General features: G+C 40.3%; 5 protein-coding genes, 2 long non-coding RNA genes and 1 pseudogene across 16 annotated transcripts; 3 read left to right on the top strand and 5 right to left on the bottom strand.

Annotated features, from left to right (window-relative positions):
* Positions 1-5,001: 5,001 nt before the first annotated feature.
* Positions 5,002-62,843, top strand: SPATA6L (spermatogenesis associated 6 like). 5 transcript variants are annotated; one of them, XM_069576487.1, is made up of 14 exons: positions 5,002-5,119; positions 5,303-5,347; positions 11,200-11,337; positions 14,877-14,925; positions 20,489-20,530; positions 35,091-35,215; positions 39,775-39,852; positions 41,583-41,813; positions 46,327-46,429; positions 51,246-51,280; positions 52,133-52,206; positions 58,218-58,311; positions 59,389-59,491; positions 62,656-62,843. In XM_069576487.1, the coding sequence occupies exons 1-13, from the start codon at positions 5,078-5,080 to the stop codon at positions 59,476-59,478; spliced, it is 1,146 nt and encodes a 381-aa protein (XP_069432588.1). In that variant the 5' UTR covers positions 5,002-5,077; the 3' UTR covers positions 59,479-59,491; positions 62,656-62,843. The 5 variants fall into 5 exon arrangements, with proteins under 5 accessions (XP_069432588.1, XP_069432586.1, XP_069432590.1 ...); XM_069576485.1 differs by having other exon boundaries at positions 41,583-41,822; positions 52,010-52,206; XM_069576488.1 differs by lacking the exons at positions 5,002-5,119; positions 5,303-5,347 and adding an exon at positions 10,696-11,072 and having other exon boundaries at positions 52,010-52,206.
* On the bottom strand, positions 7,760-10,989 carry PLPP6 (phospholipid phosphatase 6). Its single transcript, XM_069576515.1, has one exon. It carries the CDS (start codon positions 10,858-10,860, stop codon positions 9,991-9,993), a length of 870 nt encoding a protein of 289 aa, XP_069432616.1. The 5' UTR covers positions 10,861-10,989; the 3' UTR covers positions 7,760-9,990.
* A 16,798-nt stretch (positions 62,844-79,641) lies between the features above and the next one.
* Positions 79,642-152,550, bottom strand: SLC1A1 (solute carrier family 1 member 1). Its single transcript, XM_069576484.1, has 12 exons — positions 152,186-152,550; positions 117,496-117,636; positions 100,145-100,237; positions 98,278-98,392; positions 96,986-97,028; positions 95,487-95,585; positions 91,954-92,138; positions 90,762-90,869; positions 88,833-88,955; positions 88,044-88,238; positions 82,055-82,189; positions 79,642-79,953 (listed from the first exon to the last, which is right to left on the bottom strand). The coding sequence occupies exons 1-12, from the start codon at positions 152,274-152,276 to the stop codon at positions 79,707-79,709; spliced, it is 1,575 nt and encodes a 524-aa protein (XP_069432585.1). The 5' UTR covers positions 152,277-152,550; the 3' UTR covers positions 79,642-79,706.
* Positions 152,551-164,467: 11,917 nt separating this feature from the next.
* LOC138434845 (U6 spliceosomal RNA) lies at positions 164,468-164,567 on the bottom strand (annotated as a pseudogene).
* Positions 164,568-190,881: 26,314 nt separating this feature from the next.
* On the top strand, positions 190,882-191,451 carry LOC138433577 (cytochrome c oxidase subunit 5B, mitochondrial). Its single transcript, XM_069576476.1, has one exon. The coding sequence runs from the start codon at positions 190,976-190,978 to the stop codon at positions 191,363-191,365; it is 390 nt and encodes a 129-aa protein (XP_069432577.1). The 5' UTR covers positions 190,882-190,975; the 3' UTR covers positions 191,366-191,451.
* A 106,252-nt stretch (positions 191,452-297,703) lies between these two features.
* LOC138432655 (uncharacterized) lies at positions 297,704-324,206 on the bottom strand. 2 transcript variants are annotated; one of them, XR_011253934.1, is made up of 5 exons: positions 324,062-324,196; positions 317,041-317,119; positions 309,486-309,604; positions 299,831-299,941; positions 297,704-299,303 (listed from the first exon to the last, which is right to left on the bottom strand). It is a non-coding gene; the product is annotated as an uncharacterized lncRNA (long non-coding RNA). The 2 variants fall into 2 exon arrangements; XR_011253933.1 differs by lacking the exon at positions 317,041-317,119 and having other exon boundaries at positions 324,062-324,206.
* Positions 324,207-364,512: 40,306 nt separating this feature from the next.
* GLIS3 (GLIS family zinc finger 3) lies at positions 364,513-864,094 on the top strand. Of its 2 annotated transcripts, XM_069576474.1 has the most exons (12): positions 364,513-365,230; positions 379,065-379,551; positions 529,688-529,895; positions 536,197-537,322; positions 743,331-743,492; positions 747,054-747,179; positions 747,495-747,605; positions 779,731-779,872; positions 804,861-805,029; positions 825,554-825,726; positions 858,649-858,831; positions 859,722-864,094. In XM_069576474.1, the coding sequence occupies exons 2-12, from the start codon at positions 379,164-379,166 to the stop codon at positions 859,856-859,858; spliced, it is 2,925 nt and encodes a 974-aa protein (XP_069432575.1). In that variant the 5' UTR covers positions 364,513-365,230; positions 379,065-379,163; the 3' UTR covers positions 859,859-864,094. The 2 variants fall into 2 exon arrangements, with proteins under 2 accessions (XP_069432575.1, XP_069432576.1); XM_069576475.1 differs by lacking the exon at positions 747,054-747,179.
* On the bottom strand, positions 863,315-878,094 carry LOC138433576 (uncharacterized). 4 transcript variants are annotated; one of them, XR_011254365.1, is made up of 4 exons: positions 877,848-878,094; positions 867,511-867,718; positions 864,818-865,035; positions 863,315-864,249 (listed from the first exon to the last, which is right to left on the bottom strand). It is a non-coding gene; the product is annotated as an uncharacterized lncRNA (long non-coding RNA). The 4 variants fall into 4 exon arrangements; XR_011254364.1 differs by having other exon boundaries at positions 867,564-867,718; positions 877,848-878,086; XR_011254366.1 differs by having other exon boundaries at positions 867,347-867,718; positions 877,848-878,044.
* Between the last annotated feature and the right edge of the window lie 249,869 nt (positions 878,095-1,127,963).

Below are 1,127,963 nucleotides of genomic sequence, written 5' to 3'. Positions count from 1 at the left end.
GACTTAGATCACCGTGATATTGAATGGTTTGCCTTGAAAATGAACAGAGATCATTCTGTCGTTTTTGACATTGCATCCAAGTACTGCATTTTGGACTCTTTCGTTGACTGTGATGGCTACTCCATTTCTTCTAAGGGATTCCTGCCCACAGTAGTAGATACAATGGTCATCTGAGTTAAACTCACCCATTCCAGTCCATCTTAGTTCCCTGATTCCTAGAATGTTGATGTTCACTCTTGCCATCTCCTCTTTGACTACTTCCAATTTTTTCCTTGATTCATGGACCTAACATTCCAGGTTCCTATGCAATATTGCTCTTTACAGCATTGGACCAGTCACTTCTATCACCAGTCACATCCACAACTGGGTGCTGTTTTTGCTTTGGCTCCATCCCTTCATTCTTTCTGGAGTTATTTCTCCACTCTTCTCCAGTAACTTATTGGGCACCTACTGACCTGGGGAGTTCATCTTTCAGTGTTGTATATTTTTGCCTTTTCATACTGTTCATGGGGTTCTCAAGGCAAGAATACTGAAGTGGTTTGCCATTCCCTTCTCCCGTGGAACACATTCTGTCAGACCTCTCCACCATGACCTGTCAGTCTTGGTGGCCCTGCATGGCATGGCTTAGTTTCATTGAATTAGACAAGGATGTGGTACGTGTGATCAGATGGCTAGTTGGCTGTAATTGTGGTTTCAGTCTGCCTGCCCTCTGATGCCCTCTCTCATCGCCTACCGTCTTACTTGGGTTTTTCTTACCTTGGACGTGGGGTTTCTCTTCATGGCTGCTCCAGCAAGCCGCTGCTCCTGACCTTGGACATGGGGTATCTCCTGATGGCCTCCGCTCCTGAATTTGGACTTGGGCTATACCTCTCGGCTGCCGCTCATGAGCTTGCATGTGGGGTATCTCCTCTCGGCTGCTCCTGTGCCGTGCCGCTGCCACTGAGGCTTAACCATAGTTGATTTAATTGACCATACTTAATGAACCTCTATATGGTTTCCAGTATTTTTTAACTACAAATAGTGTTGCAGCATATGTTTTTGTATACTTGTGAATGTATACCCATATATATGTATTCCTATTAATAACAGTAGAATTCCTGAGTCAAATAAAAAATTTTGATAGATATTAACAAATTGCTTTCCAGGGAAGTTATATGTGATAGAATAATGGCCCCAAAGATATCCATGTCCTAATCCCTGAAACCTGGGAATATTGTTACCTTCCATGACAGATCAACTTGTAGATGAAATTAAGATTTCTAATACGCTGACCTCAAAATTGGGAAATTGACCTTGATTATATAGTGGGTCCTATATTGTTGCAAAGGTCCTTAAAAGTGGAACCAGAAAGATGGTAGGATGAAAAGGACTTGGTTCAATGTTGCTCACTTTGAAGATGAAAGAAGGGAGCTATGAGTCAAGGAATGAAGGCAGCCGCCTTGAAAAGGCAAGGAATGAAGCCCTCACATTTTACTTTTAAAGTTCTGTGTTGGATTTCTGATGCATAAAATGAAAAAGTATACATTTTTCTTGTTTTAAGTCATGAAGTTGTGGTGGTTTGTTTTAGTAGTCCTAGGATATTAATACACTTTATGTATTTACACTTCTACAGCAGCAGCAGCAGCAACAATGTATGAATGTATTTTCGGGCATTTGTGCCATTAGTCCTTCCCTTTTTTAAAAACGGTTTCCTTCCCTCCTATTAATTCTCCTTCCTACATTATTTGAAAAGAAATATTTATAATTTAGTGTCCTATAGTTAAATTATTTTAGATAAAAGGAAAATCTCAGCTATAATTCTCTCATACTTTTCTTCTTTGCTCATTGAAATGAACTCTTTGGAAAATTCCCCTCTGGGGCATGCACCATTTTCTTGGCAGTGGCCACAATATGAGTAGGATGTATTACTGATGTGTCATTTCTGCAATGCTGTTTTCATTGCTGACCAGAATGCACTGCAAAAACACTCTGGGAATAAGAGTTGTTCAGTTCTGCCACCTACACAGGTGCCTACGCAGCTAGTAAAAGCCAGTCTCTGTAAGTGGTGACAGTCTAGTGGTTCTGCTTGGTCTCCAAGTGGAGGTGGCCATATGTGCCAGAGGCATTGTGTATGTAGCAACTTACACATCTCTCTGGCAGCTGAGTGCCTCAAGTAACTGTGGTGGGGAAAATGAACAGAGTATAAATATTTCCTGTCAGTTCATTAAATACCCCTGTTGCAGATTAGCACAAGAAGCTGTGCTCGGTCCTTTCCCATTTTGCGTATTTAGTTTGCACTGTAGTGGTGGGCCCTCCTGTTATGCATGTACTTTCAACCCTATAGACTGGCTTGACCATCTCTGTACTTAACATCTGACCAGGATCATTATTGAGCATCTACTATGTTAGGTATTTAGGATATAAACTCTTAGCCATGGAGAGCTGACAGTTCACAGAGACAAATAGTAATCAACAATCACAGGAACAAATGAAAACTGCTGTTGGTGCAGTTGCCAAAAAGAGAACACACACACACACACACACACACAGTGGTTTAGTTGATAAATTGTGTCCAACTCTTGAGACCCTCTGGACTATAGCCTGCCAGGCTCCTCTGTCCATGAGATTCTCCAGGCAAGAATACTGGAGTGGGTTGCCATTTCCTTATATATACACATACACACACAAAAAGGAAGAGCAAACTCCAAAAGATTGTGAAGGACAGGGTAGCCTAGTGTGCTGTAGTCCATGGGGTTGCAAAGGAGTTGGAGACAACTTAGCAACTGAGAAACAAAAACATACATATATATATATACATACATACATACATACATATGTATGTAATATGTGTTACATGTAATATGTGTGATATGTATTACACACACATATATATGTAACAGATTCCACTTTGTCTGGGAGAACATAAGAGAAGCTTGGGTGGGATATATAAATCTGTGTACATTTGGTAATCCATAGCTACATCAGATGATACCATTGGTAAAGAAGACAGAGTGAGGTAAAGAAAGAACCTGTTTAGCCAGGGGGAGAAGGATGAATAGAGACAGAGGAAAAATGGCCACAGAGTTGGAGGGAAACCAGAAAAGGGCTGTGTCTTAGGAGCCAAGCAAGGAGGTTTCAGTTTTATCAAGGAGAGTTCAGTTGAGCAAGAAGAGTCCAGTTAAGGGCTAGGAAGAGCATAGAATGGGACATTGTGTTTCGGGATCAATAGATTATTGCAAGGGCAGTGACATGGTAGGGCATGCCTGGGTTCAAGGGTGCCTCCTTCCCTTCAACTGTGTGATGTTGGACAAATGGCTGTCTGGCCTCAGATTCTGCATCTGTAAATAAGGATAATACCTGCTCCAAAAAGTTATTGTGGGGGTGAATTTAATTACCATACACAACCCTAGCATTTTGCAGGTTCTCAAGAAAGATTGATTCCTCCCTTCTATTATGTCTAGCCATGTATGTATTTAATATTCAGGTTTTGTTTGTCAGTCTCTTTGCTCTCTTAGCATTGGTGTTGATGATGTACTTGTGAGGGTCAGGGCAGGTCCTGTCCCTTTGTATAAGTGCATTAGTGAGGGTGCTAGCGAGCTGTTGTGAGCTGACAAATCAGTGCTGTAGATACTGAGTGCCCACTGGTGTGCCTCTCCGTATGCAGACAGACAGATCACTGAGGACTGGGTACGGACACAATACATCTTCTTTCAGCATCATGAGCTTTTCCCTAGGGAAAGGCAGTCTGGTTACCAAAATGAATACTGAATTCTTGTCTGAGGTTATCTTTATACACTCAAATTTCTACTATTTGTATAAATCTCTAATGTAAAATATTAGTAATAAATGACTAATTCCAATACATTTTGTTGTTTGCTTTTTAGAGAGAGCATTGACCCTCCCAGATTTTTTTTTTTTTTGATTGGCTAGAGGCAGCCACTCCCTCCTCTTTTCCTTCTTTTTTGTCTTAAATACAGTGAATAGGAAAAAAATGCTTTTTTCTCTTCTGGTTAAGAACTTTGCTTTGCCTTCTACCTTTGATGGTTTTTACAGTGTAACCCTGGCTTTGGCAACTATGGTAACTACTGATTGGGAGATAATGTAATTCAGTGCTTGCTTTAAGTTAACTAAACCCCAGCAGAGAGACTGAAAAATATTTCTATTGTGACTAAAACAGGATACCTAACTTTTAAACTTCTCTAAGAATTGCCCTTGCATTTTCAGTTAATATGGGTTTCATTTCTTATTGACAGTGGGTGGCCATGTTTTCTGAACCAAACATGAGGAGGTAACATTTCATAAACAGGAGAGTACCTCTGCTGTGCTGTATGCTGTGCTTAGCTGTGTTAGACTCTTTGCGACCCCATGAACTGTAGCCCACCAGGCTCCTCTGTCGGTGGGATTCTCTAGGCAAGAATATTGGAGTGGGTTTCTATTTCCTTTGCCAGGGGATAGTTCTAACCTAGGGATCGAACCGGTGTCTCTTGCCTCTCTTGCATTGCAGGTAGATTCTTTACCACTGAGCCACAAGGGAAGCTCCATCTATATTAATTGGAATTGTTACAGAATTTCCAGGGCTTGGGGGTCATGCTGCTGCTGCTGCTTCTAAGTCGCTTCAGTCGTGTCCGACTCTGTGCGACCCCATAGACGTAAGCCTACCAGGCTCCCCCGTCCCTGGGATTCTCCAAGCAAGAATACTGGAATGGGTTGCCATTTCCTTCTCCAATGCATGCAAGTGAAAAGTGAAAGTGAAGACGCTCAGTCGTGTAGCTACTAAAAACAGGCAGCACTTTAAATCATAAGGGAACTATGATCACATTACACTTTTAGAATGGGCACTGTAAATATTTTAACCTAGTGATTGGGGCCCTAAAGAGTTGATGAAAGAGTGGCGGAAAGGAAACTAGGACTCTTGGCATCTCTTGATCAGGCGACGGAGCAGTACACAGAACATGCCCTCCCGCCAGCGTGCAGTCTGGGAAGCTGATGTTGGGACGCGGACTTCCAAGCAGAGCGCTGGAGGCTCACGCGCCTGCGCAGGGACCTCTGGAGCATTCCAGGGTGGAAGGGTGCAAGTTTGAGTGTTCATGGCAACGCGATGCTTCTGCCTTCTGGAAGCCTTGGCTCCAGCTCCTGCCGTGTGAGACCCGTCCTGGTGGGAGGGACCTGGGCTGGGGGGCGGGGGACTGATGGGGTTACAAGGGGGTGGGGGTCTGTGGAAACCGCTGGGAACATTTGCTCCAGGGATTGAGTTAAACTGAGAAAATCGCTCCAAGGCTTAGCACGAAAGGATCTTTTCATTCCTGCCCTTTCACCCACGTAGGGAGCTATGCCTTTGGAGGTGGTGGTGGAACTTCAGATCCGGGCGGTAAGAGAGATCGACGAACATCCCCTTTTTGCCCCAAATCACACTCTTTCCTCGGGGTTCTTTTTCCCGGTCTTTTTCACCACTCCTCGCCCCACACACATCATTAATTGAATCTCTGTCCCTAAGACTTTTTACATTGGTCTTTCTGGCTTTCTAACCTTTAGTTCGGATCAGCCTCTTTCCACTGCCCTCCCTTCCCCACTCCAAGCTAATTTCTGTCTTAGCTTTATGTGAAATTTTCCTATTCATTTAAAACAACCTTGCATTAAGTCCCAAGAACGGTTTTATTTTCTGGGATACAGATTTCTGAGAAGATTAAAAAGCCCCTCCTTTAAATAACCAGGGAAGATTTTACCTTCAAAAAGCCCCATCATGTCCTGATAATTTGCCACCTCTATAGACCAATCAAAAATTCTAAGCTACTTCCCCTACAGATGGTTCTGGCCTGCTAATTCCAAAAAGGAAACCAACCAATAACTGTTTAATAATTATCCACTGAATCCTGCTTAAGTGAGGTACTCTGGCAGAGTGACTTCATTTTTCCTCTTTGGGGCCAGTCATTCCTTATTTCCTTATTATCATTCCTTACTATCAAATAAGTCATTCCTTATTATCAAATTGCCAACATCCATTGGGTCATAGAAAAAGCAGGCGAGTTCCAGAAAAACATCTACTGCTTTATTGATTATGCCAAAGCCTTTATGTAGATCACAACAAACAGTGGAAAATTCTTCAAGAGGTGGAAATACCAGACCACCTGACCTGCCTCCTGAGAAATCTGTATACAGGTCAAGAAGCAACAGTTAGAACCAGACATGGAACAACAGATTGGTTCCAAATTGGGAAAGGAGTATGTCAAGACTGTATATTGTCACCCTGCTTATTTAACTTATATGCAGAGTCCATCATGCGAAATGCCGGGCTGGATGAAACACAAGCTGGAATCAAGATTGCTGGGAGAAATATCAATAACCTCAGATATGCAGATGACACCATCCTTCTGGCAGAAAGAGGAACTAAAGAGCCTCTTGATGAAAGTGACAGAGGAGAGTGAAAAACTTGGCTTAAAACTCAACATTCAAAAAACTATGATCATGGCATCCATCCCATCATTCCATGGCAAATAGATGGAGAAACAATGGAAACAGTGTCAGACTTTCTTTTCTTGGGCTCCAAAATCACTGCAGATGGTGACTGCAGCTATGAAATTAAAAGATGCTTGCTCCTTGGAAGAAAAACTATGGTCAACCTAGACAGCATATTAAAAAGCAGAGACATTACTTTGCTGATAAAGGTCCATATAGTCAAAGCTATGGTTTTTCTAGTAGTCATGTGTGGATGTGAGAGTTGGACTATAAAGAAAGCTGAGCACCAAAGAATTGATGCTTTTGAAGTGTGGTGTTGGCGAAGACTCTTGAGAGTCCCTTGGACTACAAGGAGATCCCACCAGTCCATCCTAAAGGAGATCAGTTCTGAATATTCATTAGAAGGACTGATGCTGAAGCTGAAACTCCAATACTTTGGCCACCTGATGTGAAGAACTGACTCATCAGAAAAGACCTTGATGCTGGGAAAGATTGAAAGCAGGAGAAGGGTACGACAGAGGATGAGATGGTTAGATGGCATCACCAACTCGATGGACATGAGTCTGAGCAGGCTCCGGGAGTTGGTGATGGACAGGGAAGCCTGGCATGCTGCAGTCCATGGGGTTGAAGAGTCAGATATGACTGAGTGACTGAACTGATTCCTTATTTCAGCTTCCATTTTCTAATCCTGTAGTTGGTGACAGACTGTCATGTGGCTTTCCCTGAAAGCTATAAGGGACTATTCTACTAGATATGATTATAAGCCCAAGATCAACAGTTTACAACCATGGAAAATCTGGTTCAGTTCAGTTCAGTTGCTCAGTTGTGTCCGACTCTTTGCGACCCCCTGAACCACAGCATGCCGGGCCTCCCTGTCCATCACCAACTCCTGGAGTCCACCCAAACCCATGTCCATTGAATTGGTGATGCTATCCAACCGTCTCATCCTCTGTCATCCCCTTCTCCTGCCCTCAATCTTTCCCAGCATCAGAGTCTTTTCCAGTGAGTCAGCTCTTTGAATTACATGGCCAAAGTATTGGAGTTTCAGCTTCAAAATCAGTCTTACCAATGAACACCCAGGACTGATCTCCATATAAGCGACAAGTGCTGTGATTTCCTCTTATGTGCCGCTCTGAAACAAAGATGGAAATTTCCTGGATTTGACCCACTTTGCTGACAGCAAATAGGACTGACTATATCAAGTGTGCTGTATCAGTTGTGAACTCTCACAATTGTTCAGTAAGATGAAGGAATTCATGAGAAGCTAAGTGGTAAATCAGTCTTGCTCCTCATCAAGGCAAAAAAACTAAGTTTTCATCTCACATCATTCAACATTACTGGTTAATTTTATTTTGACTTTTAAAAGGAATTCATCAGTGTACAATTAATTAACAGTAGAATCTGTTTTTTTTTTTTCACTCTACAGTACTTAGTATACTACTCCCCTCCTCCAAAAAAAAAAAATCAGATGAATTGATCTGTGCTTTAAAAACCAGCAAACTTGGGCCCTGGCAATCAAGATAGGGAATTACAAAAAAATAATCAGGAATAAGGTGAGCCTAACTTTGACCTCCCATTATTCAGACCTGTGGATCCTGCAAATATTTCCCAAATATCTGGGCTGAAGATTGCTGCAGTTAAAATAAAATATCTCTGTTAAGGCTAAAAATAAAGGAAACCACCTAGAGTGTCACAGTTTGGCTGAGTCAAGAAGTGAAGAGGTAGTCTGTGTTCAGGATGTTGTGAGAATACAAATAATTTCTATATTGAAGAGTAGCTATTCCTTTTTCAGTGTTCCTCAAACACTGGAAAATTCACACTTCCACCCAGTCAGAACCTACTTGTCACAGCCATTCTCCAGATTCCTATATGTATATGATAGATCAAATGCCATCATCCTATTTTTAAAGACATCAATTCCATAGGTAAGTTAAAGGTTCATATTTTCAGGCATAGCAGCATTTAAAGCACACACCCTTGTCAGTCTTTCCCAGTCAAGGAGTAATAAGTAGAGTCCACCCTGTGTTTGGTGGTCTTTGGTCTTGTGAATTGGGGAGGCACCATGGATAAACTACTTTAATTGTGAGAGTCAATATAAACAGAAAATCTTGGAGTTATACTTTATGCCTGGTATAGCAGTATGCTCCATTTGATGAATTTCAAGTTAAATACTGTTACCTAAAGTGTGCTTATATAGAGAAATGGAATTCCACAAGAAAAGCTTTAATATACAGGGTCATCCTTGTGGTATATATTTGAAAGGTTATGCTCTTACATTGCAAATAAGTTATTTCTCCACTTTATTACCTCAATAAAGAAGTATTATTCTTTATTCAGTAGAGATGGTAGGCAGCAGGGCCCATCTCCTTCCATGTTGGTCCACTGATAAAGTATGTGGTGATCATGCCTCCAAGATTCAGTTCCTCTGACCTCCTCAGTGACTTCGCTTTTCTGTCCTGTCATGTCATGCTATTTGCTGTCAACAGAATTAAGCCTGAGGCAGTAAGCCCATCTTTACTTTCTATAAGCACTGTTGATATGCCCACTTTTAAGTGTTTCTTCAGGTAAGTTCTTGGCTCATTCTCTGAATGCAGAAGGATAATATTAGGGTAGTGGGAAATACCTATTTAAAGATCTTTGAGGAGGTAGAGGAAAAGGAGAGAAATATATGTACTGTAATCTCTCTTTTCCGTTACTCAATCTGTGAAGATGGAAGAGACAAAACTAGAAAAGCGTGCTAAGAAAATCAGGATTAAGAGGAAATCTCCCCACCTATAGTAACATATTGTCAGAGAATAAATTAGAAAAACCTATGTCATAGGCTCTTAAAATCTACCTCTGCTTCCCATGTGGCGCAGTGGTAAAGAATCCGCCTATCCATGCAGGAGACGCAGGAGACTCAGGTTTGACCCCTGGGTCAGGAAGATCCCCTGGAGTAGGAAAAGGCAACCCACTCCAGTATTCTTGCCTGGAGAATCTCATGGACCGTGGAGCCTGGTGAGCTACAGCCCATGGGATCAAAAAGAGTCAGACTCAGCTGAGTGATTAATGCTATGTCATAGACTCTTAAAATACTGTTTAAAATCTACCTCAGGAAAAGGATAAGGATGTGGCTCATTTCCATGTATATATTTACAGAATGAAGTTGCTTTCCTTTTTTCAAAGTTCAATTTACAGGTGATATCTTGACTTACAGGATTACAAAATTTTCTGATGTCAACTTTTAAGAAGCAGCAACATTAGAATCACTCCAACTTGGTTTCTTTAAAGTTTTCCTGGAGTGATAAAGAGTTATTTAATAAGTATATAATAGAGGGATTTTTTTTTTTTTTTTTTGCTTTCTGTAATATGGCTGTGATCAGTAATGGTCAGCACTGTGCTGTAGCCTAGCAACCCATTGCCATTGCCTTCTCCCATTAAGATGATAGGACACTTGAAATCCCAAAAGGAAACCTGAAATGTCCTTAGAGGGGCAGGCATGATGGCTGCTGGTTTATGTCAGTATCATCACGGGTGGAAACCTTCAGATGTCCTGGTGCCACAGAGAAAGAGATGGTGTCACGGTTGGTTCCACAGTAGAAAGAGGACTGGAGCAGTGTGCGGTGAAAGCCAGCAATAGTCCACGATGCTGTACTGCATGTAGCCCAGAAAAAAGCCAAAAGCCACGTCGGTGACATTGTGCCGCCCCAGCATGACCCTGGAGAGACCCAAGATGAAGGCCCAGAGCACCACCAGCACCCTCAGTGGAATGGCCAGCACCAGGTGGTTCAGGATGAAGCGCGACACAAGGGCGGCCCTGGTGGTATGGCCTGAAGGGAAGGAGTACTTGTCCACCGAAACAGTGAAAAACATGTCCATCTGGTTGTGGGCCGGGCGGCGCCTGCGGACCAGCCCCTTGATCAGGGACACCAGTAGCAGGTCCAACAGCAGGGCGAAGAGCAGGTTCATCAGCACCTCGCGCCCGGCCCAACTGTCGCTCCTGGACAGGCAGTAGAGGGTGCCAAGCAGCCAGGGGATGCCGTGTCCCGAGATCTCCAGCAATTTCATAAGGGGCCTCATGCTGCCCCAGGACGAGCTCTCTCCTGCGCACACCCCCAGCTTCTTGGACAGCCACAGGTCGATGGCCAGTAGGGAGCGCAGGGCGATGCCCAGGAAGGACGGGTTCAGATCTATGCGGTCCTCCTCGGGCAGCTGGGGCGGGAGCGTCTGAGGGGAGCCCGCCCCAGCCAAGGGGAACGAACCGCGGCGGTGCACTGGGCTCTCAGACGAGCGGAGACGGGCGCTGATGGGGTCGGCGCCCGGCACGCGGCTGCTGAGCAGGGACTGGAACTCGAACCTGCTGCCGCCGCCATGGGCGGGACTGCCGCTGCTGCTGGGGTCGCAGGTGCCCAGCGGGCGTCCCTCGGCGTTCCTTCGTGGGCTCTGCATCGCTGCGAGCGGCCCGCACCGCAGCACCTAGCCGGCCTAAGAAGAAGGTTCCAAGCCTTGCAGCCTCTTCCGCTTCCGCACTGCCATCCTGGAGGGGCGGGGAGAGGAGCCAGGGAGAGAACGATTGTGACACCTGGCGGGGACGTGGGAGGAAAGCGGAATTTCCAGTTTGCCCAAGGGGAGGAGAGGGGAGGGTGGTGCTATGAGAGAAGGTGAGAGTTGGCGGTGGGGGGGAGGTGGGATGGGGGGATTGGATATTGTGGGAGGTTAGGGAAAATAGAGCCTTTACAAAACAAAACAAATCCCTTTTCTGTTTTTTTTTTTTTTTTTTTTTTTAAGATTTCTTGCCCAGGGGTGTTCCTTCCTGACAAGCATGATGTGTTCCTTGGAGTTTACCTCCTGAATCAGTACCTGGAGACAGACTGCTTTCCCTCTATGTTCCCTATTATGATTCAGCGAAGCATGAGGTTTGAAAAGGTGATCTTGACGTTCTCATTGCTAAATAGAGAAATTCAGATTCTGTTGTTTGAAGATCATTTACTGGTTTTTATAAAGAACACAGCTTTTATAAAGTTATTTTGTAAATTTTGTTTTAAAAAATTACATGAAGGCACCTCAGCACAGTGCAGAACCATAGTTGGAGGACTTGTTTTGAATCCCAGATCTGAGCCAAGTTCTGTCAAACTAGTGCTAAGTACCCTGGTGGTTGTTTTCTATTCTTGGAACTCCCATGGCATTTTCTAACTGGAGCAGAGAGCATTTTCTGAATGTTTTTGGAGATGTTAGAGGCAACTGAGATACATTTCTTACAGAGATTATCAGTAAACTAGCAGGCCTCAAAAACAAACTTTTTAGGCCCAGAAAAATACCCCAAACTAACCAAATTAGTTAAACCCTGTATCTGAAATCCTGTAACAAAACAAGAAGGCTCTTTACATTTTCTGAGTTTCCTTAGGTCATATCTGGTTTATTTAGCTACAGTGATAAAGACTAGATTCCATTCCAGTGAATGTCAAATATATAAATAGCCAAATGTTAGTAACCCGCTTCCCACTTTCATGAAATATTAATTTGTTACCATCCAATCACTGACAATCTCTTAAGGTTTTTCTTTGGAATTTAGAGATTGAATCAGTTTTAACCTTGATAAGTCTATGATTTTGTCCTAAACGGTATCACTGAGGTGCTTCTTTGGGGAAGAGTGTGAATGTGGGAAGGCTCCAGGATAGGGCCTATCACTTTAAAAGGTCTGGTTGGTGGTGCCCAGAAAATGATATCTATGTTTCAAACTGAGAGTAGGAAAGGAGGGAGTTCCTTGACAGTCCAGTGGTTAGGTTTCTACTGCAGGAGGCCCAAGTTCAATCCCTAGTCAGGGAACTAAGATCCCCCAAGTTGTGTGGCACAGCCAGAAAAACAACAACAACAGAGAAGATGACTATTGATGTTTTTGAAAGGTTTAGGGCTGTATGTAATATTTTTATAAATCACAGTCTGTTAATTTAAATAGAGTCTTCCTAACTGGCTGGATAAGAAAGGAATAAATGGATATTATCTTAGAATATACCATCAGTACAGAAAGGAATCTACTGCCATTTTGATACTCGTCATGGTAAAAAGTGGGTGGAGAAAATTCAGTGTATTTTTTCCTCCAAGAATTTCCTTATTAGTTTTATCAACTTTAAATGTGCTTATTTAGAAGACTTTAAAAATATTTTTATAAGAAACTCAGGAACGTAAAATTGTAAAAGCTGTAAATCAATCTGTAAATGACCTTGGAGGTCATCCAGTCCCACCTCCCTGACTTGCAAAAGAGGAGAGTGAGTCTCAGAGTCACTGTAGATGCCATTACTGATGTCACAAAACTGTGTATTTGAGATTACTAGTAAAAAATATTATGGACCATTTTTCATTTTATAAGGTGCAATTACATAAGATGCTTAATTTTTTAAAAAACTTTTTATTTTTTTATTGGGGTATAGCCAACTAACAATATTGTGATAGTTTTAGGTGAACAGTGAAGGGACTCAGCCCATGTACATATATCCATATTCCCCCAAACTGTCCTCCCATCCAGGCTGCCTCAACATTGAGAAGAGTTCCATGTGCTAGGTTATCCTTGTTGGTTATCCATAAATGCTTTATTTTAAAATTTGAAAAATTACCCTCTTATGTGAGCTCTTTGGGTTCATATTCAGACTTTCTACTAGTTGACTCCAGCTTTCTTGTATCTGTTCCGTTCTTAAGCTGCAAATACTTGGCAGCGAGTAATGAAAACATTGGACCTTCTGAGTAATTCAGAATTCAGTGTTCTAAAGCAGCCAGGTAAATAAGAATTATTCATAAAGAATGTAAGAGCCATTGTGTTTAAGCAGCTCATGTTGATCATTTATTTCCCATAATCATCCTTGAATAATTCTTAGACATCAATGAAGAGAAGGGATGAAATATTTCTGAAACAATTTTGGAAAAAAATCACAGCTCACCCACATTTACTTGTTATATCCAAGTCAGTGAGACAAAAATGGATTACAGGGGACAGCTTCTACTTTTGTCATTAAAGCAGACCTGGTTTTGGATCAAGAGCAGATTTAAATCATGCTTAAAGTTAAGCACCATTTAAATCAGAAATTTGATACCTGAAATCAAAGTCTACTGAAAACTTTTTTTTTAAAACAAGGTTCTAAAGTTCAGAAAGAGGGGCATGGTATGCTTTTATTTCAGTCCTAGGCACTTTTATATGAAGGACAGAATGAACATATTTGGCTATGTCTAGACAGGTATCTGGTCCCCTTCACTTCCTGGGAAATAGATGGGGAAATAGTGGAAACAGTGTCAGACTTAATTTTTTTGTGCTCCAAAATCACTGCAGATGTTGATTACAGTCATGAAATTAAAAGATGCTTACTCCTTGGAAGAAAAGTTATGACCAACCTAGATAGCATATTGAAAAGCAGAGACATTACTTTGCCAATAAAGGTCCATCTAGTCAAGGCTATGGTTTTTCCAGTAGTCATGTATGGATGAGAGAGTTGGACTGTGAAGAAAGCTGAGCGCCGAAGAATTGATGCTTTTGAACTGTGGTGTTGGAGAAGACTCTTGAGAGTCCCTTGGACTGCAAGGAGATCCAACCAGTCCATTCTAAAGATCAGTCCTGGGTGTTCTTTGGAAGGAACGATGCTAAAGCTGAAACTGAAGTACTTTGGCCTCCTCATGCGAAGAGTTGACTCATTGGAAAAGACTCTGATGCTGGGAGGGATTGTGGCAGGAGGAGAAGGGGACGACAGAGGATGAGATGGCTGGATGGCATCACTGACTTGATGGACATGAGTGTGGGTGAACTCCAGGAGTTGGTGATGGACAGGGAGGCCTGGTGTGCTACGATTCACGGGGTCGCAAAGAGTCGGACACAACTGAGCTACTGAACTGAACTGAACTGAGAACAGGTATCACAGTGTTTTTCTTGTGGTTCCTGATATACCTAAAACTCATGAGGCTCTCTCTCTTTTGTTATTTTTGGATTCTGTGGGAATTTACCTATGAGTATTTAGCTTTTCTTTTGTGTTACACATAGAATTTTTATGTATATTCTTTTTTAGCACGACCAGTTGTTTGGGAAGAGAAGTCATTCATTCAGTTAACATATAGTGAATATCTGTTGTATTCAGGATGTTTTTCTAGGTACTCAAACAAGACTGTTCGAGGTTGATATCAGATGTGCTTTTAGGAACAGACTGTGGGGCCAGGTCAAGTGGATAACATTTTGAACATGTGGTAGTTTCAGCCAACTCAAATTTTCTTTGTTCTTTGTGTTGTGTTAATTCTTATTCATTTCCTCTGTAGTCGCTTGTTGAACTTTTAACCACATAGTTATTAAAGGCACTCCTTTTAAATCCTAAAGTGTTATATGACTGGATTTGACGTGTGTTAATAATTTGGAAGAAAATGATCTAAATTATATATAAGTATATATTAATAAAACTTGGAAGATTTATTTCCCCCATTTTTTTCCCCTATAGGTATTTGAAAATGCAATAGATCCTGGAGCTGTAGCAGACATTTTAGAAAGTAGGTACTCCCCTCTGCACCCCCCGCCCCTAAAGAAAGAGACTATTGTGTATATGTAATTCATAGATATAAAATTCTGCTATATTCTAAGTTATGATACTTCCATATTTAACCCATATTTATGTTCATGATAGTCTGTAAAATTTGAATCATGTTAATTGAATTGCAAACCATTTTCTAGATATAGATGGGATTTACTAGATGGTATGATTCTGTTTTTTATTTTATTGCAATTAAATGATTTTTATATCAACAGAGTTATGTAACCATCACCATAGTCAATTATATAACATTTTCATCACCACAGAAAGAAGCCATATACCCATTCTTCCTCATCCCTTCTAGCCCTAGACAACTACTAACTAAACTGTATGCTTCTATAGATTTTCTTATTCTGGATATTTTTCATATAAATGGAATCATATAATATGTGGTCATTTGTAACTGGCTTCTTTAACTTAGCATAATGTTTCTAAGATTCTTCCTGCTACAACATGTGTCAATATTTGACTTCTTTTTATATCTTCATAGATCAGGGATCAAACGTGTCTCCTGCATTGGCAGGTGGATTCTTTACTACTGTGCCACCAGGGAAGCACTAACTCAAAGATCTTTGGTTTTTTCTAAGAGTTTTATCATTTTAGCTCTTACATTTAGGTCTATAGTGCATATTGAGTTGATTTTTGTAAATGGCAAGTTCTTTGGAAGGAATGATGCTAAAGCTGAAACTCTAGTACTTTGGTCACCTCATGTGAAGAGTTGACTCATTGGAAAAGACTCTGATGCTGGGAGGGATTGGCGGCAGGAGGAGAAGGAGACGACAGAGGATGAGATGGCTGGATGGCATCACCGACTCGATGGACATGAGTTTGGGTGAACTCTGGGAGTTGGTGATGGACAGGGAGGCCTGGCGTGCTGCAATTCATGGGGTCGCAAAGAGTCAGACACGACTGAGTGACTGAACTGAACTAAAGGGTCCAACTTCAGTCTTTCCCATCTGGATATCCAGTTGTCTTCACACCATTATTACTAAGAGTAGTTTTTCCCCATTGAATAGTCTTGACACTCCTGTTGAAAATCAACTGACTGTAAGTGTGAGGGTTTTTTTGGAGGGTCTCAATTCTATTTCATTGATTCATGTATCTGTCATTATGCCGGTGCCACACTATTTTGTTTATTATAGCTTTATGGTTAGTTTTAAAACCAGGAAGTTCTTTTTCAAGATTGTTTTTCCTATTTGGGTTCCCTTAGTTTGCCATATGAACTTTAGGATCAGCTTGTCAGTTTGCAAAGAAGCCAACTAGGAATTTGATAGGCATTGATAGACTGCATTGAACCTGTTGATCATCTTGGAGAATATTGGCATCTTAACAATATTAAGTCTTCCAATTCATGGCATGGCTTGTGGTGATAATTAATTGAATATAAGCAATTTAGAAACTGAGATAGATGAAGTGCAACACATTACCTTCGAGGTGATGGTTGAAAAGAATATAATCTTCCCTCCTGTTTGGAAAACTAAAAATTATGGGCTGTCTTGGCTTTTAATTTTCTTAGCATTTAAAATTTTGTTCTTACATATTCATGTTTTTCATAAGCCTACAAAGGAAGAATTTTACTTTTATGGTATGTATATTTTAGCTTTTTTGAGATGTAACTGATATACAACATTGTGTAAGTTTAAGGTGTACAAAATGTGGATTTGATACTCAGGTATTTTGCAAAATGATTACTACAGTAGTGTTAGGTTATACCTCTATCACATCACATAATTACCATTTTTTTTTCTTTTGTGGTGAGAACATTTAAGATCTACTCTCAGTAACTTTCAGGTGTATAATACAGTATTATTAACTATAATCACCATTATTATCTATATTAAGATGTTTTCACTTCTAATATTTTGTGGGAATTATTTTTACTGATTTTTATTGTTATACCATTTGTATTTTAAATTACTTTTAATATTTTAATTTTATTCTTATCCTTGGGAGAAGGCAGTGGCACCCCACTCCAGTACTCTTGCCTGGAAAATCCCATGGACAGAGGAACCTGGTAGGCTGCAGTCAGTGGGGTCACTAAGAGTCGAACACGACTGAGCGACTTCACTGTTCACTTTTATGCATTGGAGAAGGAAATGGCAACCCACTCCAGTGTTCTTACCTGGAGAATCCCAGGGATGGGGGAGCCTGATGGGCTGCCGTCTATGGGGTCGCACAGGGTCGGACATGACTGAAGCGACTCAGCAGCAGTAACAGCAGTAGCAGCATTCTTATCCTTATAGACCTTATCTTTATAAGATATATCCTTGTTGTTGTTCAGTTGCCAAGTCATGTCTGACTCTTTGCAACTCAATGGACCAGAGCAAGCCAGGCCTCCCTGTCCATCACTGGAATTTGTCCAAGTTCATGTTCATTGAATTGGTGATGCCATCTAACCATCTCATCCTCTGTTGCCATCTTCTCCATCTGCCTTCAATCTTTTCAGCATCAGTGTCTTTTCCAGTGAGTCAGTTGTTGGCATCAGGTGGCCAAAGTATTGGAGCTTCAGCATCAGTCCTTCCAATGAGTATTTAGGGTTGATTTCCTTTAGGATTGACTGGTTTGATCTCCTTGCAGTCCAAGGGACTCTCAAGAGTCTTCTCTAGCACCACAATTTGAAAGCATCAATTCTTTGGCGCTCTGCCTTCTTTATGGTCTGCCTCTCACATCTGTACATGACTACTAGAAAGACCATAACTTTGACTGTATGGACCTTTGTTGGAAAAATGATGTCTTTGCTTTTTAATATACTATCTAGGTTTGTCATATGTTCCTTCCAAGAACCAAGCGTCTTCCAATTTCATGGCTATAGTCACCATCTGCAGTGATTTTGGGCCCAAGAAGAGGAAATCTCTCACTGCTTCTACCTTTTCCCGTTCTGTTTGCCATGAAGCAGTAGGACTGGATGCCATGGTCTTAGTTTTTTTAATATTGAATTTTAAGGGAGCCTTTTCACACTCCTCTTTCACCCTCATCAAGAGGCTCTTTAGTTTTTTAATATTGAATTTTAAGGGAGCCTTTTCACACTCCTCTTTCACCCTCATCAAGAGGCTCTTTAGTTCCTCTTCAGTTTCTGCCATTAGAAGTGGTATCATCTGCATTTGTTGTTGATATTTCTCTTGGCGGCAGTCTTGATTCCAGCTTGTAACTCATCCAGCCTGGCATTTTGTGTGATGTGCTCTGCATATAAGTTAAATAAACAGGGTGACAATAATAAACAGCCTTTTCATACTCCTTTCTCAATTTTGAACCAATCAGTTGTTCCGTATAAGGTTCTAACTGTTGCTTCTTGACCTGCATACAGGATTCTGAGGAGACAGTAAGATGGTCTGGTATTCCCATCTCTTCAAGAGTTTTCCACAGTTTGTTATGGTTCACACAGTCACAGGCTTTAGCGTAGTCAATGAAACAGCAGTAACTGTTTTTCTGGAATTCCCTTGCTTTCTCTATGATCCAGCGAATGTTGGCAATTTAATCTCTGGTTCCTCTGCCTTTTCTAAACCCAGCTTGTACATCTGGAAGTTCTCACTTCAAGTACTGCTGAACCTAGCTTGATGGATTTTGAGTATAACAATCAGTTCAGTTCAGTTGCTCAGTTGTGTCCAACTCTTTGCGACCCCATGAATCGCAGCACGCCACTTCTCCTTGTCCATCACCATCTCCCGGAGTTCACTCAGACTCACGTCCATCGAGTCAGTAATGCCTTCCAGCCATCTCATCCTCTGTCATCCCCTTCTCCTCCTGCCCCCAATCCCTCCGAGCATCAGGGTCTTTTCCAATGAGTCAACTCTTCACATGAGGTGTCCAAAGTATTGGAGTTTTAGCTTCAGCATCATTCCCTCCAAAGAAATCCCAGGGCTGATCTCCTTCAGAAGGGACTGGTTGGATCTCCTTGCAGTCCAAGGGACTCTCAAGAGTCTTCTCCAACACCACAGTTCAAAAGCATCAATTCTTCAGTGCTCAGCTTTCTTCACAGTCCAACTCTCACATCCATACATGACCACTGGGAAAACCATAGCCTTGACTAGACGGACCTTTGTTGGCAAAGTAATGTCTTTGCTTTTCAATATGCTATCTAGGTTGGTCATAACTTTTCTTCCAAGGAGTAAGTGTCTTTTAATTTCATGGCTGCAATCACCATCTGCAGTGATTTTGGAGGCCTGCAAAATAAAGTCTGACACTGTTTCCCCATCCACTTCCCATGAAGCGATGGGATCAGATGCTATGATCTTCGTTTTCTGAATGTTGAGCTTTAAGCCAACTTTTTCACTCTCCACTTTCACTATCATCAAGAGGCTCTTCAGTTCCTCTTCACTTTCTGCCATAAGGGTGGTGTCATCTGCATATCTGAGGTTATTGATATTTCCATGTTAGGGAGAAATAAATTTATTGAGGGGCATTTGTACTTCATAAAATTATTGGGAAATTTGGAGTAAGAAACTCAAGTCTGATCTTTTAAGAACCATATTTCAAGATGGAGAAGCTACTGTCACCTTCAAGTCAGTTTAGAAACACTCTCCCTCTGATACTTTTCATGTTAACTTGAGCTACAGTTTCCTTCTGTAGTTTACCTCTGAATAAAAGTCTGGGATGGGAGTGCCTTATTGGTAGAAACTAAGTCATATGCTTGTATCCTAGCTGTGAGATACCCTGGGAAATAAAGTCTTACTTTTATTTAAACTTAACTTTGGAATATAAGGATATATAATATAAAAAAGTACTAAAATTTGGACAGGGTGTTCAAGTCTTTGGTAAGACAGATGTCTACTCCAAATACCTGATTTTATTTCATGCTTTCAAGACTCTATTTTCATCTCCGTTTTCCTAAATGTAAAGAAATGGTGACTTTGAGAAATAGTATAATCTTACTAGCATGGGAAGTGAGCACAATTGTCCAGTAGTTTGAATGTTCTTTAGTACTGCCCTTCTTGGGAACTGGGGTGAAGGTTGACCTTTTCCAGTCCTGTGGCCACTCCTGGGTTTTCCAAATTTGCTAACATATTGAATATAGATACTCTTTCTAAATATATTTTGAACTCAGGAAAGATAAAAAATTGTTGTTTTATGGCTAATTTATATAGTCATATAGCATACTCTTTTAAGCAAGGTAAGTTTTATAGGTTGATGGATAACAGTATTTTGAATTTTTTTTAATGAAAAATATATTGTTATTTTGGTGATTTATGAATACATTTTTGAGAGAGAAAATATCACATTTTGTCAATACTTTTCAGGGGACAAAATCTATTTTTATAACTAAGTTTTTCTCACCACATGTCCCAATATATTGGGTCTAGAAATACCTGATTCGTTGGTGGTATGCCACTTATTATTATTATTATTATTATTATTTTTTGGTGTATATATTTATTTTTTTTAAATTTTTTTTCTTTCTTTTTTTTTTCTCCACTTATTATTATTTTAGTAATGTAAATAGGGTGTTATGGCAGTTTTACACTTAGTCATTAATGAAAAACTCTGACAATATTCTGAAGTATTAAAATCTAATTTTTTCTTTTTAGGCTTTCTAACCAGATTTGAGTTAATACAGCTAGTGTCTCCAGGTAATGTGCCAATAAATGAATTTCTAAATTAGTTTTGTTGTTGTTTTTGCCATTGAGTCGCTAAGTCATGTCCGACTTTTTGCGACCCTATGGATTGTAGCACACCAGGCTCCTCTCTCCTCCACTGTCTCCCAAAGTTTGCTCAGATTCACACCCACTGAATTGGTGATGCTATCTAACAATTTTAAAAGGATTTTGGCATGACACAATTGTGACTTGCATTTAAAAGTTGTACTTTCTGTAACACATGCTCCCTCTCCCCACCTGGTCTATTGAATTTTCCCCACTTTCAGAAGAGTAACTTTATGGCTTTGATATAGTAGTAAGCATAACTTGAACTGGTTCTTTGACTTTCCACTTTTTCACAGTTTTATGTAATAATCATCAAATAATTTTTTTAGTCCCGACTCAGCTTCTTTCAAGTATTTGCTTTTGACAGTGTTGTAATTTGTGGAGTGAGTGTGTGTGTGTGTGTGTGTGTGTGTCTGAGTTTAGCCCAAGGCCATCTTCTCTGTTGATGCTAGAAGAGGGTTGACAAACTAAAGCCCCCAGGCCAAATCCAGCTGTGGTCTGTTTTTGTATGACCCATGAGCTAAGATTGGCTTCCACATTTTAAAGAACTGAGATTTACTCATATACTATAAAATTCACCATTTTCAAGTATACAATTCAGTTATTTTTAGTATGTTCACAAGATTGTGTAGCCATCACCACTTATCTAGTTTTGGAATTTTTATTCCCTCCAAAGAAACCCTGTACTCATTAGCACTCACTCTTCATTCTTTCTTCCTTCCAACCCCTGGCCACCACTAATCTAATTTCTGTCTCTAATTGATTTGCTCATACTGGGCTTTTCATGTAAATGGAATTAGGCAATTTGTGCCCTTTATGTCTGACTTCTTTCAGTTAGCAAAATGTTTTCAAAGTTCATCCTTGTTGTAGCATATATCAGTACTTCATTCCTTTTTATGACTAATGATCTTTTATATGAATATGCCATATTTTGTTTATCCACTCATCAACTGATGGACATTAGAGTTGCTTCCACTGTTTGGATATTATGAGTAGCACCTCTGTGAACATTCCTGTACAAGTTGTGTAAGTATGTGTTTTTAGTTCTCTTGTATTTGGTTATATACCTAGGAGTGGAATTGATAGATCATATGGTAATTCCATGTTTAGCTTTTTAAGGAACTGCCAGCCAAACTGTCTGTGGTTTTTACATTTTTATGTGGTTGGAAAAAATTTTTTTAAAGAACGAGATTTATTGATCAATGGAAATTATATGAAATTTGAATTTCATCATCTGTGATGTTTTTATCCACACTCATTCATAGAAGTGTTTATGGCTGCTTTTGTGTTAGTTACAATGAGAGTTGACTAGTTGTGACTATATGGTTTTCAAAGCTTAAAATACTTTACTCTCTGGCCCTTTGCAGAAAAAGTTTGTGACCTCTGTGCAGGAATCATGGGACTTGAGGAAAGCATTCTGTAATGCCTTTGTTTTGTGTTATGCAAGAGACCTGAGCTAGTGAGCAAGTAGTAACTGCCACCTGGTGACACCAACTCTCAGAGTTTTTCAATGTGGCTGATTATCTGGTGATTTTAAAGTCTCTCTCTGTGTGTGTGTGTGTGTGTGTGTGTGAGAAAGAGAGAGAGAAAGAGAGAGGATACCTAAAACTCAGAAACATTTCACATCCTCTTCTGATCTTTGCTACCATACATTTTACCTTTTCCAACTTCACAGTTCTGACTTGTAAAAAGCACTCCCAAATCATGAAGGAACCTTTATTTATATTTTGGTGATACTTGGTGGTCATGTTTCTTGATACTTTTCTGCGGTTAGAAAAACATATGGATATGGATTTTTTAAGTAAATAAGGTCACATATATTGTCTTTTACTAGCTTCCCCAATTATATGTCACTGTTACATTGTAATTTTTTAAAACTAATTTTTAATTGTGTATTTATTTTGTTTTTGGCTCTGCTGGGTCTTTGAAGCTGTGTGGCCTTACTCTAATTGTGGCGAGCGGTGGCTACTCTTCATTGCGGTGTGTGGGCTTCTCATTGCGCTAACTTCTCTTGTTGCTGAGCACAGATCTAGGGTGCACAGGCTTCAGTAGTTGCAGCACATGGGCTTAGTAGTTGTGGCTCCCAGGTTTTAGAGCACAGCCTCAATAGCTGTGGTGCATCGGCTTAGTTGCTCCCATGGCATGTGGAATCTTTCCAGATCAGGGATCAAACCAGTGTCTCCTGCATTGGCGGGCAGATTCTTTACCATTGAATCTTACCAGAGAAGTCCTTATATTGTAATTTTTAAAAACGGGCCAAAAAGCATTATTTTTTATATCATAAAATAATTTCATGAATTTATTTGTGCTTTTATAGGTCTATAAGAAGTATGTAAATAATATTTTTTGTTTTACTTTTTCACTCTAAATTGTTACGTATAGGTAACTTATTTGTCATTTTTAATAGCTATGTATTTTCCATAGCGTTACTATGAACCTTAAATGCATATTGTTGAACATTAGGATTTCTTTGTCTTTGTTTGTCTTTATATTTATAACAATTATTTTTTCTCTTGATATATTTGTAAAGAATAGAATTGCTAGATTGAACCATATCTTATAACCTGGGAGTAAACTGATCCCCGGCAAGTTTCCATTATTTTTACTGCATTTAACATTATATAGTGTGCTTGCTCCCCATACCCTGGCTAATGCTGGATGCTATCATTTGGATTTTTTTGTGTTTAAAAAGTATGTAATAATTTCTTTAAAATATATTTTAATAACCATATCTTTGGTCCCTTCTTTTTAGATATGATTTGTGACAACCTTAACATTTTAAATTTATTTCTTAAAAGTTTCCACTTTCCTATATTATAGTTTGTTTTGTTTCCTTCTGTATAACATGATAGTCAGTGTCCTTTGATTACCTGTGGAGCGATGTCTGGATATTAGCATTGCATTTTGCCTGGCAGATACCTCAGCTAAAGCAGAGGTGGCTGTGGAGGCTTTTCTGAAAACTGTGGCCCTGCTCACTGTGGTGGTTTTGGAGCAGATCAAGGGCCCCAATGGAGTGGACCCAGAATCTGTCGTTCTTTCTTCTTCCTCTTGGTTTATTGGCCAAGGCAGGTCCTAAAAACAGACAAGAACCCTAAGATCTCAGTGGGTCTGAGGATGGACACTCTGATATATGTCTGTGGTTTCTTAAGTAGGCAGAACAGAGGGAAGAAGTGACAGGGTAAAATCAGGACATTGAGTTTTTAATTTGACCCAGTTTTATGTTTAAACATATATCATAAGTGACAAGTTATATTTTAGTTTGCTAATGAAATAGAAGCAGGACCAGGTCTTATTTAATTTTTTGTGAGTTAAAAAAGTTACCCAATAGCTAAATATTCTTATGGTAAAAATTTTAACTAACTAAATTATATAAAATAGTAAAAGGCCATATTTATCAACAATATTAATTGAAATAATTGCTATTAACAATTTGTTGTTTATCTTTTTTATGCCTTTTATAATATATTTAACATATATAATATATTTAGTATATTCAACCAATCCTAAAATATATAGATATATAGACAAACACACACTCACATATAAGCACATAAATATTAAATATATCTAATATTTAGTATATGTATATATAAATACATATCTATGCATATATATATATACATTTTATATATATATATAGGTAGAATATGTATTTCCTGAAACTTCAGATATATTTTTGACTGCCATTTGTTTTTTACTTGACTAGAAATCCATCTGTGAAAATGTTGCAAGAATAGTTCAAAACTGTAATGGCTGGAGAGTGTTAAAACTGAATGCATGGTTATAGGTTATAACTTAGAAATTAATCAGATATAAAAGATATAAAGTGAAGGCTTTATTACACTTGTCTTCTTTTTCTTTATTATCCTTCAATTTCAGATTGTAATTTTAGTCAGATTAAACTTGAATCATTCAATAGAATTAATTTTGTTCAGCTTCAAATATATATAGATTGATCCACTAATTTGTGCAACATCTGTTTATTGGAGGTATACTCAGAAAATGCTCTACCCTGTGCCACTTCTTGGTATTATGCTGGTGGCACCAGACATAGAGTGGTGATGTGAGCCCTCTAGATCTGCTGGTTCTTGATACTAGATAATTAAGTAAAAATGATTTGCTTAAAGTCTCAAGTGGACTGTGCTGTGGGGTCACATGGGCCACATTTAGGTTCTCAGGGATCCATTCTTCATTGGCTGAATTGTTACTTTTTAATTTTGTTGTCAGTATTACTGTGTCTGATACTTTTTCATAGCACTGAGACATATTCTGACCATTAAGTTTGTGAGATAAGTACCTCAGATTTGCGTAGGACTGTACTGCTAAAGAATGAAGAAATCTAGTAATTCGGATTAGAAGCAATAAAAACTCCTGGGTCTTCAGTTTACAAGGATGAGAAAAAGCAAATAGACATGGGGGCCAGCATAATCCTGTTTGACAATGAGCTTGGTGCTTTCTTTTATTGACCTCTTAAATAAAAACTTCGACTTTGGGATAAGTCATGTATATTCAGTCCAGCTTTTAACATACTCTTTTAATGGGCACCCATTCCCTGAATCAGAGCTTGATTTTATATACTTTGTAGTGATGTTTACTAGGCATCAGCAAGGAAAGAACTCCTGCCTCAGATGATCTGGTTTTTCATTTTTTTAAGCATTTATTTATTTATATTTATTTTTTTTTTTGGTCTTTGTTGTGTTGCACGGGCATCTCATTGCAGTGGTTTCTCTTGCTGCAGAGCTTCGGCTCTAGGCACGTGGGTTTCAGTAGCTGCAGCACACAGGCAGGCTCAGTAGTTGTGGTACACAGGCTTAGTTGCTCCACGGCATGTGGAATCTTCCTGGACCAGGGATTGGACCTGTGTCTCCTGTTTTGGCAGGTGGATTCTTATCCACTGTGCTACCAGGGAAGTCCAGTGATCTAGTTTTGAATTCTTACTTTGCCATGTGGCATTAGGACAAGTGTCTTCAACTCTCAGAGCCTCAGTTACCTGTAAAGAGGTAATCAAATGAGACTCCATACTGGGAAGGAAACAAGCTGTCAGTTCTGATGTGCTCTACAAATATTAGCTATTTCTAGAACCAGTATTGTTATTAAAGTTATTATTTCTCTTGAAGTCTCATTTGTTTCATTTTCTGGGGAGATCTTTCTCACTGACGGCATTGATGACCTCCCTATCTGTGCCGTTAGATTACTAAGAACCCTGAGCTCTTTCAGACATTTCACTTGGCCTATGAGACTTGCTCAGCCTGTACATATGTTTATTTATTACTTATAACCTTGGCTCTTGCTGTAACATCCCCTTGGTGTTCTGACATTTTCACACTGGGTGGCAGTTTGGATCTTTAGAAGATGAGCAAACCAGAGAGACAGAATTGAAAAGCTTTACCGCCTTCTGTTTCTCTAACCCTATTTCAGTCTCACTTCTTTTTTTTTCAGTTTCTTTTTATTTCTGTGATTCCAAAGATAGCAGAACTCACTTTCAATTCTTGGACCTCCCATTTTTATCTTAATTCCTGCTAAATGTAGGAATAATAAGCAGTAGCTATCACTTTTTTTTTCAGTGATGAGAACTAGCCAAAAACATACGAAAGAAAAAAGGAAAAGCCCGTGTTAGAGCATCATACCATGCATCCACATATTCTCAGTAGGAACATATGGCTGAAACACATGATATTCATGGAGGCCAGTAGTGCTGGGAACACTGCTGGGCTGGTGTCACAGAGCATTTGTGATCATGGGAGGTAAAGCCGGTCACTGTGCTCTGCTTCACATGTTTGTCATTTGTCCTCACAGTAGACCTAAGGGATAAGTGCTATTATGAATTCTGCATTTACCTGAAGAGGAAAAGGAAGTTAAGAAATACACATGATTTACTCAAAGTCACATAGCTGGTAACTGGTGAAACAACGATTTGAACCAGCTCTGTCTGAACCTAGAAATAGTTTTTTACCACTGTGGTCTGGGCTTCATTAAAAAGTTGTGTTTTGTTGCTAATAATGGGTGAAGAAATTGTTATTTCACTTCCCGTTTTCAGGTGACACTTTTGAGCCCTGATATGAGGAAGTCTATTTATGTCCAACAAAGGTAGGAGGTCATACCCATCACAGAAAGTGTTTTAAAAGGAGCGTTGACAAAACAAGGCCTGGATGAAACTAATGAAGTAGAAGATTTATTTTAGAATTCCACCCGCTTTGCCACCTCTCTCCCTATCTTCCTCTGAATCATCATTTTATTTTACTTATTTTGGCCGAGTTGCATGGCATATAGAATGTGGGGTCTTAGTTCTCTGATCAGGGATTGAACCCGTGCCCCGCTGCAGTGGAAATCCTGAGTTCTAACCACTGGACTGCCACAGTGCACTGCCCTTTCTCATCATTTTAAATTATATGCTTATTTGAATAATTGTTTAATAATTACAGACTAAGTGTCAGGAGGACAGGTCTTGTATCCATCTTGTTCAGTATTATCCATCCAGTGTCTAGAACTCCTGGCACATAGTATGTTCTCAATGCATATTTCTTGAATGTATGAATGAAAAATTATTAAAAAATGAATGAATGATTTTAGAGAACATTTAGTCTGGCCCCCCCCCTTTTTTTTACAGTTGTGGAAACTCAGTCTTACAGAGTGTAACTAGTACATACTGAGTGGTTAATGTATTAATCATTATGTTCATTCATTCAAGAAGCAGTTATAAAATAGTACTCACTATGCTCAGGCACATTTCACAGGCTTGGAACAGGGTTGGTGCACTTTACCATTTCTTTCTTTCTTTTCATAAATTTTATTTTTAATTGGAGGATAATTGCTTTACAGTATTATATTATTTTCTGCTGTACAAGAACATGAATCAGCTAAGAGTATATATATATATATCCCCTCCCTCTTGAACCTCCCTCCCTCCCTTCCCCCCATCCCACTTGTCTAAGTTTCCACTCATTTCTGGACATTGTGATTCAGTTTTAATATGTCTGTCTTGAATGATATCTCAAGGGACCTATGAAAGATGCTGACAGTATGATTCCTTTTCAGGCAAGATTGTCTTGGCTGAGCCCTGTACTAGTAACTGACACCTAAGCTCACACCTTTCTAGGGACAATCTTGGCAGGAATTTAATGATGGATGGAAGAGTTACTGCTTTCATGGAGCATTCATGGTAGCAGATAATGAATGAATGCCTGAACAAAAATAGCAGTTAGTGATAACTATTAGGTTGAAAGTAATATAGGGGGATATGGTAGGGAGTGACAGGGTCCTGTAGGTTGGGTTGCTCCCTTTCTAATGAGGTGACATTTAAACCAAGATCTGTCATTCATTGATAAACCTAGACACTGTATTGAAAAGTAGAGACATTACTCTGTCAACAAAACTCTGTATAGTCAAGACTATGGTCTTCCCAGTGATCAAATATAATTATGAGAGCTGGACTGTAAAGAAGGCAGAGCGCCGAAGAAATGATGCCTTCAAACTGTGGTGCTAGAGAAGACTCCTCAGAGTCCCTTGGACAACAGGGAGATTAATCTTAAGTCAACCTTAAGTCAATCTTAAGGGAAATCAACCCTGAATACTCACTGGAAGGACTGATGCTGAAGTTGAAACTCCAGTATTTTGGTCATCTAATGTGAACAATTTCTTGTGATCCACACAGTCAAAAGGTTTTGGCATAGTCAATAAAGCAGAAGTAGAAAGTTTTTCTGGAACTCTCTTGCTTTTTCATTGATACAACGGATGTTGGCAATTTGATCTCTAGTTCCTCTGTCTTTTATAAGTCCAGCTTGAACATCTGGAAGTTCACAGTTCACATACTGTTGAAGCCTGGCTTGGAGAATTTTGAGCATTACTTTGCTAGCATGTGAGATGAGTGCAATTGTGCAGTAGTTTGAGCACTCTTTGGCATTGCCTTTCTTTGAGATTGGAATGAAAGCTGACCTTTTCCAGTCCTGTGGCCACTCCTGAGGTTTCCAAATTTGCTGGCATATTGAGTGCAGCACTTTCACAGCATCATCCTTCAGGATTTGAAATAGCTCAACTGGAATTCCATCACCTCCATTAGTTTTGTTCATAGTGATGCTACTGAAGGCCCACTTGACTTCCCATTCCAGGATGTCTGGCTCTAGGTGAGTGATCATACCATCATGATTATCTGCGTCATGAAGATCATTTTTGTTAGTTCTTCTGTGTATCTTCTGTGTATTCTTGCCACCTCTTCTGCTTCTGCTAGGTCCATACCATTTCTATCCTTTATTGAGCCCATTTTTGCATGAAATGTTCCCAGTATCTCTAATTTTCTTAAAGAAATCTCTGGTCTTTCCCATTCTATTGTTTTCCTCTATTTCTTTGCATTGATCACTGAGGAAGACTATCTTATCTCTCCTTGCTGTTCTTTGGAACTCTGCATTCAGATGGGTATATCTTTCCTTTTTTCCCTTGCCTTTAGCTTCTCTTCTTTTCATAGCTATTTGTAAGGTCTCCTCAGACAACCATTTTGCCTTTTTGCATTTCTTTCCCTTGGGGATGGTCTTGATCACTGCCTCTTGTACAATGTCACGAACCTCTGCCCATAGTTCTTCAGGCACTCTGTCTATCAGATCTAATCCCTTGAATCTATTTGTCACTTCCACTTTATATCCTAAGGGATTTTATTTAGGTCAGACCTGAATGGTCTACTGATTTTTCCTACTCAATTTAAGTCTGAATTTGGCAATAAGGAGTTCATGATCTGAGCCAGTCAGCTTCTGGTCATGTTTTTCCTGCCTGTATAGAGCTTCTCCATCTTTGGCTGCAAAGAATATAATCAGTTTGATTTCAGTACTGACCATCTGGTGATGTCCATGTGTAGAGTTGTCTCTTGTGTTGTTGGAAGAGGATGTTTTCTATGACCAGTGTGTTCTCTTGGCAAAACTCTATTAGCCTTTGTCCTGCTTCATTCTGTACTCCTAGGCCAAATTTGCCTGTTACTCCAGGTATTTCTTGACTTCCTACTTTTACATTCCCATCCCCTATAATGAAAAGGACATCGTTTTTGGATGTTAGTTCTGAAAGGTCTTGTAGGTCTTCAAAGAACTATTTAATTTCAGCCTCTGGTCAGAGCATGGACTTGGATTATTGTGATATTGAATGGTTTGCCTTGGAAATGAACAGAAATCATTCTGTTGTTTTTGAGATTGCATCCAAGTACTGCATTTTGGGCTCTTTTGTTGACTATGAGGGGTACTCCAGTTCTTCTAACGGATTCTTGCCCACAGTAGTAGGTATAATGGTCATCTGAGTTAAATTCACCTGTTCTAGTCCATCTTAGTTCACTGATTCATAAAATGTCAGTGTTCACTCTTGCCATCTCCTGTTTGACCATTTCCAATTTGCGTTGATTCATGGACCTAACATTCCAGGTTCCTATGCAATATTGCTCTTTACAGCATCAGACTTTACTTCCATCACCAGTCACTTCCACAGCTGGGTGTTATTTTTGCTTTGGCTCTTTCTTTTCATTCTTTCTGGAGTTATTTCTCCACTGATCTCCAGTAGCATATTGGGCACCTACTGACCTGGGGAGTTCATCTTTCAGTGTTGTATCTTTTTACCTTTTCATACTGTTCATGGGTTCTCAAGGCAAGAATACTGAAGTGGTTTGCCATTCCCTTCTCCAGTGGACAACATTCTGTCAGAACTCTCCACCATGACCCATCTGTCTTGGGTGGCCTTACATGGCATGGCTCATAGTTTCATTGAGTTAGGCAAGGCTGTGGTCCATGTGATCAGATTGGTTAGTTCTCTGTGATTGTGGTTTTCAGCTCTCTGATGGAGAAGGATAAGAGGCTTATGGAAACGTCCTGATGGGAGAGACTGACTGAGGGGGAATCTGGGTCTTATTCTGATGAGTGGGTCCATGCTGAGTAAATCTTTAATCCAATTTTCTGTTGAAAGGCAGGGCTATGTTCCCTCCCTGTTTGACCTGAGACCAAACTATGGTAGAAGAAAAATAGAGGAAAACAATAGAATGGGAAAGACTAGAGATCTCTTCAAGAAAATTAGAGATACTGGGAACATTTCATGCAAAAATGGGCTCAGTAAAGGACAGAGAAGGTATGGACCTAGCAGAAGCAGAAGATATTAAGAAGAGGTGGCAAGAATACACAGAAGAACTAACAAAAATGATCTTCATGACGCAGATAATCATGATGGTATGATCACTCACCTAGAGCCAGACATCCTGGAATGGGAAGTCAAGTGGGCCTTCAGTAGCATCACTATGAACAAAACTAATGGAGGTGATGGAATTCCAGTTGAGCTATTTCAAATCCTGTGAAAGTGCTGCACTCAATATGCCAGCAAATTTGGAAACCTCAGGAGTGGCCACAGGACTGGAAAAGGTCAGCTTTCATTCCAATCTCAAAGAAGGGCAATGCCAAAGAGTGCTCAAACTACCACACAATTGCACTCATCTCACATGCTAGCAAAGTAATGCTCAAAATTCTCCAAGCCAGGCTTCAACAGTATGTGAACTGTGAACTTCCAGATGTTCAAGCTGGATTTATAAAAGGCAGAGAAAATAGAGATCAAATTGCCAACATCCGTTGTATCATTGAAAGAGCAAGAGAGTTCCAGAAAGACTTCTGCTTTATTGACTGTGCCAAAGCCTTTGACTGTGTGGATCACCACAAATTGTGGAAAATTCTTAAAGAGATGGAAATACCAGACCACCTGACCTGCCTCTTGAGAAATCTGTATGTAGGTTAGGAAGCAACAGTAATAACTGGACATGGAAATACAGACTTTCAAAATTGGGAAAGGAGTATATCAAGGCTGTATATTGTCACCCTGCTTATTTAACTTATATGCAGAGTACATCTTGAGAAATGCTGGGCTGGATAAAGCACAAGCTGGAATCATGATTGCCAGGAGAAATATCACTAACCTCAGATATGCAGATGACACCACCCTTATGGCAGAAAGCAAAGAAGAACTAAAGAACTTTTTGATGAAAGTGAAAGAGGAGAGTGAAAAAGTTGGCTTAAAGCTCAGCATTCAGAAAACTAAGATCATAGCGTCTTGTCCCATCACTTCATGGCAAACAGATGGGGAAACAGTGGAAACAGTGTCAGACTTTATTTTTCTGGGCTCCAATATCACTGCAAATGGTGCCTGCAGCCATGAAATTAAAAGAGGCTTGCTTTTTGTAAGAAAAGTTATGACCAACCTAAACAGCATATTGAAAAGCGAGACATTACTTTGCCAACCTAGGTCCATATAGTCAAAGGTGTGGTTTTTCCAGTAGTCATATATGGATGTGAGAGTTGGACTATAAAGAAAGCTGAGCACTAAAGAATTGATGCTTTTGAACTGTGGTGTTGGAGCAGACTCTTGAGAGTCTCTTGGACAGCAAGGAAATCTACCCAGTCCATCCTGAAGGAAATCAGCCCTGAATATTCGTTCGCAGGACTGATGTCGAAGCTGAAACTCCAATACTTTGGCCACCTGATTCGAAGAACCGACTCATTGAAAAAGACCCTGATGCTGGGAAAGATTGAAGGTGGGAGGAGAAGGGGACAAAAGAGGATGAGATGGTTGGATGACATCACCGACTCAATGGGCATGAGTTTGAATAAACTCCAGGAGTTGGTGATGGACAGGGAGGCCTGGCATGCTGCAGTCCATGGGGTCGCAGTCAGACGTGACTGAACTAACTAGTGCAAATGGCTGCCTCATTGGAAAAGTCCCTGATGCTGGGAAAGATTGATAGTAGAAAGAGAAGAGGGCATCAGAGGATGAGATGGCTGGATGGCATCACTGATGCAATGAACATGAACTTGGATAAACTTCGGGAGATGGTGAGGGACAGGGAGGCCTGGCGTGCTTCAGTCCTTGGGGTTGCAAAGAGTCAGACCTGGCTGGGTGACTGAGCAACAACAAGTGTCTTCATTAGGCCATGCATCTAGGGAAAACAGCAGGACAAACATCGAAGATAGATGTATGTGTTTGAGGGACAACAAGAAGGGCTGAAGTGATGCTATGGAGTCATTAAGGAGAGTGGTAATGAAGTAGGAGAGGTTATTAGAGTCTTATTATAAAGAGTCTTAAAGGCTAGGATGAAATACTTTTATTTTATTCTAATATGATAGCAAGCCTATTGGAAGATTTTAAGTAGGTCAGAGTCAAAATCTGAAATAATGTCATGGTATGTGAAGAATAGATTTGAGTACAGGGAGAATGAAAGCAGGGAGACTAGCTAGCTAGGAGGTCATGGTGGCAGTCCAGGAGAGAGGAGGTGGGGGGTTAGACCATGGTGGTAGCTGTAACAATAGAAGGGAATAGAATTTAGATTAATTTTGAAGATGTAGTCAACAGGACTTGCTAATGGATGACTATAAGGAGTGAAAGAGTGGAACAAAGGATAGAGCCTGGAGTATTGGGTTGATTAACTAGACCTGGTTCCTCTAATAGGAAGGTATGGGAGAGCTTATTTGTGGAAAAAATCAAGTTCTCTTTTGGACCTGTTTTGTTGGAGATGGGCTTCCCCGGGTGGCGCTAGTGGTAAAGAACCTGCCAATGCAGAAGACAGACGCAAGTTCGTTCCCTGAATCAGGACTATCCCCTGAAAGAGACAGCGGCAACCCACTCCAGTGTTCTTCCCTGGAGAATCCCATGGACAAAGAAGCCTGGTGGGCTGTATAGTCTGTAGTATGTTAGAGATACTGTAAGATACTGTTAGTGTTTCTTACAGTATCTCTAACATACTACATAATATCTCAACAGGATGGGAAGGAAGAAAGAATGTTTTATAAGAAGTAGCATAAGCTGAGGAGGTACATAGCAGAGGAGGGAAAGACATATCAGTTCATTGTGGCTGGAGCATGTTTTTGAAGGGAGGAGTAGAAAAATATGATGAAAAGTGTAGAATACATTCTTTTTGTACTTTGATCCTTGTTAGAATCTAACATTCATATTAAATGGAATATGTAGGAAGACATTAAGCCATCAGATTATTTGATGTAAGGTTGATTATTTTGTACATTTGAGATAATAAAAAGTACCCTCATTCAAGTTTCTCTCACAAGTAAAGTAAGAATCACTAAACAGTAAAGCTCCCTCACTGACTACAATTACTTTTTTCATGGTGCTCTTGGTCCAAACCACTGTGTAGCACCTTCTTTGTAGGCAAGGGGGTCTAAGATGGTAGCTTTTCTGTTCTTTAGCTCAGTGATTCTTAATCATATTGCACCTGAGATGATCTTTTGATGATGAGTATTTTGTATTATCCTTTTGACCATATTGAAATAATGTTCATCGGTAATATGTGCTATGCTAAGTCTCTTCAGTTGTGTTTGACTGCAATCCCATAGACTGTAGCCCAACAGGGTCCTCTGTCCTTGGGATTTTCTAGCCAAGAATACTGGAGTATATTGCTTCCTCCAGGGGATCTTCTCCGTCCAGGGATCAAATCTGCATCTCTTATGTCTCCTGCATTGGCAGGCTGGTTCTTCACCACCTGGGAAGCCCCACAGATAATATAACCAACTTTATATAGCTCACTGCAAACATTTGTGTAATATTCAGCCATAATATAAAGGAGAAGTACAAAGAAAAGTGATTTAGAATAAAATGAGATGTATACTAACATGTAAATGTTGAGCAGGTATAGTATTTGGTATATAGTATTTATAGTATTCAAATTTGTAGTATTTGTAGTATTCACAGTGCTGAAAGGATCTTGGTAAAGATTTAGACAAAGCAAAATGCAGTTGTTCCTTAGTTTTCATGGTACCTGCATTCCTGAAAATTCAGTGTATTTTTAAATTGTGCAAAAAAAAAAAAAAAAAAGCTTTGTGTTTATATGTAACAGTTAGGTTCCAGGCTCAGATAATTGTAAAAAGGTTTTCTTGCCTGAAAGAATGTCTGTAGGATGTTAGAAAGTTATGCAGGAGTGTCTTGGGCATTGCAAGACACCCTGACCTCTGGTTCCCGCCCTTGAAATTTCCCCACAGATTTACAAAATGTTCCTGGGGTTGGTATCAGTACTGCTGAGAGCCACAGCTCTGGCTTTTCTCTAGGCCACTGGGACACTGACATTCCTGCACCACAGAATCTATTGAACCCTAGTCTACACTGTAACCTTTGGGTGAACAGAGCATTGTCTACCTCGTTCCTGCTCTATCCCTAGGACCTGGCCCATTGTATGTCCTTAGAAAACATTTGTCAAAGTGAAGAATGGAAGGATGGATGGATGGAAAGAGATGTTCTTTTTTATTTTGTTTTGGGGAGCAACCCTTTAGATCAATGCTTGGGAAGACATTTGAAAATCATGCATGAGATAAAAAGTAGTAGAAGACATTGCCTCTTGAATACCAGGTGCTGTGATCAAAATGTCTGTTTTTATCTGAGTGTTGTCTCTGCCATCAACAGTCCAACTTTTATTTAGTTTAAATGATGTAGATAACATCATTTTCAGAATATATATCTACTCATGCATTTTCTCCTTTATTTGTAGTGTGGCAAGAGTTGGCCTACTATGAAGAAAACACACGGGACTTTCTCTTCCCTGAGCCACGGCTGACACCTTCGCACCCTGGGATGTGTAGGGAGGTGCTCATGAAGACAGTTGAAGGCTTCCCAGTAAGTGACTGGTGCCTAGCTGGTCTTCTGTTGGGAAATGGATTCTTGGAACCTGAATGTTTTATTGCTAATAGGACCTGTTTGTGGACAGATCACTTCATCTTGGTTAGTGCCCCTTTATTCTCTTTAGCAGCCCTGATGAGATGCCCACTCAAAGTACTAAATGATGCCGATTCCCACTATTGATCTGAGACGTGGGAATCTTGTCTGACCAGGCTAAGTCACTGCCATATTCACATTACCACATAGTTATAAAAGGCTTACTTCTTTCACCTCCTCTTCTTTTTTTTAAATTTAGATATTTTTAAAGTATAGTTGCTTTATAATGTGTTAGTTTCTGGTGTACAGCAAAGTGATTCAGTTATATATATATATGATATATATTATTATTCAGTTATATATATTATATGTAATGATATACACTGTTATATATTCTTTTTCACATTCTTTTCCATTATGGTTTATTACAGAATATTGAATATAGTTCCCTGTGCTATACTAGGACCTTGTTTATTTTATATATAGTAGTTTGTATCTGCTAATCCCAAACTGTTAATTTATCCCCCCTCACCTCTCTTTCCCTGTGGTAACCATAAGTTTGGTAACCATATCTCTGTTTTATCGTCTCCTCTTAATGCAGACTACCTGAAAGATGTAGCATCAGTTTAGTTAATCATAGCTATTGGTTTAGTAACAATAATAGTAAAATAGAGTAGTGCTGCCTGTGTGTGTGCTCAGTTGCTCAGTTATGTCCGACTCTCTGTGCTGCTGTGGACTGTAAGGGCTCCTCTGTCCATGAGATTATTCAGGCAGGAATACTGGAGTGAGTTGCCATTTCCTTCCCTGGGGGATCTTCTCAACTCAGGGATCAAACCCACATCTCCTACATTGGCAGGTGGACTTGCTTTGGTTTTTTTCATGTGATATCTTATTTTCTTCATAACTGTTCTTAAGTCAGCCAAGGCAGGTATTATGGTCTCCACTTAATGGAGGGGAAACTGACAAGAGGTTCACAGGCTGATATTTTTAAAATTTATTTATTTTTAATTGAAGGATAATTGCTTTACAGTGTTGTGTTGGTTTCTGCCATACATCAACATGAATTAGCCATAGGTATACATTTGTCCCCTCCCTCTTGAACCTCTGTCCCACCTCACACCTTCTAGACTGTCATGGAACACTAGGTTCAGCTCCTATGTCATACAGCAAATTCCCACTGGCTATCTATTTCATATATGGTAAAGTATATGTTTCAATGCTACTTTCTCAGTTTGTCCCACCCTTTCTTTCCCCTGCTGTGTCCACAGATCTCTTTTCCATGTCTGTATCTCTATTTCTGCCCTGCAAATAGGTTCATCAGTACCATTTTTCCAGATTCTGTATATATTCATTGATATATGATATTTGTTTTTCTCTTTCTGATTTACTTCATTCTGTATAACAGGCTCTAGGTTCATCCACCTCAAGTACTGACTCAAATTCATTTCTTTCTATGGCCGAGTAATATTCCATTGTATAAATGTACCACAGCTGCTTTATCCATTCATCTGTTGATGGACATCTAGGTTGCTTCCAGGTCCTGGCTATTGTAAACAATGCTGCAATGAACATTGTGGTGCATGTGACAGACTGATATTATTGAGGGATCTTAAAAGATATGACAGTTACTAGTACAGCAGTTACTGTTTTGGGGGCATTATCTGAACCCAAGTTCAAAATATTAATTTTGTTATTATCTGGGATGATTTTTAATATTGCAGAAACTCTGAAAGTTTTCTCTACTTTTATGTCCCTTGAATGACCTCTCTTTTAAGGGCTACATCTTTGTAAATTATAAAAAGCATATTTAATATTCAACTTTTCTGTTACTACTCCATGAGTGGCTATTATTTTAATTTAGTGAGTTGTTATTGCCTCCATTTGAGAGTTCTGTGCAGAATAGATGGCATGCAGAACCCCTATTTCTATGTTGTTTATGATGACAGGACTTCTAGTTCTGATACTTCAAACACCAAGCATTCATCAAAAGTTCTCCCTGGGAACTAAGATCCTGCAAGCTGTGCTGCATGGTCAAAAAAAAAAGTTCTCCTAATCAGAATTCCTGATGGCCAGAACTTTAAGCCCTCCATAATCTTTGAAGATCTGGTGAATATCACTGACATCATTTTTTTTTTCCTCAGAGATGTTCTTTGTGTATCACTTATATCCATGGTACTTGTGAGATGCTTGCCTTTATTATTTTGAATTATTGAGATTTTGCTCTTCAGAAGCAGAAAGGGGATTAGAAACTGGTGAGAAATAGGTGGGAGATACTCTTTACATTAATTTAATTTGCCCAAGTTTTCTGTTAAATAAATTCCATTTGCAAACATTGGGCTGGTATCCAGCTAAGTATCAAGACAAGAAGAAAGACACTTTCTCATATTTTCCCAGATATTATCTCTGTTTAACTTTATAGGCATAATTAGGAAGAAGAACGTACCGGAAGTTTTATTTGTAGTTATTCATAAATGCAGGTAATCATAAGAGAAAGAGCTTTAACACTGTTGAGGAAGATCTTCATGCATTAGAGGTAAAGTATCAGTCCTTTCAATGAAGTTAAAGTATATTTTAAACAATTTGTGAAGAGGTAGAGAGTTCAACTTCTCTCAAATATTCTATAAGGAAAAATAAAACAAATTGCTGAAGTTTTACTAACGGCTGATATTCATTGCATTCTCACTAGATGCCAGGCCCTGTGTTGAGTATTGTCTTATTCAATCCTTTTTAACCCTGCAAGCTGGCTATTATTAGTTTCCTTATTTTAGGCATGGGGAAGCTGGTATGGAGAATTTATAAAGGGTACTCAGAGTCACAGAACTGGTGAGCCAGTGGATCTAGGGTTCTCGCACTGGTCTGTTGTGCTTTGAAGTTTGCACTCAGTCACTGCCTTATGCTAATTCTCTCATTTTTATTTCAGCCCAGGGTCCAGTTTCTTTTCATTAATGTTATAGGACATGAGAATGAATGACACGGGAAGGTCAGACAAATTATTTACTTCATTTATTTTCTGTTATTAGTTCATTAAGAATTAGATTTATTTTCTCCAGTACAATGTGACTTTTTCTTTGTACTTTCATATTTTTTTTCATTTCACTTGTTACCCTAACAGCCTTTTTTTCCTCCTTTTCCTGCTGAGGTCAAGAATATTGAGGGGAGATTATAATCTGTGTTTTTTGGTTGTTGTTGATAGGTAAAGACTGAATTTGTAAATTAGGCAGAAAGAATATTGTTTTTAATTATTAATTTTTAGTTAATAATTTTAATTTTTCCTTAGTGTTTAGGTACTCTGAGTACACTTTATAAATTTTTCCTTAGTGATTCTAAAAAAATCCTACTGTTAAATCCAATTATTGACCTAACCATCATTACCACTATCCCATTGCTAAGGGGATTGCACAGGATATAGTCTGTAAATTTCAGCTCTAAACTGTTATGCTAAAATGAGTACTTATATGAAAAAGAAAATACATTCCTCCTTATTGTCTGTAAGTCACCGCCAGGAGCTGAAGTGAAATAGGTGAACAAGATTGCGTTACAGACTGTGGATTCCTTACTGTTAGGGGACCCTCCTCCTCCTTTCTGGGCTAAGCAGAGCTTCATGTAGAGTGGCTAAGTATAGACTTAGGTTATCTGGGTTCAAGCCCAGTTTTGTCATGCAATGGCTGTGTGATTTTGGGTAAATTACTTATCTCCGTGTACCTTAGTTTCTTCCTCTGTAAAATGGGACTGATAATAGTTCTTCCCTTATAGGGTTATTATGAGGGTTGAATGAGATAATATATGTATGTGTGTGTGTTAGTCACTCAGTGGTCTCCAACTCTTTGCAACCGCATGGACTGTAGCCCTCTAGGCTCCTCTGTCCATAGGATTCTCCAGGCAAGAATACTGGAGTAGGTTGCAAATTCCTTCTCCAACGGATCTTCCCCACCCAGAGATTGAACCCGGTATCCTGCATCTTTGGCATCACAGATGGATTCTTTACCACTGAGCAACCAGGGAAGCCTAAAGCAACTATACCCCAGTACAAGTGTTTTAAAAATGGTATTGTTAACTATGTCACATTGTTGTACATTCCATTTCTAGAACATATTCATTTTGCCTAACTGAAACTTTATATCCTTGACTTAACTTTTCCCTTTTCCCCTCATCCTCCAGCTCCTGGCAACCAGCATTCTATTAGCTGTTTCTTTGAGTTTGACTATTTCAGATTCCACATATAAGTGAAATATGCAGGGTTTATCTTTTTGTGTCTGGCTTATTTCATTTAGTATAGTGTCCTCTAGTTTCTTCTGTGCTGTCACAAATGGCAGGATTTCCTTCTCTTTAAAGGCTGAATAATATTCCATTACATATATATAATATATATATTTATATTTGTTAGGTATATATTTTAGACAATGTGTGTAGGTTATGCCGGCTACACAAAAGAGCATTTAGGTTCTTGGATAATTTCACATTAGGATAGGATGAGTAAAGACCTTCTTTCCAATAATTTTATTTGTTTCTTTTATTTTCAGGGCATTGCTCCTAAAATAGAGTTTTCTACAAGGACAGCCATCAGAGAACGTGTGTTTCTGCATAGAAACAGATTTTTTGTAAGTATAATAAAGAATCCAGAGATAGAAATGTCAGGGATTTCTCTACAAATTTAAAGAATTTCAACCTCAGCTTGGTTTACCAAGTTTAGATGCAACTGGACAGACAGAAACCTGGAGACTTATTGCTAGGTTTGAATTTACATAGTCAAATTTCTTGTTCAGCCTGTCACATTAGAGTGATGATGTTTGGCAGGTATTCATCATGGCATAGTTGGTGGGAGAGCATGATCCAGAAGCTACAGTCACAAGCTTGACCTGTAGTCTAGTTAGTTTTTGTTGTTGTTGTTTCATGACATTTACTCTTGATTTTATCAACAGTAGTGTTTCCTTCTTTCTTATGCTGAGGCTGAAGGTCAGAGTTGTATTTGGGGCCCCCTCTTTGGTAACAGTGAGGGTTCTTTTTTTTTTCTGGTAACAGTGAGGGTCTTGGGGCATTCTTGAGCACTACCTTCATTTTGCTTGTCCAGCCCTGATTTCCCCTTCACACTCATTTCTTTCTGTTTTTATTTTACCCCATTGCCCACAATTTTGCAACCATGCAAAATCCTTTCTAAAATGATACAGAGGATTAATGAATATAGTTTGTAGACCTCACATGGGGTCCTAGAATAAGCCTTGAAAATGTGGGCTTTGGATTTAGGGGTACTGAAGAAGCAGGGTCATTAATCTGTGCAAATCCATCAATCCCCTGGGCACTGTAACTCGTCAATGGAAAACCAGTGATAAATTTTCAGGAAGGCAATAGCTGCTTTTTAGTCTCTTCTTATTTACTCACTGTTTTCTCCAGTCTGTTTAAATGTGCACAGTGACTTTTCAGTTTATTGCTCTTTTTCTTCCATTCCATTTTGTTAATCTTGTTTTAATCTCGTAATGTAGAGATCTTGTGTGATCTCTCTCCTTCTCTAGTCTTGCAGTCTTCCTCTAGCGCCGTCTAGTGGTGGAGCCTAACAGAACAGCTAGGAAAGCAGAAGGGGATTTGCAGTGGCGGGTTCAGTATCATAAAATTGAGTATGGAAAGGTGGGTTTGGAGCTGAGAGAAAAGTGCTTACTCACCAGTATAGTTGGCTTCTAATTTTTTAATTGTTCTAAAAATTTCCATAGCTATACATACAGCCATACTTTTTCCTTAAAATAAATTGCTTGAGGTGAAATCGCTGAACCCAAGTATATGCCAAATTCTCTCTCTGTCTCCCTCTCTCGCTGTATTTGTGTATCTGTCAATCATCTGATGGGGCATGGAGGTGTCTGATACTTTCCAGCTTTCTCATAATACAAATAAAACTCACTTTAAATTTCTTTTTTTAAAAAATTTTGTTACATTTTGGCTGCACTGAGTCTTGGTTGGTACATGTCGGCTTCTCATTGTGGTGGCTTCTCTTGCTGCAGAGCATGGGCTCTGGGGCATCTGGGCTCAGTAGCTGCGCATGGGCTTAGTTGTTCCGTAGCATGTGGGATCTTCCTGGACCAGGGGTCAAACCCATGTCCCCTGCATTGGCAGCTGGATTCTCAACCACTGGACCACCAGGGAAGTCACAAATCTCACTGTTAATAATTTAAATCTACTAGTGATACTAAGCTGACCTGAAGAAAAATTTTAAAATGCCCTTCCCTGAGTTCATGTTTTATAAATCTGAGATGTTAAATCTTCTACCTTAGTTCAGTTAAATACAGTTATATTCTGATTGAGCTTTCTTCTTTAAAAATATTGTCTCTTCTTTGGGTTTCAGGAAGAAAGATGTATGTCACGAAGGCCTTTATCTACACCAAATGGACCAAAATTCCCCTTGAGTTGTGTAAAGATGAAACCAAGGGAGAGTAATCTCGACAGAGTGCCCCCAGGCGTGCAGTCCCGGCCACTCTCTCCATATTGCACCAGGCGTTTCTTCCAGGACCAGCCAGCTCAGCTGAACCTTGGATATACTTTCAAAATACCTGGAGAAAGCAAACCTCCATTTGTAGTAAGACACGTGAGCCTAAAATTATTTTTCAGAGTCCTTTGGAATGGTGAGGGTGTGAATGAGGATGGAATAAAGGAAGGTTGGACCATGATAACAGATGTGTAAGTAAATAAATAGAGGAAATTCAAATTTAATAATAATTATGATTAAATTATGTTCATTTCCTAGAGTTATTTTCAGGAAACTCCTATAAAGATGTCTTGTACAGAGGACTTGCTGAGTAAATGTCTGCTATCCCTATTTTTAATTTTAGAATTAAAAATAATCTAATTATTAATAGTGTTATCTGCATAGGACAACCTGCCACTATCCAGGAAGATCAATGAACTGACAGTAGTAGAAGATTCATATCAAAGGCTGGCACATACGCTGTACAAATCTGAAACTAAAGCCTCATCAGTTTTAAGAAAACTGCTTGAGTTTTCATAGTAAGATCATTGTTCCATGGCCAGCTTTTTAAAATATATATTTATTTATTTGGCTGCCTCCAGTCTTGGTTGTGGCATGCGAGCTCTTTGTTGAGTCGTGAGGGATCTTTTCATTGTGGTGCATGGACTCTCGAGCTGCAGTGCATGGGCTTAGTTGCTCCATGGCATGTGGGATCTTAGTTCCCTGACCAGGGATCAAACCCGTGTCCCCTGCACTGCAAGGCGGATTCTCTACCACTGGACCATTAGGGAATTCACCAGGCCTCACTTTAAGAGTAGGAAACGTGGCTGCAGGAAGAAGCAATGATATGCCATACTCAAAGTCCTTAATTAAAGTTATATTAGATTTAGCCATCAGGAAGTAGTGGGCAAATTTAATCACACTTGTTTTCATAGTCTTAATTTTTTTCAACTACTATAAAAGTAAAGGAAAATACAGAAAAGTTAAGAAAAAAAATTACCCATAGGTTCACTAGAATAATAAAATCATTGTTTAATTTGATACATTTTCTTTTGACTTTTTTGGTATTCATAAGGCCTTATTTTTTCCCATAAAATTATAATTATACTGTATATGCAGATTCATTTCTTTACAGTTACATATGTTTTTATTATGTTAAAAACACTTCTAGTATTAGTTCCTGTTTTTCTTTTTTTAATTTATTTATTTTAATTGGAGGCTAATTACTTTACAATATTGTAGTGGTTTTTGCCATACATTGACATGAATCCGTGTAGGTGTACATGTGTTCCCCATCCTGAACACATCCTATCAATAATATGTGTACTGGTATTTTTCTTTTTCTTTTTAAAAATTAATTTATTTTACTTTGCAATATTGTATTGGTTTTGCCATACATTGACTTGAATCCACCATGAGTATACATGTGTTCCCCATCCTGAACCCCCCTCCCACCTCCCTCCCTATCCCATCCCTCTGGGTCATCCCAGTGCACCAGCCGTGAGCACCCTGTATCATGCATCAAACCTGGACTGGCGATTTGTTTCGTATATGATATTTTACATGTTTCAATGCCATTCTCCCATGTCATCCCTCCCTCGCCCTCTCCCACAGTCCAAAAGACTGTTCAATACATTTGTGTCTCTTTTGCTGCCTTGCATACAGGGTTATCGTTACCTTCTTTCTAAATTCCATATATATCCGTTAGTATACTGTATTGGTGTTTTTCTTTCTGGCTTACTTCACTCTGTATAATAGGCTCCAGTTTCATCCACCTCATTAGAACTGATTCAAATGCATTCTTTTTAATAGCTGAGTAATATTCCATTGTGTATATGTACCACAGCTTTCTTATCCATTTGTCTGCCAGTGGACCTCTAGGTTGCTTCCATGCCCTGGCTATTGTAAACAGTGCTGCAGTGAACATTTAGGTACATGTGTTTCTTTCAATTCTGGTTTCCTCAGTGTGTATGTCCAGCAGTGCGATTGCTGGGTCGTATGGCAGTTCTATTTCCAGTTTTCTAAGGAATCTCCACACTGTTCTCCATAGTGGCTGTACTAGTTTGCATTCCCACCAACAGTGTAAGAGGGTTTTCTTTTCTCCTCACTCTCTGCAGCATTTATTGTTTGCAGACTTTTTGATAGCAGCCATTCTGACCAGTGTGAGATCGTACCTCATTGTGGTTTTGATTTGCGTTTCTCTGATAATGAGTGATGTTGAGCATCTTTTCATGTGTTTGTTAACCATCTGTATGTCTTCTCTGGAGAAATGTCTGTTTAGTTCTTTGGCCCATATTTTGATTGGGTCATTTATTTTTGTGGAATTGAGCTGCAGGAGCTGCTTGTATATATTTGAGATTCTTTTTTTGTCAATTGCTTTGTTTGCTATTATTTTTTCTTGTTCTGAAGGCTGTCTTCTCACCTTGCTTATAGTTTCCTTCTTTATGCAAAAGCCTTTAAGTTTAATTAGGTCCCATTTGTTTATTTTTGCTTTTATTTCCCTTACTCTGGGAGGTGAGTCATAGAGGATCCTGCTGTGATTTATGTCAGAGTGTTTTGCCTATGTTTTCCTCTAGGAGTTTTATAGTTTCTGGTCTTACATTTAGATCTTTAGTCCATTTTGAGTTTATTTTTTTGTGTAGTGTTAGAAAGTGTTCTAGTTTCATTCTTTTATGGGTGGTTGACCAGTTTTCCCAGCACCACTTATTAAAGAGATTGTCTTTTCTCCATTGTATATTCTTGCCTCCTTTGTCAAAGATAAGGTAGCCATAGGTGCATGGATTTATCTCTGGGCTTTCTATTTTGTGCCATTGATCTGTTTTTCTGTCTTTGTGCCAGTACCGTACTGTCTTGATGACTATAGCTTTGTAGTATAGTCTACAGGCAGGCAGTATGATCTGAAGTCAGGCAGGTTGATTCCTCCAGTTCTGCTCTTATTTCTCAAGATTGCTTTGGCTATACAAGGTTTTTGTATTTCCATACAAATTGTGAAATTATTTGTTCTAATTCTCTGAAAAATACTGTTGGTAGCTTGATAGAGATTGCATTGAATCTATAGGTTACTTTGGGTAGTATACTCATTTTCACTATATTGATTCTTCCAATCCATGAACATGGTACATTTCTCCATCTATTTGTGTCATCTTTGATTTCTTTCATCAGTGTTTTATAGTTTTCTATATATAGGTCTTTTGTTTCTTTAGGTAGATCTATTCCTATGTATTTTATTCTTTTCATTGCAATGGTGAATGGAATTATTTCCTTAATTTCTCTTTCTGTTCTTTCATTGTTAGTGTATAGGAATCAAGGGATTTCTGTGTGCTAATTTTATATCCTGCAACTTTTCAATGAATATAGTTCCTGTTTTTCATGAACTCTATTCTACATTGTAGTTCATTTATTCTCCAGATTGTTAATGATTGATATTATTGTCAAGTTGATAATTTGACTCAGAATTACCTGTGTGATGTTTGTATATTAGACACAAGAAATGAAGCATGGTAAATCCCAAGGTCAAGGTGCTTTTAAGATGACTGGTTATAGCATTGGTTTGCAGGTAGAACAGAGATGTTTGGCTAGAAAATACAGGATAGGTGTTTTCTTCAGGTAACCTGTAAAAATGTCTGGCAAAATCTAGCACTCTAAACATAGTTTCATACAAATATTGTTAAATTTAGTATACTGGGTCTGATTTATTCCATTTGATATATATTTTAATAAAATACACAACTTTAGTGTATGCCATTATGAACTAAATAACCTTAAAATGTTTGAAGTTTTCTTAGGGAATTAAAATTTACATGATACCTTTATTTAACAAATTCATATACAGTCTTTACTATGTGCCAAGCTCTTTCCTAAGGGCTTATAGATATTAACTCTTTTATTTACCTAGATTTCCTGATGATATCTGATGTTTAAGTAGAAAAACTAAAATGTAGAGGACCTGATGTTGTCAAGATTGTAAATTCTAATAAAATTATTTCTTGTAGTAGAATGAAGAATAATAGTATAACATGACTTCTTGACATTAAAAAAATAAAAACCAAGGTTTTTTCCAAAGAAAATTAAGCAACTGTATGTCATAGACATTCTGGAAGAGTCTCTATTTCAAGTATTTTGACCTGTCGATCATGTTGTTGAATGTAGGAAAATGTGATCACCTTAACTAAAATAATACAGTCACCAGTGTTCTTTTTCTCAAGGATATAGACACTCAGACTGAAAGGGGATGTGGAAGGCTGAAAGATCACCTTATGAAAATTCCTTGTCTTCAGGGAGGACCCCACCTAGGCCAGTACTGCTCAGAATATGAAGCTATCCTGTTTTAAAAGAATGTTAAACAAACTCCGCTTGCTCTTTACTGGCCTTACCAGTGGTTAGAATATGATCTGTGTCATATTAGCCCATATCTTTGTGTTCTAACCTCAGTGAAAGTAGGGACAAACAGGTTTCCCTGTTGGTTATAACATTTTATATACTTGGAGGCTGTGATTTAATCTGTTCCCAACCTTCTCTTTTCTCACCTGCATGACTGTGATTGAAAGGGAGAAAGGTATTACAGGGAATGAGGAAAGAGTAATACAAGCTACAGTGAGTTCAGGTCTCATTCTTTTCCTTTCAGGTGGACAGTGCAAAGCCCTTTGGTGAGAACAGTTCACAGCATCATTCCCAGAAGTCTAGAAGAAAATCTAACTTTTCAAACTTTCCATTTCCAGTGAGAAGAGGTATTCGATTTTCTTGTTACTCCTGTGTAGTTTCTCCATGGGAACAAATGCATCCTACCTCTAAGTCTTCTTTCATTCTGAGGAATCACACATTTGTCTGGAAACTCAGAGTCTAATTCTCAGGTGCCCTGTCACTGGGAGTTTCCAGGGAGGGGGTTCCCACGAGCAGAGTCATCAGCAGAGATGCCTTCTGTTTCAGAGCTTTCCAAGGAGGAACTGGGGAGACTTCCCCCAAGGAGTGTCACCACTGAGTGTGTTCTGGTTGTGACTGTTGGAAAAGCAGAGAACATCTTGTCTTGATGGGATCTCCTTGAAAAGGCACTACAGATAGCTAACAAATAAGACTCACCATTTCTTAGGATCGGATGCAGTAGAGAATTGATGGAGATCAGGAGAGGCAATACTTCCTTTACAAGACTGCATGTCAGCAAGGAGGAGAGCCAGTTCTCTCTGAAACAGTGAGGTTAAGGCAAGGGTTCTCATACATTTAGATTTCAGGACCCTTTTGTGCTAAGTATTGTTGAGAGCCACACTGAGCTTTTCTGTTTGTGAATGATATCTATCAACAATTAGCATTAGACATTAAACTTGAGGAATTTATAAAACACAAGAATATACAAGCACACATTAGCCATCAGAGTGGTGACATCATGACATATCATATAGCTTTTGGAGAACTCTGTTATATAGTCATAAAAGAATGAGAATGAAAAAGACAGAGTATGTCTTACTATTAGGAGAATAGTTTTGACCTTGCAGAGTTCCTAAAAGGTCTTAAACCCATGGAGAGGCCCTAGATCATACATTAAGAATTTCTAGGTTAAGACATCCCCCTGGTGGTCTGTTCATTTCCAAGGCAAACCATTCAGTATCACAGTAATCCATGCCTATGCCCCAACCACTAATGCCAAAGAAGCTGGAGTTGAACGATTCTATGATGACCTACGAGACCTTCTAGAACTAACACCAAAAACAGATATCCTTTTCATCATAGGGGACTGGAATGCAAAAGCAGGAAGAGATACTTGTAATAGGCAAGTAGCAAGCAAATTTGGTTTTGGAGTAGAAAATGAAGCAAGACAAAGGCTAACAGTTACAACAAGAGAACACACTGGTCATAGCAAACACTCTCTTCCAACAACACAAGAGATGGCTCTACACATGGACATCACCAGATGGTCAATACAGAAATCAGATTGATTATATTCTTTGCAGCTGAAGATGGAGAAGCTCTATACAGTCAGCAAAAACAAGACCAGGAGCTGACTAAGGCTCAGATCATGAACTCCTTATTGCCAAATTCAGACTTAAATTGAAGAAAGTAGGGAAAACCACTAGACCCACTCATTATGACCTAAATAAAATCCCTTAGGATTATACAGTGGAAGTGACAAATAGATTCAAAAGATTAGATCTGATAGAGTGCCTGAAGCACTATGGATGGAGGTTCGTAACATTGTACAGGATGTGGCGATCAAAACCATCCCCAAGAAGAAGAATTACAAAAAGACAAAATGGTTGTCTGAGGAGGCCTTACAGATAGCTATGAAAAGAAGAGAAGCTAAAGGCAAAGGAGAAAAGGAAAAATATACCCATCTGAATGCAGAGTTCCAAAGAATAGCAAGGAGAGATAAGAAAGCCTTCCTCAGTGATCAATGCAAAGAAATGGAGGAAAACAATAGAATGGGAAAGACTAGAGATCTCTTCAAGAAAATCAGGGATGCCAAGGGAGCATTTCATGCAAAGATGGACACACTAAAGGACAGAAATGGTATGGACTTAACAGAAGCAGAAGATATTAAGAAGAGGTGGCAAATACACAGAAGAACTATACGAAAAAGATCTTAATGACCCAGATAACCACAATGGTGTAATCACACACCTATAGCCAGACATCCTAGAGTGCAAAGTCTAGTGGATCTAAGGAAACATCACTGTGAACAAAGCTAGTGGAGGTGATGGAATTCCAGCTGAGCTATTTCAAATCCTAAAAGATGATGCTTTGAAAGTGCTATACTCAATAGCTAGCAAATTTGGAAAACTCAGCAGTGGCCACAGGACTGGAAAATGTCAGTTTTCATTTCAATCCCAAGAAAGGCAATGCCAAAGAATGTTTAAACTACCACACAATTGCACTCATCTCACACTCTAGCAAAGTAATGCTCAGAATTCTCCAAGCCAGGCTTCAACAGTACATGAATCGAGAATTTCCAGATATTCAAGCAGGATTTATAAAAGGCAGAGGAACCAGAGATTAAATTGCCAGCATCTGTTGGATCATAGAAAAAGCAAGAGAATTCCAGAAAAACATCTACCTCTGCTTCATTGACTACACCAAAACCTTTGTGTGGTTCACAACAAACTGGAAAATTCTGAAAGAGATGGGAATACCAGACTACCTGACCTGCCTCCTGAGAAATCTGTATGTCTGTCAAGAAGCAACTGTTAGAACCGTATGTGAAACAATGGACTGGTTCCAAATTGGGAAAGGAGTAGATCAAGGCTGTATATTGTCACCCTACTGGTTAATTTATATGCAGAGTACATCATGCGTCTACTACATGTTTTTCCAGTAGTCATGTATGGATGTGAGAGTTGGACCATAAGGAAAGCTGAGCACCAAAGAATTGATGTTTTTGAACTGTGGTGTTGGAGAAGACTCTTGAGAGTCCCTTGGACAGCAGGGAGATCAAACCAATCAATCCTAAAGGAAATCAGCCCTGGATATTCATTGGAAGGACTGATGGTGAAGCTCCAATCCTTTCGCCACCTGGTGCGAAGAACTGGCTCATTGGAAAAGACTCTGATAATGAGAAGGATTGAAGGCAGCAGGAGAAGAGGACGACAGAGGGTAAGATGGTTGGATGGCATCACCGACTCACTGGACATGAGTTTGAGCAAGCTCCTGGTGTTAGTAATGGACAGGGAAGCCTGGCGTGCTGCAGTCCTTGTGGTTGCAAAGTGTCAGATACGACTAAGTGACTGAACTGAACTTTAACTCAACTGAACTTTATGAGTGAAATACATGAACCTGTGTCAGTACTGAATGTCATGGCAGTGAATTTCAACCATTTCTGAATTAATTCTTAGGCTAGAAAGGGATGGTCATAGCCCATTCTCCTGACCTGGACTTACACCATCCCTGACAACAGGTTTTCTATCTTAGCCTGAAGGGTTTCTACTTTTAAGGGGCTGCACAGTCTCTTGTGATAACTCAAGCCAGTATTCTCTTAGATCACAGTGACTGTTTTATAGCAACAAGTCAAAGACAGGTGATGGGATTTGAGGCAGAAAATGCTTCATCTTCTCTGATATTCAGATTGAAAATCACCCATGTAGCCCATAAAAACAGCACGGTCTTACCCATTACCTTGAAATCAAGCAACAGAAAGTGTCCTTCCCCGGGGAGGACAGCTGGGCTTAATGCTAGCTAAATAACAATGGGGTCATGTATCACATTGGTCTCGGCCTTTGTCTCTTCTTAATCCTGGCAGGTGGAGAACTAAGGTTCCAGAGAGGTTACAGAGTGTGTACAGGTCACACATCAAGTTTTTGGCACACCTACATTTAGAGAAGACGTTCAGACCTCTGGGCTCAGATCCTTGGAATCCCTGTAGCTTCCAAGCCAGACCTTTCCTTAGGTCACCTGTCAGCTCACTCATCCGGGCCTAAGGTAGAATAAAGCAGTGCTTCTCAAACTTCAATGTGCATTTGAATCACCTGGGTGTCTTGTTAAACTGCAGATTCTGATTCCATAGGGCTGAGGTGGGACCTGGAATCCTTCTTTTCTAACAAGCTTCCAGGTGATACCGATGCTGCTGGTCCATGGAAAACACTTTGAGAAGCAAGGGAACAAGGGCAACCCCCGGGATCAGTAGCAAGGGGGTTCCTAGGCAAAAGGGCAGGTTTGTGGCTATAGCTAAAAAGGGCCTTAGCACTACTGATTCCCTGCTCAGCTGGGAGTGTGGTAGAAGAGAGCTTTTGGGACAAGATGGCCACATATGTACATGCATGCCCAGAGAATATGACAATTCACATGCTTAAAAAAAAATCCCTTTTTATATCTTCCTTCTTATCACTAGTGGCATAGGGGAATCAGCAGTCCCTTGTCACTGCCTCAGTCCCAGTCAGCTGGGGGAAGCCATGGTGGTCTTAGCATAGGCTTGCAAATACTCATTTCAAAAGCATTTTATTTTCAATCTGGAACAATCTCATTTAGTCTTGGTTTTGTCTGTGTATTTATTACTTCTAGTAATTCTCATCATTCTCTGGTATTAGATCTACTTAATGTAATCATAATGATTTTCACTTTTGCTGTGTTGTTTTCTCAAGCTCTCATGTATTCGTTTTTGTCTGTCTTGGACAAGTATACTCAGAGTTTCTGTGTAAGTAGGATTTTATGTAAACCTAATATAAAGGGAATGCCAGAGAGGCAGAGGTTTGAATTTTATATTGAGCCACATGGTTTTCTTTTAGGCTGTGGACACCTGGGCAAATGTGTTTTCCAAGCTGCCCCCAAGGGCTACTGAACTTGTTGCTTCACTTTAGACTCACTTTTACCCTTCTTATATCCATATGTACTGCCATTAATATAACGTTATTGTTTACCTCAAGGTGACAGAAAAAAACTCATAGAATTTCTGTGACTTCAGGGAGAATTAAAAGTGATGGTATGATTTACAAGGCATCATTTAAGTTCTCTAATAATTCATTCATTGTGTAATGTTTTTGTACTGCTGTGCAATAAATTTAATAGCAGCTTTAGGAGTAACTGGTAATAATGAGTCATTGAAACACCTGTTTCTCTTTCTTCTAGCGTCTTCTCTTGACAGCCTTGGAGCTAACGTGAAGGTAATTTTAGAAGTAGCGTTTGTAAAATGATTTATTACCAGCTATATAATCTCAATTATTGTGCTTTCTCCCATGAGCAGTTGAAAATACATTTCTAGCTCATGTTGCTTGTGGAATTGCTGTAGTTTAACTTGAGTTGCTTTGCTTTAGTTGGTTTTTTCCCTTCATATAAACTCCTTTCATTTGTAGGATGAGTCACCAGTGAAAGTGTATGTAGGTTCAATACCTACTTTATCAGTAGTAATTGTCATTGCTTTTTATCGAATTGAATATAGAGAGGTGGTCAATCACTTGTTCTTAAAGTCTGATTGGCTTGTTCAGGTGAAGGTGCAAGCTTCCGTGTTACAACATGACAATGGATATACGCAAAGAAAATGGAGTACTCTCAGCTTCCTTTGACATAGCCTTTAAATATTTTGTCTAAAAATTTTTTCTTTCCCAACACAATAATCCCTAGTCCTCACAAATCAAAATTCAGAGCATGAGTTTATTTTGGCTCGTTAATATATACCAAATGAATTTGGTTATCTTTCCTTGCCCTTGACTCCTGAGCATTTTGTCTCTAGTCTTCTCTGCTCCCACTCCTCTTGTATTTGCAGGAGATCCTGGGGACAGGTATTCTGTCTTCTTGCCCCTAGTTCTCTTCCTTGTCTCACCCAAACCCAAGCTCTAAATTAAGCAAACAAAAGCAAAAGCTATAACTAAAGATGAATGCACATTGTCACTCAGGTTATCAAAGAGCCAGATGAACGGATTGTTTTAAGGAATGAATCACCATCATCTTTAGATTCAAGTAAGTTTGGAAAGCCCTCGCCCAGTTACAGTAACCAAGGGGATGCTGATTTTCACCAGGAAACTTCATTTGACACCTCCCAGCACTCCAGATCTCCCAGCCCTCTTCTGGATCAGCCTCTTCTCCGAGAAAGGTCAGCAGCCAGCACCCATCTCTTTGCTAGAAGAGTGACTTGTGGTCCGACAGAAGTAAAAGTCAGGTCATTTTATCAGTTTGCTTCCTTAGAAATATTCATCTGGGGCAGCTTGACATGAAACGTTATTATTCCTTGAAAAATAATCCTAGAAGTTAGAATTGAGATTTTTCTCTTACCTCTGGAAAGCATATCTCAGAATGTTTGTTGAAAATGGGATAGGCAGCTCAGTTGGCATAGATACTATTTATTTCTCCATTATTATCTGTCATTAAAAGTTGGCTTAAAGCTCAGCATTCAGAAAACTAAGATCATGGCATCCAGTCCCATCACTTCATGGCAAATAGATGGGGAAACAGTAGAAACAGTGGCTGACTTTATATTTTTGGGCTCCAAAATCACTGTGGATGCTGATTGCAGCCATGAAATTAAAAGATGCTTACTCCTTGGAAGGAAAGTTATGACCAACCTAGACAGCATATTAAAAAGCACAGAGACATTTCTTTGCCAACAAAGGTCCGTCTAGTCAAGGCTATGGTCTTTCCAGTGGTCATGTATGGATGTGAGAGTTGGACTGTGAAGAAAGCTGAGCACTGAAGAATTGATGCTTTTGAACTGGTGGTGTTGGAGAAGACTCTTGAGAGTCCCTTGGACTTCAAGGAGATCCAACCAGTCCATCCTAAAGGAGATCAGTCCTGGGTGTTCTTTGGAAGGGATGATGTTGAAGCTGAAACTCCAATACTTTGGCTACCTGATGTGAAGAGCTGACTCATTTGAAAAGACCCTGATGTTGGGAAAGATTGAAGGCAGGAGGAGAAGGGGACGACATAGGATGAGATGGTTAGATGGCATCACCGACTCAATGGACATGAGTTTAGGTAAACTCTGGGAGTTGGTGATGGACAGGGAGGCCATGGGGTCGCAGAGTCGAACACAACTGAGCGACTGAACTGAACTGAGTATTAGAACCCCAGCTTTTGATTTCACTAGTATAAAAGAACTCACTATAGAAAGTTTGGAAATTATAGAGAAATGAAAAGGAGTAAAAAAAATCACCTATCAGTCCTACCACCCAAAGACAAGCATGATTAATATGTGGGTATAGTTTCTTTCTGTTTTTCTAGACGTGGTTTGTTGGCTTATTTATATCATCATCACACATACACCAAACCTTGTTGCATGTGTCTGGAGGGCAGACCAGAGATTGAGAGCAGGAACCTTTATTTTCCAATTTGCATTCCCTGCTAATGTGATTAACCATCCAGTTTTGCCCCAAACTGTCCTGATTTTAACCATGAATGTCATGCATTGTGGGAAACTTTTTGGTCCCAGGCAAACCAGGACAGTTGGTCATAGCTCTAAGGAAGTAGCACCAAAGATAATAGTTTCAAGATAGTTGGTTTGAATGAAGGATAGGCCAGTCTGCTTTACTCTGCATTGTTAAGTTTTGAGAGTAATTTCCATCTAAATAATACAGTTGGAGACTTTCCTGGTGGTCCAGGGCTTAAGACTTTGAGCTTCCACTGCTGGGGGCGTGGGTTCAATCCCAGTCCCTGGTTGGGAAATTTAAGATCCTGCATGTTGTGTGATGTGGCCAAAAAAAAAAAACAAAGACGCATGAAGAATCAGTTACTAATTCATGGTACTTAGTAGACATTTAATAAATATTTGCTGACACGGGAAAAATATCATACCTCAGAAGGGAAACATAGTCGACCTGTTAGGCCTCAGATAGAAATGTTAACTTTTAAAACATTTCTCCTCATCTCTGAGAACTTCCAACCTAGCAGAGAATTTTTTTTTTTTAAATGTACACAGAGAACTTTCTACAGGGCAGAACTTTGAGAACAGTACAGACAAAATGCTATCAGAGTACAAAGGAGAAGGATGGTACTCTGGAATGTTTCATGGAGGAGGTGGCATTTTCATGGGGGCCTGGAGGGGAAGGGATTGGATTATGTAGTTAATGGAGGGGAGGAATGGAGGTGAGAAGGCAAGGAGTGCTATCAGCTTCTAGAAGTTAGAGCAACCTGGGGGATGAGTGGGTGCCAAGGCTGATAGTCAGAGGGGGGCCGTGGAAACCAAGCTAAAGAATTGGGGCTCAGCTGGAAGGCTTCCCAAGTAGTACTAGTGGTGAAGAACCCGCCTGCAAATGCAGGAGACAGACATGAGCTTGATCCCTGGGTTGGGAAGTTGCCCTGGAGGAGGAAATGGCAAGTGGCAGCTTTTGCGAGTCAGTCACAGGAATTAGCACAGTTGAACTGTAGAATGATGACAATCACTTATCTCTTTTCAATCACTTATCTCTGATGAGTCAGCAAATTCTGTGTGTCCAAAGTCACTCTAAACTGATAAATTTGAATCTAATCAGACTGTGATTTTGTAAATAAGGCCTTGATCAGGGAAAAGCATAGCATAGTCACACAAAGGTCATCTGGTTTGCCTAAGACCATCCTGGCTTTAGCCCTGAAAGTCCTGCATTCTGGGAAAGCTCTCGGTTCTGGGCCAACCAGGATAGTTTGTCACCTTAACCTCCAGGGAAGTGGCACTGAAAATACTATTTTTAAGACAGCTGTTCTGAATAAAGACAGCTGTTCAGACTTCGCTGGTGGCTCAGACGGTAAAGCGTCTGTCTACAATGCGGGAGACCTGGGTTCGATCCCTGGGTTGGGAAAATCCCCTGGAGAAGGAAAAGGCAATCCACTCCAGTATTATTGCCTGGAAAATCCCATGGACAGAGGAGCTTGGTAGGCTACGGTCCATAGGGTTGCAAAGAGTCGGACAGGACTGAGTGACTTCACTTTCCTTTCCTTTGTATTCTTGGGGAAGAATCCATTCCCCATTGATCGTAATGTGATCACAGAGGTAGCCCTGAACACTGGATTTCGTTCCAGATTCGTTTGCTCTTTGTACAACAAGCCCAACTCGGGGGTGCTGAAGTTTGTAGCAGAGAAAGTATTTATTCACAGAGCAGTCAAGTAAGGAGATGGGAGAACAAGTCTCAGATCAGCTTCCCCAAAGGCATGGGATGGAGATATTTATGGGATAAAGAAGCAATGAGGTCTTAGGCATGAGGAAAGGTGGTTGGAGGTCAAGGAAATGCCATTGGAGGTTGAGAAAAGGTAAAGTAATCAGTGCTTTACCCAGGCATATCTAGGTTACATGCTTCTTCATGGGGTGTGTGTTCAGAAGTGGAGGAGCCTGGCATGATTTGAGGGTGGAGTTTTTGGCCCTCTGATGTAAAAGAATTATTCATCAGATGTCTGTGTGGACACAGTTTTAGGATCAGTGATCCCAACCAGTCTTAGCCAGCTTGAATCAAACAGGATCCAACTCCATGTTCTTAGAGAATAACTTAAGCCCACCATTACTAGAGTGATCCATAACGTCAGAGGCTTTATCTGTAAAGATGTTAAGGAGTCTTGTGATATACTTCCTAGGCTATGTGAAGCTTGGAGGGTATGCAATTAAGGAAGAGAAAAAGAACAACAACAACAACAAAAAAAAAACTAAAGCAAGCTTAATCAATAAGGCAGGTTGCAAACAGAGGGATTTTTAACAAGCAATTTCCTTATCTTCTGTTCTGTAAGACATGCTCAGGGATTCCTGGTAGTCAACCATATAGGTCTTGGTCTCGCTCCCAGTGCTTAGCCTCTGCCTCCTTCACTATTCTTTTCATGTGAGCCACTGGGGCCAGTCTCCTCCTGCTCAGACCATAGAAGTACGCAAGAAGTACCTTTTGAGTTTCTGCTGACGATACTGAAATCAGCAAGGGCCAAGTTTGCAGGGATGAGTTGGAAGGTGAGTTTTGGAGTGCGAATTTAGCCCAGGGTTTTAAGGGAGGAAATGGAAAACCCTTTTAACTAGCAGCGGGGCAAATGGTAGTCCTAAACATGGGAGGAACACTCGAGCCTGTTTCCTATCTCCAGTGACTGGATAGTGTCACATCCCTTCAGCCCCTATCCTCACTCTTCCCACTGCACTAGGATAAGGCTATAATCAAGGCATAGCACTACCCTTGCCTATTGACTCATCATTCTCAGAGATCTTCAGATTTAGTGCTGAATGCATATAGTAACAAGTATAGGGATCATTCTGGCACTGGTTACTCAAGCCCAGTGAAGAAACATTTACAGTGTCCTGCTGCTGCTAAGTCGCTTCAATTGTGTCTGACTCTGTGTGACCCCATAGACGGCAGCCCATGAGGCTCCCCCGTCCCTGGGATTCTCCAGGCAAGAACACTGGAGTGAGTTGCCATTTCCTTCTCCAATGCATGAAAGTGAAAAGTGAAAGTGAAGTCGCTCAGTCGTGTCCGACTCTTAGCGACCCCATGGACTACGGCCCACCAGGCTCCTCCGTCCATGGGATTTTCCAGGCAAGAGTGCTGGAGTGGGGTGCCATTGCCTTCTCCATTACAGTGTCCAGCTGGTGCTTATTTTTAAATGCTAGCTTCATTTATAGCTTCAAAATATTTCTATTCCTTCATCTTAAAAATTCTTAGAGGAGTATAGGAATGATGTGCCTTGCCTTTAAATATGGTCAGTGCTATAGGTGATGCTTGGAGAAGGCAATGGCAACCCACTCCAGTACTCTTGCCTGGAAAATTCCATGAACAGAGGAGCTTGGTGGGCTGAAGTCCATGGGGTCGCAACTGAGCGATTCACTTTCACTTTCACTTTCCACTTTGATGCATTGGAGAAGGAAACGGCAACCCACCCCAATGTTCTTGCCTGGAGAATCCCAGGGACGGCGGAGCCCGGTGGGCTACCATCTATGGGGTCGCACAGAGCCAGACACGACTGAAGTGACTTAGCAGCAGCAGCATAGGTGGTGCTTTCATTTGCTGTGAGTCATTTTCCTGGGTTGGTAATGGATTTGTGTACATCAGTCATTCTCTTGGTCTTGTCTTCCTGGAAACCAGAGGGTTTGTGCTCATTACATGGAGCCAGGATGGGTGGCCTGGGTGTGGATCCCAGACCTTGCGGAGGGGCAACTGCGGAGGGAATCATTAGTGTGGTGGTGTAACAACTAGACTGATTCCCACATGTCTCTGTCATTTCCAGTGTTCATTATATATTAATTAAAGAGAATGATTTTGTCCCAATTGCTAAAAAAATTTTTGGCACTTAAAGACAATATCTTTTCAGTGTGCTTTTCATAATCAAATTGCAAATTCTGCCTCAGTTTAAGAATTGGCACTAATTCTCCTCCCAAAAATGAATGAATGAATTCATCATTCAAGTAATCTGTAGTAAATTCCCATTTGGTGTTCAGTACCCACAGAGCCCTGAGATGAGCTATTAGCCTAGGAGTCTCACTCCCAATTTCATCCTAGGAGAAAAGACAGACATTAACCAAATAATGACAAAATATCCACTGGGGAAAGTGCTATGAATGAGGGATGAATTGTCTCTAAGTGCATGAAATAGGGAAGCTGACCTCCTCTATAGGAAGGAACTTTTCCTGAGAAATCAATAACTGAACTGAGCTCTGATGGGTGGTAAGGACTCAACACAAGTGGGGTGGGGGTTGTGGGTGGCAGCACTCTACCCAAGGGAGAAGTCCTATAAAGTGCCTGTGAAAGGGAGAAAATGCTTCATGTTTGAGGAACCAGAAGACACTGTTAAGACCTGTGGTTAAATTTATGTCTGGAGGGCCTAAAGGAAATAACATAAAATAAGATCCTTATGGTGGAAACAGTAGGGATTAAATTTTGTATTAAAAATTTTTGGATTACATTTTTAAAATATAAAAGCAGGGTTTGTTCTTTGGAGAAATATCTAAAATAGTAAAGTGCAGGGAAGAAAAGGAATACACACCCAGACACAGACCATTTTTAACATCTTGGCTGTTTTTATTCCTGGTGCTTTCCTTAGGTGTAGGTTTAATAAAGACATTGAAACTACACTCTGCACACTGTTTTGTATATTGCTGCTTTTTTCTCACTTCTAAGTTATAAGCATCCTTTTATCAGCTACATGATACTCCACCCTGTTTACTCTGTTGAGCAGGCCCCACCCCGGGTCCCAGTCCACATGGAAGAAGATCCATGAAAGGGTCTGCAGTCTTCTGACATCCCACAGAGCTCAGCAACACCTAAACAAGGTCAGGACTTCTGATGAAATGACATCTTTGCTGACAAAATATTATGGGAACTGGATCTCACAGTCTAGCAGGGGAGATAGACATTAATCAGGTAACTGCAGAAACAAGTGTAAAATTGTGATGCTCACCAAAGGAGGTACATGGTATGCTGAGAGCCCATGAAAGGGAGTGCTTGACTTGGTTGGCCCTCAGGGCAGGCTTTCCTGAGGAAGAGACAGTGGAGCTGCAATCTGAGCGATGAGTAGTAGCTATTAATACTTCAGAGCACAGGGTCCATCAGGCAGAGGTCCTGACGTGAGGGGGAGCATGGTCGTGTGAGAGGACTTAGAGAAGACAGTGTTCGCCTGAAGCACATTCACTTCCACTCTGGGCAGGAATCCCAGTGCAGGGAAGAATCCAGGGACGTGCGTGGTCTATGTGAGCCCACAACATGGAAGAAAGTTTTCCTCAAAGTTAATCAGGTGTTTTTGACTATTGGACTTGACTGGGGTTGAGGGGAGTGTTTCTGATCCGTAGACAGATATACTCAGTACTCTTCTATGGCAGGTGCACAGCCATTAGCTGTGGCCTGTCACCAGTTCAAACCAATTCAGATGGAAGGTTGACAGTGCACCCCTTAGTTGGGTTTAATTATAACATGTAGTTGAATTGGTCATCTTGACTTATTTAAATGCTGGCATATCCTAGATTTATAGGATCATACTTATAAATGAATATTTATTACCCTAATTACCTGGGTGGTGAATTATTTTATTGCCTCTCTGCAGAGTCATTTGTTTTGCTTTGTTAATTCCAAATCTTTTCAAGTAGGGGAATCCCTTTAAAATGTAAAGAGAAAGAAAGAAAGGGAGGAGGGAGGGAAAGTGAGAGGGAAGAAGGGAAAGTGGGAGGGAAGAGGGAAGAAAAACAAAGGAAGAGGGGGAAAAAATAGTATCTAAATACATACATATATCATGAACACAACATATATGGCATACATGGGACTCATAGATCTCCTAAATGCAAAACTATCATGCAATATCATTGACCTATATTACATTATGAGTAATGCAGTTGCTGGATTTGTTTGTGTTATAGGAAGAATCCATCTCTCAAGTACAGAATATCCTCGACAGACCAGGCTACCCTCTGAAGAAATACCGTGCACATGAACAGAAATATTTTTAAGCTGCTATCTTATGTAAGTAAGCAGCCTAAGTGCTTCTTCTTGAATTGCTAAAACAATTTCAGTTTCCTGCTTTCAGTACAAAGCACCTATAAAATGTGGTGGACAGGAGTCCAGGAGGAGACAAGAACTATCCCTTCACACAGTGTAGTGATGACAGCACGTGTGTGGGTCCACCAGCAGTCTTATCTCCTCTGTATTCTCCCTTCCCACTCCTAACCTAATGGTCCCTCTTCCAGCTCCTCAGACACGAGCTCTTTTCTGCTATGGGCCCTTTGCACATGCCCTCTGTCTAGACTACTTCTTCCTGACTTTGTTTGGGTCACTTCTATTTGCCTTTCAGGTCTCATGGCTTTCTGTGGCACCCCCTCCTCCTCTGAGGTACACTTTCGTAGCCTCCTGCAGTTTTCTTTCATTGTTCTATTTCTATGCGGGCTGATTGCTTAAAAGTCTGCCCTTTCTACTTGAATGACACCTTCCCTGGGCCAGGGACTCTTGTTTTCTGACCCACTATTTTATAGCCAGAGTTACAGTGGGGTCCCGTTTAACTTGGGTGAGCTCAACTGCACCTGCCAGGTGTGTGCCCTGAACACGAGCCTGCCTTCCTCTACCACTCTGTCGCCACCCTTGCATTAGATGACCTTCCGCTGTGGTTGGTGCTCAGTAAATATCTTCTGTGAGTGACTGTTGAAATTCAAGTGATGAGGCACTTCTCAAATTCAGTTGTGTGGTAAGAAGTTGGTCATTTTTGTGGGCTGTCATCATTTTTCACATTTTTTCTTCTTTCCCTTCCTACCCAGGCTCAGCAAAAGAATAGTTTTTCCTTATTAAGTGCTTCCTGAGTGCCAGGAACTGACTTAAATACTTCAGTTGTATTAGTGAGTTGCTATTTAATGATCACAATAGCTCTTAAGAAGTAGGTACTATCACCAGTACCATTTTACAGGTAGGGAAACTGGGGCAAGGAGATGTTAAATGCCTTGCTCAAGGTAGCATGGCTAGTGAATGGCCTTAGCTGTGATCTGAACCCAAGGGATATGGCTTCAGTGACCATGCTTTTACCCATTAAATTCCATTGTCTTCCAGACCTGGAGCTTGTGATAGGAGAACCCTGGGGAGAAAGAGAGGAACCCAAGCAGAGTTGGTGGACATTGCCTTTGAGCATCCCTCAGAGGGTCCTATGGTGTTGTATCATGTAGTCCTTCAGTCTAGCAACATCAAGATTATTACAGATCTTTTTAAAATATAAAGATGTGTGGGATGACGTGCTAGGGTTTCACTGTCATCAGACTCCTAAAATTCTGATTTATGGTCATTCATGCTTGAAGGCACATGTTGCCTTGCCTAGAGCTGGCCAGGACTCCCCGCCTTTGGCACAGAGGAGTGTGAGGATAGCTTGGTAATTTCCATTTTTGTAGGCTTCTGCCTTAGAACGTTCTGCTTCGTAGATTAAAGATGGCTTCTGGTCCACTTAATCTCCCATTTCTAAAATAGTCATCTAGGCATTTATACGGAAGACAACCCACATAATTACCACTTAGGAAACATGGCCCACATAATTACCAAATGTCAAATTGTGTTGAATCTCATCATGCTAACATCAAGTTACCTAAAGCCCTGAACTAGCTAGTATGTGGACCCTGATGTGAGGGGACAGAGAGAAGGTAAGAAAAAAATTAGTAAATTCTGTCTTAGGAAATAAGTTTCCTTCAGCCTTGTATTGTGGTTTATTGGTTTGTTTTCCTATGAAAACTCTCCCAAGAAGGAGGCAGAGGGCTGGAGGGGAGGCCGAGCAGCGGCACCGACCCTGCCTGCCGAGTGTCCCGTCCCTGTGAGCTGCTCCCAGGATCCCAGCTGCCACCACTATGGCCGGCCCGCAGCAGGAGCCAGTCCACCCACAATCATCCCAGCTCAAGGGAGGGCAAGGAACTCCGGCCCCGGAGTTCTCAGACGCAGATAAGAATTGCAGCACAAAGAGCTCTCTAAAATTACAGAGCAAAAGGGAAATAAGCCAAGAAAGGGGAGTGGGGAAGGGACAACAGTGAATTAAAATGCTGCTTTCTGATTCTGCCATAGTTCATTAGGCCTCCAGCTCTAAATGGTATGGCTGGAATGGCTTCTAACCTCACCCTCTCTGCTGGCAGGCAGGACCCACTTTACTTCCTCCCACAGGAGTCCTTTCACCTCTGTTACAATCAAAGCAACAAAGCAAACCAGCCTACAGATGCCAAGCTCCAAGCTTGGGGGCGCTACCTCTCTGATTTGGTCACCAACTTCAAAGGGATTTTCATTTGCTGGCTTGTGGGGATTCACACAACAGAAAATGACACACTTCCCTTCATTCCAGGGGCTCCTGGTCCTGTCAGAGTCTAACAGACCACACAGGCAGTGGCCTTGCACACAAATCGCATGGCAGATTTCTGGGTTGGCAGTCCTTAGTGAGCAATAGAGTCATCTGGGGGCTTTGAAAAATGCTGATGCCCAGGCCCCGCTCCAGACCAACTTAGCTGGAATCTCTGTGGGTGGTGCCTGGCATCAGTTTTTTTAATAAAGGTTCTTCAGGGGATTTTAATACACATTTTAGGACTAAGAATCTCCACAGTAGGCTGCAAGTGCTTTGAGGATGGGGGAATTTGGAATACCGTCAGATTTTATACTGGCCCCCTCCATGCTCAAAAATAATTGTTCCATGGAATATAATTAATTTGGGCATATTTAACAGTTCAGCTCAGTAACATCTAGCAGTTTCTACGCATTTACTATATGCTAAGGACTATACTTAGAGAAGGAAATGGCAGCCCACTCCAGTACTCTTGCTTGGAAAATCCCATGGACAGAGGAGCCTTGTAGGCTACAGTCCATGGGGTCACAAAGAGTTGGACACAACTGAACGACTTCACTACGCTACTAAGGACTATATTACTCAGAATAACACTAAGAAGTAAATGCTCTGCTTGTCATCATCCTGATATTCTAAAAAGAGCCTGGGTAACTTGCCCAAGGTCACATAGGTATTTGTCTTGCTAACCTAATATCACCTCATTCTGGGAGTGTGGGAGAAGGGGCTGCACACCAAGGTTGGGATTGAGTGAAGTCATTTTCTTCTCCTTGGTTGTGTTGGTTGATTGCCTTCTTCTTAGTGCCACATAGAGTATGTCAAGTGTCTTCACATTTCACAGGGGAGACTGAATGAAAGCTGCAGGAGTATCATGAAGAGCTCACTCAGTGAGTCAACTGAACAACCATTTTTGTTCTGTGTATCAGATCACCAGTGTTTGACCCCCTTTAAATCAAACCTGTACCCAGTCTCTTGTAACCAGGTAAGAGTCACTGATTAAAGTGTTTGGGGCTCATGTTTTCTTGTCAAGCTGGACTGTTTGTGTTTCAGTTTGTATGTTTGTTTTGAGCTTGAAATAGAAAGTAGCAATAATTGGGTGGTAGGTTCTTCTCCATTTGGAAAGCACTTCTTAAAATTTTGATGAAAATGTCAAGATACCTCTTCAGATGTTCCTTATTTTTGGCAGTGGATATGTTTTTGAAATGTTCTATTTTTTTCCCCCTCCTTCCTCTTTTTTCCCTCCTCCCTTCTTGCCCTCAGCTCTCCCCCACCTCTATTTCCCTTCTCTTGACTTCCCGTCCTGTCCTTTCCCCATTCCTTCCCTTTCCTCTTACATTGTCCATGAGCTCGAGGAAACTGCTATTTAGAGGAATAATCTGATATATCCTCCAGAAAAAAAGACTATCATTCTGATTTTCCACTTTTGGTAAATCTGTTCTCTGTGTATGTGTGTGTGGTTGTTGGCTTTTTAGCATTCAGTTCAGTTCAGTTCAGTTCAGTCGCTCAGTCATGTCCGACTCTTTGCGACCCCATGAATCGCAGCATGCCAGGCCTCCCTGTCCATCACCAATTCCCGGAGTTCACTCAGATTCACGTCCATCGAGTCAGTGATGCCATCCAGCCATTAGGCTTCATTTATTTATTAACATAAGATCCTGAAACCCTAGAAAGAGGGAGCATTGTTTTTGGAGAATTCAGGTCTTGCTTTAAAGGTTTAGTTTCTAGGATACATTTATAAGAGGAGGCTACTTTCTTTAGATTGTATTTTAAACTACTCCTTCTGTTACCTGGCCTCCCTGGTGGCTCAGACGATAAAGGGTCTGCCTGCAATGCAGGAGACCTGAGTTCAATCCTTGGGTTGGGAAGGTCTCCTGGGGAAGGAAATGGCAACCGACTCCAGTACTCTTGGAAAATCCCATGAACAGAGGACCCTGGCAGGCTACAGTCCATGGGGTCACAAACAGCTGGACATGACTGAGTGACTTCACTTTCACTTTTCTGTCACCTACCCCTCCTTTTTTTCTAGCAATTCTTAATAAATTTATAGGAGGAAAATAACCTTCAAATATTTCCTTGAAAGAGCTACACTAAATTACATTTCTGCTTTGGCAGAAATGACTGCAAAAACCAGATTTAAAATTGGTAGAAGGGTGCCTTTATGAAATGCTTAACCAATTTGAGGAGCAAGAAGAGGATGGAGATGAACTGAAGCAGAGGTTTATCTTTGTGGGTCTATAGACCCAGAGAAGAGAGGGCCTGAAAGCGGAAACCTTTGTCTTCCCATCATACTGTAATCTGAGTGTTTTCCTCTACCATGTCCCAAAACCCTTTCAACTTTCACAAGATTCAATGAAAATCAAGTTTTCTTCTCTCATTAGGACCACAGGAATTTGTTCATTGCGAAAATTAGGAAAATGAAATTAAAAATTAAAGGAGAAAAAAGTCCAAAAGCAGAAATAAAACTAAATTCATTTATCCCCTTCTCAGAATTTCAACCTAGTAAAAGTATGCATGCATGCATGCTTGGTCACTTAAGCCGTGTCTGACTTCCTCTATGGGATCTTCCTGACCCAGGGATTGAACCCACGCCTCCTGCGTCTCCTGTATTGCAGGTGTATTCTTTACCCACTGAGCCACCTGGGCAGCAACAACAAACATTTCAACCTTGAAAAAGAAAAGATATGCTTAAATTACACCTGCTTGTATGTTCTCAGTGTGTCTGAAACTATAGTTGTCAATTTATTATTTTGAGGTCTAGTTAGTCAATAATAATACAAAATACTGTATTACATTAAGACTATGGTACAGTTCTCAGAAAAGGGCCACTTGGGAAGGCCATAAGCAGCTGAAGGAAATCAGTTCTAATGAATTGGTATTCCATTGCAGTTATTGTTTAGGTACACACTGTAACACTTGTTCAGTTTTTTTTTTTTTTTTTAATGGTTTGAGCGTAGCTCCTTAACTCAATTTAGGAGTAAGATCTTAAATGCCCATTCTTATTTACAGTCTTTTTGTTACCTTTCACAAATCAATCTACCTTTTGCTCACTTTCTGATCTGCTAACTCCATCATTTAAGTCATTCCTATTTTATCTTTTTGTTTCTCAAGGAGTTATTTCAGTTTTGAGGAGTTACGTTAGGGCCAGGATTGCAGCAGGATTTTGCTTTTGGAATATATAATAATATGAATAATTTTGTGATACATTAGGGTTCAGATTACTTTGGGAAGATTTGTGTCATTAAATAATAAAAATTCCCAGCTGTCTTGCTTCAGTTTATTATTCCTTTCTTGATTTTCACAGTTGCAGATCTGTCAGAGCCTGGGCCATATTTTACAAGCTTGTTTCACAGGGTCTGGGTTTACAGAGGCTCCTAGGAAAATCTCCTTGGTGGAGCCTGGGCCCTCCAAGCAGAAGCTGCTGTACGATGGGGAGGCCATCTCCCGATGGTTGCCTGACTGACCCAAAGTTAGCTGAAGCCTATAAACCCTGAACTATCAGTAAGATTTTTAAAATGGAGAGTGTACATGATATGTCTAACATAAAAGAAGTCAGTCAATTTTAAATGTATAACTGGGGAGGACTGATGGATTACGTATGCAAGTTCACCTAACCCCTGAATGCCTGGCCATACTTACTAATTTTTAATAATCAACGCTGTTCTCAGTTAGTTCCCTTAAGGAAGCCCTCTGATCTTTCAGAGCAGCAGGAGGTAAGGACATGGCCACCAGTTCATGTTTGACCAGTGAACCTCTAATACCACCTGACGGTACTGCGGTCCTTTCCTGAATGGGGGCCCATTCCAGCACTCCTGGGGGATGTGCAAGCCTTGGAGAGAACTCCCTCCCCCTTCCTAAGGACTGGGAACTCTGCAGACAATGAGCAGGGCTGCAGCCCTCAGGCTCCTCAGGTCTGCTCCCCTGGCCTCTCCACACGGGGTCTCGGGGCAGCAGTAGTTACTTTGGTCATCAGAGGAGAGAGTCTCTGCTTGACTTCACCCTCAAAACCAGGAAATCTGGCAAAAGCAGGGTCAAGTCTAGGACAGGAGCTTTTCTCTGATACGCATGGATGGCTGGATTGTTGGAGTTTATTCAGCAGTCTGAAATCTCACTCTTGGGATTCTGTATCTTTAGAGTGATCCTGCAGCACCCCTGTACGTACATTTTTATATTGATAGATATACATTTATATATTTCTCTTTCTTTTGTCCTAATTTTATTTTAAAAGTACCCTGTAGCACATTGTGTAGTTTCAACCCTCCTTGTCATTTGCCGTGAGGATCACCTGCTGGGATTAATTAATTTTCTCTCTGTGGTGACCACAGCTTTGCCTCTCCAAGATCCTTTGGGCAGAAGGAACACAACATATTCTCTGGCAGGATTTGCTTTGTGTGTGTGGAAGGCTCCTCTCAATTCCAGGAGCTCTGAGGTGGCAGCCCTGAGGGCCACCGTGCCTGCCCAGAGGTGGTATGTACATTTGGAGGCTACCAGACTGCTCCGGCAGAGAAGGCAATGGCATCCCACTCCAGTGTTCTTGCCTGGAGAATCCCAGGGACAGGGGAGCCTGGTGGGCTGCGGTCCATGGGGTCGCGAAGAGTCAGATATGACTGAGCGACTTCACTTTCGCTTTTCACTTTCATGCACTGGAGGAGGAAATGGCAACCCACTCCAGTGTTCTTGCCTGGAGAATCCCAGGGATGGGGGAGCCTGGTGGGTGCCATCTATGGGGTCGCACAGAGTCAGACACGACTGGAGCGATGTAGCAGCAGCAGCAGCAGCAGCAGGCTGCTCCAGCACCAGGATTAGGGTTGTCAAATAAAGAGGAAGGCAGGAGACCCTTGTCAAGGCAGAGTTCCCTCTAAGGTAAGAGAGCTGAAACATATGATAGGTCTTGGGCCTTTGGTTTGTGATTGGTTGGAGATGCTTTTGAACCAGTCAAGGTATGTCGCTGTGTGTCTTGCTTAGCCTGGGTGAGGTGGGGTGATTTATTCTAGGTTCTTCCACAGAGGAGGCCAGTGCAATGGCAACTTGAGGGGCTTGGGGGAGCTATAGTCTTTTAAAGACCTTACCAGCTAACTTTGGGAGACCTGGAATCCCAGGAGAGAAATGGAGTAAAGATTTTTTCCTTCTTTCTGCTCCCCCTCTCTCTTTTATTTCTGTATGTAGTGCCTCAGTTTACCAGGTGCTACGTCAAGTGCCTCCCAAGAGCATTTAGTAGGTGTTTAGATTTAAGGTCCCAGAATGAGAGCACTTGGATATGAATCCTGGATTTGCCCATTTACTGGCTGAATGACTTGGGCAAATAACCTAACCTTTTGTGTGCCTCAGTGTCCAACTGTGGGAAATGCAGGCAATGTTGGCATCTGTTTCATAATGTCATAAGTAGATGAGTAAACACATTTAAAATGCTTCAAATCAGTACCTGGCACAAAATAAGCATGCAGTAAGTGTTAGCTGTTATTATTCTCATCTCATGTAATTATTGTGGATGGCATTCCCTCCTCCCCACCCACTTCCACCCCACTTTTTTTTTTTTTTGAGGACACTGATTCTTAGAAAAGCAGAGTGTCAAAGCCAGTTTCCAAACCCTGGTCTGTCTTGTCTCCAAATGTCTTGATCTTTCTGCTACATTCTGCCACCTCTTGGTTGTCACCTGTTTGTCTCTGAGGCTGGTGCATGCTGAATAATTCAGCCTAAAGGGTTTGACAAAAATGAACTCAAGAGTCCTTCAATAGAGTGAGAGGGCAACTAAGGTCTCTCAACAGAAGCTGGAATGAGGTTAACCACTTCTTGTTTAGGCCAGCAAGAGATGCTTTCTGCTCTCATTTCCTGTCATTGGAATATTATGTTTGTAAATAGCACTTTTACCCCCCTCATTCCACCCCAAAATAAACAAGTATCCCTGTTTCTTTTTCCCCAGGAACTGACACTTACTGAGACTGGTATCTTGGACTGAAGTAATATCAAACCTATTTTAGTGGGATGGCTTCCACGAACAGACTGGGTATAATAGATGTCATTGTTGGCAATGCTGGATTCATGGAGAGAACTTGTCATGAAAGCTCATTTGTCCTCCCCTTGGAGGGGAGTTCAACATAGCCAATGATGACACCCTTTGTTCATTGACTCGTGGTCCTACCTAGCTCTGACAATTAACTGATTCTGTAGCCTTGTATGCAGTCACTGTATTTAGTAATATTCTGTGCCCTGTAGGGTATGGGACAAGTTATGCTAAGAAGTGTAAGATGCAACCCTGCCCTTTTAGAGTCCCTGGACTTAACAGGGCAATGAGATATTTCACATGTGACTATCAAAAGGTATTGCAAACTCAAACATTTTCATAACCAGGCAGGATTTGTGACTGTCAAGGCAGTGGAGTTTGAAATAATGATGAGTGGTGGGGTCTGGGGAGAAATGAAGAGTGTAACTCCATCCTCCCTGACCTCCCACAAAATATCCAAATTCTTCAGATTCATATCTAAAACAACAAAAGGCTCTATGGTCGTGTGTAGCTGGTCTGAAGCTGAATTTTGCTCATGGCCACCAGTTTTGTCTCTTATTTGACAACATGAGATAATGACAGTGATTTACAGTGAAGTTTGTAGAACTCAGTTTCATTATGTAATAATAAGTCTCATGTTGATTAACTTAATAATATAAGGCAATATCTGATTATGTACTAAGAAGTTGCTCTTTCTTTAGGTTCCATGTAAGAAATGATGAAGTCTTGGGACTGAGGGCCAAGAATTTATTTTTGACATTAAGGAATAGGAAGACCAGGTGAAGAAGAGGTTTGAGAGAAGCAAGGAAATTGGAATCTAATGAAGGATGTGTGTATGGAGCACGTATCCTCCAGGGATGTGTTCTGAAGTGTCTTAAATATTAGGCCTGGTATTTTAGGCTCTGTGCTGAAGACAGTAGAAGCCACTAGAGTCTGGGGATGGGAAAGCTGACCATTGCCCTGATGAACTTTTTCAGGGTGGTTTGGGAGTACATAGAAGCTTGTGGCAGGGAGACTATAATAAAGCCATTGAAGAAATCTGGAAAATAGGAATGTGAGCCTGGATGGGGTGGGAGGGTCATAGAGATGAAAGTGTTAGTCACTCAGTCGTGTCCGACTCTTTTCAACCCCATGGACTGTAGCCCACCAGGCTCCTCTGTCTATGGGATTCTCCAGACAGGAATACTGGAGTGGGTTGCCATTCCCTTCTCCAATAGAAATGAAAGAAATTCAGTATACATTGAGGACAGAAAGAAATGACCAGGCACCTTATTTTAATTGTGCGTTAAAGGATGTGTGTGGAAGGAGGGGGAGTCTGGCTCCTTTAAGGAAGAAACAGTTAAATGAGCTGGACCAGGGCTGAGTTGCAAAGTGAAAGAGAACTATTCAATCATCAGGAGTGAAGTATTGATTGAAAGAGTAATTAATCTACAAGTATGAGGACACAGTGTCCTTCATTTTGTAGATTCACATTCTTCCTAACATGAGGCAAGATGAACCCAGGACTAAGAGAATAAAATTGGTGGGGAGGTAAAACCTTCTGGGGAGGAACTTTTTTGATGGTGCCTTTTTGGCAGTAGGGACAGAATAGGGAAGACTTAGAATTCCTTGGGGGTGGGGTGCATATGCTCAGAGGCAATGGGGGACCTCTCTTGGATGTAGTTGGTTTTTCCCTCTGAATCTTATCCCTATTATCAATTTTTCATTGTTGTAAATAGAATTTAGAGGATCATCAAGATATACACTGTTCATTCAAGAATTAATGGGAAGAGAAAATGCAGGAATGTACCACATCCAATTATTCATGTCCGAATAGAGGCCAAGTCTAGGGCCACCCACTGCACAAAGAGGCAGCATTATCACTCACGGACAGGCTCCCCTGTGAAGCGCTCACCAAAGCAGAGGGATTAGAATAAGTGAATGAACCTGTTTAGACCTTGCTTGTGCCCTCAAACCTCTAGGGGTCAAAGAAGGAAGAAGTTGCTATGATCCTAGGTTACAATGAAAATAATGGTGATTTTTAAGTCACAATTACTAATTTAGGAAACAGAGACTACAGAAGACATTTACAAAGTTGTTTTTGGGTAGGTTCAGGTTAAAGGATGCTGGAAAGGCAAAAGGGGAAAATGTTCAATAAAAGTTGGAAATGTGGATCTGAAGTTTGGCTATTGTAATAGTGCTGTAATGAAGAAGGAAATATGATCTCTCTTTGAGACGGTGATTTTGCTCCTTCAGATAAAGACCCAGGAGTGGGATTTCTGGATCATATGGTAGTTCTCTTTTTTAAATTTCCTGAGGAATCTTCATACTTGCTGTACCAGTTTACATTCCTACCAACAGTATACAAGGGTTCCATTTTCATTGTTTTGATTTACATTTCTCTAATGATTAGTGATGTTGAGTGCCCTTTCACGTACCTGTTGGCCAATTGAGTGTCTTCTTTGGAAGAATGTTGATTCAGGTTCTCTGCCCATTTTTAGCTGGGTTCTTTGGGGGTTTTCGTTTGTTTTGCTATTGAGTTGTTTGAATTCCTTGTATATTTTGAGTGTTAACCTCTTGCAGATAGATGGTTTACAGATATCTTCTCCTATTCCATAGGTTGCTTGATATTTTGTTGATGGTTTCTTTTGTTGTGCGGAAGCTTTGTAGTTTGATGTAGCCCTACTTGTTTATTCTTGTTGTGTTTGCCTTTGATGTCAGATCCAAAAAAAAATCATTGCCAAGATTGATCTCAAAGAGCTTTCCCCCCAGGTTTTCTTCTAGGAGTTTTATGTTTCAGGTCTTATGTTCAAGTCTCTAATCCACTGTGAGTTGATTTTTGTATGCTATAAAGTAAAGGTCCAGTTTCTCTCTTTTGTATGTGGCTATCCCTGCACCATTTATTGAGGAGACAGTCCTTTCCCATTATAAGTTGTTGGCTCCTTTGTTGAAAATTATTATTATTTTTTTTTCACAGTTGCTTTGACTATTGGAGGTCTTTTGTTGTTCCATACAAGTTTTAGACTTATTTTTATTTCTAGGAAAAATACCATTAGAATTTTGATAGGAAGTGCATTGAATCTGTGAATAGCTTTGGATTACAAGACATTTTACAGTATTAATGATTCCAGTTCATGAACATGGAATATCTTTTCCTTTGTCTCTTCTTCAATTTTATCAATGTTTATAGTTTTCACTGTATAGATCTTTTACCTCTTTGGTTAAATTTATTCCTAGGAATTTTGTTCTTTTTGCACTGTTGTAAATGGATTGTTTTATTAATTTCTTTTTCAGTAGTTTGCTGTTAAGGTATAGAAACACAGCTGATTTTTATATATTGATTTTGTATCCTCCAACTTTACTGAATTTGTTTATTAGTTCTAACAGTTTTTTGATGGATTCTTCAGAATTTCCTATATATAATATCATTTCATCTGTAAACAGAGATAATTTGTTCCTGATCTTAGAGGGAAAGTTTTAGCTTTTCATTGTTGAGGATATCAGTTGTAGACTTGTCATATATGGGCTTTATTATGTTGAAGTATGTTCCTTCTATCCCAATTTGTTGAGAGTTTTTATCATGAAGGGAATTTTATCGCATGCATATATTAAAATCATCATATGATATTTACCCTTCATTTTGTTAATATGGTGTATCACATTGATTGCCTATGTTGAACCATTCCTCACATCCTAGGAATAAATTCTTCTTGGTTATGGTATATGTTATTTCTAATGTGCTTTTGGATTTAGTTTGCTAATCTTTTATTCCCTCTGTTTTCAATTTTTGCCTTTGTTTTCATCAGGGATATTTACCCATAATTTTCTTTTAATGTTCTTGTCTGGCTTTGGTTTCAGCATAATGCTGGCCTTGTAAAATGAGTCTGAAAGTCCTTCCCTCCTCCTCTATATATTGGGAGAATTTGAGAAGGATTGGTATTAATTCTTCTTTAAGTGGTTTGTGGAATTCACCAGTGAAGACATTTGGACTTGAACTTTTCTCTGTTGGAAGGTTTTGGTTATCCCTGCTTTCTTTTGGTTTCCATTTGCATGGAATTTTTAGGCATTTTGAAGCAACATTTCTCAGTGGTTAGCTACACAGTCTTTAGAAGCAGATTTGAGTCCCAGCTGTGAGATCTTGGGAAAGTTACTTAACCTCTCTAAGCCACAGTTTTCTCATTTGGAAAATGGAGGATAAAAATATTCCTGCCTGAGAGAAGTATTGAGAAGAATAAATGAGATGAAACATTTAAAAATATTTACTGCATGCCATACATGTAGTTAACACTTGATAAGTATTAACAATGGTTGTTATTTTTCTTAATAATCTTAGGCCACTCCAGATTTGAGTTAGAATTAATATTATAGCACTCCTGGCCTTCTTTGATTTTTAATACCTGGTAAAGAACATTGACTACTGGGGCCAAATTGCTGTGCCATTCAACAGTTGTTTGATCCTGGGCAAGTTACTCAACTTTTTTATACAGTTTCCTCATCTGTAGAAAGAAGATAATTATAGTAGCTACTTCATGATGCTGTTGAGATTAAATGAGTTAATATTTGTTCAGTGCTAAGAGCAGTGCTTGCCACACAGTAACTGTTAGGCAAACATTTGTCAGATAAATAAAAATGAGGTTCCTCTGTGTTGTGAGTGGCTTTTTTGTTTCCGGAGTCATGGGATCCCATCCTTTGCTGCATTCATCCTGGCACAGAGAAAACTCCTTACTCAGTGCCTGCAGCAGTTAGATATTAGGTCAGCATCTTAAAAGAAATTGGACCTTTATTTGCCTTAGAGTGTCCTCACTGTGAAAGGCCACAGTACCTGAGAATAGGGTAGGTATCTTCCTGGAGTGATACAGGAGTAAACTTTTCCCTGAGGCCAGAACTGCAGGCTCAGTGTCCTGTCAGCCTAAGTCTGTCTTACTGTTTGTACATCATTGCAGGAGGCATGTTTTTCTAACTTAAGTGGCCTCTCCTGACTGAGCAAAGAGCCTTCAGTTCGTGTGTGCTTATTGTGAAGTTGACACATTCTTGTCTGTCTTAACCTTTTTGACAAAATGAGGAAATTGAGGAATGAAAGCCAGTTTGGCCTGCTGCTGCTGGAAAGACAAAAGGAAGTTTTGGTAAGATCAGCCAGTATGCTCTGTTGCTAATCAACATTGCTTTCACTCATAATGATGAATTCCAGTAGCACTTCTCTGACACTTGGCAAGACCACCCCCCTCACCCCCCTGCCCCACTGGCTATTTAGAGACCCAGACATTTCATTATCTTTGGATTCATTTGGGGTAGCCCTTCTCCCCACAAAAGATCTCAGCTCAGACAGACCTTTCTGCTGGCCTCTGATTATTCTTGTCAAGCTAAAGTGATGACCTTGGAAACACAACACAGGGGCTCTTTAAATGAAAGTTACATTGGAATTCTTAGAGGAAGGTCAAAGTCATCCTTGATGTGCATTCTTTCTATAATCTAAATCTAAACATATCTAAAATCTAAAACGCTTTTAGCATTTTGTGAAGGCATGTCCATGAAATGAACCTATGTGATGATGGAGTTGTGCCTTTTCTCCTGGGGCTGCCCTCTCAGGACCAGTCAATTCATTTCAATCAGTCTTGTCTTTACCTTGGAAAACAAACCTTTCTAGAGGGCCTGGACAAGATAAAGCAGACCCTGGGGGGCCTCGCCTCCCGGGCGTTCCGGGGGCCGCCGGCGCGCGGGGCTAGCCAGCCAGCGAGCGGACGAGCGCGCGGCCCCTGCGCACTCGGCCGCCGCCCGCGCGCGTCGCTGGCACAGCTGCGTTCTCGCCTCCGCGGCTGGGCGCCGGGTCCCACGCGAGCCGTCGCTGAGCGCCCCGCGCTCCCCGCACCTGCGCCCCTTCCTCACCGCAACAGGTCAGGGGCGGGCGGAGGCGGCGAGGGCGCGCGAGCAGAGAGTGGAGGACTCCAGGTCTGGAAGAGGGAGACGGCGTCTGCAGAGCGTGGAACTGGTTAATTTCCCTCGGTGATACATTCTTCTTGATGTCTGAGCCTCTGACTGCCACACGCTAGCCCTCCGACTTTGCGAGCGCCGGGGTTGGCGAATTAGGAGGGAGAGGACCTGGAGCGTTACAGGAATCATCCTTTACCTTAAGAACTGACAGCGATGATGTGGCTGGAGATATGCAACTTGGAGGTGTGTTGCTGTGGACCCTTTGCAGGAAGAAAAGAACTATTGCATATCAGAATTAATACGTCTTATTCATTCACTGTGGCAATTGAATTTCTGTAGTGTCTTTGGCATTTGCTTAACTCTTCAATCTGTTAAAAAATGCTCTTAACTCTTCAACCTCCTAAAAATATGGTTTTCAAGACTTACATTGTGTTAATTTTGAATACAGAAATCATGAAGGGGCTGAGAATTTATGCAAGAGTAAAGATCAGGTGATTTTCAACATTGCTTTCTCTTACAAGATGTAAAATATGCATGCATTTCCACCAGAAGTCACTGTTTGCCACCAGAAGTCACTGTTTCGTTGTGAGGTTATGAGACCTTTAGTAGTTAGACTGTGTCAAAACTGGCTTTCTCTTCTGTTTCCTATTAGTTTGACTGAATTTTACAAGGAGTTAGTGGAGCTAAAAGTTATTTTTATTGACTAAAATACTTGCTTAATTTGGCTTTGATTACATGGAAGAGTTGTCTAAGATACATATATATATATGAGTTATCTTTATTAGGAACATTTATAAGTTACTGGAGCCATGTGATTGTTTAGTTGAAGTTATAGTGCTTTGGGGATTGAAAAGATGAATTAAAAAAAAATAAACATGGGAAAGGCAAAAAAAAAAAAAAATAAAAAAAATAAAGCAGACCCTGGTTGGTGCCAGAACTCCAAGCTTTTCATTGCTTCCCCAGGAAGGCAGACCTTTGTTTCTGAAATACCCAGATGATGCAGCCCTGCTTTGCATTCCCTCAGATGCCCTAAAATGAGGAAAGAAACTGTGATATCCTTGAATCCCTACTGATAGCTTTCCGATTGGCATGAGTCATGGCAGCAGGAAAATTGAGGTGGTTAGTGGAGTGGGGTTGGGGTTGGGATTCACGCACTCATGCTCAGGACTTTGGTTAAATCCACATTTTAGTTTCAGGTTTTCTTTGCCCCCATTTGTTAATAAACAGTACTTTTGTTGGGCAAGCTCCTCTCCAGGTAGTATCCTTGTTCATATCCTTGTTCTGTTCTCCTGAGACCACAGCTTATTATCTCCAGGCTGGTAAGGCCTTCTGGGAATCAGTGGAACGCCTCTAGATGAGGCCATTGCTTTCCTTTCTCCTTTTCTCCAACCAGAATAACAGATGTGATATTGATTTCATCTTGGCTGTGGAAGTTCACTAATAATTGTTCTGAACTTTGTGATATCTTAAAATTGGCAGATGAAATGGAGATTTGTAAATGAAACCACAAGCATCTCTGTAATCCTGGAGAGAGAGCCTCTGAATCAGATGACACTGGTTTTTCCTAGTGAGAAACAAATGGGACATTGATTGTGTGCTTTAGAGCTTATTACTTGCTTAGGAGCTTGGTGGCATTATTTAACCTAGGCCATTAAATGTCCCTAGTCATCTCCATCCATGGTTAATAATTTCATACACTTAGAGGCAGTCACTGAAGTCAATACATTGTTCCCAAGGCTAATTTTACAAGACTTGCTTCAGGTTGTTTATATTATATGGCTTTCACTTAAAAATCTAAGATTGCAGGTGAGGGAGGCACATTTACTAGCATTGTAGTCATTGTTTAGTCACTAAGTTGTGTTTGACCCCATGGACTGTATCCCACCAGGCTCCTCGGTCCATGGGATTATCCAGGCAAGAATGTTGGAGTGCGTTGCCATTTCCTTCTCCAGGGGATCTTCCTGACCCAGGGATTGAACATGCATCTCCAGCACTGGCAGGTGGATTCTCTACTGCTGAGCCACCAGGAAAGCCCTTTACTAGCATATGTGTATTAAAAAGCCCCCTGTGGGACCCAGAACAAAGTGAATGTCCAGCAGATGGGGACAGTCACATATTTACGAGCTGAGATGGCAAAAGGGAACTTCATGTCATACTCCAGTTTCAGGACACGTGAAGGGTGCTACATGAATGTGCATTTCTGCCTCACATACGCATCCTGAGTATCTCAAGCCCCTCAGTGTTTCAGGCCATAGAAAAAAGATTGTGAACACTTATTTTTACTTAGCCCCTATATGATACCTTACAGGAGAAGGTATTCTAAGTCTTATACTATTTAAAGGAAAATGTCGCATTTTCAAAATGGGGTTTGGGAGTTGTTTACTAAGTCTCACTAGGTTGGATGTTCTGTTTGCTTTAATAACCCAGCTAACATCAGGTGGTGAGAATAACAATCCTTAGGCATGTCACTGATAAGGGTCCTAAAACCCTGAATAGCAATTACAGTTGCATCTCTATAGATTACCCATGTAAATGAGAGGTGAGGGCATAGGGTTTTTTTGTGTGTGTAAAGGGGAAGATGGACTTCCCTGGTGGCTCAGTGGTAAAGAATTCACTTGCCAGTGCAGGAGACTTGGGTTCAATCCCTGGGTCAGGAAGATCCCCTGGAGAAGGAAATGGCAACCCACTCCAGTATTCTTGCCTGGGAAATCCCATGGACAGAGCCGCCTGGTGGGCTCCATGGTGTTGCAAAGAGTTGGGCACAACTTAGCGATTAAACAACAACATGGGGAAGAGGCATTAGCATTTATTAAGCATATTATGCGACAGGGTCTCTGCTAAATGTATCGCATATATTTTCTCATTTCGTAGTTAAAATAATCTCATGAGGCAAGATTTGTTATCCCCATTTCACAGAAGAGGAAGTTTGGCAAGAGTCACAGAGATGATATAAGAGAGCACAGCTGCCTGCTCACTGGGTTCCGTGGTCTCTTGCTGGGCAGTTTGAGAATACAGAATGCCAATCCAGTTGCAGAGAAGCTTTCTAGCAGTCTGCCAAGGCTCTGCATGACCATTTCCTCTTTCTGTTCTGTTAAAATTCTTTAACACCTGCAAAGCCAGAACTGTTGCTGGCCCACTTCTGATTGTAAGCCACACACGATTTTCTCAGGCTTTTCTTGGAATGGGGTGTGTTTAATAAAGAGCTTTGTACCCGGTGGGCTTACAAAGATATGTTGAAAAAGAAAGTCATTTGCTAGAGCTGGTAACACTGTCTCTCTGAAAAGAATATACTTTGGGCAAGATCAGAATCATAACAAGGGCCCTATTGAGATGCATGAACTCTGGATACCAAACAGTCTCACTAAGGAGTTGTATGGTTGGGTATTTTATCTCACGTTGCCAAAAGAGAAAACTTCTGAATTAGTTTGGCCAGGTAGTGCTAAGCACTTTTATGAGGTATTTTCCTCTCAGCGGGGCCGAGGGAGCTGTCCATTCCTTTGTTTTCTGTCACAGACCAGTGAGTCCAATAGCAGAATGCTGCCACGACTCAGGTTCTAGGCAGGACTATGACGTACCTTTAAAGAGCTCTTTGAATACAGCCTTGTGTTCTTTGTAGCCACATTTCACAGGGCAGGATTGGTCCTTAACTATCATATTGAGATAAGACTGTCTCCCATTATAGTAATTTTGAACCAAATTCTACCTTCCCTTTCATCTCAGTCATAAATTTGGGCAAACTGTTCCCAATGGTGCTGTTATGTCAGCCTTATAATCCCCACGGATTAACATGAGAAATCAGTTTACTGTTCCTTCAGTTGTGCTTTTTCATTCTTGGGTACAAACAACACAGTTTTGAAAACAATAATCTGGGTACAGTCTGAATCAACTGACCAGGTCTTTCCCTTCCCACACTCATCAGAGGGAATGAGATAAAAAGAACAGCTAAAGGAAGAAAAAGGCAGGAAAGAAAGAGTGACAGCAATGTTTATTTAGACAGAAATGGAACATTGTTCTCTTTTATGAGTTAACAGCACTGTGTGTTAAGAGGCTGGTTACAAACTCACTCCAAAATAAGAATGACCTGCAGTTCACGAACAGCTCTGTCAGCTCTAGTACCTCAAGCTGGAGCAGCCTGCCAAGGGGGTTGAACCATTCAGCCCAAGATAAGTTACTGATTCCGCTGAGTTTACATTTACTTCCTATAAATAACACCAGTATTAGCAGTTTAAAATTCACATTTAATCACGGGTCCATTTTATGTTTACATGATCATTTGGTATCATTCTCTTAAAGATTTCAGGTGCAGGTGGTCAATACAGAGCTTTTTTTTTTTTTTTTTTAAAAAAAAAAAAAAAAAAGAACAAACTATTCCATGATCTTTGGCACAGTTTCTGGTTTCTTAGCTAGGCTTAACTTGGCTATGCAGTACTGCAGAAACAGGACTATTTTGGATCTTGGTGTAGCTACAAGTTTATGTTAAGCATTATTTACAAGATGAGAGCCAAGCACAGACTTTAATACACTGTCTTCACAAATGAGCAGAAGAATGACTGGCAATGGATTTTAATGAGCAAGGGCTGAGATTACTAGACTACTAGTTAGTTAAAACCATCTTCCCTGGAAGAGGAGACAGGTTTTATTCAATGCAAGAATTCCCTGAACCACTGACACCAATGTCTCATGTCACAGGATTTACTTTGCAAGAATCCAGGGTAGGGACAGTGCTTTTCTGGCCAGTGTGGCTTACTTGATCCATCAAACCTATATTAAAATACAACTTAGCTGGTAGCTTTGCCACTGTTATTTGGGTTTGATGGGTAGAAAAAGGCAAAGTACTGTCATTTTAAGTGGGTATAATTGGCCTTGGAGGAATTATAGTTGATAATATATTATATTAAACACATCCAGCTGGATAAAAACCCACCCAGCCTTATATGAGTGACACCTTTGTGTATAGTCTTATGTAGAGCTGATACGGATTGCCTCCCAGCAGTAGCATCTGGAAGCTCTAAATTAGTGGCTGTGCTACCAGAATATGTCTCTGCTTTGGGGCTGATACACAGACATGAGACAAACAACTAGCATGATTTCTCATTCTAGCAGTGCTTATGAGAGAGGAGTTCTGATTAAGCCCCAAAACAGATCTGGATTGCAATCATAGTTATTATTCAAGTACAAGGAGAGTGCTTTATTTCACATTGAGAGTTCAATTCTGACCTTTGTCTGGAAAATTATATGAAAATAATAAATATATACATATATATGTACATATACATATATATATATGTATATATATCTAGCTGTCTACTGAACACTGGGTCAGTAGTTACCAGCGTCCCCATACAGTACATTGAGAAAAAGAAATCTATCTTCTCCTCAAATCTCACACCCATCTTAAAACTGTTATTGCAGAACTGTGCTGGTCTGTTTTCTTTCAAAGTACTTCCTTTGAAATTGGCTGGAGATGGGTTCAAAATGGACAATTTGGCACATTAACTTTGGGGGGACTGTTGTTTAGCTTCATTATAGTCTATACAAATGTGAGAGGTCAAAGGAAATCCATGGCAATAGAAAGCCTGAGTAAAAATGTGTAGTCGATGACTATATATATATATATATATGTATATTTAAAAAACCCAAAACACTGGTCTGTGCATGAGAAAACAATTTCTCTTTCACATCTATTATCTAATTAAAACAGTTATGTCTATTCTATGTACTTCCCAATTCTGTCTCTCATAGAGTTTAAAAATTCCAGATAATACAGCTTTCCTTTTAATCAGTTTCCTCTCATCTTACCCCCAAATCCCAGAACCTGGTGAGCAAAGGCTGTGAATCCAAATATAGAAAATAATCTGGAGGTCTGTGTATCAAATCAGATGTGCAGTTGGCTGTTAGTGTTTTCCTTATTTAATGTCTGAATTTGCTAAGAGATGACTCTCCTGGAGAGGTCCTTCACCACCCCCAGTCTTCTGAAGCCAGAGGCCCTAGAACTGTGAGGTCTGGGTGAATGAGATGGTATCGGACTTGTCGACGGCAAAGCCTCCGTTGACGTAGGACTTCTTGGTGTCTGAGTCCTCGTTGTCGAGTGTTGTGGATTCCAAGGTGAAGGGGTTCACGATGTTGACCTCCGATGAAACATCCATCTGCTCCAACTCCTTCTTGGAGAGCTTCTCCACGATGCCAGTCCCAAAGGCATCTCCAAGGACATTCACCATGGTCCTGAACCGGTCCCTGGGGAGGACAGAAGGTGAGTCAGACATGAAGCCCGGGTTTCACTTTCCTTCGAGTTGGAGACAGGAAAGGACCTGAGGAATTCAGTTATAAATTCAGCAAACCACAGAGGGTGCTTCTCAGGGCTGGCTAACCAAAGGCCCCTAACTTCACAGGCCTGAATCAGGGGTTGTCTCTAAAGGCACAGAATGAGCACACAGGCTGCCTCAGGTCCTCGTCAGTCACAACGCCCCTGAATCCAGCATCAATCTCCTAAATTCCCTCCTCTCCTCCCAAAGAAATGTGAACACAGTCTCCATAGATATTTGTGGGGAGGGTCAGGATTCATTAGTCCTTCACCCTAGTCTCTGTCTTGTGTGCCTTTCTGAGCTTTCTCTTGGCTAAGGTGAGAGAACCTGGATGTTTTGTGGGGTGGTGTGTGTGTGTGCCAAGCAGGAGTGTGTATGTGTGTGTCCCCAGTGTGCTTCTTTCTTTCCCACACAAGGTCACTCCATGAGGAAGGCAGCAAGGATGCCGCTGAGCCCAGGGTCAGAAAACCCAGGCCAGCCTGTGAATAGCTTGCCCCTTGTGGCACCTCAGCTAGTGTTAACTCCCAGAAGGCCTGGCGGGGAGGACGAAGAGGAGGTGGAGAAGGTATCTTGGATGCTGGAGCACTGTTGCTAGGAACTGTCTACATGAATGTTCCTGTGAAAGCTACACCGGCAGGACAGAAAAGGCCAACAGTGCTCCCACATGTCCATTCTGGGTGCCCTCTTACTATTTAGAACATGGACTGAACTAGACCCTGTTGTGGACCAGCTAGTGTCTTTTTGTTCCATAGATCAAGTTGCACCTTTGACTTCTCTGGGTGTCTTGGAAGTGAAGGTCACCAGAGTTCCAGGAAGAACAAGGGAGAGGAGAGAGTGCAAATCCACATCACTACTAGACAAAAGGCCACTTGTCTCAATAGTAGGCTATGTTGGCAAGAAAGGGGCTACTCCAGTTGGGCCTTAAAGAACCAGCAAGCTGTTGAAGGGGCCCCAAAGCAGCCTCCCAAGTGCAGAAGCTTGTGCCTTTGGGGACGTGACTGTACCTTCAAAGCCACATGGAATGTTTCTGCTTCTCTTTCTACAATTTTTAGCTGCTATTTGCAAACTATATGGCACTGTACTGCCCAGTAAGCTCGGCTGGGTCTGAGTGAAGGCTCCATATGGAGCAGACTCTTCCCCTGATGGCCAGGGGACAGAGCCAGACCCAGATACTGAAAGACCACCGTACAGAGTGGGTATCAAGGGTAAAGCCGGGAACCAGGCTCATTCTAACTTTAACCGTAGGGGTCACAAAAGACATGTTTTTACCCAGATCTTCTGCTGTGTTTCTTAGGGAGGTGTGTGTGTGAAAGAGAGGGAATGAACTGTTGCCTTAGGCTTGAATGGTCCAACTCATTCTAATCATAACAATTAAACTTGCTGTTAACTGAGCACATACTGCCAGCCAGACACTGTTCTGGACACACTTCTCACAGTAGCTCACTTAGTCCTTACACCAACCCCATGAACTTGACAGAATCATCCCCACCTCACAGATAATGCAGCTGGCCCCCAGAGAGGTTAAGGAATTTGCTCAAGGTCAAACAGCCACTGAACCAGGATTCAGGTCCCAATTAACCTTATCCCAAAGCCCTTGCTTGTGTCCTGATGGTGCTGACAATCTTGGGAAGGTGGGCTGACACTGAACTAGGTGGTTCTGAACCTATGGTGCTGACCCAGGGCTGGGATAGGCTAGGGTGGCCTATGGGGTTTGGAATGGCCGAGGCCTTGCCCAGTGTCTTCACCTTATTATTTTATGTTGTTTATCTCATCCCACACCCAGATCCTAACCTTGAGCGTTATCAGGCATAATACGCTAATGAACATCACTGCCTTTATAAAATCACTGCTTGAAGTTATGAGGAGTTAATTTTTAAGCACATTATCAGATGGCCTGGTCAGAGGGAAATTAAAGCAGCAACAGATGGCTCATTAGGCAATCTGAGGAGAGGATAATGACAGACTGTAGATTCTGCATGGCTGGGAAGCGTGCCTTCCCATCCGGCAGAGGCAGCACATTTATTCCAACTCACAGGAGCCAGTCAACAGCGATGATGAGGGTGACATCCTCCGCGGGCAGGCCCACAGCACTCAGCACAATCACCATGGTCACCAGGCCGGCCTGGGGCACACCGGCAGCTCCGATGCTGGCGGCGGTGGCAGTGACACTACAGACAAAACACACCAGCACAAAAGGAGTTAGACGCCCATTTCTCCCCCCCAGGCCCCTGGTCCACAGTGGTTAGGCCCGGAGTCTGTTACTGCTGCGTCCCAAATTGGCCAGTCAGAATCTCTTCTCTGCTGAGCACCATCTCTGCCTCATTAGAGAGTTGTGGGAGACAGAGGGGAGTGTGAGCTTTTTCCAGGGGGAGGTGTGGCTCATCATTCTAATTCGAGGAAGTGGAGAGGAACTGCATGAGTGGCACACAATGAATGAGCTAGAGAGAGATTAAAGAGGAAGGCAAGAGTTTACCAACCGAAGGTTTTAATGGAGGGCTTTATCCACCCATCTATGCATCCTTCCATCCTAAACAAGGGCCAGGTACATCTCCACCTGTTCGCTTCCCCCCTTCAACTGTCTACTCAGCCAAGCAATCATTTATTGAGGATCTAATATGTGGCAGGCATTTGTACTGCTTTGAAGGATGGTAGAGGGATTGGGTTAGGGGTGCGTGGGCAAGGATATTCAGGGTGAAGGCAAAGGAATGAGGCACTAGCCAAGCAGGTTTCAGGTACTTCCTTTACATCACAAGACTCTTGACCTCTCTGGGAACTGCCCCTTAGAGCACTGAGTTGAGAAATAGCTATGACTCCTGTCCAAGGTACAAGTGCTTATTCCTGACCACTCCTTTCTGCCAGTGGGTGCCCTTTGTGCAAAAGGAGGAGAGATCTGGAATCCAGAAGAGGATTTTAAATACCTTGTATTTAAAAAAGGTCCCTCTCAGATGGATAAAATGTGGCACTAGGGATATTTCTCTTTGGAATAAGCAGTTTTTCATCAGCAACATCTTCCGGATGACTTAAATCTGGTCATTTTGAAGAAAACCAGAGTTTGCCCTGCCCTGAAAAGTCCCTGGATTTGAATGAGCTTTGAGGGGACCCACTATATTTTCTAGACACACGTTCTCATCCTTGGGCCAAGGATGCCACTGAGTTGAAAGCTGAAGATGGAAACACTGTCAATTTAAACTAGAAAAATCCCTGATTCTATCCACAAATCCATATTCTGTGGGCTCAAAAAGCCTCAGGATTCTCACCAACCTGATTTACTGCTCATTCATCTGCCTGGTGATGTGTCACAGATGGTATCTGAGGGCCTGGTCAAACACAGACCAGAGTTCTTTGACAAGTGTGGTTTCCTTCAGTGGCCGTGACCACCAATTTGCAATTAGAGATTTCTGGAGCAGTCCAAATGCCTCTGAAAGTCTTGGGCTTTTGCATAATCCTTTAGATCTGTTTTGACTTAAATAGTCTTTGGAAACGCTAAGTTCATGTCAGTGCTGCTTGAAAACATTTAAACTGAATGCACTGGTGGGTTTTCTTTGTCAGAAGTGATTTGTGCCCCTACCCATTGATCCCTCTTGAAAGCCTCAACACATAATGGTTAACCATATCCCTTCGGCTTGAGGCGGGGCTTGAAACTTAAAATCCGTTTAGTCAAAGAAAACCTTGCCTATTAGCCTTGACCTTGCTGATTAAACTTCAGCCATTTGCCTGGCTTAAAGTCTGAAACTTGGAACTGTATATCCTCAGATGGTAAAAATATAAAAACCTACTTGTTCTGCTTGAATATATACTATTTTGACTTTCGAGGGTTTTCAAAGAAGAAGACAAAATAACCATTGGTAGAAAGTTCTTTCCTAAGCACTGAGATCTAGATTTATGTCAGGCCATCTAACTCAGCTCTCCATACAGGACAGGGACTAAGTAGTGAACTAGAGTGAGCACAGGTTTTAGAGGCAGACAGATCCAGCCCTGCTGTTTACTAACAGCGTGTCCTTAGGCAGGTTAGTTCTCTGAATCTCCGTTTCTTGCCTGTAAGATGGGGAGAATGTCTACTTTGCAGGGCTGCCGGTAAGATTAGATGAGATAAAACATGTAAGATATCAAGTACAGCACCTGGATATAGTAGGTGCTTAAAACTGAGGCCAGTTTGCTCCTTCAGCAGCTGTTACAACTACTTCTGCTAGTATTACTACTATTACAAAATTAACTACTGTTACTACTACTGCAACTTTTTTCCTCTAAGCTCTTTCTAGGTCCCAAAGCCCGTAATTATCTTTTGTTGTAAGAAAATTTATCTCATTTCTAATCAGTTGCAACCTTTGGTGAGTATTATGACAAACCACAAAAGGCCATGTTTTGGGTGGATGGTGCCTGTGTTTCTTTGATGTCTAGTCCAAAAGAACCATAGAAAGAGATAAACTACGGGTCCAAAAATCTTATAGCCGTAAACCACATAAGCCACAACTGTGACTTGTAAAATAAAAAGAAAAAAAATAGCACTGGAGACTTCCCTGGTGGTACAGTGGCTAAGAATCCACCTGCCAATGCAGGGGACATGGGTTCCATCCCTGGTCGGGGAACTAAGATCCCACATGCTGTGGGGCAACTAAGCCTGTGCCACAACTACGGAGCCCAAGTTCTAGAGCCCTTACGTGGAAAGATCCTGCATGCTGCAACTACGACCCAAGGCAGCCAAAAATAAATATTTAAAAACAAAAACAAAACTTCTTATTTCATTCTCCCCCAGGTAAAGCCAGAGAGGATTTTTAAAGTCAATAATTACGCTGGGCCTCACAGTTGTTGTTATTTGCTCTGGGCCAGTAGTTATGAACAAGTTTGATTTAAAAATACAACAGAGCAGAGAGAGGGTTTTCATGTGATTATTTAGTCTCTAGGCCCAAAGTTTATTCTTCTAGTAGTGAAGTTAAAAAAAAGGAAGGGGTTAGAAAGATCTAGGAAACTTATGAGTGAAGCAGAGGGAGGGAATTCACCCCCCGCAAATAGCAAATAACTGCAAAGAACGGGCACCTCATACAATTGCTCCCTGGAAATGACTCCAGTGCAGACTCGGTGCCACGGGCTGAGGTGAGGGAGGTGGGAGAAGGCACTTGGAGAAGTGAAAGAACAACTGCTAGAATTACAGTGGTTGTGAAACTTTCTCAGGCATGATTCAGGGTTTTACTTTTAACATACCCTCCACCATTCTAACTAGAGAACTTCACCCGTGCTCCTGGGCTCCAGCCTCCTTAGCCACTAATACTCTTTACAGATCACGAGGCACTGGTGTAGTTTCCTAGCTTATGTGCCAAATGGTCTAGTCTGGACTTGTCTTCAGTTAATTTCAAGCAAACTGCAATAAATATGATTTAGGGTTGGGAAGATCTAAAAATTTACTGCACTAGAACACAGTAAGAACTTACTTTATGCCTAGGATTTATGCCTATGTCAAATGCCTGAAAGGTTCAGATTCAACAGCATTTAGGCCTAGGGACCCAGGTTAGCCTTAAACTTCCACTCTAAACTAAGGGCTTCCCCGGTGGCTCAGATGGTAAAGAATCTGCCTGCAACTCAGGAGACTGGGTCCAATCCCTGGGTCAGGAAGATCCCTTGGAGAAGGGAATGGAAACCCACTCCAGTATTCTTGCCTGAAGAATTCCCTGGACAGAGGAGTCTGGTGGGCTATACAGTCCAAGGGTTGCAAAGAGTTGGACATGACTTTCAAACTCAACTAAAGTCTTAGGATTAACTCTAATCCCAATTCATCACTTCAAAGCAGCACTGTCCAGTAGAATTTTCCACTCTGATGGCATCTATTTCCAAAGCGATAGAACATTCATGTCTACTCTGTCCAATCTGTGCGTGTGGCTAATGGCTATCATATTGAAGAATGCTGTTCCAGAGAAACATCTCTGGCAAAATTCACTAATGACATTTTCACCATCTACTTGAGCAGGCAATTTCAGGCTTCACTTGACTAGAATTCTCTACAAGATTTGACTCTATTGACCATTTCATCCTTGAAAATCTCTCTTCTCTGGGTTTCTATGACACCATGGTTTCATGACTCTTCCCATCTTTATATTCTCATTCTCCTCTTGGGTTCCCCCCTTTCTGCCTGCCTCTAATATGAGGATTGTCTAGGGCTCACGCCTTAGTTACTGTTTCTTCTCTACACACTCTCCCATTCCCAACAATTGTTGAGCACTCAGGATGTAGGTACCATTCTAAGTACTTTATATGCATCATCTGGCTTAATAATCACTATTTGCATAAAATATAGGTACTATTATTATCCTTGTTTTACAGGTGAGAAAACAGAAGCTTAGAGAATTCAAGGTCACAGCTAATCTTGATGAAGCAGAGTCAAACACAGATAACTGACTCACGACCCACATGCTTGATGAGCATCATTAAACTGATGACTCTGACTTCTGTACCTGCACTTGAGACCACATTTCTCACTGTATATTTCCACCTGGATGTCTTAAAGGATTTTCACATTCATTGTATCCAAAAGTATAAGCTCTTAATCTTCCCACCTATACTTCATTCTGGAGAAGGTGATGGCACCCCACTCCAGTACTCTTGCCTGGAAAATCCCATGGACGGAGGAGCCTGGTACAATGCAGTCCATGGCATAGTAAAGAGTCAGACATGACTGAGTGACTTCACTTTCACTTTTTACTTTCATGCATTGGAGAAGGAAATGACAACCCACTCCAGCGTTCTTGCCTGGAGAATCCCAGGGACGGGGGAGGCTGGTGGGCTGCTGTCTCTGGGGTCGCACAGAGTTGGACACGACTGAGGCGACTTAGCAGCAGCAGCAGCAGCATACTTCATTCTCTTACACTAGTCCCTGTTCTGACAAGCACCATCCACCAATACTGGGGGTCATCTTACCCTTCCTCTGTCCCTCACTCTGAATCCAGTAGATGCCTCTTGAATTAATTAGCTCTTCACCCGTCGGTCAGTACCTTAATGTAGGCCTTTTCATACTTTACCTGCAGTAGTCTCCTAACTGGTCTTCCAGCTTATAGTTTCTGCCCCCATTCACGTTCATCCACTAAATTACCAGTTATTTTTCTAAAATGCAAATCTTTCTATAATATGAAAGACTGTCTAAGACCTTTTCATGAGCTCCTCACACAAGCCCTTCCATGATATGACCCCTGCTTTCTTATCTGCCTGTGTTCTCCACATCGTACTCTTTATGCTAGCCACACCAAATAATCTGTATTGTGTAACTAGGACATGGTTACATCAAGACCCCTGTTCAGCCTATTCCTCTTATCCAAAATGCTCTCCACTTCCTCTATCAAATACTTCCTCCTCTTCTAAGACTCAGCTAAACTTTCCTCTCTTCCAGGAAGCTTTTCCTCACCTTCCCAGGTGGACCAACCCTTCCTCTTTGGTGCCCTCTGTGTTCCACATTTAAACCTCTATTACAGCCTTTACCATATCACTCAGCACTAATTTGAAGTGAAGTGAAGTGAAAGTCTCTCAGTCATGTCTGACTCTTTGTGACCCCATGGACTATACAGTCCATGGAATTCTCCAGGCCAGAATACTGGAGTGGGTAGCCGTTTCCTTCTCCAGGGGATCTTCCCAAGCCAGGGATAGAACCCAGGTCTCTCACATTGCTGGCAGATTCTTTACCAGCTGAGCGACTAGGGAAGCCCACTTATTTAGATATCTGTATACCCAACTTATCTACCCCTTAAAAGCTGGAACTACCCCTTATTCAACCTTGATTCCTTGATACCTGCTCTGTGCCTAGCACCTTGTGGGTGCACTGGCCCGAGAACACAGAGACTCCCTGGCTCCCCAGACCTGATGCAGTATTATGTACCAGTCCTGCCACTTGTAATACAGATGCACTTAATCTTGGGAAGAGATCCTGTAGACCACAAAAATAAGTCTACAGCTGGACCATCCATGATCTCCCTCCACAGATGAGTTTTACTTGAGAGCAACTCCAGTTACAGAGATGAAAATGAGTGTGACTTCATGCCCCACCTGATAGTGATGATCTGCCCAACGCTCAAGTCCAAATCATTCAACTGTGCAATAAACACGGCCGCCACCGCTTCATAGAGTGCAGTCCCATCCATGTTGATCGTAGCACCAACGGGTAATACAAATCTAGTGATCCTCTTGTCCACCCGGTTCTTCTCTTCAGCGCAGCGGAAAGTGACAGGCAGTGTTGCTGAACTGTGTGATAAAAAGAGAAAAGATATGATGGCCTAGGAATGCTGGTCCTCAATCCCTGCCTGAAGTGATACCTCAGTTCTAGAAACTAAATCGAGAGCTCAAAGCATGACGGCACTTTTGGTAGGACCAGGCATCAGAAGTCGCTGTGCTTGTCACTGTCCCCAGCTATGACACAACCCCCTCCTGGGTTGCAGGCCCTGCCAAGAGGGCAAGAAATATCCAGTAGGGTGAAGAAATATGTGTAAGGTCAGAAACTGGGGAGATCATTTCTCAAAGGCAGCTACAAAACTCCCCAGCTTCATCAGGTGAGGTGAGACTTGATAAGGCTTGGCTCACAGATTTCTTCCAGAAACCCCTCTTCTTTAAAAAAATTTTTTAAAAAAATATTTGCTTATTCATTTGGCTGTGTGGGGTCTTTTTGACAGGAAGGCTCTTCAATCATCACTGCAGCATGCTAGGCCTCTTAGTTGCAGCATGTGGGATCCAGTTCTCTGACCAGGAATTGAACCTGGGCCCCCTGCATTGGAAGCACAGAGTCTTAAACACTGGACCACCAGGGAGGTGGTGGTCCACCAGACACCCTCTTCTCTTTACCTGGAGGAGATCATGAGAGCTGTCAGAAGAGCCTGAGCCATTCCCATGGCGAACTGGAAAGGGTTCTTTCGTACAATTATGAAATATATCAGTGGGAGAATTATAATGGAGTGGATTGCAAGCCTGTAAATGGGAGAGAGAAACAGGTTCACAGATGATATTATCTCTTCATTTTTTTTTTTCCAAATAGCATTTTTACTCATGATATCATTCCAACTTTCATTATGGTCCAACGAGAAAGAGGACAGGAATATATGTCTCCATGGAACACATGGGGAAAAGGAGACTCAGCAAATCAAATATCTTGTCAAAGTTGGTGGCTAAGCCAGTAGCTGAGTCCACATCTCAGAGCTCACAGAATAGTTATGTCATGCTGCCAAGCCCTGTACCTGCTTTTCCTGCTCTGCATGCTAACATGCTTTCACTTCCTTCTGTTATTGAATCCTTACTCCTCCTCTAAGACTCAGTGAAATCTCCCCCTCCTCCTGGAAGCCTTCCCTCACCTTCCCAGGTCCAGCTGACCTTCCCCTCCTTGGTGACTCTGTGGCCAATAGTATCATAGCCCTTATCACAGTCCTCAACCTGGACCACGCCGCTATCCAGCTGGACAGCACCAGCATCTAAGAGGGGAGTCAGGGTTTGTAAGGGGGAAGTTATCCCTGCTCTCCTACAGTCATCTTTCATGACTGACCCTCTTTTCTTTGTCATTCCTACATTCCAAACTATTGCTCGTTTCACAAACCAAAGGGCTTAAAAAATGAAACTGATTCAGCAGATGCCATGTAAATGGCAACTTAGAGTTTACAGATCAGTTATGTGAAGCTCAAGTGGTCATTGAAAAAAATAGATCCTGGAGGTCAAGAAAGGGATCTTACAGACAGCCTATGGCTTAGAACTATGAGAAACTGACTTAGTTTTCTGTTAGGAACCTAGATAGGTTGATGGGGCAGAAACCAGCAGAACCCTCTCATTAAATAGCTCAGCATAATAAATCTTAGCCATACCATGGCCTGGACACAGCCCCTGGCCTCCAGCAAGGCAGATGGTCCCACCTCCATTACTACCGGGGCCCTGGAATTTGGCTCTGGCCTTTGTCTCCATTGACCAGCATGACTCTGATTTTAGTCAAAACAGATTAAGAACCAAATCCTATGCAGTGGATATTCCCCAGTGCAACTGAGTTCCAGCAGGTGAGCTGATTCCTCCAGTTGAGTGTTTGGGGGAATTGACCTGTGTGAGTCAAACTGATGATGGTTAGTCATTCCCCTGGTCCAAATTTCTTAGCATATGTGACATATCCTGCCCCTGGACCGACATCTGGGGGCACCATTCATAACCTATCCCACCGCATCTCCCCTCAAGGAACCAGTGCGTGTGCTACAGGAAGTATGCACACAGCTGTCTCCTGCTTTGCACAGTTCCTACCAACCTGAAGATTCTCCAGCACCCTCTCTTATGATGTAGGGTGTGACAGTGCTTACCCAACAGGGTTGGAACCCATCCCACTCCTGCTTGCTCCAGTCCAACTTAATTTAGGCCCTGCCTAATTTCTTTCAGGCTCAGGGTACATGGGGACTGTTCTTACTTGTTTGGTTGGTTTACATCCTTGAAGAAGGGAAGGCCAGGAGAGGGCCAAGAGAGGCTACCAGTGGGTTTTTCTCTTAAGAAATTATTTTAACACAGCTAATAGAGGCAGTGGCAAAGCATGGTCCAGGCTGTTCTGCCAAGATCTGGAAACTAGCACAGTGTGATCCACCTCCAGTTCAGCTGTTAAAGGGCAGCCCTTCTCTCCCCTGCTCTCTTATCTCTGAACCTCATCTTTCCTTGCCTGAGGGAGAGAAGCCAGTTTCACCAACTGAAACCTGGCCTCTCAACAGCAACTCATTGGCTCAAATGAGGTTTCAGTGTCTTCCCTTGAGTCTGACATACCCACTCAGGACGGTGGCCATGTAAAGGCCCAGTTTGCGGAATATTTCCCAGTCTTCAACTTCTATGATCTTCCCGGCAATCAGGAACAAAATACCAATCGGCATGTAGCTAGAAAGTAAGCACAAGAAAAGACATACTTCTGTCATCAAATATTTTCTCAGGGTGGAAATGCTGGGAAAGAAACAAGCCAGGGCATATACCTCGGCTTGGGGTGTGCCCTTAGCTGGGAGGGGCACAGGATATACACAGTGAGGCTAAGGTCTCAGTTTCAGCCCAGCTGGACTACACTGGCTACAGGTTTCAGCACCCCTGTGCACCGTAATCTCTACCCACCTATGCCACCATAAGGGGCACTCTGGTCCCTAGCCCACGCCTTGCTCCTGTGCACATACACCCTGCTGACTCATGTCCGCAGGTCTCTCTCTAGCTTGACTCTCCAATCATGGCCTCTAGGCTCTTTCTAGACACAGTCATCTTGTTTCCCAGGTAGTGGGATCAGCAACAGAGCTAGTTATGTAATAGCTCTGTTGTGATAGCTCTGTCTGTGGAGCTATCATTACATGCTTTGCGTTGGGTTAGGTATTTCACATGTGTCATTCACTTAATGTACTTCTCCCAACTCGAGGGGAGTTTTAACAGATGATGAAGCTGAGGTTCAGCAGCATTAACTGAAATAACTAAACCCTTTACTGTCACTGTCAAGGTCTATACTCTGAACCAACTTGCTGTGAGATAAGTGGGGCAGAGGTCTCCCAGGCAAGGTGGACTTCTCAGCATCTCCAGGCACAGGGCAGATGCTCAGGTGGTACAGCTGCTATGCTCACCTATGGCAGCTTTCATTGGATGTATTAGGGCCCATGTGTACCTACTGTATTCCTTCTGCATGGAGCCTGATAAGGAAAGCAACCTGTGTTCTGGAAAACTCCTTCAAATCACTCCTTTAAGAATTCTTTCTTACATAAATGCTGCGTGGTTACAATGTGATCAAGGACCTTGGCGGAAAAGACAATGGCTGATCTCTAGACTTTCATTAGTGACCTGAGTCCTAAGTAATACATGGAATTAGTTAATACTGTAGTGTCTTGCCCTCTCTAGGGTGAGGTGAGTTGAGAAACATAAACCTTTTCCTTCTAGTTTTGAAGGGTCAGCCATCGGGGGAAGCAAGATGGCATTAACCGGTGTGTCTGCTCACCACATAATGATCTGAACGATTTTCATGGTTGCATCACTCAGAGCATTGAAGAAATCCACCAGAATCTGTCCCCTTTCTCCCATTTTTCCAATGACAATTCCAAAGACGAGGCAAAAGACGATTAAGCCCAGGACATTTATGCCATCTGAATACATGCCTACGACTTTGTATTCCTTTGTTTTGTTCTGTGGATCAAAACCAAGAAAATAATATTGATGCGTGATTATAATCTTGTTAGAATGCATAGGCCCTGAAACAGGAAGATATGATAGCCAAACAAACTAGTGACCTAGCAACAACTTAGGATCAACAAGTTTAGGAGCCAAAAAAAAAAAAACAAACAAACAACCACCTACACATGTATCAAATTTTACTGCCCCCACCTCTGGCATTGAAGTTTGAAGTGTTTTTTTTTTTTTCCCCCTCTCTTTCAGTGAATCTATACTTGAAGATTTCTTTTGAAGATTTCTTATTCTGGGGTGTTTTAAATTTTTAATAACTTTAGGCACTTTGCAGAGTTATTTTAACTAGTAGTTACATTAGGAGTCTGCATAAAAAGTTACAAATTAATAATGCAGGAAGCTCAAAATATTTACCAGTGCAGACATTTTTAGGACACTTTACTATCTATTTTATCCTGATAGTGAACACAGGAACATTTTTTACTACCTCTAACCTTAGATAACCAATAGGATTTTATTTTAGATAAAGATTAACCAGATATCTACTACTATGAACCATTTCTTCATTTTATCCCGGGTAAGAATAGCATGGGGACTTTCCAGGTGGCTCAGTGGTAAAGAATCCAGCTGCCAATACAGGAGATGAGGGTACAATTCCTCGGTCGGAAAGATCCCCTGGAAGAGGAAATGGCAACCCACAACAGTATTCTTGCCTGGAGAAATCTCATGGACAGAGGAGCCTCTGTGGGCTGCAGTCCATGGGATCGTAAAGAGTCGGACACAGCTGAGTGCACACACACACACACACACGCACACACACACGAGTAGCATGAGATATACCAAGAGATAATCCAATCCTAGCTGTGCAGCATGAGCTTAACAAAGATTTCACAGGAAGATAACATATTCTGAGTGGTGCAAACCAGGTTTCTAAGGAATTATGTGGATGAGCCACTGGGGTACCAATTATTTCTTACTTATGATCTGACGTGATCAGACGCATATTTACGCTATAGCCCGTGCAGTGTGTTAACTGCACAGGCTACAGTGTAAGGTCTTGAAATGCAGCTGGATAGACAAGACTAAGTGTGAGAAACATGAGCCAATGATAGCAAGATGGTGTGTAACTAACGGCACAGCTAAGCTATGAGTTACAGGCATCATGTGGAGACTGGAGACATGAATGTGGGCTGTGAAGATAGTGAAGGACAGGCCCGAGGAGCAGGCAGCCAGGAGATAAGCAGAGATCTAGAAAGCAGACTCCAGAAAAATGGCAAGGAAAGGCAGATATCACCACATACCAGGTCTCTGAACTCTACTCATCCTATCCAGCCGCCACACTACTTTAGACCTCCCTATTCTATTAAGGAGTATTCTGTTCTTTCCAACTGTAATATTTATCACTGTTCACATGAGAGCATATATCACATGTGCCTTTTCTCTGTCATAATCTCAGTGCCCATCAGAGCTTGGCCCATGGAGAGTGCTCAGAAAAATCTCTGTGGAACCGTATCAAGAAGCAAGAGTAGGAGTTTATTGAGGAGTTGGATCTGGATAGAATAGATTGGGCTCACCAAGAAGTAAGCTGGGAAACCAGGGATGAGCCAGGTCATGGAGTACTTTCTGTAGGAAAAAAGAGGGAGCTAACTGTGGCCTATTTAATGTGAACTCTTAAATCTACTGCATTTTTTTTTTCCCTTAAATTTTTCCTTCCTGAGTGAAGGCAGAGTACATTCAGGAGAAATCTGCTACACTACTATAAATGTACTACTTCAGGCCAACCTGATCTAATCTCCAACTGGAGGAAGAAATGGCAACCCACTCCAGGTTTCTTGCCTGGGGAATCCCATGGACAGAGGAGCCTGGCAGGCTACAGTCCATGGGGTCACAAGAGTTGGACACAACCTAGTGACTAAACCACCAGAATCTTGAACAATGAAATCCTAAAAGTTCTCAGAGCCAACTGATTCCATTGATAAGTTTATGGCAAACTCCTGGTGGCAAAACCTATCCTGAACTGAGATGAGGCTGCTGCTGCTGCTAAGTCGCTTCAGTCGTGTCCAACTCTATGCGACGCTTTAGACGGCAGCCCACCAGGCTCCCCCACCCCTGGGATTCTCCAGGCAAGAACACTGGAGTGGGTTGCCATTTCCTCCTCCAGCGCATGAAAGTGAAAAGTGAAAGTGAAGTTGCTCAGTTGTGTCTGACTCGTAGTGATCCCATGGACTGCAGCCTACTATGCTCCTCTGTCCATGGGATATTCCATTCAAGAGTACTGCAGTGCGGTGCCACTGCCTTCTCTGGAGATGAGGCTACAGATAGCCTATTTTTCTTACTTTGTAGCCAATTTGTAAGTTAGTTGCATTTCACTTAAAAGATGTTGTGTAATATATAGTACACACACCACCTGGCCCTTCTAAAGTGAAAAACTCTGGACTCAGAATCACATTTGGGCAGAGAGTTTTAAATAAGGAACTGCAGGCCTGCTTTCCACGTTTATGTGGTCTTGCAAATCTAACGATGTTCCCAGAGATGCCCAACTCAACTCTGGGTGGCAGAGACAGAAGTGACAGGACTCATTCTTTTCTCTGTGTGGTTCAGTTGCTCTTCATTATAAGGGGAAACAGAGGATTAGGTTCCTAGGAATCAACAGTCACATCATTTTGGTCAAATAATCAATATGAAACCTTGTTTTCTCTGTGTTTTAGTTCAAAGACACCTTATTTAATATATATTGTTTAATCATTAACATTGAACTCACTTTAACTCCTGCCTGAATGAGACTTCTCTAACATGTGTATTTTCTCATATGGAACATCAGCCTTCTTGCATTTGGGAACACTAGCCAGCAGTGCAGCGTGATGCTTGGGAGACATTTCAAACAGTGCAATTACCAAGCTAATGCACCAAACTGAGAAACATGTGGCAAAGACACGCCGCACAAAGGACACATCTTTACCATTTAGAGCTGAACCAGGGAGGGGATGTGCGTATACATATAGCTGATGAACTTGGTTGTACAGTAGAAACCAACACAATGTTGTAAAGCAATTATACTCCAATAAAAAAGGAAACAAACAAATTGCTGAACCAAGAGGGCAGAACACAGCCTTGTTCAACCTCAGCTGGGACATGTGCATGGGCAAGTTACATTTTTCACCACTCCTAGTGTGTCTGTGAATGACCGCACCATACTGATTTTCAGCTCACAAATGCATTTTAGTACATAGGCAAATTCACAAATGTGGGATCTGAGAACAATGAGGATCTACTTATTTCCAACTCCTGCTCACTCATGACTTGGTCCCTGCCTACTGGGGAAGGGAGCAAACAAAAGGATGTAAGTGGTACCTTGGAAATAGCAGTTGTCATGATGACTGTGACAGACGCTTCGGTGCTGTTTGTCCCTGGCTCCTCAGAAAGCTTCACTTCTTCACGTGTGGTTTTGTACTGCATGTTGGAGGGGGGAAAGGTCAAAGAAATAAACAAAAAAATAATTTTTAAGCTCCTAAGGTTAAACCATAGGAATGTTACTTTGGCCAGATAAGTGTCACTGAAAGTTTCTACCTCTGAGGCCTCTATCGGTGTTGGTTTTGGATGGTACTACCCCTGAGGCTTTGGAAGCAAAACTGGGATTGAGAAATCCAACCCCCTGACCACCACAGCCACCATTCAATGGTGTCAAAATGTTCTCTCACTTCTGCAGTAAGGGACCAATGAATGGAGCAACAATGTAGAAGAAAGCATAGGTTTTATCTTTAGGTGCTTTAATAGATTCTACAGGAATCCTGTCAATCATTTTTGTTTCTACTTATTTATTCATTTATTATTTTTAACCTGGGGAAAAAACACCTCATCACTTTAAATGTAGTCACCATGACTTTAATAAACATCAAGAACTATATGGTTGTTCCAAAGTCAATAGACCCTTTAGGGCTATTACGTGAGTGAGATTTCTGTTGAATTCCCTTCCTTCACCTGTTTGATTCTGCTGAGCTTCAGCAGAGAGGTTTAAGAAAGAGCTAGTATATCATCACACTGGGCATAAATGTTACTCCTACAAGGCTCTGCCAACACCAAGAACCTTACAAGTGACCACTGTGGCTGAACCGCAAATGCACCCCCTAAATAGAGGTGGTTCTGTGCCTCTTGGAGGTTGGCAGGGAGCAATTTAATTGCCATTTTTGTTGGTCTACATAGAGGTCTCTGTTTGTGTAATTTATGTAAATGAATTCAGCAGCTTGTGATAGACTCAGCTGTCTTAAAGTACATAGATAAACAAGAGAAGAAGGCTTAAAGGAAATGAAGTGAAGAGATTGTGAAACTTCCCTAAAGGAGAAAAAGTGGCTTTGTTACATTGCTCTGTAGAGTGCCAGCAGTGGGCACGTATTGATGAAAGAAAAGACCAGATACCAGGAACACTAACCACCCACACGGGTCACATACTGATTTCCCAACATGGGGGTGGAGGTTACCTTTTCCAATTACATTATATGTGCAGATAGTCTGAGCTTCTTCACAAATATAAAGTGGTTCTCTGAAACTAGGTACTAGAAGCCAGATTTGAAAACACTCATTTGACAGGTTCCTGACTTGCTCCAGTTGAAACCTTTTGGGTAAAAAATGAAGTCTAAGGGAAAAGGGAGCAGTGTAAGCTACGATAGGCATGCTGCTATGGCTGGAAAGACTGGGGTTGACAGGTCACCTGAAATTTCTCCATTCACAGGTATTAATACATTGCCCATTTTTGATGAGTGATTTCCATTTCTTAGGTCATAGGAGAAAAAAAAAATCTTAATGGGTAAGGAGCAAGAGCAGAACAGCTTGAGGGCAAAAATCATTATTCTTACCTGCTGAAAACAGGCTTGGACAAGGTTCTCAGGGAACATATTCCTGTTGGACACATGAAAAGCAGTATCACATTAAGACAAAAGTGGTTTTTGTTTGTTTTTGTTGCACCTAATACACTGATAGAAATGAGTATGCTATAGAATTAGTACTCTGGTTTTGGTCTCACCTTTGCATAATGCTTCCTTGTATTAAGATTTCTTTTTCCCTGCTGCTGCAAAGTCACTTCAGTCGTGTCCGACTCTGTGATCCCATACACGTCAGCCCACCAGGCTCCCCCACCCCTGGGATTCTCCAGGCAAGAACGCTGGATTGGGTTGCCATTTCCTTCTCCAATGCATGAAAGTGAAAAGTGGAAAGTGAAGTCGCTCAGTCATGTCTGACTCTTCACAACACCATGGACCACAGCCTACCAGGCTCCTCCATCCATGGGGTTTTCCAGGCAAGAGTACTGGATTCTTTTTCCCTACTGAGCTTCCCTACTTAATTAGGGGATAGAAAGCTCTCCTAACTAACCATCACACTTAACTGGTTCATTGAGTAGCCAACACGGTTGCTATCCTCGGTGAAATATGTACTAGCAGGTGGACATACACAGTTAAGAGACTTCTTTAATATTTTGCACATTTCTGTTTTAATAAATGAGAGTCAACTGCACTTGTTCCCAAATTCTTTATGCCAGTTTCAAATATCATTGTCATTATTGAATGAAATATTATGTAAATAAATGCAATATGAGTGTGAAAAGGAAGGAGCAGTTTCCATAAGAACTAAGCTGGAATGCCTGGAAATTCATTCAAGGCAAGTAAGTAAAATTTCTGTTGTTGTGTTAGGTAAAGGAAGACAATTGAAATAAAAAGAACAGCCGGAAGAACTCAGCTTTCAGCTTTCCTTGCAATTTCTAAGGGTTTTGTTGCTCTACTTCATGAAAACTGAGCCTGGAAATTGTAGATGATGCATTTATAAAGGCAGCCTAGGCAACAGAAATATGAAATTACAATCAACTGACACAAAGAAATGACCTTGGCCCAACATCAAAAAAAAGGCAAATAAATGCATTTAAGTTTTAAGCATAAACAAAATATGTAGTGTATATTTATGACTCTCTACTTTAACTGCTGTTTTTTAAAATTAACTGACCAATCTGTAGCCCTGATTGTTTCAGATAAGAGGGTTTCTCCTGTACAGTTAAAATTTCAAGATGGCATTAGCAGAACATTAAACCAAGCATGGGGCCCTGTGCAACCACAAAGGCTGTATGCCTGTGAAGCCACGCTGCTGGCCGGACACCCACCTGATCAGGTCTAACATGGCATCCACTGTGCTAACTTCAGGGGTGTTCCCTGTCCTGTCAATTTCATTCACTTTCTGGGTGACACCAGGCTTGATGCTCACCACCAGCACAATACCTGTAACCAAAGATAGCACCCACAGAGCATTAAGAATCTCCCAGGGCACCTGATATCTCTTGTGCATCCATCTTAGAGTACCAGGCAATACTGGGATGGGGACCCTGAGAAGTCTACCCAAAACACCGAGCCTCAGCAGGAACCTCAGCAGAATTACTGCCTTAATTACTTCCCATCTAACTGAAGCAGAAGGAACTCTTCCTGTGTGTTTTTAAAGAATGAGGGGCTGCACTCCAGAACTGCTTCTGGAAACATTTGCTGATGAGAATGCTCTTTTCTTCTTTAGCTTAGGAGATCAGCCTCGGCAGGGGTTGGGGTGAGAAGGACTTATTTTCCAACACAGGGTACTCAGCATCTTTCTGTAACTTTTACCCACAGATGCTGGTATTTTTCTGGAGGGTCACAGAGAATAAGCCTTATCTTCCTGTCATACCACAAGCCATCAAATATCTGAAAAGCTGTGTGTAACCTACAAAAGGATTTGGGTTAGGGAGTGTTCTGTGTGACTCTTTTGGGATGCAATGAGAACAGGAGTTCTAAGGAGAGAAAGCTGGTCTTGCTATAAAGAAAATCTGTCTAAACAGAGGGCATCTGGGACTTCCCTGGAGGTCCAGTGATTAAGACTTCATGATTCTGCTGCAGGGGATGCAGGTTCAATCCCTGGCCAGGGAACTAAGGTCCTGCATGTTGTGTGGTCAAAAAAGAAAAACAAACAGAATCTGAAAGCACCATTTTGGAGCTAATAGGTTCCTCTTGAGGTGTCCAAGTAGAGGTGGGAGGTTTTAGGAAAGACCAGGTTGATAGGCTGGAGGGGAGTGAAGAAAAGGCTCCATGCCCTTATCACTCTTCTCAAAGAGAAATGACCCTCCAAGGGGGCAGGACTTAAGGGTGTGAATGCATTAGTTTTGCTGAAGGGAGGAGTCACTGGGCAATACAGGGGCCATGAATGGGTGTGGTCTACGCTCCCCTCTCAGAGTTGCAGAAAAGATATCAGCCCAGCTTTGTTCTTTGTGTTGGCCTCCCTCAGGAGCCTAATGAAATGTGGTTTTGGTTTAAGGCAGGGTTCAGGGCCTCCTAGGTTGCCTGGCCTAATACCATTAACATCTTACCACATCCTCAGTTCATCAAAGCAGAGCTGTAAGGGTCAAGCTGGCTGCAACATTTGAGTACACTGCCCCCCTCTCTTACCACTCAGGGCATCCTTCCTAAAATGTCATGCTAGGTCACAAAGGATGGACCATACTTTTTTCACAAAAGTGTCAAAGGTATATAAGCAACCACAGTCCCTTATTAGAACAGTCTCCCTCTTTCAAGTGAAATTTATACTTGGCAAGACTTCTGTTAGCTCTGGGTACTATGTAAAATTTGAAATGTACCGAAATGCTATCTTTCTGGAAATACTTTATAATTATACTCAAACCTACTATTATAGACTACTTATCAAGTTTAAAGATTAGCTCTTTGCTTCACTTTCTTCGACCCAATGATCCGGATAAGGTGCAGAACTGTCCTTCTCTTTCCGTTTATTTACTAGAGACATTAATAAGCAGTACCATGGCTGAAACTCAGCCAATATTATATTTGTTCATATAAAAGGTTTAGTGCTGACTTCAAGCCTAACAGCTTCATAGCAGTTTAACAATTGTACTTTCTGATCTTTAAAAAAGTGTGCATTTTAAAAAGCCAACTACTTTTAAATGGAAAGTCACAATTATACAGAAAAATAAAAAAGGATTCAGAAATAAGTCTTACCTAAAATTACGGCAATGAGAGTGGTACAGAAATAATATACGACAGCACGCAGACCAATTTTTCCAGATACGTTGGAATCCAGTGTAGCAACACCTGAAAGGGTGAGAAGTCAGATTATATTACTCGAAGAAAAATTTCCAGGACTGGTGGCAATTCAATCCTCAAGGTTTGGAAAGAGCTGAGCAGTATGTATTTATCTGCTAGGCCTATCTCACACATTTTGTTTGAATAAATGCATTGGGTGAAAGAACCATTTCAGTATTCCAAATGCAGAGTTAAGAGACTGAAGGCTAGTAGGGGGCAAGATCCCCTCTGGCTAAATCCCCACCACCTCAGCTCTTAGTGACTGCTGTGTCTGTGGCTCGTGAGAGGGGTGGTCAGGAGACAAGTAAAAGGAGTTCCCCTTTGGCATCTGCTCTAAGAACTTTACCATTGTATCACTCGACATTCTTTTGGGATTTGGTATTAGGGGGGAAAGTTTACCTTAAAGAACTGAGAAGGTTCTTTCATCACATAATAAAAATCATATAACTCATGATCATTTCCCTTTCTGCCTTTTCTGTCAGGAATCTGAGAGTCAACTAAAAAGATAACTTTTATGTGTGATTATCAAGTAATATATCTGTTCATTACAATTATCTAAAGAAAGGAAAAAATATAAAGATGAAAACAAAAATCACCTCATGTCATCAGCTATTGTTAATATTCTGGTGAATATTATTCCCATATTTTTTTCTCAATTTTTTGTCAACAGGGCTGAGATAGTTTTATAGTTTATAATCCTCTCTCTTCTAAATACAATAAGCATTTTGCTTACTGTTACAAATTCACCCTGTAGATAATTTTAAAGACAACATAATCTTCTGTCATGTGGCTGTACCATAAGGTATTTAATCATCTCCTTAGTGATGGATTTTTAGACGATAGCAGGACCAAATTCAATAATAAAGCACCGTCATTTCATTATCCTTCCTGGCTAGCAGATTTCCTTCTCTTCATGATTTTCAAATTGCTTTTATGTTTAAAACCATATTCTGTATGGCTTTGATTATGAGACTCCTTAAAACCCTTGTTTTAATAAATTGGGATATAAATAAAAATTTCTGAGGGCACCGATCATCTAAGAAACTTATGACCACATTGTTTAGATCTAGTTTCAAAAGGTCTTTGGATGGGCAAAAGAACCACTTTTGCCTCGTTTCAAATGGTCAGAAAAATGACTGAATGTTACTTGACTTACAGTGGTTGTATGGAATGCCAAGGATAGATACAGAGGTGGAAAGCATATATCCCCGCTTGCTAGAAACCTTTGCCCTCCATCAAAGATGCTCATATAAATGTGGTCAAATGATGCATCTCTCTAACTGGACTGCTTCTGTGTGATACATGAAGCCGGGTTGAGAAGCAACCAAATCATCTTTCAGCAAGTTGTCATTTGGAAGTTTCAGACTACCCTGTCCGATTTCCAAAATGAGAATCACATTTTGAATCAAATGATTATCACAGAAAATGATTTTCTGAGTTTTCAACACGCATGAGTTGCTCCATAACTGTTACCCTGAAGTGCACGGTAGCAGGAAAAATGAAGAGGTTACTACAAGGCAGCCCCAAGGAAAAGGTAGTAAACATGCAGGCTATCAGCAAACACAAGTTGATTTTATATTCACTCCTCACGCTATAAAAGGCCTATCCATTTTTTTTTTAAGTGACTAGGGGATTACGCTCCTCAAATATAATCATACATAGTTGACGTTTGGGAAAAATCTGTAAGGAAGCTATGATGACGATGATGACAACAGAAAAAGACATCTCTCACTCGAAACACACCATTCCTCTGGCTGTTGATCGCTTCTTCTGAAGTTATATTTTGAGGGAAGACACTCTGGCCTCTAGCAGTCACCCCAGTATGTTGTTAAGGGTTTATTCATCAACCTCCAGAGCAAGACTGCACAATTACTGTATGGTGAGCATACTACGACAGTCACGTCCTAGAATAAGCTGGATGGTAAGATTCTATTTCTCTGGGAAAAAGAATGTGGTGTGCTGAGCAGAATTTCTTTCCTAATGTGCAGACAATTAAAAACAATAATTCTGTAAGAAACTATAATGACAAAAAAATAGTGAAATAAAATGACAACAAAAGAGATATTGAAAGCTACAACTCAGAAACCAATGAACTAGCTCATATTTAGTTTCAATCTCTTAAAAAAAAGAGCAAACGATGCAAATATATAAGCTTGCTAAGTATATTATTTGACTATAAAATGTTCCTATTTTGAGCTCTATTCATTATTTTGATAAACAATTATAATGATTATTCATGATAATAATGGTAGTTTAAAAAAAAAAAGAAAATTACCAGTCTAGATATTTAAGTAACCTGTACAAGCACCTGCTCCATGACCTAATGGAAGATGTATTTTCAGATATATCGTCCTTTGCTCAACATCCAATTTAAGCATCTCCCAGTCCCTAAGGTGCCGACAAGTGACAGATTCGCAGGGTGGCTGCCGAACTGTCTTGGGTATGTGTCTCCTGCCCTCTCAGGATTTTCTTCCAGCAGTGAAACAAATTAAATCTATGTGGGTAATTGTTTCCAGCATATGTTAAAATGTCTTAATTTGTCTTAATGATTCGGCCACGGGCTGGTGCCTCTGCTTTTATTCCAGGTCCCAGATGGCAATAAAAGGCTTCATATAATAATGAGATTCTTGGTGGAAATACTTTAAATACAGCCCCCAAAGTAGTCAGTTCCTGGCTGTTGCGAGTACAGTAACTCTCTTGTAGTTACTTTCAGAAAGAACTTTGTTCCCCATTTCTCAAATCTACTGAGGTCCTACAGATCTCCTGGATATATCAGAAATGCATTCAAATTAACAGTCATACTTCTCCACATCTCTAGAGCTACCCTTCTACCTTTCCAGCCACCACTGATTGAGGGCAAAGGTGGCACCAAAATCCAGACTCTCAACATCTCAAGGATGTTGAGGATGGGATGGGGTGTGGCTGCCATAAAGGGAGGGAACATATTCATGGAGGCAGTCCAATATTTGAAAACCTCTATAACAGGAACATTACTGAACTTAACATCAATATAAAATGTTTGGATGGATAGTCTAGCCACCCAGTTGCCAGTAATAGCCACCCAGTTGCCAGTAATAACAATGATAATGATTATTATAATGAAAATGACAATAGACACTGTGTATTGAACAATGACTGAGGGTTGTGTCATCTCCTTTGATGTTCACTATAACCCCACCAGGTTGGCATGCTTACTCCCATTTTACAGAGAAAACTGTGGCTTGGAAAGGCTAAGTAACAGGCCAGGGTCCTACAGCTGCCAAGCAGTGGAGCTGGTTTGACCCCCAAAGGCCAGATCTTAACCACTATGTATGTCACACTGGGTCTATCCATGTGCTACTAAATTCTAGACCAGTGCTGCCCAGTAGACCTTCCTGTGGTGATAGAAATGTTCTCTGTGCTGTCCACTACAGTAGTCACCAGCTACAGATGGCTAGGGAGCAGTTGACATGTGACTAAGGAGCTACTTTTAAATTTTGTTTAATCTCAATTTAAATAGCCACATGAGGCTAATGGCTACCGTACTGGACATCAACACAATCTCTAGGCCTCGCCAGAGTGTCCAGCATTTCATGCGTGCTCAGCAATGTTGAATGAACAGACTCAAGCTTAACTCCATTACAATAAACCAGGTAAACGATGAGGATAAACCAGATAAGCCATCATCTCCTGGTGTGCTTTTCCTTCCCCATGCTGACCATAGCGCTCTAAAGACTGAGGTGTATTCTTTCCTGGATCCTCAGTGCATTAAATAAGGTGCTTTGTGGATTTTGTACTAAATGCTTCCATGTGACAGAAAAAGCTACACTTCTTATGTGTGTATGTGTGCTCAGTTCTGTCTGACTCTGCGATCTCATGGACTGCAGGCTGCCAGGCTCCTCTGCCCATGGAATTTTCCAGGCAAGAATACTGCAGTGGCTTGCCATTTCTCTCTCCAGGTGATCTTCCTGACCCAGGGATCAAAGCCGCATCTCTTGCACCTCCTGCACTGGCAGGCGGGCTCTTTACCACTGTGCCACGTGGGAAGGCCACTGCACTTCTTATGGCTCCTTACAAAGCGAGCCCATTTCAAAGATCTCCTATGTTAGAGATTTAGGAACTTGGCAGGTAATCTCCCTAAAAACCACTCACACAGGGCAGTTTGGTATGGTTCCCAGAGTGGCAAACAAGAACGCTTTTCACTCATAACAGACCTCCATGTGAGAACACATTTAGCATTTTAGTGTTTCTCTTTTTTTTTCTCATTATTATGTGCTCCAACCGACTTGCCCCTCCCAGACTGTTTTAGATATTTTTTGCTCATTGCCACCCCATGAAATTTTAATAGCACAAACTGTACATCTGTTCATATACTAAATGTGTATATATACATATGTGTGTGTGTGTGTGTATATATGTATATGTATATATGTATATATATATATATATATGCTCTTTACATTGGAGAAGGAAATGGCAACCCACTGCAGTATTCTTGCCTGGAGAAACCCGTGGACAGAGGAGCCTGGTGGGCTAAAGTCCATGGGGTTGCTAAGAGTTGGACACGACTGAAGTGACTTAGCACATAGCATAGGCTCTTTACATGAGAAGAGTAAGCTTGCCGCCCACCCCTAAAAACTTGCTTCTGCTGCCTTAAGGCCACATTGCTCCAGTTGAGAGTGTGTGGTCTAGCTCAGTGGATGTTGTTCTCTGAACGGTAACTTAATCCAGACCTTGGACTCTGAAGACAGCTCCTTTCCATCAGTTCCTGTCACACCAGCCACATGTCAAGTGCTCATTTGTGACATGCAGCTGGTGGCTACTGCAATGGACAACATACAGAGAGAACATTTCCATTATCACAGCACCTGGCTAGTGCTGGACTAGAATTTTGTAGCACATGCATGAAGTTAGTGTCAGTTCAGTTCAGTTCAGTTCATTCGCTCAGTCACGTCTGACTCTTTGCGACCCCATGAATCGCAGCACGCCAGGCCTCCCTGTCCATCACCAAGTCCCGGAGTTTACCCAAACTCATGTCTATCGAGTCAGTGATGCCATTCAGCCATCTCATCCTCTGTTGTCCCCGTCTCCTCCTGCCCCCAATCCCTCCCAGCATCAGAGTCTTTTCCAATGAGTCAACTCTTCGCATGAGGTGGCCAAAGTATTGCAGTTTCAGCTTCAGCATCAGTCCTTCCAATGAACACCCAGGGCTGATGTTTAGAATGGACTGGTTGGATCTCCTTGCAGTCCAAGGGACTCTCAAGAGTCTTCTCCAACACCACAGTTCAAACGCATCAATTCTTCGGTGCTCAGCTTTCTTCACAGTCCAACTTTCACATCCATATATGACCACTGGAAAACTATAGCCTTGACTAGACGGACCTTTGTTGGCAAAGTAATGTCTCTGCTTTTCAATATGCTATCTAGGTTGGTCATAACTTTCCTTCCAAGGAGTAAGCATCTTTTAATTTCATGGCTGCAATCACCATCTGCATTGATTTTGGAGCCCCCCAAAATAGTCTGCCACTGTTTCCCCATCTATCTGCCATGAAGTGATGGGACCAGATGCCATGATCTTAGTTAGTATAACACAGTGGTTAAGAATATGACCCCCTTGATAAAGGAGAATGGGGAGCTATTTAATGGATACAGAGTTTCAGCTGGCAAGATGATAAGAGTTCTGGAGATGGGTGGTGGTAGTGATGGTTATGCAACAATGTGAATGTGCTTAATGGTAAATTTTATGTTATACATATCTTACCACAATTAAAAATTATTTTAGAAGTTAAAAAACCTTTAAAATGAGAAAGAAAAGAATAGCCTCAGTCTTCAAAGCACTATGGTCAGCATGGGGAAGGAAAAGCACGCCAGGAGATGATGGCTTATCTGGTTTATCCTCATCGTTTACCTGGTTTATTGTAATGGAGTTAAGCTGGAGTCTGTTCATTCAACATTGTTGAGCATGCATGAAATGCTGGACACTCTGGTGAGGTCTAGAGATTGTGTTGATGTCCAGTACGGTAGCCATTAGCCTCATGTGGCTATTTAAATTGAGATTAAACAAAATTTAAAAGCAATTCCTTAGTCACACCTAGCCACATGTCCCCCTCATTTACTGTGGGGAGGTCAGATGGTGGGCCTACCTTAGCCCCAAACAAGTGAAACATCATTGTGCTTTATCCTGGGGTTTTACTCTAAAGACCCTCCTGGATTCCTTGCTTTTTATCCACACCTTGTGCCTGATGAGGTCTAGAGGACCACCTTACAGCCCACTCTTAGAACTCAATTCTTCTGGGCACTGACACTGCCCTTAAGGAATTTACAAATGAGAAAGGACTGCGCACTAATACACCACAAAGCTGGTGTGGCAGGATCTGCAGAGATCAAAGGGTGTTTAAAGATGTTTATAACAACTGAACAGTAATTTTATGCCTGTTGAGTGTAATAACAAAAAACAGGGCTAGCGCTTTGTCTTTTGTTTTTATCTTTTCCTAGTAATTCATTTATGTTACAGTTTACAAAAATTATTGATCCATGTGGACTGGAAATTTATAAAACTAGATCTTTCCCACCCACTTTAAAACCTGGATGCTCTGTGAAGCACTGGTGCAGAGAACAGGTACCATGGGCTTTCAGAGGAACCAGAGGTGTCACCAGGCTGAGGTGCCCAGGAGCAACTTGCAATAGTGAGCATCTGAACTGAGCAGAAAAAGATGAGCAGGATTCTGACAAAGATTCTTTCCTTGGCCACATTTTAGTCAGGCTTCCAAGTCTTCTCTTAGGCCCATCTGTGTACTTCTTTGCAAAATAATTTTAGCAAGAACCTCTTACCCTTGATATATGATCAGGTTCCTTATCCTCCACCGTCTCCCAGATGATTTCTGATTTACTGTGGCCTGTCTTCAACATGAATCTTGTTGGGTCGGGTTAGCCAGAATCCCTTACCCTTGATGTTTTCTCTTAAGAGTTGTCCATCCACCGACCCCTACCTAATTTTCAATTATAAATTCCCACTTGTTCATGCTCTATTCAGAGTTGAGCCCAATCTCTCCCCTTCACTGCAGAATCCCATTGCAGTGGTCCCTACAACTGTGGTCCTAGGAAAAGTCTGCCTCCCCAAATTGACAAGTATCATTGAATTTCTTTTCTTTAACAAGTCCAGTTACCACTGGGTCCAGGATTGTCTTTTAAATCTAGGGATAGTTTTGAGGCTGGGCTGTGGCCTAGAGACAGATATACTCCAAGCAGTCCCAGGAACTCAGGGGCACCTGCTAGCTCTTTAAGGAACCACACTTGTTTTTTCACCTCTGGAGGAGGCTTGGATGAACTGGGGTGCTGGCTCCTGACCAAAGCAGTAACAATCTATTAGAATTTTTTTTTTTTTTAATAAAAACACTGCAAAGGAAGAAGTTGCCGTGGGCTAAACAATAGCATGTTTTAAAAATAAACACCCGAGGGTAAAAGTCTCCTCTGAGAACTCTCTGATTAAGCTACCACCCACTAAAAAACAAAATTTCGTGACAATCTCTCTCCACCTTGCCATTAAGTTGTCAGAATTAACTCTGTTATTGGAAGTTTTTTTTTTTTTTTTTCGGTCTGGCATTTGATGATGTTCACAATTGTGAATGGACACATCATCCAAGCAACTCATTGTTGCACTGAGGCATCCTCTTATCCAGATGACTCCTGTCTCTGTCACCAGCAGAGGCCATTGGCATAGAGAGAGACAAGCACAGACTTTGGTGGGACACCTAAGGCCCAAATCCCAGCCTTCTCCTCCCAGACTCAGTTTCCCCATCTATAAAATGGAGATTTAAAACATCTCTGCCTATGGCAGAAAGTGAAGAGGAACTAAAAAGCCTCTTGATGAAAGTGAAAGAGGAGAGCGAAAAAGTTGGCTTAAAGCTCAACATTCAGAAAATGAAGATCATGGCATCTGGTCCCATCGCTTCATGGCAAATAGATGGGGAAACAGTGGAAACAGTGGCAGACTTTATTTTTGGGGGCTCCAAAATCACTGCAGATGGTGACTGCAGCCATGAAATTAAAAGATGCTTACTCCTTGGAAGGAAAGTTATGACCAACCTAGATAGCATATTGAAAAGCAGAGACATTACTTTGCCAACAAAGGTCCGTCTAGTCAAGGCTATAGTTTTCCAGTGGTCATGTATGGATGTGAAAGTTGGACTATGAAGAAAGCTGAGCGCTGAAGAATTGATGCGTTTGAACTGTGGTGTTGGAGAAGACTCCTGAGAGTCCCTTGGACTGCAAGGAGATCCAACCAGTCCATTTTAAAGAGATCAGCCCTGGGTGTTCATTGGAAGGACTGATGCTGAAGCTGAAGCTGAAACTGCAATACTTTGGCCACCTCATGTGAAGAGTTGACTCATTGGAAAAGACTCTTGATGCTGGGAGGGATTGGGGGCAGGAGGAGAAGGGGACAACAGAGGATGAGATGGTTGGATGGCATCACCGACTCGATGGACATGTATTTGGGTGAACTCCGGGAGTTGGTGATGGACAGGGAGGCCTGGCGTGCTGCAATTCATGGGGTCACAGAGAGTCGGACATGACTGAGTGACAGAACTGAACTGAACTGCCTCCTAAAGGGTAACTATGAGGGGCAAAGTGAACCATGACATCTTGCACAACAGCTGTTCTGAGGGTTAGAAACAATATCTAGAGCACACCTAGGACAGTAACCAGAATTTCAGTCAATAGCCTCCATTACTGCTGAATGAAATGATCAATAATGAAGTGTGTCACTGAGCACACGGAAGGCACTTCACAAGTATTAACTCGTTTGTCCCTTCCATAATCATGTGGCCACTAAGGAGATCTTTTTAAAACATCAATCGGGCCATTTCACAAGCAGGTGCAAGTTTCTACTGGCACTTAATATAACACAGGAAATCCTTACCCAGGCTAACAAGGCCCTGAGGGAAGGGCACCTGTCTGCCCTGCAGCAGGGTCCACCAGCCCTCTTCTAGAGCCGACCGAGCTCCCTCCAACAAGGCCATTGCCTAGGCTCTTCCCTCTGCTGGACTGTCTCACTCTCCTCTTCTTTCAACTGCTTTTAAGTCTTTTCCTCAGAGCCCTTCCCTGAGTCTCCAGGCTGAATCAGGCTCTCCTCACTTGGCATCCCATTCATACCATGTTTCACAGGTACTACTAATGCACTCCTTATTTAATGTCTGTCTTTCTCATTAGACTGTAAGCACCCCAAGTGCAGGAGACCTAGATATCTGCCTAGTCACCAATGTTCACCCAGTGCCTGCACATGGGAGGAACTCCATGAACATGTGTTGATTGAAAGAATAACCAAATCATCTACATATGGCTACCGGGCTCCAGGCAACTCTTCCCAGGCTCTGGTCCTCAGGCAGCAGAAGGTTCCAGAATGGAGCTCGGGAGTCTGCATCAGTCCCAGGTGCTGCCCTTATGATCTGTGTGATCTTGGAAAACTGGCTTAATCTCCCTTCAACTTCTGTTCCCTCATCTCTAAAGAAAGAGGTAAGTTCCTACTTATTTTCACTGGATTGCTATGAGGATTTAAAAAAATAAGTTCATTACTTCCCCAGAAAAAACAAGGCTGAGGTCAGGCTATGCTCTCACTCTGTTGATCAGGGCAGGCTGGATTGATACTCCTAGGATGTTAAAAGGGAAAAAGAAAAGGCAGAGGAGAGCATGCAAAATATGTTTCTGTGCATGCTTCCCCTATGACATCAGTTTTTCTTAAGAGACATTATTACAAAGAAGTCCCTTTCAATAGGTTCTGTCACCTCCCAGACTATTCTGTGAGGTTAACAACATTAAACTGGTTCCCAGCAAAATGAACTAAAGGCTCTCGCAGCCTTTGTCAGTAGGTTCACATTTGATGTTCAAAATCTGTCAAGGAGCAGCAGGTGAGTCTCCTGTTTCTTCAGCAACCCAACAGCTGTTTTAACATTTTTTTTTTTAATATCATAAAGGAGAGTGCTATTTGTATTTGGGACCAATTTATCATAAGACCCAATGAGCTTTTATAGGAGGTTTCTTGTTCAATAAGCATTAAACACACCTCAGAGGATCTGAGGAGCTCAGCTACTCTCTTCAAAGCCTGTGCTTTGACATCGGGATAGCGAACAGCTCAGAGAGACTTTTCTAGCTTTCTACCACAACCTAGCTATTATTGAGCTCTCTCTTTGCTTCTTCTTATCTCAACAAATTGGTACCTCGGGTCTCTGGGTTGAAGCTGCTTGTTTGCTGGGAAACTTAACATGTGAGGCAGAGCAATCCTATTGTTTTCGTTTCCAGAATGAATGCACTGTGTGAACTCACCTGGTTTGGCTTGATTCTAATATTGGCCCTGCAGGTTCTGATGCCAATGTAGGGACTGTCTAGAAACTTCTGATAGTATCAGACAAAAAAGAGTAAATTAAAAAATTTTCTCCTAGGCCTAACTAGTAAAATCTAGTTTTAGCAAGAACCCTGCTAAGTTAGTTTGATCAAACCCCGAATATCTGATCACTCTCCATATCTAATCAGGCTCCTCATTATCCATCACCCCTGGGTGCTGGAGGGCAGTCAGTCCTAGGTGCTGCCCTTATGATCTGTGTTATCTTGGAAAACTGGCTTAATCTCTCTTCAACTTTCTGTTTCCTCATCTCTAAAGATAGAGGTAACTTCCTACTTACTTTCACTGGGTTGCTATGAGGATTAAAAATAAGTTCATTACTTCCCCAGAGAAAACAGAAAATAGCACTTTCCATGCACTATGACATATTATGGATAATGATAGCACTGTGTCATAGTGCAGAGGTGGTATCTGATTACCCTGGGCTGTCTTCACCAAAAATCCTGTTAGGTCGATTTAGCCAGAGTCCCCCTTACCTTTGACGTTTCTTCACAGTAACTTTCCATCCACTGATCCTGCTACCCAGGTCACTGGCCATCGTTTCCCATTGCCTCATGTTGCATTCAGTTGGACCTGAACCTACTCTCTTTCCTCCACTGCAAAGCCCCATTGCAGTGGTCCCTCTACCTACTGTGACAGTCTGGAATAAAGTCTGCCTTACCATCTTTGAGTGGTACTGAATTTTCTTTTAAACAATACTTCTCCACTGAAAGCTTGTTCAGGGCGTTCCTTGGCGAGAATGGCACAGGTGGGAGTCACTGCTCTAACCTCTTTCCCCATGCCTACAAGCTTATGCCCGGAATCCCCAGAAAGGTGCACAAACCCCATGAAGCCATGCCCTCACCTTCCATTCCCTTGCTTCCTCCCCAGGTTTGCAGACTTCCAGTCAAAGTCTCACTGTCCTCCCAAGATTCTGAGCCTTCTATTTTCTTCTGTCTAGAATGTCTGCCACTTCATCTGATTCCTCTCTCTTCTTCAAAACTCCACCCAGTGTCCCTTCCTGCATCCTCATTCCCAGAAAGACTTATCACAGAGAATTGCAAATGTAGTCTCCTTTTTTTGAAGAACTGGACTACTCTTTGTGTCTTGTGTGCCCAGCATACAGCCTGGGACATTGAAGATATGAAGGAATGAATGACTGTCTTCCAGATCCATGTATTGAACTTATGAGATTCTTTAGAATCCCTGCATGATTTCTCATTTTTTCTTAACAGGAGAAAAATATACACATTTATTTAATACATGTCTTATGTGACATGGAAGCCATCATAAAGACTTAAGTTCCAAAGAAATGGTGAAAATACTTGCTTTCATATTAGGTTGACAAAGAGAGGCAATTGTGGAAAAGTGACTAAACTATATGAGTCTCACTTTTTTTTTTTTTTAACTCAGTTGAACAGAGCTGTGAACCAGTCTAGTACTGGTTTAGGAAGAAGGAAAGCTCATTCATGGTGAATTCTCTGGGCTTCACTATGTCAGAGACTGAAGCAGGGGATATTTATCTCTTGTCATTTTCCTCTTTGTTACTGTGGCAACAAGTGGCACATTCATTATGGGAACTCCATCCCTTATGTACACAATGTGTCCCTTCCTTCTTTGGAGAAAGGGCACTGTAGAAAACCAATTAATAGAATAAGTCTTCTGGCTTCAACAGCTGTGTTCTAATGCAACAAAAATTTCTGGTCTCAGGGAAATGTTTAATTTGTGTGTGCAAAGTTGTTTAGGACATATTATCTTCTTGGTTCCCAAACAAGGTTGGGAAAAAATAAAGGAGGTGTTTCTTGGAATGCAGGCAGAATGCAGTGGTTCTAGATGGTACAAATGAGGTAAGATGTTCATTCTCAATCTGAATGATTTTAAGCTCCAGCAGGAAGTTTTAAATTTATAATCATCTTGAATTGGCAGTTTTCGTAGAGACTGAACTATATTAAAAACAAACAAACAAACAAAAACCAATGTTTCAAGAAAAGCAAGCATACTTTTCCCCCATAGCTGAAGTTGATAGTGGATGCTCTTAGCTGCCTAACAGCAAGATGTACAGCCAAATGATATGTGCATCTTCACCTCTTATACCTTCTTGCCAACAAGGGACTCACGGACCAGCAGGAGACCTGAGGTCCACGACCAGGTGGCTGGAGGAAACATCAGTCCCTCACAGGATTAGCTTGTTTTCACACGGTTAACCAGTGTTTGCTGAATTAAACAGAACCTGTTTCAGGGAGGCATATGGAATGACTCTTTCTACTGGAGGTGTGGATGGCTTCCCAGGGCACAGCCACTTACGAGTAAACGAATACATATTCTTAAAAAAAAAATGCCCTCCCCAGCCTAAATAGCACAACGATGTCACCTGCGAAATCTGAATTTAAAAACAGCGGGGGGTGAGGGGGGTCTCCAAATACCTTGAGATGTCACTTTATCTGCTCCATCCTCCATTCTTCAGCATCTCTTCAAGGCATTTACACTCACCACTTGGTATGAGTAGCATTTTCTCCAGAAATTGGTTTGTCACTCAGATAGTTCAGCTGCCAGCTTGTCTCCTATTCTTTTTTTATTTTTTTGTAAATAAATGCTTTATTGGCAATGCACCCAGGCCCAATCACTGACATATTGTCTATTGCTGCCTTTCTGTGATACCCAGTTGGAGAGTTGGACAGGGACCATATGGCTCCAAACGTCTTGAATATTCACTTATCTGGCCCTTTACAAAAAAACCTTCCAGATTCTTGCTTGTAGGGAAATCTATTCACAAATATATTCTGATAAATACCATTTGTATTTAAGCCTTAATAAATGCTGTTTATCTCTAAGCCTTAGTTAAACCCCTAACGGGGAACCTCTCTCTGCCTCTGGAGGTGAGATCAGATTGTTGTCGTTCCAGCTTCTGCATCAGGGGAGTAAGACAGCTTCCTGTGGGGATGCTTGGGGAATCTCTCAGAACAGGAGGGAAGGAGTCGTTCCATTCCTGTGCTGGGTATTAAAGAAAATGTGACCTAAATTTAAACTCCCTGGCTGATTAACACCTGGGCCAGGATTTCCAGAGCCACACTTTTCAGGCATGTTCATAAGCCATCTCCCCTGCTATTTCGCTGGCTGTGGGATACAAATACAACTTACAGACCTAATGCTCACGGGGTCAAAGTGCAGATATTCTGCATGTGGCATGGGTGTATCCTTCAGGATATAAATTAAAGGTAGGATTCTGCTAGTGCCTAAACTATCTGCCTCTAAAAATGCCTTGAGATGATGTCCATTGTGCCTTCTTCTCTTTGTGTGTGTGTTAAAGCAAGTTCCAGACATTATGTCATTTTCATCCCTACATAATCCTATACACTTAAAAAAAAAAAGATCAGTTTCTTATATAATTAAATGCCACTATCAGCACTATCAACAATTTCTTTTAAAAAAATTTATTTGTATTATGAATAACAAGCTCTCTGTTAAATTAAAACCTTTCATTTATTTTTGGCCACACCACACAGCACGTGAGATTAGTTCCCAGACCAAGGATGGTACCCGAGCCCCCTCCATTGGCAGCATGGAGACTTAACCACTGGACTGCCTGGGAAGTCCCTCAAAAATTTCTTGATACCACCTAATAACCAGTCTATATTCAAATTTCCTTGATTAATGTGACGGCTTATCACATGAAGAGAGATTCTCCCTGTTTAAAAAAAAAAAGCTATAAAGTAGTTTTATGTCAGCAGAGGCTTTGATGGCAGAGGTTTTGTTACTTTGTTAATTTGGCAAGATTATGCATAAGTACAGATTATTCGTCTCAGGTTTTACTGTCTCTCTGCCACTGATTTATGTATCCTTAGGGCACTCATTCAGCTCTCCCCTGCTTCCAGCATGAATTCTCCTTTGTCCTAATAAGTGTATGAAATAAGCTCTTGATCTGGTGGATTTATAAAGGCTTTTGAAACTTGAAAGCTGCGCTTCCTGTATATTTTCCACAACCATCTTCTGCTTCACCCTCCTGGCTCTGTGCTGGGTTGGGAGGCTGAGGATCACTGCAGGGTTTGGGGGAAGGACCACACACCAGGTAAAGGTGGTGCTGAGCGCAGGGGCAGGGGGCAGAGCTGGGGAGCAGAAGGGCTGGGAGACTACCAGAGGCAAGGCTGGAGGGGTACAGAGCAGAATCCATCCCACCTACTTCTTCTGGAAGGAATGAAGGGAAGAAGGAAGGAAGGAAGGAAAGGGAGGGCAGGGAAGGAAGGAAAAAAGAAGAAAGAAAATACAAAACAAAAAAACAGAAAAATAACGTGTGTTTGCCTTTAAAACATAAAAGAAAGCTCAGTGATCATTTTTTCTTACTAACTGAATCTAATCATTGTTAGCCATTTGGTTTGGGTCCTAACTTTTAAAAATGTATATAAATTTTAATAAAATTTGTATTGTACACAATATCTTATCTAATTAATTTTATTCTCCTACTTTATATTGTAACAGGAACATTTTCAACCTTCATTAAATATGTTTCCAAAACAAAATTTTTGATAGGTGCATAGAATCCTAACTTATGGGTATAACATACATTTAGATTGCTTATAATTTATCACCATTATACAAACAAATATTACCATGAACACCCTTGTACCTAAATCTTTGAACCTATCTTTGATGATTTATGTTAAATTCATCAGAATAGAAATGTGAGGTAGAAAGATCAGAACATGTTCCAAACTTCTCCCCAGAAAGTTGGTTCCAATTAAACAGTAACTGAAAGAGTGATTGAGCCTGTTTTCCCATAACCTTGCCTTAGTACTGCTATTATTTTTTCCTTTTAATCTGAAAAACTTAAAACACAAATTATCATCATTGTACCCATTCCTGCTTTGTTCATGTCCTTTGAATCTTTGACCATTTTATCACTTTATGTCAAAAGAATGGATAGTGTTTAACTGTGGGATTTGGTGAGGGAAAAGTGTAAAAATTTCCAGATTTGTGCTACACCTTCAAAAAGCAGCTGGGCTATGCAAGTGGAATGCAAATTATTTTCCTAGATTATTTGCAAGGCTGAGCTAGCACTCAAAACAGACTGCAAAAGTCTTACTTGTTATCACATGCCAAGTACATATTTTCAACATCTAATATATCCAACTAGTATATTCACACAGTATTGTTACCTTTTCTTTTAAAATCTGGCTTACTGCATGGGTTTTAGATTTGCTGCCTAATCTGGATCAACTTTCCATACCTTCCTCCATAGATGTAAGTATCAACCACAAAGTAGTTTATGAACCTTTGTGCAAATGCATGCAGAATACAGTACATAGGTACAGCTTTGAAAATTTTTCTTGAGAGAGAGTCCAAAGCTTTCATCGTGTTCTCAAAAGACCCTAGGAAAAGATTACAACTCTTTGATATGGAGAAAATTCTAAGGGTTTATAGAACAGCCATCTCCACAGGAGAAGGCAGGTAATGTGAATGAGTAAAGAAATATGGATGTTTACATGAAGTCTTCCAAATTTTAAATGCCTCCAATAATTTGAAGTTAAACAAATAATCATTATATGGTACAAATGACTGGTCTGCTAATCTGGCCCTCTGGCTGCAGGCCCTAAAAGAAACCAGGCATTTCAAAGCATAATTATATTCTCTTTATGTCTATAATAAGCCAAGAACACCAAGACCACTTAAGAACTAGGCTTCCAGTGGACTCTGGTCTGATTGGAGTTTGGCACTTCAAAAGTTCAATGGCTAAGTCTACAACTGAAGCAATGCAGTTGCTGAAAGCAGCAGAGCCTGACACCCATCCATCCTTCCCCCTGCCAATGTCCAGCTCTACAGAGATCAGTCCTACATCTCTTTAGTGGCAGTAGAGAAAAATGTTCTAGAAGAGGATATGTCAAGAACCCTAATTGCATGGTTATATAAAACTGATTTTCAAGTTGGCAATACTAGCAATTGCTGTATTTTACCTACTGCCAGAATGAGAAAAAGACAAAGTATGGAAGCCACAGAGGAGCTAACCATACCCAGACGAATGACGTTTTTATAAAGCCAATTAATCTCTACCTACATAAAGGAGTGTGTTCTATAAAGATACCCTGCAACATAACAATTCATAAGGGAAAAATCATTTCCAAATTCAAGTGTGTCAGAAGTTCAGGTTTAAAAACACCAGGCTCTTGAAATATGGTACCAACCCATCATTAAACCTTTCCCACAACATGTGACTACTGGTCCCTGGGCAGATTTCCAGGGCACATATGTAGCAGGTTCTGAGTTCTGTGGAGGAGTGGAAGTGAGTGAGAAGAGGAGACAGAGGACCCTGCAGGCTGAAAGGCTAGAGGCATGATGGCTGCAGCTGAGAAACAAATGAGTAAATTACAGAAAACATGATCCAAGCTGATAACCACATTTTGCCTGAGGATGCCGGATGACATGGAAGGAAGAAAAGTGAACGGGAAGTCGCTCAGTCGTGTCCGACTCTGCGACCCCGTGGACTGTAGCCCACCAGGCTCCTCTGTCCATGGGATTCTCCAGGCGGGAATACTGGAGTGGGTTGCCATTTCCTTCTCCAGGGGATCTTCCCGACCCAGGGATTGAAACTGTGTCTCCTGCATTGCAGGCAGACGCTATACCCTCTGAGCCACCAGGGAAGCCTAATGACTGACCAAATACGCCTTTTTTTTTTTCCTTCCTCACGAGACATGCTATAGCTGGTCAAACGAAGATCTGAGCTGTGGTTGACAGTGCTACAGGCAAAGCAATGCCACTTTGTGAATAATTAAATATTTCACTCAAGCAAATATGTACTTTCCAAGGGAGGTATGTGTGTGTGTGGTACATTAGATGCATTTTGACTTTTTCCTTAATAAGAACAACTCAGGTGATTAGATGGCTCCTTAGATAATCACAGAGAACATCAGTTTTCTAAAGGTACCTGTAATCATGCTGGATACAATTAATGGTAAAATGACGAGTTTCAGCATTCTCATCAGAATCTCTCCAGGAAAGGAAAAGTAGAATTTCTCCAGGTTAGATAGCTTGCTGTATTCTCGAACCAAGACTCCTATAACAATCCCTAAGAAAAACAATGATTGGGAAGAAGAAAGGAACAACATTAGATTTTTTTTTGGTATAAATTGCTATGAAAAAAATCCCCCAAATACAATTTTTAGTGGCAAGAAAAATAATTTTGATGATCTTCCTTGAGTCGGCAAATATTAGACTTAAAAAACAAATTGCGTTTTAAAAAGTAATGAGTAAATCTGCAAAAAGTAAAATTCATATGAAAGCTTTTTCCATCTCCTTTATTCCCCTTCAATTATATTATCGTGACAAAACATCAAAGAATATTGTGAGAAGGAAAAAAAAAGTTCAATCTTAGCCAGCCCAATATAACAGTTGTTTCACACACCACTTTTATTGTCTATCTATAGATATTTTGCATGTTTTATACTTTACATATAAGTTTGTATTTTTCTCATATTCTTTTAATAAAATTTTAGTAATACTCTTCTCTTTTTATAGAAGTAGAGTTGATTTACAATGTGTTAGTTTCACAGCAAAATGATTCAGTTATACATATTTTTCAGATTACTTTCCCTTACAGGTTATTACAAGACATTGAGTATCGTTTCCTGTGCTATATGGTAGGTTGGTTATCTATTTTAAATATAGTAGGGAAATGTTCAATATTAAGAAACAGTATGCATTCTCTGAAAGCTTGCCTTAATACGATGTTAGTATGAACTCTTTCACTTCTGAGATGACTCTGACAACTAAAATTCACAAATTTTAAGTATTTCTTCTAGTAACACCCGGTTGCCCTACTCCACCCTATTCCCATCAACGGCCACTCCCTACTACCTTCTATTAATCAAGAAAGAAAGCTCACACATCTTTTGGGATGACTCACACATCTTTTTTTTCTTCATCCACCTCCATGGATGACATGCTAACTGGAAGTAAAATGACTAGAGGGCAGGAACATTCAGGAAGGATATAACTGGATATGTTAATTTGCAAATGCAAATAATTAGTATGTGAAAATTTAGAGTTATTTGCGTACAGTTAAGAACACTAGAGCAAATGAAGAGATGTGAATTACAATCAACAGTAGAGTTTTCATTTACATTCTGGTATACTTCTCATGCCCACTGTGCTGTGCTGTGCTTAGTCGTGTCTGACTCTTTGCGACCCCATGGACTGGCCTGCCAGGCTCCTCTGTCCGTGGGGATTCTCAATACTAGAATGGGTTGCCATGCCCTTCTCCAGGGGATCTTCCCAACCCAGAGATTGAACCCAGGTCTCCCACACTGCAGGCAGATTCTTTATCATCTAAGCCACCAGGGAAGCCCATAAGTAACCTTATATGAAACATTTATAAGTTACATTAGATAAGTAACCTTATCTTTAGCTTTTATTTTCCTACATATTCCACCTTTGCCTTGATCTCTATTTTGTACATACATTATTGAATGTATTTCTGATCATCCATTTTAAATTATTTTTGGAGCAAACATATACACATAAACATTTTTGAGATTGCAGTTAAAGCAAACAAACAAAAAAGCCTCTGTATTTTTGATCCTTTTTGATACAGATTTCAAAACTTAAGCGTTAGAGACTCCAGAATGGTTAAGAACACCAAGGATTCAAAATATTTTAAGCAAATATTAAAAGCATGTTGTGCTTACTACTTACTTAATTAGCTATGTTTAGCTGTTCTATATGGAACATAAATATATTGTTCTATAAGGATGCTCTGTGATGTTCAGTGCTTTAAACAAACAAACAGAAAAACCAGATACTCTCTCTCTTAGTATTCAGGTTGCTTCAAGTAAAATTTTGGCTTGTATGTCAAAGAAAGCTCTGTATGTAAAAATAAAGGAGATGTGTCTGTGCTTAAAAACCAGCCACAAAAGCACTCTGTTGGGTAGCAAAAGAACCCATGTGCTCCCCATCTTAGGGTTTATATTACCAATGATTAACTGTGCCTCTAATCATCTCCACCCCAAATGAATGCAAGGCAGTTAGAAAGAAATGTACTTGCTATTTTTCAGCCTTTAACCAGATATGGGTTTTTAATGGTAGAGATAAAAAGAGTCTCCACAAGGAGTCAGTTAAAAGCAATCAAAGGTGACAAGCACAATGAATAAGTTACTGTATTTAGTAATGAACACTTTCTATCAAGCTTGTTCTTGAAGTTGAATATCACAAATTATATTCTGATATTTATTGACTGAAAGGAGAATACAAACACCAACCAAGACTTGGAAAAGCAGTTGGGAGATTTTCTCTGGGCCAGAGATGTCATCCCAGGACCCTCAAGAACAAAAAATACTGGTGAATGACCTCAGCCAGGAGTTAACATTTGTGAATGGATGTACTATGCCTTGGTCTCAAACACACTTGGAAAAATGAGATGCAGGATAAGAGAAAAATCACTGGAAGATTTGCCAGGTTCCAAGATGAAGCCAGGATTTCACAGTGTACATCCTTCCCTACCCTTTTCCAGAGTCAGAATCTTGGAATGGATGACGGAACATGGAGAGGTTTATTCATAGCCAAGGGCTGCTGGGATTAAGTGCCCACCCAGGGGTACACAGGTCAGATGCACATGGTAGGGCCACTCCCAGAACCAGAGAAGATGAAGCCCAAGAACCTTCCTGAATGGCATATCTATACAGAGGCCTTCAGCAGGTCCAGGAAATAAGCCCAAAGGTACAGTTGTTACCTAGATGGTTGTAGCCCTTTAATTACCAGGAACTCATTCTTGGGCTGCTTTTCCCCACACAGGCAGGAAGATCCCAAGCAGGTACTAAGATGGTTGGGAAGTATATGGTGTTAGGAGAGCAGGATCAAGTTAAGGTTCCACCACCTACAAAGTACATAACTTGGGTCATGGCTTTAACTTCTCCTGTTGTCGAGTGGTGGGATTGGAGGTAGGGCAAAAGGGCTGCCCTCAAAGGTGCCTTCAGAGGGCCAAGATGTGATCATCTCTGAGCCATAGTGTCCTCAGTTTTAAAATAGGATCATAAAACCAGCTCATTGGCTCCTGGAGAGCTGGCAATGTTTTTTACATGAAATGTAAATTCATTGGTAAAACAAGGAAGGGAGAAGCTAGGGAGGAAAACAAGACCATAGCTAGAAATTTCTTCCTCCAGTTTAAAACCTTAAGCTTAAAAGAGAAGATATGGACTTCTCTGGTGGTCCAGTGGTTAAGAATCTGCTTGCCAATGCAGGGGTGATAGGTTCCACTCCTTGTCCAAGAGGATCCCACAGGCTGCAGAGCAAGCCCATGTACTACAACTACTGAACCTGTACACCCTAGAACCTGTGCTCTTCAACAAGAGAAGCCACCACAGCGAGCAGCCCACGCACCATAACGAGAGAAAGCCCATGTACAGCCACAAAGACCCAGCACAGACAAAAATAATGTCTTTTTTTTTAAATAGAAAAGACATACAGGATGTCATTGTTTCATGCCCATGTTGCCTCAAACAACAATTGCCAGTTCAGTAGCCCTATTTTGGAGGTAATGGGATGATTTGTTTTCCTGCAAATTTTATTTTAAAAATATTGTTTATGAAATAATTCTGGAGATCAAAATAAAAGGTCATAAATAATTAATTGCACCAACCTATCTACTCCTTTCCCCTCACCATTTCCCAGGTCCTACCCAAACTTTGTTCTTATGCATGTGGTTTTTTTTTTTTTTTTTAGTACTGCAATCTAGCAGATAACTCAACACCCTGCCCTATTAAATACTGTCCAGCAGAAGAAAATAGGTAATTTTAATTTTAAACAAACAAAACAAAACGAAGCAAAATCTCACCACGGCCCTTTCAACAAAGAATGGGAGCAGTTTGTGAGCTGCGAGGCATCAGTGTATGGTGAGGAAGGAGGGGCTGAGGGCACGAGGCACAGGCCCCGTGCTGTTCTTCTGGCAACATACACTGCCTGGGTGGCTAGCAGGGCCGGAGGGAGGGCCTTTCCTCCTCAGTCCAGGATCTGGCAGCTGAATCAGTGGCTGTGAAGCCTGATTTGTCCACAGTCAAAGGCACTTGTGGAAATCCACTCCCAGCCAAGAGTGAGTCCTTAGGGAACCAGTGTGGCCTCTGAAACGTCAGCTGCAAGATACCACCCAGAGTTCACAGGGACTTCACGCTCTCCCTTCTCGCTTCACAGGGGCACTACCTGATCTTTGTTCTTATGCACGTGTTCTTTATAGTTACAAAAATTAATCTGGGGATAGTAGCTGAATTGCATTTGATTCAGATTTATAAAAACAGCATTGTTCCTGTTTTAGGGTATTTGCAGAAAAGAGATTAAAATCTTCTGTGGTTTTTAATCAAAGCCCCAGAATAGTTCTCTGGTTCACAGATTTGAATCTGTCTTGATTAAATAAGAACTATTGGCAAAGGAAAATACATTTTTAATTACCACTGAAATAGTTATCTAGCCATGCTGTCATGTTATGTACTATTTTAAGCACTAGATTAAGCCCCTGAGGAGCTAATCTGAATGTTGATAACCAGAAAATAAAAAGTATGGGATGAATAAAGTTATTAACAAATGGCTTGGCATACACTAGGCCTCCCTGGAAGCTCAGTGGTAAGGAACATGCCTGTCAAGGCAGGAGATGCAGGTTCTATGCCTGGGTTGGGAAGATCTCCTGGAGAAGAAAATGGCAACTCATTCCAGTATTCTTGCCTGGGAAATCCCATGGACAGAGGAGACTGGCAGGCTACAGTCCACGGGGTTGCAAAAGAGTTGGACTTGGGGACTAAACAACAACATGCATACTCTGAATAGATAGGAGGACGGTTTCTCTCTCCTATACTTCCACTGAAATATACCTGCCCCCTTTTCTCATCTTTTCCTTTGGAGCTGAGTAGCTTCAACAATATAAGCTCTTTACACGAACTCTGACACAAAACACAGATACCCGTGTGTCTATAAAACTTTTATTTTTAAGCCTTAAAAAATATATTTACTGCATAGGCAATATTCTAACAACTCTACTGGAAATCAAAAGTGTTAAAAATTTACCCACAATCTCATCAACTCAAATATATGTAAAGTGAAATTGTTTTCATTTTTCATACGCTACTGAGTTGGCCAAGCAGTTCGTCTGGGGGTCCTTTATCTCAGTTTGCCATCCGTGGACTGAACTCAGGACACAGCAGTGAAAGCCTGGAATCCTAAACACTAGGCCACTAGTGCTGCACCCAGGGCAGCAGGTAGTGATCGAAAGCAGTCGACGTACAGTTTGGGAAAAAGAAACTAGAGACAGAATTAAAGTTTTAAAGATGGGATCAGGGGACTCAAGACCTCTTGGATCAAGAGCCCTGTTCCTCAGAGCCGCATCACTTTAATTTAGTGTCTTGGCAAGCAGAAAGTATCTACTGTGCTACATTGAAGGCAGCCTCCTGTGTTCCTAGTCATCTCTCCCATTTTATTGATTACTTTAAACTATCTTTGTTATTTTCTTGTACAAGGCCTATCACCTAGCTGGAGGTCATAGACGTGCATATGCCTTGGGAAAGCATCTTAGTGTGTGCAAAAGCAGCGTTCCAAGGTGCACACTATGTTTTTCCTCAGCTTAGCAGGGTATGACAACCCCAGCTAATCAACCCAATGTATTTTTACTTGGGTTATGCTGTATTGCTATATTTTGCTTTTATTCTTTTCCCATGGTGATTTTCTCATGGCTTAGCCAGAGCAACAGGCGGCTGACTATTAACCCCCGCACACCAGGGAACTCCCCCACTGAGTTTTCAATTCTACTGTCTCTAAGTTTCATTTCTGGAAGTTACTGTATCCTTCTCACAGCATCATTTTTCTGTTTCCTATTTCCTCTTCCATCTGTTTTTTTTTTTTTAAATCATGTTAAACATAGGTACTACATACTCTTTCAGATGGTTGCATCATGTCCAGCTTTTGTATTCTCTTGCTTGTGTCATTTCCTTGTGTGATTTGTAATTTTTGATCGTAGATTTGTCTTTTAGGAAGGGGGTTGGCTTTCCATGGTTGTGAAATTGTCCCTATACATAATAGGACACCTGTTTCTCCTGGGAGTTTAGGAGTTTTAAGGTCATGAGGAAAGTCCTCCTATATTCTGTGCTGGAGTAAATTTAGATCACACAACCAGGTAAGTATATGTCTGAGTTTTAATTTTCTCATGGGTGCCTCTCTTCCTCTTTACTCTTAGACATGGGCAGAAGGCAGCTTTCTTGAGGTTTCCCTGGGTCACAGGGTAAAATTTTTCTGGTCTTCTTTCTAAGCGAAATGAAGTGAAACTCGCTCAGTTGTGTCTGACTCTTTGCGACCACATGGCCTATACAGTCTGTGGAATTCTCTCGGCCAGAATACTGGAGTGGGTAGCCTTTCCCATCTCCAGGGGATCTTCCCAACTCAGGGATTGAATCCAAGTCCCCACATTGCAGGCAGATTCTTTACCACCTGAGCCACAAGGGAAGCCCCTTCTTTCCAAGGGTAGGACCAAATTTTGAGGTTTTAGGCTCTATGAAGAGGAATGATACTAGCTCCTTCACCTGTATGGGCCAAGATCTTATCTCTTCTCTATGTGGATATTAGAACCCCTATCACCCATCACTGCTGCTGCTGCTGCTAAGTCGCTTCAGTTGTGCCTGACTCTGTGCAACCCCATAGATGGCAGCCCACCAGGCTCCCCCATCCCTGGGATTCTCCAGGCAAGAATACTGGAGTAGGTTGCCATTTCCTTCTCCAATGCATGAAAGTGAAAAGTCAAAGTGAAGTCGCTCAGTCGTGTCTGACTCTTCGTGACCCCATAGACTGCAGCCTACCAGGCTCCTCCATCCGTGGGATTTTCCGGGCAAGAGTACTGAAGTGGGGTGCCATTGCCTTCTCCAAGGGCTATAATTGGCTTTAGACCTTATCAGGTTTTGTTTACACTTCAGGCTTTGTGTTCCCTTTTATTTCTGGTAAATGGGAATTTTTCTTTCTTTGAGTTTGGGTTACACATTAATTTGGAGAAGGGTATTATATTTCTATGTGTTTGGGATGGTAGGATTCATCCACATTAGCTCAACTACCATATTACTAGATGCTACAGCACCATCAATTATTTATTCCTTACCCTTTCCAACATGTCTATTTTAAGATGGATAAAGGAGTGAGTGGAGATTAAAGTTGAAAGTCCCACCACATACAGTAAAGTTCTTGCTATACTAAAGACCTGATATACTGATACTAAAACAACTATTGCTCTTCCAAGAACTCCTGTGTAATCTTGTGGGATCAATTAACCAAAAATCATTTATAGACCACCTATTCCTGCAACACACTGGACAACAGAAAATAGAGAGAAGAGTAATGCATAATCAGGGGACCTTTACATGATGAAATGCATGTTAGTCTCTCAGTCATGTCCGACTCTTTGGGACCCAATGGGCTGTAGCCCGCCAGGCTCCTTTGTTCATGGAATTCTCTAAGTAAGAATAGTGGAGTGGGTAGCCATTCCCTTCTCCAGGGGATCTTCTCAACCCAGGGATCGAACCCGGGACTCTGACATTGAAGACAGATTCTTTACTGTCTAAGCCACTGGGGAAATTAGGCATATTAAATCACATGAGACATTTTGAGGGAAGAAACTAACCCAGCGCCAACTGTTTAGGAGGCAGGCTTTGTACTCAGACTATCTGTGTTCAAATCTTGGAGTCACCATTTCATTAGCTGTGGAATTTCAGGCAAAATATGGATCATGCTGCCTGTGCCTCTGTTTCCCCACCTATAATGATGGGAATAGTAAAATATCAATCTCAGAGTCATTGGGAGATTTAAAAATGAGACTATACAAAAAGTGCTCAGAATAAACAGTGCCTGGCTCGTATAATAAGTATTCCAGAAATGTTAACTATTATTCTAGGTTATACACTCCTAGGTTTTCTCGTGAAATCCTCAACATGGTTGTGGCTCTAACAGGTGAGTCATGATCACAGAGCTCAAAGCAGTAGGGTCAGGAGTTGAGGGGAGAGAGTCACATAACATATTTTTGGTGTGACTAAACTTACAAAGTTATTCCCTTAGTCTACAGTGTTTATTTTGGTAGTGAAATATTTCCTTTTATCTTATAAATGAAAAAGAAACTTTAGGGTTAAAATAATGACACCTGAAGAAGCCATGAAATGCACTGAATGTAATGTCTGTTCATTCCGACAGCACTGGACATCACTGAAATAAAAGTCTCGGGATCTGGGCAGCACCAGAAGAAAAGGCATTTGAAATTCTTGGTTCTTCCAAAGTCCTTTTTATTGTGATTTCAATCGCCTAATTAAATTTTGCAAATATTTACTGTCCAAAGGATGTTAGGTCCAGTGGTGGTACTAAAGATATAAAAATGGATGGCATAAGACCCTTTCCCTCAAGAAGCTTGCAGTCCAAAGAGAGCCAATCACAGATGCAACTCAGCAGAGGGGGAATCCAGGTGGCCTAAAGACTAACGATGCAAGGTGGGAGCTGGAGCTGTGGGGACACACAGGAAGGCAGGGCCGAAGGAGGAGAAGAGTGAAGAAGGCTCAAGAGTAAACACAGATAGAGAACTAGTTCAGGATTTCTGTGGAAATGTTTACAAGTCTGAGAGCACTTCAGGGAAATGCTACTTATCTTTGTTCAACCAGCAAGGAAAGGAAGCCGCAGCCAGTACAGCTGGCATCAGCATCCCACAGGCCAACCCATGGAGCCATGGAAGGGAGGAGGAGGGCTGTTCAGACACAGAGACTGAGAACCATGTGAGGTGAGCAGCCAGCAGGGAGACTGGGAGCTGAAGACCCGCTTTCCTTCAACTTCAATGTGCGCACACTCACCCAGGGATTTTGTTGGAAGGCAGGCTGCACGCCTTGAGTAACAAAGAGGTAAGTGAACCTGGCAAGAGCCTCCAAGGGACCTTCAGTAATGGGTAGAATCCGCAGGTAGTAACCTGCAGAATCCAACTTGACAGAGTGGAAGGACCCTGCTGCTGGCCTCAAGCCCAGCACCGTGAGGCCTGGCTCCAACACACGCGCAAGTGGAGCTGCTCCTGCGTAAAGGCCCTGAACACACAAGACTGTTCCTGCCGACTCCCGGCCTCTCACTTAGCCACCTTCTTCAGCTCTGGAGGAAAAGCTTCCTATGAAGCCAGCTCACACTGGCAAACATCTTGACTACAAGAAATGAGCCCTAATGACGGCTGATGGGGGGATGGGGGCTCATCTGCCCTTGAATTTTTCTTTGAGAGCAAAAGACAACCTGAGTCTAAAGCAGAAACAATATGTCCATTTTTACAGATAGAAATGCCATTAACCCCTCAAGGTTCTGCCCCTACACGCATCCTCAGCTCCAGGGAACCTTCCATCATGGCGACCATGGCTTTCTTCAAGGCAGGAGGGGGATTAATGCACGACCCCAATGGCAAAACCCACAGAGAACAAAGTGCTTCCTTCCCACCCCAATCCTCATTTTTCAGGAAAGTTCTGGTGGCCTTCCAAATACTAACAGGTAAAAATGAGGTATGGCCTGGTAGAGACCACCTAACTTCACAATATGAAAACAAAATACAAATGTTCTTGAAAACTTTTGCTTTATAATCAAGTCAAGAAAGGTTGATATGTGGGCCTTCCCTGATGGTCCAGTGATTAAGAATCTGCTTGCCAATGCAGGGCGCATGGGTTCGATCCCTGGTCCAGGAAGCTTCCACATGCTGCGGGGCAACTAAGGCCATGTGCCACAACTCCTGAAGCCCACATCTGGAGCCTGCGAACCGCAACTAGAGAAAGCCTGTGTGCAGCAACAAAGACCCAGCACAGCTGAAAAATAAAATAAAAACTAAAAAAGAGAAAGGCAGATATGCAAATTATGTATCTGGTAAGGATCTACTACCTGGGATATATAAAGAACTGTTACAACTCAAGAATAAAAAGGCAACCTCATTTTAAAAATGGGCAAAAGATTTAAATAGATATTTCTCCAAAGAAAAATATACAGTTGAACAATAAGCACACGAAAAGATGTTCAACATCATTACTCATTAGGGAACTATAAATCAAAACCACAAAGAAAAACATTTGTTAGAATGGTTATAAAAAGCAAACAGAAAATAACATATGTTGGTGACGATGTGAAGAAACTAGAACTCTCTCACATTGTATGGATGTAAAATGGTACAGTCCTCATGGAAAACTATTTGACAGTTCCTCAAAAAGTTAAACGTACTGTTACCATATGACCCAGCAGTGTTATAGCTGACCTAGGCAATTATTCTCCTAGGTAGAAGGGAATTGGAAACATATCTTTGCAAAAGAACTTGTACATGAAACATTCTTAGCAACATTAATCATAATAGCCAAGAAGTAAAATACAATAACTATCTATTAATACTGGATAAACAAAATGTAGTGTGTTCATACCCTGGAACATTATTCAGCTACAAAAAAGTGTGAATTACTAATACATGGTATAGCATGGGTGAACCTTGAAAACTTTAAGCTCAGTGAAAGAATCCAGACACAAAAGGCCACATACTATATGATTCCATTCACATGAAAGGTCCAGAATAAGCAAGAGACAGAAAGCAGATTAGTGGCTGCCATAGGATGGGGGTGAGAGATAGGGACTGACTGCTAATAGGCATGAGATTTCTGGGGGGTGTGATGGAAAGTGTTCTGAAATTAGACAGTGGTGATGGCTGTGCAACACATTGAATATACTAAAACCCACTAAATGGTACACCTTAAATGTAACATTTATATTATATGAATTTTACCTCAACTAGAAAAAGCATATATATACTCTCAAAGTGAATCGATTTAAAAAACAAAAAAAGAGAAAGGCAGGTGATACTAAGTGTGATTCATTTCCATTTTGATCGGGTGACAGTTTGATGACGTTTCCCTGGGGTGGGAGAGAAGACAGAAACACATGGAGACTCTTTTTCCCTTTTAGTTATCATACTATCGGAACGAAGATTGCCAAAGACGTGGCATTTTGTTCAAGCTTTCACTTAGTATGATATGGATGAGATTATCAGATCTGAAGGCCTTACCATCTGGAAAGACCAATTAAAACACCCATGTGATGCCAGACATGTTTATTAACGGCTCAGAAAGATGATCAATTGAAAGAAAAGTTGTGATTACAGATTGTAGTTCATAGCCCACAAAGGAGATGTATGAGAGCTTATTTTTTAATTACAGGGTGTACAAATCAATCAAAACCACCAACAGAAAACCAGGATTAATCTGAAAACAATATGACCTGACAATCTCTGTAGGAAAAGAAAAATCAAAGTTAGCGGTCACTAATTTATTTGACTAGAGTCCCTGCTGCACAATGTCAGTTTGCTAAACTCTAGGGAGGAAACACTTGTGATTCTGGTCCTCATGTGGTTTATAGTCTAGGAGAAGATACAAGGCCCTTTGGAAACTTCCATGTGTCGTCCAGGTCTGCAGTTGAGTCTGCTCTAACAGGTACTAGTTGGAGGACCTTAGGGAATCTATTTAACCTCACTAATATGAGGCTAAACCTCTTCACCAGTCAAACAGACATCAACAACAGTAGCTACATCATGTGGTTCCCAGTATTAAGTGGAATAATAAACTCAGATGATTTAGCTCCACCCCCTGCAGGAAGGCTCGGGGTTAGCTGTGACTGAGGAATAACAGAGATAATAGCAGCAACAAAAGGAGAGAGAACAGAGCTTTTAAAATGCGCTTAGGCTCTCTCTGGTATAAGGAAAAACCAAGCAGGAGTATAATGGAAAGAGGAGTCACGAATGCAGATTTTAATTCCATTTCTACCACATACTTAGCTGTCACTTAATGTCTTTGATTTTGGCTGTTACATTGAAGTGCTTGAAGTATATACTTCAACAAAGGTACATAAGAAACGTTGTGAGAACCAAAGGAGAAAACATATGTAGGAAGCGCTTTGATCTCAACAAAAGAAATGCATCCTATTTCACAGTGTAGTTACCTTATTATTCTTTATTGTTCCAATTTCCTTGAAGACCACTCAAATTATAGAGCTATTAATGGTGGAAAGTTAGGAGGCTTACAGACACACTCCCAGTGGAGGGCTGAATAGAAACTTATTTCAAGCAGGCAGAAGCTCAAGTTTTGTTTATTTCACTCAGCTCTTGACTGTCTTCCAACTAACAAATTATACAAATACCAGTCTTAGAAACACGGTGAGAAAGGGTGAAGATCCTAAGGCAGACAGAATAGAAAGAATGAGACATAAGTTAGATACAGCTGGGCCCAAACTCTGCTCATCATTTATTTCCTGGCTCTGGGACGGAGGGTAAACAGTTGCCTCTTCGTGCGTTAGTTTTCTCATCAGACAAGGAATGATAGTTGACTCAGAAACATAGGGTAAGGGTTAAATGGGATAAGGTGTAAAGTGAGAGAGTTCTCTTCTTTCTCCATCTCTCTTCAGGGAGGGTGGACCTTCCCTGTTGCTTCTGCCTTTCTCTTTGGGGAGCACAGGCATCAGTTTTAAAAGGTGACTGTGAAAGCAGAGGAATTGGATATTTTTCACTTTTTGCAGTTGCAAAGAATGAAGGTGATGACTCTTCATATGAAAGAAGCCACAAACTGCATTGACAGGTGGTTGGTGTTGTAATGGGCCTTGAGGCCTCTATCACCATAGATCCTAAATAATGGAAGATGTCTGCAGATGGAGAGCACAAAGACACTTACAAAACCTATTTAATAAAAGAATAACCTTTTCACCGCTCTGGGAAACAACAGAAACTTTACCACCTGCTATAAAAATCAGAAAGAGGAACTACTCTGTTCTCAAGAGTGTAAATATATTTTAATGATTTTTCACAGTTAAAATCAAAGATTGTAAATATCCAAGGACGAGAGTCAGGGAAGAAGTGCAAGAAGCAGGCCTGCGGGGCTCCTGACAGCGCCAGCCAAGTACTGTCACAGAAAAGTGAGGGTCCAGGGTGGCCTCATCTTCATTTTTCTTAGCGATATGGTTCATTGTGTGAAACCGCTCAAGTTTTAAATGTTAACAAAAGCTTAAAGACAATCATTAAACTCTGTGAGGCTGCACCAAATACCTCTTCAAGCCAACTTCCTCTAAAGTTGTCATCTTTCATTCTGGTTTTTCCACTTAAGACAGTACAGGGACATGATAAAACACAAGAGGGAAAGCCACGGTGATCAGAGGAAGGCAAACACCACAGGGGCCAGGAAACGATGATGATCTCATCCAGCCGCCGGTGATCTTGAGTGAGTCTGCCAAGCGTTATCTGACTAGCTTCTCTCTGCACCACAGGCAGAGAGGGCAAAGTGAGGAAGTTGCCCCCTGCCATGGAGAACCTGCCTTCTAGTAGGCGGGACAGGACATGCACAGTGATGACAGCCTGGGAGAGTCTGATGGTCTACAGGGTTTGTAGAAATTCAAAGCTTTCTTGAAATTCTCATCAGGCTGGAATAAGAAAGGGAGCGGTTCAGATGCACCTTCCAAATGAGAATAGGGATTCAAAAGGCAGGTACTAGTGAGGAAGAAGGAGAGTGGGAGAAGCACCCAAGGACAGAAGAATCAGGGGAAAAAGAAACTAATACTCGCCAAGTCCTCTGTCCTAATCACCTTTACAGTCATCTACTCTCACAAGCCTTCAAAATACAGACATTCTACAGTTGTCCTTGTATTGGTTTAACTAAAGGGGAGTGACTCCAGGAGCCCCTGCAGATACCAAAATCTAAGTCCCCTATATAAAATGGTGTATCACAGTGAATTCACACAAGCAGGGACAGAAAACTTGCCCACAGTCACATGGCCAGCCCCAAGACCAGGTCTGTCTGACCCCAATGCACAGCTCCCTCCATGAAGATGTTATAAAAATGTGTTTGGCCAATGGTCTGGCTGGTGCTCAACAGGTAGTTTATAGAGAGCTGAGATAAGAAACCTAAGTTGGGATATACCCCAAAAGGCCTAGAATATCAAGGGAGAGAATTTATACTTCTCTGACCCTTAGGTCCCTTCATATAAACCAGGTCACTGTGAGGATTAAATGAGATAAACCATGTGTTACACCATAAAGTAGTATACCAAGATTAGCTATTAGGAGAGACAATGAATAGCCACTGAATATGTTTGCATAAGCTGGGCCTGGATTGGTGATAAAGCTAGCTGAGGTATGTAGGGGCTGAGATGTGTAGGATGGATTAGAACAGGGAGATAAGTAGTTAGGAGGCTGTTCTTGGAAAGGAAAGTGAAGCCATGCCAGACTTGGGGGGTGGAAAAGCAGCTCCATGACGAGTAGGAGAGAGAGAAGGCTGAAGAAGAATGAGAATCCCAGATCCATGACGTGGGCCAGGGAGAGGTTCGGCTGGATGATGACGGTGGCTCCTCGCAGAGCTTGGGTGAGAGTATGAATGAGTTTGTTAATTCATCTGTTTCCAGAGGAAGGAGGAGGTCAAGAGAAGCCATCCTGACTGCCACGTCCCCATCGCAAGCCCTTTCTTACGTCACTTTCTTCCTCAAACTAAACCAACCAGACAGGAGCACAATCTGGCAGGAACCAGTTGACCTGTTGTATTCAACTGTCCAGATATTCAGGCTGTTCAGGGCTGGTGTATATTGGTGTCTTTTGGAGGAAGGGCTCAGCTCTGAAGTCAGATATATCTGATTTGGAACCTTGCTCTTTTGTAGAGTCTCAAGTTACTCCCTTTTTCCTTGTGGCAACTCAAAAGGGCAAGTGGGTGAGCCCAAGTACCAGTGTGGTTCTCTAAAAGGATCTGGAACTGAAGGCCACACAGTGACGTGGCTTGAATTCAGAAACATTTTTAGACAGTGGAAAAGAAGTGACTCTAACAACCTGGTTAAGCACTCTTTTAGTTCAGGGGAAACACCGGACTGGAAGGAGGGAGGAGGATCTAATTCCTTGCCCCATACTAAAAATGTACAGCACAGAAGAAATCAGAATGCTGGGTGCCCTGCACGCACTGCCTGGCCTTGCAGGGAGGGAAGGCAAGAGATTCTGACAGTAGCTGCCTGGTAGGATGGGGGAGATGATGTTCTATGTGGTCCAAGGGTACATTCTGGCTGGAAAGATACCTCTATTGCCAGGAGGATGCTGTGACTCAGAGAGAGAATTATCAGACTGCAACAGCCTAAGGATAAAACCAGATGGATGTTTGGAGGAGCTTAGAGAGGCTCAGTAAGCGCTCCATCTCCCCACCTCTGGATGTTCCCCTCCACACTGTTATCAGTGTTTCCCAAGAAGTCTGTATTCTGACCTCTTCATGGGCTGCCCACTCTCCCAGGTGATCCTATCTGCTCTTACAGATCCAATTTCCACCTCTGTGTCCTGGCTCACTCTGTTTCCCAAGTTCCAGGCCTTCAGGGAGCGTCTACCTAGTGATATACCTCAACATGGGACCCAACATGGTAAAAAGGAACCTATCTTTCCTTCTCCCAGAAGACTTCTCACTTTTCTTCCTAGTTACCTCGTGGTTTTAAAGTAGGTCCACTAGTTATTTGACACTCTTCCCATCAGGAGGTGGGGTCTTTGTTCCCTTCCCTTAAGCCTGGGTAGGCCTCTGTAATGGCCTTAATAAAGAAAACAGAGCAGAAGTGAGCCGGCATGGACCCTGGGGCCAGGTTAGAAAAGGGATGGCTTCTGATGATACCTCTTCTTGGGATACTCAGTTATAGCCCTGAGATCCCATCTAAAGAGTCCAGCTATCCTGAAGCTGCCCTGTTGGAGAGACCACATGGGGGAAGGAGGGGTGCGGTGGGGGAGAGAGCGAGCAAGGGAGAGCAAAAGCAAGAGAAAGAAGACAGCTGTCTGAGTCTTTCAGGCAGCAGACACATGAGTGATGGCCCTTTAGTTGATTCCAGCCCAGCCATCATCTCCCTGTGATCACAAAAGAGACCCCAAGTGAGAACTGCTTATTTGAGTCCAATTAATTCCCAGAACCATGCGGGGTAATAATATGATTGTTATTTTAATCCACTAAGTCTGGGAGTAACTGGTTACATACAAATAGACACCTGATAGACAGAGTTCCCTATCTCCCTAAACTGTGTTGTCATCACAACGTTTTTTGGAGGGCTGTGTAGGTTATGATCAGGTGCTGGTCTAAGCATAATTGACTCTAACTGATTTTCACAACTTTGTGACATAACTCACCGAGAGGGTGAGAGACTGAGGCACAAGGAAGCGAAGTTGCTTGCCCAGGAAGTAAGAAGTAAGTGATCCAGCTGAGATACCAAAGCAGCCTGGGTCCAAAGTGGTGCACTTTGGGGACATTCTAGAAGACTTAGCATCCCATCCCAGGTCCACATTGAACAGTCACAAAGTTCTGTTGATTCTACTGACTAAACAACTCTCAAATCTGTCTCCTTTCTATCTGCACCGATACGGACTTGGTTCAGGTCAGCCTCATTTCTCACCAAGACTATTTCATCAACTTCCTAACACCTCTCTGCTTCTGGTCTTATCTCTTCTAAATTCACCTTCTAAACCAAAGCCAGAATGATCTTTCTAAGATGCAATCTGGCTGAGTCACTTTTCTGCTTAACGCCCTTTCATGGTTTTCCATCACAGGCTGGCACCCAAGCTCCTTGGTCCTGCCCTGCCTCAAGCCCCACCCCACTGTTTCAGTTCTACCCAGTGCCCGGGTCTCTGAGCCTGTGCACACTGCTCCCTCAGTTTTCCTACTTGACTTGTTGACCATTGCAGCCACTTCAACACTCAGCTCAAAGCTGTCTGGAAAGCCCTCCCAAACTCCTTTATGTGACATGTGTGTTCACATAACCAGGAAGGAACTGGCTGGCCCTGTAGATGAGAAGTAAAATAGATCTATCTTCCACACCCCAAAGTACCAAAACAATTAAATCAGATATCCTCCATGGAAAGTAGGGCAGCAACAGTCCAACGGAGGCTTTGCTTTTCATAGGAATGCAGACACCAGAAAGAAGGAATTCTGTGCACTGTTAAACACAGAACACCTCTTGAAACACTGGATCTGTTTGTACCAGCCAGACTCTTAAAGGTGTGTGTGTGCACGTGTATTTATTATACAGCAAAGTTGACTTTTATTATACAGTCCCATGACTTTTAACATGTGTTAAAATTCTTACAATCACCATCAAACTTAGGATGTGGGTATAGAACAGTTCCTTCACTCCAAAGAACTTCCTCATGCTATACCTTTATAGCGATGCATAAATACAGACACACACACACAAGACACACACACCCTGAGCTTAACCTCTGGCAATCTCTAATTTGTTCTCCATGTTTTTTTTCTTTTTGAGAATGTCTTATATATAAAGTTATACTCTACACAGCCTTTTAATACTGGTAACTCTCACTGATTATAATGCCTTTGTGATTCATCTATGTTTTGTGCCTATCAATAATATGCTCCTTTTTCTTGCTGAATGGATCACACTTTATAGGTGGACAGTATTTTTTCATTCATTGAAGGGTATCTGGGTTGCTTCCTGTTTTGAGGTGATTATGAATAAGAGCTGCTATAAACATTGTGATCAAGCTTTCACCTGAACATAGTTTTTTCTCTTTCTAGGACATATACACCCAGGAGTGAGATTGCTGGGTCATATGGTAAGTATATATTTAACTTCTAGTGTTAGTTGCTCAGTCATGTCCAGCTCTTTGTAACCCCATGGGCTGTAGCCCACCAAGCTCCTCTGTCCCTGGAATTCTCCAGGCAAGAATGCTGGAGTGGGTTGCCATTCCCTTCTCCAGGGAACCCAGGGATCAAACCTGGGTCTCCTGCATTGGCAGGCAGATTCTTCACCATTTGAGCCACAGGAAACTGCCAAACTGTTTTTTTATACTAGCTATACCATTTCACTTTCCCATCAGCAATGTTTAAGAGGACAAGTTTCTCTGTGTCTTCATCGAGTATCGATGGCATCAGCATCGAGGCATGTAGTGGCCTCTCATTGTATTTTTTAAAATTTCCAATTTCACTTATACACATTATGAGATGATTACTACAACAAGCTTAGTGAACATCCATCATTTCATATAGATACAAAATTTAATAAACAGAAAATTCTTTTCACTGTCTCACTGTGATTTTCATTTACATTTCCCTAATGGCCAAAAATGCGGAACAGCTTTTTCTGTGTTCACATTACAGCCTCTTCGGTAAAGTGTCTTTTTTAAAGTTAGATTGTTTTCTCACTATTGAGTTTAGAAAGTTCTTATTATGTTCCCAATAAAAGTTCAGGTATACTGGTTACATGATTCACAATTATTTTCTCCTAGTATGTAGACTGTTCAATCTCTTTCCCTTCACCCAGCTTTACTGAAATATAACCTATTTAAAATTGCACATACTTAAGGTGTACAACTTTATGATTTGTTGTGTTCATTCTTTTAACAGTGTCTTTCATAGAACAAAGCTTTTTTTTTTTTATAAACTCCAATTTATCAATGTTTTTCTTTTCTGTTTGGTCAAAGTATCTAAGAACTCTTTCCTGTGGGTCACCATGACTCTGAGAATTCTATACTTTTTTCTTCTTTTAGATCTCTGTGCCATGGTTGAGTTAATTTTGTATAACATTGTATAACATAGATAAAGGTTCTTTTTTTTTTGCATATGAATGTCTAGTTGTTCTGATACCATTTGCTGAAAAGACTCTTCTTTCATCTTTGTCAAGAATCAATTGGGCATATTTGTATGGGTCTACTTCTGGAATTTATATTCTATTTTATATCTTTGTGTCTATCCCTTCACCAAACTACAATGTCTTGATGCTTGTCTTGAAATAGGATAGTGTAATTCTTCCAACTTTCTTCTTTTTGAAATTGATTTTGTTATTCCTTTGCTTTTCCCTGTAAGTGTAGATGTCTGATATATCTAATAAAAGTACTTCTGAGATTTTTAACTTGAATTACATTAAAGCTATAAGCTGATTTGAGAAGAACTGACATAATCATTATGATGTATCTTCCAATCTATGAACAGGTATGTCTGTTTATTTAAGTCTATAATTTCTTTCATCAGTGACTTGTAATGTTCAACTATAGCTCTCATTCACACATGTCATTAGATATATAAGCTATTTCAAATAATATTAAGTCCCATCTCCAATTGTACATTATCAGCATATAGAAATAACAAATTTGTGAGGGTATATTAATTTTGTATCTTGCAACCTTGCTAAATCACTTACTAGTTTTAGGAGTTATTCTATAGATTCCTAGGGATTTCCTTTGTAGAAAGTCATGCCATTGTTGACAGGGTAAATTTTGTTTCTCTCCAATCTAGTTCATCATTTCTTTTTCTTACTGTATCATTGTCCTGGATCAGGCTTCCACTGAGATACTGAATAGAAGTGTTTAAGAGTGAACATCCTTGCATTATTCCTGATGTTTTTAAGGGGAAAGCATTCAGACTTTCATTGCTAAATATGACACTAGCAATAGGTTAGGTTTGGGGGTTGTTTTTTTTTTTACAATTCTTAAGGGTTTAAAGCAAAAATTCAGTTGTGGTCCCTGTATAATTTTCTTTCTCCTCTCTCAGGCTTTAGAGTAGTCTGTGTGTGTGTGTGCTCAGTTCCGTCTGACTCTTCGTGATCCCATGGACTGTAGCCTGCAAGGCTTCTCTGTCCCTGGGATTTCCCAGGTAAGAATACTGGAGTGGGTTGCCATTTCTTCCTCCAGGGGATCTTCCCAACCCAGGGATCGAACCCGCGTTCCCTGCATGGCAGGCAGATTCTTTACCACTGAGCCAGCTGGGAAGCCCTTAAAGTAGTTTATGACTTGATTATTTTCAAAGTATGTGGTTATTAGCTAAACAACTTCAAATGCTTCTGTAATGCTATGAATTCAATAAAACTTAGCTATGAGTACACACTGAGGGCATGTGTTGTAATTACCACCCAATGTCCATTGTCCCTGCTATTAACAACATACCTCCCCACTCTCAGTCTGTTTTAGGTCCAGTTCAAGCTATAATAATTCAGAAGTTGGGGGAAGAGGGTGGGATAAAGGAGTGGCTTTGGCCTGGTCCATCAGACAATCACGTTCCCTTAGTCCCAAGGTTGATTATGGAATGGTCCTATAACCCAACTAAAGCCCCACAGTCTGGTCTCAACAGATAGAAACTTTTCCGCTGAGTGTGAAGCAGGGAAATGGAAACCCTGAACTGTGCTGGCAGCTGTCTCGTCACCAATGGGAGCATCTCACCTGAGAGTGAAAATAACCGAAGAGTGCAGAGACGGTACATAAAAAGAGAACAGGACAGAATGAAATTTTTTGGACTCTTGAATCTAGCTAAACCTGAAACCAGTTACCATCTCTGCGCTCTTTAATTATTTGAGCCATAAATTCTATGCCTCACTCTCTACTTTTCTGGCTTAAGCCTGTTCAACCTGGATTTTCTGTCCCTTCCAATTAGAAGAGTGGGGAGACAGAATGTATCGCTGATATTCTGGGTGCGACCTCTCTCAATCACATTTGCCCTCTTTGCATGAAAGAAAGGCTGGCTCACATGAGGGCAAGGTCTTCCAGTTGTGGAAGCCACGGGGATGGGCCGGTGGGATAGGAAGAGGCAGCAGAATGGTCATGTTGGTACATGGATGCAGGCTGGTACACAGATGTAGGATGCTAGTACATGGATGCAGGCTGGTACACAGATGTAGGACACTAGTACACAGATGCAGGATGCTGGCACATGGTGACAGAAGATGCAGGAGTCCTTATACCACTTACTTCTCCAAATGCCCACAGCAGGGCCTCCAGGATCGCCAGACATCATCAGACTAACTTCTCTCCCATCATTTATAGACCTTGATAACGGAGTCCCAAGAAAACCTCTTGGTATGGCATTCAGTGCTGTGTGGCTCTGTGCTGGTTATTCTCCCTCTGTCCTTTAGATTTACCTCTTGTCCTTTTTTCACCCTGCTTTGTGTCCCAGGAAGCTGAGTACAGCTATAAGTGCGTGATAATTGCTATTTAGTGCATATGACCAGGAAGCCACTGTATTACGTAGTTTTTACTCATTAAACCTGATTATGAAAGGCAGGAAAAAATAGTTGAGACACCGTACCATTAGCAGAGCATGAAAACTGGGTCACAGGAATGTGGGTACAAATTCTGCCACATTGTCCCAGCACCACCGAACCCAGAAAAGCATCATAAATATGGCCTCTCCAGTAACTGACAATGGCTACGGTAATGTACACATGAGGAGTTAGGTGCCTGCTTCCTACACCTCAGGACTTCTCCCAGGCTTCTGGGAGCCCTGGATTCCAAAGAGTCCCTTGAGTTCAAGTGAGGATAAGGTTGGCTGTAGGGCCAGTCCACAGGAGTCCAGTCTCTACAACAAGCATTCAGCTGGCTTAGAGACCCAGTTTGCTCTCATCTAGGAACAACCAACCAAACAACAACCAGACTGTCCCTCTCCCCAAAAGGTAGCACGGTCCCACACATGTGTTTTGGCGTTACTTCCTGAGATATAGACCTCTGACTTGACCCGTGGGTGCTGGTCTGCTTTGTTCTTCCATTTTCTACCTGTGGTCAAACTTATTTTTCTTCCTCCCCACCCCCTCCCCCACAATCGCCCTCTTAAAATGGTTCTTCTCTGCTAAACTCATGGGTGATTCTACTATCAGCTTATTTCATACATTTCTGTGAAAGATCCTGATCTACCTTGTGGTCGTACTCCACTCTTTCCCCTCCTTGGCACCTGGTAAATACTTGGCCTCCAAGTCCTTGAAGGAATGACAAGCCTCCTCACCCCGACATACACAGTTTGGAGAGGGCCTGGAATCCTCTGCTTAAAGGACACACCTTTTCCCTCAGGTTTTATGTCAGATTTTCTGGGAACCCTACCTCTTCAAAATAACCAGTCTTACAACTCCCAGAAACACCTTCTTGGTTCATTACACAATTTTAGAAGGCTTCTTTCCAAGTGTAAAAGAAATGTGACCATCTAGCCCACAGCAGGGTTTAGGCAGGGGCAACTTGAGAGCAGGAAAAGAGATGGGCCTCTGCCTGAGAAAGAAGGGAGCCAGTCATCCTGGATTTTCTAGACCTGTCAGAATCCTGGAATTACCAGCATGATGAATCCTGCACCCAGAATGCTACGTCTAAGCAACCGGGGCTCTCCACCTTTCTCAGCCCATTCCTCACCTCCGCCTCAAAAATCTGTGTCACCCGCCTATTTTCACCAGGCGCCTGCCTGCTAACGTTTACCCTTCTCTCCCAACTCCTGTGAAGCCGCAACTCTGACCTCTCCTTCTCCACTCCCAGAAGCACTGCAGAAATATTTGCTTTTATCTTCATATGAGTTGAAGTGTACTTGAAGAATTTTATTATATTTCTTAAATTAAAATGAAAGTGGTACCCAGTATTGAAAGTTTGGCCAGGAATCTCTGTTTCTAAATACTTCAGATACTTCTCTGAATCCTCACTGGTAGAAAAAAGGCGAAGGCAGACCAGCTTGTTTATTATTTTATATTACTCATGTACAGAATATTAAACATGTTATATAGCCACAAAAAGGGGCCCAGATGCCCTTTCCCAGGAGATGAGAGTAGGGCCCCAGAAAACACATACAGATAACATTGTATTCTAGTGTTTCAAGGAATAATACTGTAACCAGGACCCATGTTTTACCGTTTGCATGCCTCCCTTTTTTATTTCTGGGAAACAATAACAAACATTTATAAGATACTTCTATAAAGTACTTCACATGTCTTAGCTCATTTGATAACAATATATTAGATTTAAGGCCTAGCTGCTGCTGCTGCTAAGTTGCTTCAGTTGTGTCCGACTCTGTGCGACCCCATAGATGGCAGCCCACCAGGCTCCCCTGTCCCTGGGATTCTCCAGGCAAGAATACTGGAGTGGGTTGCCATTTCCTTCTCCAATGCATGAAAGTAAAAAGTGAAAGTGAAGTCGCTCAATCGTGTCCGACTCTTAGTGACCCCATGGACTGCAGACTACCAGGCTCCTCCGCCCATGGGATTTTCCAGGCAAGAGTACTGGAGTGGAGTGCCATTGCCTTCTCCTTAAGGCCTAGAGATGGGTGTAAATGCATTTAAGATGACCATCAAGAGACAAAAAAAAAAAGAAAACCATGGTTGAGTATGATCTTTCACAGTAATCCTAGAGGGCTTTGTTTACTTCTGGAATTTTGGAATGTTTTACGTTTGTAAGGATCTTGAGTCTCCTTTCTCAGTATTGCCCTCATGAACACATGTTCCAGGGCATGAGGAGAGTCTGTAAAAGGGGAGAAAGACTATCTGAGCAAAAACTCATAGCTGCAAACCTCACTTACTGCCATCTACCAACCCTCTTCCCTAGAACACAGATCCCTGAGCAGGATTCACAAAGTGGTGAGCAATGCTTCAGGAAACTGCAGGATCTTGATCTTGGATTCAATAAATCCAGCATCCTATGGTTACTCACTTGCAGTTAAAAAAGCAGCCAAACCTTACCCAATCATTTCCACATAAAAACAATAAATGTAAACTTTTTTCCCACAAAATAAACAAGCTAGTTTAGAGGTTACTGGCAAACGCTTCTATTCAATGCAAATGCAGTTACAGAGGCGATCTGGACATTTTTCTCAAGGTCTGTGGGCTCCGCACAGGCAATGGGATCTCCGCCTCTGTTACGTGGAACTCAGAAGCTTCCCTATGTGACGAAACCTCAGGAAATTCTCTGGGTGTAAGAAAGAAATCAATGAAGAAGCAGCAGAAATGGGGCAAATCTTCTTTGTCTCCTGATTGACAATTAACTTTTGCTAACAAAAAAGTAAAAACTCATCTTCAAAATCTTTAACAACCAAGTCTAGCATTTGTCCAAGCTGTTCAAGCTCAAGGTCTACTGGAACAGGAAGCACAGTCAGGCTAATTAATATCTTATCATAGAAATAATCTCCAGACAGGAATGGGGGAATTTGGACAATGATGTGAAAGGATGCATGAAAGGGGTGACCTAGGGAAAAAAGTTCATTAAAAGACACAGGAGGTGCTAAATAGAACATTCAAAAAGGCTCTACCATCCAAGGGTGATTCAGCTCCACGCCATGGCCCAACTTTAGGAAGCTGGATGGATCTTCCAATCTAATTCTGTCCAGTTTCAGGATTGTATGGAACTATTATTTGGTCTAGTTAGCCCAAAGAATTCTCTAAAGATGAGGCAGGCTCTGGTTTTTTGAGGTCAGAACTTCCTCAGGGTAGAAAGGTGCTGTTCATTCCAAGAGTTCCAGGGTCATGCTGAGTTCACACTAAAGTGGTCTCAGGACCACTGGTGACCACATGTGCTCTTCTGAGGCCCCCAAACTAGGAGGAAAGTATATTTCAGATGACTACGGCTTGGATGAGTTCCCCAGAGTCTCCACTCAAAAACTCATATACAACTGATTGGGAAACTAGGGGATCAATGGTTCATCAAGGCTTGATCTCTCTCAATTCCACCTCTTCTTTGAAGGCCCAAGGCACACTGAGGCTCTCTTGCAGCGTTTATCACACTTAGGCTCATGTCAATGACTTCTGTGCACAAACTACCTCTGACAGACTAAAACAAAACAGACTTCAACTCTGCATCTCTTGCCAGTTAACATCAATACTTCTTCAATTTAAATTAATTGCTAAGTGAAGACATCTTCCCAGCAATGAACAACACTTTTCATCTGACCTGCCAGTCCCCTTTGATTAACGGCAGTTGCCTAGAGAATAGTTTTGAGGGTTCCAAGGCCGTCACAAAGCTCCAGGGTAAAGAGTGTTGTAATCAGCTAGTGCTGCCTGCCATGGGACAGGACTGGAAGCAGCGGCTCGAATACAGTACAATTTGGGAATATAAATTAAGCAATATAATAGCACAGAGAAGGGAAATCATCTCTGATTGGCAGTCAGAGAAGTCTATATGATGAAAGTGAAAAATGAGATCCACCATCAAGGATGGGTAGAATAATAGTGGGTGAAACACCATGAGCAGAAGCAGTAGGACAGGAGAGCATTATACATCCTGGGAAAGTAACTTTTAGACAAGCTCAACTAGAGTAACTTCAAATACAAAATTTATGTGGAAGAGGAGTAAGGGAAAGGACTAAACACTGTCGGATGCCTCAGGTTCAAAGACATAATAAAGAAAAGCCAAGAGACAGACAAGAGATGGAGTAAGAAGGAGGCTACTAGGCTTTATTTAGCTATTATATAAGAGTCAAGTCTGTTAGAATGCTCTGAACTATAATTTGGGTGTATCCAAGTTTTCTAGGAAGCAGTCTTACTTAATGGTTAATAACCACAGTTTTGGAGTCAGTTCTGGGTGCAAATCCCAGTTCTGAGTGTGACCTCAGTCATGTGACTTAAGCCTTGTACATTTCAGTCTCCTTATCTGTAAAATAAGTATAGGGTCAATTGGGAAATAATGTGCATAAAAGTCATAATAAACCCTCCATAAGTATTACCAATTAGACTCAGCTACCCACAAGAAAAATAAATTGTCAAAGAAGAAACTGTATCTCCCTCATTGCTTCATAATTTGGGAAATCTCATAGGAAATTTGTAAAGTGGTTAAGTGGCTGAGAAAATAATTAAGTATATGAAATAGGCACAGAATCAGTTTATTTTCCAGTAATGCTTGGAGGCTTGGAGATTAGGCTTTCTGTGGTTAGGCATTTTTGATGATGGTCCATTTATTTTGTTGTTGAGTTGATTCTTTACTGAATTATAAGTAACTAGATAATTATTAAGCAATACAACAGTGGTAGAATAATCATTTAATTTTATAATCTCATTCAAGATTCTCATCTAAGGGTTTCCTCCTTAGTCAAGTAAGTGCAGTTTTAACCCCCTGAGAAAAGCAAGTCCAAATTGTTATCTCAATGCAGCTGTAAAAATGAACACACAGTGCAGACCCTCACTGAGGTCACACCTGAACAGAAGTTCCACTCCCCAAAGCCACCACTTTGCTTCAATAGGTCGACCTAGCAGAGTCACACCACGCTGGTGTCAGGACCTTTCCTGGACACAGGGAAATCTGCTAAGACAACCGTCCTGCCTGTGGACCCAGTTATGGACTCTGTGACCAAGAAGGGCCCTGGGGACAAAGACCTCAGCCTAAGCGTGGAGGGACTGGTGGGAGGGTTTTGCTTCCTCAATACGGGCTCTAGGTCTTGCGGTGGAGAATGAGGCATAACTTCCTCTCTGTCCTGACGGAGTAGGGACCATGGCCCAGAGCTCACACAGCTGGGGCTGGGCCTGGGAGGGGAATCACCCAGGACACACAACATGAAGTGTCTATGAGCTGGGACGAGGTCTGCCCATCCCGGAAAGCGCAGGAGTATTTGTTGGAAAGGAAATATTCTACCTCTGGTAATGGAACAGGCAGTCAGCAGATATTTTTCAAACACAGGGTAGTAACATTTCTGGCAATGAGTGAGTCAGTGAAACACTTCCTTTCCATTAACAGAGGTGTTACTGTGGAGCTTACTAATTACAACAGAGCCCTCTTTGTCACCGTTTAGGTCTGTTTCCTCAGCAAGTATAATGAGTTAGCTCCTTCGAAATCTATCTGCTGGGCTAAACTATAGCTACAAAGTGAATTACTGGCTTAGTAGTAACTGTCTCCAATATTGTCTTCTATTAGATGTATGTTGAACATTCAAAATAGGAAAGGCTTGCTACTTTAACACACACTGCTGCAGAGGAGTCTAAGTGGGCCACTAGGTGTTGTCTAAGATGAGTTCATTTTCTTCAAGAGTGTTCCAGTCCCCATGGTATCTGTGACCCCAGATCTCCAGAGACATTAACACGGGGGAGACCTGCAGCTCTTCAGGTGGACAGAGCTGCCTGGCATCAGGCCAGCATGTCACTGACTCCCTACAGGACAGCTAATTCCAGTCTCAGCTCTATTAAAGGTAATCACAGCTCCTCCCAAGTAATTAACGTGGAAAGTTCTCTCTTTATAAGCAAGTGCTCATCTGAGTGTGTATATGCTCTCTGATTGCTAATTCCTAATCCCATTTATTTGTACCTTGTCTGTGCAACCCAGGGTTTTCTTCCATCTAAGCAACTATATGAGTGCCACCAAATCCAGATTTGGCATGTGATAGCTTTCTACATCTTGTGTGATCATTTTAAGCTTCCTTTATTTCTTATGCCCACTGCTCAAATTTTTGACAGATGGTAAGTTTGATCAACTAAAAATCACAGTCTTTTCAGTGATTCTACAACTCTGGTGGATTCTGATTTGGTTCCAAAACTGAAACCAAACCAGGCATGGGTATTCAAAGCCCAAAACGGTTTCCCTAATTCTTCCATATGTGAAAGTGGGATCTAGTCAGCTAAAGGATTGCTTCCCCAATATACTTAATTAAGCAAATATGTGCAAGACACACATTCTTGTATAGAAACTATACAAGTTTTTAGACCTTATATTACTGTTGTAATGAATAATTTAAAGCTGACATAGAACATTACCTTGGTAACAGTTCCACACACAATTTACATTATTATATCCCAAGTCACAGATGTAGAACAACTGGTTCAACATCAAGGTCATTTTATCCTCTAGTAATGACTGTGTGTATGTGTGTTAAATTGCTCTGGTTGTGTCCAACTCTTTGTGACGCTATGGACCATAGCCCGCCAGGCTCCTCTGTCCATGGGATTCTCCTGGCAAGAATACTGGAGTGGGTTGCCATTTCCCCCTCCAGGGGATCTTCCCCACCCAGGGACTGAACCTGAACCTGCAGCTCCTGCAACTTCTGCATTGCAGGCGCATTCTTCACCACTGAGCCATCAGGGAAGCCAGTAATGACCTCAACTCTTCCTAAGTTCCCTAAGAAGAGTTCCTCTGACTCTGAGCAATGAACTGAGGAATGACTACACAAGCATAGAGCTAAAGGATCTTAAATCTAGAAGGAACTTCAGTGATCCAACCCAGGGTCAACAAGCGTGCAGCACACACGCCACTGTTTCCTGATCTTAAGCCCTTGGCAGACATCGGTAATCAAGTTCAGAACTTTTGTTTCCAATTCTTTCTCAACAAAATATCACCTCAGACAGTCAGCTATCTATAAATGGGAGTTGGCACATCAATGAAATCTTTGTTCTCTTCCAGCTAATCCAAACCTCTCTTCCTTCCGATAAGAAGGGTAATAGGAATGCTTCTGCCCTCTAGGGGTCTATAACCTAGTTGTGAGGCAGAAAAGTTAACATACTTGATAAGTATGTATAATACTGTTAATCTGTCTTAGTGATGCAAATCACAGAAGGCTGAAGCAGGCAGAGAAGAATGTATGATGGAATTCAAGCTTAGGTTTGGGCTAATTTACTCATTCAATAAACAAAGATAACCTCTTACTATCTCCCTGGGTCATAAATGACTCAACAATTCAACAAATGTATTGAGCACACCAGGCATTGTGACAGGTGGTATGGATATAGTGAGGGGCAGCCAGAATTCCTTCCCTCAAGGGCTCTTCAAGGGTCAGTGGAGAGGGCAAATATGAGCAAATACTCTAACTACTTGGACTTCCCTGTAGCTCAGACTGTAAAGCATCTGCCTACAATGCGGGAGACCTGGGTTCGGTCCCTGGGTTGGGAAGATCCCCTGGCGAAGGAAATGGCAATCCGCTTCAGTACTCCTGCCTGGAAAATCCCATGGACAGAGGAGCCTGGTAGGCTACAGTCCATGGGGTCGCAAGGAGTCAGATATGACTGAGTGACTTCACTTTCACTTTCTTTCCAACTACAGGGCAACAAAGAGCAAGTTGATATTGGTTCTGTGCAGTGGGAAGGCATGATAGTTCTTCTCCAAGCTGCTGCCCCAGCCAGGACTCCCTCTCCTGCTAGAGATCACCACCTCCTTGTTCCAAGGACCAAATCTAGTCAAGGAGTGTCAGGTCAACCTGCCGAACACCTCACAGAGCCATCTTTTCCTTCCTACTCCCACTGCGGCTGCCCTGCTGAGGCCCCCATCTCCCTCTCTACCTGGACCTCAACAGCAATCCCCTGGGCGTTCTGCCCATCTGCAACCTTACCCTCCTTGGATCCATTCACCACATCCATTTGCCTCAAGGATCTTTTCTAAGCACAGTCCTGACCATGTCACTGCCCAGCTTCATCCCCAGAAGCATGTCTGAACTTATCAGTGTGGCATTCCAGTCCCTCTAAGATCCAGCCCCTGACCTCTGTGGCAGCTTTGCTTTTTTTCCCTCATGTACCTCAGTCACGCCCTTTGCACCAGTAACACCAAGCCCCTTAGTTCGAAGGTAAGAAGGGCTGACTTTGAAGGTGGAAAGAATAGCAGGGGAGACTCATGGACCAAGGTGTAAGGGTGATGCTAAGCCTAGAGTGAAGACCAACCTGGCTAATGAGTCCAGCAAACCCCACAGGAACAGTGTTCCTCCAGGGTATACACTGCAATTCTGAGAGTCCCAGGAGGCATGCTTCTGCCCCTTCTCAGTCTCAGGGGAGAAAGGGGCAACTGCAGCCCAAATCGAACACTACAGAGTCTTCATTCCCTATTTTGACGTGGCACACAGCCAGACCACCGTGATCCCCAAGAGGTTCTGTGAGGACCAGGCAGATGGGGACAAAGACGGAGGACAGCATCCAAAGGAGGGGAAGGGAAAGTACAGTAAAGCTGGGAATTGCCAGTTGTTATCTGAGTGATCCTGAGTGAGTCCTGCACTTTTCCATGTCTGTTTCCTCATCCACATAATGGCAAAACAATAATGCCTACCTTACAGTTGCAATATTTTTCTCATTTATTTTTCTTAAGCATTTCCTAAGATTTCACTAACCATGACAGAAATGAGATTAGAAAAGTGGCTAATTGCACTAGCCTCCTGAGCTGGTCTCTCTGCTTACACCCTTGTGTCTGCTCTCTAGGGTCTAAGAGCAGCAGGAGAGCAGATTAAGACAGTCAGACCATGTCACTACTCTGCTCAAAACCTTTTAACGGTTTCCCAACTCCAGTAAAAGTCAGTCCTTATAAGAACACACACCATCCTATCGCCTCTCCCCCTCCCACTCCACTCCCATGCTCTTCCTCATGCTGGGATCTCCCCAGATATCTGTGTACGTGTTCCCTCACTTCTTTCCAGTCTCAACTCAACTGTCGCCTTCTCAGCAGGGCCTGGTGGCTCAGTGGTAAAGAATTCACCTGCCAATGCAGGAGATGCAGGTTCCATCCCTGGGCCGAGAGGGTCCCCTGGATAAGGAAATGGTAACTCTAATATTCTTGCCTGGAAAATCCCAGCGAGAGAGGAGCCTGGCAGCTTACAGTCCATGGGAGTCCAAAAGGAGTTGGACACAACTTAGTAACTTAACAGCAGCAGCAGGGCCTTCCCATTCACCCTATTCCAACTATAACCGCCCAGTTCCCGTCCCTGCTTTATGTTGCTCTAGAACACTCTCACCACCCAACGTACTCTATATTGTAGTTCACCTCTTTATCCGGTTTCCTGTCTACTTATCTCCACTTCACCATATGCTCTATGAGGACAGGGGTTTTATTTTGTTTACTGTTACATGCCCTGGCTCTAGAAAAGTCCCTGGCACACAGTAGGTGCCTGATATAGATTTGTTGAATGAGCAAATGATTTAAGTGCCAGTTACAGTACTGGTATATTCCAAGGCTGAGCTGATCAGCGGCCCAGCAGCACAGGCTGAAGCACATGAGTTGCATGATAACAAAATATATTCTGAACACTGAGCTGAAGCCATTCCCCCGCCCCCATCTCATACTCAGGGGCTTCAGAGACATGCAGAAACACAGCAAGAGAGCTTATGCTACAGCTCAAATTAGCACTGCCAGATATATACTACAAGAGCCCCAGCGGAGGAGACATGAGGCTGGCTTGGGCAAGGATATTACTAAGGACATGAAGAAACTGTTCTCAGTTTTAGACAACAGAATCTGAATCTATAAATGATTGCTTCCTTTAGTGTGCTGAAGAAAATTATTCAGGAAGAATAAGCTCGTCGGCTCTGTCCTGTAAATAGCAATAGCTATATCCTTTCCTGAAAATCCATAAGCTGGAAATCAGATTTTTCAAACGACTGAAATAAAGCACAACCTGTCTGGATAGAATGATCAGGCTTTATGTTGTGAGCAGGGTGAGGGTTCCATGACTGCTTTGCCAACATTACACATGCTATGATCATTACCGACTGACTTGAATTACAATGCACAGAATTCTCGCACACTGATTCTGCTTGAACAGAATTCCCACTGAAAGCACAAAAATTCTTCCCTCAGAATTTCTGCCTGTTAAATGAAATGAAAATCATGCTATATGAGGCACAAACAAAATGATTAATCCTTTCCATATCCTTTCAAAACAATGAATAGTGAGTGCTCTGGAGGCTGGTGTTCACCTCGACAAAACATGTCATCAAAATACTTGAATCACCCTAGACTCAATTCTAGGCTGGACACCAAGCAGGACAGAGAAAGATCATGAGATATCTTATTTCATAAGAAAATATTAATTTCCTCAGAATCAAGGTATTCAAATCACCTTAAAATGACATTTACTGAGTGCCTGTTATATGCTAGTCATACAACTAGGTATTTTCACATTATCTTAATCAACTCTAATAGCATAGGAGGGAATGAGCTATATCCCTATTTTCCAGATGAGGAAATTGAGGATTCCAGAGAATGAGAGATTTTGTCTAAATCACAGAGCATGACTGGATCAGAATTCAAATCGAAGACACTTGACTCCAGTCTCTGTTCTCATACTACTACACTACGGAAGCAAGGGAAAGGCCTGCAAGAATCGTAATGAATATAGTGAAAATAGTTCCTAATCCCTGGTGGCTCAGACCGTAAAGAATCTTTCTGCAATACAGAAGACCCAAGTTCGATTTCGGTTGGGAAGATCCCGGAGAAGGGAATGGCAATCCATTGCAGTACTTGCCTGGAGAATTCCAGGGACAGAGGAATCCATGGGGTCTCAGAGTCAGACATGACCGAGTGAGTGACACACACACACACACAATCAGATTTTACTAAAGGCCTCTCATCTGAAAATCCAAGATGTTATCTCCAGGACCTTGTAGGGTTTAACAGATCGTGAAAGAGAGTCACTTTAACAAAGAAAGTCACTTAACTATTCAGTCTCTTTATTTCATGAGTAACAATATAAGGAAATAGTTAGCTTTTACTATCTCTTTGTCCACAAAAGAAATTAACATTTACACCTAATAAAGATGACCTTTAATTTCATCTCCCCTCACATACTGCCTTGAAAAATCAGAGGCTTTCATCTGGCTGCTAAAAAGTTTTGCCCTTCACTTCAAAAATCAAAATACTTTAAAGTGTCATGGCTGATGAATTATATATACCAGGGACAAATACTTCAGTTTTAATCAGAAGATGATATTCTGTCAGGGTAATAAATTAAACGTTCTTCTTTTTTAAGGTCCACATGTTGAAAGGTTGAGAAAGGAGGCTACATGAGAGTGTTTTCGATCTCTGTTATCAGTTAAGACTGTTACAAAAATAAACTTACTATCATGGTCAAAAGGGCTTATGGATGGACTTAGCATCTCTGTTATAAGTTGGTTGCAATTTCACTTCTGGATTTAACCCAGAATGAGTTAGCACAGATGACAGAGACAGAGGTGTGACTTTTGTACTCAAGCCCAGTGCTCCAAAGACTGAAGAAAAGAGAACGATCCTGGGAAGGGCCTTGTGATGGGTGCACTGAGGGTGGTATAGGCCTGACACTTCTCAGACCGAGTTGAAATGCTCAGGACTGCCTGATGTTACTCTCTGAGGAGCAAATGTGCTGAAAGACTTCAGTTGAGTACTTACAGATTTAATATTGTGTTTTCCTTTCTGGAGCAAAGTATCTGAATCACGCTCCCAGGGCTTACCCACGTTAAAACTGGAAAAAATTGCCCATCTGACACCAAAGGCCCCATCTGCAAAACAGACATGTTATCTCCCTTGACCCGGAAGATGTATATACGTGACAGGTTCTGAAGGCCAGGGAACAATTTTCAAAATCTTTGCCAAACCAGCCTTCAGTGAATCAGTAAACTCAACACCAGCATGCCACACGTGGTCAACAGGTGAGTATCTCTGGAAAACCCCACAGCTGAAAAGGCAGGATCATTTCACTTCCACAAGGAATCAGGAGGGAAATGCCAGCCTACCCAAAACCATCCTGAAGAAGGGATTTCACAATTAATTCTGGACTCTTGTCACTAGGAAAACAAAACCATCTCATCTATTTGGCTGCAGGTAAATCACATCACTCTTTTTGAGGAATCTGTTATTTAAAATGTGATGGGGCAGGATAGCCCTTTCCTTAGAGTCACGTGACTCTTCTTGGGGGAAACAGAGCTAAGTAGTCAAGACTTGCTCCTCTGCTTCTCTGTTTTCCTCCCACAGATAGCCTCTGCTAAAGTAATTCCAGGATGTTATTTATTTACTAGAAACCTGACTTTGCGCAAGGATCTAGAGGAGCAAATCCGACCCTGAGGATCGCGTTAACTTCCACAGACGTTTTTGGGGCGGGGCACCAAGAGAGAAAGCAGGTGACACCAAATATTCTGAGATCAAGAAGCAGCAGCTGGAGAGAAATGTGCTTGGGGTTGGGAGAGGCACAGGCTACCCCTCCTCCCAGCTCCAGTTTCCAAATGGAAGGTGAGGACTTCAAAGGAGCCTCACCTGCTGGGTGTCCCCACCTGGGCCAGGTCTTGGAGGAAAGGAGACAGTCTTGGCTCCAACACCAAAGAGGAACATCCCAAGGCCCAAGTTGTAAAACAGACAACCTGGCAGAAATTCAGAGTCTAAATTGGAATAACTCATACCTCTGAGCAATGGCTCAGACATTCACCTGATCCAGTGATGTGTCAGAAATCAATCACTTAAATACACCTTGTTTAAAAACAAGCAAATATGACTTAAATATTACTTTCAATAGAAAAGAAATGTGGCGAGCAGGGGAGCTCAAGGAGGCGACCTCGGTAGGTTTGCAGGGTGGAAAGGGAGAAATCTGATAGGTCTCCCTTCCCCTAGACTTCCTGCGGGCCATCACTGCACATCCCTAAATTCAAGCACAAATCTGGCAGGTTTGTGCCGCGTGGGCAGGCACCTTTCCAGGCACTGACTAGGAAGAGTGACCGACTGTAACATCCACACTCTCCCTCCCGCCGGGGACCGGACCATTCCTGAGGTTAAGATGCCTCTTCCAGTTCAACCGCGCAAACCATCATCCACACTCGCTCTGTCCGGACAACGCATGGTTCAGGGGGAAAAAGAGGAGGGGAGCAGATAGGATTTAAACAATTAAACCACATTTGCTTCCAAACGGTAAGAACGGAGACCTACTTGTTTCCCTTTCCCCCTTTCAAGCCCCTATGATCATTTTGGGTAAAGCAGGAACCCGAAGCTCACGGAGCACGCAAATGGGTGTCCCAGAGGAGCTTTGTTCTTCGCACGGAGAAATCAGCACCCTCGAGGGTAAGCCCCCGCGCGGTGTCGGAAGCCGAGGGGGAGCCGAGGAACCGAGCACCTGGTGCGCCAGCGCCATGCCGATCCTCACACGCGCCCGCCCCGCACGCGGCCTGGGTGCTGGGAGCGCGTGAGGGTGCGCGCGTCGCCCACCCGCCACGCATCTCACCTAGCACCACCGCGACCACGGTGGAAAGTAGCAGCCAGTTATTCCTCAGGAAGCGCTTCCAGTCGCATCCCTTCCTCGCCGGCTTCCCCATAGCTGGCGCCCGGGCTCGGAACCACAATAGAGGCGGCCGCTATTGTGCGTGGGGCTCGCCCGTGCGCGCGGGGGCCGGGGAAACCCTGGGACGGCCGGTAGCTCCGCGGCGCAGTGGAGGAGGGTTGCGGGCGCGACGCGGAGAGGGTGTGCGCTAGCTGCCGCAGCCGCTGCTGTCACCACCGCCGCAGCCGCCACCTGAGCTCGTGCGCCGCGCCCGCCGCCCGTGCTGTGCGTGGCGGGCGCGCCCGGCTCCTCCTGCCGCCGCCGCGCTTGCGGCACCCGGGCCAACCAGCAAGGAAAGAGGGAGGAGCGGCCTGCCCAGGGAGGCGGGTGCGTGCGTGGTGCGCCCGGGGTACCGGTGGAGCAAGCCTGGGAGGGCGTTCGCGCTGTAGCTGGAGCCGGGTCGGCGCTCAGAAGAGCAGTGTGCTCCGCCCCAGTTTCAGGCTGGAGCCTTTCGCTATTTTTTTTTTTTTTAATTGGTCAGGCTAGGTTTTCGGATTTACAGTTTCCTCTGCTCCCTAATCCTTGCGGGGCGGAGGGGCGGAGTCAGTGGCCCCTTTGGCTTGAACTTCAGCCTGCACACCCCCGCGCCTCCTCTTTCGCCACACCAGCTATTGTCAGTGCAGCACCCGAGCGGGGAGAGCTGGGGGGAACTGAGTTCTGTCTTGGGTTCCCTTTGCTTCTCGGACTTGCCAACAGCCTAGAAAGCCTGAAGCCTCTAGGAGTGAAAGAAAGAGTGCTAGGGGCAGAACGGGACTTTGTGAACTTTCACACGAGGTTTCTAACCCGCAGCCCCCAGAGGTATCGTTAACTCTCCTGCTTGGGTCCAGGGAGGTGAATCTCCTGTAGGACTGCCTGTGGACCCAGGGCTTGGAGTGGACCCTCTTAGAACTTCACTTCCGCTGCTTGCGGCTGGCTCCGTGGCCGCCCGAGGCCCCAGAGCTGTGAGACTTGGCACAGTAATTCAGACTGAGAACCCAACCAAGCGGAGCTGAGTGAAAGGTGGGCGGGCCCATCCCTCAGGGCAAACGTTTTGGAAAGGCAAAAGCAGGAGAGTTGGAGAAACTAGGTAAGTGCCGCGGAGTGAATTTTCTAATTCCCTTCCGTTCTTTTACTCAGTTTTTTTTTTTTTTTAAATTTTTCACCCTAGCTTATACAAAACGTTTTTCTTCCCTCAACCACACCACCACCTCGCAGCTCTAGTCTTGCCTTCTCGTCAGCTTTCCTTAGGTTACCGCAGCCGCGCACCATTTTGCTGTTGTAGAGTCTCCTCCAGTTGGGGAATCTCCCCAACTAAAAATTTTCTGATAACTAACTCCTCACAATTAGAGCGCCATTCCTTTGGGTAAACTAACAGAAGTGTCCTGGAAGAGAAAGTAAGTTTTATGAACCATGTACACTTTAGTATGAATGAGCTTATCAGCTCATTTCCACAAAATAAATTTTGAGAAAGGAAAGATAGAGGAATACCAACGTCGTTGTGTGCCTGGGGAAGATCTGAAGAAATGTCAGAAGAAGGGAAACTATTAAGAAAGAAGGGATAAAGATTTCCATCCTACAGTAAAAAGGCTGGAAATACTCAGATGTCCAGCATGCAAGGAATGGTAAATATTTTACGGAACTGCCATGCAGCTGTACATTATGCAGCCTCTATGAAGGAAGTTTATGACATTTCTAAGAGCATAGGATGGCACATGTCATAATAGGGAAAACAAGAAGATTAAATTGTTTATATAGTGTGATCACAACTATGTAAAACAAACATAAAACAAAGCCATGTACTTAGAAAAATGTCTAGAAGGAAACACAAAATTTTAACAGTGCTCGTCTGGGTGATAATATGATGTCTGAATCTTTTTGCTTTCTATCCTTCTGTATTTTCCAAACTGTTTACCATAAGCACATCCATGCCCTTTACAGTTGTAGATAGGGCTGCATTTAAAGAATAAACAGGTCCTAAAGAGAGAAAAAACTTGAAGAATCTACGACAAACTTTGTACATTGCAGTAAAGTGAAGAGGAACTAAAAAGCCTCTTGATGAAAGTGAGAGAGGAGAGTGAAAAAGTTGGCTTAAAGCTCAACATTCAGAAAACTAAGATAATGGCATCCGGTCCCATCACTTCATGGGAAATAGATGGGGAAACAGTGGAAATAGTGTCAGACTTTATTTTTGGGGGCTCCAAAATCTCTGCAGATGGTGACTGCAGCCATGAAATTAAAAGACACTTACTCCTTGGAAGAAAAGTTATGACCAACCTAGATAGCATATTCAAAAGCAGAGACATTACTTTGCTGACTAAGGTCTGTCTAGTCAAGGCTATGGTTTTTCCTGTGGTCATGTATGGATGTGAGAGTTGGACTGTGAAGAAGGCTGAGCGCCAAAGAATTGATGCTTTTGAACTGTGGTGTTGGAGAAGACTCTTGAGAGTCCCTTGGACTGCCAGGAGATCCAACCAGTCCATTCTGAAGGAGATCAGCTCTGGGATTTCTTTGGAAGGAATGATGCTAAAGCTGAAACTCCAGTACTATGGCCACCTCATGCAAAGAGTTGACTCATTGGAAAAGACTCTGATGTTGGGAGGGATTGGGGGCAGGAGGAGAAGGGGATGACAGAGGAAGAGATGGTTAGATGGCATCACTGACTTGATGGACGTGAGTCTGAGTGAACTCTGGGAGTTGGTGATGGACAGGTAGGCCTGGCGTGCTGCAGTTCATGGGGTCCCAAAGAGTTGGACACGACTGAGCGACTGAACTGAACTGAAAATAGTTACACCTGGGTTTTGGGGGTAGGATATATTTAGGTTTAAATCCCAGCACCACAATTTACCAGTTGGGTAAGTTATTAATACTTAAATTTTTTGTCTTGCTTTCTGCATGTGTAAATGGAGGCATTCACAGTATTTATTTCATGAGGGTATTGTAAGATTTGAATACAAGAATGTATGTAAAAGACTTAGAACAGTGCCTGGCACGCAACAAGTGCCATCATGAGTTTTACTTGGAGTCAACCTAGGCAGGCGTTTTCTTACTTCCTCCTTTGTTCCCTGCCTGTCCTAAAGATACGTTGAGCCATTTCACACACATAAGACCCTTTGTATATTGATTAATAGTAATTTCCTTTAAATTACTGTCAGGGACCCTAAATCTATTGTACTTTCACACGTAAAGTTCACATGTACATACTCATTTTATGCTTCTTTGAACTATGCAGTCTAAAAATAGGGTAATAAAAAAGGAAAATAGAATCTAAACATATACATTCATTTTGCAATAATTAACATCTCTGCATTAAAAGTCAAGAATCTCAGAAGTTCAAAGCATGTGCGCCAGATGAATTATAAACTATGTATAGGCTTTACTAAATGGCAGTTCCACTTTCAGTTCAGTTCAGTTCAGTCGCTCAGTCGTGTCCGACTCTTTGCGACCCCATGAATCGAAGCACGCCAGGCCTACCTGTCCATCACCAAATCCCAGAGTTCACTCAGACTCACGTCCATCGAGTTGGTGATGCCATCCAGCCATCTCATCCTCTGTTGTCCCCTTCTCCTCCTGACCCCAATCCCTCCCAGCATCAGAGTCTTTTCTAATGAGTCAACTCTTTGCATCAGGTGGCCAAAGTACTGGAGTTTCAGCTTTAGCATCATTCCTTCCAAAGAAATCCCAGGGCTGATCTCCTTCAGAATGGACTGGTTGGATCTCCTGGCAGTCCAAGGGACTCTCAAGAGTCTTCTCCAACACCACAGTTCAAAAGCATCAATTCTTTGGCGCTCAGCCTTCTTCACAGTCCAACTCTCACATCCATACATGACCACAGGAAAAACCATAGCCTTGACTAGACGGACCTTAGTCAGCAAAGTAATGTCTCTGCTTTTGAATATGCTATCTAGATTGGTCATAATTTTTCTTCCAAGCAGTAAGTGTCTTTTAATTTCATGGCTGCAATCACCATCTGCAGTGATTTTGGAGCTCCCAAAAATAAAGTCTGACACTATTTCCACTGTTTCCCCATCTATTTCCCATGAAGTGATGGGACCGGATGCCATGATCTTCATTTTCTGAATGTTGAGCTTTAAGCCAACTTTTTCACTCTCCTCTTTCACTTTGATCAAGAGGCTTTTTAGTTCCTCTTCACTTTCTGCCATAAGGGTGGTGTGATCTGCATATCTGAGGTTATTGATAGTTCTCCCAGCAGTCTTGACTCCAGCTTGTGTTTCTTCCAGTCCAGCGTTTCTCACAATGTATTCTGCATATAAGTTAAATAAGCAGGGTGACATTATACAGCCTTGATGTACTCCTTTTCCTATTTGGAACTAGTCTGTTGTTCCATGTTCAGTTCTAACTGTTGCTTCCTGACCTGCATACCGATTACTCAAGAGGCAGGTCAGGTGGTCTGGTATTCCCATCTCTTTCAGAATTTTCCACAATTTATTGTGATCCAACAGTCAAAGGCTTTGGTGTAGTCAATAAATCAGAAACAGATGTTTTTCTGGAACTCTCTTGCTGGATCCATGATCCAGCGGATGTTGGCAATTTGATCTCTGGTTCCTCTGCCTTTTCTAAAACCAGCTTGAACATCAGGAAGTTCACGCTTCACATATTGTTGAAGCCTAGCTTGGAGAATTTTGAGCATTACTTTACTAGTATGTGAGATGAGTGCAATTGTGCGGTAGTTTGAGCATTCTTTGGCAGTGCCTTTCTTTGGGATTGGAATGAAAACTGACCTTTTCCAGTCCTGTGGCCACTACTGAGTTTTCCAAATTTGCTGGCATATTGAGTGCAGCGCTTTCACAGCATCATCTTTCAGGATTTGAAATAGCTCCACTGGAAAGCCATCACCTCCACTAGCTTTGTTCGTAGTGATGCTTTCTAAGGCCCACTTGACTTCACATTCCAGGATGTCTGGCTCTAGATGAGTGATCACAGCATCGTGATTATCTGGGTTGTGAAGATCTTTTTTGTACAGTTCTTCCATGTATTCTTGCCACCTCTTCTTAATATCTTCTACTTCTGTTAGGTCCATACCATTTCTGTTCTTTATCAAGCCCATCTTTGCATGAAATGTTCCCTTGGTATCTCTCATTTTCTTGAAGAGATCTCTAGTCTTTCCCATTCTGTTCTTTTCCTCTATTTCTTTGCACTGATCGCTGAAGCAGGCTTTCTGATCTCTTCTTGCTATTCTTTGGAACTCTGCATTCAGATGCTTATATCTTTCCTTTTCTCCTTTGCTTTTTGCCTCTCTTCTTTTCACAGCTATTTGTAAGGCCTCTCCAGACAGCCATTTTACTTTTTTGCATTTCTTTCCATGGGGATGGTCTTGATCCCTGTCTCCTGTACAATGTCACGAACCTAATTCCATAGTTCATCAGGCACTCTATCTATCAGATCTAGGCCCTTAAATCTATTTCTCACTTCCACTGTATAATCATAAGGGATTTGATTTAGGTCATACCTGAATGGTCTAGTGGTTTTCCCTACTTTCTTCAGTTTGAGTCTGAATTTGGTAATAAGGAGTTCATGATCTGAGCCACAGTCAGCTCCTGGTCTTGTTTTTGTTGACTGTATAGAGCTTCTCCATCTTTGGCTGCAAAGAATATAATTAATCTGATTTTGGTGTTGACCATCTAGTGATGTCCATGTGTAGAGTCTTCTCTTGTGTTGTTGGAAGAGGGTGTTTGCTATGACCAGTGCATTTTCTTGGCAAAACTCTCTTAGTCTTTGCCCTGCTTCATTCCGCATTCCCAGGCCAAATTTACTTGTTACTCCAGGTGTTTCTTGACTTCCTACTTTTGCATTCCAGGTCGCTATAATAAAAAGGACATCTTTTTTGGGTGTTAGTTCTAAAAGGTCTTGTAAGTCTTCATAGAACCATTCAACTTCAGGTTCTTCAGCGTTACTGGTTGGGGCACAGACTTGGATTACTGTGATATTGAATGGTTTGCCTTGGAAATGAATAGAGATCATTCTGTCATTTTTGAGATTGCATCCAAGTACTGCATTTTGGACTCTTTTGTTGACCATGATGGCTACACCATTTCTTCTGAGGGATTCCTCCCCACAGTGGTAGATATAATGGTCATCCGAGGTAAATTCACCCATTCCAGTCCATTTTAGTTCACTGATTCCTAGAATGTCGACGTTCACTCTTACCATCTCTTGTTTGACCACTTCCAATTTGCCTTGATTCATAGACCTGACATTCCAGGTTCCCATGCAATATTGCTCTTTACAGCATTGGACCTTGCTTCTATCACCAGTCACATCCACAGCTGCGTATTGTTTTTGCTTTGGCTCCATCCCTTCCTTCTTTCTGGAGTTATTTCTCCACTGATCTCCAGTAGTGTGTAGGGCACCTACTGACCTCGGGGAGTTCCTCTTTCAGTATCCTATCATTTTGCCTTTTCATACTGTTCATGGGATTCTCAAGGCAAGAATACCGAAGTGGTTTGCAATTCCTTTCTCCAGTGGACCACATTCTCTCCGACCTCTCCACCATGACCTGCCCGTCTTGGGTTGCCCCGCGGGCATGGCTTAGTTTCATTGAATTAGACAAGGCTGTGGTCCTAGTGTGATTAGATTCACTAGTTTTCTTTGAGTATGGTTTCAGTGTGTCTGCCCCTGATGCCCTCTTGCAACGCCTACCATCTTACTTGGGTTTCTCTTACCTTGGGCGTGGTGTATCTCTTCATGGCTGCTCCAGTAAAGTGCAGCCGCTGCTCCTTATCATGGACGAAGGGTATTTCCTCACCGCCGCCCTTCCTGACCTTCAATGTGGGATATCTCCTCTAGTCCCTCCTGCGCCCATGCAGCCACTGCTCTTTTAGCTGTAATAAAAGATAGTTGATAAGCAAACAGTTAATAGTGCACTTAATATTTGCCAGACACCCTCCTGACCACTTTATACATACCACTACTTTGGTCCTCATGACAGTTCAGTGAAGTAGAGACTATTATATCCATGGGGCTGCTGGAAAAATCAAATGAGATCTTGTGTATTATCATTATTTTCATTTTAGAGCTGAGGAATTTGAGGTAAAGGAACGTTAAGTAACTTGCTTATCTTCCCTCCACTAGTCAGAGAAGGATCAAGGGTTGAACTCAGTGGTCTTTTTTTTTTCCTTTTTTTTTTTTCCAGATCATTTTATTATTTTCAAAAAATATAAATTTATTTATTTTAATTGGGGGTTAATTACTTTACAATATTGTATTGGTTTTGCCATACATCAACATGAATCTGCCACAGGCATACACGTGTTCCCCATCCTGAACCCCCCTTCCTCCTCCCTCCCTGTACCATCCCTCTGGGTCATCTCAGTGCACCAGCCCCAAACATGCAGTATCATGCATCGAACCTGGACTGGCGATTCGTTTCATATATGATATTATACGTGTTTCAATGCCATTCTCCCAAATCATCCCACCCACTCCTCCCACAGAGTCCAAAAGACTGTTCTATACATCTGTGTCTCTTTTGCTGTCTCACAGGGTTATCATTACCATCTTTCTAAATTCCATATATATGCGTTAGTATACTGTGTTGGTGTTTTCCTTTCTGGCTTACTTCACTCTGTATAATAGGCTCCAGTTTCATCCACCTCATTTGAACTGATTCAAATGTATTCTTTTTAATGGCTGAGTAATACTCCATTGTGTATATATACCACAGCTTTCTTATCCATTCATCTGCTGATGGACATCTAGGTTTTCTCCATATCCTGGCTATTATAAACAGTGCTTCGATGAACATTGGAGTACACGTGTCTCTTTCAAATCTGGTTTCCTCAGTGTGTATGCCCAGCAGTGGGATTGCTGGGTCATAAGGCAGTTCTATTTCCAGTTTTTTAAGGAATCTCCACACTGCTCTTCATAGTGGCTGTACTAGTTTGCATTCCCACCAACAGTGTAAGAGGGTTCCCATTTCTCCACACCCTCTCCAGCATTTACTGCTTGCAGACTTTTGGATCGCAGCCATTCTGACTGGCATTAAATGGTACCTCAATGTGGTTTTGATTTGCATTTCTCTGATAATGAGTGATGTTGAGCATCTTTTCATGTGTTTGTTAGCCATCTGTATGTCTTCTTTGGAGAAATGTCTGTTTAGTTCTTTGGCCCATTTTTTGATTGGGTCATTTATTTTTCTGGAGTTGAGCTGCATAAGTTGCTTGTATATTTTTGAGATTAGTTGTTTGTCAGTTGCTTCATTTGCTATTATTTTCTCCCATTCTGAAGGCTGTCTTTTCACCTTGCTTAGAGTTTCCTTTGTTGTGCAGAAGCTTTTAAGTTTAGTTAGGTCCCATTTGTTTATTTTTGCTTTCATTTCCAGAATTCTGGGAGGTGGGTCATAGAGGATCCTGCTGTGATGTATGTCAGAGAGTGTTTGCCTATGTTCTCCTCTAGGAGTTTTATAGTTTCTGATCTTACATTTAGATCTTTAATCCATTTTGAGTTTATCTTTGTGTATGGTGTTAGAAAGTGATCTAGTTTCATTCTTTTAGAAGTGGTTGACCAGTTTTCCCAGCACCACTTGTTAAAGAGATTGTCTTTAATCCATTGTATATTCCTGCCTCCTTTGTCAAAGATAAGGTGTCCATAGGTGCATGGATTTATCTCTGGGCTTTCTATTTTGTTCCGTTGATCTATATTTCTGTCTTTGTGCCAGTACCATACTGTCTTGATGACTGTGGCTTTGTAGTAGACCCTGAAGTCAGGCAGGTTGATTCCTCCAGTTCCATTCTTCTTTCTCAAGATTGCTTTGGCTATTTGAGGTTTTCTGTATTTCCATAAAAATTGTGAAATTATTTGTTCTAGCTCTGTGAAAAATACCATTGGTAGCTTGATAGGGATTGCATTGAATCTATAGGTTGCTTTGGGTAGTATACTCATTTTCACTATATTGATTCTTCTGATCCATGAACATGGTATATTTCTCCATCTATTAGTGTCCTCTTTGATTTCTTTCATCAGTGTTTTATAGTTTTCTGTATATAGGTCTTTTGTTTCTTTAGGTAGATATATTGAACTCAGTGGTCTTGCTCAGCTAAGTACACAAACTCTGCATTAAACCACCACCTCTACTATGAGAAACAAATACAGAATTGTTATGGGAAAATTACTCTTGAGTTATGTGAATTTTACTCTACACAAGATTGTCAAGAATCTCTCCATCCACATCCAGGAAATGCTTTGGTGTCCTACAGTGCTGTGCTCAAGTGGAAACTGCATGCATTTTATGGGGCAATGGTGGAACCCTTGAATCATTTCTCCATTGCTGCTACACGCACTCAATAATTCTACCTGATTTCTCTGCCTAAGACAAGAAATGGAATAGGAAACATCACTTTGGAGAGAGACGAGATTGGAGACCCCTGGTGCTCAAGTTCTGTTCTTTTTTACTTTCTAAGCCTGAGCTAGTCATGGACACAAATAATTGCAAATTGGACAGGAGTGGAGAAGCATTTCTCTTGTAAACTGCCTGAGGAGATCTTAACTACTCAGCTCCCAAAATAAAATCTCCACTCTTCTGGGATAAGATCTTAAAGCCAAGTGGAAAGAAGGGTTAGGATTTTACCCCTCCAGTAGATCTCCCTTTTCCCTGGTCCCTCACATTCTTTCATCCTGCTGAAATATAACTTTGGCCAGGTCTTACTACATTACATTTTGCCAGTGTGTCTCTTTGCCTCTTCCTTCCTTCCTCCCTCCGTCCCCCTCCCCCTTCTTTGTCCTCTCTCTCTTTCTACCATTTAAGTAACTCTGACATTTCCTTTATTGTTATTGTTTCTCTCTCTCTCTCTTAAATTGTTAACTCATGGACTCTCCTGTTAGTTATTAAAGAAAGGAGACTTTGACATTGTCACACAAGGTTAAGCCAGTGGGTGACAGCCTGGGTGACAGCCTGGCCTTATATATTACTTGGCATAGAAATGAAAAGGGGCATTCAGAAAGAAAAAGTAAGTCATCAGCTTCTGAACATCTCTTAAAATAGTATGCTGGTTGCATTCTACCACCATAAAACATACGCAGCTGGATGCTTTGTCCTCAAGCTGTGATAATGGGGAGAAGGAGGTCATGAGTACTGGAGTCTCCTTTAGCATCTGTAGCAGTGATTCATGACTGATAGATAGTAAGAAGGATACTGTCAGCATATTCCAATACCTTTTTTTTTTTTTAGCAATCTCTTTTTTGTCTTCCAATTTTGATTTGGATTTCTCTTGGGATTAAAAATTAAGGAGTAAAAGAAACTATAATTCATTAAATCTTCACAGTAATACTCCAAGTTATATTTTATAAAGATTATTTGGCCTGAATAGACTTGTATGTTAGTTAGATATCCCTGAACTCTCGAATCTAACAGAACTTTGCCCCATAACTTTATTACTCACTTGACAAACTGAAGAGCAATTCTATTTCATTTTAGAGTATGAATAAAAAATTATCTGCTGTATGTCCTTGAACAAGTCATTTAATCTCTCTGAATCTCAGTTTCCTCATTGAAATATATCATTTACAGTAATAAATATAAATGGTTAATATATATGAAGATATTCAGTCTCACTAGTACTGAAAGAAATGAACATTTGAACCAATATTTACTAGCTGAACAAATATATTTTAACATAAAATTTTAAAATTCACAATTATAAATTTATAATTTGAACATTTTAAATTATAAACTTAGAGAGGAAAATGGAAAATGGGAAGTGTCACAGAGTGCCAGTGGACCTAGAAAATGCTATGATTTTCTAAGGATAATTAGGCAATGTGTAACCTTCCCATCAAAAGAGTTTGTATTTTGTAACTCAACCATTCTATCTCTAGAAACTTATACCAACAAAATACTAAAGGGATGTTCATTCATCCCAACCCAGCTGGAAAAAATTAACTGTCTAGTAAAGTGAATTGGCTAAAGTTTGAGAAATGGTATAAAAATATACTGGACAATGAAATACTATGCAGAGACTGAAAAGCTTATTTTAGCAAAATATTAAATTACATGGGAAAATGGTAAATACCTACATACAACTATGTTTTGAGATGGCAAAAGTAAATTATAGTCAGTAGGTGGGTTTTTTTTTTAATACTGAGAATGCAGTCATTTATTATTTTTATCTAAAAATATAAAACTTAAAATATGTATAATTCCAAGTAAGTCTGTATGTGGGTGCACGTGTGTGTATAGGCGTAGTGATGTGGATATTATTAATGTGCTCTTTTTCTTTTGCATTTCTGAGCACATGTTCTTTGCCCTGCTAAGCCAAGGTGTTCATATGCTTGGGAGATTAGGATTTGTTACAAAGGAATTTAAAGAAAAAAATGTACTAATATTGGACTTCTGTGTGATATGTGGGGTTAGGTAGCAAGAAAGATTATTATTGTGAGAAAGAATGTCCCCATATTCCTTCATCTCTTCACTAGAATATAAAAAATCCCAGCTCGGAGAATTGCCACGTAGTGTAGGAACGGAACCTTCTATCTATAGTGGCTGTCACTCCAGTGGAGCAGGCAGTTGAGACACAGGGGAATTAGAAGAAAAAACACTTTATTGTCAAGGGAATAATGGCAAGAAGGGAAGGGAAGAGAGATGTTGGTCCTGTTTTCTCTCTCCAGGCAGACTGCATCCAATAAGGGGGTACATGTTAGCAAAAAGGGGGTGCAGCTCTGTCCCCTACTCCCTATTAGAAGGCTGCTTCCCAAGCTGTCCCTTCCAATCTGGGGTACAACTATATCAACACAAGTGTGGCAGGACAGTGTGGTCAGGCAGCAAGAGACTCTGAGATTTCACTTCTCAGCCACTCTGTTCCTGGTAGCAGGGATGCTGGGCTGATGGGATGGTCATGGCAGGATGAGAAGACCCTCCTTAAAGTGTAGGAGAGCACCCGCGTGAACTGGCCTGATGTAGAGAGACTCACTTACTTGTTACTTAGCAGTAGCTGCTGTGAGACAGAGGCTGTAGGTAGAGATGTCCCTCAGCTCTAACAAAGCCAAGGGAAAGACAGAACACATCTTCACAGCTGCAGATTTCAACCAAGAAGGTGCATGGGGTAAGTTCCAGCACAGGGGACAGTGCTCTGGAAACCAGTGTCTGAATGAGTCCACACATTACCCTGGGTTGTTAACTTTGCAAAGTCTCTTTTATTCTACAATTGCTCCTCATCTCATTTGCTGAGCAGTCATTTGTCCTACAAAATTCTTTGTATTCTGGATTTGGCTTGCACGAATTTGTGTGTCATCCTTGCATAGGGGCCATGCTAATCTTCTCTGTACTGTTCCAAGTTTAGTATATGTGTTTATTCATGGTGGCAATTATTTCATTTCTCTACCCAACTGTTTCCTTTAAGCTGGTAGTTAGATCTGGAGATTTGATATTTGCCAATGCTAATACTGAAAAGTGGATTCTGATATTGCCAACCTGATTCATCTGTGATAAATTCACCAACAACCTTTCAAATATGATTTTGGCATCTGCTGGTAATTCATTCTGTCATTCCTTCTGAACACATTGGCTGATATTCTTCCATAGAAAGGATTTCTACCTCATCAACTGTTTGGTTACCCTGAAATAGCTTGTATGGAAAAGGCAGGATTCATGCTTTACTTCCCCTCTTTATTGGTTTTCTAGGTAATAAATTGGTATACTAGCAACATCCAATGGTGATTGATGAGGTTCTGTTTTCTTATTCTTTCTTACTATTATTATAAACACATGGATTTACATGTTGTGGATGGTTTTATGTGTTTCAATCTGTTACAGTCATGATTCTTTCCCTTGTTCAAATTTTCCCATCTTTGGTCAGTGAGAGCCCCTTCATTTTGAATCCTGTGTCCTTTTGACAGAACTATTTATCTTCAAAAGTGTCCTTATTTTCTGGCTTAGCAAAATGTCTCAAGACCATCATCCCATACATTTCTTGCCCTGGAACTCTCTCTAAGTCGCCCAGTCGTATCCAACTCTTTGCAATTCCATGGACTGTAGCTAGGCTTCTTGGTCCATGGAATTTTCCAGGCAAGAATGTTGGAGTGGGTTGCCATTTCCTTCTCCAGGGGATCTTCCTGACCCAGGGATTAAACGCGGGTCTCCTAAATTGCAGGCAGATTCTTTACCATCTGAGCCACCAGGGAAGCCCTGGAACTAGACACAGCCATTTCTTCAGACAGTCTGGGACCCTCTTAGTGGAGAACAGTACTTAGAAACAATGATCTTGATGATGGGAGGGCTTGTTGCTACTAGGTTGTCGATGTTTCTAGCCCTTTTTAGTGGACAGCACTCAGAAATACATATTTCATACTGCTGCTGCTAAGTCGCTCAGTTGCATCCGACTCTGTGCGACCCCATAGACGGCAGCCCACCAGGCTCCCCTGTCCTTGGGATTCTCCAGGCAAGAACACTGGAGTGGGTTGCCATGTCCTTCTCAATGCATGAAAGTGAAAAAGTGAAAGTGAAGTCGCTCAGTCGTGTCCAACTCTTAGTGACCCCATGGACTGCAGCCTACCAGGCTCCTCCATCCATGGGATTTTCCAGGCAAGAGTACTGGAGTGGGATGCCATTGACTTCTCTGACATATTTCATAGTAAGAGACAAATAGATAATGAGTTCATACTGATGTTTCCTGTATAATTTTTTATTATTGCAAAATATCATAATAAATTTTACCATATAAACCATTTAAAAATGTATAGCTTTGTGACATTAAGTACATCCCCACTGTTCTGCAAACATCACCACCATCCTTCTCCAGCGCTTTCTCATCTTCCTAAACTGAAACTCTCTACCCATTAAACACTGACTCCCCAACTCCTTTTTCCTCCAGCTTCTGGAAACCACCATTCTATGAAATTCTTTTCCTTTTGTAACTGGTTTATTTCACTTATCATAATGTCCTCAAGGGTCATCCATGTTGTGGTATATAATTCCTTACTTTTTAAGGGAGAATTATATATACCCTGTATGTATATACCACATATTATTTATCCATTCATTCATTCATTGATCAACACTTGGGTTGTTTCCATCTTCTGGCAATTGTGAATAATACTACTATGAAAATGAGTGTCTAAATACCTGTTTGAGTCCCTGTTTTCAATTCTCCTGTGTTATGTACCCAGAAGTAGAATTGCTGGATCATATGGTAATTCTATATTTAATATTTTAAGAAACTGGCATACTGTTTTTACACTGACTGCACCATTTTACATTCCAACAAGCAAAGCACAAGGGTTCCAGTTTCTCCACATTCTCATCAATAATTGTTGTCTTAATAGCAGGTATCCTAATGGATGTGAATCAATTTAAATTTAAGATTACATAGTTTGGATTAAACTTCCTTGATTTTACTTTGAAAAGCATAGTTCCTAAAGACATGAATTGAAGTGTTTATTTCCTAATCATCTATATATAAAATAGTTTTTTTTTTAAGTGTCAGTATTACTTCTAATAATAAGACCACTGAATGCAGCTTAAGATTCCTTTGTGGTTCTTTTGTCACCAAAATCTTCCCTGGTGGCTCAGATAGTAAAGAATCTGCCTGCAGTGCAGGAGACCCAGGTTTGATCCCTGGGTTGGGAAGATCCCTGGATTGGGATCCCTTGGAGAAGGGAATGGTTACCCACTCCAGTATTGTTGCCTGGAGAATTCCATGGACAGAGGAGCCTGGTGGGTTATAGTTCATGGCGTTGCAAAGAGTCAGACATGACTGAGTGACTAACACTTTCACTTTCACATTTTTATATATACTTCAAGGGATGTATGGTCAAATTTCCGTGTTTGAAAGTCACTCAACAAACATAACTAAACAGAAAACAGAGTCATAGACACAAAGAATAAACAGGTAGGTCCTGTAGGGGTGGAGGGCTGAGAGAAATAGGTGAGAGAGATTAAGAGGTTCAAACTTTAAGTTACAAAATAAATGAGTCACAGGTATGAAATGTACAGTATGTGAAATATAGTTAATAATTATGTGATATCTTTGGTGACTGATGACAGCTATTCTTATGGGGATCATTTTGAAATATATAGAAATATCAAATTACTATGTTGGGTACTAGGAATTAACATAGTGTTATGGGTCAGTCATATGACAAAAACAAACTCATGCAAAAAGAGATCAGATTTGTGATTACTGGAGGTAGAGGAAAAGGGATTGGATGAAGGTAGTCAAAAGGTACAAACTTCCAGTTATAAAGTAAGTAAGTACAACATGATCAGTATAATTAACACTGTTGTATGTTATATATGAAAGTAGTTAAGAGAGTAAATCCTAAGAGTTCTCATCATAGGGAAAATTTTTTTCCTATTTCTTTAATGTTGTATCTGTATGGATGTTCACTGAATGGATGATGGATGTTCACTGAAGTTATTATGGACCTCATTTCATGATGTGTATAAGTCAAATCAGGATGCTATACATCTGAAACTTACACTTTGTACAAATTATACCTCAATAAAGCTAGAATGAAGAAAGAATCTATGGGTAGAATTCCAAAGAAAATGGCCTCAGAGTCAAAAATAATAAAGCAGCACAACATTGTGAACACACTAAATGCCACTGAACTATATACTTTAAAATGGTTAATTGTATATTGTATGAATTTTGCCAGAATAAAAAAAATTGAATTAAAAAAAGTCACTTGAAATAATTATGCCATCAATTTCATATACAGTTATAACCATAGGTTTCCATTTGTTTTCAATTAAAAATTTTTTTTGGCTGCAGTGCATAGCATGCAGGATCTTAGCTCCCCAACCAGGAGTGAAACCTGCAATCCCAACCACTAGACCACCAGGAAAGTCCATTTTTAAATGTTATAAATTGGATTTTAAAAATTCAGTAATTTTTTAATGTATGTAAAACTTTTACACAGTTCAGTCAAACTGTAAAACAGCACAGTCAGAGAATTCTCATGTTCATCTCCCCTCTCCTTTCCTCAGCTGCCTCCCAACATATATAACAGTTAGCAGATAGCTCCTACAGTTTAGTTTATGCTTTAGTTGCTTCTTTGTAGGAAATAGAAAGAAATATTTATAGTCACATTCTCCTTCTCTTTATTACACAAAGGTGACATTTTACAAGCCCTGTTCTGGGCTTCTCTTTTTTTCATTTATCCTGGTGCTCACCCAGTGTTACATACAGAGATTTTCCTTGTTCCTTTTTCTGTTCAATACTCCTTTGTGTAGTTCTTATTATAAAGAAATCTTCCTCATTCCTTTGAACTGCTATGCTACTGTATGAATAAACATATAGTTTATTTAACAAACTTCCTACAGCTACTATGGTGAACCATATGAAGGTTCCTCAAAAAACTAGAAACAGAGCTACTATATGATCCTGCAGTCCCACTCTTGGGCATATATCTGGAGAAAACCGTAATTCAAAAAGATACATGCACCCTAGTGTTCATTGCAGCACTGTTTGCAATAACCAAGACATGGAAGCAAGCTAAATGTCCATTGTCAGGTGACTGGATAAAGATGTGATAATATATGTGGATTAAAGTGAAGTCACTCAGTTGTGTCTGACTTTTTGTGACCCCGTGGACTGCAGCCTGCCAGGCTCCTTTGTCCATGGAATTTTCCAGGCAAGGATACTGCAGTGGGTTGCCATTTCCTTCTCCAAGGGATCTTCCTGACCCAGGGATGGAACCTGGGTCTCCCAATATATGTGGATATATATTATCTAATTTAATAGATACATATTGTTAGATTAAACTTGCTAATAATTTGTTAAGAAGTTTTACATCTGTGTTATGAGGGATAATGTTTTGTAATTCTATTTTAATGTCTTTGTTTTTAAAATCAGGGTAATACTGACCTTATATTATAAAATGATTGAATGTTTCCTCCTTTTCTATGTTCTCAAAAAATATGTTTCTATTGATGTTGTTATTTTCCCTTAAAAGTTGGAATTCACCTGTGATGTCATCTGGACCTAGAATTTCTTTGTATAAATTGTTAACTGCAATTCAGTTCTTTAGTAGATGTTGGGCTGTTGACGTTTTCTATTTATTTTCGGGTCATTTTTGATACATGTCTTGTAATGAATGTGTCTGTTTCATCTGTGTCGTCACATTAATAGTTGTCTGTAGCGTATCCCTAATGTCTTTTAGGTCTGTTTTTTGTCCTCTGTTGTACTCCTCACATTGGTAATTGGTGTTTTCATATTTTTCTTGATTAGTCTGGGTTCAGTTCAGTTCAGTTCAGTCGCTCAGTCGTGTCCGACTCTTTGCGACCCCATGAACCGCAGCACGCCAGGCCTCCCTGTCCATCACCAACTCCCGGAGTTCACTCAGACTCACATCCATCGAGTCCGTGATGCCATCCAGCCATCTCATCCTCGGTCATCCCCTTCTCCTCCTGCCCCCAATCCCTCCCAGCATCAGAGTCTTTTCCAATGAGTCAACTCTTCGCATGAGGTGGCCAAAGTTTGGGTAGGAACTTACAAATTTTATCAGTACCACCCCGATAGAACTAGCTTTTGGGTCCCCTGATTTTCTACACTCTTTTTCTGGTTGGTAGGCCACATTTTTGGGGTTCCCTCATCTCTGATCTTGGACTCTAAAGTTCTGGCTGCTAAGGCAATTTTCTAATGATGTCAGTGGACTTACTGCCTTTAAATAGATTTTATTTTGTATTTTTTCTGGCTTTTCAAGTTGTTCTCACCAGGAGTACATGTTAATACTTCATTATAGCCAGAAGCAGAATTGTGACAGAAATAATTTCAGGTGGCTGGTATTATAGGAAAAGTGCTGATATGGAAGCCAGATTCTCGGCTTCAAGACTTCTCGATTGCTTACTGATACTGCTATTAATAACCTTGGGCAAATCAAATTGACGGTTTTAGTTTCCTTGTCTGTAACGTGGGGATAACAATAATACCTTACATCACAGTGCTTCTGTAAGTATTTAGTAAAGTAACATGAAGTGAAACTTTTTTGAACTATGAAAAATTTCATGAATATAGCATGGCTCATATTTAATTTGTACAACTATAGATGCCTTGGAGGTGGAGACTGAGTCTTTTTGATCATGATTCTTCAACACCTGGCACAGTTCCTGGAACATATTTTGGCTTTTAATCAATGTTTGTTGAGCTCAGCCAAAGGTATTTACATGAATAGTTACAATTCTCACATGACTCAGTAAATTCATACTGTATACCCATAGTTATTGGCAACACCTGAATTAATCTGGATCTGGCTGAATTATTGTTTAATATTGTTATTTAGACTAAAAATGTGTACAGTATCATGTATAAATTTCTTGTATTAGTCTTACAGGATTATCCTTTTTCTGGCCACAAACAGAAATATGTGCTGAAAGATCAGTAAGTAGTGGGAAATCCCTGCTGCTAAGTTGCTTCAGTCGTGTCCGACTCTGTGTGACCCCATAGAGGGCAGCCCACCAGGCTCCCCCGTCCCTGGGGTTCTCCAGGCAAGAACACTGGAGTGGGTTGCCATTTCCTTCTCCAATGCATGAAAGTGAAAAGTGGAAGTGAAGTCGCTCAGTCGTGCCCGACCCTCAGCGACCCCATGGACTGCAGCCTACCAGGCTCCTCCATCCATGGGATTTTCCAGGCTAGAGTAGTGGAGTGGGGTGCCATTGCCTTCTCTGGGGAAATCCCTAAGGGTTGTCTCATAGGAGGAAGAGGTAAAAAGATGCCCAATCTCTAGTAATGCTGTAGGTTGAGTGTGCAAATATAAAGGAGGTTCCTAAGTGATGTGTCACTAAAGCTTATAAGCTCTTACCTTGCCACCACATTCCTTTACAGTTTCTGCCTGTGGGGCTGTTGTTTGGAAGAATTTAACTATACCACCTACAGAAGACAGGTTTGTGTGTTATCTTAATACCATTTCTAGGTCCCCCATACCCCTCTTCCCCCAAACATGGATTCATATCTCACCAGTTTTAAATTCAAATGTGGAGTTCATTCAGGCTAGATCACTGTTTCCCCAGCTCCAAGATTCTGCGTGTGTGTGTGTGTCTTAGTTGCTTAGTTGTGTCCGACTCTTTGCGACCCTGTAGACCGCAGCCCACCAGGCCCCTCTGTCCATGGGATTCTCCAGGCAAGAGTACTGGAGTGGGTTGCCATTTCCTTCTCCATACCACCTCATAATTCTTATCCACATCTCTTTTACCACTTATATTATTTACCTAAGATTTTCTTTGAACTAATTTTCTTTTTCCTAAATGAATATATTTTAAAAAGAAAATTATCACTGTTGCATATTGAAAATCAATACTGCCCCCAAAAGAAAATCAATACCACTTTCCAAGATTATGGTATAAATCAAAAAATAATGAAAACAAAACAATTTTATTAAGTGCTACAAAGAGATCATTGCCTATTGAAGACTCTGAGTTCTGGGCTTGCTGTCTTTTAGGGATATACTGGCTTAAATTGTCTCTAAGATCTCTAATTTCAGCTTTCAACATCTATGGTGTTCCAGATTCTTCTCTTCCTACTCTTTGTGGATTTCCTCCCGCAGTTCTCACGCATGCAAACTGTCTGTGCTTACCTCATGTACAAATGATTCCTTTTTACCAATGACTGCCTCCATTTTTAGTGTTGAGAGTCACTATGGAAAAAAAAAACCCCCAAAACGCAGGAATTCTATGTAAGAAATAGAAAAAGGGTTGTGAAAAGCAGGAAGTGATTAAGAGAAAGTGATCAGACAAAAGTCATCCTGCATCCTTGACCTAGAATAGTTCCCTCTATTTTCCTAAACATTTTATTTTCATTTCCCTGTACTTTCACTTTGAGGTTAGAATTAAAATAAGCATATTCTAAAAAGACAGATGCTTCTAGCAGGATTAAGAAACCATTACTCATTTATACCTTACTGTAAAATAATCCAATTGACTGATTTCCTTAATACTTGAAATTACCTACATTGAAAGAAAAGGAATGAAATAATTTTGATGAGTGCTGTATTTGGAAAACTAGGGGAGAGTAAGAGGAGAGAGGGTTGGTTGAGAAGGCATGGAGAAGTGAAGTCGCTCAGTTGTGTCTGACTCTTTGCGACCCCATGGACTGTAGCCTGCTGGGCTCCTCCGTCCATGGGATTTTCCTGGCAAGAATACTGGAGGGGATTGCCATTTCCTACTCCAGGGGATCTTCCCAACCCAGGGATCAAACCCAGGTCTCCTGCATTGCAGGCAGATTCTTTACTATCTGGGCCACCAGGGAATCCCAATAGGGAAGGCCTGGAGAGATAGCAGGTAAACAGAAGAAGGTGAGAAAATCTCAAAGAAAAGTTTAGCATAGTTTAAAAATTTCATTCCCCTCCTTCTTATCCTATCATCTTAATTTCTGTTCTAGAGATTCATACATTATATTAGTATGGAAAATTATACAGTTCAGCTGCTTCTTGGGTGAAGTCAACTTCATAGGCTAGGATTCTCCCCACTGTTAGTAAAACTGTTTCTAAGAGAAAATGTATTCCGTATTTTGTGACAGTATTTCATAACCCATAACTGTACAGTGTTCCACACACAGTGGGTAGTTAAGAAATGTTATTTCTACTGTCTGCCTTTGTAAATCTCAAGTGGGACAGAAAATGTCAGGAAGATTGTTAATATGACATGGATTTTCCCTAGAGAACAGTTCAATTTTACTTATAGTGTCTCTGTGTATTTAGGTCCTCTGTTAGTTTGCTTATCACTGTAAGTATAATGATTCTTCTGATGACTTCCAGGCAGGTTCTCAGTCAGACCTTCTCAAACTATCTGTGGTGAAGCATGAGGTGTGTGTGTGTGTGTGTGTGTGTGTGTGATCTGTGGAAGATGAATCTTAGTAGGCAGCTTGTGCTACTTATGGCTCAGCACACTAGTCTGACAATGCACACACTATTCCATTACCTCACTCAACAACACAGCTTGACCAACCTTGAGCTTGGATGTTCTGATACTGTCAAATTGTTCTAAGAGCTTCTAAACACACTCTTAATTTCTAGGCTTATCTCATTGAAGACTGATGAAAGAAAGTTCACAGATCACACTTTGAGTGGTCTGCTCTAGTATATATTTTCTGAAAGTTCCTCTTATAAAATGACAAGAGACCTCTGCAGTCCTGGGGGCTTCCCGTATAGCTCAGTGGTAAAGAATCCGCCTGGTAATTCAGGAGATATGGGAGACTCAGGTTTGATCCCAGGTCAGGAAGATCCCCTGGAGTAGAAAATGGCAACCCAGGCCAGTATTCTTGCCTGGAAAATTCCATGGACAGAGGAGCCTGGCAGGCTAGAAGTCCATGGTGTCTCAGAGAGTCAGACATGACTGAGCACAGATCACCACCACCACTTCCGCCCTGGGGAGTCCTTCTATTGACCTAAAATATATGTAGTATTAACACTATGGTCCATGGACAAAAGTAAGAATTACTGCTTTGTATCATGAATTTTCCAACTCACTTGGCATGTTCTTGTTGCTGTTCTCATTTTTTAAAAACTCTTCCAGAAAATTAGAAGCCTAGAGAGTTTGGAGATCTTATAATTTTTTGCCAATTATTGTAATATTTATATTTTACAACCATAATACATAAAATAATTTATAAATCACTTTCTGTCAGGTTAAGTTAATGCTGCAGTAACAAATGATCCCTGAAATCTCAGACCTTTATAACAACAAGCATTTATTTCTTGTTCATGCTGTATATCCATCAGGGGTCCTTTTCAACTCAGCTCCTATTTGTCTTCATTCTAGGACTCACAGTGAGAGAGCAGTCTAGTGCTGGTCTTGTGGTCAGGGAGAAGAGAAGATGGCAGCATTGTGATGGCTCTTAAAGCTTTACCCAAATGGTACACATTACTGTCTTTCATATTTCAGTGGCCAAAGCAAGTCACACGACCAGGCCTGAAGCCAATGGGTGAGGCATGTACAGCCTTCCAGAGGGAAAGGCTTGGAAGGAGGGGCAGCAAAGAATTCAAACTGGTAACACTTATGATCCACACTGTAAAAATCTGAATGAGAGTTGGGGAAAGAACAGAGAGGCATTTCAAAGTATGGGGAATCTACTCCATAACTAAAGGAGATAAAATTACTTTTACTAATTTTACTAACAGTTTGAGAAAAATTTGCTCTTTTTTCCTAGCTTTAATGAGATATAACTGACACATAATGTTGTGTGTTAAGTTACACAATGTAATGATTTAATATATGTATATATTGTGAAATGATTACCACTAGTTTGGTTTAGATATCTATTGCAATACATAGTTATAATATTTTCTGTATGTGGTGGGAACTTTTAAGATTTACTCTCTGAGCAGCTTTCAAATATACAATAAAGTTTTGTTAGCAACTTCACTTTCACTTTTGACTTTCATGCACTGGAGAAGGAAATGGCAACCCACTCCAGTGTTCTTGCCTGGAGAATCCCAGGGAGGGGGGAGCCTGGTGGGCTGCCATCTATGGGGTCACACAGAGTCGGACACGACTGAAGTGACTTAGCAGCAGCAGCAGCAGCTCTGGTTAACCATACTGTACATTACATCCCCTGAACTTACTCATCTTAAAACTGAAAGTCTGGGGAGTTCCATGGTGGTCCAGTGACTAAGACTGCACTCCCAATACAGGGAGCCTGGGTTCGATCCCTCATCAGGGAACTAGATCCCACATGCCACAGTTGTTTATATGAGTTCATTTTTTAAAAAAATATATATATATTAAAAGTGAGATCACATATATAAGTGAGATCACACATTTTTTGTACTTCTCTGTCTGACTTATTTCACTTAGCGTAATATCCTCAAGATTCATCCATGTTTTCACAAGTGGCGGGATTTTCTTTCTTGTGGCTGAATAATATTCCATTGTATACAGACATATATACACCACATTTTCTTTATTCATCCATTGGTGGACATTTAGGCTGTTTTCATGCTTTGGCTATTGTAAATAATGCTGCAGTGAATCCAGGGTACACATATCCTTTCTAGAGAGTGATTTCATTTCTGTTGGCTACATCCCAAAAGTGGGGTTGCTGGATCATATGGTAGTTATATTTTTAATTTCTTGAGGAACCTCTAGGCTGTTTTCCATAGTGGCTGCATCAGTTTGCATTCCTACCAACTGTGTCTGAGGGTGCCTTTTTCTCTATATCCTCCTCAGCATTTGTTATCTCTTGTCTTTTTGATAATAGCTATCCTAACTGGTCTGTGGTGATATCTCCTTGTGGTTTTGACTTGTATTTCCCTGATGACTAGTGACGTTGAGCACCTTTTCATGTAGGTGCTGAATGGTCATCTGAATATCTTCTTGAGAAAAATGTTTATTCAGAGTATTTGCCCATTTAAAATTGGATTATTTGTTCTTTTTATTGAATTCTATGAGTTCCTTATATATTTGGATATTAACCCCTTATCAGATATGTGGTTTGTGAATATTTTCTCCCATTCTATAGGTTGCTTTTTCATTAATTTTTTTAAAAAAATTATTGTTTTATTTATCTATTTTTGGCTGCACTGGGTCTTCTTTGTTGCATGGGTTTCTCTCTAGTTGGACCAAAGGGGGCTACTCTTCAGTTGTGGTGGCCTCTCTTGTTGTGGAGCATGGGCTCTAGGGCAGGTGGGGTTCAGTAGTAGCAGCTCCCATGCTCCAAAGCACGGGCTCAGTAGTGGTGCACGGGCTTAGTTGCCTCACAGTATTGGGGGATCTTCCCAGATCAGGGATTGAACCCTTGTTTCCTGAGTTGACTGGTGGACTCTTTACCACTGAGCCACTAGGGAAGCCCTGCTTTTTCATTTTGTTGATTGTTTCTTTTTTTCTGTGCGGGAGCTTTTTAGTTTGATGTGTGACAGTGAAAGTATTAGTCACTCAGCTGTGTCCAACTATTTGTGACCCCATGGACTATAGCCTGCCAGGGTTCTCTGTCCAGGGGATTCTCCAGGCAAGAATACTGGAGTGGGTAGCCATTTCCACCTCTAGAGGATCGTCCTGATCCAAGAATCAAACCTGGGTCTCCTGCATTACGAGCAGATTCTTTACCATCTGAGCCAAGCTAAGGAATCCTGCAGTTTGATGTAGTTCCACTGGTTTTGCTTTGTTTTCATGACTTGTGCTTTGGTGTCATATCCACAAAAACACCATAAAATCATTGCCAAGACCAATGTCAAGGAGCTTTTTGCGCTTTCTTCTAGGAGTTTTATGGTTTCAGGTCTTACAAGTCTTTTATCGATTTAAAGTTAATTTTTGTGAATGGTATGAGATAGGAGTTCACTTTAATTCTTCACATGTGACTATTCAGTTTTCCCAACACTGTCTATTTAAGAGACTGTCTTTTCCTCATTGTGTATTCTTGGTCCTCTGTCAGATATTAGATGGCTGTACATGTGTGGGTTCAGTTTTGGGCTCTCAGTTCTGTTTTATGTGTCTGTTTTATGCCAATACTACAATGTTTTCAGTACTATATTTTTATAATATAGTTTGAAATCAGGATGTGTGATGCCTCTAGCTTCGTTCTTTTTTCTTAGGATTGTTTTGACTATTCAGAGTCTTTTGTGGTTTCATATAAATTTTAAGATTTTTTTTCTATTTCTGTAAAAATTGCCATTGAAATCTGGACAGGCCCTGATTGACTCTATGGATAGCTTTGGGTAATATGGACATTTTAACAATTTAATTATTTATTTTACTCTGTCTTAAAGACTCTTGTGCGATTATTTCTTTAAGTGTCATAAGTAGAAAATACATCCCCTATGGAAGAAATATAGCTGACTTATTTTAAAAAGAAAAACATCATGGGAACTTATCTCTCTGGGATATGACATGGATGGCATATTAATAAGCATGATTATAAAGGAAACACAAAATAGAATAAAGTCTAACTGGATACTAACTCAATTTATATCTGAGGTTTCAAAATGTCAGTGTCTTTTATCTTGATTTGTGTGGTTCATTTTAGAAGACAGGAATATCACAGAAAAAGAGTAACATATTCATGTTCTGGAACTTGTCAGAGAATTCCTGATTTGGTAAAATAAGAGGATATCTGCAATTCCCAAGAAGAAGTCAGACAGGTCTTAGGAGTTCTTAAAAATTGTTAATTCTCTGAGGACAGGAACAAAATTCCCTTAAACCTTTCTTAAAATAGGGCTCATTTCATATCAAAAATTTAATATGTCCCCTTAAGTATGTAACAAACAGCCAGGGAGTAATTGGTCTCACATGGGGCTAGTGCTCTTCAAGATCCTTTTTTTATTTTTGAAAGACTTCATTTTGGAAATGCCTTGTCAGAAGTAAAAAGAAAGAACAAGGACAAATCCCCAGTGCATGTAGAGGATTCTTCTTCTTCTGTTTTTTTTTTTTTAGCTTTCATTGTCTTTCATTCTTATTGATTTATATTACTAGTAAATGGCAATGGCACCCCACTCCAGTGCTCTTGCCTGGAAAATCCCATGGATGGAGGAGCCTGGTAGGCTGCAGTCCATGGGGTTGCTAAGAGTTGGGCACGACTAAGTGACTTCACTTTCACTTTTCACTTTCATGCATTGGAGAAGGAAATGGCAACCCACTCCAGTGTTCTTGCCTGGAGAATCTCAGGGACCGAGGAGCCTAGTGGGCTGCCGTCTATGGGGTCGCACAGAGTCAGACACGACTGAAGCGACTTAGCAGCAGCAGCAGCAGCAGTATTTTGCAGTTTAACAAGCAGTTTACTATTCAGTTGTATGATTTGGGGCATAAAATTTAACCTTTTTCCTTACAGTCCAACGTAGAACATATTACATACCTCTCTATCTGCCTCCCTATCTAGGCATACATTTATGAATATATATTGTACATATATCTGCTCATATACACATGTACATGTACATATACACATGTATATGTAAGAATAACATATACATAAATAATATATTGTACATAAATGAAATAAACTCCTTTATTTGCCTCTTTTCTTTCCCTCCTTGCCAATAATGTCTCTTTTTTCTTTTCCTTTTCTTTAGCCTTTTCCTTTTTTTACTGTCTTCCTTCCTTTTTTCTTTCTTTCTTTATGCTACCCTTGGGATGGCTTTTTCAACTTTTTGTTTTGACAGCTATTGGAGTGCCTTTTTCTAAGAGCTCCCAATGTTTAAACTTGGGGAAAAGAGTTGTGCTTCTAGCCAGAACATCCAGCTATATTAGTCCACAAGATATATGCCTAGCTTCTTCACGGGGCACAGTGATTGATGCCTGAAGATGAGCCACTGGGGTGTGCCCTTCTGTTTTGGCATCATGATGGTAACCCATTATGCTTGTTGTGGTAAACTATCATGTCTGTACAGAAGTTACAGGGTGTGCAGAGTTCATTCATCACAGTCCATTTTTTAAAATCTGATTTTGACACCAGTTCTGTAAAGTGGGAATGTCAATGCCATTTTATAATTAAAGGTTAAGTTTCAAACCCAACACTGGGGAGATCCTTAGTGACTTCTTCTTCCTCCTTCCTGATTCCTTTCTCAATCTACACATAAATCTCAGGTGTCCATGTTCCTACATGACAGCCTGAGAACCCGAACATTGATCAACCTACCACTAACCTATAATGTTATCCTTTCTCTTGGTCATAGTTTATTGGTCTAAAGGTGAATACTGGATCTGAACCATATTAATCGGGGTTCATCTTTAGGATTTTAAAAACTAGAACTGAAAATTCAGCACCTCTTCAGTGGCACAAGTTTTCAGAGGATTTGTCTCCATCGTTTCACTGAAAATAGCTCTTATCAAAGTCATCTATGAGCCCTGTGGTCCTGTTGCTGCTGCTGCTGCTAAGTCGCTTCAGTCGTGCCTGACTCTGTGCGACCCCATAGACGGCAGCCCACCAGATTCCCCTGTCCCTGGGATTCTCTAGGCAAGAACACTGGAGTGGGTTACCATTTCCTTCTCCAATGCATGAAAGTGAAAAGTGAAAGTGAAGTCACTCAGTTGTGTCCAAGTCTTTGCAACTCCACGGACTGCAGCCTACCAGGCTCCTCCGTCCATGGGATTTTCCAGGCAAGAGTACTGGAATGGGGTGCCATTGCTTTCTCCGTGTGGTCCTGCTAGGTGGTCAGTTCTCAAGCCTCATTTCTCTCCACCATACAGCAGCTTTTAGCGTCGTCAATCACTTCTTCTCTGTTTTCTCCAGATGGCTTATGGGATACCATTCTCTCTTGCGTCTCCTCTTATCTTGCTAGCTATTCCTTCTGAGCCTTCTTTGCAGGCTTGTTCCAAGCTCTCAGTCTCTAACAGTTGAGGAGGTCTGGGCTTAGTCTTCAGGCTTCTTCTACTCTCTGTCTTAGGCTACCTTTGGTTCTCTCCACCTTTACCACCACATCCAATACTTTAGCATATAGTGTTGACTAACTGCCTTAAAATATATTCAGCATATGACCATTTCTCACCAACTCTGCCACATTATTTCTTATCTAGATTATTGAAATAGCCTCCTAAATAGGGCCCCTGCCTTCGCTTTCCTCCCCTCCAATTTAATCTCCATGCAGCAGCCAGAGTAGTTCTACTCAAACATAAATCAGATCCTTTCACTTCCCACCTCAATATTTTCCAGTGACTTTCCATCTCGTAGTAAACACCCAAGAGTAAACATAGTGATCTTGGATCTATTAATATATGATATGGCTATTGTTACTTTTCCCATCTTGTCTCTTGGCCCTCTTCTTTCTCCCAGTTCTACTCCAGTACACTGGCCCCTTGTTTGTCCTTGAACATGTCAAGTGTATGTTCCCACTTAGGGGTCTTTGTATGTGCTGTTACACCAGATTTTCTTTTTACTTTCTCCCTAACTTCAGGTTTGTCCAAATATAACCAAACAGTAGAAGACTTTCCCTGACCACTTTTATGAAATAACACACCACCACTACCGCTACAGCCACTCAGTAGTCCCTGACCTCTTATGCTGATTGTTGTTCTCTATAACAGTTAATACTCCCTTGTATATTATTTGTACATATGTCTGTTCTGCAACTTTCTCCACTCCACAAGTACACGAGTCCCAGAGGGCAGACATTTTCCTTGTCACTACTATTTCCCTAGTGCCTAGAACAATGCCTGCTCAGTCAGGCTCAAAGGCAACAGCTATTGAGTGAATATATAAATTTAATAGTCTAAATCAGAGAAAGGCAGAAAAAAGCAATCTAAAAAAAAAAGAGAGAGAGAGAGAATGAAGCTAGCTTGCTGGGAGGAGCAGAGACCAGATGAAAGGTGAGTCCTGGCTGGGCCTGAGTCACTGAGTCTTCCAGGCACTCAGGTGCATTTCTGATTTCCTGCAGCTTGGTGGTTCAGCTCTCCCATGTAATTTATGGTCTTTAGTGTTTAAGTGGCCTTGAGTTGAGTTTCTGTATCTACCAGAGTCCTAACAAGTCTGCCACAGTTATATGCACAGAAGGAGCTATAGGGCCAGAATCCAGATCTTGGATTTTTAGTCCAGCATCATACAGGTATTTCTGCAGTTCAAAGCCCTGACATGATTACAGGGCCAAAGATGTAACTGCCAAAATCCACTTGAAACAAGGACAGAGAGGGTGTCAAATATGAATGACTTTCTGCTAAACTTGCTAAATATCTGCTTTTCTCTTACAGAAAGTGCAATCGCTTTCCTTATATATGCACATTTTCAGGATCTGAAAAGGTACAAGCAAACACATCATCTTTGAGCACTCCATAATTGATTGATATATGATGTTAAAGAATAGACTTAAACATTAATTGCCTGAATGACTGGCTAAATCCTCCAATGTTAGGTGGGAAGGAATGTAAGAGGCAGTTTCACCCATTCAGAGAAATATGATCGACCCAGGATAACTTGCCCAGTGACAGAACTAGAACCGGAACACTACTATCCCAAGTCTGACCCTCTACCAGCCTCTTTCTTACTACATAAGATGCCTCATTCTTCTCTCCCTTGTCCTTCCACTCCCATTCTGTTCGCTAAGGTTACATGTAGCTTTGTAAATTCTGTTAATAATCTCTCCATCAACAAATTGTGGCTAATGCTATTTAGTTTTCTATAAAGAGTGTGGTGACAGATTTTAAATGAACTCAGGGTAACTGAAGACTGTAAGATGGGAGGGAATCTCACACAAGCTGTGAATGAAATATAAATCAATAAAAACTCAGCAATTTATGGGCTCACCCGTGCGGAAGAACAATAACTTTAGAATATGTCACAAAGGCAGATTTAAGGAGTAGACTTTTTAATATTTCTATTTTAGATTGAGAAATCAATTATCATCTCAGAGCTAAATTCTACTTCGCACTATCTGCCCAGGACCCTGGGAAAAGTTATAAATTATCAAACGAAGTGGAAAAACACTAAATGCTGCTTAGTTCTTGATAGTTTTGGTGAGGTGACTGGTATAAAAATAAGGAAGAGCTATATTATATTAAAAAATAAAAATATTTATTGTGATACATGCACAGTTTTAGGTTATATGAACTCAGAGTTTCTTCAAGTTTGGAAGATCCACTTTAGGATGCCAGCATGGGAATGGGTCACCTCCTACTATATGTTCTTTAAAAAAATGTTATGTATTTATTTGACTACGTTGGATCTTCGTTGCTGTGTGGGGGCTTTAGTTGCAGCAAGCAGGGGCTACTCTTCATTGTGGTGCTCAGGGTTCTCATTGTGGTGGTTTTTCTTGTTGCAGAGCGCAGGCTCCAGAGCATGGGCTCAGTAGTTGTGGCACATGAGTTTCGTTGTCCTGCAGCATGTGGAATCTTCCTGGGTCAGGGATTGAACTGGTGTCTCCTGCATTGGCAGGCAGATTCTTAATCACCGGACCACCAAGGAAGTCCCTATATGTTTTTTCTTGAGTAACCCTGCTTATATTGAAAGCATGGGAGAGAGAACCTAATATGCCCGGTCTGGGCCATATTACATCCACCACATATTACTCACCAGAGGAGAGTAGGATATATGCCCTGCCAAAGGGGAAGGGTAGTTCTCCAAGACAGAAATGGAGATATATTTACCAAAATAAGAGGAGATGTATGCTAGAAAGGGAGAAATAACAGGTGTCCACTACTGTCTCCTAGATCTGTCCCTTTGCTCTTTCCCTCATGTTACCATGTTATCATAATCAATCTGTCGAGAAAGCAGGATACAGGGCAAAGGGGCCTGGATTTTAAGACTTAGACAAGGGGCCTGGATTTTAAGACTTAGACTTGACCTTCAGCTCTCTACAATCTTGGGCTAGTCATAATAACCTTTGTTTTTTCCACCTATAAAATTAGAGGTTTTTAACATGTTGCAAAGATTTCTCCTATTTCAAATGAAAAGACTACTGTGAAAACTTGGGTGCTGTCCATGGTTCTGCCAATTTAAAGTGAAATCTTTATAACTGTACTTCAAAGGCTTTGTTTTGATAAATAAGCCAAACTTGAGTTTATTCTGGTTAAACACCAGGAATCTGAAGGCAGACACGCAAGTAGCCACTCAGGTTGGGATAATAGGGAGCTGCAGGAGAAATCTTAGACTGGGCATTAAGAGGATCTGGTGCAGTACTTATCTGTGTTTGTCTGGTATTCATTTACCTTTCTTCAGTTAACAACACCGCAGTTTTCCTTTGATCAGTCAATCATCTCCCATCACGCCATATGATTCAGGTAGAGTTGACCTCTCCCTTTCTTCCCTGCTCCATTGACCCACCATTGTCGCAGTGAGGGATCATAGTTGTATGCAAGATCCTGAACTGGGCTGAATTAGATGAGAGCTCCAAAAGAGCTTTAGTGGCCAGTATCAGTTAGGGAAAGCTTCACTACTTCAGAGGACAAATAGGACAGGAGCAAAAGTGAAAACAAAATAAAACAACAGGACTTGAACATAGAATACATTGGTCTCAGGTGCTGAAGAGAGGATTATGCCAAGGGGTGGACTGCTTTATACAACCTCCCATCAAAAGGAGAGATAAGGTCACTTGAGTCCTTGAGGAGGGTGTCCTCCATGAAGCCATCCACTGGAGAGACGATATAAGCATCTGTTCAAGCAGATCAGCAGTACTTTGAAACAAAGACCAGTCAAGAAGCAGAGTGAAGTTCAGGAAGGGTGATCAGTGGTCACACTGGAGTAAGAATGAAGAGTTTAATTTCTCAGCATTAGCTGAGATTTTGATTGGAACAGCAGACATAAAACAAGTACTTTCCATACTGTGAGGTAAGAGCAAGGATATGTCCGAGACATTGTAGAAATATAATGGATGGACATATTGTGTGGTATTGTGATGAGGAGACTGTTCAGAGATTAGTTCTCATTAGAAAGATAAGATGCACAGTAATATGGGAGAAAGATTCATTGCAGGCATAAAGTACAGCGCAAGCAAGGAGCAAGGGTAATCGAAGGACGGTCAGTGGGCATGTTCATGAGAATCAGTAGGTGTATTTGTGGAATTATGACCTGTTCAGTGCTAAGCTGGCATCTAAGCACAGGCAAGGACAGATAGGAAGTGAGCTGAAGAAGGACGCAGGCCCAGATCATTAAAGGCCTTAGATACCATGAGAAAGAATTTGGACATTTCCTTGTAGATGATATTGGTAAACCATGGGCTAATTCTGACCCTCAGATATTGTTTGACCTATACAACATTATTTTAAAAATTGAAATATCATTTAAAAATTAGGAGGCTTCACATATAAAAAATTTACATTTCTTATCTTTCTAGAAAAGATTAGATCTGGCAATCCTGGACCTACATGAGGATATGGTAAAAAAAAATATGCAGAAACCAGTATTAGCTGTCTTCTCTGAATTGGGCAAATGTACTTCCAGTTCCCAACAACCCCCAGAACCACTGATTCCTCAACTGGCAGCCAGCTAATCTCTGTCTTTTATCTGCACAGTCCTTGTTGTAATGAGAGTACCTGAGATATTCAAAGTCTGAGTTGCCCCCAACATGCTATATGTATACTGCCTCAGTTTCCTCATCTCTTAAATCCTAACTAGTTTATTTCCAGGGTCCCTTCCTGCTTCATCATTGTGTGATTTTGTTAATATTTTAATTAAAATAGTGATAAAAATGTTCTAGCATTTTGCAGTTTTCAAAGATAAGTACAGCTCCTGTGAGATAAGTCCTATATTCCTGATTGAATGGACTGAGGTCCAGAGAGACTAAGAAATAAATCCTGTGCCTTTTCTCTCACACAATGCTATACTGTACTGCTGTGCTTGGATTTCCTTCTTTCTAATATTCCCTATGGTTGATGCATAATGATTAAAATAGCAAAATGCAACCAATCAGCATGTATGAGATCAAATGTATGAGGTGCAACTCCAGGCAACGGGACAGATTTCATATGACAAAGAAAAATTATATGTTTAACCCTCATGTTTCTTGTAAGATGTTTTGGCATCTTGGGAAAGAAGGAACTAAAACTGAGCCCATTAAGAAGGTTTTCACTCAGTTCTTTTCAGACAATTTATTCAAGCATAACATCTTTGAAGCAATTTTGTAATCAAGTCTGAAAACAAGTTTTCAATCCTCGGATGCAAAAAAAAGCCTGGGCTAGTGAGGCTGAGAGGGTGTGTCTACAGGGAATGCAAATGTCACTGGTTCCATATACACCAGAAGCTTTGGCTTTTCTTATGTGTTCATCTAAAAAGAGAGGTAGGAGAGACAAGGAAAATCATAAATAAAAGAAGAGGAAGCCAGACTTCTAATGATGGAATGGCTTGCTTTCTTCATGATAACTGACAAGGTAATCAGAATACCAGACTTATGAAGTCATGTCCAGCAACCAGATGTTTTGCTTCATACAGGTGAATTTGAAGTTGCTGGAAAGAAGAGACTGGTACACAGTTGAATTACAGGAGGCTTTATGATTCACATATGAAAGAGAGGCCAGAGACAAAAGCTCATTACTCCAGTTCATTCAAGAAAATGTGTGGGGCCTTCCCTGGTGGCTCAGTGGTAAAGAATCTGCCTGGCCAGTGCAGGCAGTGTGGGTTTGATCCCTAATGCAGGAAGATCCCACATGCTGTGGAGCAACTAAGCCTATGCACCGGAACTACTGAGCTTGTGCTCTGGAGCCCACGTGCTGCAAATGCTGAAGCCCGCACACCCTAGAGCTGGTGCTGTGCAGTGGAAGTTACTGCAGTGGGAAGCCTGCACACCACCACTGGAGAGGAGTCCCTGCTTGCCACAACTGGAGAAAAGCCCACGCAGTAACAAAGACCCAGCACAGCCATAAATAAATAAATATTTTTTAAAAAAGAAAATGTGTGAACTGGACGATAATTAAGATAATGATGCTAACTCAGACAGAAGGGTGAGGGGATACTTAGCATGTGGTTATGTGTCACTTCTGTTGGGAAAACAGAAAGACATTGCTTAGGTGTCTTTATTTTTGTGTATGTGAAGCAGAGTAGTTATTATGATCCTCTTGTGAATTAACATTTAAGTGGTATACATTCTTTTGCAAGAGAGCTTTTTTTTTTTTCATGTTTGAGATTCTGATTGGTGGAAGGGCATCCCAAGGTGAATTTTAAAAGACTGCATTTCAAACAGTCAGCTCCTGTCACTTTCTCCTGGTTCTCTCTCCAGAGATTAACCACCAGATCAAGAGATTTCTCTTCTACCATGGTCTTAACCCTGAATTCTTTCCAGGGTTGATCCTCTGTGGTGAATCAACAGTACCTTACCTAGCTATAGGGAGTCAAGTCACTTTGATTTTACTGTGGATAGGACCTCTGTATAGCCAAACAAGAGACAGGGATATACAAAGCAGAATTGAGCGTGTCAACCTGAGATGGATCAACATAATTTGAGTTTCTTTGAACCTACCTCTTTGAATCTAGGCCAGCTAAACTATTTCTTTTTGCAGGGAAAAAAGGATCTTTCTGACTGAATTCCTAGGGCAACCCAGAGTTTAGGTCAAATCTGCTTTCTTTGCAGTCACTTAACGTTTAAGCCTATTATTCCTTTTCCTGGGCCTTGCACTCACTTTTCTTGAACTGGCCTCTAGAAACATGTCTCACAAGTGTATTCTCTAAAAGCGTCCTCTTGATTCTTTTTTTTTTTAAATAATATGTGCATATATTAGTCAGAGAAGGCAATGGCACCCCACTCCAGTACTCTTGCCTGGAAAATCCCATGGACGGAGGAGCCTGGTAGGCTGCAGTCCATGGGGTTGCTAAGAGTCGGACACGACTGAGCGACTTCACTTTCACTTTTCACTTTCATGCATTGGAGGGGACGTGGCAACTCTCTTCAGTGTTCTTGCCTGGAGAATCCCAGGGACAGGGGAGCCTGGTAGGAGGCCGTCTATGGGGTTGCACAGAGTCGGACACGACTGAAGTGACTTAGCAGCAGTAGCAGCAGCAGCATATATTAGTATAAATATTAAAATCCTTACAGAAGCAAATACTATTAATATATTACAAAAACAAGAATGCAGTCCTCTTGATTCTTTAATCCCATCTTGTCCCCCTTCGTAACCCTGGTATTTCCTCTTGCCTCATTGTTCCCTCCCATTTTAGTCTACTTAATTGGGTTACACTTCAATCCTTTGATCTTTCTTTTTGACCTTAAGAATGCTGCATCTTCATTTTTATTTTTCTGATAGTCAACTTTTAACTCATCATGAATGAGAATTTCATTTTAAGAGACTTATGGTCAAACTGGAAAAGTAGATTGTTTTTGGACATATACCCCCTGCTCCAAAATGCAGACACAATGGATAAACTATGAAAAAAAAAAATTAAGTTGACCTTCTGTGATTGCAGTTCTCATAGGTAAAAGCTGTTGAATTTTAATTTCATATCATTCACCTTAAAATATAAGTGGACTAAAAGCATAAGATTAAATGTCTCAGTATATCAGAAATGAACAAACTATAAGTGGTGGGTGGGGCTGGAGTTACAGGACTGCTGGCCTTTGGGTCTGGAAGCAGGCAGTAGCAGTTAGGAATATGGCTCTTTTGAGTAACAGAGCCTTGAAAATGTGTCAGGAGAGTTGGAGGACTGGACATAGGATTGTTACCTGAAGCCAGGTACTGGAGTAGGACTCATGTCTCCTGAAAGAAACTTAAGGGAGAAAAACTGCTACCAGCTAATTCTTGGAGCCTGTACATCTGATCACATGCATGATTCGGAAGGAAAGATACTTCAGGCTCAATGGTTTGACCAGCAACCGAACCAAGTGGCCTGCTGACTCAGTGACTTTATTGGTAGTAACCCAGTTATCACCCCGGGGTATTTCTGAACTGTCCTTAAGAGTTTGTATTCTGGATTGGGGTCTGGAGCACTAGGTAAGAGGCAGCTTCAGAACTAGAATGGGAAATCCCAGCACCAAGTATGGGGTTGTATTCAGTGCTTAAAATGTGCATTAGGATGAAGATGTTTCATCGTTAAGATTTAAAATTTTTAACAGAATGAGAAAAACTGTCTTCTGAGAGCTGGAGGTAGAGTTGGAATTAAACCTCAAGGCACACTGGAGGTCTGTATGGAAGAAAGACTGACTTATCGCTGGGTAGAAGATAATACAGGGTTTCCAAAGAAGGTTTCTTCACATCCATGTATTCATCCATTCATCCCCCTTAGCAAATATTCACTGAATATGCATAATGCTCTGTAATCAAATGCTTTCGTTATTTGCTGACTTCTTTACATGAGATGCTGTCCTCCAATTCTCTCTAAAGCTTCTATTTTACATCCCAGCTCAGATACTATCTTTTCAGAAAAGCTTTTTTCCAATCCTATAGATAATTTTAGATGCCTCTTTTCCTACGTTCACCCATAAGATAAATTGTAATACTGTAAACACTTGTTTGTAGTGTGGTTCTCATGGGCTGTCTCTACTACCTCTGGTATCAGTGCAGTATGTGGCGCACAGCAGATACTCATAAATATTTGTGGCATGTGAGTGAGTAAATGACAATGAACATGAAGTGTCAGAATGAGGCACTGGTGTTGGGTGCTGCCAAAGTTGAGGCTTCCTTTCAGTTGCTGTTTAGGTAGAACTTACCTGAATGCAGAACAGATTTCTCCAGCAGCAGGTGGAAGCAGGGATTCCTGCACAGAAGGCAGCTGAAATCAGTGCTTTCAACACAGATGGGTTCTGAAAAACAAGCCCAACAGGTTTGTGTCAATTACGGGTAAGTAGTTCTTTTTAGGGATCTGGAAATGAAGGCCCAGCTAAATAAGTTTCTGACTTCATGGTTCCACCTCCATGCAAATTACTTCTCAGCATCCAAATGAGTTGGCAAAAACATTGAATCTATATTTTATCATGGCATACCCTTCCAGGAATTTTAGTAGTTGGCTATAAATCTCTGTACATGTTAACTGAGGAACTTTTCCTGGGAAAGCTTATTTTAGATTAAGACAATGAGAATCCAAGCAACATTGATATAGCTCTATAGCTGAATAATTTTCTGGGTATGTTGATTGAGTAAAATAATTATTCCTTGCAAATACAGGTTATGAACTCCTGAGAAACAAGCTTTTGTGGACCAACCTGGAAGTCTTAACTCCAATTGCTTGCACTGTGTTAGAAAATAGTCTGGGTTTCAAACAACAAATTTACGTGGTTTTGGCACACAAAATTTGTGTTTACTTCTCAACAACTTACAATGGCTCTCTGTTGTCACTATATGTCTAAACCTTAAACCTGGTGTTCAAAGCCTTCTTACTTTTCCAGACTTATGTCCCTTGATTCCTCCAAATAACCCTGTGTTACAGCCAAACCAAACTGTTTGCTAACTAACAATACTTCCAACTGCCATACATTTGCTCAAGGTGTTCCTGACTCTTGCATGTTAAAAGCCTACCCTACCTTTGAGAATCAACCTAACCTTTTCTGATCTCTCTCAATTAAGTATGACCATTTCCTCTTGTAAATACCAAAGGAACTTTATTCCTATACTTAAAAAAAAAAATGACAGTGCCATTTATGGAGAAAATCCTACATACTGACCTTTACACTAAGCACTTTACAAACTGTTTAATATAATCCTCAGAACAGTTACATGGGGATGGGCATTAATTCTACATGTGCCTCTTCCATGGTGCTCACTCTGTCTACTGTCTGAATGCAGAGAGGGACAAGGTCCTAGAGCAGGGGTCAACGGATTACAGCCCCTGGAGAAGGCAATGCACCCACTCCAGTACTCTTGCCTGGAAAATCCCATGGGCAGAGGAGCCTGGTAGGCTGCAGTCCGTGGGGTCGCGAGAAGTCGGGACACAACTGAGCGACTTCACTTTCCCTTTTCACTTTCATGCATTGGAGAAGGAAATGGCAACCCACTCCAGTGTTCTTGCCTAGAGAATCCCAGGGATGGGGGAGCCTGGTGGGCTGCCGTCTATGGGGTCGCACAGAGTCGGACACGACTGAAGCAACTTTGCAACAGCAGCAGCAGCAGCAGCCTGGTTTTGTAAATCAAATTCTACTGGAACACAACCATGCTTATTTATGTACATATTGCCTCTGGCTGCTGTTGTGCCACAGTGAGAGAGACCATATGGCCCACGAAGCCTAAAATGTTTTCTATATGGCTCTTTACAGAAAAAGTTTGCCAACTACTGGACTAAGAGATGGTAAAAGCACATGATGGAAGGATCCTAAGCCCCTGGTTAACATGTGGAACAGAACTCTTCATTCCCCTGCCTCACCAACCTGCATTGAACTGTGATGGAAGTAAGAAACATTTTTATTCTATTAGTGTGTCAAAACTTCTGGGTTATGTGACCCAGTAGTTAGCCTAGCCTCACTAACACAAGAGTGATAGAAATAAAGCTATCTATCTCAGTTTCTTCTTTCCATGATCCAGGAATATGTGAAGTTTGTGGTTGATTTCTCCTAGTGACTTCTGATGCCTTTTAAAACTTACAAATGAATATAAGAAAATTTCTAGGACCTCAAATTAGGAATATTCTTTACAAAATAACTTTCATGAAAGCCATGGCAACTGAGTTGCTAGTGATTTAATTGAGTAAATAAGCACTATAGGGGAATATGGCCAGTGGTTCCAGTGAGGCTGCCTGCAGACCATGTGGAGAGGCAAGCTAGTTCTCCACACACATACTGAGTGTTTCTTTCAGAGGCAAACTACAAACCTGGAAAACTGCTGCACAGGAAGAAGCCTGATTGCAAAGACAATGCAGGGAATTTTTAAAACCTTCTTGCTACCGTGAGCTCATCTAATTCTTATAATGTTCAGTAACACGTGGGGTGATATGTGTTTCCCCCATTCAGTTCAGTCGCTCAGTCGTGTCCGACTCTTTGCAACCCCATTGACTGCAGCATGCCAGGCTGCCCTGTCCATCACCAACTCCCAGAGCTTGCTCAAACTCATGTCCATTGAGTCGGTGATGCCATCCAACCATCTCATCCTCTGTTGTCCCTTTTTCCTCCTGCCTTCAATCTTTCCCAGTATCAGGGTCTTTTCAAATGAGTCAGTTTTTCGCATTAGGTGGCCAAAGTATTGGAGTTTCAGCTTTGGCATCAGTCCTTCCAGTGAATATTCAGGACTGATTTCCCCCATTATTGTACTCAAATGGTTCACAGGCCAGTTCAATTGGAATAAGATAAAGATATCTTATCATTTATTTTACATTGCTATATTAACAATATTATCCACTTAAGTGGAAAATTTAAGTATATTCATAGCCTGTTAAGACCAATTTCTACTTAAAAGGAGATGAGTGTTTATTATAAATCAATCCTGTAAGAAAAAGCACAGTTTGTTCTCAAATAGATTGGAAATTAAATGTCACATTATGGGAAGTGCTGGTGTTTGTAGCGGGCGTGATGGCGTCAAGGTTACTCCGTGGAGCTGGAGCTTTGGCCTCCCAGGCCCTGAGGGCCCGGGGTCCAAATGGAGTCTCCGTGGTGCGCTCTGTGGCGTCTGGAGGTGGTGTTCCTACTGATGAAGAGCAGGCGACTGGGCTAGAGAGGGAGGTCATGCTGGCTGCTCGCAAGGGACAGGACCCGTACAATATACTTGCCCCAAAGGCAACCTCAGGTACCAAGGAAGACCCTAATTTAGTCCCCTCCATCAGCAACAAGCGGATAGTGGGCTGCATCTGTGAAGAAGACAACAGTACTGTCATCTGGTTCTGGCTGCACAAAGGCGAGGCCCAGCGATGCCCCAGCTGTGGAACCCATTACAAGCTGGTGCCGCACCAGCTGGCCCACTGAGCTGTTGCACTGATGCACTCAGAATATGATGCGGAATTTCTTCTTTCCAGTAAAGACTAGCCGTGATGTTGGCGTCTCCTCCCATAGTTGGCTGGTCTTATTTCTTTCCTGTGTTTATGTCAGAAATAGCTGTCTGTTAATATTAGCTTGCCATCCCCTTGCTTTTGTACATTGAGATTGTCGATCCCTAATGCATTGATGGTGACAATCAGTATCGGAAAAACGGAGTCAGGCTGACTGAACTTGCAATGTTGGCTTCATCATCTAGCTTTGTCGCTGGCATCATGTTCTCTGAGGGTGGGTGGTTGTTTAGTAGCTAAGTTGTGTCTTCTTTGTGACCCCATGGACTGTAACCTATCAGGCTCCTCTATCCATGGAATTCTCCAGGCAAGAATACTGGAATGGGTTGCCATTTCCTTCTCCAGGGGATCTTCCCAACCCAGGGATCAAACCCAGGTCGCCTGCATTGCAGACAGATTCTTTACCACTGAGCCACCTGGGAATCCTAGCTGACACTCTAGTGGGAGAGAAAGGTGAATCCACAGCCACCCTTTCAGCATCAAAGGCAGCACAGCCACTCCCATACTTGGCATCAATTGACCCTCACAACTACCCTGTGAAATGGACCTTTTCTCTTTCTTTGTGTACTTAATTTCTAAAAATTCAGATATAATTCATATACTGTAAAATTCATTCTCAAAGTCTACAATTCAGTGGTTTCTAGTAAATGCACAAAGTTTTGAAATCATTATCACTACAGAACATTTAAAATCAGTACCCATTACTACTCACCTCCTCCTCTCCCCCTGCCCCCGCCCCCCCCCCCTCCGCCCCCGGCTCCTGACAACCACTAATCTACTTTCTGTCTGTGAATTTGCCTATTCTGGACATTTCCTATTTGTTGAAAAACTACTTTTCCCGTTGTCTTTGTGCCCTGTTGAATATTGACCACTAATTTGTAGGGTTATTTCTGGCCTCAGATTATCACCTTGCAGAGGTTCAGAGAGGTTAAGCTAATTGGCCAAGGTCACAGAGCTAGCAAATAAAAACACTAGATCCAAATCAAAAAAAAAAAAAAAAGTCACATTATATTTGGTTTGAGAAATCATAAAATACATATTGACATTTGAAAAAAACACCATAGGAAAAAAGATCCAAACGATTTCTGAGGCTTGTACTTAGCTGGTGTTTGGGGTAGGGTGAGGTCAAACAGAAAACCTGTAAAGCTCTTCCACATGCCAGAGTGAGAGGAACTGAAACTAAAAAGCAAATATTTATTTGATCATAGTATCTCTTGGAAGAGCAGTTTGTGACATCTTTTTATTCCTTCAATGAAAAATGCTAAGGAAAGGAACCCAAAATGAGATAAAGATGAACTTTCCCGTGATCTCTGGCATGTTAAAAGTGACTACAATTCCTATTGGGAGTTTGAATTAAGGGCCACTATCAGTTTATCGCTGGTCTGTATTTTCTTTGTAACAAGAGGAGCCTTGTCAGTAATCTACACATTCTCCAACAGTGGCCATTTGGGTTTATTGCCCATTGCCTGCCTCAGGATCAAGGAATGAAGATGTTTATCCTCCTCTGGTTGTTGTTTCTTTTCTTTAACACAACATAGTGATCTTGGAACAATAAAGCTAGTTACAGATTAACTGATCCTAACTTCTCAGTTCTGTGGAACCATCAAAGTTCAAGTTGGATAACTGTTGCTAAGATTATTCATAAGGGCCCTCCCCAAATATTTTCCATATAAGATACAAGCATAGGTGTATACTGAAAATAGTACATCTTTCCTGCTACTCTCCCATTCATCTAGACTGGGGATTGCAAATTGGTATCCACAGCCCACATTCATCCTGCACACATGTTCTCTTTGCTCTGCATAAGGTTTTATAACCAGAATGATTGCACACAAAAGTCAAGGTTTGAACTTCTCTTAAAAATTAGGACAGCTTAAAATACTGGGTTTGCATTTCAATATACCAACAGTAATTTAGAGCTAGAATTATATGCACCTTTCAGCTGGATGTGGTCCCCAACACTGCCTCTTGTCTTGGTCATGACCTGCCTCGGCCTTTACATTACCTGGCCAGTTCCTATCGCCATTGGACTTCCTGGCTCCCACTCCAGGGTTTCTTGCTGTCTCCCCTGCTTATCTCAGGTATTTTAAATAGAAAGATGGCTGGATTTGGAGTCAGATAACCTTGCTAAGGATTTTAGATTTACCATTATGTGACTCTGAACAAGTCACTTAATATCTCCAGTCTCCTTGCTTATAAAAATGCCCGAAGAAAAAGATGGAATGTTCTGAAGATTAGCTAAGGTAATGTATGAAAAAGCAGTCTTAGTTTCAGGCACTCATCTTTTCCTGCAGAACCATTGCATCAGTCTTTACCTTGGTAACCCTGCATCCAAGCTCTTCATTCCTCCATTCCATGTTTTTGTTTTCCTTTTTTTTGGGCCACACTTATTTATGTGAGACCTTAGTTCCCTGGCTAGGGATCGAATCCATGTCTCCTCCAGTGGCAGCAAAGATTCTTAACCACTAGACCACCAGAGAAGTCCTAGGAGCTTAACCTTAAGAGCAGTGGGAAAGCTGTGGACAGTTTAAGCAGGGGGCAGGTGCAACATGATCAGATTGATTCATGATAAGGTAACTCTTTTTGTAGGGTAGAAATTAAATGGGAAGAATATCAGGTTGAATCTATGAAATTGCCACTTCCATACTATTGGTCCTATAAGATGACAAGTTCATATTATTCTAGCTGATAAAGTGGATGCACAGTAAACCAGTTAGGAGGCTAGCAACAGATGATAGTGGTTTGGGATAAGATGGGTTATTGGAAATGAAGAGAAATGGACAAATCTGATAGACATAGAAGGAAAAATCAGTAAGCCTTAGTGATGGTCACTGTAGGGTGTCAAGGACAACTCTCAGACCTATATGCCTTATTGGGAAGTGGTGCCATCCATGAGTAGGCTGTGCTGGCAGATGACCAGGTTTGGTAAGCAGGGATGATTCCACTCTGAGTTCAAAGTGCCTTTGCAGCAACCACGAGGAGCTGGACTTTGAAAGTGTCTCTACAGAAATATCTTGCCTTGGCTTTAGCTGGATTCCTAGAGGGATGAATGACCCTAGGCTATGTTAAATTACCAGCCAGAGCTTCCACATCATGAATGTTTTATAATGTAAGGCCCCAAATCTGTGTGATGTAGGCTCAAAGTTTTAATTTTCACAGGTAATTATTTTTGTCCCTCTCAAAACCCCAGACAGATGATATACTTTTGCAGGGAGTTCAGCTCCATTCTTAGCCTCCTTTGGGCCTGAACTCTTTTTTTTTTTCCTGTAGGTGTTGGAATTCCAGCTCCCTTGCCCCTAGGGTCCATAACTCCACCTGAAATTCTTGTGGCCTCCTCCTGATATCAGCTCATATTTGTTCCTCTGACTTGATTTCATGCCATTTTTGGCACCTGAAAATTCCTGTTTTTCTTATCAAACTTTGTTATGTGGAAAATGTTTTTGTTATTTCTATGTGGCTGGGGCCTATTTGGGTCAGTTCAGTAGGTGGAGTGGTCAGACGTGATCTAGGTAATTTTCTACACATTTTACTAGAATTATTTTATGTTGAAGCATGACATGCTATTCCACCATTTGCCATAAGTATACATCTCTTGTCACCAGAGAGGAAAATCCTGCAGACTGGTTGCTGTCTAGCACTGGGCTTCAAGTTCATAGAATATGAAAATGAGTGCATGACCTGGGTCCTGAGCTCGAAATCCAGTGCTGAAAGGCAGCTAGTTTGCAGGAGCTCAAGGAGGCTATATCTGATCCCTTACATAGTGTATGCCATCAGGAATTGCTGAATAAATGTATAACTGAATGAGAAGGGAAACAATTTTAATTGAGAAGATGGGAATTCTTGGCATAGCCTTCGTGGTGGAATATAAATCCTGGAATTAGGACAGAGATATATAATCAGGATTTTTTTCAAGGCCAAGAATGGTGTCTAGTCTCAATATAGCATCTATCTTATGGTTCCATGTACTCTCATCTATTCATAAAAATGTAGATGACAACAGCGCTATCTTGAATTCTTAGATTACATTTTTATGGATGATTCACTTAAATTCAGATATCATATACTAGGTATTTATTATGTGCAAAGGTTTGCTTATTTGTCTTTCTTTCTAGGTTCTATGAGGTATAAAGTGATGACTAAGACCCAGGCTCTTTCATCAGCTACTTTATAGCTTAATGATAGGGGGTGGAGACAAAGGCATACTATTAACTCAAATAAAAATAACTACACCTTACCAAATGCTTTCAGTGTGCCAAGCATTGCAGTAAGAATTTTTCATGGATTAGCTCATTTAACACCTTGAAACAGGCTGTTACTATCTTTATTTTGCCAATGAGGGAACTGAAGCACAGATAGGTTAAGAAATGTATATAAGGTGACATAGCAAGAGAGAGACTGAGCCAGGATTGAAGCGCAGTCATTCTGATTTCAAACCTCAAGAGTTCAAATATTCTGCTGTATGGCAGCCCCACTAATCTATGATAGATGTTCATACTTTAACAGATGTTGAAACTTAGGCTAAGAGTACAAATGAAAGAGTTCAAGAAAAGCTTTATAAAGAAGTTTGTTTTTCCATGGTATTAAAGAAGAATGCATGGTATTTTGACAAATAGTGATGGACCAAGAGGTGTATAGGGTTAGGAAACTGTCTGAGCAAAGACAGAGGATGGAAGGCAGCACCTTGGCATGTGTGGGAAACAGCAAACAAACATTTCAGATCTCCAAGTGTGGGCTGTTTGTGGGAGATACAGCAGGAAAGGAGAGTTAGATGGGAACTGAATTTCAGATAAAGGGCTTCAGAGCAGGAAGTAGGGAAGGGTGTGCAGCATTCCTCTCATTGTTGGTCATGAATATCAGTAAAGTCCATGAGCAGCTGAAGCTTCTAAAACTGATCTACTTTCATTCAAGAGCAGAAGTGGAGAAAAGAAAAAATTGGATGACTCCAGAGGTTTTTAAATCTGCTCTGAGGTTCAAAGGCATGTCATATACACACTGCTGCTGCTGCTGCTGCTGCTGCTGCTGCTGCTGCTGCTGTTGTTGCTGCTAAGTCGCTTCAGTCGTGTCCTACTCTGTGCGACCCCATAGATGGAAGCCCACCAGATTCCCCCGTCCCTGGGATTCTCCAGGCAAGAACGCTGGAGTGGGTTGCCATTTCCTTCTCCAATGCATGAAAGTGAAAAGTGAAAGTGAAGTCGCTCAGTCGTGTCCAACTTTTCGCGACCCCATGGACTGCAGCCTACCAGGCTCCTCCGTCCATGGGATTTTCCAGGCAAGAGTACTGGAGTGGGGTGCCATTGCCTTCTCCGCATATACACAGTACTATATATAAAATAGATAACTAACAAGGATTGACTGTATACCATAGGGAGCTCTACTCAAATAAGCTGTAATGACTTACGTGGGAATAGAATCTAAGAAAGAGTGGATATATCTGTATGTATAACTGATTCATTTTTGTTGTATAGCAGAAACTAAGCCAACATTGTAAATCAACTATATTCCAATAAAAAAATTTTTTTAAGATTTTTTTAACCTGGAGGCTCTGGACTCATGAATAGGCTTCAGGGGGCCTGGCACCTCAGGAAATCGGGGACAAAGTTTTATGTTGCATGAATATATATGCTGTATTTCCAGGGAGGTGGACCATATGATGCATCACTTCCTCTAAGAAGTCATGGTCAAATGAATATTGCAAACCCCTGGTCTAAGGAGAGAAAGTCAACAGTGATCTCAGTGGGGCCTTTCTTGGAGTTAGGAACTAGAACCAGTGTCCTATAGTGTATCCTGAAACTTTGAGATTCTGCGTAAGTCAAAATTGAGAGTTTGAATTCCCCACTGATGAGCAGAACTTTCCACAGAAATATCATTGCCATGCAGCAGCAGAGGCCTGCCTTGTGTCAGCCTCTGCATCAGGATTGCAGGTTACCTTGGCTAGCAGTCCTAACCAGGGAGGTATTAGGTAAGGCAAACTTCTCTATAAAAGTATCAGTAGGAACTGGGTCATTTTTGAACTTCTGTCCCTGAACATTTACAAGGGTAATAGGAAGCTGTAACTTCCAGGCAGATGACAGTTGTCTGTAAGGATTTCTACCATTACACATTTAATCCAACCCACCAGAGTCACTCAATAGTAAGACAGGCTTGACAGTGAGGCAACTTGTGGGCCAGGCCTAAGAGAAAACCCTTAATTTCCTCCTATTTTTCAAGTTGTTGGTAACCTTGCCCAGCAAGCCCTGACATCAGCTGATGCCAGCTGAGGTGACTGAGGGTGGGAAGTCAGAAATGCCAGTGATAAAAACAAAGTATCCCGGCAAGTCCTTCGGTTTGCAGAAATAGCTGTGGTGGAGGCTGGTTTGGTCATTAGTGGTGTGTTTTGCATGATGACACTCCTTGATAAAGAGAAACAAGAGTCCTGTGTGTCTTAGTCATGATTAGGGCAGTCTGCGGGTGATAGAAAACTGAAGACAATGGTGACCTAAACATGATAGAAACTGCTATCTCTCATGTAAACCAAATCTAGAGTTGGGCAATCTGGGACTGGTTTGGCAGCTCCCACGATCGGCAGGGAACTGGGCTCCCTCTAGCTTGTTTCTTAAACCTAGGAAGCTACTGGCCCCTCAACCTCCAGCCTGGAGGAAGGAGAAAGAGGGGAAGAAAGGAGCCCCCTTCTTTTAAGGATACTTGATATTTGGCATGTGTGCTCAGTCCGACTCTTTGTGACCCATGGACTGTATTCCACCAGGCTCCTCTGTCCATGGGATTTTCCAGGCAAGAGTACTGGAGTGGGGTGCCATTTCCTCTTCCAGGGGAATTTGCTTGCCCAGAGATCGAACCCACATCTCCCATGTCTCCTGCATGGGCAGGTGATTCTTTACCACTTCTACCTATATCCCATTGTTCAGAACAAAATGGCCAAAACGAATGTTGGAAATGGTTGGAATGTAGTCTTCAATGTGGGCATCCAACTGACCAGTGAAACATTGGGTGGCCTAGTCCATATATACATATATGGACAATTAAATATCTCTTCACAGTGTCCTCAGAAAAGAGGGAATGTTTTGATGCTATTTTGATAACTCTAGAGACCTTAGTGAGCCTGGAAACTCCTCTGTTTAGGTAATTAGTTAGTTTTCCTCCTACCAGGAATGGCACCTTTAAATAGACCAACATCTTCTATTTTTGTCAGCAGGAGTGTGAGAAGCAAGATCTCTTCATTCACTCACTCGCTCATTCATTCATGTATCAGTACTGTCATGGCAGAGATGATCAGCTCCTCACCACATTTATGTTTCCTATCCAAAGTATAGAGCTATTCCTGGGAAGAAGTTGCTCAGCCTGGAGCTAGAGTTCTAAGCCTCTAGCCTGGAGGTGGGCCCATATGAGCCGCTTTTTCTACTGGAATGTGAACAGAGGAGACACATTCCTTCTGGGAAAGAAGAAAAGAAAGAAACTGAAGTCACTCAGTCGTGTCCAACTCTTTGCAACCCCATGGACTGTAGCCTGCCACGCTCCTCCATCCATGGGATTTTCCAGGCAAGAGTACTGGAGTGGGTTGCCATTTCCTTCTCCAGGGGATCTTCCCAATCCAGGGATCAAACCCAGGTCTCCTGCATTGTAGGCAGATGTTTTACCACCTGAGCCAACAGGGAAGTCCTTCTGGGAGGAGGTGATTAAAAAGCAAGCATGCTTTCTCCATCTCCTATTTTCCTATCTGCCTCTGGAAACAAGGAACCATGAGGCGCAGCAGATGGCAGAGCCACAGGTGGAAGGAGCCTGGGCTCCAGAATTTCCCCAAGAAAACTGTTCACCTTATATCCACATTGGACTGTTACATGAACAAGAAATAAGCTTCTGTCATCTTAAGCTTCTGGTATGAGAGTGTTTAGTAAGTAACCTGCTCTGATACCACACTAGGTTGAGGGCTCAACTCTCACATCAGATAAAACTAGATCCAGATGTCACAGGCAGTACTTAGTAGCTGTGAGATTTCAATTAATCTCTAGTAATCTCTCATATTTATAAAAATGTGGCTTAATAAAAGTATATACTACATACAATCAGAGGTATTAACTTGTGTCAGATAACTAATAGGTGATGTCAAAGGAAAGTAGAGCCTGTTATACAAAGTAAAGTAAGTCAGAAAGACAAAAATAAGTATCATATATTAATGCATATATGGAGAAGGCAATGGCAACCCACTCCAGTACTCTTGCCTGGAGAATCCCATGGATGGAGGAGCATGGCAGGCTACAGTCCATGGGGTCGCAAAGGGTCGGACACGACTGAGTGACTTCACTTCACTTGAAATATATATATATAATGTAGAAAAATGGTATTGATTAACCTATTTGCAGGGAAGGAATGGAGACTCAGATGCAGAGAATGGACTTGTGGGCCCTGGAGAGGAAGGAGAGAGAGGGGCAAATGGAGAAAGTAGCATTGACATATATACTCTGCTGCTGCTGCTGCTAAGTCACTTCAGTCGCGTCTGATTCTGTGTGACCCCATAGACGGCAGCCCACCAGGCTCCCCCGCCCCTGGGATATATCCTCTACCAGGTGTAAAATAGATAGCTGATGAGAAGTTTCTGCATAATACAGGGAGCAAGCCGGGCACTCTGTGATGACCTAGGGGCATGGGATGGGGGAAGGGAGGGAGGCACAAGAAGGAGCCTCTTGCATATATGTAAATATACATATATGTATAATTATGGCTTATTTGTGTTGCACGGCAGAAACCAACACAACACTGTAAAGCAATTTTCCTCCAGTTAAAAAATAAATTTAAAAAGAAGGAAGCGCTTCCCTGGTGGCTCAGTGGTGATGAATCCACCTGTCGATGCAGGAGACATGAGTTTGATCCCTGGTCTGGGAAGATCCCATGTGCCTTGGGGCAACTGAGCCCATGCATCACAACTGTTGAGCCTGTGCTCTAGAGCTCTGGAACCACAGCTGCTGAACCTGTGGTTCAGCACATGCACAGCTACTGAAGCCTGTGAACCCTAGAGCTTGTGCTCCACAAGAGAAGCCACAGCAATGCGGAGCCTGTGTACCACAACTAGAGAGTAGCCCCCTCTCGCCTCAACTAGAGAAAAGCCCACAAACAATGAGAATCCAGCACAGCCAAAAATAAATAAATAAAACTATTAAAAAAAATTTTTAAAAGGAAATTAAAGGTGATGTCCATGGGGTCGCGAAGAGTCGGACATGACTGAGCAACTTCACTTTCACTTTTTACTTTCATGTATTGGAGAAGGAAATGGCAACCCCCTCCAGTGTTCTTGTCTGAGAATCCCAGGGACAGCGGAGCTTGTTGGGCTGCCATCTATGGGTTCACACAGAGTCAGACACCACTGAAGTGACTTAGCAGCAGCAGCAGCAGTACTTTCTTAGGACTGCGGTAGCAAATTACGACCAACTGGGTGAGTTAAAACAAGAAAGCTTTATCCTCTAGCCATCCTGGGGGCCAGAATCCTGAAATTAAGGTGTCAACAGGGCCATGCCCACTCTCAGGACTTTAGGAGCAGATCCCTGCTTGCCTCTTGCAGCTCACGGTGGCTCCAGGCTTCCTTGGCTGTGGCAGCACAGCTCCAATCTTTACCTCTGTCTTCACATGGCTTTTGCCTCTGTCTGTTTGTCCTTTCTGTCTCTTACAGGAATGTTCATTATTGGATTTATGGCTCACACTAAGCCAGGGTGATTTAATCTCAGGATCCTAAACTTAATTTACCTGCAAAAGCCCTTATTGCAAAGAAGGTCACATTTTGAAGTTTGCATTTGGACCCATCCTTTGGAGGCTACCACTGAACTCATTGCAGGTGGGTATCCCAGTGAGAATGTCTCCTGATTGAGCTCTTTCTCAGTGGGCCCCTGATCTGCACTCCAACCTTCCCAAAGTGTTTCCACATAACACTGGTTCCTTGAGATAGTAGGTAATGTGAAAAAGAGGGCTGCAGACAAATGAGTTTGGGAAACTCTAAGTTAAAGCTAGGTAGGAATTTTTACGGCAGGATTTCTGACTCTTTAATGTGCTGGTATTCATTATAAATCTTCATAAACATATGGAGTGCTCCTCAAATTCCTTTAATTTGGAAATCTTTTGAAAAAATGTAGTGGAGAACAATGGAGCTCTTTACAGGGTGAGGCTGCCTGGAATATACTGGGAAGTGACGCTCTTCTCTTATCTTTTCTCTTGGGAAGGGGAGAACTCCATTCGCAGGAGAGGCCCCATCAGAAATGGTACAGATCACCCTAGAGAGGCATGGAAAAGATCAAATATAATGCCAGATATATTCATCAGTGGATTTCCAGTTAAAAAAAGAGAAAAATCCACCAGCTGCCTAAATATACCATATGATTGTCACAGTGCTCATGCATCCCTTAGTGGACCATACTGGAAGTCTAAAGATACTTGCTAGGATCATGTTCCTGTTAGAAATCTATTGCCTAGTGATACATGTGCCTATTTTAATTAGAGAGGCCGAGTTTTAGAACTGCAGAAGGTCTCAGAAATAATCTCTTCTAAACCAATGATTTTACACATTAGGAAACAGAGGTCCAGAGAGACGACGTAGTACAGAGTAAAACCTACTCAAGTTCACACAGAGAACCAGCTGCAGAGCTAGTTCTGGAACTTACATCCACTGATTTCAAGTTCAAGGCTCTTCCGGCTACCCCAGGTTTCTTTTAAAATATCACTTTAGAAGGAAAAACTTTTACACTGATGATTCACTGGAAATTTAAGGATTTGGGGATATTCTTCTAATTGAACTTTCTGCCAAAAGTTCTTTTACCTCTTGATTTTGGGAAATATTTCTAACATTTATTGTCTTTATTTCAGATGCAATTTATTTTTAAATTATGCATGATTTTTTGCATTTAATAAAAATTTAAGTATAGTTGATTTACTTTTTTGTATTTAATAAAAATTTTAGTCAAAGTATAGTTGATTTACAATGTTGCGTTAGTTTCTGGTGTACAGCATAGTGATTCAGTTATACATATATATACACATTCTTTTCAGCATGTTTTTTTACAGGTGCATTTTTAAAAAATCTTCCTTCTTTTAAACTCCTAAGCTGGTTTTTTTTTTTTTTTTTTAACTCCTAATCTGTGTACTCCTAAGCTGCTGACAACCCTTCATTGCGCAAGGATTAATCAGTGTTATTAATCAAGATACCAGTTCTATTCTAGGGAGAGTGTATTGCTGGTACAAAGCTCATTTTCTGTGGGTACTTCTCCTAGTTAGAGGGGATTATAAACCCAGGAAATAAACTTGTCTTGGCGTTGTCATGATAAATAAGCCCCATGGACATGATTTTCTGGCATTTAATTTTTTTTTTTTTGAAATTGAATGCCTATTGGTGGTACCCATCTCTTTTCTGCAGTCCTTTACTGCTGTGGTTTAACAGTCATTCATTTTCCCTCCTGGTCTCCAAATGGAGTCACATGACTCTAGTCCTACCTCAATTTATTTTATTTTTTTTATTGGAGTATAATTATGCATGATTTTGCAGTGGGTTAAGTCTATCATCTGACCATTGGTCTCAGTCTCACATCGGACCATAGACTTAAGTGTAGAAACTTAATAGGACTGTGTATGAAGGAGGTTTGCAATCTTTTACGAGATGTCAAATCTTCACTGATTTTCTTGTGACATTATAAGTATGTGAGAGTAGAGGGGATGCTATGAAAACAAATATAGCAGTTGAAGGTTTAGCACTGTCTGGAATGGTAGTCTGACAGGAGCAATCGGTCCACTTTTCAATAAAAATGATTACATGCATCCTTGATGACATTTGTGCAATAATTCAGCTCACATTTATTATAGGGTATTGAGCTGAACATGCAATGACCTTGTGATATCCTCTGAAATTATTGTGTTCTTTTAAAATAAGTCCTTTATATGAGCCTGTTTCATAGCCACTGGGTAGGATTTTTGTAGATTTTAATAATCTACAAATGATGTCATAGAGGCTGCTGACAGACAGGAGCTTTGATGTCTTTTTTTTTTTTTTTTTTAGGAAAGGGTGATTATTCTAAAGGTCAAAGCCATAGGGGCAAATGAGTAGCTTTCCCTGGACCCAGCTGGGAAAAGATGTGAACCCAGAAGGCCTTGAAAGGTGGAACTGGGATGCATTTTAGAGGCAAATAGTCACTGTTCCCCAATCCCTATAGTGGAGAGGTTTTTTTTTTCCCGCTGTTGTAGGCCTCTCCAAATCAGGGGTATGGGCTCTGTGATATCAGAGCTCTGTGAAACATAGTTCTCAGGAATGAGGTGGGACCTCTGAATACAGCAACTTGTGATTTGTTTCTTCCTCCAAAAGCAGAGTGTGGCAGGGAAACAACTACCATTGCTTCAAGAGAACTGAGAGCTTACTTGCTCCTGTCTCAGGCCCTTTGTCCCATCTGTCTGTAAAATTCCTCCCCTAGATCTCCTCCTTGAGGTCTCAGCACAAGCGCCACCTTCTCAGAGAGACCCGCCCTTTCTTCCTGGATGTCCCAGAGCACCTCTTTTGTTCTTCACCTCATCACCCTGGTTCATTTTCTTCAGGCCTCTGCTCTCTAACAGAAATCATCTTGGTTCCGTATTTCCTTATGTGTGATTGGCTCTGACTTCTACTAGACTGGCAGGTACAGATGTTGTATCTCAAGGACCCACATGGGACCTGGTGTAGGAGAGATGGAAGTAGAATCCAGGTAGGTCCCACTAAATTAGAAACTGGGGAGGCCATGCCTTCTACTGTAAGGCATCTCCTACACCTAAACTTTTTAACGAGCTCTTAGCACTATTTTCAATTACATATTGGTGTGTTTATTTCTTTAAGGCCTATCTCTCTTACTAGGGCAGGGACTGATAACCATTTTGAGCCAAGATTTATTTTGCTCCCTGGTGGACCCTATGGACCCCACTCAGAATCCTGTTTTAAAATGCATGCAGTAAAATACATAGGATTACAAAGGAAACCAAATATTGAAATAAAATCATCAAAATATTAAAATATAAATTTGAGATATAGTTAAATATGCTTCTTCATTAACACATTAAATAACAAAACCTACCATAATTTTTAAGTAGTGATGAGCATAATCACTAATTTTTTTGAGCTATCTGAAAAAACTGTAATGTGAGATAAAAATGTCTGTGATTTCTATTGGTGATCTGGGCATAGGTGTTTTGTTGCCTATGCACATGATTGAATCAAATGATAAATTACAGTTAGAGATTAGTGAAAATAAAGATGTAATTTTTATCATTCAAGCTCACCAACTCGCTGAAGTCTGTCCACAGATTTTAGGGGAATCCATGGAGCCCAGATTAAGAATTTCTGCACTAAAAAAACATCAATTAAATTTGGTTCATCATTTTAACCCTAGTCCATAAGGCACAGTAATAGGTACTCCTTACATCTTTGTGAAAGGAAGAAAAGAAGAAGGAAGGAAAGAAAGATGCAAAAAAACAAAGAAGGAGGGAAGGGCATTCTTCTTTGTGTCTTGACACTGTTCTGAGTGCTTGCTCGATGAATTAATAAATGAAGTGGCTGCTGCAGGCAGGACACTACCCTTACAAGCTAGTCCTTAATAAATGAGGGGGGACCCCTTTCCTCACTGTTCCAGTAACAATCATATTCTGGGTAAGGTCCATTGTATATTACTGAAACCCGCTGAGTGCCTCACCCATAGCTGACACAAAATTCACACTTGAATGATAAAATGCCTCTTAGACTGAGATAACCATTATACTGTGAATTATTAAGTATGATGCATCAGTGCTTTGAGACTTCTGTTAGACCAATCACCTCCCCCTTTGGGCTGCCTTGGGGTCCCTTTCAGAAAAGTTCAGAGCTTTTGAGGCTACAGCCTTATTATGACAGCATGTCTGAGTTGGCACCAGCCCCATTACCACCACCTGCCCTTGGCAAGTCATCTTGGAAGGACCCTTCTTCCTGCTTCATGAGAAGAGAAGGCCCCTGAGGCCAGCAGGCTTACTAGGAATCTGGCTCTATTGTCTGACAGAGATTACATCAGCTGGAAAGATCAGTGCTTTGAATTACTGGTCTCACTGATAGGACTTAATGAAAACTCAGGGCTAGTGGAGATGAAATCTAATTCTTTATTCAAATCCTATATATCAAATCCTATATTCCTATCCTATCCTATATTCAAATCCTAATATATCAGCATCACATGCATGCCAGCATGCATCTCTTGGTAGCAGACACTTCTCAAAAATTTTGGAATGCTTTCTAAGACAGTTAAGGACAAATGAATATTCATGAAAGTGTTATAAAAATGAAGGATCTATTTCTTAATAGGGGGAAAAGAAATAGCTTGGGAAATAAACAGCAGTGAAATGTGGCTATAAAAACTAGATGTGCATCAGTTCAGTTCAGTCGCTCAGATGTTGTGCGTGGATCCACTTTATTGTAACTGCACAGTGGAGTCTATCTTTCTATGTTATCACACAGATCAAATAGAAAATGTTCTCCATGCTCCCCACCCATTGTACCCTCAGCTTCAGATCAGTTGACTTGCTCAACATGATACCAGGCAGTGACAAATTATACCCTCCTTGAATCACAATGCCCTATGAGTAATGGTTTGGGGCTAGAGATGCTTGTCCAGCATATAATCATCAAATTATCTTTCCTCTAAGTGTGTGAGGAATGTACTTTCTCAGATAAGATAGTCAAGATAATGAAATGTGGATTAGGCAATGGGAGAAAATGAACTTCTTGAACTCCATAAAATTCCTGGTCTCTCTGCAGATGTGGCAGTGGACTTGTGGATCTGTGACTCCCAAATTACTTTTTCCCCTCCACGTGGGATCAGGGGCCTTCTATTTGATGATTTCTCAAATCTGTTATATTTTCCATACTGGAAAAACCATTGCTCATTAGAATCACCTAGGAGTGATTAAAAAAAAATGATAATAACCACAGGTTCCTGGGCCTCATTTCAGACATTTAAAAAATTCCCCATGGGACTGCACTGAGTGTTCAGAACCACTGCTCTAAAATTTCCACCAACTACTCTTCATGACTTCTGGTAATATAGATGGCTCTCACCCCACTTTCCTGTTCAAAAGACATTAGCAGCTGTTCAAACCAGCTGAGCATCAGATAGAATCTTTTTCTCTGATGTAATCAGGAAAATTGAACTATTGGGAGAGAAAGTGACCAAAAGACTCCCATATGTGAAATCAGAAAGCAATACTCCTGGACTTCATCAATTGGGTCTCCATATCCCTTTCTAGCTTTGTCTGGAGTTGACTGTGCTCCATTCTCTACCTTTCTGTCACACAGGGTGGCAACCTGTCCCCTGAAGAAGTCCAGAATGTTTCTATCTCTTGTCCTGGCTCATACTTCTCCTTCGACATGCAATGCCGCCTTCTCATCTTCACAATTTGAAATCCCACTCCTATCGTATTCACGAAGGCCATTCTTTCTTCAAGGCCTAAGTCAGCATCTTTTGCCAATGTGATTTTATACCATTTTGTATTTGTATTTTAGCCTTTTCAGAATTCGTATATAGCCCTTTCTAATAATTACTCCAGAAAGTTTTACAGATAGAGCAAATCCTATTAACATCCTCATTTTAACCTTCTCATTTGGGCAATGTTGTGACTTCCCTGGTAGCTTGGACGGTAAAGCGTCTGCCTACAGTGCGGGAGATCTGGGTTTGATCCCTGGGTCAGGAAGATCCTCTGGAGAAGGCAATGGCACCCCACTCCAGTACTCTTGCCTGGAAAATCCCATGGACGGAGAAGCCTGGTGGGCTGCAGTCCATGGGGTCGCTGAGGGTCAGACAAGACTGAGCGACTCCACTTTCACTATAGTCCGCATGTCTGTTTCTCCCACCTGAGTACAGTGACTTCAGTAGCTGAAGTTAAGTTTCTTTCTTACAATAAATATTTGTGGAACTTATTGCTTGAGTATTTAGCATAGCTTAAGGTTTAGGCTGCCTTATTTGAAGGATGCCTAGCTATATCCAATCCATTTTTTTAGGATGGTTCATAAGTCATTGTTAAGTCTTGGCAAGAAGATTGAGACATCCACCCAGTGGTTCTCAGCTAGGTGACTGAATCCTAACAGGCCTTTGGAAATATGTGGTTTTCACAAGGCCTGGAGGTGAAAACACTGGGTGATGTTTCAGGGGCTCTAAAGAGCTCCAGTACCATAGGGTTTTATGTCTTACTACAGAAAAGAATTTAGCTAGATGCAAAGTAATAGATAAGTGATTTAATAGAACAGGATGCTTGCAAGGCTTGTCAGAGGGCAGGCAAGAAATGCTGAGCCCCGAGAACTGGGCTACAGTTTTATAATCAAGGAACAGTGGGGAGGAGAGGAAGAACTTTTTTGTCTTTCTTGAGTAGACATAATGCTTCCATCATCAGCTCTTCCTCCGTAGGCAGGGGAGTTTTCTTGTCTCTACATGGTTAAACTAGGTCCATAAAAATAAAAATTATTGTTTCTTATGTGTGCAGAGAGCATATCCTAGGGATCATTAACTTCCTGAGCTCACTGGGTGGGATGTGGATCTCATGCCATCATTGTCTTATTGTTTGGGGGCATGCTTCATGCTTCTTTTGAATGATTTTGTTCTGAAGCAAGCCTGCTTAGTTTTGTGGTTAAGCAAACGTATTTTCTTGAGTAATCATTAATTTACACAGGGGTCTCCCAGATTTTTTCTACTTATGATCCCCTGGTGGGATTAACTATTTAATCACACCTACTTTGTCCATTCACTCTGTCCCTATCATCCTCCATCCAGGTGTTTACCCTTTTATGTTTAAAAGGGGGTAAATTTAGGAAGATGGCAATGACGACCCTGTATGCAAGACAGGGAAAGAGACACAGATGTGTATAACGGACTTTTGGACTCAGAGGGAGAGGGAGAGGGTGGGATGATTTGGGAGAATGACATTCTAACATGTATACTATCATGTGAATTGAATCGCCAGTCGATGTCTGACGCAGGATGCAGCATGCTTGGGGCTGGTGCATGGGGATGACCCAGAAAGATGTTCTGGGGAGGGAGGTGGGAGGGGGGTTCATGTTTGGGAATGCATGTAAGAATTAAAGATTTTAAAATTTAAAAAATAAAAAACTAAAAATTAAAAAAAAAAAAAATTAAAAAAAAAAAAAAAAGGGGGGTAAAAGGAGCAACAGCTGATCATTAGCTACTTCTGGCTGAGATGGGGCACAGACTTGCCTAGGGAATGAGTAAAACACCTGGCTGACTGTCCCTTCTCTGTTGGGAGAACTTTAAGTCAATGTCACTCTGGTTAGCATTATCCTTTTAGCTCTCTTAGATGTTAAACATTGGAGCATGAGTCTACAAAAGGTGAAAATTAAAAGAAATATACCAAAAAGCATTAGCAAAATCATTAAAAGAGATTATAGCCGTGATTTTGAAGATGTAAACCATTTTTCCCCAAACAGTTTTTAAATCTGGAAGAGAATTACTTAAGGCTTTAATTTGTTTGTTTTTGGTTAGGCCCAGATTCTTAATGGTTTATATTTTAGGGTCTAATTGAATCTTTTTTTCTCAGTTATAGATTTAATCTGTGCTGTTTTGTTTTCTTTTAATATTCTTTGGTGATGAGGGTGGCTTTCTTGTCCCTCAAGTAACAGAGTGGTTCCTAATTTAATTGATATTTATTAATTAATTAACTTAATTAATAAGTATCCTAAAGAAAGAGGACAATTAGGCACAAACAGAAAGCAAATAGAAATAAGCAGTCATTGATGTTGTAAATGATAGACACAGAGTAAAGGGACGATGTAGGTGATTAAATAGTTAATTACACTAGGGGATTATAAGTAGAAAAAATCTGGGAGAACCCCTGTTTGTTAATAATCACTCAAGAAAAAATGTTTGCTTAATCACAAAATCAAGCAGGCTTGCTTCACAATAAAACCATGCAACAGAAGCATGAGACGTGACCCCAAACAATAAAACAATGGTGGCATGAGACCCACATCCTGCCCAGTGAGCTCAGTAAGTTAACAATCCTTCAGTTCAGTTCAGTCCCTCAGTCATGTCCAACTCTTTGTGACCCCATGGACTATAGCACGCCAGGCCTCCCTGTCCATCACCAACTCCCGGAGTTTACTCAAACTCATGTCCATTGAGTCAGTGCTGCCATCCAACCATCTCATCCTCTGTCGTCTCCTTCTCCTGCCTTCAATCTTTCCCAGTATCAGGGTCTTTTATAATGAGTCAGTTCTTCACATCAGGAGGCCAAAGGATTGGGGTTTCAGCTTCAGCATCAGTCTTTCCAATGAATATTCAGGACTGATTTCCTTTAGGATTGACTGGTTTGATCTCCTTGCAGTCCAAGGGACTCAAGAGTTTTCTCCAACACCACAGTTCAAAAGCATCAATTCTTTGGCACTCAGCTTTCTTCACAGTCCAACTCTCTAATCCGTACATGACTACTGGAAAAATCACAGCTTTGACTATATGGACCTTTGTTGGCAAAGTCATGCCTCTGCTTTTTAATATGCTCTCTAGGTTGGTCATAACTTTTCTTCCAAGGAACAAGCCTCTTTTAATTTCATGGCTGCAGTCACCATCTGCAGTGATTTTGGAGCCCAAGAAAATAAAGTCTGTCACTGTTTCCATTGTTTCCCCATCTATTTGCCATGAAGTGATGGGACCAGATGCCATGATCTTACTTTTCTGAATGTTGAGTTTTAAGTAAGCTTTTTCACTCTTCTCTTTCACTTTCAGCACAAGAGGCTCTTTACTTCCTCTTCATTTTCTGCCATAATGGTGGTGTCATCTGCATATCTGAGGTTACTGATATTTCTCCTGGCAGTCTTGATTCCAGCTTATGCTTCATCCAGCCTGGCATTTAGCATGATGTACTCTGCACATAACTTAAATGAGCAAGGTGACAATATACACCTTGATATACTCCTTTCCCAATTTGGAATCAGTCTGTTGTTCCATGTCCAGTTCTAACTGTTGCTTCTTGACCTGCATACAGATTTCTCAAGAGGCAAGTAAGGTGGTCTGGTATTCCCATCTCTTGAAGAATTTTCCACAGTTTATTGTGATCCACACAGTCAAAGGCTTTGACATAGTCAATAAAGCAGAAGTAGATGTTTTTCTGGAACTCTCTTGCTTTTTCGATGATCCAATGGATGTTGGCAATTTGATCTCTGGTTCCTCTGCCTTTTCTAAAACCAGCTTGAACATCTGGAAGTTCCCAGTTCACATACTGTGGAAGCCTGGCTTGGAGAATTTTGAGCATTACTTTGCTAGCGTGAGAGTTAAGTGCAATTGTGTGGTAGTTTGAACATTCTTTGGCATTGAAATGAAAACTGACCTTTTCTAGGCCTGTAGCCACTGCTGAGTTTTCCAAATTTGCTGGCATATTGAGTGGAGCACTTTCACAGCATCATCTTTTAGGATTTGAAGTAGCTCAACTGGAATTCCATCACCTCCACTTTGTTCATAGTGATGCTTCCTAAGGCCCACTCAACTTTGCAGTCCAGGATGTCTGGCTCTAGGTGAATGATCACACCATTGTGGTTATCTGGGTCATGAAGATCTTTTTTGTATAGTTCTGTGTATTCTTGCCACCTCTTCTTAATATCTTCTGCTTCTGTTAGGTCCATACTGTTTCTGTCCTTTATTGTGCCCATCTTTGCATGAAATGTTCCCTTGGTATCTCTAATTTTCTTGAAGAGATCTCTAGTCTTTCCCATTGTATTGTTTTCCTCTATTTCTTTGCATTGATCGCTGAGGAAGGCTCTCTTATCTCTCCTTGCTCTTCTTTGGAACTCTGCATTCAGATGATTATATTTTTCCTTTTCTCTTTTGTCTTGAGCTTCTTGTCTTTTCTCAGCTATTTGTAAGGCCTTCTCCAACAACCATTTTGGGTTTTTGCATTTGTTTTTCTTTGAGATGGGACTGCCTCCTGTACAATGTCACGAACCTCTATCCATAGTTCTTCAGGAACTCTGTCTATCAGATCTAATCCCTTGAATCTATTTCTCACTTCCACTGTACAATGATAAGGGATTTGATTTAGATCATACCTGTACAGTCTAGTGGTTTTCCCTGCATTCTTCAATTTCAGTCTGAATTTGGCAATAAGGAGTTCATGATCTAAGCCACAGTCAGCTCCCAGTCTTATATTTGCTGACTTTATAGAGCCTCTCTGTCTTTGGCTGCAAAGAATATAATCAATCTGATTTCAGTATTGACCATCTGGTGATGTCCATGTGTAGAGTCATCTCTTGTGTTGTTGGAAGAGAGTGTTCACTGCCAGATTACCTAATCTAAAATCGCCTAGCACTGCTATACTGTGCAGAGCTGTACTGATCTTAAAAAAAAAAAAAAAAAAAGCGCTGACCTGGTGCTTGCCATTATGGGCACTCAAGCCTTTTGGTCTTGGATTCTGCCCTTTTGTGTTCCTGTCATATGGCATCTGTGGCTGGGGATTACTTTGCTTTTGCCAACTTCACATTCCAATCAGTTCAGAGGAAATGTACAGAAACCTTAGTATTTTCCCTTAAAGGACAGTGTGGTTCTCTGGCTTTCACTGACTTGGCAAAGGCTTCCTTCTTTATAAACAAGAAACATCTGACTAGAGATATATAAATGAAAATGATAACAAATTGGGCAGGGTGGAATTTCATAATCTGGCAAATTTAAGCCGTATTTAGATAGCCAAAACATCATTTAGCAAAATCCTAGTTTTCATTTGGATTAAATCTTCCTGGGCTCAGTCAGCTCTTTGGAAAACAAAATCATGTTGCTTTGGGGGCAGTGGTTGTAAGTAATGGTTAAAATGGGTAGTAGAAAATATTCCCTGCCTAGTGTGAGACTCAAGGACATGGTGTCCCTTCCCTCATTTGTAGTCATGCTAGGTCTGAGTGGCAGCATTCATAATGCCATTAGAATTCCTTCCTAGAGTCAAATCAGAGTTCTTTATGGAAATTTGTTAACATATTGAAGAGTCTGACAATCTAACAATTGTCCACAAGAGGGACATATGGAAAAGTATGTTTCTTAAGCGGTGGACTCTGAAACTTGAATAGCCTTTGAGATAATACATAGCTGAAAAAATTATCAGAGTTCAAAATGTACCATATCAGAAAGCAAGCCCAGATCTGATGACAGCTTCTTCTTTTTTTCAATTCGAAAAGAGATTAAGTGTGAGATCCTGAGACTGGAAGAGATCAGGAAGAAGTCATTCAAATGGAGGGACTGCACTTTCACAGCCATGTAGTCACACTACATGTGTGATTCAAAGTGCTAGGCACTACGCTAGGGTATAGCCATGAGAGATTTCATTTAATCTTCTCAACAACGCTAATTTGAGATCAGAGTGCTAAACGTATACCCAATATCTCTGAGTTGGAAAGTGTCAAATCCAGAACTCAAGCCCAGGACTGACTAAATATAAGCACACTTAGCATTATGATACTTTTCCTTCAATAATGTCAGTAAAGCATTATCTATTTAATGTGTTGTATTGGGTTAGGATAGTACTAGCTGCTGAAACAAACAGACCCTAAATATCAGTAGCTTAACAAAACAAAACTTTATTTCTTACTCATGTTGAGTCTAATTGGCAGCAAGGGTCTTCCAAAAGAGGCTCATTCAGGGATCCAAGCTGACATAGGCTCTGCCATCTTTGACACTAGCTCCCAAGGTTGCTATGGGTACTAACATCCAGAGGCAGGTGGGAGAAGAAAGATGGGGACCGCATGTCAAGTTTTCATGGACTGGGTCAGCAAGTGACATATCCATTTTTGCCCAATTTACTGGTCAAGTTCAGTTGGAAATGTAAACTAGTTTTGGGCCCAGGAGGAAAGGAAAAGGAGTTTGGTGAATAGCCAGCCAGTTCCTACCACACTTGTGTTTTTCTATAGCTATGAGAATGTAAGTATTGTAAATAAACATTGTCACCTACTAAGTACCAAATTCTGATGAGTTAAAAGTGAATAAAACCTGAATTCATGCCCTCAAGTCTAGTGGGGGAACAAAAATACAAACACAGAGAGTGATATGGATTATATCCATTCCATAGATATCCAGGCCATTTGGCTCTTAGGTTGCATTTATGTATGTGAGGAACTTCCCTAGTTCAGAATTGCTGCTTTGCCTCTTTTTCAGGCCTTAGAATTGTTTACAGCAGGGTTTGAATTTAGGTCCCAGTCTAGTGTAGACTTTCCCCCTTAAACTTTGAGGGCTTCTATGGTAGTCCAGTGGTTAAGAGTCTGCCTTGCAATTCATGGGATACTAGTTTGACCTCTGGTCTGGGAAGATCCCATATGCCACGGATCAACTAAACCCGTGTGCAACAACTACTGAGCCTGTGCTCTAGAGCCCATGAGCTGCAGCTGCTCAAGCTTGCACATCCCAGAGCCTGTGCTCTAAAACAAGAGACGCCTCTGCAATGAAAAGCTAGAGAGTATCCCCCACTGGCTCAGCAAGAAGACCCAGCACAGCCAAAAATAACTAACTGGACAAATAAAATTATTAAAAAACAAACAAAAGAACTTTGGTTATAAAGGGATCCATCTATAGGCTCCCTAAGGCAACCCAAAGGCACACTGTTTACTGCCCATAAACCTTTTTCACATTATCAAGCTGAATATGCATTCCACTTTGCTAGGCCTAAATAGGCATGCTTCTTAGAAGAGCACCACCTAAACTTGAGGCTAGCTACTGGGCTGTGTAGTAGATAGGATAAGGAAGATAGTCTCAGAAAGTCACTGAGGACAAGTGTGCTATTGAAGACTTAGACAATTTTGTCAGAGGACTTGACAAACCTCTCTTAATACCCATATTAAGATTTTGTACTGTCTTTTCATGTAAGTGTTTTCTAAGTTTAAAGCTAATTTGGTATTAGGCTAATTTATTTTATCTATAATAGGACATAAATGAGCAAAGATGTTATATGGTATTTTTAACAGAAAAAAAATTAAAAAATTATTTCATTAGCTTTCTAGGACTTTGAGAATGGACATCAAAAGCTCACAGGAGAGGAGGACTGCAGAAAAAAAGAAATTCAGCACAAATCTATGGCTGATGGTGTTTGGAGACAATTGCCTGTAGGTTATTTCACTGGGAGCATTATTCTGCTTCAGAAGAGGATTTTAGTAATTTACCTTAGAGCATATATCACACACACACACACAAAACACGGATTTTCTAAAACTGAGGTCAAGTAGAAAATAAAAATAGAATGAAAAGATGAGACCAAAGGGAAAACTGATGTATCGCTAATCCTTAAATTAGTGATTCTCAACTGGAAGATACCCAATACATTCTTAGGGAATGATAGTTTTCTGTGAGCATGTAGTATTTTTGCATATTGATTTTTATGGTAATTTAGAAAGTACATAAGAACACTCTAGGTGATCTGTACGAGCACTTAGTACTGTCAACTGCAAATTGAACACAAAGGCATTTGCCATCTGCCTCCAGGGAGATTGACCCCAGTGCTGCTATAGCTATTGACCTTCAGCAACCCCTGAGGGAATTCAGGGTGGAGTGAGGCACTCTGTGCTCCAGGGAATCTGGTGGGACAGGTCTTTAGATAGTTGAATGTTTTTAGGAACAGATTTTATGCTCTCCTTGCATCTACCGGGGTTCAGTTCCTGGATTGGGAAGATTCCCTGGAGAAGGAAATGGCAATCCACTCCAGTACTGTTACCTGGAGAATCCCATGGACAGAGGAGCCTGGTGGGCTACAGTCCATGGGGTCTCAATGAGTCGGACATGACTGAGCGACTTCACTTTCACTTCCATCTCCTCATATCTAGAAAAGCACTAAATCCCTTCATGGTGACATTAGATCCTCATGACTAACAAAAAACCTTTTGTAAATTGAGTGATTCATGGTATTGAACTCCCCCTTCAGCAAAACCTCATAGATTGACTTTCCCGCACTGCCTCTTTGGAGCAGTCTTCAGAGCTATCTGAGATGTAGCCTCCAGGGCTGAAGTCCTCATTTTGCCCCAAATAAAACTTAACTCACAACTCTCAAGTTGTATACCTTTTTTTAGTCCACAGTACTGCCATGGTATTTTCATCCTTGGGATTGTGTTTGTCTTCATAGTCAATAAGAAAAACAAGAGATGGGGCCTAAAATCTAAAGGATATGTTTGCACCCAACAAAGCCTAAATGTCATTGCAACACACTATATGGATGAAAGTTTCACAGTAAGTTAAATGAAGAGAAGGAATGAAAGAATTGAGTTATCACACCATACACCATAAAAACAGGCATAGGGTTCAAGAGAATCCTATATGTAGTGATCAATTTTGTCATTACAACTTTGTCCATCATGCTTACTAATGCCACTAGAATGAACTGTATTAGTTTTATCATTTTATTTGCATTAAATTTTGTCTATTTGGTTGGGTTCTTAAAATTGTCTGAGGGCTATAAATATGAGTAATTTATAACTTTATTTAGGTTCCTACATAATTTGAGAAAAAAACACACAAGGGTTTGTGAGAATTATGTTCCATATAATAACTAAAGTTCAGTACAGTCACTCAGTCACATATGATTCTTTGCGACCCTATAGACTGCAGCATGCCAGGCTTCCCTGTCCATCACCAACTCCCAGAGCCTACTCAAACTCATGTCTATTGAGTTGGTGATGCCATCCAATTATCTCATCCTCTGTTATCCCCTTCTCCTCTTGACTTCAATCTCTCCCAGCATCAGGGTCTTTTCTGAGTCAGTTCTTTACATCAGGTGGCCAAAGGATTGGAGTTTCAGCTTCAGCATCAGTCCTTCCAATGAATATTCAGGACCGATTTCCTTTAGGATCGAATGGTTTGATCGCCTTGCAGTCCAAGGGACTCTCAAGAGTCTTCTCCAACACCACCAGTTCAAAAGCATCAATTTTGGGCGCTCAGCTTTCTTTATAGTCCAACTCTCATATCCATACATGACTACTGGAAAAACCATAGCTTTAACTAGATGGACCTTTGTTGGCAAGGTCATGTCTCTGCTTTTTAACATGCTATCTAGGTTGGTCATAGTTTCTCTTCCAAGGAGCAAGCCTCTTTTAATTTCATGGCTGCAGTCACCATCTGCAGTGATTTTGGAGACAACGAAAATAAAAAGTATTTTTCACTGTTTCCACTGTTTGTCCATCAATTTGCCATGAAGTGATGGGACCGGATGCCATGATCTTAGTTTTCTGAATGTTGAATTTTAAGCCAACTTTTTCATTCTCCTCTTGGACTTTCATCAAGAGGCTCTTTAGTTCTTCACTTTCTGCCATAAGGGTGGTGTCATCTGCATATCTGAAAGTGAAAAGTGAAAGTGAAGTCACTCAGCTGTGTCCAGCTCTTTGCGACCCCGTGGACTGTAGCCTACCAGGCTCCTCTCTCCATGGGATTCTCAGGCAAGAATACAGTAGTGGGTTGCCATTTCCTCTCCCAGGGGATCTTCCCAACCCAGGGATCGAACCCGAGTCTCCCGCATTGCAGGCAAACACTTTAACCTCTGAGCCACCAGGGAAAGCCCTCTGCATATCTGAGGTTATTGATATTTCTCCTGGTAGCCTTGATTCCAGCTTGTGCTTCATCCAGCCTGGCATTTTGCATGATGTACTCTGCATGTAAGTTAAATAAGCAGGGTGACAAATATACAGCCTTGACATACTCCTTTCCCAATTTGGAACGAGTCTGTTGTTCCATGTCCAGTTCTAACTGTTGCTTCTTGACCTGCATACAGATTTTTCAGGAGGCAGGTCAGATGGTCTGGTATTCCCACCTCTTGAAGAATTTTCCACAGTTTGTTGTGATCCACACAGTCAAAGGCTTTGGCGTAGTCAATAAAGAAGAAGTAGGTGTTTTTTTGGAACTCTCTTGCTTTTTCTATTGCCAACGGATGTTGGCAGTTTGAGCTTTGGTTCCCCTGCCTTTTATAAACCCAGCTTAAACATCTGGAAGTTCATGGTTCACGTATGGTTGAAGCCTCACTTGGAGAATTTTGAGCTTTACTTTACTAGCCTGCACAAATGAGTGCAGTTGTGCAGTAGTTTGAACATTCTTTGGCATTGCATTTCTTTGAGATTGGGCTTCCCTGGTAGCTCAGACGGTAAAGCGTCTGCCTACAATGCGGGAGACCTGGGTTCGATCCCTGGGTCGGGAAGATCCCCTGGAGAAAGAAATGGCAACCCACTCCAGTATTCATGCCTGGAAAATCCCATGGACCAAGGAGCCTGTTGGGCTACAGTCCATTGGGTCGCAAAGAGTAGGACACAACTGAGCGACTTCACTTCACTTCACTTCACTTCTTTGAGATTGGAATGAAAACTGACCTTTTCCAGTCCTGTGACCACTGCTGAGTTTTCCAAATTTGCTGGCATATTGAGTGCAGCACTTCCACAGCATCATCTTTTAGGATTTGAAATAGCTCACCTGGAATTCCATCACCTCCACTAACTTTGTTCATAGTGATGCTTTCTAAGCATAATAACGAAAGGTGGATCCCAAAGTTTGCAGTTACCTTCCAGGTGGTCAAAACTAAAAGAAAAATAAACTTGATTAGCTAAAGATTTATCTTATCTATAAGATAAGTGAAAGTGAAGTCCCTCAGTCGTGCCCTCCGGACTCTTTGTGACCCCATGGACAGTAGCCTGCACCAAGCTCCTCCGTCCATGGGATTTTCAAGGCAAGAGTACTGGAGTGGGTTGCCATTTCCTTCTCCAGGGAATCTTCCCCAACCCAGGGATTGAACCCAGGTCTCTGGCATTGTAGACAGACACTTTACCGTCTGAGCCACCAGGGAAGTCTGCAAGATAAAAGTACGGCATTTACTCAGAAGGAGTTTTGCTGGCATTTAAGAATCCCTGGGATGGGGGAGCCTGGTGGGCTGCTGTCTAAGGGGTCACACAGAGTCAGACACGACTGAAGTGACACAGCAGCAAACATGAGCAAAAATCCCTAGGGAGTACCTATAAAAGTGATATGCAGCACAGGACAGTTAGTCCTTGACAACATCCCCCGTCAGGAAAACAGTGAGTTTAATGCCGATATTTCTATAGCATCTTTTGATGCAAGGCCAAGGAGGATACATGAGAATTAGAATGACTGTCGTGGACCAAAGCAAACACGACTAGTTCAAACAAAATGATAACTGATTCATGTGAATCATGTGGAAAACCCTTATGAATGTTTTTCAACCATAGTTTTAATATATGCATAAATTTCTTATACAAATTTGAAATCCTAGTATCATTTTCATAATTAACTTTTACATTTTGGCCTACAGCTATAAATAAAAAAACTAAGATTGCCTTTTCTCCCTGTCTCTCTGCTAGGGAGAAAAAGCAACTGGTTCTCTGTTGTTCTAGCTTCCTCTTAGTACATGAAAAAATAAATAGTTAATTTATTTATAGCCTAATCCTTAATATTTCAAATACATAGGATTTTTAATAAATTACTTCCGATTTTACATGTACTGTCAAAAAAGATACTGAGAATTATTTATAGGCATTTGGGGATGGAAGAGATTTTAGTAGTCCTATCTGAAGTCAGAACTAGCCAATACATTGCTCTTATATAAGATTCCAGGTTTGCTTTCCCTGTGGCCAGTATTATTCTTCTTTGACAATTTTTATGTTTTATGGCCAGTTCCTTTTTTAACATCTATAGTTTGTGGCTTATTATTTGTTCCTCTCTTGTTTTAGTTTGTTTAATAATTCAGTAACCAAGGGACTGTTTGCAGTGAGAAGCATAATTTTGTTGAAATGACTAGAATCTTCAATGTTTCCCGTAATGGTTTTTGTTTATGACATCATGCTGTGACAGTAATTCTCAATGTGTATACTCTGAAATGATCCAGTTGCACAAGTAAGCATGTTCACCTTTAATAAATGACTGACGAGATTTCCTGTAACCATAACAAGGGCAAATCTGGCCATAAGTATACTAGCCAATAAAGTGGCATTCACATGTTAATTAGGAGATAATTTGTAGGAATATTTTTTATAACATACTCAAATATATGGTGCTAATATCTACACCCCTGCCTAAGGCAAAAATGGAGGACAGTATGCTGATGTCTTCTTTCTGTTCTCAGTTCAGTTCAGGTCAGTTGCTCAGTCATGTCTGACTCTTTGCGACCCCATGGCTACAGAACACTAGGCCTCGCTGTCCATCGCCAGCTCCCGGAGTTTACTCAGACTCATGTCCGTTTGTTGTAGCCACGTGTTCCGGGAAACAAACTCACTCAGAAGGACAATGCAGATAGTGGAGTGCAGTTTATTATACCGGCGGGCCCAAGGCAGAGTCTCCTCTTAGCCAAGGACCCCAACCAGTTTTTTTGAAAACCTTATATACCCTAGTTCTGAAAGGTCTTGTAGGTGTTCATAGAACCATTCAACTTCAGCTTCTTAGGCATTACTGGTTGGGACATAGACTTGGATTACTGTGATACTGAATGGTTTGCCTTGGAAATGAACAGAGATCATTCTGTCATTTTTGAGATTGCATCCAAGTACTGCATTTCGGATGCTTTTGTTGACCATGATGGCTACTCCATTTCTTCTGAGGGATTCCTGCCTGCAGTAGTAGATATAACGGTCATCTGAGTTAAATTCTCCCATTCCAGTCCATTTTAGTTTGCTGATTCCTAGAATGTCGACATTCACTCTTGCCATCTCTTGTTTGACCACTTCCAATTTGCCTTGACTCATGGACCTGACATTCCAGGTTCCTATGCAATATTGCTCTTTACAGCATCGGACCTTGCTTCCGATAATGAAAAGATGTACTTTTCATTATAGGGGACTGGAATGCAAAAGTAGGAAGTCAAGAAACACCTGGAGTAACAGGAAAATTTGGCCTTGGAATGCGGAATGAAGCAGGGCAAAGACTAACAGAGTTTTGCCAAGAAAATGCACTGGTCATAGCAAACACCCTCTTCCAACGACACAAGAGAAGACTCTACACATGGACATCACCAGATGGTCAACACTGAAATCAGACTGATTATATTCTCTGCAGCGAAAGATGGAGAAACTCTATACAGTCAACAAAAACAAGACCAGGAGCTGACTGTGGCTCAGATCATGAACTCCTTATTACCAAATTCAGACTGAAATTGAAGAAAGCAGGGAAAACCACTAGACCATTCAGGTATGATCTAAATCAAATCCCTTATGATTATACAGTGGAAGTGAGAAGTAGATTTAAGGGCCTAGATCTGATAGGTAGAGTGCCTGATGAACTATGGAATGAGGTTCCTGACATTGTACAGGAGACAGGGATCAAGACCATCCCCATGGGAAAGAAATGCAAAAAAGCAAAATGGCTGTCTGGGGAAGCTTTACAAATAGCTGTGAAAAGAAGAGAAGTGAAAAACAAAGGAGAAAAGGAAATATATAAGCATCTGAATGCAGAGTTCCAAAGAATAGCAAGAAGAGATCAGAAAGCCTTCTTCAGCGATCAATGCGAAGAAATAGAGGAAAATAACAGAATGGGAAAGACTAGAGATCTCTTCAAGAAAATGAGAGATACCAAGGGAACATTTCATGCAAAGATGGGCTTGATAAAGAACAGAAATTGTATGGACCTAACAGAAGCAGAAGATATTAAGAAGAGGTGGCAAGAATACACAGAAGAACTGTACAAAAAAGATCTTCATGACCTGGATAATCACAATGGTGTGATCACTCATCTAGAGCCAGATATCCTGGAATGTGAAGTCAAGTGGACCTTAGAAAGCATCACTACGAACAAAGCTAGTGGAGGTGATGGAATTCCAATTGAGCTATTGCAAATCCTGGAAGATGATGCTGTGAAAGTGCTGCACTCAATATGCCAACAAATTTGGAAAACTCAGCAGTGGCCATGGGACTGGAAAAGGTCAGTTTTCATTCCAATCCCAAAGAAAGGCTCAAACTGCCACACAATTGCACTCATCTCACACACTAGCAAAGTAATGGTCAAAATTCTCCAAGCCAGGTTTCAGCAATATGTGAACTGTGAACTTCCAGATGTTCAAGTTGGTTTTAGAAAAGGCAGAGGAACCAGAGATCAAATTGCCAACATCCACTGGATCATCAAAAAAGCAAGAGAGTTCCAGAAAAACATCTACTTCTGCTTTATTGACTATGCCAAAGCCTTTGACTGTGTGGATCACAACAAACTGTGGAAAACTCTGAAAGAGATGGGAATACCAGACCACCTGACCTGCCTCTTGAGAAATCTACATGCAGGTCAGGAAGCAACAGTTAGAACTGGACATGGAACAACAGACTGGTTCCAAATTGGGAAAGGAGTACGTCAAGGCTGTATATTGTCACCCTGCTTATTTAACTTATATGCAGAGTACATCATGAGAAATGCTGGACTAGAAGAAACACAAGCTGGAATCAAGATTGCCAGGAGAAATATCAATAACCTCAGATATGCAGATGACACCACCATTATGGCAGAAAGTGAAGAGGAGCCAAAAAACCTCTTGATGAAAGTGAAAGAGGAGAGTAAAAAAGTTGGCTTAAAGCTCAACATTTAGAAAACGAAGATCATGGCATCTGGTCCCATCACTTCATGGGAAATAGATGGGGAAACAGTAGAAACAGTGTCAGACTTTATTTTTTTGGGCTCCAAAATCACTGCAGATGGTGATTGCAGCCATGAAATTAAAAGACGCTTACTCCTTGGAAGAAAAGTTATGAGCAACCTAGATAGCATATTCAAAAGCAGAGACATTACTTTGCCGGCTAAGGTCCGTCTAGTCAAGGCTGTGGTTTTTCCTGTGGTCATGTATGGATGTGAGAGTTGGACTGTGAAGAAGGCTGAGCAATGAAGAATTGATGCTTTTGAAGTGTGGTGTTGGCGAAGACTCTTGAGAGTCCCTTGGACTGCCAGGAAATCCAACCAGTCCATTCTGAAGGAGATCAGCCCTGGGATTTCTTTGGAAGGAATGATGCTAAAGCTGAAACTCCAGTACTTTGGCCACCTCATGCGAAGAGGTGACTCATTGGAAAAAGACTTTGATGCTGGGAGGGATTGTGAGCAAGAGAAGAAGGGGACAACAGAGGATGAGATGGCTGGATGGCATCACGGACTCGATGGACGTGAGTCTGAGTGAGCTCCGGGAGTTGGTGATGGACAGGGAGGCCTGGTGTGCTGCGATTCATGGGGTCGCAAACAGTCAGACACGACTGAGTGAACTGAACTGAACTATATACCCTAAGTGTACTTGCTCAAACCCACCTCCCCGAATTCCTTGAAACTAGTCTAGACAAGGTAAAAGAGAGATACGATCAAAGTTAACCCATGATTCATGTGTCACAAGAGAAGATAAACAGTGGATATTTATCAATCGGCCTGTGGTCATATCCTGATAAACATAATGGAATTTACCACTTTGTTCTGTTACAGAGATAATTAGCATATTCTTTAGGCAATGGAGAGTCTAAGTACAAGTCCTGGGGCTCTTTTATCCAGGGGTCTGATTTTCCGTTGGTATGCCACTTCTATAGACACTGGGCACAAAATTCAGAGTCCCTTGGGAGGGTGACCATACATGTAGCCTATTGTTCACAGCCTGGCCTAGGATGGAGTCCAGCTCTGTCTGTTTCCTCCTTCACACTGAGTCGGTGATGCCATCCAACCATCTCATCCTCTTTCATCCCTTTTTCCCCCTGCCCTCAGTCTTTCCCAGTATCAGGGTCTTTTCAAATGAGTCAGTTCTTCTGATTGGAATTTCAGCTTCAGCATCAGTTCTTCCAATGAATATTCACGACTGATTTCCTTTAGGATGGACTCATTTGATCTCCTTGCAGTCCAAGGGACTCTCAAGAGTCTTCTCTAATGCTACAGTTCAAAAGCATCAATTTTGGGTGCTCAGCTTTCTTTATAGTCCAACTCTCACATCTATACATGACTACTGGAAAAACCATAGCTTTGACTAGATGGACCTTTGTTGGCCAAGTCATGGCTCTGCTTTTTAATATGCTGTCTAGGTTGGTCATAACTTTCCATCCAAGGAGCAAGCATCTTTTAATTTCATGGCTGCAGTCACCATCTGCAGTGATTTTGGAGCCCAAGAAAATAAAATCTGTCACCATTTCCACTGTTTCCCCATCTATTTGCCATGAAGTGATGGGACCAGATGCCATGATCTTCGTTTTCTGAATGTTGAGTTTTAAGCCAGCTTTTTCATTTTCCTCTTTCACTTTCATCAAGAGGCTCTTTCGTTCTTCTTCACTTTCTGCCATAAGTGTGGTGTCATCTGAATATCTGAGGTTATTGATATTTCTCCCTGCAATCTTGATTCCAGCTTGTGCTTCATCCAGCCCAGCATTTCTTATGATGTACTTTGCATATAAGTTAAATAAGCAGGGTGACAATATACTGCCTTGACGTACTCCTTTCCCAATTTGGAACCAGTCTGTTGTTCCATGTCCAGTTCTAAATGTTGCTTCTTGACCTGCATACAGATTTCTCATGAGGCAGATCAGGTGGTCTGACCACCTCTTGAAGAATTTTCCACAGTTTGTTGTGATCCACACAGTCAAAGGCTTTGGCATAGTCAATAAAGCAGAAGTAGATATTTTTCTGGAACTGTCTTGCTTTTTTGATGATCCAGTGGATGTTGGCAATTTGATCTTGATTTCTCTGCATTTTATAAATCCAACTTGAACATCAGGAATTTCATGGTTCATGTGCTGTTGAAGCCTGGCTTGGAGAATTTTGAGCATTACTTTACTAGCGTGAGAGATATGTGCAATTGTGCAGTAGTTTGGGCATTCTTTGGCATTGCCTTTCTTTGGGATTGGAATGAAAACTGACCTTTTCCAGTCCTGTGGCCACTGCTGAGTTTTCCAAATTTGCTGGCATATTGAGTGCAGCACTTTCACAGCATCATCTTTCAGGATTTGAAAGAGCTCAAGTGGAATTTCATCACCTGCACTAACTTTGTTCTTAGCAATGCTTCTTAAGGCCCACTCGACTTCCCACTCCAGCATGTCTGGCTTTAGGTGAGTGATCACACCATCGTGATTATCTGGGTTGTGAAGATCTTTTTTTACAGTTCTTCTGTGTATTCTTGCCACCTCTTCTTAGTATGTTCTGCTTCTGTTAGGTCCATACTGTTTCTGTCCTTTATTGTGCCCATCTTTGCATGAGATTTTCCCTTGGTATCTCTAATTTTCTTGAAGAGATCTCTTGTCTCTCCCATTCTATTGTTTCCCTCTGTTTCTTTGCATTGATCATTGAGGAAGGCTTTCTTATCTCTCCATGCTGTTCTTTGGAACTCTGCATTCAGATGGGTATGTCTTTCCTTTTCTCTGTTGTCTTTTGTTTGTCTTCTTTTCACCGCTATTTGTAAGGCCTCCTCTGACAACCATTTTGCCTTTTTTGCAGTTCTTTTCCATGGGGATGGTCTTGATCCCTGTTTCCTGTACAATGTCACAAACCTCCATCGTTAGTTCTTCAGGCACTCTGTCAGATCTAGGCCCTTAAATCTATTTCTCACTTCCACTGTATAATCGTGGGGATTTGATTTAGGTCATACCTGAATGGTCTAGTGGTTTTCCCTATGTTCTTCAATTTCAGTCTGAATTTGGCAATAAAGAGTTCATGATTTGAGCCACAGTCAGCTCCTGGTCTTGTTTTTGCTGACTGTATAGAGCTTCTCCATCTTTGGCTGCAAAGAATATAATCAGTCTGATTTTGGTATTGACTGTCTGGTGATGTCAATGTGTAGAGTGTTCTCTTGTGTTGTTGGAAGAGAGTGTTTACTATGACCAGTGCGTTCTCTTGGCAAAATTCTATTAGCCTTTGCCCTGCTTCTTTCTGAACTTCAAGGCCAAATTTGCCTGTTACTGTTAGGTTATCGGAAGACTTAGTGAGGTGTGTAACTACATCAGGGACCTGGGACAGTAGCTCCTGCGCTAAACATTCCATAACCAAATAAGGAGGTCAGTAGCTCCTGCGCTAAACATTCCATACCAAATAAGAAAAATCTATAGGGAAGCAGCATCAGGGGAATGTATGAGCTCAGCTTCGCATGTAACCAATCAGGTAGTGCCAACTATGCCTGTTGCTGGACTAAGGGACAAACTGTATATAAACGGCCATACCTCTTTGTTCGGGGTCCAGCCGCATTCTGCTGTGTCGGAGAGGCTAGGACCCTGGCGCGCCAGAAATAAACTCCCTTTATGCCTTTTGCATTACTTTGGTGGACTTGTTCATTCGGTCGGGTAGGGGACACGGACAAGGAGCATAACAGTTACCTCAGGTATTTCTTGACTTCCTACTTTTGCATTTCCTTCCCCTATAATGAAGAGGACATCTTTTTTTGCTGTTAGTTCTAGAAGGTGTTGTAAGTCTTCATAGAACCGTTGAACTTCAGCTTCTTCAGCATTACTGATTGTGGCATAGACTTGGATTACTGTGATACTGAATGGGTTCCCTTGGAAACGAATAAAGATCATTCCATCATTTTTGAGATTGCATGCAAATACTGCATTTTGGACTCTGTTGTTGACCTTGATGGCTACTCCATTTCTTCTAAGGGATTCTTGCCCACAGTAGTAGATATAATGGTCATCTGAGTTAAATTCACCCATTCCAGTCTGTTTTAGTTCATGGCTTCCTAAAATGTTGGCATTCACTGTTGCTATCTCCTATTTGAGTGCTTCCAATTTGCCTGATTCATGGACCTGACATTCCAGATTCCTATGCAATAATGCTCTTTACAGCAGTGGACTTTACTTCCATCACCAGTCACATCCACATCAGGGTGTTATTTTTGCTTTGGCTTTGTCTCTTCATTCTTTCTGAAGTTATTTCTCCACTGATCTCCAGTAACATATAAGCACCTGCTGACCTGGGGAGTTCAATCTTCAGTGCTGTATCTTTTTGCGTTTTCACACTGTTCTTTCTGCTTATACTCACATTTCATCAATCAAGCCCCATTGAAATTTACCTCCTAAAGAGATCTACATTTGCATCTCTATCCTTCCTGCTATTGTCCTAATTCAGGCCACCATATCTCTTGTCCATATTATTTTAACTTCCTTCTACCTCAACTCTATTATTTTTCTCATGCAGTCCTTTGACTCTGTCACCACACAGAAGAGCCGTCTTTTCTAAAACACAACGTGATCATGTCCCTCCTGTGCTTAAAAACTTCCTTGAGGCTCCTTGACTTCAAACTCCTTATGTGCCTTCTGAGGTTCCTCATAACCAGGATCCTGCTTCCATCTGGGCCTTTTCTCATTGGGTGACTCACCTAGTCCTCCTCCCCACCCGCTCCAGCTTCAGTCACTGTGTTTCTTTCCTTTCCTTGAATTGGCCACATGATCTCTCGTTTCTGAACTTCACACTGTTTATCTGCTCAAATATTCTTCTCCCCAGGTTTTTCTTCAGTTTCAGCCAGAATATCATGCTTCTGAGTAAACTGAACTTCATAGCCAATGCTGAATTAGACGTCCTTCCTGTCAGTGTTCACAGCATCCTACATTTAGCACCATGGTATCACGTATCACAGTGTATTGCAAATTTACTTGTCACTGACAGCCTCCAAATATGGGCTGCTTGAATAAAGGGACAAGGTCTTATGAAAAGAATCTCATAGGTGTATATTAACTATCAACTAAAAAAGATACATCACGTGAGAGTTGCAAATTAAGTTGTATTCAGGGCAAAAGGAAGACTGCATCGCAGGAGACAGTACATCAGATAGCTCTGAGAGACTGCTCCAAAGAGGCAGTGGGGGAAGGTCAATGTATAAGATTTTGGTGAAGGAGGTGTTCAATGAAATCAAGGACTTACTTTACAAAAGGTTTTCTGCTAGTCAGGAGGAGCTGATGTCACCCTGAAGGGTTTTAGTGATTTTCTACATATGAAGAGATGCAAGGATTGGGATCTTGAAATCAGTTCCTGAAAATATGTAACTATCTCAAGACCAGCTTCACTGTATTCCCTGGAGCACAGAGTGCCTAACTCCACCCTGAACTCCCGCAGGGGGTGTTGAAGGTCGGCAGCTGCAGCAGCACAGGGTTCAATCTCTGCAGAGTGTGTGAAAGTCACTTAGTAGTGCTCATGACCCCGTGGACTGTAGCCTGCCAGGTTCCTCTGTCCAGGAACAGAATCCTGGAATGGGTAGCTGTTCCCTTCTTCAATGGATCTCCCCAACCCAGGGATCAAATCCAGGTCTCCTGCACTGCAGGTGGATTCTTTACCGTCTGAGCCAGCAGGGAAGCCCAGTCTCTGCAGAGGCAGGATGGCGTATGCCCTGTTGTTGTTCAGTAGCTGTCAAATGCTCTTGACACAGGCCAATTTGTAGTTGACAATATACACACACTGAATGTCCAATAACTAATTACACCTGGCATTGTGGTTATAAAAGAATGTCAGCGTGATACAGATGAAAGGAGAGACTGGGGCTTGATCTGCCTTTGTCTCCTGATCATCTGTGAGAACTTGGACTGGTTACTTGATCTTCCTGAGCCTTTGTTTCCTCATCTGTAAATGGGGATTATTATAAAATTTTCAGATTCTGCACCCTCCCCCCTCCCCAAACCATAAGATTTGTGATGGAGAGAGCAGAATGTAATCAAAGATAATCTCAGGTACTGGGTATAGGGTTGGGTGGGAGATGGGTGGCTGAGGAGCCACTTTTAACTAACGGAAATCTGCTGCCTTATCCCTTACATGAAACCAACTCTTCAATCTGGGAGCAGAAAGGAGGACGAAGGAGGCAGTTTATTCCAGGACCCCAGGGGAACTCCAGCTTAGGTGGTAAGGACATGAAGATGGTGGTAGGGGAGGGGGGACCTTAGTATGCACACGGATCACTTGGGACTATTGTTAAAATGCAGATAATGATTCAGTAAAACAGGGTGGAGCTTGAGATTTTGAATTTCTAACAAATTCCCAGGTACTACTAATGCTGCTGATCCCAGGAGCACACTTTCAGTAGCAAGGATATAGAAAATAACCAGCTATGCTATCTCTTACTTGTGTAATGATATGGCAAAACTATTAGCCTCAGTAAGTAATATGAGAATTCTTTGGGGAAGAATACTGTTATGTGCTTAGAAAAAAAATACTCTGATAAATTACTGAGTTTGGGATGAGGGAAAGTGACTCACCAAAGGACATGTTGAAATAATTATTGGTGATCCTAAACTGCCTTCTCAGAAAGTTGGGGGGGGGGGGGCGGTCCCATGAACTTCAAGCCTTTTTTATCTGTGCACCAGGATAAGTGCGACATCTGGGTTTGAGGGCAAAGAGTAATTACTCTGCACAGGAGGCGAGGAGTGCCAGAGGGGATAGAGATTGAATGGGAGAACTGTAGAGAGAGCAACATTAGAGAAGTGTCTGTATAGTTATTTAGAAGTTCTTTGCTTGACAATATGCTAATTTTTGTTCTTCCCTTCCAAAGAATCCTTTGGACGTCTCATCAATGCTGCTGTGCATACGGTTTCTTTCTTTCTTTGCAGGGGGAGTACATTTGAAGGGGTGGATGAGCTCAGAGCAGGGTCACACTAGCCTCAAAGAGCTCTGTTTGGTTCTGCAGCAACTACTGGCTGGTGGGTAGGCAGGGGAAAGGGTGGTACACATCCCATCTTCTATTGTTGAGTAATATGGCTCTGCTGCTGTCAAAATCAGTAATTAAAGCAAAGAGCAATAATGGGTTAGCAACAACACAAAGGCCCACAATAACAATGGAGATGAAAATAGGATGCTTGACTGCCGCGGCCAGCACAAGCAAGAGTCGCACCTGCACAGGGAGAGAACGGAGCGTCCCCGCTAAGAAAAATAAGAGAGAGACAAAAGATGGGGTTGAGAGGATCAGCCCAAAATGGCTGATGCCTTTCTTTATTGTGCTGCAGTATATATAGGGTAAAGTACGTGACTTATGACAGCCATGTAGAGTATAATGAGTCCGAATTTGTTCCCCTACCTTCTTCCATGTCTCTAAATTTACTGTACCTTCTCTGGGGAACCAAGGGCAAACTTCCTCAATAAATGAAAGAAAATTGATTAATTTAGGTTCAGAAACAGTAATTCCCCGATGTTTTAACATTACAGATAACATGTGTACAAACAATTGACGACTATGCGTCTGTCCCATATTTATACTCTCAACTATATACCTTACTACTCCTCCTCAATTTAATTCACTTGTATACTCATATACTCACTCTTTTCAATTAATAAGAGTAGTGGCAAGGAAAACTGTCGAACGGCCCCACGTTGGGCGCCACCTGCCGCGGCCAGCACAAGCAAGAGTCGCACCTGCACAGGGAGAGAACGGAGCGTCCCCGCTAAGAAAAATAAGAGAGACAAAAGATGGGGTTGAGAGGATCAGACCAAAATGGCTGATGCCTTTCTTTATTGTGCTGCAGTATATATAGGGTAAAGTACGTGACTTATGACATTCACAAGGTTGTTTTTAATCTCAAGATACAATCACCAGACCCTTACCATTGTATACAGAACACAATCAGATAATCTATCTTCTATGAAGTATACATGATAAGATAATCTATCTTCTATGAAATGTTGCCGAAACCAAACATCTTGGAGCCTTAAGGGCTATAAAAATTCTTGAGGGTGGCGGGACAGGGAGCTTAGGAACATGCCTAACGCTCTGCATACCTGCCGAGCAGCTCCCAAGACTTGACCCTTCACGGGCAGTCCCCTGCACTTGACAAAAGGTTAACAGTGCCTGCAGTGTTTACCTAGAAAGAGCAAAGCCATCATGCTGATCAAACTTTATTATCCATATTCATTTCATTTCAGTTCAGTCGCTCAGTTGTGTCTGACTCTTATGAAGTTATTATTATGAATATCCATATTCAGGCCTCCTTTATTTCATAACCTCACAAAATCATAACTCAAGGAAGCAGCACTAGTTTTAAAACATAGAATCTTAACCTGGGATGCAGGAAAGGGCTTAGAGAGGTGGTAGCTTTGAATTTCCTAAAATTATATGTATATACATATCTTTCTAGGGAGAGGCTATATAGCTGTCAGCAAATTGCATATTGAATGGACATATTAAAATAGTTAAGTATCACTGACTTCAAAAGAAAGCCAGCTAGCAATCTGTCTATGACACTCTTGCCTATGAACATAATGAAAAAAATGGGAGGAAAGGAAACTGGGAATCTTGTCAATAAAAATTAAAACAATCATGCCAGTGTTACACTGTTATACTCTTAACAATATGAGATCTAGTCAGAGGATGAAACTTCTGCATCTGCTTCAGTTCAGTTCAGTTCAGTTCAGTAGCTCAGTCGTGTCCGACTCTTTGCGACCCCATGAACTGCAGCACGCCAGGCCTCCCTGTCCATCACCAACTCCTGGAGTCCAGTCAAACCCATGTCCATGGAGTTGGTGATGCCATCCAACCATCTCATCCTCTGTCATCCCCTTCTTCTCCTGCCCTCAATCTTTCCTAGCATCAGAGTCTTTTCCAATCAGAGTCAGCTCTTGGCATCAGGTGGCCAAACTACTGGAGTTTCAGCTTCAACATCAGTCCTTCCAGTGAACACCCAGCACTGATCTCCTTTAGGATAGACTGGCTGGATCTCCTTGCAGTCCAAAGGACTCTCAAGGGTCTTCTTCAACCCCACAGTTCAAAAGCAACAATTTTGGGAAAAGAAAAGCAAAGCTTTCTTTATAGTCCAACTCTCACATCCATACACGACTACTGGAAAAACCAAGCCTTGACTAGATAGACCTTTGTTGGCAAAGTAATATCTCTGCTTTTTAAAATGCTATCTGGGTTGGTCATAACTTTCCTTCCAAGGAGTAAGCGTCTTTTAATTTCATGGCTGCAATCACCATCTGCAGTGATTTTGGAGCCCCAAAAAATAAAGTCAGCCACTGTTTCCCCATCTATTTGCCATGAAGTGATGGGACTGGATGCCATGATCTTAGTTTTCTGAATGTTGAGCTTTAAGCCAACTTTTTCACTCTCCTTTTCACTTTCATCAAGAGGCTCTTTAGTTCCTCTTCACTTTCTGCCATTAGGGTGGTGTCATCTGCATATCTGAGGTTATTGATATTTCTCCCAGTAATCTTGATTCCAGCTTGTGCTTCCTCCAGCCCAGTGTTTCTCATGATGTACTCTGCATATAAGTTAAATAAGCAGGGTGACAATATACAGCCTTGATGTACTCCTTTTCCTATTTGGAACCAGTCTGTTGTTCCATGTCCAGTTCTAACTGTTGCTTCCTGACCTGCATACAGATTTCTCAGGAGGCAGGTCAGGTAGTCTGGTATTTCTATCTCTTTCAGAATTTTCCACAGTTTATTGTGGTCCACACAGTCAAAGGCTTTGGTGTAGTCAATAAAGCAGAAGTAGATGTTTTTCTGGAACTCTCTTGCTTTTTCGGTGATCCAGTGGAAGTTGGCAATTTGATCTCTGGTTCCTCTGCCTGACTTCCCTTGATATTATTCAACAGAAAATAATGGCAAATTAATCTCTATCTCTACAGTAAATATAAACAGTAACAAAAACATGACATCAGATTGTTAAAGAACAAATTCAAGTTAGATCATTAGCTCTGTCCCCCAGGGAATATTTGGCAATGTCTGAGACACTTTTGATTGTCTCAACTAGGGATGTGCTACTGGCATCTAGTGAGTAGAGGCATGGGGGACTACTCACATCCTACAATGCACAAGACAGCCCCCACAACAAGGAATTATCTAGTCCTGAATGTCAACAGAGCAGATGTTGAGAAATCCCGAGTTAGAATAAAGAAAAATTCCCTAGCTATGAGGAGTATGAATAACTGAAATAGGTACCTTAGGAACTGTAAAATTTCCTTCCATAAACTTTTAAATGATCAAAAACTTCACCCCTAACTCACAAAGCACCTTCATTTTCTGCAGAGGTGAAGGTACAATCTGTGGGGATGAAGCTCACACGAGCAAGACTTGATATTTTTCAATTTCATGTCCCCACAGTTTCTGTGTTTACAGAATGAATAAATATATCTATTTATTGTTACTAATTTGACTGCCTCTAGAGTCAAATGCTTTTCTCAATAGGAAGGATAATCCTATTTCACCAACTTGAAATTGTAAGGAAATTTAGATAGGAAGACCATCACCTGATCCAGAATTTAGCCAGACTGGCGGCAAGAGCCTGCTTGGAAGTGGTAGCAACCCCTGGTAAAGTATCCATATAAATTTCTCAAAGGACCAGTTTGGAATGGAATCTGCCTGCAATGCAGGAGACCTGGCTTCGATCGCTGGGTCAGGAAGATTGCCTGGAGAAGGGAATGGCAACCTACTCCAATGTACTTGCCTGAGAAATCCCATGGACAGAGGAACCTGGTGGGCAGTCCATGGGGTTACAAACAGCTGGACACGACTGAGTGACTAACACTTTATTTTACTTTCAGCCCCTTTCAGAAGGAGAGGTGTCACCAGTACCCAGGTGACCCATGGGCTGTGTGGGGACCCTTTCCCTCTGGATAGAGCATCAAAGCTGGGTGAGTAGCAGACATTCCTCAAGCTGCCTTTTAAGCCTGAGGCATAAGAAGAGCAGGTTGAAATATCCGTAACAGGCATATGTTCACACCAAAATAGTGAGTGAGTTTGGGGAAATAGGGAATCATCTCAGCACCTCAACAAAATAATCAAGCTACACCTGCAAGTCACCTTGTTTTGGAAGTCATATAAGTAATTATTAGTCAATGAACACATTTATAGTCTACTTGTAAAACACTGCCTTTTAAAGGAGAAGATGTGATTGGAGTTTAATAAGCTGAGTTATTCGGATTTAAATTCATGGACACAATTTGTAAATTTATGAACATGGTCTGCATAAAACCTTCAACATTAACATTTAGTAGGTTGGAGACATGCAATAGATGCCCATCTTATTCTTAATGAATAATTGTAAAGCATTTTACACTGTTTTAGACATTCTACAGAGTCATAGTTCTGAATTTTTAAGTTGGCAATTAGTCATCCACTGGATAGTCAGTGCAATATAGTATTTAGTGTGTTTTCCCAAGCCAGTCTGATTAAACAGCTAATTACAGTGCTAGTTATTGTGGTGATGGCCCCTAAGGTTAAAGGTATTCGTAATAGTTAGACATGGCTATATTTGGCAGTGTTTTGCTATTGCTGTAATACACAGAGAGCTATATGAGTTATAATCTTTGCTCATTAGTGGTGTAAGGAATGAATAGTATGCTTGCATTAGTCTGTGCTCTGTAAAAACAAATGTAGAGTCAGATATACAAAATCAGGAAAATCAAATTAATGCAGTGGGCTACCTTTTCTGAAAAACTTTGGCATGAGATGCAAAGCTGACCTTTTTAATGGATATGGATCATTTCTCACATATATTTCATCTGAATTAAAGGTGAGTCTTCCTTCCACCCATTCAGTGGTACATAGTACCATTAAACTAAAGCTTGAAGGATACGGATTTCCTTTGCTTGTTTTTCAAGAACAGTGGCCATAAAGAAATCTTCAGTATTTGAAGAACAAATCCAAAGCCTAATTCCATGTGCCTCGGGAGACTAAAGTCTCTGAACAACCCCAGATCACTCTGTTAGTCCTTGACACAGAGGCTCTGAAACAACAACAGCAATGATTGAACTGAGCTCTCCTAAAGGAAAGATACAAATGTTCCAAACCTCTCTCAAACTGTTCTGTGCTTTATGTAATCCCTAAGAAGAATCCTGAATTGTTAGGGGGAGCAGACCAAGGCAATCACAATAAACTTAGAAATAAATTCAGTCAAAAATAAGTGCAGAGTATGGAAGGGATTTCTTTTTTAATGCAGAGTAATTATCCTGGAATTGGGCCTTAAATGGAACCAGGTTCAGCAAGCCCAAGTTCTAATTCCTTCTGGTTCACCCAAAAGTACCATTTTCTGTTCCTTTGGTTACTCTGTGAGTCAGATGAAAAGTCCAAATTCAGGTGTACTGACCCATTGAAAGGTCATAGGAAAGAAAATGCTTTATTTGGCAGTAAAAAGAGAATCATATTGGAACAGAGCCCCTCTTATATTTTTAACAGCAACAAGAATGAGAAAATAAAAAGACTGTTTCCCTTTAATTAAGTGATCAGGTTGATCTCTAAAAACAAATTAACATCATGTGCCTCATGATATGATGTATCAAGAAGAACGCAACATTACTTCTTTGGTTTTCCTGACAAAAATGAATAATCTGAATCAAATCATGAGGGAACATCAGGTAAATTCAACCCATGAGACATTCTACAAAATAACTAGCTTGTGCTTTTCATAAATATCAAGGCCAAAAAACATAAATGAGAGCTAATATTAAAAGAAGAATAAAGAAACATCAAAACTAATGCAATGTGTGATACAGAATTAGATCCTAGACTGGGAAAAATCAAAAAGTTATGAAACTGTTTTCAGAAGATTGATGAAAAATTAATATGGGAGGTACTCCATATTCTATATCATCAGGGAAATGTAAATTAAGACAACAAGATGGTGCGTGGATGCTAACTTGCTTCAGTTGTGTGAGACCCTGTGACTGTAATCTGCCAGGCTCCTTTGTCAATGGAATTCTCCCAGGCAAGAATACTGGAGTGGGTTGCCATGCCCTTCTCCAAAGAACGAGATATTACCACACACCTATTAGAATGGCCAAAATCCAGGACACTGACAACATCAGTGCTGGGGAGTATGTGGAACAACAGGAACTCTCCTACACTGTTGAGAATACAGGATGGTACAGCCACTGTGTAAAGCAGATTGGTGGTTCCTTATAAAACTAAACACGCTCTTACCATACAACCCAGTAGTTATGCTCCTTTATCTTTACCTAAAAGAGCTAAAAATGTCTACACAAAAACCTGCAAAATGATGTTTATAACTGCTTTATTTGTAATTGCCAAAACTTGGAAGCAACCAAGATGTCCTTCAGTAGCTGGAATGGAATATTTTTCAGTGCTAAAAATTAATGAGCTAACAAGTCATGAAAGAACATGGAGGAACTCTAAGTGCATATTACCAAGTGAGAGAAGATAATCTAGAAAGCCTATCTACCATATGAGTCCAACTATGTGACATTCTGGAAAAGGTAAAACCAGGGAGAGAATAAAAAGATCAGTGGTTTCCAGGAGTGGAGGGAACGAAAGATGAATAGGCAGAACACAGAGGATTTTTAAGGCAGTGAAAATATTGTGTGTGATATTATAATGATGGATATATGTCATTGTACATTTCCCAAACCCACAGAATGTGCAGTATTAACCCTAAAGTAATATGGATTATTATGATGTGTTGATGTAGATTTATTCTTAATAAAAATGATGTACTGTTCTGGAAGTGATGTTGATAATGGGGAAGTTCATGCATGTGTAGGGGCAGGGGATATATAGGAAATCTTTGTACCTTCCTCTCAGTTTTGTTGTAAACCTAAAACTACACTAAAGAAATAAAAGTCTTAAAAAGAATATATTGTTGATAATAGTATTGTATCAGGTTAAATTTCCTGATTTTGATAATCACAGTGTGCTTATAAGAGGACACTATTGTACTTATGAAATACATACTGGATTATTTACTAAAGGGGCACAGTGTCTCCAAACTTACTCTCAAAAGATTTAGGGAAGGAAAATTACAGATAGAAATATAAGTAGAAATAGAGATATAAATAAAAATGTGTCTATACAGAGGGACATGCATGTATAACAGAAAAAAAAAGGAAAATGTAAGCAGAATTTGGTGAATTTATTTAAAAGGTATACAAGAATTCCTTGTACAATTACTGCAAAATAAAATGTTATCATATAATAAGTGGCTGCCATTTATTGAGCATTTACTTCATGGGAAACCATGCTCTAGATGCCATACAGACATTAGCATAGGTAATTCCCAGAATGGATTTAGGAGATAGGATGGCCCCATTTTACAGAGGTGGAAACTGAGACCCAGAGAAGTAAAGTGATTGTCAAATGACAGAGGCCTGGTCTCATCCTGGGTTGTCCAGTGCCAAACCTGGGGTTTTGGCCGCTATACTCTCCTCTCCATCAGAGGTATATTTTTATAATTATGCATGCTAGTTATCACCCAGACCTTTCTAAAGGCCTCTAAGCTGGCTTTAATACACTCTTCCTCCTTCAGTGCAAAAGCCTGTCTCCACACAGCCATGTGCACGCATGAGCTCTGGAGTTACTTCTGGGGCCACAGGACAGCCAATCCCTAGTCATATCTCTGGCCTCCTCAGTCATTACCCCATCAATGAAGCCCCTGACCAGTCATCTCTTTTGTTTTCCTTATTCTCTTCCTTCTTGGTGCTTACCTGGGCCCTACACTTCTCCCCAACGCTCACTGGAACCCCCTCTGATTTTCTTCTTTCTCATTTTTTTAAGTGAAAGTTGGCTCCAACCTGAGATGCTACTGCCTGTTAAACACCACCCCCACAACAGGCACACAAAGACCTGCATTGTTCTGTTTATCCTCTGATCATGTTCTTATTGTGATAGGAATGGCCTTTTCCAATTGTCCAAGTGTTGAATTGTGTTCAAGTCCCAACCCCCAGTCCTCAGAATGCCACCTTAGTTGGCAACTGGGCTGTTGCATTAGTTAAGAGTAGATGGGGTCATACTGAGGTAGGGAGGGCCCTGAATCCAATAGGTCTGATGTCCTTAGAAGAAGATGATGTGAAGACACAAGAGGAGAGAATACCACAGATGATGGAGGCAGAGACTGGAGTGATGCATCTGTCAGCCAAGAAATACCAAGGATTGCCGGTGGCAACTCGAAGCTAGGAAAGTGAAGTCGCTCAGTCGTGTCCGACTCTTTGCGACCCGTGGACTGTAGCCCACCAAGTTCCTCCGTCCACGGGATTCTCCAGGCAAGAATACTGGAGTGGGTTGCCATTTCCTTCTCCAGGGGATCTTCCCGACCCAGGGATTGAACCCCAGGTCTCCCACATTGCAGGCAGATGCTTTAACCTCTGCACCACCAGGGAAGCTCTATAAAAGACATTCTCTTTCAGAGCCTCTAGAAGGAACCAACCCCACTGACACCTGACTTGTGGACTTCTAGCCTCCAGAACTGTGTAAGAATAAATTGCTGTTGTTTTAAGCTACCCAGTTTGTGGTACTTTGTTATGGCAGCCCTAGAAGCCTGCTTCAAACTCCTCCTACATCAATCAGTAAAAATCTCCTCTCTTTTAAGGGTCCTGCCGCTAGATTGTACCTCTTCTACTCCTTCTGATTACTGAAAAATATCAGCCTCCCAGCCCCTCTTAACTGGTTCACTGAGCCTTTGGCTTCTTTTGTCTCCACTCCTTCCTGTTACCTGCTGATATTCATGTGCTCAAATGACCCTGTAGGTGAACTAGCGAACACCTAAGCCTTGGTTTTTTAGCCCCAATTCCAGTAAACCCCACTTTACTGGAGTTACCTCCATCTATGGCTTGGATCAGAAATCCTTTGTAACCACTCTCAGACCAAACCCCAAATCCTTCCCAATATCATGCAATTCCTTTCTTAAAACTCTTGTTCTTGAGCCTCCTAGTGTCCCCAGCTTCTTAAATCTCAGCCTCTTATTCCAATCAACCCCTCTCTAGCCTCACCTGTTTCCTTCCTTGACTTGGCCCATATGGTTGATGACCTAAGCTACAATTCCATTCAGTCTCTTAATTCTTCTGCAGCCTGGCTGTTTTGCCACAGCCACCAGGCAAAACTCAATCTTAAAACCTGCAATGTGACTTTCCTTCTGTATCCAGATTGTCAAGTGATAGGTTGGAGAAAAATCACATCTCCAGATGGGTTGGCTCCACTGCAAAGTCAGGGTCAGCACAGCAGCGCAACTCTTTTTCTTGTCCCCTGTCATCTTCTTTCCCTTTCCCCTCAGGAATGACTGCTGACTTATACTCTTCTCAGGTCCCTCATTCTCAGCAGAGAAGCTGACTCCTTCATAAACTACAATAGTGAGTCCTTTGGTAATGAGCTATTCAACATTCTAGGTCCCCTTCTATAAACACACCCACAGCCATATGCACTTTCACCTCTCTCTGCCAATCTAAAAGGATAGAGTGGTGGCGGTGGTTTAGTTGCTAAGTTGTGTCTGACTCTTATGGTCCCATGGACTGTAGCCCACCAGGCTCCTCTGTCCATGGAATTTTCCAGGCAAGAATAATGGCACGGGTTGCCATTTCATTGTCCAGGGGATCTTCCCAAACCAGGGATTGAACCCATGTCTCTTGGCATTGCAGGTGTTCTTCTGCAATTTAGGCAGACTCGTTACTGGCTCTCCCACCAGGGAAGCCGAAAGGATAGAGTGCTTTCCTCCAAACTGAAGCTATTCCTTCTGCTTGTTCTTTTGATCCCAGCCTTTCCGTTTACTCTCAGACCCTGATTCTTCTTTCTTATGATGTCAACCCACTGGTAAAGTTTCTCTGATCTTATAATCCACCACTTATTTGATTTAGGCTCCACTCTAACTGCTGTGCTCTCCTCCCCTTAACAGTTTTTTACTTCTCATTCACTCCTCAACCCACTAAAAGCTGGCTTCTAAATTCTACAATGATTTACTTGTCAATATCTTTAAGACCTCCATACTTGTAATCAAGGGGTCATTTTAGCCCTATATTGCTTGTCTTCTGTGCTAAATTTAACATTGTTGGAATATTCTCTCTTGAAATTTTCTCCTTCCTTGTCTTCCGTGACAATAGTTGTTTCTATTTTTTTTTTTCACCTATATTTCTGCCTTTTTCTCCTTTTCAGTTCTCCCTTCTCGATCTCTACATTTTGGGGTTACCTGCGTTTCCTTGGTCTATTACTTTTCCCTTGAGTCATGACTTTACCCTATATGTTATTTCCTTAGCACTTCCATGACCCCCCATTGAAAATCAAGTCCTTCTCTTATACTACTTTGTAGTAGCTTCACTTTTTTGATGTCTGTTTCCACCACTACATGGTTAACTCGATGAGGACAAGAACCAAGAATTATTTTGTGCATCTACTGTATACCCAGTGTTAAGTGCAGTGCCTGGCCCGCAAGGAATATGACTCCTAGATCCAGCCAGACAAGTACACTCCATGATTTCCAAGTTGATAGCGCCTGCCCTGACTTCTCTTTTGAGTCCCAGATTTATATAGTCAACTGCTTACAAGGCACCTCTATTTATATACTTTATAGTCATTTTAGACTTTTCTAAAACTAATCTTCCTTCTTCTAATGTACTTGTTGTCTTCTATTATTTATCTTCAGCCACTCAGACACAGGAGTCATCTTATGTTCTCATTCATTCTCCTATCTAATCAATTACTTAATCTAATCTATTTTAGTCTAAATCTCTTTCAAAGTTATCCTTCCTTTCCCTGTCTGTATCACTGCCCACATGGAGGGCCCACCATCTCTCAGAGAGACTATTCCTCTGTCACCTACCTGGACTCTCTGCCTTTGCATATATGCCTATCTGAGACTGAAGTCATCTAACTTTAAAATCTGAACATATCACTCTCCTTTAGAAAGCCTTTTCACGGCTTCTCATTGCCTTGTTGTTGTTCAGTTGCTCAGTCATGTCTGACTCTTTGCGACCCCATGGACTGTAGCCTACCAGGCTCCTCCATCCATGTGATTTTCCAGGCAAGAGTACTGGAGTGGGTTGCCATTTCCTTCTCCAGGGGATCTTCCCGACCCAGGGATCGAACCCAGGTCTCCAGCATTGCAGGCAGATGCTTTACCATCTGAGCCACCAGGGAAATGCAAATCTGAATATATCACTCTCCTTTAGAAAGCCTTTCCATGGCTCCTCATTGCCTTGTTGTTGTTCAGTCTGACTCTTTGTGACCCCATGGACTGCAGCACACCAGGCTTCCCTGTGCTTCACCATCTCCCTGAGCTTGCTCAGACTCATGTCCACTGAGTCAGTGATGCCATCCAACCATCTCATCCTCTGTTGTCCCCTTCTCCTTCTGCCTTCAATCTTTCCCAGAATCAGGGTCTTTTCTAATGAATTGGCTCTTTGCATCAGATGGCCAAAGTATTGGAACTACAGGGGCGGGGGTGGGGGGAACCCATCCAAGTTTCATGAAACCATCTAAGGTCTTCTGTGATCAGCAGAACTAGTTTTCCCAGTGGCATCTCTCCTTATCTTGGACTTCCTACCCTGATAATACCAAATGTTCACAGGCTCATCCATTTATCCCCACACCTTTATTTCTGCAGGTCTAGTGACCAATGATGCTCTTCTCTTCATAAAAGTACATCACACCAAAAGTCATCATCACCAGCATTATCCTCCTCATTTATGTTTCTCCCTATCTCCACCTAAATGGACTGAGTACCTTGAGAGTTGAGCCATGTCTTGTTTATTTTCATTGCCCCATATCCTACTAGCACCCAGCCTGACACATAATAGTTGCTCAATAAATCTCTGCCTGCCTGACTTGCATGTGCTCGGAACATGAATGTGCTGGGAGCTGGCAGTATGACAGGATGGTTTTGAAACCATTTTCCTGAGGTTCTGAGTTATTAACCAAAGAAATTTCTTCCTTGTCCAAAGGAAACAAAGACTTACATAATATCTGATATTTCCTGATGCCAGTTCTTGTACATATTAGCCTGTTATGAATGGCCAGCTTAGACAAGGAACCATAACTAATCCACTGGGTCAGTAATGTCATCATGAAATGTTTTATTACTCCCCTAATCATCCCATGCTATCCTCACAATTAAAACAAAAATCATATTCTGCACTAACTTTCCTTTCTAAGACGATAAATGTGTCCATAGTCACCAGCTAAATAATGAGAAAGAAAGAAAAATGTACTTTTAAAATTTGATCCTATAAATAGTGTACACACACCATTATTTTATTTCTGTCAAATCCCCCAAAGTGGGATTGTTGGATTAAGGAAAACGCCTTCACTTAAAAAACAAACAAAAACAAATTAAGCTCCACTGTTGAGGGACTAAAACAGAAGCAGTGAACCAGGAAGAACAGTTGATCTTGGAGAGGAAGCAGTGAGCAGCGGCAGGAGGCGCGACGTTAATACCCTGCCCAAGAATTGAACCTGGGTAGTCTGGATGAAAGCCAGGAATCCTTGCCACCAGACCAGCAAGGGATGGAGACAAGAAGCTATTTGTCCCTGGATCTTTGCCCCCACTAAAAAATGCATTTCTTATGGAGGCAGAAACTGTAAAAGCAGGGACAGAGTTTATTATTAGAGACATAGGAGAACAAGTGATGGAGCACACAGAGAAACAGTTTGTTTAGTTAGAATAGAAGCAAGAGATGCATACTGGGAGAAAAAGCTTGTGAGCTTCCCTCCTAATGAGTAGGAGTAAAGAGGCAGTTAAATCATTTATATAGGGCAGATCTCTTCCAGGTCTTTGTTTACCTCTAGCCAAATATCTGATTTCTACACCTAACCCACCCTAGGACCCTCCCCAACATGCATGTGGGTCTTTTTCCGAGATGGATTCAGCCCAGAGGGCTATGGGATCACATAGGAGCATCACCTATTATGGGATGGTGCCCCCTCCTTTTGACCCCCAAGGAGCCTTTCTGTACATGTGAAATGTCTCTCTTGTCCCAAAGATGGGAAATATATGACCTTCTGATCTCAAGGTTCAGCCCCTCTCTGTTCCTGCCATGACTGTTATCTTAAGGTATCCGCAGGAGACAAAGCCTGGCTATATAGGCTGTTTCAGTTATTACTTAACATTTCTAAGAGCAAACAGGGCGCTGGTTCTAAATATCTAACGTAGAACCCACCTCCCCTCTGTTTCAGGAAATGCAAACAGGAGGTTAGTTTTAAGCGTCTGGTCTAAAACCCATCTTTTTCTTGCCCCCAAGAATATAAACCTGGAGGCCAGTTGTAAATATCTAACCTGAGGCCCATCTGTCTCCTGCCTCTCAGTGACCTGAAGAAGTTATTTCAGTTATTTCACTCTAGCCAGAGACTTATCTGTATTCTTGTTTCCACTTGTCACTACGAGCCGCAGTAGAATTGACTCAGAGAGTGGAGCTGCTTTGAGGTGATGCCTCTGATGAAGACAACAGAAATAAATGATTAATTCATCTAGAAGCAAAAGAGTATAAACAGTGTACCCTTCCTGCTTTAGCTTCAATACTTTGCAAGGATGTTGCATCTGGGATGGGGTGATCTCGGTAGAAAAAGAAAACATTAAAGTCCAGGACTGGATTTAAAAAAACACCAAAAAACAGAAACTGTGTCCTCCCGTTAGAATCTTAGGTTCTGGGCTGCACTGAGAGATAACTGGCTTCAATGCCCCTTTCCTAAGAGGGACCACAAACCCCAGCTAAGACATGGAGGAGACAAGTTACCTACAGGCCCTAAGGCGATGCACGTTTTGTAAGAATAATGATAGCCTCCAGGTATTGGAATGTGTGTTTCCTGAGGCTAAGTGTTTTGCTGAATCTCTTGACAAGGCAATCCTCTTTCTGATTTTTCTGTCCTTGATGGAGATGGAGAAAATGCAATAATTTTTCAAATTTCAAATAAACATTTACATAACTGCTGGAAAATGTGAATACCCCATTGTACTCTGCCCTACTCAACACACACACACCTCCTAGACTTTTATCAGGAACAAACCTAACAATAAGGTTTGTTCCCGATAACTCTTTGAGTACAGTCCCATTGTCTCAGCTGACCCAGGTAGAGTGATTTTTCAGTTCATGTGGAAAGCCTTTAATGAAAATCAGGCCTGGACAGAGGTCTAGTGTTACTAATTCAAAAGAAGCAGGGTTAAAGCTACATCAACTAGAGAACACACTGCTTATATAGACTAGACAAGGTAATCTCTGGAAGGAAGAACTTTCTTCCTTCTGTTTGCTTTTAGGGAACATCAAAAGGCAATCTGGAGGCAGATCTATGAGAGGTGAGGCACTCTCAGCAAGTGTTCCTTCACAGGAGAATACACCCTATAGAAGGATTTTACAGAAGGGTATCAGAGAAACCCTCCATTGGCATCTAGCTGAAACCAGAGGTTGCAGAATATTCCAGGCTCAACAGCTGGCTGGCAGTAGGACTCTACATCCTGGCAGGAATTGTAGGGAGTGATAGAAAGGGGAAGAGGAGATACAGAAGAGAGGGGCCCAAATAGAAGAGGAGATGACTAGAAGATAAGGAAACAGAGGAAGGTTAGGAAGGTAAGAAGCCTTTGTGGGGATTTTAACAGTTCTCAAACGTGGATGACTTACTCCTCTTCTGAGAATTAAACAGAATCTTAGCTTTCTTTTTTAATGCCACAATTTCTGTTTCTGCCCTTAACTCTCCACTACTTCGGGTCGTACATGAATCTTTCAGGAAAATAATGGTTGAAGTCTTCTCCCAGCAGAGTTCAGGGAAGGTGAGAAAGGAGGAGAGGTAGGCATGCTACATCTGGTGGCACCTGTTCTGTGCCACGATGGGTTGCTGGGTAGGGAAGGGTCACAACCAACCTGAGGGAGAGTAAGGTGATTCCCCGTCTCATCTGATTGCTGCCCCACCCTCTCAAGAGGGTCACAGGCTCCCAGCAGTTTCAGACTTTCACTTAATATACACAAACTCTGTCAGGGATTTGAACCTTCACAAAATTTACTTATGCTGTTTGCTGCATGTAATATGAATTACTGCATCCTACACAAATTATGGGGGCTTTCCTGGTGGCTCAGTAGTAAAGAATCTGCCTGCAATGCAGGAGACGTGGAGACATAGGTTCAATCCCTGGGTTGGGAAGATTCCCTGGAGGAGGAAATGGCAACCTGCTCCAGTATTCTTACCTGGAGAAACCCACGGACAGAGGAGCCTGGTGGACTATATAGTCCACGGGGTCGCAAAGAGTAGGACACCACTGAGCGTGCACGCATGAGTATTATGAAGTGTTGCACTCAATGCACAGTATGAATTATTGTCTACTTCGGCCTCATCTGCTGCTTCTCTCCTGCAAAATTTTATTCTCCACAACTTGGAGTGTCTTACAGTTCTTCAAACCCACCATGATCTTTCAGGCATCTATACTTGTCTGTGGTCTCCTCTGCCTGAAATATTTCTTTTCCCCTTTGCTGGAAAATGTATTTATCCAGGTTTGTGCTCATTGCAGCATGTAATATGTATTCAGGTAATGTTTATGAAATGAAGGAATAATGACTCCTTCATCCCCATAGAGTTAACAACTCCCTCCTCTGTACTATCTCAGAACTTTCTGTACCTGTCAGTAGTTTCACTTATGCCACATTGCATATTTATGTATTTTTCAACCACAAATTTTTTTTTGTCACCACCATATCGAATTTATTATTCCATTGACACTATTACAGCTGAAGATGCTTGTGGTGACATGGTACAAAATTTCCTGCCTTCTAGTTTCAAGGAGAATGTCTAACCACTTGTTCCTTCCTCCTGTCTATGAGAAAATCAACAGGCCACTTACCCAAATAAACCTGAATGTGTTTATTTAAAATTTTTTGGGGTGGGAGAATTTGAGTTTCACTCTGAAAAAATGAGAAAGAAAAATTGTTGAGTATCTGCAGGGGTTAATAGTCAGCTGCCTGTTGCTCTGGCTAAGCCATGAAAAAATGACCATGGGAAAAGAATAAAAGCAAAATATAGTAATACAGCATAACTCACATAAAAGTACCTTGGGTTGATCAGTTGGGGTTGTCATGCCCTGCTAAGCTAAGAGAAAACATAGTGTGGACCTTGGAATGCCAGGTTAGCGCAAGTTCAGAATGCTGCTTGTGCACACACTAAGATGTTTTCTCAAGGCATATGCAGGTTTATGCAGAGAAGGCAATGGCACCCCACTCCAGTACTCTTGCCTGGAAAATCCCGTGGACAGAGAAGCCTGGTAGGCTGCAGTCCATGGGGTTGCTAAGAGTTGGACATGACTGAGTGACTTCACTTTCCATGCATTGGAGAAGGAAATGGCAACCCACTCCAGTGTTCTTGCCTGGAGAATCCCAGGGATGGGGGAGCCTGGTGGGCTGCCGTCTATGGGGTCGCACAGAGTCGGACACAACTGAAGCGATTTAGCAGCCCCATGCAGGTTTATGACCTCCAGCTAGGTGATAGCCCTTGTACAAGAAAATAACAAAGATAGTTTAATCAATAAAATGGGAGATGTGATCAGGGACACTAACACAACAGACACTTTCTACTTGCCAAGACACTAAATAAAAGTGATGCGGCTCCAAGGAACAGGGCTTTTGACCCAAGAGGTCTTGAGTCCCTTGATCCCATCTTTAAAACTTTAAATCTCACTAGATTCTTTTCCCCAAACTGTGCGGCGACCACTTTCGATCCCTACCTACTGTGCTGGCTGCAGCAGGTGTCACCTCCTTTCTTCCACCTCCCCTGGCCAAATAAGTACTTTCTGCAAAAGCATTTCTGTTGCTCTGAAATCTTGAACCAGATATGGAAAGAAATGGCATCAAATGTTCATGATGAGTGGGCTTCCCAGGTGGCTCAGTGGTAAAGAATCCTTCTCGCCAATGGAAGATTCCTGGGTCAGGAAGATTCCCTGGAGTAGGATGTTGGCAACCCATTCCAATATTCTTGCCTGGAGAATTCCATGGACAGAGGAGCCTGGTGGGCTACAGTCCATGTGATGGCAAAGAGTCAGCCACGACTGAGTTTCTAAGCACACTAGATGGTGTATTTATGATGAGGATGGTACCAAGTGGGCCCCAGAAACCCTGCAGGCAGAGCATCTCGGGTCTGGACAATCTTGTGAGGGGTCGTGAGGAGATCCCAGGGCTTGAGGCTGTGCCCCTGGGCTGAGCCGCTACAGGAGGCTGCTGACGTCTGTCCTGGAAGTTGTTTGGGGCTGGAACGCCTTCCTTCAGGCCTTTGTGCCTGCGCGTCTCTCCCACAACTTGCTGGGGCAGCTGGTGTGGTTGAAGGGGTCTGCGGGCAGGGTCTGGAGGCGCCAGGAAGGGGAAGGCTTAGCTACCTGTGTGGGCCCTGAGGTCGGTGGTGAAGCCAAAGGGCTTGTCGATGTGACTTCTCATCAAACAGGCGGGTGCCGGCCACCTGGGACTCCTCGAAGACGTGGCCCTGCTTCCTGTGCAGGACAGTTGGATGCCGCGAGGCCCTTGTTGTGGACACGGAATCTCAGCAGGTGAATGGGCTCCACGGCCCAGGGCAGGCGGTCAGCATGCAGCGTTGAGGCAACGCTGGGTGTGGGAAGCCCTGTATGGATCCGTGCGCGGCGTCAGACTGGGGACGTGGAAGCAAACGCCACGCGAGTGCGCCTCACAGCTCCACCACTTGATAGCCGGCTGCCATGCTGTCCCGATGGATGTCACTGAGGTAGTGCTGGGTGACTTGTGCTCGAGAGCCCAGAGTACCGGGGGCCTCAGCACTGTCTCACTCACACTTTTCACCAGAGTGAGACCTGCTGCTTGGGCTCCTGAAGGACAGACACCTCTTGTCAGTGTCCTTGGCTATGGAGTTGGGGAAGAGCCGCCTTTGTGTACAGCCGGCTCTGCTTGTTGGGAGCTTTGGACGGGCACAGCACGGAGGGACTCCTCGCTGACGGTCTCGCGGTGCTACATGACCAGTTAGGATGTCCTGGTGGAAATGCCAGTGTGGTTCTTCTCGGTCCTTCAGACAGATCAACGGGTGCAGCTCATCACCCCGTTGATGAAGCAATCCCCTGATTCCTCAGTGATGAGTTGCACCATGCGGACTGGCTTAGCTGCCCCTCTTTAGCCCCTCCACTGGCTTGGTCAGGTCAGCCAATTCTTGGCTTCTGTGGGAACTCTTAACAATGGGGTTCACACTGAACTTCATCACCTGCATGTTGTAAGCGTGCTCAAAGATGCTGATGGTTCCTGTCTTCACCAGGAGCTGGCCCATACCCGTCAGGCCTACAGTGTTCCCCCAGGACACATCCCTGATGGACTTTACATAATGCTAGACAGATTCTTGACAGCCGGTCGCTTCATAGCTCTCTTGGTGTCTCAGCTGATGCCCTGCCTTGAAAAATACACAGCCTGGATCATAGTCAGCAGAAGTCTTCCCAGTGGGGAGAACACTCCGGGGTCTAAGGTAGGAAGAAACAGTAAAGAAACTGTGGGCTTGAAAAAGACCTGAGTCCAGCACGGGGACTGAATGACACTTGCAAAGGGCTGTCACATCGCAGGGCAGAGGGTGACGTCATTGTGGCTTTGCAGCTTCGATCTAGACTAATGATTGGTGACTAAAAGGACATAATTTTCAGTTCAGAAAATGAATTTTCTAATTCTTAGAGTAGTCTAAAGGTGAAATACCTAGAAAGATACTTTATTGTCTTTAAAGGTAAGTAAATAAAAATGAAGTGTTCCTTGTGGGATGACTCACATATCTGATGAGGATTGAATTTAAGGACTTTTTGGTGTTTCCCAACGTGGCATCCTTTGGTTCACTTAACTTGTGTTGTTTTAGTAAAAACACTGTCATTTACTCATTGTAGCACAGTGAGGGGTTCCTCATTTATGTATGTAATGGAAAGAGCATGGTTTGTGGACATAGACCTGGGTTTGAAACCCTCATTTGTCATTATTTTAGTATACTTTTTGAGAGAACTCAAGGAAATTTCCAACTCTCAATTTCTTTATTTTAAAAGTGGGGGTGCTACAATATTTGCCTCCTAAGATTGTTGTGAATATGGAGCATGTGACAGAGTACCTCCTAGTGTGCTCTGGAAGCATTTGCTATTAATAGTAATGGCATTGTTGTGATTACTATTGTTAGACACCTTAAAATTTTGATTGATTAATTCTGTTTCTAAGATTCTATCTTAAAAACTATTCATGGACACACACAAAGATTTAGCCAGAAAAAAATGTTTATTATAGCCCTATAATAGATATTTATATAAGTAATTTATTATTATAATGGAATAACACTAATACTTTTTAGTGACCAATTTATTTTTCTCAGAATGGTGATTATGAGGAGAGTTTATTTTTATTATCTTTCTCTTTTTTTCCTCCCTTAATTCTTCTACTGTGTATATATGTTTTTATAGTAAAGAGATTAATCATAATAAAGCATTAAGGAAGGAGTCAATTCCCCCTCCTCAGGGGTGGTTGGTCTTTGAGTGGGGAGTCAGGGAAGATGCCAGTATCAGATCAGAATACAGGTGGATAATCTTAAAGTTTTTCTGTACCCTGAAGCATTTTATGCAGTCAATGAGTAGTACAGATGCTAAGTGCTACAGAAGATTAAAAGTTTGTTGGGTTGTCTGGACTGGCTTGGACTTTTGGAAATCTCTGAAATTTTTATTTGCAGAGGGAAGCTGAGGAAAAGTGAGAACAGGAAATGTGAGAGGTTGCAGAAACAGTCCTGCTATCGAATTTACTATTAATTCCCCAGGAACAATAAACTGGCCCTGTTGTGTGTCAGGAGATTTTTCTTTATTTAGAAATTTGAAACACACTTTAAAATTTCTCATTCTATGATCATTTTGCAATCATTTTTCTAAGGGGCTGAGGCATCTGCTCTTGGTTTCTGGCCCTCTGCAGGGCAACATTGTGAAACTGAAGAAGCTGAATGTTGACAGGTGACTTGAAATTGTGTCAGTGACATTTATAACCTAACATTGTGCAATAGCATTTCAACTGAGGCTTTGGTTCCCAATTTGGATATCAAGGAATAGAAAGTCTTTTATTTAATATGCATTAGACACTATTAATTTGCCAACAAAGATCCGTCTAGTCAAGGCTATGGTTTTTCCTGTGGTCATGTATGGATGTGAGAGTTGGACTGTGAAGAAAGCTGAGCACTGAAGAATTGATGCTTTTGAACTGTGGTGTTGGAGAAGACTCTTGAGAGTCCCTTGGACTGCAAGGAGATCCAACCAGTCCATTCTGAAGGAGATCAGCCCTGGGATTTCTTTGGAAGGAATGATGCTAAAGCTGAAACTGCAGTACTTTGGCCACCTCATGTGAAGAGTTGACTCATTGGAAAAGACTCTGATGCTGGGAGGGACTGGGGGGCAGGAGGAGAAGGGGATGACAGAGGATGAGATGGCTGGATGGCATCACTGACTCGATGGATGTGGGTTTGGGTGAACTCCGGGAGTTGGTGATGGACAGGGAGGCCTGGCGTGCTGCGATTCATGGGGTCGCAAGGAGTCGGACACGACTGAGCGACTGAACCGAACTGAGACACTAGAGTTGTGTCATGGAGCATGGTGGAGTGGGTAGGATGCACAAGTCTATAGCTATTAACCAACTGATGTTAGAAATTTCTCAAAAAGAAAAGCAGTCATTACCTGTACTTTGGATGTACAGAAAGATGGTAGGTGGCAATTTAGGTCCTAAAGTAAGGTACTGAGTGTCATCTTGCTGTCCAGGAAGAAAGGTAGAGTGGCTGGTTTTTAAAATCTATTTATTTATTTGACCAAGAAAACAGGAAAGAACAAAAGAGAAAAAGAGCGGGATGAATTTCAGTGCTATTGGCCATGGGTAATAGTCCTTATTTAAGGACAAAAAGGTGAGATTGACAACTTAGAAAATTAACTTTGACCTTCATGTAGAGTCTCTAGAAAGTTCTTTTCCAGTGATGGTATTGTTGTTCAGTCACTAAGTTGTGTCCGACTCCCTCAGACTCCATGAACTGCAGTGCACCAGGCTTCCCTGTCCTCCAGTATCTCCTGGAGTTTGCTCAAGTTCATATCCATGGAGTCAGTGATGCTATCCAACCATCTTATTCTCTGCCACCCTCTTCTCCTTTTGCCTCAATCTTTCCCAGTATCAGGGTCTTTTCAAATGAGTCAGTTCTTCACATCATGTGGCCAAAGTATTGGAGCTTCAGCTTTAGTATCAGTTCTTCCAATAAATATTCAGGGTTGATTTCCTATAGGATTTACTGGTTTGATCTCCTGGCTGTCCAAGGGATTCCCAAGAGTCTTCTCCAGCACCACAGTTTGAAGGCATCAGTTCTTTGGCACTCAGCCTTCTTTATGGTCCAACTCTCACATTCATACATGACTACTGGAAAAACCATACCTTTGACTATATGGACCAGTGAGGGTGAGTCCTGGCTGCATGAAGAATATTGACCCCAAAGCTGCCCCATGTTTTTTTTTTTTTTTCCCTGACATCACTGTTTTTTAAAATTAGGCCCCCAAGATTGAAACAAAAAGATCATCGAGGTCCAGCAACCAATGTTCATTGGCAAGTATGGTTCCCCCAACGTAGGTGAGATCAAAACTTATAAACACCACTGACACAATCTCTGAACAGAATGTTGGGAAGTTAACCCCCAAAGGCCAGAGCTTCTTAAGTACTTAGTGGGGAACAGATGGGACTAGCTTGATGCCCTGTAAGTGAAATGACTGATAGGCGGCCAAGAATGCAAAAACTCCTCCCGGGGATCATTGTAAAATGTGAATAGAGTCTAACTGTTCACTGGGAAAATGGAGGTAGTTTAGTAGATATTTAGGGGAATAAGTCTTAAAGGAGAGGTATCTAGGGGTATTTAGGGAGTCTCTAGGACCACTTGGGTTCCAAAATCACTGTGGATGGTGACTGCAGCTTTGAAATTAAAAGACACTTGCTCCTTGGAAGGAAAGTTATGACAAATTTAGAGCAGAGCCATCACTTTTCTGTCAAAGGTCTATATAGTCAAAGCAATGGTTTTTCCAGTAGTCATGTATGGATGTGAGATTTGAACCATAAAGAAGGCTGAGTGCCAAAGAACTGATGTTTTTGAATTGTGGTGCTGGAGAAGACTCTTGAGAGTCCGTTGGACTGCAAAGAGATCAAACTGTTGCCGAAAGAGGGACCCCCTTCCAGAGCTTGAAAGTGGGCTCTTATCTAACACTCAGAAATTAATTGTCTGAGGAGACCCATGTGCAGACAAATCAATATATTTTCTTTGGGAAGGGGTGCCTGGGTGGAGAGCAGTAGGGCAAGGGAACCCAGGAGAACTGTTGTGCTACATGACTTGCAGTCTCAGGTCTTATGGTGATAGGAATAGTTTCTGGGTTGTCTTTGGCCAGTCCTTCTGACTCAGAGTCCTTCCTGGTGGTGCACGCATTGCTCAGCCAAGATGGATGCCAGTGAGAAGAATTCTGGGAGGTTGTTGGACACTTGGTGTCACCTTTTGACCTTTCCTGAACTCTTCCAGTTGGTGGTGGCTTATTAGTTCCATGTTCCTTACCAGTACTTCCTAGCCTCTGAACACAATAATTTTGTGGTCAGTCAATATGAAGAAAGGACAGATTATCCAGGATATCTACTTTTTTTGGAGACAAATGCTCAAATGGAGAAAATCAAGGCCTGATGTTACCTGAGAAGGGTTATAATAGACCTTTGAAGGCCCCTTTTAGATACAGAAATCTAGAATTAATTTCAGCCATTTTAATGGGTTATTAATGCAACTAGAGAATTAGAATTCAGAAATGTTAAAATATAGCCAGGTCTGAGCTTGTATGGAAACTGCTTTTGGAAAACATACAGTACCCAACCTGTTAGTAATTAAGGTTAATTTCTAAATAGCTTCTGCTAAAGTAAGGGTTCTATATCATCTTAAAAATAACATAATAAATAGCTTATGATAAACCTAGATTGGTTTGTTCATCCAGGAATCAGGAATAGTTTAAGTCAATAATGTAAGAATAGACCTAAAAAGAAAATTAAACTTGCAAATAACAACTTCAGATGTTATAAAACAAAAGGTGAGTAAAAGTGCCGTCTGTTTGGAGTTTAGTTTTTCTCACAAGCTCATTAAGAGTATATTTCTTAAGCTTGCTCTTTGGAATGCTAATACCAAGAAACTAACACAAGGAAATCTCAGGCCTCTGGCCAAGGAGAGGCTTGGTAGTGGTTTAGTCGTTAAGTTGTGTTCGACTCTTGGGACCCATGGACTGTAGCCCACCAGGCTTCTCTGTCCATGGGATTTTCCAGGCAAGAATATTGGAGTGTTTTCTATTTCCTTCTCCAGGGTATTTTCCTGACCCAGGGACTGAACCTAGGTCTCCTGTACTGCAGGCAGATTCTACTGACTTTAAGGAGAGGCTTGCTGCTGCTGCTGCTGCTAAGTCGCTTCAGTAGTGTCCGACTCTGTGCGACCCCAGAGATGGCAGCCCACCAGGCTCCCCCGTCCCTGGGATTCTCCAGGCAAGAACACTGGAGTGGGTTGCCATTTCCTTCTCCAATGCATGAAAGTGAAAAGTGAAAGTGAAGTCGCTCAGTCGTGTCCGACTCCTAGTGACCCCATGGAGCCTACCGGGCTCCTCCATCCATGGGATTTGCCAGGCAAGAGTACTGGAGTGGGTTGCCATTAAGGAGAGGCTTACTTCTGCTCTTTTTGGTTCTCACTTACTCTTGTGAAGCCAAGCCTAGCAGCTTCAGGACATGCCATCGTTTCTTTTCAGAGAACTCAGTTTATTTGCCCTGTTGAGATTTTGTTTTTGTTTTCTTAGCTAGGTTTCTACATTTCTCTCTTAGGAAAGAAAACTGATGGATGCAAGTATGGAATCACTGAGTCTAGGGAAGGTCAGAGTTTGCTACTTGAGATTCTTTTCATTGGGCCAGAAATATTAATTGGGAAGTAGTGACACCACCTGGTCTTCTTGGGAATCTTCACTTAGTTCACTGAAAAAAATGGGCAAATTTTTATTGCCTCTGCTTAAATTGTGTTGGGCTTCCCTGGTGGCTCAGGTGATAAAGAATCTTCAGAATGCTGAAGACCTCGGTTCTATCCCCGGGTTGGGAAGATCCCCTGGAGAAGGGAATGGCTATCCACTCCAGGATTCTTGCCTGAAGAAATCCATGGACAGAGGATCCTTGTGAGCTACAGTCCATGTGATCATAAAGAGTCAGAAATGACTGAGTGGCTAATACACACACACACACACGCATGCACACTGTGTTAGGCACAGTAAAAGCTACATAAGAAATGGAAGGGTCCTGATCTTGAGGGCTTTATTATCTGAGGAATATTTTATATGCCTTTTCTACCCCATCTTTCCCACTCCTTACTCCAGGTATTCTTATTTAGGAGGTTAGGAGTGAGAGGGGGTTCTGGTATCTGGATATATTTTTCTGAGAATTCTGACAATAGAATGATTCAGAGGAAGACTCTTGACAGTTTACCTGGAGAAGTACTCTAGAAATGAGAGAACAAAAGAACTGAAAGAATTCAGAGTAAGTAAGTTCAAAGCTAGCTAGGGTAATCAGAGAGGTTTCAGTGAGGAGGAGATTCTTGTAGATCTGTATAAAAAAGCAGAGGATAAAAAAATAGTCATAATAAAGTAATATGATCCCAGAGATATTCCAGGGCGGGGGAAGGTATTTTATCTCTTATATATGTTATTAAATAATAACCTAATCCTCCAACTTAATATCAGTTTCTATTCTGGATTCTTTATTTCAAAATATTTATTTATTTATTTGACTATGTTTGGTCTTAGTTGCGCACATGGGATCTTCATTGCATCACGTGGGATCTTTCACTGAGGTACACAGTCTCTCTACTTCCAGCACATGGACTTGGCTGTCCTGAAGCATGTGGGATCTTAGTTTGCTGATCAAAGATCAAACCTGAGTCCCCTGCATTGCTTGGTGGATTCTTCATCACTGGACCACCAGGGATGTCCCTCTATTCTGGATTCTTATGGAACGCATGAAATGTTCTTTAACCTCTGCTTTTAATATCTAATGTGATCACTTTCCCCCTGATTTTATCAAGTGTATCAGTCAGAATATTGTTGAAAAACCAGAAACCACTTCTTTTGCAAATAGAAGTTCCAAACAAAAGTTTCAAACAGAGGGAATTTAATACAAATCTTGGTGTTATGGGTGTTGGAAGGAAAAAAGAAAAAGCAAGGGAACTTGAGAAGTAAAAAGGAGAGAGTGATACCGAGAGATTAGTATTTGTAGAAGCAACTATAAGCTCTAGGACTGGGGGAATCAAAGGGAAAAAGAGTTGTTATCAAGCCCAAGGTCAGACTTCTAGGGGTTCCACCTCCCTAGTGCTAGGGCTGTGGAGGATGTTTTTCCTGGCCAGAGCTAGGACCACAAAAGAAGGGCAGTTACTGCAGAAGTTTGGATCACTGATGGAATTCAACTACTTCCAGGAAAACTGGCAGAAGTGAAAGAGTATGAGAAAGAAATAGTGGTTCTTTCTTTCCAGAATTTAGTAGAAAGCAAGCTGAGTGAGTTTGGGAAATGTACTTCGTAGATCAAGCCCCAGCAATGCAAAATAGTTGGAGGAGAGTGGATTTGGAGCTGAGGATCAACAAGTAGATACCTAGTACATCAAGTAAAATGAATCAATATGTACTTCCTTCAGGAAGACAAATGAACACATCTCAGTCAGAGATTCATGCATGACTCCCAGCAGGTATTAGTACTAAAGTATGCCTAAGTCTCGTGACAGCCATTTAGCAGCTCAATCCAAGAAAAATAGAGAATGAATGTTGTGAAGGTTGGTGAATGCTGTGTGAATGTGCAACTTCCCTAGGCTTTTCTCATTTTATTCGTCTACCTGTCCATCCATCCATTGAGTTGTAACAACAACTGCATGTCACTAAGTCATGTTTAACTCCCTTCAATCCCATGGAGTGCAGCACACCAGGCTTCCCTGTTCTTCACTCTCTCCTGGAGTTTGCTCAAACTTATTACATTGAATTGGTGATGCCATCCAACCATCTCATCCTCTGTTGCCCCCTTCTTTTTCTGCCCTCAATCTTTCTCAGCGTCGGGGACTTTGCCATGAGTCAGTTCTTCGCATCAGGTAGCCAAAGTATTGGAGCTTCAGCTTCAGCATCAGTCCTTCCAATGAATATTCAGGGTTGATTTCCTTTATGATTGAATGGAGTTAGTGCCTATCATATGCCAGACATTGTGGTACACACTGAGGATACAAAGAAAATGTCATACAGCCCTCCTTAACTAGCTTGCAAGCCAGACAGGCAGTAGATGAATTTGATAGTCACATAAAATTCTTCAATAACCTTATTATTTATTCTTTATACTTTTCACAATAGTTTCTCATCCATTCTAAAATTCTTATAGGATATTTTAAAAAGGTATTTTCACATTTAACATATTTTAATTTATTTCTTGCTAACATGCTTTCCATGAACATCGTATATCATTTTCTTATAAATATAAGGACACTTACATTTTTACTATTTTGTCACTCAACTGGCTTTTAACTCCTTTCTGATGAATAGACTTTTTCTTCTGAGCAGTGACTTTCCTGAATCTCCTCCTTCTTTGTAGGCCTCAGCAGTGCTATCATACTAAAGATTACCACTGTTTATTCTGTGGCCATTTCTATCTTCCCATGTTTTTCTTCCAAATTTATTAGTTCAGTTCAGTTGCTCAGTCGTGTCCGACTCTTTGCGACCCCATGAATTGCAGCATGCCAGGTCTCCCTGTCCATCACCAACTCCTGAAATTCACTCAGACTCACGTCCATCGAGTCAGTGATGCCATCCAGCCATCTCATCCTCTGTCATCCCTTTCTCCTCCTGTCCCCAATCCCTCCCAGGTTCAGAGTCTTTTCCAATGAGTCACCTCTTCGCATGAGGTGGCCAGAGTACTGGAGTTTCAGCTTTAGCATCATTCCTTCCAAAGAAATCCCAGGGCTGATCTCCTTCAGAATGGACTGGTTGGATCTCCTGGCAGTCCAAGGGACATTTAAGAGTCTTCTCCAACACCACAGTTCAAAAGTATCAATTCTTTAGCGCTCAGCCTTCTTCACAGTCCAACTCTCACATCCATACATGACCACAGGAAAAACCATGGCCTTGACTAGACGGACCTTAGTTGGCAAAGTAATGTCTCTGCTTTTGAATATGCTATCTAGGTTGCTCATAACTTTTCTTCCAAGGAGTAAGCATCTTTTAATTTCACGGCTGCAATCACCATCTGCAGTAATTTTGGAGCTCAAAAGAATAAAGTCTGACACTGTTTCCACTGTTTCCCCATCTATTTCCCATGAAGTGATGGGACTGGATGCCATGATCTTCGTTTTCTGAACGTTGAGCTTTAAGCCAACTTTTTCACTCTCCTCTTTCACTTTCATCAAGAGGCTTTTTAGCTCCTCTTCACTCTCTGCCATAAGGGTGGTGTCATCTGCATATCTGAGGTTATTGATATTTCTCCCAGCAATCTTGATTCCAGCTTGTGCTTCTTCCAGCCCAGCGTTTCTCATGATGTACTCTGCATATAAGTTAAATAAGCAGGGTGACAATATACAGCCTTGACTCACTCCTTTTCCTATTTGGAACCAGTCTGTTGTTCCATGTCCAGTTCTAACTGTTACTTCCTGCCCTGTATATAGGTTTCTCAAGAGGCAGGTCAGGTGGTCTGGTATTCCCATCTCTTTCAGAATTTTCCACAGTTTATTGTGATCCACACAGTCAAAGGCTTTGTCATAGTCAAGAAAGCAGAAATAGATGTTTTTCTGGAACTTTCTTGCTTTTTCCATGATCCAGCGGATGTTGGCAATTTGATTTCTGGTTCCTCTGCCTTTTCTAAAACCAGCTTGAACATCAGGAAGTTTTCAGTTCAATATTGCTGAAGCCTGGCTTGGAGAATTTTGAGCATTACTTTACCAGCATGTGCGATGAGTGCAATTGTGTGGTAGTTTGAGCATTCTTTGGCAGTGCCTTTCTTTGGAATTGGAATGAAAACTGACCTTTTCCAGTCCTATGGCAACTGCTGAGTTTTCCAAATTTGCTGGCATATTGAGTGCAGCACTTTCACAGCATCATCTTTCAGGATGTGAAATAGCTCCACTGGAATTCCATCACCTCCACTAGCTTTGTTCATAGTGATGCTTCTGAAGGCCCACTTGACTTCACATTCCAGGATGTCTGGCTCTAGATTAATGATCACACCATCATGATTATCCAGGTCGTGAAGATGTTTTTTGTACAGTTCTTCTGTGTATTCTTGCCACCTCTTCTTAATATCTTCTGCATCTCTTAGGTCCATACCATTTCTGTCCTTTATCGAGCCCATCTTTGCATGAAATGTTCCCTTGGTATCTCTCATTTTCTTGAAGAGATCTCTAGTCTTTCCCATTCTGTTCTTTTCCTCTATTTCTTTGCATTGATCACTGAAGAAGACTTTGTTATGTCTTCTTGCTATTCTCTGGAACTCTGCATTCAGATGCTTATATCTTTCCTTTTCTCCTTTGCTTTTCACCTCTCTTCTTTTCACAGCTATTTGTAAGGCCTCCCCAGACAGCCATTTTACTTTTTTGCATTTCTTTTCCATGGAGAAATAACTCCAGAAAGAATGAAGGGATGGAGCCAAAGCAAAAACAATACCCAGCTGTGGATGTGACTTGTGATAGAAGCAAGGTCTGATGCTGTAAAGAGCAATATTGCATAGGAACCTGGAATGTCAGGTCCATGAATCAAGGCAAATTGGAAGTGGTCAAACAAGAGATGGCAAGAGTGAACATCGACATTCTAGGAGTTAGTGAACTAAAATGGCCTGGAATGGGTGAATTTAACTCAGATGACCATTATATCTACTACTGCAGGCAGGAATCCCTCAGAAGAAATGGAGTAGCCATCATGGTCAACAAAAGAGTCCGAAATGCAGTACTTGGATGCAATCTCAAAAACGACAGAATGATCTCTGTTCGTCTCCAAGGCAAACCATTCAGTATCACAGTTATGCAAGTCTATGCCCCAACCAGTAATGCTGAAGAAGCTGAAGTTGAACGGTTTTATGAAGACCTACAAGACCTTTTAGAACTAACACCCAAAAAAGATGTCCTTTTCATTATAGGGGACTGGAATGCAAAAGTAGGAAGTCAAGAAACACCTGGAGTAACAGGCAAATTTGGCCTTGGAATGCGGAATGAAGCAGGGCAAAGACTAATAGAGTTTTGCCAAGAAAATGCACTGGTCATAGCAAACACCCTCTTCCAACAACACAAGAGAAGACTCTATACATGGACATCACCAGATGGTCAACACCAAAATCAGATTCATTATATTCTTTGCAGCCAAAGATGGAGAAGGTCTATACAGTCAACAAAAACAAGACCAGGAGCTGACTGTGGCTCAGATCATGAACTCCTTATTACCAAATTCAGACTGAAATTGAAGAAAGCAGGGAAAACTGCTAGACCATTCAGGTATGACCTAAATCAAATCCCTTATGATTATACAGTAGAAGTGAGAAATAGATTTAAGGGACTAGAGCCTGATGAACTATGGAATGAGGTTCATGACATTGTACAGGAGACAGGGATCAAGACTATCCAACTTTATACAGCATTTTAAAGTCTTATATTTGTCCTCCACCCCCGCCCCCACCCCTTATCTTTACCCACTTGGTCTTATAGATCAACTTTAAAGATGTTTTGAAAGATCAGACATTGCTATGACTCCTTCTCTCCTTGCTGTGTATTCTGGAGGGTCTTGTCTGTTCGTCCCAGAATTTATATTAAATCAAGTGCATGTTCTGCCTTTTACCATTTTTAAAAAGCTCATTGTCTTTAAAAATCTTAACTATATATTTGTAGTGACCAATGTTTCTCAGTGTTCTAAATGGACTACCTCCCTCTGAATCACCCAGGGGGCTTATTTAATATCCAGATTCCTCTGCCAAGTCCAGTCCTACTGATATATAATCCGTGTTGTGAGGTCCAGAAATTTGCATATTAAGTTCCCTAGATGATTTTAGTCACATTAAAGTGTGAGATGCATTGATAAAGATCTTTGTTTTCGAGCTCTGAAGCTTTGAAATTCTCACTTCCTTTGAAAATACTGTTGTCTTTAACAGAATACTGTCTTATCAGACTTGGCAGATGGGCAATATTGATTTAAGTTTGCCCCATTTATTCTGAAGTCATTTCAGTTTGAATCAGTTATAATTTCTTCTTGTAGTAGCATACAGCCAAGATACCTCCTAGATTTGAAACCTTGCCCCCAAATACTCCTGTGGAGTAGAGCATGTATTGATGTCAGGCTACAGTCGGTTAAAATGAGGCTCAGAAGGAGTACGGGACTAGTGAAAGTCACATAGCCAGATCATTGTAGACTTAGATTGAAGTCTAGACTGACTGGGATCCTTTCCCTGCGTTTTCTCCGAGTTTAGACCTCTTTTTCTTAGATTGATGCATGCTTGCTCAGTCGCTCAGTTGTGTCCAACTCTTTGTGACCTCACTGTAGCCTGCCAGGCTCCTCTATTCATGGGATTTTCTAGGCAAGAATACTGGAATGGATTGCCATTTCCTCCTCTAGGGGATCTTTCCAATCTAGGGAGCAAACCTGTGTCTTCTGCATCTCCTGCTCTGGCAGGTGGATTCTTTATCACTGAGCCATGTGGGAATGTCTGTGCTAAAAGATGAACACACACATACACATTTCCATTCTTTGCAATGTACCATGCAGGTTTTGAATATTGACCATTTTTTGTACCTACCTTTTACAACAATAAAGTGAAATCTTTTCTCCAAGAGCAAAAAGATGCTTGAAAATGCTCCTGTGGATTAAGTTTATTCCCTGAGTGATGCTGATTGTAAAAGGTGCGGGATGGTACATGCTGAATTGAAGCAAATAGTCATGCTAATTTCAAGGTCCACTGAAATAGCAGAAAACAAGTCAGCTGCCACCATCTAATAGAAATGAAGCAGCTTGAGGTTTAGCTCCCAGATCTTGAAATTTTATCAACTCAAAGCAGCTTATAAGCATTTACATGTATTTACATGTTTACTCTCCCATCTCTAGATAGTTTGCACTGAAAGAAGAGGCTGATGTTGTCAGTCTTCCAAAATGGCTACTAATTTAAAAAAAAATTCCAAAAAAAGCTAATAATTCCAAGAAAAGATTTGGCTTTGCAACATTCTTTTATGTTTAATATTTGAATTTGGGCTTAATGAATTTGGGGCTTCCCTGGTGACACTGACACTAAAGAATCTGCCTGCAGTGTGAAAGACCAGGGTTCGATCACTAGGTAGGGAAAATCCCCTGGAGAGGAGAATGGCTACCCATTCCATTATTCTTGCCCAGAGAATTCTATGAACAGAAGAGCCTGGCCGGCTACAGTCCATGGGGTTGCAAAGAGTGGGACATAACTGAAAGACTAATACTTTACTTAAAAAAATGTATTTAGAAAAATTATAACATTTAAAATAACAATACCGCAATAGTGAGAACCAGATAATAACATCTGCCTTTCTCAGTTTCTCTCTTGATTTAATACTTCTCCTCTCTATGATCCATAATAGGAATGATGGGCGATCTCCCACTGCACCAATCAAAATCAAATCTCTGTCTCTTAATCTGTTTTTTTTTTTCCCTGTCTCTTTCTCACATGTATAATTACTGTATCTACTTCATAGGACTGATTAGGGTTGCTAGGTGAAATACAAGGTGCCAAGTTAAGTTTTGATTTCAGGTAAACAGTATGAACTTTTGGTATAAGAAAGTTCCAATGTCTCAGATAAACAATGAATAATTTTTAGTATGATTATGCCCAAATATTTCAGATATTTTGGACATGCTAAAAATGTTTTATCTGAAATTAAAATTTAATGGTCATTGTGTATTTTTATCTCCAAACTTTGCAGCTTGAGATGGAAATTAGGTGAGGTAGTATGTGTACAGTATCTGGCACATAGTAAATGTTCATTAAGATTGTTTTCATAAATGAGCTTCTATAGACCCTAACAAATAATAATAATTAGCATTTATTACTTTGCTATTTCTAAAACCTTCTAATATTTATGACTATTCTGACCCTCTTGATGACTCTGTGGTATCCCCATCTGCCAGATAAGGAAATTAAGCCTCAGAAACATATTTTACTGACTGTAGAGTAATCCAAAATATGCTGTACAATCTTTTATTTCATATACATGTATTTTTGAATATTGGCCTCATTTCTAATCACAGCTACTACTTTAAAAATTATTGAAATGACCATCTAAGAACATAATTTTTTATACCTACTTTTAAGAGCTCCTTAGGTCAGAGACCATGACTATTTTGTTTTCCATTCCCCAGCCAAAGATACATATTTCCTAAATGAATGCAATTTCCAGGTTTTTTGCTAGATTCTTCTAATAATGAAAGTAATGACAATAATATTAAATATTATTAACTATCTATGTTATACTAGGCATATTCTAGAAGACTTGCATTTATTAATAATAATATTCACACTGCTTTGTGAAATAGGTAGCATTATTATCCCACTTTATGGATGAGGACTCTGAGGCATGACGACATTAGGCAATTTCCTGCCCAGTGGTTTGACTAATAAGCAGTGGAGCTGGGAGACAATTTCAGGTGACCTGAGTCAGAGCCTACATTCTTACTGATTTGACTCTTCAGCCTCCAGCAATGGAATTAATGGCTCAGAGAACACGCATATTTGTAAGCAGCTTGATGTATATTGCTAAATTGCTTTTCAGAAAGATTGCACTTATACATTGCACCCATCCCTACACCTATACATCTTCTACCAGGAATTCATGAGTGTTTCAGCACAGCTTTTCTTTTTTAACTCTTGTTTTTGTTTTTTAACTTTTACAATGTTATATTGGTTTCTGCCATACAACAATGCAAATCAACCATAATTATACATATATCACCTCCCTCTTGAGCGTCCCTCCCTTCCCCCCATGCCACCTCTCTAGGTCATCACAGAGCACCAAACTGGGCTCCCTGTGTTATGCAGAGACTTCTCACCAGCTATCCATTTTACACATAATAGTGTGTATATATTGATGTTACTTTCTCCATTCATCCCACCCACTCTCTCCCACACTGTATCTATTCTTTACATTTGCATTTCCATTCCTTCCTTGCAAATAGGGTCATCAATGCCATTTTTCTAGATTCCATATATATATCTATTAATAAACTATATTTGTTTTTCTCTTTCTGACTTACTTCACTCTGGATAACAGGCTATAGGTTCATCCACTTCACTAGAACTGACTCCAATCTGTTCTTCTTTGTGGCTGAATAATATTCCATTGTATATATGTACCATACCTGCTTTATCCCTTCACCTGTCAATGGCATGTAGGTTGCTTCCATGTCCTGGCTATTGTAAATAGTGCTTCAGTGAACATTGGGGTACATACGTCTTTTAGAATTATGTTTTTTTTCAGGGTATATGCCTAGTGCCCAGTACTGGGATTGCTGGGTCATAGTTTTTCTAGCATGGATTCTTATGAAACTTTTTTTCACATCTGTTAGGTCAGAAATAGTACCTTAATAGTTCCTACATTGTATTCATTTGATTATATAAGTTTGAACTTTCTTTTTCATATAATTTAAAAAATACATTTCTTCTTTCATAAGGTGTATATTTATATCCTTACCCTTTGGCATGTTAAGACTAAACAAACCAATCCCATGAGTCTTACTGTCATTTATTGCAAAGGACTTGCAAAAATCATGTTTGATTGTCATTCAGTTTTGTATTTGGACCTTTGACTTATGAAGTGTAATTATAAAGAGAAAGAAATTTGTCAGTCATTTCTTTTGTGATTTCTTCTGTTGTCTTTTGCTTTGAAAGCATATAGGCCCAACATTTTATTTATTTATTTATTTAAATTTTTATTTTTACTTTACTTTACAATACTGTATCGGTTTTGCCATACATTGACATGAATCCACCACAGGTGTACATGTGTTCCTAAACATGAACCCCCTCCCACCTCCCTCCCCATAACATCTCTCTGGGTCATCACCGTGCACCAGCCCCAAGCATGCTGTATCCTGCATCGGACATAGACTGGCGATTCGATTCTTACATGATAGTATACATGTTTCAATGCCATTCTCCCAAATCATCCCACCCTCTCCCTCTCTCTCTGAATCCAAAAGTCCGTTATACACATCTGTGTCTGTTTTGCTGTCTTGCATACAGGGTCGTCATTGCCATCTTTCTAAATTCCATATATATGTGTTAGTATACTGTATTGGTGTTTTTCTTTCTGGCTTACTTCACTCTGTATAATCGGCTCCAGTTTCATCCATCTCATCAGAACTGATTCAGATTTATTCTTTTTAACTGCTGAGTAATACTCCATTGTGTATATGTACCACAGCTTTCTTATCCATTCATCTGCTGATGGACATCTAGGTTGCTTCCATGTCCTGGCTATTATAAACAGTGCTGTGATGAACATTGGGGTACATGTGTCTCTTTCAATTCTGGTTTCCTTGGTGTGTATGCCCAGCAGTGGGATTGCTGGGTCATAAGGCAGTTCTATTTGCAGTTTTTTAAGGAATCTCCACACTGTTCTCCATAGTGGCTGCACTAGTTTGCATTCCCACCAACAGTGTAGGAGGGTTCCCTTTTCTCCACACCCTCTCCAGCATTTATTGCTTGCAGATTTTTGGATTGCAGACATTCTGACTGGTGTGAAGTGGTACCTCATTGTGGTTTTGATTTGCATTTCTCTAATAATGAGTGATGTTGAGCATCTTTTCATGTGTTTGTTAGCCATCTGTATGTCTTCTTTGGAGAAATGTCTATTTAGTTCTTTGTAGGCCCAACATTTTAAACTGGACATTGTAATCCATTGTCTTTTCACAGTCTTTACCACAGAAAAGGCTTCTTCTTTCTGAGCCACAGGCTTCCCTGGTGGCTCAGAGGTTAAAACATCTGCCTGGAATGTGGGAGACCCGGGTTCGATCCCTGGGTCAGGAAGATCCCCTGGAGAAGGAAATGGCTGCCCACTCCAGTACTCTTGCCTGTAGAATCCTATGGAGGGAGGAGCCTGGTAGGCTACAGTCCATGGGGTCACAAAGAGTCGGACATGACTGAGTAACTTCACTTTCACTTTCACCACAGAAAAACTTTCTTGAGCCTTTGCAAGCTCTCCTTATATCCTCCTAATTTTTTTAGGTACTTGACACCTAAAAAGATGGATTAATTTTTTTCTCTGAACCTTTCCCTACTGACCCCTTTTCCACCTAACAACTTATTCTGAGAGAAAACTTTATCCTTCCTTCAGGGAATTCTTTCCTCCACTAGGATCATGTCTGAAAATATTTAAGGAGCAAGGCTAAGCTATATCTTTAAAAAATCCAGATTGCTAATCCAGCTGTTTTGAGCAATAATAAGGCTTTATATTCTGCCTGGTGTTTTAGCATGTGTCACCCCTTCCCATATGTTACATCCTTGTGCAGCCCGCAGTTCAGGTACGCTCTCCTTTTTCCAGGCAAAGAATCAGAGACTGAGAAGTTAAGTGTCCTGGGTCACAGAAGCGCATGTAGCTAAGACTGGAGGCTGGTTTTAAACTTCTGCTCTTGTGATCTTTTCACTGCTCCAAAGTTTGGTGTGAATTACTTACTATCACAAGTGAGCTAAATACTCACGTGGTTATTTTTCCTTTCTCAGCTGTTTTAAGAGGTCCTGATACTTTTGCACTCATGCCAGAATGTTATCAGTTAGGGACAGGATACTCTGTAACATTTGCTCTATGTGCACACATGTTTTAAACATCAACAAACACTGATGTATATATTCTATTACTGTAGAAGCAAATATTCCCTTAAAGAGGAGCTTGCAGTCATACTTAGCTGGTATTTCTCATAACTTTATACACTAGAAAGCCATGTGTCTTCTGACTATCTTCTGTGTCAGCCACAAGATGGTACCCTTGCACATGGGAAAATGCTCAAAATGTTGTATAAAGTGAAAAAAATGGATTTGAAAACAGTATATTCAGTTGTGTGCACATTTGTGTACATGTGTGTGCATGTGTATACGTGTGTTTGAAATTGGATGCACAATAAATGGGTAAGTTTTTCTCTGAGAAGTGTAGCTAGTTTAATTTTTGACCTTTGAGTATAATCTACATTTTCTATCTGCTTTGTGTATGTGATCCCTTATCCAGGAGATGGGAAGGCTCTGCTGCCCACAGAGGTTTCACTCCTATGCTTGTGGTGGAGGGATGTGATGCCTGAATTGACAGCCTCATCAGAATCACAGTGTTGGGAGGGGCATAGTTTCCCAAGAAAGGGATGCCAGGGAGACGTATGTCATTTGTGAGCTTGGCCTGAATAGATGTAGCTGTCTTGAGGGTCTTAGGTTGGGCCTGTGTGAAGTGTTCTTTTAGAGATTGGTCAATGACTGATTGAAAGTCCTGTGTGTGTTAACCCCAATGTTGGTTCTTTTTTAAATGTGCTAAGAGGTGGAAGGGCTTCCTAGGTGGCGCTGAAGTGAAGTGAAGTGAAGTCGCTCAGTCGTGTCCGACTCTTTGTGACCCCATGGACTGTAGCCTACCAGGCTCCTCCCATGGGATTTTCCAGGCAAGAATACTGGAGTGAGTTGCCATTTCCTTCTCCAGAGGATCTTCTCCACCCAGGGATCGAACCGAGGTCTCCCGCGTTGTAGGCAGATGCTTTACCATCTGAGTCACCAGGGAAGTCTAGGTGGCACTAGTGGTAAAGAATCGGCCTACCAGTGCCGGAGGTGTAAGAGTCCTGGATTTGATCCCTGGGTCAGGAAGATCCTCTGGAGGAGGGCGTGGCAACCCACCCCAGTATTCTTGCTGTTCATGTTTTTCCCCCAGATAAGGAGAATTCCATTGACAGAGGAGCCTGGCAGGCTACAGTCCATAGGGTAGCAGAGTTGGACACAACTGAAGCATCTTAGCTCATGTGTATGCACGAGGTGAAAATTTCAGGACAGCTAATATTGACTAACAGAACCTTCTGTCATTTTGTTTTGGAGGAGTGAATAGAGTAGGAAGTAGCTCATAGAGGGTTTTGCCTACAACAGCCGTTGCTTCAGAGGAGACCAGTTGTTCTAACTTGTTTTGTAACTGTTCTTGGAGCAGAAATACTTGGCAGTGATGGCATGTAATCAGAAAGCAATATCACTGAGGCAGTTTCAATAGGGAAATTTTTCTGTATACTTAAGTAGCAAAATTGTATAGCAGAGGTATGCATTTGGGCAGGCATTTTTTTATATTACCTGAAAGCATCATACTACCTATTCTGTTCTTGTAAGATGTGAAATATGACTGCCAAAAATTTGCACACATTTTGTGTAAATTGTTCAATTGTCACAGTCTGAAAATTTCGTGTTTCCCCCCCAGATGATGAAAAATAGGAAAAAGAGTACGTCAAGGCTGTATATTGTCACCCTGCTTACTTAACTTATAGGCAGAGTACATCATGAGAAACGCTGAGCTGGAAGAAGCACAAGCTGGAATCAAGATTGCCGGGAGAAATATCAATAACCTCAGATATGCAGATGACACCACCCTTATGGCAGAAAGTGAAGAGGAACTAAAAAGCCTCTTAATGAAAGTGAAAGAGGAGAGTGAAAAAGTTGGCTTAAAGCTCAACATTCAGAAAACTAAGATCATGGCATCCTGTCCCATCACTTCATGGCAAATAGATGGGGAAACAGTGTCAGGCTTTATTTTCTTGGGCTCCAAAATCACTGCAGATGGTGATGGCAGCCATGAAATTAAAAGACGCTTACTCCTTGGAAGGAAAGTTGTGGCCAACCCAGATAGCATATTGAAAAGCAGAGATATTACTTTGCCAACAAAGGTCTGTCTAGTCAAGGCTATGGTTTTCCCAGTGGTCATGTATGGATGTGAGAGATGGACTGTGAAGAAAGCTGAGCACTGAAGAATTGATGCTTTTGAACTGTGGTGTTGGAGAAGACTCTTGAGAGTCCTTTGGACTGCAAGGAGATCCAACCAGTCTATCCTAAAGGAAATCAGTCCTGGGTGTTCATTGAAAAGACTGATGCTGAAACTGAAACTCCAATACTTTGGCCACTTGATGTGAATAGTTAACTCATTGGAAAAGCCCCTGATGCTAGGAGTGATTGGGGGCAGGAGGAGAAGGGGACAACAGAGGATAAGATGGCTGGATGGCATCACAGACTCGATGGACATGAGTTTGGGTAAACTCCGGGAGTTGGTAATGGAGAGGAAGGCCTGGGGTGCTGTGATTCATGGGGTCGCAGAGTCAGACACGACTGAGCGACTGAACTGAACTGAACTAAAGGAAAAATAATGAATTTCACACTGAGGGTTGAGAAGTCTTTTTTAGACCCCAGAAAGAGAATTTGGGCAAGGGTTTTGCATAACATTTATGTAATTCAAATTGATTCTTGGTGTAAACTGAGTTGGATCTCAGAAACATATCAAGCTTCAGCAGTTTGTCATCCTAGGGCGGTGGGTCCCAAAGGCTGGTGTGTGGAGGAGCTTTAAAAATCACCCACACCACTCCCAAATTCTGATTCAGTAGTTCTTCACTGAATCCTGAGAATTCCAAACCTTCCCCAGGTAACTCTGACACGCAGTTGGAGCAGGAAACCACTGATCCAGACCATAGCACATGGAAGCTGTTAACTGTTCATCTTCCACATTTAATGCAGTGGGTGATCAGTGATGTCTGATAAAGGTGTTCTGCATTCCTCAGGTCCCCTCATGGTGCCAGTAAAAGTCCAATTTTATGTAAGGAAGTGGAATTTCAAATCTCAGAAATCACAGAACCCAATGTTTCCATGTGCCTGGAACCTAGGGAACACAGAAATCACTTTCCTGTGGGCAGTGTCTAGTTTTGAAATGTGACATTTGAGCATCCAACTTGTGTTTTCCTTTCTGGTACATTTTTGCCTTCTGCAAACATTTATGCAATGCTACTCGTACTAGTCACTGAATGAGGCATTGATGTGGATAGAAGTATCAGCCATCATTCCTGGCTCTGAGCATGCATTGTCCATCAGAGGCTGGGGTAGGATGGTGGAGTCCTAGCATCACTGCATGGAGTGACATCTCCCACTGTGGCAGCAGGTGGGAAGAACATGAGTAAAATAAGGATAATAGTACAAGTCTCCTTCAAAGGTTCAGTTCAGTTCAGTCGCTCAGTCATGTCCGACTATTTGCGACCCCATGGACTGCAGCATTCCAGGCCTCCTTGTCCATCACCAACTCCCAGGGTTTGCTCAAACTCATGTCCATTGAGTCAGTGATGCCATTCAACCATCTCATCCTCTGTTGTCCCCTACTCCTCCTGCCTTCAATCTTTCCCAGCATCAGGGTCTTTTCCAATGAGTCAGTTCTTCACATCAGGTGGCCAAAGTATTAGAGCTTCAGTCAGCATCAGTCCTTCCAATGAATATTCAGGACTGATCTCCTTTAGGATAGACTGGTCAGATCTCCTTGCAGTCCAAAGGACTCTCAAGAGTCTTCTCCAACACCACAGTTCAAAAGCATCAATTCTTCAGCGCTTAGCTTTCTTTCTAGTTCAACTCTCATATCCATACATGACTACTGGAAAAACCATAACCTTGACCAGACGGACCTTTGTTGGCAAAGTAATGTCTCTGCTTTTTAATATGCTGTCTAGGTTGGTCATCGTTTTTCTTCCAAGGAGCAAGCGTCTTTTAATTTCATGGCTACAGTCACCATCTGCAGTGATTTTGGGGCCCAAGAAAATAAAGTCTGTCACTGTTTTCATTGTTTCCCCATCTATTTGCCATGAAGTGATGGGACGGGATGCCATCATCTTAGTTTTTTGAATGTTGAATTTTAGGCCAGCTTTCAAATGTAAGATAAGCCATTATTACTTTAGCATTTTTCCTAATTCTTCACTCTATTTTTAGGGTTTTTAGGATAACTACCTATTTTAGACAAGATTGGGTTCAGGGTGATATGGCCATACATGAAAATTATCTATTTTAGCAGGTCTGAGCCCCTTCAAGCAAATGCCACTTACAATGGGATTTTCATCTTTCCATCATCAGAGAGTCTCCTAAATTAGTTATAACTAGGAGGCTTCTTGAAGCAACTTCCTAAAGTCTAGTAGTAAGTGCAGATGCTATTTAAATTTTTTTATTGGAGGATAACTGTCCTTGGGTGGCCCAACCCATGAATGCCTGGCTACTTTTCTGACTACACTCTTTGGCCCTCTTTCTAGGGCAGCTTGCAACAACAGGATGTGTCCAGTGGTTCCTGTAGTTGCTAATATGCCTTCTAGAAGCCACTGTGGATTTCTCACTTCTTTCCTAACTAAAGATGGTGGACCCATCCCCCAAAAGGTACTCACCGTCCCTTCTTCCATCAGCATTCCTGGAGTGATGAGATCTGTACTCTTTATTTCTCTTGGGCTGGGACATCTCTGTTTTCCCCTACAAGATCTGAATGGCATTAGCTCACTTCTCTCAAGGCCTTGTTCCTTGTATAAGAGACTGTGGCTTATAGAGAAAAGATTCTGTTCTTAATTCACATTGTAAGGAACAGTATAGTCTTTAATCAGGCCAAACTACAACACATAGTAGGGCTTCTCTGGTAGCTCAGCTGGTAAAGAATCCACCTGCAAGGCAGGAGGTCCTGGTTTGATTCCTAGGTCAGGAAGATCCACTGGGGAAAGGATAATATACTCATTCCAGTATTCTTGGGCTTCCCTGATGGCTCAGATGATAAAGAATCAACCTGCAGTATAGGAGACCTGGGTTTGATGCCTGGGTTGGGAGGACCCCTGGAGAAGGGAAAGGCTATGCACTCCAGTATTCTGACCTGGAAAATCCCATGGACAGAGGAGCCTGGCAGGCTATAGTCCATGGGGTTGCAAAGAGTCAGACATGAATGAGCGACTTTCGCTTTCACAACACATGCTGCTGCTGCTGCTGCTGCTGCTGCTGCTGCTAAGTCACTTCAGTCGTGTCCGACTCTGTGCAACCCCGTAGATGGCAGCCCATTAGGCTCCTCTGTCCCTGGGATTCTCCAGGCAAGAATATTGGAGTGGGTTGCCGTTTCCTTCTCCAGTGTATGAAAGTGAAAAGTGAAAGTGAAGTCACTCAGTCGTGCCGAACTCTTAGTGACCCCATGGACTGCAGCCTACCAGGCTCCTCCGCACATGGGATTTTCCAGCCAAGAGTACTGGAGTGGGTTGCTATTGCCTTCTCCATCACAACACATGCTGCTGCTGCTGCTAAGTCACTTCAGTGGTGTCCGACTCTGTGTGACCCCATAGACGGTAGCCCACCAGGCTGCCCCGTCCCTGGGAGTCTCCAGGCAAGAACACTGGAGTGGGTTGCCATTTCCTTCTCCAATGCATGAAAGTGAAAAGTGAAAGTGAAGTTGCTCTGTCATGTCTGACTTAGCAACCCCATGGACTGCAGCCTACCAGGCTCCTCCGTGCATGGGATTTTCCAGGCAAGAGTACTGGAGTGGGTGCCATTGCCTTCTCCGATCACAACACATAGTAGGTAGTAATTAGCCTTCTTTCCATCTTTATAAATGTAATTTTGATTTTGCTGGTAGTTGGATAGAAAGTGGCTCCTTTTTGCTTGTAAAGGGCCAGCTATATAATTTTCAGGACCCAGTGCAAAATGAAGGAGCAGGGTTCTTTGTTTAAAACACATGAAAAAAAGTGTCTTGAAAGGTACTAAAAAATGCTTTCACCTTTCTTCTGCAGACTCTCTCCTGATTTGTCATGGTGTTTAGAGTTTGCTATTTAATGTCATTCTAAGTAATCAAAAGTTAAAAATTTAAATTATAGCATTAATTTTACCACTTATAATTACATTTTACAAAAGGCAGTCTAAATGCAAGTTACTTGTATGCAGAATCAATGTAGTTGCACAATTTGTATTTCATAGATCATACATGTGTATATATTTCATTCTTACCAGAACAGTAGAAATGATACACAAAACTAACTCAGCTTTTAAATTTTGCTTCTTGATATATGTACATTCTATCAATATTCTGTACCCGATAAGTAGTGAATAACTTAAAGAAAAAGTAGGAAAGGGCCGCCTTTCCCTTTCCTTCTGTGTCACCTTTTTCACCATAAGTAGTTGGCCAATTCAGAAAAGTAATGTGAATAAGAAAGCATATGATAGGGTTCTTGGCTACTCATATTTCTGTCTTTCTTCATTGAAAGCAAACTCTGATGTGTCAGAGTGACTCAATTGTAGATGTAATAGGCTCACTTGTACTACTTTTGAGTCTTTCTGAACTCCTGTATGTATAGATTTACCAGAATTCTGTACTCATGGGGTATCACAAATACTATATGTGATCCTAGTGACAAGAAACAGAAGCAGACATGCATGTTGGATGTATCTCTTGTGCTCAAACTTTTGCTCCACTTTTCCATTGTATTTCACTTACATAACACGTTCAAAAATAAAATTATTAAAAATTTCAAATGGCAACAGCAGGGTATTGAACCAAGTACAGGACTCTTCTGAGCAAAGGTGCAGATACACAGGTGTTATGCCCAAGGAGTTTGTGCTACATGAATTCTTTCTAAACTAATTCCTCTTGCCTCAGTACACTCCAGCCACCTTTCATGGCAATAGCAGAGCAGGTTGAATAGAGATTATGCATCCACATCTTCAGAATATCAGGGATCCCAGAGGAGGGGATGAGATAGCACCCAGTACCAGAAACTGCCCATAGAGGCTGGACTGAAAGGGGACTGAAACAGACCCAGGTGCAGTTATGGCTTGAAAAGGTGCAGACAGGCAAAGTCGAGGATCCAAGGAACCACAGTTCAGTTCTGTTTGTATTTATTGTGGAAGACACAGAAGGACTAAGAAGTGGCCTGTACCCTTGAAGCAAAGAGTCAGGTCCTCCAGTAGACTTGAGCCAGGCAATAGGTTTGAATTTCACTTTGTAGGGAATGAGGAACCACTGAAAAACATTAAGAGAGTTATGGGCTGACTTCTGTATTTTATAGAGATGACTTTGGCCACAGTGCAGTAGTGGGAGAGACAAGGCAAGGGGCAGGGGTCAGTTGGGAGGCTGTTGCAATAGTCCAATGTCTTACAGATCACAATGAAAGGTCAGTAAAGAAGGCCACACACTGGGAGTGTTGAGTGTCCCAGTGGTAATCCAGGTAGGGAAAAGCACCAGAACTGCTCTCACTGGGCTGGGATTTGTGGTCAGGGCTCCAGCCTTTGGGTGAATAAGTGCGCAGAGCAACACAGGTCACATATAGAAGCTTATAGGAGAGAATTGTCTAAGGAAGAGGAAGCTGGGGATTAGGATTGAGGTGGCATCCAGTAGGAAGAGTGAGGTGAAGGTGAGGGGACAGCTTATAAGAGAGACTGACTCAGCAGTTCTAGACAGTGTGCTAGGGCTATTTACATACCTTCTGTGCCTCATCAGTCCTGGAGTTTGCCAAGTTCATGCCCATTGAGTCAGTGATGCTTTCCAACCATCTCATCCCGCTGCCCTCTTCTCCTTTTGTGTTCAGTATTTCCCCGCATGAGTATATGTAGTACCCTGGGCTTCCCAGGTGGTGCAGTGGTAAAGAACTCGCCTGCCACTGCAGAAGATGTGAGGTCAATCCCTGGGTTGGGAAGAACCTATGGAGTAGGAAAGGGCAACCCACTCCAGTATTCTTGCCTGGAGTCTATGGACAGAGGAGTCTGGTGGGCTACAGTCCATGGGTTTGCAAAGAATTGGACATGACTGAGCAACAGAGCTCATGCACTGAATCAGCAGTTGGAAATACTGTTCTTCCTCTTGTGAGGAAGAGAGGAGATGCCAAGCCTGGGAGCCAGGCCTGACCACACAGTTTATATATGAATCTTTTTAAAGAACCAAATATATTATATATATATATGTTTTTTTCCTACTACAAAAATCAGCATATTAGACACTTGTTATTGTTCAGTCACTAAATCGTGTCCTACTCTTTGCAATACCATGGACTGCAGCATGCCAATCCTCTCTGTCCCTCACTATCTCCTGGAGTTTGCCAAGTTCATGTCCATTGAGTCAGTGATGCTATCCAACCATCTCATCCTTTGCTGCCCTCTTCTCCTTTTGTAGTCTTTCCCAATGTCAGAGTCTTTTCCATTGAGTCAGCTCTTTGCATCAAGTGGTCAAATTATTGGAACTTCAGTTTCAGCATTAGTCCTTCCAGTAAATATTCAGGGTTGATTTCCTTTAGGATTGACTGGTTTGATCTTGCTGTCTAAGGGACTCTCAGGAGTCTTCTCCAGCACCACAGTTTGAAAGCATCAATTCTTTAGCACTCAGCCTTCTTTGCGATCTAACTCTTACATCCATACATGACTACTGGGAAAACTGTAGCTTTGACTATATGGATCTTTGTCAGCAAAGTGGTGTCTTTGTTTTTTAATATGCTGTCTGAGTTTGTCATAGCTTTCCTTCCAGGGAGCAAACATCTAATTTCATGGCTGCAGTTGCCACCCGCTGGAGAAGGCAATGGCACCCCACTCCAGTACTCTTGCCTGGAAAATCCTATGGATGGGGGAGCCTAGTAGGCTGCAGTCAGGGGGTCACGAAGAGTCGGACACGACTGAGTGACTTCATTTTCACTTTTTACTTTCATGCATTGGAGAAGGAAATGGCAACCCACTCCAGTGTTCTTGCCTGGAGAATCCCAGGGACGGAGGAGCCTGATGGGCTGCCGTCTATGGGGTCACACAGAGTCGGACACGACTGAAGTGACTTAGCAGCAGCAGTTGCCACCTGCAGTGATTTTGGAAACCAAGAAGAAAAAATCTGTCACTGCTTCCACATTCCCCACTTCCATTTGCCATGAAGTGATAGGACTGGATGCCATGATCTTAGTTTTTTGAATGTTGAGTTTTAAGCCAGCTTTTTCACTCTCTGCTTTCACCCTCATCAAGAGGCTCTTTAGTTCTTCGCTTTCTGCCATTAGAGTGGTATTATCTGCATATCTGAGGTTGTTGATACTTCTCCCAGAAATCTTGCTTTCAGCTTGTAGCTCGTCCAGCTCAGCATTTTGAATGTTGTACTCTGTGTATAAATTAAATAAACAGGGTGACAATATAATAATAATAAACAGGTGTCATACTCCTCTCCCAGTTTTGAACCAGTTGTATATCAGTTGTTCCATATAAGGTTCTAACTGTTGCTTCTTGACTCAAGTACAGGTTTCTCAGGATGCAGGTAAGATGGTTTGTTATTCCCATCTCTTTAAGAATTTTCCACAGTGTGTTGTGATCCATACAGTCAAAGGCTTTCACGTAGTCAATGAGGCAGAAGTATATGTTTTTCTGGAATTCTCTTGTTTTTTCTGTGATTCAATGAATGTTGGCGATTTGATCTCTGGTTCCTTTGCTTGTTCTAAACCTGCTTGTACATCTGGAAGTTCTCAATTCAAGTGCTGCTTAAGTCTAGCTTGAAGGGTTTTGAGCATAACCTGAATAGCATGGGAAATGAGTGCAATTATCTGGTAGTCTGAACATTCCCTTCTTTGGGACTGGAATGAAAACTGACCTTTTTCTAGTCCTGTGGCCACTGCTGAGTTTTCCAAATTTGCTGGCATATTGAGTGCAGCACTTTAACGGCATTATCTTTTAGAGTTTGAAATAGCTCACTAGAATTCCATCACCTCCACTAGCTTTGTCTGTAGTAATGCTTCCTAAGGCCCACTTGATTTCACACTCCAGGATGTCTGGCTGTAGGTGAGTGACTACACCGTTGTGGTTATCCCAGTCATTAAGACTTTTTTTAGTATAGTTCTTCTGTGTATTCTTGCCACCTCTTCTGAATCTCTTCTGCCTCTGTTAGGTCCTTACCATTAGGTCCTTTACTGGGTGCATCCTTGCATGAAATGTTCCTCTGATATATCCAATTTTCTTGAGATCTCTAATCTTTTTTATTCTATTGTTTTTTTCTATTTCTTTGCATTGTTCTTTGAAGAAGGCCTTTTAAAAAAATCTCTCCTTGTATTAGACAATACAGATGGGTAAAATGAAAAATCAAAGCAAATTATAATTCCAATCATCCTGGGTCACTGTTAATATTTGGGGCATACACATTCCTGATTTTATTTTTGCAGTTTCCCCCCTTCATCTTAAAAAAAATATTGGTCTTTTAAACTGAATATAGGTTGGAGAAATGCTATCTTTTACCTTTTGAAGTTTCACTGATATGTGGCTCCTATATAATTCATGTGTGTTGATCTCTAGTCCCTTTCTCTAGAAATAGCACCAGGTCTACTATTTTCTTTTGAATTCCCCAGAGGATTCTAATTCTTTTTCCAACATCTTCATTAAATAATGTCTTATTGACTAGAAGACTAGTTACCTCAGGAAATGTATATTGAGTATGGTGGATCTCTTATTCCTTAGTTGAAAGAAAGAGAAAATATAATAATATATTCAACTGAAGTGAAGCGAAAGTTGCTCAGTCGTGTCTGACTCTTTGCGATCCCTATACCATTCATGGAATTCTCTAGGCCAGAATATGGGAGAGGTTAGCCTTTCCCTTCTCCAGGGGATCTTCCCGACCCAAGGATCAAACCCAGGTCTCCTGGTATTGCGGGAGGATTCTTTACCAGCTGAGCCACAAGGGAAGCCCAATATATTCAATTAATTAAATATAAAATATTTTATTTATAGTTATGTTATATAAATACTTGAATATATTTGTTATATTTAAAATATGTTCATGTTAAATATAGTATATTTAATAGCCTATTTAATATCTAGAAAACCTGACGTTGTACAGCTCTCATTCTTTCAATTCTTCCACATGAACCATAGTTTGAGATTCCCTTTTCGTCCAGAGCAAAAAAAGCTGTTAGCAGATCAAAATCCCCAAAGATTTTGACAAACTGAAATAATGACGAAAAGAACCAAATTTAGAGAGCTTTATCTAAGAGAGGTAAAGGCCTATATTTGCAACCAAAAATCTAACAAGACTCATAGAAGAAACACACAACTCTGAGGTGGTGATGAGGCAACAAACTGTGGCTCAAGGGGAAAGGTTGGAAGAATAGTACTGTTCATGGTGGAGAAGACTGAGAAAGTGATGGTACTCACTTGTCTGGATACTGTCATACAGAAGAGAAAGCTCCTCACTAATATAGATACCCATGCAAATATTACTTTTGGGTAACCACAATGTGCTATTGATTTGTATTTCACTTCCTGTCTCTTATTCTTTTTACTATATCTTCATGTACTTGTGAAATTTCACGTTTCCTTTTTAGTTGCTTGCTTTTTAGCCATAAACATAGGATTTTATTAGATAAACTCCTTCAGATCTAGTTCATGGTTCTAATTTGTCAAAATCCTTTGGGATTCTGATTTGTTCAATGAGCATCTAAACCAACTCTTCAACTTGTATGCACATTTGATCAGCATACCATTATTATGTTGTAATCCTCCATAATATAGATTGATGAGAAATAGATTCTTAAGATTATTAAGAAGTATAACTACTTGTCCAAGGCCTTACAGCTAGGGTGTGTCAGAGCCCAGACTATACCTGGGTCTTCTGATTCTCAGACTAGTGTTACTTCCATGGAACTAGATTCTCTCAAGATAATTTTGAACTGTCAATAGAACTAAAAATATAGGCTCTAGATACCATGTAACAGAGATTTGCCCTCTGAGTAAGTGCTTTCACAAACATTTTGCGATAAATTATGTTAATAACTTAAGAATTGGTATTGTTGCCCTCTTTTATAAATAATAGACTCAGAAACGTTGAGTACTTTTTATTCAGAGTCAGAAAGCAAACTACATATCAGTTTTTGCAAAGAACAGTTTGGTTGGGAAGATGTCTTTCCTTTCTGGGATTCTTAAAACATCTTTGAGAATACTTCTTTAGAAGATCTAGGATAGTAGATGAACAATTCATCAGGAATTATTAAAATGGGAGGACTTCAAGTTCTGATCAGTCCAGACACTAGAGAATCTTTTTACAGTGTACAAAAATTCCAAGATGAAGCAAATTTCCAAAGAGATGCATAACAAGAAAGCATGCAAGCACTATTTGGGATCTGATTAGAATTCTGAGACTAGGTCTTTACATTTAGAAATAAAGAAGTCGGGGAACTTTTTCAGGAAATAAGAAAGCAGCATCCTTTTGGGCATTATTTGCTCTGTTTAATTAAGAGTTAATGTAAACAAGATCTTGATTTTTTCTGACTGATGCGTTTGAAGAGGTCTTTTAACACCAAGCAAAATCACCACCTTATTTCAATCATAAATTAGCAGGATTTTAGAGACTTGCTCCACTTTGAATTAGAACAGTAGAATTTAAGAATTGAAAGTTTCCTTAAAAATTCATCTTCTTCTTTTCAAAAATGAGGAACCAAGTTTCAGAGACATGAAATAGCTTAGTCAGAGTCATCCTCCAGGCTTGGGTCAGTACTTGCCTTAAAGTTGAGGTTTTGTGGATGCCCAACGTTGTCTGTCAGAGAAGGCAATGGCACCCCACTCCAGTACTCTTGCCTGGGAAATCCCATGGACGGAGGAGCCTGGTAGACTGCAGTCCATGGGGTTGCGAAGAGTCGGACACGACTGAGTGACTTCACTTTCACTTTTTACTTTCATGCATTGGAGAAGGAAATGGCAACCCACTCAGTGTTCTTGCCTGGAGAATCCCAGGGACAGCAGAGCCTGGTGGGCTGCCATCTATGGGGTTGCACAGAGTCGGACACGACTGAAGCGACACAGCAGCAGCAGCAGCAACTCTGTCTGTTTCCTGCTGCTTATGCTTTGTTGCCTTCTAGTTGGGGAAGCTCACCAGGGTACTATTATTTTCTTTGGAGATATTCAGAAATTGAATATCTCATTTAAAAATATCTCATTTAGAATGTAAGAACAGAAACCACCTAAAATAATCACCTCCTTCATCCTTTGTTCATGGAATTCAGCAATGTCTTCCTAATGGGAAAATGGCAAGATTTAGCCATGTGCTCTGCCACAAGAGGGAGTTAGTGGCCTTCCGTGGTCAAGTAATTTTCTGTTGGTTCATTGTCTAAAGACAACATGGTAGCCTTGGCAGTTGGCTCAACGGTTGGCAATGTTCCAGGGACCGTTACGGCAGTTGTTGTTAAGGCTGTTATGGCAATTGGTGGTTGGTAAATTCAGCCCCTACCCTGTGCCCAACCATATGTCCAGACCTTCCTAGTCCTGAAGCCTCCAGTCAGCTCAGAACAAAGACAGTCTGAAAAGTCTTCTCCCTGTCACCACTGCAATCACTTGAGCATTCATGCTCAAAACAGCTCCCTGACAGGAAAACGTTTGTGTTCCTCCGGAATGTGAAGGAAGGTTCATGGTTTTTAAAATTCATGAATTGCGTGGAATGGAACGTTCCTTCTCCAAGTACAGGAAAGAAACAGAGAGGCTGTGTCTTTATGACATCCAAGCTATGGGTCATCTCAGGCGGGAAGAATCTAGTCAAGCCAATTATTTGGCATGGTATAGACCTCTTTCCCTTTCATTCCAAGAAAAGGTTATACATTTTTTTTACTTTTCAATTCATTGCATTGGATTTACTCAAGAATATTCAGACTTAGGCAGCCAGCTGGAGAAATTCAGTATTTCTTTTTTCTATTTAAAATTATTTAAAGTCAGTGATTTAGGCTGGGTATATGATCAAAGCAAAAAATTAAAAGATTCAAGTGGGCTGATTTTGTTTGTTTTTTTTTTGTTTGGTTAAATACAGCTATGAGGATAGGTTAGCGCCTTGGGAAACTGTGGAGTTTATCTTTTACCATTCTTATCACCCTTTCTATCTTCTCTCCCACCTTCTTGGGCCTGTTCCTTCCTTTCTTCTGGATGTCAAATCTCCTCACACCCAAGATCAGACTTCAGTTCCCCACCAAAGCATAGTGAAAGATCTCTCTTGCCCTGCTTGCTCTCACCTACACTTTTGAATGAAACCTTAGCACGTCTGAGTTTGAAACAAAGACATTTGATTAAATTGATTTACAATAAGATTTTAATAAACTCTCAGGTCTGAGTGTAGGAGCATACAGCACACTCTCTAGCTTCGTGACCCTTGGGAGATTTTGATAGCCCAAATGAATACTTGGTGGTGGCATTTTAGGAGCACAATATTTTGGCAGCTGGTGGAGAGGGGTGAGTTGGAGCAGGGCTTCTCAGCATTGTGAGTGGGTAGTAATCTATGTTTGTTACTGTTTTTGAAGTCTTAAATTTTGTCCCTCCACGTGAGCAAGTCAGGGTGATAAGATACACCTCGTTTTCATTATGTTTGAGTCTTTTTCATATACTTAAGCCATCTCTATTTCAACTGCCTTCCCTTCCTCATGCATAATACTTAGTAGCGTGTCTATAGAAACCAGAATTACTGTTTGATGATAGTGTAATGAAAAATACCTACAACAGACAGAATTTTCTGAAGAGGGAAATTCCTCTTTTATAAAGAAGTCATATTAAAAAACATGGATTCTTTTTAGCATTTAAAAATATCCCATTTATTCCAAAATAGAAATCATTTTGTAGTTTTATTTATTAGCTGCATCAGGTCTTAGTTGCAGCATGTGGTATTTTTTTGCTGTGGCCCACGGATTCTCTAGTTGTGGTTCATGGGCTCAATAGTTGTGGCACACATTTAGTTGTCTGCTCTGTGGCATGTGGGAATCGTGGTTCCCCAACCAGGGATTGAACCCACGTCTTCTGCATTGCAGGGTGGATTCTTAACCACTGGACCACCAGGGAAATCCTTGTATATTCTATATCATCACTTGAAAATAGAAAATATAAAGGAGGAAGTGAAAAAGAAGCATGATCACACTTTGGAGAATAATCTCTGTTGGACTATTAACATTCTGAAACATTTCAGATATTTTCTTTTGCATTCATAGTCATTTTCAAAGATAAATGAGCAATATTGTTTTATGATTATTATTTTGTAACCTGATTTAATTCACTTAATCATTGTATTATTTATATCATCATTTTAAATGGGAGCACATAATCCTTTTACTTGAAAGTATTAGCATTTACTTAAGATCTCCTACTAATGCAACTGTTCACTCTTAAAAATAGCCAAATATTGCATTCTGAGATTTACCCTTGCTGGAGATACAGCACATATTGTTTTTGAAGAGGGAATTTTCTAATGTTCACTAAAAATACTGTGGTCCTAGGTTCTATCTAGTTTTTCAAAATTAACTTCAAGGAGAGACTAAAAGCCTATAGAGGTTTAGAGAGGGATTGGCTCTCCTTTTGGGTAACAGTTTTTCAGTAAACTCAAGGATATCTTAAGATCAAATGAGAATAATCAAGGGTTTCCACACAGACAATGAGAGCCTTGAGTATTCCATTCAGTTTTCAGCTGAGGTTTAACCTACAAGGGCAGATTTTTAACTTGACTATGCATTTTGTGTCAACTGTATGTGTTTCAACATTTAATATATAAGTATCCTTAGGAATTCTACCCAGACTACTGTTGAATCAGAGTTACCGAAGGGCAATTTAAGCAAAAGATCAAGGACATCTCTTTTATAGTAATGGGCTGGGAGTCCTGTTCTGTCTCCTCATTCCTGGGAACACTGTTGGAGACTGGCATGGAGAATTCCCACAAGAGGTTGTAACCCTTTTTTATTAACCTCAAGAGCCATCTAGCTCTTGTGAGATTACCTTAGCTGGTACACAGGGTTAATCGATGACAGTTGTATGTTTATATGAATGTATTTTCAGAACAGAAGATTTTAATTAATTTACTGTGGATAGAGCAAAAATATAAATGAAAAACCAGTATACTTAGAAAAGTTGCTGAGTCTCTATTTGTTGAGGATGTGATAGAGGTGGAAAGAATCCAGTCTGGATAAAATAGTGCTGGAGAAGCTGACCATTAAGGATCCTTTCAATATGAATAGCTCAGACACTAGGAAACATCTCTTGGACAGGACTGTTTGCTACTGCAGTATATAGAATTTCAGCTCCAAAATTTGTGTTTGACTTCTAAATGTCTTAAATATTTTTGAAGAAGTTTAAACACATTATATTTTAAAGGCAAGTTAATTTTCATCATTTATGCCCTAAAATTCTCTGGCTACTGGGTGTTAATGTAATCAAGTGTTTTAATATTATCTTCAGCTTGTTGATTACTTCTGTTCTTGGTGGTTTTCTCTATCAAGGCTGTCTCTTGGGATTGGTGAAACTGATTTCCAATTTACAGAGAAACTAATGGACCAGTGTCCACCTTTCTTCTTTCCTTCTCCTCTCTCTCTCTTTTTGTTTTTATTCTGCCATCATCTTCTCTTTGATTACCAGTATTTCTCTTTCACTACCCTCTTCACCGCTCTTCTTCCTTCCTTTAACTCTTCAAATTCTACTTCTTTCTGAGGTAATTTTCTCAAAATTAGGCATCTTTTATGTTTCCCCATCATTCTCCAGCATGATTTCTGGGTTTTCTGGCAAAGTCTGTAGGTTCTGCAGTTTACTCTTTTGTTTAGGGAAATGGTGGCCTAGAGTGGGATCCTCAGTTTTTCTGTGCTTTGATGCCCATCTACTTCTTTGCTTGAGTATTACCTAAGGGTCCAACAAATGCTTTTGATCACAAGAATAATGTTCAGACTTTCCCCCTATGAAGTAAGATCCCTTTCTCATTGGAGTAACTGAAGGTGGCAAACATCTGACCATGAGCAACTTTAAGGCCAATTCATCATAAAGTGCCTTTTTAGTGTTGTTTGAAAAATAAGCTGTTGCTATAGGATTTTAATAAAACTGGCCACATGCCGAGATGGAAAGCATGTGGTCATCAACTACAAAGGGAGCTTCAGCTGAGAGGGCTCATTTTGGGATGAAAATTGTCTTCCTGTTTTCTTACTACATCAATGATACAGCAATTTCTTTTATAATTTCCAGTTGTGCACAAGCCAGTCAGCAGAAAAATGAGTTTCCTTTCCTCACTAGCTGAGAGAATATTCTTTTAAAAGGGGGAAAGAAAGAGAAAAAAGAAGGAATGAAAGGAAGAAGGGAAAAAACTATGGCAAGAAGTACATTAAAAAATCCTCCCCCTCCACTGGTTTCAGGGAAGAGAGATTAGTTTGATATACAGTTTGTTTTTCATCAGGCACCTGATGTTACTGGGGGAAACTGATGAGTATTTTTTAGTGATTCAATATTGCATAAGTAAATATAGCCTCATTCACTGACCATTTATCTCTTATTTATTTCTGCTTACAAGCTAGAAAAAGAATGTTTGTTGATCATTGGAATTTCACTTAGATTTTCTCATTAAACTGTTCACACATTTTATTTCTTTTGGATAGTTAGAAGAGAGATTACATTCCAAACCTGCAAAAACAAAAGAAAAAGTTCAAAGATTACAAGGTCTTTCTCTTCATCATCAAGGAAGAAGCTTCAAATTAGGCTGTAGATTTTCTACTGATGTGCAGCTAAATTCAGCGTTTTAAAATGTAATAAAATCATTGTGTTACAACAAGGTCAGGAAATATGGTTAGGAACTTTCAGTAACATTTGATGCCAAGCCTTCCCAGTTGTATTTGCAAAGTTGGAGCAAGGTCAAATCAGGACTGCTTACAGAATAACTGAGGTAGGAATGTGAGGATCTGGAAGCTTGGGCTTCTACCCAGGATTTATCTTGGCCACATGGGTGAATTACCCAGGATGGAACAGTTAGTTCATATACACAGCTTTGTAAATCTAAATCTCTGTGCATGTTGAATCTTGCAGACATTCAGGATAGAAGGGGAAGAGACCAACCATCAGGTAATTTTTTTTTTTTTTTAACAAGAACTGTTGTCTTAGATTATGTTCCCTAGGAAAGGGGACCTTACCTTTAAGGGAGTGAAGGAAACAGGATTGGGCAGAAATAGAACTTGAACTGCCTCACAGTTGTAAGAAAGATTTCAGCCAGTCCTTGGACTCATCAGAGGAATCCCTTCTTTAGGCTAGAGGGCCAGAACTTGGTACTCCCCTACATTCACCAGTCATTACATAAAAACTGCCCACAGGGAGGGATATAACCTTGAGTGAGCACACACCCTTTTGCAGAGAGCAGTTCCCCAAGAGGGGCAGCTAGGAGCCCTTAGTGGGCAACCATTGCCAGCAACAACAGAATGTGGTTTCTTTTTTCTTTTCATTTATAAAACAGAGCCAATACTATCAACTTTATGGGATTAATATAAAGAGTAAATGAGCTAACCCTTGTAAAAGACCAAAGCTGGAATGGTAAATGCTAAGAGCTTAATGCATATTAGCAGTTATTATTTAAATAGTGATTTAATATTGCTAATACTATTTGTAAAAGCATTATTAGCCATCAACCTCATCTGTCTGAGCTAGGGAGTATGTATTTTCTGGGTGCGAGATGCAAGTTGACTTTGGGAGAGTGACCGTGTCTCTGAGATGAATCATGTTTTTCTTATAACAACCAAATGTAAGCAGTCATGGGCTATTCTGTTGTTGTATGCCTTCACTCTTGGAAGACATGTTCTGACACAGAGCCCTTTTATGTCAAACAGTGTAAAAGCCATAGGTGAGTGGGATGCTTAGATGATGCCTCCAGCGTTTCTAGCCTGCTGCCTCCTTGGGAGAAAATAGCACCATCTGCACAATGCAAGTGCCCTTGCTGAATAAGGATAGCGGAAGGAAATGAAGTTTTTTGGGAGAGGAAGAATATCATTGCTGTTGTTCAGTCGCTCAGTCATATCTGACTCTTTGCAACCCCATGGACTGCAGCACGCCAGGCTTCCCTGTCCTTCACTATCTCCCGGAGTTTGCTCAAACTCATGTCCACTGAATCTATGATTCCATCCAACCATCTCATCCTCTGTCGCCCCCTTATCTTCCTGCCCTTAATCTTGTAGTTTAAGTTTTTGCAAATTCTTATATTCTATTAAACTTTTATCTGTCTATTTGACATTTGTCTCAGCATGAAAAAAAGTAAGAATATATATACTGGTGCTTGCTTTTATGTAACATGAAGATTAATTATTTTTTCAAGGTAATTACTGATTGAACTGGAGACCAGGGAAGCCTATACTTCTCAGTTCAATAATTATATTTTTAATTATAAATATTTTTATTTATTTATTTGAATTTTTTTTCTCAGTTCAGTAATCCCTGATGTTAACTTCAGCAGAAATCAATGTCTGCTTATTATAGTCCCAAGAGCCATTGCAGGCAGCTCTACCTTTTAAAATAAATTCTGGTTCTAAAATTAAATTAAAATCTGGGTCTTGGCATCTTATAAGTACTGTGTACTCCCAAGTTATTTCTATGAAATGTTAAATAAAACATTTATTGGATATGTTACCCTGTCACCAGGCAGGAGCTATTATTCCTCTGTAGATGGGAGGGAATCATTACAAGGTAATGAAAGGTGAGAAGTAGTTACTCAAAGGAGTCAGCCAGAAAGATTGTATGGCTCAGTCTCATTATAATAGAAATAACAATCAGAAATCTGTCCTGATCTTTGCCATGAGGGAATATAAGCAGCTATTTCTAAATGCCTGAGGCTAGTGATTCCAATAGCAGTTCAGGTGAATCTACAAGGTTAAAACAGAAGAGGGAATAAAAAATATCTGATGAGCCACAAGCCAGTTCCAGCCACACCAGTAACAGAGTAAGAGTTTCTGAAGAAGTAGGTACATCAGGAGATTCACCTGTATGTGTCCATGGGTGTGTACAGCTGTGGGCATTCTTGGACATTTGGGGTTTGATATGTCCTGGAACAACTGTAACAACTGACTTGGTTGGAAGGGGCCACTTTCAATCCCCAGAGAGTGGTAACTTAAGATGATAACTCAGATGAGGTATTTGAAATCTCTGGTGAGTACAGCCTCTGTCTCTATAAGCTGGCATAGGCTTACCGGATGAAAATGTCGAGAATGGTACTAGTGACAAGTTTTAAGGATTTAGGGACCCAGCCATTTTCTGAACTACAGCCAGCCTGGGATTTAGGGATCTGGTTGTCTCCTGAACTGCAGCCAGCTTAGAAAGTTTTAGAGTGGAGGAGTGCAGGCAGCAGCAGCAGAGGGAGCCCCCAGTGAATTCTATAAGATGACTGGTTGTTACTAGGATTTTTAGGTTATAGGAACATTTTTCACACTCATCTAATCTGCTCTGAATAGAGACTTCACTGTATAGTGTTGTCTATGTGAATGCCAGACAGACTGTAACCCAAACACATATGTTAAAACACATGTGCACGTATACATACTTGTATGCCTACCCCTCTGGGAGCATTTGTAGAGATTCTAACTGTACGAAGTTTGTCAGGGCCACATGAATGTGATGCACAGACTGTGAGCTTTCTGATCTATGGCCTTCCCAGGTTGTGCTAATGGTAAAGAACGCGCCTGCCAATGCAGGAGACACGAGACCCCATGTGATCCCTGGGTCAGGAAGATCCCCTGGAGAAGGATGTGGCAACCGCCCCAGTATTCTCGCCTGAGAATCCCCATGGACAGAGGAGCCTGACGGCTACAGTCCATAGGATCACAAGGACTAGGGCCTGACTGAAGTGACTAAACACTAAGGGCAACAAAGGCAGAGGCTTTTGTCTCTTTTGGTCAGTGATACATCCCCTGTGCCTAGAAGAGTGCAGCATAGAGGTAGTGTTTCACCATCTGTAACAGCAGCACCAACAAGACTACCAAGAACAAGTACATTAGCAAACTGGAGAATTTCCCTGGATGAGGAGCACTTCAACTCAGGAAGAGTACTTAGCAAGTTGCTTGGTCTGTGCTCCTTAATTATTTAATGAGTGGGTGAACTTTTGTATTAGTCTAGTTGTATTTTTTTAATTATGAAAGTAATATCTGGCCATGGTAAACACACACACACACACACACACGCACATTAAAAGAAGAGTATGTAATACAAAGTAGAATTCCTCATCACTCTGGCCACCAGTCTCACTTCCCAGGAACAACTAGCGTTTAAAGTTTATGTGTGTTGGGGAGAATATACTCTACACTGCCCTGTCCTTGCCCTTGCCTTTCTGGTGTTGAATGTCTTTCCTTATCACATCATATAGATCTACCTCATTGTTTTTTTCAACAAAGACATAAAATATCCATAGTAATGTATCATGTAGATGTAATTAACATAACATTTAATTGGCCTCCAGTAGCTGAAATCTGCTTCATTCTGAGTCATTTGACATTTCAAACAACCTAACAGTGAATATCTTTGTCATGCCACAGTGGCACCAGTGACAAAACCTCAGTGGGAATGGTGCCTTCTGACCCACCATTGTGCAGTGCAGTTGCCCTGATTCTTGCACTTTAGTTTTTGCACACATGTCCAGGTGTTTCTGTAGGGTAGATTTCTAGAAGGACAATTGCTGGCTCAAAGGCTGTGCTCAATGTGAATTTTCATAGCTAATCTCCAAAATGTTGAATGATGTTAATATGAATCAACTGATTAGTCATTTGTTGGAGTCTATATTAACCAGAGAAATAGAATATCTATTTATATCCTACTGGTTCTCTCCTTATATATATATATATATGTATATACACACACACGCATATACATACATACATATATATATACATGCACACACAAACATATATACATAGATCTGTATGATCTGATGTATATATATGTTTGTGTGTGTGTATATACAAAAGGATTTTAAAAAATTCTTTACTGAATTTTTACAGTATTGTTTCTGTTTTACTTTCTGGTTTTTTGGTTGCAGGGCATGTGGGATCTTAGTTCCCTGACCAGGGATTGAATTCGCACCCTGTGCATTGGAAGGTGAAGTCTTAACCACTGGTCCACCAGGGAAGTCCCTATAGAGGGATTTTTTATAAGGATTTGGCCCATATGATTATGGAGGGTGAAAACCCCCAAGATTTGCAGTTGGCAAAGTAGAGACCCAGGTGAACTAATGCCTTAATAAGCTCTAGTCCAAGTCTGAATCTGAAGGCAGGAGATGGATGTCCCAGCTAGAAGAGAGACAGGCAGAGAAAGCAGATTCTTTTCTTACTTACCTTTTGTTCTGTTGAGGCCTTCAGCAGATTGGATGAGGCCTGCCCACACTGAGGAGAGCAATCTGCTTTACCCAGTCTACCAATTCAGATGTTAACTTCATCCAGAAAAGCCCTTACAGACACACCCAGAATAATGTTTAATCAAACATCTGAGCACCTTGTGGCCCAGTCCAGTGACAAATAAAATTAACCATTGCAGGTCATTCATCAAAGATTTAAAATATGAAACAAATGCTACTCACTTTTTAAAATATAACTTTTATTTCTATCTTGTTTGCATGAGTAAACACACTAATGATTTGTATGTGTTACATTTTGCTTTCAGATTCTTAGTCTTTGGACACTGTTAATATTTAGAGCTAGTGAATAAATTCCACCTTTTAAAACACTTATTAATGTATTATGATAATGCCAACCCTAGCTCCTGGCATAATGCCCTCCCATGAAAGTCTAATTTAACCTTCCTTTTGCATATGTAATCTTGCAATCAGTGGGCATTTTACATCCAAAGGGCTTTGGGTTCAAACCTTTAGAGATTTCCTCACTGATGTTTCTCAGCTTTTAGTTCATCAGCAAATTCCAAATTCACTCTTGATGATTTTTATAGCTATAATAGTCATTCAATTTCATTTATAAATGAAACAAGTGGCCTTTGATCACATACTCTTTGCAAAGCCTGATGCTCTCTGTTGAATGTTTTTGTACCCTTTATATTTTTAAAAGCAGTAGCTGCACTAGAGACAGCTTGACCTTACCGTGAGAAATAGCATTTTATCATGAAACTTGGCAGAGCCTTCAATTTCCTCCCGTTTAATATCTGTCAGTCATTCCCTTTGTCCAGGAAATATTCTCTCTGCTCTCCATGTGAAAGTTGTTATCTCTGGTGGCAGATACAACTTCTCTGGGGCCAGATCATCCTCATCCTACAGCTCAGTCATGTAGCATTGCCGATCCCTGTGGAAAACCAATCATGTTCTTTAAAGTGTGGCTGGAAAGTTAATGATGCAAAAGAAAGACTCTGGGTCCCCTACACATTCCATTAAGTTCCTTCCCACTTCCCATAAATTGTGTGCCAATCTTTTTGACCCTGCTGATGAACCCAGCTGGCATAAAATAGAGGCTGAAATGAAAGGAAGAGGTCTTATTTTACCATATCGAAGTATTGAACTGGAAGGGACTTTTAGACTTTGTCTAATCACACACCTTCCTTATAAAGACAAGTAAGCTTTGGCCCAAAATGGGAAACCAATTTGACCAAGACCACCCAGGTCATTGGTGTCAGGGCTGATTGGGGCTGGAAAGCATATATTTTTATTTAACTTATTTAATTGGTATATAATTTGCATACCGTAAAATGCACAGAACTTGTCCAGTTGATGCATTTTGACAAATGGATATATCTATGTAATCATAGCTAACACACCTACATCCAATCAAGATATAGAACATTTCATTACCCTGAGAAATTTTCCATATATTCCTCTAGTTGGAAAGTAGGTTTTTCACTTCTGATCTAATGTTTTTGCCTCTAGTGACCTTTTCGTTATCACATAGGTACATTCATCATTTGGTGGAAAGACCCCAGGGCTGGAAACAGGGATATGGGTTCTCCTTCCAGTTCTTGTTCAATTAACTGTATAATATTAGGCAAGTAGTTTCACTGAGTCAATTTCTCTAGCTATTATAGGATGGGGTATGCACAGGGAGCCAGATTGTGAAAGTGAGAAAGCTTGCCTTTGGTTCTACCCTTCTCTGAAATCATTCTTATCACCCTTGGACTATGACATGTTGCTAGTTCTAACTCCAGCTTCATTCTGTGCATTGTTTTGATCTAGCTAAGTACCATTAAAAAGTAAGTTGAGTTGTCCATCTTATGTCAAGGTATTAATAACTTTGTTCCTGGAAGTGCTTGTGTTTAATAATCACAGTGACATCTACAGTTTACTGGAACCTACGCTGTATATCAGACATGTGTTTAGTACTCTATATACATTGCCTACATAGATGCTGCCTTACAGGAGCTGTGTAAGGTTGTTGGGTTTTACATAAGGTCAGTCTGAGGCTCAAGTAGGTTAAGTTACTGGCCCACAGTTGCACAGCTAGCAAGTAGCAGAGTTTGCACTGAGACCCAAATCTGCTCAACTCCACAATCAGGACACTTTCCATTCCCTTTCCCTGCTTCAGGGAACTCTTGAAGATGACAGCAACTTCACCCAAAGGAATAACTCTTTGAAGATAAAATTTGAGGTAGCGTATCTTTCTGGAGGAAAAGGACATCTGACCAGGGAGCTCATGGACAACTTATGCATCACCCCAGTGCTGTCACTGTGATTGTACTCGTGGTCCCAGGACCATAGTGAGAAAGACCTGAGAAAGCCTTCTGAACTGCACACTGCTTTGCATGAGTTCTACTATGTTTCACTGGGTTTGGACAATTTTATGCTCTGGGGTTTTGGACTCTGTGAGATGGAGCAAATGGATTTTGGAGGTAAGGTGTTATTACAGTCAATATTGCCTATAAAAAGTGAGATTTCAGGCCAGAGTATATAACTCTGTTAATTACAGGAAAAGGGAAGGGAATCATCATGCACTCACTGAAGGAAGTAACTGGCTGAGGACCTCATGCCTGCTAAAGAGGCTCTCTGTCCTCTTTCCCACAACAGAAAGAGAGGTGTCCTGATTTAAGGGTGTGAACTGAATTTTAATCATGCATGCACACAAAAATGCTTAGGAAGTTTTGCCTGAGAGAATACTGAGAGTTTCAGTTGGGGTATCTAATTTCATTCATATACCTTTGCTTCTGGTTGTCTGGGTTGCAAATTTAGCATAGTATTCTTTTTAAAAAGCCCTCTTGGCTATTGCATTTTTCTGAAGTAGTACAGAAGAAACTTTGAAAAATAAAAGCAACTCAACAGATACAGGGACCAAATTAAGTATAGCACACATAATTCAGAACATACTATCCTGATGCAAAGGATATGCAGGCCCCAGGAGAAACAACTGAGAACAATTCTGCCATGTGGTTTATGGGAGGAATCTAGGTCTGTCTTAAGAGCATTCTGGGCTCTATCCTACCACTGATTAAAACCTCCTTTTGGGTAACTTCTTGACCTTGAACTTGCTGAAAGACACTCTTAGGCAAAGAATCAGAGTGCAGTCCTTAGTTTTGTTGGTAGTTTACAGATATACATTCCACCCTTTGGCCAGTGCCCAGAGGCAGCTCCAGAAATGCCTTAGCCATTTTTGAGCTGAGCTGAGTCTGGAGACAAACTTTGGCCTTTGAACTTTGGAAATGCTGAGGCTCAGTAAACTTGATTAGTTTTTGTGCTGATGAACTTCCATAGCTCCTTCTTATCTTTTAAAGAAAGCTACCTGAGGTCAGAGCCCTGAGACTTCACAAAAACAGATGATAAAGCATGCAGTTGCATTCACAACAGAACAGTGGTGGCTTTGAGGGGTTGACTATAGAAGTTCATACTCAGCTATGGCTTTGTCTGGTCAGCGGGGTACAGAAATTTGATCATCTTTGCCTCAACAGTTTTAGCCTTTAATGGCACAAGGATATCAAGATAGGACAGATCTCAGATAATAAAAGAAAAAGAAGGTCAAGTATGTTTGTTCACTGAGGGATAAACGATGGAACCAAATCTTGAGAGGTAGCCACCATACACCAGGCTGACATAACTTTCCAAAGAGATAACTTACCTCCTGACCAAATAAATAAACCAACAAGCCACCAAGGACTAGAGCTCTGAAGAAGGACCCCAGTGCTCCTGGGTCTAAAGAGTAGTCATTTACATCTGCTAAATGTGTAAGCAATAGGACTTGTTTGGTACAAAGGGATATGTTTTTCTTTTACAGTTCACAAAATCTGTCAGTGGTTCACCAAAGAATATTCATTTTTGACTAATGTCTGAGAATATTCATTTATGACCAATTCATTCTTTTGACCACTCCATCAAAGTATTTCCTGGAGTCTATGGCATGTGTATAGGTACACGGACAAGCGGGACTGCCCAATACCACACCGAGCCCTTCAGGCTTGTCTTGTCCTGATTATCTCTATGCCCTTGAAAGCCTGTGGGTGGCCAAGTGGAAGAAATCTCTCTACACAGAGACAGCCTAACCCAAGGCTGCTGCTGCTGCTGCTAAGTCGCTTCAGTTGTGTCCGACTCTGTGTGACCCCATAGATGGCAGCTCACCAGGCTACTCCATCCCTGGGATTCTCCAGGCAAGAATGCTGGAGTGGGGTGCCATTGCTTTCTCAAGGCAGGATTCATTTAATGACCATCTATAAAGGCATGGCTGTTTGGTTACCACTCTGTGCTCTCTGATACTGGAGATCAGGAAGGTCTCTTGCTTTTACCCAGAAGATGCCCTGCTCTGCCTCAGCCATCTGTGTTCTCATGCCCTCACTGGCCAAAGAGATACAAGCTGAACTGTGAGCTACTTTAAGATTGGAGATCAATGATTGAAGCCTTGAGTAAAAAGTCTAATGTATTTTAGTAGTCATGGGCCAGCCTCAGGTTTTCCCCTGTTCCTGAGCCATATGCCTTCATGAACTTGAGGAAATCAGTTAGCCATCCAAAAGGGAATTACGGGGTGTTGCCTGAACCTTACTGATATTACCAAGGTTCAAGACAATGGCAGCATTTTTGTTTAAAGGAGGAATACAGTGAACCCAAACAAGCTTCTTCTATAATATCAAAAATCCCCCTTTCCACACCAGTTGTGAATCTAACTTTATGAACAATGGTAGTTCAAGTTTATACTGAACATTTTGTAAAAAGGAGGGTATAAACCTTCCAGGGATTAAACTAAATCTCCTTAGATTGAAGATGCAAGTAGAGGCACAAGTTTCATTTTTCTCTCCAGATTCAGAATCCAGAAATTTTTTTTAAAAAACAAAAAAACTGTGCATTCATTTTCTCTGAAAATGACTTTGTGCTCTAGGTTTCTAGCTCTGAGATAAAATTGGGTTCTTTAAAGAGGCTCAGAAACTAATTTTAAAAACCTAAGGCTCATCAATAAAGGACAGGGAGTATTTTGGATACCATTTATGATCCTAGTTCTAGGGACCATTATATCATGTTCAGAAGAAAATCTTTCATCGTTGCTTAATATCCATTATTAGGCAATACAAATTAAAACTTTTTGTTCTTCTTGCCCATGAAAACTGTACTAATTCTGGTCAGTTAAATGGAAAGTTTGTTTTCAGTATAAAATCTGAATTAAAAAATTCTTAGAGAAAGGTATTTTTGTGTTTTAAAGTATATTTTTGAATATTTTGCAATAAGCTTAAGCACTCAACAGTATTTTCTGAGATATGTAAAAGATTTTCCCTCACCCCTCCCATCTTGACTTATATTTTGTTTAATTGTTTTTAGTTTTGGAAATTTAAAAATTATAGAGCAGTATGAAAAATAATAAACTATTACCCAGTACTCACTAACATTTTATTATATTTGCTTTTGGTATTTTTTAATTAAAAAAAAAAAGACATTTTAGGTTGAATCAGTCTTCTTTATTCACCATTCTCTGTCTTACCCCATTCCCAGGGTAAATTGCTATTATGAATTTAAGATGTGTTCTTAAAATATTTCTAATATTTTTTATGTGCACACTTATCAGAGGACAATATGTTCTGAGGAACACGTATGTTTTAAATGTATAAGAGGGACAGTTTATCCTACTCTTTTTTTTATCCTACAAGTTGCTTTTCTCATTCAATATTGATTTCACTATGAATGTCTTGATTAGTGGGCTTTCCAGGTGGTGATAGTGGTAAAGAACCTGCCTGCCAATGCAGGAGATATAAGGGTCCCTGGGTCAGGAAGATCCCCTGGAGGAGGTCATGGCAACCCGTCCCAGTATTTTTGCCTGGAGAATCCCATGCACAGAGGAGCCTGGTGGGCTACAGTCATAGGGCCAAAAGAGTCGGCCATGACTGAAGTGACTTAGCACACACACACACATCTTGATTAGTGGATGAGCCTTATTTGTTTGTATTATTTATGGCGTATGATGTATTTGGAATTACTTATGCCATTTTAGTTTTTGCTTTTCCCATTTTGCTTGCTTTTCCCCTCTTCTCGTCTTCTATTAGATGGTTACATTTCTTTATTTTCCATTTATTTTTACTAGTTTGAAAGTTACACATTCTATTCCTAGTCCTCTAGTTAGGTAGCTTTAAAATTTTGTTATACATAGGTCACATTATTTTTAAATAAATAGTAAAATTAATTTATACTCTTCTTCTAAACAAGGAATTTAGCACTTTTTACTACAAACAATCCTTTTCGGTCTCCCATAGTAATTATTGTTTAGAGTTGTAGTTCTACCTTGTTTTTAAATACAAAAGAGTGTTTATTATTGTTAGTTAACATATTTTTACATATAAAGTTGATTTGTTTGCTTTCTTTCCTCACCATTGCTCTTGAATTCCATCTTTCCTTTGGGCTTCCTATTCTTTCTTGCCAAAGTCTCTCAGTAGTTCTTTTGGTGAGGATCAAGTAACTCTCTTGGACTTTGGGTATATAAAAACTGTTTTTATATTACTTTCATTCTTGAGTTATCATTTATCTGTGAATTTTATTGTGTCAGTTTTTCCTCTTAAAGATATAATTCATTCTCTCTTCTAGCATCTGTTGCTTCCTAAGAGATGTTTGCTGTTAGTCTGCAGCCAGTCTAATTGAATGATTTTTAGTTTTGAGATAATCTGCCTTTTCTGTTGATTTTCAAATTTTCTTTTAATATTCTATAGTTACACTACAGAGTGTCAATATTTGGAATTGTTTTTATCCTGCTCATGACTCAGTGTGGTTTTTATTTATTTTTAATCTTAAGTATTTTTCTGGTTCTAAAATCTCCTCCATTTTCTCTTTACATATTGTTTCTTTCCTGTTTCTCTATTCCATTTGTCACCGTTAAAAAAATGCACAATGTGAGAGTTGCGAGTTAAGTTTTATTTGGGGCAAAATGAAGACTGCAGCCCTGGAGACCACACCCCAGGTAGCTCTGAGAAACTTCTCTAAAAGTCATGGGGGAAAGGTCAGTATATATATGATTTTGGTAGAGAGGGAATACATGCAATCAAGCACATATTTTTGCAGAAACTTTCTGCTAGTCACGAGAAACAGTTGTCACCATGAAGGATTTTAGTGCTTTTCTAGATATGAGGAGATACAGGAATTGAGCTCATAAAATCAGCTTCTGAAAATATCTAACTATCTGAAGACCCGTCTTGCCAGTTTTTCTCTGAGCAGAGTACCTCGTTTCTGCTCTCCTCCCTGAACTCCTTTCAGGGAGTGTTGAAAATCAGCAGGTGCAGCAGCACATGATTTAATTCTTGAAGAGGTAGATGGCAAGTGCCAATTTGTAGCCAACACATTCTTCTGGAATTTCTACTAGAATTATACTTTTCCCCTTTTTTCTTCCATGTCTCTTAGTGTCTTATTCAAATCTTTATTTCTGTAAATTTCTCTGTTCTATATTTGCTGTTATTTTTTCAGCTCTCAGTTCACTAATTCTTTTCTCAGTTGTTTCTTTTTTTATTTAAATGAGCATTTTTTTTGGTATTTCTACTAAGTTCTTTTCCAAATCCAGTAGTTCTTGTTTCATAATCTTATTTTTAGATCAGAGACTTGTATTTTTCCTTTTTGTAACAAGGATACTATTTTTAAAACATTGTCAGATATTTTATTTTCCTGTCCTGAAAATCTTATCACCCACATTGCAATGACTGACAGGAAAGGGGAAATGCCCACTATATTTTCTGTTGTTGTTCTTTTTTTTAAAAAAAATATTATTTATTTAAAAAAGACATTAATCAATTTTCATCACCAAGTTAGATTTTGTTTGAATCCACAACAGGATAATAAGCTTGAAATCCAGACTCCTTTAAATGTAGAGAAGTTATTCCAACCAGCCTTGAGGTCTAAGCAAGAAGCCAGAATCAGTAGGGAAAGTGAAAGTCTAAAACCCACCACTTTAAGGCTTGTGTATAGGCAGGACCAGCTTTGTGGATGTGCAGCCTGGCCAGTCACATGGGAACTCATGCTTAGAAGGGCCCTGTACTTGGTTTAATGCTCTGCTGTTACTATCTAGAAATTCTTAATCATTTTTGAACAAGCAGCCCTTATTCATTTTGTACTGGGCTCTGACAATTATGTAGCTTGTTCTGGTACTAGGAGAGGTCCTGAAAGACAGCAAGAGGAGGTAAAAGGAAAAATTAACTTTTACTGGCCTCAGGGCATTGGGGGTAGAAGAAGCAGGAGAAAAGTAAGTGAGACACATAGATTCACTTCCTCCTTGGCCCAGGAAAGAGGATATTATATCACTGGAGAGGAACACCAGAAAGGGTCTTTTTGTCCCATTTAACATTTTGAACTCTAGAAGGAGATTTCAACCACCTACCTCTAAAATGGAGATAATAAAGCATTCTGAAAGAGATTTTAAATTAATTTTTAAAAAATTCCCAAGAGATATAAAGCAGTAGGATTGTAAATTTACACATGCTGTACTCAGGTGAACAGAGAAAATGTAGTTTAAAGAAATTTTCTATTAATTACCCAGATTTCATTAACAGTTCCCATCCTTATAGAAGCGGAAAAAAAAAAATCTCAATTTTAAGTCGACTCCAATAAGCCAGGTCCACTGCAGTAATTGAAACAACCCTCCTAAGCTTGATTTTTGTTCTTGATTAAACTTGCCCAGTTGCTCAGAAATTCACCTATTCTCCCTTTGTTCTCCCAGGTGCTGACTCATGTCTAGACGATACAGCAAGGTCATGGACCTGGAAGAATGGAAACTTCTTCCTGAAGATGGTGAACTGGCAAGATAGGAACCTTGATTCCAGATGACACTGTGAAGATTCCATATCAGTTCTACCTCCTCTGAACTTCTTTTAGGTGAGAGAGAAATATATTTCTATTTTGTTTAAATGATATTTATTTTAAATGTTCTCAGTTGTTCAGACAAATTTAATTCTGATACAGATACTTAGGCTGATAGGCTGATTCTAATTTTTTGCCGCTGTAAACTATGCTGCAGTTAGCATGCTTGTCCAAACATCCTTGTACATTTGTCTGAGAATATTTTGGATATATTCCTAGAAGTTGAGTTATCAATTAAAATATTTATGAACAGTATTTATTGTTTTATGAAATATCTTGCCTAACTTGTGGAGGCATTCTTAATGGGGATGCTCTTGGGCAGTGAACAAATAAGGTAGAAATATGTAGGACACTGATGCTGGGAAAAGGTTGACATATAGGGTAATGTAGGTAAGAGCCAGATGTCCCCAGGTCAAGCTAAAACTCTGCTGTTTCCTTTATTAAAATGACTGAGTCAAAATCAAAATTATAAAAAAATAACCCAATAACATATTTGTGTTTCAACTATCAGGTGTTCTATCAATTGTTCTTAAGATATTCATCTGATATAATTGTAAAGCAATAGACACATGCACAAGCTGGTCTGCTGGGCCCATTTCCTTCTATGATTTTTAGTAGACTCTGGATTGTTAGATTATTATTGTTAGGTTATTATTGGATTATGTGAAAACCAGTCTAAAAGCCTCTTGGAAAAGTTCATTTCTAAGCTTCACATATTCTGATTCAAGTGACAGGCGTGGGACCCAGGAATATGAGTTTTAACTGTCGTACTACTTTGAGAAGCACTTATCTAGATACTTTAAAGATTTTTTTGGCAGCTATTGGTTGAAATCCCATCCATCAGTAAATCTTACTGATTCACTGTCAATTAATTTTTTGGTCAGCAAAGCTGACGGAAGATGGGCAAAGAGCTACAACTGAGATTGGCAGTTCTGGTCCTTTCCATCAGTTGATTGACATTTTATGACTCTGGATTTAAAGTAATGGCCACGTATATGAATAATGAATATGATATTTTAGGAATTATTTAATGTATTTTTCATTCCTTGTAAATCAAGACACCATATGGCTTCCCATCCTTTTAATCAATGAGTTTCAATGCTTCAGGGGCAGGGTAGTTACTGGCTAGAACACCAAAGTCATTGCTCAGCTTTGACTGTCAAATGAAGCTTTTTAATGTATTGTGTCCCCAGGGAGAAAGTGCTGTTGAAAGCAAGGCTACATCAAGAGAGAAAAGTAATTTCTAAATTTCGAAGCTCCCTTTATATATCATTTATTTCTAATGATATTGGATTCTTACTAGAGAATGAAGACTGTAAAATCTCTACTTTCATACTTTATTGATTTTTTTGTGTGTGTAGCCATGTTCATGATCAGTTTTTATAATAGGTCGTTCCTTTAATGGATGTCAAGTTCTTTAGCAATTAAAACAAGTGACTTAAAAAAAAACAACAGAACAAGTGAGTTGATTGTAATAGTTCCTCTGAAAACCTATATTTTTTTTTGTCTCCTAGATCAATAAAGTATGTTAAAATCTCTTCTATAACTGTGTTTTATCTGTTTCTTTTAAACTTTTATAGTCAAATTGTACTCTAATATTTGAAAAACAAAAGTTAAAAACAAACTGAGCGAAGTAATCCCTGCCTCATTCCTTCCCATTTCCAAATTTTCACTCCTCAGAAGCAGCTACTTCCAACTTTGCTTATCTTCCGGTTGTTACTACCATATTTCAAAATTGCATGTGACTTTGTGGGTTTTTTGGTTTGTTTTTAATTTTTATTGCAGTATAGTTGATTCACAATGTTATGTTAGTTTCACTTGTACAGCAAAGTGACTCAGTTGTACACATACATGTATCCACTCTTTTTTAAGATTACTTTTTCATATAGGCCATTGGCAGAGAATTGAGTAGAGTTCCCTGTGCTATGCTGTAGATTCTTATTAGTTATCGATGTTATGTATAGTAGTATGTATATGTCAATCGCCATCTCCTAGTTTATCATCCCCTGCTTTCCCCCTGGTTTGTTTTCTACATCTGTGACTCTATTTCTGTTTTGTAAGTAAGTTCATTTGTACCATTTTTTAAGATTCAATATATAAGCAATATCATGTATTTGTCTTTCTCTCTCTGACCACTCAGCTGACGATTTCTAGGTCTATTCATATTGCTGCAAGGGGCGTTATTTTGCTCTTTTGCATGGGTGAGTAGTATTTCATTGTACATGTGCACCATATCTTCTCCATCCATCCCTCTGCTGATGGACATTTAGTCTGCTTCTGTGTCCTGGGTATTGCAAACAGTGCTGAAGTGAACGTTGGGTTCACTTATCTTTTTGAATTGTGGTTTTCTCTGGGTATATGTCTAGGAATGGGATTGCTGGGTCATATGTAGCTCTGTTTTTAGTGTTTTGCAGGGGTCCCCAACCTATTTGGCATCAGGGACTGGTTTCATGGAAGACAATTTTTCCAGACTTGGGTGGATGGGATGGATTTGGGATGATTCAGATGCATTACATTTATTGTGCTTTTTATTTTTATTATTGTTACATCAGCTTCACCTCAGATCCTCAGGCATTAGATCCTGGAGGTTGAGGACCCCTGTTTTAAGGAATCTCCATACTGCTCTCCAAGTGGTTGTACCAATTTACAGTAATCAGAGTTTTAACTAGTGCTTCAGGTGACTCTATTGCACGCTAAGGTTTCAGAACCAGGGACTAGACCTTGCTAATTAGCATGAATCAGTAAGGACTCTTGGATCAAATTAGTTGGCTGATAATTTGATTCAAAGGGTTTGATCTAGTCAGTTTCTATTGAGACAGTGGGGAAGGCTGGCAGGGTATAGCCCTGGTTGAGGGGTGTCTGGTAAGAAGGCTGCCCAGAAAGGTCAGTGCCAGGTATGTGTGTGAAATGAAGAGCTCTGATCAGCCATGAACACATGGTTTCTTCCTCATTTGAAAAGCCATGTTCTACCAAAAGAGAGCCCAAGCCACCCAAGGGCTTTCAACAGCTGCTCCTGGATTTGGTGAGAACTAAACCCTGGACACCATGTTAAAATTTAGCTTTTAGAGCCCCACACCAACAAATTCTGGTTCTTTGGGTATGCGGTGGGCACCAGGAAATAACATTTTAAACAGGTACCTACAGTGATGCCAATGTAAGTGATGTGTAAACCAAGCTCTGAAAAACATTGGTTTTATGGGCTGCTATATTGTGGCTTTGTGAGACCAACTTGTGAGACTTTCAGATTTTAACCCTGGTTCAGCTTCAGAAGGTCTAGGCTCCTCCATGGGTGTATAGGTAGCAAACTCAGATCACCATGTGCAAAGTCACTGGCCAAGCTCTTTATCCCAGTGCCTGTTTCCAAAGAGAGAATTTTGTTGTCAGCAAGAAGCTTCTTTGTTTCAGGTCTCCCCAGCCCTGTCACTGCACTTCAGTCTGACTTTGAAATGTCATTCTGGTGTCCCCGCCCTTGCTTAGGAAACTTTGCTCTATGCAAAATCCAATTTGCTTCACTTGAGCCTAACTTCTTGTGACTGAAGTCAGAAGCAACACTTGGAAGAGGCTCCTTCTGAACAGAAATACAAAGCGCTGCACATATTTGGCCTCCAGGCGGCGCCAGCCTTTTGGAAAAGGAGGCTGTTTATGTAACAGATTGGCAGTTTCAGCGGCTGTGTAAATGTCATTCTTTAAAAATAAAGATGAAACTCTCAGTTAACTCAAACAGGAGCAAATTAAAAAGTAGAGTGAAACATCTATTTCATGAACACAATTCATTTGCTGTCTCTGGTACTTCAAAATGATACCTTTTCTCCAAATGATAACTGGCACCCTCCCACTGGCTTTAGCTAGGCAGTGACAAAACAACAGATCAATTCACTCACTTCAGTGAAGGAGAAAAATTCAGTCAGTTAGGATGGGCTTCATGTAACTCAAACGCCTGGAGACTGAATCCTTTATATGCAACCAAACTTACAGGCAGAGCTGTAACGAAACTGAAACGAAACAGGTGTTAAGCTTGACCCCAAAAACGTAATAAAGAAGTTTTGTGTTGAGTCTCAGTTGTTTTTAAACCCAAGGTATGATTATTTTTCTTTGTGAACTCATCAAGAGGGTCCTTGAAATATCAATCTTCAATCATTTTATAACATATAAAGTCTATAACATACAGTCATCTCATTTTGAGGGCTTTGTGTCCCGTGTGCAAAATCTCAACCTTAACTTCAAAATGGAATTACTTGGGAAGCTTTTAAAATATTCCAAGGTTCAGGCACATATCCCAAACCAATTATGTAAGGATCTGGAGTTGGGACCCAGGCAACAGTCCTTTTTTAAGTTCCTGAGATGACATAATGTGAAGCCAGCCCTTGCTGTTTGCAGAAATTTTCTCTGGAGTTCAGACCCTACTCCTTCGGGCTGGGTGCAGGGACCAATCTCTAATACTCATACTGCTTCTCCCCATTTCTCTTTTCCTTGGGTCTGGTCCAAACCTCATGCAGACCAATCCCTGGTGGCTCACCATCTCCGGTGTCTTATGCACATCATCCAGACATGTCTGAAGTCCAATGGTGGCTGCCCCTTGACTACGAGCTTGTGAACTCACCACATAAGTGACTGGTAGATAGGAAAGATAGATCATAGGTTGTCTAGTATGATGATTCCCGATTCCAGTCCAATGCTTATCCTGAATTAGAATAGCTCAGGGAGCTTGTTAAAATACGTATTTCTGTGCTTAAACTCAGAAAGCCCCATTCAGTTTGTCAGGAGAAAGACCTGGAAAGCTGTATTTTAACAAGCTAAGCTTCTGGGAGAAACTGATCTAAGTCCAACACTTCCAATACATAGAGGTAACAGAATCTCAGAGGATGTAACTTATTCAGGGTCACTTGGCTAGTTAGGAGAAGGTTAGAATCAAGTGTCCTGACTACTATGAAAAGAAGTCATGCTAGGAGAAATACAAGTTTTGCTTTTTAAAAATATGTTTAAAAATCAATGAATTTTCTTTCCAACCTTACCAGTTAGATATTCCAGAAAGAGCAAAGTCTTCCAAAGTCAGATCTGTGTTCTAGCTCCTGCTTAGCAACACATTAGCTGTGTGGTTTGAGGCAAGTGTTTTCATCTCTTTGAGTCCTAATTTCCTTATCTTTCAATTGGGTGTTACTTGTCTCATAGGGTTTTGTGAGCTTAAATGACATAATGTTGCAGTGGAGAGGACTTATTTTGAATGCGAATGAGAAACTGTTTAGAAACTCCTAAAATGAGGCCAGGGAGAGGATTTTACAATGAGTTAGAGCCAGAGAAATATTGTTTCTGCTGCTTTTGTGATCCTACTTTAACAGCATGCGTGGCCTACAGATAGTGAATAGATGTGGAAATGGAGGCCCAGCAAGGTGGAGTGACTTGCTCAAGATCATGTAGTCCATTGCTTATTGCTTTCAGACACAGGTCTTCTGACTTATAAAGAAATCACTGCTCTTTCTCCTACATCTCCTTGTCACCAAGGGAATTTCTTCCAGTCAGTAAGTTTTTACATTAGATGATCATAGTACTGTGTTGCCTACCTGAATTTCTTAGAAGTAGATACAGACACCAAAGATAGGATGAGGGAAGGATTGCTCAGCCCACTAACCTTATCCTTCTGAATCTGGTTCAGTGGTGGAAGGGAACTTAGGGCACTTTACCAAAGGACAAGGGATCCAGGGAAGGACCCCTTGGATCCTTCTAGGATACATAGGTCTAAACAGATTCTCATGAGGGTTCAGACCTTACCCTAAGCAATGTTGAAAATGCTCACCATTTAGCCCTGGGCTATCTGGGGCCCTGCAGGAGAGACGCTAGATGGAAACTAGGTCAGTGCCTTTCTCAGGGCTAGTGAGGTGGGGCTAGACCTTGGAATCATCACATTCTGTCTGGTCTCCACACCTGAAAGCCTTGTCAACACAGGAAGAACATGGAATTGAGATGACACTACAATTTGAGCAAAAATCCTTTGCTGAGTAGTGTTGCTAAATCCTTATGAGTGATGGAGAATTTGCTGGAACTGAATTGTTTCATTTATCTATATATAGCTAATCGATCAAATTCACAGCTTAATTGGCTTAGAGCTTCATTTCACTTTGTGATATAGATTTTGATCATCACCGAAGGTATTTCTTATGTTTGTAATTTGTTTTAATTATGGCACTGGGGCATTCAGTAAAAATAGGTGGAAAGGGGTGTTTCTTCTGAGAGCCCTTCTCATTTTAGTTGTAGGTTGATGCGAATGGGCATGACTGCCCAGGTCACATGTCAAATGTGCCCATAGCCACACTTTGAAACTTTGAAAGTCAGAAGTAGAAAAGGGCTATGAATACTGCCCCACGCCACCTCTCATGCAGATAAACTTCTATAGTGTCTGTGTGCTCAAGAATGAATGCTGTGTCTCTTAAAGGCAGTGGTGTGGCTGAGGGAGTGAGAAAGTGAAAGGAGAGGGCAGGCAAAGCAGCCTGGGGACGGCGAGCAGCCTGGGCCCACTTCTTACTGGGCCAGGTGAGGCTGTTTGGTATTCACCTAGGTAACCCGTTGCCAGGAGGATGACAATAACTTCCCCATGACAACACTGGAGCAAGGTCCCTGGCATTGCAGACAGGGCCAAAAAAGTCTGCCCTTCATCAGGCCTGCTGTTTAATGACCATGCGTTTGTGCTGCAATCATTTTCATTTCCGGAAGGGTGGAGAGGGCAGAGGGCACTCACCAGCTTTCCAGCCTCTCCAACCATCAGCTCCTTGTTTTTACAGTTACTTGTTTTGAGCTGGTTCTATGCTCTCTTTTTAAAATTTGTATAAGGACTGAATGCTATATCCAGAAAGCTCCTTTAGAAACAGAAGATTTACAACCTGCTTGGGAATTTCCCTAATACAGATGACCTTTCATTGTCCCCTGACTCAATTTCTTCACCTGTAAAAGAATCAATTCCCATTTCCCCAATTTGACTGAACTATATCACACTGCTGAGTCACACTTGCTGTAATGGTCTTGAAATTCAAATTCAAACCCCCTAAATTGTTACATTAGCATATTGCCTCATGAAGAAGTCACTGTTGTTTCTAAGTGCTTAATCCTCTAACAGTAAATCTTGTCCTTCTCTTTCCTTAGAAGGTCAGCAGAACAGATATGGTGGCAGCATTCCAGGTAAAATTTGAGGAATCCAAGAAATTCTCAAAGAAAAATGGTTTTCTCTTTGATGTTGCCTGAAATTCCACTTTTTTGTAAAGCATTGCTTGAACTTTAAAAGAATATAATTTTTCTTGGAAGGATATCATCAATCAGGTGTAACACTCGGCAGTGATGGGGAATCAAAACAGAGGAAAAAGAAACTTCCTATCTCATTGCATTGCAGTTATGGCTATGAGCACCTCTTCCTCAAAGTTCTGAGGGAAGTTAATAGCATGACTTGAAAACAGGGTCTCATAGTCAGGTTCATTTGGGAAACATTGTATTAAATCAACTCAAACAGGTCTCTTTTCTACAGGTCTTTGTCAGGGACTTTAATGTTTAAATGCACAGTATGAATCTCCTTACTGTGCGAGATTTCTCTAGCAAACCATGTTTTTTCCCACAGAGCAGAAGGCTGTTGTTTGAAAGACTGAATTTGAGAAGATACATCAGAGCAGTGTTGAAAGGTCTTTGATAAAGGTATTGTTCTGTCACTCTTTACTGCTTAGAAAATGTTAGAAATCTCTCCCAGTCTCCTATGGTATTATTTGCTCATTCTTTAGGAAATAAAAGTCAATTTTTAAGAAAAAGGTTAAATAATGAGAATAACAATTATCTTTCTCATAAAGTTGTTATGAGAACTGAAGGGGATATCCCAGATAAGGCATCTGTCACAGAGTAGACAATGTTATAAAGGTTAACAAGGAGTTGAAAAAACTAACATAGACCAGAGAGTCCCTAGTGTTATAACAGTAAAGACTGTAAACAAAGAGCAATGCATTGCCCATCCCAGGAAAATTGATACCACCATGTATAAGGTTCAGAATGCTGCTGCTGCAGCTAAGTCGCTTCTGTTGTGTCTGATTCTGTGTGATCCCATAGACAGCAGCCCACCAGGCTCCCCTGTCCCTGGGATTCTCCAGGTAAGAACACTGGAGTGGGTTGCCATTTCCTTCTCCAATGCATGAAAGTGAAAAGTGAAAGTGAAGAGTCGCTCAGTCGTGTCCGACCCTCAGCGACCCCATGGACTGCAGCCTTCCAGGCTCCTCGGTCCATGGGATTTTCCAGGCAAGAGTACTGGAGTGGGGTGCCATTGCCTTCTCTGAAGGTTCAGAATACATAGCCTCTAAAACCTAATAGACATTCAATGCCTTTACTGAATGGATGGATGGGTAGATGAATGCCTAAATCTGCATTTATACTGAAAGCAATCTGCATCAATAGGGGCCCCATGAGGATGGCTCTTGCATTAGTTACAGTGACTCAAAAGATTATAGCAGTTTCTTTCTACCTTATCTAATAGCCCAAAGGTGGATGGGCTGTCTAGGGTGGGTAGACTGCTTTCTACCTCAGGAAATCATCCAGAGACCCAGGTGGGCTGGTCTGCCCTGCTATCTTCAATATGGTGCTTTCATCTCTGGGCACAAAGCTGCTATAGTTATCCCTGTTCTCAGCGACTAGGGCAGAGGAAGAAGGAAGACAAGAGTAAATGGTTTGTTAAAAATTAGTTTATGGACCAGAACATAACCACGAGACTAGACTCAGCTACAAGGAAGGCAGGGATGTAAGTCTTCAGCTAGACAGCCATGTACTCAGCTAAAACTGGGGTGTTGGTGGTTTTATTATCACTAAGAAGAAGAGTAATAGTGGATATTGAAGCTCAGTTAGCAGTCTCTAACTGAGCTCCAAAATCACTGCAGATGGTGACTGCAGCCATGAAATTAAAAGACACTTGCTCCTTGGAAAAAAAGCTGTGACCAACCTAAACAGCATATTAAAAAGCAGAGACATTACTTTGCCAACAAAGGTCTTTCTAGTCAAAGCTATGGTTTTACTAGTAGTCATGTATGGATGTGAGAGTTGGACTAGAAAGAAAGCTGAGCACCGAAAAACTGATGCTTTTGAACTGTGGTGTTGGAGAAGACTCTTGAGAGTCCCTTGAACTGCAAAGATATTCAACCAGTCAATCCTAAGGGAAATCAGTTCTGAATATTCACTGGAAGGACTGATGCTGAAGCTGAAACTCCAATACTTTGGTCACCTGATGTAAAGAACTGACTTATTTGAAAAGACCCTGATCCTGGGAGGGATTGGGGGCAGGAGGAAAAGGGGACAACAGAGGATGAGATGGTTGGATGACTCGATGGACTTGAGTTTGATTAAACTCTGGGAGTTGGTGATGGATAGAGAGGCCTGGCATGCTGCGGTACATGGGGTCACAAAAAGTAGGACACAACTGAGCAACTGAACTGAATTGAATAGCTCCCTGTATGCATGTAATTATTTAGTATCTTCTTCATTAGACTGTAAGCTCCATGAAGGCTGCAGTCCATAGGGTTGCAGAGTTGGACATGACTGAGTGACTGAACTGAACTAAATAGCAGCCTCTGTCTCAAAAACCTGCTCCAACTTGATGCCTAGGTCTAGGAAAGAAAGGTATAGTCAGTCAACATTGATCATTAAGGTCAAAGAGTTGATCCTATGGTATTCGGTTGGAGTATTTTCTTCCATTTCAGGGTTTTATGTAAAGAGATATAGGCAAGCTGGAGTGGGTTTGGAGGACTTCAGCCAGGATAGTTAGTGATGAGATGAGATTCCAAAGTATATGAAAAATATTTGGAGGAATTAAGTATATTTAATGGGGAAAAGATAAAATTTAGGGATAACAATAGTTCAGTTCAGTCGCTCAGTTGTGTCCAACTCTTTGCAACCCCATGAATCGCAGCACGCCAGGCCTCCCTGTTCATCACCATCTCCCGGAGTTCACTCAGACTCACGTCCATCGAGTCCGTGATGCCATCCAGCCATCTCATCCTCTGTCGTCCCCTTCTCCTCTGCCCCCAATCCCTCCCAGCATCAGAGTCTTTTCCAATGAGTCAACGCTTCTCATGAGGTGGCCAAAGTACTGGAGTTTCAGCTTTAGCATCATTCCTTCCAAAGAAATCCCAGGGCTGATCTCCTTCAGAATGGACTGGTTGGATCTCCTTGCAGTCCAAGGGACTCTCAAGAGTCTTTTCCAACACCACAGTTCAAAAGCATCAACTCTTCAGTGCTCAGCCTTCTTCACAGTCCAACTTTCACATCCATACATGACCACAGGAAAAACCATAGCCTTGACTAGACAGACCTTAGTTGGCAAAGTAATGTCTCTGCTTTTGAATATACTATCTAGGTTGGTCGTAACTTTTCTTCCAAGGAGTAAGCGTCTTTTAATTTCATGGCTGCAGTCACCATCTGCAGTGATTTTGGAGCTCAAAAAAATAAAGTCTGACACTGTTTCTACTGTTTCCCCATCTATTTCCCATGAAGTGATGGGACCGGATGCCATGATCTTCATTTTCTGAATGTTGAGCCAACTTTTTCACTCTCCTCTTTCACTTTCATCGAGAGGCTTTTTGGCTCCTCTTCACTTTCTGCCATAATGGTGGTGTCATCTGCATATCTGAGGTTATTGATATTTCTCCCGGCAATCTTGATTCCAGCTTGTGTTTCTTCCAGTCCAGCATTTCTCGTGATGTACTCTGCATATAAGTTAAATAAGCAGGGTGACAATATACAGCCTTGACATACTCCTTTTCCTATTTGGAACCAGTCTGTTGTTCCATGTCCAGTTCTAACTGTTGCTTCCTACCTGCATACAGACTTCTCAAGAAGCAGGTTAGGTGGTCTGGTATTCCCATCTCTTTCAGAATTTTCCACAGTTGATTGTGATCCACACAGTCAAAGGCTTTGGCATAGTCAATAAAGCAGAAATAGATGTTTTTCTGGAATTCTCTTGCCTTTTCCATGATCCAGCGGATGTTGGCAATTTGATCTCTGGTTCCTCTGCCTTTTCTAAAACCAGCTTGAACATCAGGAAGTTCACGCTTCACATATTGCTGAAGCCTGGCTTGGAGAATTTTGAGCATTACTTTACTAGCATGTGAGATGAGTGCAATTGTGCGGTAGTTTGAGCATTCTTTGGCAGTGCCTTTCTTTGGAATTGGAATGAAAACTGACCTTTTCCAGTCCTATGGCAACTGCTGAGTTTTCCAAATGTGCTGGCATATTGAGTGCAGCACTTTCACAGCATCATCTTTCAGGATTTGAAACAGCTCAACTGGAATTCCATCACCTCCACTAGCTTTGTTCTTAGTGATGCTTTCTAAGGCCCACTTGACTTCACGTTCCAAGGTGTCTGGCTCTAGATTAGTTATCACATCATCATGATTATCTGGGTCGTGAAGATCTTTTTTGTACAGTTCTTCCATGTATTCTTGCCACCTCTTCTTAATATCTTCTGCTTCTGTGAGGTCCATACCATTTCTGTCCTTTATCGAGCCCATCTTTGCATGAAATGTTCCCTTGGTATCTCTCATTTTCTTTTTTTTTTTCTCTCATTTTCTTGAAGAGATCTCTAGTCTTTCCCATTTTGTTGTTTTCCTCTATTTCTCTGCATTGATCACTGAAGAAGGCTTTCTTGTCTCTTCTTTGGAACTCTGCATTCAGATGCTTATATCTTTCCTTTTCTCCTTTGCTTTTTGCTTCTCTTCTTTTCACAGCTATTTGTAAGGCCTCCCCAGACAGCCATTTTGCTTTTTTGCATTTCTTTTCCATGGGGATGGTCTTGATCCCTGTCTCCTGTACAGTGTCACGAACCTCATTCCATAGCTCATCAGGCACTCTATCTATCAGATCTAGGCCCTTAAATCTATTTCTCACTTCCACTGTATAATCATAAGAGATTTGATTTAGGTCATACCTGAATGGTTTAGCGGTTTTCCCTGCTTTCTTCAATTTCAGTCTGAATTTGGTAATAAGGAGTTCATGATCTGAGCCACAGTCAGCTCCTGGTCTTGTTTTTGTTGACTGTATAGAGCTTCTCCATTTTTGGCTGCAAAGAATATAATCAATCTGATTTCGGTGTTGACCATCTGGTGATGTCCATGTGTAGAGTCTTCTCTTGTGTTGTTGGAAGAGGGTGTTTGTTATGACCAGTGCATTTTCTTGGCAAAACTCTATTAGTCTTTGCCCTGCTTCATTCTGCATTCCAAGGCCAAATTTGCCTGTTACTCCAGGTGTTTCTTGACTTCCTACTTTTGCATTCCAGTCCCCTATAATGAAAAGGACATCTTTTTTGGGTGTTAGTTCTAAACGGTCTTGTAGGTCTTCATAAGACCTACAGCTTCAGCTTCAGCTTCTTCAGCATTACTGGTTGGGGCATAGACTTGGATAACTGTGATATTGAATGGTTTGCCTTGGAGACGAACAGAGATCATTCTGTCGTTTTTGAGATTGCATCCAAGTACTGCATTTCAGACTCTTTTGTTGACCATGATGGCTACTCCAGTTCTTCTGAGGGATTCCTGCCCACAGTAGTAGATATAACGGTCATCTGAGTTAAATTCACCCATTCCAGTCCATTTTAGTTCACTGATTCCTAGAATGTCGACGTTCACCCTTGCCATCTCTTGTTTGACCACATCCAATTTGCCTTGATTCATGGACCTGACATTCCAGGTTCCTATGCAATATTGCTCTTTACAGCATCGGATCTTGCTTCTATCACCAGTCACATCCACAACTGGGTATTGTTTTTGCTTTGGCTCCATCCCTTCCTTCTTTCTGGAGTTATTTCTCCACTGATCTCCAGTAGCATATTGGGCACCTACTGACCTGGGGAATTCCTCTTTTGGTATCCTATCATTTTGCCTTTTCATACTGTTCATGGGGTTCTCAAGGCAAGAATACTGAAGTGGCTTGCCATTCCCTTCTCCAGTGGACCACGCTCTGTCAGACCTCTCCACCATGACCCACCCATCTTGGGTTGCCCTGCAGGCATGGCTTGGTTTCATTGAGTTAGACAAGGCTGTGGTCCTAGTGTGATTAGATTGACTAGTTTTCTGTGAGTATGGTATCAGTGTGTCAACAATATACCTGTCTTTAAATGCATAACCACTCCAAAGTTGAAGAATGGTTAGAATTTTTCTGTGTGGCTCTAAGAGATAAAAGACAGGGGCTCAGAATTTAGTCCCAGATGCTCTCCCTCCCAGGCTCTTGCACCACTTTACAGCTCAGCCATTTTGAATATCTTTGTGCTCCTGTAGTGAATCATATTTCTGTCACTTCTGAGCCATTGTTCACATCTAGAACACTCTTCTTTAATGTCTCTCTTCCCACCAGATCTTCATTGGACCATTTCCTGCTTGTCTTTCAGGTCTCACCTTAGACATTTCAAACTTTGGGAAATGTTGCTTAACACCCAAATCTGTGTTTGGTGTCTAACTTTTATTTTCCTATGGCATCCTAGATTTCCTCATCATAACCCATTATCTTCTATCAATATTATGTAATTGTGGGACTTACCACCAACCACTCCCACTCAAGTGCAGGCTCAGGAGACTTCCCTGCCACTCAGTCATTTCTCTGGATGTCAAGATGCCTTCTATTTCAAGCTATTTCAAGGGGCTAGTGAATGTTCTGATCTGTTGAAAAGGGAGAATGAAGTTCAGTAATGGTAGTTTGAATGATAGTTATAGTGGATTGAATAGTATCACTCAAAAACGTGCAACTTAGAATGTGACCTTATTTGGAAATAGAGTCTTTACTGGTATAATTAGTTGAGATGAAACCATACTGGATTTGTTATTATTGTTGTTTAGCCACTTCAGTCATGTTTGATTCTTAGTGACCCCATGGACTGTAGCCCACCAGGCTCCTCTGTCCAGGGGCTTCTCCAGGCAAGAATACTGGAATGAGTTGCCATGCCCTTCTCCAGGAGATCTCCTAATCCAGGGATCGAGCTCACGTCTCCTGCTTGGCAAGTGAATTCTTTACTGCTGAGCCACCTGGGAAGCTCTCCTACTAGATTAGATGGGCCCCAAATCCAGAGAAGGCAATGGCAACCCACTCTAGTACTCTTGACTGGAAAATCTCATGGATGGAGGAGCCTGGTAGGCTGTAGTCCATGGGGTCACTAGGAGTCGGACATGACTGAGCGACTTCACTTTCACTTTTCACTTTCATACATTGGAGAAGGAAATAGCAACCCACTCCAGTATTCTTGCATGGAGAATCCCAGGGATGGGGGAGCCTTGTGGGCTATGTCTATGGTGTGATGTGTCTATGGGGTCACACAGAGTCAGACACGACTGAAGAGACTTAGCAAATCCAATGACTGGTGGTGTTCTCATAAGAAGAGGAGAGGACTCAGAGAGACACACGCAGAGAAGAAGGCCATGTGAAGATGGAGGCAGAGATTAAGGTTATGTTCCCAAAAGCCAAGGAATGCCTCAGGCCTCTAGAGGCTAAAAAAGGTAAGGAAGTTTCTTTCCCAAGAGTCTTTAGGGGGAGCATTGGCCTTCTGATACCTTAACTACAAAGTGTAAGAATTAATTTTTGTTGTTTTAAACCACCCCACTTGCAGTAATTTGTCATGGTAGCCCCAAGAAACTAATACAGATCACCCATGGAATGGGCCTTTCTTCTAGACCATCTTATGGTGACCTGACATAGCAGTCAGTAGTGGGTACTAACCACACAGCAGTGGGAAAAGCAGCTTATGTTATCCTTCCCATGAGTGACACGCAGCAGCTTGCTGAAATGGCAATAGGTGATCTGTATGCATGAGCTTAGCTCCCTCCTGGCTCCCCTGATGCTTTTGGTGTGCAATAATGAAAAGTTTCTCAATGTTGACTCCACTTTTTCCAAATGATCCTGAGTCCAATTCCTCTTCTCAGCAAGTGCCACCCTTTCCCAGGTGTAGCCTTCTACTTCATCTCTAGCTTGTTTCCCAGTCCAGGTGGAGATAATTTAGTTTCTCTCAGTCCTTAGACTGGGATCTATTTCCAATCCACTGTCAAATGTCTAAACACAACTCTAATGGTTTTCCAAGTGTCCCTGGATCAGTAGCAACAGTGTTACCTACTCTGTAAGGTTTTAACAGTGTCAGTACTCAGACCTATTGAATTAGAAATTGTGGGTGAGTACCAGCAATCTGAGCACCGAAGAATTGGTGCTTTTGAACTGTGGTGTTGGAGAAGACTCTTGAGAGTCCCTTGGACTGCAAGGAGATCCAAGCAATCCATTCTGAAGGAGATCAGTCCTGGGTGTTCTTTGGAAGGAATGATGCTAAAGCTGAAACTCCAGTACTCTGGCCCCCTCATGCGAAGAGTTGACTCATTGGAAAAGACCCTGATGCTGGGAGGAATTGGGGGCAGGAGGAGAAGGGGACGACAGAGGATGAGATGGCTGGATGGCATCACTGACTTGATGGACGTGAGTTTGAGTAAACTCCGGGAGTTGGTGATGGACAGGGAGGCCTGGCGTGCTGCAATTCATGGGGTCACAAAGAGCTGGACACGACTGAGTGACTGAACTGAACTGAATTGAACTGAACAAGCAACCTGTGTTTTCATAGGCCCTCCAGGTGATTCTGATGTACATTAAAGTTTGAGAACCACTGATGTCCACCTTGCTGTCTTGGGAAATAGCTCTTAGTTTTCAAGAGCCTTTTCTTCCCTTGGCAGAGTCTAGACTGTATGAATCAAAATTGTTTGGCTTTCAAACTATTGTTTCTTCTGTGAACCTACATTGAATATCCCCAAATTAAAGTTTTGACCAGATCTGTCTATTAGCATTTCTGCTGTAATACTCCTCATTTTCATCAAGGATGTGTAAAAATCTTTGACTGTTATTGAAGGAAATAACACCATTGGAAAAGGAAACCACAGAGATTAATTAAGCTCAGTATAATATCTCACTGTATTCATTTATTCATCTGTATTTCCATCAAGACTATAAGCTCTTGAGGACAGGGATTCTTCCTGTATTACCAGCACCTAGCTGTGGGGCTGGTCCCTTGTTGCACAGATGAAAAAAACTAATACTAAAGATTGAGTTTCTCATCACTGAAGGTGTTTAAACACAGAGTAGATGCTTCTGGCAGGGATACGGTATCAGATAGATGGCCAGACAAGATGGATTTTAAAGTTCTCTGCCACCCTGGAATACTGTAATTCTTTGTTGTAGGACCCTGCAGAGCTAGAGATCAGTCCTTGGTACAATGTCTGCATATTTTTATTTATAAAATATGCTTTATAACCTCTTGATTTCTCAATGAGGTGGGTGGGGTTACAGTGACTGTTGCCTAGTTATAAGACAAACTGTGATGTGTTAGAAATACCCATTGGCAAGTATTTTACCATTCAGAGGTATTTTTCTTTTTCTTTTGCTATCACATTTGTAAATTTAGAGGATTATTCTGACTTTATTATTGAAACACTGATTATCAGAAATGAGCTAAGAGCCTCAGTGGTAAAAAAAGGAACTTTACACAAAAGTGTAAAGATACCCTGGCCAGTTTTATGCAGGCCTGGGGTCACAGGCTCAGAATGTTATTGCTGGAAGGGACCTCAGAGAATTTTTGGTTTATATTCAAGTAAGCTGAGGCCCACAGAGGTGGAAAACTTCTTGACCCCACACAGCTGTCCATGTAGACAGTATATTGGAGGAATGAAAAATGTTCAGGCCATTTAAATGTTAAAACTATAGCCTGCCAATAAGGCAGGATTTGAGAGTCTTATTCCTCACCATAAGCCTTTTGTGACAAATGCTGTTGGTATCTTACTTCACAAACTGTGGAGCCTAAGAGAAGAAGGCAGGGACTGCAACCTGTCAATGCTCTTGACGGCCTGAGAGCAGTAAGTGTCAGACTCCTGTTCTAACAGAGTAATAATACTAAACATTATTAGGTACTTACCATGGCAGGCACTGACCTAAGTTAAGTGCTCCATATGTTTCATGCTTTCCGTCCTCGCATTGCCTTCTATGATAAAAACAATTATTATCATCCTCATCTTACAGATGAGAACACTGAGGCATAGAAAGCTTGAGAATCTCATCCAAGCTAGCGATAGGCATAGCAGGATTCCAATGCAGGCCTTTCCAACCAGACATCAGGATGGCTCTCCTATAAACTACTCCTTAACCTACATGATCATGCTTGGGTTCAGGAAGACTTCATCTTTATCAACCCAGGGCTTGGCTCTTTTAGGTTTCCCTGCTTCACAGACGTTGGTCTGCCAGTGGGTCATGCTTTGGGCTGGGGCTACAGTTTGCCTGTCCACAGAATGGCCAGTGAGGGTCCCTAGATTGCACCCAATGTTGCCTGATTTACTGTGACATTCTGAGGTGTGAACACCTCTACCTGCTGCCACTTAGTGGGTGGAATGGGTCCCTGTCTGCTTTAGACAACTGGAACCCCAGGAGGAGCTGTGTCCAGATCATTATTTAAGGGCTACAGCATCATATGGGCTGCCTGGATGTCACCAGAGGAGGCCTGGAGAGGTCTTTGTCTCTTGCTCTAGTCTTCTTTAGATGCAAAGGGTGAGTCAGTCTTGGACCTCTGATCAGACTCTATGGAACATGACTTCCTGCTACAGAAGCCCTGAAGAAGCAGCATGCAAGGCTCTTGCCATCAGCAGACCATGTGACCAGAAGGCCATATGTGCTGGGCTACACTAGCATTGCCCTGATAACAGTGGTGAGTGAGGAGAGAGTGAATGACCCTGAAACATACCTAACATGAGTCAGGTGCACACGGATCCTTTCTTTCTACTTTCTTTTTGCCCAAAGTTTTTCTGAAGGCTCAGGTTTATGATGTGATTTTGGTGGAATCTGACTTGAACAGCTAAACATGAAACATTTGATTGCATTGGGCTTTGGCGTGTTGGTCACTGATCACAACCTCAAGTATACCAGGGGAAAATGGAAGATAGGAAGAAGTTAGGCCCAGGTTAGGGAAACTAATTGTCTCCCTAGAGATCATTTGTCACATAGGGCTGTTGCTTGTGCACAACATCAAGGGCATCATTGCCGTTGACTAAAAAGTGGATATGGTGTCTCCTCAAGTTGTGCAGTGTGGTGACTGTGATTGAGCCTTTGTTCAGTAAGTTTGAAAGACCTATCCATCCAAATTCACAAAGCAGAAAGTTCAGATTTATTTGTGACCTCTCCTTGTCTTTCACCCTTCATGTTGCCTGATTCTGCATCCAGTTCCAATTTTTTTTTTTTTTCCTCTACTAGACACCAGCTATGTGACCTATGTGGTCTAGTTACTAAGTCGTGTCCCACTCTTGTGACGCCATGGGCTGTAGCCCACCAGGCTCCTCTGTCCATGGGATTTCCCAGGCAAGAATACTGGAGTGGGTTGCCCTTTTCTTCCCCAGGGGATCTTGCTGACCCAGGGATTGAACCCAGGTCTCCTGCATTGCAGGCAGATTCTTTACCAACTGAGCCCACCAGGGAAGCCCTATAATTCAGCTCAATTCTGACACTATCTATGTGGAAATAGAGTTCAGATCCCACAGGTTGTCCTCCCACACACATTTCAGATGCCAGTCACAAGTCCAGGTATTTGCCTTAGTACCTGAATGACTAACTATAGATTAGAGGTTCCAATGACCTATTCTTTGGGTTCAATTATGAATAATTTGCTAAAGCAGCTCGCAGAACTTAGAGAAAGTTGCTTTCTAGATTCTTGTTTTAGTATAAAGGCATGTAACTTAGGAACAGCCATATGGAAGAAATGCACAGGGCAAGGTTTGGAGAAAGGGCAAGGAGTTTCCATGCACTCACATGTTCAGCAACCCACAGGCTCTCTGCACTCTGTCCTTTTGGGTGTTTGTGAAAGCTTCATTATGCAGGCATGATTGCTTATATCATTGGTCATTGGCAATTGATTCAACTTTCAGCTCTTCTTTCCTCCTCAGAGGCCTGGAGTGAGGCTGAAAGTTCTAATCCTCTAATCATATTGTTGGTTTTCTGGGCACCTTGTCCCCATTCTTGACTTTGCCGACTAAGGTCCATCTAGTCAAGGCTATAATTTTTCCAGTAGTCATGTATGGATGTGAGAGTTGGACTGTGAAGAAGTCTGAGCACCGAAGAATTGATGCTTTTGAGCTGTGGTATTGGAGAAGACTCTTGAGAGTCCCTTGGACTGCAAGGAGATCCAACCAGTCCATTCTGAAGGAGATCAGCCCTGGGATTTCTTTGGAAGGAATGATGCTAAAGCTGAAACTCCAGTACTTTGGCCACCTCATGCGAAGAGTTGACTCATTGGAAAAGACTTTGATGCTGGGAGGGATTGGGGACAGGAGGAGAAGGGGACGACCGAGGATGAGATGGCTGGATGGCATCACTGACTCGATGGACATGAATCTGAGTGAACTCTGGGAGTTGGTGATGGACAGGGAGGCCTGGTGTGCTGCAATTCATGGGGTCACAAAGATTCAGACACGACTGAACGACTGAACTGAACTGAACTGAGTCCCCATTCTTAGGTGCAGTCTAAAAGTCACTTCATTAAGATAACAAAAACACTGTTATTACTGTTATGACTTAAGAAATTCCAAGGAGTTTAGGAGTTATGTGCCAGGAAAGGGGTCAAAGACCAAGTATATATATTTTTTAAAAGATAAACTGAGCATATTAAATATTTTAAGAGTTTTATGTGAACAAAACTTGATTTGGGCAGTACCATACCAAAAGTGTTTAGGAATACTCTACCAGCAGAAGCTTGGGGAGAGGTTTCTTTTTAAAAATAATTATATTTATTTACTTTTAATTGATTGATGATTGTTTTACAAAATTGATTTGATTTTTGTTATACATCAAGATGAATTAACCATAGGTATACATATGCCCCTCTCTCTTGAATCTCCCTCCCACTTCCCACCTTTCCCATCCCTCTAGGTTATTACACAGCTCCAGTTTGAATTCCCTGAGTCATACAGCAAATTTCGATTGGCTATCTATTTTACAGATGTTAGTATAAATGTCATGCTACTCTCTCCATTCATCTCATCCCCCTGGGGAGAGATTTTTATAGTCAACATAGCATTAGTACCAAATCCGTCCAATGGCCTCCCTGTGAAATTAGTTTAACCATATCCCCCTTCTTTGTCATCTTCTCACACATGAGAGATTGATCACAAAATTGATATTAACTCTACTGTCAGTCACTATCAGAGTTAAGTTGTTCTTGTCTCATTGTGAAACTAAGGTTATTATGTCAGATCCATGGAGAATGGTTTTTGTTATTCATCTCATTGCCCATCCTGTTTGTTTTTCCAAGTGCAGTGAGACCATCTGATAGTAGTACTGTTGCTGGTTTGTTGCTGTTCAGTCACTCAGATGTGTCCAACTCCCTGTGACCCCATGGACTGTAGCACTCCAGGCTCCCCTGTTCTTCACTAGCTTCCAGAGTTTGCTCAAATTCATGTCCATTGAGTCAGTCACACTATCCAACCATCTCATCCTCTGCTGCCCCTTCTCCTTTTGCCTTCAGTCTTTCCCAGCATCAGGGTCTTTTCCAATGAGTTGGGTCTTGGCATCAGGTGGCCAAAGTATTGGAGTTTCAGCTTCAGCATCAGTCCTTCCAATGAATAGTCAAGACTGATTTTCTTTAGGATTGACTGGGTTTGAGCTCCTTGCAGTCCAAAGGATTCTAAGAGTCTTCTCCAGCACCACAGTTCAAAAGCATCAGTTCTTGGTTTTCAGCCTTCTTTATGGTCCAACTCTCACATTCATACAAGACTACTGGAAAACCATAGCTTTGACTATATGGACCTTTGTCAGCAGAGTGATGTCTTTGCTTTTTAATATGCTGTCTAGGTGTGGCATAGCTTTTCTTCCAAAGAGCAAGCGTCTTTTAATTTCATGGCTGCAATCACCATCCACAGTGATTTTGGAGCCCAAGAAAATAAAGTCTGTCACTGATTCCATTGCTTCCCATCTATTTGCCATGAAGTGATGGGACTGGAAGTCATAATCTTAGTTTTTTGAATGTTGAGTTACTTTCATCAAGAGGCTATTTAGTTCCTTTTCACTTTCTGCCATAGGGGTGGTGTCATCTTCATACCTGAGGTTGTTGATATTTCTCCCGGCAATCTTGATTCCAGCTTGTGCTTTATCCAGCTCAGCATTTCATATGATATACTCTGCATAGAAGTTAAATAGGCAGGGTAACAATATACAGCCTTGAGAGAACATAGTATACCAGGGAGACCACAATAACTATTGGGAGAGTGCCAATAGCCAGATATTTGAGAAAAGTAGAAGAATTCAGGATCCAGTTTGGTTTATAGATATATAACAACACCTCAAAGATAATAAGGAGAGCTAGAATATGATATCCACAAGACTGTGTTTTAATTTTTTGCTGAAATACTGTTTTTCCCTCTGTAATCACCTTCATTGCTTTTTAAAAAATGTATTACCTATCATCTTTTGTGTTTTGTTTATATTTAATTTAAATTTATTTATTTTTAATTTTTGGAGGATAATTGCTTTACAGTATTTTGTTGGTTTCAGCCATAGGTATAAAAATGTATCCTCCCTCTTGAACCTCCCTCCCACCTCCCATCCCACCCCACCAGCACCTGATCTGAACTCCCTGCATCATACAGAAAATTTCCACACGCTATCTAATTTAACCTATGGTAATATATACGTTTCAATGCTACTCTCTCAATTTGTCCTGCCGTCTCCTTCCCCCACTGTTTCCATAAGTCTGTTCTGTATGTCTGCATCTTCAATGCTGCCCTGCAAATAGGTTCATCAGTACCATCTTTCTAGATTCCAAGCTTGCTCAATAGTTCAGACTCTTTGCAACCCCATGTATTGTAGCCCACCAGGCTCCTCTGTCCCTGGGATTTCCCAGGCAAGAATACTAGAGTGGGTTTCCATTTCCTTCTCCAGGGATCACCTTCATTTCTAGTAAAGATAATCATAATAGTGAGACTAATTTGTTTGCAGAATAAGTTTAGTCTCATTAAACTTGACCTGATTATTTACATAAGAGAAGTAGGAATGGTCACTGGCCATATACACTCTGCTGGAACTTTTCACAAGGAATCTTAGATTGGACTTTTAAAGCCATCTCCAGGCCAAGAAGACAAGCCAAGGATTTACCATCAATCATTGCCTATAAGCAACAGTTAGAACTGGATATGGAACAACAGACTGGTTCCAAATCAGGAAAGAAGTATGTCAAGGCTGTATATTGTCACTCTGCTTATTTAACTTCTATGCAGAGTACATCATGAGAAATGCTGGGCTGGATGAAGCACAAGCTGAAATCAAGATTGCTGGGAGAAATATCAGTAACCTCAGATATACAGATGACACCAACTTATGGCAGAAAGTGACGAAGAACTAAAGAGCCTCTTGATGAAAGAGAAGGAGGAGAGTGAACAAGTTGGCTTAAAACTCAACATTCAGAAAACTAAGATCATGGCATCTGGCCCTATCACTTCATGGCAAATAGATGGGGAAATAATGGAAACAGTGACAGACTTTATTTCTGGGGCTTCAAAGTCACTGCAGATGGTGACTGCAGCCATGAAAGTAAAAGGCACTTGGTCCTTGGAAGAAAGCTTTGACCAACCTAGACAGCATATGAAAAAGCAGAAACATTACTTTGCCAACTAAAGTCCATTCTACTCAAAGCTATGGTTTTTCCAGTAGTCATGTATGGATGTGAGAGTTGAACTATAAAGAAACCTGAGCACCTAAGAGTTAATGCTTTTGAACTGTGGTGTTGGAGAAGACTCTTGAGAGTCCTTTGGACTGTAAGGAGATCCAACCAGTCAATCCTAAAGGAAATCAGTCCTGAATATTCATTGGAAGGACTGATGCTGAAGCTGAAATTCCAATCCTTTGGCTACCTGATGCGAAGAACTGAGTCATTTGAAAAGACCCTGATGCTGGGAAAGATTGAAGATAGGAGAAGGGGATGACAGAAGATGAGATGGTTAAATGGCATCACTGGCTCGATGGACATGAGGTTGAGCAGGCTGTGGGAATTGGTGATGGACAGGGAAGCCTGGCGTGCTGCAGTCCATGGGGTCTCAAAGAGTTGGACATGACTGAATAACTGAACTGAACTGATTGCCTAAATTACCTATAGATTTGGGTGAATTCTCCCTTTTGGAAGTATGCAAAATATCTTGAGGTGCCTGGGCATGCCGTGAAAGTGACCTTCCTTACTCATCTGGTAAAACTGCTGGTATTCTGTAAGCACAGTACTAGGGCAGTTTTCCCAAGAGGCTTTTATTGACTCCATAAAGTCAACTGTAGTTCCTTAAAACTGTATGGCCATATCTGATTTATCCACATTCTCAAATATTACATTCTAGTCAAAGCCTTTGTAATATAACCAGTGTTTCCAATTGTGTCCTGTTACAAGGAGAACAGGTTCTTATTGAACTTATGCATATAACTGTATTGCCATGAAAATAAGAATAGAGTTTCTGAATTATAGAGGGATCAGATAGGGAGAAAAAGATAAATATTTCATCTTTTTGACAAAAATGTGTTTTTACCAATTTGCTGAATAGCATAAAAGAGAAAAAGTTTTCATAAAATTTGAGAAAACAAAACAAAGAACCACAGTGTTTCAAACAAAGATCTTAAAAAGTATAATCATCCTCATCAGTTCATTTAGTCCCATGTAATTAATTCTTGTTAACCTTGTTCTTTTGTTACCAGTTTTATGAAGCCATGAGTTTCTCCATTAGAATTCTGCAAAGTCTTACTCAGTTCAGTGCTATGATTTGAAAGTTAACAGAAACCTCTATCTGTTAGAGTCCCTTCCATGATTCTCCTTAAAGATGAAGTACTTTTTCAGGAGCATTTCTGTAAAAGCTTCGGAGTGAAACAATGTAAATGATAAAAGACTTAAAAATGGCCATGGTTAAATATCTCATGAGAGTTCATTATAATGCTATTGACAAGAAAACTTGGTTATTTCTTTGACATACAACATTTTAAGATAATCACTAGAACTGCGAGTGATAACATTATCCTGGGACTTCTCAGGTGGTGCTAGTGGGATCCACCTGTCAGTGCAAGAGATGAAAGAGACATGGGGTTCAATCCCTGGTTGGAAAGATCCCCTGGCAGAGGGCATGGTGATCCATTCCAGTATTCTTGCCTGGAGAATCCCATGTACAGAGGAGCCTGGCAGGCTACAGTCCATAGGGTCACATACTAGGACATACCATATTTCTAGGACACTTAAATTGATATCATATATTCATACAAATCTAATGTAATTATTATTTCTTATTTGACAATGCTTCCCATGTATTATAGCATGTAAAATAAGCCTAATTAGTTCAATATCTCTTTTTGGATATTTGGAGATTTTCCAGGGGAAATTACTCCCAGGTCAAAAAGACTTCATTTAGAATTTGAAGTTTGCAAAAATATCAAAAGGTTTTGGCTAAATAGGATCACAGATCATTATGAAACAATATATTTAATTATCTATTTCTCCAAAGTGACAAAGATTTTAAAGTCAAATACAGAAGTTTACATAGTTGTGAACAAAACTTAGCTCTTTTAATATTGAGAAGACTCAGTTTTCTTTAAGTATTTAAAGACCTGATAAAGACAATATAAATCACAGGAAATTATTTTATTAAAACACAAAATCTTTGCTCTAGGTAGATTACTTAAAAGGTAAAGAAAAATCAGAATCTCTTATTATCAAGAGGAGAAAACTTTGTCATTTTAGCAGATAAAAGGAGAATTAAGTTTTAGTTTTACATAAGCATATTACTATAATAAAGTTTATTTTAAATATCCTTATAATAACAATTCAATTTTAAAAGAATTTATTTATTTTTAATTGAAAGACAATTGCTTTACAGAATTTTTTGTTTTCTGTATCAACCTAGAGGGGTGGGATGGGGAGGGAGATGGGAGGGAGATTCAAGAGGGAAGGGACATACCTATGGCTGATTCACATTGAAGTTTGACAGGTAACAATTCAATTTTAGCTAGTTTCACTACCCACGGTAAACTTTTATCTCTTTTTCTCTCTTCCCAACTTTCTATATCCATTTAGTTTAGTTCTTTGTCCTTTGTTCTCTTTTTTTCCCCATTCTGAAGTAATCAGCTTTATTTTAGAACAAAATTGCTTTCATTTCTCTTAACAGAAGTGCATCTCCATACCTCATAACCTTTTCTTAGCCAAAAACACATCTTACTTTCCTTGCATAGAGTTGTTTTCCTTATTATTCTAGTGGTTTTAATTACACATTAATTAGAATTCTCAATCCTTAGGAACCTTAATTTATAGTGAAAAATAAGAAGGAAGCAATTATGAACTGTCTTTTACCCCAGCAACAAACACATTCTTTATATGGCAAATTTATAAATACATATCATAATTTCTAGAAGCATATGCTCCCTCATAGCATCATTTTCCACTGAACACAAGCGTGTTTACTAACAGATCCAATTATCTTGAGTTCCTCTGTAATAACCCCAAAGCAGGTAGACCTATGTTCGGTAGTTAATATTTCAGTACTTTACCTTATTTTGGAGTGATCTACATATTCGATGAATATCCATCATTTAACCCTCCATTTCAGTATAACTTTAAGATTTCAAGTTACCAAAAAGATTTTGGAAACTATTTTAAAGTAAGTATACCATAAAGCATAATTGTTCTTTAAAAGTTCATTTATAAACTTTTATGTTACCTTAATCTATTAAATTTGCTTGTTCTTAACAATTATGCTTAAATTACTCATAAAAATTTTATACAATATTAAACAGCTCACCATTATCTTAAGATATATTTCTTGTTGACAAATTCTGTAACAGAGCCTGTTTTTTTAAATTTTAGTAACCTAAAGTAAGAGTATTACATTGAATGCTGATAACACCAAAGATATTCCTATTTTAATTAAACTAACAAACCTACGGGCTTCCCTGGTGGCTCAGATGGTTAAGAATCTGCTTGCAATGCAGGAGACCTGGGTTCGAACCTAAATGACCTTTTACTTACCGAAGATTATCCTAGATCATATGAAGTTGAAAAACATTTGCGTTAGTGTTTATATTTCTGAGAGTATACTTAATTTCTCAATTTATATGTGCGTGTTTGTGTTTCTTTTTTGTATGCTGCGCTACAGCCTACAGCTTGTGGGCTCTTAGTTCCTCTATCAGGGATTGACCAGGGCCCTCAGCAATGAAAGCTCCGAGTCCTAACCACTGGAGCACCAGGGAATTCCCCATGCTTATCATCAAGCCAGTTAAATAGAGCTCTCTAGAAACTAATCTTGCAATACTGTCCAGAGGTAGAAAAATATTATACGTCTGCTTTATATAAGAAAGGTGGAAGTCTCTCAGTCATTTCTGACTCTTTGCGACCCCGTGGATAGTCCATGGAATAGTTGACTCCAAATTGTATTTCTGTCAGATGACGTAAGTGTACTTTCTCAGTTGGCTTAAACTTTTACTAATGTTGTGGAGAAGATTTTTAAGATTTTTCATTTGTTTAGTTTCCAAATAGCATTTCCCCCACTTTTATTTTTCTCTTCTGATTTAGAATTACTTCCCTGAAGTTTGCTTTTCAAAGAGATGGTCCTCAATTCCAAGAGAAGACTGGGTAGAACATTTACATTTCAAAGACATAGGGAAATAATTCAGCTTCCTTCAAGAGGACTTTTGCTCCTAAATCTAGAATTTTACAATACCTTTAAGCCTTTTGAGATGAATAGAGGAAACTTGGGTTTGGTAAAATGGATAGGTGGGCTTTGAATTGTCTCTAGAGCAGCAGTTTGGTTCTTATAAAGACTTGATTTTTAAGACAAGTACAGTTATTTTTAATTCCTTAAAGAATTGGGTTGCTGCTTGAATGATATCAAGCCTGACCCATCCAACTGCCTTATCTCGCTTCTTTATGTCAAGGAGAAGTTCTTTTTAACTAATATGGAAGCCAAAGATCCCTATATTCTAGATTTAGAGCTATTTGCCTTTGAATGTTTTTTTTTTTTTTCCCTTCTGGGTACATAATTTCTTTTAGCTTAGGGGAAAAGGCCTTAAAAACAAAAGAACAAAAGCAAAACAAAACAAAACCAAAAAACTCTTCCTATCAGGCTCTGAATATTAGCTTCTGGTTTATCCAACTTTTGACCTTAGGATTACTTTAAAGAATCCTTTCAAATGTCTTGTAGGTTTTTCTGGCAGTACTGAGTAACACCATGGGCTTAAGAAGCATCCCTAAAGAGGTACAAAAGATACTGTTTTCTTAAATCCAGAGCCACTCCCCAAGATTGCTAAAGGAAAGAAAGACTTAGACGATTTCCCTGAGAGCTGGCAGCAGTGAGTAAGACCTTAGCCACAAATAGGGTGCCACCCACATTTCTGCCCGCAGCCTGATGGTTGCCAAGACAAGTTCTCATGACACGAAATGAGGCAAACAAGAAGGTAGTAGCTATCCCTGGGAGAGAAAGCACTGGCAACCAATGGCTACCTGAAAGCAGATTTACAAGTCACAATTCAAAGACCTTATTCTCAAAAAAATTTTTTCTGCCTGCCAATCTGATTGGAATGGAGAGGACAATGTGAAATTTTACCTTCTTCTCTTGACCAGGCACCATAGATAGAGATCTAGAAGGGCTGAGTTTGCTAAGAATTCTCACCCATTGCTAGCTTCTGCCAGTTTTTCCAGAATCCCATTTACAGGCTCTGCAGCAAGTGGGGGTGTTCCAGTGGGTCTCATCATGGGCACCAGAAACAGTAGAGGAGGAAAGGAAATTTCCCTCCACCTTCAGTTGGCTGAGACCCCATTTTCTCTATGCACCTCCTAAATAGTTGTTTATCTAGGTTGGAAGTTCTTCTCTGTGGCCACCGTAATTCAAAATTATCTTTGGTAAAGTTAACCTGCTTACTCAGCCTTAACACAAAATTTTATTCACCCGAGGCTTCACACTGATCTGCATCCAGTTGAAGTAGACTGGTTTCTAAGTTGAACCCAGTCTGACTCTGGCCAGTTTCTGGACCCAGTCTGGAAAAAGAAATGTTAAAATAAAGTCTGAAAGTTCAAAATGCAAAAACCTCACAGGTAGGAGAGAAGTACTTACCCAGCACCTCCAAAGGTGCAGCAAATTCAAGGGGCTCAGCAAGTAGCTTCCCCTGGTTGTTCATTTCTCCTGCGGACTGAGGGGACTTTCCTTCAGTTCCCTCTTCTGATGTCAAAACTGCCAAAAGAGAAATTGAAACATTAACATTTTTATGCATTTACTTGAGCAAAAATAGATTGAATCAGGCAGCACCAAACCAGAAGTGGTTAAGAGCACTAACGTAGTGGAAGCTTGGAGAGAGGATTTTTTAAGAGAAAAAGCAGAAGAAAAGTAAGGAAGTTACTGATTGGTGATAGCTTAAAGGCTAGTGGTTGTTCATAATTGAGTGTCCTTGGTGGTTTTAATTTTGTAACCTTGGAACATTTATAAGCTTAGATTTTGATTTGCTTATGTAGCTATGTCACCATAGCCTTAGAGTCACATCAGTCTAATGGCCTTCTTGTTTAATTAATTTAATGATTTCTTATTATAAATCACAATATCATAATGTCTGATTCATCCCAACATATATCTACCTAAATCTCACTGGAATATCCCTTGTCTCCTCATCTTTTGCAGCACTTCCCTATCCTCTCACTTTCATTGTCCCTTGCATGGATTACTGAAGTAGCCTCCTAACTGGTCTCCCCACATCTCTTTTGACCCTTTCAAAAAAAAAATGCAAATCTGATAATGACAGCTCAACCTCCTTTTCTCCCTTACTCTCACCCCCAACACAACTCTGGTGATTCTTCTTTGCTCTTAGGACAAAGACCACAGGTGTGAACCTGGCCCCAGGCTCTGCCCTCTGCCACCTTCCCAGGATCATCTTGCTCCTCTGCTCTCTCAACTTCACTGCTCTGTTCAGGTCCTAGAAACCTGCTCTTCTCTCTGCCTAAGACATTCCCTTCTCACTTCCACCCCCTGCATCATTAAAGGGAAAGTCGCTCAGTTGTGTCCGACTCTTTGCGACCCTCTGGACTATACAGTCCATGGAATTCTTCAGGCCAGAATACTGGAGTGAGTAGCCTTTCCCTTCTCCAGGGGATCTTCCCAACCCAGGGATCAAACCCAGGTCTCCCACATTGCAGGGGGTTCTTTACCAGTTGAGCCACTAGGGAAGCCCAAGAATACTGGAGTGAGTAGCCTATCCCTTCTCCAGCAGATCTTCCCGACCCGGGAATTGAACTGAGGTCTTCTGCATTGCAGGCAGATTCTTTACCAACTGAGCTATGAGGGAATCTCATTTATTTCTCACTCTTGGTTCATACCTCACTTGCAACGTGGATCAGATTATAACCTCCGTATGTGATTATTTGTTTTATGTCTTTCTCCCCCGTTTGACACTAAGCTATATATCTTTTTTAGTACCATACCCCCAGTGTCAGCACAGAGTATTCAATACATATTTGTTGTTGTCGAAGGAATCATTTTGCCTGTTGGAAGGAGGAGGGAAAACTGTGTCACTGTGAGAGGACAGGCATCCCTGCAGCCATGGATCCCTCACACCAATACCAGCCCCTGTCCTCCCAAACCAAGCACCAAGCACTGTATCTCCCTCTTCTGCAGGTGCTTTCAGCCTGAGTACATTTCCAAATCGCTTTTGTTCTTTGTCCCCACTGTAGTTACAGACTTCATTATAAAAAAAATTGTTGTAAAATACATATAAAATTTATATGCCATTTTTAAGTATACCATTTTTACCATTTTTAAGTGTTCAGTTCAGTACACTTATATACTTGTATTAAGTATGTTCAGGACTTCCCAGGTGGCTCAGTGGTAAAGAATCTGCCTGCCAATGCAGGAGACACAGGTTTCATCTCTGGGTGGGGAAGATCTCCTGGAGAAGGAAATGGCAACCTATTCCAGTGTTCTTGCTTGGGAAATCCCATGGACAGAGAAGCCTGGTGGTCTATAATCCATGGGGTGGCAAAAGAGTCAGACATGACTTAGTGACTAAACACACACACAACACATAGTTGATTTATAGTGTTTCAGATGTCCAGAAAAATGATTCATTATACATAAAAATATTCATTATTTTTCAGATTCTTCTCCTTTGGGTTATTACAATATATTGAATATAGTTCACTGTGCTATATAGTAGGTCCTTGTTATTTATCTATTTTATATATACTAAATTATATCTGTTAATCCCAAATTCCAAATTTATCCCTCCCCCTTTCCCCTTTGGTAACCATAAGTTTGTTCTGTTTTATAAATAAGTTCATTTGTATGATTTTTTAAATATTCTACATATAAATGATATCATATGATATTTATCTTTGTCTGACTTCCTTCGCTTAGTATGTTAATCTCTAGGTCCATCCATGTTGCTTACAAATGACATTATTTCATTATTTTTTATGACTGAGTAATACCAGTCCATTCTGAAGGAGATCAGCCCTGGGATTTCTTTGGAAGGAATGATCCTAAAGCTGAAACTCCAGTACTTTGGCCACCTCATGCAAAGAGTTGACTCATTGGAAAAGACCCTGATGCTGGGAGGGATTGGGGGCAGGAGAAGAAGGGGATGACAGAGGATTAGATGGTTGGATAACATCACTGACTCGATGGACGGGAGTTTGAGTGAACTCTGGGAGATGGTGATGGACAGGGAGGCCTGGCGTGCTGCAATTCATGGGGTTGCAAAGAGTTGGACACGACTGAGCAACTGAACTGAATATTCCATTATATATATGTATATATGTGTATGTGTATATATGTATATATATGAGTGTATATATATACATATTTAAAATTTTTTTAAATTTGTTTTTGACTCCACTACACGGCACGTGGGATCTTAGTTCCCCCACCAGGAACTGAACTCACACCCTCTGCAGTGAAAGTACAGTCTTAACCCCTGGACCACCAGGGAGTTCTCCATACCACATCTTTTTTTTTTTTAATTGTTTTATTTTATTTATTCGACACACAGCATGTGGGATCTTAGTTCCCCAACCGGGGATCAAACCCATGTTCCCTCCATTGGGACTCAGAGTCTTAACCACTGGACTACCAGGGAAGTCCCAAACCACATCTTCTTTATCCATTAATCTGAACAGACTCAATTTTTAAAATGACATACTCTAATTGTAAGATCAAAGGATGATATCTCCCTCATATTGATATAATGGAGTATTTACTTCTTCCCCCCAAAGTATCTGCTAAGTCTTTCACTAAGCTGGCTCCAACTTAGACATTCCCCTCTCTGAGAAATTAACATGTACAGCAAAAGTCTGTGCCCCAAATGACAGTTATACCTGGATGAGGAAACAGGTTCTGTGAAGTTCTGAATGCTATGTTACGTATTCAAACTTTATCAGAACTCAGAAGGGAGAGATCAAAGTGTCCCTGAGGGCTAGAGAGATATATTGGTTTCCTATTGCTGCTGGAGCATACTACCAAAACTTAGTGACTTAACACAAATATAATCTCTTTTAGTTTTGGAGGCCAGAGGTCTAAAGTCAGTTTCTCAGGGCTAAACTCAAGGTGTCAGTAGGGCTGAAGTGAAAGTGTTAGTTGCTTAGTCATGTCTGACTCTTTGCGACCCCATGGACTGTAGCCTGTCAGGCTCCTCTGTCCATGGGCTTCTGCAGGCAAGAATGCTGGAGTGGGGTGCCATTTCATCCTCTAGGGGATCTTCCTGACCCAGGGATTGAACCTGGGTCTCCCAAACTGCAGGCAGATGCTTTACCCTCCGAGCCACCAGGGCAGCGTCAGTAGGGCTAGTTCCTTCTATGAGCTCTGAGGGCGATTTGTTTCCTTGCCTTTTTCAGTTTCTAGTGACTTTCTGTACTCCTTGGCTTGTGGCCCTTTTTACCGTCTTCAAAGTACATCATTCCGGTGTCTGCTTCTACCATTGTATTACCTGCTTCTCTGAATCTGATTCCTCCTGGCTTCCTCTCAAAAGACCTGTTTTGATTACATCAGGCATACATGGACGATTTCCCCACCTTAATATCCTTAACTTAATCATATCTGCAAATTCCCTTTTGCCATATAAAGTAACACATTCACAGGTTCCAGGTATTAGGATATAGGGATATTGTGTGTGGATGGGTATTATTTAGCCTCCCACAGAAGGCTGAATATGCTTCCTGTAGAAGCATGTGGGCTGGCCTAAACAACTGGCAGGGCCTGTAGAAGGGGGTGGAGACAGCATCTAGTGAGGAGGTAGATGTGTGCTGTGTAGTCTGCTCCTAACTGGGCAGGATCTTCTTTCTTCTGTGCATGATTCAATAGACATGTGCCCAAGGCCCACTGTGAGCCTAGACCCTCTTCACTGTACCTGTTTGAGTATTCTGTATTTTGCAAGTACCCACTCTGTGTTACTGACCAGGGATCAATGCCCTGGACGTATAGCAGCAATGGAGACCATTGGCATTGAGTACTCATGGATCTTTAAAAAATTCACTCCTTGTCTACATTTTTTGGGCACCTCCAAGTGCCAGATATTATGGTAAGCTTTTGGACACAGATAACTGACATGTAGTTTGCTCATCCAGGGTATCTTTTTACTTTTTCTTTCTCAAGTTTCATATCATGAACAGGACTCCATTTATAACTGACAAGAAAACCAAAACATAGTATCTATATGAAAATATAAAGGAGTTGCTTTCAATGCCTTAGGGGAAAGTGAATCTAAAGTGCACTTTTTCTTGTTTTAGTGCAGATGAGAGTTAGAGAAGGTAAGAAAGACATCCTTTGTTTTGGAGATGATTGCAGAAACGTAGATGTTTTCCAGGAAAGGGACAGATATCAGAGAGTGGAGAGTAACCAGAATTCTAAGTGAGGACAAACTTTGGGACCTGGGCTTAGTAAAAATTCCTAGTAGGCTCTGAAAGTTCAGTGCAAATGCTGATTTAAAGATGAACTGGTCTACAGCCATACCACCCTGAATGTGCCTGATCTCATCTAAAGATGAACTGTATGTTCTTCCTTAAACCTTTCTTTCTTTCATGCTTGCCCAGTGTTATGCCCTAGCACATTTCTGAGAGTTCTCATCACCACATCAGGGGGTCCTCTACTCTTTAAAGTGGTTTCAAGGGGAACTTGTCACTCATCAGGGATACACAAACAGCCCCAGAATAGGTCCTATGCTAGCCTCAAAAGTAAAACATAAAGGAGAAAAAAATGTGATTGGGTTTGTAGTTTGGAAAACCCAGTTTATGCATTGAAAGGTCAAGAGTGTGCTACAGAATATGGGCTTTGCAGTTACATCATTCATGTTCACATCCCAGCTTAAGGCTTTTACCCACTGAGTGGCATTTCTCAGTGATTCCTTGGACTTGTCTGTGAAATGGGGACAAAAATAGTACCTAGGGTATCAGGGTGTTGTTAAGGATTAAAGTATTTAACATATTACTCAGCATTTAGTAAGTTCTCAGTAAATGTTAATTGCCATTCAGTGGGAAAGATGTTATTTAAACTTATATGGGTACATCTTTTTAGTCTTTAAATCAAGGTAAGAGAAAATGATGATTAAAGTTGCTCCTTTTTCTCAGAAACTTGAAAGAAATCACCCAAAGCCAAAACAAATCAAGTGACTTACAGAAAATGGTGCAAAACAAGTCAAATGATTTATAGAAATTGCTGTTTACTGAGTCATTGGCAGGTTCCTTCTTCCTTGCATTTACCTTAGCAATTTATTTGAATCCCGGAATATGTGTTCAGATTGACCTCAGTCTCTTTATGAAGAAATATTTCAGAATTCAGATCTGCTGCCAAACTATGTCAAAGAAGGGGGAAAAGTTTGAAACAATCAAGGAAGAATATTAATCATAATGTTAGCTTCCATAACACAACTAACATTTGTATTCACCTATGGTTGCCTCATGCGAAGAGTTGACTCATTGGAAAAGACTCTGATGCTGGGAGGGATTGGGGGCAGGAGGAAAAGGGGACGACAGAGGATGAGATGGCTGGATGGCATCACAGACTCGATGGATGTGAGTTTGAGTGAACTCCAGGAGTTGGTGATGGACAGGGAGGCCTGGCGTGCTGCAACTCATGGGGTCGCAAAGAGTCGGACATGACTGAGCGACTGAACTGAACTGAACTGATGGCTGCCAAAGAGCTTTTTCACCTGTTTTAGTTCATATGGTTCTCAAAACAATCCTATGAGGTACCTATGCTGGGTGTTATTATTAATTTGGTTTTACTGATGAAAATACTAACATTGAAAGTAGATAATGTGTCTAAGATGACACGGAAAATAAGTGGCAAGGTAAATGACTCCATATTTGTGCCTTTAGAAAAAGTCATTACTCTATGCTATCAGCATCACTGTGAAACAATTTCTATAATAATAAACACACCTTGTTCTACGTAACCAAGAGAGTGTTGTTTTTCACAGTGGTCACTTTTGTGCAAGCATTTTTAGGATGCTTTTCCAGTTATGACACACATACATACACACGCACGTTTCACTATTTTTTGATTCCTTCCCATTGTTGATCCAAAATGCCGAGTAATTCATTAACCTTAGTTTCAAATGACTTTTTGCTATCTTAAAAACTCAAATCTGCCCTTTTCAGATGTGACTTGAGACCAATAAAGATATTCAGATAAGATCCACAGGCCCTCATGATACAGCCAAAAGATTTTAAACCAGGGTAGCCTTGATGTATTGGGATAATGTATCACTTCCTCAGGGGACTATTTTGAAGGGCATCATCCCTCATTTGAGTTTGAAAGTTCTGGTATGTTTGTTTAAACACAAGGGTCATATTACTTTATAGTTATGGTTTTAGGAAGTCAGTAAAATAAATCCCTTTCTTCCCCACCCAAGTTAACTACCAATTGAGAAATGAGACCTGGAAAGCAGATAGATAGAGATCAAAGTGTGAACTATTATTGAGAAACTGATGAGAGAACTGATTTCTTAGCTGTGGCCAAAAGGTTAGCAACCTAACCCAGGTTGCCAGCAATCTAACCCAAAGTTGGAGGGGTTTTCTCACCAAACACCCCCACCCCCATGGTGGAGCCTGTCTCATTAAGGTCTCATGCCAAAGAGGGGCCGAGCAGTGTGTCTGAATTCTACAGCCAGACTGATGACAGCTGTTGAAGGGTTAAGAGGGCAGAGGAGGGGTGGGTGCAGGGAGCAGGAGAGAGATGTGAATACAAAGCCCATGTTTGTTCCAGTACATCAAGAAGAATTTTGGATCATGCACAAATAATCACTGGGTAAGGTAATGAGTGATAACAGCTTGGAGGCTGAAGAGATTGTTCCATCTGGGAAATCAGGGAAGTATTTTGGAGGATATGGCATTTGAAGTAGGCACTGTGTAGGGATTTAAACACTCACAAATGAAGAAAGGACTCTCTGGGAAGAGAGAACAGTATAACCATAGATAAGGTGATGAGAAATTATCAGGACTTGAAAGGTAAAGGAACTGAAAATAGTACATATGGAGGTCACATTGGGTTGGGATGGGGTAAACACCATTTCCTTTTCTTTTTGAAAAGTGTTTGTCTGTCTGGGTGCGTGGGCTCTTCGCTGTAGCACTTCGGATCTTCCGTCGTGGCACACGGACTCTAGCTGTGGCGCAGGCTCTGGAGCGCAGAGGCTCAGTAGTTGGCACACATGCTTAGTTGCTCCGAGGCATGTGGGATCTTAGTTCCCTGACCTGGGATTGGACCCATGCTCCCTGCATTGCAAAGTGGACCAACACTTCCTGGGTGGGCTACTGGACCAACCAGGAAGTCCCAGCACTATTTCCAAAGTTCAGTTCAGTTGCTCAGTCATGTCCGACTCTTTGTGACCCCATGAATCGCAGCACGCCAGGCCTCACAGGAGTGTGCAAATAACAGTGAGGGGTCAGGGAAATACCACAATCAGACCTAATGTCAAAATTTTAAGCCTAGGTAGCTGTTAAAGAATGATGATGGCATTAATAATATATGAAAGTCAGGCAGTGAGGCTGGTTTTTATAGTTATTTATTATTCAACATGTTTATTTGGATGTACTATTTATTAGAGGCAAATACTTATTTTCATGATTTATCCATTCATTTAAGTAACAGCTTTTATGGAGTCTTTATGATGTGCTAGGAGGTAGGGATTTAATAGCAATCAAACATAGCATGGAGCCTGCTCTTGAGGAAGCTCATTGCCAAGTGGATGGGGGAACAGGTCACAATAGATCACATGGTGTGAAATTGCTACTGTGGTAATGACCACAGTGGAGATGTTCAAGGTGCTTTGAAGGTCTATAATAAATAAAGGGGTCTTACCTGGTTATGAAGATAAGGAAACAGTTAATGAAGTGACACCTGAGCTGAGATCTGAGAGATAAGTAAGAGTTAACTGGACCAAGAAGAAAATTTGCACTGCAGGTAAGGGGACATTCACATAATGGGGTATTTGTTGTTTTTTTGTTGTGAATCGATGAGTTGTGTCAGTTTCTTTTGTGACTTCATGGACTGTATTCTGCCAGGCTCCTCTGTCTATGGGATTTCCCAGCAAGAATACTGGAGTGGGTTGCCATTTCCTTCTCCAGGGAGTCTTTCTGACCCAGGAATTGAACCCACGTATCCTGCATGCAGGTGGATTCTTTACCACTGAGCCATCAGGGAAGCTCCTAATGGAACTTTGCACAGCAGTAGTTTCCCAGGTGGTGCTAGTAGCTCAGAGCAGAGAGGGTGCCCCTCAGGCCTCTGGACAGGAGGCAGGAAGGGACAGATGAAAGGCCAAGGCTCCTGCGCTGTGCAGAGGCGGGGAGGTGGTGGGAGTAGAGGTGGGGGCAGAAAGTGCACAGTGTCTTGGACCAGCCTCTCTCCCTTGGCCCTCGATTTTCTTCCTTTGCTGCACCCAGCCTCTGTGGCTGCTGTCCCCCTCGCCCATCCCTGGTCTGATTATTTCGTCTGCTGAATGTGGCTGTTTTGTGTGGCACTGTGTGCTGCCCCGCCCCTCTCCAGTCCCCGATGTGTGCACCCCCACTGAGATGTATGCCCCTTGCCCCTCCCCACGTTAATAATTTATATATTAAATTCTTATTTAATATATCAGTTAATAGCCACAGATTATTTATATAAATAATATGCTTTATATATTATTTAATATTAATAGGATTAATATTATTCATGTATATTAATATTTGTTAACTAATCCCCAATGAAACAAACCAAACAAAAACATCCTCATGACTCCACAGGGGAAAAAAAAAAAGAATCCTCCTGCCAGTGCAAGAGACACAAGAGATGTGAGTTCAATCCCTGGGTCAGGAAGATCCCCTGGAGGAGGAAATGCCAGCCCACTCCAGTATTACTCCCTGGAAAATCCAATGGATGGAAGAGCCTGGTGGGCTACAGTCCATGGGGTAGCGAAAAGTCTGGCATGGCTGAGCACACCATCCTAACCCTCCTGCACTGCAGGCTGGCTCTTTCCCACCGAGCCACCAGGGAGTCCCTAATGGAATATTACACGGCAATAAACATGAGTGACTCCATGCTGCTCACAACTGCTTGGGACTTGTGACTGTAGATGAATATTGGTAACATAATGTTGGGTGGGAAAAAAAGCTATACTTCATAACACCTTTTAATAAAGTTTAAAAACAAAAAAAATTAACAACACATCGCTTGGGTATACAAATATACGTGATTTTTTTTTTAAGGCAATGAAAAATAAGAACATTTACAGAGTGAAAATTCAGAGGAGGAGTCATGTGGGAAGGGATGGGAGGTTCATAACAGGACCTGAAAAGTGTAAATTTTTGTAAAACATGGTGTTCTAGATAGTGGGGTGGATGGGGAATTCCAAACAGTTAATTATATTATTTAAATTAAATTAAGAGGGCCACATACCAGCCAATTTAAATGGTGTGAAAACTAAGGATTATGAGTAATGCAATTTTGGGCACCTGAGTTTTTTTTTTTTTTTTAAGGGATTATGCTAAGTATTAGAGACTTAAAGAATATTGGAATAGCTGGAATCGAAAAGCAGAGGGGGAAAGATAGGAAATGAGGCTACAGAGATGGCTGAGCTTTGGACCATCTTGTAGGCTTTTCAGTCAATTTTCCCATTAGACCAAGAGCTGTGGGAACCATTGAAGAGTTTTAACCAGGAGACAGGCTTCAAAATTTGCATCTTGAAAAAATTCACTTTGCCTTCAGTATAGTGACCAGACTGAAGACAGACCAGAATGAATGTGGATAAATCACTTAGAATTGTCTAGACATAAGATAGTGGGAGCTTAGGATGACGTAGCTGTTGCAGTGGTAAGATGGTGAGACTGGTGTTGGTGATGCTAATGGTAGTAGTGGTTGCGGTAGTCTTAGAGGTGATGGTGGTTTCAGTGTTGAAAATAGGGCTAAATGGACAGGTCTGAGAATATTTAGGAAGTAAATCTATAGAATTTAGGGGTAGAAGTGATAAATGTTTTGATAGAAAGGAAGACAAGACAACAGGGATAATCCCTCAACTTTTGGCTTGTCAATTAAGTGGGCGTGGTGCAGGAAGGAGAAATCGGTGATTCACTTTGGAGCATGCTGCGTTTAAGATGCTTTTTCAAGTTCTACTTCTTTTGCAGCTCTTTCCCACAGATAGTGATTCACTTTCCTCTTTGTTCCCTAAATGAGAGCTCACAAACTCAAATCCTTCTTGGGGTCAGGTGCATAACTGGAGTGAATGAACTGGAGCAAGTGAAGCAAGCTGAGTCAGAGTGAGATTCAGAATGGTGAGGACTTCAGTGACCTGTAGAAAATATGACCCATCAAAGAGGGGGTGGTGGTGGCTGCAATTCAGCCTAAGTGTTGTTGATTCAATTTTTTAAGAGGAGCAAAAAAAAAAAAAAAAAATCATGATTTTAATGTTTATTGTTGTTATTTAGTTGCTAAGAGGTGTCTGACTCTTTTTCAACCTCATGGACCGTTTCCCCACCAGTCTCCTCTTTCTATGGGATTTCTCAGGCAAGAATACTAGAGTGGGTTGCCATTTTCTTTCCAGGGGATCTTCGCAATGCCAGGGTTGAACCTGCGTTTCCTACATTAGCAGGTGGATTCTTTACCGCTGAGCCACCTAGGAAGTCCCTAATGTTTATTTATAGTTAGTGACTAATTTAACACACCAAAAAACCTACTATAAGGGCTCATCCTGTGGGTGGGCCAAACAGAATTAGTTTGTGATTCATAGGTAACTAGAGAGAATTTTGGTTCTAAATCACTTATTAATATTAATTTATTCATTATATTATTGATCAAGTACATTTCAATACAGTTATTGGGATAGAAATTTTCTGATAACATAGCACTATTAAGAGCTACTTGTATTTGAATTTTATCAAAATGTACTATACATGCTCTTTTTCTATTCTTTTTCAAATTATTTTCCCATTTAGGTTATTACAGAATATTGAACACAGTTCCCTGTGCTATACATTAGGTCCTTGTTGGCTATCTATCTTATTTTTTAAAAAATTATTTTTGCTGCACTGGGTCTTCATTGCTTTGAGCAGGCTTTTTCTAGTTGTGGTGAGCAGGGGCTCCTCTCTAATTGTGGAATGCAGGCCTCTCATTGCGATAGCTTCTCTTGTTACATAAGAAGCATGGGCTCTAGGGTGCACAGGCTAAAGTAGTTGTGGTTCTTCGGCTCTAGAGTAGGGGCCGAGGCATTGTGGAGCATGGGCTTAGTTGCCCCAAAGCATGTGGAACTTCCCAGGGTATGGCCTGAACCTGTGTTGCTTGCATTAGCAGCAGATACTTAACCACTGGACTATCAGGGAAGTCCTGGTTATCTCCTTTACTTTACCTATTTTTTAAACCTTTTGATTTTGTATTATGACATAGCTGAATGACAGTGTTGTGATAATTTCAGGTGAAGAGTAAAAGGATTCAGCCATACATATACATGTATCCATTCTCTTCCAATCCATCCATTCTCTTCTTTCTTTGATCAATGGAAAGAAATAGAGGGAAACAATAGAATGGTAAAGACCAGAGATCTCTTCAAGAAAATTAGAGATACCAAGGGAACATTTCATGCAAAGATGGGCTCGATAAAGGACAGAAATAGTATGGGCCTAATAGAAGCAGAAGGTATTAAGAAGAGGTGGCAAGATTATATAGGAGAAGTATACAAAAAAGATCTTCAAGACCCAGATAACCACAATGGTGTGATCACTCACCTAGAGCCAGACATCCTGGACTGTGAAGTCAAGTGGGCCTTAGAAAGCATCGCTGCAAACAAAGCTAGTGGAAGTGATGGAATTCCAGCTGAGTTATTTCAAATCCTAAAAGACGCTGCTGCTAAAGTGCTGCATTCAATATACCAGCAAATTTGGAAAATTCATCAGTGGCCACAGAATTGGAAAAGGTCAGTGTTCATTCCAATCCCAAAGAAGGGCAATGACAAAGAATGTTCAAACTACGTCACAATTGCACTCATCTCACATGCTAGCAAAGTAATCTCAAAATTTGCCAACTGAGGCTTCAACAGTATATGAACCAAGAACTTTCAGATGTTCAAGCTGGATTTAGAAAAGGCAGAGGAACCAGAGATCAAATTTCCAACATCCGTTGGATCATTGAAAAAGCAAGAGAATACCAGAAAAGCATCTACGTCTGCTTTATCCACTATGTCAAAGCCTTTGACTGTGTGGATCACAAAAAACTGTGGAGAATTCTTCAAGAGACGGGAATACCCAGTTGCCTTACCTGCCTCCTGAGAAATCTGTATGCAGGTTAAAAAGCAACAGTTAGAACTGGACATGGAACAACAGACTGGTTCCAAATTGAGAAAGGAGAACGTCAAGACTGTATATTGTCACCCTGCTTATTTAACTTATATGCAGAGTACATCATGAGACATGCTGGGCTGGATGAAGCACAAGCTGGAATCAAGATTTCAGAAAGAAATATCAATAACCTCAGATATGCAGATGACACCAAACTTATGGCAGAAAGTGGAGAAGAACTAACTAGCCTCTTGAAAGTAAAAGAGGAGAGTGAAAAAGTTGGCTTAAAACTCAACATTCAGAAAACTAGGATCATGGTATCTGGTCCCATCACTTCATGGTAAATAGATGGGCAAACATTGGAAACAGTGACAGACTTTATTTTTTTCTGCCTCCAAAATCACTGCAGATGGTGACTGCAGCCATGAAATCAAAAGATACTTGCTTCTTGGAAGAAAAGTTATGACCAACCTAGACAGCATATTCAAAAGCAGAGACATTACTTTGCAAACAAAGGTCCATCTAGTCAAAGCTATGGTTTTTCTGGTAGTCATGTATGGATGTGAGAGTTGGACCATAAAGAAAGCTGAGCACTGAAGAATTGAGGCTTTTGAACTGTGGTGTTGGAGAAGACTCTTGAGAGTCCTTTGAACTGCAAGCAGATCAAACCAGTCAATTCTAAAGGAAATCAGCCCTGAATATTCATTGGAAGGACTGATGCTGAAGCTGTAATTCCAGTACTTTGGCTACCTGATGCGAAGAACTGACTCATTTGAAAAGACCCTGATGCTGGGAAAGATTGAAGGCAGGAGGAGAAGGGTTCAAGAGGATGAGATGGTTGGATGACTCAATGGACTTGAGTTTGATTAAACTCCGGGAGTTGGTGATGGACAGGGAGGCCTGGCATGCTGCAGTACATGGGGTCGCAAAGAGTATAACAGTGTGTACATGTCCATCTCAAAGTCCCTAACTATGCCTCTCCCCATCCTTCCCCCCAGCAATGGTTATCTACTTTAAATATGGCAGTGTATACATTTCAATCCCAAACTCTGTCCCTTTTCCCTCCCCTCCCCTTCCCCACTGTAAACATAAGTTTATTCTTTATATACTCAGTTTTAGAACTTCATTTTTTTATATTTAAAATATTAATTTTGAAAAATATTAAATCCTCAGAAGAGTTGCAAGAATAAAATGATTCCTTTACCCAGATTCACTATTTGTAAGCATTTCTTCACATTTGAGTTCTCTTTCCCCAATCTCCTCAACCACTGCCCCCCCTACATCTAAACCATTCTAGAGTTAGTTGCAGGCATCATCCCTGGTGGCTCAGAGGGTAAAGCGTCTGCTAGCAATGTGGGAGATCTGGGTTTGATCTCTGGGTCGGGAAGATCCCCTGGAGAAGGACACGGCAACCCCACTCTGGTATTCCTACCTGGAGAATCCCATGGACAGAGGAGCCTGGCGGGCTATATATATAGTCCATGGGGTCACAGAAAGTAGGACATGACTGAGTGACTTCACTTTTTCATGACCTCAAATGCTTTGGCGTATATTCCCTGTGCAATGACATTCTCTTACATACTACAATGTAATGGTTGAAACTCAGGATTGATACAATACTATTATCTAATATACAGTTAATACTAAATTTTATAATCTTTTTCTGATCCAGAAACCAGGGTGAATCATCCATGGTATTTGGTTTTCATGTATACTCTCCCTTAATCTGGAACAGTTCCGCATGTCTTTTATGACGGTGATTTTTTTCGAAGAGTACAAGCAAGCTGTTTTTTAGCATGCCCCTCAATTTGAGTTTGCTTGATTGTTTCCTCATGATTAGATTCAGGTTATGCATTTTTGTCAGGAATACTATGTAAGTATTGTTATGTCCTCAGCACATCACATCAGGAGGTACATGATGTCACTTTGATCATTTAGGGTGGGTTGTACCTGCCAGATTTCCCCACTTGCAGGAACTTGCTGTCTTTGTAATCAGCAAGTAATCTCTGGGGAATGGAAACAGTTTGAGACACTGCAAATATCTTATTCACCAACAACTTAACACTCCATAGATTTAGCAGCCACTGAACATTCGCATCTGAATCTATTCCTACTATGGAGGTTGCAAATTTGTGATTTTTAAAAAATCTTCTGCATGTATTAGCATTCCACTGTAAAGAGATTTGTCCTCCCATTTATTTGTTTGTTTACTCTGTCTTTTTGTATCTGCATGGGCACTTGGATTGTTTTGTCTCCAACGTTTTCTAACCTGCGGCTGCTTTTATGCTAAAGTTGCCCACAGTTTTATGCTAAATTGCCCGCACCTTCAAGCTGGCTCCTGCATTCTCTGACATCTCCCCATCAGTTTTTGAGGATTTACTTTCTGCCGCAAGATGCTATGGCTTGCTTTGTATTTACTTTCCCAGTCCTGGTCCTGGAATCTGCCATTTACCTAAAGGGCGCTGCTTGCATTTAGTGGGGAATGTGTTTAGAAATACAAATCAGAGACTAGGTGTGCGAATCACTACTAAATGTCATTGATCCTAGGTGCTTTCAGTGGACAGAACTAGGAGGCATGTGTTTTCTGAAAAATTAATGGGTTCATTCTGATACTCCTAATTCCAGTCAACACTAGAGGGCTCTTACCTGCTTCTGCCTCAGTCCATAGGTGTATTTTTCTTTCCCCACAGTGAGTACCTGGCTCCTAGTAACATCAATGTATTTGCTTATTTAAAGAATGCATTTTAAAGCAAGGGAGTTTTCCTCTTATCCTGCCTCCTTTCCCAGCTACTGGGATAATTTATTTTGACATTCCTCAGTTCCTATAATTTTTCCTAGTTAACTTTTTTTCCCGCATTTTAAGCATGTTCAGATTTCTGTAAGTGTATCTTTGCAAAGATTTCACCACGTAGAAGTACTATCTTAACCTTATTTATCATTAATCACGTGGAGAGCAATTCCCTTGTTTTGAGTGAGGCTGAAATGAGGGTTGTTGACAATAACTTCCATTTGCTTGGCAGTTTACACTTTGCAAAGTACTTCTTTACATGTATGACTTCATTTACTTTTAGTGGTTTGAATTCTTTAAGTCCCAGACAAATGAAGAATACAGAAACAGAGAGCTTCATGAGTGTTTCACAAGGTAGGACTCAAATAATACCTGCTGATTTTTAAGAAGATGCATTTAGAATCTGGCAGATGAAAACTGATATTATATAAAATCATGCATAATCCTCACTAATAGATGATCTAAAAATTTTTTTAAACATCCAAACTTTATTTTTAGTATTTTCGGCCACACCATACAACTTGTGGGATCTTAATTCCCTGACCAGGGATTGAGTCTGGCCCCTAAGCAGTGAGAGCCTCAGTCCTAACCACTGGAATGCCAGGGAATTCCCTAGATGATCTAAAAATTTTTATACTTACCTCAGCACTTTTTTGCCATTGCCATTTTGTAGGAATTTGTGTCTTTCTTAGATTGATATTTTAAAAATACATCTGCTTTCTAAACATACACCAAATTAAAAATGCCTTGAAAGCAGTGGTTCTCAAATGTGGCTGTATCACTGAGTCACAAGGGAAGCTTGGGTCACAGTCACACAGAAGGTAGCTTGATCTGGATCTGTATTCTGATTTAAACATTGATACTTGTCAGACACAACTGAGTGACTGAGCATGTACTTAAAGTATGGGCTTCCCTGGTGACGCAGAGGTAAAGAATCTGCTTGCCAATGCTGGAGATGCAGGTTTGATCCCTGCATCAGGAAGATCCCCTGGAGAAGGAAATGGCAATCCACTCCAGTATTCTTGCCTGGGAAATACCATGGACAGAGGAGCCTGGCGGGCTACAGTCCATGGGGTCTCAAAGAGTCAGATATGACTTAGCAACTGAACAAGAACAGCAACTTAAAGTATGCAAGAATGTGTTTTGAAGTTGACCTAGCAGTTGAAAAGTACTGAGCATATTATTTTATCTTTTTCATTAGCCAGCCATATTCTCTTTATTCTAAGATTTACCTGATTTTCATGTTACAGTGTGTACCTGATTTTCATGTACACACATTCATTATTACAGCCATATCTAGAGCAGGGTTCTTAAAACTGAGTGTGCATCAGAAATATTTGATTACTTGTTATAAATGTGAAATCTTAGGCCAGTTTTGGGCTTTTTGAAAAGGCTAGGGTTAACCAGCTGGATGATTCTGATTCATCAGGTCCTTGGACTTTGCTTTGAGCAGTGGTTTACAAAGAGTAGACTCAGATCCTCCCCCCGCCCCAAACTATGTCCATACCACCTAGGAACTTGTTAGATATGTACATTCTCAGACCCTACCCTGGACCTACTGAATCAGAAACTCTGACAGTGGTGATGAGCAGTCTGTATTTTTACAGGCCTCTAGGAATTCTGGGACTTCCCTGGTGGCTCAGATGATAAAGAATTCACCTTCAGTGCAGGAGACCTGGGTTCGATCCCAAGGTTGGGAAGATTCACTGGAAGAGGGCATGGCAACCTACTCCAGTATTCTCACCTGGAGAATCCCCATGGACAGAAGAGCCTGGCAGGCTACAGTCCATAGTGTTGCAAAGAGTTGGACTGAGCGATTAAGCACTGCACAGGAATTCTGGTGTAAGAAAATTTCAGAACCACTATTTTGAGGAACACTGCCAGTGTTTCCCATCCTTCTTTTATGATAAGAATCACCTTGCATGCTTTAAAAATCCCAAATCTGGGCTCCATCCTGGATCTACTGAATTAAAATTCCAAGGAGGGTGGGAAAGTTCCAAAGGAACAGGTGGAATCTGTAGATTAACAAGCTTCTCAAGTGAGTCTTATCTTCAAACAAATTTGGGAAATACTGAGGTGGAAAAGCCATGGATTTGCCAATCCACAGCCTTAGATTCCCTGTTTAGGTTTATCTTGGGTTTTGTGTATATCACTGTATTTAAATTTTATAACACCTTTAGGAGCTAGATACTATTATCAAACCCATTTTATAGATGACAAAACTGAGGTTTGAAGAACTTAAAAAACACACTGGGTCATTTAAATAGTAAACCAGAGAGTTGGAACTCAAAACTAGGAACTTTCTGACTCCAGAGCCTTTGTTCTTGAACTGTTGTAATTGCAAATCATTGATGTTGTTGTTACAATGTAGTAGAGCCTTGTGGACAGATACTTGCCCAGAGACATTCCTTGGGTCAATACTTCAGTGTTGCCACCTGTAATCCCAACCCATCCTTGACCTCCCTTGGTTCACTCCTTCCTTTACTGTTATATTCGCTGTACTCTTATTGATGAAAAGTATCCATCCTCTTATCTTCTGTTGTCGTTCAGTTGCTCAGTCATGTCTGACTCTTCGCAGCCCCATGGACTGCAGCACACCAGGCTTCCCTGTCCTTCACCATCTCCCACAGTTTGCTCATACTCATGTCCATTGAGTTGATGGTGCCTTCAACCATCTCATCCTCTGCTACCCCCTGCTCTTCCTGCCCTCAATCTTTCCAAGCATCAGCATCTTGTCTTTTAGGCCTCTTCATTACTCATCTGTTGCTTCTTCTCACAAAAGGATTGTCTTTTGTGAGTCCAAAGACGTGCCTCAAGACACTATTTCAGTCTCATTTCTTCTGTGAAGAACCCCTGACCACACTGAGCAGCAGTGACTTCTCCCTTCTAGGACTTACAGTGACATTCTTGGCCTGCACTTTCTATTTAGTCCCCATCATGGTGTGTCCTGCTTACACATCTTAATCTTTCATCTAGATCTGAAGGTGCTGCTCTGACCCTGGACAAGTAGTAGGAGTGCTAAAATATCTGTTGACCTTCAATAATGTCAGTGTAGTTTAAGACTCACAAAAAATGAAGATGGATTTTTACATGGACGGAGGAGCCTGGTAGGCTACAATCCATGGGGTTGCAAAGAGTCGGACATGACTAAGCGACTTCACTTTCACTTAACCACCCAAACTGATCTACACGTTCAATGCAATCCTATCAAATTCAAATGTCTGTATAGCACAAGGAATTCTACTCAATACTCTGTAATGGTACATAAGGGAAAAGAATCTTATAAAGAGTAGATACAATATATGTATACGCATAACAAATTCACTTTGTTATATATCTGAAACTAACACAACATTGTAAAATAACTATATTCCAATAAAACCTTTTAATTAAAAAAAATGAAGATGGATTTTTAAAAGCAATTAAGACTAGTTGTTGGATTCTCTTCTGGGAGGATCTGTGAAGGGGGTTACACTGACTGTCATGTGAGCCATCAGTGGGTTGTTTGCAAGGGTAGATGAATTTAATGATTATTCCTTCAAATTTAGTTTACAGGAATCTTACCCTCAGACTTAGAAAAAAAGGGGGGGGCGAGAATCTTGTTTTGGTGAGGATGGAATGACAGTTTGGGAGAGGAGGGTGGAGATGTGGTGTATGCTTTGTAAAGGGGAATGGCTTTAATTTAAAAAAAATTCCATTGTCATCTCATTCCAGACTAGAATGTATTTTCTTTTAAGAATACCATGGCTAATGCCTATTCTGGCTGCCTTCCAGATGTTGAGGTAGCACCATGTTTTGGAACAACAGCATCCCACGAGGAAGCATGAGACTTGCCAGTTCTGGAAGAACATGCCCAGGTGTCTCTGAGCTAGGGTCAGGGCAGTGCTGGGGAAAGGGCTCCACCTACTGACCGTCCAGAGTCACACTGTTTCCTGGCAGAAACCTTTAGTGGGGTTTGACTCTGAGCTCTTGCCTCAGAGAGGGTGGCCCCAGAGGCCCAGGGCGGGTTCTCTGCCAACACTCACTGTGCTTCATGCGGAAATTCATGAGGATGTAGCCACATAAAGTGAGGTATTCCAAGAGTATGTTTTCTATGAGAATCTCTTTCAGGAAATGGGTTTTCCTTTGAGGAAAAATATCAGCAGCCTCAGTGTGGAAAAGGATAGAACTACTCTTTGGTTGAATATTGTTATGTAAAGTTATGGTTCCATCACATGGATTTCAGAGACATCTGTGTTATTAAGGGATGGACAAAATAGAGGGTGATCTTTAGGACTTAACTCTGTTTTAGAAGAATTTGGATCCATTAGTGGTTTAAATAATTAGTGGTCCATTTCATTTAAAAGCAAAATTATATTTTCTAGCATAAAGAAAATTTTACTCTATTTTTTAGTGTATGTTGATGGAAGTGACGAGACACTGACGGAAAGGGTGCCAGTATCTCAACCATTCAGTGTCAGGTTCCTTGTTTAGTTGATGGTTATAATGGTTTATCTTCTCAAGACCCTACTGGGTCACTTTGAAAAGTGTGTTAGAGGTCGACTAGATGGATAGGTGGGATTTGTTTCTTGCACCATGAAGATGCATCTAGGACACTTGATTATAGGCGTGAGAAAGGCTACTTCCTAAATCAACTGTGATCCAAAATTGGACTCTTTTGCTGTTTTGGTGGGAGTGGCGTCTTAAAGAAAAGATGTTTTCCTTGAGTCAGTACACAGGGGAATGTGAGCGAGTGGGAGGACTAAGAGAGAGGAGAAGGAGATGTTCCTGTGGCAACTGGAAAAGGGCTTCGCAAGCTACATCTTGGCAAATTGACTTTAGGGGCATCCCACTATCACCCTCAGCAACACTTAATCCCTGGGGAATTCCAGCCCTTTGGATCCTGGAACCTTCCATTGAGATGCACTGCCAGGAGGGTTTGAGAATGAGAGGAAAGGAGTGCTGCTTAGCCTAAAATAGTAGTACTGACAGGCAGCACTTACTGGCACCAGGCACTGTGCTAAATGCTTTCCACAGATCACTTCATGGATGCTCCCTACAGTTCAGTGAAGCAGGACTAACGTAGGCTCAGTGTTGGGGATTACGGAACTTGCCTAATGTCCCAGAGCTAATGAGGGAGAAGGCTAAGATCTGAACCCAGTTCTGCGGGGCTCTAGAATCAGTACTCTTCCCCATGTGACATTCTGAACCTCCAATCAGAAATTGCTGGTGGAATTATCTTAGAGTTAGGGAATCTATGAAAGACACCATGGCCCCTCTCTCTTTTAGGTATAGGGAGATTTTCTGTGCTATGGTTGACAGAGAGGCCCCTATTTTCTTTTGACTGAAGACCATGTAGCTTCCTCAAGCTTCTATGTATACACATGTGTATGCATCTTTTTTTTTTTTTTTTGGTTTGGAGCAGGTTTGGTGAGCCAAGAGTAGTGAAGCTGAAGAAATGGAGAGAGGTCAGCTGCACAGTGCCAGGTGATGGAGCCTGAAGTAAAGAGCAATGAACGGGGGTCGGGGATTCTAACTCTGACTCTGCCATATACAACAACAACAATAATAGTAGCAGCTAACATTTGAGTACTTACAATGTGTCAAGTACTGTTCCAAACATTTTGTACGTCTTAATTCACTTAATCCTCATGATCATCCTATGGATAATCCACTGTTCTTATTTTACTGATGAGAAAATTGAGTCATACAGAGGTTGTTACTTGCCCCAGGTCATACCAGCTAATAAATGGTAGGAAGCTGGCTTAAAGTCAGGCAGTCTTGGCTTACTACACTAACTATTATGTAATACTGTTTCTCAGCTAACTGATTATGTCAGTTAACTTTTCTAGGTTTTAGTTTTTCCCATTTATAAATTCACTTTTTTTTTAAAGTAAGTGTTGAGTTCCAAACTTATCAGGTAGAGATGGAAAAGGCCATGCACATGGAGTACAAAATGCCAAGAAGGAGTCCACATGCCATTGGCAGCACCAGGAAAAGCTGGGGTTGGCACTGGAACTTATCTTACGGCTGAACCTCTTACACTGGTCCTCAAATGGCATCCCAGGCAGAGGTACAGTTCAGGGTGACTTTGGGAACTTTTGGATTGAAGACAGGATATTGGGCACAGAGACACTGCCAGAAGGAAAGAGGTTAAGGAGTCACATTCAGGACCATTACTATCTGAAGTCAAATTCATGTGGGGAGAGACTGGTGGCAGGGAGACCAATGAGAAGGCCAGAGAACTGAGGACCCCAAGTTGGATGGAGGAGGTAGGGATTTCACAGTGGGGCCAGATGCCAGAAATATCAGGAAAGAGGGTGGTGAGGGTGGGACAGGGTGGAGGAGGTAGTGAGCCAAATGGGCAAGTGAGAGGGTGACAATGGCTTGCAGAGAAGGACGGTTCAATTGCTCGCTTCTTCAAGCTAAGATTCCTGTGGACTCTGTACTCAGATATGCTTGACCAAAGCTATGGGATTTATATGACTGAAGCTCAGAGCAATGATCTTAGGAGGAATGTGATAATGACAGTATGGGTCAGGCGTTCCCTCCCACTCACAGTATCTTTTGTCAACAGAAGAATATTGCTCTGTGACAGGTTCATGGCTTTCATTTTGGAGGGATTTCCCTTCCCCAAGGAGGCAGATGGCTTAGAGCTAGCAGGGCAGACTCTGAAGCCAGAAGACTAGAATAAGTAGATGAGCTACTGACTAGTTAGTTGTATATTCTGGGCAAGAACTTTCATCTTTCTGTGCCTCAGTGTGTACATGTGTAAGATGGGAATAATGTCACCCACTTTATAGAGTTGTGGTGAGGATTAAACAAGTTAATATATGTAAAGCGACTGGCCTGAGTTAGCCCATGCTGCTGCTGCTGCTGCTAAGTTGCTTCAGTCGTGTCCGACTCTGTGAGACCCCATAGACGGCAGCCCACCAGGCTCCCCCGTCCCCGGGATTCTCCAGGCAAGAACACTGGAGTGGGTTGCCATTTCCTTCTCCAATGCATGAAAGTGAAAAGTGAAAGTGAAGTCGCTCAGTCATGTCCAACTCTTCGCTACCCCATGGACTGCAGCCTACCAGGCTCCTCCATCCATGGGATTTTCCAGGCAAGAGTAGTGGAGTGGGGTGCCATTGCCTTCTCCGAGTTAGCCCATAGGAAATATTAATTATTGCTGTTGAGTAAATGAAGGAGCAGAGAGATGAAATGATTGTTTGAGGACTCACAGCTCAGCATTCTAACCCAGGCCCACCTAGCTCCAAACCTTCCTTAATTTTCACTGTGCCACATTAGGCTGAGAGCAGAGTCTGAACAGAGATGAGAAAGAAGTCAAGAGGACTGTGGAAATAGTACATCAGATGGCAGAAGCATGTAGAGGAATATAAGAAGTAACAAGGAAAAATTACTAGGAAGAACAGAATAAAGAACTAAACCTTTCCTATTTTTCTAAGTTGAAACAGCCTCACTGTAAAAATTAAAACATCATAGAACTAAATTATGTGGTCTAACTTCCTCCCCTGCTTCTCTGTCAGATTTTGAGAAAAGAAAAACAAACACAGGACTTTATAGCATCACAGAAAGCAGGGCAGACTCAAAAGAGCAGAGGCGGCTGACAAGGCTGGATGCAGGACAGCCAGGGCCGCAAGGTTCGGTGTTAGGGAGGGCAGAGAGGGGACATCATGGTAGAGGTTCCAGTGGCAGATGAGGCAGACCTGGTAGTTAGATTTGGAGTGAGTCTAGGGTGGGAGGGAGGGGGCGGTGGGCATAGGCAGCTCCAAGATGAGGAGGCTGGAGTGGAGAGTTGTGGGAATAGGAAATATTTTGTGCTATAAATCCCTTTGGGAGCCTCATGAAGCTTAGGGACCTCTTCCCCAAAACGGTTTTAATGCCTAAGATAAAAGACCTGAGATGACAAAAGGTTGCCACTTCTACCCACCAACCTCTTGGAATTCAGAACTCCTATAAAGACACTTCCAGTTTTAAGATTTGGTACGTTAGTAAAGTTTCTATCCTTAGAAAGAAACGACTTGCTGCCCTCAGAATCCTCTAAATCCTCTGTATAGAAACCCAAAGATACCTCCAGAATGCACAATGAGTCTATGTCTCTGGCTCCAGACTAACTTTAGATGAGGATCTCTTCAAGTAATTGGGATACCCTAAATACAGAGAAGTTGTATAAAGCATCAACATTACCAGAGTAGAAAGTGTTTTGGAAACTGTGCTTTGATCAAATCCTCATAATGTTCTCTCCCCAAAATTTCACTGGAAACCAGAGGCGGGTAATCCTGGGTTATTGACTCATCGCATGAAGTTCTTGGTATGCTCCACATGCTTGGAAGACAGCTGATGTGCTTTTCTGTGGTGTTGGATCCATTCCGTCAGCCCCATATGGGCATATTTGGGGTTTAAGTTTGCAAATAAAACTCAGCAAATCACCAGTGACCAAGTGGAGGGCAAGGGGAGGGTTGACATCAGGTATGACCAGGGTGGAACTCAGGGCATATACACTAGGAAAATGAGTTTCTGAGATTTTTTGTATCATCATTCAATCAGAAACTGGCTGAGCCTGCCTATGAAGTCATTATTAATACAGTAGAGGAGGGGTCTACATAAATAATCCCATTTACTGTATAATTTTCATATTTTTGCCTAGCCACAGGAGTATGTCTATAGGAAAAGGGTTATTCTACTTCTTGCTCATAGCTTGAAGTTAAAATCATCACCCCAACTACATCCATTGTTGGAAGGACTATTTTGGGTTGGCCCTGTGTAATGTGAAATGAAGAAAAAAAGTGTGTAGCTGAATCTTGATATGGAGATCCAGACTTAAAAACATTCTCTGATGGTTTGGCATCCGTGGGATAAATTGGTCATAGTTTTCAACAACTCAGATCAAAGCCAAATGCTGTTTGCATTCAGACAGTGATTCAGGGACCATGTCTTATTTGGTTTCTTTGAAAATAGAGCATAGACATTTTTTCATACCTTTGAGAGAAATCTTTTGGCCGCCAAATTTGTGCCTTGTAAATATTATTGTACCCTAATACACAATTTTACATCTTGTCTCAGATGTCTTTTTCAGTTATTCCACCATCCCCAAGTGAGTGGCTTGTTGCAGGGAGGGTCTCCTGATGTTAAAGAGAAAAAATAGGCCAACTGGTAAAGATAAAAAAAAAAAAAAAAATGAGAGTAAATAAAACACATATGGAATGTCTGCTTTCAGAGTTAAAATGTATATGAGTGTGTATGCAAATCAGCCATCCAAATAGAAATCTAGACTGAGCCAACCTTAGGCACAGCTATGAAGGAGAAAAGGCCTTTTATTCCCCTTACCTAGATAGTCCCTCCTTGATCACCTCCACCTCTCTTCTTTATCAGGCTATTTTTGATCCTTCTCAGTAAGAGAATCAATATTCACTTTGGAACTCCTCCCTCTGCCATGCATACACTTCCTTTCACTTCTCAGTTCAGTTCAGTCACTCAATCATGTCTGACTCTTTGCGACCCCATAAACCACAGCACACCAGGCCTCCCTGTCCAACACCAACTCCCAGAGTCCACCCATACCCATGTCCATCGAGTCAATGATGCCATCAAACCATCTCATCCTCCATCGTCCTCTTCTCCTCCTGCCCTCAATCTTTCCCAGCATCAGGGTCTTTTCCAATGAGTCAGCTCTTTGCATCAGGTGGCCAAAATATTGGAGTTTAAGCTTCAACATCAGTCCTTCCAATGAACACCCAGGACTGATCTCCTTTAGGATGGACTGGTTGGATCTCCTTGCAGCCCAAGGAACTCTCAAGAGTCTTCTCCAACACCACAGTTCAAAAGCATCAATTCTTCGGCGCTCAGCTTTCTTCACAGTCCAACTCTCACATCCATACATGACCACTGGAAAACCATAACCTTGACTAGATGGACCTTAGTTGGCAAAGTAATGTCTCTGCTTTTTAATATGCTGTGTAGGTTGGTCATAACTTTCCTTCCAAGGAGTAAGCGTCTTTTAATTTCATGGCTGCCATCACCATCTGCAGTGATTTTGGAGCCCAAAAAATAAAGTCTGACACTGTTTCCACTATTTCCCCATCTATTTCCCATGAAGTGATGGGACTGGATGCCATTATCTTAGTTTTCTGAATGTTGAGCTTTAAGCCAACTTTTTCACTCTCGTCTTTCACTTTCATCAACAGGCTTTTTAGTTCCTCTTCACTTTCTGCCATAATGGTGGTGTCATCTGCATATCTGAGGTTACTGATATTTCTCCCAGCAATCTTGATTCCAGCCTGTGCTTCTTCCAGCCCAGTGTTTCTCATAATGTATTCTGCATATAAATTAAATAAGTAGGGTGACAATATACAGCCTTGATGTACTCCTTTTCCTATTTGGAACCAGTCTGTTGTTCCATGTCCAGTTCTAACTGTTGCTCCCTGACCTGCATACAGGTTTCTCAAGAGGCAGGTTAGGTGGTCTGGTATTCCCGTCTCTTTCAGAATTTTCCACAGTTTATTGTGATCCACACAGTCAGTCAAAGGCTTTGGCATAGTCAATAAAGGAGAAATAGATGTTTTTCTGGAACTCTTGTGCTTTTTTGATGACCCACCGGATGTTGGCCATTTGATGAACTATGGGTGGAGCTTTCACTTCTACTATCCTTCAAATGCATGTGTCCTGTGCCCCTTTTTTGTGGGCTTTGCTTCTCAGGGAGGAGTTCCAGGGGTAATGAGAATTATTTAAATGACAATTCTTAAAAAAAAATGAGCTCATAGCCAGTTTTTTCATTTTAATAAACAGATTTTATTTTTTGAATTGTTTTCTGATTTTGTTTTGTTCATTTAATGGACTTTATTGAGTGTGTATTATACAGAGTGCAATGGCTGTGGTGCAGTGGGAATGATAGAAGGAAATGGCATCCTACTGCAGTACTCTTGCCTGGAAAATCCCATGGATGGAGGAGCCTGATAGGCTATAGCCCATGGGGTCCCAGAGAATCGAACATGACTGAGCAAATTCTCTAGTTGTTAATTGGGGGTGAGAGTCATATATGTAAAATGTTAAACAGCATGACAACAGAGTAACAACTTGGAAATGATTTTATCATCTGATTTTATCTTATGAATGCTTATATTGTACATTCAGTGTGGCCGACACTTTTTTAAGTGCCTGTCAATAATAACTCATTTAGTCTAAAACAAATATTTAACTCATGTAGTCTTCAAAACAATGTTCTGTTATTATTGCTACAGTCATTCCTATTCTGAAGATGGGGAGCTAGGCAGGGAGAGGTCAAGTGACTTCCATAGGGTCACTCAGCTATTAAGTTTGGAACCAGGACTAAATTCCAGCTGTTTGGCTCCAGGGTCTGGGTCCTTAAATCATCTTGATGCAGCATCTCCAGCTTTAGGTGATGAGTGCCAAGTGCGAGACAGACTTGGGCTCTGAGTTTGACAGCAGGACTCATTCTAGGTGAGCTGAAGCGGTCAGAGTGCTTTATGACAGTGGTTCTTACCCTGGCTGCCCATTACAGTGATCTGGGAAGTTAAAAAAATAAAATCCCCATGCTTTGACCAGGTATTAAATCAGAATCTCTAGAGGTAAGGCTTGGCCAGTTATATGAAGTATTCTAAAGGGGCAGACAGCATGGAAACCACTGCAGGGAAAAGGCACCAAACCTGGATCCTGGAATGGGGCTGGAGCTCATGAAGTCTGGAGGAGAGAGGGTGGTCAGATGGGAAGTGGGGAGGCAGAGAAAGGTCCTTTCTTTTCTCCCGTTTCCTCTTCTCTTCCACCACCATGCTTCTGGATCTTCTTCCAGCCACCCTTCCTTTTTATCCTCCTGGTTTCTGACTTCATTGTCCCCTTCTTTCCTTTGCTTTTCTCCCTTCTCCTTTCAACCCTCTATCCCTTTCCTCCTTACATCCTCCTGCTGCCCAGTCTCTTCCTTTCAGTTCACGACCTTTTGGTCATCTCACTTAACATTGTTCCTCCTCCCAGCAAAAAGAGAGCAGAGGTTGAGGCTTTTGGGTCAATGCAAGACCCATTCATAGTGCTCCTGAAGGGAATTAAAGGAAAGCCTGGGAGTACAGATCCAACTTCCAAGTAGTACAATTAGGATTAAATACTGGTAAGAACTGCGCTGTATTCTTTGGGAACAAGAGCACGTGGTATGCCTGGCTCTGTAGTGAGGGGAGAGAGGAGAGCTTGAAAGGTGTCTTAGTTTTCTGTTGCTATTTTGACAACTTACCCTCGTTATGTTAGCTAAAATAATCCATGTTCATATCTTACAGTTTTCTAAGATGGGAGTCTGACCTGAGTCTCACTGGTAGGGTTGTATTTCTTTCTAGATGTTCCAGGAAAGTCTCTGTTTCATTGCCTCGTCCAGCTTCTAGAGGCTGTCCACATGCCTTGGTTCATGGTTCCTCCCTCCATCTTCAGAGCCAGCAACACAGAACCTCTCTTGCCATGTTTTCATTACATTACAGTACTTTCTCCACCTCTTTTCTTCTGCCTTTTCTACTTGTAAGAACTCTTATAATCACATCAGACCCATCTGGAAAATCCAGGATAATATCCCTATATTTAAGATTATTTTATTAGCAACCTTAGTTCCATTTCCACCTTAATTCCCTTTGCCATGTAACCTAACATATTCACAAGTTCCAGGGATTAGGATATAGACATTTTAGTAGGGACAGTAATCTTTCTATAACAGAAAGTCTCACAGAATAGGAGGAGAAATGGGCAGTAAAGTTCATTTCATGTAGATGACAGCAGATACAAAGGCATAGGGGCTTTGGAGAGTGTTCAAGGTAGGTTTTGAAGAACTATAGTTTAGTATCACTTTGTAGTATCATGAAACAGGCCATTACATTGCCACTTATACAGTATATATTGTTCTTAAAGTTTACATATTATTATGTTTACCACATATTTCAGCAAAAAAAAAATCTTACAATAAACAGTACTCTTTGAGGATAATACAGTATTACAGCTAACAGCAAGTGCCATGGAGCCATGGAAGGTAGGTTCTAGTCCTATCTCTACCCTTATTAGACTGATACCTGTAAAGATTCAGTAAGATCAAGACTCTCAAGTACTTTGCTCTGCCCCTCAGTTCAGTTCAGTCACTCAGTCATGTCTGACTCTGTGACCCCATGGACTGCAGCATGCCAGGCTTCCCTGTCTGTCACCAACTCCTGGAACTTGCTCAAAGACTCATGTCCATTGAGTCAGTGATGCTATTCAACCATCTCACCCTCTGTTGTCCCCTTTTCCTCCTGCCTTCAATCTTTCTCAGCATCAGGGTCTTTTCCAATGAGTCAGTTCTTCCCATCTGGTGGCCAAAATATTGGAGCTTCATTCAGCTTCAGCTTTGGTCCTTCCAATGAATATTCAGGACTGATTTCCTTTAGGATTGACTGATTTGATCTCCCGGCAGTCCAAGGGACTCTCAAGAGTCTTCTCAACACCACAGTACAAAGCATCAGTTCTTTGATGCTCAGCTTTGTTTATAGTCCAACTCTCACAACCATATATGACTACCAGAAAACCCATAGCTTTGATTATACAGACCTTTATAGGTAAAGTAATGTCTCTGCTTTATAATATGCTGTCTAGGTTTGTCATAGCTTTTCTTCCAAGGAGCAAGCCTCTTTTAATTTCATGGCTGCAGTCACCAACTCTAGTGATTCTGGAGCCCAAGAAAATAAAGCCTGTCACCATTTCCATTGTTTCCCCATCTATTTGCCATGAAGTGATGGAATCAGATATCAATCTTAGTTTTCTGAAGCTGAGTTTCAAGCCAACTTTTTCACTCTCCCCTTTCACTTTCATCAAGAGGCTCTTTAGTTCCTCTTTCTTTCTGTCATAAGGGTGGTGTCATCTCCATATCTGAGGTTACAGATATTTCTTCCTGCAATCTTGATTCCAGCTTGTGCTTCATCCAGGTCTTGTAGGTCTTCATAGAACCGTTCAACTTCAGCTTCTTTCGCATTAGTGGTTAGGGCATAGACTTAGATTACTGTGATATTGAATTGTTTGCCTTGGAAGCAAACCAGGATCATTCTGTTGTTTTTGAGATTGCACCCAAGTAATGCATTTTTTACTCTTTCGTTGACTATGAGGGATACTCCATTTCTTCTAAGGGATTCTTGCCCACAGTAGTAGATATAATGGTCATCTCAATTAAATTTGCCCATTTAATCTGGTCCATTTTAGTTCGCTGATTCCCAAAATGTCAACATTCACGCATGCCATCTCCTGTTTGACCACTTCCAATTTGCCTTGATTCATGGACCTAACATTCTATGTTCCTATGCAATATTGTTCTTTACAGCACTGGACTTTAGTTTCATCACCAGTCACATCCACAACTGGGCATTGTTTTCGCTTTGGCTCAGCCTCTTCATTCTTTCTGGAGCTATTTCTCCATTCTCCTCCAGTAGCATATTGGGCTCTGCCCCTGGCACATAATAAATGTGAGCTGCTATTATTTCTGTGGGCATCCCAGGTGGCGCTGGTGGTAAAGAACCCGCCTGCCAATGCAGGAGACATAAGAGACGCAGGTTCTATCCTTGAGCTGGGAAGATCCCCTGGAGGAGGGCAAGGTGACCCACTCCAGTATTCTTGCCTGGAGAATCCCATGGACAGAGGAGTCTGAGAGGCTACGGTCCAAAGGGTTGCAAAGAGTCGGACACAACTGAAGTGACTTAGCACAAATGCATGTGCTGTTGCCATAATTAAACTATGTCTTATGCTAATGGCTTGTAACTTGCCACTCTCACTTTCTCTCCCTCTCTTTTTTAACCTCACTGTGAGGCTTGTGGGATCTTAGTTCCACAACCAGGGATTGAACCCGGGCCCTCGGCAGTGAAAGTGCAGAATCCTAACCACCAGACTGCCAGAAAATTCCCTCACTTTCTCCCTAATGTCCATTTTTTGATGGAAAAAAAAAAAAGAAAGCAGTGATAGGAAGAACATTTCTGACCTATGTAGCCTGCTGAGATAACATTGTTATTATCAAGTTCAAACTAACTACTGAGCCCTTAATTCAATCTAGAATTTAAGGACTCTCTGCCCCTGCTGCTTTTGCCAACAAACCCAAATGGTATCTATAGCTGAATTTTAAATGACATTTGGTTATGAATGTAGAAGACAGAGAAGCAAGTGGGTGGGGAAAGGTGTGTTCCAGGCTAAACTGAAACTTTCTAAGGTAGGATTAATATTAATAACAACAGTGACAAAATGAATGGGACTCAGAGATGCCTGGATACAAATGTTTTTATATCTAAATGTAATTCCAGGAAAATCTTGGCTATGTTTTATTTGGGAATGAGATAAAGTCAAGTTTCTATGGGAATTTGGGAATACATATATATCCTATTAGGTGCTGAGTTGTGAGACTACATTTGTTAATCAGTAACTGAGAACATGTAAAAATGGCCTGGTTTTGCATAGCAGTTGTCTGACAACAAAACTGATATGCTACTCTATCTGGTCCCTAGAAGTTGACCAGTTGTTCTGAAAGGGGGCCTTGTGCAATTATTAGGGAAGTGGGATGTTTCTTGCTTAATATTATGCTGAAAAATAGTATAGGATCTTGAAAACAGCATGAGTTATAACTTAAAATTATATCACAAAACTATTTAATTATTAGGTGAGAGTGAAAGTCACTCATGTCCAGTCATGTCCAACTCTTTTAGACTCTATGGACTATACAGTCCATGGAATTCTCCAGGCCAGAATACTGGAGTGGGTAGCTTTTCTCTTCTCCAGGGGATCTTCCCAACCCAGGGATCGAACCCAGGTCTCCCACACTGCAAGTGGATTCTTTACCAGCTGAGCCAAGAGGGAAGACCAAGAATACTGGAGTGGGTAGCCTGTCCCTTCTCCAGTGGATCTTCCGGACCCAGGAATGGAACTGGGGTCTCCTGCATTGCAGGTGGATTCTTTACCAACTGAGCTATCAGGGAAGCAATTACTAAGTAGTAAGTGCCTTTAAGTTTGTCTCACTTATCTTTGTACTCTCCATGGTGCCTTACAGAAGACTGTAGATACTTCTATGACTTGGGGTCAGCTATTTGTTTAACAAATAAAAGGGATCTGCTGGCTCCTACAAATGAAACAGTCCAGTGGTCAGATGGCGATCAGGTCTGGCCCCTGCTTTCTGCAGCCTTTTCCACTCTGCCATCCACAGAGTATCAGCTCTTTCTGTAGGCTGAGAGGAAGACAGCTTCACCTCTGTCTCGTCTCAACACATAGAGGAGGAAAAGTCACCTTTCCAAGTGGCTCCCTAGAAGCTCCCCTACCAGAGAAACTTCCTCTCATGAGAACATCTCAAGAGCCTAAACTGAGCCACATGCTCATCAATGAACCTATCCTTTTGTCAGATAACTGTCATGTCATGCATTGATTGGCTTGCATTCTGAATTTATGAGCAATTCACCTTACCCAGGGGAGAGAGATTTCAGAGTCATCAAGCCCATTCCTGGGGCTGGGACTGGGGTTCATTTCCCCTGAAGGTCTGACGCTCTGTCCCTTATCAATAGAGGAAGCCCCTGGTTGCACATATGCGCTGCTCAGTGTTGCCGTTCCCGTTCAGTCTTTGCAGTAACTCATGTAGTTGAACTGAGGTCCCCAGTTGCTCAGGAACTAGCTCAAGTTCTCCCAGTAAGTACTGAAGTTAGAATTTCTAGGTTTTCTGATTCCGAAGTCCATCCTCCTTCTAACACACCACCCTTCCCAAGTGAATGAACAAATAAATGTATGTTGGAAGGAGGACTCTCAGCTCTGAAAGGGTAACAGGGTGAGGGTGAAGTCGCTCAGTTGTGTCCGACTCTTTGCGATCCCATGGACTGTAGTCTAGCAGGCTTCTCTGTCTATGGGAATTTCCAGGCAAGAGTACTGGAGTGAGGTGCCATTTCCTTTCTCCAGGGGATCTTCCTGACCCAGGGATCGAACCCAGGTCTCCTGCATTGCAGGCAGACGCTTTACCCTCTGAGCCACAGGGAAGCCCAAAGGGTAACAGAGTAATGGTTAATGTGAGAGAATCTTTCTCTTTGAAGTCTGGCCATTCCTCTAGGAGCTGGGTGACGCTAGGAAGACATCATGCCTCTCTGCTTGTGTCCTCTTTTATAAAATGGCAGCTGTGCTAGATCTTACCTCATTGGGATGTTGTGAGAATTAAGTGAGGTAATGCTGGTAAAGACCTTGAAACAGTGTTTCCAGCCTGCAGTAGGCCAACATCCTTGCCTAAGGTAGGTCTACCTACTTTGGGAAGAAATTGGTTATTTGTCCAGTGGATAATAAAATTACACTTCTCCCTTCTCTACAGGATTAAAAGGGGATAGATGTATTTATACATGTGAAAACCTCCTGAGTGCTTCAGCATCATACGGGTTTAGAATTTTTAGAAAATTTCCAAATGTGTTCCAGCTACTCTGCAAGGGTATTTGGAACTTGAAGTGGGTAAAGGAGAAGTCTGAAAATCTACAGAATCACTTTCTTTTCAGAGCTTAATTCTACCCAAAGCTCATTCATTGTTCTTCGTTATCCTGATGGTATCCTGATTCTGTCCTGCCCTTTTCATTTCCTCTCATCTTCCTCTCTGCACCCTAATTACCTTTTTCCCTCTTTTTTACCCACCGTAATTTAATACAAATAATTTTTGGAAGAAGACTTCAGTGTGTGATGCAAATGACATGACTTGGAATCACGTTAAAGAGGTAGTGGGGTGTCAGACAGGGAAGGAGCATCTTGTCATTGGAGGGGGAGGCTCATCCTGCTGATTCTAAGCATTGCACAGAGACTGAATTTTTCCCCCCAAGAAACAGGAAATGATATTTTAATCTTCAATTCACAGTGAAGAGCCTGGGGGCACAGAAAGAGAATGACAGGTGTTTGGACTCTTTGGGAGTATTGAAATGATTGTGCATATACACAAAGGTAAATAGTTAGTGCTCTTCACCATCTCTGAAAGTAGGGGAGCCGTTCTTTTACTTCCTCATTAATTCATATTTTCTATTAGCATTAATTACTGACTAATGCCCAGCACTATTGTTAGACCATGAAAGGCTTATAAAGTAATGTAAATTCTGTCTGTTTATAAGGTACTTACAGAAGGCAGTTATGGATAAGATAGCATCATGATGAGATAATTAATTTTATAATACTGTATATAAGTGGCCAGTTTGAATATTAAATGAAACTGGAAACTGCCACAGGAAACCGGCTGCTTGTGAAATATTGTGTATATATATAAATTTATTTTTATTTAGGTAAACTGTAGATATACCTTAGTAATATGTCAAGAAATATACTGTAAGCCTTTGTAGAGTATTAGATGCATCTCAACTGGGCTTGTACAATATCAGAAGAAAAATTTCACCAGTAAAAAAAGATGGAGAGCCATTGTATAAAGTAAAATATTGCACATTTTGGTCAGTTGTGTGTGGAATGATACATTTTAGACTCTGACTTATAGTTTTGGCCTTAGAAAGGAGAAAAGGCATGATGCTATGAACTTAATGAATATAAATAATAATTTTAAAAAATTATATCACTGATGTATAAGCAGGAGAGTCTTAGCTAACTATACTTGTGGCAAAATTAGTACAAAGATCAACTTAAAAGTTTTATTACGATATCAAGCACTGATAACATTCCACTATTTGTACTACTCACTTAGAAAGAGGAAATTTTTCATCTTACACATTTAGTTCCCCTCTTTAAGTTGGCAAACACTGACTTTTTCCACTGTATTTCTATATAACTGGACTCTTACCAGCTCCTGTGTGTGTGTGTGTGTTTTAATAGTTACACATACTATCACTGGTGTTGTTAGCTTAACTTATCTGCATTTTGGAGTTAAAACTCTCTATAGACACTTTACAGGAGTAGGAATCTGATCATAGTTCTTTGCAAGTTTATAAATGCTTTGCTATCAGATCACTCAGACTGACACAAATAGTAGCTCTCCTGAAGCTCTGCAGTCAGGATGTTCCCTCCAGAGTCTACTCTGTTCCACTGCCACACCACTCAGATTGTGAATGTTCCTATTTTGTATTCTAGCTTTGTGTGAGCAGATACACTGGACTCTGCTTTTTTATGTCCTTTCTGATGCTGATTCCTTCTCTTGAAATGTTCTTGTTTATCAATTCTCTACCCATTCTTTGAAGTCCAGCTGAAACAGCCAAGCTACTTCTTCAATGTTCTGTAGTAGGAAATTATTCCTTCCTCCTCCACACTCAGTTGTGCTTGTGTGACACTGATTACAAGATGCCTTTTACTTATACACCTGCAGTGTATTTTATACACATTCAGAGAGCATGCATAATTACTGTGTAAGGGAGCAATGTTGAAAGGTCTTGGGGCTTCTACACTGGCAACCCAGATCTGTTTCCTACTCTCATTGACTGCTTCCCTGGTGGCTCAGACGGTGAAGAATCTGCCTGCAGTGCCGGAGACCTGGGTTCGATCCCTGGGTTGGAAAGACCCCACGGAGGAGGGCATGGCAACCCACTCCAGTATTCTTGCCTGTAGAATCCCCATGGCCAGAGGAGCCTGGCAGACTACAGTCCATGTGGTCTCAAAGAGTTGGACATGACTGAGCGGCTAAGCACAGCAGCATGATGCATTAAACATGCAGCAAATTCAGAATAGCTTAACTGCCGTGAAATAGAAAGCTCAACAACAACAACAAGCTTCCAGCTTTCTTACTCCTAAATAGGAGACTGCCAGTGGCCATATCATATGATTACTTTGATGAGATAATATCTGTAAAGAGCCTCTGTTTGTTTGCTGTTTCTCAGGCCTTGGGAAAAGTGCTTTATGTAACATCCTCCATGTACAATGTCTACATGTGTAATTCCTTTGCCCCCACCCAGTCCTGGGACAGAGTAGGTGCTCATTAAGTATTTCTCAAATGAATGAGAACTGGACTTGAGCTGGCAGCAGGTCCTGTCTGCTGAGTCAGCTGCCCCGAGTCAGCTGTGGAGATGCAGGCAACTGAGGACTCCAGAGAGGGCAGATACAGCTGGGATGTTGTTCACAATTATCTTTCTGACAGGCTACCATGGTATGATTTCTAAACACAATGGCGAGCTCATGGGGAAAGAAGAGTGTCATTTATGAATTGTAACTATTTCCTTTTCCACCATCTCATTATTCTTCCCTCCCCAGTACCTGCTGATCAGTTCAGTCCAGAAGAGGCACATATCTCATTCTGAGTCACTCCACGGTTGTATTTGGAACATTGTATTTTTACTATATCCCAGGGAATATATCCCTTAGAAGAAATGGAGTAGCTCTCATAGTCAAAAAAGAGTCCAAAATGCAGTACTTGGGTGCAATCTCAAAAACAACAAATGATCTCTGTTCAATTCCAAGGCAAACCATTCAACATCCCAGGAATCCAAGTCTATGCACCAACCAGTAATGCTGAAGAAGCTGAAGTTCAACAGTTCTATGAAGACACTCAAAACCTATAATTAACACCCAAAAAAGATGTCCTTTTCATCATTGGGAACTGGAATGCAAAAGTAGGAGGTCAAGAGATACCTAGAGTAACAGGCAAATTTGGCCTTGGAGTACAAAATGAAGCAGGGCAAAGGCTAACAGTTTTCAAAAGAGAGCACACTGGTCATAGCAAACACCCTCCTCCAGCAACAAAAGAGATGACTCTACACATGGATATCACCAGATGGTCATTATCAAAATCAGATTGATTATATTCTTTGCAGCCAAAGATGGAGAAGCTCTATACAGTCAGCAAAAACAAGACCAGGAGCTAACTAAGGCTCAGATCATGAACTCCTTATTGGCAAATTCAGACTTAAATTGAAGAAAGTAAGGAAAACCACTAGACCATTCAGGTATGACCTAACTCAAATTCTTTACGATTATACAGTGGAAGTGACAAATAGATTCAAAAGATTAGATCTGATAGAGTGCCTGAAGAAATATGGATAGAGGTTCATGACACTGTACAAGAGGCAGTGATCAAGACCATCCCCAAGAAAAAGAAACACAAAAAGGCAAAATGGTTGTCTGAGGAGGCCTTACAAATAGCTGAGAAAAGAAGGGAGACTAAAGGCAAAGAGAAAAGGAAAGATATACCCATGTGAATACAGAGGTCCAAAGAACACCAAGGAGAGATAAGAAAGCCTTCCTAAGTGAACAATGCAAAGAAATAGAGGAAAACAATAGAATGGGAAAGACTAGAGGTCTCTTCAAGAAAATTAGATACCAAGGAAACATTTCATGCAAATATGGGTACAATAAAGGACAGAAATGGTATGGACCTAATAGAAGCAGAAGATATCAAGAAGAGGTGGCAACAATACACAGAAGAACTATATAAAAAAGATCTTCATGACCCAGAAAACCACAATGGTGTGATCTCTTACCTAGAGATGGACCTCCTGGAATGTGAAGTCAAGTGGGCCTTAGAAAGTATCACTATGAACAAAGCTAGTGGAGGTGATGGAATTCCAGCTGAGCTCTTTCAAGTCCTAAAAGATGATGCTTTGAAAGTGCTACACTCAATATGCCAGCAAATTCGGAAAACTCAGCAGTGACCAAGGACTGGAAAAGGTCAGTTTTCATTCCAATCCCAAAGAAAGGCAATGCCAAGTAATGTCCAAACTGCCGCACATTTGCACTCATCTCACATACTTGCAACCTGCTCCAGTGTTCTTGCCTGGAGAATCCCAGGGACGGTGGAGCCTGAGGGCTGCCGTCTATGGGGTCACACAGAGTCGGACACGACTGGAACGACTTAGCAGCAGCAGCAGCAGCAGCAGCGCAAGCTAACAAAGTAATGCTCAAAATTCTCTAAGCCAGGCTTCAACAGTATGTGGACTCACAAACTTCCAGATGTTCAAGCTGGATTTAGAAAAGGCCAAGGGACCAGAGATAAAATTGCCAACATCCGTTGGATCATTGAAAAAGCAAGAGAGTTCCAGAAAAACATCTATCTCTGCTTTATCCACTATGTCAAAGCCTTTGACTGTGTGGATCATAACAAACTGTGGAAAATTCTTCAAGAGATGGGAATACCAGACTACCTTACCTGCCTCCTGAGAACTCTGTATGCAGGTCAAAAAGCAACAGTTAGAACCAGGCATGGAACAACAGACTGGTTCCAAATTGGGAAAGGAGTTCGTCAGCGCTGTATGTTGTCACCTTGCTCATTTAACTTCTATGCAGAGTACATCATGTGAAATGCTAGGCTGGAAGAAGCCCAAGCTGGAAGCAAGATTGCAGGGAGAAATATCAGTAATCTCAGATATGCAGATGACACCACCCTTATGGCAGAAAGCAAAGAGGAACTAAAGAGCCCCTTGAAAGTAAAAGAGGAAAGTGAAAAAGCTGGCTAAAAACTCAGCATTCAAAAAACTAAGATCATGGCATCTGGTCCCATCACTTCATGGCAAATAGATGGCAAAACAAAGGAAACAGTGAGAGACTTTATTTTCTTGGGCTCCAAAGTCACTGCAGATGGTGACTGTAGCCATGAAATTAAAAGAGGCTTGCTTCTTGGAAGGAAAGCTATGACCAACCTAGCATATTATAAAGCAGAGACATTACTTTGCTAACAAAGGTCTGTCTAATCAAAGCTATGGTTTTTTCAGTAGTCATATATGGATGTGAGAGTTGGATTCTAAAGAAAGCTGAGGGCCAAAGAATTGATGCTTTTGAACTGTGGTGTTGAAGAAGACTCTCGAGAGTCTCTTGGACTACAAGGAGATCAAACCAGTTGATCCTAAAGGAAATCAGTTCTGAATCTTCATTGCAAGGACTGATGCTGAAGCTGAAACTCCAATCCTTTGGCCACCTGATGGGAAGAACTGACTCACTGGAAAAGACCCTGATTCTGGAAGGATTGAAGGCAGGAGGAGAAGGGGATGACAGAGCAGGAGATGGTTGGATGGCATCCCCGACTCAATAGACATGAGTTTGAGCGAGCTCCAGGAGTTGGTAATGGACAGTGAAGCCTGGCATGCTGCAGTCCACGGGGTCTCAAAGAGTCAGACAGGACTGAGGGACTGAACTGATCTGAACTGATAGACTGTAAGGACATTGTAGATCTACCTTACTGGCAAGAAAAGAGAAAATCAACCAAATAATTGTACCTATTTAGTGCTAAATGTCTTAGGAATTGTAGAAGCTTTTGAAAATCTCACCCAAATAAAATGACATTCATACCCTCAGGTTCTTATAAGTGAAGAGAATTTTGGGAATCTCCAGGTTGATGATTCATAACTTTCCCAGTGTTTTATTCTCATGAGCCATTGATTAAGACAGGGTGTAGCACTATATTTTTCTCTCCCAGCAAAGTTATTCCCATCAATTTGGAAGTTTTGGAAGCTTCTGCAAGCCCCTAGGATATAATTTCATGCTTAAAAACATTGTATTTGAAATGATATTTGAGGTATGTTGGAAAAGATTTTTTTTTTTTTTTTTCAGCCTCCACTGAGGCTTGTCTTGTTCCTCGGGAGCAGTAAGTACAGTACACAAATCTGGATGAAGAGTATTTCCCATGATGCATTGAAAGGTCAGTGTTCCCATCTTGCTCTGCTCCTCAAGGCTGGAGTTAATGAGGAAGAGTTTGTATGTGAATGTCAGGCATGTTGCAATAACTAGCCACAATGGAATAGTCATGGCAACTTCCATCACTTGGTTTCTTTGTTTTTGTGATGTTGCTGCATGCTTCATTTTATGAGTATTTTCTTTTCTTGTGTGTGGTTGAACCCATCTATTGCCATCTTGGGCTTGGATATTTGTATTTAAAAGGAGAAGAAGAACAGAGGGAGAAACTGGAAAACTGACAGAATGATATATCCTAAGAATTTATTGCTTTATTTTACTCCCTCCACTTCTGCTGACTGATACTCTGGTGATTAATATTCTGATGAATCTGTAACTTTGGGAAAGGGGGAAAAAAAATGCCTTCCCTGAAGAGAATCTTGAAAAGCAGATCGTAATGAGGCATAGGAAATATTGTGAAAACTGGACTTTTTGGTGACTTCATATCTTGGATAGAGACCAACTCTAGTAATATTATTTCTGAAGTAAGATAAATGAAAATTATCAATAATCTTTGGTAAATCATTTGTATACTTGAGGGCTTTTATCTTGATTGTAGCACCTACCACCTGAATGGTAATTTATATTTCAGTGAGAGCCCTGGAATAGAATATAAGGAGTCGTGACAATCTAAGTGTCTTTAGATACTCTCATTCATTTTATTCATGAGGGTGAATACTATTCTCACTGTAGATGGGTCTAACTGGAGAATATCCGGTGCTTTATATACATTGCCTCCCAAGATGGAAATCTGTGCATCTGTGGCAGCACATGTAGGGGATCATTAATAGTTGGCTTTCTGGGGACAGCCTCTTGAGGATTCTGACCAAATCAAGCAGAAGTGCTGGGATCACTTTATAGGTAGGGTATGAAGCTGAGGATGTTGAATTCCTGAGAATGGTCCACTCTGTAGATGCAACATACACAGGGGATGTGCCTCTATTCCTAGCAGTCTGTATTTACAATTTTACATCCTTGTAACATTTTCATCACCTTCCTCTCTTGTCTGCCTATTCTTTAAAAAGTTGCCAAAGGCATCTTCATCCATCCATTTTCAAAGTTACATGCATCCAATCGTATATTAGAAAAGCTCTGTAGCCATTTTTTCACTTTTTAGTTTTTCTCTCCATTTTACTACTGATTTTTTTTTTTAAACTTGTTTATGCTTTGACATCAACTCTTGTCGAAATGCTGACACTTTTACACGTTAAAAAAAGAACGAGCCAGTTCAACAAATAAGGCCCAAGAAGAAGGTGAAGTGTCTCCCGGCTGTTAGCCAGTTCTGGAGTTCTTTGACTCCCAGGGGCACGGGAAGGACTGTGTGCTTGGTCGTGTCGAGAGGGAGACACAGACTCGGCCTTCGAATTGGCCAGCCTGGTGACCAGCGAGCCCGCCCCTCCTTCCCCCTCCCGCGCTCACACTCAGGAAGCAGCTGGCTACAGGCCGGCCTTCGCGGCCGCACACACATCCACTCTCCTCCCAGGCCGCCTCCTCCCTCCCTCCCCCCGTCCCTCTCTCTTCCCCCTTCCCCTCTCCTGCAGCCGCGTCCACACTGCGCCGCCAGGGCAGCCCAGAGCGCTGCGCGCACGGGCACCAGAGCTGGGGCCGCCACCACTGCCCCTCCCCGCAGCCAGGTTCGCTGCCCGCGGCCGTCTAGGCTCGCACCAGCGTTCCCTCGACCGAACCCGCCGAAAGCAATTAGCCAGCATCCCGAACCGGCCCCCAGACGCACCCCAGGCCCAAGGCAAGGATGAGCAAGACGCGTGAGGCACAAAGCCGAAACTCAACTTTTTAAAGATATTATTTGCTTTGTGTGCGTGTGTGTGCGCGCGCGCGGGGGGGTGGAGGGAGGGGGAAGCGGCAGAATGAGCTGATGCCGAGGGTACAGCCACCCCACTTCTGCCTGCCTCCTCCTCCCCCTAACGCTACTGCCCTAGCACACGCGCGCGCACACACTGCACTTGGGCCGGGTTTCGGCGCTCTGTCCCCCGGCTTGGATGGGAGTTTTCATTTCCGAAGGAGGCAGATCCAGGGGAGCGCGCTGAAGGGCTGGAGCCCCAAGTTTCTCCTCGCCAGCTCTGGCTGCCCGCTGTCACTCGCTCAGGCTGGCCGGGGGAAGGGACCCGCACGCCAGGCTTTGTTGTGGAAATCCCGGGTTACCTGGTAAGTGGATGCCATAGGAACTTTGCTAGTAGGCGAGTCTAGAGAAGCCGGGCGCTTGAGAGTGGGGGAGTTACAACGCTCAGAGATACAAACTAGGGATTAGAAATATTTACACTCTGAGCTGCTGGCGTGGTTTAAGAATACGGGCACCCCAACACCCATATTCTCTAAATGATCTGTTTACTGAGATAGCAATTCTCAATTAGGAATCAAGCTGTGTTCTTGTCAGTTGCCTAAAAGCATTGCAAGTAGAAGAGGGAAAGGAAATCAACAAGGTTTTAAAGTTTTTCTATTTAGGAAGACTTTCTGTTTGGGGCTTTTCTTCTAAACTAGAGGGTCCAGAAGGCTACAAAACCAGGGCAAGTTACAAGGGCATGGTCGTGCACGCCACCCATGAGTCCCCCCTGAAGGGAAACTTTGGAGAAGTGGGAATTGATGGGTTGACAGGAGGTCTTTCTCCCTCTTTCCAGTTCCACGTGCTTGTGGAGCTCTAACGAAGGCTGTTTTCCATGCTGTGTCTCACCCAATTCGATGTCCCTCCCTATTGCCCAGAGGTCCTCCGGTAAGGGGATACGTTAACTCCTCGTGGGGACGGGTCCAGCGACTCGCAGTTGCCAGGTCTTGTAACTAGAACTATAACCCACACCGCAAACTGCGCAGATTCAGACTCTCACACTCCCCGCCAGGTTCGTCACCTCGCGTTTACATTTTTATAGGGCTCGACAAAATGTCAGCACTGTTTGGAAAATGTCTCAGTCTCGGGGACTTTGTCCTGCGCAAGACTCCAGTCCCTATAAATGACCCTGTGTGTATTTTGAAGTCGCCCGAGGCCGCTTTCTGGAAAGCGTGAGTGAGCAGCCGGCTTTCTCCTAAACACACACCTTGCCTGGAGCGACACTTCCAACTTACTCACTGGAGCCGACAAGTCACTTCGGTGATGAGGAAGTCACCCAAGTGTCTGGAAAACTTGGCCCTGACGGATTTGTCATCCTATGGATGATTCAATTAGGTACCTGTAGGGAGAAACTTTCTGAAAAGTCGTCTCTGGTTTCCCGGGTCGCACCCTCGACTTCTTGGGGGCATCTGAGAGGCAAGAAGCGAAAGAACAAGGATTATTAGGGCGCTAGCTCGGTGCGGGCTCTGGGCCACGCAGGGCGTACGGCGCGGGGACGTGCACTCCCGGGAGCGGCGAGCAGGGCCGGGCTGGGCAGCTTCGGCTTGGGCCGGGCAGCGCGCTGGTTTCTGCCTCTTGGGCTCTGCAGTCGCCGACCATCGGCGGCGCGCATTCGGCCCCGACTTACTCGGGACTGGGTTGCACAACAGGAAGCCTGAACGAGTTTGTTTTGTTTTGCTGCGCTCGCTTGCGGACAAGGCCGAGGGTTAGGGGCAGAGGCAGCCAAGGAGTAACGGGGTCGCAGCGGCGCATCCCGAGCAGGGCTCTGTCGCCTCAGCCCCGGACCCGCCCCTCGCTCCTTGCCAGAGAGCCCAGGGGCGCGGGCCTTGAATCCCCGCGGGCCAAGATGGGGGGCGGCGTGGGTCATGAACTGATAAAGGCTGCCCTCTCCTGCCCTGCCTCAGGCTCTTCTTCACTCGGCAGGTCCCCAGTACCCTCCCCTCACCCACCACCCGCTTGGTATTCCTCACCCCCTTACTACGCTTTCCCGGGGGCATCATCTGGGCCGTCATCCCAGCAGCATCTAAACTCAGGGCCGAAGTGAAGGGTACTTCCGTAAATTCGAGACTTGCGGCCCCCTCTTCCATAGAAGAGGGATTTTCACTCTCTCCACCTACTTCCAGGACTTAGCATCTCTCCTGAGTTTGGGCCTGGGGCTCTGGAGTTTGAGGAGAGGAATGTTCTGCAGCTCCCCCCAGTGGACCAGTTCCCTTTAGGTTGTGAAAAGAGGGAATTCAAGTAAAGACCATAAGGCTAGATGGGGATCTTGGTGATCACCTACAGATGAGGAAACTGAGGCCCAGAGATTTTCAGGAGTTTTGCCCCAGACTTCAGAGCCAGTTGTCACAGTCGCAGGGCAAGCACTCAAGTTTCCCAGTTCAGAGAGCATTTCTTGGCCTGAAGGTGAACTCAAGACAAATGCAGTCTCATTCTGCCCGCTCTGAAAGCTTTGATGAGTCATGATTTCTGCCTTGGGAGTTAGCCAGACGTCTGTTTCCCTCTCCGTAGCATTTCCCCACTGGACCTCCTTTTTTACATAAATGGGGAACCTTTTTTTTTTGGTAAAAGATTGATTTGTGTTGGTTTAAATTTTCTCATTCCTTTTCTTCCTCTTCCAAGTTTTCTTAAGGTGAAGTGTGAAACAGGTGCAACCTGCAAAAGTCTGTAGAAAAAAGATCTGCCACAATGAGTGTTTGAAGCCATTTAGAAACAGGAGTGTGTCATATTAGATGTTATATTTGCAGTTGGGAGCTGTTGAAGTTTAAGGATCACTTTTGAATGCATTACAATTTTCATATGTTTTCACTGGTCGTCTGTGTATTCAGACTAGCACTAACATTACCTTGAAAAGGAAGAATGGGGGATTTCTTTTCCAGTCACTTTCAAATTCCTTTCCTTGTTGGTAGTTGAAGTCCTTTCCTTTGTTGCTCAGAGGACTCAGTAATCTTTCAGTGTGAATAGCTAAATCCAATTGCTGCTCTAACTCCCTCTCCCCTTGGTTCACATTAAGCCAGTTTTAGAGAGCATCTTGTGGCTGGTCCCTGATCTCATCCAAGTTCCTTAATAGTAGTGGGTTTGTTGGATATTGAGTACTTGGGGTGAGACAATGTTCTTGGGAGGAAGTGATCATGATTCTGAATAGAAAAAGCAACTTTTTTTGGGCGGGGGATGGACTCCAGGGTCCACCTAGCAGGTGACATTCCTATTAGGCCAAAATAGGCAGGGTGGGGAGGTTAAATAGCAGCAAATTATGTTTTGCCTTGCCTTCATTTATATGGTCTTTCCATCATTTCAGAAGAGGGCTTAGTGTTCTCCATCTTTTTTTCTCTCAGTATTCTTTTCTGCTAGTAAATTAATTTGATGACATTATTTCTGGTGTTGTCTCTCTCATATTGTAGTTATTGATCTCTAGTTGGAATGTTAATTTGTAGTTCTTCCAGAATATATGAGGATTCTTGAGGGAGATAATTCAGTAAGTGCCATCCTATGCACATTCTCTTCCTTGGAGAAATCATTTTCTGTGTTTCTATAATTATTTTCTGTAGAGATTATTATAAAGAATGCTGAAATGCAAGACTTGACATTTAACTTTTCTCAAAGCTTAGTTGGGTTATAGGCTCAGGACTGAAAATAAAAACACAAACAAATGGCATATAGGAAATCTGTGCAATAAAACTGTGCTGCCTTATGCTTTCCAGGAGGGTTAAATTTACAGTAAGGTCTTTAAAATGACATTAATACATAGTTTGATTAAACTGAACACAACTGAGCACGTAGCATCTGGATTTCAAGAAACGGAACATTACCAATACCCTAGAAACTTGACTCTTACTCTCTTCTCATTACTGTCTTCCCCCATCTCTTGGAGCCACTGTGTTCTCCTCAAGAGTAATGACTGCCTTAACTTCTAACAGATGTAATAATTTTGCCCATTTTTTATGCCTTATGTAAGTGGGATAATTCAACATGCACTCCCGAGTTTGACTTCTTTTGCTGATATAATAGCCTTTTAGTAGGTCAGATAATTTGGACTCCCCTTTAAAGTTTAGGGAAACAGTTTGGCTTGCAGAAATTAGTTGTTCAGGCATTACTTAATATGATAGAGTTAAGGAAAAACACTAATGAAACAGAAGCCCTGTTCTCTATCCTAATGACTGTCTGATTAGGGAGACTAAACAGATATGAGTGAAACCATAAAGTGAAGCCAGCTTAGGGTGAGCAAGGAGAATGCTGAGGAGCAACTTCCACCATGACAACCCAAAATGCATTTGGCAGTCTCTCTGTTAGGACCAACAACCCCCATGACAAAAAAATGCCTGGTCTCCGTACTGAAGTGACTGTATTTGTTTTGTGGCTTTCAGCTAGGATTTTTCATTGTTCACGGGTATGCCAAGATAAAGACAAGAATAATATGCCTGTTCAGAAGAGTGGGATAGACTTTTCATGCTGCTTTGTTCTAATAGAGAAAGGAATAGACTAGGAGGAATAGACCAGGAAGCACACAACTGTAATTAAACTGGTTCCACAAGACACAGAGCTTAGGGTTTATGGTCACACCTTACTTAGACTATATTTATTCAGGCAATAAATTATAAATATAGGATATGAATATATAAGTATATAATTATATATTGATTTATATGATAATTTTCAGTATAAATAGGCAGTACAGTATGATAAATACAAGTATAATAAATATATGTACATAAATGTATATGAAAAGTCAATATATATGACATATGTAGTGTGAAGATAATTTATGTACCTATAAGGACTGGGGAGAGCTTGATAAATTATACAGAGTACCAAAACTTAACGAAATTAGAATTTAGACAAGAAGGTGAAACACAGGCAAATAACTATAAGGCAATGTGGAAAGTTATGACTGTTAAAGGAGATGTATGTAGAGTGAAATAGTCAACATTTATCACATCCTTCTAGGTACCAGGCACTGGGCTAAACAAGTAACATGCATCATCTCATTTAATGTTCTATAATGCTATGATCTAGGTACAATAATATAATCCTCACTATTTTACAGATCAGTGACAGAGGTAGATTAAGAGAGGATCAGAGAAAGCCAAAGGTGGGGTGGGCCTGGTAGGTGACTAGAATCGATTTGGGGGAGGAGAGGGCAGAAGAAGGGAGGAAGGGAAGGACCACTCAGGTGGATTCAAAGACAGTGTATAGAATGAACAGAAACAAGGATCCAACCGTGTTCTACTTTGGGAACAAAATCAGGAGACTGAGTTGTAAAACTGAGATAATGAAGGCGCTAAGTAGTTGAGCGCAGACTTGAAGTAAAGAAAGCTGGTGTGGGGCTAATCGTGTCTGACATGATTCCTTTAGGCCAAGAATGGGAACAACTGCACATTCCTTTGGGCGCACCAAGTCTTGCTGAACTACATATGAGCAGATAGGATTACAGTGCAAGATCAGCCCCTGTTCCAGGCTCCTTGATAAAAAGATCAGACTTTTTCAGTGTCGGTTATTTCTGAAGCTCTGAGCCAGATCTATGAAGTTTTGTTTCAAGGCCTGCTGGATACTGTACACAGAAAATTAATCAGATGCTAGGATTATGTATGATTTCTTGTTATTCCTGTGTGTGAAGAAATGGATTAATGTTTTCCCAACCTTTGCAGTATGACCAATAGATTCCACTTCTGTCTGTAACTGACTGAGTCATTCATGTAGGGCTTCTTTTTTTTTTTTTTTTTTTTAAATAAATATGTTGTCATATTGGTTAAGGGCCTAGTCATTGTTGCGGACGTTCATACTTCTGCAGTGATGTCAGTGAACATAATTTAACTTGTATTAAACTTCTGTCTACCAACAGCTAAAAATAGTTACACTGGTTACTTTTCAGCAATAACTAACTACACTGAAGGAAAGAAATCACTCAATTACACATGTGATAGGGATAATTTAACATACTTGAATATTTGGTTTAATGAGTGCTAAATTAAGTTTTAGTTCTAGAATCTTCCATAGATAGATGTTTATTACCCCTTTGAAAGAATTGTGAGTTTTAGCTTTGCAAATAGCTATTCACATGGCTGAGTAATTATTTATGTACACTAGGTGACCAAGAATGCACTTTAATTTGCCATATTTTACAACCTATGTATCTCCTTGTGTGAAAATGGGTTTTTTTTTTTAAAGAAAAATCTCCAGCCAGTTACTTTTCTTTTATATTTCTGAAGAAGCCTTTGTGTCTCAAACCATGGCCATGTGGTGTTCACTTTTTGTAATTCAGGTAATTAATTCAGTGGTGACATCATTGGGAATGTGTTCATTTTTCCATTTCAAATTCCTCCTCGTAGGATCTGATGTTAACTCATAAGAACACATTTCAAAAAAACTCCGTTCTCAAGGACAGTTAATTTAAACTGCCCCCCACCCACCTTCCCCTTTCACATTGTAAAATGAAGTTTTATTTCAGAGAAGGTCACCTACCCCTTGCAACAAGGAAGATATAAAATTTTCAGTCATCTTGATCTCTGATTCTGTCAGTCAGTCAGTTAATTGGTATTTGTAGAGCACAATTGATCAATTGATACTAAATAAAAAGCAAAGTGAAAGATAACACTGGTAGGAGTGTGTGTGTCCGTCGCTCAGTCATGTCTGACTCTTTGTGACCCCATGGACTGTAGCCTGCTAGGCTCCTCTGTTTATGGAATTCTCCAGGCAAGAATACTAGAGTGGATACTGTTCATTTCTCCAGGGGCTCTTCCTAACCCAGAGGTTGAAGTGGGGTTTCTTGCATTTGCAGGCAAATTCTTTACCATCTGAGTCTCCAGAGAAGCCCTGGTAGGAGTATAGCTTTGTGTTATTTAATCCTTATTTGTCATAAAGCTAAAAATGTCAAACATTTAGATTTTCTCTTCATTACAGCTATATTATGGGATCTGTTTTATTTTGGCTGTTTAATTCTGTCTGTTTCTACAGATTTTCTTGGTAGGTACCTGGGCTGGCAGATAGTCTCAATGCTTTTAAAACAGTAGATTTTATGCGTTTTTTGTCTGTAACCACCAGAAAATATTTTTTTCTTACCCAGAGCACTGTGCATATAGATATGCAGACATATACACCTGCAAGTCTCTGAAATGAAATGATTCTTAACCATTAATATATTTGATGCACATTGATAGCCTCTGTTTAATTCTGCTGCTGCTGCTGCTAAGTCGTTTCAGTCGTGTCCAACTCTGTGCGACCCCATAGACGGCAGCCCACCAGGCTCCCCCATCCCTGGGATTCTCCAGGCAAGAACACTGGAGTGGGTTGCCATTTCCTTCTGCAGTGCATGAAAGTGAAAAGTGAAAGCGAAGTCACTCAGTTATGTCCGACTCTTAGTGACCCCATGGACTGCAGCCTACCAGGCTCCTCCATCCATGGGATTTTCCAGGCAAGAGTACTGGAGTGGGGTGTCATTGCCTTCTAGTCAGTTCTATTTAATTAAAAAATGTTTCTCCATTAAATAATTGATTTCAGGGCTCACCAGTGGATTTCGACCAATTTGAAAGATAGTACTTTAGAAACAATACTTTGTTAAACATAGATCTGAACTTACAGCCCATATTCGACTTGGGCCAATGCCTTGGCCAGGGCATGGTGCCTTTCTGAACTTACCTATGTTTGTCTTAAAAATCCTTTTCATTTCAAGTTTGTTCTCATTTTGTGTGTGTGTGTGTTTTTGTTTGTTTGTTTGTTTGCAGCTGACTAAGGGAATCCCTAACTATCCCCCTTCTTTTGGTAGGGTCATGCTTTTCTAGAACTTGCTGTACTCATTGGTGAGTTCATGACTGAGGCAAAGTTGATGAAACACCTGTAGGTAATTACTACTAAAAGTAGTAGCATTTAATAATTTAGGGGGATATGAGAGTTGCATAGATGCACTGAAGTGTAAAAAGTAGATGCTAAGAAAGGTTATTGAACTTCTAATATTGTCCTCCAGCAGTATTTTCCTGAAGGTCCTGAACTTCTAGAAATTTATAATCACTAGCATTGTTTCAAAGGTTCTCAATGCTGCTTCTGATTTTTAAGTTAGGATTAACTGCTGTGCTGCTAAGTTGCTTCAGTCGTGTCCGACTCTGTGCGACCCCATAGATGGCAGCCCACCAGGCTCCCCCGTCCCTGGGATTCTCCAGGCAAGAACACTGGAGTTGACTGCCATTTCCTTCTCCAATGCATGAAAGTGAAAGGTGAAAGTGAAGTCACTCAGTCATGTCCGACTCTGTGTGACCCCATGGACTGCAGCCTACCAGGCTCCTCCGTCCATGGGATTTTCCAGGCAAGATCACTGGAGTGGGGTGCCATTGCCTTCTCCCAGAATAAATTCCTGCATTAGATTTGGTCATTTTCCCCCCGCTGCTTTCCCCTCCCCTCCCCTCTCCTCCTTTCTGTTCCTCTTCTCCCTTTCCCTTCCTTTTTTTCCTCAGTGTCCTGTCCATATTTACTATCCACATTTTTAGTATCATAGCCAGTCATGTGGTTAAAAAGGCACTGCCAGATATTTCACTCCATAAACTTATGGGAAGATTATTTTTATTTTTGAGAAAATTTTATATAAAAAGTTAAAATGTTTATCTCTAATTCAGTAGCAAAGAGTTGGAGTCACAGATAAAACAATGTCAAGAATTCTATTAAATGGGATCCATAAGTTCATTATATTGTCTTTTTTGAGTGGTCTTTGGTAGAATGGTTTTGGATTTCTGAAGGGAACACTGATTTATCTTCATGCTTTTAATTGAAGCATGGTATAACTCAAAGGTAAACCTCTTTAATTTTATTTTAATGGTGATTATATTGTTTGAGTAATAGCTAAACATCTTAGTATTCAAAATAAATATGTTAATATTCTTAAATTACCTATATTAGACCTTGGGAGTGCCCAAGTGGCCATGTGGTCTATATGTACTACCTACCAGGTGTAACCTCCTTGACTTTTCACTCCACATCCTAATGACGTGGAATCATTCCAGCTCTGTTTCTGTGTAACTTCTGTTGTAAATTCTATGAGTCTATCAGTCTTACTGTATAAAGTTATGAAACCACAGAGCTATACTTTGTGCTGGTTACTTAATATACTTTCAATTTAGAGAAATGATATTGTACACATCCAGTGCGTTTCCTCTATAATATCCTCCAGCTTCACAGGCACATGTTTGCACTTTTCTGTTGTTAAAATTGCAGACAAGAGTAATTTTGATTTATTGGTGACATCTAATATAGCTGTGTTTATATTGTTGCCAATAAAATGACTTACACGATTGGTTTTTGTTTATACAATCTTTTCTGAGGAGTCAGTCACCTGTGTTAGGACAAGGTACATTCTGCTTATTAAAATGAACTCCTGGGATCTAAGAACATTCAGCTCTATCTGTCCTTGATTGAATTGCAAAATGTGCTTTACACTGCAGCCGTGCATGAGAATAACTTATATTATCTATCAACAAGCTTTTCATTTCTATATTCTTCTGGCTACAAAGCTGTAACTAGAGAAACCCATGGGAATAGCATGGGCCTATTAGTGATCAAGGCAGCGATGGTGAAAAGGCAACGTTAATGAAATTATACAATCATTAACCCGAAGGGGAAAAATAAAAAGAATCAATAAAAACTCTATTTTAGATGGTTTATATGTATATATAAGAAGTCAGCTCAGGGGCGGTTTGTTTGCTGACCAGTGTTTGCGTCTCATTATCAGGTTTTCTGTGCAGGGTGAGAAATGCTTGTGGCACAAAAGGAATGGAAAATGTAACAAAGGCTAAATGTAGCCTAAGGAAATGAAATGATGTATGAAAATTAATTATTAACTGGCTCATCAGATGAATTATGACTCTAGATGAGTCTATTAATAATATTAAGTAAGAAAGGGCTTTTGGATGTAAATAGACATTATGGAACTCATGTTTTTGGAATTTTCTTGAAGAGATGAGTTAACATTGCTTTTTAAAATCTTTTAACCTACAAGGCATAGTGCCTCGAGCGTTGGGTAGAAGGTAGAAGTATGATCTTGTATTTTGATTAAAGTCATAGCTTTTCTAGAAATCTATTGAAATTATCATTAAATGACTTTGTGCCTTGGTTTCCTTAGAAGTTAAGTAACTTCCTCTCTGACCTGACTTACAACAGTGTGTTTTAAGAGTTTTAGTGTGGTCAAAAGGAAAGATTTATTAACTTATGTTGACTCATAGCACAATGAGTAAACATTTTCATTGTTTTAACCAATGAAGTATTAAAAATCTACATGTGTTAATATGTCATATCCAAAGTACCCCAAATTTATCCTTCTGGATGTTTCTTGCTTTTTCTGTTTCTACTTTTTTTTCTTTTCTGTTGATGCCTGGATTAGTCATTGAATGGAGGACAGAAGAGAAAGTAATGCTGGAGAACGTAAGATTTTAAAGAGAAAAATGCTCTTCCAGTGGAATCCTACCAGTCAGGTTTTGATAGTGATTAGTTATGATTTTACTTTCTGGCCCAGTATAGGAAATTTTAACTTGGACGTTCATTTTTCAGGTGAATGTTTTCTTTTCGCACATTGCTGATGTGGAAGCCTCCTATCAGTTCTTGTTTTGATGGAGTTGGTAGAGATTGCTGTTCTTTTTTGCTTTCATATTTGATTAAAGTGCCACAGACATAAAATCTACATATTTGGCCTTCCCTGGTAACTCAGGGTAAAGAATCTGCCTGCCAATGCAGTGGACATGGGTTTGATCCCTGGTCCGGGAAGATCCCACATGGCTCAGGGTAACTCAGCCTATGGGCAACAACTAGTGGGCCCATGGTCTAGAGCCTGAGAACGGCAACTACTGAGGCCTGTGCGACCTGGAGCCCCTGCTCTGCAAACAGAGAAGCCACCACAATGAGAAGCCCCCACTCACCACAACTAGAGAAAGCTCGAGCAATAACCAACACCCAGCACAGCCAAAAACAGACATGTTTTTAAAAACTACATATTTATCCTTCTTCATAGTTAATGAGTACTTTCTATAATCTTCCTTTTCTTAATTATCTGAAAGAACAAGATTTCAAGTGATTATCACCAAATTCTTCATCTTTTGTGGATGAAAAACTGTCCAGAGAAGTTATACATGGTTTGCCACAAGTAAAACTCAGGTCTCCTAAATTCTCGTTGGGAATGCTGTTCACTCTGACTCAGTGAGGATGGGTCTTTCTTACAAGTTAGTCGTTTATTCCTCTTTTGTTACCAAGTAGGCTCAAAATTACACATGATCATATAACCTAGCCAAAAAGCACATAGAATACTATATAATGTGAATAAACAAATTGATTTTTAAATTCTGGTATCTAATGTTTGAAAAATCTGCTTTTATAATTAATGTGAGAACTGGATTATTTGGCATGTTTTTCATACAGTTTATTTTATTTTTGTCTTGAGGCTGGTTTTTCTCAGCTCACACAACATTGACCTATTGGTTTTTCTTTATGGTATTAATCACTTTACTTTCTGGCTGTTGCTTTTTTAGTAATAAAATTTAAGTACATTTTTTGTTGTTGTTTTTACTTTCACCCTAAAGCTATTTAAAACAGGAGTGTGATTTATAAAAAATAAAAATAAAATATTCAAGCGAGTTTGAGTTCTTATAACTAAGTTCTTAGTGCTTTAATAATTTTTCCTCTTACTAACTCACCTTCTTAATGGTTTAGTACTTACTTACATGTTTTCATCCACATTTTTGATGAGAATTCCTGCTTGTATATGATCTTACTGCCAGAACCAACTCCTTTGTTTTTAAAAACCTGGAAATGGGCACAGTCTGCAGATCTGCAGACACTTGTCACTTGGACCGTGGTCTTAGTGACTCATATTTCCTGTCATGTTGTATAATTCTCATTTTCAACAAATCACCAATACAATATATTTATTTTGCCTTTTTTTTGATTGGTGCTGAAAAAGTGCTTTCTTGTGTAGGGTTCAAAGTGCTTCAGAAAACACTATTTTATCAATGAGTGGAAAATAGATGGCCAATATCATCTGGCAAAGCACAGAGACATTAAATGACTCTTGCCCACAATCAACCAATGAATCAGCAGACCAGCTGGTAATACAGTTGAGTTCTTCTAAATGGGTAGAAAAGCAGAAAAGGCATTGGGATTTTTCCAGCATTAAAAAAAAAATCTTACAACCAGTCTGATACAGGGTTATTTCTTATTGTTTCATAAACAAATGATGCAGGTTTGAATAATCTGCATTGCATTTATTTGTCCCTTCTTGGCTACTGTAGTGGAGGGAAAGAGGAATGAGACCTAGGATTGTTTCTGAGGACTAGATGGCGTGCCAGTATTAAATGTGGCAGACTGATAGAATTATTAGTAGAATGGAGACTTGATAAAGTTAAAGAAAGCATTCTAGATTTATATTGTTGGTAACCTTAGAAGTTCCTCAATACATGGACATATACAGTCAACTTAGCAGAAGGCACAGTGAGTGCTTGGCTTGAAAATTAAATACTACAGATTTCCTCTGCTATCTGAAAGTGAAGTGGTCATAGGTCAGCTGAAATGGCATAAAGTTAAGAAGCAATTTCTTAGGATACATGTTGCTAAGGGATGTACAAAATAAATTGAGATAAAGTGCAGATGCTCACAGACACAGTCTGATGCTATGGAGGCTTGAAGTTGAGATGCTGAGTATTGTTCCTAGGGAAAGGAGCTTGATGCTGCCGACCTCACTGCTCGGGATGAGGACTGCCTCTGTAATAGCCCCCTGCAGAACAAATGCTGAACCACGTTTTTGTTTTTCGCTTTGTTTTCTCAAGAATGAAAATCCCTCCTCAAATTTCTTTTGGTTAGTGAAAATGGTTACTAAGATAAATCTTCTGAAAGTGATGTGGCATAAAGTGAACTTTTGAAAAGCAAAGGATACCTGTATTTCTGATTTTCTAAAATGATAAAGAAAAAAGAAAACCTCCTCACAAAAAGGTTACCATGGTTGATATCCTGTGCTTGATGATTTATGGGGCATTCTTTTGGGAGGTGAGTTGGAAATATTCATCTAAGACATTGAGTGGACCATAGGAAAAAGGAAGACTCATCCAGTTGAGGATATCTGGCCATTACTACTTTGCACCCAGTCTGTATTTCTTGTTTGTCCAACGGCTTCTTCCCATGACTGTCACGTTTACTTAAAAGAATTCAAATTGCCACTGAGTCTGTCATTTATTTGGAGTAGTGGCACTTAGTCCTTAGTCATGGCAAGACATACATTAGGGAACTATAGATCAAGAGAGGAAAAAGCCTTTCTGAATGATTTGTAACCAGGGAGTAGTGACGCACGGATGGATGATGATGTCCTGTGGCCACATCACTACTTTTGGTTCTCCCTCTGCTACTTGAGAAAGGGGGTGGCCGGACGGCAGATGGAAGCTTCGTGGAACTGCTGTCAGTTTACTGTGCATGGTACATGGTGAGCATACTCACCTTGAGAAGGGTTGTTTCGTCCTTATGTTCTCTGTAAAGCATCTCACACAGCCTTATCCTTTTCTAGGATCTTACTGAAAGGTGAGAGTATTGTGATGTTGATTATATTTTCATCCCCATAAACTCGGGATCAACATAGAACTAAGACTCTAATGCTGCTGTAAATATTTAGATATGTGAAACCTTTATGAAAGTACCATGCCTATTTAAAAAAATCTTTTGTTAATCTAGGGACCATGAAAAAATTGCTTGTTAATGTCCTCACAATCTCATTTAGAGTTTATATCATCTTTCTGTTTGTTTACTGGAAACCTTTGAGCAGTAGTCTTACAGCTCATGATGGTGATGCATTTGGGTTTCCCAGGATGCACCATAACAAATGTGAGCTAGTACAGACAGATCCTCTATGGAGCAAAATAAGTTTCATTTTGCGAGCTGGCACCAGTAGATTGGTTATAGTTGCCAAGAGCACTGTATTGAGAACAGTTCAGTGGCAAACAAAACAAAACAATGCAGTGATCCATAATCCATGTCCACCATGAATGCAGGAGGGGAGAGTGCCTGCCAATGAACCATGTATTTGATAACCATGTTCTACATAAAAGACCGTTTTGCTGAGTGCTTCCTGATATGAATGCTACACAGGTTGAAAGCTCATTGTAACTTATTTTCCTTTTTACTTTTAAAAATGCCTGCATTTATTTTTTTAAACAGGCTAATAAACCACACCATGGATAACTTATTGGACTTTGCCTGAAAGGAATCATTAGTGTCATTGGATATTTGACCAACCTGACTACAGGTTTTTTCAGAATGAATGGAAGGTCATGCAGCATGAATCTCCACCGGACATCAGGAACCCCACAGGGGCCTGGGATGGTCAGTGGCCAACACATCCCTCCCATTCAAGCCCATTCGGGGACTCCTGGCCCCTCATCCTGTGGCAGCACAACAAGCTCTGCCATTGGAAGCCTTGCTAACAACCTCCATCTCAAGATGCCCTCAGGAGGAGGGATGGCTCCTCAGAGCAACATGAATGAGAGCCCCATCCATCTGCCTGCCTTGAGCCCCAGCAGACAAGTGCTCACCAGTGGGAAGCCACGTTTCCAGGTCACCCAGGCTGGAGGCGTGTCAGGGCCACACACGGTAAAGCCAAAGCAGCCGGAGTTTGGAAGCCCCTTTCCTCCAAATTCTGGGAAAGGTAGGATTGTCTTTCTGGGATCTTTTAAAAGTGGACACTGTTGTTTTTCTCTCCCTTGTCTCTTCTCTGAAAGCAAATCCTATGGAAAAATACATGATTCAGTGTCAGGCTCAAAGTCTCATAATGCTATGTAGCTTCCTAGGAAAGGATGTGAATGTGTACATTTGTGTGAGGACGAGGGCACCACAGTGGTAGATGTACTGTTTCATGGACTGTGAAACAGGGCTGAAGAAGAGATGGAAAGATTGGAAACAGGGAGGTAGCATAAGTGTCATAGAGGAAACCAAGAGCATGTTTAGCAAGACCTTGCCCCCTGGATGCACAGAGCTCCATCTTGTCTTACCAGGAGCTAGATTCTGCAGGCCATGGAGGAGACGGCTGACTGCAGCTGTCATTATGTTAGTTGGATGCTAGAAGAAAGGTGATGTTTGGAAGGAAAAGGATTTAAAGTGGAGAAATTTTAATAGCCAATAAAATGAGGGACAAGTACAAAAAATGATAAAAAGATATTCTTAGAGCAAAACCTATAATCTTTATAACATAGCTGGTGACAATAGAGAAAGCAGCTAGAAAAGTATATTGAAAAGATGTATGTCTGTGCTTGTGGAGAACTAGAAAAACTTGCCAATTTGAGAGAGATGAGTGCAGAGAGAATGCTTCCAATTCAGTAGGTTTTGAATTACCATAGTTTTTTTTTTTTTACCATAGATTTTGAATTAAGAATAATTGTCAGAGAATAACAAATGATTTGAATGACTTGCTCTGTCTAGAAACTGATACTGCGTTAACGAGGTTATATTGCTAATGATATGTGTATCGGGGCTAGAAAAAGGAGCATGTATATTATATAAAACATAGCTTTGTTATATAGAAGAGCATGATTATATTTTCCTCTGGGTATTTTTACCATTTCGTTTTAAATGCCTATACTCAGTGTTTATGTGTGTGCGTTCTCAGTCATGTCTTACTCTTCCCAACGCTGTGGACTGAAGCCTGCCAGGCTCCTCTGTCCATGGGATTTTCCAAGCAAGAATACTGGAGTGGATTTCCATTTCCTCCTCCACGTGTTTATACCCCCAAATAAAATTACTAGCAGCCTTGTAAGTGGCTGTTTACCTAGTTAGCTCATGACTTAGCCAGTTATGATGAATAATGCTTTATATCAGGCAGGTAACCCAAAAGTTGCTTGTTTTAGTGTCTATGTATTTCTGAGTATGGAGAAGTTGATATAAATGGATAGACTAAAAAACCTAAACATATGTGTAACTTTTTTCCTTTTCTTTTTTACTTATTTATTTTGGTCTAGGTTTGTTTTGAATTGTCTTATTTCTCAGAGCTAACTGATATCCAGTGTACGTACAGGAAAATTTTCCCTGGGGGCTGCATCCAAAATAGCTCTGTCATTGTTAGGTTGCTGTGTTCCTGACATGGCAAGCTAAGTTTCTTAATGTCAAGCTCATGTGTTTGTATTTACAGGGGCTGAGGCCCAGTACAATTTTTTAGCTCATGCTTGACTAGTGAACTGTAGCTTGCTTTTACATATATTTGTGTTTGAAATCCTGACTTGCAGGAAATAGTGGTGATAATATTAAAAACTTGTACTTATTATATAATAACTTAGCATGTGTTAGGCATTGTGTTAAGTGCTTTCCAGTACATAATCTCAGTTATTCCTCACAACACTCCTGAGTTGTATGCTATTGTTGAATAAATGACAAAGGAATTAAAGTCTAGAAAAAAATAAGTAACTTAAGCCTTGTCAGGCAATAAGAAGTTTGGGAATATTACTTTGATAGTGACTAGGTGTGTTTATAATTATAGTCATAGTTGATAAAAAAATGTTTCAGGTACTTAAGGAATAACAAACTCTCAGGGCAGTTCATCATGGAACTCATGTAAAAATTAGCACTGCTTCCTGATTCTCCTCTTTTTGATTTTCTGGGTCCTTGCTTAGCTTCCAAGCTTGCAGTGCCTTTTCTAGATCTGCATGATTAGGGCATGCAGGGACATGGGTAAGGAGTTGAGGACAACTATTATTCTCCCTCACCTTACAGGTTGGATGCCACTAGTGGCCCGGATGTTACCAGGAGTGGCTGATTGTGTCCCCCTCAAATCTTGGTTGACAGTTTCTGAACTAAGCCAATAGCTGAGAATGGCGATCTGGAACTGATTGAACTTCATCGAGTTATTTGTTCTATAAATAATTATTAAGCATATGTTATGGGTGAGCTACTGTTTGGGGGATTTGTTGCTGTTCAGTCGCTAAGTTGTGTCCAACTCTTTGAGACCCCAGGGACTGCAGCATGCCAAGCTCCTCTGTCCTCCGCTATCTCCCAGGGTTTGCTCAAATTCATGTCCATTGAGTCGGTGGTGCTATGTAACCATCTCGTCCTCTGCCACCCCCTTCTCCTTTTGCCTTCTATCTTTCCCAGCATCAGGGTCTTTTCTAATCAGTTGGCTTTTTGCACCTGGTGGTCAAAGTATTGTAGCTTCAGCTTCAGCATAAGTCCTTCCAATGAATATTTGGGATTGATTTCCTTTAGAGATGACTGTGGCTTAGATCATGAACTCATTATTGCAAAATCCAGACTTAAAAGTGAAGAAAGTAGGAAAAACCGCTAGGCCGTTCAGGTATGACCTAAATCAAATCACTTATCACTATACAGTGGAAGTGATGAATAGATTCAAGGAATTAGATCTGGTAGACAGAATGTCTGAAGAACTATGGACGGAGGTTCATGACATTGTACAGGAGGCAGTGACCAAAACCATCGCAGAGAAAAAGAAATACAAGAAAGCAAAGTGGTTGTCTGAGGAGGCTTCACAAATAAATGAGAAAAGAAGAGAAGTGACAGGCAAGGGAGAAAGGGGAAGATACACAACTAAAAGCAAAATTCCAGAGAACAGCAAGGAGAGATAAGAAGGCCTTCTTAAATGAATTTTAGGGATGTGATAGCCAATTAAACATAGTTCTGGCCTTAGGGAGTTGAGAATTTAGAAAAGTAAATGAACAGTTAAAATAAAGCATGGCTGAGGCTGTGGTAGACATACACTCAGGGTGATAGGGCAACATTTGAAGGGGTTCCCAGCCTGAGCTTGGAAGGTGGATCTGGGAAAAGAGTAGGAGATTTGGGCAGATGCCTAAAGAATGAGGGACTAACTTTACAATCACAGAAGAGTATGTCCTCTGTGTGTGTGTGTGTGTGTGTGTACGCATGCACGTGCCTGTGAAGGGGCAGGGACTATCCGGAATTTGCTCTGGGTAGAGAGAAAAGCACCCTCAAAACCTGGAGGGGAGAGACCATAGTCCATTTCATAGACTTCCATCTGGTTTCACATTGAGGGGAGGTGTGGAGACCTGGGTAAGAGATGAGGCTGGAAAAGAATAAGCAGCAACCAGGTGAAGGGTCATGAGTGACACACTAAGGAGTTTGGATCTATCTTGAGGGTACTGACAATCTGTGGAAGGATTTAACCTCAGGGTTGATGTGATAAGCTTGAGACTGACATCTCTCCCTGATTTTGCCACTGTTTTCCCGTGCACTGTTGACAATGTCATGATCCAGAAGGATAAGCGCCAAAGAACTTGTGACTCTGTGGGTGTGTTAGAGTTTTTCAGAGACACAGAACCAATAGGAGGTGTATTTATATATCTTTCTGTACATTGCCAATAGAATAAGTTACTTAGGGATTGTCATACAGACAAACATCTGACTTGAAGACTCAAAAATTTCCAGTTGGAGCCTCAGGAGAAATATAAATTTGATTGTAATGTTTATGTTACTTAAGGATTGAGTTCTGTTCCTATGAAAACTCAAATAGCCATGGATTTAACATTGATTTCCGAATAGTGTGCCAGGTGCGCTGGGGTACCACAGGAGACTCAGAGAGAGCTATGAGATGTTTTAAATTTTGAAGGAAACATGGGATCTGTGGTGTCCCTGCAGGCAAACCACTAGTTTGAGGAGGTTCACAGTTTTAACATTAGATTGTGGTATGTTCTTTTTGATGATATCGTAACTTTGAGAAACTACATAATTGGTAGTTGTGGTTAAGAAAAGCAAGTAGTTTGTACATCCATGTTCAGAGCAACATTTTTCACAATAGCTAAAGGTAGAAGTAACCCAGGTGTCCATCAGGGTAGATGAATGGGTAAACAAAATATGTCTTATCTATCAGTTCAGTTTAGTCGCTCAGTCGTGTCTGACTCTTTGCGACCCTATGGACTGCAGCAGATATAGTCATATTTATACAGTGGAATATTATTCAGTCTTCAAATGGAAGGAAATATGACATATGCTATAATATGGATAAACCTTTAAGACATTATGCTAATGAAATATGCCTGACAAAGAAGGACAAATATTGTATGATTCTTCTTATATGAGATTCCTACAATAATTAAATTCATAGAGACAGAAAGTAGAATGGTGGTTACTGTGGATCAGGGAAGGAGAGAATGAGGAGTTATTAACTAATGGGTACAGGGTTTCAGTTTGGGAAGTTGAAAAAGTTCTGGAGATAGGTGTTGGTGATGGTTGTACAACAGTGTGAATATAGTTAAAACCACTAAACTGTACACTTAAAAATGGTTAAAATGGGACATTTTATGTTACATATATTTTACAACAATAACAAATGCAGGTGCTCAATGAAAATCAGTATGGAATAGGAGGTGAAGGTGGTGATGTTCAATCTGATTCCAAGATTTGAGAAGTAGTAGAAGGCATGATTGAAATGCACATCCCATTAATAATTGTGGTTATTTAAAAATGAAATAAAAATGATTTTTAAAATTTGTTATTTTTTCAAACAGATAATGTTATTAGTACATAAATACTATTAAGTTATTGACACCTAACTACTTAATAAACAGAACTGTTAGATGTTCCTTTTGGCCTAGGGGCACCATGAAAAATTTACTGAGACACTAAGAATTCCATGAACTGAGAGCATCTGGGAACCTCTGTCATAGGAGTTCATTTTTCCCACAGAAAGAGCAGTTAAGGGTGGGTGACTGCCGTTAATGGTTACAAGCTCGAGGAAGACAGGCCCATGATCATAACTGTCTTTGTTAGAAAAGACAAAAGGTTCTACTCCCTTGGAATCTACCTCCTTTCACTGGCTTTTCCAGAAGCTGCATTCAACTACTTCCATTTGTAGGTAACTAATCCCTTAAATAAAACATATTCTTCATTCCTAAATATCTTTCTTTAAAAGTTGGATTTTTTTTCCATTTCATTTTGTGTTACCTTCTATTGTAGTTTACTTTTTGGCGTTTGCCATCTTTACTTACTATAAAGTAAGCTGAAATACTTGGAAGTAAGCTGCAGACCTTGTGACCCTTTACTCCCAAATTCCTAAGCAGGTCTCTTTCATGCTATATACGTAAAATACGTTAATCATAACCAAGAAATTTAGCTTTGATACAACAGCATTACTTATAAACAGTTATATCTTAAAATATAGTTCACATTCAGATTATGTATTTTATTTTACTTAATCATGATTTATAATATAAGGTATTACTCCCCCCCCTTATAATCCAGTCTTATTTGTAGCCATTAAAAAAAAAAATCTAGGATCTAGTAACGGAGAAGGCAATGGCACCCCACTCCAGTACTCTTGCCTGGAAAATCCATGGACCGAGGAGCCTGGTAGGCTGCAGTCCATGGGGTTGCGAAGAGTCGGACACAACTGAGCGACTTCACTTTCACTTTTCACTTTCATGCATTGGAGAAAGAAATGGCAACCTACTCTAGTGTTCTTGCCTGGAGAATCCCAGGGACGGCGGAGCCTGGTGGGCTGCCATCTATGGGGGTTGCACAGAGTCGGACACGACTGAAGCAACTTAGCAGCAGGATCTAATAAAAGATCATCCACTGCATTTGGGTTATATTTGGTTGTCATGTTTCTTTGGTGTCCTTTAATCTAGAATGACCTACTTACTCTCCCTGACTTTTTTTGTGTTTTTCATGACAAAAATGTGTTAATATTTTTTAAAAGTTCAGGTCAGCTGTCTTGTCTCACAACCTGATCAGTCTAGTCATTTTATCTTAATCGGGGCCAGATTAAACATTTTTGGCAAGAATACTACATAGGTGATTTGTGCACCACCCATTGTGTTATATCAGGAAGCACTAAATGGTCATTTGTCCCAGTATTTGTAATGCTGCTTTTGGTTGTCTGTCTAAGGTGGTGTCACTAGACCTCTATATTGTAAAGGACACTTTTCAAAATTAACAAATAATCGTATGTGAATATCTTTAATAACCTTTCATAGGATCTGTTGATGATCTTTGTCTGAATCAGTCATTATGTTGCTGATTGCATAAAGGTTACTTTCTGATTTTGTCATTCCTTCTATATTTATTAGCTGGTCTTCTGGAAAGGAGAACTTCTCTCCCTTCTCTTTAAGTGTCACTGCAGATTCATTTATTCTTTTAAACAATTCACTGTGCTATAACCCATTTCCATCACTATTTTTTCTGATGGTCAAACTGTCCCAGATTTGACCAATGGAAGCCCCTTCAGGTCAGTTCTTATGTCCTTTTGACATGTTCCCATTAAGTTCTTCCTTACTTTGAGACACAAAATATTCTATTATCGCTTGTACTTCCCTGCCCCAGACCTGGAATCAACCATTTTCCCCAAAAGTTAAGGTTCCTTTTAATGGGAAATAATATTTGGGAAATTGGATGAGAAGGTATTCTTATTGGCTCTGGGATATCATTGCTTCTAGGTCCTTTCTATGGACAGAGTGAGGAAATACACCAGAACAAGGTAATGAGTTCCAGTTAAAATATAACATTACAGAGTTCTTCCTCACATTTCCTCATTGCAAAGCTGTCAGTGAGAACGCTGATTCTCAGGAACATGGGTATATTTTTATTTTCTGTGTACTACAACTAAGAAAAATTTAGCTTTGTGTTTCTAAGATATATAAATTTGTTTAAAAAATGATTGCTTACGGTAATTAAAAATTAAATTTTAATGTGTTGAAATAAGAATTTTTATATTGATCTTTTCACTGAGTGTGGAGGACATTCTGCAGCTGGCAGCTTTCTGACCCTCCTATAATTGGTGAGTAGAGAATCCCAATAGTGGTGTTTCTCGCTGCTTTCTTCTTAACAGTTACAGACTGTAATTAGACTGGGAGAAATGCATTTTTCAAAGCATCTGGGAAATTGGTTTTATGATCCTCACTATAAGTGTGTTTGACACAGCTATTTAAATACTTAAGACAGTTCGCAGTAGCCCTAGGACTATATAATTGGAAAGATTTTCATTGTAAAGGTTTTTTCTTTTACTTCAGGGCCTCTGACATTTCTTGTTGGGCTCTGCTGTCCTTGGAGACAAAGGGAGTTAGTTATTAATTAGTGCTTGTGGGTTATTCATTATTGTTGGTCAGAAAAAGCAAAATAATATCAACAGAGGACACCAAACTAATTGGAACTTTAAACTTCTTTTGTGTCACTTAAGGTTGGTGTCTCTTATAAAGACCTCGTCTAAGAAAATGTGTTGTGTGAGCCTGGGAGGTCTAAAAACTAGTGTATTTTAAATACTACATCAAGTTTTATTTTTATTGTCCATGGTTTACTAATTCAATTTGTTATGATCTGGAGCTTAGGTTAGAGCTTAATTTCTTAGTGGATCAACAAGCTTCATATTTTTCTCTCACTGCTATATCAGAAATTTTAAAGTCTGCCACTGATTTAAAAAGCTACTTTCCTATATCATTGCTTCACTTATGTTGATCCCTGGTAAAATAACAGACAATAGAAAGACCTGCTAACATCAATGGGTGAAGCATGTTAAATGTAGTCATGTTAGAATTGGGGCAAGAATAGCAACTGGGGATCCCACATTTTTGAAGAGTTATAGTTGATATATTAGTTTAAGAAAGTTGGGGCAAAATATGTGGTTACTTTTTTCCCCCTCACTTCTGCTTTTTAATCAGTTATATTTCCTTTCACTTCCAGTGTGGCTTCCTGCGGAATTAGAGCAATTAAAGTTAATATTCCATAAAAGATTCCAAAAATAACCAAACCAGTCAGAGACCAAAGGCTTTATTTCAGTTGAAGTGACCAGAATTTTCATTTTGTCTTGCCAAAAAGGCAGGTGAAACACAGTGTTTAGTTTTGTTTGCTCTTTGGGCTGCACAGGGTTCACTTTGTGTGATTTATTGATGCTGGATATAAGTCAAATTGATGATGGATTTCCAAGTATTACTGAATGGCAGACACGATTTGTTCCAGTTGTAAAAGTGGTTTGTCAGTCTCGTAACATTCTACCTTTAAAAGAATATTCCATTTAACACCCCTGCCCTCTACATATGCCTCAAATGCTATGGGACATGAAGTTGAAATGTTACATTTGTTAGTTACCCACATCATTTTCTAAAGCTGTTGAATAGCAACCACTTTTTTTTTCTTTTTTAATTTATCTGCACTGGGTTTTAGTGGCAGTGTGCGGGATTTTTGTTGCTACATGAGAGATCTTTCGTTGTGGCATGTGAGGTCTAGTTCCCTGACCAGGAATCAAACCTGAGCCCCTTGTGTCGGGAGCATGGAGTCTTAACCACTGGACTACCAAGGAAGTCCCTAAACTACAATAACTTTGGATTTGTACGGTACTTTGTAGTTCATAACCTTTCATTGTGACCATTTTGTATGATTTGATCAAAGGCATCATCCCATAGGGTAAGGTAAGTGTAACTGGTCCGATTTTAGGGATGAAGAGACTGAGGCTCATTTTCCTAGAGATCTCATTTTTCGTGTGCTGCATGGATTAACACTGAACAGCACTCTGCAGTCTGGGAGCTCCTGTTAGAAGAGTGCCGAGAAATCTTGCCCATTTTGTCCATTAGCATCAAAGGTTACTGCTATTTCTGAAATAGTATACCTTTATAAACTCAAAACTGTTCAGTGGTCATTTCTATCCATGAGCTGAGGCTATGGGCCCTTGCTCCTGCTTTAGAAAATTGTACATGACAGTTTTCAACAACAAGTCCTTCTGAGCAGTGGGGGCATTGTCTACCCAGGAGGCATCAGGCAGCCTTTACTTGATGGGTACCCGAGTGACATCAGTATATGTACAAGCATGAAGTCTTTAAACCCAGGCCAGAGGATATCATAAATACATGAACAGATTTGCTCCTTCTAACGTGTCATGTTTTAAGGATATAATGGGTGGTGACTTGTATTTAATACCTATTTTCATGGCTGCATTATTTGAATAATGAAAGAAATAGAAGTTCTGTAATTGGACCTGACATAATAAACAAGTTAAAAAATGAGACTTGTGGAAGAGGATCTTGTTAGTCAAGGATACTCTGAGGCCAACAGCATTAGCATCTTCTGGGAGGTGGTTAGAAATGCCCAGTCTCAAGACTCCCCCAGATCTACTGAGTTGGATCTTGCATTTTAATAAGATCCCTAGATGATTCATGTGCACAGGGTTGGCTAAAAGGTGACTGCACAAAGCCCTGTCTCAAAAGGGGTGCCCTGTGCTTGGGGTATAATGCTCTGTGGTGACTGACTTGACATTCTTGCTAATTTTATCTTGGAAGTTATATTTTGAGAGTGAAGTCTGGCGGGACACTGAAGCTTGTGAGGGAAACAGGCTTGAAGTCTTAGTTCAAACGTAGGTAGTTCCACACCTTGCCAGGATGACCGCTGGCTCCCCGCCCCACTCATTGTCCACTATTGCCCTGTGCCCTGGGCAGGGACCTTGAGCATTGGTATGGTGAGGTCAAGGTCAGATACGTATGCCCCATGTGCTCAGTCATGAGTGATGCTTTGGGCACTTTAAGGCCTGTGTTCACTCTGTCAGTATCCCTGTGTGGAAGCGGCACAGTGTTAAATGGCAAATAAAAAATATCATGGTAAGTCAAAAGATGGGAGAAGAAAGGAAAATGCTGTTTTCCTGCTCTTTGGACAAGGAATCCAGCATTTTCGTTTTGGTCCTTGTAAGTTATGCTTATTGAAATTTGACAAGCTTTAGTATAAGAGATGGAGAAGGAAATGGCAACCCACTCCAATATTCTTGCCTGGAAATCCCATGGACAGAGGAGCCTGGAGGACTGCAGTGGGTCACAAAAGACTCAGGCAGGACTTAGCGACTGAGCGTGAGTGTAGATATAAGAGAAAGTGCATGGGCACAATTCAGAAGACCCACATCTCTCTCGTTCATGCTTTGCTGCTGTGTGACATTGGGCAAGCCGCTAGACCTCCTTGCTTCAGTTTCCTCATCTGTAAAATGGGGGTGATGTCTTATGCTCCTTTCCAAATGGGCTGGGTCTAGGTAAAGGGCAGACCTGGCAACATGTCTTTGAGTAGGAGTGTGTCCAAAACACCCCTCATCTTTGGCTTTGGTTTCATGCAGATGATAAGCAAACTTGGGCATCATGGCCTGAGAGTGGGATGGAGGTGAAGGGCAGGGTTCAGAATGGGAGAAGAAGGTCAAAAACCTCATTATCAAGTCCTTGGGAGTGGATGGAAAGCACAAGTCAAGAACTGAGGAAGGCAGGAACTGGGGGTTATGTGTAGGGAGAAGTGAACATCAGACAACTTGTGAGCTGCATGCTGTTAGGGAACAAACGACGGTCTCTAGGACCTGAGTCATGTTTACCAAAAAGAGACAGGATATGCGCTCATCCTGCCTGGCCAATCATGTAATGCCAGCTATTCCTGTAACTGAGACAAAGAACTGCCTGTATATAAGCCGCCATACTCCTTTGTTCGGGGCTCTTGTCGGATTCCCTTGTGTGGGATGAGACTTGAGCCCTAGCGCGCTAGAGATAAACTCCCTTCTTGTTTTTGCATTACTGTGGTGGACTTGCTCTCTCGGTCGGTTCGGAGATACGGGCTCGGAGCATAACACACGCATGGGTTTCCTGCGTGGTTACCCACTTGTTTGGAAATCTCAGGCACACATGAAATTGTGGAATAGAAAAGATGCTTGCTCCTGAGACTTAAATTTGATGTTAAATATGAGAATACATTTTATTCCGTCAACTTCCAGGGACATGTAAAGTACTGTCCTTCCCTTATTATAAGGGCAGTATGGATCTCCACCGGGGCTTCCCTGGTAGCTCAGCTGGTAAAGAATCTGCCTGTAATGCAGGAGACTCCAGTTTGATTCCTGGGTTGAGAAGATCCCCTGGAGAAGGGATAGGCTACCTACTCCAGTATTTTGGGGCCTTCCTCATGAGAAGAGTTGACTCATTGGAAGAGACTCTGATGCTGGGAGGGACTAGGGGCAGGAGGAGAAGGGGACGACCCAGGATGAGATGGCTGGATGGCATCATGGACTCGATGGACGTGAGCCTGCGTGAACTCCGGGAGATGGTGATGAACAGGGAGGCCTGGCGTGCTGCGATTTGTGGGGTCGCAAAGAGTCGGACATGACTGAGCGACTGAACTGAACTGAACTGGTGGCTCAGACAGTAAAGAATCTGCTTGCAGTGCGGAGACCTGGGTTTGATCCCTGGGTTGGGAAGATCCCCTGGAGGTGGGCATGGCAGCCCACCCCAGGATTCCTGCCTGGAAAATCCCCATGGACAGAGGAGCCTGGTGGGCTACAGTCCATGGGGGTCACAAAGAGCTGGACCTGACTAAGCACAGCACAGCACATGAATCTCCATAATCCACAGCACTTGTTGCTGAATGGGGTGGCCTCACCTCGATACCAATTCATTCATGGATTTTTCCTTTGAGATAATGGACATTAGCTTAGTCATAAATTCCAAGTCCAGGCAGTTTGAAAAGCTACCTGTTGTGTGGCTGAGAACCCTAAATTCTGTCTTCACAGTTTGCCTCAGAGCTAGAGAGAAAAAATTAATACACAATAACCAAACCTTGAGATGAAATAACAGCGTTTAAACTTGTCTTCCATCTAAAGATTTTACTCTAGATAGAGTAATCATATAATTTATTATCCAAACCAGAACACTTTCAAAAGTGAGGTGAGATGAGGTGAGGTGAGGTGAAGTCGCTCAGTCGTGTCCGACTCTTTGCAACCCCATGGACTGTAGCCTACCAGGCTCCTCCCTTCATGGGATTCTCCAGGCAAGAGTACTGGAGTGGGTTGCCATTTGAAATGGAACCCTATTAATAATTATGCCCGACTACCCTGGATGAACTGGAATGAAGGCAGTGTCACTATACATTTAGGGGGAAGTCTCATCGTGTTTAGAAGACTCAGCATCTTACTCAACTGCTTTAATGTAAAGTAGTTCAACCTACTTGACAGGATTAGCCCTGTTTTAAGTTATTCTTTCAAAGTTCTTTCTTGGGGCTATTGAGCGATTATTAGTATATTATTGTGTAGAATATATTAGTTTCTAGTTGTTACAGAATTGAAAATAAGTGAGCTATCAATTATTTAGCATTTTGTATAACTATGCTTAGCTTTACGTATTTTACTTTAATCCTTCCCAGCTCTATGGAGTATCCCCATTGAAAACACGAGGAAAGAGAGGCTTAGAAAGATTAAGAAACTTGACCAAGAACGTATGGGTATTTTAGCCCCTGCCTCACTGACTTCACAGCCCTAAGTACTTGTATAGGATGTTGTTCTGCTTTTTTAAGCACAGAGTTTGCCCTAACAGACTAGGTTCTTGGCAATTGAGTACAGTTTCCTGAAAGATATATCTATCATAATTTCTACTATAATAGACATAATTTCTAGTGTAATATCTGGTATATATTTATTTTGAAAAGAACAGTGAAATGAAACAGAAAACCACTATCAAGTAAATTTTGCAAGTGCTTATGTTAATTTGTGTTAAAAGTGCTCCTCCTTACTTGGTTAAGATAGTAGTTTTGGTGGCAATCAGGTAGGCAATGTGATATAAAAAAGAAAGGTGCAATAATGGCTAATTTTCCTGAACCCTTACTCTGGGGTAGCTTCTGCACTGAGCAGAGCTGCTGGGCCATTCAATTGGAGAACAATCCAGAAGGCCTAACATGATGGCCCTGGAGTTCAGTTTCTTTTTAATCCTGGTAGCAACCCTACGTGTCATTAAGATTGAAGGTTTGAAGAGGTAATTTAGCAGCCATCACATGGCTAGTATGTGGCAAACCTGGGAATTGAATTCAGGTACTGTTTGAACCCAGTGCCTTGGGTCTTAACCAACCTACTATGTTCTATTGGGACGAGTCAGGTTATGGGGGCCAAGCTGGAGACCAGGGATTTCTGGCAAGTGCAGTTATTCACCAAGTATCTTACTGAGGCCTCTTATTGGTTTCAGGTAGCTGAAATCCACTGTGCTAGCTCATGTAAAAAGGGATTTATTGTAAGGAACCAAGGGTGTTTCATGGCACTCCAGAAGAAGATGAAATGGCAACCCACTCCAGTGTTCTTGCCTGGAAAATCCCATGGACAGAGGGGCCTGGCGGGTACATTCCAAGGGGTCACAGGGAGTCGGACACGACCGAGCGACTTTCACTTCACTTCACTTCAGAAGAAGATGAACTATCAGATCTTCTGAAGGCTATAAGAACAGCTACTTCTCCATACTCCTTCTCTCTAGGCAATGTGATCTTTTATCTCTGTGTTTTCTTTTTGAACATTACTTCATTCTTCTCCTGAAGATTGCTTTTCTGTATTATTTTTTTGGTGTCTGTATTAGTCAGGGTTCTCCAGAAAAATAGAACTACAGGCTTCCTTGGTAGCTCAGCTGGTAAAATAATCAGCTTACAATGCGGGAGACCATGGTTCAATACCTGGATCGGGAAGATCCCCTGGAGAAGGGATGGGCTACCCACTTCAGTATTCATGGGCTTTCCTGGTGGCTCAGGTGGTAAAGAATCCTCTTGCAGCACGGGGGACCTGGGTTTGATCCCTGGGTTGGGATGATCCCCTGGAGGAGGGCATGGCAACCCACTCCAGTATTCTTGCCTGGAGAATCCCCATGGACAAAGGAGCCTGGCAGGCTACAGTCCTGGGGTTAGGACTGAGGGTCAGAAAAGCTCAAAAAGAGTTGGACACGACGGAGCAACTAAGCACACACACACAGACACAGATACACACACAATTTATTATAAGGCATTTTGCTATTAGGTAAGCAGAGATGTACCAAAATCTGCAGTTGGCAAGCTGAGTACCCAGGAGGGCTGATGGTTTAGTTCTAGTCCAAGTAAGAAGGCCTGAGAACCAGGAACGCCTATGATGTAAGTCCAGTTCAAAAACAGGCAGCCTTGAAATTCAGAGTAAATGTTTCAGTTTGAGTCCAAAGATGGCAAGATACCAAGGTCCCAGCTAAAAGCTGTCAGGCAAGAAAAGTTCTTCCTTGGTTGCAGGAGGATTCATTTTTTGTTCTGTATATACCTTCAACTGATTGGAATAGGCCCACCCACATTGGGGAGGGTAGTCTCCTTAACTCAGTCTGCTATTTGAGATTTTAATCTCATCTAGAGATACTTCTCAGACATACCCAGAATAGTGTTTGACCAAATATCTGTTCACCCCATGGCCAAATTAGGTTGACCCATAAAATTAACCATCATGATATCTATGGTCTCAACATGACTTTCTTCCCTAGCCCTAAACATGTACTCAGAACTTCTGTGCTGTGAGTCTACTGGGTAGTGTTTCTCTATCCCATTTTTAGGTTCCTTGGAAAGAAGGAGAGTCTGGTTGGTCCACCTGGTGTCAGGTCTGGTTGGGTTAGGGAGAGACTCATGGAATACACATGGGTCCCATCTACTCAGAAAAGGAACATGTAGACTGAGTGATACCTAGGACTTAGTCTCCTAAATAAAGGTGGTTTGGGGATAAGTTTCAAATAACAGTGATGTTTCCAAAGGTATCACAGAAATGGTGTTCTTTAGCTGGCATGATTCCAAAGTAAGGGAGAAGATTTTGGAAGTATGGCCACCAGCAAAAGTTAATTCTAAGAAAAAAAATTTTTTTAATTATTATTTTTTAAAAATGTAAATTTAGTTATTTTAATTGGAGGCTAATTACTTTACAATATTGTATTGGTTTTGCCATACATCAACATGAATCCGCCACGGGTGTACATGGGTTCCCCATCCTGAATCCCCCTCCCTCCTCCTTCCCTGTACCATCCCTCTGGGTCATCCCAGTGCACCAGGCCCAGGCATCCTGTATCCTGCATCGAACCTGGACTGGCAATTCTTTTCTTATATGATATTATACATATTTCAAAGCCATTCTCCCAAATCATCCCACCCTCTTCCTCTCCCTCAGAGTCCAAAAGACTGTTCTATACATCTGTGTCTCTTTTGCTGTCTCACATACAGGGTTATCGTTACCATCTTTCTAAATTCCATATATATGTGTTAGTATACTGTATTGGTGTTTTTCTTTCTGGCTTGCTTCACTCTGTATAATAGGCTCCAGTTTCATCTACCTCATTAGAACTGATTCAAATGTATTCTTTTTAATGGCTGAGTAATACTCCATTGTGTATATTTATTTTTCTCCTTAAAAGATAAACTACTAAACTGTGATTATCATTGTGATACTTTGTATTAGTTTTCAGTTCAGTTCAGTTCAGTCGCTCAGTCATGTCTGACTCTTTGCGACCCCATGAATCACAGCACGCCAGGCCTCCAGTGAACTCCTGGAGTTCACACAAACTCATGTCTATCGAGTCAGTGATGCCATCCAGCCATCTCATCCTCTGTCGTCCCCTTCTCCTCCTGTCCCCAATTCCTCTCAGCATGAGTCTTTTCCAGTGAGTCAACTCTTCACATGAGGTGGCCAAAGTACTGGAGTTTCAGCCTCAGCATCAGTCCTTCCAAAGAACACCCAGGGCTGATCTCCTTTAGAGTCCAAGGGACTCTCAAGAGTCTTCTCCAGCACCACAGTTCAAAAGCATCAATTCTTTGGTGCTCAGCCTTCTTCACAGTCCAATTCTCACAGCCATACATGACCACTGGAAAAACCATAGCCTTGACTAGACGGACCTTTTTCGGCAAAGTAATATCTCTGCTTTTGAATATGCTATCTAGGTTGGTCATAACTTTTCTTCCAAGGAGTAAGTGTCTTTTAATTTCATGAGGCCACTAGAGATAAGGTAACTCATTTTTTTAATGGTACTTAGATTTTCAATTCTGGATGTGGGAATTAAGAAAGAGCATGTAATAGTTGATCTGTTGAGCATTTATATTTACGTTCCATTGAGAGTTTATTGAAGGTGAAGATTGCCAGGGTTCAGATACTCAGACCTGTGATTTCTATTTGAAATCACCTTGAACAACGCAGCAATTTGAAGTGGTTTGGCTGTCAGTTTAGAAAATTTTCAGCATAGCTATTTCTTGTTGCCTTGGGTTATATATTAAGAGAGTATTTATTCATGATTTGAATATTCTTGGCGTATATGCAAGTTTTATGCCAGTTTTGTTAGGAATCTGTCAGGCACAAAACATATGCGATTAATCAATGAATTAAATATTTTAAAAGTTGGAGTACATCGATTGGGTGTTGAAAGTATATTTTCTTACATATTTGGCCCAAGTAATTTCCTCACGTACATAGAAGCAATTTCTGTACAATTATCTATACATTATAATGACAGGCAGAATCTAAGATGGGCCTTGATCATTCCCATCTCCTGGAATTCATGCCCTTGGGTAGTAGCCACTCCTTGAGTATAGACTGGATGTAGGGACTTGCTTCTAAACATGATAAAGGTGATAAATGTCACATCTATCATTAAGTCACAAAGGGTTTCACTGTTGTCCTGCTTGCAGACTCTCTTATTTGTCTTCTTGGTTTGTATCTTTGACAAAGAACGCTGCAATTTTGGATAGGCCCGTGTTGCAAGTAACAGAGAAGGGACTCTGCCCAAAAAACAGTGAAGAACTGAGTCCTCAGTCTGTCAACTGTCTGGAAAGTGAATTCTACCAAGAGCTGTGTAAGATCTGAAGTATATGCTTCCACAGTTGAACATTCAGATGAGACTAGCTCTCACTGACAGTTTGGTTGCAAGCTTGTGAGAGACCCTGAAACAAAGGACCCACTCCAGCCATATTCAGATTCCTGAAGCACAGAAACTGAGATAATAATATATGTATGTTATTTTAAGCTTTTAAGTTGCTGGTAATTTGTTATGTGTGTGTGTGTGCTCAATCTCTCAGTGGTGTCTGACTCTGTGACCCCATGGACTGTAGCCCACCAGGCTCCTCTTTCCATGGAATTTTCCAGGCAAGAATACTGAAACAAGTTGCTATTTCCTGCTCCAGTGGCTCTTCCTGACTGAGGGATTGAACCAGTGTCTCTTAAATCTCCTACATTGGCAGGTGGATTCTTTACCACTGTACCACCTGGAAAGCTGTAGATAACTAATCATGTTATCATCTGGACTTTTCTCTCTTTCAAGAAGCACTAGAAATTATGTAACATCTAGGAGCAGGTGGGTAGGAATTAACCTTTGGGTTATTTTTAGATTTTTAATTTTTAAATTGATTTTTTATTGAAGTATAGTTAAATTACTGTGTTATATTAATTAGTGCTCTACAGCAATGTGACTCAGTTATATATATCTTTGTACATTATTTTTCATATTATTTTCTATTATGGTTATCACAGGATAGTGAATATAGTTCACTGTGCTATACAGTAGGGCATTTTTGTTTATCCATTCTGTACATACCGGTTTGCATCTGCTAATCCCGAACTCCCAGTCCGCGTCCCTCCCACCTTCCTCCCACTTGGCAACCACAAGTCTATTCTATATGTCCCTGATTCTGTCTCTGTTTCATAGATAGGTTCATATGTGTCATAGTTTAGATTCCACATGTAATACATATGGTACTTGTCTTTCTCTTTCTCACTTACTTCACTTGGTATGATAATCGCTAGTTGCATGCATGTTGTTGCAAATGGCATTATTTCATTCTTTTTTATGGCTGAGTCATGGAATTAACATCTGTTGAAAGCCCATGGTATGGAAGAGATGGTGACAGGCTCTAAGATTCTGCAGAGCCAAACTGTAAGGCCTTTTTCTATTACCTCCATTTTACAAATGTAGAAACAGACATTCAGAGAAGTGAAGTTATTTGCTCAAGTTTACATGAATTATAGGAGACAGAATCAGGGTTTGAATGTGGGTATCTCTTACTCCAGTTTCTCTTTTCCTTCCATGAATCTGACTAACACCTTCAAGCTATGGGAAACCCTGGTGTGACATTTTTGCCTAGCAAAAAAGGACTAAACAAAGACATTTCATCTTTAAGCATTAACCCCATACTCTCGGTGGCTTGTTGAAAGGACCAATCCCCATCTGGTCTTTCTTCTCAGTGTTGTGTTCCCACCAGATATTCTTTTGCTTCTCTTGTCCTGCCCTCCATCTCCATCTAAACCTACATTTCATAGCCCTACTTTTTATTAACTTCTTTATTATTCTCAAACAAAATTCATGAACAGTATTGTCTACCTATGGATATAATTTTAAAAATTTGATATAATTTTATAACTATCAAGTACAAGGAAAATGGAAACAATTTATAATAAAATAAATTGCATTTAAATATGAAGCTATTCAAGCACACCTACACTAAAAGACATAATGAAGTAGATAAGCTTGGACCTAAAAGTGAAATTAGTTATAATTCTGATGATTTAGAATTGTATTTGTTGTACTGGTGACTCAGATATCTAGTTGTTTGCTTTCAGTGATAGGATTTCATGAAATGGTAGACAATACTTCATAGTATTTCTATCAAAATGATAATTCACTTGATTTTCACTATCATTTTATTTTAGATAATTAAGTACAAATAAGAATTATGAAAAGAAAATTGACTTAGGTTCTAAACTCACATGATTATTAACAGGTTTTTACTACATGAACCTCTGGTGAGACACTTGAAAATCATCTTGGATAATTTTTTATTGTGTGGCATCCCTTCAGCACTGAATGCTGATAATGGTAACAACCCAGAATGTCCCCACAACTTCCAGATGGCTCCTATCAGGCAGTGTCCCCCAAACCCACTGACATAAATCTAAGTTTGCTTTTAGCAAAAGAGATGATCAACTGATTAAAAGTATCATAATCATCAAAGGTGTTTGTTTTTTAATTGGGTCCATACCTTAAGACAAAGAAAGACATCATTTATGGTAGAACTTGTTTGTGGGGGGTAGAGAAGTACAGTGTGAAGAATGAAGAGGATCTCCTTTTTGCAGCCCTTGAACTACTTGGCATATGTGTACTCTTTATATTTTTGATTCTAGCCTTTCCTCTTAAATCCCTTTTCTGTAAGCTCCATATATACTTTATATGACAAAATAGATGTCTTTCTAAATAAAATTCTTTTTACATCTTCTGATTGTATTTTTAAGAGCTTCTTTATGTTTCTAGTGCTGTCAAAAAACCAACTGATGTTTTCTGTTTCCAACATGATATCATGCTAGCTACTAGGGAGTCAAAGGTGAACAAGATGCAGCCTGAAATCTCAGTATATTTGTGATTGTAATTCAATCTAGCATAGCATTTACAGGGCAAGGCACAATGCTAGGCATTCTATGATCCATGCACACATATATGGACATACATTTATATTTATGCTTTTAGGGAGCTGACACATACATATAATTATGAGGAGAATCCATATAAACACAATCAAATGTGAAGAAAGGAGAAACTTTAAAAAGCGAGAGCATCTTTTCAACCCAGGGATCGAACCCAGGTCTCCCACACTGCAGGCAGCTGAGCCATCAGGGAAGCCCCTAAAAAGCAAGAGATTTTATAAATTTTAGTTTATTAACAAGGATAAATGAATTTTATAGGATTTGTGTACTTATCTGTAACTTGTAACATGTAAGTATGTATATAAACCTTTGAAATGATATATATTATGTGAACTATATATATGTATATAATATAACTATATATACTGTAAATAGCCCCAGCAGGAATGAAGAAATAGAGCCAAAGCAGAAACAGTGCCCAGTTGTGAATGTGTCTGGTGGTGAAAGTAAAGTCCATGCTGTAAAGAACAATATTGCATAGGAACCTGGAGTGTTAGGTCCACGAATCAAGGTAAATTGAAAGTAGTCAAACAGGAGATGGCATGAATGAACATTGACATTTTAGGAATCAGTGAACTAAATGGACTGGAATAGGTGAATTTAATTCAGATGATCATTATATCTACTACTGTAGGTAAGAATTCCTCAGAAGAAATGGAGTACCCCTCATAATCAACAAAAGAGTCCAAAATGCAGTACTTGGGTGCAATCTCAAAAATGACAGAATAATCTCTGTTAATTTCCAAGGCATACAATTCAATATCACAGTAATCCAAGTCTATGCCCCAACCACTAATGCCGAAGAAGCTGAAGTTGAACGGTTCTAGGAAGACCTACAAGACCTTCTAGATCTAACACCAGAAAAAATGATGTCCTTTTCATCATAGGGGACTGGAATGCAAAAGTAGGAAGTCAAGAGATACCTGGAGTAACAGGCAACTTTGTCATTGGAGTACAAAATGAAGCAGGGCAAAGGCTAACAGTTTTCACAAGAGAACACACTGGTCATAGCAGACACCCTCTTCTGACAACACAAGAGACGACTGTACACATGGACATCACCAGATGGTCAATAAAGAAATCAGGTCAATTATATTCTTTGCAGCCAAAGATGGAGAAGCTCTATAGTCAGCAAAAACAAGACTGGAAGCTGACTGTGGCTCAGATCATGAACTCCTTGTTGCCAAATTCAGACTTAAATTGAAGAAAGTAGGGAAAACTACTAGACCATTCAGGTATGACCTAAATCAAATCCCTTACGATTATACAGTGGAAGTGAGAAATAGATTCAAGGGATTAGATCTGATAGAGCGTCTGAAGAACTATGGACGGAGGTCTGTAACACTGTATAGGAGGTGGTGATCAAAACCATCCCCAAGAAGAAGAAATGGCAAAATGATTGTCTGAGGAGTCCTTACAAATAGCTGAGAAAAGAAGGGAAGCTAAAGGTATAGGAGAAAAGGAAAGCTATAGCCATCTGAAGGAAGAGTTCCAAAGAACAGCAAGGAGAGATTAGAAAGGCTTCCTAAGTGAACAATGCAAAGAAATAGAGGAAAACAATACAATGGGAAAGACTAGGGATCTCTTCAAGAAAATTAGAGATACCAAGGGAACATTTCATGCAAAGATGGGCACAATAAAGGACAGAAATGGTATGGACCTAATAGAAGCAGAAGATATTAAGAAGAGGTGGCAACAATACACAGAAGAACTATATAAAAAAGATCTTCATGACCAAGATAACCATGATGGTGTGATCACTCACCTAGAGACAGACATCCTGAAATGTGAAGTCAAGTGGGTGTTAGGAAGCATCACTATGAACAAAGCTAGTGGAGGTTATGGAATTCCAGCTGAGAAATTTCAAATCCTAAAAGATGATGCTTTGAAAGTGATACACTCAATATGCCAGCAAATTTGGAAAACTCAGCAGTGGCCGCAGGACTGGAAAAGGTCAGTTTTCATTCCAGTTCCAAAGAAGCGCAATGCCAAGTAATGTTCAAACTACCACACAATTGCACTCATCTCACACGCTGGCAAAGTAATGCTCAAAATTCTCCAAGCCAGGCTTCGACAGTATGTGAACCATGGACTTCAGAATTTTGAGCTGGATTTAGAAAAGGCCGAGGAACCAGAGATCAAATTGCCCACATCTGTTGGATCATAGAAAAAGCAAGATAGTTCCAGAAAAACATCTGCTTCATTGACTACACTGAAGCCTTTGACCATGTGGATCACAGCAAGCTGTGGAAAATTCTTAAAAGAGTTGGGAATACGGACCACCTTACCTACCTTCTGCAAAACCTGTATGTGAGTCAAGAAGCTACAATTAGAACTGGACATGGAACAATGGTCTCGTTCCAAATTGGGAAAGGAGTATATTAAGGCTATATATTGTCACCCTTCTTATTTAACTTATATGCAGAGTACATCATGAGAAACGCCAGGCTGGATGAAGCACAAGCTGGAATCAAGATTGCAGGGAGAAATATCAATAATCTCAGATATGCAGATGACACCACCCTTAGGGCAGAAAGCAAAGAGGAACTAAAGAGCCTCTTGATGAAAGTGAAAGAGGAGAGTGAAAAAGTTGGCTTAAAACTCAACATTCAAAACATGAAGATCATGGCAAATGGTCTCATCACTTCATGGCCGAATACATGGGGAAACAATGGAAACAGTGACAGACTTTATTTTTGGGGGCTCCAAAATCACTGCAGATGGTGACTGCAGCCATGAATTAAAAGAGGCTTGCTCCTAGGGAGAAAAGTGATGAGAAACCTAGACAGCATATTAAAAAGCAGAGCCATTACTTTGCCTACAAAAGCCCATATAGTCAAAGCTATGGTTTTTCTAATAATCATGTATGGATGTGAGAGTTGGACCATAAAGAAGGCTGTGCACTGAAGAATTGATTGCTTTTGAACTGTGGTGTTGGAGAAGACTCTTGAGAGTCTCTTGGGCTGCAAGGAGATCAAACCAGTGAATCCTAAAGGAAATCCACCCTGAGTATTCATTGGAGGGACTGATGCTGAAGCTGAAGCTCCAATACTTTGTCCACTTGATGTGAAGAGCTGACTCATTAGAAAAGACCCTGATGCTGGTAAAGACTGAAGGTAGGATAAGGGGACAACAGAGGATGAGATGGGTGAGTGGCTTCACTGACTCGATGGACATGAGTTTGAGCAAGGTCCCGTAAATGTTGAAGGAGAGGGAAGCCTGGTATGCTGTAGTCCATAGGATCACAAAGAGTCATACATGGTTGTGTGACTGAACTGTTTAATATACAGTTATATACAGCTATATATTTTTTAATATATTATAGAAGGAAAGTGAAAGTGAAGTCGCTCAGTCATGTCCGACTCTGTGCGACCCTATAGACTACAGCCTATCAGCCTCCTCCATCCATGGGATTTTTCCAGGCAAGAGTGCTGGAGTGGATTGCCATTTCCTTCTCCAGGGAATCTTCCCGACCCAGGAATCGAACCTGGGTCTCCCACATTGCAGGCAGACGCTTTACCGTCTGAGCCACCAGGGAAGCCCATACTTATATAAAGTCTTTTATTAAATTAATAGGTTAAAGTTCACATGGACAGCTTTTTCCTCTATTGTTTTATACATTAGAAATATATCTTTATACATAGATACTTTAGGTCACATGGAATATTTTTAGTCTACATTGACAAGAGAAGAAGATAAGCTATCTCAAGTGGATAAGTTAAAATAAGACATTAAGAGGAGCTTCCTTTGAGGGACACAAGGGTGTTTTATTAATAACATGTTTCAGGGAAGAATTGGTGTTGCATTCTCTGTTGTTTTTAGTGATAAGGGGTGATTTTGTGTAATGTAAGGAAGCTGGGATAAATGGCCATCCAATGATGTATCAGCCATGGTCTAGTTCGGAAAAGAACAACTACATCCATTATTTTAACAGAAAATCTAATATCAGAAATTAATGGAGTAAGCATATACTGAAGGACTGAAAAGGGGAAATGAACAGAACTCTCAAGTAGTACATAGGAAACAGGTACCACCTTAGGGCTAGATGACCGAAAGGAAGGAATTCTAAGTAACCCGAACCTAGAATCTGAGAGGAGGAGCCTGCAGGCCTGGAGCCCAGATCTCTGAGAAGGTGCAGTGAAATAAATGCATCATTATCATAATGGATGATACCCACCCCATATATAATCAAGAACTACAAGGCTGAGAAGAAAGATGTGTGTGTGTGTGTGTGTGTGTAAAATGTCTGCCTACAGTTGTGGATATGCTAGATAGCATCGGCAGTGAGAGCCAGTGGCATCTTGATAGGGTGCACATATGGGCTATTCCTAATTTACATTGCGGTAGAAGAAAGAAGTGATGTCACTTTACCGCATCTCTGAACCTGTATACCTGTTCTTAGGTCTTGTGCTATTCCAGAATTGAGCTGGAGGATCCCAGAGAATTTTCTTTGAGCTGTCAGACTTTAAGAGGGGTCCATCTGAGGCACTCCATCCTATGCAGTTAGGAGTTAATGGAAACTTGAGGCAGGGAGTTTGTTTGGTTCTTTCTGCATAAGTCAGGCAGCTGATTTTCCTGGTGAAAGATGGAGAGCCAGGATGATTGTGTTTTACTGAAGTATTTAGCTTTTTCAGGTTGTGAACCTGTCACCTCTAGTTCTTATTTAAATTTATAATCTTTAGAGGGAAAGCGATCATAATGTGGCTAATATGGGTGATGAAGTAGTATGATAAATGTCTCCTTTGATGCCTCATCAAATAACATGGCGTGTGGTCTCTGTATGTGCCTGGTTCTGCATTGGCCTGTGGTCAGCTGTCTTCAGTGAATTGTATTCGGGTAAATGAGTTCTTATGATTTAATACAGAAATGAAATTTCAAGCAGTACAAGTGACAGCATTTTTTTCCTGTGATAGGAGGTAGAATTGAAGCATCAGAGGTCATTCTAGTCAATTCCTTCATTTTACAGGTAAGATATGTAGAGACAGTACACGGCATAGCTTATTGTTTAAAGGTGTAGACCAGAAGTATGATCCACCTGAGATTGAATCTAAACTTCCCCTAGGATCATCTTTAGGATCCTGAGTAAGTGACTAAGATATAGCATTTATATGTAGCTCATAGAAACTTAAAAAATTAAGAAGATATTTTCAGAGTTTCATATAATTTTTGGTACAGAAATTAAAAATGTTAGTTGCTTAGTCATGTTCGACTCTTTGCGACCCCATGGATTGTAGCCTGTCGGGCTCTTCTCTCTGTGGAATTCTCCAGGCAGGAGGACTGGAGTGAGTTGCCACTCCCTTCTCCAAGGAACCTTCCCCATCCAGGGATCGAAGCTGGGTCTCCTGCATTATAGGCAGATTCTTTACCATTTCAGCCACTGAGGAAGCCCTCATTGGTACATAAGACATGCTAGTATGTTAAGTAATATAGTGTGAAATTAGCACAGTAAACAACAGACTTTAGACCAGATAACCAGATCTTTTGAGCTCGGGGTCTTTGCTTTGTCATCTTTCACCAGATGTAAACTTTGTGAGGACAGAAGATTGTTACTTCACTAAGAATTTGAGAGCCCACTGCATGCCCGTGTGAACAAGACAAAATCTCACCTAATGTTCTAGTGGGAATAGCAATTAACAAGTAAATGCCTAAGATATATTTTCATAGAGTGTTAAGTGCAATAGAGAGAAACACAGCAGATTAATGGGGCTCAGAGGGATGGGAATAACATTTTAGAAAGGGTGTCCAGGGAGGGATTCTCTGATTTAAATGAAGAGTAAGGCATCTGAAGATCTAAGAAAGAGTGTTCCTGGAAGAGATACAAGCAAGTGCATAGGACTTGATGTTATTCCAGTGTAGCTAGATCATTTATGTCCTTAGAGACTATAAAGTAGGGAGTTCAGAGGTTTTAAGTGTGATGGAGACTCCCTTGAAGGACTTTAAGAAGATAACTGATATAGTCTAACTTATAAAAAGGAGATTCTAGTCATGCTGAGAATAGAGTGGGTGGGAGGGCAGGAATACAAACAGGAAAACCAGTTAGGTTATTGCACTGCCCCAGTGAGATGGACAGAGGGATCAGACTTGAGATGAGTTTTGATGATAGGACTTGCTGAAGGATTGGATGTGATGATATCAAAAAATTGAGTTTGAGGGTAGGAAGGAAATCAGGACTTTATTTTGAACCCATTGTATCTGTGATACCTGTTTACTCCTCCAAAATGAGGATGTCAAGTACAGAGTTGGATACACGAGTCTGGAGCTCTGGAGTGAAGTGGGAGCTAGAGATAGAAATGTGAGAGTTAACAGCATAGAGATGACATTTGATATCATACCCAGGGAGAGAGTGAAGATGGAGAAACAGCCAAGGACTGAGGCCTGGGAAAACTGCATTGGAGGCTGAGAAGAGGAAGAAACTGACAAGTACAGCCAGTTAAGTCAGAGGAATACAAAGACAGAAAATGTCCTGGAAGCCAAATGAATAAATCATTTGAAGAAAAAAGGAGTGACCAACTTGGTCAAAAGTTCCTAGAAGGCTGGGAGAGAGGAAGCCTGAAAATTCCCTGTTGAACTGGGGAAGATGGAGGCCACTGTTGACCTTAACAAGTCCTCTTGTGCCTGGCTTTTCACTGCTATGTGTCCTGTGGAATACGTTGTACCTGGAATATGATAGAAACATAAAAGCATCTGTAGAATGCTGGATGAATGAATGAATGGACAAGCCAGTCTTTCCTCTAGCTTTTAGTTTCAGGGCAGTCTTTGCTTATTTTAGACTTTAGTTTTCTGTCTTATCAGGGACACAATCATATGATTATAGTAAACATGTACATGGTTTTCTCTCAGCTAACAGTGTAATATTGACTGAACATTTATCTCATGTGTTAATTAATGAAAAGTATACAAATCACCATGGTTCGCAATACTGTCCTATTAATACATTAGAATGAAGTAGTTAAAGAAGTGATTGATCCATTAACACCATACCTACTGTCCTCCCTGTTCCTGAGTCTACAGAGTCTCTCTGAGTCACCCTGGGGTTTATCAGTTACCCAAAAGCTGCTGTATCTTGAATGTAGACCACTTTTAGTAGAACAGAGCAGATGTTACTTCAGGCCATTTCAGTCTGGGCCATACAGATATTTTGCCCTTACTCTGAGATGTAAACCAGTGAGGACACTCTAAATTGGTTGCAGTAGGAAAATCCCAGCCTTGCAGTTTCTCAAACAGTTTTCTGAAGTACCCTGGGGTGACACTGTGAATTCACAGGAAGGCTGTGGGATTAAATTTTTTTTTTCAAAAAGACAAAAATAGTTAATATCTGTCAGTTACGCTGTGAACCACTGGCTCAAGGTAGTTCATAGTTTCAATATTAGATCACTGCATTCTTTTTTAATGATATCATATCTTTGCAAAGCTGGGCTCTTGGGGTTTAGTGTCCTTAAAAAACAGTATTGTATACAAAGTAATGTGGAGCAGAAAATGAGGTGGGGGAGTTCAAGCTCATTTCAAAATTTGAGAAGCTGCTAAGTGCCAGTAGTATACATATCTTATTAAAAATTGTGGTTATTTAAGAATGAAATAAAAATATTACTTTTGTATCAGTTTGTTTCTAGTTTGTGAACGCCTACCAAGTTGTTAGAACATAAATACTCAGTAAGTTGTTTGGATCTACCTATTTAAAAATGGAACGGTTATTATTTCTCTTGGCCCAGGGGTGCCATTAAAAAATTACTAAGACACCAGGGACTGAGAGAGTTTGAGAACCTCTGGTTTAGCCTTTTAGGCTTCTAGCAAGAAGAAAAGAAGAGAGGGAACCATTCAGCTACTATCTCTAGCTTGGTCTAATTTTTGCCTGGCATCTAGCTAAGTCCATGCCACTTCGCATTCTGTGAGTCATTTCTGTGAATGATGGGGTGAATTTGCAAAATTAACAGGTATTAATGAGCATTTTTTGTATTATAGCTGTGTCAACAGTCCTACTTATGAGTGGACAATGTTATCCCTCACCCAGGAAAGAGTCACAGCATTTTCTGTCCCCTTTGCCCCTTTCTCCCCCTTGAGCACTGCGTTTATGGTTAAAGAGACTTTTTGAACTAACCTGGGTCTCTCTTGTAACCATTCATTTCTATTTTATTTGTCCCTCCATGACAATGTATTTTGAGCACTAGACAACTACCTTACACGTGAGCTATCAGAGCACAGCTCTGGATCTCTAGAAAACACTTTCTGGAGATATTAGAGGATATATTTAGTTATGATGTATTATATTTGAACTGTAAAACCTTAAGAAATTCATATCTGTTCATTGGAGGAGTATGGTGCTTTTTGTGTGTGTGAGAGATTCCAGAGAAGAAAGTGAAAAAGATCCATTTTGCAGGTTCATGAGCAGTACCATGTGATTTATGACTTTCTGAAATGGGAATTGTACTTAGTGAAATTGTAGGTTTACGGTCATTGACAAAGATGAAAGGCCGAGAAAAGAGTGAATTACATGACGTGGCTTTGTCCATTTTGCTCAGGGCTATAATAAGGGCTCAGGATGCCAGAGGTATATCCTTTTATCTTCACTTTTGTGCTTTTTTTGCTGAGTGGGTTGACTCTCTTGGATTGTCTCCCTGGTCACTTGTCACTTTATTCTTGATACTGACCTTCTTACTCTTAGCCTTCAGAATTATTCTGAGTAGTGTTTGATTTTTACCCACCATAGAGAGATTCTTTCCTACATGTCTGTTTCTTCTAATCTCCATCTTCCCATTCATACCTTCACCATCCTCTCTGTTCTTTTTCCATCCCAGTCTGCCCTTCTTCCTCTCTCTCCCACTCTCTCTCATTCTTCCCTCTCCTCCATCTCCATATCTCCTCTTCATTGCTTCCATCACAGCAGAGTCTTCAAGCCCCATATCTCACTCTGTCGTATCACCAATGGAAAGAGTTGCTCATGTTGAATTGTGGGCTTTTACCCCAGACCTGAATTGACCATCAGAGCTTTTTGATATTAATATTTTCTGTGGATGGGACACAGGTGATCTCTATAAATGGATTTTACCCGGGGATGAGTTAACTGGATTTCAGTTCCCTCATCAGTTTACTTGAAGTCCATAAAATTTGGAAATATTAGCCTGTGTTTCCTGCTTGGGTTTAAATGTCTTTAATACTAGAACCACTTATCTCCAGAGCAGCACTGCTGTGTAGAAACATTATGGTAACCACAAACACGAGCCACAGAAATAATTTTAAAATGTTTTAGTAAGCACATGAAAAAGTAAAAAAATCAAATAGTAAAGTTAATTTTAATAACATATTTTATTTAACCAAATATATTGAAAACATTATCATCCCAATGTGTAATCAGAATAAAAATAGATTGATAAGATATTTTACATTCTTTTATTCTTACTAAGTCTTTGAAATCTGGTACGTATTTTATATTTAAAGGACACCTCAGTTTAGATGAGCTCCATTTCATTGCTCAAGAACCACATGTATTAGTGGCTACTGTATTGGACATTGAAGCTCCATGTAGTAGGACATGGAGAAAAAAGATAGACTTTAGGCAGTTAAGAACTGAAAGTATTTCTTGAGTTTCATGCTTCCAGAATTCTGTGTGAATGGAGCAAGTGCTTGACTCATAGGATGAGCTTGGCAAGTACCTTCAAGTTCAATGTCAGTCTTTTAACTACCTTAATAAAATAGCTGGTTGGCTTGGGGTGGGTCTGGGGACTTGACCTGAAAAGATATAAGGCTGGTGGGGTCACTGCCTGTCTTTCTGTACAATCGCTCAATTCCCCTGCTTCTCTATTTCCATACCCACGCCCTGCCATACTTGAATTTTCCCAGTTCTTGGAAGTCTTGGACTTAAAAAATAAAGATTAGTCCTTCTGGTGAAAATATTCAGAAGTTAAGAGCTCAAATAGATCCTTTAAGTCCTGATAAACATTCCCTTCTTTTATATACCTTCTTTCACGTGGCAAAGGAGGAAATTTACCTTTTTCTTTGAAATTACAAAATGATATCGCAGAAAGGCTCAAAAGTCAGCAAATTTAAGTAATGTATTTTCATAGTTTGCATGTTACAGTGACAAGAAGGTGCCCCTTTTGAATAGAGACAAGTTAGAACAGGCCCTGCTCCTTTCACTTTGGTTAAGCATTATCTTGTGTTCTTTGGGTTACTCTTGCATACCACTGTCACAGCATAAACTGAAAGCACCCCCTCATTTAACTTTGGTCTGAGTCTACCCTGAAGATAAAGGGATAGGGGTATGGGGGTGCGGAGTCGGTGAGTTGTCAATAACTAGGTAAATAAAATGGGAATACCAAACTTCCATTTATTTTCTTCCAAATGAAATTAGTTTGATTACATGAGAAACCTTCAGTGTTTCTCCTGAAGAAGGTCTGTTTTCCATTCCTTATGTGTGAAGAGGAAGGTAGAGGCTGCTGCCTGCACTGGTAGAAATGGGGAACTTCTAGTTCTATAACCACGTATCTGGCTTTTCTTAGAATCGAGCAACTGGAGACCCTTGGATCTCATGTAACCTTTGTTAGTCTCCGTTTCTAGGTTTCTGAGTTCTGTAGGATCCTTGAAGTGTTGCTCATCTATGCTTTTGCAACAGAGAGGTGGGATCTGAGTGATGGGATCTCCATTAGTGATAGACAAAGAAATATCTAGAATGTTTGGTCAGGAAGTGTGTTATGCAGGCAAACAGGGGACAGGTTCAGTTCAGTTCAGTTCAGTTCAGTCATTCAGTCGTGTCCGACTCTTTGGACCCCATGAATTGCAGCACGCCAGGCCTCCCTGTCCATCACCAACTCCCGGAGTTCACTCAGACTCATGTCCATTGAGTCGGTGATGCCATCCAGCCATCTCATCCTCTGTCGTCCCCTTCTCCTCCTGCCCCCAATCCCTCCCAGCATCAGGGTCTTTTCCAATGAGTCAACGCTTCTCATGAGGTGGCCAAAGTACTGGAGTTTCAGCTTTAGCATCATTCCTTCCAAAGAACACCCAAGGCTGATCTCCTTTAGAATGGACTGGTTGGATCTCCTTGCAGTCCAAGGGACTCTCAAGAGTCTTCTCCAACACCACAGTTCAAAAGCATCAATTCTTCGGCACTCAGCTTTCTTCACAATCCAACTCTCACATCCATACATGACCACTGGAAAAAACATGGCCCTGACTAGACGGACCTTAGTTGGCAAAGTAATGTCTCTGCTTTTGAATATACTATCTAGGTTGATCATAACTTTCATTCCAAGGAGTAAGCGTCTTTTAATTTCATGGCTGCAGTCACAATCTGCAGTGATTTTGGAGCCCCCCCAAAATAAAGTCTGACTCTGTTTCCACTGTTTCCCCATCTATTTCCCATGAAGTGATGGGACCAGATGCCATGATCTTAGGGGACAGGTTAGGAAATGACAGATCCATAAGGATCCATTGGTGTTTACCAGAAAAATTTACTTGCTGAATGATATCTGGGGCTTTGTGATAGTAAGCCAAAGAATTGTGTCTAGAAATAGAATTGGAAAAACCCAGAGATTGAATGATTTCCACATGTTAAGAATGTGGAGGGTTGCTTGGATAAAAGAGAAAAGGAAGAAAAGAATCCAAGTAATGTCCTACTAGGTTAGTTCAGTGTTTTGTTTTCAAAGGACTTCAGAATTTTAAATATATTACTATTGTAGCAATAAAAAAGAAGTTAACATGTGAAAACATAAAATCACCCTCAGTTCTGCCATAGCAAACCAACTAGTTTATTTTTCTGTTGATTCTGAGAGTTTCAAGGGCTAATTTATCAGTGAACATGGTTCCCCATAAAAAAGCTGTGTGCTGAAGAATTGATGCTTTTGAACTGTGGTGTTGGAGAAAACTCTTGAGAATCCTTTGGACAGCAAGGAGATCAAACCAGTCAATCCTAGAGGAAATCAGTCCTGAATATTCATTGGAAGGACTGGTGCTGAAGCTGAAGCTCCAATACTCTGGCCACTTGATGCTAAGAACTAACTCATTGGAAAAGACCCTGATGCTGGAAAGATTGAAGGCAGGAGAAGAAGGGGATGACAGAGGATGAGATGGTTGGATGGCATCACTGACTGGATTAACATGAGTTTGGGGAAGTTCTGGGAGTTGATGATGGACAGGGAAGCTTGGTGAGCTGCAGTCCATGGGGTCAAAAAGAGTCGGACACAACTGAGCGACTGAACTGAACTGATGGTTCCCCTTGATGATGGTATCCTCAGAAGCAAAAGGCTCCTTCTTTACTCATTATGAGTCTACCTTTTTTTTTTCTTTTTAAATAAACTTTTTGGATAAATTTTAGATTTACAGAAATATTGCAAAGATAATGCAGAGATAAAGCCCAAAGACAAGCCCCTGATACTTCCCTGAGGGCCGTCTGACTAAGTTTACTTGAGGACTGACAGTGAATTTTAAGATATTTCCCAACCAGATTTTACTGACCTATATTACCTAAATTACTTTATATTACATTTGTCAAAACTAAGAAACAAACCTTGGTATATAACTATTAACTAAACCCAAGGCTATATATTCAGATTTCATAAGTCCATTGTGGATCTTTATCTATTAGTTATTTTTTAAAGTTTAATATTGTCTGTAATATTACTTTATTTAAATAATGCCTTTTTTTTCTCTGAAAACTACATACTTTAGGGGAAATTTATTTTAAAAATTTTCAAATATGTAATTGTAAAAAATTATATTCCATTGTATAATTAATCATTTATTTGTTGACAAACAACCCTTGGTGGTTTAGTCACTAAGTTGTGTCTGACTCTTGCGACTCCATGGACTGTAGCCTGCCAGGCTCCTCTGTCCATGGCTTCTCCAGGCAAGAATACTGGAGTGAGTTACCATTTCCTTCTCCAGAGGATCTTCCTGATGCAAGGATTGAACCGAGGTCTCCTGCATTGCAGGCAGATTCTTTACCGACTTAGCTACAAGGGAAACCAGTAATTGATATGGGCTTAAACAACCCTTAAGTGAAAGTGAAGTCTCTCAGTCGTGTCCGACTCTTAGCGACCCCATGGACTGCAGCCTACCAGGCTCCTCCATCCATGGGATTTTCCAGGCAAGAGTACTGGAGTGGGGTGCCATTGACTTCTCTAAAACAACCCTTAGGCTCCTTTTCATTTTAGCTACTATAATTTTTTTTCACCACTTCTCTGACAGTGTCCTCAGTGAAAGTTTCTACAAGTGTAATTATTGGATCAGTGGACCTGCCTTGGTGTATGTTGCCAAGTTACTATCCAGAAACATGGTACCAATTTATATTCCCAAAGTATCCTTTGAGATACCTTCCTTCACCTTTACTAGCACTGAACATCATAATTTTTAATTCTTCTCAATACAATAGGTGAAAATGTATATATCTTTATTATTTTACTCTGCATTTCTCTGTCCCTAAAGTTGTCCTATATTTTCTTAGCTTATATAAATAAACATTTATGATTAATTTTAAATCATCACTGGTTAAATTTATACTTACTTAATGGTATGATGTAAAGGTTTAAAAGGTCTTTTTCTATACAGTTAATGTACCCCCAAACTACAGATGAATATTGCTTATCCTGTTCTCAGTGAATTATGTTCTTTTAAAATAAAATAGGGGTGTTTCTATCTGGAATCACTCCTCTGTTCCAGTGATTTCTCTGTATCTTTGGCCAGTACCAATATTATTTTACCATTAGGACCCTTTTTATTCAGGGCTTGGGCAAATTCCTTATCTTTTTATTCCAAAGTGTTCTAGCTCTTCCAACCCTTCCCGATTAACTTTGGAACATTTTGCCAGTTTTCAAAAAGGAATATATACTGTCCAATTTCATTGGAATTGCTTTATAATTGCTAGTTTTCTGAGTCAATAATATGGCATGGTTCTCTAGTCAGTCTTTTTAAAAAATTCTGTGTTTCTTGAAGTGATTTGTAAGTTTCCTCAAATAGATCCAACACCTTTCTTGTTAATATTGTTATGTTTTGTTATTGTTGATGTTGTTTTTATGGTGAATGGAATCTTCATTTCCATGTATCTTCTATTTATTTTTTGTTGGTAGGGGTAATTACACAGGACTCGATTGGACCTTATTTATTTTTTTACCCCTTGTGCCTAGTGTATTATCTGACATGCTGTAAGTGTCAGTTTTCAGTTCTTAATTTGGGGTTTTCTCACTGTACTATCATGTTCTATAAGTAATAATATCTCTGTTTTAATACTTATATGTTTTATTTCACATCTTACTGAGTTGTTTGTATCTTCCCAAGTAATGCTAAAGTACAATGGTGGTAGTAGTATTTTCCATAATTTTAATAGGGATGCTTCTGGCACAGAAACTCTTAACATCCTTAGAGATCTATGGATAGGCTTTAGTGAGAGTCTGTTAACCCCTAGCATATATGTGCAAATTTGATTTGATGAGAGAGATTGTGTGTGTGAGAGAGCCTTTAGATAGCTATCTTTATATAATTATATATGTTATATTAATTTTATAACTTTAAATCATATAAAATGTATCTATTTCTTTACTTCTTTTTACCGTGAGATTATTATCCTTTGTTAAAGTGCATCGTTTGTCTATTTTAAAACAACTGTCTGTTGAGCTTTAAGGATATGTCCCTGTAAAATAGCTGGTTTTGGCTGATGCTACTATTAGCAGAGGGGAAAATAGCTATTGAGGAAATCCAGGCAATTGTGAGATTTAAACTTTGTAGGAGGCTGGAGATACAAGTGGCACAGGGAGAGATTATCTTAAGAGTATTTTGGTACACACTGAACTCGTGAAGACCAAGAGAAAGATGACTGACAAGGTGTTTTTAAAATCCACAGTGTTTGAAGCATTCAGATGTTTGAGTGACAAGACATACTGAATAGAGACTGTAACCATCTCACAAATGTTTTATCTTTTGCTTAAACAAAACTAAGTGTCAGCTAGTTTATTTAGGATAACGCTTTTTAATTCCTTTAGTGTCAGAGTTTGGTTAAAGACTGTGAAAGAGCCTCAGGAAAATGATAGAGATGATTTCATTGGACAATAGTCATTAAAACAAATTAAATATAGTTTACAGTATTTTTCAGGTGTTAAAAGAAACAAAACTTGAAAAGCCCATTTAAGAGCTCTAAATAAGTTCTACAATGGAAAAAATGCAGTTATGTTTTAGGAAATGACAGGAGGAAAAGGATGAGGCCAGTTCTTTCCTTTAACCTTAGCAAATCTCGTATCAGGTAGATGCCTTTAGTCAGCAGCAGTTATTGGGGATTCTGAAATCCAGTTTCAGTTTGGAAAATACTACAGTGATGGCTGTAGATTACTTACTACTCAAATTTTAGTGAGAGCCATTAGAAATCCTAAAACAATCGAAAGAGGCACTTAGAGAAAATGTATGTAAATTGTAGTCATACAGAATCCCTTATGGAGTTGCAGAAACATTTTACCTTAAATAAGATCTTGAGAAGCCTACTTCCTATCTGCATACTTAGGAACACAATGTGGTCTATTTCGTCCTATGGACAGTTACTGACTTCATCATATGCATTGATTTGTGTGTGCAAAAGCACTCCAAATGCTGAGCAGCAAAAGCATTGTTAAGCATTAAAAATAAAAGAAGTATTTTAAGAAAATTTATTGCTTCTTAGACTCATAAATTATATGTGCCCTCCTTGAAATAGGGTGTTTCCTTTTCTAGCAGACAGGGGAGGTGGAAACACAGCCAAGAATTACTTTTCCCTGATTATTCTTTATGTAGTTTGCTAAGTCAAACTGGAAAAGGAAAAATAAATGCCAGAATAATGAACAGAAGATATGAGAGTGAACAAAACCCAGGAGCTTTAACTACTTTGATAGTCAGCTGGAATTCTGCATTTAGACCTGCCCTGCTCAGCACAGGGCACTTTGACATACTCTGTGCTGACTTAGAGCTGAAAAGAGAGGTTTCCATCCTGGAGGCATTTAACAAGGGAAAACTTAACTGTAACATAAGGCAGAGATAGGGTAATAATAGAAATATGTAGTGTTGTGGGAAATCTAGAGGACCTGGAGGAATGGAAAAGGTGGAGAGTTTTCAAGCTTTTCAACTCAGAGGTGAATTTAAGAAGTTCATTCCAGGCCAGAGTAAGAGCGGGGCAAAGACTGGGGATATGGAAATGGTAAGGAAGAATCTGCAGTCTCTTGAGACTTATGGTGAGAGAAACAAGCCTGTGGAGCTATATACTATGAAGTCCTTCAATGCAGAGTCCTTCAGTGTGTTGGCAGAGGTAAGTTCCTGAAGGATGTTGAGGAAAGGAATGACATGATTTGAATGTTGTTTTAAGAAGACAGCTTTGGTAGAAAATAACCATATAATTGGGGGAAAGAATAGCCATGTGTTTGTGTTGTTTATTTATTTCGATCCTTCTTCCTCTGTGTATTTATCTCTTTATTCATTCATTTAGGAAAAAAGGCTGAGCATATACTGTTACATCCTTGCACTTTTCAAAGTACCTTCATAATACTGTCTTGTTTCCTGTAAATACCCTATGAATTAAATAGGGATGATGTTATGGTTCTTATTTTATATTTAGATTAGAAAACCTGAAAATTGCTTAAAGTGAAGAGCTAGGGAGTAGTAAATTTGTATCAGAATTTAGATTTTCTGATTCCTTAAATAAGTATGACTTCTCCCTTTTGTATAAGACTTAATTCTGTGTGGAATGCTGAGGACTGTGGGCCACAATAATCTTTTCTCTGAGAGAAGGACAATTTTTGTGAGGTCTAAGGTCACATACCTACTAAGCAGTAGAATCCCTTTTAGCCAGCATGATCTGGATTGGTTATTGTTCAGATGATTTTAACAGAATTGTTCATGTGGGAAACCAGAAAGCTGTTCTACCTTAATACCTTAAACATGTCACAGCAACTTAAAGCATCTAAATGTATATTTATTTACCAGTCTTTTGATTTGGGACCGAGATCTTTTTTATCATCATGGGTCTTCTTCTTGGAGTCTACTTCAATCATCTGTCTTGTATAAGTCTTCTATAATTTCAAAGTATTGATTTATTTAATGTGGAATAAGAACTTAAAACATTTGTGATGCAATATTGAGTACAGAATCATTTTGGATTTTAATACCGCCCCCAAGATCTTTTACAAATATCTACCCCACACCTAATTTAGCAATAGGTTTTTTAGAAAAAGTGGCTGAGATTTTTTTACTCTTTCCAATGTAGTTTTTATAAAAAATCAATCTGCCTTCTTTTTCTACTCACTTTATGTAATATTTAATTAAAGTATGTAAATATAACAGCATATAACTGTCATAAACATGCCTATCATAAATGGGTTTGGGAACAAACACAGTGACTCTTGGCAAATATCCTACTCAGTTGGTGGAAGTGAAGCACACTGGCATATTTGAAAGTAACTTCTTAGTCAAGAAAATTCACTGTACTGTAGGCAATAGTCAGTATATTTCATAGAGGGAATGGGCAGTATAAGCTGTTTCAGTTGGTTGTGAAATTCAGGTGCAATGTAACCTACAACAACATATACCACTAAAGAAATTCAGAGTGTGGGTGGGTTGAAGTGGTCTAGAAAGATTCATGGATGGCTTGGAACATTAGTTGGGGCTGGAAAGACAGGTAGGGATTTAGGAAGGGAAGTTCTGGTTTTGTGGGTATGTGGGTTTGTGTGTGCCCAAGCAGAGAAAAGCAGAGAGGTAGGGAATAAATAGGGAGTGGTCTGGTGTTCTCAGCAAAGGAAGGAAGGAAGTCCATTTCCTTGAAATACAAAAATGTGGACAGTCAGATCAACTTCATCTATTCAAAATCCTCTTCTAAATTCTACCTCATGAAGGAAATCTTCTCATAATAGGTAGGTTTGAGAAGGATTTTGGTTATTTCCTAATGTAAACAAAATCATTGTGGTTCCCATACAAATTAAAAAATTTTGTTCTAGTTCTGTGAAAATGCCATTGGTAATTTGTTAGGGATTGCATTGTATCTGTAGATTTCATTGGGTGGTATGCAGAGTCAGATGTGACGGAGCAGCAGCATGGTCATTTGAACCATATTAATCTTCCAGTTTGCAAGTGTGGTATACTTTTCCATCTGTTTCTCTTGTCTTGAATTTCTTTCATCAGCATCTTATAGTTTTTGGAGTGCAGATCTTTTGCCTCCTTAGGTAGGTTTATTTCTCGGTATTTTATTCTTTTTGATGCAGTGGTAAATGGGGTTGTTTCCTTGATTTCTATTTCTGATATCTAGTTGTTAGTGTACAAAAATGCAACAGATTTCTCTATATTAGTTCGGTTTCCTGCAACTTTGCTGAATTCATTGATGAGCTCTTGTAATTTTCTGGTAAGTATTTTTAGGATTTTCTGTGTGTAGTATTATGTCATCTGCAAACAGTGACAGTTTTACTTCTTTCTTTCCAGTTTGGATTCTTTTTGTTTTTCTTCCTCAATTGCTACCACCAGGACTTCCCTGGTGGCTCAGATGGTAAAGAATTCACCTATAATGTGGGAGACCGGGTTTGATCCCTGAGTTGGGAAGATCTCCTGGAGGAGAGCATGGCAGCCTACTCCAGTATTCTTGCCTGGAAAATCCCCGTGGGCAGAGGAGCCTGGAGGGCTACAGTCCGTGGGGTCACAAAGAGTCAGACACAACTGAGTGACTAAGCACAGCACAGCACACAGGACTTCCAAAACTATACTGAATAAAAGTGGTGTGAGTGGGTATCCTTGTCTTGTTCCTGATCTTAGAGGAAATGTTTTCAGCCTTTCACCATTGAGTATGATGCTAGTTGTGAGTTTGTGAAAAAATGGACTTCATTATGTTGAGGTATGTTCCCTCTGTGCCCGCTTTCTGGAGAGGTTTTTTGTTTTGTTTTGTTTTTAAATCATAAATGGATGTTGAATCTTGAAAGCTTTTTCTGCATGATTATCTTATGGTTTTTATTATATGAAATGTGTTATTGTGGTATATCACGTTGATTTGCAGATATTGAAAAATGCTTGAGTCTTTGGGATAAATACCAGTTGCAAATGGTGTATTGATCCTTTAAATGTATTGCTGAATTCAGTTTGCTGGTATTTTGTTGAGGATTTTTGCTTCTATGTTCACCAGTAATATTGGTCTGTAATTTCCTTTTTTTTTGTTATGGTTTTGGTATCAGGGTGATGTTGGCTTCATAGAATGAAGTTGGAAGTGTTCCTTCCTCTGCAATGTTTTGAAATAGTTTCAGAAGGATAGGTGTTAATTATTTTCTAAATGTTTGGTAGAATTCACCTGTGAAACCATCTGGTCCTGGACTTTTGTTTGTTGACAGTTTAAAAATTACTGATTCAATTTCATTACTGGTAATTGGTCTATACATATTTTCTATTTCTTCCTGGTTCAGTACTGGGAGACTGTACTTTTCTAAAAGTAAATATGCCATTTGTAGAAAAATGGATGGACCTAGAGATTATCATAGTAAGGGAAGTGAGGCAGAGAAAGACAAATATCATATAAACATATCATATCATAAAAACAGAAATTAACTCTTAGACATAAAAATAAATTTATGGTTACCAAAGGGGAATGAGGGGGAGGAATAAATTAGGAGTTTGTGATTAACAGATACACATTATTATATATGAAATAGATAAACAACCAAGATCTACTATATAATACAGGGAATTATATTAAATATCTTATAATAATCTATAATTGAAAAGAATCTGAAGAAAGTATATATATATATATGAATAACTCAATCACTTTGCTGTATACCTAAAACTAATACAACATTGTAAATCAACTATTCTTCAGTTAAAAATCATTGTGGTAGCTATTTTGTCTCCCACCTCCAAAATAGACTACATCTAACCCATCTCAGAAGATTAAGGGCTACCCTATTTCAAGAAAGCTGTCAGAGAAGCATTTATGGTTTCTCTTAGTAATCCATTCTGATGTTCTGGCCCTCTGTAATAATCCTTTACATGTTTAAAAATCATTATTAAATCTTTCTTCCAATACCTGGAAAGAACGTGAAAGTGAAATTCCAATTCTTTGCGACCCCATGGACTATACAGTCCATGGAATTCTCCAGGCCAGAATACTGGAGTGGGTAGCCTTTCTCTTCTCCAGGGGATCTTCCCAACCCGGAAATCGAACTCAGGTGTCCCACATTGCAAGCAGATTCTTTACCAGCTGACCCACCAGGGAAGCCCTACTTCCAATGCCTAAGCTAGATTATTCCAAAGTGATGGAACCATCATTTCATATATTGTTTATTCTAAATTTCCTCAGTAGAAAGAGAGAGACATTACAAAGCATAGATTTCCCATTCACAATTTTAAATCAGCCATGAAGGATGTTGGTCCTGTAGGTATATATCTGTGTTAGTACTATGTGTATATGAGTACATCTGTATTGCATATATATGCATGTATGAACATGACTATGTGTCTAAAACAGTGTGTCAATATTAAATATATATATACACACAAATGCACATACATATATACACACACATTATAGCTATTACAAATCAAAAGATAAAGGTGCCAATGGCAGTCTTACTGGTGTTACTCAAAATCAGAACGTTGAGGTTCTGGGATCACCTGACAGGGTAAGCTGACCGTTTGGTACCCTTTCACCTTGATCATTTCTGGCTGTTCCTTTCTGGCCACTTCCTCCTCCTTTCTGTGCACTATACTCCAACACAGGTTAAATAAGAATTGACCCTCATATCAGTTTGCTAAACTCCTTCTGATTATTAAGTAGGTTTGCTACTAAAAATGGATTAAGATATCAGTCTCCTTAGGGTTATTTGTTTCTTAAGGGAGGATTTTTGGACAGAAGTCCTTGAATACCTAGGTCCTAAAGACCCAAGGCCTAGAATCTCTAATGTGGGATCAAGTAGTTGAAGGGTTAATCTCACTAGTTTGCCAGGGATACATTGAAATTTCATCAACGTACATTCTAAGCTGGGCTTTTCTGTATGCATAGCTTATCTAGAGCAGTGCTATCCAATAGAAATACAATGTAAGGAACACATGTGAGCCATGTACATAATTTTAATTTTTGTGTAGGCAAACAAAAATGTAAAAAGAAACAAGTGAAATTAATTTTTATTAATTTATCTTTTTGTGACTTAATCAGTCTCTTCTTTTTTAAAAAACTATTCTTCATCATGGTTTATTACAGAATATTGGATGCAGTCCCCTGTGGCATACAATAGGACCTTGTTGTTTATCCATTTTATGTTGTTTATCCATATAATAGTTTGCTTCTGCTAATCCCAAACTCCCAATCCACCCCTCCCCACCGCCTTCCCCCTTGGCAACCACAAATCTGTTCTCTGTGTCTCTGAGTCCGTTTCTCTTTTGTAGATAAGTCTATTTGTGTCTTAGAGTCTACATACAAGTGATATCATATGGTATTTGTCTTCCTCTTTCTGACTTACTTCACTTAGTATGGTATTTTCCAGGCATATCTATATAGCTGCAGACAGCTTCTTTTTTATGGCTGAGTAGTATTCCATTGTGTGTGTGTGTGTGTGTGTGTGTGTGTGTGTGTGTATACAAATGTATACCATATCTTCTTTGTATATTCATTTGATGATGGACATTTAGACTGTTGACATGTTTTGACTATTGTAAATAGTGCTGCTTTGAACACTGAGGTGTATCTTTTCTAATTATAGAGCTTCCCAGGTAGTGCTAGTGGTAAAGAACCTGTCTGCCAATGCAGGAGACAGAAGAGACCTGGATTCAACCCCTGGGTTGAGAAGATCCCCTGGAGAAGGGTGTGGCAACCCACTCAGTATTCTTGCCTGGAGAATCCCATAGACAGAGGATCCTGGCAGGCTATAGTCCATTGGGTCACAAAGAGGTAGGCATGACTGAAGTGACTTAGCACACAGGCATCTTTTCTAATTATAATTTCCTCTGGATATATGCTTAAGTGGGATTGCTGTATCATATGGTAACTATTTTTAGTGTTTTTGAGAAAACTCCATAGTGGCTATAGCAATTTACATTCCCACCAACGGTGTAAAAGGGTTCCCTTTTCTCCACACCTTCTTTAGCATTTGTTATTTGTAGACTTTTTAATGATGGTCATTCTGACTGATGTGAGGTGGTGGTACCTCATTGTAGTTTTGATTTGCATTTTTCTAATAATTAACGATGCTGAGCACTTTTTCGTGTGCCTGTTGGCCATCTGTATCTGTTCTTTGGAAAAATGTCTATTTAGGTTTCTGAAATTAATTTTAGTAATAGATTTCATTTAACACAATATATCTAAAATACTGTAATACTTAACATATATAATCAATGAAAAATTTCACCAATGACATATTTTACTGTTTTTATGTTAAGGCTCCTGAATTTGGTTTGTACTTTGTGTAATACATCTCTATTTGGATTAGCCACATTTTAAGCACTCAATAGCCACATCAAGCTGGTGGCTACTCATTTGAATAGTGCAGGTCTGGAGACCTGAGAGTGCCCCATAGTGAGGACAGGGAGCCTGACGTTTCCAAGTATTAGATCTCATTTGGTACAGGGAGCCTGTTGTCAGACAGCCTCCATCAACCAGGGCATTTCCATGGTGTGCATGGTCATGCCCAATAAGTAGCTGGACTCAGGGTTTTTTGTTGAGCATGGGACTTTAGAATACCACTGTGTGTTTGATTTTACCTCAGAAGGAACAGATCGATTCCTATAGAACTCTGAATAAAGAGAATTGTTCCTCGGAAAGTTGTTGAGCAACAAGTATAAGATTTCCTGGAGAACAGCCAAACCTGAGTAGGTTTTCTATAGATTGGCTGGCACACTTTTCTTTCCCCCCACTTCCTGGAGATGCAGGAGAATTAAAGATGCAAACCAGCCAAGTATTACAATGAGGGACTGTAAAAGACACAATGTACCTGAAACTGACCAGTTTGGAAGTTATTTCCAGAGGTCTCAGTTGGATCAGGAAGGGTCCATAGCAGCAAGCTGTCTTTTCTCTGATACTCAGACTCCTGAGGCACCCCCTGTAAGTTTCTTTACGTTGCTGAGGGCCTCAACACCACAAGATAAATACGGTATAATTTTATTCCAAGACTTAGAGAACAGCAGTGTTATTTTTGTATTAAAACAAATATGGCTATTTTATGAGGACAATGCAAAATTCCTTTACATTTTAAAACGTAAAACACAAGTCCTGTAAAAACAGTTGAGAATGAATTACTTTGGGATACACCATCTTTTTCCTTGGGCTTAGAGCTCATTTTCCTTGTTGGGAATACTTATAGAAGTGTTGCCCTTCCTATGTACTCCACCACACTTCTTCCAGTCTTGATTTTACTGCACCTTCAGGTTCCAGAGCATACACAAAAAGGCTAGGAAACTCTGGTAGGGTCATAATTATAAAGAGGAATTGTCCAGTGATAGCAGTTATTTTGAAATCAATATTCTGAAAGAAAAGGACAACAAATGCCTTTAAAGGTTAATTTCAGTGGAAATTAGTGTAAAAATTATATACCCCACACATACACAGGTATGTGTTTTCTTCCCCAGAGTAGCCATAGTTCTCTTTCCTCAATCTATATCATTTCTTTTCATTTGAATATTTCTTTTAGTGAACTTCAGTGAACAGGGATATGCTTTTTAGATAGCTGTCTTATTCCTTTTAGCATTCCAATTCATATTTTATTTAACTAGTTAATTAATTTTATGGAAATATAGTTGACACATAATATATGAGTTTCAGATATGTAACATGATGATTCAGTATTTGTATGTATCCAACTTACATTTTAAATCTTTTCTGACATTTTTGCTTTACTTGAATTATGAGACTAACACATTCTAACTATATGAATAAGAAAAGGTTATCTGTTAGTTTTATGATCTGGTGCTATTTTATAATCTTGTTTATGATTGTTACTGTTTTTAAAAAAGGTTTCTGAAGGGAAACCTTAAGAACAGAAGGTCAAAGTTAGGCTTTAGGTGATGAAATAATCATGAAAAAGATAAGATATATGTCCATCATTGACATATTATGATTTTATCAATTGCAATTGCACTTGTAAAAAGATCAAGTTAAATGGTTGCAGAAATAATTCAGCATGAAAAAACTAAAGTCAAAGTAGTAACTTAGTTTATAATGTAATTCAGATGGGTGAGATAGGATCTATCGCCCTTTGTTCTGATAAAGGTCTAATGATTCAGAGTGAAGAAACAGACACCATTTGCTAATACTCCTGAAACCTGGTGATTGTAGTGGATAATGCTCACTGTTCATGGTCCTTTTTTCTACTGCACTTAGTTATAACCTCACAAGACTTTTTAAGCAGCTGTTGGTACAATCAAGTAGAAACTGTTTAATTTTTATATTTACTTAACATTCAGTTCAGTTCAGTCACTCAGTCGTGTCCGACTCTTTGCGACCCCATGGATTGCAGCATGCCAGGAGTCCATCACCAACTCTTGGAGTTCGCTCAGACTCATGTCCATCGAGTCAGTGATGCCATCCAGCCATCTCATCCTCTGTCGTCCCCTTCTCCTCCTACCCCCCAATCCCTCCCAGCATCAGAGTCTTTTCCAATGAGTCAACTCTTTGCATGAGGTGGCCAAAGTACTGGAGTTTCAGCTTTAGCATCATTCCTTCCAAAGAAATCCCAGGGCTGATCTCCTTCAGAATGGACTGGTTGGATCTCCTTGCAGTCCAAGGGACTCTCAAGAGTCTTCTCCAACACCACAGTTCAAAAGCATCAATTCTTCGTTGCTCAGCCTTCTTCACAGTCCAACTCTCACATCCATACATGACCACAGGAAAAACCATAGCCTTGACTAGACAGACCTTAGTTGGCAAAGTAATGTCTCTGCTTTTGAATATGCTATCTAAGTTGGTCATAACTTTCCTTCCAAGGAGTAAGTGTCTTTTAATTTCATGGCTGCAGTCACCATCTGCAGTGATTTTGGAGCCCCCCAAAATAAAGTCTGACACTGTTTCCACTGTTTCCCCATCTATTTCCCATGAAGTGATGGGACCAGATGCCATGATCTTCGTTTTCTGAATGTTGAGCTTTAAGCCAACCTTTTCACTCTCCTCTTTCACTTTCATCAAGAGGCTTTTTAGCTCCTCTTCACTTTCTGCCATAAGGGTGGTGTCATCTGCATATCTGAGGTTATTGATATTTCTCCCGGCAATCTTAATTCCATCTTGTGCTTCTTCCAGTCCAGCGTTTCTCATGATGTACTCTGCATATAAGTTAAATAAGCAGGGTGACAATATACAGCCTTGATGTATTCCTTTTCCTATTTGGAACCAGTCTATTGTTCCATGATGTAGTCTAATCAGAGAAGGGAAATAGGTGATGGAAAACCATAAAAAAATTTAGATCACTTTTTAGTGAAACAAACAAACAAAACAGGACCTAATGATGGTCTGATCCCCTACAGTTCCCAAAGTCCAAGCCTTCTGCTCTATTTGTTGCATTTAAGAAAAGATAGAGAACACTAGTGTAATAATTCTCAACCTTGTTTTCTCATTAATGACAAAAGTTCTAGAGTTGGCACCCAGGTCTCTAGAAATGGTACAGGGTCTGCAAACCACAACTTGGGTCTGCAAACCACAACTTAGGTCTGCTCATGGGGACACAAAAGTATGAGAACTTCATCATCCCTAGTCACAGAGGAAAAGAAGCTGTCGACTGCTTTGGCTAGAGAGAACAACTCTTTTAATAATTTGTTTCAAACTCATTTCCTCATGATGAAGAATTTACAGCAGTACCAGCTATGGCTGCAGTAGTTACAGTGGTTTTAGTACATCTGTCTACTAGCCATTTCAGAAGTCTGAACTCCAGGGAAAGCCTGACTCACAGAAGAATGCTTTGGGACATGAGTGCTTCAGGGTTTAATTAAAGAAAGTTAACGCTGAAAGAAAGATGTCAAATAGGCACAAAATACAGTGATGGAAGGTATCTGACTCATGAGAAATGACACACAGGGAGAACTCCTGTTCAGAAAATTGTTCATTTTCCTGTTATCAGTAAGTGAGAGAACATTGGTAACACTTGTATTATGTTGTCCATAAATGGTTAAGTTGTAGCTTTGGTTGCTACATAGAGGCCTTCTGAGTTCAAGTAGCCACAGTGGTTTTAGCAGTGCAGGGTTGGGGGATATTTGGCACTTGATTTTTTTTTTAAATTGTAAACTGATAGGTTTTAGGTGTATTTCAGGAAGGAAGTTAGAATGTTGGAGGATGATTAATATCTTATACAGCTAAATGCTCTCATTCTCGAACAAAGAAGAGTATATTCATATTTTATTCTTCCTCATAGTGAAGTAAAAATTCTTTCTCCTGTGTCAATTCTATTCTGGGCAGAGGTTAGAGATGGAAAGGGGTAAATACCAGGTGTCTACTAAGAGATCACCTCCTTCCCTTTTGGTCTTCCTTTTAGGTACATTGTTTTACACTATCTGAAGCTCTGTTTGGGAATCAACTTTGCCTGAAACAGACTGGGAACTCCTTTCTTAAGGAGCGGACCTGGGTCTATCCATGGAATTCTCCAGGCAAGAATACTGGAGAGGGTTGACATTCCCTTCTCCGGGGGATCTTCCTGACTCAGGGATTGAACCCGGGTCTCCTGCATTGTGGACAGACTCACTACCATCTGAGTTACCAAGGAAGCCCGATAAAGGTCGTACTTCTAGATTTTTCAGTCACGCCTCAAGGCTCACCTTCTTGCTTTCACCAGGAGCTACTATTTTTGCTTTTTTTGCATATTTTAAAATATTTGTGTCATAGTATAGACTTAATTCTATAATTCTATAGTCAAATTTTTTTCTCAGTAAATGTAAAGTTGCTGTGAATGGTTAGTTCATGTTGGCATAATTTTTATGAAAGTGAAAGTGTTAGTCACTCAGTTGTGTCCCAGCCTCTGCAACCCAATGGACTCCTCTGTCTATGGAATTCTCTAAGCAAGAATACTGGAGTGGGTTGCCATTCCCTTCTCCAGGGGATCTTTCCAATCCAGGCATTGAACTCAGGTCTCCCGCATTGCAGACAGCATTCTTCATTGCCTAAGCCACAAGAAGCTTAGGTGAAAGTTATGAGAGCTTAGGAAGCTTTTGTAAGTTTATGGCTGCATAATATTCTGCTTAGAGACTCTTCATAACCATGTCTTATGTTAGATGTTTAGATTACTTCAAAGGGTGTTTTTGTTATAACAAGTAATCCACTATTAACATATTTGCACAATACACATTTCCCCCTTATTTTTTGGACTATTTCCTTAAAATTATTTTCAAGTAGAATGGGTGAAGGGAAGAGCATCTTGATGACTATACTTATTGTCAAATTCCTTTCTAAAACATTTCTCTGATTTTCACATGGGGGAGTTAAGATTGGATGTGGCCTCTGGTGTCTAGTGAGATTATACTGTGTGAAAGATTCCCTAGATTCAATGTAACTGAAAATGATTCTCACCGGAGGTGATGTTGAGTCATCTCCCAAGGGAATCCTGGTCTCAAAAAATACTTTTAATCAATTGCTATGGACTAAAGAAAGGAAAGCATCTGCCATTCAGAAGTTTTACATAGCCTTTAGTGGAGGGAATTTTTATTTTTATTATTTATTTTTAGGTTTACATTGTCTCATGTAAGTGTTTTGCAGCCTAAAACCTGGGAGTAAATACAACTTTAATGAATTGAATTTTGTATTTTATAAGATAGCACCTGAAAAGGCCTCATACATAGTGGAACTCTAATATTTGTGAATAAATGAAATGCTGTGGGAAACTTGTCATTGAAAGTAACCCTGAAGTGAATGTTTTTTTTTTGTTTGTTTTTTGATCAACATAACAGAAATTAGACTATTCTGTTTGAAACTTAAGATATTTTTCCAACTAGGTTTTCTTAAAATGAGGTAGGCTTTTCCAGTTCATTGCTACAGCCAGTATTTCCAAATACTGTAACAAGAAACTGTTTAAACATAAAAACAAATATTCAGTCTGTCACATCCCAACCCATGTGGAAAAGGGAAATACTTTTTTACAGTGGGAATTCTTAATATTATAAATTGTTTGGTTGGAACAACAATGATTTAGAAATTCACAATATTAATAAGTGAAGGAGACATACTGATGTAAACTACAGGCATATTTAGTGCATGAGATCGTTCAGACTCCTCACCTTCAAAAGAAAAACTTTTCCTTCTCTGTTTTTTTCTTTTTCCTTCCTTTCTCTTCTTTCTTTTCTTTCTCTGACAACCACGTCAAGTTTTCCTGGCTGTGGCCAGGGAGCAGCGCTCCAACTATTAAGCTGTGTGAGAACAGTGAACTTGGTCAGCGAGGATCATTTGTCTCCAGTTGTCAACAAAGGCTTGTTTTACTAGGAACAATGACTACGCAGGTTTGTGCAGGGTGTTGTGTGCAAAAGCGTTAATCAGTAAGCAGCTTGAGCCATACTCAAAATCTCTGCTACGTAGATATTTTGCTTTTGGGGGGTGATTGTTGTCTCTGTCAATTGGCACTATCTGAAAAAGAAGTTCATCAGTATGCTGAGATGCTCTCTACAGAGAAAGCTTGACTCAGTCCTCTGTTTCTTTCTTTTCATTCTCTTTGATCAGTTTTCACCAGGGCATCGCCCTGTTACTATTGATGTTTAAGTACAACGAAGTGATTAAATGATAATGATCTTGGTTTCTATCCAAGATGACAGATTTTTGTAGCTTTGGGAATTCTTCAGTGCCCTGATGGAGTGCATTTTTTATACACTCACACACCCAGTCATGCTTTCACAAGCACACATACATACACACTTCATACTCACAGAGGACCTTGATTCCAAGAAGTACAGAAAGGGTGACTGTTGGCTATTAGAAATGGTGCTAGTCTAAAGCCAGTAGGAGTAAGTGGGGGTGAATGAATTCTTCTGCTCTGTTTGGCACTTACCAAAAGGACTGAATCATTACAAGAAACATTCTGAGCTTAATTCCAGCATGACTGAATCACTGAGATCAAGTTGTTAGAAATTTGAAGCTGCTAGAAGCTTCGCTTTGAATCTGAAGGAGTCATACATATGTGAGCCTTCTCTCTATGGTGCTTATTTCAGGAAACTCTTCCCAGCATTTCCCACTCAGTGACCAACCCCTCTCCTACCCATCACATTTCTGTTAAGTTCAGTGGGGTACAGCTTTCTGTGCCTGACTGAGGCAAGTGATACTGGGTGCCAGGGAGTATATGGAGTGGCATGTTTTAAACTTCCAACTTCGTCCCAACTTCAGAGAGTGTTAGTGACAGGGCAAAGAGTATAGTGTCTAAGAGCTAGGACTGTGGGCTGTAATGCAGATGGACCTATGTTCTAATCTTGACAATGTCTAATCTTGTCAATGTCTCCTAATTGCTGTGTGACCTTCAGCAAGTCATTGAACCTCTCACTATTATGAATCAACCTACAAATAATGTATTAACATAACAATAGTTTAACACTAATTGAGTTTTCACTATATATTGGGCACTATGCTTAAGGACGTTACCTATGCGCTCTCATTTAATGCTATGACAATGCATCCAGGTACATCCTGTTATGTGTGTGAAGAAATTCAGACCCAGAAAGGTTAAAAATGAGCAATCAGCTGCATCTTTTGAACCATATTCTTTCCATTACGCCACTCTGCCTCTCCCTAAATGCGCCGATGTGATTTTTTTATATACTAGGTTTCCTGTTTCTGAAAGACTGAATAGATGAGATGGGGAGAAATAGTTGGCCAAGGATCTTCCCACATTATAAACTGTGTTTACTTTTAACCTCTAGTGGTTGGGAAACAGGGAATGGGTGATAGACATATAAGCAGTGATACTCTAATTAATTGCTGGTCAAAGTGTTTCCCAGGAAGCAGTTTAGGGGTAGTGAGAAATGGAAAGGAATATAAAAGGCTGAGGCGTCCCATAGTCACATGGTCCCAGGAGAGCCCATGAAGTAGTAACATCATTGACAATGCAAGAAAACTCATATGAGGGTTTAGTAAGTCACTTTAGTCAAAGGTCTTTCAGCCCTAAGGCTGAATGTATGAGGATATGTGTAACTAAACTACAGTCATTATACCAACTCTTGGAATGTGAATTTTGGAAATGCTCATTGGAGCATCCTATAAGCCCTGTAGACTTCATTGTCCCTGAACAGAGCTTCTGTTAGCTAAGGTGAGGGAATTGAAGGAAGTTCTGCTTCACAAGAGAAGTAGTAGTTAACCAAGAGCATCAGGAAATCACCTCATCTGCCAGTCCTAAGAACTGAAGATAATCTGGGAATACTCTCTCTTTGAAAAAGGGGTCACCAATATATTTGTATCATTGATACCAAAATTATGTGATTGGTCTTTGGAACTCATCCTCTTATGATATAAGTATTACTATCATGTGGTAGTCTTGGAAGCAGAGAGTTATTGATGATACTCTAGAGTAGAAAAGAAACAGGCCCAAACACAAAACATTTTGCCTTTGTATACTAATTCCACTGGGGTTATTAGGATTAACATTCTACTGTTTGGTATAGTCAGTGTTTCCTGGGTAATTTTAACCTATCACCTACTTGTATCATAGTGCCAAATATTTACACTTGATTTAGTAAATGGAAATTTTAGGAGAAAAAAGAAAGAATAGGAATAATATAGGTAGTCTTCTTATATGGGATGCTTTTTCTAGATCTTGTAACTACATCATCTTTATTATGAGCACTTTCAGAAACCCCTACTGTTGGTGATGATAATGATGATGATAGCTGTTGTTTTATAGTAGTTTACCTGATGTTAGTCCTTGTAAAATGTGCAGAAGATTTTTCATATATTAACCCCAAAACAAACCAATAAGTTTGAGAGTATTATCTTCTATATTTTAGTTAAAACATTGAGATTCAGAAAAGGTATCTAATTGCTCAAAGTCACACAGATAGTGGCAGAGTGAGACAGGAACCTGAAAAATAATAGTGCTCAAGTTAAACTCCTTTGTTTCCTTTTTTAAACAAAATTTTTGACTTGTAAACAGTGAGTTAAAAAAAACTAATGCAAATCTTACTTTAAAAAAAGCTACAGGTTTAAAGAAATTGTTTCTTTTGATTTCCGGTAACTCAAAAAAAATATGTTTGGGCAAATTATTGTAGATGAGAGGGAAGGGCTTTAACAGGAACATGATGCCAACCATAGACCTTTTTCAGCTTCATAGATGCCACTGTTTTAAATCCCATTCCTTACATTCGGTTTGTTTGTGGTATATACTTTAATAATATTTCTCATGAAGGTCTATGAATTGAAATACAGTTTAACAGTACTGTCTAAAAGTAGTAAAGCCTTGATCTTTGAATGTCTGAAAACATCTTTATTTTGCCTGACTGATTGAATGATAGTTTAGTTGGACACAAAATTCTAGATTGACAGGAAATTTCCTTGGAACTTTTAAGATGTTAGTATGTGGTCTTCAATTTTGTTTTTCTAAAGTTTGCTACTCATCTAACCATAGTTGCTTTAAGAGTTTTGCTTTCTTCTGATTTTTTTTTTCTGTTTTTATCTCAAGTATTAGGTGTAGACTTATCTTTACTTATCCTATTTATGCTTTCAATCTGAGGATTTATTTCTTTCTCCAACTGTAGGAGACCTTTATAATTCTCTCCATTGTTTCCCCCGGAATTGTGATTAGACATGTAATGGAGTCCTTCAGTCGTCTTCTGAATCTTTTAATTGAACTTTAATATTTAAAGAAAAAAAAAAACATTTTCCCCCCTTGTACTTCCTTTTGGATGGAAAAATAATACCCCTGTAGTATTATCTTCTAATTCACCATTTCTCTTTGGGCATGTAAAATATTGTTTTTACCTCATTTATTGAAATTTTCTGGTTCAGTTAGTATAACTTCCAAAATTTTATTTTATTTTATTTTATTTTTTTATAGCTTGGTTTTTCTTTTTTTTTTTTTTTAAATTTTAGTTTTTTATTTTTTAAATTTTAAAATCTTTAATTCTTACATGCATTCCCAAACATGAACCCCCCTCCCACCTCCCTCCCCATAACATCTTTCTGGGTCATCCCCATGCACCAGCCCCAAGCATGCTGCATCCTGCGTCAGACATAGACTGGCGATTCAATTCACATGATAGTATACATGTTAGAATGTCATTCTCCCAAATCATCCCACCCTCTCCCTCTCCCTCTGAGTCCAAAAGTCCGTTATACACATCTGTGTCTCTTTCCCTGTCTTGCATACAGGGTCGTCATTGCTATCTTCCTAAATTCCATATATATGTGTTAGTATACTGTATTGGTGTTTTTCTTTCTGGCTTACTTCACTCTGTATAATCGGCTCCAGTTTCATCCATCTCATCAGAACTGATTCAAATGAATTCTTTTTAACTGCTGAGTAATACTCCATTGTGTATATGTACCACAGCTTTCTTATCCATTCATCTGCTGATGGACATCTAGGTTGTTTCCATGTCCTGGCTATTATAAACAGTGCTGCGATGAACATTGGGGTACATGTGTCTCTTTCAATTCTGGTTTCCTCGGTGTGTATGCCCAGAAGTGGGATTGCTGGGTCATAAGGTAGTTCTATTTGCAATTTTTTAAGGAATCTCCACACTGTTCTCCCCAAAATTTTAAAATGTTTATTTTTTATGTCTGTGTGTGTGTGTGCTAAGTCACCTCAGTTGTGTCTGACTCTGTGATCCCTGTGGACTGTAGCCCACCAGGCTCATCTGTCCAGGAACAAATACTAGAGTGGGTTGCCATGCCTTCCTCCAGGGGATCTTCCCTACCCAGGGAATGGACCTGCTTCTCATGTCTCCTGCATTAGCAGGCAGGTTCTTTACCTGGGAAGCCTTTTTTATGTCTGTTTTTATTTTTCTTTTTTGTTTTCATGAATCTGTTCTTATTTTTAAAGGATATTGCTTCTTTATTTATCTCATTAACCATGCTAAACCTATGTACTACAAACTCCTTGTCTGTCTGTTCTGTGAAATTAATTTCTTTTGGGCTAAATTCATTATTTGGTGGTTGATTTGACTTTCTTAGAATCCTGTTATATGTTTGGAATTTTAGTTTGTGCATTCATTTTGAATGTAAGGTATTTTTGCTTTCTTCTATTGTTTTCTTTCTCTCATTCTTCCTTCTTGATCAATGGTTTTGTGGTTTCACGTTTACCTTTACCTGGTGCCTGAGGCCCAGTCCATAATAGAATATTATAACAGTGTTTATTTTATCCTTGCTCTGTGATGATTTGGGGAATATCACAGCTTCATGGAATAAGCAGACAGCCTGACCCAGTTCCCTTAAGACTTTCTTCTTTCCCTGTGCCCATAGCTGCTGGTAAGGCTTAGGAGTCTTAAGCAGTAGATCCAGTTACTTCATCCAGGTTCCTTTCACAAATCTGTGATACTCGGACATTTGCCGAGGAGGGAGGGAGCCTCACTTCAGTCTCTGGCTTCAAGCAGTAAGCCAGGCTCATCTCTATCTAGCACATGACCGTTTAGACACTCATATCCCTCAGAAATCCAATTCTCTTTTATTGCTGCCTGCTTCTGATTTGGGAGTCCTGCATTTCTTTAATCTCAACTGCACTTTATTTCTGTTTCTTTTCTAGTTGATGGAGATTTATCTTGCCTTTGAGACTGATGATATCTTATTGATTTTCTCTTTTTTAAATTAAATTTTAAAATGTGAAATGTGTGTTTGGATCGGAGAAACTGTTTTGGAGCTTGGGTTTACAGGGCCAACTTGACCTGAATTGTACTATTTTCGCTTTGCCAGTTTGCCTGCTTTAAAAGTTATTCCCCCAGAAATGCCAGGGTACCACTGTATTGCTGTCTGCCTGTCCCTTTTCCCTCTATTGTAGAATTGCTTCAGAAATTAAGGGACTTACTTTCTTCCTGTGTTACCCTTGATTGGGTAATACTAAGAATCTATTTCAAGACTTCATGTTTAGTGTAAATGTTAGTATTTTCTCAAGTTAAAGATGATAATATTAAGGACTAAGTAAGTTTACAGAAATTATTCTCCAAAACCAATTTTCAGGAGATGTGACATTTGATATGATGTGTACTCAAGTATTAACTTCCACTTGCCTTTCGTGTGTGTTGTTATGAAATAGCTGAAAAAGCTTCATGAGTTGTTAGGGTTTTCTTTCTTTTTATACAAATTAAATAATATGGTAGTAAAGACTTTCTTTATATCAAAGCTTTTAAGAAGGCAAATGTTAATAAAACTGCAAATATTTAACTTATTCACATCTTATTAAATTCAAAGAGCCAAAAAATATCCATGGTTCAAGGCACTTTTAAATGTACCCTGAGTACTTCAAATTTAAAGGTGACATTGTGCTATCGGCAACTTCACCAGTCCTCCTTTAAAGTCTGTTGAAGGCCTACCATAACTTTCCTGCCATTCCGGTAGCTCGTGCTTTTATGCTTAGATCCTGGGCTCTGGGTACTGATCATGGTAACCAACTTAAATTAGATCGCTTGAAATCCTTTCTGTATACAGTAATTTAATGTCAGCTATTGTTTCCAAAATTAGTATGTATTTAAAATGATTCTTTAAACTATTTCAAAAAGATAATTGTAAAATTTTCACACAAAGCATATTCAGTGAAAGCAAGTCTCTGATTCTATCAGAGATGAATAGAATCTATCTCTCCCCCTCCTCGGAGATAGCAAGGGTTGCTGCTCTACTTTCTTCCTGAGACCTTCTATGCACGTATGTGCATATTCCATTTTTTAAAATAAAAGCGTATCATACACCGCATTCTGAGCCTTGTTTTTTTTACACCTAACTACTTATTTTAGAGCTCATCCTCTATTAGAATATATAAGCCTGCCTCATGATTTTTTACATTAAAAGTGATAATTATTGCTAGAATCTTCTGTATTCCATAAACATTATTTAAGAGCTATTAATATCCATCAAAGATTTATTTCATTTTAGAGTGGAATGGACTCTATCTGGCTCTCCCGGCCAGTAGATTTTGAACTTTGTATGCGAGTAGATAATAGATCAGCGTTTCACTATATGCAAGTCAGCTCCTAAATGAGCCTTTCAGTTCTGTATTTTCAACAATAGGTGGCACCAGCAATTTCTGTATTTTGGCTGTATGTAGATGGGAAGCATCATCATTTTGATCTTTTTTCATTTTGTATCGTTGTGTTCACAGATTATTAAGAGCAAAGATGTATTTACCTGAAAGCCTAGAGGCTTGCAAAAGCATGCATACATACATGGGGGATTAAGAAGCACTTTGTAGAAAGGTGCCTGGAATACTATGCTGCTTTCCTTCCCTTGCTCTGAATTTGTAGCAGTCATCTAGTGAGGTCAGACATTCGGTTAACACGTTTCATTATGAATAAAATTTTATTTATACAAAATAAATCTTTGCAGGTGAATCTTTTGAGATTGATCTTGGTGGAAATTTGTTCCTTGGCCACACATGAGAGTTTATCTTTGCAGTGAGGAGTCATGCATTCTTATGCTTAATCTGTGATATCTGTGTTGACAGTTCTCATCTCTGTCTCACCTCATCCTGGTATCCCATGTTACCTGTCAGCTCTAACTAGAATGTCCCTCTCAGCCTTTAAAAAGCTAAATTCATCATTATTCCCTTTTCTTTCTATTGGCACCTTAGACTTCTCTCCACCGATTTGTAATTCATCCTTTTGTACTTCAAAAAATTGCCTTTATTTCTGTTTTGTGGTAGTCTAAGGCTTTGGTCACATTATAACTGTAATTCTCCTGCCCCTTCCCATTTTGTTCTTTTCAAATATAGGAATAATAATCCTCTTGAGGATGGAAATCAATTGAGGGGTCCTCAACAAGATGTTCTAAGTTAAACATTCACTGATCCCAACGAACTACGTGATTCAGTACAGGTGTGAACACGTACATTCTAATGTCATCATCCCTTTACCCACATCCCTTTGGTTCTTGGGCAACCTCTGGAAATGAGGAAATGAAGGGAGGTTCTACAACCCTCTGCAGTATTGGCTTTCATTTGAAAAAGGTAGAAAAGCAGAAGCATTGCTTCTCCTTTCTTTTCCTTTCTGAAGGCCTTCACCTGAAATCATGCTTTGCTTTCGTTCCATGATTATATTTGTGGGTTTCTGTCTTCGTAGAACCTTTTGATCTTATAGAAGTCCTGTTAGGTCTGCTGTGCATCTGTAAGTTGCAACCTTATATTTTTCCAGAGTTCTTAGATCTTCCTTTGTGTTCTGTAAATCAGTACTTTACTCTTAGGCTTTTATGAAAAAAAGTAATTTTATTTACTTATTTATTTTTGGCAGTGCTCGGTCTTCACTGTTGGATAGCCTTTCTCTAGTTGCAGCCAGCAGGGGCTACTCTACAGTTATGATGCGTGGGCTTCACATTTTGATGACCCCTCGTTGCATAGCACAGGCCCTAGAGCACATGGACTTCAGAGTGCGTGGGCTAAGTGCTTGCAGCTTCTGGGCTCCAGAGCACAGGCTCAGTAGTTGTGGCACACCGGCTTAGTTGCTCTGTGGCATGCGGGATCATCCCAGATCAGGGATTGAACCCATATCTCCCGCATTGGCAGGCGGATTCTTTACCACTGAGCCATCAGGGAAACTCCAGGCTCTTTTAGGTTTTATTCAGGTACTTTTCAAAGTATTTCAATGGCTTATTCAATTCACTGTTTCAGTAAATGATAAATTATGCAGAAGTACCAGAGCACACATTCAGAATTAAGACTATTTGGGCTGAAAGCTTCTGGTTTCTCAGACCCATATTTTGCCATTGTGTTGGGATAAGAGTCTGTACCAAAGAGGCCAATATAATCAGGGAGTCACTGCCTTTTCTACAGTTTTTGCTTTAAGACCTTCAATAGCTCTTCCCAACTTTCCGTTCAAGACAGACCATCATTATATGGAGCTGACCTTTTGTGTGTGTGTGTGTGTGTGAATGTATGTAACATAACATGACCCAAAGCCATCTTTGGGAGTCTGGCAACTCAGACCTGTCTTTCTTGGCTCGTGAAAGACTACCTATATTAGAGAAGAAAACCCAAGAGAGAGAGAAAGAGAAGAGTAGGGATGCTTTGTGAGGTTCCAGCTGGAACTTGTCTCATTCTGCATACTCCCCATCAGCAAAGTGAAGGGACGGAACACCGTATCATCTTTCTGCAGACCTCTCCCTTGGTTCTTACTTATGTGCTAGGACTTCTGTTTCTTTTTTTCCCCAAGGTTGCTCTCAGTGTTTACTCTCACTGGATTTTGTTTGTATGTATGTATATGCTGCTGCTGCTAAGTCACTTCAGTTGTGTCCAGCTCTGTGCAACCCCATAGACGGCAGCCCACCAGGCTCCCCCGTCCTTGGGATTCTCCAGGCAAGAACACTGGAGTGGGTTGCCATTTCCTTCTCCAATGCATGAAAGTGAAGAGTGAAAGTGAAGTCGCTCAGTCGTGTCAGAGTCTTAGTGACCTCATGGACTGCAGCCTACCAGGCTCCTCCATTCGTGGGATTTTCCAGGTAAGAGTAGTGGAGTGGGGTGCCATTGCTTTCTCCGATGTATGTATATATATATATATATATATATATATATATGTATAAATATGAATATGATTATATTGACTATGCATATATGATCAACTGTGCCCCTCTCAGAGATGAATAATTCAGATTCTTTTAAAAATACCTGGTGGAGTGATAGTCTAGAAACTTACTTCAAACCAATTAATTAATAATACTAGCCGCCGATTAAGGTCATGCTATAAGCTAGACACTTTACTCCCATTATCTTTTTAGTCATCATCAACAACTTTATGAGGTGAATACTATTACTCCTTTCTCATTTTGTGGTGGAGGAAGTCAAGGTTCAGAAAAGTTTACTAACTTGCCTAAGGTCATACAGATAAGGGGTAGCCAGAAGGAGGCCTGGCTCTTTATTTCATACGTTGTTATCTCCATACTTTGAAGCAATGGTATAAAGTTCTTCTTCAGTAAGAAGCAGGAAGCTTATAGTTCTCTTATCTTGCTTAGCTTTTTCTTAGCATTCACTCTCCCTTAGGCATAGACAGGTTGCAATACAGAGTTTGAGCCTAGGCTTAGCACTGTTTTGGAGGAGGAAATGGCAACCCACTCCAGTATTCTCACCTGGAGAATCCCATGGACAGAGGAGCCTAGTGGGCTGCAGTCTGTGGGTTCACAGAGAGTCAGATACGACTGAGCTACTAAACAACAATAGCACTGTTTAAATTTCTGTAGAGAGGAGCCCATATTTCTCTGTTTGAGTTTTGTAATTTGTTTTTATTGGTAATTTTTTTCATTTTTTCGACATATATTTATTCTAATGACTGTGCACTAAATACTGAGCATATATTGTTCCAAAGAAATATATGGTTATATCTTCATAGAGTTTTATGGATTAGTTGGGGAGAATACAGGCTATATGTATATACAAAATTATGTGTATAAAAAAAGAGATGAACTTACTTTTGTTCATCCTTATTTGTCAAGATATTGAAAAACAGAATTAACTTGGTCATCAGTGCACAGGCTGCTGAAAAAGACACATGTGAATACGTTGTCTTGTGGGCAGGAATTTGTAATTCAAACCAGTAATGTTTGAAGTTGATTAAAGGAAAATAGTCAAATTCCTGAATAATGATTTAAATGTGCTGGAACATTACCCATTACCCACACATTATGTAAATATATCTTAAAATTCCAGCCAGTTGTTGAAATAATAATATTTCAAGTAGGTGGTGCTAATAGGTATTCATGCAATCATAGAATGTTGAGTTAGAAGGTGTTGTTTGACCTTCCTGTTCTTTATTTTCCCTGAAGAAATTAAAACTCAGCTAAATTGCATATGCAGTGTTCCCGTACTTCCCAAATTCATGATTTGTAGAATGAATAGACTCTGGTTTATTCAGGGTCTCAGGAGTTCAAGTTGTCAACATTTCATCCTCTCACACATTAGCAATGTCGATGACTTGGAAATTAATATGATTTGAACTTTATGATTCTTTCTCTTAGATGTGGTTGAAGTAGTGTGAGCTCATTATCAAGAAGCAGTTAGTTAGATCTTCTCTTCAGCCTGCCTTGTCTAAATTTCATCTTCTACTACTAAAAGGCTTTTACTAGTTCTAGTGACTCAAGAGGCAATTTTACTCTGTGTGACTAGTTTAGCAGACCACATTAAAGCATTTATGTTCCTTGTTAGGCTGCAGGAATGAGTTTTCTTAATGCCATCACTGAATTCCAATGGAGGAAATAAATTACTCATGCATTTTCTAATGGTTAAAACATTTTCCAGAGTCTTGGCTGTCTAGTTCTCATCATGCTGAGGTTCCATTACCAAAGAGTAATTGACATGATTTTGACTAGCAGGCTGATACTACTTAGAAAACCAACTAAATAAAACATCTGAGTCATGGGATCCTAGGACAAAATTTCAAAGAGTAAACTATATGAGACAAAATTTTATAGTTATGGGGAAAAATACTAGACTTGGGAAAAAAAAGCCTGTGGTTTTGCCTTATTAACTTATTAACTTTGTCGGTGTGGACAAGCTACTTAACCTCTCCAAGCCCGTTTTTCTCGTCTGTAAGCCTGAAGATAGCTGTATTAATAACCACTGCAACTGTTTCATATGGTTGTTGAGAAAATCAAAAGAGTTAACAAATATGAAGGCTGTCTAGAGAAATACTATGAAGATCTTTGTAAACATAAGGGCTTAAAAGTTTTGTAGGAATGATAATAATACTCAAAGTGACCACTGCGATCTAAATCTTGGCATAGAAGCATAAATGAGAGAACATTAAATGGGTGTTTGGATGCTCTTATGTGTTGGTACAGTAACAGTGTTCGAAAAATGCCAGTGACTAGAGGAATGAGTCTGCTGTCTAGCGTTGATGCCAGTGAATGAAAATAGCTTGAAATATCTCCTTTGCGTCAAAAAAGATTAAAAGTAGCTTTCAAAGATATGAACAATAGAAAAAGATGAAAAAAAGGTTAAGTGAGGAAATGAAGTTAAGGGAAAGTGGGATGAAACAAAGAGTTAAGTTAGGCTCCTCAACACATCTCATAGGGCCCTGCACCATTTGTTAGAGGTGAGTCAAAGATGGTGTTCTCAGGTTTCCTGCAGTCAGTGCAAGAAGGGACACATAATCAACAGTGTGACTCATCCTGCCCTTAAGGTTCAATAGTGAAGCAGGGCTATTCCTAATGAGACATAGGACAAAAGATTTTCCCAGGGAGTCATAAAAGAGGACAGTGTGTGGTGAGCAACATCCCACAAGATGTCTCGATGATAAGTATTCGTCTCTTTGTTGACGTTGTTATTGGTATAATTGCCAGATGAAAAATTGACAGATTCACTGTTAGCAAGTTTTTAGTTGCTTGTATTTAATCAAGACTGAAGTATGTTAGGATTAGAAAGAATCTCTGAGACCACCTTGGTCCCTCCTCAAGTCTTGTGGATTAGGGAACTGTGGCCTGCAGGGGTTGAGTGAAGGCTCAGGGTTAGGTGGTGGGCTTATATCAGAGCACAAAGGTCTTCAGTGAAGACAGTTTCCTCTGAGCCCATTCTGTTTGACTGTGGGAGCTTTGCCTGTCTTGGTATAAATACCATTTGGCACTTTCAACATGTTGCTAATTTTGAGTTTAGCAGTTTACTGTGGTGGGTTTTTTCTGGCTGTTCATTGTATAGAAGCCATTGAATTTGATAGCATCCTTGTATATTGTTTGTTTTGTTTTCACAGAAGTTACTGTTAAGCCTGCAAAATTGGATCTGAAATTTACAGAGAACAGGTCTCAAAATGCATAATTTCTAAAATTTGTAATTATACTGCCTGGAATGCCCCTCCTTATAAAACTTAACACTATTGTCAAAGACATAACTAGAAAATGTAGAAAAGCATCAGTGTCTTATGCAAATTTAAAAATAACCCAAACCATAATTTTTAGACATAGATGGAGTTTTAAAATATTGGCTAAAAGCCTGAGGGATTTCAGATTGGCTTCTCTAGTGAACTTATTTGCTCACATTCATGGAAGGTGGCTTCTAATACAAACAGCAGTTGTTTAAGAGGTTCCTGTAGCGTTTTACAGGCAGAGTAAAATAAACTTCTTTTATCAAGGAATCATGAAATCAGCTGTGAGAATAAACAAGGAGCCTTAGATTCTAGAGAAAAGGAGAGTGGGTCTCCAAAAGAATCAGTCAGTGGGTTTGAGGGATTTTAGAGAAATCTGACTTTTTCTGGTCAATTTGTGAGGCAGTTTGTGTCTTTGAGAGGCACACACATGAACTTTTAACATAGGGTAGAGAATCATAGAATGCAAACACTAGAAGCATTGGTTGTGAGAAGACATCGTATCTAACTCACCCAAGAGTTTAAATGGCTTGACCAAGAGACACAAAGGACTGGGACTTGAAAACTCTCACTCCAGCTCTAAGATGTATGGGGATTGCTGGAGTGGAGGGGAAGAAGAGGCGGTGCAGATGTGACATCCTTTCTCCATCTGTCTTTTCTTTCCTAATTTGAGAAATTAACAATTTGGGCCAGATTATCTCAAAGCAATTTCATAAATCTAAAAAGAATCCCTCTTGTGGAACACAGGTGTGGGAGATGTAAGTACTTTAAAAGTAATCTTTCTCTTTCTTCAAAACACTCAAGCCTATCTAAAAAAAATTTTTTTTTTCCTCTCTCATTTTGTAAGGAATAGCAGTTAAAGGAGTTAACCTGAAGGCTACTGAGATGAACAGGATGGGAGTCATAATCTATTATTTCCCTTCTGCTTGGAAAATAACCCTGTGAATGAATGTGTTGGTTCAAGAAATGGAATGCCACATCTTTTTCATCTTACTGACAGCAAAATAAGTTTGATGTCTTTTATCTCAAACATATGCACTTGTTAAGCCAATGTGTTAAGATGTAAAACATATACTACTTTTTTTTTTTTAACTTAAATTGCTTAGTGTGTCAAGTATAACATTCCTCTGACCTTGGTACTGCTTAGACTTGGTTCAGGTAATGCCTTTATTCTTTCTGTTAAAGTACCACTGTTCTTTGACCCTTACATTCCCAAACTTGCATACTGAATTAGTGATCTGTGCAAGCACTTGACACTAGGTAGTGACATCATGACCTGAAATATTTGGTGAGCTCTGGTGCTGTGGGGTTAAGTAAAGTCTTGGCTGGATCTGTTTATGATGGTCGTTGGCGATGACTGTTAAGTGATTCATGAATGAAAAGGTTTAACACAAGGGTGGGCCCATTCTAAGCATCTCATTTCTGTGTGTCCATTTTGTAGGAGGTAAGGTGAGTCAGTGCAAGGCTTTTGGGAAGGATTTAGTCATGAAGAATCTGATGCAGAGAGGTTGTCTTTTAGATAAGTGTATAGTGGGAGAAGCAGGGTCGATAGAATAATATTTTGCTTGGGAGTTGCAACAGAAGAAGAGAAAGAGAAAGGTACACGTTACTACTGTGTCTAGAGAAGTTGTGGTCCATAATGATTTATGTTTATACAAAACTTAGAGCTTGCAAAGCATTGTCACACACATGGTCTCACTACTCTGGGTGGAGAAAAGGGAAGGAGGGAGAGGATTCCGGAGGTAGGACCAGTGGTATGAATGGGCAAATACAAAGACATCTCGAGGGTCCTCTGGGCCTGTGGCAAAGCTCCAACTCCATCACCCCTAGAGCCTTTGCAGCTTCTCCCTCCTCTTTCTGGTTCTGTCCAAGGCAGCTGATTTGGACATTGTCCCAGACCTGTATGTAGGATGGAGACTCCTGACTAGTTTCGTGGCAAAACTATTCTTAGGCTTGCCAAAAAGGTGGATCACCTTTGACCCACCCCACCCCCTGCCCAACTGTTTTGCATAGAAGATGGAGACGTGGTAGCCTGAGAGGCAGGAGCTCTAGGTTTTGTCTAGTTTTGTCAGACTAGAGACAAGCCATGACCTAGCTCAGGTTATCAATTTCCTTCTCTTTACGCTGAGAAATTTGCCCGGGTGGCTTCTGGGCTCCCTTTTAAGAGCTCTTAGAGATTATTCCTAGTGCTGGAACTTCTTGCTTAAAGACAGATGATCCTGCCTCTTCAGATCATCTGATTCCTATCATCTCATTTGCCTTGGCCTCTTCTTTCTTTCATTGTCACTACACGCAGTGCTTTTCTCAATTGTTTCTGGCTCTTGGTATTTCCATATGTTGTCTTTGCTCCTTTCACTCATGGGATAATCACATGTTAGCCAAAGTTAAGTGTTAGACTTTCCATTCTCTGTGCTGGTAGTTCTTTCTTTAGGCATTCTTTGATATCACAAGAGGGTTTTGGGAAAAAATTAGGTCAGGTGCCTGAATTAAATCTAGATAATTTTCAAAATCTCCTATTTTACTGATTGCTCTTTATTTTTTCATTCATCTAAAGAAAATGGGATGAAAAATTTTTTCCAGCTAGTTCATGGCCCCTGTATTTTTTAAAATATATTTTAAAAATTTATTTATTTTTAATTGAAGGATAATTGCTTTACAATATTGTGTTGGTTTCTGCCATACCTCAATATGAATTAGCCATAAGTATACGTATGGCCCCTCCCTCTTGAAACTCCCTCCCACCTGCCACCCCTTCGCACCCCTCTAGGTTGTTATGGAGCCCCGGTCTGAGTTCCTGGAGTCGCACAGAAAGTTCCCATTGGCTCTGTTTCACATACGCTAGTGTGTGCTCTTCCGTGCTCCTCTCTCCATTCGTCCCACCCTCTCCTTCTTCCCCACCTCCTGTGTCCATCAGTCTGTTCTCTATGTCTGTGTCTCCACTGCTGCCCTGCAAATAGGTTCATCAGTACCATCTTTCTAGTTCCATATACATGTATTAATATAAGATATTTGTTTTTCTCTTTCTGACTCACTTCACTCTGTATAATAGGCTCTAGGTTCATCTGCCTCATTAGAACTGGCTCGAATGCATTCCTTTTTATGGCTGAGTAATATTCCACCATATGTATGTACCACAACTTCTTTCTCCACTCATCTGTCGATGGATGTCTGGCTTGCTTCTGTGTCCTAGCTGTTGTAAATAGTGCTGCAGTGAACACTGGGGTACATGTGTCTTTTTCAGTTTTGATTTTCTCAGGGTAGATATGTAGTAGTGGGATTTCTGGATTGTATATTAGTTTTATTCCTAGTTTTTAAAAGAACCTCCATACTGTCTTCCATAGTGGCTGTATCAATTTATATTCCCACTAACAGTGCAAGGGAATTCCTTTTCTCTACACCCATTCCAGCACTTTTTGTTTGTGGATTTTTTGACAATGGCCATTCTGACTGTTGTGAGGTCATATCTCACTGCAGTTTTTATTTGCATTTCTCTAATAATGAGCAATGTTGAGCATCTTTTCATGTGTTTATTAGCCATCTGTATGTCTTCTTTGGTAAAATGTCTGTTTAGATCTTTTATGGCCCCTGTATTATATGTGTATTTTGTACATGCTTGAGGGTTACAAATACAAAATTATTTATTTTATTTTTTACCTGTATATTTTTGGTTAACAAAAATTTTTTAAACAATTTCAAACCTAAAAAAATTGTTGTAAGACTAATACAACTTTTTGGATTCCCACATGCTCCTTACCCAGATTCCCCAAATTTTAGCATTTTACCTCCTTTTTGTCTTATTATTCTCTTTCTCTGCTCTTCAAAAATGTCAAGTTTTGACATATATCTACACGTCTCTATATATGTATTGTTTCTGAATCATTTAAGAGTAAGTTGTAGACATGATCCAATACCTTGAAATATTTCAGTGTATATTTCCTAGAAGAGAAAAGAAAGAAAAAGGAATCTTTCTCTTACCTCTCCTTTTCCTTTTTGCTCTGGGATGCAACCTAGAATGTCACACACTGTTTCGTCATGTCTTTTGGTCTCCTTTCAGTTCAGTTCAGTTCAGTTCAGTCGCTCAGTTGTGTCCGACTCTTTGCGACCCCATGAATGTCAGCACGCCAGGCCTCCCTGTCCATCACCATCTCCCGGAGTTTACTCATACTCACGTCCATCGAGTCAGTGATGCCCTCCAGCCATCTCATCCTCTGTCATCCCCTTCTCCTCCTACCCCCAATCCCTCCCAGCATCAGAGTCTTTTCCAATGAGTCAACTCTTCGCATGAGGTGGCCAAAGTACTGGAGTTTCAGCTTTAGCATCATTCCTTCCAAAGAAATCCCAGGGCTGATCTCCTTCAGAATGGACTGGTTGGATCTCCTTGCAGTCCAAGGGACTCTCAAGGGTCTTCTCCAACACCACACTTCAAAAGCATCAATTCTTTGGTGCTCAGCCTTCTTCACAGTCCAACTCTCACATCCATACATGACCACAGGAAAAACCATAGCCTTGACTAGACGGACCTTAGTCGGCAAAGTAATGTCTCTGCTTTTGAATATGCTATCTAGGTTGGTCATAACTTTTCTTCCAAGGTCTCCTTTAATCAGGAATAATTCCTTAGTCTTTTGTATTTTTTAGTCCTTTTTTTTTTGTTTTTAACAATTTGATGAGTTGATGTTTTTGAAGAGCACCTGCTTCTCACGTTGTCCGTATTGCTCATGGCAGTGTGCTTTGGGTCTAAAGACCTCCGAAGTGATGCTGTGTTCTCGAGGAATCGAATTGGGGTGTCAATGTGTCCAGTGCTGGTAATGTTAATTTCTATCTCTTAGTCAAGATAGTGTGTGCCAGATTTCTCCTCTCTAAAGTTAATTAATATTTTGTATTCAGGAATTTATAAGTGACACAAGCTTTTGGTATGGAAATACTTTGAGATCATTTTAAATACCTTATTCCTCATCAAACTTTTACTCTCTGCTTTTAGTTACACTGATTATTTTCTACTCTCACCATTCCTTCTAAATTTATTAATTTAATTCCACAGTAACAATTATTTATTTATATAGTATGTGATGGATTTTAATTTTCTGAACACATTATAAACCATTGCTATCAATATTTATTTTGATGTCCAATATGTCCCAGATTTGTCCAGTGGGATCCCTTTCAAACTGTCTCAAGTCCTTTTGTTATGTCTCTGTCATTCTTTGAGCAGCTTTTACTTTCTGCTAAAATTAGATGTTCTTGGTTTACTTAGTTCTTTCTTGTTTCAGCCCTGGAATCAGTCACTCCTCTAAAGAGCCCTGATTCCTTTTGGTGGAGAGTGGTATTTAGAAACCCAAGGTCTGTGTGGTAGATATGTTTATTGCTACTGAGATATCATAGCTCCTAGGCCCTCTCAGCAGGAAGAACTAGGAAATATATATACATATATATTATATACTGTGTACACAAGAACACCTATATGTCTTTCTATATCTAACTATAGATACTAAAAAAAAAACCAAAAACAAAACTTGAGTTCATACCAATGCCTCTAATTCCCAATTTAATACCACAAGGCTTATCCTAGTCGTATCTTTTTCCACATTTGTATCTCCTTCTCAAACAGTGAGAACCCTACTCCTATTATTCTTGGTATATTTACTTATTTTCTCAACTTTCTGGCCACATGGGCTATCTCCTGAGTCCTTTCCAACCTATGGAGTCCTCTCCAACCGATGGCTGATAAACACATCATCTGGGACAAACCCCTTTCCCTATTTTGTCCATTATGGGTCTGCTGCCCATGCTAAGTGTACCAGCCAGGGCCTCTCCCTTCCCTTAGCTCAGCTGCATTATTTGTGACTTTTGAAAAAATACGAATATTTTTCATTGAAAGATGCTTAGAATAGTAACCATGTTAGCTAAAGTCACATTTGTAACTGATATTTTTCATCTTTCTCCCTGTTTACTATGTGTATGAGAGAAGTGACTGATTTATAAATATTTGAGTATTATTTTGAGGGTTTGGGCACATTTATTAAAGAGTGGATTCAGTGGGTTAGCAGTGCTTTTTAACAATTTTTATATCTTGAGGCACATAAAAAATGGTGTATTTTTTCAGCATACCAAGTTAAATGGCTAAGATTTGTGGAGGATGCAGTCCAACAGGCCTGGGGACTGTGAGTATTCAGATTCCCTTATCTTGTTACACTTGTCACCGAGTAAGGGCATGCTGTTTTAGATGCTCAGGTTTAGACCATGGCATTCCTGAGCTGCTCAGATAGTTCAAGGACGTAAATCTAGTGTCTGTAGCCTGTGTGCCTGATGTTGGTCAGTTCTCTGTTGGATTTGTGCCAGTGGTCAAAGGGGACAGTGTAAGAGGGCATAAATATCTCAAGACAGCCTCCTGGCCCGGTAGGTACCGAAGCTCAAAGCACTTGTTATATTAATGGATGGACTCACCTCCGTTTGTGGAGGATTGCTATGTAAAGTGTAACATAGAAGATAGAATTAAACTTTAAAAAATATCTATTCCAAATTCATCCATTTATTCCTTCAGCAGTTACTTACTAAGTTCTACTTATGTGCCAGACACCGCTCGAGTTAGAAAGTACACCATGCTGACCAATTTTGGCTCTCATAGGCCTTATATTTTAGAGGAAGAAACAGATAATAAAGAAACAATTAAGAATTAGTTTAGATGGCTATGAGTGCTATGAAAAAAATGAATCCAGGAGAGTGTTTTAGGGTGATGGCAGGGTGTATCCTGATTTGGTGTATTGTGATTTGTAATTTTAAATGATCAGTTTGACTGATATGTATAGAATACAGTTTAAGAGGCAAAGAGTAAGTATGGGAGACTAGGAGAAAAATGATTATTTAGGCTTGGCTGTCCAATTTGGTAGCCACTAAGTGTAAGTGCTAGTGTTAGTCGCTCAGTCGTGCCCGACTCCTTGCGACCCCATGGACTGCCACCCACCAGGCTCCTGTGTCCATGAGATTTTCCAAGCAAGAATACTGGAGTGGGTTGCCATTTCTTTCTCCAGGGGATCTTCCCTGACCCAGGGATCAAACCCGGGTCTCCTGCACTGCAGGCAGATTCTTAACCAACTGAGCTACAAGGGAAGCCCACTAGCCATATGTAATAGTTTTTCTGACACATTCTATTTAGTATGGATGAGCCTGGGGACATTATGTTAACTGAAACATAAAGAGTCACAAAAAGATAAATACTGTATGAGTCCATTTATATGAGTTATGTGGAGTAGTCAAATTCATAGAGACAGGAAGTAGAATTGTGGTTGCTGGGCTTGGCAGAGGAGAGTAGTGTTTTAATAGGTGTAGTTTCAGTCTTGCAAGATGAAGAATTCTGGAGGATGCTTGCACAACAATGTCAATGTACTTGCCTCTTCTGAAATGTACTCTTCAAATGATTAAAATGGTAGATTTTATGTGTATATTTTGCTACAACTTTTAAAATATCAATTAAAAAGAACTAGGGAGTGTATTTTGCTACAGTTTTTTAAAGAACAGTTAAAAAGAAGTTGGGGGCTTCCGCAGTGGCTCAGCAGTAAAGATTCTGCCTACAGTGCAGGAGATGCAGGAGACATGGGTTCTGTCCCTGGGTCGGAAGATCCCCTGGAGGAGGGCATGGCAGCCTACTCCAGTATTCTTGCCGAGAGAATTCCATGGACAGAGGAGCCTGGAGGGCTATAGTTATGGGATTGCAAAGAGTCAGACACAACTGGAGTGACTAAGCACAACACACACAAAAAACCAGGTAAAATTTTCTGTGTGAGAACCTGGGAGATAAGCAGAAATTTGTGGCGTAGGAGAAAGATGAGAAGAGAAAAAAGGTAGAAAAGAGTAGTAAGATGGCATGAAGTTGGGGTCAAAAGAAGGGGAGAGAACCAATCCAACATATCTCAAGAAATAAGATATGGAAAGACAGTTTAAAAACATTAATGTATCCCCTCCTCTACCCCAAATTTATTAACCTAAAATCATTATTTTTTCAGTTACATTAGCCACATTTTAAGTGCACATTTCCATCATTGTGGAAAGTTTTATCATATAGCTCTGGAGCTGTGGTTTAGACCACAGTGGTTATAATGGAGGTGGAAAGTAGATAGATTGAGAATGGATTTGGGAAATATCATCAACAGGGCTTGCTGATTGATAGGATATTATGCTAAAAGGGAAGCAACAAATAAGGGATGATGTCTGGTTTTTCTGCTTGATCAACTGGGGTAGATGATAAGATTGAGTTAGGGATAGAATCGAGTGTACAAATCAAGAGAGTTCTACTTTAAGGCATATTATTCCATCTCTTGTAGAGTAGAGTCTAAATAAATCTTAATGAAAGTAGAAGGAGAAGGAAAAGTCCATTTTGATGAGTTTTTCAATCTCATAACAGATGCTAAATAAGTCCCATATGTTTGTAAGTCCTCATCTTGCTTTAATTTTAGAGAGGCCATTATTATCTGTTGGTTGTTTTATTAAATACTATTTCATGCTGCTGCAAGATTTAATTCCACAGAAATCCCTGTGTTTATTTTAATTTTGTTTGAATTGTGATTTGGGATGCCAACTGAAAGTGACCAGAAAATGAGGAGTTTGCTCTTGATTCTTTGTTGTAGAGTTATTTGTTAAGACCACAGATGGAGTACCCTGGCTCAGGCTATATGACAAGTAAATTAAATTATATTAGCTTTACCTTTTTGAGTGTAACACTTTAAGATATATAAGGAAGTCTTGTCTTCTAAAGAAACAATTATAGGGGTTGAGGATAACTGCAAGTGGCCTCCCCGAGAACCAAGAAATGTCAACTAATGTCAAGAAATGACATTTCTTGGTCTCTTTAGAGAAGGTGCTACTTTCATATACAAGGACAGTCCAGACTGAGCACTGTTATGTGGGTGCAGACACTTGCAGTTTTTCCGTCTTAGAAATTTTTGCCCATGTTGCCCCCTTTTTGGAAGGAGTCACTTGCCTGTCCATGTTAAGAGGCCCTATATTGATAGTTGTCTTGGGGGAGAAGGCTAAATAATTTTTTTACTGCCACAATGCTTTTATGTCTAATGGCTTACAAACAGGTATCAAGGTCTGAGCCAAGTGAATGAGTCATGTCTATGCTCTGTGCGTTTCCCTGCACAATTTTTCTGAAGCATGAAAGTTCTCTTTGGCTTCTTGGGTTAACCACTTTTGTGCTCATGAACCAATCACTCTGGTGCCCTGCTTCGCATTTCCAGACCCTCTTTATTGCTCCTTGGGAGTGGGAGAGATCAGAGAACAGGCAGACAAAAGCAAACTGGGGTAAACTTGGGAAACATTACCCTCTCCTTTGTTTGCCTCACTAGCACATTTTCCAGTGCCTCGGCTCTTGGCAGCAGCAAGTCCCCTTAGTGTGGCTCTGTTCCCCTTAGAATGTTCATCCTTTAATGTACTGAGATCTCCATTCTTATGCTGTTGTGCAAATCAGATTGATTCCAATTTGCTATTCACGAGAGGAGGAGTTTTGATTTTTAATACAATGCATGTGACATTCTTTGTCTGCTTCATCTTTTTGTTGTGACAACCCCTCCCCCATATCCTGCTCATCAGATAGAGAATGAATATTTACAGATCCATAGCTATAGTAAGAATCAACTTACCAGGAACATATGAGGAGTTTTGAAACCTAAGTCCTAGACTGCCTTGGACTGGATGTATACTAGAAACCACAGAAATAATTGGGATAGGACTAAAAACAAAGAACAACCAGGTATGTATCACAGTGAATTTATATGTGGCAGTTGAACTTGGCTCTCTCTAGTCTTCCTTCAGAACCCTGATGGGGTTCTCTAAGTCTAATGTTTTTGCCAGTTCAACTCACATTTTCTCCTTGCATGGAATTAATTTAGAACTAGGGGAGAAAAACTGCCCTGGCATCTGTCTATTTAAATAGAAGGAAAAGTCAGAGTTTTACAAAAAACAACCTTCTCTGAGCATATGTAAGGAATTTATGTGGCATGATTTTCTCAAACATTAGGAAGGCTGCAATGGGACCATCGTCATACCAAACAACATAGAGTCCAGCATCAAAATGAGAGTTACATTTGATTTTAGAATTGCATTAGAATCTTATTTTTGATTTTTAAATTCTCCTGTGTATATCCTTATATTGCAGAACTGTTTTAAGAAAGGGGGATTTTGAAAACAACTGAGTTCATCTTTCTTTTAAAGGCAGGCAAATGCCAACTAAATATCGTTGTACTACTGAAGAAAACAAACATTGAGAGCTGGAACATGACTTTGTAGTAACACAATATCATGAGGAAACTTTGAAGTAATACAATTATGCAGACATGTTTTCAGAGTCTAGAGCTTTCAGTAGGTGTTGAAAATGGATGCTGATGATGGGAACATTCAGTGCATCAAAATTGAATCGTAGAAAGATGATTCCATGGGATCGACTCAGGCAATGGCATTATGGTGAAGCTTCAGGGTTTTGGATGTTTGGAAGAAGAAAGTAGAACATTGGAAAATCCAGGAATCTTTTCTTAATTGAATAGTAATAAAACCAAACATACTTTTTTTTTCATCATAAATGATAACTGATATGTCCGCCTCCACAAAACTTGTCATATACTTAACAAAAGGAGTGTACTCCCTTCCTACATGAAAGTGAGTGTATGTATAACATATGCACGCCAGTTGATTTGTGTGTGCACATATACACGTGCATGCACGCACAGGCATGTCTTCCCTGCCCCTTCACTGACAAGCATATGACCAACGACTATGCATGCGAAAGTTTAGATCAGTTCTAATTGGAGAATTTCAGAGGTGAGGTGGGAGGGTTTGCATGTAGGTATATTTGCTTGTATATTAATCCTCTCTTCCAACAAGGAGTCTGGAGGTTATCTCAGTGAAGTTTTGCCTCTATTTGCATGAGGTCACGCTTTTAATCTCTTTTCTCTACATTTTAATATTGGTTTACCTGTGCACCAGGTAAGCCAACATTGTGACTGTGCTATGAGAGCAAAAGTCATCATTATTTTTCCTAATGACCATTTATACAGGGCTTTTAAAACTACAGAGTGCTGTCCTGCCCTGGTTCACAACCAGGAGAAGAGGGCAGGTTTTTTTGTTTTTTTTTTTTGAAATTTTCTTTTTTAAAAAATATTTATTTTTGGTTGTGCTGGGTCCTCGTTGCAGTCTGAGGGCTTTGTCTATTTGCAGTGAGTGGGAGATAATCTTTAGCTGTGGTGTGGGCTTCTCATTACTGTGGCTTCTTTTGTTGCAGAGCATAGCTCTAGGGTGTGAGGGCTTCAGTAGTTGTGGTGCATGGCCTTAGTTGCCCTGAGGAATGTGGGATCTTCCCGGACCTGGGATCGAACCCATGTCCCCTGCATTGGCAGACAGATTCTTAACCACTGGACCACCAGGGAAGACTGGGAAAATACTTTTAAAGTCCAGGTGATCTTGTTGGGGAGCTTCCTCTTGGGTAAGTGATTAACAAGTCACATGCTGTTGATCAGCCTTATCATTTTTTTTCCAGCATATGAAGTACACTTTATATTCTAACATCTTTCCCAGCTACATGATTTGTAATCCCATGGTTTAGATGCTGCAGTAGCTGAGGGAAGTTTCATTTTATGCAAGATACTGAATTATGAAATAATGTTGGTTTTAGGAAAGGATATAGCTTAAGACTAAATATTTAAAAAAAAACTAAAATCATGGCATCTGACCCCAAATACTGCATGGCAAATAGAAGGGGAAAAGGTAGAAATAGGGACAGATGTATTTCCTCTTCTTGAGCTCCAAAATCATGGCAGATGGTGACTGTAGCCATGAAATCAGAAGATGATTGTTTCTTGGCAGAAAAGCGATGACAAACCTAGACAGTGTGTTGAAAAGCAGAGACATTACTCTGTCAACAAAGGTCCGTACAGTCAAGGCTGTGGTCTTCCCGTTGGTCACGTACAGTTGTGACAGCTGGACTGTAAAGAAGGCAGAACACTAAAGAATTGATGCCTTCAAACTGTGGTGCTGGAGAAGACTCCTAAAAGTCCCTTGGACACAAGAGATCAAACCAGTCAATTTTAAGCGGGATCAACCTTCAATATTCACTTGAAGGGCTGATGCTGAAGCTGAAGCTCCAGTATTTTGGTCATCTGATGTGAACTCATTGGAAAAGTCCCTGATGCTGGCAAAGATCGAGGCCAGAGGAGAACAGGGCATCAGAGGATGAGATGGCTGGATGGCATCACCGATGCAATGAACATGAACTTGGGCAAACTCCAGGAGATGGTGAGGGACAGGGAGGCCTGGCGTGCTGCAGTCCTTGGGGTCACAAAGAATTGGACATGACGGGGCAACGGAACAACAACAGCATTCTTGGAGATTTTATGACCAGGGGTAAAGAACTTTCAAAAGTTAAATGAAAACCAAAAGAAAGAAGATGGTGTGACATGCTCTGCTCATGTTGTTTCTCTTTTTCTCTCTTTTAATGTGGGTTTCTGTCCCTCATGCTTAGGGAGATGCTCAATAAAATTACAAAGCCGAAGATACATGCTGCAGGTAGAGATTTTGATTGGCTGCTGGTTCTGACACATGTTGTGACACAGTAATTCGGAAGATGTTTCCCCCAAAGTTTGCAGAAATTCTCTGCCTGCTGAGGCTAACCATTTGACATGTTAATAGCTCTGAAACAGAATATGGGTCAATTTTGCCACTGCCTTCATCCACACAAATGCTTACTTGAAAGCTTTTATGACAAGATGATCAGAGAGCAGAATTTATTTCTGAGCAATTATCTTACTTTCTGTTAAAGTTTGTTCCATTAACTTTCATCATGAGTTTTGTTTGATATGTGCTAGAATGCTGGGGCAGCAGAGGCTCTGGCAAATACTATTAGTGAAATAAGTATCTTTAAAACCAGCACATGCTGTCTCCATTATTCTCTATCTCTTTATTTTGCTTTATTATTTTCTTCATAGCACCTCTCTCTCTGAAATTGTTTAATTTTGTTTTGCTTAATGTTTATTTTCTGTCTTCCCATTAAAGTGCAAGTGCCATAAAAGCAGTGTACTTGATCTATGACCTTGGTATCTAGAACAGTACTGGGAACATTGTAGGTGCTTGATAAGTGTTTGTTGAATAAATGAATGAATGAATGAAATTATGGAACTCTGAGCCTGTCTGTATTACTTACTCATTATATAACTATTTGTATGTTTATCAAGTTCCTATTATGTACCTCATGCTTTTTAAAAAATAAAATTTATTTATTTATTCGGGTGCATTGGGATCTTTGCTGCAGGATCTTCGTTGCTTATTTGGGATGTTAACGTTGAGGCACACAGACTCACTAGCTGTGGCTCTTGAGCTCAGTAGTCATGGTACATGAGCTCCAGAACACGTGGGCTTCAGTAGTTGTGGCACTTGGGCCCTCTAATTGTGTCGGGCAGGCTCTAGAGTGCTTGGGCTCAGTAGGTTCAGTGTGCAGGCTTAGTTGCTCTGTGGCATGAGGGATTTTATTTCTCTGACCAGGGATCAAACCTGTGTCTCCTGCATTGAAAGGTAGATTCTTAACCACAGGACCACCAGGAAAATCCCTACCCCATGCTTTTTTATACTTGGAGTTTCAGCAGTGAAAAGATACAGTGCCTGTGTTGATGAATTATAATGTGTTGTGCTGTGCTGTCCAATATGATAACCACATGTGGCTCTGTAAATCTAAATGTAAATTAATATCATTAAATAAAATTAAAGGTTCTGTTCCTTAGTCACACTAGCCACATTTCAAACGCTTACATGTAATTGATGGCTACTATGCTGGACAGCACAGATATAAAATACTGCCATTATCATGGAAAGTTCTGCTGGATAGCACACAGTTAGTGATAAAATAGATCAATATTTTGGCATTTGCACTTGCAGGAGGATATAATGCTGTGGCTTCCCTAGTGGCTCAGATGGTAAAGAATCTGCCTGCAGTGCAGGAGACCCAGGTTTGATCCCTGGGTTGGGAAGATCCCCTGGAGGAGGACATGGCAGCCCACTCCAGTATTCTTGCCTGGAGAATCCCCATGGCAGAGGAGCCTGTCAGGCTACAGTCCTTGGGGTCATAAAGAGTTGGACACAACTGAGCGACTAAGCACAGCACAGCACAAAGAATTAGCACATGTTTCAAAGGAGCATATAGGAGTGGCTTCTAGCCTAGAATGTGGCTGTCAGGGGTTGTCAGAGATGGCTTCTTGGAGGAAGGGCTTCTAAACTGAGAAATCAAGAATGCGTAGGAATTACAAAGGCTAAGGAGAGTGTTTGAGTCGAAGGAAACAGTTGGAGGAGAAGGGCGTAGGATAAGTCTTAATGCGGTAAGCTGCAGGAGGACCTTGTACTTTATTCCAAGGCCTACGCATGAATGGACAGAATGCATGGCCATTCATAAGCCACCTCCCATGCAGGCAGATATTTTTGTCATGGCAGCTTCTGCCTCTTCTCAGGCCCAGCCCACCATCAATCTATAACAGACTCCTAATGGAACTTCCAGCTTCTAGTTTTGATTCCTCCCCATTTTATCTCCAGCGAACTCCAAATTTGATCATGTTATTCACTTGCTGAAAACACTTTGTTGCCTTCCTCTGCCACTTAGGATGAAGCCCCAAATCCTTGATGTACCTGTGAGGCTCTTTATGATCTGACCCCTGTTTACTTCCCCCGAATTTCTTTTCGTACTCTTCACCTCTCACGCTTTGATTGAGTAGCATCACTTCTCCAAATGTTTCATTTCTCTTGCCTCTAGGCCTTTGTATCCGCTGTTTATTCTCTCTGCATGGAAAACTATTCCTCTTCCCTGGTTCCTCTTTGTTTCCATACTTGCTTTTCAGACCTCACTTCAGAGTTTCTTCAGGATCCCCCTGATATCAAAATTAAGGTGAGATGCCTGTATGCTCCGTCACACCTATGCGTTCCCCTCTTGTAGAACATATCACACTGTCTTATTTTTCCCACTTTTGTGTCTGTAACTCTCAGCCCTAGGACTGCAAGTAATCAGGACAGTGCCTTTTTTGCCCTAAGTACCCAGGACAGTGCCTCAGTAAATATTTGCTTATGGAATAAATGAACAGATTTGATGATCCATCTTCCTTTCTAAGGTGTGATGAGTAGCAGGTATGGTTCTGAAATGAAGGCACCCATTAGAAGACACTCTTAAAATTCAACCACTGGGGTAGAAAAGAGATGGAAGCATGTTCATGAATAAAGCAAATCAATGACCCTTGTTATTTGTTTTTATGCTTAATTTTTTAAATTGAGGTGTAATTTCATGTACAACTCAACACCATGCTTGGGAACATGGAATCCAGTGACTTAATAGAATTGTGCAACTGTGACCATAAACCAGCTTTTAGAACATGTTTGTCGTTTCAAAAAAATTACTCCTGTGATTTTACAGTTACTCCTTGTTCTTACTCCCAGTCTCAGGCAACCATTGATCTACTTTTCATCTCTGTGGATTTGTCTCTTCTGGGCCTTTCATGCAAATGGAATCGTATAATATTTGGTCTTTTGTGTCTGACTTCTTCTTCTGAGCAAGATGTTTTTAATATTTATCCTTGTAGTGAATATCAGTATTTAATTCTTTCTATATTTAATGATATTCCATTGTATGGATGTACCATATTTTATTTATCCATTTATCTCTTGTTGGATATTTGGGTTGTTTTCACTTTTTGACTATTATGAATAATGTTGCTAAGGACATTCACATATGGATCTTTCTGTGGATGTATGCTTTCATTTCTCATGGGTAGATATCTAGGGGTGAGATTGCTGGGTAAATTCATTTTTAACTGTAAATTCACAGAACATAAACTTTACCATATTAACCATTAAGTATACAGTTCAGGAGTGTTAGATACATTCGCACTGTTATGCAACCAATGCCCAGAACACTTTTCATTTTGCAAAACTAAAACCCTATACTCATTGATTAACAACTCCCCATTCTCCCTCCCACTTAACAACCAACAACCATCATTCTACTTTCTGTCTCAATGAATTTGACTACTCTAGGTACCCATGTAAGTGAAAACATACAGTATCTGTGTGTGTTGTGTGTGTGACTGACTTATTAATTACACTTGCATAATGTTCTCAAGGTTCATCCAGGTTGTACTATGTGCTAGAACTTCCTTTATTTTTAAGGCTGAATGATAGTCCATTGTATGTATCTACCTCATTTTGTTTATCCATTCATCCGTGGATGGATACTTGGGTTGTTTCCACCTTTTGACTATTGTGGATAGTGCTGCTATGAACATGTGTGTACAGATGTCTCTTTGAGACCCTGACTTCAACTATTTTGTATAAATACCCAGAAATGGAGTTATTGGATCATATAGTATTTCTGTATTTAATTTTTTGAGGCATTTCAATACTATTTTTCATAGCATTGTACCAGGGTTTTCATTTTTCCACATCCTCCCCAACAATTGTTATTTTCTATTAAAAAACCTTTTTTAAAAAACAGAATCATTTTAATGGGTGTGATGTTTAACTTTTTAACACATTTCCAAAGTGTTTTCCAAAGTTACCACACCGTTTTACATTCCTACCAGCAATGTATCTCGTGTGACCTTTGTTCTTAAGGGCTAAGTTTAACCAAGGCTACATACTCTTTTATCCCACCACCTTGTGTTATGAGCTGACGGTTAAATGACACAATGTCTCTTTCCTTGCAGCATAAGAGATTGGCAGGATTGTGGCAAAGCTTGATAGGTCTCTTTCTGCACTGATGTGAATGAAACCTCCTCAGGGAATCTCTGTCTTAGAAGTCTGCTGGAAAGCTCACTGCCTAAAGTCATCCCAGTGAGAATTCATTTTGTGGGTTTTGTTAGAGTAGAGTCCAGTGGACCGTGAATTTACACAATCACATGGAATCCAGGAAAATTGTGCATAAAGAACAAGGTGCAGATTCGAACATTCGAACAATCTGGAATAGCTGTGTAAACAAGTTTTTATTGAGCACTTACCATGTGGCCACAGCTGAGCTAGGCGCTGGTGGAGTGTGGATTTCATAGACACCTAGGAAATTTAGTCTTGTTGGGGAGACCAATTTAATCCAAAGGAAGATACAGCTGAAGCCTCTACGATAGCATTACGTAATATATGGTGCAGATTGTAAGTATGGGAGCAGCTCTGAGTAGAGGACTATCCAGTAGAGAGCTGGAGGTGTTGGGCTTGGCTTCCCGGATAAGGGAAGGTAAGAGTATTTGGGGTTCACTTGGGAGAGAGAAATGGGGGCATTCCAGGTGGGGACCAGCAGGAGAAAAGGCCCATAACTGAGATGACCCATGGCTTATTGGTGAGACCATGAAGAGACTGCTTGACCAGAGCTGTGGGAATTAGGGCAGGTGAAGCTACACCTTGAACCTGGTGTAGGCCTGTAGGAGCCCCTTCTTCCCTGGACTAGCAGGATAAGTGTATTTCGTTCTATGCTTTGAGGCTTTACCATTTTCTAGGGAGCCTTGCTTATTTTTAAACTGAAGGCTAAGGTTTTCTGAATTGTAGATTCCCAAGATAAGAAAAAAAATTCCCCAGGGCAGCTTACTAAAGTTTGCTCTTAAAAAGATATCCTGCTTAGAGGTCATAAATAGCTTGTTAGATATGAATTTAAGTAGGCCAAATTTGAAATTCTATTCTAATTCAAAGCATGTTGCAAAGCCTTGTTTTCGGATTGGCAATTCAAATGCTTTCCCAGATAATACAGAGGGATGTTAAGATAAACTAAGGCCACGACAAAATAGGAAAGGCAACTGGATGCCATACTTCACTGATAACAACTGGCATGATAATCTGATGGTTACTTTCTGGTTGGATTGTTCAAAGATGGAATGATTAACCACACCACAGATCCTTTATTCATTTCAAAGCTATCATAATAGGTGTTTTCTTGAGAAGGTCTTTGGGATTTCTGTTACTGGAATTAGGCTCATTTATTAAAGCTTGAGTTAATAACTAAAGTATGTATTGTTCTGAAGAAGGCTTCTTTCATTCAGTAAATACTTACGGTGTGCTTGCTCTGTGCCAGGCATTGTACTAGCACTGGAGATACCAAGCTGAACAGAACATCATCCTTACATTCTGTGAACTGTGTACCCTAACTTCACACCAAGCCATAGACTGATGTCAGCAGAAAAAATTAGGGATGAGGTGATGGGATGTCTCATCTCCTTATGCCTGCATAGTTTTCTCACTTGCAGCATTGGTCTAGAGCAGTGGTTCTCAATTGTGGGTGGTTTTGGGAATGCTTGCATGTATTTTGAAGCTTCTCTGGTGGCTCAACAATAAAGAATCCACCTACAATGCAGGAGCTCCAGGAGATGTGAGTTCAATCCCGAGGTTGGGAAGATCCCCTGGAGGAGGAGGATCTCCTCCAGTATTCTTGCCTGGAGAATCCCATGGACAGAGGTGCGGGGCGGGCTATGGTCCATGGGGTCGCAAAGAGTCAGACATGACTGAAGTGACGTAGCACGTATGCAGGGTATTTTGATTGGCATAACTGGGGGGGATGTTACTGGATTCTGGTGAATAGGGCTCAGGGATACTGCTTAACATCTGCAATGCACAGGGCAATTCCCCACACAAAGAATCATCCAGCCCTAAATGTCAATAGTACCAAAGTTAAGAAATCCTAGTAGAGAGGATCATAAAATGATAGGAATTCTACAAGGGCTCTAATGATGAGTTTCTCTGACAAATATGATTAAGGTTGTAGAGAAAAGTGAAATGAATGAATGTGACATGTAAGAATCCAGGAGCATGGTTTGTGCATTAAGAATAACATAGACTTGTCACGAATTTTTGAAAAACTTGGGAAAAAGAAGCCTATCTTGAGAGGGTTGCTCCCAGCATGGCCCTCTTGTCATTTGGACTAGAGTATTCTTTGTGTGGAAGGCTCTTCCCTGGATTGTAGAATGTTTAGCATCCCTGACCTGCGCTAGTGAGTGCCACCACGTCCAGGCATTATGACAAATTCAGAGACCTTATGTTCCTCCAAATGTCCCTAGGAGAGGTAGCACAGACTGATGCTGAGAAACTTCAAGAAGCACTGAGCTAGGGTCAAGATGTGTAGGTTCTAGGTGAACCTGATGACTCCCAGTAAAAGTCATTTTACCTCTTTGAGTGGAGTGTCTTCATCTATAAAATGAGGAGATTGGGCTAGATCAGGGGACTCCAAAGTGAAAGATAGGTATCTGTTTTTGTGCAGGAAGAAAATCTATAATTTTATCTATTTTTCATGTGTTCTTTTCAAATGGTACTTTTATGTATATATTTAGTGATGCACCTGGCATGGATGTTAGCATGGGTATATAATTTATATAAAAACGAATGTACATTTATGATGGGCATGCTCAGCAGTGTTCTACTGAGGGAGTGTAGCATCAGAGAAATTGGGGACTCTTTTCCTATTCCAATAGCCTAAGTTTTGGGAAGGAATGTCACGACAGCTGGAGACTTTCTAGCCATGGGTTCACCTCTACTGAAGGGCATACAAGGTGACGGATATCAGTTTCACCAGGAAGCGACCACCCACAGAGCTTCATCTCCTGGCATGTGGAGATTGGCATAGAGCTACAGGCAAAAAATTACATGTTCCCTGGTCGTATAGAGCCAGAATTCGTGAAAACTGGCAAGCCACTGGGGTTTTCAAATTATTCTCTACACGGGTGTGGAAAATACTATTCCCTGACAGAAAATTTGATTCACACTTTACAGAGAGCATGGGGACATGGTTAAATTGCATAATCTCCACTCACAAAAGGGCCCTGAGTAGAAACAGCCTTTTCTAACGCTGCCCACTTCAGCTGGAGCAGAATAGCACACTTGTTTTCAAACACTCATGCTACACCATGTTGAGCAACTTAGTAGATTTTATATTCTTAAGACCACTCTTTGGAAGCCGGTCAGAAGCACAGTTCTCACTCAGTCCCTTTTCCATTGACGTCAGGCTGAACTGCAGGGAGACCAGAAGTTGTCCAAGGCCATTGCAGTCTCAAGATCTAAAATAGAAATCTTTTCCGTCCCCCATTTCCAAGCATGTTAATTATCAGCTCTCCTTTTGTCATTTAACTTGGAGGAATGTGTATTTGGTAGTCATATAAAGAAGCCATATTTTAGAAATCAGCTAGTTTCTTAGATTACTTATGTGTAGCAGGAACTGCTTTGACAAGTAAAAGTTTCTCCCCAGAGAGTGAAGTAAAATGAAAACTACAGGCCTGTTTAGGCCTGCACTTGACAGAAGAAGAGGTTAATGTGACGTTAGTAGAACAGAAGTAACTTTGCGATTGGTGTAGAGAACGGTTATTAAATCACACACACTAACTGTGCTGTTTTAAGCACCCTGTCATTGCCCCCAACTTTGCTCAAAGGAGGTATAGTATTTCTGTGACGGTTAAGGTAGAAGTACTTTAGCCAGATAAAGCAAAGTTAGAATTGTAGAATCTCTGACCTAAGAGTAATCTTAACAAACCATTCCATTTGCTTCCCTGTCTCCTACCCTGCTCAGAGACAGTGTAATACACTGATTAAGGCCATGGACCCTGGCCAGTCTGCCAGCTTTGAATGCCCCCTCTTCCACTCATGAGCTGTGTGGCTTTGGGCAACCTATTTATGCGTTCTGTATTGCTGCTTCCTCATTGTGCAGGCACAATTAGAAAAAGAATGCTTATGTCATAGCATTGCTATGAAGATGAAATGAAACATTATCTATACAGATCTTTCTATGTGTAAGGTACATAGCAGTGTGTTAGCTATTATTATTAGCTATTATTAACTTTAAAGAGGAATAACCATTAATCCCAGATTTGTAACCTGTCTCTAAATTACTCTGTAAACATCATTTTGAGGAAAAGGCATAATGGGAAAAATGCGTACTCTAATTCTGCAAATGTTTCTTTTGCATTCTGAGTTTTAGGTAAGGCTGGAGAGGCAACTTCCCCTGCCTACAGCGGGGGAACTTGGGAGGCAGCTACAGGAGAGGCTGCTTTGTGTGAGGAGGAGAGGATTCGATTCGGGGTTAGATCAGAAAATGGAACTGGTTTACAGAAAGAGAATTTTGATTATTTTTCACAGATCATTAGAAATTGAGAAGTGTGACCTGGAGGTAGGGAATGAATGTGATGACTTTCTAGGTGCCCTCTAGTCTAAGACTCTGCAGCTTTCAAAGTGCAGATCGTCTTCATCAGCTTACAGCCCCTTCTGCCCGCCCCGCCCCCCCCACACACAAAAAATACATTTGGTTTCTGTGGACAGGAATGTCCAAATAAGAATGTTAAAATTGTTGTTTTTCAGTATCAAGGATTTGGTCCCTCCCAGCTTCCTCCCAGTGCAATATGCCAAGTATCTACATTAAAATGTGAGAGGTATGTTAATCTCTCAATTGTACCCAGATTTGACAGGTCAAATTTCAATAGACTGTTAAACAGCTCAGCTTTGGCGTAAATTGACCCAGAGTTCATATCTATCAAAGATGTTCATTCAGGCAGTTACCACAATTCTGCATTTTTCACAGATATATCATTTCATTTATGGATGGTTCAAACTCCTCATTAGACCTGAGAATTTGAGGTGTGAGACCCATGGTTCTTCCAGCCCAGTGACTTACTGTGGGAGAGATTATAAAGTATTTAGTTATTTCAATGAACTCAAAGGTTAGAGAATATGGAGGTTTCTTTAAATGTCTAAAGTGTCTGTTTGGGAGTTTCCTAAGCAGTTCATAAAGCTATGCCTGCATTTTTGACTAGTAGGCATTCTGAGTTTTAGGTTACATAATTTTCTATTGGAAATAGTAGTTTTCATATGTAGGAAATAAACTTCTTTCAAGGTTAAGGCATGACTAATGATAGTCTTTGGGATTGAAATATGGTGAGTTTTTTTAAAAAATTTGTTTGTTTAATAATGCTCTATTTGTAAGTGTCCAAATATTCAAATGTATTCCTCTAAAATGGACATCTTATTTCCACTTTCATATACATAATTTTTTCTCTTTAAAGCTCCTGCTTAAAAATACCTGAGATTTTAAGTCAATCTTTTTGTAAATTTTTGAAAGACTCTCATTATGGCCTCCCTGAAATTTCTTCTTTCCAGAATAAAAACTGATTTTTTAAAATAATGTCTTCAGTGAAAGTATAGGAAATAAAACTAATATGCAAATCCCCTTGAACACTTTAAGATCTTTTTTCCAGACAGTTCTGTTACAGATTTCTTAGTTTTATTGACCAAAAAGCAGATAGGCTTTGCCTTCATAATGTTATAGTGGAAGCATCTTGTACCAGTTATTCACTTTCTCTTCTAGACCTTCATCTCTCCTCTGTTCTAAATCCTTCCTGCTGCTGCATGTTAAAACAAACAAGCAAGCAAGCACACAATGAGCATTAAAACAAAGCAAGACAAAACAAAACCAGCCGAACAAAAAATTAAAAATCTTCTTTGTCACCATACCTGATCTTTCTTTGAGTGCTACCTAAATTTTGTTCCTTTCGTTCAAATTTCTTTAAGGAGAAATCAACCACATTTAATGTATCAACCAATCCGTTGAAACTGCTTTGCTTCAGGTCACTGCTGCTGCTGCTGCTGCTGCTGCTAAGTCGTTTCAGTCATATCCGACTCTGTGCGACCCCATAGATGGCAGCCCACCAGGTTCCCCCTTCCCTGGGATTCTCCAGGCAAGAAAACTGGAGTGGGTTGCCATTTCCTTCTCCAGTGCATGAAAGTGAAAAGTGAAAGAGAAGTCGCTCAGTCATGTCTGACTCTGTGCAACCGCGTGGACTGTAGCCCACCAGGCTCCTCCATCCATGGGATTTTCCAGGCAAGAGTACTGGAGTGGGGTGCCATTGCTTTCTCTGGCTTCAGGTCACTAGTGACCCCTTATATCAGCCAGAATTCTTTGTCTTGTCTTGTTGAACCAACTCCAACTGGCTTAAACATAATGGAGAATTCTTGGCGCACATAATTTAAAATCTTGCAGTGAGTGCTGGCCTTAAGTGAGGCTTAATCCAGTGCCTTAAATGGTTCACCAAGGACCTGGATTGTCTCCATGTCTTTGCTTTGCCTTCCATGTTTTGGTTTCTTTCTTTGGCTCTTTAGTGCCATACCTCACCTCTAGACTTTCCCCTCTAAAGTGATGTAATTTGCAAGCAATTCCAGATATACATTCTCACATTAAATGTTACAAGAAAAAGACATAGAAAAATGTTTGTTTGTTTTTTCCCCTCAGAAGCCCCAGCAAATATCTCCTTGCATCCCATTGTCTCTGCTTGAATTCCTGCCCATCTTTGAACGATGGCCAGGGGTTTTGATATGGGGATTGACTGAAGCCAGTCATGGCTCATTTTTGGAGCTATGCATGGGATCAGTAAGTCCAGATCACATAACAAGGTGTGGGGAAAGAGTGGTTCCCAAGGCAAAATTTGGATGCTATTAACAAAAAGAGAGAGGAAGTTTTGGAGAAGTGTAGTAACATTCCTTCTTGGAACTTGACTCCCTTGGTATCAGCTCTCTTCTATCATGATATCCCCACTTTCTTGGTTCTCTTCATGTCTTAGACTTTCTTACTTTAATTCCCTTTGATCACTCCTCTTACTCTGCTTATCAATAAACATTGGTTTCTTCAGGATTCAGTCCTTTCTTCTTGCTCCTTTTGCTTTCGTTGTTCACTTTTGGATTGTGTATCTTCTCAGCTTCTGCTCCTGTGTTAATGCAGGGAGTCTCCTACCCTCAGATATAGTGCGTTACTAAAAACGTGTCAGATGGTTACACGCACAAAAATGAAATGTGTTGTAGAGGGCACTGGGATGTGTGTTGACAAAAATGGTTATAAAACTAATCATTCTTCTCCTTTTAGATGTTATCATTAATTAGAAGATATTTCCAAAAATATATACCTATATTCTTTAATATAGTGCTTTTTCTTCATAATAGGTCATGCTTTCATCAACTTAGATCCAGTGACTATTTGTAACACAATGATTTCTGGCTTTTTTAGCACTAGTATCAGACTTTTCTTTTTCATACTACCTATTTTCTTTGGGTTAATAAAAACACTTAACCCCAAATACAATAAACCCCAGTAGCCAAAAAATTACACAAACATTGTTGAGTGGAGACATTGTTACCCAACTGAATATCTGGCTGGTAAGTATTGTCACCATATGATTACTCAAAATACTCTTCATTTGAGGAGACAAAATCCATATTTGGTATATGAAAAGTGATTTGTGGATTTTAGTATATAGTGTTCAGAGGTGAGATTGATGAGAGTTTATTGCAACTTACATTTCTAACTCATGTATATCCGATTGCCTCCAAGACATCTCCATAGCAATGTCTTCAAGGGCACCTCATCCTTTCAGCGTCCCTCATGCATTCTCTAACTCAGGTGGGGACACCCCCCCCCCCCCCCCCGCCCACAACTTGTTCAAAACAGAAACCTGAGGTTGTTCCTGATATGACCTTTAATTCCATTCACATGCTTTGCTTATTTGATACTCGAGGTCATGAAATTGCCCTATTTCTTTATCCCCATTACCGCTTACCCTAATTCAACCCCATGTCATTTTTCAACTGGTCTTCCTTTCTTTATCTGTGTTCTATACCAAGGGTCGCAGACTTCTCTGTAAAGGGCCAGAGAGTAACTTATAGGCTTTATAGGTTGTATGGTCTTTTGCAACTGCTTTAACTCAGCTTTGTAATAGAAGTCATTGACACTATGTAAATAGATGATTGTGGCTGTGTTCCAATAAAACTTTATTTATAGATGGGGAAATCTAAATTTTATATAATTTTCCTGTGTTACAAGATACTTTTCTTTGGCTTTTTTAAAACCTTAAAAATATAAAAAATCTTCTTAGTACACAGATCATACAAATAACTTGCAGGCTGCAGTTTGCTGACCTAAGTTCTGCAGGGTTACCAGAATGAGCTAACCAAATTATAAATCTGAACATTTTGTTTGCAGGCTGAAGTCCATCATCAAAGTTCTGCCAACATGAGACAACAGAATAAGGTCTCAGTTCAGTTCAGTCGCTCAGTTGTGTCTGACTGTTTGCAACCCCACGAATCGCAGCATGCCAGGCCTCCCTGTCCGTCACCAACTCCCAAAGTTCACCCAAACCCACGTCCATCGAGTCAGTGATGCTATCCAACCATCTCATCCTTTGTTGTCCCCTTCTCCTCCTGCCCCCAACCCCTCCCAGCATCAGGGTCTTTTCCAATGAGTCAGCTCTTCGCATGAGGTGGCCAAAGTATCGGAGTTTCAGCTTCAACATCAGTCCTTCCAATGAACACCCAGGACTGATCTCCTTTAGGATGGACTGGTTGGATCTCCTTGCAGTCCAAGGGACTCTCAAGAGTCTTCTTCAATACCACAGTTCAAAAGCATCAATTCTTCAGCGCTCAACTTTCTTCACAGTCCAACTCTCGCATCCATACATGACCACTGGAAAAACCATAGCCTTGACTGAATAAGGTCTACCTTCCTTGAAATACTCTGTTGATTCCTTCATGATCAGAGATCTAGCCTTATATCTTGCCTATTCTAGTTGTCAGCTGCACAATTCACAATGCTGACTTCCTTGCAGTTCCTTGCCCACACTGAACTTTCTTTTTTTCCTTGAGGCCTTGACAAGTCTTATTGGAATGTCTTCCCTTTTCCTTTCCCTCCTTCCTCCCTTCCTTGCTTCCTTTCTTGCTTCCTTTTTTCTTCACAATGTGTTACAATTGTTGCTTTGTTTGCTCCACTAACATATTTCCCTCTGGCAGGACCATGTATTATTCTATTCTGTGTCCCCATTATCTCACTCCTAGCCCAGTGCCCTGCTAAAGTAGGTACTCAATAAATATTTGCTGAATGCATGCATGCATGAAAGGATGGACAAGTGAATAAGTGAAATGGAATAGTTAAATGAACCAATTTTGTTACTTTGCTAACAACCCTAACCAGTGTGTTGATGAGTTCATAGGTTGAAATCAGTACGGACAGTTCTTAACAAAGGAATACATTGGGTTCCAAAAATTTGTTTGTAAATTTGGTTGTTCAGCACTCGGAATATGTTTTCCCATATATATGATGTTGTAAATTTTGCCTAATTGTTAATTCTACTCTATAAAGGATTATTGGATGCATCATGTCACTGAATTGTAGAGTTGAAATAAAAAAAAGTTAGAAAATAATAACTGAGATGTCATAGTTTAAATTCTATTAAAATATTATAAGCTCATATTTCATCTCAAGAAATGTTAGAAGATGTTTCTTGACATTTTGTAATATTATAAATAAAACTGAATGTTGGTAAAGGATTAGTGTAGAAAAAAAGGTAGAGGGAGAGATTCTGAAAAATTCTATGGGAAACAATGTTTTCAAGAACAGGATTTTACTCTTTTCATTATCACATCAACATTTACAGTTCTTTTTGCTGTGGTAGACAGCATATTAAAAAGCAGAGACATTACTTTGTCTACAAAGGTCTGTCTAGTCGAGGCTATGGTTTTTCCAGTAGTCATGTTTGGATCTGAGAGTTGGACTGTGAAGAAGGCTGAGCACCAAAGAATTGATGCTTTTGAATGGTGGTGTTGGAGAAGACTCTTGAGAGTCCCTTGGACTGCAAGGAGATCCAACCAGTCCATCCTAAAGGAGATCTGTCCTGGGTATTCATTGGAAAGACTGATACTGAAGCTGAAATTCCAATACTTTTGCCACCTGATGTGAAGAGCTGACTCATTTGAAAAGACCCTGATGCTGGGAAAGATTGAGGGCAGAAGGAGAAGGGGACGACAGAGGATGAGATGGTTGGATGGCATCACCAACTCAATGGACATGAGTTTGGGTAAACTCCGGGAGTTGGTGATGGACAGGGAGGCCTGGCATGCTGCGGTTCATGGGGTCACAAAGAGATGGACACAATTAAGCGACTGAACTGAACTGAACTGAACATGCTATGGTAAATGTTTATCGTTAGAACTTCTTTTGGCTCATGGGAAAAGATTTTGTTCCTTTTTTTTTTTTTTTATTGCGCTGGGTCTTTGTTGCTGTGTGCAGGCTTTCTCTAGTTGCGATGAGTGAGGAGCCTCTCAGTTGCAGAGCCCAGACTTCTCATTGCAGCGATTCTCTTGTTGCTGAGTATGGGCTCAAGGGCATATAGTCTTTGGTAGTTGTGGTACTCAGACCCAGTAGTTGTGGTGCACAGGTTTAGTTGCCCTGTAGAGTCTTCCCTGAGCAGGGATTGAATCCATGTCCCTTGCATTGGAAGGTGGATTTTTAACCACTGGACCATCAGGGAAGTCCATCATTTTTTGACTCAAATGTAAATGATACACAGACACATTTTAGAGGCAAAAAATCCTCAAACTGTTTACTTCTAACCTCCTTCAGCAAAATTTCATTTTATTTTATCCTAGCCTTTTTTCCTGCTTTAGAATTATTGTTTCTCACTCCCTTCCCCGTCTCTTCCCATTTCTTATCATTTTCTCTCCAGTTCATCGGTGTTTTTCTTATGGTATTTGATTTCCTTGTATCTTGATTAAGAGGTCAGGTAGGCACATGTGAGATCAATGATGAGATCATTAAACTCAAGTCACTTTCATTTATTAATTGAGTTGTTTATTAAATCTTTCCTGTATTTGATACATATTTATCAAAATGCCTTCTAACTAAGGCAGAAGGCCAGCTCTGCATCAGTTAGGGAAAGATATTTGGAAGGACAAAGTGAAGTTAGTGGGAATGAAAGGAAGTTTAAAGAGCTAGAGCAAGGATTGATATTCAGAAACCATGATGAGCTAAGTCTTTATAACAGAATATATTCATTGTAAAAAAATCCTAACATTATAGAAATTCTTAATTTTCTCTTAAACTCCTTCATCACAGATGAAGTATATATACCCAGATTTTATTTCATGTGTATATGACCATATATTATTAATAGTGATTTTTACAAATTGGGACCATATCTTGTTTCAATAAATCTTAAATTCTTCATTAAAGATGTACGGTTATTTTGCATATCACTAAAAAAAGAAAGCTTTGCCAATTATATTTGTTGATTGCTCTGCCATATCCATTTTTCACCCTTCCCCACACTGCTCTCTGTTTTGGAAGACTGATTGATTTGTTTGGATCATATCAATGGCCTTTCTTGCCCTCTGGCTTCCAGTTGGATCTGGCCAATTAGGAACCCCTTCAGAAGTTAAGAGGGAAGGAGAAGAGTGAGGAAGAAGGATTTATTCCTATCATTGTTTTAGGAGACCTTGTGCTGAGTGTGCTCCTTGATAGAAGGACACTTTCTTCTGAAGGTGGAAGATTCTTAACTATGTGAGTGACTCCCTATCCCCACAAAAAAGCCTATGATGGAGTGTTAACGCACAGACTTGCCTGTGAATACTCGCAGAATCATTATTCATAATAGCTTAAAAATAGAAGCAACCCAAATACTTGAGACTAGATAAACAAAATGTGATATATCTATATAATGGGATATTATTCAGCAGTAAAAATGAGTGAATTCTGAAACATGCTATGACATAGATAAATCTCAAAAGCATCATTCTACGTGTAAGAAGTCAGACACAAAAGACCACATGTTGTGAATTCCAGTTGTATTAAATGCTCAAAAAGTCAAGTCAGTGGAGACAGAAAGTTGATTAAGGGTTGACTAGGATTGGGGGCCAGAGTAGGAGTTAATCATATATAGACACCTTGGATATTATTGGGATGATGGCAGTGTTCTAGAATATGTTGATCATTACACAACTTGTAAATTTACTAAAATTCATTGATTTGTACACTTAAAATGAGTACACTTTGTGGTATGTAAACAAAGTTATTTTGGAAAAAGTACACCTGGATATCTTTTTATGTCAATAAAAAGATTAAACATATGTAACCCATATGTTTAATAATTTTGTATATAATTCTGTTTTTTTCTCTGATATGTGGTATTGATGTACAACTTCCTCCCACGTTCCCTGCCACACCTCCAAATAATCCATTTTCTTAAAAGAACTGTAAGTACTATAGACTCCATCAAAGATTTTACAGGGGAGTTAATATCCACATCCATTCATCCATCCATCCATGTATGAATGTGAGAGTTGGACTACAAAGAAAGCTGAGAGCTGAAGAATTGATGCTTTTGAACTGTGGTGTTGGAAAAGACTCTTGAGAATCCCTTGGACAGCAAGGAGATCAAACCAGTCCATCCTAAAGGAGATCAGTCCTGAATATTCATTGGAAGGACTGATGCTGAGGCTGAAGCTCTAATACTTTGGCCACCTGATGCAAAGAACTGACTCATTGGAAAAGACCCTGATGCGGGGAAAGATTGAAGGCAGGAGAAGGGAATGACAGAGGATGAGATGGTTGGATGGCATCACTGACTCAATGGACATGAGTTTGAGCAACTCCAGGAGTTGGTGAAATACAGGGAAGCCTGTTGTGCTACAGTCCATGGGGTCACAAAGAGTTGGACATGACTGAGTGACTGAACTGAACTTATATCCGCAACAGACAGGTCTGCTGTCCCAGGTCTCTCCAGGTTTCTCCTCCAACCAGGGGCTTCCCCATCCCTGGAAATTTTTCCCTCCATGCAGTGCCAACCTAGGTTTTTCTTTTCCCCTCTTCTTTTCTCCCTTCCCTCTCCTCCTTTGTCCTCCCCTCTTCTATCTAGCAAGCAAATTATTGATCATACTTATTGGAGAACAGTTCTATTTGCATGTCTCAGTCCTAGATACTAGTGGTGCCTCACTTTCAAATGCCCACCAAGGAGGATATCCACCCAACAGAAAAACAAGTCTCTCTCTTTGGAGTGGCTGTCTTCTAATACAGCTGCTAAGAAAAAGAAGATTATCTTTGCGTTATTACATGTTATTCTATTCAGTTGCTGTGTGGTATTTCATTTTATGAATGAAATAAACTTTTGTCAGTTTTCTCCTGAACAATATCCTTGTGCTATCTCATATTTTCAGATAAGAATGTGAGGACTCCCTATTGTTGGATTTAGATTAGATTTAGATTAGACAGTGTTTATCCACAAATTTGCTTTTAATCCATGCCCTCTCACACTGCCAAAGATAATCAAGAGTTGGCTGTAATCACTCATACTTTGATTTGGAATATGTAATTAATTATATGTAAATATTGTATCCTGTTAATAGGTGTTTTCAGTATAAATGACCTGAGTTAAATTTTTTTCTAGGTCTTTAAAAAAAAATAATCAGAAAATAAATTTTCGGTGTTCCCCATTGATTTCCTATGCTAATAAAAATAAAAAGTATTGACTTTTGTAATATGAATTTAATTTGCAATTGAACAGAATTTAACTAAGTAATTTAATTAAAGTACCTGCTATGCTAGACAGAAGCAGTATGTTAGAATTATCTATAGTTCTCTGCCCTCAAGGATCTGAAAGGCTTATGGAAAGTAAGACATGTAAATAACTAACCTATAAAAGATCCAAAGTAATTGTCAGAATCCTGTCAAGGCAGGAAGAGAAGGTATTCCTTCATCAGTTCAGTTCAGTGGCTCAGTTGTGTCCGACTCTTTGCAGCCCCATGGACTGCAGCACGCTAGGCTTCCCTGTCCATTACCAACTCCCGGAGCTTGTTCAAACTCACGTCCCTCGAGTCAGTGATGCCATCCAATCATCTCATCCTCTGTCGTCCCCTTCTCCTGACCTCAATCTTTCCCAGCATCAGGGTCTTTTCCAACGAGTCAGTTCTTCACATCAGGTGGCCAAAGTTTCAGCCTCAGCATCAGTCTTCCAATGAATATTCGGGACTGATTTCCTTTAGGATTGATTGGTTTGATCACCTTACTGTCCATGGGACACTCAAGAGTCTTCTCCAACACCATAGTACAAAAGCATTAATTCTTCGGTGCTCAGCTTTCTTTATGGCCCAACTCTCACATCCATACATGACTACTGGAAAAACCATAGCTTTGACTATACACACCTTTGTTGGTAATGTCTCTGCTTTTTAATATGTTGTCTAAGTTTGTCTTAGCTTTTCTTCCAAGGAGCAAGTGTCGTTTAATTTCATGGTTTCAGACACCATCTGCAGTGATTTTGGAGCCCAAGAAGATAAAGTCTGTCACTGTTTCCATTGTTTCCCCATTTATTTGCCCTGAGGTGATGGGATGGGATGGGATGCCATGATGTTAGTTTTTTGAATGTTGAGTTTTAAGACAGCTTTTTCACTCTTTCTTTGACTTTCATCAAGGGGCTCTTTAGTTCCTCTTCGCTTTGACATGTAAAGCTAGTCTAATTGAAAGTGATTTAGGAAGTGTTACTATTTAATTTTTTTAAAAGATAAATTAACATAATAAATAATTGGATCTGAAAGAGAGCCTTGAAATACATCTAATTAGTGCTCTTATTTTACAAATGAAGGAACTGCCTTCTAACCTGGCAGAGGGGCTTTATAAGGTCACACACCTTGGAGGAGAGGAGTCAGAACAAATGAAGATTCATATAGTTTTCTCTGGTACAGTGTGCCGGACCATGTGGTGAAGCTACAGTAAGTTAATGAAAATGAGGCTGATTAAGTTAATAAAAAATACATGAAATCTCTGCTTAGGAAATTTATTAAGTCACCAGTGAACGGCATGGTAACCTTGATGTAGAAATGTGGATTCTTTGCAAGACTCCTGATCTATATGGTTGGTGTTATTTTCACAGAACCCTGGGCTCTGCTGATTGAACGGATCCCCAAAACTCTTTGAATTTTTCCTTAAAGTTCTATGTTGAATTCAAATTTTTGTGCCAGACATCTAATAATACCACCTGATTTCACTTTTGTATCTCAGAAGTAAATGGAAGTTGTGTACTAGTCTTTCATTTGGCTGTTCCTTAATAATCCAAAGATAGTTAGATGTCCCTCCAAGCCTCTCCAGGGCAAATTGCCCCATGGGAAATGCTTTCCAGACAGCACACTAGCCTGACCACTGTCTTTGTCAATCACACATAACTGCTGTTCACTGGGATTGAGAAAGGACTTTAGAGAGAGAGAGACCAAATGCCATTAACTAGCTCTTGTGTGGCCCTTTGATGAGTTACATTCATCTCTGCTGCTCATTTCCCCCACTTATAAACTAGGAGTTGTTGGAAGAATCATATGAGATGATAGATGTAAAGCATTTTAGATTGATGCTTTTATTTATTGTTCTTCTATCCCTGTCATGTCCCACTCTTTGTGATCCCATGAACTGCAGTACTCCAGGCTTCCCTGTCCTTCACTCTCTTCCAGAGTTTGTTAAACTTGTGTTCGTTGAGTCGGTGATGCCATCCAACCATCTCATCCTGTGTTGTCCTCTTCTCCTCCTGCCCTCAGTCTTTCCCAGCATCCAGATCTTCTCCATGAGTTGGCTCTTTGTGTCAGGTGGCCAAAGTATTGGAGCTTCAGCTTCAGCATCAGTCCTTCCAATGAATATTCAGGACTAATTTCCTTTAGGATGGACTGGTTTGGTCTCCTTGCTGTCCAAGGGACTCTCAAGAGTTTTCTCCAGCACCAGGATTCGAAAGCATCATTTCTTTGGCACCCAGCCTTCTTTATGGCCCAGCTCTCATGTCTGTATGTGACTCCTGGAAAAACCATCGCTTTGCCTATGCGAGCCTTTGTCAACAAAGTGATCTGTGCTGTCTAGGTTTGTCATGGCTTTTCTTCCAGGGAGCAAGCATCTTTTAATTTCGTGCCTGCAGTCACCATCCACAGTGATTTTGGAGCCCAAGAAAGTAAAATCTGCCACTGTTGCCACTTTTCCCCCATCTATTTGCCATGAAGTGATGGGACTGGATGCTGCGATCTTTGTTTTTTGAATGCTGAGTTGTAAGCCAACTTTCTCACTGTCCTCTTTCAGCTCAAGAGGCTCTTTAGTTCCTCTTCATGTTCTGTCAGTAGAGTGGTATCATATAATATGTGTTCAAAAGGTGGTGGCAACATATTGAACACCCAGATTGATCCTAGTCATCAAGACTATTGCTTTTTGAAGACACTAGTGGTGACTAGTCTTCAAGGTAGCGTCCAGCGATCCATCTTTCTGCTGGTTATACCCTGTATTGTTCCTTTCCATATTGAATCAGTGCTGGCCTATGTGACGAGTAAAATATTGCAGGAGATATGTGACTTTCAAAGCTAGGGCATAACAAAGTACCAAGAAGCTTCTCACTCACTCTGAGGGAAGGCATCATGTGGTAAGGGCACTGAAGCAGCCCTGTGGAGAAGCTCATGTGGAGAACTGCAACCTCTTGCTAACAGCCAGTGCCAGCTTGCCAGCCATGGAGTGAGTCACCCTAGAGACAGGTACAGCTCAGGTAAGTCTTTCAATAATTGCAGCCCCAGTGACATATGACTGCAGTCTCATGAGCGACCTCAAAGCAGAACTGCCTAGCTGAGATGCTCCCAAATTTTCGACCCACACAAAGTGTGAAAAATGATCAATGTTTATTGTTGCTTTAAGTTACTAAGTTTCAGAGTAATATGTTGTGTGGGAATAGATTACTGAGTCAAGACATTGTCTTGTTTTTTTATTTCTTCTCTGGGGAAACCATGACTCGGGGACACCTTGCCCACATAAAAGAGGAAGATGAAGAGTGAGCTCTTCTAGACTGCCAAGTCTCTGAGATGTTGGTTCTACTCCTAAGTCTTTATGCCTTCTCATTACTTCCCCCAGTTTTAATCCACTTTTCAGTTCATATCTCTGTTTTGTCCTATCATTGATAATCAAATATTCCTAAAGGTAGAGGAAGTTCAAGTTTTCTATACCTGGTGCCCCATGACTTATTACTGCAAGTGGTCAAAATTGGGGGCAGAAGTAAAACGTCTGTACAGCCAGGCAGGTGACTTAAATGGCTATAGGAGGTATGGACTTTATAAAGTGGTAAAAATGTGGCTGAAGTGAAGAGTACATGTCCCATCTACAGGGACTCACATTTCAAAAAATTCTTCAATACTCCATGCTCAGTTAAACTCTCTGTCTACAGAATTAAGCTGCTGCTGCTGCTACGTCGCTTCAGTCGTATCCAACTCTGTGCGACCCCATAGACGGCAGCCCACCAGGCGCCCCTGTCCCTGGGATTCTCCAGGCAAGAACACTGGAGTCGGTTGCCATTTCCGTCTCCAATGCATGAAAGTGAAAAGTGAAAGTGAAGTCGTTCAGTTGTGTCTGACTCTTCACGACCCCATGGACTGCAGCCCACCAGGCTCTTCCATCCATGGGATTTTCCAGGCAAGAGCACTGGAGTGGGGTGCCATAGCTAGTTGGTACCAATTTGATAAATCTGACCAAAATGAACAACCATATTAATAAGCCTAAAGGGACAAAAGCTCACTATATATATATACTTAAATAATGGATACATTTGTATCTTTGTAGAGCTATACTTTTTTACTTACTTATTGCAATATAACAAACCACTCTAAAACTTTGTTGCTTAAAACAGTACATGTGTTTTATGTCTCACAAGTCAGTGAATTAGTGGAGTGGTTCTCCTAGTCTGGACTAGCTCATGGGAGTTTGATGACCTAGGATTCTTCACTCACTTATATTGGCCCTTAGCTGAGAAACTGGGACAGACTGTCTTTCCGTGTGGCCTCTTGATGTCAAGGGTGGTAGCCCAGACTTCTTCACACAGTGATCACAGGGTTCCCAGCAGCAATAAGTTCCAGTGCTCAAGTGCTTTTCAAGCCTCTGCTTGTGTCATATTTGTGAATGCACCATTGGCCAGATCAAGTCACATAGCCAGGCACAGATACAAGGAGTACATAGACTTCACCTGTTAGTGGGGGGAATGGCAAAGTTACCTGCATGTGCCTGGGAAACCGGATGGTACCTTTTGTTTCCATAGGTAGAGAAGGCTATACTTGGTGGGAAAATTTCCAGATATTAGAATGAGAGTTGGATGGTGGATAGGCAAAAAAAAAAAAGAGAGAGACAAATATCCACTCCAGTTCTTCAGGCACTGACAATAGCAACCTAGATATCATGGAGCATAGTTGTGCTGGAGTACCTAGCTGTCATCCACCAGAGCTCAGAGAGATAGGGAAGTGCAGGCAGACTGAAGTGGTCCTCAGGATGGTGCCTGCAAGCCTCATGGATCATGGAGGATAAAGGAAAAAAGTGTGTCTGCATGGAGTAAGTACTGTCTGTGGTCAGTCACAGTGTCCAGGAAATGGATGGGGCCTGATCATACACACAGATCCTTAAGGGAGCAATTCTGAATGATTTCTGTGAAGAGGAGCTATGCCTAAAGCCCTTCACATTTCTGTCAGGTGAAAGCATCCCCAGAGAGGGTAACTGCCAGGAATCTGGTCACCTTTCAGGACGGACACTCACCTGTGCCTGGAGACTTCGCTCAGCTCATCTTACCTACATGGGGTAGATACCTGCTTCAACATCCAAGGGAACTTGAAATTCCCTTTACCTCCTACCTCCAAAATAGAGCATGTCACTCTGGATAGCCAGACAGATGGTAGCAGACACACAGTAGAAGAGATACCACCCCCAGTACCTGTACTTGGGTAAGTCTGAACAAAACAAGTTTGAGAGTTTGTTCACTAGCTGTTTGCCTCCTGCCATCCGTAAGTTTTTTGTGTGAGACAAGAGGAATTTATAGTCTTTTTTTTTTATTAATAACAGTCCAATAACTTGCCTTAGGGAAGGGAGAGTAGGAAAAAGTTATGTAAGGAAGGTAGGCATGTTCTCTGATGAAAATGAGAAGAAAAGACCTCTAATTAAAATTGGAAAGAGAAAATTTTCAGAAAAAGATTTCTAATGATAGTCCTGACATTTGATGAGCACCAGCTATGTACAATACTGGGCAGTAAGTCACAAAGAGTGTTTTCTTTTGATCCCAAAATGACCCTAAAAATTTATATGAAGGTTTCCTCATTGTTGATGAGGAAACTGAGGCCAAGAGCAGCTGAACATGCTGAGTGTGCCCACTGAGCTAGGAAGAGGCTCAACCTCGTAATCTTTCCTTGTCTCTTACTACTTCCTGTGATTATTTGGGGGATCAGGGTAGAGATATCTGGGTAGGGTGGGGTTATCACTGAAGGACCAAAATAGTTTTGGAAATCATGCTGATAAGAGTGTGATGTGTGCTTGCGTGCTCAGTCACACAGTTGTGTCCAACTGTGACCCGATTATCTGTAGCCTGCCAGGCTTCTCTGTCTGTGGGATTTCCCAGGCAAGAATACTGGAGTGGGTTGTGGTTTCCTTCTCCAAGGGATCTTCCCCACCCAGGTATTGACCTTGCGTCTCTTGCATTGCAGGCGGATTCTTTACCACTGGGACACCAGGGATGCCACTGTTGATAGGAAACTCTGCTCCAGAACTTTTTGCCTCAATTCTCCCCAGACTTCACCCTCTCCTAGGCATCCCCCATCCTTTTCACTGCCCCAGGATCTCTATCTCTGCCCCTCACTGACCCTCTCCAGCTCAGCCTTGACATAGGTAATCACTGGTAACTTGGAGCTGGAGAAATCTCTAAATCAGGCATCTGTCAAGTGGCAAAAAGAATGTAGTTGGAGGTCCAAGTAGATGACATAGGCTCATGGAGAATCCAAGTTTGAATTTCAAGCCTACTTTCTTATAGAAATTCTATTACACAGGTAGTTAATTTCTTTTGCTAGAAATTAATTTTAAACAGAGTTTTTTAGAAAGGGCTTATATTTCCTCTCTTTCTGTGAGAGGTTGCATCCTGGGTTAAAAACTAGAGAGACTGAATAAGTAGGATTTCCAAATAATTTGTCATCCAAACAGCACTTTTGAGAGTGGAAGGAGGCACTAATAATAATACCCCGGGACTATCCCGGATAAACAGGGCCGTATAGCTAAGGGAATTTTAGGGTAGAACACCTTTGAAAGTTTGGGACTGCTTGCACATATTTTATAATTTGATGACAAGTTGTTTTAAGTAGTGTCTTCGCAGTTTTAAAGAAAATATATGCATGTCTCTAGGGCTGACTTCTAAACAGTGGAAGGAAGAGTAACTTTCTGGGTTGCTCATTATTAATAGTCCAGTGCTTTCAAATTGCCATGAAATTTCTCTTGTCTGGTTCACACATTTAGATTCTGTCTTTCATACTGAACATTTGCAAACTATCCAAATATAAACATCTTTAATGAAGCAGTAAGATACTGAGGTGAAACAATGTCCAAGGTGTGAATTATTGCACCATCCATAACTCAGACTTAAGTGTGACTTTTTGTGATTGCAGAATGGCTGTTTGCCAAGTTGTATAACAGAAAGCATGGTAATTACAGCCCTAAATAATTCATATTATCTTTAAACATCTATTTTTAAGTTGGTAGAAACTGTAAAATAAAAACTCAGATAGTAAAACCTCATCCTCAATCTTGTTTGTTTAAATAACTGGTGTTTATTTATGTTATATACCCTCAAAGATGTTTGTTTCTTTTCTTAGTGACTTTTGATATTATTAATGGATAATTGATAAGGGTTAGATAATGGTAAATTGTCTTTGGTGAATGATTTCCTGTAAAGCAATATATGTCGAGAATAATTCTATACACTAGAAAATGGTATATCAGGCCATGTGAATTTCTTTAGGAAATATAGATTATTATTTTCCTAATTTTTTCATGGTTAAACTGTGATTTGTTTAAAATGAACTATATGCACTTACACATTTGGAATACCTAAGATATATGTCGGAGAAGGCAATGGCACCCCACTCCAGTACTCTTGCCTGGAAAATACCATGGACGGAGGAGCCTGGTAGGCTGCAGTCCATGGGGTCGCGAAGACTCTGACACGACTGAGCGACTTCACTTTCACTTTTCACTTTCATGCATTGGAGAAGGAAATGGCAACCCACTCCAGTACTCTTGCCTGGAGAATCCCAGGGACGGGGGAGCCTGGTGGGCTGCCGTCTATGGGGTCTCACAGAGTCGGACAAGACTGAAGTGACGCAGCAGCAGCAGCAGCAGCTGCAAGATATATGCAGGACAGGCCTTAGGCAAAATTTGTAATAGGTAAAATTCAACAACACTCAATAGCTTTTCTTTGTTTTAAGCAGTCTTGACACTGGATGTTCCTAGCTTCAGATTTTCTGTGTCTCCACTCTGATCCCCAGTTCTTCCTTTTCCTGTCTCTTTGCCTTAAGATTCTGGTCTCTACTCAACCTAAAGACTTTTTCTTAGTGTTAATGATTCCTGTTATCTTCTATGCCACCATTTTTTTTCTTCTTTTGGTAGGATATCTTTTAGAAAAGTGACTTAGGAGAGTGAATAGGTACTCTGGCACTGTGGCGAAGTCAGTCATGAGGACTAAGGGTATCTTTCTCAGCACCCCTGAGTGTCCACTCCACCTACCCTTCTTTAATTACACAAGTGACCACAGTCATTCTAGTTCACTTGGAAATAAGAATGTATCTTTAAGAATAAGAAAATCCCATGAAAAGATGCACTGAAATGTGAAGCTTTGAGAAAGGATGCAGTAATTGCCAGCTTTGCGCCATAAATCACTATATTTCCCTGAAGGTAGAGATAATCAACGTTCTTTGACTCTCAGTTTCAGCTGGAAGAATCAAGGAAGAAATATTTCACATTGATTTGTCTCATCCAGGACTCAAGCTGTGATGGGAATTAGTGAATTCTGAAGAATGGCTGATACATCTGCTGGAAACATTCAGCATTTGGAATACTCCTCTTTTCCTGTTATATAGTTTATTCAGTATTGCTTTTTTTTCTCTGCACCAACTGCATTTTCAGGGAGAAAGAAAAAAATAACCTCTCAGATTCACCAGGAATACTTACCCCATGAAGGTTTCTTACTAGGCCTCTGGGATGCTGGCTTCCTGAACTCACCAAATCTTAGTGTGTTTTTTAAAGCTTTCTTTTGTACCCTGGGAATGATTGGTTTCAGAGAAGCTCAAAGAGATCTTAGAAATCAATCTGCTCAATAGTATTTTGTTTTATTCTTCAGAACCCTGGGGTTCCTCTGGGTGTCTCAGAAGCTATGAGGGGCCCATGTGTAAGAAGGTAAGGTCCCTTGCTTCAACCCCAGAATCTTCATTTTTGTTTGTTCTATACAATAGGCTCTGTGTTAAATTCTCTTGGCCATGTTACCCAGAATTTGAAAGCTTCTGATCTGTGTGAAGTGATTAGTCCTAAGTGTTCCACCTAGATAATGGCAATGTCTAGGTCTAGAATATGTCTCCTGGTCTGTGGACCTCTTGTTTTGTTATACTGCTATACCTTATGAAAAGGAAGCCAAGAGCATGAACTGCCAACTAGTAGACAGAGGCCTGAAAAGACCACTCATAAAGAGCATTTTTTAGAAAATGCTCAGCCTCACTGAATTTGGGACTATAGATTAAAGCAATGTTTCTCTTTTTTTTTTTCCTTTATCAATCAAATTGTCAAAGATGATAATAGTGGATAACCAGAATACGTTGAAATTGCAGTTCTCAGTTCATGGTTTGGGGGTATAAATTAAGGGGGAGGCATATTTACATAGAGAGCTTGAAAAATATTTACGATGCATTCACATTTTCACTGGTAAGCACTGTTGCAGCCCAGCAGATGTTCATAAACCACATCCCTTTTGACTGATCCATGTGTACATTCTGACTGGGGAATAACCAGGCTATATGGGGGTTAAAGGTACTGACTCTTGTGCCCCATATAGCCCAACAACTCACTTTTAGAAATTGATGCTAACAAGATAATTTGAACTATAGTAGAAGAAATGTGGGTAGAAATGTTTTTTGAAACATTTTTCAGTTTTTAATCGTGAAATGCACAATAGTAAAGAAACAGTTAAGCTAACTGTTAATGCCTGTATGGTGAAATATTAAAACTAAGTTTACAAGTTGTTTCTTGAGAAGCGTTAAAATAATTTTAGGATACATACAGTTAAGTGACTAGAACTTCATATAAACTATAGACTGTAATGATTTCAAAATATGAATAGATACAGAGAAAAGATTAAGGAGAAATAGCCTACAATACTATGATTATCTCTGGGCAGTGAGATTATGAATGATTACTCATTTATTTTTTGGCTTTTGAAATATTTTTCCAGTTTTCCACAATGTGCATGTGTTACTTTTGTAAGAGGAGAAGAAATTCATTTTTTCTCTTCCTGCAAATTCCACTGAAAGTGCCACCAAAATCTTGGTTTGGGGTTATTTTCTGATAGAAACCAGGAGTGAGGAAAATGCTAGAGCCTGCCTTCCACTATGTTGTTTTGGTTTTGTGAACAGAAGAGATTTTCACGTGTCATTTGTCATTTGGCACACTCATAGTTCTCTGCTGGCAGCAATTACTCCCTGAGTCTTTTTAGCATCAAGGAATTCTGGGTTTATGTTTGGGAAAATATAATGGCAGTGTGGGGGTTCAATTAGGATTTAGCAACTTAAACACAACTTCTTCTAGCTCACAAAAATGAGCAGCCCTGGATGTCATTTCTGGCTATATCACTTCCCATCTATGTGACTTTGACTGAATTTGGAAACTCTCTGAGCCTCAATTTTTCATTTGTCAAATGAGAATACCTTTTTTATGGTGTTATTAAAACAAGAGAAGGCAGGTACTATGCCTAGCATAGTACGTAGCACTGAAGTGGAAGAAACCTTCAGTCTGTGTTTAGTCCATTGCTTTATTTATTCCAGGCCTCTGTCCTTTATTATGGGAGTTATGTGAAGGGAAAAGTACTTGTGCTTTGAAAGTTTATTCCTTATCCAATAATTTGAGGACTTGGGTAGATATAATCCTGAGAATCAGGATAGTCTAGATGGGTATATCCTTCTGACAGCTCCAAGAGAACAGCAAATGGCAGTTTCTGGTTTTCAGGACCTGTGGACTGACATGACTAAGAACTTTGTTAGCATGTGTGTCTTAGAGGATAAATAAAAATTGCAGTCCTTTGTCTTCAGTAGCTGGAGGTCCAGCTTTTTATTCTGTATTTGTGACCAGGAGAAGGCACCTAGCACAGAATGAGTTCCAAAACTGTGGAGGAGACATTTCTTTGCAGTTTCCTTAGTCTGCCTCCATCCACCTAGAACCCATTACCCGAAATCTCTCTATTTGCCTCTTAACTCTTTCAGAAAACTGCTGTCAAATCCTTCATTCTGGGAAAAAATATCAGTATTAACAGCTTTTGTTCCTATTTTTCTTAGGTGCATTTGCTTTTAGTGAGAAGGCATGGAGCTAAAAGCATGGGGTTCTCATGGAAGAATTCTAAGGTTCAGTTAGCAAGAGAATTTTGGATATGAACAGACCATCCAGAAAGGCCTTAAAGTAATTCCTGAGGAAACCTCCTGTTTGGATGATTTGATCTTTAAAAGAAAGCAGAGCTGAGCACGGAAGACCAAGTGCTTAGGGAGGGTCACCACTGTTGCTGCACTGTCTTTTATTCCTTTTCCTTTGTGTCCTTGGCCTGTTTCTGAGTCATCTCACGGCTGCAAATGCCACCAGCCACATTTGCTGTGAAGATGGTCAGATCTGGATTCTTGCAGGTGTGAGGGCTCATGTTGGAAGAGTCTAAAGTTAAACCAAGTCAGATGCCAATATATGTCAAATGCAAATGAGTCATTAAGTAATTAAAAATTCAGTTTATGTTTACTGCCTCATGGAACATAGCCTGAGAACCTAGATGCAAGATCGGCATACATGTCTTAAAGCAACTGCAGCATGGGGTTTAAAAGCCAGTAATTCCAAAGGAACAATTAATTAAAAAGGGAGGTTAATTCACAGTTTACAGACTTAGCATCTGCTTGTTTAGCATATGCAATAAAAAGCAAGCTAGTGGTAGATTTATAAAAAATGTCAGTTAAATAATTTATAATATATACATACTAATTGTTTTTGCTTAATCCAGTTCTTTTTTCCCTCTCATAACCCTCACTGAGATACTGTTTTAGAACAGGATGTGGTTCTTATACTCTGATTTAAATATTCTAAGTTGAAAGCATTTATATGTTTTTTGGTGTGCTCTTTGTCTTTGGAATTTTGATACTTGTTTTTTTTTTTTCCTTTAAATCAGTGAATTGAAAATTACCTATATTTTCCCTGACATGTCCAAGTAATCTTTTTGAGCTGAAATTCACAGGTTATCTAAATATATGTAATACAGGAGTCCTATTTAATTTGCTGATAATAAGAACTTAAATGCTTCTTATTGTAATATGAAAAAAGTCACATGTTATTGCTTTATCCTTGCTTATTTGTATCTACATTTATTCTGTAAGAGAAAACAATTATTTTAATTGCTGTTTCTTCTATAGAGAGGTCCCTACTGCAAAAGGTTTTCATGGTCTCATCTACTTATGTAGAATTTCCTACAGAGGCCAAAATGTATTGAAACATGGGGTTAGAACTGAGATAGAGATGTGGAAATCTAAGGGTTTTTTAAAAATTTGTATTTTTTCTGTATGGATATGCTTGAATATGTGTGTGTGTATTTTAACTGGGTACTCAGACTGGAATTCATATCTTATTTTGCTAAAGGCTCAAGGACATAAGGAGAAGGCAATGGCACCCCACTCCAGTACTCTCGCCTGGAAAATCCCATGGGTAGAGGAGCCTGGTGGGCTGCCATCTATGGGGCCGCACAGAGTCGGACACAACTGAAGCGACTTAGCAGCAGCAGCAGCAGCAAGGACATAAATCACTTGAAATAAGAATCTTCCAGTTTTTTTCAGTGAAAATTCTGGATATAGAGTTTTTCAGTAACAATTTTTACTTCAGAAAAATCTCACCCCTCAGGGTTCACTTTGTATGTTAAAAATATGTTGCTCCTAAATATAGTAATATATTTGCCTAAAATTAGAATATTATGAACATCTGAAAGACTGCTTTTTAAAAACTTAACTTATGCCCCACATCTTTTCAAAGAGAATTTGAAGCTGTTTGCAAAAAGAAAAGAAGATGTATATGCCGTGATAAATAGGAACTGTTAGGGGCAAGGTTAGATGGGAAAGCGGGTGATAAAATAGGAGAAAACAAATTGCCATCTGAAGTTTGAGCATAGTTACTGAGTTTGGGCGTCCCTAGTGGCTCGACAGTAAAGAATCCACTGTAATATGGGAGACCTGGGTTCAATCCCTGGATCAGAAAGATACCCTGGAAGAAGGCATGACAACCCACTTCAGTATTCTTGCCTGGAGAATCGCTATGAACAGAGGAGCCTGGCAGGCTACAGTCCATGGAGTCTCAAAGAGTCAGACATGACTGAGTGACTAAGCACTGCATAAGACACAGCCCAGCACTGAGATTAAAGGCATTAAGGACTTAATATTGTATGAGGCTTTACTGGAATTTTGCAACTTAAAACCAAACTTGGTTTTCCCAGTTGTACTTCTTTTTTGGTTTATTTCTTCAGTGATTTTGGTATGCCCCCCCACCTCCCATCCTTTGCCAGACTGGAAGGAAAAAATAAGCAGTGAGTTCTTACTGACATGTAGAAAAATTTAGATGGGATATTACTGAAGGATACTCCAGGCAGAATGTGGCCCCCAGTGGTTTTGTAGAGTCCACATAATGTTAAAAAATACAGAGATAACAGTTAGAAATGAGAGGATTTCCCATAAAATTCAGATTTCTGACTTCTTTTAGAAAGTTTAAAGAGCAACCAAGCATTCTGCCTACTTTCCTACATGATAACAAGCAGACCTTGACCTCTTCGCATGGAGCATCTGTCTAATCTTGGAGGGCATTTTTGAGCATTTCCTCTGATGAAGACAGCCCTGCTTGCTAAGAGCTTGCAATCATTCTAACAGAGAGAGGGGATAAGTATTGCCTAGCCTGAGCTTTTTCCCTAGTGATTTTCTTGTGATTTTTGTCTTATTACCCTTACCTGATGAGAGCATATTCAAAGCCCTTTGTACCATCTCAGATGATATACCTTCATTCAATATTCATTCATTCTTTCCAAACACTTTTATATCAGGTTTGCTACCAAAATGCAAACCTAGGTAACACTATCTATAGTTGGTATTTTGTTGTTGTTCAGTCACTCAGTTGTGTCCAACTCTTTGTGATCCCATGGACTGAAGCACACCAGGCTTCCCAGTCCTTCACTATCTCCTGGAGCTTACTCAGACTCATATCTATTGAGTCAGTGATGCATTCCAACCATCTTATCCTCTGTCATCTCCCCGTCTGCTCCTGCCTTCTATCTTTCCCAGCACGAGGGCCTTTTCCAGTGAGTTGACTCTTTGCATCAGGTGGCCGATGCAAAGTATTCAGTTTCAGCATCAGTCCCTCCAATGAATATTCAGGGTTGATTTCCTTTAGGATTGACTGGTTTATAATCTCCTTGCTGTCCAGGGGACCCTCAAGAGTCTTCTCCAACACCACAGTTCAAAAGCATCAATTCTTTAGCGCTCAGCCTTCTTTACCACCCAACTGGAAAAACCATAGCTTCGACTACATGGATCTTTGTCGATAAAGTAACATCTCTGCTTTTTAATATGCTATCTAGGTTTCTCATCACTTTTCTTCCAAGGAGCAAGTGTCTTTTAATTTCATGGCTGTAGTCACCATCTGCAGTGATTTTAGAGCCCCCCAAAATAAAGTCTCTCACTGTTTCTATTGTTTCCTCACCTGTTTGCCATGAAGTGATGGGACTAGATGCTATGATCTTAGTTTTTTGAATGTTGAGTTTTAAGCCAACTTTTTCACTCTCGACTTTCATCTTCAGCAAGAGGCTTTTTAGTTCCTCTTTGCTTTCTGCCATAAGGGTAGTATCGTCTGCATATCTGAGATTATTGTTATTTCTCCCAGCAGTCTTGATTCCAGCTTGTGCTTCATCCAGCCCGGCATTTTGCATGATGTACTCTTGCATATAAGTTAAATAAGCAAGGTGACAATATACAGCCTTGATGTACTTCCTTCCCGATTTGGAACCAGAATGTTGTTTCATCTCCATTTCTAACTGTTGCTCCTTAACCTGCATACAGATTTCTCAGGAGGCGGGTCAGGTGGTCTGGTATTCCCATCTCTTAAAGAATTTTCCACAGTTTGTTGTGATTCACACAGTCAAAGGCTTTAGTGTAGTAAATGAAGCAGAAGTAGATGTTTTTCTGGAATTCTCTTGTTTTTTCTATGAGCCAACGGATTTTGGCAATTTTATCTCTGGTTCCTCTGCCTTTTCTAAATGCAGCTTGTACATCTGGAAGTTCTCGGTTCACATACTGTTGAAGCCTAGCTTGGAGGATTCTGAGATATTTTAGAAAGTGCTAAATAGCCCTATGAAAGAGCACTTTGAAAATACTGTCACGTTGAGATTTGGGATAGTCTTTGATGTTTCCATTCAAGTCTATATTTTCACTGGGATAAACTGCTTGTGGTGTATCAGTTATTCAGTTTGGGCACTGAATGACCTTGGTGGGACAGATAATCCTACAGCCTTGTTAGTACCCTATTTAGTCTTTGGAATGAGATAGCTAGGAATCTGTATATATTAAGTGTTGGAGCTGAGCCATTACTCCAGAAAAGAAAGCTTATTGATAGTAAGAAAGACAGATGCAAATACAAGATTTTCCAAGTAAGTAAGAAAATATATATTTATGCAGATTGCTTCCAAGCCTGAATGTGATTCATTTTGGGTTCACAAATTTTTTTTCCCTCAGATCCTAACATTTGGAGTTAGAGCTAATCTTCAGTTTTTACATACCCTTACATACAAGGTACCTGATATAAAAGAAACATCTTATAAAAAAGAAATATTTAGCAAATCTCTTCGTTTTGGGGATAAAAATATCTCTTTGATCGTTATTTCCTTAAATACAAACAGAACGAGATTTCTCAATATTTGATTATTAATTTCCCTTTAAATTTTTTTCCTTAGAAGCCAGCCCTCTCCAGTCGTTTAATCTTTCAGTCAATTGACATTTGGGCATTTGTTTTCTGTGTGGTACTGTAGTTCCAAATTAGACTCATTGAAAACCCACAACATCTAAACACTGTTGACCCAGTTTTAAACTTTATCTATATTAAAAGAAAGAGTTCAAACTATCTTAGATTCCTTCCATATGACTGCTTTTGTCATAAATTTTTGTGTTATATGATACCTTATCAATGCATCAAAGGCCACATTGGATGATGTAAGCAGTTTTTGTCTCAGATGGTTAAAGTCTAAAACAATGAAACAGCAAGAGTCTTTCCTTATTCCAAATTTTGAAGTCTGCATCTGATTTTCAAATTAAGCAGATGAGGTTTATTCCATCTGTTTCTTTCGTTTTTTAACACTAAAAATGGAAGCCTGAAGACAGCTTATAATTTCTTTCAAGGTAAAGAACAGAATGCAATAGGTTAAATTTTAATCTAATCTCTTTCTAAGCAGCTTCTGTAGAGTCTTTCTTACTAGGCTTGGGTACAACACATTTCATTTTTGAAGGCTTAACTTAAGCTATTCTTGAAACTCTTTTAGTGAATAAAAAGAACTCTTTTATCTCTATCCTGTTTTGGTGAATACTGTACTTATGTATATTGTCATGTTCATCCCTGCAGAACTGAATTGTAATAAATACCCCTTCCATGATGGAAAGTCATAGCATTTCGGGAGTGAAAGTCTGGTATGCTAAATATGACTTATGGATGATATTAATAAAAGGGCATTCATGTACAGGGGTGGTGATAAATCTTATCCTTAGATAAAAGCTTGCTCACTCTCATATGACTTCATTTGTGTGATCTATATGAACACAGTTCTAGGAATATGATTTCTTAAAAGTTATTAATTGATTGATTAATTTTTCTATCTATTGTGTTCCCTGCCTGACTCTGTATGTGATCCTCAGTTATGAGATTCATGATTTTTACTTAGTATTTATGGTGGAAGTCTTTGGAATGTTCCTGCTTCCATGAATTTAGGTAGTTACTAGTAAGACACACACCCTGCACATACAGATGTTGGACAGAACGTGGTTATTTTTCTGAAAACTTTGCAGAGTCTGGAAAGGAGTTCCACTCTATGTTTTAGTCCCACATGAGACTTTCCTACATGGGGGTCAGAGCATTCTGTTGACTGCATCTAGCACTTGACCTTGGGGAAGCTGTATTGGGTATGTGCTTGGAGACCAAGGTGTGCATGCCCCTAGGTGGTTATCTCAAAGGCTTTAATACGCTGCACATGGCATATTGTGTTAGAGGCTTTTGATCAGGCTGGGAGGTGCTCTAACTCTGGGCCTCAAGCCTTGGTGGCATCCTCACGTGTGGTGTTGCAAAGCTCATCTGTTGACTAGCCCAGTTTCCCTCATCCGAGCCAGACAAACTTGCTCGGTCTTCCTGGCACTCCTGCTGCTACCAGTCTGTTCAAAAGAGTGGCCCTCATATCGTTTCATTGCTGATTCATACCTTTACTACTTGTTAAGATTCCATTTGAAACTTATCATTCTCTCTCTCCCTGTATATGAAGATACTGTTAGATTAGCATTCTGTGAATATTCACCAATTGCTGATTATACACCTATGGTTTATTTTATATTTTATCTTGATATAATTTCAGACTTAGAAAAGTTGCAAGGACAGTACAAAGAATTTCCTTATACTCTTTACTCAGATTTCTCAAATATTTTTACTACATTTGCTCCACTATTCCATTTTTTTTTTTTTTTCGGAACCATTTAGAGTAAGTTGCAGACATGGTGTCCCTTTGCTCCTAAATTCTTTAATGTGTGCTTCCTAAAAACAAGAAAATTCTTTTACATAACTGCATTATAATTATCAAAATCTAGAAATTAATATTGACCCCTACTGTTATCTAGCATATAGACCTCAGTGATTTTTGCCAATTATCCCAGTCATAGCAAAAGAAAATCCTGGGTCACACACATAAATGACAGCTGTGAGATGAGCACTCAGATCTTTCAAGTCATTCTCCCATGTTCTTTTTGTCTCTCTACACTAAAACAACATTCCTGAGACCACCATGGAGTTATCTGAAAGCCTTGGTAAACTTTTTAGGGCTTTCAAAGCTGTTTAGTAACTTCCAGAATCTGGGGCTACTAATGATGTTTTTTTTTTTTTAAGTCAGTGAATGCAAAGTAGAAATCTTGATGTTATCCTTTACGCGTTTCTTGTGTATGCCGAGCTGTAGAGGTCTCATTTATGAGACTGAAACAAAGAGAGCTACTGGTAGACGATGTTTGACAGCAGCAGAACCTTGGCCACCAATTAAATGGGGTTGGAAATGCCAAGAATCAGAACAATTAGCTCCTTCCTCCTTCCTCATTGAAAATGGTGGGGATGATCTTTGATCCCATAGGGAAAAAATGTCAGCATACTGTAAGCTTGTTTAAATAACTTATCACTTATAAATTAAATAACATATATCTTCCTACAATGCTACCATGATTTTCATCTTCTAAATTCCAAATAAATACAAATAAATAAATCTAGTAAATCTGGGTCATATAAACCAGTTAGAGAATCTGTGTTAAACAGAATGATTTTTCAGTGATTAGATTGACTCAGCTGGTAAAGAATCCGCCTGCAATGCAGGAGACCTGGGTTCAATCCCTGGGTTGGGTAGATCCCCTGGAGAAGGGAAAGGCTACCCACTTCAGTATTCTGGCCTGGAGAATTCCATGGACTGTGTAGTCCATGGGGTCACAAAGGGTTGGACACGACTGAGTGATTTTACTTCACTAAGACCTAACTAGGGACCAAGGCTTGCATCTTATTTCCATAGAATTTCTTGCTTAATATATCACAGGGCATCCCAACACAGTAAAGAAGAATATGCACTAGAAGAAAATTTGACACTGGTCAAAGGCTTAGAGGACAGTTATGATGCTCATAAAATCAGAAAATGATACATAAATCTTTCCGAAAGTACAAATGTTTATTTCTCAAAATGTTTCTATTACTTAATACTCTGAGCATCAGGATCTTTTGTTCAGTACATAACGTACGGGATAATTGTGTAGACATGAGCTAAAGATCCTTTAAACAACTCGCTTTTATCGCAATTCAGTTTTGTTCCTATCTTCAGACATGATGACAGTCATTTAGTGACTTTGTTGTGGGAACATTTCTTTGCATATAATGTATAGAACTGTTCAAATGTAGTCTGTTTTGAATCATTATCCATTTCTTTGGGTTTTCTTGGATGAATAAAGTAGAGTCCAGTTAACAGCTTCAAATAAAAAATATCTGAAAGGAATGATTTATATATATATATATAATTAGAAAAAAAACCCCAAACCTTCAGTTTTGGATATGCTTTAGCAAGTCATTTATAACAGTGATCTGGTCAGATGCTTTGGCAAGGAAGAGAGGAGAGAGAGAGAAAAACAATTAGTCTGACTTGCTTGCTGAGTTTTAATTTAAATCCTTTGCTAACAAGCAGGGAGGGACAGATTGCTTTTAACCAGGCCAGTTATGTTATCTCTACACATTAGGAACAGACTGTACACTGGAGCCCAGGACTAGCATGCTCTTCCTGTGTCTCTGTGCTTCCTTGCTCTTGGCCCTTGGGAGTGTGTTCTCATCAGTATCCTTAGGAATACTGACAGTGCTTGGCCATTGGCGAGGAGTAGAAGTAGAAGTGAAGTCGCTCAGTCATGTCCAACTCTTTGCGACCCCATGGACTATAGCCTACAAAGCTCCCCTGTCCATGGAATTTTCCAGGCAAGAGTACTAGAGTGGGTTGCCATTTCCTTCTCCAGGGGATCTTCCCCACCCAGGGAGAGGAGTAACCATACCAAAAATCGGATCTGGAAAATACACTTTGAAAACAGCCTAGGACTTAAAGAAGAGGATAGAAAAGCCATATGCATGATAAAAATCAGCCACTGCTTCTGTTAGAAAATAAGTGCTTTTCTTGGTATGTAGAGAAAAGTTTATGAAAGGTGGTTCATGTGGGGGAAGGAACCAGATGTACTATGGGCTCAGATAATCCCAACTTCAACTTCAGATTCTAATGCTGCTACTTTTACTAGCAAACATAACCATCTTGAATATATAATATCTCTGATCTTCACTTGTGCACCAGGAATATCTTATTCATTCAGCAAGCATATATTGGGCACCTACTGTGTGCAAGTACTTTGTCAAGCACTGAAGTTCATGGGTGAATAAAATACTATTACTCTCCTCAGGGAGCTCAGAACTTATGAGACTCAGAGTCATGAGATATATGAGAATGTACAAGATATTACTTAGTAAATTATCTAGCATGTAGCTAAGGCTTAATGTATTTTATTTTCCCTTCCTGTTTGTCCTCTCAGCTTCCCATGAAAATGGGGAAATCCAACGATTTCCCAAGAATTTAGCAATTATAGTCAATTATTCTTATTACCTCCCACATAAAACCTCTTATTAGGAAATGCTATAATTTGGAATTTGATGCATACCAGTTAGATGCATACCTCCACGGAATGCATACTTCTGTGGTACTGAACTGAGTAAGCAAACATGAGCTCCTGTTCCAGCTTTGCGTCACTAACATTTGCTCTTGGGTGATTCACTTCACGTTGGGAGTTATTTGATTGAACGGTACAATGAGGATTGTGAATTAGTTAGTCATGGTCTTTGTCCTTTAGGATCCAATGTTAGTGGGTTTACTTCTGATTTTCTACCTAAATCAACGTTCAGTTCAGTTCAGTCGCTCAGTCGTGTCTGACTCTTTGCGATCCCATGAATCGCAGCACGCCAGGCCTCCCTGTCCATCACCAACTCCCGGAGTTCACTCAGACTTGCGTCCATCGAGTCAGTGATGCCATCCAGCCATCTCATCCTCTGTCGTCCCCTTCTTCTCCTGCCCCCAATCCCTCCCAGCATCAAAGTCTTTTCCAGTGAGTCAACTCGTTGCATGAGGTGGCCAAAGTACTGGAGTTTCAGCTTTAGCATCATTCCTAAGAAATCCCAGGGCTGATCTCCTTCAGAATGGACTGGTTGGATCTCCTTGCAGTCCAAGGGACTCTCAAGAGTCTTCTCCAACACCACAGTTCAAAGGCATCAATTCTTCGGCGCTCAGCCTTCTTCACAGTCCCACTCTCATATCCATACATGACCACAGGAAAAACCATAGCCTTGACTAGACGGACCTTAGTCGGCAAAGTAATGTCTCTGCTTTTGAATATACTATCTAGGTTACCTGCATTTTTGTCTTTCTTATGTCCACCTTCTGGCCCTCCCCTAAAAGCTTTGTTGGAGTTGCTGATGAACAGGAATGATACTTGGTTTCAGCCTTGATTTGGTTGATTCTGTCCTTTCTTTCCTCTTATCTCTGGTTTTGGGGCAGATGAAGGGAGAAAAAGAAGGGAAGATATGGCTGTCTCTACTTCTTAAACTTCAGGTAACTTTTGTGTTTTCTGCTTCCTTTGATACCTAATGTCTTCACCAGTGTTATTGCTTTCACTTGTAGCCACTGAATCCCTTAAGCTAACTTATAGAATACCCCAAATCATAAATAGTTTGAACTGGAAGAGGAATTCATTGGCTATTTTTGTATGAAACTGAAGTTCAGGAAGGAGAAGGAACTTTTCCTAAAATGTGCCATTGGTTGTGCCATAGCAATCAGTCAGATCTTGACCTCACATCTCCAGTGCAGCTCTCTTTCATTTGCCATTGTTTGTAAGAATGGTTATTTTTATGGTTTATTCACCACATCACTTCTTAGGCAACCAAACATCATGATCCTCCTTTTTTTTGGTAAAGATTTTCTTGATCCCCATCTTCCTTATACATTGTTCTCTCTTTGCCTTATGGCGTTCTGCCCTCTGTCTTCTGGGCCAAGGCTTTCTTTTCTGCTCTTCAGTGTATGCAGAGTAGTTCTAGAAAAGGATCTGAGATGCTCCTAGTCACCCATAACCTTCTGTATCTATTCCTATAAACATATTAATCATGGGTAATCAACTTTTTGAATGCTTAATATGAGCAAGACACTGTCTCAAGTACTTTGCATTAGAACTATATGATGTGTTACTGTTTTCCCCACTTTCCAGAGGGGGAAATGGAAATATGTAGAAATTCTGTATTTTATTTGGGGTTCCAAGTCCTGTAAGTAGTTGTTCCCAGATATGAAGCCAAGTGGTTTCACTCCAGAGTCTATGTCTTTAAATATTATGGTTTCCCACCCTGGTCCCTCCTGCTCACACCATCCCTGACCCCAGAAACACTTTCTCTTCTCATTGCAGATTCCTTTTTGCCTGTAGCCCTAAACCTTGGAGATCCTCAGAATTCTACCCTTTTCCCAATTTTCCATTCCCTATATATGTGATTCTTGAACAATCTTACGTGCATTGAAGACTCTATACTTATTGATACCCCCAGAACTTGATTCTAGCTCTGTTTCCAGGCTCTCCCTTCCAATTGCCTTTGTAGTTCTATCTGGATTTCTACACAGACACCTCATACTCAACTTGTTCAAAAATGTGTGGCATCTTAGGTGACTGGAGTGATTGCCTGTCAGGCATCAGCCTGGAGGGGGAGATAGTTTGAAAGTCTCCCAGGTTCTGCAGCAGTGAAAGTGTAGTTCCATGTCATAATGTGTAGGTCCGGATATTAGAAAATATTTTTTGTGTTTACCTATAAACAAATTAGAAAACTTTTTTCTCTGTGGAAATGCATGCAGTTTTAAAAAATGTATGATTTTTTTTTTTTTTTTTTTTGCTTTGGACATTCAAGTAGATGTTTATATGAAAAGGAACTCTACAGGGACTGTGTTGGAAATGGCTTCCTCACCATGTCTGAGGACCCCTTCAGCCTTTCTTATCCTGTCTCCATGGAGCATCAAAAGCAGAATTGCTCTAGAGCCTCTCACAGTGTGGATAAGACACAGCCCAGGAAGATTTCCATAAGTTTCAGTAGCCCAGTGTATCAAACCACAGCATAATACCATACCATCATATCTTGAAAGGGAAACCAGGAGAAAAATTAAGAATTAATCTCTCATCACTTCCCTTCCCTACTTCTAGTCTCCAGCTCCTCTGCTATCTTTGGTTTAAGTGGCACTATTTATTGCCAAGATTAAGCACCTCTGCTTCTTTTAAGTCTGATTTTTGCCTTGCTTGGGAGGGTTCATCTAGGTTTTACTTCTTCCTTCCCTGATCCATGAATTTTTGTCCTTAAATAGCCCTTTCACCTAATACAGTATTTTTTGCCTCCCAATATTATTTATTCTATGCTTATAGGATGTTCTTTGCTGTCTAATTTTAGATTCTACATAATGCCCTCTAAGCAGCCTCTTCTTTGGATAAAAACCATGGTTAAGATATTACTTTCCAAAAAAAAAAAAAAGATATTACTTTCCATAAAGAAGTTTTGGTGAAGATGAAGGCAGCTGTAGAGATGGGAAGGGAGCCCAGGAACTAACGAAGTCTGATCCTTTCAAAGTTGACTTAATTCTCCCTCTTATCCCAGCCATCTTTGTGCTACTCTTTGGAGGGTGGATGGACCTCTTTAACAAGAAGGAATGAGATTTTTGCATTGTTCAACTTTGTCACAACAACAAAAGCCCTGGAAAATTCCAATTAATTAGCAAGCTGTGGGCTAATGAAAGAATAAAACTCAAGAGAAATGCTATAAGCATGCTCAAGTGAGGACAATGCTGGTTTCAAATATTTGGCGCTTTTTGTATAATTTTCCCAGGGTTTGCCTTCCTGAGACCCAAAGAGATAAGATGAGAGACAATGAGCAAGCATTTGTCAGAGTCAAGTTGTAATAACACTGTTGGCTTTTCAGGACACTAAATGACCCACCATCATCTGAAGAAGAAAGTTAAATGTGCACACACAAAATCAAGGAAACTAAAACCAGAATACAGATCCTTTGCCCATTTCATGTTTAGAGAAAAACATGGCAACTGGCCTGGCATAAAGCAAATTACAAAATAAGGTTGGAGTTGATTATTGTGAAGCTTCAGGAAATCACTGTATTATTGTATCCTTGAATGAGGGAGTACTTGCAACCAGTTAGCCTCTGAGGCTCTATTCCCAGTTTGGTCACTAGTTTTTCCCAGTGAACCAGTCATTCAACTATCATTTCTGTTCTTCAGTGTGTTCGTCTATAAAATGAAATTGTTGTATTAGATGATAGCAGAGGTGTTTTCCAGTTGTAATATTTTGAAGATTAGGAAGATGATGTGTTCTAGGAACAGAGTAAATGAAATGATCATTTTTAAAGTATGTGTGTGTGTGTGCGTTTGCTCACATACACCCATTCAGACATAAAGAATGAGGTATCAGCTTTGGATTCAGGTAAATTTGTGTGACTCTCCTATATGACTTGGGGATGACTGCTTAATCTCTAGGAACTTAAGTTTTTTTTTTCTTCTGTTGGAGGTGATGATGCCCAGGCATTGCTGGTATTTCTATTTGTCCTCATGTATTACTAGATCTGATTTCAGTGTTGACCATCTGGTGATGTCCATATGTAGAGCCTTCTCTTGTGTTGTTGGAAGAGGGTGTTTGCTATGACCAGTGCATTCTCTTGGCAAAACACCATTAGCCTTTGCCCTGCTTCATTCCGTATTCCAAGGCCAAATTTGCCTGTTACCCCAGGTGTTTCTTGACTTCCTGCTTTTGCATTCCAGTCCCCTATAATGAAAAGAACATCTTTTTTGGGTGTTAGTTCCAAAAGGTCATGGAGGTCTTCATAGAACCGTTCAACTTCAGCTTCTTCAACGTTACTGGTTGGGGCATAGGCTTGGATTACTGTGATGTTGAATGGTTTGCCTTGGAAATGAACAGAGATCATTCTGCTGTTTTTGAGATTGCATCCAAGTACTGCATTTCGGACTCTTTTGTTGACCATGGTGGCTACTTCATTTCTTCTAAGGGATTCGTGCCCACAGTAGTAGATATAATGGTCATCTGAGTTAAATTCACCCATTCCAGTCCATTTAAATTCATTGATTCCTAGAATGTCGACATTCACTCTTGCCTTTTCCTATTTGACCACTTCCAATTTGCCTTGATTCATGGACCTAACATTCCAGGTTTGTATGCAATATTGCTCTTTGCAGCATCGGACCTTGCTTCTATCACCAGTCACATCCACAGCTGGGTATTGTTTTTGCTTTTGTTCCATCCCTTCATTCTTTCTGGAGTTATTTCTCCACTGATCTCCAGTAGCATATTGGGCACCTACCTACCTGGGGAGTTCCCCTTTCAGTATCCTATCATTTTGCCTTTTCCTACTGTTCATGGGGTTCTCAAGGCAGAATACTGAAGTGGTTTGCCATTCCCTTTCCTTGTGGTCCCCAGTGGACCACATTCTCTCAGACCTGTCTACCATGACTCACCCCTCTTGGGTGGCCCCACACAGCATGGCTTAGTTTCACTGAGTTAGACAAGGCTGTGGTCCATGTGATCAGATTGACTAGTTTTCTGTGATTATGGTTTTAGTGTGTCTGCCCTCTGATAGTCTGAGAGTTGAGTGGAAGTTGCTCCACTTAGGGACCTGGTTCCAGAGAAGTTCATTTGGCCAAAAGAGTCATTTTTTTTCTGAGTCGGTAGCTGGGTAGGTGTTTTTGCATGATGAATCTGTTCGTGATTGACCTCATGGGTGACAATAATTTAGACCTAGAATCACCAGGTTAGACTCTTTTGTGTATGAATTTTGTCACTTTCCTTTCCCTCTTCTTCCATGGGCAGTTATTTCATCTGCAAATATTCTTCAGATAGCAGTGTTCTTTAGGCTCCTTGAAAGGATGTCGCTTGGCAGTCATACTGAGTTGTATAGTGCCCCCTCAAGTTCATGCCTACCCGAAATCTCAAAATGTGCTGACTTCATTTGGAAATAGGGTTTTGTAGTTGTAATCAAGTTACAAGATGGTTTCATGCTGGAGCAGGGTGGGGCCTAATCCAATAACTGGATCTTAATTTACAAAGTGAGATTTGGACGTAGATACCAAGATGAGAATGCCGCGTGAAGACAGAAGGCACGCAGGAGGAACAGCACGTGGCGACCAAAGTGGAGAGTGGGGTGGTGTGCCTCCAAAGCAAGGAGCTGTCGAGGCTTGGCTACTGGCCACTGCCAGAAGCTAAGAGGAGGAAAGGTCTTCCACTGGAGCCTTCAGAGACAGCATGACCCCACAACAGCTGGATTTAGGACTTTTAGTTTCCAGAGCTTTGAGAGAATAAATTTCTGTTATTTAAAGCCACTCAGTTTGTGGTACATTTGTTATGGCAGCCCTCAAAAACTATTGCAGCAAGAAAGGTACCTGGTACTACTAATAATCAAGGCTGGATGAGAGGAAGAGAAACAAATAGATGCTAACTAAGAGGGGAGAGAAAATACAATGCATCCACGAAGGGGAGATTCAGACGCTGTTTCTTGTCATCGTGACTCCTTTGCCCAGGGTAAATAAAAGCTCTTTTTACTCTTATTGTCCAGGCTCAGAACAGGTGTTGTGGAAATGACAAATCACTTGACAAAAACTGGATTTTTAATAGGCTAACATTTTTTAAAATTTGACTTTCGTAAAATCAGTGTACTATAAACTGCAATGATTACCAATGAAATTCTGAATGTTGGTCACTCAATGAATATTAAGAGAAGTGCGGTTACATGGTTTGTCAGTTGATCTGAGTATTTTTTTGAAGTCACCTACATGCTTCTAGAGGTGAAAATGGTTAGCATTTCTGAAACACTAACTTGGCTGTAGAATAGATTGGAAAGTACAGAATTCCTTAGGATCAAATTATCAGTTGTAACTTGAGAATCTTAAAGTTGTAATGAGGAAAATAAATCTTAGTTACCTAAAAGGCAAGGACTTTGCAGAGAACAGCATGATAATAAGACAAAACTCAAGTGGGCTGGGGCTGTGTGGACTCAGTTTGTTCTGAAAAGCTCTGAGTGAAGACAGCTCACGAATTCTGTCATCAGGCGGTGAGGCTGGTATCACATGCCTCTTTACTTTGTTTTTAACGTTGCTTCAAGTTATGCCAGACCTGCTTCTGTGTGAGAGATGTACTTTCTGACAAAATACGGCATTTTCCTGGCATCAGGCCCCTTTGGAATTTTTACTGGTGTGCATAAATTCTGCAAGTTTGCATTTCCCACACATATCCAGTGTGGTAACACTTGGCTTTCTGCATTTGTGGTGGTCTCAAAGCTTGTCAATGCCAACCTCATTATTTCCTTATCACTACTGGGGCTTATTCTGAAGAAGTGAAACCGGGTGTTCATTTATCCATTATTCAAAAATGATCTCCCATCTACCATGCCTAATATGAGAAAGAAACCAAGGGGGCAAAATAAACCTATTTTGAAAGGACTGAAAATGTTTCGTAGAGTAGAAATGACAGTATTTCTAGTAAGCTGTCTCCTTTTCCTCTTTTTCTTCCTTCATCCTGAAAATAGAGTCCACTGGAATGGTTCATTTATATTATTTCATGTTCAGAGTGATGACAATCATGATGAAAACAGTGATGACATTAATATTAATGTTAATTCTTGGTTTTTCATTATTGGCTGAATTTAAGTACTAAATATCAATAAATAAGCAATCTCAGGGCATGAGTCTGAGCTTTTCTAAGCTACTTATTGAAACTTTATTGGTTTGCCTTTTAACTCCTGGTTCTCCTCTCCTGAACATATGTCATTCTTGGTCACAAGAACCATCAGTGATTTCCAAGCACAGATTCATCATTACTGATGGAAAAGTGACTAAAAGAACCTTCTCCAGCATTAAGAGTCCATGATATGTTATCTTTGCATAGATAGATCATGATCATCCGTAAATTATACAAAGAAAGAGGAAAAAATTCCTCAGTATTTCACTTATGACCTTGAGAAATGGTTCATTTACTTTATTAATTCAACACAGATTTGCTGATCATATGTCATATATGAGACTAAGGACCAAAACTACCAACTCATGTGAGACACAGGCCTTCTTTTCTAGGAGCTAAAGTCTTAAGTCAAAAGATTAAGTCATCTCCATCTTCTTCTGGTACCATGCTCCCCTTTGGCTGAGTACATTTCAGTCAGCCTGATTTTCTTTTCCTTTCTCCAGCATGCTAAGCTGGATCAGCCTTTAGGTCTTTGTACTGGGCAGCTTCCTCTGCTTAGGACTCTGCCCATGTTGTTGCCTGGCTTGTTTCACCATTTGTGTCTCAGCTTATGAGCCATCTCTTTCATAGGCCTTCCTGCTACTCAGTCCAAAGTAACACCCTCCCACCACTGCTCACGCTTAAGCCCATCTATTTGTTTTCTGTTTTCATGGTACTTACCCTTGTTTGAAATTATCTGTCCATTTATCCGTTTGTTTCATTGTGTATCTCCTCACCAGGAAAATGCACACTTTATGAAAAAGCAGATCTTACACGTCTCATTTACCATTTTGTTGAATGAGTGGATGAATGAATGAATGGATAACTATAATAGATTATAATATGATCCATAATGGAAGCGTTAACAAAGAGCTATAGAAATTCTTTGGAAGGACTGATGCTGAAGCTGAAACTCCAATACTTTGGCCACCTGATGCAAAGAACCGACTCATTGGAAAAGACCCTGATGCTGGAAAAGATTGAAGGTGGGAGGAAAAGGGGATGACAGAGGATGAGAAAGTTGGATGGCATCACTGATGCGATGGACATGAGTTTAAGTAGGCTTTGGGAGTTGGTGAGGGACAGGGAAGCCTGTCCATGCTGCAGTGCTGCAGTCCATGGGGTCACAAAGAGTCGGACATGACTGAGCGACTTAACTGAACTGAACTGATAGAAAAGTAAGGAAAAGAGTGATAACTTTCGTGTCTGAGGAGGTTGAGAATGTCTTCACAGAGAAGATGTGTGAACTGGACCATCTGCTTAGGTAGATGAAGCTCCTCTTTCCTCATCCAGACTCTCCTCAATTGACCCACCTGCTCCTGGCATTCAGTGAACAGCCCAGATCATTCACTGATAGAGCTGACTTAATACCTGACAGGATAAGCCCAGTAATCATGATCCTTAGCCTCTCTGGATGCATGTATCAGGGAAGTGAAGAACACATGTTTCCTGAAAACTTCTCTTTCATGCTATGAGAAGTTGCTGAAAGCTTGTCTTTCCAATAAAGAGAGCTTGGAATTGATGTAGTGGATAAAAGGAGCTTATGAAACCTAAGTAGGCATTCTTGATGAAATAAAAATAGAAACTTAAAAGAAGCATCATTTTTGGAAAGTTAAAAAAGATTTTTTTCTCCTACTGTAAGAAAATATGTGTGGATGAGGCATGTGTTTTAAACCATAGAATAAAATTTGCATGTTTCTTCAGGGTACTGCAGCCATGGCAATTCAGAGTTTTTTGTCATTCCTGATAGACATGCTTGCAATATATACATCCATTAACAAGATTATCACTTGAAGACACAATCGTATTTTTACTGAAAAGGTTTTTTGAGGATACAATTTATTGATATTTAATGAAGCATGAAGCTTCTAAATGAACCATGAAAGCAATAGCTAAACTAATTAACGGCACATAAAGGCTCCCAGAATACATATGTGATGTGGGCTGTGTGCTTATCAAGCGTGCCTGGTTACACTGACATCCTAGATAACATGCTCCTCATATGTGCTTTGTGGAGCACCAGTAAATCCTTCTGTAATGCAGGCAATAAAAGAGGAAATAACCATTTAGATTTCCTGCAAATGTGGATGGGATATTTAAGTCAAGCATTGCAGGGTTTATAGGTTATAATTTAGAAGAGTTAAGACTAGTAATAACAACATATTATTTCCACACACTTGATTTAAGCCTCTGTACTGTTTCATTGAATGATAAATTGTTCCTTCGTTCTAAAAATATGCATCTTCCTCCCTCCCCTTTCCTTTCCAAAGAAAGACCAAGGATGCTAAACTAAATAATATGAGATGAACATTTCATTGTGCAACAGGAATTCTTTTGGACTTTTTTCAACTGTATGTGAAGATATGCTCTGTTGAGAGCTCCAGTTTTAAAAAGAAAGCAAAACCACTCTGACTTCGGTGGTTGTTGCAAGTTGCAGCAATTTGGGAGGAAAACTATTTACCCTAACAGAGCATTCACATTGACCTTTATCATTGGCCATCTTCCTTTTTATCCAGTGGCTACCTACTCAGCCATGGACACCTATTCTCTGCCTTATTATCACAGAGTTTAGCTCTCGATGAGTAGCTTATAATTTCCTCATACAGCTTTCTGAAAATGATATTCTTATACTAATAAAAGAGTTTGACAAATCATTAAAACCCATGGTAATAATGCATGTGAATGATAGAGAGGCAGGCACTCTAATGGACATTGGAGCAATACTTCTTGAACTTGAATGTGTATTAGCATTTCAGAAAGGGCCTGTGAAAATGCCAGTGGGTTGGCCCTACTGATTCAGTTGTTACAGGGTGGGCCCTAGAATCTGCATTTCTAACAAGTCCTCAGGTGATGTTGATGCTATTGGTTCAGGCACTGCACTTTGAGAACCACTGCAGATTAAGGTAGGGAAGGACATTTCAGGAATATCCTTCAGGGAAGTCACAGTTAGGGGAGGATATAAGTTGTCTCAGATACCCTCTAGACTCCCATCTGATATCCTTTTCTTTCTTAAAAAATATTCATTCTCTCTCTAAGACATCCTGGGCCCTTCTCAAGGGAGTTCAGGATTGGGAACTCATGTACACCCGTGGCGGATTCATATTAATGTATGGCAAAACCAATACAGTATTGTAAAGCAAAATGAAGTAAAAATAAATTTAAAATTAAAAAAAGGGTTTGAAATTCATTCATACTTCGGTGTAAGTGGCTCTTGGCAGCTTAAAGGATTGTCCTTAACAAGGATATGTACATTTTAATGGGGTGAAATGAAAAGAATAAAGCTCTGAAGAAGATATTTTCAGGTATCCACTCTGCAAAGAATACAAATGGGCTGAATATTGAAAGGGTAAAACAGAAAGTTTATAGAGCAGTCACATTGAACAACTACATGAGAATCTGTGTCGTGGCCAGGTCATAAGCTTGGGAAAATGACTTGGTTGCAGACCAAATGGGCCATATAATGGGTCACTGGTTCCAGGTGTAATTGTCCCTGATATCACTGGCTGCACAATCGTGTTTATTTTCCTACTTTTTACTGGCTTTTTAGTCTTTCAGCAATAGCTTAGTAACATGTGACCTTTTCAGTTTTTCATCCATCAATAGTAGTATTTTTACTTTAAATAGCTCCCCCCGCCTCGAGTATAAAAATACATGTTTACCATAGAAAAAATTTTAAATACTAAAAAATTATAAAGAACAATGTAAAACCATCTACTTGTATCAGTATTCCCCAGATACAGAGGTATCCTTTGTTAATATTTAGGAAATAAATATGTATGAATATCTTGTGATAGATAATAGTGGTAATAAACATCTAAACAAAGTTTTGTTTTCTTGTATTTTCTTTGTCTGCCTTATGCTATGAACTTTGCCCATGTATTCTTTGAAAGTACACTGGATATTTTTTATGTGTGTGAGAAGTATACCATATTTAAATTTGGTTTCTTTTTTGTTAAAGCTATATTATCACAAATATCTTTTTAAATGATGGCAGATTATTGGGTCTAGTGACCATTTTAAATACCCTTGACTGTATTACCAAGTTGGTTCCCAGACAGGTTAGATCACGTTTTATACTTTCTACTCAATCTGCTAGCAGAACATTGAGAATGTCTATTTTGTCTTATCTGCTGGATTCTTTCTTGGTGAATTGTTTATGTCTTTTGACATTTTCTTCCATAGGAACATTTGTCTTTATTATTGATTTGTAAGGCCTCTTTACATATTAAGTCCATAATGCTTTGTTATATAAAATGCTGGTAATTGCCTAGTCTTTTGTTTGCGTTTCAGTTTTGTTCATGGTACTTTCTGAGCTAAAATACTTTTGTAGTTATATCTATTTATCTTTGCCTTCTGCATCTGCATCCTAAAATTAAAAAAAGTCTTAGATATAGTTTATTTCAGTTATTTTATATTTTATTTTTAACAAATATTTATTAATAATACTTAGCTCTTAATTTCCCTGGAATTTATTTCAGTGTGTTGTGGCTGATCATATTTTCAATGATGACTGAAGCCATCTTTCCCATGCCTCATGCTTTTCTTTAGTGTGACTTTACCAGTTCCTTCATTACCATTTCCTTTGCCAGTTCCTTTATTTACCAGTTTACTTTATTTTTTTTCACCCCTTTGAATTTGGGTGAGTCCTGAGACTTCTTTGGCCAACAATATACGGCATAAGTAATGCTATGCCTATGGTTAGGCATGGCTCTTAAATGTGCTAAAAGTCAGCCTCTGTGCTGTGAGAAGCCCAAGCCATATGCAGAGGCCATGTTTAGATGTTCCCATTGACAACTAGGATATGAGGGAACCGCGTTAGAAGCTTATGCAGCTCTAGTTGACATCTGACTGCAGTGCGTGAGAGACCTAGAGTGACTGGTGCCTTGAGTCACTAGAGTGACTTGGTGACTAGAGTGACTTGGTGTCAGCTCCCAGAACCACAAGAGATAATAATAGATTGTTGCTTTAAAGACCTTAAGTTTTGGGGGTACTTTGTTATATTAGCAATAGATAATTGGAACATATATAGTGTGAATATGGAGTTAGCTTGGATTTTTTTCTGCAAACAGTAAAAAGTTGTTCCACTAGTATTTAATGAAGGATCTCCTTTTTCCTACTTGTTTGTAATGGCGTCATATGCTAGTTGTTATATATCTGAGTTAACTGAGGTCATGATCTTTTTCTTCTGTCTGATTCCTTGTTCAATTTAACTACTCTTCCTTCTACATTTCAGCTTTTTACTTTCAGAGCTGCATAATGTATTTATCTTCTTTTTAAAAGACTTCTTGACCACTCAGTTCAGTTCAGTTCAGCTGCTCAGTCATGTCCGACTCTTTGCGACCCCATGAACCACAGCACACCAGGCCTCCCTGTCCGTCACCAACTCCCAGAGTCCACCCAAACCCATCTTGACTGTTAGTATAGTTTATTATTTCATATGGACTTTAGAGTCCTTTAGAGAAGGTCCTCTGGACACTTGGCATTAATCAACAGTTCCCCACTTGAGCATTGTTGTCCCTTGGGGATGGATGTTTGGCAATGTCTGGGTAGCTTTTAGCTTTGATTATCAACAACTTGGGGGAGTGCTGCTGGCATTGAATGGGTAGAGGTTAGAGATGCTGGTCTACAATTATAAGACACACACTGTCAGTAAGCAGAGGCTGAGAAGCCCTGCATTAAGTCTATGAAATAGGTTAGAAGAATCAACATACTTACTATGTTTAGTTTTCTCCCCTAAGAATGGGTATATAGATTTTTTTCATGTCTTCAGAACAAGAAGTCATTCTTTTCCTATTACATGCTAATCTTGGGTATTTTTAAATTAAACTTCTTCCATTATGTTTTGAAATTCATAATTGATAGTACATAAGAAATCAATTGCTTTTGTCATATTTATATTATCTGTTGTCACATTCGTGTACTTTTCTTTTCCTATATGATGATTTTTAGGGGATTTTATGGTATATAGAATTCCTAAATTTAATTTGGTAAAAAGGAGAGAGGGTAAAGTCAATGTTCACCAGAAAATGTTTGAGCTGGATGGGATTTGTGAGATTACTTAATCTCTTGCTTTCATTTAAGTGATGATAAATGTGAGGCCTGGAGAAGTTAATTTACCTGCCTTGTGTCATATAGTAGAAGCCCAGAGTAGAAAGAAGCATACTCACAGAAAAGTCATTGGATGAAGGTGTTGAAATTTCTTATAATTTATATAAAATATGAAAGTTGACACTGTGTTTTAAGTCTTGTGGGGAGTTACATACAGTGGGGAATGGCCTTAGAAATGTTCTCTTCCAGTTCCTTTCCCTTCTACATTCTCAGGAATATCCTGGCAACCCTGCCTTGTATTCTTTCAGGGACAAGAACTCTGCCTTACCAAGTGTTCCCAAGTCACTTCTGCTTTTTAGAAAGCTCTTCCTTTGATTAAACTGTTTTCTGCCTTCTTGAGGTTCACACAACTGTAAGTTGAATGATGTTGGAGGAAGCAGAGCTTTTACTGGCTACAGAAGTAGCAACTAATAAAGGTTTGAAGGGCAATGGGGAAAAATTGTCTTACTATTTGGTTGAATAAGTGAGATATGGGGTTTGGAGGATTTAAAGTTCTGGTTTCCAGTTGTACAAGCCCATGTCAGCTGGGTATCCCATATATATTTGTTGAATAGAACTTAATTTTATATGACAATTTCTTTTTCTACTTCTTTTTTTTTTTTTTGAAAAGGCCTATAGATAAGAGTTTGGCCCAAGGAGGACTAAGGATCTGAACCCAAATTGCCTCTGGTTCTGTTATTTTCCAAAGGGTCTCCTTTGGTCACGGCCTCAGCCAGGGGTCCCCCTGCTGTGGAAGGTATGAACAAGTTAAACTAGGAAGTTAAACTTACGCTTCATTACCAGGCAAAGTCCCTATGCCATGAGGACTCCCTCCAAACTCTCGCTGACATAATGAAGAACTCTTTCATTGTTTTAGACTCCTGAAGGCAGAATTTTTCCTCAGAACAAAGACAGAAGGCCACAATGCAAAGGAATTCCCTCAGTGCTTAACTGCTAATTGGATAGTCTTCTGCAATTATTATTATACCTGGAAATAATCTCATAGCCTCACTCATTGCTTGTAACTTTCTTTGAGATGGGAATATTTTAAAAAATTATGCTGTCAGGTTTGATATGCTAAAATTAGATTTTTTTCCTTTTCCTTAACAAGGTGCTTGCTGTCCCAAGCAGCCTGAACATTGGTTCCATGGCAAATTTATATTTGGCAGGTAAATAAGCAGACACTGGTTCCACTAAAACCTGTGGTTCAGCAGTGGTTCTACTGACACCCAAGGTTTAAGGTGATTTGAGCAAACTCGAACTGAACCTCTTTTTTAAACTATTGAAGGTAAACAATCTCATGACTCTTTCATCCTGAAAATTCATACATTTTGTCTAATCTGGGAGAGTGGTGACTGTTTTATCCTCTATCTAGGCTTGTAGATAAAAGGGAGGGGAATCTGGCTGGGGCACTTCTAGACTAAAATTTGTGGACTCAAATGGAATAGAGTTGGGGGCGCAGTTGTGAAATAGAGGGTCTCTGTGTCCTTTTTCATTCTTTATTCTCTCCTTTGTACTTACTCCTTTTCTCCTCTGGCTTTTCATCTCTTCATGAACACTCCTGTCCCAAACTCAGCACTCATGGTGGAAGAGGAATCTTCCATCTGCCATTTTCAGTCCGTTTTGAAAACAAAAGACATTTTTGACTGCCTCAGAGGTATCTGCGCTATTAAGCAAGTCCAGTGAATGTAGTAGGGTGAAGTATAACGTGGGATTGGTTGGGTACTAATCACTTGGATTTTTATCCTGACTTTGCAATTAAATAGCTGTGTGACCTGGGACACTTTACCTCTCTGAACTTAAGTTTTACCACCTGTAAAATAAGGAGACTGGAAACATGATCTCTGTTAGTTCTTCTTGACATATAAATCTATGAATTCAAAGCATGGTGGGAGCATGCCTACATCATTTTCTCACGAGGGAAACTCTTGAAATGATTTCATTATCTATTCTGGTTTGAAGATAGTCTTTTAGATTATGAGAGATGAAAGGTTTTCAGTGTGATCAGTGGGTAGGAAGGGAAATGAATACTTATTGAGTATTTGGTTTGTGCCAGGCCAGGAGCAAGATAGTTTTTATTATACGTTCTCACTAAGCCACGTCTGGCGGGAAATTTAATCTAAGTGATTTGCTCAAGTTCACACAGCTACAAAGCCACAAAACAAACTTAGCCTCCCAATGTTATGACTTGGCTCCAGAAGGCATAGACCCTTCTCATCTCCATACTGCTGCCCCTGCCCACCTAAACATCCACATTCTTTTTACCTTGTTTTTATTTCACAGTGAAAGCAGAGAGCAGCCACATGTCTGGGTACAGTTGGTGGCTGGTTAGACTCTGCTTTTAGGTCAGTGCAGTTTTGAAAGGTGGAATTTTAAGGCAGAATTTTAGAAAAGATTCCCTGTAAAGGCTTCATTTATATTGTTTTTAAGGTTGAGATTTCGAGTAGAAAGGAGCCCTATTGAACTTCATAAGAGGTTGTCCCCTCAAGGCACATCTCATATTTACTTCTTGTTGAACTTGACACACTGTGTAACTGTCTTTGTGCTCCTTTGTGTGAGTGTGTGTGTATGTGTGTATACATGTGCATGCAAGTATCTATCGTATTCTTACATCTGGAATATTTACCCTGATGAACTGTGCACACAAGACTGTAAATCAATAGAAAAATCGGTACTTTCTATAGTAAGATTCGTGGAGATGCTTACTTTTGTGTTGTGTTCCTAAATATTGTTATTGTCCTGTCATCACTGTTGCCTTCTCAATGTTCTAACAGCTTTTGGATCTTACCTTATTTTAGCAGACGTCATTTTGTGTTGTAATTCTGTTAATCTGTTTTACCTTCTTTCTCTTTCTATGCAATTTAACCCCTGACTGAGTGACTGAAGAAATGAAGTTGATTTTATGTACCAAAAATTCCTGAAAGTGAGTGCGGTTATATAATGGACATGTAACTACTGCTGTAAAGGTTAGAATAGTGTCATCTTATACTTGGCATGTGTGACACCATTTAAGGCACCTACAGGGGACAAATTAAAGTATGGTTCCTTACTGTTGCTTATATATGGAAACCAAGATGTGGGAAGCTGTGAGTGAGTGTTTGTTCCAGCTTGGGGAGAGAAGGATCAGTTTCCATTTGTCCTATCTTCTCCCCGTTTATTAATAATACTATCTGTCTTGTCATGTGGAGGGCGATGGGCAAGGATATATGAGCTCATGGACATCTTTGTGTATTTTTGGAGCAGGGCTACCTGAGTTTGAATCCTCACTCATCAAATTACTGCTTTTGGAACCTTAGGTTGTCTCCTCTGTGAAATGGGATGGTAATAATTAGGGTTGTTGTGTGAGTTGACTGGTTAATCCAAACACAGAGCCAGGTATCCTGGTACCAAGTGAATCTTCCACTAATGTTAGCTTTCATTTTGTTTTTAATGTACAGATGTATTATTATTATTATTGTAGTAGTAGTAGAAACAGTACTAAAAGTATAAGCTCTTGGTGAGGAGGTATGATCACCAAGTCAATATAACCTGTGTGTCTTCTTTGTGATATTTATGAATAGCTAAGTATGGATCTGAGAGTTGGACTGTGAAGAAAGCTGAGCACTGAAGAATTGGTGCTTTTGAACTGTGGTGTTGAAGACTCTTGCAAGTCCCTTGCACTGCAAGGAGATCCAACCAGTCTATTCTAAAGGAGATCGGTCCTGGGTGTTCTTTGGAAGGACTGATGCTGAAGCTGAAACTCCAATACTTAGGCTACCTCATGCGACGAGTTGACTCATTGGAAAAGACTCTGATGCTGGGAGGGATTGTGGGCAGGAGGAGAAGGGGACGACAGAGGCTGAGATGGCTGGATGGTATCACCGACTCGATGGACGTGAGTTTGGGTGAACTCCAGGAGTTGGTGATGGACAGGGAGGCCTGGCATGCTGCGATTCATGGGGTCGCAAAGAGTCGGACACAACTGAGCGACTGAACTGAACTGAATAAGAGGGAGAGGAGAGAGAGATTTCTTACACTTTTGTTTTCATAGAGGGCTTCACAGAAAAGGTGACAAGTCCAACAGTTTGGAAAGGGCTGTGTCCTTGGAGAGAAACTATGTCTGTAATGAGGTGTAGAGTCCGCCTGTGAGGTGCAAAAGAGGAGGATAGGTTAGGAAGGCAGGGGCAACAGAAAAGAGGTCTTCTCCACCCTCACTCTGGGCCTCCCAGTGATCTCCCTGTTTTAAATAATAAAATACTTTTCCTTTTAGCCTTTCTCCCCATCTACCTGTGGAAAGTGGCTCAGTATTTACAATAAAAGGTATGGGCATTACCTGTGCTTTTACATTTAGTTAGTGTCTGCCCTGAGCAAGATGTGATCCGGGTGTGAGGGGTTGGGGCTGAAGGTAGATAAGGTAAGTTTTCTATCCTAATGTTCCTGCCAGTTTCCCTGTATAAGAGGGAAAGATAAGATAACGGTATAGGTAATATATGAAGTGGGAGGGGTCAGTAACATAAAAGATGCAGAAATAACATTACCTGGGATTTTAGAGGAGGGATAAAGCACCTGAAACTTGGAATAGGAGGCAGGACTCTGGAAGGTTTGGTTCAAGGAGGGAATAGCATGTTAGCTGATCTTTAATGATGGGAGTTGGGGATGGTAGGGTTATTAGAGGCAGTGGGCATGGATTTCCGATTCCTGGAATGGTGTATGTATGAAGGGCCTCCTGTGAGCACAGCAAGGAAGCTAACAGAGCTAGATCTAGTCTAGGATCTGCGATAATTAGTAAGAGTTTTCCTGAACCTATTTTCACTAGAATGAAAGGGGGGAGGGGTTGAGAGCTAAAGCATTCTCAATATTCAAAGTTAAATGTTAACTCCTTTGTGTAGTTAACAACTAACTTATTTTTTCCTCTGCAAAAGAAAGAGAGGGAGAAAACACAATGCATTAACCACATTTTTTAAAAATTGCTGTTACTTATGTGGTCGCTTATTTTCAGGGTAATACATATGCAGCGATTATAAAGATGTGTGCAAACTTGAACAACAGCAGACACACCTTCGTGAGTTCCCTGTGTGGCTTCTGCAGGGTTCTCAGAGAGCTATTTTCAAACACATTCCTAGTTTAGCCATTAGAAAATTATGGGTTTTATTTGTATAAACTCAGCAGCTAAAATAGCACTTCCAGAAAGATGGGTGAGCTCATCGCCGTCTGAACCAGGCAAGTTAATGACCTGCCCAGTATTGTTCATGCCGGCCAGTGCTGGCTGACTTCACCAGCAGTTCCGCTTGAAGAGAGACATTGTTTCTTAGGCTGCATATGTTAGATGCTTTCCTCTCTGCACACCACCCCTTGCTGAATGTCCTAGCAGTGCCTGGATGTACAAGCCCTCTGCTCTACTTTATGAAACTAAAGAGCAGGTAGCCCTGGAAGTGTAAGCAAAGGGCTCAGCACAGCGGTCTGAGGCACCCAGCCAAGAAAAAGATATAAACACCTTTATCTCCCCACACTTACACAAACTGCCTATGGAAGCTCCCCCGTAGAAGAGCTTTTTACTTTTAAACACTTTTATTTATTTATTTTTTGAATTTTACTTTATTTTACTTTACAATACTGTGTTGGTTTTGCCATACATTGACATGAATCCGCCATGGGTGTACATGAGTTCCCAATCCTGAACCCCCCTCCCATCTCCCTCCCCATACCATCTCTCAAAAATGTCAGTGACCAAACATCCTGAGAACATGAATAAGCTAAGCAGATACTTTTGTTGGTGATTCTGATCACTTTTCAAAAAGAATAATGGTAAAGCATGGAATTGAGATACGTGGAGGAAGAGCATTAGGGATTATAGAATTCGTATTTTCTGTGAGAAATGAAAATATACCATGATGTTGAACTTTTGGAGACTTAGGATATTACCTTCATAACGTTCTGGTGAAGGAATGAATGGCTGGAATGGCTGGAAGAGATGAATTTCAATGGACTTTAACATTGTAAATGTTCAGTGAGTGCTAGGACAGAGTGGCTAGAAAAGTAAGAAGCAGGTGGTGGGTGAAATGCCTTCGATTATACCAATAAGAGTGAATGTATTTGACTCTGAAGATGTTATTCTGCAGATGGTCAAAATGGAGAAAGAGGAGCAATGTAGCTGAATGCTCTTCAGAATGAGTGCCAAATAGAATCCTAGTACATTGGTCCTATCCTCTTTTAAATGAGGAATTTTTGCTTATCCTCTCCTTCCACTATGCTTATCTGCAGGACTGTTTAATTTTTATTGCTAAGCTAATCCCTATATTAAAGATATAAGACATTCTGTCATAGGTAGGAGAATAGGTGCCTGATGTGAACTTTATTCAGAGTTCTGTCCTTACTGGAGAAAAACCCAATTCACTGTTGAGTGGATTGAAACTGCAGATGCTAATTTAGAAATCCGTTTGCCAGATTCGGGTGACTCTGATAAGACTTTTGTTCTTTTCAATCTTACGTGTTCATGCACACATTCTTGGGAAGATTGCTGCTGGGTAGTGTTGCATGTCAGAGATGAGAGAAGTTTAGTTATTAACCCCACGTAGAGGGTAAAGGGGGGCAATAGGCAGACTGTGGAATGAGGAAAGGGCCAGGCTGAAACATTTCCAAATGGTATTTTTGTTGTTTATCCTCGTTAATTATTAATATTAATTATTGATGAAAGGCAGTTTTGAGTTACATGCCACACATTGTTCAGGAATAAATTATCACATTTCTTATCTGAAACTATAGTAGATGTTAAACTGTTTGAAATAATCAATATTTATTAATTTAGCAAGATTTTCCCCCTTTAACATTAAGGACAAAAATTCATTACTTTCTGGCTCATAAAGAGTTTTTGTGAAAGTGTACTGTTCCCTCAGCTTTGGGTGGCTTTTAACACTCAATGAGTGTGTTAAGAACTTTATCTGGGGCTTCCTAGATGGTGCTAGTGGTAAAGAATCTGCCTGCCAATGTAAGAGATGTGGGTTTGATTCCTGGGTTGGGAAGATGTCCTAGAGTTGGAAATGGCAATCCACTCCAGTATTCTTGCCTGAAAGATCCCACGAAGAGAGAAGCCTGGCTGGCTGCAGTCCATGGGGTCGCAAAGAGTTGGACACGCCTGAGCACATACACACAAGAACTTTATTTAATCAAATTAGGTCAATAATTTTAAAATATCCTTAGAACAAAGTACATGTTTTATAAAAGACACATAGACAATGCATAAAGCTTTGTAGGTTAAAATTGTAAAATTGTCAATTTAGTTGTGAGTATTGTGCTTTGTCTCAAATATCTGAGCCTTTTCAGATATGCCCTCTATGATCATCTGAGCTTCTTGGACATGGGATTTTTAGGCATCTCCACATTTTATAGTTTATCATATAGGTTTAAATGAAGTAAATTCTGTTCAGAATCCAGTGGGCAGATACATAAAGGATTGAAGATAGCTCCTGGAGTCAAAACTGGCTGATGATCAGTGTGTGTGTGTGTGTGTGTGTGTGTGTGTGTGTGTGTGAGGGGTTGGGGATAGAAGAAGAGGTGCGGAGAGAAAGAGGGGTTGAGATGGAAGGTCTCTCTGACAGAAAAGGAACTGATGTGACTTGGAGTTGTTGCTCTCACAGTGAGGCTATAAAATTTAATGTTTAATTCTTAGGCATTACAGTCTTTTTGAATGTTATTAAGATTCATTTTAGCCTCAATCTTAAAGACTGTGTGTTGGGCTTCCTGTGGCCTTTACTCATTCTGCTCATTTAACTCTGTAATATCATAGCAGTCACAGCATTAGCAACCCAAAGAGTTATTTGATTGAGAAAATAGCACACACAGTTGAACCATCTCTGGAGTTTGCCTGGAGGTGACCTGTATTGGTGTACTTTCTCAGTATGGAGAGATGGTAATAGTGGCTTGAAAACCTTACCTAAGGTGGACTAAGTAGTCTGATCCTGGATCAGTTCATTCTCTCTGTCATCTGAAAGACTTTCCCACTGACCTCATTTATAGCTTGGTGTTGATCTCTGTAAGAAATTGATTCACCACTTTTTACAAGCCCCAATCTAAGACCAGAGATTCTCTGAGGGACCTGAGAAAGTCAGCCTTATCTTTAAGAAGGTTATGGCTATTTCAACCTTGCTTTTGGTGGATTCACTTCATTTTGGGAAGAAAAATTCTGCAGTTGTGAAAACTGAGAGACGTTTGCCTTTTTCAAGGGAGCTGACAGCTATTGGTTTCTCCAGAGAGGATTATTGGTGGAGACAGTTGTGAAGAGAACAAGTAACTCTTTTAAATGAACAACATGTTCTTGCTTAAATATTTCCAGAACAATTCTAAAGAAATATAATACAGGTAAGTTTTGTTATGTTCTCATTGTGAATTATGTTTACAGGAAACAAAAATAGGATTAGAATCCTAGAGGAGGAAAATCAAGCTTTTTTGTACCAGTGGCTTATGTTTCCTCCTAGAGGAGGAAAATCAAGCTTTTTTGTACCAGTGGCTTATGTTTTTGAATGGTAACCATTTATAAAATTATCTGGTTTCTTGCCCCTACTCATGGTTGATTTTTTCCCTCTTTTTCCACCTAGAGAGCTTTGAATTATTTTTATTCATAAGTGAAAAATGTGTTACAGCTTTATTTCCTTTTATTAATAGTTCCTTCTTGCCCTTAACCACATCTCTGACTTTTTGGCATGTAAAGTCCAATGAGCTCATGCTTAATCATGTATAAACAGCCATCTAATTATATGGTTTTGAATTTTCATTTGACCGGCTAAACAAAAATGACACAGAAAAGAGAAACCTGACAACCTTCCTGTCTTTGGATACCTGGCCTTTCTCTCCCTCACTTTCTCTTCATGCATTTAGTAAAATGCACGTTAAAACTTATCAAAAAATCAGTTTGTACTTGCCAAGTTTCTGAGGTAAATTTGTTCTTTTCAAGGCTACGTGTCAAAAAATAAGTCAGTTAAGCTGAATTATTGTCTTTACAAATTTCTTTCAGACTCCAGTCTTTTCTCCTCTAGAGGGAGGTGTTACTAGAATTCCTTGTGCTACTGGTGTCCGATGACAGAGCAGCTAGTATTCACGGGACAAGATTTCTCAATCTTCATCTCCTTCCCTTCACTGAAGTACAATAACAAGGATCCCTGTTGCCATATCTTCCCACCCTCCCCAAGATTACTCTGATTGACACATTTTTGAAAGAAGATAATGGGAAAATCTCTCCACACAAAGGTGCTTACTGTGTTTAAAGAGGAAGGAAGATGTTCTCTGTTCCCCTCCCCCACCCCCCCACACCCGCCCCACCACCTTTTTTTCTTATTGGCTTGGTTCTAGAATTTGAACATGGAGCAAAGTCTCTTCTGAAATTTATGATGGTTTCACCAAAAATAGCTTGCTGTGCTTGAAAGCAGAAGACCAAAGAAAAGATAAATTCCTTTATTATTTTTTTTCTGGATATTTAACAAGATAAGTACCTAAAAGAGTAGGTTTTGTTATCTAGTATTTAATGAGAGAGAAGAAAGGGATACCTGTGAAATTTGGTGGAAGTGATTTATTTTCTCATTAATTCTTCAACTTTAAGATATAACTTGGTTTCTCAAAGTACTATGACTCTGAAGCATGTATATTTTTTAAGTGCTAAAATTTATCTAATTTTATTAACCTACTTTAGTCATGTCTACCTCTTTGTGACCTTATGGACTGTAGTCTGCCAGGCTTCCATGGAATTCTCCAGGCAAGAATATTAGAGTGGTTTGCTATGCCCTCCTCCAGGGGATCTTCCCGACCCAGGGATCAAACCCATGTCTCCTGCATTGCAGGTGGATTCTTTACCCACTGAGCCACCTGGGAAGCCCACTAAGATTTATGTAGAAGCAAATTATATTGACTCTATTTTGAAAATTTAGAGTTACAATGACCTAAGATGATTGCCTAAATAGTTTTCTTTATTGAAAATATTTTAGCAGTATCTTTATAATTTTTTTGCTCATTGTAAGTAGCTACTATTACCCAGTGATTCTTAGTTATTTATTGTAATATTTTATTTCAAACTATAGATTTATATTGAAGTTCATGTTCCTCTAATTGTACAAGAAGATCATAGTGAGACATCTGTCTTTCTTTGTTATTATTATTTTTGGTTATGACTGTTTAGAATAAAGAGAAGAACAAATTCTGGCAGTTTATACTTTGGTTCATGTGGAGCAATCAAAAGAGGAGGTACTTTGACCACCAAATCAAGACCTTTATTTAACTGACATTTGGAGAATTGGGGAGAGATTTTATTTCTTTCCTCCCTATTTATATTTAAAGCCATAAGATTTTTTATGTTCCTTATGATTTGTTATTATCATCTAAGAATTTGTAAATTATTTAGGAAATAAGTTTCAATTCAATTAGCATTCAACTTTTTATTCATATTTATTTTCAGCTTTCATATTCAAACTCAGATAAGTAATAATACTACAATAAAGTATTACTTTAGGGAGACTATAAGCACTACTTATTTTTTAATTGAATGAAAAATTCTTTAAAGTCTATAGTGCTCTGCAATTTTCAAATTTGTTGCATGATTTCATATAATCCCATAATTACCTTTTTCCCCCTCTATAACTCCTCCCTGCCTCCTGATTCCTGTTGGTAACCACTAGTTTGTTCTTTATGAGTTTGCTTCTTTTTTGTTTTGTTCACTGCTGCTGCTGCTAAGTCACTTCAGTCGTGTCCAACTCAGCGATCCCATAGACGGCAGCCCACCAGGCCCCCCGGTCCCTGGGATTCTCCAGGCAAGAACACTGGAGTTGGCTGCCATTCCCTTCTCCAATGCATGAAAGTGAAAGGTGAAAGTGAAGTCACTCAGTCGTGTCCGACTCTTAGCAACCCCATGGACTGCAGCCCACCAGGCTCCTCCGTCCATGGGATTCTCCAGGCAAGAGTGCTGGAGTGGGGTGCCACTGCCTTCTCTGGTTTTGCTCACTCGTGCGTTGTATTTTTAGATGTCACATATATGTGACAGCACACAGTATTTGTCTTTCTTTTTTTGACTTACTTCATTTAGCATAATGCTGTCCAAGGTGACCCATGTAGCTGCAAATGGTAAAAACAAATTTTATGGCTGAGTAGTATTCCATTGTCTGCATATGCATGTATGTGTGTGTATTTGCCATGTCTTCTTTATCCATTCACCTGGTGATAAACACTGAGGTTGCTTCTGTACTTTGGTAGCTGTAAATAGGGCTGTTATGAATGTTGGGATGCATGTATCTTTTCGAGTTAGTGTTTTGTTGCCATTGTGTTGCTGTTTGGATATATACCCAGGGAGTGGAATTTCTGGGTCATGGTAGTTCTATTTATGGTAGTTCTATTTTTAACTTTTTGTGGAACCTCCAGGCTGGTTTCCACAGTGACTGTACCAATTTACAGTCCCACCAACAGTGCAGGAAGGTTCCCTTTTCTCCACATCCTTGTCAACATTTTTTTTTTTTTAACTTAACAATGTTGTGATCTTTTCAGGTGAGCAGTAAAGGGACTCATCCATGCATATACATGTATGCATTCTCCCCAAACTTTTCTGCTATCCAGGCTGCCACATAACATTGAGCAGAGTTCCATGTTCCTCACCAACATTTGTTATTTGTGTTCTTTTTGATGATAGTCATTCTGATAGGTGTGAGGTGGTCTCATTGTGGTTTTAATTTGCATTTCCCTGATGACTTGAGAAGTTGAGCATCTTTTCATGTTGACCATCTGCATTTCCTCTTTGGAAAAATGTCTATTAAATACTTCTGCCCATTTTTTGATCTGGTTGTTTGTTTTTTTGATGTTGGGTTGTATGAGCTGTTTATATATATAGAATAGTAATCCCTTATTAGTCATGTCATTTGCAAATATTTTTCTCCCTATTCCATAGGTTGTCTTTTCATTTTGTCAGTGTTTTCCTTTGCTGTGCAAAAGCTTCTGAGTTTAATTCAGTCCCATTTGTTTATTTTTGCTTTTGTGGCCTTTGCTTTAGGAGATGGATCACCAAAAAATTACAAGCAGCACTTTTTAAAAAATTGAATTTATTTATTTTTAATTGAAGGATAATTGCTTTGCAGTATTGCATTGGTTTCTCCCAAACATCAACATGAATCAGCCATAAGTTTACCCATGTCCCTTCTCACTTGAACATCCCTCCCACTTCCCTCCCCATCCCACCCCTCTAGGTTGTTACCACTCCCCAGTTTGAGTTCCCTGAGTCATACAGCAAATTCCTGTTGGCTATATATTTTGCATATGGTAATATTTGTTTCCATGCTGCTCTCCACACCTCGCACCCTCTCCTTCTCCCCTACCCTGCACCAGCCGTATCCGTAAGGCTGTTTTCAGTGTCTGTATCTCCATTGCTCCTCTGCAGACAGGTTCATCAGTACTATCTTTCTGGATTCCATGTATATGTGTTAGTATATGATAAATGTTTTTCTTTTTCTGACTTACTTCACTCTGTATAGTAGACTCTAGGTTCATCTACCTTATTAAGTATAAGTAAGTGTAGCCACTCAGTCATGTCTGACTCTTTGCGACCCCATGGACTGTAGGCCACCAGGCTCCTCTGTCCATGGGATTCTCTAGGCAAGAATACTGGAATGGGTTGCCATTTCCTTCTCCAGGGGATCTTCCCAACCCAGGGATTGAACCTGGGTCTTCCACATCATAGGCAGATGCTTTACCCTCTGAGCCACCAGGAAAGCTAAAATGTGTTCTTTTTTATGGCTGAGTAATATTCCATTGTACATTTGTACCACAGCTTCTTTATCCATTCATCTGTCCATGGACATCTAGGTTGCTTCCATGTCCTGGCTATTGTAAATAGAACTGCTGCAATGAACTTTGAGTTATATGTGTCTTTTTCAGTTTGGTTTGTTCAGAGCATATGGCTAGTAGTGGGATTACAGGGTCATATGATGGTTTTATTCCTAGTTTTTTTCAGGAATCTCCATAGTGGCTCTATCAATTTGCATTCCCACCAACAGTGCAAGAGGGTTCCCTTTTCCTTCACATCCTCTCCAGCGTTTATTGTTTGTAGATTTTTTGGTGATGGCCATTCTGATCTGTGTGAGGTGAAATCTTATTGTAGTTTTGATTTGCATTTCTCTAACAATGGACTCTGGGAGTTGGTGATGGACAGCGAGGCCTGGTGTGCTGCAATTCACGGGGTCGCAAAGAGTCAGATACGACTGAGCGACTGAACTGAACTGAACTGAACAATGAGTGGTGTTAAGCATCATTTCATGTGTTTATTAGCCATCTGTATATTTTATTTGATCTGTTTAGGTCTTTGCCCATTTTTTGATTGGGTTGTTTGTTTTTCTGGTATTGACTTGTATGAGCTCAAACATCACTTTTAATCTAGATTTTTTTTCATACTGGCATCAATCTGTGTTATGATTGCTTTTTTGTATTGATGAGAAGGAATTTGGATTGAATATGATGTTCTTTTCATTTGACCTAATTTCGTTATTATTGTTCAGTTATTGTTGATATAGTGTCTGAATCTAACACCTGTAAGGTGTAGAGATAAAAGTCACAATTACATTAATATTAACTCATATTCCAAATATATTTACAAAGATGCTTGGATTACTCTAGTTCTAAGTTCAAAAATGCCATTAAATAAAGGACACACTGGGAACTTACACTGTGTAGGCCTTAGTCAGATTATCTGTGTTGAGACTTGTGAGGTTAGAATTTTAAAAAATATTTTGGTAGTTAATGTTACATAATTTTACACAATGACAAGTTTCAAGTTGCTTGAGCCAAAGGGTAGATATTTCAGCCTTCCAATCTCTCTAATTTTAATTGAATCTATAGTGGATGTGACTTACTCTACCAACTCTCACATAATTGAAAGAGTTCTTTAAATTGTTTCCTTTAAATGAAAACAAATCAGACTCCAAAACCCTGACATTTAATATCAGTCATTGTTGGTTGAAGTACCCAATGTCTTGCCAGAGAGACAAGATCCCAGGGTCTTTGTATAGTGCAGAATATACCAAGAGCTTTTCTGATTTTTGGTCCAGGTTACTACTGAGGTAGGTGCCTGCTTAACCAAGCCCACATGGTCTCTGGAAGTCTGCTGCTTGCCAAGCAATGTGCTTGGCACAGAAACCTTTGCCAGAGCTGGGAGCCCATAGGCCTAGAGCCTAGGCTTTGTACCTTTGCCATTGTAACCATTCTCTCCACCCCTATTGCCTTCACTGAGAGCTGCCTCACTACTCAGGGTTCTTCCTAACTTTGGGCAGTCTCTCCTCTGGCTTTCTCTTCAGAGGTACTCAGAGCACCTGGGTAATCTCAGTGGATTTAGGCTTCCCCACAGGACTAGAAGAAATAATGAAATCAAACAGTGTCTACTTTTGACCTTTTTATATTTTTTCCTGAGACAAAGGAGCACAAAATACAAGTAGCAGCTCAACAAATTTTCTTGCATGTACCTAGGCTGTTGAATGGACGTTGGAGCACAAGTTGAAAACCTACAGCCTAGAAGCAAAAGATATCTTGTTCATAAGACAGTTGAACAATGATGTGTGGCTTCTGGACGCAGGAAGCCAAGTATTTTCTGGTTCTTAGAAATATGGGTGACAATTTTTAGTATAAGAGAATGTGATCTCCATAACTGCCTCCCATTTCTTTGGGTCATATGATTCTGGGCATCCCATTTGAACTTGTAAGCCTATGTAGAATGTATGACAAAAATTTATGATATAGTATATGTTTCTTTGGACAGTTCTGAGGAGTTACTATGCTGTTAGCCCAGTAGCTTTTAATGATGACCGTATAAGTTATGACTTTCAGATGCTAAGAAGAAATCCTGGTTAAGAAGAACTGAATGGGATTTTCCCTTAGAACCAGCTCTTAGATCCTAAGAAACAAGTTCTGGTGATTTCATTGACTGTCTTAGACTACTCTCCCTTCATGTCAAGATGTGTTTGTGTGTATGTATAGAGAATAAGGAGAGATGCAGCAAACTAATATTTACAGCTCTTCAGGGACTTAAGAGATAAGGATATATCAACAATCGTATTCAGGGATCTCTTCCTTTCTTCTACTTCACAGCTCACTTTTAAGAGGGAACTTCTCACTTTGTGACCTTGAAGTATATTTTTGTTAAGAGTGATATTATTTATTCATTCATCCATTTGTTGAGCACCTACTATCTGATAGGGTATCCCAGTCATTGTTCCATACAGTGAGAGGTTTTGATAGTGGGCAGCTTTGCCAGTTCTCTTCCAAGCACATTTTTCTCACTTCACTTTGGTAAACCTCCGCTTCATACTTCCTCTCCCCTCAGGCCATTAAAAGGCTCAGGTCAAGTTTCGCCTCCTCCACCAATCTTCCTCCAGTTAACAGCTCTTTTTCTTGTCTAATCTATTTCTTTGCTTGGCACATGGCAGCTCAGTTTAAGACTGGATGTTTCTTCCTGTCAGAATGGTGGTGGTGGTTTAGTTGCTAAGTCATGTCCTACTCTTGCGACCGCATGGACTGTAGCCCGCCAGGCTCCTCTGTCCATGGGATTTTCCAGGCAAGAATACTGGAGTGGATTGCCATTTCCTTCTCCAGGGGATCTTCCCAACCCAGGAATCAAACCCGGGTCTCCTTCATCTGCAGGCAGATTCTTTACCAACTGAGCTCTGAGGGAAGCCCCACGGCTATCATCAAGAAGAACATGTATAGGGCTTCTCTGGCGGCTCAGATGGTAGAAAACAAACAAACAAACGAAAAAACACACATATAACAAATGTTCTGAGGATATGTAGAAAAGGGCATACTCCTACATTGTTCGGGGGATGTAAACTGGTGCAGCCATGGTGGAAAAAAAACCAGCATGGAGGTTCCTTCAGTTCAGTCACTCAGTCGTGTCCGACTCTTTGCAACCCCATGAATTGCAGCACGCCAGGCCTCCCTGTCCATCACCAACTCCTGGAGTTCACTCAGACTCACGTCCATCGAGTCCATGATGCCATCCAGCCATCTCATCCTCTGTCGTCCCCTTCTCCTCCTGCCCCCAATCCCTCCCAGCATCAGAGTCTTTTCCAATGAGTCAACTCTTTGCATTAGGTAGCCAAAGTATTGGAGTTTCAGCTTTAGCATCAGTCCTTCCAATGAACACCCAGGACTTGTCTCCTTTAGGATGGACTGGTTGGATCTCCTTGCAGTCCAAGGGACTTCCAAGAGTCTTCTCCAACACCACAGTCCAAAAGCATCAATTCTTCGGCGCTCAGCCTTCTTCACAATCCAACTCTCAGATCCAAACATGACTACTGGAAAAACAAAAAACTAAAAATAGAACTACTATGTACGTGCTAAGTTGCTTCAGTCATGTCTGACTCTTTGTGACCCTCTAAACTATAGCCTTCTAGGCTCCTCTGTCCTTGGGATTCTCCAGGCAAGAATACTGGCATGGACACAGACATAAAGAACAGACTTTTGGATTCAGTGGGAGAAGGAGATGGTGGAATGATTTGAGAGAATAGCATTGAAACATGTATATTACCATATGTAAAATCAAGTTTGATGCATGAAGCAGGGCACCCGAAGCTGGTACTCTGGGACAACCTAGAGGGATAGGGTGGGGAGGGAGGTGGGAGAGGGGCTCAGGATGGAGAGTATACATGTATACCTATGGCTGATTCATGTTGATGTATGACAGAAACCATCATAATTTTGCAATTATCCTCCAATTAAAATAAATAAATTTTTTTAAAAAAGAATACTGGAGTTGATTTTCATGCCCTCCTCCAGGTGACCTTCCCCACTCAGGATATGACTCAGAAATTCCACTCTTGGGTATATATCCAAAATACACTAATTCGAAAAGATACATTCACCCCAACGTTCATAGCAGCAGTATTTAAAACTGTCAAGGTATGGAAGCAACCTAAGTGTCTATCATCAGGTGAATGGATAAAGAAGATATGAGATACACACACACACACACACACACACACACACACACAAACATGTACACACACACACACACACAATGGAATACTACTCAGCAATAAAAAAGAATAATATTTTGCATTTGCATCAATGTGAATGACTTGGAGGGCATTATGCTAACTGAAATAAGTCAGAAGGAGAAAGACAAATATTGTATGATGTCACTTATATGTAGAATCTAAAAGTAAAACAAACTAGTGGGTAAAACAAAAAAGAAGCAGACTCATAGATGAAGAAGACAAACCAGTGATTACCAGTGGGAAGAGAGAAGAGGGGAGGGGCAATATAGGGATGGGGGGAAAAGGTTATTATGGGATTAGATGAAATCCCATGTGTGAAACTTTTTGAAAATTGTGAAGCACTGTAGATTTTAAAGGATCTTTCATTCAATTAAAAAAAATTAGGTGTTTCTTAATCATTTCATGTGTTGATTAAAACTCTTTCCTACGGGTCAGAGGCTCTTTGGGGGAAAACCTAATGGCCTAGGCCTCTATTAGTGTAACACAGTACTAAGCCCACAGGTACTGCTTAATAAATGTGATCTGTTCATGGTTTTGGGGAAACTGAGGCAGTTTTCACATTAAAGTATGCTTCATTCCTCTTTTTTCTCATCTTTTCTTATATTCATGGAAGTCCTCTTTTTACAGAGCAAGTGTAATTTCACCTTGAATTCATATATCTTTATAGATTAATCACATGTGTAAGCCTTGATGTAAGTCTACTAGATTTTATAGTAAGTAAGAATTGTTTAACTTATCTGTATGTCTGGACTCCCTAGAGTGTATACTATAGCACAGAGCAGGAGCACAGATAAATGAATACCTCGTCAGTGAGCAACGAATTTATGCCAGTACTGATATTTCAGCTTTTCAGAGTAATGGTTTGCTTATTTAACAAATGTATCTGCTCTTGTCCCATGGGATTGTTAAGAGACGTGGTCCAGGGAAAAGCAGTAAAATGTGCTTACATTTCCTCTTTGGTTTTCTAGGCTAATTGTTGGTGAACTTTATTTAACACTCTTGCTTCACTAAGAGTCTCTATGGAGCAAAGCAGCTTTCAGTTAACTTGGCAAATCATTACAAGAGAGAACAGAAAGGTCAGCATAAGCACTCTGTACTAATTAGTTGATAATTGATGTACAATAGCTGACTGATGGGACTTTAGAATATAAAGTTTGGGAATGCTGTTTAATATATCTGTACATCTTTATGAGGTGGTTTGGAGCTGTGTGTTCTTAATAACATCTTATCAGGAGTGCCCCGTGGTGGGGAATAAGAAGACTCAGACTTCATGTCCAGGAATCCAGGGCACTGGGTGGCACAGAAAGGAATATGATATTTTTTAATCTCTCAGAGTATAAATACGATTCCGTTTAATGCAGGGATAAAATGAAATGAGTAATGTTGGTGATTCCATACTTGGTGCCCAACATTCCTTAATACTGACTAAGGTTAGAAGAGTGTTAGTGTGAAAGTTATATTCTTTGTGGGATAAACTTGGTAGATTCAAGCCAAACTCCAGGGGGCAAAGTGGTGGGACATTGCCACAATTCATGGGGATCTTAATTAATCTGGATTAGGACTTAATCTCTTTATTATCTGGTATTGAGTAATTATTTTCAAACTAGAGTTACAAAAATGGGCTTTATATGACCTCCTCCTTTTAATTTTTAAAATTTATTTATTTTTTAATTGATGGATAATTGTTTTACCATGTTATGTTGGTTTCTGCCCTACAACAATGGGAATCAGCCATAATTATGTATATCACCTCCCTCCTGGCTCCCATCCCATCCCTCTAGGTCATCACAGAGCACCAGGCTGGGCTTCCTGTGTTATACAGCAGCTTCCCACTAGCTGGCTATTTTACAGATGACAGTTTAAATTTGATCTCCTAAATCTTTATCAACCAATTACAATATATAATCTGCAGTCTTACTCTTAACTTGCTTCCCTAACCATTGCTTTCTTCTGCTGTCACTTACCACCATGTGGGCTTCTCCTCATTGCTTGTCCAGCTTCTCTTTAATGTACTCTTCCATCCTTTATCCTCATCTCCACCGGATTAATCGTGGCTGAACTTGGCTTCTAGTGAGATGCACCACTATCTGTAGCACAGGGTTCCAGGTGCATGTCAGCAGGCCAAATATAGCGCAGCATCTGGCTTAGATGGTTTGAAGTGAAGCCTATGAATTTGTATTTTTGAAAAACTTCCCTGGTGACACTAATGTGCAGCCAGGTTTTTGTGCCATTCAGTCCAGTTCAGTTCAGTCACTCAGTCATGTCCGACTCTTTGCAACCCCATGAATTGCAGCACGCCAGGCCTCCCTGTCCATCACCAACATCCGGAGTTCACTCAAACTCATGTCCATTGAGTCGGTAATGCCATCCAGCCATCTCATCCTCTGTCATCCCCTTCTCCTCCTGCCCCCAATCCCTCCCAGCATCAGAGCCTTTTCCAATGAGTCAACTCTTCGCATGAGGTGGCCAAAGTATTGGAGTTTCAGCCTCAGCATCATTCCTTCCAATGAACACCCAGGACTGATCTCCTTCAGAATGGACTGGTTGGATCTCCTTGCAGTCCAAGGGACTCTCAAGAGTCTTCTCCAACACCACGGTTCAAAAGCATCAATTCTCCAGCACTCAGCTTTCTTCACAGTCCAACTCTCACATGCATACATGACCACTGGAAAAACCATAGCCTTGACTAGACGGACCTTTGTTGGTAAAGTGATATCTCTGCTTTTTAATATGCTATCTAGGTTGATCAAAACTTTCCTTCTAAGGAGTAAGTGTCTTTTAATTTCATGGCTGCAATCACCATCTGCAGTGATTTTGGAGCCCTCAAAAATAAAGTCTGACACTGTTTCCACTGTTTCCCCATCTATTTCCCATGAAATGATGCCATTGGTGAATATATAATGTCCAGTTGTTAATTCAGGCCCACCAACCTGACTCAACAAGTCCTCTATTTTCTCCCTTTTTTTCTGGTGAGATCCCCTTCTTGCAGGCAACTCAGATTTCTCATTTCCTTAATACATGCCATGCCTCCTCCTTGCTGTTTCCATGTCTGCACCTTACTAGCTCCTCATTCATGTGCTCATTTGTCTTTCAGTTTTAGCTTATTGTTTTCTAAAGAGTGTGCTTTAGTATGCTAGTCTTGGGTGAGTCATAGGGGAAAAAAGCACCCTCAACAAATATATTTTGTGTATTATTTGCTCCTCTCAGAGATTTATTATATGCATTTACATTTTATAATGGCTCTGAGAAGACCTGTAATAAAGAGATATGGTTAATTAGAGTTTCCCAAAGTTTTGTGACTGTGGATTTGTCCATGACCTCACGTAATTTGTTATCATTGAAAACCCTTGGACTTCCTAAAAGACATGCTTTTTTGGTTAAGATTGTTCTTCAGTGAATTATCCGGTACATAGAGATTTCCCCCTTTTCTGAACTCCTGTCTCTATACTTCAGTTTCATGCTTTATTCTTACAGTAAAGTATCATTATCTGGTTGTTCCTAGGTGAGTACGTCTTATCTCTGTGGAGTTATTAGCACCATGGAGGCAGGATGCTCTGCTCAGTAGTCCTTCCCTGTCATAAGTTTGGTGCAGTTTTGACTGTTTGTAACATACACTAAATTTAAATGTTTTGTTCCTGAATAAGGAAGCTAGCAATTTCATTCTGATTCTCATCTTTTGGTGTTCTTAGCGATTTACCCTTGCTTTACTAATATTTCAGAGTAACAGATTACTACAACTTCATGAACACATGTGAGTATGTACATGTGTTCATGAAAGTTGTCACTACTATATCTCTGCAGTAAAACATTACAAATTTGATAAAACACTGTATAATAAGCCTAGTATGTTTAGTATGCAAGAATTTATCTCTAGTTCCCTGGAGGAGTATGAATGAAAGCTGGGGAGAGTCTAAGAGTAAGATAAGGCGGGAGTGAGGAAAGGCCTGAAGTGTGCAGTCCATCACGGGGAGGATGTGTCAAGTGGAAGGTCTTGGGTTGGGAGGTATCAGCATGCAGTCCTTAGTCATTCAAGAAAAGAGGTGCTAGAAATAACAGAAAGGTACCATAAATGAGTTCTTTAATAAAATATAACTAACATTTATAAGGCATAAGTCCCAGGCCCTATATATATTACATATATTGGATCATTTAATCCTCAAAACAACTCACTGGGGTAAGTAATAGTAGTATTAACTCCATTTAGAGCTCAGAACACTGAGGCACAGAAAGCTTGAGTAACTTGTCCAAGGTCACACGGCCATTCAGTGGTGGAGCTAGGGTACAGATCCATGCTTTTAATTATTGTGCTGTTTGCTGTTACCTCTCTCTTCTTTTCTTTCTCTGATTTTCTACTTTTCCAACACCCTACAGCTCCCTAGTGTCCACTGATTTACCATTCTGTTCTTGAAGACCCACTTCTGCAAAATATTTCTTTGAAATTCATTATCCTGGGTTGGAAAACAATTGCTCTAAAGGTTATTATTGGATAATTAGTAATATTTGAATATAAATGGTGTATTACATACTAGTACTATATCATTGCTAAATGTCTTAATTTGATGGTTGTGTTATGGTTACATATTTTGGGGTGAAGGGCATAATAATTAAAACAATAATAGGCTTATATATAGTAAGAGATGGATTGATGGTTAGACAGACCAACCAATGGAATTTATCAATTGATAAATTAGAGGATTCATGCACTGTTCTTAGAACTATTCTGTAGATTTGAAATGTTTTACAATGAAAGATTGGGAAGAAAACCCTGATCCTTAAATATGGTAAAGTTATTATAATATATACGAACCCTTTCAATCCTCATAAAGCCCTACATATTAGGTACTATTACTTTCCTCAGGACCTTACAGGATCCTGAAGCACAGAGACTTCTAAGTACCTTGCTCAGTGTCACACAGTCAGTGGATGGGTGAGACAGACTGAAATCTTGGTATGCTTTATTTCTGTTTCCAAAACACTGTGCATATGTGTCGGGTTGAACCATAAAGAAATTGCTCTTATTTGATCATGTTTGACCTGTAAAGAAAGACATATGACCCAACCTAGGAGCAGGGCTCTCTTTTATAGAACGGCTGTTTTGGTGTTCCTCTTCATCGGCCGCTCTTGGAATCTTGATGGGACTCTTGCTGGGACTCTTGTCTGTCTTGCTCACCATTGTCTCCAGGGACTGCCCAGCTCATGGTTGGCATTTGATTAGTCAGTTGAATGAACAATAAAAACCACAAAAAGAACTGATTACTTTTCCTTACCACCTCTCATATATATGTGTCATTTATGTTCCCCCAATATCTGTGTCCTTTTTAGAGGAACCAGTGAATAAACATAGATTGTTCTGAAAGATGCAGCCTCAGCAGGGATAATTGCAACACAGTCAGCTATTTGACTTCAAGAGAACTCTTTTAACTAATGAAGATGTTAATTAAAAACACGGCCTTGCTAAGATGACCTCTCAGTTCAGGAAATGCAAAACATTTGTACTTTCCACCAACATGCAGTGATTTTGGCTAGGATGTATGTGGTACTTAGAATGCCATCCACTCTAATTCTTATTTGAGCAGTAAACACGTTTTTAAAAAATGTCTCTAAAAATAAGCAGTATTTAAAAATGAAAACCAGCACACAAGTAGTTGGCACATCTGGTAGTCAGAAAAGTTCTATGGTTTGTTTGCAGGGAATGACAAGCCAAGGAACGTTCAGACTTGGCCAGTTGAAAACTTTTCTTCTATCTGTGATGACACCTGGTTCTAAAAAAAATTGGCTCCAGGCTCAAAGCAGAAAGAACATTGGAAATGGGTAAAGAATCAAATAGTATCATGTACTTGTATCTTGTTTTATGCAGGGAATTATAAAGAACTGTTTTCTTCTTACTTCAAGAAAGAATGCAGGGGAAAAAGTGATGACAGGCATGAACAATAATAACAACAGCTGCAACAAAAAATCACAACCAACATCAATTCAGTACCTACTACGTGCTAGGCAATGTGTGGAGTCCTTTGTGTGTATAATTAATACTAGATGCACAACCTTGCACTATGAAGCAGTGTTATTTTATTCCCATTTTACAAATGAAAAGAGATAGACATAAACACAAATATTTAAATAATTTGTCCAAGTCACACAACCATCCTGGGTTTTGGGTTCCCAAGCAGGCTGTCTCCAGAGCCCAAACTCCAATTGTGAGCAACTTGGAGGTATTCATTCTGTCCAGAATTATGAGAAAAACTGAAGTTAGATGCTTGCGTTGAGCACAGTGGTGTGAGAGTGATGATGCCATTTTCCAGAACATTCTTAAAGCTGCTCCACAAATATAATCTGTTTCCAAGAAATTTAGCTTCATGGACACTGTATGTAATACCTGTCAGAAGTTGTCACTCCGCTATGGTTAGATACAGCTCAAGTTGACTAGTGAATTCAGGAGGAGGCGGTGTTACTGTGAAAATGACGGAGACACTGGGGAGGGGAGGACTAATGCTTCTTGATTATCGTCAGAGAAAAAGTACTACAAATGTGAGAACCCAGGGTATAGGGTTACAAGGGCAGCCTTGACCAGTGTAAAATTCTAGCCTAGGAAGATGGATTTATAATTACTACTCCCATAGCTTCATTCTCCACCCATACCTCTCATCAGGCACACTGTGGAGAAACAGCAAAGGACTGACTTAGCTGTAGTCTGTTTGTGAAAAATGACACGGTTTTAAACAAGAAGACCAGGAGGAGTTTAGTGAAAATAGTGTCTCAGTATTTAATATCATATATTAAAATCTTTTATTTTCGTTCACTCTTAGCTTCATTGACAGACTTTATTGTGTACTGTACAGGCCTTAGGCTAGGTGCTGAAGAAGCAGTGATGTCTCAAGCAAGAGCTTTGTCTCTAAAAAGCAATCAAGTATAAATGGATGACAGTCATGTAAACATTTCAGTTCCCTGAAGGTGCTGAGGCAAATTTGTTCTAAGACTGTGGGGGAATGAAAAGAAGCATTGATTAGATTTGCCTAGCTGGTAATGTGTGAAGGGAGTCATAGGGAAGGTGATCCTTGAAGAGAGAGGCTGATCACTAGGTAGACAAGTTAGGGTAAGGCTGTACCTAGCAGAGAGAAAAGTGTGAGCAAGAGAAGGGTTAAAATAATTTTTTCATCAGTCTTATTCATATTTATCTATTCTAAGGTGTGCGTTATTTTCACATCAGAATATCTGTGAAATAGTAATACCATGTACCAGTTTGATGTTTTGACTGATACATGAAATAATGGTATGACTTACATGGCATCTAAGATTTGATGAAATGGTGTATTAATATGCTTTGGCACCAAATAGCATTTCTTGGGTATGCTGTTCCAGCTGCTAATATGTCCTTGTTTTAGAGTAGATATTAATACCTTTTTATTGTGAGGGAAACAGGCATGAAATGAGTGAGTTCCTTAGGTAAATATATGGCACTGAATTGGACAGAATACCTGACATCTAATATTGCTTTTAGTAGCAGTGGCTGGTAGGGATGGAACCTGGGGATGGAATTCAAGTGTCTTATATACTGGACATTGCCTTTTTCCAAGGTAAAAAGGGAGTTTGAAAAGCAAATTGCTTGTAGCTTGTTGGAATTTAAAAAGATATTAAACTTATGATTATTGCACAAAAATGTACCCACTCTCTTGGTGTCAAGATGAAAATCTGATGGTAGAGTGTTACATGAACTATGAAAATATAGAGACTATATATGACTCATGTTTCAAGGTACAAGAAGATGCATCAGATATAAGCAGCAGGGAGAGGGGTAGGTTCTGGTTTGTGTATCTGGAAAAAATCAGGAGACATTTCTGTAGGATCTTGGAAAGTATTCAAGGAAGGAACAAAGCATCCAGCACCTAAACTTAAACACACAGGTGCCTTGAAAATGCACTCTCATAGAATTTGTTTCTGCTCTGTCAGTAAATCCCTGTGTGACTTTGGGCAAGTCAGTTACCACTTGGATTTTAGCTTCCCAGAGGCCTGGACTAGAGAAGGGTTCCTGCTTGCTAAAGATACTGTGACTCTCCTAGCACTTTGGAGATGTGAATTCATTGATGAGAGTGTTGGTGATTATGCTAAGGCCTTGTTTATCCTTAGTTTTGTGGGCTCTTGGAAGAGAATGTTACAAAAGATGGAAAAGTCTTTTTTTTTTGCTATTAATTTTTAAAAAGACAAAATAAAAAATTATATTCTCTAAAGCTAAGTAAGGAAGGTTACTGTGATGCTTTTCTACTACTTTGATCCCAAATATATCAATGAGAAAGATGAGGAATTTGGTGAGAAAACTTTAGAGCCTAATTTGCCAGAAAACCTAGGATCATATTTCTTTTCATTTGCCTGAAATGGAAACTGAGACTTGACCAAGTAGTTTGCAAAAAATGTTTGAAAAAGTATATCCATGTAAAAAGAATGTCTAGAATGATTCAATGACTATTATTCTTTTTTTTAAATGAGTCATGGCAGTGTTTACCTTTCTCCTCTTTGCTTTTCACTTTTCCATAATGGCACAGATTCTTGAGGGTTTCTTTCTTTCCTTTTTTTTTTTTTCCCCTTCTGGTTATGTACCAAATTTTTACTACATTCAAAGATTGTTGCTAATGAATGAAAAATCTATGTCAAATTTGGTTAACATACTACTTTTAAAATGATGTTTTAAGGCTGTCTCATCCTGATTTTTTTAAAAATTGGGTATACATCCAATGACAATATATCAGAGTGAAGAGGAAAAATAAAGATTGGAGAGACACAGCCAGACTATATCCTTTTAAAGAGGCTTTTTGGAAGGCCAGACTTGAATGAAGTGAACCAGTTAAACAAGTTTTTGTCAGTAGTGTCAACTTTCCTTGCTGGGTGATTTAAGATATTAGCTATTTTGGAAAATACATGGTTTGATATAAGTAATCCCATCTACTTACCACCTTAACCCTTTAGGTAAAGAGATGATAAAATATGATTCTTAATATAACTGGACACTTGAAGGAGCAAAATGTAAGCATATTTTGTATGAGTGGTGATTATAGAGGGGTTTCTATTGTAGCATTATGGATTTTTCATTGGAATTAGAGAAAGCTTTTTGGTATCACTAATACTGAAAAAAAAAAGATGATCTAAGGACTGTCTTTAAAGATGAGTCCTGATATAAGTGTGCACATATGTGTATTTACTGATTTCTGATATAAGGGACATGAAAGCTAACCTGATTCATTTGTTTTTAGGGGCTCTTGGCTTTGGGCCTCAGTGCAAGTCCATTGGAAAAGGCAGCTGCAACAATCTAGTGGTCACCAGCAGTCCCATGATGGTTCAGCGACTGGGACCCATTTCACCTCCAGCAAGCCAGGTCTCTACAGCATGCAACCAGATCAGTCCTAGCTTACAGAGGGCAATGAATGCAGCCAACCTGAATATACCTCCTTCAGATACCAGGTCTCAAATTACTTTTTTTTCCCCCTTCTTATGTTATAATCACACCCATGAGTGTTTTCCCTTTTCTTCCTGAACACATGCCCACACAACACACATACAGACACACTCATTCTCTCTCTCACTCACTCAAGCAGCTCTTTTACTTTGAGCTTTGTAGGGGAAGGTGTATAAAAACTGTGTGTACCATAATACCATCTTAATTGGGAAGAATGATTTAGTACTTTCTGTCATAACGTGTGAGTGAAATTAATGCCAACTTTGAGATTTGGGGGCCTCAGTGACTAAATGCGTGCATGTTAAGTTGCTTCAGTCATGTCCTACTCTGTGCGACCCTATGGACTGTAGCCCGCCAGGCTCCTCTGTCCATGGATTCTCCAGGCAAGAGTACTGGAGTGGGTTGCCATGCCCTCCTCCAGGGGATCTTCCCCACCCAGGGATTGAACCTGCATCTCTTATGTTTCCTGCATTAACAGGTGGGTTCCTTGCCACCAGCACTTCCTAAGAAGCCCCCAGTGACTAAATACCAGTATATTAATATTTTGATTCCTGGTAAAGGTCATATCATGGCCTGGAAAGATAAGATGTTCCATGTACATCTGTCTTAGCTGCTCGTTTTTTCAGTGTTTATGTTGCAGTATCCTAAGGCTGCTTTACAGTCTGTTTTGTCTGTCCATCTACCCATTCACTTGTCTAACCAAGTATTTTAAATATCTATGTTCTGCATAATACAATAGTTGAAGTTTAGAGAGATAGTTGAAAAGTTAAAGATAGAAATTGTGACTTTTCAGACTTTATGATGTATCTGGGAAGACATACTCTCATGTGTGAGTTACATAACATTTCAACACAATGCCTGATTAGGTGCTGAAATAAGTAGGTTCAATAAATGCCATATATCTATCTCATGGGAGATAATTAAATAGGGAAATTATCTCAGGCAGATTTTTATATCTCTCAAGGTTGATATTACAGGCTACATAAAACCAAAATACTCTGCAATGTGTAAGGTCTATTTCTATGTTTGAAATGAATTATTTCATCTTTACAAGTAGTCTTCTTGGAGAAATACAATGCAAAGTTTCTGCCTGCGTCCTAGATCTGCTGCAATTGTGATTTTACAAAGAAACTGGACCTCTGTTCTGTGGATGTCTGTACCCTTTCTGGGGGACTGGAATCTGCTGAGATGCCTTGCGGTTCTGGGTTCTATTTCTTCCTCTTCTTCCTCCCCTTCCTTTTTCTTTTCCTCTTATCTTTCTCCCTCTTGTGTCTCTGCACTGTCCTAGCTGCTATTCAAGACTCTGAAATCACAGTTCCTGGATGATTTTTTATGCCAGTTTTTTTAATGAGATGGGAATGTGTTTTTTTCACCTGAAATTTTTTTGTGTGTGATGGAAAGCTGCTTCTGTCATTTTCCTGTTGATGATTATGCCTTGAGGGACTCTTCAGACTTGCTGAGTATTGCATGTAAAATTAACTGTACTCATGGGGTAGGTGTCATTGGGAAGTCTTCAGCTTCCTGTCTGTAGCAAGTCCAGCCCATGCCTTGAAGGCAGAGTCATAATTAATGGAGAAACTAAAGGTAGGCAGGGCACAGGCTGCTCCAACCATGCATGTATCTAGTGCAGTCCCTTTCATGGGTTGAGCAGGGAAGGGTCATTATCTCAGTGTTCTCTAGCATATTTGATTCCTTAGCATAAATTTTTATACTTAAAAGACAACATCTTAGAAATGTATTAACATATGTTTTAACTATGTATTCTGTGAGTCCTTCTATGGAAATAATTTTTTTTGCAGGATGAGCAAAGAAACAGGAGTTGGGAAGTAGCTTGGTAAAATATCAGATTCACTTTTAGCAATTTGGAAAGTTTGCATTTGTTTGTGGTACTTAAACTGGTTTGTGTATTCCATAAGAGGAGAGATAGGATAGGAAGCAACAGTTCAACCTGAAGGCATTTTGCTCTCTAGAGATAAAGATAGGATGCAGAGAGAATCAGCTTTTCGTTTTATTTATTGGGAGCATGCCTGAGGGTGGGGGGCATGGGGGGAGGACAAGGAGGAGGAGTTGGGATGGTGAGGAAGTTTAAACTGTTCAATCTGAGTGATGGTTGCCCTATAAAAAACTGTAAAATTTATTACTGTTTTTCCTGATTATCTATGTAATTCTCACTAATTGTAGAAGATGTGGAAACCTGTGGACAAGCACAAGACAGTATATGATAGTCATCTTGAATCCTATCACTCACAGGCAACCATGGGTGAAATTTTAACATATATCTTTCTTGTTGCTTAGTCACTAAGTCATGTCCAACTCTTCTTTGACCCCATGGACTGTAGCCCACCAGGCTCCTCTGTCCATGGGATTTTCCAGACAAGAATACTGGAGTGGGTTGCCATTTCTTTCTCTAGGGGATCTTCCTGACCCAGGGATGGAACCTACATTATGTATATATATGTATATGTATAGATATATAGTCATTTTCTTGTGCCCCTTTTTGAGGAATTCCTTGTAAGTATTTCTTTTGAGCCATTTGGCTTGGTCATCACACCTCTTATGGCCCCACTAGAGTTTCTGAGCTCTTGCTTCACCAGCCACCCTAACCTATTTCACTGATGATTTCTTAAGTTTTTCATATTGCTTTCATTTTGTTTGAGTTATATTTCTTTCACATATTGCTTCAAATTAACCAGTCCCAGGAAATACTATGCTTAGGATTAGATGAACATCCAGAAATGGAGATTTCTCTCAGTATGGTGATGGAACCACAGCTCTTTGTCACTTTCTTTCCCATGGGCCTGATGTGGGTAGCAGCAGGGATTATAGAAAAGAAGTTTTTGGAATCTTTCTCAATGATTCAACACGTTGTTTCAGAAAGAAAACAGAAATGTGGGTTCCATTTATAGCTTATGTGACTTTAAGTCTCTTATATCAGATCTTTTAATCAAGATGAGCATTACGGACCATGTGTTGGGTATGATATGGGGAAAACAATAGAGGATATATCTGATCCAACTAAGTGACTGCTTATCAAATCTGCTGCTTTATTTGTACTTCAGTGGCACCCCACTCCAGTACTCTTGCCTGGAAAATCCCATGGATGGAGGAGCCTGGTGAGCTGCAGTCCCAAGAGTCGGACACGATTGAGCGACTTCACTTTCACTTTTCACTTTCATGCATTGGAGAAGGAAATGGCAACCCACTCCAGTATTCTTGCCTGGAGAATCCCAGGGACGGGAGAGCCTGGTGGGCTGCCGTCGATGGGGTAGCGCAGAGTTGGACACGACTGAAGCAACTAGCAGAAGCAGCAGCAAGGATTCTTGGCTTTTTTTTTTTTGCATCATTTGGAGGAATTTCACAGAATCTTGGTTTTATTCTTTGTAAAACAGAGGTTTTGCTTACTTCACAGGCTATATTAAGTGGAATAATATATAGGGAAAATACTTTGTCAGTTAAAAATGGTTATCATATTAATTTACTCACCTTAATCAACATTTGGGGGGAGAAACTTCATCTAACACTCTGGTGGGTGTTAAAGAGATAAAAATAATCCCTTTTATTGGAGGTCTTTGAATTTTATTGAGGAAGACAACACCCACATATGCCTGAAGTTAGCTATGTTTAAGGTTCACTATAGATAGAATATAATTTTTCTGGAAAGAGAACTTTTACTGAGAGCAACTATGTTTAGGGCAGGTTTCATGGATTAGAACTTTGAAATATTAAAATATCTGGGTAATTGCTCAGAAGAGATGTGGGCTGCTAGGCAAAGGCCATTTGTTTTGTTCTTATTAAGTATTCAAGAAGAGAGCTCTCCATTCATATTACTGCCTTAATGAATAGGACATAGAATTGCTTTCTGAAAAAATTTTGATAACTGTCTTAGAACACTGAGATATCTAAGGAGTTAAGAAATGTGCCTGCATGGAATTATGCTCAAATTTAAATCAAGTCATATTTAGGTGTATTTTAAGAAAAATAAGGAACAGCTCTTAACAATGGAACAAATGAACATATCTCACTATAGGCAGCCCTCAAACCAAATAGTATAATTTCAAATGCAAAACATATACAGGTGGGTAAAATACTTCCTACCTGCTATTCCCTGCTTGACTGGTTTGATCTCCTTTCTTGATCTCTCAAACCAGTCAGTCCTAAAGGAAATCAATCCTGAATATTCATTGGAAGGACTGATGCTGAAGCTGAAGCTCCAGTACTTTGGCCACCTGATGCAAAGAGCTGATTCACTGGAAAAGACCCTGATGCTAGGAAAGATGGAAGGCAATAGGAAAAGGGGGCGACAGAGGATGAGATGGTTAGATAGCATCACCCACTCAATAGACATGAATTTGAGCCAACTCTGGGAGATAGTAAGGGACAGGGAAGCCCTGCATGCTGCAGCCCGTGGGGTTACAAAGAGTCGGACGCTGAGTGGCTGAACAACAAATTCACTGCTTAAAAATCTGAAATGCTCTGGCGTGACAGTGACCAGGCAAATGCACCATTTAAGAATGTTATATAAACCACCTCAACCTCAGGGTGTAAAGCAAAGTCAGTTGTCTTTGCCTTATATATGACATGACTACCGATTTGGGTCAGAAAGCAATTCCTGAATCTCACTGGGGAAGTGACTAAAAGGCCCTTGACATCCTATCACCAGGAGCTATCTGCAGGGAGAGCTACATGCTGTGGGTGTGCTGGGAAAATAATTGAAAGCGTTCATGGGGAATTAAAAAACAGATGGTTCAGAAACTACTCTGGGACTTGCAAAGGACTTCAGCCCAAATATAAGGATCTGGACAGAGAAAAGAAAATCTGTGTTAGGGGCAACTGGACTTAAATTCTTGCTGTGTTTGTCAGTGACAAACTTACTTCACTGGATGAAAACACCAGATTGACAATGGTGTTATCTCTCACCTAATACTGTGCATTTTAGAGTCGAGATGTTTTCTTGCTAATCTCTCATGCTCATAGGAAACAGTGTTCCTGGCTTCCATTTTGTGAAAAGAAGTAAGAGGAACAGATGGGATGAGAATACTTCTATTTTCCCTCAGTTTTTTTGCAACAGGTTGCTTTATAACAGCTGGAAGTAGTAAGTGGGCTCATCCTGGGAAAGACAGACATTCTATACAATATTTAAAATTGTTTTGTCAGAAAAAAGATCTCTGTAGAAAACCATTAAAAGCACATATTAAAAAGCTGGCTTTTTAATATACACTATTCTGAGTTGGGAGTATGGTAAATTGTGTCTGGCTCTTTGGGACAATGTTTCCATCCAAAAGGCATAGCTTTTCCCTTCAGTGATTTTTAAAGCGATGATATCATGGTTAAAGCAAAATGAATTTTAAAGTGGCTAGACTACAATACAAAGCATTTTGATATTCAGGTAAATGTTGTGACATGGGAGGCATGTTTTATAAAGGGTAAGAAGGACAGGAGAAGAATTGTTGCTACAGTAATTAAAGCAGATGCTTTGCTCTCAGTGCAAGTCTGCTCTGATTTGAGGACAGCAGCTCATGGAAGATCCAAAACTGCAGGTGTAATTAAAACCTTGCATGACCCACATGCAGAACTCCAAATATGACTTGACTTCAGGTTGTCACTTCCTTATGTATTACAGCTGTATTTTATATATAATTTTTATTTCTGGGTCAGTTTGATGTTGTGACTGACTACTGACTACTTATAGTGTGAATTGCTGTCTTTTATAGAAATATGTAAAATTCCTTGATATCAGTGGAACAAATTTGTGAAATTATTATTAAATCCTCTGGATGACCCTTCGACTTTGATTTACCTTTTTTTTTTCCCAAATTAAGCATCAGTTTATGTTTTACCTTACCAAATAGATTTCACTCAAAGGCTGGGACTCTGTTTAGACTTGTATTCCTAACAATGCCTATTTGTAGTGTGTTGCACATAGTAGGTACTTAATAAATACTTGTTTATTTGGTTTTCAATAATTGTTCCTAGGTCTCTTAATTTTTCCCTGTAGTAAAAAAGATATATAAAAATATAGCAAGGACTTTATTATCATTGAAGTATTAGATTATTTATAACAATAGATCTTTGTTTTATTATTCCAATAAACATTAGCCTTTATTTTTCATCTTGGTAAAATGTTATGTACCTGGAACTAAAAGTCTTGGGCTTTATCTTAGCCAAAGAATGTGTGTTTAGCTGAGAATGCAATTAAGGGAAGTACTTAAGAGATTGTCAATGCAGTATTCTTTTAGTCTTAAGCAATCCATATCCTGCTAAAATGTTTGTCTTTTTTTTCCCCCCTTCTTCCGGCTGCTGTTCCAGGTCCCTTATTTCACGAGAGTCTTTGGCCTCCTCAACTTTGAGTCTGACAGAAAGTCAGTCGACCTTGAACGTGAAACAAGAGTGGTCGCACGGCTATAGGGCTCTCCCTTCGCTCTCCTCGAACCACAACTCTCAGAATGGCACTGATCTAGGGGACCTAATGAGCCTTCCTCCTGGGACAGCCATGTCCAGCAACAGTGTCTCTAACTCATTGCCACCCTACCTTTTCGGTATGGAAAATAGCCACTCTCCTTACCCCAGTCCCCGACACTCTTCAGCCAGGTCCCACTCGGCCCGCTCCAAGAAGAGAGCACTGTCCTTGTCCCCGTTGTCCGATGGCATCGGGATAGACTTCAATACCATCATCCGCACCTCGCCCACGTCCTTGGTCGCCTACATCAACGGTTCGAGGGCTTCCCCCGCCAACATGTCTCCACAGCCTGAGGTCTACGGGCATTTCCTGGGAGTGCGAGGAAGCTGTATTCCTCAGCCGTGCTCAATGCCAAACAGCCAGAAGGGAGTGCGGGTGGCCAGCGGCGGCCTGGCTCTCCCGGCCTACGATGAGGACGGTGCCCTGGAGTACGAGCGCATGCAGCAGCTGGAGCACGGCGGCCTCCAGCCCAGCCTGGTCAACAACATGGTGGTGCAGCACGGCCTGCCGGACCCTGCCGGCCACGCGGCTGGCCTGCTGAAGACGGAGCGCCTGGATGACTTCCCTGGCGGCGTCCTGGACCTGCCCCCCGCACCCTCTCTGCCTCCTCTGCCACCGCCGCCCCAGCCCCAAGGCCCCCCGCCACCCTACCATGCCCACCCGCATCTGCATCACCCGGAGCTGGTCCACCAGGCCCAGCCGCTGGCCCTGCCTCAGGCCGCCCTGGAGGAGGATGGGGAGATGGATGACGTTGGGGGCAAGCACTGCTGTCGCTGGATCGACTGCAGTGCCTTGTATGACCAGCAGGAGGAACTTGTGCGGCACATTGAGAAGGTTCATATAGACCAGCGCAAAGGCGAAGACTTCACTTGTTTCTGGGCCGGTTGTCCTCGAAGGTACAAGCCATTTAATGCCCGCTATAAACTGTTGATCCACATGAGAGTTCACTCGGGGGAAAAGCCCAACAAGTGTTCGGTGAGTCTGCTAAATCCCCCTGGAGTTCACTGAAGGTGTATGTGGTTTTCCAAACTCTGCCACTAGCTGGGGAGTGTTTTCTTTTATGGAGTTTGGTTGCTGGAGGTCTAGGTATCCATGAGATTTGACTCCTCTTCAGCCTGAGGAAGGGGAAAGTTTCTTTAATTATTAGTGGCTGGGGTATCTCTCCACTTCTAGATTCTCTTCTGCAAATGTATATGATCAGGGGAAGTTCATCTGCCACACCGTCCAAAATCTTAGAAAATTGATTCCCATCAGGCACCAACTTAAAGTTGCTGAAATGTGCAGGGCAGAGAAACACACACCATAGCACCAGTAAGCTTTAGCTCTTTTCCAAAGTAAATATTCAGTGACTTCCCCTTCCCTGCAATAACTGGGTGAGTATTAGGGTTAGAGTGATGGTTCTGATATTTGGAAAGGAACTCACACTTAGCGACTTGGCTAGTAAAAATGTTGCTGCATACACCCACGGGCCTGCACACTGCACACTCCAAGGTTGTGAGACTAGTTAATGATTTATTGCCAGCATTAAAACACTCAGGGATACCACAGGAGCAGAATCTGATTGGATCTCCCTGAACTTTAAGGAGAGGAAATTGGGTGAAAATGTATAAAGAGAAAGAACCCAGGGGGGACCGTGTCTTTGGTGTTGAAAGAAGTTGGCATGGTGTCTTTCTCCCCATCTCCCCTTTTCACAGCATCAATCCTGGAACTATCTCTGTTTCTTTGCAAAATTTACTATTTTTGAATAATATGACTCTTAAAAGGTTGCACAATCATTTCACACCTAACAGAAACCCTCTGGGTTTACAGGCCGGACATCACAGTTGGGATCACAGCATGGCTTTGCACAATCTCAAACAGCTCGCTTAACTCTTGGAAAAAGAAGATCATGTGTTTTATGTTAGTCCAGATGGACAAGAATATTTCTTTTAGAGTTGAAAATCTGAGAATTGTAGGTATTTCCTGGATATTGAATATGCTGCAGGTCACTTAATGTTTGAAATAAATATATATATGTATGATTTTGAAAAGGAACTTATTTAGATGGTGGCCCTGTAGCCAGAGTCCCTTCTTTTTGTAGTATTTCTTGATAATAAAGAATCTGGCCCGTGTTTGCCATGTTAATATTTGATTATAGATTAGCCAAGTTGTCGGATTCATGTAAACACAAACCAAACAGGTGGTAGTTGTAAGGCAAGTATTAGAAGCACTTTTTTCACCATCCAGTAGGTACTTTTGAAAAGGTTTTAAGAATTTCTGGAGGAATGAAATTGCATTTCTTGTCGTTACAGTATGCCCCATGTTATGATTTTTCTTAAGGAAAACTTGAAGCTGATACATTGTAAGAATGCCAGGTTATATGACTGAAAATAATAATTGCATTCCAGCCAACAAAACCTTACTCTGTCAGTAAGGTTCTCCATTAAAAATGCCAGAAAGAGACAAGCAATTGAAGGCAATTCCATTTACTCTGTTTGGAACACACTGGCCTGTTGCAGGCAAGAGAGACATTCAGTCTCTGAAGGAAAACAGTCCAACCTTTTAGTTCTGACTAATCCTGGCTGAAAATAGTTTGCTGGATTTGGCTTTACTGAAATAAACATAAAGGCTTAAATTATCCCCCCCCAATTTTTTTTTGCATTGCAAAATTAATTTTTGTGCAATAGGATTTCCCTATTTTCCCACTGTTCCCAGATTTTGAAAAAACATATAACTTTGTAAAGTTGACTTTTGCTAAAGTACATGATGACTATTAAAAATAGAAATGCTTCAATGAAAGAATAGGCTGAGAGGTGAATGTTTATAGGCATCTGCATAGGTTTTCATGATATTATTCAAGATGGGTATGGGAAATGATTACTCTCTCTCCCCTGGTCTGCCTACTCTCCACTGCTAGATGAAATCTTTGCAAAATTTAGATCGCTTGATTTAATAGCATATCAGATCAAGGCCCACAAAACATTAAATTACATGTTATATTGCAAATGTATTAGTACAGGGTTTCTTAGAAGCTGACTAATGTTGTAGCTCTCATCTTGGGATTATATATTTTTAGCAGGGAGACATCCATTTTCCTATAAAACATACATATCAAAAATAAATAAATAAAACATACATACCATGAACATTCTGTCTTCTGAAAACTGTTATGATGCTACATGTCATCTGCTTGATTTGTAAGGTTGTAGTTAACTGGTAGCAAATAATTTTGCTCTGAAAGTTTAGTAATCCTCTCAAGTTGTAGCCCATGGAGAGAAGACATATTGTGTGTAATGTGGATGCACATCTGAAAAAGATTCATTTTTCTGCCTTTTGCAAAACCAGTCTTTACACTCTCAGAATCCAAACAGAAAGAACTATTAAAACTCATCTGTTTCATCTCTCACTTTTTTAGAAACTGATGGTAGTTGATTCAAAGCTCAAGATCTTTGCCAAGTAAAATGACCACGTTCTTCTTTTGGAGACATCAAGTGATCTTTGGGTTTTTATGGCTGTGTCACATGCTGCAAAGACTAGGAGTAATTTAAGTTAAAAGGCCTAGTCCACTTTTGTTTTACTTATGTTTAACTGCTATTAATTTTCTGTGGACCACAGTTAGAGTTAGTCATCATTTTCTCTCACTTAGCTTATTGACCCAGGAAAGATGTGATGACCCAGTTGTGTTTGGTGACCATGACTACAGGCAGCCCAATGAGCTTCTGGAAATCATGGTAAAAGGAGGGTGTGTGAAAGGGCTATTCAGTGACAGCCTGCTTACAGTAAGAGGCTACCGCTGGTGTCCTCCCTTGATGCCAAATTCCATTTCATGCATGGGAGAACACATTCTCAGAGTCTCTGACTGTAACTCCTCAGCCTTACCCAGAACTCTGGGATTTAGATCACTCAGAACTTTAGGTGGCAGAACTGGGGGAGGATTGCTAATTTATTACTTGGTTAACTTACTGGAAGAAGAGAATGGTTTCTTTTCTCTTTCCCACCCAAACAACTCCACCCTTCTGTAGATTTCATTCTTACTGCTTCTCTGGAAAGTCAACCAGCTGCTCTCTTTTCAATCTTAGCCTTGATTACGAAGATATTCCCAGCCAATGGCAAAGTGCTGGAGGGGTAAAGGCCTTAGCAGGCAGGCAGACAGACCTCATTTAAATCAGAAACCGGAATATGTCAGTACTATATTGAAAAATACCTCAGTCCATTCACTTCTGTCTACTAATACAGCAACTTGTAGGCATGATATTATTCTATTTAGACCTTCATGAGCTTAGACCACCCTTAACATTGATGAATCTCAGAAGTATCAAAACTTTTGAGCATTTCCAGGTATAACTTTGCTGAATTCAAATTTTTTTTTTCTGAGATGATAAGGTTTCAAATTCTCAACTCAGAGCAAGTAATGAAGCCTTATAATTAGTTTCTTTCCCAAATCCCTGTTTCATGTTCATTAAAGGACAACATAAAGTATAACCCAAAACTATAGATGTACACTGTGTGCTGTGCTTAGTCGCTCAGTCGTGTCTGACTCTTTGCAGCCCCATGGACGGTAGCCCGCCAGGCTTCTCTGTCCAGGGGGATTCTCCAGGCAAGAATACTGGTGTGGGTTACCATGCCCTCTTCCAGGGGATCTTCCCAACCCAGGATTGGAACCCAGGGCTCCTGTACTGCAAGCGGCTTCTTTACCATCTGAGCCTCCAAGGAAGCCCAGGAATCCTGGAGTGGGTAGCCTGTCCTTTCTCCAGGGGATCTTCCCAACTCAGGAGTCCAACTGGGGTTTCCTGCATTGCAGGCGGATTCTTTACCAGCTGAGCTACCAGGGAAGCCCATAGATGTACACAAACCATCCCTAATGATTGCTACATTAAGTGTTCCAACAGAGTGCTCACTGAGAATGTTTTTACCATAGTAGGTCTTTTTGCCATTAAATTGAAGAGTGTGCAACACCTAGATAGCATTCCCAGGAAGATGTGCTCTGAATGAGGCCAGGTACACTCTGTCTGCTAGTACTTATCATGAGAAAGCCTATCTGATCAGAGCAAAGTGAGCAGAGGGGCAGAGTTCCACTGCCAGGATCAGAAACACTGATCCTGGCCTTTGTACACAATAGAAAGCAGTTGTGCTGGGAGGTTAGGGAGTGTTAATAAGGGAATTAGGGGGAATGTGGGTCACCACTTAAATTTTGCTTATTTTTCCTGGATGAATTTTATCCAATAGCAAAAAGGAATTTTGCAAAACTTTTACCCACCCACAGATTTTCACGAAAATGTCACTGACCAAAGACAGCTTTGAATCTTGTATGAATTGACTCATTTCTCCACAGGCATTTTGCCTGGCAAAATTCTTAGTATTTGCTTTGGCTTGACTATTGGGTCATTTGCTTTTTAAGTAACATTGGATTATGGAATACAAGAAAATAAATACAGAGCTGGGGCCATGTCCCCATTCCTCTTTTATGGCCCGATTTATGGGTTCATGAGCCAGCTTTAGCCATGTAAGACATTTCTTGAGGAAAAGTAAGTTCATTGTAAAATGTGGAAGAAGGCTTCTTCCCCGCACATCCTTTGTTATTTTGATAAGATTTAGCATTGATGTGGTGACCACAAATTAACTGAACAGAAGGAACCTCAGAAAAATATCATCTAAGCATAACTATTAGTTATCACACCATAATCTTCATATTGGCAACAGTTAATAAATTTTCATAGTGTCACATGTTGGAGAATATGGAGAAGGGAATGTTTTAACATTACTAGTGAGAGTAAATTAGTCTAACCACTTTTGGGAAAAAAACTGTGACTCTTTAGCTAACATGAAGTTGAGAATGTATAACAAAACTCCAAGTGTCTTCCCTGGAGCAAATTTTGGTGTCAGGAAGACATGCAAAGAGGTTTTTATTATACCTTTTTTTTTTTTTTTAAATTATAAATGACTTATCTGTCCATAGATAAGGTACATCAGTAAACTGTGCTTTATTCCTAATGAAATATTATGAAGAAATTGAAAATTAATGTGCTGTGTATAAACTGATATATCTATATATTGATAGATAACATGGATAAATAGATAACAATATTAAATGAAACAATTATATGCAAGAGGGAATAATAATACAATTTATGTATATTTAAACATATGCTGCTGCTGCTGCTGCTGCTGCTAAATCCCTTCAGTTGTGTCAGACTCTGTGCGACCTCATAGACGGCAGCCCACCAGGCTCCCCCGTCCCTGGGATTCTCCTGGCAAGAACATCTGGACTGGGTTGCCATTTCCTGCTCCAATGCATGAAAGTGAAAAGTGAAAGTGAAGTCGCTTAGTCATGTCCAACTCTTAGCAACCCCATGGGCTGCAGCCTACCAGGCTCCTCTGCTCATGGGATTTTCCAGGCAAGAGTACTGGAGTGGGTTGCCATTGCTTTCTCCAAAACATATGCTAAGTAGTATTATATAGTTGTTATAGATATATAGATACATAATTACTTAATATGTAATACAAAATACAATAAAATCATGTAGGCAGGATAACTTTAGGATAGTGGATACTTCTTGAGACAAAAGAAATAGGAATATCTGGGATGTAGGGATTTTGCTTTATCTTTTATCCAAAGAATGACAGAAATGAAACAAAGTATTAAAATTATTTTAGCTTGGTGGTGGTAATACAGGTGTCATAGGTATCTTATAATATTCTCTATGTGTTGCTGCTCATTTGAAATATTTTACAACTATAAATATAAATTTTTATCTAAAAAGAAAAGAAAATCAATGAGTATAACAATCTAACTCTGTTCCATAAATAAGTTTTTAAGATGAGGAGGAAAAAACCTAGGAAAATTAAGTGATTTTTCTAGACTAAGTTGTTTGGCCATTGTCTACGTATTCCAAGGAGATGATTTTCCACCTTGACTGACATTGGAATTGCCTGAAAAGATTTATGAAATACCCATACCTTGATCCTACCTCCAGAGTCTGTGATGTAATTGGTCAGGGATGTAGCTTTCCAGGTGATTCTAAAGTACAGAAGGGAGAATCAGTGTTCTAAAAGCTTCCACATTCTGACATTGAACTCAAGAGAGGTGAAAGCCTACCCTGTCGTCTCAGGTAAGGTGTAGGGAGGCACTGTTTAATAGAAAGTACATTTTCGGTATCATCAATGCCCTGACGATTAGGGTACTCTCATGTTCCCTTGGAATAAAATTCAAGACGAGATAAGATTACAGAGTAGCTCTGGTAGTGGCAGAAGGCTTTCAACTGAGTGTCCGTTTCATATTCAGAGTATTCTCTCTTCTCTACAATTAATAGTCAGTTAAAGATTGGGATGAGACTGTGCTGAGTACTGAATGTCATTGCCACCTCTTTGTCTCTTGAGTTAAAAGTGAAACTTCGAGATTTGTCACATTATTCCCCTTTCTAAAGGTAAGATAGAGTGTTTTCCCTTCCAACTACCATGCATGCAGCCTTTCTGCTTTTAATATAAAATGATCTTCAGAACATTTTTGCTACTATGGATGTTTCTGAAGAGTTGGTAAATTACCAAAATATTGAATTTTTCCTTTTAGCAAATCTGCCTGATATGATTAAATAAATGAAATTAACATTAATATCCTCTTTGTCTCTTGAGGCCGAAATATCACCAGTGAAACATCTGGTAAAGATCAGAGAGAGGATAGTTTCCAAATTGTATCCCACAAGGCATCAGTCTGTCAAACATTTAATGCAAACTCAATGATTTAAAAAGATACAACTAAATCACAGAATTATTTCCCATCAAGTTTACATAAGAAAGAGATACCACCATATTTATCTGTGTATGTGCATATCCAACATAGTGTAGACATATGTATGTCACCATAAACTACAAACCCATTAGTATAGGTAAGAACAAAACCACAGAAATTCTCATCAGATGGGGCATTGACCACAGTTTATAAGGCTTCTGTCAAATTGGATTTTACATCCCCAGACACAATTTAGAAAGCTTCCATTTGGTAGTGGTTTGATTTTATTTTCCTTTGGAAGGCATTTAATCCATTTTACCTGGGGAACTGGCCTTTCATGAACTTTGTCCTGAAAATAAATTCATAGCAGATTTGGCAAACATTTCATAGCAAGTCATGATTTATGTTTCTTTGCCCTGCGCTTCTAGTATTAATGAAAAGCGATAGATAATGAGAGAAACTTTAAGAGGCTAAATATTTGAGGCTTTATCCTCATTAAGCAAAATCATTAACTACATTGTGGTTAATGTTCCTTTTAGTTCATATTTGTTTTGTGGTTTTCCTCTAATTTCATGCTCTGAAATACTGTTTTTAAAATTAGAAAAAATTATGATTATCTTTTCCTAAGTGATCCAATTAAGGGAATATATTTCAGATCTTTTGAGGTTTATTCATATGTAGATTTTAAAACATCTTTTTCTTAGTTTCAGTGTGAAAAATTAGTTTGGCAATTTTTTAGACATGTCTTTTGTGACCTTTGGAATATTTCTTGATTACCTTTGCTTTGAGTGGTTGTGTTGATATCTTTGAGTCTAAATACAATTCAAGTATGTAGAGTGAAAGACACAGTTATGTTTCCATAAAAGAAGTGTCCTGATTCTCTTTGGTGTTTCAAAAGTGTTTTGTTCAAACTTTGGGTAGAATGATGTGGAAAAGAGATTTTTTTTTTCTGGGCAGATTTATTAGTTTCTGTTGTAATTACTGAATCAGGGCTTGTGTACTATCAATAAGACAATGAATGTTGTAATCTTGGGCAGTGGATATGTGGCTGCCAAACACAAAACCTGGGTGAGCAGGCCCTATTTTCCATTTACTCCAACTATGGACAGCCTCAGCCAGAGAGGAGATTTGTTGATTTGGTTAGGTGTCATCACTTGTATCCGAGGTTGGTTTAGATAGAAATTTGATGAGAAAATGGAATGAAACCGGTGTGTTCTTATTTTGCAGCACACTACTTTTATTTTCTTGGGTCATGGATCCTAGATTTGAGTACAGAGAACAACTAATACTTTTGAATTTTTAAGAATTAAAGATGATTAATTTGAAGTTATTGAGAAACTGGAAAATGAGATGAACTAGTTCTGGGCAGACAGGGCAATGTGCATGAGTAATTGAACTTAGTGTGAGCATATAGTTTATTATTCAAACTGGGACATTTTTGAGTGTGAAAGCGATTCTCTTTCCCTGAAATATTGGTGTAAACCAGGCTTGTCCTGGGAGAACCAGGATGTATAGTTGTCCTACCCAAATAGTATATGCACCGATGTGTCCACCCAATCAGTGCATTCATTGGATCACTTAGTACAAGCCGTGTACCATGCCCTGTTCTGGAAGCTGGGAGTGGGTAAGTACTGAAATAATGGGATATTCTTTTAAGGAGAGGTGACAGCTATGAAAATAGTTATTTACACAGCAATTAAAACAAGGGCTCTGATATAGGTCTATGCAAGTTGTTTTAATGGGAAAACAGGGAGAGAAGCTTCCAACTATGTAGAGTCTTAAAGAAGGTGACTGCATCTTGAAAGAAGACAGTGATTCTTGCAGAGAAAAGGAAGGAAGCCATTCGAGTGGAGCACCACAATATGTGATAACTCGGGGGTCAAAGAGTCCAGGAAAGAAACAATTCGTAGGTAGTTCGATGGCCCCAGACTAGGTAGGAATGGGAAGGGAGGCTTGAAACTTACTTTGAACTAATAACAAAGGACATTTACTATCAAACACGGATAATATTTTGAAAACTAGAAGAAATTACACACCTGTTAATACAAATGCAAAATTGGTTAAAACAAAAATCTTTAAAAGCAGCATCCCTAAGATATGAAGCACTCTGCTTTAGTGCATGTGAAATGAAACTTTGACTTCCCCCAACCCATCTCATTTTCTCGTAAAGTTTATAGTTTCTTTCTTCATTGAAACATATCTTATTAGTTCTAATATGAAACACAAATTTTTCTTTTGCCAAGTGATCAGCTGGAGAAACTGATATATGGAGACAAACATAAAACTATTTTCTGTGGTGGACTTTAAAGAAAAAAAAAAACCTGAGGAAGACTAAGGACCAAAGGCTATTTGATAAGTTATGTAGAATGACAGATATGGACAGAGACTGTATACATTATCTTGGGTATGAGTAGCCTTCCATTTGTTAAATAATTTCCTTTTATAATCTGTAAAGAGAGTAAAGTACTGTTAAGCACTTTGGTTGGACTGGTACTCATCATGTTTAGCTTGTCAGCCCTTTCCCAACTTCCCTCCACCTTCTGACTACTAAGATTTGCTTCGGAATTTTTTCTGCTCAGACTGCATTAAATACAGAGCAGAGCAGGAATGCACATTAAGGCACTTCTCATCAAAATAGCACCCATTCCTGGCGATTCAATCTGGAACACCTTAGGTCTTCATGCCTCTCTAAACTGGGGAAGGCAGAGTGAAAGGAGAGCATGGCCTTTTGTTTCCTGAGCTTCCTCTACACGAGAGGCACGTACCTCTTCTGGGGCTTGAGCCTCCCAAGGTCAGGCCATTTGCCTGTGTGACCAGAGAGCCAGCCTGGAGCCAGCATCAGTAGACTTAGATGTTCAGAGTATTGCAGATAGAGCATCTCACTGATCTTGTTCTTAAAATTACCAAGCTTGTGCAAAACTTGTGCAGAACAGGCTTGTGCAGAACAATTTCTTTTTTCTCTCTCTGTTTTTAAAGCAAGCTTTTTTTAAAAAAAAAATGCTATAATTTTTAAGCTGGGGCATGGATGTTGGTCCTGGTAAGCTCATCCTTTGATGAGAAATATTGCTACAACTATTCACTTTTCACTTTCATGCATTGGAGAAGGAAATGGCAACCCACTCCAGTGTTCTTGCCTGGAGAATCCCAGGGATGGAGGAGCCTGATGGGCTGCTGTCTATGGGGTCGCACAGAGTCGGACACCACTGAAGCGACTTAGCAGCAGCAGCAGCAGCAGCAAACTGTTTTCTGCCACTTCTGCCTTCCATTCCCAGTCCCAGTTTCTAGTGTGAAGGCACCAAATGGTGCTTTGTTAGCCAAGAGAATGGATTTGGGGGTGGAAGAGCAGTTATAATGAAGGGAAAATGGGGGACCCCCACCTTAAGCAAAATTCTGAGATGGAAATCTGTCTTCCATTCCATCTGGGGTGGCTCTTACTGTCTCTTTCCCTCCAGATTTCCATGCTGCCTTAGGGACCCATGCTTTTGCTCCTAATTTTTTCCTTCCATCTAGTCAAGGCTTGCTTTTGGGAAAGAACTTCTTCAAAAATAAAATTCATATGTATAAATGGTGAATGACTGAGAAAAGATTCAGTACACTGGCTTCCCAAGGGGCAGCTACTATTTTCACTAGGAAGAAAGTGTTAAACCTCTCCCTTAGAAACTCCTTCAGAGAAATGAAAAGGGAAAGAAAATTTGTGTTACAAATTCTGAGTTACTGGATTACTTTAATCTTCACTGTAGCCCTCAGAGTGAAGTAATTTGTGAGTCTGAGGCTCATATATTCTCTTCTTTATAACTATGTATTCAAAGATATGTATTCAGATATGTATTCAAGTCCTACCCACAGCACCTGGCTTAATGATTAGAATAACATATAGTAGTTCTCAAATATATATATACATACATATCTATCTACATACCAAGCAATCAACTTATCTATTTATTTATATCTGAGTGTATATGTGGATATATATGTGTATACATATATGTGTGTGTATGTGTGTATATTTTTGGAGTCAGGTGAGGATACATGAAGGCTATTATTATTCTATTGTTTCTGCTTGTGAGAAGATTTGAAAATTTCCCTAATAAGTTAAAAATAAGCAAATAAAGTCTTTAAGTTAACTTCTAGGAAAGAAAAGGACAGTTTGTTCCTTCAAGCACCTCAGAAAATGTTGCCAGCCATTTTTTTCCTTAGGTATCCTATGTTCTGATCTGAAAGCAAATTAATTTTTTCCATTTCTCTTAAAGGCCTCTGAAATAATTTTGTTTAAAAATGAGATGAGTGATTCTCTTTAGCAAGAGTATGATATTTGAAAAGCAAATGATAGCAAGGAAGTATTACTGGAATATATTAAGATAATCTAACTTCTGCAATAGACAGTCCCAAATCTCAGTGGCTTGGTACAATAAAGGTTTATTTCTGGTGCATGTTATATATAATACACCTTGCTCCTCGTGACTGTACAGTGACTCAGCATCCTTCTATCTAATAGTTCTGAAATCTGAGTCTACAGTGAAAGAACATGCTGAGAATTGCACAGAAGTTTTGGAAGCCAGATCTACAAAGGACATGTTTCACTTCTTCCTGTATCCCATTGCCCAAACTCAATCACATGACCCCAGCTAACTGCAAGGGAGGCTGGGAAGTGTGGTCCTCATGTGTGCACAGGAGGACATTAAACACAGAACACTGTACCTGGAGCAGGGAACTAGACATCCCTCTCCTGCTTCACCCCTAACTTATCCATGTTCTCTGTATCCCTTTGAAAAACAGCAACATTCAAGTCCTGATCTTTGAGTTCTTCTTAACAGCCAACCTGTCTCATCAGAGCAGTTTTGTAAAAGATCATTTCTTTTTTCTTATCAGTGCTGGCTTCTATAACTTGCTTTTCAACTTACTAAATCTTTCCCAGCCCAACCCTTTTTTTCTTATTTACTCTCCAAGGATTCCATTGCCATACAGTCACTACTGCTGGGAAAACTTTTGTTATCTCAAGTGAATTACTCAGTTTTTCCCACCTTGTCCAAATTACATGTTCTTGGTGCATAATTCCCCACTGCTCATCATCTTTCTAAGTCATGAGGATGTGTGATGTCTTTATGTCCCACAGGCACTCACCCTTGAGGGAGATCTGCTCATTATCAAGGGCAAGGTCATAAATGAATCACAGAGAGATACACCATTTTGAACAGAAATGTGGTGTGAAGGGCTATTTTACTAAGACCCTGAAATGCAATATTCCCCATCTGTTCATAAAATAACTTATTTGATACACACAGTGTGGTCGTAAATGCTCTTCTCTTCTCTGAATGCTTGCTTTTGGTCATGAACTGGCACACACGAAAGGAAAAAATGACAATGTGCCTCTATGGATACTTTTGGTCCATTTCCATAAATATATTCAAACAAAATGAAATTGCCTGGCTCTTTATAATAGGGCCTTTCGTGTGTTTAAGCTCGCAAAATTACCCCCAAGGATGACAAATTGTAAACATCATGCAATACCACAGCCCTGGTTCAAGGCCTGTCTCAGTGTTCTGCCGACATTCACTCTTCCTAGAGACGTTCAAAGTGTTTTAGGAAAACAAAGCTAGGCAAACAAGCTTATCAAGAACAACAATAAAAAAAAATCATTGATTCTAATTAGGCAGCGTCACATATACAGAAACAAAGCTGCTTTTGTGTAGTGAAGTGTCTACCTCCTCTCTGAAACACATGGAGTGCTTTCCAGTGGCTTTAGATAGTCAAGCTGACAAAGTTTCAGGGCCCTGACCTTTTGGCCCATCTCAAGCGATGCAGCCGCATTTGTTGAAACTTGCTGAAGGTGTTGGTGGGAGGTGTGCTGGGATACAAGTATGAGACAGGCGCTGTTTTTTTCTGAAAGTTCCAAATTACATGATAAATTGAGGTGGGAAGTATTTAGGTTTTTGAGGCAAGGACTGAGTTTGCAGCAATTATCTCTAGTTGTTCCTGTAGCAAGTATTTCCCCCAGCAACTCAGTGCATTGACCCACTGCTGGTGAGGACTCCAGCAGCTTGGGCTGTCTGGGTCTTCCTGATCTTTATCAATCGTGTGTCCTGGGAAGATCATCTTTAGATTTTAACGCTGGTTTTGTGCTATGCTCATGGAATGGGGTCTTTATGATGGAACTAGGCAAGAAGGAGCCATATCTTCTGAGCAGATAATGGAGAAATCACTCTGATTGCTTTCTCCATTGAGGTAGTAAATCAGAATCAACAGCTGTGTTACTGTCCCTTCTCTTGAATTCAGAACTTCAGAAAAATGAATTTCACTAGACCACAGGGTCAGGAACATAGATCTTGGTAGATCAATGGGCAATTTAGTTCAAAATTAAGAGTGCATATTGACCATTTGCAGTGTCAATGATTTATTTTCAAGGAGGAGTTTCATAAAACAGTTGTCTGATTGTACATTTCCTTGGAGGACTGTCTTGCTAATTACCATCAGGGAGTAATAATGGTTCCGGCTGCCCTCCAGCCAAAAAGCCCATTGTGTTCTGAAGGAATGGTGCTGCCAAGTGTCTTGACAGGTTCCTGCTGCACTTGTCAAGCAGGTGTACCTGGGAGTGAAATTTTGAAGTTGGATTCTCACTTAGCTAAGATTAGAATAGGTTTAATTGAAAATGTCTAGAATGGGGGAAATTTAGAATTCTTAAATACAGAATGCATACATTTCTAAAAAGCATTGTACTGACCATTTCTAAATTATTTGGTTTCATCTTTTATTTTTACTAACATAGACATCATATACAATTCAAACAATCATAATATAAAAGAAAATTATTTTAATATGGAAAATGTCATAGGGTTGTCTATGTAATTTTTTTTTTTTTTTCTGTTTTTTTTTTTTTATTTTTAGTTTTTTATTTTTTACATTTTAAAATCTTTAATTCTTACATGCATTCCCAAACATGAACCCCCCTCCCACCTCCCTCCCCATAACATCTTTCTGGGTCATCCCCATGCACCAGCCCCAAGCATGCTGCATCCTGCGTCAGACATAGACTGGCGATTCAATTCACATGATAGTATACATGTTAGAATGTCATTCTCCCAAATCATCCCACCCTCTCCCTCTCCCTCTGAGTCCAAAAGTCCGTTATACACATCTGTGTCTCTTTCCCTGTCTTGCATACAGGGTCGTCATTGCCATCTTCCTAAATTCCATATATATGTGTTAGTATACTGTATTGGTGTTTTTCTTTCTGGCTTACTTCACTCTGTATAATCGGCTCCAGTTTCATCCATCTCATCAGAACTGATTCAAATGAATTCTTTTTAACCGCTGAGTAATACTCCATTGTGTATATGTACCACAGCTTTCTTATCCATTCATCTGCTGATGGACATCTAGGTTGTTTCCATGTCCTGGCTATTATAAACAGTGCTGCGATGAACATTGGGGTACATGTGTCTCTTTCAATTCTGGTTTCCTCGGTGTGTATGCCCAGAAGTGGGATTGCTGGGTCATAAGGTAGTTCTATTTGCAATTTTTTAAGGAATCTCCACACCGTTCTCCATAGTGGCTGTACTAGTTTGCATTCCCACCAACAGTGTAGGAGGGTTCCCTTTTCTCCACACCCTCTCCAGCATTTATTGCTTGCAGATTTTTGGATCGCAGCCATTCTGACTGGTGTGAAGTGGTACCTCATTGTGGTTTTGATTTGCATTTCTCTAACAATGAGTGATGTTGAGCATCTTTTCATGTGTTTGTTAGCCATCCGTGTGTCTTCTTTGGAGAAATGTCTATTTAGTTCTTTGGCCCATTTTTTGATAGGGTCATTTATTTTTCTGGAGTTGAGCTGCAGAAGTTGCTTGTATATTTTTGAGATTAGTTGTTTGTCAGTTGCTTCATTAGCTATTATTTTCTCCCATTCAGAAGGCTGTCTTTTCACCTTGCTTATATTTTCCTTTGTTGTGCAGAAGCTTTTAATTTTAATTAGATCCCATTTGTTTATTTTTGCTTTTATTTCCAGCATTCTGGGAGGTGGATCATAGAGGATCCTGCTGTGATTTATGTCTGAGAGTGTTTTGCCTATGTTCTCCTCTAGGAGTTTTATAGTTTCTGATCTTACATTTAGATCTTTAATCCATTTTGAGTTTATTTTTGTGTGCGGTGTTAGAAAGTGATCTAGTTTCATTCTTTTACAAGTGGTTGACCAGTTTTCCCAGCACCACTTGTTAAAGAGATTGTCTTTACTCCATTGTATATTCTTGCCTCCTTTGTCAAAGATAAGGTGTCCATATGTGTGTGGATTTATCTCTGGGCTTTCTATTTTGTTCCATTGATCTATATGTCTGTCTTTGTGCCAGTACCATACTGTCTTGATGACTGTGGCTTTGTAGTAGAGCCTGAAGTCAGGCAAGTTGATTCCTCCAGTTCCATTCTTCTTTCTCAAGATTGCTTTGGCTATTCGAGGTTTTTTGTATTTCCATACAAATCTTGAAATAATTTGTTCTAGTTCTGTGAAAAATGTGGCTGGTAGCTTGATAGGGATTGCATTGAATTTGTAAATTGCTTTGGGTAGTATACTCATTTTCACTATATTGATTCTTCCAATCCATGAACATGGTATATTTCTCCATCTATTAGTGTCCTCTTTGACTTCTTTCATCAGTGTTTTATAGTTTTCTATATATAGGTCTTTAGTTTCTTTAGGTAGATGTATTCCTAAGTATTTTATTCTTTTTGTTGCAATGGTGAATGGAATTGTTTCCTTAATTTCTTTTTCTACTTTCTCATTGTTCGTGTATAGGAATGCAAGGGATTTCTGTGTGTTGATTTTATATCCTGCAACTTTACTATATTCATTGATGAGCTCTAGTAATTTTCTGGTGGAGTCTTTAGGGTTTTCCATGTAGAGGATCATGTCATCTGCAAACAGTGAGAGTTTTACTTCTTCTTTTCCAATTTGGATTCCTTTTATTTCTTTTTCTGCTCTGATTGCTGTGGCCAAAACTTCCAGAACTATGTTGAATAGTAGCGGTGAAAGTGGACACCCTTGTCTTGTTCCTGACTTTAGGGGAAATGCTTTCAATTTTTCACCATTGAGGATAATGTTTGCTGTGGGTTTGTCATAGATAGCTTTTATTATGTTGAGGTATGTTCCTTCTATTCCTGCTTTCTGGAGAGTTTTTATCATAAATGGATGTTGAATTTTGTCAAAGGCCTTCTCTGCATCTATTGAGATAATCATATGGTTTTTATTTTTCAATTTGTTAATGTGGTGAATTACATTGATTGATTTGCGGATATTGAAGAATCCTTGCATCCCTGGGATAAAGCCCACTTGGTCATGGTGTATGATCTTTTTAATGTGTTGTTGGATTCTGATTGCTAGAATTTTGTTGAGGATTTTTGCATCTATGTTCATCAGAGATATTGGCCTGTAGTTTTCTTTTTTTGTGACATCTTTGTCAGGTTTTGGTATTAGGGTGATGGTGGCCTCATAGAATGAGTTTGGAAGTTTACCTTCCTCTGCAATTTTCTGGAAGAGTTTGAGTAGGATAGGTGTTAGCTCTTCTCGAAATTTTTGGTAGAATTCAGCTGTGAAGCCATCTGGACCTGGGCTTTTGTTTGCTGGAAGATTTCTGATTACAGTATCAATTTCCGTGCTTGTGATGGGTCTGTTAAGATTTTCTATTTCTTCCTGGTTCAGTTTTGGAAAATTGTACTTTTCTAAGAATTTGTCCATTTCTTCCATGTTGTCCATTTTATTGGCATACAACTGCTGATAGTAGTCTCTTATGATCCTTTGTATTTCTGTGTTGTCTGTTGTGATCTCTCCATTTTCATTTCTAATTTTATTGATTTGATTTTTCTCTCTTTGCTTCTTGATGAGTCTGGCTAATGGTTTGTCAATTTTATTTATCCTTTCAAAGAACCAGCTTTTGGCTTTGTTGATTTTTGCTATGGTCTCTTTTGTTTCTTTTGCATTTATTTCTGCCCTAATTTTTAAGATTTCTTTCCTTCTACTAACTCTGGGGTTCTCCAACTCTTCCTTTTCTAGTTGCTTTAGTTGTAGAGTTAGGTTGTTTATTTGACTTTTTTCTTGCTTCTTGAGGTATGCCTGTATTGCTATGAGCTTTCCTCTTAGCACTGCTTTTATAGTGTCCCACAGGTTTTGGGTTGTTGTGTTTTCATTTTCATTCGTTTCTATGCATATTTTGATTTCTTTTTTGATTTCTTCTGTGATTTGTTGGTTATTCAGAAGTGTGTTGTTCAACCTCCATATGTTGGAATTTTTAATAGTTTTTCTCCTGTAATTGAGATCTAATCTTAATGCATTATGGTCAGAAAAGATGCTTGGAATGATTTCGATTTTTTTGAATTTATCAAGTTTAGATTTATGGCCCAGGATGTGATCTATCCTGGAGAAGGTTCCATGAGCACTTGAAAAAAAGGTGAAATTCGTTGTTTTGGGGTGAAATGTCCTATAGATATCAATTAGGTCTAACTGATCTAATGTATCATTTAAAGTTTGCGTTTCTTTGTTAATTTTCTGTTTAGTTGATCTGTCCATAGGTGTGAGTGGGGTATTAAAGTCTCCCACTTAAAAATCTTTGCATATTTGATTTATGTTTATATTTTAATGCTGAGTCATTCATCTGATTGTAGGTGTGCGTGCTCTCTGTGTGGTTTCCGAAAGTGACCCTCAGGTATAAGACAAAAAGGTTTCTGATGATTGTTTCTATTTCACTCATTCAACTGTTGAGCAACTAAGCAACTATTTCATAACAATATTTTAGGACCCAGAGATACAGCAGTGAACAGGTCAGACCCCAAACTCCCTGTCCTCTTGGAGGTCTAGAGGGAAAGATAGTAAATGATGCAGATACCTGGGGGAAGAAGGTTTCACACTGAGAGAACAGCAAGTGGAAAGGCTTTGAGGCAGTAATGTTGACCTGGTGTTTTCTAGAAACATCAAGGAGTCCAGGGTGGCTGGAATGGAATGAACAAGGATGAAAGAGAAAAGGAATTCAGGGGGAAAATGGGATCTAGATTGTTTAGGGCCTGTGGGCCATGAAAGGATTTTTTTTTCCCCTTGAATCTTTATTTATTTTTATAAATTTATTCATTTTAATTGGAGGAAGGATAGTTTTGAGGAGAGGGATGATACGATTTATTTTTTATTTTGATGTAATTGTTGAATGCTGTATGGAGTGTGTGTTGAGGAAGCACAAGGAATAGAAGCAGGAAGACCAAACCTCCATAAGTGGGATCACTGCAGTAGCTTTCTCTCTGGTCTTCCAGCTCATCTCCAATGGTAGAAGTCAGGATAATAAACTGAATTTCTCAACAGATTGGATATGAGGTGTAGGAGACAGAAGTGTCAGCAGTGACTCCAAGATTTGGAGTCTGGGAGGATGGGAGTTACCTTGAACTGATGGTAGGAGGTTTGGGAGAAAACAGAGTTTGGTTTTAGACTTGTTAAGTTTGAGGAGCCTGTGCTATGAGTTCCAGGGTGAGTCTAAGATCAGGGAAGTCAAGGCAGATACAGTTTTGGGGATACCTGTGTATAGATAGTATTCAAGGTTATGAGATTGACTGACTTGATTGAAAGTCATGAAAAAATTGGTGTCTGCACTCCTGAATCCCATCTGGATTGAGTGAAAGGAGAAGTGAGTAGTATGAATCAAGTCCTTTTTACCAAACACCTTGTATCTCCTTTGCCCCACCTTGTTGTGTTGCCCTGACTATTTCCTGTGTGTCTAGGAGAATTTCAAGGTGCTGTTGAAGACAAGAAGATAGGGTTGAGGAGGTTGTTTTAAGTTGGCTACCACTGATGTATCTGTATTTATGTCTCCAGCTCAGAAAATAGGCTGACAGAAAACAAGGAGGACATGCTTCAAGAGAAGAGATGGGTTTCTACCATCAGAGTCTTATGCTCTTGAAATTGGGGGCTTGTTAATAATAGGATCCATATATCTTTCTTTATACAGGACTTAACAATGTGTGAGCTTCAAGAAATAGTCTTAAGTCAGTTCTGTCATTGGGATGACAATGGAACAGATTGGATGACTTCTTGGTCAATGTTTGTTGAGGGGATTCGAAAAACAGTTGGTAATTTTTTTCTCCCTTTCCAATAGTGAGATTCTGTCTTTTAATAAATTAATCTGTCAGTGAATTTGATGGTAGCTTGTGCTCCAGAATTCATGTTCTCAATAATCTGGCTGATTTTTGCATAGACAGCCAGCTCCACCAATATCTCCATAACGTTGATAAGGAGCAATATGAAATGGCTGTGGGTTTGAGGCTCTCAGGCATTATACTTGGGTTCATGTTCTGAATGTGTAGATCGTATGAAAGGGCTCAGGCATTCTGTTCTTGGCCATTAAAGCACTGTGAGTCTATGGAAATAATTTTAAGATCATACAACTACTTTTCTTCTTACTCTAAAAACAGCTTGATGAAAAACCTTTGTGTACCATGTATTGAGTTTGTTTACTGTGGATTATGATAGCTAGGGAACAAAACCTTACATTTTAGCTTTTGGAAAATTTTATGATGTTCATGTCTATGGCAATAAAACTTTGTTGGCTCCAACAGGATGCCTCTTTTGTTTGCCTGAAATATTATGTCATGTCTATATCCACAGAAAAGAAAGGAATTTTTTAATGTTTATTTTTCCCTTCCGTTTCCTTCCATCTGCCCCCATTTTCTAGCATCTATTCATTCACTTTGGTTTTTCTTTCTATGCAGAGTTATTGAAAGTGAGAGCAAAGAGAAAATGGAGGTTGTAACAGTGCTTAAAATCTGTGTTTGTATTCCCATCTAGTGACCATGAAACCATATTCATTGCTTAAAACCAGTGATATTTAATAAAATTAAGTCTATATTTTATAGAATTTATATCTCTTCTAGGGACTTTCTTATACGAGGTTAGGGCAGGGCCTCATCATCATACACTGTGGACTTTGTGGACCAGATGACTCTTTGTTGAAGAGGAGCTGTCTTGAACATTGTAGGATGTTTAGCTGTATCCCTGGCCTCTACACATCAAATGCCAGTGGCACCCCTTTTATCCCTGGTAGTGACAGAAACGTCTCTAAGCATTGCGTATGTCTCCTGAGGGGCAAAGTGGCTGCAGATTGAGATCCACTGAGCTAGGGAAGCCTGAATTTACCTGCCTTATTCATGTGAAGATAGGGCAGTTATTTTGAGGCTATAGCCACTGCCTGAAACACAAATACTTGGCTTAAAGAATCTTCACTTGGCATTTCCAAGTGAGAGCTAGCAGAACCTCTTCTTCTCTGGCTTCACCAAAGACCCCAGCCATGGCCTCTGCAACTTCTGATGACTAGATGAAGAAATGCTTTCAGGATTGTAGTAGGAAGGGATGTAAATTGTCTCAAGTATCTAGTTAACCTGGAATTGCCTTTCCTTATAGAAATATTGATAGAAATGGAAGGTTGGTTCCCTGTTCTAGAAGAATGGCTGTATCTAGAATGTATCCTCCTCTGATGGGGAAGTATCTAGAGCAGATCTAGTATGATATTTTAAGTCAGAATTCTAGTCTTAGGTGAGAATGATCCCTTTCAGTGTTAAACTTTTCTATTTTCATATCCATAGTGAAACCATAGTACTGAAAATATACAGAAATTTAGAGGTCCAAATTTGCAACTTCACTGTGTTCTTGTGATGTTCTTGTAATCCTCTTGATTCTAAAAGTGAAGCCCATTTCACTCTTCCGTTTAGAATAAACTGTTGAAAGGGTGCACTGTTTGTGTCCATGATGACACTAGATAACGTGCTAAGTCACTTCACTCACGTCCAACTCTTTGTGACCCAGTGGACTGTAGCCTACCAGGCTCCTGTGACCATGGGATTCTCCAGGCCAGAATACTGGAGTGGGGTGCCATTTCCTACTCTAGGGGCTCTTCCCAACCCAGGGATCGAACCTGTGTCTCTTATGTCTCCTGCATTGGCAGGCGGGTTCTTTACCACTAGAGCCACCACCGTGGAGACGACACCAGATGTAAATAACTCATTAACAGGAAAGGCCTCTTTCCATCACTACTTAACTTCAATAAGAAAAGCCAGAGAACCTTGAGAACTGCAATTATGCCAAACCAGCACTGCTTGTAAGATTAAGCTTTTTTGAAATCAGCTAATTGAAAGCAATTTTAAAACAAACAACTTTCTAGCTCATCAGGAAAATCATAGGTATAATTATCAGTAGTTACATGTATTATCCTAGAAGAATAATTTTCAAAATATAACACACTGATTGTTTATCTAACCTGTTCTACCCATGAGACTTTTTAAGTCAAGACTGGATTTGGAGATATTTTATAGAATGACTAGTGGCAGTAATAATAGGCACTGACAAATGAAAATGGCCATGTATGGTTTATACGGAATAATAAAAATCCCACTATGCTCATGACAGAAGAAAGTTAAGTAGAACAGGTATATTTGGAGAATACTTTGCAGCCCCAAGGAAAAAACGTTTTCATGGTTTGAGACAGATTGTTGGGAAGCTGAACTCAACCCAAGATAATAACCTTTTCCATTTCTTAAGTCAGGTTTACAGAGCAGTGTCCTGTGCATAATCTCATTGGATTCTCACAATAATCCTTACAGCTAGAAAAGGTAGTTGCAATTTTCATTTCCATTTTTGAACAATGGAGCAGAGCAGCCCCTGTGAGTTTACTGAAGTTTTACTACTGGTAAGTACTAGATTGTAAACCAGGACCCAGACTCCTTGACCAGAACTCTTTCCAATCCACCACAGCCTTCCACAAAGCTACTGTGAGTTATGTTTATTCCATTTCACATTCTGCTCTTTTGTGGGGATCCCAGTCCTAGTTCCTGCTCCTACCCCCACTAGGACAGCTACAGTGCGCAACTTAAGTCATCATTTATTTTGCATGCTCCCTGGTGTATTGCAAGTAGAGGATCTTGGAGTAATACCTTGTATGTAGACCATATGAAATTCCATCCGTCACGGAAGTTTTTACCTGTGTTAATTACAACTGTACAGCAGTACAGTGGGTGAGCGGAATGGCTCTCTAGGCCTGGAAACTTTAAAAGAATCATTCTTTCCCCTCCTTTTCCCCTTCAATATTATTCCACTTGAAATACCATACAACTCTATGATACTAGTTGTGGAAATAGCCACTCAGGTTCTGCAGAATTAAAAAGAGACACTACTCTTTCTGTTCATTTGGTTATAGAAAGACCCTGCTACCTGACATACAATCATTTCATCTTTTATAAGATGATGTAATTTTGTTCTTTTGAATTTGGTTATTCTGGAAAAGACACATTTTTATCATTACAAAATTTACTGTTATCTATCTCTGAACCATCCCCCCAAAAAAGAAATGCATAAAGGCAAAATGGTTCTCTGAAGAGGCCTTACAAATAGCTGAGAAAAGAAGAGAAGTGAAAGGCAAAAGAGAAGAGGAAAGATATACCCATTTGAATGCAAAGTTCCAAAGAAGAGCAAGGAGAGATAAGAAAGCCTTCCTTAGTCATCAGTGCAAAGAAATAGAGGAAAACAATAGAGTGGGAAAGACTAGAGATCTCAAAAAAATTAGAGATACCAAGGGAACATTTCATGCAAGATGTGCTCGATAGAGGACAGAAATGGTATGGACCTAACAGAAGCAGAAGATAGCAAGAGGTGGCAAGAATACACAGAAAAATTATACAAAAAAGATCTTCATGACCCAGATAACCATGATGGTGTGATCACTCACCTAGAGCCGGACATCTTGGAATGCGAAGTCAAGTAGGCCTTAGGACGCATCATTACTAACAAAGCTAGTGGAGGTGATGGCATTCCAGTTGAGCTATTTCAAATCCTAAAAGATGATGCTGTGGAAGTGCTGCTCTCAATATGCCAGCAAATTTGGAAAACTCAGCAGTGGCCACAGGACTGGAAAAGGTCAGTTTTCATTCCAAACCAATGCCAAATAATGCTCAAACTACCGCACAATTGCACTCATCTCACATGCTAGTAAAGTAATGCTCAAAATTCTCTAAGCCAGGCTTCAACAGTACTTGAACCGTGAAGTTCCAGATGTTCGAGCTGGATGTAGAAAAGGCAGAGGAACCAGAAATCAAATTGCTAACATCCGTTGGATCATAGAAAAAGCTAGAGAGTTCCAGAAAAACATCTACTTCTGTTTTATTGACTATGCCAAAGTCTTTGACTATGTGGATCACAACAAACTGTAGAAAATTCTGAAAGAGATGGGAATACCAGACCACCTGACCTGCCTCCTGAGAAATCTGTATGCAGGTCAGGAAGCAATAGTTAGAACTGGACATGGAACAGTAGAATGGTTCCAAATCAGGAAAGGAGTATGTCAAGGCTGTATATTGTCACCCTGCTTATTTAACTTTTATGCAGAGTATATCATAAGAAATACTGGGCTGGATGAAGGAAAAGCTGGAATCAAGATTACCAGGAGAAATATCAATAACCTCAGATAAACAGATGATACGACCCTTATGGCAAAAAGTGAAGAACTAAAGAGTTTCTTGATAAAAGTGAAAGAGGAGAGTGAAAAAGCTGGCTCAAAACTCAACATTCAGAAAGCTAAGATCATGGCTTTGGGTCTCATCACTGCATGTCAAATAGATGGGGCAAGAATGGAAACAGTGACAGACTTTATTTTGGGGGACTCCAAAATCACTGCAGATGGTAACTCCAGCCGTGAAATTAAAAGAGGCTTGCCCCTTGGAAGAAAAGCTATGACCAACCTAAACAGCATATTAAAAAGCAGAGACATTACTTTGCCAACAGAAGTCCATCTAGTCAAAGCTATGGTCTTCCCAGTAGCTATGTATGGATGTGAGAGTTGGACCATAAAGAAAGCTGAGTGCTGAGGAATTGATGGTTTTGAACTGTGGTGTTGGAGAAGACCCTTAAGAGTCTCTTGGACAGCAAGGAGATCCAACCAGTCAATCCTAAAGGAAAATCAATCCTGAGTATTCATTGGAAGGACTGATGCTGACGCTGAAACTCTAATACTTTGGCCACCTGATACAAAGAACTGACTCATTGGAAAAGAACCTGATGGTGGGAAAGATTGAAGACATGGGGAAAAGGGGATGACAGAGAATGAGATGGTTGGATGGCCTCACCAACTTGATGGACATGAGTTTGAGCAAGCTCCAGGAGTTGATGATGGACAGGTGAGTCTGGCATGCTACAGTCCATAGGGTCAGAAAGAGGCAGGCACAACTGAGCAAGTAAACTGAACTGATCTCTGAACCATATATTTTCAAGGGATATTAAATGAACTTTTAAAAATCATATTTTTCCTAATTACTCAGGTGTCTTTTATACTATTTTGTTGTACCCCACCCCAATTAAAAATATACTAATATGCTCTCATGTTTCCCCAAAGTTGTTTGTCCTGTTTTCATAAGTGATCAGGTTTGTGGGAATAAAAAATGCGTGTAAGAAATTTAATGACTAGGGTAGTGTGTAGTTTAACCGATCAGCCTTGGTGGGCACTAAGGCCGATTAAGATGGGCAGAAAAAGACCTGCCAGCGTAAGCTTCATTTTCTGCACCTGGTCTGGTTTCTGTTGTAAGAATTTGATTTCTATTACAAATATAAAACAGACAACTAAGTAAGAATAAGAATACCACAACTTTTCACTTTTATACCATTTTATACCTTTTCAAAACATCCTCTTATATAGTATGTGTCATTTTATTGTTGCATAATATAGTATGGAAGGCAGAATGGGCAGTCTTATTATTTCTGTTTTCAGTTCACTTCAGTTCAGTCGCTCAGTCATGTCTGACCTTTTGCAACCCCATGGACTGCAGCATGCCAGGCTTCCCTGTCCGTCACCAACTCCTGGAGCTTACTCAAACTCATGTCCATTGAGTTGGCAGACGAGGAACATGAGGCTCAGAGAAATTATGTGAGAGAATTGCCCAAGTTAGTAAGTTATACGACAGAATTTTCTTTATTTTCGTTGTTGTTTAGTCGCTAAGTAATGTCCAACTGTTTGTAACCCATGGACTGCAGAATGACAGGCTTCCCTATCCTTCACTATATCCCAGAGTTGACTCAAATTTATGTCCATTGAGTTGGTGATGCTATCTAACCATCTCATCCTCTGTCACCCCCTTTTCCTATTGCCTTCAATCTTTCCCAGCATCAGGGTCTTTTCCAGTGAGTCAGCCCTTCATCAGGTGGCCAAAGTACTGGAGCTTCAGCCTCAGCATCAGTCCTTCCAGTGTATATTCAGGGTTGATTTCCTTTAGGATTGACTGGTTTGATCTCCCTGGAGTCCAAAGGACTCTCAAGAGTCTTCTTCAGCACCACAATTTGAAAATGTCAATTCTTTGCTGCTCAGTCTTCTTTATGGTTCAACTCTCACATCCATACATTACTGCTGGAAAAATCACAGCTTTGACTATATGGACCTTTGTCAGCAGAGTGATGTCTTTGCTTTCTAATATACTGTCTAGCTTTGTCATAACTTTCCTTCCAAAGAGCAAGCATCTTTTAATTTCACGGCTGCAATTACCATCGGTAGCAATTTTGAATCCCAAGAAAATAAAATCTGTCACCACTTCCACCTTTTCCCCTTCTATTTGCCACGAAGTGTTGGGACCCAATGCCTTGATCTTAGTTTTTTTATGTTTAGTTTCAAGCCAGTTTTATTACACCCTACCATGGACATAGGCATCCTTACTTTGAGCTCTGCGTGCAGGTTTGTTTAGTGTCTTTAAGAAGTGTGTGAGAGGTAGCTTGGAGAGACAAGTGAATAAGCTTCTAGAAGAAATTAAACCATGAGTCTATCTATATTTGAGTCAAGATCCCTGGAATTTTTATGTCTCAGCTTTGATCATGGTTTTTTTCACTATAAAGAGAAAGCAAAAAGTTGAAGAAGAATAACACTATAGCAAGGGATTGGAAGAATTCTTCAACAACTTTGAAATTAAATTAAGTTTAGAGCCATCCTGATAGTTGTAAGGTACTGTTATACGGTATATATTTGGAAGAAGGAAATGTTATGAGGCCTTAGTTCACATCTAATTAATCTCTCAGAGTAATTTGTTTACTGGATTGTCTTGCCAAACCCACGAGTTACTTTCTGCAGGGGTGAGAGTTCATCAGTGAAGCGATTTATTCTGTTTCTATTACGCTGCATAGCAATCCTGCTCATGGAAAATGTTAATGGTATCCCTTATATATCATTCATCTTCCACTCCCCCATTCATTATTCCCATCCCCCATCAGTAGTTCTTGTATCACAGAGGGACATCTCATTAGGAATATACCAAGGTCAGTGAATGACATGGCTCTGTTTGTTGCTGCAGGATTTTTAAAAGGCAGTCATTACTCAAAATTGCAGGAAGGAATTAGCATTTAAGTAAGAAAGTATTACAAAGTCTTGCAAGTGGATCTTTTCATAGCTTCAGTGAGAAAATTCTGAGAGACAGAAATTTGTTTTTATTTTCATTTCTCTTAACTGTACCAGCTCTTCCTTCTTTAATCATACAATGCCCTGCTGTGTAGAAGGATCTGTGGGCCTCTCACTGTGATACTGAGGCCCTGACTTTAAAAAGTTATGAACTATTTCTGGCACACATAAAGCTGCAAGAATGCTACAATGAACACTCAGATAGACTGATGAAATAGAATAGATCCCAGAAATGACCCACAAATAAATGGAAGCTTAATATTTAGGATTTCTGGGTTGTTGTTTTGTTACTTTAACTGAATAATGGATCTTCTTGCTACTTTTGGGCATGATGCAGACCCAGGACCATTGGGTTCTTGAGACATCATCTCCCAGTAAACTCCCCATGTTGATCATATGTGCTAAGTCACTTCAGTCATGTCTGACTCTTTGTGATCCCATGAACTATAGCCCACCAGGCTCCTCTGTCCATGGAATTCTCTAGGTAAGAATACTGGAGTGAGCTGCCATTTCCTACTCCAGGGGATATAGTCAGGATATAATAAAGGTATGTTACTGACAGTGAACAAAGTGCTTCACATTCTACAACAATGTTACAGCACACACCCTTGATTATATTTTTAGAAAATATTTTATCGTGACAAAATATTCTGGTCACTGTGTGATACTGTAAGACTGTTTGACATCTTGCATTGAAATACTCACCATGATGTCATCAGTTAAAAGCCCCAGACCAGGGAGGAAACTAGTGGAAGTGGAAGTGATCGTAGGAGATTGTATCTGCCTGCATAGAGGTGCACGGGTGGATCTCAAGAGGAAGTGACGTGAGCATCAGGCGAGCCACTCTTCTGCTTGAAGATGAGCCTTGAAGCCAGGATTTCATGTAGGATCATGTTTCCCCCTATTCCTTCTTGCAAGGTAGCCATCCTGTTTGTGTTGTAGGTCTTCACTCAGCAGAAACTCAAACTTTTTTATTCTCAAACCTAGAAGAAGCTTTTCCTTTTGTCTCAATCTACAGTAGAGACCATCTTGGTTCTTTGTGGCTCTGAATGGCAGGAAATCCTAAGAAAGGATGCTCTTACCCTAACATATTGGAGGCTTACTGCTCACCAAATTGGTAGGTGCTTCTTAGGAGAAAGATTTCTGCAAACAGAACCCTCCCCATGGAGTGAAGAGTGACTTTTTTTCTAGTTTATTCCACCTTTTGTTTCCTGTATTCCATTATAGTTTTTAAAGTGTCTTTCCTTTATGCCACCTCGGCCTCTTCTCTTCCCCTCTCTATAGCCTTGTTTTGAAAAAATAGATTACATCCCACATAACTCCTAAATTCAGGAAGGGAATAGTCTCCACTGCACATAACCTCAGATTAAAGATTCAGTTCAGTTCAGTCGCTCAGTCGTGTCCGACTCTTTGTGACCCCATGCATCACAGCATGCCAGGCCTCCCTGTCCATCACCATCTCCTGGAGTTCACTCAGACTGACATCCATCGAGTCGGTGATGCCATCCAGCCATCTCATCCTCGGTCGTCCCCTTCTCCTCCTGCCCCCAATCCCTCCCAGCATCAGAGTCTTTTCCAATGAGTCAACTCTTCTCATGAGGTGGCCAAAGTACTGGAGCTGCAGCTTTAGCATCATTCCTTCCAAAGAAATCTCAGGGTTGATCTCCTTCAGATTAGATACTCCACTATAAATTTTTGTTTTATCCCTTAGCCACTAGATTTAAGTAACTCGAGTAACAACTATACTCCCTCATCCTCCAACGCCACTTTTTAAAAATTATAAATGGTCACTAAATTAAAGAATGGGCCATTGAGAGCTTAGAGTTCTAGAGTTATTCATAGGATGAATGCCTTACTTTTGTTTTGAGTATGAGTTAACAATACAGATGGCCTTTCAGTTGAAACTTTTCCTGGATGAGGTGTAAGAGTGATTTAGTCTATGTCTTTATAACACGACTGGTGGAGAAAAAAGAGACAAACACCCATATTTGCATTATTCTAAATCAAGTCAATTAACAACAAATCATCTGGTTATTTTAGTATTTTGCAAAAACACAGATTTTAAGTTACTTTCAGTGACTCAGAAGTTGTTTTTTTTTTTTAATTATCTATTTACTTCTTCGGTGAACAAACTTATCTTTGTCCTTTTTTATAATTTCCCCTTAAAATATTTTCTCTTGGAATTCTCTGGCGGTCCAGTGGTTAAGAGAATCTGCCTGCCAGTGCAGGGAATACAGGTTCAGTCTCTGGTCTGGGAAGATTCCACATGCTGCGGCGCGTCCAAGTCCATGCGCCACAGCTGCTGAAGCCTGTGCAGCCTAGAGCTCATGCTCTGCAATGAGAAGCCCGTGCGCCACACCCAGAGTAGCCCCTGCCCACTGAAACCAGAGAATAGCTGTGCTTCCTAACGTGTTCATCTGACCTGACGTGTCTTTTTTGATTTTCTGTCTGGATAATCTCTTCACTGATGTAAGTGGGGTGGTGAAGTCCCCTTCTATTATTGTAGTACTGTCAGTTTCTCCCTTTAGGTTGTTAATATATCCTTTATGCATTTGGTGCTCTTATGTTGGGTACATATTTATTTGCAAATGTTATTTCTTCTTGTTGGATCGACCCCTTTGCTATGATGTAATGCCCTTCTTTGTCTTTTGTTACAGTCTATTTTAAAGCCTGTTTTGCCTTCTGTGGGTATAACAACTTTCTTTTCATTTCCATTTGCATGGACTATGTTTCTCCTTCCCTTTACTTTTAGTATGTATATGTCTTTATTTCTGAAATAAGCCCCCTATAAGCAGTATATAGAATAAATTTTTTTAATCCATTCACCCTCTCTGTCTTTTGAGAGTTTAATTCATTTTCTTCCCTGGTGGCTCAGATGGTAAAGAATCTGCCTGCAATGTGGGAGATCCAGATTTGATCCCTAGATCAGGAAGATCCCCTGGAGAAGGGAATGGAAACCCACTCCAGTATTCTTCCTTTGAGAATCCCTTGGACACAGGAGTCTGGCAGGTTATAGTCCATGGGGTTACAAAGAGTCAGACATGACTGAGCGACTAACACTCGCTCATACTTATTGCCGTTTATTCATTGTTTTCCAGCTGTTTTTGTAGTCCCTCTCCGTTTCTTTCTTCTCTTGCTCTCTTCCCTCGTGGTTTGATGACTTTCTTTAGTGTTGTGCTTAGACTCTGTCTCAATTTTGGGGGGCATCTAGTCTAGGATTTTGCTTTGTGGTTGCTGTAAGGTTCTCATGTAGCATCTTATGAATAACAGTTTAAGTTGAAAGCAACCTAAATTTGAACTTACTCCAAAGCCTTACATTTTTATTTTCCCCTCTACCACGTTTTATGTTTTCAATATTGCATTTTACACCTTTTAAAGTTTATGTATCCCTTAGTTAATTTTTACAGTTTTAGTTAATTTTACTGCTTTTGTCTTTTAATCTTCATACTAGCTTTAAAAGTGATTAATTTGTTACCTTTACCTTATAACTACCTTTGCCAGTAAGATTTTTACTTTCACATGCTTTCTTGTTATTAATTAGTGCCATTTCTCTTTAGCCTAAAGAAGCAACTTTAACATTTCTTGTAAGGACATTTTACTAGTGATGAACTTCTTTAGCTTTTGGTTGTTTGGAAAACTTGTTATCTCCTTTCCATTCTGAATGATAACCTTGCCAAGTAGCGTATTATTGGTTGGAAGTGTTTATTCTTTGCGCAGTTTGAATATATTGTGCCACTCCCTTGTAGCTTGCAAAATTTCTGCTAAAAAATTTGCTGACACTTTATGTATATAACAAGTTGTTTTTCTCTTGCTGCTTTCAGGATTTTTCTATAACTTTTGCTATTTTAATTATAATGTGTCTTTGTGTGAATCTCTTTGAGTTCATCTTATTTGGAGATTTCTGGCTTCCTGCGCCTGACTGTCTGTGTCCTACCCCAGGTTAAGGAAATTTTCAGCCATTATTTGTTCAAATAAGTTATCTGCCCATTTCTCTGTCTCTCTTCTTCTTCTGGGACCTCTACGGTGCAATTGTTACTGTGTTTGATGTTGTTCCAAGTGTCCCTTAAGCTATTTTTTCTCTTTTTAATTCTTTTTTCTTTTTACTGCTCTTTTTGCTTGGGTTCCATTGCCCTGTCTTCCAATTACTGACCCACTCTTCTGTTTCATCTAGTCTGCTGTTGAATCCGCTAGTGTATTTTTCATGTTAGTAATCATGTTCTTCATATCTGTAACTTCTATTTGATACTTTCTTATGTTTTCTTTATCTTTGTTGAAGTTCTCACTATGTTCATTTTTTCTTCTCCCTAAGTTCAGTGAGCATATTTATGATCATTATTTTAATTTATCAGGTGATTATTTAATCTGTTTCATTAAGATCTTTTTCTAGATTTTACTTTTTTCTTTTGTTTTATACATACTACCCTGTTTTTTGTTTTTGTTTTTTTTTTTTCCATTTTGCTTGACTCTGTTTGTTTCTCTGTATTAGGCAAGACAGCTTCCTCTCTCAATTTTGAAGGAGTGGCCTTGTGTAAGTGGTGAACTTTATCATTCAACCTGCCCTAGTTCTTGATTGTCCCTTGTACCTTTATGATTGTCTAAGCAGCCTGATTTATTATTTATATGTTCCTGTTGTTGAGAGTATGCCAAGACCTGTCAGTGTTTCAAGGGGAGGGATCTCATTTAGCACCAGTTTCAGGCTGATTAGAAGCCAGACCCTCAAGCAGCAGCTTTTAAAGTATATAAATATGTATAGTCCCATGGGGTGAAATCATAAACTCTGCTGATTTCCATATCAGGAGATCTGGAGATGGTGTCCCCTGGGTGACAGTTGCAAAAATAGAACTCCAGATGAGTATTTACACTCTTTACTGGAAGGTAGCAGTGAGCTGGAGTGAGGCCAAGGGAGTGCTCAAGGATAGTGTCTCCCTGCTTATGTTACCTGGCAGTGCCTCTGTAGCGTCTAGATGGATGTATGGCAAGTCTGAAGTCTCTCTCTTATGTGGAAGCTCTGAGACAAATAAATAGGCCTCTTTAGCATGAAGGCTGGGGGTGTGTTTTACTTTGCTTTCTATGTGGTACCCTGAGGGTAGTAGCCTGCCAAGAACTGTCCTTCTGATTATTACAATCACATAGAGCCCAGACACACAAGCCTCCTCGACCAGCAGGGCAGATGATCTAGAAGTGTCTCCTGTGTTGACTTGCATGCCCACTGGCTTTAACAAGGTAACCGGAAAGTGAAGGGGGCAGAGCATGCTCTCTGAGTTCAGCAATGCAGCAAAAGAGTACTTTGTCTGTCTGTGCCCTTGGCTTTAGCAAACGAGCTAGAGAGCGTCGTGACTGCCCATGCTTGTCTGCTGCAGTCTGGGAGCAAGAGAGTGCTGCAACTGCCTGTACTTGCTGGCTTTAGTGAGACAGCAGGATAGTGTGGCACCTCCTTGCCCCCAAAGGCCTTAGCAAGACAGCAGGAGGGTGTCATGTCCACACACACCCACTTGTGCTAGTAGGGTAGAGTGAGAGCGCAGAAATGGTGTTTGCCAGTGCCTCTGCCTCTGGAGAGAGTCCCAGCTATCCCCTGCCCCTCCAGCAGATCCTGAATTAGCAAATGGATCTGCTTCACATACAGCCCAGGCACTTTGCAAATAGCTTCTTTGGCACTGGGTCCTGGGGCAAACGAGACTGCCTGTGAGCCCTTTAAAGGGAAAAACTCAGTTCCCTATAGCCCTTAGGTTCTGTTGAACATAACCCTTGTTGGTTTTCTAAGCCAGATGTTTTGGGGTAAGTCCCAAGGGTTGCTCCTCTGAGAGACGCTCCAGGTTTGTGAGATCCCATCCTGTTGTGAGCCACCATGCCAGGGATTAGATCCTGTATGTCCCCCTTTCCTCAAACCCAGACCATTTTCTCCTTATAGTAAAGCTTGCCCCTTTATCCAGTAAACCTTACCCTTGAACTATATAACACATAGCAGCTACCTAAACAGATCTCCAATTTAGACACCAAAGGAATACGAGTGAAATATGATCTCAGTCTGCTTGGACATCCATTTGTTATAACATAATTTGTTAATTAAGACAAAGTTATAATATGAATAATTTTATATCTGTGGTTACCATGAAACCTGTTCATTAATCTCTCTCCTGAAATTCAGAAGTATTCAGAATTTGGATATCTTTTTGGTATAGCATGAGGTGGCATCCAAGTATGTAGTTTATGTTCAGGGAATGGCTTATTCAAAGGGTGTGTACATTTAAAACTGGATAAATATTGGCAGATTTCATTTACATAGGCAGATGTACTGATTTGCACCCATTAGCCATGTATGAGAGTGCCAGTTTCTTCCACACCTAACCAGTATAGTATGTCAGCAAACTTTAACATTTGCTAATCTGGTAGATGAAAAATGTTCATTTTTTAAAGAATTCAGTGATCCATTCTGTCTTTATTGTTCCTCAGTCGCTCTGTTCTCCCTGCCACGTTCCTTTCTTGTCTCTTTTTGTCCATCATCTGGTGGCTTCATTTGAGATTTTAGATGGCTTAAAGTCTTTTATTGGGAAGCATGCATATAGAAAAGATGATCTAGAAGAATCCAAAGCTAAGACATTTGTGGGAAGCTGAATTCCAAGATCATGAAAAAGCAACAAATTATCCCCAAGTGTTAGTCATTGGCAAGATACTGATTCAACACACGGTTGACCTAAGATTCCTAGGTTTTTAGAGTGAGATTTTATGACATGAAGCCTCAAGAATATTGAAGAATTGATAAAGCCTTATGGTTAGCTTGTCCCGTAGTGACCAATAAATATGTCTTTGGCCTCAAATGGCCTAAAATTTGAATGGGTGTGAATAACAAGTCCAGTATACCCACTAATAATCTAGGGAAGATTTAAATGGATAAGTGAACCTCACTTCTGGGTTTGAAGGGAAGCTGAGAATGCCTTGGATTCCTGTAAGCTTCCTCAAGACCAATATCCAGTCTTCTGGTTATATATAATCCCTCATGGCACCAGAGAAGGCCAAGCCCAACATAAGCATTTGCTCCTTGTCAGTTTAAAACATGCTATAAACTAAGTGACTGTGGATTCAGGGCCAAAGCTTTGAGTTCCTTTTGTGCCTTTAGGTCACCCACATGTTCTGACTTTGGCTGGAAAGCCCCTGCCAGGCTTGCATAGGGAACACTGAGTTGACCTTTTCTGCCTTTGTCCTCCATTTGTGTGCACTTTGCAAGAACTGTCCACTCTTTTTGAAAACAGTAGAATCAAGGTGATTGACTCTTCAGTATTTGTCTAGCAGGAAAATTCATTCATTGTTTAAACTTTTTTTCAGCCAGCATAGCATAGTGATTAATAGTATGGGCTCTGAAACCAGATGGCTTAGGTTTAAATCATGACTCTCGGAAGTCTGCCACTCAACATGTTATTTACACTGTGTCTTGGTTTCCTCATCTGTAAATGAGGATAATTAAATATACATACATACATATGTATGTGTGTAGGTTAACAAAGCACCTGCTGCTGCTGCTGCTGCTGCTAAGTCGCTTCAGTCGTGTCCAACTCTGTGCGACTCCATAAATGGCAGCCCACCAGGCTCCCCCATTCCTGGGATTCTCCAGGCAAGAACATTGGAGTGGGTTGCCATTTCCTTCTCCAATGCATGAACGTGAAAAGTGAAAGTGAAGTCGCTCAGTCATGTCCGAGTCTTTGCGACCCCATGGACTGCAGCCTACTAGGCTCCTCGGCCCATGGGATTTTCCAGGCAAGAGTGCTGGAGTGGGTTGCCATTGCCTTCTCCAACAAAGTACCTACCTTATAGTAAATGGTTTTGTATGCTTATTGTTATTATTATTACTATTTTTACTTCACACACTGTAAGGATAAGTAAAAAGATGCTTACTACCTACAACTCTTGCAAACATTTTATACATATAACTTCATTCATGATGGGCTTCCCTGGTGGCTTAGACAGTAAAAAATCCACCTGCAATGCAGGAGACCTGGATTTGACCCCTGGGTTAGGAAGATCTCCTGGAGAAGGGAATGGTAATGCACTCCAGGATTCTTGCCTGGAGAATTCCATGTAGAGAGGAGCCTGGTGGGCTACAGTCCATGGGGTCATAAAGTTGGGTATGACTGAGCAACTAACATCCTTCACTCACAGTAACTTCATGGATGCGATCATCCTCTTTTTATACACGGAAACTGAGGCACAGAGAGGTTAAATGAATTGTTCAAGGAACTTACCTAGGTCAGAAAATGGCCCAGCTGGGATTTGAAGTTAGATTCTAGAGCGTGCAGTTGTAACCACTGTGCTGTGCATGAAACTTTTCTTCATAGAGCACACAATCTAGTGACTCTAGCATGCTAGCAGGAGTTATAGCAGCAGTAATACCAGCAATAGCAGTAAAAGTATTGATACCAGCCTAGTGGTGTAGAGTGCATCACCCTCTACCTCACATACCTTATGAGGGAATTCCTGTTAGAATCTCTGTGGATGAGGAAATAGCGGAACAGCGGCCATAGTGGCTACATATAGCTGAGCCATAATTTGAACCTAAACCCATCTGACTTTAGTGTCTTGGGCCTAATACCACCCTGAATGTCTCCAGCTTGGTTTCCATGTCCTGGATCAGGTGGCCTGAGTATGTCAGACATACATCAGTGTGGGTTCAGTGGTCTTGGAAGCTTTCTTTTTACCTTCTACCTTTAGCTCTAGCTTCCCTGATCCTTTCTGGGAAGGCTTTTTTTTTTTTTTTTTTTTTTTTTAGTCCCAAAGAAGGTTAAAATACGAATTCTCTTATGACACATCGTAGCAGATATCGTCAAGTCTTTGGATTGCTTGTTTTGTTTTTGTTGACTGTCAGCTTAAGATCCTCAATATGAATGAATTTAAGGGATTTTCTTAAACTTGAATCAAATATTTATTAAGCCAAGACCACAGTTTTGGATCTGTTGGGGGTTATAGGTAAGAAGCTAATACTAAGAAGTCTAGAGTTCTCTGAAGATGATGAGGACACCAGGCCTCTGAAGAAGTGCAAAGGCAGTGCAGATCATCTTATCAAAGCTCTTTCTAATACTATTTCTGGGACAAGTAAATTGATCTAGATGGGATGAAAATGGGAAATACACACTTTGAAGCCCCCAGGAGCCCAGACAGGACACTCTCACTGACACAGGGCAGAAGGGAGCCAGCAAGGGGCAGAGTTCTTGGACATAACATCCCCTATGCCAAGAACATGGTACTTAGGGGGAAATTCCACTTATTCTGAATGAAAAAAAGTATTCCTCTATGTGATCCCTTGGAAACATGGATTTTCCTCTCGTTACTACTTAATTAGTGAAGACACCTGAACATTTAGTTTTTTATGTTTTTAGTATTTTTATATTTTGGCAATACTATTCCTCAGTAATTCCCCAATAATTTTGAAATAGTAATATATTTTCATTTCCCCTTTCTTCATATATTTCAATTTTAAAGCCATGTATGGAAATACACAATTTTATATTATCTTTAATATTTTATATTTATATATAAATATATATTCATACAAGCATGCATATATACTTACATTTGTTTTATCTTAAAACCTTTGTGAAGGAGAAAAAGATATTATTCATTATGTCTGCTCTTTAAGATTAGACTTTTCAGGAATTTTTGTTTTTCATTTTTGAGATAAATTCATTAAACTGAGCTATTTTATAGGTGATATTTGTCTCCTTTATATAATGGAGTAATGTGTCCCCATAGAACCTGAGCTTAAATCGACACATTGCAGTTGTGACAAGTATTAATATTTGGATTATTAAGAAGCATAAAAAACTAGCTCAGATATGAATATTTGTGATTAGTCAACAGAAATAAAGATAAAGCCAACCTTGAAATTTTGTTTGAAGAAAGTTGTGAGGGAGAGCCTTCCTACCAACTTTGTTTTAACGTAGACATGTGGATATAGATGTTTCTGTCAAAATTAAGTCATTGGTAACTCCATTTGAAGACCTGTCTATTTCATTTTCTTTCTGAGGAGGGAATACAGGCCTTTTAGGGTGAGGCCCTTTGGCCTGGCAGGCTGCCATGCAGGATTTGGCTGTGAAGTACTCAGGCTTTTTGAAAAGGAGAATTAGTATATCTCTTTTGGCCATGATTTTAAAACATAGGACTTCATAAATATTGTGAAATGTCATCACGTTTTTTGCATCATAGTAAAAAGTTCTGCAGGTTACAAGGAACAGGACACTAAATTGTAAGGTCCTTGAGGGAAGGACAATCATTTCTTTCTTTCCTCCCTAATATCAGCAACACGCCTCATATATAGTTGGTGCTCAATAAATATTTCTTGAATTGAATTTAGTATAAATTAGCGAATAGCCAGTTTTAAGAAGATAATTGTTCCATGAAATTTTACTTATAATATCTTTTCAAATTTGGCTTAAGGGATAGATATCTTACTGAATCACTTTGGGACATGTTGGATGGGGAGACTAAGGGAGGATTGCCCTTCTCTTCTGTTGACCTTCATTCATTCTCATTTCAGTAGATACTAATTGAGAACATTATTTTTCTCACTCTTCTCTCTCTTTAATTAACTAATTGATTTTCCAAAGATTCATTAGACATATGTTTTATATCAAGGAATGCATGGGACCACAAAGGTGTAATACTTTCTTCCAAAAGGAGTCATGTCAATAAATTAATTGTTGCAAGTTGCCTTGAGAAGAAGGATTTATCTACATGGTATTAACTGTTCTTCTGTCATTTTTTCCCCCCTTTCATATCTTTATTCTTCCTCCCTCTGAGAAGTAAAATTCTTACAGGGTTTGTGAGAGTAGAGGAGAAGTCCAAATCTAACATGCTGTGATCAGACATTGTCTAGCTGATCAGCTGTGTTTCACTGAGGCAAATGCATTGAGAGTTTATTAGTGAATGAGATGTGAAGTTTATCTGCAAGTGATCTAAAATTCATTGGTCAATTACCTGGCTGTAAGTAAGTGTAATACAAAATGGGGATATTGGTATATGGTATAAACAGGGATAGATAAATCTCTGGATGTATTTAGGGGCCAGAGAGAACACTTCTGTGTGTATGGTGAAGGTGGAGGGAGGAAGAAAGGGTTGGAGGAAGAAAAGTGAAGACTTCATGGAAAAAATGGTCAGGTGTGTGCTGTTTAATAGAATGGGGTACCTTTGGACTGTCTCCTCACAAAGGAATGTGACTGTATTTCCATATTAGGAATATGGGTACTCAATGAATATTTATCCCACATATGTGAATCTTATGTTGTTGCACTTTTTTTCTTAAGTCTTCTATTGTTTTCTAACTTTTAATGTGGCTGTTAATATAACTGTATTTTCAGCTCTATGAGGATAGAGTCCACATTGTGGGCTTTATGTTATTCCTAACAGGGGACTTTCAAACTGTTTCCTAGGTACTAAAGGATTTAGTTGGAAGTATTTTCACCAATTAGGTTTTAGATCTATTTGGAAATTGCTGATTTTTTTTTCTATTTTGTCTGTAAGGATATTATTTCAGAATCCATTTGCCTTTTCCTCTTTTGTCTCAAAACTTTTTATCACCTTCGCTTAATGGTGCTTCTATACAGTATTGGCCGTGCATATTTTCAAGACTCTCACTTGAAAGTAAAATGCGTGTTTTATCCCCAACCTAAATAATGGATAACAAAACAAAAAATTGATCATGTTTTTGTAGCTATTCTACCTCTGCTCTCAATATGAGCATAGTAAACTAATATTATTGCTATTACCTATTAGCAGTGTTTTAGATTTTTCTCTTCCTTGCTTCCACGTAACATGAATTATTAGCTGCAAACTAGTACAATTATTGCTCTTTCAAAATCGAAACTTAGTCATATTTTCTTGGTCAGACCAATCCTATTAAACAATTGCAAGTTGACTGCCAAGTGTATGCAGTGTATGCTAGAAACTTGTAGATGCTGTGGAGGTGAGAAGTAGAGAGCCCCTGTCTTCTAGGAGTTCATTACCCAGCATGGAGGACACATCTATAAATTATAACAGTATCAGTTAGACTGTGCCAGATGCTACAAATAAAGAGCAGTGTGGATCTGTGGGAATTGAGGGGAAAGAAAGAATAATCTACACAGAGATTATGTAAATTCATAGGTTTATTTGGTTAATGAAGTTGTTCCATGATGCCTAAAATCCTGTCTACGCATAGTGCCAGGCATATGTTATAGTGCCTTCTTGGACCATGTTGAATAGTAGTACATGTTAATATGAAAAAAAAAATCTGAAACTCAATGAAAGAATATACAGTGGAAAGTCGGTCTGTCTATTAACACATTCTGTCATCTTTCCTCTCTAGAGATACCTGCTTTTCACAGTTTCCTGTGTCTGATTAATTGTAAAAGATTTATTTCTGGAAGATCCTTTTAAAATGTCATTGAATTCAATCCTACATAATAAACATTCTACAAATGTGCCAGGTGCTGTATTAGGCACTGGCAATGCAAGACTGGGATTCTGATTCCTGAGAGTTCACAGTATGATACACATAAGTATATAACTTGAAATAAAACATATTCTGTGATTTGGAAGAGGTATGGGATAAGTGTTCCAGTAACTCAGAGGAAGAAATGGATGACTTATTGCCCTAAGTTGGGGCTGGTACAGTTGTATAGAGGTCATGATCCTCCAGCTGGGACTTGGGGATAGGATTTCACTAGAATGAGGTAGAAAGAATCATATGTTCAGAGAAATAGAAGACAGAATACATGTTGAGTATATCAGTAAGGCTGGAGTGTAGGATACATGTAGCAGTAAACATCTGGAGGTTGAGGCCAAATTGTTGAGGACATTACATTTCTCATCTCATGAAGTTTAGATGTCATCCTGAATAAGAATAAAGGGGAATGGTTGAAGGTGTGTGAGAAAGGTAGGAATATAAGACATATCTGTCTTTTGGAAGAATACTTTCAGTGGTCCTCTGAAGGATGCAATGGGCAGAGGAGAAAGCATAAGTTTGGGGATAGGGTTAGGATTAGACCTTTGGCTACTACCTGGACAGGATGACAGGAAGGTGGCAGTGGAAATGAAGATAAGAAAGATCTGAGAGATACAACAGAAGGGGAAACATTACAGGCTCTGATGATAACAGGAACACATTGGGCATGCTCCTATCTCAGGATTTGTACCTTTGCTAAGTGATGCTCATGGATGAATTAGACATGGTTTTGTCTAATGGTCTAGTGAGAAACAACATTTTCAGAACTCAGAGCAAGCAATGAGAAAAAAGGGAATCCCTAGAAACCATCAACATTTAAATGGCAGGTGAATAAAGTCATCAGTGATAGAAGCAAAGTGATTGCTTACAACGCAGAATGAGACACAGTCTAGAATGGTGCAGTGATGCAAGTGTGAACAAGGAGAGAGTGTTCTGTAGTGTCTGACCACTGTTAACACTGCTATGAGAACTCAGAGTGAAGACTCTGAGAGCACTTTGGCAATTAGAAAGTCAGTGTGAGCTTCTGGGGGAGAATATGACTTACTGGGCAAGGAAAGAAAGGTCACAGTGAAGGGCCTTGAAGGGCAAGGAAATGAACTATGAACCACCGGCTATGAAATGGACATCATGAGAAGAAGCACGACTGATCATTCCATCTCTCCTCATGCCATCTACCCAGTGACTTTTGCCCAGGGTGGTTGGTAAACGTGAAACCAAATGTGAGAGCCGGAGGAAAGAGAGTTGATTGCCTGTAGTGTGAAGGATGGTAGTTGTGAAGGATGGTAGTTGTAAAGGATGACGATCAAGGCAGGGAGAGAGTGAAGGTTCTGCAGAGCCGCCTTGGGCAGTCCATTTCTGGCAGTGAGCAGTGTCTGTCCACGGCCTTCACTGGCAAGCTGTTTTGTTGTTTCTGTTGAGTATCTAATTTTATGCATAAACTCAAACGAGGTCATTTTCTCTGGATCTTTTTTTTTTTTCCCCCAAGAAAAGTTTCCCATCCTTTGTCTTGTAAAACTTGATAGTTGTTTTTCATCACAGATGGGTCTAACCCTTTCTGACCTGCATCAGTGTAAATGCAGGAGGGTTCTTGGAAAGAAGCAGCACAGTGCCAGATATTACAGAAGGCCCCTGTGTGCAACTTGAGATATACAGATTAATGGCCACAATCCTGACATGGTGTTCTGGAAACAGCGTCAGTCTACGCAAGAGGGAAGCTGAGGAGTTTGTTAGGTCACCGGAGCCTGGAACTTGAAGCGCAGCTTAGTGTACGGCATGCTGTTGTTTATAACTTTCTGTAATGTGTGATAACAAAGAGCAGTGTGTGGTAACAAAGAACACTCTGTTACCACGAGTTATTTTAACCACCAGCCTTCGGCTGCTCAGCCTTTTTTCCCCTTCTTCCTCACAGCTCCGTTTCTGGCTTCATGTCTCTGTCACCCACTTCCACCTCCTCCCCAGCTGCTCCTCCTGTCTCCTTGTGTGAAGTCCTTTCTCAAGGCTGTTTCTCCTCCACCACAGGGAACCTGCTGGAGGCTTTTGGCTTCATAGCATTAGCAGTTTGCCATTATTTTCCCTCCCCTTGCACTAACATTTCTCTCAGAGGTTCTTCAACTTTAGAGAATCCCAAGATGAAGGATATTCTGTGGGCCCTGTCTGTTTAAGTGAAGTCTGGGGAGAGTGTGCATGTGTGTGCATGTGTGTGTGCGTGTGTGTGCATGTGTGTGCGTGCGTGCGTGTGTGTGTGTGTGTGTGTGTCAGAGAGAGAGAGAGAGAAAGATGAGCAGTTTTGAGGGCTTCATATTTGTTTTCTCTCTTCCCAGAGGACTCCATGTCTTTTTAATGCTACTAAGCTAGAAACATAGAAAAGCTTTATTAAATGGACCTGGAGAAGTCCGTGTGCTTTGTTTTGTAAAACCTGGCCTCAGACTCTGAATGGTATCCAAGCATTGATGATCTCCATGTGACCCTGTAGAGAGAGATGGGCAATCAGATATGAACATGGTATACATGATGATGAACTCAGAATGGTCCAGCAGAGGCATTTTTTTTTTCCCCCCTCTGGGGATATTTTCTGCATGTATTGCCTTTTTTTCTGGCGTGAAATAGCAAGTGAAATCAGAAATTATTGATGTTAACACAGGGTGCCTGAAGCAAGAGTGTATGATAAGCTTTCCTGATGGTCTTGCATGAATATAAAGGTAGAGAGTGGTTTTTTTTTGTTTTCTATAGGTCTCCTTGTACTTTTTTGTGGTAGATTTTTTGTGTTTACTTTATAGAACACACCTGAAATGATTTTCTTGAACCCCTTTATTCTTAAATCTTGTTGTGCATGCTTTCAGTGGTGTAAATCATGCCTGAAAATAATATTAAAGTAGTTCAAAGATTTTAATTTAAAAACCCCTGTGTATTGACTATTTGACCTTTGAAAAGTCAATTAACACCTCCATTTCCCAGTTTCTTTACCTGTGGAATGGAGGAATTGAACAGCATAAACTCTACTTAAGTCTTGTCCACTTCAAACAGTCATTAATAATAGGACAAATTTGGGACTGGATATACTGATTTTCGCCTAGTATTTCAATTCTATGTGTTTGGTAGCAGCTACCTAGAGGGCTGTGGTAAGGATTAGAGACTGCCAGGCTCAGCTGAAAAGAGTGGGGTATTGATTAGTGATGTCTTGCCTTGAATGCAGTATTTAGGAGTGGCAGTATATATTTTGAGTTTTTGCCATTTTTTCTCTAACCCTACCAAGAGGGACCACAGGGCAATTATGTTTTCATTTTATACACACACACACAGACACAGACACGGACACACACACAAATACACATCCCACTTGAACTGAATTACTGATGAATCTACAAGCATGGATCTATTCCTTTTTATGATGATTTAGCTTCAATTAAATCAAATTTCATCTCCTGATTCGTATCTTAAAACCAAGAGGAATAGGGAAAAGGGTGTGTAAGTGACTTATTTTAAACAAATCACCACTTCAAACCCGGATGTTCAAAAAACTTGTTGACTTGTAGAGGAAAGGTACTAAATTATAGCCAGTTATCTAATATAGTATATCATTGAGTCCTAAAATGTGACTTTTTTAAATGGCTATGGGCTAGGAACACAATGGCATGGAGGAATATGTGTGGGAAATCTAATATAAACTAAATCCTAAATCTACTTCAATAGTGTATACTAATAGTTTTATAATTGCTGTAGGGTGTTTGACAAAACTGTGTTTTCAAAATAATCAAGTGAAATGTGGAAGAGCTACAAAGCAGTATTTTTAGAATGCTGGATGAAGATGGGTGATGTTAATCAGATTTCAAGGTTCATCTTGACCCGCTGCCTCTTGGGACAGTGATCAAAGTTCCATGAATCCTTCTGATGCGGAGTTATTCATTAGAGTTCTCAGCACATAATTATGGACTGTCAGAAGATTTTGGTTTTGTGTAATAAGTGAGTAGCATGCCTGCAGCTTGCTGAGGTGTTAGCTTAATAACCTCATAAGGTAGGCTGTTTTTCTTCTTCCTCAAGACCTGAGCAAACTGGCTTATATCTTGCCCACCTCATCTCAGATGAAGATAAAACATTGAAGACTTAGATTTCCTTAAAAGTTTATTTATAAGAGGAAAAAACACAGCTTCTTATTTTATCCCCTTTCCCTTTGTTCCATCTTCTTTTGAATTTGAAGCATAACAAATTTTGTTTTTATACTGGAATCTTGATTAGGACGCATACATTTTTTTTCCTATCACACATAGTTATATACAGTAAGATATTAGTAAATCAGTGCTGATAAACAACACCACATTTAAATTGCTGCCTGCATGATGCTCTTACTCGGAGATGCAATTATTTCCCTTGGTTTTGACAAGATGTCAACTGTGATATTCACAGAGCACAAACAAATCCTAAGACACTGTGGTACATTAGAAATCTTTCCAGAAGAAAACTCAAGTATGTGTCTGGGGTTCCCATTCTGACTCTGTCTTCTGTCTTTGGATGTTTGTTTACATTTAGATATTAACTGATTGTACACATGAAGTGGCATTTAAGAAGAATGAGTCATTTTATTTAGTGATCATAATTAACTAATAGGAGTTTCTAGGAATATTTTTGCCTTCATTTTCAATTTGAGACTATAAAGAAATTGAGGATAATTCCTCATTAGTCATTTTATTGGTAATGGTGGTGGAGGCGCTTGTTTATAATAGCTTCAAGAGGGAAATTGAGGTAGTTAATTTACTGTAGAATTTTTTTTTTTTTTTGGCACACCTACTGTGTACAGCTCACTGTTGAGAACATCGAGATGCATCAGATACAGAGCCTACCACTGAGGATTTATAGTCTAGTTAAGGAAGTAGATCAGTCAGGATAGGCTGGTTGCTATATCAGACCCCTAAATATCAGTGGCTTATACAATGAGCTTATTTTATTTATTTCCAGTCAAAGTATATTTTGAATTTGGGGGCTTTCCTTGTTTCACCCTGAGACCCCTGCTCTACCTACCTTTGACTTCATTGTCTGGGAGGACTACAGTATTCTCTCCATTTAGCTATATAAGGAGCAAAGGAAAGGTGGATTACATATGGGACATCTGATGTACATGGGCACATCCCTTGTTCTTGCCCTGTTGGGTAGAACTGAGGCACATGGTCAAATATTGGTGCAAAGGAGACTGAGAAATGTAGCCCAATTTACTTAACAGCTGACAGCCTCTGCTGTCACAGATAATAATGTGCAACAGAGAAACGGTTGGATGTGGTAAGGACAGAGTAAGCCTGGAAAGTCTAGGAGAGAGAACCTGGATGCTTAAGAATATTTTGAAAAGAAATCAAGTGGGTCGTTTTTGTACCATTTGTGTCTGGCAGTCACATTCCCGCATAGCATAGTAACCCTCAGTGCCGTGCTAGAATTTGGGTGCCTAGCCTGCACTGAACATATGAAGCTTGTTGTGTAACCCAATAGCTAAGGGATCCATGGTAGCCAATCAGGTCTGGAGCAGACTCTACTCTCGTGACTAACAGCCAGCCAGGCAAGTCTGGAAAAATGCCTTGTGGGGTAGAAACCTTGCCAATGGAAATCCAGTTGCTGTATGGAGCTGCATGTGTAAACAGACTGTGAATGACAGAGCCACCTCAAAGGCTGTTTCTTCATAAGTGAAAGGAGTAGGAAAGCTGATGATGATGATGTAGCCGAGGACGATCCAACAGAAGGACTGGTTTCAGGTACTGCTGACCAGCCTTGTGCCGTTTGCCCCTTGCTTTTTCTCAGTCTCAATATTTTCAGTATATCTTTAATGTCCCTAGATTCCCCCCATTGGCAACTATGGAATTCCAGGTTTCAGCCAACTATGAGACATGTCTTATTCAAGGCCAGAATTAGAGTCAGAAATCTCAGGGAGTGCCAAAAGCTCATCATATTAAGATCAATAACATTTTACTGTAAGATTGATGTTCAGTTCAGTTTAGTTCAGCCGCTCAGTCGTGTCCGACTCTTTGCGACCCCATGAATCGCAGCATGCCAGACCTCCCTGTCCATCACCAACTCCCGGAGTTCACTCAGACTCACGTCCATCGAGTCCGTGATGCCATCCAGCCATCTCATCCTCTGTCATCCCCTTTTCCTCCTGCCCCCAATCCCTCCCAGCATCAGAGTCTTTTCCAATGAGTCAACTCTTCGCATTATGTGGCCAGAGTACTGGAGTTTCAGCTTTAGCATCATTCCTTCCAAAGAAATCCCAGGGCTGATCTCCTTCAGAATGGACTGGTTGGATCTCCTTGCAGTCCAAGGGACTCTCAAGAGTCTTCTCCAACACTACACTTCAAAAGCATCTATTCTTTGGTGCTCAGCCTTCTTCACAGTCCATCTCTCACATCTATACATGACCACTGGAAAAACCATAGCCTTGACTAGACAGACCTTTGTTGGCCAAGTAATGTCTCTGTTTTTGAATATGCTATCTAGGTTGGTCATAACTTTTCTTCCAAGGAGTAAGTGTCTTTTAATTTCATGGCTGCAGTCACCATCTGCAGTGATTTTGGAGCCCCCCAAAATAAAAGTCTGACACTGTTTCCACTGTTTCCCCATCCATTTGCCATGAAGTGATGGGACCGGATGCCATGATCTTCATTTTCTGAATTTTGAGCTTTAAGCCAAGTTTTTTACTCTCCACTTTCACTTTCATCAAGATTGATGTAATCAGTATTAATACAGAAAAATCCACAATGGACAAAATATCAAAATTTTAAACAGAACAGGATCATTATTACTAATTTTTCTTTCTGCCTCAGCTGCTATATGACCCAGCATAGCACTGTACACTATCTTGTCTTTATTTAAAATCTTGATATTTTACTCATGGTGGATTTTTTGTATTGATACTGAATACTGAAAATATTACATCCAAATATTATTTATCTTGATTATTGAGTTTTTGGAGCCCCTTTAAATTGTGTATTCGAGGCAGATGCCTCCCAGCTAACTTTAGTCTGAGTCCTGGCTTACTTATTTCTGCATCCCAGTGTCTATCACAATGCCTGAGGTATAGTAGATACTCAAGAAATGCTTACAAAAGCAAGAATGCTGGAAAAGATAATGGATAAACTACCAAATGAAGTGTCTTGAAATTGGAATAAAGGATTGTTTTGGAATCATAGTACACAGTCTCTAGGTGAATTTTAAGGCCAGGTTTCATAGAAACCCAATACGCTCAGAGTCCTTATGTCTTACAAGCAGACAGATTCCTGTAAGGACATTTTTACAACTGCATTTTCCAAGTGCATCCTTAGTTGTAATCTTCTTAAATGATTGTGCATATTTTTCATCTTTTAGGATGAGAGTATTCATGCATGAGTGTGTGCTCAGTCATAGTATCTTCTGCTTTATCAACAAATATCTGTGGAATACCTCCTTTTTCTTTTTTTATTCTCTTTATTAGATTTTTTGGAAGAAACTGTGTATGTATGAGCAACTATGATTCATTGAATTTTTCTTGCATATTGATTGCTTTTAATGATCACAGCAATCTTTCGAGGCAGTGTCTTTTGTTTGCTTTTATTTTTTAAAATTCTCTTTCAAAGATGGAAGTAAAGGCTGTTCCCAGTTTTGAGTGGTAAAGCTAGTATTTCAGCCTACATTTCTCGGGCTCTATAGCCCACGCTGTTGTTAGCACATGCTGGGGGACAAAGGCATTTCCTTGGTTGTGACTTGAACTATATCCCAAAGGCAGAGGAACAGGGTGAAGACTTTGAAACAGCCCTAACCTCTGCTGATTGGAGGTACTTTTCCTGGAGAGGCAGATAAGAAAATCCCATCAGTGGAACAAGTTGCTCCAGGCTTGCAAAAGTTTCAGGATCGGATGTGCTGTGTGCTTAGTCGCTCAGTCATATCTGACTCTTTGCAACCCCTTAGACTGTAGCCCGCCAGGCTTCTCTGTCCATGGGGATTCTCCAGGCAAGAGTACTGAAGTGGATTGCCATGCCCTCCTCTAGGGGATCTTCCCAACCCAGGGATTGAACCCAGGTCTCCTGCATAGCAGGCAGATTCTTTACCATCTGAGTCACCAGGGAACATCAGGATTGGATGTTCTCCCTTTTTAAGCTTTCTTTGGTTTGCAGATACTGCAGTTTAGGAAAGCAGCATACCTTTCAGAGCAAGAACAGAGCAGACACACTGGAAGTCTTTTTCCTAGTCAGGATTTGACCAGGATTTGACCAGGATTTTAAGCAAGTCAAACTCTCTGAGCTTCAATCTTTTCTTCCATGAAGATAGAATAGTTCTAATACCTGCCACTTACAACCTTTGTTAACAATTGATCAAAATATATGAAGAAAAAAGTATTTGCAGGTTACAAACGTTACCTATACAAAATTTAAATGTTTGGAATTTGTTCCAAAAGCATTATGACCCTACTTGGGAGATCAAAGAAAGTAAAGACACAAACTTAGAGCAAACTGCAGTAGAACATGAGTGATGGAAAACCACCTTTAATATGAAATATCTTTTTTGCATTAAACTGTTTTACATTTGAAGAGTTTGAGTATCACAAAGACTTGGTTCAATTTAACAATTTCCTAAAGAAGCAAGACTACATTTTCAGCAAATAGCCTGAATTTTTTTTTTTTTTTGAGAAAAGAAAGCCTAATAGTTTTCTGGAGGGTGGGCGTGGGGGGGCGGGGTGGGAGAGCATTTGAAAGGACAGATTTTTCTTTTTCAGGACTTTCAGTGCCCCTCTCTGAGCTCTAAAGTAGCTAAATACATTTTTAGTGGCTTCACTGAAAGAAAGTACAGCCTGGAGCCAAGAGTTTTCATGCCAAACTTTAAGCTAGAGCAGATTTTTAAAGTCACATTAGAAAGCTCCAAAAGAAGAGGTATTATAATGAAAAATGATGACCTGTCCTTAACAGCTGGAATGGCAGTGCTACAACAATGATTTCTCTACTGTATTACCCCCAGCCGGACTGAAAAGGATTCCTTGGTTTCCTTTGTGGTCAAAAGATGGGGCTATAAGTGGGACAGCTATCAGTTGTCAGAAATCTATCAGTCACCCTGGGGCAGGAGACTTCTGTACTGCTGGAACTCTTATTGGGCTCTGTAGATCTCCAGAGATTCCTGGGACCATGCAAGATGAATTGCACAGTCACAGAATCATAAGATTTGGAAGGGAGCTCAAGTTGTCTGGGTCAGTCATTGCTGGACTGTGTTCTACTAAACCCAAAAGTTGCACAGAAGGTTGGGGCAGAGCAAGTGGGAACAGGACTCTATAGAAGCTCTTGGTGGAGCGGGACCATGCAAGTAGGGCCAGAATGCTCCTTACCCCTATTTTAGCCAAAGAAGCTCCCTCCTATATGCTTTATCGTATTGAGTTTGGCATAACACTGTATTTGCAAAAAGGGTTGCATTGATAAAAATCATTTTAAGATTATTGATCTGTGTAACTTTCCCTTAGTCTGGGAATTTCCTTTACAGTATCCTAGAATAGAAGTAATTCCTTCTCAATTTACCTAGTTCTAGTGATGGGGAACAGTATCAATCAGTCAGGGCCCACTGAGAAGACCAGAACCACATTTGTCATTTCAACAGAGAGAATTCAACATAAAGAATTGTGGTACTTAATAATTCATAACAGTTTTAAACAATTCCAAAGTACATATGGGGAAAATGAAAGGTTAAGAAAAGTGGAGGAGGTAACTGTGGAAAGTAGCTATCACCCTTTGAAATAGGAACAAAGAGAAGAGGTCAGAATTGTTAAAATCTGGAGACTTACAGAAGGGTCCTCTGGGAGCTGGCAACCAGCACTCTGAGGAGGAAACTCTGAGATGAGTCTGGTTCTGGCCTTGCTGGAAAACACTACGAATTGGAACTAATTACTGAGGTCAAGGGCTTCCCTGGTAGCTCAGATGGTAAAGAATCTGCCTGCCATGCAGGAGATGCAGGTTCGATCCCTGGGTTGGGAAGATCTCCTGGGGATCCTCTGGGAATCTACTCCAGTATTCTTGCCTGGAATCCCATGGACAGAGGAGCCTGGCAGGCTACAGTCCATGAGGTTGCAAAGAGTAGAACATGACAGTGACTAATACACACTGAGGTCACGGTAGATGAAGGCCTTCTCCAAGGGGAATACTGACAAGAACAGAAGAAGATGCAAGGAGCTAGCCCCTTTTCCCTCTTCAGTTTTCCCCTAGCACTCCCTATTGGTAGAGGCTAACAGGGCAAAGGAGAAAGGAATTGCAACTTCCCAGCTTTAGCATCACAAAGCACAGCACAAAGGGGTGGTTTTGTAGCTGAGATGCAGTACTTTAATGAGCAACATAGTAAACTACCCTTTCTCAAGGAACTTAGTGTATTGCTGAATCAACTTTTAAGTGAGAAATGAAGAAGCAGACAAGAAAACAAAACCCCTTTCCCTTTTGGAGGAATTTATCTTTCCTTCTAAGTTTTCTTTTCTCCAGGCCAAACACACCCAGTCCCTTCCAGCCTGCCTCAAAGACATGTGTGGACATTTTGGTTGTCATCCTTTGGGTGCCTCCCAGTTTGTCAGCATCTCAAATATGGTTCTCAATTTGCTGGTACTGAAAGCCTTAACAATGTGCATTCTTTTTTTCTTAGCAGTTCCACTACTAGGAATTTATCCTTATGAAGCCTTCTGTAGTCTGAATAAAAATTTAGCTATAATTGCAAAGTTGCTGATCATTAAAAAAAAAAAAAAACTTTGAATGATCATAAATGTTCAAGAATGGGGGATTGGTAGTACTTCGCAGGACTCAGCAGGTATTACAAATGATGAAGAAGAAAATTTAACAACATGAAAACAGTCGTGTTATATTTTTAGGCAAAAAAGTCAGATATGATGGCTTATATAGCAACATTATATCTTTTTAACACATGCATGTACATTAAAAAATATTGGGAATATATATACTAAATGTTCAACATATGATTTGTGATTATTTTGAGGTGGAGATATATTGGATAGTTTCAATTTTCTTCTTTCTAGTTATTTGTATTTTAAACTTATTTTATAATTAAAATATATTTCCCTTTGTAATAAGCCAAAAAGTAATTTGGTGGACAAATTGAAACTTAAGACAGTATAGATATGTTTTGACTAATGCATAGTATAATGGAATTACAAATTCTCCTTCATCTGAAAAATAGTCAATTAAGACAACCTAAGATTGCACTCTTTTTCTTTCTTTCTGCAATTATGTCACTTTGTTGCTCCACTGAAAGGTTATAATCATTTAAAATTTAATATTTTTTAATATGAGAATCATGATTCTCATGGGATAGAAGGTGGAACCTATTAATCAAGCTTCCCCCAGCCTCTATCGATCTAAAATATATTTTAATAAATTTTGTTGGGTTTTAATTTCTATTCAGTAGAATGTACTCATTTTTAAGTACAAAGTTCTATGAAATTTGACTGATGTGTATACCTATGAAGCCCCCACTGCACTCAATACAGAGAATATTTCCATCACTCTGCCAAGTATCCTTGTGTCAGCCTGAAGCCAAAACCTCTGCCAAGTCTGGACTGAGGTGACCACTTCTTTGCTTTCTATTACTTTAAATTAGTTTTGGGGTTTTAATAATTTTATAGAAATGGAATCATGCACCATGCATGATTTGCTCCTAGCTTCTTTTATGCAGTATAACATTCTTGAGATTCACTTGTTATTTATACTGAAGTAGTCCATTCCTTTTTATTGCTTAGTAGTATTCCATTTATATGAATATATCACAGTTTGTCTATTCACACACTTGAAGTGCATTTCAGTTGAGGCAATTGTGAATAAAATTTCTGAAATCCTAAAATCTTTTAAAAACCCATGTCCAAGACTATATGTTAGCTCCTATTTAATATCTTTTATTTGATTTGTTTCTATTGTGTCAGCTCGTGTCAGCCTTTTAAAAGCTAGTTCTGTCATCTAATATATTTGTCATTCTTCCCATCGTGTGCCAACTACTTATTTGATGAATATGGCTTTTATAGTTTCATTGTGAAATTGCATCAGTAGAAAGATTGCTGGAGTAGTCAGGAAACTATAAACCACCTCCTGTGTATCTTTGAGAAAGTGTCTTTAAACAAAGAGTCTGTACCTGGAAAAGTGAAAGTGAAAGTCGCTCAGTTGTGTCCGACTCTTTGCAGCCCCATGGACTATACAGTCCATGGAATTCTCCAGGCCAGAATACTGGAGTGGGTAGCCTTCCCCTTATCCAGGGGATTATCACAGCCCAAGGATGGAACCCAGGTCTCCCTCATTGCAGGCAGATTCTTTACCAGCTGAGCCACAAGGGAAGCCTGTCTGTATCTGGAGAATCAAGTAAATTATAGTACATGATCCTCTTAGATGGCTTTAGTGCTAGAATTCTGGGTTTGGTGCCAATACCTGATGACCAAATAGAGGCAAAATCACATTTACTGAGATCACGTTTGCTTTGTAGGTGACACAGATGGCTAAGACCAGGTAACGGAAGTGTAACTCAAACCTATATTGATGATTTTAACTAATGCTATCCAAGAGAAGTACTGCATTTCGGACTCTTGTTGATCATGATGGCTACTCCATTTCTTCTAAGGGATTCTTGCCCACAGTAGTAGATATAATGGTCATCAGTTAAATTCACCCATTCCAGTCCATTTTAGTTTGCTGATTCCTAGAATGTCGACATTCACTCTTGCCATCTCCTGTCTGACCACTTCCAATTTGCCTTGATTCATGGACCTAACATTCCAGGTTCCTATGCAATATTGCTCTTTACAGCATTGGACCTTGCTTCTATCACCAGTCACATCCACAACTGGGTATTGTTTTTGCTTTCGTTCCATCACTTCATTCTTTCTGGAGTTATTTCTCCACTGATCTGCAGTAGCATGTTGGGCACCTGCTGAGCTGGGGAGTTCCTCTTTAAGTATCCTATCATTTTGCCTTTTCCTACTGTTCATGGGGTTCTCAAGGCAAGAATACTGAAGTGGTTTGCCATTCCCTTCTCCAGTCCCTCTCACAGTAATCCAAGTCTATGCCCCAACCAGTAACACTGAAGAAGCTGAAGTTGAACAGTTCTATGAAGATCTACAAGACCTTTTAGAACTAACATCCCAAAATGATGCCCTTTTCATTATAGGGGACTGGAATGCAAAAGTAGGAAGTCAAGAAACACCTGTGGTAACAGGCAAATATGGCCTTGGAATATGGAATGAAGCAGGGCAAAGGCTAATAGAGTTTTGCCAAGAGAATGCACTGGTCATAGCAAACACCCTCTTCCAACAACACAAGAGAAGACTCTACACATGGACATCACCAGATGGTCAACACCAAAATCAGACTGATTATATCTTTGCAGCCAAAGATGGAGAAGCTCTATACAGTCAGCAAAAACAAGACTGGGAGCTGACTGTGGCTCAGATCATGAACTCCTTATTGCCAAATTCAGACTTAAATTGAAGAAAGTAGGGAAAACCACTAGACCATTCAGGTATGACCTAAATCAAATCCCTGATGATTATACTGTGGAAGTGAGAAATAGATTTAAGGGACTAGATCTGATAGATTGAGTGCCTGATGAACTATGGACGGAGGTTCGTGATATTGTACAGGAGACAGGAATCAAGACCATCCCCATGGGAAAGAAATGCAAGAAAGCAAAATGGCTGCCTGGGGAGGCCTTACAAATAGCTGTGAAAAGAAGAGAAATGAAAAGCAAAGGAGAAAAGGAAAGATATAAGCATCTGAATGCAGAGTTCCAAAGAAGAGCAAGAAGAGATAAGAAAGCCTTCTTCAGAGATCAATGCAAAGAAATAGAAGAAAACAATAGAATGGGAAACACTATAAATCTCTTCAAGAAAATTAGAGATACCAAGGAAACATGTCATGCAAAGATGGGCTCGATACAGGACAGAAATGGTATGGACCTAACAGAAGCAGAAGATATTAAGAAGAGGTGGCAAGAATACACAGAAGAACTGTACAAAAAAGATCTTCACAACCCGGATAATCATGATGGTGTGATCACTCACCTAGAGCCAGATATCCTGGAATGTGAAGTCAAGTGGGCCTTAGAAAGCATCACTATGAACAAAGCTAGTGGAGGTGATGGAATTCCAGTTAAGCTCTTTAAAATCCTGAAAGATGATGCTGTGAAAGTGCTGCACTCAATATGCCAGCAAATTTGGAAAACTGAGCAGTGGCCACAGGACTGGAAAATGTCAGGTTTCATTCCAATCCCAAAGAAAGGCAATGCCAAAGAATGCTCAAATTACTGCACAATTGGACTCATCTCACATGCTAGTAAAGTAATGCTCAAAATTCTCCAAGCCAGGCTTCAGTAATATGTGAACCGTGAATTTCCAGATGCTCAAACTGGGTTTAGAAAAGACAGAGTAACCAGAGATCAAATTGCCAACATCCCCTGGATCATGGAAAAAGCAAGAGAGTTCCAGAAAAACATCTATTTCTGCTATTATGACTATGTCAAAGCCTTTGACTGTGTGGATCACAATACACTGTGGAAAATTCTGAAAGAGATGGGCATACCAGACCACCTAACCTGCCTCTTGAGAAACCTATATGTAGGTCAGGAAGCAACAGTTAGAACTGGACATGGAACAACAGACTGGTTCCAGGTAGGAAAAGGAGTACATCAAGGCTGTATATTGTCACCCTGCTTATTTAACTCATATGCAGAGTACATCATGAGAAACGCTGGTTTGGAAGAAGCACAAGCTGGAATCAAGATTGCCGGGAGAAGGATCAATAACCTCAGATATGCAGATGACACCACCCTTATGGCAGAAAGTGAAGAGGAGAGTGAAAAAGCCTCTTGATGAAAGTGAAAGAGGAGAGTGAAAAAGTTAGCTTAAAGCTCAACATTCAGAAAACTAAGATCATGGCACCTGGTCCCATCACTTCATGGGAAATAGATGGGGAAACAGTGGAAACAGTGTCAGACTTTATTTTGGGGGGCTCCAAAATCACTGCAGATGGTGATGGCAGCCATGAAATTAAAAGACGCTTACTCCTTGGAAGGAAAGTTATGACCAACCTAGGTAGCATATTCAAAAGCAGAGACATTACTTGGCCAACAAAGGTCTGTCTAGTCAAGGCTATGGTTTTTCCAGCACTCATGTATGGATGTGAGAATTGGACTGTGAAGAAAGCTGAGCACCAGAGAATTTATGCTTTTGAAGTGTGGTGTTGGACAAGACTCTTGAGAGTTCCTTGGACTGCAAGGAGATCCAACCAGTCCACTCTGAAGGAGATCAGTCCTGGGTGTTTATTGGAAGGACTGATGTTGAAGCTGAAACTCCAATCCTTTTGCCACCTGATGTGAAGAACTGACTCATTTGAAAAGACCCTGATGCTGGGAGGGATTGGGGGCAGGAGGAGAAGGGGACGACAGAGGTTGAGATGGTTGGATGGCATCACCTACTCAATGGACATGAGTTTGGGTAAACTCTGGGAATTGGTGATGGACTGGTAGGCCTGGCGTGCTGCAGTCCGTGGGGTCACAAAGAGTTGGACACGACTGAGTGACTGAACTGAACTGAACTGATGTTTTAATAAGGATCAAGTTATAAAATATAGACCATAAGAAAATATAATCCAGTTTGGTAGAACCTCTATATCTGACAAATGAGAAAAGGAGTTTAGAGACTGACAGCTGATGGAAAATGGAGAACAAGGACCTAAATGTGGGTGAATCTCCCAAGGTTATGCAGTTAAGCAACACTAATCATCTAAAAAGAATTATCAGGAGAAGAAGTTGAGTGTATTTAAAGCTATATAAGCCACAAAAGGCTTAGAAAATAAGTGCTTAGAAAAGGGAACTAGACTCCTTCAGTTTCTGTGACAAATCCTTGGTGATGAGGATGCTCAGTCATGGTTTAGGTGGAGCAGTTTCAACCTGAAACCAAAGCATTTGGAGGGATCCATACTGTTCCAGAGTGCCCTGCTCCTCTGGAGACTTCTGGTTCATGACATTGATCACCCCCAGCCTGGGGCTAGCTTGATGGTAAATTAGCAAGAAGGCACTAATCCCTTAGAATGGGGAGGAAGCAGGAACCAGCCAACTGGAAGGGAGATGAAGAGACAGAAATGGCAAATGCCAAATAGAGGGACAAAATGACTGAAGCATGTTCCTTATGCAAATGTGAGTGAATAAAACTGGAAACTTGCCCTTTGGCCCTCAGTTTGAATAAAGGGATTCTACAAGTTTCTTCTTCAGTGACTATTCTATGTTCTGCATTTTAAGCAGGGGTTTGGACACACAGCTCAGTTGCTGAGCATGTCATATATGTCACATGCTGTTTTATATCCCTTGTATGTTTTGGTTTACTTAAACTTCCTATTAATTTTGTACACTTTCACTTCCCATGAATTTTGTAAAGTAGATGCTCATTACTATTCCCATATCATAACTTAAGAAACTGAGGCAGAGAGAAGTTAATTCCTTTGAGTAAGGATTTGAATCTTGGCAATCTGACTCCAGGATTTATTCTCTCAACCACCATGTTACATTGCTTTGTACCTGATGTGCCCTGATCAGGGCTGAGGAAGATTGCTATATTTCCCAACTCAGGCAATCCTGAGTTTCTGCTTTGTGACTGTGAGTTGTGAGTGTTTTCAGCAAGCTTTGCTCATGTTGTCACACTCTGAGAACGCTCTCAGCTTTTTCAGTCTGGGAGTAGAGTTGCAGACTCCTCGTATGAGTGAGTTCCAAAATGTGGTAGTCCATGATTTTTCAGAATGACCTGGGTATGTAATTCAGAATTCCAGGCCCCATCTAAGATCTTCTGAATCTGAAACTTTCAAGATGAGACCTGACAATTAGGTGTAACTGATTCCTGGGTGATCTGGGTATACATGGAGGTTTGAGAGCAGTCCCAGATGAATGTATCTCTGTCTCTACTACACTATAGAAATCAGGTGGTGGATATTAGAGGAGCAGGTGTGCAACACAAATGTAGTGGCTGCCAGGTTATAAAGCTGGTTTCCAATTTGAGGCTGGTAGTCATTTAAAAAAGAGAGAGACTTATTTGAGGGGCCAAAATTTAAAAAACAAAGCAGTAAACCCAGATGGAAAAGGATCATGAGTACATGGCATCATGCTTTATGGCTAAAGCATATGATTTTGTTTAAGAGTTATTTTAACTACTAATTTGGCCTTTCAGTGTTGTTTGGGGGTCTATGTGAACTTTAAATGGATGAGTGTGGCTTTGTTAGGCTGTTCATGCATATCACAAAGTTCTCTTTTTTAATTCACTCTACTTTTATAGAAGAAAGAAACTAACCAGTCACAACAGCAGCACAATAATATAACAACAGGAAAGCACAGGCCTGTCTAGAAAGCCAGTTCTCTGTTATGTGCAGAAATCTCTATAATAAGCAGGATGTCATAAAAAAAAGTTCATGCTTGGCTAGACTTTTTAGTAAATTGTAAAGAGGAAGAAATGTCATGTTTTATTTATAGTGAATGCATTCCATACATAGGAACTAAATTTTGATAGCTCAATAATGGCTATTTAAAATGTCCCTGGAAGTTTATAGAAAAGTCTTCCCCTCCCCTTCTGAAAATTAACTCATTATTGCCCAAATATTATTGGTGGGTTGAAGATACCCTGACTCCATTGTCATGAAAGAGTGGACTCACCATGAAACTACTCACTAACAATGTTGGGAACATTGTCTGCTGTTTCTTGTGAACTTGTCAACTAAGAGCTTTATAGCCTGGCCATTTTCACATTAGTCCAAACTTTGCAATGGTCGTGAATAGCACCGAAGACCCAACTTTGAAGAATCTGAGTTGTGTGAGAGCCCATGTTCGGAAATGGTCAAGCCTAAATATTATTATCAAGACGAACTTTAGAAGAGAAGACTAGTAGCTTGAAAGCAGTCTTGGAGGAAAGAACCACTGAGAGAGTCTCAGAACTGGAAATAAAGGATGAGGGGAGCACTATTTCCATGATTAGAGAAAGTACCCCTACATAACTTTGCGTGGCCTTCTCTAGCATCAGAGACAATAGGATGACCTAGCACATGGGTATATATATAGAGCTCCACCCTTTTTGTTGTTCAGAGCTATGGGGTTCATCCTCTGTCCAAAGAGATGCTATCAAAGCAAGTAAATGCAACCTGTTGCTTTTCCTCTTCAGTGTTGTTTCTTCATGTTCTGTTATCTTTTGTGATGGAAGAGTTTTTGTAGCTTTTGTGAAACTCTCAGGGTGACTTTTTAATGTTACTTTAATGTACTTTAAAATGTTAAAGGCACCTTAGTAATTCTTCTCCTAAAGAATAAAAATGCCAAATTAGGAACTGAGGACTCTAAGAAGTAAGACAAAGGGAAACTGAATTATATCCTTTTCCTTCTGGTTGGCTCTAACCCTCCTGGGAGCAGATACATAGTAATAAGATCTCCTAAAAGGTAGCAATATTGGCAGCTGTCACTTAGGCTTTTTCTTAGTTCTTTGTTCCTTAACACTTTGCAGATATCCATGTACTCTTTTTAAAAGTTGAAATCTGATATCCAGGATAGAAAAGGAGATGTTGGTAGAGACTTCAAGGTCATGGGTGATTTAAAAATAGCTCGTTTTGAACCCTAATTCTAATCCAACCCCAGAAGACTCTGTTGGCAAAGCTAGTTATCAAATTTATTTTAGGGATACTACTTTCTGATACTACCTTCAATTTCCAGAGAATCATTTCTGGATTATTTAAGGAGTTCCTCTGTAGTTTGAAAAAAGAAAGAAAAACAGCAAGGTTTAGATTAAGGACATCTACTTGTGATTTTATTTTCCTTATTCATATTGGCTAAGTGGGTACATAACAGATGTCTGCTGTGAATATTTCCCATCACGTTGTATCTTTGAAATGTACCTATAGGCATTTGAAGCCCATGCCTCCCAATGATGCATTGCCTCTTTATTTAAATTCAAGGAATTTAAATTAAACTGTGACCATTGCTAATTCCTGAGTGGAAGCTTTCGGTGTATTAGCATGCTTTGAAATTGAAAAGCCTTATAGAACTCTTTGCATAATATTGGTCAAAGCATCATAAACCAATTTTAAAGGAAGAAAAAAGATCTCAGTGGTGAAAGGAAAAATTAATGACAAAGAAAGCTGCTGCCTGTTAGTGTATACGTGCATATCTCTTGAGTGCTAAAGTACAGATGCATAAAGCAGAGGGGCTAACTTGCCATTATGTTGTGAAGCTCTTTTCTTTCTTAGCAAGGCTTCTTTAGTTGACCCATAAAAGTGTCCTCATAAATAATTGGAGGATCACTGGTGCCAGATTAATTAATTAATTCCTTAGTTACTTAAATATTGTTGCTTTGGGGTATAAGACTTTGAATATGTGGGGCAGAGAAATAATTTTGCCCACTGTCTTTCATCTGGGTGTGTGAGAGAGAATTCCATAGAGCTTACACCTAAACACACATACACAAACACAGAGTTACCACTACCTACTACCTTCTTTTTTGTCTTTTTGATACCAGAGAGTTTAGAAAGACAGCAGTCATGTCTGGAGACATAGTCTTAGGTATCTGAGAGATCTTATTTATCAAATTTTCCCAGGAAATAGTGCTCATTTGCCAGCTTTTTCATTATTCTTACTCTGTGCAAATCTAAATTTATCCTAAGTCATTATCCATTAATATGCCCAAGGGAGAAGAATTCAGTACAGAGCGGATCTGTATGGAACCTTTCTATAAGGAATGTGTGCTCATTCACTCATTCGTGTCCAATTCTTTGCAATCTCCTGAACAGCAGCCCAACAGACTCTCTGTCCATGGAATTTTCCAGGCAAGAATACTGAAGTGGATTGCCATTTTCGAATCCAGGGGATCTTCCCGACCCAGGAATTAAAACCGCATCTGTTGTGTCTACTGCATTGGCAGGCAGGTTCTTTATCCTTACTCACCTGGGAAGCCCAGAGGGATTTGCTAATTGAAGAATCTGAAGCAATTTTCTATAAAGCCATCTCAACTACAAAAGCTCAATTTCAACAGGAATAGTGAAGGCAGAATTAAGATCAAATATGTAAATTATACATACATACATATATATATATGTGCACACACAATACAATATGTATTATATATATGTATGTAATTAGTTCCAAATTGGGAAAGGAGAACATCAAGGCTGTATAGTGTCATGCTGCTTATTTAACTTATATGCAGAGTGAAAGTGAAAGTTAGAAAGTTAAGTTGCTCAGTCATGTCCGACTCTTATATGCAGAGTACATCATGTGAAATGCCAGGCTGGATGAAGCACAAGCTGGAATCAGGATTGCCGGGAGAAATATCAGTAACCTCAGATATGCGGATGACACCACCTTTATAGCAGAAAGCAAAGAGGAACTAAGGAGCCTCTTGATGAAGTTTAAAGAGGAGAGTGAAAAAGTTGCTTAAAACTCAACATTCAAAAAACAAAGATCATGGCATCTGGTCCCATCACTTCATGGTAAATAGATGGGGAAACAGTGAGAGACTTTATTTTCTTGGACTCCAAAATCACTGCAGATGGTGACTACAGCCATGAAATTAAAAAACACTTGCTCCTTGGAAGAAAAGCTATGACCAACCTAGACAGCATATTAAAAAGCAAAGACATTGCTTTGCCGACAAAGATCGGTCTAGTCAGAGCTACAGTTTTGCCAGTAGTCATGTATGAATATGAGAGTTTGACTATAAAAAAAGCTGAGCACCAAAGAATTGATGCTTTTGAACTGTGGTGTTGGAGATGATTCTTGAGAGTCCCTTGGACTGCAAGGAGATAAAACCAGTCAATCCTAAAGGAAATCAGTCCTGACTATTCATTGGAAGGGCTGATGCTGAAACTGAAGCTCCAGTACTTTGGCCACCTGATGCGAAGAACTGCCTCAGTGGAAAAGACCCTGATGCTGGGAAAGATAGAAGGCAGGAGGAGAAGGGACTGACAGAGGATGAGATGGGTGGATGGCATCACCAACTCTATGGACATGAGTTTGAGCAAGCTCTGGGAGTTGGTGATGGACAGGGAAGCCTGGTGTGCTTCAGTCCATGAGGTCGCAAAGAGGCGGACCTGAGTGAGCGACTGAACTGAACTGCTATATATGTATATACATGTATGTAACATTTTGAGTCAGATGGAAGAATCGCTTATGTCTTGGTTACAGTTCCATGCAAATATAAGCTAGACCAAGTAGAGTGGGGGTGAAATGACTACCTATGCACCTTGGTACTGTGTTCTGGGGGTCTCTGCCTGGATTTGACAGTGATGACACAGATGGCTGGAGCATGCCCAGAACTTCTCTTTCTATCGCCCACAGGCTTCCTCTCCCAAAGGGAAACTTTCAGTTACTCTCCCAAAGTGAAAATTTCACTTCCAGGTACTCTGGAGAGGGCAGAGTATCTTTGGGGTTGGTTTTCTTTAAAAATCCACTGTGGTATTTTAGAATGATTCCCAAATCTTTCATAAAAGAGCATAAAATAGCAAAACAGCTGTAAAAGCTCTTGACTAAATTTAATGGCTTAATTTCCCTGTAAGTATGCACCATAGACCCCAAAGTACCCCTCCTCACATACTTTCAAGGCACTTTCTCTTTCTTAATCTGGAGGTAGGCATGCAGTTGGCAAAAAATCTTTTGATGTTCTGGGGGAAAAAAATAGCCTAGTATTTGACAGATAGTCTAAAAAGAAATTTTTGGTTTTTCAGATCTTAAGTATCTGTAAAAGCCACTGTGGGCTGTTACGGACTCAGGGACTGGGTCTTCAGTAGGTTTACAGGTCCGTTTACATTGAAATCTATTAATGATTTTTATTTGTGAATATCTAATCGTGCTTTCTCCTGGGGATAGCAACTGGAAGATTTATGAGCCTGGGTTTTGGAATGGCTCAGGGGCTGTTCCACATTTGGCTACTAGCTGGGCAGCCTCTCCAGTAGTTTTAGGCCCAGAGGCTGAAGGAGCCCCAAAGGAGCAACCTGCAAGTTTTGAAATCTTGAAGACAAGGTAACCAATTAATTCCCCAAGCATAAAGTTTTAGAGCTGGCTTCTATCTTAGATATCTACTCTGTTCAGTAAGTTCCTACATATTCAACAGGGCATTTTTATTGAACCTTGTCTGAAGCCCTAAAGGCTTCATAAAACTATGAGTTTTATAGTATTCGGCTAATCCCATACATTTATTGGAACTAACATTACTGGTTGAATGTATACAAGTTACTTACTTTTCTCAGCTTTATTCTCCATGAGTGAAACGAGGCGTTGGATTATAGATGATATCTCAAAAATCTCTTATTTTTCTGATGTTTTAAAATCAGTGATCAGAGCTAGACTTTTTTATTGGTCACAGGTCCATTGAGAACTCAGATAAACATGGTAAACACACAAATACATACAGAGAGCAAAAAACCCCCAAAACCTACAGTAAATAAAGAAGGAAAAGACCCCCTTTACAGCACTCTCTTTCACTGTTTCCATTTTATGACTAGTCTGCCTCCTTCTGCTGGCATTATGGAGGCAGTTGTAGGTCCATGTAGATTGACATACTTTGCAGTTAACAGGAGGAGCAATGTCATCTCTGAAATTTTAGCTTTGAGTTCCAGGATCTTCTCTAATACCTGTTATTTTGTTCCTGATTATATGGATTATACTTGGTCATTGTAAACAAATTGGAAAGTACAGAAAAATATAAAGGAAGAAAAATAGTAAATTTATTTCTGGACCACTTAACATGGTTTTGGGTATAATGTTGGCCTTTTTCATTTGCATGTATATAATGTTTCTTTGTCCTTTTCACCTTTTGTGATTTGGAAATCATTGCTTTTAAGTTAAAATTAGTTTTATAATTAGTGTACAACTTTAGCTCTAGTTGTCAAACCATAAATGAAATACTCTGTTGATTTTCAGGCACCCCACTCCAGTACTCTTGCCTGAAAAATCCCGTGGACGGAGGAGCCTGAAAGGCTGCAGTCCATGGGGTCGTTGAGGGTCAGACACGACTGAGCGACTTCACTTTCACTTTTCACTTTCATGCATTGGAGAAGGCAATGGCAGCCCACTCCAGTGTTCTTGCCTGGAGGATCTCAGGGACAGGGGAGCCTGGTGGGCTGCCGTCTGTGGGGGCGCACAGAGTCGGACAAGACTGAAGTGGCTTAGCAGCAGCAGCAGTGACAACTTCCCTGAACTTTAGAATTAAATTATGATTTTTAAATTATTTTACTACATTTTTCTTTTAATATTGTAATTAAAAATTTTTAAGAATTTTCCTTGTCTTATGACCTTGTAAATTACATTTAATTTTACTTAGAAAACTTAGTTTCTGAACTCATGCTTACTACCAGTCTTTTCATAATAATACTTCTCCATTTTTGAGCTCTTAATTTTGAGTCCTTCCTCTACCAGTTGGGTGCTTTTTGAGAACTGTTCTTAGGAAGGATATTTAGTGCAATGTTTTATGACTTTGTCCATGCTGAGATTTTTTTCTGTTGTCTTTACTTAAGAATGATAACTCCTGGATATTGAAAAATTATATTGTAATTTTTTTCTTTCAAAGCTCAGTGGTTGTTGCTTCACTTTATTTCTAATTATTAATGTTGTGAGGAGAAGTCTGGAATCAGTCTGTTCTTTGCTATTAACCTTTTTTTTTCTTGCTTTGATGTTTAATTTTTTTCTTGAAATGATACATTGTTAATTATTTTTTCTCCTAGAATCCAGGTGCTATTCCCTATCTTGATTATGGTTTTAAACTTGGCAAATCTGTTTATACTTTCTTAGGTGTTTCCTCTTCATGAGAGTTTGTTCTCGTTTTGTGTATAAAGTACCAACTTGAATCTAGTTGAAAAGACAGATTTGAAATTCTCATAAATATTCTGTTGATTCTTTAAGCAAAACGATTTCCCAGGAATGCTTTTACTTTGACACTTTGTGGCTGTTTGCATCTTTTGGCAACATCTTTTTATAGTGCTTTTTAAACAGCATCTTTTCCTGTGTTCTTCACTCTTACTCTCTCCTTTGTTCACTCATTAAAAAATTGCTTGTTAACATAAAATACTGAGACAATGCAACAGGCAGGGTTCAGTCAGGAGGCAAATCTTGCCAATGTTTTGAAGAGGTACAATTTAGTGTAAAGTATTATTAACCTATCTAAGGTGTTAAGTGGCAAAAAGGATAAGAGGATTCTGAGGAACACTTGAATGGCAAATGCAGGGAATAGTTGATTCCTCTATGGCTGGGGGTGACGAAGCAAGGAAGAAACTAAGAATTTAGAAGCAAGATCGTCTCTTGTCCAAACAAGGTTGAAAGTTAGACCTCATTGGAAAGGGTGTGTTTGCAGCTCAGTGTAGTAGACAAATTCACTGAGTCTTAGCCGACCAGAGCTGTTTCACATGAAGCCATTGCTGAAATACCAGCTGGCCACAGCTGTTGAACAGGAAGTCACCCACCATGGTGTCAATGGGCTTGGGGAGGTCCACAGGAATGTGTACGCTAGGGTACTGGAAGAACTCACTAGAAAGTAAATACTACTGGGCCTCAAACACACTGCTGCAGAAATGCAATAGAAGCAAGAAGAAAAGCACACCAGAACTAGGAAGAGAAACCCTTTCTGCTACTGTGCCTTGCAGGGGCCCTCCAGCTTCCTTTGTTGACAAAGCCTAATATTTTACCAGCTGGCAAAGAAGAAATGTTTACAGGGTTCAGCTTTAGTTTTACAAAGCAGAGCAAAGAAGAGTGAACTGGAATTGACAGTCAATAAGTTGCTAACTGACACAGATGGTCTCTCTGAGGTACAAATAAAGGAAAGAAGGAATAGTCTTAGTATTGCTTTATATCAGAAATCTAGCAGCCTGGAGTAGCCGGGACAGAGCTGGAGCCATAGCTTTGGTGACAAGGAACATCAGCTTTGTGCCAGTGAGTTTCTTTTTCATTCTTGCTTGACCACCAAGAGGAGGCCTGGACAGTGTTCTTGTTCTGCAGATGGTACAGAGATCAGCATCAAGGGCAAACTGGGAAAGCAGAGAATTTCCCTCCCAGGGGGCTTCCTTGCGTGGATGCTTCTGCAAACCCTGCTGGGGTTCAGGTAAGTTCCCAGGTGCCCCACAATAATGAGTGTTAATGAGTTTCTGCTGGAGCCTCTCCCACTTCTGTGCCAGAGGGTTACATATATGGTCATGCCTTCTCTACAGACAAATACCATCTGCTCTTTTATTAAATAGAAATACCTTGAAATTTCTGTTGTGTGAATGTAACCCTCTTTAAATTCCTTAAAGGATGTAAGTTTTCCCTTTTGTTTTGTATTTTGGGGGTCATTTTAATGATATTATGAAAGGAGGCAGAGTTATATGTCTACTTATATACCTGGGAGTGCCATATTTTTAATGTGCCACAAATCTGTTTTCCTATACTTGTTTTAACCTTAAATTAAAAAGTTCAGTCTTCTTAGTTTGTATTTCTTATGCCCTTTCTAACTGAATTTAGAACTATGTAGCATCATCTCAGGGCTAAAAATATACTGCATGCTTTAACGGTTTAATTTTTCTATACATATAGTGTAGCCAAACTCTAGCCTCTTAAACAGACCTCTTCATCTGGAATGTTCTATGCTTGTCAGCTTAGTTAATTAACATCATGGTAATTTGTGGGTTTAGAAACATTTGAGTTTTGCTACTTCATTGTTTTCTGGCCTGTAGGAAATTTATAAGTTTAATACAGAGAGTTCTATTTTAGTAAGTCTGTTTACTATTGGTAGAACATGACATTTGTGTTACTTAATATGTTAAGGCAGAGAGTTGGGAATTGGTATAAAATGAACAAACTTGATATTAAAGTTTGAAAATGACATAAAATTTCTCATTTGGGCTATTGTGCAGTATTGGTATGAAAAGATTCAAAAGGGGTAAAATAAGAAGTGAAGAGCTTTATTTAGATGTGGAAAAAACTCCAAATATTACAGTTCTTAAAAATATAAGACATTCCACTTGCTCTTGACTCGTTCTTTGTTCAGTATCCCCCCAGTGCTTCTTTCTCTACCTGGGTTGTATTGCTAGTCCCTCTTTGGAAGGATGGCTTTGAGTCGGGGAAAACCAGAGAAGGGACCCAGAAGAGCCTTTGTCTCCAGGAAGGGTCTAGTTTGCAAACTGCACAGCCTGAGGGAGTTCTGGGAAAAAAAACAGGAATTCAGACTTACAGAAGTAAAAGTAGCCAGTTCTATATTCTTGATGGGTCATAGGCTTAAAATTATTATTTTTAAATTATTTCAGTTAAAAGTATTCAATTAATAAAAAATAAATTATTTTGTAATTTCCAGAATCAATCTTTTTTCCTGTTCTAAAGAATTAAGAACAATGCCAGTTTTTCTTCAGGCCTCTCTGCTGTACTCTCAGACAAGTTTATAGTGGAGCACTAGTCACACCTGTCAGTACAAATACTAATAGCACCCTAGGGGATTAGGACCCTTCAGTACCAGGACACTGGGACCCAGTTAACATGACTTCATGCACTCTTGATTTTTTTTCATCTAATTAATCCTCAATTTCGGTTTTAAACCCATTTTCCTATATGAGAAAATGGAAATGAAATGGGAATTAAATAGTTTCCTCTCTGACAGTGGTTAATTTTACACATTTTCCCTAAGCAGAGTCTGGAATTGAGTGTGGTAGGAAGGGGATGAGCTAAATGGGGATATAGATCTTGCATAAACAATGTTATAAATCCAATATTTGTATTTTATGAAGTAAAAATTAGAAATGCAGAAAACAAGACCGTCAAGGCAAACCTTGAACTACTGTATACATTTTGTGTAAGTAGTATCTTTGTGCTTTGTTGTATAAAGCCTTTACATTTTTGTTAGTCACATCCTTCAATAACTTCTATTATTTCTGGATTTTTATCTTATTTAAGAAGGCTTTTTTATCCTAATATTTAAAAACTTCTCTGGTGTTTGCTTGTAATACTGAAGACATCTCTACTCCCTTTTGTCTCTTCGTTCCTTGTAGAATTCAGTTTTATGTATGGTACTAGGTACAAATATAGAGGATTTTTTTCTTCAGTAAATGTATGCTTTCCCAGAATCATGAAGGTCTGTCCTTTTCTCCTGAGATAATATGCTACTTTTAGCATAAACTGTGCTAATTTTTGCCATATTCTGCTGGTGCTCGCGTCTGTTTCAGTAGTCTTGTTTGTACTTGTGCTTGTCGCTTCAGTCATGTGCGACTCTTTGTGACACCCCTGACCACGGCCTGCCTGGCTCCTCTGTCCATAGAATTCTCCTGGCAAGAACACGGGAGTGGGTTGCATGCCCTCCTCCAGGGCACCTTCCCGACCCAGGGATCTGACCCACGTCTCCTGCAACGCAAGCAGATTCTTTACTGCTAAGCCACTGGGGAAGTCTGTTTCAGTAATCTAGTTGTCAGTTACTGTAGAGTCATTTCAGAATTTAGAGTTTACAAAAAAGTGTCTTAGAGCTTTAAAATACGTTCTGACATCCGGATAAGATATTTCCTCTCATTATTAGTCATTTTCAAAATTTTGTTGACCTTACAGATTTTCCTTTTAATTTTAATGGACCTCAGAATCAGGAATTAGGTAAGTTCCATAAAATATGTTGTAATTTTGACTGAAATTGCATTAATTGACAGGTAAAAATTGAATCTCTCTGTTCAGATTTTGGTATTTCCTCTATTTCTTCACGTCTTCCTTTATGCCCTGTAGTAAAGGCTTGTGGTTTTCTTTACATACGTATTTCACTCCTATCAGTGGGTTTATTATTGAATATTGGACATAGCCACACCCACACACACACACATTCCTGATACTTTCACCTTTCAATTGGTTGGTTGTGTGCAGAAAAATTATTTTTTCTATTGTGACCTTGTGTCTGAACAACCTATTAAACTCTTTTAAATATTTGCCATTTATTTCTTTTCAGTTGATTTTCTTGGATCTTTTAAATATTCTTTTCTAATATTTATATCTCATTTGTTTTCTTAATTACCTTATTTAGGACCTTTGATGCATAATTGAATTCTTAGTGGTGAGACGATAGCAAACTTGCATGTATTTCTTCTCATTTTAGTGAATGTGCTTTTAATACATTTTGATCATTTTGGGATTGAATCTTGTCAAGGGCTTTATTAACCTCTACTAAGACAGTAATCTGGTTGGATTTCTGATTCTGTTAGGGTACTGAATTACATGAATAGATTTCCAGGTATTTAATCATTGTTTATTCTTGGCATATACCACTTGCCATGGTAGGGTTTGGTTTTCAATCATATTGTTCTTTTCTGAAGCAACATGCCAAATACATCACCCCACCTTCCAGGATAATTTGTTACATACTTCTAGAAGTCTCTTTCACACTGTCTGAGTTATCCACTGTATTATATGTTTTATAAGAGTTAGAATTTTACTTCGTGGGAGATAAAAAGAAATAGAAGTAAGAAGAAATGCTACGTTTCATACATCTGCTCCTGGGAGTATTGCCACATGTATAAATCATATCCCTAGATGGACCTAAGATGGTGTCGGCTCAGAAATACTTTTTTTCTTTTGTGCTTTGCAGAAATGGAACTTAATTTACTAACCGTCAGGCTATTAATCTGATGAGGGTGAAGATTCAAGTGATATAATTGAGTTTATTCCAAAGTTCTTCGTCAACATGACAGCAGTAAGACTCTGTGTTGCCTATACACTGTACTTAACGTGTGTCATCCTTAACATACACTAGCTAAATTAATCTTCACGGCAGTGATGGGGGCAGGCAGGTTTATTGTCACCCCATTTAACAGATATAAAACTGAGGTTTGGAGAAGATTAGTGACTCAACTGAGGTCACATAGAGAATAAGTGATTTGACCAAGACTAGACCTGCAAGTCTCCTGAACCCTAAGTCAAAATTCACTCCATCTCTGTCTTAGACTTTTTGTTTGATGAAAACTCTATGGTAGAAACCGGCACAGAAGCAAAGAAAGCGTAGAATCTATGCTTTCCCTTCCATCTCTTTCCCACTCTCTCCAGTAGTTTCATTACGAGGAAGTTAGCAAAGGATCCACAAGGAACATTTCAACACATTGTAAACATTTTAATTTTGAACTACCTTTTCCTTCTCTCCCAAATTAAGGAAGTCACTAAACCACAGGGCCAATGTATCATTATAATATGACTCTGCATTTGTTGAGCTCCTTTGGGTTAAAGAACATACAGTGCTGTATAGACATTAACTTTCACAATCTGGGTACTTAGTGTGAGTAGGCAAGGAAGTAATTCAATCTCCATATTGTGCATAATGAAGTCACGTCAGGAAAAGGTGCCAGGACGGCCCCAAACCTCAGGGCAAATGAAGTGAGAACTGGGAGGACCAAGACACCTGTAGCCCTCTCTCCCTCCCATGTCCCTTTTTTACCACCTGAAGCTCAGCCCTCCCAAAGAGAAAAAGCTGTCTCAGGACACCCTAATCACTGATGAAGCAAAGGAGCAGAGTAAAACATGTAGACAGTCCTTATTACATACACGTGGCATTCTAGCATAGTTCTTCATGGAATATGCAGATAGAAGAAAGACTATCTTGTTGTTTTTTCCTATAGAAACATTTCATTATATCATGATGCTGGCTTTCATGATGCTTTTGATAATTCAGATATTTTACTGGATTCTCATGCAAACATTAGACTAAAAAGATTGTTGGCATCTCATTTTTACACTAAAGTATGATAATATATACTCTGCATAGTTCAGTCGTAACAAGAGTGCAATTAAACCATTCTGTGCTTAGTTACATGAGGTTCCAAGTCTAGAATATATAGCCCTCCCCCCAGCCCCATGTAGTACGGTAATGTTAACAGTTGAGCAGCAACCATCACAAAGCAGGTAAATGGAGAGTGGTGTGCAAGTCTATCTGAAGACCAGAAGACTGGGGTAGAACTGTATGTATGTGGAGCATAAAAGAGATAGACTGGAAAGTAAGAACTGGAGGGTGGGCTCTGAGTCTGGAAAATCTATAGGTGAGGTGGAGGGTGATAGGGCATCAGAATGGTACCAGTGAGCAGGGTTAGACTTGCTTCTGGGGTACAGCCTGGTTGACTTAGAGAAAAGAAAAGGGAACATCGCTCCAAATGCCACTCATTGGTGAGCTGGCAGAGAGCATTCCAGGTGAAAGGGACCAAGGATTATATTCAATTGGGAAGAACCATTACCCAAGGTCGTAAGAAACAGATCAACTGAGAGGAGAGTCAGGAACCACACTGGTGTTTAAAAAGACAATACTTGTTAAATTGAAAAGCTGAAGAGAAAACATAAATGGGAGACTGACTGAAGGCTGTTAGTCCTGGAGAACTGAAAACAGAACTAAGTGAGGGGTGAAAACTCCATGAAGTGAGAAGTTCAGGATTTCCAAACTAGGGGTTTGACTGAAATATCTTCCAGTAAAGTGTCTGGCATATGCTACAGGGACTGGCAGATGGGCTCAAAGAAGCTGGCTGGACTGGCCAGGAGCCTTAGGTTCCAGGAGGAAGGCTGCATGTAGAATTCAGCTCAACTCCTTAAATGTAGGAGTTGAGTTCTAGTTCAGGTTTTGAAAATCGCAGGAGACTTCCACCTCTACTCTACCAATGAGAATAAGCAACAGAATTCGAAGTGTTTTTAAACCAGTGGCAGAGCCAAGGACACAAAGAAATATACATAAATTCTTTCTCTTCTTAGGAGACAAAAAAAAACCCAGGGCTGCTTTCATTCCTGGAAGAGCGGTAGGAAGAGGATGAATATGTTATAGGCAGAGTAAGGAGAAACTAGCCCAATTTCAACTAACTTTGAGTAGATGCATATTGTCTGGCATGACTATTTAGAAAGCCAAGGATCCCTATCCAGAGAGCAAGCCTGCATGACCCTCTAACTTATCCATGGACTTTTACCAAGTGCATAAAGGTGGCAGGCAAAGGATAGAGAAGCTAATAGTGTCCTCCTAAGGCACATGTGGACTTTCCCAAGAGCAAGACAGTAAGCTTGGTGAAGTCTGACTGGGGGCAGGAGAGGTGAGCTGAGAGAAGTCCTGCCACAGCCCTCTGGAGTGCTATGTAGTCACCATCCAAAGGTTCAGTTCAGTGACTCAATCATGTCTGATTCTTTGCAACCCCATGGACTACAGCACACCAGGCTTCCCTGTCCATCAACTCCAGGAGCTTGCTCAAACTCATGTCCATTGAGTTGGTGATGCCATCCAACAATCCCATCCTCTGTTGTCCCCTTCTCTTCCTGCCTTCACTCTTTCCCAGCATCAGGGTCTTCTCCAATGACTCAGTTCTATGCATCAGGCAGCCAAAGTATTGGAGTTACAGCTTTAGCATCAGTTCTTCCAATGAATATTCAGGACTGATTTCCTTTAGGATGGACTGGTTTGATATCCTGGCAGTCCAAGAGACTCTCAAGAGTCTTCTCCAACACCACAGCTCAAAAGCATCAATTCTTTGGGGATCAGCTTTCTTTATGGTCCAAATCTCACATCCATACCTGACTACTGGAAAAACTGTAGCTTTGACTAGATGGACCTTTGTTGGCAAAGTAATGTCTCTGCTTTTTAATATGCTGTCTAGGTTGATCATAGCTTTTCTTTCAAGGAGCAAGCATCTTTTAATCTGATGGCTGCTGTCAGCATCTACAGTGATTTTGGAGCCACAAAAATAAAGTCTGTTACTGTTTCCATTTTTTTCCCCATTTATTTGCCATGAAGTGATGGGACCAGATGCCATGATCTTAGTTTTCTGAATGTTGAGCTTTAAGCCAACTTTTTCACTCTTCTCTTTCACTTTCATCAAGAGGCTCTTTATTTCTTCTTCACTTTCTGCCATAAGGGTAATGTCATCTGCATATCTGAGGTTTTTGATATTTCTCCGGGCAATCTTGATTCCAGCTTGTGCTTTATCCAGCCCAGCGTTTCTCATGATGTATTCTGCATATAAGTTAAATAAACAGGATGACAATATACATCCTTGACGTACTCCTTGTCCTGTTTGGAACCCATCTGTTGTTCCATGTCCAGTTCTAACTGTTGCTTCCTGACCTGCATACAGGTTTCTCAAGAGGCAGGTCATTTACACCTTGGAAGGAAAGTTATGGCCAACCTAGACAGCATATAAAAAAGCAGAGACATTACTTTGTCAACAAACATCCATCTAGTCAAGGCTATGGTTTTTTCAGTGGTCGTGTATGGATGTGAGAGTTGGACTATAAAGAAAGCTGATCCCCAAAGAATTGATGCTTTTGAGCTGTGGTGTTGGAGAAGACTCTTGAGACTCCCTCGACTGCAAGGAGATCCAACCAGTCCAACTTAAAGGAAATCAATCCTGAATATTCATTGGAAGGACTGATGTTGAAGCTGAAACTCCAATACTTTGGCCACCTGATGCAAAGAGCTGACCCATTTGAAAAGACCCTGATGCTGGGAAAGATTGAAGACAGGAGGAGAAGGGGATGACAGAGGATTAGATGGTTGAATGGCATCACTGACTCAATGGACATGGGTTTGGGTGCACTCTGGGAGTTGGTGATGGACAGGGAGGCATGGCATGCTGCGATTCATAGGGTCGCAAAGAGTCGGACATGACTGAGGGACTGAACTGAATTGAACTGAACACAGTCAAAGCCTTTGGCATAGTACTTAAAGCAGAAATAGGTGTTTTTCTGGAACTCTCTTGCTTTTTCAATGATCCAATAATTTGGCAATTTGATCTCTGGTTGGCAATTTGATCTCTGGTTCCTCTGCCCTTTCTAAAACCAGCTTGAACATTTGGAATTTCACAGTTCACGTATTGCTGAAACCTGGCTTGGAGAATTTTGAGCATTACTTTGCTAGCATGTGAGATGGGATTGGAATGAAACTGACATTTTCCAGTCCTGTGGCCACTGCTGAGTTTTCCAAATTTGCTGGCATATTGAGTGCAGCCCTTTCACAGCATCATCTTTCAAGATTTGAAATAGCTCAACTGGAATTCTATCATCTCCACTAGCTTTGTTCATAGTGATGCTTCCTAAGGCCCACTTGACTTCACATTCTAGGATGTCTGGCTCTAGATTAGTGATCACACCATCATGATTATCCGGGTTGTGAAGATCTTTTTTGTACAGTTCTTCTGTGTATTCTTGCCACCTCTTCTTAATATCTTCTGCTTCTGTTAGGTCCATACCATTTCTGTCCTTTATTGAGCCCCTTTTGGCATGAAATGTTCCCTTGGTATCTCTAATTTTCTTGAAGAGATCTATAGTCTTTCCTATTCTATTGTTTTCTTCTATTTCTTTTTTTTTTTTTTAATTTTAAAATCTTTAATTCTTACATGCGTTCCCATTTGCACTGATCACTGAGGAAGGCTTTCTTATCTCTTCTTGCTATTCTTTGGAACTCTGCATTCAAATGGGTGTATCTTTCCTTTTCTCCTTTGCTTTTTGCTTCTCTTCTTTTCACAGCTATTTGTAAGGCCTCCCCAGACAGCCATTTTGCTTTCTTGCATTTCTTTTACTTGGGGATGGTCTTGATCCCTGTCTCCTGTACAATGTAATGAACCTCCATCCATAGTTCTTCAGGCACTCTGTCTATCAGATCTAGTCCCTTAAATCTATTTCTCACTTCCATTGTATAATCATCAGGGATTTGATTTAGGTCATACCTGAATGGTCTAGTGGTTTTCCCTACTAAGTCTGAATTTGGCAATAAGGAGTTCATGATCTGAGCCACAGTCAGCTCCCAGTCTTGTTTTTGCTGACTGTATAGAGCTTCTCCATCTTTGGCTGCAAAGATATAATCAATCTCATTTCGGTGTTGGCCATCTGGTGATGTCCATGTGTAGAGTCTTCTTTTGTGTTGTTGGAAGAGGGTGTTTGCTATGACCAGTGCATTCTTTTGGCAAAACTCTATTAGCGTTTGCCCTGCTACATTCTGTACTCCAAGGCCAAATTTACTCCAGGTGTTTCTCGATTTCCTAGTTTTGCATTCCAGTCCTCTGTAATGAAAAGGGCATCTTTTTTGGGTGTTGGTTCTAGAAGATCTTGTAGGTCTTCATAGAACCATTCAACTTCAGCTTCTTCTGCATTACTGGTTGAGGGATAGACTTGGATTACCATGGTATTGAATGGTTTGCCTTGGAAATGAACAGAGATCATTCTGTCATTTTTGAGATTGCATCATTTTGTCATTTTGAGATTGCATCCAAGTACTGCATTTCAGACTCTTTTGTTGACTATGATGGATACTCCATTTCTTCTAAGGGATTCTTGCCCACAGTAGTAGATATAATGGTCATCTGAGTTAATTTCACCCATTCCAGTCCATTTTAGTTAGCTGATTTCTAAAATGTCGACATTCACTCTTACCATCTCCTGTTTGACCACTTCCAATTTGTTTGATTCATGGACCCAACATTCGAGGTTCCTATGCAATATTGCTCTTTACAGCATTGGACCTTGCTTCTATCATGAGTCACATCCACAACTGGGTGTTGTTTTTGCTTTGGCTCTGTCTCTTCATTCTTTCTGGAGTTATTTCTCCATTGATCTCCAGTAGCATATTGGGCACCTACCGACCTGGGGAGTTCATCTTTCAGTGTCCTATCTTTTTGCCTTTTCTTACTGTTCATGGGGTTCTCAAGGCAAGAATACTGAAGTTGTTTGCCATTCCCTTCTCCAGTGGACCACGTTTTGTCAGAACTGTCCACCAAGACCTGTCTGTCTTGGGTGGCCCTGCACGGCATGGCTTAGTTTCATTGAGTTAGACAAGACTGAGGTCCATGTGATTAGATTGACTAGTTTTCTATGACTGTGATTTCAGTCTGTCTGCCCTCTGATTCAGAGAAGGCAATGGCACCCCATTCCAGTACTCTTGCCTGGAAAATCCCATGGACAGAGGAGCCTGGTAGGCTGCAGTCCATGGGGTTGCTACTAGTCGGACATGACTGAGCGACTTCACTTTCACTTTTCACTTTCATGCATTGGAGAAGGACATGGCAACCCACTCCAGTGTTCTTGCCTGGAGAGTCCCAGGGACGGGGGAGCCTGGTGGGCTGCCGTCTCTGGGGTCGCACAGAGTTGGACATGACTGAAGCGACTCAGCAGCAGCAGCAGCAGCAGCAGCCCTCTGATTCCCTCACTCGATGCCTACCATCTTATTGGGGTTTCTTTTACATTGAACGTGGGATATCTTTTCACGGCTGCTCCAGCAAAGTGCAGCCACTGCTCCTTACCTTCTATGTGGGGTATCTTTTCATAGCCACCACTACTGACCTTGGACACAGGGTGTCTCCTCTCGGCTGCTCGCCACTCCAGAGCTGTGCAGCCAAAAAACCCACAGGTCAACTATAGATTAAATGACACAGTGCCCCCTTTCCCCAACAGTGTCTTACCAAGAAAGATGAGGTGTTTTCTTTGGATAAATATTATTTAGTCTGTTTTTCTTCTATTAAAAAATGTCTGCAAAATTAAGTTATAAGACCGATGAAGAAACAAGTGAATGTGACTCTTGAGCCCAAAAGATGAAAGAGGCAATAGACGTAGATATGGTCCAGTTTTTTAATTATTAGGCAGGATTTTAAATGACTGCTAGGTATTTTCAAGGATCTACTGGGAAAAAAATGGTAACATGCAAGAACAGATGTGGAATTTCAGTGGAGAGACAGCAATTTCTTTTTTAAAGTTGGGGCAAGAGAGTCTAGAAAGTGAAAGAAATCAGTAGGCAGAGAAATAGAGATGTGACTTCTGATCCCAGGGCAGTGACTACTTATCCTGTGCCATGCTTTTGTGCTCCCTGTTGTACATGTGTGTTCATAGTTGCTAATTATGGAAAAACAAAAATAAATAAAAACCAAAACCAAAGCAAGCCAAGGAAAGCACACATAGGCTGCAGAAATTTGTGGCATAGGAAATGAGGCTTATAACTAAATCCTGGATTCACTTCCCTTCCCCAGAGAATAGGTATGTTTGCAATTCTGTACAATCCACACAATGAGTGATATTCTTTGTCATTTTCCTTAGCTTTATTTGGAGAAATCATTCAGATACATCAGAAGAAAATGTCTGAGTTCCAAACCCCAGAATAGTGATAAATGTCTATGGAATATTTTAGAACATTCTATTTTCTTTACAGTTATTTATTTATTTATTTTTTAACCTGTAAAGGAGATCAAAGTACATAGCAAGGAGATTAGGCTTTTTGCACAAATCCATCATCAAGGCCTCTTTTCTGAGGTTTTTCTCAGTGAGGACCACTTTTTCTTACAGCATGGCAGAAAAGTACTGCCATGTTTTTGCTGAGAATGGTCAAAGACTTGTTTTGGTATCATGGACAAAGTTGGGTAAACATTTTTTTTTTCATGCTGCATTTTTCTGTTCCCTAGGAAGTCAGTTGACCTTTCTTTCTTTAAAAAATTGTTTTCATTGAAGAGGAGTGGACTGGCTCACACAAAAAGTGGCTTTATGTTGTGCTTTTTAGTTGAGAACAAATAATGAGTCTGAAACAGACCTCAAATGCCTGCCTTTTCCCAGAAGTGAAAAGCTTTTCTCTTGATTTGTCATTATCCATTTTGAAATTGTTTTGTCACCTACCTCTGTATTTTCCTGTTCAGGTCTTTAGAATAAAAGTTGATATCTGTGTTACACATTTTTCTTGGGGATGGACCCAACCAGAATAAATTCAGTTTGAAATTAGTCAGGACCAGCTTCATAATTTGCAGGGCCCAGTGGAAATGAAAATATGGAGCCTCTTGTTCAAAAATTGTTAAGAATATTACAATGGTGACAGCAGAGTATTAAACCAAGTGTGGAGCCTTTCTGCTGGTGAGGCCCTGTGCAACTGCATAGCTTCACAGCCCATAAAGCCAGCTTTGGAATTTGGATTATCTCAGCTTCTGGTTCCTTAGGACGTTGTTGATCATTCATGAAGCTGCTCCTCCTCATATTCTAGAGTCATAGTTTTGAAGATGAAGTGTAAGAGCCTAACTGTTATGAAGTCTGCGTGGCCAGGATGTGAGGCTGGGCACTGTGTGTGCGGCACGGTTCTAGGAGGCGCCATCACATTCTTTGTCATCATAGATAGCGATAATTATTGTGGCATTTTTTCCTGGCATATGGCGGAAAAAAAAAATGTCTTAAGGAAGAAGAGTGGTTTTTCAATACACAAGGATGTTATTTGGACAAGTAGTAGCTGCCTTTGCCAACTCCCTTTTTCCTCCCCATCAACATTTTCACTTTCCCTGCCTACTTGACCTCCTGGTTTATGTGTGTCTATCTCTCTTTTCCTCTTTCTCCTCTCTTCTCTTCTCTAGTTTCTTCACTCTCTTTTTTCCTCTGTTTTGTGTTTTTCCTTTCTCTAGCCTTTACTTTGCTCGCAAAGCCTGGCTCTGTAGAAGTCTCCTGAGAAACTGGCATTCAATCTTAGGTTGACTTTCATTCAGTTTGTCCCATCTTTAAGGTAGTATTCCATTTTAAATCCTCAGTTCTAAATCCTCATTTTAAATCACATATTCTCTATCTCTTATTTACATATTCTAATCTTTCATGTGTCTCAAGATTATAAGCCCTGAGAGGGAGCTACTCTCTCAGTCATCTTGGAGCCCCCATTTTCTTTGCATGTGGAACGTGCTTAAGTATAAGAGCTTTTTGGTGATGCTGGGAGACATTGAAAAACAGGATCAGAAACAGGGCTATACAGAGACACCCTTGATTTCATCTTACTTGGAATTTAGAGTAACCTGAGGATAGTCAGACTCTACATCTGCAGACACATGTCTCAGAATAGTCCAAGAAAGAGAAAACAGAGGCTTTTGCCAACTTTATTGATGTCAAGGATGACAACTCCATGTGCTAAAAAGCAGGAAGCCCCAGTTGCACTGTTCATTCTTGGTTCAGGACAAAAAAGTAATGGAAAGGAGAAAGATGAAGCATATCTGGCATCATTTTTTCTTTTTTGCCCCTTACCCACAAGACTAGGAAGAGAAGAAAATAAAATTTTAAAAATCAAGGTAGCATCATAATGATTTTTTAAAAACCTTAGATATCAATGTTAGGGCAAACTTTGTTAAATCCCAGAAAGGTTAATTAGTAGCTCTTGTGGGAAAAGCTTTGAGAGCCCTTTAATTGGACCAATATCTTCATTTTTAAAAATAGAATCTTCTAAGCACTGATAGCCCATACTGGTCAAGTGTGCCAAGGAGCAGGATATTGAAAACTGCTGTTTTCTCAGATGATTTGGTCAAGAACCACCCCTACCATCACCAAGAGTTCCTCTCATCCTGCCCAAAACATACCAAAATTTTGAAAGATTTACTCTGACTTCAAAATTTTCTAGTTTGACTATCCATGATATGCCACCATTATTATTATTTTAGTTGAGGAACAGCACAGATCTCTAAAGGAAATAAGGAAATAAGCCAAGGCCTAGGGAACTGATACATGTTTTCAAACCCTGAATTCCCATGAGACAGCTTTGTCATCAATGTTCCCTGATTCCACCTAAGCCCCTGAACAGGACTGCATTGGCCTCCTTCTCCCATAGAAGGCCATTTCTATAGCTGCAGAACCCACAGGCCCTGACTGTTGAATTCACTCCACAGCACATCCTCATGTGACTCTAAGTGAGTGAAAGTCGCTCAGTCGTGTCCAGTTATTTGCGGCCTCATGGACTATACAGTCCATGGAATTCTCCAGGCCAGAATACTAGAATGGGTAGCCTTTCCTTTCTCTAGGGGATCTTCCCAACCCAGGGATTGAACCCAGGTCTCCTGCTTTGTAGGTGGATTCTTTACCAGCTGAGCCACAAGGGAAGCCCATGTGACTCTAACCCGGGTGTTTATTGTCAGTCTTTAAATTCAGGTAGTTCGGCAGAGCCTAGGAAAACACGTGTATTTGTGCTGTGCCTCTGAAAGCTTGGAAGCATGGAGGCGCTGTGGAGCCGAGGGAACATTTATTGAGTAGACTGAGGGCATTGTTCTATTCTGAAATCAAGCAGTGACCATGAAAGGCAAGGTCTCTGCCCTCATGGAACTGATGTTCTACTGGTGAGTGTAGATGGGCAGTCTGCCCTGCCACCAGGGAGCTCTGTGTCTTTGAATAAGCAGTTTACTGCATGAAGCCATGGTAGCTTCATCTCCTAAGAAAGAGTGAGACCTTTGAAAGGCTTGGTGCTCAACTCAGACATTTCTCTCTGTTCTTCTTTCTCTCTTATTCAAACAGCAAGAATCTGATCCTTGTGAAAAAGACCCAAGCTGGATAAAAGCAGGTGTGTACACGTTGAAGGATCCTACAAAGTAACTTGACTTTTTTGCTTTGATGTTAAAGTGACTTCTTTGAGGCTTCCATTTGATAAACAGGACAGAACAAAGCAAAGTGAAAGCCTGAAGCAAACTTACATTAAGGGCTAAGGACTTTTGTCTTAACCTAAGGAACAAAACCAACAGTTGCAGTTGTGACTGGTCTTTGAAATAGAGGCTGAGCCTTAATGCATAATTGAAACTAAGCAGTCTGTCGTTGGTCAATGGTGTCACTAACTGGGTGGCCTTTGTGGCCACATTTCTTTCCTTTCTTTAGCCTTTAGAGCCTGTTGCCATCCAGAATTTTTTTTTTTTCCGAGAAGTAAGAAAATTAATATGTACTGGGTCTGGATCTTCCTCTGTCTTATAATAATTCTTTTTAGCCTTGAGTATTATTTATTCACTAAAGAAATGCCTACTTGTGCCTGGTACAGTTTCAGGCACTGGAGATATAGTGAAAAACAAGGCAAAACAGTGCCACTCTCATGGAGCTTACATTCCAGAAGAGAAAGATAGGCAATAAACAAGCAAATGATGATTAAATAATTCCAGACAATCTGAAAGTGATGTGAGAAGAGTGCAATAGTAGCCTGTAAGTCCCTGGGTATGGGGAGGAAGAGGTGCTTTAGTTTGAGTGACCAAAAGGTTCTGTCTGTGGAGGTGTCCAATAAACTGAATCTGGGCAATACAAAGAAGCCAGAATAATTGCTTGTTCCTGCATCATGTTATTTAATAATAGTTATAAAATTAAACATAAATGATATAGCCCATGAGAAACACAGTTTGATGGTCCCTAAATAAGTTAACCACTGAAGATGGTGATTGCAGCCATGAAATTAAAAGGTGCTTACTCCTTGGAAGAAAAGTTATGACCAACCTAGATAGCATATTCAAAAGCAGAGACATTAGTTTGCCAACTAAGGTCCATCTAGTCAAGGCTGTGGTGTTTCCTGTGGTCATGTATGGATGTGAGAGTTGGACTGTGAAGAAAGCTGAGCGCCGAAGAATTGATGCTTTTGAACTGTGGTGTTGAAGAAGACTCTTGAGAGTCCCTTGGACTGCAAGGAGATCCAACCAGTCCATTGTAAAGGAGATCAGCCCTGGGATTTCTCTGGAAGGAATGATGCTAAAGCTGAAACTCCAGTACTTTGACTACCTCATGCGAAGAGTTGACTCATTGGAAAAGACTCTGTTGCTGGGAGGGATTGGGGGCAGGAGGAGAAGGGGACGACTGATGATGAGATGGCTAGATGGCATCACGGACTCGATGGACGTGAGTCTGAGTGAACTCCAGGAGTTGGTGATGGACAGGGAGGCCTGGCGTGCTGTGATTCATGGGGTCGCAAAGAGTTAGACATGAGTGAGCGACTGAACTGAACTGAAATTAGTTAAATGTAAAATTACCATATGATCCAGCAATTCCACTTTTAGGTATAGCACCTAAAATAGTTGAAAACAATTGTTCAAACAAGAACTTAATTCATGAATAGTCATAGCAGCACTTCTTACAGTAGCCAAAGGTATAAGAAAATCAAATGGCCTTATCAGTGGTGGATGGATAAACAAAACGTGCTGTATCCATACAGTGGAATATTATTCAGCCATAACAAGCAATGAAGTACTGATAGATGCTAGAACATGGATAAACCTTGAAAACATTATTCTCAGTGAAAGAAGCCAGACAAAAAGGCCACATATTATGTGATTCAACTTACAGGACATGTTCAGACTAGGTAAATCCACAGAGATAGATGGCAGGTTAGTGGTTGATTAGATTACTAGAAGTAGGGGATGGGAAGTGACTGCTAATGGCTGAAAGGCTTCCTTTCAGCATAATGAAAGGTACTGGAACTAGACAATGGTAATAGTTGCATAATACTGTGAATGCACTTAATACCAATGAATTGCATACTTTAAAGTGGTTAAAATGGTATGTGTATTTTGCTACAATTTAAAAGAGTTAAACTCAAGTGTGATGTTTGACTCCAGTCCATGCTGAGGGACATTTATATGTACAGTTAGAAAAAAATCCTGAAAAGTAATTGTAGATTGTCTGGCTTAGCCCTTTGATGCAGGGAGGAAGTTTAACTTGGTATTTATTTAGCCCCATGGTCTCTGGATTGATCCCTTGATCATTATGTAGTATCATTCTTTTGTCTCTTGTAACAGTCCTTAATTTAAAGTTTATTTTGTCTGATATGAGTATTGCTTTTAGAGATTTATCAAGGTAGATTTGAACACAAATATGATTGTACAAATATGCAGATATGCACATCTCTCCAATGAATCTGTTTTTAATGTCTCAAACCATGTATAAATGAATAGGATGTGCTCTATATGGGCCTTCCCTGATGCACTCTAATGTCTATTTTTTTAACTTTTTATTTTGTATTGGAGTATAGCCAATTAGTCAGAGAAGGAGATGGCAACCCACTCCAGTACTCTTGCCTGGAAAATCCCATGGACGGAGGAGCCTCGTAGGCTGCAGTCCATGGGGTCGCTAAGAGTCAGACACGACTGGGCAACTTTACTTTCACTTTTCACTTTCATGTATTGGAGAAGGAAATGGCAACCCACTCCAGTATTCTTGCCTGGAGAGTTCCAGGGACGGGGGAGCCTGGTGGGCTGCCATCTATGGGGTCGCACAGAGTCGGACACGACTGAAGTGACTTAGCAGCATAGCCAACTAGTAATGTGATCATTTCAGGTGGATAGCAAAGGGTGTCATCCATACATATACATGTACCCATGCTCCCTCAAACTCCCATCCCATCCTGGCTGCCATGTAACATGGAGCCGAGTTCCTTGTGCTATACAATAGGTCCATGTTGGCTATCCATTTTAAATAGTGTACTTGTCTATCCCAAACTCTCTAACTATCCCTTCCTCCCATCCTTCCCCTTGGCAGCCATAAGTTTGCTCTCCAAGTCTGTGAGACTATTTCTGTTATGTAAATAAGTTCATTTATATCATGTCTTTTTAGATTCTGCATGTAAGGGATATCATATGATATTTCTCCTTCTCTATCTGACTTACTTCATTCAGTATGACAGTTTATGTGAGAACTCAGTCGTTTCAGTCATATCCAGCTCTTTGTGACCCCGTAGACTGTAGCCTGCGAGGTTCCTCTGTCCATGGGATTCTCCAGGCAAGAATATTGGAGCGGGTTGCCATTTCCTTCTCCAGGGGGTCTTCCCAACCCAGAGATTGAACCCGTGTCTCCTGCATTTCCTGCATTGCAGGTGGATTCTTTCTTCACTCACTGATCCGCCTGGGAAGCCCTGAAGACAATCTCTAGTTCTATCCATGTTGCTGCAAATGGCATTATTTCATTTTTGATGGCTGAGTAATATTCCATTGTACATATGTACATCTTTATGTTTAACTTTTTATTTGATGAAGAACATTCTCACCTGTAAGCTTGTTGACTAATCCTGAAGTCTTAGTGAAAAGAGAAGGCTCTTGAGTTAAGGCATCGTTGTCAGGAGGTGATATTCATTATTAAGAGCACCAGACTTGTAATTAAAACAGGGGGAGAAGGTTTGGACATGTCTCCCAAGACCAAGTTGAAGACATGGCCATAGATAGAGGTAGCCCAGGGGAAGGGCAAGAACACTGGCCTGGCATTCCAGAGGCAGGATTCTAGCCCTGACCTCACCTTCCCTAACTTGCATTGTGCCTCCAGAATGTCATTTCAATACATGTATATATGTATTATCTACAAAGATTCCTATCTTTCACAAGCCTAGCACCTAAACATAAATGGGAAAAAATAAGCACCTTTGATCAAACTTTAGAATATTAGCCACAGCGATAGACCAATGTTTCTTCGTTGAGTTTTTATCTCATCCATTTGACATTTCTTAGAATGATAAATGTGAAAATTATGTCCCCCCCCCCCCCAAGTTATTGATGACATCTAAAGAGTTTTCAAACCTCTGGTAAGAATGACTATTGTGTTCTTTTTAAAAAAATAAAAATCTCTCAAGTGAAGTGAAAGTGTTAATTGCTCAGTTGTGTCTTGACTCTTTGCCAACCCCATTGACTATATCCCACTGGGTTCCTCTGTCAATGGAATTCTCCAGGTAAGAATACTAGAGGGGGTAGCCATTCCCTTCTTCAGGGGATCTTCCCAACCCAGGGATTAAACCTGGGTCTCCCATGTTGCAGGTAGATTCTTTACTGTTTGAGCCATCAGGAAAGTCCCAAATTGTATTCTGTCACAAGTAGTATATCTCAAGTAGTGTTCATTTAATCAAGTTGTTATGACCTTGTTCTTTCTTTGAGTGTAATAAATAAAATGCTAGCTCTTGGTTTTTTTCTACCAGTTCCACTGATCTATATAGTTATTGGGAAAGTGAAATTCGGTCTGTTGTGTCTTACTCTTTGTAACCCCACGGACTCTACAGTCCATGAAATTCTAGAGGCCAGAATACTGGAATGGGTAGCCCTTTCCTTCTCCAGGGGATCTTCCCCGGGATCAAACCCAGCTCTCTCACATTGCAGGCAGATAGTTACTGGGAGGTAGAGGTATATTTTAGATATATTTTTGAAGAAGTTTTGATACATTTAGGCACAGGTTTAAGCATTCCATGAGCTTATCTAAGAAAGTGTTAGGATTGTCACAGTTTCCAACAATCCAGAATTCAGAATGTTCTGTCTGCTTGTCCGTGGCAGCCTCTCACCCCCACCTCTGCCCCTCCACCTTTTCTTTTCTTCATTTAACTCTTCCTACCACACTCAGCATTGAAAATAAGCAATGCTATGTCTTGCTTAAGCAGTATTTGAATTCCCTCATCAACACATGAGAGAAGAGAAGCGCATTCTGTTCTGCTTATTTGAGGCTCACTGTCTGCTTTCATTTTGACCCAGTTTCTTTTTGGGACTGGGAGTACAGGGAAAATTTAGGCCTCACAGGAGATTATCAATGGATGCTTTCAGGCAGTTCTTTGAGACATGTGCCTGAGTAGTAATTACTTGCCTGGGATCCTGCATTCACCAGAAGTTTATTGTTCTCAAACAGGAGGAAAAACGAATCTTTGTAATTTATTGTGAAACTTTCTACTTCTTCCAACTACAAGGACCTGAAGGCAGGTTTAGAGTTTCAATTGCAGGTGTAAAGGCTTACTCTCTTTATCCTCTTTTATATGAAGGAAGGCCTGGCTTTGATGGGGGTGGTTAAAGCCTAGCCAGTCTAATAAAAGTGATGCCAGTGACTTTCAATGGAAACTTGGTATTTGAATATTGAAAAAAGTCACAACTAAAAGGTTTGAATCGCCCTAAAAATGTATGAAAACAATAAAGACTCCTAATCCAGCATTAGTGGGCATGGCAACCCACTCCACTATTCTTGCCTGGAGAATCCCATGGACAGAGGAGCCTGGGGGGCTATATGGTCCATGGGGCTGCAAAGAGTCGGACATGACTGAGCAACTAAGCACAGCGCAATCCAGCACAGTGTCTTCTTTACAGTGATATATACTCTGTGATTTTAAGACATTCTCAGAGGGCTCCTATGCAGAGAGCTTAATCCTATGTGTCCATACATGTGTTGGAGGGAGGGAGTTGTATATAAAGATGAGAAAGAGAATCATAATATTACTATGCTCACAGGACACTCCTGCTAGCACCCCTGTGCTGGTGGGCTTTGGTGATAGTCACCCTCTTTAATAACAGGCCTTGCATGGTCACTGATCCATGCCCGGAATGTGTCATGTGCTTAGTCGCTCAGTCGTGTCTGACTCTTGTGACCCCATAGACTGCAGCCTGCCAGGCTCCTCTGTCCATGGGATTCCCATGCCAGGAATGGACGTCAGCTATAGTGCTGATGCAGAGTCCTGGACAGCCCATTTTGTGCCAAGTTTTCATCCTCTATCTGTCATGTTGTGGGGGAGGGGTCCTCCAGGAGAAATCCAAGTGGCCATCCTAGTGGCAGGGGGATCTTCGGTATCAGGGCAGTGGGTATTTACCAACCAGTATGAATACACTTGAATATTTCAACAACTAGTACGCAAGCTGCAGGTCTCTGTATCCTAGGCCTGTAAAGAGGTTCCTGTCAAGACCTGGCCTACTTGATATCTAGAAGAGCTGGTTGTTGTTGTTAGGTGTTTGCTTCTTGGCTAGTATGCTTAATGTGATCATTTGCTCCTACATCCTTGGTGTTCATCTGAATTGCTACCTAATTAAAACCCAGTCATTTGTCCTCATCAGTCTCTTCAGTTCAGTTCAGTTCAGTCGCTCAGTCATGTCCAACTCTTTGTGACCCCGTGAATCGCAGCACACCAGGCCTCCCTGTCCATCACCATCTCCCAGAGTTCACTCAGACACGTCCATCGAGTCCGTGATGCCATCTAGCCATCTCATCTCATCTTCTCCTCCTGCCCCCAATCCCTCCCAGCATCAGAGTCTTTTCCAATGAGTCAACTCTTCACATGAGGTGGCCAAAGTACTGGAGTTTCAGCTTTAGCATCATTCCTTCCAGGGAAATCCCAGGGCTGATCTCCTTCAGAATGGACTGGTTGGATCTCCTTGCAGTCCAAGGGACTCTCAAGAGCCTTCACCACAGTTCAAAAGCATCAATTCTTCAGCGCTCAGCCTTCTTCACAGTCCAACTCTCACATCCATACATGACCACAGGAAAAACTGTAGCCTTGGCTAGGATATTTGGTACAATAGAGGTCTGCTGACTATATCAGGAACACAAAACTATTTTGAGTCCTTGCTTGCTCTGAACTCATCTTACTGCTTGTTGGTGACTATTTCAAAGTGAAAGGATGTAAAGTCACTGACTCTCCAGAGATGCTTTTTTTTAGGAGAACTACATTGCATATTTCCAGGAAAGGGTTGAAATATTGGAAGTCACAAAGTCACTGGTAAGGTGTTTGTGTCAGGGTCCTAATGGGTGTACAGGCTAGGCCTGATTGCATAGTGGGTGGCTGGAAGGGGAAAGTATTGGAGAGGGGTGAATTTATTAAGGAAGTTTGCAGTTGGGACATCTGATTGCCACAGAGAGATCTTCAGTGTTGGGAGAGATGCTGCCATCTTTTAATCCTGAGCTTAAATGGTGCTTTCATGTACTCCATGAAGAGATGCTTCTTTCTTGATTAGGTCATTGCCTTCTGAGCGATTTAAGGCAATTTAAAAATAAGCACACAGTTGAATACTATAATGTAGTTAAGCAAGCTGTTTCTCACTGTGAAAGTTAACTTTTTTTCTATTTATGAGAATGGTTTTTATTATATTATGTACATGCTGAGCCATGGTGTGACTATGTGATAGCCCTGTATATCAGCATTTAAGGTGGACTGTTTAAATAGATCCATAGGGGAATAAGTTTTCAGCAGGATCCCTTGTAGTGCATGAACCATCTCACAGCTTGATTTGTACCTTTCTATCTTCTGCTCAATATGTTTTCTTTTCTTGATCCTCATGAACATCATTCTGAGTTAAAAAATTCTGTATGCTTTCCATGGTTCAACTTAACTATTGTATTATGTTTAACTCTAACATGCCTTGTATGATAGAATCTGCTAGAGAGTCAGAGTAGGGTTTGATGCTCAAATGTTGCCACTCACCCCTCTTCTTCAGGGTTTGGCTAAATTCAGCATGAACACACAGAACTGCAGTAAATAGGACAAAGTATCTGTTTTATTTAGGGTTTTCTGCTCATGGGTTAGATTGCAGAACACTGTGATGCCCCTTACCATACTGCCTGAATTTTGAGTGTTACCCAGACTTCTCATCTGGAGACTGCTGGAAAAATTGGAACTAGCGAACAAAGACTTTCCTGGGTCTACTGAATAGCAGCTGGTTGTGGAGTGTATAACTACCTCCCTGGTTAACTGGATCCAGTGGCTGTCAGAGTTTCTTGAGTGTTAATCACAGTCTCCTTCCTTAGGGAATGGCTAGATGGACCAGAAGCCTTAAACAGAAAATCTGTCTCCTAAGGAGGACCTTCTTGGATATGTGGATTTGGGAAAGTAGGGTTTTGTCCACACCCCTTCTATCCCAACAGAGTTCATCTCATAAGAGTTCATTGACCTTGTCTAAACCACTTGGAGTTACTTTTCTAATATGTAACAGAAAGAGTATACAGAAAGGTCCAGGATGTGGCTCTAGAGTTATATCGCCCGCTTAGTCTTTCATAAGGTCTTCTGGCTTAGCTAGTGGACTCCTCTTCTGTGCTCCAGTGATGTAGCACACGGAGCCCACTCTGTCTCTTCACTCTGCCAGCATTGGGTTAAAATTCTTTCTCCCCTTTTATTGTGAGCTCCTTGAGGCCAAAGATCATTGGCGATTTTATATCCTGAGCTCCTAGAATAGTGTCCACAGTATAGCAGGTAATCAATAAATATTTGTGAAACTAAAATGAAAGGCAAATGAAGCCATCTGGTAGAGGTCTTTTAATGGTAGGTCTAAGGGTGTGGATTTAAGCCAATTTGTAATTGGGAGCAATAGTGTATTTTGTGAAACAACATGATTAAAAAGGAATATAAGACTTAAAAAGTAATATTTTTTAAAAAAAGCATAGACTCAAGATTAAAACAACCTTACTGGATTACCTCATCCAGCCACCCATTTAAGGTTGACCCTCCTGTATAACTTAGTGGTTTGGGGGCCTTCCAGTATCTGCCATGGAAGCCTATTCCATTTTCAAATGAGCTAAAATATATTCTATAGCTTTATCGCTAAGTTCTCGCTTGGAGATACCTAGACAACGTATTGCCTGTCTTATATATGCACACACCCAGTTCATCATTCCTCATATGATAGGATTTAGGGCTCGTTTACTATCCTAGTAACTATCCTCTCACTATTTCCCAGTGAATGTACATTACTTTAAAAATGTATCACTGGAACTGAAAGGTATATCTGAGCTATGGTCCAGAGTAGAAAGGGTTTTTTGCCTCTGTAATCCCAGAAGCCATGTGCACATTAAACACAAACTGATGATCTTGTCCCATCACTGAACCTTGTTTAGCTTTCCATTTTTGAAAATGTAGTCTTTTTCCAAAAATGTAGTCTTTACTGTTACTTAATCTGGGTATCCCTCAGCCTCTATTTATGTAATTGCTTACTTAGACCCAAGTAGAAAATGTTACATCCTATCCATCTCTCAACACCTGTCAAACCTCTCTAGTTTTGATGTATCTGATACCTTTCTCAGCTCTGTGACATCTAAGGATTGTGTGTGTTGGAGGGTGGGGGGTGGGGGCAATGTGAGAGAGTTGCTCATTTGTGTCCAACTCTTTGCAACCCCATGGACTGTAGCCCACAAGACTCCTCTGTCCATGGAATTCTCCAGGTAAGAACACTGGAACGGGTAGCCATTTCCTTCTCCAGGGATCAAACCGGGGCCTCCTGCATTGCAGGCAAATGCTTTACCATCTGAGCTACTAGGGAAGCCCCGGACTTTATGCGTATCCCTTTATTATTATTACTGTCTTTATTCAACTTCATATGAAAATGTTCAGCTGGATGGGGCAAGGATAGGGTTCTATGGCAAGCGGCTGGAAACCTCTTTTGTGATGGGTGTCAACTTTGGGAATGGTTTGTGTTTATGATAATTTTATATCCTCCCCTCCCCCCCATAATGTATAATATCATAAGAGACTTTTAAAAATGCATTGTTGAAGTCCACAGGTCAGTGTAATCAAAGGGAAAAATGCTTAGGCAGATATGGCCGATTCTGGGTAAAATTTTGCTGCCTTCTGGTGATTGCAGCTTCTCTTTCTGGCTTTTCATGAACAATTACTTTTAATGAACCATTTCAGATTTTTCCCAAGCTCTCTCCCAAGGTGACCTCTAAACAGTTTTTTGAATCTATCTTATTCTTTAGTTTGAAATCATGAATGACATTTGCCAGTCCCCCAGTTGTTGGCACATCTTGTATTTTCCACAGTTATTCAAAGATTCTGACAGGGCTGGAGCTTTAGAGATCTCTTTTGTGAGGACTCATAATATCTAGGCTGTGATTCTGATGCTATGTTTAATTTCATCGTAAGTCTGTTGTCTGATTTTTTCCAGACCTTGACTGTTGAGACCAGAATTTCTTCTTTTGTTGAATTATTACATTGTATGTACAAAAGAAAAAAAAAACATCATTTTTATAGCAGAAAATGTCCAGAACACTTTGTCTTTATGCCACTTTCTACTTATGTTAAATGCACGAGGCCCAGTGTGTGTATAGATTTCTTTCATAAGTGGGCTTCTTCAAGTAATAGAGCTGCAGGTGGCAATAATAGCAAAAATGGATCTTTGGAATTATAAAGTTGAAACAAAAATGGCCAGAACCTAGAACTGGAAAATCAGCATCAACTCTAGGGACTCTGTTATCTGGAGTCTGCTATGGCAGACTGAATCTCCACCCCAGCACTATGGCGAGGACAGGCTCAACTCCCTTCTGCCCACTCCCTCCTCCCTTCCTTCCTGCCTCCCTCCCTCATTCTCTGCCTCCCTCCCTCCTTCCCTGCCTCCCTCTCTTCTTCTCTCCCTCCTTCCCTTCCCTCCTTCCTTCGTTTCCTAGAGCTAACCTCAGGCTTAGTTTATCTATTTCCTCAGCTCCTTTCTTTGCTTTATCTTTTAATTCTGTGCTACAGTTTATTAACTCTTCGGAATTTACATTTACCCATGTTTTTGTTTTTGTTTTGTTTACCATGTTTTTGACTTAGTCAAAATTTTGCCTCACTCTTGGCATTTTGGGGGCTGTTTCTTACCCATTCTCTTGTCTAGGAGGACTTTTTTTTCAGGAGGACTTTTAAGATGTTGTCTGGAATAATTTAGGAACAGATCTCACCATAGACTTCAAGAAATTAAATAATCTATATTTGTTCTAGTAGAACTGAACACTCCTCAGGTGTTTGCTTTTCTTTTCAATCAGATATGAGAAAACTTGCTAATTCTCCAACTCTGTAACAGTTATTGTGAGCAATAACTTGTCACTCAGGCCCACAGTCTCTTTCTGAGGATAACTGCTTTTTACTCCACTTGATCTTGGCCCAAACGTGGCTGACTGGGTGACAGGTGCACGAGTGATCCAAAGACAGCAATCAGTGGCCAGCAAAAAGCTCTTCCCACTCAAGGGAGAAATGGGCCAATCAGATTTCTCTGAAAAGAAATTTCTTTCCTAACTAAAAAATGGGAATAGGAGCAGGCAAAAAGGAGCTCAGTAGATGGAAACCCACAGAGAGATCACTGAGACACAAGAGAAAGACTGTTCAATGTCTCCGCCAGTCTTTGAGCAGATCCATATGCTCACTTGCTTAAAGAAATACTTTGTTTTATAGAACTTGGCATTAGGGAGGATGTGGGTAGTTTGGAGCCATGCACTGTTTCAAAGACTTCATTCTTCATTCTGCTGGAGGAGCTTCATTCTCCTCTGCATTGTCCTCTTGAGTAGATCAAAATGTTTTCTCATGTCCTTTCTGTCAGGCATGCCTAGGAGTTCTCGCAGCTTCTCTGATTTGCAGATCCTGACATCAGTTAAAGTGGTGAAGAATGATTTTACTCAGTAACTATTGTAATAGAGGAAAAGAGACTCCAATATAGACCTGGCACAATTTTAGATACAAAGACACATGGGAATTCCTATCCAAGGAGCAGGATGAGCAGGTCAGTGGATGGGAATTACTAAAAGGAGACCCCAAGGGTAGGGGGCTTCTTGCTTACATGACTTAGCAGGATTCTTGCTACAACCAGACTAGACAAGCTGAAGACAGGACCCGAGCATGGAGCCCAGTTGAAGGAGGACTTGAAGGAACCTGTGTAACATTTGGTTAAGGAGAGAGTCTTTGCGAGCTCTCAACCCACCAGATTTTTATTGGATTTCTGGAACCACAGATGAATCGAAGCAGCATCTTGTTTTTGTCTTGAATGTTATTCTCTTCTCCCTTTTGTGTCTCTTGATTATGTTTTTCTTAAGAGGTGTGTCAGTTCCCAATAGCTCAGACACGGTGGGCAAACAGGTCTTTGCATTTGTTTCTTTGGGCTTTATTTACAAGCCCATGGCTTCCAGGATTTGTGGGGTGAGAAGGTTTTCCTGGGAGTAGTCTGAGTAATACACAAAATACTGTATTCAGGCAGTGTCTTCCCAGCGCTCTAACAGCTGAGGCCTGTTAGAGACTGAACTTGTCTCTACCCTTGGGAGCTTACGTGAGAGCCCTTCCTGCACACTCACTGTAGTGGAGCTGTCAGCCTTACAGTCACTTCAGACCGGTCACACCCAAATACCACCTGGGAGTCCGAGCAAGGCTCAGCCAGAACTGCTCCCCTCTCACCTGCCACCTTCCTTAGTGCTTGGAAAAGAAGAACATACATCAAATACTCCGTGAACCTCACTCTGACCCCTGCCTCAAAACGAAGAGAACTGCATTTATTTCTTAACACTCTACAGTCTATATTAATACTTAAAAAAAATCAATTCTGACAGAACCTCCTCAGGCCTCTTTCCAAAAGAAGTGAGTTTTTCTGAAAATGATTGGGAAGAAAGGCACGAGTGAATGTTTAAAAGAATTAGAATACAGGCATTAAACTGGGACCTTGAGTGGGGCTGTGGGAAGTGGAGGGGGCTGAAGAGAACCATAGCTGAGAGCATTGTGATCTGAAATGAGGGGAGAAAAGCCACTTGGGATTTTCAATAGAAGAGTGGCTATTTCTTTGGATATTTCCAAGATTGCCGCTCTTGGGGTTTGCCCTGCTTTTTCACTGCACCTTTTTTCTTTTCAAGAAAGTGGTAATGGTTTGGCATCCTGTACATAGCTGCATTCTCCTTATAAATATGTGTACTTTGAAGTCTTCACTCAAATTCAATATAATTTACTTTGGAAAATTGTTTTTTAGGAACATGGTATTAATTCAAGAAAGCTCTTACTGCTTTTATTGTCGCTAAAATCATATATCATTTTCCACAGAATACCACCATTTGTTTGGATTTCCCCACAGTTTTTGTTTTGGGGAGTTTTGTTCTGTTCTAGTGGCAGCTGAAGTGATTTTGAGTGTTTGCAGCATGATGTTAATTAACCAAATGTTTCAACCTGGAACTTTAAACACCTGGCTGACATAAATTGCTCGGAATCAGTGTGGAAATCTTTGGAACTGTGGATATTGAAGATTTGGGGTGAAACACAATAGATGGTAAAAGATTTTATGCTCTACTGATTTTTGAAGCCAGAATGAAAACAGATGAATAAGTGTGTAGGGCTCTGTAGCAGAGTTTGTTCTCAGCAGCAGACATGTCTTATGTGCTCAAGGGTTAACCATCAGCAGCTCCCGGCATCTATCTGAATGCAGAGAGCATAGGTTGAGTTTATGTTTGGCTGAATATGACCCTGTTCCCATTTCACTTCTCTATTCTGCCTACTCTTCACCTTGATAAGTTAAAAAACGTGGACAGTTGCAAATGAAAAGTCAAGGCTAGTTATGGGAATTGCTAGAGCAAAGGATTTGGGTACCTAAATCTTTCCACTTATCCTTTCTTGCCTCTGGGGATTCTGGCCAACAGAATGTAGGCAACGAGAACCATATTTGAATGGAAAATGAAGCACTATTTTTATTAGTAACTGAGCAGGCACCTGATAACTCCACACAGACATCTACATAAGAAAGGGACTCCGATAGGGCTGCAATGAGCCAAAATGGCTGTGCCTGTGAAGCAAGCCCACCCTTTCTTGCATCCAGTCTAAGGCACAAGAGTTAAAATGGAGAACAGTTGATTTGTCTATAGCACAGTTTCCCAGAAGTAGCACCAATGACATCTGAAGCCAGATCGTTCTTTGCTGTGAGGGCTTGCCTTCTCTCTCCACTCGACTTCAGCCGTGAACTTGCTCCACTCTTATTTTGACAACGAATGTCTCTAGACATCGCCAGACATTCCTTGAGTGGACGAAGTTGCCCCTTGTTGAGAACTAGTGGCCCATGGGAAGCAGACCCCAACTGATCACGGTTTCCCAGTGATACGTACGTTATAAAGCACAAGTTTAACCATGTACCCAAGAGGAGAGGGTCTAGAATAAGATGTTTTTATTGATAAATTGAGTGATAATATGATTGAATTGCTTTCCACCAGTGTTTTCCAAATGTTCCATATTAGAATCACCTGGGGATCTTGTAAAAATCCTGATGCCCTGGCCACACCTTTGTGTCAATGAAGTCAGAATCTCTGGGGTGGGGCTAGACCATCAGGCTTTTTTTTTTAAAAAAAGCTTCCCACGGACTTCAATGTGCAGCCAAATTTGAGAACCAGTCCTTTACAGTACAGTCACTAGTGAGATATGGCCAGATTGCCTGATTTGCCAATATCCTGCCTAATGAACATCTTCCTGCTGTTATTCATTCCGCATTACTGGTGAGTAGTTCTCAAACTTTAGCTTGCATAAGAATCACTTGGAGGGCTAGATGTTGAAAAATAAACCTTTCTGATTCATTAGGTCTGGGGTGGAGCCTGATGTTTTGCATTTCTGAAAATTTCCCAAGTGGTCTTAATGCTGCTGACAGGAACCACCATTGAGAACCGCTTCTGATGACTATCATTACAACCCTCCTACCTGAGGCGCAGTGGCCCACCTGTCCCAAGTCAGCAGCACCACCCAATGTCAGACTGGGAACTATCTGCCAAACTTCACTAGACTTTATCTCTTTTCATCTTCTCGGGTTTTTTTCCTTTTCCCATCTTTCATAAGTCACAGCCCACATAGTTCCACTGAAAGTACTCTATTATTGTAATCAACCTTAATAGTCCTCAGAAATACTCAGAATTTATATTCAGAAATTTCACATGCCTTCCACACCCTTGGGGCTTTCCTGATAGCTCTGTTGGTAAAGAATCCACCTATAATGCACGAAACCCTGATTGGATTCCTGGGTCAGGAAGATCCGCTGGAGAAGGGATAGGCTACCCACTCTATAATCCTTGGGCTTCCCTTGTCGCTCAGCTGGTAAACAATCCACCTGCAATTTGAGAGACCTGGGTTTGATCCCTGGGTTTGGAAGATCCCCTGGAGAAGGAAAAGGCTACCCACTCCAGTATCTGGCCTAGAGAGTTCCATGAATTGTATAGTCAGTGGGGTCAGAGAGAGTCAGACACAATGAGCGACTTTCACTTTCCATATCCTTATTCACTGAATCTGTTTTTCATTTGCTAGCATTTTAAGAGTTTAGGAAAAGACTTCTCTTCAGATTGTCCTTATCTGGTGATATACCACCAGTGGGGATTTCTTCCATTTTCATTGTAGTGTGTTGTGAAACTTTGTTTTTGAAATAGACTTTGGGGATTAATTTAGAAATCTAACCATGATTTTATTCTATTTTTTTAAAAACTTTTTATCTCGTATTGGGGTATAGCCAATTAATAATGTCATGATAGTTTCAGGTGAACAACAAAGGAATTCAGCCATATGTATGCATGTATCCATTCTCCCCCAAATTCTCATCCCATCCAGGCTGCCACATAACATTGAGCAAAGTTCCATACGCTATATATTAGGTCTTTGTTGGTTATCCATTTTGCTTATAGTGGTGTGCACATTTCCATCCCAAATTCCCTCACTATCTCTTCACCCTCAGCAACCATGAGTCTGTTTTCTAAGTCTGTGAGTCTCTTTCTGTTATGTAATTAGGCTGATTTGTATCATTTCTTTTTAGATTCCACATGTAAGAGATGTCATACGATATTTCTCCTCTGTCTAACTTACATCACTCAGCATGACAATCTCTAGGTCCATCCATCTGCAGATGTCATTATTTCATTCTTTTTTAGTGGCTAAGTAATACTCCACTGAATATATGTACCACATGTTCTTTATCCATTGCCCCGTTGTTTCCATGTCTTGGCTATCGTAAATAGTGCTTCAGTGAACACTAGGGTACATGTGTTTCGGATCATGTTTTCCTCTGGGTATATGCCCTGGAATGAGATTGCAGGATCATATGGTAGCTCTTTTTTTAGTTTTCCATAGTGGCTGCTCTCCATAGTGGCTGTAACAATTTACATTCCCACCAACATTATAGGAGGGTTCCCTTCTCTCCATACCCTCTCCAGCATTTATTGTTTGTGAATTTTTCGATTATAGCAATTCTGACAGGTATGAGGTGATATATCATTATAGTTTTGATTTGCATTTCTCTAATAATTAGTGATGTTGAACAACTATTTCATGTGCCTGTTGGCCATCTGTATGTCTTCTTTAGGTCTTCTGCCCATTTTTTTTATTGTAACCATGATTTTAGAACAATGAATTCATTTTGACAAAATATCTTTGGAATTAGAAGACTATATATTCAATATGTTATTGTTGTTCAGTTGCTAAGTCATGTCTGACTCTTTGCAATCCATGGACTGCAGCATGCCAGGCTTCCTTGTCCTTTACTATCTCCTGGAATTTGCTCAGAGTCATGTCCATTGAGTCGGTAATGCCATCCAACCACCTCATCCTCTGTCACCCCCTTCACCTCCTGCCTTCAATCTTTCCCAGCATCAGGATCTTTTCCAATGGGTTGGCTCTTTGCATCAAGTGACCAAAGTATATATATTCAATATAGCAGGTGTTTTTTTAACCTGTTAGATACAGTTCAGTTCAGTCACTCAGTCGTGTCCAACTCTTTGCGACCCCACGAATCGCAGCACTCCAGGCCTCCCTGTCCATCACCAACTCCTGGAGTTCATCCAAACTCATGTCCATCGAGTCAGTGATGCCATCTGGCCATCTCATCCCTTGTCGTCCCCTTCTCCTCCTGCCCCCAATCCCTCCCAGCATCAGAGTCTTTTCCAGTGAGTCAACTCTTCGCATGAGGGGGCCAAAGTATTGGAGTTTCAGCTTTAGCATCATTCCTTCCAAAGAACACCAAGGACTGATCTCCTTTAGAATGGACTGGTTGGATCTCCTTGTAGTCCAAGGGACTCTCAAGAGTCTTCTCCAACACCACAAGGCTCCATAATTTAAACATGTCATTTAAAACATGATTGTCTTGCTTTAGAAGTATCAAACTCTGGAGAAAAAGCCATGACTAACATGTCCCTATTTATGTCTCCCATCAAAATGACTACCCATTCAGAAATAAAGAAGGTGTTAATAAGTAGATATTTGGTTAGTCAAGTACCAGGGCTATCCAGGGGGTTTCCTGCAGGATGACCAGAGGATATAATTTTATTAAACAGGAAGTCTCAGTTACCAGCTTCCTAGAATCCTTTAAAGCAGGGCTGCCTGCCATGATCTTGCCTCTTGACCCACAGATCTTCCCAAGCAGTTCGAGATAGATTGGCTCTGTATTTGGTATTTGCCCTTTGGCTTTGCAGAGTCAGTTTCTCATAGGCATTTCTACAACTCTAGCAAATGCTATTTGGATGGATTTTTGGAAGAAAACAAATATGTCTTAGGAAATATAGTGAGAATTAGCATTGGACTGGGAAGCCAGAACTAGGCTCTCTCTAGCCCAGGCTCTGGCGCTAACTAGTGGTGTGACCTTGGACAAATCACTTCTATCCTGACTTCAAGCAGGAAGTCTGTAAGCTCTTCTCTAGTGCTGCTATCCTGTGATTATTATGTGAATTTATACGTTCTGTAGGCTAGAAACACGGGAGCATAACTGCTTCAGTGAAGCATGGGCTTCTTTCCACCATCAGTAACTCAGGGTAATACATTGTGCGGAAGAGGGAGCGACATGAACAGAGAATGTTTGGCAGCTTCTCTGTGTTTCCCTTCAGTACTGAAATAATCCTACATTCCACTTCTAGGAGAAAGGAAAATTTTTTTCAATCAAGGCCTTGAATTTTAGTACTCACAACCAGTTTTAATATGTGCAGAAATACTCTACTGAATGAATGTGCTGTACCCTCTCGAAAGGATAACTAAATGGCCTGTTAAATTCCATGTTAAGCAGGTAGAGTGTGGAAGCGCCCTAGGTGTGAAAAGAGTCCTTTAGAATGTTAACTCCCCAGAAGTCAAGAAGGAATGAGAGTGAGGTCTGGTGCCCAAGCTTGTTACATTGGGTTTCTTCTTTCTCTGAGTTTGTAAGAGAGGCATGGTTCCTAATATTGTAGCAGGCTCTCCAGCTTTACTCAGTGGCTCGTGGTGAAAGAAGATGAGGTTATCAGGCAGTCCCTCAATTGTGTGAATTAGAGTTCCTTGGAGATCAGTGGAGGAGAAAAGCAGGTGATCATAGTTGTAAGGAAGTCCAGTGTATACTTTTCCAGATTTTTCCCACAGATAACAATAGTTGTATGCATAGCATTTAATATATAAAAAGGCTGGGTCCATGCCTTTAAGAAATTAGGATTAAGGAAGCTGTACAAATGTAAACTTTGAAGGAAAATAATGAACAAAAGAGTAGTGGAAAATTGAGTATGTATGACCAAACTATGTCACAAGACAAAGGACCAGTCATCTTTATAACATGCTAGCACAATGACTTACAGATTGAATTCTCATACATACTCATAGGACCAAAACACTAAAGGGACATGCCCAGGAAATTCCTTTTCCTTTTAGTCAGCATAAAGCAGCCTATTGAGACCTGGGAAATCATATTAGATTTCACCTTTAATCTCCCAGACATCAATCTCTTTACAAGTGGTCATTCTCTGAAAAGTATAAGTCAGGAGTGCTTTGGCATTGAGTTCCAAATGACCTTCATCATCTTGATGATAATTTTTCCAACTTAGTTAACAGTTTATTCAGTTGTAAAACTACAGTGACTCATATAATTAGAGGTTTCCCTCTGTGTCAACAGAGGATTTTTGGAGCTTGGTAATGAGTTGAACAACTTTTCTGCTGCACTTCAAAAGAGTAGTCAATCATGGGATAATATTTTTAGAATGTCAAAATTGGAATATGGCCGGACACTAATCATCCTCAAATAAAACCCTTGATTAATTATAGAATGAATTATCCAAGAGTGACAAAATTTACTTGGCCTCATTGAAGTTTTATCGGGTTACCTCCTCCATGCCAGGTAAACAGGAAGACGGAAAAGATGTTCTTCTCCTGCTTTAATGTTCAACTTAAAATAAACATACAAACAAAAACAAAAAAGCTACAAAACTCATAAAGATAGGTGAGAGACCTTGTAAAAGTTTCATCCAATAAAGTGATTTTTTTTTGTACTTCCTGCATTTCATGTCTTTCCTGAACGTGGGCAAGCTGAAAGGTGTGTATAAAACATTTCTCAACACCAAAGTGAAATTTCTCCACAGCTGTCATAATAATAGTTCATTTAAAAAAGTGGTATGAAAAAAACTGCTTGAACATTTCACAAGCATAAATGAATCAGAGCAAATTATGGAGAGAGACTACAAATTAATTAAGTGACAACAAGGACTGGATGAAAATCTGAAATTTGAAATTCAGGAGAATTCCAGCTATAAACCCCTTGTCGAGGTTATCACCTGATTTTCTGCCCCTGAGAAGTTTATCATTTATCTCCAATTGCTTGGGTCATAGGTTAAGTTGTGTCCAGGTGTGTGAAAGTTCTGACAGGATCCCTTGTTACTGTGTGTGGTGTGTGGCAGGGTTGAGGGGTGGATGAGAGGGAGCCCGGGGTACACGTGCAACGCACAGCTTAGTACCTGGCTTATGGGATATTCACAGTCAATGTATTTATGAAGCATGTATAACATTTATGATATGCCAGATACTTCTTTAGATAAAAAATTAACTCGCTTACTCCTCATGGTACGCCTATCCGATAGTCACTCTTATCCCATTTACAAATGAGAAAACCGAGCCTTGGAGAGATCAGTAACATGTCCATGGGCATAAAACTAGAAAGTGCCAGAACTGGAATTTAAATCCTAGGCCTCATGGTTTTCGAGTCTGTAATCTATGCTCCTGTGCTGTTACTTCTCTCAATAAAATTTTGTTGAAATGAAAATAACATTCTTGTCGATCAAGAGTTTATAAAGCAAATTCATATCATTTCATCTGATCCTCAAAGTACCCTGTAAGGAAGGCATAGCTGTTCCCATTTTAGGATAGAGAAAACTGAGGCTTGGACAAGTGGATGATTTTTCCAGACTCACCTGGCTAGTAAGTAATGGGGACCAAGTGTTGGAACCTGGATGCCCCCTGGCTTCAGCCCTGGTTTTCTCTCTGCCTTAGCTGAATGGATTAGTAACTCCTATGAACCAGGGTCCACTGCAGTCTACCCCTTTTATTTCTCACCCCCTCCACTGGTTTTCATTTCTCCTCGAGGGTTAGTAGTTACACTCAAATGAAATGAGAAACGAGTGGGGAGGGATTTTTGCATCAAAGAGGGTTCCTCTAAATAACCAGCTTTCCTGCAATTTCTCCTGGTATATCACCAATCTCTAGTATAGTTTTCTCCACCTCCTGTGCCATGCACAACAAGCCGTCACTTATGGTTGGGACTGGATTTGGGAAGTCAAAGGTAAATAAAAAATTCTTAGATAATTCTCTCTTTGTTGGATACTTGTTTACTATCTGGACTTCAGTGCTTAAGGCCATAGCTTCAGAGTACTACAGCGCCCCCCCCCCCACACACACACATCTCTGGTTTTCACTGTAGCGCCCTTTGAGTCTCAGAGAGCACATTGCTTTCTTGTTTTAGTCCAGTATCCTTCCATTTTGACTATGGACAGAAACTGTAACAAACTTAGGCTGGGTTCTTCACTTTTTCCCCCAATAGGATCTTATTTTCAATTCAAGTTGTCAGTCATGTCTAAAAAATCTAGTCTTTATTTATACAACTATTTATTTATATGCCATCTTGCTCCAGAGAAAATGAGGTAAATTAAAGGAAACATAAAATAGTAAAATACAGGTAGAAAGTAGAGAATAAAGTTAGAGAAGATAGAAATTAGAATAGGGCAAGAGTTGATGATAGAGATTTGACTTCTAGCTTTTTAGCTGGGGAAGGGGGCGGGAAACAAATAAGAACAAAAACAAAATCTGCAATGCAATGAATTTCAGAATTCTTACTGATGAATTTAAAGGTTTAAAAACCTTTAAGAGAAAATTCTCACTTGAGGTTCATTTCAGATGGTAATTCCCTGTGAAAAGCATTGTAGATACTGTGTTTATAAAGATGACCTTGAATCTTTCAATGTAGCACATGAGTCAGGCAAGCTGAAACCTATGACATAAAATAAAAGCAGCTCAAAGGCAAGACCGTGTGGGAATGCTTAGGAAAGGAAGACTGGTCTTGATAGGAGATTCATGACTGAGCTTTGAAGGAAGGTGTTGATTTTGATTGAAGAGAATGAAAAGATGGGCATGCCAGCCCTGGGGAATGAAATGATCCTTGATTGAGGTTATGGTCTTGTGTTTGGGGGAGGCAGTCATTTGGGTCAAGTATAAGAAGAATGATGTGGAAGGCAAGACAGCAAGGGAGGTTAGTATGAGATTGTGCCTTTTAAGAAGCTGGATGATTTCCATGGAAGGGCTGTGTCCTGATTTTGCCTGGGAACATTCATTCTGACATCAGGCTGTGTCACAGAAGTGAGGGATTGAATGGAGGGAAATCAGTTAGAGCACTGTTGCAGTAACAAAGAAGAGAAGTGACCAGGCCCCAGCTAGGCCAGTGGCGATGGAAATGGAAAGTAGAAAGTGGAGAATCTGTGGGAGCTAAAATTTAAATGTGGAGGCTAACTAGGAGACAGATAGGAAGTGCAACAGGAGAAAGTTAGGAGGTAGGTTTGGGTTATACTGAAGTAATCCAACATGCAGAGATCTGACTGAATCTTCTGGAGTCTTTTCTGGTTTCTTTACAGTATGACACACTGGTCCAGAACTTCGAGTTTGGTTGGCTAAACCTGGTTTTGAATCATGGCTCACTAACTATGTGATTTTCCATAAACAATCCAAGCCTTCATCTTGCCATTTGTAAAATGGGGATAACATCGACCATAAACAGGGTGGTGAAGGTTGAGGGAGAATGTGCACATTTGGAAAATAGCATACTGTGCAGCTGTCATAAGCAATCTTACTGAGATGTTTCTACTCCTAGTTCTTTCAGACTGGTCTCGCTCCTTCTCTTTGTATTTCTGCCCTGTTGTCTCATCTTCAGTTCTATTGGAAGCGTATGTTTCTCAAAACATAATCAGAGCCCCAATGTCCCGGCTCACCTAGCAATAATAGTGCACACAGCAGCATGGTGAAGTGTCAAGTATGGTCTCACTGCTACTAGATGAGAATCCTCCACATTTGGGTTTTGGTCCCATTCACCACTCGGTGAAGAGGAGAGACACTCTAGGATACCAAGGGACATTCAGGTTCTGAAGGCAAGATCCTGCACTCTGGGATGTGAGGGTTTGCAGTGCTAAAATCTTCTACCGAGAAGTACTCTGGGTGAAGTTAAAGTGGCCCTAAGGACTGAAAGGCAGACAGTAGAAAAAGGGAGTGCCAGGATTTCAGTGTCACTTGGCTCACCAAACTGCTTCTTGAAGACTTGTAAATATGACAGTCTGCAAAAGCAGCAGCAAAAGTGACAAGTGGCAGAAATCATGATGTGGCCTTCTGTGAATCCCTAAGGGCAGCTAACACTAGGAAAGAGTCTCTAAAGGGTCAGTGAATTGTTTTAACATTCCTAATTATCAGGTGTGGACTGAGCTTCTTATTGGAAATTCTCTCTCTAATTAACATATTCCTGCTCTGAACATGCTCACAGATCTCTGAAAATTCAAGAAACACTGGAAAAATGTACCAGGAGCTCTAGCTTTAATTGAAAATATAATAATTAGATTGTGGGATCCTACTTTTAATTGTAGAGCCAGATATTCTTTGGTGTCTAACTTATATTCTGATGATATTATGCCCTGAGAATTAATAAAGTTTCTGGAAATCTGTTACAATTTTTAAAAACTCCATGACTCAGTCTCGACCCAGAAGTATAGATAGGACCCATATCATCCCACTTTTCTTGGATCCTTTGCCTGAGGTGTTGGAGCATTAAGTCCCTGTGTTGAAGGCAATGGCGCCCCACTCTAGTACTCTTGCCTGGAAAATCCCATGGATGGAGGAGCCTGGTGGGCTGCAGTCCATGGGGTCGCGAAGAGTCAGACATGACTGAGCGACTTCACTTTCACTTTTCACTTTCATGCATTGGAGAAGGAAATGGCAACCCACTCCAGTGTTCTTGCCTAGAGAATCTCAGAGACAGGGGAGCCTGGTGGGCTGCCTCTATGGGGTCGCACAGAGTCGGACACTACTGAAGCGACTTAGTGGCAGCAGCAGTTGTCATGCACATGAATGGAATGTTATTTCATCTGGAAAGCTGAACTTCACTTTTGAAGTTGGTTAAGTGGTACATTAAAGCGCTGACAATTGCCAGGCAAAACATCACCCTTTGATTTGGACAAAAGAGGCCCTATCCTAGTCCCATACTTGAACTTCAGTGTACATAGAGACTTGCTTAGAGATTTTGATTGAGTGGATCCAAGCAGGGCCTAGAATTCTGTATTTCTGGTAGGTTCCCAGATGGTATCCACTCTTGTGTTGGTGGAGCACACTTTTGAGGAGCATAGCTCTGAAGGACTCCACTCTGGCCCTTCTTTATCTTCTCCCTTCTCTGTTAAATAAGGAATCCACAGATCCAAGGGGATGTGCCAAGCCACAGCCTGGGCCCCCTCCTTCTAGACCTTGTGGTGGATGTTTGGAGTCCTAGAATTCTCTGCCCTAATGGCCTTACACCTTATTCTAGGGTCTTCTCTGACCCTCTCAGATTCTGTCACCTGAAGTGGATGAACCCCAGGTCTGAGGGGTGGCTGAGGGCCAGTATTGTGGATGTGTGTTTGATACCCCTTGTGGTGGAAGATAGAACTGAGGTGGGGAAAGGGGGGAAAGTCAAAGTATGGAGGGGCTCTCCTGGCACAGCTCTGTTCTAGTGCAGGACTCTGAGAAGTTGAAGAATTCTGCATTCAACCTGGATTCCAGCCTCAGGTTCTTTGAGGAACTTAAATGGAGAATGCCAGGAGGAGCTAGGGGTCTTGTGAACAGGAATTGCCTATCTTGAATCAGATAGGGTGAGCAGACACTTCACAGCAAATGATCTATGGGCCTCCATTTGTACTCTTGCCTCTCTTCTACAAATGTTAGGGTAGGTCTAACTGGACAATGTCTTATGACCCTAAAGAATTGACGTCTTCATCCCGTCATCATTTGGTATTTTGGATACATTTATTTTTCTTGATACACAGTAGGAATATGTATATTAGTTATGCTGCTATACAGTGTTTAGCTCTATACTTTTGTTTTATGTGCTCTTCTGCCATCCTTGAATGTATTTAGCAGCAAATTCTTTCAAAAGTAAGATTTTTTTAAGTGATAAAAGGTAATGCAAAATTTTTATTATTTACTATGAATGTTTTTATTCTGTGAGGAAAATAAGATGATATGCATTTGCATTTTATAATTTTGGTAGATTTCAATAAAAGTTGGTTCTTGGTGATTAGACTACTGAGGACCAAAGTTCCCAGCTATAGATATAGATTATAGGACCAGTGGTAAGTGAAAGGAGTGAAGGGTCTTCTATGGAAACTAGCATCTCTTATTCTAAGTTTTCATCTGCAGCGTTTGAAACCTCCTTCTGAGTGCAGGGAGCATCTGTGTTTCAGAACCCTCAGGCCCAGCGCAGTAGGCACTCTTAGCAGGACTCACGGCCCGTAGGATCTGCCACTTAGGATGGTGATCTCCCCAGGTACCCCATGTTGCGCAGTGCTTCCGTGCTGCTGCCTCTGTCTGATCTTCTGAACACCCTACCCTTCCCACCAAGGTTGAGAGGGTCTGGTGAGTTCTTTGGATTTTGCTGAACTTAACCTTCTGTCTGTCTAGACTCAGTAACTGCCAGGAATTTTAGGCTAGTTAGAGTATAGGCTCCTGTGTATTGGCATGAAAAATGAAGGTTTAAAAAGAATGATTTCAAACCTCAATTGTGTCACTGAAGAGAAAGAGACTGGAACCATTGGAGCAATTTCTAATTGATTTCTCAGTTGAACTGCTTGTTTTCTTAGCGTCTTTATATCTCTATGGGTATTTCTTTCTTCAGCACCTATGAGCAGTTTCTTTTTCCTTCTTTGCCCCCTTTTTCCCTCTTTCCTTTCTTTAATCTCCTTTTTTGACATTTAAAACTATTGACGTGAAATTCACATAACATATAATTAACCATTCAGTGTACAGTATATTAACATATTCTGGACATTTAGTATAAATGGGATCAAGTGATCTTTGGTGTCTGGCCTCTTTCACTTAACATGATTTTGTGGTTCACCCACACTTAGTGTGTATCAGTACTTCAATTCTTTTCATGGCTGAATAAAGGGAGAAGACAGGAAGAAAGTTGATGTTTTGGAGTCATACATTACATTACATAATGCTTTATCTCATTTGATCCTCATAGCAACCCTGTTATCTCCATCTTATAGACGGAGAAACTGAGGCCTTGAAAACTTAAGAAACTTGCTGCTGCTGCTGCTAAGTTGCTTCAGTCATGTCTGACTCTGTGTGACCCCATAGACGGCAGCCCACCAGGCTCCCCCGTCCCTGGGATTCTCCAGGCAAGAACACCGGAGTGGGTTGCCATTTCCTTCTCCAGTGCATGAAAGTGAAAAGTGAAAGTGAAGTCGCTCAGTCATGTCCTACTCTTCAAGACCCCTCCGTTAAGAAACTTAGGGAGGCTCATATTGCTATGTATAATGGAGTCAAGAATTGGCCCTAGAGGTGTCCGGTTGCAAAGTTCTCTATAGCAGTACATGGTGTCTCTGTAATCTAGTAAGTATTCAATTACTGTTTACTTAATGGATGAGTGAGTTAATTAGGAGAAAGAAGGTACGTGTTGCTCCTCTAGTGGATCTGGTTTGTGCACTTTGGTCTGACACAACTTTGCAGAGGGATCCTGGGAAATGAAATTGACAGGACCCCCACCCACTGGGTTCCCCTTTCTCTCAGCTCTGAACCAGACATTCAGTTGGACAGAGCTAAGGAATCTTAAGAGATACTGACAGATTGATGGCCTGTTAGCTGGAGTATACCTCTCCTGTGAGGGTTCCACCAGAACTCTTCTCATTTAAAGGTGGGTGTCTGAATGCCTCCTCCTTCTGGAAACTGGCAAGAGTAATGGACTGGCTGGGAGGCTGGATTGAACAGGATCCTGGTTAGCTGTCAAATGTGATTGCTGAAATCATTTCAATATGAGCTTATCAGACTGTTTAGGAACAGTGAACAGCACAGTACATGTTATTTATGGCATTCACACTCTTACAGCTAGAAACAAAATATAGAATGTCCCAGACTCGGATTTAAATTAGAATATTCCAGCGTGCACAAATTAACTGAACAATAGATTTGAAGGACAAGAAAGAGCCTCAAATTTAGAGGAGAGAGAGGGGGAGAAAGAAAGCAAGAGCCAGAGTGAGAAAGATTGAAGAAATATGTCTAATTTTATAGAGCAATTTGAAAATATTTCAGTCCTCAAATGCTGCTTGTCCTTTACCAACTGTGGGAATGGGAAAAGCATTCTAGTGTATCCCGTTGTGAGTTATTTTAGCAAAACTCCTGCTGTGAACAACTGCTGAATTACATTGTTTTTTTTTTTTTTTTTTGTGGCTTTTAGACCTGTTTGGATAAATCTTTCAGAATTTTCTGCAGTCATTTGAGTGACTTTGAAAGGACTAATGTTTGTTCAATTAAATAGATGTGTGCTGTTAGCCAGGTTACTAAAATTGTATCCTGGTGGACTGTTAATGAGTGAGAATTTGTGTCCTAAAGATTGGTGGACTTGTAATTATTGTTGAGAGAAAGATGGGCTGGTTTGAGATTTGAAGGGGGCTCACTGCTGAAAGGCCCCCACCTACCCTGCAGGCGTCTGTCTGGTGTGACACACCAATGTATGTCCTCAAAACCTGGGAACCCATTTGGGGTCAGATAGACCCAGCTTTGAATCCGGCCCCAGCTTTTATCAGCTGTGTGCACTTTATCCTTCTCTGATTCTCTCTTCTCATATGTGAGTGTTCTTCAGTCAGTTGTGTCTCTTTGCGACCCCATGGGCTGCAGCACACCAGGTGTCCCTGTCTTCACTACCTCCCAGAGTTTGCTCAAACTCATGTCCATTGAGTCGATGATGCCTTCCAACTATCTAATACTTGGTCACCCACTTCTTCTCCTGTTCTTGATCTTTTCCAGCATCAAGTATTTTCCAGTGAGTTGGCTCTTGCCATCAGGTGGCCAAAGTATTTGAACTTAAGCTTCAGCATCAGTTCTTCCCATGAATATTCAGGGTTGATTTCCTTTAGGATCAACTGGTTTGATCTCCTTGCAGTCCAGTCCAAAGGATTCTCAAGAGTCTTCTCAAGCTCCACAGTTCAAAAGAATCAATTCTTTAGCACTCAGCCTTTTTTATGGTCCAACTCTCCCATCCATACATGACTACTGGAAAAACCATAGCTTTGACCATATGGACCGTTGTTGACAAAGTGATGTCTCTGCTTTCTAATTAGCTGTCTAGGATTGTCATGATACTAATTATAAATGAAAATATAGCATTTTTGATAAACTTTCTCTTTGAGAAGTTTTATTTAAGTTCTCTATATAATCTCAGCCTGAACACCTACAGCCCAGCTGGATACCGCATGGATTTAATTGAAGAAAGAGAATGACCTCTTTCTGGCTCTTGCCACAATCACTTAGGGAAGAATTAACCTTCACTGAGTAAGATGTGCTATAAAACTATACTTCTTAAACGATGTGTGGAAGAGGGTCAGTTTTTTCTCTTTGCATTTTAAGCCACTATAAATGAAATATGGTCCTCCTGTTCATGGCTGGATTCACCAGACGTGCTTGACAACTCTGGATCTGGTCTATACCCTGTTCAGGGAAAATTGAGTCTACATATCACAGCAATATCAAGTTTCTATATAGGAGTTTATATAGCAACGTTTCTGTAAGTATAGAAACTCCCAGTTTCTGTACTTATTGAGTGTCAATAACAAATAGATTGTGACCGACACTGGTAATCCTAATGCTTCTGTATCAGTGAGAGAGCAGTGAGGTGGGAGCTCATCCAGAGCTGGCAGAACTTTCTAGTCTCTGACCTCTTGTGGGCTAAACTCTATTTCATATTCTTTCCCCTTATCCCTTGCCTTGTAGGAAACCTAGAATTCAAGCTCAGGATTGCCATGGCTTTCAAAGCTAATACTACCTGTACGGCCCACATGAAGCGACGTGTTTCTCAACAGAAGGAGGGTTTTGGAGGAGTTCTGAGACTTACTTGCCGGTGTACTTCACCCAGAGTCCTCAGTTTTTATCAGTCCTTTCAGGCATATCTCATTTATTGTGCTCTACTTGATTGTTCTTTGTATTGATACTACAGTTTTCACAAGTTGAAAGCCTGTGGCAACTGTCAATTGTTAGATGATAGTTAGCATTTTTTTTTTTTTTTTTTGCAAAATGTACTTTTTAAACTAAGGCATGTCTTTATGTTCTTAGACATAATGATTTTGTATAGTTAATAGCTCATTTCACATGCTAGCAAAGTTATGCTCAAAATCCTTCAAGCTAGGCTTTGGCAGTCCAAGAACTGAGAACTTGCAGATGTACAAGCTGGGTATAAAAAAGGCAGAGGAATCAGAGGTCAAGTTGCCAACTTTCATTGGATCATGGAGAAAGCAAGAGAGTTCCAGAAAAACATTTACTTCTGTTTCATTGACTATGCTATAAAGCCTCTGAATATGTAGATTACAACAAATTGTGGAAAATTCTTAAAAGAGATACAAATACCAGACTACCTTACCTGTCCCCTGAGAAACCAGTATGCAGGACAAGAAGCAACAATTAGAACAAGACATGGAACAACAGACTGGTTCAAAATTGGGAAAAAGTATACGTCAAGGATGTATATTGTCACCTCACTTATTTAACTTCTGTGCAGAGTACATCATGAGAAATGCTGGGCTGGATGAAGCTCAAGCTGGAATAAAGATTTCCAGGAGAAATATCAACAACCTCAGATAGCAGATGATACCACTGTAATGGCAGAAAGTGAAGAGGAGCTAGAATCTCTTGATAAAGGTGAAAGAGGAGAGAAAAAAGGCTGGCTTGAAACTTCACATTAAAAAACCTAAGATCATGGCATCCAGTTCCATTACTTCCTGTCAAATAGAAGGGGCAAAATTGGAAGCAGTGACAGATTCTATTTTCTTGGGTTCCAAAATTACTACAGACGGTGACTACACCGCCATGAAATTGAAAGATGCTTGCTCCTGGAAGGAAAGCTATGACAAACCTAGACAGCATATTAAAAAGCAAAGAGAGCACTTTGCTGACAAAGCCCTGTATAGGCAAAGCTATATTTTGTCCAATAGCCATATACGGATGCAAAAGTTGGACCATAAAGAAGGCTGAGTGCTGAAGAATTGATGCTTTCAAACTGGGGTGCTGGAGAAGACTTTTGAGAGTCCCTTGGACTGCAGGAAGATCAAACTAGTCAATCCTAAAGGAAATCAACCCCGGATGTTCATTGGAGGAACTGATGATGAAGCTGAAGTTCTAATACTTTGGCCATCTGATGCGAAGAATTGACTCATCAGAAAAGAACCTGATGCTTGGAAAGATTGAAGGCAAAAGGAGAAGAGAGGCAGAGGATGAGATGGTTAGGGAGGTAGCATCACCGACTCAATGGGCATGAATTTGAGAAAATTCCTGGTGATAGTGAAGGACAGAGGAGCCTGGTGTGCTGCAGAGTTGGATACGAGTTAGCGACTGACAGTAACAACAGTTAGTAGACTATAGTATAGTGCAAATGTAAGTTTTATGTGCACGGGAAACCGAAACATTCTTGTGACTTGCTTTATTGTGATATTTGCTTTATTTCAGTTGGTCTGGACCTGAGCCCACAATATCTCTAAGGTATACTTGTCTATGTTTAGGAACAAATGCAAACATTTCCTTGGTGGCACTTTTATAAGGCTTATGGACAAGCTAGCAGGCTCACTCTAGATTCTGCTTCCAGGATGTCTTTGAAAAGCAATGAAAAACAGCATAATGGAGTTACATTTAGACACAATTCTCTGAAGAGTTGCAATGCCTAGTGCTGTTTTCTGAGCTGCACAGAATTTAAGCTAAAAATGCAAATTTATTCTTGGCTACCAGGAGTTTAGAATCTAAACAGTGTGGAAAACTCAAAGTATATGTTATGTCAGATAAGGACTGGGCAGTTTCATAAAATTTTGAGTATGTTTTAAAAAAGTTTTGACAACTGGATTTCAGTATATACATAGTTTTCTTTAGAAACCAGATAATTTATTTCAAATTTATTGAGATACAATCTATGTACAATAAATTATATCCTGTTAAAGAGAGAATGCACATTGTTTCATACCTGTATAAGCCCATGAAATCATTGCTCCAAACAGGATACATAGATCATTTTCATCACCTTCAGAAGTTTCTTCATTTTGCTTTGCAATCTGATCTTCTTTCAGCCTGCAATTCTAGGCAACCACTGCTCTGGGTTTTGTCATATAGATTAATTTACATTTTCTAGGATTTTTGATGAATGGTAGCTTACAGCATGTACTCTTTTGTGTCTGGCTTCTTTCACCACTGTACCTGTCTTGAGATTCATCCACGTTGTGTCTCAGTAGTTCATTCCTTTACAATGCTGAGTACTATTTCATTTTATGGTTATAACATATTTTGTTTATCTACTTTCCTGTTGAATTGGTATTCAATTGGTTAATGGTATTGAATAGGTTATTGGCTATTGTGAATAAAATAGCCATGAATATTTATGTACAAGTATTACCATGGACATATATTTGCATTTCTCTTGGGCAAGTACCTAGGAGTAAAATGTCTGGGTCGTATGGTAGGTATACATTTAACTTTTTAAGAAATCAGGATAGAGCAGTTTTTCTAAGTTCAGCCACCAAGCAATGCATAAACATTAAACATAGAAAGTTTAATTTTTATACATGAATGGATAGAACCAAGTTGTGGGAAAGTAAGGATTTTCTGTAAAAATGCATGCCAAAATATGCTCTTAAAAAGGGACTTTCAGAACAGGGAAAACTGAGCTATCAATAGAGTGAATTCTAATCATGTGGTTGTCAAACCAATCATAGAACCTGGAGCTTGAACCTCCACCTCCTAGCTGGGTAACACTCAGCAGTTGCTCAGCCTCTCTAAGGCCTCTATCTGCTTATTTGTGAAATGGGGATGATAGTTGTGGAATGAGAGTTTAGAAAATTGCCATAAGAATTAAATGAGGAATTCTAGTGGTCTTCTTAGTATGATGTCTAGGCATAGCAAGTCTTTGGATATTAAGTTGTTGACATCTAAGTTGTATGTAAGATGGTATCTGAATGAAACCATCTGAGAAATGTATCAGCTGCATTGAAGACAAAAACAAATTCAACTGCAATTCAGCATGTTTCATTGGTGATTGTATGTATCTCCTTTCTGTTCTTTGACTTAGCAAAGCACAAAAATGACTACATTAGGAGTTTCAAATTGTAGAGACATGTTGCTCCAGATAAACTGAAAAGACTTAAGAGGTGCTTTGTGAATTATCCAAGTGATGCCCAGGTGGTCACATGTTGAGTTCAGGAAGAAGTACAGTTATTTGCTGTTCAGTCATTTAGTCGGGTCCTACTCTTTGCAACCCTATGGACTGCAGCATTCCAGCCTTCCCTGTCCTTCACCATCTCCTCAAGCTTGCTCAAACCCATGTCCATCGAGTTGGTGAGCCATCCAACCATCTCATCCTCTGTCATCCCCTTCTCCTCCTGTGTTCAATCTTTCTGAGCATCAGGGTCTTTTCAAATGAATCAGCTCTTCACATCAGGTGGTCAAATATTGGAGCTTTAGCTTCACCATCAGTCCTTCCAGTGAATATTCAGGATTGATTTCCTTTAGGATAGACTAGTTTGATCTTCTTGATGTCCAAGGGACTCTCAAGAGTATTCTCCAACACCACAGTTCAGAAGCATCAGTTCTTCAATACTCAGCCTTCTTTATGGTTCAACTCCCACATCCATACATGACTACTGGAAAAACCATAGCTTTGGCTATATGAACCTTTGTTGGCAAAGTAATGTCTCTGTTTTTTAATGTGCTGTCTAGGTTTGTCACAGCTTTTTTTCCCAAGGAGCTAGCATCTTTTAACTTCATGGCTGCAGTCACCATCCATAAGATTTTGGAGCCTCCAGAAATAAAGTCTGTCACTGTTTCCACTGTTTCCCCCATCTATTTGCCATGAAGAGATGAGATTGGATGCTATGATCTTAGTTTTTTTGAATGTTGAGTTTTAAGCCAGCCTTTTCACTCTCCTCTTTTGCCTTCATCAAGGGGTTCTTTAGTTCTTCTTTGCTTTCTGCCATAAAGGTGGTATCATCTGTATATCTGAGGTTGTTGATATTTTTCCTGGCAATCTTGATTCCAGCTTGTGCTTCATCCAGCCCAGCATTTCACATGATGTACTATGCATATGAGTTAAATAAGCAGGGTGACAATATACAGCCTTGATGTACTCCTTTCCCAATTTTGAACCAGTCTGTTCTTCCATGTCCAGTTCTAACTGTTGCTTCTTGACCTGCATACAGGTTTCATGGGAGGCAGGTAAGGTTGTCTGGTAGTCCCATCTCTAAGAATTTTCCACAGTTTGTTGTGATCTACACAGCCTAAGTCTTTAGCATAGTCAATGAAGCTGAAGTAGATGTTTTTCTGGAATTCTCTTGCTTTTTCTGTGATCCAGGGATGTTGGCAATTTGATGTCTGTTTTTTCTGCCTTTTCTAAGTCCAGGTTGAACATCTGGAGGTTCTTGGTGCACATACTGTTGAATCCTAGCTTGGAAAATTTTGTGCATTACTTTGCTAGTGTGGGAGATGCGTGCAGTTTTGCAGTAGTTTGAGCATTCTTTGGCATTGCCTTTCTCTGGGATTGGAATGAAAACTGACCTTTTCCAGTCCTGTGGCCACTGCTGAGTTTTCCAAATTTGCAGGCATATTGAGTGCAGCACTTCAACAACATTATCTTTCAGGATTTGAAATAGCTCGGCTGGAATTCTGTCACCTCCACTAGCTTTGTTCGTAGTGTTGCTTCCTAAGGCCCGCTTGACTCTGCACTCTAGGAAGTCTGGCTCTAGGTGAGTGATCACACCATAGTGGTTATGTGGATCATTAAGATCTTTTTTGTGTAGTTCTTCTGTGTATTCTTCCCACCTCTTCTTAATATCTTCTGTTTTTGTTAGATCCCTATCTTTTCTGTCCTTTATTGAGCCCATCTTTGCATGAAATGTTCCCTTGGTAACTCTGATTTTTCTGAAGTGATTTCTAGTCTTTCCCATTCCATTGTTTTCCTCTATTTCTTTGCATTGCTCGCTTAGGAAGGCAGATTGGCAAGTGCTTCTTCAGCTTGCTTCTGACAGAAAACTGTAACCTACCTAGAGCTCACGGAAAACCTCTAGGCCCTCAGGTGTATTTTTGTTAGAAATATGCAAAGAACCTCTTTATGTTAAATGCAGTGTTACATTATATCAATTAAAAATGAGATTCTAACTGTATTAAATTGTTGAACAGGAATGTTGATTGGGATACAACAGAAGTTGTGTTTTAAAGCAGAAATGAATAATGGAAAGTTATCCAAGGCTGAGGCTGAAGTTACCTCATGTGTGGCAGGTCAGAATCCACCATAGCCATTGTCTTCTGTGACATTTGCTGTGTAGAGGATAAAATCCTGTCTCTGTCTGCTGGTGACATTAACTCACTAAACTAAGCATCACTCAGATAAGTTTGGTCATGAGGGGTTTTGCAAAGATCAGAGATAAATTTCTTATTCAGTTGCATCAAAACCACAAGAAAAATGATAGAAATTATTACCCATGGTGGATTCATGTTGATGTATGGCAAAACCAATACAGTATTGTAAAGTAAAATTAAAAAAAAAAGTGAATATGAATTAGTAATTCAGGTTTATTCTTTGATAGTCTACATTATCCAGTTTGAACCATCCTCCAAACTTGATTTTTTTCCTAATGTAGTATAATATAGGATGTATACTCTGTATAGAAATTATGGTGTGGTACCTACCACACATGATAGGTAGCAGCCTCAGAGACCTTCAAGTCCTTTCAGGGAATTGTCCAAGAATCGCAAATGCTTAGTTCTTGTTACTGTTGAAAAAGCTTTGCATCAGACCTGTGTCTTTTTTAATCTCTCAGACCCACTACTTTCTCTAATACACAGAAATCTCTGAGCTGCTCTATTTTTGGCTCTGCGAGCAGGTGGAAGTTGATTTGTGTTGAGTGTTACTGTGGTTCTGATCAGGAGCTCCGTGACCAGTATCATGCTTATATCAGGGTGATAGCAATAAAGAATTTGAAATGAGTCCGCCATGTGTGCTTCTGCTAATTATTTACTTTTTTTGATGCAGCTCGGCACTAATTCTCACAGTATCAGACGTTTATAATCTGATGCTATGTAAATGAGTGGGGAGATATCTAAAAACTGTCTCATAGCTGGAAGCTCAGGCTTATTGGAAAAGCTATTAAATCTCATGATTCAAACCAAGGTGAAAAGCCTGGTGGCAGAATCCATGTTACTAAATAAGCGTTTTTGTGTGTGACTCTTCCTAAAGATCTTAGTCTGCACATGAAGCCAATCTGATTGGTTTAAAGGCTGACAAATATAGCCCCAAAGACTTAAAAAGAAAAAATAGGTTTCTCTGATACTCAGAAAAGGATTGGTGAAATTTACCTTAACTTGACCAGATGTCTGGGTATGATATAAATGTAAACAAACAATGGCATGCTTGGTTTGAGAGGGGTCTTGACAACTCAAGTCCTTGCTAGGAAGATCTGTAGTATACCCACAAACAAAGCTTCTTTTATGCCAGTTCTAAAAACAAAAAAATGGACCTTCTCATCTGCTACCCACCCCTTCTCACCCCACGCTGGCCACAAGGGCCCCTGTTCCTCCTGCACACAAGACTCATTCCTGACTCAGTGTCCTTGCACTGGCTGTTCCCTCTATCAGGAACTGCCCTCTGTCCTCATCTACTAACTCTCACCTCCTTCAAGGCTTTGCTTAAATGCCACCTTCCTCATGAGATCTATTAATACCTTAGCATCTGACCTAAAATGGAAGCCCACACTTTCCCTGCTCTGTTTTCTTTCCTACTATAGCATTTACCAACTTCCAGCATGCTGTAGAATTTACTTACTCTGTTTCCAGCTTATTGTTGGCCTTTTCATCCCATCCCTCTCCCTGAAGGCAGAGTTCTTTGCTGTATTGTTCATTGTTCATGGGTGGGTCTAAACGCCACATAATAGACACTCAGTAAATATTTGCTAAATGAATGAATTTATGGTATGAGCTTACCGTACTGGAAAAAAAAATATCTTGGGTGGTAAGGTTGCCAGGTCCTGAGGCTGTCTGATGTAATCCCAGAGATGTGCAGATAGGGTCTGTTCCTACTGTTGAATTTTTTGCCAGATGCATGATATCAGGCAAATGGCTTAACTTTCTGGGCAACCATTACTTCCTAATCATCCCTGAAAATGCTTGTGAGGGACAAAGAAGTCACAAATATGATAGCACCATTTAAACGTCCTGTATAAACTTTGATCATGTATTACTGAGTCTTAATGTTCCAAAGAGCTGAGATTTTTTTTCTGTTTTCCCCAAATTCTTAACCATCATGCTTCGTGTTACTTTGAATGGAATGAAACTAGCATTTATTGACTGCCTGTTAGGTGACACTGTGCTGGGTGCCTTCCTCGAGTCACCTCATTGCTCCTCACTACCACTGCATGAAGTGCCTGCTGTTCCCTCATCTGTAGTACGGATTAAGGGCCCAGAAGGGTGCACACAGTAAGTAGAATGGCTGGAATTTGAACTTCAGCCTGTGCCATTCACAGAGTCTTCATGCTCTTTCCTCTAAGCAAGAATATATGGTTTTTCTTTTCTAGTCAGGGAAAATTGGTCTCATTAGCTTGTTGTGGTGGGGTGGTTTCAATAGCTGGGTCATGTCTGACTCTTTGTGACCCCATGAACTGTAGCCTGCCAGGCTCCTCTGTCCATGGGATTTTCCAGGCAAGAATACTAGTGTGGGTTGCTGTTTTCTTCTCCAGGGGATCTTCCTGACTAGGGATTGAACCTGTGTCTCCTGCATTGACCAGCAGATTCTTTACCACTGAGCCACCAGGGATGCCCCTTGTTAGCTTAGAGTCATTTGTATTCTGTCCCCTATCATAGTGATTCCTGAAAGTCATGTACCAGTGTCACTGGGAACACTTTTTTTCCGAAGTGTGTACACCTGTCTCCCTGGGGATTGGGCATCGTTGACAACAGCTATTGACTAGGAGACTATGGGTGTAGGTTAAAGATAGTTTGAGAGCTATTGCACTTTTGATTTGAAAGTTACTCACTAAGCCATCCTTCTCACTTCTCCCTTCTTTGAGCCCACTAACTCCAGTCAATTATATCTAAGAATCTGTGAAGTCCCTTATATTTTTGTCTAATGTTTTGCAGGCTTAATTAATTCAAAGATAATAAACTATGACTTAGAAAGAACATCCCAAGTGTTCCTTTAATTAATGAAAAAGCAACCGGGAAAGAGAAGCGATTCATCTTATTTCCTTCCTTAGTGACTTCTTTTTCAACTGTGCGTTCTGGGCATAGGTCTGTGCATCATCCCCAGGGCTTCCCGAGCCAACTCTTGTGTAACTGGGGAGGGAAGGTGAGGAAGCAGAGCCAAGAACTTACCTCTAAACCTCAACCTAATTGTCCTGTCTCATACTCAACATTCCTCCTATCAAGAGAAGACAAAGGCCACTAACAAGTAGCCAAGTTTATTTCAGTTTCATCCCTTCCTCCTTCCCTCTCTTCTTTCCTCCCTGTCAAGATATAGTTACAACTTTTGATTACTTTATAGGAAGAGTTTTGCTTCTTTATCAGTCCAAGCATTCAAAAATCATGAATTCGCCAGTCTATGTCTGACGCAGGATGCAGCATGCTTGGGGCTGGTGCATGGGGATGACCCAGAAAGATGTTATGGGGCGGGCGGTGGGAGGGGGTTTCATGTTTGGGAATGCATTTAAGAATTAAAGATTTTAAAATGTAAAAAATAAAAAACTAAAAAAAAAAAATAAATAAAAAAAATAAAAAATAAAAACTAAAAAAAAAAAAAAAAATCATGCTGTAATGAAGATACCCACAGCCTTGATATGTAGCCATATTTTTGTTTTAGAAGTAGGTTTTCTTGGAGTGGGACTGGACTCAGGGGACAAGGCCTGCCCCATTGTTGTTAAAAAATAATGTTACTTTCAGCCAGTTTGGTCAATACATCATGGTCTTACTGCTAATGTTCCAATGGCATATTGAACTGACTGACCTTCGCAATCCCAATTTCTGCTGAATTTTTTTCATCAGTTGTAGCACCCATCCTTAAATATTGTTGCTGTCATATTGTTTGAGAAGTGTATGTATATTCCTCTTGTAATTTTCAGACTTCTCCCCTGGCTCATTATGTCACCAGACTATTCATTCTCAGAGTTCTGTCTTTGCTTGTTATACTTCCCCTACTGGGAATCCCTACAAACTTCAAATCTTTGCAGCTGAACCCTAGCCACCTTTCACAGCCTCCTTCAGATCATCTTTACTCTGGAAAGACTTCTGGGACTGTCTGAAGGCAGAGATTTATACCTTCTCCAGACCATTGTCCTCACTCTTTCTGTCCCTCATGTGATATTTGTATACTCCTGGTGTTACTAGTTTGTGTGTGTATATGTGTGCATGTGTGCATGTCTCCACAGATAGATTGCTGACTTCTTGAAAGTAGAGACAGCATATCTTATGGTTTGTTTTTTTTTTTCCCATGGCATCCACCACCCAAATTCCATCATCTGTTGGGTGAAGTATATCTCACCTGATACTCCCTGCTGCAGAGTGAAGATTAGTCAAGGAGTAAACAACTTCTTGAACTGGATATAGTTACTAACCTAGAACTAAACCAGCATCTCTTTATTTTTCCAAGCAAATGACTGCCACTATTCAGTGACAAGCATAAGGCTAGCCTGTGATAAGAACTGGTTTTGGCAAACGTTGAAGTGATGGTGTGTTGGGAAGAAGACTGGAACAAGTTAGTGGTTTCTGAAAGATAAAAGATTTTCAGAGGGTAATAAAGGCCAAGCTGTCTTTTGCAGAAGCACTCAGGACCAGATGACAGGCACGTGATGGCCAACTGAATGGTTGTTCCTTGACATTGAAAGCATTTAGCAATGTGATTGTTCAGCTTTCAGATCGGTGTCAGAAAATCTCTTGGGCTGCATTGCCCAAGAGTGAGATCTCAGCAGTTCCTTGTGCAGTTTAAGTGTTTGTGTTCACTTTAGTTATCATCTGATCATATGCCAGCTTGTAATGGGATTGTAGTGGCTTTGCACAACAATGGAGTCCTCAAAAGGCTGAGAAAACATGACAGATATGGTGAGTGGCAGGAACCTTAGATGTCTCATTTAATGCTGGGTGATTGAGTGCATCCATGTGTAGGAGTTTTTTCAAGTCAACGTCAGAGCAGAGCAATTTCAGAAAAACATCAGAGCCTTCCCCCAGTGAGATGGTATGGGTGGGCAAAGGCACTTTTTGCAAATAAGTTCAGAAATCTCAAGGCAGAGGAGTTGCATTGTTTTTTCAGCATTAGGGACTCTCACTGTCACTTCGCATGAAGTCTTCTAAAATGCCTCTTTGGAGTTTCTGGCCTGATGTATTTTGGTGAGCTCATTCAGTCCCTTTGTTCTGTTTAGGAATATATGATTCTTCATATTTATTTAGTGTAAAGTGGAAATAAGAGAATAAAGGAATCACAGAACTTAAGTTCCCACTGTAGAAAGAAAATGAGAGAATTTGACCAGGAGCTGTTTTTCAATAACATTGGTAATTTCAGTAGTTTCTGATACATCCTGACTTCATGGTTGACTCCATGTAAATAGCTTCAGATATGTGAAGCTTTTTAATTGGATGACAGTGCTGCATGGCCATTGACTTTCTAGGTGAGTAGTGATTGGGGTCAGCCAGTCATTCACTGCATTCAGTTACTTTGAATGCAATGAACTTCTAGTAGAAAATATGGCCCATTTTTGAATTAGCCTTTGGTGCCTTTACCAGAGAAGAAATGTCATGTGCGGGAAGATTGTAACTGAACCATGCATTTAATAGCCTACCACAACATAAACTTTGAATTTGATAAGCATGTGTAATTGAATCAGAATTTGTCAGCTGTATAGTATTTACCAAATTCTTATTTATCAGGGCCAGATTGAATATGCCAGTTATTTCAGAGAAGAGTCCTTGTTACTGCTGTTGAACTGCTTTGTAGACAGGAAAAATGTAACAATATATTGGATGATAGAGATTGAAGAGGGGATATTCTTGACTTCGCAAAAAGTGAAAAAATTTAGATAGAATACTAAAATACTAATAGGGTAGATATGTATAGTTTAGTGCATACTGCAAATGAGAATTCCCTTTGTCTTTTTTAGGCTGTAAGTATTTTGGGGTTAACATAGGTTGATAGGACAATGACATTATCTTGCTTTTGAATGAGTTTCCAGGAAAGGAAGTATGGTGGAAAGAAGATTGATGAAAAGGCCGGAATTTTTATCTGGAATATTCTCCTCCAGCTCTGCCTCCTTATTCCCTCAAAAACCCCTTATATCATGCGTCTCCCCACGCCACCCTTCCATGACACAGTAAACTAGCTTTAATTTATTCTTTACATTTCCTCTCAAATACCACTTTAAGGAAGCCTTTGCCTAATTTCCAGTGTAGCTCAGAATCCCCATCATGTTGTCTCATCATCAGATACTGTTTTTCTCTCTGTAGAGAAACTTTCATCCCACTTGTAACTTAACAACTGATTGTGTAAATAGTTGTTTATTATCTATCAAATATACTAGAATGGAAGTTCCATGAAGGAGAGGTCTATCCATGTGTTCTCTAATGTACAATGACCTCTTCTAAGTGTAAAAGCAGTCCATGAATATTTACTGAAGGAGTGAATGAGCAGTGAGTGAATGATTGAATTGTCCCAGCTCTGCCAGGATTCAGCCTTGTCATACTGGGTCAGTTCCCCAAATCTCTCTCGGTCTCAGTGTGTGCATCTGTCCTTCAAAGGCGCTGGATGACATGATTTCTTTATTAGTTTCCTGCGGCTGCAGTAATGAAGGAACATAAACTGGGTGGCTTAAAATGACAGAGATTTATTCTCTCACAGTTCTGGAGGCTAAAAGTCTGAAATCAAGGCATTAGCAGAACCATGCCCCCTCTGATGGTCCCAGAGAAAAGTTCTTCCTTGCCTCTTTCTAACTTCAAGGGATTGCTGGCAGTCTTTGGTGTCCCTTGGCTTGTAGCTACATAACTTTGCTTTCTGCCCTTGTTTTTACATGGCCTTCTTCCCTCTGTGTGTCTGTGTCTCTCACCTTTTCATTAGGATACCGATCATCATTAGGTACTCCAGTGTTACCTCATCCTAATTATTTAAATATGCAAAGACCCCATTTCCAAATAAGGTCACATTCTGAGGCACTGGGTGGACATGAACTTTGCGGAGACACTGTGTAACCCAATATATCTTCTAAAGCCCCTGCTCAGTTTTTTGATTCTCAGTTTTTAGCCTTCTGTGAGTCCATTCTCTCATATTCACAGCTTTACTCTCCTCATGCTAGTCTTGGAAATGTTTTAGGGTGATTTGAGACAAAATCCAGGAGCTGGTATTGCCACCAGCAGGGAATATATCAGAGCTTACTGGCTGATAGGAAATATTGAGTCCAAATAAAGTCAATATTTCTTGATTCTTAGGCCACATGTTGCTTCTCTCTTCAAATTTGTCTACCTTTCATTGCCCTTGGCTCTCTCAGAATTATGTTATGCCCATATGGTACCTTTGCATGAAAAAGTAAAAGGCGTCCCCTCTGTTTGGGATTTCAGCTCCCATCACCCTTTCGCCAGGCATATTTGTGCTGAATACAACTGGCCAACCATGTGTTGAGTCCTTGGCCTCTCCAAATGTTTGACAAATGCCTACCTGGACTTTTGTTCCTCTGCCTTGCCTTACCCCTTCACACTTGAGTCATCCAGGTTTGCATCTGTCTGTCTGTCCTGCTTGTCACTATTCTAATCCTCAGAGTCTCTCTTATCCTAACACAAAACATTTGCCACGAAGAGATCAAACACTGACTAAAAACTGAAGGTAAAGGTGGCCTAATACTTCATTCCCACAAAATAATAAGCTATTAATAGTAGATCTCAAGCCTTCCTGTGTTCTCTATTTAATAAATGAACATTTATTGAAGACTTGCTATATGCCAAGCTGTATATACCTGTTATAAATGTCCAAATGTGTATATAGAGTATGCATCTTATTCCTATTAACATATTTAAATGAAGAAATCATAAAAAGAAACAATCTCTAAGGACAGAAAATGTATTATAGCGTGAGAATTTCTACTTTGAACCTTAACAGAATTGTTACGACTTCCTTCGATATTGGGAATAAATATCACAACAACCATCAAAACAGAAAATATACAGAGAAGAAATGCAGTCTACTATGGAAGTGATTATTAAACTCACAGGCTATCTTAAAGTTTGTCCTGGTTCATCCTCTGAGAAGTGTGTGCTCTGGTGTTTGGAGAATTGGGACATGGGACATCATGGGCTACTAGAGGATATAACTCAATTCACAGGCATCACCATACTGTGATCCCAGTTGCCACAGAGAGCTAAAGATTCCCAAAGGACAGTCACAGTTTTGCTCTATTCCTGTCCAAGAAATGGGACAGATGAAGATCCAACATGTGAAAAGGATTAGAAGAAAGCAAAGTTTAAGAGAAATGGTGGATGGGGTCCACCGGGTGCCCCCATTTCCTGACAGATCATAAAGGTGCATAGTAGTTTCCACAGAAATATAAGGAAGAATGTGTCTCACGTGGTATTTAAAGAAACAGGAATCTTGATGTCCTCAAGAAATTGTATAAATATCTAAATAATAGCATCAAGAAGGGTTTAAATGTTCAGTTCTTTTGGAGCATTATTTGAGGAGAATTGGGAATGATTATCAACCTTTTCTTCTTTTTGCTCATGACATAGGTGAAAGAATAAATAAAATAATTATCAAAGGATCTATTTTACCTAGATTTCTAGCCGCCCCCCCCCCCCCCGTTTTGACTGCTTTAATCTACACTCTTCTGACAGTTATTAGTAACTCACTGCTTAGTTTATTTATGGGTATTTATCAATGCTCCTACATGCCAGGCATTGCAGTGACTGCTGTGGAAGATCAGAGTTGCAGAAAACACTGCTCGTGCTTAAGGGATTTACTGCCTCAGGTATGAACAGGTGATGGGGCAGTGGTTTGGCCCCTATACTTATGATATTGCTATGAAATAACATAAATTAATGTTAGAAGGGGTTTTGCTATATTTTCAAGCTTTTTGAATTCTCCTCTTGATGTTTGTTTCATAGGCAGCCTTTCTGCAAGTGAAAGAAAAAAATGCGCAGAGCCGCTAGTACTTCTCTCTCCTGTCACCTCTCTGACTTTTGCTGCCAAAAGTAATTATTTTTAATGCTAATTCTCAACCATAAAAATATGGCTTTTGAAATTAGTGCTAGAAAGAGAGACCAATATCTTGATGGGTACATCAAAACAATTTTTTAAAAACATTAAAAGCAGATCTGCCCAGTTTCCTAATAGCTGGAGTTTTGTAAAAGTCAAATTAAAAACTGAAGTATGGGGACAAAGTATCTGTCCCACCTAAACCAAACTCACCAGATGAAAGCAATCGACCCAAAATCCATTGGAAAAATAATGATTGTACAGCAACTCCCTCCAAAATGGTGAGGGCAGCTGGACCAGAGATGGCAGACAGGGAGCAGTCCAGTGTGTTTTCACCAGATAGATAGAATGCTAGGTCTTTGGCCCCCTCCTCTGCTTGGGCAGCTTTGTGTTCTAGACCCTTTGTGAATGACTACTTCTCAGACCTGTCTTCTGGGAGAGCACTTTGTGCTGTACAGCCCAGTGTCTGCTCACTGAGGCCTTGCTCATATCACCAAAGACCCTTCAGTTTAGTTTAATTCAGTCGCTCAGTCGTGTCCGACTCTTTGAGACCCCATGAACCACAGCACACCAGGCCTCCCTGTCCATCACCAACTCCTGGAGTCCACCCAAATCCACGTCCGTTGAGTCGGTGATGCCATCCAACCATCTTATCCTCTGTCCTCTCCTTCTCCTGCCCTCAATCTCTCCCAGCATCAGGGTCTTTTCCAGTGAGTCATCTCTTCTCATCAGGTGGCCAAAGTATTGGAGTTTCAGCTCCAGCATCAGTCCTTCTGGTGAACACCCAGAGACACTTACAGGCCCCAATGCCATGTGCCTCTCACTAACATGTGTCGCCTAATTTTCTGCATCTTCTGGGCCTTGCTTCTGTTTCAGCTGCCATTTGACTATGAAGATTTTGAGAACAGAGACTCTACTTCTTTCCGAGTGCTTTCTCTCTCCAGGGCCAGGCATAGTGCACCTTACCAATCGGATTCTCTAGAGCAATCAACCAACAGTTGGTGTGCATTTTAGGATTCTTCTCTGACTACAGGTATTTGCAAGCAGTGTTTCAGAGCCTTAGGATTCTGTAGGTGTGGGGGAAAAGTGTGAGCAAGTGGTAAGTCAACTGGATACCACATTCCCTCAACACATATCTGTCTTGAGAAGCTCCACTTTTGCCTGCTTTTTTTTACTTTGGGATTTCTCTGCAAAGAAAGATTCTAGTATAAATACATAGATAAATATACAATCCATCCATACTTCCATACCAGTGCATCATTACTCCCAAGAACACTTTCCTGATAGTAGGTTTTTTGTATCTTGATCAAGTTAATGGGTCCATAAGTTAGAGTTTGGCCTGGAAAACATAGCCCACTCACCCTAGATATTTTAAGAAGGAAAAGATTTACTACAGGAAATTATGTCTTATAGAACCATTGGACAGGTAAGTGGAGAAAGGCTTGGGGAACTGTATCTGGCTTCCCAAAGATCAAGAGGATGCAGAAAGCAAAAGAAAGAGTCACAGATGACCTCAGTCATTTAGAGTAGCAAAGCAGGGACTTTGCAGGTGAAGATCCGGAATCTGAGGCAAATTTCAAGTCTGTTTTTGCACATGGCTCTGTTTACCATTCCTAGAGGGGAACGTGGCTCCTCCTTCTCTTCTGTCTCCAAAACTGCACAAAGTGCCTCTCACTGGTGGAACCCTGCTGGTTGGGATCCTAGAAGAACAGACTATTTCCTGGGCTCCTCTGGGGGAGAATAATGCTTACTATGGGCCAGACACCATTCTGAGTGTTTTCCATGTATGAACTAAGTTAATATTGGAGCCATCTTATAAGGTGAGTTCTGTCATTGTTTTTCCCATTTTATAGCTGAGGACACTGAAGCACAAAGATCAAATCACATAGCCAAAGTTACCCATTTTGCCAGTGGCAGAATTGGGTTCAAGAGCCCAGGCAGTCTGGGTCTTGAGTCTGTCCTCCTCTTCACCTTGACCCTAGTGGTTCTCAATTTGGAGCTGCTCTAGGGGACCGGGGACATGTCTAGAAATATTTTTGATTGCCACAACTGGGGAGAGAGTGTTTAGGTGGAAGAAACCAGGGATGCTGCTGAACATCCTACGATGAGTAGGGCAGCTTCCTTACAGTGAAGAGTTAGCTATCCCAAAACAGCAGTGTGAGGCCCTTTTCTACAACATGCTGAGAGAGAGCAGAGGGGCTTTTCCTGTCCTTTGACGTCTACCTCTTGAGAAGCTCTTTGGCATCTTGTGCCCTGGGTTGGGGTGGCCAGATGCTCCCCCTTCCTCAGCTCTACACGGGACTGCTTCTCTCTTGGCACGTGTGGACCTGGCTGAGATCAGAGGATAGGGGATCCTCCTGTTCTAGAAACTGTCAGGTTGCCTAGTGTTTGGTCCACATCTTTGGTGGTGCCTAGAGCATTATTTTTCGTATAGAACACTTTGCCTCTTCCTTTCCTCCTTTGCTCCTCTTGTTCCAGGATTGTCATTCCACTGCCAAATATAGCACAGACCCACGGGGAGCCTTAGAATAAACTTAGGCTCCAGTCACGGTCCCAACTGCACGGCCTGCGTGAGTGTGCTACTACCCTGCCCCACAAATGGCCAGTACAAAGCCCGTCCCACTTCTGCTCTCTGCCCAGAAGTCTGTGGAGGGCTGCAGGACCCAGGGCTTGGGCCATGGGTGGCACTTGCTGGCCCTCAAGGACACTACCCATCTTCTTGAACAGCAGCTGGCACCTGTCACACATGTCCTGGTGGCATGTATCTGTTGGAAGTGAGGAGTGATCCATGCCAGCTGGCTTGTCAGCTGTCACAATAAACAATGCACATGAGCCACCTTGTGTCTGCAGCACAGCTGAGGGGCTGTCTTTGCACACGGGCTGTGCGAGGGCGGTGGGCAGCCTCCTCATGCTCCGTATGAGCAATTTCCATTCTGTTGTTTTCTCTCACACATGGTGTTCTGGAACAGCTCTGGAAGGAGAGAGAGGGAGAGAGACTGACTCAGTGTTTTAGCTTAGATTTTATGAGCTTCATCTATAGCTGCATCCATTTTCTTATGAGTAATAGGAACACCTCTTCTGTGTGGTAGAATACAAACCCATGAAGAACTCTGATGCTCTGGTGGAAAGGGCACTAGGCTGTGAGTTATGACTCAACTGGGTCAAGTTCATGACCCAGTTTATATCACCTCATTTCTCCTCATCATAATTTCCTTCCCTGTAAAATGTAGACATTGGAACATTATAACTTTTAAAGTTTCTTCCATCTTTAGAGTTCAAGCCTGTGGAGGCAGTCCTCTGTGAATTGCTCTAGATGGAGAGATGAATGTGGAGTTCTCTGAGAGTCATCCCTGGCCACGTCAATCCTTACCCCTGTGTGGAAAAACATCAGGTTAAGGATAAAAGAAGATAGTGTAAGCCACACAGAATTTTGCAGGCCCTGACTCTTTCATCCAGGGAGGTATTATGGGGGCTAGGTTTTGAAATACACTGGGAGCATTTAGACAGCATCTCTCTGCCTCTTCACCTAGGAATAGAACGAGAGCAGGGAAAGGCACTGGCCACTTCTGCTGCTGCTGCTGCTAAGTCGCTTCAGTCGTGTCTGACTCTGTGTGACCCCATAGACAGCAGCCCACCAGGCTCCCCTGCTCCTCGGATTCTCAAGGCAAGAACGCTGGAGTGGGTTGCCATTTCCTTCCCCAATGCATGAAAGTGAAGTTGCTTAGTCATGTCCGACTCTTAGCGACCCCGTGGACTGCAGCCTACCAGGCTCCTGCGTCCATGGGATTTTCCAGGCAAGAGTACTGGAGTGGGGTGCCATTGTCTTCTGCAGGTGGAATCAGTGCTCATGCTGAAAGCTGATGGCAACTTCTGAGCCCACATGAAAGGATGGACTTGTCCTGGCCAAGCTGTTCAGAGCCAGTGGACAAATGTAATTGTAGGGCCCATGGTGAGCCAAGCACCGTGCTCTGGGTTGGGCCTCTGGAAATGATCCTAAGGAATCTCCAAGCATACCCTTCTGAACCATGTAAAAAACGAGGCCAATCCTTCTCTCAGCCACTCCCAGGCCCTTTATAGTCAACAGACGTTCCAAAGACTGGGAGCATTTTTAGATAGAATTTGAAAACTTTGCTCTTTTCGGGCAAGTGAGAGATTAGGTATAGAGGGAGCTGGCACATGCAGCCCTGGTATACACAAGAGACACACACTGATGAAAGACTGGCCTTTGGTCCCAGAGCCTAAGCTGCCTTACAGAGGCCTGGTGTGATACCCCAAGGGACATTGCTGCTAAGTCACTTCAGTCATGTCCGACTCTGTGCAACCCCATAGACGGCAGCCCACCAGGCTCCCCCATCCCTGGGATTCTCCAGGCAAGAACACTGGAGTGGGTTGCCATTTCCTTCTCCAATGCATGAAAGTGAAAAGTGAAAAGTGAAAGGGAAGTTGCTCAGTCGTGTCTGACTCTTAGCAACCCCATGGACTGCAGCCCACCAGGCTCCTCTGTCCATGGGATTTTCCAGGCAAGAGTACTGGACATAGGGTACATTGGTTACATAGAAACATTTGAAGCTAGGCAATACTTGCCTGAAAAATCCCATGGACAGAGGAGCCTGGTGGGCTGTACAGTCCAAAGGGTCACTAATAGTCAAACACAATTGAGCTACTGAGCACACAATAGCCTTAGGAATGTTTCTGATTGCCACCCAAGTCTTGATCTCTCCAAATCAAGAGCGCACATAGGTACTTCTTGATTTATAGCTTATGGATATATTTTTTAAAATTATATATGTGTGTGATCTTTCTTTCATATATATATTATATTTATTATGTGTGTACATGTGCCCATGTATGCATGTAAGAATTTTTGTATATCGTCAGTTTTTCATAGTTTCGAAATTGTCACTAGATTCTCGTTTCCTTTAGTTTCTTTAGAATTTTTCCTTAAATTGTCAATAAATCCCTACTGAAATTCCCTATCCCTGGGACTATTAGCATCATATTTCTTTTATAAATTGGCATTTAGTAGGGATTGCAATACAGGTGAGGAGTGCAGACAGCAGTGGAATGAGGAAGGAGCTCCTGAGGCAGGAAGAGGAAGAGGGTCATGGAGAGTGTTGGACTTTATATCTCACATTAGCTTAAGTGGTGGAAGGTAGGGTCACACCATCTAAAGCTTTGAGCTTGGCTCTTTTGCTGTCCAGTCATAAAGAAGACAGCCAGGGATTTTTGTTACTGCTCACCTTAAATGTTGGATATCCCCTCTCTTTTAGGGGCCTACCAGGCTCAAGCAGGGCTGAACCAAGCATTGTGAGATCGTGCTCAGTGTATGGATTTGCAGCTGGTTTCTTGTGCTTTTCTCCCAATAGTCTGTTTCTCTGGGAAGATGAGTCAGATTCTTGGTCTCAAGGCTTCTACCCCATAAACAAGAACCTCCAAGTGACTCCCAGAAATGCTGTGGATTGCCAATGTACTATCATTTCATTTTGGCTCATGAAGAAGTACATTACTAAGATTGAGCCTTGGTTGCTAGCGTTTACCTCTCCTGGGCAGCTTGGATCCAGGACTTTCTGAAACATCTGTCACCTCCCAGGGTTTGTCTGGGTCAAAGAGCACCATTAGGAGTTTTTGATAGACCTTCTGTCTATTCCTACATTTTCCCTGCAGCCTCTATATATGAAATACATTGTCCTACCCAAAATGTTGGGCCTTAAAAGAATCAGTACAGTTTAGAACCAGTCAATCTGGTTTTAAAATCTAAGTTCTATCACTTTTCTGCTAAATAACCTTGGGCTAGAATTTTAAGCTCTTAAGCCTCAGTGTTTTCAGTTACAGTGTGGAGATGATGACTCATAATTCATAAGATTGTTCTGACTACTTAAGGCATTTAAAGTAGCAGGAACTTGTTAGTCAGGAAACTGCCTGGTTTCTCTTCCTTTCCCTGCATCTCACCCACAGTCCCATCCTAGGTCTTCAAATGTTCCTTGTCTCTAAATGCTGAAGGCATGACTTGAATTCAGTGATGACACATTTTTTATAACCAGTCCTGCAGCTAAGTTACATTCTCATCTGCTGGTTTTCCCCCTCACTCTATTTTCAAAATTTCCATATGGATGGTTAAATGCGATTTAGAAATACTCCAGTGTTTTTGAACCATATGAGTAACTTTAGTTAAAACCAGTGCTCAGAATAATCTGTTAAGGGAGCTTTCATGCTATTTACCTGTCAGGCAAGAAGTGTGAAAGAGAATTTACAGCAGAGAGCCTAATACTGTAGATACAGACAAGAGAACGTGTATTCTCCCCAGTTATTTTGGCAGCTCTTATGAAAAGTCTGTTGAAAGCAGAGTCAACAGGAAAGTGGCTCACGTGTTTTCTTCCCATGAGAGCTGCAACTTGTAAGTGAATCAACAGGTAGGAAGGACGGTAAAGATTTCATCTTTGTATTGTCTCATGTTTCCCCTCATGCTGAAACACTTCAGACCATAGTGAAAGAAAAGAAAAGAAAGTGAAGCCGCTCAGTCGTGTCTGACTCTTTGCGACCCCATGGGCTGTAGCCTACCAGGCTCCTCCGTCTGTGGGATTCTCCCCGCAAAAGTACTGAGTGGGTTGCCATTTCCTTCTTCAGGGGATCTTCCCAACCCAGGAATCAAACCCAGGTCTCCCACATTGCAGGCAGATGCTCTACCCTCTGAGCCACCAGTCCTCTACTAATTTAGTGTATGGCTAGGAGACAACTGAGAGGGGAAAATCCCACAGAACTCTGGATAGAATTATTTGCCTGACGTGTATTTTTTCTCTTCTGGACAAGCTGCTGATACAGATATATTTCAATATCTTCAGTGCTAGTATCATTTTCTTTGAATTCAACCATCCTATTCTTGGCAGTTGTTTAGGTTATTTTCAGATTCTTTTGCTATTATAGTATTTAAGTAAAAATCATAATAAAGCAGCTAACATTTGTACAGTACTTTATACTTGTTAGCCTAAGCCCATATAGTTGATTTAATCATCTCAACAAAGTAGATACTATTTTTATCCCACCTTCATAGATGAACAAACTGAGAAATAGAGATCCAAGAGACCTAAGGTCACAATTAGAAAATAGTAGAAACAGAAAGAAGCAGGATTTGAATTCATAAGGTTTAGCTCCTGAGGCCATATGCTTATTCATTACATTACTCTGTCTCCTGTTAGCCTTTTGTGTGTGTATGTGTGTATTTGTGGATGTATGTTATATACATCCATACTTAAATGACAGGAAATGCTTCTATTGTAGAGCAGTAAATTAAATTCTTTGCAGTAGGATTGTTATGTAAAGGGTATGTGCATTTGAAATTTGGATAAGAATTGCCAAAGTGCCTGTTCCACTCCCACCCCTCAAAATAGAATGCACCAATTTACTCTCTTACAACAGTTATTTCAAGACATATTTTCCACTGCTATGTGCCACAGAGAATACTGAATAGAGAAACGACACCAAAAAATATGAAGGTAGGAGCTGAAGTTTGTATGTTTCTGATGACAGTTCAGAATAGACTAGAGAGTTCACCACTGAGGGCATTGTAATCCAAGGGGTTAGGTCACTGCTTGTAAACTAAGGAGCTGCAAATTTTACTCCTACTTTGATTTTGCTTTAGGAAGGTTCAGTTCAGTTCAGTTGCTCAGTCATGTCAGACTATTTGCAACCCCATGGACTGAAGCACGCCAGGCCTCCCTTGTCCATTACGAACTCCCAGAGTTTACTCAAACTCATGTCCATTGAGTTGGTGATGCCATCCAACCATCTTGTCCTTGGTCATCCCCTTCTCCTGCCTTCAATCTTTTCCAGGATCAGGGTCTTTTCTAGTGAGTCAATTCTTCGCCTCAGGTGGCCAAAGTATTGGAGTTTTAGCTTCACATCAGTCCTTCCAATGAACACTCTGGACTGATCTCCTTTAGGATGGACTGTTTGGATCTCCTTTCTGTCCAAGGGACTCTCAAAGAGTCTTCCCCAACACCACAGTTCAAAAGCATCAATTCTTCAATGCTCAGCTTTCTTTATAGTCCAACTCTCACATCCATACATAACTACTGGAAAAACTGTAGCTTTGACCAGGTGGACCTTTGTTGGTGAAGTGATATCTCCAGTTTTAAATATGCTGTCTAGGTTGGTCATGACTCTTCTTCCAAGGAGTGAGTGTCTTTTAATTTCATGGCTACAGTCACCATCTGCAATGATTTTAGAGCCCCCCTAAAATAAAGTCTCTCACTGTTTCCCCATCTACTTGCCATGAAGTGATGGGACCAGATGTCATGATCTTAGTTTTGTGAACGTTGAGCTTTAAGTAAGTTTTTCACTCTCCTCTTTCACTTTCATCAAGAGGCTCTTTAGTCCTTCTTTGCTTTCTGCTATGAGGGTGGTGTCATCTGCCTATCTGAGGTTATTGATATTTCTCCCAGCAATCTTGATTACCTTGGGAAAGTTACTTTACTTCATTTCTTCAACCACATTTTAAATTTATGTCATCACAGATATTAATAAATGATACATATTAAAGCCAGGAGTCAAATTTAAGTGTGTATAAAATCCATATTTTAAGTCTTGTGGAATGGAAGTACTAACTGGTATCTCATGGGGTTGTTGCAAGGATTAAATGAGTTAATGTGTAAGAACAACATAGTATTTGCTCAGCAAATGTTTTGGTCTCCATCCCTTTTGGTGTTCTGTGAAACCAAATAACTAATTCCATGTTCCCCTTTCCAGTATTCCCACAAACAAGTAGATCCCGTGCAATGAATAGCAGCCCCTGGAGGTGCCAAAGACATGCTCAGTGATATTGAACTTGCCCAAACTGTTCTTATCCTGACCAACCTTCTAAGCTCTTCCAAATATTCCAAGTAGCATTCACACAACCATATCTGTCTGTATCCTCTTTCAGTCCTTCATCATTTGAATGACTTTGTTACTAGCTGTTAACTCCTTCTCCAATCATGTCTCCAAAGACATTTTTGGTATTTGTGAAGGGATTTGTGTAATTTGGTTCTTAAAGTCCTCCCATTGCCTCATAATTTCCATCTAGTCTTTTTTTTTTTTTTAACTTGAAACAGTCCTGCTCTGTTGACCTATCAAATATCAAGGAGTCTTTTTCTTATTTACCACCCTTGCTCTGTTCTCCAATCAATAAAACAGAGGGTTTTTAATCTATTCCCTCATTCCTCTTAAATAATTTATAATTCCGATTTTGCAACTCATATATTTGGGCTTCCCTGGTAGCTCAGTTGGTAAAGAATCTGCCTGCCAAACACAGGAGATGCAAGAGACTCTGATTCGATCCCTGAGTTGGAAAGATCCCCTGGAGAAGAAAATGATGATCCTCTCCAATATTTTTGCCTGGGAAATCCCATGGATGAGGAGCATGGCAGGCTACAGTCCATGGGGTCACAGGAGTCAGACAGACTTAGCGACTAATCTACCACCAATATATATTTACTTGTTAATGTCTATTACTTATCCAGAATCTAAGCTTCACAAGGATAAGACTTGTAATTTCTCTTTGTCTCTATTTCTAGCTTTGGGCCTGCCATTGAGTAGGTTTTGACTTCAGCCTCTGAATGTTTTCATGCCCTGGGACTCCACAGTATTAGTCATTAAAAATGGAATGTTCTAATGAAAAAGCCTGTTTTAGATCTCTGCCTTTGCCACAAAAGATTTACCAAAGAATTTTAACAAACCTCAAATTTTATAAGGCAATTAATGATATGAGCACCAATGTGAAAATTTTATGAAATTGGTATAGTTTCATTCCCAGAAAAAGCTTCCATCTTCTTCAGCATTGATTTTCTCTAGACAGCTCACTACAATTTTTATTAGTGCTCTGGGAGTTTTATGTATTGTCTCCAGCACACTGGAGTACTTTATTTGGAAATGGCATATATTTTTGGCATAGTAATATTTTGAGTTAATTTGGTTTTGAGTTTGCAGAATGGTGATGTTAGGAACTAAGTACATTGATGTTAGAAGGAATGATTGGGAGCTCGGAAGTTTCAACTTGACTGTCATTTCAAGTTCTTCAGTGTGTATTTATAGCATGTATTCTGCAAGGCTGAGCCAATGAAGGTGGATGCATCTATTCTTCAGCATTTCTTTTTTCAATTTGCAGTTTCATAGATGGGGGAGCCTGGTGGGCTGCCGTCCATGGGGTTGCACAGAGTCAGACACGACTGAAGCGACTTAGCAGCAGCAGTAATAACTAAAGTTTGCTTTTGAATTCCTTTCTTCCTTCCCTTCCTCCCGCTTCTTTCTCTGTTCCCTATCTCTATTTTCTTTCCTTCCTCCCTTTCTCCCTTTCCTTTTCCTCCCTCCCTCCCTCTCTCTTTTTCCTTCTTTCTTTCCTATACCCACCAATGTATAAAACTGTGTGCTAAGGAGGATTCTGTACGCTTTCCAAACTCTCAGTGATCTGGCTGCTTATGGTACAATGGGAGCTACCAGAGAAAGGTAATGTATTAGGCATGCTTTCAAGCTGTGTGTAATACCAACCATCCTACAGTGGCTTAAACAAAAGGGAGCTATTGTTCTCATAAAACCAGAATTTTCCAGAGGTAGGCAACTATTAGCTCCATGACTCAGCAATATCAGAGCCCCTGTCTTTGTGGTTCTCTTTGCTTTTTGCTCATGGTAGCAAGAGAGCCATCATTGCTCTAAACATCACACCTCTATTCCAGGAAGGAAGAAAGGAAAATGATCACACTGGTCACACCTTCCCTTTTCATCAAGAAAGCAGAAGTTTTCCTTAAATTTTCTCTTTCTCCAAGCAGACATCAATATGTGCTTCATTTTTCAGAACTGAGTTATCTTGTCATTCCTCTTTGCAAGAAAGACTGAGAAAGAGTGTTTGACTTTCTAGCCACTGCAGTTAAGTCAGCAAGGGAGAGTGAATTTGAAGTAGTTTCTGGGTAATTAATCAACAATGTCTGCTAGAGGCAACAAACCAGTATCAGGTTAATACAAATCAAACTAGATCACAAAGAGAAAAGCAGTAACACATGATGATTGTCTCAGAAATGAGACAGTTGAGTATTATGTGGGGCCCAGGATAATGCCAGGGGAAGGGAATAGGTCTTAGTGGGCTTATTGGGTTAAAGTCAGAAGGGCTGGTTCCTCCTGGAGAATCTGAAGAGAGAATCTGTTTCTTTATCTTTTTCATTGCTCATGACGTCTTATCTTGCTTCTGTTGTCACATCTACTATTAACTCAGCTCCTCCTGCCTTCTCTTATAAGGACTCTGTGATTACAGTATGATGATCTCTTGGATTAAGACCCTGAATTTAATCAATCTGCCAGGTCCTTTTACCACATAAGTTATCATGGCTTCTCTGGTGGCTCAGATAGAAAGGAATCTGCCTGCAATGCAGGAGACCCAAGTTCAATCCTTGGGTCAGGAAGATCCCCTGGAGAAAGGAATGGCAAGAAGTTCTTGCCTGGAGAATTCCATAGACAGAGGACCCTGGTGAGCTACAGTCTATGGGGTCATGAAGAGTTGGACATGACTAAGTGAGTAACACTTTCACTTTCATAACATATCACAGGTTCTGAAGATTGGACATGGACTTTGCCGTGTCTGTGAGGCACCATTATTCTGCCTACCACAGTGAAGCTAGTGAGAACTACTCAGGAGGGCCAGAATAAGATGTCTGTTGAGAATGATAATGCATGTCTACCAAAGAACAGAAACCAAGGAAGGGAGAAGGAAGCATTCAGATGGCATAGCCATATCATACAGATTACTTTGCTTACTTCTTTGTATTTGGTTTTTTGAAAGCTAGGATCTGCAAAATGCATCATTCATACAGATTACTTTGCTTACTTCTTTGTATTTGGTTTTTTGAACGCTAGGATCTGCAAAATGCATCATTTTCAATATTCTTTGGCATGTAATATTCATAAGTGACAGATCTGAAGACTGACTGCTTACTTAGATGCCTAAAGCTATACTTAGAAATTTTAAAATAGTGAAAGAATGCTTGCTTTGGACCCTTTCTTGGGAATTTTTTTTCCTTTTAAAGAAAGTAAACAGCAAGTTAACATGTTTACAAACAGAACTTCCCTTGGGAGAGCCCAAAAGGAATACTTTCATTAATATTTTCCAGTTCCACACACAACTTGTATTGTTGCTTCATATTGTGTTGTATAGAGAATCCAAGTTTTAATTGGTTGGTTCTGGAAATTCCAATCAGAATAATTAATAATTAATAGTCTCCTTTAGGATACATTTCTGGTATTTTTCTCCTTTTAGATAAACTTGGGAATGCATGTAAGAATTAAAGATTTTAAAATTTAAAAAATAAAAAACTAAAATTAAAAATAAATAAATAAATAAATAAATATATACAATTTACAGCCTTTAAAAGTCATGGATTTGTAAACCCATTGAAAGCATGACTCATTGCCAAAAGACTGTTTGTTTATTTAAATAGAAAAAGTTCTGTCCCTTAGTTTGTGTATTCACTGAGTGATTCATTCATTGATTCATCAGAGATAATTGAATAATCTGCAGTATGCCAGGCACTGCAATCAACATAAAGAATACTGACATGAGAGTAACTAAATTTCAAATTCTTTGCAGTAGGAAATAAGGCCTATTGCTGATAAATTTAGTGTCTAGTGCAGCCAGGACATAAAATTAACACACAGGAAATGTTGGTTGAACTGAATTGAAAATATAGTCCCTGCATAAGAGATCTCACAGGCAAGCAATGAGGGACATATAAACAGATAAACTGAACTATACCTTTGTGAAAGCACAGAAGGAAATAGCCATCAGAATTTTTAGGGAAGACTCTACTAAATATCTGGCGTTTACCTAGTTTGAAAACAGAAATTGGCTAGAGTGAGACAGCAGGGGTGACTGTCAGGAAAGGGAACGGCAGGTGCATAGCTGAGGTGTGTGCTTTGTGGATCTGATAATTCAGATGTCACTAGAACACAGGTGAGTCATGGGGTGGTGAGGGGGAAGCTGGTAGGAGGTGGAGCTGCAAAATTAGTTGGAGGACTGATGAGGAAGAGCCTATAGTCTTTCTTACTAGGAAGTTGGATTTTATCCTGTAGCCAACAGGAAACCACTAGAAGCTTTTAGGTAAAGAACTAATAAAATTATCTTTTCTTTCTTTCTATTAAACTTTTTGAAATTGTAAAATGAACCTTATCTACCAGAGAGTGAATATAAATATGTGTCTATTTTAAATGAAAATAATAGTAAATAAAATAACATTGATGATTCTAATAAGAGATGGATGATTTTTCTCTTAGAATCTTTCTGTGTTCCCTTTAGCAATCACATCCTGTCTCTCCCTATCAGGGGAAGTTACCATTTTTATATTGTATTAATAATTTTCTTGCTTTTACTTAAAGTTTTACTACAAATATAAATATCCCTACAAATAAGTTGTTTGGTTTTGCTTGCTTTTCTATAATCTGTATAATAGAATCATATTGAATGAATTTCTACCAGGATTTTCTTTCCACATTGCTTTTGATATACATGTTGATTTGTAGACCTATGGATCATTGATTTGCACCGATATCTAATAGTTATTAAATGATTATACAAAATTTAATTATCCATTTTACCATCATGGATATTTAAGTTATTAAAATTTTTTATTATTATAAATAGTACTATTTAAATTATTCTTATACTGGAGGTATGTATAAGAGATTTTCTCTGGGAGAGAAATCATGGGAACATCATATATGTACATGTTCAGTTATGACTTTTTCCCAAAGAATCTATCAATTTATACTCCCACCAGTATGAGTTCTTTCCTCAGATCCTTACTTGGTAATGTCAGACTTTTTAATCTTTGCCTCATTGTTGTATATAAAATATTCTCTCACTAGAATTTGAATTTGCATTTTCCTATATACTAGTGAGATCGAACCTCTTTTCGTATATTCATTGGTTGTTTGTATTTCTTCTGTGAAATACAAGTTTTTCTACCTATTTGAAATAAGGTTGTTTCTTTTCAACTTAATGATTTGTAGGAGTCTTCCATTTATTCTAAGTAATATCCTTTGGTGATTATCATCTTCCAGTTTGTGACCTGGATTTTTATTCCTTTTAATCTTTTGATTAGTATTCTTGATTTTAAGTCCAATATTATTTTTTTCATTATGGTTTGTGTTTTATGTTTCATCTAAGATACGTCAAGGCTGTATATTGTCACCCTGCTTATTTAACTTATATGCAGAGTACATCATGAGAAACGCTGGGCTGGAAGAAGCACAAGCTGGAATCAAGATTGCTGGGAGAAATATCAATAACCTCAGATATGCAGATGACACCACTCTTATGGCAGAAAGTGAAGAGGAATTAAAAAGCCTCTTGATGAAAGGGAAAGAGGAGAGTGAAAAAGTTGGCTTAAAGCTGAACATTCAGAAAACTAAGATCATGGCATCTGGTTCCATCACTTCATGGGAAATAGATGGGGAAACAGTGGAAACAGTGTCAGACTTTATTTTTGGGGGATCCAAAATCACTGCAGATGGTGATGGCAGCCATGAAATTAAAAGATGCTTACTCCTTGGAAGGAAAATTATGACCAACCTAGATAGCATATTCAAAAGCAGATACATTACCTTGCCAACAAAGGTCCGTCTAGTCAAGGCTATGGTTTTTCCAGTAGTCATGTATGGATGTGAGAGTTGGACTGTGAAGAAAGCTGAGCACCAGAGAATTGACTGTGATGTTGGAGAAGACTCTTGAGAGTCCCTTGGACTGCAAGGAGATCCAACCAGTCCATCTTAAAGAAGATCAGTACTGGGTGTTCATTGGAAGGACTGATGCTGAAGCTGAAACTCCAATACTTGGGCCACCTCATGCGAAGACTTGACTCATTGGAAAAGACTCTGATTCTGGGAGGGATTAGGGGCAGGAGGAGAAGGGGATAACAGAGGATGAGATGGCTGGATGACATCACCAACTCCATGCGCATGAATGTGGGTGAACTCCGGGAGTTGGTGATGGACAGGGAGGCCTGGCGTGCTGCAATTCATGGGGTTGCAAAGAGTTGGACGTGACTGAGAAACTGAGCTGAACTGACTGAAGATACCTTTCTTACCTTATGATCTTCAAAGTATTATCCTGTTATTTTTTGCCTAAATATGTTAACTTACTGTCTTTCATTTTTAAGTTCTTGATTTATTTGAGAGCTTTTTAAATGATGGAGTCTACTTTCATTATTTTCCTCTCTATGATCATTTGTTCTGGCAACCTTTTAAACTAATCCATACTTTTCTTATAGATCTGCAATGCCACCTCTGTCATGTATCTGGTTTCCAGATATGTATAGGTCTCTATTTACGAGATCTCTATTCTTTCAGTTGGTGTATTTTTCTGTCTCCATGTTTAAATATTGAATTACCTAATGACTGAGTCGTGTTTTGATAGAGCAAGTACTCAGACCTACTTCTTCTTTAAGCCTGTCTTGTCCTCTCTTTCTTGACTGCTTGCTCTTCTGTATACATTTTAGAGTAAGCTCATCAAGGTTCTTGAAAACTCCTGTTGAGATTTTTTAAAAAGTCATGCTGAATCTGTAGTTAAGTTATAAGGTCACTGCTATATTTATAATAGTAGGTATTTCATCCATGAATATGTCTTGTCTCTCTATTTATTTATATCTTCCTTAAAGTCTTCCAGTTAAGTTTTATACTTCATTTACCTAAAAATCTCATACAATTCTTATTTTTTCCTCCATCATATATTGCATATTTTTGTTGTTGATTTTGCAAATGATAACTTTAAAAATTTACGTTTTAGTTATTGATTGCTGGTGTTTAGAAATGCAGCCTTTCTTTTAAAAACGCACTTTGTTAGAGAGTCTAGGAAAAAACCCTTTTATTCATTGCTAATGAGAATGCAAAATGATTACAACCTCCATGATGGGCAATTTCATGATATCTAACAAATCTACATATTTGTTTACCTTTTGACCTAACAATTCCACTTCTGAAAGTTTACCTTGATGAAACATCTCTACAAATATGAAGCAACATAAAGATAGTTATTTATTGTTGTTCAGTCATTCAGTTGTGTTTGACTCTGCAACCCCGTGGACTGCAGCATGCCAGCCTTCCCTGTCCTTCACTATCTCCCAGAGTTTGCTCAAACTCATGTCTATTGAGTCAAAGATGCCATCCAACCATCTCATCATTCTCACTGGGTTTTTTCCAATGAGTTGGCTCTTCCCATCAGGTGGCCAAAGTATTGATGCTTCAGCTTCAACATCAGTCCTTTCAATGAATATTTAGAAGTGATTTCCTTTAGGATTAACTAATTTGATCTCCCTACTGTCCAAAGGAATCTCAAGAACCTTCTCCAGCACCACAGTTTGAAAGTATCAGTTCTTCAGCGCTCAGTTCTTTGGCACTCAGCCTTCTTTATGGTCCAACTCTCACATCCCTACATGACTACTGGAGAAACCATAGCTTTGACTATACAGACCTTTGTCAGCAAGGTGATGTCTATTTTTAGTATGCTGTCTAGGTTTATCATAGTCTTTCTTCCAAGGAGCAAGCATCTTTTAATTTCATGGCTGCAGTCACCATCTGCAGTGATTTTGGAGCCCAAGAAAATAAAGTCTGTCACTGTTTCCATTTTTTCCCCCCTTTTATTTGCCATGAAGTGATGGGACTGGACACCCATAATCTTCATTTTTGAATGTTGAGTTTTAAGCCACATTTTTCATTCTCCTCTTTCACCTTCATCAAGAGGCTCTTTAGTTCCTTGTCACTTTCTGCCATTAGGATAGTGTTATCTGCGTATCTGAGGTTATTGATATTTCTCCCGGCAATCGCAGTCTTGATTCCTTCTTGTGCTTCATTCAGCCTGGCATTTCACATGATGTACTCTGCATATGAGTTAAATAAGCAGGGTGACAATATACAGTCTTAATGTACTCCTTTCCCAATTTTGAACCAGTCAGTTGTTCCTTGTGAGGTTCTAACTGTTGCTTCTTGACCTGCATACAGGTTTCTCAAGAGGGAAAAAGATTATCTGATATTCCCATCTCTTTAAGAATTGTCCACAGTTTGATGTGGTTTACACAGTCAAAGACTTTTGAGTAGCTAATGAAACAAAAGTAGAGGTTTTTTTGGAATTCCCTTGCATTCTCTATGATCCAGGGAATGTTGGCTATTTGATGTCTGGTTCCTCTGCCTTTTCTAAACCCAGCTCATATATCTGGAAGTTCTCGATTCAAGTACTGCTGAAGCCTAGGTTGAAGGTTTTTGAGCATAACCTTACTAGCATGGGAAGTAAACACAATTTTCTGGTAGTTTGAACATTTTTTAGCACTACCTTTCTTTGGAGTTAGGATGGAAAACTGACCTCCAGTTTTTATTCCAACTATACTCCAATATAAAATAAATTATTTTCAAAGTTGTTCTTTAAAAAAAATTCACCAGTGTTTTTAGATGTGCTGCCTCAGAAATGATTTCTTTGTACATCTCATTTGCCATATTGCTAGGGCCAGAAGTAAATAGGGAATCAGTTTTGATTTTTAGAAAGATATGTAGGTGGTAGGGTTGAGCATAGGCTGACAGCAGGGAGAGGCTATACACAGGGAGAAAGTTTCTGGTTCTGATTTATTCACACAATAATGCACAAATTCTGTGTAAATACTTAGATCTCATTATACAAGCAAAGCATGTTAAACAACTCAAAATGAAGATATTTAATAGTCATGGAAATAGTTATTTACCACTTGTGGTATTTTAAACTAGGTTTGTGAGTCAGAGTGTATTTTCACAGCCTAACCTTAAGGAAGACATATACTTGCCAAATTTTGATGAGAAAAATGAATCCCAAATCGAGGAACAGGTGTCAAATTGCAGTCTCTCCTGCCAATATTGCTTATTTGCCAAACATTTTTAACATAAAGAGGATACCTGAGCACATGTCAGGCCATGGACTATGTTGTAAGATAGTGCAACTGAAACACCTTTTTATTTCTCAATGGGGGGGTAAAAAGAGATGACACCCTAATGATAAGACTCTTGCTCTATCAGTTTCATAAATCCAGCAGGTGCATCTCTGCACAATATTTCTCAAAGTGTGGTCCAGAGCATGGAACTTGTCAGAAATGCAAATTATCAGGTCCCCCCCAAGACCTTCTTGATCAGAGACTCTGAAAGTGGGGCCCAGAAATTTGTGTTTTAACAAGCCTTCCAGATGACTCTGATGCATACTAGAGTTTGAAAACTACTGTCCCTAGGAAGGTTGGGGTTGAAACAGAAAGGAAGTGATTCAGAAAGCAATCCATTTACATTGGATTTTTCCAATTTCAAAATGCTTTCAAAACATGACTAAACAAATTATTTATAACAGACAAAAAATGTGGAAGTAAACTCATTATCTTGCAATATAGTACTAGTAGGATAAATTAGCTGTAAACACTTGATAAAATTATGCAGTCATTAAAGTTATTTGAGAGTATTTAATAATGAGGAAAATCCTGATAATAGAATGCTTAAATACATGTTTGCTTGTGCACACAAACATACTTGCTTACAATGGCGTAGGTAGACATTCATCAGGGCCCCAGGTAATTCCTTACTTGGAACTACATGAAACTGATGTTGGTATTCATAGATAATGAGAATATGTGATGTTTTTACATATACCCATATTTTTACCTATACTGTATGCTTGCCATTCAGGCTTCAGAAGACTAAAGATTACATTTGCCTCACTGCCGTTCTGTGAAACAGTTAGGGGAAGAACCAGTATAGAGAGCCTGATCTGACAGATGGTGTGTATGAGCCCATGGCAGAGTGAGGTACATTGTCAGTGGATTTTACTGTGAAGATATTTTCAGGTCCATTCATGACATTGTTGACTGCCCTTAAATCCTGAAAGTTGAGAAATGGAGTAAGAACGCAGGAAATGCAAAAACTTGCTTCCCCATGATCCTGTTGCTCAGAAAATCCCCAACATCTGGCTCACGTGTGAAGCCAAGAAAGATACGATTTACACTGGCAGCCAGCCTTTTTTGAGCCTTAGCTAGTTGGCTTCATGTCACACAGGGAAATCTTTGCTAAGGATTTTATTCCCAAAGCAAATCTTCACACACATCAAACTAAACTAAGACAGTTTTGTCTACCACCTCCTAGGGGATAAAAGTGACCTTATCAGAACTGGTCAGAGGAAAGATTATTGGATATCACACTGTTTGGTTTTTTATTTTACACTGACCAAAGTAAATCTAAAATGATGTTCAAAAATTAGGAATACCTTTACAAACAGCGAATTCATTGTTGTCCTCTTTTTAAACTTTTATTATGGAAATTCACAAAAATTGTTAAAAGTACAAAGAATAGTTATAATGAAAATGCCTATCACCTTGCTTTAAAATCAAATTTACTTCCTAATAATGGAAAAACATATTTATATTGAGCTTCTGAGTTATTAGTCTTATCAACTCTATCCCATAAATGAGCACTTTTTCTTTTACTTTGAGAGGGGTTTGGTTTGGAATCTTTATACATTCATCATTTACCTGTGGGGAAAGGGCGCAATGCAATTTCTCTGAATACTTCTCAGCAGAAACTTTAACAGAAAGATTTCTTTGTTGCCCACTTTCTCAAAGAAGCAAGTAACATTAAGAAACACAGAGTACTAAATTTTACTAATCCCTTTTGTTGAGTTTTGAACTTTAACATTTTCAATAGCTGAAAACAAAAATCACATTTTCTCCCTAAAATAACTGCTGGAAAACATGTTTTGTTTTGTTTTTAATGCTAAGCATTAGTGTAGGCAGCATATAAGATTAAAGCGAATGCCTCTGTATTTGTCTTCAGAATGTCCACATTCTGACATCGTTAGTTGTGGTTGTGACATGAACAGACAAAGCTGCCCTAAAGCAACATTTTCAAGGGGGTGTTCTATTTTCTCATAGACTTTATACTATAAAATCAGACTTCAGTTCCTCCCGAAGTAATTGGCCTTTATGTTTCAATAAAGCTTCAATTAAAAATTCACCCCACATAAAGTCATGACAGATTATATAATAATAAAATATTACTAACTCCCAAGGTAAGCTACAGTTAAAATGCAAAAATGTAATTAAATTAGCACAAAAATGAAAGTATTAATAATTCCGTTTATTACTCTGTGAAGTATGGCAAATGAAGATATTGTGAATAGAGTGAACAGACTCCAGGACTTGGGTAATTTTGTGTTTCCAGCATATTAAAGCTTCAGGCAAAGCCAAACTTCAATTATATCCAGAGTTTTCAAACTACATGGTTCATTAGTTTTACTTCTGCTAACCCTTGCATATAATAATTTGAGCCCAGTGCCATCCATTGAAACTCTTTGGCATTTTCATTAAGAAGGCTTTCGTTGGGGGAGGTAAAAGCAACAATCAAAATGGACACTTGATGTAATGAAAGCTGCTGATGTACCAGTTTGTATACTAGTCTTCAAGGCATCTCAATAAAATACTTTGCATTTTTAAAAACGGACACAATTTGCTATTGCCAGATGTGTGATATGCTATTTCTTTGCAGTAGCCCCTTTATCCAAATTGTTGTAGGAACTGGGTGCTTCTGCTGTTATGGTAGGAGCTACTTCTGTTTAAGAACAAGTTAGAATAAAGATAATAGGAGACTTGTCAGGTTCCATAGCCCTCATTTTCTACATCAGAAACATCATTCTGGTTCTCTACTAAACAAACCTGTTTCATATTGACATTTCATACTTCAAAGAACTCCATTGTTCTTTGGACCTACTTTTTTAAATTTGGGGGTTCAGTGTTAAAGATGAACCTTTTTTATTTGGAAGGGATGAGGGTAAGCTTACTCTGTCATTTAACTTGTATAAAATTTAATATGTTTTGAAATATTAAAATAAATATGGACCCCAACATTGTAAATCAACTATACTTCAATAACAAATTAAAAGAAACATGGATAAGGTTGGATATGTGAAAACTAATTTTGACTTTCAGCCTAGACAGCTTCAGGTTATATCCTTCAATCTTCTGAAGGCACAGGCTTAGGCAGTTGTTAAGAGTGCCAGGAAATTCCTACTGGACCTACAGAGCCAGAATATTGTGAACTCCTAGTTAGCAGGAATTTCTGTTTTAGTCTCGCTGTGTTGGGCGTGTATTTGTTTTTCCATTCAGCAGTCAACCCTACTGAGTGCCTACCAGGAGTCAGAGGCTCTGCCAGGTGCTGATCAATCTTTGGCAAATAAAACAGCTGTGTCATTACCCTCTGGAATCTAAGATTTAATTGTTATCAGTAATTGGCAATTGACTGATAGGATGTTTACTTGCATCTGTCTTCCTCCTGACTGATCCCAATGTTGTGTGAATGTAACATTCCCTCCCTCTTTCTCTTATAAAGCAGTGGCTTTTCAGTGATGATTAACTGACTGATGAAAAACTATGCATGAAGGCAGTTTGCCCAAGGCCCTTTCCATGCTATACACCTGGCCTTGGTTGCCACATGCCTAGTTTGAAAATTAACTACATAGTAGAAATATTTCCTGCGTTCATCATTCAAATTGTGACAATATTCAGGCTTTTTAAATTGAAACGTTTTTGAGGTAATTATAGATACATATGCACTTGTAAGAAATAATACAGGAATGTCCGTGTGTGTGTGTGTGTGTGTGTGTGTATGTTCGTATATAATTGTACTGCTTGTTCTTGTATTCACCACCACTGTCAAGATACTGAGCATTTACAACATCCCAAGTTTCTCTCCTATTTCCTCTTTGTAGTCATATACTCTTGCCTCCCATCCCTCTATCCTTAACCTTTCTGGCATTAATCTGTCTTCTTTCTTTTTTTTCACTTCTTTTTTTCTTGCTTTGTTTCATTGTTTCTTTGAATATGCTGGGTGTTTGCTGCTGTGTGTGGACTTTCTCTCATTGCAGAGAGCAGGGGCTATTCTCTACTTGAGGTGTGCGGGCTTCTCATTTGTGGTGGCTTCTTCTGTTGCAGACCATGGGTTCTAGAGCATGCAGACTTCAGTAGTTGGGCATGGGCTTAGTTGCCCTGAGGCATGTGGAATCTTCACAGACTAGGGATTGAACTCTTACCACCTGCATTGACAGGAGGATTCTTAACCACTTGGCCCACCAGGGAAGTCTAATCTGTATTGCTAGAAATTTTTTCAACTAAAAATGTTACATAAATGCAATTATGCAGCATGTCACCTCTTTGGGTTGGCTTTTTTAACTCAGTGTAATTCACTGAAAATTCATTTGATTTTTTGTGTGCATGAAAGGGCTCCCTAGGTGGCTCACGAGTAAAGAATACGCTTGCCAATGCAGGAGATGCAGGTTTGATCCTTGGGTCAGGAAGATCCCCTGGAGGAGGAAATGGCAACCCACTTCAGTATTCTTGCTTGGAGAAACCCATGGACAGAGGACTATATAGCCTGGTGGGTTATAGTCCATAGTGAAAGTGAAGTGAAGTTGCTCAGTCGTGTCCGACTCTTTGCGACCCCATGGACTGTAGCCTACCAGGCTCCTCCATCCATGGAATTTTCCAGGCAAGAGTACTGGAATGGGTTGCCATTTCCTTCTCCAGGGGATCTTCCTGACCCTGGGATCGAACCCTGGTCTCCCGTGTTGCAGGCAGACGCTTTACCCTATGAGCCACCAGGGAAGCCCTGAAGAATACTGGAGTGGGTTGCTGCTCCGTTCTCCAGAGATCTTCTGACCCAGGGATCAAACCTGGGTTTCCCACATTGCAGGCGGATTCTGTACCATCGGAACCACCAGGGACGCCCATAGGCACCATAGTCCATACGGTCGCAAAGAAATGGGCATGACTGAGCATGTACACGTGCACGTGAATCAATAACTTATTCTTTTTTATTTCTGAATAATACTATATAATAGTCTACACTTTCTATAACCATTTACCTGGTGAAGGACAATTAGACTGATTCCAGCTTGGGGCTATTACAAAACTGCTATGAACATGTGTGTACAGGTTTATGTATGGATATAAGTTTTCTTTTTTTTTTTTTTTTAGCAGATGCAAACTTTTATTCATAGAATGGATAAACAACAAGGTCATACTGTATAGCACAGGGAACTATATTCAATATCCTGTGATAAATCATAATAGAAAAGAGTATGAAAAATGTATATACACAAATATATATATTTTTATAACTACATTATAAATCAACTATAGGGCTCCCAGGTGGCTCAATGGTAAAGAATTCACCTGTCAATGCAGAAGATGCAGGAAGCACAAGTTAGGTCCCTGGGTTGGGAAGGAAAATCGCACCCCACTCCAGTACCCTTGCCTGGAAAATCCCATGGACAGAGGAGCTTCGCAGGCTACAGTCCATAAGATCACAAAGAGTAAGATACAACTGAACAACTGAGCACACTGCACGCAATTCAACTACACTACAATCAAACAAATTTCTTAAACAACATATAATACAGCAAATTATCTATCCCCAACTCTAAGTTCTTTCCTTCTCAAAATTTTTGTTATACATTTTCATCAATTTCTCCTTTTTTTTTTTTTGGTTCCTGTATTTCTTTATTTTTTTAATTTTTATTTTTACTTTATTTTGCTTTACAATACTATATTGGTTTTGCCATACATTGACATGAATCAGCCACAGGTGTACATGAGTTCCCAATCCTGAACCCCCTTCCCACCTCCCTCCCCATATCATCTCTTTGGATCATCCCCTTGCACCAGCTCCAAGCATCCTATATCCTGTGTCGAACATAGACTGGCAATTCATTTCTTACCTGATAGTATACATGTTTCAATGCCATTCTCCCAAATCATCCCACCCTCTCCCTCTCCCACAGAGTCTAAAAGTCCGTTCTGTACATCTGTGTCTCTTTTGCTGTCTCGCATAGAGGGTTATCATTACCATCTTTCTAAATTCCATATATGTGTTAGTATATTGTATTGGTATTTTTCTTCCTGGCTTACTTCACTCTGTATTGGATATACGTTTTCATTTCTCTGGATAAACAACTGTACAACTTCTGGATCATATAATAACTATGTTTGGTTTTATATGAAACTACTGAAGTGTTTTTTACCATTGCTATAACATTTTACATTTATATATATATTCTGCCAGTAATATATGAGTGATCCAATTTCCCCATAGTTGTGTCAGCACTTGTTACCACTTTTTAAATTTTAAACCTCTCTGATAGGCAAGTAGTGATATCTAGTAGTTTTGGTTTGCACTTTCCTGGTCCTAATGGTGTTGAAATCTTTTCACGTGCTTCTTTGCCATCTTCTGTGAAATATTTGTACATCCTTTCCCATTTTCTAATTGGATTATTTATTATGTTAATTTTGAGTCTTAAAAATATTTATATAAGCTTTTATTAACTTTTCATTGAATATGCAATGGCAGATATTTTCTTTCAACATAGCTTGTCTTTCCATTCTTTTTCTATGGATTTTTTCTAAAAGTTATATAGTTTTATGTTTTACACTTAGGCTTATGATCCATTTTGAGTTAATTTTGTAAAAGGTATGAGGTTTAGGTCAAAATTCATTTTTTTTGTGTGGATACCCATTTGTCTATAGTGTTCCAGGACCATTTGTTGAAAAGGCTACCCTTCCTCCATTGAGTTGCTTTTTTACCTTTGTCAGATATCAGTTGAACATATTTTGTGCGGTCCTATTTATGGGTTTTCCATTGTATACCATTGATCAATGTGTCTGTCCTTTCATCAATATCACATTGTCTTGATTATTGCAGCTATGGAGTAAGGCCTAATATAGAGTGATTCTTCTTTTATTTTTCTTTGTTAAGACTTTTTAAACTTTTCTAGGGCCTGTGCCTTTCCTGTAATATTTGAGTGAGATATGGAAATCTCACTTCTGTTTAAGTCTTGTTACTCTCCCCATTTTCAAATATCATTGTCTTAGGATCAGAATTATAATTTTTGTTTTAATCATCAAGTGTGAATTGTGAAACCCATCAATAAATTATAATCTACTGTATATGACAATATTTCTCCTTTTCCATTGTATCTTCTTCCTTCTTAATGCTCTAGAATTCCTTCTTTTAATATTTATTTTCTGTTTGAAGAAATGTCTTCAATTGGTCATTAAAGGGTAAAGTCTGCTAGCATCAAATTCTTCATTATTCTTTATCTGAAAATGATTTTTATTTTCCCTTTATTGCTAAAGGATAGTTTCTCTGGATATAGAATTCTTAGTCAACAGTTCTTTCATTTTACACTAGAAACCACTTTGTTCTGTCCTCCATAGTTACAGATGAAAAATCCACTGTCAGTTAAACTGATATTCATGTGTAAGTAGTATATTCTTTCTCTCTGGCTGCTTTCAGTATGTTTTTCTTTATCTTTAGTTCCCAAATTTCTAACTATGATGTGTCTTAGTGTGGAATGTTTCTAGGTCCATTCTCCTTACTGTCACTATGCTTCTTGGATCTGTGGGTTTGTGTATTTTTCTACATTTGGGAAGTTTTCAGCCGTTATTTCATCATATCCTCTTTCAGCCATATTCTCCTTCTCTCCTTCTGAAACTTTGATGCTACAAACGCGGGATCTTTTGTTACTGTTCCACACATCCCTGTGACTCTGTTGGTTATTTTTTTCAGTATGTTTTCTCTTTTTGTTGAGATTGGGTAACTTGTCTTATTCTGTCTTCAAGTTCGCTGATTCTGTCCTCTGTTGTCTCTATTATTGAGTCTATCCAGTTAGTTTTTAAATTCCAGTTACTTTGTTTTTAATATAGCATTTTCTATAATTTCTACTTGATTCTTTTTTATAGCTTCTATTTATTTCCTGATATTTTCTAATTTTTTACTTGTGAGAAAATTTATAGTTGATTAAAGCATATTAATGACAACTGCTTTAAAATCCTTTTTAGATGATTCCAGCATCTGATCCATCTGATTTATTTTGGTATTGGATATCTATTTTTACTCAAGTTGTGATTTTCTTGTTTCTGGATTGATAGGTGATTTTTTTAATTAAATCAGGGACATTTTGTCTATGGTATTTGGAAACTCTGGATTCTATTTCAGTCTTTTATTTTAGCAGTCACCCTGTTTAGGTTTAGCATGTGGTGTTTGCCTGCTTTAATAGGCAAAGTTTAAGACTTTGAGCATTTGTGGTACTATTTTGTTTAACTCAGATTACCTGGTGCCGCAGAGGCTCCCACTGGTCCCTGTCAGTTCTGCCTAAGGGGCAGAAAAAGTTTCATCACCAGATGTCTCTCACTGGGGGAAGTGTGTGGTAGGTTTCCTCTATGCGTGTTTCCAAGTAGAAGAGGAGAGTATCAGCCTCATGGGGACAAAGAGGATTTCCAGATTGGATCACTTGCTGTATCTGGATCCCTCTTACTGGTTCCACTTGCCTACTTGAGTATTGAATTTAAAAACATATAAATAGTCTCTTTCTTAAAGATTTTCCCTTTTTTGTCTCTTTATTATAAGTGCTGATATCACAGTTCTTAATGTATTTCTGGGCCTCATTTCACCTTTCCTTATCGGCACTAAAGTTCCATTGAAATTAGTTGTGTGTTGGGTTAAGTAAGTAGCATTAGGCCTACAGGACTTTACCCAGGTTGATGTGTAATAATCTGCTGACTCAGCCTACTGTGCCTTTGGTTGTGTGTGTGCTATTGAATCTGGTCCTGTTTGCTCACCCGCAGCTCTCCCCCAGGCCATAGTGCAGCCTGAGTGAGGTGCATTAGTTGTCCCTTCCCGGTCTATGCAAGAGGCATTACCTTATTGACGAGTTATCACATTTTACTGAACACTGAGCCTGATCTCAAGATTGACTTTATATTTCATTGGGAGACCCATCTTGTGCCTCAAAATATGGCTAGCTGTGAGAATTAGCTTATGTTAATTGGAAACTCAATGGTACGTATGCTATTGGAGATGAAAGATCACACTGTGGATTAATGGTGAGATCACTCACCTAGAGCCATATATCCTGCAGTGCAAAGTCAAGTGGGCCTTAGGAAACATCACTATGAACAAAGCTAGGGGAGGTGATGGAATTCCAGCTGAGCTATTTCAAATCCTAAAAGATGATGCTTTGAAAGTGCTGCACTCAGGATGCCAGCAAATTTGGAAAACTCAGCAGTGGCCACAGGACTGGAAAAGGTCAGTTTTCATTCCAATCCCAAAGAAAGGCATTGCCAAAGAATGTTCAATTGAACTTATCTCACATGGTAGCAAAGTAATGCTCAAAATTCTCCAAGTCAGGCTTCAACAGTACATGAACCATGAACTTCCAGATGTTCAAGCTGGATTTAGAAAAAGCAAAGGAACCAGAGATCAAATTGCCAGCATCCATTGGATCATCGAAAAAGCAAGAGAGTTCCAGAAAAGCATTTGCTGCTGCTGCTAAGTCACTTCAGTCATGTCTGACTCTGTGCGACCCCATGGACAACAGCGCACCAGGCTCCTCTGTCCACAGGATCCTCCAGGCAAGAATACTGGAATGGGTTGCCATTTCCTTCTCCCTAGAAAAGCATCTATTTTTGCTTTATTAATATACACTTCCCTTGTGGCTCAAACGGTAAAGTATCTGCCTACAATGCAGGAGACCCAGCTTCAATCCCTGGGTCAGGAACATCTCCTGGAGAAGGAAATGGCAACCCACTCCAGTATTCTTGCCTGGAAAATCCCATGGACAGAGGAACCTGGTAGGCTACAGTCCATGGGGTCGCAAACAGTCAGACACAACTGAGCAACTTCAATTTGACTTTCTTTTGCTTTATTGACTACGCCAAAGCCTTTGACTGTGTGGATCACAACGAACTGTGGAAAACTCTTCAAGAGATGGAAATACCAGACCACCTGACCTGCTTCCTGAGAAATCTGTATGCAGGTTAAGAAGCAACAGTTAGAACTAGACATGGAACAACAGACTGGTTCCAGATCGGGAAAGGAGTACATCAAGGCTGCATATTGTCACCCTGTTTATTTAACTTATATGCAGAGTACATCATGCATGCAAAATGCCAGGCTGAATGAAGCACAAGCTAGAATCAAGATTGCTGGGAGAAATATCAATAACCTCAGATATACAGATGACACCACCATTATGGCAGAAAGCGAAGAAGAAATAAAGAACCTCATGATGAAAGTGAAAGAGGAGAGTGAAAAAGTTGGCTTAAAACTCAACATTCAGAAAACTAAGATCATGGCATCTTGTCCAGTCAGTTCAGTTCGGTTTAGTTCAGTCGCTCAGTTGTGTCCGACTCTTTGCAACCCCATGGACTGTAGCACACCAGGCCTCCCTGTCTATCACCAACTCCCGGAGTTTACCCAAACTCATGTCCATTGAGTCCGTGATGTCATCCAACCATCTTATCTTCTGTCATCCCCTTCTTCTCCCACCTTCAATCTTTCCCAGCATCAGGGTCTTTTCAAATGAGTCAGCTCTTCACATCAGGTGGCCATAATATTGGACTTTCAGCTTCAACATCAGTCCTTCCAAGGACTGATTTCCTTTAGGATTGACTGGTTTTATCTCCTTGCATTCCAAGGGAATCTCATGAGTCTTCTCCAACACCACAGATCAAATGCATCAGTTCTTTGGCACTCAGCTTTCTTTATGGTCCAGCTCTCACAACCATACCTGACTACTTGGAAAACCATAGCTTTGACTATAGAGACCTTTGTTGGCAAAGTAATGCCTCTGCTTTTTAATATGCTATCTAGGTTGGTCATAGCTTTTCTTCCAAGAAGCAAGCATCTTTTAATTTCATGGCTACAGTTACCATCTGCAGCAATTTTAGAGCCCAAGAAAAGGAAGTCTGTCACTGTTCCCATTGTTTCCCCATCTATTTGCCGTGAAGTGATGGGACTGGATGCCATGATCTTTGTTTTTTGAATGTTGAGTTTTAGCCAGCTTTTTCACTCTTCTCTTTCACCTTCATTAAGATGCTCTTTAGCTCCTCTTTGTTTTCTGCCTAAGAGTGGTGTAATCTGCATTACTGATATTTGTTATTGATATTTCTCCCAGCAATCTTGATTTCAGCTTGTGCTTCATCCAACCGGGCATTTCACATGATGTATTCTGCATATAAGTTAAATAAGCAGGGTGACAATTTACAACCTGATGTACTCCTTTCCCAATTTGGAACCAATCCATTGTTCTATGTCTGGGTTCTAACTGCTGCTCCTTGACCTGAAAATAGGTTTTGCGGGAGGAAAGTAAAGTGGTCTGGTATTCCCATCTCTTTAAGAATTTCCCCACACTTTGGTGTGATCTACACAAACTCCACACAAACTTTGTTGGGATTTCTTATAGGAAAGCAAATCTTTCTCTTTGCTAAAATGTTTATTAGTTGAAAAATCTCTTGCTGTTGCTAGTTGACATAATTTATTAAAAAGAATAGTGATCCTGGTGGTAGCTGATGTATATCCATAAAATCTGTGGTAGAAGATGATATTCTACAGAAGAACATACATTTGCCTTCTGGCCTCAAACATCCATGTACCAGAAATTAGTACCTTGCAATTAATGATCCCTAAAGTTGTGAAATTCTTTTTCTGACACAAGAATTATATTTAATTTTGATTAAAATGTTGAGGAAGAATTTTCTGAGTGAATTAAGCTCTATGTGTAGGGAGTGTACCAAATATAAGAGAATGCTTTTTATTGCCTAAGAGAGCTCCTCACCTTAATTTTGACTCTGACTTTTTCTAGTTTAGGAGAGTTTGGCTCCTGTTTCATTCCTGATGACATTTAAGAGCCAGTGACCCTATAGTGACCCAGGCCTTGATTGTTGTACCTCCTTTCTGGCTGGCTACCTGAAGGCTTCTATAGATGACAGGAAAAATAGGGGAAGTTAGGATGAAAGCCAATTTCCTTTCTGTTTTTGAGAGAAGTCTTGATAAAGAAAAGAGTTTGAAACTATTCATTGGTTAAATATGTCAGTGGATATAGATTATTTTTGACAGGTTTAGCCTTTCTGTCTAACCAAAACATGAAAGAATCTTATATATTTATTAGTTTGTGCTTATTTAGACATTACATTTATAAAGCATCTTTTCCCGCATTCATAAAGGACCCCACTTTATCAGCAAGGAAAAAAAAAAAGAAAGAAACTTCTCCTTTGGTTTCCGTCATGGGCCACTTGTTAAAGAGGGATGCAGTCAGACATATAAACACTGTAATATGTAGCAGAACATTTGATCTGTACAAGTCGGAATGACTGGAGCAGTAACAAGCTGTGTGGAGCCTGGCAGGGTAACCGTGGCTTTACTAGGGTAGGGGACCTGGGGGGGAGATGAAGTCTCCATGCCAAGATCACCCTGGATAGGAGCCATATTTAATATGAAGGAGGAAGAAAAGAGACCAAAAGAGGCAGTGTAGTCAGTTGATTCCTGTCTTAATTTATGCAGCTGTGTAGGGGAAAAAAGTGAAGTAAAGGTACCCCATGCTGATAGAGGAAGGGCATATCATGAGAAAGAGTATATTTTGGAATGTCACATTCTTTTCTGTTCTCTGCTTTAGCAAGTAAATACAGTAGCCCTACATGGAAACAGCAAAGGAATTAAAACGTGCCACTCTGAAAGCCTTAATAAAATCAGACAGACCAATCCAGGTTTTTCTTTTTAAGTACAAGCAATTACTTTGTATGTAGAATAAGATTAAAGTTGTTCCATGATTTCCTCCCTCCCTCTGTGACAAAAATGCAGAGCTCAGAGCCTGCTGGAAACCTCTAGAAACTTTTGAGATATCTCTCAGGGTTTTGAATGTCCTTCTGTAAAAGAATTTACCAGCAAGTAGCTGGGCCTCCACCTGGGAAGGATATGTCTTCTGGCCCTGCCTGGTTAGGGGATATGATAGAAGACATCTCATGACAAGGATTAGCTTATGTGATGCCTCCCACAGGCCCAGAAAACCAGACAGCCAGGTCACAGTACCTAGCCAGGGTTCCTGGTGTGGACCTAGGTTTGTTGTAAACCATGGATAGCCACATTCTCTTACAGAGTCTCTTGTTAGAAAACCTCCAAGAAATATGAATATGCTAGCCAAAGGCCTTCTATCCATCTGCCCATCTACCCAATCCTCCATCCGTTGAATTTTGAATTCCTTATTCATTCAGAGTGTTGGGAAGATCTTTGTACTAACTTGATTAAAGTCAATCAGAAGCCACAGACAGCCTGGGAGTTTACTCTTAGGTCACCTCTGTTGCAGTGCTCTGTTAGTGACCAAAGGAAGAGTTCTAGCTCTCCCCCGCCGAAAGTACTACACCCATTCACTATCAGTGAGACACATTTTCAAAAGAACATGTAAGGTTAGTCTCTACATACTTTTTGATTTTCAGAATGATAAATATCCTGATAAACTGACAAAGTGATAAGTGTATGACTCCAAACCATCCCTAAAATGGACAAACAGCTCTTCACACATCCAGGGAAGCAGAATTGCACCCAGGCAAACAGGACAGAAATCTCCTTGGCTTCACTGCTTTGTCTCAGCCACTTGTAGGTGAGCCTAGGCAAGATAGCAGGTCTTTGGAATTTGACTTTTGTTTGTCCCTCCTCTTCTTTGCATTTTATCTCTGCATTTGATCCGTTGCCTGCTGCTCTTTCCGGTCTCTAGTAATCCAGTGCCATTTGTTTTATTTGCTCCTTTCCAAAAAACGACTCTGACACCAGCCCATTTGCCTTCTCGACTGACAAGCATTTATTCCACATAGTTGCCATGTGTTGCCTCCTACTGCTTGCATTTTAATCTTTTTCTTTCAAGTGGAAATGAAAGTCAAGACCCCAGGGACACTAGGAGGTGTTTCTTCCCAGAAATGATTCTGCAGTGGGCCAACTTTCACTGCTGAGGATCCTAAAGGTTTCCTATGACTTCCTATTCTGTAAGGTCAGCTTATGTCCCCTGTTCCTCCACCGCAACTAGGCCACTTCTCAGCCTGCCCTCACCCCATGCACGCTGTAAGTGCCTGCTCAGCCCTGCCTTTGCCCAGGGTGGTGAACTTTCTCTTTAATTCCCTGCCGTAACAAATTGTTCAAGGCCTCTTTAGTCCTAACCGCTCCGTGATCCTTATGTTGTTGTTTAGTTGCTCAGTTGTGTCCGACTCTTTGAAACCCCATGAACTGCAGCACACCAGGCTTCCCTGTCCCTCACCATCTTCTGGAGTTTGCTCAAACTCATGTCCATTGAGTTGGTGATGCCATCCAACCATCTCATCCTCTGTCATTCCCCTCTCCTCCTGCCTTCAATCTTTCCCAGCATCAGAGTCTTTTCCAATGAGTCGGCTCTTTACTCAAAGTATTGGCCAGCGTATAAAGTATTGGCCAGCGTATTGGAGCTTCAGCTTTTCAGCCTCAGTCCTTCCGATGAATATTCAGAGTTGATTTCCTTTAGGATTGACTGGTTTGATCATTATGATCTGCTGTCTACTCCCAATTCATGCCTCCAAAGAGCCTCTGTATTGATGAGGAAGAGGAACCAACATGTAAATTTGACCCCGTCTCCCTAATCTCTCTGGAGGCCCTGGAGAGAAACGGAGGAATAATAATGAAGAGATAAATTCTTGGACCTGCCTGGAAATTCAAGATATCTAAGGTTAGAATTGAATTGTACCTCACTCATCAGAATTAATTTTGATCACTTTGAAGTATGAAGATTTCTCATGTAAAATAACCTTACACAAGGCAGCTTTTAATAAGATACACCTGGACCAATAATTTTTACATCTCATATCTTCATATTCTTGAGATATTCCTTCTTTATGCATTATTTAATTACTTTTTATATGTGGCCATATTTATTGAGTATACTTTTTTGAGATAAACCTTTTTCTACTAAATTGTAAATTCTGTGAGAGTAATGACCCGCCTTTTTATTGTACATTGTCCCTAACACTACTCACTGCTCTTCCTGTGAATGCAGAAATATTTAGAGTATACTGTCTCTTACTGTCGCTAACCCTGCTGATTTTATGTTCAATATGCCATCAAGATGAGTGTTCAAATCGTGTTTTTCAATTTTGGAACCAGCAATAGATGCCTGGAGCTCATCAGGATGGAAGTGGCAACCCATTCCAGTATTCCTGCCTGGAGAACCCCACAGAGAGAGGAGCCTGGCAGGCAAATATCCATGGAGTCACAAAGAGTCAGACACGACTGAGTGACCAACATTTTCACTTTAAGGAACAGGACAGAGAGGCGATAAGGACAGAGGAAGTGGAAGTAGTTTGGGGTAAGAAAAGCAAGGGTATTTTGCAGAACTTTTCACCCCATAGAGAGATAGTGAATGTCTCCTATGTGTCAGAACCTCTGCTAGTAACTAGGAGTAGTACAACTATAATCAACACACCCAAGATCTCTGCTTTCATGGAGCCTGCAGCCCTCTGAGAGATACTAATATAATACAGATTTATTTACTTAAAATGAGTTAAGAGTCACAAAAGAAAAGTAAAATGGTGCTTCGAGAGTATTTTAAGAGTGGGGGGATTCTACTGAAGAGCTTCACTGAGAGATTAATCAAGATTCAACCGGCCTTAAACTAATCTGAAGTGCTTTTTTCTCAGCATCAGTGAGAAACACCATACTCATGTCAGGAAGAATTTTCCAGCCCCAGGAACCCATGGCATATTTATAGCCTCTTTGACGTCAGCTTGTCAAGCAGCGTCTTTAACACAGCCTGCTCCACAGAAACATCTCACACTCATTGCAGGCTGTGGTGGCACTGAAGCCAAGCTTCCTGTGGTCTCCATTTCAGAAGAGCAGGGGATGCTGGGAGTCCGTCCACCCAGAGCACACTGTTAGCACAAGTGTTGCAAATGAGCCGAAAGACAACAGCAGCTCTGATTCCCTGGAGTCTGGAGATACTTCCCTGGCCAACTGGCCTCAAATGTAAACCTCTAACCTTGGACCTGGTTGTTGGTAACTGATTGAGAGGCTTAATTCTATGGTCTCATTGTATTTTTTAAATAGTGATGATGACATACAATTTTTTTAGACTCTTAATACACTTCCAAGGGTAAATTTTTAGAATTTTTGCCAAATAATAGCATATCAGGTCTAATCAGCAGGAGTGTGATGGTGCTTGTTATTGGGATGCTGCATGTTACAGAAATGTATGCAAAAAAAAAAAGAGAGAGAGAGAGATAGGATATATTATACTGCAGAAGAATGATGTTATTCACAAATGAAAGCTCAAATAGAATATTAAAATGAAGGCTATGAAGAAGCAATAAAGAGAAGGTGAGCCTTGGTTATATAACTAACTGGACCTAGGAATTCAGCCAAACAAGTTTCTACCACTGCCTTACTTGAATTAGCTCCCAGTAACAATCAAGGTGATTTGATTTAGTGTACAATTCCACGTATGAAAGCTCAGGATAAGAAATTATATCATGTTCATTATGAAAAATCATAATAGCCCATAGCACATCTGTAAGCTCAATGTCAGTTTTCTCTGTGCAGAGAGGGAACTGTGTTCATGTGGCAGTGCTTTAGTCACCTCAGATCTTTTGTTCTGAGGAATAGGGCCTTTTTTTGGCTTTCCTTGATGAGTTTCTGAAACTTCTATCAAGCATGCTGCTGATGGTGCTGCTGCTGCTGCTGCTAAGTCACTTCAGTTGTGTCTGACTCTGTGCAGCCCCATAGATGGCAGCCCACCAGGCTCCCCTATCCCTGGGATTCTCCAGGCAAGAACCCTGGAGTGGGTTGCCATTTCCTTCTCCAATGCATGAAAGTGAAAAGGGAAAGTGAAGTCGCTCAGTCGTGTCCGACTCTTAGCGACCCCATGGACTGCAGCCTACCAGGCTCCTCCATCCATGGGATTTTCCAGGCAAGAGTACTGGAGTGGGGTGCCATTGCCTTCTCTGCCTATCAAGCATAATTGCTTCTAAATGGACTAGCACTCCAAGTCATAACCCATGTGAGATCTAGAATTAGGGAGAAGTGGCTGGTTCAATGTGTCAGGAAGGGCTCTGTTGAGGGGGTGACATTTGTGCTGCATCTTTGAGGACATGCAAGTTACGCTCAGAGCACAGAGGTGGACAAGAAGCATTTTCTCTGCAAGAAAGAGCAGTATGTGGTAAAGCACAGAAATGCAGTATCTGTAGGAAAGAGCTGTTAGGGGTGCCTAAAAGAGAAGATCATGGCAGCAAGGGGTGGGTGAGGGGGACGTGCCAGCTTCATGTGCTTGCCTCAAGACTTTTTCCTGAAAGAAATGAAGACAAATGCAGCCTTTTAAAGTAGTCAAATAATGGAATCACATACATTTTTCAGGGAATTCTGATGGCAAGCAAGAAACCAAAGACAGTAAGAGATACTGAAAAACCAAGGTGTTATGTGGCAGTGGGGAATGCAGGTGGGAACAAGGTGGAGAGGAACTTAGGAGAAGCTGGGTCAGAACCTTTATCTGGGGAGATACACTGTGTTCATTGTAGGAGGTCAGAGGTCAGATACTTAGAATGGTTGCAAGAGCTGTAGTCAGCTATGACTTGCAACCTCTTTTAGTCCTTGGGACTTGGAATCTGAATTTTTCCCTCAGCTGCAAGACTGACAGAATTTATTTGAGGTTTTTTGTGCAGTTGGCACTATGCTAAGAATCCCACTGGTGCTATGTAAATATGTCTTTATTGCAGAGCTACCATGTAAATATTAATGTTATCTCCATTGTATGGATGAGGAAATTGAGGCCCCCAAAGCTACATAGTTTTACCAGGGCTTCATCCCTGGGTTCGGACCCTAGAGTCCATTGTCCCAATTCAGTTCAGCTCAGTTGCTCAGCCATGTCTGATTCTCTGCAACCCTATGGACTGCAGCACACCAGACTTCCCTGTCCATCACTAACTCCTGGAGCTTGCTCAAACTCATGTCCGTTGAGTCAGTGATGCCATCCAACCATCTCATCCTCTGCTGTCCCCTTCTTCTCCTTCAGTCTTTCTTGAAAGCAAGAGTCCATTGTCTACCCTGCCCCCACCATACTCCCTGCCTAATAGATTTCTTGGTTTCCCCATAGGTATATAAAAACAGAAAGTTCCAAATAGAACCTCCTGTCTCCTGATTGCATCTCTCCATTCTCCTCTATTTTTTTAATTTTTGTTTTTATTTAAATTTACTTATTTTAATTGGAGGCTAATTACTTTATAATATTGTATTATTTTTGCCATATATATAATTTTTTATCTTATTAATGACAACACTCTTTTGTTTTACTAATTTTTCTAGTTTTACTGAAACTCTGCCTTTTCTGTCTCCCTCTTGTCCATACCAGTTGGTCACCACCCCCAAACAGTTTCTCCTTCTATATGGAAGGAAAACCAGCCTTGCCTGTCAAACCCTCTATTCCTTATAAGTGCTTTGCAGTCTGTGAATTCCTGTCACTCTTACCTTCTCCATTGGATTGTAAACTCCTTACAGGTAGGGATTATGTTGTACGCATTTTTTCATGCCTTTTTGTCTTCTGACATTCACTGTATATTAGCAGTAGTAGTATATAATCCATTTACTAACTGATTTAGTCAAGAGAGCCTATAACTATATAATGAAGCTTTAATTGTGGTTAACTATTTGTTTATTTTTATGTTAACCTAAATTGGGAGTATAGTTGGGGGTGTGTGCACTGCAGAATAGCCACCTCTAACTAGAGAACAGTGGGTTAGACCGAGTTGAGGATTGGTTAACAAAAGGGCAGATTTCTGTAGGAAAAACATCTGGACTTCATCTGTGACTCAAGTGTTAGGCAGTTTCAAGATCCAGTATGGTATATGAAGTGCTACAAAGTTCCAAAGCCAAGCAGCTCACCCCTCCATGTCTTTACTTAATGTCAGTTACACTTGCCAACTTAAGGGGACATAAGTTGTATTACCAGACTGTCCCCAGAAGAGGATCTGTTCTCTTTTTTCTCTCATATTCTTCATTCACCCTAAATGTTAAAATTACATGTGTCATAGTCTGGGTTTTTAATTAAGAAGGGAAGTGAATTTCATATTAAGTTACTTTAAAATTTGCAGATGTTATTTTTATAATGAAATAACCCCTTTTTATTTACAAGTGAAATTTTAGTTCTCTCAACTTTTGTCCCCTGTATCTAGTGATTATTTTAAATCTGTCATCCCATGATCTCCATTTCTGCCTTCCCTGTCATGTTTGAAAATGTCTATGTTAGTGTCCAGTGGCATGGTTCAATGTTCCACTCAACCATTAGAATCGTGGTCAGGATATGGGTCTATGCTGTATTTTATACTGTAAAACTTCATTAATTTGGATTCTGTTGCCTTAGATTTGTGGTAATTTAGGCCTGGCAAATGTAACTGACATTGAGTAAAATGTCTAGCCTTTTGTGTATAAAATTGTCCTTTTTCCGCTAATTTTCAAAATGTTAGAGCTGAAGGAACCATGAGAGCTTGTCATATATACCTTACTTGACAGATAAGGAAACCAAGTCACAGAGGGTGAAAGAACAGTTGAAAGTAACAAAGCCTTGGTCTTCTATCTTCAGATTCTCAAGAGAACATGTAAAAAAAAAAAAAAAGTTCCAAAGTAGTTCTCACTTTGAACCCTATAATGATGCAAGCAAGGCTTTCTTATCCACTGTCTTCTGACCCCACCTCATCTCATATTATTCTTATATGCCAACAGGACTCTATATCCTTATATGCCAACAGGAAGTATCTCTATATCCTTATATGCCAACAGGACTTCAGTCAATCTAGAAATAACTTTGGAGCCATCATTATACAAGAAATGCATCTCCTCACACTGCTTTTCTTCAAAGACCACCCCAAAGTGGCCACTTCTGGCAGAATGAAAAAGAGAAGAAAGCTATGTGGTCCCCATCCTTCACAGCTGATAGTGCACCCTGGAGCCAGAGCTGGCTACCTTCTTCTGCCAGCAAGCCCTTAGTTGAGCCACCAACCCCTTAAAATTGGCTCCCAAGTTGACCTTGGATCTTGCAAGTTCTTGAATTTCCTGGGCAAGCTCAAGGAATTGACCGTGAACAACTGCCACTCTGAAGGCTCTTTCCATTGTAAGCCTTGTCTCAAAATTTTGGAAAAGCACTAGTTAAGGTCAAAAGGGACCTTACATCTTTTACCAGAAGCTCTAAAACAATGATGTGCCTCCTTTGGGGATATGGATGGCTTTGGGGCTAATGAAATCTATGGATACCCCTCCTACCCTATCCCCAAATACAGAGATCCAAATTAACATGCACACATAAAATCACACAGCTTTGTATGCTATTTCAAGAGATCTATGGATTCTCTGAGTATAAAAATCAGTTTCCCTAACCTAGAGAGTTCAAATTTCTAATGAGCATTATGTAAATTTATTTAGCACTGTATGGTTAATGATACCTTTGACATATATTAAACATTTGATCTGAAATATACTCATGTGGTAGGTTTATTTGTCCCATTTAATAGATGTAAAATAATAGCAATGATAACAGTATTATTATTGTTTATTGCTAACATTTATTATTTGCTGTGTGCCAGCTACTCCTCTAAGCTCTTTACATGTACTGACTCCCCTTTATAATGTCCTTTGGAGGTAGGAACTATTATTAACTGTATTGCAAAGGTCTTCACACTAAAGCAGGATAGTAGGGTGTTCACAGGATAAAGAGAGCTTCAGGACCATGGATGGGACTGAGTGGAATCTAAAACATCTTCCAGGGACTTCCCTGGTGGTCCAGTGGTTAAGACTCTGCACTTCCACTGCATGGGGCACAGGTTCAGTCCCTGGTCAGGGAACTAAGATCCCTCATGCCATGTGGCATGACCAAAAACATAAATGAAACATCTTTCAGAGTCTGTGAATCATTCTTCATTTTGGTCAGTACACTTTCCCTATGACGAACAATCTCCAACCAATTCTTTAACAACTGAATCTCTTTCTCAAGTGCATTGCCCCGGGGGAGACTACCCAATATTGTCCCAAATTTTAATAGATAACATGCCCAACCCCTGGCTGAACTGGTCCTTGTGGTTTCTGTAGAGAGTGGCCAGCTCCTGGATTTCTCCTTGGACTCATACTACTTTATGATGAAGAACTAATTCTCCTAAAATAAGTTGGGGTGAATTGCAAAGGGGGAATGAATATTGGGCAGCTAAAAATGATAAATTGATGATCTGTTATTATCCCTTCCAACCGTGGGATTTTGTTACATGATGATTCTGTGCCATTCCTTGGTTGAGTGATGGAATGAGTTAATGTGATTGAGTCCATGCCAAATGTCCAGTGCCAGCAGCTGGAACTGAGGCTGAATCCACACCCTGGGTCCAGAGAGCCCACCACATGAAAGGATACAGGAAGCCAAGCCTGTTTTCCTTAAAAAATAAAAAAGGTAGTTGAGCTAACCACCATATTAATATAAACTATTTTCATGGGAAAAAAAATTTATGTGTGGGGCAATGGGCCATAGTAAAAACTTTATTTTATTTTTAATTAAATGCTGGTTTTTCAGATGCCCTTGGGCCATACTAATACGTGAAGAGTAAATTCGGAACTTGTTGGCTTTTTACAAGGATTTATTGTGTAAAAGCAGCTCTTTGCTCCACTGTAGTTTTTCTGAGTGCCCAGTCACTTTAGCCATAAGCAACACATGTAGGGCTGAGCTTTTTATTCAGCACACCTCCCAACATCTATTCATGTATTTGCATCCAGATTTGATATTTTTACCGGGAAGGTCATGAATATAGACTGCTCCCCACGCATGCACACTCCCACACACTTTCACCCCCACTTTTGGCACTTCACACCCTGAATAGGCACCTCAGTGAAGCAGTCGAATTGCTGTAGTTAGGGCATCGTTGATCCCGTGCAGGTAGAAGTTGCATGACAGGGTGGGAAGAACACAGGCTCTGAAGCCAGGCGTATCTGACACCCAATCAAAAACGCTGTTCATTTTTAAAAAGTTCTCTTTTTCCTCTGTGTTTCATTTTGGATATTCTCTATTGCTGTGTCTTCAGCCTCACTAGTCTTTGCTTCTTCAATGTCAAGTCTGCGGTTAATCCCTTACAGTGTAATTTCCTTATGAGACATTGCAATGTTCATCTCTAGAAGTTTACCTTTTTAGATATCTTCCATGTCTCTTCTTAACTCTTTTAATAAAAAGAATATAGTTGTAATAACTATTTTAATGGTTTTGCCTGATAACTCTAACATCTGTACCATCTAGCAATACATCAAAGCCAGATTGATTTTTTTCCACATTATGAGTCACGTTTTCCTAATTCTTTGCATTCCTTATAGTTTTTGATCAGATGCCAGACAATGTAAATTTATCTCATTGGGTGTGTGATATTTTTTCATTCCTGTAAATATTCTTGAGCTCTGCTCTGGGGAATAGTTGAATCGCTTGCAGATAGTGTGGTCCTTTCCAGTCTTGTTTTGTCAGGTAGCCCTGCAGCAGTGCTCCGTCTCGGGCTGACTCTTCCTCCCTGCTGAGGATGACTGTCCTGAGTCATCACGGTCGCCCGGCATCCTGTGAACTCTAAGCTTTCTGTCTGAGTGGCAGGCATACTAGGGTCCCCCTGAGAGTTCCCAGCACTGCTTCCTCTAACCCTTCAGTGTTACCTTCGCACTCAGTTTGCTCACATGCATGCATTTACTTATCAGTTCTCAGCTGAACACTTGAGGGGACCCTGTACAAATCTCTTTCTGGACCATCCTCTTCTCTGTACATTTCTCTATTCTGTCCTGTAAACTCTAGCTGCCTCGTATCCACTTGCTCTGTTTCCCCAACTTAGAGAGGCTACTGCCTTCTGCCTGGGACCTTCTTCCCGGTGCTGCAACCCAGAAATTTTCTTAAAGCAGTCAGCCGGGGCAGTAGGAGGCCTCACTTCATTTCTTCTTTATCTTAGGAATCCTTGCTTTTCATTGCCTGGTGTCCAGTGTCTGGAAAAGTGTCTGTTGTATATATTTTGTCTGGGATACGTGTATGTGTGTATTTCAGGTCAGAGAGTAAACCTGTCCCTTTTAGTCCATCTTGACTGTAAATTAATGAAAAGTGTGACATATACGAAGAGGGTACCACTCAAGGATTTTATAGTCTCCTTGCATATTAGTTACTGATTTCACTCAAAGATAAAATTCCCATAGTAAATTATTTTCATGTGGGTTGGTACACCTTCCTTCCTTCCCTCCATTTTTCTATCTTTACTTCCTCCCTCCCTTCCTCCCTTTTTAAAATGCAGTAGTGGCTGGCATGTTTCGGGTTCCTCAGTTATTCGCTTTTCACAAATACTAATTGAGCATCTACTGGATACCATATGTACTACAAGGCACCCACGATATAAAGAGTGATATGATGGTTCTTGCCTCAGACTAACCATAATGTGGTCATTGATTGAAAATTTCCCCCTAAAACCCTCATGAGCCAATTTTTTTGCATATACCATGTGAGTTGCCATTTTGAATGAGAAAAACAAAGGCTTTTAAAAAGAAAGGAGGATAACATTTGACTAGCAAGTCTTATGAACAATGTTTGGACAATGTTGGCCAAAATAAGTTTGTTCAAGTTTTTCCATAACAGATTATGGAAAAATCAAAATGAACTTTTTGGCAACCCAATCGAAGGTACTCAGTAAATATGTAGTATTTGAATGAATAAAAGTTATCTGTAAATGTAATAATCATATTGATGATTTTAAGACCATATTTAGCTCAGCATGGCTTGAAGGGATTTGAAGATAATTTTCCATCTCACTTGCAAAGCAGTTTAATTGAAATTATGTATTGCACCATTGATTTACTTCTGTCAGTGTGGTTGACACTGGGGCCGTGGCAGTCAGTAGACTTGGTTCTTGTCCTCCGAGCTTATGGTCTGGAATTGTGTGAAGCACTGGCTGTGTTACAGCACCTAGGCGTGTATTTATCCCAAACTCATTGAGTCAGGGAAGGCTTCCAGGAGGAGATGATGGCTAAGCTACAGTCTGAACAAATGATGCCTTTGGGGAAGAGGAAACTTTTGAATGAATTTAGTTATTCCAAGACATAAACTACAGCTTTAGAAGCTAGAGTCAGACTTTTATATCCACTGTCTACTTCTGTCCTCACTAATAGGTTTCAAATAAAATCAGGTGAGCCATCAAGGTGAAATCACTTTGCAATCATGTACAGTACAATATCTTGCCAATACCTGGTTGAAATGAAAAGACCTAAAGTTCTGTCCTGTTTAATACAAAATTCATTAAAAAGTATCCCAGCAGAGGACTGAACCCAGAGGGCTAAGGTCTTAACAAATGCTTGTTCAATTGAATTGAGGACATAAACTCTGAGAGGTGGCAAGGAGAGAAATTGGGGAATCTGCTGCCTCCCTCCACTCAGTTCTGGGCTGCTGCCCGAGTTCATCTTTCTTCAGTTCATCCAGCTCTGCAACAAAGGAGTGCTTCAGTTCAGCAGAGCAGCATAGAGCTTACACGCATGCTGAGCAGGAGGGCTGTTGAGAGAGACTGTGTAGTAAATACAGAGTGCTCATTGAAATGCCAAGTGTCACTACTTTGGCATTTAATTATCTGAGTTGCTGGCAGCTGGAAATAGGAAGCAAGCAGGAAAAAAGAAGAAAGGCAGTGAGGAGCAGAAGGCAAAAGTGGACAGTGATCTGATGTAGATAGTTGGCCAGGAGCAATACTTTCTAAGCACATCCTTAAAAAACACTCACTGTGTGTCAACTGTTAGAATTATCTACATTTTTGAGAAGAAATCTCAGTTAAAATGCCTTACAGCTTTTAGGAAATCACCACTTGGAACTTACAGAGGCACAATCAATGAACTCTTAAAGTGAAGATCATTTTAGGTTATGTTCAGTGTGGGCTGTCAAAGGTGTCTAAACACAGCAAGGTCATGTGGGAAAGGCATTCAAACAAAGCAATGCCAGTGCTGCGGGAGCCCTGTCAAATTTGAACTAAAATGACTTGGCTGCCTGCTGGTCTTACTCATCTCTGGTGGAATAGAGAGATGTGGGCTCTGGAGGTGGCAGAGAAGGATTTTAATCCCAGCCTTGCCACTTACATCATGAATTTGGGTTTGTGTGTATGTTGTCAGTTCCCTCAACACTTAAATCCTAAAACACTTAAAGCTTCCATCAGAAGCTTTCATTGTTTCAGTGCTAGCCTAAAAGTTACTTTCTGTAATACCTAGCACAGAGCTGATTATACTGGGGGATATATTTAGAAAAACAAATTCTTTTTAAAGCAGCAGATACTTTTTGTTAAGCAAAATATTATGCAGGGCATTTGTGTCTGAAACCAACAGAAGGAGCTGGCTGCTTAAACCAGGGAGAGTGACCTCTCCCAGCTCTGGACACCTTTGTTCACATGTCACCTTTCAGGAGGCCTCTTCAGACCCCATTCTGCCTAAGTGCCAAGCCTTCCCCAGTCTACCCCTAACCTCTGGCATTCCTTTCCCCTTACTTAAGTCCTATTTTTCTCCATAGCAGTTACCAAATCTGCCATAGAGCATATTGATCTGTTGAGCTATTGGCTTGCTCTTCCCCCGCTGGAGTACATGTCATGTGTTGTGTTCTCTGCTATATCTCTAGCAAAGAGGTATCCCTCGTACCTGGAACAAGGTAAGCACTCAACAATCACATTCTTCAGTGAATGGTGCAAAAGTAGTGGTCAATATTGACACATATAGTTCCTGCTCTGATAGTCTAGTGTTGGGGAAAAACAGGTCATCAGGCAACCACTGAACTGTGTGGTTAAATATTATGCTGGGTGAAGCATGAAGTATTGTGGGGACACAAAGAAAGGCTTCTAACCCAGACATGGGAGGTCTAGGAAGGCTTCCTGGAGGAGGAAACCTGACCACATAAGAAACTGAGACTCACAGATAATAAGTCACTGTCCCAAGGTCAGATAAGCTGAAAAGTGGCAGAGCTGATTCTGAGTAGTGAGATAGCACTGGTAAAAAAAGTGTTGGTATCAGTTCTGAACATGTCAGATTTAGAAGCTGCAGCAGTCAGGTTCAGGACTTTAGTCATGCCAATGGGGAGTCGATACAACCATGCGTACATCATTGAAGACTGATCAGAACAAGATTCCTTATAGGGACTGGATCCAGGGAAAGTTCATATTATTCTGGAGAGTGATAAACAGCATTGTTGGGGAGGCAGAGATAAAATTGTGGATTTGTATGACTCTGAAAAAATGATAGTAGGAAGTCTGGGGTTTTGTCAGAATCTGATTCAGGAGAAGTTGCTTCTAAAACAAATATTCCATATCTAGGCATTAAAACAATGGCTAGCATGTATTCAAAACAAATTTTTTTTTAATAAAGATACTTTGACCTAGGAGTTCCAGTTCTAAGAATTTATCCTAAGATAATTTATTCTAACATCATAATCCAATTATATATGTGTACATATAGTACATGTTCATGTATGGAGAGAACATGTTTATGTACTCTATATCATTATTAATAGTATATATGCATATACACAATTGCAAAATAATTGGGGACTATTTAAATGTCCAAGAGGGCACTGATTAAATAATATGGGTGGTAGCTCGGATGGTAAAGCATCTGCCTACAATGCAGGGGACCTGGGTTCGAACCCTGGGTCGGGAAGATCCCCTGGAGAAAGAAATGGCAACCCACTCCAGTATTCATGCCTGGGAAATCCCATGGACCAAGGAGCCTGCTGGGCTACAGTCCATCAGGTCGCAAAGAGTCAGACACGACTGAGCAACTTCACTTCACTTCACTTCATAATGGAATATTATTACATGGTTGTTAAAATGATAATTTTGAGATATATTTATATGAAAAAATAATTGTTATTAAGCAAAAAAATTTACGGTATATATATAGCATGACTTCCTTTTTTAAGGGAAGTGTGTGTGTGTGTGTATGTATAAAATACTTATTTCCATGGGATAAAATACAGAAGGACATACATCAGTATGTTAATAGTGTTTATGTATATATTAACAGTGTTTACTTATGCAATCAGTACATTTTTATTCATGTAATAAGAATTAGTGTAAAGAAATACAATGACAATTATGTATACCTCATCTGCTTGCCAGTGCAGGAGACAATAGATGTGGGTTTGATCCCTGGGTCAGGAAGATCCCCTGGAGGAGAGCATGGCTACACATTCCAGTATTCTTGCCTAGAAAATCCATGGACAGAGGAGCCTGGCAGGCTATAGTCCATAGGGTCATACAGAGTCAGACACGACTGAAGCGACTTAGCACACACACTTGCAAGAACCCCTTTAAGAAATGGCTGGACCTTTCCAACAGTTTTTCTTTCTGAGGTTATCACTCCCACCTTCTCTTGGGCTGAGAAGTATTCCCAACTGCGTGTGAACTTCTCTGGAGGGCCTCTGCCTCCCCCCTCCCAGGTCCTCCCCTCCTGGGAGCTTTTCACAAGGAAGGTGCAATTTTTAGTACTCAACCAAGACAGCCATTCGTCTTTCAGGTTCAGACCAGCGGAGGGTGCACCCAGCGGTGTCAACTGACATTTTGTGGCCATGAAATATTGCTATTTTATACTCACAAATAAAAGTTAGCAGCATTTCATTGCTGCATGGTGTGAAATTAGACCTCCTAACCAGCTGGATGCAACAGCCTGGCGTAGAAATGGTGATGACTGCTAGTGTTTGTGGTTCAATTCAATTAGGAATATTTTTTTGTCTTCTCTTTGGTGAAAGGGGTAGTCAAGATGAATGCCTTGCAAACTTCTGAAATATGTACTTGTATAAAAGAACTATTAAAGTAGAGTAACATCTCTATGATCTTTGAACTAAGCCGTCATTCTGCCATTATTGATGTAACTGCTTTAAGCCGTCTAATTAAAATCAGAGTGACAGATTTGTTATTGAAAATCTGAAACCCAGCTCACATCCCGTACAGCACATCTGAGCAGGGTATATATCTGCTGTTTTGATGGGCTCTCAAAATTGCTAAGCTGTGCCGGGTGCCAAAAGGAATTCAATAAATCTTTTCTTTTCTTACTGAGCAGCTCTCATTAGTCTTTTTAATAATAGCACTAGTGGATATCAACTTCAGTTCTCTAAAATAAATTAAGTGTGTCCATTAGGGTTGTAATTATAGCATCAGACATGAGTTTATTCTGCTACAAAGAGATGGCCTAGCTGATAGAGCCAAGAGCTCGCCTCTTGGCCCTTTACATTTCCAACATTGCTTTGTGCGTAAAATGTGGATCTAATATCTGAGCTGAGGAGGGGGTGGCCTGTGAAGATCTTTTGTCATCTGAACTGACAATATTTCTACCCCTTGGAGTCCTGAGCATACGGTATCAAGTGGTGTGAATTCTGCAGATACTAAGTGAAAGCTGATCACCAATGAGCAGCCTGCAGTTCAGAGCCTGCTAAACAAACCGCGTAAACCTCAGAGTAGGAGAAAACGACAGAAGGCTGCGTTATCTGAAAATTTTGCTAACTTTTTTTAAAGCCATCTGTCATGATTATTCAGATTCGAGGGCTAAATGGAACAGAAGACATTGCTGGGCGATTAAACAAGTTCTCTGAAAATATTTTCATACCCTTCCCTCTTGTCAGAAGCTTTTTTTTTTTTTCCTACCAAAGATGTCATTTGAATGTTTGGTGTTTTTTTTTTTTTGTTTTTTTTATTCAAGTTTCTGTCATCCATGCCATGGGAAAACCTTGTTATTCTGTTAATACTAAAGAATGGAGTGGGATGCAAGTAGATGAGTTTGTAGTGTATAAGGTTTATTCTGGACTTCTGGATCTCATAGCCTTATAATGTCATTCTCAGTCCTGATTGAGATGTCTGGATATTCTAAATTACTCTATAAGAGATTTCTGCAGCAGCCGGCAGAGGATAACATTTAAGCAGAGCCTTTTTCATCCCCATGCCCAGAAAAGTGCAAAGAATTATGAGCATTAAAAAAATGAGCAAGGGGCCAGGAGACTGCATTTCATAGCAAGAATCTACCAACACTGTCTTGTCATTCATTATTTTTCTACCTCTGCCTCCAACTTGGAACAAAAGTTTCTGTTATTTCTTAATTCATGAACAGTAACACACATTTTGGAAGCTCTGTCCTGTTGGGCAAGTGTGGAGATTTGAAAAGATATTTATATCTTTTAACTATGTATAGAAGGTAACCTCCCTCTTTTCCCATCTTCTGACTTCATTATTAAAAGAAAGAAATTCACGTGTTGATGTGAAGGCAACTGAGTGTCATTTCCCTTTAAATAGTACAAAACATATGGGGGCAGGATTGCATTTGTCACAGATTGTCAAAATATTTTTTTTTTTAAAGAAACCAAAATCTAGGGATGGTTCCAAATGTGCCTGATTTCCCTGAGCAGTAGGCAGCTCGACCTTTACATTAGCAGATATATTTATAAATATACATATGGCCTGCCAGGACCTGATTGGCTACTGATCTGATGAGCCAGCAACAGAATTATGGTGTATCACCTACATGGAGTTTAGTTTTAGTGTTTTTTTTTTTTTCTAAGTTACTGATTTATCTTAGAGGTTTTCACTTGCAGTCACCTAATTTATCTGTATTTATTGACAGGTACAATTTGTTAATACAGGCTGTGGAAGCAGAGAGCGTTTGAATGTTTTGAAGTGTTTTGTGGGATCTTTAGACGATGATAGCGTTTTTTCCTCATGAATCCATGACATTTGTCAAGATAGACAGCAGTGAGGGGCATAAAAGAGAGCCAAATGTGTTAATTTGAAAGAGTGCGGGTAGAACCTTAAATATTACTGTTTCTAGTCTGTTTCAGGCAGTTGGAGAGTTTAAAAAAATAAACATCTAAAAGGTGCTTTGCGCTTTCCCGAAAGAGATGACCTGTGAATACAAAAACAAAATAGAATGCCCCATGCAGAGGTAAGCCAGGTTCCAGAAAGTACCAGAGGTCACCAGCATTCCGGGGTGTCAAGAGCCCCTAAGGTTACCTTGACATTGCAGTAAGGGCCCTTAGTGAATACGGTTCTGAAAGTATTATTTTTCAGACAACTCAGGTCAGTATTTTTCAATCTTTTGAAACGGAATGCCCTCGTTAGTTAGCAGACACAGTCTCGACTCTCCCCTGCCCTCTGTGCCCCTCAGGGGATGGGGGTTGGTATGTGCTTTGCACTTCCCTCCTCTGACTTCCCACTCCCTCTTCTGATGAGAATCTTCTTGGCTTCTTGGTTAGAACTGACTTATCTCCACCAGCCAAGAAGATTTTATAGAGCTGGACTCGCCAGGATCCGTGTTACAAAAATGAAAGAAAATTAGCTATATTTAAAATATAAGATTATAGTACTTCATATCCTTTTAAACTACACCACAACCCCTGGAGATTCTAATCTTTTCCCACCTCAGCTTGGGAATCACTGATTGAGGAGACATTTCCCAGCTACCACTTCTTCCTCATCCTCCGTATACATTAGCGTGCTTTCTGCTGCTGCTGCTAAGTCGTGTCCGACTCTGTGCGACCCCATAGATGGCAGCCCACCAGGCTCCGCCGTCCCTGGGATTCTCCAGGCAAGAACACTGGAGTGGGTTGCTATTTCCTTCTCCAGTGCATGAAAGTAAAAAGTGAAAGTGAAGTCGCTCAGTCGTGTTCGACTCTTAGCGACCCCATGGACTGCAGCCCATCAGGCTCCTCCGCCCATGGGATTTTCCAGGCAAGAGTACTGGAGTGGGGTGCCATTGCCTTCTCCAAGCATGCTTTCTAAGCCAATGCTTTTTCTTTTTCACATTAACATTTCTGGCTGCTTTTAGATTCCTGAATATTCACCTTTCTCTAGCTGATGACATTAAAGGACATTTTCCCTACACTAAAACAATGAAATTGCCTGAGTGAACTACATACTTTTGCAACTAAGTTCATTTCTTTTTCAGCTTCACAGGCACAGTGAAATGTGTAAATAGGGACCTTAATTTTCCCTCAGCTGCAATCTATAGTCTTTAACACTTCTGAGGTGGAAAAAACATACGAATGCTGTTCTTTTAAACTTGTAATAGTTTCGTAAATTCCCCATGTACTCTGTGCTCTGTAGTAGTGAGTGATTGCTTTTTCTGAAGACACAAATGGGACTGATTGACTTTTGGAAAATAGCAGAGGCCACATGTGTCTTTAGAGAAGTTCTCTGCCCTCACTAGGTGCCTTAACAGAATTAAAATCACTAAGAAACAAAAGTTTCAAATGGACAAGAGGTCCTTTACGGAAGTAAGTGCTTCCTTATTTGTGTGGATAAGGCAATCCTGAAGCTCTGCTGAATAGGAACATAACCCCACTATCTTCTCTGCATCAGACAGGGGTACTGGATCCAGAAATTAATTAGTAAAGAGGAAAAAGGGTAAAATCATGGTTCCTTCATATTCATTGATTTTTTTGAATACAGTAGAATCCATTCATTAATTTATTCAAACCCAGTTCTTGACCTACCACTGTATGTAATTCATAAAATTTCATGTTGGGAAAGAAAAAAAAAGGTGTAAATCCATAACTCTTTACTCTGTTTTCATGTATGGTAGAGAAGGTCTTGAAGAGCTTTACACATCTCACTTACAAAATAAAGTAGAAATGAGTGAGAATTTGTACCATATGTCCACCTATTTTTTGCAATTACAGGAATCACAAATGATCTGAGCTTATACAGTGCTAATTTTTCTTAGAATTTCTCTTTCTGTTAAGATATCTCACCTAGGTCTATGAGGCTTCAGATAGATTACAATGAAAAACTTGGTTAGCTTTCAAATAAACATTTTAAAAGTTTACAACAATAAAATATTGAAAACATTTATATTTTCTTCTTCTTAATTACATAGTTTAAAGTGATGTGTATTTTTCAAGCTCTCATTTTATTTTTAACTCTTATTTGGAGGTTACCGTCTTGTTTTGATTATCTTAATTTATATTATCAGAGATATTTATTCACAGATCTAATTTACTTCTTATTAAAAAATTTCACAGCAGTTTTGTGTGAAAATTATTCCCATAGTGAAGCATCATAGTAAAAGGAATAGGCTAGGTCTAGCATAGGTAATAAGGACAGGTAAATTATTTTTGTAATAAAGAATTTGGCCTTGTCCAATGAGAGGTCTCCTTTGCCTTCAGCTTCTAGGAGATAAACAGCAACCCACTCCAGTATTCTTGCCTGGAAAATCCCATCAAGGGAGGAGCCTGGTAGGCTACAGTCCATGGCGTCGGAAAGAACTGGACACGACTGAGCGACTTCACTTTCTTTCTTTCTTTCTGGGAGATAACCTATGTCATACTTGATAGGAGTGTCTTTTTTAGAGTGGGAGCTGCCCACAACAGATTTTAGGATGAGCTTACTACACCAGGAAGATCAACCATGAAGTTAGGATGAAGGCTTTGTGTTTTTTGATATCAGTCAGCCTGGAGGATGAGATTAACCATGAGAACATTGAATTAATTAGCATTCCTATGTACCAGAGACCTAATAAAAACCCTGGAAACTAAAAACTCTGGGGACTTTTCTGGATTGTCCATATCAGTGCAAGGAGTGCAATGCATTCTCAGGACAAGTTTTTACTTTTGGAGCACTCTCAGACTCTTTATGTAGCTTCTCTTGGATGATTTTCATCTGTATCCTTTCTCTGAATGATTCATTCTTGTTGTTTAGTCGCTAGGGTGTGTCTGACTCTTTTGCAACTCCATGGACTGTAGGACCATAGCCCGCCAGACTCCACTATCCATGGGATTTCCCAGGCAAGAATACTGGAGTAAGTTGCCAGTTCCTTCTCCAGAGAATCTTCTCGACCCAGGGATCCATACCATGAGTATAATAGCTTTCAGACAGTTGTATGCATCTGTCTAGCAAGTTATCAAACCTGAGATGGCTAGAGGAACTTCTCAAATTTGCAGGTGGTGCCAGAAGTGAAGGAAGTCTTATAGAGGACTGTGCCCTCAAACTTTAAAGTTTCGTTAACCCCTGCAGTTAGTATCAGAAGCAGAATTCTCTTGCATGACCTTGACTCACTGAAGCATTTAGTTTGGGAAGAGTTATTATAATAAAGATCAAAATCTATTTTTCTGTGAGTGAAGTCTCTCTTAAATAATTTTTGAAATAAGTTGAGGAATATATCTATATATACTAATACTAGTAAAGTAACAGTATAAGCTATACCCGCATGTAGGAAGTATTTTATAATGGTAATATAACCTCAAATCCTAAGGGCTCCTTCCCTACCGCATTTCATATTATTGAACAAGGAAGAGCACTTGAAGATAACTCATTTAAGAAGTGACCCTCTGATAATCCATCAGAAATCAGACAAAATAAACCAGTCAAAAAACCAATCAAGACTTAAAAGATATAACAACAAAATGCAAGGTTCAGGCCTTATTTACATACGAATTTAAACAGCTCCTATTAAAAATATAATTTTGACACAATTGATAAAATTTAATTTTAAAAATTTAGACTGTTTTAGAAAATCCTAGGGCAATTTTGCCAAATGTGATAGCCATGTTATGGTTACAAATATTTGTGGTTATGTTACAAATATTCTTTTTAAATGTACATTGAAAGATTTAAATGGCATGATATATGAGATTTACTTTAAAATATAAAAGAAATGAAAGGGAAGAATTAGGTAAATGTTGAAAATCTTAATAATGGTTGAATGGTAATGAAGGAAATTGGAGGTTCACCACCCTATTCTTTCTACTGTTGCATATGTTCAAAGTGTCTTATAATAAATTGTTTTCCAGTATTTTTTAAATTAACTTATTTATTTTGGTTTCCTTGCGTTTTTGTTGCTGTGTGTGGGCTTTCTCTAGTTGCAGTGAGTGGAGGCTACTCTGTTGCAGTGGGCAGGCTTCTCATTGAGATGGCTTCTTTTGTTGTGGAGCACAGGCTCTAGGTCCATGGGCTTCAGTCGTTGCAACTCACAGGTTCTAAGCACAGGCTCAGTGGTTGTGGCACGTGGGCTTTAGTTGCTCCATGGGCATTTGGAATCTTCCCGGACTAGGGATTGAACCTGCGTCCCCTGCATTGACAGGCAAGATTCTTATCCACTGCACCAGCAGAGAAGTCCCTTTTTGTTTTTTAATGAAAGAAAGGTGGAAATTTTCTGACTCTAAATCCTGAAGAAGCTCATGCTAACTTGTGGAGCCCCCTGGCTAGGACATCATTATCTGAAACTCTGGGCCCTTGCAGCCTGAAGAAGCTAACATGCCCTACAAAATTGAACAACTATGCTTCCCAACCACTGTCCCATTCATAGGATCCAGAGGTAACCGCTCATTAGAGTGTAGAATGAGGCAAGTTTAAAGTTAAACTAGAAAGAGAAGTAAAAGAATTGGGTCAGTTTGTGACATGTGCAAATTTTATCCTAAAACAGAAAAGAACAATCTTAAGCCCTTAAAGTCATACTGGGGGTGAGGAGAAAGGAATTATATCCAGTTTTATCCTTCCCAAATCAGGCACTTCTCTTTAAAACAGAATTTTTTGGGGATAAATATTGTACAAGGTCAGTGTTCCATAGAATAGCATACCTCTCTGTGGCATACTAATCTAGATATGAAAACTAGTACAGATATGAAATGCTAACCCACTACAGAGTGTTCCTTAAAAGTTAAGTGTCCTAACCCACCTTCTGAACAAAGCCTCTGTTTGTGTCACAGATGGCAGGAGCATGCCTGCTTTTCAAGTAGCTTCTTGTTGGCAAACTGGTGCCACTCAAAACAGCAGCATCCTCAGTACTGCCTCAGGGGCCATTGCTGACCTGAAGGAGAAGGGTGAGATGTGAGTCAGCTGGTCTCTTTCCAACTCTGGAAATAGCTTAGCATTCTAAAGTATAGTAGGATTTAATTGTTGGAGCCAAATCATCAGTTAAATATACAGCAGTCCTTTTCAAGGAACTGTTATTATAGGCTTAAGTGTAAATACACCAAATAGAGCAGTTACCGTGTGCCCATCAGATAATCATACGCCTATCAGCTAATAGGTGTTCTACAGATTATTTTATTGTGTTTAGACCCGGCTTTGCATCCTGGCAGTCGTGATGCCAGCAGAACCTGAGCTTGTCAGTTGTGTCTGCCTCTTAATTTTGCAGTAGATCTCTTTTCATTTCCCTTTCTCTCTTCTCACAAACCTGTTACTTATTTTATCCAAATAGTGCATTCAGAATTTTCTTATTTCTGAAGAATGCCATTTTTAGGTGCAAATGGTGACTGCCTGGGCTTCCCAGGTGGTCAGTAGTAAAGAATCCGCCTGCCAGTTCGCAAGACACAGGAGACTCGGGTTCAACCCCTGAGTCTGAAAGATCCCCTGGAGGAGGAAATGGCAACCCACTCCAGTATTTTTGCCTGGAGATTTCCATAGACAGAGGAACCTGGCAGGCTACAGGTCATGGGGTTGCAAAAAGTCGGACACGACTGAGCACACACACGTGCACGGTGATTACATAGAAATCGAGTAATGACTCCTTTTGTTATGCTGGGTCAATTTTGTTATGATCTAGTCTTGCTTTGTTGTAGTGACACCGTTAAAATACAAAATAGAATTCAAGCCCCTTCTGATGTAGGTGACATCAGACAGAAAGGGTTTGTCTTTGTGTGGACAGGAAGGGTCTGAAATGAGCCCCTCAAATGTTCTCACTTTACGAAGAGTAATGTGTCTACCTTGCTATGGCTGTATTCATCACTGAAGATGAAAACCAAAAGGCTTATTCTTCCCTTCCTCCCTCTTTCCCACCTCCTTCCTTCCCTCCTTTCTTTCTTTCCATCTTTTTTTTTTTTTTTTAAATCTCAAGAGACCAAAGTGATACAGCAGGACAAATATAGCCAGATTTGAACCTCTGAATCTGTTTTGAATTTAGGGAATACTCATCTTCTCATCCTTTTCTCTTTAATTGCCAGCTTCACGTTAGAGTTGTTACTTAACAAATATTCTCAGAAGTTTAGAAGAGGTTGAACTGTATTGACCAGAGTAAGAGTTCCGTCTGTATTTCAGTGATCAGAGTAATCTCAGCTTCTACTGCTACAAGTAATCTTGTATCACCATACTCTAGCAGAAGGCTTCTCAGCCTCAGTGCTACTGACATTTTGGGCCAGACAGTTCTTGGCTGGGGGACTGTTCTATGCATTGAAGAATGTTCAGCAACATCTCATCTTCTACCCATCAGACTAGTAATATCTCCCTCTACCCTCACCCCTCCTTCCCCCCACCTCCTCACTCACACTCAGTTGTGACAGCTCAAAAGTATCTCCAGATATTGACAAATGTTCTCTAGGAAGCAGAATCGCCCATGGTTGAGAATCGCTGCCCTAGGATGTAGCACTGGTGGTCTCTTTCAAATATTTTGAGAAGATGGCTATGGCAAACTTTCAGGTTGATAAAATGATAATTTCTCCTTCTCCAAATAGTGTATTTGTTTTTTTCAAGTTGACAAGGGGAAAAAAAAATTGCATTTTGAACATCATGTCCTGTAAATTATCAGAATTCTCTGTTAAAGGAAAATCAAAACTGTTTATCTTCTCTTAATATAAGAACTGTAAGTGTTTTGTGTTTTTTCACCATTAAAGTATCTCTTTATGACCATTTTAGTCACGAGTCTTTACCAGCATTAATGAAACAGCAAGGTCTTGTTTACTCTCCACTTTAGGAAACCTCGGGGCTTAAGTAGAAGGATCTGTGCCAGATACTGGGTGATTATATATGTATACTAGCTTTGAAAACCACCCTTAATAATTGTTTTCAAATTACCTTATGTGCCAGCATTTTGCACTTAAGCAGAGACGAAAGCTAAAACTAAATTATTGGCTTCCTTGTTGAGAGTGAGGGTGTATGAATGCAATGCATGTTATTCATTTAGAATACAAAATGACTGTACAGTTCTAAATGAAATATTTTATCATAGGTAGCATTTATCCACCAAGTTGCGAGGCATATCCTGAAACAGGAAATAGCAGAATCAACTTAAAGCCCCTCATCCAGCTTTCTTCCCTAAAAGTATACTCTGAAAATGCTTCTTTTTGAATTTTACTCAATTTCTGGACAGAGGTGCTGGATTGCTTAACTTCCCAGCCATTGGGAATGGTTGCTCTGAAAGCAAACATTTGAACTTCTAACAGGGCAAGCATGGAACTTAGAAACCAAGGATCCAAGTTACTTTGGTCAATTCATATACAGCAAACTGAGTCCTTCACGGTTGTTCTGGTTGGCTGTGAAAGAGAAATCTCCAGGAGAATTAAAAAACTCTCCTGGGCTTTCATAAGCTTTAATACTGCTGAAAATGATGTTTGCTATAAGCCACAGCCATGTAATGGTCCATAGCCTCTTAAGATCTCTGCTTTCATGGGACTGCTCCTGATCACCTTATATCAATTCTGATCAAGTCCGTAAATAGCTGTGTATCTGGTTTGTGCAAAAAACAAAAGGTCTACTTTGAGTGGAAACACTGGGCATTAATAATTCCTTTCCTAGGTCCTACTCTTCTTTGGAGATATTTCTTGTCATGTACAGGGAGTCTGCAGGATCTGCTCACTTTTGAGCATCTGCATTTCTAACCTGAATGTGGATTCTAGGCAACCTTTTATTCAAAGCAAGCTAGGCAGATTAAAAAAGAGATTGATATTCCAGCCTTCTGAGTCTTCACTTTGTGCTGACATATTAATCGTCTGTTTTACCTCCTTTGAACAGTGAGGCTCTGTTCAGTTTGTCGGGTCACATGCATTTCATTACACTACACCTTTGTGACAAAGGCAGCTTAGGGGTAAAAATGAACCCAGAGATGAGTCAAGTGTTTGGCTTGAGCTCTGTGGCTCAAACATGGACAAGTCATTGGTCCTGACAGTCTGTCCTCTGACACATGGAAAAGACCTGTGGCAAGTCGTGTTGATGGAGCCTCACACATTTTCCAAGGAATGTTTTGTCTCTAGACTGTGGAGTCATATTTAAATTTGCTCACTCACTCATATTTAAATTTTACCCAGACAGCCCAGTCTAAACCCTAATGGATGGGATAACTGCCTAAATATACCAAATGTATTTAGTAATTCAGACTTTCTTCCCTGGAATTAAAGATTGAATTTCTTTTAAGAATAATGATGAAATGTTCTATTTTTTGATCTACGTGGCAGTTACATGAGTGTGTTCAATTTGAAATAATTAATTGAGCTGTATGCATATCATTTGTGTGGTTTCCTAGATATAGTACTTAGAAGATTTATTTTAAAAAGAGTAATGTTGAAACTGACAAGAATAATGAAAGTTTATAAAAGGGGTGAAAGCTTACCCATGGAAAAAATAGAATCACAGCACCTTAGTGAACTTCAGGCTATCATTTATATAGCTTAATCAAATATCTTTGCCAATATACCTTTATTAAGCACTTTTATAGGAGGCTTATCACACAAATATGTATTTTTCATATGTGCATGCAGTCACGATTTCATTTTGTAATGCTGAAACTGCTGTCTCCTTTTAAAAAGTATTTCTTTGTTGCTTTACTGATAAGATTTCTGTATTATTTAATTAGACTACAATGGGTATTGAGTCCAGTAGCATTGGACTGTAGATCATTTCATCAACACCCTAATGAGTCTAAGCCATTTACCATATCTCCACTACTCATTCAGTTGGAATAATTTTGAGAGTCAATAAAGGTGAGGTTTCACCCTGAATATCATGCCACTTCTGCTGCATGAAAAAATCATATTGCTGAGGTCTTCATCCCCTTAAACTAGCAGTGTGAATTTGAAATCCAATTTTAAAACCTCTTAAGTTATAACCCAGAGGTCTCCATGATCCATATAATATTTTAGCCCACACATTTGGTATAACTATATGAATTTAGATTTATAGTAAGGAGAGAGAAGGGATAAGGAAGCTAATCTGAGTTAATGGAAAGTATAATTATAGTTTTTAAAGATATTATTTTTGGGATTATAATTTATTTTAAAACAGCAAAGTGAAATTTGCACACAACAATGTATGAAGTATTTTCCTCACTTCCTGCTCCTAGTCACCCTCCCCCTTAAAATAATGTGTTAACAATTTGATGTCTGTCTGTCTGTATATTCTTGATGACTATAGAAACATACAAACATTTGCATACATACGATTTTGTTTTTATTATAGAATGGGATCATACTATATACATTTTTAAGCACATTGTATATCGTAGACTTTTCTTCAAGTCAGTCTTTGTAGCCCTTCATCCTTCTTAATAGCCACATCACAGCCTATAGTATATTGATTGTAACTAAAGATTCAGGCTATGTTCTGTTTCTCTGCCTGTATAACACATGAAGCAATAAATATACTGGTACATTTATTCTTATATATTAATATTGGATAGAGAATTTTAAAAGAGAAATGAATTTAAAAAACTGTTGCATATAGTAACTGAAAATGAGTTAGCAGGTACAGGCAGACAGAGGTTCTTACTGGGTGTTTTTACTAAATGCCTGTGAAGAATCACATGTACTATGTCAGTCGTGTACACGATCAAGGAGTCCTCAAAAATGTCAATTTTTGGCAGGAATAGATTGCCTGGGGCTGGGGTGGGAACAAAGATTAACTGTAAATGGGCTGAGCTGATTGATACTCTCATCGTTGGGATGATTGAGAATGCTTTACAATTGGATTATGGTGAGAGATGCGTAACTCAGTAAATTTACTAAAGTCATTTAATTGTACTTTAAAATTGAGTGAAGTTTTTGGTATGTAAATTATACCTCCGTAAAGTTGTTTAAAGAGGTAAATTGTTAAAGCAGTTCATGGGACATGCTTTTTTATATCATCAACTAGCATTATCTGAGAAAAAAACTTTCCTTCAGTAAAGTCAATTTCGCCCACCAACACCTGTTTGATTTATTACAGTCTCAGAATTCTTGGACTTTGCTCAATAAATATTTTCTGAGTTTAACTGAATAAATTCTTTATTGCTCCTGCTGACGACAGTAGTCATTTTTCAGGGTGGCATTTTAAAAAGCTATGGTCTTATTATTTAGACACGGATGAGTTTTATTAGTCCTGCTCAGTCATTTACTCAACAGTCACATGCGAGTACAAGTGCATGCCAGGCACTGTTCTGGTCATTTGGAATGTATCTGTGCCTTAGAAAGTTGAAGATCCCTGCCCTCTTGGAGCCTGTGTGCTGCACTGTGCTGTGTTTAGTTACTGAGTCGTGTCCGACTCTGTGCATCCACGGGTATTCTACAGACAAGAATATTGGAGTGGGTTGCCATGCCCTCCTCCACTTGGAACCTATACTCTAGTTTGAAGTCTGAGAAAGGAGAGAAGATCATAATTTCATATTTTAAAGCAGGGCTTCACAAATGAATTAGAGGGTTTCTGTTAAAATACAAATTTTGGTTCAATAGGGATGCTGCCTGGACTTTCGGATTTCTACCAAGCTGTCAGGTGATGGTAATGCCGCACACTTTGGGGAGCAAGGTTTTAACCTACACTTTCATGTGTATACATAACAGTCATCTTTTTATGAGGTTGTACTATATTTCTTGCCCTGTGTTTTCCTCGATTCCTTCTGTTTCCTGGGATCCAAATCAGCGGCACAGGTGAGAAGGGGAGGTTTGGTGATCTTGATAATCAGGTTACCTTTTCAGCATTCTTTGCTGGCTGAGAGGTGTGCTGACTGCTCCAAAGAGTAGGAACTTAGCAGGTCTTGGAAGTGGTTAGCATCTTTTGGATACCCCTTACACAGCACTGGCCTTCCTCTCCACATTTGGTCTGGAGGTTAGGGAGCTCGAATTTTGCTGCCCGTTTTTTATAACTCTGATTCTTGGTGGTTAAAATATAGGCAGCTATTGAAAGTTACAAACCAGTGAATTCTGGTGATTAGGAAAGACATGATGAAAGGAAACTATTTTTGAGTGACTACTCTGTACACTTAAGTATTCTGTGATGCTTAAACCTTAGGAAGACTTTACTCTTATTTTCGTTTTCAAATATGAGAACTGTGGTCCTCAGAGTATTTTGCTGATTTTTTTTTTCTTTTTCTCTGGTTTGTTCAGGATCATACAATGGGTAGTTAGCCGAACTAAGATTAGAATAGAATTTGTATCTGACTTGGAAGAAGCAGCAATGTCCTTAACCTCGTCGTACCCTGCTGGAAAGTTCTTCATTAAGGAAAATTTTTTGTCTCTTAAGATCTCCCTCAACTTTAAAACTTGAAGTAGAAGTACCATAATTTCCTTAAAAACTATCACTTCACTCTTATGCCTCACTACTACTCAGAAGCTATGAGAATACAAGGCCTTGATACTATTATAAATCATTGTACCTGATAACCTTTTGTGAAGATGAAATATGAAAAGATTCTGCTTCTGTCTCTTATTCTTTTTAAATATTCCAGCAGGACAGGAAAGATATGTTTTAGATACAGGCAACTTTAGAAATATAGAAACATCATCTGTTGGAGAATAATTGATCCTTGTTATATGCCTGGTAATATTTTTGGCTACTTATCTTCAGAACATCAGATTTAATTAAACATAGTCACTAATTAAAGCACAGAATATGTGATTAAATTCCTGGGAAATTAGAAAAAGAGAATCCCAGATAATAAGTAGAATTCTCTTCATATGTCCCTCCCTCCACCCCCACTTTTTGGTAGTTGCTTGATCTTTTGTCAAGGGCAATGCAAAGAGAATGTAATTAATGCAAGTGTGTTTGGTATGCCCAGTAATAGAATTTTTTCATTGAAACATAACCTTTCTATGATGCTTCTGTTATTACTGGCTGTCAGGTAAAAATTAAATGAGCTTGCTCTGAGCTTCAGATTTATCTTTCTGTCTACAAAAGGCTATGTGAGACTTTGAGGAAATACATAGCTTTTATTGATGATTCGGTAAATTAGTACCATCAATCTGCGGTAAACATAATACAGCCTCTCCTTTAACCTAATGGTGGGGGGTGGGGGTGGGCAGCAGTGATGCTTTGTGGCCCAGCACTCTCTCTGTGCCTTCTGCTTGGAAAAATACTTCTAGCTACCAGGGACTTCCACCAGTTAGTGTGCTAATGCTGTTATTTATGTATGTGGCAGCCAGCAGTTCATGCATCCTTACAGATTAGAAAAAACACCCAATTTACCAGTTTTGGTTCATTGCAGCTTTATGGAAATCAGATTCAAAAATGAAACTGAAAACTGACCTAAAGGATACAGAAGGCCCTTCCATGCGTTATCTCCAAAGGGCTTGTCCTTTTGTACTTTCCTCACAGCAAACATCATCCTTGATTGTCTTCCCAAGGGATAGTCCCCAATAACCAAAGCCCCTCAACAATATTATCAGTCTGGGTTGACAAAGATACCACTCTTTTCTTTACCTGCATTTCTCAAACTGAACCACAAAGCAGAGATTGGCTCCTAAATGGCCCTTCTGTTTTGTGTCTAGGATAAGGATCAAACAGGGAGCCCCATTTATCCATCAATCAGTGTTCCTCATATGTGATGTCTGTATCAAAGGATAGTCCCAATGAGCTCAGTGCTGACTTGAACTCAAGCTGAGTCACCAAGGACTTGGAGATGGGATCCCACTTGGCCAAGTACCAAAAAAATCTCTGGTTTCCTGCGAAAACTTAGACTTTACAGGGGTGCAGAGTCTGACTTCACATCTTATGAGACCAAGCAGCACATCTCCAGCAGGGCCAGAAATATTGCGGGAGCAGTCCTTGCCTTGCTTTTCCAGCACTCTCACTGCCAGTTTTGTTCAGAGCTCCAGAAGTGCAGGGGATGTGTGAACATGTCAAATTAATGAAAAACAAAGTTAAACATTTCAGAACCTGCAAAAGGGTTCAGTTCCAGAAATGAGCAAAGGTTTAGGAAGAGCTTTATTTTTTTAAGCGAGGTTTATTCATCCTCCATAGATATAAAAATAAGTCTTTCAAAGAACATTTGAGGCATTTGGCAACATACAGACTCTGGCAGCCTCTCCTTATTTATACCATGTAATTATACTTGCCTTTATATGTGTGTCCTTTTCATTACTGAGCCTAACATGGTCTTTTGTGAAATTCCAGTTATTGATTAGCACTGGCAACTCAAATGTGGCTTTTTATACATCAATAAATCTTTTTTCTTCCTTCGTAAAGCACAGCAGGTCTTGTTGGACATTTGGGGAGAAAACGACTTAAAATTCACATCCAGATCTTGGCTGCCAATTCAGGACTTTGTTACTATGAGATTTGCCAAGTTTTTAGCTTACTCCTCTTTGAAAGTGCAGAGTTTGGGGGTGGGGGATCCCTGTCGCTAGAGTAAAAATGGAGTGACATCATTAGAACTCGGCTAAATCTGTGGCTCCCGTGAAATTCTGGCCTCCACATCTCCCCCAACCCCCTTTTTGTTTCTTCCCTCTTCACTGCTCTTCAACCCATCCTACACTCCCTTCTCAAACTGAAAGCAAACAAAAAACAGCTCAAAGGCATGACATCAGAAACCAGCTATGAGCTTATCAGATTTGTTTGAATAAACATAAATAAACAACCAAAGACTTGGCCTTTTTTCAAGATATTTAATCCTTTTGCCAGTTGTATACTTAGTGTTAGTTTTCATTAGGAAACTGGAACTCCTTTTAAAAGGTGAAAATTATTATTTCTGGGGAAGAAACTAAGGAAACATGAGCAGGAGCATCAATCAGGTATTTCCAGCTTCCCATTAGTAATTTACCCAAATTATCATTATGTCCAATCCACAGTGCAACCAAGAAAATACAGTAGCAGCCAATTGTTTTAAACTCAGTTATCTTTAGAACTGAATCTCTTTAGAACTAAAGTTCTTTGATAATGTTATTTTAGTCTTACAGGTTTATATCAAGATATGTTGAGATCATGATTTATTGAAGAGGGTTACTTTAGCCCATGTATTAAATGGTTCCTTTGTGCTTGAAAGAGTTAATGCAAGTTTTTATGCTGCCTGCTTTGCAGTCACTACAGATCCCCTCATTCTTTTGAAATTAATAAACTTGTTCTTACCTTTGTCTGATTGTGCAGAGATTTGCATGTAGACCCGCTAAACTTGCCAACTGTAGCAAATGGTTAGTAACTATTCTCAATATGGGTGAGCCCACAAAGTACAGTCTCAGAACTGAATGCTATTTCCTTACAGCAAGTTTCCTTCTTCCTATTGAATGTTGGCAACCTTGATTTTGGAATATTTTTGCATTTACAATCAAGAAACTCTCAAAGAATTTTATTCTGACTGGCTTATTAGGAACCCATGATTTATGGCATGTTTAATTCCACCTGACTTCCATTGGGTGGTTGCATGGAGAGAACGTGGAATGTGTTTGGATTTTGTCAAAGCCCAAGAATTGCATATTTTTTTGTCACAGATCAGATTCAAGCCTATATTCAAAGCATTTATTTTCATTTTACTTGTTTATTTACACACATACACACACACACACACACACACATATACGTAACACAAAAGTGATTAGTTATGTGGGTTCGGAGACTAGTGTCATTCATAGGATACTGTTTCCACATCTTCCAGGGTCAGGAGGCCAGTACCAGCCATACAGTAAGAGCACAGTGGGTTCTGATGAACCATTTACTTTCTTGTAATGCAAGAGCCTATTTAGGGTGATCCTTGTGCTGCTGTCAGAGCAATGAGGGTCAGCAGTTGTGGTGACAAATTAGTTTTGACAAGCTTAATGACCCCAAAGAAGAAAAGTCTGTGGCTCTGATAGCAACTGGGGAATAATTGGTGAGCTCAGCCAAATGGGGAATGTGTTAAAATTCCCCAATTCTCTGTGGCAGGCCAATTACACCATTCAGCAAAGGGGTGGAAGGTTGCCATCCACTTCTTTAGCCTTACAAAAGCATCAGCAGGCTGTATTTCAATCAATTGAATTTGGTTTGGCAGGACATCAGGACATTGAAAGAAACAACTGGATCTTTCAAACTTTGTTCGTACGAAAAACTTGGGCAAAGAGCAAAATGAGAATTTTTGTAAGGCACCAGAGGATAATGCTAATCTCATTATTGGCAGACTCTGCTGTCCACTACAGGCTAGCTGTCTCATCTGCCTTGGGGTGGGGAGGCCCTTAAACGTAGATTTCTTAGAGGGTACAATAAGTAAATGATTATCAATGATCAGTCCACCCAAACACAATCTTTTCATTAAAACATCCAACAAAAATTTTATTGTGAACCTACAATGTGTCAGGGCTCTTCTGGGATCAGGGGATGAGATTCTGTCCATCTCTTTCCAAGCAAAGACACCTGCCTGCATGGAGCCTATATTTTAATGGATAGATACAGTTCTAAGCAAATAAATAAATCAGAGGATTGCCACGAGGGTGGCAAGTGCTATGGAGGAAATACGTAGTGAGTGTGGCAGATATATTAATTTGCTAGGGGTGCCCTAACAAGGTGCCACAAACTGGGTTGGCTTAAGTAACAGAAATTTGTTGTCTCGCAGTTCCGAAGACTCTAGGCCTAAAATCGAGGCACAGCAGGGTTGACTCATTCTGAGGGCCATGAGGGAAAGATCTGTTCCAGGCCTCTCACCTTGACTTGTAGATTGTTGTCTTTTCCCTATGTTTTTGTATCACTTTCCTCTGTGCAAGTCTCTGTGTTCAAATTTCCCCTTTCTATGAGGACACACCAGTCATATTGGATAAGGGCCACCCCTTTCCATGACCTCATGTTAATTTCCTCCCTCTGTAAAGACCCTGTCCCCAAGTAAGGTCACATTCTGAAGTATTCAGGATCAGAACTCCAACATACGAATTTTGAAGGGAACATGATTCAACCCATAACAGCAGTTAAACCAGCTAAAAGAAAGTGGTCAGGGAGCACATCCTGGAGGGAGTGTTAATGGAGTTGAGACCTGAGAAGAAGAAACCAGTCTTGGGAACAGGTGAAGGCAGAGTGTTGGGGCAGAAGAAACAGCATATAAAAGACCCAGAGATGGTATGTGTCTTAGAGAGAGTTGCTAGAGTACTTGTAAAGATGAGGGAGGGCTTTAGGTCAGAGGTGTGGCAGGGACCTGATCACATGGGCCATGTTGGCCAAGTATAAAGAGGAATTTGAATCTGACTGTGAGCATAATTGGAAGCCAGTAGAGCATTTTAGTCAGTGGAGTTAGGTGTTCTGCTTTTCATTTTAAAGCCTGGACTACAGAGTGCCTGATGAGAATAAGGCAGTGTGTCCGGTGCAGAGTGGGCTCAAGGCTTTTCTACAGTCTTCACCATAGCCTGCCTTGAACTCTCACCCTATATCTAATCACCAGGACTTGCTGCTGCTTTCTGTCAGCCTGTTGCCTTGTTATGTTGCCTGTTTTCCCACCTCTAGGCCTTTGTCAGTGATATTTCTTCTACCTGGTTTTCCCTAAATGCTGTCGGCCCATTGAACTCCTATTCATACTTTGACACCCATCTCAAAAGTCACTTCCTGTATGGCATCAGCTCAGATTCACAGAATTCATCTCTGTCTTTGCTCCTGTCTTTTATTATGTCACATTGTATTGCATCTGCTGTTTACATGCCCACTTAACCAGTTACTGGGTGAGCTCTGTGAGGGCAAGGACCCCAACCCCATTCATCATCATATGCTGAGAGCCTACCTCAGCACCCAGGCCAGCATCAGAGCCCAATACCCATTTATTAAGTGAATGACTAGATGACATATAAGTCAGGGCCCTGTGCTTAAAAAGAGAAACCATTAAGAACTCTGACTAGTGAAGTAAAGCAGAAAGAATGAGGGGATTCATAGGCTCACCAGCATCAGTCTGAGTTCAACCCCAGTTGAGTTACTTCTGGGCATTGGTGCTTAACTTCATAGAGCCTCCGTTCTCTTACCAATAAAATAAACCTAATGATTCATGATCTTTCTTGAAAAAGAATAGAATTAATTTAGGAAACTTCTGTGACTGTACCTGACCCATGGCCTGACACAAACGAGATGCTTAGTAAAATGGTGCTTGCTTATCCTCATCTTTGGAAAGCCTTATTGTTATTGCACATGAGAAAAAGCACACAAAGATTCATGGAAACTCTGAATCGGGCAGTTGTTCACTTATGGGCTTGGTAGTTGTATATATGGCAGATATTTACCCCAGTTTTCAGGGAACTGAGAGAGTGGAAGGCAGTGTTGCAACATTCTGGTGGGAAATCGGAGATTTGGAGAAATGGAAGAGTCACAGCTTTTCATTACCAATCAGCTTTTTATAAAGAACTTTAAGGATGTACCATTGCTACTGCAGAATACCAGCACTGAAGATCTGATTCGTTAACCGTGAATCCCTTTGTGTTGGGGCTTTATTTCCTATTTCCAGGAGGCTGCTTGATTTGCAACTTGGGCATTTCAGGCAGACCATTTTGCAAAGTCTTGCAGTATCTACGGTGTGAGTCTTTGTGTGGACCTGAGCAGATAATGCAAATGCTTAATTTCTGAGACAAAAGGAGGAACATTAAGAAGCTCTTTCCTTTGTGCACCCGAGCCAGACTGGGAATGAGAATTAAAGAACACTCACCATGAAGTCTGTCAACACTAAGATTTCTCTGTCTGTTTTCCAGAGTCATGGTATATGTATGTGCTTAATAGCAAGGTTTTAAATATGGCTTCTATTTAAAATCACTATTCTCTTGTGCTGCTTCTGGGGTGAGGTTCTAATTTTCTGTGTCAGTACTACCCTGGTGGTATACCCTTAGGGCGGCTCGATAAGTGTCTTGGTTGACATGTCTGCAGTGTGCAAATTCCATCTGGAGGTTCATCTCGAACTCCCCATAGCTTGGGCCTTTGTTCCTCACGCACTCACAGTCTAGTGCCTTCTCCTCACTGCCACCTCAATAGCAACTTTTACAATCTTCTTTTCAACGTGCTAATTACAAAGGTGAAAGCGAAGACATTAATTGGCTAGGCAGCTAAACCGGAGAAGTGTTATTCAGTCCAAATACATCGATTACTGCATAAACAAGAACAGGTTTGACGTGTAGGCAGTGTAAGAGACTCTCAAACAAGGACTGCAAACCCACTGCTTGATGGTGATTTTCCTCTGCTTTTCCATTTGAGACCCGTAGGCCACACATTCAAAGGAAGAACAGATATATAGATATGGAGCCACTTTGAGATTTTCTTCCCATTCCACGGCACTGCAGGAGGCAGGTGGCTTGGAGGCCTGGTAAAGATTTTTCAGGTTTTAACTCCAACTGCTTATACCATGTTGTGAGTTCCAGGGCAAGTTCTCAAGGATGGAATTCTTAGACGCTGTGCCAGGGAAGATGCGGGGGCTTAATCAGTTTGTGACTGCAGGTGTAGATTATTCTTCTTTGATGTGCCTGTGAGTTAAGGCAGAAATCTCTCCTTTTGGGGGAGCTCTCATCGTTTCAGCGAAGCTGCAGAAGAGAAAGCCAGATAAAGGCTAAACATCCAGAGTTGTTAAAGCATAGTCAGCCCTCTCATGTACAAGGCTGTTTCTGTAATAGAATTACTATGTGGGGGTATTCAAAGTTGTTTCAAGGAAGAAGCCACCTTGGTAATGAAAGGAGAAAAAAACATAACTGATTTATGGGATCAAAAGAAAAAACCTCCATTGTAATGTCTTTTAGTGTACCCTAAAGTTAGAGGTGAAATCCAGTATGCCAGGTTACTTAAGAATGGACTAAGAATCAGACTTAATGTCTTCAAGCTCTTTGACTTTCTGGGAAAAGCCTTATTTGACAGGCCAGAAATATTCTGCTTGAGGTTTGGGTCTTCACAGAATTAAACAAAGGGCATCAAAGCCTGTTCCATGGTGATCTGAAGGCTTCTGTCCAGGACGTTTCTGTTCATTTGGATACCAACCATAGTCTCAAACCCAGGGCATTTTGTTGTAACATTTTAATAGCCTGGATTTTTGGCAGACTTTTGTTTAGTTTATTTTTCTCTAAGCTTAAGACATAAGGAATTGAAATTTGAGAGCACTGCTGTGTCTTAGAACTTAAAATTTAAAAAGCTTTTGAAAGTGATTTTCTTTCTTTCAGTTGCTCTATTGAAGAATAGAATTTAACTTTTGTAAATGACCATTGGGTAATGTAACCACAACAGTTTTTGTTTTGTTTTCGTGGATAGTGTAAACAGGTGGCTTGACTAGACTTGAAGAAGTCTTTTCTTTTTTCTTCTTTTTTTGCCAGATTCAGAAGATGTAGGTTGTAGCAGAAAATATTTATGAAGGGAACAGACTATGGTATGGTTGTAGCCAATGTCTGATACGTTTATACTATTAATACCTCATTCTGCTTCTTCCTCTTTCCCATAGCCGCCATTAAAGGGAAACCTTTTTTTATTGATTGTATTGACACATTTTGCTTCTTATGCTGTATCTCTTAGGCAACCAAATGCAATGTGAGGTTTTTTGAAGAACTCAGTATATTATTCAATCACCAGGTAAACAGTCTATCCTTAAATACAGTTTGTCAGTTATTTTTCCCTATGGTTTTTGGAGTCCCTAAATGCTGAGAGAGAAAATTAACCTGACATTTGGGTACTTTTTATGCTTAGCTGTTTACAGCTTTAGTTGGTAGTGATCTGTTCTGAAACCCTGTAAGCATCTTGGATATTTCCTGTTCTTTAATACAATGCCAACTATAACCACTGCTCATAATCCCTCTTTCATTGGTATGATGCATTTTAAATTTTCAAAATAGTGTATATATATATGTGTGTGTGTGTGTGTGTGCGTGCATGTGTATGTGTGTGTATACATATATAAAATCTCTTTGAGCTTCATAACAGCCTCTGGAAGCAGGCTGTTCTCTGTGACAGAAATTCCTTCTTGGGTACCATGGTATCTCTGTCCTAATGCCTTACATGGAACTCAAGTGCAGAGGGTTTTTGTTGAAAACCCTCGGTTCAACTTCCTAGTCTCCCTCCCTCCCTTCCTTTCTTTCACCCAGAATGACCGTCCACTTTCAGTTTAAATCCTGAAAGACACAGGCAGAGCACCACATGTCTTCGTGGGTGTAGTGACTGGAGATGAAAGAGCTGAATTTCACACACTCTCTTCCCTCACTGCTATTCTGAGAGGCCATGTTTTTGAGACATCTCTCTGATTTACAGCTCCATTTCCTGGGTCATCTTCGTTTGAGACAACTGCTAGCTTGAGCCATTCATGCTCTCTCTTTCCAGTCTGTCCTCTTGTCCCCTCCACATGGTGAATTCTCTTGCTTTTGCAGAACTTCTGCTCACCAGGTGGGTCCTTTTGAGCTTTCACATCTCTCTTTTATTGATTTATTTTTACCCACAGTCTTATTCCATATACACCATTGTCTGAATTGTCATGAATTTTGGATTTAATTCCAGATAGTCAAAAGCATATTTTCAGCTGAACAAACCAAAAGAAGTAAAGAGCCTCAGTCTCCTTCCCTTTTTACTTTATTCTCATTACCCATCCCAGCAGGGAGGATGAGTAAAGAATGCATCCTCTAGATCCTGAAAGAATTTCTAATATTCATTCTTTCTCTATAAGATACAGAGCTTAATCCTTTCTTTAGACATTTTCTTTTTTCTAAATAAACAGGGCCTAATTGGAAAAATCTGAGAGAGCTAAGCAGAAAAGAATAGAAAACATTTACTGAACTTGGAAGTGCATATTGAATACTGCAGGAAATTTGCATATGGATTACTTGGTGAAAAAATAGAAACATTCTCGGCCCATTAGTTACTGTGATGGACTCCCACTGACTAAAATCCAAGTACTTTTGCCTTGTTTTCTCCAACTATTCTCTTCTGTAATCATTTCTCTTTAACCACAGGGCAGCTATTCCATTACTGCACTTTGTATTAGGGAGAGGACGAAATAAAGAATATAGTTGTGCCTTGAATATGAGCAGGCAATCTCTGATTTAATCTTCACACACTGTACCATTTTTTCTACACTTTGGCGGGGGTGTTGCCTCTTAATCAGAGGAGGGGCTTCTAAGTTGCATTTTCATCTCTATAGTTATAAGTGACTATCCTTGGTTTCAATCCTTAGATTCCTCCTTGGTGCCTCAGTTTCTCCAATTGAGAGATGGAGGGTAATATTTAGCAGCACGAATGGAAACAGGAGGAAAAGAATCAATGAATATTTATAAAAGTAAATTGAGTCTCTGGGATATAAGATCCCACAGAAATTCAAAGCATAATTAAAGTAAGGAGAACAGATTAGTGTTAAATGTATGTGTGAAACACATTTTACATTTCCTTCCAACAAAGACTGAATTTAATTTATTCAGTAAAGAGGAGAAAAAAAGAAAAAAATGGTATTGTGAATTGGGATTCTAAATTTGGATTTTGATATGTTGATTGGTGTACTACAGACATAAAGCCACATGTTGACTTTTTCAGCAAATGCAAGCTATATGTATGTGTGTGTGTTGTAGGGAGAGAAGGGATATACATAATAAGCAAATTTAACTATCATTGGTGGTACTCCTCTAAGAGAGCCACATCAAGTACTAGCAAAAGAATTGTTATCAAAGAGATATTTAAAACTCTTTACCTTTAATCCATAGAAAAATCATTAAATATAGATCAGCTCTTTGTACTATGGTATGAAACAAGACCATTTGAACAGACAGACTTTCAGATATTACCTACAGAAAACATCTACATTACTGTGTCATTGTTTGAGGAAACAACCCAAACTCTGTCACTTTAAAAAAAGAGTCATTGAATATTAGTAGCTGTGGAAGTTGATGTAGAAAATCAAAATATTAATTTCTATCAGCCTGTTCTAGGCTTTCCATAATGGCTTGGAAACTGCTGGAAAAAGTTTTGTGCAACATTGATTACAGAAATGGAAAGAAATCATAGTAGATAAAGAAGACCCTGTGTGTTTTATGAACACCGGAGTGCCGCAGTATGCACTAATTTGTTAAAAGAACTAACAAAATACAAATATTCTCAAGAGATTCTGTCATAAAAATGTGTTGTGTAGAAAATCCAAGCTCACTTTCTTTCCTGGCCAGATTCTCTTGACAACGTAATAAAGACTTGTCTCAATTTTCTTGCAAGATAGAGTTCACCAGAGAATATGTAATACAGACCCCAGATCCCAAAGGAAATCAAGAAATGGTGACCCTTCATCCTCCCAAGCGGAGAAGGCAGTGGCACCCCACTCCAATACTCTTGCCTGGAAAATCCCATGGACGGAGGAGCCTGGAAGGCGGCAGTCCATGGGGTCACTGAGGGTCAGACACAACTGAGCGACTTCACTTTCACTTTTCACTTTCATGCATTGGAGAAGGAAATGGCAACCCACTCCAGTGTTCTTGCCTGGAGAATCCCAGGGACGGTGAAGCCTGGTGGGCTGCCGTCTGGGGTTGCACAGAGTCGGACACGACTGAAGCAACTTAGCAGCAGCAGCATCCTCCCAAGAAGACATCTGTGAATATCTAAACCAAGAACCACCTGGATAATAATCACAATGTGATTTTTCAAAATGCAAAATAAAAATGGGAGGGAAAAACCTGTGTTTGAGTTAGCAATTGGACCCGTAGGAACTTACTCCGCAAAATGTGGCCTGAGGACCATCAGCATCTCTTGGGAGTTTTTTCGTTTTTTTTTAGAAATGTAGACTCTCAGATCCCATTCCAGACCTGCTGAATTGGTCAGCCTTATAGTGAACTCTCGGAGAAGGCAATGGCACCCCACTCCAGTACTCTTGCCTGGAAAATCCCATGGATAGAGGAGCCTGGTAGGCTGCATGGGGTCACTAAGAGTTGGACACGACTGAGTGACTTCACTTTCACTTTTCATTTTCACGCATTGGAGAAGGAAATGGCAACCCACTCCAGTGTTCTTGCCTGGAGAATCCCAGGGACCGGGGAGCCTGGTGGGCTGCCGTCTATGGGGTCGCACAGAGTCGGACACGACTGAAGTGACTTAGCAATAGTGAACTCTTCAGGAGATTTGTGAGTGCATTAAAGTCTGAGAAGTGCTGTGCTACGATACCACTTGGTAGGTAATTGCTTTAGGTATTATGTACTGTCTCCATACAGTAATTAATTAGGTAACTGATCTTTGGTCATTGAATAAATGATGAGCTTTGACAGTTGACATTTGGATGATCTGACCTAATATTACCCATAAATTCCGGATTGTTCCATTTTCATTCATTGAACACCTGGCAAATTCCAGGACTATACTAGAGGCTCTGGAAACAGGGGGTATGGACAAGATAGAGCTCAGGAAATAATTGTGTAGATGATTACTAAAATTTTAATTTAATGGCAGATGAGTAAGTAATTGTGAAGGAGAAATACAGTGTGTAAAGAAAATACAAATTGGGTGAACCTGATCATGTCCAGAAGATCAGAGAGTGCTATGGGATCTCCCCAAATGGTGCTACCCTTTGGAGGCTTCTGGTTCAAGTGGGCCTCTATTGGATGAATCCCAGATAGGCCGAAGAGCAAAAGGGTAGGTTACCATTCCCCAGTAGTTAGGTGGCTAAGAAAGTAGGAAGCTGCTGCTTTTGAGCTAACTTTTTTCCCCTTGAATAAACATTTTTATTGGCCATATGATTTTATTTTTTGAGGTGCCAAAAGCTTGCATGGTTTGCTCAAATTAGAAAAATACTAAACACCACAAGTCCAGAGAGCATGAAAACAAGAATGCTCTACTGGGGCAGAAGTTCCAGCTCTGCCATGCTGATTGTTGTTCAGATTCCCTTGGTCTGAGTAGACCTGTGGCTCAGCAGCTTCCTCCTTTCCCTCCCACTTACGTGGAGCTTGTCTTAAAGAGATCAGCAGTACCCCATCTCTCTTTACTGTGGCTTCAGCAGACTTCATATCATCCAGAAAGACCAGAGTTGTTTTTGTCGTGCTTCTCTCTCCTTTCTTTCCTTCATCTTTTCTTGTTGAGGTTGCTTTTCCATCTCAGTCATTTCAAGTTTGAATTTGATTTGCATATCTAAGCTGTTAATTATACCAATTACTTGCAGAGTTTCTGCATTCCAAAAAAGAAGTCTGAAACTGACCCCTTTCATTAAAGTCAGTGTCAGTTTGCCCTGAAATTTGGAGCTATGGAGACAAGTCCTTTTTTTCCCCTTAAAAATATATTTTTAAAAGGCCAGCTGCCAACAACTGTATTTTTCAGGTCCCAAATGCTCATGTTTCTGGTGGTGTTTTTCTGTAGTCCAGCATACATTCTTTAACTAAATACTACTCTTGAAAGATCAAAAGGAGTACTCCCTGCTTTCATTTTGTTCTTGGCTGTAGCTCATGGATGTCTGTTTTTTTCCCCTTAATTTACAAAAAGCTTTCTTTCCTTCAGAAGAAAAAGAAAGTGGCTCTGTGGATCATAAAGCAATCATTAGCATTTACTAATACAGTCTGTTCTAAGTTGCTTTACCACCACGTATTTTCAGTTATTTACTGAGCAGCTGAAATAATTGGGCTTTGAATTTTTAGATTACTATAAAGTAAGACCTATTGTCACTTATTGCCGAGTATAATTGCACCATATGTATTTAGTGAAGCTATTTATTCATCTCCCTGGTGGATAACTTTGTCAAAATGAATTGAGATATTTTTGTGTGTGCAGTTGGAATCTAGAAAACATTTGCATTTCATGTAGCACTTAGAAATTATAGAGAATTTCACAAATATTTTTTTTCTCCAGATCTGAGGATCTGTTCTTTGAGTTCTACTCATCTTTTATTATTCTCCATTGTTAGAACAAGCACTGTTCCTATGAGTATATAGCTATTCTGAGTGGATTTTAAGTTCTAACCACATAGTCTTAGAAAGGAAGGAAGGGAGGGAGGAAAAGAAAGTATTTTAATATTAACAGCTTGTATTTTAATATGTAATAACTCATTTGTCCATTATTCTACAAATCTGCGTTAGAAGTTTTCTGTGCACACTAGTCTGTCATGAAAAGGACCACTCTGGTCCCTGTGCTGAAGGAGCTCATGGTCCATGAGGATGTTTTAAGGGTGTATATGTTGGAGACTAAGCCTAAGCTTGGGGACCAGAGACTGCTTTCCTGAAAAAGGAATATTTAAACTAATCCTGAAAAGATACTTAACCAGGAAAGGAGGAAGAAACATTTTTCCAGGTCAAGGAAATAGCATATGCAAATACAATCTCCAAGGAACTGAAAGACCAGTGTGGCTGAAACTGAGGGAGCAAAGGGGAGGAGGGTGAGGTGAGGATGAAGCTGGAGAGTAGGCAGGAGCCAGCTGAAGCGAGACTTTGTAAGCCATGGTTAAGCTTTGGTCTTTATCCCAAAACAATGAGAAACCTTTGAAGAATTTGACACAGGGGAGTGATGTTATCAGATTTCTAGTTTCAACCAATTCCTCTGGCAGCACCATGGAGACTAGATGGTGGACGGGGGCAAGAGTAAAGGGGGAGACCCATTGATTACTGAAGATCAAGTGGGAGAAGATGGCTACTCAGACAAGGGGAGGTCCAACATTGATAGAGAGAAGTAAACACGTTTGAGAGACACTTTGGAGGACCTAGATACTAGAGATAGATGTGTGAGAAAGGGGTGTCAAGAATTATTTCCAGATACTGGGCTGTACTGTTAGGTAAATAGAGTGTAGAGTGAAGTTCTGTTTGGGGAGAAAGGTCATTTTTAAGTGGTGGAATATTTACATTTAGGTATCTGTGAACCAGCTACAAAGATATTGAATAGGCAGTAGGGCCTGGAACTCAGAGGAGAGGTCTAGGCCAGGTTTAACAGTTGATAACCCTGTATTTCTGATGTGATACAGTTTGGATCCTTATATCCAATAAAGGAAAATAGCAAAGTGAACTGTTTTTCTGAAGGAATTTTGCTTCAAATTAGAAATGCTACAATGAATATTTAGGCAAATATTCAATTACTAACCATTTTTCAAAAAATTTATTGAGCACCTAATACATACTAGGCACCTATTAGATTATGGAAACTTCTAGAACATCTTTCTTTTCTTCATAAGTTAAGTTACTTAGAAGAAAGGCTTAACCACATAGGCATTTAAGAAGGACCAAGTTTGTCACCATTGGTAAATTGGTAGTAAATTCACGAGCCCCTTCATTTGATTAAATGAATGAAGGTTCATGCTATAAAGTATTTTATTGTTTAGCTGAATATGCAGCCTTGAAGTCTTCCAGAATGCTCACATTGACTATTTCACATTAACTCTGACTTTGCATTTGTTTCTCAGCACCATAAGCATCTGAGTGATTTACAGAGGCATACCACTTTTTTTTTTAACTTGAGAATTACAGTTATTAAAAAAAAAGATTATGCCAAGAACATAAGGCTCACAATACTTTTTCATTTTTATCAATGACTTCCCTCTACATTCAGACTTTGGTGAGAATGGTTGGTACAATTTTGGATAGTCGATGGTATTGTATGAATTTAAGCTACTAATATTTTTCACTTTATAAAGAAACAAAAGAAAAAGTGTGCTTGGATGCCTTCCAGAACATATTTTTTCCTTTATCTCCTTAACCTATTGAAAAATAGTATTCCTTAGAGTTGCATAGTGGAAATGGTTAAATAATTGAGCCAGAAGGCCATGATTCTGGTTATCCATCTGCTACTTGCTAGCTCTGTGTCTGTGGCAAAGCACCAAACTTCTCTAGGTCTTGATGTTCTTCACTTGGAAAATGGGGATAATACTATTTGATAATTTGAATACATGAAAAATGATGGTAATAACAGTTAACTTTTATTGGGAATTTGCTCTGCTCTAAGTATTTTCACATCAGGATTGTTGGCTTGGTAAGATGACTAAGGAGATAAAATAAAGCAAGAGACCTATCTTAGAAACATGTTTTACTAATTTTTTATTTCTTTGAAGAATAAACAATTGTAAATTAAATTCAGTGAAAAGGCCAACTACTTTATATAACAGACCAATATCCTCATCAAATTAAAACATCTGAGGTGATCCACATACACCAGAAACTTTACACTTTTGGGTAATATTTTATGTGGACCTGTCGTTGTGGTAAATGGAGTCACATTCGGAGGGGAAAGAGGGTTGAAATTATCTTAAGTAGAATAGTTAAGGGGAATTGAGATTACAATTCTTAGCTAAGGTATTTGCTTTAGAATTATAGGGATCAAACTCAGTGGATCCATACAATGATTGAATACTCTGTGGGTTTTAATACCTACATGGTCAGACTTGGTTAATGAATTTGTGAATACTTTCTTGCCTATGAGTGAACCATGGGCCTATATATAGGAAGAGTGATTCCTTCAACAAACAAAGAGAAAGGCTCAGAGATGGGATAGGTAGTTTAAAATCAGAGCAAAGAAGAAGAGCAAGTACTGATGGAAAGATTGGGAGATTTTCTGAGCACCTGCCACCTTGCAGTCAGGCATGTGATGGGAGAGCCACGCTGAAAAGCTTAGCTGTGAAAGAAACAATATCGGAGGTGATGCATTTTGGAAGCAAGTGAGTGGCCTTGCTGAATCTTGTGGGTTGTCACAAAGGATTGTCAGTTCTCTGACTGTGAAGCTGCCCCAAGCATCACTCTGAGCTCACACCTTCGTAATGGCTGCCAGGGCTAATGCAAGGTTTGAGTTCCATTATTTTCATATCTGCTTCTTTTTTAAGCAGCCAGATGCATATGACTTTTAGCAAGTACAGAATTTATATTTAAGCAATGCATAATGAAAATCGATGACTTTTTGTTGAGAAAAGCATGGTGTCAGAAAAATATCCCTGCCACACTCTTTCCTCCTGTCACAGTGGTGGAAATTTTACATTTGAAAGTGAAAAGGCTTAAGATATAATTTTTTAATCCCATCTTTCCTGCCCACTTGCATCTCTTCCAAAGTTTGTCAGGGCCAGATCTGGAATAGTAAGAGCCATTAAAAATTTGGCATCTTGCACTCTGTTTTTTGGAGTAAATTCAGTATGGCCCAATTTATGGTAAATTATTCTCTTCGTGTGTGAATTTCCTCTTCTCTCTTGGCAAATTCATGCTTGTCTCTACCCCCCTGCGCACAGATCTTAAATATACACATCTATTACAGAATCTGTGTGGGATATGTGTGCAAGTGTTAGTGTGTGCCCATGGCTATACCCACAAATGCATATGCACATATTTGCACCTATGTGCCTATATGATAGCAAATTGACTTAAACAGTTTGTCTTGGAAGTTTGTGTTGCTGTATGTATGTTAGCATACATTCTGTTGCAACCCGCAAACAGTTTCTCAGTCAAGAGATGACAGAATTTAGCAATCATTTTGGGAAACACCATAGTAAATAAATATATTGCTTAGCTCTGTTAAACCAAGCATGCCAATTCTTAATAAAACTGAAGGCAAGCAGTGGCATTTCTCCTCTTTGCAGTCGAAGAGAGTTACAGGGGAGCCAGTCCACTGCCAGCAGGAATGGCAGAGCCAAGGCCTTGCCACAGCCCCCTGTACTCTGAATATAGAAAGCTCTGGAGTTTGGCGTGGTTATATCCTGGGGTTATATGGGGTCGTAATGGCTGCGTCCTGTTCAGAGAGGTTGGCTATCGGATAGTGAGCAGATAGCAAGGGAAACTGCTTGACCTGCTCTTTGGGGATATTTGACTTAGGCAATTCAGGGCAAGGTCCCAAAGATCTTTTTTCTTTGCATGAGACACTCTGATGAGAGACTCTTTCCTGGCATATTTAAGAGTATGTTAGCTTAACTTAAGGCAATTTAAAACAGTTTCTTTTCATTTATGCATGAAGAAGGTGTACATTTATGTTCCTTGAATTATTCCTGATAATGTGTTCCCAGTGGGTCTGTGTATGTATAGCTTAAGTTTGGAAAAGGGTGTGGTAGGAAAACAGCCCACTCCCTTCACCAGCATTGCTACAGATCTCTCAGAACATCAATAAATAAGACATCACAACCACAACAAAATACAACCACATATTGTTATTAGTATTGTTTCCCCACACGATTAGATATTAAAATAATTATATGTTTTGCAGTAATTCTATAGAACATTAAAATCCAACAAAATCCTTAAATGCATTTTATAGCTTTTGCTGTGTTGACCATTTGACATCATCATAAATGGTGACTGGCTCTACCTAATTAAAAGGCCTTAATGAGCTTTCTACAGAAGAAAATCTAGGAAATATATATATTCTCTCCATTTCCTTTAGCATTTATTTAGCAAATAATCTGTGGTCACTTGAGTATATGCCAAGTATATGCCAATAAAAAGATTAATAAGACTCAGTACCTTGTCTTCATAAAGCTCACAGCCTAGTAGGGGAGACAAACAACCCAATTAGTGTACCCCATGCATTAGCTGGGCAGTGGATAAGTCTTGATGTGTGTGTGCAGTGGGGTGTGGGGGGAGGTGGAGGTAGTGATCCATTGCGCCTTGGTGACACCAAGCATAAAGGAAGGCATCACAGAGGAGGTGACACCAAGCTAAAGGGTCAGTAGGATGTCACTAGGCACAGGAAGCAGCAGAAGCAGAGGCAAAGTGGAACAGTGATGCCTAATTAGGGAACTGCAGCTGGACTGGCCTGGAGTCCGGTGGAAAGGTGGGAGGACAGACGGGAGGAGACAGGCCTGACCATGTCTGTGCTAAGCCCTCCTTTGACCCGTAGCCTCTCTCTCTCTCCTCTCTTTTTTTGTTTTTCTGCTTCTCATTTCTTTATTTCTCTTTTACTTCATCTATCCCTGTCTGAAATTTGAGAGACCCTTTAGAGAAACTAGAGTTTTAGAGAACATTTCTGACACTATTTAAAAATGCAAAAAATAATCCCTAAAATCCAAAAGATGATTTCTCCAACATTTGTTTCCTCACCTTTAGTCTATAGAAAATAGTTTGGGGGTGTTGGAGCAGGCTGGGTCAGATTCAGAATTTGTTCTGAGTGTATGTCTATCTCCTGGAATGTAATATGAATGCAGGAAAGGCAGGATGAAGCCTGGTGATTCTTTTGAATCATCTGCACAGCCTATAACGTGCTCAGTGAACAAGAAACTCAATATTCCTGGGTCTATTGGTATATAGACTGATGCTCAAAATTTTTTGCAAAACTTTTCTATAGAGTAGCAAAATATATGAAAGTTGCCTTTATATGTAGACTTTATATATACTTCATAGAAGTATTATGCTTTTGCAGATCCATGTGTGTGGAATCAAGTATGCCTAGATGATGGTCAGAAACAGAGATACATGGAAAATGAAATAATTTGATTTCTTTTAGGTATATTTACACAGGGCCAGTTACATAGCCTTAAATATATTTGCTCTTCTGGCATGCAATTGAAGTGCATTTATTGAGGTCTGACTGTGAGCCTCTGAAGGACACAAGCACTAGGGGATATGTATTTGCAGATTGCATGAAATCAATACTAATAAACAAGAACGAAATTCGGGCAACTTACTTATTCTTATGTGTAAACAAGCCCCAAATAGCCAGTTTTTTATTATTTACCCACTCATGGAATAATTATTTGCTTGAAATTGTAGTTTTCTGGCATTGTATTGACACAGCATGAATAATATATGATATTCCTTACATTTGTTGAATAACTGGAGGCAGCAATATGATATATTTAAATACCAGTGTTGCCAGTGGTGAATGTAATGCCCATGATAAGGTTCCATTTGTCCCTAACTCCTTTCAATTTTTATAAACCAGACACGTGATAATTTCCATAAAAATTTAATATGGTTCAAATGTTGGCACAGAAGTAACATATTTCTCTCTACATTGTCATGTGGCTTCTCAAAAACATTTTTTCCATTTTCAATTTTTATGTTACACCCTCATTTATTTTGCCACCTCATTTAGAGTGCCCTTTTAAAAGTCAGCTGCTGCCCATGACCCAAAATGTTTAAAAAAAAAAAAAGAATTTTCTTAAACCAATAAGAAGCACATTCATACTGCCCAATTTGGTAACCTTTGTTTTATACAGATTTCTTAATCAAAACCAAAAAGCACAACAAGCCAGGAAGTTGTATTTATGAGCTAGTTAATAGATTCATTTTGTACACTAGAATAACAAGGAAAAACATAGTAACTGGGATCTCTTTTTTACAGTTTAGGAAAACATTACAGAAAGGGTCTTATATTAATTCTACAAAATTTTAATAGTTCCAGAAAATATCAATAAATGAGTACAGTAGGCCACTTCAGAATTCCAGATAAGTGACATGCACTGAAGTAGTTGACTCATTGAGGCCAAGGTGTCAGAGTGTCTTCCCCATTCTGGCTGCCTCTCCCAAAAGACCAGGAAACTTTGAAGCAAGGCTGTCCTAGGAAACACAAGCGCAATCTGTTTAGATACTTGGAATCTTTGTAAAATCACTTTGGGGTACACTGATTTCCCTGAAGTTAAGAGAAATCTCAAATTAACCAGGGTAACCCTACCATAATTTTATATAATTTTCCAATGAGGCCACTGTTCCTCTTGGTAGACCCTTCAAAATATTATAAAGTCAGATATTACTTTTAACAACCAAAAGGAAACATACAAACTCCTTTTCTTCCATTGTGGACAATAAGGTGATTAGATTAAAAACATGAGCAAAATCACTCATGTTTTCAAGTGAGAACCTGCAGAGACATCTCTTTCCTCTTTACAGAATTAGTAGTCTGAAAGAAGCTTGGAGAGGGAAGAACTCCATTATTACTCAGTATAGTAAATTCATGAACTACATACTTTTTTAAAGCCTCAAAACATGTGAATTATTTTCTTCTCCCTTTATGTGATGCTTTATGCAAACTGATGTGGTAAATACTAAGATTTGCTGGAGCATCCAGTTCTAATAAGATGCATTGGGAACTGAAACCACAGGATGGCACGAGGCAAGCCGTACATCCAGTGCGAACAACACTGAAGCAGAGGCAATGTCAGATTGCTCCAGTGTGGTTCTGCAGTCTTTCTGTTTTGATTTCTTATGCTTCTTTTCTTCCCCCTGACTTTTCTTCTGCTTTTCTTCCCCTAGACAACATTTTCTGTTCTCTTCTCAACCTAAGTTTAACAAGTAGATTTCACTCTTCCACACTTCTGTGGACAAAGCAACAATAGTTTGGTTCATCAAAAGCAAGTCTTTTTATTCTTACTCTAGTTCTTTGTCTCTTTTTTTTTCTTTGAATCTAATTAAACCATACATTTTCAACCTGAAAGTAGTTTAATAATCCCTAGAACCTTATTTTTCAAATTGGCATCTTTGAACATCCAACATTAAAAATATAATGGTTAGAAATGCAGAATCTCAGGCCCTATTCTGTATCTACTGAACCAAATCTGTATTTTAATATTGACAACATGCCCAGTGACTCATGAGCACGTAAAGATGGCCAGCACTGTGCTGGAAGAAGGCTGGTGAATCTCAGCTAAACACTAGAGTCAGATTTCTCACCTCTTCTCATGAGTGTGAGGTGGCTCTGGGCCCTCAGCTGTGCCTTTGTCCCCCTCTTTCAGTCACAGAAGAAGCCATCTTTTACTTACACCTTTTGCAGGTATGTCCATGATTCAAGTAGACTTGTGCTCTCGGGCTTATTGTGGAAGTCACCTTGACTGTATCCACAGCATGATAAATATTTGCTGACCTTTCCACCAATGGCTTTCGTCTCTGTTGTCTTTGGCCTGTACATCGAAGATGTAAACTAGCATATAATTCATCAGTAAGTGCCTAACTCTGCACAGCATATCACAGCTCAGCCGTCACTAATAGGAATAATTGGTCTTGACTGATAAAATTGTAAGAGCTTATACCTCCAAGGGTCGTAAACACTGAGCCTTAATTGAAATCAAATGTATATTTTTAGAAAGCATGTCCAGCATCATAGACTCCTTTCTGTTTTGGTTTTGTTGACACTAGTGATGGTAGAGAAACCTGATCAGGAAAGGTTTGCTATTATTACTGCTTTGAATATGAACTTGTGCTTCTCAACACTATAAATTGCTGATTAGGGGAAGGAGTAATATTCTACTTGATTACTGGTTACACATATGGAATAAATCCTATTTTAATGGTGTCTAATGAGTCTTTCATTTTCAAAACCTTACACAAAAGCCTCTAATAGAAAGGGAAAGTAATATTTCAAAGGTCGTCTTAATGCCACTTAATGTCAACAATCTGTAATCAAGCCAATATATATAGATGGTGATTACAGTCCAGTTGTGATCCTTTAAATATGAAATAATCTCCTAAATTAACAAAGTGGTGCAAGCTAAGTTTCTCTGGATTTGAGGCAACTTATACTTCTTAATTAAGGTTTGTTCCTTGAAAACAGCCTCAGAGTTAAAGAGATTTTTCTCAGAGTAAGGCTTCATGCAGTGCCGTATTTTCAAACCCGTGAGATTTAAAGTTCTGTCACTTCATGCATTGTTCTTGTATGTGTCTGTAGTCACTGAAATGTGCAATTGGAAAATAATGGCTCCCCTTCACTGCTTTTTCTCAACAGCAGAATGTAATAGGTGCTAGAAACATGGGATGTTTTGTTGGTCAAGAGGTCACTGAAGGAATTTTTAGGCATGCCTATTTCAGAAGTAGAATCTGCTTGGCAACAGATTAAATAGTTAAGAGCTTAAAGAATCTCTAGTATGAGACTGGCATTCTGGAATATTGTCTCATTTGCAGCGCATATGGAGATAACCTTGCTTTATCCTGGGATGGAGATGTTTCTTTTTAGTCCAGGGCTGCTGCAAGCCCATATGACTCTTGCCCCAATTAGAAATGAGTGAGTTCTGCAAGACGTTTTGCTTCTGTCAGGAGACTGTCTTGAGAACAGCAACAGTGATTACAATGTACATTTCGTTCCAAACTCACAGACACATGGTAGCCTCAGAATCTCCTAGAGGGCTCCTTAACACTCGAATGTCTGGGCCTGCACCTCCCAGGTTTCTGTTCTGTAAGTCTGAGTTGGGCTAGAGAATTTGTGTTTCTGACAGGTTCCCAAGGGTGTGACAATGCTTCCGATCTCAAATATATCTTGAGAATCATTGCCCATGCCTCATCAGTATATGACCTGCCCAGCCACATGTAATGATCTTGAGTCCAGATTCCCTTGAGTAAAACGTGAGTCTTAATCCTTTTGTTTCTCTCCTTGTCTATCACATAGTGCCATGCTCCTAGGGCTTACTCAGTGTTTGTTGGGGAGGAAAATAAGAATGCTATTTAGATAAAATTACCCATGTGTCCCAGACCCTTTTCCCACCCCCACTCCCTCAAACATTACCATTCTGCATTTGTCTTTCTCTTTGTTCTGCTTTTCCTCCTTCCGCTGCTCCCTTGGATTCTGAGAGTTTGTTGTTCTTCTCTAATCTTTCTGTATCTGGCCTGTGTTTGATGCACAGGCAATCTCAGGCCTGATGACCCATCTATGTGCCGCTGGGCCTTAGATTCCGGGCTCCACAGCCAGTCCAGGAAGGAGATATCCAGTGACTAAGATACTGGTCAGCTTTTGTGAAGGAGTTGGTTCAATGACACAGGCAATTAGGTGACAATTTGGACCTTAGATCTCAGGACAGACTTTTCACTTTAGGGATCTGGATGAGAAAGTATGCAGCCAAATTCAAGGGAAGTCTCCTGGGGTTCCTGCTTTCCTTCACATTTAGATGTTTCTTTACAAGGTGAGACTCATTAAAGATTTTGAAAACCTGAAAAAATGTAGGTAGAAAACAAGGCAGCCATTTACTCAGATACCCAAAACATGCAGTTTAGGTGTATTTTGTAGCAATCTTATAGAGTTCTACCAAAATATTAGTTTATTTTTAATGTATTTGCATTTAATTGAATTTATGATCTTAGGGTAAAATTGCCTGAGGGAGAGGAAATACTTGTTTGAATTACAGGTTCATTTCCATCATGAATGATAATGAATCCACAAAACGGTTTGCTTTCAAGTTTCATCCAGATACCCTTAGAGAAATAAACCGGTCCTATTTTTTCTTCTTGTAGAATTGTTAGTGGGGCAAGTTCAATCAGATGTTATTCTATGCATACTCTTGTGATGGGTTGGGTGTTAGGTCCCTCATGGAGCCATTTATCAGTTCTTCAGCATTTCATTTTATTGGTGTGGGTGGGGTTCATGGTTTCTTCTCAGTGAATTTCTTCAATAAGAATGAGTGGGTAATGTTTTTATGAGCCCCAAGTATGTGGGGTTGCCTTGCTCTAGCCTTTATTCATTCAACTCAGTAAGATCAAATCCCTTCACTCCTTAATCTTTTCTCCTGAAAGTAGCATAATGCCCATACACATACTACAAAGACTGTTGTCTTCTGGACTTCACTGTTACAGAAGAAACATTTGAGATCAGCTGGATTTGCATGATTTTACTGATAATCTTTTTGTTGTCATTTTCAATCTGGGTGCTCATATTTTCCTCCATCTTTGCTATTTAAAAAAAATGGTCATGATGTTATGAGATATAGTTCATTTTTCACTGATTTGCTTGGAATGCAGCAAGCTCTTTGGTTTGATCATTGCTTCTGTTAACAATAATACTAGCAGTTTTCTGACTTTGAACATTTACATGGACATTTAACTAGAGAGACCTTGGGAATGCTAGTCTACATTTAGTTTACATCTGATGAAGTAGGCAGTTGGAATTAGTTCTGGGGCACCTTGGGCTCCCGTCTAATTACTCTGTGGTAGATCCAGGGGTCTTATTTTTCTGGTGCTCACAGAAATCTCATTAAGCTATTCTAAAATGATTCTCCACTCCAATGTTGTTTCTGAGACAATGCAGGCTTTTCTCTGATCAAGATCTCGGGTGACTATAGAATACAGTGGTTGTTGGGGCCTATTCGGATCTGGGTATGCATCCCTATAAAATGATGCCCACCCTGCAAAACAACCTTGCTAGGAACTGGGCTACAGGCTTGATGTGTCCAAAACCATAAGCACATTTTAGACCTAAGTGTGGTCTATCAGGTAATTCCAAGACAAACTGAGTTACAGCAGAAGTGTACACTGAGTTATCATCCAGAGTGAACCTTAAAAACAGAGGTTCGGTTGGCAGAGGCCTCTTAGCCATGAATTGGGGGTTACTTTTGAGCCCCTTGATTCTCAAACATGAGAATCAGTTGAAAACCTGCAGAAATAAACACTTAACTCCTCTCTCCCTCTAGCGATATAACATTATATGCCTTTCATTCTTTTGAAAAGTAGTTGGCTTTGTCAGCAATCATCTTCTGTTCAGGCTAAATTTACTTTTATGTGAAATAGAAATCAGGAAAACACTAGAATTATTTTAAGCAAAATATCAAAATTGAAATAAACCAACATATGTCTGTGAAACATGTATAACTCTCAATCAAAAATAAGTACAACTTTCATAAATTTCTTAAAATATTCTAGCACGCAAAATCTAGACAACTTATTTAAATAGATGGTGTTGTGACAGGTCTAGTTATTCTTCCTCCTTTGTTCATCCTCTACGTAAAGGTAAAAATTGAAATAACCAAAACCTGACCCAACTCTGGTCACCCCTTCACGAACAATGTACTAATCTGTTGTATTGATAAAAAGTAAGAGAATTGAGGAATTTTATAACATTTCTTGCAGTAAGTTTAAGTTATACCTGCTAATTTTTAATGTAAACTGTTTTCAATTTAACATTCTTTGCTTCTGTTCCCCGCACCACCCCTACATTCCTCTCTAAGATGTAATGCTTCTTAATTGCATTAAACATATTATGTTTTGTTCTTGTAGTTTTTAAATTACAGTTTTCCTTGCACTGGGAACTCGAATGGCATCAAAATTGCTGAAGGGACATATATATTCCACGGCTTAGCACCAAAGGGCAAATTAAAGGATAAACACCCATCTCACATTTATGCTTTGTACGTAGGCATTCTCTAGCATGTTTTCTGTTAGACTGTCACTTCAAGGATTGAAATCACTGTGACCCTCTTATAGTAGCTGATATTTTGCACACAGAAGACAGTAAGTAAATGTTACCATCAATAAATAGTACTGACAAACCAATGAAACATTTCTTAAGGTCTTCAACTTTTCGTTTACAATTCTTCTCTTCAAGAACCAGATAACAAAGTTTATTTAAAAATAGAGATAAATAAAACTATAACTTTATTTGGAATGTGATTTAGTACTAGGTGGATTGTCTTCTTGTTCCTTTTTAAAAGCATGTTAAAAACTTTATCTCATTAAGCTTGGCGTCACCCTATATATTAAAAAGGTCACTCTTGGATGTTGAAAACCACTTAAGATAGAATTAAGAAAGCTTATTATCATAATGATTGAGCAGGCACATGTCCTTTTCATCTCTAACTCTTGGGCCTTCAGTTTCTTTCTTTCTTTTTTTTTTTTCTCAAACATCACTCTGATTCTTTTGTTGTTACTAGTTTATTAGTTGTGAAAAGTTTCTTCCTTCCTGATTCCTTCAATTTAGACCAATTTGGAAATGGAAAAGTGTGTTAATTTTTTAACAAATCTTTAAGACATGCTTTACTATATTTTTATTAACCAAGCCAGATGGCTCACAGCAAACTTTCTCTGACATAAGTAATCACAAAAATCAGTTTGGGACACAAATCTGGTATGGAAAGTGGCAAGTATATTCAGTAGAAAAATGCAGTTCACACAAACATATGGATATTTTTACAAGTAATACTGTTACTATTTGGATTTCATTTTTTTTTTTGTTATAGGCTAAGAACAAACTAAGGACATTTATTTTTCCTGTCCCCCACAACCCCAAACATTCAAGGTCCTTCTCAGCAACCAAAAATTATTTTCTTTTTGCAGTTTGAAGGTTGCAAGAAGGCCTTTTCGAGGCTCGAAAATCTCAAGATTCATTTGCGGAGCCACACAGGCGAGAAGCCGTATTTGTGCCAGCATCCGGGCTGTCAGAAGGCATTCAGTAACTCCAGTGACCGCGCCAAGCACCAGAGGACACATCTGGACACTGTAAGAATGGCAGGAGCTTTCCAACTTCCAGCCTCAAGTCCCGGTGTGAGGAAGTGCCCGTTTGATAGTGGGATGGTGAAGGTGTTTGCTTTATGACCTGCAGGTTATAGGGACAATGCCAAGGGCAGCAGTGAAACCTGGTAAAGAGCCAGAAGGGGCCCTGTTTGGTTCTTTCTTTTCCTTTTTCTATATAACAGGTTATCCTAAATATTACAGCTGCTGGGACAAAAGGGTTCATATATAAAGCAGAAGCACTTTAGGGGCTGTTATATATAACAGATTTTAGTACAGAGAATGACTGCTAGAGATTGGACCTAAAATAAATATTCAGATATCAAGATATACTAAGATAGATAAGATACTCTATTGCTAGAAACAGGAAGCAATTTTTTTTTCCTATTTTAGTTCTTTTTGTCTTGACATAAGAACGTTGAGACTGGCCTGCTTTTTGAAAGTGAATCTGGCCTTTTGCTTTAGAAACCACCTGGTATTTTCACCTTCAAGTGATCTAAAAAGAATCAGCAAATCTATCCCAAGGGTCCCATTTCATCACTCTTCCTCTGTGTTAACAGCCACATATCCACTGACATACAACCTATGAGAACAATTTATTTTCATTATTATGCTTTAATTCTCTTAGTGCTGAAAGATTGTGTTCACTTGCTAATGCCCTTTCCATGACTCTGTCTGTTGTTTTCTCAATTATGTTGATTGTCCTCCTTTGCATTTCTCAGGTTTTGATGCCATTTTTTCACTTGAGGCTAGGTGGACTATATGTAATTTTAGTTCACTTAACACAGCCATCAGGGTAAATGTATTATACACATCACAGATCTCTTATCCCACATTCTTGCAAGTAATGTATTCATGACAGTACTTTTTCAGTGTTAACATTCTGATGTCTATTATTAAACTACTTCAGAATTTGAATTTTGAAAAGATACTGTTATTTCTATACACCTTCTCATACATATTTAAGATTCTTCTGATGTTATAGCTGACATATTTATTAAATTTTATATTAGTCGCTATTAGTCGTATTGATAGCAGTCATTTTAGCTATATGTCACATAACCTTTCTAAACAGAATTATATCCTAATATACATAATGTGATGGTTTGCCTAGTAAACATCTGAAATATAATTAGAGTAATGTGACTATAAGATGGACCCTTTCTGTTCTAGCTGAATCAAATTCAATGAATTTAGGACCAACAGAATGGAATATTAAATGAATAAATTTGGTGAATAGCAGTATTTTTTAAAAGTAGAAATAGGAAAGAGAATGAATTATGTTTAAATGCCCTATTTTGTATGTCTAAAATGGTCTTGGTAGAATCTCATAAATTTTACAATTTGTCATTAAACTTTATCATGGAAGAATGAACATTCATGAGACAAGATTGTCTTGAGAAATTGCTTCTACTCTAGCTAGTTATCTGGAGTTTGAAAGAACTATTGTGAGGCTAAGTGTTATGGTTCTACAATACCCTTCTTTGCTTGGAGCTAATTTTAGCTAATCAAACCAAGAGCATTTTCTAAAGTCATTTTGAATTTAAAAAATCCCTTTGGAAAACTTTTGAGAAAAGCTACCTAAGATAATTTCATGATTCAGTTCAGTGCAGTAGCTTTTAAAACTTAACTGTTTTTTTTTTTTTTTTTAGTATTTCTCCATTAAATCTTTTAAAACCATCATTTTTTTCTTTGAAATCCAAACTACCTTCTTGTTGCTTGAAGAATTTATTATTAAAATTTAGGTCCACATTCCCTTTCATTAAGTACTCTTTATGCTAATAACTCCTTATATTAATACTATCAGAATTTTAGATAAAGTATCTTTCTTCAATTAAATGGATTCTTTACTTCTAGGAAAATGATTTGCCCATAAAGATGACTGAGTCCATAATTCTAACCCTGGAAAGTGTTACTAAATCATTTCTCTATTAGCATCTTAATGTCTAAACAAGGGGAATAATTTTATAGTATAAATGGAAAATAATGAAGAATATAGTTTGATGAAGTGTAACATGCCATTTAAAGCTTAGGTAATCTGAGTTAAAATGACCGGTACACTTGTACCACTTAGACCAATCCTTGGCATTGCTGTTTTGGCACACTGATCCCAGGTGGCTGATAACAAGGGTGAGAGTGAAAGCTAGCTGGGAGGAATGGTCAGTATTCAAGCCTTTTTCAAGAGTATCTCAAAATCAAATCCAAAATGACATTAACCATTTCTTATCTTTCCAACCCAAGTAATGGTGACTATTGTAATAATAATGGCATCAGTTTGTATAATGCATTAATATTCCCCCCAATTTTTATGTACAGCATCTCCAATGCAAAACATGAACTTATGTGGTCATAACATGACTGCCAATAAAGATGTTGGCTTATTTTCCCCCAGGCAGGAAAGGGAAGACTAGGGGAAAAAAACTGTGTGAACCCAGGAAAGATTCCCAGGTTAAAGAAAACCTTTGTTTACCAAATGGAAACATCTTGGCAGATGACTTCAGCCCATAATTGGCTCATCATTTTGCAGAAACTGTGACTTATTGAGAGGCTGGTTCATCCATTGTTCATTGTTAGATCCCTGATATGTGATACAATGTCTAGCGCATTATGGAAGCAAAAGAGCTGCTGAGTGATTCATTCATTCAATCAGTCAGTCAATGAACAAACACATCAGATAATCAAACTTAGAATTCAGATTAAGATTGTCAAACTAAATTTTATATTCATGACTTTATCTTGTTCTTGGAATAAAAATTAGCAACAATAGCAATAAGAAAGTGAAACACATATATGGTTTTTAGAACGCAAATAATAGAATTCACACAAATGTTGGCCTACAAAATGACCAGCAAGTGCATGAAAACAGGAACAAGATATAAATCGTAAGGAAAACAACCTGAATTTTGGGGGGAGTGGGGTTGGTCGATAGAATAGCATGTTTCTAAAGTGAGAACTCTATTGTAGAGACAGTTTCAGTTCTCTTCCTCACATTTCACCTCATGTAGGCACAAATTTAATATCTCACCAGATGAGATACTAAGTAGATGAGTGACAGCTAATACATGTTATAAACGCAGTTAATCTTGTAGGGGTTTTTTTTTTCACTTCTTAAGAAAGTTTTTATTTATTCTACAGTATAAAAGTCACATTCTCAAACCTTTGGTTTGAATTTAGTTGTTACAGTAGGAATAGTTGCTAAAATTTGAATCAATGTGTAATGCTCTCATTCAGTCATTCCTAATTATCATGTACCAATCACCAGGGTCATAAAAATAAAAAAGATTCTAGACTTTGTCTTGGGCTCCATACCTTACATCTCTCAGGTGCATGGGCGAATTGGAATAGCCAGAACTTGTTTTCTTTCTCGTCGTGCTCAGCTAAGGACTTATTCACCTAATCTAGGCTTAACAGCAGGACTCCTCTGCAACTAATAATATTAATGTTTCTTTGGCTGATTTTTCATGTGTCTGTTGTTTGAAACCTGCTGTCTTCTACTTACTTTCCACTAATTTTCCCTTTTAATTCTCTCCCTCTCTCTTTCTGAATCAGGTTTCTTCTGAAACATTACCAGTCTTTTCTGGACTTTTCTACAGCTTCTTTATACCTGAACTCTTAAAGAATATGTGTTTCCTAATTTCTGACAGTACCAGAGATTGTTTTCAGGGGAACATAATTGTAAGTATGACTGGAGATACTAATAATTTTCATATTGAAAAATGCCACAGGAGGTTTCGTGGCAAGAGGGCATTCTGTAGCAGTCTTTTAAAAATCTTCAAAGATAAGCCATCTCTTTGTTTCTTGAAAGTTTATTCTTCTCTTTGCTTTGATGCAAACTTACTGGGCTTTCTAATTAAAATGCATGAGTATCACATAGCAATTCACATCAATCAGTTGGCAACAGTTCATACTCTGAAGTCAGTAGTCTTTGAGTAAATCTTCCTCAGTTACCTTTATGATTTAACCACAGCTCTTTCTTTCTTTCTCATTTAGAAACCTTATGCTTGTCAAATTCCGGGATGCACCAAACGCTACACAGACCCAAGTTCCTTAAGAAAGCATGTGAAGGCACATTCTTCCAAAGATCAGCAAGCAAGGAAAAAGGTAATTTTAAATGAAATTTTATCCAGCCAGGAAAAGCACATTTAAATTCCTCTTGCAGCACTGGGAGCTTCTATGGGACATTGGTAGTCCTAATGCTTCTCAAAGTGTAACATATTTTTGACTCTGAGTAGAGAAGTCTTTCATGAAGTAGTAGCAAGGCTGTGATTTTCATAATTGATGTAATCAGATGTGAATTTCTAGGGAGGATTTGTATAATAGAAGTTGATGAAATTAGTGAAAGTCACCAAAACTGGAAAGTAACAAAATAAAGTCCAAATTGTTAAAGAAAATTGAATTGGGAAAACAACACAACAAATACTCTTTCTGGTGATAAGTGCTTAATAAATATCAATACAAAACATAAAATATCAATTGGCTAAAATTATTAGCTCTGACGAAGACGGTAGGATGAGTATATAGACAGCATTGTTCCCTTTAAGCTTAGGAAAAACACGTTTCTATATAGGTACTATATATGAAAGTCTGAGAAAAAAATTGAACCTAAAATCACTTTTGACATCACTGAGGGCTTAGTGCATCTCTCAGAGTTCTTAGAAGCTGTAGTATCTCTCAGATTTGGAAGAAATGTTAAAGATCAACCTGCCAACCCACTTGACTTATCCTCCTGACTTCATAAGCAGCAAGTGGTTGACAATACTGTTCTTTAACATCTTGAGAAACAAAGAACTTACTACCTTTCAAGGCATTTTCTTTTTCTTTTTTTTTAATTTCTATTTATATAATGTTCCAAAACAGGCAAAATTTTGAAAGTGTTTTAGAAATTCTGATACAAGGAAAACAGTAGAAAAGTTCAAGGAAGTCATGAACAACATTTAGTATAGTACTGGAGGCAGGGAGGCAGAGGAGTACAGCGAAGGGAGCATGCCACAGGAGGCTCATGAGGTGGCATATTGCATTTGTTAATTGCATGGTTTGAATTGTAAATATACGTTCAGTTCAGTTCAGTCGCTCAGTTGTGTCCAACTCCTTGCGACCCCATGAATCACAGCACGCCAGGCCTCCCTGTCCATCACCAACTCCCGGAGTTCACTCAGACTCACGTCCATCGAGTCAGTGATGCCATCCAGCCGTCACATCCTCTGTCGTCCCCTTCTCCTCCTGCCCCCAATCCCTCCCAGCATCAGGGTCTTTTCCAATGAGTCAACTCTTCTCATGAAGTGGCCAAAGTACTGGAGTTTCAGCTTTAGCATCATTCCTTCCAAAGAATACCAGACTTTGTAAATTTTTGGAACAAAAAGTATGTTCTGATTATGGCAGAAAATATGTTGACCTGACCTTGTTTTTTCACTTGTGTTTAGATGGGTACTTAATTCATTTAAGAGTCCTTCATAACAAATTTAAGGGAAGTTTAAGACTAAACTTATTTCAAGTGACTGAACAGTGTTGTTCAGTTGCTAATTCGTGTCCTACTCTTTGTGATCCCATTAGCACACCAGGCTTCCCTGTCCTTCACTGTCTCCTGGAGTTTGCTCAGACTCATTTGCTCAGACTCATTGAGTCAGTGATACCTATGATCTCCTATGGTTTTATTAAACTCTATGCTATGGTTTTCACGTCACCATGGCATCAAGCTAACCAGAATCTTTCATTCTTTTATGATTTATAGGGATTTAGTTCTTTTATTTGGGGATATGCTCTGTAACCTTTTTGTTACTTGAGCTTTTTCTTCCTTGGGAGGTAAAGGCCAGTTGAGGGCTCATATATGGAAATAATTTGGCCTCTCCACTGTGAGTTAGAAAAATGTCCAGTTAGAAAAATTTGATAAAAGTTCTTTTGTAAAATAGATATTCTTAATGGCATACAAGCCCACTGTTATAAGTCAGTTGTTAAAATTATTTATTTTTCCTCTGTAAATATAGTTGAAAGTGAAAGTGTTAGTCACTCAGTCATGTCTGACTCTTTATGAACCCATGGACTGTAGCCCGCCAGGCTCTCTGTCCATGGAATTCTCCAGGCAAGATACTAGAATACATAGCCATTCCCTTCTCCAGGGGATCTGCCATACCCAGGGATCTAACCATTGTCTTCTGCACTGCAGGCAGAGTCTTTACTGTCTGAACCACTAGAAAAGCCCACATAAGTAAAGTTAAATCTCTTTCATTGGAATCCCAGTCAACTGATAATAGATGATCATTATCAACATGTCATAATAGATGGTCATTCAACATGGATTGGAATATGTTCCTATATTTTAAAACAGCAAAGGAACTAAGTGAATTAATGATAAGAATAAAGTTGTAAGAAGGATGTTTAATATTCTTAAAATAACACACCATGTTTATAATGACATACTGTTAATTGCTTAGGAGGACCACTGTCTAATGGTTTTTGTCATTATCCATGTGTATCTTATAAACTTGAAATAATTAGTTGTGTTTCTTAAACAAAAAATCCTCTTGCTGAGTTTCTTCCCCCTAAATCTGACCATTCTCTACCTCCAAGTTGTCCCAAATGTATGAGGTTTTACTGTATCAGCAAATTTGTTATAAGATTCAAGAGCACCTTCATAGAGAATAACAATTGTCATGGACATGACAGAATATATGTCTCACACGTAGACAAATAAGCAGTAATATGATATTCAACCCAAGAGAGTAACCTAGGTTGACAGTAGGTATGAAAACATAATGCAATATTTTTAGAAGTTGTTAATAGCTTATATTGCTCAAACACAGAGTATTTCAGCTTCTTTATAAGGGAAGAGTAGTTTTGATTCTGCGAAAGATGTTTGAAGCACTAATTTAAAGAAGATAATCAGATCTTAAGACTATAAATTTGTAAACAGTTTTTAAGAACCTTTAATAGACAATCTGGATAAAAGGATATACTTTCAAGGGGCAGAATTACAATCTAACGTCAAATATTACAATATTCTCTTAATTTTGTCTTATGTAAAATGAGGTATTATCACTCCAGTGATTCAGCTTTTGTTGTTCACTCTTTCCTGCAAGTGACTGAATTGGATTTGGCCAACTTTATTTGCTTAGTCCTTAGTGACAAGTTTACTGTGTTTACTTTCCAAATTTTAACCTGGCCTTTTAATCTGAAGATTTAAAAAATCCTGTGTGGATCTTTGAAGGACTAATTCATGGAAATTAAAATGATGAAAGTTGCTCTATCCAATAAAAAGAGGTAATGTCACTCCCAGGAAAAGCAGTGCTAATAAACCTGAAATCCGTCAATCCACAGTTTCAAACCTTGCACCGGTGTATTGGTGTGTAGTATTTACATGTAGACTGTTACTAGACCTCGGAGAGATTCTAATTACTAACGCACATCAGGGCTTGGTATTTGGAGTATTTCCTGGCAGCAATGATTTAAAAAAGTAAGAAACAATAACCCTTTTAAAGCAGAATTAAGATTATTTACGACTTTAATTAAAAATTGAAAACTGGCATTATTTCAAAAAGCCTTTACAAAAATGTGAATTCATCAAAAATAACCATAAAAATTCCAAGGTGATAAAGGCACAGTGGAGTAATGGTCCCAGCCCTAGGGAATTGTTTTGTTGAAAAGAATAAAACTCTTTTCTGTCACACCCTGTTAGTCATGGACTCCTTTAATATACCCTGCCTGCCTGCCTGCCTCTAATCCTCTTTTCAACCTCCCCCTGGACACTAAATGACATTATTTTGGTCTTAACATGGCTGGCTTTATGAAGCCTTTCTCTGAAATCATGGCCAGTGACAAGCCACCCTCACCCGTAAGACAAATGTTTATTAGGAGGGGTAGAGATCTCGCTAGTGATGCCCTGGTCATGGGCATGGGGCCCTTTCCCACACCTGTTAGATCCTACTGAAAACCAAGAACCTGAAAACTCAGCTAAATATTATTCAAGCTGTGAAAACAAAGGAAAAAGAAAAAAAACCTCTTCTGCAAAAGAATTGAGATGATTTGGCTCATTGCATGCAGAGTAACTTTTCTCTTTGTCTGATGTGTGCACACCCACACATCCCATCAGCTGATGTACAGACTTTTTCCATAGAATGTGCTTTGCAGATCTTGAGTCCATTAAATAGAGGGCTACACAGATAAATGAGTAGCAAAATACTCAAGTCACCAGCTATGGTCTCCAGTGAGAATAGAATTCAGTCTACAGAGCAGAAGGCAGAATCTGTCCTTCAATTTTGTCTGATAATGAGTGGGGAAGTAAGAAAAGACTAAGACAATAAGCCACTTGAAATTCTCCTCAAGGCTGTGAGCTTTGTTAGAAATTTTCAGTTTCACCTTGCAAGTGCCATAAGCAGGGAGGTTTCCTTCAACTCTGGCCTGCTATCCAAATGGACTTTTAAAAAGTGAATGGAAAGAATACTTGGCCAAAAGTTAGAGATGACGTGAATCCTTTGTCCATTTCACACTTCCACAAAGATTCCAAACTTTGGGTGTGATTTATTAAATGTTTGTGAAACATTCACCTTTGACTCACTGTAGTTAACTTTCACTTTTGTGATCTCAACACTGGCTGTTTTAAACCAAGCAAGTGTAGCATTTGAAGTGTATGTGAATGCAACATGTATATGTATTTTCTACTTGGAGAACAGCTCTATATAGCTTTCTGGCTGAAATAGAATTGCTTATTTAATGCAACTCTCTTCATGTAGAACTGGTAATACTCTGGAATCTGCTCAGAGCCACCAGCACCCCATATATACTCACAACGATAAACAATTTCATTAAATACAACATAGGCTCACCTTGTTTTGTGCAGTTGTTGAAATCTTCAAAAAGCTATGTGGAAAAAATACATTTTCCCCTAAATGAAAGCATGTATAGAAGAGTTAGTGGGACTTAACTTTTTCTATCAGTTATTTTGTGTCATCATCTACATGGCATATGGAATATACAGATGAAGTACACAGTCAGAGGTCCTCCTAGATTGTGACAGTCTTTTTTTCCTTCATCCTTTCCCCTCCTTCCTTCCATTTTTTCCTGCTCAGGAATAAATTAAGAATCACTCTAACTCTCAATGGAATGTCAGTCATAGACACATATTATAGACATAACAGTTCAAGATGAACTGGTAGCTTCTCTTCTTCCACTCACATTTAGCAAATCATATTGGAATTTGAGTAAAACTGATGTTATTACAGCAATGACATTAAAATGGCACTGGTGTGTGTGTGTGTGTGTGTGTGTGTGTGTTTGAGTCACTTATTAACTTTTCTACTTAACAGTTGTTGCTGACAGATTACTTACATTACACCTCCAAATGATGGTGAGACATATTACCTGCCTGAATGTCCTGATGTCTCAGTTGAGGGTAACAGATTTCAAGAAAGGCACTAGGTATGCTTTTGTAAAATAAACAATTTCAGTTCAAAATAGTGATGCTAACTAATAACTAAATGTAAATGAAAAAAAAAAGCCAAGTTAACCCCCAGTTGATAATACTGATTTGGAGTTGAAACCAGTTGCCTGGAGACTTCTTTTTAAAGCAGATCCAATATGAAACCAGCTGTGCTTTTGAGAACATTTTAATGCTACATGATGATTGGAGCCAATGAAAAGGAATTGAAAATTCACATTTGGTGATGGAAAGTGGAAGGGTAGAGATGGTTGTCCATGAGAGTAAATAGATAGTTAGAAAAATATTCTGTTCCTTTCTGGAGAGATCAGAGAAACTGTCTTTGGCCTTGTGAATACAGAAAAATAAATACTCGCATCTCTGAGCCTAGCTCAAGTGTCTTTTTTAGCCCTTAAAGCAGTGTTTCCCAAAGTGTTTTCTCTAGAACACAATCTACAGAATCTTATCAGGTAATTCTTTTAGAAAGTTGTTTTGTTATCATATAAACTTGGGAATGTTGAGTTGAATAATATTCAATGGATTCCCTCTTGTAAGAATTCTCAGAGCTTTAGATACACCAATATTCCAGATGGAAAAAAACATTAATTTGATTGATTTAATTCAGTATTACTTGGCCAACAAAACAATCTTCTTTTTCTTCTAGAACATCTTATCAAACTACTCTTCTGTAAATTATTTGAGAAATACATTCTCAAGTAATTTATTCCATTCAACAAATATTTATTAAGCACCTACTGTGTGTTAAGCATTGGATTAGGCCCATGAATGCAAGTGTGCATAAGACAGACATATTCTTTGTCCTCATAGAGCCAAACTATCTTGATGAAATCCAGCAATAATAAAAAAGATTAACAAAAAATAATATAAACATAGGCAAGGAAGCAGTGAGGAAGTTGACATGGAGGTAAAAGAGGGGGAACTGTTGAGGTGAGATGGTCAGAAACACTCAAATGACCACTTTAGAAATGAGAAAACTATTGCCTGCAAAAAAATTTAAAACTCTGCTTAAGTTGAAATTTTGTACCTTTCTGTTTGAGCTTCTTTTAAAAGATTCTACTGCTGAGAGCATAGCAGTAGATGTCAGAATCATCTTACTTTGTTGTAGTTAAACTTTTTGGCAGCCTTTCCTCAGTTGGCATGAGAGGAATTGGATGCTAGACAACGAAAAGCATTACTTGTATCTCCCACCTGAAAAAATGACTCATAGGCAGCATTTCAGGCCACAGGGTTGCAAAGAGTTGGACGTGACTGAAGCAGCTGGGCATGCATGCACATGCACGAGCAGTCAGCATAAGTAGCAAGTGAGACCCTGCATCAGCTCTGGAATTTAAAAACAAGTGAGAACTAAACTTGCCCTCTTAAAGATTACGTTCCAGCGAGAATGCAAGGAGACATGTGCTCTGTGCAGTAGGAGAAATGCTGTGATTAAAGTCACACAGAGCGTGTTTCTGGAACAGTGTGTCTGGGAGTTCCTTTGTGACTGATAGACACTCTTAAAGTGAAGTTTTAGTCTCTCTTATTTGAAAGAAATGGGGAGATCTATAGAGTTCTACATTGTTCTTGATTTTATCACAATTCTTTGTCATGTGTGGCACAGTAGTTTTAGTTCTATTCCCCTTGAAAAGTCTTAATTAGAAAAAAAAAATTAGGAGTATGTGGCAGAGCTCTGGCCAACTATGTAAAGAATGAGGGCCTTAAGACAGGTGCTTTAGTGAGCAGTTCAGGCTGTACAGTGCCTAGCACAGCCACCTTATAGAGATGGTTCCTAGATAATTGCTTTTTTTTGATTGATTGACAGAAACCTTCCAAGCTTCTCCTTTCCTTTCTCTTATTAGATTCTGAGGATTCTTGATCAAAATGATTTTGTAATAAAAGCATTTATTTCAGACTTTCTGCTGCTTAAACATTATGTCTTACGATATCATGACAGCTCATCAGGCCCTCCTCGGTTTTGTTCTTTGTCTCCACTTCTGAAGAACTGGTCCCTCGTGCAATTACAGCTTCCCCTGCTAGTTCTCTCTTGTCTTTCCTCTTCAGATTCGGTTGAATTTTGTCTTTGCTACCCATGAGTAATATTTTTCTATTTGTTTGTATCATGAGCTCTAAAGATTCACTTTCAGGTGACTTTACACAGGGGCTTGGATAAGCCTAACGTGAAAACTTTTCATGTAGATACTGGGAAGATGGCTGGGTCTCAAGAGTAGTTTCTGGATTGGATGTCAGAAGGTATGGGCTTCTTCTTTGCAGTACTATGAATTGCTCCTTGACTTTGCTTAAGTTACAGTCCCCCTGTTTTTCCATTTCCCCATCTTCATAGCTATCTTGAACAGCAAACATAGGGCCTCAAAGGTGAGAGGGTAACCATCTTGGTAGAAAGTGTTACACCTACCTGCAATCCAGGGTGGTCTATTGTGAACAACAACAGGACAGTAATGTCCTTGGAAATATTTTTCTTTGTAAGAACTGAATATTCTTGTAGATGAAGACCTCTTTCAGTGATGACTAATAGCTAGTTTCTGTAGGTCATATGGATGCTTGGATGGTGGTACAAAAATGATCCAGAAGAAGGAAAGGAAGTTGAGACCTAAACCAGAGGGAATTAAAATTAAACTTGAATCTGCAATACTTGGTTCTATTCAGAGATTAACCTGGGGTCCATGGACCGTAGGGGAATACATGGATGAGTGGGTTCTAGAAAGTCCATGAAATCTCAGAAATTATGTACAATGTATTTTTCTAAGGAGAAACCCCATAGATTTCACTGACTCTCCAAAATTAAGACTTCTTGATGATAAAAGAGAGAGAACCCCTCCCACCACCACCGCCATACACACACACGAAGGAACACAGCAGACACTCTGGGAGGTGTGTTATATGTCTGTTACCTTGGTTGCAGTTATGATATCACGGGTGTTTGCATAGGTCCAAACTCATCAAGTCGTACATATTACATATGTGCAGTTCCTTGTATATCAATTATACCTCAATAAAGCTGTTATTAAAAAAAAAAAAGACTCTCTGAGCCAAAAGAAATGTAAGATACCTAGTGACTTTTTCACCTGGCTTTAATTGTAATAAACCCCCACAACTTTGCCCACCTAAGAAGGATCTATGCTTCTTATGTTCTGGAGGATTGACTCCTACTTACCCTACATTTACTGTGTGTCGATATTTTGATAAGTGCTTGTGAATGCAAAAATGGTAAGATAGGCTCCTTTCCCTTGAGGCAATCAGAGATGTTAAAGGTGGATTTTGACAGATGGTGGGCTGATTGTATAGCTGGTGAATTCAAGTGTGGGGAGTAGGGTGCAATAGATTAATGGAGGAGTCTAAAGCAGTTGTACCAGATAGGATGGTGTGTGGTTTTACAAGATTATAGAGACCTGGACAAGGATAGTGGCAGTTGAGAGAAAAATGAGTTGACAGGAAGTGGTGATGGATTGGATGCCAGAGATGAAGGGTAGAGTCAGGAGGGTACCAAGGTTTCTACTTCCAGGACTGGAGGAGCAGCCCACAGGTGAAATTTCTTCTTTCTCAGGGAAACCTCAGTTCTGCTTTTAAGGCCTTTTCAGCTGATTGGATTAAAAATTGATTAGAAATGTTAATCACTTCTAACAATTTACCTAGATCAGTGTTTTGTTGCATAACTGGGGAGGGAAAGGCTAGCCAAACAGACATGTAAAACTGACCATCACACCCACAAAATAAAATACATTATGTTAAAATTTAACTGAGGCTACTTTATTTGAAGGTGATATTAGTGACAAAAACAGAGCCTGGTAAAACTCAAAATATAATTTATTTTAGTGCAAATTAATTATTCACTAGGAAAACATAAGGAAATTAATTATCAGATATACTAATCTTACTCCCTTTTACTATACCAGTGATGATTCAAAGCAAATTAGTTCATGCAATTAATTTATAGATAGCATGCTGAAAGAGTAGAGGAGGATTATACTTTAAGCAAATAATCAGATGCTTTTTTAAACATGTGTTCTGTGTTATGGGCTTCCCTAGGAGACCAGAGTTCAATCCCTAGGTTGGAAAGATCCCCTAGAGAAGGAAGTGGCAACCCACTCCAGTATTCTTGCCTGGGAAATCCCATGGACAGAGGAGCCTGGCAGGCTACAGTTCATGGGTTTGAAGAGTCAGACATGACTTAGCAGCTTAAACAGCAACAATTCTGTGTTATATATCAGAGAACTTACAAAATCATACAAGTTTATCGTATGTTAACTTTTAATTCAATCATTTTTGTCATAAGTTTATATCATATAATGTTTGTTAATACAGTGTGTTTTTATCATATTAAATGAAATAATGACAGTAAAATGCTTACCACGGTGTCTGGCATGTTATACATGGCCACTAAGGGTTAACTAGTACTACTATAATTACATCATGTTGTCTACTAAGGGTTGCTAAGAGAGAAGACAAGTTATTGTTGAAATTTTAGTAAGTTGTTTTTCTCCGCTTGAGACTTCTCCATTAATTTATTTTACCCTCAAAGGGATTTTAGCTGTTTAAAAACAAAGGAAACTGAGATCATAACACAATTGTGAATTGTTTATATATCTATTTTGCTTTTTCTTCATACTAGAAACACATTTGTGGTCTTATTTGTGTGTTTTAAAATCTTTACTAGACAAACTTACTGGAGAGAGTCCATGTCTTTTGGTTGAAAATCCCTACCACTTGTCAGTTTTCCTGTGGATAGTGTTATGTGAATGGGAAATGGGTAAATATAGATTTCATACAGGAGAGTTTTCCTGTTATATCCACTTTAGACCTTGTTGTTGTTGTTTTGAATTTGCCTCTGTTAAACTCTTCTCACTGGTGGAATCTGGGTAATAACAGCCATCCTGTGGGTATGTGGTCGCTACTAGTGAGGAAACACATGCCCAGTGCTTGCTGAGGTCCTGTATGAGACAGAGCTCCATCCTTGGAGGAGGTAGCTGCGGCCACAGGGATGGGAGTTAGAAATGCTATTACAATAGAGAAAAATACCTTGTCATCATCCTTTTCTGCTGGGGAAACTGGCTTTTATTAGTGGTGTGTGGGTGTGTGCTAAGTCACTTTGGTCATGTCTGACTCTGCGACCATAAGGACTATAGCCTGCAAGGTTCCTCTGTCCATGGGATTCTCCAGGCAAGAGTACTGGAGTGGATTGCCATGCCCTCCCCCAGGGGATCTTCCCCACCCAGGGATTGAACCCACATCTCTTATATCTCCTGCATTGGCAGGCAGGTTCTTTACCACTAGCACCACCTGGGAAGCCCCTTTATTAGTGGTGCACAGAGGCAAAAGTCAGACGATAGCAAGAATTTTCTAAGAGGAGAAGAGACTTTTCCTGCCTCAGCTGGTTTATTTGAATTTGTACTTGAAAAGTTAGGGGAACTTGACGAAGGATCTTTGAGCCTTCTGCAGGGCACCACTTGAGTTGCTCATCAAGCAGAATCCAATCTCGGTGATTCAGTTGTTTTAATAATGATGTGATAACAGTGATAATCTTATTTTGCCTACATTTAATACTTTAACATTTCAGAGCTATATTGTATACATTATCTTATTTTATTCTTCTGGCTGTTAGAGTCAAGATGACTTCAAGATGGCTCTTTTTTTAAACCTCTGCTCTCTGTAGTGTGTTTCTGAGAAATGAGAAAGTTTAGAAGTGGAAAGGGAGCTCAGTATGATGCCAAAGGTGGTATGCTGTTTTCCTACAAGACCTACAGAATGTACTCCAGAATTAGCTAGTACTGCCTGATGCAAAGCCTTCCATTAAGTCTTGACATACTGTTCGCAACCTTGGCGTTCCACAGAGCATTTTGGAAAAAGATTATTGTGCTACTCGGCAATCCAGACCTCTCTTTATAGACTTTATAGAGTGTCATGTGACATCTTAAATGCTCACTGTTTCTGTTGTTTGTTGAGTCCTAACTCTTCAGTTAACTGTCAGGGCTCTTCTTTTCACTGGAATAGAAAGATGTTTTTCCTCTTTCTGGGGATGGGTGCTTTGCTGTGCTGCCACTGCACAGGGTCAGCTGTGGGCACAGCTGTAGTCCATTGGAATTGTGAGTCCTTAGATGGAACCTCATCCTCCCTGGAGTCCAGTATGGGGAATCACATTCAAAAAGTCCCAAAAGATGTTCATAAAGTCCCTTCATGACATCTTCAGCTTTCTGATTTTTAAGACAATCTTTTTGTTGTTGTTGTTATTTAGTAAGTCTAGTCCAAACATTCTTTATATAATTAAGTAAAAAATCTGCCTTGGTGGAACACCCACACAGAAGCTCTAGTTCTCTCTGCCAAGGATGCATCTTTGTTTCCATTAATGACCTTACTGATGTATGTAGAATTTCTGCATTAAAATTCCTGTTATCCTACAACTTTTACTTATTACCCATCTTCTGGATTTTTAGTGTATGGATTGCATGACTTTCTGTTCTCTTCATTTCATTAATGTCACAGAAACCAGTTTCAGGGAGAGTCACAGGAGACGGCAGTGTCATTTCCTGGTTATTGCGGCAGCATTGAACTGAAGAGGTTGACAGGGAGCAGATGTTTAAAGATAAACTGTGGTCAGATTTCTGATGTAGAAAGATAGTTATGGTGGGAATATGGGGCATGAAGTAGGGACCTAGGATGAAAGGAGATAAGACAGTTAGGTTGGATTATTGTTGTTAATCAATTTTGTTTAGATACCATGGCTCACGGAGTTATGACCATATCCAGCAGGGCTATCATCAGTTCAGGGTTTCTCAGTCTTCTCCAAAATGCTATCATTATCTCAGGTTCCAAAAGGCTATCATGAGAGACTTTGTTAAATAAGTTGTTGAATTGTAGGCTCATTATAGGTGTGGCTTTCACCTAATGGTATCTAAAAAGGAAATAGGAATTCTCTAGTTGTTCTCAATAACCCCATCCTAGACCCCATTGACTTTCTTTCTTTTGAAAGAAACTAACCTTATCTTATTTCTAGAATCTTTCCAAGCATAAAGTTTAAGCATTCTGGTTATCAGTTGTATTTCCCGACTGAAATTTGAGGTATAGATTTCTGTTTCTACATTTTTCTGGGTCTTGTCTCTCGGTACTTTCTCAGAACATACTTTTATAATCAGGCTTACAAGTGTTTTTGGTAGCAGAGTTAGTGTGACATTAGAATTCTGAATCCTCTGAATGGCTAGTGGCCTCTCTTGCGGTCTTCTCTCCTATACTAGACCTTGCTCTCCTCTCTCACTCTACTTCTGGCAATCATGTTTCTCATAATTTTCATTTGGTTCTCCCAGATATAGGAAATATAGTACCTAGGTAGTAGCAGAATTGTGATATAGTTGATCACAGTGGCTTAACATTGCTATATATCTTTCTGTATATTATTTTTCTATCTTATATAAACATGGGGCTCCTTTTACTCAGTAGTAAAAATCACTAACATGAGGAGCTTTTATCTCTCAACGTGAGGCAAGAACATCACTGGTCTCTGAAAAAGGAGGCTCAAAACGGAAAACATAAGTAAAGAGGTGACAGAACGTGTCAGGCAAGAAGCTGTGATTCACAGCAGTGCTTTGGACTAGGCTAGCACACAAGCCCCAGCTGTAGGTAATATTTAATCAGTATGGCTTTTGAATAGAATTGGTAGTAAAGGGACAACATCAATGTTTTCTCATTTGTACATAAGCAGATGCAGAAGTCAGGTTTCATTTCTTTGTACTCAAATTAGCAATCAAGGATGATCCATTCCCCTGCTCTTTTAAAAAAAATCTTGTATCTTCATATGGAAAAATGTCAAAAACGAGTTCCCCAATTTTCAAGTCATACTCAGACACATTAAGGTACCCTCAACCTTGGCATAAATGAACAGAGGAACCTCATGTTCATAATGATTTCCCCACCTCCCATCTCTATCCCAGTTATGAGCCCCCTCCCTCCCCAGAATATTAAGCTTGAAATTAATCAGAGATTTCAACACAGCAAAATACTCATGAACTCAACACCACTTATATCTCTTCAACAATCAGTGATGGCAAAAAGAAGTGAATTTGCATTGAAAACATCTAGTAATAATACAATGGGTGCAGTTACCCGTTTTTATTCTTTTCCCTTATAAAATAAAAGCTTAAGGGAAGTGGGAAGAAGAACAATAAGAACCATTTGATACTCATGTAGCATAGTTTGCTGGCCATTTTCACACCGTTTTACCTCTCTAATCTTCACAATTATACAAGATCAGTGTTAGAATTATTATTGTAATCCCATTTTAGAGATGAAAGACATAAGCCTCAGAGAAGCTAAATGTCTTTACAAAGCACTCTCAGTAAGTAGAAGTTACTCCAGCTAAGTTGTTCTGACTCCACGTCTGGTGCGCCTTTGACTCTGCCATTCTTACTGTGGGCTGTCTTGAGTTTCCAACACGGGAAATTTTGTAACTTGTCGACAAGTTCTTAGCATGAGGATCATTCTGAGAAGCTCTGTAGTAGCCTTCTCTTAGAAGATGGTAGCTGGGCCCCTAACTGAACCCCTGGGGCCCCCATGCTTTGGAGTGCCTTCCTTAAAATTTCCAAACCCTTTTTTGGTGACTGGGCCAGCAGTACCGTCCAGATGGGGAACCCTGAACCCAGACTGGCACCCATAATGTTGCCAGCCCTCACTTCTCTCCTTCAAGGCATTCTCTCACCCTCTACCATATATATGGGGTCAACTAGGTACCCTAATGAGCTTTTGGACAGATGCCTTTAGGCTCTTCCTGAGGCCTTGTAGGCTAGACCAGATTCCAAGAGGGCAGATCATTCGTGCTGGCTAACGTGACATTTCTTTCGCTGAATTACCTGAGATTGGCTCTCAGTGTGATGCTACATACTGATCTGGGGTGATTCAAATGGATTATATTGACAGGAACCCGGCAAAAATATTTTTCCCAGTGTTCTATACATCCTGGGGATGGTCTAATAATTGGCAGGAACGGTAAAGCATCGGAGATTTTACCCTAGGTACAGGGTAATAAATTAGCCTGCTACAGTTTCATAGAGGCTGGCAGAAGACACACACTTCCTGGTCAGAGACGAAGGTGAGGTTACTACTCACAGCAGTAGCAGTAGCCAGAGTGTCATCTTTTTCTTACGCAAGTTTCTTAAGTCCGAGTTCCCACAAGGTGACATGAAGAAAACTCAGTGGATTGTGTTACACAAGGGAAGTTCTGAGCTTCAGTTCAGTCGCTCAGTCATGTCTGACTCTTTGCGACCCCATGAATCGCAGCACGCCAGGCCTCCCTGTCCATCACCAACTCCCGGAGTTCACTCAGATTCACATCCATCGAGTCAGTGATGCCATCCAGCCATCTCATCCTCTGTCGTCCCCTTCTTCTCCTGCCCCCAATCCCTCCCAGCGTCAGAGTCTTTTCCAATGAGTCAACTCTTCCCATGAGGTGGCCAAAGTACTGGAGTTTCAGCTTTAGCATCATTCCTTCCAAAGAAATCCCAGGGTTGATCTCCTTCAGAATGGACTGGTTGGATCTCCTTGCAGTCCAAGGGACTCTCAAGAGACTTCTCCAGCACCACGGTTCAAAAGCATCAAATCTTCGGCGCTCAGCCTTCTTCACAGTCCAACTCTAACATCCATACATGACCCCTGGAAAAACCATAGCCTTGACTAGATGGACCTTAGTTGGCAAAGTAATGTTTCTGCTTTTGAATATGCTATAGGGAACCCAAATCTTTTCTGCCATTCAAAAGTAGAGTGTTCCTGTGAAACCTTTCATAAACAGAAATGGTATAAAGCAGAGAAGCAATTACACATCTTGCTAACAGATGCTCAAAATAAATGGAGATAAAGAATAGATGTTCATGGATGGAGATCAATGCTATGGAGGCTTGATGGTGAGATTCTGAGTAGTGTAGTTCCCGGGGAGGGAGGTTGGTGGTGCCTCTCTCGCTGCTTCAAATGTGCACTGCCTCCATAAAACCTCACCACAAAACAAATGCTGAACTCTATTTTTTCTTTTCACTTTGGTGAAAGTGAAAAAAAACTTCTTTTTTAACCCCACAAAAGTGAAAATCCTCCTTAAATTCCTTTTGCTTAGTGAAAGACAGGTACTATGTAGGTCTTTTATAAAAGCTAAGTGTCGTAAAGCAAACTTTTTCAAAAAGTGGGGGGGTCTTTGTAATGCATGCAAGTATGCCTGCTGTTTGCTAAGAAGGAAGATACTATCCCAGTCAGTTTTCCAAACCTGTTTGATCTAGAAACATCCTTAAAAAAGATAGTCTAAAAAGGCAATCAGTGCCTATCTTGCCACAACGTGGAGAAACTTGAGATGCCTGTAGAGAATTGCCTCTCAACAGTAGGTTCCTATTGCTCCCTCTTGATTCAAATGTGCAAAAACAGCCAAATAGTAACCCCAGCCTATCCTGGGATGACCCTAAATCTTCAGAATTGTCCCAGAAGAAATGATTTCCAAAAGAAAAGCCTGAAGCCAGGAAAGAAGGAACATGATTATATACCTTGTGGATCTGTATATAACTTGCCATTTCCATTCATGTTTGTTTCAGATTCTACGGTGCTGCCTATGGGTAGCACCAATTATCTCATGTTTTGATGTAGGAGTTGCTCACCTATTCCTGGAATTATCTATATCACTAGTCTGTTACACTGCTTTGAATCTCCACTATTACAGTCATTCTTTCCAGGTACTGTCTCCAGAAGATTCCTGTATAATTTTGTTCTATTATATGGCAAAGGCAATCCTACAGTCCCTTCACTACCACTAATATATCAGTATGGCTTCAAGTACAAGTTTTCAAGTAGCTTGTCTATCTTCTGTGAGTATTATGAGAGGAAGGTGGTTTGAATGGGATTATGGAATCAGAAGAAGTGAGAAATGATGGATATACTTGGATCTGGGGGAGGTACTTTCAGTAGGCTCTCAGGGGGATAAAGGAATAGTTTGAAACCACTGGAGGCAGAGAAAAACTGCGCATTGGGGAGCACTGGGAAAAATGGCTGGGTGATGTTTTAGGAGGCACTCCACACTTTCTCCTGGAGCCTATTCTGCTATTGGACTTTAAGAATAGATCTTAAAATGGATTTTTTACTATTCCAACTCCTTAGTTTTCCTTGGCTTTTAAAAAGAATGTAGGCAGTACATTCTAAAATGAATGTCAGGGGAGCGTTTTTAAAGGATCAACGCAAACGCAGTTGTGTTTGCTCACTTGTCTATCAACGTCACCCTTCTGTTTCGACACCCAGCTCGGCATCAGCTGTGTGCACTGTACGTGCAAGACATCTTCAGCCCTGACGGCGCTTGCTCCTTGTGGCTATCACCTCTTTGGCCATCCTGCTGTGTAAATGCTGCCGTCAATGACTTGGATGCAAAGAAGTGATATTTACATTGATATGGTTAAGTTAACTTTGTGGTGGTGAAAGCCTCAGTTTTTCATTTCCTGGCTGGTATTTGCAGTGTGGAATTGCAACACTGCATTTACGTGCATTTTTGCTTTAAAATGTTCTGTGGTGTTGCAACATTTGAGAAATTCCCAGAGAGCCTTAATCTTCCTACAAACACTGGTTTGTAAGATGAGGGCCAAGTCACTATCTCAAAGTAATATCCTGTGCCCCTGCTGCATAATTCTGGTTTTCATTTGTGTATCTTTAGACTGTCCCTATGCTGTCTCTTAGTTCATTTCACTCTGGAGGATGCCAATAAAAGAATGAAGAAAAAAGATTTTTTTTAATATTCTAGTTTCTTTTTTTAAGAGCAGTTGAAGTTAAAGCTACATTCCCTATTGTTTTCCATGAAATTGCATTTAAAATATTTTATGAATGCAAAGACATGCATTCAAGACTAAGGACCAGTGAAGAGTAGCCATGGCAACCAGGAAGCCATTCAGGAGGTTAAAAAAAAATGCAGTAAAGAGTAAGTGTTTTAATCCTTAACTTTAATCCCTTTACTTCCTGTTCTCAAAATGAAATATAAATCAGGCACCATGGAGCGCCGCAATTTTTCTCTGAAAAGGATGTTGGCAAAAGAGGATTAGTAATGGACAGATGTATTTAAAGAATTTAATCACACAATTTGTTGTAAAACTTTTGAGACCGCAAGTGACCAGTTCCTTTGAGTGGTGTCAGTGAGAATCTACAAAACATACTTTGAAACTGATTAGAGAGTTGGCACAGGGGGACACCCCTGTTTGCTATTATTGTTACATCATTTCAGCCTGTGGTAATGACATGAGAAACCAAGGAATTTGCTTGGTTCCCCCAGTGGGTTGGTAGAAGACTGGTGGGGGGACTGTCTTATTGGTAGAATAGAGATATTCTTTTGATCTTCAAAATACTAGGGAAAAATTAAGTCGCCTGTATTTCGCATACTACCTTTCCTTGAAGTTTGATTACTGTGGGAGCTTCACAAAGATGTGTGCTTCCCATTGTCAACAGACTCTTGGGTTTCTGCTAAAAAGCACAGACTTTGCTTTCTGTGGACAATAAAACAGAATTCTCAGAAGGATAAGTTAGTATTTCTTAGTGTCTATTTTTTGTTTGTAAGATTTGCATTTACATGGAGCCCTGCTGATTTCTTAATTTCTATTTAAAAATAAAATATCTATATTTCCCCCCTTAAAGTCAGACCTAAAATATGCCCTCTACACTGGCTTTAAATGTTGATTGACTCTACAACACATCTGTTTTCCCTTGTTCTACTTTGAAGGATTATGGGGATAAAAGGGCATATGTCTTTTGATGGCACTTTTCCTTCCCTTAGTATCTGTGCTGTGTGTGTGTGTATAGACATATATATATATATATGTATGTATATACATATTTCTAATGGGCTAAAAATTACCAGTGCACAGGGCTCTTTACAGAGATCTGAAGTAGCTACAACTTGTAGTAGCTCCTTGCATTGTCAGAATGTGAAATTACTTCCAATAATATCTTCCTGAGGAGGTGCTAAAAATAATGACAGGCGAGCAGTATGAGGGCTAGAGCATTTGAGAGTGGAGTTAGACACAGCAGACCGTTGGGCCTGGAGTTCCTTGTAGACACTGAGAACGAAAGCATACATTCTAAGTCTTGTAGATGGCAGAACATCTGGGGAAGAAAAATTGCATCGTGTTCTCCAGCTAAGGGGACAACATGCAATACTGACAACACCTGTTTCTGCTTCCTCAATTTGACCTAGTCTCATTTCTCCCCATACTGTTAGAACCAGCAAGGTTAGCGTAGTCTTGAACAGAGTTTCTGAGATGTAATGTACACACATGCTGTGCTGGCAGCCATCATTATCCTTCCATGCTGTCTTTGGATTTTTGACTTTCTAGTCTGGGTTTCTAGGGTGTGGTAAGCTTTTTGGAGAGGGGATTGGAGCTCACTGCAGCGGGTAGATAAGAAGAAAGACCAAGTAATGCTAGTGTCCAAAGGAGGAATAAGTAGCTTCTATGGTTTTTCCTGTGGTCATGTATGGATGCGAGAGTTGGACTGTGAAGAAGGCTGAGCGCCGAAGAATTGATGCTTTTAAACTGTGGTGTTGGAGAAGACTCTTGAGAGTCCCTTGGACTGCAAGGAGATCCAACCAGTCCATTCTGAAGGAGATCAGCCCTGGGATTTCTTTGGAAGGAATGATGCTAAAGCTGAAACTTCAGTACTTTGGCCACCTCATGGGAAGGGTTGACTCATTGGAAAAGACTCTGATGCTGGGAGGGATTGGGGGCAGGAGGAGAAGGGGACGACAGAGGATGAGATGGCTGGATGGCATCATGGACTCGATGGACGTGAGTCTGAGTGAACTCCGGGAGTGGGTGATGGACTGAGAGGCCTGGCGTGCTGTGATTCATGGGGTCACAAAGAGTCGGACACGACTGTGTGACTGAACTGAACTGAAACATGAAAATAACTTTGGTAGAAGCTGCAAAGACCATAGGAAGTCTCTAGAGGAGTCCAGTCTCTGGCTTTACTCTAAAGAACTTATCTGAACCAGGCCTCCTTTTCCGTGACCAAAGAGAAGAGTTTCATCTCACTGGCGTGTTAGAAGTTCATGAGATTCATGCATCATTCTAAGATACACAGTCCTCAGGTGAGAGCGGGAGAATTACCTTCAGTAAAATTCTTCCATGCCTTGACAAAAATAATACCATGGGCAAGCTCTTACTTTGGTTGGCATTACCTCAGGGGTGAAGAGATCCTGGCACTGCTAAAAGCTGAATGTGGAGCGGTGACCAGGGAGACCAGGGCCACAGCTGGTCACTTACTCAACCAGGGTCCAGAAGATGGAGGGTCTTGTCTGTGTATGTTGTCAAAAAGGAGGCGAGAATGTGTCGTTTCAGGTCCGATCAACTTGAAATTTCCGTGTTCTTCTTCTCAACCTTATGCTGGACCTTGAATCTTTAACAGAGGGTAGAAAGTTGGATTTGTTCCCAGCCCTTCCAGGTGAATCAGAGACAGGAAGTACAAAGTAATGCATGAACATTTCCTATCGGAACGATTGCTCATTTACACTTTCCAATAAGCAATATATAAATGTGAATACTGTTATCTAGTGAAATCCAGTGTGAACAGGGAGAGCAGTATAAGAAATTAAACTTTCCAGTATCTTAAAAAAAAAAAAAAAAAACTTCTGTTGAGATTTCACTTGTCTAGTTCTTGTTTTATTCTCAGTTGATAATTTCGGCATGCTACCTCACTCTTTTTCTTTCCCCCCCTTTGCATTGCTATGAAGACATGATTTAATCTGTCTTTAGAGGCTGCCCTAAAGAATTAATAAATCCTTAGCAGCTATTGATTTGTTATTCATTCCTTTATTTGCTCACACATTTCCCCGAACACTTAGAGTACCTTTCATGTGAAAAGAAACACTGTTTTAGCTTACATGATTAGACAGACATGGTTTCTGTTTACAAGGAGACTTTTTACCTTCTGTGACACACACACATATATAATGTATAAATAAGTATTACAGAATGTAGAAAACCGCAGTACTATCAGAGTGATACAGAGAAATTGCTGTTGCAGTGTCTAAAAAGGAAGAAATTATTTTGGAATGAAGAGGTGCGAGACGACTTCGAGGAAGCAGTGACATTGAATTGGACCTCGAAGAATATGCAGGATATAGTGTAGATATGCAGAGTCTGAAGAAAAGGGGCCTCCGGATGAGGGAAGCCTGTGGCCAGCAGGACGGCATGAGACATGAATGCGAATGAATACCAGGTAGAGAGGAGGCTGTGCTGGCTCTGTGTGACCCAGGCAAGGAGCGCGAAAGCACACTGCTAGGGGAGAGGCCCCTGTGAAAGCCTGTGAGTTTGGGCCATGAACAGTGCTTGGGGGAGAGTCTCTAGAGGGCTTTGAAGCAGGCTGCTGTTGTCAGCAGTGTCCTTGGGGGAAATTAAACTGACTGCTGTGTAGAGGATGGATGGGAGAAGAGAAAGCAAGTGCTCTCCTTTGAAATGACAGCCTTCAACTTTCAGAAGTAGGCATCTAAAAATTGTCCAAACACTGATCTACGTGAAAATCAGCCTTAAATCTTTTTCAGACAATCTGTTTTAATTAAATGAAAGGAAGGAAAAATAACTTCTGCAGTTAGTCTCTCCCCACACTTACTAAACTGTAGCATATGAAGAGCTGTAGTCAGAAATCAATTCAAAGGAAGACAATAAGAAGCTGGTAAGATGGACGGGGGACGTAATTACTAGATAGCTGGCTGCTTTAATTAAAGCTTGAGAATACTTGAATAGAAAGAAAATGCCACACTTGACTGCATGGGATGGAATGTGTGTGGTCACATTAGGGCAATGAGCTGGTATCAGGAGGAATTTATGAAGCCATGATAGAAGCAAACCTTTCGTCTTCCTTTGAGTCTTTATAGCCTTATAACCCGGCCTCAAAGGGTAAAGGAGGATGTCTTTCCTGGTTGTGTGAAATTCCATGTTAATATTTCTGGATTTGTCTAAAAAAGAATCTACCCTTCAATTTAAGCTTCTGCTTTTTAGATGTTCCTCCAAATGCAGTTTGAATCTACCTTGACTATGTTCACTTGTGTATCATTTTCCAGCGAGGAAAAAAAGCAGGATTCTTGGTGTCAGTTTTAGAATAATATTGACTTAGGAGGAAAATGATGTTTTTACAAATGTAAACAATGCAGAAAATCCAACCTGCATGCCTTTCTGATTTCAACATACTTTTAACTTTAATTCCCCAGCTCTATTTAGGATAGCTAGATAGTTGTACAGATTTTGGTAAATAGAACATCTATATAAGTATTAAAATCCTGCAGAGTATTCTGAAAATGTTTTGTTGTTGGTTTTCATTTCTGATATAATTGGATTTGAAAAAGTCCAACTAGAAAATTGAATAAAAGCTAGCTACAGTCTTCTGAGATAGAATAATTTGAGTGATATTCATTCTGCAAAAACTGTGCTAATGTCTTCATTAAGGCACTGTTTGGCCCCAGACTCAGTTTATGTGGCTAAGCAATAACAAGTATCAGTCTTAACAATTATAATAGTTTTTCTTCTTGAGCAAAAATAATAATAATAACATTGTACTATGCTAGTCACTTTCTGTTGATCACCTTTTGTAATCCTATAATAACCCCATATTGTTGGTGTTATCACCACCATGCTACAGAGGATAGTTCAGAAGCCTTTCAAGGTTAAATATCTTGCCAAAGGCAATGTGTTAGTGGGTAGCAGAGATGAAGTTTGAACTTTTATCTACATGAACCCAAAGTCTCCATTCTTTTTCCTTTGTCGTATTACTGTACTATTGTATGATAATAATAAAGAGAAAAATATCTAAAGATGGATGGGAGAAAAAAGAAAATAAAGGTACATGTAATAGAGTGCTATAAATGTTTCCACACTGAATATTAATGGGAAAAAAATAAGAATAGAAATAGTAGGTAGCATGTGTTCAACATTGACTATATACCATTATTGGTGAAATAGCTTCTTATCTCATGTTATCTGTTATCCCCAACAACAGCCTTATAAATTACCCACATTGTACAGAGAAAACTGAGCTAAAGCGATTTGTTTAACTACTTAATAGTTGTCTAACATTTCATAAGTAAGGGTACAGAAGCTCAAATCCAGGTAATTTTGGGTCCAGAGCCCATACTCTTATTTTTCATGACCATATCATAAACTATTATTTAAGTGACTGTTAATGGCTTAAAGAGCTGTTAATGTCTTTTAATGTCAATAGAGTATGGGCTGTTTTCCAGAGATAACTCTCTCTTGGATGGAAATTTAGAACCATCATTTAACATAATCTTTGATGCCAGAGAATATTTTCATTAAGTTTGTAAATGGTCCTGAAATGGGCAATGTGGTAGCCAGCTGAGTGATAGAATCAAATGAAATACAGCCAAGAGCTTCTGTACCACCAAATGGCAAGGGAGCTTTAAAAAGCTAGCTTCTGAATATAAAGAGCCATCAGAAATAAAGAGCATCACATATGAAAGAAGATCTAAGAATTTTACCCAACGGCAAGTTTTATTTGAGCTGCACTATAAGCTCTGCAAGGGCAGGGAACTAGGTTATCTTGGGCATGACTTTATCTTCTAGGCCTAGTATAGTTTGGGGAGCACAGTAAGGAATTCAGTAAATGGAATGAATGAATGAATGAATAATATAACATGGATTTTAAGAAACGATTCTTTAGGTTGAATTGATAGAGGTGGAACATTTAGAACAAGGGATGTGTTTGCTCTATTATACTCTCTCCTGGTCAAACAGCTAGTTCACTGTATTAGTATTGGGATAGCATTTGCACATTTAGCTATCCAGTGAATTCCAGTGGTAAAAGAAATTGGTGTGGTGAATGTAAGAATATGCTACATGAGAAAGCAGGGATTGATGTTTTAGATGACTTCTGGGTACCAAGCAGGGTTTCAAGAACTTTCTAAATATTATCTAATTTATTTCTTAAAGCAACCAAGATAGCTCAGTGATATCATCTTCATTTTACAGAAGGGAAACTACACTCTGACAAGTGAATGCATCTGCCTTGGACCACTTGGTAGCTGAACCACAATTTGTCAGACTAAGAGACCGAAGTTCCTCCTACTTAACATTACTCTTATCTATATTAAAAACTGAAGATATTCATCCTGGAGGGAAAAAAAAAAAAGCAACTGCTAAGGAAGAACTGAAAAACTAAATTACAGCCACTTTTAGGGCTGAAATTCTGTAATACTGCAGCATTTTGAGGTTTCTCATATATGAAAAGAAATACAAAGTAGACCGTGAACAGAGTTATTCTATGTGGTCTGAGGGAAGAGGGGAAAAATAAATTCCAGTGCGTGGAAATTATGGGAGGCAGATTACAGATCAACTTGAGGCAGACCTTCCTAATGACTAGACCAATTTAACAGTGGAGCGCAGTGAGTTGTATGAAAGTGAGTTCCCTGTCATTGAAGGGATTTAAGCAACAGCTGAACTGCCACCATGATATGCAGTAAGTTGGCAGTTTACTATCCTACCTTTAAATTTAAATTAATTAAAATTAGGTTAAAATAAAATAAAGTTTGCTTCCTTAGTTGCACTAGCTACATTTCAAGTGTTTTTTAGTCACATGGGACTAATGCCTACAAACTAGTACTCTACAGAACTTTTCTATCATCCAAGAAAGTTCCTTTGGACAGCATTTATTATAGCCCTGGTACATAACATTTGTTCTTCTTACTCTGAAATTGTTTCATCAATCACTGTTTTTTACTAGATAGCCAGTAGTTATGTTGTATCTATACAGGAATTTATTTTTCATGTCTCTTACTGAGACATATACCCTGGTATGTATATCTATTGAGATATTTTGGCATGTTCATGAAGACAAAATTTTTGGCCTCTCGAGTCAGTGCTAACCAAATAGGTACTTACTATTATTGAAATGCAGGGTGTCCAGCTGGACTGTACCTCTTGTTCATGAAGAAGTTTCTTCCAATAATCTAAGTCTGGACTCTCATTTCTTTTCTTCTTTGCAAATTGGTCATCCCCAAAGGAAATGAGTTTGATAACAGATTGTTGGAGATTAATTACCTATGATATGCCAAAGCCACTTCATAAATGTCAGGGCTGAGGAATCCCTTAGAGATAGAAATTTTCGATTCAACTGGAAATTAATTGTAATTAATATAATAGGTTAATTCATTGTAATTATTTTTAAGCCTTTTGGCAATGAGTTAATTCCCCAGGATCCACATTGCTCAAAGTGTCATAGAGAATGCTTGATGAGAATGTTCTGGTACTAAACCTTAACCCTCCGAAAAAAAATCCTATTTGTTTTTTCTTCTGGTTGAGTTTCTTCAGAAACATATTTTGGTGGCATTTGATTTCTGGAGAACAAAGGAATCCCTGCAAGATGATGCATAAACATGCACAGCCCAGATAGAGGATACTCATTGGAGAAAGGGGAAACAAAAGGCCTTTGATTGTACCTCTTTCTCTTTGGAAGTATGTCTTGCTTCAGAATAACAGAATGCCTTTGCTGTTGGAATAAAATGTAATGGAACCAAAAATTGAAGAATCTGGGCCTTTTTCCCTTTCCTAATTATTTCCACTTGACTCACTTAATCTTGGACGATTATTCAATCATATCTGAAATGAGAAAATGATGGGAATAGAATTTCCGTCTCTTGTTTCAAGAGCTTATAAACATTAACAGAATAGTCTTGAACAAAAAAACAAATACAAATCACAATTGACGGTACCTTGTTTTTAGCTATTAGGAAAAATCCCTGCATTGTTAGGGAAGCAGCTCAAGTTACCAAATGCGGGAATCTTGTCAAGACTTGATGCGTGGTTTCATTATTAACGTTGAAAAACTATCATTTAGAACAAATATTTCATAATGGGAGATTGTATGCAAGCTAAGGAGCCAGTTTGTTCACTTGCACCTGGACAGGCCAAGAAATTAAGCCCTAAAATGGGTCATTAATGATCAGGATTATTAACACTCAAAGATTCACAGGTTGGTTTCTGAGACTCAGAGAGGTCTCTTTTCTTCCTAGTATGTCCGTGAACCTTACTGCAGGTTTACGAAGAGAAAGTGTGAAAGAGTGAAAGTATTAGTCACTCAGTCGTGTCCTACTCTTTGAGACTGTAGCTCACCAGGCTCCTCTCTCCACGGGGTTGAACCTGGGTCTCCTGCACTGCAGGCAGATTCTTTACCGTCTGAGCTACCAGGGAAGCCCCCTGTGAAGAGAAGGACGCATGCAATCCTAATAGGTTGCTGAGGGCTAGGTCAGGACTGAGTATGAAATAAAACTCCTGATAGCTGGTACTATCTGAAATGAAAGCTAACTGCCAAGGTAAGGAAGTTGCCTGTTACCATAGGGAATTGAACAGAGTCTGAGAGCCATCTACTGGGGTTGCTATAGGGCAGTAGTTCATAAGATAGAGGTCTGGCCCCAGTGATGTCTGAGGCTCTTTTAAATGCTAATTATTCTTGTAAATTAGGGTTTTGTTTTTAATTTAGGCTCCACAATTATGCTTTTAGTAACATCCATAATGGCCCAGGGGCTTCCCAGGTGGCACAGTGGTAAAGAATCCACCTGCCGATGCAGGAGATGCTAGAGACATGGGTTCAATCCCTGGGTCAGGAAGATCCCCTGAAGAAGGAAACGGCAACCCACTCCAGTATTCTTACCTGGAAATTTTCATGGACAGAGGAGCCGGGTGGGCTACAGTCCATGGAGTTGCAAAGAGTTGGACATACTAAGTACACAGGAGAGATAATAGCCCAGGATACCCTACTTTCATTAAGCATATGGTTACTATACTATACCTGTGTGTGAGCAGAGCAGGAGCTGAAGAAAAGGAAACAGTATGTGTGTGTGAGCATCTCTGAGTGCTACTGATTGGCTCTCTGAATTCCTGAGACAAATAAAAAGGATTTGTGGGTATTTACTAAGTTGGGTGCTCCCAGAAGCAGACTGTGAGCCAAAGATCCAGGTGCCTGTGAGTTGTTAAAGAACTGCTCTCAGGAGAATATAGGAGAGGAATGAAGGAAGGGGCTAAAGCTATAAATATGGACGACCCTACTGGGAGCTCTGGAGTATAATTTACACTTCAGAATTTGTCCCACTTTGGCACTAAGAAGCACTGGTTGGTCGTGCATTTGTGTATTGGTTGGGGGGGCGGGCGGTGTCTGTTAGCTGTAAAGTATGCAGAAGCTAGAGGGTGGGCACAGGAAAGTTAGGAGACAGGGCAGTTCAGAGCTAATCTACGGGATCAGAAGGGATCTGGGCAGAGCAGCAGCAGCCTTTCCCATATAGTAACTGTGATCTGTGTCTTCTGGGGCTTCCCAGGTGGTGCTAGTAGTAAAGAGCCCACCTGCCAGTGCAGGAGAAAAAAGAGACATGGGTTCAGTCCCTGGGTCGGGACGATCCCCTGGAGGAGGACATGGCAACCCATTCCAGTATTCTTGCTGGAAAATCTCATAGACAGAGGAACCTGGAAGGCTACAGTTCATAGGGTCACACAGAGTCAGATACAACTGAAGTGACTTTAACATGCACACATTTGCTGTATCTTTTAAAATTCTCCTTCAGGAGAGGTAATTAAGACATGACCAATTGTGTTTTTTAAACACATCCACACACCACTAGAGATTGTAGTGTCCTTTAGATAAAGTATTGTGTCTCATTCTTACAAATCCAGCTGGCACTGAATAATTTACCCAGATGCTGGTCCCACCCTGCCAGGTGCCATGGGGTTTTGAAAGTTAGAAAGGCAGTCAGCTAACCAGGTCCTTGTGGACTTCATAATAGTGCAAACTAAACTCATAACAAGAAACAAAGCCTTAAACAAATATCCGGTTGCAGGGTTGTTGAGAGCAGACTCTGCAGCTCACCATATACCATGGGAGGCCCTGCTGGGGCTGACCTGGTCAGAGGGGGCTTCATTCAGGAGGGAGCCATAAATTGGGTCTTGGAGAAATTCTACTGGGAGGAGGGAAAGCCATTCCAGGCAAAAGGAATGAACAGCATAATAAATGGGATGTCTGCAGACAGACAGTGCTCTTGAGAGGGGCAAAGGGTTTTGTCGAGGCCTTATGGAAATACCTATCTTTGGTATGTGGTGCACATCACAGAAACTCTTCTTGCCTTCTTGTCTTTGCCTTTCAGGACTGGCGTCCCAAATGAAAGGAGGGGATGTTTGTTTCTTGTATGTAAAGAACAGTAAAGGCCCCGTAAAGGGCATGTTCTTGCTGTGCTGTAAGGGCAAGTATTAAACTGGGGTGAACATTTTTAACCCTTTTTATCCCCTCAACAGTATGAAAATCCAAATTGTACTCATGATATGAACTTCATGTAACCATTTATTATTATGAGATCTGAGGGGAAACATAATAAGAAATGGTTACATGAGGTTCATGTTGTTGTTTTTCAGTTGCTAAATCACGTCCGAGTCTTTGTGACCCTATAGACAGCAGCACGCCAGGCTTCCCCGTCCTTCACTATCTCCCAGAGCTTGCTCAAACTCATATCCATCGAGTTGGTGATACCGTCCAACCAACTCATCCTCTGTTGCCCGCTTCTCCTCCAGTCCTCAATCTATCCCAGCATCAGGGTTTTTTTTTTTTTTCCAACGAGTTGGCTCTTTCCATCATGTGGCCGAAGTACTGGAGCTTCAGCTTCAGCATCAGTTAGTCTTTCCAATGAATATTCAGGGTTGATTTCCTTTAGGATTGATTGACTGGTTTGATCTCATTGCAGTCCAAGGGACTCTCAAGAATCTTCTCCAGCACCACAATTCAAAAGCATCAACTTTCAGGGCCAACTCTCACATCCATACATGTCTACTGGAAAAACCATAGCTTTAAATATATGGACCTTGGTTGGCAAAGTGATGTCTCTGCTTTTTAATATGCTGTCCAAGTCTGTCATGGTTTTTCTTCCCAGGAGCAAGCATCTTTTAATTTCATGGCTGCAGTCACCATTCACAGTGATTTTGGAGCCCAAGAAAATAAAATGAGGTTCATGTCATAAAGTCAGTTTGGTTTTTATAATCCCTTATTTCTGCAATTCATGTTCTCTTCTCATGACCAGAAAAGTCTCATCTCTTCTAACCAGCATTTTCTTAGGAAAGAAATTTCATCAGGATTCCTCGTGGTTCTAAAAGTGTGGTTCCTAGACAACAACATCACCATGACCTGGGAACTTCACAGAAATGAACTGCAAACCCACTGAATCATCAGTTCCCCACTGGAGCATGAAGGTGATTCTGATGCATGTCCAGGTTTGAGATTCACAGTTAGAGACCATCCCCCATTGAAAAAGTTTCCTCTATCTTTTTTATATTCTTAAGAGCTAAGAAGATACTGCTATATAAATAATAGGGCTTCTCACTCCAAATGTAAAACCATAATATAGATATATGGCAAGATAGCTCTCCTTGGAGACTCTTCTGTGTGCCTCCTGCCTCACCCATTTGATGATTCCTGGGTAGAGAATGTCTAAGAACCTTAAATGATCTGGAAGTCCTTTTCTTTGTCTAATAATCTGGGAGAGAGAGAAGGATACTAAACTTACATACCATAACTGCATTTCTAAGCATATGGCCCTGCTTTGGAAATTTTGCATAAGGTCTTCAAGGACCTTAAGCAAAAAAAAAAAAAAAAAGAAAGAAAGAAAGAAAAAGTCCTTGAGGTTTGTTCAATTTAAGAAGCACTTTGTAGAACCATGTCTAATCCCAGAGAAAACCAAATTAACTCTCACCGCAAAGTTGTATGGAATCACACTCTTGGAAAACATGAATACTTGTAGCTAAGGAAGAATTGCCTGCCTTTAACTCCAGAAGTAACCGTGGCCGTGAAATTCCTTGGAAAGACCTCATCAATACTCATGTCTGTAAAACCCTGGAGTAGTTGGTAATAGAAAGCAGAGAGACGTTCATGTCTACTCTTAGTAGAACATGTGGGCCCCAGATCACATTTTAACAATGAAAGATAAATTAAAAGTGATCACCAGAACTCATTTTAAGGCTTGATTTTTTTCCAGTTTTTCTTACGTGGCGTGTGTTAGGTTAGTACCAAAATATCAAACATACCTTCCAAAGGCCCTGAGAGGGTTAGGCATTAACTCAGATAATCTTGGGCAGACATTCCAACGTGGCAAAGCTAAGGAGATTATAATTGTCTTGTTCACTACATGTGTTAAACGCTGCTTCCCTAAACTTAGGGTCGCTGTGCCATTTTCATATTCTTGGACTAAGAGCTGGACATGTGTTTGTCTCTTCATAAAGCTTTTTCAGTTCCAAGAAATACTGTTCTCTGAATAGTAACTTGCTGATGTTTTGTATCTGTGTGTATGTTTTTCTTTCTGATCAGAGTCATCTTACTGGCAACAACCAGCTCTCCACATGGGAAGGCCCGTTTGTAGTATTTGTCAGTTTCCATAGTGTAAATGCTATCATCGTGACCAATTTCAGGCTATCGATATGACGTCATTGCAAGTTTGGGAAAAGTAGACACAGTTGGCATTCTTAGACTGGTGCAAGCCAGCTCCAGCACATCACTGGAATGTTTGGAAAACTGATGAAAGAATAAAAAGAAAACAGGAAATAAATTCATTATACTGCTGCTGAGGACAAAAATGATTTTTAATATTGAATTGTATTTCCTTACAGTATTTTAGCTGTGTTTTAACGTAATTGTTATCACTTTGTATACATAATTTTGTTTTGCCTTTATATTCATGAGTATTATCCTAATGGTTGCATAATATTCCATCAAACTGATGTAGCGTCACTTATCAGCTGTACTTAGGGCTTCCCTGCTGGCTTAGAAGGTCTCCTGCAATACCCAGATTCAATCCCTGAGGTGGGAAGATCCCCTGGAGAAGGGAATGGCTACCCACCCCAGTATTCTTGCCTGAAGAATTCCATGGTCAGAGGAGCTTGTCAGGCTACAGTCCATGGACTTGCAAAGAGTTGGACATGACTGAGTGACTGACACTTAGACATTTAAGTAATTTTTCCTAATTTTTATATTGCTATAAATAGTGCTGTGTCTCACTAGAGTGATGAATATAAAGAATATAAATCTTCCTCCACTTTTTTGGCTATTTCCTTAAGAAATTCTAAGAGCAAATAATTTCAGTTATGAATCTTAGAAAACCTCCCTCCAAATCATGTGTAAAGTCTGTAACAATGTCCGCTCCAACCAGCAGTGGTTTATGGTGCTCCTCTCACTCTACCGTCACTACAACTACCTCTTTTGTAAAGTTTTGATAATTTGGTAAGTTTTTTAAAAGTTATAGCATTGCATTTATTTCTTTGCAATTGTGCTGAATATTTTTTAGGTTTATTCTCACTTTTGTTTCTCCTTTTTAAATAATTTTTGTGCATGTGAAGTGCTGCACGGTCAATTGGTCCCTTCCCAGGAGATCCTGCGGTCTACCTCCTCCCTCACTCATTTAGTTATTTCTAGACTGGGAGTGTTTAGAAGCTTTAAATGATCTGGAAGGCCCTTTTCTAATCTATTCATCTGAGAGGAAGAAAGAGAGGGTCACTAAACTTGTTCCCTCTTTCCCCCACTTACACCTCGCCTTTTTCCTGTTTCTCTACTCCGGGCCCAAGACTCCCTCCACTCCTGCCTTACTCTTCGTCACATAATCCAGACGCAGCACAGGGCACGCAAGTTCTTCCTCCATACGTCTGCAGGGCTCACTCCCTCCCTTCTCTCAAGGCTTTTTGCCAGTGCCATCTCCAACAGACTTTCTCTGAGCCCCCTATCTCAGGTTGCTATCACTTGTCTCTAACTCATTGTATTTCTTCTCTCTATCACTCTTCTCTGTGGCACTTATCACTATCTGCTGTGTTATATATTTTATTTGTTCATCATCTGCTTCCCCTCTAGAGTGTAAGTTCCTTAAGACAGTATCTCTAGAGCCTAGAGAGTGTCTAATGCTCATTAAATAATTGTTGAATAAGTATACTCAAGTCCTATATCTAAAGGATTAGTTTTATGTTGATGAAGGCAAAATCAACTTATATGTTCTCTTTAAACAGAGAACTTATATGTTTAAAAAGGACAGAAGATGGTAACTGTTTGCAATATCTGTGACAAATATGTGTCTAGATTTTTAAAGATATTATGTTTTTAGACAGAGGTTGGTATTTTTATATAACTAAGTCTTCCATTGTGATTTTTTTTCCATTCAGACTACACTTACAAAATTCTTTTTCATAAATAAATCACATAACTTTGTATCTATACTTTATTCTGATATTTTTATGGCTCTTTAATATATAAAGAATTTATTGTGTTACTGTGATAAAATGAAGTCTATTTTTTTTATGTACCTTACTATTGGGATAGTTTATTGCTTGTAATGATGTTGGTTTTTCTTGTTATCATGTTCCAAAAAATCTGTAGGTGTCAAATCTCAATGGACATTCTTAATTATCTCTAACATATTTTCATCTTATTATATCTCTGTATTTTAAAAACACTTTACAATATGGACTAAATATACTTGAGTTTGTTTTTGATATCACTGCAAGTTCTGATTAGATACAGAGCAAATCAAAGAAAACATAATAGGAAGTTGGGTTCCCAGAAGTGGAAATATCAAGGCCTGAAGTAAAATCTGCCTCTAACCACATATTTCCTGAAACACCTGCCAGGTGTTATTAACATTGGAAAGCTGACCCTTGTATTGACTCTCTAAGTCCAGTGCCTAACCTGTAGTTGTTACTTGATAAATATTTGTGCATGAACCTTAGGTCATGATATCCTTTCCAGAAAAAAGTATCCTGAGGAATAGCCTTCCTTTTCCATCTGTCTTCTGTTTTCTCCTTCTCTTAGCTGCGGTCCAGTGCAGAGCTCCATCCCGACCTGCTCACAGACTGCCTCACGGTGCAGCCCCTGCAGCCCTCCACCTCCCCACGAGATGCTGTCGATAGGGCGGTGGGATGCTCCCCAGAGCCCGGGCCTGACCTCTATCCAGGTAATATCAGCCGATTCAGCAAAGGCAGACCCAACCACATCAACTGTCCTTGTCTAGGCCCTTGACTCCGGTTAAAGGGAATGCATATATGAAAATGCTTCTAAGATCGTCTGTATTTCACTTTATCAGTAAACTGCAATTTATCCCCCTCCTGTCCTTCCCATCTGATTCCTAAGCTGGGTTTGTCAGCAGACTGTTTCTTCTCATAAAGAAACAAAGTAAAAGAATACATTAGCTCTTTTAGTCCTGGCTTTCTGCCAAAAGTTCAATGTACCCAACCCTCCCAGGTATCTTAAATTTATTAACTTGATTGAGACTCAAAAGAATTCTTTCCCCCTTAAGCAGGTAACAGGCTGCCTGTGGATTTCTTAATGGAGCAGTCATTGTTGTCTTTGCATTGCAAAAGGAAGCCAGTCCCATGTCTCTCAGAAAAAAAAAATCATATCAGTAAATCAATTTGTAAGAATGTCCATTAGTGTTTGTCAACCATTGGGGGAGGAGGGATAGGATGGCACTCCCAGAATAGCTTCCTTCTGCCTAGGTTTGAATAATAGATGACTCTATATTTAGAAAAATGTTATGTATGCACTGAAAAATGAGAAAGGATTATTATTCAATAAGGACTTTTTTTTTTTTTCATTTACTTTGTTAGCCTGGGCTTTTGTGCATTTTCCACTCTCTATAATGGTGATGTATTGGTACAAACGTGGTTGGTTATAGTCTTCATATATGGAAAGCTCTTACTGTCATGCTATGAATATGAAAGCAAAAGTCCCACAACTCCACACTCCAGACAATGGGAATTTTCTGTTTTCTGTGAATTACAAATTCTACTCCCTCCCCATCTGGTTCCAGCGCCAGGTTTTGGCAGCAGATTGCTTTTTCTTTTTAAACATACTAATAAGCCATAAAGAATGAAGGATTTACTGATGTATAACAGTGGAACAGGAGAAAGCTATGCTTGTATAACTTTTTAAATTCGACAGTTCTCAACTGATCCAAAGGCACAGGATAGAGTATTAAGCAAATGTTTTAAGAGGGCCAGTTGTCAAGACATCCTTAACGTTGTCCCAGTGTTGGTAGCCCTTTATCAGTTGCTTTGGGTACTTACTCTTGGAGAAAACAAAGCCTTAGCTTTTGAGACCATAAGAGATTAGATAAAAAGTTATTTGAAAGACTAACCAAGTCTGACAAAGGTTTTGAGTGCAGGTACACATATGAAATATGCCAGTGTACAATGTTATCAACACTCAAATATTTTGTATTAGATATATACATGAAAAAGCATGACTAGCTTTTGTTTGCACATATGTCTGTTTGATTTGCCAAACATTTGATATATGAACATTTATTCTCACACATTAAATTACAATCAGTTTGAAACAGCTTTTAGGCTATATCCCTACTTATTCAGTCCATAAATCCATAATCTTATTAAATACCTGGAACCCAACAATTAAAGAGACAAAATTAAACAGAATCAATTGAAAAATGGGCCAACGTCCAGTATAAATAGTTTATGGTGAGGGGCTAGCCTTGTTGAGTTGAAACCTCCTGGAAATGGGTTTGGGAAGCCATACTATCTTTGTCTATGAAAAACATTAGTACCTTTGCTGTATGTGGCGTGCAGTATATGACTCACTTTCAAAACTCAGGAGTCACATTTGTCTTGTGTGCTTTTTGATGTCTGGTAGTATTGTTAAAGTTTTTTAAAATGGCTTTGTCATTCCAAACAGAATTCCTCTTTTTGTTTGTGATGCTTTTCTGCATTTGATCTTCAAAAAGAGCTCTTAGTTTTGAGCCTCTAACTGTGGCAGAAGGGCTGCCAGAGTGGACAAGGAGCCTAGGTTACCACAGCGTCAACAGAGCATCTTCACAATGACTCAAATTTTCTATGACTCTGGGAATACTGGAAACAGGCAGAGGGCCATCTTGCTTAACTTTGTTCCTAGAATTTTATTTCTCCAGTTAGCTTATAACTATGAAAGTTTCTCTGCCCTGCTTCTTTCTTTATTCCTGCTTTCTTTATCCCTCAGATTCTATTTTACTTTCTTTGTTTTTGACTTAAAAAAAAAAAACCAACAACAATAAACAACTGATTATATTCTGTGTTTTGCTGAGAAGGCAACAAACCCAGAGCAGAACAAGGCCAGTGGAAAAAACTAAATCACAAAAATCTGAAGCCTGCCTTTTATAGTTCTAGAAATTTACTTGCCAGGAGTGTATGTTCACACCAGTCTCAAACCTATGCTAAAGATCTATGGAAAGAAGACAAATAGCAAAATATACCAAAGGAAAAGGAAACTGTTCATCAATTAGTTCAATGTAAAATCTGAAATGTTAAAGTATTTTGATGAAGATTAAGACTTGGTTAAATGGCAAAGGGATTTGGAGTCATTCCCTTAACATTCTATTACACAAAATCAAGAAAACATTTTTTAAGGATTGTCAAGAACGTATACCTGTAAGTGCTAATAAATTGATTTATCATAAAATATTTTTATGGAAACCTGTTGAGTGTATATGGGCAAGGGATCAAAATAGTTTAGCATGAACATCATGATTTTTTAGAAGCCACAATGTCTGGGGACTTGTGGTTTGAAGAAATCATGGTTTTGAAATGGAAATTTTTAGTGGCTCGTAGAGAATGATTTATAAGATTCCAAGACAGAAGTAGTTTGCAGAGCATTAAGGTGAACAGGGAAGATGGCAGTTACGATACATACAAGTATTGCAAGTTTCCTAACATATTGGCTTCCCTTATTGAAACAAACTTTTCAGTTGATAAGACTAAGCTTGATTGGAAAGGATTGGAAGACAATATTGCCCCAGGTTAAAGCAGCCAAAAAAATCACTTGAGGCCACACTGAGAAAGATTTTAAATTGAGTTGTTTACTTGTCTTCTATTCTGAAAATCCCAGGGCTCCCCAGGCCTGCTCCTGGGTTAACGTGAGATTAATTTTGTGATCTAACAGGGAGGCCAGGGCAGTGATGAGTAATTCTCAAGGATGGTTCCTTATATTTTCTGTGCTTTTGTTCAGAAGTTCTGTAACCCAGATAGATAAAACCCCATGCCATCCTGTAAATTTAGGTGGTTTATGTGATAATCTGAGGGAGAAGTATTTTATAGCCAGTAGATCAAGGTGTGAATGCCACATTCAAGGCTAAATGCCTGTGTAGATCTTCTCATCAGCTCCCTCAGTGAACTAATAAAGTGGATAAGCCTACAATTAGTGAGTCTACAAGATCATGGACAGCCTGGACCAATGCCTGGTCTTGGCGAGAGTCCATTCACAAATAAAACATGCTCTGTGGAAGAAGAGCTGTCCTATGAGTGATCGTAAAAATTACAGCTCCCTCCAAACTAAAACTGTACTACAGACTCAATAAAACATGGTCTTTGCAAATGCCATTTACCATGAAAACATCATAGAGGCCAGTGTGCTTGCGATATTTGAGTCAATATTCACATGATATTGAATTTATCATGTGAAAACTGTGATAGAGACCACCCATTAGGTGAAGAGCTAATACAACTGAACCAGGAAATCTACAAGAATGAGGGGATTTTGTTGATACCACTTCTATTGGATTATTTAATAATTCTATTTTAGAGCCTGTAAGTCCTATTGAATTATCCCAATTTTGAATGTAACTTTATAGACTTTTCAGGAGAAAAAGAAAATGTTCAAATATCATAGGGACTATAGGAGGAAAATACAAGAGTTTCTTAGCGCAGGAATTGTTGGAAGTCATAGCAGTTGGTCCTCCATATTTGCAGACGCAGAATTTGAGGATACTGAAGGACTTCAGCATCCAGGGATTTTGGTATTTGTGGGGTTCCTGGAACCAATCCCCAAAGATGCTGAGGATACATTCCCTTCCCTTCTCTCAGTACTGAAAAATGAAGGCTTCTCTCTTGCAATATCATCACTTTTTATAATAACTAGTACTATATTAAATCCATAGAGTATTTAGCATATTTCATGAAATAGTTAATGTTTCATTTTAATGTAGTGTTATGGCATATGTCTTAATGCATTTTCTACATTCTTGAGTTGAGTATATTTGCTATCTTGGGACAGCTTGCAGAGTTGTAGGGGCTAGAAATAGTTTTATATAAATGTGCCTCATATCGTCTAGTCACGAAAAGTGGTTGTTAGGTCAAGGACTTTATTAGAAGTGTCTAAATTGGTACACAAATTTCCCAATAGGTTAAACTTTATAGGAGAATTGTGAAGGTCAAATAACATGATCTATATACAAGTCCTTAAGAAGCATATTGCATTATAAAAAATGCAATAGTTATTACTTGCATTATCTCAAAAGCACTCCTTTGCTTAGAAGTCACAAGAGCTGAGGAAAGGACAGAACAATTTGGAATTGGTGCTGGACCAACACTAATGGTCCAGTACCAAGAAGGAGGTAGATACTGGCGTTATAGAAAGGATTTAAAGGGAAACATTAAGCGGGAAAGTCATTGGCACATCTCTTTTACTCTGAACTGCTGTCAAACTCTTGCGTTGTTTTTGTAACATCTCTTGCATCTATGGTTCATCCACAGGTTGCATTGACTCCACTGAGGGTAGGATCAAGCCTCATCCTTCTGTGTTGCAGGCACCAATAGCTTTAATTTACAGCTTTAGTCCCTTGTTTCTGAGCTTGTCCTTTAGTATGTGTTACACCACCTGAAAGACCTATGAACATAGACTTCTGGGTTCCACCCCCAGAATTTCTGATTCGCTAGGTCTGAGTGAGTCACAAGAATTAGATTTTTTTTTTCCTAACAAGTTCTCAGGCGACACTAGGTGCTACTTGTCCAGGGACCATACTTTGAAACCCATTGTTCTGTATGATAAAGTGTGGGAATTTGACTTCTAGCAAAACATGATCTGAATTTTGACTGGTGGGAGTTACAGTAAGAATTGCCCCTAATTAACTGGATGAGAGGAATCCTTTCACAATGTATACATGTAGCTAATCGCCATGATGTACACTTTAAATAGCTTACAATTTTACATGTCAATTATACCTCAGTGAAGCTGAAATTTAAAAAGAAGTACTAAAAAATGAAGTGAATTTATCATGTGAAGACTGTGATAGAAATCTGTCCGCAAAAGGTGATTTTATGGTATTGCTGACATGTTGTGTATTTATAATGATAAGTGGAATAATGCTACTCTGGTACTTACAGTTAAATAATTACAAAGATAATACAACTGAATGAAATAGTGGGGGAAATTTACCCTGTAGTATATATTTCTGTTTCTTATTACAGAGACCCTATAGGTAGATATGAAATGTGTCTTCCCACACCAGAACTATAATTGTACTGCTCATATTTTGGTTAAGAATAAGATCTTAAAACCACTCAACTGAAGAAAATTAAATTCTGATTCCCAGCCTGTACAGGGCAACATTGGTATGTATGCAGCTAAAATTAAGGACTGTATGTTTGCAGGCCACCTAATTTGGTGCTTCCATTTTCCATATCTACTTATTCCCTTGTATGTATGTTGCTTTTCCATGCAAGATTAAGCTGAATTATTTGGTTTTATAGCATGTACAGGTTTTTGCTGTAAAAATATTTTTGTGAGTGAACAAAAACAATTCCATACCCTTTAGGGAGGTGGTGAAGGTAGTGAAGCTGGATGATTGTATCAATAGTTGTGCTCTCACTGGGTAAAGCCTAGGATTGTCTTTACACTGTTATTTCTCCTGTCTCTCATTTTTTTTTTATTTTGCTGGCATTCACATGGGGTGTGGGAAGGAAAGGTTAGCCCTACTTTGTAGTGTACCCCAACTAAGTCTTAGGAGGCAGATGGATGGCAAGATGGAGAATTCAGGGCAGAATTTTGTAATGAGGAGCTAGTAGCATCTGTGATTAGGATGCTTTGGGCCAAACTTCAGGGTCCACAGTTTTGCCTTTCTGCTCCAACTGAATTTACCTTCCGAGGAAAGAGAGATGAGGAACAGGTAGTTATATCTCTTTCATGTGAAGAATAAAGAAAAAAGAAAGTCGACATTTTCAAGCTTTCTTTTTTTTTTAACATTTGTTAGAGCACTGAAAATAAATGTTAAGACGAGCATAAAACCCCGAAGTGAAGGACATCACTGCATTAGCTCAATATTACTTGTCATATTATTAACATAATACTAAGTGTCATATTATTAACAGTAATAAGGGAGCATATTGCAGGCATTGTATAAAGAGGATATGTGGAACTGACCCATTCTGGGCACTAACAGCACTAACTCCAAAGACTGCCTTATATAAAGTGTCTTCCTCTATATTGTCAGAGGATTATCTGCCCGTTCAGGTGCCCTGGCCACATCTTGAACCATTAATGCTTCTCTAACAGTAACCATTGATCCATTGGAAGTTACAGCTGCCTTCCTGGGGCCCTGATTTTCCTACCTGAGTGTCAAGGCTCCTTTAGACTCACTTTCATGACGTTGTTTCTAGTTGCTCTCTGAGTTTTGCTTCTTGGACCCCAGTCATGTTCTCTCCTGGTGAACTTAGCTGCTCATATCTGGCTTCTACTCTGAGTCTCATCATCTCTGATTTCAGAGTTGAACTCCTACCTAGCCATATATTAAAAAGTCAGGGATTTATAAGCTTTATCGGAACCTTTCCCCGGGGATTTAATAAATGGCCCATTTCCACCTTACAGGAGAGACTACAAAAAGTAAAGCACCCAGTTGACCCTTGAACAATACAGGTTTGAACTGTGTGGCTCCATTCACACATGGGTATTTTTAGATAGTAAATACTTCCATACTACACAGCCTGTGGTTGGTTGACTCCTCAAATGTGGAGAAACTGCAGAGGCAACTGTAAGTTATACAAGACCTGCATTGCTCAGGGGTCACTTATATTCACCATTGAAAAGCGAATAAACTCTCATCATTGCACTTAAGGGTTTGTTCCTCAGACACATTCACAGGGATGCTTATCAAGTTTTCTGAGAAATGGACTCACTTCATGAAAATGCATTGCATCCAGCTGCGCCAGAATATTTTGCAACTGGTAAAACAATGATCTAGGTTCCGTGTTTCTGAAGTACTAAGGCAGTTGGGAGTTCTACCTACACAAAAGGAAGGATGGACAGTGTTTAGTGTCTCTTTTCTTAAGTTACATTATTGGTCACATTTGTGCAAGCCCCCAGATCACTGTGTAGCCAATCTATGCTCAAATAGGACATTTATAAGTGGAAATGTTACTTCTTCCTCTAACTCAAAATAATGTCCCTTTTACTGAGGTCAGTTACTGATCTGACATACATTAAATGGCATACAGAATGCTTAAAACATGCCTAATGCACAGTAAATGTTCAGCATCTGCAGTTATTATTGTTACTTTTATCCAAATACTAGAAAAATATATCTCTGTAAAGCAGATAGAAAACAGGTGCCAAAAATTACCCACCACTCACATTGTTTAAGAAATCGGGAAAGTATGGAAGCCTGAACAAATTGGAAATTTAATAAGCATCATTCAGCAGAATAAAAGAAAAGCAAAATATAATCCTTTATATTTTATATTTCAGTAGTTTGCCCAGTAGTTTATATAGTGTTTTTAGTTAAGAAAATCTACTGTAGTTCTGTAGAGAAAAAACAAACTGGAATCAGAAACCCACAGATTCATTTAGGTGGCAATGCCCCCAGAATCACAAAGTCAAAATTGTGTTTCGATGACTACCAGTATTTGTGTATTCAAAAATAGCACGGTTTTTTTGTTTGTTTTGTTGTTTATAGACAGTATGCTATGGCAGAAAGAATGTGGGGCTACTGAGCCCCCATTCTACTTCTCTGCTCACTGAGTGTTTGTTTTGTAAATGCTACCTTTCCTCTTTGTAAAATGGTGATAAGGTTACTGATTCCGTAGGACTGTTGTGAGAATTAAGTGAGTTCACATACAAGAATTCAGTACACTGCCTGCAGCTGGTAGATAGATACTCAATCGGCGCTTTCTTCTTTTCCTTTCTCTTTGCTTCAAAGCTTAGAGAATTACTCACAAACCAAGCCTATGTCTGTGACAGGGACTAGGAGCTCTTCTACCCATTCCTCTTAGTACTGGGTGCTACTACTTGGAGTTTAGAAATTGTTGTCCTGAGATAAAGTATTTCTCCCAAGGAAAATTCAAGTCAAGTTGAGGACTCATAAAATTCCATATTCTAAGACCCAGCTTCAGATCTATACATTAGACATTTTTTTCAGTTGCCATGAAGTTTAGAAGTACACTTAGGTTGGTCATACAGAGTGTTGATAAATCTGCCTGGTTGATAAATGAACTTAATCAGCATTGAATCTGTGAGGGTAAAGTAGGTGGAGGAAACAAGAAATAGGATTGATGGCTTTGACCAGCCAATTTTATACAATCATCGTGTTGGCCTTGCTGAGGGATAACCTTGGTCCCTTCTGATATCATTTTGTAAATAGACTCTCCCAGGATGTGTCATTTTTCTCAAAATACACTACAGGGTGTCTAGAAAACTATTTTTGACTATTAGCTTATCTCAACTTTCATTTCCATACTTCAAAAACAGTCCCCTAGACTTTTCATGCGGGTTCTTGGTAGTTAAAATGCAACGGCTAATGTATTACACTGGGGTCAACTCTGGCCTGCCTGCCTTCTGTTTTCGCATGGTCTGAAAACTCAGGAGGGTTTTAAGATTTTATATGTTAAATGTAGAAAAGACTTTTAGCCTTTAGGTGAGAACAGTTGCTCAAAGAATTAAGGACATTGCCTCTTGCCTGCAAAGCCTAAAATGTTTACTAATTGGTCCTTTATGGGAAAGATTTGCCAACTCCTGCTTAATATTTACTTCTGGGACATTCATCAGTCACTGAGAGAGATCAGGGAAGCCTGTGACTTCCATGTATTTCATCATATTTTGTTTTAAAAGCCTTCCAGTACATGTAGGTTTTATTGATCCCTTTAATATTTTATATTTAGCAAATATTTTAGTAGTTTTCTAGATTATAAGTTTGAAGAGATTTTTGTACAGCCCAGTGCTTAAAACAGGTCACAGCAGAGCTGTTTTAGTTGAAGGGATCCAGACTACTTGTACTGCCCTTTGCCTAGCACCCCTAGTCCTCCCTTGGGCATTCTGTGGAATCCCAGATACAGTGGTTTTCAAATGAAGTTACTACCAGTTAAGTCTTCACATTGCAAGCAAACACCTGCAGATTCTATGTTTGGGAAGGTGGCCCAACATATTGGTAAACCCTGTCTAATGTGGCTCCCCCTTAGGAAGAAGCTGCCAGAAGATGGGCAATATTTGGTTCTTGTTCTCATGAGCCCAAGAATGACAGAGCCATGCGATGGAGTAGTCACAGTTTAATTCTACTCAAGTCTGTTTTTCTTAAAAAGAGAAAAGTCTCAGCCCCTTGAATACTCAGGATTAAGTTTCCTAAAATCCAGGTCTCTTGTTGATATAGTTAATGTCCAGAAGAAAGGCAAAAAGTGGCAATACTGAACTTTAGAAACCCATACAGTCACCTTCCAACAGGAAAGATACTTTCTTCCTCAAAAATACACCTTCTAGCAGCAACAGAGATGCTTGAAATTCATATAATTAAAGATTGAACCCTCCATTCCACAAGTAGATAAAAGCCTTTAAATTCCTTGAGAGAGGTTGTATGTGGCCATAAACTTAGGGTAACATATAAATGACTTATCAGAGCCTTATCTTGAAAGTAAAATAGGAGGAATCTGAAGGAAAAATGGGAACAGTGTCCACTTCATGGACAGAGTGTGAAAAAAGAGAGAAGGGGTTTTCTGGAGTCATAACCAAACCAATTCTTCATCTATGCAGATTTTCTTAGGCCTAGTGATAGTTGCAGGCTTTGGTTCCTCACTACAACACAGTTCCCCCAAAGGGCTATTGTGAAAAGGAAAGGTTTCCTGGGAGAGTTCAGAGTTGGTGAATCAGCTCTTGAGTTGGCTAGAATATTGCATTAAAAATTAGATTGGCTATCTGTGCTAAAAATCTGTTTCCAGAAAGCATTCTCTGTGAAATGTTTTCAGAGGAAACTCAGTGAGTGGAGTTGTCTTGGCAGTATCTGAAAGGGAGGAAACATCCTTTATGATCAGCATGGAACAGGTAGGAGATAGCTAAGGAATGAATAATGAAGAGTTGGAGAACTCAGTTGTTTTTTGTTTTTTGTTTTTTTTTGTAACTAAAACTTCAGCTTTTGTTACAAGTCAGACTTTATTTCCAAAAAGAAAAAGAAATGAGGAACATCCCTGTAAGAACGTCCAGGAATGGTCATCCGTTCCTGCTCCATCTTTCTTCTTTCTGCTTGCTGACTCTGCTCAGAATGGGATAACTTAATACACAGAGGCAGTACTGGATTTTTCACGGATTAGTCTGAGTTGTTTGCTTGTTCAAGTTATTTTACTGACTTTCTGTGTAACTAACTCTCTGCAAGTGAATAAGTATGTAGGTTGAGAGGTGAAGGAAAGAAAGCTAAAGTATGAGATTTGAGGTTTTAGCTATGTCATAAATTGTCTCGAAAGACTGAAGAGGGCTGCATGAAATGTTGGTCCCAGAGCATTTGAGAGAGCTGCCAGATGCTGCTGTTCGACTTATAACTAACAGTCTTTGTTCTGAAATGCAGTTGTTTCAGATGCTTTCCCTAACATGAAGTTAATTACACCTGGTATTTCAGAAGGCTTGATGGTAACCTTTGGCATTTACATGGATGACATCAGCTGTTATCTTCTAGTTGTATCCTATGTATTCCAGAAAGACATGTAAGCATGTACCCTCTTCCAAACAAATAACGTCTTTCCTGGCTATAAATCCAGCTGCATGACGTGGAAATGTAATTGGGCAGCCTTCATAGATGTTTGGAGCTCATGTGGGAATATCTATTTGTAAGAGAACCTGAATATTCATGTAACTGTCCAGACATCAATAAATTCTCATTTTACCTTATTTATTTCTGTTCCCCAGTGAACAGCAGTGCTCTTCAGCTCAAAGTTAATAGGCATGTTCTTCAGAGATGTACCCTCTCTTACCTTAATAGAACATCTCCCTAACACATTTGTTTATCGGTTGCCAGGTAGCTCTCCCATCAGGTGACATGAGTGTGCTTTCTTTGTCTTAGCGCACCAGTGACAGTTACCACTGTTTGCCATCAATTAGCTTGGGGTAGCATGTCAAGGATGTACGGGTGGTGTCATTTTAGTCTGACAGCCACCCGATCTGGTTGAAAAGGGATTGTTTCATTATCCTCTTATCAGGGCTGCTGGATGATGATACTCTACACTGCAAAGCGGGAGGGGAAAAAAGACAGGCAGAAAGAATAGATTTTTAGAGATTGGCAATATTAAAATTATTCATGCCTCAAGGAGAAGGGAAAGATTAGAGAGCTGACTGGGCAAACCCTTAAGAAGCTTCTTTTTCCTAATACAGATGGAATATGGAATGATGCCCTTCCTGATGGAGACAGAGAAGAAGCGGGGTGGAGGGGGGGTGGTGGTGGGTGGTGCTGTGCCCAGACATTAGGAGGAAAGAAAAGCAGGAACTAGCCCCTTCTACTCATAGGCGACCAGGCAGGGATTAGCTGCACCCCCTCTCCCATTTTCTAGTTAACCTCAGTAGCAAATGCAGCCTTCCAAGTGGCCCTGCCAGGGCCTGTGCCTTGCTAGAAAACTGGCTTGTGGATTTAGGTCATGAAAGCATTTTCCGCTGAACAGCAGTGCAACTAAATTGTTTCATGGAGAAATGCAAAGAACTACAGAAGATATTGGGCCCCAGATTTTCATTATTGAGGATGACAACTCCAGTCACCCACCCCCGCCTGTTTTTGTCATTTTATTCAGAATGACTGAGGATACGTTTTTTAATGTGTTTTTTTTTTTTAATTCTGAAAATTAACCATGGCTGGATCTTTATCCTCTTGGAGAAACAAACACAAAGAAGTGCTGAAAATGTAAAAATACTTCAAGATAAACTAAGCTTCAAGGGGGACAATTGTGTTGACATTTTAGTAACAGCCCATTTTCACTCCTTAACGAAGTGTAGTCATGCATGAAAATAACTTGTTATCTTTTAAACTGAAACACATTATGGGTTGTAACTCAAAGGTGTGTATTACTCATGAAAAATAAAGTGCAACGTTTTAACCCTATGAGGATTCTTTCACAGGCCCTGAACCTTTATAGTAACTTTCATTAGAAAAATGGAACAAAAATACTTATTATTAGAGAATATGATATACATACTCTCCTGCACTTTAAAATGACTCTGGTTCACAGTTTGTATTTGTATGCATCTTTAGGTAAGAGGCCATTCTTCATTGGAGATTTACCATTTTAGAGCAACATATGCCTTTGTCTTGGAGAAGACAATGGCACCCCACTCCAGTGCTCTTGCCTGGAGAATCCCATGGACAGAGGAGCCTGGTAGGCTGCAGTCCATGGGGTCACTGAGAGTTGGGCATTACTGAGCTACTTCACTTTCACTTTTCACTTTCATGGATTGGAGAAGGAAATGGCAACCCACTCCAGGGTTCTTGCCTGGAGAATCCCAGGGAGGGGGGAGCCTGGTGGGCTGCCGTCTATGGAGTCGCAGAGTCAGACACAACTGAAGCAACTTAGCAGCAGCAGCAGCATGCCTTTGTCTTCCCCATCCTATTAATTATAGAATTAACTACAACAACATAAATAGCCAAGGAATGGAATCAATGATTTGTTGAGCACTTATCCATGGTCCACACACTGTGCTAAGTGTTTTCTATATATTATATAATTATCCTCACCATCCTGCGAGGTATTATCCTTACTCAAGATGAAGAAACAGAGCTTAGGTTAAGTGACTTGCCCAAGACACCTTGCTAGTAATTGGTAAAGCTCAAATTGAAACCCAGGCTCACCTGACCCACAGTGTATACTCTTTATTCCTTTAATAACCATCCTAACACTATCTCTACCAAGTGCCCAATTTCTGATGAGCCCGAAGGAGCTAAAATTTTCACTGCAGTTCAGCTGTTTCCCAAATCCTTCCGAGGTTCAAATTTCTCCTGCAGGGAACCTTGGAGAGGAAAGAGAAAGACAAGACTGAGCTTACCATTTGAATGGGGCCTCTAATGCTTTTTAATATCTCTGTGAAAGCAGCTTACCCCCTGTACCGAGACCCTTGATATAATGCCCTGGAGATGAGAGTTAGGTCCATACCTCTTCCCGTGTACCAGCCACCAAGCATTAAATGTCATTGCGCAGTGTCCCAGCATTCCTTTGACAATGATTATAAGGGAATTCACAGTTTGTGCATAGGTTCCCCCTTTCCTATGAGAGTAGTCCCTCTATGAAGTGCAGTACCATGACTTTTCAAGTAATCACAAATGACTCCAAAAGCAGATTTACTATAAGTTCTTAGTGACAACAGATCTGCCCAGCAAATCTCTTCTTCATGTATCATTGACAGAGACAGTGGCCTTACAGCCCACAACAGAAAACATCACGCTCGCTTGTGGTAACAGGTGCATACATCTGATCATTCATGAACAACCCCTCCCTGCCTTCTTTCTTTCCCCATCAGTGGATCGACATGCTCCTGACAAGCATCTGAAATCTTTATTTCAGAAAAAAGCACATCTCCTACCAGCTGTTTGTTTTCCAAACCAAATAATTCAGTTAATTTCTTGCCTGAGTTAATTTTCAGAGCTAGAAATTTTCTCTCAGCTACGTTGAGGTCTCTTTAAGTGCTTTGAGGGTAGGTAGAAACAAAAATGGGAATATACTTTTTGACCCGTAATCAGCATTTTGGTGGTTAAAGCTATGCATATGCATTGCGTGTGTGGGGGAAAGTGCCTAGGGATTTCACACAGCCTTTACAAATGGAGTGTGCAGGAATTCTGATACAGTATCAACACTCTTATGCCTTTCTTTAGGGACATTTTTTGCATTCATCCTTCATTTGAAAGGCAATATAGTATGATGGTTACAGGCATGTGTTCTGAAATCAGGTTTCCCAGGTTTGAATTCCAGGTCCACTACTTATGAGCCACATGACCTGTGCCAGGTAACCTAATCAGGAGAAATTGGAGAAAAGTTTGCAAAGTACTGAATAGATGTTAACTATTGAAACTGGGGTGTGAGGCAGACAAGAAGATGAAATACAGCAGAGCTATGGTCCAACACCGACTGCTCAAAGTGCAGTCTGCTGACCACCAGCCTCAGCATTGCCTGGGACTTTGGGAACTTAATAGAAATTCAGAATCTCAGCACTCATTGCCTCCAAGACCTAGTGAATCCAAATCAATACTTTTCCCTGGTCATTGGTTTGCAAATTAAAGCTTGAAAAGCAGGATTCTAGTTGCCCATATAGTTTTGAACAGGAATATGCCCTCCAGTTGACTGTTTTAAACACCTAAGCCTGACAAGGGAGATCTTCTTCCCTGCCTTCTAAAATGATGAAAACCTAGTCACCAAACAATGCCTATGGAAGTTTCCCTGGCTCTGGCAATGGGCCCGAAACAAGTAGATTTCATTTCAGAATGCTGTTAACACCTTGCCTGCCTCCAGTCACACAGTGAATACATGACAACTGAAGAATTCCCAGGGGTGTTCTGTCCATACCCATTAGACATAAAGATTAATTGTTTTCATTTGGGCACAGAGAGCGAGCTGCCTATTAACCCAAACTAAACTGAGCTTGTTAAAGGCTCAGGCCTAGAATGCCATGGTCCCGGTAGCTGGTGAGATGACATCTGGGGACCACATAGATAACACATGCTGCTTTGTCAAAATTAAAAAGCCCAACTGAGTCATCTCCACCTACCTCTATAAGGAAATGGGATGAGGGACTTTGGTGAGCTAAGCCCCAGAGAGAAAGAAAGCCTAAAGTAGCAGGGAGGCCAGCTGCTGGTCCTCTGCTGGAAGAAGGGCTCACAAATTCATCTCAAGACCAAGCTTTTATTTCCTTGGGGAGTCCACCATCTCTTAATCACAAAAGCAATAAGAATTTCCAATATGTTCCTCTGCCATGCCTAATCAGTTTTTCCAGCTGCCAGTCATCAGCACAGTCTAGGGGCTCACCTAAAAGCCCTCTTCCAGCCCTGAAATCAACACTGACCCCTGAGGTGATGCCCCTGTAGGTAGCCTGTGTGTGCTGGTTTATTTGATTACAACAGTTTTGTTAATATTGCCCTGGATGCTCTAGGGTTCCGTTCTCTTCCTTAGGCTTTGATTGATAGGCCTCATTGTATGCCCATTAGTAGAGTCTGGAAAATCATTCTGAGTGTGTGTGGAAGGAAATTTTTCCTTTTGCAAATGACCTTACCCTTGCACTCTAACATAGAGATTATCTTCCATAGGTTAAAAAAAAATCACTTGGCAAAGCTCAAGCATTTGTCGGTGTTTGTTGTAGTGGGCTGGTCTATGTGAAGTTCTCAGGTATTTGAGACATTAAGAGATCAGCACTTGCCTGGTCCATAGTGAAGTGAAAGTCACTCAGTCATGTCCGACTTGCTGCAGCCCCATGGACTGTCCATGGAGTTCTCCAGGCCAGAATACTGGAGGTGGTAGCCTTTCCCTTCTCCAGGGGATCTTCCCAACCCAGGGATCAAACCCAGGTCTCCCACATTGCAGGCAGATTATTTACCAGCTGAGCCACAGGGAAGCTCAAGAACACTGGAGTGGGTAGCCATTCCCTTCTTCAGGGAATCTTCCTGACCCAGGAATTGAACCAGGGTCTCCTGCATTGCAGGCAGATTCTTTACCAACTGAGCTATCAGGGAAGTCCATAGGGGCTAGAAAATTGTGTTTGAATGAATGAAATAATATTCTTACACCACAGTGAGTTAGAATCCTGGATGAATGACTTTGATAGCTAGAAATAGAAGTCTCTGATAGAAGTCTCTGTAGGATGCATTTCCTATGCCATAGTGGAAGTATCTGAGAAATGTGGATCTTTGAGAGAGTTCAAGGGCAATCCTACTAAAGCCATCACTACCTGACCCCAAAGTTGTGTCCATTTTATATTAAGGTATATGAGTTGGGATTTAGATAAACATTGCAAAGCCATGCTCTATAGTTCTGTTCAGTGACTCAGTCACATCCTACTCTTTTTTACCCCATAGACTGCAGCTTGCCAGGCTTCCCTGTCCATCACCAACTCCCAGAGCTTGCTCAAACTCATGTCCATCAAGTCAGTGACGCCATCCAACCATCTCATCCGGTCGTCCTCTTCTCCTCCTGCCTGCAATCTTTCCCAGCATCAGGGTCTTTTCAAATGAGTCAGTTCATTGCATCAGGTGGCCAAAGTATTGGAGTTCCAGCTTCAGCATCAGTCCTTCCAATGAATATTCAGGAATGATTTCCTTTAGGATTGAGGTTTGATCTCCTTGTAGTCCAACACCACAGTTCAAAAGCATCAATTCTTCGGCATCCAGCCTTCTTTATTGTCCACCTCTCACATTCATACACAACTACTGGAAAAACCCTAGCTTTGACTAGATGGACCATTGTTGGCAAAGTAATGTCTCTGCTTTTTAATATGCTGTCTAAGTTTGTCATAGCTTTTCTTCCAAGGAGCAAGCATCTTTTAATTTCATGGCTGTGGTCACCATCTGCAGTGATTTTGGAGCCCAAGAAAAGAAAGTCTGTCACTGTTTCCATTATTTCCCCATCTGTTTGCCATGAAATGATGGGACTGGATGCTATGATCTTAGTTTTCTGAACATTGAGTTTTAAGCCAGCTTTTTCACTCTCCTATTTCACTTTCATCAATAAGCACACTACTTCCTCTTCACTTTCTGCCATAAGGGTGGTGTCATCTGCATATCTGAGGTTATTGATATTTCTCCCAGCAATCTTGATTCCAGTTGTGCTTCATCCAGCTTGGCATTTCGCAGGATGTACTCTGCATATAAGTTAAATAAGCAAGATGACAATATACTGCCTTGACGTAATCCTTTCCCAATTTGGAACCAGTCTGTTATTCCATGTCTGGTTCTAACTGTTGCTTCTTGGCCTGCAGAAAGGTTTCTCAAGAGGCAGGTCAGGTGTTCTGGTATTCCCATCTCCTTAAGAATTTTCCACAGTTTGTTGTGATCCACACAGTCAAGACTTTAGCGTAGCCAATGAAGCAGAAGTAGATGTTTTTCTGGAATTCTCTTGCTTTTTCTATGATCCAACAGATGTTGGCAATTTGATCTCTGGTTCCTCTGCCTTTTCTAAATCCAGCTTGAACATCCAGAAGTTTTAGGTTCATGTACTATTGAAGCCTGGCTTGGAGAATTTTGAACATTACTTTGCTAGCGTGTGAGATGAGTGCAATTGTGCAGTAGTTTAGACACTCTTTGGCATTGCCTTTCTTTGGGATTGGAATGAAAACTGATCTTTTCCTGTCCTGTGGTCACTGCTGAGTTTTCCAAATTTGCTGGCATACTGAATGCAGCACTTTAACAGCATTGTCTTTTAGGATTTGAAATAGCTCAAATGGAATTCCATTACCCCCACTAGCTCTGTTTGTGGTGATGCTGCCTAAGGCCCCCTTGACTTTGCACTCCAGGATATCTGACTCTAGGTGAGTGATCACACCATCATCGTTATCTGGGCCATTAAGATCTTTTTTGTATTTCTTGAGTTCTTTTGTATATTCTTGCCACCTCTTCTTATTATCTTCTGCTTCTGTTAGGTCCATACTGTTTCTGTCCTTTATTGTGCCTGTCTTTGCATGAAGTGTTCCCTTGGTAGCTCTAATTTTCTTAAAGAAATCTCTAGTCTTTCACATTCTATTGTTTTCCTCTATTTCTTTTCATTGTTCACTTAGGAAGGCTACCTTATCTCTCCTTACTGTTCTTTAGAACTCTGCATTCAGATGGGTTTATCTTTTCTTTTGTCCTTTCCTTTCACTTCTCTTCTTTCCTTGGGTATTTATAAGGCCTCCTCAGAGAACCATTTTGCCTTTTTGCATTTCTTCTGTTGGGGGTGGTTTTGATGACTGCCTCCTAGATAATGTTACAAACCTCCATCTATAGTTCTTCAGGAACTCCATTGGATCTAATCCCTTGAATCCATTTGTCACTTCCACTGTATAATCCGAAGGGATTTGATTTATGTCATACCTGAATGGTCTAGTGGTTTCCCCTACTTTCTTCAATTTAAGTCTGAATTTTGCAATAAGGAGTTCATGATCTGAACCATGAACTGCTATGATGGATTAGCCATCATAGTCAATAAAAGAGTCCAAAATGCAGTAAGGTGAGGTGAAGTCACTCAGTCGTGTCCGACTCTTTGCGACCCTGTGGACTGTAACCTACTAGGCTTCTCCGTCCATGGGATTCTCCAGGCAAGAATACTGGAGTGGATTGCCATTTCCTTCTCCAGGGAATCTTCCTGACCCAGGGATCGAACCCGGGTCTCCCGCATTGGAGGCAGACGCTTTAACCTCTGAGCCACCAGGGAAGCCCACCACAAAAAAGTGAAAGTCACTCAGTCTTTGAGACCCATGGCCTATACAGTCCATGAATTCTCCAGGCCAGAATACTGGAGTGGGTAGCCTTTCCCTTCTCCAGGGGATCTTCCCAACCCAGGGATTGAACCTAGGTCTCCTGCATTGCAGGCAGATTCTTAACCAGCTGAGCCACCAGTACTTGAATGTAATCTCAAAAATGACAGAATGATCTCTGTTTATTTCCAAGGCAAACCATTCAATATCACGGTAATCCAAGTCTATGCCCTGACCAGTAACACTGAAGAAGCTGAAGTTGAACGGTTCTATGAAGACCTATAAGACCTTCTAGAACTAACACCCAAAAAAGATGTTCTTTTCATTATAGGGGACTGGAATGCAAAAGTAGGAAGTCAAGAGACACCTGGAGTAACAGGCAAATTTGGCCTTGGAGTACAGAATGGAGCAGGGCAAAGGCTAATAGAGTTCTGCCAAGAGTATGCACTGGTCATAGCAAACACCCTCTACCAACAACACAAGAGAAGACTCTACATGTGGACATCACCAAAGGTCAACACCGAAATCAGATTGATTATATTCTTTGCAGCCAAAGATGGAGAAGCTCTATACAGTCAGCAAAAACAAGACCAGGAGCTGACTGTGGCTCAGATCACGAACTCCTTATTGCCAAATTCAGACTTAAATTAAAGAAAGTGTGGAAAATCACTAGACCATTCAGGTATGACCTAGATCAAATCCATTATGGCTATGGAGTAGAAGTGAGACATAGATTTAAGGGACTAGATCAGATAGACAGAGTGCCTGATGAACTATGGATGGAGGTTCATGACATTGTATAAGAGACAGGAATCAAGACCATCCCCAAGAAAAAGATATGCAAAAAAGCAAAATGGCTGTCTGAGGAGGCCTTACAACTAGCTGTGAAAAGAATGGAAGTGAAAAGCAAAAGAGAAAAGGAAAGATATACCCATCTGAATGCAGAGTTCCAAAGAATAGCAAGGAGAGATAAGAAAGCCTTCCTTAGCGATCACTGCAGAGAAATAGAGGAAAATAATAGAATGGGAAAGACTAGAGATCTCTTTAAGAAAATTAGAGATACCAAGGGAACATTTCATACAAAAATGGGCTCAATAAAGGACAGAAATGGTATGGACCTAACAGAAGAGGAAGATATTAAGAAGAGGTGGCAAGGATACAAAGAAGAACTATACAAAAAAGATCTTCACAACCCAGATAATCATGATGGTGTGATCACTCACACTCACCTAGAGCCAGATATCCTGGAATGTGAAGTCAAGTGGGCCTTAGGAAGCATCACTATGAACAAAGCTAGTGGAGGTGATGGAATTCCAGTCGAGCTATTTCAAATCCTGAAAGATGTTGCTGTGAAAGTGCTGCACTCAATATGCCAACAAACTTGGAAAACTCAGCAGTCGCAACAGGACTGGAAAAGGTCAGTTTATATTCCAATCCCAAAGAAAGGCAATGCCAAAGAATGCTCAAACTACCGCACAATTGCATTCATCTCACACTCTAGTAAAGTAATGATCAAGTTTCTCCAAGCCAGGCTTCAGCAGTACGTGAACCGTGAGCTTCTAGATGTTCAAGCTGGGTTTAGAAAAGGCAAAGGAACCAGAGATCAAATTGCCAACATCCACTGGATCATCAAAAAAGCAAGAGAGTTTCAGAAAAACACCTATTTCCGCTTTATTGACTATGCCAAAGCCTTTGACTGTGTGGATCACAGTACACTGTGGAAAATTCTGAAAGAGATGAGAATACCAGACCACCTGACCTGCCTCTTGAGAAATCTGTATGCAGGTCAGGAAGCAAGAGTTAAGATTGGACATGAAACAACAGACTGGTTCCAAATAGGACAAGGAGTATGTCAAGGCTGTATATTGTTACCCTGCTTATTTAACTTATATGCAGAATACATCATGAGAAACACTGGGCTGGAAGAAGCACAAGCTGGAATCAAGATTGCTGGGAGCAATATCAATAACCTCAGATATGCAGATGACACCACCCTTATGGCAGAAAGTGAAGAAAAACTAAAGAGCCTCTTGATGAAAGTGAAAGAGGAGAGTGAAGAAGTGGGCTTAAAACTCAACATTCAGAAAACTAAGATCATGGCATCTGGTCCCATCATTTCATGGCAAATAGATGGGGAAACAGTGGAAAACAGTGGCCGACTTTATCTTTTTGGGCTCCAAAATCATTGCGGATAGTGATTGCAACGAAGAAATTAAAAGACACTTACTCCTTGGAAGGAAAGTTATGAGCAACCTAGATAGCATATTCAAAAGCAGAGAGAGACATTACCTTGCCAACAAAGGTCCGTCTAGTCAAGGCTCTGGTTTTTCCAGTGTTCATGTATGGATGTGAGAGTTAGACTATAAACAAAGCTGAGTGCCACAGAATTGATGCTTTTGAACTGTGGTGTTGGAGAAGACTCTTGAGAGTCCCTTGGACTGCAAGGAGATCCAATCATTCCATCCTAAAGGAGATCAGCCCTGGGTGTTCACTGGAAGGACTGATGTTGAAGCTGCAACTCCAGTACTTTGGCCGCCTGATACAAAGAGCTGACTCATTTGAAAAGACCCTGATTTTTAGAAAAACTGAGGGCAGGAGGAGAAGGGGATGACATGGTTGTGGATAAGATGGTTGGATGGCATCACCGACTCAATGGACATGGGTTTGGGTGGACTCCAGGAGTTGGTGATGGACAGGAAGGCCTGGCGAGCTGCGCTTCATGTGGTCACAGAGAGTCGGACACGACTGAGCAACTGAACTGAACTGAACTGAACTGATCTGTGCCACAATTCTGTAGTTAATTCCTCCATGTCTCTGGTGATTATTTTTGTCTCAGGCAGTATCCACAAACATTGCCTTGAACTCTGCATGCAAAGTACTCTGTGTTAATACTGAATTATAAGCTTCTACAAAATTGTCTAAGCAGAATAGAATTTGTTTTATACTTCTCATTCTATCTGTTAGAATATAAAGGCAAATCACAGGTTTCCTTTTGCTGACAGGTAGTTTAAGAAACTGTTCCATATACTTCTTTACCAGCTGAGGGAAACCCATACACTTTCTTTAATATGCTTCAAATTGAACCCTAAAGCCTCCCTTCCTTATTCTTATAGGGTCCCCAGTCAAAGGGTCTCTGCCTATTTCAGGCCAGTCACTGGCTATAGCAGTGAATGGAAGGACTGTAGATGTATGTTTTAACTGTTGATCAGTGTACACATGACCTCAGCACATCTGGAGGGCAAGTTTCTGAGCCTTCAAACCTAAACCATATACACCTCTTACGTTCCGTTTCACATTCCCTTCACTACCTGTCCCTACCTATGGCCATTGCTATGGCAACCAAGCATAACTTGGCAGCGCCTCCCCTCAATTGCACTAGTTTTCTGTCCTCAGGCTTCCCTGATGCCCTGATATTGGGCATCTGTGAGAACTTTTAACCACTGTGGTACATGTACCTACTTGGAAGTGTGAGAGAGGTAATACCCTTTACCAGTGGGGGACAGGAGTTGGTGGATGGATGTTCCTTTTTGTCCTTGTCCTGTTCATGGAACCCAGGATGGTCTCCAATGGCATTTAGTAAATGAAGATGGTGTTCATCTTCATTTACTAAATAAACATGAATGATGCATTGGAGACAGTAGGCACCAAGAGTATCTGGTTCCCTAGTCTATCCCAAAACCTGGCTCAGTGTCTGTCACATGGTAGGTACCCCATAAATACTTGTGGAATAATTGGCTGCTGAGAGATAAATGAGAAGAACACAAGTAACTCTATGCACACAGCAAAAATACTGGAATAAGTTCAGAAAGGTAGAGGATATGACAGGCAAAAAGCACAGTAGCATAAATTGCTATGACATAATTGAGGTGTGGTCAGTTGTCTGATTTGGCCAGAGATTAGGGCACGTTTGGAGGCCACAAATAAGATAGTGTATTAGAGATTTGGATACCATTTGATGCTGTATCCTAATAAGTCTCAGTATTTTGGTATAATGATTTATAGAGATCTGTTCCCCTTATTCAGCTGCAACCTCCTCAAGGACAGGAACCCACATATAGTAGAGTGGCTAGCATGTAGTAGACACCAAATAAACATTGAATTAAAAAAAGTAATGGTTGGAGGATGGGTAGATGGATGCATGATTGATGGATCATTGGGCCTGGCTATTAAGTGGGCTGAAGGAGAGGACCTTAAACAGGCCTGACTTTCAGTGTGTGGCAGGCTACACACAATACCAAATTTCCCAGCCTATTTCATTGCAGCTAATGCAAAAATGAAGCTAATATCGCTAAGGTAGACCTTTGGGAAGCAGCACATTTTCTATCAAAACATAGAGCAGAGCGTAGAGTGTGCATACCAGATTTCTCTGTTACTCATGGGTTGGAAACAGCAAGGCAGCACTTCCCTGTGATAAACAGACACACACACACAAAAACACCTCCAGGGGATAATAAGTGATGGGTGCATTTAGCAGGTACAACAAAATAAATAGGAGAGTTCACGTTTCCACATTAAGGCACACAAAAAAATTGGTTGTGTTTTCACAGTGTCTCTGTGACCTCTTATTATTCCATTAGTTTTTGGAATAGTATATAAAACACCAAGCTTCATGCTGACAAACCCCGTATTGAAACTATTGCCACAGTCAATCCAAGCAGCCTTCTCCCGTGGGTAAAATTATTATTTGGAATACAAGCAGAATGTGGTTGCCTGAGCGAGCTGAGCATAAATGAGGTAGTGATTCATAAGGTGACTAGCGAGTTTGCAAATGTGCGGCTTTTCTGGAGGCTGACGTGCAGCAGAAGCTCTGCATTGCCCTTTTGAGCTGGTAAGCATTTTCTAGTCTCACCACCTCGTCAAGACCTGGAAGACAGTGGAGGATGCAGGCGTCTGAGGACAGAAGTCAACCTGACACAACGCTGACTTACCAAAAATAAAACCTTCAAATCAGATCACACTCCTGTCAGTAGCTTTTTGAGCGGGAAGATGATAATTCTGCTTCTTCACATGTTCCTTTAAGTACTTGAACTTTTATTCCATTGGATTACACTTTTGGGGGCTGGGTCATCTGGGGTATTAATTCTATCCTGGAGAGGTTGGAGAAAAGTGTGCTGGTCTAAAAATACAGCTCCTGAACTTCTAAACCTTCAAATCTCTTTGATTATGTGGCTTCTTTTTCTGAATCCTGAACCTGATTTTTCAAATTTTTTGAAATCCATTTATTCTTTGATATCAGTAGAGTAAGTTCCAAAAGAGCAGAGATGGGTATAAAGCTCTGCAGAGCTTTGTATAGAGAAGGCAGTTAGAGTCAGCATAATGATGCTGCTATTATTGCAGCATAATGAGATATCTGCTGAGTAGGTCCGAACATGGAGAGAGCCCCTCTGATAGTGATAGACTCGGAAAGTGACAGGCCCCAGTTTCTTCTGTGATAGCGTACCAATTAGCTGATCTAAATGGGTACATATTTAAGTTTGAGGTCATGTACAGTTCCCAAAGGCTAGACTGCCCTCAAGAATGAGGCTGTAACTGACTCTCTGTGTGATAACAGACAACAGCGGGAGAAGATCCCAGAGGCCCCTTTTCCATATTTTGTGGTTTTGGGAGAGGACTCATTTTTGATAAAGACTGGGTATATTTATTCATCAAACCATTGGGAAATGACCAGGGTCAGTTAGACTCTCAAGTTAAAAGAATGTAGGGTCCTGCAGTGGTGCTAGGATCAGGGGAAGCTCTGTTCTCAATTACATTGATTTAGGAGAAGGCAATGGCACGCCACTCCAGTACTCTTGCCTGGAAAATCCATGGACCGGGGATCCTGGTGGGCTGCAGTCCATGGGGTCGCTAAGAGCCGGACACGACTGAGCGACTTCACTTTCACTTTTTACTTTCATGCATTGGAGAAGGAAATGGCAACCCACTCCAGTGTTCTTGCCTGGAGAATCCCAGGGATGGGGAAGCCTGGTGGGCTGCCGTCTCTGGGGTCACACAGGGTCGGACACGACTGAAGTGACTTAGCAGCAGCAGCAGCAGTGACAGGGAGGCTGGGAGTGACCCACAGCACCTCGCTGCGGTGCCAAAAAAAGGAGGGAAGCCTATGTTGTGTCCTTCTGGGTCAGCAGACCGGACACTCTGTTATCTGATTCTCATCCCCTATGACTGAGAAGTGCAAATACAGACACCTGCGCCCAGGTACAAACATTACAAGACGGACTAATTACACAGTGACCAGACAGGGCCCTTGCTGGGCAGGGCAGCTGGTATGAGACAAACCATGAGCGTCAGCCTGGAGTGAGCAGACATGAACTCCTCAAGCAACAGTAAAGGCGCATTAGCCAGGAACCTGTTCCACCATGAAAACAGAAGCTGTGTATATCCAGTAAGGGGAGAACTGTTCCCTTAAAACCACCAAGAGGAAAACAAACAAGCCCCTAAAATATGCTTGCTGTCAGCCTTCAGTATTCAAAAAGCATGCACTTCATTTGGGGTGCAGCCTGATGCTTGTTCTCCCTTGATTTCAGCTTCCATTTTCTCCAGCAATCACTCAAGCCGAAGCGGAACAGCTGCTGGGGCCGTGCCACCCCCACATCCTGTCAGTCACCCTTCTCCGGGACATACTGTACAGGGGAGCCCCCACAACCCCTCCTCCCAGTTACCTCCACTCGCAGCTGTGGACGCCGGAGCTGAGAGGTAAGGCCATCTGTCTCTCTCTTCTAATAGGTGGCGCCGCTAAACCTCTCTCCACCGCGAAGAGCTTTGACAGTTGCTGAATTTTATTAATAATCCATTGGTGGGTTGAATTACACAAAGGTGACATTTTAAAAGTACATACACAGAGCACGTGAATCAAATACCTCATTATCTGTTTAATTTTCCATGGGGGAAAAAAATGAAGATACTGGTAATAATCAACCGAAGTGTCTGATACTGACCAAACAGATCAGAATTTTCTTGTCTTTCCTTAGTTTGTTTCAGGGACTCAGTTTTAAGGTAATGTCTCTATAGATTGAAATGCTTTCCAGATGTAAGTTGGTGCCTTCAGAACCATAGATCAGTAGCGTTATCTTAAGAGTACAGCATAAAACGGCACAGGATTTTAAATGCAAAGAAGAAAGGGGCTGTTCACTGAATACTTTGTGTTGATACCACACTTGTAAAGAGTTTCTGAAAGAAAATTTTTAAATCGTGACATTTAGGTCCCTTTCTTTGGACTGCCCAGCTTCTTATGGTATGACAGTATGCCACTTTTTCCATTCTCTCCACTTTTCATCTGGCTTGAATTGAGCTATGGAAGGGTTACTCCTAAATATCCACAGGGGAAAAAGTTCTTGTGGGTACCTCTATGCAATCCTGGAGTAGTAGACATTAGGTGGACAAAATAATGGGTTGAATAGGCAATAAGAATAAAGTTTTGAATCTTTGATGTCACCAGCAACCTATGGTTTTGTTGGTGCTGGCCTGGTCTAGGAGTTTTTTACTGTGTTAAGTCCACTGAGCCACATTCTAATAATGTATGCCTACTGTTTATTAATACATCTGTTCATTCAAGAAGCATCCTTTGAGTCCTTGGTAGAGAAGGAATTCAAGTGACAAGATAATAAAGTAATTAAGACTTGAATCAGGGGGGAGAAGCAGGGAAAATAAGAAGGAGGTTATTGTAGGAGTCTTTGTGAACAATATAAAGACCTGAACTAAAATAAAGAAATAAGATGGAGAGTTTATTCAAGGGCTATTGGGATATAGAATCACTAATTATTAATGTATGTGTGGGGTAAAGAAGAAGGACCAGAATTCATTCTTGAGTTTTATCCCAAGACATCAAGGTGGAAAATGGTGCCATTAACACAGGAAAAGAGGATGTTGAGTAGAGAGAAGGATGGGAAAGAAGGAATGATAATTAATGGACTTTGGGGTTTTGAGTTTTAGGTGGCTGTGAAACATCCATGTGGATGTATCTGATAGGCAATTAAAACATGGATCAGATAGGTTAGACTTATCTTAACACTTCTGTGTTCATGGCTAAGTGTAAACAAATGATTAGCCTTCTCCCACGAAACCTGTCAGCAAACCAGTACAAATGATAATCATCTATTGAATTCACAGACTTGCCAGTTATTGGATCTATTTCCATAAATTCAGTGGAGCTTATTCATTTTAGGATTTTATTTAGCTTCCAGTTGGGTTTTAAGTGATACTATTCATAAGCTTTTCATCATCCCATTTCATTCTGCCTGGTCGAGAATTATACCCTACAAGGTAGTGAAGCTAAGAAACCATCCATAGGGGCCTCTTCCTCTTTGCCTCATCTTCTTATCGGTACTTGTAAAGATTCTTTACAAGAATATAAGGAGAAAGTAATCTGTGTGTTTTCTTTTTTGTACACAGCCTTTAAAAGAATAAATGTAGAAAAAGATTATAGCCATTAATGGAGTTAAAAACAGCAGCCACCCAAACACCAGATTAAGTCCCAGCTCCCACAGCTGCTGATCGTTTGAATGTGTTCCTTAGATTCTCCTGCTGCCTAGCTTGTTTCAATTTTGTCTTTTACATTTCATTTTTTATTTTATAATTTTAATTTTGTCTTTGTATGTAGGTAACGTATTTAAAAACTGTAAGAATGGCGCAGTGAACACCCATATATACTCTGCACCCGTGTTCACCGGTTGTTACCTTTTTGCCACCTTCTCTCTTTCTCTTTCTGACTTGAGAGAGCCTTTGTTTGTTTGTTTGCTTGTCTGTTGTTTCTGAACCAGTCTGAGAGATTGTTGGGAATATCAATGAGCGTTAACCCTAATTACCTTAGGAAAGATCTCCTCAGAAGTATATTTCTCCTATATAATCACAATGTAATTATCACACTCAGGAAATTTAACATTGATAAAGTGTTATTATCTACTATGCAATCAATATTCAAATTTCTTCATATGTATGAATAAAATTCTTTATAGAGTTGTGGGTTTTTTTTTAATGATCCAGGATCTAATAAGGATCATATTTGTCATTTCTTTTCTGTCTTCTTTACTCTAATGAATTTTCCTAGCTTTTTAAAAATTATCATCTTCTTCGTCATTATAATTTTTTTTCATGACAACAGTTTTTGAAGAACTCAGGATATTTATTTTGCAGGATGTTCCACAATTTGAACTTACTTGATTTTTTCCTCCTAAACAGATTTGTTCATATTTGGCAAGAGTAACGCATAGGTGATGGGGTGTTCCTTAGCTCTGTTGAGCCTTAGTGTGCAACTCACAGGGAATTAGGATTAGATGAACCAAAGCAGGTAAAGCACCTAGACTGCTACATGGCATGAGGATGGGCAACCTTAACACAGCCGAAAGGTTCAGGTTTGGAAGCCAGAGGATGTTGTCAAATGATTGCAGTGACATAATATAAATAACCATGGAAGAGTAAGTGGAGAGGCAGAGGAGGGTGGTGCGCTTTGTATGGCTGGGTGAGTGAAGTGGATATGTCCACTTCTGTGGCTTTGCCTTGCTCCTCTGCTCTCCCCACAGGATGTGTGCCCCATTCGTCTACCAGCCCAACTAGAAGGAGCAAGGGCATGGAAGGTTATCTCTTCCAATCAGGTTTGAAGATGAGGATGACTTGAAACAGCCCTGAATTATTCCCTGTGTTTGCATTAGTGTTCAGCATAAAAACACTAAGAGGAAATGTGCTTACCTTCCGCTTTGGGTTTATATATCTTTGCCTCTGTTTGCCTGGGAAATCCCCCAGTAAAAACTTCAGCAGTTTTCCTAACGGAAATAAGTTTATCACACTTTGCGAATTTTAGTGGGAAACTGGCATTTTCCCCCTGCTTTGCGGGCATTGATTCATCATTTATTTAACTTTAACTTGTTAATAAAATGGGCTGAGTCACTGTCATAAGTCAGGAAATGTCCACTGCATCTATCCAGTTAGCATGAGGTCCTTTGATCCTTCCCACCGTAAAATAAAGGAAATGCAAGTTCTCTCAGTTTGACAAGGTTCCATTTTTATTTTGAAATATTATCTGAATGATACATCATTTCAGTGATTTAAGCCAAATCACACCACATCACCTAATGTTGACTTAACATTATTATGGGAAGTGGTGTTTTACTGTGTCATGTTGATTGAGCCAGTGGTGCTTTATGACAGTGGCTTCCCATAAGAGGAACCCAGTGTCTTGGGAAATGTTAATTTACTGAGTTTCAAAGTATGTCTTTTAGACTAGAGAAAATAAACATTGATGGAAATCTTTTTTTTTTTTTTGAAATGGAGAAATCTCCCAGTCCCAAGAATAAGTCAGCTAGACTTGTGTCACTGATCTTGTCCAAGAGCATGTTGGCTGCCTCTCTTCATTCCAAAAGAAGGCCACAAATATGGTGTGCTTTGTAGTACAAGTGACAGACGTAGGGGACTTGTGGATTTACCAGAGTGGAGTGACATGTAAAGGGCTTCCTATGTGCCCCACCTCTGAGCCAGAGAAGACTGAAAGCAAGGAAAGGATGTGCTCTTCCCTGAAGAGAGTACATTCTGGTACAGCAATCAACATCAAAGAATGTTAGGGCCAGTTGTTTTTGAGAACATAGTCTAAATACCTTAACCAAATAAGAAATGTCAGCTTCTTGAGTCTATATGAAGTATTGGGAAGACTTACTAGTTTCTACTCATATCAGCTGTAGTATTGTTAGAGTTCTAGGTACTTTGATGTATGTGCAGTCTTTCTGTGCCTTTGAGTAACCAGGGCTGGTCTTCATAGACAGCATTTTCTAATTCACCATTGGGAACCTTTTGTGTCTTTCCTGGATGCTAATGGGTTACAAATAACAATTGTTTTCTATGTAATATCTTTGCAATTATGTAAAGTTCTTTAGCTCTGGCCAAATCAGCCTGCTCATTGACTTACTTTGGTTGTTTCTTCATCTTAATTCAGGATCTTTCTCTGAGAATCTAAAGAGACAAGACAGTCCCTCAATATCTTATCATCCTTGACCAAATGTTATCAGCCTTGAGCTTGGCATAATACTCAACTTGCCTCTTGCAGCTCCCCAGTTAAATCACTGGGTCCTTATTATCCATCTTGTTTGTTTTCCGTTTCCCAGATGTCTATTTGCTAACTAGATTATTCTCTGAGGGCAGGAACCTAGTTTCCTTGTAACCTCCAGGTTTCCTGTGCTTCTCTTCACAGTGGTAGATCCTAAGGAGGGTTTAACAAGCAAAAACGACCAGTGAGGGGAATGCCTCGGAAACAGGGCTCATTACCAACTCCTGTGTCTAGCCTGGAGGAGTTTCTAGAAAGGATTACTCGCCTTGATTCACTGCTGTGAAGGGTGGTGACCACAGTTCTCAAAGGTCCTATATCTTGTCTAACCTGCATACTTCTATACAGTACATAGTTGTTCTAATACAAATATTCATGCATACACATGTTGCTGGGAGTCTCTTGCCATTGCTAAGGTTCCATTTGCTTTCCTGTGGTCTTTAAAACTAGATGCTCAATACTAACTATTCTCACATATTTACACATGTAGCATCTAAACAGCTCAAACTAGGCCTGCTTTGCTGTATTGCCCTTCCCAAAACTTCCTGAGTAAACAGGAATATGGATGTCTTCACCCACTCACCTTTTCCATAGACATATACACATTCTCTCTCTACACTTAATCTTTTCTCTCTCATTTTGATCTTCTATTATGTGTGCAATAATGACTAAATCATAAGCATCATATAAAATATTAAAGTTTATCAAAATCAATGCTAACATTGAGGTTTGTTCATTTATTGAGTCAGTTAGCTGGAGTTTGGGCACCAATGCAATATACTAGACACTGAGGATATGTGATGAAGGAGACTGATGGGAGTCCTGCACTCTTTAAGCACCCAGTCCTATGAGAGCTAACCAGGTCAATTGGTGATCATAATAGAGGCACCTAACCAAAATTAGGGAAGCAGAAATAGAAGAAGAAATGTCTCCTTGAAATCTGAAGGTCTATAGGGCCGCGCATATATATGTGTGTATATATATATATATAAAATATATACATGATATTGCCTCACACACACACACATATATATTATAAACTAAGAAGAGCAAGAGCAGGCAAGAGTGGAGCTTCATAAATAAATGTTGGAAGAGCCTCATGAGCTGCTATAAGGAGTTTGGGCTTTATCTAGAGAACAGGCTTTGTGTATTCAGCTAAGACAGGTACCCTGGTGACTCTGGTATACATTTCAAAGGCCTCCATATCCTATTATCCATCGTGCAAGAGTTCAAAACATATTCTGGGCCCAACAAAAGAAGAAATGATTAAGAGTGTATGAATGATTTGATAGGATGCTCACCTGATGCCAGGTCATGAGCATCATTCTTTGGGTTTCAGACCTTCCTATTCAGAAGACAGTTATCCACATTTAGCTTTCCATTAAGGGGTCAATTTCTTTCTAGAAAAGAGACACAGATATTCAAGATTAAGAAAGGTGGGGTCCAAAATCCACCCTCACACGTCTACTTGAAAACTGAATGTAATGAAAGTCGTTCTGATGTTGTTGTAGGCACAAAGAGGAAGAAAATTCCAATATCCTAGACTTGATGATGGAGATTACAGCATTGGATCTTAGACTGGAAAGGACTGAGGTCCTTTTTACTGTTTTGTTTTCCTTAAATCTCTGGGAAACTTCCAGTACTTCTTGATGTATATTCCAGGGCAGAACAGCCCACCAGTCTTCAGTTCAGTTCAGTTCAGTTCAGTCGCTCAGTCGTGTTCGACTCTTTGCGACCCCATGAATCACAGCACGCCAGGGCTCCCTGTCTGTCACCAACTCCCGGAGTTGACCCAAACTCATGTCCATCAAGTTAGTGATGCCATCAAGCCATCTCATCCTCTGTTGTCGCCTTCTCCTCCTGCCCCCAATCCCTCCCAGCATCAGGGTCTTTTCCAATGTGTCAGCTCTTCGCATGAGGTGGCCAAAGTATTGGAGTTTCAGTTTTAGCATCAGTCCTTCCAATGAACACCCAGGACTGATCTCTTTTAGGATGGACTGGTTGGATTTCCTTGCAGTCCAAGAGACTCTCAAGAGTCTTCTCCAACACCACACTTCAAAAGCATCAATTCTTCAGTGCTCAGCTTTCTTCACAGTCCAACTCTCACATCCATACATGACCACTGGAAAAACCATAGCCTTGACTAGACAGATCTTTGTTGGCAAAGTAATGTCTCTGCTTTTGAATATGCTATCTAGGTTGGTCATAACTTTCCTTCCAAGAAGTAAGCATCTTTTAATTCCATGGCTGCAGTCACCATCTACAGTGATTTTGGAGCCCAGAAAAATAAAGTCTGACACTGTTTCCACTGTTTCCTCATCTGTTTCCCATGAAGTGATGGGACGGGATGCCATGATCTTCATTTTCTGAATGTTGAGTTTTAAGCCAACTTTTTCACTCTCCTCTTTCCCTTTCATCAAGAGGCTTTTTAGTTCCTCTTCACTTTCTGCCAGAAGGGTGGTGTCATCTGCATATTTGAGGTTATTGATATTGCTCCCGGCAATCTTGATTCCAGCTTGTGCTTCTTCCAGCCCAGAGTTTCTCATGATGTACTCTGCATAGAAGTTAAATAAGCAGGGTGACAATATACATCCTTGACATACTCTGTTTCCTATTTGGAACCGATCTGTTGTTCCATGTCCAGTTCTAACTGTTGCTTCCTGATCTGCATATAGGTTTCTCAAGATGCAGGTCAGGTGGTCTGGTATTCCCATCTCTTTCAGAATTTTCCACAGTTTATTGTGATCCACACAGTCAAAGGTTTTGGCATAGTCAATAAAGCAGAAATCAGTGTTTTTCTGTAACTCTCTAGCTTTTTTGATGATCCAGTGGATGTTGGCAGTTTGATCTCTGGTTCCTCTGCCTTTTCTAAAACCAGCTTGAACATCTGGAAGTTCACGGTTCATGTATTGCTGAAGCCTGAAAACTTCTTAAATATTGATCATGACCACAGCCATGCTTCATCCTCTGAGGAAAATACCAATTGTGTTATAGGCCTTTGGAATGAGCTTTCTTCTCCCAGTGATATTCACTTTACTATTAATAATAGCATCTTATAAATATGCCACCCAGATTCATTCCCAGTAAGTCACCCATACCAGGAAATTGGTGATATTTGTTACTTTCTTCTTACCTACCCAGTGATTCTGAATGGATCCTTTGGAAGAAAAGTAAAACAACAAAGGCATTGCTGAGCTAGCTTCCCTAGTCCTCTCTAATTTATCTCTAATTTAAACTTCTGTGTTGTCTGCCAAACTTTTATGAGCCTAATTTCGTTCTACCTTCAAATACATTTTAAGCCTAATCAACTCTACTCCTCCAAACCTACTTCACCGCTGTCCCCTACTATCTCAAGTACAACAGCCCCCTAAACTGGTTTTCCAACATCCAGTCTTGCCTACCCACAACCTTCTACCTTCACCCAACACACACATGGTCTCAGCTCCACACCACAACAAGAGCTGCCCTTAAAGGGTAAATTGAATCATTGAGGGTTTCCTACTGACATCTGTGTTCCCACCATTCTTGGAATAAAGTCCAAGCTCCTTTTTCTAGTGTGAAGGGCAGCAGTAATCCTGAACAGATGACTGATGCTTTCCCATCTCCACATTCTTCTCTGTGTGACTTCATGGCAAAGCAGGAGATGCTGATATGAGCTTTTGTGTGTTACTCCACCAAACAAATAGCTGGATTTGTGGTTCAAATATTCATTCACATCAGACTGTTTTCCATGGATTTAAAATTTTGAAATGCACTATTTCCTTGTTTTCAAATTAATTATAAACACACACCACAAACTATCTATTAGAAAGTCTATAAAAGGAATTATAATTTTTAAGTGCCAGTGGAGTTTTTTTCACCTCTGAATGCCAAATCAGCCATCTTTGTTTTGTTCCCACATTCCAAACAGATCCACTTCATGTGAAGCCTGAGATGGTGTTTTTTTAGTCCCCTTGGATTTTCAGTCAGGAAAGTGAGTCATGACAGTAACAAGGAAGGCTTGAGGTAAAATAGAATTCTTTCTCTTGAAATCTCTACTTGAGTACATTAGCATGAAGCAACATGGAGTTCACTAAGCCATTAGAGTATTCAGATGTATGCAATGTGTTTTCATATCCTTTCTCTGAAAGAGCAAGTTATATAGAGCCAGAATTCCTAAAGTGAAAGCCCACAAGCCATTCTAGCCCGAGTCAAGATATCCACATTACAAAGTACCTCATCTCTGATATAGAAAAGGCTGCAAAGGAAATCCTCTGCTTAGTGTTTTAACAGTGTGATCTGGAAATCAACATCATCTTTTCCCCTCTCAGGTGGAAACAGTTGGAGAAATTGGCTGCTGAGAAACTGTGTGTGTTTTTGTAGGTGAAGGACTGTTTGTTCATTAGTGGTGAGGAGTCTTATTGAGGAGAAGAGAAACAAAGAGACAAAGTTCTTTGGGTTAGTCATTTTTGGTTAGTCTTTGGGTTAGCCTCCTTTTCTGAGAAGTAGTCTTTAGTTGCTTTTCTATTTAGTTGAAAGGAGAAAAACTTTCCTCTGTTTTAATCATCTACCTTGGAGTAAATGGCTGAAACTGTTCTCTTGAACAAGCTATTCTCCCCTCAGAAACAGAAACTGGCTTCTGGACAAATACTCAGCTGGCCATTCATACCAGTTCGACAAAGGTATCTACCTGGACACAAGAATTGACACTAAGTTGGGAACCATGTCTATGGAACCAATAGTCTCAACAGAGTATTTCTTCAATAGCCAACATTTATTATTGTTGCATAGTACTGGATGAGGTGCCGGAAATGCAAAACGATAGCATTTTGAGGATTTAATGCTCTTTCCATCTGTAAGAACCAAGAACCTGTCTCTGCACATGCTAAGTTGCTTCAGTAGTGTCCAACTTTTTGCGACCCTATGGACCATAGCCTGCCAGTCTTCTCTGTCCATGGGATTCTCTAGGCTAGAATACTGGAGTAGATTGCCATGCCCTCCTCCAGGGAATCTTCCTGACCCAGGGATTGAACTTGTGTCTCTTACATCTGCATTGGCAGGTGGGTTCTTTACCACTAGTGTCACATGGGAAGTCCTAACCTTTTCTCAAGAGATCAAATTGCCAACATCCACTGGATCATGGAAAAAGCTAGAGAGTTCCAGAAAAACATCTATTTCTGCTTTATTGACTATGCCAAAGCCTTTGACTGTATGGATCACAATACACTGTGGAAAATTCTGAAAGAGATGGGAATACCAGACCACCTGACCTGCATCTTGAGAAACCTATATGCAAGTCAGGAAGCAACAGTTAGAACTGGACATGGAACAACAGACTGCTTCCAAATAGGACAAGGAGTATGTCAAGGCTGTATATTGTCACCCTGCTTATTTAACTTCTATGTAGAGTACATCATGAGAAACACTGGGCTGGAAGAAGCACAAGCTGGAATCAAGATTGCTGGGAGCAATATCAATAACCTCAAATATGCAGATGACACCACCCTTCTGGCAGAAAGTGAAGAGGAACTAAAAAGCCTCTTGATGAAAGGGAAAGAGGAATGTACCCCAATGTTCATCGCAGCACTGTTTATAATAGCCAGGACATGGAAACAACCTAGATGTCCATCAGCAGATGAATGGATAAGGAAGCTGTGGTACATATACACAATGGAGTATTACTCAGCCGTTAAAAAGAATTCATTTGAATCAGTTCTGATGAGATGGATGAAACTGGAGCCGATTATACAGAGTGAAGTAAGCCAGAAAGAAAAAAACCAATACAGTATACTAACACATATATATGGAATTTAGGAAGATGGCAATGACGACCCTGTATGCAAGACAGGAAAAAAAGACACAGATGTGTATAACGGACTTTTGGACTCAGAGGGAGAGGGAGAGGGTGGGATGATTTGGGAGAATGGCATTCTAACATGTATACTATCACGTAAGAATTGAATCGCCAGTCTATGTCTGACGCAGGATACAGCATGCTTGGGGCTGGTGCATGGGGATGACCCAGAGAGATGTTATGGGGAGGGGGGTGGGAGGGGGGTTCATGTTTGGGAACGCATGTAAGAATTAAAGATTTTAAAATTTAAAAAATAAAAACTAAAAAAAAAGAAAAAGAAAAAAAAAAAAGAAAGGGAAAGAGGAGAGTGAAAAAGTTGGCTTAAAACTCAACATTCAGAGAATGAAGATCATGGCATCCGGTCCCATCACTTCATGGGAAATAGATGGGGAAAGAGTGGAAACAGTGTCAGACTTTATTTTTCTGGGCTCCAAAATCACTGCAGATGGTGATTGCAGCCTTGAAATTAAAAGACTCTTACTCCTTGGAAGGAAAGTTATGACCAACCTAGACAGCATATTCAAAAGCAGAGACATTACTTTGCCCACTAAGGTCCATCTAGTCAAGGCTATGGTTTTTCCTGTGATCGTGTATCGATGTGAGAGTTGGACTGTGAAGAAGGCTGAGTGCTGAAGAATTGATGCTTTTGAAGTGTGGTGTTGGAGAAGACTCTTGAGAGTCCCTTGGACTGCAAGGAGATCCAACCAGTCCCTTCTAAAGGAGAACAGCCCTGGGTGTTCATTGGAAGGACTGATGCTAAAGCTGAAACTCCAATACTTTGGCCACCTGATGCAAAGAGCTGACTTATTGGAAAAGACCCTGATGCTGGGAAAGATTGAGGGCAGGAGGAGAAAGGGACGACATAGGATGAGATGGCTTGATGGCATCACCAATTTGATGGACATGAGTTTGGGTCAACTCCGGGAATTGGTGACAGACAGGGAGGCCTGGCATGCTGCAATTCATGGGGTCACAAAGAGTTGGACACGACTGAGCAACTGAACTGAACTGAACTGAACCTTTCTCTAACTGTGAATTTTTGTATATATAATGTTTCTTATAATTCATTTCTATAGCCAATTATTGCATCTCATCTTCAAGAGAAGGTATTACAAATTCATTTGTGGTTACTACAGTAGTAACTTGACATTCTTCAGATGAAGAAAAAAAGCATATATAAACAGCACATGTTATTACTGACCAAACCACCACCCAGCTAGTTTCTTTTCAAATTTAGGGATTATACTGACTTCTGAGATCTCATTTAGTAGTGGCTTTCAAAGGCACCCAGCTGTACTTGGCCAGAGTACTACATTGGATGTCAGTTCTAAAAGTCCTGATGTTGTCAAGAGACTTGTGTTTGCAGTTTGAGACCATGAGGAAGGCCCAGAAGAAATCATTTTTTTAATCTGCCTCTCTACCTTGTTTTCTCCTATTTGGACAGAAATAACAGTTTTCCTCTCATTTCTCATGTGGCATTCTCATTACTCTCTCTTCTGAATGTTTTTCTCAAATCCACTGCATTCTGTTGCAAGGCAGACTGAACTCTGTGCCTAACACTCTGCTGAACAAGAGAAACCTTCCCTTAGCCACAGGACCATGAGTTAATCCCCTTGTTTTGACCTCCTCAGAGCTGCCCAAGGGATGACATCATTACAGAACTTTTTTCCACAGCAGTATTTTTGACATGAAATGTCCAAGACCACTCTGGATAAATGTTCTTCTGGTTGGCACCTTTTTGTAAAGAGGATTTGGCAGAATCAGACTTTTCTTTCCTTTTTCCCCTTCACATCAGATTCTGAAATAAGACAAACAACAGAGTCACAGCCAATTCTGCAGTCGAGATATTCCAAAAAGCCTGGCTCTTGGTTAAATGCGTCCTGCATAATTCATTTCTATAACATGGCCTGTATGTCCGTCCCCCTCGCTTTGCATTCCACAGGGGAGTAATAGTGTGATGCCATAGACCCTGTTGCGCTGTGCACAAGAAAAAATACTCTTCTCTGCCTTGGGCATTGAATACTTTATTTTCTTGACTTATAAGTTACTCCATAAACCCAAGTGGAGAAGCATTCCTCCAGAACACTCCATCCTTTATATTTCCCACAAATAGTCATTATAATATATATGTGGCCTCTATAAAAAGCCTTGATGATCATTTCACCTATAGCCAACTTCACAGCCCTCATTTTGTCATGCTTTGTGGAGACTCAGGCAGTTATTTTTTAGCCTTAAACTCATCCCACTTGGTAAATTATTTGCAGTTAATATTGACCCAGACTCTTATAAGCAGAAAAACACTAAGCCCTTCCAGGGGATGGATTCAGCTCTTTGAGTAGTTTGGAACCGAGTCCTCAGATGAACATACAGCTCTTGGCCTGCTTTGGTCCTGCCCAGATGGACAGTGTTGCAATTACCCATACTTCCCCAAGGCCGTTTCTTCATTTCTGAAAACTAGTCTTGATTGTCTCAGAAGCAGAATTCAATTTGCAGTTCCCCCAGTAACGTGCTGTGATTCATTCGAGGACAAATCTGGATTGAATTGAGTCCAAGTGTCTCTTTTGTGAGACAGAAGGGAAGTATAAGTAGATACTATAGTCACCCAGATGAGTCAGCCAGGAATTCATGAAGTGATTCATAAATTGTTATAAAGACCACTAACGTCTACTAAAATGGAGCGCTGTCTGGCTATACAAAGTGGGGTATTATCATGGGCGGGGGGTTTAGATGTTAAATCAGATGTGAAATCCTTAAAACTGTGCTTTTCTTTTTAGGTTTTGAAAAGGATTCCTTTTTTCCCCTTCTGCAGTCAGCCAACTGCTAAAGCCATTTTTCATTGATTACTTTTCACAGATGAATTTTAAAACCACTACAGATGATACCCCACAATTCTTTGGGGGAATAAAGAATACCTCCCCAAATCTACTATAGACCAGTTTCTTTTCATTATTTCTACTCCCTGGCAGCAAATCAATAATATTTTTCATGTGAATACAATAAAACTAGCTGTTCTGATGCATTCTTCCTTCTTTGGGAGGTCTATAACCCTCATGGAAGAAAGAAGGTGGGGAGGGGGCGAACTGTCCAAGCACATATTAATCTAGTTGATCATGTAAACACCTCTTTTCAAAGTGTTAACCCCCAAAGCAGTGCTAAAACACACAGTCCCACATCGCTTGCCAGCACTGCTTGCATATACAATACAAATGAAGAAAAGTGAGGCATGTTTATGACACGTGCTTGGTGTGCAACACACCTATTAATAAAATTTGTTTGAAGAAATGCAATTGTTAGTTGACACATAGAAATATTTTGGATTTATACATAAGGGAGAGTGTAACTGAAAGGAGCTATCCAGTTGGAAAGACTAAAGGTATAAGCCTGGCTTGGGCACAAAGAACCCCATTTTCAAACCGAGCAACTTCACCAAAGCAAACTGGGAAACACATAGTCAGATTTCTTAAAGGCAGTAGCTTGCTGATGCCCACCCCCTGCCCATCCTCATCACCTGGCAGTGAGAAACAAAACCTCAGAGGCCCACAGGAGTCCTCTTCCTTGCTCCCTCAACTCGTCTCTCTGCTTTGCTTTGCATCTCTGTTAGAAAACGTCTCACCTTATTGGGATAAAGTGATATCTGGAGAACTAACTGCATGACTGTGGCAAACCATTTCATGTCTCTGGGCCAGATACGATGGTGCACCAATGTCCTTCAACTCAAATATTCTATGGTTGTATGGATTTGTGAGCTCAGTTGGAAAAGCTGGAAAACCACAACTAAGTGTGCCTAGAACTAGAAAATTAACCAGATGAGTAAATACCTCGCTTTCTTTGAGCCTCTTTCCATATCAAAATAGTCGAGGGAGAAAAGAGTCCTAAGGTTTTTTTTTTTTTTTTTTTGGAGCTTAATAGATATTCTAACAAAATGCTATTATGTTAGATAGCTCTTAAGCATTGGGTATATTTTAAATCAGAGATACCTTAAATGTACCCTCTGTTCAGAGAAGTCATTCCGTAAACATGTATTGATCATCCAAAACGTGTCAAATATTCATTGTTTAAAGGACTTTGATACCTAATGTAAAATTGTTCATAGTTACCCTTCCATCCCTCACCTTCCATTCTTTGTTTTTCTCTGCAGTACTCCTTTCTTCTAGCTCAATACACAGCTTGTGGATTTAAACTTGTTTATTGCCTGTCTCCTCTCACCACAGCAGAGGTTCCCTAAACTCAGTGTCGCTTATTACTGTATCTCTAGTGCACCTTCCCTGAGAGCTCAGTTGGTAAGGAATCCACCTGCACTGCAGGAGACCCCAGTTCAGTTTCCAGATTGGGAAGATCCACTGGAGAAGGGATAGGCTACCCAGTCCAGTATTCTTGCGCTTCCCTTGTGGCTCAGCTGGTGAAGAATCCACCTGCACTGTGGGAGACCTGGGTTCGATCCCTGGGTTGGGAAGATCCCTGGAGAAGAGAAAGGCTACCCACTCCAGTATTCTGGCCTAGGGAATTCTATGGACTATATAGTTCATGGGGTCGCAAAGAGTCGGACACAACTGTGTGAATTTCACTCACTCAGTGCACCCGAAGAACTTAGTTGGTGCTCAATAAATACCTCATGAATGAATAAATAAATATGTTATCTCGGATTTTATGACCCCCCAGTAAGAGTTGAGAGTATTTTGCACTTGAAATTGAGGCTGAGAGAAGTCAGGAATTTATTCAAGATTAGCTAGCTATTATAGTAAGGGGTAGAGCTACACTCCAAGCCTAGGGGATCTGACTTCTCGTCCATCTGTCTTCTATGACATCCATCTGCTTTTTCTGCCATTTGCAATTTCTCTGCACATGAATTTCACCAGTTCTACATGTTTCAGTTAGGGCCTGTTGTTCTACGAAACAGTCTAAGATTGAGTACTGCATGTGCAGGAGAGCTCTTTACTTCTGGCCCACCTTACGGCACCCCACTCCAGTACTCTTGCCCGGAAAATCCCATGGATGGAGGAGCCTGGTGGGCTGCAGTCCATGGGTTCCCTAAGAGTCAGACACGACTGAGTGACATCACTTTCACTTTTCACTTTCATGCATTGGAGAAGGAAATGGCAACCCACTCCAGTATTCTTGCCTGGAGAATCCCAGGGATGGGGGACCCTGGTGGGCTGCCATCTATGGGGTCGAACAGAGTCGGACACGACTGAAGCGACTTAGCAGCAGCAGCAGCACCTTACTGCAAAGTGGGGAAGCTCAGTGTGAACAGAGAAGGGGAGCAGGCTGCAGAAGGGAAGGAGCATCAGTTCAGGCAGTTCAGTCGCTCAGTCGTGTCCAACTCTTTGCCACCCCATGAATCGCAGCATGCCAGGCCTCCCTGTCCATCACCAACTCCCGGAGTTCACTCAGACTCACATCCATCGAGTCGGTGATGCCATCCAGCCATCTCATCCTCTGTGGTCCCCAATCCCCTGCCCCCAATCCCTCCCAGCATCAGGGTCTTTTCCAATGAGTCAACTCGTCGCATGAGGTGGCCAAAGTACTGAAATTTCAGCTTCAGCATCATTCCCTCCAAAGAAATCCCAGGGCTGATCTCCTTCAGAATGGACTGGCTGGATCTCCTTGCAGTCAAAGGGACTCTCAAGAGTCTTCTCCAACACCACAGTTCAAAAGCATCAGTTCTTCGGTGCTCAGCTTTCTTCACAGTCCAACTCTCACATTCATACATAACCACTGGAAAAACCATAGCCTTGACGAGATGGACCTTTGTTGGCAAAGTAATGTCTCTGCTTTTCAATATGCTGTCTAGGTTGGTCATAACTTTCCTTCCAAGGAGTAAGTGTCTTTTAATTTCATGGCTGCAGTCACCATCTGCAGTGATTTTGGAGCCCAGAAAAATAAAGTCTGACACTGTCTCCACTGTTTCCCCATCCATTTACCATGAAGTGATGGGACCAGATGCCATGATCTTCATTTTCTGAATGTTGAGCTTTAAGCCAACTTTTTCACTCTCCTCTTTCCCTTTCAAGAGGCTTTTTAGTTCCTCTTCACTTTCTGCCATAAGGGTGGTGTCATCTGCATATCTGAGGTTATTGATATTGCTCCAGCAATCTTGATTCCAGCTTGTGCTTCTTCCAGCCCAGCGTTTCTCATGATGTACTCTGCATATAAGTTAAATAAGGAAGGAGCATAACCAAGTACATATCCCCAAATAATTAGACAGTTTCCAAGGTATATAGATAAATATATGCAGAAACCTTTCTAAGGTTGTTTTTTTTCTTTTTTCCTCCCCCAAACCATTGAAACATGGCTCATGCTAAGGTTATATAAACTCCTCCACTAAATGAGTGGAAATAGTTGACTCATTTCTCTGGATTGCTATTGTGTGATCTGCTTCTGATAAGCAGTGATTTTTTTTTAATTCTAGTCTGTTATGTGCATTTTTATGTAATAATTTTCTATTGTTTAAAAGAAGTATAAAAGTCAAAGAAGAGATTGGTAAGCTATGTCAAATGAAATCTGTGAAATGTCAACTGCAGATCAGCAACTGGGGGACAGAGCTGGACCTAGAAAGACATCAGACATTATGTCTTCTGGCTCTGGAAAACTGCTGTCACTCAGAATGAATGAGAGTGATGATATCTTGTCTTGACATGATGGGGGAATGAAATGTTCCATGGGAGGAAAATTATAAATCTCTGCAATTTATACTCAGCATTAAAATTCTATATTTTATCATCAAAAAAATTAATTCACCTCCTTTGGAGTTAAAAAGAAATCTTTCTCCTTTGGGAAGAATATTCAGATCATGTTCATTTGACATGTGTGTGCATGTGTTAAAAAGACTAGGTTGGAAAATAGGTGAAGACACTAAGAAAATGGGATTTCAAGGCCCCCTCCACCCTACCTTCAGTAACAATAACAACACTGTATATTTTGCTTAGTGAGTTTCTATTTAAGTATGCATGTTTTTTATTTGTTTGCTTGCTTTTGAAGTAAATGGCTTCAAACTACTCAAGTTTCTTGAGGTTTTTTTTTTGCTTTTTAAATAACATTCCTGGCATCTCTCTTGCTGTAAGTTAGTGATTGCTTTCGGTTGCTCCCAGGGCCTTGCTTTGTACCACAGAGCTTTCTCTTCTGCTTCTCTCCTGCCCTCTCATACCTGATTCTTATTTGCCATTTTTATTTCTGTGAGCTAGTTAACGAGTAAGCAAGTTTATAATAACTAAGTTTAAGTTAATAGATTGTAAGATTTTTCAATAACATACTTTGTTGTGTTTTTTAGGCAATAACAAAATTGATTCTGTGTACTAGAAAGTCTGTCTTATCTATGCAGTCATTTCTTACAGTGGACTTTTTAGTGCTAAATTTTTATTTATTTCTTTGTTCCTAACAATTGTCTGGATTATCACGATCACATCTCATTGCTTTTCATTCCTCCTCTATGTATGTAAAAGTTAGAATTTCTGTACCAATACTTTTCTTTTAAAAGCAAAGACTGCTTTAGGTGTGCATTTATTTCATGGAGAATGGTATATATTTAAATTTTTATTAATGTGTTATACAGAGTATCATACTAGATTTTGAACGTATATTAACTTTATGCCATATAATCTTATTTATTTTAATAACATGGAGTAAAACCCAGCCTGAAGTGGCAAAAAGTAAAATGTAAGGTCCGCTGAGGGCTCAGTATTATTTTATTCCCCCCAGGTTTCTGAGATAGACTGTGCTAAAATCTTGCTGTGTATGTGCTTTTACATTGTTTCCCTTCGTTCAACATTGCTTTTATAGTAAGTAATATGTGGTAAAGAGCATGGCTCAGTGTGAAACTTGTGTGACTGAATAGATAAGAATGATCCGTAATTAGCATGTAAGTATATACTTTCTGGGTAGATGTATAGATATATAATTTATATACAGATATATCATCTAAATATAGATACAGAGGTCTGTCGTATGAAATTAACATTCCAGATGACTCCTAATATGCTCACGTGAACTCTGTTCTTTTAGTTGGTTGCCTATGCTACTTTTTTATGACTAGTGATCATAATTCATGCTAGTCACATCATCGCAAATGACAAAAACATAAAGTTTTACGTTGCTGACAGTCTTTGCCGCTTTCCCCTTCCCCACACACATTTTCTACTCTTTCTTAATCAAACTTTTATTTACAAGCTAGATTTATTGTGCTGTGGAGGAGGGAGTTGTGAAATAAAATTATTCTCCTCCTTCAAGCTATTAGTACTAAGATCATACTTCTAAATACTGTAACATGCCCCATCTATACATCTCTGCTCTGTTAGTCCTTAACAGGCAGAAGTACCAGGAGAGGAGACTGAAAACCCACCAAGAGCTTGTTTCATCTTTTATTCCCAAACAAAGAAATACAATTAAGAAGCCAAAGAATCTTGCTTCTTTCCCCCCAACCCCTGCCGAAAACAAATTTGAGATGCCAAAGATGGCTACTTAGCAATGATGTAGGTTTCCTTCTAATTCAAATCCACCCCTTTCTCTCCCTCCCTAGCGATCTTCTGCTCACAGGATTCTGGTGTTGGTTGGTGGTGTGAACTCCTTCTAGCCCTAGAGTCTGTGGTCTCACAATTCCACAGCTTGAGGGCAGCCTGTGAGAGACACTGAGGACATGTTCCCCAAGAAAATAGCCTCTATTTGGGGAATCTTGGCATGCGAGTTTTTATGGGGACAGTGTCAGGGTTAGCTTGCTCTGTTTTTTCTCAGAGCAATGGGCCACTCAGCACTCTTTTCAGACTAATTCCAGTTAAGATGATGTGCTTGGAGAATGTATATTTATCAGGCACAGAACACTGAGTTACTGTTCTCTTCCAGCAGAGGGAAGATACATGTTCTTGATTAAGTAGGCATCCGAACGAACCCAGCAAGTTTCTTTAAGCAGCCTCTGACTTCTCTTCTCCATAACTATTCTATATCCTCCCTTCTTGGTTCCTATGTCATCTTCCTGCATTGTCTCATCAGACCTCAAGAAGGGGAATGCAGAGAGAAATGGGATTTCATCCCATGATTTCTTACTGCAGCAATACAAATGTAGAAAATCTACCTTGTTAACTACTGTGGTTCAGAACGTCCTTCCTTTGATTCATCAACGGCCCTACACAAAAAGCCCAGGAAAATTAAGTGACCTGTTTCTGTGAAATAAGTGATGTATACATATGGTGACATCTACACATTGTCATAAAACAAAGCCTGCCTTTCTATACAGAAACAGCCTGTTGAAATTTTTCAACCTCCTGAGTTTTTGGAGGACAATCAAATACTTCACTGCTAACAGTTTCCCTGCTCATTATCGTGATGCTTCCTTTCACTGCACTGACAGAGTCCCTGCTCCTTTTTCTATCACACTTGTGCCAGCTACCTACTGAACTGGCAAATCAAGTGCTGGTTTTTTTTTTTCCAGGGGGAGGGGGCATTGGAAAAGGAAAGTTAACTTTGTTTTGAATGCCAGCAACTATGAGAGAGAACAGACACTTGTCCAAAGGCTGACTCCCCTCTCCGCCTGACAATTTTGATAGTCTGGTCATTGCTCAACTTTAACATTGTTCGCACAAGTACACTTCAAGGAAACTTCAATGTTAGACAGTATAAGGTGTCATTTTAAACCTAGTGAGTCAAATCCTGCCATTTCCCTTACAATTAGAAGATCAATGGATAGTTATCATTTTATATCTCAGGTTAGTTGATAATATCACTTTATTTAAACACCTGTATGTTCTGCCTCAGAAACTACCAGTAATCTTATGGAGATGGGCATGTCTGACTGCAAAAATGTCCCAAATCATGTTCCTGCTACACCTTGGGCAATGTTCTTTACCAAACACAGAACCTACACAGATCTCTGAGTTCTGGATTTCAAACCACACTTGACCTTTGAGGTATAAGTTAATTTATACTTGACAAAATAAAATATGTTGTCTAAAGAGAATAGGACTAAAGAAGCAAAATGTTTATGAGCTAAGTGTAAATGAATCAGAAGTATATGAATCATATTTCCCCTAAAATGCAAACAGGTCTAAAAATTAGTGGAAAGGGGGGTCTGACAAAAGAGGTGCTTTGAATTTCACCAAGCCCAGAGTATTTGAAATGCATTTTAAGAAGCTTGACAAACTCAGACTGTGACTGGATTTTCCCTTTGTTGATCTCTTTTATTCTCTCAGTATCTCAATTGAGAATTCAGTGGTTGAAAAATGGGAGAGAAAAGTCTTAAGATTTTTTTAAAAAGGCTTTTTGTCATGCTCATATACAGTCAGAATAGGGAATTAGAATTTAGCTTTGAAGACTTTGTCTTTGCTCCTGCTATTTTACATCTCTCATGTTTCCTTTTATAATTGTTTTCTCAGGTTTGCACCTTCTGCTCCATCTCCTCACCACATTAGCCCCCGGAGAGTTCCAGCTCCTTCTTCAATAATGCAGAGAACACAGCCTCCCCATACCCAGCAGCCCTCAGGATCACACCTGAAGTCTTATCAGCCAGAAACAAGCTCTTTTCAACCAAATGGAATCCATGTCCATGGTAAGCAAGTAACTGTTAGTCTCTTGAGTTTTGAAAAGTGATTCTGTGCTGTTGCTTTTAATTAAGTGTCTTAGTTACCTGTTGTAGATTTCAGCTGTCCTGTCATATACCACCAGGCTTTGGCTTTGATGACTTTCCTGTAAAATTTCACACTTTACCAGCATGAAATCTTGTAGCATCTTCCTGGCTTTGGCCCTAAGATGGGATGACTTAGGATACCCACAAGTGGTCAGCCCAAGGTAATGATCCATTCCTTGACCCAGGGCTTTTGACACCTTGTGGACAGGTCCTAACAATAACATCTTGTTTCTTAGACAATAAATGGTGTGAAAGGCAACAGCAGGGGTTCTTTGGCCCGTGCCTGCCTCTCCTCTCACAGGTCTTTGCCCCATTCCCATATGCCCAGGTCCTCTCCATCCTTCAGGACCCAGATGAAATGCCACTTCCCTCTGAAGCCTTTTCTGATCTCCTTGCTGGACATAATCTGTCTTGGCTCTAAACTGGCTGCTCATCACCTGTACTTCCTATGCGACATACGCGGTCTCTCACTTGTAATTTACTTCTCTGTGAGTAAAACTTGTCTTCATTGGTAAATGTGTAAACTTCTTTCTAAAGTCAGAATTTTCTGACCCATTGTTCTTCCTTTTTGAGAATTTAGCACAGTTCTTCACATGTTGTAAAGATACATTGAGTACTGGGTGGATTCATGGAAGAAGAGGGAAGAAGGCAAGAGAAGTCATGATTGCTTTCAAAATGTGGTTAACCTGGAACATGCATGGAGAACTAAGTTTAGCTTAATTTCTTTTCTTTACTTGAGCCAATTTTGCTGACTCAGGCAGATATCTTAGTGAGCATCCATAGAAAGTTGAGTTGTTAAATCACACAGACTCAAAAGATACATAGCCTTTTACTTCCTAGGGACAGATACATATTCTGTTGAAGCAGAAGTGATACTGTATATTTAAACTGAGAGTTTCAGCGCCTGAGAAACACGAGTCAGTTCTCTATCTGTCTCATGCTGATTCCTGAATTTGCTTTCTGTGAGTTATTACTTGTAATTAATGGGTGATATCCCCCCAAAATCTAAATCAGTATTCAAGCTGTGTATGGAAAAGTGTGAATAACCTCCCAGGAGGGCAGAACAAAGCAGCAGGATGGAGCTCAGCGTGGATAAGGAATCCATCGCCTCTCCCCTCTACCTGGCAGCAGTGGTCACACAAACCCCCTATCCTCAACAAAACTTGGGCCTCTGGTATTATTGTTTACCTTCTTCTGTCAGTAAATTTCTTCTCAAGCTTTAGTTATGTGTTTACTCAACCAAGAAATATTCCATGAGTGCCTACTATGTGTAAAGAAATGAACGTGTGAAAAAGACAAACAGAACACTCTGCTTTCTGAGGGGGGTTCCCAACCCTGACAAGGAGCTCTTCTAATGTGGGGGAGATCCAGGTGCTCTGAAGCCACCCTTATCTGTGGGTGGAAGGCAAACAACAGAAGTTCTGGCTTTGTGGACTACAGAATAGGTCATTGATTCTAAGACACGCAGTTTTTACCTTCATATTTCAACACTGCTAAAATCTGAATATATCTCAGTCAGTGGCATCGTGTAATTGGCAGTGATTTTTTCTTTCTGGTGCTGTATAGAATAATGGAGCATGTCACAGTCAGTGGTATCATAGTTCCAATGAAATACAATATCACACACTTTGATTACAACTGTGAAGTATATTTTAAAATTTCAAAAATTAACCTACTTGTAGAAAAAAATAGAAGGAAATTCTCTAAAACATTAACAGTTGTGTTTTTCTTTTTTTTTTAAATCATGGTGGTAGGATAATGGGTAGTTTCCTGTCTTTTTTTTTTTTTTTTTTTTCTGCTTTCTAAAGAAATTCTAAAAAAGATTTTGGAATTAGACCAATTAGAATGCAAATACCAATCTACTCAGCTGTGTGACTCTGGACAAATTATTGAGCTTGAGTTTTCTTTCATTAAATGAGGGCAGTCTTATCTATCTTCTCTCATCAGTTGTTATGAGGATTCAACAAGGAAAGCACTTGGTACAGTGTAGGAGCTTAATTAATTAATGTTCTTCCTTCTACTCCCTTTTCTTTATCAGGCTATTTGAGAATAGGAATAATATTTGTAGCCTTAGGGTAAGCATAATACTTGATCCAGAGTAGACATTTAGTAAGTATTTACTAGAAAAGGGATTGACACTCTCTCATTCACCAAGCAAATAATGAAACAAGATACAAATAATGGATTTACCCTCTCATTTCGTCCTGCCTCTTAGCAAAAGACTCTTGTGCCATATTTCTCATTTTTAGTTGAATAATGAATTTTCACAAGTTTAGTTGAAACTTGAAATCATGGGTTTTTTTTTTTAAATTTTCACCTTGTTAAAAATTCCCGTGACTAATAAGAAACTGCTAATAGTGTTACAAATCCTCCCTAGTTGGTCCCCAACAAAGGTCCTTCTGCCCAGTGTTGTTCGAGTCGATAGAACAAGACTGAGTTCATTTCAGAAGCAAAGGAAAGCTTCATTCTTTGATAAAAGAATGGAGAGGCCCCGACTCCTGCTCTATAGCATGGGCTTTCCCAGAAAGGCCATAAACTGGGCTTCTTTGTAGGATTTTTTCCTACAGGAGGGTGGGAGGAGTTCTTGCAGGTCCGGTGCAGCATTTCTGCAAATGGCATGCCACCCTCATCTTGAATTGCAACGTCATGCTCAGTGCTTGTGCATGCCAAGCTGAAGTGTCTGGCACAGCAGTTCTGCACTGGGAGCTCCAATCCAACCTGTTAAGTGCAAGGCCCGCTATAGGCAAGTGAAACTAAACACAAAAGAAGAGATTATACCTTATCTTCTCACCTAGGTTGTGTCCTATTTTTCCTGGGAACCCCACTGGGCTTTGCCAATGACAATAGCAGCTCTAAAATAAATACATACAACAAGCCTTTCTGGAAGAAATCAAGATATAGTTATGCAAACTGGGGAGATCCTGACTCTTGCAGGAAGGTGGTCAAGTGGCTGCAGTGACGAACTAGCAAAGGAAGTCGTGGATTAGCTTCTGGTCCTCTGCTAGGATTTAAGAGTAGGGACCCAGATGTGTACTTACTTCCTCTGCCAAGCTTTTTTTTTTTTTTTTTCTGAAAATATTTTCTAACACTTTCTTGGCATGACCATTTCTTATCAACTACTCCTTAGGATAAGGGCCAAATTGATCTAATATTTTTCAAGTGGGTGATTCAGTGCTAGGGATAAGGGGAGCAGAGATCCTCTAAATGAGTTGCTGTTACTGACTATGCCTTTCAGCTTTGGTTGCACTAGTTTGCTTGATGGTATTATATAGGATCTTGGTAAGAAGGAACTTCATCCCTGATAAAACTAGATTTTTAAAGCCCCGAGCAGTGTCAGGGTTGCTAACATGATAGCTGCAGTGAATATTTGTTCTTTCTTTCAAGAAGTTCATGGCTTTAATGAACATTGTCATCCCCATCCTCTCTATGCTCCCTGCGGTAGGTAGAGGTCAGAGAAAAATGTCATCACTGTATTTTTAGATATGAGAACTGAGACATGGAAGAGGATTAAATGTCTAGGCATTGCTGCCTTGGCAAAGTGCATGGGCATCATGAACAAGAAATCCACATTTCCAAGCCACTTTCTTAGTCTACCTAAGTCAAAAGCACATCAAAATAAATATGATTTGTGTATATAGCCATGAAATATACACTTGTATGTGGATGTTGTTGCATTACATAGAGCCATGAAAAGTTGCTATTCAGAGGGGCTTTGGTCTAATAGATGAAGAAAATGTGGTCCATTGAGTTTTATTTATGCCATCCTAATTGAAAAGAGCTTAGATGTTGTGTGCTCTATGTATATATTTATTAAGAGGTATTTTGTAAAAGGCATACTGTGAAAAGGTTGATAGCACTGCATTTTCAAGTTCCCTTAACTAGTGGATGACCCAGGACCAGAACTCAGTTTTGTTGATTCTGCATCTACTTCATCCATTCGTACGGTCTTCATTAGTAAGGTGGATAAGGTGTCATTTCTTTTAATATTTGAATGCTGATAGCATTTGCAGGTCTCTGTTTAGATGGCATCTCCAAGGTAACTTCCTAATACATTTTAGTCTTTTATTTAAGATGTAAACATAAGGACAACTCTTTTCAATCATGTAAGCTTATTCTTCAGTCTTTTCTTTCTCTTTAGGACTATTCTCTTGCCCGGGCAAGCTTCAGCATTTTGCCTGGATTAGTTGCCTGAGAGCTGATATTTGTACATTGTGTTATGGTACTAATGGATAATTTCTTTTTAAATGTCCTATTCACTCCAGGCTGTTAGAATGCCATGGGAACTCCTAGAACAGTATTTTAACAACCTTCCTCCTTCTGGACCCATCAAGGAGAGGCCAAGTTCAATTCAACAAGTGTTTATTGATCATCCACTTTTGCCAGGCAAACATGAATGTTGTTTAATCAGTGCAATGTGATACATGCAATATCAGAAGGTATCAGAGGCTCCCAGTTTATTCAGAGGAAAATATCAGAGAAAGGGTTCTGGAGGTGACCTTGACTAGGGATTTGAAGATGAATAGATCTTTGGGGAAGCCAAGTGGCAAGCAATATTCCAGGCAAGGGGAAGCAGAATACACAGGCAAGAACACAAAGGGCAGCATGGTGTACGCCTAGAGAGACGAGCCTAAGCAGTTTGTGTGTGACTGGAATATATAGCTCAGCCATGGAATATAGAGAGAGCAGGCTGAGGAGCCAGCAAGGCCAGCTTATAAAGGGATATGGGGCCACACTAAGTGTTATGCTGCTGAGTAAAGAAGCCAGTGTGTTATTTAGGAAACTCAGCTAGGGCATTGTGTAGAGAATGGAATGGGTGGGGTAGGAACATGACATCCTAACTCTAGGGATTAGGTTGGACTGCCCGCGGAGAACACCAGAACAACAGTGACTTACGTAAATGGTCTAGTTCCTCCTCTGGGTGAACTGCTAAATAGGGAAATGATGTCAGAAAAATGTGGAACTCTGTTTGTTCACACGCAAGTTTTCCTAGGCAAGAGTAGCTGAGATACAAGGAGGAAATGAAGAAGCCCTCAGCCTATCTGATGCACAGGCAGGATCCCTTTCTTTTCTCTTTTAATAAAATATGAAAGGTGCATGATCCCAAAGCTGTCTCCCCAGAAAGGTACACACCAGGCCTGCCCAGCCTTCAGCTGATGACAGATCACAGTTCTTCCAAAGTACTGGTTCTGTCGCCTGCTGTCTCAGTTCCTGCAAGCCGTCACTTCAAGTCAACATTTTTGTGCATTTTTAATAACCACCATAGAGCCTCTAGCCACATTGAACTGGCTGCCCAGATCTTCTCTTATCATCTTATTCCTGCAGTTAGTAGGTTTCACAGATTTTGAGTGGTCTGTCCAATCCTAGTTTTCCCAGAGAGCCTGTTATTTGTAATACATGTTTGTACAAAGACTTTCTCATGACTTGTTTCTCATGTTATAGCAGCCTACCTAGTGTACTCTTCCCCACGCGACAAGACATCTAAAAGTAACAGTTACGAGGGGGAGAAGCAACCCAACGGAGCCAACCGTGTGCCAGCCCCTCCAGCTTTCCGCTTTGCTGTCTTTAACAGTGACTGCCGTCCTCCACTGTGACCTCCGTATTGGCCACAATACGGATGCTGTTGTTCTCCATTCGTTTCTTGTCTCAGTTCCAGGCAAAAATAAGGGGAAAGGGTGAAGGAGAGGTGCACCCCAAACTTAACCCCATGGCCATCCTCACGTGCAAGGGAGTCTGGGAAGACAGATATTTTACTACATTGCCACACTTGACAAAATTGAGGTTCTGTTGATAATGTTTATTGGATAGACAGACTGCAAGATGTGCCAAAAATTCTCTGGAACCATCTTCTTTTTTTAGTTGAGGAATAACTGCTTAACAATGCTGTGTTGACTTTTGCCGTACAATAATGCGAGTCAGTCATAGTTATACATATGTGTGTGCTAAGTCATATCAGTTGTGTCCGATTCTTTTACAAGCCCGTGGACTATAGCCTGCCAGGCTCCTCTGTCCATGGGATTCTCTAGGCAAGAATACTGGAGTGGGTTGCCAGACCCTCCTCCAGGGGATCTTCCCAACCCTTGTCTCCTGCAACTGTATAAACAGCTCGGGCTTCCCCAGTAGCTCAGCTGGCAGAGAATCCACCTGCAATGCAGGAGACCCCAATTTGTTTCCTGGCTTTGGAAGATCCCCTGGAAAAGGGATAGGCCACCCACTGTAGTATTCTTGGGCTTCTTTGGTGGCTCAAATGATAAAGAATTTTCTTGCAGTGCGGGAGACCTGGGTTTGATCCCTGGGTTGGGAAGATCCCCTGGAGGAGGCCATGGCAACCCACTCCAGTATTCTTTTCTGGAGAATCTTTATGGACAGAGGAGGCTGGCAGGCTGCAGTCCGGGAGGTCCCAAAGAGTCGGACACGACTAAGTGACTAAACACAGCACAGCACAGCATGTACCCCTCCCCTCCCCATGAAGCCTCCCTCCCTGCTTTGGAACAAATCTCATCTGTAAAACGGAACAATCTCACAGATTGATTCTCATTGATTGCATCTTGGAAGTCAGTGGTAGAGACTAGAGGCCTCTTCTGAGGGCTCTGCCTTGTTTTCTGCCCCTCTTCCTTATTCCTGTAGGTTTCTATACGTTCCACTACTTGCTGTCATTTCACCCCTCTGGAGTTGCCAGTTTCGAACACAAAGATTTCCATCTTCCATGATCCAGTCATTAGATTTCATTAGGAAATAACCATGAAGCTGTCTCCGCAGCCTGAGCTGTTTGATATCAGGGAGAAGTAGGAGCTGTCTCTGGTGGTCCCATAAGCTGTCTTCTCATGATTTAAAGTGTGCCCTGCCTACAGACCCCAAAGAAGCAAGCCAGTCAGCTCCCAGACACTAGTGGCATTTCTACACCTTACAGTGGAAAACAAAACATTTCCAGACACCAGCAGGCCTCCAAAAACAAAACACACTGTCAATGGCTTATCCCACCAAACAGCCCCACCATCTTTCAAACTGAAGAAACCTCAGAGCATTGATACTTAAATGAAATGGAGTGACAGGTACAAGCTGAACTTCTTCCTCTGTGTTGGCTGTTTACTTAACAATGATTGTGCAATGGTACTTTCCAGAAGAGTCCTATGGGTTACGGCTATGACTGATCTCATTTCTGGAGGTTTATGGTGTTAAATGTTTAAAGCTTTTTTTTTTTTTTTTTTTTTTTAAGGCAAATTGTAGAGACAATAAACATACCTCCCTCCCACAGGAAATTTAGTCACATCTGCATATATGAGATTGTGAAATAACAAAGCAGTAAGTCTAGAAATTGTATTGCTTAGAACTTAAGCATCTGTCACAATTTCCCCTTGAAATCTCAGGAAGACAAGTAAGACTGGTAAATTAACGTGTATAAGTCTTCATTGAGAAAGCTGTGACATATTCACAAGGAGAATGAGCCAGTGAGTGTACTACATGTTATTCTGATCAACAGCAGTCATAATCAGGAATAATTTTTGGTATCAGCCATGATGTTATTAATGCTTATATAGTACTAGGGATTGATGATTAAATCCAGGGAAATTCTTAATTGCTCTTATATACTTAATTACTACAAAATTATCCAAGAGCAATTTTACATAGCTACTACTTGATAAATTCTGACAGTGTGCTAATTCTATAAAACAAAACTTAAAATTAAGTGTTTATGAGTACAGTCAGAATTTCAGCATATTGGGTTTTATGACAGGTGTGTAAAACGGCCGTCTTAATCAGAGGAGCCATTTGATTGATTATAGAAAACTAAACTATGAATAATCTACATATTTAATTAAGCATGTGCACATACAAGCACACTCACTCATAGATTAAACTCCTATATCAGTAAGGATAGTAGAGGACTGAATCAAGTAATCATCACTAAATTCTAAGTTTCCTGAAGACAGGAATTATATCTCCTCACAATGCTTGGCACATGGTAATACTTAATAAGTTTATTGAATAAATATGAATTAGTAAAAAGGGGAGGAGTAAGAGAGAAATCTTGCCCAGGATTTCTTAAACTGGTTGTTGGAGCAAGCCATTGGCAAAATTGTGACTTGGAATCAAATTGTCAAGGCCCTTCTTTTCTCTGGGCACTTCCTCTTATTTTCCTGTCTGTCTCTTTAGATATCCAGTGCTTACCAACTGCCTGAGACTTCTCCCTAGAGAAAATAGAATGATCTAATGATTCACTTATGCATTAAGGGAAATTTAATTCAGTGCTCTTTCTCATGAGTATTTTGCACATTTGGTACTGAGCGTAAAGCAGTGAAATTCTGAGCAGTGGCAGCCCTGTGGAAGAGAGATTTTGAAGCATCCGCAGGGCCCTTAGGGGCAAGTCCCTTGTTTTAAAAAGCACTTTTCAGTTTTCAAAGCATTCCTATCCTCTAGCTTACATACCCCAAATTTGGTCATATTATCTCAGAAGAGATTTACAGAAGGGGGAATTGTGACTTGCCCAGTGTAATACAGGAAGAGAAACAGTGAGCTTTAGAAAAAAGCTGTGAGAGTTTGTATAAAAAGTCTCTGGAGTCAGGCAGATCTGAATTGGAATCTTATGAGCAAGTCATATAATGTCCTGAATCTAATTTTCATATTTTATTTTTATTGAGATAGATTTGGTATACAATATTGTGTTTTTCTCCTGTGGAGAAGCTCTATACAGTCAGCAAAAACAAGACCAAGAGCTGACTGTGGCTCAGATCATGAACTCCTTATTGCCAAATTCAGACTTAAATTGAAGAAAGTAGGGAAAACCACTAGGCCATTCAGGTATGACCTAAATCAAATCCCTTAGGATTATACAGTGGAAGTGACAAATAGATTCAAGGGACTAGATCTGATAGATAGAGTGCCTGATGAACTATGGACAGAGGTTTGTAATGGTGTACAGGAGGCAGTGATCAAAACCATCCCCAAGGAAAAGAAATGCAAAAAGCCAAGATGGTTGTCTGAGGAGGCCATACAAATAGCTGAGAAAAGAAGAGAAACAAAAGGCAAAGAGGAAAAGGAAAGACATACCCATATGAATGCAAAGTTCCAAACAATAGCAAGAAGAGATAGAAAGCCATCCTAAGTGAACAATGCAAAGAAATAGAGGAAAACAATAGACTGGGAAAGACTAGAGATCTCTTCAGAAAATTAGAGATAGCAAGGAAACATTTCATGCAAAGATAGGCACAATAAAGGACAGAAGCGGTATGGACCTAACAAGCAGAAAATAAGAAGAGTTGGCAAGAATAACAGAACTATACAAAAGAATATCTTTATAACCCAGACAACCTAGATGGTGTAGTCACTCATCTAAAGCCAGACTTCCTGAAGCATGAAGTCAAGTGGGCCTTAGAAAGCATCACTACGAACAAAGCTAGTGGAGATGATGGAATTCCAGTTGAGCTATTTCAAATCCTAAAGATGATGCTGTGAAAGTACTGCACTCAATATGCCAGCAAATTTGGAAAACTCAGCAGTGGCTACAGGACTGGAAAAGATCAGTTTTCATTCCAGTCCCAAAAAAGGCAATGCCAAAGAATGTTCAAACTGCTACACAATTGTAGTCATCTCACACACTAGCAAAGTAATGCTCAAAATTCTCCAAGCCAGGCTTCAACAGTACGTGAACAGAGAACTTCCAGGTGTTCAAGATGGATTTAGAAAAGGCAGAAGAACCAGAAATCAAATTGCCAACATCCATTGGAAATGGATGTTGAAAAAGAACATAGAAAAAGCAAGAGAATTCCAGAAAAACATCTACTTTTGCTTTATTGACTACACCGAAGGTTTTGACTCTGTGGATCACAGCAAACTGTGGAAAATTCTTAAAGAGATGAGAATACCAGACCACATTACCTGCCTCCTGAGAAACCTGTCTGCAAGTCAAGGAGCAACAGTTAGAACCGGACATGGAAGAATGGACTGGTTTGAAATTGGGAAAGGAGTATGTCAAGGCTGTATATTGTCACCCTGCTTATTTAACTTATAGGCAGAGTATATCATGCAAAATGATGGACTGGATGCAGCACAAGCGGGAATCAGGATTGCAAGAGAAATATCAATAACCTCAGATACAAATGACATCACTCTTATGGCAGAAAGTGAAGAGGAACTGAAGAGCCTCTTGAAGAAGGTGAAAGAGAACAGTGAAAAAGCTGGCTTAAAACTCACCATTCAGAAAACTAAGATCGTGGCATCTGGTCCCATTACTTCATGGCTATAGATGGGGAAACAATGGAAACAGCGACAGGCTTTATTTCCTTGGGCTCCAAAATCACTGCAGATGGTGACTGCAGCCATGAAATTAAAAGACTCTTGCTTCTTGGAAGAAAAGCTATGACCAATCTAGACAGTATATTAAAAAGTAAAGACATTACTTTACTGACAAAGGTCCATCTAATCAGAGCTATGTATGGTTTTTCCAGTAGTCATGTATGGATGTGAGAGTTGGACCATGAAGAAGGCTGAGTGCCAAATGCTTTTGAACTGTGGTGTTGGAGAAGACACTTGAGAGTCCTTTGGACTGCAAGGCAATCACACCAGTCAATCCTAAAGGAAATCAATCCTGAATATACCCTGGAAGGACTGATGCTGAAGCTGAAGCTCCAATACTTTGGCCACCTGATGCAAAGAACTGACTCATTTGAAAAGACCCTGACGCTGGTAATGATTGAAGGCAGGAGGTAAAGGGGATGACAGAGGATGAGATGGTTGGTTGGCATCACCAACTAAATGGACAAGAGTGTGAGCAAAGTATGGAAGTTGGTGAAGGACAGGGAACCCTGGTGAGCTGCAGTCCATGGGGTTGCAAAGAGTCGGACACAACTGAGCATCAGAAAAACAACAACATTATGTCAGTTTCAGGTGTAATGAAATCTGACATTTACATACATTATGAAATGATCATCACAAGTCTAGTAACCATCTGTCCCCCTACAGTATTATTGACCTTATTCCTTATGATCTAGCTTTTTGTATAACTGGAAATTTGTACTTTGAAGTCTCTTTTACCTGTTTCACCTACCACCCTCCCCTCTACAGTCTATCCATTTGTTCTCTCTCTCTGAGTCTGTGTTATTTTGTTTTGATTCTTTTTTTTTTAAATTCTGAATATAATATGAGGATAGTGGTATTTCTCTTTTAGGGTTGGTATAGGATTGAGAGAAAATGCCTGGTCCGTAGTATATGTTCAGTTAATTAGAGCTTTTGTTCCTGTTGTCATGTTTCTGCCATGCACCAGATTCTAGGTATGCTGGTTACTTCCACTTACATTGTTTAATCCTCACAATAACATTAATAAAAATATAAATATAATCTAGCCTCCCAGGTGAGACTTTGCCCCCAGTCACATACCTAGTGAGTATCAGAGCTGGTATTATAAACACAATCTGACTCCAAAGCCCACACTTATTCTCCTTCATGATGATGCTTGTAGATACAGTACTGTGGGAGTTTTTAGTTACGTGGGAATTATTTTGGGGGGTGAAATTTAAATGTGAACCATTAAAGATGAGGTTACTTAGAGAACTAAAGTTATTGCTAGAAATACAGGTACAATGATTCATGAGACAAAGTGATTTCCCACCGACCACTTGTGCTGTGTCTTTGCGTGCTGACTGCTGCGAATGTCTGCCTTTTCCTTCCCGCTGTGTCAGGTGGCATGGCATGCTTACATTGCCCTTTCCCATTAGTCCTCATAACATTCCTATAAAGAAGGCATTGTTTATTCCCATTTTACAGCTGAGGAATCTAAATCACTAAAACGTTAAGTAACTTGCCCATGATTTCTTAATCTTGAAATGATGGAGTTGGGAACCACATCCAGGACCATCTGGCAGCAGAATCTGTGCTTTCACCCCTGGATTAAGAGCTATCACAGTCCCTACTGGGAAGGGAGTGCTGGCTCTCTGACTGCCCCAGTGGTGTTACCCCATAGGTGTGTCTCTGTGTCTGTGTGTGCGTCTGTGTGCCTGCATGTGCACATATGTGTGCATTCTCTCCTGTGCCATGTTTGCTCAAGTACATATGTGCTGGGGGAAACTGCTTGGAAGCCTGATTACTGAATCAACAAGCCAGGTTTACTGGACTCTTAGCACATTCCTTAAATGCAGTTTTTAAATTAGAAAAAAAAATTGCCTTTTCGTTTTTCAAAGGTGCTTAGGGTCCTTAAGTTTATGAAGAGCTTAATTTGCTTCCCAGGCTATGTTCATCTTAACCACTGCTTAAAGGTAATGACTGTTAAGATTGGTGAGTATTCTTTTTAGACCTTTAAGAATACTTCTGAAAATGAAATATATGCATGTATATGTGCATGACATCTGCCCTGTTATAAAATGGCCTCATAATAAGCATTTTATTTTATGACTTTTTTTTAACTTATACAAAATATATGCTTTTGCTTTCTGGGTCAATGTATCTAGATCAACTCCTTTGTAATTATACAGTATTTAACAAAAACTTATCATTTTTTCATCATCCCACTCTTGAAAGATTTATTTTTTTCACTTGTTGCTTTTATTAACAGTGTTGTGTTGAATCTCCTGGAGAATACTGTGTGTTTACACAAATGCTCTCACATACATGCATATCTTTCTGCCTACTTTCTTTAGGGAATATTTCTAAAAGAAAAATTGCTGGGTTAATGGTTATATACATTTTAAAGCTGGATAGGTACTGCCATATATTCCTTCACAAAGTCTATACCAATTTAGACTCAACAACAGTGCATTAGAGCACTCAGTTCCCCACCCTAGATATTGCCAGTTTGCTGCTGCTGCTGCTGCTGCTGCTAAGTCGCTTCAGCCATGTCCGACTCTGTGCGACCCCATAGATGGCAGCCCACCAGGCTCCACTGTCCTTGGAACTCTCCAGGCAAGAACACTGGAGTGGGTTGCCATTTCCTTCTCCAATGCATGAAAGTGAAAAGTGAAAGTAAAGTCGCTCAGTCGAGTCTGACTGTTAGCGACCCCATGGACTGCAGCCCACCAGGCTCCTCCGTCCATGGGATTTTCCAGGCAAGAAGTACTGGAGTGGGGTGCCATTGCCTTCTCCAGCCAGTCAGTTTAATCCTTGCCAATGTGTACTGCAAAGTTGTTTTGATTTTTCCTTTGGTTAGTAATATGATTGAGCATGTTTTAATATTTTTATTGAGCTCTAAAGGTGATTTACTTATAATAGGAGTTAAGTAACAGGCACTACTACTTGAGTAGTTGTATTATTTATTAAGCAGTTCACTTGCTCTTTCACTTGCCAATCAGGTTGTGTCATTGGCAGTAGGACAGTTTGTTTTCTCAACTGGAACTCAAAAATTTATTGAAAAGAAGGAAAATATCCAGAAAATTTGTTTCATTGACTATTGTGACTTCTCTATCAGTTAACTTTAAAACTATAGAAAAGTGTTTAATGAGCATTATTACAGATTTAGTGCTTTTTTTAATTCTTTGGGAGAAGCAGTGACATTTTTTTCCAGAAGCAAATGTATTGTCTTGTATCTGAAACTCATAAAGTTTAGCCTCTAATGAATTGAACTCTTAAAATCACATTAAATGTTTTCTTATAACTCTATTTTAGGGGCTGCTCAGTTGAAGTCTTCAGATCTGAACTTATTCATGGCAATCCATGTCCTGTAATTCTTATGTTTTAATTGGAATTTTCCTTGTAAATATGATAAGCAACTCATGGTTTAGAAGGAAGAATGTGAATAACTTTGGTTGGAGTTTCCTTAAAGGGAAAAATCCCCCCCACATCAGAAACATCTGTGTTACTGGTAACACAGCCACTGTGTTAATAAAACAGAGCAACAATACAACACTAGAATTGGTTTGATCTGTGCCCATTCAGATAATCTGGGCTCAGACCACATTGCAAAATGATCCTAGTTCCCTTAGAATTTCGGGATGATTTACTTACAATTGTGAGTTCTTTCTCATTGCAGGATTTTTTTTTTTTTTTGCTTTCTAACCAGATTGTTCTGACTAAACTCTCTATTTAGTTCTATTGCAAAGTCTTTGAGAACTAGACCTTAAAGATGCAAGTTTATCCAAGTAAATAAATTCAGGCCTTTTTCTAGGTCATTTAAGTGTAATGACCAGCTACTCCTCTCTTATTAATACATTCCTCCACAAACCCAATCTCATATCACACATCCTAAAGCAAAGCTTCAGATTCTTTAATTCTGTCCTTAGTATGGCATAATGATTCCAAGGATTGAAATTATCCAAATATTTATCCCCAAGGTTGTTTGTATCTGTGGTTCTGGGCTGATATAGTGCTTTTATCAATACCATTGAGGTCAGTGATAGTCCCTACATTTATATTGCAATGTATGTTTTATAAATTACTCTTAGGTACAAAATCATTTCAGTGCCTAGAAACTCAAAGGACCAGCTCAATAAAATGCTTTTTGGATTAACACCTAAATCCTCATTACAACTTTATGAAGAAAGCAAAAGATATGTTTCTACTCCTATTTAGAAATGAAATTCATATTAGTTGGCTGAGTTCCTTGACCTTGGGATGGTTTTCTAAGAGAGTGCAAAGTGTTCTGTGGATGACTTGAGTCGCTTGATTCACCTGCCCACTCTTGTTTCTCTTCAGATTTGGTGGCCTCCTGATGTACAGCAGAAAATGATGGCTTAGAGCAGCAAAATTCTCCAGGTCACCTTGATAGAGCCAGATGTATTTCTATCATTTTTGTTTCTCCCTCAATTAAAAGAAAAATTTCAGTGTTAGAAAGGGAAGTGAAGTGAAGTGAGGTCACTCAGTCATGTCCAACTCTTTGTAACCCGATGGATGGCAGCCTACCAGACTCCTTAGTCCATGGAATTTTCCAGTCCATGGAATTACTGGAGTGGGTTGCCATTTCCTTCTCCATTAGAAAGGAAAGTATCTTTATGTTTTTCTGAAACTCCTGATAGGCTATTGTGTACAGGTTCACAGATCAAAATCTTTGAGCTCAGCCATGGTTCCTCTTACCATCAGTATCTTCAGCAAAGGCTCTTCTTGTAGGATCGTTCACTCATACACTTATTCTCAAACATTCAGCTTCTGTTATGTGCCGGGTCCTGTTCGGTGTGTTAAAGCTACATCAACAGAGAAAATGGACAAAAATCCCTGCCTGCCCAGAGCTCATACCTAAGGGATGATTCTTAGCAAGCAAAGCCTTTGAACTCAACCATGAGAGAATGTTCCTCATGACCCATATGTAGGCAAGAATTCATGTCATCTATTTAATCCGTCTAGCACTTGGCACAACTGAGATGCCTATTAGATACTTAAAAATTAAGAGTTTGGTATTCAGTGGGATGAGAGTAAGCAGGAAAGGAAAGACCCTGCAGACTAGACATACTCATTGGAGTGTGACCTCCCCCCCTCGCCCCCAGGTGGCAGTGAGAAGAAGACTATCCAGCTGGAGGGGTGGAGCAGAGGATGGCAGATCATAAATTTGGTTATTCACATTAATAGTCAGTGTCCAAAAGGTCTGTCAAGATGAAAAGGCAAATTTCCTTGTGGCCAGATGGAAGGAAGTGACAGAAATTTGGGGATACAATTTTATAAATACAAAGCCTTCTCTGCCTGTCAAACCCACCTACATAGATTTCTTTTACTTCAAGTCCAGACTTCATCTCAATGTAATATTCTAGACAGTAGCTTTTGGGGCAGCTTAACAGTGTGTAACAGGGACTTAGCTGTGAGGAAGAAGTTCAGTAGGAGAAATAAGCAAGCTATCGATACAAGTGTGAGATGGTGCCCACCTATAGAGATTAGGATCCTGGAAAACTGTAGTCATAAACTTGGATTTGGGGAAATAAGAAATCACCTAGTTAGTGGAACGGATATAATGTGGGAGCTTGGTTACGGCTAGACATCAGAAGTCTAGGCCACAAGATCAGTGTGGGACCATCAGTAAGACCACGACTTCTGAGTCACTCAAATGAGGTCTCATGATTTCACCTTGCCCAAAAACTTACATGTGAGAGAATGGCACTGGGGTGGGGACAGAGGTCATTTTGATCCTTCTGTAGTTCAGAGTCACTCTGGGACAGCCATTATCACTTCATCCCCAAGAGCCCCTGGAATCCAGCAGAAGGGGCTGGGGGTCAGCCTAGTGGGAAAAGATGCCCACTGGAAGAGCTCTCCCTCTGCATTCCAAATGAAATCAGAGCTGTTCTGTTTTTTTCTATTGGTATTTCATTTGGAAACCTTTCCAAAGATTGAAAATCATCTAAAGATGTTCTTAGAGCTTAGCTTACTATAGAGCCCAGATGGAGCTGATGCTGTGGCTTCCAGTTTAAGAATCACAGGCCTAGACCCTAAGTGTAGGACTCAGTGACCCCTCACTATGGTTCCCAATGAGAGATAATCCAAAGGAAGCAATTGGCCAGTGCCTGAGGAAATACTTTCCATCTTCTTTCTCCCTCTACCTTCTGGGGAAAGTCCTGTAAATGCAGGACAACCTGAACACTGTAGAGAGCTAGGGTGGCCCTCAGGGGAGGGTGCAGCATTTCATGTTAATGTCCCTTTTAATCTCCATCTGGAGTCCTCTTCTCTGTCAGACCTTTCTTTCAGCAAAGCTTGCTTGGAAGGACAAGGGAAGATACAATTAAATCTTCATTCTTTGCCATACTTTCCTTGTTCTGTTTTAGACTCAACTACTCCTGAGTCAAAGGGTTGTTTCTGAACTTTATGCAACATAGCTTGAATCAACTGAGGGCAAATTTACCTTTGTACTCAGAGAAGGTAGGACGATAAGTAACACCAAGCTTATAATGAGACAGAACGAGCTGGAATTTTCAATGTGTTTTACTGTTTGCAAAATATTCCCACACTTATTATTTCATTTGATCCTTGTGGTCACCTAGGAGGGATATATACACCGGTAACAGAGTGACCCTCTCTCATAGAGAAATTCCCAACTCATTCTTTTCAGACTTGACCAGTGACCAAAGTGTTTACTTCATACACTCACCAGAACAGGATGTCCTGGTCCTCCATTCTTCATTCTGAGCTTCATATATATCCTGAATTTTTGAGTCATTAGACGGATGATGGAGTACAACTGGGCACTGAATCTCTTTCCATTTATTCCCTGTCCTTCCCCTCCCCACTGTGAAGACTATGCTGCCGCAATAGTATTATTTTCTCCCTTCAATCAATAGGGACCCAAAGGCTCAGAGAGGCTGTTTTCCTCAAGGCCACATAGCCAATAAATGGCAAAGCTGGCTTTCATATTCATCTTAAGAATCTTCAGATCTTCTGGTTTAGAGAGTTTCCGTTTATATGTGCATTGTCACCATCAGGATTCACTGAACCATTTTACTGTAACTGTATATATAAACACATGGCAATTACTGAGACACATTGCAATTAGTTTATTTTGGCAGCTTATCATTTTGAGAATTTGGAAGCCATAGGCTACCACACATTAGGGTTTTGGTTGGTTTGAAGATATTTAAATGAAAATTGGTTACATCTTTTAACCAAGAAGGTTTTATGCATGCCTTTCTTCTCACTCTGCTTTCTCCCATTTCCTTTTTGTTCCTTTCAGCAACATGTTCTGCCCACCCTCATCCCCTTATTTGAACTTTTGCAGAATCAATAGCAGACCATCTTCCTCTTCCCCCTACCCCAAGTATACAACTCAGAGGGCAAGAGTGTGGTTGGCTCACAGTAATACATTCTGTTAGCAGCTTGCTGCAAACCAGGTGAGATGCTGTAAGGCTCAGGAGCAGAGGAGAGCACCGGAGGGTGCAGAAGCATCTCCCTGTGGCCTGCGGGGTAGTGGTAGAAGCTATGGATGAAAATGGCCCCACTTCTTGGAACCAGGTGGATTTGTCTAACGATGCCCTCTTGCTGCCACCCATCTGACAGGGGGCTAGGGGACCAGGCGATTGCTCCACTGGTCAGCTTCCCAACCACTGTAACCTCGTTCCTTCAATAGGAATGTGCCCAAATGGAATGTTAAGGGTTATTATTTCCATTATTTTCCCTCTCCTAAGTACAGTAGTTGCTTAAATGTCAGTCTTAAATAGCTCAAGTGCTTTTGCAAGCTGGTTTAGTTCTCAGCCCGAAGAAAAATCTGTCTTCCTAACACAGTCTGTGAGCTGTTCCTATAGCTTCCCCATTTATAGACTCTGTATTAAAATGAAGAGTCAGTTTCTCCATCACTCCCAGGGGGAAGCTTCAGAGAGTTCTAACTACATGAAGACCTGGCTGAGGTTGTTGGCCAAGAGCAGGGACCAAGGTGAAAAATGGCAACTGGACTAGGGGGGCTTCATTTTTAAGAGAATCATCATTTTATACCTAAGGGTGGTGGGCTATGTGAGAAAAATTGTTTAAGAATTACATGTGCATTATACAGAATCTATAAATACTTCTAAGCTTATTTCATGGTGAGATAATTGCTACTATTTATTGAGGGCCTGCTACATGCTGGGGAATGCACTGGATGCTTTTATAAATGCTCTCATGTATAATGTTGTCTGCAACCCTATAAAATAGATATTATTTTACATGAAAATAAGGCTCAAGAAGGAAAATAATTTATGCAAAGACACATAGTTGGTTAATGGGTAATCCAGGCTTTGAAACCAAATCCAAATTGTTCATGTAATGGATAGAAATAAAATAGTGACTAAATCAGGAAACTAGCCAAAAGAAATTTCTGAAATGTCTGTTTCTACTCTTCAGGGTTTTTTAAATTTTTCGGTGTTTAGATAATTTCATCAATTTTGTTAATGAATTCAATTCTTTCTCCCTAATGAAAATGTTTGTACTCTATGAAATGTTGACCCAAGTAACTTTGTCTGTGATCTAGTAGTGAGGGACCTCAACAAAAATGGCCAGATTTTGTTTAAACTGATTTGTCTGTAAGCTTAAACTGTGTTATCTCTATGAACTATGTTACCAAACAGATTAGAATTTGAGTCCTTGTTCTGAAACTTGGTAGCTATGAGGAATTGGATAAGTTATTTGAACTTTTGTGTTTCCTTGTCTATAAACTGGGGACAGTACTACATAATTCAGAAGTTATTATAAGTAAAAAGAGATTGAAGTGTTGCCAATTGCAGCAACATGGATGAATCTAGAGAATATTATACTTAGTGAAGTAAGTCAGGCAGAGAAAGGTGTATTATATGATATCTCTTAATTGTAGAATCTAAAAAATAATACAAATTAATCTATATAAAAAATACAAACAGACTCTCAGACATAGAAAACATATTTATGGTCACCAAAGGGAAAGGTTGTGGGGAGATGGATAAATTAGGAGTATGGGATTAACAGATATAAACCGATAAACATAAGATAGATGAACAACAAAGATTTACTGTATAGCACAAGGAACTATACTCAATATCTTGTAATAACTGAAAATGGAAAATAACCTGTATGTGTGTGTGTATAACCTGTATGTGTGTGATAATAACCATTATCAGTTATTACAAGATATTGAGTATAGTTCCTTGTGCTATACAGTAAATCTTTGTTATTTCCATGATCAGTTATCAATTATATATATATATATTTGAATCACTTTTCTGTATACTTGATATTAAAAGAATATTATAATCAACTATATTTCATTTTTTTACAAAGTTGTAAGAATGAAGATTTTCTATGTAAAACACCTAAAACAATACCTATCTCAGAACAAATAAATAATAGTTCCTTTCCTTCCTTTTGAAAGAATTCTCTGGATGGGGAGGATTGGTGTAACAGTAACCAAAATGTCTATGAAAATGCCAAAAGCAAGGAGACGACGGATGAGAAAGCTCTGAACTTAGTAGAAAAGTATCTACTCCCCATTTGTTTTAAGACAAAGACTAGATCCATGAATAATTCCAAATAACTGGATGTTCATAAATATTAAAATGATTGTATGAATTTTCCACTTTTCTCTTATTTGCATAGTATTATATAAATAAAAGTATTGGTTATAAAGACAAGTGATTCAAATTCCATCTCTTTGTCTATAAAATGAGAACATTTGTTTGAATTACCTACTTACAAGACAGGTATATCAGAGGCTGCCTAAGAAGGAATTTTTAGAAGTTTTAAAAATCATACCTTGTGAGTAGTAAGTGTGTAATTCACTGGGCCTTTCTCTGAGTAAAGTAGGAGAGCATGAAATCATGCTGAGAAGCTGTGATGCCAGAGATCATACTCTTATGGCCTTTAAGAGCTTTACCAGAGACTTATCTAATTTTCCTCTTTTCTCCTCATTGATTCATATCATGGGTTACAGAAGGTATTCAAAGTGGGGTGTGCAGGGGTCACCAGAGAGGAGGACGGAATGCGCAAAGAGCTGTAATAATGTTGGAGAAAGAGAAATTAGCGTAGCCAAGGGGAGTGGGTCATGCCTCTTCTGTGTCCCTGACCCTGGGGCCTTAAGAACATTCAGAAGAACTGTACAAAAACGATCTTAATGACCCAGATAACCAGATGGTGTGGTCACTCACCTAGAGCCAGACATCCTGGAGCATGAAGTCAGTAATGTCTGACTCTTTGAGACACCATGACTGCAGCACGCCAGGCTTCCCTGTCCATCACCAACTCCTGGAGCTTGCTCAAACTCATTTCCATTGAGTCAGTGATGCCATCCAACCATCTCATTCTCTGTCACCCCCTTCCCCTCCTGCCTTCAATCATTCCCAGCATCAGGGTCTTTTCCAATGAGTTAGTTCTTTGCATCAAGTGGCTGAAGTACTGGAGCTTCAGCTTCAGCATCAGTCCTTCCAATGAATATTCAGGACTGATTTCCTTTAGGATGGACTGGTTTGATCTCCTTGCAGTCCAAGGGACTCTCAAGCGTCTTTTCCAGTACCACAGTTAAGAAGATTCACTACGAACAAAGCTAGTGGAGGTGATGAAATTCCAGCTGAGCTATTTCAAATCCTAAAAGATGGTGCTGTTAAAGTGCTGCACTCAATATGCCAGCAAATTTGGAAAACTCAGCAATGGCCACATGACTGCAAAAGATCAGTTTTCATTACAATCCCAAAGAAGGGCAATGCCAAAGAATATTCAAATTATTGTACAGTTGCACTTACTTCACATGCTTGCAAGATTATGCTCAAAATCCTTCAAGCTAGGCTTCAACAGTATGTGAACCAAGAACTTCCGAATGTGCAAGCTGGATTTAGAAAAGGCAGAAGAACTAGAGATCAAATTGCCAATATCTACTGGATCATAGAAAAAGCAAGGGAATTATTAAAAAACATATGTTTCTGCTTCATTAACTATGCTAAAGCCTTTGACTGTATGGGTCATGACAAACTGTGGATAATTCAAGAGATGGGAATACCAAACCACCTGACCTGCCTCTGGAGAAACTTATATGCAGGACAGGAAGCAACAGTTAGAACTGGATATGGAACGATGGACTGGTTCAAAATAGAGAAAGGAATACCTCAAGGCTGTATATTGTCACCCTGCTTATTTAGCTTCTGTGCAGGGTACATCATACAAAACACTGGGCTGGATGACTCACAAGCTGGAATCAAGATTGCCAAGAGAAATATCAGTAACCTCAGATACGTGGATGATACTACTTTAATGGCAGAAAGTGAAGAGGAACTAAACAGCCTCTTGATGAAGGTGAAAAAGGAGAATGAAAAATCTGGCTGAACACTCAACATTCAAAAAGCAAAGATTATGGCATCTGGTCTCATCACTTCATGGAAATAGATGAGGAAAAAGTGGAAACAGTGTCAGATTTCATTTTCTCGGGCTCCAAAATCACTGTGGATGGTGACTGCAGCCATGAAATTAAAAGACACTTGCTCCTTGGAAGTAAAGCTCTGACAAAGCTAGACAGTGTATTGAAAAGCAGAGATCTCACTTTTCCAACAAAGGTCCATTTAGTCAAAGCTATGGTTTTTCCAGTAATCATGTATAGATGTGAGAGTTGGACCATCAAGATACTGAGAGCTGAATAATTGACACTTTTGAACTGTGGTACTGGAAAAGATGATTGAGAGTCCCTTGGACTGCAAGGAGATCAAACCAGTCCATCCTAAAGGAAATCAGTCCTGAATATTCATTGGAAGGACTGATGCTGAAGCTGAAGCTCCAGTACTTCAGCCACTTGATGCAAAGAACTAACTCATTGGAAAAGACCCTGATGCTGGGAATGATTGAAGGCAGGAGGGGAAGGGGGTGACAGAGAATGAGATGGTTGGATGGCATCACTGACTCAATGGAAATGAGTTTGAGCAAGCTCCAGGAGTTGGTGATGGACAGGGAAGCCTGGCATGCTACAATCATGGTGTCTCAAAGAGTCAGACATTACTGAGCGACTGAACTGAATAACAAGTAGTGTTGAGCTTCTTTCCCTGTGTTTATTAGCCTCTGTATGTTTTCTTTGGAGAAATGTCTGTTTAGGTCTTCTGCCCATATTTGGTTGGGTTGTTTGTTTTTCTGGTATTGAGCTACATGATCTGCTTGTATATTATGGAGTTTAACCCTTTGTCATTTGTTTCATCCCAATTATTTTCTTCCATTCTGAGGGCTGCCTTCTCATCTTGCCAAACTTCTTTCTTATTTGAGCTTTTTCCCTCTTCTTATCTTGAATGCAGTCTAGAGAAGAGTTGCATCTTTGTATATTCCTTAAGGAAAATCCTTTTTATTGTTCGTATATAATCTTAAAGTATATTACTTGATTTCTCATTTATATGTTTATCTTTCTTTCTCACTAAAACATAAACTCCAAAAAGGCATGAGGTATGTTTTATTTACCACTGTGTCTCCAGACTTGAGTAAGTGCTTAGAATGTAGTTGTCAAGTAAACAAAAGAATAGAAGTTGAAATGTTTGTGTTAAAAGAATAGGGAAGAAAAGTGAAAAGTAATATTTGTAGAGTGCTCTATGCCAGACACATGCTCAGCTCTTTACATGGATCATCCCTTAATCCTCTTTAACCTTTGCAGTTGCCTTATGAAGAGATACTGTGAGTGCCCCATTTTACAAATATACAATTGCAAAAGTACAGACTCTTAGTCAGTGTTTCTTCTGAAAGGTCAAGTGCACAGATGACTCTTGAGATTTGGGCACCATCTGAAAACAACAGTGTTTGGCTTGGATGCTTGAAATGACACTCTCTGATCACAGAGGAATTGAAGGGCTTTCCCATCTGAAGATACTGAGGGGTGTCAGGAAGCAACTGCTCTCAGCATCCTTTTCAAGGAGCTTTACAAAGGGTTCTTCCCAGCCTGATCAGGCCATACTCTGGTTGAGAAATTAGTTCTGAGTCCCCTTTCCTGATACCTGTGATGGACTCCACACGTGGGCTGTATGCAAGTTGGCATCAAGGTCGGGCAGAACCTACAGCAGAGAAGATTCAGTCTTCTGAATGTTGTCCATCTTTTCCTGGCACCTGGAGTTTGGTGGTGGTTCTCAGCCTCACCATAAAGGAGAAGAGTTTGTTTTACAAAACTATCTGCTATATAAACAAACCCACTAGGGGCACAGCTGTGGACATAGCACCTTGACAAAGTTTGGGCTGGTGGTATTCTTCTCCATCTGTGAGTGTAAGATAGAGCCTCGGTACTGAAAGCCTTGGCACTTTATTCCAGCCTCAACTGGTAGTGAAATTGGAGACCCACCTATGTTGTTGCCTCCCACACACATAGAGAGCTAGGCCGGTAGTCTGCAGAAAGTGGGTGATAAGTTTCCTTTTCCTTCTCTTCCTTCCAGAAAGGAAAGTGATTTTTGCAGGAGAACTGAAATGCCCTAGAAGTTTAACTTAGAACAATGCTCATCAGCCCTCACGAGGGTTGGGAGCTGGGTGACCATTATTTATTCGTTGAAGTATTTATACTCTGGTTCCTTCCACGATGACTAAAGTATAAATTTGTAAGGAAAAGATAAATGTAATAAAGGTCTAATATACTTTCTATCCTGAAGACCAGGAGTCTAAGAATCATTATCTGGCTTTTATTTAAGCTCTTGGTGGATCGTATGTTTTTTTTCCTCTAAGAATTTAATCAGAAACATTCCTAAAACAAAGTCTGTTAAACCTGAGAGTGCAGTTTGCCCTAGAGTTGTGCTATCCAGTACAGTAGCTACAAGGCATGAATGGCCATATAAATTTTAATTAATTATAACTAAATAAAATTTACAAGTTGGTTCCTCAGTTGACTGGCCACATTTCAAATGCTCTGTAGTTATGCAGCTACTGTATTGGACAGTGAGATATAGATCATTTCCATCAACACACAATGTTCTCTTAGTGTTGCCCTAGGGAATACCCTTTTATTATCATATTTAGTCATGTGATTCCTTTTTTTCACTGACTTCCTCCACTTCCCTTCCATGCTGGGAAGAAAATGCACACCCAGCTTCACGGACTGCTTTATCATCATTAGGCAGCAAGAGTGACCAGGAACTCCCAATCTAATCTATCATCATAGAGCTGTCAGTGACCCCACGTGACAACGAAGGAGGGGTTTTTAAGAATGAATTTTAATACTATGTTAGCTCATAGATAATATTAAGGGAGAAAACAGGATGCAAAACAATATATATAATATTCCAGTTTTGTATGTATGTATCTGGTTATGTCCGAATCTTGGAAATAAAGATAATTTTTATTTTCTTTGCATATATGTCTCTATATTTTCTAGTTGATACAGTTAATTCAGAATATTTTTATAATTAGAAAACAAGCCTGTTTTTAGAAGGGGAAAAAAAAAAAAGACTTATCAGAATTAACAAGAAGATGAATGACCTTGATCCTCAGGAGCTACAACTTCAGTAAAGTCAGTTTATCTGCAAAGTCCCCCTCCCTCTCCATCCTTGGGTTAAAATAACTTCTAAAATGGGGGAGGGGTGATTTTCTAACGAAATGCGAGGACTAGCATTTATTGCCAACATAAACATACGTGTGCCTTCTTATGCTGTTCTAAGTGTATATGTTCTTGTTCGAACTGTATTATCCATCCTCAAGGACACAGTATTCCCTTTTATTTCTTTGGTCTCTCTAAAAGCACCTTGACCAGTGCTGATAACATCATTCGCTGACTGACTGACTGGTTGACCTTGCCATCACTCATGTTTTATGCCCACGAAATGTAACATCTTGCCTCATTTTGCTCTAGGTCCTCCAGGTAATATTCCTTCCAAACTTACTACATGAAATTCAGCAGCTGAAATACAGGAGCCGTTCACCAGAAAATGAGTTAGGCTTTCTCTGAGTTGTGTGTGTGGCAAGATCCTAATGGAATTTTTAAAAATTTTGTTAGTTTTATGGAAATAGCAGTGGGAAGAGGCTATGTTAAAGCTCTTTGATTTGAGTGACCACACTCAACCACACCAGTGTGTTTGGCAACTTTAGTTACTGGCTTCTTGAAGGGAGGGATTTCATAAAGAGGATTTTCTTTCTGTGAGTTGGCTGTGAGAGTGATAAAACATGCTTGTGGGGCCATTCTGGTTTTGACTGTTTCTCGTGTCAGCCAAGACACCCACAGACAGGAATTGTAGTTCACTCTGCCCTCTCACTCAGATCCAGACTGGCTGGGGAAACATGGAGGTGGAGCCCAGAATGTTGGATTTGAAAAAGTGAAAGTGAAAGTGTTAGTTGCTCAGTCATGTCCAGCTCTTTGTGACTCCAGTCCTGGAAGGACTGTAGCCTTCCAGGCTCCTCTGTCCATGGAATTCTTCAGGCAGATTCTTTACTGTTTGAGCCACCAGGGAAGGCCAATGTTGGGTTTACTATTAATAATTAACTTTACTGGGTATATTTCACTGTATCACAAATTTTCATAGTCTAGCACATCACAACACTCATGTAGATTGAAGTCATGCTGTCTTTGAAGCAGGGAGAAGACCGGGAAGAAAGAATGAATTGGTTTTCACAAAAGGGCAGTGAAAGTCTCTATCAATGTCCCTGACATACCTGAATGATTAATGTCCCTATTTGGGGAGTTGTGGGAGTTTAGTGAAAAATGTCTTCTCTTCCTGGAAGGTTAATATTACACTGAGGAATGCTATCAAGGTGTTTATGGGTTACAGATTTGAACAGAGCCAGCATAGGGATATAAATAGCAAATATGGCCTATTTTGCTCAGTGAGTAGCATTACATTCTAATAAACTGACTGTGGTGGCTCGTGGTAATTTTTCCTCCTAATGGGGAGCCGTTATTACATGTGCCTGGCCATGGGGTACCCACTGTGAGGATCAATTCAAGGACCTCCCAAACTATGAAACAGTACATCCCAGGTCTTTCAGCCCGCTCAAGCTTGTTGCTCGTTTGAGCTTGCACTGGGGAGAGTGAAGAAATCAGAATGTGTATTGATTAGTACAAGATCTAGGAACCAACACGGGAAAGAGGTATGTAGCACAGGTCCCAAGGGCCAAAAATGTTCCAGAGGATTCCACCTGAGAACTGGAAGTGAGAGACTTACCCACTGTCTTTCTGTTCTTATATTTGGTTATTGTTGAAGGATTACTTGTTGCCTTTTTGAAATTTTAATTTCTCTTAATAAAAATTTTGAGAGCTACATTATTGTGACATAATTTTACTTTTTTCTTATTTAGCGAACATATATAAATTATATTGTTAAATATATTAATATTAATTTTATAATTAGTTCTCAGATTGGAGAAGGTAATGGCACTCCACTCCAGTACTCTTGCCTGGAAAATCCCATGGACAGAAGAGCCTGGTAGGCTGCAGTCCATGGGGTCGCAAAGAGTCGGACACGACTGAGTTCACTTTGACTTTTCACTTTCATGCATGCATTGGGGAAGGAAATGGCAACCCACTCCAGTATTCTTGCCTAGAGAATCCTAGGGATGGGGGAGCCTGGTGGGCTGCCATCTATGGGGTCGCACAGAGTCGGACACGACTGAAGCAACTTAGCAGCAGCAGCAGTTCGCAGATTATGTTATATAACAGGCAAATATTAATTTAATCTTCATTATAATAACTCAGTGAGATATCAGTTCAGTTCAGTTCAGTCGCTCAGTCGTGTCCGACTCTTTGCGACCCCATGAATCGCAGCACGCCAGGCCTCCCTGTCCATCACCAACTCCCGGAGTTCACTCAAACTCACGTCCATCAAGTCAGTGATGCCATCCAGCCATCTCATCCTCTGTTGTCCCCTTCTCCTCCTGCCCCCAATCCCTCCCAACATCAGAGTCTTTTCCAATGAGTCAACTCCTCGCATAAGGTGGCCAAAGTACTAGAGTTTCAGTTTCAGCATCATTCCCTCCAAAGAAATCCCAGGGCTAATCTCCTTCAGAATGGACTGGTTGGATCTCCTCGCAGTCCAAGGACGCTCAAGAGTCTTCTCCAACACCACAGTTCAAAAGCATCAATTCTTTGGCACTTGGCTTTCTTCACAGTCCAACTCTCACATCCATACATGACCACTGGAAAAACCATAACCTTGACTAGACAGATCTTTGTTAGCAAAGTAATGTCTCTGCTTTTGAATATGCTATTTAGGTTGGTCATAACTTTTCTTCCAAGGAGTAAGCGTCTTTTAATTTCATGGCTGCAATCACCATCTGCAGTGATTTTGGATCCCCCCAAAATAAAGTCTGACACTGTTTCTACTGTTTCCCCATCTATTTCCCATGAAGTGATGGGATCAGATGCCATGATCTTCGTTTTCTGAATGGTGAGCTTTAAGCCAACTTTTCCACTCTCCTCTTTCCCTTTCATCAAGAGGCTTTTTAGTTCCTCTTCACTTTCTGCCATAAGGGTGGTGTCATCTGCGTATCTGAGGTTATTGATCTTTCTCCCGGCAATCTTGATTCCAGTTTGTGCTTCTTCCAGCCCAGCTTTTCTCATGATGTACTCTGCATATAAGTTAAATAAGCAGGGTGACAATATACAGCCTTGACGTACTCCTTTTCCTATTTGGAACCAGTCTGTTGTTCCATGTCCGGTTCTAACTGTTGCTTCCTGACCTGCATATAGGTTTCTCAAGAGGCAGATCAGGTGGTCTGGTTTTCCCATCTCTTTCAGAATTTTCCACAGTTTACTGTGATCCACACAGTCAAAGGCTTTGGCATACTCAATAAAGCAGAAATAGATGTTTTTCTGAAACTCTCTAGCTTTTTCCATGATCCAGTGGATGTTGGCAATTTGATCTCTGGTTCCTCTGCCTTTTCCAAACCCAGCTTGAACATCTGGAAGTTTACAGTTCACGTACTGCTGAAGCCTGGCTTGGAGAATTTTGAGCATTACTTTACTAGCCTGTGAGATGAGTGCGATTGTGTGGTAGTTTGAGCATTCTTTGGCATTGCCTTTCTTTGGGATTGGAATGGAAACTGACCTTTTCCAGTCCTGTGGCCACTGCTGAGTTTTCCAAATTTGCTGGCATATTGAGTGCAGCCCTTTCACAGCATCATCTTTCAGGATTTGAAATAGCTCAACTGGAATTCCATCACCTCCACTAGCTTTGTTCTTAGTGATGCTTTCTAAGGCCCATTTGACTTCACATTCCAGAATGTCTGGCTCTAGGTGAGTGATCACATCATCATGGTTATCTTGGTTGTGAAGATCTTTTTTGTACAGTTCTTCTGTGTATTCTTGCCACCTCTTCTTAATATCTTCTGCTTCTGTTAGGTCCAGACCATTTCTGTCCTTTATTGAGTCCATCTTTGCATGAAATGTTCCCTTGGTATCTCTAATTTTCTTAAAGAGGTCTCTAGTCTTTCCCATTCTGTTGTTTTCCTCTATTTCTTTGCATTGATTGCTAAGGAAGGCTTTCTTATCTCTTGCTGTTCTTTGGAACTCTGCATTCAGATGCTTATATCTTTCCTTTTCTCCTTTGCTTTTCACTTCTCTTCTTTTCACAGCTATTTGTGAGGCCTCCCCAGACAGCCATTTTGCTTTTTTGCATTTCTTTTCCATAGGGATGATCTTGATCCCTGTCTCCTGTACAATGTCACGAACCTCCGTCCATAGTTCATCAGGCACTCTATCTATCAGATCTAGTCCCTTAAATCTATTTCTTACTTCCACTGCATAATCATAAGGGATTTGATTTAGGTCATACCTGAATGGTCTAGTGGTTTTCCCTACGTTCTGCAATTTCAGTCTGAATTTGGCAATAAGGAGTTCATGATCTGAGCCACAGTCAGCTCTTGGTCTTGTATTTGTTGACTGTATAGAGCTTCTCCATCTTTGGCCGCAAAGAATATAATCAATCTGATTTCTGTGTTGACCATCTGGTGATGTCCACATGTAGAGTCTTCACTTGTGTTGTTGGAAGAGGGTATTTGCTATGACCAGTGCATTTTCTTGGCAAAACTCTATTAGTCTTTGCCCTGGTTCATTCTGTATCCCAAGCCAAATTTGCCTGTTACTCCAGGTGTTTCTTGACTTCCTACTTTTGCATTCCAGTCCCCTATAATGAAAAGGACATCATTTTTGGGTGTTAGTTCTAAAAGGTCTTGTAGGTCTTCATAGAACCATTCCACTTCAACTTCTTCAGCATTACTGGTTGGGGCATAGACTTGGATTACTGTGATATTGAATGGTTTGCCTTAGAAACAAACAGAGATCATTCTGTCATTTTTGAGATTGCATCCAAGTACTGCATTTCGGACTCTTTTGTTGACCATGATGGCTACTCCGTTTCTTCTGTGGGATTCCTGCCTGCAGTAGTAGATATAATGGTCATCAGAGTTAAATTCACTCATTTCAGTCCATTTTAGTTCGCTGATTTCTAGAATGTCGATGTTCCCTCTTGCCATCTCCTGTTTGACCACTTCCAATTTGCCTTGATTCATGGACCTGACATTCCAGGTTCCTATGCAATATTGCCCGTTACAGCATTGGACCTTGCTTCTATCACCAGTCACATCCACAGCTGGGTATTGTTTTTGCTTTGGCTCCATCCCTTCATTCTTTCTAGAGTTATTTCTCCACCGATCTCCAGTAGCATATTGGGCACCTACTGAGCTGGGGAGTTCCTCTTTCAGTATCCTATCATTTTGCCTTTTCATACTGTTCATGGGGTTCTCAAGGCAAGAATACCGAAATGGTTTGCCATTCCCTTCTCCAGTGGACCACATTCTGTCAGACCTCTCCACCATGCCCCCCCCCCCCATCTTGGGTGGCCCCACAGGGCATGGCTTAGTTTCACTGAGTTAGACAATGAGATATAGGTACTAGTTTTAATCCCATTTTACAGTTTAGAAAGCAGAAACACCGAGAGGCTCAATAATTTACCAAGACTACACAATTGATAAGGAGTCAAACTAGGATTTGAACCCAGGAAATCTGACTAGCTTCAGACTACTTATTCATCACCACTGTCTGAATTTAAAATTCAGAAAAATAAAAAGCCAAAGAAAGTCCCCCAAAGACAACTAGAGAAATGTGGCCTTGCAACCTGCCTATATACATTTGTTGTTGTTCAGTCCCTCAGTCATATCCAACTCTTTGTGACCCCATGGACTACAGCAGGCCAGCCTCCCCTTTCCTTCACTATCTCCCAGAGTTTGCTCAAACTCATGTCCGTTGAGTTGACAATGCCATCCAGACATCTCCGTCGCCCCCTTCTCCTCCTGCTGTCAATCTTTCCCAGCATCAGGGTCTTTTCCAATGAGTCTGCTCTTCACGTCAGGTGGCCAAAGTATTGGAGCTTCAGTTTCATTATCAGTCCTTCCAATGAATTTTCAGGGTTGATTTCCTGTAGGATTGATTGGTTTGATCTCCTTGCAGTCCAAGGGACTCTCAAGAGTCTTCTCCAACACCACAGTTCAAAAGCATCAATTCGGAGCTCAGCTTTTTTTATAGTCCAACTCTCACACCCATACATGACTACTGGAAAAAACCATAGCTTTGACTATATGGACCTTTGTTGGCCGAGTAATGTCTCTGCTTTTTAATATGCTGTCTAGCTTTGTCATAACTTTTCTTCCACGGAGCAAGCATCTTTTAAGTTCACCATTTGCAATGAATTTGGAGCCCAAGAAAAATAAAATCTGTCACTGTTTCTACTTTTCCCCCACCTATTTGCCATGAAGTGATGGGACCAGATCTTAGTTTTCTGAATGTTGAGTTTTTTAAGCCAGCTTTTTCATTCTCCCCTTTCACTTTCATCCAGGGGCTCTTTAGTTCCTCTTTGCTTTCTGCCGTTAGGGTAGTATTATCACCTGCATATCTGAGGTTATTGATATTTCTCCTGGTAATCTAGATTCCAACTTGTTCTTCATCCATCCTGGCATTTTGCATCCTGGCATTACTCTGCATATAAGTTAGATAAGCAGGGAGACAATATATAACCTTGAGGTAGTACTTTCCTAATTTTGAACCAGTACATTGTTCCTTGTCTGATTCTAACTGGTGCTTCTTGATCTACATACAGGTTTCTCAGGAGACAGGTGAGGTGGTCTAATATTCCCATTTCTTTAAGAATTTTCCACATTTTTTTTGTGATCCATACAGTCTAAGTCTTTAACGTAGTCAATGAAGGAGAAGTAGATTTTTTTTTTTTTTTTGGAATTCCCTGCTTCCTCTATGATCCAACGGATATTGGCAATTCGATCTCTGGTTCTTCTGCCTTTTCTAAATCCACTTGTTTATCTGAAATTTCTCATGAACAGTACGAAAAAAAAACAAACTCCATGTAAATATTGTTTTCGTGGCTATTTAACATTCCTGTTAGGTAAATATACCAGTCTTTTCTCCACCACTCTCTTATGATTGGCTAGTTTGACTCCTCCATTTTCTGTTATGACAACGAGCACTGTGATAACTGTGTCTGTGCAAGACTTCTATTTTTCAAAGTATACTTTTAGGATACATCCTTGAAAGTGAAATTCCCCTGTCCAAGAGGACGCTTTTGGGTTCCAGAGCCAAGTTGTCGAGTGATTTTCAGAAGCCTGTACTCCTTTGCAGGGTCTGCACACTACACACAGGTGCCTTGGCCACCAGTCTCAGTCCAGCACCAAGAATGAGCCTCAGAAATCTTTGCTAATGTGATAGGTAGAAGATGGTATTATATCATTGTCTTGATTTTTGTTTCTTTACTGACTAAAGAATTGTCAGTTTGACCATGTATCTGTATTAGTTGCTCAGCCATGTCTGACTCTTTGTGACTCCATGGACTGTAACCTACCAGGCTCTTCTGTCCATAGAATTCTCCAGGCAAGAATATTGGAGTGGGTAGCCATTCCCTTCTCCAGGGGATCTTCCCAAGCTAGGGATCGAACCTGGGTCTCCTGCATTTCAGGCCGAGTCTTTACCATCTGATCATATTAGTTGATAAATTATATGAGTATGTGAGTGGTCTGTTTAGGTCCTTTGCCCATCTGTCTGCTGAGTCCATGCAGAGGCCTTAGGGCGTCAAAGAGAGAGAAGCCAGTAGTTTTTCTTTCTTTTTTCTCCTGCCTTGACATGGAATATTCTTGTTTTTTCCTAGTCTTCACTGCTAACATGGATCTTCCCTGGTGGCTGAGCAGTAAAGAACCTACATGCCAGTACAGGAGACACAGGAGACGTGGGTTTGATCTCTGGGCCAGGAAGATCCCCTGGAGGAGGGCATGCCAACCCACTCCAGTATTCTTGCCAGGAAAATCCCCATGGACAGAGGATCCTAGTGGGCCATAGTCCATGGGGTCACAAAGAGTCAGACAGGACTGAAGCAACTGAGCACGTGTGTGTGCACACATACACATACACACACACACAGACGCACACACACTGCTAACATGAATTTAATCTTTCTCCCAAACCTTATAGGGAATTTTCTGTTGGTTCTATAAAAAGTATACTACTTATTGGTTATAAAGAATATTATTTTGTTTTCTACAGTGGATATGGCCTGTTCATAAATCTATCCCTACTTTTGTCTTGAATTTCAGGATTTTATGGGCAACTACAGACATTCTGCCCCCCGAGTTACCCTGACTCTCAAAGAACCATGCCACCTAGCAGTTCCTGCAGTGTGATGCCTTCCTTCGAGGACTGTCTGGTCCCCACATCCATGGGCCAGGCTGGCTTTGATGTTTTCCACAGAGCCTTCTCAACTCACTCGGGCATTACAGGTATGTTGGTATCTGTGACTTAGACACTCGGGCAGACTAGCAGGTGAGATCAGGTGGGTTTCTCATGGCCAGCCTGGATTAGACTTGACTTAGCACACAACTGCATCAAATCCTGTTTAGTCCACCTGAGAAATGTCTTCTTCTTCATCCCCACCCCAGCTTCCTGCAACCCCGCTTCCACCACCCTCACTCAGGTGCCATCATGTTTCTCCCAGACTTAAGCAACAGCCTTCCAACAAGTTTCCTTGCGTCAACTCCTTAACTTTCCCATTCTGCTCTCTGTGCTACCTGTAACCATTGCCTTCCAAACATAAAGGAAAAAATAAGATGCTTTCCTGTTCAGATACATTCAGTAGTTTCTAGTTGCCCTAGAGAATAAAGTTGACTGTCTGCAGCAAGGCATTAATAGTCCCCAGGAGTTGAGCCTGATCAAACTCCCTGGACCTACCCTCCTATCTCATGTTTCTTCCTTATCTGCCTCCCTACCTGCTCTGCACCTGAGCTTTGCCAACACACTTTGCCCCACATACCCAACTCTCTGTCTTTGCTCCCTATTTCCTCCTCCTAGAATGTTCTTTCTTTACCTCCCCATCTATGATAATCCCATCCATTCTTAAATGACTCAACTTTTATATCACCTCCTCTTTGAGGCCATCCTCACTCTTCCCTATAAAATTTTACTTTCATTGCTACTCAGCCCATCTTTTGTGCAAATCCTATTTTAGCCATTTGCCTGCACATTCAGCCACTTCTCCACCTAAGGAGCCTGAGGATGGAACCCACTGAAAGGCCTTGCCCAGCACTGTTGCCTCCCCAGTCCACATTTGCTCCCTGCATGCCTAGCAAGTATGATGAAGCATCAGTTGATTTGTGCACTCTTTCTTTTCCAGTGTATGATTTGCCTTCGGGTTCCTCCAGCCTCTTTGGGGAGACTCTTCGCAGTGGACCTGAAGATGCCACATTCTTACAGATCAGTGCCGTGGACCGCTGTCCTAGCCAGCTCTCCTCTGTCTATACTGAAGGCTAAAATCTCCCCCAGCCTCCACGGCTGCTGGCATCCAGAATCTTTTTGTTCCTTGCCACCTTTTGTTCTTATACTTTCGCAGACCCTAAGAAAAAGGATGTCAAGCAAATCAACTCAATATGCCACATCACAGATGTGTCTTTGGAGAGCAGGGCTGGATGGTCAGAGCTGGGTTTTGTAGGTGTGTTTGCAGCTGATCCTTTTTCCCTCTGGATTTGCCAGTGACCAGCAGGACTGTCTTTTCAAAGGGAATTCGGAGTCTCACTACTGAATATCTGTTACTTCCCAATTGTCAACCTTCAAGGGACACCAGTGAGATGATGTGCATGTGTAAATTTAGTTTGGAGATCACCCTTGCTGAAAACTCCAAATAAGGATGGTCAACCCAGATTGCCAGCACAGTGAATCGCCTCACCCATGAGCCAGGCGCAACAAGGGAAATCCACATCCAAGCCCAGCATGGGCTTGGCTCTTGGAGGAGCCCCAGTTTCCCAGCACCAGCCTGGCATCCAGGGAGCTGGCTGCCTCTCTCCTCCTGGATACTTCCATGCTAACCAATTGCTTTTCAGTGTTTTTCCAAAAGCAAAATGAGAAGGTTCTGTCAAGTACAGTCCCCTGAAAAGCTTGACAACTTGTTTTGTATTCCTGCAACCTACCCTAGTCCTTTGATTTTAAAGCCTTGTTATTTACATGTACTTTTAAAGGAAAAAAATATTTAGAGGTCTGTTCTTTGGATGGAAATAATTATTTTAATCACCCCAGCTACATACATCTGACCTCTGCTGTGGCTTGGCTTGGCCCCTCCTAGTAGCTCCTGTGTGCACCAGGAATGTTCTGCAAAGGCTACCTGAGGGACATGGGGTTGGCCACCCTCTTCCCAGTGCTACCACAGAGACCCTCGTGTGTTGACTGTTCAGTGACTCCACCTTGAGGACTTTATTCAAAGGAAAATTTCTCTTGACTGGTTCACCCATGGCCTCCGCTCTGGTGCTCTGCCCAGAGCCTGCTAAAAGCTGTGACAACAGGGACACATGGAGGTGTGGTCCTGGGTTCTCTCAGAAAACCAACCTGGAGGAGCCCAATGTCCAGCTCCTATGCACAGCCTCTGCTCCCTCTGTTAGAGTCTCCCCTCACCACTCTCTCTGTTGCTCCCTTGCCCTTCTCCTCCCTCTTCATTGCTCTCTCTCTCTTTTTTTTTTTTTTTTTGACTGTAGTTCAGACATACCCACCACCTGCCATTGCCTGCCCACCAGCTCTGAGCAGGGTCTGGCCTAGGGCAGGTAGAGGAGACAGTTCTGGAAAGGTGGCCAAAAAGAAGCAACCGCTTTGTCTGAAACTCTGTTTTGAGTGCCTAGAATTTTCACAGAGCTCTTGGCCATTTGATCTCAAACCTGGATAGGAAGTCATTTTCTGTGACACCTTTTCGTTGCTGTTGTTTTGTCTCTAAGTCGTGCCCGACTCCTTGTGGCCCCGTGGACTATAGCTCTCCAGGCTCCACTGTCTTCTGTGACACCTTTACCAAGCAATTAAAAAGGTCCCAAGTCCAATGACATAGGCTATAAAAATTGCCAAATCCCCCGAAACCTGGTAAATTCTGACATCCCAGTACTATCACATCTCATGATTTCTTTTCTCTTTCTTTAAAAATGTTCTCTGAAGAAAAATGAAACAATGCTATTTGTCAAACTGGGATAATTACAATCTCCAACAAGACGATTAAACAGCTTGGTGTCAGACTTAGGATCTGGTGACAGTTTGTATCCTGACAGACGTGTCCTTCCAGTCTGCTGCACAGTCGGTAGTGTTCTGCCTGATTCAGGACTTCATTCTCACATGCGGTATAATCAGGCTAATAAAGAACCGAGTGCAGGGTCCGTTTCTACAGTGCTCTCAGTCAATCTCATTTCTCTGGCTAGTGGGCTCTGATCTGAGAAGAGCCATCATGCAGACATCTGTGTCTGCGAAAGAGACAAGTTATTCACTTTACAAAAATCTGCTCTGCTTTACGAAAGGACGCACGTCAGACTTTTCTTTCCAAGTGAGCTCTCAGACGCACACAGAGTCCCACCCTTCTGGCAGACTTTGTGGATTGTGTCACCTGGGCCTAAACAGGGACCATGTCCTTTGCCACACACTGCAGAGAAGGGGAAGCTCTGGTATCTTAGACAATCTATTCATTCTAAATCCCCGGAGCCTCTACAGGGAACTCAAAACACATTTCATTCATGTGATGAGGAAAAAGACGGAAAGGTAAGGCAGTTGCTGCAGCTGGTGTTGTCAGCCTACTTGTGGCTTCTGGCTGTAATCTGCCGTGGAAACAGGGAAGGAGGATAAAGCCAGAAAAACCCCAGATGCTCTGGCTGGAGGAGGCGCTCCTGAGCGTCTGTAGTCTCCCCGTTGGCCTCACTGAGGCCCAAGGCAGCCCAAGGGTGCCAGGTGGCAGCTGCACCTGCAGGGCCTCCTTCCCTGGCAGGAATTAGCAGAAGCAGGCCCAGGACCACCTGCAAGGCCGAGTGCCCCTCTTATTCCCTCCCCCATCTCGTGTTTCCCCTTGGCTACAGGTTTGAGCTCAGGACCCCAGGACATGCCACTTCCAGTTTCCTTCTGGGTGACAGGTTCTGGCCTTAGATTCCAGGATCTCACCTGACCTTAAAATTTGTTCCTTGCTTGCTTTCACATTGCACAAGATTTATATATGTTTTCATCATTATGTTTGTAACAGTAAAAGTGGAAACTTCAAAAGATCATTCCCTTCCATTTTCTGGTCTTTTTACTCTTGATATATAACCATTTTCATAAACATCTGAACAGAAATTGTCATTCCCCTTTAAAAAAAAAAAAAGAAGCTGATGTTCGGGAAAATACACACAGCCCAAAGCCAATTATCCTATTACATTAAAAAAAAAGAAAAAATCAGCATGCCTAGAGATATTTTACTTGCTGCATTGTCTTAATTCCCTAAAGGGACTGCATCAAAATGTAAGTTATAATTTAGCCTCTGATATTAGTGTTAAATATTAAATATTCTATTCCTGTGTAAGATGTCTCCCATTACCCATGTCACCCCCCAAATTATTTAGGTGATTCTAAAATGGACAAAAGGTCATCAGTCAATCACAGCAAAGTTTCCACTGATGAACCAGAGCTTTGGTGTTACTCTGTTGTTTTTAAATTAGCAGCTGTCAAGCACATTAGCATACTAGAATAGAGGTAAGTGTTCAACCCCATCTTCAAGAACCTTGCTTCCCAGTTGCCTTGAATTTGGGGAATAGTGATTATAAATGTCCAGTTTAATTATTTGGTATTTTATTTGATTGTTTTGACCACATCATTTTAAAGCAGTGTTTTTAACAGCACTTTTTGTTGGTGGTGTGGAATTTCTGCGGTTACAATTTTTTTCTTTGCAATGAGTAAAGCAAAAAAAAAAAAAAAAAACAAACCACTCATTGGAGAGATGGCAAGTGTAAAAAAGAGGAGATTTATTTTGTACAGACAGCAGAGCATCCTGTGTAATGTTGCTGACATAAAGCACTTTGGGGGGAAAAAGTGGAAATCTGTTTTCCATAAATCACACAGACTCTTGTACATAGTTATATACACTCACGTAGAGAAATGAACTGCATATATCATACTGGATATGGGGCTGATTTTACTCTAGGGGCACATCTGGTGCTTATTGTCATAAATCTTTTAAAGAATTAGGTACACTTTTTTCTATTAATATGTATAGTTTTGTGATTTGTCACAGTTATGTTTCATATAATCATAAGTTATTTTGTCTCGTTTCATGAAGTCCTTTTTTTATGTCAAAAGTAAAATGAAGGGATTGTGCACTTGGTACATAATAAAACTGGAAATAGAGGATGCGCCCACCTGCCTGAAATCCTCCTTCAGCATGTTGTTTTAAAACACAATGGCAGCAACCATTTTTTGTTTGTTTGTTTGTTTTATTTTGTTTAGTTTTTACCATCCGCTTCCCTCATATTGGGTCGGTAATTATAATTAAAAGCAGATGGGGATGGGGGAGGGAGTGTCCAAGGCCAGCTTTAAAATGCCGCATCGCTTTGGGCCAGAGCTGCAGCCTGGATTTAATTATAGATATGAGGACGAAATGGCAGTAAAAATGAATGTGTCTCTGAATCCTTTACATGTTGGGAGTGTCCATAAATAAAACATGAAGTTTTATTTCATCAGATTTAATTAAAGCTTTTATACATGTTTTATTGGTTATTCTATTAATCTGCTTCAAAAACTGGATAAATGTGTGCTGGTGTTTCGGGTTTGTTTGTCTTTTCAATATAGTGCTACGTCGTGACTCAGAAATGCCGCTAGTGCGTGGTCGTCCAGGTGATGGCCGTTGGAGTGGGCCCTTTCTTCCCAGTTGTCCTAAAACCCTGCCAAGAAAGACACAAGTATCAGCTTCCTAGTCTGTAAGTCCTCTGATTTCCTGAAGGAGAAAGGGGAAGTTGTCGTATCCCCTGATTCCTTGTCCTGTCTGATCTGCAGCCTTGGGGGGCGCTGCCTGTCCCTCTGGCTGTGATGAGCTTCTCTCCCTACCTCCCATCCACAGGAGACGGGACAGGGGAAGGAGTGGTCAGGAGGCTCGCACATCTGACTGACCGGTGAGCCAAGCACGGGACTGTAAAAGACATCACATTATCTCAAGGATCATTCTTAGAAAATTGATAGTTTTCTCACAGAAATTTTAAGACTTGAAAATTCCCTTAACGGGAGATACAAAGCCGAAGGGATGATGGCTCCCAGGCACCTGGCTCTTCAAGGTGCTGGGGGAACAGGCAGCAAACTCATGTGGTTCAGGGTTTGGAGGTGGAAATAGTGCTGACTGACAAGACACAGAGAGTGTCTGCTCCCTGAAGGGGGGCAGCTGGTGAGAAGGTGATTTGGTCCAATCTTTTAGGAGGACAGCATGGCATTAACTGGTAGAGTTAAAGATACACATACCCTGCACTCCAGCTATTCCATTCCTCTCTCGGGAGTCAACAGTGGTTCAGATACAGGATGTTGAATGCCATCCTCAATAGCCAAAAACTGGAAATGACGCAACTGTCCACCAAGAGTGGAAAGAAGAAGTGCCCTGTGCTCAAGGAATGAAGTGACACGCAGTGCACACTGCACTGTGGCCACCCGCAGCCATCCAGAGCTGAGTCTCAGGAACCATACTGAAAGGAAGGGCAGACAGAAAAGAAAACATACAGCGCTGTTCTATTTATACACAGTTCAAAACCAAGCAGAATTCAAATGCAGAGTTTAGAGGGCAGAAGTGTAAACAACAGTGAGGAAAATGCTACCACAAAGATCCAGATACCTCCTACAGGAGGTCAGAAAGAAAGGGCACCCAGAGGACTCAACACTGGGGTGCTGGGCAACCATGCTTAGTTTGCTGACTCACGTATTAGATTAAACCGATGTTTGCTCTGAACATGCACAGTTTTTTAGTTTTTAGTTCAAATACTACTGAAGGTCAACTCTTACATCCTCTGCTCCAGGGGTCTGAAAACTCTGTCTGTAAAGGGCCAGGTAGAATGTATTTTTTGGCTTTGAGGGCCACACAGTCTCAGTCTCAACTACTCAACTTTGTTGCTGCAGCTCAAAAGCAGCCACAGACAATCTACAAATGAATGCATATGGCTGTGTTACAATAAAACTTTATTTATGGACACAAATTTGAATTTCCTGTGGTTTTCAGATGTCATGCGATATTTTTTGTCTTTTGATTTTTCTCAACTATTTAAAAATGTAAAAAAAAAAAAACCTTATTCTAGAAGCCATACAAAATGAAGCAAAAAAGGCAGTAGGCAAGATTTGCGCATGGGCCACAGTGTGCCATCCCTAGTCAACTGAGGGAACATTCTCCTGCCCTTCTCATAAATATCCGCCCAAAGAAAACTGCAGTAAGGAGCCCCTCTGCTTATTCTTTGGCTACGCCAAGTCGTGTTCCTGGAGGAAATTCATGAGCTCTATTGATTAAGCTTTTCTTTGTTTAGATTCTGGGTTCTGCTCCCCGGGATACAGATGAATGCTTAAGACCCTGGAGTGCCATTCGACTTTATCTCTGGATTTGAAGTTTTTAATAAAAAGAACTGGGCAGAGAGAAATCTGTGAGAATTGGAAAATGAGCACCCATTCTTTCCAAGCTAACCAAATATTTGCTGGATCTTGGCAGCTATAGCCAACCTTTTCCTCTGAAATGCTAAGAGGTTACAAGTAACAGGAGACTTCATTTTTCTCAGGCCATAGCTCTCATGAGAAGCTGGAGTTGCCTCTCAAAACCTGCAGGGTTCTCAGGCAGAGGAGAGTCAAGGTTTTATGCTCAAAGACTCCTCCAAGAAATGGTTGGAGCGGAGTCAGGGAGCCCTGATGGTGCTAATCACCGGTGCCCTCTCCTCATAGCAGGAGAAAGTGCTCAGCACCCCAGCGCCTTCTCTAGCCCCTGGTTTCTCATTATGCCTGGCTCCCCAATCCTTAAATTCAAGTGTTTCTCAGCCCTGGCAGTGCTGCCTGTCAGCTACTCATGCTCTTGAGAAAGAATGAGCGTGAATTCACTTGGTCATGAGTGTATGCTTTCTTTGTTTCTCCAGTTTGTGATGAAATGGATAATCGTTTCAAAAGCAAGATTGTTCATGAATCCTGGGGCATTTGTTAAATACTAGCATGGACTGAATCCTCCTGAAGGGTCTCCCTGGTGGTTTTGTGTGCTTGGCTTCATATGTTGTGTATGGTCTGGATATTAAAGCTGCAAGGAACACAGTGTCTCGGACGAAATAATCTGAACTTTATAAAAAGAAGTTTAACCAAAGGAAAGCTTAGAGAACATTCAGTCCAACCTCATCTTTTACAGAGAAAGAAATTGAGGTTGTTTCATTCATTTGTTCATTCATTTAACATTTATGTAAAAAAAAAAAGAGGTAGAAGTAAATCTTATCCTCATATAGCTGACCACAGAGGATTCCAAGAATCATCTGCCTGAGAACATTGCCAGGTGCTTATTCAAAATTCACACTCTAAAGCTGCTGAACACAAATCTCAGAGTTACTGAGCTGGAATTCTTAGGGTTCAGATGGTTGCAACTACATTCTTAACTAAGCTCTCCAGGTGGTCGTTTATGGAAACTAACTTTTTTTTTTTACTTTATTTTACTTTACAATACAGTATGGAAACTCACTTTGACCCTTTCTCCTCGCCTCCCCACCTCCACCACCACCCCCGGCCACCTGCCTCAGTTTAGTAGAGGAAGCTGACCATTTAACAGGGCAACACAGTTTAATAAAAGCCAGCAAAGAGGGCCTTCCAATCCTTGCCTGGGGAGACAGGAGAGCAGGGTCTGAGTTTCCTGAGGGAAGGGATGGCTCCCTGAACTAGTCCTGAAGGTCAAGTCAATCTTGAAGAAGCAAAGAAGCAGCAGAAGGGTATTGGTTTTGTTTAGTTGCTAAGTTGAATCTGAATCTTGTGACCCCATGGACTATAACCCACCAGGCTCCTCTGTCCATGGGCTTCTCCAGGCAAGAATACTGGAGTGGGTTGCCATTTCCTTCTCCAGTGGATCTTCCCGACCGAGGCATTAAACCTGTGTCTTCTGCATAGCGGGCAGATTCTTCACCACTGAACCACAAGGTAAGCCCAGCAAAAGGATGTACCAGGCAAAAAACATCTTGTGTGTGGAGCCGCCAGGAGAAGGAAAGTAACTTGCCAAGTATCACTCAGTAAGCTAGTTGAAGAGTTGTAGGTTGTCCCTTCTCTGGGCTCCAAGTGATTCTTCTCTGGTCCTGAGCCACAGCCCTTCTTTGTCCACCTCATGGAGCTCAGGGCATTGTTGCCCAAACCAGCAGTATGTTACCAGTTACTCTGCAAAACAAGTTCCACTTTCAAGTTAGTTTGCGGAGTGATGGGTCAAAGTTACAAAGACTCTTTTCTTTTTTTTTTCTTATTGCAGAACCTCTCAGAGACTTTACAATGCTAAAGTGCAATGTGACTCTCCAAGAAAGAGTTAGAGGACGAAGTCTGTTGACTGTAGAATGCTTTTTTTCCAAAAGGTACCAGGTTAACAATGTAGAAAACAGTTTGGTGGGTCCTCAAAAAGTTAACTATACAATTACCATATGATCCAGCCATTTCACTCTTATATACATACTCAAAAAGAACTGATAACTGGGACCAAAACCAGATATGTGTATACCGATGCTTCTAGAAGCATTGACAATAGCCAAATTGACAAAATGCCAAATGCTCCAAAAGCATTCATAATAGCCAAAATGTAGTCCACCAGCCGATGAGCATATAAACAGTGTGGTCTGTCCACACTGAATGTATAACCAGGCTTCTGTAGCCACAGATTTGGAGCCAGCCAACTGTATGCTGTCATTTTACATAACAGACTTGAGCATCCACAGATTTTGGTATCCATGGAACCAATGCCCCATGGATACTGAGATACAATTATATTTAAGGTAACTAAACTTGTGCACTCAAAAATGGTTAAAATGGTAAACTTCATGTTAGGTATGTTTTACTATAATAAAAAGCGTAATATAAACAGAGCACCTAATAGGGTACCTGACATGCAGAAGATAATTTTTAAAGTAAGCACCCTGATAGGTAAGTGTTCCTTAGGACACAGTTTGGGAACGGGAACTCCAGACATAGGTAAAGCCCATGGTGGGGTGATGGTGTTGGCCCTGGGTAGGTGGAAGTGGAGGATACAAGTGGCACCAGCTGGCAGAGAAAGCAGAAGAGGAGAGGGCCAGGTGGTTTGGAGCAACTGCAGAAGACAGTTCTGAGCACCAGAGCACTGCGCCCATGTAAATTCTCGGGTAACTGACGAAGGGAGAGAAAGGCAGATGGAGGGAAGCGGGTGGGTGTTAGTGTAGCAGAAGGAAGAGACAGTGGGCTGCAGAGGAAGACAGGAGGCAGCAGCATAGTCCCCACCAATCCCAGTGTGTGCAGATGCAGAGATCTGGGCTCTGTTCATTCATCTGACCAACGTTTACTGAGCTCCACTCCCATCGCTGTGTGCCTCTTACTGTTCTAAGTGCTGTGATAATCAGAAAAGAAAACAGCAGTATGCCTGTCCTCATGGCATTGCATTCCAGTGGACTGGCATGTCAAATTGTTTGCTCTGGTTATCTGTGATGTATGAGGCTCTGGGAGGTCAGTGATGGTTAGACATTCTCCAAGAAGGACATGCTGTGACACAGTTGGGAATGGAAACAGTTTTGAGGAAGTTTCAGAGAGTGAAAGCAAAGGGGCCAAAGCTGGATTGGGCCGGAGGCACTGTCAGACTGTGATGCTAACTGGACAGAGGTTCTTTCAGTGCCCTGGAATAGAGGTTGCTCCGAACCACATCAAGAGCACCATGCTGGGTGGAAATAGCTAGGCCATCACACCACCCCCGTGCTGAAGTCCATCCTGAGAAGGGTGCGTCTTGGCTGTCCCTCTTGGTCACTCAATGGCTGAGGTCCTTCCAGAGAGCCAGAAAGCGGAGGAGACACTGGAGAAGTTAACAGTGTCCTCTAGCCACACACATTGTGGCTGGTGGGGGGCGGGGGTCTGAACAGCATAGCTCTGTTCCTGCTGCATAGGGCACTAGGGAAAAGCAGAGGTCCTCCATCATTGTGTTCCCCAGTTTGTAGTCAAGAGTGTATCGGGTGTATACACTCTTACACACTATCTAAAATGGATTTGTGACTCTGCTCTTGCTCTGCTAGCTCTAACACATAAATACACACACACACACATACACACACAGGGTCACTGGGATTTCAGCATCTCAAGAGTATTTTCTCTCAAGGCTTAGTACCCTCCTTCCTGGGAACAGTGGTGAGAAATGTTGAGGGATGCAGGGTGGTAGGTGACCTATTGCTTTTACTCTAATCCAGGAGTCATCGAGGACTGTCACAGGCTTTGGTGTCAGGCAGACCTTGTTCTCTGTCACTTACACCCTTTGCAGCAGCAGCAGAAGTAATCCCTAGTCTACACTGCCCTGAGCCCATTTCTTCTTCCAGCAAGAATAATTATGCTCCTCTCCCAGGCCATGAGATCATGCAGATTATCTGGCATAATCCCAGGTACATGTACAGGACTTGCTAAAGAGTGACCTTTGTATTTTAAGAACTACTGATCCTGCACCCAGAGTAGAATGATAATTTGTGAGGAGAGCACAGAAAGGACCATCATTCTCAGACCAGTGCATGGAAGCAGGAAGGAAATGAGCTAGCCTGAGAGCAAGCAAGTCATAAAACTACCCAGATGACATTACCCACAAAGATCTGTCTTTGCCATGAGCTCAGAGCAACCTGTAGTACATACGGATGCCTCTTGGACATCCTGGGACCATCAAGATAGGTGGTACTGCCTGTAGAAGCAAAGAAGAGGATCTTCTGTCCTGGGTCCTGTACTTCCAAGGCTGCCCTCTGACTATCCTCCAGCCATGCCCTGCCTCACAAAGTGAGGAGCTCATTGACCGAAGGTATGTCTCCAGCCCAAACCCACTTTCCTTCCACTTCTAGACCCAGTCCAGGTATCTATCTGTGACCTCAGAATTCGCTTTCCAAAGAGTCCCACACTGCTTCCGGGGCCAGCCCAGACTTCCTTCTCAAGTACATCCTCCCAAGAGTGGATCAGGGCTTCAGTGTGTACATCCCTGAGCCTGCAGGGTACCCAGGGAGTGTCTTAGTGGGATTGTGGATGCCTTCTCTCCTTGTACTTTTGGGGGCTGGGCTGTCTATATCTGAGTATAAAGTCTCCTTGTGGTTGAAGATGGAACCAGCATTTGGGAGAGAAGAGGGATGGGTCACTGGCCCGAGGCCAGGGACTGGCTCCCTTAGTGCCACCATTTTTCTGGCGAAGAAATCCACAGAGTCTCTGATCATTCTAAATCAAACCTGACCTTCCAGGTTATCATGAAAGTACATTAGTTAACAATTATTTTAGATTTGTTTGGAATTTAAAAATATTTTGAACTCTGAGTTTGTGGGCTTCGGTTTGCAATCCTGCCCTGGGGACCTATAAATATTCCAGGCGGGCCTGGGGGGAGTCTTAGAGCCTGGAGTCCGTAGGCCCCTAAAGTACAAGGAGAGAAGGCATACAGTAGATACTCGTGTGTGTGTGTGTTAGTTGCTCAGTCGTGTCCGACTCTGTGCAACCCCATAGACTGTAGCCCACCAGGCCCCTCCGTCCATGGGATTCTCCAGGCAAGAACACTGGAGTGGGTTGCCATTTCCTTCTCCAAAAGGAACTATAGAAAGAAAGAAAGTGAAGTCGCTCAGTTGTGTCTCTTTGCGACCCCAAGGACTATAGCCTACCAGGCTCCTCCATCCATGGAGTTTTCCAGGCAAGAGTACTAGAGTAGGTTGCTATTTCCTTCTCCAATAGATACTCAAAAGCCTGTTAAAACTCTTTAAGGAATGTCAGAGCATCAGGACTCAGCAAATACCTTGACAGTTGCCAGACAGCAAATGGTGCGTGATGCAAACATTTGTTGTTCTCTGATGCTTTTGAAAACAAAATACTATATAGTTATTTCTAATCCAAGAGTGACTTGGCTGTGCTCTTCAGTCTGCAGGGAACACGTATATGGTTTCTCCATGTATGGGCCATAGAAAATGTGTACAGCTGAGACCTTTGTGTTGTCCATGTAGTACATATGTAGTGAAGTGAAGTGAAGTGAATTCGCTCAGTCGTGTCTGACTCTTTGCGACCCCATGGGCTATAGCCCACCAAGCGCCTCCCTCCATGGGATTCTCCAGGCAAGAGTACTGGAGTGGGTTGCCATTTCCTTATGACCCATTAAACTGAAGAGTTGCTTTATGGGACACCCCTCACCCCTGCCTCCACATCTGCAAGGCACGTTAAGCTAGCAGTCTCTTTGGGGGTATGGGGGGGCACATCTGTGTAGCCCAACCACACAGCTGGATCTTCCCTCATCAATGCTAGACCACCCTCTGTCTTCTCCCTGGCTTAGACTCAGTGCTCACTTCTGCTGAGTCTTTCAAAAGGCCAGATTCATGTCCCCAGGAAGGGTTTATGTCTGGGGCCTAGGGCTCATGATGTAACAGGCCCACTTATGCTCCAGGCCCCCATGGATGCCTGAGGAATCCAGAGCTTGGTCACTGGACACAATCCAATTCAGGTGCCTTGCTCATGCACAGGAACCCAGACGCAGCATCAGCAGCTGCAAGGCCAGTAGGTGAGACAACAGACCAAGAAGCCTGGGCTCTTCTGTTTAGACTCTGGTCACTTTTCCTCTGCTCCCAGGCTTTCTAGAATCTTTGCCCTTATCAAAACCTGACTAGGCTGTGCTGAGCTATTACTAGTCAGGCTTGCTCACCACCCATAGTAGAGGAAAGCTGCTCTGGGAATCTCAGGCCATTGTTCCAGTCTCCTCTTTGCAGTGGACCTCAGGCTTCCTGGCTGGGCTCTATATGACCTGAGCTCAGTGCTGCTCCAGCCACGCCAACTGCAGTGTGATGGAGGCGGCATGGTGAGCGGGAAAAAGCGCTGGTCTGGGGTCTGGAGACCAGGATCCCACTGGGTGATGACGGCCAAGTTGCTTCTGACCAGCCCTTGAGCTCCAGAATGAGATGGCCTCAGGATCCACTCCTTCTTCAGCACTGAAGCAAATTGTTTGACTTCTCTAAACCTCAGATTCTTCATCTATTCGATGAGGATAATACCTGAGCAACAGGGTTCCTAGGGACTCACATATCCATCAAGTGGTGGGGCCCTTAATAAGCCTTGGTTTCCCTGCCTCAACTGTAAAATTCACGGAGTTGAAGAAGATGATCTGTACAGCTCTGGCATGCTGTCACTTGGCTTCCTATTTCAGTGTTTTCCCCAAGATCCAAGATCCGTTTCCCTCTGGAGTCCCTTCCCCTTTTAGCCCTACTGTGTCCATTGGAAAGTTTGCTGTGAAATCGTGTTGTCCCTCACCTTCCCAGAACACGAAGGGCTTTGCAGCCAGAGTTAGAAGATGGATCCAGGAAGTGACCTGTAACAAGACTGCCTTCTGTGCCACTGGGGAAATCTGGTCAGTGGAACATGACGGCCTGAGGCATGGGAACCTCAGGGCTCATGCAGGCAGGGGAGCCTCGTCTCAGAGGCTGCAGCCCCCAGAACAATACCAAGACCTCCCCTGCCGGCTGTCCTCCCCCTGGGCTACAATCTCAGGGCTGGTGCAGACAGCGGAGGACTGGGGGTGAGAGCCAAGCTCTCAGAGGGTAAAAGCTCAGCTCTGCACAGCCACATGGAAAGCAGCAGCTCTCTTGTTTATAATTAACAAAAGCCACCCTGAGCTGCTTAAATGGTGAAGGGAAAGTTATTGAAAAGACAGAGGGTACAAGATAAAGAGACACCAGTGATGGAACTGAAATGCTAACCCAGCATACTTGCTCTCTCATCTTGCACCTCTACTCATTTTGGCCTGGCTGTTCTATTCTTCTGCAGGCCTGCCTGCCTCCTCTGCTTCTCCAATCCACACAACAGGCAAATGTTGCCCACCCTACATTCCAAGGTTTACGCTTTACCAGCATAAAGAAAGAATAAATCAGCCAGCCTCTCTCCACACACAGATAAATATAGATATACATATAGACTTAGACATAGATATGGATAGATATCCTATCAATCTGGATTTTGGATTCACAAAGAAGGCCTTCTGAGGCGCCCAGCTTTTTAAATATTTATTTATTTGGCTGTGCTGGGTCTTAGCTGTGGCATACAGTAACATGTGGGGTCTTTTTCAGGTGTGGCATGTAGTGTGCTCTAGTTCCCTGACCAGAGATTGAACCTGGGCCCCCTGCATTACAGCACAGAGTCTTAGCCACTGGTCCACCAGGGAAGTCCCTGAGCTGTCCATCTTGACTCAGGTAGCCACCCCTGGCCTGATCCTTTACTCCTGGTGCTTAGTAGCTTAGTTAACTCCCCACTCCCACAACGAGTGAGGGGACAAAAAGGGGGATCTCTGTGATGCTGGCACAGGCTCTAAAATGTATGCATGGCAGCCTTGCAGGCTGAGCCAAAGTCACGACTAAAGTCAGAGGAGCTCCATCGTTCCAGGATAACCACACATCAGAGATAAGTGACTAGTGACCCTTAGCCAGCAGGACGTTTCTCGAAACCTGCCTCAGCTGACTGCTGCCTAGCAGAGCTGCTTCTTTCAACGGTTCCTCAGTATTCAGTTCTCCCTTTCAGAAGTAATTCACACTTAAGAGGAAAGAACGGCGAGAGAGATTTTGAGAATGAGCAGAAAGTAAATTTGTTGCTGGCTGACTGGGCTGTTCACAGTCTGTATACATCACCTCTTCTATCTAAACACAGCTGAGAACTGAGGTATCTTCGGCCAAGGTAAGAAGTGCAGGCTGCTGGTGTGCCTGTCCTGCTCACCCTTGGTCTGTCTCAGTGGGATTAGGTGCGGTTTAGTAATTCTCTTCTACTGATGAGGTAGCATTTAAAGAAAGCAACGTCAGAAACCAACAATAAAAGAGTGAGGGCTAACTAGGCTTCCCTTCTAGCTTCCCTTCTCACTACAATTTGTGTACGGTAATTTAAGTTTTCTTTATTCCTCCAAGACAAAAAAGGTACCCCCTTGACAAGCGTCTCCTCCTTGCTCACTAGCTTTATAAATGCCACTTAGAAGTTGATAACAGTTGTGTGTGTGTGTGTGTGCTGGGGGAGAGTCAAGGGGAGACATTTTAATGGGAAAACATTTTTTATTGATTTCCTTCTCAAAATGTGTGTGGTGCACTGATGTGATGAGGAAGGAAATGCAAGTGAATACAGTCTGGGCCACCTCTCTTCACTAAGACGCTTTACACATAAGTGCACGTACTGCGAGGGATCGCATCAGGCGTCTGCTGTGGACTTGAGGCCTGAGGCCCAGAGCTGAGAGCCCCATCGGGATGTTGTGAAGTCTGAATAAGGTAACATAACAATGGTCAAACTTCAGTGTGCATCTGAATGAGGTGAGGATCTTTGTAAAATACCCATTCTGATTCAGTAGATTCGAGGAAGGGCCCAACAAGCTGCATTTCTCAGAAGCTCGCACATGATGTTGGTGCTGCTGATCAGCTACAGAGACAGAGACAGACAGCTACATCAGAAGTGGACGTCACCACACAGGCTGACCTGCATAGACGTGACGGCCCCGGCCACATCCATGCAGGCTATTCCTTTGCATACCCTGGCCAAGGTTATCACTTGCTAATTAGTAAGGGAAAAAGTAAAGACTTAAATGCAGCTGCTTTGCATTTCTTGCCTCCTGCCTCTTGTATTTTTTTCACACATTTACCTAGGTGTTCAAAATTGTCTAAAATTTTAGTTTAAACTCTTTCAGCAATAGGTTACAAATGTCTACGTTTTTGCTTGAATACAACAGACTCTGTTTAGCAATTTGTTACAGATATGAAAGTGCACATGTACAAAGAGATAGACATTTTTCCCTTAAAAAGGAAGATAAGTTCTACTTAAAAGGAAGTTACTAATATCTGAAACATTTGGGGGATTATTTCTTCACATTTTCCAGTATCCGTGACACTTAATATCCTCAGCACTCTATGTCCATTTCGTGCAATTTGGTTGATCCATCTCCGTGTTGTTTTCTTCCTGTTTTGCACAAAGAGCTGCCCTGTACCCACCAGGAAGCAAGCAAAGAGAAGAGAAAAATATAGTGGACCCATTCGAATGTTGTTCATCCCCTCTCTAAAGTTTCCCCAAGCAGTTGTCCTCCCCAACACTAGCTATCATTTCTGAAGAATAAATCCTTCTGTGCTGCCACAGGTCTTGGGGCATGCCCTCTAGGAAGACCCATCAAAGCTTATTATAGTTATTTACTGATGTCTCCTCCACTCCACTGTTTCGTAAGCTCCCCAGAGAAAGAACTTATGACTTATGCATCGTTGTGTTCTCTGAGTATAGCAGAGTTTTTGACACAGAAAAGGTCCTTAATAAACTTTGTTGAGTTGAATTGCAGGTGAATGAAAAAATTACTTCCATGCTCTTGGGAGAAAGTGAAAATTATGGATTCTAGAGTAAGAATGGGACAGGGACAGAGCTAGAGTGCAGAGCTGTGAGAGATCACCCGTGTGAAGGACTACAGCTGGTTCAATCTGGCTGGTGTGCACAACGTGAGTGGGAATCAGGAGAGAAAGGTAAGAAGGAAACAGGTTCTCAGAGGCTAAGGACCCCCATACATAGTTTAGAATATATCCTGTGAGATCTGGAGAAGCATGAAACTGCATTAAGCCTGTGACATGATCCTTTTTGGCTTGTAAACAGAACACTGTCAGCAAAATAAAGGATAGATTGGAACAGACTGGGACTAGTGGTGAGGATTTGATGATCCAGACCCTGCTCCTTAGAGGTTGGAAGAATAATGTTCAGTGGACTCAGAGTGTGGAATGTGTGCGCAAATGTGCTTGCATCTGTGGTGCCATCTAAGGGCTTCCCAAAAATATTCAAGAATTTTCCCAGAATTTTGAGAACCCCTTGGGTTACATTTGAAAAACAATAACAAAAAAAGGTCTCTCCTCCAAAGCTATAAGAAGTGTATTTTGCATTAAAAGCCCTATAAATTTAAGATTCTGGGGGTGGCTATTTTGGCAAAATGAATTTCCTAGCAGCCTTCTTAATTTCACTTCCTGCCTTTCATGAAATATATGTATAGAGAAAACATGAGACTCCCCACCAGGTTCTGCATTCATGTGCATCTGCCGTCCAATTTACAGTTTGTGAAGGAGGTGTTAATTAGTTGGCAGAAGCACCTGAACAGGGAGTACTGGGTTGGCTGAGGGGGTAGGAAGGTCTCTGGCATTTCCTTATTCACAGAGGCAGGAAAAAAAAAAAAAGAAAGGAATCTCACATTGCTGTCCAAAATGGCATCCTCCAAGCCAAAGCAAGTGGTGGAATTATAGCAGATACTTCTTTCTCTAAAAAGTGTCTATTTCTGGACTTGTGTGATTAATAGCAAATTAATACCAAATGTTAATCAGAATTTAAGTTTGACCTTCATATACGACTCTGTGGATTTTAAAAGTCTTTCAGGGAAACACGGGTGAATTTGTAACTAGTAAGATAAAATTAACACGGAAGAAGGGATAGGATGAATTCCCGCAGGGGAAAAAGCAGAGACCTTGTCTTTCAAGGGTTGAGGAGATGGAGGGTAGAAAAGGAAAGTCACAAATCCAGGTGGAGCAGAAAGGACCTTTCATTCAGGGTCAGTAAAAAATAGTCGGCTAAGTTGAAGAGGGTGGTTCAAGACAACAATTTACTGGGAGGAGAATAAGACTTGATCAACTCAAGATTTCTTCACTTTGTATGTCAACAACCTCATCAAATCTCTTAAAACAAAATGAAGACAGTGACAGGATGTCATCTGATAAAACATTTTCTCTGTAGAGATGGCACAGCTGAGCTGCAGAGATGGAGAGGTAGCTTTCCCAAGGATACTGATAATGAATCATGACTTGAACCTTGAGTTCCTGACTCTCTGCCCACTTCACTTTCCAATACACTCCACTGCTTTTTTAAACATCTCCAGAACACACTTGGGGGAGTACTCCTAGTCTGATCTGATACAGCAACTCTCAACAGCACTGAGATATTTCTACAGTATTATTGCAGAATAGCAGCAGGGCCAAAGGAAAAAGACCTGGACACAGAAGGTGTGAAACACCTAGTTATTTTGCTTTTAATGACCATCAAAAATAAATCAACTTTTTAAAGTTGGATAAATATAAACTTGAGTGAGTTAATAAATATTGCATGTACCAATGTGCCTGAAGACATTGTGTAAGAAATACAGAGGAGCTCACATTTACACATATAAAGAATACATGGAGACCGCTTTCTGCTTTGAAAAATGCCACTGAAACTTTATAGAGTACAGCTTGCTCTAAAGCAAAGCAAAAAAAGAGAAAGAGGCATAAATTGAGCTTTCAGCACACTCAGCAAGAACTCTTTAGGCTACGAGGGTACAGGGTACCTGCACAAAGAGAGGAGAGACTGTTTACATCTGATTGTAGGATGGCTGCACCTGGCTCCCAGTGAAGCTGAGGCGTCCAAACAGAGGAAGATAGAGTCAAGGATATTCAGTGCGGAAGACAAATGAAGGCAGGGCCTCTCCGGAAGATCAGAGGGCTCCAAGCCCTGTTGCTTCCTTCAGCAAATCCTAATTAGCCTAGGAAAAGACAAAACACAGTGTGTTTTCCGGACACACACACCGAGAGAGAGAGGAATTCTTGAGGTATGTAATTAGGAGCAATTAGCAAGGGCTAGAGGGGAGCGGATAGAATGTGGAACAGGCTTGATTGGGTAATAATTTCCCTGGAGAACTGTGGGAGGTGGCCCAATGGGGCTTTTCTGAACTGACTTGCCACAGACTTTGTGCTCTAAAGCTCGAAGATGGAGATTCGAAAATCAAAGGGGATTTTCCTACTCAAATGTACCAATTATTTTTCTGTGAATTGCTTTAAACCCCCAGTTTTTAGGCCACTATGATACATAGTATATTTTCAATAATGTACACTAATGAGGAAATAAAGTAAAATGAAATGGTGAAGGAAATTCATGCATATCCTTTCTGTCCTCAGCCTGGATATAAGTTTTGAGGATGTTTGCAGAGGTGGGACTGGCTGTTTTTAGTTGCAATTCAGTTGTCTTGTACTAGCCCCTCAAAGCCTCTAAAACCCAGCAAAGGGAAACAGGGAAAAATTTCCACTGCTTAAACATTCATTGAGTGTAATAAAAGACAACAGGCTTTCTCCAGCCTGTGTGGACACAGTATGTATTAGAGCGAATGGGTGTGTGTGTGCTCAGCTGTATTTGATACTTCGCGACCTCGGGGACTGCAGCCCAGCAGGTTCCCCTGTCCATGGGATTTCCCAGGCAAGAATACTGGAGTGGGTTGCCATTTTCTCCTCCAGGGGATCTTCTGACCTGACCCAGGTATTGAACCCTAGCCTCTTGAATATTAGAAGGAGGTCTGGTTCAAATCTAAGATCCACTGCTTCTGAGCTAGCTGACCTTATGAAAGCTACTTGATCTTTCTGAGTTTTGGTTTGCTCATCTGCAAAATGGACCTGACTAGTACAGGGTTGTTATGGGGATTGATAAGATCATGGCCCCTACTGGCTCTAGTGAACAACCCCAAGGCAGGAAGCCAATAAATCCATTTACACAAATGTGTGTTTTGGAATCAGTTTATCTTGGAGAGCTCACCAGGAAACTTCATTGCTCAAAATTAGACATTCTAAACCTAGGAGATTTATTAGGATTTTTTATAGCCAAGGTGGATGTTTGGCAGCGCCTGCTTTTAAAGGTTTTCAAGTTAAATTTATATAGTGAGGCTCTAAGGTGTCAAATTTTGAGACCACTCATCCATTTTTTTTGAGGTTTTCCTAATTTACTTTTTTCCATGCTTTATTTCCTAATTAGGGTGAAATATACACAACAAAATTTACCATTTTAACCATTTTTGAGTGTGCAGTTCTGTGGCACTCTGTATATTCACAAAATTGTGCAACCAACACCACCATCCATCTCCAGAAGCTTTTCGCTTTCCCAGACTGATATTCTACACCGATTAAACTACTCTCCATGCTCTTCTTCCTTATTCCCTGGCAATCATCATTCCACTTTGTGTCTATGAATTTAACTACTCAAAGCATCTCATAGAAGAGGAATTGTATAAATACTTGTCCTTTTGTGACTGGCTTATTTCATTTAATATAAAGTCTTCAATGTTCATCTATGCTGTGCTCTATGTCAAACTGCCTTCATTCTTAAAGGCTGACTATTATTCCAGTGTATGTGTATACCACGTTTTGTTTATCCATTCATCTATGGATGATGGATACCTTGTGGCTTCTACATTTTGGCTATGTGAGTAGTGCTGATGTGAACATGTATATGAGAAGATTTGACCTTCTTCCTAGGTACTAGCTTGATCTACTTCTGATAAAAGCTGGGTTGGTTTTGGTTGTCCCTTCAAGTATATCACCTCCTCAGATTTTTAACATCTCACAAAATATGTTAGCCCTAATCCCAGTTCAGTCAGCTGTTGAAACATAATGAGTTTATTATTAACCCCTAAACACTGAAGAGCTGCATTCCAGGTACTTGTCAGAAAGTATAATCTGAAATTTAATGTGGCTTAGTATCCTTCCAAAGATCAGCTGAAAAACATACCTTATTAAATGAGAATTGCCTGAAGCTTTACTCTTTCAAATCTGTCCCTAAGTTAAACCAGACCCATCCCAATAACTGGGATATATTGCTTTATTGTTCACAGAGGTGATCTGACTGAATTATGCTTTGGTGAAAGGGTGAGAGTAGATTCAGTTTTTCTGCTCTGCAGTTTTATGAACCTCTATTGTATTTAGTGCGTAGATATCGTGCAGGGTGACGTTCACTTTTTCATTCTGTGTTGTAGGAGGATCCATGGGAGAAATTGTTCTTTGGTGTCAGGTCAGGCATGGCTTCCTGGAGCTACTAGTTTATGGTTTTTTTGTTTCCTATGGGCACAGAATTGTATACAAATTTTGTTCCTGTCTTCACTTTGGCTCCTAGGAAGCTTAGATTCTAATGTGCTCTCACCTAAACAAAAGGCATGGAAATGTGTAACATGAACTTTGTGTACTGATGTCACTTCTTGCTGGATTCTATTCTTAAATGATTTTCTCTTTGCCTTGATTTTCTTACTTATTGCCATTGTGTGTTTGTGTAAATCAATAGGGAGAAAAAGACACAGAGAGAGGAAAGAACAGTGAAGGAGAGAGTATATTTCAAAATAAGAATGTATCATTCAAAATTTTTGGCTGCAAACAACAGAAAGCAATTCTAAGTAGCTTAAAAGTGAATTCACAGAAAGACTAATGGCTGAGCTCACAAAATCATTGGGAAGATGGAGAGTGGGGCCCAAAAAGTAGGCTGAATTCCAGAGCTCTTGGGTGCCGGGCTCTACAAGGTGCTCTGTACCGGGAGAGGTAAGACATGAAGTAAGAGAAGATTTGCTTTATAGCCCCAATCCCTGTGTGGCATCAGCCTCAAACATGTGCATCTGACAAGTCCATTTCTTTCTGGCTGCCCCTCTAATACATGGTACTACTTCTCTTTCTGACCCTAGCACAGCACTCACTTCTTTAAACTTGGCTTCCAGCTCTGTTAAATGAAAGCCCTGTAGTGACTAGAACCCTGCTCCGCAGACTGCAGTCCACTGACAGTCTGGTTTGTCTAAGCATATCCACCGCCCACCCCCAACACACACGCATTGATGTCAAGTGGCTCATAAAACAGTCTTCAACTCTGCAAAAGGCTGTCCTTTGGAAGAGTTCAGGTAAATATAAATTCCTTCATCCTCTTATACATCAAAATCTTCACTTATTCTGCAATGGAAGTTCCACTCTGCCCTAGGTCAGTTTGAAAGAAGCTCACTTGAAGCTGCAATGTCTAAGAAGTTTCAGATGTACCCAGGGCCCAATACTAGCTTGTCTAAAGCTTTTGACCTTCCTTTTGGTCCACAGTCTCAAAGAAAGCATGTCATCACAGTGAGACATGCTGTGTAGAACCAGAACCAGAGCTGTGTCAGTGCTGTTCACAGGAGGGAGTTTCCTGACCAGACAACTGGAAGACACGTCCCCTTTTGTACATAAGGACCCAGTTTTCTCCTCGTATGGTGAGGATGATGGCATTAAGTCAGCACAGTTCTGCCGCGTTCACAAGTAACCTTCAAGTTAAAACTCGGTTTCCCATGTAACTTTTCTTAGGACAGAGTGCTACATGAATGCCTGTAACATTGGCACCTTTGCCTTGCTGCAGTTAAACACTTTGGCAGACAGGCAATAAACCCTTTTGTCAATTTGTGAATCTAGTCTGCATGGGATAATCCCCTCAGTCCCCTTAACTGTGACCTCACTGAGGCGATTACTTTTCTAGATCTGTAAAGCTGAGCTTCTTGAACCATGATGCCCAAGGCCCATTCATCCACTTACTTCAACCTTGTGAGGTCCTGTAGGAACAGCCAACAGGATTCTTCAGTGATAACAGTGCTTACACTTACTATGCTACAGGTACTACTAACTACATACTCTTTTGTAAAAAAGAAAGTTAACTAATTTAATCCTCACAACATCCCTATGAGGTTGGTACTATAATTCTCATCATTTTACAGGTGAAAAAAACTGAGGCACAAAGAAGTTAGAAAGTCGCCCTAGTGGTAGATTCAGAATTCTGTCCCAAGCAGTCAGGCTCCTGTGTGGTATGTTATGCTATAGCGTCCCCAGAGAGTGGACATTTACATCTTTACAACTGCTATGTTTTGGACAGACTATACATCTGTAGCACATCTGGAGGTTGTTCGTCTGAAGTCATGGGATAGAAGCTATGTCTAGTGGCTTAGATTACTTTGATATCAGAAAGCAAAGCAAAACAAAATGGAGAAGGAAAAAAACCCCAAATGTTATACATGCCAAATTGTTCTGTAAGCTGCCCACAAAGTCATGTCTTTAGCATGAGAACTGGCCAAGGAGACTTGGCCAGAAATTCACAAATGGATGGTGAAGGATCGTTCTGGGGAAGCCTTCTTCCTTCTTTGCCTCACGTGATTGTTCTAGATTTCTGCCTCTGTAAGCGCAGTGCTTCCCCAGTGATTTGGGATACCTGCGTTGACAGACATCACACGTGTAGTGGAGAGTGGGGAGGGTGAGCTGTAAAGATGACAATGTGGTAGACCCTTCAGCCAGGGTGTCAAACACCTTCCCTGTTGAGTGGGTGTCTGATCAGGCCGCCCAAGAAGGTTGTTCCCTCGTTCTCTGTACCTCCGCTGCTTGACCGGTGCCTGCCTTAGCTCTAGCCTCCTCTCCTAACAGGCCTTCCCTCTTCATCATGCAGCCAAACCAAAACACCTAGATACTTGCCTCCAGTCCCAGCTAGTTATCGTTCTAATTAGATCACCTGGTAGATATCATAGGGGCGGTGAGGGGTGTGCCGCCCCGCTAGTTTCCCTGGTAACCAACAAGAAGACCGGAAGTCAGTTCCCCCAGGAACTGGTAACCTCCCCCTCTCCCATCACGAAGGCTGCCGCCATCCTCTGCTGCCTCTGCCGCCTGCCATCTGCACCGCAGGTGGAGGGATGTCGCTCCAGGACCTTGCTTCAGATACGTAAGCGCCCCCATCCATTAGATCCTCAGGCCACGGACCAGTACTGGTCCAGGACCTGGTAGGAACTGGGGCACTGCACGGGAGGTGAGTGGCAAAACCGAAACCGCATCCCACCTGTGCCCCCTTGTCGGTGGAAAAATTGTCTTCCGGGAAACCAGTACTCGGTGCCAAACAAGGCTGGGGGCCTCTGCATGAGACCATCGATGTCTCTGTCACGACTCAGGGCTCTTCCTTTTTTTTTGGAGGGCGGGCCAGCCCAGGGCTGCAGGTCTGTGGGGAGTACCTGCAGGCGTCAGGCATTCTGACCTGAGGAGCAACGCTGCCTGCCTTCACTTTCTCCAGACACACCAACAGGGCTCACGGCACAAACTGGAGTTGGTTCATTTTTTAATGTTATTGTCACAGTAGTGCTTTTTATAGTGTTATTAATTTATGGCTGTGCAGGGTCCTCATTGCTGTGCGGGCTTTTCTCTAATCCTGGAGAGGGGGTGGGGCTACTCTCTAGTTTCCCAGCGTGAGATTCTTGTCGCGGGGGCTTTTGTTGTTGGGGAGCACGGGTTCAGTGCGCGGGCTTCAGAAGTTGTGGCTCCCAGACTCTAGAGCACAGGCTCAGTAGTTGTGGTCCACAGGCTTAGTTGCTCTTGGCATATGGGATCTTCCTGGATCAGGAATCGAACCCATGTCTCCCGTATTGGCAGGCAGATTCTTTACCACTGGGCCAACGGGAAAGCCCAAGCTGGTACATAGTAGCCATTCTTTCTTTGTTCTTTTATAGCAAAAGCCTATTTCAGGGTTATAGCATGAGGGTTCGCACCACCGCAGCTCCCATAACTAAAGCCCAGGTCATATACATACACCCTTCAGGGGGAAGCCTGGGTTGGGATGTTCCCATCAGTATTGAAGCCATTTTTCTCAGGAAGACTTGCCCAAAGCCAACCGTTGGATCAGAGATTCTCCTCTGGAGTCACCCAGGGTCAACTCTTTGTCTACATTCCCTAAGAAACCAAGTCCAATCTACACTGTTCTCCCCTAAGCTTTACTGCCTCTCTCTCAGGGCTTGGTACATTTATTTGTACCATCTGTGGTATTGGAATATAAGATTCCTATAGCTAGAAACAATTTTCATCAATAATAAATTGTGATAGAACTATTTGCAATTAAAAAGAAAAAAAAAATCCACAGGATAACTTGCAACTTCCTGCCTGAGCAGCTGTGCTTGAGAATAAAGCCTAGTCCCAACCTGAGCCCAGTTCCTCTTACCCAGTCTGCAAGGAGGGTCCAGCCTCTTTGACATATGGCATTGATCTTAATCGCTCTTCCTGATCCTCTCCAGATCTGTGACCAAGAACTGACTCTTCCGCTGCATGGAATCCTCTCAGTATTCCATAACTTCGGCTACAGGTGACCCCTCTGGCCCCAGTGGCTGAGGACCCAGTTTCTCATGGAATGCCAAGCTACTTGCCTTTTCCCTCTCCCACAGACTGTACTCTTTGAGTGGCTCATTCATTTTCATTTCAGTATCTCAGCCCTAGAGGCGAAAGAGCCCTTAAGTAACATGGACAGTCTCCCCATCTCCACCCTCCCATCCTCTAAACAGCTGAGACCCTTGCCTTCATGGTTTAGCAAATAATCTCTTGGCTCAATTAAAAATTCATTTGTCATATGTTCTGTTGCTTACAAAAATAATGTAGTTATTGTAAAACATTTTTTAAAAATATATAGTAGATAAAATGAAGGTTCTTATTCACATACCCTGAGACAACCGCTGTTAATCATTTGGTACACACACAAAATATAGTTTAATGTCTTAGAACTGTATTGGAGGTATACTATACATATTGTTTTGAAACTTATTTTTCTGCTTAATAATACATCCTGAAGATCTCTTCTTATCACCACGTAAAAACTACCTCATTTTTTAAAATGTTAGATGGAGTTCCATTGTATAAATGTAGAACAGTTTATTAACAAATGTTTATTAACAAATACCTAATCATGGACACCTGGTTTGTTTTCTAGTAATTTGCCCCAACAATGTCTTGGACACTAGTCTTTGCTTGCTTATGTATTACTGTGGAACTTAGATTTTGGAACATAGCAAGTCACCATTGAGCTCTTTCAATAACATGAAGATGACTGCAAGAGGCTGTGAGAATCAGATGGGATCATTGACACTGAGGTGGACATGTGTAATTCACTCTAGCTCCCTTGTATCTAAAGCTGTATCTATGTCAGGAACTCTCCACTTAATAAGTCTTGGTTGAGGATAAAGACCTTCTTCCATTAGAAATACCTAAAATGCCACATACTCATCTTCTCAGACTCCTTAGCAGCCAGGTAAAATAATCTGACCTAGGCTCCAAAAGTCAAATGATTCACAGTACACTTTGACTTGGGAGTCAGTGACCCAACAGCCAAGGTTGGGTAGCACACTTACTCTCTCTCTCTTTGATGGCCACGGCAATAACAATGAAACAAGATAAAATTCTCAGCAGAGAAACAGCAATGGTGCAAACTGTAGGTGTTGTGTGTGAGAGGGACAGCAGCGGGGGCTTCTTCATTAGAATAATGCTCATGATTTTAGACATTGTTTCTGGCAGCTTAACCTCAAGCCTCATTCTTCAGCTATCCTGACAACTCTGAATTACTCAAAATCCCATGAATAAAGTCATTTTCTGGTTAAATTAGCCAGGAACATTTTCTATTGCTTGTAATTAGGAACATTGTCTGCCGCATATGCGTAACTGTAAAACGCCATATGATCACAAGGGACACCGCAGATGCTTTTGTTCCTCTCCAGCAGCCAGGCTTCCCTCTCCCTTGCTCACAGGTGGACCTTTGACCCGGTTTCAGCAGAGATGTTACAAAGGATGGGCTTCTTGGGACTTCTGAGAAAGAGTTCTCCTTCCTTTCTAATAAGGGAAAGGTATATAAAGAGAAACTTCTGTCATTCCCCCCCTTCCTGCCCCACTTTCTCCTTGGGATACTGTCATGTAAGAATGAGTAGCTTGGAGATCTGGCAACCATTTTCTGACCGTGAGGAGAGATGCTGCCTGCACATGGGATGAATGATAAAATTCAAGAATGTGAAGCGCCTTGGTCCTTAATGACATGACTGAATTTCCAAAACGAACTTAGTTTGCCTACTTCCAGACTCTCTGTTAATGAAAAGTAATCATGATTTTAAGATGCTGAAAAATAAGATTCTATTACTTGCAGCCAAACATACCCTAAGTAGGTACAAAATATTTGATTATCATTATAGCAGCTGTGAGAGGCTAGGTTGACAGTTATAAGTTTTCAGGATCTCAACTATCTGACCCTATTTCCAATTGCAATATTACCCCAAATTGATAAGGTGTAATACTGACCATCAGTATTATCCCTGATGACATCTGATAGTTGAAGTCTAAAGCAAACATTTGGATAGTTCAGTTTAAGTATCTGGCTTTAAAAAATACCAATGCCTGGGTCCCAGCCCCAAAGATTCTGGTGTAATGGATCTGGAGAGAATTTTGGACACTGGAATTTTAAAAACATCTTTATTGACATCTATTGTAGATAGCATAAAATTTACCCATTATAATTATCAATTCAGTTTATTTAAAATTCATGTTTATAGAATTGTGCAGCCATTACCGTTATGTAGTAGTATAATGTTTCCACCATCCTCCAAATTTCCTACTACCAGTTTGCAGTCAATTCTTGCTTCTTGTCTGGCCTTAGATAGCCATAATCTACTTTCCATCTCTATCCATTTATCTTCTGGGGACATCCGTGTAAACAGAATCAGACTATGTGTAGTGCTGTTCATCTGGCTTCCTTCACTTTTCATAATATTGTTGAGGTTCATCTGTGTTGTAGCGTGGTCTTTTTTATTGATGAACAGTACTTCCCCCCCATAAATACGCCACATTTCATTTATTTAGCAGTTGATGGAAACATTTACATTGTTTCCAGTTGGGGTTATTATGGATAATGTTACTGTGAACATTTATGGTCATACCTTTGTGTAGAAATATGTTTATATTTCCCTTAGGTATTTTATATTTATCTTAGGTATTATATTTCTCTTAGGTATATTTCTAGGAGCAGACTTGCTGAGTCATATGGTAAGTTTATGTTTAACTTTTTAAGAAACTGCCAAACTATATTCCAGTGTGTACCATTTTATAGTCCTACCAGCAATGATTAGGGGTTTCATTTTGCTAACACATAGAATGTCAGTATTTTTAATTGTTAATTTGTATTTCTGTAATGACTAATGGTATTGAATATCTTTTCAAGTACTTATTATCCATTTGTATATTTTCTTTAGTGAGACGTCTATTCAAATTTTTTGCCCATTTTTTTCCATCAAATTGTCTTCTTATTAGGAGCTTGTGAGAGTTCTTTATATATTCTATAAACAAGACTTTTATCAGACATGTGATTTGCAAATATTTTCTCCCAGTCTTTGACTTGTCTTTTCATTTTCTCATTGCTGCTTTTTGAAATGCAAATGATTTTAATTCCTCATGATGTACAAGATATCAGTTTTTCATTTTATAGATTGTGCTTTTGTGTCATATTTGAAAACTCTTTGCCCAATCTAAACTCATGAAGGCTTTCTCCTGTGTTAACTCTGGAAGTCTTATAGTTTTAGCTCTTGCATTTAGGTCTATGATCATTTTGAGTTGGTTTTTATTTATGTTATGAGATTTTGCATATTTTGATATTAACTGTTTGAGTTCCATTTGTTTAACAGACTATCCGTTCTTCATTGAATTGTCTTGGCATATTTGTAGAATGGGCACTGGAGTTTTGAAAGTGTCCCTGGTGCAGACAAAGTTGAGCTCCAAGCTGCCTGAAGGTGCTAGCATCTCACATCTCGGCCTTTCCAGAGTAGACAAAGATCTTGCAGGAAGTGGCTCCAAGTTCTCCAACCTGTTGCAGACTAATAGTGTTGCTGTAGTGATAAGGAGAGGCTGGCAGAGACCTTGGCCTTTGGTGGCACTGACAGTCTTTGTTTTTCTTTTTTATTCTGATGACGATTTGGAACTTTTACCCATTGCAAGACTGACGGTTCATTGCACGTTGTCCACAGCTGGTTTACTGTGCTCTTGACAGTTTCCCTCCAACTCTTGACAATTCTGAGCTTCGATCTTTACTCTGGAGTGACGAAGTATTACAGTGAGACTTTTGGGGGGGGTGCTTGTGTTGCCTCTCATCAGCGCTCCACAAACACAGGATGCTTGGTTTGTATTCCTCTATCACTTCTCTCAGAGCCTCTTCACAGGGAAAGATGATGCTTGTGTACTTCCTGACACTCCTGCTCAGAGCATGTGCACACAGGTGAGGGCCCACCTGTTGCCTTCCATGGCTTTCTGGTTAGGGATTGGATTTGAGGAACCAGGGATGCCGGCACACAGGAGGCAGTGTAGAAGAGGGCATCCACCTATGATCCTAGCCCGCAAACCTCCAGCCCATCTAGCCCAGCAGCCCCACCAACCTAGCCCAGTCCTGTGCTGTCGCTGCATAGGGCTTCAGAGCCTCTACTCGGGAAGTCAGCAGGGTCTCCAGTTCAGCCTTGGCAGGAAGATGCTAAAGCCTCAGTGGCTGACTCAGCCCAGCAGCTTCCAGGCTGTCATCTCCTCAGAGCTCTGCTCCTCGTCAGCTCTGCTGTCTGCCCTACCAGTTCATGTGAGGAAGACGCACATTTGGCCTAGCATTTTGTTTCCTGATGGAAACCACCGGGCCTGCCTTCACCCTGAGTCACGGCTTTGCTAAGGAAATAACCTTTCTAGAACTCAGCCCTCAGTTTAATTAAAAAGCAACCCAACGCCCATGAGTTTTGGATGTAACCTGGGTAAGCATTCAGTGCTCTGTGGCGGCCAGCTGTGTTTTTCAGGAACAGATTTGTTCCAACTTGTTTGTGAATGTACAAGTCACAATGAGCACTTGCTGCTTAGAATTCTTCAAGGCTAATGAGCTGGTAATGCCTGGGGCACGCCATATCTGTGCTTGGATCTGGCCCTCTAGACTGTGCCTCTTGAAAACCAGGGAAGGGCTCAGACGGCCTCTTGACTTGGCTATTCAGGTTTCATGTGGAGGAATGGAAGAAGCTCGACTTGCATTGCCAAGAAGTCTGAGTCTCACCCTAAGCCTGTCTCTCTCTAGCTGTGTTACAATACTTTGGTCAAATCACTTAATTACTATAAGATTTAGTTTCTGTGTGAAATTTTAACTAGCTCTGTATTTTCCACTGTTGTCCTGTGTACTGCAAACCATAATATTCTCTAGTACAATTGGGCATTGTGGTCAATTAAGATGAGGAGACTTCTTTGGGAACCCATCTTGTCCTCTTGGAAATTTCCAATGCTTCCTTCAAAGCCCTCCTGTAAGCTTGGATTCATCACAAAGCTCACCCTAATCACACTCCCAATGGAATTCATCCCTTTTTCTCTCCTGCTGCACTCCTTTTCGGGATTCCCTTGTAGCTCAGTTGGTAAAGAATCTGCCTGCAGTGCAGGAAACCAGGGTTCGATTCCTGGGTCTGGAAGGTCCCCCGGAAAAGGAAATGGCAACCCATTCCAGTATTCTTGCCTGGAGAATCCCATGGACAAAGGAACATGGCGGGCTCCAGTCCATGGGGTCACAAGAGTCAGACACGACTTAGCAACTAAACCACCACCACACTACTTTTCAAATTTTTCTACATAGTCCACATTACATAGTGCTTAATTTAAATTCACACATGTCTATTCATCAACTTGGCTTCCAAGGTAGCTAGTGGTAGAGAATCTGCCTGCCAGTGCAGAAGATGCAGGTTTGATCCTGTGTCTGGAAGATCCCCTGGAGAAGGAAATGGCAACCCATTCCAGTATTATTACCTGGGAAATGCCATGGACGGAGGAGCCTGATGGGCTACAGTCCATGGGGTCATGTAAGAGTCATGTATGACTTAGCAACTAAACAACAACAATACATCCACTCCCTGAACTCTGAAGTGAGGATCTTATGCACTCATCTTTGTGATACTCCAGACCTACACAGGTCAGATGCAAGTAGGTGCAAGAGAAGCGTTGATATGAATAACTGATAGTTGTTATTGGCGATCTTGGGATGTGTTTACCCTTAGCTGTATGCCTGCAACCATTTGTGTCGGTTATCCACATGCCTTTCTTCCTTCTCTTCCTTGGGAACCAGCTTCCACCCAACTCCAATTCTGTAATCCTGGTTGGGTTGTTGATCATAGTACCCAGTCCTCGCCCACAGGAATAGACACGATGTGTCTATTGGCCCCAGGCTGGCCAACTCTTTCACTTTGGCAGGTATGTGACTTATGCTCAACCCACTGTGATTCTTCCCTGAGATTTATTTCATTGCTGTTTGTGGGTCCTTTATCCAATTTTTTATGCTAATTAATACTTTTGAGCCACCTCTACATGGAGCCACAAATCTATGGGCAGTTAACCAAATCTGTGTGATAGCACAGGAGCACCAAAATTCAAAAAAGGGCTGTGCTGTTTACACACCTGCAATATGAAGTGCACAGATAAACATGACTTTAACTTTTTTGTGTTAATAAGGCTGTAAGGAACTTTTCCATCCCATTCTACTTGGTCCCTCTGTGCTGTCTGATGTCTTTGACCATTGCCGCCTCCTTGTAACTCCATCTGGCTCTGGTTTCTGTGACATAGCTCTCTGCTGGGTCCTCTCTTACTCTTCAGGTCACCTGTCTCTCATCTCCATTGTGAACTCCTTTTTTCCTGGGCTGTGTCTTCAAGTGGAGAGAATATGTCTTGCATTTGGGTCATAGAAGCTGGAGGACATGAATTAGAATCTGTTGGTGGCTGTCTTCCATTGTCTGTGGAAATCTGTTTCCAGCAGGAGAGAATAAAGCCAGACATATCTTCACCAAGACACAGAGAGATGATGGGGAAGAGTCTATGAGTGAGTGGGCTTGACAGTAGTGAATCCCTTAAGTCCAGAAAGTCCTCTCCCTCTGATTCTGTTCATCTCTAGTGTCTTTCTAACACATCCCCTTAATACATAAGTGAATTTAGTCCTTATTACTTAAAACCCAACTTTACTAAAACATAACCCCAACTCATACTTTAGGTTATATCACTCTAGGAACATGATTATTGTACTGGCTTATCTTAATGAAATAAAGGCAATGTCTAGATCCCCTGGAGAAGGGAATGGCTACCCACTCCAGTATTCTTGCCTGGAGAATCTCATGCACAGAGGGGCCTGGTGGGCTCCAGTCCAGGGGGTCGCGAAGAGTCGGATGTGACTGAGTGACTGACACTTTCACTTCACTAGGTCCCAAACAGGAAAGCCAAACAGAAATGTTTTTTTCCTAACCACAACTCAGGAAATTTGCACATTTTGCAATAATTCTTTTTTTCCTGGATAGACTTTTAAAAATCAGTCTACTCCCTGCCTCCAGCATAGCCCTCTGAGAAACCTGCAGTCCTTCAGAAGGATTCCTATATTTAGATGCTGACTCAGCCAAAAAAAGCTCCCGCCACCCCAACTAATTTAATTCTGTAGGCCCCACTGGTGACTGACAGTGTTCCCAATTGGGAGCACGGTAACTGAAGGCAGCAAGTTGCCTGCTGTTATTTTTTGCTTTTTCTCTAGTTTAATTGCTTTTGTACATGTGCCTATTACATGAAGAACTAAATGAAAACTCTACGGGACTGAAAATAGCACTCAAAATAACACTGTGTCCCCTTAGAATCACCTATTAGGCTCTGTAGCTAGGCAGGTGTTTTTCAGCAGAGGAAAAGATTTTTTTTTAAGTTATTGTGAATCTGGGGGAAATGATGGCTACAAGGCTACAAGTTCACCTAGTCTATGCCACCCCCTCTGGCAAATTCTTCCATTAAAATGACAGGCTTCCAACACTAAGCCCACCAGTAAACACTTTGTATCTGATGATGGCAAAAGAGATAAAAGTTGTGTGAAAGTTTCCAAAGTAAAAGTTGTTATTTTCTTAGCTGGATGGGGTTCGGTGCCTATAACAGGAAGCTTTGATATGTTGTCCCAACCGCCCTCAATGTTCCAGCAGTAACAGCCATTGTGGATAATATACTGCGGATTGGTCCACTTCTTGGACTTCTCTGTGCTGGAACACAGTAAAGGAATGACCCGTACAGTTGTCTCGTGAACAGCTATAGCACAGTAGGCTTCCTAAAAAGTTGGCCAGTGGGAAGAACTGCTTCCTGTTCACCTTGTCACTAGAATCTGAGAGACCGTCTGACAATGGAGCAGATAGAGAAGGGGCAGAGAACAGAGTTAGAGAAAAACTCACTTGGGCTTCTGGATCAAGACATGCCTGAAGTCAGTGCATCTTTAAGTATTTCATTTATTATGTAAGCCAAAAGTACCCTTTCTCTTTCTTATCATTTGCACCTGGAAGAATTCAAACCAATACTGACCATTTCACTGTTTGAGTTCTTCGTCTATGGAAAAGGATCCTTCAGGGAACTGTGAGATGCGTGAACACCCACCTTCACCTCCATCCCCAGCACTCAATTCCCATCTTGTCCTCCTGCTACTGTTCGGCCTCATACCTGTGCTCACTTTGTTAACACCTCCTGGGTTCAATTATGAAACTACTGTTTGTCTTTCCTACAAGGAGCAAGCCAAGTACAAAGCATGACAGAAGTTATCAAAGTGTATGATACTAGAGGTGGCAATAAGTGCAGCCCCTGGTAACTTGTCAGAAATGCACTTTTTCAAGCCCCACCCCAGGTCTCTTAAATCAGAACTTCCAGTGGTGAGCCCCAGGGTTGTATTTTAACCAGCCCTCTAGGGGACTTGAATGCAAGCTGAAGCTTGAGAGCTTTTGGCACAGAGGGTGTCCATACTCATTATAGATTGTAGTGTGTGCATGTGTGTGTGCTCAGTAGCTCAGTCGTGTTCGACTCTGTTTACTATTATAGCCTGCTAGGCTCCTCTGTCCATGGGATTCTCCAGGCAAGAATACTGGAGTGCGTTTCCATCTCCTCCTCCAGAGCATCTTCCCAACCCGGGGATCAAAACTCACATCTACATTGGTAGGCGGATTCTTTACCACTGAGCTACCTGGGAGGCATGTAGACTCTGGAGCAGACATGATTAGCATTTATAATGAGAATATTTGAAAAAGCCATAGTAAAACCAGGCATGTCGTATCAGGAATGTTTCATGACACAGAGGCTGCAAATTTCAAGTAGTACAATAAGCAAATGTGACAAGTGGGCAGACTGAAACAGGGGTGGAACTTAATGCATCCATTCACTTTTCTACACACCAGTATAAGCAAGCTGGGATCCAGAGAGAGGAGGTGGAGATTTGGATGTTCCTTTTGTGGGAGAAATCACTTGTTAAGTAAGCTGTTTCGTAATACTTTTCTCAGGCGCTCACATTTTGATACCATCTTGGGTGGCTTCTGACTAGTAATATGGAATGTTTGGGGGAAGTCATCATTTGATGCCTGTGTAAAACAAATTTCATTTCTGTCATAACAGCAGCTTATCCAGCGGCACCTTCTAGGGCTGCCTGTGACCTGGAAGAAGCCAGGAGACACCTCTGTTTCTCTTTTGGTCTCTCAAAGTGCTTGCTTGCTTTACTCACTTAAGGCATCACTGCAACTGGGAGTCTTGGTTCATTTCTGAACAAAGCCTTACAGAGAGTACAAGTGTTGTATCAAAACACTGCTTGCATCCCCACACCCCCAGCACACTTCTGAGCCTGAACATATAGAGTGAACATACAGTTGAGGAAAGAAAGTAACCCCCTCGGCTAGGTGAGAACTAGCCTCATTTCTCTGAGTTTGTGAACTGCCTGCCTCCTCCCAATCCAGCCTACTTTCTAGAGAGGGCCACTGTGGTAAGTGGCTTTCCTGTCTATCCTTGGGGACAGTCCTTGGTATTAACCAGTGAAAGCAATATTAACCTGGAGCCTAGAGAAATAGGTAACTTGGTTCCAGCTCCAGAACCAATGGAAGGTGGTACAGCAGGATGGGTCCTGGGCAGCAACTCCAGGAGCAGCTCGGAACTGCCTTCTCTGAGGCTCTGTCCTGAAAATTCAGCCTTGCCTCTCAGGTTCAGAAAACCTATGGGAAGTAAAGGGTTTGCATGTGACACTCCTAAAGCAATGCTTGTCAGCGATGCCTCTTTCTGGAGGATATCTGTGAATGACTCATATTTCATCCGTCAGGTGCGCTCTGGCCCATCCATCTCTCAGTCTCTCCCTCTGTTGCCGGATAATTAGTTGGTATTCAATAATGCTGCCTTTGTTAAATGCCTGCTGAATGAGGTAAGGTTCTAGGATGAAAGCCAATGCCTCTACACACACACACACACACACACACACACAGCATGTCTTCTCAGCCATGAGGGTCATTATTTCTTTATGTTTTTAAAAAACTACAGCAACAAGATTGTGTAAGAAAAGTTTGCTTTACTCTTTGCAGCATCTGCTGTGCTACCGCATGTTAGCACAGCCAGTGTCGTCCCTGCTGCCTGCCCATGCTCCCATCAGGGCTCCCATGGGCTTTCCTTCTCCTCAGGTGTGACAGCAAGACCCCAGGATCTGCCCCTGGGCAGCGCTAGCTCTGCCACTGATTAGATAATTAATATGAGATAGGAACGAAGATCCAGTCAAGGAGGGTAGATTCCCCCATGTCATGGGAGATGAGGTTACAGAATTCACTCGGGTTCTCAGCACCACCTTCAGGAGCAAAGATCTGAAGGTGAGACTTAGAGGAGGGACCTGAGGGAAGAGTGTTTTGGGCACAGGGCGCAGCTGGAGTGAAGGTCCTGAGACAGGAGTGTGCCAGGTGAGTTTGAGGAATAAGAAGGAAGCTGGAGTGGTCAGAGGAGAGTGAGCAATGTAGGGAGGAGTGAGAGAGGCGAACAAGAGGTGATGGCAGGGTGGCATTATCAGGACATTGCTTTTCTTTAGTGAGAGGGGAGCCACTGCGGGATTTTAAGCCGAGAAAAGGTTAGGTGATCTGACCTGGGTTCTGGGTGAATGACCCAGGGTGCTGTACAGAGAACCGTCTGTAGGGGGCAGAATTAGGGAGCGAGGTGGTGGGCTGGGCCAAGCTGGCAGCAGTGAAGGGGGAAAAGTGGTTGAATACTGTATGTTTTGAAGGTAGAGGACTAACGTGATATCTTGATAGATTGGCTCTGGGGTGTGAGAAAAGCTTTTGGCCTGAGCAGCTAGGAGAATGTGACTGCCATCCACAGAGCTGCAGCTGTTTTGTAGCAGATAAATAGGATGCACATCCCATGGAGGGTGGCACGTAGCAGTCACCCACGAAGTGTCCCTTCCTGTCCAACAGCCTCTAGGTCACTCTACTCCTTCCTCCTCACATTGCCTCCCAGTGGGCTAATGGCAGCATCTTTAAGCTTCAGTCTCCTCACCTGTAACTTGGGATCAGCAGAGCTGGGAATGTACAGAGGATTATGTAAGAGGAAGCATTTTGCAAGGAAGGGCTCAACGTAGAGTAAACACTCAGCAAATGTTGGCTTTTACCAAACAGAAAGAGAAACCTAGCCAGCTGTTCGCACTTGAGCAGAAGTGATTCTGTCTGGCCTTCCCACCTCCTAAACCTGCAGCTTCACTGGGGCCCTGATGAAGCTTCTCAAACACTGGCCTGATCACGGCACCCAGCCTCTCACACGCAGTGGCTCACAGTTGCACCCATGAGCAAGGCCAGGCTTTTAAGTGTTGTCTGTAGGCCTGTCACACTCCACTCTCACCTCCTCAACAGCTGTTCTTCAACAACTTCTGCTCAGGTCACCAGCCCACTTGTTCGGCTTCCCAACCTCTGTGCACATATTCAGGCCACAGAACATGGTGGCTCCTGCTGCACCCCGGCAGTCCCCACCCCTCCTGTCACCCTCTCTACGATGTCCTACACTAACTGTAGGGCACAGGCCAGATGCCTCCATGCTGGAAAGCTTACTTCAGCTCCTCCAGAGTCGTTTTTCCTACTCTGCTACCATGGTAGAGTGTATACATGTGTTTCCTTGTGCTAGTCCCCCATCACAAAGTGTGGATGGTAATAAACTAATAGGACATAGACCTATCAGCTGAGAGACACCAGCCACAAGCAGCTGGTGCAGAACAGCTGGGTATCAGCTTCCCATACAGTGTCCTGTCCTGGTTTGCCTGTCTCCTCTCTTGATTCTAAGAGAGGAGGCTAGAGACCACTGCTTATCTGTATCTGTTCCCCAAAGGATTGGCTGACATCTCCTAGTCACTCTATGATTGTTTTCTAAACAGTCACAAGAATAAGGAACACAGAGGTTCTGGCTTCCATTGAAATCACTGCAGCACGAATTTCTTACTCCTGGTGCTGCTGGACCAAAGATGCCCTCCTCCCCCCTTGCCTTCTGGCTGCAGGAAGGCCACGTCCCTGGCCATTCCCTTCCTCTTGCCCAATGCTCTATTTCAATCAAACACACTCAGATTAGAGGTGAAGGTGTCTCCCCGAAGTAAGTTTTCACAAGTAGTGAAGCCAAAACCTACATCATCCTCCTCTGCCATCTGTTCCAGACCGTGCACTTGGCCTTGAGTGCCCAGCAGGGCACACGTGTGGGGGAGATGGGAGTGGTTTGAATTTACTGCTTCCAGCTCAGCTTGGCAACTTGCACTGCCTATTTTTCCTCACTTGTACACTCACCTTTTCTAGGCTGATCTTAAAAGTGGGCTTTGGAAATTTATTCCCTCCCCATCAGGAAAAACAAGCTCCAAATAGGCCAAAGTAAATTGGCTGGATATTTGAATAAATGATTATTTTTCCTAAGTGGCCTCTCACACATAGCCAAGATGCATGATTTTAGCCCAAAAATAAGTAGAGGGGAAGTGAGAAAAACTAGATTAAAGAGGGTTTCATAGTTTACATAGACTTCCCCAAATTCCAGGCTAGAAGAGGCATAGGAGATCAGACACCTCAAGGTTTCTCAGACTGTGTTATGAGCAGCTGCAGGAGTTTGAAGCAGCCCCATCAGGAGGACAGAAGGTGGGGCAGAGCAGGTGGGGCTCCAGTCATGCCCCTGCCCCCCAGCACCTCTCCAGCTGGCTTCGCTAAGGTCCTGTGTGTTCTACACAACAGTTTGTTCAAACTGAGAATCTTGAAGTTAAAGATGCTTACAAATGACTGTTCCAAGCCTAGTCCACACATTTCACAAACAAGGAAACCCAAAATGAGAGAAGTCAAATACTCTGCCTGGGTTCTCACAGCAAATCAGTGATGGAGTCAGAGATCAGTTTCAAGTCTTCTAATTCACTTCCCCTTAATTCCCAGCTGCCTCATGATATTCTATACCTGGCACCTGCCCAGTATCTTTTATCCTATTTTTCTTCACTCCAGAGATTCTGCTTCCCCTGCCACAAATGGTTTAGGAATCAGGTATTCCCAGAACCTTTGGTACCCAGGGACAGAATAACTGGCCAAGAGTGGGTGCAAAATCCAAGCAGGACCAATCAGAATCCTTTCTTAAGAAATGGTAGTGACACAGTAGTGACACACAGAGAGAGAATCATGTCTGAGATTGAGAGCACTAAAATGCCATGTAACTTGGAGCTGTTGGAAGCCCTCTTGCAATCGTGGGAAAGAGTCTGATGAGACTAAAATGAAGATAGAGCAAGTCAGAGTGATAGAGAGAGATGCAGCCAACTTCTGAAGGCATTGTTTGAACCACTGGACCCAGTCATAACCAAAGCTTGTGCAACCTTTGGACTTTTAAGTCATATGAGCTAATATATATATATATATATTTGCTGAAATTACTTTGATTTGGTTTCTGTTTCTTATTGCAGCAAAGTATCCTGACACATGTCCTAAAGTAACTTTTATTTATAGAACATTTTATGGAATATACCGAGCTCTTTTCATTACTCCAGGTCAGAGGTAGACAGATCCATGTAACCCCCTTCATCCCAGAAAGTCCCTCTAGCCACAAGGACACATGAAACCCAGGATGTTGCAACATGCCAGGGAGACTTATTTGCTCAATAGATAATCTTTGAGAGCCCTCTGAGTCCAATTCCAGCTTCCTTCACTCTTGATGTGAATCCACAGTCTAGCTGACAGAAAAGTAGGTGGGGAAGTACACTGGCTTTGAAGGTAAATGACTTGAGGCCTGTGTTTTGACGTCTTGCCTTCACAATGAAGGAAGGAACATACACACACATGTATCAGTCAAGACCTAATCAGGAAAACTGAATCTACTGCAAGAGTTGCTGACAGAGTGGATTACTCGGGGAGGTGGTTGTGCAGGATATGAGTGGCCAAAAGAAATGGCCTTCTTTCCACAGGGTTGCAGTGGAGATGGTATTTCTGCAGGCCAGAGAAGTACAAGGTCCTGTTGCATGATTTGGAGGCCTCTTCAAGCTCCGCTATTTTTGTTTGGGAAAATTGTGTTCTTTCTATCATTTTCACACTGAGTAGATGCTTGCTACTGAGTTCCATGAGCCATGCCTTGGAAACAAACAGTGGGTGTGAGGAGCAAGCCGTATGTCCAGAAACACCTTGCTTAGGATTTTGTTCCTCCCCTGTTGTACTCATTGTCCTGGTTGTTTCCATTCAGCTGGTTGAAGGGACAAACGTTTGTCTGTAGGCTGACCCATTCCAGGGAACTTCATGGTTCTGAGCCTGACAATGTGTCATTAAGAGAAAGATAGGCCTTCCATGGGAACCAATCCCATTCACAAATTCCTGACACTCTTTGCTTACATTCTCTGCCCTGTTTTATTTCTCTTCAGAAGGTACTAAGCCAAGAAAGGCAGAAGGTCATTGAGAAAGTTATTCATTTATTGGTCTTTTATTTGGTTCAGCCCCAGTTTGTTACAGTTTGCTCCACAATGGGCTTCCCTGATAACTCACTTGGTAAAGAATCCACCTGTAATGCAGGAGATCCCGGTTCGATTCCTAGGTCAGGAAGATCTGTACCCGCTCCATTATTCTTGGGTTTCCCTTGTTGCTCAGCTGAAGAAGCCACCTGCAATGCAAGAGATCCCTGAGTTCGATCCCTGGGTTGGGAAGATCCCCTGGAGTAAGGGAAAGCTACCCACTCCAGTATTTTGGCCTGGAGAATTCTACGGACTGTATAGTCCATGGGGTCGCAAAGAGTCGGACATGACTGAGCCATTTTCACTGTCTTTTCTTTCACTTTGCTCCACAATAGCATCACCCTGGCAAGGAAATACTGCCCAAGTTTTGTTGATACTGGGAGGGTCTCCTGTACATCAAGTGGAAGAGAATTTAATGAGAAATGAGTCTTAGGGAGGAGTTGAGACATCTTCTTGTTGCATGACTTCTCACTGCTTGATCATGGTGCCACTCGTTCACCAAACATTTGTTGACTAATCTGCTGGTGTCTTCTTAGTATTTCCTCAGAAAACAAAACTGATGAGGGCAGAACCATAGTCTTCTGTAAGTATGAGAGATTCACTTTACTGTTCGCTCTTTTCAATAGATCACTTAAATCTAAGCAGTTTTTTAGTGGCCAAATCTTAGGTATAGGAGAAGATATTTTGCTAATTCTAACCCATAGGAAGTAGATGTTACAGAATGGAAAGAGTGCAGATTCTAAAGACAGAACTGAATTTGATTCCTGGCTTTACCATGTGTCATCTTCTTGGATATTGGTGAATCACATCCTTTCTGAACTAAATTTTCTCATGAAAAACTAAAAGGGCTTCACCATACTCACCAAGTAAGAGAGAAATTAAACATAAAGGAATCTCAAACTTATCAACACTCTGTTGGAACACAAGTGCTCACATAATTGTGAGAATCGTGATTTATGTAGGACCGTTAGACATATCTCTTTGCCAAACAAAAGTGAGCTCACATGACTCATCTCTTCCCCAACCTCACTGCCTTCTCCCTCCAGCCCCTAATTAAGCTAACAAGGTACTCACATAATGTCCTCTCTGATGAGGCATCCCGCTCTGGACATTTTGTGATCTCTTTCCACTCTTCCCCCACCTGGGATAACTATGCCGTTTTGCTGGTCAGGCTTTGTGTAAACGCACACTGTTGGCTCTCAGCAAACACTGGTTGAAAGAATGAACAAGTCTTCTAGGTGATCTGATAAATGAAATTATAGAACTACATGTAAATGTCACCATTCCTAAGTACCTTGTAAATATTTTAGGATGGAACTTCCCAAGTAATTGTAGATAACCAAAAGCAGGATCGCTAGTGTGAGAACTGGATGTTCTCACTTTGGTATGCAGGATCAATGTATAGGGTAAATCTTTGGAGGAGCAGCTCATTGGAGCGTTCTTAAGATGACACCCTGGAATCACAAACTGACACTTGCTATAAGGCATTGCTTTTTGCATTTATTATGAGAAGTGTAGAATAGGGTGGTTGAAAGATATTTGGATAATTACTAGAACTGGCTTTTAGAAACACCACATAAAGTCCATTTCTAATGCCTGAATATCTCACCTCTAATATATAACTACAGAAGGACAAACACTTCTGCAAATTATTTGAAAAGCAATGGTTATTGATGTGTTCAGGATGAAATCATGGCTAGATACCAAGCTGAAGCCTAGACTGTAGTCTGTGTCCCGTAACACTGCTGCTCATGTGACCAAATCTCTTAATTTGGCCTCATCATCACCATGCTCTAACCAAGAGAGCTATCTAACCACAGAACCACAGAATTCTGATTATTCTGGTACCTATCCCAGACATTCCTTCTAGAAGAAAATAAACTTGGTTATTTGATATGTCTGATGGTGTTGAATTTAGGAAATACTCCCTTTTTGTGTAAAATTTATAACTGATATGTTATTTTCATAAGTATTTTTACTCCCTACAAATGTAAATTAGGTGAGTTGCTGGTTATTCTTTGCTTGCACTCCCCCTGTGTGATGTCGGCCCTTCTCCACCCTGCTGTATGCTAGAGGAGGATGGGGCTGGCTCTCCAGACCATGTCACCCAGGCATCCTCACCAGTGACTGCTAGTCAAGCAGAGGAGCCAAGGGGAAGCACTAGCAAGAGATTGGAGGGCAGATTGAGAAAGAAGTCAGGTATTTCTCCCCATGCTATCCTGTTGCATTGTGTTTTGTCCTGGCAGGAACTGCATCTCTAAGTTATACCTCCTTTCAGGAAGCCTCTCTTTATAGCTCTACTTCATATCAGGCTCCAAGATCACTGTTTCTTCACTTGTCCCTTTAGGACTACGTGGTAATGACTTCTCACTGTTGCTGGTTTCTAAATGCCCCAATACCCACCTGTTGGTTTCTTTAATCCTTCCATACCTGTACAAGGCTCCAGGAATTAATTTTCTTCAAAATCCAAGTGGAGTGTACTTTCTGTTTGAGGTTGGCATGCTGAGTTCTATGGGTAACTGTTACATTTAAGTATCATCCTCAGAAAGGCTTACAGAAGAACACTCAAATAATAATGTAGAGGCACCAGGAATTGGCTTCAGGACCTGAAACTCTGCACCCTCATCAGGTCACTTCATGGAAAGTAGAAAATTCCTTGGAATAACAATGCCTTGTTGTGTCCTTAGCAATTCTTAGACATCTGAAAGTGCCCTGACCTCGTAGCATTGTACCAAAACTACTTACATTTATAAAAATTCATCTATTCATTCAACATTAGCACATATGTATCTAGCACTTACTTTGGGGGAGAATTTGGAAATTTAAGACAAGTAAGACATGATTCTTTTCTTTGAGGAAATTTTCCGCTCTAGGAGATGAAGATAGACCTAAATAAATGAATCCTGGAACTGTCTTGAGGAATGAGTAGTTGTGTTCACCAAATAGATAAGAATCAGAAACAGAATTCCATGCAAAAAGAGCAATTTAACAATGGTTGAAAGAGGAAAGAAATACTCCAGTTTTTCAAGGAACTTCAAATTGTCTATTATGCCTAAAGTGCCAAAGGAAGGAGACAGAAAGGAGCAACACAAGAGATTTGGTTAACAAGAGTTAAGAAGGAGCCAGAGCATAGAAGGCCTTGTGTTCCATGCTTAGGAGTCTAGACTTCACATTTAGGGTAGTGTCCCCATTGAGGGCTTTTAAATTGGGGATTTGGCATGAATAGATTAGTAGCATTTTCTAGTTGTCTGATGTTATCATGAAAGATAGGTTAGAGGAGTCTGAACTAGAGACTTGGAGATCAACAAGATATTGTAAGAATATTGCGTTTATCTAGACTCAAAAAGGCTGGAGTAAACTGGCCACTGAATGGGTGGAAAAAAAGAGAACAAATCCAAGAGACAGCAAATGTCCTAGTCAGGATCTAGTCAAGACATGGAACCACACAATAATTTGAATGGGAAAGGTTTAATATAAAGAATTATTATTTATAAAAAGTGGTTGAGGTAATTAGAAATTGGTTAGTAACAAGTAAGGAGAACTCTAAAAATATAGGAAAAAAGGATATAAGGAATAGTGACATACCCCAGGGCTGAGGTAGAATGCCCAAGGATGAGGAAAACTGCAGATCTAATTAACAAAATTGTAGGTTAAAACAAGTAACAGACAAATCACAAGCTAGCTTGATCAAGAAAAGAAAGAGTAATCACAAATATACAAATTAAAATGATGAGGGGGTTATAATCACTGAAGCAGAAGAAATTAAAAACACATAAACTACTTTTGAGATCACTATGCAAGTACATTTGAAAACCTAGATAAAATGGATAATTTCTTAGGGAAATTCAAATTACCAAATTTGATGCCATCAGAGTTAAAAAGTTTAAGCATAGCAATTTCTGCAAGGAAATAGAGTTAATAAGAAACTAACACACACTAAAAAATGTTACCATACCCAACTGGATTCACAAGTGATTTCTACCAAATGTTCAAAGACCAATGTTTTAAAAATTATTCTAGAGTATTAAGGAAAAAAAAATTCCTAATTTCTTTTATGAAGCAACTATAAAATTATGCATAAACTAAAGATTATACAAAGAAAGAAAACTGTAAATGAATATCACTCATTAATATGAACAAATGCAAAAATTCTGAACAAAAATTCCTAATCCAGCTGGGATTGAAGTAAATTTATTAAATGGAGTCTTTATAGAGGTATATAAATTTTAATAGCAACAATAATATTAGCAAACATATTCCAATACCACATTACATATAATAATACAATATGACTAAGTAGGATCTACTCAAAGAATGTACTATTTCTGCAGATGCTGAGAAAATTTTTGACTGAATTCATTACCTATTCATGAAAAAAAATCCAACAGCAATACTCAAGGAAATAGGAATTGAGGGATATCTTCTCAAAATGATAAAAAATGTTTATCTTTGTCCTCACGCTAATATTCTATTTAATGGGAAAACACTATAGGTATTTTCATTAAGATCAGGAACAAGGCAAGAATTAGACATTGTATGGAACGTGTTAGCCAATGCAGTTAGACAGGAGAGACTAATTAGAGGTATACAAATGGAAAAGGACCCGTAAAACTACCTCCATTTGAAGATGATATGACAGTACTCCTACAAACTCAGAGAATCAATGATAAAACCAAAGAGTAGGAACTCAGTGAAGTATCAGAATATAAAATTAACAAACAAAATAAATAGCCTTCACATATTAAAAAAACAAAAACAGAGGGCCTAATGGGAATGAACATCCCATTCACAACAGCAGCCAAGAAGATTAAATGCTTTTGCAAAGCGGAAATAAAGACATGGGGAACAAACGTGCAGATACCAAGGGGGAAGGAAGGTGGCGGTGGCAAGTGGGAAAAATTGGGACGCTGTGGTTTTTTTTTAACCTACTTGTTACTTGTTGACTTTATTTTTTATATACATATGTACTTTTTAATTTTTAATTGGAAAATAATTGCTTTACAATGTTGTGTTGTTTTCTGCCATCTGACAGTGTGAATCAGCCATAAGTATACATATGTCCCCTCCCTCTTAACCTGCTTCCAACCCCCAGTCCCTCTAGATTGTCACAGAGCACCAGGTGGAGCTTCCTGTTAAACAGTAACTTTCCACTAGCCATCTAGTTTACATATGGTGCTTAAAGCTCAACATTCAGAAAACTAAGATCATGGCATCTGGTCCCATCACTTCATGGGAAATAGATGGGGAAACAGTGGAAACCGTGTCAGACTTTATTTTTGGGGGCTCCAAAATCACTGCAGATGGTGATTGCAGCCATGAAATTAAAAGATGCTTACTTATTGGAAGGAAAGTTATGACCAACCTAGATAGCATATTCAAAAGCAGAGACATTACTTTGCTGTCTAGTCAAGGCTACGGTTTTTCCTGTGGTCATGTATGGATGTGAGAGTTGGACTGTGAAGAACACTGAGCACCGAAGAACTGATGCTTTTGAACTGTGGTGTTGGAGAAGACTCTTGAGAGTCCCTTGGACTACAAGGAGATCCAACCAGTCCATCCTAAATGAGATCAGCCTTGGGATTTCTTTGGAAGGAATGATGCTAAAGCTAAAAGTCCAGTACTTTGGCCACCTCATGCAAAGAGTTGACTCATTGGAAAAGACTCTGATGCTGGGAAGGATTGGGGGCAGGAGGAGAAGGGAACGGCAGAGGATTAGATGGCTGGATGGCATCACCAACTTGATGGATGTGAGTTTGAGTGAACTCCGAGAGTTGGTGATGGACAGGGAAGCCTGGCGTGCTGCAATCCATGGGGTCATAAAGAGTCAGACACGATTGAGTGACTGAACTGAACTGAATGTATGTTTCAATGCTATTCTCTCAACTGGTCCCACTCTCTCCCTCCCCCACTGTGCCCCCAAGTCTGTTCTCTATGTCGGCATCTCTATTCGTACCCTGCAAATAGGTTCATGAGTACTATATTTTCTAGATTCAATATATATGGATTGATATACGATATTTGTCTTCCTCTTTCTGACTTATATCACGCTGTATAACAGGTTCTGGGTTCATCCACCTCATTAAAATTGACTCAAATTTGTTCCTTTTATGGCTAATATTCCATTGTATATATGTATCACAACTTCTTTATCCATCCGTTAATGGACCATCTAGGTTGCTTCCATGTCCTGGGTTTTGTAAATGCAATGAACATTTGGGTACATGTGTCTTTTTGAATTACAGTTTTCTCAGGGTATATGCCCAGCAGTGAAATTGCTGGGTCATAAAGTAGTTCTAGGACTTCCCTGGAGGCTCAGATGGTAAAGAATCTGCCTGCAATGCAGGAGACCCAGGTTTAATCCCTGGGTTGAGAAGATCCCCTGGAGATGGGACTGGCTACCCATTCCAGTATTCTTGCCTGGAGAATTCCGTGGACAGAGGAGCCTGGCAGGCTACAGTCCACGGGATCACAAAGAGCTGGACTCAACTGAGTGACTAACACTCTTCACTTTTCATGACAGTTATATTCCTAGTTTTTAAAGTAGTCTCCATACTGTTCTCCACAGGGGTTGTATCAATTTACATTCCCACCAACAGTACAAGGGGGCTCCCTTTTGGGAGTCTGGGATCGACATATATACACTACTATGTGTAAAACAGATAACTAACGAGAACCTGCTGTGTAGCACAGGGAACTCGACTTGGTGCTTTGTAGTAACTTAAGTGGGAAGGAAATCCAAAAAAGAGGGGTATGCATATAGGTATGACTGATTCACTTTGTTGTACAGTAGAAATGACGCAACAGTGTAAAGTACCTATACACCAATAAAAAATAAACATTTTAGAAGATTAAATGCTTACTTAACCAGAAATGAGCTAAACCTATCTGTATGAGGACAATTTTGAAACACTCCTGAAAGACCAAAAGCAGAGCTGAACAATTAGAAATCCATTTTCTGTTCTTGCATAGGATGAAAACATTAAGCAGCTTGTCAGTTCCCCTGAAATTAATTTATAAAATCTATGCAAGTCCAATAAAAGTGCCAAGAAGTTATTTTGTAGACAAGTCAATACTAAAGTTCACATGGAAAAACAAACATGCAGTGATCACCAGGAAATACTGAAGAATACCTAGAAGGGAGATTTAGCACTACTAGACATTAAAAAACATATGTAAAGTTCCCATAATCAAAATAGGCTGCTATGACACATGAGGAGACAAACATAAGAATGGGATAGAATATAAAGTTCAGAATTTGACCCCAATACTATTTTTTAACATTTTATGTAAGCCTAAAGATGGTTCAAAATACAAAACCCAAACCATACAAACATGATTAGTCACCAGGGAAATATACTTCACACCCACTAGGATGGCTACAATGAAACACACAGAGAATAACAGGTGTTAGTTAGGATGTGAAGCAATTGAAACTCTCGTAAATTACTAGTGGGAATAGAAAATAGTGTAACTACTGTGGAAAACAGTCTGGCAGGTCCTCAAAAAGCTCAACATAGAGTTGCTATATGACCCAGAAATTTTACTCCTCAACATATATTTAAGAGAATTGAAAACACATATTCACACAGAAAGTTGAATATGAATATTCATAGCAGCAAAATTGATAATAGCCAAGAAGTGGACACAACCCAAAGATCAACTAAGTAAATGAAAATGTAGATAAAATATCCACAAAGCAAAATGTTATTTAGTCAGAAAAAGGATGGGGGAATGAAATACTGACACATGCTGTAGCATGCATGAAACTTGAAAAATCACATTAAATGAAAGAAACAAGACACAGCAAAGACATATTTTGTGAATGGGCAAATCTATAGAGACAGACAGAAGACTAGTGGTTGTCAAGCAATGGAGGAATGAGAGGTAACTAAAATTGCAACATTTACAGGGATTCCTTTTGGAGTGATGGAAATGTTATGGAGTTCAGTTCAGTTCAGTCACTCAGTCATGTCCCACTCTTTGTGACCCCATTGACTGCAGCACTCCAGGCTTCCCTGTCCATCACCAACTCCCGGAGACTACTCAAACTCATGTCCATTGCGTCGGTGATGCCATCCAACCATGTCATCCTCTGTCATCCCTTTCTCCTCCCACCTTCAATCTTTCCCAGCATCAGGCTCTTTTCCAATGAGTTGGTTCTTCCCATCAGGTGGCCAAAGTATTGGCGTTTCAGCTTCAGCATCAGTCCTTCCAGTGAATATTCAGGACTGATTTCCTTTAGGATGGACTGCTTGGATCTCCTTGCAGTCCAGATGGCTCAAGAGCCTTCTCCAGCACCACAGTTCAAAAGCATCCATTCTTCAGTGCTCAGCATTCCTTATAGTCCAACTCTCACATCCATACATGACTACTGGAAAAACCATAGCTTTGACTAGATGTACCTTTGTTGGTAAAGTAATGTCTCTGCTTTTGAATATGCTCTCTAGGTTGGTCATAGCTTCTACAGTCACCATCTGCAGTGATTTTGTTTATATAATGTTAATGTCTCAATCCTAAAGGAGATCAATCCTGAATAGTTATTAGAAAGACTGATGCTGAAACTGAAGCTCCAATACTTTGGCCACCTGATGAAAAGAGCTGACTCATTGGAAAAGACCCTGATGCTGGGAAAAATTGAGGGCAAGAGGAGAAGAGGACAACAGAGGATAAGATGGTTGGATGGCATCACTGACTCAGTGGATGTGAGTTTGAGCATACTTAGGGAGATAGTGTTGGACAGAGAAGCCTGGCATGCTGCAGTTCATGGAGTAGCAAAGAGTTGGGCATGACTTAGTGACTAAACAACAATGTCTCATGAAACTGAAAGTGAAAGTGAAGTCACCCAGTCATGTCTGACTCTTTGTAACCCCATGGACTGTATTCTACCAGGCTTCTCTGTCCATGGGATTTCCAGGCAAGAGTACTGGAGTGGGTTGCTATTTCCTTCTCCAGGGGATCTTCCTGACCCAGGGATCAAACCCAGGTCTCCTGCATTGCAGGCAGGTGCTTTACGCTCTGAGCCACCAGGGAAGCCAGTATATTTTCAGAATATACTGAAAATCCACATAATTTTATACCTTTAAAATGGTGGATTTTGTGTTACATCAATTTTATCTCAGTCTTCAAAAATGGAAAAAAAAAAAAAAAACTCCATGTAAACCAGAAACATTATGCTAGCTAGCAAAGGAAAAGTACTTAAAAGAGCAAGCTCCATTCACGCAGAGCGGGCAATGAAGCTGATCTGGAGACAAAAAATGAAAATAAATTGATCAGCGGCACAGTCCACCCCTTTGGCTTCTCACTCTTCAAACATCTGCACTCCCATGCACTTTGGAAACAGAAGGTTCCATATAAATATGAATGATTTCACAAGATCTGCTTATATTCGTATACCTTTTTTCCTGCCTTTTCTCTCTGAAAACAACTCCATTTGAATTCGAAACGTTTGGATCCCGAGGGTGGTTTTACATCACTGCCACCACAGTAGAGAAGGGGAATGAGGTTTCTATGTGCCTCTCCCATCTTTAGTGAAGCTGGAGTCAAACGTACGAGTGAAACCGCGTGGGGTGGGTCACACCTCTCCTGGACTCTGAGTAGAAAGGGAAAGTAGGAATAAGAGAGCACCTTATTTCTCCTCTTTTTCCTCCCTTATTTCTCTCCTCTACAGACTGAGCTTTCTTGGGCAAGACCAGGCTGTGGAGGAGTGACAGGGAATGCAGACTGGTGGCTTTAGATGGAAGTTTCTAGAATGGAATGTAACATATTTTTTCCTACACACTGACTGGCTTGAAGATAACTACTCCAGAAACATAGGTCCTTGAAATCTTCCTCTGCATGCTTGAGGTTGCCATTTCCCAGAAGAAGCCCTTTTGTATACAGGTCGGAGTGAACTGGCTTTGGAAGTGAGTAATACCTGATTGTCCAAGAACTCATTGAATTCCACAGGCTAGCTCCATGTGGAGCTCCTCAAAAGGTATTTGAGACTTCCCTGGCAGTCTAGTGGTTAAGACTCCACACTTTCAATGCTGGGGGCACAGGTTTGATCCCTGGTTGGGGAACTAAGATCCCAGATGCCTCATGGCGTGGCAAACAAACAAAAAGAAAAAGTATTCATCTTTATATGCTCAGTCACATCAGACTCTTTGCAACTCTGTGGACTGTAGTCCACCAGGCTCCTCTCTCCATGGAATTTTCCAGGCAAGAATACTGGAGTGGGTTGCCATTTCCACCTTCAGGGGGTCTTCCTGACTCAAGGATCAAACCCATGTCTCTTGCGTCTCCTGCATTGACAGGTGGATTCTTTACCACTGAGCACCTGGAAGGATGTGTCTAATAGCGCATGTTCTCAGAGGAGAGTGTCCCTTTTTTCATGTGGTGAGGTAGCAAAACAGATGGCTCAGCATGCCTTGTTCTCACCTAAACTGTCAGCAAACCAGCCGCCCTTTCTCATTTCCACAAACAAACATCCCAGTCCTTGCAAAATGTGAATCAGCAGAGGATCTTCATTCAGCGTTGACTTCAGTGGTGAAAAATGAAAGCATTTCACCAACTCTCATAGTTAACAATTACCTAAAAGATAAATTTAAGAGATTTCATTTCTAATGAAGCCTTTCATGATTCAAGGAATATAGTCTACTTGAATATCCTGAAGTAAAACTTTCAACTATAGTTTTGTGTGGGCAAGAATCGGATGAGTGGAAGAGTGTGAAATTGTAAGCATTCAACTAGCACCTCCAATTAACTGGAATTATCCTCTTTCTATTTTTGGAAGTGAGGGAGGAAAGTGATGCTTTAAGAACTCATATCAAGGATCTTAAAATAATTTCCAGGACTTTCCTTAGAATCAATCTGCCTTCAAAATCTCTAATTCTGTAGAAATAGAACTGATGGTCAAAAAATAACCATGAGTAACTGTAAAATCCCCAATTATCAAAAGAGTCCACTGTGGTCATTTTACTACTGTACTGAATAAGACAGGAAAGAGGAGTGATGCATTTACAAACACTCTCCTGTGAGGTTTTAAAAAAATTTAGATGAGAAAAACTTTGGTCATAATTTAATTAATTGCACAATTTACTTGATTTGAGTCCTAAACTTTCTGGGTAATTGAGACATTATGTGGGTTCATATATAAGGTTGTATATATACATGCCCTCTTTAAAAATTCTTAGAAATGTTTATTTGTAAATCTTTATCTTAAAAATGTGCCATGTAACTGAGTTGTTTTTTTTTTTTTTAATGACAATGTTCATTCAAAGATAGTGTTCTGTTTCTATCTGGATGTTTTATTTTTAGTCCTTGCTTTGTTTAGGATAATCTTACCTGAGAATCCCTCAATAAGGCACTATTTGACTTCCACTGGCCACTTCCATTGATTAGGAGGTCCATCTGGGATTTAATGGGTAAGTGTAGGGGCATAGGGGAAATGAAAGATGTAACAGCCAATTCCCACCACCAATCCACGGGTCCAGGCTGGTCTTGCCAGGTTAGCAATTAACCATTCTCCTTCACCTACTCTTTATTTACATTTGATGGAACCCCACTGAACAGAAAATAGCTAAGGTAGCAAGGAGAAGCAAATTTGACAGATCCCTTCAATTAGAAGCTAACGATTAAGTTCGTTTTGTAATTTTTGTACCATAATGACATTATGTATCAGGAATTCTTTTGGTAGGAATGTGGCTGCCTTTTACACTTCCAGCAACGTTTCTCATTCTATTATCACTAAATAATCTTGAGTTCTTGTAAATCCCTTAGCAAAGGCTTCTTATAAAAGAACTTAAAAAGGAATAAATCCTCTGAGATATTACAGGATTCTTGCTGTGTGCCTCCCACAGACTTCATGAGAATCACTCAGCTTAAACCCTGTACGTTGCTTTGAAGATCCAATCCAGAGTGCCTGTAATTCAGGCAGGAAAAAAAAAAAAAACCATAAATATTCGTAACAGAGCTCAGGGCTGCACTGGTTCACGATATTTTTGGTATGGTGAAGGAGGGGAGAGTAAAACTCTGATGTTTCTCTGCAGCGCCCATTTTTGGGGTAATTCAGTCTAAAAGAGGTGCAAGGAACTAGAATTTCACTTTGGAGAACATGGATAGGGTGACATTAGAGGACGGGTGGAGGTGGAAATGAGAAATCAAGTAATTCTTGGATGCCTACGTTTTATTATTAAGAAGTCATTTGTATATATTAGTTAAAACAAGCATCTGAAATCTCGCCTCCCTCTGCCCCCCACGACAGTATGTATGAACACCTGCCACACTTGCCCTGTTCTTAGGCAGCTGCCAGTGATTTCAGCTTCCCAAGGTATATGGCCCTGCAGCTGCCGGATGAGCCGCATTCATGATTGCAGAGTTCCTATTTTTAATCAGACTTGCAGGAAATTGTGGGCATCTCTGTTTTATTTACTTGGTTTTAAGATGTTTCCTGCATGAGTTTCTTTTCTCAGTAGAGAAAATAAATTGTGGAAGATGGTATCTGCGAACTTCAAAAACTTTCTGTTTTTCAAAAAGTTTTTTTCAAAAACTTTCTGAGTGGAGGACTCCTCGTTTTTGTTCTCTGTATCTGGGCCTTGAATAACCAAGGTCCTGAGTCTTTCGCCACTATTTTCTACATATTAAACATTTCCCTTCCTCTCAGATGTCCCATAAATAGCCTAGTAGGTAGAATTTGACAGCAAGTAAGTTGCGTAGCAGCAAAGAGCTCTCTGGTACAACTCCGGTGTGGTCAGGAAAGAGCAAGATCGCTTCCTCTTCATTCCACCATGCTGAGTAATTCAGAGAACACCAAGTCACCAAAGGAAGGGGCAGGGTCAAGATTTCTAATTACTGTATTTCATCAAATCTATGAGGCTGCTAAGAAGGAAAAGAAGCCTGCCAGTTAACCCTGACAAATCATCAATTGTATGACTAGTGTCAGAGATGTTCAGTGTGATGGAAAAGTGAGAATCTCTGAATTGATGAAAAGTAGTCACTTGTCTACAATTTTCTCTGAGCACTTTGTGTGCCCCCCCTTCAGAAAGTAATGTTCCAGGACATGGCCCTGATGTCAGAGAACTTGTGGCCCCTTTGGTGGAGATAAGATCATGACAACCTAAATATCATGGATGGGGCTTTCCTGGTGGCTCAGTGGCAAAGAATCTGCCTGCCAATCCAGGAGATGTCAGTTTGATCCCTGGGTCAGGAAGACCTCCTAAAAAAGAAAATGGCAACCCACTTGAGTATTCTGAGCTGGGAAATCCCATGAATAGAGGAGACTAGTGGGCTTCAGTCCATGGGGTTGCACCAGTTGTACATAACTAAACAACAACAACAACAAATTTTCCAGACAAAGTTCAATATTGTGAAGCAGGGAGCTGGGAGAAAATCTTGTGGGAGTGATTGAGAGGAATAAGAAAAGTTGAGTCTTAAGGATAGTTCTGTGGGTGAAAGAGAGCATTCTAGGGAAAGACAAAGGTTTGATATCTGTGGAAATGGTAGGCAGTAATAGATGAGGTCAGACTTTAGAACCAAACTGCCTGGTTTCAAATCCCACCTACACCGGTTATTGGCTGTATGATTTTAGGCAAGTTGTTCAAGCTCTTCTTGCTTCAGTTTGCCTGTTACTATGGTTAGAATGTTACTTACACATGATAGGCAATAAGCAGGAATTCACTCAGAAAAGACAATTCTAATGGCATGTAAAGGGTTGAGTGGACTGAAACAAGAAGGGAGGACTATGGAACCCAGAAGGAGGAAGAGCAGTTGTGGAGTATTAGGAAGAGTGAAGTCACACTTGGCCGCTTTGCTATTTCTTAAACACACAAAGCACCAGGGACTTTGCACAAGTTAGTTCCCTGTTCTAGAATACTCTTTCCCTAGCTTGCTGTCTGATTTTCTCCTTTAGATTTCTTTTTGGTCTCTGCTGCAATGATATCTGATCAGAGATGTCTTCCCTGACTCTTCCACAGAAAATGGTGGTAACCATCCCAGCTCTGTTGCTATCTTCCTCACTTTAATTTTAAAAAATAACTCTTACTACTACCTGTTATTTTATATGCAGATTTATTGGTTGAGAGAGAGTGTGTGTGTGATCATTCTCTGGCAATGAGAATGGAAGTTAGAGGAGAACAGGATTCAGATAGATAAGAATGGGAAAGAGAAAGTTCTCACAACTGGAGGACTTGGAAACATATTCAATGATGGGACTCAGAATGTACCACCCTAACAGATGCCACTTCAGCATCAGGATTATTTTGAGCTAAAGGCAGTTAGGAGGAAATGGCAACCCACTCCTGTATTCTTGCCTGGAGAATCCCATGGACAGAGGAGCCTGGCGGGCTACAGTCCGTAGGGTCACAAAGAGTCGGACAAAACTAAAAAAAAAAAAAAAAAAAAAGGCAGTTAAGGAGCTGCAAATGGAGAAAGAGCTCTTGTCCTACTCCTATTTGCAAAAAAGCAGAGCATAAATTACTCGTAGTGAAGATTGCCTCCTCTCCCCACCCCCAGCACCAGGAAAACAGCCCTTATTACGGGAGACAGAATGTCAGCACTCAAATGGGTCTGCCCAGACAAACCTTACTAAAATATCCCTCATTCTTCATTGGTTTTCCCCACACACTTACCTTTCCCAAATTTCCTGCCTTTAGAAGCTCAAATCTCTTTTCTTTTGTCATTGGTCCAAAATTCCTCATTCTTTGTTAAAATGGTATATAAGCTCCCGTGCCTGTTTTAGGGATGTTTTCACTTCTTTTCTGTGAGGCTCCCCCATGTGCATATAAAACGGAACTTTTCTACTGTTAATTTGTCTTTCATTAACTTAATTTACATGCCCTAGCAGCTAAACCTAAAGAGTAGAGAATTAAAATTTTTCCCTCTCCTAAAGAAAAAATAATACCATGAATGAATTCCACTTCAAAGGATATATAGAATACATTTAAACAATAATAGCAAAAAAATGAAAAACAAAAGCAACAAAAGTAAAATTGTGGAGCCCCTTGAAGGCAGGGACTATGTCAATCTTTTGTAACCTCCATACCTCTTATATCCTTTCTGTCAGTGAATAAAGAAGCATCTAGGATAGAACTAACTCACTGGGAGAAGGATACATTCTCCTGGCCCACTAACTGACACCCATGACTCAGAGGGTTTGGGGTTGCTCTCTGTGGTAGGCTGAATGATCATCCCACAAGATGTCCAGGTCCTAATCCCTGGAACCTGTGAAAGTTACATTGTGTGGCCAAAGGGGCTTGGTGGTTGTTGTTGTTCAGTTGCTAAGTCATGTCCAACTCTTTGCAACCCTATGAACTGCAGCACGCCAAGCTTCAGGCTTCTGTGTCCTTCACTATCTCCCTGAGTTTACTCAAACTCATGTCCATTGAGTCAGTGATGCTGTCTAACCATCTCTTCCTCTGCTGCCCTCTCTTCCTTCTGCCCTCATTCTTTCACAGCATCAAGGTCTCTTCCAATGAGTCACCTCTTCACTTCAGGTGGGCAAAGTATTGGAGCTTCGGCTTCAGCATCAGTCCTTCCAATGAGTATTCAGGGTTGATTGCCTTTAGGATTGACTGGTCTCATCTCCTTGCAGTCCAAGATGTAGATGTAAGTAAATTAATGTTAAAATGAGGAGATTATTCTGGATTATCTGGAGTAGGCCCTAAATATAATCACAAGTGTCTTTATAACAGGGAGGCAGAGGGAGGTTTAACTACAGAAGAAGCAGCCAATACGATGATGGAAGCAAGATGCTCTGATGTTGGCTTTGAAGATTGAGGAAGAGGCCAGATACTAATAAATGCAAAGAACGTAGCTCTAAAGAAAGAAAAGAAGCAAAAATGTGTATTTTCCTCTAGAGCCTCAGGGGGGCTTGTGGCTCTTAATTTCAGCCCAGGGAAAAAGATTTCAGACTTCTGATGTCCAGAGCCATAGAGAATAAATGCTTGTCGCTTTAAGCCACCAAGTTGGTGGTGATTTGTTACAGCAGCTGAAGGAGACCCCTACACTCACCACCCTTGTCTCTGTGATGCTTCCCCTAGACACAATACTCACAGAGACATTTGGTCAGGGCAGTTGCGGTGCAAGATAACAGATCTAGCAGAATCTTAGGGTGTTTCTAATTTTGCTTAGGTTTAGGACAGACTTTTTTTGATACTTCACTTCATCACAATGTTAAGTCACTGACTATAAATCATGGTTCTCATTATCTTTCACTTTGTCCTTCTTGAATAGACAGGAGGCAAAATGGACCAATAGATAAGAACTCTGAGCAGCTATTATGTGCCTGTATTTGAGGCAAAAAGCTTTAGACCATTTTGGACTAACCTTGATCATACTAGTAAGGGAACTGGAATGTGTAAGAACTCATATGAAATGTGTAAAGGAAGCTTTGAAAATCAAAATAACTTACATATAAGAGAGGTTTTTATTGCCTAACACTGTGTTGGGCCCATGTACAGGATCAATAGTATTTAAGTGACATAGTCCTTGTTAGTAAGCTTACAATCTAAAGGAAAATATTTATATAGGAAAAACAAATAAATTTCCTTGATTAATAAAATATATTATAAAACCCTGATAATTAAACCACTGTGATCTATTATAGAAGTGGACATGCAGGTACATGGCATGTCATAAAACTCTAAGAATAGAATAAGAATTTATAAAGTAAGGAGCATTTCTAATAATGAAGAAAAATAGATTATTATGTAAATAATGATGATAGAATCAGCCAACATTTTGAGGGAAAAGGCTTCATTCTCTACCACACATCATTCAGTCGTGTTCAACTTTTTGCTAACCAACGAACTGTAGCCTGCCAGGCTCCTCTGTCTATGAGATTGTTCAGGCAAGAATACTGGAGTGGGTTGCCATATCCCCCTCTAGGGGATCTCCCCAACCCAGGGATCAAACCCACATCTCTTATGTCTCCTCCACTGGCAGGGGTTTCTTTACCACCAGTGTCACCTGGGAAGCCCTCTCTACCACAGTCTGATACCAGAAGAAAGTTGGATTATAAATGGAAAAACACATAATATAATGAATGAAGTATGCTGCTGCTGCTATGTCGCTTCAGTCGTGTCCGACTCTGTGCGACCCCATAGATGGCACCCCACCAGGCTCTGCCGTCCCTGGCATTCTCCAGGCAAGAACACTGGAGTGGGTTGCCATTTCCTTCTCCAATGCATGAAAGTGAAAAGTGAAAGTGAAATCACTCAGTCACAGCCCAATGGACTGCAGCCTACCAGGCTCGTCCGTCCATGGGATTTTCCAGGCAAGAGTACTGGAGTGGGGTGCCATTGCCTTCTCCGAGAATGAAGTATAGATAAATATTAATTTTGTTTTAAAATGTGAAGACATTTTAAAAACATTGCACAAAGAGAAATGGCATGAATTTTAAATTTTACGATTTGATGACCAAAAAAATAAAATTTTTATGTCCAAAAAATATAATATACAAATTCCAAAGTTAAGGAATCTGAGAAATATTTAGGGAGTATGAAAATATTTAGCTGCAAGAGGTATATTGCAATGTATGCAATGTGTATGTATTAAAATCTAGAAGAAAAACACTAATAACAGAAATTATATTTTGTTGATAGGGTTACAATGTAGTCTGTCTAGCTATCTATCTCTCTATGGAGATAAATATATAGATGTTAAATAGAGTATTGTTGTTGTTTAGTCACTTAAGTCATGTCTGACTCTTTGCAACCACACGGACCGTAGCTGGTCAGGCTTCTCTGTCCATGGGATTTCCTAGGCAAGAAAACTGGGAAATGGGTTGCCATTTCTTTCTCCAAGGTGTCTTCCCTACCCGGGGCTCAAACCTGTCTCCTGCATTGGCAGGCAGATTCTTTACCACTGAGCCATCAGGGAAGCCCAGATAGATATAAAATTTACTTGTCTATTTGGTAATTTAACTTCTGGTAAACTGCCACCCCACTGTCTCGTTTACTTTCCAGAGTAAGAAACACTGCTGCTGCTGCTGCTGCTAAGTCGCTTCAGTCGTGTCCGACTCTGTGTGACCCCATAGACAGCAGCCCACCAGGCTCCTCCGTCCATGGGATTTTCCAGGCAAGAGTACTGGAGTGGGGTGAAGGAACACATCTATTAACATGGATTTAATTATAGGATTTAGTATCAAAATGGAGAGGGACAAATTCTGAAGGAAAGCAGAAACACTATAAAATTCTCTACTCATTCCTATATTTATGGCTGGGGATTTCACTGTGATTTTAAAGATAGAATACTTTGAATGACCATACATCTGCGTATAGATTATCCATTACTTTACAAAATAAATCTCAAACTTTAGTATGTTTATTTTGAGTAAACTCTACTTGGAGTGATTTAAAGTATTTTTATTTATTTTTTATTGAAGTATGATTGCTTTACAGAATTTGCTGTTTTCTGTCAAACCTCAACATGAATTAGCCATAGGTATACATATATCCCCTCGCTTTTGAATGTTAAACTTTATTCAAAGGATTTTTAATGTTGGATTTTAACTTTGGGAACAAACCCTGTATAAACGCAGCTATAATGAGGGAAGCAAGGCCATGTTGTTTTTCTTCCTTTTTTCCCCTGTTTACAACATTAGAAGATTCTAATCCATTTTAAGTTAGGGGAGCAGACAGTATTCCTCATAGCATGGTTTGCAGATATTTCTCAGAAGGGTAAAGATTAAGCTCTAAAGGACGGAAGAATTGGCTTTTCTGTTGCCAGTGATTCTGTTTTAAGATTTAGTGATAATGAAATATGTTTCATTGCTCTGACTGTGAGGTGAGAATTGGGTGATGGTGGACTGCGGTAAGAAAGAGAAAATAAGAAAGTCACATGAGAGATAACCATAATCTAGGAGTTCATCCTGGAGGAGGCAGCCAAAAAAATAAAAAGATAGGAGGAGGCTGTTGGCCTTGGAGAAGGGCCACTTAGAAGGAATATATTCAAAGGGCTTGTGTTTGCTCGCCAACTGCTCAGGACCAAAAAGTGACAGTATCCTATCACCTGAATGTGGGCCCGGACGGTAAATTCACCAGTAGGTCCAGGTGGGAAGTTGGTCCCCACTGGGCTTCACCATTTGCTTGATGATCAGAAGTTGTGCCCGTCTGTGTCTTGAGACTAGACTTGGTCCTTGTCATGCGACTTGGTATGAATATCCCCCTCCTTAGAACATCAAAGATATTTCCAGCCCAGAAATTGTGTCTGGGGGTGGGGGTGGGAGAGAATTGGGTCCCTATATTGATGGTGGTGAGAGCACCGAATGGCATAGTTGGAAACATCTGGGCTGGAATATGACTAGAAACACCTCTGAGGTAAGTGTTTTCTAACTTGCCTAAAAATTAACTTTGAAATACCTTAAGCAATGGAATAAGAGCAACATGTCTTTAGCTAAAAAATCTTCAACCAAAGTATGCTTCCAAAAACAATATAAGCCAGATTACAAGGCAAACAGTATATTGGGGGAGATATTTGGAACAACTGGATCTCCCTTCCCCCTAGGTGGCGATCGTGTCTGCTGTGGTCCAGACTGACCGCACGTGGGAGGTCATTTTATTTAGGTTAATTGCTGGAGTGATTGAGAATTAACCTGTATTTTCTGAGCATGTGAATCCAGGGGCTTCAGAAATTGGGTGTTACTGGCAGAACTTTGCCCTTTACAGTAGAAAACAGACAAGGATACAGTCTCACATATCTTGGGGCCCTAAATGAGAACTCACTGCCTGAAACAAGGCAAATGAGAAATTGATGAGAGGAAATATTATAGTTTGATTGACTTGTTACTAATGTAAGTAAACTAGATTGGAGACTTCACTTTTGGAACTCTAGATTTTATAATGGGGTGAATTAATGTGTTCACATTTGAGACTCCAAATTTTACTTAGGCATATTTTGAAACTTCTGGTGAGATATGCTGGATAGGGTAAATGAACATAATTTGAAACAGAAAAGAGTAAATACCATGGAAGAGATGTATATCACAATATTACATGTTATCTGAGTAGTAGGGTTATAAGCAATTTTTCATTCTCATATGTGCTTTTAAATGTTACCTAACCCACCATGCTGAAATACATGTATATTTTTCTCATGTTAAAACTAGTCATCATTTAAAGGTTTTTACCTTATTCTGTGCTGAAACTGTACCTATTTTTTCAATGAGGGATGCTATTTATTGGAAAATTTTGCATCTCTGCTGTGATACAATCTGGAAAACATAAGCCTCATAAACTCCCAGTCTTTTACATTCTCCCTCAGTGCATTCCTTCTAAATAGGGTAATGACCTTGCTTTGGTGTTAATTCTTTCACTCAGCCAGATTGGCAGATTTACCCAAGACAGGAGAATAAGCTGAGTGAAGAGAAAATGAAAGAAAAGTGAAACAATCAAAAAATACTTAAAAAAAAATCACAAGGAAATCTTGGTCTCATTTGCGAGGTATTGAATCGATGTTATCATTTTTCCCTTAATAGAAAGGTGTGGGAGGAGAAGCTTCCAGCCTCCTGCCACCTAGATGACCACAGATTGTGCTTGCACCAAAGTCGTGACTCTAGGGATTCAGTTGCTTTCTGTTTTGTTTCCAGGAAGTGCATTTGTACCAGATAACTCTAGCATAACAAAGGTTACCCTAAAAGCTGGTCAATAATTTATATGAAAGAATTTGTGGAATTTTGTTGTTCCCTGATTTTCTTGTTGAAAGGGAGAACAAAACAAGCAGAAGCCCTGAAAGCTTTTTTTGAAATGAATGTTATAGCAGGTTCCAACTTTCAAAGCAACCACGACCATAATCGTGTGCGTTGGAGGGCAACATGCTTCTGTGGTTTGGTTTGTGGCAGAGTTGCCAAAACTCACCGGCCTGTGTCTTCGTTGTTCTCTGCTCGAGAAGAACAGAAAGAATGAAATGTTGTTTTTTTTTTTTTTAATTTCCTTGCTGGTTTTCACAGTTCTTTTCCAGTCAGTGTGTTTGACCAATTTGGCCACAACCCAGCCTTGTTTCTAGAAATGGGGTTAGTCCTCTGAAGGGTTTACCATAAAATATAATGCAGTACATTTTTGGCTCAGCCTCCTTGGTTTGCTCTTGTGAATCAAGACGTATGTGTTTTATGCAGAATTTTCAGATTTTTGGAGTAATTTTAGGTCTTCTCTCTCAGTAAGATGAGATAATGAGGACGTGAACTGTTATCCCCCATTTAACAGGTGAGAAAAAAACTGAAAATTTCTGGAACTTATATAGGATATTTATTAGTTTGGGTACCTTCTGGCATTCAAATCCCTCTTCCTGTTAACACCCTAGTATGCCTTCTGGAGGGCCCCACATGGTACCCCAGAGGCTTCCTATCTCTCCTTGGGTAGTTTCAGGCATGTGGCATGGACTAAACCAATAGGACGCTCTCTCCTGGGACTTTTCATCTTGAATGTGACCCTAAGAAAAGGGGACAGAGATAGCTAATGTCCCCAATTCCTTTCTTCCCATTCTCTTTCTTTGGGCTTTTTTTTTTTTTTCGTTTTTCCTTTAAAAAAATCATTATTTATAGTGAAATCTAATTGACATGCAGAGAAGTATTATGTTTAGTTTTAATTATTTTAAAATGCTCACATGTATAACAACCATCTGAGTCAAGAAGTAGTCCATTGCCAACACCCAGAAGTTCCTGTTAAATACCTCTTCCTGACAGCAATTGTCACCTTCCGCAAGGTAACCATTAGCCTGACTTCTGTAGGTAATTACTCTCTTGCTGATTTTTAATTTCATCACCCAAAGATGAATCAACAGGCAATATAGTTTAGTTTTGCTAGTTTTTGAATTTTATATGAGTGAAATCAGACGCATTCATTTGTAACTGTCTTCTTTCACTCAGTTTTATCTGTGTGTTTGGGTGAAACTAGTTAATTTATTTTCATTGCTATGTAGCATTCCATTGTATGAATATAACATATTCAACCATTCTACAGCTGAAGACTACCTGGGACATTTGGGCTGTTATAAACAATGATAGTGTAAATAGTTTTGTACATTTTATCCTGGTGCATATGGATACAGATTTATATAGGGTGTCTGTGGCTGAGAGTGGTATAAGCTAAGCTAAGCTAAGTCACTTCAGTCGTGTCAGACTCTGTGCGACCCCATAGACAGCAGCCCACCAGATTCCCCCATCCCTGGGATTCTCCAGGCAAGAACACTGGAGTGGGTTGCCATTTCCTTCTCCAATGCATGAAAGTGAAAAGTGAAAGTGAAGTCGCTCAGTTGTGTCCGACTCTTAGCGACCCCATGGACTGCAGCCTACCAGGCTCCTCCGTCCATGGGATTTTCCAGGCAAGAGTACTGGAGTGGGGTGCCATTGCCTTCTCCAGAGAGTGGTATAGATGGATCGTAAGTTTTATTTATCTTCAACCTTAATTCATTATGCCAAACAGCTTTCCAAAGTGGTTGTTCCAATTTATACTATCGCCAGTAGCAAATGCATGTTCCCGTCACTGTACATCCTCAACAACACCTAAAAGACCCATCAGATTATTAAAAATGGGATTATCAAATGATTTGCACAGTTGTAATTGTTTGTTTTGCATTGAATAAAAGTGAGGCAGCAACATTTCCCTCAAAGTCTTGTGAGTGGTGAGGTGGTATAGTGGGTGCAGTGCTGACTTTAGATTTAGTGAGTTTGAGTTCAAGGGTCAGCTCTATAGTCTAGCTGTACGACCTTGGGAAAGTTACTTAATCTGGCTGTGCTTTATTTTTCAAATTAAACAGTAGTAATAGTAGTAGTAATGCTTAAACTCATCACCTTATTGTGATGATTAAAGGGCTTAATAAACACACAGCATTTAGACCAGTATGTGGTACATAATGAGTATTATATAAGTGTTTGTTATTGTTATTATTCTGGTAAAAACAAAAGCATGTCTGGGATTCCAAGTTGTTAAAGATTAGAATATTTTTGTGTTGGAAGAAAACAAGGATTATTTATTTATTTATTCATTGCTTTATTGATTCAACAAACATTTGAAGGACTCTGAAATCTGACAGGATGAGAGACATAGATCCTCCCTTTAAGAGACTCACAATTTAAGGGCGAATGCAGGTACACAAATAAGCAACACCAAGCACAACACAGTAAGTGCCATAATGGTTGGTTCACACCAAGGAGGAAATTATTAATAAGCCTGAGAATGGGGAGTTGGAGCAAAGAAGGTTTCGCTTTGATAGTAGTGGTTGAGTCGGGCTTCACAGTTCGAATAGTTCAACAAACAGAAATATGGAGAAAGGACATTCCTAATAGAGGAAAGTCTGAGGAGAAAAACGACAGAAGTATGATAGTTAAATGCCTGTTTGGAGGACTTACGCTGGCAGGAGATACTTAAAATATTTTGAGAGAAAATTAAAAAGTGATAGAAAATTCGATGAAGGTCAGACTGTATAAGGATTTTAGGTAATGCTAAGAAGTTTAGACTTTATTCTTTGCCTGATTGGGATTCACGATGAGTTTTAACCAGAGGAATGTCTAGAACTTTATGGCAGAGTGATAATAAGCTGTGATACATGGATCACGTTGGAGGGTGACGGGGAAAAAGGACGTGTACAGCTGCATTTATGTCCTTACTAGAGAGGCAGGATGAAACGTGCTTTCTCTGCGGTAGCTCCACTTTCTGACAAGGCTCTCCCATGGTGGTCATAAGACCACTATATTAGTTGTAATCTCCCAGCCTCTGTTCTTCAAATCCATGAGAACAGAAAGAGTTTCTCTCTCCCCAACAACTACTGGTTAACTGGAGAAGCAAATAGATAGTAGGTGGTAAAAAAGAAGAGTTGCCCATTTACAATGGAGAGATCATTTAGAAGATGGTTGAACAGATCAGACAAGAAGTTGCTACAAAAATTAAATGAAAAGAAGGGCTGAGGAGGAAATGTGATCATATCAATAGGATGGGATGGGTGGGAACAATGAGAGGAGAAGGCTACTATGCTTCCAAAGGTAGGGGTCTGAGCATTTGGAGGAGGGTGGTCTCATTTACTGAGATAAGAAACACAGGTGGAGGAACAGGTTTGGGGGCCAGATAAGTTTTGTTTTGGACCTGCTGAGCTTGGTTTCTGGCAATCTATCTCCGTGGAAAGGTTGACCAGGCAGATGGAAGAGCAGGTTTGTAGGAGGCATGATACCCTGCACACAGCTTCCCCATAAATGTTTATTAAATATGAAATAAACAAAGATGAAACCAGTTTCCATGTTAGCATTCCCACAGTGATATTTACTGGTTGGATCCTTGCCAAAGTGAGGCTTGACTATATCCAACTTAAAAATAATTGCTTACCACTTCTGTGCCCTCCCATATGTTTCTCCTTCCAGTTACTAGTACATTTTTTTTTAAATAATTAAGATTGGGGGGGGAGCACCATCCAAATACACTGTAGTCGTTGCCCTAATATTATTAATTACTGGAGCAGTTGGACTTAGAGAAAGCATTTTTAACTATATGCAATAACATAGAGATTGGCAAGGGCCCTGAACTTGGCCTTGAAGTGAATACATTTTTTCTTCCTCATTGTTCTGTGGATACTACAATCTGATTTCATGCTGTCTTAGCTCAGGCTGCTATAACAAAGTACTGTAGACCAGATGGCCTATAAACAAGTATCTATTTCTCACAGTTCTGGAGGCTGGAAATTCAAAATCTGGGTGCCAGCCTGGTTGGGTTCTAATGAGAGCCTTCTTCTGAATTGCAGAGTGCTATCTTCTCATTGTATGCTTGCACAGCAGAGAGAGAGAGAGAGAGAGCTAGCTAGCCAGCTGTCCAGCTTCTTCCAGGGGTACTAATTCCATTCAGGAGGGCTCCACCCTCATGACTTAGTTAATTCCTCAAAGTCCCACCTCCTAATACCATCACATTGGGATTAGGGTTTCAACATATAAATTGTGGGGAGAGATTCAGTCCATAACATTCCCTTCCTAACATCTACTTCAAAAATTTTGTCTTGTCAGAATATATTAGATATAGGCCCCCATCTTTGTTCCAGAAATATGCTTAGTACAGATATAATTGTCCAAATATAAGAAGGTAACCATATTCCTTTCTCCTGTCCTCAAGTTCCACTCTCAGTGTGTGTGTGTGTGTGTGTGTGTGTGTGTGTGTGTGTATGTTTCGCTCAGTCATGTCCAACTCTTTGTGACACCATGCACTGTAGCCCTCCAGGCTCCTCTGTCCATGGGATTCTCCAGGGAAGAATACTGGAGTGGTTGGTCATTCTCTTCTCCAGAGGATCTTCCCAACCCAGGGATCGAACCTGCATATCCTGCATTGCAAGCAGATTCTTTACCATCTGAGCCACCAAAGAAGCCCTCTCTACTCTCAGGGTAGGGTTTAAATCCATCTCAAACAAACAGTGGCACCCCACTCCAGTACTCTTGCCTGGAAAATCCCATGGACGGAGGAGCCTGGTAGGCTGCAGTCCATGCGGTTGCCAAGAGTTGGACACGACTGAGCGACTTCACTTTCACTTTTCACTTTCATGCATTGGAGAAGGAAATGGCAACCCACTCCAGTATTCTTGCCTAGAGAATCCCAGGGACGGGGGAGCCTGGTGGGCTGCCGTCTATGGGGTTGCACACAGTCGGACACGACTGAAGCGACTTAGTAGCAGCAGCAGTTAGCAGCAGCAGCAAACAAACAAACAAACAAACAACATCTTTCATTTCAACTTGGAAGTAGTGGAAGCAGATGAATTCCATTTCAAACTCTTTCCAGATTCATGCTCATTTGCCCCCATCACTCCCACACCTGTAAGTCCTAGTTGTTTATCTCTTTCACTGAAGTGTTGCCTGCTAAGGCTTGCTAAGCTTACTTATCTTGGACTCCCTCACCCTAGCTTAGTGCTCAGCACATAGTAATGTCTCAAACAAAGCACATGCAGAATACACTGGATCAAACAATTGTTTATCTGGCCAGGTCTGCTATGAAATCATCACCATGAATGCTTATCTTGCTCCTGTTTAATCTTTTGTAGGGGGTCAGTGGCTTTGTTGAGACCAATTAGAAGCTGGGATGATTTACGGGATAGGAGAAAACAATGTCATTATTTTTCCATAGTAGTAGAACCAAAGTCTGACTATGGTTTGCTTTTGTTTAATTGGAGACTGTTTAAACACTTCTCTGCTAGAGTTTCCTTTTAAGTCTTTCAAGAAAGAGTTTCTCTTCACCCCTAACCCTACTCATCCCAACCAGGTGCCCAGAACACCACCACAAGGGAATCTCTGACTCACTCTCACAAAAGTGAAGCTGTATAATAGGATATGTTCTTCTCTGACTAATTTCTTCTTCTCAACACATGTTGACTCATTAAAAATGGTGAGAAGAAATTTAGCAAAAGTCACTGACTTTTATTGCTTCCTTGGCAAATTTTTTTTTTCTTTATGACAAATTAATTGCATATTCAGTACTATGTAATTCAACACCCATTTCAAGAGTACCAACTAGGAAAAAGGCACTGGAAACTGCTTCCCGTGGAAGTCATAAAAATGAAGAAACTAAATAAGGGAAAAATCTTCTTAGCATGTTTTTATGGCTGCAAATAAGGTAACCTGGTGAAACTGAGGGGGAATCTTTGAAGAGAAATACAGACCTCAGTGTAGAGGAAAGCTTGAAAAGGAACACATGTATGGAATAATGTTGTTTACTCCTCATTGGTCTCTTTCAGATGGCAGCAGAAGGGAGGCATTCTTTCTCATTTCAAAGGCAAAATTTCTGGTTCTTTGAACCTTTGTCTTATATTTTGATAAGTGGCTGTTTTGTTGTGTTTTGTTTCTAAGGTAGGACACATGCTTCTAAGCAGGGCTATAAAAAATCTTCCTGAGGATCCACTCATGCCTGTGAGGTCCAGCTCGAATTCTGCTTCTTCAGTGAATCCTCCTCAGTGTCCCCCCAGTGGGCTCTCTCTCACTTTCAGGTGTTCCGTGGTGTTTCTGTCTCTGATGTCTGCTGCTGCTACTGCTAAGTCGCTTCAGTCGTGTCCGACTCTGTGCGACCCCAGAGACGGCAGCCCACCAGGCTCCCCCATCCCTGGGATTCACTAGGCAAGAATACTGGAGTGGGTTGCCCTGTAATAGAGCATCCCAAGGTAGATGGTTTAAAGCAAAAATGATTTCATTGCTTGGTAGGCTCTGGGTGAGGAATTTTAGCAAGACTCAGCAGTCATGGGTCATCTCAGCTCTGTGTGTTGTTAGCAGTACCATGGGAGCTCCAGGATCCCAGAAGCTTTCATTCCATGCGTGATGCCTCAACTGGAGCAGCTGGGATGCCTGGAAGACAATCAAGCCTCACATTCCAGATGGATAGTGGGACTTCTTCAGGGTATCTCAGGGGTCCAGCAGAATGAACATGGAATCTTTCAGGTCTCTTAAAGCTTAGGTACGGAACTGGCATAGTAGCACTGCTGTTGCATTCTATTGTTGCTGTTGTTGTGCAGTCCCCAGTTTGTGTCTGACCCTTTATGACCCCATGGACTGCTGCATGCCAGGCCTCCCTGTTCCTCACCATCTCCCGGAGTTTGCCCAAGTTCATGTTCATGCATCAGTGATGCCGTCCAGCCATCTCATCCTCTGACACCCTTTCCTCCTTCTGCCCTCAGTCTTTCCCAGTGTCAGGGACTTTTCCAATAAGTCATCTGTTCACATCAGATGACCAAAATACTGGAGCTTCAGCTTTAGCATCAGTCCTTCCAGTGAAAATATTCAGGGTTGATCTCCCTTAAGATTGACTGGTTTGATCTCCTTGCTGTCCAAGGGACTTTCAGGAGTCTTCTCCAGCACCAGTTCAAAGGCACCAATTTTTTGGCGTTCTGCCTTCTTAATGGTCCAGTTCTCACAACCATACATGACCATTGGGAAGATCATAGCCTTGACTATACAGACCTTTGTGGGCAGAGTAATGTCTGTGCTTTTCAACACATTGAAAAGGTTTGTCATCACTTTCCTGCCAAGAAGCAATCATCTTCTGATTTCATGCCTGCAGTCACCGTCTGCAGTGATTTTGGAGCCCAAGAAGAGGAAATCTGTCACTCTTTCTTCCTTTCCCCTTCTATTTGCCATACAGTAATGGGGCCAGATGCCATAATCTTAGTTTTTTTTTAATATTTAGTCTTAAACCGGCTCTTTTACTCTCCTTCTTTACCCTAATCAAGAGGCTCCTTAGTTCCTCTTCATTCTTAGTTCCTCTTCATCCTTAGTTCCTTTCTGCCATTAGAATGGTATTATTGGGTATAGAGTTGCATTCTGTAGGCCAAAACAAATCACAAGAACAGTATAGATTCAAGGAGAGGGAAGATAGGTTCCACCTCTCAACGGGAGGAGCATCATGCCCAGGTAGAGAAGAAGCAGCTGATGGTGGCCATCTTTACAGACAGTCCTCTGTAGTTGTGTTGACCCCTTGGCCCCAGTAGTCTCTTACTTATTTGTCTAGCTAGCCAGTAATTCTGTGAGCTTCTCAAAGGGCAAAACCAAGCTCATATCCACTGCTGTTCCTTTCCGCAGTTGGGACTCAAGGACTATTTGGGTAAATAAATCCATTTGAATATGCTCGGGACAGAGAGTAGAGAAATACCTTGGAAAGACTGTCACCTTTGGAATCAGATAATGCAACGTGTTCCCAAATGTTGCGTGTGTCTATGAAGCTCTATGTATGCCTTTAGTTTTAATTTCTATTTCCTGAAATATTAATTAAGGAAATAGAGTATGAATTCACAGTTCAGAGAGTGATTGAGTGAACAGGTTATTGTCTGTTGAGTTGTCCAGCACATGGGCTAAGGGTAGGAAATGAGTCTCATTCTTGACTTTTGGCTTATGTCTTCTTTTCTCTCCTCAAATGTTCAGATGAATTTGGATATACTTAAATTCTGGAAAAAGTTTTCTCAGCGAGTGGTTAGAAGTAGAACAATATGTTAAACACAGCCCAGGATATAACCGCATTAGAATGCCGTAATTGGCACTTAGCAGAGTTGCTGACAAAAGATACTCCTGCATTCTCGTGAACTCCCAGGCATCCACACACATATAGACATCAAATTAAGGGTCCATTTATGCCAGCAGTCATTGTTCCTTAGGATTACCTCTCATACCCAAAGTTGACTTTTCTTTCGGAAAACTGTCTATAATCTGTCCGTGGAATACTTTAGCAAACCATAAGTAACACACACACACCAAAGGACAAAAGAAGCCAGTAGGGAGATGTTTACTGTAGCAGCCTTGACATCATAAAGAGCAGAGAGCCATCTCTCCCTGGCTAATTTGAATCCAGTCAGTCTCTTGTGCAAAACCAAGGACAAACAGCAATCATGTACATTTCTTTCATGTCATAGTCCTCAACCTTCTCAGTCCCAGCTCCTACTTCATAAAGCACATATTCTCTGCTGCCCTTTTACTATTTTGAAATTAAATTCATAGATAAAATAGCTTATTTTCAAGCGTAATTTCAAAAACCTCAATAAAATATCCTCACTGTAGTATAAAAGGCAATGATGAAAAAGTAATGTATAATCAATTAATCTGTGTCTCCATATGTAAATACTGAGGAACACCTCACCTAAAGAGTCAAGGAGTAGTCTAATGCCTGCACATACATAAAATTCACAGATTTGAAATTAAGATAATATTCAACTAATGTCTTCCTGTTTAAACTTTTTTCACATTTGAAAAATAAAGGTTTTGTAAGTACATATATGTGTATGTCTATCAATGCATGTAGGCTCCCGTGGTGGCTGCCAGTGCGGGAGATTTGGGTTTGATCCCTGGGTTAGGAAGGTCCCCTGGAGTACAGGATGGCAACCCACTCCATTATTCGTGCCTGGGAAATCCCATGGACAGAAGGAGCCTAGTGGGCTGTACAATCCATGGGGTCAGCAAAAGAGTCAGACATGACTTAGTGACTAAACAACAACATAAATGTGTATATGTGTGTGTATACATGTATGTATGTGTGTGTTTATATATGTGTATGTGTGAATTGCCATAAATACTACAGTTACAAATGAAAACTGAAACACATGTGTTGTATTTGTGACTCAATGCTGCTTTTGCTGGAAAGGTTCTAAACAAAACTGAATTCTGTGTTTCTTCAATTTAGATGGCAATTTTCATCTGGAAAATTTGGTGCATATTCTAACCGTGCAAAACTACTTGGTGTTTATGTATTAATGCAAGTAAGAATCTACACTCGGATTATTATAAACAACTTTTTCACTTACACAAATGTCTGACTTCTCAAACTGAAGTCTGTGACATTAGAAAATTGATGGAAGGCAGAACAGTTTTTCCTTGTACAAGACTGTTTGCACATTGCAGGATATATGGCATCTCTGATCCCCACCAGTCAAATGCTCCCCGTATCACAGGCATCCAAGATCATTGTGATGAAACAAAGCCGCTGCAACTGTTGAATTCCACCAATTTTGTACAGTAAATTTCTAAAATGGCTATTTCCAGTGATATCTCACTGGATCATCACAGAGATACTATTATTTTCATTTTTCTCTAGTAAGGAAATAGTCTTACAGAGGTTAACTAACTCACATGTATTGTAATTGTGGTGTTAACCCATATCTTCTCATATTTGGTTTAGGATTTCCTTCATGCTCAGATTTTATAAAAAAAAAAAAAAAACAAAAGCAAAAACAAACAAAGGCTTGTGTTCTTCATGTGGTAGTCTTTTCAGACTTACTAGGGATTCCTGAGTCAACCTTGCAGAAATTAGGATTTGCTGACTCACAGAAGAGATGGAACTTCCTTATCCAGCTATGACTTCTGGCTTTTTCTCATTTGTATTTCATCTAGTGCTTTCATTTTTGCTTACTTGATACAGAGGGTTGTAGCAACTCTGACTTTATAGGGCTAGTTGATGGGAGTAAAATCACTTGATGACTGCAAGATACCTTAAGCCCATTCAAGTAAAACTCAGAAAAGAAAAATGCCCTCAGCTGTCAACTACTCCATCTCCCCCTCCTCCTCCTCTCACAGAGTGAAGGAGATGGACCCCTTCATGAGTTTTCCTTGAAGACACAGCATTCCAAGGTATACGCTGATGCAATCATACTTTTCTGGTCGTTTTTGCCCTACTTTATTGACATATAACTTGTATTAACCTAAGGTGTCAATTTTTTGAAAGTAAAGTATTAATGAATGAGAGGGTGGCAAGAATATGGAGATATTGGCTCCACCTGCTTTTTGGTGTGTATTTGGGGTTTTTGCTGCAAGAATTTTAGTAGTAAGGGATAGAAAAAAACAAGGTGGATTCTTCCTCTTCATTTAAATTATAATAGTGACGACTACAGGCATCAACAATGCCAGCCTCTTCTAATATTTTTCTCAAAGTCTCACAACATCCTGAGAAGTAGGTTGATATTCTCTCTCTTCTATCTATGAGAAAACACTCTCAGAGATTTTAAATCATTTGCCCAAGGTCACACAGTTAATAAGTAGCTGAGCTGAGATTTCAACTTCGGGGTTTTTTTTACACTGTGCCAAGCTGCCTCTCCTTTGATCTTTCTTCAGTCCAGACAGTTCTAACTGTCATAGAACTGAGAGATAGCCAACGCCAATCTTCTAATTTTACCGCTGAAATCTGAGGCCTGAGGTGTGAATTAAATCACTCCAAATTATCATGTATGTGGATGGTAGAGTTGGGATGAGAAGCCAGAAAAAGCCAGTCCAGGGGTCTTTCCAACATGCCACCTTGAGGTTCCTTCTCAAACTGCTGGGACACTTGTTACATAATGTTTCAATTTATTTAGGAATGTGACTAATCCACATTTTTTGGTATTTGATCAGATGTAGAATGTAAATAAGGAAAGCACTTAATTGGAAAACTCAAGAAATGAGAGAGTTGGGGAGGGCTGTAGTACAGAGCAACAATGAAATGCAGGCTGTGTGAATTTTTTCAGACATTATGGATATGAATTATCTTACTACATCTGCTGAGATCAATTCCATATTACAGCTAAACAAGCACAGGGCTGTGTGGCATTCATGTCTGATTGAATTGAGGATTTGGTAATTACTAACCTTCCCAACTGATAGTTTCATGTGTGAATCAAGCAAAAATTAAATGTTTGTTGTATTGCAACCTGTCTCCAAACAACTATCTGTTTTGTTCAACAAAACAGTGATCAAAGCAATCTGCTCATCATTTCAGATTTTCTCTCTTCTGAAAAGTCATTATTTAAAATTCATTTTTTGCTATAGGAAAGATAACAAAGATAGCAATGAATAGAATTTCCTTTCTGAAGAAACACCTGTCATTTGAAGAAGCACAAATACTGATGAGGGAAAATACATACTTTAATCATAATTTTTTGTCCTTTTAATTATAGTTATCTCAGAGCTTGGTATAAAAATATAGACTATTTAGCTAACATAGATAAAATGGATCTCAAAATGATGCCACTAAAGGACTCTAATATATTATTATACCTAGTTGATTCTAAATGTCAGACTGTAATCACCAAAATATAAAAGTGATCTGTTGGTTGCTGCTTTAGACCTGAAATTCTAAAAGGCTAACAAATCAGAATAGTCAGATTATTGAAGCAAATGTACAGATTCTGAGTTGAAGTTCTTCTGTCATAAGAACTAGCTGCAGTGTGAATCAACCATGTTTGTGACCGTAGTTGACACTATACAGTATCTATTCCCATAGATCACTTCCTTGCTTCATTTTTATTCAGGTATGCTTCCTCTTTGGTATGGCCATATGGCAGGGGGTGGGGTCTTGATTGGTTTCAGTCAATTACATTGGTGCCATTCAAGTTGCCAATACTTGGCTTAAGGTGTTGCTAGGTGACAGAATTCTGGCCTTTGAAGCAAGCCTCTTGGGAAGACTTCTGGGAAGGGTGTCTCCACTCTTTTCTTTCTTCAAAAATGAAATAATGGCTCATTTTTCGCCTCTAGGTATTGAGGCCATGAAGGGGAGTCAGCTTGAGGAAAATGAAAGAGAAACAGAAATAGAACCTGGCCCTGATCCTGTTGTACCCAGAGATACTCTGTCCTTGTACCTCCTGCTTAGTAAGGAAAGTAATTTCTTTATTGTCTTAAACAGTTCTCAAAGTTCTCAAACTTTGACCTTAGTCAGAATCCCCCATGGGCCTTAACAGCATGGATTTCTCAGCCCACCCCCAGAGTTTCTGACAGTATACCCAGGGTAGAAGTGGAGAATTCGCATTTCTAATAAGTTCCCAGGAGATCCTGATGTTATTGGTTCAGGGATAACACTTTGATAATCACTGGTCTGAAAGTCAGTTGCCATGGGTTTCCATTTCTTGCAGCCGAATGCCTCTTAATTCCTGTGTGTGCATGCATGCGCGCTCAGTCGCTCAGTCGTGTCTGACTCTTTGCGACCCTATGGACTGTAGCCTGCAAGACTCCTCTGTCCATGGGACTCTCCAGGCAAGAATACTGGAGTGGGTTGCCATTTCCTCCTCCAAGGGATCTTTCCCACCCAGGGATTGAACCCATGCCTCTTGTTTCTCTCGCACTGGCAGGCAGATTCTTTACCACTGAGCCACCTGAGAACCCTGTTTATGTGCATAGGCACTAAGAAATACATAAAGGTATTAAGGCCTCCAGCCTTGAAGGAAGTTTCAAGCCTGGTTGGTTTTAAACTAACTAGAAAGAAACATTCTATCCTTCTTGTTCTTTCCATTTACAATGACAGTCCTTAAAAACAAGTTGATCAAAAACTTGAAGCATAACATATTTCTAGAGTGAAGAGCATAGGCCTTGGAGGCAGACATTCCTGGCCTTCAAAGAGAGCACTACTATGCTGTTTATACTTGTAAATTATTGAGATTCTATAAATTTTCTGATTTATAAATGGAAATTAAGACTTTATTTTATAGGCTTATTGGGAGGATTATATGAAATAGCATACAAAATACTTTCTAGAATAGCACCTGATATATCGTAGACTAATTCTCTCCTTTTGCACACAATTTCTATTTCTTTTTCTAACTTCATAACTGAAGTACAACATATAGGGCAAAAAATAGAAAGTCCTCACTATCCAAAACTGTGTTATCTAAAAAACGGTATTTATAAGATTGTCAATGGAAACATGAGTCTTCATGATGCAAAAACACTTGCCAATGAGTTATGTTAATACACATTCAAAAATCCTCCTTGCTAAAGAGTAGTGTCTATTTCTACCAATCCATCCTAATAAATTGTGAACATCTGGTAATAAAAACCAATTGCAAATAGAGTTTGCATATCTTGCAAGTGGTACAACATTTCATGACGCTAATTAAAGTACTGTTGAAAAATTCATTCTATCACTCTCAAAGTTCCTGACATATGAGGGTCTAGCAGAAGTAGACCAGAGAAAAATCTTTAGTAAAACATCTGGAATTTTGATACTAGGATAGATTCTCTAAGAATGATTTAAATATCAAAGGCCTAAAAGAGGCTCTTGGTAAAAGTGATGCATATTTTCACACAGAAATTCTTTCTGCAATCAAACAGGAAAAGACAAAGGAAACAGAAATATTAGATAATTATTTTCATCAGATTGACATCAGATTAAATAATCAGCATTTCATTCTTGGAAAAAACTGAAAAATAATTGATAAAACCTGAATCTTATTAAATATAAGATAAAATAATTTTCAGAATTTTATCATTTTTGGAGATAAAATTGCACCTGAAATTTTTCCTTCACTCAGTCAGTCCGTTCAGTTACTCAGTCGTGTCCGACTCTTTGTGACCCCAGGGACTGCAGCACGCCAGGCTTCCCTGTCCATCACCAACTCCTGGAGCTTACTCAAACTCAGGTCCATCAAGTTGGTGATGCTATCCAACCATCTCATCCTCTGTCATCCCCTTCTCCTCCCACCTTCCTGCATAGGGTCTTTTCCAATGAATCAGCTCTTCGCATCAGGTGGCCAAAGTATTGGAGTTTCAGCTTCAGCGTCAGTCCTTCCAATGAATATTCAGGACTGATTTCCTTTAGGATGGACTGGTTGGATCTCCTTGCAGTCCAAGGGACTCTCAAGAGTCTTCTCCAACAACACAATTCAAAAGCATCAATTCTTCAGTACTCAGCCTTCTTCACAGTCCAACTCTCACATCCATACATGACTACTGGAAAAACCATAGCCTTGACTAGACGGACCTTAGTCGGCAAAGTAATGTCTCTGCTTTTTAATATGCTGTCTAGGTTGGTCATAACTTTCCTTCCAAAGAGTAAGCATCTTTTAATTTCATTACTGAAATCACCATCTGCAGTGATTTTGGAGCCCAGAAAAATAGTCTGACACTGTTTCCACTGTTTTCCCATCTGTTTGCCATGAAGTGATGGGACAGGATGCAATGATCTTCGTTTTCTGAATGTTGAGCTTTAAGCCAACTTTTTCACTGTCCTCTTTCACTTTCATCAAGAGGCTCTTTAGTTCTTTACTTTCTGCCATAAGGGTGGTATCATCTGCATATCTGAGGTTATTGATATTTCTCCTGGTAGTCTTGATTCCAGCTTGTGCTTCATCCAGCCTGGCATTTTGCGTGATGTACTGTGCATATAAGCTAAATAAGCAGGGTGACAATATACAGCCTTGATGTACTCCTTTCCCAATTTGGAAGCAGTGGGTTTCCTTCACTACTTACTGTAAGAATGTAGCATCTGCTTTAAGTGGATTTACTTTACAATGTTGAGGAAACAGAAATCCAGACAGTAATATTATGTTGTTTTTTATAATACTTAAACTTTTTTTAAGGAGAAATTGTCAGCCACTTCCTGACATTCTTTTCTTTTCTCATAGTAACAGAAGCCTTAGTGTTAGCTGGCCTGATGCTGTCCAGATAATTTTGTCTGGTTGCCTTCTTTGAATCTGTATCTGGCTGATGAGATGTGGTGAAAATATTTTATGAGAGTTCAAGTAAAGTTGCTCAAAAGAAAAGAGGTGTGCCTCTCTCTACTTCCCTTTTCCTGCTGTCTGGGATATGGGCAGAGCCTCCAGCAGCTATCTTGGACCATGAGGTGAAAACCACGCACAGATAATGAGACAGGAAACTAGACCTCTGAGTCCTTGTCATGACCATGGAGCTCCTATACCATTCAAATGCCTATGCTTGAGTTTCTTTACATGATAGGCAAATAATTATCCGATTAAATCTACTGTTATTTGCAGTTTGCTGGAATATATAGCATAATTGTATCAATATGGGCTTCCCTGATAGCTCAGTTAGTAAAGAATCCACCTGCAAAGCAGGACACCCCGGTTCGATTCCTGAGTCAGGAAGATCTGCTGGAGAAGGGATAGGCTGCCCACTCCAATATTCTTGGGCTTCCCTTGTGGCTCAGCTGGTAAAGAATCTGCTTGCAATGCAGGAGACCTAGGTTGGGAAGATCCCCTGGAGAAGGGAAAGGCTACCCAATCCAGTATTCTGGCCTAGAGAATTCCATGGACTGTATAGTCCATGGAGTCACAAAGAGATTAAATCTACTGTTATTTGCATTTTGCTGGAATATATAGCATAATTGTATCAATATGTCCTCTAGATTGGCTGAAAATCTATTATTCTTCTTCAAGCATATTCTTGCTCAGTGCTCTGGATGAAAAGGATATGGGAAGTGGCTCAGCACTGTATGTGGGGCAGGAAGGATAAAAGTCTCAAGTTTGATGAGTAGAATTACAAAGAAAAACAGTCGCATTTAGTTGTTTCAGATCTGGTTTACTCTGACTGTAAAAGCACTCGGGCTTCTCAGGTGGTGCAGTGGTAAATAATCCACCTCCCAAGGCAGGAGCTGCAAGAGACACAGGTTCAATCCCTGGGTTGGGAAGGTCCCCTAAAGTGGAAATTGGCAATCCACTCCAGTATTCTTGCCTGAAAAATTTCATGGACAGAGGAGCCTGGCAGGCTGCAGTCCTTGGGGTCACAAAGAGGAGACATGACTGAGAAACTGAGAATGTGAGCGTAAAGATGCCCTCAGATTGCTATTGTAGATTAGACACATCTAATTCTATGTCACGTCTACAGTGTTTGAGCAGGAGGGCCTTTGCAATCATCTAATGCTACATCTGTCCCTTTCAGGAGTCCTTTCTGCAATAGCCCTCTAAGATGGCCATCCAGCCTCAAGCAAAAGACTTTGGTAAGAAACTACTAAAGGTATAAGACAACCCCTTCAGTTGATGGGAAGAGTTTAGTTGTGTTAATTTTTCAACCTGGCTATTAACAACTTCTATCTACCAGGTTATGGTTCTACAGAGCTGAACTTTCTCTTAATATTTTGATTATTATAGAAAGCTAACATGCTGCCTTAACATCTTCTCAATTTTAGGCTAAACACCCCCAGTTCTTTCAGTTATTCTTCTTTTGAGGTCGTTCCCAGCCCCCTTGTCCTCCTGATTACTCACTGATACATTCTAAGTTGTCAGCAGTCTTCTTCACAAAAACGTTATTTCATCATGCTGTGCCTTACAGGAAAGAGAGTGTCATCATCGGCTATAATTATACTTTTTATAGTTGATGGTTACCATGAGTGCCCTCCAAAGTCTTCTCCCACAAAACAGAAGCTAACTGTCTTTATCATCTTTCTTCAAAGTCCCTTAAACACATTTAATCTCTATCATGGAAACAGCCTCCAAAACAAAAAGAAGCCAGCAACTAAACAATAAGTTGGGTAGTGAGAAGGCAGAGTTTTGAAATATATTCCAGTGTTTAAATCCTCCCAAGTGAAATGATTAGACATGAATTTTTAAAATCACATTCCCCATAGTGTGAGTATAACCTGTTGGACTTAAGTAAAATACATGTTGACTAACAATTTTCTGGGTGTGGGGAGACTTGGTCAAAAACTGATGGAACTGAGGATAAGAAAATCAATCATCATTAGAGGAAATAATGGAGGAAAGAAATAGTGGACTAAACCAATAGTTTATTTTCCTGATAACACACATACACACACACACACACACACACACACACACACACACACACACACACATAAAGCCTTTGCAACTTGCAGTTTTCCCAATTGTCTAAAAATAAGAAGCTCCAGGCAGCTACAGGCTCTTATCTTTTCCATAGGTGTCTGCCTCCTCCTGGTCCTGGGATTGAATCTTCTCTTGATCGCTATCTTACCTTTCAGCCATTCATTCCCCATTGACAGTATAAATGTCACTTTGAAATAACTGTCCCTGCTATTTAGTTTGAGGATGTTTGAAAACGTAGTACTTTTGCAGGAGTGGGTTATATAATTTCACATAAAACAGCATGGGGTTAGTGGACAAGTGCTGCTTCTTCAGGGTTTTCTAGCTTATCTTTTAAGAAAGAGTTTGTGTGAAGAGAAAAAGCAACTCATCTTGCCTTTGGCTCCTCCATTCCCCCAGCCTTCACTGCTTTTTTAAAAAAAAAAAAAATCGCAAATCCTTGTTCTGTCAAGAGGTTAATAGGTCTTAAGTAGTAGTTTATTCACTTAAAAGCCAGGTACTGTGCTGTTGAACATTCTTGAAGAAATGATTGCTCCAGACTAGTGTGGAGTGGCAATTTCCAAATGTTTCTGGATTTTCAGTTAGAACGCTAGTAAAGTAATGCTCAAAATTCTCCAAGCCAGGCTTCAGCAGTATGTGATCCGTGAACTTCCAGATGTTCAAGCTGGGTTTAGAAAAGGCAGAGGAACCAGAGATCAAATGGCCAACTTCTACTGGATCATCAAAAAAGCAAGAGAGTTCCGGAAAAACATCTATTTCTGCTTTATTGAGTATGCCAAAGCCTTTGACTGTGTGGATCACAATAAACTGTGGAAAATTCTGAAAGAGATGGAAATACCAGACCACCTGATCTGCATCTTGAGAAACCTATATGCAGGTCAGGAAGCAACAGTTAGAACTGGACATGGAACAACAGACTGGTTCCAAATAGGACAAGGAGTACGTCAAGGCTGTATATTGTCACCCTGCTTATTTAACTTATATGCAGAGTACATCATGAGAAATGTTGGGCTGGAAGAAGCACAAGCTGGAATCAAGATTTCTGGGAGAAATATCAATAACCTCAGATATGCAGATGACACCACCCTTCTGGCAGAAAGTGAAGAGGAACAAAAAAGTCTCTTGATGAAAGTGAAAGAGGAGAGTGAAAAAGTTGGCTTAAAGCTCAACATTCAGGAAATGAAGATCATGGCACCTGGTCTCATCACTTCATAGCAAATAGATGGGGAAACAGTGGAAACAGTGTCAAACTTTATTTTTCTGGGCTCCAAAATCACTGCAGATGGTGATTGCAGCCATGAAATTAAAAGATGCTTACTCCTTGGAAGGAAAGTTATGACCAACCTAGATAGCATATTCAAAAGCAGAGACATTACTTTGCCAACAAAGGTCCATCTAGTCAAGGCTATGGTTTTTCCAGTGGTCATGTATGGATGTGAGAGTTGGACTGTGAAGAAAGCTGAGTGCCAGAGAATGATGCTTTTGAACTGTGGTGTTGGAGAAGACTCTTGAGAGTCCCTTGGACTGCAAGGAGATCCAGCCAGTCCATCCTAAAGGAGATTAGTCCTGGGTGTTCATTGGAAGGAATGATGCTGAAGCTGAAACTCCAATACTTTGGCCACCTCATGAGAAGAGTTGACTCATTAGAAAAGACCCTGATACTGGGAGGGATTGGGGGCAGGAGGAGAAGGGGATGACAGAGGATGAGATCACTGGATGGCATCACAGACGTGATGGACATGAGTTTGGGTCAACTCCGGGAGATGGTGATGGACAGGGAGTCCTGGACAGGGAGAGTTGCGATTCCTGGGGTCTCAAAGAGTCGGACACGACTGAGCGACTGAACTGAACTGAAGCCTAACCAGGAATCTTGTATCAACCGTCACAGTCTCTCTTCATAACAAGTCTTAGCAAGCCATCTTATTCTGTTGACACAACTGTGGTCCTCGTGTGTCTCATAGTGTTTTTGTTTAACCACTGACAAGCGCAAAGAAAGATAACTAGCAGTTTTGGGGTCGGGAGACCTGTGTGCTACCTTTGGCCTAGGTGCTCAGGGCCAGATTTGTCAATTGTGCTCTGGGTCAGAATTGACTTCCTCTTTCTTTCCATGGTCTTGACTGCCTTTTCAACAGTATTACCTTATATATTTTGTATTATAAGTCTTCCCCTCATTTTATTTGGTAAGAGTGCCATAGAGTGAATAGGTCCATTTTGGTCACCAAATGACTCAAAGCAGTACTTACTTTCTCTGAGGCTCGGTTTGCAAACCTGTAAAGTAAGAGGATTGAATTGGAATTTGTAGCCTCATCCAGCTCTTACGTTCTCCCACTAGATGATTTTTGCATTTTAAAAGAGAGCATGAAAGTAATATAGATCAAATACCTTTTTTCCTGTTTTTATGACTATTTGGGGGCAGGAGGAAGGGTATACGGTGCCACGGTCAATTTTTAAATAGGAGCTATGCAACCCTGGAAGAATTCTGCAAACTGAATCTGCTTCTCATTGTGGCTGAATTATGGTTTATTTTTGAGCTTTCAAAGGATGCAGTTTGGTTTATTCAGAGGGTACAAGTAAGAAAGAATTCATTTGGCTCCAAAGCTTCATGCTAAAGACATTTAAGGATATCACAGAAAAATTGAGATAAATACCCTGAGCTGCTCAAAAAGAGGTCTTCAGTCCAGTCCATTAGGGTTTCCAAGATCCGTGGGGACCCTTGTCCTTCATGCCAGAGCCAAATCTTCATCAAAAACTTCCCCTATTTACTTGTTCAGTGGGGCTGAAAAAGTCTCACAGAGTAATGTTAACTTGTCCTTCTGTTGGCCACCTCTGGCCTTTGAGGAACCCAGCTACAGATGAAAGAGAGTCATAACACACTTGCTTTCCAAGCATGCAATTCAGTTCATGGATCCAGAAAACAGTAGTTTTCTAAGCCTTCCATTTTCCAACTTTAAAAACTGGAATCAAAGGTTACTAAAACAAAATAATTAATTAGATATCATGTTTCATCTTCCTCCTTTTTAATAGATGCTTTTAGTAGAAAAGGCATTTTCATTATGCGTCTAACTTTCTTGTTGCTGTGCGTTGGTAGAGGTCTATAAAGAGAAACAGCTCTGCGCTAAGTAGTAGGGGTGGGCCTGGCGTGGTGGGGGGAAGGAATTGCAAGCCACATTTCCTGATGCACAAGTGGAAAGAAGTCAGTAGTTCTTAAGTGTACAGTGTACATTTAAGAGTCAACAAGTAGACAAAGAAAATCCAGACCTTTGATGACCCCTGGTGAATAAACTAAGCACTGCATTGAAATGCAGTTAGAGCCGCAGACTTCCCTTGCAGGCCAGTCCCTTGGATTGCTCCTCTCTCTCAAGTAAGGCAAAGGATTTTTTCCCCCTCAGTGCCTGTTTTGTTTGCATTACAGACATGCATTACTGACTTGAAGTATCCGTATCTCTCTAAACAAATCTGATTTTGTTGATCTCTGTTGGTAGATTAAGAAATGTGTGTGCATACACTATCCGTGCTGTGATCTTGTTAGACACAAACAGTGTTATTTGGGAACTTAAGCAAGGTCTTAACTTTCTTTCAGATTAGGTATATACTTAGTATTGTTTTATGGAAGAGTTATGAAGAACAAATAAGCCTTCTTATGTAACCCAAATTTAAAATCAGAATTTATCTTGTCTATAAACTCCAAGTAGCAGCTAAAATACTCTCCTATGCAGCAAAAGTCTGCCTTTTCATAAACTGCTGTATGTGACCAGCATGTGGTACATGTGAGCCAGAAGGTAGGCTTTGTTTTGTCAGCTTGCAGAAAAGGAGAGCGACTTGCTACTGCCAAAGATGGGGGGGGGGGCGGGAAGAGGGGGAATGTAGGTGTTTTGGGCTTGTACCCAGGCATCTGGCTATAAATGTGGTAATGCCAAGTGACATTTGTAGTCACCCAGAAGGGAACCTACCTGATAGAGTTACAGTAGGGTTGAATTCTAAACAGTTTATAGTATTAACACCCGTTAGCCTATTAGTCGTGTGTGTATCAGAATCACTGGCCTTTAAAGTCTTTGTTTCCTGAACTGGGGATATTTTTTACATCTCTATGATGTACATGGCATATTGAATTGTTGAATTTATTCCCTCTCCCCTCATCCTTTATTATCACCACAATACTAAGAATTATGCCTTTATTTCTAAAAAAATTCACTAAAAATTTTTAATGAGAAACATTATATAGTCCAAACCCTTGCTTCAGCTTCGTGGGAAGCCATCTCGATCTCTTCACTGGAACGACAGGGCCTCATGGAGACACGTACAACTGCCCAGGCAAAGTGTTTGATCCTCTGCACAGCCGTGCAAAGTAGCCCTCACCTGCTGGATCAGGAGGCTAGCATTCTGAGAATTTAATCAACTTGTCAAACAAAAATCTCAAAGTGGGAAGAATGTTGAACGTTGACTAATTCAGTTCCTCCACCACCTACTCCATTCTCAAATGAGCAAACTGAAACCTAGAATTGGGTGATGATTCCAACACTGCAAAGCTAAGCACAGGAGTCTATTCCCTCCCAGTCCAGTTCTCTACCCTTTGCCTCCCTTTGCCCTCCTCGGGTCATATTGAATGCACCATATCTTTGTAGAGGGAACCACACAACCCTTGGGAATTTAAGATAAACTGTTGACTAAAAAGTGAGATGGGGGACACACTGAAACACTAATAATTTGAGAAACAACTCAATTTGAAGATACATTTATTTTTGTCAGTTTTAAAAGTTTCTTTTTCAAATTAGAGACAATGTCTTTTGATCTTAACCCTCAAAGCCATCCATGTTTGTTATTTTATTATATGTTTTAATAAAGAGTTACATTATATACAGAACACTGTAATTTGAAAGGTTTATCATAATATCCTTATTTATGTGGTTGGAAATGTATGTTCCACCATATGGCTGAAGGACAAACAAATTGCTAATGATTTACATACTATACATCTCAGCTGTTAAAAGTAATTTCTGATAATTTTCATCCAAATATGATGCATTCTGAAATCTTGATGTTTGTTCATCTCTTGTGAAGTGCCTATTTTGATCTAACAAATGTAGCATTATAGTTTCTCCCTGCATGATGCCAGCAGGTCAGTGAGCCAGAAAAGTAGCTTTGCATGATGTATTGGAAGACATGTCCCAAATTCTTGCAAGCTCAAGGTCATGGACTATAAGCTACCAAATACAGATGAGACTATCCACTCCAGACTCAAGGAATCCTTCCTTTCAAAAGAAGATCAGCAGGACCTCTTATGATAAGAGGTTCTTAGTTACTTGTTCTGGCACTTAATAATCCTGAAGGCTCAGCTATCTCACAAAATCCCTTGTAGATATCAAGGCTTATTTCCTAGCTGTCAAGGTCTTCCCAGGTGGCAAAGTGGTAAAGAATCTGCCTGCCAATGCAGGAGACTTGGATTCGATCCCTGAGTAGGGAAGATCCCCTGGAGGAGGAAAAGGCAATCCACTCTAGTGTCCTTGCCTGGGAAATCCCATGGACAGAGGAGCCTGGTGGGGTCACAAAGAGTTGGACCCAACTGAGCACACACAGAAGCTAAATACATTTCTTATTGGAGGCAGCAGAGCTTAATGAGAAAAGCAGTAGAAATCGGAATACTTGATTTTGCATCCAAACATTCTTCTCTCTATCTGTGTAACCTTGGGCAGCTCATTTAGCCCAGTGAGCCCAACATGGGGGCAAGGGGATTTGGGTCTGTTCTAATATGTGGCTGCAATCTAAAGTTCTTCTTGGCCTATTTATGGGTTAGTGGTTAGGGGAGCCACAGCTCAGGAGAGTGAGCTAGATCTCATTGTGTAGCCTGCTATCATGCTGAAGCAAGAGCATTTGCACAGGCGTGATGAAGCATCCCCTGGACGGGGCAGGACCAGGTTTCAGTGGCCACGCTGGCTGAAGCCTGGCACCCATAGACGACAGGACTTCCAAGTCTCTCCTTTGTCTAGATCTTCCAGGTGCTAGGGCATGTTATGTCTGGGTATGTTGGCAGGGGAAGGGGTGTGTGTACATCAAATAATTGATCCTCAATTTTCTTAAAAGGGCAGGTTTGGAGGTAAAGTCTGGAGAAGGTGATGGCACCCCACTCCAGTACTCTTGCCTGGAAAATCCCATGGACAGAGGAGCCTGGTAGGCTGCAGTCCATGGGGCCGCGAAGAGTTGGACACAACTGAGCAGCTTCCTTTGGAGGTAAAACAATTGATTTGGAAAAATAATGCTAACCTAAGCAGTTGAGCTTGAGGCTTAGATTTCTTGCATATTATACTGTTAAGGAAAACTAATAATTTTACTAATAATTCAACCAATGTAAAAAACAAACAAAAAAACCCCACCTCTTCCCACATTAAGACAAGCAAATACCCTCAAACAACAAAACATTACACAGACATGCTTATCCAGTGTTACCTTAAATTTCCTCAGTGATGCTCACTTGGCATGGTTTCTAAGGCCTTGAACAATCTGACATCTACCTGTCTGCAGTATCTCCATCCACTGTACCCTTGAGTTCAGATAATTAAGAATTGTTAGCCTTGAACACATCATGTCATTTCATGCCTGTCCTCCTTGACATACCATTTGTTTTTCCTGGATTGTGTTTGTCCTGTAGTGAACTCCTACTCATCCTTAAAGACCTGGCTCAAATGCCCTTTGTCACGTGCCCTTGCCCTGGGAAGTCATGATTAATTGCCATTTTTTCCTGCATATGCTACACTGCAGTCTAATTTTTCATAGACAAGTTTTTATATCCACTCAGACTATAAACTCCAACAGGCAATCACTGTGTTATTTGATGTTCACTGCCAGTTCCTGTAACATAATAAGTTTTTAAGCAATGTTTTTGAATGGATGAACACAAGCATGCATGAATTCTAAGGGGTGGTAGGTTGAACTGCAAAAGTGAAGAGATGACTTTTTTCCTCAAAAGGATTGTAATCACAGGGAGGAAGTAGATGTGTTAAGTTTGGTGGAAGAGATACTGTTGAAGCTGGAGTTTAAAAGGTGGTGGTAAAGATTGGAAAGGCTGAGCAGTTGCACTGGTAAAAGCAGAGCCATGAACACGTGATGTGTGAGGGAGATGATCAGCAATCCAAGGTGGCTGGAACACAGAGAATATGGGAAGGAATGGTGGGAAGTTTATTTGGAGATCTATGTTGGGAGCCCTGGGAAAACCTTGGATTTTACTGGGGAAGAAATGGGGAGCTATTGAAGGTTTTGGATCAGGAGCGTGAAATGATACATTAATACATTAATGTATAGGTATTATGTTAATACATACATATATACATGTATTAATGTATGTATATATGATATATATCTACATATACATGTTAATGTATAGGTAACTACATTAATTAATTAATATACATTAATATATGCCTTATAGGATTAAATGAGATAATATTTGGAGAGTGTTGAAACAGTAGTTTATAAATTGTACATAGTCAGTGAATGTCAGTCATAAATATTTTCTGGAAGGAGAAATAAGGTAAGAAATTGAAGTCAAGGAAAAAAAGTATAGCAATTGTCTAGATACGAGATAATCAAGTTCTAAATTTAGAAAGAAACTGTGGGCATGAAAAGGGATTATAGCCAAATGACATTTTAAAAGCAGATTGGAAACAACTTCATCACCAGTTGGTGAGCCAAGAGGAATCAGAAGTTTATAGCCTTTCTGTCTAGGAGAAGAGTGATTTTATGCAAATTATGAGATCAGAGGATGGGGGCTTCTGAGAGGCGGGTGATGGATACATGTTGGATATGTTGAGTTTGATGGACCCCTGGGACTCAAAGATGTCCACAAACTTATCAGATATATGGCTCTCAGGTCTGATAAAGAAGTGTGGACAAGAGATGTGAATTTGTGGATCATCAGCAGAGAGATAATGGTTGACAGCATGCAAATGATTTAAATGACCCTCCTCACTGCCAACATAGAGAAAGAAAAGTAGTAAGGACAGAAATTGTGTGACAGTAAATTTCTATTGGAAGTGGACTTTATGCCTAATACTTGAGAATTTGTATTAGGAGGAGTATCCTTCTTCCTTACGAATCATACTATTTTAAGTGCCAACGGCTACTGAATATGGGAAGAGCAGAACACAGAACAAGACAACATAAATATGCACAAGCTGAGACAACATAATCAATTACAGCCATCTTATCACAAAAAATATAGCTGTTTTAGACTAACAAAGGTCCATCTAGTCAAGGCTTTGTTTTTCCAGTGGTCATGTATGGATGTGACAGTTGGACTGTGAAGAAAGCTGAGCACCGAAGAATTGATGCTTTTGAACTGTGGTGTTGGAGAAGACTCTTGAGAGTCCCTTGGACTGCAAAGAGATCCAACCAGTCCATTCTGAAGGAGATCGGTCCTGGGTGTTCTTTGGAAGGAATGATGCTAAAGCTGAAACTCCAGTACTTTGGCCACCTTATGCGAACAGTTGACTCATTGGAAAAGACTCTAATGCCGGGGGTAATTGGGGGCAGGAGGAGAAGGGGATGACAGAGAATGAGATGGCTGGATGGCATCACTGACTCGATGGACGTGAGTTTGAGTGAACTCTGGGAGTTGGTGATGGACAAGGAGGCCTGGCGTGCTGCAATTCATGGGGTCGCAAAGAGTCAGACACGACTGAGCGACTGAACTGAACTGAACTGAACTGAAAGGGGCGGAATAAGTATGCTAAAGTCCCACCATAGTGCTCCTTCATGGACTACTAACCTGATCACTGACATTCTTTGAAACTGGGAATCACTTCATCATTAGGAGCAAGTTTGATCATGACATTGAAAGGAAATCTCTGTGTAGGTGGACTTTAAAAACTGAAATATGACCAAGTACTTTGGAATGATCACATTCCTTAGCTTGTGGCACACCATCATTGTTGATATATGTTTCTCTTTTATTTCATTTTTCTGTTCTTCATTCCATATCCTCCATTTCTAATCCTTTTATTATCACAAAAGGTACCTACACTCATATAGATCAAATATAGTGTTGAGTGAAAAAAGTTACGTTGGACAAGAGGTATGGAATAGTATCATGTATGTTCATTTCAAATATATTCATAGAAAAAATTATATGTATTATTGGTGGATAAGTTTATATGCATGTATGTTGGGGGACCAATAGTACAAAAACTTTTTTGTTACTGGGAAAGCTTCTGGAAATTTTACTTCCCAGAGCAGAAATCTTAAGATGTAGAGCACTGGTTAACAAAATTCAGCATGAATCAGAAGCTCCTGAGGGCTGTGCAAACACAGGTCACGGGGCACCACACCAGAGTTTCTGATTAAGTCTGGGGTAAGGCCTGAAAATTAGCATTTCTAACCAGTTCACAGGTGGTGGTAATGCTGTTGATTTGGACCTAGATATACTTTGTAACCATAGTTACAGGGAAAGGGGAAAGCATGGGGGACAGTGGTATAACCAAAATCTCTTGGAAGACAATAAACTACTGAAATAATTTATTCTTTTTTAACTTAAATAAAGTTGAATTACAATATTATACTATGTTTGGGTATACAACATAGTGATTCAAAATTTTTATAACTTATACTCTGTTTATAGTTGTATAAAATATTGACTATATTCCCTGTGATGTACAATATTCCTTGTATTTTGTTTATTTTATACATAGTGGCTTTTAATATCTTAATCTCCTACCTCAGTGTTGCCCCACTCTCCTGTGGTAACTACTAGTTAGTTCTCTATATTTTTATGTCTATTTCTTTCTTTATTGTACTCACTAGTTTGTTTTACTTTTTAGATTCCACAGATAAGTGATATAATGCAATATTTTCTTTCTATGTCAGACTTATTTCACCCTCCAAGTTATTCACATTGTTGCAAAGGGCAAATTCTTTTTCCTGGCTGGGTAATATTCCATTGTATGTATATACTACATCTTCTGTCCATTCATCTCTTAAGGGACACTTATGTTGCTAAATACTATTTTCTACTAAAAGGAGTCAGCTTTACAAAGGAAAAGGTGATTTCTGGTCTGTGGCAGCGATTGTATAAGGTGAGCCTGAAAGCTGAGAAGTTTCTAAGGGTTAATGTAGTATCAAAAGAGGCCAGATTTTTTAATATCAAAAAGAATGTAGGGAATTTCTTTAATTTTTAGAAATAAATTCTAAAATACTTATAGGTTAATTGTCATAATGTCTATAATTTTTTTAGTAGCTCAGCAAAAAGTTATCTAGAGAGATAAAATGGCCTGTTGTTAAAAATTGTAACTGTAGATAGTAAGTATATATGTTCGCTTTTCTAATTTCCTGTGTATTTGAGATTTTTTATAATGCAAAAAATATTGAACTTAAAATACTTTAAATTTACATTATATGTATAAAACATTTTTATAGAATCTTTGTGAAATAGTTTTTAATAATTTTATTTATTTTGGCTGTGTTGGGTCTTCACTGATGCTTGGACTTTTCTCTAGTTGTGGTGAATGGAAGCTGCTCCTCTTTGTGGTATACGGCTTCTCATTATGGTGGCTTTTCTTGTTGTGGAGCACAGGCTCTAGCTTGAAGGGGCTTCAATAATTGTATTCAGTAATTGGCATGCGGGCTCTACAGTTGTAGTTCCTGGGGTCTAAGCACAGGCTCAGTGGTTGTGGTGCACAGGCTTAGTTGCTTCACAGCATGTGGGACCTTCCTGGATCAGGGATAGAATCTGTGTCTCTTGCATTGGCAGGTAGATTCTTTCCCACTGAGCCACTAGGGAAGCGCCTCTAACGTATATTTTTTAATTTGTGTGTGTGTGTGCGCGTGCACAGAGTACCTTTCACAATTTGCATATATTTAAAAATTGTTAGTTCCCTGCCTTAGACTCAAAAAAGAAAAAAAAAAAAAGACCCTATCCTTGGCTCAGCTTTAATTCTTTTTTTAGAATGGAACAAAGTTTAAACACACACACACACATAAATAAATAAACAAGCAAACAACTTCTCACCCCACCCTCCCTTCTACCTCATTTCTCTAATTGATTTACTTGGCTTTTCTTTGTTGTATCATCAGAGAGAGCCTTCAGCGTTTAATTCATACTGGATAGTGCCAAAGACATTTTGCTCTTATTCAAATCATAAGGTCAAAGAGAGAGAGAAAGTGGGAGAGAGAGCATGCAATGAGAAGACAGATGGAGTAAGGAAGAGATATGAGACAGATGGGCCTCTCAGAACAAGCTATGCAGCCATGATAATAAAACTGTAAAAACAATTCAAGGAGAATGGTTAAAATGCTAAGAGCTTAACTGCCTGGTTGGCTAAAAATTGTACCACAGGTGACCTATACTCACCCTAACCTGCCTAAAATCAGAGTTCTTTCCTCCTAATGCAAGTTCACCTTGACCTGTTTACATATAAGCTGGCCAAGGTCATTCAAGAATTCATGTCTAGATCAAGGAATACATAATCGTAACTCATTCAACAGATATTTATCAAGCTTCTACTATATGCCAGGCTCTTTTCTAGCAGCTTGGGATATATCAGAGACCAAAACATATCAAAATCCCTGCCCTTATGGACAGAAAATAAACAAACAAAAAAAAAACCTGATAAAATAAATGGGCATGGGTTGCAATTTAAAATAGAATGGTCAAGATGGACCTCATAAGGCTGTGCCATTTGAGCAAAGACTTGCAGGAGAAGGAGTTCACTGTGCTAACGATGCTGGGAAGAACTTCACAGGCAAAGGGAATGGCAAGTGCAAAGGCCCTATGGCAGCAACATACCTGGCAAGTCCCAGGAATGAAGCAGAGGCCAGCGGGGGTTAAGAAAAATGAGCCTGAGGAGCTTGACAGGGCAAGAGGTCAGAGATAACAATGGTCAGGGCACAAAGGGCTTTGCATACACTGAAGAACTTGGATTTTACTCAAAAGTGAAATGAGAGCTGAGGAAAGGCTTCATGTAGAAGATTGACACAATCTGGCTTATGTTTTTAAAGGATGGCTCTGGAGGCTGTGTTGCAAATAGGCTGAAGGAGGGCAAAGGTGGGCCCAGGGAGACTAGTTAAGGAGCTGCTGCAGTATTCAGGTGAATGGGGATGGTTGCTCAGATCAAGGTAAAAGCAGTGAGGTGGAACAGCAAGTGCAATTGGGTCATGTGCTCACAATGTGGAGAAGCAAAAGGGAAAAAAAAAATGTAGTTTCTCACTTCTCCATACCAAATAACAAGATGTTTGCTTTTTCATTTAGAGATAAGCTTTATCCAACATTTAAAATCTAGGAGTGAGTTATCTAGTATATCTTTCTGCAGAGTTCGTGGAACAAGATAACGGGAAGTATCTTTAGGCTGATAGGGGCAGGGATGGAGGGAGTACATTTAACAAGGACCCAGGAGTCCAAAAGAAACTCCAGGGTCCCGCTATACTGGATATCAATCCAAATTTTAAGATCTGTTAGGCAGACTGCCCTCGCTGAGTGGGGTGCCAGAAAAATTGTTCCTTTTGTGTTTATATGAACCAGGCTCACTCTTGGGAGGTATTTTCTGGGGCTCCTTAGTGATAGTTACTTTGAGGATGTTAAACATCCTTCCAATTATTAAAGGCTAATATATGAAGTGAAGTTGTAATCCTGAAGTTGTTTTTAAGGGATAGCATGAGAAATATGACACAATTCAAGAACGGAGCTCAGGGAATCAAAAGAACAGAGTGAATTGTGTCTGAGCTGTGTGGCCATCCTCCCCTGAATGACTTTTGCCATGTCTTGGACCTGTAAGGCAAGCAGTTAGAATCAGGGTTGGGTGTGTGCACGCTCAGTCGTGTTTGACCCTGTGTGACCCCATGGACAGAGAAGCCTGCCGAACAGAGGAGCTTGGCAGGCTCCTCTGTCCATGGGATTTCCCAGGCAAGAATACTGGAATAGGTTCCCATTCCCTTCTCCAGGGGATGTTCCCAACCCAGGGGTCAAACCCGCGTCTTCAGTATCTTCTGCATTGGCAGGCAGATTCTTTACCTCTGCGCCACCCAAGTGTTTTGTTTGATCATTTATTAAAGGATAATTGACCAATGATAAACTGCATATAAAGTTTCCATATGAAAAGTTTTGACATAAGTGTGCACCAGAATCAAGACAGTGAACATAGCCATCATCCACCAACAATTCCTACTGCTCGTTTGTAATCCCTTCTTTTCTGTTATTCTTTGATCTTATTTATGTCAATGTAGATTAATTTGTATTTTTTAGATGTCCAGAGATTTCTGTGCAGCTCTCTCCTCTCTGGTACTCTATTCTGAAAACTCTAGCCACCAAGTTCCCCCTGGATTTCAGCCGTATCGCCTCAACTGAAAGAGCTCCTGGGCTCCATTTGGGTTCTCAGTCCCTGTGCTGTGGGCTAGAATTTCTCTCAAGGCAATAAGGAAGTGAGAGCAAGCATAGATCTTACCTCATATGCTTCTCCTCTCAAGAATTACTGTTTTCCATTGTCTGATTCTGCTGTTTTGAAAGCTCTTATATATTTTGTCTTTTTGTTTGTTTGGATGTTTCAGGTGGGAAATAACTATCCATGTTATTCCATTTTGTCCAGAAGTCACTGGTAGTGTTTGGAAGTCTTATACTGCTGGCTGAAAAGAGATTCAGGAGTTATAGATTCTGTGCTATTTATTGGAAACAGAACCGAAATTTTGTTTAGGAAGTAAAGCTTTTCTTGTACATGTTTGCCCTTGACCTGGAAGTTGGTTGCGGTAATATCCCAGTGGCCAGGGTCACCTTACAGTTTTCTTATTTGACATCGCAAGTAGGAATTAAAGCACTTAAACTAAGCTGACATGTCACCTCTTTTTAAATGCCAACTCCCTTAGGAATTAATGTCTAATAACTCTGCTCCTAACAACTTAATCGGTACCCATCATTGGAAATATACTGCTGCCAGCCAGGTACTTTGCTAAACGTTTTATTATAACTATTAATTCATTTAGTCCTCACATTGATCCACTGAGGTACCTTTGAGCTTAAGCAAATTGGCAGAGTTGAGAAACTTGCCCTGGGTCCTCGAGCTCTTAATAGGATTAGAATCTAGATTTAAATGACACCAACCTCTTGCTCTTCAAAGTGTGATCCACAGACCAGCAGAATGAGCAGAATCTCTGGCTCTGTTGTTTGTTGTCCAGTTGCTCAGTTGACCTCATGAACTGCAGCACGCCAGACCTCCCTGTCCTTCACCAGCTCCTGGAGCTTGCTCAGACTCATGTCCGTCGCGTCAGTGATGCCGTCCAACCATCTCATCCTCTGTTGCCCCCTTCTTCATCTGTCCTCAATCTTTCCCAGCTACTTCAGACCTACTACATTCAAACCTGCCTAATATCAAGGTTCCCCAAGTGATTTGTGTGGACAGGGTTGAACCTGCTCTGCTCCATGTTCAGTCTGCTGTCTAGTCAAGTGGTGGAGAGAAGAACTTAAAGGAAGTTGAAGCTTAAGGCAGACAGGATGATCTGAGGGCTTGCACCACTGTCGAAGCTCAGGGAAGGGTGAGTGTCAAGGTGATGCAGGAGAAGGGGGAGCGAGAGGCTGGTCACATCCCCAGTCTCCAGCGAGTCCCTGGGATGGCTGCCAAGTGAGGATCCTTGGCTTCATGCAGCAAAGAATTCAAGAGTAAGCTGAAGTAGAGTGACAGTGGTTTTATTCTGAGAGATGCGCACTCCATAGACAGAAAGTAGTCCATCTCAGAAGGCAAGGTTGGCCCTGGAAGTATAGGGCTGTTGCTTTTTATGGGCTGGGTGATTTCACACGCTGATGAGTAGAAGGAATGTTCTAACTATTAAGGGGAAGGGGCTGGGAATTTTCAGGAACTGACCACTGCTTACTTTTTGGCCTTTTATGGTCATCCTCAGAACTGTCATGGCACAATGGGGAGCGATTTTTAGTATTATAACCAGTATTATAATGAAGGTATAATCAGTTAATGACCAGGCCACCATTGACACCATCTAGGTTTTAGCTGGCTTTTGTTGTATCCTGTTTTTCTCAGGCTGTGTCCCCCTCCACATTCTTTTCCCTTCCTGCCTCTCTCACTGTTGTAGGCACCAGGCAGTCAGAGATGGAATAGCATCTAACATACCCAGTATTTACTGTGTGTCAGGACCTGTTCAAAAGGGCTCTACAAGTTTAGTCACTTAATTTTCACAACTGCAGTAGATGTGTTCTCGTTTTGTAGATGAGGAAACAAGTTCAAAGAACCTAAGTAACTCGCCCAATCAGTTTATTAATGGCAGGGTTGTAACATGACCTCAGGTAATGTGACTACAGAATCTGAGCTCTGGATCGCTCCATCACACTGAGAAAGCCTCATGAACCTGGGCAGAAGGTGGAGAAGGAAGGCACTACAGACAAGGTCCTGCTGCTCTGTCGGGCTGTTAAGCTGTGCCTAGTCATGGAAACCCACAACATGCTGGCATCTTCACAACAGCTAGAAATCTCTATTATTTTTGCATGCCTGAAACTCCACATATTATATTTGTAGGGGAGCATAACTAAATAGTGCTGAAGCTTTCTTGTCTGTCAAAAGAAACGATGAAGGAATAGAGCGTAATCGTTATGGTACATAATCTGCTGATTCTGTGGCGAGCACAGAGAAAACAACACACTTGGAGGCTAACTCTGTGCAGTATGGAGCAAAGACAGAAAAATATGAGAGCTGTTGGCCTTGGTTAAAAGGACAAAGGGCTGCTGACTGGCATTTCCTTTGGGGCTTCATAGAAGCTTTAAAGTGAAAAGGACATTGCCGCTTGCTGACACTGGTGAGGCTTTTTGCTTTATGTGGAGTGGTTTAATTGTGTTCATGCTTATTTGTTAGGTTTACTGAGATATATTTAGATATAATCTATATTCCTGGAAGAAAAAAAATACAAAAACACAAATCAGCTTGGCTTCAGGGGCACAAGTCAAGGCCTATGTCTTTTATTGTGCATTGCCTCAGTTAATTAGCTTTCTAATTATGATTTATTCCAAACTGTTATTTTTAAATCCTTGCCCAGAGAGTGTGTTGAAGTGACTATTACTTTAGAAGGAATAGGGGTTTGGTTCTGTGCCTCTAGCTCCAAGAGTGACACTGTTCACAAAACCCTTGTTTCTGTGCTTCTCTTCTCCACACCTGCCCTTATTCTTGTGGAGATTCCAGGTTACCCACAGGACTTGCCCAGCAACCAGAAAATGTGACCATCCAGTTCCATTCTCAGAAGTCACCCATCTCCCTTGGTTTTCCATCTCGTTTTATTCAGCTCTATTTCTCCCTGGCCTTTGACTTGGTTCATGCTCCCTCCTTTTTTTTTTTTTTTTTTTGGTTAAGATGAACTTTCTCTTTTGAATCTTGCAGCTTATTACACTTTTGTCCAAGGACCCTTGGAGTTCCATGACACTTTAGCCCTGACTCAGCCTTCTCACTCCTCCTGATCTTGCCATGAATTGGATACCTTGCACATCCAACTTGAGTCCCTTGTAAGCCAAACGTTGACAATACAAAAGAAAACAATAACAGCAGTAAGACTTCAATGTTAGTATGACATTGTGGCACATGCTGTGACTGTCTATTGGTTGTCCTATAGATCCTTTCTTCCTGGGAACAAAGCTGCTAAGCTGGAGACCACGTTCCTCAGTGCCCTTTGCAGTTCCAGGTGGTCATATGACTTACTTTGGAACAACTGAACATTTTCAGATGTGATGTTTTCAAATACTGTGTCACATGCAAATTGAGATGAGCTTCTGACTCTGGACTTTGTCTCTGTCACATCCTGTGGCTAGAATTTGGATAAGACAGCAATCTAGTTTGACTATCCCATTGGAGACACCACCCAGGGAAATAGCAGTGCCCCCAAGAAGGAAAGAACCTAGTCCGTAAATGATTTCATAGAGCAGAACTGCCCCACCAGCCTATACTGCTGGACTGTTACATGGAAATACTTTTCTTTCTTTTTATTAATTTGTTGCACTGAGTCTTTGCTGCTACACATGGGCTTTCTCTAGTTGCGGCGAACAGGGGTCTACTCTACATTGCAGCGCGTGGGCTTCTCATTGTGGTGGCTTCTCTTGTTGTGGATCACAGGCTCCAGGCACATGTGCTTTAGTAGTTGTAGCACTTGGGCTTGGTAATTGTGGCTCACGGGCTGTAGGGTGCAGGCTCAGGAGTGGTGACATGTGGGCTTAGTTACTTCATGGCAGGTGGAATCTTCTCAGACCAGGTATCGAACCCATGTCCCCTGCACTGGCAGGCAGATTCCTATCCACTATGCCACCTGGAAATGGTTTTCCATGTCATTTAAGCCATTGCCTTTTGGGTTCTTTTTGTTGCAGCAGCTTACTGTTTACAGTTCCTAATACACAAATCTATGGGGGAGAAATGTTTGAATCATTCCTGTGAGGAACTGGGTTTGGAGACCTGGGTTCTAGATATTTAGCATTGGAAAAGTTCTAAATCTCTATCTTCCCTTGGAAAAGAAATCAATTTATGGATGGATCCCTTTCCATCTTTTAAAACTGTGGTTTGCAGAGTATTAATGCTCATCAGGATCACCTAGAGGGTTTTTAAAACACAGATCACAGATCAGTGGACAACATTCCCTGAGTTTCCCATTCAAGAGATCTGGGGAAGCGTCCAACATTTGCATTTCTAAGCTCCCAAGTGATGCTGATGCTGCTGGTCTGGGGACTACTCTGAGATGCCCTGAGTATTTGTCAGCCTTTCCTCTAACAACATTTTAAAAAACACCAACCCAGAATTAGTTTGATGGGTATGCTATCAGGGCACTGTTGAGGCCCCACCCCAAAACTTACAGCTTACCTCTGAGTTCTCCTATAGCTCTAGTGTGCAGTTGCTGTTACACAGCTTCCTACCCAGTCCTTTCTCCTCTCTGTTTCTCTGCCCAAGGACTGACTCCAGCACCAGGGCATCCTGCTCAGTCTGCCTGGGGAGCTGCCCGGAAGTGCTGGAGATCTGTGGCTCTCAGTGGAACTCTTCAACCAACAAGGAATGCTATTGGTGGATGAATACCCAAGCTTCCCCAGCCCTGAGCCAGACAGTTCTGCGACAGATTCTTTGTGATACTTCAAAAGATCACAGAGAATCAACCCTTCAAAGCACAGGGTCAGGAGCCACACTGCCTGATTCAAACCTCAGATCTGCCATCCACTAGCTGAGAAGTGGAAGTGAAAGTCACTCAGTCCTCTCTGACTCTTTGTGACCCCATGGACTATAGTCCATGGAATTCTCCAGGCCAGAATACTGGACTGGGTAGCTGTTCCCTTCTCTAAGGGATCTTCCCAACCCAGGAATCAAACCCAGGTCTCCCACATTGCAGGCAGATTCTCTACCAACTGAGCCACTAGGGAAGCCCAAAAAGTACACCCTCGAGGCGTGAGGGTGGGCCGATCCCAAAGGAGAGGTTGGGCAAATTAGTGTGTCTTTCTTTATGCCCTTGTTTCCTTCCTTAGTAAAGCAAGGTAATAATAGTTCCTACCATATAGGGTTTAGGGGATGATTAAGTGAGTTAACATATAAAAAGTTCTTAGAACTGTGTATACATATAGTCAACTCAACAAATGTTAGCTTTCTACCACATTTCTGAGGCTAGGACTCCAGAATAATGGGAAAGAAGGCTTCTAACCCTCTCCAACCCTGATGTAACTTCTCTTCATGTCGGGAGCAGAACAGCCATCTCTCTGCCACTCTTGCTACAGCAGACAGCTGGCAAAGAGCTACGTGTTCTCTAATTGTTTAGTGCTTTCTGAAAAGTGAAATGACTCTTCTCCTTCTGTTAGCCTGTTTTCCATGTTGATTTTGGTAAATTACCAGTTGAATTTTTTCTTTTAAAGGGAGGCATACAATAAAGGACAGGTTTTATCATTTCAAAATCAATAGTAATGGAAGCTTTCTAATATAGTTTCTGCTGGTCACAATCCACAGCATGTGATAAAGAAGAGTAAAATTACTACTTTCTTTTAAAACTATTTTAATACAAATACTGCATTGTCTTTGAAAAAAATTGGGGGAAAACATTGTAAATATTGGCCGTAACAGTTCTACTTCCTCCTAAGAATTTGAATATTGCCTCATGTGGCTGTTTCAGTATATGTGTGTGTGAAAGATGATAAATAGATAAGAATGAGATTGCATAATACATGTTGCTTTATAACATTTTTCATTGAATATAGCATAAATAGCATTCTTTGTCTTGAAATATTTTTCTATAACATTTGATTTTCTCTAATTTTATTCTCAGAAGATGACTTATCTTGAAATCATAAGAGTACCTTGCTTTCTAACTAATGTCTCCAAAAAGAGACAAATGAGAGATAAAGAAAAAAAAAATCTGTAGATAAGTATTCATACAAAGCTGAAAGGGATTAGCTGAAAACAGCTGATGGGGAAATTCTTTCTACAATATTTTTTGAGTCGAACTGTGCTCACCTTCCTTTAAAACTGCTAAAAAATAGCTTCCAAAGGTTGTGTTTTTTTTTTTTTTAATTCCTTCTCTTGGTCCCTGTCCTCCTGTGGGAAGACTTACCAAAGATGGGCTAAAATGGGTATTTTATCAGCATTAGCAAGGAGCGTTATTGGTTGATTAGATAGAATATGAACTGAATTGTAAGCTATGAAATAATTTTAATTTCAGCTGCGGGGAACAGTGTGAGGCAAAAAGTGGAGAATGAGCCAATAGTTTGTTCTCTAATTTAAAGGCTCTGAATGTGAGCTAATTACACGGAGTACATTCCTTTGTGGAACTCAAGAGAAGAGGGATTATTTTTGCCTCTTGCAGGTACATGATGTAGCGGGCACAAGAAATTTACAGACTCTTCCTACCCTCTCAGATGGTGGGGACACACTGTCTCATCTCCCACCCAAGAGAGGGAAGCTGCCTGTGTTCTGCATTCATGTACTGTGGAAAATCAAAAGACAACATACCCCCAGCCCCAAGCAGCACAGCCCAAAACTGATTTCTAACATTTATAATTAGATTCTAAGTTAAAAAAAAAAAAAGTACCTAGTGTACTAACATATTATACAAAGGTTTTAGAGGAAAAGAATTAGGGATAAAAATAGATTAAAGGATTTTAAGTCTATCTTTGAGTAATGGCTACCACTAAACTAATTCAAAAATGATTTAACCAGAAGTAGTTCTTTGAAGAACTTGGAATGAATGAGAGACCCCATTCATGTAAAATCCTTTTAATATCATTCCAGTTGGCAAGTAAGCAAGAATGCATACTAGGAGAGGTCGAGGTGATTTGGGGAGGATGATGGCCCCCTCCCAGTCCAAGGAAACAGTCTGGTTGTGGATTTTAAAGGGAAATGATTGCACGCAGAGGGACTTGGGATCGTGTAATGGGGAAAGGGTAATATTGAGATCTTTGAAGCAGAGAATTTAACTTGCAAGTGGAAACTATTAGAGATGTCGCTAGTATCTTTTAAAATATGGCACAATCCAAGTGGTAGGAAATTTCTTGAGATGGGAAACCGTGTTTCAGCATATGCAATGCCTTGATTGTGCAGCATTTAAAAGTAGAATATAAGGGGAGAGACTGAAGGAACTCGACATGCTTGTTGACAAGTGAAAAATGGGTCTGTGGGCAGTGGAGAAAAGAAAGTACTTTAGTTAGATATGAAATAAGATATAACACTTGCTAAGGATCCAAAAAAGTAGAGCAGAGTCAACTAGCCTCCTTACTTTGTTAATGGTAGGGCAATGCTGAAGCTCAGATATTAGGTGATATCTATCCAGGGAGTAAAGAAAATCAGGTTGTGAACTGAGTCAGTTCACAGATCTTTTGTCCAAATCAGTGTGTGAAGTGTTAGTTGCTCAGTCATGTCTGACTCTTTGCGACCCTATGGACTGTAGCCCACCAGGCTCCTCCGTCCATGGGATTCTCTAGGCAAGAATACTGGAGTGGGCAGCCATTTCCTTCTCCAACAACTGTTGGGTAAAAAGAGGGCAACTTGGAAATGGATGTTATTAAAAGCAAATATCTTTGCATTTTACAAGTGTTTGAATTTCTCACTTCTGAAGTTTTGCCTCAGAGATAAGTTTGCCAAACCCTGTTATGTACTAATATCTCAAAGCAAAGTTAGCCCTACCTAACAAGACAAACAAAACTTTCCTTAGGCAAAATAACATGAGCAGTCTTGGAAACAGACATATAAACAGAACCTAAAGAATTAACTTGGGGTGTTTTTTTCTTGTCTGATATTTGATTTGCATATAAACAACAATGTACCATCAATCCAATTGTATCTTCTGCCCATAAAGGCAGTTTTCTTTTTCTATTTCTGTTTACTTTTTTCTGGAGGACATGAACTATCATTGGTTCCCATTAAGATGTAAATGGAGGCTATAGTCTGTACATGATCTTCTGTTTGACTCACAACTGTATTGGAGGATTTTGAAGCTGGTGATCAACAGGACCAGGCTTTTGGCAGTAGGAGCTACACTAGGGAACTGGACACAGCCACCTTTGAAAAATTATAATCTACTTCACTCTTATGTGAGATGACCACGAAGTCATCTCACCATGTTCTCTTCACTAAGATAACAGCTAATTTTCATGGAAGGACTTTTAGGTTGATGGCATTGGCTGTTTACTTTGACCAAATACTAAAAAACTCAAGTTGGATTCACTTATCAGTTTGACAACTCATTAGATATGTAACAAATTCAAAATGTAGACAATTGATAAAATCATTTAAAAAGGAATTTTAAAAATTGAATTGAATTGACAGCTGGTTTGGCTGAATTATCCATAATGGGTCATATGGGGTAATATCTCATAGCCTCAGAGGAGAGCCTGTGATTACTTCAGAGTGTGTCCAACGTGGCTGAGCTGAGGCTAGGATTTGCCTCTGCTTCATCAAGGGCATCTTCCAGGTAGGAAGAAATGTATAGAGGGAAAGACTGAGCTGGGATTTGAACATAAGAAGAAAATAACTGAGTGGAAATGGAAGAAGTGAAATGAAAGTCTCAGTAGCATCTGACTCTTTGTGACCCCGTGACTGTACAGTCCATAGAATTCTCCAGGTGAGAATACTGGAGTAGGTGGCCGTTCCCTTCTCCAGGGGATCTTCCCAACCCAGGGATCAAACCCAGGTCTCCCACATTGCAGGCAGATTCCATCCTGCATTATAGGAAAATTGCTTACTGTCTGAGTCACCAGGGAAGCCTGAGTGGATATGGAGAAGAATATCCAAAACAGTGAGAAATGCACGGGTCTGGAAACCACATTAAGAAATGAAGCAGTTAGTATTTACAATAGCCAAGACATGGAAACAACCTAAAGATCCATCAACAGATAAATGGATAAAGATTTGTGATATATATATATATGCAATGGAATATTACTCAGCTATAACAAAGAATGAAATAATGCCTTTTGCAGCTAAGTGGGTGGACCTAGAGAATATCATACTAAATAAAGTAAGTCAGAAAAAGACAAATACCATATGATATCACTCATATGTAGAATCCAAATAGACTCACAGACATATATTTATATATCTTCATATATATGTATGTGAGCTTCCCTGATAGCTCAGTTGGTAAAGAATCTGCCTGCAAAGCAGGAGACCCCAGTTTGATTCCTGGGTCAGGAAGATCCACTGGAGAAGGGATAGGCTACCCATTCCAGTATTCTTGGGCTTCCCTGGTGGCTTAGCTGGTAAAGAATCCGCCTGCAATGTGAGAGACCTGGATTTGATCCCTGGGTTGGGAAGATCCCCTGGAGAAGGGAAAGCCTTCCCACTCCAGTATTCTAGCCTGGAGAATTCATGGACTGTATAGTCCATGGGGTTGCAAAGAGTCAGACACGACAGCAACTTGCACTTTCACTTTTCATATATATGTATATAATTAAGTTGAACACCTTAAACTAACACAATGTTACATGTAAATTCAGTTCATTTCAGTGGCTCAGTCGTGTCCAACTCTTTGTGACCCCTTGGACTGCAGCAAGCCAAGCTTCCCTGTCCTTCACTAACTCCCAGAGCTTGCTCAAACTCGTGTCCATTGAGTCGGTGATGCCATCCAACCATCTCATCCTCTGTTGTCCCCTTTTGCTCCTGCCTTCAGTCTTTCCCAGCATCAGGGTCTTTTCCAGTTAGTCAGTCCTTCACATCAGGTGGCCAAAGTATTGGAGCTACAGCCTTAGCATCAGTCCTTCCAGTGAATATTCAGGACTGATTTCCTTTAGGATTGATTGGTTTGATCTCCTTACAGTCCAAAGGACTCTCAAGAGTCTTCTCCAACACCACAGTTCAAAAGTATCATTTCTTTGGTGCTCAGCTTTCTTTATTGTCCAAGTCTCATATCCATACGTGACTACTGAAAAAACCATGACTTTGACTAGATGGACCTTTGTTGGTAAAGTAATGCCTCTGCTTTTTAATATGCTCTCTAGATTTGTCATAGCTTTTCTTCCAAGGAACAAGCATCTTTTAATTTCATGGCTGCAGTCACCATCTGTAGTTATTTTGGAGCCTGAGAAAATAAAGCCTGTCACTGTTTCCATTGTCCCCCCATCCACTTACTGTGAAATGATGAAACCAGCTTCATTGATCTTAGTTTTTTAATGCTGAATTTTAAGCCAGCTTTTTCATTCTCCTCTTCACTTTCATTAAGAGGCTGTTTAGTTCCTCTTTGCCTTCTGCCAGAAGGGTGGTATCATTTGCATATCTATTTCTCCCTGCAATCTTGATTCTAGCTTGTGCTTCATCCAGTCCAGCATTTCTCATGATGCACTCTGTGTGTAAGTTAAATAAACAAGGTGACAATATATAGCCTTGACATACTCCTTTCCCAGGAGTACATTTTGAAGACTCAAGATCAAAGAGGTGAAGTAAATTTACTGAGTTCACCTTTTTGTTCAAATCATCCTCATCCATTCGCTCATATATTTCTCAAAAGAAAGCTCACATAATTTCATCCAGTTTTACTGATGTATAGTTTACACATATACAGTAAGGCTTTTCTCTGAAATTGAGGGATAATATGGTAGCTCAGAGCATAAAGAACTTGCCTGCAATGCAGGAGACCTGTGTTTGATCCCTGGGTTGGAAAGATCCCCTGGAGGAGGGCATGGCAACCCACTTCACTATTCTTGCCTGGAGAATCCCCATGGACCGAGGAGTTTGGCGGGCTACAGTCCATGGTGTCGCAAAGAGTCAGACACGACTGAGTGACTAAGCACACAGCACACACATCTCTTGAAAAAATGTTTGCGAAGACTAAATTAAATAATGTCTGTAAAGAACCTACAGTGATACCTATAACAGCAAATGCTTAACAAATGCAGCATGTATTATTCTCATTATTAATAATATTGTGCTTATCAGGCTCAAGTTTGGTTTCCAGATAAAGGAGTTTATTTTACTCCTGCTTGCCTTGAGGCCAGCTGCTTCACAATGCTTATTAATGAGCATAATGACAGAGGAACAGAGAAAAAGAATAGGCCAAACGTGGTAAGTAGTTGGTTCATGGGGCTCATACTCGCTTTCCTACACCTATGGCAGACATAATCAATTGTGTACTCTTTCCTACTGAGCTTGAATGAAGCCTCACTATCTTTCTCAACACACCTTTTTTAGGCAGCTCCCAGCCCAGTGATTCGAAGTGAACACCTGTGATGAAACCCACTTGGGAAAATAAAGTTAGTTCAAATATAATAGCACTCAGGGGAAAATAAGCTGAAATATATTACTTTTTTAAAAAAGAACAATGGTTTTGAAGAAATAATGAGTTGATTAATGCAATGGGCAGTTTGTTCGGACAGTAGATACAAAGGCTATCAAAATGTCCTTCTTCTCAAGGTATTATTCTGTCATAGTTAAGGAAAATGTTGAGGGTAATTTAGGGAAAAAGACAATTTAGCAAACCATATGTTGAACACAGTGTTTTCAGTAACACCCGCTGAATAATCAGGAGACATCATGTCCCACCTCTACATCCACCTTGCTCTTCTAAGTGGAAACACAAATGCATGAGGATATTTGAAGCATGACAAACATTGGAGTGAATGCTGATGTAAAGCCTTGTAAAGAATTTCCATGCCTGATCACATAACAGATGGCTCCCTACAAGAATCATTTTAATACTAAACAGACAATTCGGGCCTATATAAAATTCTGCTGTAAATCTGAAATTGAAAATATTAAAACAACAACAACAACAGCACCCTTTCAAAAAGACTTGTAAATTTTTGCAAAGAACTTCTTAGGCGTTTCAGAGCTTATGTCAAAAGTCAGGATATCTTTTACATTATTTTTTTCAGAAGGAATTTAAGATCAAATGAAAGGCCCGCTGCCTTTCAAAACCTGAGAAGGAGGAAAGTGGGTGGGGAGGTGGGTGGGTGTGTTTTACTTTCAGTGATCCTCTTGTTTGCTTGTTCTCACCAAACACCTTTCTGGCTCCACAGTGATGCAGAGGCCCCCCTGCTTCTCCTTGTCCATCAGAACCAGGTCTTCTTGCCCAACATGGAGCGCAAGCTCAGTCACTTTTTGATGCCACCCTTCCTAGAACTCTGGACCTCTCTGACCCTTTTGCTCTCCTACCAACCCTGTTACTGCAGTGAGTGCCCTGATGGTCAAGCTTTGTGAAGGTGCACCAGCTTCCTAAGGTCCTCAAGTTGTCGCTGCTGAGACTTTAGTTCAGTGGTTAGACATAATTTAATCCAGCCCTATTCATTGTTGTTGTTGTTAACTCATTTCTTGAAAGTGAAAGTGAAGTTGCTCAGTCGTGTCCGACTCTTTGCGACTCATTTCTTAGTGCTGGCCAATACACCTTCCACCAATTCTTAGCCCGGAGTGAACTCCCACCCCACTCTTTGCCCATCTGCTTTCTTCATGGAGAAGAGGGAGAAAAGGCCTGCCCAACATCCCACTCCTGGAGAGTGACCGTCATATGACACCTAGTCCAACAGCCCCTTCAAGCCTTGATGATGATGCTTGTTTTGGGGCTCCATGTAGCTACAGTCACCTTTGTAGATTCTACTCTAATTTAGATCAGAACCCCTGTAGGTTAGGAGATAATTTTAGGAAGCATATGGAAAACATTTTGATAAAGTTTAAATATTTGTATATCTATTTTAATATAATTGTAGGCTAGGAGATAATTTTAGGAGGCATACAGAAACATTTTGATAAAGTTTAAATATTTATATATCTATTTTAATATAATTTTAGAGAAAAAACAGAGTTCATCAGAACCAGAATTTCATGGATTCTTTATTGTGGAGGAGAAGGCTGAGAAAAATCCAAGTGAGGCCATTTAAAGCTGATTTTGAGGACCCAAGATATGTTGAAGGGAGAAGCCAGGAAAGGATGCCACTGGATACCAACCTGGGGCTGCCTGTTCGGAATCAGAGGAGGCTTGATGGTCCAAATGAAGGGAGAGTAAGGCAATTGTCTGGACTCTGCATGTGTATGTAATCAGCAAATAAAAGATTTTCTCTCAATCTGTTTTTCTCAGGCCATAGTATCTGTCTTCTTCCCTGTCCAGACATTATAAGACATAACTGTGCTGAATTCCAGGCTGTTGAGCCAGGCACTATAATCCCTCAGCCCTTTGCCTGCACCACAGGGTCCATAAACTCACTTAGAGTTTATGAGTCTACTGGCTTTGTCTTCCCTACATTATTCCAGTCTTTTCAGAGCCATGGCAACTGAAAGAATGTGTCGGTGTTTTGTTGATGTTGGCTTTCTTTTGTTTATTTTGATTTATTTATTTTACGTCTAATGAAAGCAGGAAACATCAATGCAGTTTGGGGGTAGTCAGCCCCAGGTGTCTTTGCTCCCCAAATAGGAAGTGTTTTGTTTCCATCCCTTAGCATCTTAGGAGACACTCCAGTCAACATGCCCTTCTTGACCCAGATAGCCTCTGGACTATAATAGCTTTGAACCATAAACTGTTCCCTTCTGTAGAAAGTGAATAGTTCCATAGTTAAAGAGGGGAGGTGAGTTAGGTTTAAATTCTAACTTAATAAGACCTCCAAAATTTTTCTTACATAGTTCTTACTATATGTCAAGACCTCTTCCTCCTCTAAGCACTTCCTAAATATCAACTCAAGTACTTTAATCTCCTGAATACCTCCATGGCTAGTTATGTTTTTCTATCCCCATTTTGTCAGCTGGAAAACTGAGGCAAAGAGAAAATAATTAATGTACCCACAAACCTGCAACTAGTGAGTATGAAATTTAAAATACCATCTTAGACTAAAATCTGTGTTATTTTCTTGTAGAAGTCCCTCATGTGCAGATCTACCTGAACTTTAAAAAATGGTGAGATGTATATGGAAATAAAAATCAGGATATTCATCCCATGGAGTTCCTTAATTTTGTCTACAGTTACCTGTACTCCTCCTGAAAATCAGTATACATTAACTGGTTAGTAGGCGTATAAATCAACTGATCTGGATTAAGCTTGAGTGGAAATGAAAGTGGAAGTGTTAGTCGCTCAGTCATGTCCAACTCTTTGTGACCCCATTCATTGTAGCCTGCCAGGCTCCTCTGTCCATGGGATTCTCCAGGCAAGAATACTGGAGTGGGTTGCCATTCCCTTCTCCAGGGGATCCTCCCAACCCAGAGACTGAACCCTTGGTCTCCCTCACTGCAGGCAGATTCTTTACCATCTGAGTCACCAGGGGAGGCCATTAAGTTTAGTACTACCCAGTTTTTTATGTGGTTCCCTGAAGTAAAATTTAGTCTCTCTAGGACAAAAAAGAAAATGCCCATGTCCTCAAAAACCTGCTCTTCTCCTGTTCTTTCCTCTGAAATGTCATCCACGTGTTCAGGGGTGAGGAAGACAGTGTGTCTTTGTTGGGTGTGATGTGGGTAGGGAAGAGACATGCTGCTCCTCAGGTGTGTGCTGGTTAGAATCTGCTGGGTCTCTGGGATGGTGTTCTTTGCTCACCTGTTTATTCCTTGCCCTGCTGTCTTCGAATGACTGATTTGAAGACTGATTTGACTCAAGGTCCATTCTTTTGACTCAAGTGATGCTGCTGTAGTGTTCCATGCCTCCTCCTCCTCATTCCATTCCTGCAGTTCTAGTTCCCACTGAGCCCCTAGCTATGTCATCTGTCTCATCCTCTGACTTGGCAGTTCACCCCCAGCCTCTCACCAAGTCGTGGCTCCATGGAATGCCCACTGGCTTCATCTCAATCTCTGTGCCATGTGAGAATTAAGAGCGGCTTGGAAGTGGTAAACCACCAGCACTCCTCCCAAACCCTGTTTGCTGGGTTTCTGGGGCCATCCCACAGCTTTACCTCAGGATTTGTCATCGCTGATTCAATGTACCTCCTTCTGCCTTGCAGCTTGAACCCAGAGAGGAGGAAAGCAAGACATTGATGCTGGTCACAGCATTCCTGTTCCCTACCTCCTTTCCTTCCCTCCCTTCCTATTTTCCAGGGACCAGATACGTGGCTTCTTCTATTAATTTCACATCATCTCTTTTCCCTTTTCTGATTGTAGATAAGACCTAAGGACAGGCCTGTCTTTGATACGCTACATGCAACAGGCAGGAATTTAGAAAAATCCTGTCTCAAGAAAATCACCTGGCTCACAGGACATTCTCTTGTTGCACAATCCGATTTTAATGTCAAGAGCTGGATATCCCCTCCTCTTTCTCCTTGCATACCTTCTGCTGTAATTTCTAATCTCTTCTGAGGCAAAGATGGATACCTGGGTCAGATTAGGTAAAGGTACTCAGAAAAGCAAAAGAGAAAGCAGATTATTATGTAAGATGATTTCTCCTGTGAAAAATGCATTCTTCATGACTCTGCTGTAGGTGTAGACAAAAACTGAAGTATCTTGTTAGAGTGTGTGTCTTCTTCCCTGACAAAAGGAGGTGTGTGTTGGTTCCATACATAAACCTCCACTTTCTTTCTCTTGCTGGTCTTGTATAAACTTCTGGAAAGATTAGAATATAGTATACTCTATATGCCATTGGCTTCTCAGGTGGCACTAGTGGTAAAGAACCCACCTGCCAGTGCCAGAGACACAAGAGATGTAGGTTTGATCCCTGGGTCAGGAAGATCCTCTGGAGCAAGAACACACTCCAATATTTTTGCCTGGGAAATCCCATGGACAGAAGAGCCTGGTGGGCTACAGTCCAAAGGATGCATAGAGTTGGACATGACTAAAGCAATTTTGCAGACAGAAAACATAAAAAGTGGTATTAATTGTATCACTTAGGAATTGTGTTTGACTGTAAGTGAAATCCAGATCCAGAAATAATGGTCTGAAACAAATTAGAGGTTTTCTTTCTCCTATTATGTAAGGAATATATACCCCTAGCATTCCTGGCAGTTAAGCAGAGCCGTAAGAATAATTCTAGCCAATAGGCTGTATGGGGCAATGAAGAGTTTCACTTCTGGGCATAGACAACAATCAGGTCACCTGAAGAACCTGTGTATTCCAGATGATACAGCTACAGATTGGTAGAGCCACTGCACCTGGGTCCCTGAATGGACCAGACCTGCCTCAGCCACTGGCAATGGACATGAAATGGGAAATTAACTTTTATGTTAAAACCTCTGATATTTGGGAATTAAATTGTTATTGCAGCATAATCAAGCCCAACCTGATTGATACAATGGGAAGAGCAGAGGACAAAAAGCACATGTCACCTTCCTCCTGTTCACTTTTAAGGAGATTTTTCATCTCATTCAACATCATTTACTTATATCTTACTAGCCAGAACTGTGTTATAGGACCATACCTATCTATAAAAGTGAAAGTGTTAGTCGCTCAGTCATGTCCGACTCTGTGCAACCCCATGGACTAAAGCCTGCCAGGCTCCTTAGTACATGGAATTCTACAAACAAGAATATTGGAGTGGGTTGCTTTTATTCCCTTCTCCCACCTATCTACAAGGAAAGCTATTAAATATCATTTCTAAATTTGATATATGTTTCATCTAATAAAAGTGATGTTTTCTTAGTAGGAAAAATAGATTATCTACTGGGTAGATAACTAGCATTGTTTGCCATCCCTCTGGTTACACGTCATTCAGATACACTCTTATTTCTAGTGGCATGGAAATAAGCCTTATACCAGCTCACAAAACCAGTTGTTAAAATTTCAATAATTTTGTGAATTCATGGTTAGACAGTTTTTTTCTTTACTTTACAATATTGTATTGATTTTGCAATATATCAACATGAATCCACCACGGGTGTACACATGTTCCTAATCCTGAACCCCCCCTCCCACATCCCTCCTCATACAATCCCTCTGGGTCATCCCAGTACACCAGCCCCAAGCATCCTTTATCCTGCATAGAACATAGACTGGCGATTCGTTTCTTATATATTATACATGTTTCATTGCCATTCTCCAAAATCATCCCATCCTTTCCCTCTCCCACAGAGTCCAAAAGACTGTTCTACACATCTGAGTCTCTTTTGCTGTCTCACATATAGGGTTATCATTACCATGTTTCTAAATTCTGTATATATGCATTAGTATACTATATTGGTGTTTTTCTTTCTGGCTTACTTCACTCTGTATAATCGGCTTCAGTTTCATCTACCTCATTAGAACTGATTAAAATGTGTTCTTTTTAATGGCTGAGTAATATTCCATTGTGTATATGTACCACAGCTTTCTTATCCATTCATCTGCTGATGGACATCTAGGTTGCTTCCATGTCCTGGCTATTGTAAACAGTGCTGTGATGAACATTGGGGTACATGTGTCTCTTTCAATTCTGCTTTCCTTGGTGTGTATGCCCAGAAGTGGGATTGCTGGGTCATAAGGCAGTTCTATTTGCAATTTTTTAAGGAATCTCCACACTGTTCTCCATAGTGGCTGTACTAGTTTGCATTCCTACCAACAGTGTAAGAGGGTTCCCTTTTCTCCACACCCTCTCCAGCATTTATTGCTTGTAGACTTTTGGATCACAGCCATTCTGAATGGTGTGAAATGGTACCTCATTGTGGTTTTGATTTGCATTTCTCTGATAATGAGTGATGTTGAGCATCTTTTCATGTGTTTGTTAGCCATCTGTATGTCTTCTTTGGAGAAATGTCTATTTAGTTCTTTGGCCCATTTTTTGATTGGGTTGTTTATTTTTCTGGAATTGAGCTGCAGGAGGTGCTTGTATATTTTTGAGATTAGTTGTTTGTCAGTTGCTTCATTTGCTATTATTTTCTCCCATTCTGAAAGCTGTCTTTTCATCTTGCTTATATTTTCCTTTGTTGTGTAGAAGCTTTTAATTTTAATTAGGTCCCATTTGTTTATTTTTGCTTTTATTTCCAGTATTCTGGGAGGTGGGTCATAGAGGATCCCTGCTGTGATTTATGTTGGAGAGTGTTTTGCCTATGTTCTCCTCTAGGAGTTTTATAGTTTCTGGTCTTATGTTTAGATCTTTAATCCATTTTGAGTTTATTTTTGTATATGGTGTTAGAAAGTGATCTAGTTTCATTCTTTTGCAAGTGGTTGACCACTTTTCCCAGCACCACTTGTTAAAGAGATTGTCTTTAATCCATTGTATATTCTTGCCTCCTTTGTCACAGTTAAGGTGTCCATAGGTACATGGATTTATCTCTGGGCTTTCTATTTTGTTCCATTGATCTATATTTCTGTCTTGGTGCCAGTACTATACTGTCTTGATGACTCTGGCTTTGTAGTAGAGCCTGAAGTCAGGCAGGTTGATTCCTCCAGTTCCATTCTTCCTTCTCAAGATTGCTTTGGCTCTTCGAGGTTTTTTGTATTTCCATACAAATTGTGAAATTATTTGTTCTAGCTTTGTGAAAAATACCATTGGTAGCTTGATAGGGATTGCATTCAATCTATAGATTGCTTTAGGTCGTATACTCATTTTCACTATATTGATTCTTCCTATCCATGAACATGGTATATTTCTCCATCTATTAGTGTCCTCTTTGATTTCTTTCAGCAGTGTTTTATAGTTTTCTATGTATAGGTCTTTAATTTCTTTAGGTAGGTATATTCCTAAGTATTTTATTCTTTTCATTGCAATGGTGAATGGAAATGTTTCCTAAATTTCTCTTTCTATTTTCTCATTATTAGTATATAGGAATGCAAGGGATTTCTGTGTGTTGATTTTATATCCTGCAACTTTACTATATTCATTGATTAGCTCTAATAATTTTCTGGTGGAGTCTTTAGGGTTTTCTATGTAGAGGATCATGTAATCTGCAAACAGTGAGAGTTTTACTTCTTCTTTTCCAGTTTGGATTCCTTTTATTTCTTTTTCTGCTCTGATTGCTGTGGCCAAAACTTCCAGAACTATGTTGAATAGTAGTGGTGAAAGTGGGCACCCTTGTCTTGTTCCTGACTTTAGGGGAAATGCTTTCTATTTTTCACCATTGAGGATAATGTTTGCTGAGGGCTTGTCATATATGACTTTTATTATGTTGAGGTATGTTCCTCCTATTCCTGCTTTCTGGAGAGTTTTTATCATAAATGAATGTTGAATTCTGTCAAAGGCTTTCTCTGCATCTATTGAGATAATCATATGGCTTTTATTTTTCAATTTGTTAATGTCATGTATTACATTGATTGGTTTGTGGATATTGAAGAATCCTTGCATCCCTGGGATAAAGCCCACTTGGTCATGGTGTTAGATGTTTTAAATGTGTTGTTGGATTCTGATTGCTAGAATTTTGTTAAGGATTTTTGCATCTATGTTCGTCAGTGATATTGGCCTGTAGTTTTCTTTTTTTGTGGCATCTTTGTCAGGTTTTGGTATTAGGGTGATGGTGGCCTCATAGAATGAGTTTGGAAGTTTACCTTCCTCTGCAATTTTCTGAAAGAGTTTGAGTAGGATAGGTGTTAGTTCTTCTTTAAATTTTTGGTAGAATTCAGCTGTGAAGCCATATGGACCTGGGCTTTTGTTTGCTGGAAGATTTCTTTTTTTTTTTTTTTAATAGTGGGAGACTTTATTTTTTTATTTTTTATTTTTTTTTAAATTTTAAAATCTTTAATTCTTACATGCATTCCCAAACATGAACCCCTCTCCCACCTCCCTCCCCATAACATCTCTCTGGGTCATCCCCATGCACCAGCCCCAAGCATGCTGTATCCTGCGTCAGACATAGACTGGCGATTCAATTCTTACATGATAGTATACATGTTAGAATGCCATTCTCCCAAATCATCCCACCCTCTCCCTCTCCCTCTGAGTCCAAAAGTCCGTTATACACATCTGTGTCTTTTTTGCTGTCTTGCATACAGGGTCGTCATTGCCATCTTTCTAAATTCCATATATATGTGTTAGTATACTGTATTGGTGTTTTTCTTTCTGGCTTACTTCACTCTGTATAATCGGCTCACAGTTTCCATTTCCGTGCTTGTGATGGGTCTGTTAAGGTGTTCTATTTCTTCCTTGTTCACTTTTGGAAAGTTGTACTTTTCTAAGAATTTGTCCATTTTTTCCACATTGTCCATTTTATTGGCATATAATTGTTGACAGTAGTCTTTTATGATTCTTTGTATTTCTGTGTTGTCTGTTGTGATCTCTCAATTTTCATTTCTAATTTTATTGATTTGAATTTTCTCTCTTTGTTTCTTGATGAGTCTGGCTAATGGTTTGTCAATTTTATTTATCCTTTCAAAGAACCAGCTTTTGGCTTTGTTGATTTTTGCTGTGGTCTCTTTTGTTTCTTTTGCATTTATTTCTGCCCTAATTTTTAAGATTTCTTTCCTTCTACTAACCCTAGGGTTCTCCCATTTCTTCCTTTTCTAGTTGCTTTAGGTGTAGAGTTAGGTTATTTATTTGACTTTTTTCTGAGGTATGCCTGTATTGCTATGAACTTTCCCCTCAGCAGTGCTTTTACAGTGTCCCACAGGCCAAAGAATGCTCAAACTACCGCACAATTGCAGTCATCTCACATGCTAGTAAAGTAATGCTCAAAATTCTCCAAGCCAGGCTTCAGCAATACATGAACCATGAACTTCCTGATGTTCAAGCTGGTTTTAGAAAAGGCAGAGGAACCAGAGATCCAATTGCCAACATCCACTGGATCATGGAAAAAGCAAGAGAGTTCCAGAAAAACATCTACTTCTGCTTTATTGACTATGCCAAAGCCTTTAACTGTGTGGATCACAATAAACTGTGGAAAATTCTGAGAGAGATGGGAATACCAGACCACCTGACCTGCCTCTTGAGAAATCTGTATGCAGGTCAGGAAGCAACAGTTAGAACTGGACATGGAACAATAAACTGGTTCCAAATAGGAAAAGGAGTACATCAAGGCTCTATATTGTCACCCTGCTTATTTGACTTATATGCAGAGTACATCATGAGAAATGCTGAACTGGAAGAAATATAAGCTGGAATCAAGATTGCCAGGAGAAATATCAATAACCTCAACTATGCGGATGACACCACCCATATGGCAGAAAGTGAAGAGGAACTAAAAAGCCTCTTGATGAAAGTGAAAGAGGGAGTAAAAAAGTTGGCTTAAAGCTCAATATTAAGAAAATGAAGGTCATGGCATCTGGTCCCATCACTTTCTGGGAAATAGATGGGGAAACAGTGGAAACAGTGTCAGACTTTATTCTTTCAGGGCTCCAAAATCACTGCAGATGGTGACTGCAGCCATGAAATTAAAAGACGCTTACTCCTTGGAAGAAAAGTTGTGATCAACCTAGATAGCATATTCAAAAGCAGAGATATTACTTTGCTGACTAAGGTCTGTCTAGTCAAGGCTATGGTTTTTCCAGTGGTCATGTATGGATGTGAGAGTTGGACTGTGAAGAAGGCTTAGCGACGAAGAATTGATGCTTTTGAACTGTGGTGTTGGAGAAGACTCTTGAGAGTCCCTTGGACTGTAAGGAGATCCAACCAGTCCATTCTGAAGGAGATCTACCCTGGGATTTCTTTGGAAGGAATGATGCCAAAGCTGAAACTCCAGTACTTTGGCCACCTCATGCGAAGAGTTGACTCATTGGAAAAGACTGTGATGCTGGGAGGTATTGGGGGCAGGAGGAGAAAGGGACGACAGAGGATGAGATGGCTGGATGGCATCACTGACTCGATGGACATGAGTCTGAGTGAACTCCGGGAGTTGGTGATGGACAGGGAGGCCTGGCGTGCTGCGATTCATGGGGTTGCAAAGAGTCGGACACGACCGAGCGACTGAACTGAACTGAACAGGTTTTGAGTTGTTGTGTTTTCATTTTCATTCGTTTCTATGCATATTTTGATTTGATTTCTTCTGTGATTTGTTGGTTAATCAGAAGCGTGTTGTTCAGCCTCCATATGTTGAAATTTTTAATAGTTTTTCTCCTGTAATTGAAATCTAATCTTACTGCATTATGGTCAGAAAAGATGCTTGGAATGATTTCAGTTTTTCTGAATTTACCAAGGCTAGATTTATGACCTAGGATGTGATCTATCCTGGAGAAGGTTCCATGTGCACTTGAGTAAAAGGTGAAATGCATTGTTTTGGAATGAAATGTCCTATAGATATCAATTAGGTCTAACTAGTCTATTGTATCATTTAAAGTGTGTGTTTCTTTGTTAAATTTTCTGTTTAGTTGATCTATCCATAGGTGTGAGTGGGGTATTAAAGTCTCCCACTATTATTGTGTTATTGTTAATTTCCCCTTTCATACTTGCTAGCATTTGTCTTACATATTGTGGTGCTCCTATGTTGGGTGCATATATATTTATAATTGTTATTCTTCTTCTTGGATTGATCCTTTGATCATTATCTGGTGTCCTTCTTTGTCTCTTTTCACAGCCTTTGTTTTAAAGTGTATTTTATCTGATATGAGTATTGCTACTCCTGCTTTCTTTTGGTCTCTGTTTGCATGGAATGTCTTTTTCCAGCCCTTCACTTTCAGCCTGTATGTGTCCCTTGTTTTGAGGGAGACAACATATATAGGGGTCTTGTTTTTTTATCCATTCAGCCAGTCTTTGTCTTTTGGTTGGGGCTTTCAACCCATTTACGTTTAAGGTAATTATTGATAAGTATGATCCCATTGCCATTTACTTTATTGTTTTGGGTTCTGGTTTATATACCCTTTTTGTGTTTCCTTTCTAGAGAGTATCCTTTAGCATTTGTTGGAGAGCTGCTTTGGTGGTGCTGAATTCTCTCAGCTTTTGCTTGTCTGTAAAGCTTTTGATTTCTCCTTCATATTTGAATGAGATCCTTGCTGGGTACAGTAATCTGGGCTGTAGGTTATTTTCTTTCATCACTTTAAGTATGTCTTGCCATTTCCTCCTGGCCTGAAGAGTTTCTATTGAAAGATCAGCTGTTATCCTTATGGGAATCCCCTTGTGTGTTATTTGTTGTTTTTCCCTTGCTGCTTTTAATATTTGTTCTTTGTGTTTGATCTTTGTTAATTTGATTAATATGTGTCTTGGGGTGTTTTGCCTTGGGTTTATCCTGTTTGAGACTCTCTGGGTTTCTTGGACTTGGGTGATTATTTTCTTCCCCATTTTAGGGAAATTTTCAACTGTTATCTCCTCAAGTATTTTTTCATGGTCTTTCTTTTTGTCTTCTTCTTCTGGGACTCCTATAATTCGAATGTTGGAGTGTTTAATATTGTCCTGGAGGTCTCTGAGATTGTCCTCATTTCTTTTAATTCGTTTTTCTTTTTTCCTCTCTGATTCATTTATTTCTACCATTCTATCTTCTACTTCACTAATCCTATCTTCTCTCTCCGTTATTCCACTATTTGTTGCCTCTAGAGTGTTTTTGATCTCATTTATTGCATTATTCATTATATATTGACTCTTTTTATTTCTTCTAGGTCCTTGTTAAACCTTTCTTGCATCTTCTCAATCCTTGTCTCCAGGCTATTTATCTGTGACTCCATTTTTATTTCAAGATTTTGGATCATTTTCACTATCATTATTTGGAATTCTTTCTCAGGTAGATTCCCTATTTCTTCCTCTTTTGTTTGGTTTGGTGGGCATTTATCCTGTTCCTTTACATGTTGGGTATTCCTCTGTCTCTTCATCTTGTTTATATTGCTGCATTTGGGGTGGCCTTTCTGTATTCTGGCAGTTTGTGGAGTTCTCCTTATTGTGGAGTTTCCTCACTGTGGGTGGCTTGTCAAGGTTTCTTGGTTAGGGAAGCTTGTGTTGGTGTTCTGGTGGGTGGAGCTGGATTTCTTCTCTCTGGAGTGCAGTGAAGTGTCCAGTAATGAGTTATGAGATGTCAGTTGTTTGGGGGTAACTTTGGGCAGCCTGTATATTGAAGCTCAGGGCTGTGTTCCTGTGTTCCTGGAGAATTTGCGTAGTATGTCTTGCTCTGGAACTTGCTGGCCCTTGGGTGGTGCTTGGTTTCAAGGTATGGAGGCGTTTGATGAGCTCCTATCGATTAATGCTCCCTGGAGTCAGGAGTTCTCTGATGTTCTCAGGATTTGGACTTAAGCCTCCTGCTTCTGGTTTACAGTTTTATTTTTACAGTAGTCTCAAGACTTCTCCTTCTATACAGCACCGTTGATAAAACATCCAGGTTAAAGACGAAAAGTTTCTCCACAGTAGGGACACCCAGAGTGGTTCACAGAGTTACATGGAGAAGAGAAGAGGGAGGAAGGAGTTAGAGGTGACCCAAATGAGATGAGGTGGAATCAAAAGAGAGAGCAAGCTAGTCAGTAATCACTTTCTTATGTGCATTCCACAGTCTGGACCACTCAGAGATGTTCACGGAGTTATGCAGAGAAGAGAAGAGGGAGGAAGGAGACAGAGGTGGCCAGGAGGATAAAAGGGGGAAATGAAAAGGAGAGAGACAGATCTAGCCAGTAATCAGTTCCCTAAGTGTTCTTCACCGTCTGGAACACACAGAGATTCACAGAGTTGGGTAGAGAAGAGAAGGGGGAGGGAGGAGACAGAGGCAACCTGGTGGAGAAAAAGGAGAGTCCAAAGGAGGAGAAAGCAGTCAAGCCAGTAATCTCGCTCCCAAGTAAAAATGGGTACTGAAGATTGGGTTTTTAAAGGTACAAAATTGATAACAAATACCAAAAAGCAAAGATTAAAAATCTAGAGTAGAGGTTGGATTTTCAAAAATACAATATTAAAGAGAAGAAGAAGAAGAAAAAAAAAAACAAAGTCACAAAAATTATTTTAAAAATATATCTATGAAGTTTGCTTTAAAAATAGGGTCTTTTTTTTGAAAGTAATAGTAGGTTATAAAAATGAAAATTAAAGGAGTAATAGAGGACTTAAGAGGAGTTAAAAATTTTTTTAAAGTTTTAAAAAAAGAATGATCATAAAAATAGTACAGATATATCTAGGACTTTCTCTGGTGTTGTTGTGGGCAGTGTGGCATCAGTTCATTTTCGGATAGTTCCTTGGTCCGGCTTATATTTCTCAAGATCTATAGGCCCCTTCCTATGTAGTCGGTACTAATGACAGGGTTTTAATCTATTGCACCTGTCACTTCCAAGGTGGTTCCCTCTGTTTTAGCTTCTTCTGTTTGCTGGTCTCTTCAGTGTCTGATTTCCACCTTGACACAAAGGGGGCAGTGGTGGACACCTTTTTTAGGCTCATTTGTTCAGTCGCGCTGTGGGGAGGGAGGGACACTGCAAACAAATAACACTGGCGTGTGCTCATAGTGTTTCAGCCACACCGGGCCTGCCCCCGTTTATGGCGCACACAGCTCAGGCTCTAGGTTGCTCCACCGGGAACCGTCCGAGGCCGGCCCTGGGCTGCATGCACCTCCCAGGTCTAAGCCGCTCAGGTTCAGGCACTCAGGTAGTCCTCAGAGGTGCAGACTCAGTTGGGCCTGCATTTTGTGCCCTTCCCAGGTCCAAGTAGCTCAGGTGTTTGGCGAGCACGGTTGCTGTGACTTATCGCCTCTCCCATCCCTGCTGCTCGGTTTTCTGGGTGTACAACTGGAGCACCTTCTCAGGTGGATGATGACTGTCCAGAACCCCAAGAAGTCTTAGTTAGCAAAGAAGCCTGCTTGCAGTTCGGTAGATAATATCTCTCTGGGGCTGCGATTGCCCTCTTCCGGGCCTTCCGGCTCTAGCTGCCTGTCACCGGAGGGAGATGATCTGCAGCCGGCTAATTCTGTTCCATCCTTTGTTCTGTGTGAGGTCTTGGCGGTGTCTTATGTTAGAGCTTTTTGCATGGTAGCTAGCCCACAGTCTGGTTTGCTAGCCCAAGTTAGTTTGCTCTGATTACACTTGGGGCATTCGGCCAGATCCTTACTCTCAGCAATGCAGCCCGCGCCTCCCTGCCCAGCCCCTGCTTGCTAGTGGTGGATGCAGGCATCTGCGCTGCTTCTCCACTGGGGGAGTTGCTGTTGGGCTTGTAATCTGTAGGTTTTAATTATTTATTTTTTTTCCTCCCTGTTATGTTGCCCTCTGTGCTTCTAAGGCTTGCCACCAACTCGCCAGTGAGAGTGTTTCCTGGTGTTTGGAAACTTCTCTCTTTTTAAGACTCCCTTCCCGGGACGGAGCTCCGTCCCTACCTCTTTTGTCTCTTTTTCTGTCTTTTATATTTTTTCCTACCTCTTTTCGAAGACAATGGGCTGCTTTTCTGGGTGCCTGATGTCCTCTGCTGGCATTCAGAAGTTTTCTTGTGGCATTTACTTAGCGTTTAAATGTTCTTTTGATGAATTTGTGGGGGAGAAAGTGGTCTCCCCATCCTATTCCTCTGCCATCTTAGGACTGCCCCCCTCAATAAAGTTTTAATAAAATTTATAATGAACATATATAGGTATATATATGTGTGCAACCCTACTCCAGCCAGTGGTTAAACATTTATTGAAAACACCAGTTTCTTCCCAGAAAAAGAACATCCTGAGAGAAAGAACCTCAGTCTATTGCATTTCTTGCATCTAGTTCAAAATGCAGGCTCTTTGGGTGATATGCAGACTTTCCATCAGATATAGGTGGAAAGTTGTTGGTGTGTTTGGTTTGTTATAGATCTGTTGTTGTTTAGTCACTGTTGTGTCCGACTCTTTGAACTTCATAGACCACAGCCCACCAGGCTCCTCTGTTCTTGGGATTGCCCAGGCAAGAATACTGGAGTGAGTTGCCATTTCCTTCTCCAGGGGATCTTCCTGAAGCAGGGATCAAAGCTGCCTCTCCTGCATTGGCAGGAAGATTCTTTACCACTGAAGCGCCAGGGAAGACCTTATTGTAGGTCTGCTGCTGCTGCTGCTGCTAAGTCACTTCAGTCGTGTCCAACTCTGTGCAGCCCCATAGACAGCAGCCCACCAGGCTTCCCCGTCCCTGGGATTCTCCAGGCAAGAACACTGCAGTGGGTTGCCATTTCCTTCTCCAATGCATGAAAGTGAAAAATGAAAGTGAAGTCGCTCAGTCGTGTCTGACTGTTAGCGACCCTATGGACTGTAGCCCATCAGGCTCCTCCGTCCATGGGATTTTCCAGGCAAGAGTACTGGAGTTGAGTGCCATTGCCTTCTTCGATTGTAGGTCTGCTGCTGCTGCTAAGTTGCTTCAGTCGTGTCCGACTCTGTGCAACCCCAAAGACGGCAGCCCACCAGGGATTCTCCAGGCAAGAACACTGCAGTGGGTTGCCATTACTTAGCGACCCCATGGCCTGCAGCCTACCAGGCTCCTCCATCCATGGGATTTTCCAGGCAAGAGTACTGGAGTGGGGTGCCATTGCCTTCTCCGGATTGTAGGTCTATTGGTCTATAAATCAAATGACATAGTATACCCTTAATATACAATAGTGGAGAAGGAATAGGATAATTACCATAAGGTCCCATTCAAAAAGGAGAGGATGGGAAATATTGAACCATCAGTTATCCATAGCAACTAAGCAGTTCTACTTGCTATGAGTAGCACGGGTCCTCTATCTTAGCATGGGATGAGTTCCTTGCATGGCTGATCTAGCTGAACCTGGTTATTCTCTCTGGGAGGAACTTCTAGGATTACTGTTCCTCTCATCCTCTAGTTCTTCCCTCTGATGTGACTTGATAAAGATGCCCTTTCTACTGTTACAAAGCCCTCAAAGCCAACCTCCTCTCGTTGTAGTCTAAAAGACCAGGGACCGTGTTAGCAATTTATTAGCCGGATGCTATTTCAGGCCAGTCTTGAAGGCAGGGAAGTACTTTGGAAATATAGTTTCCTGTAAATTCAGTCTAGTTTTGCTCTGTTTGCTTCTGGTAAAGTCCAAGTTCAGGAAATAATAGCCAAGGGTCTGATTCAGATGTAGATTTTAAGTCTGAGGACCTCCTGCTATAATTATAGGTCCTTCTGCTCTGCCCATCTGCCTTGTCGTAGATGCTGTAGCTGCCTCCTTGATAATATTAGGGATTCCCAGGTGGCACAGTGGTAGAGTCCACCTGCCAATGCAGGAGCCACAGAAGACACTTGTTTGATCCCTGGGTTGGGAAGATCCCCTGAAGGAGGAAATGGCAGCCCACTCTAGTATTCTTACCTGGGAGATCCCATGGACAGAAAAGCCTGTCAGACTATAGTCTGTGGGGTTGTAGAGTCAGACACGACTGAGAATGCATGCACTGATAAATTAGCATCAACAGGCTCTGGAAGGAAGGCTACATCCTCAAGTCCGTCAGGACCAGCACCATCTGGTGCTTCTCTTCAGTGAAGCACCAGAATTTAGACTCCTGCTTGTCCATCACTATTTATAATTGCTTCAGTTTTGAAGAACAGAAGCCATTGGCTTTAAGACTCCCTTCACCATGATGTGTAGACCACAGGCAGGGAAAAAGATGAAGCAGGTCTCAACTCTCAAACACTTGGGAAAATAGTGTTTCCTTCCCTTTCTGTTTGCAGTCTGAGTAGCTCTAGTATGATGTCATCTCTTCAGTAAGATTTTTCTGAAAAAGCGAGAGGTAGCACAGGCCAATATATAAAATATTTGCTACCGCTTCTCCCAATTGCACAACCTTAGATAGCCCAGGCCTACATTCTAAGTAGGCAAGATTACATCAAATTTTCTGCTATCTCATAACAAAGAACACCATCTTTCCAGCTTAAAGTATCTAAGTTTGTATTGCCCGAAGTCCCATTTTCTCCCACTAATTCAATTTTACATTTTAGGTTTGCTTAAAGCACCTCATTTTTAGATACCAAATTCTGTTATCAGTTGAAAATTATATTCAACTCTGTCAGAAAATTGAAAAACAGGCAGTATTAAACATATAATTATTTTGCTTTCCCCATGGAATGAGATGCCTCGGACTGGAAAAGGTCAGTTTTCATTCCAGTCCCAAAGAAAGGCAGTGCCAAAGAATGCTCAAGCTACCACACAGTTGCACTCATTTCACATGCTAGCAAAGTAATGCTCAAAATTCTCCAAGCCAGACTTCAACAGTACATGAACTGTGAACTTCCAGATGTTCAAGCTGGATTTAGAAAAGGCAGATAAACCAGAGATCAAATTGCCAACACCTATTGGATCATCAAAAACTAAGAGAGTTCCAGAAAAATATCTACTTCAGCTTTATTGACTATGCCAAAGCCTTTGACTATGTGGATCACAACAAACTGTGGAAAATTCTTAAAGAAATAGGAATACCAGACCACCTGATCTGCCTCTTGAGAAATCTGTATGCAGGTCAGGAAGCAACAGTTAGAACTGGACATGGAACGGTAGACTGGTTCCAAATAGGGAAAGGAGTATGTCAAGGCTGTATATTGTCACCCTACTTATTTAACTTCTGTGCAGAGTATATAATGAGAAACGCTGGGCTAGATGAAGCATAAGCTGGAATCAGGATTGCCAGGAGAAATATCAATAACCTCAGCTATGCAAATGACACCATCCTTATGGCAGAAAGTGAAGAACTAAAGAGCCTCTTGATGAAAGGGAAAGAGGAGAGTGAAAAAGTTGGCTTAAAACTCACCATTCAGAAAACTAAGATCATGGCATCTGGTCCCATGGCAGATAGATGGGGAAACAATGGAAACAGTGACAGGCTTTATTTTGGGTGGCTCCAAAATCACTGCAGATGGTGACTGCAGCCATGAAATTAAAAGACGCTTGCTCCTTGAAGAAAAGTTATGAGCAACCTAGACAGCATATTAAAAAGCAGAGACATTACTTTGCCAACTAAGGTCCATCTAGTCAAAGCTATCGTTTTTCCAGTAGTTGTGTATGGATGTTAGAGTTTGACTATAAAGAAAGCTGAGTGACAAAGAATTGATGCTTTTGAACTGTGGTTTGGAGAAGACTCTTGAGAGTCACTTGGAAAGCAAGGATATCCAATCAGTCCATCCTAAAGGAAATCAGTCCTGAATAGTCATTGGAAGGACTGATGCTGAAGCTGAAGCTCCAATACTTTGGCCACCTGATACAAAGAACTGACTCATTTGAATAGACCCTGATGCTGGGAAAGATTGAGGGTGGGAGGAGAAGGGAACGGCAGAGGATGAGATGGTTGGATGGCATCACAGACGCAATGGACATGAGTTTGAGTAAACTCTGGGAGTTGGTGATGGACAGAGAGGCCTGGCATGCTGCAGTCCATGGGGTCACAAAGAGTCAGATATGAACTGAACTGAACTGAACTGAGATGCAGTTAATACAGGGTGGGTGTGATAGCTCCCCTGCTGTGGCAGGTGGCTGCTTCAGCTTTTTACCCTTCATTCAGAAGGGGAGAGGCAGAGGACAAAGAGTCCATGCAGGACTGATCTAGTTACTTTTAAAAAAGCTTTACTAAAAAGCCTCTTGTCCCAAATAATAGTAACAGTGATAATAACAATAGTAATTTCTGATAAAATGAATCACGACATCACCAGAAATGGAAATCTGACAAAGCCACACTCAGATATATTAAGTTCAAATTTTTCTACAACGATAATTATCTTTTTATTGTAACTGGAATAATTTACAGAGAAATTATCTGGTTCGGTTGTCAAGGGCAGTACATTAATGTCAAATTTTGGACATGGGTAACCACAGTAGAACTTTTGTGAGGAAGATTATAAGAAATGAATCGCCAGTCTATGTCCGATGCAGGATACAGGATGCTTGGGGCTGGTGCACAGGGATGACCCAGAGAGATGTTATGGGGTGGGAGGTGGGAGGGGGGTTCATATTTGGGAACGCATGTACACCCGTGGTAGATTCATGTCAATGTATGGCAAAACCAATACAGTATTGTAAAGTAAAATAAAGTAAAAATAAAAATTTAATTAAAAAATGCTAAAAAAAAAAGAAAAGAAAAAGGTAAAAAAAAAATGATTTATTGATGATTGGATATGAGACCTGCCTCATCTTTACAGTCCTGTTGAAATCTCTGCATTTTATAAATTCAAAAGAACTTCCCAGCTGGGATGCAGTAATTTCATTTTCTCTAAAATACCAGTGTAATCACATAAAAGGGAAAAAGGCCCCAGGAGAAGTTCTCTTGCTATTAGAGTAACATATATAAAACCCTTCTCAAAAAGGGCTGTTAATCATGTAATTGAAAAGGGCCCTATGAAGTCATTTATGCCATCTTGGACAGATAAATGAGCATCTTAACCTTAAAAATATATCCAGGGAAGAAGATTTGAACTCTTCTTTTGTTGGTTTAATAATTATTGGCACCACCTTGCAGCAGTATTAAAAATCACTGATGATTCTAGTTCTTTCAAAAGGTATTTATTGAGCATCTACTGTGCTTAAAACACTGTGGAAGAAAAAAAATATGGTCTTCAGCACCAAAGAGATTACAATCTAAGAATTGGCCATTGTGTGAAATGGCTTAAAAAGGATTCCTGAAGAAGGGAGTCACAATTTGGAGAACAAATTTCAGAAGAGAGATTTCTCATAAATCCAATTTTTGTCAAATTCTCCCCATTCATTCCTAATACTTCTTTCAGCCCTGCCTTCACTCTCCTCTTTGTTGCTTTGGTTCAAGTTTCCATTATTTTCTGCCTGAGCTATTACAGTAGACTTTTGACTTTGCCCCTATTTCTCTAGTCTTACCTACCAAAATCTTCAGCAGTCCATTCTCAGCACGGTGAGAGAATGATCTTTATATGTAGATCTGATGGATTTAATGAGATTAGGATGAGGTGAGTGAAGCACTTGTATGCAAAATTTAAGGAGCTGCCAGAAAACTTAGTAATCAATAATGTTTTAAAGTAAAAATTATTGCAAGAAACCCATGATGAACAAAATGTCAACATTTTAAATAAAAACAGAATCTAGCAGTGCCACGCTAAGCCATTTTAGAGTCCGAGACAAAAGTAAAAATGTGTACCCCTAGAAACGAATTTTTATGTTTTTTAAATGATTGTTTTTTTAGAACATTAAGATAGGTTAAAAATTGAAAAGTTGAAGAGTAGACATAATAAAAGTTATTTTAATTTAAATAGTTTATTTATACTAATAATATAATTTATTATAATTTTGTTGTCTTGCTTTCATGAATACAAATTTGTCAATCCAATATTTTCAAAATCCATCTCTTGCCCTGATACCTTTGCTCATATTATTTCTTATGGCTGCAGTGCCCTTGTCCAAGTGCATACCAGGTAAATGGTTAAACATTTTCTGAAAATAAGCTTTTGCTGAACCAGCCTCCCCTACCCCATCCTCAAGTAGATTTGACCACTCTGCTTTTATGCTTTTCACTGTAGTCTATGCTCACTTCTATCAAAGTACCTGTAGCATTTCAGGTACATGTATTTTATTATTTATCTTCCACTAGAATTGGAGTAACCTGTGGGCAAGGATTACTCTTACTCATTGTTGAACTCTCAGTGACTATTACAATGTCTGGAACTCTGTGAGTACTAATGATATTTCTTGAATGACAGAAATAACAGACAGGGGTGAAAATGTGATATTAGCATATTCAAAGAAATGCAAGTAGAAAATCTTTATTGGAAAATTAAAGGATAAAGCCAAATATTTATGTTTAAACAGCAAGAATACATAGAACATTAATACAAAATATCCAAGTCATTCAGGTTAATTAATTACTTAATTGTTAAACTGAATTATACTTGTTTGGTTGACCAGCATTTTAGCAAGCCTGATCTGTTGACTTTTGTTGAAGAAGGGGAAAATTTCAGGGAGGGAGAAAAAATAAAAGTCTTTTGTCATATTGGGTTGGCCAAAAAGTTCATTCAGGTTTTTCCATACCATCTTCTAAAAAAACTCAAATGAACTTTTTGGCCAATCCAGTAGTTTGTGTCTGATGTGACAGAGACCTAAAAAAGGTGGCAGAAGAAGAAAAGGAAACAGTCTGGATGGAGAAATTATAAAGAAACATTTCATTGCCTTCGATAACTAGGAAGTGAAACACCATATGAAGAATTTACATCCCAGTGCAGTTTTTCTGAAATTTGATATAGCTAAAGCTTCAAACATCCTTTAGGCCCAAAGTTTTGTCTACATCCATTTGATCTAGTAAGCACTAAGGTGCCATGCCCAGAGCCCCTGAGTTTGACCAGGGCCTGTAAACATGTTTGAGATACTAACCCCTCAAATCATTGACTTCACAATAAGAAAAGAAAACTGCAATATTAAAATTAGCAAATGTTTATTTCAGTTCAGTTCAGTTGCTCAGTCGTGTCCGACTCTTTGAGACCCCATGAATCGCAGCACGCCAGGCCTCCCTGTCCATCACCAACTCCTAGAGTTGACGCAAACTCATGTCCATCAAGTCGGTGATGCCATCCAGCCATCTCATCCTCTGTCGTCCCCTTCTCCTCCTGCCCTCAATCTTTCCCAGCATCAGGGTCTTTTCCAGTGAATCAGCTCTTTGCCTCAGGTGGCCAAAGTATTGGAGTTTTAGCTTCAACATTAGTCCGTCCAGTGAACACCAGGACTGATCTCCTTTAGGATAGACTGATTGTATCTCCTTATAGTCCAAGGGACTCTCAAGAGCCTTCTCCAACACCACAGTTCAAAAGCATCAATTCTTCAGCGCTCAGCTTTCTTCACAGTCCAATTCTCACATCCATACGTGACCACTGGAAAAACCATAGCCTTGACTAGACGGACCTTTGTTGACAAAGTAATGTCTCTGCTTTTTAATATGCTGTTTAGGTTGGTCATAACTTTCCTTCCAAGGAATAAGCATCTTTTAATTTCATGGCTGCAGTCACCATGTGCAGTGATTTTGGAGCCCAGAAAAATAAAGCTAGCCACTATTTCCACTGTTTCCCCATCTATTTGCCATGAAGTGATGGGACCGGATGCCATGATCTTAGTTTTCTGAATATTGAGCTTTAAGCCAACTTTTTCACTCTCCTCTTTCACTTTCAAGAGGCTCTTTAGTTCTTCTTCACTTTTTGCCATAAGGGTGGTGTCATCTGCATATCTGGTGTTATTGATATTTTTCCTGGCAATCTTGCTTCCAGCTTGTGCTTAATTCAGTCCAGCATTTCTCATGATGTACTCTCTATATAAGTTAAAGTAGCAGGGTGACAATATACAGCTTTGACGTACTCCTTTTCGTATTTGGAACCAGTCTGTTGTTCCATGCCCAGTTCTAACTGTTGCTTCCTTACCTGCATATAGGTTTCTCAAGAGGCAGGTCAGGTAGTCTGTTAAACCTCTACAAAAAATATTTGAAATATAAAAAAACATTTTATTGGCTCCCCAGTATGCAGTGGAGTTACCAGCACTGAAATTTACAAGTGTTTAATTAAATGTTGCTAAATTGTGACAATAAGTCAACTAGTTGAGGACAACTCCACTCAGCTCTTTATATATACATACATACATACATACATACATACATATATATATATATATATGTCCAACCAGTCAATTCTGAAGGAGATCAGCCCTGGGATTTCTTTGGAAGGAATGATGCTAAAGCTGAAGCTCCAGTACTTTGGCCACCTCATGAGAAGAGTTGACTCATTGGAAAAGACTCTGATGCTGGGAGGTATTGGGGGAAGGAGGAGAAGGGGACGACCGAGGATGAGATGGCTGGATGGCATCACAGACTCAATGGACGTGAGTCTGAGTGAACTCCAGGAGATGGTGATGGACAGGGAGGCCTGCGTGCTGTGATTCATGGGGTCGCAAAGAGTCGGACACGACTGAGTGACTGAACTGAACTGAACTGAACTGAACATTTAATGTGGAATGTAAGTATATTTCAACATCTGTAATAAAAGGAAGGTAGCCTCCAATAGTAAGAGTTCATAGAGCCTCTGAATAAAACATCCACATCTGGATGCTCAGTTATGGCTCACATCTTGCTAACCATTCTCTCTGCAATTCACAGGTGAATTCTGAATGATGGGTCAGTATCCCTAGGAAATGACTGCAATTGCAGTAGTTCATAAACATCTGAGCCTGAAACCCTAAATTAGAGCTTGACATGAGATGCTATATTCCTTAATCTATTTTTTTTCAGGTAATATTGTGTTCATTAAAAAGGAAAGTTAAAGTTGTTTCACTTAAAATAAATGCTATTGATGTTATACAGTCACAGTAAATGTTTCTCAGTAGTTGGTATTATCAGATAATGAGCTGACTTTATCTATAAATGCTTGAAAAATCTACTCTTTAGTTTTACCTTTCTAAGAGTGAGGATGCAATGGATAACAAGTACACATAGGTTGAACTTTGTCATTGAAAAACAGACTGGTCTATAGGATCAATAACTAAGAACATTAGACAGTTCTTTAAACTGTCTTGTAGTGTAGCATCCATGAATTGCCACACTTGTGCCATTTTAAAAACCCATGCTTAGAGACTCTATCTTTTATAAGTTAGTTATATTACTATTGTTTTTAATTTTTGGTTGCACTACCTCTTCATTGCTGTGTGTGAGCTTTCTCTAGTTGCAGAGAGTAGGGGTTATTCTCTAGTTGTGGTGTGAAGGCGTCCCGTTGCAGTGCCTTCTCTTGTTGTGGAGCTCAGGTTCTAGGCGCACAGGCTTCAGTAGTTGCAGCTCACAGTCTCAGTAGTTGTGGCTCACAGACCCTAGAACGTGCAGCTTCAGTAGCTGTGGGGCGCAGGCTCAGTTGCTCCAAGGCATGTAGAATCCTCCTGGACCAGGGAGCAAACCTGTGTTCCCTGCATTGGCCGGTAGGCTCCTATCCACTGTACTGCCAGGGAAGTCCCAGGACTCTATTCAATCCCGTGTAATGATCGAATTTACAGAGCACTGGTCTAGTGCTTTCTCACTGTGGCAGTGGCATGTGTAGGTGGTACATTAGCAGCATGAGTAGTGACATCTCATGGGTGAAGGCCTGGTTCCTGCCTGCAGTACCTCAGCAAGGATGATTGTTACACTGCTGCTGCTGCTAAGTCACTTCAGTCGTGTCTGACTCTATGCGACCCCATAGACGGCAGCCCACCAGGCTCCCACGTCCCTGGGATTCTCCAGGCAAGAACACTGGAGTGGGTTGCCATTTCCTTCTCCAGTGCATGAAAGTAAAAAGTGAAAGAGGTCTCTTAGTCGTGTCCGACTCTTAGCGACCCCATGGACTGCAGCCCACCGGCTCCTCCATCCATGGGACTTTCCAGGCAAGGGTACTAGAGTGGGGTGCCATTGCCTTCTCCTGATTGTTACACTGGAGAGTGCCTAAAGTGACCAGCATTATAGTTCTATTGCCTTGGGCCAATGTCTGCAGTGACTCAAGGCACATATAGAAATGATTTCTCAGATCCATTTTCCAGATGAGCAAATTATCTTTCAGCCACTGTACCTGGTTGCCTAAGGAAATATAAGTTTAATTCATAAGAGAAGGAGAATGGTCTTTATTATTATCCCTGCCTTTGAGCAGATTGAAGGGAGTTCACCTTTGGAAGGAATATAATTTTGAGTCTAAGCCACTTACTTCTGGTTTTCTCTGCTGAATCAATTGAACTGAGTTATTCCTAGACATTAAATCACTGGTAATAGTCATTTGCTTGGTTATTTTGTGCTCCTCCACAAAAAGCTTACAGTTCCCTAAAAGTCCTACCAATGGTTATTTGACAGAAACTATGCATATCTACAACCCCCTGATTTCTGCTTCATATTTGCTATTGTCTCTCTCTTACATCTCGAACAATCAGAGCACAGTGATTTTCCAAGGGTCACACAGTTCTTGGGTGCTGAAGTTTTCACTAGACGTTACATTTTGTGTTTATGGTCAAAGGATTTTATTCCACCTGAGTCTCAATGTACTCTTGGCTATTTCTTCTATTTCTTAATTCAAATTCTGAAAAGGCCGAATCGAACTGTTAATGTTCACATTCAACAAAAACATCTGTTATAGGCAGTTGCCGACTGACTAGTAATATTCATCTTCTCTGCCAGATCTAAATTGGACCTGGGAGAATTTTCACATTTGCTGGTAAACTATTAAAGGCTCCATACTGGAGCATTTTTCCTGAAAGGAGAAATAGCTCACATATCTCTTCTTAACGCCTAAGAAGAAAATTGCCCCCAAAGGGTAAACTGTGACTTCTTGTGGGAGGAAAAGAGAATTTCAGAAAAAGTGAAATTTCTTCTGCTTTGGCTAAGAAGCCAACTCCTTTTTTCACAGCCCAATTTAGCAGCTATGTACACCTGTATCCACATAAGTCTCCTTTCCACATTTCAATGGGTGAATGAAATCAACATCCAATGCCAGCCACTCCGCTTGTGCACTTATGCACAGAACCCTACTCTTGTGCTGTGTCTCCACTGCTGTTCTTTTCCCCTTGTCTTATCCAATTTTCCCTCTCTCCTAGATCCTTCCTATTAGCATACAAAGATGCTGTGTGCTGTGCTAAGTCGCTTCAGTCCTGTCTGACTCTTCGCAATCCTATGGACCATAGCCCTCCAGGCTCCTCTCCATGGGATTCTCCAGGCAAGAATAATGGAGTGGGTTGCTCTGCTCGCCTCCAGGGGATCTTCCAACCCAGGAATCGAACCCACGTCTCGGGTATCCTGCATTGGCAGGCGGGTTCTTTACTACTAGTGCCACTTGGGAAGCCCCCGAAGATGCTGTAATAGCTCCATAAAAAATCAATTCTTTCCTTGGTTTCATATCCCCTCTAGCCATGACCTGTTTTTCTACTAGCTTCTTTACAGCAATTTTTTTCCAAAAGGGTTGCTTCTGCTTCCTGTTTTCTTTCCTTCACCTTTTATCTCTCCTTAGCCCGTAGCAGGCAGGGTGCCATCACTTCAGCTCCAATGAAACCAGTCTTATGGGGGTTACTGATGTGTAGAAGGCCCCTGTATATGTTCTTGTTTGCCCAGGACACTCCCAGATGATACCTATTGTCTTGGCAGACTTATTAACAACTTTAATTTCAATTTAAAAAAAATCATGGCTTGGACTATAAATTACATGGACTATAAATCATCCTACCAGTGCCCTGGTCACTTCTCTGTACTATTTGCCTCAACATCCCAGCAGTGCTTCTCCTTGACTCTAAGTGTTGGCATATGCCAGTCTTTCAAATCACCTCTGTTTTCTCTTCTCTTTTCTCATACACTCTCCATAAGTCATCTCATCCAGTCCCATAGCCTTGAATATTATCTATATTCTGGCTCACAAATTTATACCTTTATCTCTGGCATCATCCCTGAATTCTAGACTCATCTTTACTGCCTATTTTTGTAGTTCCAAAAAAAAAACTTTTAATTCTCTTCCATTCTTTACCTATCTTTCCCTTAGGGCTCCCACTGTGAGGAAATCACATCACATTATCTCAGCTGCTGGAATAAAACAGTATGCTTCATCCTGTTACTCTCTTTTCTTCAGAACCCATATTCATTCTTCAAGTTTTATTGGCTGTTTCAGAACCTGTCATCAGCCTCCTGCTCTCCATGTCTGCTGGCATTCCTGTGGGCCAAGTTACCCTGTGTCATCACCAGAACCACCAATGGTCTTCCTGCTTCTCTTCTGACTCCTCCACAGAACAGTCAAGTTACACTTCCCAGCAGCATATCAGCTTATGTTCCTCTTCAGATCAAATCCTCCAGAGGCTTTCTGTAGAACAATGAAAATTAAACCGACACTTCTGTTCCTTGCCTTCTTGAACAGAAGAAGGCAATGACTGGATACCAAGGTAATGCTTGGTCTCCTCCATTTCTCTGAGCTCATTTTTCAGCATTCTCTCGCTTACTTTCTCGACTCTGTCCACCACAATGGTCTTTCTGCCATAGCTCAGACATGCCAAGCTTCTTCCTGCCTCAGAAACCTTGACCTTGCAGTTCCCTCCACTTGGGAGACTCTGTGCCTCCTAATGGCTTTCCTCTTCCTTCAGGTCTGACCTCCCCTAACAAAGGTAGCACGACCATCACTCTCTATCCCCTTAGACAGATTCACTTTTCTTTCTAGCACTATCAGTACTTAAAATTGTACTGCCTCTGTGTATGTTTATTTTCTATCCCATTTCTTGCCATTTTCTTCTCCAGGGGATCTTCCTAACCCAGGGATTGAACGTGGGTCTTCTGCATTGCAGGCAGATTCTTTACCACTGAGCTACCAAAGTTATACTGGTTCTGTTATCTGCATATTTTTAAATGTCTAATTGAAGGGTACTCCCAAAGCCTATAAACTCCCAAAAGACAATAGTTGAAGGAGTTAATCAATCTAATTATCTTCAAAAACTGGCACATCAGAGGGCCTGACCTTCTTGTGCCCCTTGAAGGCATGCAGACATACCCATTTTGAACTATGATGGCAACAGTGGACTTGCCAGGTGTGAACAGTCCTGGACTCTTTTCCTTGCTATTTTTTTACTCACTCTTCACATATTTTTAAATTTGGTTTTCCAACCCTCCTTTGGCTGAAATTAGGGGTGAGATAGTAGAAAATATATCCATAAGTCCCCCAACTCACAAGAAAAATGAAAACATATTAAAATTGCCAGAAGAATCATGATAGTCAAAAGGGTAAACTGTTTTTTAATGTAAAATATGAAACAAATTCTATCTTTTACCAGTAGAAGTATCTACCATAAATACATCCAAGCAGTTAGCATCTACTTCTCTTCTTTGATTTTTGTCATGTGAAATGCTCAGGCCCAAATGCTCAGTTCTCCGCAGCTGACCTTAATTCTCCATTGTGCCTTGGTTTCACTGCAGTGGTTTACAGCAGCAAGCTCTAGTCTGAAAGCCCAAGGCCCAGCAGCGGCCCTTCAGCTGGTGTTTCAGTTGGGACAAATAAAGCCCTTTGTTGATTGTGTGGAGTAATTTGGGCACATGCAGAGTTTTAAAGTGGTTTATAACATGGTAAATATTACAAGCCAAGGGCCATCTAAATTGCAGCATAATTAAGATTTGTAATGACAAAATGTTTTCGTGTAAAGACAACAATTCAGCTGAGGAAGTCATAGACATCAGGCTCACTGTGACCTGAATGAAATATCCTTCAAGATGGCCACTTCTTGCCCTGATTCTACAGTGCCTGAAGGAATGCCTGTTGGTTTGGTTTCCTAGCTATTCTGAAACAAGAAAGGAAGGGTCTCCATGGGTTCTCCCCCAAAGTAAGTTAATAACTCTTAATTTAGTAATTTTGCTTTATTTCCTATGAAAAGAACCAGTAATACAGTTTAAAAAAAAACAACTTTGTATTATATAGTAATATTTATGACAGCATTATTTACAGGGATGAAAACTTTGGAATAACAAATATTATATATTTAAGAGTGGTCTGGCAAGATATTTGATGATAAATTCTCATATATTCCATCATGTGAAAAACATATTTTAGTATCTACAAAATGATATAGGAAAATGCTAACACATGGGAAAAACTGGATATAAAACTTTACTTAGTATGACCCATTGTGTGTGTGTGTGTGTGTATATATATGTATGTGTATGATGTAAAATACTATAAAGAAAGATACCAAAATGTTAATGGTTGCATCAAATGATAATTAGAAGGATAGGTTTTATTCTATTTTATATTCTTTTTCTTCTTTTATTTTTTTTTGTAATTTCTAAATTTTGAGTATGTAATACTTTTTAAATCAGAAAACTATACATAAATTTACATCCATTTATGTGGTATTTCAGTCAAACATGACTTTTTCTGAAATACATCGCATTCTTTCTACATATGTTTCCCCTGTCAGAAGGGTAAGTTTACTTTGCAGAGGTCATTAAGCTCTAAGTTAGTTACATAGATCATTGAGGACAGAGTTCTAAGAATATGCAATTTTTTTTGTTCTTTTTTTTTTTTTTTTTACTTTACAATTGGTTTTGCCATGCAATTTAAAAATGTGACTTAAATAAAGATATAAATGCCATGGTGCAGGAAACTAAGAATTTTCATCATTAAGAACAATCACCACAATGAAATGATAAAATTAAAATTCTTCCTCAAATTCCAAATGGCCAGGTGCCTGTTACTCATCAGGTGCTTGAGGAGTTAATTTTCCAAAAAAGTGAGTAAGTAACACAAATTGTGACATATCTATTCTCCTAAACCCCATCTCTGAAAATATCCAGATTTGCTTTAAAAGCTATGCAAAAATGGCAAACCCCCATACAGAAAAAAGATCAGGGGAGGGAATGAAAGATGAAGCAGCAGAAGAGATAATAGACAAGATAATTACAGAGCTTTAAAAGCCTTGGATTTATTTTTAAGTTGTAAGAGCTCTATTTAGAAAAGCCCATAGCTAACTTTATGTGAATCTTGAATGAATTGTCCTGAAACGTGTGAATAGTAACGAAATGAAGGAGAGGAAAGTTTGCATTGTGTTCTGTGCAATGTCAATTCTGGCTGACCTCTAGGTAAGGTGGCCCGGTGATGAGCTGTTCTTCACACACAGATTTAATGCCACTGACCTCCCCATCAGTAGATCAAAGATTAGGGTTTTGTAGGACAAACTGTTTCTCATTCTCTCTCTGATTTTCCACCATGGCCGACACAGTGAAACTGCTATCTTTTGAGAAGAATTAGGAAGCTTCTTTCTGTCTCCTTCTCAATGTTCCCCAAGAGAGGACAATGTAGAGAAGAGGCTAATGCTTTTTTTTTGAGCTCACCTTTTCTGGGATAAGTCTTGCTTTTCTCTTTGGACTCTCCCATTGGCTACACGTAGCATTCTATCCACTGCTGTCCTCTAGTTTAAAGGATAGAAGGCTGGTAGGATAGCATTAGACCTAGCATCCATTAGGCCTCCAACTGGGAGCCCTACAGTTTCCATTTACACTACCTAGATTGGATGGGCAACCCACGGTCTAGATGCAATATGCTCCAAATATTAACCTGCAGTCTTTTGTTCCCTATCTCTGATTCTACTGTCTAACTTTTTAGCTGGTTCCAAATTCAGAGAGGGAATAGGGTTTGACCCTGCTTCAAAGAACCCCAAAAAGCTGCATTTACTTGAGTGGTCTTAAACTGATACTGACCTGTCCATATGATTTCAAGGTGGATCTCTCATATAAGCAATGATATAAAGCTGAATAGTGCCATTATTGTCAATCACGTGAAAGGTTGAGATTTAGACTAGAATATGCATTTTAATTGGCACATTCTAATTGACAAAAGTAACAGGTATGAATAGAGTTGCCATATGATCCAGCAATTCCGTATACCCAGATCCTGGGTATATATCTGGAGAAAACTCTGGTGCAAAAAGATACATGCACACCAGTGTTCATAGTAACACTATTTTCAATAGCCAATATATGGAAGCAAACTAAGTTTTCCACTGACAGATGAATGGAAAAAGAAGATGTGGTAAAAACACACAATGAAATATTGCTCAGCCATAAAAAAGAATGAAATAATGCCATTTATAGCAACATGGATATTAACCTGCATGTAGACCTTGAGATTATTGTACTAAGTGAAGTCAGAAAAAGAAAGACAAATACCACATGATGTCACTTCTATGTGGCATCTAAAACATGGCAGACATGCACTTATTTACAAAACAGAAACAGACTCACAAACATAGAAAACAAACTTATGCTTACCAAAGAGGGAACAGGGTGAGAAGGGATAAAGTAGGAGTTTGGAATTAGCAGATACAAAATACTATATGTAAAATAGGTAAACAACAAGGTCTTACTGTATAGCACAGGGAACTCTATTCAATACCCTGTAATAAACCATAATGGAAAAGAAAAAAAATTACCAAGTATGATTTAAGTGGAGTTCTAAAAAACAAAATTTCAGCATTCTTGAGAAGAATAGATGAATTATTGATGGCTTTAGGATTAGAGGAAACACTGTGACTTCTTGGACAAGGGAATGAGTTGGGGATTTACTTTGGAACATCATTCGCAAGGAATTTTAATCTGGTTCAATTCAGGATCCAAATCTATGCATGGAAATATTATGTTCCAAGTGTAATACATCTTTTTGCAGCAGAAGACTAATTTAGAGCTGCAGTTCTTGACTCTGTGAAGATGTATTAATATTTCCTTAAGGTTTTTGGGTTCCAAAATCACTGCAGATGGTGACTGCAGCCATGAAATTAAAAGACACTTACTCCTTGGAAGGAAAGTTATGACCAACCTAGATAGCATATTCAAAAGCAGAGACATTACTTTGCCGACTAAGGTCCGTCTAGTCAAGGCTATGGTTTTTCCTGTGGTCATGAATGGATGTGAGAGTTGGACTGTGAAGAAAGCTGAGCGCCGAAGAATTGATGCTTTTGAACTGTGGTGTTGGAGAAGGCTCTTGAGAGTCCCTTGGACTGCAAGGAGATCCAACCAGTCCATTCTAAAGGAGATCAGCCCTGGGTGTTCTTTGGAAGGAACGATGCTAAAGCTGAAACTCCATTCCTTTGGCCACCTCATGCGAAGAGTTGACTCACTGGAAAAGACTGTGATGCTGGGAGGGATTGGGGGCAGGAGGAAAAGGGGACAACAGAGGATGAGATGGCTGGATGGCATCACCGACTCAATGGACGTGAGTTTGAGTGAACTCCAGGAATTGGTGATGGACAGGGAGGCCTGGCATGCTGTGATTTATGGGGTCACAGAGTCGGACACGACTGAGCGACTGAACTGAACTGAACATAACCTACCTTTAAAATTAAACAGTATGTTTTTAGTCCTGGTCCTCCAAGAAGCAGATTCCAAGACAGGATTAAACAGGCAGAGGTTTTCTTAGGGGAACTGCCTATGTGAGAGAAAATGGAGAGGGAGCTAGAAAAAGTTTTCAGACCTGATTGAAATCTGATGCTAAGTGGAAGAGAGAAAAAGAAAAGATTGAATAGAAGCATCCCAGGACGCAAGACAGTCAAGGAGTCCTGGAGATGTCAGAGGGTCCCTGGTTCTCCCAGGAATAGCCTGCCTTAGCATCCCTGCCCACTCAGCCATTGGCCGAGAGCAGTGTGGCAAGCGTAGCCCCAATCATAAATGTTCTGTTGGGCTTCACAGTGTCCCAGCTGGGGCTTTAGTCAATTTGTTCTTCCTGGTTGGAGGTCTGCAAGGCCTATCACCACTGCCACCAGACCCAGGATTTGGCAACCTGGAGGGACAAAACCAGATTGTTTTCAGAGCTGTATTCCCACTGCAATTTGCTGAGATGATCCCACCAGCAGAATGTTGTTTTCACTTACCTAGGGGAGAACTGATTTAAAAATATATTGTTTCTGAAAAGTCATGGACATAACTGAGAAGCATTCAGAGGAAAACAATTTTCTAAAGAACGAGTCAAGCTCAAGGGGTAGTCAGATTTTGGCAAGAGTCATTCATTTCTGTCTCCCAAAGTAAGGCAGTGCATATAGCATCCTATATTGTTCTCCCATCAGGGCATGTGTTTACTCTGAATACTAGGTCCCAATTACCTGCTAAATATCAGAATTCCCAATGTGTGGTGTGCGTGTGTGTGCATGCCTGTATGCACGTGTGCGTGAGATGTGTAGTGTTGAGGAGCTGTGGGGGAGGAAGCAGAGAGAGATCTGAGCTCCCTAGAGCTCAAACACATGTCAGTAATCAGTCAATAACTAGCTGGCACTTGTGGAGCTAAATTTAAACATATGTTTTTGGTTTAAAAAACCTTGTTCTGACTGCCAAAGGAAGAGAGGATCTTAAATTTTTCTTTTAACCATCCTGAATTTATAATCGGATGGTCTTATGAAGCAAAACACAATAAAATGCATTTATCGGAAACACATTTATGCTTGTACCAGAAGAACAGGGTCATAATAATTTATCTAAAAGTTTTATGGTGAATTATGCTAGGCATTTATTTTCCAAAGCTTTTGCATGTTTCACATAGGCCTGTGTAATGTAATTTTTACAATGGGTTTCTCAGATGAATCACGTTTGCTATTCCCAAGATCTTTTCGCATGAGTACAGCGGGATGGAGTGAGGTTTCTTTTTCATAAGGTGAGAATCTGAAAGGGCTGCTAGGGTGCAATCTCATCAAGTCTCTTGAACTTACCATGCAATGGGATGGTGCATAAATTTTTTCCAAAACATATGCTAGCTATGTAGTCCTCTCTAGAGTGACTTCTTGGGTCACCAGGATCATTCCAGGGTAGGATATTTGACTTTCAGAACTCTTCACCCTTGTTAACAAGTTTTCTTTGTGCTGTGCTCAGGCATTGTGCTCAACACATAGACCTTGATTTCAGTTGATAGAAGTTTTTTTAAAAAGTGTCTATGTGAAACTCACTGTTTCATATTGCAGAAATATTGATAAGGCGATTGCACATTACATTAAAATATCCCTTCCTTTGGGGGAATTTCTTACTGGTCTCAATTCTTGGAAAGACTGTTTCTCTGTTGCACCTGATAAATGTTTCTTTCACAAGAACTTAGAGTTTTGATTCTGATCATGTTTTCCTCTTTGCTTTGACCACCAAGAATATCAGAGGCAAATTCACAGCTGGCTTTTAACCATCGTACAGAAGGTTAAAACCAAGCTTCATAATGCACCTGACATTGTCCTAAATTTACTCTTCTACCTGTCTTTTTTTTAATTGGGGTATAATTGACAGGAGGACAAGGAAGCCTGGCATGCTGCAGTCCATGAGGTTGCAAAGAGTTGGACATGACTTAGCAACTGAAAAACAGCACATGATTGGCAAAGCATTATATGAGTTTCAGGTGTACAACATGATTTGAAATTGCCATCACTTTTTATTATTTGATTGTACAGTATTGATTTTTTTTTTTGCACTCCACAACAGTTGGGTTTTGGAAAAAGATGTGGTATAAGAAACAAAAAGCAAACTTTCTGGAATTCTACAGTAAACCTAAAACCAAATCCAATTCATTCCAGATCCCCAAGAATCTTTCTGCTCATTTCTCACGACCTCTAGGGCTGCAAACGGTATGGTAGCTCATTCTCTAGAAGAAGGCAGTTAATCACAGCACACGGCATCTGTCAGAGAACACAGCTCCGGTTTACTGCAATGGGAATGCTGGCTGGTCCTGACAATGGATGTACTGATGCATTCCATGAGTGCATGCCGGTGGGTGTGTGTGACAGAAGCAGAGAAGGTTTGATATTTACTGGGGGATATACAAATAACATGGCAGCATTGTCACCTGTTTGGTCCTCCTACCTCTCCTCCCATCATTTATTGGTCTTCCAGAGCTGAGTCATGTTGACAAGGTCAATTCTCTCTAAAAAGCACAGTTCTGGCTCTTACATTACCACTCACTAGGGTGCCTGAACGCTTGCTTTTGTGTGGTACACGCTTTTCCTCTCCTTCATTGCCCTTCCCAACTTGGCTTTTCTTCCTCAGTTTTCTTCTGTTCTTCGCAGCCTTCCCACTGAGCAAAGTAGCATCTGATGCTCTTGTTACACAGCTTTTTTTTTTTTTTTGAGAGGCCATTATAAATTTACAGAGATAAAAATAACAATATGAATGATGTATTGTGCAAATCTCTTTAAAAGCCTACAAAAACAGCAGAAAGAAATCAATTAGAATTACCATGGCAACTACCAACAATTTTATATGCAAGAATGAAATAACATAAGAAAAGTAACAAAATAGAAAAAGCATAAACTGATCGAAATACCATGAAATGTTTGTGAAGTAAACACTATACAGTGACTCTTCATGAAAATAGATTTCATTAAGGTAAATGAAATATAGGTTAACTCTTCATTACAAAGGAGCCAGGTATACACAGTGAAATAAACTATTATTGATGAACTCTTAATGATGTAATTTTTCAGTTAACAGTATTTTTGGAAAACAAGTTTAGACAGATTGGGAAAGTAAATTAAAATGTATAAAATGCAATTTTAAATAATAGCATTTCTAGGGGAAGATTTCTTTACATCTAAGAATATTTAAAACCCATATAGTAAGTTAGATAGAGGTAGATTAAAGTGGAACTTGATATGTAACAGAAGTAACTGATAAGAGTCAGAAAAGAACACATAACTCTAGGGCATGTGTGATCTGAGCTTCTGTCCTTGTTCCCAGGAGCCAGGTTAGCAACTCCCATTCCTAGATCAGCGGCCTGGAACCTGTCTGGACATAAAAATCACCTGGGTCATTCAGATCTATATATCCTTACATCACTATTTCTGGAATACACCCCAAACCTATTAGAACATGTGAGGGTGTGACCTGAGCGTTAGTATTTCTTTAGGACTTCCTACCACACGATTATACAGGTAAGCCAGCATTGAGACCAAGGCTGAGTTCATTCTCAGCTTGCTTGTCCTCCTTACACACCTAACGTATTTACAGGACATTTAGTATCTCCCTGTTGGAGTTCCAGTGGGAGGCAAAATAATACCCCCTCCCAAAAGATGTCTGCCTCCCAATTCCTGGAAACTGAATATGTTAGGTCACATGGCAAAGGGGAGCTAAAGTGCAAATGGAGTTAAGGTTGCTAATCTGCTGACCTTAAGGAAATATCCAAGTGATCCCAATAAAATTACAAAGGTCCTTAAAAGTCAAAGAGAGAGCCAGAAGACCTAGAGAGAAGCACTCAGTCTGACGTGCTTGAGCCAGGGGTTTACCAGCCAAGAAATGTCAGAAAGATCAACCTCTAGATCAGCAGGCCCCTTCTGAGGACTGCCTCTAGACCCACAGTCCTCAACCTTTTTGGCACCAGGGACTTGTTTCCTGGTTTCCTGTCCATTATTTTCCTATGGACAGGGAGGGAGTGAGGGATGCTTTCAGGATGATTAAGTGTGTTACATTTATTGTGTACTTTATTTCTATTATTATTATAGCATCTCCATCTCAGATCATCAGGCATTAGATCCCGGAAGTTGGGAACCCCTGCTATAGATGCTAGAAAATGTGAGGAAATGGATTCTCCCCTGGAGCACACAGGAGAAATGCAGCTCTGACACCTTGATGCTACCCCAGGGAGCTACCCTTCAGAAGTCAAACCTACAGAACTGTAAGATAATCTGTCTTTGTTGTTTTAAGTTACTAAAGTTTGCAGTAACTGGTTATAGCAGCAATAGAAAACCAGTATATCCTGTCTCCATAAATGATTCCCCCCTCCAAATTCTGAAGTTTATGTAGTCCAGAACAGTCAGTACAGTTTCTACACCTAAGATGTTTCTTGCTTTTCCATTATGTTGCTATGGTGAATTTGCTGTTTGTACCACAGAAGATTCTGGTTCACTCCGAAATGCCCATTCATTGTTAGATTCCCATTCAGGCTTCTGTGGTCCTTTAAGAGATACATCTCCTTCCATTTTTTATTTCAGCCAAAAGTTGCCTATACTTTTATTTCTTCAATTGCTTCATTGATGCTTAGCTTTACTGTTCTCATTTCCTTTCAGGAATCTACACTCTCAGGGTTTAGATAACTTACCCTTTTCTAACCTGAAAATATAAACTGCCTGATTAAACTTCCTTTGGGGGGACAAAAGAATACTCAGCTTCTGTTTCTCATCACAGCTGGGTGCAGAGGTTTTCATTTTCCCCTTTTCCCCTCAAAGCAGGGTGATCTCCCCTGCCCCAACCTCTTGAAGTAAATCTGGCTTCCAGGTGATTTCAAGATATGCTCACCTTCCCTTTCTAGATGTGAGCTCCAGAGTTGGTTTTCTGGATGCTCCTGTTTCATAGAAGAGTGAAAAGCACAAATTAATTCATCTCCAGCAGGGCATCCTATTATATGATGTCTCCCACCGTCACCTGAGAATAATGTAAAACTCAAAATGTGACACAGCAAAGGCTCAACTTTTTTTTTTTCAGGAGGTGGGGCTGGTGGTTCATAGACTCTTTTGGATACTAAAACAGTGTTTATACATCAGTTGTTAATGAATTAGAAAGCTGGCACAGGAGTATTAAAGTTTAAGAGAGACATCACTGTTGATGCCATTATTCAGAAAATCACACTGGTGTTCTCACTTTGACATAATGGCATCACGTGTATGATAGTACGCTAACCTTTTGTTTAATCACTGAGCTAGAATCCACCTCTATCACTGTGACCATCCAAATCCTGAGGAAGAAACTTGTTGATGATGATATGAAATATTAGATCTCTAATTCCACTCCTCCTGCCAATTCATTTCTCTCTGAAGACAAAGCATCAGTTATAATTGCAGTTCTGCCCTAACGCAGGGATGACTGCATTTTCAAGTTTAATGATACTGTTTTATGGTTGTTCTTACCTTGGAATGAAACTTACTTGGTGTGGAATCCTTGAAAGGCCACATGTAAAAATACCTGGGTGGATGTGTCAACATACTATGTGTGGAGCAACAAGAAATGGGGCAGTGGAGACGAAAAATGGGGAAGAAGGAGTGAGAGAAATCATAAAGGAGATTACTTGGGTGTAAGCTGGTGAGATCATGAAATTGGTGTTTATTATTTCCTTTCAGAGTTAGAAATGTTGTTATGGGTAGAAACAGGCCCAGATTATACTACATAAATTATGTCTCAGTAAAGCTGTTAATTTAAAGAAGGTACGGGGTACCTGCTTCTGCTTTAGATCCAGGGTCTCCTGTAGGTTAAGAGGTGCCCTGGAATCTCAGTCCAATTTCAGAATAAAGAGGCAGCTTAATGGGAGTAGAGGAGTGGGCACAATCCCTTCTTTATTCTTGTCACTTCAGGCAAGTGACATGCACCACTGGTTAATTTAATCCACTCTCTCTCCTAGAACAGGCAAAGCTTATTTAACTTCATACAAAGTGTTTACCAATTCAAAAATCAGCTTTAAATGTGATTATTTTACAGTCCCTAATGGCCTCTGCTGAGAACTAAAGGTTACAAAAGAAAGCACTTTATTTTAATTTTCTCTTCAGTATTGAGGAGGTTACTATAAAAGCAAATGTTGTAATGCAAAGATGAAGTAGAATCCTGAGTTTAGAAGGCAACAGAAAACATGGAAAAATTATGGGGAAATTGTGGGGAAAAATTATGTAAGTAGGTTATAAGCTCTAGAGTACTCTAAATGAGTAAATGGTGTGCTGGGAGAGTGAATGCATGAATTCATGTTGGAAAGTTCAACATATGTTCTGTGTAATGCTTGGTAAAGAAGAGAGTCTAACAACAACAAAAACAATTTGAAAAGAAGTGATACACGCATGCTTTGCTAGAGTTAGTAGCTTAAAAACAGAAGGTCTAATTTTTGTGTGTGTGGTTTTAGCTTTACATTGACATAAAGGAAGTACATTGCAGTGATTCTGGTGTTAGCCAGACCTGTGTTTTGGGTCAGTTCTACTATGAACCTAGCTTTTTGAGTTTTCTGACCTTGGGCAAGTTTCTTCACTTCTCTAAATCCTGGTTTCCTTATGAGTAAAAAGAGATGCATTAAAAAAAAATCCCTTGAGTGTTATTGAGAAGAAATAATGTGTAGCCAGTTGCTCATTAAATGTTAGTCCCCTCCCTTCTCTTCAATAATCCTGTTGTGCCTAATAACAACTGAAAATTAGTCTTTGGGGGAAATTATAATAAAGAAAAAGAGACTAAGAAAGGAAGTTGAATGGACAGGAAATACAAAAGATGGTGAGAGGTCCCTTATTGCATTTACTTGTGTGGCAGGTAACTCAACCAAGCCAATCATAAGCTGATTTTTCTTAATATTCTTGCATCTTAGCTAATATTTATATTTGAAGACACACATCAAAAAAAGGGGAGGGGAGATAGAACCAAATTAAATGCATTTAAAACTAACAAGAGGAGGCTTTTTACTCAGAAAAGCAAAATAAAACCCTGAAGCAGTGCTTTTAGAAATGGGAAACATAAAATCAATATAATAGTCTCAAACAGCATTTTAAAAGATTAGAATAGAAAGGAACATTTCCAGTTATGTGAAATATAGTAAGTTTTATTCCATGATACTCATTTCAAACAGATAAACATATACATACAATGTGCATATTGTCACAGCGTAAAATGTTTTACTTGCTGTAGGTTGAGGTAAAAAAAAAAAAAGTATAAAAACTACTACTCTAAAGAAAAGGAAATAGCCGTGTTCCTTTTCAATAAATTTGATTCTCTTTTGGCCTTGTTCATTCAAAGACAGTGCCATTGCTTCTGGGAAGGTAGAGTTATTCTCGATCACCTTATCCTTGAGTCACATCCAGACTATTCACGTATTATTTCAGATAGTGATGTACTTTATCAATACTTCCATACATTTCATTGGGAGAGATGTAAGAAACATTGTCAAGCTGAAGTAAGGGGGAAAATGTGAAAGAAAATTGATATTTTCTTCTAATTCCAGATAGTTCCTCTGAAAGGGAGGACCAAAAATATTATTATTAAGATATGGGGAATACAAACTAGGCTGATCCTGCTTTTTTCTAAAAAAATGTTTTCCTAACTCATGTAAAAGCCATAGAGTGATGAAAATACTCTTGTGTATGGCTAAGATGGAAGATATCACAAAGGAATTGGCACTGAGAAAGATTAGTGTTGGTAGAAAAAAACAAAAATCTGGCAACATGGGAGCGAACACGTAATCAACTCCTACACTGGGACCAACATTCCATCAGATGCGTCAATGGTATTATCTCATTTAATTCTTAGATAAAGGCCCAGGGTACATGCTGTCATTTTACAGCTAAGAAAAGTGAGGCTGTAATTGGTTAAGTCACTAGACCAATATAGTCACAATTCTAATCCAGATCCTCCTGCTTAACTCCAAGTTTGAGCTACATCTGTCCCCTTCTTTTTCTTGTGACATCCTGTGCTTCCACTATCTGCTTCTTGCTTTTCCTTCATCCCTGTTAGTGCTTCATGCTTTCTCCTCATCAAAACCTATTTTCTGGAGTAAGTTATTTACACCAAAATGCTGGTGATCATGCTGGTTTTTCTCCCTTTTTAACACAGATTAAACCTTAAGCTAAAGAATTTCCTGCAAGGTGAAATTTCAAAAATCATGGAAATGTCAGAGAAATTTTAGAGGCGGGAGAAGAGGATAGGGAGAGGAAGTGGTTTCGGATGTTCCTGTATCTTTCCAATAAAATACTCTTTAATTTTGCCCATTTTAATAGATGGGCTTCCCTCATAGCTCAGTCAGTAAAGAATCCGCCTGCAATGCAGGAGACCTGGGTTTGATCCCTGGATTGGGAAGATCCCCTGGAGAAGAAATGACAACCCACTCCAGTATTCTTGTCTGAGAAATCTCATGGACAGAGAAGCCTGGCAAGCAACAGGCCTTAGGGTTACAAAAGCTGAACACGACTTAGTGACTAAAACACCACCAATATAAATAAATAGTTCTTTCAAGATGATGGAAAGGTGCCCAACCTACAATCCACCTCAAGATCAACCTGACTCCTCCATGTGCTTTGCATTCCAGATCCATTTAAATCTCATTTGCTTTGCTTACATGCTGATGCTTTTTGTATTTAAAACTAGAACAAAGTACAGTTTAGAAGGCCACTAAAAGGTTTCTTATTTTAAACTGTCACCTCGACAGAAAGCTCATTTTTTCCTGCTTTTGACTCCACACCCACAATTAGCCCACGTACAACAAATGACTGACACATAAAATTCAGAATCAACAGAAAGAAGTAACCACTGTCTTTTCGTCTAGCAGTGCAGGCTTTCCTTGTTGTACAGTTGGTGTCTAGTGCTTATATTCTCTCACGGGCTTCTCTGGTGGCTCAGACGGTAAAGAATCCACGTGCAGTGCAGGAGACCCGGGTTCGATCCCTGGGTTGGGAAGATCCCTCAAGAAGGGCATGGCAACCCACTCCGGTATTCTTGCCTGGAGAATCCCATGGACAGAGGAGCCTGGTGGGCTACAGTCCATGGGGTTGCAAAGAGCTGGACATGACCGAGTAACTAAACAGACACACACTCATATTCTCTGGCCCAGATACATTTAAGAAGCACCACTCTATCCACAAATAAAAATGCTGGGGCTCTTCTCTATCTCACTCTTTGGCCTAGGAGTCCTCTTTGGTCTTGATGTTCAATTGTTCAATTGCTCAGTCATGTCTGACTCTGCGATCCCACAGACTGCAGCACACCAGGCTACCCTGTCCTTCACTGTCTTCCAGAGTTTGCTTAAACTCATGCCCATTGAGTCGATGAGTCTTTGGGCTAGCAGTCCTGATTTGGCACAGCAGGGAAGCATACGCATAGACCAGTCAAGTGGTAGTGACATAAAGACTTACGACATGGAATGTCTTATTGCTCCTACAGTGCTAGCAAGGGTTCCCATGCAAACTGAACACATTCGCCCTCAAAGGCTGTGTCACTCTTGGCACAGGCTCTGGGTACAGGGACAAAACCTTTGCACTAATGCAAAATCTTGAAGATGTTCTTCTGGATTATAACCTGTAAGTGCCATTGTCTTGCCTTTCATATTTAGGTCTGTAATACCTCTAGTATTGATTTCATTATGTTGAGCTGTAGGGCTATAATTTCATTCTTTTTTCTGTTTGGAGATCTAATTGTCCCAGCTTCGTTTTTCAAAAAGACTATCCTTCTTCCTTACAATGTTTCCTATGTCATAATTGGAGTGTCCAAATCTGTGTGTCTGTTTCTTTGTCTCTTTATCTGTGCTAGGTCTATATGTCTATTCTTACACTGATACCATGCTCATTTAGTATCAGAGTAAGTCTTCCTGTCTTGCTCTTCATCTTCAGGAAAATCTGGCTACTTTTAGCCTTTTGTATTTCAAACTAAAATTAGAATCAGCTTATCCAATTCCTTTTACAGTCTCTTGGGGTTTTGATTGAGATTACATTGAATCTATATATCAACATTGGTAGAATTATACTTTTTACAGGATTCAGTTTCAGGTCTATATTGATAGGGTATCTATTGCTGCTGCTGCTGCTAAGTCGCTTCAGTCGTGTCCGACTCTGTGCGACCCCATAGAAGGCAGCCCACCAGGCTCCCCTGTCCCCGGAATTCTCCAGGCAAGAACACTGGAGTGGGTTGCCATTTCCTTCTCCAATGCATGAAAGGGAAAAGTGAAAGTGAAGTCGCTCAGTTGTGTCTGACCCTCAGCGACCCCATGGACTGCAGCCTTCCAGGCCCCTCCATCCATGGGATTTTCCAGGCAAGAGTACTGGAGTGGGGTGCCATTGCCTTCTCTGAGGATATCTATTGGGTCTTCCTAAATGGCTCTTAATAAGTCTTTACAGATCTATCTGGAAAGTCATTAGACATTTTATTTGGATGTATTCCTGTATACATAGTATTTTGCTGTAATTTCAAATTGAACCTTTAAAATATTTCATTCTCTGTTATCAGTGACATATAGAAAATATTGATTTTTGTGTATTGAACTTTAGTCTACAATGTTACACATTCAGTTATGAATTTGAATACTTTATGTTACATTCTTTTTTGTTTCTCCATATGCAATCACATATTCTGTAAATAATGTTTTCTCCTACTTTTCCAACCCTTTATTTCATTTTCTTGCCTTGCTATTCCAGTAGATAATGTTAAAAGGCATGCTAAAAAGACAGAATAAAATTAAGTATAATTTTTCTCTGATGTTAGAGGGAAAACTTGGAACATTTTACTTTAGAGGAAAGACTTTCAACTTTTTACTTTGAAAATTTTGTAATAAGGATTTCTTTTGTTTCCCTGAAGATATCTTTTATCAGCATAGGAAAGTTCCCTTTTTCCTTCTTTTATATGTTTCAGTTATGGGTGGACATTGAACTTGATGGTATTGTGTCTCTTATTCCTGGAAAATATAACTTGATCATGTATTTGTTGGTATTTTATTTAGGATTTTTGCATCTATATTCATGAGTAAGAATGGCTGATAATATTCCCTTTTCTTATTGCACTTGTCATATTTTGGTATCAAGGGTTATACTAGTCTTATAAAGTGATTTCAAGGTTTCATCCTATTTTTTTATTCTTTGGAAGAGATTTTTTAAGCCTGTAATAATTTCTTCCTTAAATGTTTAGTAGAAGCCATTGTTAAAACTATGTGGGTGGACCTGAAGGTTTTTTTTTTAATAGTTTTACATATATATTTTTGGTTGCACTGGATCTTGTTTGCAGTGTGGGGCTTTTCTCTAGTTGCAGTGATGGGGGCTGCCTGCTAGCTGGAGTGTGGGTGAGCTTCTCATTGCAGTAGCTTCTTGTTGCAGAGCTCAGGCTCTCGGCATGTGGACCTCAGTAGCTGTGGTGCCTGGGCTCAGTAGTTGCAGCTCCCAGGCCCTGGAACACAAGCTCAGTAGTTGTGGTCCACAGCCTTAGTTGCCCCATGGCATGTGGGATCTTCCCGAACCAAGAATCAAATCCTTGTCTTCCTCGTTGGCAGGCTGGTTCATTACCACTGAGAGAGCCTAGAGTTTTATTTTGGGAAAGTTTCTCATTCCTCTGTCAATTTTATTTGACTATTCACAGCCTCTATGTCTTGAACAGTGAAGTGGTTCATAGCATCCTTTTTTCATTTTTTCAGTGTGTAGGGAATCTGTCGTGGTAAGCCTTTTTCATTCCTGATATTGGTAAATGTGCTTTTGCTCTTATTTTCTAAATTAGTCCTACCAGGACTTTGTCTATGTTATCATCTAGTTCAAAGAACCAACTTCTGACTTTGTTGACGCTCTCTATCATATGTTTGTCTTCTTTTTTTATTAACCTCTGGTCCAATCATTATGTCCCTCCTTTTAATTTCTCTGAGTTTAGTTCATTTTAATAATTTCTTTACAGGACATAATGCTTAGATCACTTACTTTTAGCCATTTTTATTTTCTTTCTTTTTTTTAATTTTTATTTTTACTATATTTTACTTTACAATACTGTATTGGTTTTGCCATTCATTGACATGAATCCACCATGAGTGTACATGAGCTCCCAAACATGAACCCCTCTCCCACCTCCTACCCCATATCATCTCTCTGGATCATCCCCGTGCACCAGCCCCAAGCATCCTTTATCCTGCATAGAACATAGACTGGTGATTCATTTCTTACATGATAGTATACATGTTTCAATGCCATTCTCCCAAATCATCCCACCCTCTCCTTCTTCCTCAGAGTCCAAAAGTCCGCTCTACACATCTGTGTCTCTTTTGCTGTCTCACATACAGGGTCATCATTGCCATCTTTCTAAATTCCATATATATGCGTTAGTATACTGTATTGGTGTTTTTCTTTCTGGCTTACTTCACTCTGTATAATCGGCTCCAGTTTCATCCATCTCATCAGAACTGATTCAAATGTATTCTTTTTAATGGCTGAGTAATACTCCATTGTGTATATGTACCACAGCTTTCTTATCCATTCATCTGCTGATGGACATCTAGGTTGTTTCCATGTCCTGGCTATTATAAACAGTGCTGCGATGAACATTGGGGTACATGTGTCTCTTTCAATTCTGGTTTCCTCAGTGTGTATGCCCAGAAGTGGGATTGCTGGGTCATAAGGTAGTTCTATTTGCAATTTTTTAAGGAATCTCCACACTGTTCTCCATAGTGGCTGTACTGGTTTGCATTCCCACCAACAGTGTAGGAGGGTTCCCTTTTCTTCACACCCTCTCTAGCATTTATTGCTTGCAGACTTTTGGATCGCAGCCATTCTGACTGGTGTGAAGTGGTACCTCACTGTGGTCCTGATTTGCATTTCTCTGATAATGAGTGATGTTGAGCATCTTTTCATGTGTTAGCCATCCTTATGTCTTCTTTGGAGAAATGTCTGTTTATTTCTTTGGCCCATTTTTTGATTGGGTCATTTATTTTTCTGGAATTGAGCTGCATAAGTTGCTTATATATTTTTGAGATTAGTTTTTTATCAGTTGCTTCATTTGCTATTATTTCCTCCCATTCAGAAGGCTGTCTTTTCATCTTGCTTATATTCATTTTTATTTTCTAACATTCATTTAAGTCTATAAATTTCTTTCTATAACTATATTAGCTGCTTTACATAAGTTTTGATCTATTGAATTTTCACCAGAGTTTAGTCTCTGTGATTTCTTTTTTTTAGTCTCCAGTGTGATTTCTTCTTTTATCCATTAATTATGAAAAAATGTATTTCTAAATTTCCATACTTAGGGGAATTTTCTACTTGTTAATATCTACCATATTTCATTGTGCTGGAAAATACATTCTATTGAGAATTTTATAGCTGCACAAACTTGAAAAGAATATGTATTTTGCAGCTTGTCATTTAGGTCACTTTGTTAATCATGTTGTTTAAGTCTTATACATTCCTTTTTGTTTTATTTTTTCAGTTACTAAGAGAGATGCACTAAAAATTTCTCACTATGATTGTGCACTTGTCCATTTTTCATTTTAGTTATGTCAATGCTTTCTTCATATTTTTAGTCCATGTTATTAGGCACATTCAGATTTTAAATTATTATTTCCTCGTGGACAATAGGACATTTTATCCTTTTGCTGTAGAGTCTATGCTAATGCTTTTCACTTTAAAGTCTACTCTGCTATAGGATACTAAAGCTGATTTCTTTGTGTTAATATTTACTTGCCTTCTCTTTCTTTTTTTTCCATTTATTCTCAAACTTCTTATGTCCTTATATTTTAAATATGTCTCTTTAAGCAGTATATAGTTGAGTTTTATTTTTAAATCCATTCTGCACATCTCTCATTTGAACTGAATTTTTAGTCCTTTTATATGCAGTGTAATTACTGATATTTGAGTTAACCTGTGATCTTACTTTGTGCTACTTATTCTAAGTATTCTATTTGAATTACCTTTCTTTAACATTCCAGTTTTTGTCTCTACTAGCTTCCAAGTTGTAATCTTTTCCAGTTTTTTTGAGGGGATTTGATTGTAAATAGCTTTTTTACCATATTGAACTTTAACGTTAATTGAAAATATTCTGTTGCTTTCTGACTTCCTTTGTTACTGTAGAGAAGTCAGTTTTCAATCTAACTGTTCTTCTTGTGAAAGTAATTTTTTCTCATGCTCTTTAAGATTTTCTCTTCATCTATGGTTGTCTATAGTTTCATGAGAATGTCTAGGTGTGGATTTATTTTGATTATTCTGTTTAGGGTTCAGTGAGTGTTTGAAATTGTTTCTTTTGTCTTTCTTCTTTTGTAATTATGTATTATTGGCTGCGCTGGGTCTTCACTGCTTGGTAGGCTTTTCTCCTGTGGCAGGTGGGGGCTTCTCTTTGACGTGGTGCAATGCTTCTCATTGCTGGGGCTTCTCTTTGACGTGGTGCAATGCTTCTCATTGCTGTGGCTTCTCTTGTTATGGAGAAAGGCTGTAGGTGCATGGGCTTCAGTAGTTGTGGCATTGGGGCTCTGGGCTGAGTAGCTGTGGCTCCCGGGCTCTAGAGCAAATCAGTAGTTGTCGCACATGGGCTAATGGTGCCACTGTATGTGGGGTCGTCTCGGATCAGGGATTGCACCCATGTCTCCTGCATTGGCAGGCAGATTCTTTACCACTGAGCCACCAGGGAAGCCCTTCTTTATTGCTTTTGAAAAATTCAGAGCTATTACTTCTTCAAATTTAACCTCCATCCCATTCCTTTCATTCCACCCTTTTTTGGTTAGAATGTCTAATGATTATCCCATATACCTCTTACCTTTTCTTTCATGACTTCCTTCATTTTGTCTCTTTGTGCTGCATTCTGGATATTTTCATTTTCCTGTCTTCCAATTTATATATTTTTAATATGACAAAACTTAGTTTTCCCTTAAACCCATCTTAATTTTGAATATTACATCTTTCAAAGTTTGGGGTTTTAATGGGCTACGTTAAATTTTAAGGTCTCCAGTTCACTTCTGATATTTTTAAGCTTATACTTTATATCATAATTGTAACAAGCATGATGATTTTATGAACCATGTCTGATAGTTCTAAGAACTCAAGTTGTGAGTCTTCTTTCTGTTGTCCCTCTTTCTTCTGTTACTCATCCGTTGCATCCTGTTGTCTTATAAACTTAGTTATTTTCCATTACATGTTAGATGGTATATTTTGCAAATTGTTTGGGGAAAATCTTGAGGCCTGATGTGGTGAGGTCTTCTTCCAGAGAAGATATTCATTTGCTTCTGCAAATAACAGTAGGTGTTATTATTCCAGGAATATCTTAACATACTATAAGAGTTTGAGTTTATTTGACCATTAAGTAATGCAAAGCTGACTGCAAACCCATGAAAGGGCTGGTCTACTTAGAGTTAGTCTTCATATGGAGAGTGTGGTCCTTCAGATTTTCAACTCAAAGGAAGCTTGATTTATCAAATCTCTATTTCTGGCAGGCTTCAGTCTTCAACTTCTGTGTGTTCATCCCTGGGAGCATCACCAAAAGGGTGGCCCAGCTTTGCAGCTACTTCCCCAGACTTGACAAGAGCCCTTAGGGAAAAACATTTATCCCTCTAGGTTCTTGTTGTCTTCTATGTTTTGACCCCAAATTTCCTTCAGTTCAGTTCAGTCGCTCAGTCGTGTCCAACTCTTCACGACTGCGTGAATCGCAGCACGCCAGGCCTCCCTGTCCATCACCATCTCCCAGAGTTCACTCAGACTCACGTCCATTGAGTCAGTGATGCCATCCAGCCATCTCATCCTCTGTCGTCCCCTTCTCTTCCTGCCCCAATCCCTCCCAGCATCAGAGTCTTTTCCAATGAGTCAACTCTTCGCATGAGGTGGCCAAAGTCCTGGAGTTTCAGCTTTAGCATCATTCCCTCCAAAGAAATCCCAGGGCTGATCTCCTTCAGAATGGACTGGTTGGATCTCCTTGCAGTCCAAGGGACTCTCAAGAGTCTTCTCCAACACCACAGTTCAAAAGCATCAATTCTTCGTCACTAAGCCTTCTTCACAGTCCAACTCTCACATCCATACATGACCCCTGGAAAAACCATAACCTTGACTAGATAGACCTTTTTTGGCAAAATAATGTCTCTGCTTTTGAATATGCTATCTAGGTTGGTCATAACTTTTCTTCCAAGGAGTAAGCATGTTTTAATTTCATGGCTGCAGTTACAATCTGCAGTGATTTTGGAGCCCCCCAAAATAAAGTCTGACACTGTTTCCACTGTTTCCCCATCTATTTCCCATGAAGTGATGGGACCAGATGCATGATCTTCATTTTCTGAATGTTGAGCTTTAAGCCAACTTTTTCACTCTGCTCTTTCACTTTCATCAAGAGGCTTTTTAGTTCCTCTTCACTTTCTGCCATAAGGGTAGTGTCATCTGCATATCTGAGGTTATTGATATTGCTCCCGGCAGTCTTGATTCCAGCTTGTGCTTCTTCCAGCCCAGTGTTTCTCATGATGTACTCTGCATATAAGTTAAATAAGCAGGGTGACAATATACAGCCTTTCCCTATTTGGAACCAGTCTCTTGTTACTATCTTGCAATTCTATGATGCTTCAAAAAGATGCTTTTTGTAGTTCATCCAACTTCTTCAGTTGTCCTCAGTAAGAAGAAACTAAAAGAAACCTCATTAGATGTTTAAGGAAATCAGTAAGGTATTATGTAGAGATGTATATTATTTTGATGGACTATTTAAAATCTATACCTGTTTATCTCTAAGTAATATCTTTAATCATCAAAGTAGCTAGGAAGTGAGTTGGATTCTTCTAATGGTTTCTTTAGAGGAGTGGTGTTGATGATGAGAAAGGGTAGGGAAGATGACTGCTATCTTCATAATTCCCTCTTCTGTGCTAGGTGAGCTTTTAATCATGTGTTCACACGACAGAGGGCTTCCCAGGTTGTGCAGTGGTAAAGAGTCCTCCTGCCAATGCAGGAGACAAAAGAGACATAGGTTTGGTCCCTGGTTTGGGAAGATCCCTTGAAGGAGGAAATGGCAACCCATTCCAACATTCTTGCCTGAAAAATTACATCAACAGAGGAGCCTGGCAGGCTAAAGTCCATGGGGTCTCAAAGAGTTCGACATGACAGCACACACATGCACACACTCACACGGCAGAAGCCCCTCAGTGTCCACAGTATCTATTCTCCCTCTTCCTTTTAGTAATAGAGGGACTGTGTTGTGCAGCCTCTTGGAAAGGTGGGTCTAGCAAGGTAGTGATTTAGTTTTGATCAATGGATGTATTACTGATGTGTAAAACTTCATTAAGTTCACTTCCTTAAATATGAAACCACTTATCCTAAGCTTTTTATTTTTCATTCTTCTGGAATTTAGACATCAAGGTGAAATTGCTTCAACCATGCAGATGGGGGCAACACCCTACGAGGCAGTAGAACAACAAGGCAGAAAGAACCCAGGGTCATGGAAAACCTATGGTTCCATGTTTGTCTGTTACATCACAGAAAAGACATTTCTTTTTCTAGGTCACTGTACTTGGGATCTTTTTGTCACAGCAGTTTAGCCATACAATGACAAAAATGATATGTAATATTTGGGTTAAATTTTTAAGATATTTTATGAAAATAATAATGGTTCTAAGAAATGTGAGTTTGCTGTCTGAGAGATGGTGATTTTTAGGGAATAGAGCATATATGACAGAATTATTCATGGAAATCTGAGAGTGTATAAACTTAGATGTATTAACCAAAAAACTAAGAAATAGCCCGTGAAGGCATAGAGAAGAGAATGAACAAGTTAAAGGTTACCAAGCTGCGTTGAGTAGCAGCAAACGTGCAACTTTGATGTGAAACTTACGGTTAATGACAAAACTTCTCTCAGTTAATTGACATCGATTATATGAGTGATGAGAGTCTGGATATCTGTGATTTTCTTAACTTGTAAGTAGCTTACACAGATCATAATCTTTAGACAGATCATTGACTGAGTAATAATAATAATAATTAGACAGTCTAATAATAACAACAGATGATGCTATTGAGCAGTTACTTTGTGCCAAATACTGTGCTGTGTACTTCATGTGTGTTATCCCACTTAAGGACCTCCTAGGGCATTGCCCTCATCTATGTGGTTGAAACTATTTCATCTTGGTGTCTGAATTCTAGAAAAAGAGAAAAGGAAAAGTCCTGGGTAAGTCCTCCCAACATTATCCTGTAGCTACCATTATTGTCCCCATTTACAAAGCCTCAAAAAGGTCAGTGATTTGCCCAAGGTCACATATCCAATACATGACAGAACTGGCATTCAAACTTAAGATGGTTGATCCCCAAATTCATAGACTCAGCAGCTATACAAGATGGTAGCAGTCAAACAGTTTGAGGGAACTCTTAAAAAGGTAAAAATACTCTAAGTGGAAGAATACACTGTGAGGAAGGGTATTAAAGTGAACAGAAAGGGCAGTGTGCTCGATCCTGGGAACAGAAGCCCAGGGGCTGGTGGTTGCAAATATACCTGAGACAGAGCATTAGCGTTCCACCCATACATGCTCTGAACGCATTGTAGCAGAGAGCCACTGAACATAATTGAGGATGGAGGACCAGTGTTCAGAATTTTACAATTAGGACAGCCAGAATTTCCCCTGGAAATGGTGGTGCTTAAAGTCAAAAAGCCCAGCTGAGAGTAGAGCAGCAATAGCTACAGTGGCAGGAAGTGAGTGATGTGATAGTTAAGACCTCAGGGAAAATGAGGAATCATGTAAAAGCTAGAGAAAGAAATGGGCTGATGGAAGGTTCTTTAGAAAACAGTGAGCTGAGAGAGTTTGAGGAGGACAGAAGCAGGCTGGCAGCATTCTGCTCTCCTCAGAGAAACAGAAATAATGATAGCAATGAGAACAGCAGCTGGCAGAGGGACTGGAGAGGCAACTCAGGGAGAGGGAAGAAGGCTTGGCAGGAACTTGGCATTTTCCCTACCTGGGGAAAGCTTTGTGTGACATTCTTTTTTTTTTTCTTCTGAGGCTTAAGGAAATCATGAGCCTCTCTGGAGACCCTTCTACTTGAGTATCTGTCTCTTGGACTGTCACTTTACTTAGGATGCAGTATGTGGAACAAAGGCAGAAGTGAGGTGCTCATAGAATGAGGCTTCAATATAAATATGATTTGGGCAGATATTTAATTTTTCACTTTATGCAATTACCCTATCTAAGGTTGTGATTTACATTAAGCTATTTGGAAAGGGTCTGAAAGAATGGGGTCCATGGCTAGGCTCCAGCCCTGAGTTGTTCTGTTATTGGAAGCAGCTTCCTTAATTTCTGAGACAAAGGAGTTGGGCTAGAAGATGATTTCTAAGACTGTTTGGTTCTCTGATTTTGTTTTATGCCCCACTGAGGGAGTTTCTGCAAAAGACCGCTTGGAACGCTTAGCTTAAATGATGGATCAGATTTTCCTCCACCACCTCTCTGTAGAGACACATGGAAACAAATACCTACCCATATGCTGTGATATATGCCAATGGTTTATTTGCTAACAATTTTAGTGTTTCCCAGCCTTTCATATATCATAGCAGACACAGAAACTGATACTTGTATAGACAGGACAAAAGCTGAGGGGCATATTATCTCAGTGTACCTGTAACCCATTCCTGCCCTAACACTGGAAACTTACCTCAGCCGTTAGACAGGTTTGTACTTTTGACTGTATGTTAAAAAACCAGGGAAGTTGTAAACAAAAGGTAATACCCAGACCTCACCCCAGATGAAGAAAATCCAAATAGTTGGAGGTGAGTCCCAGACATCAGGCCTTTAACCAAGTTCTCAGAAGATTCTAATCGTGATAGTCTGAGAACCATTGCATGAGCACCGTAAATGCAGGGACTCTTACAAAGGCTTCCCTGGTGGTTCAGATGGTAAAGAATCTGCCTGCAGTGCAGGAGACCCGTGTTTGATCCCTGGGTCAGGAAGATCCCCTGAAGAAGGAAATGGCAATCCGCTCCAGTATTCTTGCCTGGAGAATTCCATGGACAGAGGAGCCTGGCAACCTAAGGTCCATGGCATTGCAAAGAGTCAGACACCACTGAGCAACTATCACTCCCTGACTCATGTCTTTTAAACCTAAGAGTACTGCTTAATATATTAACAAGCACTTGATGAAGATGTACTGAGTTGGTTAAGTATTGATTAAGTAATATCTGCTCTAGATAGCATAGCCAGAGACAGTCCTAGACCAGGTTAAAAAGCTGGTTTAATTTGATTGGTTCCTTCCTCCGTAGTCATAGGACTATCTCCATAGTCATTCCTAAATTCTGTCTTTGCTTTCTCTCCTTCCTTTATCCTAGATTTACATCATCTCCCAGCTCTCAAATAGCTGTTGCTAAATACATCACAAGATGTTAACTACTAAGAAATATCTTCACTTTCCAGATCCCATTAAAATTTCCCAAAGATACAGAGGCACTAACTTACACCGGGAACATCAGGGCTCTGGCATCTGAAAGAGCTGGTTTTGTATTATCTCCATGTCACTCATTTATAAATTGTGTATACCCCTACCCTTAAATTTTCTCATCTATCAGTTTAAAATAATACCTCCTTCTGAACACTGTAGCAATGCTTAGAAGTTACTAAGAGTCTGCACATAGATATTTTGTTTATATATAAATAAATCATCTGGTAATATACAAGAGTATGTGGCTATGTCTGATTGTATACACACACACACACACTTAGTATTATTATTATGCTTGCATGAGTAAACATCTATTTGGATTACATTTAAACCTAGTCAGATGACATTGCTGAAGGAGAAGACTTAAGGTTGAACTCAAGGCATTTCTAAACTCTGTCATCAGTACCCAAATTTCTCATGCTTCCTTCCCTCATGGTCTCAGCATCCCATATTTCTTTTTCTATTTTCCTTCCAAACAATGATCCAGTGTTTGGAAATCTACTGCCCATATATTACTAGGAGACACGAAGATAGGTCATTGAGTCAGGGGTTTTTTCTTCCGCTTCTGTATAAGGTTTGGTCTTGACCTCAGTCAGTGAGGGGGTGAAGCACCTCTGGGAAAGTGCCCCGTCCTCTGCCCTTCCATTGTTCCTGAGCGTCCTTGAGTTCAATAATCAGAAGTTCCAGGCTAATATGAGCACATCCCAGGGTAGCAATCGCTAGATTATGGATATAACACTTACTTGACTTTTTGCAGGACAAATGTTTTCAAGGGCACCTACCTCCACCTCTGCCTTTCTCAACCATTTTCTAAGGTAAAAAAAAATTTGAGAGGTCATTAGTTTAAGGTTGGTGGTCACTGCCATACACAGTGTGCTGGCATCTCTCACCTCAGACTCTTCCTCTGCCATCAGTACTGACCAGAAGTTATAATTTTTGGAATTTGTCATAAACTAAACTTCATAAAATATTTTAAAGAAAAATACACTTATAGTTATCTATGTATACATATTTTCTTATACTAAAAAAATATCATTTTGAGTCCTTTGTAGGAATATTACTTTAAGAGAGTAGGAGCTAGTTAGCATTTATTGAGAGTTCCACATTCTGGTATATTTTTATTGTATAGAAAAAAATCTCAGAACTCATTTCTCAGTGTTCCATTCTTTGGCATATGTGGAGGTGATGATTTAGAGGAGTTATGCAATTCAAGACTGGACAGGGCAGTTTGCACAGGACAGTGCTGGCTTGCCTACGTGATAAATCCAGTAGCTCTTCTCATAGTGCCATGCCAAAGTTACAGTTTTCAGAAACTTCTGCAAAAGGATCTAAACAGTTTTTGCCTTGCCACCAAAATGTGTGTTCATTTTTCTACACCTCCACACCTGGCAGTGTTTCAGCCCAACATTTGCTACAGTATTTTGAGTTCATCTTGTTTATTTTCTGCTTTATTTTTTCTCCTGATGTACATTTCATGTGCAAAGCCTACCATTTCCCATATATACTGCTACTGTTCAGCCCAGCTCCTAAACCACACTCTATTCTTAAATAAGATACACTTCAAAGTAACATGGACTTCAGACTTTAGAATTTTTATTTCTACTCAGCTTTTGTCTCTCGTATCCAGAGTGGCATTTGTTATACAGTACAAAAATTGCAAAGGTATACCAGAAGTGGCTTCCCAGGTGGCTCAAATGGTAAAGAAGTTGCCTGCAATGCGGGATACCTGAGTTCGATCCCTGGGTTAGGAAGATCCCCTGGAAAAGGGCATGGCAACCCACTCTAGTATCTTTTCTGGAGATTTCCATGGATGGAGGAGCCTGGCGAGCTACAGTCCATGGGATCGCAGAGAGTCAAACACGACTGAGTGACTAACACATACACACATACTAAAAGCTTATATGTGACATGAAATGTTATTTCTTGGAAAATCATACTTCAGAATATTGATGAGATGTCAGTAATACATGACAGGGAATGAAGGCTTTTTGGCATGTTGTTAAAGGGGTGCAATGTAGGGGGATGTAAGAGGTCCAGAATGAGAGGAGCTAGATCAGTGGTTCTCTCAAAGTTGATGCTCCTGGACCAGGAGCATCAGCACCACCTGGAAACTTGTTAAAATGCAGTCTTGGGGAATTCTCTGGTAGTCCAGAGGTTTGGACTCCACACTTCCACCTCAATGGGGCCTAGGCCTGATCCCTGGTTGGGGACTAAGATCTGACAAGCTGTGCAGCATGGCTGAAAGATAAATACAGTCTTGGCCCCTTCCCCAAACTCCTTGAATCAGAGATTCTAGGATCGAGCAGTCTGTTATAACAAGTCTCTCCCCATGTTGCATGAATCCTCTGTGCTGCTGCTGTACAATGAAGTGTGAGCATCAGTTGTTTATATTCAAACCTCATTTCAGCTACAACCTTGGTTTACGGCCTTGGAAAGTAACCTTACTGAGCATTGCCTCCCCACTTCATTTTCTCTCTCTCTCTTCATTTTCTGTGCTCTATTTAGAGACAGAAAGGGAGGACCTCTGATGTCCAACTGGGCAACGATATGCCAGCCTCCGCTTCTTACAAATGCCCCACGTTCACTACTGGTGCTCTTGGCTCTCCCTCGATTCGAGATTCTTGGTTTTGATTCTCTGAACTGGTCTTCCCAGTAAACTTGTGAAGTGAGAGGCGGCCCCTCACAAAAGTCCTCAGGACTCAGAATGTAAAACACTTCAGGGTCTTTTGTGCTCAGCAATGGGCCTTCACTATATTCCAGAACTACCAGAAAGACTTCTGCTTGCCATTCTGTTATGTTTGTAAATGTACATAATTATACACTATATTTCCTCTGCTTCACAGAATTATTGTGAGGGCCAAATGAGAAAATAATCATGAAAGTCCTTTGAAAACTGTAGAGCCCTACACAAATGCTGGTTTTTGTTGTTACCTAATACTCTTGGGAATTTTTTCTGTTTCTCTTTCTCCATCCTTTGTAATTCTAGTCTCCATAGAGAAAATGAGGTCTCTTTACTTCCCCATAAGTATTTAATTGTCTGCCTCACCACGCTGCCGTCTCTGGGGTCGCACAGAGTCGGACACGACTGAAGCGACTTAGCAGCAGCAGCAGCAGCAGCAGCACTCTCACTTCTCTTGTATGGAGTTATGGTAGTCAGGCCTCTTTTGGATACAAATAACAGAAACCCATCTCAAATGATGTAACCCAGAAATGAGACTCAGAGAGAGATGATGAGTGTAGCTCCCACAAATAGGCGGTAGGGGCCCGAGCCTTGTGGATTCTCCTGGAGCTTTCATTCACCTGCTGCAGCTCTCATCTCCATCAGTCTTGACTTTGCTTTGGGGACTGGATTGCATTTTCCAGTTCAGCTGGATTGTGACCACATGGCAGAGAACATAGCCACAATCAGCCACAGCCCAGTAACTCCTGAGAGAGCAGATAGCATCTTCCTCCTACTCTCCATGTGTTAATCCCAGGGAAGACCTTTGATTGGGCCAGGAGTATGGGGCCTGGCCTGGGTCATGTGACCACCCTTGAAGAAAGGGCAGATGACAGCTCCTGGGGTGCAGAGTGTATTTTCAGAGTAAGGGTCATGGAAAAGATAGTTAGGAAGACAAAAACCAACTGACTTACTCCTTGGAAGAAAAGTTATGACCAACCTAGATAGCATATTCAAAAGCAGAGACATTACTTTGCCAACTAAGGTCCATCTAGTCAAGGCTATGGTTTTTCCAGGGGTCATGTCTGGATGTGAGAGTTGGCCTGTGAAGAAGGCTGAGCGCCGAAGAATTGATGCTTTTGAACTGTGGTGTTGGAGAAGACTCTTGAGAGTCCCTTGGACTGCAAGGAGATCCAACCAGTCCATTCTGAAGGAGATCAGCCCTGGGATTTCTTTGGAGGGAATGATGCTAAAGCTGAAACTCCAGGACTTTGGCCACCTCATGCGAAGAGTTGACTCATTGGAAAAGACTCTGATGCTGGGAGGGATTGGGGGCAGGAGGAGAAGGGGACGACAGAGGATGAGATGTCTGGATGGCATCACTGACTCGACGGACGTGAGTCTGAGTCAACTCTGGGAGTTGGTGATGGACAGGGAGGCCTGGCATGCTGTGATTCATGGGGTCGCAAAGAGTTGGACATGACTAAGCAACTGAACTGAACTGAAGACTGCCTCAGGAACCATCTGGCTCTCTGATATAGGGCCTGAGAGGACACTTGAGTATGGGTAACACTGCCACTTCCAGTGGCTCACACGAGTACAGAAAAGGATTTGCAATACTCACACATAAGAACATACAAGATGGCTTTCTAAGCACAAAACCCAAGCTATAGATACAGCATTCATTTTGTTTTGACTGAATCCAGCAACTAATTAGCTTATCCTTGGTTAATGAGCAAAAATCTAGATAAGAAATGAAACCCACAACCCGGAGATTATAAGGAGCAAGCAAATGTGCCTGCCTTCAAGGATCTCATCATCGAGGGAGCTAAGCAACCCGGCATACTTGTAGTGCATGCCACGTTTTCTCACGGCAGTGCTCACTGGGGAAGAGACAAATGAACAGCTTGTGGTTCTACATGGGTATTACATAGCTGCAAATCTCTCTGAAATGCAGGCAACAAACAGTCACATCATGTCTGCGTTCTTACAAATCCAATGTTTTTTTTTCACTAGGATTTGTTCTTTATTCCTTAGACTGAAAATGCCTACCATTTTTCCCAAACTATCTGTAATATGAGACTACAACCTCTTAAACCAGTACACACATGGACCAAGAGTGTAGTGTAAATTTATGGCTGAGAGATGCAGAGTTTGAAAAGTCAAGCACTCCCTAAGAGCCAGGGTGACAACAACTTATGAATTTATATGTTGTGATGGATTAAAGTAATTATTTAGACCAGCTCAGAGAAACCTAACATAATCCCCACCCTTAAAACAAGCTATGGATTGCGATTTCATCTTGCAAGCCCTGGTTAGATGGGTACATCTTATCAATAATTTTGAAAACTATATTTCCACTGAGAAATTATAAAAGAAATAACTGCCATTCGATTTCTTGATGTTTTGCATTCTTTCAGAGTCGGCAAACATAAAAAAGTCAGCAGGTGGAGCTCCTATTCCCTTGGCAGGCCTGATAGAAGTCTTTCTCTTGAAAGAACTTTCAATTACAGAATGTCTCTCCGGCAGCCAGTTCTAGGCTCCCTACAGACAGCATCAGAATAATACATGAAAATGTGAGACTGTGAAACATTCCAGAGTGTGTCATAGGTCAGGAAAGAGAGGAGAGAAAAAAGAGCCAGAAATCTTTTATTTCATTATTATTTTTTTGGCTATTTCCCTGAAATTATATTTCTTTTAAATTAGCATAGAATGTGCCATCCTTCATGGGTGCGACCTGGCAGGATATACTAATTCATTGGTTTTCTGGGACACTGCATTTCTCTTCTCCTGTTTGCATTCTGTCACCCTTTCATAGGGTGGCATTTCCCTACCACTGGATTCAGCGTGCGATCAGACAAGAGAAATTGTATTCCAGCAGGAGAATGAAAAAAATAGGGAAGCATAAATTGCCTTGGACTCCCCTTTGAAATCTTTTGTTGTTGTTATTCTGTTGGCAAGTAAATTCACAAAATTTGCTTGTGAATATTTTTTGCTGCCAGCCAAAAAGTCTGATAACTTCTCTAAATTTTTCATAAGGGTGGGTGATTGCCATTTTTCAGCAGGCAATTACAATAAAAATTCCCTTTTAACTCACTGCATTTGATATGCACATAATTCCTTTAGTGTGAAACCTACTTAGTGTCTTGTTCAATTTGCTGTTTTTAAAGAAGGAGGGAGAAACTGGGTGATCAGATCCGTCTCGTGTAAGGACCTGGCACGTGGTATCATGTGACAGCAGATGGCATGTGAAAGCCTTTGTGGGAAATATGGCCCCTGATAAATAGGCTGTGAACGTGCAAGGTTGTGCGTGTTTCCACAGAGTGTCATCCAGTCACCCTGGTGTCTGCAGGAGAGGAAACAGCATCCCGTTCACACTCAGAATGAAAGCTAACGCAAATGACCTCAGAAAAGTCGTGGAGCTGCAGGTACACGCGGCCGTTGTCCATGTGGTCAAATGCAGAGACCAGAGCTAATAGCATCCACTCCACAGGGTCACTGGCTCAGGCTGGCTGTGGATTTTGAAATTTATCAGACTGTGTGGTGGGAAACCACAGACAACTCAAATCTCAAGGGCTCCAAGTAAAGAAGCAGAGAGAACACAAGGTTCCCAGTTTGATATTAAACTTTCCTTTTTTTTTTTTTTCTTTTGGTCTGTCCCACCTGTGTTGGATAGAGAAAGCTACTATGGCCATCCAGTGGTGTCCCCTCTTCTGAAATCTATCAACCTTTGCACACTCTGAGAATTTAATGACTCTTCTCTTGATTTGCACCGAGGAGGAGCTAAATTTTGCTCTGTGATACACATCCAAGACAGCATGCTAATGAGAATTATTATTAAGCGATGTAGAGTTGGCACCAGTCTCTTGCAATCTGCTCTGCAGCAGAAGCAGGAAGGGCAGAGACAGAGAGTCAGAAAAGCAGCTTTACTGAATGCTCTTCTGGACCCGATTAGTTTTGGTCACTTTCAACACCAGGCAAAGCCAAGCAGAATTATAAGCTTTCACAAGCAAGCCATTCTGCTTCCCCACTGTAATGTATCTAGCCTGTCAAAAAGTCTTCTAGATTTTACTGTTGCTTTAAAAACATTCTTCTCTTTAAGAACTGCAAAATCAAGAGTTTCTGTAATTCAATAACCAGGATACCAGAACGACTGATTTGCTCTGCATTGCGGGATTTCTTTCATTTTGGTACGCTATTCAAACTGACTCATCTCACTCTCAGAATAGGAATTATGTTTCAGGACTTTTTCTGGCATAACTTTCAGAGTAAGCTGTGACATCTTGGTCAGACAGGAGAATTTGGACCACTAATCAATGTGAAACAGAGGGGCCCAAAATTAGAGCTATTATGAGTGCTTTTCAAGCAGTTAGACCAGAGCCCCTTTGTGAAGATGAAGTGTGATGCCAGCAACTTGGAGATAAGCCACACGACCAAAATAAAAGGTCATTTTCACATTTATATTTATTTACTATTAATGACACTTTATCAGACAGACTTTTACTGAAATGTAATAATGTGAGGTGATCTTTTTAAAAATTAATTAATTTATTTTTAATTGGAGGATAATTGTTTTTTCTTTAATTTTTATTTTTACTTTATTTTACTTTACAATACTGTATTGGTTTTGCCATACATTGACATGAATCCACCACGCGTGTACATGCATTCCCAAACATGAACCCCCCTCCCACCTCTCTCCCCATAACGTCTCTCTGGGTCATCACCGTGCACCAGCCCCAAGCATGCTGTATCCTGCATCGGACATAGACTGGCGATTCGTTTCTTACATGATAGTATACATGTTTCAATGCCATTCTCCCAAATCATCCCACCCTCTCCCTCTCCCTCTGAGTCCAAAAGTCTGAGGATAATTGTTTTACAATGCTGTGTTGCTTTCTGCCATACATCAACATGAATCAGCCATAAGTGTACACATTCCCCTCCCTCTTTAACCTCCCTCCCACCCCCCCCACCCCATCCCATGCCTCTACGTTGTCACAGAGCACTGGGCTGAGCTCCCTGAGCTATACAGCAACTTCCCATTAGCTGTTTTACACATGGTAAGGTATATGTTTCAATGCTACTCTCTCAATTCATACCACCCTCTCCTTCCCCTGCTATGTCCATAAGTCTGTCCTCTATGTCTGAGTCTCTATTCCGGCCCTGCAAATAGTTTCATCAGTACCATTTTTGTAGATTCCATATATATATATGTGTGTATGTATGTTAATATATGATATTTGTTTTTCTGACTTACTTTACTCTGTATAACAGGCTCTAGATTCATTCACCTCACTAAAATTGACTCAAATGCTTTCCTTTTATGGCTGAATAATATTCCATTGTGTATATGTAACCACAACTTCTTTATCCATTCATCTGTCGATGGACATCTAGGTTGCTGCCATGTCCTAGCTGTTATAAACAGTACTACAGTGAACACTGGGGTAATTCAGGGTCTTTTTCAGTTATGGTTTTCTCAGGGTAAATGCCTAGTAGTAGAATTGCTGGGTCATATGGTAGTTTTGGGCTTCCCAGGTGACACTAGTGGTAATAACCCATCTGCCAATGCAGGAGATGCAAGAGATGTGGGTTCAATCCCTGGATTAAGAAGATCCCCTGGAGCAGGGCATGCCAACCCACTCCAGTATCCATGCCTGGGGAATCCCATGCATGGGGGAGCCTAGGGGGCTACGCCATAGAGTCACAAAGAGGAGCCAGGTGGGCTATGGTCTGTGTGTGCATACTCATTGCTTTACTCGTGGCTGTCTCTGTACAACTGTAGGAACTGTGGCCCGCCAGGCTCCTCTGTCCATGGGATTCTCCAGGCAAGAACACTGGAGTGAGTTGCCTTGACTTCCTCCAGGGGATCTTCCCAACCCAGGGGTCGGACCTGCATCTCTTACATCCTCTGCACTGGCAGGCAGGTTCCTTACCACTAGAGCCAAGGTCCATAGGGTCACAAATAATCAGACATTAGCGAAGCAACTTAGCACGCACACATGGTAGTTTTACCCCTAGTCTTTTAAGAACTCTCCGTATTGTTCATGTGAGGTGGTCCTAAGACTGGGAGGCAGCAGGCTCATACCTCTGTCTCCCCTAAGTATTAGACCCTTAGGCCCACATAGTTCATGGCCATTTGGACGTACCTTAAGCTCTCAAATACGCCAAGTTCCAAATTGTATTCATCATCTCTACAACTACCACTTAGATGGTTTCTTTTTCTTTTTTAATTTGTATTTTATATTGTAGCGTAGTTGAGTAACAGTGTTGTATTAGTTTCTGGTATACAGCAAAGTGACTCATTTATATATATATACATGAATCTATTCTTTTTCAAATTCCTTTCCCATTTAGGTTATCATAGAATATTGAGCAGCTTTCCATGTGCTATACGGTAAATCCTTGTTGGTTATCTATTTTAAATATATATGTCAATCCTAAACTCCCAGTCTATCCCTCCCCTCAACCATTTCCCCCTTGCAACCATATTTCTTTCCTTAAGTCTGTAAATCTGTTCTGTTTTGTACATAATGATATAAATTTATTTCATGTTTTTTTTTAGATTCTGCATATAAGTGCTAACATGTGATATTTGTCTTTCTCTGTCTGACTTAGTTTGATAATCTCCAGGTCCATCCATGTTGTTGCAAATGGCATTATTTTATTCTTTATAATGGCTGAGTGATATTCCATCATGTGTGTGTACACACACACACATATACCTCCTCTTCTTTATCCATTCATTTATCAATGGATATTAAGGTTGCCTGCGTGTCTTAGCTATTGTTAACAGCTCTGTAATGAACACTGAGATTCATGTATCATTCCAAACCATGTTTTTCTCTGGTCATATGCCCAGGACTGGGATTGCTGGATCATATGGGAGCTCCATTTTTAGTTTCTTAAGGAATCTGCATAGTGTTCTCCACAGCTGCTAAACCTATTTACATTCCAATCAACAGGGTAGGAGGGTTCCCTTTTCTCTATACCCTCTCCAGCATTTACTGTTTATTGACATTTTTGATTCTGACCAGTATGAGGTGACACCTCACTGTGGTTTTGATTTGCATTTCTCCTATAATTAGCAACATTGAGCATCTTTTCATATGCCTCTTGGCCGTCTTTTGAAGTCAGCCGTGGTGTCTCAGTCTCCCTCTCCTTCCAGTAATTGCCAAATGCTTCTCCATGCTGCCTCCTTTCCATCCTGCTGCAATTGCCTTTCCTTAGGGTTTTTTCACATTTCTACTCTGCTGCTGCTAAGTCGCTTCAGTCGTGTCTGACTCTGTGCGACCCCAGAGACAGCAGCCCACCAGGCTCCCCCGTCCCTGGGATTCTCCAGGCAAGAACACTGGAGTGGGTTGCCATTTCCTTCTCCAATGCATGAAAGTGAAAAGTGAAAGTGAAGTCGCTCAGTTGTGTCCAACTCCTAGCGGCCCCGTGGAGTGCAGCCTACCAGGCTCCTCCGTCCATGGGATTTTCCAGGCAAGAGTACTGGAGTGGGGTGCCATTGCCTTCTCCAGCATTTCTACTCTAGACCATAGTAATAACCTCTTGTTTCACACAACTAACCATCCTCCACACTGTCGTCAAAGTGATCTTTCAAGACCACAATCCTGATCCTGTGACTGCCTTTCTTGACATTGGCTAGAGGCACCCCATTACGCCATCTCTTAGTGTGACATTAAGCTGCTCTGTGATCTGGCACCAGCCTGTCTAGACTCAAAAGACTGTGCCATCCTCTAGTGTGTACTTCCTGCTTGAGCCATACTGAGGTGTCTATGGCTCTACAAAGAGGTCATGCTCACCAAATCAGGTTTTTCTGTATCTGTGTCTGTGTATAGTTCCTTCTTCTGTCCTGGCTACTTATTCCTCCTTTTGTCAGTCTGCCAACCTCACCTTTCAAAAATGCATTCAACCTTCATTTCCTCTATTAAGCCTTTCTAAGTCCTTAGAGTGCCCCCCTTCACCTAGACTCCAGCTATTCCCTTATTTCCCTCTTGCTCTATGTTTCTTTTCAGATTTTTCATTGTAGGTTATTATAAGATCTTGAATATACTTCTGTATGCTATACCATAGGTACTTGTTTATTTATTTTATATATAGTAGTGTGTATTTGTTGGATATGGAGATATATTGTCTTCATGTTGTTATACATAATATATTAGATAGATCATTATACTATATATACATACACATATACACATCTTTTGTACATTGATAATTTATTAAAATATTGTTCTTCTATACCTTGCTCCCCCTCTCTCTTCTACTTAATGTATGTAAGAATTGGATCCACATAAGCATACTTGAACCTGTCTTGTTTCTTATTTATGACCTCCTCAGAAGCTTCCTCTAAATCCCCCAAGATAGGGGTAGGGGCTCCTCTGTGTAACCAGTGCTGCTTACCATGATATATTGTAATTGCCTATTGTATAGGTTTTGAATATCTTCAGCTTGGAAAAAATGGAAACCCAAAGTCAGCTATAGCTCAAAAAGAGAAGCGTTTTCACTTTTTTTCACATTAAAGTCTGGAGGATGGCAGACCAGGGCTTACATGGTGCCTCTTGTCCATAATGCCCTCAGGAATGTGATGGTTTAGCTCTTTCACATGAAACACTTTTGCCCAAGGGCGCCTATGTGCAAAATGATCATTTCTGGATGCATAAAAATTTACTTAACAAATGCCCTATTAATGGACATTTAATAACCCACCTTTTAAGAAGCCGGTTTTTCTATGCAATCCCTGGTAATCCTCTTTCAGTGTCTAGGCAGATTTCACATTAAGCATCAAGATAATGCACATGAAAATTTTATTCACATTAACAACAATAATAATAATAACTGTTATCAATACTGAAGACATTATATACATGAAATGTTTCATTTAAAACAACAATCCTCTGATCTGGTTTTTATTATTTCCATTTTACTACATGAAGAAACAGGATTAGAGATACTAACTGATAAACTCATTCAACTCTTAGGCTTAGAATTTGATCTTAATTTTGGTTAAACACTCTCAGTAGTCTTCATTAAATACTTCATTTCTACTTAAAAATTATTGTGAAAAAAAGCTTTATGTTACCAATAGAAATTCATAGCAGTTTGTCATAAATGCAAGGTAAAAATAAACATGAAGCTATTCAAATTTAAAATTGTCAAAAGTACAACTTAAAATTACCTCCTGTATATAAGATATGAATGTTCAAATTACCATACAATTGCACTCATTTCACATGCCAGCAAGATTATGCTCAAAATCCTTCAAGCTAGGCTTCAGCAATACATGTACTAAGAACTTCCAGATAAAAGGCTGGATTTAGAAAAGGCAGAGGAACCAGAGACCAAATTGCCAGCAGATGCTGGATCATAGAAAAAGCAAAGGAACTCCCAAAAAAATCTACTTCTGCTTCATTGACAACAATAAAGCCTTTGACTGTGTAGATCACAATAAACTGTGGAAAATTCTTCATGAAATGGGAATACAAGACCACATTACTTGCCTCCTGGGAAACATGTATGCAGGACAAGAAGCAACAGTGAGAACTAGACATGGAGCAATGGACTGGTTCCAAATTGGAAAAGGAGTACATCAAGGCTGTATATTATCACCTTGCTTAATTAACTTCTATGCAGAGTACATCATCCAAAATGCTGGGCTGGATGAATCACAAGCTGGAATCAAGATTTCCAGGAGAAATGTCAACAACCTCAGATATACAGATGATACCACTTTAATGGCAGAAAGTGAAGAGGGACTAAAGAACCTTTTGATGAAGGTGAAAGAGGAGAGTGAAAAAGCAGGCTTAAAACTCAACTTCATAAAACAAAGATCATGGCATCTGGTCTTACCAATTGATGGCAAATAGATGGGGAGAATGTGGAAACAGTGTCAGATTTCACTTTCTTGGGCTCCCAAATTACTGCAGACAGTGACTGCCACCATGAAAGTAAAAGATGCTTGCTTCTTGGAAGAAAAGCTATGACAGACCTAGATATGTATTAAAAAGCAGAGACATCACCTTGCTGACAAAAGTCCACATAGTCAAAGCTATGGTTTTTTCCAGTAGTCTTGTATGGATGTGAGAGTTGCACTATAAAGAAGACTGAGCACCAAAGAACTGATGCTTTTGAACTGTGGAGTTGGAGAGGACTCTCGAGAGTCCCTGGGACTGCAAGAAGATCCAACCAGTCCATCCTAAAATAAATCAACCCTGAATATTCATTGGAAGGGCTGATGCTAAAGCTGAAGCTCCAATACTTTAGCCACCTGATGCGAAGAGCTGACTCATTGGAAAAGACCCTGATGCTGGGAATGATTGAGGGCAAGAGAAGGGGGCAACAGAGATTGAGATGTTTGGATGGCATCACTGACTGAATGGACATGAGTTTGAACAAACTCTGGGAGATAGTGAAGGACAGGGAAGTCTGGCGTGCTGCAGTTCATGGGGTCTCAAAAAGTCAGATACAACTTACTGACTGAGAAACAACAATATAAGGTATGTGTAGCACACTTTAGGAAACATTGAATCATAAGACAAAATCAACATTTAAACTGTAATTATTTCTTAGTATATTCTATTGGAAGTGAAACATTGCACAAGTACTACATTATGATAAATATTTATCAGCTGTCCTAGTAACACACTGGAGAAGGCAATGGCACCCCACTCCAGTACTCTTGCCTGGCAAATCCCATGGACGGAGGAGCCTGGTGGGCTGCAGTCCATGGGGTCGCTAAGAGTCGGACACGACTGAGCGACTTCCCTTTCACTTTTCACTTTCATGCATTGGAGAAGGCAATGGCAGCCCACGCCAGTGTTCTTGCCTGGAGAATCCCAGGGACGGGGGAGCCTGGTGGGCTGCCGTCTATGGGGTCACACAGAGTCGGACATGACTGAAGTGACTTAGCAGCAGTAACACACCGAGTAATGAAATTTGTTTCACCAGTCTAGTGGTCAAATGAATGAATGAATTGGCAAATAGCATCCACTTCCTTCTCACTTTTGGTTTGCCAGCCCAGAAGTTTGCCAGGTGGTTCATTAAGGCTTCTCATGCTTCTTTACTTGTGCTTTGATTGTGCTGATCTTCAGAGTGTTATTTGGGAAAGAATCAGGAAACAAGCGAAAATATGAAGTAGTAGCTAACAGGGAAAGTGTTAATCACTCAGTCTTGTCTGACTCTTTGTGACCCCATGGACTGTAGCCTCCCAGGCTCTTCTGTCTGTGGGATTCTCCAGGCGAGAACACTGGAGTGGGTTGCCATTTCCTTCCCCAGGGGATCTTCCTGACCCAGGGACTGAACCTGGCTCTCTCACATTGTGGGCAGACTCTGTACTGAGTGAGCCACCAGGGAAGACCTAGCTAACAGAGAGGAAACTCCAAAACAAAGGGCCTGGAGTTAGCAGTGATTTATGAGAGATATAGGAAGAAAGACAATATTCTGGACTTTATAACTTTTAAAGATCGTGTCCTGTGCTGGGCTTCCTGGGAGTAAGCTACAGGTAAACATATTACAACCGACTCTTTTGTGGTTGTGTTTCTCATGGTAATTACCCAGGCACCTGCTGAAAATTCTGATTCTGGAGCCCAGAGCAGATTTTCTAAATTTGTGTCCAGAAATCAGTCTTCTGGAAAGCTCCCTTAAAAAAAGCTATCTGTGCACATGATTTGTCTAAAATTTTCAGATACAATTCACTTTAAAGATATGTGATATTAGAAAATATATCTGGTTTCTAAAACATACAACTTAGTGTGATTATTTTTAAAATTTATTGCAGTTGAATTATGTTCTTTTTTTCTCTGCTTCTGAGTTACTAACCAAAATGAATAGGCATTAGAGAAATTAGGCAGCTTTATACATTTAAATATTCACTATTTATGAACCAAGTGAATAGTATCCATTAATTACCATTAATGTTATGTGTTAGGCACTGAGAACTCTTTTCAGAAAGGTTATGAGTGGCTTGAAAATATGGCACAGTGATGGTTTCCCATAACTTCCATTCTCCTAACTTTTCTTAGAAACAAAACCCTATATTTTTAGCTAAGAATGTAGTACTACATTTTCCAGCCTCTTTTGCACCTTATGTAGCTGCGTGTCTAAATTCAGTTTAGCAGGATGTAAGTGGAAGTGTTTTGTTCAATTTCTAGAAGTTTCTTAAATAAAGGAGGCATTCCCTTTTTCCTTTTAAGTATTCCTGCTGTTCTGCAGATAAGCTAGATAGATGCCTACTGACATCTTGAATCTCATGGTAGCCTTGGGATGGAGGTTGTAGCTTGCAGAGCAACAAAATAGAAGGAACCAGGGAGACTCTCACTTTCTCTCCAATTTGTAAGTCCTACTTTCAGACTTACAAATTAAAGAGAAAAGAACTTGCTATTGTCACTATTTGAGGGAGCTGGAAAAGGCAACCCACTCCAGTACTCTTGCCTGGAGAATCCCATGGACAGAGGAGCCTGGTAGGCTGCAGTCCATGGGGTCGCAAAGAGTTGGACACGACTGAGCGACTTCACTTTCTTTCTTTCTGTCACTTGCAGTTGAACAAAATCTTAACTAATAGAGATAGTATTTCTTGAACATCTTGGAGGCAGGATGCTAGAAGCATGAACTTTGTTAGGTAAGCCCTGATTGTTTTTAGTGAAATTCTCCTGGTGGCTCAATTAGTAAAGAATCTATCTGCCTGCAATGCAGGAGACTCGAGTTTGATCCCTGCATTGGGAAGATCCCCTGGAGAAGGAAATGGCAACCCACTCCAGTATTCTTGCCTAGGAAATCCCATGGACAGAGGAGCCCGGTGGGCTACACTCCATGGAGTCAGAAGAGTTTGACACAACTTCACAACTAAACCACCAGAGCTAAATATGTAGGCCCCTATATGCTGATTGGGGGAAATTAATCACAAGTGTTAAGGATGGTGGACTGGAAGAAAGGATATTTGTGTTACAGAGGTACTAAATATTGCTACAACAGCAAACATAATACAACATATAAATAAGATAACACATCGTATACCTTAAACTTATACAATATTGTATGCCACATATATTCAATTGAAAAGCAGTGGTGGGCTGGGCCTTTCCTTTTGTCTCTTTCTAAGGTTATATTTTGTTTACTTGTAGAAACCATTAAGAAATTCAGTCTATTGCTGCTCAAGTCAAGGGGATCTCCCTATGGTTCAGTTAACAAGAGACAGCTTAATTTATAATGCCTAAGAGTAGGGGTTGGGGTACAATGCTCTCTTTACCAACAGAAATACCTAATGACAAGAAATAGGGTGACTGGGATGGGTGACATAAGCCATGCTGGAAAGCAAGCTCCTACTAGACCAAACATGTTCTGTTAAGATATACATATTTTTTAACTAATTGTTCAGGTAGATCTCAAGAAAGAGAGCCATAGGGTTGACTACATAATTTGTAGAGTTCAGTGTAAAACAAAAATGTGGGACCCTTTGTTCAAAAATCAGGAAAAATGTTATTAACGCTGCTGCTGCTAAGTCACTTGAGTCATGTCTGACTCTGTGCCACACTGGAGTGGGTTGCCATTGCCTTCTCCAATGCATGAAAGTGAAAAGTGAAAGGGAAGTTGCTCAGTCGTGTCCGACTCTTAGTGACCCCACGGACTGTAGCCCACCAGGCTCCTCCATCCGTGGGATTTTCCAGGCAAGAGTACTGGAGTGGGGTGCCATTGCCTTCTCCATTATTAATGCTATTACAACTTAAAACTTTATTTCTTCTGAAAGTCTCTTCCATGTTGTCATGGTGGATTTTTTGTTCTTGTTGTTATTTAATGTTTTCTAACTAAAGATCAATTTAAAATTGTAATAATTAGCATGGCTTTTACTATTCTTTATATTGTACAATACCAGTTTTAAATGCAAATGTAAGATCACTGAACCTGTATGCAGAATCATTGAAACCACATAATACATATTTCATAGCTCATTGTTGCATATGTATTTTATTCTTACTACATTGTGCAAAACTACCATTTTTTGATTTTCACTTCTGTGTACATTCTTCCAACACTTTCTACTTTTATTTATTGATGAGTAAAAAGGACTGACTGACATCATTTTTAGCATAAGTGGTTAGCTAGTACAGTAAAGGGTATGGTAATTGTCTTCTTTTATGTATTTGAAGCAAATTCTAGCTCAGACAGAAAGCCTGACCTTTTGTGGTTGTCAGAGCCATTGCTTACTCAAACATAAATATAACAAGCTTACCTTGAGCTTGTTTTCAATATCAGTGAATTCCCACTCCTTGTGGTCTGGAGGAATTGTTTTCATGGGACATCTTGAACACTGGATGCAAGTAGGGAGGCAAAAATAAAGAAATGGCCACATGCTTGCATATTTTGACATTGCGCATGTCTCCTCTTCTCATGCACTGATATGTGTTCACTTATCAAACATAAGGTCAAAAAAAAAATAATAGGACTGCATAGGTAGTATATCCATGAAGCTAGCCTTGTAGGGCAGTGAAGACTAGAGGTCTTCTAAGTCATAGGAATACCCTCTGACTTAATCATTTTTTTGACACAGCCTCATGATGAAAAATGTTCCCCTTGTACACACTCTCCTTCCCTATCTTATAAACAGCCCCCACCTTTCTCTCTTTCTTCAAACCTCCATGTAGCACCCTCTTCAAGTTCTTTTATGAACCCACCTCTCCTGGGGAATTCTGAGAGAAATGTATTCCACATTTTGCCAAGGTTTGGGGGATCTATCTGCTCATTTAAGCTAAAGTGTGGGAGTGTTGGGAGGCAGAAAACACTGATCTTATAAATGAGGATGACCACAGATGCTCTAATTTCAGATCAGTTTCCCCAATATAGAGACCTGCAAATACTTTTGTTACCAGGTCACTTAGAAAGGTTAGCACATCAACAAGACAAGCATTCCATTATTGTCCAAGACTGTATTGCTGATATTCATAACAAGAAAATACGCTTTTAATTAGTGGCTTTGGACTTACCTGCTTCTGAATAATGTATGTGTGTGTGTTAATTGCTCACTTGTGTCCAACTCTTTGTGACTCTATGGACTGTACCTCGCCAGGCTCCTCTGTCTATGCCATTCTCCAGGCAAGAATACTGGAGTGGGTTGCCATTCCTTTCTCCAGGAGATCTTCCCAGCCCAGGAATTGAACCCTGGTCTCCTGCATTGCAGGCACAGTCTTTACCATATGAGACACCAGGGGAGCCTTCTGAATAATAGAACCTTTCATTATTTTGTTCTGAAATGTTAGGCATTTCTTGGACTTCCCTGGAAGTCCAGTAGTAATACTCCATGCTTCCAGTACAGGAGGTGTGGATTCGTCTCTGGCTGGGTATAAGTGCTGCTCAGCATGGCCAAAATTTTTAGAAAAGCATTAAGCACTTTTTCACCCTTGCTTGCTTTACTAGAAAAAAACATATTGGCTGAAACTGGTGCTCTGCAGCGAAAAGGCAGAGCAAGTGTTTGGTCCTTCCTTCTCATATTTCCAGGCCTTTTCCCACCTCTGGCCACTTGATTGTGGATGGTAAGCACATTTCCCTTCTGGGCAAACTAATTAGTCAACTCTTTATATTGGGCAACTAATAAGTCAACTAATTCATGCTGCCATCATCTGATAATAGCTTAATGAATTCTACTTCAAGAATTTGCATCTTAATAGGAGACTTTTTTAAGTAAAAGAAGAAGGAGGAGGACCTGAAGGAAGAAGAGAAGGAAAATTGGTTTTAATACCCAGAATTTTGTATGTATCTAAGAGTATAAAAGTAACAAATTACTCAGCTGGTTCTTAAGTTTGTGCTGTTTAGTTACTTAGGAAATAGTTAGCCTTATGAAAATGGAAGGAAAATTAAACTGAGGGTGGAACAATCCCAGGGTAAGACTTTGCTGAACTCCTTTGACAAACCCTTTGCTAATTCACAATTGTGTTCGCTTGAAACAAAAAAGCTTCTCAACTATTTTGGTTCAGTTGAGTAAGAGAAAGAAGCTTGGCTTCAATAAATACCCTAGAACCATACTAACAAATGATGTAGTGGCAGTGAGGTTGGGAAGGCAGAAAATTATAGAACAGACTAGAGACCACTTCCTTCAGGTTGTTTTAAACAATAAAGATAAAATCCTTAAGTAGAATTGAAGAGGGTTGGATTGAGAGGTTAGAAAACTCTGAGTGATTTCAATCTAACCCTTAAAGAACGTCCTTTACTGAATCTCTGCTGTCTACAGGGGAAAGTCTCTCTCACGGCCTTCTGGTTCCTGCGCACCTTTCCAGTCTTCCCTTTCCCCACTCCCTGCTTTGCATTTTTTCCTCCAATAACATGAACTGTTTATATTGTTCCCTAGATAAGGCTATGTGTTCACTTTATGCCTTTCATACACATCTTCTCTTTCTGAAAATTTTCACCTTCTCTCCAACCTGCCTTTGTCCTGCTGATGCCTATTTATCCTTCAATATTCAGCCCAAGTATCATCATCTCCAAAAAAACGTTCCCTTCATCTATCTTCAGACTTAAGGTGACCTAAGTATTCTTCTAGGTAAAGTTCCTAAATACCCATTCAGATTTCCATCATCATACTTAACCCCTTCTAAAAATTCCATTTTGCCAAATGTCAGACTGTGTTACTTTAGTGTGAACTGCTTGAAAGCCAGGATCAAGTTTGTTTTTCTTTTAATTCTCAGCACCATAATAGACAGTCAATAAATGTTCATTGATTTAATGAATGAATGAGTCATGGAGTCTAATGACCTGAGAGGAAAATGGCTTTTCTCACAGCTACCTTGACACTTGTATCCAGGGATCCTGACTTTAGATCATGAAATTCTTCTCCACAAACATTTAAAAGTTCACAGTAACAGGAAAATGGTTGGTTGTTAATTTGTTGTTGTTTTTTTAAAAAATATGAAAGCAAAAGAAGAGGCACTGAGATGGAAATCATTAAAGCATATAGGTATGTTTTCACTTTAAGAAAAATAAGAAGTAGCTTGCTGAATTTAGATGTCACTCCACCTCTTCAAGGATAAAATGCTGAATTTATCATACTTGGTGCTCAGATTTATACTTGGTAAATTTATTTCTAAGATTAAAGATATAAACAAGCTCATTAAAGAGTGTCAAAAGCTTGTCAAACACCAAATAGCTGTTACCTAACAACATTTTGAAGTCTAGGTTATTATATACAGATTGCATCTCCATTTTTAAAAATCTCATGTTCTGAAAATTAAGGGCAAATTACCACTTAGGTTTTTCCAAACTCCAAACATTTTGAAAATGTTGAGAGCCATTTGGGAATTCAAAAACCTGGCTAGAGATAGGATACATAATAATATTGTTATTCCCACTCAAAATTATTATTGTCACTTCAGCAAAGGGGAAAACCAGATGGGAAAAGGTTTGGATTCTTTTCCTTCATAAATTGTTTAAAAGCCAAGTTTTGTATGAAAAGCTAATTATCTGAAAATAAAATAATTCCCTGCTTCATCCAACCTCCAAATATTTTGTTACTCCTTCTTAATACTCACTCAACATTGATTCCCCTCCTACCAAGAATACCCCAGTTTTCATTCATTCATCCACAGCTCCCTTACCTGAAGCTATGTAATTCAGGAGTAATTCCACTTCCTTGTTAATGATTCTCCAAGAAATGAGAGCTGGACACAGTGCTAGCCAGAGAGGTCAAGGGGAATTTGTTGGGAGTTTCTGGAAATGTTTTCTTATCTTTTAAGTGAGAGACACAGGAAAAGGTTATGTACAGGTAAAGCTGGGACTGCCATTTCATGAAGGAAATAAACAGAGGAGGACAGAGTCAAAAGAACCACCCCTGGGACAGAGAGCTAGCACTATCAGATTAGGGTAACCTTGAAGTCTGCCTTCTGGACTGCCAGTTATGCAAGACAGTACATTTCATTACCTTTTAAATCACTTGAATTTTTGTAACTTGCAAGAGAAAAAACTGTAAATAATATACAGCAAAATTATAAATTCATTTAAATTTCTAAAATATCTAATGTAAAACTCTAAGAAAATGTTTTACTTTGAAGTAATTCAGTTTCTCTGTATTTTTCTGTTCTTGGGCTAATTATTCAGCATTTGGAGGAGCATCAATTTTTAAAACTTAAAATTCTCCATCATTTTACCTCTCACACAGAAGACCCTCTATTTCTACATTTTGATGGATACTCTCAAGAATTCTGGGTTTTTTCCTTTGTACTTTTTGAGTATCATTATTCCACTAGTTAATTGTGAGTATATTAACCCCACACAGAGCAAACTGTGTGAACCTGATGAGTTCCTGGGGAAACAGTGGAAACAAGTCAGACTTTATTTCTTTGGGCTCCAAAATCACTGCAGATGGTGACTGCAGCCATGAAATTAAAAGATGCTTACTCCTTGGAAGAAAAGTTATGACCAACCTAGATAGCATATTCAAAAGCAGAGACATTACTTTGCCAACAAAGGTCCATCTAGCCAAGGCTATGGTTTTTCCTGTGGTCATCTATGGATGTGAGAGTTGGACTGTGAAGAAAGCTGAGCACCAAAGAATTGATCCTTTTGAACTGTGGTGTTGGAGAAGACTCTTGAGAGTCCCTTGGACTGCAGGGAGATCCAACCAGTCCATTCTGAAGGAGATCAGCCCTGGAATTTCTTTGGAGGGAATGATGCTGAAGCTCCAGTACTTTGGCCACCTCATGAGAAGAGTTGACTTATTGGAAAAGACTCTGATGCTGGGAGGGATTGGGAGCAGGAGGAGAAGGGGACGACAGAGGATGAGATGGCTGGATGGCATCACTGACTCGATGGACGCGAGTCTGAGTGATCTCCGGGAGTTAGTGATGGACAGGGAGGCCTGGCATGCTGCGATTCATGGGGTCACAAAGAGTTGGACACGACTGAGCGACTGAACTGAACTGAACTGAAACATCATCCAGGCAACTTCATCAACTGGTAATTGAAGCCCCTACCAGTTGATAAGGGAACACTCTACTTTAAATGCTGGTTAAGGGATAATAGAATTAGTAAAACTTCATTTTATAAACTTTAGCTACTTTATCAATTCAGACAAGGTGTATCAAGGTTAAAATCCTTAGATAAATGGTTGATAGGAGCCTGGACATTAATTTGGTGCCAAACTAGTATCACACAGAATATGTTCTAGTCACAAGAAGTTAAATGAAATTGTACAATAGAGAGTTCAGACTGCCCTCATTCTAGTGCAGATCAATTATAGCAAATTAATGGTAGATGAACTAGAAGTTTCAGGTCTTCTGATGTGATACAACAAGTGTGAAGTATACAAATCACTTAGGATATTCTATCCATAGGGTTTTGCTTGAATCCATCAAGCTTTTAAAATCACTTGCACAGGGGGATACAGTGAAAAAGGATATAACCAGACAAAACCCAAAAGGTGGAATATTCTGGAGGTCAATTGACCTTCAGTCTCCAGTCATGAAAAAGGAGTTATTCTAGATGTTAAAAGACGCAAGAGATGCATGCATATTTTAAAGATATACATGGGTGTGTGTTCAGTCCTGCCTGTCTCTGCAACTCCATGGACTGTAGCTCACCAGGCTCGTCTGACCATGGAATTTTCAGGCGACAATACTAGAGTGGGTTGGCATTTGCTATTCCAGGGGATCTCCCTGACCCAGGGATCAAACCTGGGTCTCTTGGGGTCTCCTGCACGGGCAGGCAGATTCTTTACTACTGCGCCACCTGGGAAGCCCATACTAAGGTGTTAATAGTGTCAGTCACTGGATGGGGTGATGTGAGATTCCTTTCTTTGTATTCTCTATTCTTCTACAATGAACCAATTGTGTATTCTCTCTATAATAATAAAATGTCATTTAAAAAATGGATCATCAACCTAGTTAAATGACTTGTTCAGTCTATGTGAGATGATTTCTACTCATCATACTTATCCTCCCCTGACTGAACTCTTTAGCATGTATCCTTTCAGAAATATGATACCCATTATTTGGCAATATGCCTCAGATATCATCATACTTGTATAAGTTAGGACTTCTGATTTGACTACTATTAAGGATATCGAAGACTATATTACCTTTTTGGAAACTCAATCACATTGCTGACTGTTTAGAACAGTCCAAGACTATTTAGACTACAGGTTAACTATTTAGAATAAACTATTTAAAACAGAAACTGACTATTTAAAATAGAGATTAAAAACATGGGCTTTGGAGATGTTGAGGAAAATTACATAATCTCACTATAGATGAGAAAACTGAAGCTTAAAGAGAAGGAAATACTAGAATCTCTCTCACGGAGTTGTTATGAGGACTAAATGAGATAAAATAGCAGAAGAGTTGAGTATAGTACTTGGTTTACAGCTTGTAATAGATAAATTTGAGTTGTCAAGGCTGTGGTTTTTCCTGTGGTCATGTATGGATGTGAGAAGAAGGCTGAGCACCAAAGAATTGATGCTTTTGAACTGTGGTGTTGGAGAAGACTCTTGAGAGTCCCTTGGACTGCAAGGAGATCCAACCAGTCCATTCTGAAGGAGATCAGCCCTGGAATTTCTTTGGAGGGAATGATGCTGAAGCTGAAGCTCCAGTACTTTGGCCACCTCATGTGAAGAGTTGACTCATTGGAAAAGACTTTGATGCTGGGAGGGATTGGGGGCAGGAGGAGAAGGGGACGAATGAGATGGCTGGATGGCATCATGGACTCAATGGACGTGAGTCTGAGTGAACTCCGGGAGATGGTGATGAACAGGGAGGCCTGGCATGCTGCGATTCATGGGGTCGCAAAGAGTCAGACACGACTGAGCAACTGAACTGAACTGAACTGATAGTATATTTAGCCTCAGCATGAAGGCTGCATCATTAAGAATCCTTACAGTGCTTCAAAATTACTTTAATCAAAAGTAGTACATTTTTACGAGCTTCCTAGTGAAAATAACTTTTAATCAAAAGAAGAGTTGGGGCAGGATCAAATGATGTAGTAGGAAGGTGCTGAGCTCACCTCCCCTGATGAACACATCAAAACTACAACTATTGTATAGAGCAGCTCTCCCTGAGAATGACCTGAAGACTAGCGGAATGGCTCTTCGACAACCAATACTGTAAAGAAAGAACCAAATGGAATCTTATAGGAAGGAAGGAGAAGAGATCTGCTCAGGACCTATAGCTCCAGTGGACAACACAGAAGGGGAGGGAAATATCACAGGCTCTCTGACACTCACTGACTTCAGACTATACTACAATAATCAAAACAGAATGGTAGTGGCACAAAAACAGACACCCAGACCAATGGAACAGAACAGAGAGCCAGAAATAAATCCATGAGCGTATATACGGTCAAGTAATCCATGACACAGGAGGCAGTGAGGAAAGGCTGGCCTCTTCAATAACTGATGCTGAGAAAACTGGGCAGCAACATTTAAAAGAAGGTAAGTTAATCATTTCCTCACAACTTACATGAAAATAAACTCCAAATGGATTGAAAACTTGAATGTAAGATCTGAAACCATAAAAACTAGCAGAAAACATAGGCAGTACACACTTTGACATAGCTCCTAGATATATCTTATTAGATGTGTCTCCTCGGGCAAGGAAAACAAAAATAAATAACTGGGATCTAATCAAACCTAAACACTTTTGTCCAGCAAAGGAGACTGCCGACAAGATGAAATGTCAATCTACTGAATGGGAGAAGATATTTGCAAATGATATGTCTGATAACGGGTTAATATCCAAAGTATATAAGAACTCATATAACTCAATATAAAAAAACAATTAAAAATGGGCAGAAGACCTAAATAAACATTTTTCCGAAGAAGACATACAGATGGCCAATAGGTACATGATAAGATGCTCAACATCAGTAATGATCAGGGAAATGCAAATCTAAACCACAATGAGCTATTGCCTCACAGTCGCCAGAATGGCTATTATCAAAAACACCAACAAGTAACAAGTGGTGACAAGGACATGAAGAAAAGGGAACAGTATTGGTGGAAATACGACTTGGTACAGCTACTATGGAAAACAGTATGAGGTTCCTCAGAAACTTAAAAATAGAACTACCATATGATTCAGAAATTCTGCTTCTACATATATATCTGAAGAAAATGAAAACACTAATTTGAAAAGATATGTGCACCTCAATATTCAGCAATTTACAATAGGAAAATATGGAAGCAACCTAAGTATCCACCAACAGATGAATGAAGGAAAGGTGGTATGTGTATGTATCATACCAAAGGGGCATGTATGTGTATGTATGTGTGTGTGTGTGTATGTATTCATACAATAGAATACTACTTAAGTCATAAAAAATAATGAAATTTTACCATCTGTCTATACCTGACATAAGTATACCATTGTATTTCCATTTTTATTGCACTGTCAATTCTTTCATTAACTCACTAATATTGAATCTTTAGAATATTTAGGGAAAATGGAACAAAGGAAGCATCTACTTGAATACAGTAACCTCAAGAGTTCAGGGTAAAGTTTAGGTGTCTTCATGTGTACTGACATTATATGAGAATATACAAAAGTTAATGAGTCACTTGGACGATTGAATGCTCTGAGGAACTCATCAGTTCAGTTCAGTTCAGTCACTCAGTCGTGTCCGACTCTTTGCGACCCCATGAATCACAGCACGCCAGGCCTCCCTGTCCATCACCAACTCCTGGAGATCACTCAGACTCGCGTCCATCAAGTCAGTGATGCCATCCAGCCATCTCATCCTCTGTCTTCCCCTTCTCCTCCTGCCCCCAATCCCTCCCAGCATCAGAGTCTTTTCCAATGAGTCAACTCTTCACATGAGGTGGCCAAAGTACTGGAGCTTCAGCTTTAGCATCATTCCTTCCAAAGAAATCCCAGGACTGATCTCCTTCAGAAGGACTGGTTGGATCTCCTTGCAGTCCCAGGGACTCTCAAGAGTCTTCTCCAACACCACAGTTCAAAAGCATCAATTCTTTGGTGCTCAGCTTTCTTCACAGACCAACTCTCACATCCATAGATGACCACAGGAAAAACCATAGCCTTGGCTAGCCGGACCTTAGTCAGCAAAGTAATGTCTCTGCTTTTGAATATGCTATCTAGGTTGGTCATAATTTTTCTTCCAAGGAGTAAGCATCTTTTAATTTCATGGCTGCAGTCACCATCTGCAGTGATTTTGGAGCCAAAAAAAATTAAGTCTGACACTGTTTCCACTGTTTTACCATCTATTTCCCATGAAGTGATGGGACCAGATCCCATAATCTTCATTTTCTGAATGTTTAAGCGAACTTTTTCACTCTCCACTTTCACTTTCATCAAGAGGCTTATTAGTCCCTCTTCACTCTCTGCCATAAGGGTGGTGTCATCTGCATATCTGAGGTTATTGATATTTCTCCCAGTGATGATGTTTATGAACTGTTAAATTCCAAGGAACATATAACATTATTGGAAACATCTATAATGCCTGGGGAAAAAAAGAGTATATAGCTGTTTTTATATTTAAATCTGACCCTCTGTAAAAAGAAATACATCTATTATTCATTGTTCCAGAGGGAACTTTTGAAAAGGCAAATATTAACATAGAGAATAATTTTTTGTAGGTTTTCCTCACAAAGTAAGGAAATACTTGTCTCTGAAAATACTCAAAGCCTGAACCTATCATAATTGTTAGTCCTCAAGTGTATATTCAAGTGAAATATTAGAATCATAAGATTCTCAGTAGAATAGAAAATCAATAGATATAGTGCCTAATTTTGTATCAGCATCCTAGAACCATACTAGTAAACCATCATAACTTTAGTAAAGCTCAGTAATACAACCAGATCTCAAGAGTTACAAACTGGGTGGGTGTCCTCATCTTTGCATTCTTCATCCTGGCAGTGGTAGATAACTGCTACAGGGGCAAAATGGATAGGTTGGGGAAGTAGAAGTGGGTCTGGCTCTTGGTAAGGGAAGTGAAGATTTCAGGACCACTGAATTGTGGACCTTAGCTTATTCCCTCCACCTAGGAACAGTTTACATCAACCAGTTAGGAGGACTGAATACTGAAACAACACATTTAACAAAATGTTCAGTTCAGTTCAGTTCAGTTCAGTTGCTCAGTCATGTCCAACTCTTTGTGACCCCATGAATCGCAGCACGCCAGGCCTCCTTGTCCAACACCAGCTCCTGGAGTTCACTCAAACTCATGTCCATCGAGTCAGTGATGCCATCCAGCCATCTCATCCTCTGTCGTCCCCTTCTCCTCCTGCCCCCAATCCCTCCCAGCATCAGAGTCTTTTCCAATGAGTCAATTCTTCACATGAGGTGGCCAAAGTATTGGAGTTTCAGCTTTAGCATCAGTCCTTCCAAAGAACACCCAGGACTGATCTTTAGGACAGACTGGTTGGATCTCCTTGCAGTCCAAGGGACTCTCAAGAGTCTTCTCCAACACCACAGTTCAAATGCATCAATTCTTCAGCACTCAGCCTTCTTCACAGCCCAACTCTCACATCTATACATGACCACTGGAAAAACCACAGCCTTGGCTAGATAGACCTTTGTTGGCAAATAATGTCTCTGCTTTTTAATATGCTATCTAGGTTGGTCATAATTTTCCTTCCAAGGAGTAAGCATCTTTTAGTTTCATGGCTGCAGTCACCATCTGCAGTGATTTTGGAGCCCAGAAAAACAAAGTCTGACACTGTTTCCACTGTTTCTCCATCTATTTCCCGTGAAGTGATGGGACCAGATGCCATGATCTTCGTTTTCTGAATGTTGAGCTTTAAGCCAACTTTTTCCACTCTCCTCTTTCGCTTTCATCAAGAGGCTTTTTAGTTCTTCCTCACTTTCTGCCATAAGGGTGGTGTCATCTGCATATCTGAAGTTATTGATATTTCTCCCAGAAATCTTGATTCCAGCCTGTGCTTCTTCCAGCCCAGCATTTCTCATGATGTACTCTGTATATAAGTTAAATAAGCAGGGTGACAATATATAGCCTTGATGTACTCCTTTTCCTATTTGGAACCAGTCTGTTGTTCCATGTCCAGTTCTAACTGTTGCTTCCTGACCTGCACATAGGTTTCTCAAGAGGCAGGTCAGGTGGTCTGGTATTCCCATCTCTTTCAGAATTTTCCACAGTTTATTGTGATCCACACAGTCAAAGGCTTTGGCATAGTCAATAAAGCAGAAATAGATGTTTTTCTGGAACTCTCTTGCTTTTTCCATGATCCAGCGGATGTTGGCAATTTGATCTCTGGTTCCTCTGCCTTTTCTAAAACCAGCTTGAACATCTGGAAGTTCACAATTCACATATTGCTGAAGCCTGGCTTGGAGAATTTTGAGCATTACTTTACTAGCCTGTGAGATGAGTACAGTTTTGCGGTAGTTTGAGCATTCTTTGGCATTGCCTTTCTTTGGGATTGGAATGAAAATGGACCTTTTCCAGTCCTGTGGCCACTGCTGAGTTTTCCAAATTTGCTGGCATATTGAGTGCAGCACTTTCACAGCATCATCTTTCACGATTTGAAATAGCTCAACTGCAATTCCATCACCTCCACTGCAGGGAGCCAGCATGAGGAACTCCGCCCATGGCAAAGGTCATGAGGAAGGAGGCTTCTGCATACGCAAAGGCGTGATCAAGCCTCAGGAAACCCCCTGTTTCTGAGCATCTACCCCCAAAACCAGAGTCTACCTACTTTACTGTTTACTGTTTACTCACTTATACCTCTGACTTTATGGGGGGCTGACCCCCATTACCTCTCTCGGAGAAGGAGTTAGCTTACAGCTCCTAGTCAATAAAAATTCCTGGGCGTGACAAGAGTGTTTCAACTTAGGAACTCCTCTGAAGGTTATCTAGCCTGCCTGTATGGGTTCGTCCAGCTACATGTGATTGTTTACAGCCTCCCAATCGTGAAAGGCACGAGATGTTTTAGACTTACTAGAGGCAGATTCTTTGGGAAGTTAGAAATTATTAGTATAGTGGGTTGGTTAGGAATTATATTGGTGAAGGGTTTTTCATTTGTTGTGACAATAATTGCTGCTAATTCCCTGCCCTGGGTGTGACAAGGGTGTCTCAGGTCAAACCTCTCTGCCAGCGACTAGCTTGTATGACAGGATTATCCATACTCCTGCTACTATGCACATGATTGTTTACTACCTCTCAACCATAAACAGCACAGAGAGCTTGGAGTATTTTGAAAGTCTTAATTAGCATAGGGCTTTTCTCATTGTTGAGTCAATGATTGTCGCCAGGCCTCCATATCCTTAGGCACCTGGGAATATATTAATCAATGTATTTGGAACAGAGAAAAGGAAATATAGTAGTTTTTGATGTAGCAATACTAGACTTTTTGAGTTAATGAATTTTCTCTTTTGTTATAGAGCACTATACTTTGTTATAAATCACTGTGTCTTTACTATGTAAAAATGTAACTTTATCACTATCTTGAGACTAAATAGATCTTAAGGGGAACATTGGTGAAGAGTTTTCATTTGTTGGGCTGATGTTTGCTGCTAAATCTCCATATTCCCTGCCCTTATAATGAATATAACTAGCATATAGGAGAAATAAGTATTAGCCTTTAAGATTAATCATGTTAACCTTGGGTTAAATAAATTCCTTTCTTGATTGTAACTCACCACACCCTCACCCTATAGGAATGCAACTTTATTTGGAGGTGGTGCCTGGTTTAAGAAAAAACATCCTTGGAAAAAATAAGTTTTTTGGTTATCAGAAAGAAAGGATCATAAAATGTCAGCAGGCCTCATAGCCAGAAGATAATGTAAAACCCCTAAACCCTTTTTTTATACATTTATGTGAAGCACCTAATTTTGATAAAGGTCAGGATTGCTGACCCCCGCGTGACTCTGTATTCATCCCTATGTATAACAAAAGGTACATAAGCAAACCTAAAAAATAAAGAAATGGGATCAGTTTCTGGAAAGACTGATTCCCCCATGTCGTTTCTTTCTTGCTCCCCATTTTTCTGGCTGAATTCCTTCTGGAGCATGGGTGCTCGCTATGTCTACTTACTTGCCCCGGTTTTTAAGTTCCATACGAGAAGGAGCCCAAGGAGGGGCACCTTCTGATATTCAAGTGGCACCGGTGGCCCAACGTAGATGGTGCAAATTCCTTGTCTTGGAATTTTATTGGTATCCCACGTAAACCAAGTTATTCAGCCTCTTTTTCTCTCCTACTATTTTCTGGCTGAATTCCCATCTGGTACCTGGGTACTCACCAAGCCTACTAATTTTGCCTGGGCTTCTAAGATCGGACCGGGGAGGCCTCAGTGCCTCCTCTCCTTCGGGAGAATGGAAAGACGCCTGTGGCCTGCGTAGGTGGTGATTGGTATTCCATGTAAACCAAGTTATTCAGCCTCTTTTTCTCTGCTAATTTTCTAATCCCTCTCTATCTGTAATTAAATAAGTTTTTTCCTAGGACCCCAATTCCGTCCCCACCTTCGAATTACCCTGGATCCACTGGGGATGGACTCCGGCACTCCGCTAGCTTTGTTCATAGTGATGCTTTGTAAGGCCCACTTAACTTCACATTCCAGGATGTCTGGCTCTAGGTGAGTGATCACACCATTGTGATTCCCTGGGTTGTGAACATCTTTTTTGTACAGTTCTTCTGTGTATGCTTGCCACCTCTTCTTAGTATCTTCTACATCTATTAGGTTCATACCATCTCTGTCCTTTTATCGAGCCCATCTTTGCATGAAATGTTCCCTTGGTATCTCTAATTTTCTTGACGAGATCTCTAGTCTTTCCCATTCTGTTGTTTTCCTGTATTTCTTTGCATTGATCGCTGAGGAAGGCTTTCTTATCTCTCCTGCTATTCTTTGGAACTCTGCATTCAGATGCTTATATCTTTCCTTTTCTCCTTTGCTTTTCGCTTCTCTTCTTTTTACAGCTATTTGTAAGGCCTCCCCAGACAGCCATTTTGCTTTTTTGCATTTCTTTTCCATGGGGATGGTCTTGATCCCTGTCTCCTGTACAGTGTCATGAACCTCCGTTCATAGTTCATCAGGCACTCTATCTATCAGATCTAGTCCCTTAATCTATTTCTCACTTCCACTGTATAATCATAAGGGATTTGATTTAGGTCATATCTGAATGGTCTAGTGGTTTCCCCTATTTTCTTCAATTTAAGTCTGAATTTGGCAATAAGGAGTTCATGATCTGAGCCACAATCAGCTCCCGGTCTTGTAATTCCTTTAGGTTGCAGAAAATAATCAGCCCTAAATTAGAAACCAAAACAGTCTCAGACACGGTGGGAAGATAAGCCACGTGTTTTGTGTAGTATGTTGTGTGCTCAGTTGTGTTCGACTCAGAATACAAGAATACCTAAGTAGGTTACCATTCCCTTTTCCAGGGGATCTTCCTGACCCAGGGATGGAACCCATGTCTCCTGCATTGGCAGGCGTATTCTTTACCACTGTGTCACCGGGGAAGCCCCATTATACACAGTATATTATAGCAAATGGAATGTCTGTCCTAAAGATCATGCAATCATATGATGCACCCCCAGCCACTAACATTATTGGTAAATACACACACAGCTCTGGATCACAACATGTGTTCTAAGTTCAGATATTGGTAATAGTGGTGATAATGACAAAGGGACCTCATCCACAGTGACTTTCACTTTGTAAACTGCCAAACCAGAAAAATTACATGAAATCAAGTGCAAATTTTTTGCAATGAAGAATGCAAATGGGTAGTCATGCCTTTCTAGGTTGTTGTTCAGTCACTTAGTCATGTCCAACTGTTTGTGACCCCGTGGACTACAGTGTGCCAGGCTTCCCTGTTTTTCACTTTCCCCTGGAGTTTTTTCAAATTCATGTCCTTTGAGTCAGTGATGCCATCCAACCATCTCATCCTCTTTGCCCCCTTCTCCCTCTGCCCTCAATCTTTCCCTAGCATCAAGGCCTTTTCCAATGAGTTGACTCTTCACATCAGATATCCAAAGTATTAGAGCATCAGCTTCAGCATCAGACCTTCCAATTAATATTCAGGGTTGATTTTCTTTAGGATTGACTGGTTTGATTCTTTCTAGTACTTCCTGCTATTTTTCATGAAGGTGTACCTGAAGTTTGGTGATTACTATGGCCCAAAATGAAATATATAAACTCTGTCAGGCTGGTGGACACAGAGCTATTGGATGCAGTCTTTTGCACTACTCAGGCTGAGTAGAAAGCACATCTCATTTCCTTTTTAAAAAAAAAGTTTATTTTTGTATTGGAGTATAGCCAATTAACAATATTTTGATAGTTTCAGGTGGACAGCAAAGGGACTCAGCCATACATATACATGTATCCATCTTCCCCCAGACTCGCCTTCCATCCAGGATGCCACATAACTTTGAGCAGAGTTCCCCGTGCTACACAGTAGTTCATTGTTGGTTGTCTATTTTAAATACAGCAGTGTGCAGACCTGTCAGTCCCAAACTGCCAACTATCCCCTCCTCCCAGCAACCATAAGTTGGCTTCCTAAGTCTGAAAAGCACAGTATTTTCACACAAGAAATCTGCTGCTTCAGAATATACTGTGGCTCTTACTGTATCATTGATCCCACTTGACTATTCAGTACAAGAGATCTGGTATGGCCTACCCCATTTGCCAAGGAGAGAAAAGAGAATTCTATTCATAAGAAAACATAGCTCAGTGGACCAGGAAAAAGACTAGCCATCTTTTGTAATTTTGGCTCTCTTTTCTCCATATGCTAAAGAGAGAAAAGAGAGCTAGACAAGACTTACCTCCCTGGTTCCTTTCATCTTTTTTCACTGTGTGGTTAGTGAACCAGTGACACTCTCATTTCCTTAGACCTTCATTAGGGTAGCTGCTGATTGTCATTTGATTCCCTTTTTCCTATCTTTATTGTTAGAGATGTGTCGTGAATGACTTGGGGATGACTAGCAAGAAATAATTTAAGCATTCTAGAATCATAACAGTAATGCTGTAATCCATGTGTGTTTTGATTCTCTCTCATTGTCCAGCATTTCTGTTTCCAGTAAGAGTATACCCTTTTAGCATAGACTTCCTTCCTTAGTCTGTGTTTCTCCAAAATGAGTCTGTTTATTTGTGCACTATATTGATACCCGACCTTTTTCATCAAAACCATAATACTTTCTACCTGAAAGTTGAAACAGACTTCATGGATAAAGGGCACAGTCCTCTACAAGAGTACCCTTACATTAGACACCAGCCACAAGTTTGGGAGTCCTCAAGCCAACCTCACTTATGGCCGGCAGGCAACAAGCTCAGAGATTCCCACTATCCCCTTAGTTTTGATAATTCTCTAGAACAACTCACAGAACTCAGGAAAGCACTGTTTTTGTGATCACAATTATATTAAAGCAAAGGAATAAAGCTACCCAAAGAGACAGATGCATAGGGAAAGATCTGGAAAGGTTCCAGATGTGAAGCTTCCATCATCCTCAGGGACACATCACTCTCCATTTGTAACAATACACATAGTGCTGCCAACCAGGAAAGCTCATCTGAGCCTGTGGTGACCAAAGGTTCTATTGGGGTTTGATCACTTACTGCCCATGGGACTAACCTTTAGGTTCCAGCCACCTGTGGAGGTTCTGGATAATACCTTTAGTCTTCAGTTCCTCCAGAAGTTTGAACTGATAATGGCCAGTTTTAAAACCCCTATCACAAATCACATTGCTAGACTGTTCAGTGGCAACATCCCTCAGGCAAACAAAGACACTTTTATTAAGTAAGACCTTCCAGGGGCCTAGAGATCTCCCAGGAGCTGAGGGCAAAGGCCAGAACTCTCTTTGCGTAAAGTTGATTTTTACTACACACACACACTCCAATCCTGTTGTAGAATTGTGTGTTTACAGTTTTTGGTCAACATTTAACTAACCAGTTATGTTCCTTAATCCTGACAGTATTTTGTTCACTAGTCAGAACTGTATTAGTGATTCTAAAGTTTAAGTAGCACGTGAATTGAAGTATAACTTCCATTTCTGCATGATAAAAATATGCATTTATATGAATAAGAAATAAAGGAGAATTCTAGGCTGATTATGTTGGCTGTGAAGTGAACTGAAAGTCGCTTAGTTGTGCCCAACTCTTTGTGACCCCATGGACTATACAGTCCATGGAATTCTCCAGGCCAGAATACTGGAGTGGGTAGCTGTTCCCTTCTCCAGGGGATCTTCTCAACCCAGGGATCAAACCCAGGTCTCCTGCATTGCAGGCAGATTCTTTACCAGCTGAGCCACCAGGGAAGCCCAAGAATATTGGAGTAGATAGCCTATCCCTTCTCCAGCAGATCATCCCAACCCAGGAATCACACTGGGGTCTCCTGCATTGAAGGTGGATTCTTTACCAGCTGAGCTACCAGGGAAGTCCTATGTTGGTACTAAACTTCCCTAAATCATAGTGAAATGAAGTCACTCAGTTGTGTCTGACTCTTTGCGGCCCTGTAGACTGTAGCCTACCAGGCTCCTCCATCCATGGGATTTTCCATGGATGGGAAGTTGCCATTTCCTTCCTGGAGTGAGTTGCCATTTCCTTCTCCAGGAGATCTTCCCAACTCAGGGATTGAACCCGGGTCTCCCACATTACAGGCAGATGCTTTACTATCTGAGCCACCAGGCAGATCCCTAAATCATAATAAAACATAAAAGAAAATAGAATAACAAAAACCAAAACCTGAAAACAATATCAATGACAAAACTAGATGATAAAGTATTCCATAAACCTAAAATATGAACAGGTGGTGGCAAATAGCTCACAGCTACATGACCCATTGGCATCTGTGAAAGAGGAAACTGAGGGAAGGCATCAGGGTGCCCCTGGGAACAGAAGACCCTCAGTCACCAACAGGCACTCACTAGACGTGGACAATTTTAAAACAGAACCAAAACAAACAAACAAAAAGTAATAACAAAGGAACACAGTTGAGTTCAATACAATTTTAAGAAATTGAGAAGAATACAACTTTTTAGATGGCTGAAATATGAAGTGCTGAGAAGAGAGAGCTTCAAAGAAACAGATCTTCACAAACCTAAATTTGGTCCCATTGAATCTTTGACCAAGGATCACGCTGTGCTAGCATAGGTTCTTGTTGTTCAGTCACTCAGTCATGTCTGACTCTTTGCTACCCAATGAACTGTAGCCTGCCAGGCTCCTCTAGTCCATGGGATTTCCCAGGAAGAATACTGGAGTGTTGCCATGAATATGGCAGTTGCCATACCTTTCTCTAGGGGATCTTCCCAACCCAGGGATCGAACCTGGCTCTTCTGCCTTGCAGGCAGATTCTTTACTGTCCAAGCCATCAGGGAAGCCTGGTGGGCCATTATCTCCAAATTAATCTATATACTCAACTCAGTCCAATAAAAATGCCAACAGGTTATTATTACTTTTTTCAAACAATTAAAAAGCTAATTAAAATTTAATATGGAAATGCTTAAAAAAAAAAAAAAGATCTTGGCATCTAATCCTATCATTTAATGGCAAATAGACGGGGAAACAATCGAAACAGTGACAGACTTTATTTTCTTGGGCTCCAGAATCAATGCACATGGTGACTGCAGCCATGAAATTAAAAGACACTTGCTCCTTGGAAAAAAAGCTATGACCAACCTAGACAGCACTACTAGGTTGCAGAGACATTACTTTGCCAACAAAGGTCCATATTGTCAAAGTTCTGGTTTTTCCAGTAGTCATATTCGGATGTGAGAGTTGGACCATAAAGAAAGTTGAGTGCTGAAAGATTGATGCTTTTGAACTGTGGTATTGGAGAAGACTCTTGAGAGTCCCTTGGACTGCAAGGAGATCAAACCAGTCAGTCAGAAAGGAAATCAGTCCTGAATAATCATTGGAAGGACTGATAATGAAACTGAAGCTCCAATACTTTGGCCACCTGATGCAAAGAACTGACTCATTAGAAAAGACCCTGATGCTGGGAAAAATTGAAGGCAGGAGGAGAAAGGAATGACAAGGGATGTGATGGTTGGATGGCATTACTGACTCAATGGCCATGAGTTTGAGCAAGTTCTGAGTGTTGGTGATGGACAGGGAAGCCTGGCATGCTGCAGTCCATGGGGCTGCAAAGAGTTGGACATGACTGAGCGACTGAACTGAACTGAACAAGGAGAAAGTCTGAACTACAGATACCAATACCTATTACAAAGCTTGAGTGACTAAAACTTGGTTTTTGAATAAGAACAAATCTACAGAAAAGAAGTGATTTCAGAAAGAACCATATAGTCGGCTGATTTATAAGAAATATGATACTTCAATGCCATGGAGAAAGGAAGTTTTTTCAATAAGTATTGCTGGATTAGTTTATTATTTCTGGTTAGATTGCAGTTCTAAATGTAAAAGGTTAAACAACAAAGAGTTCAGAATTTAATATAAAAGAGAATTTTTATGACAGTGAGATAGGCAAAGATTTCTTAACAACAAATAGAAAGCACTAGCCAAAAATTTTTTAAATGCTACTGTTTTAAAATTTAAAACTTCTATTCACCAGAAGATATCATTATGGAGTTGAAAAGGCAACCCAAGTAGTAGGAGAAGATTGGTGAAAAGGGACTTACATTCAAAACATTTAAATAATTTCCACAACTCAATAAGGAAAAATGACAAAAGACTTGAGTAGGCACTTCACTAAAGAGGATATCCAAATGGCCAATACAAATATGAAAAGGTGTTCAACTTCATTAGTCTACAGAGAAATTCAAATTTTAAAAGCATTGAGATACCACTATAGTCCCACCAGAATGGTTAAAATGAAAGAGAAAAAAGCAAACTGTTGTCAAAGATGTGAAATAACTGGTACTCCCATACAATCCTGGTAGGAATATATATTAAGACAGTCAACTTTGGAAAACTTTTAAAAGTATATACTATAACTGAACACACACGTACTCTATGACCCAGAAATTCTACTCCTGGGTGTATCCCCAACAAAAATGCAAGCATATGATCACCAAATCCGTGTTTTAGTATATTTGTAGCCATGCCATTTGAAATAGCTAAAATATGGATCTGACTGAAATAGTCATCAACAAATAGTATAGTGACTAAACTATAGGATATTTACATAATCCAATGCTAAACAGTAATGAGAAAGAACAACTTAAACCAGACAATCATAGGAATGAATATAAGAGATGTAATACTGAGCAAAAGAAGTTAGAACAAAAAAGTACATATTGTATGAATCCGTTTGTACAATATACCAAAACAATGGAAATGAATCTGTGCTATTAAAAGAGTGGTCAGTGTAACTATCTTTTGTCTTTTGTTTTTTGTCTGGCTATTGATTGTGAAACTAATATCTTTTACTATTGTGATTATGTAACTATTACTCCCTTGATACCATTTTATCATGATTGGTTAACAGAAAATTAATAGAATTCCATATAACCAAAACTACCTTTAAGAGAAAAACCTATAATCACTTTTCAAAATCCAGATGCATATCAGAATTATCTTGAAAAAACAAATCCCCAAGTATTGCTTTTTTTCTCCAGAGTTCCAGGTATGTTTCTAATGAGCAGCCAATCTTTAAAAACAACTGGACTATATGATGATTTTTTACTTTTATCTAGTTTGTTTCACTTTTTTCTATTTCATATTCAGTGCTCACATTTCATTTTTTTTTCCAATTCATCCATCTCTTCTTTTTTTTATGCTCTTTCTCAAGTCTTTATCAAGCATAGTAGTAATGCTTTTATATACATATATGTAAATAATATGTACAATAATATATTTTAGAAAACTTATGAATTTTTGCCTAACTAAAAATTTTATGACATTTTGAGTTCATTTATTTAACTTAGTGTGAATTGAATGCTAGGTTTCTAATTAAAAAATAGATATGCAATAAGAAACAAAGGTTTACTGTATAGTACAAGGAACTATAGTCAATATCTTATAATAACCTGTAATGGAAAATAATCAGAAAAATAATATATGTGTATAACTGAATCACCTTGCTGTGCACCTGAAACATTGTAAGTCAATTATACTTCATTAAATATATATATATCAGTTCAGTTCAGTTCAGTTGCTCAGTCGTGTCCAACTCTGCAACCCCATGAATCGCAGCACACCAGGCCTCCCTGTCCATCACCAACTCCTGGAGTTCACTCAGACTCGTGTCCATCAAGTCAGTGATGCCATCCAGCCATCTCATCCTCTGTCGTCCCCTTCTCCTGCCCCCAATCCCTCCCAGCATCAGAGTCTTTTCCAATGAGTCAACTCTTCACATGAGGTGGCCAAAGTACTGGAGTTTCAGCTTCAGCATCATTCCCTCCAAAGAAATCCCAGGGCTGATCTCCTTCAGAATGGACTGGTTGGATCTCCTTGCTGTCCAAGGGACTCTCAAGAGTCTTCTCCAACACCACAGTTCAAAAGCATCAAATCTTTGGCACTCAGGTTTCTTCACAGTCCAACTCCCACATCCATACTTGACCACTGGAAAAACTATAGCCTTGACTAGAAAGACCTTTGTTGGCAAAGTAATGTCTTTGCTTTTGAATATGCTATCTAAGTTGGTCATAACTTTTCTTCCAAGGAGTAAGTGTCTTTTAATTTCATGGCTGCAGTCACCATCTGCAGTGATTTCGGAGCCCAAAAATATTAAGTCTGACACTGTTTCCACTGTTTCCCCATCTATTTGCCATGAAGTGATGGGACCAGATGCCATGATCTTCATTTTCTGAATGTTGAGCTTTAAGCCAACTTTTTCACTCTCCACTTTCACTTTCATCAAGAGGCTCTTTAGTTCCTCTTCACTTTGTGCCATAAGGGTGGTGTCATCTGCATATGTGAGGTTATTGATATTTCTCCCGGCAATCTTGATTCCAGCTTGTGCTTCTTCCAACCCAGCATTTCTCATGATGTACTCTGCATATAAGTTAAATAAGCAGGGTGACAATATACAGCCTTGACGTACTCCTTTTCCTGTTTGGAACCAGTCTGGAATTGGGTAAATGTGTTTCTTATGTATATTAAAATATTTAAAAATTAAAAGATTACACTCAGAGTTACTCTTTATAGTTTCATGAATAGATAAATAAGTAATGAAAGTAAGAGCCCTAAAATCCCATCCATTTTGGACCAAAAGGTTAGATGTTAGGAAGAGGATAAGGTAGAATATGGAAGAAGACTCCAAATCAGACCAAAATGTAGATGTGGCCTGGCAAAGGACTGGCAGGTGATATCAGTATCCACCGTGTAAAATGTGCATATACGCGTGCACACATATTCATGCCACATGCATATATACATATATATGCATAATATATTTGTGACTAGATTAAGGGTAGAGTATATATTACTCTCATTAGATACTGTGGTTTCAATCCTTTTAAAACAAATTATTTTCTTGTTTTAATAAAAGTCTAGTATTGTATAATTAATCCAGGTTTTGTTAGGTATAGATACTTAGGTAAATCTTAACATCAACATTGCTGAACTCAGAGAGACACAGAACAGGTAAGCAGGTTTCTTTAAAAAAAACTGTAATCTTATTTGAGGTTGATTTCTTTTTGTGTGATGTTATTGCAGAAGCACTAAGTAGTATGTGTCAGTGATCTATATTTAAAGTCAATACTTAAATCTACATTAAACATTTGATTAAATATAGTGTAGAACTACACATTAACAACAAAGAAGGTGCAAATCACTTTTTCATCTGGAAGCTCTCTCAAGCACCTATTATGCTCAGTTATAGCTGAAACTAAGCTCATGCAATATATGTATAGTACTGAATCTAGAAAAGCTGCTCTTTGGTGACCTGTAAGATCTGATAGCACAACTGTTCAATAATTATCCATTCAGCCACAAAAATTCTTGTGTAAGAAATCGAATCCACTCAATTACTCAATTGGGGATTCATAATGATACACTGAGTAGGTTTTTAATCTAAATATGTTGACTATTTTTTCTTGTAAATATGTCTCCAAATTGTATTATTTGTCTAGATAGTGAACATGATTTAGTAGAAGCAGGATAATATTTGGAATCAGAACCAATTTCAAGCCCTATCTATGTCATTCACTAGATATTTGACTTGGGTAAGTTATTTAACCTCTTTGAGCCTCCATATCTTCATCTATAAAATGAGAATATGTGATTACACCTTATATCATTAGTTTAAGTAATCCACGTATCAATAGTATGTAATCAGTACATGTTAGTTCCTTTCTGCTTTCATATAATCCATCTCAAAGGTCACTGTCATTGATTAAGATGCTAAGATCCATGAACCATTAGCATCCAAAGCTGTAAGGAAAAGCACATCTTTTATTTTACTTGTTTTAAGCAATTGCTTTATTTTTTCAAAGTGCTCAAACAAAGCCAATGTATTAATTATAGCAGGGCTCTAAATCTCCTTGCAAGACCTCCAGGCAAAATCAACTGATGAACCATTTTGTTTATGCCTTCCCACAGATAATAAGCCTGGTAAAATCAGAAGGGAAGCAGTTATTAAAGAATGAAAGGTTTATTTTAGGGATGAATGGAAAGAAGGGGATTATTCAATGTAATCACAAACATTTTTTACACTTGCCCCAAATCAAAATGACCCAGTATATATTTTTTTGTTTTAATTGTTTTTACATTTTCTTAGGTAATTTGTATGGTTCCAAAACTTGAAACATTGACCAAAAATCAAACTCATCACTGCTGCCTTATATGGTTAGGGCCTTTAGGGAAAATATTGTTGAATGATGTGCTGTCCTGTGCCACTAACTACCAGGTGGGGACAAAAACGTGTTATATACTGGTAAGGGGGTGGGGAGGGGAGAGTGAGGATACAGCTAGGTTGTGATTTGCCTTTGATTCTTCTGTTTGATAAAAAATAAATCATTTTCTCTTGACTGAATGAATATAGTGATGACCTAGGAGATTTTCATCGCCTTCTTGGAGAATCAAAATCAGTTTTTCTCCACTGATTGGGAGTGTGTACTTCCCTTGGGAATTTGATCAGAGTCTCCACTGTGATCTTCCCATTTTACAAAAACTGTGGCCCTCATTATGTCTGTACTCCAGCTTTCCTCTGAGTATCGCCCATGTTAGGGAAAACATAACTGCTGCAGGGAGTTATGTAAAGCAGAAGAGAAGTTGAGTTCACTGAGAATCATTTCAACTGAGTGTGATATGGAGCAAATCAATAGGTGACTTAACTATCCCGGCAGCAATCCATAAGGCTAAATTTTTTGCTTAAAATGTTTCATAAATCAAACAATAGAAACATGTATCACCAATGAGTCAGGCTCTTCCCAGAAAATCTGAGCTCTGCTTTCTAGCCTCAATAAAAAGATCAACTGGAAAGAGTAACATTCAGAGGAGATCATCCAGAATGGTGAGTCCCCAGAACCCATCTGCTGGGCTGACAGGGTAACAGCCTTCTGAGGAGCTTGTTAAAAATACATATTCCAGATTCTAGCCTGTACTTTTTGATTCTGTAGGTCTATGAGAGGGCCCAGGAACAAATGTTTTAAAAAACTTTCCAGATTTTTAAACAATCTATGGTTCATCCATACAGTAGTATACAATGTACATATAAAAGAGAATGAGGTGCTTCTTCGTATGAGGATATGGGCTTATCTTCAAGATGTCTTATCAAGTAAAACATGCAGAGTGTGTATCACTTGTTACCAGTGCTGTAAAAAAGGATAAACATACATATGTGCTTATGTATGTGTGAAATGACTAGCGTTTTCATCTCTGAGCACTCTGGCTTCCCTGGTGGCTCAGACTGTAAAGAATCTGCTGTGGTGCAGGAGACCTGGGTTCAGTCCTGGGGTTGGGAAGATCCCCTGGAGAAGGAAATGGCAACTCACTCCAGTATTCCTGCCTGGAGAACTCTATAGACAGAGGATCTTGATTGGCTACAGTCCATGGGGTCACAAAGAGTCAGACACGACTGAGCAACTAGTGCTCTCACCTCATGTGTGACATATCTCTGGAAGGTTACACAAGTAGATAGGAGTAGGGGAGAGATTTTCCATAGAAAAACCTTTTATGTCTTTTGAAATTTGAGCCAAGTAAAACTATTGTGTAATCAGAAATAACTGAAAAATATTACTTCTATAATACTCATGACAAAATATGGCTTGTAAATAACTCTCTGGTTAACTCTGATTGTTGGCCAGGCTTTTAACTTCTGGTTGAGAATTGTATAGTATGCAACGCATTAATGTCGGAGAAGGCAATGGCACCCCACTCCAGTACTCTTGCCTGGAAAATCCCATGGACGGAGGAGCCTAGAAGGCTGCAGTCCATGGGGTCGCTGAGGGTAGGACACGACCAAGCGACTTCACTTTCCCTTTTCACTTTCATGCATTGGAGAAGGAAATGGCAACCCACTCCAGTGTTCTTGCCTGGAGAATCCCAGGGATAGGGGAGCCTGGTGGGCTGCCGTCTATGGGGTCGCACAGAGTCGGACACGACTGAAGCGACTTAGCAGCAGCAGCAGCAGTAGCAGCAGCAGCAACACATTAATGTAATAATTTGTAAATGTGCAATATATAACATATCATTCTCTAAGAGATTAAGGATTTCACCTGTGAAGATAGAGCACCAGAAAGCCAGATACAGGGCAGTTGATTAATGGGAATGATACATTTCTGGAAACCTCACTTATTTCTAGTAATTCAAGACTAAGTTTCAACAGACCTGACAAAAGAGGGTGGGTTTTTTGCCAATTAATTTGCTACTTCATAATCAAAATAATAAAAACATAGTTTATAATGTATTCAGTCACTTGGAAGGGATATAAACTATTTCAAAATATATATGTACAGCCTTTATTAATGTATTATATCACATCAAATTAGTGAACTTCAAAATCACATTAAATGCAGCCACGTTGCTCTTGAAATACATTTAATTAACCTCCTCAAAAACATCCTCATGGAAAATATATTTTGATGTGATTCATTGGGTTTTTATTTAGAGTTGATCAAGAAACACCCACTTGAAGAACACTTCTGTTTTTTCTGTGGAACTGTTAAAAGACATTGTGACCGTTGGGCTCCTTGATGCCACTAGTATAAATCATAACTTCCCCATTTAAATTTTTGTACCAGAAAATGTTTTTAAGCACTGTATGCTTCCTTTTATCAGATAAGAATTGCTGCCAAGAACGTGGGGATTGAATCTGATGTTCAACCACAGTATATGGCAAATTTCCTGACAACATTTGGAATGATCTAGCCTTGGGAGAGGAGAAGGGAAAAGCAAGGATCACCTGTTTTTAAAATTTATGCAGCAATTTTTTTTTTAAAGCAAGCAAAACAATCTTCTACTGAGTAACAATTTTTATAATTCCTGATTTCAATTAAAATTTGGCTCCCTGTGCAAGGTAAAGCAACTGAGTGGATAGTATCAAGGCTTCTTTCCTTGAGGGGATTGTAGAGACAGATAGAGCTTCCCAGGTGGCGTTAGTGATAAAGAACCCATCTGCCAATGGAGGAGACATAATGAGATGTGGGTTCGTGTCCTGGATCGAGAAGATCCCTTGGAGAAGGGCATGGCAACCCACTCCAGTATTCTTTCCTAGAGAACCCCATGGACTGAGGAGCCTGATGGGCTACAGTCAGTAGGATCACAGAGAGCTGGACAGGACAATGAAAATGTTCCCATCTTTATTGTAGCAATTCTTGAGGGGGTTGGTGAATGAAAGCACACCTTAAAGGCTAAACAGGAATAGTGAAGGGCTGCACCAGGAGCTGAGTGTTAGTCTTGAAGAAAACTAATATGATTGACTCATTTTTCTATATGTATGATGCCTTGGGAACCAACCAAATTCTTTGTACTTGCCATACATAGTCTTTCTCTTGGTAGGGACCCTGCACAGACCCATTTAAGAGAAATGACTAATCTGTGTCTGACAGAATATTTCAGACCACAAGAGAAACCTGCTTGGACTAGGGTGGGAAAATAATGTGGTTTATAATAACTGCTGACTGTACAATGGTGCAACCACTTTGGAAAACAGTCTGGTAGTCCCTCAAAAGTTTCAACATAGAGTGGCCATATCACCCAGCAATCCCACTCCTAGATGTTAGTTTCCTATATGTCCACCTCACCAGCTAACTTCAGTTAAGCCAATGGATGAATTAGGTAAGAGAGGTGAATTGTTTTTCATTCTTAAATCATGGGTCATCTAGAATAAACAGTAATTATGTTGGACTCTGTGCTTTTTGTCTCTACTTCCTTCTGTTTTATACATACATCTCTCTAGTATACACTCAATGTTTTTACTAAGTATTTTAGTTCATTAAAAATAACTGCCTACTGTTGATTATTAAAAATTGAGAAAAATCACTATAAGCCTTGTAGCCAAAGATAGCCACTGTTAATATTTTGCTACCTTATGCTTCTTCTCAGGATATATTGAATATTTACATATAATTACATTTACAAAAGTTGGATCAAACATTTCACAATTACCCTGACCTGATTTTCTCAATTTCATGAAATAATCTACAATACCATCCTCATAACTAGCAAATATTATCTCACATAAGCATGTTGTTGTTCAATCACCAGGTATTGTCCAGCGCTTTGTGAACCCATGAACTGCAGCACACCAGGCTTCCCTGTCCTTCACTATCTCACAGAGTTTGCTCAAATTCATATCCATTAAGTCAGTGATGCCATCCAACCATCTCATCGTCTGTCGCCCTCTTCTCCTCCTGTCCTCAGTGTTTCCCAGTGTTAGGATCTTTTCCAATGAGTTGGGCTTAGGGCATGGCATACGCTTAGGGCATGCTATATGCTTTTTGAATTAGCTGTCCATGAGAAACAGATACTCAGAGATTTGTATGCAGTGATTTTATTAGTGAAAGGCCTTAGACTCAACCGTTATATGAGCAAGTAGAGAAAGTAAGATTGGGTGAGGGAAGAGTAGGACCACAGTGAAGCTGCAAAAAGACCCTGCGGGGGGCTCTAGAGCTGGAAGGGCCCTTCAGAGTTGTTGGTCCTTAAGACAGAGGGGCTGGGTGTTTGAACACTCTTATTATCCAGTAACCGAGCAGGATCTGTGCCCCAGAAGTAGTTGTGATCTTGGGTGAGGTAGCTCTTTGAAGCTGAGGACAATTCACAGACAGACGTTCAGCTGAGTGCCATAAGTTGTCCATGCGACCAGCAACTGAGGTGATAAATTCCTCAGTCCTGAAGGGAGGGATCTGGGTGACTATCTCCTGTGAGACTCCTGTCACAGTCCATCTCCTGTGATGCTTGAATGCACTTTTATCTTTTACTAAGTTATTATTGCATCATTCTTCTACTCTATGATCTAGATTCCACTTACACTTGGCTAACATCTCAGCTGATCCAGGTGGCTTACATGATGAGGTGACCCAGACCCTAATCTCTCACAAGTCTGATCCCTGTCGTTGTGACTTTCTCAGGCCATGGCTATTGTACTTGTCCAGGCATTGAAAAAGCTGGCTTAAAACTTAACATTCAGAAAATGAAGATCATGGCATCCAATCTCATCATGGCAAATAGATGGGGAAACAATGGAAACAGTCACAGATTTTATTTTCTTAGGCTCCAAAATAACTGCACATGGTGACTGCAGCCATGAAATTAAAAGACACTTTCTCCTTGGAAGAAAAACTATGACCAACCTAGACGGAATATTAAAAAGCAGAGACATTACTTTGCCAATAAAGGTCTGTATTGTCAAAGCTATGGTTTGTCCAGTAGTCATGTATGGATGTGAAAGTTGGACCATAAAGAAGGCTGAGAGCTGAAGGATTGATTTTTTTTTTTTTTGAAATGTAGTGTTGGAGAAGACTCTTGAGAGTCCCTTGGTCTGCAAGGAGATCCAACCAGTCCATCCTAAAAGAAATCAGTCCTGAATATTCATTGGAAGGACTGATGCTGAAGCTGAAGCTCCAGTACTTTGGCCACTTGATGAGAAGAGCTGACTCATTAGAAAAGGCCCTGATTCTGGGAAAGACTGAAGGCAGGAGGAGAAGGAGATGAAAGAGGATAAGATAGTCAGATGGCATCACTGGCTCAATGGGCGTGAATTTGAGTAAGCTCCAGGAGTTGGTGAAGGACAGAGAAGTCTGGTGTGCTGCAGTCCATGGGGTCACAAAGAGTCGGACATGACTCAGCAACTGAACAACAAGTCATTGTTATGATTGGTCAGTGTGGTTCAGAGGGTAGAGATTTCCAAATTTTACCAATATTTACCAAATTTTACCAATATTACCAAAGGTAGGTACTCTCATAGGTACCAAACCAGAGTCCTCCCTGCTGTCACTGTGAAGCATCTCTTCTGCCTCCACCCCATGCGCGGATGGTGACACCTTTCTTTGTGTACTTTCTTCTTATCATAAGGACCCCAAAGTGACAGTGGTTGTTTTAACTTAAAATTTAATGGAAGTCTTATTATGTCTTTTGATGGATTGTTTCCCCCCTCTGTGAGACGGAACACTTAGATTCATGGTGTCTCAGTGGTAAAGAAACTGTCTACCAACGCAGGAGATGCAGGTTCAGTCCCTGGATTGGGAAGATCCCCTGGAGAAGGAAATGGCAACCCATTCCAGTATTTTGCCTGGGAAATCCCATAGACAGAGGAGCCTGGTGGACTACAGTCTGTGGAGTAGCCAAAGAGTTGGACATGACTTAACAACTAAACATAAACTATACCTAGAGTTGTAGAGATGGGAAGCATGAATTCCACAGGTTGGTCACTTGGAGGGATGGTCAGCAGGGACCATCCTAAGAGCCTAAGAGACTTCCTTCTGTTAGTCCCAGACTCATACATTCTACCTGTTGGGAACATAGCATCATAGAATAGTCCCTGATTTAGGGTGTAACTTGATACTAGAGCACAGTTCAGTTCAGTTCAGTTCAGTCGCTCAGTCGTGTCCGACTCTTTGCGACCCCATGAATCACAGCACGCCAGGCCTCCCTGTCCATCACCAACTCCCAGAGTTCACTCAGACTCACGTCCATTGAGTCAGTGATGCCATCCAGCCATCTCATCCTCTGTCGTCCCCTTCTCTTCCTGCCCCCAATCCCTCCCAGCATCACAGTCTTTTCCAATGAGTCAACTCTTCGCATGAGGTGGCCAAAGTCCTGGAGTTTCAGCTTTAGCATCTTTCCTTCCAAAGAAATCCCAGGGCTGATCTCCTTCAGAATGGACTGGTTGGATCTCCTTGCAGTCCAAGGGACTCTCAAGAGTCTTCTCCAACACCACAGTTCAAGTGGCTGCGAGCCGGCTCACTAAGCGCTGCTGAGAGGAGCTACCCCACATCCGAGGTCAGGGGCAGCGGCCTAGAGTGCCAGGCTGCGACAGCGCAGGAACAGCGGAGAGGAGCTACCCCGCATCCGAGGCCAGGGGCAGCCAGGAGAAGCCACCTCGTGCCCGAGGCCAGGGGTGGTGACCCTGAGGAGCCACCCGGAGCCCAAGGCCAGGGGCGGCAGCTGGGAGGAGCCACCCACAAGCGAGGCCAGGGCCGGTGGCCGGGAGGAGCAACCCGAGGAGTGGTGGCCGTACAGGCACAGGAGGGCCTGGAGGAGCCATCCCACGTTGAAGGTCAGGAACCGTGGCGGTAAGGAGATACCCCTCGTCCAAGGTAAGGAACAGAGGCTGTGCTTTGCTGGAGCAGCCGTGAAGAGATACCCCACGCCAAGGTAAGAGAAACCCAAGTAAGATGGTAAGTGTTGCAAGAGGCCATCAGAGGGCAGACACACTGAAACCAAGGAGTACAGCCTCCCATTAGTGTGGAGTCTCAAATCCAAGCTGGTGCCTCAGTCAAAACTTCAAAATGCTACTCTGTTACTCTTTGTACCTCTGGCAACTTCTGAATGGTGCAGTATGTGATCTTCTGGATGGAGCAGTGGATCTCCAGGTCCTGTGTTCAAAGCCCTATCTCCTTTGTTGTCAAGTGGTCTGTTAGTCAGATGCAGTGTTGTAAAGATCCCATGTCAATGGATCACTCTGTAAGCCTTTGAATAGTGATGATGTCTGAGGTCTTGTGAAATTGGCCATACCTGGAAAAGGTATTGATTATAACCAAGATGAATTGCTTCCCCTTGAAGAGTGGCAGGAATTCAGAGTGGTCAATTTGTCATACCATTGGCAATTTTCCATACCATTCTGTATTTTTGGTTGTTTAATGCCTCTTCTACAAAAGATAATAGAAGCAGGGAAACTCTCTAAAGGACATTGACATGTGATACAAAGATCACACACAGGCTCATTCCCACAGGCCCATCCACACAGAGCTTCCCAGACACCCTTGTCACTAATCTTGTCATTTTTCTTTTTCTGGGTTTCTGAACAACCAGCTCGTCATCTTCCTCTACTCGTGAACAGGCATGCTTTACTGTGGTCTACCATTCTTCCCTGCAAGTTGAATGACCAGGTGCAATACTGGAAGGTCTGCACGTTGAGAGGATTTCACTTCACAGCTTTCTGTCAGAGACACCCTTGAGTGAGGCTGTAGAGAAGAGGCAGACCGTTCTCACCTTGCACTTCATATCAGGATGCCCGTCTGTGAACCATCTCTTAGGCTTTTTCCTCTTCCCTGAGCTCATCATCAGGGGCCCCTCCTGTGGCCACTGGTTCATGCTGAGGGAGAGGTGCAATACAGCTTATGTGTGCCTTCCATCCTGCTCATGCTTGATCCTGGATTTACCACTTCCATCTTATGATGGATTGCTGCTGTAGCCACCCCCCGGGAAGACGACAATCTCGAGGAAAGTGCTTGGTGGACAGCCCTCAGCTGCCGCTTTGCCAGCAGCTGGAGGAATGAATGCTCCAGCTCCTTCCCTAAAAGGAGCTTTTGTGCTCTGATGCTGAGACTTTCAGGTGTTCCTTGTTTTTTGGTTGCTTTTTATTTTGCTATTTCAAACAGTGCAACTTCGAAAGCTCTTAACTTAAGCAGACAGTTTATAAAAATTAGAAAGCTATAAACCAAAAATGGAGAAATAAGAAGATGATGAGAAATGAAAGGAGGAGACTTGGGTTCTAGTCCTAGCTTTGCTGTTATCTTTGAATTTTATATTTGACTAATCATTCCACTTCTCAGGGCCTTAATTGTCCTGTCTACATTATGAGACAGTTGAATGAGACCAATTTATTCCAATCTAGAGCCTACTGAGAAAGTAATAAAAATTCAAGAGCTATTGCCAGTATTTTATAAAGGCTAATGAAAATAATTTATCTATCCTTGATAAGGTTGCAGAGGGATCAGGTTGGGGACACTGAACTGACATTTTAGGCAAGCAATAGAAAAATCAGATAAATACTGTAGAATAAAAAGAATCCTAGAACATCATTGTATGATGGATATTTTCAAGGTCATCTGGTCCAACTCACAAATGCACAAATCCCTCATTTCAATTGTATTAATAAACACATCTTTGAGCTTTTTCAGTATCATAAGTGGGCCTGTTCAATTTCTAATGATTATATCATCTAGAAGTATTTTTTCTTGTCAGTAGTTGCTTTCTTTCTTTCCTCATTCACATTCATGCATCGGTTTATTCTAACTGAGCTTTGGGACCCACCATTCCACTGGGACTTCCAAATTCAGCGGTCTCTGGTGTGGTCTTAATTCATTTCTCAGCAGCATTTGACATATTTGACCACTCCCTCCTTATTGAAATGGTTTCTTCTCTTGGCCTCCTGGTTAGCACCTCTCTTGCCTTTCCTCCTCTCTCACTGGTTGATCCTTCTGTCTTGAATTCTGGCTCCTCCTCCTCTTCTATCCAGCCTCTAAATGGTGGAGTACTCAATGGCTCAGTAACTTGGCTCTATTTTTTTAAGCTGTGTCACTAATTTTCATGGCTTCAGGTAGACGAGGCTTTCAAATCATGATCTTGTAACTCCCTCTCCAAAACTTAGATTCAGATATCCAGCTTCATATGTGTCCACTCTTCTTGAATGGCTAATAGGCATCTAAAGCTTATTTTTCTAACCCAATCCATTCCTTCTCCAAGATTACAAATCTCAGGAAAATGGCACAACTTCTACTTATTTTCTTAGGCCAAAAACATCTGTAATATAGCCCACAGTTCCTCCCTTCTCCCTCTGTTTCCCTCTTCTTTCCCTCTCTCTTTCTGTGCCGTGCTCTCTCGCTCTTTTTCCTTACCTCTCTCCCTCCAGTCTTCCACAAGTTCTATCACCTCTAATTCCAAAAGTCATCCCAAACATGACTATTTATCATTATCTGCATTACTACTGCTGCTGCTGCTGCTAAGTCACTTCAGTTGTGTCCTACTCTGTGCGACCCCAGAACGGCAGCCCACCAGGCTCCCCCATCCCTGGGATTCTCCAGGCAAGAACACTGGAGTGGGTTGCCATTTCCTTCCCCAATGCATAAAAGTGAAAAGTGAAAGTGAAGTTGTTCAGTCGTGTCCAACTCTTAGCCACCTCATGGACTACAGCCTACCAGGGTCCTCCATCCATGGGATTTTCAGGCGAGAGTACTGGAGTGGGGTGCCATTGCTACCCCCATCTAAATCATCTCCATTTCTCACCTGGACTATTGTCATAACCTTCCAATTGGTCTCCTCTCTTGCACTTCTGCTTTCTGTAAGATAAACATCATGGAACAGCAAGAGCAATTTATTTAAATAAAATATAATTAGATCATGTCACTCCTCTGTTTAAAACCAACCAAATGCCTGGCTTCTGATCTTAGCTAAAATCTCAATTGTTTTATCTCATCCTATCACATCATAAATAACCTGGACTCAACATCTCTGAATTTCCCCTAAATATCCTGACCAAGTTCAGCCAAATTAGCCTTCCCTCTCACCTTGAGGTCTTGGTACTTGGTATTTTCCTTGGGATGATTTTCCTTCTTGTCCCTCACAGTTCTGGATGCTTATTATCATTCATATCTCAGTTGGGATGCCAGCTCCTTAGAGAAGCCTCTCTGGACACTCATTCCAAAGTAGCCATCTAGTTTTTTCCCCCATCTTTATGTTCTATTCAATTCTAAAGGTAACACTCTCTGGAATTTTTCTTGTTTATCTGTTGTGTCTCCTCACTAGAATGTAAATCCTATGAGTGCTTCACTGGCGACTCAGATGATAGACTGCCTGCAGTGCAGGAGACCTGGGTGCGATCCCTGAGTCGGAAAGATCCCCTGGAGAAAGAAACAGCAAACCACTCCAGTATTCTTGCCTGGAGAATTCCATGAATGGAGGAGAGAAGCCTGAGGGGCCACAGTCCATGGGGTCACAAAGAGTTGGACACGACTGAGTGACTAATCCTTTCACTTTCACTTTTATCCGTGCACTGTCTTGTTCCTGCTCTCTTTTGAGGGCTTAGGAAAGAGTTTGGTACATAGTAAATGTTCAATAAAAATTTGTGAAAGGATTAAATCAGTCAGGAGCCTCTGAGACCCAGAGTTTCTTAGCCTAACAAAATATACAGGATAGAACTGCAGTCCATTGTTATTCAAATTGGTGTCCTTGTTTTAACATAAAATCTTATTAAAAGTCCAAGTATCAACAAATGTTAATTGTTGTCCAACTCTTTCCTTTCTCGGATAAAAGCCTTCTATTTCTAAAATTTGTCATTTGGGAGAAGATTTAAGGCAAAGCACACAGGGGACATAAAATGTCATTTGCTAAGAGATATAATAAAGTTTCCTTTATGATAGAAGTGTTTTCATTTGTATCTATATATTTTCTTTATTTCATATAATCTACACATACTATAATTTATTCTAATGAGCCACCTCTGCTCATAGTAAAGTGAGAGGTACCTTTCATAGTAATTTTAATAGAATTTTCTCAATAGGTTTTATTGTCCTGCCTCTTTATAAAAATACTCGAGAAGCTTGTCCAGGTGTGCTAGATTACTTCTTGATAATCTGACTTAAAAAAATCAAATATTAATCAGTTTGTGTTTGATTTTGCTGAGTAATGAGACCTCACGAGAGAGTTGAAGATATACTAACTTAGTAATTAGGATCCATTTTGCTTCAGCCACATCTATTCCATGATAAACACAAGCAAACTCAAATTCTCAAACCTGTCTGTGACCATTCTTTCCTTCACCATCAGTCTCTTTCCTGACTGAACCATCATCAAAGGTCTAATCATTAGTTTAGGTTATCTAACAAGTAGTAAATTTCTATTATGCTTTACTAGTAACTACAATGTATTAAGTACTTGATATATACCAGCAAATATTGTCTATGTTTTATTAATACATAGCTTCATTCATTTCATCCTAATTAAATGAATTAAATCCTAATTACAGTTCACCCCTGAACAATGCAGGAGTTACACAGTGGCCCTCCATATCCACACTTCCTCTGCATCCACAGATTCACAGTCTACATACTACCACTGTATTTACCTTAGGAAAAAGTCTGAGTAAAAGTGGACCTATGTGGTGCAAACCCAAGTTGTTCAAGACCATTATATAGATGAGAAAACTACTACACAGAGTAGTTAAGTAACTTGAGAACTTTTTTTAATTTTTATTGGTGTATGGTTGATTTACAAGGTTGTGTTAGTTTCAAGTGTACAGCAAGTTATACATATATTCACTCTTTTTAGATTCCTTTCCTGTATAGGTCATTACAGAGTATTGAATAGAGTCCTCTCAGTTAGACCTACCAAGTAGGTTCTTATTAGTTATCTGTTTTATATATAGTAGTATGTATATACCCACTCCAGTATTGTTGCCTGGAGAATCCTAGGGACGGAGGAGCCTGGTGGGCTGCCATCTATAGGGTCACACAGAGTCGGACATGACTGAAGTGACTTAGCAGCAGCAGCAGCAGTGTGTATATGTCAATCCCAATCTCCCACTTTATCCCTCCCCTCCCCTCTTTCCTCCCTGGTAACCATAAGTTTGTTTTCTATATCTGTGACTCTGTTTCTATTTTGTAAGTAAGTTCATTTGTACCCTTTCTTTAGATCCACATATAAGCAATATTATATGATATTTAGCTTTCTCTGACTCAGTATAACAATCTCTAAAGACCATCCATGTGGGGCAGATGGCATTATTTCATTCGTTTTTATGACTGCATAATATTCCGTTGTATCTATGTACCACATCTCCTTTCCCACTCCTATGTCAATGGACATTTAAATTACTGTCTTAACTAGTAAGTCAAGGATCTAGGCTATATATCTAAGCAGGATAGTTCTAGAGCCTGTGCGTTCAGCTACTGCACTACCTTGTAAAGTGATAAAGCTCTGATTTTTTTCATTTGCTTTTACAACTTATTATTTTGTTGATTTACAGTTCAATAAATAGTGACTGCATATTCCCCAGGTGGCTTAGTGGTAAAGAATCCACCTGCCAAAGCAGGAGATGCAAGAGACCCTTGCTTGGAAAGATCCCCTAGAGTAAGAAACGGCAAACCACTCCAGTATTCTTGCCTGGAAAATTCCAAGGACAGAGGAGCCTGGCAGGCTATAGTCCATGGGGTCACAAAGAGTCAGACATGACTGAGCACGCGCACATGCATGCACATTACATTATTATTCTCCAGGAAGAACATCACGATTTCTTTAAGAAGCAAATCTCTTCATCACCTAGGTCACTCTCTGGAAATACACGGGTATTTTTATTCATCCTCTTAAAGTGTTAGAGTTAGATATTCTTCCATGTGTGGATTTATTTATATATATACACACACACACATACATACACATACATACGTAGAGAGAAAGAGATGATTAGTTCCTTCTTACTATATAGTATAATTTTATCAGTGTAGCATCACATCATTTTAGCTTTTTTTACTAGTCACGTCATACTCATATTTCTATCCAATGTATTTTTCAGAAGAATCAAAGCTCTTTAGAGCTGCTATACATACTTCGTCAAATACTTCCCTGCTGCTGCTGCTAAGTCACTTCAGTTGTGTCCGACTCTGTGCGACCCCATACGGCAGCCCACCAGGCTCCGCCATCCCTGGGATTCTCCAGGCAAGAACACTGGAGTGGGTTGCCATTTCCTTCTCCAGTGCATGAAAGTGAAAAGTGAAAGTGAAGTCGCTCAGTCGTGTCTGACTTTTAGTAACCCCATGGACTGTAGCCTACCAGGCTTCTCCGTCCATGGGATTTTCCAGGCAAGAGTACTGGAGTGGGGTGCCATTACCTTCTCCGAAATACTTCCCAGAAACTAAATAAAAAGAAGCTTCAATGCAGCTGTGTAGTCTGAAAATCAGCTTCCCTTAACATCAAGGGACACATGCATATTCAAGCCTAAAATCCTTTAAAATAGTTCACATGTAAAAAGATTTTTTTAAAAAACAAAAACAAATATTTTTTAAACATTAAGGTAATAAATAAAGAAACATTATTTACTACAAAAGCCACTTAAAGGCCTGCTTATAGTACAGATAAAGAAAATAATTGAAGCCCTCAGTAATTGGAGACCTTCCACTATTGCACTACACACTTAAGAGAGGAAAGGAAAATAAAGAGTATGTATCAGAGTGAAGTACGTCAGAAAGAGAAAGACAAGTATTGTATATTAACATATGTATATGGAAGCTAGAAAGATGGTACTGATGAACCTATTTGCAGGAGAGCACTGGAGACGCAGACATCGAGCATGGACTTGGGGGCCTGGTGCGGGAAGGAGAGATTGGGAGAAATTGAGAGGAAAGCATGGAAACATGTACATTGTCACAGGTAAAGTGGATAGCAAGTAGGAATTTGCTCTGTGACAAACGGAGCTCAACCCAGTGCTCTGCGACAACCTAGAGTGATGAGATGGGGTGGGAGATGGGAGTGGGATTGAGGAGGGAGGGGACATGTGTTAACCTGTGACAGATTCATGTTGATGTATGGCAGAGGCCAACACAATATTGTAAGTCAATTAGCCTCCAATTAAAAAAGAAAGATAAATGTGTGAAAGAGATTTTTTTTTAAATTATTGAAGTATAATTGATTTACAGTGCAGTGTTAGTTACAGGTATATGGCAAAGTGGTTCAGTTATACATATACATATATTCATTCTTTTTTAGATTCCTTTCCCATACAGATTGTAATAGAATATTGAGTGGAGTTCCCTGTGCTATATAGTAAGTCCTTTTAGATTATCTATTTTATATATAGTAGTGAGTAGTATGTATATGTTAATCCCAAACTCCTAAGTTATCCCCCCCCACCATATTTCCACTTGGTAATCATAATTTTGTTTTACACTTAAGCACAAATTTATTGTGATTTATATTTTTCTAATGTGATTTAGGCTTTGTTCTGTACATTTATTTCTTGGATCTACTTTGAATAGAAATTTCGTGTTTTGGGGTAATGTAGAGAATTCTCTATAGAGAATTTTTTATGCAATAAATTTTTCCTGACTTCTGAAAAAAAGAGTGTATATATAAGGGAAAAAAGAGATTATAAAATAGTTTGATTTTTCTGATATCTTTCTCCCTCTCCTGCTTCAAATTCTCACAACTGCTAAACTTCCCCTTTGCTTGCTCTTTAATATTTCCCCCTGTGTTACTTGCTGGACTTCACTCTTGGCACTATTTTTCCACTTGTGTTTTTGGAGCCTTTCCACAGAGTTCAGTGATGGAATCTAAAGCTTCCTTATTTGGACTTCTTGCCTTGGTAAGATGCCTTATCCTGGGGCTGTGATACCACTGCCCTGGCCACATGAAGAGAAGCTATTCATCAATTATTGCTGGTTCTTCTGTTTTTCTCCATATATCATTGGGTAGATTTTTTAAAACTGAAGTGATAGATTTTATATTTTTTCCTAATATGCTATCTCTTGTTTTATTGAACCTGTGCTAAGATGTTGGAGAAACCAATTTTGTCATTAAATACTAGCCAACTAAATTTCAGGTTATCCACATATATGATTAGATCCAATTTATTTATTTGGGCAAGTTGTTCATAAAAAACATAAAATAGGATAAAATTCTGGGATTAGATCACTAGAGATTTCTTTATTCATAGACAATGACACATTAATCAGTGCTCTTTGAAAATGATCATTCTATCGTTTATGGATCACCCCAAGAGTACCATCAGCTAATTCATCCTTTTATACTCTGTGCCCATTCAGTATACCATTTCTTCCTTTTTAAAAAAATTATGTATGTATTTATTAACTTATTTTTGGTTGTGCTGGATCTTGGTATGCGTGGGCTTTTCTCTGATTGCCGCCAGTGGGGGCTACACTTTGGTTTCTGTGTGTGGGCTTCTCATTGCAGCGGCCTCTCTTATTGCAGAGCATGGGCTCCAGGACACACGGGCTCATTGGCTGTGGCTCCTGGGCTCTAGAGCAGCCACTCAGTAGTTGTGCTGCATGACCTTGGTTGCTCCATGGCATGTGGGATCTTCCCAGACCAGCGATTAAACCCAGGTCTCCTGCATCTCTTGCATTCACAGGCAGATTGTTTACCACTGAGCCACCAGGGAAGCCCCCCTTTTCAAAAAAATTTTTAAGACTTTTTATTTTATATTGGAGTATAGCCAGTTAACAATATTGTGATAGTTTTAAGTGGACAGCAAAGGTATTCAGCCATACATATACATGTACCCATTCTGCCCGAGGGTGTACCATTTCAATAGCATTCTTGGTATATACTCATCCTATACTCTTTAGTGGCAATATAGCACTGCCTATAATGTGGCTACCTATGCTAAAATTCCTGTTGCATTGTTTTAGCATTGTGATCTTGGGATATTTACTGCTCTAAACTTCTGTTACTTTATCTATAAGATGGGGGAAAATAATACTTAAGATCAACCAAGAAAATGCAAATAAAGCATTAACCAAGAGCCAAATATCGAGTACTGAAGAAATAGTAGCTCCTCTTAACAGTAGTAGTTAACCTGCCAAAAAAGAAAATTAAGTTAGTCTGAGTACAGTTTACCAAAGTAAGATGGTAGGTGTTGCGAGAGGGCATCACAGGGCAGACACACTGAAACCATAATCACAGAAAACTAGTCAATCTAATCACATGGACCACAGCCTTGTCTAACCCAATGAAACTAAGCCATGCCATGTGGGGCCACCCAAGACGAGTGGGTCCTGGTGGAGAGGTCTGACAGAATGTGGTCCACTGGAGAAGGGAATAGCAAACCACTTCAGTATTCTTGCCTTGAGAACTCCATGAACAGTATGAAAAGGCAAAATGATAGGATACTGAAAGTGGAACTCCCCAGGTCAGTAGGTGCCAGTATGCTACTGGAGATCAGTGGAGAAATAACTCCAGAAAGAATGAAGGGATGGAGCCAAAGCAAAAACAATACACAGTTGTGGATGTGACTGGTGATAGAAGAGAGGTCCAATGCAGTAAAGAGCAATATTGCATTGGAACCTGGAAAGTCAGGTCCATGAATCAAGGCAAATTGGAAGTGGTCAAACAGGAGATGGCAAGAGTGAACGTTGACATTCTAGGAATCAGTGAACTAAAATGGACTGGAATGGGTGAATTTAACTCAGATGACCATTATATCTACTACTTCGGGCAGGAATGCCTGAGAAGAAATGGAGTAGCCATCATGGTCAACAAGAGAGTCCGAAATGCAGTACTTAGATGCAATCTCAAAAACAACAGACTGATCTCAGTTCATTTCCAAAGCAAACCATTCAATATCACAGTAATCCAAATCTATGCCCCAACCAGAAATGCTGAAGAAGCTGAAGTTGAATGCTTCTATGAAGATCTCCAAGATCTTTTAGAACTAACACCCAAAAAAGATGTCCTTTTCATTATAGGGGACTGGAATGCAAAAGTAGGAAGTCAAGAAACACCTGGGGTTACAGGCAAATTTGGTAAAGGCTAATAGAGTTTTGCCAAGAGAACACACTGGTCATAGCAAACACCCTCTTCTGACAAGACAAAAGAAGACTCTACACATGGACATCACCAGATGGTCAACACCAAAATCAAATTGATTATATTCTTTGCAGCTGAAGATGGAGAAGCTCTATACGGTCAGCAAAAACAAGACTGGGAGCTGACTGTGGCTCAGATAATGAACTCCTTATTGCCAAATTCAGACTGAAATTGAAGAAAGTAGGGAAAACTACATTCAGGTATGACCTAGATCAAATCCCTTATGATTATACAGTGGAAGTGAGAAATAGATTTAAGAGACTAAATCTGATAGATAGAGTGCCAGATGAACTATGGACGGAGGTTCATGACATTGTACAGGAGACAGGGATCAAGACCATCCCCATGGAAAAGAGATGCAAAAAAGCAAAATGGCTGTCTTGGGAGGCCTTACAAATAGTTGTGAAAAGAAGAGAAACAAAAAGCAAAAGAGAAAAGGAAAGACATAAGCATCTGAATGCAGAGTTCCAAAGAATAGCAAGGAGAGATAAGAAAGCCTTCTTCAGTGATCAATGCAAAGAAATAGAGGAAAACAACAGAATGGGAAAGATTAGAGATCTCTTCAAGAAAATTAGAGATACCAAGGGAACATTTCATGCAAAGATGGGCTCAATAAAGGACAGAAATGATATGGACCTAACAGAAGCAGAAGATATTAAGAAGAGGTGGCAAGAATACACAGAAGAACTGTACAAAAAAGAGCTTCATGACCCAGATAATCACAGTGGTGTGATCACTCACCTAGAGCCAGACATCCTAGAATGTGAAGTCAAGTGGGCCTTAGAAAGCATGACTACGAAAAAAGCTAGTGGAGGTGATGGCATACCAGTTGAGCTATTTCAAATCCTGAAAGATGATGCTGTGAAAGTGCTGCACTCAATATGCCAGCAAATTTGGAAAACTCAGCAGTGGCCACAGGACTGGAAAAGGTCCGTTTTCATTCCAATCCCAAAGAAGTAAGTAAGTAAGTAAGTGTTAGTCACTCAGTCGTGCCCGACTTTTTGCGACCCAATGGACTGCAGCCCACCAGGCTCCTCTGTCCATGAGACTTTCCAGGCAAGGATACTGGAGCGGGTTGCCATTTCCTTCTCCAAGGGATCTTCCCAATCCCAAAGAAAGGCAATGCCAAAGAATGCTCAAACTACCACACAATTGTACTCATCTCACACGCTAGTAAAGTAATGCTCAAAATTCTCCAAGCCAGGCTTACATGAATTGTGAACTTCCAGATTTTCAAGCTGGTTTTAGAAAAGACAGAGGAACCAGAGATCAAATTGCCAACATCCGCTGGATCATTGAAAAAACAAGAGAGTTCCAGAAAAACATATATTTCTGCTTTATTGACTATGCCAAAGCCTTTGACTGTGTGGATCACAATAAACTGTGGAAAATTCAGAAAGAGGTGGAAATACCAGACCACCTGATCTGCCTCTTGAGAAACCTATATGCAGGTCATGAAGCAACAGTTAGAACTGGACATGGAACAACAGACTGGTTCCAAATAGGAAAAGGAGTGCATCAAGGCTATATATTGTCACCCTGCTTATTTAACTTATATGCAGAGAACATCATGAGAAATGCTGGGCTGGAAGAAGCACAAGCTGGAATCAAGATTGCCAGGAGAAATATCAATAACTTCAGATATGCAGATGACACCACCCTTATGGCAGAAAGTGAAGAGGAACTAAAAAGCCTCTTGATGAAAATGAAAGTGGAGAGTGAAAAAGTTGGCTTAAAGCTCAACATTCAGAAAATGAAGATCATGGCATCTGGCCCCATCACTTCCTGGGAAATAGATGGGGAAACAGTGGAAACAGTGTCACACTTTATGTTTTTGGGCTCCAAAATCACTGCAGATGGTGATTGCAGCCATGAAATTAAAAGACGCTTACTCCTTGAAAGGAAAGTTATGACCAACCTAGATAGCATATTCAAAAGGAGAGATATTATTTTGTGAACAAAGGTCCGTCTAGTCAAGGCTATGGTTTTTCCAGTGGTCATGTATAGGTGTGAAAGTTGGACTGTGAAGAAGGCTGAGCACTGAAGAATTGATGCTTTTGAACTGTGGTGTTGGAGAAGACTCTTGAGAGTCCTTTGGACTGCAAGGAGATCCAACCAGTCCATCCTAAAGGATATTAGTCCTGGGATTTCTTTGGAAGGATTGATGCTAAAGCTGAAACTCCAGTACTCTGGCCACTTCATGCGAAGAATTGACACGTAGGAAAATACTCTGATGCTGGGAGGGACTGGAGGCAGGAGTGTAAGGGGACAACAGAGGTTGAGATGGCTGGATGGCATCACCGACTTGATGGAGAAGAGTTTGAGTGAACTCCTGGAGTTGGTGATGGACAGGGAGGCCTGGCGTGCTGCAGTTCGTGGAGTTGCAAAGAGTCGACATGACTGAGCAACTGAGCTGAACTGAACTGAGTACAGTTTAGTCTTAATGAGCCCATGCTGAGTCTTAGTGAATAACACTTCTCTTTATATTAATAGGAAATTACATGCTCTCACTTTATACTGTTTGAAAACCCATCCATTTTGATAATCCATTTTTAATTTTGCATAGGGATTATGTCTGGCTCACTGATCTGTAATTGCAGAATTTACTATTTTCCCATATGGAGAATTTGCACTGCATTTGCTTTTCCAAGCCTAGGACACCTCTCCCTTCTAAACTATTCCTCAGAGGTCACAGTTGCTGTTTCGGAAGTTTCACCTCCTAGTTCTCTCCAACCCTGCAATGAAGGTCATCATAGCCAGGGAACTTGATATTCTGAATACACCCACCTACCTTTGATACCAGGTCCCTCTTAAATAGTTTGTTCTTCGGTCTTCAACCTGAAGAACATTGTCTTTTGCGCAGAAAACTGGCAGAACAGGAACGCAGTGGTCCTGCTTCCTTTTCGTCATCTGTTACCACCATCTGTCTCAAGCAGAGGGCCTACCTCTTCCTGTTTGTTCCTCTTGCTCATTAGTATAACTTTTAAAATTCTCCTCTTTTCCCCTTATTATATTATACAAACTTTAGCACCCCAAGAGTTTATGATTTAGTTCATTCCTAGAGACATGTCTAGGTAGTTTATGGCAGAAAGTGAAGAAGAAATAAAAAGCCTCTTGATGAAAGTGAAAGAAGAGAGTGAAAAAGTTGGCTCACAGCTCAACCTTCAGAAAAATAAGATCATGGCATCCAGTCCCATCATTTCATGGCAAATACATGGGGAAACAGTGGCTGAGTTTGTTTCTCTGGGCTCCAAAATCACTGCAGATGGTGATTGCAGCCATGAAATTAAAAGATGCTTACTCCTTGGAAGGAAACTTATGACCAACCTAGACAGCATATTAAAAAGCAGAGACATTACTTTGCCGACAGAGGTCCGTCTAGTCAAGGCTATGGTTTTTCCAGTGGTCGTGTGTGGATGTGAGAGTTGGATGGTGAAGAAGGCTGAGCACCGAAGAATTGATGCTTTTGAACTGTGGTGTTGCAGAAGACTCTTGAGAGTCCCTTGGACTGCAAAGAGATCCAACCAGTCCATCCTAAAGGAATCAGTCCTGGGTGTTCATTGGAAGGACTGATGTTGAAGCTGAAACTCCAATACTTTGGCCACCTGATGCAAAGAGCTGACTTGTTTGAAAAGACCCTGATGCTGGGAAAGATTGAGGGCAGGAGGAGAAGGGGCGACAGAGGATGGGATGGTTGGATGGCATTACTGACTCAATGGACCTGGGTTTGGGTGACCTCCGGGAGTTGATGATGGACAGGGAGGCCTGACGTGCTGCAGTTCATGGGGTCACAAAGGGTCGGACACGACTGAGCGACTAAACTGAACTGAAGTAGTTTAAATTCACCACTGGTGACCCCAAAAGCTCTTTATGCTTTCTGTTTGTCTTTTCAAAATATAAGCTCCAATATTTCCTATCTAAAATGACATTTGAAGCAGTTTCTCCCAAAAATATCTCTTAAGGTTCAAGTTAAAAGCAAACACTCACACAATGTGTGACCCTGGAGAAGTTTAAGGTCCTACCATTTTTAAATGACCTGCCACCCATATCTCAGTTTTAAATGAATTCAGAAAGTTAGTTATTAAAAAAATATGAGATGAGTAGGTGATGTGAAAGAATTTATAGTTATGCCAATGGTAGTAACTGGACAGTATCAGGACACATTGAAACTAATACCAACAGTACTACTGATGGATTGTATATAGCTATAAGAGAAAGAAGAATCAAGAATTACAAAACCTATAATTTTTTTTTTGTTTGAGCAATTAGGCAGATGATAAATCTGTTTAGTGAAAGGTGAAAGATTTTGCAGCAGCAAATTTGGAAGGGGTATTAATAATTTTATTTGGTCATGTTTAACTTTTCTATTAGATCCAAATTGAAATGTTAAGTAGAATATAGGAATTTGGAGTTCTAAAAAGAGGACTAGGCTGGAGGTGTAAATTTGTGTTGTCTGCTGAAGATGAAATTTAAAGCCCTGAGACTAGTTGAAATTACTCAGATGAGATCACTGAGGTGAGAAGAGAGTAGAAGAGAAAGACTTTGGACACAGAAACATTTAGAGGTCTGGGGGAAGAGGGAAAGGAGTTTGAGATGAGGCAAAGAGACAAAAGAAAAGCCAAGGAAGCCTGATATCCTGGAAATCAAGTGAGGGATGTGTATCAGGAAGGTGGGAATAGTGCATGGGGTCAAATGTTAAGAGCTCAAGCAAGATGATCTCAGAGAAGTGAACATTAGCTTTATAGCAAGGTGAGGTCATTGGTGATATAAGGTCCATTTTTTTTTTTTTTAGATAAGTCAGAGAAATACCCAATTAGAGTGATTTAAAGAGAAAATGGGAAGTGAAAAGGTAGAGAAAAGCATCGACCATGCTCTGTTTTTATGAAGGTGAACAGAGATATGGAGAGTAGCAGGAATAGTGTGTGGAATCAAAGGGAAGCTTTTGTTTGTTTGCTCTTTTGGTTTGTTTCAATCATCTTAAAGGATGCATCAGTTTGGATGGGAAGGATCCAGTGGAGACTATATTAATAATATAGTCGAGAACGAAAAATGGCAGTAAAAAAAAGTTTCCTTTTAAAAATAAAGGTGAGTTTTCCACCATCTTTCCATGCTGCCATAATGGTGCACATCAATGTCCTGGCTAATGCTCTCAAGAGTATCAACAATGCCAAAAAGAGAGGCAGTGCCAGGTGCTTATCAGGCCGTGCTCCAAAGTCATCCTCAGGTCTCTAACTGTGATAATGAAGCATGGTTACACTGGTGAATTTGAAATCATTGATGATCACAGGGCTGGGGAAATTGTTGTGAACCTCACAGGCAAGCTAAGTAAGTGTGGAGCGATCAGCCCCAGATTTGAGGTGTAACTCAAAGATCTAGAAGAACGGCAGAATAACTTGCTCCTGTCCCTTGGTTTCATCGTACTGACAACTTCAGCTGGCATCATGGACCAGGAAGAAGCAAGACAAAAACACACAGGAGGGAAAATCCTTGGATTCTTTTTCTAGGGATATAATACACGCAAATAAAATGCTTCAGAGGAAAAAATAAATAAAGGTAAGTGAGTTAAGATAGGAGCAGTGCCTTTTCTATTATAACTAGAAGGGAGGCTATTATGTGTATACCAATACAAGTAGATTGACCATCTGGTGGAAAGATGAGGCAGTTCTTACTGGAGTGGAGTATTTTAGTATAAAATATACAGACCTATTAGCTTAGATCATGAGGAGAAGAGAAAATAAGAGAACTGAAACCATCCACTGCAATAATGGAAAAGTCAAACTGGAGTAGGTTTGTCGGTGTCAAATGACCATTCGTGGGGTATGGTCATGGGTTTGAAATGACTCTGGTCCGTACTGCTGTGATTCTCTCCATTAATACTGAGATACTGTAAAGAAATTTAGAGAGACAGATTTGTAGAAGTACAGTTAGGATTTTTTTTCTGGTTATTTATAAAAGAGATAAGCAACTAATTAATGGTACTTGAAAGGAGATAGTTATAAAGCTGGACAATAGAATCCAGACCTGATAACAAGAGCAGTAGAATAATTGAATGTGGTCAGTATATTCATTCTTTTACTTGATTTGGGCTTATTTTGTTCTTTTTGGGGAATTTCTTGAGATAGAAGCTTATATTACTGGCTTAAGACCTTCCTTCTTTTCTATAAGTTTCCCTCTCAGCACTGCTTTAGCTGCATCCCACGTTTTATATGACGTGTTTTCATTTTTATTTCCTTTTATGAATTTTAAGATTTTCTTTGAGACTTTATGATCCACTGTTTAGAAGTGTATTACTTAATTCCCAGGTGTCTGGAGATTTTCCTCATTTTTCTGTTACTGATTTCTAGTTTCCTTTTTGTCAGAAAACATGCTTTCTATGATTTCAATTATTTTTAAATTGATTAAGGTTTGTTTTATGCTCTAGATGTTATATACTTGGTGAGTGTTCCATGGTGCTTAAAAAATGTATATTCTGTTCTTGGGTGAAATGTTCTATATACATCAATTTTTCTGTTGGTTAACTGTGTTGTTCAGATCAGTTCTAGGAACTTTCACTGTAAGATCTTTGCCACAAGCATTTTTGTTATTTTCAGATATTTCCATTGCATAATTAATTGGCCATAAGACAGTTTTATGATAAAAGATAAAATAATTTAAAATAAAAGAGAAATTTAAAATGACATGATGGCTCATGAGAAACAAATAAAATTTAAAAGGCTTCATTACAAAATATGAAATATTTGAACACATTTAAGATGTATGCAGGTTCATGTCAACACTGCACAAAGAATTAATTTTGTAATGTGAGTTGTACCTAAGCATTGTTTTCCAAGTCTTTCATCCACAATATTTTACACATTTTTTTCATTTGTTGATACCTCTCCTCATTTGGCATCACACTTTTCTTTTTCCTGAAAAGGCCTTCCTTCATTAAGAGGGGTGTTGGTTTTCAAATGCTAAGATGCATATTTGTACCTGACCTTTGTATTACATTGTGAAAACTTGCACAGTGTTGTTTGTTCTTGGCATATTGTCATATGTCTGTTGACAGACACTCCTAAGTTCCATAGGAAATATGGGTTCAACTCCATGCCTTTGAGGCCCTTGGCCTCTTTCTCCTCCGATGCAGTGACTCTGAAAATAAGAAACCAACTCTTGTGGCAAATCATCACCTGTCAGCTCGATAAAACCGTCAATAACATAGCTCAGTGAAACCAAAATGTCAAACCAAAAACTGTCAACCAGTTATATCTTTCATAGCAAAACGCCTTACAGCCAATTAGTTATGCGGCCAAAATGTCTGTAGCAAAAATGCTCGCAACAAGAATGTTTGCTGCAAAGAAGCTTGCAGCAGAAGTACAAGACAGGTTCAGATCTATGTCCTTGATGATTTCTTACTAGTTCTATTGCTTGCTAAGAGGAGGCATTAAAGACCAAACAGTAATGGTAAATTTGTCTATTTCTCTTTTCAACTGTATTCATTTCTGCTTTGTGTATTTCTGAGGTTCTACCGTGTGGTGTCCACATATCAGGATTGTTATGTCTACCTGGTGGATTGATTCTCATCACTATGTAATATGCCTCTTTGCCTCTAGTAACATTGACTGCTCTTAAATCCACTTAATCTCATATTAATAGAACCACTCCTGCTAATTTTTAAAATTAGCCTGTGCATGGTATACTTTTCTATCCTTTTACTTTCAGCCTATCTTGCAGAATTTTAAGTGAGTTTCTTATAAATAGCATATAGTTGTGTGGTGTTTTTAATGTACTTTTAATTGTTGCAGTTAGACTATTGCATTTAAAGTAACTGTTGATACATTAAAACTTAGATTTGCCTTTTATTGTTTGTTTTCTCCGGTTCTTACTCCTCTGCTTCTATTTTCTTGCCTTCTTGCAGGTTATTGAAACATTTTTAGAATTCTCTATTGATATAGATATATAGTTATAAAAAGAACTATAAATATATAGTTTTTTTTAGTGTGTCTCTTTGTATAGTTTTCATAGTAGCTGCTCTGGGTATTATAAAATACATATAGGACTTATAGCAGTTTACTGATATTAACATTTTATTACTTCAGTGAAATATCGAATCCCTTTTTCCCATTTATTTTTCTTTACCTTCCCCACTTCTAGCATTGTCTTGGCAATAAGATGGCATTAAAATATTTGTTTCAATCATCAAATATGATTTACAAAACTCATGAGAAGGACAGTCTTTTGCGTGTACCCATATTTCTGTTCTTTCCATTTTTTCCCTTGATGTTCAAAAATGATTCATCATTTTCTTTGTTTGAAGAAAATTCTTTTGCATTGTTGAAGGGTAGATGTGCTAGCATCAAATTCTTTTAGTTTTCTTTTATCTGGTTATGTTTTCATTGCCTCTTCATTACTGAAGGATAGATTTCCCAGATATAAAATTTGATAATGACAACTATTTTCTTTACTCATTTGAAAATGCTGTGGCATATCCTTCTGGCCACCATGGTTTCCAAAAGAAATCCATTGTCATTCAAAGTAGTGTTTCCTGTAGCTAATGTGTTGGTTCACTCTGACTGCTTTCAAGTTATTTTTCAATATTTTTAGTTTTTGAAAGTTTATGTCTTAGCATGGATTTTTTTTTTAGTTTATATTATTTTAATTTTTCACAACTTCTTTATTTATAGTTTTAGAGCTTTTCTTTTCTGTTTTTTTTAACCAATTTTAAAAATTTCTCCACCATTATTTATTCAAATGCTCTTTCAGCGCTCTCTCCTTTCTTCTCTCCTTCTGTTAGTGTTAGTTGCTCTGTCTTGTTCAACTCTTTGTGACGCCATGGACTGAAAGCCACCAGGCTCCCCTCTCCATGGGATTTTCCAGGTAAGAATACTGGAGTGGGTTGCCATTCCCTTTTTCAGAGGATCTTCCCCACCCAAGGATCAAACCCAGGTCTCCTGCATTGCAGGCAGATTCTTTACCATCTGAGTCATGAGGGAACCCAGTAATACAAATGCTAGATTTTTTGTTATTGCCAACATTTCTGTAAGTCTCTGTTCAGTTTTTTCCCCCCTGTCTATTTCTCCTCCTTTGTTCAGAATGAGTAAATTCTATTGATCTTTCCTCAAGTTCACTGATTTTATCTGTCACCTCTACTCTGCAACTTTGCCCTCAAGTAATTTTTTATTTCTAACACTATTGTATTTCAGTTCTCTATTTTCCATGCCATTCTTTTTTATAACTTCTATTTCTCTTCTGTCATTTTATGTCATTTCATTTGTTTCAACAAAATTTGTAATTGCTTATTAAAGCATTTTTAATATGACTGCTTTAAAATTCTTGTTATTATAGAGTAATTTCTGTATTTGATTCATTTTGGTTTTGTCAATTTTGCTTTTTGTTCAAGTTGTGATTTTCCTCATTCTTGGTATATAACAGGTGATCTTAAAAAAAAACAAACTATATCCTGGACATTTTGGCTACTAGAGTCTGGGTCCTATTAAATCTTTTCTTTTATGACAATTCTAATGGAAATTTAGTTTTGAGAGCTCCTGTGATACTGTTTTCATCTGCCTGGTTCATCTGATGCTGAGAGGGCTCCCAAAGGTCCATGGTAGTGCTGCCTGAAGGGGTGGAAATTTCCCCAGGCCAGGTTACCTCGTGTCTCCACATAGAAGAAAGGAATCTCTGAGTCACAGAGCAAAAGCTTTCTAGACTAGGCAGCCAATTGTGCAGGATTCTCCTCCCTGGTGCTACCCAACCACCTGGGAAAGTGCCATGAAATCTCAAACAAGGAAATGTCTTTATTCGACCATTTAGTGTGTGTTATTCAAGCCAAAAGCCTGGATATCATCTATGATTCTTCCCTCTGTCAACCAGAAGTGAATTTACTGAGAAGCAGTGAAGCTTAAGTTCTGGTGCTCCCCACTTGTAACAGCCCTATCAAAGACCCTGAAACCCAAAAGTGTTTACATGGTCACATATTTTTATAAAATTTTCAAAAGTAGCATATTTTAACTTAAGCTAGTTAAAACTATGCCTTTTTCCCCCCTGACTTCCCCTTAATCACATTCTCCTCATGTACTTTTGAGATCTAGCTGCAAGAAAAAGTTGTGTTAGGGATGTATTTAGTTTGGATTTGTTGAGGTACGCTTTTTTTTTTTTTTAATCTACAGACACTTCTGTATACAGTTATTGCTAGACATTCTTGCGTGGAGTGGCTTTAGGAAAGTTCCTAACTACTCACTTCACTGATTTACCCAAGTTTAGTGACATGAGATTCAGGTCCTACAGTTATCTTACAATAAGAGCACTATCTGTCTCACTCAGAAGTATTGTGTAGAGAGAAGAAATATTTGAAATTTGAGGATCCAGAAATTATCCTGTGGATAATTCTAGTCATTAGACTTGTAATATTTAGCATTCATTTGGCTGATAATTAGAGCATTTATTTAGCTGCATATTGAAATATTTGAGAAATAATGGTGCCTAGTCAAACTATAAGTTCTCCCTTGCCACAAAAATGTAACATCTATGATTATAAATAATTAATATTTTTATATAGAAACTGAATGAAATTGAATTATCACAATTTTTCACATAGACCACAAGCTTAAAGCTATGCTACATATAAGTACATCTATATGTGATGTTGTGTTTTATATATCCCAATTCACCATAATAAAGAAAACAACAGTTGATCAACCATGCAAGAACAAAGACTAACTTATCTTTCCTTATTTACTTTTTCCTTATTTAGGATATTATCTTTTTAACAGGTGATATAAAAGAATTCACTGCCAAAGTGTCTCAAGCAGTTGATTGATTAAAATTAGTATCTCATTATTACTTTTTCTTAGACTTGGTAATGTTTATACTTTTTGGAGCTTTTTAAAATCTGTAATGTGTTTTGGCTTCTTTTGTCATTCTAAAGAAATACTCATTTTGTATCTAATTTGGAATGAGTAGTTTTGTATTTTTTCTTAAAAATGATCCCGTAATACTTGGATCAAATTCTACTCTCTTCCCACTTTCAAAGCCACATCCACTGTCTAGAAGTCCAGGTATTCCTACCTTAGTTCAGTTCAGTTCACTTCAGTCGCTCAGTCGTGTTTGACTCTTTGCGACCCCATGAATCGCAGCACGCTAGCCCTCCCTGTCCATCACCAACTCCCGGAGTTCACTCAAACTCACGTCCATCGAGTCGGTGATGCCATCTAGCCATTTCATCCTCTGTCTTCCCCTTCTCCTCCTGCCCCCAATCCCTCCCAGCATCAGAGTCTTTTCCAATCAGTCAACTCTTCACATGAGATGGCCAAAGTATTGGAGTTTCAGCTTTAGCATCAGTCCTTCCAATAAACACCCAGGACTGATCTCCTTTAGGATGGACTGGTTGGATCTCCTTGCAGTCCAGGGGACTCTCAAGAATCTTCTCCAACACCACAGTTCAAAAGCATCAATTCTTTGGCGCTCAGTTTTCTTCACCATCCAACTCTCACATCCATACATGACCACAGGAAAAACCATAGCCTTGACTAGACACACCTTTATTGGCAAAGTAATGTCTCTCCTTTTGAATATGCTGTCTAGGTTGGTCATAACTTTCCTTCCAAGGAGTAAGAGTCTTTTTATTTCATGGCTGCAACCACCATCTGCAGTCATTTTGGAGCCCCCCAAAATAAAGTCTGACACTGTTTCCACTGTTTCCTCATCTATTTCCCATGAAGTAATGGGACCAGATACCATGATCTTAGTTTTCTGAATGCTGAGCTTTAAGTCAACTTTTTCACTCTCCTCTTTCACTTTCATCAAGAGGCTTTTTAGTTCCTCTTCACTTTCTGCCGTAAGAGTGGTGTCATCTGCATATCTGAGGTTACTGATATTTCTCCTGGCAGTCTTTATTCCAGCTTGTGCTTCTTCCAGCCCAGCATTTCTTATGACATACTCTGCGTAGAAGTTAAATAAGCAGGGTGACAATATACAGCCTTAACGTACTCGTCCTATTTGGAACCAGCCTGTTGTTCCATGTGCACTTCTAACTGTTGCTTCCTGACCTGCACATAGGTTTCTCAAGAGGCAGGTCAGGTGGTCTGGTATTCCCATCTCTTTCAGAATTTTCCACAGTTTGTTGTGATCCACAAGGTGAAAGGCTTTGGCATAGTCAATCAAGCAGAAGTAGATGTTTTTCTGGAAGGTATATATTAATGTCAACTCTGTCTACTTCTCCCCACCACTACGACTTCCATTCATAACTTTTCTCACCTCCCATCTGAACAACAGCACTAGCTTCTCTTTCTTGGGCAGAAATATCTTAATTTTCTGCTGCTAAGTCGCTTCAGTCATGTCTGACTCTGTGCAACCCCAGAGATGGCAGCCCTCCAGGCTCCCCCGTCCCTAGGATTCTCCAGGCAAGAACACTGGAGTGGGTTGCCATTTCCTTCTCCATCTTAATTTAGTGTAGCCAAATCTACTGCTTCTTCTGTATGTTTTTAAGACTTTATTGTCTGGCTTTCTCCATTCTGTCCTAAATCAAAATACTAACTTTATCATTTATTATGTTCATTTTAGATTTGTTTTATACATAGTATCTATTTGTCTTATTAGTATGGTAATACATAGTGCTTTTATTACAGTAGATTTAGAGCACTTTTAATATCTGATTGAGTAGGTCCTTGATATCTTTTTTAAATGAAAAGTTATACATTCTTTTTTCCTTATGAATTTTTGACCAATCGAAAAAATTATGCTGAGATTCTGATTAGAACTGCAATAAATATATGTTTATTAATAAATGGGAAGTACTGTCTCTTCAATTTCAGATCTTGTTTTATGTCCTTCAATAAACTGTTATCATTTGCTTCATTTAGATATAATTACAGTCTTCTTAGATTTATTTTTGTAATTTTTATTTTCTATTGTGCTTATGAATGGGATGTTTCCTGTTTCAATTTCTAATTGCATAATATAAGTAGAAAGAAAAGCTATTAATTTTGCATCTGGCTACTCACATTACCAAATTCTCTTATTAATGTTCACAGATAGTTTGCAGAATATCTTATATTTTCTAAATATAAAGTCATACCAACTGGAAATATAGTACTATCTTTTTATTCTCATCTTTTACACTGATTCTTTATTTTTTAGCCTTATCAGTCTCCAAAATGTGTTGCATATTAGTGATAATAGCCAAAATCCCTGTTATGTTACTGATTTTAATTTATAAATGGCTACTGTATATAATGTGGTTGTTGAGTTTAGGGAAAGGTTATTAAAAAATTTTATGTAGTAGGTAGTGCTGTAGACTGAATTATGTCACCCCATAATTCATATGTTACACATATGTAACTCCTTATGTGACTTTATTGCAGATAGAGACTTTTTGGTGTTTAAGGATACATGAGATCAGAAGGGTAGATCCCTGTCTTCTGGAACTGGTGCCTCATAAGAAAAGGAAGGAACACCGAAGCTGGCTCTCTCTCTCTGCTGTGTGAGAACCCAGTGAGAATTTAGCCATCTGCAAGCTAGGAAGAGAGACCTTTTCAGAACCCAACTATACTCATACCCTGATCTCAGACTTCCCTCCTCTAGAAGTGTGGGAAAATAAATTCCTCTTGTTTAAGCTACTCAGTCTATGGTGTTTTATTTTGTCAGCTCAGTCTGACCTAACTCAGATACTTTCCCCCTTTTCTCTCCTAATTGAGAATTTATTGGTGTAAACGCAAACTTATGAGGCCATAAGTTATGATAAACATAGTCATGACATTGTCCTGTAGACCAGCAGCTCTCAACTGCAGTGATTTTTGTCTTTCAGGACATTTAGCAATGTCTAGAGACATTTTTGGTTGTCACAACTAAGGGAAAGTATTGTATGCTGCTGGTGTCAAGCAGGTAAAAACCACAGATACTGCCAAATATCTTATAATGGTGGAGAGTGCCCCACAACAAAGACTTATCTGGTTCAAAATATCAACAGTGACAAGGTTGAAAGACTTTGCCTACCCAAGCCCCTAAGAACTCCTGTACCCTCGAGGGAGAGAAAAGGAATAAAGTTTCTCAAAACTACCTATAAAATGCCTCATTGCCTGAGACACAGAGATGCCAGGCTGGAGGTGGTGAAGCGCTGATCCTCAGAGCGCTGGTAATTGGTGGAGCAGGACCGCTCGCTCTGCTGGCTCTCAAAGTAGAGGTCAGTAGTAGGGTTTGGTATCAGGCTGCAGGCCAGTGATGCTGAAGGTCTCCACGCCTGTTATCACTGGCATGTGTCCTTCAGGTAGCACACAGGCTGGGCAGGCAGAGAAAAGAAACCTGTTTTTTTTTAAGTAGTGCATGAACTGGCCCACACCACATCTTCCTCTGGCTGCCAAGACCTGCTATAGAGCTTTCTCTTATTCCTAATTTGACTTAGAATTTTCTTATAAATGACTAATGAACTTTATCAAATATCTCTATGGCAATCATTGACAGAATCACATGGTTTTTCTCTTGTAGTATTTGGTGTGTTCAATCATCTTGATAGATATCTTCATTTCAAAATGTAAAACATACAAATTCTTTTAAATTGCATTGGATTTTTTACTAAGGCTATTCTAACTTTATTTGAAAAGTTTTCATGTTGTTTTTTTTTCTACAGTCTAGAGTTGGTGGACTAAAAATATATATATATATATTCACTAGTATAAGAAAGAATTCATGTCTAAAACCATCTGTGTGTCTTTTAAATTATCAGTTTTTAACCTTTGTGATTTATTTTGTAGCCAGTTTTGAAACAGTTTTGGTCTTATGCCAGTTTTGGTCATTTCTGTCTTTCAAGTTTATTGATTTGCTTAGCTTCTTCTGGTTTATGCTCTAGTAGTCAGAGTATCTTTTCAAAACCGAAGTTAAATCATGTCACTCACTGTTTTGCTTAAAACTCTACTCAGTAAATACCATAAAATAAAATTTGAACTCTTTCCTATGCTTTCAAGGCTCCTAATGATTTTAGGTCTTATCCATTACAACTCTTTCTTGTGGTACTCTTTCCTTTAACATTTCATTTCACACATAGTAATGAACTGCCTGCTTCTGAAATATAGGACTCTCTTTCTTCAGGGTCCTTTTTATGGGCTTTCCCCTTTGCCTGGAAAGTTCTCCATCCCTTCCATATTTCGTATCAGTTTTTACCTTTCTTTCTTCCTAATTCAGTTTTTCAATTTACCACGTCAGAGGCATTTCCTGGCCACCCCATCCAAATATATTTCCTCTCACCCCAAGACCCACCCTGTTACCCACAGTAGGCAGAGATTTTCTCTTTCCCGGCAATCACAAAGACTCAAAGTCAGCGGCCACCCAAATAGTGGGTTGGCCCAAAATTTCATTCAGGTTTCCATACGATGTTTATGGAAAACTTTAATGAACTTTTTGGCCAACCCGATACATTTTTCTCCCAAGGGAAAACTCATATATTGTGTTGGTCACTAAGAGAATTATCTCCCCACTTTTCTACCTTATTTTGTAAGCACCTCATGGTTTCAGACCCCAAAGGTTATAACAGAATCCCAAATGAATTTGTTTAAAATAATTTCTGGCACTAAGAACTTTTAATTCCTGTTGACTCTGTAGAAAAACATTTGTATGCAATCACATATGAATGCCAGGAATAATTTAGAATTGTAGCCATGTAGGAATTTATATGTGTACAAGAACACTAATGTTCAGAAAAAGGGGAAGGGAGAAATTACATTTTTGATCAAGGTATCAACTACTTTTTATAAAAAAAAAAAATAGTATCTCCAAATGGCTTGCTGAGAAATACTATTTGGCAGGATATTTCTCAATCTGGCTTACGTTGCCTGTTGTAATTTTACTAAGCCTAACATTTTAACGTTTTTGAATGTATTCCCGAAGATCTTTAATGATCGATGAGTCTTTAAAAAATCAGTCAATAAATATGCAACAAAAATGGGCCACTAAAGGAATGCTGAAAATTCACAATATGAACAATGAAGAAATAAGCCCCTGTGTTATTACTGAGTAGATACAATTGCTTTGAAAACGATTTCACTGACCAGTTTTAACATGAAATTATTACTAAATTTAGTTAATGTGTCTCTTTTCCCAGAATATAAACTTTTTAAAAATAGAACCCACCCTGAATAGGAAATTTTCCACGGCAAATATCAAAACCCAAAAGTAAGTGCATACAAGATAGGCCAGTTCATATTCATGGACATTCTATATTGGTGTGGATAGCATCTGCTAGCATGTACCAACTAAATATTAACATTTTCCTGTTTTCTGGATATAAGTGGTCCAGACTTTGAATGTAGATTCCTTTTATTGTCACCTCAGACTGGGCAATATTCTTGCTTTTAAAATGCTGAAATTCGCTTCTCAGTGAACTTCAAAAGAGGGAGAGCCACCCTACAGCAGATGCTCTCCTGCTAACTCAGAATCATTCATGGGAGTTGTCAATTTGTTCTTCCAAAAATATCGAGCACGATGAGAAGAAAGCAAATGTTTTTGCTATCAAGACATAGACATTTGGTCAGAGCAATAAAATAGCCTCCAATGCCAAAAAGTAATAAAGAAAATGTGGAATGAGTAACTTCCAAAAGTTATGGAAATAATTTGACTGTGTCTTACTACATGATAAAAACTGACACGATTCCTAACTACCCACAGATGGAAGTACTCCTTGCACCACGTGTTCAAGCAGAGTCATCCTTACAGGCCTTACAACCGTGGTGCAGCCAGGAATTTTGTCTGTTTCAAAACCATTATGTATGTATATAAAATGTGCATCCATGTGTGGTTAATTTCTAATGGTAGTGATTAGTTTGCTTAAAGCCAGTACAAATTCTCTTATAGCAAATGTTACATATTTAAAAGATGACTGCATAGGGCCTCAGGGGGGATCTATGAATATAATTGTTTCTAATTTATTTGTAGTTCCCTGGGTTATATAGGTAAACGGATAAAACACACATTTTTACACTCAATTAACAGTGTATATCAAATAGGCATTCACAATCTGCTTCTGCCACACAATTAACCCTTATTTTCTTTGCTGAAGATGGGAATTAGTAGAGTTACAGAAGATATGGATAGAAACCCCACAGAATGCAAATTCAGTTTTTATTTACATAAAACTTCATTGGTGTGAAAAGTATTATGATCAACTGGTTTAAATAGGATTGGAGAAGCTGGGAAGAAAAGAGGGAAAAAAACTATTTCTCTAGGCCGTGTAGTGTGAGGAAAAGGGGTGGATTTGAGTCCAGGACACCTGGATTTGAATCATGGTTCCTGAATTATGTGTTACATTCAGAGGTTTCTTAATCGAAGTTCCCTGCTTTATAAAATTAGGATAATAAAACTTCATAGAGATATGATAAGAGTTAAAGGAAATAATGAATACAGAATGGTGAAGTGTAGGATACATAGTGGACATTCAGTAAATGAAAGATACTATTATTTATTAAGTGCCTTCTACCTGCCAGGTGCTTTTTATATGTTGTCTCATTTAAACCTTAAATTTGACTCTCTGGTTTTGCTGTAAGTTGAAGTTGACTGGATTAAAAATTATTGGTGACTACCTCTCATTCCCAGACATGCTGAGGTGTGACTACCAGTTTTGAATATTAAAAAGCTCACCAGGTGATTTTAATATATAGCAAAGTTTAGAAACCACCACCTTACAGCAATGCAATGAGCTAAGTACTAGCATATCCATTTTCGAGTAAAGAAAATAGAATTGGGGGATTGATTTACTCAAGATCACATAGATGACCTACTTCATGCATCGAATTTGCACTGGTCATCTATTTTACATTAGGTAATGTACATGTTTCAAGGCTACTCTCTCAAATCGTCCCACCCTTGCCTTCTCCCACTGAGTCCAAAAGTCTATTTTTCACATCTGTGTCTCCTTTGCTGCCTTGCATGTAGGATCATTGATACCATCTTTCTAAATTCCACGTGTATGTGTTAATATATAGTATTTGTCTTTCTCTAACTTACTTTATTCTGTATAATAGGCTCCAGTTTCATCCACCTCATTAGGACTGACTCAAATGTGTTCCTTTTTATAGCTGAGTAATATTCCATTGTGCATATATACCACACCCTACTTATCCATTCATCTGCCAAAGGACATCTAGGTTGCTTCCATGTCCTAGCTATTGTAAATAATGCTGCAGTGAACATTGGGATACATGTGTCTCTCTCAGTTCTGGTTTCCTTGGAGTGTAAGCCCAACAGTGGGGTTGCTGGGTTGTAAAGCAGTTCTATTCCCAGTATTTAAGAAATCTCCACACTGTTTTCCATAGTGGCTGTACCAGTTTTCATTCCCACCAACAGTGTAAGAGGGTTCCCTTTTCTCCGCACTCTCTCCAGCATTTGTTTTTTGTAGACTTTTTGGTGATGGACTTTCTGACTGGTATGAGATGATACCTCATTGTGGTTTTGATTTGCATTTATTTAATAGTGAGTGATGCTGAGTATCTTTTGTATTTATTAGCCATCTGTGTGTCTTCTTTGGAGAAATGTCTGTTTAGGTCTTTTTCCCACTTTGATTGGGTTGTTCGTTTTTCTGGTATTGAGCTGCATGAGCTGCTTATATATTCTGGAGATTAATTCTCTGTTGGTTGGTTTGTTTGCTATTATTTTCTCCCATTCTGAGGGCTATCTTTTCTCCTTGCTTATAGTTTCCTTCATTGTGCAAAAGCTCTGGGACAACTGAGATAGAGTGGGGAAGGAGGTGTGAGGGGGACACATGTATACCTGTGGCCAATTCATGTTGATGTATGGCAAAAAACCATCACCATATGGTAAAGTAATTATACTCCAACTAAAATGAATTAATTTTTTAAATCTCATAGTTAATGATTGACTATATGGATATGTGGGAAATGATCTTGATGTATTATTATATAGTAGTACCAGGTCATCAAAACAAAAAAGAGTTACAAAATAATATGTAGAGTTCAGTGCTAAATTTTTTCTTACTTAAAAAGTTAATCATGTGTAAAAAGACTATAAATATGTTTATCAAATACATTTGTGAAAAATTTGTGGGCAGTAGGGAGACTACATTTTTGCATGGTGATGATTTTTCAAATGTTCAACAAAGAATATTCATCACTATTTTAATGAGAGAAAAAAAGTATAAATGGTATTTCTGTAAGAATCAGAAAACTGAAGAAGTAATAGGCTTATAAGTTCAAGGATGAACATCTTTAATTTGAGGGGCCTGAAGAACATTCAGATGATACCCAAAGGATAGAGAAATGGCATGATTCTGAAGCCTAGAATAGAGATGTGACTAGATATATGATTTTCTTCTTGGAAATATCTGTTAGATCTGAAATTACTGTCAACCTTCCACCAATAGTAAGGTAATAAGGAATTGTAAAATTCTTGCTAATCTAACATCAGGATTTGTATCCTTTCCTTTTAATTTCCTCTGCCAACATCTTACCTTAGCCCTGAATAACTCATGACTTGAAAATCTATAACGTTTAAGCTGATCTCTTATATTTAAGCTATCTTTCAATCTGTCCTGTATACCTCTGCAATAGTACCTATAAAGCTCTAGTAAGCCTTCTTCTTAAAGACGCAGTTGGCTTCCCATTGTCCACGGAATGAAAATTGAATTTCATAGACAAAAATTCAAGACTTTCTATAATATGACCCTTGCTGTTGGTTTTTTTCACTCTATTCTCATAAGAAACCTGATTATTTGTTCAAATACATCTTTCACCTGTTCACTTTACTTCTGCCCTTTACTTGTGCCCCTCTCTGTTCCAAATGCCCCTCTGTATTTGCACCTTTTAAAATTCTGCCCATTCTTCGAAGCTCATGGTCGTCCAGGATAGCTCTGTTATTATCCTCTATTATTCTCATTGGAAGTGATCATAGCTCTGTGCAAATTTCACACTCACCTGTATCACTTATATGGCATTTATCCCCCACCTGGAATGTGGTTTACTATTTACAAATCACTTCACAATCTATGCTCATTTAATTCTCATAAACAATATTGGAATAGGTAGACACCAGATCACCATCCATTTCTAGAATTTTGTTCATCTTTAAAAACTGAAACTCTGTGCCTGTTAAAGAACAACACTCTGTTCTCTCCTCTCCCAGCCCCTGGCAATCACCAGTTCTACTTTGTCTCTACAAATTTGACTACTGTATTTACTTCATATAAGTAGAATCATACAGTATTTGTCATTTTGTGACTGGCTCATTTCACTTAGCATAATGTCGTCCAAGTTAATCCATTTTGTAGCATGTGTCAGAGGTTCCTTCTTTTTTAAGGCTGAATAATATTCCGCTGTGTGTGTATACCACGTTTTGTTTATCTGTTCATCTGTCAGTGGTCACTTGGGTTACTTCCAGCTTTTGGATATTGCCAGTGATGCTATTAGGAATGTGAATGTACAAATGTCTCCTTGAGTCCTTGTTTCAGTTCTTTTGGGTATATACCTAGAGGTGGAATTGCTAGATTATATGGTAATTCTATTTTTAAGTTTTTGAGGAACCACCAAACTATTCTTCACATTGGCTGCACCATTTTACATTCCTACCATCAGTGCACAGAGTTTCCAATTTCTCCACATGCTCACCAACACTTGTTATTTTCTGTTTTTTATTTTGAGAATAGTCATCCTAGTGGGTATCAAGTGAGTCTTTAGCATTTTGAGGATAAAAAACAGGAGTTAAACCCAGGGGCCAAGAAGGTTATTATAAATAACTGCCTTTTAAGACAGCATATGGTATGCCAGACACTCAGCCTCAGGTTCAAGAAATGGGAGAAAGTGGCTGATTCGGTGACCATTTGTAGAGCCTATGGCTTCTCTGGGCTTCCCAGCTGGTGCTAGTGGTCAGAGGAGCCTGGCAGGCTACAGTCCATGGGATCACAAAGAGTCAGACATGACTGAATGACTTAGCAAGCATGGCTTCTCTAGTAGGACAGTTGCTACTCAGCTCCAATAGATTAGAGTTTTTGTATATCTTCATACATTACATAAGATCTTTTGTTTTTTTAAAAGCACTGAGTAATATATTTGAATTTTGAACCCTTGACAAGCCAATAGTCTTTAGGTAACTAGGTTTGAACATAAGGATGCCAATATAGGATCTCGGGTATGAATAGAAGCCTTCCCACATTTTTGGGTGAGAGTCATACTAGTAGGCAGTAGAGCAGAAATTCTGGGTCCATGAAGCAGTGAGTGCTGAAACTCAGTATATGCATGCTAAGTCACTTCAGTCATATCTGACTCTTTGTGACCCCATGAAGCCAGTCAGGCTCCTCTGTCCGTGGGATTTTCCAGGCAAGAATACTGGAGTGGGTTGCCATTTCTTCCTCCAGGGGATCTTCCCGACCCAGGGATCGAACATGTGCCTCCTGCATTGCAGGTGGATTCGTTACCACTGAGCCACCAGGGAAGCCTGAAATTTAGTGACTAGAAGATGGACAGTATGACAGCTGAGAGCCGATGGCTAAGAGTTCAAATACTTTGGGCTTCTACTTAGCAAGGTATAGAAGGGTCATGCTGGGGATTTGCCTTTCCAAAGAATTTGAAAAGCATTATCTTCACCCTGCTTTTGTGTTTTAGACATAACTGCTGGTCAAGGCTACTTATTAACATTCTGCTGCAAATGCCCTTTTGTACAAGTCAGCACTAGGAGATAGTGCTGAGAGAGACTAAAATTCTCTCAAGATACAGAGAAACACGTGGGACCACTGGGAAAGCACTATAGAAGAGATTGGGTAATGGATGTGTGTGTGGGGACCAGGACAGTGTTCTCCAGTATTTGCCCTTGGGGAAGGACTGTCTCTTATTCATTACATGCAGAACTGTGTGGAGCAGGGGTTGGTGAAACTTCTCTGCAAAGGGCCAGATGGTAAGCATCTTGGGCTTCATGGGCCAGTTACAGACTCTGTCACATGTTCTTCTTTGTTTTTTATAATCTCTTAAAAATATAAAGAAACTTTCTTAATTTGCAGGCCACAGAAGACAGTCCATGAGCCAAATTTGATCCATAGCTGTAGTTTGCCAACCAGGATGTTAAAGGAATGTCCATCACATTGTGTGATCCTTGCTTTCCTAGTACACTGTTACGAGCTGTTTGGGGAAGAAATGGTTCCTTGCATCTATCACAGTTTCTAACATAGTGTCTTGTAAATATTCGGGCTCAACAAATACTGGTAAGTAAATGAATCCATGAATCAGAAGGGAGTTTTCAAGTATTTTCAGCAAAGTGGTGCTATGATGAATCAGTTCTAGGATATAACCTTATTACAGTTTAGAGGTAAAAGGGAGCAGGGACCATTTCCTCTTTCTCTGTATGTAAAAGAGGCTGGAGTGGTTCTGTAGAGACTTGGTGAGAGGCAATGGTAATGGCACCTGTATTTCATGGAAAGAACAAAAATGATAACCATTGAAAACCCTGTGATAACAATACAGATCTTAGATTTTTTTTTAATGTCCCAAACTCATGGTAGACACAAACATTGGGGAAAGCTGACTTCCACAAAAGTAAATGTAGTATGTTTCCAATGAGCACATTGTTGTATATACTCCCTTTGTGAAACGAGTGTTTTAAACAGGAATTTTCTGGTGTTCTTGAAAGTGAACGTGAAACTAAAAGTCGCTCAGTTGTGTCGGGCTCTTTGCAACCCCATGGACTATACAGTCCATGGAATTCTCCAGGCCAGAATACTGGGTAGCCTTTCCCTTCTCCAGGGGATCTTCCCAACCCAGGGACTGAACCCAGGTCTCTTGCATTGCAGGTGGATTCTTTACCAACTGAGCCTCAAGGGAAGCCCATGGTGTTCTTAGCTTTCCAATATAAAATGTAGAACTCCAATAACGGTTTGAGAGCAGCATTTTATCTCTAGGTCAGTAAAATTATTTCCACTTAATGAATTTCTTTTATTTGGCTTATGCTTGCAGTAGCCTGTACCGCTCCCTGGCAGTATGTCATGGAGATAAATTAACATTTTCAGGCCTCTAGGATACCAGTGTTACAGTGTCCTCAGCGGAGTGTACTATGTCTTGCAGAGTATACAGGCCTGAGTGTGTTATGAGGGGCCTCAAAAGTGTATGTAACCTCAAAATATTTTATTATTTGCACTCAAGAGTGATATTAGGACTATAAAAACTTATTCCTTTGAGTTAAAGTACAAAATCTACCAGAGTATCCTGTTAAATGGAAGAGATAATGACATACTAATTAACCTATTATCATTAATTAAGAACCCAGGGAAGATCCAGTTTTCAGATCGCTAATCCTCCAGTGCTCTGCTGAAGGGAAAGCCCTCTGAGCAGAAAATTTGATGGTAAAGGAGTTACAATGACCCAGCACCTACAGGGAAGGAACTGGGTAGGGTTGAAATAAGGATGCCAGAAAGTGAAGAGAGATGGGAAGTGACTTGGACAAAGTCTCAAGTTTATTTTTTAATGTTATTATTAGATTATAGTTTATTTACAATATGAGTTTCAGGTGTACAACATAGTGAGTCAAGATTTCTGTGGGTGAGGAAGAATAGAAAAGAAAACTGTGCTGAGAGAAGCAAGAACATACAACTTATACAGGTACCTCCTTCAGAGTCAACCAGATTCAGCTCTGGTACCATAAGTGCTATGAAACTGTTACTTAGCCTCCTCAGGTACATAATTCACCAAAGAGACTAGAAATTTCAGAAATAGAAACAAGCTAGTTTCTTAATGGATTCTTAAGAGCTATAAGGACCTATTATAAATATTGCACTGTTCTAGGTATTATTAGAGAGATGAGGGGGTAAGAAACATGTTCTAAGCATATACTCCATGCTCACTCATTCTTTAGTTACCTCATATGATTCTTCCAATTACCCTGTGAAAGAGGAAGTAATCTTCTCATTACAGATGAAAAATTTAGTGTCAAATAGCCCATGTGACTTGTACAAAGTGTAAAGTTTATTATTTTTTGTTATTCTTGTAGTATAGTTGATTCACAATGTTAGTCTCAGGTTCCCTGTTTGTATAGCTTAGTACTCTATTTAAATTTATTACAAAACTATCTGCATTATGTTTAATTCTAAAAGGAATAGATAGTTGTATATTATGATATCATAAATATTGAATAAATTGTGAAAATATTTCCCTTGTGGTAGAAAAATTGCCAACCACAATCTGTAATTAATTACCTGTACACTTTTGTGTATTATTTATTGAGCAGTAAGACTAATATCCAAATATGCAGATTGTCTTGGGACCAAACTGAAATATGTAAATGAAAGCAGAAGAAAGGTACATGGCATATTTTTCTCAGAATACAACTTTGATTAGAGTAAGAAAAAAATTCATTACAAAACAATGGATATATTTTCCTGTGTTGTACAACATTAGTAGTTTGTACGTCTTAATCCTCTTCATCTATGTTACCCTTCCCCCCACCCCTCTCCTCATTGATAACCACTGGTATGTTCTCTGAATCTGTGTGGCTCATTTGTAAAGTATATTCTTTTGTTTTATTTTTAGATTCCACATATAAGTGATAACATATAGTATTTGTCTTTGACTTACTTCCCTAAGCATAATGCTCTCTAGGGCCATCCACATTGTTGTAATGGCAAAATTTCATTCTTTTTATGACTGAATAATATTCCATTGTACATACTGTAAAGCTCAGAGCTCAATAATACTTGCTTAGTGTTAAGTACTATGCTAAAGATGTCTGTGCATCTCTAAATGTCAAAATAGCTCGTGACGTAGACATTACTAGTCTTTTGTTTGTTTGTTTTTTGGTTTGGGGGTTTCTTAATAAATAAGTAATCTGATGCTCAGCCAGGTTAATTAATTTGGTCAAGATGAGTGAGGATGCTGGGATTCAAACATACACACACACAGTTTAAGTCCTGAGCCCTTAAACATGTGGATTTCATTGCCTTTAGGATGAGCCATTCCTGTCTTCCATCCGTGGAGCAGAGCTTTATACCCTACTACATAACACTGCATTCTATGTGAAATGTGAAATTATTTAATGCAAACCATACAGTAGCATGAAAATGTAACAAACCTCCTTCCTTATGTTGCTCCCTTCCTCTTTTCTTTCTTTTCCCCCTCTTCCTCCTTCTTCTAAGGGTCTAAACTTCATATAGGTATAGGCCCTCATTTCCAATTAGGGGTGGGTAGGAAGAGATAGTGGAAAAGGCAGTGACACCCCACCCCAGTACTCTTGCCTGGAAAATCCCATGGACGGAGGAGCCTGGTGGGCTGCAGTCCATGGGGTCTCTAAGAGTCAGATACGACTGAGCGACTTCACTTTCACTTTTCACTTTCATGCATTGAAGAAGGAAATGGCAACCCACTCCAGTGTTCTTGCCTGGAGAATCCCAGGGACGGGAGAGCCTGGTGGGCTGCCGTCTATGGGGTTACACAGAGTTGGGCACGACTGAGGCAACTTAGCAGCAACAGCAGCAGCAAGAAGAGATAGGGGGCTTCCCTGTAGCTCAGACAGTAAAGAATCTGTCTGCAGTTCAGGAGACCTGGGTTCAATCCCCAGGTTGGGAAGATCCCTTTGAGAAGGTAATGGCAACCCACTCCACTATTCTTGCCTGGAGAATTCCATGGACAGAGGAGCCTGGCGGGCTACAATCCATGGGGTTGCAAAGAGTCAGACACAAAAGAGATACTGACTCTACTACTCTTCTAGGAAGAGACAGAAGGGAGAATTCCTAACCACCTTGATTAAAAGTCTCTTAGATCTATCCATGTCAGGTGAGTAATCATTTAAATCAAATCAAATGCCCGACAGGTCTGTTTCCTTTCTCTCTATCTCCACACATGAAGTCTGTGTTCAAGAGGGAAGCAAATCCATCCTTATGGTGGCCGAAGAGGTCTGTTTCCTTTCTCTCTATCTCCACACATGAAGTCTGTGTTCAAGAGGGAAGCAAATCCATCCTTATGGTGGCAGAAGAGGCTTCAGGAGCCCAAGTGGATATTTTGCCCGCCTTGTCTTCAGGTGCCCATGATGACGTTTGTCCCGCTCGACAGCGGTGCCAGATTGGCCCCTCCTGTGAAGTTTGTGAATTGTCCTTCCTTGACTCTAGATTCACTTGTCTTCAGCTCATCTATAGCGGTGTCCAGCAACTGGCTCTGTCCGAGGGTACATGTGATGGGCATCAGACAGACTCCTGGCATCAGAGATCTTTGGAAGTTCTTTCTTTGTCTTCCCTTTTGACTAGTGGTAGCTTTCTCTAAAGCTTCTGCATGAGGTCACCTTTCCCTGAAAGAAGCCTTTTGGTTAAGGGAAGATGGAAGTGATAGGCACCAAGGAGCTGGTCATTGGATGAATTACTTATGTGGCCTTCTTAAGACAACTTGACATTCAGAAATCCCTACCAAGCCAGCTCTGGCTCCAGTGCAAACTTGGAGATAATCTCCAGACTTACTATGCCATCTATTATTTCTAACCGACAGGGGTAGGAATGGAAGGACTTCATGTCTGATACTGTGTCTCTGCAAATTGGCATATTTACCCATATGAGTTGAAAACTTAGGCCTATACAAAATTCTGAACACAAATGTTTATAGCATCTTTACTCAGAATTTCCAAAAGTTGGAAGCAACCAAGATGTCCTTCAATAGGTGAATGGATGAGCAAACTGTGGTATATCCACGCAATGAAATATTATTCAGTGATTAAAAAAATGGTGCTATCAAAACATGGAAAGACATGAGGAATCTTAAATGCAGTTTGCTAAGTAAAAGAAACCAATATAAAAGGCTGCATACTATAAGATTTCAACTTAATGACATTCTGAAGAAAACAAGAATATGGAAACAGTAAAAAGACTAACACTTTTACTTTCACTTTTCAATCTTATCTCACACATATTTCAGATGTAGACTTTGATGCCAAGAGAAACCATATATCTCCCAAAGTCACATACAACTTATGGTAGATGAAAACCAACTCTCTTGATCTCCAGTGCTTGCTGATGGATGTCACACATGTTTTAGAAACACACAGTAGAGGAGGGAGTGCTGTGTGTTGGGATATTTAGCAATAATAATAGCTATAGCTTACTGAGTGTTCACTGTGTGCCTGACAATAACCCTATTTATGCTTTGTTAGATATTGTCATTATCTATATTACTTTTGTTACTGGAAGAAAATCAATAAGTGTTAATATTAACTAAGGAAATTAATATTCAAAAATATTAATTACATTGAAAAACTCCAACAAATTTCCGCTAGTATGTGAAAAATCTGGATTCTACTTTATCCCTGTCTGACACCAAAGCTTGTGTTCTTGTACACTTTCTTTTAACTTCAATTATTACTTCATTATTATGAAAATAATTCTGAGAGTTAAAAAAAAGTCTAAGTGTTATTTCAGTTGGAAATGTGTTTGTCCACAATAGCTGGAAGACCCCTCCAATAGTGTAGAGAGACAGAAACTCATGTGACTCACAGAACAAGACTAGGGATGGAGAGGTGGGTAGAAGAGGGCCATTCATGGCAGCTCAGTGGTAACAGTAGGGTCCCAGGCTTCTTCTATTTTCCCACTCCATCATCCTTAACATTTAGCTCTTTGTCCTCAGGATTGTCATATCAAGGTGGCCCAAAGACACTGTATCTCCAGGTATTGTATCAACATTCCTGGTAGATAGAGGAAGGAAGGAGTTCTTTATGAAAAAAAAAAAAAAAAGACAGCTTTCCAAGAAACCTGTATTTCCATCTCATTGTCCAAAATTGTACCAGAAGGCTACCCTAACAGCAAAGGGATCCAGGAGAAATATTTGTAGAAAAACATACTGCCACCCTGAACAAAATTGAAATTGTGCTACAAAGAGTGAAGGGGGAATGAATTTCGGGTAGGCAACTAGCATTGTCTTCCACAAACATGATAAAAAGGTTTCCAGGTAAAACAGAAGTTCATTCTACTACTTCTGGCTATCATCTTCCTCCTGTGTAAATACCACAGTTGATTTTTCAGTCAAATTTAGAGGACAGAGAGAACACGGATGGAAGGAGAGAATAGAACAGCTTTAATGATGCAAGGGGCATGTGCAAAGAAAAAAAAAATAGAGTTGAGCCTGAGCAAGTAAATTGGGGAGTACAAGGTGTGAATTGACAATGGGCCTTAAAGGTTAGGCAGAAAAGTTTGGCTGCTATTCAAAAAGACTAAGAAAGTTACTGTCGATTTTGAACAGAAGAGTGAAGTATTTCTATAATAAGAAAATACTTATTTGTTGTCATACTGAGATTCTTAATCTCTTTCCAAGTTGAGTCAATATAGTTATCAACACTTTGGTGCTTACCACCTCCAGAGCAACATGCCAGGGAATAGGAATAGATTGCTGGAGCATGATTCACCATTAATTAACAGTATTTTTTTTAGTGATTTATAAAAGACAAAGGAACAATTACCATTCAAGTAGAAACCCGTGTAGATATGAGTATCTCTCCTTTTCTAGGTTGGTTGTCCTTCTAGTATCTTTTAAAAAGCCATATGGATATGGTTTAAGCTTTAAAATGATCAGCTATTTCCATTCAGGTGCATTGTAAAATTCATTAGAAAATACTTCCTTTCCCACTGCTCCAATGCCTCAGAGAATATCAGTTTTATATTTTCTACTTGCTTGAATTGTAGATGTCAGCAGCGGTAAAAAGGAATTTTATTTTCAGATGACATGACAAGGCGCTTACTTTTCTGAAATATTTTGAGACAGTGTCTAGTGCTGTCGGGAGCTTTCAGGACCCAAAGTCCCAAAATTCTTCAGAAAGGATGGAACTTGTTCTAATTCTTAAGCAATTTGAGCTTGTTAAGGAATCTCTTGTTCTGTTAAGGGAGTAACTTCTCTGTGATTCTACCTGTGTGTGTGTATGTTTTATTTTTCCCTTCTGTAACAATGTGGTTTTGATGTACTGTGTTTTGGGACCATTTTAACATATGAAACATTAAAATGTTACATTGATAAATTTTGATAGCAGTTGATCATATAGATAATATATTGATCAAATTGATATAAATATCAATTCATATCCCACCACTTGCAATGCATGACAGATTTGACCAAAGGCTACACTGAATATTAACTTTGAATTATGTACACAAAATTGTAAATATTATTTCAGTGGAAATGTAATCTACTTAAGAAAATACATTTTTTGTCACTATAAAATTACTAATAGCCATTTATATTTTTAAATATGCATAAAGACCTACCTAGTAAGATTGTAGTAAAAAAAATATACTGCTGCTGCTAAGTCACTTTAGTCATGTCTGCCTCTTTGTGACCCCATGGACTGTAGCCCACCAGGTTCCTCTGTCCATGGGATTCTTGTCCAGGCAAGAGTACTGGAGTGGATTGCCATTTCTTCCTCCAGGGGATCTTCTTGATCCAGGGATCAAACCACATCTCTTCGCTCTCCTACATTGGCAGGTGGGTTCTTTACCACTAGTGCTACCTGGGAAGCACACACACACACACAAAATACAATCTTTCTTAATTAAAAATAAAAGTTAAAGGAAATAAACAGCATCATAATAAAAGTAAAATTTGTTAAAATAAAAGTAGAAGTAATAATAAAAAAGTAAATAAACAGCCTCATGCTGCTGCTGCTAAGTCACTTCAGCCATGGCCGACTCTGTGTGATCCCATAGGCAGAAGCCCATCAGGCTCCCCGGTCCCTGGGATTCTCCAGGAAAGAACACTGGAGTGGGTTGCCATTTCCTTCTCCAATGCGTGAAAGTGAAAAGTGAAAGTGAAGTCGCTCAGTCGTGTCCGACTCTTAGTGACCCCATGGACTGCGGTCCACCAGGCTCCTCTGTCCACGGGATTTTCCAGGCAAGAGTACTAGAGTGGGGTGCCATTGTCTTCTCCAAAACAGCCTCATAGTAAAAGTAAAATCTGTAAAAATAAAAAGTACATAAATATTAGAGTTTTCAGGTTGGGACTCAATGGAAAATCTTTAAACAGAGAACTTGACAACGCAGTCTTGCTTCTCAAGGTTTGTCTTTCCACTGATGCCTTGTTATTAGGCATGCCTGTAATCCAATGATGCTGCTACCACCAAACATCTAATCTCAGAGTTGAGCAGCTCCTCCCTTAACAGTCTGAATCTGAGCCAAAGCTGACCCGTGATTCTTTCTTTAAAATTAGGAAACATTTTTTATATGATATTACACATGTTTCAATGCCATTCTCCCAAATCATCCCACCCTCTCCCTCTCCCTCTCCCACAGAGTCCAAAAACTGTTCTGTACATCTGTGTCTCTTTTGTTGTCTCGCATACAGGGTTATCGTTACCATCTTTCTAAATTCCATATATATGCATTCAGTTCAGTTCAGTTCAGTCTCTCAGTCTTGTCCAACTCTTTGCAACCCCATGAATCGCAGCTCGCCAGGCTTCCCTGTCCATCACCAACTCTCAGAGTTCACTCAGACTCACATCCATCGAGTCAGTGATGCCATCCAGCCATCTCATCCTCTGTCATCCCCTTCTCCTCCTGCCCCCAATCCCTCCCAACATCAGGGTCTTTTCCAATGAGTCAACTCTTCACATGAGGTGGCCAAAGTACTGGAGTTTCAGCTTTCGCATCATTCCTTCCAAAGAAATCCCAGGGCTGATCTCCTTTAGAATGGACTGGTTGGATCTCCTTGCAGTCCAAGGGACTCTCAAGAGTCTTCTCCAACAGCACAGTTCAAAAGCATCCATTCTTCAGCGCTCAGCTTTCTTCACAGTCCAACTCTCACATCCATACATGACCACAGGAAAAACCATAGCCTTGACTAGACGGACCTTAGTCAGCAAAGTAATGTCTCTGCTTTTGAATATGCTATCTAGGTTGGTCATAATTTTCCTTCCAAGGAGTAGGCGTCTTTTGCATTAGCATACTGTATTGGTGTTTTTCTTTCTGGCTTACTTCACTCTGTATAATCAGCTCCAGTTTCATCCACCTCATTAGAACTGATTCAAATGCATTCTTTTTAATGGCTGAGTAATACTCCATTGTGTATATGTACCACAGCTTTCTTATCCATTCATCTGCTGATGGACATCTAGGTTGCTTCCATGTCCTGGCAAAACCAATACAATATTGTAAAGTAAAATAAATAAATAAATAAATTTTAAAAAATTAGGAAACAGAGCCAGGACTGAGACACTCAAAAAAACTGTTTTTTTGGAGGGAAAAAGAAAAAGTTAAGCTAGGTGATCTGACTCAGGAAATACAGTGTTTCCTCTAGGTGTGAAACCCTAATATGGTCAGGTAAAGATAATTGCTGTGTCAGATAAACTCTGACAACTCAGGAGTTTGACACATCAGATGCATATTTCTTGCTCTCCCAAGGTGCTTTTCACTTTGCACCTCAGCTCTCTTGGCACATTTTCCAAGGTCTCAGTGTTTGGCTACATCATGACAGATGAAGAGTACTGGACACTTGCCTCTGTGTGTCAGGGGCTGGGGGGCCATTTATGAGCCATGGAGCACTTGCTGTGATGGTGGCCCTGGAGACAGAGGCAGGGGCTCCAAGGCTGCCTTCTACTTCTGGAGGTGACTAAACCCCACATTTGGAGGTAGGACTTACTCCATCCCACCTTAGGCAAGTTTGCTGCATGTTCTCATCCCCCTCTAAAACCTAGCAAGCTGTCCTAGTGAATTCTGTGGTCTAGACTGAATTGCTTCTGATGTCTTTCTCTCCCTTCTATTAGAAGTGCTGTAATTAGTTCTCAAAAGGTTAAGCCATTTCTTTCATTTGTCTTTGCATTGTGAAGTTCTGGGTACATATTAGTATTTTGTTAGTCTAGGCCGTTGTTCTTGTTCAAAATAGAATCTTGAGTGATGCTGGGCAATAATTCAGTCTAGAAGCAAATGAGTCAAAATTTCCCTGTGTTCCTTCCCACCAAGAGTAAAATCACTTTGCTGCCCCTAGGGGTGTGAATGGAAGAACACAGAGCCTGCAAGAGTTTCCAAGCTGCTCTCATTGCATGTAGATCTGCTTCTCACTTCATTCCTCTGGGTCTAGAGGCACCTGTTTAACGGCTAATTTTCTTGAGCCCAGTTGGAACTGGATAACTGCCTCCTTCCCAATAGTATTTTTAAGTTTTTATTTCCTCTGTTTTTCCTTCATTTGGAAACTTGAGGGATACTTAGTGGTGGGATGAAATAAATCCCTAAAACTTACAATTTCAAACAATTGGTTGAAAAGCTGTTTGATCAAGTCACAGTTATTCTGAATCTAATACAGTCTCTGAGGAGTAAAGTCCAAGGGGCCAACCATTCTCTTATATTCCACTAAAACCCCAAAACACAAAAGTTGGAAAATTAAGATAATAGTTTATGAAGGGCAGAGTTAGAAAAAACATTTTACTTTAATATACCATATATAATGGAAATACTTGTCTTGGAGACTATAGTATGATAATGACAGAGGAAAACAGATGGTTTAATAAAGTATAAAGACAAAGAAATTGTCTAGGTAAGAGAATATTCTGATTTTACTTTACTGATACCAGATTTTGCTTTAAAAAAGTATTCTATAAGGACAAAAGAATAACACAACAGGCTACATTAAGTTGACACTAACTTCCTTGGTTCAATACCCAGTATCCTTAATTATTGCTCCCTAGCAACTTGATGGACAGTAGTAATTAATTAATTAAACATTTACTTTAATTAAAATGCTAGTTTTGTAGCAGATATTTGACTAGTGATTTTCCAGAGCTCCTTAACTACTGGGAGAAACCAATAAATAAAAGATTATATTAGACAAGGATGGAGCCATGATGATGTAAACACAGTTACGTGTGGAAAGGCATAGCAGATCAGCTTGAGGCATTGGTGAAGGTCAGTGGTGGTTGACAAGCTCAGAATTTAGCATTGGACTGCCTGGATTTAATTCCCCTCTTCACATTTAATTGTTGTAGTACTGAGAGTTAAGTCACATCAGTCATATGCAACCCCATGGACTGTGGCCTGCCAGGTTCCTCGGTCCATGGGACTTCCCAGGCAATAATACTGGAGTAGGTTGCCATGCCCTCCTCCAAGAGATCTTCCCCATCCAGGGATCAAACCCGTGTCTCTTAAGTCTCCTGTATTGGCAGGCAGGTTTTTCACCAGGTGTGCCACCTGGGAAGTCAATTGTTGTAGGACCTGTGCAAATTGATTCAACTCTCTCATCATCAGTAACTTAATCTGTACCATGTGGAAAACAGAGGCACTTTTCCTAGTGAGATTTAAAGGAGATTATGTATTGAAGCATCTTGCATAGTGCCTATGGATTATAAATGTTCGATTTATGTTGGCCAGTAGCATTTACAGAAGAGATGGTGCTTGAAATGGGTCTGTGGAATGAGTAGGAGTTAGAGGGCAGGGGAGTGGGAGACAGCGCTTCATAGGGAGGCAATGGGGTGGGATAGACACAGAGACATGAAATAGCGTAGCATCTCTAGGTAACAGCAGGTAGTGTACACCTATTTGACTTTAATTTGCCTTCATCAAACCCAGCATGTCCTCACAGTTGACATGAAAATAACATTGAAAGTTTGTTATAAATGTTTGATTTCACCTCAAGAATTCCTTCAAATGTACCTTCCTACCAACACTCCTCACTCTTTCTTAGCCTAGTTTGTGAATTCAGTTTGGCTCCCTTCTCTGGTTTCTGCTTTTAATACAACTCATGGATTTGGATTGTTTACTGCAGACTGAACTATGCAATTCAGAGGTCACAACTCCTCGTCTCTGTGAACCCTAGCAGTGTAAAATAAATATGCCTCACTACTGAACGCCAGCCATTCTCCAGGAAACTCCCCAACCTGGCCTGCCTCTGATGCTTTACCACTAGATGCAGAGGATGACTGAACAATTTTCTAGAGAGAAAGGACAGTGCCAAGTTACAATGAGCTACATGTGTTTAAGAATCTGAACATTTTCCTACAAATTACAAAGAACCACTAGAGAACTTTAAATAGAGAAAAGATGATCAGATTTCTATTTTAAGAATATCACTCTGGCAACAACTTCTAGATCAGGTATAGGAAAACCCACGGGGAGTATCTGTGCAGGTAAACCCAGAAAAATGGGAGGGACCTGTTGTAAACACCAGTAGTGGGAACAAAGGAATAGCAGTGAGTGTCTTCCCAGGTGTCACAGTGGACACGGAAACTGCCTGCCAATGGAGGAGACACAAGAGGCTCGGATTCAATCCCTGGGTCAGGAAGATATCCTGGAATAGCAAATGGCAACTCACTTCAGTATTGTTGCCTGGAGAATCCAAGGGACGGAGGGGCCTGGTGGGCTGCACTCCATGGGATCGCAAAGAGTCAGACATGACTGAGCACACAGACCTTGGTTGGTTGGTTGGTGAAAAACATAATGGAGAGCAAATGTCCTGGACTTGGTGACTCACTGGCTGTGGGAAGTAAGTAAGAGAGAGGAGTCTAGAATGACTACTTCATTTCTAGCTCAGGCAACTGGAAGTGTAGTGAGGCCATTCATCCAGAAATGGGATCCAGGATGAAAAATTAAATGTTAGGATAAAAGCTGTGAGGTCAGATTTAGGATATTTTTTGTTGAAGGCATTTGTGGTATTCTTAAGTAGATACACCCCTTGGTAGAGAAGTTTGGGCTTCTTGAACATTCATATTTTTGAATGCTTATACAGAGAGAGAGATGCTTTATGAGGATGACTCTTGTTTTCAGACTAGGTTTATCTCTTTTATTATAAATGAGTGATTCTTCTGTTCTAGAAGTCAGTGTCTGGTGAGTTTTGAATGCGTGATTGAACCCTAAAGGACCTGATTGTCACTGGATTAACTTTTTGAACCATTCCAAGAAGTTCAGCAGTCATGTGCTTTATTTACCTTTTGCAGTATTAATAGGTGTATCTTTTCAAGCATTATCCAAAAGTCTGGATTTATCATTAATTCAGGTTGGCCTACTCAAGTACTTGGGGAAAAAATTATATTCTGTCAATTTATACAACCATCAGTGCCCTGGAGGGGCAGCAGAGTGGAGTCCTCGTTGAGAATGAGAGCTACTCTTCACTGGGCTCAGTCACTCAGTCATGACTATTTACGATCCCATGGACGATAATAGCCCTCCAGGCTCCTCTGTCCATGGGGTTTTCCAGGCAAGGATACTGGAGTGGGTTGTCATTTCCTTCTGCATTACTCACTTCCTAAATTCTTCATTATCCAATAACCATAGGAAAAAGAAGTATTCAGAGACTAAAATGAGTGGAAAAGTACAGAGGATACTAAAATGAAACTATGCATCAATCGTAATTGAAAATGATAATTACATAAATAAAAGCTAAGGAGGCATTGATTGATGCCAGAAAGGATTTTGTACAGGACTCTTTTTTTCAAGAGTTATAATCTTCCACATGGTCTTTGCCTTCTCTCTTACATGACTACTTATTTCCTTCTGCCTGATTCATATTTTCACTGAAGGTGCAGCTTTCAGGTCTTGGCTTTGTGAAGAGATTTCAGATTATAACTTTTCACCCCATGAGGTCCAAATCTTTGTGTTCAGTTTCCAAGAGACCATTAAAATTGAAATTCTAGTTTATTAAGGAATGGTAGATTTTTTTTTTCTCTTCAGCACTATTTTAACTGTGTTTTATTTGGGCTTTCATTCCTTCCTAGATCTTTGTGAATTTCCTCTACTTTCTTGCTAGCTCAGCAATGCATTTAATAAGCTGTTTTAAAATACTGCACTCAGAATTTTTTGGTGTTTGCTAAAGGTTTATTTATTCAGCTTACCTAACCCATCATATGATCAGAAATGGAAATAATTTGTATAAATATAGGCAATGTGAAAGTATAATGTTAACTTGAAAATGGGAATCAGAGGGAGAAAACAGGATGAGGGAAGGAAAAAAAGAATCATTTTTTCATCTTTCACTGTAGAGTGTTAGTAGACACTATTTTTTAAATTTATTTTTAATTGGAGGATAATTGTTTTACAATGTTGCAGTGGTTTCTGCCACAGAACACTGTGAGTCAACCATAAGTATACATACATCCCCTTTCTCTTGAACTCCCTCCCACCCCCACCCCATCCGACCCCTCTAGGTTGTCACTGAGTACCAAGTTGAGCTCCCTGTGTATACAACTTCCCCTTAGCTATCTATTTTACATATGGTAATAGATATGTGTCAGTGCTACTCTCTCAACTTGTCCCACCCTCTGCTTCCCCTGCTGTGTCCATACATCTGTTCTCTATGTCTTCATCTCTATTCCTGCCCTAACATTTTTCTAGATTCCATGTATGTGTTAATACACAATATTTGTTTTTCTCTTTATGCTTTACTTCACTCTGTATAACAGGCTCTGGGTTCATCTACTTCACTAGAACTGACTCAAAACCATTCTTTTTTATGGCTGAGTAATACTCCATTGTGTATATACACCACAACTTCTTTATCGATTCATCTGCTGCTAGACATCTAGGTTGCTTCCATATACTAGCTATTGTAAATAGTGCTGTGATGAACATTGGAGTACATGTCTCTTTTTCAATTATGGTTTCCTTGGGGTATATGCCCATTAGTGGAGTTATGGAGTCATATGCTCATTGCATTCCTAGTTTTTAAAGGAATTGCCATACTGTTCTTCATAGTGGCTGTATCAATTTATAGACACTATTTAAATACAAGCCACAGTTCCACATAAATGAGGTGATTACCAGAGGAACTAAAGCCAAACATTGTTAGCTTATCTCTGAGACCTGGTGGGGAGGAGGATATTAGGAAAGAAACCCCTTTAATTTGGGAAAAGATAAAAGTAAAGTTGTCTTTATTCACAGCCAATGTAGTGGTTTACATAGAAAGTCTGACGGAATCAATAAAAAAGCTACTAGAACTAATATGTGGTTTATACAAGGTATCAGGATATAAGATCAATATAAAAAATCACATTTCTCTACACTAGCAATGAACAAAAGCAATTTTAAAACAGTTTATTTACAATAGCATCAAAATTATATATTTAGGGATACATCTGACAAAAAATGTGAAAGATTTATATATACTAAAAAAAAAGCATTATGAAGAGAAATTAAAGAAGGCTTAAATAAAAGTAGAGATTTATCTTTGTCATGGATCAGAAGACTGTCTACTATTAAGATGTCAGTCATCACCAGATTGATCTATAGATTCAGTACAATACCAATCCAAATCCCTTTTTTGTAGAAATTGATAAGATGATACTAAAATTCATATGGAATGGCAAAAGACCTAGAATATCCAAAACAACTTTGAAAAAGAACAGCAGGAATGGAGGGTTAATACTACCTGATTTTTTTTTTTTGTAAATTAAAATTTTTAGTATGAAGTTACAGAAAATAGATAAGATGGTATGGGGTAGAGATAGACATACAAATGGAACAGATTAGAGAATCCCTAGATAGACCCACACATGTATAAACAACTGATTTTTGACAAAGGTAGAAGGGCAATTTGGTTTTTTTAACAAATGGTACTGTAATAATTGGATATCTGTATAGTTAGCTGTGGAATTCAGTCCTTATCTTACATCCCACATAAAATTTAATTCAAAATGATTCACAGACCTAAACTTAAGATCTCAAATAATAAAATGTTAAGAGCTAAAATAATAAATCTTTGTTAAGAATATAGAGGAGAAAAATCTAATGACCTTGGGTTAGGCAAAGATTTCTTAAATAAAACAGAAAAGGAACAAACCATAAAATAAACTATTGATAACCTAATAGATTTCATCAAAATTAAAATCTTTTGCTCTTTGAAAGATGCTTTAAAGGAAATGAAAAGGAAGCCACGTGTTGGGAGAAATACTTGCAAAATATGTACCTGACAAAAGACTTATATCCAAATTATGTTCAGTTCAGTTCGGTTCAGTCGCTTAGCCGTGTCCGACTCTTTGTGACCCCATGAATCGCAGCACGCCAGGCCTCCCTGTCCATCACCAACTCCCGGAGTTCACTCAGACTCACATCCATCGAGTCAGTGATGCTATTCAGCCATCTCATCCTCTGTCATCCCCTTCTCCACCTGCCCCCAATCCCTCCCAGCATCAGGGTCTTTTCCAATGAGTCAGCTCTTCGCATGAGGTGGCCAAAGTACTGGAGTTTCAGCTTTAGCATCAGTCCTTCCAAAGAAATCCCAGGGCTGATCTCCTTTAGAATGGACTGGTTAGATCTCCTTGAAGTCCAAGGGACTCTCAAGAGTCTTCTCCAACAGCACAGTTCAAAAGCATCAGTTCTTCAGCACTCAGCCTTCTTCACAGTCCAACTCTCACATCCATACATGGCCACAGGAAAAACCATAGCCTTGACTAGACAGACCTTAGTCGGCAAAGTAATGTCTCTGCTTTTGAATATGCTATCTAGGTTGGTCATAACTTTTCTTCCAAGGAGTAAGCATCTTTTAATTTCATGGCTGCAGTCACCATCTGCAGTAATTTTGAAGCCCAAAAAAATAAAGTCTGACACTGTTTCCCCATCTATTTCCCATGAAGTGATGGGACCAAATGCAATGATCTTCGTTTTCTGAATGTTGAGCTTTAAGCCAACTTTTTCACTCTCCTCTTTCACTTTCATCAAGAGGCTTTTTAGTTCCTCCTCACTTTCTGCCATAAGGGTGGTGTCATCTGCATATCTGAGGTGATTGATATTTTTCCCAGCAATCTTAATTCCAGCTTATGCTTCTTCTAGCCCAGCGTTTCTCATGATGTAGTCTGCATAGAAGTTAAATAAGCAGGGTGACAATATACAGCCTTGACGTACTCCTTTTCCTATTTGAAACCAGTCTGTTGTTCCATGTCCAGTTCTAACTGTTGCTTCCTGACCTGCATATAGGTTTCTCAAGAGGCAGGTCAGGCGGTCTGGTATTCCCATCTCTTTCAGAATTTTCCACAGTTTATTGTGATCCACACAGTGAAAGGCTTTGGCATAGTCAATAAAGCAGAAATAGATGTTTTTCTCGAACTCTCTTGCTTTTTCGACGATCCAGTGGACGTAAGAACTTATGACTCAATAAGAAGACAACTCAAAATATGACAAAATATAGCAGATATTTCACAGAAGAAGGTATAGGAATGGACAGTAAGCCCATGAAAAGATGCTCACCATCACTAGTTGTTAGTGAAGTGAAAGTTGCTCAGTCATGTCTGACACTTTGTCACCCCATGGACTATACAGTCCATGGAATTCTCCAGACCAGAATACTGGAGTGGGTAGCCAATTCCCTTCTTCAAGGGCTCTTCCCAACCCAAGGATCAAACCCAGCTCTCTCACATTGCAGGTGGATTCTTTACCAGCCGAGCCACCAGTTGTTAGGGAAATAACAAATTAAAACTACAATGAGATATTACTACACATCCGTTGGAATAACTAAAAGTAAAAGGATATTTTAATCCATGCCACAAAGGTTCATGAAGATGTAGAGCACCTAGAACTCTCATATGTTTCTGATGGTAATACACAATGAAAAAGCCACTTAGGAAAGCAGTTCAGCAGTTTCTTACAAAGTTAAACATACTCTTAACATGTGACAGAAATTACATATGTGGCTATCTACTGGAATAAAATGAAAATGTCTGTCCGCAAGAACACTTATATACAAATGCTCATAATGGCATTATTTATAATAACAAATCATAGAAAACAAACTATGGTATATCCATTCAAAGGAAAACTACTCAGCAGTAAAAATAAATGAATTAACTGGTATATACATTAAGATGGATGAATCTCAAAAATATACTGCCAAGTTAAAGAAACTAGACCCCCCTTCAGATTTTTGCTATTTCATTTTCCATTTAAATGACATTCTAGTAAAGGGAAACACAATAGTAAGCGTATATCAAATTTTCCTGGAGTCAGAGGAGGGGATGGTTTGCAAGGAGAGGACTGACTGCAAAGAGCCATAGGGAAATTTTTGGTGTTGATAGAAGTGTTCATTAGCTTGACTGTGGTGATAATCAAATGACTGGATACTTTGCTTAAACTTTTCTAACTGTATACCTAATATGGGTGAATTTTTCTCTAATATGGGTGAGTTAAAACTCAGTAAAGCTGTTTTCAAAAGGTAATATAAACTTATTTCTACTCCAAGATGGCGTAATACTGATTATAAATATACTTTTCAAATGTCTTTGTCAGCTGGAAAAATTGGTTACAAGGAGTAACTTTAATCTCTAAAAACCACAATAAATATAGGGGTAGATGCATTTCAAAATCCCTTCCCCAAAAAGCTGTTCTTAAGGATCAGTACTGTTAATAGCCTGAAAGCAAATTGTGTGAGACATTAGAGCTCCTTTGCCTTCTGTATTTCTGCCTTCAGAACTTCTTACTGCAAGTGGATAAATGGATTCCTTATTTATGCCTTATTTCTTTGCAGAATTATTGTGCATTAATATCCTCTAAGTAGATCCATTGGCCTTTCTGAAGCCTTTTATGTAGCCAGATGGGAAGGGAATAGAACAATATCCACTGGTCCAGTTTTTCCTTTTTCCAAACATTAAAAAAAAAAAAAACCCAAGATGCCCTTAAAATCCTTTCTCTACAATCTAAGAGAGGGCTTAACAAAGCCCAGAAACCATCTTAAAGCTCTCCTGCTGCTAGAGGAAGTACAACAGAGACTGCGACCATGAGGATTGACTCCTGACAGAGCTGAGTCTTTCTCAAGAGAAATCTGACAATTAAACACAGAAGTTGCCCCTGGATTGCACCAAAGAGATTAACCCAGCTGGCGTTCTGCGAAGGACTCTGGCCGAAAATGGCCAAGGGGAAGCCCTTCTGTGGCGTACATCTAAAACACCTTCTTGCCCTGTGGCAAGAAGTATCCAGTCATTTTAGATTTACAGGGCTTTACAAGAGTCTCTAATAGTAAAAACCTTTTTAAAAATTAAGTTTATAAAGAGACATGTTGTAACCAAAACTGTAGCAAATTCAGGGGTAAAATAAGCAATGAAAATAAGATTATGGGCATGTAGAAATCTTCACCAGAAATTTTCCATTTCATCTGCTTTCCCTCCCTTGATAGACTGTGTAACATTGTTCCAAATTCAAGTAAGATTTTCTTCTTTAGGCTGTAGCTTTCAAAAGCAACCCCATTCCCCATATAACGGATGATTTGGCATCAGACCAGAAACTAGAAGGAGGCCACTTGACATAGTGATTAAGAGAGCAGACTCTGGAGTCAGATTCTCTTTAGTCTGGTTAATCCCTACACTCTGCATGGTGTGTTGTTTAGGGAAAATTATTTAATATATTAATATTAATATTTAATTAAATATTAAATTAAATTTAATTAAACATATTATTTAATATGTGCCTATTTCTTTATGGAAGATAATAGCACCTAAATATAGAATTATTACAGCATTAAGTACTTACAGATAAAAAACTGTGAAGAGTACCTGGCACATAGAAAATGCTTGTATTAATTAGTATTTGTTTCAGCTGTGAAACAAGCTGGCTGATTCTTTTCTCAGGTAAACATAGATAGTGCTGGGCAGGATAGGAGCCTCACAATCACTAGGGACCTAGTCCCCTGTTCTGTTGCCCCATGTGTTTGCCTTGGTCCCACTTTGTGGCATCCTTGTTCTAAGCAGTGGAATAGAGAAGGGGATGACCACATTAACAAATTGAAGAATAAAAACCATATGATTATTTCAATAGATGCAGAGAAAGCCTTTGACAAAATTCAACATCCATTTATGATAAAAACCCTCCAGAAAGCAGGAATAGAAGGAACATACCTCAACATAATAAAAGCCATATATGACAAGCCCTCAGCAAACATTATCCTCAATGGTGAAAAATTGAAAGCATTTCCCCTAAAGTCAGGAACAAGACAAGGGTGCCCACTCTCACCATTACTATTCAATATAGTTTAGGAAGTTTTGGCCACAGCAATCAGAGCAGAAAAAGAAATAAAAGTAATCCAAATTGGAAAAGAAGAAGTAAATCTCTCACTGTTTGCAGATGACATGATCCTCTACATAGAAAACCCTAAAGACTCCACCAGAAAATTACTAGAGCTAATCTATGAATATAGTACAGTTGCAGGATATAATATTAACACACAGAAATCCCTTGCATTCCTATACACTAACAATGAGAAAATAGAAAGAGAAATTAAGGAAACAATTCCATTCACCATTGCAATGAAAAGAATAAAATACTTAGGAATATATCTACCTAAAGAAACAAAAGATCTGTATATAGAAAACTATAAAACACTGGTGAAAGAAATCAAAGAGGACACTAATAGATGGAGAAATATACCATGTTCATGGATAGGAAGAATCAATATAGTGAAAATGAGTATACTACCCAAAGCAATCTACAGATTCAATGCAATCCCTATCAAGCTACCAATGGTATTTTTCAGAGAAGTAGAACAAATAATTTCACAATTTGTATGGAAATACAAAAAAACCTCAACTAGCCAAAGCAATCTTGAGAAAGAAGAATGGAACTGGAGGAATCAACCTGCCTGACTTCAGGCTCTACTACAAAGCCAGAGTCATCAAGACAGTATGGTACTGGCACAAAGACAGAAATATAGATCAATGGAACAAAATAGAAAGCCCAGAGATAAATCCATGTACCTATGGACACCTTATCTGTGACAAAGGAGGCAAGAATATACAATGGAGAAAAGACAATCTCTTTAACAAGTGGTGCTGGGAAAACTGGTCAACCACTGTAAAAGAATGAAACTAGAGCACTTTCTAATACCATACACAAAAATAAACTCAAAATGGATTAAAGATCTAAACATAAGACCAGAAACTATTAAACTCCTAGAAGAAAACATAGGCAAAACACTCTCCGACATAAACCACCGCAGGATCCTCTATGACCCACCTCCCAGAATATTAGAAATAAAAGCAAAAGTAAACAAATGGGACCTAATTAAAGTTAAAAGGTTCTGTACAACAAAGGAAACTGTAAGCAAGGTGAAAAGACAGCCTTCAGAATTGGAGAAAATAATAGCAAATGAAGCAATGGACAAAGAATCAATCTCAAAAATATACAAGCAACTCCTGAAGCTCAATTCCAGAAAAATAAAAGACCCAATCAAAAAGTGGACCAAAGAACTAAACAGACAATACTCCAAAGAAGACATACAGATGGCTAACAAACACATGAAAAGATGCTCAACATCACTCATTTTCAGAGAAATGCAAATCAAGACCACAATGAGGTACCATTTCACACCAGTCAGAATGGCTGCTATCCAAAAGTCTGCAAGCAATAAATGCTGGAGAGGGTGTGAAGAAAAGGGAACCCTCTTACACTGTTGGTGGGAATGCAAACCAGTACAGCCACTATGGAGAACAGTGTGGAGATTCCTTAAAAAAGTGGAAATAGAACTGCCACATGACCCAGCAATCCCACTTCTGGGCATACACACTGAGGAAACCAGAATTGAAAGAGACACATGTACCCCAATGTTCATCACAGCACTGTTTATAATAGCCAGGACATGGAAGCAACCTAGATGTCCATCAGCAGATGAATGGATAAGAAAGCTGTGGTACATATACACAATGGAATATTACTTGGCCATTAAAAAGAATACATTTGAATCAGTTCTAATGGGGTGGATGAAACTGGAGCCTATTATACAGAGTGAAGTAAGCCAGAAAGAGAAACACCAATACAGTATACTAATGCATATATATGGAATTTAGAAAGATGGTAACAATAACCCTGTATGCGAGATAGCAAAAGAGACAGAGATGTATTAATCAGTATTTTAGACTCTGTGGGCGAGAGTAAGGGTGTGATGATATGGGAGAAGGGCATTGAAACATGTAAATTATATGTGAAACGAATCACCAGTCCAGGTTCAATGCATGATACAGGGTGCTCAGGGCTGGTGCACTGGGATGACCTAGAGGGATGGTATGGGGAGGGAGGTGGGAAGGGGGTTCAGGATTGGGAACATATGTACACCCATGGCGGATTCAAGTCAATGTATGGTAAAATCAATACAATATTGTTAAGTAAAATAAATAAACAGGAAAAAAAGAGAAAAAAAGTTAAGTGGATAACTAAAAAGGAAAAGAAAAAGAGAGAGAGAGAAGGGGATGAAAGGATAAAAGGACCAAAGACACATCAGGAAGATTTCTTAGAGGTGGCCCCATGAATATGAATATAACTCACTGACCAGAGCTTAGTCATAGTTCTCCATCTATCTTTAAGTGAGACCAGAAAAGGAAGTCTGAAAATTTCAGTTTGTGGAAAAGTTCTGGCAAAAACAGGAATAATCATGTTATTATAGATAAGCATAACAACTAATCTCTGTCAGCTGCTAAGTCGCTTCAGTCGTGTTCGACTCTGTGTGACCCCATAGACGGCAGCCCACCAGGCTGCCCCCGTCCCTGGGATTCTCCAGGCAAGAACACTGGAGTGGGTTGCCATTTCCTTCTCCAAACTCTGTCAGAGTGTCTATAAATTATAAATTTTAGCTATAATTTTTATTTGGTTACTGAAAGGACTCCCAATTCAGTCTCCAGACCTAATAGTTCTAACTCACGTGATTTCTTCTGTACATGCCTTTTCACTTCAATCTGCCACTGAGGTTTGCACATTTATACAACTGCTCATTTAAAATTTTTCTCATTGGCCCCTTCTAATATTCTGCTCAGGATAAGTGTAATACTGTCATTGTCTTATATTCATACTATACAGACTGTCCCCAACTTGGGATGGTTTGACTTTATGATGGGGTAAAAGTGATATGGATTCAAAAGCAACCATACTTCCAAATTTGATCTTTTCCCCAGGCTACTGATAAGCAATACTACTAATAGTTTCTTGTGATGCTGATAAGTGGCAGCAAATTGAAGCTCCCATAGGATCAGTAAACAGCTAATATACTTGCAACCATCCTGTATTCAGACAGCCATTCTGCTTTTCACTTAGTATAGTATTCAATTAATTATGAGATATCCAACACATCATTATAAAATAAGTGTTAGATGATTCTGTTTTAAATGATTTTGCCAAAATGTAGGCTTTGTGTTCTGAGTATGTTTAACTTACACTAGACCAAGCTATGATGTTAAGTAGGTTGGCTATATTAAAAGCATTTTGATATACAAAGAAATATCCAACATATTATAAAACAGGTGTTAGATAATTTTGCCAAAATGTAGGCTTTGCTTTCTGAGCATGTTTGCCTTAGGCTAGACTAAGATATGATGTCCAGTAGGTTGAAATGCATTTCAATTTACAATAGCTTTATTGGGGTTTAACCCCACCATAAGTCGAAAAAAATCTGTTGTCATAATCTTGAGATATTATTTCCTAACTTATTCTGTTTTTCTTTCTCAACTAGTCTGTTATAAAGTAGGTTATGTCCCCCCTCCCCCAAATTCATATGTTGACATTCCAACTCCCACTACCTCAGGATGTGACTGTATTTGGACACTTAAAGGAGGTAACTTAGTTAAAACTGGTTCATTAGGGTTGGCCCTAATCCAGTATGACTGGTGTCCTCTTAAAAAGACAAGATTAGGACATAAACACACATGTTGAAAAGACCTTGTGAAGACACAGGAAGATGTATATCTGCAAGCCAAGCAGAGAGACCTCAGAAGTAATCAGGTCTATCAATGCCTTGATCTAGAACTTCTAGCCTGGAATTCAAGAATCTAAATTCCTGTAGTTTAAGCCATGCAATCTGAGGGGCATTGTTATGGCAGCCCTAGCAAAGTTGTACATAGTCTGTTGTTTTATTTGGCATCATCAAAGTCCCAAAAGGAAACAGATGACACTAAAAAGAAGGCAATTCAAGGAGATTTAAAGAACAAAAGGCCGATTTACTGTGATGTGGGTGTTGGAGGACCAAAAAGGATGGTGCATTAACCTAAAGAGGAATGAAGCTGTTACCACCTGGAAACCCTAGGGTAGGAAGGGAAGGAGCCTTTATAAGAGTATTCAGTGAAGGGATGCAGGTGTATCTTGAAGCAACTTTGCAGGAAGGGAAAATGGTAATAAGTGTCCTGACCCAATGCTTCTCCCTCCCTGCCTCCAATCTCCTATCAGTGTTACTGCTGACAGAAACCAACCAGCCCCCAGAGAGCATAGGCATGCAGTCATGTGGTCTGGGAAGGTCAGCCACCTAGAATGAAGAGAAGAGTAGAGAGTGAGTCTGGAGAAACACATAGAGGATATCTAGCACAGGGAGGAACTGCATTTTCCTCTTTTCCTTGTTTGCTACCTCTCCCACCCCCACAAAAGTGCCTAGAAAATATATAGCAGATCCTCAAAAATTCTCTGGGAATAGGTTATTTTTCGTCTCCAGTTATTTTCTTTTTTATCTTTCTGCTTTCATGTTTTTAATTATTTTATCTATTTATTTGTTGTCCATGAATTTAAAAGTTTTCAGATTTAACATTAATTATTTTCTTATTAAGGTATAGTTGATTTACAACATTAGACATGCTCAGTAATTTACAACTATTGTCAGTATTTCCTTTCTACTAGTTTTTAGGCTATGTCTTCTCACTATTTCTAGTTATAGCCTTAATCCAAATCTTAATTATATTTTATCTAAGACTGTTACTTTCCTCATGGTTTTTAGTAGGTTAATTCTATGCAAGTGAAAAAGCAAGCAGAGCAAAGCAACCCACAAAACAATGCTTAGTTGTATAACAATATCTCAATTGATTAAATTTTCTGATTACATTTTCTCCTTCTCCAACCTTTATTGTTGTTGCTCAGTCACTAAGTCATGTACCACTCTTACTGACCCCATGGACTACAGCATGCCAGGCTTCCCTGTCCTTTACCAAGTCCCAGAGTTTGCTCAAATCCGTGTCCATTGAGTCGGTGATGCCATCCAACCATCTCATCCTCTGTCATCCTCTTTTCCTTCTGCCTTTATTCTTTCCCAGCATCAGGGCCTTTTCCAAAGAGTTGACTCTTCCCAGCAGGTGGCCAAAGTATTGAAGCTTCAGCTTCAGCATCAGTCCTTCCGATGAATATTCAGGACTAATGTCCTTTAGGATTGAATGATTTGATCTCCTTGCAGTCCAAGGACTCTCAAGAGTCTTCTCTACCACCACAGTTTAAAAGCATCAATTCTTCATCACTCAGTCTTCTTTATGGTTCAGTTCTCACATTTGTACATGATTACTGGAAAAAAAACATAACTTTGATTGCATGGACCTTTGTTGGTAAGGTGATGTGTCTGCTTTTTAATATGCTGGGTAGATTTGTCATAGCTTTTCTTCCAAGGAGCAAGCATCTTTTAATTGTGTGGCTGTAGTCACCATCCATAGCGATTTTGGAGCCCAAGAAAATACAGTCTATCACTGTTTCCATTTTGTCTCCATCTATTTGCCATGAAGTCATGGGACTGTATGCCATGATCTTCGTTTTTTGAATGTTGTGCTTTAAACCAGTGTTTCCCACCCTCCTCTTTCACCATCAAAAGACTCTTTAGTTCCTCTTCACTTTCTGCCATTAGGGTGGTATCATCTGAGTTGTTGATATTTCTCCTGGCAATCTTGATTCCAGCTTGTGAGTCATCTAGCCTGACATTTCACATGATATACTTTGCATATAAATTAAATAATTAAATAAATTAAATATACAACCTTGATGTACTCCTTTCCCAATTTGGAACTAGTCTGTTGTTTCATGTCTGATTCTAACTGTTGCTTCTTGACTGGCATACAGATTTCTCAGGAGGCAGGTCAGGTGGTGCCTGAGGTATTTCCGTGTCTTTAAGAATTTTCCAGTTTGTTGTGATCCACAGAGTCAAAGACTTTGGGATAGCCAATAAAGCAGTAGATGTTTTTATGGAATTATCTTGGTTTTTGTATGTTCCAATGGATGTTGGCAATTTGATCTTTGTTTCCTCTGCCTTTCTTTTCTTTTTTTTTCCCTCTGCCTTTTCTAAATCCAGCGTAAGCATCTGGAAGTTCTCAGTTCACGTACTGTTGAAGCCTAGCTTGGAGAATTCTGAGCATTACTTTGCTAGCGAGTGAGATGAGTGCAATTGTGCAGTAGTCTGAACATTCTTTGGCATTGACTTTCTTTGGGATTGGAATGAAAACTGACCTTTTCTAGTCCTATGGCCACTGCTCAGTTTTCCAAATTTGCTGGCATATTGAGTGCAGCACTTTCACAGCATCATCTTTTAGGATTTGAAATAGCTCAACTGGAATTCCGTCACTTCCACTAGCTATGTTTAGCAATGCTTCCTAAGGCCCTCTTGACTTCGCATTCCAGGATGTCTGGCTCTAGGTGAGTGATCACACCATCGTGATTATCTGGGTCATGAAGATCTTTTTTGTATAGTTCTTCTGTGTATTCTTGCCACCTCTTCTTAATATCTTCTGCTTCTGTTAGGTCCATATTGTTTCTGTCCTTATTGTGCGCATCTTTGTATGAAATGTTCCTTTGGTATCTCTAATTTTCTTGAAGTGATCTCTAGTCTTTCCCATTCTACTGTTTTCCTCTATTTCTTTGCATTGATCACTTAGGAAGGCTTTCTTATCTCTGCTTGCTATTCTTTGGAACTCTGCATTCAGATGTCACCTTTATACTGCTTCATTATAGTTGACATCAGATTAAGATTGTGAACATTTAAGAAAGGTTCCTGTCAACTTACTTTCCCAAAGTGTTACAACTTCCAGGTAACCTGTTTCTGACAGATAAGCATTATTCCTTTTGAATCCTACAATAAACTTTTAGGATATTTCTTTTCTGAAAATGACTCCCGAAGATAGCAATGTGGCTTTTTCAAGAGATGCTAATAATTTGTAATGGTTTGATTAGACAGCTACGTTAACAAAAATATTCTTTTAAGAATTACTCTTACTTTTATTGGATATTTCCTTAGTTTACTCTCAGCAGTAACAATGATTACTGAGATAAATCTCCATTTTAGATTTACTTATTTACGCATCATTCAGCTCTGCCATCTCTGTAGCTGGTTCCTTTAGAAGCTGATATATTTGCTGGCTTTTCCAATAACACAGTGCTTTGTATTCCATTGTTGGGTCATTGCATCAGTACTTACTTGAACATGGTTATTTTATGTGATTTTACTTCTTATCTTTTTGATTTGATTTGAGCAAGAATTTAATCTTAAAAAAATACTCACTTTCAAAAAATGCATTTAAACCTATGAAAAATTCCTTGTCATAGACTTTTATATATCTTTTAAAATTATTCACATTAACATTTGTCTTTCATCAATTTTCAAGATAAATTAGTATTCTTTTTTAAGGGTTATTTCTTCTGGGTGAAGAATGATATCACATTTAACAAGAACTCTGTAATTAATGTGTCACACATTTAAAGCTACAATTAGGGTATCCCTGTAATGTAAATCCAATTGTCTTTATTATCTCTTTTATACTGTGTAATTTTATAATGAGGTAAAGATTGTAGTGCCAAATTAGGGTACTGAGTTCAAGTGCTCATAAGTCATCATCTCAGAAAATAATTTTTCAATTTCTGATTATATTAGTTTTTTTTCAGATCTTTGTGAAACTAGTCTCCATGGGTTCACTGTAATTTTGTTATCTTAGTGTATTTTTATATTTTTCTGGTTAATTAACATCCCCACCCCTACAGGAAGAAGAACAAAGTCAAATTTTGTTAAATTCAGTTTTCCTACTATATTTTAGGACCTTTTATTCATTGAGCACTATGTTCAGGACTTTATATATTTCTGTAAGTTTCTGAAAATGTTAGGGATCTGAAAAAAAAAGTTGAAATATGAAAAGAAAGCTGCAAATCAAAATGAACAAATAGTTAGGTGTCTAAAAACCTAACAATATGCTATCTATAAACTCAATTCTTATTTGTATTTAGTTTATGTCATATATGGTATATTTTAAGATGTGGGACTGAAGAACTTCAAAACCAAGCTATAATCAGTACTTTCACATTAAGCCAGATCTATGAAAGTCTTAAAAATGAGCTTAATCTCTTTTTATGAAGAAAGTAGTCAGTAAAATTTCAAACAGTATTTGGAGGCAAGTGTTTTAAATGTTTCACGCTACAATATGCATTTTTTTATATTCCTTGTCCCTCAAAATAAAAATATTAGTAAGCAAAACAAAAATTTTAGAAAATATTCCACACACATAAATTCCCTCTTTTCAAACAAAAAGGCATCAAGAGACAAATCATGTAATTTGATGCAGTGATCTTTCTTTCATATTAGTGGCTGAAGTAAGTTGGTAAAAAATGAGTGAAAAACAGTCCAGTCATATCTTTTAACAGTTGATATAAGTATTCAAAAACAATTTAAAGGTAGGCTTTATAATGCATTGTGATATTGGGGGTGAGGAGGTGAGATGTATGACATATACCAGTGGGAAGATACTTTTAGTGCACTTGACATAGGAATAATGGCCCTACAGAAACTTGGGAGTTTTTTCCCCCATATTATACATTACATTCGCAGAAGTAATGGCACCCCACTCCAGTACTCTTGTCTGGAAAATCCCATGGACAGAGGAGCCTGGTAGGCTGCAGTCCATGGGGTTGCTAAGAGTCGGACACGACTGAGCGACTTCACTTTCACTTTTCACTTTCATGCATTGGAGAAGGAAATGGCAACCCACTCCAGTGTTCTTGCCTGGAGAATCCCAGGAACTGGGGAGGCTGGTGGGCTGCCCTCTATGGGGTCGCACAGAGTTGGACCCGACTGAAGTGACTTGGCAGCAGCAGCAGCTACATTACATTAAAGGGTAAAGGGTGGGGGGTGGGGGTAAGTAACAGGAGAGAGTCAACTTAAGAATGTCGTTAGCAGTTAAAGACTTTGAATCAATAAAATCATTTCTGATAAATGGTTTTTGATAGTAATTGAGCAAAAATACTTTTCCGCATATACTACAGACATTAGTTGCTGATTAAGTTATAATAATTAATCTCTAATTCAATTCAAGTTCTGTGTCTTGTAAAAATCTACTTGGGGTTCACAATATTCTTAATACATGCTAGTAAAATACCTGTTAACTTAGTATTTACTACACCAAAATTATTCCCTAATTTCAGAAGAGTATTACATACACATGTTTTTAGCATTTTGAATCAATTCACCTGGTGTGCCATTTATGAAAATCCATGAAAATTAGAATTTAGAATTGAGATCATTCTAGTATTTTAATCTGTTTACAAACATTTCCTTCTACCTCCAAAAGCCCTGTGTCATTATTGTTACCTAGAGAGTTTACATCATTTTCTCTACTTGGTCATAAAGTTAGTACCAAAATCTCTGAAGTACTTCTTTGCTACCTCAGAAGAAGGTTATATGATCTCCACTATGTTTAAGCTATTGTGATTCCAATAGGGAATCCAAAAAAATCCTCTTTAATCACTTAGACTTGACTTTAAGCCGTCAAAAGCAGTTTGTTTGGTTTCTAGTTGTATGAAAGATTATAAAGTGGCATAACTCATTTCTTTGAGCAGTAAACCAACATCATCTACTATTTAGCTACACTCAAACAGTTTTGAAAATTTGTCAAGGATAATTTTACTAGCTGTTATTTAGGTACTGTTGAATAAAAATATTAAGAGAAAAGTGGTTAATTAGGTATGTAATACAGCAATAAATATTTCTGTGTTTTCTGGGAGCAAGTATTATCGACATTCTGCATATATGATATAATATGCATTGTATTACAGTTTTGACAATTGTAAAATGCTTTACTACCTAAAATAAGACCTAGAACAGCACTTTCTATTAGAACATCTGCAATAGGAATGGTCTGTATTTGTACTGTCCCATTTGGTAGCCACTAGCCATATGTGGCTAAGGAGCACTTAAAATATAGCTGCTGTGACAACAGAACTGATTTTAAGTTTTATTTCATTTTCATTTACAATTAGATTTTACTTTTTAGCTAGTGGCTACAAGTTGGAAAGCACTAAACATTTCCTTCACACAAGATAGTTCCCTGAAACTCCTTTCCAGTAATGTCTCCTTTTCCCAGCATCATAGGGAAACACTAAATATCTAACTTACCCTGTTTTTGGACTTTACCTAAATGGTTTCATGCAGAATATACCCTTTGTACCCGGCTTCTTTTGCTAAACATGTTTTTGAGATGCACCCACGTGTATCATCAGTTCCTTTTAATTGCCCAGTAGTATTCCATTGCTGGATGATTGAAAAAGCAAGAAAGTTACAGAAAAAACATCTATTTCTGCTTTATTGACTATGCTAAAGCCTTTCACCTTGTGGATCACAATAAACTGTGGAAAATTCTGAAAGAGATGGAAATACCAGACCACCTGACCTGCCTCTTGAGAAATCTATATGCAGGTCATGAAGCAACAGTTAGAACTGGACATGAAACAACAGACTAGTTCCAAATAGAAGAAGGAGTACGTCAAGACTGTATATTGTCACCCTGCTTATTGAACTTCTATGCAGAGTACATCATGAGAAACGCTTGGCTGGAAGAAGCACAAGCTGGAATCAAGATTGCCAGGAGAAATATCAATAACCACAGATATGCAGATGACACCACCCTTATGGCAGAAAGTGAAGAGGAACTAAAAAGCCTCTTGATGAAAGTGAAAGAGGAGAGTGAAAAAGTTGGCTTAAAGCTCAACATTCAGAAAACGAAGATCATGGCATCTGGTCCCACCACTTCATGGCAAATAGATGGGGAAACAGTGTCAGACTTTATTTTTTTTGGCTCCAAAATCACTGCAGATGGTGATCACAGCCATGAAATTAAAAGACGCTTACTCCTTGGAAGGAAAGTTATGACCAACCTAGATAGCATATTGAAAAGCAGAGATATTACTTTGTCGCCTAAGGTCCGTCTAGTCAAGGCTATGGTTTTTCCAGTGGTCATGTATGGATGTGAGACTTGAATAGTGAAGAAAGCTGAGGGCCGAAGAATTGATGCTTTTGAACTGTGGTGTTGGAGAAGACTCTTGAGAGTCCCTTGGACTGCAAGGAGATCCAACCAGTCCATCCTAAAGGATATCAGTCCTGGGTGTTCATTGGAAGGACTGATGCTGAAGCTGAAACTCCAATACATTGGCCACCTCATGTGAAGAGTTGACTCATTGGAAAAGACTCTGATGCTGGGAGGGATTGGGGGCAGGAGAAGGGGAGAATGAGATGGCTGGATGGCACCACCAGCTTGATGGACATGAGTTTGAGTAAACTCTGGGAGTTGGTGATGGACAGGGAGGCCTGGTGTGCTGCGATTCACGGGGACACGACTGAGTGACTGAACTGGACTGAACTCCATTGCATAAATGTATCACAATTTGTTTTCCCATCTTCCTACTGATAGCTATTTAGGTTGTTTCCAATTTTTGTTTTTAATGCTGCAAATACTATATAAGATTCTGCATTAATTAAAGTGAAAAAAGCTACATGTGTATATCAAAACATACTTTGATCTTGAAAATCAACTTATGAAATTCTATTATGTTCCGTTGCTCAGGTAATTTTTTTTACAAATGAATGGGGTGTGTGTGTTTGTGTGTGTGTGTGTACACACATGTGCACACTAAGCTGCTTCAGTCTTATCTGACTCTTTGCAACCTTACAAACTGTAACCAGTCAGGATCCTCTGTCCATGGGATTCTCCAGGCAATAATACTGGAGTGGGTTGCCATGCCCTCCTACAGGGGATCTTCCTAACCCAGGGACTGAACCCATGTCTTTACATCTATTGTATTGGCAGGCAGGTTCTCTACTTGGCTGAAAATTTAATTCCAGATTATATATAAGAACAGACATATCTCAGGACGGCTGAGTTAACAGTTGGTTTCTACTACCTAAAAATACAGTTAGAACGACAAATCTATCAGAAAAAAAATGCAGTATTTTCAAAATCAAAATATACTTTGGTTGAGCATGGGTAGAGTTAGGAGTGCTCCAGAGAAAAATGACAAATTATATAGTTTTGAATTACTCTATTTACTCTAGTTTTGGCCTCTATCACCTGATACCATTATTGATTATTATTGCATATCCACAGAACTTGAGATCTAGTGAAAGTGAAGTTGAGTCTGATTCTTTGGGACCGCATGGACTATAGCCTACCAGGCTCCTCTGTCCATGGGATTTTCCAGGCAAGAATACTGGAGTGGGTTACCATTTCCTTCTCCAGGGGATCTTCCTGACCCAGGGATTGAACCCAGGTCTCTCGCATTGTAGGCAGACACTTTAGGTCCTGAGCCACCAGGGAAGTCCATATGCGTATCATAAATACTCAATAAATAACTGGTTAAAATGGAACCATTCATTTCCCTTAGTTGCCTAAGAGAACTAAGACTATAAGTGTCTCTCAATTGAAGAAAATCAGATATTATAATAAAGTGAAACATTTTAAACAGGTATGATTTCTGCTTTATAAAAGGATTCACCACAAATTCACTGGCAAGCTGTCACAGACCAATCCATTAACTTTTAAAACTCTCATATATACTATTTTGGGGAGTAAATCTATCATATTATCAGTATTTTGTCCTTTGTATGTAGTTTTTCCTTTTATAAGCATTAATGTTGAAGTAACTTATTAATTCTTGACTAGGCAGTAGATATCAATAGTAGGAAATAACCTAATAGATAATATTGAAGAGGAAATTTACCCTTGAGAATGTACTAAAGTAATTTATAAAGTATATTAGTTCAGTTCAGTCGCTAGGTCATGTCTGACTCTGAGAGCCCATGAACTGCAGCATGCCAGGCCTCTCTGTCCATCACCAAATCCTGGAGTTTACCCAAACTCAGGTTCATCGAGTCGGTGATACCATCCAGCCATCTCAACCTTTGTCATCTCCTTCTTTTCCTGCCTCCAATCCTCCCAGCACCAGAGTCTTTTCCAATGAGTCAGCTCTTCGCATGAGGTGGCCAAAGTATTGGAGTTTCAGCTTCAGCATCAGTCCTTCCAGTGAACTGATCCAGGACTGATCTCCTTTAGGATGGACTGGTTGGAACTCCTTGCAGTCCAAGGGACTCTCAAGAGTCTTCTCCAACACCACAGTTCAAAGGCATCAATTCTTCAGCACTCAGCTTTCTTCACCATCCAAGTCTCACACCCATACATGACCACTGGAAAAACCATAGCCTTGACTAGATGGACCTTTGTTGGCAAAGTGCTCTCTGCTTTTGAATATGCTGTCTAGGTTTGTCATAACTGTCCTTCCAAAGAGTAAGTGTCCTTCAATTTCCCATGAAGTGATGGGACTGGATGCCATGATCTTAAGTTTTCTGAATGTTGAGCTTTAAGCCAACTTTTTCACTCTCCTCTTTCACTTTCATCAAGAGGCTTTTTAGTTCCTCTTCACTTTCTGCCATAAGGGTGGTGTCATCTGCATATCTGAGGTTATTGATAGTTCTCCCGGCAATCTTGATTCCATCTTGTGCTTCTTCCAGCCAAGCATTTCTCATGAGATACTCTGCATCAAGTTAAATAAGCAGGGTGACAATATACAGCCTTGACGTACTCCTTCTCCTATTTGGAACCAGTCTGTTGTTCCATGTCCAGTTCTAACTGTTGCTTCCTGACCTGCATATAGGTTTCTCAAGAGGCAGGTCAGGTGGTCTGGTATTTGTATCTCTTTCAGAATTTTCCAGTTTATTGTGATCCACACAGTGAAAGGCTTTGGCATAGTCAATAAAGCAGAAGTAGATGTTTTTCTGGAACTCTCATGCTTTTTCAATGATCCAGCAGATATTGGCAATTTGATCTCTGGTTTTTCTGCCTTTTCTAAAACCAGCTTGAACATCTGGAAGTTCACAGTTCATGTATTGCTGACACCTGGCTTGGAGAATTTTGAGCATTACTTTACTAGCATGTGAGATGAATGCAATTGTGCAGTAGTCTGAACATTCTTTGGCATTGCTTTTCTTTGGGATTGGAATGAAAACGGACTTTTTCCAGTCCTGTGGCCACTGCTGTTTTCCAAATTTGCTGGCATATTGAGTGCAGCACTTTCACAGCATCATCTTTCAGGATTTGAAATAGCTCAGCTGGAATTCCATCACCTCCACTAGCTTTGTTCATAGTGATGCTTTTTAATAATCCACACATAATCAGGGCTTCCTATTTTTCAAGTGATTCAGATACAAATGTGTTAATCGATATCTCTGCCATTCACTCCAAGCTGACAGCAAAAACAATCCAAGATCAAAGGACACAGTATTTTAAATTCACAGATATTGAATTTGCACATTTTACAGACAGGAGCCATATCTAGCCCATTTTTGATACTCAACAAATAACTACTGTATTGGCAGTTTATTCAGTTTGTCAAAGAATGTAAAGTATTTTTTGTTTAGGTACTTTTTCAATCCAGTGTGCATAACCCTGTTACAGGTGATAAATGTTGGACACATGGCTGGGTATTTTCTGTGGTATAACAAGTTATTTTTTAAATATATGTGTAACATATGTAAAGATGTAGCTATATAAGCTTATAAATGACCACAATGGAGAAATGAATATAGGCAAAGGGATTTCTGACCTATCATAACTATTACATAACAAAACATGCATTTATAACCCAGCATGTTTCCAAATCT

This window comes from Ovis canadensis, chromosome 2, assembly GCF_042477335.2.
Source record: "Ovis canadensis isolate MfBH-ARS-UI-01 breed Bighorn chromosome 2, ARS-UI_OviCan_v2, whole genome shotgun sequence".
Classification (NCBI taxonomy): Eukaryota; Metazoa; Chordata; class Mammalia; order Artiodactyla; family Bovidae; genus Ovis; species Ovis canadensis.
This window is presented reverse-complemented; position numbering and strand designations above follow the sequence as displayed.

Excerpts from the sequence above, each read along its gene's own strand:
- LOC138433577 (XM_069576476.1), top strand. The coding sequence starts at position 190,976 with ATGGCGTCAAGGTTACTCCGTGGAGCTGGAGCTTTGGCCTCCCAGGCC.
- SPATA6L (XM_069576485.1), top strand. The coding sequence starts at position 5,078 with ATGCTTCTGCCTTCTGGAAGCCTTGGCTCCAGCTCCTGCCGT. Across the intron at positions 35,216-39,774 it reads AGACAGTTGAAGGCTTCCCA|GGCATTGCTCCTAAAATAGA; the intron begins GTAAGTGACTGG and ends TTTTATTTTCAG. Across the intron at positions 41,823-46,326 it reads CTCCATTTGTAGTAAGACAC|GTGGACAGTGCAAAGCCCTT; the intron begins GTGAGCCTAAAA and ends TTTTCCTTTCAG.
- PLPP6 (XM_069576515.1), bottom strand. The coding sequence starts at position 10,860 with ATGCAGAGCCCACGAAGGAACGCCGAGGGACGCCCGCTGGGCACCTGC.
- SLC1A1 (XM_069576484.1), bottom strand. The coding sequence starts at position 152,276 with ATGGGGAAGCCGGCGAGGAAGGGATGCGACTGGAAGCGCTTCCTGAGG. Across the intron at positions 100,238-117,495 it reads TGTATCCAGCATGATTACAG|GTGTTGCTACACTGGATTCC; the intron begins GTACCTTTAGAA and ends TCACCCTTTCAG. Across the intron at positions 92,139-95,486 it reads TGACAACTGCTATTTCCAAG|AACAAAACAAAGGAATACAA; the intron begins GTACCACTTACA and ends TTTGATCCACAG.
- GLIS3 (XM_069576474.1), top strand. The coding sequence starts at position 379,164 with ATGAATGGAAGGTCATGCAGCATGAATCTCCACCGGACATCAGGAACC. Across the intron at positions 747,606-779,730 it reads ATCAGCAAGCAAGGAAAAAG|CTGCGGTCCAGTGCAGAGCT; the intron begins GTAATTTTAAAT and ends TCCTTCTCTTAG. Across the intron at positions 825,727-858,648 it reads AAATGGAATCCATGTCCATG|GATTTTATGGGCAACTACAG; the intron begins GTAAGCAAGTAA and ends CTTGAATTTCAG.